The sequence below is a fragment of the Hemitrygon akajei genome, chromosome 1, assembly GCF_048418815.1.
Source record: "Hemitrygon akajei chromosome 1, sHemAka1.3, whole genome shotgun sequence".
NCBI classification, from domain to species: Eukaryota; Metazoa; Chordata; class Chondrichthyes; order Myliobatiformes; family Dasyatidae; genus Hemitrygon; species Hemitrygon akajei.
The window spans coordinates 89,751,121-90,817,108 of record NC_133124.1 but is presented as its reverse complement, the minus strand read 5'-3'; the positions used below and the strand labels follow the sequence as shown (position 1 = coordinate 90,817,108).

Sequence of the window (1,065,988 nt, the reverse complement as noted above, 5' to 3'; positions counted from 1 at the left end):
GATGCTGGAGAGATAGTAATGGGGGAAACTAAATGGCAGATAAACTGAATAAGTACAGTATTTTGCATCCGTCTTCACTGTGGAAGACACAAGCAGTATGGTGGAAGTTCCAGGTGTCAGGGGTCATGAAGTATGTCAAGTTACCATAGCTAGATAGAAACTTCTTGGGAAATGGAAAGGTCTAAAGGTAGATAAGTCACATGGACTAGATAGGGTACACCCCAGAGTTTGGAAAGAGGAGGCTGAATAAATCTTTGAGGCATTATGAATGATCTTTCAAGAATTGCTAAATTCTGGAATGGTTCTGGAAGACTGGAAAATTGCAAATGTCACTCCACTCTTCAAGAAGGGAGAGAGGCAGAAGAAAAGAAACTATAGATGAATTCATCTGACCTCAGTGGTTGAGAAGATGTTGGAATCAATTATTAAGGATGGGGTCTCGGTACTTGAAAGCACTTGATAAAATAGGTGATAGTCGGCATGGTTTCCTCACGGGAAAATCTTGCCTGACAAATCATTTGGAATTATTTGAAGAGATAACAAGTAGGACAGACAAAGGAGAATTGGTTGATGTTGTGTACTTGGATTTTCAGAGACCTTGGACAAGGTGTCATACATAAGACTGCTTAACAAACAACAAGCCCATGGTTTTACAGGAAAGATTCCAGCATGGATAAAGCAGTACCTGATAGGCAGGAGGCAAAGAGTCAGAAAAAGGGAGTATTTTCTGGTTAGCTGCCAGTGACTGGTGGTGTTCCACAGGGGTCTATGTTAGAGCTGATTCTTTTTACGTTATATATCAATGATTTGGATGGTGGAATTGATGACTTTGTTGCAAAGTTTGCAGATGATATGAAGATAAGTGGAGGGCCAAGTAGTTTTGATGAAGTAGAGGGGCTACAGAAGGACAGACAGATTTTAGGAGAATGGGCAAAGAAATGACAAATAGAATAGAATACATTGTGGGGAAGTGTATGGTCATGTACTTTTATAAAGGAAATTAAAGGGGTGACTATTTTCTAAATGGAGAGAAAATACAAAAAAGCTGAGGTGCAAAGGGACTTGGAAGTCCTTGTGCAGGACTCTCTAAAGGCTAATTTGCAGGTGAGTGTGGTGAGGAGGACAAGTGTGATGGTAGCATTCATTTCAAGAGGACTAGAATATAAAAGCAAGGATGTAATGTTGAGACTTTATAAAGTATTGGTGAGCCCTCACTTGGAGTATTGTGAGTAGTTTTGGGCCCCTTATCTTAGAAAGGATGTGCTGAAACTGGAAAGTGTTCAAAGGAGATTCATGAAAATGATTCCAGGATTGAGTGGTTTGTCTTATGAAGAGCGTTTAATGGCTCTGGACCTGTATTCACTGGAATTCAGAAGAATGAGGGGTGACCTTATTGAATCCTATCGAATGGTTAAAGGCCTTGATAGAGTGGATGTGAAGAGGATGTTTCCCATGGTGGTAGTATCTAAGACCAGGAGAGACAGCCTCAGAATAGAGGGGCGACCTTTTAGAACAAAGATGAGGAGAAATTTCTTTAGCCAGAAAGTGGTGAATCTGTGGAATTCCTTGCCACAGGCATCTGTGGAGGCCAAGTGTTTATGTATATTTAAGGTAAAGGTTGATAGATTCTTGACTGGTCATGGCATGAAGGGATGTAGGGAGAAGGCAGAAGATTGGGACTGAGAGGAAAATTTAATCAGACATGATGAAATTACAGAGCAGTCTTGATAGGCCAAATGGCCTAACTCTGCTCCTATATCTTACAGTCTTATGGTCAAACAATACAGTTACAATATTTCTCAAATATTACTGAAATACCAAATACACTACACTCTTCCCTGCTTAGCTATAAACTCCAACTCTAACTCAATATTGAATGCACCTCAACCCAAATATGTAATATATTGCTCTCTAGTCATAGTGTGTGTGTGTGTGTGTGTGTGTGTGTGTGTGTGTGTGTGTGTGTGTGTGTTTTTTTTCAGGCACAAAGATTTAATTGCTGTTGAGGATTTCTTACTCTTGTGGAATAACATCTTTCTTGATGGGGTGCAGGGTGTGGGTCACTCTGCTTGGTAGCTGAGGCTTGTGGCTGTGAAACAATCTCAGGTTCTGTGGCCTCCACTGTGATGGATGTAGGAGTTGACTCTGGGACTGTAGGAAGTGGTTCTGGATGCTGTTCTTCTCCAACAATGGACTCTACTCTCCTCAACTGATTGATGTGTCCTCTGCAGATGAAACCAGATGCAATCTCCATTGTGTACTTCTGTCCTTAGTATTTCCAAGTACCCACTTTTGATCATCTCTGTAGTTCCATGCCAGGAATACTTGTCCAGGAGTGAAACATCGAACCTCCTTGTTTAAGGAGCCCTCTATTTATCTCAGCTGCTTGTACGTCTGAGATTGGGTTTGAGGAGGTTGGAACATGAGTACAAGGTTTGACCCAGGAACAGCATAGTAGCTGGTGAGTTGTTGGTTGTGGAGTCAGTTGCATTGCGATATGCAAAGAGGAAATCCACAAGCTTCTGATTCAATGTAGTGTGTTCTGCTGTCACTGTGTGCAGTGCATTCTTTAGACTCTGGACAAACCTCGTAGCTGGGTGGTACAGGGCAGATGCAATATGTCTTATTCCATTTATTTTCAGGAATGACTGAAACTGTTCCACTGATTAATTGTCACTGACCAGTCCTTGAGAAAAGGCATCTCACCACATCAGTGGTGTGTGAACTGTAGTGGAGGCTAATGGGAACACCTTTGGCCACTTTGTAGCTGCATCCACTATTACCAAGAAATTTGTGTCCATCACTGGTCCGGCAATATCCACACAAATCCTCTGCCATGGCAATGCAGGCCATTCTCAGGGACGGAGAGGCACAGCTCTTGGCATCTTCTGGACGTGTAGGCATCCTGAACAGTGCATGGCAAGCTGCTGAATCTGCTGATTTATCCAAGGCCAACAGACAAAGCCTGAAGCCAATGCTTTCATCTTCACCATGCCTAGATGACCAGCATGTCGCTCCTCCAACATTTTAGCTCTCAGCTTGAAACGTACAACAAATTTAATCCTCATATAAAGCAATCCCCATCAAGGGCTAGTTCATCCCAGTGCTGGTAGAAATGGGAGAACTGGAATTTCTGCTGCATATTCCAGCCATTTTGGATTGCCATGTAGACCTCAGAGAGTGTGAGGTCTTCTCTGGTTTCTCTTTGAATCATCTCTGCCATGATAGGGAGACATTCAATTTGTATTAGGCAGAATATGTCAAGAGGACAGTCTTCAGTAAATTTATCAGTTACATTTTTACCAGAACTTTACCAAGATGGGGTGGAGTTTGTTAGGCGTGTTCAGGAAAGTTTCCTGATACAATATGTAGATATCCCTACAAGAGGAGAGGCTGTACTTGATCTGGTATTGGGATATGAATCTGGTCAGGTGTCAGCTCTCTCAGTGGGAGAGCATTTTGGAGATAGTGATCACAATTCTATCTCCTTTACAGTGGAGAGGGATAGGAACAGACAAGTTAGGAAAGCGTTTAATTGGAGTAAGGGGAAATATGAAGCTATCAGGCAGGAACTTGGAAGCATAAGTTGGGAATAGATGTTCTCCAGGGAAATGTACTGCAGAAATGTGGCAAATGTTCAGGGGATATTTGTGTGGTGTTCTGCATAGGTGCGTTCCAATGAGACAGGGAAAGGATGGTAGGGTACAGGAACCATGGTGTACAAAGGCTGTTGAAAATCTGGTCAAGAAGAAAAGAAAGGTTCAAAAAAATTATGTAATGATAGAGATCTAGAAGATTATAAGGCTGGCAGGAAGGAGCTTAAGAATAAAATTAGGAGAGCCAGAAGGGGCCATGAGAAGACATTGATGGACAGGGTTCAGGAAAACGCCAAGGCATTCTACAAGTATGTGAAGAGCAAGAGGATAAGATGTGAGGGAATAAGACAGATCAAGTGTGACAGTGGAAAAGTGTGTATGGAACCAGAGGAGATAGCGGAGGTACTTAATGAATACTTTGCTTCAGTATTCACTACAGAAAAGGATCTTGGCGATTGTATTGATGACTTCCAGTGGACTGAAAAGCTTAAGCATATAGATATTAAGAAAGAGGATGTGCTGGAGCTTTTGGAAAGCATCAAGTTGGATAAGTCTCCGGGACCGGACGAGATGTACCCCAGGCTACTGTGGGAGGTGAGGGAGGAGATTGCTGAGCCTCTGGCAATGATCTTTGCATCAACAATAGGGACAGGAGTGGTTCCAGAGGACTGAACGGTTGCAGATGTTGTTCCCTTCTTCAAGATAGCCCAGTAAATCATAGACCAATGAGTCTTACTTCAGTGGTTGGTAAGTTGATGAAAAAGATCCTGAGAGGCAGGATTTATGAACATTTGGAGAGGCATAATATGATTAGGAATAGTCAGCATGGCTTTGTCAAAGGCAGGTCATGCCTTATGAACCTTATTGAATTTTTGAGGATGTGACTAAACACATTGATGAAGGTAGAGCAGTAGATGTAGTGATTATGGATTTCAGCAAGGTATTTGATAAGGTACCCCATGCAAGGCTTATTGAGAAAGTAAGGAGGCATGGAATCCAAGGGGACATTGCTTTGTGGATCCAGAACTGGCTTACCCACAGAAGGCAAAGAGTGGTTGCAGGCAGGTCATATTCTGCATGGAGGTCAGTGACCAGTGGTATGCCTCAGGGGTCTGTTCTGGGACCCATTCTCTTTGTGATTTTTATAAATGACCTGGATGAGGAAGTGGTGGGATGGGTTAGTAAATTTGCTGATAACACAAAGGCTGGAGGTGTTGTGGATAGTGCGGAGGGCTGTCAGAGGTTACAGTGGGATATTGATAGGATGCAAAACTGGGCTGAGAATTGGCAGATGTAGTTCAACTCAGGTAAGTGTGAAGTGATTCATTTTGATAGATCAAATGTGATGGCAGAATATTGTATTAATGGTAAGACTCTTGGCGGTGTGGAGGATCAGAGGGATCTTGGGGTCCAAGCCCATAGGACACTCAAAGCTGCTACGCAGGTTGACTCTGTGGTTAAGAAGGCATATGGTGCATTGGCCTTCATCAACCGTGGGATTGAGTTTAAGAGCCAAGAGGTAAGGACAGACAGTCAGACATACTTTATTGATCCCGAGGGAAATTGGGTTTCGTTACAGTTGCACCAACCAAGAATAGAGTAGAAATGTAGCAATATAAAACCATAAATAATTAAATAATAATAAGTAAATAATGCCAAGTGGAAATTAGTCCAGGACCAGCCTATTGGCTCAGGGTGTCTGACACTCCGAGGGAGGAGGTGTAAAGTTTGATGGCCACAGGCAGGAATGACTTCCCATGACGCTCAGTGTTACATCTCGGTGGAATGTGTCTCTGGCTGAATGTACTCCTGTGCCTAACCAGTACATTATGGAGTGGATGGGAGACATTGTCCAAGATGGCATGCAACTTGGATAGCATCCTCTTTTCAGACCACACCGTCAGAGAGTGATGGTACAACTATATAAGACCCTGGTCAGACCTGACTTGGAGTACTGTGCTCAGTTCTGGTTGCTTCACTACAGGAAGGATGTAGAAATGATAGAAAGAGTGCAGAGGAGATTTACAAGGATGTTGCCTGGATTGGGGAGCATGCTTTATGAGAATAGGTTGAGTGAACTCGGCCTTTTCTCCTTGAAGCGGCGGAGGATGAGAGGTGACCTGATAGAGGTGTATAAGATAATGAGAGGCATTGATCGTGTGGATAGCCAGAGGCTTTTTCCCGGGGCTGAAATGGCTAGCACAAGAGGGCACAGGTTTAAGGTGTTGGGGAGTAGGTACAGAGGAGTTGTCAGGGGTAAGTGTTTTACTCAGAGAGTGGTGAGTGCGTGGAATGGGCTGCCGGCGACGGTGGTGGAAGTGGATACAATAGGGTCTTTTAAGAGACTCCTGGATGGGTACATGGAGCTCAGAAAAATAGAGGGCTATGGGTAGCCCTAGGTAATTTCCTAAGTAAGTATGTGTTCAGCATGGTGTTGTGGGCCAAATGGCCTGTATTATGCTGTAGGTTTTCTATGTTTCTATTTCCTTTTTTAAGCATGAGGACAATCCGTCAGCATTTCCATGATTAGTTGACCTCTTGAATTCGATCATGTAATTGTTTTCTTTAGGAAACAGAGCCAATCTCTGTATTCATGCTGCTGCTCTTTGTGGAACATCATTCTATGTATTGAACATGGACACCAGAGTTTAAAGATCAGTAATAAAGGTAAACTCTCCCATATAAGTACTGGTTGAAATATTTTACACCCCATACCAGACTGAAGACCCCTTGTCAATCTGAACTTAATTTTTCTCTGCAGTGGTAATGGAACATGATGCAAAGTATGGGCCATTCACTTCCATCACTCATAACGTGAGTCATGCTGGCAACTATACCATAGTGCAAGGCTTCACAGGAGAGCTTTACTGGATGTTGTGAATCATACTGTGTAAATACAGTGTCTGATGTCACCATTTTCTTTACCTTTTGAAAAGCCACCCCACACTGCTTTGTCCATTGCCAAGTGTGCTGAGAAATTTCAAGCTATGGTGGCCAAAGGATGTGTCACAGTTGTGGTCCTTTTTAGGATTTGTCAATTACTGGAACAGGTTCCTGCCAAGCCTAACTACAGTACTCTACCCCTTGAACTCACATTGTTGTGTCGTGTTCTGAGCCCACAATCTTCTAATCTTTTTAACACTCTCTTGAGATTTTGGAGATGTTCCTTGTCATCCTTACTGGTAAGAGTGATGTCATCTAGGTAACAGTGAGTTCAGCACCTGATCCATTGCTTACTGCTAGAGTGCCTATTACACTGATAACACCCATTTGTGAGTGTTTATGGTAACAAACACTTCAGACTCTTTTTCCATCTTCATCTATAGGTAGGCCTCAGCTAAGTCCTCTTTGCTGAAGTGTTTCCCTCCAGAAAGGTTTGTGATAGGTAACCTCTATCTCTAAACCAAGCATCACTTACTGTGGTCATACCATTGACACACAAGGATTACACAAGTGTGCTGAAAAATTTCGAGCTGTAGTGGGCAAGGACGTGTCACAGTTGTGGTACTGCATATCCCAATGGACCCATCCTTCTTGGCTACTGGGACAATTGGTATTGCCCTGGGCTCCATTCAATCTTGAAAAGAATTCCTTCAGCATCCATGTGATAAAGCTCATTGGCTACTTTATCATGGATGATACAAGGAACTGGACAGGCTTTGCAAACTTGGGTGCATCATTTTCATTTAACAATATTTTACTGTTGATATGTTTGAGTTTTCCAATGCCATCGAAGAACACTGCTGTGGTATCATCCAGTATCATTGCTGGGGATGTGGCATGCAAATGGTGGATGGATCTCCAATCATGTTGTAGTTGTATCAGCCAATCATGATTTCATAATGCTGACCCTCCTGTTTTAACCACGTACAAGCCTAATGTGGCTTGTTGCTTGTTGTACATCACTGACAATGCTCAGACAATTTCCTCAATTTAGCCACATAAGCTGAAGTGGACTCCTTTATCTTTGATTCCGCTTATGAAACATAAGTGTTTTTGCATTACATTCACAATATTACCAAAGCTCATTTCAGCTAGTTTGTGGAGCAGTTAAGTGTCTAACCAAACTGTATGTTTTTCCACCCATTGCACTCAGCAACAGTAGCACTCATTTTTCATTTACAATTTCATTTGCTTCAAAATACTGCTCAGTCCTTTCAGTTTACATCATCCAAGTATCTGTTGTACAATCCAATGTAGCCAGCCATTTCTGCTTTTTTTAAAATGTATTATTATCACCCAGTACTCACTGTTTTATGAACCCATGGCTGTACTCATTGCTTGTAAATTTTGTCCATTTTCTGCTTTGTTTTTTAACTTGAGCTTCTCTTTCCCCTTCCAAAGTAAAACTTGCTGCACTTCAACAGGTAGGTTGTCGCCTTGAGTTCGTTTTTAAATCTCTTCGTTGCCGCTGTTATATTTTGTAACTCCAGAATCTACAGAATCTGAAGAAAATCAGAGGAGCAGTTGTCAACACACACAAAATGCTGGAGGGACTCAGCAGGCCAGGCAGCATCTATGGAAAAGAGTACAGTCAACATTTTGGCCGAGATCCTTCAGCAGGACTGAAGAAAAAAAAGATGAGGGATAGATTTAAAAGATGGAGGTAAGGGAGGGAGAAACACAAGTTGATAGGTGAAACTGAGAGGTTTGTACAAGGTTTGTACAAGATCAGAGGATCCCTATGATCCTCTACACTGCCAAGAGTCTTACCATTAATACTACGTTCTGCCATCATATTTAACCTACCAAAATAAACCATTTCACACTTATCTGGGTTGAACTCCATCTGCCACTTCGCAGCCCAGTTTTGCATCCTAACAATGTCCCACTGTAACCTCTGACAGCCCTCCACACTATCCACAACACCTCCAACCTTTGTGTCATCAGCAAACTTACTAATCCATCCCTCCACTTCCTCATCCAGGTCATTTATAAAAATCACAAAGAGTAGGGGTCCCAGAACAGATCCCTGAGGCACACCACTAACTGATCTCCATGCAGAATATGACCTGTCTACAACCACTCTTTCCCTTCTGTGGGCAAGCCAGTTCTGGATCCAAAAGGCCATGGAAGAAAGAAAAGGGCGGGGGGGAACTCCAGAGAGATGCGAAGGGCAAGGAGATAAGGTGAGAGAGGGACTAAGTGATGGGGAATGGGGAAGGAAATGGAAGTTCAAGAAATCAATGTTCATGCCATCAGGTTGGAAGCTACCCAGACAGAATATAAGGTGTTGTTCCTCCAACCTGAGTGTGGCCTCATCACGGCAGTGGAGAAGGCCGTGGATGGACATATCGGAATGGGAATGGTGAGTGGAATTAAAATGTGTGGCCACTGGGAGATCCTGCTTTCTCTGGTGGACAGAGCGTAGGTGTTCAGAGAAATGGTCTCCCAATCTACGTCGGGTATCATCGATATACAAGAGGCCACACCTGGAGCACCAGGTACAGTAGATGATCCCAACAGACTCACAGGTGAAGTGTTGCCTCAGCTGGAAGGACTGTTTGGGGCCCTCAGTTGTAGTGAGTGAGGATGTGTAGGGGCAGGTGTATCACTTGTTCCACTTGCAAGAATAAGTGCCAGAAGGGAGATCAGTTGGGGGGGGGGGAAGCGAATGGACAAGGGAGCCGCATAGGGAGCGATCCCTGCGGAAAACAGAAAGTATTAGGGAGGGAAAGATGTGCTTGGTTGTGGGATCCTGTTGGGGTTGGTGGAAGTTGTGGAGAATTATGTGCTGGATGCAGAGGCTGGTGGGGTGGTAGTTAAGGACAAGAGGAACCCTATCCCTGGTGGTATGGTGGAAAGATGGGGTGGGAGCAGACACGTGTGAAATGGAAGAGATGCGGTTGAAGGCAGCGTTGGTGGTGGAGGAAAGGAAGCCCCTTTCTTTGAAGAAGGAGGACATCTCCTTTGTTCTGGTACCACATCTTTTCCCATCCATTTTCCCTTTGTCACCTTATCTCCTTGCCTGCCCATCGCCTCCCTCTGGTGCTCCCTCACCCTTGTCTTTCTTCCATGGCCTTCTGTCCTCTCCTGTTAGATTTCCCCTTCTCCAGCCCTGTATCTCTTTCACCAATCAACATCCCAGCTCTTTACTTCCCCCCTCCCCCTCCCAGTTTCACCTATCACTTTGTGTTTCTCTCTCCCCTCCCCCCACCTTTTAACTCTTCTTTTCTCCAGTCCTGCTGAAGGGTCTCGACCTGAAACATCAACTGTACTCTTTTTCAAGGGTGCTGCCTGGCCTGCTGAGTACCTCCAGCATTTTGTGTGCGTTGCTTGGATTTGCAGTATCTGCAGATTTTCTCTTGTTTGTGAGCAGTTGTCTACTTAGTGTTCTTTTTCCTGTACATTTTTCTTTTAGCGAGATACTCACATATGACTTGGTGGTGTAATGGTGTAAGCCATTCACATACTTCTTACATATAACCCATAATGAATTGTGTAAACAAACAAAGAATGCTCTATCAGACAACATATTTACAATATTACTCAAATGCAGTTTTACTGAAATATTAAACACACTACAGAAAGCATTACTGAAAGTTCATTCTCTGGAGCTACTGTCAAAATATACTTGAAATTCATTTGAAACATCACTTCTTAGATGTTTGGCTTTGGAACCAACTTAGCCTATCTTTCTGCTGGTTTATTTAAACAGTTACAAAAGAATAATTTCATCTTGTTTGCAGTTACTGAAACAAGATCTACTCATACAAAGAAATGCACTTCCTTTAATTTTGCTTAAAAGGGTCTTCATTTGTTTCCAATTACATAGGAATTTTACCTCAAAGGTTGAATAAGCATCACGTTAAATTAAGCTTAAATCACCTGTTTAAGCAGGAACAAACCACAGATTACTTGCCTGGGTTTCCAGTTCAGTACAATGGCAACAATCAGACCATAAATACCAAGAGCCCCTCACTGATGCTCCAGCTCTTAAAAGAGAATATTATTCAAAATGCAATTAAAATTTCTCCATTCTTCCAAATAAATCATTATGATTTGTCACTTCATGTTACATTTAGAGTTGTGTCTTTTAATCACTCACATTACAAAATCATGAAAGCTTCATCAAAACTCTTTAAGTGGTTGTATCACATCCCTCCAATCCCCAGCCATGTTTATGAAACAATTCAAAAAGGAAAGCAAATATAGCAGATGCTGAAATTCTGAATTAAATTAGAAAATGTCAGTAATACTCAATGGGTCAGGCAGAATCTGCAGAGAAAAAAACATTCATTTCACTTTCCACTGAAGCTGTCTTATCTGGTGAGAAATCCCAGCATTTTTTATTTTGTTCAAATGGGAAGATCCCCCCTTGGAAAGGGAGATAAATGCACGCTAGGCATTTGAGGCTGATTTTCAGAATCGGAATCAGATTTATTATCACTGACATATGATGTGAAGATTGCTGTTTCATGGCAGCCTGGGCTGAAATATCATCAAATTGTATCCCTTCTGCTTTACAAATTCTTGAAGTAGTTTTTCATTTTCCTCACAGGATAACAGTTCATAATCCTACTTGATTTCAAAAGATTAAAAAATCAGCTTTATTTGTCATACGTACATTGTAACATAGAAGCATACAGTGAAACGTGTTGTTTGTGTCAATGACCAACACAGTCTGAGAATGTGCTGGGGGCATCCCGCAAGTGTCACCATGTTCCCGGCACCAATATAGCTTGTACCCATGCCCTCAGTGATTGTGGTCTGTTGGTCAGGAAGGCAAGGGTCCTGTTGCAAAGGGAGTTGTTGAATCCCAGGTTTAAGATCCCAGGTTTGAGGTGAGTTTGCTTGGAATTATAGTATTGAAGCACAAAAGGAATACAAAAATCATCTTTAGGTACGTGAACAGGAAAGGAATTGGAAAATGAACAGGGGCCAAAAAAGGAATGCTTCATGCAGACCAGGGTCGTGGCAGAGCTGCAATATGAGATGACATTCGTCTGACTTCTGAATTAGCTCCCAGTTTTAAAAATAGCCTATGTCTTTATTTCTTTCATGAAAGTGCATGACCATACACTTACCCGCACTGAATTCCATCTGCCACTGTTTTACCCATGCTCCTAAATCCTTTTGCAGATTCCCTGCTTCCTCAATGCTTCCTGCCCTCCACCTATCTTTGATACATTTGCAAATTTATCCACAAAGTGATCAATAGCTTATGTCTGTCAGGGAGTATTCTGGGTTTATGTGAATATAGCAGATATTAACTCAAACAAGAACCAGTCTTCAGTTCTTGACGTAGGTTGTAAACAGCAAGCAGTAAATTGACTGATGATGGTGGTGGTGACATCTGTCTGTCTCGAAGGACAATGGAGTTGCTGGAGTGACCTCTCCAGGGCACGAGCCTGGGCAGAAGGCATGGAGATCCTGGGATGTCAAGGTACACAGCTTCACCGGTGTAGTCCAAAGGGAGGCAATACGTTTGGCACCAGCTTGGCTGGACAATGATGTCCAGCCGCCTTAAGGTCCCCACTCTGAATTTGTGGTCTGAGTTTACACCTGTAACCTTTGCCTCTCCCAGGCTGCCCACAAGGCCGTGGGGCTGTTTACCCAAAGCTGGGGATCTGGTTCATGAGCACCAGGGCGTGTCCACATGACGGTGGGCCTGTGTGCTACGTAAGCAGGGGCCAGACCTCCTCCCCATCCTCTTTAGTTCAGCCTGAATCCGAAAGGAGTTCAGTTTCCGTGTGCCGCCAGTGAGGAGGCACTACATGAGGTTTTTTGTTGGAGAGGCTGGGTACTGACTGACTCATCCAGCTTTCCTTTTTGTGCAACTGCTAGCCAGCGATGGAAACTGAAAGGGAGAGCGACAAGCACAACCCACTACGCTACCACGTTAGACGCATCATCACAACCATTTGACATACATGAGTACTTGACATGCAGTGTATCTGCAGGTAGAAGATGCTGATGGAGTTATCACAAAGCAAACGGTAATAGAGATTCAGAATGGATTAAAAAAGGGAATAAGTGTAGGTATTGGAAAAGCTAATGACACTTAAATGTGATGAAACACCTGATCCAAATGGGATCCATTCACATTTGTTAAGGCAAAAGATAAAATTGCAGAAGTGAATAGTTTAGTGTGCATATGGGCAAAAAAAGCCTGCAATGAACACGTTGGGCTGAATGGCCACTTACTGTGCAGTACAATTCTATGTCTCTCTGGCCATGCTATAGTCTTTCAGGTACCTATGGATTTAGGAGTGGTGCCCGCAAACTAGGAAATTGCAAATATCACACCGTTTTTCAAAAAGGATTTAGAAATAAGCCCAGTGATAAAGACCACTCTAATCAAGGATAGAGTTAGCAGAAGCTTGGACAAAGAGGATCAATGTTGGAAATGTAATTAATGAGTTATATATAGACGTCCATATAAAAAACTTAAAATCAGGATTGAAATCATCAAATAAAAAGGGCCGCAGCAAACAATTTGAAAGAAATGTGGCAAAGCAGGAGGAAGCGGGTTGTTTATAAAAGGAGCTGTACAGTGAAGTTACCCAGGGGTCAGCACCAGGAGAACTGGTTTTCCAAATATGCATTTCTTAGTGTACAAATCATAATTTCCACATTTGCAGATGGCACAAAACATGGAGGTATTGTGAGAAGTATGGATATAGGCTTTGTGGAGATATAGAAAGGCTGGTGGGATGGGAATGTGGGTAGTAGGTTAAAATTAATATGGACAAACTGCCAGGAAGAATGAAGAAGGCACAATTATTAGATCAATTAACGAAGAGATCCATGGGTATACATGCTCAGTTCATTGAAAGTGGCAGGAAGATTGTAAAAATGGCTAAAATGTTTTGAATCCTGGGCTTTATAAATAGGGTCACAGACACAGGAGCAAAGAGGCCGTGATGAACCTTCATAAAATGATGGTCTGGCTTGGACTGAAGGATTACATCCTGATCTGGGCAGCACAACTTTTTAAAAAATGTAAAGGTAAGGAAGAGATTTGACTAAATTCAGTACAGGGAATGAGAAACAATAGTCAAATCCTGACAGTAGTGGTTAAAGACAAGAGGTCATGCAGATGCCAGAAATCAAGAGCAACACACACAAAATACTGGAGGAACTCAACAGGTCAGGAAACATCTATAGAAATGAATTAACAGTCAACGTTTCGAGCCGAGACCCTTCATCAGGACTAGAAAGGAAAGAAGATGCCAGGTGGAGAGAGGGGAAGGAGGACAAGCTGAAGGTGATAGGTGAAGCGATGGGGGAAGGTGAATGAACTAAGAAGCTGGGAGAAGATAAGTGGAAAAGTAGTTAAAGTCATGAGAAGCATTGGCAAAGCATTTAGAGAAAATTTCATCTTCTTGGTGAGAGATTCATGAACTAGAAGATTTAATATAAAGGGGACTGAATAAAGATTTAAGATTCAAGATTGTTTAATGTCATTTCCAGTACACAAGTGTAAAGAAGAATGAAATAATTGTTACTCCGGATCCGATGTAGCACAAAAAAAGCACTCTAAGATAAAGAACATGATAATAAAAAATACAATATATATATAAATACATTGGGCAGCTTATATACTGTACATAGATTAATTGTATGAACTAAATGATATGAGAATTTTTCACTTTACACAGAGAATGGCTGGGTTCTGGAATACACTGCTGGGGATTTTGAAAGCAGATTTAGTTGCATTATTCAAAAGGGAGTGGGTAATTGATGGAAGAATTTGGAGAACTATGGAGGGATTACAAGTGACTGGGATCAATTGGATTCTTCTTACTTAGAACCAATGTGGGCATAAGGCCTAGATGAGCTTTGTCCATTGTGTAAACATTCTGTAATATCAAGATTCCATCTAATTAGCATGCCTTGGAGGAAGCTGGTAGATGGGGCAAGAAATTAGTGACACTAATGCAGAAACAATTAAGACATCACTCTGGCTGTGCAACATGCAGATCATCAAGGAGTAAAATGAAGACAAGGAATCCACAACTTCAAAAGCAAAATAGCCTTTTGATTGTCTTTGTTGAAAGCATCCAACTTTCTAAATCATTATCAAAAAACTGTAAGTTCAGTTCCTAATGTTGCAAAAGGCTGAACAGTGCTTATGTCACTGATGACCCTCCAAGTGAAAAGTGACACGGTCTCTAGTGAACATGCTTTAAAAATATTTGCATCTGTGATTCTGTTATATTGTCAACTTAATTCAAAGAAGTGCAGTAATTTATACTGTATGCTTGTACTGAACTGTTGATGGTATCAAGTTCACACTTAATAATAAGCACATCAATTATGAAGCTGAATCTTTGTAATATTTCTGTTTTAAATATTTCTTCAAGCTTCTCTATGAAAGTTATGATAAAACATTTATTTATGAACCTGCACGGAACACATTGTTTCTGTTCTTTATGATATATTACAGCTTTACTACACATATGTTTAAAAAAAGGGTGAGGCAGTTCAAAAAGAAAGTCATATACAGGATGCTGCTTTTGATATTTATGGCACTTTACGAAATAGATGTTAATATTTAAATATAACACTACTCAGATGAGGTAACACAGAAACTAAAAATGTTATAGTAATCTGTAATATTTATATTGACTTGGCACTTGTAGACTTTGTCAGCACTTAATAGAAACATAGAAACGTAGAAAACCTACAGCACAATATAGGCCCTTCAGCCCACAAAGTTGTGCCGAACATGTCCCTACCTTAGAAATTACTAGGCTTACCTATAGCCCTCTGGTTAACTATGCTCCATGTACCTATCTAAAAGCCTCTTAAAAGACCCTATCATATCCACTTCCACCACTGTTGCTGGCAGCCCATTCCATGCCCTCACCACTCTCTGAGTAAAAAACTTACCCCTGACATTTCCTCTGTACCTGCTCCCCAGCACCTTAAATCTGTGTCCTCTTGTGGCAATATTTCAGCCGTGGGAAAAAGCCTCTGACTATCCACACGATCAATGCCTCTCATCATCTTGTACACTAATGACATGGCTTTCTCTCATTGGCAAATATGATCGCTGGCAGGTTAAAACCAACAACAAGGGAAAAACAGAGTTAATTGACAAAAGAGAAATACATTTCAAAATTTTAAAACTTTACATCATAAGTAACCCTTTGATGATTAAGAGGTGATACAATTGTGGCTTTAAAATGATTAAAGCTGCTACTAGAATGCATAGAAACTACTTCCTCTGTTAGGGAGTGAGAAGGGGGAGGGGATGATATAGGGTTGCATAACTTTAAAATTAGAAGTGGGTTGATCAAAGAGGCTGTTAAGAGATACATCTTCATAAGAAGTAAAATGGAATTCTTGAATACAAAGGCTAATTCACTGTATAGTAGTGGTTAGCACAACACTTTACAGTACCAACAACCCACCTGCAGTTCTTGCCGCTGTCTGTAAGGAGTTTGTATGTTCTCCCCGTGACCATGTGGGATTCCTCCAGGTACTCTGGTTTCCTCTCACAGTCCAAAGAGATATCAGCTGGCAGTTAAATTGAACATTGTAAATTGTCCCATGATTAAGCTAGGATTAAACTGGAGGTTTACTAGATGGCCAGAAGGATCTACTCCCTGCTGGATGGCAATAAATAAATAAACAATAGGAGTCAACAGTGAATTCTATAAGTTTAGACAATTAGCAACTTCCAATATTTGCATATTATATTTCCACAGTTGCAATTTTCTTCTGATAATTTCAATATTAGCTATTTTCTCCTATTTCCATCTCTTCTAGACATGCATTTTGAAATTCAGAAATGTCTCTACCATCCAGTTCCACCATCACTTTTCATTACAGCATGTCTGTCTCCCATTCTGATAATATACCCTTCCTTCTCACTTCTTCCCTTTGTTCTCACACCTTGAAGTTTGATTTAAACTCAACATTGTCTCACTTCCAAAGCAATAGCATCAACATGAAAATTTTTTATCAATCCACAGATGGAAGGGGATGGAAAATGCACTTACAGTACACAAAAATACAGAAAATTATTAAATAACAATAGTTCAAACCAGCTGAGCATGTAAATAAGGAAGAAACTGCAAATGGTCCCACTCATGGTCTCAGAATATGTTCCTTAACCCTTGAGCTACCTCTAAAGAACAGACATTGTTCCAGTGTAGTGAAAATATAACTAAAATCCATATACCAACATCTTTCAATCTGTAATGAGAAAAATGACTGGAAAATTGCCTGGAGTTTCAAGTGTATCTGTTAAACATATTAGATTATGTAGCTGTAGGGTCTTCTGCTACACAATGCACTTGAAGTCAATGACTGCATAATCAATTGATGAAGCATCGAACGTCTTAACCACTCAAAGTGCACCATTCAATATCCCTGTTCGGAACTGAGATTAGGAGAGCAGAACACCACGGTACCAATTAGGTCTTCACTTTGGCCAGTATGGAAGGAGGTGGTAAATTATGTGAGCAAGCAGGAAAATGAAGACCTAGGTTTGGGAGATGGGGGGTGGGGTTGGAAGGTATGGTTTGATAGTAAAACTGTGTAGAACTAATATGAAAGCTGGACTGAAGAATACAGGGTAAGCTGCAGCTTTATCTGGCAAACACCCTCATTACCAGGAATGACCAATGATAATCACTGCCAGGACGATGAAACGTTTCTTCCCCTGATTTAATCTAAAAGCTGGGAATTGACACTATTCTGTGCACAGCTGGTACATAAATAACAACAGAAGTACAAGGCATAAATATGCCCAAAAATGCCAAATTTCTCAAGTGTCACAAAATCATACAGAATGGGTAACTACTGCATTCACAGGGAAAAAGTTATATTCTGTGACAACAAAAGTGTAATCGCTTTCACTTGAATTTCTAGGCAGACTTGATTTTATGATATTGTTTGAGATTTAAGCTTGAGCAAGACACACAGGGAGTTCTGCTCATTTCCATATTATTTAGAGAGGTCAAGCAAGGCTTCAAATAAACATCTTATTTAAATGACAGCTCTTTTGGCTCCCAAACATCTTGCAAAGCTCAGTTGTATAACTCTCCCATTTTATAAACTGAAGAAATCCAAGAGATATGAACCAAACTGAACACTGTCCTGGGGTTGTGAAAGGCACGTTATAAAACTTTTTTCTTTCTTTGTTCTTCTTTTAACTTTTAATACAATTTAAACTCTTGATTCTGTACCTGGAATTACATAAGTTGTTTTTATGTGTTTCTCAAAGGAAGTAAAAATCTTTTCTGTGATTAACAGAACCAGAACTGCAAATACTACTCTAAATGAAGTTAACTATTGCCTTATAAAGCAATAAACTCCCACCTTTACATCTGTTTTATTTACTGGGAACTTTTGCCTTCCAGCTAAGCATTATGCTGGTGGTCTCATTAAAATGTTATAGCTTGCAGCCAAACCCAGAACAGGGCTAATATAAACATTAGATAGTCACTGATACCTCAAATAGGATATAGAGGAGAAATTTCTCTTCAGAAGCTGGATAAAATGTAAAGCTGGGAAATTTAAGGAAGACTTGATGTGATAAGACATCTATAAACTATAAAAAGTTGAAAAAAATTAAACTTCCTTTTCATTGCCCTTGCACTTTACTGCACTGAACTGCTCTTTCTCTGTAATCACAGCACTAGATTCAACATTTTGTTTTCTTATTACCACCTTGATAAACATAAGGTTTCTCCTATATCTTGGTACATGTGATAATAATAAGCCAAAACCAGTAACGGTAGGGCTAGCTGAAGAGGTTTTGGAGTAAGCTGTGTGGAACAGAAATAAATTATGCATATATTGGATTGTATACAAACTGTATATAATTTTCTGGACTATGGTGAGACCTATGACCCTTATGAAACTAGATGACTATCTGCCAATTGAGAATGAAATGTGGCTTACTGCTTCATTCACCTTCCTTAAGCAATAATAGCAAACTATGAACATAATGAATTAGTTTCACCAACCATGATCTCATTGAATGGTTCACCAAATACCAAGGATGATAAATCCTATATATTGTTCCTAAGCTCCTGTGAAAATGTTATCTCAAAATACCTCACTTATCTTTATTCATTTACATTTCCCATTCTTGGTTGAATCATCTCAGAGAACTTGTCTTTATCTAACATATTTAAATATACTTAGTGAAGAAAATGTTATTCTAATGACAGTTCATAATGTAAAAAGCTCACTAACAAACTTGAAAATAATAAAGATTTTGATATTTATGTAATGAGGAACTCTTTTGTTGGGCAGGATGATCAGTAACTGAAGAATATAGATTTATGAGTTAGAACAAAACCAGGAAGAAGAGCTTTTGTTTCTATTATGCTATGTAATGCAGTTCCTGTGTAAGGGTGGTGGAAACAAATTTAATAATAGCTACCAAGAGAGAATTGGATCATGTCTTAAAAAAGAAAATGTTGCTGGACTGTAGAAGAAGGGTTAGTCTAATTGGCAGCTGTTTCGAAAAGCTAACAAACATATAATAGACCAAATAACCTCTTTCTGTGCTTTCTGATCCTATGAACATGGTACGGCATATCTCATGCCCTCCATCAACTATTATACCCTTAGGCTGAAAGGCCAGGAAGCAAAGATGACTCATTGAAAGATGGATTCAGGAATGCTACCTGTAACAAGGGAAAGTAAAACAACTATGCTTGAGTATGTTTTAAACATTAGAAAAATTGACATCTGACAACCCACTACATGCTGGTTTTTCTTTAGATCCTTTGCTGCCAGTGTCTTCCAACCATTTCAACATGTTGCATTTGCGAAACCACAAGTCATTGTTCTAACCTTGATTATGCTGTGGGTCTGTCACTGAGCCAATGGCCAATGCCAAGGTTAAATTAATACCATAATATTTAACTGACACTACAAAAGATTTTTAAGTTATATGCACTTGGGCAGAGGAACTGAAAGCTCAATATTCAAAGCTGCAGTTATTGACACCCTCATTTTTATAAAACCTGACTTGGCTACAGTGAAGCAATCATTGGAACCTGGAGAGGGTCCAAATTGCTGAAAGACTGCCTTTCTTTTCTCCCATTTATGGGCATGGATTATTATGGCATTCTTACTAAAATTCAAAATACCAAAGAAGCCATTGAATACAAATACCTAACGTGTCACTGCATTTGTGAGTGCCTAGCACTCACCAAACATGACCTATGGCAATAATTGTTAAAAATATTTTACTTTTTTTATTTATCAATAAGCATGAACTCATCATTGTCTTTGTAATCTTCTTCTTATTTGTGTCTCCTGTGGTCATAAACAATTTGTTTTATAACAAAATCCTGTGATACAAGATGTGTGCCATCTGGATCATTAGTGCACTTAAATTTTTTTTACAGTTGTTAAGTATTAAACTCTATGCTTGCAAAGTTAAAGAAGCCATGGCAGGTTAATTTATATTCAACAATCATTGCAAAACCATAATTTAATTCAAATGAGGTGACATAGAAACAAAGTTGATTCCATTCCTAAAGATGAGTTTAAGAAAAGCTTAGGATTTAAACTGTCCGTCATCTCTTGAAATTCATACTTAATCACAGAGTAGTACAGCCCTGATATGGACTCTTCAGCCCAACACGTCCATGCTGACCACTGTGCCTATCTGTAGTAATTGCATATACTTACATTTAGTCTGTATCCTTCTATCCTTTGCCTATTCAAGTGTGTCTTAAACATAGTGATTATATCTCAAATAACAGCCAATTCTGTCCATGCATTCCAGATATCAGCCATTCCTTGTGTAAAAATCTTTCCTCTCCAATTTCCTTTAAAACTCTTTCCTTCAAACTTCAAACCCTTTCATTGCTGCACCTACCATGTATGCCATCTATTTTATATACCTCTATCTAAACACTCATCAACCTAGTTCCCAGCAAGGAAAATAATCACAGTTTGTCCAACCTCTCTCCATGACTAAAGTTTCTGATCAGGTCCACGATATCTTGAAGTGGGAAGGAGAACAGCCAGAGATCATGGTACAAATTGGTACCAACAACATAGGTAGGAAAATGGAGGAGGTCCTGAAAAATGACCACAGGGAGTTAGGAAAGAAGTTGAGAAGCAGGACCTCAAAGGTAGTAATCTCGGGATTACTGCCTGTGCCACGTATCAATGAGTATAGGAATAGAATGAGGTGGAGGATAAATGCGTGGCAGAGGGGTTGGAGCAGGGGGCAGGGATTCCGTTTTCTGGATCATTGGGACCTCTTCTGGGGAAGGTGTGACCTGTACAAAAAAGACGGATTGCACTTGAATCCGAGGGGCACCAATATCTTGGCAGGAAGGTTTGCAAAGGCTGTTGAGGAGAGTTTAAACTGGAATTGCTGGGGGATGGGAACCAAACTGAAGGGATGGAGGAAAGGGAGGTTGGCACACAAATAGAAAAAGCTTGGAGACAGTGCGAAAGGAAGGATAGGCAGGTGATAGAGAAGGGACGCGCTCAGTCCAATGGTTTGAGATGTGTCTATTTTAATGCGAGGAGTATTATGAATAAAGCAGATGAGCTTAGAGAATGGATCAGCACTTGGAACTATAATGTTGTGGCCATTACAGAGTCTTGGATGGTGCAAGGGCAGGAATGGTTACTTCAAGTGCCAGGCCTTAGATGTTTCAGAAAGGATAGGGAGGGAGGCAAAAGAGGTGGGGGTGTGGCACTGTTGATCAGAGATAGTGTCACAGCTGCAGAAAAGAAGGAAGTCATGAAGGGATTGTTTACGGAGTCTCTGTAGGTGGAAGTTAGGAACAGGAAGGGGTCAATAGCTCTACTGAGTGTTTTTTATAGACCACCCAGTAGTAACAGGGACATCGAGGAGCAGATAGGGTGTTGTAGTGGGGGATCTTAAATTTCCCAAATATTGATGGAGCGGCTGATAATACAGAATCTGAGGCCACAAACCAGGCACGCCCGGGATCCGCTTCAGTTTGCATATAAGGAGAAGGTGGGAGTGGAGGATGCTATCACGTATTTGCTGCACAAATCACTCTCTCACCTAGATGGGGTCAGTTGTGCTGTGAGGATTACATTCCTTGACTTCTCTAGTGCCTTTAACACCATCCAGCCCAAGATCTTAAAGCACAAACTAACGGAGATGGGAGTAGACTCTCACATGGTGGATTGGATAGTGGACTACTTGACAGATAGACCTCAGTATGTGCGGTTGGGAGACTGTAGGTCTGACACAGTGGTCAGCAGCACAGGAGCGCCACAGGGAACCGTACTCTCTCCGGTCCTGTTCACCCTGTACACATCTGACTTCCAATATAACTCGGAGTCCTGCCATGTGCAGAAGTTCGCTGATGACACGGCCATAGTGGGGTGTGTCAGGAATGGACAGGAGGAGGAGTATAGGAAACTGATACAGGACTTTGTGATATGGTGCAACTCAAACTACCTGCGTCTCAATGTCACCAAGACCAAGGAGATGGTGGTGGACTTTAGGAGATCTAGGCCTCATATGGAGCCAGTGATCATTAATGGAGAATGTGTGGAGCAGGTTAAGACCTACAAGTATCTGGGAGTACAGTTGGACGAGAAGCTAGACTGGACTGCCAACACAGATGCCTTGTGCAGGAAGGCACAGAGTCGACTGTACTTCCTTAGAAGGTTGGCGTCATTCAATGTCTGCAGTGAGATGCTGATGATGTTCTATAGGTCAGTTGTTGAGAGCGCCCTCTTCTTTGTGGTGGCGTGTTGGGGAGGAAGCATTAAGAAGAAGGACGCCTCACGTCTTAATAAGCTGATAAGGAAGGCGGGCTCTGTCGTGGGCAAAGTACTGGAGAGTTTATCATCGGTAGCTGAGCGAAGGGCGCTGAGTAGGCTACGGTCAATTATGGAAAACCCTGAACATCCTCTACATAGCACCATCCAGAGACAGAGAAGCAGTTTCAGCGACAGGTTACTGTCGATGCAATGCTCCTCAGACAGGATGAAGAGGTCAATACTCCCCAATGCCATTAGGCTTTACAATTCAACTGCCAGGACTTAAGAACTTTTTTAAAGCTATTATTAATGCTTTTTGAGTTAGTGATTTAGATGCATATCATATTATTACTGAGTTAAGTATTGTATGTAATGAGTTTTTGCTACAACAAGTGTATGGGACATTGGAAAAAATGTTGAATTTCCCCATGGGGATGAATAAAGTATCTATCTATCTATCTATCTATCTATCTCCCTAGAGTGAGGGGTTTAGATGGGGTAGAGTTTGTTAGGTATATTAACGCAGTATGTCGATAAGCCTACAAAAGCAGAGGCTGTATTTTATCTGGTATTGGGAAATGAACCTAGTCAGGTGTCAGGTCTCTCAGTGGGAGAGCATTTTGGAGATAGTGATCACAATTCTATCTCCTTTACCATAGTATTGGAGAGGGATAGGAACAAACAAGTTAGGAAAGCGTTTAATTGGAGTAAGGGGAAATATGAAGCTATCAGGCAGGAACTTGGAAGCATAAGTTGGAAACAGATGTTCTCAGGGAAATGTACAGAAGTTATGTGTCAAATGTTCAGGGGATATTTGCGTGGAGTTCTTAGTAGGTACGTTCCAATGAGATATGGGATGCATGGTAAGGTACAGGAACCATGCTGCACAAAGGCTGTTGAAAATCGAGTCAAAAAGAAAAGAAGAGCTTACGAAAGGTTATGATATGAGTCTAGAAGATTATAAGGCTAGCAGGAAGGAGTTTAAGAATGAAATTAGGAGAGCCAGGAGGGGCCATGAGAAGGCCTTGGTGAACAGGATTTAAAAAAACCCCAAGGCATGTGAAGAGCAACAGGATAAGACGTGAGAGAATAGGACCAATCAAGTGTGACAATGGAAAAGTGTTTATGGAACCAGAGGAAATAGGGGAGGTACGTAATGAATACTTTGCTTCAGAATTCACCACAAAAAAGGATCTTGACAATTGTAGGGATGACTTGCAGTGGACTGAAAAGCTTGAGAATGTAGTTATTAAGAAAGAGGATGTGCTCGAACTTCTAGAAAGCATCAAGTTGGATAAGTCACCGGGACCGAATGGGATGTACCCCAGGCTACTGTGGGAAGCGAGGGAAGAGATTGCTGAGCCTCAGGCGATGATCTTTGCATCATCAATGAGGATGGGAGAGGTTCTGGAGGATTAGAGGGTTGCAGATGTTGTTCCCTTATTCAAGAAAGGGAGTAGGGATAGCCCAGAAAATTAGAGGCCAGTGAGTCTTACTTCAGTGGTTGGTAAGTTGATGGAGAAGATCCTGAGAGGCAAGATCTATGAACATTTGGAGAGGCATAATATGATTAGGAATAGTCAGCATGGCTTTGTCAAAGGCAGGTTGTGCCTTACGAGCCTGACTGAATTTTTGAGGATGTGACTAAGCACATTGATGAAGGAAGAGCAGTAGATGTAGTTTATATGGATTTCAGCAAGGCATTTGATGTACCCCATGCAAGGCTTATTGAGAAAGTAAGGAGGCATGGGATCCAAAGGGACTTTGCTTTGTGGATCCAGAACAGAAAGCAAAGAGTGGTTGTAGACAGGTCATATTCTGCATGGAGGCTGGTGACCAGTGGTGTGCCTCAGGGATCTGTTTTGGGACCCTTACTCTTCATGATTTTTATAAATGACCTGGATGAGTAAGTGGAGAGATGGGTTAGTAAATTTGCTGATGACACAAAGTTTGGGGGTGTTATGGATTGTGTGGCAGGCTGTCAGAGGTTACAACCGGACATTGATGGGATGCAAAACTGGGCTGAGAAGTGGCAGATGGAGTTCAACCCAGATAAGTGTGAGGTGGTTCATTTTGACAGGTCAAATATGATGGCGGAATATAATATTAATGGTTAGACTCTTGGCAGTGTGAAGGATCAGAGGGATCTTGGGGTCCGAGTCCATGGGACACTCAAAGCCTCTACGCAGGTTGACTCTGCGGTTAAAAAGGCATATGGTGCATTGGCCTTCATCAATGGTGGGATTCAGTTTAAGAGCCGAGAGGTAATGTTGCAGCTATAGAGGACCCTGGTCAGGCCCCACTTGGAGTACTGTGCTCAATTCTGGTCACCTCACTATAAGAAAGACGTGGAAACCATAGAAAGGGTGCAGAGGAGATTTACAAGGATGTTGCCTGGATTGGGGAGCATGCCTTATGAAAATAGGTTGAGTGAACTCGGCCTTTTCTCCTTGGAGCGACGGAGGATGAGAGGTGACCTGATAGAGGTGTATAAGATAATGAGAGGCATCGATTGTGTGGATGGTCAGAGGCTTTTCCCCAGGGCTGGAATGGCTAGCACAAGAGGGCATAGTTTTAAGGTGCTTGGAAGCAGGTACAGAGGGGATATTAGGGGTAAGTTTTTTACTCAGAGAATGGTGAGTGCGTGGAATGGGCTGCCGGCGGCGGTGGTGGAGGTGGATACGATAGAGTCTTTTAAGAGACTCCTGGATGGGTACATGCAGCTTAGGGCTATGGGTAAAGCCTAGGTAGTTCTAAGGTAGGGACATGTTCGACACAGCTTTGTGGGCCAAAGGGCCTGTATTGTGCTGAATGTTTTCTCTCTGGGCTAGCAGGTGCCTTGCAGGGCTGATTTGGACATTTTATGCCAATTACCTCTCATAATCAATTTTCTCCCTCCTTACTAGCTGTTTAGTCCTCCGCTGCTGGTTTCTGAAAAATTCCCAGTCCAATAGCCCATTTTGTCTTCTCTAGTTTTTAGTATAAGCTTTGCCATGAGTTCCTATATTAACTGGGGCTAATTCATCACTCTCATTGAGCTCCACTTTCTCATTGGGATAAACTTCTGCTCAGTATTATGGAATAGCTACTTTGATATCAGCCACTACTCATCTAGTAATATTTTCCCATTCCATTAAAGACAAATCTTCCGTGATAATTTATAAGTTTCTGTTATTTAAATAGCAGACACAGCTTTTGGTCTCAAGGTAGTCAACATCAAGCTGTAAATAAAATTGTGCCATCAAGTGATCACTTCTTCCTTGAGTATCCGATTCAACCAAATCTGAATTAATCTGTTCCAAGGTAGGTCTATTAACATATTGCTCTAAGAAAGAATCCCAAATGCATTCCACGAATTCCTCTTCCACAGTCTCCTCACTACAGTAGTTTGATCAATGGATGTAACAGGCAGATTATAGCCTTTCATCTCTGGCTACATCCACACTAGACCGGATAATTTTGAAAATGCCGTTTTTGCGTAAAAATGATAGGCTTCCACACTATGCGTTTTTAAAAATATCTCTGTCCACATGAAAACAGATATTTCGGTGAATCTCCTCCTACTGGCGCATGCGCAGGATACATCTACCGAAAACAAGTGACATGTTTGGTGTCGAATCTCGCTGTGAAAGTGCGCATTTGTGCAGTTAGAGACTAGAAAAACTTAATCAACGGACAGCTGTTGGCTCTCGCTCCGGAGGACTTAGAAGTAAAAAAAAACTAATACCGGAGCATATGGAGGCAACCAACAGGGAGTTCACGGACAGTATGACCAAGCTGACGACGAACATTGAAAAACTGACGAACTCTGTTTCATTAATAAAGCACCTTGTTAAATGTATAAAACATATCTGCATCAGTGTTATCTTGTATTTCCAAACAATGTTACATTAGGTTGTAACACATCTATTGTCAGAGAAGTACTTGCATAAATAGGTAAACCACCTTCATACAAGCAAGGACTGAAAACAGCAAAGTGAGTATATTTATTTATTCAGTAAGTTATGGGTCAAAATATTTGGTGAGTACATTTCTAACTCTTCTGGCTTCAGTCTCATTGCTGTCTGCTCTGAAATTGTTAGGTTGTGTTCAAAGAAACAATGAAATGGCGCGGTGCTGCCGTCACAATCTGTTCCGGCACATCATGACAGCACTTTTAGATTCTTCCAGTTACCCCATCCACACGGCCAAGCAGCGTTTTCAAAATTACACACTCTGGAGAGCATTTCTGAAAATCTACAGTTTCGGGGGATGAAAATGCCATTTTAGCATGTGGACAGAGATATGCGGAAGGAGGGTAAAAACGAAGAGAAAAAGCTTCAGTTGCTGATTTATCTGGTGTAGTGTGGACGTAGCCTAAATCACCAATGCTAATTGCTGTTCCTTTCTTTTATGTTTTCCTCTTACTGCATTGTCTTACCATGATGTAGTACTTTGGGGTCCTAAAGACCACTCTCACCCACGTACACTTTCCTCCATGATTAACATATCTCACAACTTATGCCAGTGATATTAAACCTGGTTCTGATTCTGATTCAAAAAGCTTCCCCAAGTTCACAGAATCCATTAAAAATCTATAGAAGGTGTCCCACATAGGGATCATGTACAGGCAGAAGTGAAATGGCATCATGATCAGCACAGACATTGTTCCTGTAATGCATTAGACTCTGTGTTCCACAGCCACCTATCCACTGATTCTCTATCACTCACCCTTGCACTGATTTTACAAAAAGTGAGTTCTGAAGTTTCTCAGTCAGATGTCCTGATATCAGCAGTGTGTATCTCCAAAGTGACACAATATACTGTACTTCTGGCTTTAGGATTTACAGCAAGCTGGCCTGGGCCCAAAATATTAATGCAATTACAATGAGGCAATGGCAGTAGTTTATATTTCATTAGGAGTCTGAGGAGACTTGGTATGTCACCAAATATATATTCTTGCAAACTTCCACATATGTGCCATGGAGTTCATTCCAACTGGTTGCCTCACTGTCTGGTATGGAGGGGCCACTGCACAGGATTGGAAAAAGCTGCAGAAAGTTGTAAACTCGGCCAGCTCCATCAAGGGCATTAGCTTCCCCAGCATTGAGGACATCTTCAAAAGGTGGCATCCATCATTAAGGACCCCCATCACTCTTCTCATTACCACCATCAAGGAGAAGGTGGAGGAGCCTGAGGACACACATCAATGTATTACGGACAGCTTCTTCCCCACTACCACCAGATGTACACTGGTAGTAAGGCTCAGTACCCATGTACACTACTTCACTATTTTAAATTCCTTTTTTTGCTGTCTTTTTTCACTAGTTTAATTTAATTATAGGTATATTCCTATTATAATTTATAGTTATATTCTGTGTTGCAATGTAATGCTGCTACAAAACAACATATCTCACAACTTAAGCCAATGATATTAAACCTGGTTCTAATTCTGATTCAAAAAGCTTCCCCAAGTTCATAGAGTCCATTAAAAATCTATAGAAGGTATTTTGAAAGCATTTAGCTGCTGATTTAATTGTTCAATGGGCGATTGAATGGTGGTACTGCTGGTAGAATTCCTTTGGCAACCCTCCTAACTGAGGCATTGACAAGGTTTGCAGTAATACTAGCAGCTGCCATAACATTCCCTCTACAAAAGGAAGGATGATACTTGCCATAAGTAAGGACTATATTAATATATCTTAGAAGGTTCAGAGCCACAGAGAAAAAAATAGGGACATTTAAGAAACTTTTAGATAGACACATGGATGAAAGACAATTGAAGGGCAACTTGGGAAGTAAGGGTTATATTGATCTTGGAGTAGGTTAAGAGGTCAGTGTGACAATATGGGCTGAAGGGCCTGTATTGTTCTATGTTCTATATTCCATGGAAAATAATAAAAATGTCAATAATCGTAAGATATTTTTTCAGTCAATTACCTTAGTGCCTTTCTAGGTTTACGGACTTAAATGTGAGTTTCATCAGCCAAGCCCTATGCTGAAATATCCCTTACTGCATGTGGTTGTCTTCTTGCAGCAGAAAAGCTGTCTCCCTTCTTTCTGAGTCTGTGCATACACCCTTGATAACCCACAACAACCTCTCCCCAAGTCTTCTGTCCAAGATCATTTTAAAGAACAATGAGATCAAAAGTCAAAAAACTGCAGAAATTGAGATGACTTTTGAAGTTGGTGATTACAGAAAATGCTGGAAGCATTCAGCAGGTTAGGCAATACTTAATCTTAATCTATATCTTAAACCAAGGTAGCGCTGAGCTGTGAAGGCCAGTAGCACAGATAGAAACATAGAAAACCGACAGCACAATACAGGCCCTTCGGCCCACAAAGCTGTGCCAAACATGTCCTTACCTTAGAAATTACTAGGCTTATCTATAGCCCTCTATTTTACTAAGCTCCATGTACCTATCTAAAAGTCTCTTAAAAGACGCTATCGTATCCGCCTCCATCACCATTGCCGGCAGCGCATTCCACGCACTCACCACTCTCTGAGTAAAAACCACACCCCTGACATCTCCTCTGTACTTACTCCCCAGCACCTTAAACCTGTGTCCTCTTGTGGCAACCATTTCAGCCCTGGGAAAAAGCCTCTGACTATCCACATGATCAAAGCCTCTCATCATTTTAGACACCTCTATCAGGTCACCTCTCATCCTCCTTCACTCCAAGGAGAAAAGGCCGAGTTCACTCAACCTATTCTCATAAGGCATGCTCCCCAATCGAGGCAACGTCCTTGTAAATCTCATCTGCATCCTTTCTATGGCTTCCACATCCTTCCTGTAGTGAGGCAACCAGAATTGAGCACAGTACTCCAAGTGGGGTCTGACCAGGGTCCTATATAGCTGTAACATTACCTCTTGGCTCCTAAATTCAGTTCCACGGTAGATGAAGGCCAATACACTGTATGCCTTCTTAACCACAGAGTTAACCTGCGCAGCTGCTTTGAGCGTCCTAAGGACTCAGACTCCAAGATCCCTCTGATCCTTCACACTGCCAAGAGTCTTACCATTAATACTATATTCTGCCATCATATCTGACCTACCAAAATGAACCACTTCACACTTATCTGGGTTGAACTCCATCGGCCACTTCTCAGCCCAGTTTTGCATCCTATCATTGACCCACTGTAAACTCTGACGGCCCTCCACACTATCCACAGCACCTCCAATCTTTGTGTCATCAGCAAACTTACTAACCCATCCCTCCATTTCTTCATCCAGATCATTTATAAAAATCACAAAGAGTAAGGGATCCAGAACAGATCCCTGAGGCACTCCACTGGTGGCCGATCTCCATGCAGAATATGACCCATCTACAGCCACTCTTTGCCTTCTGTGGGCAAGCCAGTTCTGGATCCACAAAGCAATGTGCCCTTGGATCCCATGCCCCCTTATTTTCTCAATAAGCCTTGCACGGGGTACCTTGTCAAATGCCTTGCTGAAATCCATGTACACTACATCTACTACTCTTCCTTCATCAATGTATTTAGTCACATCCTCAAAAAATTCAATCAGGCTCGTAAGGCACAACCTGCCCTTGACAAAGCCATGATGACTACTCCTAATAGACAATAGACAGTAGGTGCAGGAGTAGGCCATTCGGCCCTTCGAGTCAGCACCGCCATTCAATGTGATCATGGCTGATCATCCACAATCAGTACCCCATTCCTGCCTTCTCCCCATAGCCCTTGACTCCGATTTCTTTAAGAGCTCTATCGAACTCTTTCTTGAAAGCATCCAGAGAATTGGCCTCCACTGACTTCTGAGGCAGAGCATTCCATAGATCCACAACTCTCTGGGTGAAAATGTTTTTCCTCAACTCCGTTCTAAATGGCCTACCCCTTATTCTTAAACTGTGGCCTCTGATTCTGGACTCCCCCAACATCAGGAACATGTTTCCTGACTCAAGCGTGTCCAATCCCTTAATAATCTTATTTGTTTCAATCAGATCCCCTCTCATCCTTCTAAATTCCAGTGTATATAAACCCAGTCACTCCAATCTTTCAACATATGACAGTCCCGCCATCCCAGGAATGAACCTCGTGAACCTATGCTGCACTCCCTCGATAGCAAGAATGTCCTTCCTCAAATTTGGAGACCAAAACTGAACACAATACTCCAGGTGTGGCCTCACCAGGGCCCTGTACAACTGCAGAAGGACCTCTTTGCTCCTATACTCAACTCCCCTTGTTATGAAGGCCAACATGCCATTAGCTTTCTTCACTACCTGCGGTACCTGCATGCTTACTTTCAGTGACTGATGAACAAGGACACCTAGATCGCGTTGTACTTCCCCTTTTCCTAACTTGACACCATTCAGATAGTAATCTGCCTTCTTGTTCTTGCCAACAAAATGGATAACCTCACATTTATCTACAGTAAACTGCATCTGCCATGCATCTGCCCACTCACACAACCTGTCCAAGTCACCCTGCATTCTCATAACATCCTCCTGACATTTCACACTGCCAACCAGCTTTGTGTCATCTGCAAATTTGCTAATGTTACTTTTAATCCCTACATCTAAATCATTAATGTGTATTGTAAATAGCTGCAGTCCCAGCACCGAGCCTTGTGGTATCCCACTGGTCACTGCCTGCCATTCTGAAAAGGACCCATTAATCCCTGCTCTTCGTTTCCTGTCTGCCAACCAATTTTCTATCCATGTTAGTACCCTACCCCCAATACCATGTGCTCTAATTTTGCCCACTAATCTCCTTTGTGGGACCTTATCAAAGGCTTTCTGAAGTCCAGATACACTGCATCCACTGGCTCTCCCTTGTCCATTTTCATATTTAAATCATATTATCTAATCATATTATACCTCTCCAAATGTACATAAATCCTGCCTCTCAGGATCTTCTCCATCAACTTACCAACCACTGAGGTAAAACTCACTGCTCTATAATTTCCTGGGCTATCTCTACTCCCTTTCTTGAATAAAGGAACAACATCCGCAACCCTCCAATCCTCTGGAACCTCTCCCATCCCCATTGATGATGCAAAGATCATCGCCAGAGGCTCAGCAATCTTGTCCCTTGCCTCTCACAGTAACCTGAGGTACATCTCATCTGGTCCCGGTGACTTATCCAACTTGATACTTTCCAAAAGCTCCGGCACATCCTCTTTCTTAATATCTACATGTTCAACCTTTTAGTCTGCTGCAAGTCATCACTACAATCACTAAGATCCTTTTCCATAGTGAATACTGAAGTAAAGTATTCATTAAGTACCTCTGCTATTTCCTCTGGTTCCATGCACATTTTCCCACTGTCACACTTGATTGGTCCCATTCTTTCACATCTTACCCTCTTGCTCTTCACATACTTGTAGAATGCCTTGGATTTTTCCTTAATCCTGCCCACCAAGGCCTTTTCATGGCCTCTTCTAGCTCTCCTAATTTCCTTCTTAAGCTCCTTCCTGTTAGCCTTATAATCTTCTAGATCTGTACCAGCAGTTATGGTCGAAATGACAATAAAAGTTGATTTGACTTGACTTGATCTCTAACCTTACCTAGCTCTCAGAACCTTTTGTAAGTTTTTCTTTTCGTCTTGACTAGATTTATTACAGCCTTTGTACACTATGGTTCCTGTACCGTACCATAATTTCCCTGACTCATTGGAACGTACCTATATAGAACTCTACATAAATATCCCCTGAATATTTGCCACATTTCTAACATACTTTTCCCTAAGAACATCTGTTTCCAATTTAAGCTTCCAATTTCCTGCCTGATAGCCTCATAATTCCCCTTACTCCAATTGAACACTTTGCTAAATTGTTTATTCCTATCTCTGTCCAATGCTATTGTAAAGAAGATAGAATTATGATCATTATCTTCAAAATGCTCTCCCACTGAGAGCTCTGACACCTGATCAGGTTCATTTCCCAATACCAAAAAAAGTACAGCCTCTCCTCTTGTAGGCTTATCTATATACTTTGTCAAGAAACCTTCCTGAACACACCTAACAAACTCCACCCCATCTAAACCCCTTGCTCTAGGGAGATGCCACTCGATATTTGGGAAATTAAATCTCCCACCACAACTCTGTTATTATTACACCTTTCCAGGATCTGTTTCCCTATCTGATCCTCGATATCCCTGTTACTATTGGGAAGCCTATAAAAAACACCCAGTAAAGTTATTGATCTCTTCCTGTTCCTTACCTCCACCCACAGAGACTCTGTAGACAATCCCTCCATGGCGTCCACCTTTTCTGCAGTCATGACACTATCTCTAATCAACAGTGCCACACCCCCACCTCTTTTGTCTCCCTCCCTGTCCTTTCTGAACCATCTAAAACCTGGCACTTGAAGTAACCATTCCTGTCCCTGAGCCATCCAAGTCTCCATAATGGTCACCATATCATATCTCCAAGTACTGATCCACAGTCTAAGCTCATTCACTTTGTTCACAACACTTTTTGCGTTAAAAGAGACACATTTCAAACCTTCGGTCTGAACGTGTCCCTTCTCTATCATCTGCCTATCCTCCCTCTTGCACTGTCTACAAGCTTTCTCTATTTGTAAGCCAGCTGCCTCTTCCCCAGTCTCTTCAGTTCTGTTCCAAACCCCACCAACAATTCTAGTTTATACTCTCCCCAGTAGCCTTAGCAAACCTCCCCGCCAGGATATTGGTCCCCCTGGGATTAAAGTGCAACCCATCCTTTTTGTACAGGTCACACCTGCCCCAAGAGAGGTCCTAATGATCCAGAAATCTGAATCCCTGCCCCCTGCGCCAATCCCTCAGCCATGGATTTATCCTCCACCGCATTCTATTCCTATTCTCACTGTCACATGGCACAGGAAGCAATCCTGAGACATCCACAGACCAGGATGGGATGTCGAACAGTTCCACCACTAACTTCGTTTCATCGGACCATCTGACCTCCCAAAGTCACACTCGCCCAGATTAAACTCCATATGCCACTTCTCTGGTCATATGTGGGACTGATCTCTCTCCCACTGTATTCTGTGATAATCCATTATATTGTCAACAACTCCACAAATTTCCTAATCCAAGTCGTTGATACATATCACAAACATTGAGGTTCCAGCACCAATGAGATTGATGCAACCTTAATCAAGATCTTTATGCCCTCTCCAGCCACACAAAGAATCATAGAGGACTGGAAATAGCTAATGGTATTCCTTGGTTTAAGAAGGAAGATAGGGATAATTCTGGAAATTATAAGCAGATGAGATTTGCATCAGTGGTGGGGAAGCTATTGGAGAAGATTCTTAGGTATATAATTGATGAGTATTTGGAAAACCATGGTCTAAGTAGGGACACTCAGCATAGTTTTGTGCAGGGCAGGTCATGTCTTACTAACTTAATTCAATTTTTTAAGGGTGACAAAGGTGATTGATGAAGGTAAATCTGTGGATATTATCTACATATGTTTTAGTAAGGCACTTGATAAGGTCCCTCATGTTAGGGCCAACTAAAAGGTTATAGCACATATTGCCCACGATCATAAGAAATGTTAGGCCTTACTAGAGCAGGTAAGGCAATCCATCGGGTGGTATGGGAAACAAACCAGTGTTTGTACGTCAGCTGTTTACACTTTTCCATAGATGCTGCCTTGCCTGCTGAGTTCCTCCAGTATTCTCCATGAGTTGCAGTGTTTGTACTTCCTCAGGCCTAGTTGCTGCTTGCTAATAGCCTCTCAACTCACAGGACAGTTAAAGCAGCAAAATCGCAAAGGACTTTGGGAGCTGCAAGAGTGGGATGTTATCACACAAGACAAGTGCCAAGTTGACCATAATCCAGTCCCTGGTCAGTGAGTGTAATATGGCCCCTGTCCCAGTGGTGTTTTTAGGCTTATGACCCATTGCCATGTCCATGAGGGGCAGAATGATTTCCTCATTAAGAAGCAAGTAAGAGTCCTGGATCCCTTGAATTGGCCTTCCTGCAGTTCTTTGCTCTTTTTATTTAAATGATGGAGATGAAGGACCTGTTTTGTTATTGTCTCTTGGGAAACTTGGCTTTGTGTGGTAGAATGTTATAATGAAGGTGAGGATAACTCAAGATGGAGTGGGAGGAGGGTGTATGTGGTGTATGGGACAGAATTTTTGAGAATACTGGTTTCAGTGAGTACTTGAGTATAATGATGGAAGAGCAACATTTCTGTTTGTCTTGACACATGTCATTTGATTTCGTCATGGAGTGAATAAAGTGCTAGCCCACTCAACCTCTCTCTATAATTCAGTCCCTCAAGTTCAGGTAAGCTCTTCTAAAACTTTAGATGATTTAAAGCTTTAAATCTGCATTCTTTCAGTGAATGCCATCTTTCCTTTGGCAGAGTGACCAAACCTGAAAACAATACTCCAAATGCAGTTTCTTCAGCATCTTGTATAAAATCAACGTAACATTGCAACTTCTATACTCAGTGCCCTCGTGGATGAAGGCCAGCATACCAAAAGCCTTCTTTCCTCTCAGTGGTTGTGACCCCAGTTTCAGGGAGCCATGTGCCGTACTTCCATGACTTTTGCAGTAGATCTTGTTAGGTGTAAGTGACGTAAAAAACATTATTTAGATCATGAAAGGAAAGTGAAATCGGGTTTCTAAACAGATATGTTCAATAGATAATTATGGGAATGAGAGAACTAAACCTGTGAGGAGAAACGATAGATGAAATCCAAGGAGCAAGTCTGGAATTGGATTCATGTGAAAAAGTACAGTCACCAGGGAGAAGTATCAAGAGGATACATTGTTACACTGCAGAAGTAAATAAATGTTCTTTTACCAGAAAATCAAAACAAGATCTAAAGATGCTGGAAATCTGAAATAAACAGAAAATCCTGGAAATACCCAGCACGTCAGGCTGCAACTGTGAGAAAATGAATCAGTCATTAACTTTTAAAAAGTTTAAAAAGAGACCCACTTTTAGGAGCAGGCAGTGTTGGTGCGGGCAGCGGAGTGCGCGGGAGCATAGTGCTGGGCTTTGACTCAGCGGGCTTCGGCGCAAGGGGACTTCGGTGAGAGGAAATCAGTGAGCCTGAGTACGTGCTTGCTGAGGTAAAAATGGTAAGGTCGGTAGGTACTTTTTTCATTTATTCTGACTAATCTGGATCAGATAATGGGGGAGACAGTTAGAGCAGTGGTGTGCTCCATATGCAGTATGTGGGAGGTCAGGGTCAACACAGTTGTCCCTGATGACCACACCTGCAATAGGTGCATCCAGCTGCAGCTCCTATCAGACCGAGTCAGGGAATTGGAGCAGGAGCTGGATGAACTACGGATCATTCGGGAGGCAGAGGCAGAGATAGGTAAGAGTTATCGGGAGGCAGTCACACCGAAAAGACAGGAGGTAGGCAAATGGGTGACAGTCAAGAGAGGCAGGGGGAGCAGACAGAGAGAGAAGAGCACCCCTGTGGCCGTTCCCATCAACAATATGTATACCGTTTTGGATACTGTTGGTGAGGATGACCTACCAGGAACAAGTTGCAGTGGTCCTGTCTCTGGCACTGAGGTTGGACCCTTGACTAGGAAGGGGAGGAGGGAAGAGAAGAGAGCAGTAGTGATAGGGGATTCTATAGTCAGGGGGGCAGATAGGAGATTTTGTGGGGAAGATCGGGAGTCTTGGATGGTATGTTGCCTCCCTGGTGCCGGGGTCCGGGACATCTCAGATCGGGTGCAGGTTATTCTCGAGAGGGAGGGCAAGAACCCAGATGTTGTGGTCCAAGTAGGGACCAACGACATGAGTAGGATGAGTGAGGGGGTCCTGCGTAGGAAGTTCAGGGAGTTAGGTGCGAAGCTGAAGGGCAGGACCTCCAGGGTAACAATCTCAGGATTGCTACCTGTGCCACGTGCGAGTGAGGCAAGGAACAGAAAGATTATACAGATTAATACGTGGCTGAGAGGATGGTGCAGGAGGGAGGGCTTCAGGTTTTTAGATAATTTGGCTTTGTTCCAGGGAAGGTGGGATCTGTTCCGACGGGACGGTTTACACCTGAACTAGAGCAGTACTAACATTCTTGCAGGAAAGTTTGCTAGTGCTGCTTGGGGGGAGTTTAAACTAAATTTGCAGGGGGCAGGGATCCAGAATGTGAGAGATGATAGCGAGATGAAGAATAAAGGACAGGTGGGGACTACACGGTTCCTGAATATTAAGTGTGTAGTAGAGAAAGGTGAGGCGGAACAAGTGATAAGGAGGACACATGTACAGAGGGATGGTCTGATGGAACATGGAGTTAAACGTGCAGAAAGAATAAGAAAATTCAGGAAGGACAACAAAATTCAAGGGGCATATAGCCTGATGGGAGTTCGGGGAGCTGGGTTAAGCACAATAGGCAGCGATTTAAACAGAGAGAGGAGAAATGGGCTAAAAATTCTATATCTGAATGCACGAAATGTCAGAAATAAGGCGGATGAGCTTGAAGCTCAGGTGCAAATGGGTAACTATGATGTTGTTGGGATAATGGAGACATGGCTGCAGGGAGATCAGACCTGGGAAATGAATGTACAAGGGTATACGTGCTATCGTAGGGGCAGAAATGTGGGCAGAGGGGGTGGGGTGGCCCTGTTGGTGAGGAATGAGATTCAGTCCTTTGCAAGGGGGGACATAGGATCAGGAGAAGTAGAGTCTGTGTGGATAGAACTGAGGAACAGTAAGGGCAAAAAGACTCTAATGGGTGTTGTCTACAGGCCCCCAAACAGTAGCATGGATATTGGGTGCAAGTTGAATAGGGAGTTAACATTGGCATGCAACAAAGGTAATGTCGCAGTAGTTATGGGGGATTTCAACATGCAGGTGAACTGGGAGAATCAGGTTGGTGTTGGACCCCAGGATAGGGAGTTTGTAGAGTGCCTACGGGATGCATTCTTGGAACAGCTTGTACGAGAGCCGACCAGGGACAAGGCGATTCTGGATTTAGTGTTGTGTAATAAACAGGATTTGATAAGCGATCTTGAAGTAAAGGAGCCATTAGGAGGTAGTGACCATAATATGATAAGTTTTTATCTGCAATTTGAGAAGGATAAGGGCAGATCGGAGGTGTCAGTGTTGCAGTTGAACAAAGGAGACTATGGAGCCATGAGGGAGGAGCTGGCCAAAGTTAAATGGACGGATATCCTAGCAGAAAAGACAGTGGAACAGCAATGGCAGGTATTCTTGGGAATAATGCACAAGGTGCAAAATCAGTTCATCCCCCGGAGAAGGAAGGATTCAAAGGGGGGAAAGGGGCCACAGTGGTTGACAAAGGAAGTCAGAGATTGCATAGCATTAAAAAAAAAGAAGTATGACAGAGCTAAGGTGAGTGGGAAGACAGATGATTGGGAAATTTTTAAGGAACAACAGAACTTAACTAAAAAGGCAATACGGGGAGAAAAAATGGGGTACGAACGCAAGCTAGCCAGGATTATAAAGGAGGATAGCAAAAGCCTTTTTAGGTATGTGAAGAGAAAGAAGTTAGTTAAGAACAATGTTGGGCCCTTGAAGAATGAATTGAGTGAAATTGTTATGGGAAACAGAGAAATGGCAGAAGAATTTAATGAGTACTTTAGATCTGTTTTCACTAAGGAAGACACAAGCAATCTCCCAGATGTATGGATGGGCCAAGGACATAGGGTAACAGAGGAAATGAAACAGATTGACATTAGGAAGGAAACGGTGATGAGTAGACTGATGGGACTGAAGGCTAACAAATCCCCAGGTCCAGATGGTCTGCACCCTAGGGTACTAAAGAAGGTAGCTCTGGAAATTGCGGATGCATTGGTAATAATTTTCCAATGTTCCTTAGATTCAGGATCAGTTCCTGAGGATTGGAGAATGGCTAATGTTATCCCACTTTTTAAGAAAGGAGGGAGGGAGAAAACAAAGAACTATTGACCTGTCGGCCTGACATCGGTGGTGGGGAAGATGCTAGAATCCATTATTAAGGATGAAATAGTGGCATATCTAGATAGCAGTGATAGGATTGGACCGAGCCAGCATGGATTTACCAAGGGTAAATCATGCTTGACTAATCTGTTGGAGTGTTTCGAGGATGTAACCAGGAAGTTAGACAAGGGAGATCCAGTGGATGTAGTGTACCTCGATTTTCAGAAAGCATTTGATAAGGTCCCACATAAGAGATTGGTGGGTAAAATCAGAGCTCATGGCATTGGGGGGAAGATATTGACATGGATAGAAAACTGGTTGGCAGATAGAAAGCTAAGGGTAGCGGTGAATGGGTGTTTCTCGGAATGGCAGGTGGTGACTAGTGGGGTGCCACAGGGCTCGATATTGGGACCACAGCTGTTTACGATTTACATCAACGATTTAGATGAAGGCATTGAGAATAACATCAGCAAGTTTGCTTATGATACTAAGCTGGGTGGCAGTGTGACATGTGATGAGGATGTTAGGAGAATTCAGGGTGACTTGGATAGGCTGGGTGAGTGGGCAGATACTTGGTAGATGACGTTTAATGTGAATAAGTGTGAGGTTATCCATTTTGGGGGTAAGACCAGGAAGGCAGATTATTATCTGAACGGTGTAGAGTTAGGTAAGGGAGAAATACAAAGAGACCTAGGAGTCCTTGTTCATCAGTCACTGAAGGTGAATGAGCAAGTGCAGCAGGCAGTGAAGAAGGCTAATGGAATGTTGGCCTTTATTATAAAGGGAATTGAGTACAAGAGCAAGGAAATCCTTTTGCATTTGTACAGAGCCCTGGTGAGACCACACCTGGAGTATTGTGTACAGTTTTGGTCTCCAGGGTTAAGGAAGGACATCCTGGCTGTAGAGGAAGTGCAGCGTAGATTCACGAGGTTAATTCCTGGGATGTCAGGACTGTCTTACGCAGAGAGGTTAGAGAGACTGGGCTTGTACACGCTGGAATTAAGGAGATTGAGAGGGGATCTGATTGAAACATATAAGATTATTAAGGGATTGGACAAGATGGAGGCAGGAAATATGTTCCAGATGCTGGGAGAGTCCAGTACCAGAGGGCATGGTTTAAGAATAAGGGGTAGGTCATTTAGGACAGAATTAAGGAAAAACTTCTTCTCCCAGAGAGTTGTGGGGGTGTGGAATGCACTGCCTCAGAAGGTAGTGCAGGCCAATTCTCTGGATGCTTTCAAGAAGGAGCTAGATAGGTATCTTATAGATAGGGGAATCAAGGGATATGGGGACAAGGCAGGAACCGAGTATTGATAGTAGATGATCAGCCATGATCTCAGAATGGTGGTGCAGGCTCGAAGGGCCAAATGGTCCACTTCTGCACCTATTGTCTATTGTCTATTAACCTGAAATATTAGCTCTTTTGCTTTTCCCACAGATGCAGCCTGCCCTGTTGAGAATTTCCAGCATTTTTTGCTTTCATTCCTTTGTATTAGATATGAATAAATCTGAATAAATCACCTTCTTTCCTTTAATACTTTAACGGCACACATTTTGAACCTGGGCATCTCTGCAAAAGACAGATGAGTTCCAAACTTCAATGCCATCCATCAATAAGAAAACTATCCAGGCAGAACTGACCCAACTATAATGAAAACAGAAACTAATTGCTTGGATTTAGTCCTTGATTCAAGTTGTCAGTATTTTTCATTCAAGATTTGTCTATTTGGGTTCTGTCCAGACTTCAAAGCCTCTTCTACACAGTATACAACACTAAGTATAGTAACAAGTGTTATAATAAGTTTCCTACAGAACAGTTTGAAAACAGTATTGGTACGTTGGCAAAGAGCACTAAAATGATCTTTTCTGTCTCTTCTATCCCAATAAGAAATATAAATCCAACATCTTAAGAGTAGGTTAACTGCCATTGACCACTGCATTATGGAAATATTTTTAATTCTCATACCAGTTATTCTCTTCTGGTCATCACTGACGCAATTGAGTGGAAATTTTGGGGAATGATCTATGAACAGGTGTTAGGTCCCCTCATTTGAATATGTAAGGGGGCTAATGTCTGTCATCCTTTTGCTGGGAAAGTGATTCATCTGAATATCAGTTCAGAGTTACTTTAAGGTCTCTGAGAGAACATTAGTTCCAAGAACTGACTTGTTGTGGCAGTTTCAAAATAGAAGTAACATTAACACTGTAGCATCCAAGCCGCAGTTCTTGTTTTCAGGAACAAACTCCTTGTTTTCATGCCCACCCAATAGGCATGTCATTGAATCTTATTTTATCAGATGGATGCATTGAAGTGTTTTAAGGAAAGTACATTTCCCCTTTGTGGCATGCAGAGTCCCCACAGAACACACAGTCATAATGAACGTAGTGTCCTTTATTTGCAGCCTTTAATGAAAACATACCAATGGAGCCAAAAATGTTTTCCCACAAAGTCTTATGTTTGCTCTTCTTGATATTTTTAGTCTGGTATTAAAACCTACACATTCATTTTCCTTCTTTTTTGTAAGCTAAGATTTCAGACCTGATTTCAAATGACAGATCAGGCAATTCATAAACCAGGAGGAGATGATGAATAGGTTGTCTCATTTAACATTCTGCTGTCAGTAGTCGCTTATACACTGGGTCGTCAAAGGAGTTTGATTGTGACTTACTGAATATTTGCACTCCGAAACCTGAAGTTCTGGATAAACAGTTATATTACTGTTTTCTGTCACCTTGACATCCAGTTTAAGCAGATGATACAAACAATGAGATGATAGATGACAACGATTATGAAATTGAACCTCACAAAGTATCAATGCGTATCTTACAGTGAAGTCCCAATAAATAATTTCAAGCATTAAACATGGAACAGTTTATGTCTCCTTATACTTCAAACAGTTACAGTCTATAAACTTAATGATACATCTTTTATTTCCAATACTGTCTTAGTGAAAATTATATGAAGATTTTAACAGGCTGAAAGAAAGCTCTTAAGTTAAGAAAATCCAAAATTGTAAGGAAATCTTTTTCAAATATACAAGATGGAAAAGATAAAGCAATGTTTCAGGTCAGGAATTACATGAAGAGCTATCTCTTCCGCTTTGGATTGATACAGGAAAGCAGGCAAAATATTAACTTACCTTTCTCTTTTAGACAGGTAGAGTTTTGTTTTCCCAAAATAATTCAGGAATTCTGAACTCTATTTTCGGTCTCCATCACTTCTTTGTGAAATAATAACCTGACTAAACTCTCACAATAGAGGTTTCTAGTCATGAAATGTAATGCAACTTGTTTCAATACCACTCCTAAGATCATATACCTGCATATAAATCATTGTTCTGGGTAGTGTAAGTTTTAATTTTACTGTGCATGAGAAAACAAATTATTTCCCCAAAATCAATTCTACAATCATCATCATTACCCAATGGACAACTAATTGTTCGAGGTTGGGAGTCTGGAATACGCTACTAATGGAATAAAAAGAGGCAGGTTTGATTGTAGCATTCAAAGTATCCAAGAAGAAATAATTGGCATAGCTATTGGGAAACGGGCTAAAAAGGGGTAAAAGAGTTTACAGGCTGAATGGTTTCCTTGCAGGCAGAAACAACGTGTACTTCCTACTCAGAAGGGGAAGTTTCAGATCAGCCTTCACTGAGAAGCCATGAAAACTGAGTTCCATTACACGTATTAAGTTTATAAAAAGAAAACAAGACAGTCAAATTAAGAGTTCTAATTATAGTTAACTTGTATTTAATATTCAGAATTGCTGGCTCTCCAGTGACGCAAACGTTTGGGCTCATACTTGGTTTGTTGGAATTCAGCAGGTCAGTACTAAAGCCTCAGATGACTGTGTTCATATATATCTTCAAATATCTTCATGTACGTATGAGTACATGTGAAAAGAGAAAGCAGGAAAATGTGCAAATGCTAACTTAAAGAGGAAAATCAACATTGGAATTGATTTTATTATTGTCACATGTACTGAGATACAGTGAAAATCTTGTCTTGCATACTGTTTATATGCATCATTTTAATTACATCGTACAAGGTAAATAAAATAACAATGCAGAATAGACTGTAACAGCTACAGAGAGAGTACAGTACTGGTAAACAATGAAGAGTAAGATCATTATTAGGTAGATTATAACTAGAAAAAATGATAAACAAGAGAAAATCTGCAGATGCTGAAAATCCAAGCAACACACACAAAATGCTGGAGGAACTCAACAGGTCAGGGAGCATCTATGGAAAAGAGTAAACAGTCGATGGTTTGAGCCACAACCCTTCATCAGAACTGGAGAAAAAAAGATGAGAAGTCAGAGTAAGAAGGTGGGGGGAGGGGAGGAAGAAATACAAGGTAGTAGGTGATAGGTGAAACCGGGGAGGGGAAGGGGTGAAGTAAAGAGTTGAGAAGTCAATTGGTGAAAGAGATAAAGGGCTGGAGAAGGGGAAATCTGAAAGGAGGACAGAAGACCATGGAAGAAAGACAAGGGGGGGGTGGGTGAGGAGCACCAGCGGGAGGTGATGGGCAGGTAAAGAGATAAGATAAGAGAGGGAAATGAGAATGGAGAATGGTGAAGGAGAAGGGGGGGCATTACCAGGAGTTTGAGAAATTGATGTTCACGCCATCAGGTTGGAAGCTCCCCAGATAGAATATAAGGTGTTGCTCTTCCAACCTGAGTGTGGCAGTAGAGGAGCCCATGGACTGACATGTTGGAACGGGATGGGAAGTAGAATTAAAATGGGTGGCCACCGGGGGAATCCCAGTTTATCTGGCTGATGGAGTGTGGGTACTCAGCAAAGCCGTATCCTAATCTATGTCAGGTCTCACTGATATACAGGAGGCCACACTGATAAAAAATGATTTTCGCAGTTCTTCTGTTTCTGCAGCACCTGTTCCCTGGATGCAGCTTTCCATTCCAGAACATCTGAGATATCTTCTTCCTTCAAAGATCAGATTTTCCCTAAGACCATAAGATATAGCAGCAGAATTAGGCCATTTTGTTCATTGAGTTTGCTCCACTATATCATTATGGTTAATCCATGTCCCTCCTAGCCCCAATCTCCTACGTTCTCCTCGTATCCCTTCATACCCTGAGTAATCAAGAATCTATCAACCTCCGCCTTAAATATACCTAATGACTTTGTCCCACTGCTGCCTGTGACAATGAATTCCACAGGTTCACCACTCTCTGGCTAAAGAATTTCCTCCTCAACTCCATTCTAAATGGGCATCCTTCTATTCTGAGGCTGTACAATCTGGTCTTAGATTCTCCCACCAAAGGAAATATCCTCTCCACATCCACTCTGTTGAGGCCTTTCAACACTCAGTAGGTTTCAATGAGATTCACCCTCATTCTTCTGAATTCCAGTGAGTACAGGCCCAGAGCCATCAAATGCTCCTCATATGGTAAGCCTTTTGTGGTGAACTAGATATACCTGTCTGACTGCTCCTGTGGCTCCTCCCACAGACCCCTGTATAAAGGCGACTGTGGGCTGCTGCTCTCCCTCATTTTCCCCAGGATGTAGTGCTGTTTATTCTTCCAGTCAATAAAAGCCGATATCTCGCTTCCTATGTCTCAGCATGAGTTATTGATGGTGCATCACCTTTCAACCTCCTTGGAACCTGCTCCAATCTCAGCACATCCTTTCTTAGATAATGGGCCTAAAACTGCTCACAATAGTCCAAGTGAGGCCTCACCAGTGCATTATAGAACATCGACATTACAGCCTTGTTTTTATATTCTAGTCCCCTTGAAATGAATTTGCATTTGCCTTTCTCACTACCAACTCAACCTGCAAATAAACTTTTAGGGAATCCTGCATGAGGATTCCCAAGTCCTTTTGCACATCAGCTTTTTGAATTTTCTCTCCATTTAGAAAATAGTCTACACGTTTATTTCTCCTACAGAAATGCATGACCATACACTTCCCAACAATGTATTCCATCTGCCACTTCTTTGTCCATTCTCCTAATCTGTCTAAGTCCCTCTGCAGCCTCTCTGCTTCCTCAACACTACCTAACCCTCCACCTATCTTCCTATCATCCGCAAACCTGGCCACAAAGCCACCAATTCTGTCATCCAAACCATCGACATATACTTAAAAAGAATCAGTCCTAATACAGACCTCTGTAGAACACCACTAGTCACTGGCAGCCAACCAGAGTGGGCTCCCTTTATTCCCATACTTTTCCTCCTGCCAATCAACTAATGCTCTAATCATGCTGGTATTTTAGGAACTATGGGCTCTTAACTTGTTAAGCAGCCTCATATGTGACATCTTGTCAAAGGGTTTCTGAAAATCTAAGTGTGCAACATCCACCGATTCTCCCTTGTCTATCCTGCTTGTTATTTCTTCAAAGAATTCCAACATATTTGTCAGGCAAGGTTTTCCCTTAGGGAAGCCATGCTGACTATGGTCTCTTTTAGCCTGTGCCTCCAAATACCCTGAAACTACATCCTCAACAATCAACTCTAACATTTGCCCAATCACTGAGGTCAGTCTTACTAGCCTATAGTTTCCCTTCCTCTATCATTGATGCTGCTTTCACCTGCACTTCCTCCATTTCCCAGACATCTGCCCTAACCTCATTTTTCCATCACAACAGCTTCCCTTGCCCTTACGTACCACCCCCAAGCCTCCAAACCCAGCACACCAATCTCTGCTACTTCCACCATCTCGAACTGGATCCTACCACTAACACATCCTTCTCTCTCTCCCCCCCTCCCCCCCCACAACTCTCTGCTTTTGGCAGACATCACTCTCCATGAGACTTCTTTGTCCACTTGTCCCTCCCCACTGATCTCTCTCCTGGTACTTAACCATGCGAATGGGACAAGTGCTACACCTGTCCCTATACCTGGTGGCCAAGCATTTTAATTCAAATCCCATTCTGATTTTGGCATGTCAGTTCATAGCCTCCTCTACTGCCACGATGAAGCCACACTTAGGGTGCAACACCTCATATCCGTCTGGGTAGCCTCCAACCTGATACATGAACATAGATTTCTCAACCTTCCTGTAATTTCTTCCCTCCCCCACCTTTCTCTTGGTTTCCATTCCCATTTTGATTCATCTTTTACCCCTTCTCTTTTCCTCACCTGCCAATTACTTCTCTCTTATGCCCCTCTTCCTTCCCTTTCTCCCGTCTACTCTCCTCTCCCATCAGATTCCTTCTTTAGTCCTTTACTTCTTCCACCTACCACCTCCCAGCTTCTGCCTTCATCCCACTTCACCCCTCACCTGCTTTCACCTATCACCTGCCAGCTTGTACTCCTTCCTCTCCCCCTACCTTCTCTTTTGGCTTCTTCCCCCTTTCCTTCCAGTCCTGATGATGGATCTTATCCAAAATGTTGATTCTTTATTCCTCTCGATAGATGCTGCATGACTAGCTAAGTTCGTGCAGCATTTTAGAGTCATAGAGAAGTACAGCACAGAAGAAGGGTTTTTGGCCCTTCTAGTCCATGCTAAAACAATTTAAACTGTCTACTCCCGTCATCCTGCACTGGGACCATAGACCTCTATATCCCTACTATCCATGTACCTGTCCAAATTTCTCTTAAATGTTGAAATCGTGCTCACATGCACCACTTGTGCTGGCAGCTCATTCCAACCTCTCACCACCCTCTGAGTGAAGTTTTCCCTCATGTTCCCCATAAACTTCTCTTCTTTCAACCTTAACCCATGACTTCTGGTTGTGGTTCCAGCCAATCTGAGTGGAAAAAGACAGCTTGCATTTTTCCTATCTATACCCCTCATAATTTTTGCATACCTCTATATACTCTCCCATCAATCTTCTCCTAATGAATAAACCTATTCAATCTTTAACTCTGGTCCCTTAAACCCAGCAACATCCTTGTAAATTCTCTCTTTACTCTCTCAACCTTATTTTCATCTTTCTTGTAGAAAGATGACTAAAACTACACACAATACTCCAAATTAGGCCTCACCAATGTCTTATACAACTTCAACATAACATCTCATCTCCTGTACTCAGTACACAGATTTATGAAGACCAATGTGCCAAAAGCTTGCTTTATAACCCTGCCTATCTGTGATGCCACTTTCAATGAATTATAGACCTGTTTTCCAGTGCCCTTTGTTCTATCATATTCCTCAATGCACTACCCTCTGTGTAAGACATACCCTGGTTCATCTACCAAAGTGCATAACCTCACTCTTGTCTGCATTAAATTCCATCTGCCATTTTTCCATCTGATGCACACCCCTCTGCAAGCCATGATGGCCTTCCTTAGTGTCCTCTGCACCCCCAATTTCGTTGTCATCTGCAAATTTGCTGATCCATTTAACCACATTATCATCATTGATATAGATGACAAACAACAAAGGACCCAGCACCGATCCCTGCCACACACCACTAGTCACAGTCCTTCATTCAGAGAGGCAACCCTCTACTACCACTCCCTGGCTTCTCCCCCAAAGCCAATGTCTAATCTAATTTACTACCTCAGCCTGAATGCCAAGCAACTGAACAATTTTTGACCAGCCTCCCATGCAGGACCTTGTCAAGTGCCCTGATAAAGTCCATGCAGACAACAGCCACTGCCTTGCCTTCATCCACTTTTCTGGTAACTTCCTCAAAAAACTCTATTTGATTGGTTAGATGTGATCTACCACACACAAAGCTGTACTGACGCTTCTTAATCAGTCCGTATCTATCCAAATATTTATATATCCAGTATCATAGAAAACCTTTCAATAACTTTCCCACAATTCATGTCAAACTCACCAGCCTTTAATTTCCTGATTTATGTTTAGAGCCTTTTTAAACAGTGAAACAACATAGCCCCTCCTCCAATCCACTAATACCTCTTCTGTCACTAAAAGTAATTTAAATATCTCTATTAGGGCCCGGCAATTTCTGCACTTGCCTCCCATAGGTATAACAGCACACGTTGTTAGGCCCTGAGGATTTATCCACCCTCTGTTACCTCAGGGTAGCAAGCACCTCCTCCTCTGTAATCTCTACAGGGTCCAACCATCAACTGTACAGATTTTGTGTGTGGTGCTTGAGATTCCCTGCATCTGTAGAATTTCTGTGCTTACAAGATAGATGATGACCTCAAGAGTCCATCTTAATGTATGAGAATTATTCAATAGTTTTATAAAAGATAACAAGTTGTACTTGACAAACACGAGGAAATCTGCAGATGCTGGAAATTCAAGCAACACACAAAATGCTGGTGGAACACAGCAAGCCAGGCAGCACCTATAGAAAGAAGTACAGTCGACGTTTCAGGATGAGACCCTTCGTCAGGATTAACTGGAAAAAAAAGATAGTAAGAGATTTGAAAGTGGGAGGGGAAGGGGAAATCTGAAATAATAGGAGAAGACAGGAGGGGGAGGAGCCGGAAAGTTGATTGTCAAAAGGGACACACAGCTGGAAAAGGGAAAGGATCATGGGATGGGAGGACTAGGGAGAAAGAAATGGGGAGGGGAGCACCAGAGCTGTCCTTGAGCTTGGTGGTACATGCTATCAGGCTTGTGCATCTTCTGCCAATGGAAGAGGGAAGATGGGAGAAGGTGTGGGTGGGTGAGGTCTTTGATTATCTGGCTGCTTTACTGAAGCACAGAAGCATAAACAGAGGCATTAGAGGGGTGACTGACTTCTATGACATACTGATCTGTGTCCACAACTATTTGCAGTTCTTACCCACAGTCTCATGCAGAGCATTGGCCATACCAAGTCATTATGCATCCAGATAAGATGCTTTTTATTGGTAAAGGTGAATGGGAACATGTCAAAATATCTTTAGCCTCCTGAGGAAATTGAGGTGTTAGTGAGGTTATGGGACTTGCTGCATTTCCCCAGAGACTTGAACATTGAACTTAGGCCAGTACTTCTGAGGAAGTGCTGGCTGTGCTATCTTTAATATGGAATAATGATACCAAGATCTTCATTTAGAAAGGCACAAATTAATCAAGAACATTCAGCACAAACATGTTAAACAAAGGCTATGTTTGACAACCTGATTATGTTTTTTGAGTATACAGCAAGAAAGGTTGATTGGGACAAGATTTCTAATGGCAGACAAGTCAAGAAAGCAGAAGCTCATGCAACAAATGGAGAGTAGCAAATTTCATCCGAAAGAGGCTTAGTGGGAAAAAGCAAAGGACACAAGAACACGAGAAAGCAGGAGCAGGTTTCAGCCACCATCCTGCCTCATGGCCGACTGATACTGACTGCAAAACTCATTTAACGTTATTATCCATTACCTCTGTATCATAAGTCAGCACCACTCCAATACCTTTCTTGGTCAACAACACTACCTCACCACTTTTCTTTTTGCCTGTTCTTTTGAACATTGTACGGGTGATAAATGTTAAAATTTTGACTGTTTCTCCTTCTACAGATGCTGCCTGACCTAAATATTACCAGCATTTTCAATTTTATTGCCATTTCCAGCATCTGCAGTTTATTTGATTTTCACATTGTTTGCATGCCTCAATAGACAATAGACAATAGCCAGTAGGTGTAGGAGTAGGCCATTCAGCCCTTCTAGCCAGCACCACCATTCACCACCATGGCTGATCATACACAATCAGTACCCCATTCCTGCCTTCTCCCCATAGCCCTTGACTCCGCTATCTTTAAGAGCTCTATCGAACTCTTTCTTGAAAGCATCCAGAGAATTGGCCTCCACTGCCTTCTGGGGCAGAGCATTCCACATATCCACCACTCTCTGGGTGAAAAGGTTTTTCCGCATCTCTGTTCTAAATAGCCTACGCCTTATTCTTAAACTGTGGCCTCTAGTTCTGGACTCCCCCATCAGCGGGAACATGTTTCCTGCCTCCAGCATGTCCAATCCCTTAATAATCTTATATGTTTCAATCAGATCCCCTCTCATCCTTCTAAATTCCAGTGTATACAAGCCCAGTCACTCCAATCTTTCAACATATGACAGTCCCGCCATTCCGGGAATTAACCTTGTAAACCTATGCTGCACTCCCTCAATAGTAAGAATGTCCTTCCTCAAATTTGGAGACCAAAACTGCACACAATACTCCAGGTGGGGTCTCACCAGGGCCCTGTACAGCTGCAGAAGGACCTCTTTACTCCTATACTCAATTCCTCTTGTTATAAAGGCCAGCATGCCATTAGCTTTCTTCACTGCCTGCTGTACCTGCATGCTTGCTTTCATTGACTGATGTACAAGAACACCTAGATCTCGTTGTACTTCCCCTTTTCCTAACTTGACTCCATTTAGATAGTAATCTGCCTTCCTGTTCTTGCCACCAAAGTGGATAACCTCACATTTATCCACATTAAACTGCATCTGCCGTACATTTGCCCACTCACCCAACCTCTCCAAGTCACCCTGCATTCTCATAACATCCTCCTGACATTTCACACTGCCACCCAGCTTTGTGTCATCAGCAAATTTGCTAATGTTACTTTTAGTCCCTTCATCTAAATCATTAATGTATATTGTAAACAGCTGCAGTCCCAGCACCGAACCTTGAGGTACCCCACTGGTCACAGTCTGCCATTCCAAAAGGGACCCGTTAATCGCTACTCTTTGTTTCCTGTCAGCCAGCCAATTTTCAATCCATGTCAGTACTCTGCCCCCAATACCATGTGCCCTAATTTTGCCCACTAATCTCCAATGTGGTACTTTATCAAAAGCTTTCTGGAAGTCCAGGTACACTACATCCACTGGCTCTCCCTTGTCCATTTTCATAGTCACATCCTCAAAAAACTCAATAAGATTAGTCAAGCATGATTTTCCTTCATAAATCCATGCTGACTCGGACTGATCCTTCTATTGCTATCCAAATGTGTCGTAATTTCCTCCTTTATAATTGACTCCAGCATCTTTCCCACCACTGACGTCAGGCTAACCGGTCTATAATTCCCTGTTTTCTCTCTCCCTCTTTTCTTGAAAAGTGGGACAACATTAGCCACCCTCCAATCAGCAGGAACTGTTCCTGAATCTATAGAACATTTGAAAATGATTACCAATGCGTCCACGATTTCTAGAGCCACCTCTTTAAGTACCCTGGGATGCAGACCATCAGGTCCCGGGGACTTATCAGCCTTCAGACTCAACAGTCTATCCAACACCGTTTCTTGCCTAATATAAATTCCCTTCAGTTCATCCTTTACCCTAGTTCCTATTACACTATTACATCTGGGAGATTGTTTGTGTCTTCCCTAGTGAAGACAGATCCAAAGTACCTGTTCAACTCATCTGCCATTTCCTTCTTCCCCATAATAAATTCACTCATTTCTGTCTTCAATGGCCCAATTTTGGTCTTAACTATTTTTTTTGCTATTCACATACCTAAAGAAGCTTTTACTATCCTCCTTTATATTCTTGGCTAGTTTACCTTCGTACCTCATTTTTTCTTTGTATATTGCCTTTTTTGTTATCTTCTGTTGCTCTTTAAAAGCTTCCCAGTCCTCCGGTTTCCCGCTCATCTTTGCTATGTTATACTTCTTCTCTTTTATTTTTATACTGCCGTTTACTTCCCTCGTCAGCCACGGCCGCCCCTTGCTTCCCTTAGGATCTTTCTTCCTCTTTGGAATGAACCGATCCTGCACCTTCTGCATTATTCCCAGAAATACCTGCCATTGTTGTTCCACTGTCTTCCCTGCTAGGATATTGTTCCATTGAACTTTGGCCAGCTCCTTCCTCATAGCTCCATAGTTCCCTTTGTTCAACGGTAATACTGACACATCCGATTTTCCCTTCTCCTTCTCAAATTGTAGGTTAAAACATATCATATTATGGTCACCATCTCCTAATGGTTCCTTTACCTCGAGGTCCCTGATCAAATCCGGTTCATTGCATAACACTAAATCTAGAATTGCCTTCTCCCTGGTAGGCTCCAGTACAAGCTGTTCTAAGAATCCATCTCGGAGGCACTCCACAAACTCCCTTTCTTGGTGTCCAGTACCATTCTGATTCTCCCAGTCTACCTGCATGTTGAAATCCCCCATGACAACTGTATCATTACCTTTGCGACATGCCAATTTTAACTCTTCATTCAACTTACACCCTACATCCAGACTGCTGTTTGGGGGCCTGTAGATAACTCCCATTAGGGTCTTTCTCCCCTTAGAATTTCTCAGTTCTATCCATACTGACCCTACATCCCCTGATTCTATGTCCCCCCTTGCAAGGGACTGAATATCATTCCTCACCAACAGAACACCCCACCCCCTCTGCCAGTCAGTCTGTCCTTTCGATAAGATGTATATCCTTGAATATTCATTTCCCAGGCCCTGTCCGCTTGAAGCCATGTCTCTGTTATTCCCACAACATCGTTCTTGCCAATTTCCAACTGAGCCTCAAGCTCATCTACTTTATTCCTTATACTTTGTGCATTCATATATAATACTTTTAATTCGTTACTCCCCTCTCCTTTCATATCAATTCCTATTTCACTTGGGCATACTGTATGATCTCTTCTTGAGCTTTCTGCTCCATTGATTCTGTTGTCCTTTTTAACTTTTCTTATTTTCACTTTCCCTTTAACGCCATCCTTATATTTACAGTTCATCCCCTCCCCACCACTACTTAGTTTAAACACATCTGTGTTGCAGTGGCAAACCTGTCTGCCAGAATGCTGGTCCCCTACCTATTAAGGTGCAACCCGTCCCTTTCGTACAATTCATTCCTACCCCAAATCAGATCCCAGTGGTCCAAGAATGTAAATCCTTGCTTCCTGCACCAGTTCCTCAGCCACACATTCAGATCCATTATCTCCCTGTTCCTGCCCTCTCCAGCACGAGGAACTGGAAGCAAACTGGAGATAACCACCCTGGAAGTCCTGCTTTTCAGCCTTCTTCCAAGTTCTCTGAAGTCCCGCTGCAGAATGTCCTTCCTCTCCTTCCCGATGTCATTTGTGCCGACATGCACTACCAATTCCGGCTGTTCACCTTCACCCTTGAGGATTCCCTGCAATCGGTCCGTGATGTCCTGGATCCTAGCACCAGGGAGGCAACACACCATCCTTAAATCTCGCCTGTTGCTGCAGAAACCTCTTTCCGTACCTCTTACTATGGAGTCCCCTACTACCACGGCTCTTCCTGATGTCTGACTCCTCAGCTCTGCTTCTGCACCAATTTTCAGCTCACAGACCTGTCCGCCTCTCAGACTGGCAGTATCTTCTGTCCTGACAGCTTCCAAGAGGGTGAACCTGTTTACGAGGGGTACATCCCCTGAGGTCTCCTGTACTTCAAGCATCCTTTCCTTCCTCATCGTCGCCCCCTTTCTCTCTTCCGGTATCCTCAGTGTAACGACTTCACTGTAGGTCCTGTCCAGAAAACTCTCGTTTTCGCAGATAAACCTGAGGTCATCCAGTTCTTTCTTCAGTGCTGCAACATGCTCCTTCAGAAGCTGAATCTGGACACACTTTCCACAGCTGTAGCAGCCGGGGGCACCATCAGTGTCCCTGACCTCCCACATCATGCACGTAGCACACTGAATCAGCTTAGCGGTCATGTCTTCACCCTCTCCAGTTGTGCCTGGCGTAGTCTCTCCCCTCAGCCTCGTCGCCGAAGACTCTCAAGCCAAAGACTAGCACTTTTCACACCAGGCACTTCCCTCGACCAGGCTCACACAAGACTCTCCTAAAAAATAATCAAAAATTGAAATATTGTAGGGACAGGAAATAAAAACAGAAATGCTGGAAATAACCAACAGGTGTGTAGCATCAGTAGAGAAACAAACTGAGCTATTGTCTTAAAATATAAACTTTTACTTTCTCTGCAGTTGCTGACTGACCTACAGAGCATTTCCAGCATTTACCATTTTGCTTATTCTCATTACAACCATTGTATTCCAAGCTCCATCAAAGAAATGACTTCCAGGAGGTCAGGGAAGTTATACCAAGGGTCCTCAACACCCTCAAAGGGTGTTTGAAAAAGTGTGATATTATAGTGGCACTTGACCAAAGTGGTCTCAAACTTGAGGAGAATCACGAACTTAGAGTTCCTTGGTGGAAGTGAAGAGCACACAGAAAGCAAACCACACACCAATCTGAATAATGCACTCACCCACCCACATCTTCATGCACCAGCTGCCTGACCATTGGCAGGTCTCATTTGACATCAGAACCCACAGAACAGTAATAGAAACAATTCATGTTCAATGCCAGGGAAGAATGTGGTTGAATCTGAACTCGATAAATAAAATGGATTTGTTTTCTTTTTGTTCTAATTGTGTCCTTTATTCAAAACTGTGTATAATCTATACTTAACTTGTGTTTTTTTGTGAATGCTACTTGTATGATGCTATGTGCCTGTCATGTTACTGCAAGTAAGCCTGTCATTGCCCTTTGCATGTAACACATGGACATATGGCAATAACCTTGATTTTAGTTCCTCTGGTGTTCCTCAGGGATCAGTATGGGGAACACTACTTTTCACATTGTTTGTCAGTGATTTGGATAATGGAATTGATGGCTTTGTGGCAAAGTTTGCAGATGATACAAAGGTAGGTGGAGGGGTAGGTGGTGCTGAGGAAGCAATGTGATTGCATCAGGACTTAAACAATTTGGAAGAATAGGCAAAAAAGTGGCAGATGGAATACAGTGTTGGGAAATGTATGATAATGCATTTTGGTAAAAGGAACAACAGTGCAGAAAGAGCTTTTTGCGTTCCTCGGGCTCATATGGAACCAACCTCTATCTAAGTTCCATATGTATTCATGTCTCACAAACCTCCCTTTCTTCCTTTAGGAGCTTCTGAACCCATACTTCCTTGTCTGAGCCTTTATTCATTTGTCTTTTAAGTTCTTATGCAGCATGGTGTCCAATATAACAATACTTTGAGCCAATTTGAGCCATTTTACTATTTTATAAGCCTTTTAGAAATACAAACACTTTAAGTTAGCCAAACTCTTAAACAAACCAGAAGCAATTTCCTTTGAACTAGCCATCTTATAGCTTTAATGGCACTTTTGAATTTTCTACACTGACAGTTTCTGCACTATGAACAACAACCAGCTTTCAAAAGTCTGAAGTACTGCAAGCCTAGGATCAATCCAATAAAATCCCCATTCCTTTCTAATCCTTCCCCAAGCAGAAGCAGAGAAATAAGTGAATCCTTAGATTTTATTGGAAAAAAAAGCTTATTTTCTGAGAGCTACATATTCAACATCTGTTACATTATTCTACTGTTCTAGCCTCTCCAACATAAAGGACATCGTCAAAAAGCAATGCCTCAAAGAGACTATATCCATCATTAAAGAACCCCATCACACAGGTCATGCCTTCTTCTGTTTGCTACCATTAGGGACAAAGTACAGTAGCTTGAAGACATACACTCAATGTTTTAGGAACAGCTACTTCCCCTCCATCATCAGATTTCTGAACAAACAACAAACCAACCGATGAACACTACCTCACTATTTTTGCTCTCTTTTTGCACTATTTATTTACAAACCCCATTTCCAGAAAAGTTGGGATATTTTCCAAAATGCAATAAAAACAAGAATCTGTGATATGTTAATTCATGTGAACCTTTATTTAACTGACAAAAGTACAAAGAAAAGATTTTCAATAGTTTTACTGACCAACTTAATTGTATTTTGTAAATATACACAAATTTAGAATTTGATGATGGCAACACACTCAACAGAAGTTGGGACAGAGGCATATTTACCATTGTGTTTCATCACCTTTCCTTTTAATAACACTTTTTAATCGTTTTGGAACAGGGGATACTAATTGTAGTAGATTTCCAATTGGAAATTTTGTCCATTCTTGCTTGATATAAGACTTCAGTTCTACAGTCCGTGGTCTCCGTTGTCTGATTCTCCACTTCATGATGTGCCATACATTTTCAATAGGACATAGATCTGGACTGGTAGCAGGCCAGTCAAGCACACGCACTCTGTGTCTACAAAGCCACGCTGTTGTAGCCCGTGCAGAATGTGGTCTGGCATTGTCCTGCTGAAATAAGCATGGATGTCCCAGGAAGAGACATCGCCTTGATGGCAACATATGTCTCTCTAAAATCCTAATATACAGATCAGAGTCAATGGTACCTTCACATACATGCAACTCACCCATGCCGTGGACACTGATGCACCCCCATACCATCACAGATGCTGGCTTTTGCACCTTTCGCTGATAACAATCAGGATGGTCGCTTTCATCTTTGGCACAGAGAACTCGACGCCCATTTTTTCCGAAAACTAGCTGAAATGTGGACTCATCTAACCACAGTACACGGTTCCACAGTCTTTCAGTCCATCTGAGATGAGCTCGGGCCCAGAGAACTCGCCGGCGTTTCTGCGTAGAGTTGATGTATGGCTTCCTCTTTGTGTAATACAGTGTCAAGTTGCATTTCTGGATGCAGCAACGGACTGTGTTAAGTGACAATGGTTTTCCGAAGTACTCCCAAGCCCAGGTGGCTATAATTGTCACAGTAGCATGACAGTTTCTTAGGCAGTGCCGCCTGAGGGCTCGAAGATCACGCACATTCAACAGTGGTTTCCGACCATGCCCTTTACGCACTAAGATGTCTCTGAATTCTCTGAATCTTTTCACAATATTATGTACTGTAGATGTTGAAAGACCTAAATTCTCTGCAATCTTGCGTTGGGAAATGTTCCTTTTGAACTGACTAACAATTCTCTCACGAATTTTGGCACAAAGGGGTGAGCCACAACCCATCCTTGCTTGCAAAGACTGAGTCTTTGATGGACGCTACTTTTATTCCCAGTCATGATACCTCACCTGCTACCAATTAGCCTGCTTAATGTGGAGTCTTCCAAACTGGTGTTACTTGGATATTCTGTGCACTTTTCAATCTTATTTTAACTCTGTCCCAACTTTTGTTGAGTGTGTTGCAGCCATCAAATTCTAAATTTGTGTATATTTACAAAATACAATTAAGTTGGTCGGTAAAACTATTGAAAATCTTTTCTTTGTACTTTTGTCAGTTAAATAAAGGTTCACGTGAATTAACATATCACAGATTTTTGTTTTTATTGCATTTTGGAAAATATCCCAACTTTTCTGGAAATGGGGTTTGTAATTATATAGATAGATAGAGATAGATAGACAGATAGAGATATATAGTGTGTATTTTATGTATTGCACTGTACTGCTGAATTCATAATATACGCGTGTTATTAAATCTGATTCTGATTCTGATTCTAATATTGAAAGAAAAGAGTAAGCATTCTTGAAACTCCATGAATAAGTAAGGATATAAGAAAACAACTAATAATAAGAAGAGATCTACATCAAACACACAGACAGCTAAATGGTACATGATCAAAGAAGAATGCAAGATAAAAAAAGAATACGAAGAGATTAAGAGAGAAGTCAGCAGAAAGACAGTCGGGAAGACAGAGAAAGAAATCACGTTAAAATTATCACAGAATATAAAACAAACGATGAAGTATTTTACTACTGTATCAGACAAAAGAGGAACAAAAACAGAAAAAAACCCTTAAATGCTCAGCTGGTCAGGCAGCATCTGTAGAAGGAGATTTAGTTAAAATTTCAGGTTAAAGACCCTGCATCAGAACTAGGAAGAGAGAAAATAAAGTACCTTTAAAGTTTAGAGAGGTTGAGCAGTGACTGAATTGGACAAAAGGACAGGGTGGGCGCAGAGATATCATGTTGATGAAGTAACGCATTTGTTTGATAGATTTGTGATAAAATTAGAAAGGTAGAACACAAAGGTTCGTAAAAGCTGTGAAATACAGATTAAAGAAAATGTCCCGCATGTCCGGCTCTGCTATTGGAAAGGAAAGCCTGAACCTATATTAAGATGAACCCATATAGCAGAACTAGCCAGTATGAATAATATTTAGGCTAATGAGTAACCTGGAGATGAGGTTCTTTTCCTCGTGCTTACATTGGGCTTTGTTATAACAGTGCAGGAACCTCAGTCTGATTGTATGTTAGGGCAAGGTGGTAGAGGGATGGAGAATTAAATTGGCAAAATATGCAAAGCTCAGAGTCATAGAAAAATAAAGCATGGAAACAGACCATTTGGCTCAACTCTACCATGTCAATCCAAGGTACAAACCCTTCTTATCCATGTACCAGTCCAAATTACTTTTAAACTCTGTCATTGTAACTGCCTCAACTATCTCCTCTGGCAGCTTATCCTATATATGCACCATCCTCAGTGGCTCGTTAGTTCCTTTAAAACTTACCCCTCTCACCTGAAACTCATTTCTGATTACCTTTTCCTGCAAAACAGATCATGTGTATTCACATTTTCTATGTCCCTTATGCTTTCATACATTTCTATAAAGGGTATAAACCACCTCATAGTACACCTCAGTCTTTTACCCTCCAAGAAATAAAGTCCTAGCCTTCCCAGCCTCTCCTTATCACTCTGGCTGTGGAGTCCTGGCAGCATTGGCATAACTCCTTTTAACATTCTTTCCAGTCTAATGGCATCACTCCTATAAAGGAGTAGTGGAAACTGTATGCAATTCTTCAGGTGTAATTCCACAAACATCTTGTGCTGCAGTTACACAAACTGTGTTTGGTTTCTCTTGTGGAGGGGAGACTATTATGAATACCAAATCCAGTACATTATATTGAAAAATGCCCTGGGGAATTACTGTTTCACTTTGGGTGAATGAGTGATGGGATGTCTCCATTTTCATACACTTGAATAGATACACAGAAAGATAGTTCGATAGATATATTTTAAAAATTACTTATAACACTAGTTGTTCTCTTGGGGAAGAAACTGGGAAGTCAGAACAGAGATTGGGACATGGGCATGCACTATCTCTAAGAACTTGGCAGTAAACAAGATGGTAATGGTTGAACATCAAGAGGGTCTGTATCACCCTATCTGATTAATCTCTGTTGAACTATTGAGCTTTATGTCCAAAACCTGGTGTCAATGCACACATACAACCTTTTAATTTACTGTACGTAAATAGAAAACTTTGGGTTCCAAAGGCACACTAGTCATATTAAATAAATAGGCAAAGCATTTTTATATACAAACTAAATAAATATTTTAGCGGCTGAAAGTGTACTCAGAGTTCTTCAGAATACAAGACTTCGAACACCTGACATGACAGATGTTGAGGGGTGAGATAGACCATAAGAAATAGGAGCAGAATGAGGCCATTTGGCCCATTGAGTCTGCTCTGCCATTTCATCATGGCTGGTCCATTTTCCCCCTCAGCCCCAATATCCTGCCTTCTCCCCATCCCTCTTTATGCCCTAGCCAATATAGAATCTATCAACCTTTGCCTTAAATATACATAATGACTTGCTCTCCATAGCCAGCTGTGTTAAAGAAACTCCTCCTAATCTCTGTTCTAAAAGAACAACCTTCTATTCTGAGGTTATGTCCTCTAGTCCTAGACTCTCCCACCATATGAAACATCCTTTCCATATCCACTCCATTGAGAACTTCCACCATTCAATAGGTTTCAATGAGGTCACCCCTCATTCTTCTGCATTTCAGTGTATAGGCCCAGAGCCATAAAACACTCTTCATATGACAAGCCGTTCAATCTAGGAATCATTTTCATGAATGTCCTCTGATGCGTCTCCAGTTTCAACACATTCTTTCTCAGAACAGGGGTCCAGGACTGCTCATAATGCTCCAAGTGAGGCCTCACCGGTACTTTATAAAGCCCCAATGTTACATCCTTGCTTTTATATTCCAGTCCTCTTGAAATGAATGCTAACATCGCATTTGTCTTTCTCACCACTGACTCAACCTGCAAATTAACCTTTAGGGAATCCTGCACAAGGACTCCCAAGTCCCTTTGCACCTCAGATTTTTGAATTTTCTCTCCATTTAGACAATGTTCTACCCTTTTATTTCTCCTACCAAAGTGCATGACTTTACACTTCCCAACACTGTATTCCATCTGCTCCTCTTTGCCCATTTCCTTATCTATCTATGTTCTTCTGAAGCCTACTTCCTCAAAACTACCTGCCCCTCCACCTATCTTCGCATCAGCTGTAAACTTGGCCACAAAGCCATTAATTCCATCATCCAAGTCATTAAAATATAACATAAAAAGAAACGATCCCAACACAGACCCCATAGAGCACCACTAGTCATGGCAGCCAACCTGAAAAGGCTCCCTTTATTTCCCCTCTTTGCCTCTTGCCAGTCAGCCTCTGCTTTACCCATGTTAATATCTTTCCTGTAATACCATGTGCTCTAACCATTGAGAGGGCAGATAGCCACTTAAAAGGAATCAATAATTCAGTTGCAAAACTAAAATATACTTGGCATCAAACTAATATTTCCATTTAGCCTTTTGAAAGTAATATTGGAGTGCTCAATTGCTCTCCAGTTTAATAGCTTTATGGTGGGAAAATGTAATCCAAACTGCAAGCTGGCATCCAAGCTTAAGAACCCAGTTGACCAAGCCATATTTTTTTCTTTGCTTCACTGAGGACATGGGACTTTGCATATCAGACCAAAAATAGATATCTCTTCTAACTGCTTGAACAAGCAGTGCATCCTTTAGCTATTTTATTAATTTTGACAAACTGAGGGAAATCAGCAGTCCAGGCAGCATCTATGGAAAAGAGTATAGTCAGTTTCGGGCTGAGACCCTTTGGCAGGACTGAGTCCTGCTGGGTTCCTCCAGCATTTTGTGTGCGTTGAAAAAGAAACATGAGGGTATAACACACACAAAATGCTGGAGAAACTCAGCAGTCCAGGCAGCATCTATGGAAAAGAGTACAGACAATGTTTCAGGCTGAGATCCTTCATCATTACTGGAGAAAAAAAGATGAGGAGTAGAGTTAAAAGGTGGGGGGAGAGGAGGGAGAAACACAAGGTGATATAAGCGAGGGGTGGGGCAAAGTAAAGAGCTGGGAAGTTGATTGGAGAAAGAGATACAGGGCTGGAGAAGGGGAAATCTAATAGGAGAGGACAGAAGGCCATGGAAGAAAGAAAAGAGGGGTAGGAGTACCAGAGGTAGGCAATGGGCAGGCAAGGAGATAAGGTGAGACAGGGAAAAGGGGATGGGGAATGTTGAATGGGGAGGTGTGAGTGTCGAAAAGCACCAAGCGCCCATCCAATTCATCCTGATTGACTCACCCAATACTCCTCTCATCCTGGGTTACCCCTAGGTCGTCACTCACGACCCTCACTTCACCTGATCATCTGATGCACTGCTGAGTTGGGGACCTACCTATAACTTCAACTGGCTTCAGCCCATAAATCCATGGAGTCAGAGGAAACCCTCGACCTCACCAAACTCTCACAGGAATATCACGACTTAGTCAGCACCTTCAGTAAAAGGGAAGCTACCACCCTGCTGCCTCGCCAACCACATTACTGTACAATTGACCGCTTCCTGAACACCACCCCACCCTGGAGCCATCTCTACTATCTCTCTCCTCCTGAGATCCTCTGAGACATACTGCACAGCTATACGTTCATCTGCCCTGATAATATCCTCATCTTCTCCAAGAAACCTCAAAACCACATCTGTCACATCTGTCAGTCCTTCAGTGTCTCCTCAAAACCCAACTGTGCTGCAAGCTAGAAAAATGCCAGTTCTACCCCAGTTATTTCCTTCCTGAGTTATGTACTTTCACCCCAAACCATAACCATAGACCCAGAGAAAGAGCACACCATTGTTCAATGGCCCTGACCGCTCACCTTCAAACAGTCACAGCACTTGAAGTTGAGCTTCTCCAACTTCTACCAATCTTTCATCAGAAACTGCAGCCAAATGGCTGTTCCTCTCACCTCCCTCACCAAGACACCTACTTCACGGATAATCTGAGTTGCTGTCACAGACTATGCTATTGAGGGGCTCAAGAGGTGCTTCACCATTGCTCCTATTCTCCACCATCTGAAACCCTCCAAACCTTTTGTGGTAGAGATGGGTGCACCTGATGTGGGTGTCAGGGCTATCCCCTCCCAGCGAGGATCGGATGGGAGACACATCCTTGTGACATCTTCTCACTTAAGTTTAACTCAACACAGTAGCGTTATAGAGTTGGAGACTAGGAGCTACTTGCTATTAAATGGATCTTGGAGGAATGGAGACACTGGCTGATGGGAAACACTGATCTGGACTGACCACCAGACATCATATCCATACAACAGACCTGCCAACTCAACTTACATCGGGCTTGCTGGGCCCTCTTCTTCGAACAATTCAACTCCATCTCCTACCAGTCAAGTTCCAAGAACACAAAGATGAACATTCTATATTGACAGTTTGACCCAGCTGAAATAGAGAATGACCTTCAGCCCATCGTTCCATCCTCTCAGATGCTCACCCCGATCATCTGGGACCTTGAGAACCAGAACAACCAGGCTCTGCAGCATAAGCCTGCAGGATATCTTACTTCAAGAGGCAGTCTCTTTAAGAAGTTGTCTGAATGTGAGGTTCCACCCATTCATCTTTTCTTTCCCTCTGTTCTTTGGAATGTGCTTATTTTCTATTTAATGGTCACTCCAAATATTTTTCAGTTTATTTGTGAAGCTTCAGAGAGAAGAAAAAACACGCATTGATATGTGTTTTGTCTTAACTGTGTTTTAAGTCTGTGTATATTTATTTCTTTGCTTTGGAATGGGTATTGGAGAGAGAGAAACCAGATTCCACACTGGCCATGTGGAATCCAGGTTAAGGTGATGGAAATGTGAGTGCTTGTGTTCTAGATATGAGGTGCCACCTTTCAGACGGAAATCGGCATTTAGAGAAATTGGTGATTTTTGTATACTCAAATTGGGAATTTGAAATGTGCTTTTATATAGTATATTGTCAATGTACTGATTGAGTTTTAGGTCTTTAGGAAAGAACTTTGCAAAATTGAGACAGTGCCACAGCATGTGTCTCATTTAATGCAAAAGAGTAGCCAGGACTCAGGTCATTCCTGTCTCATAGAATGCACATGTAGAATGTGCTTGTAGTCCAGCATGTGTTTAGTACAATACAAGTGAGAGTTCACCGTATTGTGTTCACAGGAACACAAATGCAGAAGACACAGAGAGCGTGACAGCAAGTCGTGAACAACATGCTAAAATAGAACTGTAACAGTGCTTTGTAATGAAGACTATTCTGGAAGGTAGATAATCAGTTTATAAATCAAAACAGAGAGATATCTGAAAATAGATCGGAGGGGTCCGAGTTGCAGCAAAGACATCAGGTTCCACAACCTCAAAGGGACTGAGAGTCTGTTGTCAGATCATTCCAATAATCTTCTGTACTGACATGGAATGTGAACTGTTGCCTAAGAAACTAAAGCAAGTTGCCTTGCTGTAACCCCACCCACAGTATAACTACTGACAGTCACTAGAGATGGTTTTAGCTATTAAAGGTTGAAGGGGCAAAGAGGATGTGATCAAATTTCTGGAATGCTTTATTGCCATCTCTGTTCAGAATTGTAGATAGCCAGGTAAGGATGATAGCTAGTGTAAAAGTAGGTACACATAGGGGCATGATCGGTTAGTAATTTGGGAAGGAATCCATAGTGAAGAGCTGCCCTACTTAATTAGATTCTTTTTAAATTTTGGCTTCCTGGGACAGATTTTGGTCCAGGGGCCAAGAGAGGGTTAGGAAGCATTCTGGATTTAGGTGAATATGACAGATATTAATTCAGGCAAGAGCCAGTCTTCAGTTCTTAATGTCGATTGCAAATTACAAGCAGTAAATTGAAGTTAAAAGCATTGCAAAATGGTGGTCATGAGAATTTTACGTATGCATCTGCCTGCCAAATGTTAAGACAATGTTGGTAGACTACTGTAGTACACTGGCAGCAAGTGGTGAGTTGATGATAATGTTGTTTGTATCTAGCATAGTGGGATGTCCACAGGGATTATACTAGCCAGTGTACTGTGTGCTATGGTGTCACATCTTTTGAGGGGTGGAATGTTGCTCTAAGTGCCCAGCTTACCTCTTCCTCAAAAGCCGTTCCCCTGTGGTAACTAAGGATCGGCCATTACGGATATTTACACTACACACTGCATCTGCAAAGCAAACAGCATTATGAAGGGCCCCATGCACCCCTCAATAAACTCTTCTCCCTCCTGCCATCTGGGAAAAGGCTCCGAAGCATTTGGGCTCTCACAACCAGACAATGTAACAGTTTCTTCCCTCAAGCTATCAGACTCCTCAATACTCAGAGCCTGGACTGACACCTTACTACCCTAATGTCTTGTTTATTATTTATTGTAATGCCTGCACTGTTTTGTGCACTTTATGCAGTCCTGGGTTGGTCTGTAATCTAGTGTAGCTTTCTCTGCGTTGTTTTTTACATAGTTCAGTCTAGTTTTTGTACTGTGTCATGTAACACCATGGTCCTGAAAAACGTTGTCTCATTTTTACTATGTACTGTACCAGCAATTATGGTCAAAATGACAATAAAAAATGACTTGACTTGACTTGATTGCAGCCCTCCACTACTAATAGTGTCTCACCACAGGTAGAGTATAAATCTAGTGTGCTGAAAGCACCTGATTACTCTTTTGCTCTATGGATTACCATGGACCAGGTCGCAGATGGTTCCACAGAAACAGTGGAAGCGTGCAGCAGTAAGAGAGGGCCCTGGGCACACAGTTCAGATAAGCATTTGTAACTGAGTGTAACTTGAGTGGTTTACTGAGTTGGTTTAGTGTTTGTCTTGTTCTGTAAATAAATGGGTAACTTATATAGATGCACCAGTGCACAATAGCAATGATTATGTGATCATTGTCACCATGTTGTGTGACACTATAAATGGCCTAGATTCAGAGTAGAACTGTCGGCTCAAAACTGAACATTTACGAGGCACTGTTAACCATCGGAAGCAGCAACAGAAATATACACACTTTGAATCTATGTTCTCACCCTGTCATTACATTGAAACTGGGGAATATTATCTTGGCTCATTGAGAAGTACAGAAGTACTTGCTGGAAAAAACTAAAGATAATAAAATGTGCAATGTTTATCAGCACACAAAGAGTTTTTAAAAATCTCGCAACCAGTGGATCAGGTTGAGGCTCTGCAACCTATCACAATGATACTGGATAACTAAATGGCTAGTAAGAAGAGAAATCTCCAAGAATCCTCTGCTTTAGTTAAAAGAAAGGATGAGGCATTCACAATTGTTCACACATAGATAAATGGATCATCTATTGGCCAGAAGTGTCAAAAGATAGCCTATCTCAGTTTCTTTCTGTGATCCCCACCATCACAGAAGACAATTTAATTCAATCTCGTGATATCAAGAAACATCTGAAACCACAGGATACAGCAAAGTTCTTTTGGACCAGCACATCTACAAGGAGCACTGCCATAAGAAAGCAGCCTCCATCATTAAAGATTCCCACCATCCAAGCCATGCTTTCTTCTCGCTGCTGCCATCGGCAAGGAGCCTTAGGTCCCACACCTCCAGCTTTAGGAACAGTCATTACAGTTATTACCCTTCAACCGTCAGGCTCCTGAGCCGGCATGGATAATTTCAACCATCTCAACTGTGAACAGATTCCACAACCTACGGACTCACTTTCAAGTCTCTGCAACTTATGTTCTCAGTATTACTTATTTATTTACTCTTTAATTTGCACAGATTGTCTTCTTTTGCGCATTGGCTGTTCTTCTGTCTTTGTGTGCAGTTTTTCTTTGATTGTATTATATTTCCCTGTTCTTCGGCACACACCTGCAAGAAAATGAATCACAATGTGGTATACGTATTTTGATAATAAGTTTACTTTGAACTTTAAAAAATCTCATTCAAACTGTGTCCCCAAAGGGGCAGCATCCTAAAACCTGTAATAGAAGGGCAACATCAATGTTAATGTTCAACTCCAACAACTGGGATATAAAATAGCAACTGTGTGTGTGGTAGCAACTGCCGTTAATATACTCTTTAAAGACATTTTCTTAACAGTTTCAGATGAACAAAAATAATGTCATTACTGGAAATCTGTGCTGTTTGCTTGTGGTTTACTTACTATAACAACATCAGATCTTTTGTGTCCACCTGAGAGAGCAAAAGGGCTTCCACGTGTGTTTTTACTTTCTCCAGATATCAGAAAAAGTTCTAAAAATAATTTTATTCATGAAAATAAAGAAATTGGACATTTTATCTTGAAATATAAGGATATGCTAAATCAAAATCAAAGAGAGTGAAATGACATTCTCATCGTGGTTAGCTGTTCCTGTTTATGACTCTCAAATTTGGTGTGTTGCAAAACATCTTGAGTTTTGCTTCTTTTTAAAGTCATCATTGGGTAGTCAATTCTGGAATAGTGGTTCATTTCCTGAGCGTCCTGGTCAGTTTACCCCCGCAGTATTGTGTAAGATGGGTAGTTTTGATCTAACTAATTCATGTTCCGTTCACACACATCACTTCTGTTCCTCTCCACATAATGTATAATCAGTAAGATTATACTGAGAAGTGTGGAAGAGGGAGGACCACACCTTCCATGTCCACAGATAAAAAATAACAAGTCAGGCATACAGGATGCCCTCCTGTCTGGTGGCTTAGTGGTACAATTGGTAGAGCTCCACAATCCCAGGTTCAGTACTGATCTAGGGTGCTGTCTTTGTGAAGTTTGTACCTTCTCCCTGTGACTTCTTGTTTACTCCAGCTGTTCAAGTTTCATCTGACATCCCAAAGGTTAAGTGGCTACTGTAAATTGCCCAGAGTGTGTAGATCACTAATTAAAAATGGTGGGAGTTGATAGGAACAGGGAGAATAAAAAGAGAGTTAGGTGTAACATTAGTGTAAGTGGGTGCTTGATGGTTGCAGGTTCAGTGGGCTAAAGAGAATGACTAATAAATCTAAAACAAAACATCAACAGGTAGATAATGCTATACACGCACAACATTAGGACCTAACTTGAATATTTTATACAGTTCTGGTTAACAAATTACAAAGAAAATGTGAATACACTAGAGAGGATGCAGAGGAGATTTATGTCAATATTACGAGAACTGGAAAAATTCCATCTACGGGAGCCAATTAGATTGATAGAGATAGCTTCCTTGGAACAGAGGAAGCTGATGAGAATGTTAATTGATGAGTATTAAATCATGAGGGACCTAGAGAGCATAAATAAGAAATTCATTTTCCCTTTATCTTAGCAGTCAAAATCTAGTACTGATGTAAGGTTATTGACCCAAAGCATTAACTTTGCTTCTCTCTCCACAAATGCTGTTGGACCTGCTGAACAAGTCCAATGACTTCTCTTTTTGTCTCAAAAATTAATGTAATGGGTAGGAGACTTACTGGGATGGCGAAAAGATGCTCTAATTTCCAAAGACCCAGAATCCTTCACTATATCAAAGCATACTTTGATGCGCACTTGAGCAAGGTTCTGGATCAGTTGCTAGAAGGAAGCATCAGAATGCATAGCTTGTCTGACCTGCATGGTACACGGTGGGCTAAGTGGACTCCTTATATGTCCTGAATTTTTCATGATTCTATACTTTAAACTTTAAATGAGATTAGAAGTAGCAAATGAATATCAAGTATTAGGCATATGAAAATTCTGGGAATCCACAGCAGGTCAGGCACAACTGAGGAGAGGAGGAATATCTTCACAGAAAGGGTGGTGATGACTTTGAATTCTCGACCAAAAGCCTATGTGTTCCTGCCACTGACTTTGATAGATTTCTGGATATTAAGAAAATCAAGGGACATGTGGATAGTACAAAGTGGAAGAGCAGCCATGAGCTTGATGAATGATAGAACAAGTTTAAGAGCCAAATGTCTTACTCCTGTTCCTAATTATGTTCTTGGAACTCTGATGTCAACCCTCCACTTGTGGCTATATCCACTCATGGGGAAGGCTTCAAGAGTAAACCCTGATACAAAAAAAATCTGGGGCTGAAGTTCCTAAGGCAGTCCAACATTGAATTCAATGCTGACTGGCAACTCCTGCAACGCCGCTGGTGCTAAATTGTAACGGTCTCTGCCATTGCTTTGGATTCATCAACTGTGTGGAGGGGGAGAGCTGCTGCATGGGCAATAGCTTGTTCTCCATACCATACTGCCCTGGCTTGTGTATCATGTAGACAGGTAGGGCACAACATCCATGGTCATCACTAACTAATGAAGGGTTTCTTGGAACTACTTCTCCAAACTATCTAGTACTTGATCAGTGGCAAATGGCCAAATCCCAGCAGACAATCCCAGTTCCCTGGCTCACCAATGACAACCATGGCCAGCAGGCCCTTCTTGACTAATGGCCAGTCGTTGCCTTGAATCTCCATTGCAATCCTTCGCAGTTGGCTCTCCCCCTAAGTTTCTTGCAACGTTCTTACAACTCTCCCCAGACCCCAGGACCAGGCCACAATTTTCTTTGTGCCTTTTTCACTGGATGAACTTGCAAATGCAAAGCAATATAAAGATGTAAGCCATCTCAGTATGCAGCATCCATTTAATTCGCAATGGTGGTACTGAAACAATTCTCTAGCACTTATATTGCACCTTTGAAGTAACTTAGATTCCAAACTATTTTACAGAAATGTTATCAAACAAATTTTTGATCCAGACCACAAACAGAGAGCTCAACACAAAAGTTGAAAAACCTGGCTAAGAATTGGGTTTCACAAGTAGAATCATGATTAATTGTTGCTCAATAGTCATATCAGACAGCAAAGATGTGTTTTCTTCCTCCATTCACTGCCTTCCTCCCAATGAACACAAACAGATCCAGGTGGATAAATGTTAAAACTATTTGTCCTTATGGTGAAATATATGGCTGTTCATTTTGGTGGGAGGAACAATGTGGGTTGCTTTTCCCCTAAGCAGTAACAAACAACATTTCTTATCAACTCTCCTTTGGTAAAGATGCAGATACAACTAAAATTCAAAAGCAAATCACTCAAAGACAGTTCTGCTCCAGAAGTACATTCCTGATCAAGTAAAGTTGTCAAATGTAAAACTGTTGGCTTACAGGTTCACATCAAACCTGCTCACAAGTTTGACATTACTATTACAACACTCAAACATCCATACAACAGAGGAAACAATGGAAAAACCTTCGGGGATTTGAAGGCCTACACCAGAAGCAGTTAATGAGTCAGTCCATATGCTTGAGACGATAAAATCTGCTCCAAAGTCTGTGAATGTTGTGGGTCATGTTTTATTTGGAGTTAGGGCAACTGTTGCCTCTGTAAGCACCTCCAACACCCAAGATGACTGGTCATCCATCAGCAAAGTAGGATGCCTGCTCCCACATTCTTCATACCTGTCCTGGTCAGATAAACAGATGTATTCCATCATCCAATAGAGAAGCAATTTCTACCGTAAGTGGCTGGGTTAAGACTATCAGATAAGGTGAAAGATATTTTTTCTCACAGTAACTGCACATAACTATGCAGAAGTTCTGCAGGTGTGCCACTGATGCTCAAGATGCCTAGGTACCCCCATAAATCATCGGGCTATGCTCTTTTACATCACATTTCCACCTGCTTTTCATTTTCCAGTGTCTTTGGTCTTCCCACTATTTATTTGGAGGAATTTTCCACTCATCTAGTATGACATGTTTAAAATATGAGACACCGGAGAGACTGAGGAAGGTCATGGTGCATATGCAACAAATACAAGAAGCCTCACTCAACGTACCTTCTTGTCCTGGTCTTTTTGCTGGTTTTGTCGCCATTATGCTATATTTTGTGGTGTCTTTCTTTGCCAGTTTCTAACCCTACATCTGGCATTAAAATATATTTTAATTGGTATAGAATATCACCAATTTGCAAACTGTGCTCAGAAATGCATGAAAAATTGCATTAATGAAAAGGTCCCTTTGAGTGATCTTAAGGACAATGAGGACAAATTCAATTTAATTAAAATGACTTTTGAATATGGGTTTGGTATGGAGAGAGCAGGTTACTTTATCCTCCAACATGCTGAATTAGTCTGACAACATGCTGCACCTCACTGTACACCATGAAGTATTATACTTATTAGATTCTTTTCCCTTTAAGTGATCAACATTATAAGCATTTCAAACTTGTGATATTGATAGTGTCTCACAGAAACATCAACTTCACATTTCCAACTTTTGTTCTCCAGACAATTTTTTTTAAATGCCTTCCAAATGACATTGTTTACTTGAAATCACACAGCCGCCCAGACTTTGAGACTCCATTTGCTTCAAATAAAGTAATTTACTCACCTGTTTCCTGTACAGCTTTGTTCATGCATCATTACTCACTTGTTCTGCTTATTATCACTTACATACTGACTATTTCTTCCCTAAAATTTACAAGACCTTTTATTACCCCTGCATTTCGCTCCTTCTGGTTACTAGTTTGCTTGCAGTTCAGTTACAATTTACAATGAAGGAGTCCAAAGAAAGGTCTCTGCCCGAAAAATCAACAGTTTATTCAATTCGACAGATGCTGCCTGACCTGCTGAGTTCCTCTAGTATTTTGTATGTGCTGCTTTGGATTTCCAGCATCTGCAGAATTTCTCTTGTTTATTACAATACAAGGGCTCATTTCAGCCCAAAACCACTGCACCATAAACATTCAGCCCATACTCTTCAAGGTACCCAAATTGGTTTCAACTTTAAGCCCTGTTTCAAGTTAAATAGGCATGTTGCAAGTTGTCAACCTCATATTTTACTACTATTTTTAATATTGTTTTCTCAAGGTAAAGGCCATTTGCAAGACCAGCATTTAATTGCTATCCCTAATCACCCTCAAGAAGTTAACTGTAAGCTATCTCCTTGAATTGACCCCATCTTTCTGGTGAACATACACAGTTACAGCATTTTTAATCAACTACTTTTCAAAATCAAGAGCGTGCAGGTGGTGGTATTTTCAAGTATCTTATCCTTGTTGGTGGTCATAATGTTGGGTGATGCTCACAAGCTAGCCTAGGTGAGTAATAGCACTTTTCTAATGGGAGCTAATGGGACCAAGGTTCACTACTGGTAGTGGTTAACAAGATGTCAATGAAGTAGTCTGCTTTGATCTAGATGGTGTTGAGCTTCGTGAATGATGTAAGAGGTTCAATCACCTAAACAAGTGGAAAGCATCCCAACACTTATCAGAATGTTTTGTAGTTCTTGCTGCATGCAGGCATGGATTGCTCCATCTTCCAAGGCATTTTGAGAGGAATTGAAAATGGTGCAATAATCAGCAAACATCCCCATTTCTAATGATATGTTGGAAGGAAGATTGTTGAGGAAGCAGCTGAAAGTGGTTTGGAGCAACATTCTGGAACCAATAGACTGACCTCTGGCAACAACATCCAACTTCTGTTGTGTGAAGTATAATTAAATGGAGTGTTTTCTCTTCAATGCCTATTGACTTCAGTTATACCAAAGCTCCTTGATCCCACACTCAGTCAAAAATTGAGTACCATTAGAAACAAAGCCAGCTTCTCCACAGATAGTTAGTCGGACATATTGGTGAAGAGAAGCATCATAGCAATTATGAGGAAATTAACAGGGACGGGACAGGCCAAGAACGTGTTGGCAGAAAGCAGGTTTTTCATGTGTCAGGTAAACCACTTTAACCCACACACACACAAAAAAATGGAGAAAAATGAAGGTATTTACTGCAGAAAGAAATGTTCAGAGGTCTTTTTAATGGTGTTGCTTAGACACCTCAACCCTTGCAAAATCTGGAACTAACAAGTGCTTAATTTCTTTAACCTATATGATCATTTCAATCAGAATGACTCAAGTCCTACAGACTAATTTATACATGGAAACAGTCTTCTACCTGTTTGGCCAGTAGCCACTTTACTAGGTGCACTTTTATATCTGCTACTGACACCATAACACTCATGAGAGCATCACAAGCTTTAAGCCTAGTTTCAGAGAACAGGTGATAGTAATGTCTTGTTGGAATTTTCTGCCTTAAAAGATAACTGATAGCTATATTTACAAAGTTAATATAAAGTTAAATCATAAAGGCACGATAGTAAAGGTTGTAAGTGAAAGAAGGAAACACTGAAGTAAGAAATTAGCTACGATCTTAATGAATGCCAGAACCAATATATAGGACTAAATGGATGGGAAACCAGATAAAATAACCAAAGATTTCTTCCACACTAGTAATTCTCTCTTCACCCCACTTCAATTGGGCAAAAGATAAAATAGCTTGAAAACATATAACACCAGGCTCAAGACCACTTCTATCCTGCTATTATAAGATGGTTGAATGGATCACTCATAAAAGAATCATGTTTAATATTCCTAGTATACATTGTGAAATCTCTTGTTTTGTAGCAGCTATAAATTACAATACATAATAGTTATTTTAAAACTATAAATAACAATTAAATATATATATATATAATATATTTAAATAAGTAGTGCAAAAAGAGAACAAAATGAAATAGTGAGGTAGTGTTAATGGGTTCATTGTCCATTCAGAAATCTGATGGGGGGGGGAAGAAATAATGAGTGTGTGGCTTCAGGCTCCTGTGTCTCCTCCTGGATGGTGGCAATGAGAAGAGAGCATGATCTAGGTCATGGGGGAAGAGGGTGTCTTTAATGATGGACGCCGCCTTCTGAAGGTGCCCTCAATGTTAGGGAGGCTAGTGACAGTGATGGAGTTGGCTGAGTTTACAACTATTTGCAACTTTTATCTGATCTTGTATAATTGCTCCCCCATATCAGATGGGGATGCAATCAATTAGAATGCTCTCCAATGGTACATCTATAGAAATTTGCTGACACAAAGTCTCCTCAAAGTCCTAATGTAATATAGGCCCTGTCATGCCTTCTGTGTAATTGTATCAATATGTTGGACTAGGATAGATCTTCAGATGTGTTGACACCCAGGAACTTGAATCTGTTCATCTTCTCCACTGCTGATCCCTCGATGAGGACTGATGTGTGTCCCCTGACTTCCCCTTCCACAAGACCACAATCAATTCCTTGGTCTTTCTGAGATTGTGTGCAAGGTTGTTGTTGTGACAACATTCAACTAGCTAAACTATCTCGCTCCTGTACCATCTGAAAGTCTACTAACAATTGTTGCGTCATTCACAAATTTATAAATGCCATTTGAGCTGTGCTTAGCTACACACTCATGGGTGTAGAGAGAGTAGAGCAGTGGGCTAAGCACACATCCTTAAGGTGTACCAGTGACGATTGTCAGTGAGGAGGAGATGTTATTTCTGATCTGCACTGACTATGGTCTCCCGCTGAAGAAGTCAAGGATCCAGGTTTTGGAGCTTGTTGATTAGAACTGAGTGTATAATTGTGTTGAATGCTGATCTGTAATCAATAAACAGCAGGCTGAAATAGCTATTGCTACTGTCCAAGTGATCCAAGGCCGAGTGGGGAGCCAGTGAGATAGCATCTGCTGTAGGTAGACCTATTATCACGATAGGCAAATTGCAGTGGTTCCAGGTTCTTACTTAGGCAAGGGTTGATTCTGGCCATGAGCATCATTTCAAAGCACCTCATCATAATAAATATAAATACAAGTTGGGGATATTTGTTGAGGTAGTTCACCCTGCCTTTCTTAGGCATGATTGTCACCCTTTTAAGGTAGGTGAGAACTTTAAAATGCAGGAGTGAAAGATTAAAGATGTCCTTGAACACTCCCGCCAGTTGGTTGACACAGGTTTTAAAAAGAACATACAGAACACAGAATAGTTCAGCCCACAATGTTGTGCCGACCCTCAAACCCTGCCTCCCATATAACCCCCCACCTTAAATTCCTCCATATACCTGTCTAGTAGTCTCTTAAAATTCACTTGTGTATCTGCCTCTACCACTAACTCAGACAGTGCATTCCACGCACCAACCACTCTCTGAGTAAAAAACCTTCCTCTAATTTCCCCCTTGAACTTCCCTCCCCCTACTTCAAAGCCATGTCCTCTTATACTGAGCAGTGGTGCCCTGGAGAAGAGGCACTGGCTATCCACTCTATCTATTCCTCTTAATATCTTGTACGCCTCTATCACGTCTCCTCTCATCCTCCTTCTCTCCAAAGAGTAAAGCCCTAGCTCTCTTAATCTCTGATCATAATCCATACTCTCTAAACCAGGCAGCATCCTGGTAAATCTCCTCTGTACCCTTTCCAATGCTTCCACATCCTTCCTATAGTGAGACAACCAGAACTGGACACAGTACTCCAAGTGTGGCCTAAACCAGAGTTTTATAGAGCTGCATCATTACATCACGATTCTTAAACTCTTTCTATCGACTTATGAAAGCTAACACCCCATAAGCTTTCTTACCTACCCTATCTAACTGTGAGGCAACTTTCAGAGATCTGTGGACATGTATCCCCATATCCCTCTGCTCCTCCACACTACCAAGTATCCTGCCATTTACTTTGTACTCTGCCTTGGAGTTTGTCCTTCCAAAGTGTACCATCTCACACTTCTCCAGGTTGAACTCCATCTGCCACTTCTCAGCCCACTTCTGAATCCTATCAATGTCTCTCTGCAATCTTCCACAATCCTCTACACTATCTACAACACCACCAACTTTTGTGTCGTCTGCAAACTTGCCAACCCACCCTTCTACCCCCACATCCAGGTCGTTAATGAAAATCATGAAAAGTAGTTTTCAATGCCCTACCAGGTACACCATCAGAGGCTGACATCTTGCGAGGGTTCACCTTCTTGAAAGGTGCTCTGACATCAGCCACAGAGACAGATCACAAGGTCACCAGATTTTGCAGGGATTCACAGAGGTGTAGTTTTATTCTTCCTTTCAAAACAAACGTAAAAGGTGTTGTGCTCATCTGGGAGTGAAGCATCACAGCCAGTCACGATGTTAGGTTTTGCCTTGTCAGAAGTAATGGCCTGAAAACCCTACCAAAGATGTTGTGCATCTGATTCCATCTGTAATTTCAATAGGAATTGTTTTTTCACTCTTAAAATAGCTTCCTGTTGATCGTACCTGGACTTTTTCTGTAGTCTGGATCACCAGTCTTGAATGCCAAATATCTAGTTGACTATGAATCTCCTGGTTCATCCACAGTTTTTGGTTTGGATGTATCTAGTACTTTCTCAAAGACAAACACGCATGCACACTGGTCTTGATGAAATTGGTGACAACTGTGGTGTATTCATTCAGATTTAAAGATGAATCCCTGAATATTCTCCAGTCCACTGATTCTAAGAAGTCCCTACAGCACACCTCAGCATCCCTTGACCATATCTTCTTGGTCTTCACTACTGGTGCTACAGTTTATAGTTTCTGCCTATATGCTAGGAGTAGAACTACAGCCAGGTGAACGGACTTTCCAAAGTGTGAGCATAGGATAACACGGGAAGCATTCTTGATGGTGGTAGAACAGTCGTCAAGGGTGTTGGCTCCTCTGGTTCCACAGGTGATATGCTGGTAGTAGTTGTTCAGAGACCTCTTCAAGCTGATCTGGTTGAAATCCTTCACAATGATGGAGAAGGCATTAGGGTGCACTGTTTCATGGCTGCTGATTTCATGTTCAGTTCCTCCAGAGACTGCCTGACATTGGCCAAAGGTGGAATGTACACCAATACAATAATGAAGGCAGAAAACACCCTTGGCAGATAAACTGGATAACACTTGACCGCTAGGTGTTCGAGGTCAGGGGAGCAGGACTGAGACAGAACCGCCATATCTATGCACCACAATGAGTTAATCATAAAACATAGTCCAGCTCCTCTACCTTTAAAAGACTGAACTGTCGTGTCTTTACTGAGAATGTGAAGCCATTGGGCTGCGGCACTGCATCCAAAATGGTGCAGGTGAGCCATGTTTCCATAGCAACATGCCCAGCAGCCAATGATGTCCATCTGGTACTGCAATCTTGCTTTAAGGTCTTCAGTTTTATTTTCCAGAGACTGTACATTTACCAACAGAATATTCAGGAGAGAAGGTCTAAAGCCTCTGCATTTCAATCAGACCTGCAGATCAGCTCAGCTTCCAAGCTTCTATTTTCTTAAAGGGGAGCTGCACTCGCAACCCGAGTCTGCTGTCCAGGATGCATCGATATCGATAGATTTTCAGAATCAAAATCAGGTTTATTATCACCGGCATGTGACGTGAAATTTGTTTACTTAGCAGCAGCAGTTCAATGCAATACATAATATAGAAGAGAAAAATAAATAAAATGATAATGATAAATAAGTAAATAAATAAATAGATTACAGTAAACGTATATTGAATAGATTAAAAAACGTGCAAAAAACAGAAATACTGTATATTTAAAAAAAGTGAGGTAGTGTCCAAAGTTTCAAAGTCCATTTAGGAATCGGATGGCAGAGGGGAAGAAGCTGTTCCTGAATCACTGAGTGTGTGCCTTCAGGTTTCTGTATCTCCTACCTGATGATAACAGTGAGAAAAGGGCATGCCCTGGGTGCTGGAGGTCCTTAATAATGGACACTGCCTTTCTGAGACGCTGCTTCCTAAAGATGTCCTGGATACTTTGTAGGCTAGTGCCCAAGATGGAGCTGACTAGATTTGCAACCTTCTGCAGCTTCTTTTGGTCCTGTGCAGTAGCCCCTCCATACCAGACAGTGATGCAGCCTGTCAGAATGCTCTCCACGGTGCAACTATAGAAGTTTTTGAGCGTATTTTTTGACATGCCAAATCGCTTCAAACTCCTAATAAAGTATAGCCACTGTCTTGCCATCTTTATAACTACATCAATATGTTGGGACCAGGTTACCTCCTCAAAGATCTTGACACCCAGGAAATTGAAACTGCTCACTCTCTCCATTTTTGATCCCTCTATAAGGATTGGTATGTGTTCCTTCATCTTACCCTTCCTGAAGTCCACAGTCAACTCTTTTGTCTTACTAACGTTGAGTGCCAGGTTGTTGCTGCAGCACCACTCCACTAATTGGCATATCTCACTCCTGTACGCCCTCTCGTCACCACCTGAGATTCTACCAACAATGGTTGTATCATCAGCAGATTTATAGATGGTATTCGAGCTATGCCTAGCCACACGATAGTGTGATAGCGATAGTCTGAATCAGAATCAGGTTTAATATCACCAGCCTATGTTGTCAAATTTGTTAGATGTCTTAAAACGATGCTATTCACTGAAGTATGCATAGCTGTGCCTGGATTTCTGCTGCAGTAGCCCTAAATGTGAATATTTGATTATTCCAATTGGACCTGGACACAAAAATTCGACACTTATCAGTACCATCTTGTTCAGTTGTTCATTTGACATAATATGAACTCTTAATTTCTCAACTACTTCATCATGACCGTTGCACCTTACTTATCTACCTGTACAGCACTTTCTCTGCAACTGTAACAATATATTCTGTTTCTGTTCATTTTCTCTTTTGTACTACTTTGATGTACTTGTATATAAAATGATCTGTCCAGAGGGCACACAGATATGAACTTTTTACTGTAGTTTGATCCATGTGACTATAATAAACAAATTACTAATTAGCAATTATCACCTCCTCCTTTGATATTTTTTATGTTATTATGTTCTGAATTCAAACGGATTGGGTTCCAAACAGTGAGAAGTGTTTTTCAGACCAACGACAAACAAAATGACAAACACGCTGCTGAAATACTGTAGCTCAGCAGGTCAGACAGCATTCCCCACAGATGCTGCTCGACATGTCGGGTTCCTCCAGCAGATCGTTTGTTGCTTCAAATTCCAGCTCTTGCACAGTCCCTCGCACTTCTGATGATAAATCAATTCTTCTTTACACAAAATGTCATCACCCATGATGCAAGCTCCCAGACAGACTGACATTGAAACTCCTGGAATCAATTAAGAAGCAAACAGTGTGACTGTTTCTCCTACCTCAAACAATGTCAGAGTGCTATAAGGCATAATCTCTACTTCCTGAGTTTAGCAACCAAGAAATAATTGTTTCCAGATGTCATCTGCAGGAAAGTCGGCCTTTGGCACCCAAGTAGTTTCATCAAGTCACTAGAAGGATAAAATAATCAAATTACTAAAAAAAACTGGGCAATAAAAGCCTAGAAATTATTGGCTCAAAAATGTTGGATATTCAGAATTCAGAACATTCCTCATATTGGCCTTGGTCCTAATTATCCTATGCATCTCCATCAACAGCTTGCAATGATGAAAATTTTAATTTCAGAACTTCATACTGCCAATAACAGCCCTGAATATCGAGGAAGTCGACTGAGAGAGAGACCAGCAGAGTGATAGGAATGTTCAGAGAGGAGATATGGATTATCAGTAGAGGAATCAATAAAAAGCAGTCTTTATCATAATGATTGGGTCAAGAACAGCATTATATTTACAAAATTAGTGTTGAGAAAAGGTTTCCAATCAAAGTTTTAAAGATGACATTATAGATTAACAAAACAATTAAAACAAGGAATTCCAGCTTTTATAAATTGGCTGAGGTTTAACTCATGAGCATATGAGCTTGGGACCATGTAGGTGGGTTAAAAACACTGTAAGTGACCGTGTACTGGGAAGATATCACAGCTTGGGCTGTATGCAAGTGGTGTCCCTCCGGAGAAGTGGTTTAATATTTCAATTGTAACATGTATTTAGAAGTTTAACTGAGTGGTTCCTGGATTCCCATACTTTCTGCTACTCATCACTGAAGGTGCAAGTACTGTAGCATTGGAGGGGGCTGAAGAACATGATAGGCAAAGCTGTCAGAAGGTACAAAACCCCCATAGATGTTTAGTGGGATGTTTTTGTAAAAGGTTTTGCTCAGAAGATGAGTGGTGAACAGAACTTTGCGTTCTTGGAGCCCAGTCCATAAACTTTGTAGATTTGTTTCCAAGCTTTGGAATAATTACATGTGAATTGAATGTTCGAGCTTTTAATAGATGCATAAGTATGATTTCCACTTACATTGCATTAGCAACAGAAACAGTCTGAACAGTAGGAAGAGTAGTAGATTCATATAAGCCTGCCTACTGCTCATTTTGGAGGGGATGAGTGGAGAAGTGCACCTCTCAGTAAAGCAAGGGTGATACAAGAAAGAGTGGAACTTCCACATCATGTCTGAGCATGAGGCTTATGTGTTCAGTGTCAGAAGACCATCAATCTCCTAAACTTTTCTCTTGGGAATCTACTAGGGGGTCATTTGGAGACACTTGTAAGCTATCTCCACCAGGGACATACAAAATGTATAGGAGAGATGATAATACTCCAATCTTCCTACCTCCATTGGTCTTGCATTCAGATATACAGTCCCTCCTTTGTACATAAACTAGCCTCCCCTCCACTAACTCAACCTACAATTCCCAGTACCTCGGGAAAGCTGATAACATAGTCAAGAATCTCGTCCACCCCAGTCAGTCTCTCTTCTTCCCTTTCCAGGCAAGCTAAGGGTACAAAAGCACTTATTATCATGCTAAAGGACTGTTTATATCTCACTGTTATCAGACTCCTAAACAAACTTCTCATAGAAGATGAATTCTTGAATTCGCCCAGTCTACCTTCTTGTGACCCCTGCACCTTATTTGTCCATCTGCACTGCACTTTCTCTGTCACTACAACACTGTTTGCTGTTCTGTTTTCATTTTATAGTAATAAATCAATAATATAAACCAATAACACCTCACAACAGTCTGACTTTTCCTGATAAACATATGCCTCAGTTCCAGTTTTGTTCTTGTACCTCGATTTTTTTCCCACAGTACCTCCAGTTTTATTCTCTCTAAGACATGCTGGTAGATTAATTGGTTACTATAAATCAGTGGTTCCCAGAACGGGGTAGTGGGAGTTTCTAAGGGGGCGATACAGATAAAGGGAACAGTGGGCGGCACCTGGAGCAGAGGAGGCAGCTGAGAGAATTACAGATTAATTTAAGAAATAGATTACTTATTATAAGCATTTGATCCTCAAAATCTGAAAACACTTCAAAACATGTTTGCCAGCACTTCACAACAAAACAGTGATGGTTTGTGTGCTTCATGCAATGTTTCATTGTTCATTGTTAAACCTGGAAAGCCCCATACAATTGTAGCAGAACTGAATCTGCCAGCAGTAAGGGAGATTCTGAGTATGATTTTGCATAAGTCACCAGACCAAATAATTAAAGAGATTCAGCTCAGCGACAGCTCTGGTCAAATACGAATATATGAAATATCTGAGAATGTGGAAAACATGTTCTGCAACATACTTAAGCCAATAAAATTTGCTCTGCAGTTAAATGAGTCAAAATTGCCAGGCAACAAATCTTTCCTTCTTGGAAAAGGAAAGATTCATTAGCAGTTTTCATAGCATAGCATAAAAGATTTCATCTTTTTTGCTTCATAAAAGATGAAAGCGTGGTTCAAGAGTTGTTATCTGCAAGGAGACAAGAAACAGATACCAAGAGGGAGTCAATATTTCAGGTTGCTGAGCAATTTTTCAAAGAGAAGGGCACTTCGCTGACAAACATTCTTACTTGTACAACAGATGGGGCACCATGTATGATAATCCTTATTTGTCTGAATTATTTGTAAAGCTTAATGAAATCAGCCTTCATTTGTAATGAAATGATGTGAACCTTATCAACGTCAAATCAGTCATCTCCACTTTTTTGTCAAGTTAATCCTATTTAACTGCAACATTGGCCATCATGACCTTTTCCAATTTCTGAGCCTATTTGGGTTGGAAGAGAAAGAAGGAATACCAGATGATGATCTTCACGTATACTGTGCACATCTAGGCGAGCTGCATAAAGACATGTCAGAGAGATTTCAGGACCTTCTCTCAATCCAAATTCCAGATTGGGTAATAAATCTATTTCTGAATACTTGTAATAAGGAATTAACAGGAAGGATGGAGAAAGAACTGATTTTACTACAAAATGACTTTGAGCTGAAGCCGAAGTTCAAAATATCAAATCAAGGCTTGGTTGCAGAAAGAAATCTTGAGTGCTATCCTGCAATGTGAAACAAAGTCAAGATATCCTGACGAAGGGTCTCGGCCCGAAACGTCGACAGCGCTTCTCCCTATAGATGCTGCCTGGCCTGCTGCGTTCCACCAGCATTTTGTGTGTTGTTGTTTGAATTTCCAGCATCTGCAGATTTCCTCGTGTTTGCAAGATATTCTTTATTGCCTTTCCAACATCATGTTTAGTGGAGTGCAGTTTCAGTGCAGTTGCCCAGCTTCTTTCAAAGCAATGAAACAGACTGCTAATTAATGAACGTGGGGATACGAGACTCCTTCTGAGTGACATTCACCCCGATGTTGAGAAGCATATATCCCTGCATCAAGATCATCCATCTCATTCAAAGGTGAAAAAGCAATGAAGTAGTGAATAGTTGGATTATTAATGTACATTCTAAAACTGTTGATGAAAATTGCTTTTACTGTAATTAAATAAAAAAATGATTTTGTTTGTAGCTTTAAATAGATTTGAATAATTTTTGCAATTAATTGTAATTGCTTTGAATTTGCAGTTCCAATTGTCTTTCAGTATGCATCGTAAATGAAAATTCTTCATAGTTTTTACGTAATGGCCAAAAAGGCAGAAGGTGATGTTGAGCCACTTTCTGGGAGCCATGCAGATGGAATGGCAGGTGGTGACTAGTGGGGTGCCACAGGGCTCGGTATTGGGACCACAGCTGTTTACCATTTACGTTAACGATTTGGATGAAGGCATAGAAAATAACATCAGCAAATTTGCTGATGATACTAAGCTGGGTGGCAGTGTGACATGTGATGACGATGTTAGGAGAATTCAGGGTGACTTGGATAGGCTGGGTGAGTGGGCAGATACTTGGCAGATGGCGTTTAATGTGAATAAGTGTGAGGTTATCCACTTTGGGAGTAAGAACAGGAAGGCAGATTATTATCTGAACGGTATAGAGTTGGGTAAGGGAGTAATACAAAGAGATCTCGGAGTCCTTGTTCATCAGTCACTGAAGGTGAATGAGCAAGTGCAGCAGGCAGTGAAGAAGGCTAATGGAATGTTGGCCTTTATTACAAAGGGAATTGAGTACAAGAGCAAGGAAATCCTCTTGCATTTGTACAGAGCCCTGGTGAGACCACACCTGGAGTATTGTGTACAGTTTTGGTCTCCAGGGTTAAGGAAGGACATCCTGGCTGTAGAGGAAGTGCAGCGTAGATTCACGAGGTTAATTCCTGGGATGTCTGGACTGTCTTACGCAGAGAGGTTAGAGAGACTGGGCTTGTACACGCTGGAATTAAGGAGATTGAGAGGGGATCTGATTGAAACATATAAGATTATTAAGGGATTGGACAAGATAGAGGCAGGAAATATGTTCCAGATGCTGGGAGAGTCCAGTACCAGAGGGCTTGGTTTGAGAATAAGGGGTAGGTCATTTAGGACAGAGTTAAGGAAAAACTTCTTCTCCCAGAGGGGGTCTGGAATGCACTGCCTCGGAAGGTAGTGGAGGCCAATTCTCTGGATGCTTTCAAGAAGGAGCTAGATAGGTATCTTATGGATAGGGGAATCAAGGGATATGGGGACAAGGCAGGAACCGGGTATTGATAGTAATTGATCAGCCATGATCTCAAAATGACGGTACAGGCTCGAAGGGCCAAATGGTCTACTTCTGCACCTATTGTCTATTGTCTATTATCTATTGTCTATTGTAACCCAAAACAGTTTGGGAACCACTGCAAATGAACCTCAGTGTAGGTGATGACAAAAAAACTAAAGGGGATTTGATGGTCATATGAAAGAATAAGTGTCAGAACAGCAGGAGAAAAGGGAGCAGGAATTGGACTAATGGGATTTCTCCACTGGGAGCCAACATGGAAAAGTGGGCTGAACTGTCTCCTCAGCTACAATAAATCTGATAAATCTATTAATTAATTTCCCCTCACAATTTATCTTTCTGATCATTTACTCTAAGGTTGTCTCTGACATTGAAGTTTTCCCGATAAATATGACTATTCAATATTTCTGCTAATTATTTTTCAGTTTGTCGCCCAGATTCCCAATTCATCTCATTTAATTTTCAGACAAAACATTCAGTTAAACCTAGAATTTAGTTTTCTAATTGTGCAGTTACAATTGGACAAGAGACCAAGAATGTGAAATACAAATGATAACCAAGAATGTTTTGACTTCCATAATTTAGTGCTGTCATACTTTTATAACTATGTTCATTTTCTTGTACAAAAGGTGAAGCTGACATTGAGATGCATCTTTCTAAGGAGAGAAAATCAAGCCTTTCATTTACATTTGCATATCACAACTTGAGGAGTCACTGTTGTAATGTACAAAATGTAGCAACCGATTTGCTCACTGCTTGAGAGATAAAATTTGTCTGCAATATTGAGCAGTGTGACAGAACGGTGGATGGGTAGTTTGTTCCTTCTGCTGTTTACAGATATTTCTGTACGCGCATGATAAATGAATGCAAGAAGCTCACCATCCTCCTAAATGCTCTTACATTGCTTTGATCAGCCATGTGGCAGGGATTCTCAAGGTTCAGTGATGATGGTGCATGATTTTAAGTTAGCTTAGCGCACATTCCTGAATCTGTTCCTCTGTCTGGAATTTCTTCCCTTGACAATACTTGGAATAGAATATTGTCAGCAGAGTCAGGCATCCAAAAGATATGGCCTGACACTGGAGCTGCGTGTGCATCTCTGAGATTGCTGGAAGCTGTATTCTGGGAAAAGTCACTCAAATAGTATATAGAATAATACAACATTGTACAGGCCCTTTGGTCCACAAACTTGTGCCGACATATTAACCTTTTCCAAGATCAATCCAACCATTCCCTCACACATAGCCCTCCATTTTTCTTTCATGCATGTGCCTATCTAAAAGTCTCTTAAATGTCCATAATATGTCTGCCTCTATCACCACCCCAGACAGTGGTTCCTTCATCCTTCCAGTGAATTTGGAGAGTCAAGGGGAACTGCTATTGTTCAAGTGCCTTGAGGTATCTGCTGAATTTAAACAATGGGTCCATTTTCTCTACAGCCACCTCTTTTAAAGCCCTTTAGTGTAAGCCATTGGGCCCAAGCAATATATTCACCACTGTGAGTTTTACTAACAGTTTATCCCTAATGATTGGGAGTTTTTGCAAGATCTTCCATGTTACTTGGAATTAGTCTATCTGTTTTTAGTTTTCAGATATTTTCAGTTTTGAAAATTCCTCAAACATAAATGGGTTAATTTCCATGAGCTGAAAGGAATCTTGGACATTTTAGCTCCACAGATGTACGTAGATTCTCTAAATCAAAAGGATTCCAACACGTCAGGAATTACGACTTTATGAACATCTGAGATGTGATAACACAGTATTTCATGCAACAGAATCTGTATTAATATGTATTAACGATTTGCAAAGATATTTGAATAATACCCTGGTGGCCATTGCCTAAATTTACATTATAGTTCTAGAGAAATATTTAGAACAAGATCCAAGTAAAAGGAAATACAATTGGTAAATTATTCCTGTTTCAATTACCTATTTTCTACATTTTAGTAGTGACTTTTCTTCTAACATACTTCATTGGTACTAAATTGCTTCAGGGCCTCAAAAATTTGTAAAACAATCTAATTCCCCTCATCATTTAGGTTGAGCTAGACTACCTCAAATCTTAGCATTTTATGTGGAACTAGAGTCACCATCAAGTTGAAAGCATTATTCCCTATTTTTACAAACTTACATGCCTTTCTCTCTAATCAGAAGAAACAGGAGATGTAATGTTCACTCCTAGAGTCCACTTTTCCAATGACAGCACCTATCCTTTATAAAACATCCAGATGTTTGCTCTTTTACAGCATTGTTTTTCTCAGCATCACCCTTATCTTTACTGATGCTATTCTCAGAGTTAGACTCTCATAATCTTGGATATTTTACTCTATAACTTTTCCAGACTAACCTTGGGCTTGTAATCCTGGGCTCTTGAACAGCCCTGCTGCCTTTGCTCGAACATTAGAGACTGTGTACTCAACTGCACATAATCCATGCTCTGAAATCTCTTCATCACATTTCTCTCCACAGCACTGTCCTCTTTTAAAGTGCAGCTTTAAAACAAGCTTTCTTTTGATTACAATTCTCAACACTTTATTTCTTTTATTGTACTACTTTGAAGTACTGTTAATTATTCTTCCGCATTAGAGGCACTACATCAGTGCAAGTTTATTGTCTGTTTAAAATACGAGCTAATAAGTTGAACGTCATTGTTTGTTGGCTGTAACGATACAGTATGTTGTCCAACTGATTTAGTACAGCGGTCCCAATTCTCCCAGGCTGGATTACTTTTCCTTGTCAAGTGTTTTCCCAGTTTTTAAATACATTTTTTTGGAAAAGTTAAGTTGCTACCAAGACCCAAAGGAAGATTGCATACAATTATAGTATCATTGGATTCTCTCATGGGCCGGATGAACAAATTCTCCCAGTTTTCCTGAACTTCACAAGATCGTTGGCAAAGAACTGATGACATAAAAAAGGACTTGAAGTGCATTACTGAGAAGGTCAATAAGATTCTGTTGAAATGAAATGCATTATAGATAAATCTTACTTAGCCAAAAAGAAAAGATTGGGAAGATCTTTGACATTAGTCAGGGCAACATGTCTATCCTATCGTCTAGTTAATTTATTTTGCAATCTTTGATTCCATGTAATTTCTCTATGCAGCAAAAGAAGATGGTAAAATGCTACCGGTTTTAAAGAAGATTAGGTTTTTAAGTGCCTGAGAAGAATTTTTGGACAATTATCTACACTGGTACTCAACCAAACATGTTGTCTCTTCCAGAATGACCTCAGTACTGTAGAGCATCAGTGTTTGAGAATTTTTATATGTAATAAATGCATAAATCCATGACCTTCTGTCCTCTTCTATCAGATTCTCTCTTCTCCAGCCTTGTATTTCTTTCACCTATCAACTTCCCAGCTCTTTACTGCATCCCAACCAACATCCTCCCGATTTCGCCTATCACCTTGTGTTTCTTCCTCCTCCTCACCCCCCACCCACCTTCTTACTCTGACTCCTCATATTTTTTTCCAGTCCTGATGAAGGGTCTCAGCCCAAAATGTCAACAGACTCTTTTCCATAGATGTTGCCTGGCCTGCTGAGTTCCTCCAGCATTTTGTATGTTGATTGGATTTCCACCATTTGCAGATTTTCTTGTGTTTTTAAGAAGAAAGGGTTTTTTTGGATTTACTAGAATGGCTGAATTTTCATGTGTATATTGGCCTCTAAGGGTTGTGTCAAGTTATTAACTGCTCTCTGTGTTGCAACCTATATAAAGAAAGGTCCAGAGGCAAACAATGAAGAATCCTTTCAAAAATTACAATAACACTGAGTTCCTATTCCCTTTGCATATATGTCTTTTACAGGTTTGAACTTTATTGGAAGTTAAGAAAGCCACAGAGTACACATGTTTACACTGCCTATTATCAGCTCTCCACAACAGGAAGACTATCCATTCCTTGAAGATACTGTTCAGAATGACCACAGCTAGCAACTCCTTGACACCCATTTCCTGACAGCAGATAAATTGGCATCCTGCACCAGTTCACTTATTTTCCTTTAATTTAGAGCTTCAGCCACTACTTGGAGGCAAGAATTATCTCCTCATAGCCTGGATCTCATGTCAGGAACTTACGCACCTTCCATATATCCATTGCCTAAGTACATCAATAACACTAAGGGGACAAACACAGCACAGGAGTGAGTGAATTACAGAAGCTATTACAACGACATTTGCTCTGGGGCGGGGGGGTTAGGTTGCACAGTCTGCTATGACATGGTGGAAAAACTACTGATTATCATCACAAAACACACACACACAAAGGCGGATGAACTCAACAGGCCAGGCAGCATGAATGGAAAAGAGTAAACAGTCAACATTTCAGGGTGAGACCTTTCATCAGGACTGAAACATCAACCGTTTACTATTTTCCATAGATACTGCCTGGCTTGCTGTTTTCTCCAGCATTTTGGTTTGCTTTGATTTCCAGCATCTGTAGATTTTCTCTTGTTTGTGATTACATTCCATTCTTAATATCTTCCACACTACATCTTCAACTTGCAGGAAATTTTCACTATTGTTTCAGAGAATACTTCAGACAGAGGTGGCCGATACTGACCTTTGTGACGATTACAGAATGTCTGACATGGATTGCCCACATTTTAAAATGTGGGGGGGCAGGACTTGGTTAATAACATGCATGTTTTCCTCAAGCACAGGTGTAAAATCAACAATTCATCTCCAACTTACTGCAGCAAGTGACGAGAATTCTTTCTGGTCTAAGGCAAGGTCCATCTATCTGTGGCAGATAACTGAGCTTTCTACTCGATAATTTCATCTTGAGCTATTGCTTGGGGTGGGAGGAGGGGAATATCTTTTGATAAAATGTTTTATAAAGACTAGTTGAAGATTAATTTCAGTTTATAGTGGAAGTGATGTGTATCAGGATTTCAATCAATATTCACTTGGAAAAATTCATTTCCAACAGAATAAAATCTTGACATGCAACATTTATGAGGCTTTGGGGTATTTTTCTTTGATGTTTTAATTAATTTTCAGGATATGAGCAGTGCAATCAAGAAGAGCCTTTATTGCCTATCCATAACTCTGCTTGAGAAGGTGATGACAGACTGCCATCTTGAACCTTAGGTAACATTATAGTGAAGAGTTCTGCATTGGGGAACTCAGTATTTTGACCCAGTGATGACAAAGTAGCTCCAAATCAAGTTGCCCTGTGACACAGATGGGGACTCTAGGTGTTGATGTTCCCATCTGTTTGCTGCTCTCACTCTACTAGGGTTCGGAGGTCACAGGATTTTGGGTTGCTGCCAGAATTGCCTCCGCATCTAATAGTTAGCGCACACTGCAGCGGTTGTGCTAAGGTAGTGGAGGGAATGAATGTTTAAGTGGAAGATGGAAGCCAATCGAACAGGTTGCCTTGTCCTGAATGATAGTGAGCTACTGGAACTAAGAACTGTTCAAGCTACACTCATCCAGCCAAGTATAGAGAATTCCATCACACTCTGAAGATCACCATTAAAGATGGCACTGGTGAACTTCAGTGACTTCTGGCTGTTGGCTAACGAAACAAGTAAGACAACTAAATACTTTGTTAATCACACTTTTTATGGGAAACCATCATCACAAGTAATAGTCTTAACTTTGCTTTGGACTTGAAGACAATTCAACATGGCAGGACCGTGGGCAGGCGAGGAGGACTCAAGGTTAGATTGATTTAAGCACCATGCCAAAGGCTGAATCTCGGCTGTGAGGCTCGGGCATCAGAGCCAAATCAGAAAGGTTGGTACAGTCCGAATCGAGTGGTTGGGGTCCAGGCCCCAGAGCGTATCAAGGCGATTAAACCTGATGTTTGGACGTCAATTTTTGCACGGGACCAGACTGAAAATGTCAAAGCAAGGCTCAGACTGGTTCAGATCTCTACTCCACGAGGTGTACTCAGTTCTGTGGGACTCTCTTGTGTACTTTAGTTCAGAACACGATTTGCTTGTATTCTATATCTCTCTGCACCTTGGGTGTTCTATTGGCTTCCTTTTTTATATGGGCCCTTTTGGGTTTCTTTGTTTTGTGGCTGCCTGTGAGGAGACAAATCTCAAGGTTGTATAATATGTGTGTGTGTGCGCTCATAACTCCTGGTGGAGTCGTCGGGCGCCATCATGACAAGCTTTTTACACCGACCTTTTTGGTGATTGCTCATTGTATGGCATGTCTTGGGCATCTGAAACCTGGCAGAGCCCATCCCTCTCCAGGTTTCAGATATATATTATATATGTACTTTAATAATAAACGTACTTTGAACTTTGGATTTGTGCCTTGCAGATGGTGGAAAAGGCTTTGATGTCAGGAAGTGAGTCATTCACCACAGGATATTCAGCCTCTGACCTAACATTGCAACAACAGTATTCATGTGGCTGGTCTGTCTGAGTTTTTGGTCAATGCTCATTTGATGATGTTGACAGTGAGGGATCAGCAATGGTCTTGCCATTGAGTATCAAGGAGAGGTGATTAGACTCCTTCTTGTTGGGGATGATTGGAGTCTGACATTTTTGTGGCATGAATTAGGGTTGCCACTTATCATCCTATGCCAGAATGTTGTCTAGGTCATTCTCCATACAGACATGGGATGCTCATTGCTGAGGAATCTTTGTTTAGACCAAGGCTGTGATGAAGTCTGGAGTCATGTGGCTCCAGCAAAACCTAGAATATGGATGGGTGAGTACTCACGCTGTCAATGACAACTCCCATCACTTGACTGGTGTTTGAGAGTAAACTGACTGGCCAGTACTTTGCCATTTGAATTTGTCTTGCTTTTATGAACAAGATGTACCTGAGCAATTTTCTACATTGCCATGTTGAACAATACAGGAAATGCTTGGCTGGAGGCCCAGTGTATGTTTGGAGTGTGTGTCTTCAGCTCTACTAAAATGTTGTCTGGTCCCATAGCCTTTATCCAGTTCTGACAGCTGCTTTTTGATATCATAGAAACATTCAAGCAATATTTATTGCATAATGTAAACCAAACTCAGTGACAGAAATAAGCAGAAGCTTCTTCCTCATCAAGATTCTCAACAGTGCTGGCAATATTCCCTTTTAATACAAATGAGCACAAACTTCATTGCACATAAACGCCATTTTTGATGTGCTAATTCATTGTATTTGTCACTGATATCCATTCCCTCACAAAAGTCACAAAGTTGTCATTGGAGCAGGGGACCACTCATTTACATGTTATCTTCAGTACTGCAGGATGTGAGGTGGTTAGCTGTCAGCTGTCGTTAATTACTGATGTTAAAGATAGCATTGTGGACAGTGATGCTGTTACTTCCAAAGCTGTCTGATGTGATCTCCTGCCGTCAGCGGAATGCCCTCATGAGTAGTGATAAAAGCATCCAACACCACTGTCCAAGACAATCACGGTATGGAGATTTTTGCTCCAATATCTGAAGGTACAGACGGAATTGTGCATCTTGCAAATAATAAAATAATTTAGTATCTGCCTGGTGCTGGGAAAGGATCAGGGCTGCTATATGAATAGTCCACAGGAGAACATAGTCCATCCTCTGATTCTGTTTCATTCACAAGTGATTCCTAACACAATCTTCTCGGAATAGAGTCAAGGAACAGGCATGGCCCAAATCCAGTAGCAAGCTAAAGGCTCTTCCCAGACCCACTCACAAGTAGTGAGTGAGTAAATATACAAAAGCTAAGTATATTGATATCCTGGTGATTTTAAGCCAAATACAGACATCCAACTGTTAGCAAGGTACATTGTTGACTGAATCTATTTATTTAGCTATTATATCATTTACGTATAACTAGTGCTTATTGACCATTTGGTTCACAATGAAGTCCAGTTCTTAGATAATTTACAAGTTATGCTTTCAGAGCCATTGAAGATCCAAGTCTCTGACTTTATTGGCTTCACATTTCCCTGTAATCCAAGCCTGTTTCCTTTGTTAGCAAAGTTCTCTGGCAACTAAGGACTGCCAAGAACAAGCTGCGTGATTGTGGCTGAGTTCCAGCAGCAACTTGAAACAGGTAATCAAGGTTTTGGCTTCTGTCTCTGTCAGACTGATTAACCCTCACCTGGGCCTGTTGTCCTTTGAGTGTGGGAAATCAAAAGTAAATCTGGTAACGTGTAACGTAGGTGTGAGCAAAATGTTCTAAAAGTCAATCCAGTCTCACAGCAGAGAATAATCTATGTAATTATCTTTACAAAGCCCTTATCCTCTCCTATCACTGACGCACGTCTCTGTAATAGCTAGTTCTATTACTTTATAGTTCAATTGAATTCAATTGGTCATGAGACCTACTTCTGAACACAGGAAATAGAAACAAAGTATCCTTTCAGCACCTTACACCTGCATTGTCTTTAACAACGTCACGGCTGATATTTTACCTCAATGCCACTTCCCTGCACTTCCCCATATCCTTCAAATCTATCAATCCTTTATCTTGAATATACTCACTGCCCTGAGGTAGAAGATTAATCAAGCAGGGATTTTTTCTTGCCTGTTTTTTTTTTGTTATTTCAATGGTGGGATATGGCCCAGCATGTCCCTCATAGAATCAAGGCAGGCACCAAGACTGGTTCAATGAGAAAGTGCAAAAGAGAATACCTGGAGCAGCCCTTTGGCAAAATTAAAGGTACAGAGACAAAGGCGCTTTACAGGGCCATGTGTATGCAAAGGACAGATAAGCAAGTTCTGAAGAAGGTTCTTGGCCCAAACCTCAACTATCTATTAATTTCCGTAGATGCTGCCTGACCTGCTGAGTTCCTCCGGCATTTTGCGTGTGTTGCCCCAACCAAATGATCAAATTAAATCTACTGTTCTGCCTCTTCCATTTGTGAATGACTCAAATGAATAACAGGAGGAGAAAATTCCAATAAGCCTGTTCCTTAAAGAAAGCAGGGTCCAGCAAGTATACCAAAGACTGAAGACTTATAAGCAACTTCTCCTTATAACTCAAGCCCCCAAGTCAAAGTCTTGCAATTTTGTTCTGCGTTCTTTCTAGTAAAATAAAATCTTTCCTGTAATAGCGAGATCAAAGCTGTACACAATACTCCTAGTGTGCCCTCACCAGTGTCTTATATAATTACAACATAACTTTCCAACTGCTGTACTTAATGGCCTGATTAATGAACGCCAATGTGCCCTTGGTACACTACTGGACACAGGCCTCCAGTCTGAGAAATAACTCATGACCATCACCATCTACTTCTTACCATTAAGCCAATTATGAATCCAATCTGCTATCCCCCCCTGGATTTTATTTGTAACTTGTAGCCGTTTTATGCCTTGCATTTCTAGTATCTGCAAAATTTCTTGTCTTTATAAAAACATCTTTGTTCATTTTATGCACAAAGCCATGCTAGTTGTCTCAGATCAGACTCTGTCTCTCCAAATGTTGGTAGACCCTGTCAGCCAGAATCTGGCAACAATTGTCAGCCTGGAAAGAGTGATCCAATATGGCTTTCTCCTTAGATCTCCATAATCGCAGAAACTAGTCTTTGGCCAAACTAGTCTTCTCTCCACTTAACATCCGGAAACAACTGAGTTCACTGGATGCAGCAAAGGCTATGGGCTGTAATGATGAAGGCTTGTGTTCTAGAACTAGCCACAACTCTACCAGTTTGTTCCTACGTTGTTATAACTCTGATATCTAACACTGATTTCTAGCTGCCTAAAGTAGACTATGAGACTTGTATGGATAAAAATTTTTGAAAGGGATATGGACCAAACACTGGCAAATGGGACTAGTTTAGAAACAAATCTTGATTGACATGGATCAGTTAGGCCAAATGACTCTACATACTGTATATTGAATTGACTTTATTACTTACATCCTTCACATGCATGAGAAGTACAAATCTTTACGTTACGTCCCCATCTAAATGTGCAATGCGCAATTTATAGTAATTTGTAATAAATAGTATATACAACAGGACAATCAATATAGCAGAGAAATACAGTTGTGTCAGCGTGAATTAAGCAGTCTGATGGCCTGGTGGAAGAAGCTGTCCCGGAACCTGTTGGTCTTGGCTTTTACACTGCAATACCATTTCCCAGATGGTAGCAGCTGGAACAGTTTGTGGTTGGGGTGACTTGGGGCCCCAATGATCCTTCGGGCCCTTTTTACACACCTGTCTCTGTAAATGTCCTGAATAGTGGGAAGTTCACATCTACAGATACACTGTGCTGTCTGCACCACTCTCTACAGAGTTCTGCAATTGAGGGAAGTACAGTGCCCATACCAGGCAGTGATGCAGCCAGTCAGTATGCTCTCAATTGTGCCGCTGTAGAAAGCCCTTAGGATTTGGTGACCCATACCAAACTTCTTCAACTGTCTGAGGTGAAAGAGATACTGTTGCACTTTTTTCACCACACAGCCGGTATGTACAGACTACGTGACTATGATTCTATGACTGTGGAAAATTGACCAACTATGCCCTATCAATAAAGAAAATCCAAAAAACTGGAAAAACCCATCTGACTAAATACCACTTATTACCACCTGCTTGTCCACCTCTCTATTTCAGAGTCTTCCTACCTAACTGGAAGCCAATCATGTTAATCAGACTTGCTTCCAGGCAAAGTAATTACTAAGGACAAACATACAAGCAGTGGTTAACATTTCACAGGAGAAGGTCTGAAAATCTGTTCCCAACATACAGACCATAGAACAGCATATCAGAGAAGTAGGCCATTCATTCCACTAATGCTGTGCTAACTCTTGCTAATCCATTGTCTGTTCTTTCCATGGAAATTTGTAACTTTTCCTCCTTCATGTGCTTTTCCCCATTCTCATGTGAGATCCACAGTTGAATCTGTATTGGCCACTTTATCAGGAGGGTATTCCAAATCCTAATCATAAGATTTTCCTAATATTATTTCTGGTTTATAAGTCTCAAATCAACTCAGGTTCGCACCCTCAGGTTATCAGTGTTTCAGTTAATGGAAACAGACATTTTTTTTCCATTGGGTCCTTATTTTGTTTTCCAAAGCACTTACTCATGCTTATGCTTATACTATTTTTAAACTTAAATCATCATAAATTAGAAAGAGGAACCGAGAATTTGCCGAGAATGATGAAGAGAGTTGGTTTTAGTGGAAACTTAACACTGCTCTCTGTTCAGGATCATGTAGTTTCTTTGCATGCCAGCAAAATACAAACATATCATTCCTACTATTTTTCACATGCAACTCTACAAAATTTGTCTTGTTTTTAAAGCGGCAGTACAATCTGATTCTGGCTCTTCCCCCTTCCTTTCCAGTCCTGATAAAGGGCCGAAATGTTGACTCTTTATTCCTCTCTATAGATAACTGCTGACCTCCTGAGTTCCTCCGGCATTGTGTGCTTTACTCCACATTTCTGCCATCTGCAGAATGTCCATTGTAGAAGACTGTATTTAGCTACCATAGAACTGAAAGAGACAAGGGAGAGGATTTAAGTTCCTTTCCTAAATTCCATAAGGTAGCTGTGTTTGAGGGGCATGCACCATCTGACGAATTCTATCAGTCCATGTTTAAGTGAACAAGGGACATTATTCATCTTCAGGGCTATTTAAGGTAATTTCTTTTTTAAAACATACATTGGAAATTTGAGCTGTGTATGATCTTACAAGATTTATTAAGATGGCTGGAAAGGGAGACAGATAAGCAGTTTCAGTTGATAGGTCATACATAGAGTGCCAAAATTTGAAATTTACCCCTAATTAACTAATACTGTGTGCAGAATATGGACAAAAAATCAAAAATCAGTGAATGCTGGAAATCTGGAATTTCAAAATGCTATGTGTGTACAGCCCTATTCTGAACCAGAATGAAAAACCAGATTTGACTAGGAGCTAAAGGTGAAAGAATTGATGACTTTGTGGCCAAGTTTGAAGATAATGAAAAAGTAAGTGAAAGGGCAGGTAGTTTTGAGGAAGGGAGGTGTCTGTAGAAAGTCTTGGATAGATTAAGAGAATGGGCAAAGCTGCCAAACATTCCACACATGTAAACCCCTTCATTTCCAGAATCATACTCGTGAACCTCCTCTGGACTCTCTCAGATGACAACACAACCCTTCAGAAACATGCAGCCCAAAACTATTGACAATACTCTAAGTACGGCCTGACTAGTGTCTTATAAACGCTCAGCATTATCTCCTTGCTTTTATATTCTATTCCCCTTGAAAATAAATGCCAAACATTGCATTTGCCTTCTTTACTACAGACTCAACCTGTAAATTAACCTTCTGGGAGTTTTGCATGAGGACTCCTAAGTTGTTCTGCACCTCTAATGTTTGAAACTGCTCCCTATTTAGATAATAATCCTCATTATTGTTCCTTTTACCAAAATGCAACACTGTATTCCATCTGCCAATTTTTTGCTCATTCTTCCAATTTGTCCAAGTCCCACTGCAACTGCATTACTTCTTCAGCACTACTTACCCCTCCACCTATCTTCATATCATCCACCAACTTTTCCACAAAGCCATCAATTCCATTACCTAAATTTTTCACAAGCAATGTGAAAAATAGCTGTCCCAATACAGACCTCTGAAGAACAGCACGAGTCACCGGCAGCCAACCAGAAATGGCCTCTTTTATTCCCACTCACTGCCTCCTGCCTGTCAACCAATACACTATCCACGGCAGTATCTTTCCTGTAATGCCGTAGGACTTTATCTTGTTAAACAGCCTTATATATGGCACCTTATCAAATGCCTTCCTAAAATCCAAGTAAATTACTTCCACTGCCTCTGTTTTGTCCACTTTACTTGTAACTCCCCCAAGGAACTCTGACAGATTTATCAGGCAAGATTTCCCTTTACGGAAACCATGCTGACTCTGACTTATTTTATCACTAGTGTCCAAGTACCCCAAAACCTTAACCTTAGTAACAGACTCCAATACTTCTGCAGCCACTAAGGTTTGGCAAGCTGGCCTATAATTTCCTTTCTTTTGCCTTCCTCCCTTCTTAAAGAGTGGAGTCCCCCCAGTCCTCCAGGACCATGCCAGGATCAAGTTATTCTTGAAAGATCATGACCAATGCATTCATTATCTCCTCAGCAAGCTCCCTCAGGACCCTGGGTCCAGGTGACATCCAAAGGTGACTTTGAGTTTGCCTAGCACTTCCTCCTTTGTAATAGCAATGGCATTCACTCCTGCTCCCTGACACTCCCAGACCTCTGGCACACTGTCATCCACAGTGAAGACAGATGCAAAGTAGCCATTAAATTCATCTGTCATTTCTTTGTCCCCCATTACTACCTCACCAGTGTCATTCTCCAGTGGTCCAAAGTCAACTCTCATCTCCCTTTTACTCTTTATATAACTGAAAAATCTTTTGGTATCCTGCTTTATGTTATTGGCTAGTCTGCCCTCATATTTCATCTTTTCCCTTCTTATGACTTTTTTAGTTGCCTTTTGTTGAATTTTAAAATCTTCACAGTCATTCAACTTCTCACTCTCTTTTGGTACCTCATATGCTCTTTCCTTGGCTTTTATGCAGTCCTTAACTTCATTCGTCAGCCACGGTTGCCTACCCCTGCAATATAAGAACTTTTTCCTCTGTGGGACATAACTATCCTGTGCCTTATGAACTATTCCCAGGAACTTCAGCCAACTCTGCTCTGCCATCATCCCCATCAGTATCCTCCTCCAATCCAGCTAGGGAAGCTCCTCTCTCATGCCTCTGTAATTCTCTTTGTTCCAATGCAATACAGATACTTGTTAGTTGTGCTTCTCCCTCTCAAAGTGCAGTATGATATTATGATTATATTATGATCACTGGCTCCTAAGGGCTCCTTTACATTATGCTCCCTAATAAGTTTTGGGTTATTACACAACACCCAATCTAAGATAGCCTTTCCCTGAGTAGGCTCAAGCACAAGCTTCTCTAAAAAGCCATCTTGTAGGCGCTCAACAAATTCCCCCTCTTGTGATCCGACACCAACCTGATTTTCCCAATCCCCTTGCACATTGAAGTCCCCCATTACAATTGGGTCATTACCCTTATTACATGCCTGTGTAGGAGAGTGGTCGAATTCTGTCCTTAATTTTTCCAAGCACCATCTTTTGATCACCTCTGTATTCAGCTGCTGTGTTTTTCTTTCGATTAGTTTCCAGAGTTACAAAACATAACAGGAGTAAATTCAGAAATCAGAGGTGCAAAGGAACTTGGGAATTGTGGTGCAGAATTCCCTAAGTATTAAATTAGAGGCTGAGTCCATAACAAAGAAGGCAGATGCAGTGTTAGCATTCATTTTGAGAGGACTAGAATATTGAGTTCTCGAGTTCAAGGTGAATTTTAGTTGTCATTCAATCATACTTGAATACCCTTGAATACAGCCAAATGAAACAGCGTTACTCCAAGGGCCAAGGTACAAAAGACAGTACCAACAGTCATTCCCAGCATAAGGCAAACATAGCATATATAAGACACACAAAATAAATAGACCAAGTCCCCCAGTCCATGAATGTTGCAGCAGTCTGCAGTCAAACAGAATACATCTTGCCTTTTGCCAAGCAAACACTGGAGAACAGCACTGACTGCAGCGTGTATGTCGTGCCCCACCACCTCCAGCACTCCGCTGGAGCACACAGATTCCGGCACTTTCTCTTGGGCGGCTGCGCAGCCTGAGGCCTCACTAATGACCGAGGCCATGCAGCTCCCCCGCTGTTCACCAATAAACCAGTGAATTGGACTGGCAGCATTTTGCATTAACAGTGTCCAACAGGGTCTCGCAATGACAAGAGAAGTGACTAAGATGATCACTCACTGTTAGACCGCACACCTCCCTCACACACCCACTCCGACGCCTCTCTGATGTCGGCAGCAGAACGATCAGCAACAAGTCCAGCTCCTTCAGTTTCATCGTTAACGAGTAACTCACTGATGAGGTACACCTGCAGTACTTTAAGTTCTTAATGTCCAACAGAGTTACATGATTGTAAAAAATGCATTTAAAAAAGACAATTACAGACAAGAGAAAATCTGCAGATGTCAAAAATCCGAGCAACATACATAAAATGCTGGAGGAACTCAGCAGGGCAGTCAGCATCTATGAAAAATAGTACAGTCCACATTTCAGCCCAAAATGTTGACTGTACTTTTTTTCCACAGGTGCTGCCTGGCCTGCTGAGTTCCTCTAGCATTGTGTGTGCTTTTTAAAAAAAATAACACCTTTGATTGGCTTCATAAAAGCTGCTGCATTTAACTGCACCGCCATCTTACCAGAACAAAAGCAGGCCCAGGAAGGAAAGGGTTAATGTATGAGAAGTGTTTAACGGCCATAGAGCTGTACTTATTACAGTTTAGAAGAATGAGGGGGGAATCTCACTGATAGGCCTAGAGTGGATGTGGAGAGCATGTTTCCAATAGTGAGGGAGTCTAGGACCAGAGGGCACAGTCCCTTTAAAGCACAGATAAACAGAATTGCTTTAGCCAGAGGGTGGTGAATCTGTGGAATTCATTGCCACAGATGGCTAAGACATTGGGTATATTTAATGTGGAGGTTGTTAGTTTCTTGATTAGTAAGGGTGTCAAAAGATACGGGAAGGAGGCCGGAGAGCGTGTTTGAGAGAGAAAATAAATGAGCCATGATCAAATGATGGAGCAGACTTTGTGGGCTGACTGGCCTAATTCTACTTCTATGTGTTATGGTCTTATTCTGAGCCTCCAGAGAAAAATAACATACTATCCAAAGGAGAAAGATTTGTTACTATTATATATGATATTACTTTAGCAAAGCAGGCACTTTAATAAGGAAATTACGTGAAAAATAAAGAGAAACAGTCAAATATAACTCACTCTCGCGAAGGTTGGTTGAAGCAGCAAACATATTCACATGTACAAGGTCCCTGGATGAGCTGGTGATGTACCAGAACCTCAAACTGCTTTGCACTGAGGGTAGGAGAGTGCAATGAGTCTAAAGTGCTCCTTTTCATCTAGTATGGATACAATGGGTCAAATGGCTTCTTTCTGTGCTATAAATCTAAATGGTTCTATGATTCATTGATCATTAAAGGTGATAAGCAGAGTGAACAGATCAGACCAAGATATTATTTTATAAATCTACCTAAAAGCTGACAGAACAGCAGCTTAGCTGCACCCGTACACCACCCCAATTCAATTTACTTCTCACAAAGAATAAAACCAGGCTAGGTGTGCAGAGATTCTCCTATCAACATTCCAGTGGAACCTCTTCCAACAGTCTTCAATGCATAGGCTAGATTAAAACCTTTCCCTGAAAAGAATGTTTTGAAAGGCTGTGGCCAGCTCAAAAAATAAGCAAGACTTAAGATTTCAAAGTTTTAAGCTAGATTAAAAGACTTGGAAAACATTGACTGAGCGCGTTGCTAAAGTGTTAATTTGAAAACTGACATGGTGATACAGTTCCTGTGGCATAAAGCCATAACAACATCAATTATACATTTTCATTACAATCAGCCACTTTTTTTCTGGTGTTACAGTTATATCCTGAATTCACTTATTTCTCACTTCTGATAACTGATCTCTTTACAAGTTTTGTGAACTATTTCTGTAGATGCTGTATGTGGAGTTTATAATATTATTCCTATAACTAAAAAGCTGTTAATTCCAATTTTTCACTTTTATACATTTCACTAATTTAAATTTTCTTTGGTTTATACTTTAGTGGTTTAAGTTTATTTGCATTAATTCTCCAGCCCTGGAGAGTCTGTGGGTTGTAAGCAGTTCACAGCAGTTTACCAAAGCAGTGCAGACTTGAAGAAAAAAGGAAGGTCTGACGTCAACTGCCTCTAAATCATCCCTGAGTTCCCCTAAGCTGGTCAAAGGCAAGTCCGAAACGATGCACTGTGTGTCACATCACTAAACATCTGAATTACAGACAGAACAAGCTGCTCACATTGAAGTCGACTGAAAGTAAGTTTTTCTAATGTGCACTTTGTAAGAAAAGTTCTAAAAGGACATTTTATGAAAATAATATTTCTGCCTATTTTAAAATTCGGTACTGAAAGTCTCACAATTTGTAAGGTCTTTGTTTCTTAATGAAACAAAACAAGCTTGTTTTTAGAAGTAAGCTTAAGTAGTAGTTGGTAATAAATTAAGATTTAAAGTGTTCAGTACTTATTTTGCCAGTTATTACATGGTGCTGCACTACAATTTCAATGTTAGACATGCTGATTGTGATATACAATTAAGTATACTGTAGACTGTAAAACTGGAGTCTCTCAGTAAATCGACATATTAGGTAATACTTTACATTAATTATATAATGGACATTATTTCCAAATCTGTCAGTTTGATTACACTTCCCAGCATTGACTATCGAAGAGAACATAGTATCATCTTTTGCATATTATGTCACTTTTAAGTTTTTCATTTAAGTGTATTATCAGCATTGAAACATTTTCCGTTAGTGATAAAAACAAGACAAATAACCTCTGGATATCCATTAACTTTTCCTTTTCAGTTACTGCAAATCAAATGAGCTCCGGTCTGTAGTGAAAGCTGTTGGTAAATGTAGTAGGACATTTGTTATAACCACAAGAGAAAGATAAATAAATGAAAAGTTAGATGAACAAAGATTTTAATATGCCCTTGTAAGAACTATGGTAATTATGTCAAAAGTGAAGAGAGTTTCAAACTCTGATGTAAAAGCATTCATGGCTGAGCAAAGAAAGTGGTAGAGAGTGCTTAATACCTCTAGGCGGTGTGCAAGTCAATGGTGGTTTTGAGATGGAAGATGAAGTGGAGCTAGACGGAGTTGCTAATTGATTGCTAATTGAAGTCGGAAAGTAAGATTGCTCAGAAAGCGTGAGGGAAATTACTGGACTTAAGTTTGAGTGATGAACTGGGGCACTGTGTTTGAAGTTAAGTTTGTGCAGGAAATGAGAATAACCTGGAGAAATATTGAGGAATATAATCTAGCGATGATGAATGTATGGACTTCAACTTTAGCAGATGATGGAAATTGATTTGTAAATAAATATTCAGCATTTGTTTATCATTATCACAGACAAAGATGATTTTAATATCTCAGGCAGCTTGTTTCAGTCTGATGAGTAGCTGCTTGATGAAAATGTTGCTGGTTACAATTCAGATTTATAAAAACTAGCAGATTTCCTGGAACATCACAGCAGCCTTTCAATATAGATCACGATAACTTTAAGTTTCCTAAGTCTCCTCAACACTCCCACTATCTCCCCACTACTCCCACCACATTTATCCCCCTGAGCTGCTGGGCATTCAGGCTGGAACTTGTAGAGGACTCTTAGGGTCATCTAAGCACATTTCTAATTTCTAATAAATCCATAAATCCATGAAACAGAGGAGCAGAATTAGGCATAGTTATGGCAGCACACAGCGATCCTGTAGCCGTGATAAAGACATCCGGATTTTGCCTCCCAAGAGCCAGGTTCAGAGATTTCTCGGCTCGGGTCCACAGCATTCAAAGGGGGAAGAGTGAACACAGAAGTCGTGACACATATTGTGCCAACAACATAGGTAGGAAATAGGAGGAAGTCCTGAAGAGAGATTTTAGGGAGTTAGGTAGAAAGATGTAAAGCAGGACCTCCAGGGTAGTAATCTCTGGATTGGTGCCTGTGCCTGATGCCAGTCAGAGTAAGAAAAGGATGTTTTGGCAGATGTATGTGTGGCTGAGGAACTGGAGCAGAGGCAGGCTTTCAGATTACTGGATGATTGGGATCTCTTCTGGGGATGGTATGACCTGTACAAAAAGGACAAGTTACACCTGAACCTGAGGGGGACCAATATTCTTGCAGTCAGGTTTGCTAGAGCTGTGGAGGAAAGTTTAAACTAATTTAGCAGGGCAACGAGAACCAGAATTATAGGGCTGGGGATGGGGCAGTTGGTATACAAGAAGCTGCCATGTGTAGTGAGACTGTGAGGAAGGACAGGCAGATGACTGGGCAAAACTGCAGTCAGTAGGATGAGTTGAAGCATAAAATGGGGGCAAAATCAAAAAAAGTGATGAGAACAGGACTGAAGGTGTTATATTTGAATGCTCACAGTATATGGAATAAGGCAGATAATCCTGAGGCACCAAGAGAGATTGGCAGGTATGATGTTGTGGGCATCACAGAGTTGTGACTGAAAGAAGATCATAGTTGCAAGCATAACACCTTGTATCAAAAAGACAGGCAGGTAAAATAGGGCAAAGTCAGCATGGTTTCCTTAAGGAGTAATCCTGCCTGACAGATCTGATGGAATTAATTGAGGAAATAACAGGCTAGACAGACAAAGGAGAGTAATGGGATGTTGCTTAATTGGATTTTCAGAAGGCCTTTAATAAGATGTCACAATGAGGCTGTTTCACAAGGTAAGAGCCTATGGTATTATAGGGAAGATACTACAATGTATAGAAGATAGGATAAAAAAGGGTAGGGGAAAAGGAGGCCATTTCTGATTGGCTACCGATGACCAGTGGTATTCTGCTCAGTGTAGGGACCACTTCTTTTCACGTTATATAGCAATGATTTGGACAATGGAGTTGATGGTCTTGAGGTCATTTTTGTGGACGATACAAAGATAAGTGGAGGGGAAAATAGTGCTGAGGAAGCAAAGAGTCTGCAGAAGGACTTTGACAGAATGGGAGAATGGGTAAAGAAGTGGCAGATGTAGGGTAGTGTATGGTCATATGCTTTGGTAGAAGGAATAAAAGCAAAGACTATTACCTAAACTGGGAGAAAATTCATAAATCAGAGGCAGGAGGAGACTTGGGAGTCCTTGTGCAGAATAATGCCAACATAATGATGCTATCTGCACTGAAAAATATACAGGATTCATTATAGACTGTTGATACTGGAATATAGAAAAACAAAAAAATGTACTGAAGGAGATCAGCAGGTCGAGCAGTATCTAAGGGGAAAAAGGAACTGCCAATGTTTCAGGTCAAAATTCAATCATCCTTTTTCTCCTACAGATGCTGCTTAATCCGCTGAGTTAACTGCTACTAAAAACTGTACACTTCAGCTAGCATTATTCTGAAATAAACCTATAATTGTTCATAACTTAATGTCAGTTTCAATAAAAAGGAAGACCTTTGCATTTTAAGACTAGTGACTGAAGATGGCAAATTGGGTGCAACCTGTGTGATTAGAATGCTAGCTGAGGTCAGATATTTGTGGAGACTGCAGATTTCATAAAGGAAATTAATTTTGATGAGGGGAAGAGGAGACAATGTTTAGAATCATGCATGCAGATGAAGAGATGGTAGCAACTTAGTTCAGTAACTCAGTCCTTCAAACTGAAGGACCAGATGATTTCCTTAATCTGATATCAAATGCAGAACAGAGATTCCAGGACAGGAACAGTGAAGAACACTGTCAAAAGTTGCACATCTCTAGCTGGACTAGTAGTTATGACTAATCACTAATTGTTCTTCAAGAGGTGACGTTGAGAGAGCTTTTGAACTGTTGGCCTATGTATAGTTAAACAAGTAGAGTCATAGGGTCAGAGTCATAGAGCACTGCAGCACAGAAACAGGCCCTTCAGCCTGTCTAGTCTGTGCCAAACAAAAGTAATCTCACAAAAGTAGGCAAATACAAGGTTTGGGCCTGGCAACAATGATGGATCAGCCAGGAGCAGACATTATTTAGAGAAGAACTAGTAAGTGATGGAGTTTCTACATGACAAACGCCAATTGTAACACAAGAATCAATACTGGAACTGCTGTTGTTGGTGAGATATGTAAATGATTTGGATAAAAGCGTAGGTGGGCTGATTAGTAAGTTTGTAGATGACACAAAAACTGGCAGATGTTGGTACTGCAGAAGGTTGTCAACAGATTCAGTGTTATATAGAATAATTGGAGATACGGGCAGAGAAATGGCTGACGGAGTTTCGTACAGAAAAATATGAGGTGTTGCACTTATGAAGTCAATTGCAAGAGGAGAGTTTACAATAAATGACAGAACCCTGAGGAGCACTGATGTCGAGAGGGATCTTTGTGCAAGTCCATAGCTCTCTGAGAGTGGCAATGCAAGTGGATAGGTTGATAAGGTGCATTGCATACTTGCCTTCATTTGTCAAGGTGTTGAATATAAAAGTCAAGAAGCAATGACACAGCTGTATAAAACTTGGTTTAGGTTACATTTGGACATTGTGTGCAGTCTGATCACTGTATTACAGGAGGAAAATGAAGCCTTTGGAAAGGGCACGTTGCTTGGATTAGATAATATTAGTTACAAGAAAGGCTGGAAAACTTGGTGTGTCAGAGACTAAGGGATAAACTGACAGAAGAATATAAAATTATGAGAGGTCAAATAGGGTAGATAGAATCTATTACTATGGTGGGAATATCAATGACTAGAGAGCATAGATTTAAAGTGAGAGGAGATTTACAAGGCAAGTATTTTACATAGAGAGTAAGTAGTAGGTGTCTGGAATTCACTGCCAGGGATGTGGTGGAAGACATGATAACAATTAGATCAGTTTAGATTAGTATCTTGGTTGGCACAGACATCCTGGGTCAAAAGGCCAGTTCCTGTGCTGTACTGTTATACATTCTATGTTCTAATTATATTATAGTCAATATATCTGGCTCACTTGCATAAACACATTTTTGTATTTATTTTATGTTGTGTCTCAAGAGAGACGCACAAGCCAATTGTGATCGTAGCTTCATTTCTTCTCTGTTTTGTTCTGTTGTTTTTCTCTATTGTGGTAAGAAGTCAGACAGAAAAACAGCATGTGCTCTCACTATAGGTCAGAAGTTGTCCAAATATGATAACACATAAAGCAAAGAATATATATCCTATAAAATCAAAATAAAAGCAGTAAACGTTGGAAACATTCATCATGTTAGATAGATAGATAGATAGATAGATAGATAGATAGATAGATAGATAGATAGATAGATAGATAGATAGATACTTTATTCATCCCCATGGGGAAATTCAACTTTTTTTTCCAATGTCCCATACACTTGTTGTAGCAAAACTAATTACATACAATACTTAACTCAGTAAAAAATATGATATGCATCTAAATCACTATCTCAAAAAGCATTAATAATAGCTTTTAAAAAGTTCTTAAGTCCTGGCGGTAGAATTGTAAAGCCTAATGGCATTGGGGAGTATTGACCTCTTCATCCTGTCTGAGGAGCATTGCATCGATAGTAACCTGTCGCTGAAACTGCTTCTCTGTCTCTGGGTGGTGCTATGTAGAGGATGTTCAGAGTTATCCATAATTGACCGTAGCCTACTCAGCGCCCTTCGCTCAGCTACCGATGTTAAACCCTCCGGTACTTTGCCCACGACAGAGCCCGCCTTCCTTACCAGCTTATTAAGACGTGAGGCGTCCCTCTTCTTAATGCTTCCTCCCCAACACGCCACCACAAAGAGGAGGGCGCTCTCCACAACTAACCTATAGAAAATCTTCAGCATCTCACTACAGACATTGAATGACGCCAACCTTCTTAGGAAGTACAGTCGACTCTGTGCCTTCCTGCACAAGGCATCTGTGTTGGCAGTCCAGTCTAGCTTCTCGTCTAACTGTACTCCCAGATACTTGTAGGTCTTAACCTGCTCCACACATTCTCCATTAATGATCACTGGCTCCATATGAGGCCTAGATCTCCTAAAGTCCACCACCATCTCCTTGGTCTTGGTGATATTGAGACGCAGGTAGTTTGAGTTGCACCATATCACAAAGTCCTGTATCAGTTTCCTATACTCCTCCTCCTGTCCATTCCTGACACACCCCACTATGGCCGTGTCATCAGCGAACTTCTGCACATGGCAGGACTCCGAGTTATATTGGAAGTCTGATGTGTACAGGGTGAACAGGACCGGAGAGAGTACGGTTCCCTGCGGCGCCCCTGTGCTGCTGACCACCGTGTCAGACCTACAGTCTCCCAACCGCACATACTGAGGTCTATCTGTCAAGTAGTCCACTATCCAATCCACCATGTGAGAGTCTACTCCCATCTCTGTTAGTTTGTGCCTTAAGATCTTGGGCATCTGCGGTGAAGGAAATAGAATTAATGCTCCAGGTGAGTAACCTTTCATCGGAACTGCTGATGCTGCCTGATCTGCTGAGTACTTCCACCATTTCCTGCTTTTACTTCAGCCCTTATGATAAGGTTACTTAATTACTCATCTCTCTGACATTTCGATATACAGTATATACTGTATATACACACTTAATTTCTTTGTTCACTTTTACTATGTCTTTCTCTGTCATGTGCACCCAGCCACCTCTGTTTCTCCCAATCCTATCAACCATTATTCATTTTGTGGCATTCTCGTTCAGAAACACAGTATTATGGGTACACGTCACATGCCGAGTTCAAGACTTGACCCCAAAAACTTGACCACCCACTCCAGTTCACCAGTACTGGTAGGGCTGATCTTAGATTAGCCAAAGCCCTGATCTTCTCAAGGAATGCTAGTATCTCCTCCCAAAGTGGCAAGAGTTCAAGAACCTACTGCAATTCCATTCAGTTCCATTCTCCTCCAGCACTGGTGACCAAAACCAACATTTCTGTCCTTCAATCCCACACAGATGCATAGTTCTTCTCTTTTACTCAGCTTTACAAATGTTCTCAAACATACTCAATCGCTCTTCTTTTTTCACGCTCCCTTAGTCTCTGGCATTCCTTTTCCATTTCCACATTATCATTACTCTTTTAGTGTGCAAAAACTTGTGGTCCTAAAATTCCAACAAGCTCCTTTAACTATCCTGTTAAAGGTAAAACAGAACAAGTTAGTGAACACATGGAATTGGAATAAATTCTACCAATCCCCAAAAAAGGTTATGACAGACAATAGTCATAAACTCAGAGAATTTCAAGCTCCTAAAGTTACACATAGGTTAATGTTTCCATTATGGCAACAGATAAAGACGGCACAGAGAATACATCAGTCATCTGCACACTTGGGATCCAGAATATATTTTTTTAATTCATTGAGATACAGTGTGGAATAGGCCCTTCAAGCCATGCTGCCCAGCAACTACCAAATTAACACTAGCCTAATCATGGAACAATTTACAGTGACCAATTAACTTACCAATCGGTACGTCTTTAGACTGTGGGAGGAAACTGGAGCACCTGGAGGAAACCCATGCGGTCATGGGAAGAACATACAAACTCCTTACAGACAACTGTATGCATCATAGTACATCTCTAGGCGAATGACATTAAGCAAATGAAGGAAATTACAGAAAAGATATTAGTTAGCAGCGAGGGATATCCCTAGGCCATGGCATAGCATCAGAAATGATGCAGGATTTCAACCTGAAAAGTCGACAAGTCCTAGATTTTCATCTCAGATTGTATTATCTTCATGATGCATGATCTTATGATTCTGAATTAATAATAGCCTAAGAGTGACAATGTCATATCTAGGATTTGAAGAAGGTCCTGTCAATAGCCAGAGAGAAAGTGGCAAACATAGAAATAGAGGAAGAGAAATAAAGAGAGACAATAAGTGTGATTTAGGAGAGAGAAAAGAGACAAAAAGGAAAAGTTAGCAAAGTATTAAAAATTGTAGAAAAAAGAGAATAAGTTGTGTTCACTGCATTTGAAAATTGTTGCATTGATCCTCGGAGTGAAGGAATGATGTGTTAAGATAAAAATATTCTTCAGCTCTGAAGAATTGAATCAGCAAGATGATTCAGATAAAGAAAAGCAGAACTGATTTCAGTGCAGCATATAAAGTGTTGGTTGAGTAAAAGCCAAATTCCATCTGATTTATCTTCACCTCTCTGGTCCCATGATGCAAATAAGAAAAATTTGACTGTGAAGACAGGCATAAAATAGATTTTTTTAAATATCTGGGAGCATCCTAAAACCTGCAGCTATGAGAATCCATAGTTTAATTATTCTCTTTCTCAGTGTGCACGGCAGTGTGTCAGGGACATAAATCACCCTTAACCAGATTCTTAAGGCATGAGTTACCAGCTCCAAATGGCTGTAGAGATACTAATTCACATTAGCGTCCTCAATCCAGCAATTTCATGACATGACTAATCTCAATGGAGAGACTCACAGTGAGGTTGCAATTAATTGGCGAGGCTTACAGAGTTGGGACCAACCGCTGGTCAGAGCTCATTGATAAATCTTTGTTTCATCGCAGGGTGATGGGATAATTTCTTGCAAAACAACCCTGAATTCTTCATGTACTTGCAGTTTCTGCATGGAGTTCATCAAGGGCCAGTATTTTTGTTGCTGCAAGGACCCCGAATCTTTATCAGGAAAACTTTCACAGGCACATGAAAACATGAAGCTCTTTTCAAAAATATATTTCCACATCGTGTGATATTGGTGTGGTTAAAATGTTTTGCAGCTGTCACCACATTCTGAAGAGCTGTGGTAAAAAGAGCTGATATAGGGGCTTGAGGGCATGTTCCATTTATTTCCAAAGTAGCTTTACAATTAAACTGCTGCTCATGCACTCTATTTCCCTTTTGCCAAATGATATCAGCAGAGAAACTGTTTCGAGCTCATGACTAAAAGTTATATTTGAAGCAACCTCAGCATTTTTAATGGCTGAAAAGAAGTGCTTATTATTATAAATGAAGTAGGGACATCTAATTGTGATATGCCAGCTAGAAAGGAGAAGAACTGAGGAGACAAAGATAGTAACAACAAATGAAAGTACAAAGGAATTCACAAGGTAAAATACAAGCTTCTTATAATAATCCTCTGATATGTTGTAATAGAATCTCCCAAGGCACAATCTCATTCTCAGACAACAGAATGACAACCTTCCTGAAACACCTTTTTGTAAAAAGAGAAGTGTAACAAAAATCCCGTTATCCAGGCCTAAGATTTTGCCTCAAACCCTGCATAGGTTCATCTATATTGTTAGGTCAGCTCTTTGCTCTAAATATGAAACGGTGGTACAGCAGGAAGAAAACCTTGAGAAAATTTATCTCCTTATGTTCTCTGTGAAGGAAAAAGTCCTCTTGTGGAACTATGTTGATGCTTTTTGGAATCATTTCCCTTTTTAACAGCCCTTACGCTGACACATCAGCCAGGGTGACTGGCTGAAGAGCTCAGAGCAGAAATGCCAGCATACACCAGTAACTCACGGGATTTACCACTCTGTTTTAAGGAAGCAAATTCTCACTGAAGCGTAGCAGAGTAGAAAGTGTGTTCTTTATGAAACTACTCCAGTCCTACTTCCCAGCGCTACATTACTACACTACCAGGTTTTCTCCATGGACAGGTGGAACTTTGCAGCTTCAAAACTTTGCAGATTTGGAGGAGCAAAGTACGTTACTGTGTCATTTCTTCTCCAGAGATGTTCCTTCCATTGCCCTGCTCTTTCCTATATCCTTCATATTATTGTTTGGCAAATTTTAATCTCTTTAAAATATGTGAAGCATTCTAATTCCATCTTCTTTCTGACAGAGAATTCTGTTTTGGACATGCAGCTTATGTGAAAAACATCCCTTCTCCTTTATCACCTTTAGTGATGGCCTTAAGTTCACATGTACAGCACAACCACATATCTACATGCCCACGATCTCTATGCTAACTTCTTTTTCCCATCCACTCTAATCCAATTTACCCACATTAGGACCATATCTTGCTAAGACTTGCCTACTTAGATGTCTGTCTAAATGCCTCTGTACCAGATGTGTCTGATTCCACACCTCCTTAGGCTTACTCTGTAAAAAGCTTTTTTTGGCTTTAGTACATACAAAAATACTCCAGCTATCCCAAAAATGGGCAGAATATTAATTTTCATTTTCTATTGGGTCAGTTTTGACTAAAATAAATTGGCCCACTGTACTCCCAGCTCTTAAGAAGAACGGTCTGCTTTCAGGACTGATCCCCAGCATGTATTTTCTATCACTTTCTTATTCACTTTTACACCTGCCTTCCAATCCATCAAATATAGCCTCTTCTCTTTCCATTTTTTCCTAACTCTGTTGCATTTTAAAACTGTCTTACTTTTCCTTGTTCTGATTAGAGGCCATTGAACTGAAATTTAACTGTGTCTCTCTCCAGGCCAGCTGCCTGTTTCTTCTATTTTATTTTGGGGAAATGTTGCAATGACTCTAGAAAATATTGTTTCGTGATCAGCTTTGTAAAGTTATTTTCAGGTGGGTCATAACCGTGTGGCAGAAAATGTATCAAGTTTCCATTTCACATGTACCCAAAATATTACTGAACATTAAATATGTACTAATGAAAGGTATTAGGATATTCCAATATTATTCTATACAGACAAATAATACACCTGAATGAGTATTATGTTTTTCGTTAAATTATTAAGTGCATCAAATGGAGTTTATCACCAATCTACTTTGAGTTGGTTACTGACCATGTATGTACAATATTGTGCAAAAAGTCTTAGGCACATATATATAGCCAGGTTGCCTAAGATTTTTGCACAATACTGTATATTTGGTAGGACTGCTCTTCAGCTGTCATACAAATAAATTACTTAACAAGCCAGAAAGTTAACCTTTGTACAATTCACTGTGATTTCACTATCTTCCCTTATCATCCTTTGTGTCACATATAATCATACATTCAGACTCTCTGATGTGCCATTTACACGAAGCACCTATTTAAACTGTTCCCATTTTATTCCTTACTGACCTAACCATTCAAATCTGAGATATTAACACAATTACCTCAAGTATTATACCTTGAAATGGATTCCATAACTTTAAATGCCCAAAGAATTGAGATTTCCTCTTAGTCTACTGAAAGATCTCTAATTTAATCAAGGTGCCTTCCGTCTGCACCTCAAACCCAGAGAAAACTATCTGCTTCTACCAGTGATAAAGGAAAATACTGAGATTGCTGGAAATCTGAAATAAAACCAAAAATGCTCGGGACACTGGGTAGAATCAGCATTCATTACAGGTCAATGTCCTTCCACAACATCCTGTTATCTTTATCTTGTTCGCATAAGATACTGCAGTACATTCAGTAACTTAGATGGACAAAATGCTTTATTAAAACAGTTGGAGAAAAAAAGAGAGAACATTTTCTACTGCGTGTCTGCCTTGCCTCAGAGAAAGCCAGTTCTGTGTAGTTGTACATCAAAAATTTCTAGCTGCAACATTGTGAACATTTGATCACATTTGATCACCCCAGTGTTGCAAATGTTTCATTATTTCTTTAATAATTAAAAGACTACTGTGAGAAAATAAACATTCAAAATAACAGTCTAGTCGCTGTGCACTTCTCTTTGACATGTCTTCCAGATAGTAGGATTAATGGATAAACTCTCCAAAACTGGTCCTAACTTGTTTTTTTATCTCTGTTCTGTGCTGAGTTTTCACTCCTGTTAAATAACTGTTTTGAAACTTAACCTCACACTGCACTCATTCACCCCGGTGGTAGCTCACTTCATGATGTGATCTCTTCCATGCAAATTCATAATTATTTAGAGAGGGATTTATATTGAGACCATGCAGCATTGTTTGACCGTTTATAGACAAATGTAACAGTTAGCCTTCAGCAGAATACAGAAATCTGCTACTAATATAAATTACAGTCATATATAGTGTGGCATTACAGGTTGGCAGTGAATAAGGATATGAGAAGTAAGTGTGGGCAGCAGGAAGGGAATTCTGTAATAATTACGTCCTTTACAACTGAGGTGAGGAGGAATGTCTTCAGCCAGAAGGTGGTGGATCTATAAAATTTATTAACAAGTAGGGTTATGGAGACAAAAATCATTTGGTGTATTTAAGGTAGAAATTGACAGGTGATTTTGATTGGTAAGAAGATTAAGGATTACAGGGAGAAGGTGGGAGAATGGGGTTGAGCAAAATAAAATCAGCCATGATTGAATGGTGGAGCAGAAGGGACGAATGGCCTAGTTCTGCTCTTATGTCTTACTTATGTAACCCTCAGGGTCGGCCGGCGGCATTAGTCTCGGGAAGACAGTCTCTGGCCCCACCAGACATGTGAAATCTGAGGTGCAAAACCTCTTGCTTGTGTGGACGCTACATGATGTGTTCCCCTGTTACAAATCAGTACCACGCAATAACAGACAGTACCCCACATGCAATTGAACAATTTAGCTTTATAATTCTTAATTTGACTAAAGGGTTAGTAAAGAAGAACAAAAAGAAAAGGGCCCATTTTAATGAAATAGTCTAATGTGCACATTGGAGCTCATGTTCTTCTGTCCAGTGATCCTCCATCAATTTCTCTTGGGTTTTGTCGACTCTCAGCCCCACTCCAAGTCTACTCCTTTCAAGCATCTTCTCTCTTCATCTTCCGCCAAACAAAAAACCTAGAACAACTAGTTCTCAGGCACACAGCAAGAAAAACCACTCCCTTCATTAGACGGTGCACATTCCAAAGCCCCCGTTACCTCTAGACATAACCCAAACACTGCTGCTACAGAACAACCATTACATTAGCAGTGAAACATTTCCCAGGGTGTTACACTTGTTTCTGATAATTCACATTTACTTACTATATATACTTCTAACTTATTGTCCGCATAAAAAGAATTATTTGCCATCCAAACAGATTATATTTTCATAAATAAAAATTCTAATGGTATTTTGTACCTAACTGATGATGACTGATTTAATCTAACAGCTAGGTATCAGAAATTATTCAGATCCCTCCTCCACTAGTCCCAAAGACTTGAACGCAGAATATGGTCCATATTTGAGAGAGAGCACATCATGTGTTACCTTTCATATGGAATGCTAAAAGCAGGTGTGAGGAATAATGTATATCATCATTTGGAATGATGTAGGTTAGTCAAGAACATTCAGCACAGATGTGTAAAGGGAAGGTTGTCTTTGTCAATGGTACCTTGAAGGCAGTACTTAGCGAAAAAATTCCTGGGGGATCATCAAGTGAAGCTATATAGGTAGAGCCTGGAAATAAAAAAGAGATTATCACTTCCATGGGATTGCATTCTAGGCTCCCCAGTAGTCAGCGGGAATTGGGGAAGCAAATATGTATGGAGATCACAGGTAGCTGTAGGATTAATAGTAGGTGATTTTAACTTCCTATGAGGCTGCCATAGTGCTAATATCTTGTATGGGGTGGAACCTAAGTCAGGGAGGTTTTCTCCTGCAATAGGTAGAAGGTGCTACGAGAGAGAGGGAAACACACGACTTCCTGCAAGATGGTGATGAGACTGCACTTGGAATACTGTAAGCATTTCTGGTCACCTGACTATAGGAAGGATGTCATTAAGCAGGAAAAGGTGCAGAAAAGATTCAAAAAGACGTTAAGATGTTACTGGGACAGGAGGGCTTAAGTTATTAAGCAAAACTTTACAATTCAGGGCTTTTTTCTCATTGAACATTGGAAGCTGGGGGAGGGGGGCAGTTTGACATGGTAAAGGTATTTAAGATCATTGATAAGGTGAATGCCCACTGTCTGTTTCCCGTAGCGTGAAGTCCAAACTAGACGGTTTAGTTTTCAGGTGAGAAGGAACAAGTTTAAGTGGGACTTGAGGAGCAATATGTTGCCACAGAAGGTGATAGATAATGGAACAAACTGCCAGAGGAAATGGTAGGGGTGGGTACAATTATGATGTACAAAAGACACTGAGACAGGTGCATGGATTGGAAAGGTTTAGTGGGATATGGACCGGGCAAATGAGACTAGCTCAGGTGGGCAATTTGGTTGGCATGGACGAGTGGGGCTGTAGAGTCAAAGAGCTATGCGGTCTGTTTCCATTCTCTATAACTCTATGACTTTATGAATAATTCAATAAAATGTCTGAAGGAAGGTTAATGAGAGCAATGCATTTGACGTCTCAAGTAAAAAAGGAAAACAGTATGGCTACCCCTTGATTTTCCTTCCCTCTTTGTTTTCTCTCATTCCTCTTGTCCTCTCACCCCTTTCCACCTAAACGACCTGCCCGATACCTTTCTCGGGTTCACCAGCTCCTTTACTTCATTGTATTGTCTATTGCCTTTGCCTGTCAGAATCCTTCTTCAGCTCTTTACCACTCCTATCTATACTCTCCATTTCCTACTTCATTCCCCCCCATCCCCACCCAACTACCTTCCCCCTCTCACCCGGATTCACCAGCCAACTTGTGCTCCTCCCCCTATCTTTTTATCCTGCTTTCTGCACTTTTCCTTTGCCATCCTGAAAAAGAATCTTGGCCCAAAACATCGACTGTTTACTTCCCTCCATAGATGCCAGCTGATCTGCTGAATTCCTTCATCATTTTGTGTGTGTTGCCAAGAGATGATACCATTCTAAAATCAAATCCGAGACCAGCCATCAGTTACGAGATGCCTTTCGTGCCATAACAGGCTGCAAGATGAAGTCAGGCAGTATTGCCAAGCATAGCACAACCCTTCCCAATGAGTTTAATGCATTCTATATACATTTTGAACAAAAGGAGATTGGAACGTAACCACCATTCCAGCACCTAAGAAAAACAAGGTAATATGTCTTAATAACAACCACCAGCTTTGACATCCATCATCATGGCGTGCTTCGAGAGGCTGGTCATTGCACACATTGTCTCCAACCTCCCAGACAACTTTGACCAACCGTAATTCACCTACCATTGAAGCAAGTGTACAGCAGATGCTGTCTTCCTTGCCCTACATGCATCTCTAGAGTATTTGCCCTACACACATCGCTAGAATATCTGCCCTACACTCATCTCTAGAGTATTTGCCCTACACTCATCTCTAGAGTATCTGCCCTACACGCATCTCTAGAGTATTTGCCCTACACTCCTCTAGAGTATCTGCCCTACACGCATCTCTAGAGTATTTGCCCTACACGCATCTCTAGAGTATTTGCCCTACACTCATCTCTAGAGTATCTGCCCTACACGCATCTCTAGAGTATTTGCCCTACACGCATCTCTAGAGTATTTGCCCTACACGCATCTCTAGAGTATTTGCCCTACACTCCTCTAGAGTATCTGCCCTACACGCATCTCTAGAGTATTTGCCCTACACGCATCTCTAGAGTATTTGCCCTACACTCATCTCTAGAGTATCTGCCCTACACGCATCTCTAGAGTATTTGCCCTACACGCATCTCTAGAGTATTTGCCCTACACTCATCTCTAGAGTATCTGCCCTACACGCATCTCTAGAGTATTTGCCCTACACTCCTCTAGAGTATCTGCCCTACACGCATCTCTAGAGTATTTGCCCTACACGCATCTCTAGAGTATTTGCCCTACACTCATCTCTAGAGTATCTGCCCTACACGCATCTCTAGAGTATTTGCCCTACACGCATCTCTAGAGTATTTGCCCTACACGCATATCTAGAGTATCTGCCCTACACGCATATCTAGAGTATTTGGACAATAAAGGCACATATATTAAACAACACACACAATGCTGGAGCTCAGCAGGTCAGGAAAAGAGTAAACAGTCAATGTTTTGGGTAGAGACCCTTCTTCAGGACTCCAAGTACCTATATTAGACTACTGTTTACTGAACTCAGTTCCAGCTTCAAGACTATAATATTCCCAGAAAAATTCAACTCCAAACTGCCAGACCTGGGAATCACCCCTCCTTTTGCAACTGGACCCTTGACCTCCTGACCAACGGAGCAACAACTCCACCACGATTATCCTCAAAGCTGGTGCCTCACAAGGCTGTGTTCTCAGCTCCGTACTTTACTCCTGTACACTCACAACTGCTCAAACTCCAGCTACAAAGGATACCACCATAGTGAACTGTATTTTAAATAATGCTAATTTAGAGTACAGGAAGGAAGCAGAGAGCCTAGTGGTGTGGTGTCGTGACAACAATCTTCCCCTCAATGTCAACAAAACAGAAAGTTGATCATTGACTTCAGGAAGGGGGCAGGGGCTCATGCTCCTGTTTACATCAATGGTGCTGAGGTTGAAAGAGCTGACAGTCTCAAGTTTCTAGGAGTGAACATCACCAAAAGTCTGTCCTGGTCCCACTATGTTGATGCCATGGCCAAGGAAGCTCACTAGCACCTCTACTTCCTCAGGAGGCCAAAGAAATTTGGCGTGTCCCTTTTGATCCCTACCATTTTTTATTGATGCACCGTAGAAACCATGCTATCTGTGTGTATGATGGCTTGATATGGCAACTGGTCTGCCATATCAAGAACACAAGAAACTGCAGAGAGTTGTGGACACAGCTCAGTATATCACCAGCTTCTCTCCATGGACTCTGTCTATGCTCCTTGCTGCCTTGGTAAAGCAGACAACCCACCCACCAGGACATTCTCTCTTGTCCCGTCCTTCATCAGACAGAAATTACAAAAGCATGGAAGCTCATTCCATCAGACCCAATGACCCCAATGTTAAAACACCATTAAACAGTTCCCAAGTATGAAAAGATGGACTCTTGACTTTGTAATTTAACTTGTTATGATCTGTGCTGCACATTCTCTGTAACTGTAACACTTCATTTGGCAATCTGATATTGTTTTACCTTGTACTTCCTCGAAGCTCTGATGTAAGTAATTGATCTGTATGAAGAAAAGATTAGCTTTATTTGTCAAATGTATTTTGAAACGTACAGTGAAACGTATCACATCAAATCAGCGAGGATTGTGCTGAGCATCCCACAAACGTTGCCGTACTTCCAGCGCCAATGTAGCTTACCCACAATTTACTAACCCCGAGTTGTACTGTACATCTCTAGAATGTGGAAGGAAGCCAGAGCAAACTGAAGAAACCCATACAGGCACAGGGAGAACATGCAGCCTCCTTACAGACAGCAGCGGAAATCGAATCCCAGTCCTACAGTTCGCACTATAAAGCATTGCTCTAACCACTATACTACCATGCCAGCTGGTTATGTAAGACAAACTTCTCACTGTACCTTCGTACTTGTGGCAAAAATAAACCAATTTGCTAACAAGAGGAAGAATTGGTGGGGGGAGGGGAGTAAAGGTTAGGTTGAGTCAGAGTAAAAGGAAGGACCATCAGTGTCAGGTTCATGAGCAGTGGGGCGATAGGCTGAAGGCTATGTATTTCAAAGCAAAGAATATTATAGCTGTGGCAGATGAATTTAAAGTTTAGATTGATACGGTATATGGAACAATGATGTTGAAGCCATTACAGTGAAGACAGGATTGGCAGCTTAACTCTTCTGCATCCATGGTAATTGTGGGTGACTTTAGCTCCTCAATACTGACCTGGATTCCCATAGTGCTAGAGGCTTAGGTGAGGCAGAGTTAGTACTGTGTATCCACACAAAATGCTTATGGAACGCACTAACGTCCTGACGAAGGGTCTCGGCCCAGAACGTCGACACTGCTTCTCCCTACAGATGCTGCCTGGCCTGCTGTGTTCCACCAGCCTTTTGTGTGTGTTGCTTGAATTTCCAGCATCTGCAGATTTCCTTGTGTTTACTGTGTACCCAGGCAGGTTCCTTGATAGAGTATGGTGGTAATCCAACCAGTGAGGTAGCCTACATCTTGTACCGGGAAATGAGCCTAGCCAGGTGATCAGAGATTCAGGAGGAGAGCACTTTGGGAAGAGTGTTCATAACCCCATTGATTTTCAGATTGCCTTCAGGGAAAATGCTGAATTGAGGAAAGGTTAATAATGGGGAGAGTAGATTGGGAGAGTAGATTGGGAGCAATACTTAATAATAACTTATTATTATACAAGTCCATATCTGACATGTGAAACTTTTTTAAAGGGCAGCTGTTCCAGAATTCAGGACAAGCATGTGCCCATGTGGGAGACAAAGGAACAATGAGAGATGTTGCATAGTTAGGCAGAAAGAAAAATATTTAGGAAGTTGAAATTGAACAGGACCCTCAAGAGGTATAAAGGACAAACAAGAGAAAATCAGCAGATGCTGGAAAACAAAGTAATACATAAAATGCTGAAGGATCTCAGCAGGCAGCATCTATGAAAAAGAGTAAACGGTTAATGTTTAGGGCAGAGACCATTCATCAGGACTTGTGCTGCCTGGCCTGCTGAGTTCTTTCAGCATTCTGTGCGTGTTACAGAGGTACAAAGGAAGCAGGAGAGAACTTGAACAGGGACTTTGGAGGACTAAAAGTGGCCATAAAATGACTTTGGCAAGTAGGATTAAGAAGAATCCCAGGTCAGTTTACACATACATTTAAAAAATGAGGGTAACTGGAGAGAGATTAGGAACACTCATGGACAAATTTATGCCTGGAGCCAGAAGAAGTGGGCAACATACTAAACATGGTTTTGCTTCAATAATCAGGAGGAAATATTGGAGATCTTGAAGAGCATTAAGGTGGAAGTCTTCAGAGCATGATGGGGTCTACCCTAAGTTACTGAGGGAGGCTAGAGAGGAATCTGGACCCTTGACAAAAATCTTTGTATTCCCTTTAGCCATAGGTGGGGTTCCAGAGGACTGGAGAGTAGCTAATGTTGTTTCTCTGTTTATAAAGAAAAACAGAGACAGATCAGGAAACTATGGACTGGTGATCGGTGGTAGGAGATTCTTGGGCAAAGGATTTACTCACATCTGAAAAAGTATAGACTTATCAGGGATAGTTATCTTACAAACTTCATTGTGTTTTAAGGAGGTGACAAAAACACTAATGAAGGTAGGCCAGGCAGTTTCTATGAGTTCTTCCAGCACTTTGTGTGCATTGCTTGGATTTCCAGCATCTGCAGATATTCTCTTGTTTGTGGACCATTTACTCTTTTCCATAGATGCTGCCTAGCCTGCTGAGTTCCTCCAGCATTTTTTCTGTGTTGTATGAAGGTAGGGTAGTGGATGACATGAATAAGAACTTAACAATGCCATTCATGGTACATTCATACAGAAAATTAAAGCACATGGCATCTATGGAGAATTGATAGTTTGGATCCAAAATTAGCTTTGTCAAAGAAGATGGTGAGTAGGGTGAAGGGGTGTTATCCTGATTGGATCATTGTGACTAGTAGTGCTCCACAAGGATCAGTGCTAGGACCTCTATATATAAATGACATGGACAAAAATGTAGGTGGGCTGATTAGTAAATTTACAGATGATACAAAAAATTAGTGGTGTAGTGGACAGCGAGAGAGGTTGTCAAAGGATTTAGCAGGAAAGAATGAGTTGGAAATTTTGGCTGAGAAATGGCAGTTGGCATTTAATCCAGAAAAGGGTGAGGAGTTGCAGTTTGAGAAGTCAAATACAAGAGGAAAATAAATGGCAGGACCCTTAGGAGAATTGAGGTGCCTGCCAAAGCTCCCACACAAGCAGATAGGGTAGTGTGATGAAAAAGGCATAACGTACTTGCCTTCATCACTCAGGATGTTTAATGTAAAAGTCAACAAGTCATTTAGCTGATGTATAAAACTTTGATTAGGCCACATTTGGAGTATTGTGTGCAGTTCTGGTCTTTACATTTACAGGAAGGATATGGGGTCTTTAGAGATGAAGCAGGTCAGGTTCTGCAGGAGGTTTCGTGGATTAGAAAGTATTAACAATAGGTGAGGTTGGGCAAATTTGGATGGAGCAACCTGATAAAGCATATAAAGTAATGAGAGGCATTGATAGGACAGATAATCCCAGACTTTTACCCAAGGCAGAACTGTCAAATACCTTTCAAATACTTGAGATTTCAAATATTAAATGTCAAAAACTTTATAGTTTTAAGGTGAGAGACGGAAAGTTAAAGGAGATTTATGAGGCAAGACTTTTTACACAGAGTGTGTGAGGGGTGTGAGAAAATGTGTTTCCAGAAAGTGAAAAAGCAGATACAATAGCAAAGTATAAGAAATATTAATATAAGATAGGTGCAAGCAAATGAGATTAATTTAAATTGGCATCATGTTTGGCACAGATATCATGAGTTGAAGGGCCTTTTTCTATGCTATACTGCTCCGTGTCCTATGTTAGCATAGAGGGACTTTGGTATATATTGTATGTCCAATGAGAGTGTGGAACAAGCTGCCACTGCAAGTGGTGCATGTGAGCTCGATTTCAATGTTTAAGAGAAGTTTGGATATGTGCATGGATGGTAGGGGTATGGTCTGGGTGCATTTTGATGGATGTAAGCAGTTTAAATGGTTCAACATAGACCAGATGGACTGAAGGACCTGCTCCTGTGCTGTATTTTTGTATGACTCTCTGATTTCTTAAGCAGAACTCACAGGTTAGATAGGTGATTAAATATCATGCGAATGTTTTCCTTTATTACCTGATGTATAAAATAGTCCTGAGAATTAATACTTGATTTGTATACAATGGCACAAATTGACTTCAGTATTACTGTAAAAGTTGGATTGAACTAGAGCAAGTACAGAAAAGTGTTCAAAGAACATTGCCAGAACTGGAAAATTTTAGCTGCAAAATATACTGTATAAGTTGGGTTTTATTCTTTGGAACCGGGGCACTAAGAAGAGATTTAATTGGACCATATATAGATCTATGAGATGCTTAGAGCGAGTAGGGAGGACAAATTACCCTTTGCAGAGATGTCAAAATCTGAAAACATAGATTTTAAAAACTTAATCAGCAGATGTAATCTACCACTTTTAGTTGGTCCGGCCTATTGGTAACTCCAGGCCAACCAGTGTGGTTGACTCCTGATTGGCCTAACAAGGGAGAATGGAAGTGGACTATACATGGTGGGAATTCCTGGATCCCAGTTAATAAACAAATAAAAATTGAAGAACCAAAGCTGCCAAGCTATTGCTGAATTAGGCTGAGAATCTGATTTCCAAATTTAATGGACACAATGGGCTAAATTGCTTCCCAGGATAAAAAGATCCCATGACATTATTCTAAGGAGGGGCATATTTGTGCTGACCTCATCAACATTTGTCTCTCAACCAGCATTACTAATAGCTTTTCTGGACATTGGATTACAAAATATTGTTGTGTGTAAATGTTGGCATGTCACTGTACAAGACAGAGAGAGTAACACTTTAAAAGTACTTAATTAGCTCTGAAAGGTTTTGGAATGCCTAGTCCATTAGACAATAGACAGTAGGTGCAGGAGTAGGCCATTCGGCCCTTCTAACCAGCACCGCCATTCACTGTGATTATGGCTGATCATACACAATCAGTACCCTGTTCCTGCCCTCTCCCCATATCCCTTGACCCCGCTATCTATAAGAGCTCTATCTAATTCTCTCTTGAATGCATCCAGAGACTTGGCCTCCACTGCCTTCTGGGGCAGAGCATTCCACATATCCACCACTCTATGGGTGAAAAAGTTTTTCTGCATCTCTGTTCTAAAGGTCCTACCCCTTATTCTTAAACTGTGGCCTCTAGTTCTGGACTCACCCATCAGCGGGAACATGCTTCCTGCCTCCAGCATGTCCAGTCCCTTAATAATCTTGTATGTTTCATTAGCAAGAAACTGGGAGAAAAAATGAACATGAAGCTGTTCCACCTTCGAAGAGTAATCTGCACTTCTTAAAGGGACGGAAGATAAACTGTGACTTTCAGATGCTGCATTAAATGATCATGGAAAAGGAGAGCAGGAGTAGAAAGTACGAATAACTTCCTTTTCTTTTCTTTCTGGTGTTAGAGATTTGATAAGAACAAGAGGAGTAGGTATCTCTATAAATTTTCACTCTCATGAACATGAGGACATGGCACAAAATGAGAAAGCTGAAGGATGCACCCTGCAGAGTTCATGGTCTTCATGGCATAAGACCCCATAATGATCAGGAAGAATAATATTCAGTGCGAGCTATGTAATCCTTTGTGTCACGCACAATTATCTCTGAGGGATTGGTGGCACCCTTTCCATTTGGGCTCTCTTAGCCACAAACAGTACATTTGTGTTATGGCATTGCATCAATATCACATGCCTCCCTTCTACACATCTGAAAACCAATCTTGCTGGCTGCAACTAAGCACCAAGACCTTGAGAAGTGACAGGGTTTTGTGTGTAGCAATCAGGTTTCATGGGAGACCAGAAGAAGATCTAGTCCAAATTGACCAGGCTTAAGTTCAGCTTCTAATCCACTGTTATAAAACCATTACATATTAACTGTTTCCCCAGTATAAAGATGGTCTCTTGACCTCACCCTCTATCTCATTATTATCTTGTACCTTATTGTTTACCTGCTCTTTGCTTCCTTTATTGCTGCTATACTTTATTCTGCATTCTGTTAATGTTTTACTTTGTTCTGGTTTGATACAGTGTTAATAATTTGATCTGTATGAATAGTATGCATGACAGCAGGCAATAATCTTTCCACTGTATCTTGGTACGTGTGACAATAATAAACCAATTCTATTTCCAAGTCCATGTCCCCAACTGGGTTTCTCAAAGCTTCTGGGAGTCCCAAAAGCACCCAAGAACATTAAAATAATAATTTTAAATAAATAAAAACATTGCTGCAAACAAATTTTAAAATATAGCTTACTCGTACCCTTTTTAGCATACAACTATAACATTTCCATTCTAGTAAACGGAGAGTTAGATCCTCCGAGATAAGCACCCAGACTCGTTATTGTAAAGGCTGTGAAATTCCTGCAATCTCCTGCTTCATTGGGGGGCTCCACATGGAGAACAGCTTCCAGAAAGTCACCAGCAGTGATTGGTGAAAAAGGTTGTGAATTTGCATTTGCACACGAGTTGTAACTTAGAAATATACAGCACTGAAACAGGCCCTTCCATTTACCAAATCCATGCCAATTACCAAGCACCCGTTAACTAGCTTTCATTTTTATTGTTAAATAGTCACAGTTCCTCACAGGACTGCCAGCAGAACCCTTTACAATCCAGGCCATGATTTTGAGTAGCCTCCAACTATTTCTACGAATATTTATTCCTCAAGCATCATTGACCTTTTGAACCACTCAACACTATCTTAGAGACACTTACTTTGAAAAAGAACAGAACAGATGAAGACAATTAATGATATATCTGAAGTAATCATTTTAAAATGCAATAATGTTGGACAGTCAAGTCAAAGTTTGCTTTGATGAAGAATTTTTCCCTCTTTCATTCCAAAGGAAGCAACATTACTTCTATGTGGAGTGAAACAGATAAAATAAAAATAGCCAGTAATAGCTGATAACTTATTTGTTATTGTCCTGTGAAGCATAACATGTACCCCTAACGAAACTGAAATGAGCAGCAACAGCTGTGTAGGGACATTAATAGCTCACTACAAATTTCCTTTATTTAAACAATCAATGCATTAATAAGACAAATAATCTATAGAGAGGAAAATAATTGTAATGAATTGGTTGATGTGGGAATTCTCTTCTAATAGCTTACATTAGTGGCCAATATTTTAACGTGCATTTCCTCACAGAAAAAGATGGTAAAATCTGTTGGCAAATTCCTGAATAACCAATTCAAGCACAACATCATCAGATCTCAGATAATTGATCAACTGGGGCTGTTCAGTTGGAAATTAAGTACAATACATTCAAAATATGGAAAAGAATGAAAAATTATTTTCAGATTAGGCCCAAATCCTCCTGAGAATGTTAGCCTAATTAATCTCAGGGATTAACAAAATACAAACAATTTTAAAACAGCCGTCATTTCCACTTAATGCTTGTTTTGCCAGTTTCCTGCAATGTAAGCAGGCTCCAGTATATTAATTCACAGGACAATCTCAGTGTGCATTTGTAAACACATTGAGAGATCCACAGATCCCTGTCAGCTAATCTGGAGCCTCAATTTTACTAGGGCTCTGCTTGTTTTCCCCACAAAGACTACATCCCAAATGAGCAGCAAAAGATAGTGGACTGTGTTTATGTAGGAAATGGAGTTTAAAAAATCTAAATAAGTCCCCACGAATTTCCGTCAACTTACTGGAGACTACAGGGTAACTATTGTTTGTTCACTTGCAATGATTATAAACTGATAGGGCTGAAGTAACCCAACTGAGAGCCCATGACGGAACCACCAGCCACTAGCTGTTATGACTCAGCTGTTCCACTTGTCAGACTTCCATTTATATTTGGCCAAACCTAGAGGTCAAATGTCAACACATTCAGCCTCCCAGTTCACATCCATCCCTTCAGTTTCTCACCAGAACTGGCTGATGTACTAATCATTTGAATGGAGCCAACAACCACTTAAAAAAAGCTAAGTGTAGAATAAGTATATTTTTATAATTTATTTTGAATATTTGATAAATGTCCCCATCGAAGACATTTATCAACTATTCAAATTATGACCTAATTGTCACTCAGAGCCTCCTCTGGCTTGTGAGAATCCGCTTAGTTATAAAGACCTTGCTAATTCTTCATTTTGTTTCAAAGAAAAGGAAGCCACCAGTGACAGTGAACCCATGCTCAGGCCGAATCAAACACAATCAGGATATACACTTAGCAGTTGAAATGTATCACCTTCTTCAACAACTTAAAATTCATTTGATTGAGTCAATCGAATTAGGCAGGTTATTCAGCTTATTTACTTAATTTAGATTCAATACAAGACTCAATTAATTGCAGTCACTCTGAACAACTACAGTAAAGCTCTATCAGGACTTTAGTGATAGCAGATTAGAAAACTTTCTGAACTATTCAAAGTTTCTCCTATTAATACTGCAACACACTTTTTTTAGATGTTACACAGATGTATAAGTGACATTCCAGCGAACTTGGTGAATGTGGGAAAAGGGACTCCTGGGAGCTTAAAGACAGTGCCAGAATGAAAACCCTGTGAGCCAGACCATTGGGATTTCTGAACGGTGGCAGAGCTGATTATCAGAATGTCGCTGTACTTTGATTTACAACATACAATCATACAATTACGAAGGGCTATAAAATAATTTACTCCGTGAATCCATGCCAGACCTTATACTCTACAATTGCTTCCTCTTGTTCAATCGTTATGTACCATGTTGTATGTCGTGGGTGATCATGGTCTTTCCATGACCATGATTGTTCTTGGCAAATTTTTCCATAGAATTGCCTTCTTCTGCACAGTGTCTTTACAAGGCAGTGGCCCCAGCTATTATTAATACTCTGCAGAGACTGTCCACCTAGCATCAGTGGTCGCATAACCAGGACTTGTGATATGCACGAGCTGCTCATATAACCATCCACCACCTGCTCCTGTGGCTTCATGTGACCCTGACTGGTGGGACGAAGCAGGTGCTGCATCTTGCCCAAGGGTGACCTGCAGGCTAGCAGAGAGAACGAGCGCCTAACACCTCCTTTGGTGGAGACATATCTCCACCCTGCTTCGTCTTTATTTAATCTCATCCCAGATCCGTGTATATTCTTTTTCCTTGTGTGCTCATTTCACTTTGCTTAAATGTGCCTATGTTATTCACCATGTCTATAAATTCAATGTTCTATTTCATTACTTTTAGCTGAGAACATTCTCCTGAATTCCTCACTGGAATCAAACTAAATGCTGAAATAGAATGATCCCACAAGGGAGTCATTGACTGTTGAGTTTCATAGACGTATGTTACTGGCTTACCAAATTAGAAGCAACTAAATCATTGTAGCTTTAATACTTTCCAAAAAATTGGTGCTGTTGAACCTCTAACTTACAGTACACCAACAGCCATTCAGTCCGACTAATAACGTCAGTGGTTATCCTGCCACAACTAACAAATACAACACACCCTGAAGGACAACGATGTCAAGGTAAAGGAACCTGGATGTAGAGAGAGGTGGTGAATTTAGTCAAGAAGTTAAAGGATGCATATGTAAGGTTTAGGAAGCTAAAATCAAACACAGCCCCTGAGGAATATATTTTAAAAAAACAGAAAAGAACTCAAGAAGAGAATTTTAAAAAACAGGATGTGCCATGAAAACTCCTTGGCAAGTAGGATTAAAGAATGCAAAAGCATTCTATACGTAGTGAATCACTGAGATTATCTGTTCCAGAGGGTAATGGAGGGGAGGCTAAATCACTAGAAAGGCAGGAATCATTGTTTAGGGTGTGGATAAATCGACATTTTATTTATTTTTATTTACTTTTTTATTTTGCAATACTGCACTTCTGCCCTTTGAGCCTGATGCACCATCAATAACTCTCGGAGATGTGAGGCGAGATATAGGCTTTTATTGGCTGGAAGAAAGAACAAGCAGCAAGTGACCACCACACAACATCCTAGAGACTGAGGCCAGGGCTGTGCGTCCAATCACCTTTATACCGGGGTCTGTGGGAGGAGCCACAGGAGCAGTCAGCAGGGGGGGGGAGCGTGTCCAGACAGGTATATGTAGTTCACCACAGAGCCATGCCACCTCAGAAACCGTACATCCCCAATTAACCCGAACCTACTCACAGGACAATTTACAAACTAGTACGTCTTTAGACCGTGGGAGGAAACAGGAGTACCCAGGGAAAACCCATGCGTCCCACGGAGAGGACATACACAGACTCCCTACAGAACGGTGCTGGAAGTGCCGAACAGCCCAAGCTGTGATAGCTTCACACTAGCCGCTATGCTAACGTGGCAATAAGAACAAACATGGACAAGGTGTTTAGGCCAACATACATCAGCCGTAGCCATACGGAATGGAAGGACAGGCTTGAGGGACCTGGTGCACTATCCCTGCTCCCATTTTCTTGTGTCCTAATGTTTCTGAATGGCAATAACCACTGTTGAAAACAATAAAGACTGGTTTTTGGTATTACAGTTATTTTGTTCTAATTTACCAGCCTTATTTGTATTTGTATTGAGGGGAAAGTCAACAAGCACCTGCGGAGGTGGCTGGAGATTCCACCCCCCCCCCCCCCAAAGATTTTCTTCAGTGGGGCTCTACATAAAGTCAGGCCAGCTACAGTTCCCATTGTCATCGGTAGTAGAGGAGTTCAAGGTGGCAAAGTGTAGAGTTGTGTTAACACTGAGGGGCTCCAATGCCAAGACAATAAGTCAAACAAGAGTCATAAAAGATCGGGCCGAAAATGGAACGCCAACATGGCCATAGACCAGCTGTGAGGTCACTGCAATTGAGAAATATCATCGGCAACCCATGCCTGGGATGGCAAGGCCTCAGCTCTGAACTCTTCCAGAGATGAGGGAGTGCAAGTGCAAGGGATAGGCATGACATGATCCAGGCAGAGGTATGGAGCCACGAGGACAAAAGGCAGTTATGGAAAGCAGTGGAGTTGGGGTCACAGGGTGATGCACCATCAATAACTCTAGGAGAATGGAAGTGAACGATAGACTTTTATTAACAGTGAAAAGGGAGCAGGACATGTCGAAGACTGAGGGAGGAGCAGTGCCCCAATCGCCTTAATACAGGGGTCTGTGGGAGGAGCCACAGGAGCAGTCAGCAGAGGGGCGTGTCCAGACATGGTTTACCACACAGGGTACCTGGACAAAATAGGATCTTCCCAAGTACAAGATCACTTGGGCAGAGCTTTGGAGACTGGACCCTACCGCATTTCATTCCCCCTGCAGTCCATGTATGACATTTTCCCTACATCATCACAGTTGCACCCATGGGGGCTGAGAGATGACACTAACTGTAAGCTTTGTGGTCACTGGGGTTCATTGGCACACATGCTGTCAGGAATCAAAACAGCTTTAACATGAGGACAGTATAGGTGGCACCACAACAAGGTCCTGCTGTCCCTTGCTGACACACTGGAATGGGAGAGGCATAAAAAGAGACCAGCTGGCAGAGAGGCAAACTGGGCAGCAATTTCCATCAAGGAGAGGGCCAGGCCAGTCATATCAGAAAGGCCTAAATCTAATCTGCTGCAAACTGTCAAATCATGGGAGATGAGGGTCAATGTGGGGAGGAAGCTGCAGTTCCCGGAGGTGGTGAAAACCACACTTCAACCAGACATCATACCGTGGTCCACTGAAGACAAGAAAATTATCCTGATGGAGCTCACGGTACCATGACGGGAAGTATGCGAGAAGGATCACGGGAGGAAGGCCCTGAAGTACCAGTCCTTAATCCAGGAATGCAGGGACAAAAGGTGGCAGACGTGGATATTCCCTGTGGAGATCGGCTGTAGAGGGTCCCCAGCAAGGTCCGCCTGGAGGTTACTGCCTGTGTTGGGCCTGATGAAAAGAGCAAGAACCAAGCAGCTCGCAGGATGGGGGAGGAAGCAGAAAAAGCCTCTTGCTGGATATGGAGCACATGAGGGGAGTTGAGCTGGAAGTCAGGAGCAGATGGGCAGGGACTTGACCACCACTGTTGACCCACCAGCTGGAGAGTGTAGTGGTTAAGGGTTGAAACACTCTATGAAGATTGGGCACCGCCTGACAACATCTGCTCCTGGCCAAAGGCTACAGTTACCTCATCGGGTAACTGAAGAGAGTATCTTGGTGAATGATGCAATAACATTTTATATAATTCTCTAATCAGGTTTAGTGACACCTAAAAGAACCTTTACTTGCACTCCATACACCAATACTCCTACCCTTACCAAAAGGAAATGGGTGTTTCTGGACAAGGGGAAGGATTTCTGACAATAACTATTTGCTCAGTATTGCACTGAAATATCAGCCTGAGGTATAAGCCCAAATATTGAGGTGAAACATATATTCACAAAATTCAGATTCAGAGGCAGGAGTGTTAGCCATATTGTCCCATTTGAACATATGTAACAATTTTGAAAGACCAATGCATGCACATTCAGTCATGATCTCAAATGTTTAAGTTTATTTTCTTGGGAATTAAATAGTAGTTTTAATGCATAATTATTTTCACAACTTGTTCTTTTAGTCGATGTCAAGTTTTACTAACTGCAAATAGAAATACTCCGAAGAGAGATGTAACTATTGTGTAAGAGTTATACCTTTGAAGAGATAGTCCTGGGTCCTAAAATGTATCTCATTTATTACATAGTTTGTTCTGCACTAATTATCATTCCTCCTGGATAGAAAATGCTCCTTAACATGGTTTTATTTGTATGCAAAAAGGACAATATTTTTGGACCAACTTTCAGCAAACCTGAAAGGTATCTTACCTGAAATTAAATTGAGCAATTTCTCAGACATCCTTGCTGGCCACCAAAAAGTGGTTACTAATGCTCACACCAACATGCCCAGCAATGGCTGACTAATCCTCCGGTCAGTCACACCTGGAGAACATACTACTATTAGCACCATTGAGAACAGGAAATGATTTTACATACATCAATTGTCAGTAGCTATACTGCACCAGCTTTTTTTTTAATTATTCTGTTTTTATCAGATAACATTTCTGCTAATCGTTGCTGAATTTTTCAAGTAGATTCTGTACATAGAGTGATAATGGTGCTGTTTTAATGAGCTATTTTTGCTCTGTTTGGTGAATGTGCATTAGGTGCAACAAGTCCAATCATAATGTTGCCCGATCTTCAACCCATTGACTGGCATAACGGCACAAAAACACACCCTTCCTAAAATAAGTTTAAGGCACCTTTACATAAGTAAATGAAGAACTAAGACTAGCTGTATGCCCTCTGAGAAATTAGATGCTGCTCCAGCTTTACTCTGTTTCAATATTCTTCAAGGTAATTCTGCATCCTAATATTTCTGAGACATGCAAATGTTCCAGCAAAATTCTGTAGCTAATTACTACTGGAAACAGTGAAAGGTCTGGAGAAATTCTGCAGCTCTATACCTCTAGAAACACCTGAAATCCTGAAGTTATTTTGAACCCTATTACCTTTGAAGTACTGACTAGTCTGGAGCAACGTGCACAAGTGCCAGTTTCCTCCATGCTTCATGGAATAATCTTGCTAACAAAAATGAATTTTATAGGTTGCTCCTGAGACTCTTTTAAACTTTCCAACTGATGCTTCGGCTGACTTTAACAAACTTAGTACAAATAAGATTTATAGGTCTGCTCTGCAAGTCTTGGCACCATAAGAAAAGATATATTCACTTAATGAACTATAGAGTCCTGTATTTGAAGGATCTTAGCTCTTGGATTTTGCTTAGCTGTCACTTTCTACAACTCTATCTTCTCTGGGAGAATTTACTGCAGGCAGACACATTGTAAACAGAAGCAATGGATTCTGACAGACTGTACCATTTAGTTGCTATGGTACTGCAAATTCAACAAAGAAAATCAAATTTCCTTTTAAGGAAGATCTGGGATTCTGATATGTACAAAACTTTTCAATCCAAAAGAAACAAAACTAAGCTTTGACTGTGGCAAATTAAAATCTGATTGGCAATCCAAAGCACCCGAGTATCAAAGTGATCTTGAGCATTTGTTACGCCATGTTATAAAAATTGCTAATGCCAGAGCGTTTCTTCGCTCTGCTGCACATATTGACCGTAGCTACAAGCTGTCTTGCATTTAGTGCAAGGCAAAGGCCAATTTAAAAGATCAGCAAGCCTAGTTAAAAATCATTGCTGCTTCCAAGGTTTGATTCTTCATGCATTGCCAGTCACTAGCAGACCATAACGCCTATCAACTCCCAGCAAGCAGTCCAGGTACGGAATGTCTAATAACCACCCTATCATGCATTGATAGGAGAATACTGTGAACCTAATCTTGCTGGAACAACAATCTCCCAGCTTGAATCAATATAAAAAAATATATAAAACTGACTTACAGTTATAGTCACACCTAAAAAAAAGTTACACAAATATGGGAATTTGCCAAAGACACATTTAGCAGGTTGATTTTAGTTAGATTATTAGAACTTAGGAAACTATTGTAAATCAAAGGAATTTAGTGGAACATACAAACAAAAGTAGGTCATTCAGCCACTTCCAGTTTTATCACCACTCGTTTAACCCATGGCTGATCTGAGTCTTAACTCCATCTCCCCACTTTGCTCCATAAGCCCATTAGAAGAAAAATTAATCAACTGTATTAAACTTTTTAATCATCTTCCCAAATAAATCCCCGTTCAATTTTCTACATCAAAAAAATGCAAGATTAATTTGTGTAACCAGTTCCATATCTCGACACTTACTCTGTATGCACTCCAAGACCAAAGTATCCTCCCTAAAGCCCAGTGCTCAAAACTGAATGCAAGATTCCAGATGGAAACTCACTAGAGGTTTATACAACAGTATCCTAAATTCAGTACATTCTTAATAGTGGCCACTCTCCACTGCCTTTTTGCATTATCTTTGTATCTATTCATCAACTTTTAGTGATTCCTAGTGTTCATATCTGCTTTTTGCTTGGGGGATCCTTCAGATGTTTATTTGTCTGATCCTACTTCCTTGGGTCCAACGAGGATGTCCGCACATTTGAATTTGTCTCTGTCACAGCCTGCCCACTCACTGAATTTCCACAGATGTTGCCTGATTTGATGAGTTCCTCCAGCATTTTGTGTCTGTTACTTGGATTTCCAACATCTGCAGATTTTCTCTTGTTTGTGATTGGCATTTTCGCCTGGTTTGGTTTGTCGATGCTGGAACTGTGAACTGTAGATGTAACTGTTCTTCATTCTGCACAAGCAAGTACACTTGGAGACTTGTTTGAATACTTTACCCAATCTCAGGGTATATCCAGTTTATATACATCTTAAAAATAAAAAAAATAACAGGTGATTACACACAGCTGCAATAGTTTACCTCGGTGTTTTTAGTGCAGAGAAATAATTCCACGGAACTCACAAAGGAAGCAGATGATAACTGAAAAGCTTATACAAATATATTTGATGAGTCAGAAAGGTGCATGTCGATATCATTTATTTAATGAGATGCAGCATGGAGTAGGCACTTCCAACCTTTCAGCCTGCACTGCCCAGCAACTCCCGAATTAACCCCAGCCTAATCACAGGGCAATTTGCAATGACCAATTAACCTACTGACCGGTAAACTTCTGGACAAGGGAAGGAAACTGGAGCATGTGGGGCACACCGAGGCATTCAAAAGGGAGCATGTACAGATGATGTCAGAATTGAACTCCGATACCCCAATATGAAGTAGCATCATGCTAACCGCTACACTACCCTGCCTTATATTCTATAAACGTCCGAGATCAAAGCCCAGGCATCCAAAATACCCTCCTTTAACAACAATGTTGTGAGGGTTAACTCAATGAGTCAACAAATCCTACAAGTATTGATTAACAGAGCAAATATGACTTTGACCAAATTTGAAGTGGCAATTGATAAAATAGACATTTTGCAATCCTCATAATCTCATTCCAGGGTTGGAGACATGGGGCTCCTTTTTATCTGTTTTTTTTTGTCCATCTGTCTGTCATACAGTGGTGCAAAAAAGGTGCAAAGCACAAGATGTCTCACTTCTAATTGGGTGTCGCAGCTATCGTCATGACTGGGGTTGAATGTGATTCAGACCTAGCTCTACTCTCTGTACAATGGGCCAATATTTTGTCGCAGTACTTAACAGATTACTTCTATGCTGAGATCTATTAAGAGATCAAGTATTATTAGTTTGTAATGCACATCTCTTAAATGGCTTCTGCCACTGAGTCAGCAGCCCACTGCCTTCACAAGCAGTGGTATTTGTTTGTGCAGTTGTCAAAATTAATCACAGTCTATTAAAGTAATTTGAAAGCTGGTTATTGTTCATATGAATGAAATCAGTACTCTACTTTATACTCCCTCTACCTGTGGTTTGCTACTCCCTAACATGGCCTAAATAAAACCCCAAAGATAAAGCAATGTAATCGTTTTTTTAATTGCTGTCAAGCCAGTTAGTTCAAATGTAATTAGGAAAGACAGCAAAACTAGCCTAGACAGAAACTACCACTGGGGACCAAAACCATGGAATGCATTAAGAGGCCTTTGAGGGCAATTTTGAACTTTGCCAGTTGGGTAGAATACTGCGAAACTGGGAACTGACCACATAGTTCAATATTTAGAAAGGGCTAATTGCTCCAATGGACAGACAACCTGTCTTTTGTAGTCATCAAAATTGCCCATTTTGCTTTGATTTACATGGGTAACTGCAGTTGTTGTCATAAAGTCATGGTGCAATACAGCACAGAAGCAGGCCAATAGGCTTAGTCCAGTCACACCAACCAAAATGCCATCTAGCTAGATCCATTTACCTGCATACCTTTCCTATTCATCTATCCAAGGGTCTTTGAAATGTTGCTAAATGTACATCCCTCAACCACTTCCTCTGGCAGCTCATTATAATTAATTACTGATTTCATTAATATTATTTTTGTCTTGTTGCAGGTCAACCGAAAGTTCAGCTATGCAGACTACAACAGTTGAGCAAATTCTTGCCAACATATCAACAAGTGGCCACAGCAATGGAAGTCATACCCATAAGGAGCCCTACCTACATAAACTCGCACATCTCGATGAAGCTCTCTACAATGATTACTACAGTCTGTGGCTCGCCCTGATGATAATTAATGTTCTCATATTTGTAGTTGGCATTGTCCTCAACAGTGTGGCATTGTATGTTTTCTGCTTTCGTACCAAGACTAAAACAACATCAGTCATCTACACCATAAACCTGGTGATCACAGATTTGATGGTGGGTTTCTCCTTACCGACCAGGATAATAATGTATTGCAGTGGCGGCAAATGCTTGACCTGCTCATTTGTACACATTTTCAGCTACTTTGTGAACATGTACTGCAGCATTCTCTTCCTAACCTGTATCTGTGTAGACAGATACCTTGCCATCGTCCAGGTTGAAGCATCACGCAAGTGGAGGAACCCCCACTACGCCAAAGGGATTTGCGTCTTTATTTGGCTCTTTGCCATTATTGTCACCTACTCTATCCTTTCCACCGCAATCAAGTACGCTGCTTGTTGTCTGTCTAAGCTCTTTGCTCTGACTGTATTTGAGTATTTTCTGCCTTTACTAATCATCACAGTCTTCACCATTAGGATCATGAGCGCCCTTGCCAAACCAAACTTAATGCAGCAGAGCAGAGAAAGACGTATGAGAGCTGTCCAGCTTCTAATCACTGTCCTAGTTATTTTCATGATATGCTTCACACCCTTTCATGTTCGTCAGGTTGTGATCTACATCAAACCTGATATCCCGCTGCATACCAGCCTAATCGTATACCACGTCACGGTGACCCTCAGTAGCCTCAACAGCTGTTTGGACCCAATTGTCTATTGCTTTGTCACTAACAACTTCCAATCCACTATGAGGAGCATCTTTGTCAAGACTGACCCTGAACAAATCAGCGGAGATAAAATCAGCATGCAGAAAAGCTCCAAGGTAACCTCGGTGAAGTAAGTGTGTGCAAACGTGACAAGGAATGACTGTGTACTGAACAGTGGACAATAAACAGAACATGAAGCATCGATTCAGATACGAAGATGGGGACTTTAACGTGTTATAAGTTTTTTTTACTTTGGGGCTTGTTTAATTTCATGTCTTGATGTTCATAATACAACATTTTGTACAGTTAAGGTGAAATTTATTCATGGTCTTCTTTACTAGACAATGATGACAGACATGCTTTCTTCAGTTTAGGTTACGTTCCATTAGTTGTAAGACTATATGGCATTGGCTGGCAAAGAAAAGAGAAACAAAGTCACAATGTTTGCTTCATTATTTTATAATACAGGAGAAAAGTCCTTGGGCTTCAGCCAAATGCAATGGAAAAACCTTTGTTCTCCTTGTAAAAACAGACTTTTTCAGAGATAAATCAGCAGTATTTATATACCTGTCTGTTCCATGTTCCCATTCTTATTGCCTCACTTCTTGTGATGCGTTGAATATATTTTGTAAAATTTCCTAATTTATTAACCTCATTGCAATGTAGCCACTGGAGTTGTCATTGAGTAGACAAGATGAAGACTGACACATTCAGATCTCCATTTTCTGAGCCTGGTGTTTCTGATGTGTACTATAATGAAAGGGCTATATTGCATATTGGGAAAGATCAATAACTGCATTTAAATGACTCTGAAGTTGGCACAGGGTAGTTTGTTTTCTGGTGAGTGGTGGGACTTCATGATATGTAAGTGGATCTCTATATCCCTCAGAGAAAACATAAATGGTTATTGTGGTTATCGTGGCCTGATTTTGAATGTTTGAGGGTGGTTTAGTGGAGTGGTGAGTGAAAGACTGAGAAAGGAATCAGTATACATTTCTAAACACTGTCACAAGTTTGTGCATCATTTTAGTTTTTATTTGAGATTACAGCAATTCCAGTACAAAAAATTCAGCCCTGCTTTTAAAATTAAACTTTTGGAACCTTTTGTTGGGTTTACTGGACACCACAAATCCACAAAGAGGTTCTCAAATATGGCTTAGAGAAAAAGCTCTTCAGGACTTATCAGTCTGATCAATCCCTTCTTCACTCATGTTCCCAACAAAACCATTAATATTTCTCATCTTCATTGTAATTTGATCCAGATGCAGGGAGATCAAATCAAATGATATACAAATAGTGTAGATATTTATCACCAGAAATTACATCTGGTCATAATCAATGAATCTCTCTCCCTTCAGCACTATATCATTGAAGTCCCCTAATCTATGCCATGGCCCATCTCTCAGCTACATACTGATTCTATGTAAGGGTGATAGAAAGGATTTGAACTGGAAGCACGGCCAATTGGCAACTGAACTTGTCTAGTCTATTGATGATACTTGGATCAACACGTCTTTTCTCAGCATGTCTACCACGTCTATGCATTTGGCCTGTGTATCCCAGACCTAATCTGGGTAGGCGAATATTTTGCAAATTAATCTGAAAGATTAAACATTGTCTCTTGCTTCCACAGACCTTTTATCACTACCACCAATTCTTTCTTTATCTCTCTCTCTCTCCCCCCCCCCCACTATCACAGATAACCAGATATTTGCTGTCAAGATAAGGATCCAACCTTAACAAGTGCATGTAAAGTACTTGTTTTGAATTTTCAATATTTAACATTACTTTTATGCATTCTAATTTCTAAAATGGTTCACCTATCAAGTTCAGGTTTAATTGTCATTCACCCATACATAAATACCCATGAATACAGCCAAATGACACAGCATTACTCTGGGGACAAGATGCAAAATACAGTACCATCACAGGGCACATAAGGTAACAAGCACATACAATCACACCCAAAAAAAAATAGAGCAAGACCCTGAGACCATGAATGTTGCTGCAATCTGCAACCGAATGCAACACTACTTGTCTTCTGCCGAGCGAACACCAGGGGCAGCACCAACTCCAGCTTGGATGCCACGCTACACTGACTCTGACACCTCTCTCCTGGGTGGCTGTAAACAGGCAACACCATGGCTCAAGGCCTAGTCTTGGCTATGACTAAGGCCACACTATTCCTCTGCCGTCTGCCAATAAATCAATGAATCAGACTTGCAGCATTCCACATTAATAATGTCCAACAGGGTCTTGCAACGACAAGAAAAATGACTGAGATAATCACTGGCTGCTAGACTGCACACCTCCTTCACGTACCGATGCCTCTCTGACACAAGCAGTGGCACGATCTACACCAAGTCCAGCTCCTTCAGTTTCTCTGCCAATTAATAACTCACGGATGGTGTACACCTGCAGTACTTTATGTTCATTATGTCCAGCAGGGTCTTGCAATTGTAAAAAATAGGTTTAATAAAGACAATAACACCTTTGGTTGACCCCACAGATGCTGCAACAATTGAGCACACCGCCATCTTACCAGAATGAGGCTACAAAGCAATGTATTAACTGACTAATGAGTTAAAATAATCACTAATACAAATCACAGATAAGAATTTATTAGAACAGGAATAGCCTGATTCCCCATTCAGATAGATCACTGCTGATGTCTAACTCAACTCTACATAGCTGCCATTGCTGGATAATCTTTTATCCCCTTGCTCAATATAAATGAAGCTCAGACCTCCTCTGAGTTTATAAGCTCTTCTGAAACATTTAGACCATTTATAGCTTTCAGCTTCTAAATGTGCTGTCACAAAACAATTTCTCTCCTGCTCCTAATTCAAAGTTTATTTATTATTTGATTTGCCCATTAGAGGAAATAGCAACTGGACTAAGTCCTTTACACAATTTAAACACCTCAATCAGATAATTCTTTAATCTCCACCATCAGAGAATGCAAACAAATTAATGTTACATTAAAATAATCCATCACGTTATTTAAATCTTGTTGTTACTTTATCACTTCGGTGAATCTGAAATGTACTTAAATAGAGAAAGATCTGCCTGGAAGATGGGCAAACTCAGCTTTTCATTTCCCTCAGTACATGTGAGGATAATTTACTAATTACCATTTATTGCTTCTTCCAAGACCAATTAACATTCAACAACAAGCCACTGCCAATTGGCCCACCACTCTGGGGATTATCATTTGACAAAACTTAACTCAACCAACATAAAAACTCAGGCTACAAAAGTGAGTGATAAAGAAAGTATCCTGAAGGAGATTGATTCATCTCCTGGCTTCCTAGAACCTTTCCATCATCCTAATTCACAAACCAAGAGTAAGATAACATACTCTCTTCCCAGGAAGTTTGGTACCATTTAGGACAGAACATTCCACTTATTGGGATTGTATCTACCACCCCTAAACATTGATTCCTTTCTCCATCAGCAAACCATGGCTACACTGCACCCTGCACAAATCCTCATACAGTACCTCCCAATTCAACAAGAGCTAATTGATAGCAACACACACAAAATGATGGAGGAACTCTGCAGGTCATGCAGCATTCATGGAAATAAACAAACAGTTGACATTTTGGGCCAGAACCCTTCTTCGGGCTGGAAAGGAAAGGGGAAGGTGCTAGAACAAAAAGATGAAGGGAGGGGAAGAAGGATAGCTAGAAGGTGATAGGTGAAGCCAGGTGGGTGGGAAAGGTAAAGAGCTGGAGATGAAGGAATCTTATAGGAGAGGAGAGTGGATCATAGGACAAAGGGAAAGAGTAGGGACACCAGGGGGAGGTGATAGGCAGGTGAGAAGAGGTAGGAGCCCAAGGTGGGGAATAAAAAAGGAGGGGCAGGGAAATTTATTTTACTGGAAGGAGAAATCGATATTCATGCCATCAGGTTGGAGGCTACCCGGATAGAATAAAAGATGTTGTTCCTCCACCCTGAGGAAGCCCTCACCATGGCAGAAGAGAAGGCCATGGACTGACATGCTGGAATGGGAATGGGATTGTAATTAAAATGTTGGGTCACCAGGAAGTTCCACTTTTGGCAGATGGAGTGGAGAGATAATTGATAAAAGAGAAGGGCAGCAGAAATGCCACCATCTGCAGTTTCCCTCAGTGTAGTGATGTATTATTCCTCTTTCAATGTCACTTGGTCTCAATCGTGCAGCTCCCCACCCAACAGCATTGTAGGAGTACCTTCAGTAAAAGAACTGCAGAAGTTCAAGAATATCGCTGACTGTCACCTTCCTGAGGACAATAGGGTTGGGTAATAAATGTCAGTCTTTATCCTTATCAAAGTAACAAAAATTAAAAGATGCTGATGAGCCGACTAGGGTGAAATCACAAATTGAAACATGTTTAAGATCTGTTTTGTGCATTTTGGTAAAGGAAAGATTGCCAGATCTAGGAACAGTTATTTAGAGACAGGTTAAGTAGCTCCATGAAAACTAACAAAACAATGAAAGATCTTGCTTTATGTCCATGTGTCCAAACAGACGGCTTGTTAATATAATCACATTTTATGACACTATTACACTATTAATATTCTGCCCCAAGATGTTCTCAGTAATGAATGGGTCGAAGTCCATTTAGAAATTAGAGTAAATGAAACTAGTGATAAAATAATAATAATTACTGATGACTTCATAGGGTATAATGTTGCTTGGACCTCAAAGTCCTTGGATAACTATTAAAATGGCAATTTACAACATACTCCTCATCATCTTTAAACTTCAGACTTTTTATTAGCCTAAAAGACAAGAGGTTCCTTAAACTTTCAACTGCCTAAGATTGAAGGCACCAATATTATTACCAGTTTAATTTCTTCAAACCATTATCTGGTCTTCTTGGAGTGAGAAGGAGATTTTACAATCAGCAATCTCACAATATGACAAAGTGAGGTTAACATGTTCCAAGAAGCTGGCGGCATCTGAAGCTGGGAGAAGTAGACAATAACAAGTACTACATTCAAGTACTATAGCGTAGGTATTTGGAATGAAGGAAAATACCAAAACTCTGAGGCAACAAGCCCTAGAAAGTCAGATAGCATTAGTAAAGAAAAGACATCTTAACATCATCCCAAAATTTAGACTAAGCAAGTTGGACATAGAATAAATATATTGTGAAAACTTTTACTTGTTTCAAATGCATAAGGCAATGTGTAATAAATTTGCGTTTATCAGAATTGCATTTGTTGAATTTTGTACATTGTAGAATATGCGCATGACCCTTTAAAATGTTAAGAAACAAAAGCAATTACTCATTTTTAAATTGGCAAGAAAATGTCTAAACTTTCAAATACTTGAAATATGTAAGCTTGTAAAACATCAATTAAGATGCTGTTCCAAGTATAGCAAGAATATATTCAATTTAAACTACTGTAGGTGCTCTGCAATTTACTGTGTAGCTTTCTGTACAAATCAAGTATTGATCCCCTATTGTACTTGTTCAAGTGTGTGACATATAAAGGATGGCGCCCATACCATTACTAAATTCAGCAACTTTTCTTAATGTGATGTCCATGCCAGAACACTCTTTAAATGAATACCACCAATGCACATGTAACAAATTTTATGCTGTAAGAGGATTATGTAAACGTTTTATTTAAGTAACTGTCTGAATTTCTCACATTATGATTCTGATGTATTACTTGATGGCAGAACTCCATACACACTTCACAAGCACTTCATTTCATACTCCAAGAGGAAACAGCCATTGATGTAAAATATATTGTATATTTTGAGGAGATGCTATGCTATTGCTATAATGTATACACATGCTAATTTACAATTGAATTAATAAAGTTATATTTTATATAATGTTACTATTTCTTTCTGAAGTATTAATTTAAAAACTGATGATGCCTGTGTCTGGGAATGTCAAAAGGAAATGCAGGAACATGCTCTATGGGGAAAACCTGAAAGAGGTTATGAAGTAATGCTGTAAGATAGCAGTCGTCCAATTTCAGAGCAAAGCACAAAAAAATGCTGCAGGAACTCAACAGTTCTGACAGCATCTATGGAAAGGAATAAACAATTGACATTTAGGCCAAGACCCTTCATCAGGACTGGAAAGGAAGAAGCCAGAATTAAAAAATGGGTTTAGAGGGAGGATGACAAGCTTGAAGATGAGAGGTGAAGCCATGTGGGTGGGGGAGGGGTGGATGAAGTAAGAAGCTGGGAGGTGATAAGTGGAGGCCTGAAATCAGGCTCCCAGGAATTCACTGACAGACAGACCTCATGGTTTGGCCACTAACCAATGTCAAGCCTTGAAAGAGGAGTAGCTTGGACAGGCATCCAATTGCACAGACTACTCATAGTTAATAATTATCCCACTTCAAGGAGACCATTTTCCATTATCAACAAACAGAATCTCTTTCATCATTTAAATTTTTTACAAGAAATAATTGCTATTTTCCTTTCAAACAAAGGAAGAAATATTGCCAGGGGTCAAGTGGTGAGATATTTATAAAATAACTCCATGACACCACTTTAAAACTATAATGAGATAGCCTCGGATTTCCATATATGAAATATCTTCAACCTAATCAGTAACACAGCTTGTAGAGCTACTGATTCACAGCTCCAGAGGCCCAGGTTCAAGCCTGACCTCAGGTGCTGAGAGTCTGGAGTTTGTTCATTGTCATATTGTGCAGTTTTCCCACCTCCCAAAGACATGTGAGACACTAGGTTAGATGGCCATTGTGAATTGCCCATAGTGTGTAGAGGACTGTTAGAATTCCAGGGTGAGTTAATGGGAATATGGTAAGAAAGAAATGGGACTAATGTAGGATTAGTGTAAACAGGTCTTGATTATCAGCATAGATTTAATAGGCTAAAGGGCCTGTTGCTGTTGTATGACTGTACAATTCTAATCAATAACCTAGATAAATTATTTTTCTTTTGTATTGAATTATGACCTTTCCACTGGTTCTTTGCTATCTTAACCTACATGTAAACCAACCATTTGTCAGTCCAAAGCTCATTATTAACATAGTCAAATACCAGTGGAAGTCCACGACAGAAAGCATAGTACCAAATAGATGTGGAAGATCAAAGATTTGATTCTTTCAGTCTGTGCTGCACTTTAAGATCTCCTAACCTAGTGTTCACTTCAGCAACTGTAACTCAGAGAAAGTGATGTTTAACTGTACATTGGGACTTGTAAATCAGAGAGCAGCGGTTTCCAAAATGGGAAGATTGGTAGGAAGTAGGAAAGCATGTTGAATGGGTGATATCAGGAAAACTCTGGCAACATGGCGGCTCTACTAAACATAATGGCAGAAACTCCACTGTCAGTATCATATGCATTTTTTTCCTCTCCTGCAGTCAGCTGTTTCAACAGTTACTGTGAATCCTCACAGCAGAAAGCCACCGGTGGAAAAGCAGAAAGATTCCCAACAAGAAGGAATAATCCTGGGTTGAATTGGGGTTGGGAATATTTATTTACAATCCATAAAGACTAAGATCTCAGGGATGGGGGTATTGGTGACATGTGGGAGTGAGGTACATTAGTTACAGCAGTAAAATGTTTGCTTAAGGAGCAGTGACAGCGGCTTATTCTGCTCCTCAAAGAGTGCAATTTTAAAACATTTACCTACTAGATCAAGTTGATCAAGTTTATGTGTGTCCATTTGGTCCTATCTCTGCATATCTCCTATTAATCCTAACACCCTACGTTTGGTCTGAGGGAAGTGAGCTTAAGTCTTCCCCTGGAACTTCAGGACATTACACAAAATGATCAAAAACTTAATATATATTCCTGCCTTCTCTTCTCTAATACTATAGTTCATTCCCTGAGTTTCGAAAGCTAACAGAAAGAGTAAACAAATGTAAACATTCATTTAAGCAATACAGTCATACAGCTGACCCACACAGTTATTCAACAAAAATGAGTCATTGTACCCAGAAGAAGAAAGTGTGGAATATTTTCATTTTAATAGAACAATTAAAAATTCCTTCAGGGTAGGAATGTGTTCAGTTGCATGTGCTAAACACAGGTCCTGCGCAGCTTACGGACTTATGTACAGCCTATACGTATAAACAAGTATTTCAGAGACTGGTGGTATGGATCTTCCAGTTGCTGTGAGGCTACAGGCATTATTTGCTGTTGGGAACTTGGTTTGCAGTTGCCTTTATGACTCCTGACCTGTTCCGGCTACAAACGGTGCTGCAATCTATGGAATGATCTGACTACTCACACAAAGTCCTCTGGGCATAGTTTTACTTTGTTCCTGACTTTGTCCACGTTTAACCTGGTGTTTCTGAAGTGCATCGGTCTCTGCGATTTCTGTCACATCGTGATGCTCTCAGCAGGAGAGCCCACTACCTTCTACCATCCAGCATTGCAAAGGAAGCAGCCCCTCCAGCATGCTCTGCTTACTCTTGATCTCATCAATTAAGAAAAGTTCAAAGTAAAATTTATTATTGGAGTGCATAGCTGTCACCACATACAACTCTTGAGACTTTTTTTCCCTTGCTGGCATATTTAGCAAAGCTACAGAACAGTAACTGTAAACAGGATCAAATTATAACAAACTGTGCAAATACAAATATAAATAAATAACAGGAGCATGAAATAACAAGATAAAGAGTCCTTAAAGTGAGACCATCGGTTGTGGGAACACCAGAAATAGAATGAGTGTAGTTAGCCCCTGCTGTTCAAGTGCCTGATGATTGAGGGGTGGTCACTGTTCTTGAACCTACTAGTGTGAGCCCTGAGGCACTTGAACCTTCCATCTGATGGCAGCAGCAAGAAAAGAGCAGGGCCCGGGTGGTGGATGCCGCTTTTCTACAGCAACGTTTCATGTAGATGTACTCAATGGTTGTGAGGGCCTTGTCCATGATGTACTGGGCTGAATCCGCTACCTTTTGTAGGATTTTCCACTCAGAGACATTGGTGCTCCCATACCAGGCCATAATGCAGCCAGTCAGAATGCTTTCCACCATACAGCTAAAGAAGTTGCCATGGTTTTTGATGACATGCCAAATCTCTGCAGACTCTAGAGGAAGTAGAAGCTCTGTTGTGCTTTCTTTGCAATTTTATTTATATGTTGGGTCCAGGACAGGTCTTCTGAGATAGTGACACCCAGGAATTTACTGACCCTCTCTACCTCTGATCCTCCAATGAATACTGGCTCATGAACCACTGGTTTCCCTCTCCTGAAGCCTACAATCAGTTCCGTGGTCTTATTGACATTGAGTGAGAGGTTGTTGTTATTACACCAACCTCCCTCCTGTATATGATTCGTCTCCACCCTTGAAACCCTTGATTAGGTTCATTACTGGGGTAAAGGAGTTTAGAAAAATAGAGGTGAATTTGGAATTTCGTAAATCTGAGCAGAATTGGCAGTGTGGGTGCTGAGAGGGTGTTTCTTCACATGTTTCCCCTCATGGAGGAATCTGGAATTAATGTGCTACTTCAGAATAAAAGGTTGACAATTTCAAATGGAGAAGGAAAGGATATTTTTTCAAGAGTCTTAGATCAATGAAATTTTTTACTAAAGAACTGTCATTGAATGCATTCAGGGCTGAGATATACAGATTTTTTGACTTTTGAGGGCAAAGGGTTATGGGGAATTGACAAGGCAGTGCAGTTGACGCTGATATCACTTCAGCCATTTGCTTCATTGTATGGTGGAGCAAGTTTAAGAGACCATTTGCCTTTCCAGCTCCTATTTATTTTCTTCTTCCATCTCTGTCAATCTCATTTCACTTCCAACAGAACCTTCCCATATAAGCATAGGAAACAAAATACCTACTATTTTAGACAACCACTTACACATTCCAGCACTTCAAACACTTCTCTCATGGAACAAGAAATTTACCTGTAGATCCTTCAGTTTACTAAATTGCTTTTGCTTATTTCCATGGGAAATAATAATTACGAGCATTTTACCAAGATTCAAGAGACAGAATTGTAGAGAGAGGTTGAGCACGCTAGGGCTTTATTCATTGGAGCACAGGAGACTGACGAGTGATACTATAAAATAATTAGGGCACAGAAAGAGTGAATGAGTACAGTCTTGCTCCCACGGATAGAGAAACTAAGTGAGAGGGGAGATGTTTAATAGGAACCAAAGGAGCAACATTTTCACCCAAAAGATGGTCAGTATATGGAACAAGCTGCCAGAGGATGTGATTGAGGCAAATATACCAACAAAATTTTAAAGGAATGTTAAGTATATGGATAGGAAAGGTTTAGAAGGATATGGGCAAATGTGGGAAATTGGGACTAGCTTAGATGGGAGGCTTGGTTAGCATGGAATGTTTGGGCTAAAGGGCCTGTTTCCATGCTGTATGACTCTAAGGCGTCATAACATTTCCAGATATCTTACTCCCAGAACCCTGCCAGTGTAATTTGAAATGAAGTGTTTTCTGAGTGATCCAAATTCTGACTCCTTTCACCCTCTTCTGGAGCACTGAGAAGGAATAATAATGCTAAAATATTGTGCTTCCATTCAAAGAACCTGCTTCAAGCATGTTTTCTTTGCAAGTCTTGTCCAGTGGTCTGAAACTACCAGCTGATGCTGCCATCTGTCAGAGAAAATAATTATTACATCATTTAGTGAAGCCATTTTGACTGTGGAATAACCTATTCAGTAGCAATAATATATCAAAAGAAATGCTGTGAACTAAGAATATTAGCAAAAAGTAATGGAAGCACATTCAAAAATAGCTTTTAAAAAATTTGATTACATACCTGAAGAGTAAAAAGCGGAAAGAGCTGGAGACTTGAAAATAACGAACATTTGACACCATAGTCTCCTTAGGTACTGTTAAATTCTGTAATTCTATGGATTTAGACATAATAAATTAAAACTTCAATTATTACAGTTGCTAGTGAACAGGATGTAGTTTATATACAATAAAATCATAGTCTGGAAATTGGATGACAAAAAATCATCTCAGGAGAATTAATCAAACAACTGACAGTATAGAATGGTTGCTGATACAATCTGCTCTTAGTTTCAATTTGCTTGATTCAAATGTTGATGGTTGCATTATGAAACAGGACATTTATTCCTGTACCCTGAGATTCTTTGAACTTTGAATGGCTAATTCAATGTAGAGTTTAATTCAGGTGAGCAATCATATTTGAATTATAAAGAAAATGACCCAGCTTCTTTACATTCTTAAGTTAAGATGTTAACAAACTTCTACCGATCTACTGTTGAAAGTCTCCTGACTGGTTGCATCATGGTCTGGTACAACAATTTCAATGCACTGGAAGCTGCAGAGAGTAATGGACTCTGCCCAATACATCATGGGCACATCCGTCCAATTGGTAAAATCTACAGAAGGTGCTGCCTCAAGAAGGCACTATCCATCATCAAAGATGCACACCGATCGGGCTATGCATTTTTTCACAGCTACCATCAGGCAGGAAGTACAAAGGCCTGAAATCCCACAAAACCAGCTTCACCAACAGTAACTTCTCTTAAACCATTTGGTTCTGGAAGCACTGGCAAAGCCCTAAACACTACAGCTTAGCCGCACTATGGACACTTTGATCACTTTGCACACAAATGGATACTTCTGTTCCAATTCTTGTAAAAATTGTGTATAATTGTGTATGAATGCTGCTTATATGATGCTATGTGTACTGCATTGATGCAGCTATAAAGAAGGCAAGACAGAGGCTATATTTCATCAGGAATTTGAAGAGATTTAATTTGTCAACTAAAATAGTTGAAAATCTTTATAGATGTACCATGAAAAGCATTCTGGCAGGCTGCATCACTGTCTGGTATGGGGGGGGGGGGGGGGGGTGTGCAGTGGGCTACCACACAGGATTGAATGAAGCTACAGAAAGTCATAAAATTAGTCAGCTCAATCTTGGGTATTAGCCTTCATAGTACCTAAGACTTCTTCAAGGAGCAGTGCCTCAGAAAGATGACATCCATTATTAAGGACTCCCATCACCCAGGACATGCCCTCTTCTCATTGTTACCATCAGGTACGAGGTACAGAAGCCTGAAAGCACACACTCAGCAATTCAGGAACAGCTTCTTCCCCTCCGCCATAAGATTCCTAAATGGACGATGAATCTGTGAACACTACCTCACTTTTTCTTTAATATATTTTATTTCTGTTTTTGCACTATTTTTAATCTATTCAATATACACGTATATACTTACTGTAATTGATTTACTTATTTATTTCTTCTCTACTATCATGTACTGCATTGAACTGCTGCTGCTAAGTTAACAAATTTCACATCACATGCCGGTGATAATAAACCTCATTCTGGATCTATTTCTTTTAGTGTATTGACTCCCTTAGCACTAATTATTGACTGATAACTTATGCATACACATTGATTTGTTGTTGTCTCTGCAAAGTGAATGCACACGTTAATTTCACCTCTTAGTGCATGCCTTTATTTATTTGATACGTAGTTGTACTGACACAACAATTTTGTGATGAGTACGAACCTGAATGTCAGCGAATATCACCAACTGCTCCGACAATTATGAGATGACAGAATTTGCAGGAAAGGAGAGAGACAGCCAGAGGAAAAAGTGAACCAGTATGGTGACAGAGAAGGTTGTCACAGATGCTAGAGAAGGGCATGTGAGTAATGTTGCATGGTGCACAGTGAGAGACACCCATCTAGCAAATCTAAATAAAACTAATGTGATGATGGCCTTAGTCGGAGAAGTTGATGAATTTGATAGTGCTAATGAAGACTGGGAATCATATATCACGAGTGTTGAACTGTATTGTTACACTAACAATGTAGAGAAGGTAAAGAAAGTCTCCTCACTTCTTAGCTTAATGGGCACTGGAACATACAGTCTCTTAGATAACTTAGTAACTCCTGAAAAGACAGCAAGCAAGACATTTGATGAAATTGCTGCAATTTTACAAAATCGCTTGAGCCCAAAATCGCTAATAATAGCTGAGAGATTTAGGTTTCACTAAAGGAACCAGTCAAAGGACAAAATCATTTCTGAATACATTGCAGAACTGGGCAAAACATTCCCAATACTGTGACTTTAGAGATGGACTTTTGGATGCATTAAGGGATAGGCTTATATGTGGCATGCATAGTCAAAGCACTCAAAAGAGGCTACTGTCAGAAAGAGACCTAACCTTAGAGTAAGTATTGTTCATTGCAATTTCATTAGAAGCTGCAGCAAAAGATGCAGCAGAACTACAGAAAGAGTTTAGAATGTGAAAAACACAAAATGTCCCTGAATGGTGCAAAAAGCCAAAAATGTTATTGATGTGGCAAATCCTCCCATGATGCAGAAGTTCAAACAAAAAGTTTGCAGAAAGTGCCGCAGGCAAGGCCACATAGAGAGTCAGACTGTACAAGTCAGACAAAGAGCACAACCAAAGGGAAAAAAAACAGAGTGAAAAGTTTCAAACACAAAACCAAACAAATGCATGAAGTGTCTAAATGTCCAAATGAATCAGACAACACAGAGTTTGACAAAGGTGAGCCACTATGCTTAGAACTGTATAACATTACTAAAGCAAATTGGAAAATCATATGGATGACAACAGATGTGCCTGGTATAAAACTAAAAGTGAAGCTGGATACATGGTCTGCTTTGTCCATAATTTCAGAGACTGACTACAACACACCGTTTTCTAAGCTACCATTAGAAAAGACCTCGGTGATGCTAAAGACCTACACTCATGAAAATGTGTCTTCCAAAGGCAAACTGAAAGTGAATGTGCTAGACAGTCGAGTAGAGTTTTACGTATTGAAAAGTGAAGGGCCAGCACTTTTCAGTCGTGAATGATTGAGAAAAATCCAACTAGACTGGTACACAATCAAAGCTCTCATGTGTCATCAACAAGCAACTGCAGCCCAAATGGTAACACTAACCTGAGATTGTTACAATGAGAAGGGTTTGAGACGGGGATTGGTAAACTCAAAGGCATGACAGCCAGAATTGAACTGGATGAAGCAGCAACACCAAGATTCTATAAAACACATCCAGCGCCTTACACACTACATCCTAAAGTTGATACTCAACTTCAGAGCTTGGAGGCGTTTGGCATTCTCTTTAAGATTGAATGGAGTGATTGGGCCATGCCCATTGTCCCACTGATCAAGAAGGGAAGGCCAGAACTATTTGATTATGCAGGGACTTCAAAGTGAGCACCAACCTTGTGCTGTGTACTGTGCAGTCTCCCCCACCATGAATAGAAGACATGTTTGCATCTTTGCCAGGTGGAAGAGGTTTTCATAGATTGACTTGTCACAAGCCTATCAGCAAATGGAGATTGTGGAGTCAAACAGGAAGTTCCTCACAATCAACACTCACAAGGGACCGTTCCAGTATAATCGTCTTATTTTGGCATCACATCAGCTCCAGCAATTTAGCAAAGAGCAATGGACCAAGTGCTGTAAGATATACCGGGAACACAATGTTACCTGACAGGAATGATGAAGAACACCTCTAGAACTTCATTAAAGTGCTTAGCAGGCTGAGAGAGTATGGTCTGCGTGCAAAGAGAGAGAAATGTGAATTTTTCAAGAATGAAATCTTATATTGTGGACATGCCATTGACAAGCATGGCTTACATTAGTAACAAGAGAAGACTGAAGCAGTGCTACAGGCACCCAAACCAGAAAATGTGTCAAACTCAGGTCATACTTGGGCCTTGTAAACCACCACCGGTTTCTCCCAAATATTGCTGTAGTGCTGCATCCATTGAATGCACTGTTAGAGACAGGAGCAAAGTGGGAATGGTCAGAAAGATGTGAAAGAGCATTCAAGGAAAGAAAGAGACCAATAACATCAGATGAACTGCTCACCAATTGTGATTCATCTCTGCCCATCAGACTGGTGTGTGATGCATCCCTTATGGCATTGGTGGCATTTTGCCATATACTATGTGTTACGTACCCCGTAACTGGGTCACTTACCAGCAAAGATAGAGAGGTCCATTGAAGTCTGATGGTACTATTTTTAACAGTATTTATTGATAAAAATACACAAAAATAATATCAATGCAAACACACAGATAATATACGTCGTCAATACCAAATCTAAAAGCGCAGGTATAATAATAATCAATAAGAAATAGCTCTATCGTTATCTAGGGGATAATGTATTGTCCGATGGAAATATAAAAGTCACTTTAGTTCAGTCAAGCTGTAGGCTGCAGCCTTTTTGGTTGGAGAGAAAGACGGAGGTTTAACTTGCCCATTCCTTTTATGATGTCAATCCTTCGAGAGTCGTTGGGGGACTGATTTCCCCTTCGAGGTTAGCTAAAGCCGTGCTTCCGTGGCAAGACCCACCAATTCCGAGGCAAATGGAAAAGGACGCACGTGGGCTGGTTCCACTGGCTTTCGCTGTTACGCTGTTACAGGAGTTCTAGCATTTCTTCTGGTGCGTCTGAAGGGGCTGTTCCTCAGACCCTCTTTTATCCTGACTCACAGGGTCTCAGATGTCAATCAGGATGGGATGATGCAATCCCTCCACCAACCCCCCCCCCCCCTCGGTTCATTGCTTGGGGCTTCGATGCATCATACAGGATTCAATACACAAGTCCGTCTCCAAGAGACAATAGCCGTTATCAATGGTTCCGCCTTTCGGAGGCCAGGACACATTCCAACTCTTTGTGGATTCTGCATGTCTTTCTCTCATTTCCTGGGTCTCCTGAACTGATGTAATAGTGATCTTGCGATTCTCACAAAGGAGGGGGCTACCCCGCACCCTTCGGCCCCTCAGAGCTGTGGCACATTCGTAACACCCCCTTTCTTCAAAGCGTTTTCACCAGCGGTGAAAACAAAGTAGTACAGAGTCTTACAGGATTTTAGAATCTAACACAATACAAAAGCTTTTCCTTTTCACTACAGAGTAATACAGTTATACATTCAACTCAGCATCTAGATGGTTACCGATTACAATTGTCACTTCCTTTAATATCTTAACATCTTGTACCCTACTAAAGTCTTGTAGCATCAGACTCCAATTTTATAACCACCTATTTTTTTCTTCAGCAAACAAAACTAAAGAGTTGTGATCTTAAGCTTACGGGTATACTACAAAAGTTCATGCAAATACTAATCGTTATGTTGCTTTCAAACTTAACAGGCAGGCTTCCATGGGGGTTGTCTTTTATTATTCACAGGCTTTGTCGAAATCCCTTAAAACCGGTTTCTGCTATTTAAAAATGGCGTCCCCATTAACCCTCATTTCTTTTCCGGTTAGTTCCCATGTGGGGAGCTTGGGTATCCTGGCGAAATAGTCTTTCTCCCGCTTCTTTCATAGGAGTTATTTTATCAACACTGTGTCCCAAACTTAGACCATCTTCTGAATTTCCACCCAATTCTTTAATTTTACACAAGTTGCTAGCTTTCTCTTCAGGACCCTTCAGGCTATTAGTTTTCAGTTCGAACTCTTTGTTCAAGCAGCATTTTAAATTCTGCCTTTTCACACCACACTCTGGAATAACAATAGCATGGGGGGCCCCGTCATCTTCCAACTCAACCTGTAAGTGATCCGCAGGCTTTAAATTTTCTTCATTCGATTTGGGAACTACATATTTCCCGTTTCCTTCAATGATAATACTCATCTCCCCACTTTTGATCTCCGCATTAACTTTTAACACACCTTCAAGCACAAACACCTGGGAACTCTCACTTCCCACTATTACCAAGGTTAACCCTTTCTTCGCTGAACCAAGTCCATCTGACCCACAAGGACTGCCTTCCTTGTCAACTGAATCAAATACCTCAGACTTTTTCTGAGCTTCATTACTAGGTTCAGTACCACGTGCATCCACATCTTGGACACACTCCAATGGGACATTTGCTTCTTCCAGGTTTTCAATACCCGTACCCGGTCCAAACTCTAAATTCCCCTGATTCTCCTAGCTACTCTCTGGGCAACTCCCTTCTGGAGTAAACTCAACCCCGCGGGCTGAAACAACCTCATCTGCCAACCCAGCAGACTTCTTCAAGGTAAGGGCACCCTTTTCATCTAGGACTGCCCTCATTTCATTATCGGGAACACCTTTAGAATTTTCAACTTCTTCAAACAGTTCTGCCAAACCAGACATATCATCCATGTCCAACTCTGGACCTTTTAACAGCTCTACCTGTTTCTCATCTTTATCTCCTGCCTCTAGAACTTTTCTCCTCGCTAAGGGAAGATCTACCTCCTCTCCCTTACTCTCTTTCACTTTACTACTCTTCGTTTTACCATCCTCTAAACCCTCGTGGTACAGGGTCGGTAAAAACATCTCGGCCAAATCGATACTGGCCAGATTTAAACTGCTCTCGTTCTCAGCTGCCTTTCTTGACATGCTGCGAGTAACCGCGCATGCGGGATAGATCTTGGACGCTAGGGGCGGGGCTGCAACGCTCACCGGCCGGCTCGTCAGCGTCATTGCTGACCAAACCTTACCACCGGCTAAATTGTTACCCAGAAGGACGTCCACGTCAGTTCTCGGGAATTCTGATCGTACCCCCATTTCAACTGGTCCAGAGACTAGCTCACAATTCATAATGACCCTATGCAAGGGCACCATTTCCGTCCCTTTGCCTATTCCTTTCACAGCTACCATTCCCGTCTTGCGACCAAAATCTAGTACCTTACTGCTGATCAATGATAGTTCAGCCCCTGTGTCTCTCCGGATCCGTACTGGAACTGGGGTGCCTCCCTCCCTCACAGACACAGTTCCGTTTGACATACAAGTCTCAGACCCTTCTCGTACTCTGTCTACCCGGGGCTCTCTTGTCGATTTACTGATTACCACGGCACATCCGATAGGGACTGCTGCTTTCCCTTTTCCTGTCTCTTTCTTCGGAGCAAAGCACCTAGATGCAATATGCCCCCCCTTTCCACAATTAAAACAGGTCAAGCTCGGAAATCTCTGGCCGTCTTGCCTTTCCCCCTCAATCTTACCACTAGCTCCCGGCGGGACCTCTGCCTCAGCCGGTGGGCTTTCTCGATCGTTCCCACAGTCTCCCTGGGAACTTTTATTCAAGGGAAACTTTGTCTTGTGGGTTAGGGCATATTCATCTGCGAACCTAGCAAATTCTGAGATGGACTTATTCGGCTTCTCATTCAAATGCATCCGGATATCATCCAAAACACAACCTTTAAATTCCTCAATCAGAATTAACTCCCTGAGACGCCAATAATCCTCTTCCACTATCTCTGCTGTGCACCAACGGTCCAAGAGCACACCCTTCTCATAGGCAAACTCAGTATACGTCTGATTCTACCCTTTCTTTAGATTTCTGAACTTTTGTCTATATGCTTCAGGTACTAACTCATAACTCCGGAGAATGGCCGCCTTTACTTTGTCATAACTCTCTTCCTCTTCCTCCTCCATGGACAACGCCGTATATGCCCGCTGTGCCTTCCCTTTTAACACACTTTGTAACAACGCCACCCACTGATCTCTGGGCCACTTCTGATTCACTGCCACCTTTTCAAAAAGCAAGAAATAACTATCAACATCCGTCTCCTCGAACGGAGGTACTAACCTCAACTCCCTACTAACATTAAACCGCTCCTCTCGGTATGACCCCTGAACTCGTTGCTCTTGCCTTAACATCTCCATCTCCAAGTCATGTTTCCTCTGTTTCTCTGCCTCCCACTCCTTCTCGGCCCTTTCCCTCTCTTTCTCAGCTCTTTCCCTCTCTTTCTCTCTCTCTCTCTTGGCTCTTTCATTCTCCTTCTCAGCTGCTTCCAGCTGCTTTAACTTAATTGCATGTTCCAACCTTAATTTCTCCAACTCTAACTGAGCCGTCCCACTAGCTGGTACCTTTTCAGGGATATTTTCCAATACCTCTGCTGCAAACACATTCTTCCTAATATAATACTGAGTTATTGCCCTTCGCACCTCCCGCTTTTTCATTGACAACCTCACCTCTGCGAGGTTTAATCCCTTCGCCAAATTTATCAAGTCTGATTTGGTGGCCGCCTCTAGCGCCTCCAGAGTCGGGTTTTCTATAAATTCACCCACGTCCATCTTTGCTGGTTTCCCGTCTGGCTACCCGCGTAACCAGATCCAAGTTTGGACTTACAAGCCCGATTCACTGGCCTCCCAATTTGGTGTCAAATCCTGAGATGAGAACCCCAATTGTTACGTACCCCGTACCTGGGTCACTTACCAGCAAAGATAGAGAGGTCTGTTGAAGTCTAATGGTACTATTTTTAACAGTATTTATTGATAAAAATACACAAAAATAATATCAATGCAAACACACAGATAATATACATCGTCAATACTAAATCTAAAAGCGCGGGTATAATAATAATCAATAAGAAATAGCTCTATCGTTGCCTAGGGGATAATGTATTGTCCGATGGAAATATAAAAGTCACTTTAGTTCAGTCAAGCTGTAGGCTGCAGCCTTTTTGGTTGGAGAGAAAGACGGAGGTTTAACTTGCCCATTCTTTTTTATGATGTCAATCCTTCGAGAGTCGTTGGGAGTTGATTTCCCCGTTGTTAGCTAGAAACCGTTCTGCCGTGGTAAAGGGCCCACTGATTCCGGGGCAAATGGAAAAGGACGCACGTGGCCTTTCCACCAGTTTTTGCTATTACTGGATCGCTAGCGTTTCTTCTGGTGCATCTGAGGGGCTGTTCCCACAGACCCTCTTTTTATCCTGACTCACAGGGTCTCAGGTGTCAATCAGGTTGGGAATGATGCAATCCCTCCACCAACCCCCCCCCCCCCCTCGGTTCATTGCCTGGGGCTTCGATGCATCATACAGGATGCAATACACAAGTCCGTCTCCAAGAGACAATAGCCGTTATCAATGGGTCCGCCTTTCGGAGGCCAGGACACATTCCAACTCTTTGTGGATTCTGCATGTCTTTCTCTCATTTCCTGGGTCTCCTGAACTGATTTAATAGTGATCTTGCGATTCTCACAAAGGAGGGAGCTACCCCGCACCCTTCGGCCCCTCAGAGCTGTGGCACATTCGTAACACATGAAGGAAGTCACCAGAGAGAAATATTGGTAGACATGAAGCAGCCTCTTTATTTGACAAAAACAAGATACAGCAGGCATGATCTATGGAAAAAAGTACAGTCGAATCTTCCCTTCAGCGGGAGTTCAGTGAAACTCCCGCTCACTGCTCACCTGCTGTGATCTCTAATGCTCTCCGACTATTTAACCACGTGCTTACCCAGAACTGCTACTACAGCCATGTATCCTTTCCGGGAACATGTCTTTTAAACGTCCTGCTGAACGGTTTCGGCCCACAACGTTGACTGTACTTTTTTCCACAGATGTTGCCTGGCCTGCTGCGTTCCTCCAGCATTTTGTTTGTGTTAAAGCATTAATCATATTGAGACCCTTTCAATGGAAAGGTCTGCCTGGCCCAACACTACCCAATATTTATGTTTTAAAGATTTTTTAAAAATTCAAGACAATTCAAGTAAATCCATATTACAATACCCTCTTGAACTACACATGTAACAGTTTAAAATTTTTGGATCATCCCTCCATCACACCCAAAATAAGAGTTAATTACTGTCATATCCATGCAATGGGTTTTAATTGGATTCATACACATGTTAACAATCAATTAAAGGCCTGTTTCCATGGTCTTTCTAGTCTGAATTTTAACTTCATTCTTCAATGCATATTCCAATCTGAAGGCTTGTGGCCAAAGTCAGTTAAGTTAATTGCTACATGTGCTAACCCCAAAAATTGCTCTAACAGTCCTTCTTCTTGCACTCCTGGACAAAAATAAATTGGTACCAGGAAAGGCCAACCTTAAGGTGGCCTACTCAAATAGGGCAACAAAAGTGCCCTGCTTCGGAATTTCCCCCTATTACTCTATGTGCATCTACATCTACCCTATCATCCCTAATGGCTACCTACAAAATGCTGAGCAGAGAGATTGTTCTGGAAATTTGAACAAGTCTTTAGAAATGCAGCTTCGTATATGTGCCTATTGGCTCTTTCCCTGCTGGCCAATTGCAGCTTAACCACATTCCTTGTGTTCAGCCCTTCATTCTCTGGTAGCTAAAACTCTCTCTTTCCAGGGGCACCAGCAAGGAAAATGCATCAGGCTCACGGGCATTCTACAGCCGATCTCCACAGGGCATAGCCACGTCCCTGCACTCCTGGACTAAGGACTGAGTCTCCTCACATCCTTCCCCCCATGGTACTGTGAGCTCCACCTGGATGAATTTGGTGGACCACAGTACAATGTCTGGTCAAAGTGTGGTTTGCCCCATCTCCAGGGCAGCTTCCTTCCCACATCCATTCTTGTCTCCCATGACTTGGCAGTTTGAAGCAGATTGGATTTAGGCCTCTCTGATATGACTGGCATGTCCCTCTCATTGTTGAAAATGACTGCCCTGTTTGCCTCTCTACCAGCTGGTCTCTTTTCACACCTCTCCCGCTCCAATGTGTCAGCAAGGAACCTTGTTGTGGCGCCACCTATACCATCCTTCCGATAATGCTTTTTTGATTCCTGACAGTCTGTGTGCCAGTGAACCCGCTGACCACAAAGCTTGTAGTTAGGGTCCTCTCTCAGCATCCATGTGTGCAGCTGTAATGGTGTAAGGAGAGTGTCATACAGATTTCAGGAGGAAAGAAATTTGGAAGGGCTCCAATCTCCAAAGTTCTGCCCAAGTGATCTTTCACTTGGGAAGACCCCATTTTGTCCAGGCAACCTGTGACCCCAACTCCACTGCCTTTGATAACCGCCTTTCATCCTCATGGTTCCATACCTCTGCCTGGATCACGACATGCCTAACCTTTGCACTTGCACTCTCCCATCGTTGGAAGTGTGCAGAGGCGAGGCCTTGCCATCCCAGGCATGGGTTGCGGATAATTACAGGGGGCACATTGCCTGTTCTTTGGCCATGTTGACGGCCCACTTTCAGCCCTACCTTGTTGCGACTCCTGCTTGGTTTACTAGCTTGTCATCAGAGCCCCTCAGTGTTAACACAAGTCTACATTTTGCCACCTTGAACTCCTCCACCACCGATGACAATGGGAGCTGCAGCTGGCCTGATCTTATGTGAAACTCCTCTGAAGGAAAGATTGCGATGATCCCCAGCCACCTCCATAGGTGTTTGTTGACTTTCCACTTGATGTCTTCTACAGTGGTAATGGGGAACTCATACACATGAAAAGCCAGAGCAGCCTTGGTGGAAGACCATGTTGGTACAGCTACGTCATAAATTTACCAGGTGGTCCGGTTTTGTTGATCTTCTTCAGTCTGCTTTAGAGTGTCAGTGATGTTGGCACTGTCCATCGCTGCAACATGAAACCACTTTCCAAGACACTTCACTGGGCTGTTCTCTGTGGATGAAATGACCTCCCTGTACTTGAAGACTGAATTTGCCAGTAACCTTGCCCTTTTGATCACCATGCATGTGGTAAACTATGTGTATACCTGTCTGGACACGCCCCTCTGCTGACTGCTCCTGTGGATCCTCCCACAGACCCCTGTGTAAAGGTGATTGGAGGCACTGCTCCTCCCTCAGTCTCCAAGATGTTGTGGTCACTTCTACAGCTAATAAAAGCCTATTGTTTGCCTCCCGTCTCCGAGAGTTATTGATGGTGCATCAATGCATATGGACTTCCTGGCCTTGAAGGTCATCCTAGACCAGGTAGTGACATTGTCCAGGGTGTCCAATACCCCAAACTCCATGGTTTACAGTGGTTGCTGTAACATCTTCCATGAACTCTGGTATTGCAGGTTGTCAGATGCCGGGCTCCAACATGGGGCCTCGGGTTACGTCAGCTGCTGCTGATGTGAGGAGGTTCATACCAATGACAAACAAGATGGGGGAGATGGTACAACGGGTTGGAATCCCTTTTTGGAGATCTTGCCATTTGGTTATAAAGTGGGCTAAAGTGGACCATAGCCTGAATCCTCCTAGGTAGCTGGTGATCATGTCTCACATTACTGATGTGATGTGGTCACAGATGAGAATGAGTGGAACTGATCCTTAGCCATTGGCTAGGTCTAACCAGATGACTGTTAGGTTGTATTTCTTCTGGCCTCGTGGATAAACCGGCTGATTATTGAGGTGTATTCAAGGCACCATGAAAAACCTGGGATGCCACCTTTCTGGATGGATGTGTTGATGTCCATTAAGTAAGAGGTCAGCCTTCTCACAAGCACTGAGAAGAACACCCTGCACTCCACACTAAAGAGGGAGATTGTCCTAAACTGGGTGATTGTGGAGGAATCTTCTTCCTTGGAAACAAAGCAACTTTCAGCCATTTTCCAGCTTGGTGAAATAGAGCCTTTGGTCCAAATCTCCCTCGTTATCTTCCACAACCTCCGGAGGAGTTTTGGGCATTTCTTATATACCATGTTGGATATACCACTTGATCCTGGGACAGCAGATGACTTTGCTCTCTTGATGGTATCCTGGACCTCCTGCCACATGGGCTCCTCCACATTCAGCTCAGTTGCTAGGATTTTTGGTTGGGGGACTATTGGATTGAATTCTAGTCCCTGACTCCTATGGGGATCACTGTGATTTTTCCACAGAAATTCTTCCACCTCCTACTTTGAGCTGGTTAGGGTACCAGATTTTTGCTGCCTCAAGTATTACTGAAATATTAAATACACGACACTGAGACTCCCTTCTCATTATTGCTAGCAAGCTTGACACAGAGGTTTGGTGGGATCATTCCACTGGACATTTGAACTAAATTCATCATGCACTTAGCACATCCAAAATGGGTAAACACCAGTTCCATTTCTTTATATATGAAGAAGATACACCACGTCTGGTCTGAGGACAAATCTTTCATTTCTTTCTTAAAATGCATTCACACTAGTTCCATTTCATTTATGTTATAATACAGCTTAACAACTGCCCCCTCTTAGGTGGTGAACAGCTACAGCTTAACTCATCTGTCACCTTCCTCTGACTCTTATAATATACAATCTTCTACCTGCAGGTAGGTATAAAAGTTGTAAAATATAGGTGGTTGATAGCACCAGATGACCATGCCAATGGTGATCTCATGTAATGCTGGCTGAAGGATGATCTTCACATTTGACGGTCCTTTAGAGAATACCTCACACCATTTATTGGTTCAATATAAATCTGCCTGAAGGGAATGCTTAAACTATTCCCAGTGGAAGAAGCAAACTTGTACTGGTCCACACAGGTACCAAATATAACTTCAGTCTGTGCAAAGCTGATGATCCAGATGAGGAGGTGGTGGTGTTGCTGTTGCAACCACGTTCAATTACCATTGAGAAAGGGATACAACAGTTCAGTCCCAAATGACTTCTACTCACTGAAATGGATCACTAGACCAAGTGTCAATTAATCAGAATCAGGTTTATTATCACCGGCATGTGTCGTGAAATTTGTTAACTTAGCAGCAGCAGTTCAATACAGTACATAATCTAGCAGAGACAGAGAAAAAATAATAAATAAAATAAAAGCATAATAATAAATAAACAAGTAAATCAATTACATATATTGAATAGATTATTTAAAAAGGTGCAAAATCAGAAATACTGTATATTAGAAAAGTGAGGTAGTGTCCAAAGCTTCAAAGTCCATTCAGGAATCGGATGGCAGAGGGGAAGAAGCTGTTCCTGAATCACTGAGTGTGTGCCTTCAGGCTTCTGTACCTCCTACCTGATAGTAACAGTGAGAAAAGGGCATGCCCTGGGTGCTGGAGGTCCTTAATAATGGACGCTGCCTTTCTGAGACAATACTTCCTAAAGATGTCCTGCATACTTTGTAGGCTGGTACCCAAAATGGAGCTGACTAGATTTACAAACTTCTGCAGCTTCTTTCGGTCCTGTGCGGTAGCCCCTCCATACCAGACAGTGATGCAGCCTGTCAGAATGCTCTCCACAGTACACCTATAAAAATTTTTGAGTGTATTTGTCAACATGCCAAATCGCTTCAAACTCCTAATAAAGTACGAGGGGTGATTGATAAGTTTGTGGCCTGAGGTAGAAGGAGATGTTATTAACTTCAATCTTTCTGCCTAATCACTCAGAGTTGAACTGCATGTGCATGTAACGAGAGCTGTATAACTCATCTCCTTCTACCTTGGGCCATGAACTTATCAATCACCCATCTGTGGACATTTTCTGGAGGTCCAAGATCCATAATGCTGCATGACCACTGGACTAAGTGTGTAAATGTAGGCGGGGACTATGTTGAAAAATAAATGTGCTAGCTTTTCTAAAATTGACGCCTTCTGCCTTAGGTCACGAACTTATCAATCACTCCTCATATAGCCACAGTCTTGCCTTCTTTATGACTATATCAATGTGTTGGGACCAGGTTAGATCCTCAAAGGTCTTGACACCCAAGAACTTGAAGCTGCTCACTCTCTCCACTTCTGATCCCTCTATGAAGATTGGGACATGTTCCTTCGTCTTACCCTTCCTGAAGTCCACAATCAGCTCTTTTGTCTTACTGATGTTGAGTGCCAGGTTGTTGCTGCGACACCACTCCACTAGTTGGCATATCTCACTCCTTTAAGCCCTCTCGTCACCACTTGAGATTCTACTAACAATGGTTGTAACCTCAGCAAATTTGTAGATGGTACTTGAGCTATGCCTAGCCACAGTCATGTGTATACAGAGAGTAGAGCAGTGGGCTAAACACACACCCCTGAGGTGCACCAGTGTTGACCATCAGCAAAGAGGATATGTTATCACCAATCCACACAGGCTGTGGTCTTCCGGTTAGAAAGTCGACGATCCAATTACAGAGGGAGGTACAGAGGCCCAGGTTCTGCAACTTCTCAATCAGGATTGTGGGAACGATGGTATTAAATGCTGAGCTATATTCGATGAACAGCATCCTGACGTAAGTGTTTGTGTTGTCTAGGTGGTCTAAAGCCATGTGAAGAGCCACTGAGATTGCATCTGCTGTTGACCTATAGTGATGAGAGGCAAATTGCAATGGGTCCAGGTCCTTGCTGAGGTAGGAGTTCAGTCTAGTCATAACCAACCTCTCAAAGCATTTCATCACTGTCAATGTGAGTGCTACTGGGCAATAGTCGTTAAGGCTGCTGGACAAGACAATATTCCTGGCAGAGTGTTTAGAGGATATGCGGACCAGCTAGCAGATGTTCTCACTGACATCTTCAACATCTCCCTGAGCAGCGCTGTCATTACAACGTGCTTCAAGGCCGCCACCATCATCCCCATGCCAAAGAAGTCTTCAGTGTCCTGCCTAAATGACTACTGTCCCATTGCACTCACATCCATCATCATGAAGTGTTTCGAGAGGCTTGTCATGAGGCACATCAAGACCCTGCTGCCCCCCTCACTGGACCCCCTGCAATTCGTGTACCGTCCCAACCGTTCAACAGACGACATCATTGCCATTACCCTCCACCTGGCCCTAACACACCTGGACAAAAAAGACACATACGTTCGAATGCTGTTCATAGACTTCAGTTTAGCATTCAACACAATCATTTCTTAGAAACTGATTGGAAAGCTGAGCCTACTGGGCCTGAACACCTCCCTCTGCAACTGGATCCTAGACTTTCTGACTGGGAGACCTCAGTCAGTTGGGATCGGAAGCAGCATCTCCAACAGTATCACACTGAGTACTGGGGCCCCCCAGGGCTGTGTTTTCAGTCCACTGCCAACACTCTGTGTTGACCCACGACTGTGCAGCAACACACAGCTTGAACCACACCATCAAGTTTGCTGATGACATGACCGTGGTGGGTCTCATCAACAAGAACGACGAGTCAGCTTACAGAGAGGAGGCGCAGCGGCTAACAGACTGGTACAGAGCCAACAACCTGTCTCTGAATGTGAACAAAACAAAAGAGAAGGTTGTTGATTTCACAAGAGCACAGAGCAACCACTCTCCGCTGAACATTGACGGCTCCTCCGTAGAGACCATTAAGAGCACCAAATTTCTTGGTGTTCACCTGGCAGAGAATCTCACCTGGTCCCTCAACACCAGCTCCATAGCAAAGAAAGCCCAGCAGCGTCTCTACTTTCTGCAAAGGCTGAGGAAAGTCCATCTCCCACTCCCTGATCCTCATCACATTCTACAGGGATTGTATTGAGAGCATCCTGAGCAGCTGCATCACTGCCTGGTTCGGAAATTGCACCATCTCTCATCACAAGACCCTGCAGCAGATAGTGAGGTTAGCTGAGAAGATCATCAGGGTCTCTCTTCCCGCCATTACAGACATTTACACCACATGCTGCATCCCCAAAGCAAGCAGCATTATGAAGGACCCCACACACCCCTCATACAAACTCTTCTCCCTCCTGCCATTTGGCAAAAGGCACCAAAGCATTCGGGGTCTCACAACCAGACTGTGTAACAGTTTCTTCCCCCAAGCCATCAGACACCTCAATTCCCAGAGTCTGGACTGACACCAACCTAATGCCCTCTACTTTGCCTATTGTCTTTATTGTACTGCCTGCACTGTTTTATGCACCTTATGCAGTCCTGTGTAGGTCTATAGTCTAGTGTCGTTTTTGTGTTGTTTTACGTAGTTTCAGTGTAGTTTTTGTATTGTTTCATGTAGCACCATGGTCCTGAAAAACTTTGTCTTGCTTTTACTGTGTACTGTACCAGCAGTTATGGTCGAAATGACAATAAAAAATGACCTGACTTGACTTGACATTATACAGCCCGGGGTGCCTAGGTGCGACTGAAGTAGCAGCAGCACTCTCAAGTCGTTATCTTTGTCATCTGTGCCCATAGGAGTTGAATAAAATTTAAGATTGCAATACTGTATAACCAGCAAAAAAACTTAACCAATAGCCAGCTGACACTGCAGGAAAATGATTGGGGAAACAAAACAAACTGATTGAGGGGGAAAGAAGCAAGAAGAAACAAATTACGTTTGCAAGATTACAGCTGGAACCCACTGATCACAAGATAAAGTCTTCCTGTGGCAGATTCTTACTGGATGTGGTTGGACTCATGTGGTCAGCATTTATTGCCTAATCTTGACTTCCCTTAATAGGGCCATCTTTTTTGAACAATTTCTGTCCTTCTAGTGAAGGTATTCCCTCAAAGCTATTAAGGAGGCACTCCAGAACCTGGACACAGTATTGATGAAGGACATTACCAAATGGAGTGCAAAAATAAGGAGAACTTACAAATGGTCATGTTTATGTATATCTGTTGCCTAGTCCTTCGTGATGGTGGATGTCATGGTTTTGAACGTATATTGAGGAAGTATGGGCAAGTAACTGCAGTGCATTTTGTATGCTGTGCACTAAGCAACCCGCTGTGGCAGAGGGAAGAATGCTTTGGCTGTTTGGTGGAGTACCTGATAATGATTTATTCTGCAATGATTAGGACACCAAGTCTGCCTGAACATCCTTCTCAAAGCTATATCACAAGACTTGCCGTTCCCACCCTTCACAAAACCTCCCCCATCAAATAGTCCCTGCCCAAGCCTGAATTATTATATTTTTACAACATAAGTAAAAACTGTAAAATAAAGTTGCACAGCTACTAATTGTTTTAAATGCCCCTGTTAATTTTCTCCTGGGGTTTACTTGCTGCAGTGTTCTGGAGGTTATTCATTACTTCCTGAAGCCTCCAGTTGTCCTCAGTTGTCAGAATATTGTCAGCTGCCATGAAATTGCATTGGACCATCTGCCAAAGGCCTTATGAAGGAGACCACTATAGTGGAGGCATGGTTTCTTCTTCTCTACAGGTTTCTAGATCTAGGCCTAGACTCACCCAGATCTCACTGTTCAAACTTGGGAAGAAACCAGAATGGCACAAGGCAAGAGCTTAATGTGTTCAGGAGAGCCTTTTCACAAATGGCACTGCCCACAATGAGCTCACCTCTCCAAGGAGCCAGTACATTCACACACACAGATGAACTGACTGAAATAATTTTGTGCTGTAATAACCCCGTAAAAGCAAAATACATTTTGAAGTCCTGCTCTCATAGCCCCTCTACACTGCACTGCCAGTGACCTGCCTGGGTTGCAATCCTTTGACTTTCCATCAGGTGGCAGTGTTGGCAAAAGCGTAATTGCTCCTTGGCCTTAACATTTCAATGGTATTTATCCGAGGCGTTTCAATTTGGAACGCATGTGCATGTTCATTCTGGGTTTTTCCATTCACACATTGATTAAAGTGCCCATAAAGCTGACAAAGGGAATTCTGATGGGACTGTCACACCCACTTATCAGTCTATCTGTTCTGATGGCTACTGTTATCTTGAAATGAAAATGAGACTTTGATCATAAAGCTGCCAGTGTACAATATTACAAGTGACTGCAAGCACAGCCTTCAGCATTGGATTTCCATGCTGAAACTGGGTCAGTATTAGGCCGTGACGGTCATAATTGATCAGAATCTCAGCTGGATCAACCACACAAGTACAGTGGTTACAAGAGCAGTTCAGAGACTGAGTATCCTGACCCACTTCATACCACCTCAAAACCTCACTGCTATTGACAAGGTGGAAGTGAACACTGTGACGGACACTCTCCCTTTGTCCGGAACAGTGAAGAGTGCAGATCTAACAAGTACCCTGGACACAATCCAGGGCAAAACAATCTAATTAATGTCATTCTATCCAGCACCCTAAATGTGTCAGGAATTGTACAGGAGGCTTGACCTAAACACAGGGCTGCAGTGGTGAGCAATGACTTTAATAATAAACTGCAAAATAACGAGCCATGAGGGGCCATAAAACAAGAGAGAACAGGCAATAGGGAACTTTCACCCTGACGCGATTGCCTCCTACCTCCCTGCCAGATTAGTTCAACCCCTGCTGAGTGACATGAGCAAACTTCCCTGCAAAGATAAAGGACCCCCCCCCCACCCCCACTCTAGGTTCAACCAGTTCTTCTTGTACAAGTCAAACCTACACCAGGAGCAATCCCAATTATTCACAGGAAGGACAAGGCAAAATGGGAACAGGTCAAGAAGGCAGATTAGTTGGCATGGGCAGATTAGGCCAAAGGGCCTGTTCCTTGCTTTATATCTATGACTATGGGTACCTAAAGCACCCCTACACACTTCCTGCATCAGGCTTTTAACCAGACATTCCCCTGCCCTCTCTTCCAGTTTCTCACCCTCACAAATTATTCCAAATGATGCCCAGGTCCTGAAAAATGACTGATTTAAAAAGAGCAAAGTGACAGACGGTTCAGCTATGGACCAACACATGTGATATGATAATTAAGCAGGTGGCAAAGTAATGTGGACTCTGTGGCCAGCTTGCACAGTCATTAACTCCATTGCTAAATCCATGCTGTCTCCTGTGGGTAACTCAATGTAATCATTCACTTACATCTTTTATTGTTAGTTTATCATTGTCACGGAGGCACAATAAAAAGCTTGTCTTGCATTCTGTTCATACATAGCACATTGAGGGAGTAGGTAAAACAATAACAGATGCAGAATAAATGTAACAGTTACAGGGGTAAACAATAACGTGCAAGATCAATACAAGGTAGATGGTGAGGCAAGAGTCCATCTTATCAACCAGGAAGCTAGTCAATTTTGCCTTCACAGATGCCGCCTGACCTGCTGAATCAGCCCAACATTCTGTTTCTGCTAGGCGATCCAGCTGAATTTCCGCCCACAGCAGGCAAAGCTGTAACTCTCCACCTACCCCCTCCCTAAAAAACTGAACTAAGTCTGAGGCCAGATCAGTCATGATCTAATTGAATGGTGAAGCAGGCGTGACAGCCCAAATGGCCAACTCCCATTCTTACTTCTTTTCTGCTTATGTAACATTTAAGAGGAACTTTCTCTTTGAAATTTCCTGGTACACTCTTCCGAGAGGTAATGTTACAGCTATATAGGACCCTGGTCAGACCCCACTTGGAGTACTGTGCTCAGTTCTGGTCGCCTCACTACAGGAAGGACATGGAAACCATAGAAAGGGTGCAGTGGAGATTTACAAGGATGTTGCCTGGATTGTGGAGCATAGGTTGAGTGAACACGGCCTTTGCTCCTTGGAGCGATGGAGGATAAGAGGTGACATGAAAGAGGTGTACAACAAGATGGTACTCTGACGATTGATCACAAAGAGATAAATACAGCCTTTCAAGATTTTTATAATTCTTTATATCAATCAGAATGTACTAAAGACTCTTCTATAATGAGTGAATTTTTAAGGAAATTGAATATTCCAAAAGTAACTGCTGAGGATAGTGTATTTTTGGATACACCTATTACGGAGTCTGAAATAGAAAAGGCCATTTTCTTAATGAACTCGGGTAAAGTTTCGGGCCCAGATGGTTTTTCTGCAGAATTTTTTAAATCCTTTTCTTCTATACTTTCTCCTTGGCTTTGTAAAATTTTTAAAGATGCATTAAGTATAGGTAAACTACCACAATCTTTTTATGAAGCTTCTATTTCTTTAATTCTTAAAAAAGATAAAGATCCCACTGAATGTGCATCTTATCGGCCTATATCTTTGCTGAATATGGACTTTAAGATTTTTAGTAAAATCTTGGCTGTTAGATTAGAAAATATATTGCCTCGGATTATTTCTGAGGATCAGACTGGATTTATTAAAAATCGTTATTCATCTTTTAATATTAGAAAATTAATTAATATTGCATATACTTCTTCATCTAAAATCCCAGAATGTGTCATCTCCTTAGATGCCGAAAAAGCATTTGATAGAGTCGAATGGTCATATTTATTTAATACTTTGCAACATTTTAATTTTAGTTCAAAATTTATATCATGGATTAAATTAATATATCAGAAACCTTTAGCTTCGGTTTTCACTAATAATCAAAGATCCCCTTTTTTTCAACTATTTCGGGGTACAAGGCAAGGTTGTCCTTTAAGCCCTTTATTATTTGACATTGCTTTGGAACCCTTGGCTATAGCTATTCGTGAATCACCCAATATTTTAGGTATTACCCGCGGGGAGACGATGTATAAGGTATCATTATATGCAGATGATTTGTTATTATATATATCTGATCCTATTTAGTAACTTCTCTGGGTATAAATTGAATTTTAATAAGAGTGAACTTTTTCCATTAAATATGCATACTCCAATTTATAATCGGGTACCATATAGAATTGTTACAGACTATTTTACTTATTTAGGTATTAAAATTACTAAAAAACATAAAGATTTGTTTAAAACTAATTTTTTGCCTTTAATAGATCAAATTAAGCAACTTGCTAATAGGTGGTCCCCACTATCTATGTCTTTGGTAGGTAGAATTAATGCCATTAAGATGATGATACTACCTAAATTTTTATACCTATTTCAAGCATTACCAATTTTTATTCCTAAATCTTTTTTTGATACAGTTGATTCTAAAATATCGTCGTATTTGTGGCAGAACAAAAATCCTAGGTTAGCTAAAAAATATTTACAGAAGCCTAAGAAGGAGGGCGGTTTGGCTCTACCAAACTTAAGATTTTACTACTGGGCAGTTAATATACGGTATTCGATATTTTGGACACAAGAATCGACTACAGTTGCTGGCCCACAATGGGTAAATTTGGAATGTAAATCTGTGCAAGATTTCTCATTGATTTCAATCTTAGGATCTTCACTTCCCTTTTCGTTATTTAAAATGAATAAACAGATAACTAATCCTATAGTCAAGTATACATTACGAATCTGGTTTCAATTTCGTAAATTTTTTGGTTTGAATAAGTTTATACTGTCAAGTCCTATAACAGCTAATTACTTTTTTCGACCATCTTCCATAGATCAAGCCTTTTATTTATGGAAAACAAAAGGTATAACATGTTTTCGTGATCTGTTTTTGGATGATAACATTATGTCCTTTGAACAATTATCTAATAAATATAATTTATCTAAAACCCATTTTTTTAGATATCTACAAGTTAGAAATTTTTTATATAATGAACTAAAGTCTTTTTCGAAAGAATGTCCATTGGACATTACAGAAAGAATTTTAGCTCTTAATCCTTGTCAAAAGGGTCTTGTTGCTATCATTTATAATATGATTATGAATCTACAACCAGATATATCTGAAAAAATTAAGAAGGAATGGCAGGAAGAACTGCATTGCCCTATTTCTACTGAGCAATGGGAAAAAATTTTATTACTGGTAAACTCATCCTCTATATGTGCTAAACATACTCTAATACAATTTAAGGTCGTACACAGAGCTCATATGTCTAAAGATAAACTTGCTCGATTTTACTCGTATGTTAATCCAACCTGTGATAGATGTCATTCTGATATAGCTTCGTTGACTCATATGTTTTGGTCCTGTCCTTGCTTACATAACTATTGGAAAGATATTTTTAATATTATTTCAAGAGTTTTAAATATTAATCTCCAACCACACCCTTTTACTGCAATTTTTGGCCTACCAATGATAGATAATAAGTGTTTATCCGCTTCATCCCAACGAATGATTGCATTTATTACACTAATGGCTAGAAGATCCATTTTACTGAATTGGAAAGAAGCCAATCCTCCAACAGTATTTCAGTGGTTTTCCCAAACTATTTCCTGTTTAAGTTTAGAAAAAATTAGAAGTGTGGTTTTCGATCCTTCAGTTAAATTTGAGGAAACTTGGAGACCATTTATTCAGCATTTTCATATGAATTAAACGGTCTGATCCTGAACCTTATTGTTACTATCCTGAATTGTGTGGATGGAGGTTGGGAGTCATAGGCACTACTGTATATATATAACATTATGCAATTGCCCATGTTGGTTAGTTTTTTTTTTCTATTTAGTTGTTGTTTTTTTTTGTTTTGGGGGGGGTTTCTCTTAATCATTTATATTATTATATGAGTTTGAGAGATTCTATGTATGGATCAATATATATTTGAATGTTTATCAATCTATTATGTACTCTCAAATGTCTTGTAACAATATTTTTCTTCTGTTTTTTTTTAAAAAACTAATAAAAAGATTTGAAAAGAAAAAAGAAAGAGGTGTACAAGATGATGAGAGGCATTGATCGTGTAGTTAGTCAGAGGCTTCTTCCCAGGGCTGAAATGAGAAGGCACAGTTTTAAGGTGTTTGGAAGTAGGTATAGAGGAGATGTCAGAGGTAAGTCTTTTATGCAGAGAGTGGTGAGTGCGTGGAATGGGCTGCTGGTGATGATGGTGGGAGGCGGATACGATCGGACCTTTTCAGAGACTCCTGGATAGGTACATGGAGCTCAGCAAAATAGAGGGTTATGGGTAACTCTAGGTAATTTCTAAGATAAGAACATGTTCAGCACAGCTTTGTGGGCCGAAGGGCCTGTATTGTGCTGTAGGTCTTCTATGTTTCCATCTCCGCTAACGAGTCCTTCTCCCATGGCAATGAAACCACAGGATATTCAACACCTGTTCTTTTACTTCTAGTCTTTCTCTCATACTTCTTGTTCCCTTGGGATTCATAAGTTTTCTAACAACTATTTTAATACAAATAACTTTGAATCATTTTGACTCTTACAATGTTCACAATTACAATTCGGTGGTTACACCTGTTAAGTAAACTCTTCCAAGTCTTCATTCTCCTTACAGTGAGACAGCAAGTGCATAAACCAAAATGTCAGTGAGCTACTAACAATAAAAGTGAAAACTGACCTCAGAATATTTTATTGGTCCGTTTTCTTATCCAGTATGTCTGACACAAAATGGGAGTTTTTAAAATTAATTTTCGTGAAGGGACACTAAGCTCACTCCTCTGTTTTGCTTGCCATATCTCAGTTTTGGTACTAACTTACTGCTGTCAGAAGGTACATACTTTTTTTTTGCAGGCAGTATGCAGAAACTTGATTAACTGCTTAACAACTGAATATGAGGAAGGAAAAGAATTATTTGCAATACAGTGGGTTTGCACAAGAATGCAATAGTTCAGAGAGGTTTAGAAGCAGATTTAATGGTAACATCAAGAAGGGAATTTATAATATGCACAAGAGGTAAAAGAGACCAGTGGGAAGATATCAAATGGATGGATCTTTCAAAGAAGCAGCAACCAGGCAGTGAGAGGTGAATGGTTATAGGTAGATGGCTTAGCAACCAAGTGATTAGTTAGTAACAAAGCATTTTAACTATAAGAATTGGATATTACTAGTTTAACCAAAAGGAATAATTGAGCACCTTTGGTGAAAAATATTGTTGCCTACTTAATGCAGAGCCAAATGAAATGTCTGCTGTTAATCCATATGCAAAGTGACATAACCGGCTCCGCAGCATCAAATATAATGGTATGATCAGCCTTCAAATAAAAGTTCCATTTTGCTGCAAGCAAATGTTTAGAGAAAGAATTTCTTGTTAAGTATTTAGCAGATGAATTGCATTGCATCTGTCATGATCAAAGCAAATATAAAGTTGCTTTCTAAGTTCCAGAAAGTAATGGCCCAACATTCCACTATGCAATGTGGATCCAATGCAACTACTGTGGCTCCAAAGATTATGGAATCAAGTCCTATCCTGCCATTAAGTAAATATTGCTATGCAGTGGGGAGGTAGTACTGCCCTGTCAGGGAATCCATCTTATAAAGCAGGCAAGATAGCGACTATACTTCTTTAGGAGTTTGAAGAGATTTGGTATGTCACAAAAACACTCAAAAACTTCTATAGATGTACCATGGAGAGCATTCTGACAGGCTGTATCACTGGCTGGTATGGGGGGTGGGGGGAGCTACTGCACAGAACCGAAAGAAGCTGCAGAAGGTTGTAAATCTAGTCAACTCCATCTTGGGTACCAGCCAACAAAGTACCCAACACATCTTCAAAGAGCGGTCTCAGAAAGACAGCTCCATTATTAAGGACCCTCAGCACCCAATGAGCCCCTTTTCTCACTGTTACCATCAGGTAGGAGGTACAGAAGCCTGAAGGCACACACTCAGTGATTCAGGAACAGCTTCTTCTGCTCTTCCATCCAATTCCTGAATGGACATTAAACCCATGAACTCACTTTTTTATTATATATTATTTCTGTTTTTGCACGATTTTTAATCTATTCAAGATACATATATTGTAATTTATTTATTTATTTTTCCTCTATATTATGTATTGCATTGAACTGCTGCTGCTATGTTAACAAATTACATGACACGTGCTGGGGATAATAAACCAGATGCTAATTATGATTCTGATTATGGATTAACTGTTAAACCTGGACAGCGTCAGAGATAAGGAATGAACACAGGCTGTTGGAGCTATGAGGCAGCAGCTCTACTAGTTCCAATATTTTGCTGACCTGGAAATCACTTGATAACCTTTAGTGTAGTTTCTTCCAATTGATTTCAAATGCATTTGAGGCCGTTGCAGCTTCAGAGCAGAACCTTTACCATTGATTTGTGTACATTAATCTCCTGCCAAAAAATGTATTTCAATTGTGCCACTTAATGCAAGTGAAGTTCCATTACGTACATACTGATTGCAGTGACAGCATTTAGTCAGGTCTTCCAGTCACTGCAGAAATAGTTTACAGAGATTTTTATTGCCAATAGAATTAATTCCCTGGTCATGTCTGTCCTTGTCCTCTATCAGTCATTGAAATCCTGAAACATCCTGTGCTTAATTCTATTCCATTTTATTGTTCTTTATCTGATTTGCCCAGAATTTATGAGGTTTAAAGGTAATCAGATGGCATCGAAGGTTACATTTCCATTTCCTTAATGAAGTCAATAATAAATGAGATGTGGAAGGAGAGCTGGAGGTGGATTACGAGCCATAAAATACAGAAGTGGAGCTTCACAGAGGACCAGCTCAATTTAACGTCACAGCCCAATATAATTGTTAATAATAACAACTACAAAAACTTCTCCTCCTACTATTACTCTCCTTCTTCTCCTCCTCCTCCTCCTATTTCTTTTCCTTCTCCACCTTCTTCTTCTCCTCTTCCTCCTTCTCCTTCACTTACGTCTCATTCTCCTTTTCTTCCTCAGTCTCCTCTCTCCTTCCTTCTCTCTCTTTTCATGTATTAGAGACCAGAGGTTTTTGGTATCTTCCAGTTGCCCCCCTCCATTTTGAGTTGCTGCAAACCACTGGTCCACATCTCAGAGTCACAGTGTCATTGAGGAATGCAGCACAGAAACAGATCCTTTCATTCAACTGTCCATGGCAACCAAGATACCCACTTACTTTCATTTGGCCTATAGAATACCACTCTAAACCTTTCCCATCTCTCCAAAGAATCTCCTAAATATTGTTAATGTACCTGCATCAACCACTGCCTTTGGCAGTTCATTCAATAAACAGACCACCCTTTTGGTGAAAAAATTGACTCTCAGGTATGTATTAAATCTCAACTCTCACCTTAAACCAATATCTTCTAGTTCTTGCTTACACAACCCTGGTGAAAACCATGTTCATTCACTCATCATTTGCTACTCCTCTATAAGCTCATTCTGAAAATATCTGAAAGGTGGGGAATTGTAGAATTACCACTGTTTATATTTATAAATTGTTGCCATTCACTATTTTTAGCTTCACTTTCACACACTCTCTCGGGTCAGAAATTAAGTTTTTCCATTTTGGTATAGTTTTTTCTACAATAAATAACCCTTTAAAAATATGTAATCTTTACAAGAATGCATAAAGTGCATCATCTGTTGACAAATTAGCAGCAAATGATGCTCCTATTAAAAAACTGAGCCTTGTTCTTCTGAACCGCAGCTCCATCAGTGGTGATCTTAACAGTTGCCAGCAATCAAATTGTTGAAATGTCAAGAAAATCAAGGAGGAAATTCCACTGAATACTTTGCAGGAGTGAAACTGAGCCTAGATGAGAACATGGCCCCTGGCCCTCACCTTCTATTGATGTTATTCAATCTTTTCTGATGAAAACATTCAATATCTGTACAAGCTTCCAAATCCTCATCCTATTATGGATTCAAGCTGTCATATCAAGAGGAAATACCCAAATTCTAAAACAGACCAAAGGAAAATGATGTTTCATATACTGTATATTATCACTCTCTTAAATGATGTGAAATTTGTTTTATAGCAGCAGTACAGTGAAAGAAATAGAATTAATATAAATCATAAAAATAAATAAAAGGTGCAAAGAAAGTAATAATGAGGTAGTGTTCATGGGTCCATGGACTGTTCAGACATCTGATGCCAGAGGGAAAGAAACCGTTCCTGAATTATTGAGTAGGGCTTTCAGGTTCTTGTACCTCCTCCCTGATGGTTGTATTAAGAAGAAGGCATGGCCTGGATGATGTAGATAGTGATGGATGCTGCCTTCTTGAAGCATCACCACTTGAGGATGTCTCTTGAAAGAGGAGGATTGTGCTCGTGATGATCGGGCTGAATCAATAGCTTTCTGCAGCCTCTTGTGATCATGTGCATTGGAATTTCCATACCAGGCTGTGATGCAGACAGTCAGAATGCTCTCCACCATATTCTGTATCTATAGAAATTTGTAAGAGTCCTTAGTGACTTACTAAATCCCCTCAAGCTCCTAATGTAATAGAGTACTGGCATGCCTTCTTTGTGATTGCTTCATTGTGTTGGACTCAGGATAGATCCTGCAAAATGTTGATACCTCAGAACTTGAAGCTGCTCAGCTTTCCACAGCTAGCCTCTCATTAAGGGCAGCTGAGTGTTATCCCTCCTTTCCCTTCCTGAACTTCTCCATCAATTCACCCCTGTTGAATAAGGCTCAAGATACATTGAGGGAGCTAAGCTGAATTCCTTGATTACTCCCAGAAGTAACTGGATTTTAAAAAATTAGACAACTGAACCCTATTAATCTGATTTATTTTTATTTTTCAAATTTTTTGCTCATCTTCAGCTTCATTTCACAAAGCAGGTTCTTCAGATTTCAGTGTTGTATTACTTGCAATCCAAGATTGGCCACAAACAGATTTATTGAAGACAACAAAGTAAGTTCCATTGTAAAATTATTATAACTTGACTTTTACTTACTATGTCCAATCCATTAAAATAATCTGCAGTCATGTTGTTATTTATCACTCACTGGCAAAGTGAGAAAATGAAGCATGAACAATGGTATCAAATGGAAGATGATCACCAATAAAATTCTCACGAAAGCTCAGATTGAATTCTGCTAGATTTTGCCTCAAGACCTCATTACGGATTGTTCCAACATAGAGTCAAGAAATGAATTCCAGAGGCAAGATGAAAGTGACTGCTTTTAGCACCAATGTTGCACTACCCTATTCTGGCCTCAATAAATTTATTGGGATTGGGATATTTTTTTCTATGGCTAAGGTCATTATTATTACCGTAGATTCCGGATTTTAAGCCGCTACTTTTTTCCCACATTTTGAACAGCTTTGAACTTTGCGGCCAATAATCCGGAGCGGCTAATGCAAGGTTTTTTTCATGCCGCCTCGTAAACATTTTGCCTCGTAACAGTAGACCAATAAAATTGATGAGTAGTTCACAGAGGTCCAATGAAATTGTACGATAAATCAAGCGCACTTTCACAATTAAATTATTGTAAATCAGTCATTTGTACTCACCCTCATCAACATGGAAAACACTCGAAGCATTGTGCTACCTACCCTCTTAGTTTAAACTATATTTGTTTTCTGTACTACATCGCGGGATGCTATGACGACACACCCGGTTTCGCGGTGTCTTGTGGGAAAATGCCGTTTGCGATGAAACGGAAAGGAGGGGGGGAGCGGATTCCGCGAGCGGCTTTGGATCCGAGCGAAATCTGCTTTTAAGTTAAAGGTATCAATAACTTTTCCTGGTAGGCTGCAGTATATATATTTTTTACCAGTCGTTAGGAGATATTGGAATGTTGTTCAGTAAAGAAGTATACGCAACGTATATTTAAAAGTAGCCGCGTACGGGCACGGTTCGAAAAAAAGCATTTGCAATATGTATTTGTTTTTGTTACCATATGGATTTAATTAAAAGTTAAAAAAATCCTCACGTGTAATATCTTTCTGTGTAAATATCTCATATTACAACGTGGGACACCTGCGGCCGAAAATCCGGTGCGGCCTAAAATCCGGTGCGGCCTTTACATTTAAAAAAATGATTTTATTTCTAAAATTAGTGCCAGCGGCTAAAAATCAGGTGCGCTCTGTAGTCCGGAATCTACGGTATTCATAAGTAGTAAATCTAATACATGGTCAAAGGCACTATGTTTTGTCTGTGCAAGATCTGAATAGATAGATAGATAGATAATTTATTCATCCCCATGGGGAAATTCAACTTTTTTCCAATGTCCCATACACTTGTTGTAGCAAAACTAATTACATACAATACTTAACTCAGTAAAAAAAAATGTGATATGCATCTAAATCACCATCTCAAAAAGCATTAATAATAGCTTTAAAAAGTTCTTAAGTCCTGGCGGTAGAATTGTAAAGCCTAATGGCATTGGGGAGTATTGACCTCTTCATCCTGTCTGAGGAGCATTGCATCGATAGTAACCTGTCGCTGAAACTGCTTCTCTGTCTCAGGATGGTGCTATGTAGAGGATGTTGAGAGTTATCCATAATTGACCGTAGCCTACTCAGCGCCCTTCGCTCAGCTACCGATGTTAAACTCTCCAGTACTTTGCCCACGACAGAGCCCGCCTTCCTTACCAGCTTATTAAGACGTGAGGCGTCCCTCTTCTTAATGCCCAACCATGTTCAGATTATTATCTTATATAATTACATTATATCCCCAAGAGTAACAAACTAATCTGTCCATAACAATAAAGCACCAAACATTATCACCAGAACTTGAAGTGGATAGCCTGGAATGATACACTCTAAAGAGTTTCAGTGATATAGGAAAGGGAGCATGACTCATTTCTCATGTACAGAGTGAATCCCACAGTTGAGAAACTCTCATAGCCAAATGATACCAAGTTAGTATTAATAATATAAACAAAAATATGAGGAAATACTGAATAACATTTAAATATTTAACCTTCAGGATTAGTACTTTAAAATACAGGTTTAAAGGGTCTATATGATAACTATAATTATTCAGCCCTAATGTAATCTTTGTTGGTGAAATAGGATTCCAAAGTATTTTAAAGAACTTTATTGACATGATATTAACAGAGGAATATTCAGATCACATAACTGTGAAAATGATACTAACTCTGTTTGCTTTTTGCCTTCCACTGGCAACTCCAAAGTTTGCTGACTGCAAAAATATCAGTAATTTGTAACTGCCCTACTGCTAAGCAAACAAATAAAGGCTATTTGCACAGGTTTGTGCTTTATTTGCCCAATGTTCACTCCCGAAGAGGAAACCAAGATACTCTCCATGTTATACCGAATATGAAATGAAAGACAGTGACGCAAGAGACTGCAGAGGCTGGAACCTGGAGCTAACGATGAGGTGCTGTAGGAATTCAGTGGGTCAGGCTACAACTTTGGAGGAAAATTGACAGTAATATTTTGGGTCCAGCTCCTTCATCTGGAATAAATGAAGTTCAGTTTTCCAAGCTTGATGTAAAAGGAAATACAAAGTTAATGTAGTATTCTCACCTTTGCCAGTGAACTGAATGAGGACGGAAGAAAACAGCTTTGTCAGCCAAGCATGTCTAGGCTTTGATAAACACAAGCGGTTCTGCAGATGTGCAGGGTTGAAGTAAGAAGCTGGGAAGTGATAGATGGAAAAGGTGAAGGACTGGCAATGAAGGAACCTGACAGAAGAGGAGAGTGGACCACTTCCGCCATCCCACAAAACACACCTTTACCTGCACCCCCACTTTCCACCTTCTGCAGGGATTACTCCCTCCATAATTCCTTTGTCTATTTGCCCTCCCCACTAACTTGCCTCCTGGCACATATCCCTGCAAGCAGAAGAACTGCTACATCTGCTCATTCACCTCCTCCCACCTCCACTCAGAGCCCCAAACATTCCACGTGAGGCCACAATTCATCTGTGAATCTGTTGGGGTCACCTACCATATCCAGTGCTCCCAATGTGAGACCTGATGTAGGTTGGGAGGTGTTTGACAAACACCTTCGCTCCATCTGCATAAAGCAGGATTTGCTGATGACCAGCCAACTTAATTCCAATCTCCATTCCTATTCTGATTTGCCGGTCCATGCCCTCCTCTACTGCCGCAGTAAGGCCACTCTCACGTTGGAGGAGCATCACCTCATATTCCATCTGGGTATGAGCATCAATTTCTCCAACTTCCAGCAATTTGCCCCCTTCCCCTTCCCTCTTCTTCAGTTCCTCTTACCTCTTCTCTTCTACTCACCTGCCTGTCACCTCCCACTGGTGCCCCTCCTCTTTCCCTTTCTCCCTTGGTCCACTCTCCATTCCTATTAGATTCCTTTTTCTCCAGCCCTTTATATTTTCCACTTATAACCTTCCAGCTTCTTACTTCAACACCCACCCCCATGGCTTCATCTATCACCTTCTAGCTTGTATTCCTTCCCTTTCCCCCCACCCCCACCCCATCCCCCCTTCCTTTCCAGTGCCTTGGCCCGTGACATCGACTGTTTATTCATTTCCATTGATGCTGCCTGCCCTGCTGATTTCCTCCAGCATGTGTTGCTGCAGGCATTGATCTCTGGTTACTCTACCACTCCAACTAAACTCAGTCAGAGTTCTGATAAAATCCATTGGGCTGGAAATATCCTCGACCACTCATTAGTAAACAGCATTTCTGGTGGAAAATGTATTCTTGACTGCTGCACTCACATGTTATGATCACACACAGTAATAGCGACAAGCAAACTGCTGGAGTGCAGACTTGGAGACCATCACTCGTGGAAGAGAGGACTTCCTTCTAGCGTTAATCAGTAAGTAGGTTCAGACACTTTACTTCCTTAAATTCATTTACTACCTCAGAGACTTAGTCAATGAAAACACACCAAGACTTCACTCATCTCCAACATTTCACGCAAGACACACATTTACCAATGTCCCTGAGTGATATTCCTACCCTGGAAAGAAAAGCACCTACAAAACAAGTCAATACTTGATGACTGCATTCAGTCTCCTCTGCAGTGTTGGGCTCCAATATCCATTCATGACGAACGACTGCCCACACTTCCACAGGCTGCATGAAAACATTGTTTTCTTGCAAGTGATCGATGACGTCTGCTGACAAGCAATAAAAAGACTAATGCTCTATTTCCTATTCTGAGCAAATTAAAACCTGCCAATTAAAAATAGCCAAGACATCTGTGTCTCATAAGAGGCAATTCATTGAAAATAAACCCGCACTTTGTCTGGATAATTTTATTATGAATTAATTATTTCTTCTGTAGAAAAGTCAGTTCTGCTGAGTTATCCTTTTTGAAACAAAAATTGCCCTGTTTGCATCCCCCCTCTTTCGGAAGGCACCGGAGATGAAAATATTCTTTATGGAAGTCAGAGCAGTTCGAACTAGTGTGTCATATTAGAGTCAGAATCATACAGTGTGGAAACAGGCCCTTTGGCCCAGCAGCTCTGTGCCAACCAAGGTGCTCATCTATACTCATCCCATTTATTAACGGTTTGCCTACATCCCTCTAAACTTTTCCTATCCATGTACCTGACCGTGCCTTTTAAATGTTGTTTATGTTGTGAAGGATATTTAGTGTCCTCAGCCAGAGATCACCCTCATTTTTACCAAGCTCAGCTTTCTAAACACAGTAGATGACACTTCCAAAGATCAAAGGCTTGTTTTTCCATAAGTTAAACTTCCAATGAATATTCTTTGTTTTGCTTCTTGTTGTAAACAGGAGCCAGTGTTTGGTTTGTAATGTAAATGGCAAGCAATAATCAGTTTGAATTTAAAAGGACAACTTTGCGAACAAGCACTGTCTATAGGACAGACTTGTTGATACAGCGCACCTGGGGTTATTGCTTAAAAGGTGCAGTGTAGAAAATAGGGTTATGTTAATTAGCTAGTTGCAATACAGACAATGCTTTCAAAAACATCAAAGTTTCAAGGTACATTTATTATCAAAGTATGCATAAATTACACAAACTTGAGATTCATCTGCTGACAGGTAGACACAAAACAAGAAACCCAAAAGAACCCAATTTGTTAAAAAAAAGACCCACATCCAATGCACAGAGAGAAAAAACTAAAATCAAATCATGTAAACAATAAAGCAAGCATTAGCATTCAGAATGAAATTGAGTCCATAAATATTGTTTAGTTCAAGGAAGCTTCAGACCAGATTGGTACTATCATTTACCATAATGCACTTAGTCCATGTTGTTAAAAGGGATCCAAAAAAAATCACATGTACATGAAGTCACACAAGTGGCAAAGAAATAGCATAAACGTAGAGATCAGTTCAGGCTTATTAAGAATAGTCCAGGAAGATCCAGAAGAATGACAGAAAAAAAACTGGGTGAACTAGAATCCATTCCTCTCTCTTTGATATCTGTGAGGCATATATAAAGCATAAAGGATAGCAGTCACACAAAAAAATATATAATATAGCCCAAGTCCCTGAATAATGTGTTCTGTAAATTGATGGTGCGTGGATGTTGTTGGCAAGAACAAGCCTTCCACAGTCCGCAGACAAACACATGCAAGCTTCTACCACACAGACGCTGGTGGTCAGCACCAATGTGAGGGACAAGCGCTCAGTCCAGCATGGACACCCCACCACACTGCCTACAGCTACAACAGGCAAGCCTCCTGGTCACCCTGGTCAGCTACAACAGGCAAGCCTGCAGCAAGAAGCCGAGTCCACATAACAACTGAGATCACACAGCACTCCCACCATCAACCTTGCCAATAAACCAGTGGACTGGACTTGCAGTATTCTACATTACCAATGTCAAAGAGGGTCTTCCAACTACAAAAAGTTGTCCAAGACAATCACTCACTGTTCGACTGCGCGCCACCTTCACGCACCTACTGCCTTTCTGTAGCAGGTAGCAACACAGTCTGCACAAAGTCCAGCTTCTCCACTAATGAGCAACTCACTGATGGGATCAACCTTGAAGTACTTGGAGTTCTTAATATCCAGCAGTGTCTTACAATTGTAAAAAGATCTTTAATGAAGACAAAACATTTTTGGTTTGTCCTGGAGAGACCGTTGCATCTGAACGCATTACCATCATTCCGGAAATCATAAGATAGAAATCCTCTGCAAGTTTAAAATGTATTTTAAGAATGTTGTTTAAATTGAAATGTGTATCACTGTAAATAAATGAACTGTGTTTAAACTGCTTTGTTAGGTGGAAATATCTCTTCCTTGGTAGGGAGGGGGACCACCACTCAAATAGTGAGTATTGGCAAATAATCTCTCCATGGAAAATAAACAGGGGTGAAGACTGGATAGTTAAAGTATGACGTCCCTTTAGTGAGGGTACCCATAGCTATCTCTATCAGATAGGTCTTAATGTCTTTGTTTGGGTTTAGAACTTTGTGATCAGTAAACCCAATACAATGGCAACATACCTGCCTCATTCACTTTCTCTGGCAGGTCACTTCATAGCACTTGAATACATTGCACAGATATTCAGAATTCTGAGGGTAGGATTCAGTCAGGGTTAAGAACTTGCAAACAAACAGAAAACAGGGAGTAATAACATATTTGAATATATAAGGGGATCGAAGATTGAAGTATATCCAAGTTTGTTGATGAGATAGAGCTAAGTAAAACCCTAGGTTGTGAGGGTGACACAGAAAGGGGATACAGAAAGTTAAATAAATGGCAAGGACACAACAGGTGGAATATACTGTGGAAAATTATAAACAAAATATAACGAGACTGAGTACTTCTTAAATGATGAGGGTTCAAAAGCTCTCACCCATTCATAAACAGAAACAAGTTTACATAGCTGTTTCCATGACCCCCAGTAAGATCATGGCTGATTTATTACTCACTATCACTCTGTTGCTAAGTCATATGTTCTTTTGCTCTTCTGTGAGTTATCATCCTTTACTTTAAGAAAATTGAAATAGGCTATTCCATCAGGAGTAATTCCCAGCAGGCATTACTTCTAGGTTCCAAAAGAAGCGCAGTGGCATGTTAATCTCCAGTGGAATTTTGACTTGCAAAGCATTAGATTTTGAATATATGTACAATCCAAAAGTATGAACAATAATTGGTTGAATGGCATCTTCTTAAAATGTTCTTTCTTCCACAATGAGAACACTGCAGACAAGGACAGCACCTATTGTCTATCGCTAATTTTTAGCTTCTGGTCAAGATGGCGCCAGGCTGTGGCCTCTATTGAGGTCATGGTTTAGGCCGAGTTGTTTTTAAGTTCATAGAGATGGTTTTGGAGAAAGAGAGGGGAATTAGAGGTCATGCCAGAGTCTAGTCCTCCATTCCTCACGCCACATTTGAAAGCCAGCAACGACATGGACGAAGGACATCCATGGACTGATTTCAGGCCTGCAAGTGCTGTGGACAAAGACCAGAAAAGACAAGGGGCATGTATCCTCTCAACCCATGTCACCGAATCCTCTGCTGGATCAGCAGGATCAGATGTTCGTGAGTCCTTAGGTATGTGAATCTGCGAGTCTGGAGTTCGAGACCTAGAGTACAGAGTCCCATCATTGTTGAGTCCATATTTCGAGCTCTAGAGTACATGGTACCATCATCGACAGGTCCTGGAGTCGATATTGAAGATCAAGGCCCAAAAGTTGATCAGAAGTCTGGAATTGATGCCTAATAGCCTAAGCCTTGGGTCTGCAAGTCCACAAGGGAAGTCAGATGCCCAAAATCTGTGAGTCTATGAATATAATGGAGGCTGGAGGCTGGAGGCCCAGAGGCACTGGAGGGCTATCCGTGTGTGTGATTAAGTGGATGGGAGAGAGGAAAGAGACTTGCTTTGCTGTTGCTGGTTTGTTGCTGTTATTCTGCTGAACTACATTTGCGCTGGAGAGTGTGGGAACACCCAGGGGCTCCCCCTAGCATACCCTTAGGTTATGCTGGTTGCTAGCATAACACATTTCTTTATATGGTTTGATATACATGTGATAAATGACTAAATGTGAACCTAATTGTCATTGAGAAGTGAGTCAGCTTAGTAAACCATTGAAATGCTGTTGGGTTGTGTGTTCGGGAGTTTAGACCCAGCAATGATTAAGAGGCAGTGAGCTATTTCCAAGTGAGGATGGTGCATGACTTGTAGGGGAATGGTGGGGAGTGGTGCCCCAATATGCTTGCTGTCCTTGCCCAGCCTGGTAACAGAGATTGTGGGTTCAGGAGGTGGCTTCAGAGTTGGCCAGGTGAGTACTTGCAGTGCACTTTATCATTGCTAAACAGTGCCAAAGAGGAAGAATGAATGTTTCGCATGAATTGTAGCGGTTGAGCTGGAAAAGTCCAGGGATTGCAGGATGAAAGGCACTTGCAACATGATACAGAGGAAGTGGGAACATTCAACCGTTCAACCCAGTTTTGTCATTTAATAAGAGCACAGCTGATTATCCAAGTTCAGTGCCTCATTCCAGATTGCTTCCCAAATCTCCTGATCCTTCTCACTCTAAGAAAATATATAGCGGTCTCTTGAATTAATTTATTGATTTGGCTTTAACTGGTTTCTGTGGTAGAGAATTAAACATGTTCACCATTCTTAGCGAGGAGAAATTTATCCTTCTCTCAGTCTTAACTGGCTTCAACGGCTTTCCACGTACACAACGGTTCCTGCTTTTAAATTCCCCCTTTAACAAGAAAATTCTTCTTGCATCAAATCTATCCAGTCCTGTTAGAATTTTGATTATTTCCCCCTCATTGCTCTGAAGTCTAATGACTTATAAGCCTAATTGATTCAATCTCCCCTCAGGATCAGGGCAGTGGATTACTTCTGTCTCTTCTGGAATATGCATTTGCCAAGAAAGGAATGTGGTGAGGAGATGGTGGTGGACTTTAGGAGATCTAGGCCTCATATGGAGCCAGTGATCATTAATGGAGAATGTGTGGAGCAGGTTAAGACCTACAAGTATCTGGGAGTACAGTTAGACGAGAAGCTAGACTGGACTGCCAACACAGATGCCTTGTGCAGGAAGGCACAGAGTCGACTGTACTTCCTAAGAAGGTTGGCGTCATTCAATGTCTGTAGTGAGATGCTGAAGATGTTCTATAGGTCAATTGTGGAGAGCGCCCTCTTCTTTGTGGTGGCGTGTTGGGGAGGAAGCATTAAGAAGAGGGACGCCTCACGTCTTAATAAGCTGGTAAGGAAGGCGGGCTCTGTCGTGGGCAAAGTACTGGAGAGTTTAACATCGGTAGCTGAGCGAAGGGCGCTGAGTAGGCTACGGTCAATTATGGAAAACTCTGAACATCCTCTACATAGCACCATCCAGAGACAGAGAAGCAGTTTCAGCGACAGGTTACTATCGATGCAATGCTCCTCAGACAGGATGAAGAGGTCAATACTCCCCAATGCCATTAGGCTTTACAATTCTACCGCCAGGACTTAAGAACTTTTTAAAAGCTATTATTAATGCTTTTTGAGATAGTGATTTAGATGCATATCATATTTTTTTACTGAGTTAAGTATTGTATGTAATTAGTTTTGCTACAACAAGTGTATGGGACATTGGAAAAAAGTTGAATTTCCCCATGGGGATGAATAAAGTATCTATCTATCTATCTATCTATCTTTGTCAGAAGAGTTGCATAGTACTAGACTTTGTTCTGTCTGGGCTGTCCTTAGGGAAGCACCTAGAGGGATGGCATGATGCCAACAACCTTTCCCTTACTATCAGCAAAACAAAAGAACTGGTAATTGATTTCAAGAAGCAAGGTGGTGCACCTGCTCCTGTTTACATCAATGGTGCAGAGGTGGAGTAAGTTGCGTGATTTGGGTTCCTAGCTGTAAGCATCATCAATAGCTTTTCCTGGTCCAACCACGTAGACATTATGACCAATAAAGTGCATCAGGACCTCGAATTCCTCAGGAACAGAAGGAAAATTGTCCCCTTCAGAACTAGAATTAGAATCGGAATCAGAATCAAGTTTAATATCACTGGCATTTGTCACGAAATTTGTTAGTTTTAATGTCAATTAAATAAGTAGAGCAAAAAGAAAGAAAAATAATAATGAGATGGTGTTCGTGGTTTGGTTCATTGTCCATTCAGAAATCTGATGGGGAGGGGAATAATATGTTCCTAAAACATTGAGTGTGTGCCTTCAGACTCTTTCAGCTCCATTCTGATGTTAACAATGATAAAAAGTGATGGGGGGGGGGGTCATTAATGATGGTTGCTGCCTTTTTGAGGCATCATCTTTTGAAGATGTCCTCAATGCTGAGGAGGCGAGTGCTCACGATGATGCTGGCTGAGTCCGCAAACTTGTACCTCACAATCTACTTTATCATGAATACCATAAATACAAGAGACCATGGAGGTGCTGGAAATCCAGAGAAACACAAACAAAATGCTGGAAGAACTCAGCAAGTTGGGTAGCATCGATGAAAATTAATCAATAGTTGACATTTAGACCAAAATCCTTCAACAGGACTGGAAAGGAAGGGGGAAAATGCCAGAATAATGGGAAGGAGGACAAGCTAGAAATGTGATAGATGGAGCCAGATGGAAAAGGCAAAGAGCTGAAGAAGAAGGAATTTGATAGGAATGGAGAGTGGACCATGGGAAAAAGGGAAGGAGGAGGGGTACTGGCGGAGGTGATAGGCAGGTGAGGAGAAGAGGTGAGAGGCCAGAGTGGGGAATGAAAAGGGAAGGGGGAAAGGAAAAAAAATATCAGAAAGAGAAATCAATATTCATTTTCAGGTTGGAGGCTACCCAGATGGAATATGAGGTCTTATTCCTTCAACCTGAGAGTGGCTTCGTGGTGGCAGAAGAGGAGGCCATAGACTGACGTATTGGAATGGGAGTGGGGATAGAGTTCATCATGTCCTTGCACTTCATTGTCTGCCTCATTGCACTTTCTCTGCAACTGTAATACTATGCTAAGCATCCTACTATTGCTTTCCTCATTGTGCTAGTGTGATGAAATGATCTATACAGATGGCATGCAAAGTTTTCCACTGTACTCATAAGATATGGCAGTAATAAAACAATTACCAATTAAGACCAACAGAAACTCTGTGAAAGACTCTCCCTGCTTTTCCCAAAACATGCCCATTTTCCAGTCCAAGCTGCTGATAAAGTCTTTTGGTACATTCCATCATCCAAAGCTACAAACTGAGAGATGTACTGAAGCTCAGTGCTTCTGTCAAAGTAGCTCTTTGGGGAAAGGCCACAGTTTAAGGCTCTCTGGCCAACACACATTGATGGACTGAAACCTGTAAAATGAATGCAGAGAATTACGTATTTGCAAACTTTATGAATAAAGGAATATTTTTGAAATTAAAGTGAAGATTCCTTTTCTCTACTTCTAACTTCCAATGCCATACCTTCTTCATTACACAACTTTAAATTTCCTTGCAAAAATAAGATGATGAAGTAAGTTGTTCAGAAATCATCTGATGAGGGGGTAGACAATCAACTTAACCATATTGCAAATTTTTGTTATATTCACTTTTAGAATCAGGACAATATTTATTGTCCTTGACAAGGTGAAGACAGCTTTGTGTTGAGCTATTAGTGCAAAATATCTTTGGGTGTGTTTTGTTGCATTTAGTACCGCCAGACAAACATCACGTGGTGAGATGATGCTCTGAAAAAGGCATGAGCTCTCACATTCCATTTAACAAAAGAGCTGAGGTTCTCAGCCACAGGGTAGCTGGAAGAGTTGACAAACAACATTTTCTCACACACAATTGACACTCTATTATTAAATCTATTTAAAGCTTAACCTTGAGATACTTAGCTAGAAGTAGTATTTGACATAAGATAGTCCATTAGCTGAATTTTAGAACTTAATGTAAGTTCTCATTATCAAAATCAACCACTATGTATATCTTATGATCAAAAATAAAAATATAGCTCAAAAATACACCAATGCTACTGCGAATCACATAACTATATCCTTCAATCCTGGGAAAGTATTACTTTTCTATAACTATTAGATCAGTATTATTTCTAATATCTCAGAAATGTTAAATTTGGAATAGCAAATTAATCAATTAATTCAAAGTGAGGGTAATAAAATCTGCCTTAATGTGTAGCTCTACTGTGTTGTTTTTTAATTCTCATTTTTATGTTACTTGTATATAAGGGCCAATAATAAATACAGTAACTTGTAAGATGTTGTTGCTTCTTAACTTTTGGCTTGCATCCAATATTCCTGTCATTATTTGTCATGACACTCTCTGAATTCCATGAGGGACAATGTGGAGACAATCTTCTCCTCCTTGTACTCATACATCATTTGATAAAAAGCAATTTTCTATATTAAGCACATTAACCCTGCTGACCTTTCATTATACAAAAAAAAGTCAACGAAGCCACCTCTGCACACTGCAATGTGGAGCACCCAATACTAATTACTTGGAACGGATACATCATTGGTGAAACATTCATGTATCACTTATCCCAGAAAACACCCAACTTTGCTCTTCTTCCCCTGTCATGTGTCACATTCCACCCTTCCCCCTCCAATTACCATGACACCACACCACCCATGCCCCCTCCATCCACAAGTTCTGAAGGCTTTGTTTAACTCACTCCCAGACTGCTCTTTTACTGCAATCAGCTCTTGACATGGAAATGATACAGACCACAGCAGCTCATCTGCTGACAAACTGGAATTTTCCATCCAGAGTCAGAATCAGGATTATTATCACCAACACGTGTCGTGAAATTTGTTAACTTATCCAGTGAAAGATCGAAGGAAGGGAAAATGGTGCAGTCTCTAAAAGGAAAATTGCGATTAACTATGGTAAAAGTTGTCGTTAAATGGAGCTGACAGTTTGAATGGCAAAGAGACATGACAAGTGGCAGTGATGGCATTTTCTCTCCAATGACAATTAACTAGAGTAAATGTAGCATGAACATTTCCTCCTTTCTGTTTACACTCTGCACACAATAACTACCTGAGCCTACCGGTCTGTTGAATCTGTCCTGTATGATTTGTTTTTGGGATGGGTGAGTTTCTATTTTGACTCCATACATTATGATGCATTATTTCAATGATTTTCTTTGCGTGTTCGCTAAGGATTAAGTGTATAACACAATAAACCCTTTTTCTGAATTTTGCAAGGTGCTTTCAATTAAATCAATTATTATCTACTGCCTGGACAATTACCCCATATTTTCAGTTCTGACAAGGGATCTTTAACCTGAAGCATTAACTCTGCTTCACTCTCCATGGATGCTGCCTGACCAGTTGTGTGTTTCCAATATTTTCTAATATTTACCCTGGTTATATATTTTACCTTCCATCCCAATCACCTAATTTAATTTATTGTTTTTTATCATGACCTTCCAATCCTTTATTTATCACCACTCTCCTTTGAGTTCCTCTCAGTCTTTCTCCTTGCTTTCTCCCTACCTCCTCTCTACCATCTCTTTCCTTTTGTTGTTATGCTTTCTTTCATTCCAGATTTCTTCAGAATCAAAATCAGGTTTATTTATCATGAAATTTGTTGTTTTTATGGCAGCAGTACCATGAAAGACAAAAAAGTTACAATTAAAAAGATAAAATGAATAAATTGTGCAAAAGAGGAATCGTGAAGTAGTGACACACACAAAATGCTGGAGGAACACAGCGTGTCAGGCAGTATCCATGGAAATGAATAAACAGTCAACATTTCAGGCCAAGACTCTTCTTCAGGACTGTGTTCACAAGTTCAGGGGCCATACAGAAATCTATTGGCTCAAGGAAAGAAGCTGTTCCTAAAACATTGAGTATGCATCTTCAAGAGTTTTTACCTCCTCCCTGATGCCAGTAATGAGAAGAGGGTGTGTCCCAGATAGTGAAGGTTCTTAATGGTGGATGCTGCCTTCTTGTGTCTTTGGTGACATAGTGAACTATAGTCACCAATGTGCCATCTTTGTGATTGCATCAATATGTTGGGTCCAGTTTAGATTCTCTGAGATGTTGATACTCATGAACATGAAATTGCTCATAGTGTAAATTAAAAATCAGAGGTTGCTATGCTTATTATACCCAGTTATCACCAAAGATCATGAGTGAGACATCTAGAATAGGATGTGTTACAATACCAGAAAATGTGTCCAACAGAACAACAATAATTTTAGGTGCATAATTAATTATTAATGAAGTGGTATCCCATATGTCACTGCCATCTGTCACAAAATGTATACCAAAGACAGTTGCCTCTCTCGGAAGATCAACCCAGTGTTCAGCCCAAGCTGGAATCCAGGTAGCAATTGATAAAGAGTAGAGGTCATAGAGGGGAGAGGAGTTGGTGGGATGCAGAAAAGAAGAAAGAGAATGGCAAGCAGAGGATGAACGAAAAGGGAATAAAATAAAATGATGATTTACGGACATAATAAAAAGGAAGAGCAGGAATGGTGATGGGCCAATCTCGCAAATTTCTACAGATGTATCGTGGAGAGCATTCTGACTGGTTGCATTACCATCTGATATGGAGATTCCAACGCACGGGATCGATAGAGGCTGCACGAGGTTGTAGACTCCATCAGCTCCACCATGGGCACAACACTCTCTCCCCACCATCGAGGAGAGATTCAAAATACAGTGCCTCAAGAAGGACCATCATTAAGGACCCTCACCATCCGGAACATGTCCTCTTCTCATTACTACCTTCAGGGAGGAGGTACAGGGGCCTTAAGATCCACTCTCAACATGGCTTCTTTCCCTCTACCATCAGATTTCTGAATGATTCATGAATTCATGAAAACTGCCTCACTATTTTGCTCTGTTAAAGCATTATTTATTTGCATTTCTTATTATAACTTAGAGCATTTATGTACTGCTGCCATAAAATAACAAATTTCACTTCCTATCTCAGTGATAGTAAACCTGATTCTGATGCATTTACACTGGCACAGAATGATGGCCTTTGGCACACCGGATCTATGAAGAGCATTCTCCCTCTCCTTATTTCCCTGTACCTTCAAAATTTATTCTTTCTCAAGCATTCCCATCAAATTTTCTTTGATTATTGTTGACACTCACCCACAATTTTATCTAAAGGGAGTAACAACACTCACTTGCCCCATTGTTGAAATGTTCCTTCAAGCAATGATCTCGCTTTAAGGACTCTATCTCAGTATCTCATGTTCTCGTTATTTATTGCTATTTATTTATACTTGCATTTGGACAAATTGTTGTCTTCAGCACTCTGGTTGATCTTTCATTTGATCCTGTTTTAGTTACTATTCTATAGATTTGCTGAGTATGCCCATAAGAAAATTAATCTCAGGGTTGTATATGTACTTTGATAACAGAATTTAATTTGTACCTTGTAAATTACAGCAGCCAGTGATCTTCCCACTGCATACACTACACCTTTGGGATCTGGAAGACAACTGGAGAACCCAGGGAAACACATGCAATCTCTGACGGAACTTGCAAATTTCAGTGTCAAGCCAAATCCAGGTGCAGCACCAACTCTGCACCACCATGCCTACAAATTAAATTTCTCTCTCCTTTGGTACATTATACACAACACTGTCTCCCGCTCATTTCCTCCAAAACAAAAGGACAAACCTCCGAAACTGGGTAAAAGTTCATTTAAAAAAAATACAATGATGTCATACTTCAGAGAATTGTGCAGTTTCCATTCGTAGCTCAGAGCAGAGCTCACAACCACAATGTCTTTGCCTTGACTGCTGAGAAGTGAGTCAGCATTTAGAAAACTCTCCCTTCTACACTCACAGCACAGCAGTAGAGAAAGCCACCATATAGCTAATGGAAAATGCAGGTGAGGGGAGTGTGTGGTAATCTCTCTCGAAGAGGTCACTTGACCTGCTGAGTTCCTCCAGCAGTTTGTGTATTTTGACTTGGCTCAGTTGATTCCTTCAACTTTGGTCCTAACTTCCCAAAACACTCATGGAGTTAGGGAGTCATGGAGTCATAGAGTGATATGGCACAAAAATGGGCTCTTCACCCCAATCTTTCCAAGCCAACCATAATGCCTATTTATTCAAATCATATTTGCCTCCATTATGTCCATGCCCCTCTACTCCTTTCCAATCCAAGTACCTGTCCAAATACCGTTTAAATGCTGTAATTGTGCCTGCATCTGCCACATAGGACGAGAGTTGGGATGTCATGACTGGCGAGACGGCACTTGGAGTATTATGTACATTTCTTGTCACTGTGCTACAGGAAGGAGGTGATTATACTGGAAAGGGCACAGAAAAGATTCACAAATATGCTATTGGGACAGGAAGGCTTAAGTGATAGAGACTGGATAGGTTGTCTTGTTCCCCCTGGAGCACAGGAGACTGAGCGTGACCTTCCAGAAGTCTACAAAACCAAGGGGTTGCAGCTTTTTGCCCAGGGTAAGCGAATCTAAAAGTAAAGGAGTAGAGGAGCAACTTTTTCACACAGAGGGTGGAGGGTATATGGAACAAACTGCCAAAGCAATGATAGTGGCTGGTATAATTAAGACATTTAAAATTGTTTAAATAGGTACATGGATTGGAAATATTGAGAGGGATAAGGGTCAAATGCAGGCAATGGGACGAGCTCAGGAGACATCTTAGTCAGCATTGATACAAATGCTACTTCAAGTCAAATGGATGAATATTTATCATGCATTACAACCACTGCACCTGTCCAAAAGTATGTAAGTCTTATCGATCGGTCATCAATCTAAAAGATTAATGCTACCTCATTCTATACAAATGCTCTTTAATTGCAGGGTGTTTGGCAATATTTCTTAATGTTAATATAGATTTGTAGGTGCCTTTCAATTCATCAATACTGCCTTTCCTCTTTGTTTGGTCTCCAGGTTTACTTCGAAAGCCTTCCTCTTGCTGAGCTACTCACAAGACAATGCCCCAAATGCCCTTAAGAAGCGATGAACAAACAGGAATGTGACTTACCCCACTCCCCGCTTCTACCTAACAGTGTGGACTAAAAATGGAAATACTCCAGCATTTGGGCACACAGGAAGTCAGCAACAATGTACAACTTCCCTCAAGGTTTAGATATAAAGAAATAACCATATTTTGATAGATAGATAGATAGATAGATACTTTATTCATCCCCATGGGGAAATTCAGCTTTTTTTCCAATGTCCCATACACTTGTTGAAGCAAAACTAATTACATACAATTCTTAACTCAGTAAAAAAATATGATATGCATCTAAATCACTATCTCAAAAAGCATTAATAATAGCTTTTAAAAAGTTCTTAAGTCCTGGCGGTAGAATTGTAAAGCCTAATGGCATTGGGGAGTATTGACCTCTTCATCCTGTCTGAGGAGCATTGCATCAATAGTAACCTGTCACTGAAACTGCTTCTCTGTCTCTGGATGGTGCTATGTAGAGGATGTTCAGAGTTATCCATAATTGACCGTAGCCTACTCAGCGCCCTTCGCTCAGCTACCGATGTTAAACTCTCCAGTACTTTGCCCACGACAGAGCCCGCCTTCCTTACCAGCTTATTAAGACGTGAGGCGTCCCTCTTCTTAATGCTTCCTCCCCAACACGCCACCACAAAGAAGAGGGTGCTCTCCACAACTGACCTATAGAACATCTTCAGCATCTCACTACAGACATTGAATGACACCAACCTTCTTAGGAAGTACAGTCGACTCTGTGCCTTCCTGCACAAGGCATCTGTGTTGGCAGTCCAGTCTAGCTTCTCGTCTAACTGTACTCCCAGATACTTGTAGGTCTTAACCTGCTCCACACATTCTCCATTAATGATCACTGGCTCCATATGAGGCCTAGATCTCCTAAAGTCCACCACCATCTCCTTGGTCTTGGTGATATTGAGACGCAGGTAGTTTGAGTTGCACCATATCACAAAGTCCTGTATCAGTTTCCTATACTCCTCCTCCTGTCCATTCCTGACACACCCCACTATGGCCGTGTCATCAGCGAACTTCTGCACATGGCAGGACTCTGAGTTATATTGGAAGTCTGATGCGTACAGGGTGAACAGGACCGGAGAGAGTACGGGGAAAAGGTGCACTATTTTAAGAAGGCACCTACCATAGTCATGAAGAAAAATGTCTGTAGCATATGGAGAGGAAAAGTAACTCTTGGCAGAAACAAACATATTTTCATGATTAACTAAAAGCACCAGTGAAAAGCATTCATTTTTACAGAACAGTAATTGTAAAAAGCTGCAGTAAACAAGACAAGAAGCTGTTCTTTTGTGAATGAAGGCTTGTTCTTTTATTCTTTTTATCAGCTGATCAAAAGCTGTTCTGCTGTGAATTAACAGGTCTATTGTAATAGAATCCTCTCAAGGAGATAAAATACAGGACAAAGAAGCGGGTGTAGGCATAGAGACCTTGAGTCTGCTCTGCCATTCATAAACATCACAGGTGATCATCTCACATTCCTCCCCAATCTTAAAGTAAAATGAGAACATGCTAGAAAAACTTCCTGGGTCTACTGAGTGAGAAAAAACAAGTTAACATTTCAATGATCTTTCACCAAAGAAGTGTTATCCCTGATGGTGTGTCATGACTCAGACCTCAAAACGCAGCTGTCAGTAGCCAGTTCCCATTTCTCGGGACCATCTAAACCAGAGGTGTCGAACTCAATTGCACATGGGGCCAAATCTCAAAGCAGACTTTAGGTAAAGGTAAAGTCCTTTATCAATAAAGGATAAACATTTATTGAACACACTAAAACTAAACATTTTTTGAACGTAAATATGAATAAAAACAGACAGGAATATTATTCCAGAAAAAATAAACTAAAACTTTAAATAACTTAAATATTTTGCTCTCCATAAAAATATCTCCTGTCAGTATTATACAAGTTAGAAATATGAGCATGCTGCAAAAAAACCCTGAAAATATAAATAAAATTTGTGCTTTTCAGCAAAAGTTAAAACAACAACAAATCAAAACACTCAGTTTTCTTTGCTCTTATGCCGTTTTGTCAGAGCTGGATGCTTGGCATCTTTTCTTGGCAATAAGTTCGTTTAGGTTTGGTGTAAGGTTCTGTGTTGTGGAGATTCTCAGGATGGACTGCAGGTGTTCATCAGTGAGACGACTCCTGTGTGATGTTTTGTTAATCTTCATCACTGAGAAAAGCTTCTCACACAGATATGTGCTACCAAACATGCACAAGATTCGAGCCGCATGTAGACGGAGCTGAGGCATTGCTTCAGGAATGGAGCGAATAAACTGTACGGGCCCTGCAGTGTCGTACTTTGCCTTTAGTGTCCCATTACACTGCAGCTCTATCAGCTCCATCTGAATCTGTACAGGTGCAGTTTCCACGTCGACGGCAAATGGGTTGCGAAGCAGCTCGAAATTAATTTTTTGTGCTTCAAAGTCACCAAAGCGCCGTGCGAACTCAGTGTGAAGTGCGCTCAGTTTATCAGCAAAGTGTGCATTTGGGAACATCATTGCGCCGACCTGGTTCAACATTACTTGGCAACAGGGAAAATGAGGCAAGTTGCACTGGTGCATTTGTGTCTCCCATAAGAGCAGCTTCACTTGAAATGCCTTCACTGCATCATACATGTCAGTGATCATGCGGTCACGTCCCTGGAGCTGAAGGTTTAAGACACTGAGATGTGTTGTTATGTCAGCCAGAAACGCCAACTCACATTTCCACTTTTCATCCCGCAAAACTGTGGAGTCTTTTCCTTTACTGTCCATGAACTGACAGATTTCCTTGTTGAGCTTAAAAACTCTATTGAGAACTTTTCCTCGACTCAGCCAACGCATCTCTGTATGATAAGGAATGTCGGCAAACTCTGAATCTATTTCCCGCATAAAAGACTGAAATTGCCGGTGATTTAAACCTTTAGCTCGGATAAAGTTTACGGCTTGTGTTACAGTGCTCATTACATGTTCCATCTTTAGGACTTTACCACACAGCGTTTCTTGGTGTATGATGCAGTGATATGTTGTTAACTTACCAGTACAGTTCTCCTCCTGCATCTTTACCCGCATCCTTCCCACTAGTCCACTTTTTTCACCGCACATCGCCGGTGCTCCATCTGTTGTAAGTCCAATAAGTTTGTCCCAGGGCAATTTCATGTCGGTTACACTTTGACATACATTTTCAAAAATGTCTTTTCCTGTCGTCCCATGCATCGATTTAATGTTCAATATTTCCTCTGTAACGCACAAATTGGAGTCCACTCCTTGGATGAAGATAGCCAGCTGCGCAGTGTCTGTCATATCAGCACTTTCATCCACAGCAAGCGAGTATGCAATAAATGGGTTGCTTCTTTCAATCAACTGTGTTCTTAAATCAGTGGCTATCTCATAAACTATACTCAGCAACCCATCGGTTTTGAAAGACTCTTTTTTCAGAATCAACTTTTCTCTTCGCCATTGTTAGGGGTTAGCTTTGACTTCAGAGTAGCGTTGTGTACAGCAACAGACGCTTGACGCGGGTATGTTCCCGGGTAGCCTATCGGCAGCTGTTGCACTGCATTATGGGATCTGTAGTTTGTGTGTTATCAGCGCTTCATATCGCCGGGCCATTAATAATTAAAATAATAGATCTATCTAAAATGATCTCGCGGGCCGGATATAATTGTACGCCGGGCCGGATATGGCCCGCGGGCCTTGAGTTTGACACATATGATCTAAACAGTGAGGTTAGCTAAGCAAGGAGATTGGCAGCCATTTGGAGATCATGATTCCTGGTGTTTAATTGAGTCTTGATTCCAACAACCATTGCAAATTAAAGATGGTACCAACCTCATCTTCAACATTTCATAGAGCTTTTCACATAAAATTTCACTTGATTTACAGTGCCTGTATAAGGTAGTCACTCCCTTTGGAAATTGTCATGTTTTATTGTTTTATAATATTGAATCACGGCAGATTTAATTTGGCTTTTTTTGGCACTGATCAACTGAAAAAGTTCATTTTGTGTCAAAGTGAAAACAAATCTCTACGAAGTGATCTAAATTAATTACAACTGGTTATTAATTAATAACAGGTCCAACTGCTGGTGAGTCAGTATCCTGGCAAAAACTACACAATGAAGACAAAAGAACACTGCAAGCAACTCCATGAAAAGGTCATTGATAAGCACAAGTCAGGAGATGAATACAAGAAAAGTTACTGAATATCCCTTGGAGAAGCATTAAGTCAATGATAAAGAAATGAAAAGAATATGTCACAGCTGTAAATCTGCCTAGAGCAGGCCATCCTCAAAAACTGAGTGACAGCGGGAGAAGGGGACTGGTGAGGGAGACCACTAAGAGACCTATGACAACTCTGGAGGAGTTACCAGCTTCTGTGGCTGAGATGGGAGAGACTGCGCGCACAACAACTACTGCTCAGGTGTTTAACCAGTCACAGTTTTATGGGAGAGTGGCAAAGAGAAAACCACTGTTGCAAAAAACTCTCATGAAGTCTTGGCTAGAATTTGACAGAAGGCATGTAGGAGACTATAAAGCGAGCTGGAAGAAGGTTGTATGGACTGATGAAAGCAAAATTGAGCTTCTTTGCCATCAGATTAAATGCTATGTTTGGCATAAGCTAAACTCTGCACATCATCAAAAACACACCATCCCTGCCATGAAGCATGGTGGTGACTGCATCATGCTGTGGGGATGCTTCACTGCAGCAGGCCCTGGAAAGCTTGTGAAGGTAGAGGGTAAAATAAATGCAGCAAAATACAGGGAAAGCCTGGAGGAAAACCTGATGCAGTCTGCAAGAGAACTGCGACTTGGGAGAAGATTTGCTTTCCAGCAAAACAATGACTCCAAGCATAAAGACAAAGCTAGACAGGAATGGCTTAAAAACAACAAAATTAATGTTCTGGAGTGGCCAAGTCAGAGACCAGACCTCAATCCAATTGAGAATTTGTTGCTGGACTTGAACAGGGCTGTTCACTTATGATCCCCATGCAATCTGACAGAGCTTGAGCAGTTTTGTAAAGAAGAATGGGGAAAATTGCAGTGTCCAGATGTGCAAAGCTGATAGAGACCTATTCACACTGACTCAAGGCTGTAATTGCTGCCAAAGGTGCATCTACTGAACACTGACTTGAAAGGAGTGAATACTTTTGTAATCAATTATTTTGTGTTTTATATTTGTAATTAATTTCAATCACTTTGTAAAAATCTGTTTTCACTTTGATACGAAAGAGAAGTTTTCTGCTGATCAGTGACAAAAAAGCCAAATTAAATCCACTGTGATTCAATGTTGTAAAACAATCAAACATGAAAACTTCTTCAGAGGGTAAATTGTTTTTACAGGAAGTGTATCTCCATTGTGGTTGTTCCAGCATTTGGATCCAGCTAAATAATGGCAAATGGATTACAGATGCTGCTGATGTATGTTTGAAGAAAGAGCAAGCTGGCTTCAGGAGAAGCAGAGACTGTGTTGACAAGATCTTCATGCTGTGTAATATCATAGAACAGTGCATGGAGTGGCAGAGACAACTCTATGGGAATTTCATGGACACTGAAAAGGCTTTTGATACTGTCCACAGGGAGAGCCTCTAGCAAATTTTCAGATCATACGGGATCCCTTCCAAAATTGTCCAGCTTATCCAGAATGTCTATGATAATTCCACCTGCACTGCTGGGGACTGCAATTTGAACTTTGAAGTTAAGAATGGAGTCAGGCAAGTCTGTGTGAAGTCTGCAATATTATTTAATCTGGTGATTGACTGGGTTATGAGGCAAGCAACGAAATATATACAGAGAGGCATTAGGTGGATTCTTTTCTCTACTTTAGAAGACCTTGACTTTGTGGATGACTCACATTACTATCACATACATACCAGCACATGCAAGAGAACACTCAGTGCCTGTGTACCTTTGAACAGGTTGGGCTCAGATTCAGCTAGAGAAGGAATGAGACCATTACTGTCAGTGGAGAGTCTCCTCTTCCCATCAAGGAAATATGGTGTAGACTTGTCCAGCACTGACAGACTCACGTACTTGGGCAGCATCATTCGGCAGGATGGTGGGAGCAAGGATGACATCCAGTGCAGACTCAGTAAATCCAGAAATATCTTCAGATCAATGAACAACATATGGGGAACAACCTAGTGTAGCGTCCACACCATGGTGAATCTGTACCAGAGTTGTCTTCTATCTACACTCTTGTACAGGTCAGAATGCTGGCGAATGACAGGGGACGACCTTGCCAAGCTGTCGTCATTCCACATCATGAGCCTCCAGAAGACCCTTTGTATTTTCTGGCCAAGAAAGATCTCCAACCTTGTCTTACAGCTTCAGTGTCACCAAGAGAACATGGTCTCAGTCATCATGAGGAAACATTGGAGGTGGATTGGGCACATGATGAGAAGTGAGGCCAACTCCATCATAAAGACAGCACCCTATTGGACCCCTGAAGGTAGAGGAAATACAGAAGATGAGCAAGCCTGCTGGTGATCTGGGCTGGGCTATGGTTGGTCTCCAGCTGAATTGGAGGCGCTTACTGTTTTTAATGGCTGAGGAGATATTTTCTGCCACTGCCTACAGCACCTGGTCATGGCACCAGCAGTCTTCTCTCTGGGCTTTTGGGCAGCTGCTGAGGATGTGTTCCAAGGCAGGGCAGAGGGCATGATGGTGCCTCACTTTTGCCCCAAGCAAAAAGGTTCGCTGGAGTAGGCAAAACGTCATACACTGCCTGGATCATGAACCTGAGGCACAGTGGTTCTGCCTGCCAAATATTGGAGCAGGAGATCTTCTGTTTCAGCACACCCTCTCACCTTGTCCAAGTTCCCTACTGCCCCATTCCTACTATCCTAGTGGTACGACCTTCCTCGACAGCTGCTCACACCTCGTCCTGGACCTTTTTGAATCTGTCCCTGCCCTGGACCCTGTTGAAGCAGGTTGAAGGAAAACTTCCCAGCCCCGACTAACCAGATGCCATTGTCCCTAATAGATCCCTGTGTCTCAACCATCTCCACTGTGTCCTTGGCCTTCCATTTCCTACCTGTTTAAGTTTCAATGCCTGCTGTGAAAACTTTGGGATCTCTGGAATCTCTATACAGCAACAATTCTCTTATACAGGAAACCCTAAATTCCTCATTCAGGCTGCTGAAGGGAAGCTGCAACTTATTCCTCTTCCTGTATAGAGCAATGTTATGTGGGAGGCCCAGCCATCTTCAAAGGTAACCATTGATCTTCCATTCAAGAGCTTCAGCTGTTGACAACGGTACTTCACATACCAGCAGTGGCCAGAGGATTCGGGATAGGATGCCATGCTGGTAGATCCAAACCTTGAACTTTTCAGGTAGGCCTGACATGTCCACACTGGTGAGCTGGACTCCTCACTCCTTGGTGGTCTTCTGGACGGCAGCCACTTCCCTTAGGCTGCAGTCTTTCTGAGCTGTCAACTGTCTCTCGGGTAGTCACCATCCTGTTCTTGGTTGAGCTGGAGCTTATGATGCTGAGATACATCCTAGAATGCAGTGATGGAGGTCATTCAACATCAGACATCCTCACACAGGTGCCCAAACCAGGGCTGTTCAGGCCTCAGTTTGTATCCCAGCCTAATTAGTAGTTGCAAAATGAATTGAGAACCAACCATGGATATGGCAGAATACTTTAAAAGTCTCAGACCAAACCTTCAAAATTCCTGCAAACCAATTCATTTGCTTTTGCAACCAAATAAAAGTAAGATATTCTAATATGGTCTTTAATATTACCCAGAAATTTGTTCTCTTATGAAATTTTTTGTTTGGGATAAATCCAACTGTGTACTTGCCTCTGAAAATCGGGTTTGAATCATGGTCAAGCATTGAGATTAAACCATTCTTTTCTTTAATGGTTGTTGAAGTTTCTAAGCATGATAACCTCAGTAAATGGTAGTTATGGCCAGGCACACAAAGGTTTATTCATAAATTGCACAAAGCTGTTTGCTGTTTAGTACAAGTAAAACTAAGTAATTTTACTGAGGAAACAAGAAGGACATATAATGCAGGAAATACAAATAGTACATTGATGCAGTAGTTTATTTATTCGTTTTTCATTAAGCTATATTGGACTGGATCCATAATAAATTTGATCTAAAAGTAATTCTTCATGCCCTTGGGCATAAAATAGGAAAATGGTCTATTTTTGACATTGTAAACTCAATTGGATAAACATACACAAATATAATCACAAAAATGTGAAAAATAACTGTTTTCTTCTATTGTCCTTCAGAAGCATTTTCAGAAGGCTCCTACCAATGTTACCAATGTCGCCTAAACTCTTACCCGCTTTTCTAAATAAAGTGGCCAAAAGTGTACAAATTTCTCAAAGTAATAACGGAACAAGTTCTGGATTAAAACACTTTTATCATTTAATCAGCCTCACCTCTAAAACATTAACAATGAGTAATCCAGCAGTCTTGCCTTCCTCATTAGTATTCTGTTAATTATTCATCTATTGGGCTCCCTCTAAATTTTTCAACATAGATGTCTTTAACTAAATCTCTAAATGAGCAACTAACAGAACTGAGTAACGCTAATATAATTGTAGCAAATGAAATCGTGATTGAAAACACAAACACAAGAGATTCTGCAGATGCTGGAAATCCAGAGTAACACACACAAAATGCTTAAAGGCACATGGTTTCTCCATTAATCTGTTCTGCGGTGTATTTTTCAAGATGTCACTTGGGAATAATTGATCAGAACAACTATTTTCAAACTTCTTGTAAATGCTAAGAACTTAGCTTATATATTTATAATCACACCAGAGTGGTCACAAGATAAATGTTTCATCCTGTTTTTCTCTTACTTCTTTTAAATAATTTTTGTTTCAATAACATCTTTGCCTCTTCCTGGTTCATCTAAATTCTTAGGATCAGCAATCAACCTTGAATGTTAAGAATAGAAAGGATCATCATATCAAATTGGAAGCACCACACTAGGACAAAATTGTTCAGCCAAAATATTATTTTTTGTTACCCAATATATTAATGCTTTGATAGAAACTCACTGGACTCATAGCAAATGGTCTTCTTTCTTTTGATAAATTTGGGTATTAGCAAAGTGTAAAATGTTAAGAGGCCCTACCTGTAATGCAGAAAGTTAATCTATTCAAAATATTGCATTAGACAGATAAAAAGGAAAATTTTAGATAGCTAGGCTAAAGACACAACATTTAGCAGAAAACATTTCACAGTTCAAAGTTCAAAGTAAATTTATTATCAAAATACATATATATCACCATATACAACCCTGAGGTTCGTTTTCTTGTAGGCATAATCAATAAATACAATAACTATAATCAAGTCAATGAAAGATCGCACCCAACTGATGCACCATCAATAACTCTCAGAGACAGGAGGCGAACGATAAGCTTTTATTAGCTGCAAGAGACCACGATTAGCAGCAAGAGACCACCACACAACATCCTGGAGACTGAGGGAGGAGCAGTGCCTCCAATCGCCTTTATACAGGGGTCTGTGGGAGGAGCCACAGGAGCAGTCAGCAGGGGGGGGGGGGGCGTGTCCAGACAGGTATATGTAGTTCACCACATTCACCCCCCCTTTGTTTTAAAAGAGAGTCCCCATGGGGCGAAGTTTCTTACAAGTATATTTACAGGTTAAGTCTATTGGGCGGTCGAATCTGTCGCCGCGATCTACATAGCACCGGTGGTGATTGCACCGGTGATGGTAGTTGTGCTGGCTCCGGCCTGACTTGAGGTGTCAGCCCGTTAGGCGTCAGTAATCCCTCATGCGTGTGCGAGGCGCCCGGTATGGGAGTGTCGTGAGGAGTCTGTGTAGGGCTTGGTGTGCGCGTTGTCTCGTGGGTAAACACCTCGGTGGGTACAGGGTTCATAGTCACCGTGGAGTGTTCGGGGTAAGGGGTCTGGTGCTCCTGCGGGTGCCAGGTCGTGGACGGAGACCGTGTCCTCCCGCCCATCAGGTAAGACCATGGAGGCATACTAGGGGTTCACATGTAGTATTAGTATTTAGTATTAGTATTAGCATGTAGGAGTATTTACTGCTCCTCGCATGTTTCCAGAGCAGCAGTGGCCCTGGGGACATCAGCCAAGCCGGTAGGGTGGTCCCAGTGACAGACTTCCTGGGAAAAGAAAAGAGTCGCTCATGAGGGGTGGCATTGGTGGACATGCATAACAGGGAGCGGATGGAGTGGAGTGCCTCGGGGAGGACCTCCTGCCAGCGAGAGACCGGCAATCCCTTTGACTTAAGGGCTAAGAGTGTGGCCTTCCACACAGTGGCATTCTCCCTCTCCACCTGTCCATTTCCCCAGGGATTATAGCTCGTGGTCCTACTAGTAGCAATACCCCTAGCCAGCAGGTACTGGCGCAGCTCGTCGCTCATAAAGGAGGACCCTCTATCACTGTGGATATAGCAGGGATATCTGAACAGAGTGAAGAGCTGGTGCAGGGCTTTTATGACGGACGTGGCAGTGGTGTCGGGGCAGGGGATGGCAAAGGGGAACTGTGAGTACTTGTCGATAATGTTGAGAAAGTAGACATTGCGGTCGGTGGAGGGAAGGGGGCCCTTAAAGTCGACACTCAGTCGCTCAAAGGGGCGGGTGGCCTTGATAAGTTGCGCCTTTTCAGGACGGTAGAAGTGCGGTTTGCACTCAGCGCAGACTTGGCAGTCCCTGGTCATCGTCCTGATGTCCTCAAGGGAGTAAGGCAGATTCCGGGCTTTCAAGAAATGGTAAAATCAGGTGACCCCCGGGTGGCAAAGATCTGCATAGAGGGCATATAGCTGGTCGAGCTGCGCTCTGGCACACGCTCCCCGGGATAGGGCATCAGGGGGCTCATTGAGCCTTCAAGGCCGGTACAGGATATCATAGTTGTAAGTGGAGAGTTCCATTCTCCACCGCAAAATTTTATCATTTTTGATTTTGCCCTGCTGTTGGTTGCTGACCATGAATGCAACTGAGCGCTGGTCGGTCAGCAAGGTGAATCTTTTGCCGGCGAGATAGTGCCTCCAGTGCCTAATAGCTTCCACTATGTCCTGGGCTTCTTTCTCCACCGCGGAGTGCCGAATTTCAGGGCCTTGAAGGGTACGAGAAAAGAATGCTACTGGCCTGCCTGCCTGATTGAGGGTAGCAGACAGCGTGAAGTCGGAGGCGTCACTCTCTACTTGGAAGTGAATGGTCTCGTCCACCGCATGCATCGTTGCTTTGGCAATGTCCCCTTTAATGTGGCTGAAGGTCAAGCGGGCCTCGGCAGAGAGGGGAAATGCGGTGGACTTGACCAGGGGGCGGGCCTTGTCTGCGTAGTGAGGGACCCATTGGGCGTAATAGGAAAAGAAGCCCAGGCACAGTTTGAGGGCTCTGTGGGTGGTGGGAAGAGGGAGTTCCAACAGGGGGTGCATACGGTCGGGGTCAGGGCCAATGACCCCATTCTCCACGACATACCCAAGAATAGCAAGTCGGGTGGTTCCAAACACACACTTGTCCTTGTTATAGGTAAGGTTAAGAGCTTTGGCCACTTGGAAAAATCGTTGGAGGTTAGTGTCGTGATCCTGCCAGTCGTGACCGCAGATGGTGATGTTATCCAGATATGGGAACGTGGCTTTCAGTTGGCACTGGTCCACCATCCGGTCCATTTCCCTCTGGAGGACAGAGACACCATTTGTGACACCGAAGGGGACGCGCAGGAAGTGATAGAGCCTGCCGCCCGCCTCGAAGGCGGTGTAGGGGTGGTCCTCCTGGCGGATGGGGAGCTGATGGTAAGCGGATTTCAGGTCTATGGTCAAGTACACCTTGTACTGAACTATCAGATTGACCATATCCGCGATGTGGGGTAGGGGGTACGCGTCAAGCTGCGTGAACCTATTGATGGTCTGGCTATAGTCCACGACCATCCTATTTTTCTGCCCGGTCCGAACAAGGACTTGTTCACCTGGGCCCTCCAAGGACTTGTGCTTGGCTCAATGATCCCCTGCCGAGCAGCCGCTGCTCCTCTGACTGAATGAAGGCCCTGTCCCCCACACTGTACCTCCTGCTTTTAGTTGCCACAGGTTTACAGTCGGGGGTCAGGTTGGCGAACAGCGGTGGGGGAGGGATCTTGAGGGTGGAGAGGCTGCAAGTGGTGTCAGTAGCGCAGCTGTCGGCATGGTGTTGGGTGGGATGTGCGGGTCGGTGTGTGCGTGTGGTCAGTAGCGGGGTATATGGCAAAGTCCCACAAAACTGAGGATTTCTGACAGTGATTGGTGGGAGGGGCCCGTCATACTCCATTGTCACATTTTTCAGGTGGCTCTGGAAGTCCAGCCCCAATAGCACAGGGGCACACAGTTGAGGCATGACCAGTAACGCAAAGTCCCGATATTCTGTGCCCTGCACCACCAATGTTGCTACACAACCCCCCCGGATGTCTGTGGAATGCGATCCAGAAGCCATGGTGACCCTCTGGCTTACCGGCTGTGTCACGAGTCCGCAGCGTTGCACCGTGTCCGGGTCAATAAAACTCTCAGTGCTGCCCATGTCAAACAGGCAGCTAGTCCTGTGTCCCTCCACCAGGATGTCCATCATTGACCTTGCAAGCTGGTGTGGAGCACTTTGGTCGAGGGTTACAGAGGCCAGAGTTGAATCGCTGTCTTGGTGCCTGGTAAGCACCCGTGGGTCGGAGGCGGGGCGAGGTGGCGGTGACCAAGATGGCCGCCCTGTGCCTCGCACGAGGCGGGCAGCCAAGATGGCGGCGACCAAGATGGCGACCCCCCATGCCTCGCACGCGGCGCTGCTCGACCCCGCTCGTGGTTTAGACTTACAGGCCTTGGCGAAGTGCCCCTTCTTTCCGCAGCTGGAGCAGGTAGCTTCTCGGGCCAGGCTGCGTTTTCGGGGGTGCTTTTTGAGTCCGCAGAAGTAACACTGCGCAGACTTGCGACTGGCAGCAGCCGTGGTCGATTCGCCAGAGGGTTGCGGGGAGTTCACGGACTCGCGAGTGGCAGTGGCTGTGGTCGATTCGCCGGTGGGTGGCGGGGTCTGCGGCGTCCATGGGACCGGCGGGAGATCGTGTGGCTGGACAGCGTCAGCATTGTGCAGAGCAGCCTCCAGCGTGTCGGCCAGCTCGATCGCTGACTGTAAGGTAAGATCGGCGTTTTTCAGCAGCCGCTGGCGCACGTACACTGACCTGATCCCCATACCAGGAGCTCTGCATGCTGTTCCGCCGTCAGTCCCCTGCAGTCGCAGATCCGCACGAGTGTCTGTAGGGCCCGGACAAACTCAGCGCTCGACTCTCCGGCCCGCTGCCGCCATGTCGCTAAGCGATGTTTTGCGTAGAAGGTGTTCACCGGCCGCAGGTATTGTCTTTTGAGGGCGTCCAGTGCCCCTTGGTAGGTCGGCAGGTCCCTGATTAGGGAGTACACCTGCGGACTGACCCTGGAGAGGAGAACTCTGTGCATGATAGCAGGCTCAGTCACGCAAATCTCTTCCAGGTACGATTGGAAGCATGCAAGCCAGAGTTCAAAGGCAATAGCTGCTTCGGGAGATTGAGGATCAATGTCCAATTTGTCTGGTGGTAAAATGCTCTCCATGTTTTAAAATTGCAGCTAATAAAATTGATGCACCATCAATAACTCTTGGAGATGGGAGGCAAACAATAGACTTTTATTAGCTGCAAGAGACCACCACACAACATCCTGGGGACTGAGGGAGGAGCAGTGCCTCCAATCCCCTTTATACAGGGGTCTGTGGGAGGAGCCACAGGAGCAGTCAGCAGCGGGCGTGTCCAGACAGGTATATGTAGTTCACCACACCAACAAGGTGAAAATCAGTGTGCAAAAGACAACAGACAGTGCAAATGTAACAAAAATGAAATAATAATAAATAAATAAGCAATAAATATCAAGAATATGAGATGAAGAGTCGTTAAATGTGAGCCCATCGGTTGTGGGAGCAGTTCAGTGATGGGGTAAGTGAAGTTATCCCCTCTGGTTCAAGCGCCTGATGGTTGAGGGATAATAACTTTCCTTGAACCTGGTGGCGTGAATCCTGACACTCCTAAACCTTCTTCCTGATGGCAGCAGTGAGAAGAAAGTATCACCTGGGTGGTGGGAGCTCTGGGAGTGAAGGAGAGAGTTATGATTCATTTTGTCTGTTAAAAATCCAAATGTATTTTTGCTGCTCTTATTAATTAAATCTGTCAGTTTAAAAATATATTTTTTCCAAATTAACAATATAGTATTATTTTAATATAGAAATCCAGTGTTTGGCAAAAAAATCATTTGTTTTCCTCCTGCATACTCCCTTCCCCTAAACTTCGTAGGCTTCTGCCCTGCAGGACAAGTGAAGGAATGTCGCATGTACCAATTAGTTAAATTACAAACACATGTAGCTGCTTGTTTCTGCAAGTAAAAGCTAAGCCTAAGCTGCCAGTATTTCTGACACTACTTTTGGATTCTCTTTGCCAATTTCTGCTGGTTTTCTAAGTAGACGTGCCTTTATTCAACATAATCTTCTGTTCAGTGAAACCGGATAGATGATTTCAGCTAAAGAGCCTGATATAACTGACTACAATATTAAATTGCAATTCACCAATCAACTTATCTGGAGCCCCTACAACCCCCTTCAAATATGAATACGGGGTTCTAAAGATGTCACTGGCACCTGATCTGTAGCATCCTGAACCTGATGGGTCCCATAAGATCCAACCCAGATGTTGGTCACTGATGATGAAGGTAAAAACTCGTGAATTTGTTGAAACAGAATACATTATTACCTCTGGATTTAGGTGAGAGTTCTAGGTTTAACATTTTGTTTTATTGCCAGTTCCTCTAGGGCATAGGTCAGCAACCCGCGGCTCCAGAGCTGCATGCGGCTCTTTCATCTCTGTGCTGCGGCTCCCTGTGGCTTTGGAAAATAAATGATGAGTATTTAATTAAAATGTATTTTATGTTAGTTTGTTAGTTTTTGAAATGTAATTCTAAATTTGAAGATTATGGTGATCTTGTACAATCTAAATAAAACGTGTTTTTTGTCGCTATTAATATACGTCACCACTGCCAATGCCTGACACCCGCCAGTGCGCGATTTCTTTAATTTTTCGATCCAATGTAGGCTAACTATGGAGAATTCTAAAAAAAGAAAAGTGACTGAAGAAAACAGAACGTTTAATGATACGTGGGCAGATTCATTTGCTTTCACTGCTGACGACTGGTTTACCGGTATGCTTAATATGCAATGAGAAACTAGCAAACAACAAAAAGTCAAATGTCGCAAGACATTTCCAGAATAAACACGCAGCCTTTGCTCAAAAATATCCGGATGGAGATGAGAGAAAAAAAGCCGTTTCGGAACTGATGTGGAAGGTTGATCTGAGCAAAAATCATTTCAAGAAGTGGATGAAGTCTGGAAAATCAACTACATATGCTAGTTTTGTTGCCGCTCAGGAAATAGTCAGGCACGGGAAGCAGTTTACAGATGGTGAATATATAAAAGAATCTTTCATTAAGATTTCAGAACATCTATTCATGGACTTTAAAAACAAGAGTGAAATCGTGCAGAAAATCAGGGATATGCCCCTCTCTGCAAAGACTGTCAAAGACAGAACCATAAAAATGGCAGAAGACATCACAAGACAGCAAATTAAAGACATCAATTCAGCTGTGGCCTACTCGATTGCCTGTGACGAGTCTAAAGACAAAGGTGATATTGAACAAATAGCGCTGTTCTGCCGGTATGTAAACTCTGCCGGGCCACAGGAAGAAATAGATAGATAGATACTTTATTCATCCCCATGGGGAAATTCAACATTTTTTCCAATGTCCCATATACTTATTGTAGCAAAACTAATTACATACAATACTTAACTCAGTAAAAATATGATATGCATCTAAAATCACCCTCTCAAAAAGCATTAATAATAGCTTTTAAAAAGTTCTTAAGTAGTTTACTTAAATACATTGAGTCCTAACCCCGGCACTTTAACATATCTTACTCCTGGCGGTTGAATTGTAAAGCCGAATGGCATTGGGGAGTATTGACCTCTTCATCCTGTCTGAGGAGCATTGCATCGATAGTAACCTGTCGCTGAAACTGCTTCTCTGTCTCTGGATGGTGCTATGTAGAGGATGTTCAGGGTTTTCCATAATTGACAGTAGCCTACTCAGCGCCCTTCGCTCTGCTACCGATGTTATACTCTCCAGTACTTTGCCCACGACAGAGCCCGCCTTCCTTACCAGCTTATTAAGACGTGAGGCGTCCCTCTTCTTAATGCTGCCTCCCCAACACGCCACCACAAAGAAGAGGGCGCTCTCCACAACTGACCTATAGAACATCTTCAGCATCTCACTACAAACATTGAATGACGCCAACCTTCTAAGGAAGTACAGTCGACTCTGTGCCTTCCTGCACAAGGCATCTGTGTTGGCAGTCCAGTCTAGCTTCTCGTCTAACTGTACTCCCAGATACTTGTAGGTCTTAACCTGCTCCACACATTCTCCATTAATGATCACTGACTCCATATGAGGCCTAGATCTCCTAAAGTCCACCACCATCTCCTTGGTCTTGGTGATATTGAGACACAGGTAGTTTGAGTTGCACCATATCACAAAGTCCTGTATCAGTTTCCTATACTCTTCCTCCTGTCCATTCCTGACACACCCCACTATGGCCGTGTCATCAGCGAACTTCTGCACATGGCAGGACTCCGAGTTATATTGGAAGTCTGATGTGTACAGGGTGAACAGGACCGGAGAGAGCACGGTCCCCTGCGGCGCTCCTGTGCTGCTGACCACCGTGTCAGACCTACAGTCTCCCAACCGCACATACTGAGGTCTATCTGTCAAGTAGTCCACTATTCAATCCACCATGTGAGAGTCTACTCCCATCTCCATTAGTTTGTGCCTTAAGATCTTGGGCTGGATGGTGTTAAAGGCACTAGAGAAGTCCAGGAATGTAATCCTCACAGCACCACTGACCCCATCCAGGTGAGAGAGGGATTTGTGCAGCAAATACGTGATAGCATCCTCCACTCCCACCTTCTCCTTATACGCAAACTGAAGAGGATCCCGGGCGTGCCTGGTTTGTGGCCTCAGATTCTGTATTATCAGCCGCTCCATGGTCTTCATCACGTGCGACGTCAAGGCAACAGGTCTGAAGTCATTCAACTCCTTTGGTTGTGGTTTCTTTGGTACCGGGACAATACAGGATGTTTTCCACTGTCTGGGTACTCTTCTCTGCTCCAGGCTCATGTTGAAGATGCGCTGTAGTGGTTCTCCCAGCTCAGTCGCACAGGCCCTCAGTAATCGTGGGGATACTCCATCCAGTCCAGCCGCCTTGCTGGTACAGATCTTCCTCAGTTGACCTTCCACCTGTGCAGCCGTAATCCTGGGCGTGGGCAAGGTCTCCTGTGAGTGGCTATTTTCCTGTGAGGGAAGTAAGAGGGAGGACGAGTAGAAAGACAAGCCTGGTGTGGAGTTCTGCGGTGAGGATGAGATTGAGTTGATACCTCTAAAAGGCCAAACACGGGGGGAGGACATCTGTGAGGCTGTCTTGAATTGTTTAAGAGCCAAAGGAATAAAGATCACCCACCTGGTGTCAGTAGCTACTGATGGGGCACCAAGTATGACAAGAGCGCAGAAGGGTTTTGTGGCTTTACTGCAGAAGTCGCTGGACAGAAAGCTGCTGACTTTTCACTGCATCTTGCACCAAGAGGCACTGTGCGCTCAAACATTTCCTCTGGAATGCACAGAAGTAATGGATGTTGTCATTCAGATTGTCAATAAAATAATGGCAAAAAGTTTAAATCACCGTCAATTCCGTTTGTTACTGGACGAGCTGGAAAGCACATATTCTGATCTCCTGCTACACAACAAAGTCCGGTGGCTGTCCAGAGGGGAGGTGCTGAAACGCTTTGTCGCGTGTCTGGAAGAAGTGAAAACTTTCCTGGGCAAAGGGCAAAGGGCTCACCTTTCCTGAGCTGGAACAGCCAGAGTGGCTGGAAAAGCTACACTTCATGGTAGACATGACAGCACACCTGAACACGCTGAACACAGCTCTTCAGGGGAAAGGACGCACAGCCCTGCACATGTTGGAGGATGTTTTGGCATTCAAGCGCAAGTTAACAGTGCTTGCCAGAGATTTACAGAAAGGCACATTGTCTCACTTCCCCAATTTGAGAGAGTTCAAACAAGCTCATGACATGATAAATTCGGAGAATTTACATTCTGCAATCATCGCAATGCAAACATCGTTTGGGAAACGCTTCTGTGAGTTCAGAGAGGAAAAAAAACATATTATCCTTCCTGGTCACTCCCCTAAGCATCGATCCATCCTTACTGAATACGACTGCATTGGCATGTGTGAGTCAACCTGATCTTGAGATGGGGGGGGGACATCACGTGATGACGTAGGATCGAGACGCAGGGACCCAGCCCTCCCGTAAAAAGTTAATAAATTAATGTTTAAATGAAGAAAAGTTAGGCAATACTTTCTAAAAGTTACTTATAAACGACTCCGGACTGTGTCAAGCTATGCCTCAAGGAAGGAAGATGAAGAAAACTAATACCGGGAAGACTACGCAAGTTGGAACAAGAACAAGGCCCACGTCTACCGAGGAACCGCGGTCTCAGGTACATTATATCACCGGCGATACGGAACAGGAGACTGTGGCAACATTGGCCACAGGAAAAGACCACCGTGAGCTCCGCAAATGCGAAGGATGGAGCATGCGCAAACGGGAGCAACAAGAACTACAAAGCCCAGCTACCACTGCAACTGAAAGTGATAGCGAATCGGAGGGAGAGTTAAATCTCTCGGAAGGATCAGCTGAAGGTGGTAAAAGTCCTTCTAGAAATATAGAAAAGACTTTGAGGCAAATAATGCGTAAATTAGACACATTAAAAGTAATTAAAAATAATCAAAAAAGACTCGAAAAAAAAATGACCAAAATGGAGATTATGCTTGATAAAACGACAAAGAGACAGAAAAAAATGGGAAAAAGAATTAAGGACTTGGAAACTACAACGGAAGACATGGTTGAAAGAATGGACAAAATAGAAAAGGAAAATACTGCTTGGACATCAGAAAGAAAACAATTTATGGAAAAAATTGATAAGCTTGAAAATCTCAGTAGACGAAATAATATTAAAATTGTTGGACTTAAAGAAGATATAGAAGGAGAAGATCCAATAAATTTTTTTCAAAACTGGATCCCTAAAAAATTGAAAATGGAAAGAGAAACTCCAATTGAGATTGAAAGGGCGCATAGATCTTTAAGGTCAAGACCTCGAGCTGATCAAAACCCACGATCAATTTTGATAAAATGCTTACGATACCAAGACAAAGAAAAGATCCTGAAGGCCGCTGCCCAATGTGCCAAAAATAGAAACGGGCCACTGATGATAGCAGGGAAACCAGTTCTATTTTATCCTGATATAAGTTACAACCTGTTGAAGAGAAAGAAGGAATTTAACCCAGTGAAAAAAGCCTTATGGGAAAAGGGTTATAAATTTACAATGCGTCATCCAGCAACACTGATAATTTTTTTTGGAGGAGGGAAATTTTTCTTTTTCCGATTATCGAAAAGCGGAGGAGTTTGTACAAGAACTTCCATCTATTCGCTAATTACACATAGAGGCTTCCAAACGTAATGGATTAAAGATGAAGATTGACCCAAGGAACAGAAGGAATGGACATTTATGGATATTATAGAAGAGAAAAGCAAAATTTTAGAAATACTAAATGAGAATAGTATTTTTTTTTCTCTTATACATATACTTTTCTATGTTGCGGGGGGGCTGGGAGGCTGTGGATCGGTTACTGCGGGATTCACGTGTGTAATCATGGCGGTTGCCATGACCCGTACAGCAGAGGGGGGTAATGTTGTGATTTTTCTCCACAACATTAGTAGGGGGGTATTTTGTTTTTATTTCTTTATATTTTAATTTTTTTCTATCTTTTTGCCTGGATGATTGGTGAGGACACACATAGCAACATGGAGATTTTTATAAAGATTTCCCAGGATACCACAAAAGTGGAAAGATTAGGTATTATTATAGATTGGAGTAATATAATAATAAAAAATAATGACTAATCTACTAAATTTTTTAAGTTTTAATGTTAATGGGCTTAATGGGCCAGTAAAAAGAAAAAGGATTTTAACATATATTTAAAAAAAATGAGAACTCCGTGGAGCATGTGGGGATCTTCCAACATCCAGGCATTCCCTTTTATTTTCTTTCTTATTTCTTTAATAGGGATGTTAGGGGGGAGGGGTTAAGGGGAGGGGGGCTGGGTAACATTTTTTTATACACATTTATTCTGTAACTATTTGAAAACAATAAAAAAAATATTTAAAAAAAAAAAAAAAAAAAACCTGATCTTGAGATGGAACTGGCCGACATAGCCGACAAAGACATATGGGTGTCCAAGTTTAGACGCTTGACAGCAGACCTTGAAGATGTTGCCTGTCAGAAGGCCGTTCTTGCTCAGAATCACAAATGGAGTGATATTGAAAACCTCCCCAAACCGGACAAACTTGTGTTCGAAACATGGAATGCTATCCCCGACATTTATGTAAACATTAAAAAGTATGCGCTTGGAGTCCTGTCGATCTTTGGATCCACATATGTATGTGAGCAGGTGTTCTCCAACATGAACTTTATTAAAAACAAACATCGCGCACGCCTCACAGATGACAGCTTGCGATCCTGTGTAAAGATGAAGGTGACGTCATACAGCCCTGATGTGCAGACGCTGTGCGCTGAGGTCCAGGAGCAGAAATCCCATTAACCAAGTATGATAAATATTTTAATTGCCTATTATTTTACGTATATTCATATGTTTTCATTGTTCAGTGAAATAGTCCTTATATTTTTCAGGTTGTCAGCTGGCTGACGTTATTTTTGGTTTGCTGCTGGCGGACAATTTAAGTTCGGCGTTTTTCATAAATACAAGAAGGACTCAAACAGACATTGAGTATTTTACTTAAAAGTAACCTTCAACCCAACATCATTTTTTCAGAGTTCAAAATGTTTTTGTTGCATGCAGAAATGTAATTTCGTTTTCTCTGCAGGAGTTCATCGATTTCATAAATGCAACACATTATAGTTTGGTTATACATAAAATAAAGGCAAAAAAAAAACGTTGTATGCAGTGTTATTTCATTTTAAATGTCAAACGGGTTTTATGACTCCCAGTGTTTTCTTTTCTGTGGGAAACGGGTCCAAATGGCTCTTTCAGTGGTAAAGGTTGCCGACCCCTGCTCTAGGGGCACGTCAGAAATTAGATCTGCAATAGTCTGTGGCCAAGCTGTAGATAGGTGTTCATGGCAGCCTCTGGCTCTCTAAAGTACTCATTGGATCCAACTCAGAGTTTTAATTATTCTTTCTAAATCTGTGCGTTACTGATGGATTAATTTTTGCCTGATCAACTGTTAAAAGTAGTTAGATAGATGCTTGCATAGTGGGGGTATTAAGAGTTATGGGGGAAAGGCAGGTAGATGGAGCTGAGTCCATGGCCAGATCAGCCATGAAGTTATTGACTGACAGAGTAGTCTTAATGGCCTACTCCTGCTCCTCTTCCATATGCTCTGGTAATCAATAATTTTAAACAGAGCTGGCAAAGCTCTCAACAACTTAAGTCGATTGACAAGAGGAACTGAGGCCAGAAGATGAATAAAAAAAGTAAGTTTTAATTTATTCTCTCTCTGTGGGTTCAGTGAGACAGGATACACTTCCCAACCTTACAGGGATATGCGTTCCTCTCTGTTCTCTCTCAGACTCCTGGGATTGCTCTCACTGATATCTAGCAACAGACAAAGACACAACATTCATGAGAAAATATTTCACAATTTTAGGGGTGAAGGAGAGAGTTATTTGATTCAGTTTGCTTGTTAAAACCCAAATGTAATTTTCAGCTCTTTTAAATTAAACCTGTAAATTAAGAATTATAAGTAGTTCCAAATGAACAACATTGTATTATTTTCATGTAGAAATTCAATACTTTACAAAAAATCATTTGGTTTGCTCCTGCAAACCTGTTACTCCCTTCCCCCTGAGCTTAGTAGGCTTTTGCCCTCCAATTCAAAAGAAGGGTTGTTTAAGCACTAGGCCGGTGTAGTCCAAATGACTGAGTCAGCAAAAAAGAGAAGAAAGATTTGGATCTTTGGAAAGATGTGACATAGAGACCAGAATTGTGCAGAGTTCAATGGTTCTCCGAATGTACTGGCTATGTTTTATTTGCCCATCATTACCATCATTGCCAATGACTTTGGTTCAGCATTTGAAATACAGTGGACCACTGACCAGGGTAGAGCTCTCTGTGCGAGACAGTGACCATATCTACTTCTGGCAGTGTTGATGCCTGAGGGCACAAATTAACATTTTCTCCAATACCTTGCCTAAAAAATGATTAATGTATATGGGAACAGAACACAAGAAGATAGAACAAGTCAGCACAGGAACAGGCCCTTCAAACCGCAATATTGTACTGAACCAAATAAATTACCGTAGATTCCGGACTACAGAGCGCACCTGATTTTAAGCCGCTGGCACTAATTTTAGAAATAAAATCATTTTTTTAAATGTAAAGGCCGCACCGGATTTTCGGCCGCAGGTGTCCCACGTTGTAATATGAGATATTTACACAGAAAGATATTACACGTGAGGATTTTTTTAACTTTTAATTAAATCCATATGGTAACAAAAACAAATACATATTGCAAATGCTTTTTTTCGAACCGTGCCCGTACGCGGCTACTTTTAAATATACGTTGCGTATACTTCTTTACTGAACAACATTCCAATATCTCCTAACGACTGGTAAAAAATATATATACTGCAGCCTACCAGGAAAAGTTATTGATACCTTTAACTTAAAAGCAGATTTCGCTCGGATCCAAAGCCGCTCGCGGAATCCGCTCCCTCCCTCCGTCCCGTTTCATCGCAGACGGCATTTTCCCACAAGACGCCGCGAAACCGGGTGTGACGTCATAGCATCCCGCGATGTAGTACAGAAAACAAATATAGTTTAAACTAAGTAGGGTAGGTAGCACAATGCTTCGAGTGTTTTCCATGTTGATGAGGGTGAGTACAAATGACTGATTTACAATAATTTAATTGTGAAAGTGCGCTTGATTTATCGTACAATTTCATTGGACCTCTGTGAACTACTCATCAATTTTATTGGTCTACTGTTACGAGGCAAAATGTTTACGAGGCGGCATGAAAAAAACCATGCATTAGCCGCTTCGGATTATTGGCCGCAAAGTTCAAAGCTGTTCAAAATGTGGGAAAAAAGTAGCGGCTTAAAATCCGGAATCTACGGTAGTAATCAAATGGCCAACTAAACTGTTCCCTTATACCTACACAAAGTCCATATCCCTCCATTTTCCTCACATTCATGTGCTTATCTAAACATCTTTTTAGATGCCCAGTTGCACTCACATTCATCACATCTACTGTAATGAATTGCTTTAAGAAGCTGGTCATGGCCAGAATCAACTCCTGCCAAAGCAAGGATCTGGACCCACTGTTATTTGCCTATTGTCACAATAGGTCTACAGCAGAAGCAATCCCACTGGCTCTCCACTCAGCATTGGATCACCTGAACAATGGCAGCTGTTTGTTGACTAGAGCGCAGTGTCAAATGCCTCACTAAAATCCTTGTAGGCAACAGCCACAAGTTTACATTTATTAATCACCTTTAACACCTCATCAAAAAACTCAGTCATTTAGCAAGACATAACTTGCCCCACGCAAAGCTGTTTTGGCTCTCCCTAATTTGACCACGGTATTCTAAATGCTCGTAAATCCTATCCATAAGAATTCTCTCCAGCAACTTTGCTACCACTTATGTGAGTCTCACCAGTTTATAGGTTCCAGGATTATCCCTGGTTTCCTTCTTGAACAAGGGAACAACATTAGCTACTTGCCAGTACTCCAGGACATCGCCTGTGGCTAGATAGGACACAAAGATATTAGTCAATTCCTCAGTTATCCCTTCACTTGCCTCTCTCCATAATCTGGGGTATAAACCATCAAGCCCTGTGTTTTATCCACTTTAATGCTCTTTAAGGATCCAACACTACCTCCTCCTTTACCGTAAAATGCCCGAGTATATTAATACTCTCGGCACTGACCACCCTGCCCTCCACATCCTTCTCTTTGGTAAATATTGATGTAAAGTACTCATTAAGGAGTTCACACACATCTTTCGCATACAAGCCAATGTCCCCCCTATCCTTCAGTTGTCCCACCCTCTCACTAGTTATCCTCTTGCTCCTGATGTACTGTATGTATAGAAAGTGTTCAGATTCTCTTTATTCCTACTTGCCAAACACATTTTAAAGCTCCTCCTGGTTTTTCTATTTCTCTTCTTAAATTATTTTCTAATTCTTTATAACTTGCAAAGACTATGTTTGATTCCAGCTTTCTAAGCTTTACGTACTTTTCATTTTCCCTCTTGACTAAATTCATCACTCCTTTCGACATCCAAGGTTTGCTTACCCTGTCATCCTTGCCCTTCCTGCCCTGTATCCTTGTAAAACCAGGACTCCTATGAAAAATAATTTTTCAGACAAAGAATGATGAAGTGGGAACAAACTTCCAGCCAGAGTGGTGGTGGTGGTGGTGGTGGTGTGGAGCGTGGAATTGTACGTGAGGCATCTTGATTTGAAAAGGGGAAGAGTTATGGGTTTTGGATAAAGTAAAACTGGAAATACTAGATTTTCATAACATTTTTTACCCAGCATTAAAATATCAAAAACCTGAGTACATAGCTTTAAGGTGAGGGGGATAAAAGTTAAAGGAGATGTGTGAGGCAAGGTATTTTTTTTAACACTGAAAGTGGTAGGTGCCTGGAACAAGCTGCTTCCAGGGTGATGGTGGAAACAGATGATAATGGCACTTAAGAGGATTTAGGTAGCTACAATGAACATGCAGGGAATGGGGGGATATGGATCCTGCTCAGGTAGATCAGTTTATTTTACCATGATACCATGGTCAGCACAGACATTGTGAGCCAAAGGGCCTATCTTGTGCTGTACTGTTCTATGTTCTACAGTACATTCTAACTTTAGGGCCTCTATAATCATACAAAAGCCAGCCTGTGAAAGACCCTTAACAGTGTTGATATGCAGAGGGGTCTTGGGGTCCAAGTCCATTGCCCTCTGAAAGCAGCTACATAGATCGAAAGAGTGGTAACAAAGGCATATGGAATGCTTGACTTTATTAGTCGAGGAAGTGAGTTTGAGGTTTGAGAAGTGATGTTGAGATTTATGAAACTCTAGTTAAGCCGCATCTGGAGAATTGAATTCGATGCTGATCGCCGAATTGTAGGAAATATGTCAAAGTTTTGTAGAGTGGGCAGAAGAGGTTTGCATGTGCTATAAGGAGAGGTTGGCCAAACTTGGGTTGTTTCTACTGGAGTGGCAGAGGCTGAGGTGAGATCTGATAGACGTTTAGATGATTATGAAGGGCATAGGTAGAGTAGACAGCCAGTATCCTTTCCCCAGATTTGAAATGTCTATTATCAGAGGGCATACACTTAAGGTGAGAAGGGGTAAGTTTAAAGGAGATGTGCAGGGCAAGTTTTGAACAAGGGAGTGGTGGGGCCTAGAATGTGCTGCTTGGGGGTGGTGGCTGAGGCAAGTACAACAGAGGCATTTAAGAGGCTCTTAGATTGGCATGTGCAGGAAATTGAAAGATATGGACATTTCGTAGGCAGAGGAGATTAGTTTAGTTAGGTATTTGATTACTAATTTAATTTGCTCAGAACAACATTGAACGCCAGAGGGACGGTTCGTATGCTGTACTGTTTTATGTTCTTTGGTTTGAATGGACTTAGTGATATTAAAATCCTGTTTCGGTGCTCTATAATTCTATAGGTAAAAAGCAAGACAGGAAAAGATACTTGGCATGCCTCTGTCAAGCCTGCCGCTCAGAAATATGATGAAGGTAAATCAGTTGCTTTGAGCAATTTACTAACCATTAGCTTTCTCAGGTCCCACATTCACAAAGCTATTACATTATTTATAGCATGAGATTCATTAGATCTTTGTGGAGTTAATGTGATTAGAGTAGTAGACACTGAGTTCTCCCAGTCAGTATCATAACATGCAGGCCTGACATTAAGGCATTAAGGCAAAAGAGGGTATTTTTTCCATAAATTAAAGGCATAACATTACAGTGTATGGGAGGTTTGTTCTCATCCAGCTACTTTCTGAAAAATAGCCAATAATTTAGATAGACAGAAAACTGGACCACTTAGACAACTGGAACACATACGCCAGACTGTTGTTTGATGATCACAGCTTTATGTTCCACACCACCATTCCCTCAAAACTTATCGTCAAGTTCCAAGACTCTGTACTTCCCTCTGCAACTGAACCCTCAACTTCCTCACTGGGAGACCACAATCAGTGCAAATCGGAAACATCATCAACACAAATGCTCCCCAGGATTGCGTCCTTAGTCCCCGCTTAACTTTTCACCTACTGTGTGTGCCTGAGCTTAGCTCCAATGACACTGCCAAACTTGTCAATGACACTGCTGTTGTTTGCAGAATAACGGTTGCTGACAGGGCTGTGTACAGGAGTGAGATGAGTCATCTGGTTGAGAAATATCAGGTGCTCATCATGAGCTAAACCAAGGAGCTGACTGTGGGCATTAGAAAAGGGAAGTCAAGCAAACCTGCACTGAAGGGCCTGCAGTGAAGAGTGAACAGCTTCAATTCCCTGAGTCAGTATCTCAGAAGAACTTTCATAGGCCCAGTATACAGATGCAAATAGGAAGTAGGTCTGCCAGCATCTCTACTTTCTTAGAAGTTTTAGGAGATTTGGCATGTTATTGAACACTGATACATTTCTGCAGATGTGGGCTGAAGGGCCTGGACTGTGCTGTACTATTCTGTTCTATGTACAGCGGAAAGCATTCTGACTGGTTACATAATGGCCTGGTATGGAAACTCCAATGCTCAGGAATGCAAGAGCCTACAGACAGTAGTGGACTCAGCTACCATCATCACAGGTACACCTCTCCCCATCACTGACAACATCCATAAAGAGGTGGTGTCTCAGTAAGACAACATCTATCATCAGGGAACTCCATCCGGACCCTGCCATATTCTCAAGTTTCCATCAGATTCACACAGGAGCCTGAGGACCAACACCTCAAGAGTCAGCAAAAGCTTCATCTCCACAGCCCTCAGGTTCTCGATCTGACCTGGGAAGCCCCAACACTACTTCAGTCTACACACACAAAATGCTGGTGGAACACAGCAGGCCTGGCAGCATCTATAAGAAGAAGCACTGTCGATGTATCGGAAGGGTCTTGGCCCGAAACGTCGACAGTGCTTCTCCTTATGGATGCTGCCTGGCCTGCTGTGTTCCACCAGCATTTTGTGTGTGTTGTTTGAATTTCCAGCATCTGCAGATTTCCTCGTGACTACTATAGTTTTTAACTCTCTCAATCATACACTAATGCCATCATATTTATTTAGCCATTTATTTTTGTGCATGTGTAAGTTAGATATAATTTCTGTTAATTTAAGTTCATATTAACTTATATTTGTCACATTTATGCTGCTGCTGCACAAAGCTAACCTTCATAGCATTTATATCTTGTACTTGTATGCCTATGACAACAATAAACTCGAACTTGGAAATTGGAATGGGAGTCATTGGGCACTCTTGTGATCTGATGCTGGTATAAAGAGAGAGAAGCGTTTGACAGCTCAATCCTCACAATCCCCATAATTTTGCACTACCAAATTAATCTCATTTCTAAGTCTAAAGTTTATTTATTTATCTAATACTTATTTCTAGCACCCTAATCACAAAGTGCAAGTGTCCAGCAGGATCCCAGTTATGGAACCACCAATGAGAGTTTGTAACCTTCAAATAAACTTTGACAAGCAATACCGTATGTTATTTCAATTATGATTATTTTATCAATGGGTTTAAAATGTTAAGATGGCAGACACATACATTTATGGACAAATACTACCTGCTGCTCTATTTATGCAATGAATATCTGCAGGAAGTTTACAGAAGAGGTAAGTCATATTCAACAACCAATGCACATCACTCACTGGACACTTGGAGTCATAGAGTCATTCAGCCCGCTATGTCCATACCATCATCAAGTAGCCATCTATAACCTGTTCCATCGCCTTCTATGTCTTGGCAATGAAAGAGCTAGTCCAGATAATCCTTAAATATTAACAGAATATCTGCCTCTGTCAGCACTCCAGGTAGCATATTCCTGATCCCAACCTTGCCCTCAGTGAAAAATTCTTCCTCAGCTCCCTTCTAACCCACTTACTATTTACACAAAACATAATCCCTTAATTGCAGGATTCTGCAGAGAATGTTGCAGACAGCCCAGCACATTTGTAGCTTTGAACTTCCCACTATTCAGGACATTTACAAAGACAGGTGTGTAAAAAAGGCCCGAAGGATCATTGGGGACCCATGTCATCCCAACCACAAACTGTTCCAGCTGCTACCATCCAGGAAACGGTACCGCAGCATAAAAGCCAGGACCAACAGGCTCCGGGGACAGCTTCTTCCACCAGGCCATCAGATTGATTAACTCAGACTGATTTGAGTGTATTTCTATGTTACATTGACTGCTCCATATATTATAAATTATTATAAATTACTATGATTGCACGCGCACATTTAGACGGAGACATAACGTAAAGATTTTTACTCCTCATGTATGTGAAGGATGTAAGAAATAAAGTCAATTCAATTCAATTCAATGCCCTTTAGTTTTAGACATCTCTGCCAGCAAGAAAAGTTTCAGCATCAGTTCCACAAGTCACAGCCAACTTGTTTTTTTAATCATTTTGGAGTTCAGCAGCCTAACTAACAGCTTTGCTTAATCTTCACATTGCAGTCAGCAACATGAGGAACCTACCACCCAAGACTATTCGATCGATTTCCACCAACTGGTTTGTTGCTGATTGATTTTCATCTGGCTAAAGTTACAATCCTCCAATTATCTGTCGCTCTTAATATCAGCTTTAACCAGCAAGATGCTCTAAAGAATGGCGTAGCTGATGCTGAAAGTGTTTGTGCTGACTTAATAGTTCTGAGCAGGAATGTGGTAGACACAAATCTACCCTCCATCAGCAGTTTTCTATCTACGCAGAGGTGAAGGGAGATCCCTAGTTGGGAAATCTAGTATGGAATACATACGTCCTCTCACTTCAGTGGAGATTACAGAGCTAAACAGAAGATGAAATTGAAATGTAATTATTTGTTTTCTTTAATGTTTCTTGTTATTTTTAAGAATTTTTAGTATTTATTGGAAAAAAAATGTTTTTCTTTTATAGCTTGTTGCATGTTTCTGACATTCCAAAATAATTGAGAAACTGTTAGCTTTCGGGGTAGTAGTGGGATAACAGATAACATAAAGGTAAAACGGAGAGCATCTAACCGCAAAAATTACCGTAGATGTCGGATTATAAGCCGCTACTTTTTTCCCATGCTTTGAACAGCATTGAACATAGCGGCTTATAATAAGGTGCGGCTAATAGAAAGTTTTTTCCCATGCCGCCAAAACATTTTGCCTCGTAACAGTAGACCAATAAAATTGATGAGTAGTTCACAGAGGTCCAATGAAATTGTACGATAAATCAAGCGCACTTCACAAATTATTGTAAATCAGCCATTTGTACTCACCCTCATCAACATGGAAAACACTCGAAGAAAAGCATATGATGCAGCTTTTAAGTTAAAGGCAATCAATCTGGCGGTTGAACAAGGAAATCGAGCTGCTGCGCGTAATCTTGGCATACATGAATCGATGGTGAGACGGTGGAGATTTAATTTGGGACTGCCGCTTCAGGTCAGGAATGGCTCACGTGATATTAGACAGCAGTACAAGGGAGGGAGGGAGCGAAACTGAGGATTCCGCTGCACCGAAACTACTAGCGATTCAGTAAACAAAAAAACAGTAAAACTCGTGTGTGAATGGTATCGGGCCAATAAGGACACAAGTGTCCGATGTTACCAAATACCGGTAGGTATAACAAAGTTTAGCCTCACCAAATATGTGTAGCGAGGGTTTGGTTTGGGGGAAAAAGGAGTATAAATAAGAGCAGAATGTAAGGGGAAGGCAAAACGCGTTCTGCAATAAAGCCACGCTGCACTGTAATCCGGTGTTGGTTGTCTCTCTTCCAAAACGAACACAGGGCAGAATTTGAAGCCCAACACGTGTAATATCTTTCTGTGTAAATATCTCATATTACAAGCGGCCGAAAATCCGGTGCGCCGAAAATCCGGTCCGCCGGAAATCCAGTGCGCCGAAAATCCGGTCCGCCGGAAATCCAGTGCGCCGAAAATCCGTTCCGCCGGAAATTCGGTGCGGCCTAAAATCCGAAGCGGCCTGTATAATTTAAAAAATGATTTTATTTCTAAAATTAGAGCCAGCGGCTTTTAATCAGGTGCGCTCTGTAGTCCGGAATCTACGGTAGTCGGATGTTAGAAGATTAGGATGCTTGTAAAAACCAACAGAAGGCAACTAAAAAGAAATTAGAAAGATGAAATATGAAAGTAAGCTCGCCAATGATAAAAAAGAGGATACTTAAAGATTTTTCAGATATATAAAAAGTAAAAGAGGTGAGAGTGGATATCGACCATTGGAAAATGCCACTGGAGCAATAATAGTGGAGGGCAAAGAAATGGTGGATGAACTTAAAAGAGTATTTTGTATCAGTCTTCACCGTGGAAGACACCAGCAGTATACCAAAAAATTCGAGAGTGTCAGGGGGCAGAAGTGAGTGTAGTTGCTATTACTAAGGAAAAGGTGTTTGGAAACCTGAAAGATCTGAAGGTAGATAAGTCACCTAGACCAGATGAACTACATCCCAGAGTTCTGAAAAAGGTAAGTTAAGAGGTTGTAGAGGCATTATTAGGTGATATTTCAAGAATCACTAGATATTAAAATGGTTCCAGAAAACTGAGAAATTGTAGATTTCACTCCACTCTTTAAGAAATGAGGGAGACAAATGAAAGGAAATTATAGGCCAGTGGTTGGGAAGATGTTGGAGTCCATTATTAAGGATGACATTTTGGGGTACTTGGAGGCATATGATAAAATATGGGAAATCTTTCCAGAAACCTTGCCTGACAAATCTGTTAGAATTCTTTTAAGAAGTAACAAGCAGGATAGACAAAGGAGAGTCAATGGATGTTATTTATTAGGATTTTAGGAAGGCCTTTAACAAGATGCCACACATGAGGCTGCTGAAGAAGATAAAAGCCCATGGTATTACAGGAAAGATACTAGCCTAGATGGAAGACTAGCTGACTAGCAGGAGGTACAGATTGGGTATAAGGAAGGTCTTTTCTTATTAGTAGCTGGTGATTAGTGGTGTTCCTCAGGAGTCAGTGTTGGAACAGTTTCTTTTCACGCTATATGTGAATGATTTGGATGACCGAATGGATGCTTTAACATCAAGTTTGTGGATGATAAGAAAATAGGTGGAGGGGCAGGTAGGGTTGAGGAAGCAGAGATTCTGCAGATGGACTTAGCTAGATTAGGAAAATGGCAAAGAAGTAGCAGATGGAATATAGAATAGGGACGTGTATGCACTTTGGTAGAAGGAAGACAGGCAAAGACTATTTTCTAAACAAGGAGAAAAATTTTTTTAAAAACGAGGTGCAAGGGGACTTGGGAGTTCTATGCAGGATTTCTGAAAGGTTCGCTTACAGGTTGTGTCAGTGGTAAGGAAGGCAAATGTAATGTTAGCATTCATTTTGAGAGGACCTGAACATAAATGCAAGGATGTAATCCTGAGGCTTTATCAGGCGTTAGTCAGATGGTATTGTGAGCAGTTTTCGGCCCATTATCTAAGAAAAGGTGTGCTTGCATTGGAAAGGGTCCAAAGGAGGTTCATGAGAAGAGTTCTGGGAATGGAAGGATTAACATATGAGGAGTGTTTCATGGCTCTGGGTCTGTACTCACTGGCGATTAGAAGAATGAGGGGGGAATCTCATTGAAACCTATTGAATGTTGAAAGGCCTAGATAGAGTGGATGTGGAGAGGATGTTTTCTGTCATGGGTTAGAACCAAAGGGCACAGCCTCAGAATAGAGGGGCATTCCTTTAAAGCAGAGATAAGGAGGAATTTCTTTAGCCAGAGATGGTGAATCTGTGGGATTTATTGCCACTGATGGTTGTAGAGGCCAGGTCATTGTGTATATGTAGAGGTTGAGAGGTTCTTGATTCGTCAAGGCGTCAGAGGTTATGGGGAGAAGGTGGTGGAATGGGATTGCCAGGGATAATAAATCAGCTGAGCTGGAATGGTAGAGCAGACTCAGTGGGCCAAATGACCCAATTCTGCTCCCATGTCTTATGCTCAAATTTCTGAAATGTGTTCATAGGCAGAGCTTATTGTGACCTAGCCCAGTCTCCTCAGTACAGAGGATAGTGCTCAATGGGAACTATTCTGGCCGAAGGTTTGTGACTATTGGTGTTCCACAGGTATTCATATTGGAACTCCTGGTGTTGTGATATATACTAATGACCTAGATGAAAATACGGATGGGTCAGTTATTAGCCTTGCAGACAATGCAATGATAGATGATATTGTGGAGAGTGTGGAGGAATAATGTGAATATGTCAGATGCAGATGATGGTGAAGAAATGGCAGATGGAGTCTAATCAGGTCAAATATGAGATGTTGCACTTAGGGAGATGAAAGGTAAGACCCTTAACAGTATTTACATCCAAAGGAATCTTAGGGTCCAAGTCCATACCTCCCTGAAAGTGGCTGCACAAGTTCATTGGGTAGTAAAGAAGTTAAAGAGCATGCTTACCTTTATTGGATTGAAGAGTCAGGAAGTTACATTGCTGCCATATAGAACTCTGGTTAGGCCACATCAGGAGTTTTGGATCCAATTCTGGTTGCCTCATATTATGAAGGCTTTGGTGAGGGTGCAGAAGATGTTTACCAGAATGCTGCCTGGGTTAGAGGCTATGTGCTATGAGAAAAGACTGGACAAACTTGGGTTGTTTTCTATGAAGCACGGATGCTGAGGGGAGATCTGAAAGAAATTTTTAACATTTATGAGGACCTTAAATAGAGTTGACAGTCAGCATATTTTTCCCTGGGTTGAAATGTGTAATACTAGAGAACATGCACTCAAAGTGAGAGGAGCTACGTTCAAACCGCCATACAGAGCAAGTTTTTTTTTACAGAGGTGGGTGTTTAGTATGTGCTACTTTGGGTAGTAGTGTAGACTACGACAATAGAGGCACTTCAGAGGTTTGAGATAGGTGCATGACACACACAAAATGCTAGAGGGACATAAGTAGTCAGTGTTTCAGCTCAAAACCCTCAGTAGGCTTTTAATTGCTAGTTTAATTAATTCAACACAACATTAAAGGCTGCCCTATGTTCTCTGCTATTCAAGGCTTTGTTGTTTGGTTTAAGGATTGTTTAGATCAGAGAAACTTATCTTCCAGATCTGGAGGAGATCATCTTGGGGGTGGGTGGGGGGAGGTTAGGGAAGGCAAGGCAAACACAAACACGAGATGCCTCTCAAGAAAATTTGGGCCATTAAAGGAGGAAACAATACAAAGTGCACAATTGGCAAACTGCCTGTACTGCATCGACCGACAAAAAAATTAATGACATATCATTCACCTCCCACCCATTTTCAGGACTCTGTGCCAGACTCATTCTTTGCCTTAAGCAATTAAGTATCAGAGGATCATAACTAAACAAACAGCTTCAACACTCTGGTCATGTGGCATCAGAACACAAGGATGGCTTCAGAGAGAAAGTTTATCATCACCTCACACCTTGACAGGAATTCTGCGTCATTTCACCATAATCAACTTCCTTAGCAAGGACTACAAATTTCAAAAACAGGTTGCACAAGTTTGGGCGTTTTAGTCTTGAATAGTTTATCTTTCCTTTAATTCTTTCTCCTACCTTGCCAAATTGCCACAATAACCACCTTGCTGAAGAGTGCAGTAAGCACAGCAAGAGGCCTCCTTTTCCTCTGAATCTAAAGTGAAGTCAATGGGTATCTTCAACATGAGCCTGGAGCAGAGAAGAGTACCCAGACAGTGGAAAACATCCTGTATTGTCCCGGTACCGAAGAAACCACAACCAAAGGAGTTGAATGACTTCAGACCTGTTGCCTTGACGTCGCACGTTATGAAGACCATGGAGCGGCTGATAATACAGAATCTGAGGCCACAAACCAGGCACGCCCAGGATCCTCTTCAGTTTGCGTATAAGGAGAAGGTGGGAGTGGAGGATGCTATCACGTATTTGCTGCACAAATCACTCTCTCACCTAGAGGGGGTCAGTTGTGCTGTGAGGATTACATTCCTTGACTTCTCTAGTGCCTTTAACACCATCCAGCCCAAGATCTTAAGGCACAAACTAACGGAGATGGGAGTAGACTCTCACATGGTGGATTGGATAGTGGACTACTTGACAGATAGACCTCAGTATGTGCGGTTGGGAGACTGTAGGTCTGACACGGTGGTCAGCAGCACAGGAGCGCCGCAGGGAACCGTACTCTCTCCGGTCCTGTTCACCCTGTACACATCAGACTTCCAATATAACTCAGAGTCCTGCCATGTGCAGAAGTTCGCTGATGACACGGCCATAGTGGGGTGTGTCAGGAATGGACAGGAGGAGGAGTATAGGAAACTGATACAGGACTTTGTGATATGGTGCAACTCAAACTACCTGCGTCTCAATATCACCAAGGAGATGGTGGTGGACTTTAGGAGATCTAGGCCTCATATGGAGCCAGTGATCATTAATGGAGAATGTGTGGAGCAGGTTAAGACCTACAAGTATCTGGGAGTACAGTTAGACGAGAAGCTAGACTGGACTGCCAACACAGATGCCTTGTGCAGGAAGGCACAGAGTCGACTGTACTTCCTAAGAAGGTTGGCGTCATTCAATGTCTGTAGTGAGATGCTGAAGATGTTCTATAGGTCAGTTGTGGAGAGCGCCCTCTTCTTTGTGGTGGCGTGTTGGGGAGGAAGCATTAAGAAGAGGGACGCCTCATGTCTTAATAAGCTGGTAAGGAAGGCGGGCTCTGTCGTGGGCAAAGTACTGGAGAGTTTAACATTGGTAGCTGAGCGAAGGGCGCTGAGTAGGCTACGGTCAATTATGGATAACTCTGAACATCCTCTACATAGCACCATCCAGAGACAGAGAAGCAGTTTCAGCGACAGGTTACTATCGATACAATGCTCCTCAGACAGGATGAAGAGGTCAATACTCCCCAATGCCATTAGGCTTTACAATTCTACCGCCAGGACTTAAGAACTTTTTAAAAGCTATTATTAATGCTTTTTGAGATAGTGATTTAGATGCATATCATATTTTTTACTGAGTTAAGTATTGTATGTAATTAGTTTTGCTACAACAAGTGTATGGGACATTGGAAAAAAAGTTGAATTTCCCCATGGGGATGAATAAAGTATCTATCTATCTATCTATCTATCTATCAAAAGAAAACACTCCAGTGATTGGAATTGAACTTCATACAAAGGAAAATGGTTGTGGTTGCTTGAAGGCAACCTTTCTAGCCCCAGCATATCAGTTGCTTTGTCAGTGACCTTCTTTCCAGCATCAGGACAAAAATAGGAATCTTCTCAGAGTAGATTGCTGAGCCTCTGGCAAGGCTCTTTGCATCATCAATGAGGATGAGAGAGATTCCGGAGGATTGGAGGGTTGCAGATGTTGTTCACTTATTCAAGAAAGGGAGTAGAGATAGCCCAGGAAATTATAGACCAGTGAGTCTTACTTCAGTGGTTGCTAAGTTTATGGAGAAGATCCTGAGAGGCAGGATTTATGAACATTTGGAGAGGCATAATATGATTAGGAATAGTCAGTATGGCTTTGTCAAAGGCAGGTTGTGCCTTACGAGCCTGATTGAATTTTTTGAGGATGTGACTAAGCATGTTGATGAAGGTAGAGTCGTAGATGTAGTGTATATGGATTTCAGCAAGGCATTTGATAAGGTACCACATGCAAGGCTTATTGAGAAAGTAAGGAGGCATGGGATCCAAGGGGACATTGCTTTGTGGATCCAAAACTAGCTTGCTCACAGAAGGCAAAGAGTGGTTGTAGACGGGTCATATTCTACATGGAGGCCAGTGACCAGTGGTGTGCCTCAGGGATCTGTTCTGGGACCCCTACTCTTTGTAATTTTTATAAATGACCTGGATGAGGAAGTGGAGGGATGGGTTAGTAAATTTGCTGATGACACAAAGGTTGGGGGTGTTGTGGATAGTGTGGAGGGCTGTCAGAGGTTACAGTGGGACATTGATAGGTTGCAAAACTGGGCTGAGAAGTGGCAGATGGAATTCAACTCAGTTAATTGTGAGGTGGTTCATTTTGGTAGGTGAAATATGATGGCAGAATATAGTATTAACGGTAAGACTCTTGGCAGTTTGGAGGATCAGAGGAATCTTAGGGTCCGAGTCCATAGGACACTCAAAGCTGCTATGCAGGTTGACTCTGTGGTTAAGGCATACCATCAATCATGGGATTGAGTTTAAGAGCCGAGAGGTAATGTTGCAGCTATATAGGAACCTGGTCAGACCCCACTTGGAGTACTGTGCTCAATTCTGGTTGCCACACTACAGGAAGGATGTGGAAGCCATAGAAAGGGTGCAGAGGAGATTTGCAAGGATGTTGCCTGGATTGGGGAGCATGCCTTATGAAAATAGGTTGAGTGAACTCAGCCTTTTCCCCTTAGAGCGATGGAGGATGCGAGGTGACCTGATAGAGGTATACAAGATAATGAGAGGCATTGATCATGTGGATAGTCAGAGGCTTTTCCCCAGGGCTGAAATAGCTAGCACAAGAGGGCAGAGTTTTAAGGTGCTTGGAATTAGGTACAGAGGAGATGACAGGGGCAATTTTTTTACGCAGAGAGTGGTGAGTGCGTGGAATGGGCTGTCAGCGATGGTGGTGGAGACAGAAACGATAGGGTCTTTTAAGAGACTCCTGGATGGGTACATGCAGCTTAGAAAAATAGAGGGCTATGGGTAAAACCAAGGTAGTTCTAAGGTAGGGACATGTTCGGCACAGCTTTGTGGGCCGAAGAGCCTGTATTGTGCTGTATGTTTTCTACGTTTTTTCTAAGTACAGTGCCAACAATTCTCAAGGAACCTGAAGTGGTAATAAACATGGTCTCAATTTATATTTCATCCAGAGGCAGGAGTCACAACACTGCTGCAGTCAGCCAGTGATGTACTGGGCTAAAACGTCACTAGGTGTTTGGAGTGGATTTTAACCCACAACATTCTGAGTCAGAGAAACCAAGCCATTATTGATACCTGGTGATTTATGTAAATGTGAAACACATGGAAATAGTCGACTGGGACATTTGAGACTAATTTTTAAATTGGCAAGTGGTCAAAAAGTGTCTATCTTATCTTCCTTCCCATTGGGTCAATATAAATACATTTTTTTTCTTCCCATCTAAAGCTGTATTTTCAAAGCTTTTGTGACATATCCAGTTCAGTGATGTCACTCCCACTATCCAGGTCACAACTGAGGTCATGCATGCACTTCCGGTCACAATTTTGCACAAAGGGATGTGATGGAAAACTTCACAGGATAAAAAGGTTGTCCTATAACAAAAGGTTGGCCTGGTTACAGAAACAAATAAAAAATTCATATGCAGGAAATTTGAAACAAAATAATGGAAATGCTCCCCTAGCCAGGTAGCTGCTATGGAGAAATTTCAGGTTGCTGAACCTTCATCGGAACTGGTTTTGTCACGAGGAAGATTGTAAAGTCATTTTATGAGAGCATGTTACATTCTTTGGGTCTTGACAGGATCGCTGCTGGGAGGATGTTTCCCATCATGGGGCAGTCTAGAACTAGGGCCATAGTTTCAAAGAGAGGAATTAGTCACTGAAGTGTGAGGCAAGGAGAAAGTCCTTCACTTAGAAGGACCTGCCACTGAACCTATTCAAAGGTGATAAAGACAACTTGTTTGGAAAAAATATATAAGGAGTCTGTGGTAATGGGAAACAGGGAAAAGAGTGGAACTGAGATATAGATCATTTCAACCACAATTCATTTGATGGAGCTGTATGGCCCACCCATAGTCCTTGGATATGTTCTTGTGCACAAGAAAGAGTACAGAGATTTGTGAAGATGTTGCTAGGACTGGAGATTTGCAGTTAAGAACATAAGATAGCTTAGCTTATGATGTTTTATTTGGAACTAAGAGGCTTGGAGTAGTTTTAACTCAGGTACATAGAATTATGGTGCATTGGCCAGAAACTTCATTGCTAATGTGCATAGATAGATGTAAACAACAGAAAGGAATTTGAGGAAAGAATTTTTAATGAAGAAGAACGTATAAGGGTGAGTATAATAGGTGCTGTGGTAGATAGGAATGACAGTTTCAGTATTTACAGAGCAAACTTGATCAGCTGGGTAGATGGGCTGAAAAATAGAAAATGGAGGTTAGTTCGGATCAGTTTGAAATGTTGCATTTTGGGAAGACAAAATAAGGTAGATCTTTCACAATGAATAGTTCAATCCTGGCAAGCTTTGTAGAACTAAGGACCTATGAGTACATGTACACGGTTCTTTGAAAGTGATATCACAGGTAGAGTGAGTGATGAATAAGGATCTTGGCAGGCTGGCATTTCATCATCAGGGCATTGGGACATTGTGTTGCATTTGTACAAGATGTTAGTGAGGCTGTATGTGGAATATTGTCTTCAATTCTGGTCACCCTGCTGTAGAAAAGATTAAGCTGGAAAGAGTGTAAAGGGGATTTACAAGGATGTTGCTGGGACTCGAGTGTCTGTGCCATGTAGAGATGATCAGCAGGCTAGGACTTCAATCAGTGGAGCACAGGAGAACAAGAGGTGATTCCTATAGAGGTCAATACAATCATCAGGGGTATAGACAGAATGAATTCACAGTCTTTTTTCCAGGATGGCAGAATCAAGAACCAAAGGAAATAGGTTTAGGGTGAGAAAGAAGAGATTTAATAGGAATCTGAGGGGCAACTTTTTCATCTAGAAGGTGTTTTGTATATGGAATTAGCTGCCAGTAGAAGTGGTTGGGACAAGTATATTAACAACCTTTAAAGGAGACCTGTCAGGTACATGAATAAAAATGAGTTTAGGGTATATTAGTCAATACAAGCAAGTGGGAATTTTGGTCAAAGGGCCTATTTTCCTCCTATACTATTCCATTACTCTAATTAAAGAAGTCTGGTACTTAAGGCTCAGGGCAGGTTATGCCCTACAAACTTGATTCAATTTTTCAAATTTTTCAAAATGATTCAATTTTTTGAGGTGCTAAGATGCTTGATAAGGGTAAGCAGTAGATATTATCTACATGGGCTTTAGCAAGGCATTTGATCCTTCCTGGTAAGTTGATTCAGAATGCATCGATGCATGTGATCCAGAGTGAATAACAATTTTGGATTTGGAAATGGCTTGATCATTGAAGACAGAGAACAGGGGTGGAAGGCTGTTGTTCTGGCTGGAGGTCCCGGACCAGTGGTGATCTGCAAGGATCTGTTGTTTGTGATATATGTCAATTATTTGGATGAAGATGTAAATAGGTGGATTAGTAAGTTTGCAGATGACACCAGGGTGGGTGGAGCAGTGGAGAGTGTAAAGAACTGGCAAATAATACAGAGGAGCTTACACTCAGTGGCCATCTGTACACCGACTCGTTAATGCAAATATCCAATCAGCCAATCATGTGACAGAAACTCAATGCATAAAAGGATGCAGACTTAGTCAAGAGGTTCAGTTGTTGTTCAGACTAAACATCAGAAAGGGGATGAAATGTGATCTAAGTGACTTTGACTGTGGGACAATTGTTGGTGTCAGATGCAGTGGTTGGAGAATCTCAGAAACTACTGATCTCCTGAGATATTCACATACAACAATCTCTAGAGTTTACAGAGAATGGTACGATAAACAAAAGAACAACATCCAGTCAGCAGCTGTTCCATGGGCAAAAAAAGCTTGTTAATGAGAGAGGTCAGAGGAGAATGGCCAGACCACTATGTTTCAACGGTGGTGTGCAGAAGTGCATCTCTGAATGCACAACATGTTGAACCCTGAGGTGGATGGACTACAATGGCTGAAGACCACACACAAACATAAAATGGCCACTTTATAAGGTACAGGAGGATTCTAATAAAGTGGCCACTGAGAGTAGATCGATTACAGATTCGGACAGAGAAATAACAAGCTAGCCAATACAAATTTACACACCTCTCACTATTAACCTGGAGTTTAATCTGGGCAAGTGTGAGGAGCTGCACTTTGTGAGGTCAAATGAAACGAAAACGTATATAATTAATTATAGCTCCCTTAATAGCACTAAAGTACAGAGGGGTCTTGAAGTATATCTACATAGTTACTGGCTGTGCACGTGAATAAGATGGTAAAAATTATTGCATGCTTGACTTCATTGATAGGAATGTTGCATATAAAAGTAACGAAGTCATACTACAGCCAGATAAAATTTTAGTCAGACCACATTTGTGTGAAGGAAAATGTGCATTCTATGGAGAGGCTTCAGAAGTTGTTTCGCAGGATGCTACGCAAAGTAAAGGAAATGAGCTATAAATAAAGGTTACACAAACTTGGATTGTTCTTCCTAGATTGTCTGAGGTTGAGGGGGACCTAATACAGATTTTTAAAGTTATGAGAGGCATAGGTCAGGCAGATAGTCATGATCTTTTCTCCTGGGTATATATGTCAAACACTAGAGTAATGTGCATGCTTTTAAGGTTATAGGGAGAAGTTTAAAGGAGACATGACGGGCAAGCTCTTTTCCCCAATACAGAGTGGTAGGTGCCTGGAATAGGTTACCTGAGGTAGTAGTGGAAGCAGGAAGTTTGGTAGAGTTTAAGAGGAGATGCACAAGAGAAACATGTGTAGCATAAATTAGCATTAAAATCAACACAATATAGTGGGCTGAATTACTTGTCCAGTGATGTACCATTTTATGTTCCACGTAACTTAGTTCCTAAAAACTTCCACTCTTGGCTGTTCAGCACCAATCTATATCTAAACTTCCAATGAGATGAAATGCATGACTGCTGCTGTGACACTTACATAAATGGCCCACTGAATTATCCGCAATCAATACAACAAATTAATGGATCTCCTGGTGAAGTATGTCAGATGAAAGGTCACTCTGCTGAAATGTTGACTATAATTCTATTCAGAGAACCTGCCTGGCCTGGTGAGTACAGATCCTCCCCAAGTTCCAGCAGGGTTCTGTTGCTGTGAAATGTCTGTAAACCAAATAGACTGCAAATGGGAAGTGGAGTCACAAACTGAATTTTCAGATGACAGGAGCTACCAGCAGCCCAGCAGCAGCCCAGCAGCAGCCAGCAATCCATCCCACCAGTCTTCCAAACACCCATTTGTGTGAATGGGTTGTACATGAAATGCCCTAGTTAAGATTTCTACTGCTATGCTGTAGGTATTTCATTCTAGCAGTTTCTGCAAAAACAGTGAGTCCTGCTGGTACAATGTTTTGGTTTCTTCTAAAGATAAGAAGTCCTGCTGTTCGATTTAGGAATGCAGTGGCAGCCAATCAGGATGCTGGAATTGGGAGAATGTTCTAGAGAAATCAGAATCAGAATCAGGTTTATTATCACCGGCATGTGTCGTGAAATTTGTTAACTTAGCAGCAGCAGTTCAATCCAATACATAAATGTGGTTAACTACATATACCTGTCTGGACACGCCCCCCCCGCTGACTGCTCCTGTGGCTCCTCCCACAGACCCCGGTATAAAGGCGATTGAGGCCTGAGCCCGGCCCTCAGTCTCCAGGATGTAGCATGGTGGTAAATTGCTGCTTGTTCTTTCTTCCAGTCAATAAAAGCCGATATCTCACCTCACGTCTCAGAGAGTTATTGATGGTGCATCAATAATATATAAGAATAAATAAATAAATTGATTACTGTATACATGTATTGAATAGATTAAAATCATGCAAACGCAGAAATAATATATATTAAAAAAAGTGAGGTAGTGTTCACAAGTTCAATGTCCATTTAGGAATCTGGTCGCAGAGGGGAAGAAGCTGTCCCTGAATCGCTGAATGTGTGCCTTCAGGCTTCTGTACCTCCTACCTGATGAGAAAAGGGCATTTCCTGGGTGCTGAGGGTCCTTAATAAACAACACTGCATTTCTGAGACACCGCTCCTTGAAGATGTCCTGGATACTTTGTAGGCTAGTACCTAAGATGGAGCCGACTAAATTTACGTTTCTCTGCAGCTTCTTTCTGTCCTGTGCAGTAGCACAGGGTGGGGTGGAGAGATTCGTAACAGGCAGTAATCTGGTCTGGGGATTTTGGTGGGAGTTGCAAAGGGGGACAGAAGAGAAGGTGCTGCAGAATGCCGTTGGAAGGCAAGTCCCCTTTGCACAAAGTGCTTTGTGCAGATGAATGGCTCCAAGGGCTAATACACTTAAGACAGTGCCCTAATGTTCAAGATGGATTTCAAGGGAAGTTCAGAATGTAGTGTGTGCTTTCACACAGATTGTGAGTCCAGCGTATGACTAAAGACAACTCCAGGCTGAATTCCAACTTTATATGTACATTGGTCTGGTTTAAATGTATTGGGCAATTTTTTTCTCTTTCCTATTAACTGTTCGATTAAGCTGAAATTTGTAAATATGCTTTCTTCTTAATTTTATGCAGTGTACGATCTGTTATTTCTTGCCGACTGACAATTGTGTATCAGCAGAATTTAGACAGCATTCACTGAAATCGAGGTTCCTTTAATCAGAGCATCATGACATTCCTGTTTGGTTGAAACCCAAATCATTCCAACCCTAGTTGTATATTGTTTGTGAAAGATGGCCTCTCGCCGCTGAGTCACGTAGCTGTTAGAAGAGCCAGCTGACGAGCCGTTTGCATACGAGCCCAGTGAGGGGGCTATATACAGAAGTCAGGCGTTCATAAGGTGGGGAAGACCAAAGTTCCCAGTATTTTCATCTTATCTCAGATCTCCAATACTTGCAGCACTTAGTTTTTGAGTAAAACAGCTTGTTATTCCTTAACCATCGTACTGATATCTCTGATATTCATTATTGATAGTTTTTTTGAAGTATTGTGTCTAAGAAAGGAATAAGTTAAAAGTTAAGTTTGGCACTTTGGGAAGCATTGAGCACTGTATAAAAATATCAAATCATTAACAATATTTCAATGTTTTGTTGTTAGCAGGCTTTTAGGTGTTAGGTGTTTAATTTTTGTGAGTGATCCGATGACGAAAAATATTTTGAAATGTTCTTGATAAGAATCAAGAATAACCAGAAGTTTCTCAGACATGTAATCTGGCACAGAAAACTAGAGGACCAGATTAACACAGACCTTAGAATTTGTATTTCTTGGAATTTTGTAATAGAACGTTCACTTAATGAAATGCAGAGATACATATTATCCCTTGCCTAAAGCTACTAGCAGCAGCCAGCAATCCATCCCACCAGTCTTCCAAACACCCGCTCGTGTGAATGGGTTGTATATGAAATGTGCTAGTTAGTTATATTTCTACTGCTATGCTGTAGGTATTTCATTTCAGCAGTTTCTGCAAAACCAGTGAGTCCTGATGGTAGAATGTTTTGGTTTTCTCTAAAGCTAATAAGTCCTGCTGATCGATTTAGGAATGCTGTGGCAGCCAATCAGGATGTTGGAATTGTGAGAAAGTTCTAGAGAAATCAGAATCAGAATCAGGTTTATTATCACCGGCCTGTGTCATGAAATTTGTTAACTTAGCAGCAGCAGTTCAATGCAATACATAATGTAGAAGAAGAAAAAATAAATAAATTAGTTACAGTATACATATATTGAATAGATTAAAAATCATGCAGAAGCAGAAATAATATATATTTAAAAATCGAGGTAGCATTCACAAGTTCAATGTCCATTTAGGAATCGGATGGCAGAGGGGATGAAGCTGTCCCTGAATCACTGAGTGTGTGCCTTCAGGCTTCTGTACCTCCTACCTGATGAGAAAAGGGCATTCTCTGGGTGCTGAGGGTCCTTAATAAATGATGCTTCCTTTCTGAGACACCGCTCCTTGCCAAAACCTATACCACTACTTTTTGTTTAACTTTGTATTCTTCCTGTCATTCTAAACCTCTCCCACACTTTACCCTCCTCCTTTGAACCCTACCTATGCCTGTTCTGTTATCTCCTTATTAATGAAACTGTTGGAAAAACTCAGTAGATAGAATTTAGAACATAAAATATAGAGCCTTGAACAGTATAATTCATAGGAATAGGATTTATGAGCATTTGGAAAACCATGGCCTAATTAGGGGGAGCCAGCATGGCTTTGTGCAGGGCAAGAAGTGCCTTACTAAATTAATTGAGGTATATGACAAGGTGGTGAGGGTGAGTGGTGACCTTAGAGCTGTGGATGTTGTGGATTTTAGTAAGGCACTTGACAAGGTCCCAGAAGATTAAGATGCATGGGATCCATGGTGAGCTGGCTATTTGGATTCAGAACTGGCTGGCCCATAGAAGTCTGAGGGTAGCAGACGAAGGAACTCGTTCTCACTGGTGGTCTGGGATTAGTGGTGATGTACGGTACATAAACAACTTGGATGAAAAAGTAGATCGGTGGGTTAGTAAGTTTGTAGATGATAAGAAGACTAGCGGTGTTGTGGATAGCACAGAAGAGTCGCATAGATTACAGCGGAATACAGATCAGTTGCAGATATGTGAGGAAAAATGACAGTTAGTGTTTAACCCAGCCAAATGTGAAGTGTTGCACCTTAGTTGGACAAATGTAAAATGACAGTACACTGTTAAGGTCAAGGCCCTTAACAGTGTTGAGGGGCAGAGGTTCAAGTTCTAATTCAAGCTTGGAGTTCAAGCTCATACCTCTCTGAAACTGGTTACACAGGTTGATAGGGGTGGTTAAGAAAGCAAATGACATGCTTGCTTTTATTAGTCGAGGCCTCGAGGTCAAAAGTCAGGAAGCTATGTTGCAGTTTTATAAAACTCTAGATGGGCTGCATCTGGAATATAGTCCTGGCCGCCCAATTAAAGGAAGAACGTTGAAGCTTTGGAGTGAGTGCAGAAGAGGTTTACAAGAATGCTGCCTGGATTAGAGAATATGTGAATTTGGGCAAAATTGGGTTGTGTTTTCTCTGGAGCGGCAGAGGCTGAGCAGAGATCTGATAGAGGTTTATAAGATTGAGAGGCAGAGATAGAGTAGACAGACAATACATTTTTGCCAGGGTTGAACGTCTAATACCAGAGGGCATGCATTTAAAGTGAGAGGGGGATAATTTCAAAGGAGATGTGAGGGGCAAGTTTTTTTTTACAGAGCCATGGATGCCTGGAATGTGCTGCCTGGGGTGGTAGTAGAGGCAGACTCATAGGGACTTTTAAGAGACATTTAGATAGGCACATGAAAGTGAGGGGAATGGAAGGATGGACATTGTATTGGCAGGTGATGTTATTTTAGTTGGCCATTTGATTATTAACTAAACTGGTTTGGCATAACATCATGGGCCGAAGGGCAGTTCCTGGGCTGCACTGTTCTATGTCCTATGTGTAACCCTCTTTCCAGGGCTTGTACACCAACTTGGCTCATTAGCTAACTCTGCTAACAGTCACGCAACTCAGCAGTGAAAAGGCCACCTTTCATAAGCAATAGACGTCTAGGGTCAGTATGATTTGGGGTTCAACCAAACAAATACATCGGGATGTCCTGATCAAAGGAACCTTGATTTGAGCAAATGCTGTGTAAGAACTGCCCATACACAGTTAGCGGTAGTTCAGAAATGACAGATCGTACACCAGTATAGAGTTATAGAGAAAGTATATTTACCAATTTTCAACTTTATCAAACAGTTAACAGAGAAAGAGAAAGAAAAAGAAAAAGAAAATGGCTCATTACAGTTAAACCAGTCTAAATGTGCACTTAAACATTGGAGCTCATTTCTGTAGCAGCTCAGTGTATTGCTTTACTCATGGTGCTGGATTCTCATCACCAACTACAGGTAGAACTTCACTTCTTGGAATCCTCCATCTTGTGAAACACTCCTCATAACAGGGTCTTCCCTTCAGATGGGATCGTCCAGGTGTCTTCTCTGGTGCTCTTCTCCTTGCACCTCCTGCCAAAAAGCCCCAAACCAGACTACTGTCCTTCAGAAATCCCTTCCCGCCCAGCTGAATGCCACCTTCTCACCCATACGACAATCCTGATTGGCTTACATAGCATTCAACAAAAATAATCATGTCTTCATGACCTTGGAACTTATGAATACCATTGTATTCAAATGAATGTCATGATTTCAGGACCAGCCCAATCCATTTGTAAATGCCATAAACATATTTCACTATTGGGATGGACACAACACTCTGCTTCCCCACTACATCACATGCCAGCCTATGTGGGGGTCTCTTGTCTCTCTGAGACCATCTTATCTCATCTTCAGCTTCTTCAGCCTCAGGCACCCCTTGTGACTGATCCTGTTTGCCTGGGGATGCCTCCCCCATCTATCCGTCTATCACTCATACCTTCCAGCAACTCATGTCCCCCTGCCTCCTGACTGAAATCATACTATTGCCAGCTGGTTGCCTTCCTGTTCTCCTCCTGCTGTGCAGAGTTCTCCTACCAGGTGTAGGTTCCATGTCAGGCTTTGGGTCAACCCACACTTCTTGCCCTATGGGTAGAAGATGATTCCTATGGAGTATTTTGACAGGACCATTCCCATCCTCTGGTTTCACCCAAATCACTGGCAAATTTGGCATCTGGCTCTCCACTACATAAGGCATAGACACCCAATGATTGGCCAACTTATGCTTTCCTAGTAGCCCCAAATTACTTATTAAAACTCTGGGCATCAGTTGAGAGAACATAATCTTTTGATCATATCTCCTCTTGTTTCACACACAAAATGCTGGGGGAACTCAGCAGGCCAGGTGGCGTCTATGGAAAAGAGTGTAGTTGACATTTCGGGCCGAGAGGGTTTTGCTTGTAGCAGAAACCACTGCTAGCTCGTAAGTTTTTTGCGGTTCTTTCCTCATGTTAGGCACATACTTGAGACACAACTTCTGCAGCAAGTCTTCACTGCTAGTTCCAAGACAGATCCATGGGTAATCTTGCTTTGTACCTGAACATCAGGTAGTTTGGCAAGTAGCCGGTAGTTTCATTCTGTGTAAAGTTGTAGCAATGTACCAAATGCCCAATATGCTGACTTCACTTGTTCATTTTGTTGGCATCCAGGGTTCCAAGCCTGTCTAGCAATGTCTGATTGAACCTTTCAGGCTGTGTGATATGACATGGCCCTTGATTTCTCGATTCCAAGCATGCGCTGTAATTCATGCATCAGCCGATTCTCAAAATCCTTTCCCTGATCACTGTGTGTCCTTACAATGAACAGAATACTTCTCCTGTAATAGCATGGCAACTGTAGATGCTCTCTGATCCTTTGTGGGGAAGGCCGGAGCATATCTGGTGGTAGTGATCAGTAACGACCAAGGCATTTGCAGCATTACTGGAATCGGGCTCTATGGAGAGAAAATCCATACAAACTAAATCAAGTGGCCCTGTGCTCTGTAAATGAGTTAATGGAGCAACTCTCTTAGACAGCGTCTCCCATCGAATACATTGGATGCACAACTTAAAATACCCTTCAACCTCAGGCTTCATTCGGGGCCAATTGAACTGATCTCAGACCAGTCTGTAGGTCTTGTCAAACCCCAAATGACCTGAGTCATTGTGAAGTGACTTTAGTACAACCCTCTATTATTTCTCAGGCAAAGTCAAGGAACACCAAGGTCTGTCTGGATGAGACATGACCATGTACCTCAAACTTTGTTTCTCAACTTCAGTTTATCCCATTCCCTCATCATTCGGGGCATGGTAGGGTGTTGATGCACCATCAATAACTCTCTGAGACGTGAGGCGAGATATCGGCTTTTATTGACTGGAAGAAAGAACAAGCAGCGATTGACCACCAAGCTACATTCTGGAGACTGAGGGCTGGGCTCGGGCCTCAATCGCCTTTATACCGGGGTCTGTGGGAGGAGCCACGGTCAGTGGGAGGAGCCACAGGAGCAGTCAGCGGGGGGGGGGGGGGGCGTGTCCAGACAGGTATATGTAGTTCACCACAGGTGTTTTGACTTCCCACATAAGGGTCATCTCACTCGGCTGCTGCCAATTCCACAGGACCCATGGCAGGCGATTGCTTCATATCCAGAGTGGTCAAGTTGCAATATGCTTGTGGAATGGCTCGACTAGAAGCTCCCAAATGATCCAAAGCTCTATCATGCCATCGCCTTACCTGTGATTTCCCCACTTGGAAAACTGAAACATTGCTTTAACAGCAGAGGCAGGAACGCTCTTCCACCCTCCATCCATTTCCGGCACCTCATGCGAATGTCAGGGCAACACATCCACATCAATGTTCCGACTTCCTGGCCGATGTTTAAGGCAGAAATCTCATAAGCAGACATCACCACCAACCAGCGATGACCTGTGGCATCCAACTTCGCAGAGGTCAGGATATAAGTCAGTTTATTGATATCAGTTGGCACCTCAAACTTGGCATAATATAGATAGTCACTTAACTTATCCACCACGGCCTATTTCAATGCCAGAAACTAATTTCTGCCTCAAGTAATTTTGTTCAGATGGTGACAGACTTCAGCTGATGAAAGCAACAGATCCCAACCCTTTACCTTGGCCCTGATATAGAGCACTGCCTAAGCTCTCATGGCTGGCGCGGGATGCAGTAAATACGGTAACTGGGGGTTTGCAAAGACCAGCACAGGTATTTTAGTCAGCAATTCTTTCAACAGCTGAAAGGCCTCTTTACATTTTGTATCCCATCTTTCCCCAAAAAGGCTCCGAAGGCCTAAGATAAACCTTGTTTTCTTCTCCTTTCATTCTCCTCCCTTTCTTCCTCAATGGCAGGTACACAAAGGATTCAAAGGATGGCTTGCTCTGGAGTAGTCATTCACAAATCTCTGGTAGTACCCACAGAATCCAAGGACTGGGCATAGAGCATTCACAGTCTTGGTCAGTATCACTATCATGGACAGATCCGTAGCCACTTCATCTTGTGAGACTATGTGTCCAACATAGCTGACTGACGTCTTATAAAACTGGCACTTCCAGTGACCGTTTCAGCCCTTCAGCTTTCAGGTGGTCTAGCACCTTCATTCGCTTGCTCCACCAGTGTGGACCTGAACACTATGAGATCATCCAAGTACACCATACCTCAAGCAATTTTATGTCCCCAACAGTCTTCTCCATGACATGTTGAAAAGTAGCCAGTGCTCCTGATGTGCCCTGGGGCATTCTTTCAAACTGAAAGAATCCAAGTGGACATATGAATGGTGTCTTCTCTTTACCAGCTTCACTCATGGATATCTGATAGTACCCACTCCTTAGATCCAACACACTGAACCATTTTGTTCCACTCAGGCAGACAAGAGTATCCTTGATCCACTGAATAGTATATTTGCTGGGACAGTACGTCTGTTCATTGTCTGATAATCCACATATTCATACCTTCCCATTCTTGTTCCTCAGCACCACTGTGGGTGGTGCATAGGGACCTCATGACTCAGTGATAATTCCAGCTTCCTTCAGTTTCAGCAGGCACTGCCAAACAAGATCCGCCTCAGAGGGTGCTAACCTCAAGAACTCTGTCTGAATGGGGTGTCCTCCATCACTCTAATAGTGTAGTGAGTACTCTTGGAGCAACCCACATCAAACTCGTCAAACTCATCAAATCCTCAATATTTTCAAGCTTGAACATCTTCTCAGTTATTTCGCTTTTCTGTTCCTCAGGTACTGGGGAGTCACCAAAGTTGAATGAATTTACTGTTAACTTTCCCGATCCAGGAGACTGTCTCTGTCCCGGTTTTCTTGGCAGAAAGTTAGAAATTACCCTCACAAGGAAAAGATCCCAAGTCTGAAGGTAACCTCTCTCTCCGAGGTGTTGCTGGCAATCACAGTCATCCTGTTTGCGTGGACAGCCGAAGGTTTCTGCAGTTCATGTCTCACCAGCACTCCAGCAGTCAAGCGTGACTCTGCTTCATGATCCTCCAGAGGACCCATCAGGACAGCCTCGGCATCAGACATTCTGGGGAATGTGGGGTTCCTGCCACTCTAGCTACTTCCCCAGGACATAACACGACAGGTTTGGTCTGGGTGTACCATACGGTTCATCGTTTATGCTTATCAACCTGCTTGGGAGGAACTGGCAGCTTCTCAAAAGCCACTCTGAACACCTGGTGAAAGGACAAGGTTTTCAAAAAGTTCTCTCCATTTCTGTCCTTGCATTCTCCCATGAGCCTTCTCACACAGGAGTATTTGCTCCCACAATAATGGAAGCTTCACCCTTTTCAGCCGAATTGGACAGACCAACACTAATATATCAAGGGTCTCAGCTACTCCAACATCTGCTTCTGCAAAACCCCAGTTTCAATGATGTAACCATCATATGGGTAATCATCAGTACTCAGGCCCCAAATTTCTAGGGCACTAAGTGGCACCAATGGTAAATGCGTCAAATACCAGTTGCAAAAGGATCTGTAGAGTACCTGAGAACCTGTGTCAAGTATGACTCTAATATAAATACCCTCAAACCGTATGGATACATCCGAGCTTGGTTCCACTAAACGTTCAGGAATAGGGTTTTGCACATTAGTGTTTCCCTTGATACACTGATTGAAATGTGTTCTCTCCCTTACTGGGTCCCTCTGACGTTTCCTGACTTCCTTTTCTGTTTAAGCAACTGCTGGGTTTCTTTCCAAAGATTTTCCTATCCTTCTCACTCCCACCAGAAATGTCAATCCTCTCCACAGTAGTAACAGAAGATACTAGTCGCTTTCCTCGTTAAATGGCCCCTTTCAGCAGCATCCTACAGGTAGGTCAGGCTTCCTGTCGTATTTATCACACTTGGTGGTAGCACTAGCAGACATCAGCCAAGATACCTCAGTCTGCAGGGTTTTCACTTCATCTGGCAAAACCCCGCTTGTGTGGCATCAGAGGTCACTTCAGCCACAAAAGCTACCACTGAGGGCATTGCAAGACCCGTGGAAGCCTCCCACTCCTCCACCATATTCTCCTCCTCTCTTACTTCTCTGATCAGCTCAACAGATGAGGGAGGGGGACACATATTGTGAGTGATTTGAATGCTTAAAGCAATCATGTCAAGTGACAGCGCGCCCTTCACAACATGCTCCATCCTTGATTTATTTCAGCCAGTTAAATGTCTCCTTTATGGCACAAGCAATGCAACTATCTCTCTAGCCTAAAAATGTAGGTAAAAAAATACTCCCCTTTCTACTGGACTGCATGCCTAAACTTCTTCATCAGATCAGCTGGGCTGCCCGTTCTGCCAAATCATTTTCTCATACTTGCATGTAGTCTACAGACGTGACCAATGGGTTTTCTACCTTTAAGGACCTAACCACCTCAGCAGCCTGGCCTTTTGATCTCTCTGTTTTTTCATGGTATCTGAGCACTGCCATTCGTCCAGTAACTGACATTCCTGCTCCACCCAAGCCTCACGTTCTTCTTCCCCATTGGGTGTGGGCTTGACTCCAGAGAACACCTTCAGCCTATAATAATTTTGGCTCTCCGCAGGTACACTTTCGTACATTGACCAGTGATGTAATTGCCAAAATCAGCTCAGAATTTAAGTGAACCACTGAAGGACCCATTAGACCTTTCCTTCACTTCTCAGAAATAGGAACTTGTCTTTAAAGTCACCTCAGCTACATTTCCCCCTTCTCTAAAAATATAAGACCATAAGAGCAGAAGTAGGCCATTCCGCCCATCAAGTCTGCTCCGCCATTCAGTCATGGGCTGATCCAATTCTTCCACTCATCCTCACTCCCTTGCCTTCTCCACATACCCTTTGATACCCCTCTGGCTAATCAAGAACCTATCTATCTCTGCCTTAAATGCACCTTATGACTTGGCCTCCACAGCCACTCATGGCAACAAATTCCACAGATTTACCACCCTCTGACTGAAGTAATTTCTCCACATCTCTGTTCTAAATGGACAACCTTCAATCCTGAAGTCGTGCCCTCTTGTCCTAGACTCCCCTACCATGGGAAATAACTTTGCCATATCTAATCTTTTCAGGTCTTTTAACAATTGGAATGTTTCTATGAGATTCCCCCCCTCATTCTCCTGAACTCCAGGAAATATGGACTGCCCATGGCCCCACCTCTCAGGCTCCCTGATCTTATTGGACAGCGCAACTTCAGTTATGTTACTGGTAGCCCGGACTAACACAACATCCTTGCCAGCTGATCAGTCAAACACCATTCAATCAGCGTAACTTTTCCCAGTACTTTTACAGTAGCAGTTCATTGGGGACTTGAATATTCACTCCGCTCAGAACACAAGCATGACTTGTGGATAGCGGCTTCGAATCACACCAAACCTTAATCCCCACGGCATCCATAATAAAGTACTTTAATTATGACACACCTCATTTTCCCCAAACACTAGTTAGCTTAAATGCACAAATAAACAGCTTAATCAATCCTTAAACAGCATTCACACAGTATCCAAAATCTGGGATGAGTACCCTACAGATATAACCCTCACACCGGGGCTCGTACACCAATTTAGCCTCTAGCTGACTGCTAACAGCCACGCAATTCAGTGGTGAAAAGGCCACCTTTCATAAGCCAAGGTCAGTGTGGTTTGGGGTTCAACCAAACAGGAACATTAGGGTGTTCTGATTAAAGGAACCTTGATTTGAGCGAATGTTGTGTAAGTACTGCCCATACACAGTTAGTGGTAGTCAAGAAATGACAGATTGTACATCAGTATAGGGTTATAAGGAAAATATTTACCAATTTTCTACTTTATCAAACAGTTAACAGAGAAAGGAAAAGAAAAATAAAATGGCTCATTACAGTTAAACCATTCTAAATGTGCACATAAATGTTCATTTCTGTAGTAACTCGGTGTATTGCCATACTCATTACCAGCTACAGGTAGAACTTCATTTCTTGGAATCCTCCATCTTGAGAAACACTTCTCGCAACAGGGTCTTCCCTTCAGATGGGATCCTCCAGGTGACTTTTCTGGTGCTCTTCTCCTCTCACCTCCTGCTAAGAAGCCCCAAACCAGACTACTGTCCTTCAGAAATCCCTTCCTGCCCAGCTCAATGCATCCTTCTCACCCATCCCACAATCCTGATTGGCTGACACAACATTTCTAAGTTAGACAACGTGGCTGCTTATCTTGAGCGGAAACCAAAACACTCTTACGAGCAGGACGTGCTGCTTTTGCAGAAACTGCTAAAATAAAATACCACACAGCATAGCTGTAGAAATCTTAACCAGTGCAACACAAAACAACCCCTTCAGCCTAAAATGTCTGTACTGAAGATGATGCCAAATTGAAATAAATCTCTTCTGCCTGTCCATGATCCATATCCCTCCATTCACTACATATTCATGTGTCTATCTTTTGAATGCCACTATCGTATCTGCTTCCACCACTACCCCAGGCAACCTGTTCTAGGTGCCTACTACTCTCCGTGTAAAAAAAACTTACCCAACATATCTCCTTTAAACTTTCCCTCTCTTATCTTAAATGCACTTCCTCATGTATCTGACATTTTTCAGCCTGGGATAAAGACTGAGGAGAAACAATTCATTCTTCACAGCATTGAAAAGGGTTTCTATATGGAAGCTGCTTGGCCTACTGGGCAGCTACTAGCATTTGTGTATTTATTTCAGTTTCGCGTCATCCACTATCCTTTTCAAAAATCTCTTTATCTGGCTTTTCTTAATTTTGTTTGATCATGTTCTTATAAATTGTTTACTCCATAAAAAATGTAGTATGAGTGCCAATTCATGCTGCTGTTCTGTACTGAATGTTTTAGTGGAACATCATGGTGGTATGCACCTAATGTTACATCTAGAAGACAAACAGCTTTAAGTGCTTACATAAAGCAGCAACAAATTGCAATGGGAAAGGGTATTATTCATGATCACAATTTGCTAACACTTTATTCTGTCAATCCTAAAAATATGCCCAAAAATTTCTCTTGAATACTTTATAGCAGTTTCAGATAAATTGCTTAGATAAACTGCATGGCCTGTGACTGGAACATAAATACCATTTGAAGTAAATTAAGAATTATTGGTTGTTTCCAAAAAGCCACTGACACTTACTCAAATGATCTGTATCATCACTATATTTTAGGATACTGCAGTTCCAAATAAAAATATTTAAGAGTCATTCTCATAATATATTTACAACAGTCGAATGTTGTATATTTTTGGGAGAAAGTATATATTGCCAGATTCCCTTCTGAAACTCTGCTTCATTGGTTGATTTTGCTTGAGAGGTAGGGGGTTTGGAGGGACTTAGGACAGAGCATATTATGTTTGTGGATCCATGAGGGAGGTTCATGGGAGGTTGGGAGTTCTGGGGCAGTTAAGACTGAGTTTTTGGTGATCAGAGGCTGCATTTGTGTAGGGATCAGAGTCTGAGTTTATGGGTTATCAGAAGCTGGATTTATGGTGGCCAGAGACTGGGTTTATGGGGAGCAAAGGCTGAGTTTGTGGGACTTGTTAAATTCATTTTTGTGATCTGGCCAGAATTATTATTCATCTCAGGCGTTCCCCAGGTGATATATTGACTTTCACTCCTATTAATTTTCCGTACTGTATATATTTTGACTAATGTTTATTTTTTTCAATTCCTTGTCAACTCTAAATCTATCTTCTTCCACCATTCTGAAGAGGATTTTTGTGTCTTTTTCCTTGGGGGCATAAACAATATATTTGTTTGCTCTCCATGCTATGGCGTTATTAATATGTGTTAATATTTATTTCTTCACATACGGAGCTATAAAAGTTTTTACAGTCAGTTTTTATGAACCTTGGCAGATTACTTTCATACTCTGGTTCCTCATTCTCTTTGAAAATCTTGAAATTCTTTCATTGAATTCTGAATTTTTCTTATCCTCAGGCTTATTTTTCATTTTGGTAATATTATTGGACTTTTCTTTTAATCTAATGTTCTTCTCAGCCTCAGTTGGATCACTTTTCTGACTGGCTTTTTGTTCTGTAAAAAGATATAAAAGCTCTACTATGCAGCCAGACTTTATACTGTAGATGCTAATTGATCAATGTGCCAATTAACCCATTATCAAATCAAGATCTCCCACTCCACTGACCCAATGCCAGCTGAGGAACTCCCTCCCCACTGTCCCAGTGCCAGCCGAGGAACTCCCTCCCCACTGTCCCAATGCCAGCCGAGGAACTCCCTCCCCACTGTCCCAGTGCCAGCCGAGGAACTCCCTCCCCACTGTCCCAGTGCCAGCTGAGGAACTCCCTCCCCACTGCCCCAGTGCCAGCCGAGGAACTCCCTCCCCACTGTCCCAGTGCCAGCCGAGGAACTCCCTTTGCACTATCCCAATGCCAGCCAAGGAACTCCCTCCCCACTGTCCCAGTGCCAGCCGAGGAACTCCCTTTGCACTATCCCAATGCCAGCCAAGGAACTCCCTCCCCACTGTCCCAGTGCCAGCCAAGGAACTCCCTCCCCACTGTCCCAGTGCCAGCCGAGGAACTCCCTTTGCACTATCCCAATGCCAGCCAAGGAACTCCCTCCCCACTGTCCCAGTGCCAGCCAAGGAACTCCCTCCCCACTGTCCAAGTGCCAGCTGAGGAACTCCCTCCCCACTGGCCCAATGCCAGCTGAGGAACTCCCTCCCCACTATCCAAGTGCCAGCTGAGGAACTCCCTCCCCACTGGCCCAATGCCAGCTGAGGAACTCCCTCCCCACTGTCCCAGTGCCAGCCGAGGAACTCCCTCCCCACTGTCCCAATGCCAGCCGAGGAACTCCCCCCCCCACTGTCCCAATGCCAGCCAAGGAACTCCCTCCCCACTGTCCCAGTGCCAGCTGAGGAACTCCCTCCCCACTGCCCCAGTGCCAGCCGAGGAACTCCCTCCCCACTGTCCCAATGCCAGCTGAGGAACTCCCTCCCCACTGTCCCAGTGCCAGCCGAGGAACTCCCTTTGCACTATCCCAATGCCAGCCAAGGAACTCCCTCCCCACTGTCCCAGTGCCAGCCAAGGAACTCCCTCCCCACTGTCCCAGTGCCAGCCGAGGAACTCCCTCCCCACTGTCCCAGTGCCAGCCGAGGAACTCCCTCCCCACTGTCCCAGTGCCAGCTGAGGAACTCCCTTTGCACTATCCAAGTGCCAGTCCAAGAACTCCTTCAGCACCATCCCAATGCCAGCCCAGAAATTCCCTCAGCACTGTCCCAGTGCCAGCCTAGAAACTCCTTCAGTACTGTGTTGATATCAACATGAGCTTCCCTCGGCATTTTTGGAAGTGCCATTTACTGGGGAGTGTCGAATTAATGAACTGACTGAGAAATGGGTTATTCCTGTAAATGTGCCATAAACTATACATTAATTCATTAAATGTTAACCATTCCTTGTCTACTGTTAAACTTTTGAATGTAGTTTCCTCGTCTGTAATAGTCAGCTGATGTTGATAACAATTTACTTCATTTGGATTTCAGGACCAAAATAGAGTTATGAAACTTTGGAAGTTTATACCCTGAGGGTCTATAGAAGCTCAGGTACTGATTGCATTTAAAACTAAGACTGAAAGACTTTTGGATATTATTTAGACATTCAAGACATGTGGAGATAAGGTAGGCAAATAATTTTGAGCTAGCAGCTCAGCCATGACTTAATGATGGTAGAGCAGGTTGGTCTTGTTTCTTTTGTTCTTCTGTTTTAGTTTGAACTAAATCAATTATTATCTTCATTTAAATTCAAAGGATTGTGCAGGTTTTTCTACACAGAGTGTGCTAGGAACCTGATATGTGTCCCCTGGGTTAGTGATGGAAGTCAGCACAATAGGGACATTTAGGAGGGTTTTAGACAGACACCTAAAAATGCAGAATGTGGAAAGATATGGACATTGTGTAGGCAGAAGGGATTAGTTAGTGGCATTTGATTACTAAGTTAATTAGTTCAACACAACTCTGTGAACTGAAGGGCCTGTTCCTGCATTGTTCTATTTCACTCCTCTGTGCCTCCTCTTTAATATTCTTAACTTCTCCTCACCTATTCCCAACTATTTAGCCATATCCACAGCCATAGAACACTGGTCACAGATTGATTTTAATCCATTGAAACAATTCTCTCCTTCCCCAGCTCTAGTGCCAATGATTCAGGCTATTGGCCCAAAACAATTTCTTTCCTCCCATGATAATGCTTGACCTGCTGAGTTCGTTCAGTAGATTGGTGTTGCTCCAGATTCCAGTATCTGCAGTCTTTTGTCTACCCATTAATTACAAACCTTTTCTCCCATCCTGGCCTTTGAGTCATGTATTCAACTCTCTGATCTTACTAACCCTATGCCAGCTTGTATATGGCTCAGGTAATAATTTCAGAATCAGAATCAGAATCAGGTTTATTATCACCGGCATATGACATGAAATTTGAGACTGGGGAAGAGGCGGCTGGCTCACAAATGGAGAAAGCTAGGAGACGGAGTGTGAGGGAGGATAGGCAGGTGATAGAGAAGGGACACACTCAGACCGAAGTTTTGAGATGTATCTATTTTAACGCAAGGAATGTTGTGAACAAAGTGATGAGCTTAGAGCGTGGATCAGTACTTGGAGCTATGATGTGGTGGCCATTACAGAGACTTGGATGGCTCAGGGACAGAAATGGTTATTACAAGCGCCGGGTTTTAGATGTTTCAGAAAGGACAGGGAGGGATGCAAAAGAGGTGGGGGCGTGGCACTGTTGATCAGAGACAGTGTCACCGCTGCATAAAAGGTTGATGCCATGGAGGGATTGTCTACAGAGTCTCTGTGGGTGGAGATTAGGAACAGGAAGGGGTCAATAACTTTACTGGGTGTTTTTTATAGACCGCCCAATAGTAACAGGGATATCAAGGAGCAGATAGGGAATCAGATCCTGGAAAGGTGTCATAATAACAGGGTTGTCGTGATGGGAGATTTTAATTTCCCAAATATCGATTGGCATCTCCCTTGAGCAAGGAGTTTAGATGGGGTGGAGTTTGTTAAGTGGGTCCAGGAAGGTTTCTTGACACAATATGTAGATAAGCCTAAAAGAGGAGAGGCTGTACTTGATCTGTTATTGGGAAATGAACCCGGTCAGGTGTCAGATCTCTCAGTGGGACAGCATTTTGGAGATAGTGATCATAATTCTATACAATAGCATTGGAGAGAGATAGGAACAGACAAGTTAGAAAAGCGTTTAATTGGAGTAAGGGGAATTATGAGACTATCAGGCAGGAAATTGGAAGCTTAAATTAGAGACAGATGTTCTCAGGGAAAAGTACAGAAGAAATATGGCAAACACGAGGAAATCTGCAGATGATGGAAATTCAAACAACAACACACACAAAATGCTGGTGGAACCCTGACGAAGAGTCTCGGCTCGAAACGTCGACGGCGCTTCTCACTATAGATGCTGCCTGGCCTGCTGTGTTCCACCAGCATTTTGTGTGTGAAGAAATATGGCAAATGTTCAGGGAATATTTGTGTGGAGTTCTGTATAGGTACATTCCAATAAGACAGGGAAATTATGGTAGGGTACAGGAACCGTGGTGTACAAAGGCTGTAATAAATCTAGTCAAAAAGAAAAGAAAAGCTTAAAAAGGTTCAGAGAGCTAGGTAATGTTAGAGATCTAGAAGATTATAAGGCTAACAGGAAGGAGCTTAAGAAGGAAATTGGGAGAGCCAGAAAGGGCCATGAGAAGGCCTTGGCGGGCAGGATTAAGGAAAACCTGAAGGCGTTCTACAAGTGTGTGAAGAGCGAAAGATGTGTAAGAATAGGACCTATCAAACGTGACAGTGGGAAAGTGTGTATGGAACCGGAGGAAATAGCAAAGGTATTTAATAAATACTTTGCTTCAGTATTCACAATGGAAAAGGATCTTGGTGATGGTAGTGATGACTTGCAGCAGACTGAAAAGCTTGAGCATGTAGATATTAAGAGGATGTGCTGGAGATTTTGAAAAGCATCAAGATGGGTAAGTTGCCAGGACTGGATGAGAAGTATCCCTGGCTACTGTGGGAGGTGAGGGAGGAGATCGCTGAGTCTCTGGCAATGACCTTTGCATCATCAATGGGGAAGGGAGAGGTTCCGATGGATTGGAAGGTTGCAGATGTTGTTCCCTTATTCAAGAAAGGGAGTAGAGATTGCCCAGGAAATTATAGACCAGTGAGTCTTACCTCAGTGGTTGGTAAGTTGATGGAAAAGATCCTGAGAGGCAGGATTTATGAACATTTGGAGAGGTATAATATGATTAGGAATAGTCAGCACAGCTTTGTCAAAGGCAAGTCGTGCCTTACAAGTCTCATTGAATTTTTTGAGCATGTGACTAAACACATTGATGAAGGTAGAGCCGTAGATGTAGTGTATATAGGTTTCAGCAAGGCATTTGATAAGGTACCCCATGCAAGGCTTATTGAGAAAGTAAGGAGGCATAGGATCCAAGGGGACATTGCTTTGTGGATCCAGAACTGGCTTCCCCACAGAGGGCAAAGAGTGGTTGTAGACAGATGATATTCTGCATGGAGGTCAGTGACCAGTGGTGTGCCTCAGGATTCTGTTCTGGGACCCCTGCTCTTCGTGATTTTTATAAATGACCTGTATGAGGAAATGGAGGGATGGGTTAGTAAGTTTGCTGATGACACAAAGGTTGGGGGTGTTGTGGATAGTATGGAGGGCTATCAGAGGTTACAGTGGGACATTGATAGGATGCAGAACTGGGCTGAGATGTGGCAGATGGTGTTCAACCCAGATAACTGTGAGGTGGTTCATTTTGGTAGGTCAAATATGATGGCAGAATATAGTATTAATGGTAAGACTCTTGGCAGTGTGGAGGATCAGAGGGATCTTGGGATCCAAATCCATAAGATGCTCAAAGCAGCTGCACAGGTTGACTCTGTGGTTAAGAAAACATACAGTGTATTTGCCTTCATCAATCTTGGGATTGAGTTTGGGAGCCTAGAGGCAATGTTGCAGCTATATAGGATCCTGGTCAAACCGCACATGGGGTATTGTGCCTCAGTAAAGGAAGGATGTGGAAACGATAGAAAGTGTGCAGAGGAGATTTACAAAGATGTTGCCTGGATTGGGGAATATTTCTTATGAAAACAGGTTGAGTGAACTCGGCCTTTTCTCCTTGGAGCGACAAAGGATGAGAGGTGACCTGACAGAGGTGTATAAGATGATGAGAGGCATTGATCATGTGGATAGTCAGAGGCTTTTTCCCAGGCCTGGAATGGCCAGCACGAGAGTGCACACTTTTAAGGTACTTGGAAGTAGGTACAGGGAAGATGTCAGATGTTCATTACGCAGAGAGTGGTGAGTGCATGGCATGGGCTGCCAGCAATGGTGGTGGAGGTGGATACATAGGGTCTTTTCAAAGACTCCTACACAAGTACATTGAGCTAAGAAAAATAGGGGTTTATGAGTAACCCTAGGTAATTTCTCAGGTAAGGACATGTTCGGCACAGCTTTGTGGGCCGAAGGGCCTGTATTGTGCTGTAGGTTTTCTGTGTTTCTATGTTATAGATAGTTCAATGACTCGGGAACATAGATTTAAATCTTTAGTAAACAGGCATAAGGAGGAAAAACAATACAGGGAATAATTATAACATGGAATTCACCTCCTATTGAGATGTAAGAAATAGAATCAAATACTGCTTTCAGAAGGGGCTGTGCTGGAACGTAATAGAGAATAAGCTACTTGGTTGTGGAAAAAGAAGAGTTGAATTGAACTGTCCAGATTGATAATCAAAAGCTAGCATTCTTTCAAAGGCCAAATGGCTTGGTGTTCTAACAATTCTACAATATTATTATCCCATTGTAAGGTAGTAATTTTAAGTAAGGATATAAAATTAACCTACAGTGTGTAGTCGTGACTTATTAAATTAGACAAAATGGAATCTGAAAATGACAAACAACAAACACTGTATTGATCACTGCTGAAGTTTTTGATAATATAAAATATGGTAGTGTATATCATAAAATATGGAGATATATATATCTCTCTCCAACATCTAGCTAAGCGTCTGACTACCATCTACCGGTATTTCATTTTGACATGAAGATCACGGAAACAGAATTTGAATCTAATAGCATGCCTGTTTTCAATGAGGCCATTGTGTGCATCTTTCAGATACTTTTGTGATAGTGTTCTTATGATCTTCCCTAAAAAGCAACCAGCCAGAAATAATACAGTTGTTGATCGGGAGTTGTTAATTGGAAGAAGTGTAAAGTACATAATCACTGGTGCAGAGAGTGTTTATGCCAATACTGTGTGTGAAATGGTTTTTATATCACTGATGTAGTGCAATATTTACTGCTGGTTTGTATTATCATTAAATATATCTAAAAACCTGAGACTGCAGCTTTTAAAATCAAATTTTGCTCCTTCTGGTCAGATACATTCTTTGCTTACTTTGACAGGCTTTGATATCTTTTCTAAACTTTTTTCTGGTCATCTGATGAGTCTTCCAAAGGCTTTATGATTAATTCCTCGTGATGCACAAACATAGCGGGTCTGTCCCAATCTTGCTCACCCAACCTGGAACATCTCATCTTCAAGTGCCATCATTTTATCTGCCGCAGGAGTTTTCAGCCATTTTGGTAGCAGTGTACATCCCACCTCAGGCCCATGTCAAAAAGGCTTTGGACGAACTGAGCAACATAATGAACAGTGCACCCTGATGCCTTCCACATCATTTCAGGAGATTTTAACCAGGCTAGCTTGAAAAAGTCTCTAAATAATTATTGCCTACATATCACTTGTGCAACCAGAGGAGCCAACACACTAGAGCTCTGTAATACTACAATCAAAAGTGGTTACCATACCATTCCACTTTAAAACGTCTGATCATCGGGCTGTACTTCTACTCCCTGAGTATATAGGTGGAGAGTGAACACCACAGCACCGGTAGAGGACCAAGAAGGTATGAGCAAGGGAGACTGCTTTGAATCAGTGGGCTGGACCGTATTCAGCGATTCATCTTCGCGTCTGAATGAATATGCCACAGTTGTCAATGACTTCATTAAAACCTGTGTAGATGTATGTGTGCCTATAAGGATATTCTATACATCCCTGACTCAAAAGCTGTGGATGAACCAGGAGATTCATAGTCTGCTGAGGGCTAGCTCTGTGGCATTCAATTCTGGTAATCCAGGACTATACAAGGAGGTCATGTATGACTTACAGAGGGCAATGTCAAGAGCAAAAGAACAATTCCAATCAAGGTTAGAGGTGGAATCGGATGCATGTCCACTCTGGAAGGGTTTGCAGGCCATTACTTCCTACAACGTGAAACCCCCAGACATTCCATTCCCAGATGAGCTTAGTGCCTGTTATGCTCACTTTGAAAGGGAGAATAAAACTACAGCTATGAGGATCCCTGCAGCATCTGGTGACCTTGTGACCTCTCTCTCTTGGTGGCCAAAGTCAGAACATCGGTCAAGAGGGTGAACCCTCGCAAGACGACAGACCCCCAGGGTATACCTAATATGGCTCTGAAAATCTGTGTCAACCAACTGGTGGGTGTGTTCAAAGACATTTTCAATTGCTCATTGCTACAGTCAGAATTTCCCACCTGCTTCAACAATCATACTGGTAAGAAGAGCAGGGTGAGCTGTTTTTAATGACTATTGTCCAGTTACACTCACATCTATGGTGATGAAGTGGTTGAGCGGTTGGTTACGCTTAGATTCAGATCCTGCTTAATCAAGACCTGAGCCCACCACGATTTACCTATCACCACAATAAGCCTACAGCAGGTGTGATCTCATTGGTTCTTCATGCTGCTTTGGATCAACTGGACAATACTAATACTTACTGCTGTTTACTGACTGCAGGTCAATGTTGTGCCGACCAACTAACCTACTTTAGAAACGGCCTAGAATTTCCCTCGCACATAGCCCTCTATTTTTCTCAGCTCCATGTACCAATCTAAGAGGCTCTTAAAAGATCCTACTGTATCGAATTCCACCACCACCACCAGCAGTGCATTCCACGCACCCACCATTCTCTGTGTGAAAAACTTACCCCTGACATCCCCTTGGTACCTATTTCCAAGCACCTTAAAACCATGCCCACTCGTGTTAGCCATTTCAGCCTCTGGCTATCTACATAATCAATGACCCCCATCATCTAATACACCTCTATCAGGTAACATCTCATCCTCTGTCACTCCAAGGAGAAAAAGCCAAGTATGCTCAACCTATTCTCATAGGGTACGCCCTCCAATCCAGGTAACATCTTTGTAAATCTCCTCTGTGCTCCCTCTATAGTATCATAAATAATCATTGGAAAAAGCTTTCAGACAAACTCACTCAAAAATACCCAACTTTCTCAATTTTATTTCTGACCGCACAAAATCTCTGCTTCTATTAACTTGCTTAATTCTTCCCTTGCTTCTGTCTTAGACCATAAGACCATAGGACATAGGAGCAGAATTAGTCCATTCAGCCCATTGATTCTGCTCCCCCATTCCATCATGGCTAATCCTGATCCCACTCAACCCCATACCCTTGCCTTCTGGCCATTCCCTTGGTGCCCTGTAGCTATCAACTTCCACATTAAATATACTCACAGATTTGGCCTCCTCTGCATTCTGTGGCAGAGCATTCCACAGATTCACTACTCGCTGGCTAAAAAAATTCCACCTTACCTCTTTTCTTAAAAGTTGCCCGTCCATTAGAGGCTGTGCCCTCTAGTTCTGGATACACCCACCATAGGAAACATCCTTTCTACATCCACCCTATCTAGTTCTTTCAACATTTGGTAGGTTTTGATGAGATCACCCTGCATTCTGCAGGCCCAAACCTGTTAAACACTTCTCTTATGTTAACCCCTTCATTCCCAGAATAATCCTTGTGAACTCCTCTGGACTCTCTTCAATGACAACGCATCATTTCTGAGATATGGGGTAGATAATACTCCAAGTGCAGTCTTGAAGCCCTGCATCCAATACTTTCAGCTAACCATGGTGTTATTTTCTCTGCAAACTTGAACATGTCTTACGCACAACTGCTTAAGTCATAGCTCCTGATCTAGCTCAATCTATTTTTTTCTATTTTCAGTACATGGGTATCACTAACAAGGCTGACATTTATTGTCCATCCTTAATTACCCCTGGTGAGGTGATAGTGGGACACTTTGAACAGTTGTAGTTTTTCTTCAAGCTTACTCCAACTGTGTTGTTCAATAAGGTGTTCCAGGATTTAGCCCCACCGATTTCTCTTTTCAAGTCAGGAATATGGCAAGCTTGAAAGGGAAAGTCTGGATAATAGTGCTTAATACACCTGCTATCTTTGACTTTCTTGATGGTAGAGATCATATGTTCGAAAAAACCAAGGTGAGTATACGTCCTAATTTAGCATCTGTGTGTCAGAAACCTATCTGAGAAATAGCCTGAGACAGTTAAGGTACTCTATAAATAGTTATTATTAGAGTTATTTCAGCCTGGTAGAAAGGGTCTAGAGATAGTTCTCAGTATATCTTGTTACGAACCCCGTAACTGGGTCACTTACCAGCAAAGATAGAGAGGTCTGTTGAAGTCTGATGGTACTATCTTTAACAGTATTTATTGGTAAAAATACACAAAAATAATATCAATGCAAACATACAGATAATATACGTTGTCAATACTAAATCTAAAAGTGCGGGTATAATAATAATCAATAAGATATAGCTCGATCGTTGTCTAGGGGATAATGTATTGTCCGATGGAAATATAAAAGTCACTCAGTTCATGCAGGCTTCAGCCTTTGGGGACCGCTGGGTTTTCAATTGTTGGAGAGAGAGAGAGATTTTAGAAACTTGCCAGCTTGTCCTTTTTATGATGTCGATCCTTCAAAATTTCGTCGGTGGCCTCTTCTTTAGCTAAGCCTTTCTTCCGTGGTAAGGCCCCAATTCCAGGCAACGGGAAAGGACGCACATGAGCCCTCCACCGGCTGTCACTATTAAACGCTGTCACGGGATTTCTAGCATTTCTCCTGGTGGGTCTCAAGGGGTTGTTCCCCAGACCCTCTTTTATCCTTACTCACGGGGTCTCAGATGTCAATCAGGTTGGGATGATGCAATCCCTCAACCAGCCCACTCTGGTCATTCCCTGAGGGCTTCAATGAATAGTACAGTACTCAATACACAATTCCGTCTCCAAGAGACAATGGCCGTTACCAATGGTTCCGCCTTTCTGGGGCCAGGACACACATTCCAAAACCTGTGTATTCTGAACATCTCTCTCTCATTTCCTGGGTCCCAGACCCGAATTAATAGCGATCTTGCGATTCTCGAAAAGGAGGGGGCTACTTTGTACCCTTCGGCCCCTCAGAGTTGTGGCACATTCGTAACAATCTTAACAGCTAATTGGAAGCTAGATGGTATCATTGAAATCTCTCTCTATTTAACACACTAATCAATATGATATAAAAAATTGCCTCAGTGGATGAGTTGTTTAACAGAAAAATGGCTGCAAATTAACAAAATGTTATGAAAGCCTGAATTTGGGGAGAACAAATAATCATCAAGCTTGAGAATAATTAGAGGTGGAGCATTATTATGAAAGTGACAGGAACCATATGTGATGAGAAAATAAAAATCAATGAACTACAGCTTCTGCAGATCTGAAATAAACCAGGAATTGCTTTTAGTCACAATAGGATAGACAGCATTTGTGTAAAAAAAACACAGCTAGTGGAGTTTTGGTGGAACAGCTTGAAAAGCTGCTGCTCCAATCTCCAAGGATCCACTTCCAGCTGACCAACACACACAAAATGCTGGAGGAACTCAGCAGGCCAGGCAGCATCTCTGGAAAAAAGTACAATTGACATTTCAAATCCTGCTGAAGGGTTTCGGCCCAAAACACCAACTGTACTTTTTCCCATAGATGCTGCCTGGCCTGCTGAGTTCCTGCAGCATTTTGGGTGTGTTGCTTGGATTTCCAGCATCTGCAGATTCTCTCTTGTTTGTGACCTCACTTCCTGTTGTTCCATTTTCCTCCCATAGACATGAAGGTTAATAGGGTTAATTGCCTGTAGTGTAGAATATTTAACTCTGAACGAGTTGACAAGAATGCAGGAGAATAAAATGGGATAAGTGTAGGAATAGATACGGGCCGCAGGTGCTGGCATCTGGAACTCGGGGTCAAGTATCATCTGTGGAAGGAAAGGAATTGTCAACACTTTTGGTCAAAACCCTATCTAAGGACTGAGAGTAGAGAGGCAAGATGACCTGTAAAAAGAGGAGAAGAGGTGTGTGTCAAAGGAGTCAGAGGTGATTGGTGGACTAAGTATTGCCATGGGGGGGGGGGGGGGGATGGATGCCAGGTAAGAGAGGGGAGCAGGAATGGCATTAGGTACAATGGCTGATTCATGGGTGGAGGCAAACAGAAAGAGGAAAGAGAAAAAGTGGTGGGGGGAAGCAGGTCGAGCAAGGAGGGCAGGAGGGAGATTATGAAAATAGGAGACAGCTGCTGGAGGGAGATAAGATAAAGCACAATAGGCTATCAATGCTGGAATGTGATAAGTAAAGGAGGTGATAGTGAGAGGTGAATGGTAAATGAGAAGCTGAGCTCAAAAAACAAACAGACTGAGTCATTTGCATTATTACTAATGACCATAAATCTACCAGAATGTCATAAAACCCAACACACACAAAATGCTGGAGGAACTCAACAAGCCAGGCAGCATCTATGTTTCAGGCTGAGACCCTTTGGCAGGACTGGAAAATGAACCTGGAAACTGTGCGGTACAAGCTGGCAATGAAGACTTGTTCCCAGAAAGGATACATGGCTGTGGTAATAGGACTGGGTGAGCACGTGGTCAAAGAGTTGGTGGGCTACAGAGATCACAGAGGGGGAGCAGTGAAAGAGGGTTTCACTGAACTCATGTGGAAGGGAAGATTTAAACTTCTTCAGGTAGGCATCCCTGGAAGAGACTTGGCAATGTACAAATGTTTGTAGTAATCCAATCACAACCATGTGTGTCTTGCCTGGATTTCCAGCATCTGCAGATTTTCTCATTTGTCATGAAACCCAGTTGGTTCACTAATGACCCCTACAGAGGAAACCTGATGCAGTCTGGCTTTAATGTGACTCCAGTCCCACCAAAGACTGACAAATGGCCAAACATGATGTCCGATACAGCTATAATGAAATAAAGAAAGAATAAAACTACACATATCAACCTCAACATGAGTGAATCTACAGATGCTGGAAATAAATAAAAACACAAAATGCTGGCAGAACTCAGCAGGTCAGACAGCATCTATAGGAGGAGGTAGTGACGACGCTTCGGGCTGAAACCCTTCAACAGGAGGGTTAACCTAGGCATCAAACCTGGTCATGCTTAACTTGATAGCAGAACTTGTAAAGCCAAGAGGAAACTTATTAAGTGTTTAAGTGCTGTCATGGACCACTGGAATCAAAATGGCTTAGAGTCATAGACTCTAGTACAGAAATAGGCCCTTTGGCCCATCTAGTCTGTTGTGAACTATTTAAACTGTCTCCTCCTATTGAACTGCACTGGGATCATAGCCTTCCATATCCCTACCATCCATGTACCTATCCAAAATTCTCTTGAATATTGAAATCAAGGTCCCATGCACCACTTATGCTGGCAACATGTTCCATACCCTCACAACCCTCTGAGTGAAGACGTTTCCCCTCATGTTCCCCTTAAACTTCCACCTTTCACTTTCAATCTATGATCACTGGTTGTAGTCCCACCCAAACTTAATGGAAAAAGTCTGCTTGCATTGACCCTGTCTATACCCTTCATAATTTTGTATACCTCTATCAAATTATCCGTCAATCTTCTATGTTCCAAGGAATAAAGTCCTAACTTATTCAAACTTTCCATTTAACTCAGGTTTTTCAGTACCAGCAACATCATTGTAAATTTTCTGTATACTCTTTCAACCTTATTTACATCTTTCCTATAGCTAGGTGACCAAAACTGCACGCGATACTGAAAATTGGGCATCACCAATGTCTTGTACAACTTCAACATAACATCTCAACTCTTGTACTCAATACTTTGATTTATGAAGGTCGATATGCCAAAAGCTTTCTTTATGACACTATCAACCTATGACACCACGTTCAATGAATTACGAACCTGTATTCCTGGATTGTTTTGTTCTATTGCACTCCTCTGTGCCCCACCATTCACTATATAAGACCTATCTAGTTGGTCGCAATGAAGTGCAACACCTTGCACTTGTCTGCATTAAATTCCATCTGCCATTTTCATCCCATTTATCCAGCTGGTCCAGATCCTGCTGCAAGCTGTGATATTCTTTCTAGCTATCCACAACACCTCCAATCTTGATTTCATCTGCAAATTTGCTGATCCATTTAACCACATTACCATCCAGATCATTGATATAGATGACAAACAACAACGGACCCAGCACCAATCCCTGCATCACTCCACTATTCACAGGCCTCCAGTCAAAGAGGCAACTATCTACTACAACTCTCTGGCCTCTCACACAAAGTCAATGTCTCATCCTATTTACAACCTCATCGTGAATGCCGAATGACTTAACATTCTTGACCAACTTCTCATGTGACACCTTGTCAAATGCCTTCCCAAAATCCATGTAGACAATATCCACTGTCTTGCCACCATCAACTTTCTGGGTAACTTCCTCAAAAAATTGGTTAGATTAGATAGACATGACCTATCATTCATGAAGCCATGATGTCTATCCTTAATCAGTACATATCTATCCAAATACTCGTATATCTAGTTCGTTAGAATAAAACAATAAGACTATAAGGCATAAGAGCAGAATTAGGCCACCTGGCCTATCTAGTCTGCTCTGCCATTTCATCATGGCTGATCTATATTTCCTCTCAGCCCCAATCTCCTGCTTTCTCCTTGTATCTCTTCATGCCCTGACCAATCAAGAATCTACCAACCTCTGCCTTAAATATACATACAGACATGGCCTACACAGCTGCTTGTAGCAAAGAATTCCACAGATTCACCACTCTCTGGATAAAGAAATTCCTTCTCATCTCTGTTCTAAAAGGACACCACTCTGTTCTGAGCTGTGTCCTCTGGTTGTTAACTTTTGGACCATAGGAAACATCCTCTCCATATCCACTCTATCAAGGCCTTTAACTATTCAATAGGTTTCAATGAGGTCACCCCTCATACTCCTGAATTCCAGTGAATACAGTCCCAGAGCCATCAGATGCTCTTCACATGACAAGGCTTTCAGTCGTGGAATGAATTTTGTGAAACTCCTTTGAACCCCCTCCAGGTTCAGCACATCCTTTCTAAGATAAGAAGCCCAAACTCCAAATGAGGCCTTTCCAGTGCAGTATAAAGTCTCAACATTACATTCTTGCTTTTATATTCTCGTCCTCTTGAAATGAATGCTAACATCACATTTGCCTTCCTCACCACAGAGTCCAACTGCAAAGTAACCTTTATGGAATCCTGCACAAGGACTCCCAAGTTGCTTTGCACCTCAGTTTTTTGTATTTTCTCTCCATTTAGAAAATAATCAACTCTTTCATTTCTTCTACCAAAGTGGAAGAAATTCTACCATACATTTCCCAACACTGTATTCCATCTGCCATTTCTTTGCCCATTCTGCTAACCTGTCTCAGTCCTTCCATAGTCTATCCACTTTCTCAACTTATCTTTGTATCAATAAGTAGGTGGGTACCTATTGATACTATGGGTTCCATTTAATGTCAGAAAAATGTATACAATATACATCCTGAAATTCTTTTTCTTCGCAAACATCCACAAAAACAGAAGAGTGCTCCAAAGAATGAATGACAATTAAATGTTAGGATCCCAAAACATCTCCCCAGCTCCCCACTCCCACCCACAAGTAGCAGCAAAGTGACAACCCCCTCCCCCACCAGCAAAAAAAGCATCTGCACCCCCCACCGAGCACTCAAGCGTGCAGCAAAGCATTAATAAAGACACAGACTTCCAGTATCCCAAAGACTACTCGTTCACCTGGTAATTTGACATACTACAGGCTCTCTCTCTCTCCCTAACAAGGTAAAAAGAGGTATCCCTGTTTCACAGAGAGAGGGGAGACATAACAAAACAATTCACTGATTTATGGTGTTAAAAGTCTGTTGTGTCACTTTTTTTGTGCCCAAAGATCTCGGTTCCCTGGGCACACAGCCAGCAACCAGCTCACTGCTTTTGATCTTCCGTGTACTCCCATGACACAACAGTTTTCTGCGATAGCAGTGACCTCGAATCTGCCCGCCTCCAGAGCCACAAAGATCCAGCACCCTGAAGGTGCACTGGTGTTCTGGGCTGCAACCTTGGCATATTGAAAAGCAGCCAGTCTTGTGGCCCCAAGAGCGGGTCCCATTCCCGCAGAGAACTGAAATCAGTGTGTAACTCCAGGTCAGGGTCTTCAAAAGAACCCTGAAAAAGAAAAAAGAAGAGATATTAAAGATAGAAATAGAGCTGTTTCCAAAGATGCAAGCAAAGGAGTTGCTGTTAGGCGCCATCATCCTACGTTCCACCTTCCTTAAACTATCATCTGCAAACTTTGCGAAAAGCCATCTATTCCATCGCCTAAATTATTAATGTAAAACGTAAAAAGAACTGGTCCCAAAACAGACCCCTGTGGAACACCACTAGTCACCTGCAGCCAACCAGAAAAGGCTCCCAACTCTTTGCTTCCAGTGCTATATCCATGATAGAACGTTTCCTGTTAGACCATGGGCTCATAACTTGTTAAGCAGCTTCATGTTTGGCACCTTGTCAAAGGCCTTCTGAAAAACAACCGATTTTCCTTTATCTATCCTCCTTCTTATTTCTTCAAAGAATTCTGACAGATTTGTTAGGCAAGATTTTGCTTTGAGGAAACCATGCTGACTATGGCCTATTTTATCATGTGCCTTCAATTACCCCAAAACCACATCTGTAACAAGCGACTCCAACAGCTTTCCAACCAGAGGTCAGACTAACTGGCCTATAATTTCCTTCCTTTTCAGCCTCTCTCCCTTCTTGAAGAGTGGAGTGACATTTGAAATTTTCTGGTCTTACAGAGCCATTCCAGAATCTGGTGAATCTTGAAAGATCATTACAAATGCCTCCACAATCTCTTCAGCCACCTCCTTCATAACTCTGGGGTGACGTATGTAATTCACATAATACATAGAACATGTAATTATTTAAATGACTAAGAATGCTTAATCAAACGATTCATGTATATACAATTACTCAAATATTACTTAAATAGTAAAGGCATGATACTCTCCCATACAGATAGTGGTAGAAATGTTTACACCCCAAACCAGGCTCAAACCTCTCTGTCAAACTGTGCACAATTTTTCTCTCAGCGGTAGGGGAGTATGATACAAAGCTGTGAGACATTCACTTCCATCACTCATAATGTTGCCAGGACTGCAACTATTCTATAAGGCAAGCTTCAATGGACATTGTGAATCATAATGCGTCAGTACGGTGTCTGCCAGCACCATTTCCCTTTGCCTCTTAGAAAGCCATCTTGCACAAATTTTGTCCTTTGCTATTTCTTCCTGATTTGCAGAGATGAATTCAAGGGGTGGAGTACAGTAGTCAAGTCTGTCAGGAATCTGCTCTAGTAATTAACAAATCCTAAAAAGGACTGCAATTCTGACAATTCCTTGGCCCTAGGGTTGTACGCTTGTATGTGACCCCCCACAGTAAGTGATGTTTGGTTTAAAGAATTCAAACTTGCCGTGTCATGCTCAGAGCCCTTAATCTTCTAAACTTTTTAACACTGTCTTGAGATTTTGGTGATGTATCTTGTCACCCTTACCCAAAACAATGCTTTTTCTTCTATGTTATTGAACTGTTGCTGCCAAGTTAACAAATTTCACGTCACATGCCATAGATAATAAACCTGATTCTGACTCTGATTCTGTTTCTGATCCAGGTAACAGTGAGTGACTGGGCAACTTTGCAACACCTCATCCATAGCTTTCTGCCAGAGTGCAGGTACAGATGCTTCTTCAGAAATAAGCCTATTATAGTGAAAAAGCTCTTTGTGAGTGCTTATGGTGGGAAACACTTTGGACTCTTCTTCCATCTGCAAGTAGACCACAGCAAAGTCCACTTTGCTGAAGTGTTTCCCTCTAGAAAGGTTTGCAAAGTTATCCTCTATCCTGGGCAGAGGGTATTGATCTACTTTCAGTACTGGGTTGATGGTAACCTTAAAATCACCAGAGATCCTGACAGATCCATTCTTATTACCTGCTGGGCCTTGGGTTCCACTCAACCTCAGAAAGAATTCCTTCAGACTCCATGCAATCTAGCTCACTGGCTACTTTATTGCAGGTGGTATAAGGAACTGGACAAGTATCATGTTGCAAAACATGATACCTGTAATGTCATACCAACCAATCTCTAATTGCACCACAAGTTCATCCATCTTATTCTGAATGCTACGCACATTTAAATACAGCACCTTCAGTCCTGCATTCTTCAGCCTTTTGAATTTTGCCTCCATGGTACAATTTAACTCTTTGCTCTGTCTGTATTTGTACGCAATCACTGGCTCATCCTTCCTTACATTCATTTTATACCCATCATCTACTTGTAAGCCTCCTGGTTCATCCTCAACTCTATCACACCAGATCCCACCCCCCTGACATATTAGTTTAAACACTCCCAACAGCTCTACTAAACTTGCCCACAAGAATATTGGTCCCCCTCAGATTCAAATGCAATTCATCCCTTTTGTACAGGTCTCACCTGCCCCAATTATCCAGAATCTGAATCCCTGCCCCCTACTCCAATTCTTCAGTCACACATTTATCTGCCACCTCACTCTATTCCTATCCTTGCTGTCACGTGGTACAGGCAGCAATCCTGACATTACTATCCTCGAGGTCCTGCTTCTCAGCTTCCTTCCTAACTCCCTATATTCTTTTTTCAGGATCTCCTCCCTTTTGCTTCCTATGTCAAGGGTACCTATATGTACCATGACTTCTGGCTGCTCACCCTCCCTTTTCAGGATATTGTGGATGGATCCAGAAACATCTCGGACCCTGGCACCTGGGACGCAAACTAACATCAGTGTTTCCTTTTTGCGTCCACAGAATCGCCTACCTGTCCCACTGACTGTAGTGTCCCCTATTACTGCAGCCATCCGCTTTGGTTCCCTACCCTACCCTTCAGTTCCTTACCCTTCTAAGCCACAGGGCCAGACTCAGTTCCAGAGGCATGGCTGCTGTTGTCCCCCAGCTGGGTCCACCCCCCCAGTACTCAAAATAGAGTACTTATTGTTGAGGGGACGGCTGCAGGGATGCTCTTCACTGTCTGATGTTCCCCCCTCCCACTCCTGACAGTCACCCATTCATCTGTCTCCTCTAGCCTTGGGATGACTACCTTCGTGTAACTCCTGTCTATCTCTGCTTCACTTTCCCTAACAAGCCGTAGGTCATTGAGCTGCAGCTCCAGTTCCTGAGCACGTTCCTTGCTCCCATATTTTTCTTTCAATTAGTTTTATGGTTTGAAGTTGCAAAACATAACAAACGCAGCATTGTGTCAGCTTCAGTACAGAATTCTATAGTGCAAGATCTTGCACATTGGTGTTTAGTATTTGTGGATGTAACCTTTACTACTGTCTCTTAAAGAGACGTATCACAATACAACTTGTGCTTGTTTCCTCTTAATAAATGAATGCTGCAACAATGGGATAAAGGTGGGAGAGTGCTCTGTGTGATTCAGAATATATAGGATTTGTCAGTGCCATGGAAAGAAGTACATTAATGCTTATCAAAAATTCCCAGCAAAATATCAAAGAGTCAAGTTCCTCGTGGGGACTAAGACACTCTGAAATTGACAGTCAAAATTCAATTGCTCAGCACTTTTATTTATTTACATACAGCACAGAGAAGGCCCTGCTGGCCCTTCAAGTCGAGCCGTCAGCAATTCCCTAGTTTAATCTGAGCCTAATCATGTGACAATTAACAATGACCAATTAACCTAAAAACCATACACCTTTGGAATATGGGAGGAAACTGGAGCACCCAGTGGAAACCCACGTGATGATGGGAGAACGTACAAATTCCTTACAGGCAGTGGCGGGAATTGAACACAGGTTGCTGGTACTGTAAAGCACTGTGCTAACCATTGCACCACCATGGCACCATACTACCCTTTTGTTTCAGAGAGAGATAATATACATTCAGTGGCCACCTTATTAGGAAAAGGATGTACCTAATAAAGTAACTACTGAGTCTACATTTGTGGTCTTCTGCTGCTGCAGCACAACGACGTCAAGGTTCAACATGTTATGCATTCAGAAATGCTCTTCTGCAGACCAATGTTGGAACGTGTGGTTGCTTGAGTTACTATTGCCCTGCTGCCAGATGACTGGCTGATTAAATGTTTGCATTAATGAGCACATATACAGGTGTATCTAACAAAGTGGCCACTGGGTGAATGCATATTGCAAAACCCAATTGTTCAAGTACACTGGGAGGTTATTTCCCACTCTCAGTATGTACTTTGTAGAATATTTAAAATTAATGTTTTTAACTTTCCTAATTAAGTTGTAATCTTAATTGACAATTGGTTTATCATTGTCATATCTACCAAAACACAGTGAAAAACTTTGCATGTTCTCTGGACGGTTCATTCCATTCATAAGCCTATTGAGGAAATACAAAAGGAAAGACAATAACAGAATGTAGAATATTGTGTTACAGCTACGGTGAAGGTGCATTTCAGGTAGTCACAAAGTGCAGGGGCCATGGTGAAGTATACTGAAGTATCACGAGTTCCTTATCATACAAGAGGTCCATTTAAGAGTCTTCTAACAACAGTGTAGAAGTTGTCCTTGAACATGGTGGTAGGTACACACAGGCTTTTTAATCTTCTGCCCAAAGGAAGGGGGAGAAAAGAGAATGACTGGGGTGGGAGGGGTTATTTAGGTTGCTTTTCTATGAAGGTGGGAAGTATAGTCTTCATTAATAGAGGGGAAGCTGGCTTTCATGATAGATTGGGCTTTGTTCACAGCTCTGCAATTTCTTGTGGTCTTAGAGCAATTAATACTTTTTAACAGAAAAGTCTGTAAACAATTACAGCTGCTGTTCCTAATGAAAGAAGGCATGGATGAAAATCTCAGGAATTGTAACAATAGAACTATTGGTGTTGACATGTCAGTCCATGGCCTACCTCTACTGCCATGAAGAGGCCACACTCAGGTTGGAGGAGCAACACATTATATTCCATCTAGGTAGCCTCCAAACTGATGGCATGAATATTAATTTCTCAAACTTCTGGTAATTGCCCCCTCTTCTTCACATTCCTCATACCCATTTCACTTTATCTCCTTACCTGCCCCTCACCCCCCTCTGATGCTCCTTCCCCCTTCCCTTTCTTCCATGCCTTCTGTTCTCTATTATCAGATTCCTGCTCCTCCAATCCTTTATCTTTCATCATTTGGCCAATTCTTTACTTCACCCCTCCCCCTCTCCCGGTTTCACCTATCACCCATTACCTTGTAATCCTTCCTCTGCTCCCCTCACCTTCTTACTCTGATTTCTAATCTCTTTTTCCCCCCAGTCCTGATGAAGGGTCTCGGCCCGAAACATCGACTGCTTACTCTTTTCCACAGATGCTGCCTGGCCTGCTGAGTTCCTACAGCATTTTGTAGGTATTACTTTGATTATCAAAATCTGAAATTTTCTCTTGCTTGTGATGAAACTATTGGAATGTCTGAAAGCAACACACACAAAATGCTAGAGGAACTCAGCAATTCAGGCAGCGTCTATGGAAGGGAGTAAATGCTCGAAACATCAATTGTACATTTCCCTCCAAAGATGTTGCCTGACTTACTGAGTTCCTCAGCATTTGTGTGTATTGCTCATTTTTTCCAGCATCTGCAGAATCTCTTGTGTCTGAAAAGCTCACCTGGTTCACCAATGCCATTCTTGTAAGGAAATCTACTATCTTTACCTGACATTGCCTATATGTGTCACTGGACCTACCAATGTGATTGTCTCCTCAATTTTCAGTTCAGTGGCAATAAAAACATAAGTAATTACCAGGATTTCCAGACATGTCTTTATCTGATGAACAAAAGCTTTTTTAAAAGTTATTTTTTGGAAAAATAAGACATTTATATATTGTGACACATGCTGAATGTATTGCCTACACCATTATTTGAGGAAATTGCTGTGCTACAAGCTTCAAAGCAACAACTCAACAAGGGTAGAGATCTTGTTTGTTAGCTTTATTCTAAAACTGTATTTTTCCATTCCAACAGAATTACGTCCCTGCTGTTTACTTTCGTTCTCTGGCGCTCTTGAAAATTTGCTTTGTTGGCATTTATTTTTGTCCTAAATGAGGAAGCAGGTTGTGATGTCTGTCGTAGTTCAGAAAGAATCAGTTCACCCTGCATTGAAAGCAGCACAACAAAACAAATCTGCAGACATGGTGTAATACCCTTTTCCTTTCCCATAGCAGTAAGCTATAAAAAATGTATGTAGTGAGATGACCCAGTCCATGAACTTTTGATGAGAGAAAAATATTCAGTGCTTGCTGCTTTGAAAACATTAAGTTGAATGCAGACTTAAGATATGCAGGGACACCATTGAACATAAAAATGTACAAACTGTCTTCAATAAGTCCGTGTACATCTACTGGGTGTACGGCTTTAAAATCTTCTTTATTCAATCGAGGCAATTTGAAGATTTGACAAGAACTTACATAAGAATACAGCACAAGAATTGTGAACAGAGTCTTGGACTCGGAACTTGCTCCACTCTCCATCAAAATCCTCAATGATAAATACCATTTTCCTTTACTATCTCTCGATTCCCTTCCAAAACCTATAAACTTCTGCCCAAAATGAACTCTACTACCAAGCCTCCACAGCTCTCCAGGGAAGAAAATTACAGGTTCTCAGCCTCTGAGTTAAGATGTTTAGGACCTATTCTCCATAAAACTTGCCAAAAATGTTAGATAAAAATCTGCACCCTTAGTCGCATGATAAAGGACCATTAAAGCAGGTAATAAAATACTCCAAATGAAAAAATACTGTGTTCAGGACAGGTGCTGAGTCTGGGGAAGTTGGTAAGGGGCAGTGGAAGTGCCAGGCAGTTAGGGTCAACACATACAAACAAGCTGGAGGAACTCAGCAAGTCGGGCAGCATCCGTTGAAATGAGCAGTCAACGTTTCAGGCCGAGACCCTTCGTCAGGACTGATGAAGGAGGAGCAGGGGCCCTATGAAGAAGATGCCAGGTGAAAAACCAATCAGAGGAAAGATCAAGGGGTTGGGGAGGGGAAGCAGGGAGGGGATAGGCAGGAGAGGTGAAGAAGGAATGTAAGGGAAAAGCACTATGGGTAGTAGAAGGCAGAATCATGAGAGAGGTGATAGGCAGCTGGAAGAGGAGACAGAGTGAAAGTGGGTTGGGGGAAGGGAAAGAGAGGGAATTACCAGAAGTTGGAGAATTCAATGTTCATACCAAGGGCAGTTAGGGTGGAGTTGAATCCCAGGAAGCATTGAAAGCAAAGGTCTCAAAACTTCAGTTGTATAACTGACATGTTTTTATGTGCCTCATCACTGAACTGAAATGTAAAGTTGATTGTTAAATGTGACAATTCATAGGTTCCACAGAATATTAGGGAAAATTCAACTCTGCTTTTCTGTGCACAGGAAGGCTATTGGCACAAAGCAGCTGCATCACTCATTATGAACCACACATTTTATTTTGCTGTAACACCAGAGGATGAATTTAACTTCATACAACCTCAGTGGAAAAAGTCTACTTGCATTTACTATAGCCTTTGTAACTTTGTATATCTCTATTGAATCTCCCCTTAATCTTCTATGCTCCAAGAAATAAAGTCCTAAGCTATTCAACCTTTCCCTATAACTCAGGTCCCAGCAACATCCTTGTGAATTTTCTCTGCACTTCTTCAATCTTGTTTATGCCTTTTCTATAGGTAGGTGACCAAAATGTGCTGACTGCCCCTGCTCACTTTTTTAAACTCTCTCTCCCCCTCCAAGCAATCCAGTGTCTCCTCAGAACTCTGTCATACAAAATATTGATAGGATAGTACTCTATGCCTGCCAGGATGACAATAAATTGTAGAGTGATGTAGACACAGCTCATTCCATCCCAAAACCAGTGTCCCCTTAATGAACTCAGTCTTCAGTTTTCACTGCTCAGAAAAGCAGTCAACAATCAACGTTCTCTCCCTCCCACTGAACAGAAAATATAAAAGCTTGAAAATATGCATCAACAGGCTCAAGGATGGCTTATATCCTGCTGTTATCAGGCTCTTTAATGGGCCTCCTCTATATTAAAGATGATTCTCTTGACCTCAAGATCTACTTTGTCATGGCCCCAGCAACTTATTGACTGCCTGAACAGCACTTTCTCTATAACTGTAACACTATTTTCTGCATTCTATTGCTTTTTCCTCATTCTACCTCAATGTGTTTATGTTTTGAAATTATCTGTATGGATGGCATCAAAACAAAAAGAAAATTCACTGCATCTGGATGCATGTGACAATATTAAACTAATGCCAATGTCAATACTTGTAATTAAAAATGTATGGCTTGGTCCAAGAACCAAGTGATTGAGGGGAAATCACTGCTTGAACCTGGTGGTGTGGGACTTCAGGTTTCTGCACCTCCTGTTCGATGGTGGCTACAAGAAGATGGCATGGCCTGGATGGTGGAGACCTTTGATGATAGATAACACACACAAAATTCAGCACGTCAGGCAGCATCTCTGGAAATGAATAAACAGCAGATGTTTCGAGCCAAGACCCTTTATCAGAACTGGAAAGGAAGGGAAAGATGCCAGAATAAGAAGCGATGAGGGGAAGAAGGACAAATCAGAAGGTGATTGGTGGAGCCAGGTGGGTGGGAGAGGGGGGGAAACCATAAGACCATAAAGCATATGAGCAGAAATAGGTCATTCAACCCATCGAATTCTCTCCACCATTCCTTCATGGCTGATTTATTATCCCTAACAAACCTATTCTCCTGTCTTCTCCCTGTAACCTTTGACACCCTGACTAATTAAGAAACTATCAGTCTCTGCTTTGAATATACTCAAGGACTTGGCCTCTGCAGCCACCTGTGGCAATGAATTCCACAGATTCACAATCCTCTGACAAAAGATATTCCTCCTTATCTCTGTGCTAAATGGACATCCCTCTAATTTGAGCCTGTGCCCTCTAGTCATAGACTCATTCACCATGGGGATATCATTCCTACATCCACTCTATCTAGACCTTTCAATATTCCACAGGTTTCAATGGGGTACCCCCCCTTCATTCTTCTAAACTCCAGTGAATACAGGCCCAGAGCCATCAAACACTTTTCATATGTTAACCCTTTCATTCAGGAATCATTCTCATGAATCTCCTCTGAACCCTCTCCAAAGTCAGCACATCTTTTCTGAATAATGGGTCCAGATTCGATGGGCCAAATGGCCTAATTCTATTCCTGCGTCTTAAGGTCTAAAACTGCTCACAATACTCCAAGGGCAGTCTGACCAATGTCTTATAAAGCCTCAGCATTACAGCCTTGTTTTTATATTCTAGTCCTTCTGAAATGAATATTAATTTTGCATTTGCCTTCCTTACCAATGACTTAACTGCAAGTTAATCATTCACATATAACGTGAAAAGAAGCCGTTCCAACACTGACCCCTGTGGACCACCATTACTCTTGGCAACCAACCAGAAAAGGCCCATTTTATTCCCACTCTTTGCCTTCTGCCAGTCAACTAATCTTCTATCCATGCCAGAATATTTCTTGTAATACCCATGGCCTCTTATCTTGTTAAAGAGCCTCATGTGTGCCAGATTGTCATGTAAGAAGGTGGGAAATGACAGGAGGAAATGGTAAAAGACTGAAGAAGAAGGAGGAGAGGCAGAGGATAATAAAGGAGAGTGAACCATGGGGAAAAGGGAAAGAGGAAAGGCACCAGGGAGGGGTGATAGGCAGGTGAATTGAAGAAGGAAAGAGGAAGGGAAAAATTACTGGAAGTTAGAGATATTGATGTTCACACCATCAAGTTGAAGGCTACCTACCTGAGGTGTTTCTCCTCTGACCTGAGAGCTTCAGAAGAGGAGGACATGGACTGACATGGGGATAGGAATTAAAATGGTTAGCCATTGGGAATTTCTGCTTTTTGCAGATGGAGTGAAGATGATGTGGAACCCCAGTGCTGCTGACCACTCTGTCTGACACACAGTGTTGCAAGCGCACGTACTGTGTGGTCTGCCAGTCAGGTAATCAATAATCCATGACAGCAGGGAAGCATCCACCTGCATCACTGTCAGCTTCTCACCCAGCACAGCAGGGCGGATGGTGTTGAACGCACTGGAGAAGTCAAAAAACATGACCCTCACAGTGCTCACCGGCTTGTCCAGGTGGGCGTAGACATGGTTCAGCAGGTAGATGATGGCATCCTCAACTCCTATTCGGGACTGGTAGGGGAACTGGAGGGGGTCTAAGTGTGGCCTAACCATAGGCCGGAGTTGCTCCAGAACAAGTCTCTCCAGGGTCTTCATGATGTGGAAGGTCAATGCCACTGGTCTGTAGTCATTGGAGCCACAGGGGTGCGGCGTCTTCGGTACAGGGATGAGGCAGGACGTCTTCCACAGCACAGGAACCCTCTGGAGACTCAGGCTTAGGTTGAAGACATGGTGAAGTACCCCACATAGCTGGGGGGCCACAGGCTTTGAGCACCCTGGGGCTGACACCATCTGGGCCTGCAGCCTTACTTGGGTGGAGACGTTTCAGCTGTCTTCTCACCTGTTCAGCTGTGAAGCCCACCATGGTGGTATCAGGTGAGGGAGGAGTGTAGTCACAAGAGCAGGGTGGAGGGCTTTGAGGTGGGGTAGGAGGGGAGAGTGGAGTATGTGTTGGTTGGGGGCCGACACCAGATGAATCATGTGGGGGATGGGCAGGGGCCACAGTGTCAAATCTGTTGAAGAACAGGTTAAGTTTGTTGGCCCTGTCCACACTGCCTTCAGCTCCTCTGTTGCTAGTTTGCCGGAACCCAGTGATGGTCCTCATCCCACTCCAGACCTCTCTCATGTTGTTCTGCTGGAGGATCCACTCAAGCTTCCTCCTATACCTGTCTTTAGCCTCCCTGATCTTGGCTTTCAGGTCCCTCTATATTGTCCTCAGCTCCTCCCTATTTCCATCTCTAAACGCCCTCTTTTTAGGGCTCATATAGATGCTTCTGATGATAGTAGGGGATGCACCTATGATATATTGGACTGAGTTCATTACTCTTTGCAGTTTCTTACATTCTTGCACATTAGAAACATAGAACATAGAAAACCTGCAGCACAATACAGGCCATTCGACCCAAAATGCTGTGCCAAACATGTACTTCTTTAGAAATTACCTAGGGTTACCCATAGCCCTCTATTTTTCTAAGCTCCATCTACCTGTCCAGGAGTCTATTAAAAGACCCAGTTGTCACCACAGTCACCGGCTGCCCATTTCACACAATCACCACTCTCTGTGTAAAATTTACCCCTGACATCCCCTCTGTACCTATTTCCAAGCACCTGAAAACTGTGCACCCTCATGTTAGCCATTTCAGCCCTGGGAAAAAGCCTTTGACTATCCATACAATCAATGGCTCTCATCATCTTATACACCTCTATCAGGTCACCTCTCATCCTCCGCGGCTCCAAGGAGAAAGGGCCTAGGTCATGCATTACAAGCCTGATTGAATTTTTTGAGGATATGACTAAACACATTGATGAAGGTAGAGCAGTAGATGTCATCTATATGGATTTCAACAAGACATTTGTTAAGGTACCCCATGCAAGGCTTATTAAGAAAGTAAGGAGGCATAGGTTCCAAGGGTACCTTGCTTTGTGGATCCAGAATCGACTTGCCCACAGAAGGCAAAGAGTTGTTGTAGACAGGTCATATTCTGCATGAAGGTCGGTGATCAGTGGAGTGCCTCAAGGATCTGTTCTGGGACCTCTTCTCTTTGTGATTTTTATAAATGACCTGGATGAGGAAGTGGAAGGATGGGTTAGTAAATTTGCTGATGATACAAATGTTGGGGGTGTTGTGGATAATGTGGAGGGCTGTCAGAGGTTACAGCAGAAATTCGAGAGAATGCAGAACTGGGCTGAGAAGTGGCAGATGGAGTTCAACCCAGATAAGTATGAGGTGGTTCATTTTGGTAGGCCAAATATGATGGCAGAATATAGTATTTTAAGTATAATATAGTAAGACCCTTGGCAGTGTGGAGGATCAGAGGGATCTTGGGGTCCAACTCTATAGGACACTCAAAGCTGCTGCGCAGGTTGACTCTGTGGTTAAGAAAGCATAGGGTGCATTGGCCTTCATCAACCATGGGAATGAGTTTAAGAGCCGAGGGGTAATGTTACAGCTATAAAGGACCCTGGTCAGGCCCCACTTTGAGTATTGTGCTCAGTTCTAGTCAACTCACTACAGGAAGGATGTGGAAACTATAGAAAGGGCGCAGAGGAGATTTACAAAGATGTTGCCTGAATTGGGGAGTGTGCCTTACGAGAATAGGTTGAGTGAACTCGGCCTTTTCTCCTTGGAGCGGCGCAGGATGAGAGTGACCTGATAGATGATGAGAGGCTTTTTCTCAGGGCTGAAATGGTTAACATGAGAGGGCACAGTTTTAAGGTGCTTGGAAGTAGGTACAGAGGAGATGTCAGGGGTAGGTTTTTTTACACAGAGAGTTGTGAATGTGTGGAATGGGCTGCTGGCAACAGTGATGGACACAGATATGATAGGGTCTTTTAAGAGATTCCTGGGTAGGTACATGGAGCTTAGAAAAATTGAGGGCTATGGGTAAACTGAGGTAATTTCTAAGTAAGTACATGTTTGGCACAGGATTGTGGGCCGAAGGGCTTGTGTTGTGCTCTATATTTCTATGTTTTAATTTCCCTGCATAACTCCTGTTAATGCTGCGAATCCTGTGAGAATTGCCCGTTCCAGGTATCAGTTTCTCATTTATAGAAAAAGCTCAATTGATAATTTGTGAACAAGTTTGTTGTTTTCCATAATGAGAATATAATTTTCCAAAAAGGTTGGCCCTGGTGACGTAATTGATTTTTACCAATTTACCGAATTTCTGAAACTGGATCTCTTTATGCAAAATATTCTGTGCTTTGATTCTATCATAGTTTGGAGAGTGCAAAAGAGTCATTCTGCTTGGTACCAATTGGAATATTTACTAAAATAGAGTTTAATTGCGTTATTTTTTATCAGGTAAGGAATAAGTACATTGGTTGTGTAAAATCATCAGTCAGAGCTAGAATAAAAAAGGCGAGCAGAGAATTGTTGGAATTGCTCAAGGTGGTGGGTTAACTGCTTCATTCATTCCTCTTCTACAGTGTATAAGACATAGGAGCAGAATTAGACCATTTGGCCCATCAAGTCTGCTCCACCATTCAATCATGGCTAATCCTTTTTTTTCCCAATCAGTCCCAATTTTTCAGTCCCAATCCCTGGCCTTCCCCCCGTAATCTTTGATGCCATGACCAATCAAGAACCTATCAAACTCTGCCATAAATATGCCCAATGACCTGGCCACCACAGCTGCCTGTGGTAATAAATTCCACAAATTCACCACCCTCTGGCTAAAGAAATTTCTCCGCATCTCTGTTTTAAATGGATGCCCCTCTATCCTGAGGCTGTGCCCTCTTGACCTAGACTCTCCCGCCATGGGAAACATCCTTTCCACATCTACTCTGTCTAGACCTTTCTGTATTTGAAAGGTTTCAATGAGATCCCCCTTATCCCTCTCAATTCCAGCTAGTACAGACCCAGAGCTACCAAATGTTTCTCATATGATAACCCTTTCATGCCCAGAATCATCCCTGTGAACCTCCTCTGAATCCCCTCTAATGCCAGCACATCTTTTCTTAGATGAGGATCCCAGAAATGTTCACAATACTCAAGGTGAGGACTGACCAGTGCCTTACAAAGCCTCAACATTACATCCCTGCTCATTTTGAAATGAATGTTGCCATTGTATTTGCCTTCCTCACCACTAACTCTACCTGCAAGTTAACCTTAAGAGTGTTCTGCACAAGGACTCCCACTTTCCTTTGCATCTCAGATTTTTGGATTTTCTCCTGTTTAGAAAATAGTCTGCACATTTATTTCTACTACCAAAGTGCATGGCCATGCATTTTCCAACATTGTATTTCATTTTCCACTCTCTTGCCCACTCTCCTAATCTAAGTTCTTCTGCAGCCTCATGTGCAGTGCCCTGTCAAAGGCCTTCTGAAAACCCAATATACAACATCCACTACATCCCCTTTATAGATCCTGCTTGTTATCTAGAACATAGAATAGTACAGCACATTACAGGCCCTTTGGCCCACAATGTTGTGCCGACCCTCAAACCCTGCCTCCACATAACCCCCCACCTTAAATTCCTCCACATACCTGTCCAGTAGTCTCTTAAACTTCACTAGTGTATCTGCCTCCACCACTGACTCAGGCAGTGCATTCCACGCACCAACCACTCTCTGAGTGAAAAACCTTCCTCTAATATCCCCCTTGAACTTCCCTCCCCTTACCTTAAAGCCATGTCCTCTTGTACTGAGCAGTGGTGCCCTGGGGAAGAGGCACTGGCTGTCCACTCTGTCTATTCCTCTTAATATCTTGTACACCTCTATCATGTCTCCTCTCATCCTCCTTCCCTCCAAAGAGTAAAGCCCTAGCTCCCTTAATCTCTGATCATAATCCATACACTCTAAACCACAACCAGGCAGCATCCTGGTAAATCTCCTCTGTACCCTTTCCAATGCTTCCACATCCTTCCTATACTGAGGCGACCAGAACTGGACACAGTACTCCAAGTGTGGCCTAACTAGAGTTTTATAGAGCTGCATCATTACATCGCGTCTCTTAAACTCTATCCCTCTACTTATGAATGCTAACACCCCATAAGCTTTCTTTACTACCCTATCTACCTGTGAGGCAACTTTCAGGGATCTGTGGACATCAGGATCCCTCTGCTCTTCCACACTACCAAGTATCCTGCTATTTACTTTGCCTTGGAGTTTGTCCTTCCAAAGTGTACCACCTCACACTTCTCCGGTTTGAACTCCATCTGCCACTTTTCAGCCCATTTCTGCATCCTATCAATGTCTCTCTGCAATCTTCGACAATCCTCTACACTATCTACACCACCACCAACCTTGGTGTCGTCTGCAAACTTGCCAACCCACCCTTCTACCCCCACATCCAGTTTGTTAATAAAAATCACAAAAAGTAGAGGTCCCAGAACCGATCCTTGTGGGACACCACTGGTCACAACCCTCCAATCTGAATGTACTCCCTCCACCATGACCCTCTGCCTTCTGCAGGCAAGCCAATTCGGAATCCACCTGGCCAAACTTCCCTGGATCCCATGCCTTCTGACTTTCTGAATAAGCCTACTGTGTGGAACCTTGTCAAATGCCTTACTAAAATCCATGTAGATCACATCCACTGCACTACCCTCATCTATAATGCCTGGTCACCTCCTCAAAGAACTCTATCAGGCTTGTTAGGCATGATCTGCCTTTCACAAAGCCATGCTGACTGTCCTGATCAGACCATGATCCTCTACATGCCCATAGATCCTACCTCAAAGAATCTTTTCCAACAGCTTTCCCACCACAAACATAAGGCTCACTGGTCTATAATTACCCGGACTATCCCTACTACCTTTTTTGAACAAGGGGACAATATTCGCCTCCCTCCAATCCTCCGGTACCATTCCCAAGGACAACGAGGACATAAAGATCCTAGCCAGAGGTTCAGCAATCTCTTCCCTCGCCTCGTGGAGCAGCCTGGGGAATATTCCATCAGGCCCCGGGGACTTATCCATCCTAATGTATTTTAACAACTCCAACACCTCCTCTCCCTTAATATCAACATGCTCCAGAACATCAACCTCACTCATATTGTCCTCACCGTCATCAAGTTCCCTCAGTGGTGAATACCGAAGTATTCATTGAGGACCTCGTTCACTTCCACAGCCTCCAGGCACATCTTCCCACTTTTATCTCTAATCGGTCCTACCTTCACTCCTGTCATCCTTTTGTTCTTTTTGTAGAATGCCTTGGGGTTTTCCTTTACGCTACTCGCCAAGGCCTTCTCATGCCCCCTTCTTGCTCTTCTCAGCCCCTTCTTAAGCTCGTTTCTTGCTACCCTATATTCCTCAATAGACCCATCTGATCCTTGCTTCCTAAACCTCATGTATGCTGCCTTCTTCCACCTGACTAGGTTTTCCTCTTCACTTGTCACCCATGGTTCCTTCACCCTACCATTCTTTATCTTCCTCACCGGGACAAATTTATCCCTAACATCCTGCAAGAGATCCTTAAACATCATCCACATGTCCATAGTACATTTCCCTGCAAAAACATTTTCCCAATTCACACCCGCAAATTCTAGCCTTATAGCCTCATAATTTGCCCTTCCCCAATTAAAAATTTTCCTGTCCTCTCTAATTCTATCCTTTTCCATGATAATGCTAGGGAGTGGTAATCACTGTCCCCCAGATGCCCACCCACTGACAGATCTGTGACCTGACCTGGTTCATTACCTCATACTAGATCTAGTATGGCATTCCCCCTAGTTGGCCTGTCAACATACTGTGACAGGAATTCATCCTGGACACACATAACAAACTCTGCCCCATCTAAACCCTTGGAACTAATCAAGTGCCAATCAATATTAGGGAAGTTAAAGTCACCCATGATAACAACCCTGTTATTTTTGCACCTTTCCAAAATCTGCCTCCCAATCTGCTCCTCGGTATCTCTGCTGCTACCAGGGGACCTATAGAATACCCCCAGTAGAGTAACTGCTCCCTTCCTGTTCCTGACTTCCACCCATCCTGACTCAAAAGAGGATCCTGCTACATTACCCACCCTTTCTGCAGCTGTAATAGTATCCCTGACCAGCAATGCCACCCCTCCTCCCTTTTTTTCCCCTCTCTATCCCTTTTAAAGCACTGAAATCCAGGAATATCGAGAATCCATTCTTGCCCTGGTGCCAGCCAAGTCTCTGTAATGGCCACTACATCATAATTCCATGTATGTATCCAAGCTCTCAGTTCATCACCTTTGTTCCTGATGCTTCTTGCATTGAAATACACACACTTTAGCCCTTCTACCTTACTACCTTTACACCCTTTATTCTGCTTCTCTTTCCTCAAAGCCTCTCTATATGTTAGATCTGGCTTTACTCCATGCACTTCTTTCACTGCTCTATCGCTCTGGGTCCCATCCCCCTTGCAAATTAGTTTAAACCCTCCCGAACCGTGCTAGCAAACCTACCTTCAAGGATATTGCTCCCCTTGATTTCAGGTGCAACCCATCCAATCTGTACAGGTCCCACCTTCCCCAGAAGAGATCCCAATGATCCAAAAATCTAAAACCCTGTCCCCTGCACCAACTCCTCAGCCATGCATTCAACTACCATCTCCTCCAATTCTTACCATCACTATCACGTAGTACTGGCAGCAATCCTGAGAACGTCACCCTTGAGGTCCTGTTCTTCAGCCTTCTGCCTAGTTCCCAAAACTCACACTTCAGGACCTCATCCCTCTTTCTGCCTATGTCGTTGGTACCAACATGTATCACGATTTCTGGTTGCTTTCCCTCTCGTACCAGGATGTCATGCACCCGGTCAGAGACATCCCGGACCCTGGCACACGGGAGGCAACAAACCATGCGGATGTCCTTCTCACATCCACAAAATCTCCTGTCTGCTCCCCTGACTATAGAGTCTCCAATGACGACAGCTCTCCTCTTCTCCGTCCCATCCTTCTGCACCACAGGGTCAGACTCAGTGCCAGAGGCCCTGCCACTGTGGCTCACACCTGGTCGGTTGTCCTCACCAACAGCATCCAGGACGGTAAACTTGTTATTCAGGGGAATGGCTACAGGGGTGCTCAGCACTACCTGTCTACTCTCCTTCGCTTTCCCCCCTCGGACTGTCACCCAACGTTTTGCTTCCAGCAGCCTAGGTGTGACTACCTCCCTGTAGTTCTCATCTATGACTGCCTCATTCTCCCTTATGAGTTGAAGGTCATCCAGCTGCTGCTCCAGATTCCTCACACGATCTTCCAGATCGCCCAACCGCATGCACTTCTGGCAGTTGTGACTCTGTGGGAGAGGGGAGTTCCCCCAAGACTGTCACATCTCACAGGAGAGGCACATCACCATCTCAGGAGGCATTGTAATGACTAACTGGGAACAAACTCGTCCTCCACCTCTTCTTGTCGAAACTTCTCGAGTCAAAGCCTCAAATCTCCACTCTTTCACTGGCCCACTCACTCAATGGCCGCTTTCCACAGGCCGCTCCGCTTGAGCTACCCCTGTATTTATTTGTTTGAGCTTTTCAAACTGTTTGGTCACCTGACCTCAATTGCCCAATCAGCTGCTTTCTGCTGAGTCTGAGGTATTCAAATCTTGATCGTCTAATCAACGGCTTTCTGCTGAGCTATTCAAATCTCGATTGACTTGATTGCACAGTCCAACTGCCAAAACTGCCAGAATCTCTCGAGTCAAAGCCTCAAATCTCCACTCCTTCACTGGCCCACTCACTCACTGGCCACTTTCCACAGGAACTCCTCAAAGAATTTCATCAGGTCTGGCAGGCAAGATTTTCCTTTAAGGGAAACCATGCTGCCTTTTCCCTATCTTATCCTTTGTCAGCAAGTACTCCATAACCTCATCCTTAACAATTATCTTACCAGCCACTGAGGCCAGGCTAACTGGTCTATAATTTCCTTTCTGCTGCCTTCCTCCTTTCTTAAAGAGTGGAGTGACATTTGCAATTTACCAGTCCTCTGGCATCATGCCAGAGTCCAATGATTTTTGAAAGATCATTACTAATCCCTCCACAATCTCTACTGCTATCTCTTTCAGAACCCTAGGGTACAGTTCATCTGGTCCAGGTGACTTTTGTATCTTTAGGTCTTTCAGCTTTTTGAGCATCTTTTCCCTTGTATTAATAACCACACTCACTTCTCTTCCCTCGCACCTTTCAACATCTGGCACACTGCTAGTATCTTCCACAGTGAAAACTAATGCAAAATACTGTACTCATTTAGTTCATCTGCCATCTCCTTGTCGCTGTTATTATTTCTCTGGCCTCATTTTCTAGCATGTTATAACCACTCTCATCTCTCTTTTATCTTTTACATACTTGAAAAAGCTTTTACAATCCACTTTGATCCCAAAGTAATTGGTGGTCACAAGCACAAATGTCCTAAAAGGGAATAATGTTGTAAACTAAAGGCCTGAGTCAAAGGGAAAAAAAGATAAAGTGATGCCAGAACAAGATTTTCATTTGTGTTTTACAGATATGGTGTTTTCAAGAAGCGATAGGAGGTTCTCAATATGTGGATGAAAGAAACAGCATGGAATGCAGTGAATTAAAAAAAATGCCTAATTTGGAAATACTCTATAGTGAAATTACCATGGACCTTTTAAAATTACCATTGAATGGGTAAATGTTAAATGTCCTACAAGTAAGGTATAGAAGCCCAATGGCTGAGGCTTCTAAAATCTACACAGACAATATGCATTAAGTGTTGTACAAATTTTATTTCTGCATTATTCAGGCAGACTTGATTAAGGAAAGTTACTCGTACAATGAACCCAGAAGTAATGTTCATACTGGTTGAGAGAATTAAAGGAACAGTGACCAGCCCAATGATCAATAGTTGGGCTGTAAAGGAGAACTACTTTTGTGCAAGGTGATGCACCACCAAATTACACACAATTACATACAAAAGGTGAATGAAATAAGATGGATGACTCTCAATCTGACAAGATATAACTAAATGCATGTTCCTCTCTCCTTATATAATAATGGGCACTATTCCATTGCTAGAAGTGTATCACTGTACAGCAGGATATATTCATGTGGTCTCCTGTATGTTATAGCATGTATGTTTGCATGAATGGGTATATACGGTGGGACTGAAGAAATTGTCTGTGCAATTACCTCATTATGTGGAGCAGTTCAGATCTTCCACATTTACTGGAACACCCAGATGAGTTGATAAAACTGGCTAAACATTAAGAAAAGCATTAGAACATAGAAGATAAAACAGTGTATGCCAACCAGTTCAATAGTTCCATTTAATATCTGAGAATGTATACAATATACAACCTGAAATTCTTACTCTCCCCAGACAAAACCCAAAGAGTGAATGACAGAAAAACATAAGAACCCCAATGCCCCTACCCCACTCCCGTGCACAAGCAGCATCAACTCTCTCCCCACTTATTCTAACATAAAGCATCGGCATTCCCACCACCCACGCAAAATCAAAACTCCCAAAGAGAGATCATGGTTTACAGTCCATCAAAAACTGTTCACTCCAACATTTCAACATTCCACAAGCTCTCTCTCTCTCTCTCTCTCACTAACAAGGGAGAGACAGATATCGCTCCTTCCACAGCAACAGGGGAGACAGCAGTCACTATTGTGATGTTACAGTCTGAAGCTTTGCTTTTTTAATTTGAGTTCCCCGACTCGAGAATCAGCAAATCAATTACTGAGTGCAGAGCCCTCTGATAGCCACTCTCTTTGTCTTCGATGTTCCGGCTCCCACTACATTTCAGTATGCAACACCAGTGAGAATTTGTTTCCCCATGGCTACACAGGCCCTGAAGGTGTCTGACTTCAGGCCAAACCTGGACATGCCGAAATGCGTCAATTGGCGAGCTCCAAGAACGGCAACGTGCCGTTGTGCAGAACTGCAATCTTTGAGTTCTGCTGTAGATCAAAGATCCCAATAGGACCCAGCAACCCTGAAAAGGAAAACAGAGACATTATATAGTAATAATTTAACTGTTTCATTGATGAGCTGGGAGAAGTCATCCTCTGGCTCCACCTTCACTGGCTGATTTAAACTAATTACCTAATGAAAGTACAAATTAATTCCTTAGATAGTAGCAAATTAGGCCAAAATTCCTTTCTTGACACCATGACAAGGTAAGAAAGCCAATAAAAAAAGGAATTAATGCTGTAGCAATAGGAAATCTGATAAAAGATCTTTAACCTCATACATTAACTCAGTTTCCTTCCCCATACATGCTTCCTGATCTGACTCCAGCAAGCTTATATCTCTATTTCACATTTGCAGGACCAGTATTATCTCATCTTTGTATTATATAAAGGAGTCTGGAGCTTTGATTATTACTTAACTACTGGACCAAAAACTTAATGGAGATTGCTGTGTTCCTGAAAGGTGATAGTTAAATGCAAACCTGTGACCTTCCTCAGCTATATTTTTTGATTCTTTACACAAAAGAGATGCACTCATAATGACACTAGTCAGTTCGCTAGCTTCACTTCTCACCTTGGTTACTGTCCACATGGAATTTGCATGTTATCCCCATGACTGCATCGATTTCTATCAGATGATCTGATTTCCCATACCTCCTAAAAATTTAATTGAGTATTCTTAAGTTACCCTTTAGTATAGCTAATTTGTGAGAGAATTAAAGGGTAGTTAAGGAAAACATGAGGAAGAATAAATTGCAGGGTAACAGAATAATAAGGGAGAGGGTAATTTGGTGATATTGAGTGAATTAGTAAATTAAGTGAAATGAGCAAATCTTAAACTTAGTTTGGAATACTTTATGGGAGTACACATAAAATAAAATAACTATAAATCATAATTAATTCTGCTTTCATATGATTTTTAATTAACATGTGGCCTTGCCTTGCCCACACAGCATGTGCCAATTATTACATTTTGCTCCTGAACTGAAAAGCCTGGTTGGTAAGCACTTCAAAGTCGAGCACATGACTATGTCTGGAGTTGCGTTTAGGTATACACAGCAGTGCAAGCATTGGTGAGACCACACTTGGAGTATTGTATGTAGTTCTGATCACCATACTATAGAAGAGATGTGATTAGGTTACGAAGGTGCATAAAAGATTCACAAGGATATTGCCAGTATTGGAGAGCTTCAGTTATAAGGACAGACAAGATAGGCTGAGATGGTTTTCCCTGGAGCGTAGGAGGCTGAAGGGTGACATTATAGAGATAGAAAAATCAAGAGGGACTGAGATAAGGCTCTTTTATGCAGGGGAGGCAAGTCTTAAAAAAAATGAGAGTGGAGATTTTAGAGAGTAGAAACATTTAAAGGGGACTCAAGAGAGAAACTTTTCAAACAGAGATTAGTAGTTGTATGGAATAAGCTGCCAGAAGAAGTGGTAGAAGCAGGAACTATTACAATACTTAAAAGATATTTGGGCAGGTACATGGATAGAAAAGGTTTAGAGGTATATAGTTGGCATGGATAAGTCAGACTGAAGGGCTACTTTCCATGCTGTAAAACTCTATGATTCTAATTGTCTGCTTTGAAGGATGTTAGTTAGCCAGATGGATATTTAAAACAATTACTGTCACTGTTACTAATATTAGCTTTAAAATATTTATTTAATTACCATAATGGGATTTGAATATGTTTCAATGTTGATTAACCTAACTTCTGATTACAGTATGCTGCCATTCCCTAAAAGATGCCCTTGCCTTTTATCAATGAAAATAACAGGAAAAATCAGAGCACTTATACTCTGTGGATGTAAGCCTATGACAAAAATAAGCTTGAACTAGAAAGTAGAACCTACAACAGGACAGCAAAGTTCGGCCGTTTTAGCCCATTATGTCTGTACCAACCATGATGCTGATTTAAACTTACCCACACTGATTGGACATGGGTCTACTTCCCTGCCTCTCCTGCCTGTTCATATACCTACCCAAATGCTTCTTACAAGTTGTCATATCTGCTTCCAGCACCTTCCCTGGCAGCACATTTCAAGCACTTATCATTCTCTGTTTAAAACAATAAATGCCCCACTAATTTCAATTAAACTTTCCCTCTCACCTTAAATCTATGCCTTGTAGTATTTGAAATTTCCATCCTGGAGAAAAAGGTTTTGACCATCTACCCTATCTATAACTCTCCTAATTTTATATATTCCCATCAGGTCAGCATCTCAACCTCCATGATTCCAGGGAAAACAATCTCAAGCTTGTGCAACTCCTCCTTGTAGTGAATACACCCTTCCAATCATCAGGCTCTTGAATGAGTGGGGATAACTTCATTCAACTTCACTTACCCCATCACTGAACTGTTCCCACAACCTATGGACTCACTTTCAAGTACAGTACTCTTCATCTCATGTTCTCAATATTTTTTTTCTCTATTGTATTTGTACAGTTTGTTGTCTTTTGCACATTAGTTGTTGGTCTGCCCTATTGTGTGCAGTCTCTCATTGATTCTGTTATGGTTCTTGGATTTACTGAGTATAACCCACTAGGAAACAAATCTCAGGGTTGTATAAATTTACTTAGAATACACTTTAATCTGGGCAAAATCCTGGTAAAACCCTTCGTATCCTTTCCGTAAGAAGGCACCCAAAACTGCAAACAATACTCAAAATGTGGCCAAGCTGAAGTTTATATGGTTGCAACATCTCAACTTTTAAACTCACAGCCCTAACCAATGAACACAACTATGCAATATGGTTTCTTTATTACTCGATGTGCTTGTGTTTCCACTTTCAGAGAGCTTTGGACTTGTACTATATTGAGTATAGGAGTAAAGAGGTCCTTCTGCAGCTGTACAGGGCCCTGGTGAGACCCCACCTGGAGTACTGTGTGCAGTTTTGGTCTCCAAATTTGAGGAAGGACATTCTTGCTATTGAGGGAGTGCAGCGTAGGTTCACAAGGTTAATTCCCGGAATGGCGGGACTGTCATATGTTGAAAGATTGGAGTGACTGGGCTTGTATACACTGGAATTTAGAAGGATGAGAGGGGATCTGATTGAAACATATAAGATTATTAAGGGATTGGACATGCTGGAGGCAGGAAGCATGTTCCCGCTGATGGGGGAGTCCAGAACTAGAGGCCACAGTTTAAGAATAAAGGGTAGGCCATTTAGAACAGAGATGCAGAAAAACTTTTTCACCCAGAGAGTGGTGGATATGTGGAATGCTCTGCCCCAGAAGGCAGTGGAGGCCAAGTCTCTGGATGCATTCAAGAGAGAGTTAGATACTCTTATAGATAGCGGGGTCAAGGGATATGGGGAGAGGGCAGGAACGGGGTACTGATTGGGTATGATCAGCCATGATCACAGTGAATGGCGGTGCTGGCTAGAAGGGCCGAATGGCCTACTCCTGCACCTACTGTCTATTGTTCTTTGTGCATCAGTGTTCCTCAGGGCCCTACCATTGACTATATACTTTCCTCTTATATTTAACCTCCCTGACTGCAACACTTCATACTTGTCCAGATTAAACTCCATTTGAAATTTCTCCACCCATATTTCTAACTGATCTACATTCTGCTCAAACCTTTTTCACCCGTGTCCACTTTCTACAACCCTGCCAATGTTTGTGTTATCTGCAAATTACTAATCAGCCCACCTACATTTTTGTCCAAAATATACATATACACATATGAGACAGAGGTCTAACAACAGAGGTCCCCAGCACTGGTCACAGACCACAAGTCAAAATAATACCCTCAGCTACTTCCCTCTTCTTTCTATGGCCAAGCAAATTTTTAATCCATCACTGAAAATATACCCATACCAAGTCATTTTGTGCTTGTCTACAATTACCGTATGTTGTCTACATAAGCTACAATCGTGATTCATTATTGGTCAATTTTTAAATTCCTATAGTTGTGTTCAGATCTTTGCATGGGTTTGATTTAGCTCTATGGTTGTATGCTTCCCTAATCTTTTAACTATATCCCAGCTTGCATCAATCTAAATCTTCCTCATCCGACCCCCTGTCCATCCTGCTTTCTGTCTCCAATAAAGGTGTTACCTTTAGTTATGTCTTTTCATTTCTCACCCCCATTATGTTACTCCTTAAAATCTAAATCTACCACTGGATCATCTGTGCCATTTGTTAAATCTGTCCCATGATGTTCTCATAAAGTGCTATCCAGTAGTTTACACTGTAAAATACACTGCAAGGATGATGTTGACACCACTGCACTTTGGCACATGATGTATCAGCAGGAGGCAATGCACTGGAGAAAGAGATGATCACAAAAATTAAGTCATAGTGGAGAGTCATTTTATTGACATACAGAACAAAGCAGACCTTCTGACCCTTCGAGCTGAGCCGCCTAGCAGTCACCCAGTTTTATCCTAGCCTAATCACAGGATAATTTACAATGACCAATTAACCTACCAACCAATCATAATTCCTAAATGGAGGATGAGTCTTCAAAAGGTATTTTGCCAGCAGATATCGACGCAAGAGAAATAGGATTACATTATAATGTTTAAATAATTGACCAACTTCTTGTAAGCAGATTGGCTGCCAGCCTCTTGTCCCTTAAAAAAACAGTATTTACAGGATGAGTGCATCCCAGTATTTACTAGACCTAGAGGTAGTGATGGTGAACTATCATTTTAAACAAAAAACAAATTGCTGGAAGAACTCAGTGGATTAGGCAGCATCTGTGGAGTCATAGGGTCATAGAGCAACACAGCATGGATATAGATCTTTTGGCATAACCAGTCCATGCCAAGCACATAATCCATCCAGTTAGCCTCAATTTCCTACATTCAGCCCATATCCCTCCAATCTTCATCCCGACATTTAGTCCATTTTAGTTCTTTTTAAATGATGTGACTACACCTTCAACTACTTCCCATTTTTTATTTTAGTGAAGATACAACGTGGAATAGGCCCTTCCAGCCCTTCAGACCGTGCCACCCAGCGACCTCCGACAAATTACAATGACCAATTAACCTATCAACCAGTACACATTTGGAATGTGGGAGGAAACCAGAGCACCCAGAGGAACCCTACGCAGTCATGGTGAGAACGTACAAACTCATTACAGACGGGAATTGAACCCAGGTCACTGGTACTGTAAAGTGTTGAGCTAACCACTACGCTACACCGTACCGCTGCTTGGCAGTAGGCAAGATGCAATGGGTTGAGGTTGTCTGGGAGCCTGGGGTTAACATATACCATGACTACACGGCTAGCACTTCATGGCGAAAGATGTCACAGCCACCAGATGGTAGTCATTAAGGTACATTTTTAGGTACTGGGATGATAGTGGTCTTCTTAAAGCAGCTGGGAAAGGGAGAGGCTATGCAGAATGGACCAAGCACTGCTAATTTTTGGAAGGTACTACCTCCATTTACAACTGCACAACTATTCAATACAAATATTGGCAAAATAACTATCATATATACTCTGTAGAAGTAAACATTTTTTTCACTATGCTGAAGGAGATGGCAACAATTGTTGAATTCCTTTAAAAAGCAAAACTTTCCAATGTACTTCTCAGAGGGTCACAACATTACCAAGAGCAACCTAGTTGAAAACCTTAAAATTGCACGGAGGTAAAAACATACACTGAAAGAGGGAGTGGGGGGTAGCGAGGAAGGGAGAAGAAACAATCGGAGGAGCGAGGTTTGTGTGGGTGGCATATGCAGAGGGTAAAAGCGAAAGAATGGAGAAATAAGAATGGGAGCAGAGGATGGGGAGAGGGGGGTTGCCAACTAGATAAGAGTAAAGAAAAAAGATGACAACCAACTGGAGGAGAATGAGAGGATGCTGCTGGTGGAGAGGGAAAGAGGTGCAGGAGAAGACCAAAGTGGTTAAATGAAAAAGTATTAGAAGGAAAAAACAGGGAAAGGAGGTAAGGCAGGGGGTTGGAGGAAATGATGTTGAAGATATGGAGAAATGTGGTAACAGGACCAAGGCCTGACAAGAAGTAAATTTATATAGGTTGGCACAATATCATAGGCCAAAGGACCTATACCGTTCTAAGCTTTATAAGTTGAAATGGATGACCAGTAGAGGACTGACAGATTTGATGTGGGATCTGGGAAGAAGGGGAAAAACAGAAACGAAAGAGCTGGTTAAGGGAATACTGGAAGCAGGGTAAGCAGAATATCTTAAAGAGATTAAACAAATATAGTTTGGGACATTTATATTCCCCAATTATTATTCAGTTGTTAAGTCTAGTGTTGACTCTTCCCCCTTTGACACAGAAGTAGATTGCCAGGCCTTTCTTTCGCACAGGTTCGGGCCCTATTCCCAATACTGTGGCTTAAGGGGGGGGGGGGGGGGAAGGAGGGTATATAAACACTTAAAATTCCATAGTCTTGATGGCTAGCAGTTTAATGCTAAGGGGAAAAAAGAAATGAGGTCGGTCTAAGGTAAAGACGGTAAACCGACGGACGCAGTTCCAAGTTCTTTTTGACATTGTGAGGCGCGTCAATAAGGACAGAGGTTGGTGAGGAAATAGGGGAGAAAGAAACTATGTGAAAGACCTGGGCTGGAAGAATCTAAGGAAGGGGTCCCAACATGAGATCCACGGACTGTTCGCTTATGGCATTTAAAAAAATAATTTGGGAACACCTGATCATATCGAGGATAAGGAGAGGAGAACACGCCTGCGTCCCACCAAAGCTCCGAGGCGGCTGCTCGTCACCGGAAGTTGTCGTTAACGGCTGATTCTTCTCTTTAAAAGTCCTCCCCCAGCGCTGCCTGCGCCAGTAAACCGAGAGTGCGCCGTTAAGCTCGGTACTGAGCGCGGCCACTGCAGCGATCCACCACTCAGCCAGCCGAGCCGGCCCGACCCGACACAGCAACGGACTGACGACCGTCGGAGGCCACCCCGCTGCTTTACCTGTCCGTCCGCGTGGAGAGGTGGGAGATCCGCAAGGTGGTAAAGGAGAGGAGACGGGTGGGGAAGGGAAGATAGGGTGACCGCGACTATCGGATGCTCGAGCGGAAGGCTGCAGGTGGGAGGATGGGTTAGATCACAGCGGCATTGGGGGGGGGGGGTGAGATCAGAGAGCGGCATTGGGGGGGGGTGAGATCAGAGAGCGGCATTGGGGGGGGGTGTCAGATCAGAGAGCGGCATTGGGGGGGTGAGATCAGAGAGCGGCATTGGGGGGGTGAGATCAGAGAGCGGCATTGGGGGGGTGAGATCAGGGAGCGGCATTGGGGGGGTGTCAGATCAGAGAGCGGCATTGGGGGGGTGTCAGATCAGAGAGCGGCATTGGGGGGGGTGAGATCAGGGAGCGGCATTGGGGGGGTGTCAGATCAGAGAGCGGCATTTGGGGGGGGTGTCAGATCAGAGAGCGGCATTTGGGGGGGGTGTCAGATCAGAGAGCGGCATTTGGGGGGGTGAGATCAGAGAGCGGCATTGGGGGGGTGAGATCAGAGAGCGGCATTGGGGGGGTGTCAGATCAGAGAGCGGCATGGGGGGGTCAGGAGAAGGGGTGTACTTCAGATGTGCATGTGAATTGAGGTGGGTTTGTTAAGTAGAGGGTGGCCATAGGGGAGTGGGTTGTGGAGATGAGTGGGATTCAGGAGGATGGAAGCTGTTGTGAGAGGAGGGCAGCCTCTTTTTTTTTGGGGGGGGGGCAGGGTGTGGCCAAAGGATGAAGTCAGAAGGAAGGGACTGTGTGGGGAATGAGACCTAAAGGAGTTGGCAGCTGGGGCACTAAAGCTGGCACATGGAGTGGAATAGGTGGCAGAGATGTAACAGAAGGTGAAGGAGGGAAGAGGAAAGAAGGATAGATGCAGATTTGCTGGGCAGGGTATAGAAGTGTGCTGCAAATATGCGACAGTGTACCAGGATAGTGTGTGATGGATGTGGATGTGGGTGGGGGTGGGGGTGAGGGCAGTGAAAGGTAGATGGCTTATCATGGAGCAAGCTGCAGACTTTTTCCAGGGTGACGTAAGCTGATGTCCTCAGGAGGGCAGCGATGCTGTTACCAAGCTGAATCTAGCTTCACATCAGCCTCTAGTAAGGGTAGCGTAATGCCAAAGCCAGGGCTGCTGCAGTGTGGTGGGAGCGTCTAATGCAGATTTTTTTTTAAACAGAAGCATTGCTCAAATGCCTAATTCTGAAGTATACTAAATGTTAGTGATGCTCTAATTTGTCCTTCTCTTACTGGTGCTTATAGTTTAAATATTCCTAAACTGCTTATTTATTCAGTGATCCCTTTTGGTGATCTGATGCATCTGTCTATCCAGAGTTCTCAATTGAAGCATAAGCATGTCCAGTGTTTAACAGCTACATGTTTTTAATTGTTAGTTTGCTGTTTATTTGGTGTTTGATTTTGATTCCAGTTTGGTTGTATATTATGCTTGTAAATTCTGTATGTTTCAGCTTATTTTATACAAAGACTTCAATTATTTGTCCAGGGATTTGAGTCCCTTTATTACTGGGTTAGTTTGAGAGAAGTGGTGTAAAAATGAAACTTCACAATTTTTTTTGTCTCCAAAAGTGGAATCTATAAGGCGCATTGATAATGTGTTCCATTTAAAAAAAAAATAAACGGAAAATTACTTGGAAATCCAACCCGTTTTAAATGTTTAGGGTGTGTTTTAGAATGCTTTGAGCTTTTATTTATTGGCAAGCTTTGCATTATTTTATTTGTCACATAGTTAGGATTAGATTAACCATTAAGGTTAAGACCTGCTTGCATAAGATCTCGTATACAGTTGCGTGGTTGTTTCTATAGGAATCTATTTCTAAGCCTTAAATCTGCTGGTATAACATGTTGCTAGCCATGTGAGGTTTTGCAATCTGGACTGAAGTGAGAATGCAAAGTAAACCAGGATGGTCATGATTTTTCTAAAATTCCTAATAACAGATCTGGGTAATTTTTTTTGCGTGGCTGTTTTAGAGAAAGATATTCATGAGCCTTGTTTGTTAAAATGACTTTTTAAAAAGAAACACAATTGTAGGTTTACTTTTTTTTAAACTATGATGCTATATATATATTTTTCACCTTGGCTTCTCCATAGAATCTGTCATGTAACCATACTAATTAAGGTCATTTTTTAAAAAAAAGAGCACTATGATTTTCCTTGTTAAAACATAGCCTGTCTTTTAAGGGTATTTTTTTGGGAACCAAAGTACATTAATAACTATTTGAACTTTATAAATGTGCAAGCAATTTTTATTGGTTATGTCTGGAGCTTTCTCCTGAAGAATTCTGGATGATATTTTGGATGTGAGGTACTGAATAAATATTTAATGTTCTCTAAAATGTTGAAATGTCTTCCAGAAATTAATATAAGGTTTTCTTTGTGCCCTATGTTTCAGATAAATATAACAATTTTATCATAGAACAGTACTTCCAGTATTTGTCTGCAAATGGTTGCATTGGCACTCGATTTTTTAAAAATCTTTTTTTAAAATCTCGATTCTTTAAAAAATATTTAAAAACTTTAAATATTACCAGTAAACTATTGCATTAAATTTGTTTTGTGCCGAAAATCCCACATTTTAGTTAAAACTTGTGATATTTGTTTTGGTATGCATCTATCTGTAATTTGATAAGGATGTATCCACTACTCACATTTTGCAGCCTTGGGAAAATTTACTGTAGTTGAAAGGTGAGCTGTTCAAATCAGCATACCTGTAATTGATAATTATAACTTGCAGCAGGATTAAAGGTCTTGCCTGTATGTATGAATATTTTGGGATCATTTCAGTAGAACTGTAATTTATAATATGGTAACCTTAGAAATTTTGAAAATGCATTCACTGAACTTAGCAGTAATTTTAGAAATAATCCAGGTATAATTTATATGGATGCCTTTTTACAGATACAGAACTGCAAAAGTCTTGGGCACATGTTTTATATATTAACAAAATCTATAAAGTAAAGATGCTTTCAAAAGTGAAATGAAAATTTTCTAAATATCAAAAATATATAAAGAGCATTAAACAGCAAAAACATCAAATCAATATTTGGTATATCCGCCCTTTGCCTTTAAAACTGCATCTACAGTCAGCCCTCCTTATCCGCGGATACACTGATTCAACCAACCGCGGATCGGGAAAACCCAGAAGTTCTCTCTCCAGCACTTGTTGCTTGAGCATGTACAGACTTTTTTCTTGTCATTATTCCCTAAACAGTACAGTATAGCAACAATTTACATAGCATTTACATTGTATTAGGTATTATAAGTAATCTAGAAATGACTTAAAAGTACAGGCAGTCCCCAGGTTATGAATGAGTTCCGTTCCTGAGTCCGTCTTTAAGTCGGAACAGGTACATCCGGTATTATTTAGCGTCAGTCAAACGTTTTTCTCAGTATATAGTACATATTTTACCTTTCTATGCATATAAAACACTTAAGAAACATACGTATTTCAATAATTTAACCACTGCGTTGCTTAGTAATAATTGTAGCTTTCATCGGGGCAGTGCCTTTCATATGCTTCATTAAAATTGTTCCGATCGTCGACCGATTGTAGCCTAACACTTTTCCAATGACCGATGGCGTTTCACCGCTTTCCGATCGCGTTATTACTTCCACCTTATTTTCAATTGGGATCGTGATTATTTTCGTGAACAGAAACACTGCGGATTCAGAGCTGTGCCGCCAGGTCGTAATGTCCAGCGCACGGAGACACGTTAAATAAAGTCCGGAGTTCCTCTGGGTCTAAAAACCACTGCATTGATACATGTTAAATAAGGGACTTGAGCATCCGTGAATTTTGGTATCTGCGGAGGGTCCCGGAACCAATCCCCCCCCCGGATAAGGAGGGCCGACTGTATTCTCTTTGGTACACGGTCATGCTGTTATGTAAGAAAATTGGCTAGTAGGTTATTCCAAGCATCTTGGAGAACTTGCCACAGTTCTTCTTTGGCTGTCTTGCTTCCTTCTGTCTCTTTAGGTAGTCCCAGACCACCTCAATGAGATTAGGGCTCTGTGGAAGGCATGCCTTGTGTTGTAGAACTCCTTTCTTCTTTTTGCTGAATCAGAATCAGGTTTAATATCACCAGCATATGTCATGAAATCTGTTGTCTTTGAGGCAGCAGTACAATGCAATACATAATAGAGGGAAAAATATGAATTATGGTAAATATAAATAGTTGAAGTAAATAAAAATTTAAAAAGTAGTGGGGTAGTGTTCATGGGTTCAATATCCATTTAGAAATTGGATGGCGGAGGGGAAGAAGCAGTTCCTGAATCATTGGGTGTGTGCCTTCAGGCTCCTCTACCACCTCTCTGATGGTAGCAATCAGAATACGGCACATACTGGGTGATGGGGTCCTTAACGATGGATGCCGTCTTTTTGAGGCATCGCTCCTTGAAGCTAGTTGCTTTGCTGTGTGTTTGGGGTCATCATCCTGCTGCATACTGAAGTTGGAACAGACAAGACGCCTGCTTCCCTGATGGCATTGCATGATGGATGAGAAACTGTATTTCTCAACATGGAGGATTCTGTTAGTTCTGACTGGATCACCAACTCCATTTGCAACAATGCAGTTCCATATCTGCAGGAAACCTCTGATGTGCTTTACTGTTGACTGCAGACACTCATCCATGTAGTGCTCTTCTGTGAACAAACTGTCTCCTGTTTGAAATAAAAATTTCAAATTTTGACTTGTGTCCGCAGCACTTGCTGCCATTATTCAGCATCTCAGTCCTTGTGTTTTTTGCATAAGTGAGTCTCTTGGCTTTGTTCCCCCTTTGAAGGAATGGCTTTTTTTTTTGCAGCAACTCTTCCATGAAGATCACTTATCTGAACTGTGGAAGGGTGTACTTGGATTTCAGTGGTTTCTGTGAGTTCAGAGCTGATAGCAGTGCTGGACTTCTGATTTGGAAGAGACGTCAGTTTGATGTATCTCTCATCTGTGGCACTCAGTTTCTGTGGCCGAACACTGTGCTTCAGGTCTGCCAGGAAATTTCTGATTGGGAGGGAACTTAATGATGCAGGATGACCACCTTGTGTCTCGTTGCTATGCTCACTTTTGCCATAGTGTTAACGATTTGAAGGTTAATCTGTCACATCACCCACATCCTCATCTCTTATTTGGCTGTCCTTTGCTCAGGTTGATTCTTCTACATCTGTTCCTGTTTCAGTTAATCAGTTTAGTTCATTCAACTCATGTTAGTGATCTGTTTGTTATCTTTATTTAATCATGCACTGGGCTATATACCTACAAGTAATCAAGTTTTTATTTGAAAAGTAGTTTATTACTTTAATGAAATACAAAAATTTTATGAATACAGGTAGTCCCCGAGTTATGAACATCCGACTTAACGGACAACTCGTACTTACGAACCGAGGAAGGAGAATGTCATCCACCATTTTAAGTTGGATTGCGACGCCGTCCACCATTTTAAGTCATTGCCATTGACACTGTGTTGAATGTGTAACTTTGTACTTAAATTTTTCTTAGCAAAATTCACCCTGACTCCGCCCCCCCCCTTCCGGTCGCTGGTGGCGCAGTGAGATCAACGCCAGGCTTGAGAACAGAGGTTCCCGAGTTCGATCCAGTGACAGACCGCTCCTGTGCTGGGTTGATGTCGATCCAGTGACTCCCATACCATCCGTGCCCAATTGATGTCGAGCTCGCAACTCGACCTCGTTTTAAAAAAACACTGCCACCTTCAGTTTAAATCCCCATGTGGAATATTGTGGAGGATCAAATACCCAAACCCAGCACAGCCCCCACTTGTCCCATTTAACCTGTCTCAGTGCGGTGGACTTTTGGACCCGGGGAAATTCAGTGCGATAGTCCTTAGGACCCAGCGGACCTCGGGAGCCAGTGGAGGTCGGGACCCGCCGCCTGCAGTGTTTCTGTTCCATTGATGGGAAGCGATCGCAATTGAAAATAAAGTGGAAATAATAAAGCGTTTGTAAAGAGGTGAAATGCCATTGGCCATTGGAAAAGCGTTAGGCTACAGTCGGTCAATAATCAGAACAATTTTAAAGGATAAAGTGAGAATAATGGAGCATGTGAAAGGCCCTGCTCGGATGAAAACTACAATTATTACTAAGCAACGCAGTGGTTTAATATTGGAATACATATGTTTCTTAAGTGTTTTATATGCATAGAACGGTAAAATATATCCTATATACTAAGACAAATGTTTGACTAACTGACGCTAAATAATACTGGATGTACTTGTTCCGACTTGCGTATAAATCCGATTTAAAGACGGACTCAGGAACGGAATTCGTATGTAACCTGGGGACTGCCTGTATTTGGAATTCCAAGATTTGCTCTTTTCTACTGACACACTAATGCAGAAGACAAAAAATAATCACCATCTAAAACAAAATTTATATTAAAAAAAGTCTAGAGTGCCTAAGACTTGCATAGTACTATACATAAGCGGTGAATTTGTGCAGAACACGTCAACAGATTGATTTTAAAAATACCAGAATATATTAACATTATTGCTTGAACATTTTTGCAGCATTTTCAGTCCTTTCTGTCAGTTTTTTTAAAGCATTTTTTTATTTGACAGGCATTTTGTGTTTGAATGTCATCTGTTTGTCCCACTTGAACACTCTGCATACAACTTGAAATGACAGTTCAGTGAAGTGGTGAAGCTGATAAAGATACTGCTTCACTTTTTCTGCAACCCAGTTTCATTTCTTACCTTGGTAATGTCTGAGGAGTTTCTGTTTGGAGTTCTCCCTGCTGGCATATGGATTTCCTCTATAACTCCAAAATATGGATTGGCAGGTTAACTTGACCACTCTAAATACAAGAGCAGAATCTGGGGTATATTGATAGGCATAGTAGGAAACTAAAATGGATTAGGTTAGTATTAGTGCAAAAATGGGTGCTTGATGTGAGTGTGTACTGCTTGTGCTTTACTGTACTATCTTTCAGATGATCACAAAGTGATAGAACTACAGAACTTAATAGGTACCACAGCACTTGCTGATCATCTGGGAAATCTTACTGCCACTAATATTATCAGCCTGTCTTTACATTTAAAACTGAATGAAAAAACTGCATATTAGTTCTGAGATTTTATAATAATACAGGAAAAAGAGTACAATTGTGACAATAATTAATGTTTGTTCTTTCTCTCCTCCTGATCTAGGTATTTCAGTAACCATTGTCTGCTTATTATTTGCAAGATATATATGCACATCAGCTCAGACATTAATTTGATATTGCATTAAAAAATATTCTGGCTTGTTTTGACCACTCTAAATATTGCTCAACTAACATTGTTTATATCTACTATTGTTTGTTCCTATTAAATGCTTTACTTTTGTAAATATCCACTCTTTCTAAACAGCTTTCATGGTTTGATGTTGAAATGGATAACTTTAAGCCATCCCTCAGTTATGAACAGGTTCTGTTTTTAAAAACTTATTCAGTTTTGATTCATAAGTCAGAAAATGCACAATCACTATGATAACTATATTCCACAATATTGAAAGATGTGATAAGGGATAATTAAAATGTTTGTTTCTTGTTTTCCCTTGCCTAGTTACAATAGTAGAGGATGAGAATGTTCACTGAAATGCTGGTTTTAAAAGGGCTTCAAATATCAGTGATGCCATATTTAATTGTGTTATTACACAAGCATCTTTAGAAATGATTGCTTGTCAATTTCTAAAGAAAATCTCGTGACTTTTTAAAGTGCAGTTGGCAGTCTGTGATCTTGAGATAGTGATGTCTGGTAACTCTTGGATAGTAAACTGGTTTCCCCCCCAAGACTGATTTTTGTTGAATTAATATTATTGTGTGAACTCCAATATCAATTAGTCAGACATTTGTAAATCAGAGGCCCTGTATTGGCAATTTGTAATGATGGTTTGTGCTTAGGGTGAGGGGATGCAGTATTTTACAGCATAGCACTTAGATTATAAATGCTTCACTTGATAAGAGATTTTAGTGCTTTTGTGTTCCTCCTGTAATATGGGTAGACCTGTAACTGACCTAACTAGAGTTTAATAATATCCAACATAATTTCATATCCTTGTGTTCTCTATCTTGCCTAAAAAAAAGCACCATGCAAAGTACTTTTCCTTATCAACTATATGTAGCAGAGGCTGCAAAATAAGTTCCTATGTTTCTCTGCATTTCCTGTTCTAATGTACCGTATATTTCCTTGCCCCAATTGTCCTTGCCAAAAACACTACTTCACGCTAACGATAAGCCAGACTCAGTGTTATCAGTGCAGGGATTGTCAGCTAAAACTGAAGCTGTTAACAAAAGTCAAGATTAGATTAAATGTTTATTGGAACATTTGGCTGGAGGATGAAGTTAATTGCTTTATTTTCATGTCAGTAATTCTGAAGTCATTTGTTTTGTCAGTTTAATAGTTGTATAATTGTTTTTTTTAAAACCAGTCTTTGTGACTTTGGCAACTTTCATGTAAATGCTTCATATTTGTACCATTGGTGCTATGAAATTGCCTTCCAATTTTTTTTGTTGTAGACTTGCAGTGCCCTTTCATTCAAGAAAATTACTTGAGATGGACTGGTTTCTAAGCAGTAGCAATCCAAGTCTTTGACGCTTGCATTATTGAGAAACTGCTGAATGGCCATTAACAAATCAGATACACGTAAATCCCAAAGGAGCTAAACTTGCTGACCTGCTGAAATTTGTGTTATACTTGATCTCATTTTCCATACTACCTATAAGCAGTAGGTGATTAGAAGTAGATTAGATGTAATAATCATAAGAACATTTACTACTTTGAGAGAAAATAGCAAGGTTAGTTAAAAGGGGCCACAGCAGTTTAAGTAGATGCAAGTTTAATAAATAGAATAAATGATCAGTACTTGGAGCTATGATGTTGTAAAGGACAGGAAGGGAGGCAAAAGAGGTGGGGGTGTGGCAGGGCTGATCAGAGATAGTGACACAGCTGCAGAAAAGGAGGAAGTCATGGAGGGATTGTCTACGGAGTCTCTGTTCGTGGAAGTTAGGAACAGGAAGGGGTCAATAACTCTACTGGGGTGTTTTTTTTAGACCACCCAATAGTAACAGGGACATTGAAGAGCAGATAGGGAGACAGATTCTGGAAACGTGTAATAATAACAGGGTGGTTGTGGTGGGAGATTTTAATTTCCTAAATATCAATTGGTATCTCCCTAGAACAAGAGGTGGAGTTTGTTAGGTGTGTTCAAGAAGGTTTCTTGATATGCCTACAAGAGGAGAGGCTGGACTTGATCTGGAAAAGTGTGTATGGAACCAGAGGAGATAGCAGAGGTACTTAGTAAATACTGAAGCAAAGTATTCACTACGGAAGAGGATCTTGGTGATTGTAGGGATGACTTAAAGTGGACTAAAAAGCTTGAGCATGTAGATATTAAGAAAGAGGATGTGTTGGAACATTTGGAAAGTTGGATAAGTCACCGGGACCAGACGAGATGTACCCCAGGCCTCTGTGAGAGGCAAGGTAGGAAATTGCTGAGCCTGTGGCGATGATCTTTGCATCATCAATGGGGATGGGAGAGGTTCCAGAGGATTGGACAGTTGTGGATGTTGTTCTCTGTTATTCAAGAAAGGGAGTAGAGATAGCCCAGAAAATTATAGGCCAGTGATTTTTTAACTTCAGTGGTTGGTAAGTTGATGGAGAAGATCCTGAGAGGCAGGATTTATGAACATTTGGAGAGGTATAATATGATTAGGAATAGTCAGCATGATTTTGTCAAAGGCAGGTCATGCCTTACCATCCTGGCCCGAAATGTTGACAGTGCTTCTCCTTATAGATGCTGCCTGGCCTGCTGTGTTCCGCCAGCACTTTCTGTGTGTTGTTTGAATTCCCAGCATCTGCAGATTTCCTCGTGTTTGCACTTCACACTCATCTGGGTTGAAGTCCATCTGCCACTTCTTAGTCCAGTTCTGCATCCTATTAATGTTCCACTGTAACCACTGACAACCCTCCAGACTATCCACAACACCCCAACCTTTATGTCTTCAGCAAATTTATTAACCCACTCTTCTACTTCTTCATCCAGGTCATTTATAAAAATCACGAAGAGAAGGGGTCTCAGAACAGATTCCATGCGGAACACCACTGGTCACCGACCTCTGTGCAGAATAAAAAAAAGCATGGATCCATTAGAAATAGATTACTTTGTGCAGGGGAGGTCCTGCCTCAATTGTGAGGAAGTGACCAAGATGATTGAGGGCAGGGCAGTGGATGTTGTAAATGTGAACTCTTGCAAAATTTTAGACCAGGTTCCTTGTGTTCTGGATTAACTGTCAGTAAGGCACATGGGCTCATGGAGTGTTGGTAGAATAGGTTCAAAGTTGGTTTGGCCTTAGAAGACTGGGTAGTTTTATTTTATTTTTATTTTACGTTTTATTTTGGCTGTGTGTATGTGATCAGTGGTGTGCCATAGGAATTGGTGCTGAGACTAATGTTTGGGGTGAAAATGTGGGTGGGCTTATTCGTACATTTGCAGAGGATAGTGTGTTAGGGATGGTAAGGAAGATTGTTGAAGAATTCCATAGGATATAGACCAGTTGGAAACTAGCAGGAAATTGACAGGTGGTTTTAATTCAGATAAGTGTGAGGTGTTATACTCTGAAGTTAAAGGTAAGAGGAAATTATACAGTAAATAGGATCTTTGAGTACATGTTCAGAGTTCCTGTAAATGGCAAAAAAGTGGTATGAAAGGCATATGGCATGTTTGGCTTCATCAGTCAAGGTGTTAAATATAAAAGTTGGAAAGTCATATTGCAGCTGTAAAATTTTCTTTGGTTGGGACACATTTAGAGCACCGTACAGTTATGATCACTGCATTACGGGAAGGACGTGGAGGGTTTTCCAGGTGTGTTGTCTAGATTGAGTATTAGTCATAAGGAAAAGTAGATACACCGGAGATTAAGGGGCAACCTTATAGTGTATAAAATTAACAACAACACACAAAATGCTGGTAGAACACAGCAGGCTAGGCAGCATCTATAGGGAGAAGCGATGTCGACGTTTCGGGCCGAGACCCTTCATCAGGACTAACCGAAAGGAAAGATAGTAAGAGATTTGAAAGTAGAGGGGGGAGGAGGAAATGCGAAATGATAGGAGTAGACCGGAGGGGATGGGATGAAGCTAAGAGCTGGAAAGGTGATTGGCGAAAGTGATACAGAGCTGGAGAAGGGAAAGGATCATGGGACGGTAGGCCTCAGGAGAAAGAAAGGGGGTGGGGGGAGCACCAGAGGGAGATGGAGAACAGGCAAACAACTAAATATGTCAGGGATAGGGGAAGAGGGGCATTAACGGAAGTTAGAGAAGTCAATGTTTATGCCATCAGATGGGGTAAGAAGGGGAGGAGGGGCATTAACGGAAGTTAGAGAAGTCAATGTTTATGCCATCAGGTTGGAGGCTACCCAGCCAGTATATAAGGTGTTGTTCCTTGATGCAGAGTGTGAATGGTTCCCCCCCCCCCCCCCCCACCATGATGGAAAAGGCATACTAGAAGGTATGGCTTTGAATTGAGGGGGAAAGATGAGGTTTGTGGAGCCAGTTTTTAAAGCTGAGTAGGTTTTGGAACATCCTGCCCGAAGTGGTGAAGACAAATGTGATGGCCATATTTAAGAGGCATGAGAAGACGGAATGAAGGGATGTGACTAAAAGATTAAAAAGGGTGGAAGTACTTTGAAGGATGAAAGGAGCAAAAGTTTAGGCAAGAAATTCATCTTTTGCCTTTGGAGCTGAAGTTACTATAAAGTGCTGAGGCAAATTAAGTCAACTATTTGAAATCTGAGATGCAAGAGTGATAATATACTTTGAGAGTGTAGGAGCTGGTGAAAATTATCAGATTTCTGATTGTGTCAGGATGAGATCTATGTAGATCAAAATGCAACAGTAATGGGTTAATGAAACCTTTAGTTATTACATGGACAACTGAGATTTGAGTGATTTAAAGTAAATAATAAGTGTGGAAAACTTAGCAGGTCAAGCAACATTGGGGAAAGGAGTATCAATATTTTGTGTTGAGTCCCTGCTTAATCTCCTTTGACAATTGAGGAAAGCTTTTCTGGTTTATTTTGGTGTAATCAGTTGAATTGTAAGGTAATGGGTATCAAGCAGAGTCAAATTTCAGTGCCATGAAGTGGCCTTGAAGCTGATATGGACATGGGGTCTGAAACAAGGATATTGTGTTTTTAACTGAATTGCAAAGAATGATTTAGATTCAGAAAATTAAGGGGAGAAAGATGGATTTCTTGGATAGAGAAGAGCCTTGTGGTGACAACAGAAGGCAGTAGATTACATTTAATGGATATTTAAATGGATGTCGAATGCTGGAGAAGTAAAGCTTTATGGGTTTGTTTGCAAATTTGAGTATGGTCAAGATTTTGGAGCATCCATTTTAAGCAATCCAACAAGAAAAGAATAATGCTGTCAACATTTCTTATCTGCATTCAATTTTCATAGATGTAATTTATGTGGGAGTTCAAAGACAAAATAAATCAGAATAAATCTATGTTAAGACACAGAGAGTATGAAATTGGACTTGTTATCCTGAGTATTTTGTTTTTCCAGTGCAATGGAGAACCACTAGGGACAGATATGCAAGCCTTCAGTGCTGCTGTGGATGATGACACTACATTTCAGCTGGAGATGCATTTAATAATATACTGCTATTATCTTGCTTGTACTATATTTTATTTTAGAGATACAGCGTGGAACAGGCCCTTTTAGTCCTTGGAGCCATGCTGTAACCTTGGCCTAATCACAGGGCAATTTACAAAGAACAACTAACCTACTAACCTGTGGGAGGAAACCGGAGCACCCAGAAGAATTCCATGGGGAGGCCATACAAACTGCTCACAGAAGGTGCCAGGATTGAACTCTTGAACTCAGACTCCACAAGTGCTAACAGTAACACTGTCATGATATACAGTAGCTAAGCACCAAATATTTTGCATGTTTTATAAATTTACTGAATAATTTGCTTGTAACTTGCAGTTAGGTTTTCACCGATTTTGTTCTTACCAGCTTATTAGTTCAATGCATACATTGACAATGAATTTTCTGTGATTTAATCAATTAATAGACACCAAAAAATTTGCTTTAATACTTGAACATATCATTATTTTTATTGCCTGCATGATTGGTTTAGCAAAGATTCCCAAACTCTTGAGCCCCCAAATCTACTGCTATTAAATATATGGAGATGTGTTTGGGGACTCTGTGGGAGAGTTGTTTCGTGCAAGTAATGTTTTCAAGGATGTTTTTTTAGAACTGACTGTAAACATGCCTTGCAGCTATTGTTTCACAGGTTTTGAAATCGAATTGGCTTGCTCAAATCATAAAAAACCATTGTAAACAGAGCAGATGAATAGATGAACAGACATGGATTTATTCTTTCTAGACATTAAAATAAGATCAAAGATTTAAATTGTAAGATATCCAAGATTTAGATATCAATTTAGATATCAATCTTTGAATTATTTCTGTAGATATAATTTGGGATTACATTTGTACAACCAGGAATGAAAGTATAAAATATGCTAATCTGCTATATTTTATTTTCTGCACTGAGAAATGACATGAATTTCCTGCAAAATATTTAAATCCTTTGTATGAAAATGCAACTTCCTGGCTGGTAGATTGTAAAGACTTTAGAAACTAAACATTGTCTATACTTGTGACCAGTATTTAAGAAGCTGGTCTGTGATGGCTTTCAATATCCTGTTGGGATATTGGCAATTTTGAATGTCAAGAAGTGATGGTTGGACTTTCTAGAGATGGACAATCACTCTCTAGCCTTCATAGCATAAATATTCCTACTGTTACGTACCCCGTAACTGGGTCACTTACCAGCAAAGATAGAGAGGTCCGTTGAAGTCTGATGGTACTATTTTAAAAAGTTTTTATTTATAAAGGGGCACAAAAATAAGGTTAATATAAACATTCAGATAATATACGTCGTCAATACTCAATCTAAAGTGCGGGTATAGTAATAATCATCAATAAGAAGTAGCTCTATCGTTTGTCTAGGGGGTAATATATTGTCAGTTGGAAATATAAAAGTCACTCAGTTCCTTCAGGCTTCTGGGTTTTGGGGACCGCTGGGTTTTCACTTGTTGGAGAGAGAGAGATTTGTGAGAAAAGAAACTTGCCCGGGTCTTTTGATGAGGCCAATCCGTTAAGTCGGGGGAGTTGGTTCCCCATTGTTAGTTCAAGGAAATCGTTTCTGTGGTACCCGCCACCGGCTCTCAGGCAAGGGAACCGAACGCACGTGGCTTCCTTCAAATGGCTGCCCGCTATTGCGGGATCGCTAGTGTGTCTTCTGGTGCGTCTCCGGGGGCTGTTCCTACAGCCCCTCTTTTATCCTGACTTGCAGGGTTGAAGATGTCAATCAGGTTGGTGGATGATGCAATCTCTCCCCGTCACCCAGCCCACGTTGCCCTGAGGGCTTGCACGTAGCCCAGTCCCCAATCCACAAAGGTGTCTCCAAGAGACAATGGCCGTTATCCGTGGCTTTGGCTTGCTGAGGGGCCAGGACACATTCCAAAACCTTGAGGATTCTCTCTCATTTCCTGGGTCCAAGACCCGAAATAATAGCGATCTTGCGATTCTCAAGAAGGAGGGGGCTGCGGTCATAACACTACTCACTTAGCAACCCAAGCATGAATGTTGTCTGTGTAATGCTGCATGTGACTTGAACTGCTTCATAATGCAGTTGCAGACTGACTTGAACACTACTGTTGTCAGAAATCATCAGAGAGTGAAGGTTATTTGACAGGGGACAGTTCATAGTGAAGCACTTGAAAATAGTTAGGTTCAAGAATACTATCTGATAGCTTCAGAACATCATTCCAGGAACTGAGCAATAACAGATTGACTGGATATCTTATGGGTTTTTTTGCGCAGGATTGAAGAATAAACTTTGATCGGGAATATCTATCCCTATGGGTTAGACCCATGAAGTCTAATGTTTGCTTGAATCCTTGCAGTTCAGATCTTGGTTTGGCATCTCTTACAAAAAAAATTGCATTCACTGAACTTTCTGGGAGGGGTGGAATTGCGGATATCAGTACATATTTTCTCTCTGGTTTAAAGTGACTGTTAGGTTTTGAATATTGTCCAACTAGATCCTATAAAATTTGAGTGGATGTTTTGCATATATTTACTGTGTTCAGATTCTGAAAAACATTGAATATATGAAATAAATTAATATATTAATCATTCTCTTTCAAAAATTCTTGTGCATTTTGGAGGAAATGTTTTTAACTGGAATGTTGTCTGATTTACAATAGCTGATTTACAATAGGCATAAATTTGAACATCTTAAGGTATTAATATATATACAAAAGACTTCTGCACAGTACCGTATATGATATTTAGAATGGACAATGTTAAAGTTAGTTCTATATTACTTCCTAGACAAGCATGAGTAATTGAAGTACACTTCTTTAACATGTCATACAATGGCTACTAAATGACACGTACTAAGCCAGGAAAGTACTAATTAATGTTTGAGATTAAACTAATACTTTTAATTCAGAGTATTAACTTGCATCGTTATGATGCCAGCAATTTTTTTTCCCCTAACTACTGTGATGATCTAGACATTTTCAATAATTGTATGTATTCGTTTAGTGTATTCCCAATTGGGTCCACAGTCCCTGGCTTATGTAATGGTATTGATTGTGGTGGCACACATTTCTGCTGCTAGTCCTTACTGCTTCAATAATATCTGGTTTTGAGTTTTCACATTAACATGATGGTAGTGCCGCACAACATTTTATGATTACCATGCCATAATTGCTGTTTTGTTCACCTTCCAGATTTATTTAATTAGTTGAAGTTGCCTTCCTCTGCCTTTAATATGGAATTTAAACTGGAGACTAGTTTACTGATCTGTATCTCTAAATACAGGTCAACCTTCACTAATCTGACGACCTGTAATCTGGTTCCTTTGATAATCTGGCACTGATTTCAAATTTTCCACACAACTGTAATTTCAAATTTCCCGGGCCACTGTACCAATCTGTTGCGCATTGTTTTGGTTGCGCTAGATCTGTTCCACATGTTGGTGCGCTCTTGTAAGCACAGACAGGTGATTCCTGCTTGTTTTCCCGCATTTATTAATACCATTTGTGTGAGGCGTGGCCATCCGGTTCCCGCCCATCGCACCTGCCAGCGGCGGGGGGAGCTGGCCCACGCTGGGTCAGTCCGCCTTCTCGGCCGCCTGCCGGCAGTCGCACATTGCCCTCCGGTGTCACCCGGCCAGCGTTCTGTTCTCTTCTGCCTACAACCTCAAATCAGACCTGCTGAATTTAAGCATATTACTAAGTGGAGGAAAAGAAACTAACAAGGATTCCCTCAGTAACTACGAGAGAAGAGGGAAGAGCCCGGCGCCGAATCCTCCTTTCTCCGACTTATGCTTCTGCTCACCCAGATGTGCAGCCACCATCATCAACAGGTTTTGAAGAAACTGTTGTGCCAGTTTCAGCACCAGTTCCTGATGTTTCACGCATTTTTCAAGATGAAGATGTTGATGATCCTGACAACCCCACTCTTGCAGACATGTAACTTTGCCTGAAGGTATAGGTAAACATCTCACTTTGAGAATGTGGAGAGGGTAAGGGGTATGTGTAGAAGGGGGGGGGGACGAGGGGTAAGTGTAGCAAAATATGTAGACAGGACCAGGCAGAGAATACGTCATTGGGGAAGTGTAGGAGGACAGAGAACAGGTAACTAAAATAGAATGCCAGACAGGACATGGCAACCACAAGACAATGTGTTTGGCAAAGTATCTGAGCTATATACCTATTTCGAGTGTTTTACTTGCGTCTGTACTTATTCCAAGTACTTCGCTTGCATCTATGCTCATTCTGAGTATTTCGCGTGCTTAACTATGCGATAGCCAATCAATCGATGAATTTGAATCAGTAACCATATTTACGAATGTAGTACCCAGCTTTTGGGTATAAGTATGGCCTTTGTAAACCGACAAATTGGGAGTTGGCTACCTTACGCCCGAAGTGCGTGTGTCTGAGAACTCCTCTCTGAATAAGAACTACTTCAGAGGTAATTTCGTGTCTCTGGTGTTTTTTCCTCAACTGAGCAGGTTAATAATTTCAGTTGAACACTCAGGTCCCAATGGTGCCGGATTATAGAATGTCGACCTGTATTATGGTAGTAACTTGACCATTATTTTTGTACCCATGAGCAAAGAATTATTGAATTTTTATTGTTCCCTTTTTGAGAGCAGCCACAAAAAAGCTTGACACTATATATAAATCAGTTAAGTGACAGGATAATTTGTCCACATGCTACGCTAGTGGTCACCAAACTTTTTAAGCCCAGGATCCCCTACCTCAGCCTCAGTAGAAGGCAAGATCGACCCCAGATCAATTAGTTACATGCATGCACACTGGGGCAGAAAAGACTGGAAGTAAAACCCCACAACCCGGAAGTAGAAATAATGTATAAACACCAGGGATACCCGCCCTTTTTTTTTTTGCACCGTGGACCGGTTTAATATTGACAATATTCTTGCGGACTGGCCGACCGGGGGGGGGGGGAGGTGGTTGTGTTAAACACGACGGGAATACGCAATACTCGAAGCAGTTTCCTTATGTCCAGTCTATTCCGCAATTTAGGTTTCGTGGCTCTCGGCACTTAGCTTCTGTCCTGCTTGCTCACATTTTTTCCACTGAAAAAACTCAGCGGGTTTGTCTTTAAGTGCAGGGTGCTTGGACTCAAGGTACCGAAGCAGTTTTGAGGGCTTCTTTGCCTCATTGGACAGCCACCGGGTCCGAGCTCCAGCCTCCCACCCGCCCACCGCAAGATACCCTGGCCAGGTGCGGTTGGTCGTAGGTCGGGTGAGAGGACAAGGTCAGGGCTGGAGGTCCCCGTACCAGGGCTGCAGCGGTCACAGTCCAGACAGGTCGACAGACCGAACGAGGAGTGCGACAGGACGTGCGCCCGCCCCCCTTGTAGGATCTATCGGCTGACAAAAGTTTGTTTCAGTGGATCACAGCGCGGTAGCTGCTCTGATACTTACGAAACGCTGAGTCTGAATTAGGTCGTCCGCGAATACTTTAGCACTGGGTTCCCCACGAACATTCGGTGTGTTAAACAGGTTTAGAGGCCGCGCTGCAGGCCAGTAGCGAAGGCACTTCACGCCGTCTACCCGAGGCCAACCAGTGATCCCTGGCGCAAGAGTGTCCCTGCATTTAGGCGACTGATGACCTCACGTGGGTTCAAGTTCAACAGTGGGCATAACGGAATGAGGAAAGGTGCAACTGAATCATCGTTTCCTCACGGCCTGGTGGTTGGGGACCAGTGAAGTATGCTGTATAGTGCGGGGGAGCTACACGCATGCACACTGGGCAGAAAGAACAGAACTAAAACCCCGCAACCCAGAAACAATCTCTCAGCAGTATTTGTGTATTTATTTTTCTTTTTTTTCCCGGGATGTACTGGGAAAGTCTCAAAGATCGACAAGTCGATCACGATCGACGGGTTGGCGACCACTGTGCTACACCATATATTGATGTAGGTGTACCTGTTTCCCTGCAATGTCCTCTGTAGATGTAGATAACAATGTTGAGGTAATATAAACTCTATCCTCATTTGGATGCGTATTCATTTACGTTGGGTCTGTTTCTTGGCTTTCCCCATTTCAATCAATGGACTGTTTTTTAAAAAAACAAAATATGCTGTGGGAGCCCATTATTCGTATCTTCTAATTGTTTACTTGGCTGTGTCTCAGGTGCATAACTGACACTAGATTCAGGAAATTGAAATAAGCTGGAAGCAGACTATTCAGGATGGTTAATGAGTAAAGGTAAAACAACATTTCAGATGGCTTTGCTGATCTGGAATGTTTTTATTTCAGATTTGTGTCTTTTGCATTTGTATAAAAAGACTTGTTTTGAGTCTGCTTCTTGTAGAATGAATACTGATTATCAAGTATGGATTTGTCCTTTTTTCTCTTTGAAGGACATTTTTTCAACATTGTCTGAACATTACTGTTGAATGCATGAGGGCACTTGGACAAATTGTTTTATCTTGTTTTTCAGATAGCATCTCTCCAGTTACTTTAAAAAGTTGCCTAGTTTTGTACTTTGACAGCTTCCTCCAGTTACATTATTTACACTGAAGCAGAACAGAAATAATCTTCAAAGCCATTTAAAACACTTTTTAGTCATTACTGTGGTTTGGAAGGTGAATGGGAAGCATTGTTCGATCAATGAATCCTACTACTGTAAATTTCTTTAAGGTGTCCTTTTTAAGACTTGTTTTTATGAACCACCCAGCAGTTTCAGTCACTGTTAATGAAAGCTTATTCTGTTTAATTCCTCAGTTGAAGTTGTCTCTTGATCATTAGACCATGGCCCTGGGTTACTAGTAGAAACCACAAGAGATTCTGCAGATGCTGAAAATCTGGAGGAACAAACACAAAATGCCGAAGGAATTCAAGGGGCAAGATAGGTGGGTGGAGGAAGGGGAATAAGTGAGTAGATGGGAGGTAATAGGTAGAAGTAAAAGGAATCTGATTGAGTGAACCATATAAGAAAGGATACCAGAGGGAGGTGATGGGCAGATAGGAGATGAGAAGGGATAAAATGGGAACCAGAAAGGGGAATGAAATAAGAAAAGGGATGGGTCAGAGAAATTACCAGAAGTTAGAAAAATCAAAATTTATGCCATCAGATTGGAGGCTGCCCAGACAGAATGAGGTGTTACTCCTCTGTCCTGAATGGCCTCATTGTAGCATTAGAGGAGGCCTTGGACTAACATGTTAACCATACGAACTGGGGTCCTAGGCTGGTCACCGGATAGGATTTTACTTATGAGCCACCTCAGGTTTCTTATTCTATTTTAGATTCTATAGATTTTTCTATTTTCATATATGCCTGTCCTTTGCTTTCTTTGGATTAAGTTTTTAACTTGGCACTGTAAGCTTCAGCCTTGTTTGTTCTGATTGTGGTTGAACTGATGTATCACTACAAGTTAGAGTAATATTGCTAAATTGGATACTCTAAAATGAAGTTTGTAGCTGTTGATACTATTATTGTTACATAGTCTGTCATTCCAGTGGCTGCTATAAATAGTTAGGGATAGATTAATGTTGACTTTGATTTAGCTGGAGGTCATTTCACCATAATTCAGTCAGACGGGAGGGTGGATAGGGCAATACATTTGATGTCAAAAGATTTACTGAAAGCTACAAAGTACAAGGTTTTAGCATGGCAGTGTTGTCAAAAAGGAAGGTAGTACAAGACCCCAGAAAGTGTCAATTGACACACAAAATTGGTTTGGAGGGGCAGGGAAGTAGTGAATTGTGGTTGAGTTTTTTTATCTGGGAAGGTTAAGCCAGTGGGGTTAAACAAAGCTCGGTACTCAATCTCTTGTTGCTTATTGTATCCCTGAATAAATTAGGCTTAAAAACAACATGTGATAAAGAAGTTTGAAAAGAATACAAAGATTGACATTTTCATGGAGAATTTTGGGAGGGTGGATAATTGAAGCAGTAAAATAGCATTCTAATCCTGGGAATGTGAGGTTAGTGGCTTTCTGTTGATAGCTTAGTCTGAGTTTGACTGCAATAAAACTGGAAATAAACTAATGTAGAGCAGATTTGGAGGCAATTTGATGAGGCAGAGCTGAACTGAGGTTGTGGATACACTTTTGTAAACTTCAGTTCTGAATACACTTTGTTTGCTTTGATTATTCACACTTGTTCTCTCTCTCTCTCTCTGCACATTGGGTGCTTGGTCTTTTGTTTCAATTGGGGTTCTTTGTTTTGTGGCTGCCTGCAAGGAGATGAAACTCAAGATTGTATGAAGTTGCACACAGAATGTTGGAAGAACTCAGCAAGCCAGGCAGCATCTATGGAAAAGATTATAGTCACCATTTTGGGTCAAGACCCTTCATCGGAACTGGAGAAAAAAAGATGAGGCAGGGTTAGAAGGGGGAGGGGAGGAAGAACACAAGGTGATGGGTGAAACCAGGAGGGAGAGTGGTGAAGTAAAGAGCTGTGAAGTTGATTGGTGAAAGGGATACAAGGCTGGAGAAGGGAAAATCTGATAGGAGAGGATAGAAGAAGAAAGAGGAGGGACAGAGCGGTGATGGGCAAGAAAATCTAAACCGTCCTTCCAGGTGAGGTGACACTTCACCTGTGAGTCTGTTGGGGTCATCTTCCCAGCTCTTTACTTCACCCCTCACCTATCACCTTGTTTCTTCCTCCACTCCTCCTCCACCTTCTAACTCTGACTCTTCATCTTTTTCTCTCTAGTCCTGATGAAGGGTCTCGGCCTGAAACGTCAACTATACTCTTTTCCATAGATGCTGCCTGGCCTGCTAAGTTCCTCCAGTATTGTGTGTGTTGCTTGGATTTCTGGAATCTCTAATTTTTTTCTTTTTTGTGGTTGTATAAAGTTGTGCATACTTTGAACTTGGTTTAAAAACTTAGGCCAATGCATCCTAGTGTAGCTTCTATTCAGTCTTGCAGCTTTTACTTTTAACCATAAGTTCACTTTATTTATTTATTAAAAAACGGTCTCCCAGTCTGCATCGGGTCTCACCAATATATAAAAGGCCACACTGAGAGCGCCGGACGCAGTATACCACACCAGCCGACTCACAGGTGAAGTGCCACCTCACCTGGAAGGACGGTCTGCGGCCCTGAATGGTGGTGAGGGAGGAAGTATAAGGGCAGGTGTAGCACTTGTTCCGCTTACAAGGATAAGTGCCAGGAGGGAGATTGGTGGGAAGGGATGGGGGTGGAATGAATAAACAAGGGAGTTGCGTAGGGAGCAATCCCTGCAGAAAGGGGGGAGGGAAAGATGTGCGGGAAATGGGAGAGATGCGTTTGATCAGCTCTGCTCCACCTGGACTATTCCTGTTCCCACCCTGTCTCTTGCAAAAGTGCTATCCCTTTCTCACAGTTCCTCCGCCGCATCTGCTCTCAGGATGAGGCTTTTCATTCCAGGACGAAGGAGGTGTCTTCCTTTTTTAAACAAAGGGGCTTCCCTTCTTCCATCATCAACTCTGCTCTCAAACGCATCTCTCCCATTTCCCGCACATCTGCCCTCATCCCATCCGCCCACCACCCCGCTCGGGATAGGGTTCTCCTTCTCCTCACCTACCACCCCACCAGCCTCCGGGTCCAACGTATAATTCTCCGTAACTTCCGCCACCTCCAACGGGATCCAACTACCAAGCACATCTTTCCCTCCCCACTCTTTCTGCTTTCCGCAGGGATCGCTTCCTACGCGACTCCCTTGTCTATTTATCCCCCCCATTCCTTCCCTCTGATCTCCCTCCTGGCACTTATCCTTGTAGTGCTACACCTGCCCTTGTTCTTCCTCCCTCACCACCATTCAGGGCCCCAGACAGTCCTTCCAGGTGAGGTGTCACTTCACCTGTGAGTTGGCTAGTGGTATACTGCGTCCGGTGCTCCCGGTGTGGCCTTTTATATATTGGTGAGACCCGACGCAGACTGGGAGACCGTTTTGCTGAACACCTATGCTCTGTCCACCAGAGAAAGCAGGATCTCCCAGTGGCCACACATTTTAATTCCACGTCCCATTCCCATTCTGATATGTCTATCCACGGCCTCCTCTACTGTCAAGATGAAGCCACACTCAGGTTGGAGGAACAACACCTTGTATACCAGCTGGGTAGTCTCCAACCTGATGGCATGAACATTGACTTCTCTAACTTCCATTAATGCCCCTCCTCCCCTCCTTACCCCATCCCTGATATATTTAGTTTTTTCCCCCTCTTTTTTCTCTCTTTCTGCCCATCACTCTGCCTGTTCTCCATCTCCCTCTGGTGCTCCCCCCCCCCTTTCTTTCTCCCTAGGCCTCCCGTGCAATGATCCTTTCCCTTCTCCAGCTCTGTATCCCTTTAGCCAATCACCTTCCCGGCTCTCAGTTTCACCCCACCCCCTCCTGTCTGCTATCATTTCGCATTTCCCCCTCCCCCTGCTACTTTCAAATCTCTTACTATCGTTCCTGTCAGTTAGTCCTGACGAAGGGTCTCGAGCCGAAATGTTGACAGTGCTTCTTCCTATAGATGCTGCCTGGCCTGCTGTGTTCCACCAGCATTTTGTGTGTGTTGCTTGAATTTCCAGCATCTACAGGTTTCCTCATGTTTGCGTTCAATGAATAACTCCTGGAAATAAAACATTCTCTCTTTCCACAGCTAACTTATTTGTCCTGCGAGCACTTCCAGTATGTTGAGATTGATTTTTATTTCCTATACTACAGTCCTTTATCCATTGAAATAGGTCCACTTGGTACTTTTATATGTAGAGCCAGAGCAAACCTGTTGGCCAACCATGCCCAGGCTAATGAAGTATCTTTATGTACTAATCCCATTTACCAGCTTTCTGTCTTGCCAATTCAATACTCATCCAGATTCTAAACTCTGCATGGCTCCACCACTCAATTTGGGTAGTCTATTCCAGATCCTATTTTTCCCTGGGTGGGGGGGTGGTGGGAGAAGTTCGTAGATTTTCTCTAAACCTCTTCCCTGCCCTATAATTGTCCTCACTTTTATAGGTACCTGTGATTTGCTTTCTGGAAATGTTCCTGTTGTATACCTTCTCTGCCTATTTTGTAGTATGCTTCCAAGTTCTCCATTAACCAGCACCCCCCACCCCAAAACCTCTGTTTCCCATGCTCGAAGGAAACAAACCCAGCCTTTTGTTTCCTCTTGTGGCAGAATTGGTCCATCACAGGCAACAATGTGATGAAGCAACACAAACAGAAAGCTGGAGGAACTCAGCAGGCCAGGTGGCATCTATGGAAAAGGGTGAACAGTCGACATTTTGGGTGGAGACTGTTCATCAGGACTCATTGTGATGAATCTCCTTTGTATCCTTTCTGGTGCATTCACATCCTTTCTATGGTGTAGCATCTAGAGCTATATACACAGATCTGTAGCTGTAGCCCAACTAATGCTTTATGCCCCTGCTCTTGGATTCTATGCTTCAGCTCATGAAGAAAAGTATTCCATTTTCCTTCACCCCTTTATCTATCTGTATCAATACATTCGGGAATCGTTTCCTTACTGCAACTGGCACTATATAGTGGCCTCTACATTGGTGAAACCAAGCACTGATTAGGTTATTTCTGCACAGATGGCCCATCATTTTAATTCCCCGTCCACAAATATTGAGCAAGTGAGTAAAAAAACAAGTTGCTTTACATTCATTGAAGTTCTTGAAATGTTGTCACCACTGCAATACACAAAATTTAAGGAACAAAGCAGATACCATACGTTAAACTGTGCTTTCTGATGTCAAAATATTATATTTTGGCAGTTAACAACATCTGTGGAGAACAGCAGCTAATGTTTCTGTCTTAATGCTCTTTTGTTGCAAACGTGAAAACACTTTAAAGTGCTCCATTGGATGTAACTTAACCTGTCTCCTTCATCCATTTGCTCTATACATTTTGGTTTCACCATTTCAGTACTTTCAGTTTTAAAGCAAATTGGTTGCATGTGTATTCTGACGTAAGTCACTTGACTGTAGAATGTTTTCAGAGCTGAGTATTGGTTGTATTGATAGTGCTGTAATGGTTTAACTGGTTAGTTGTAATTTGGCAGTGGAATGAGGTGAATTTAGCAGTCACTCTTAAAAGTTTGCATTCTCAGAGCTGTCCCATCATTAAAATAAAATGGCCAATATTGCTAGTGTGGGTTACTAGAAATAGGTTAATGGCCTAAAAAATTGAAAAGAATGAAGTCAGCAAGTGAAAGGTTAATGCAGCTGCATTTACAGATGTGGTATTCAATACTTATCATGACAACTGCTGAATCTTTAAAATAACTTTCTAAGTTGCAGTCAGCTTAAAAGCTATCTGGCACAGCATTTAAAGCACAAATTAGATAGGATATAGAACAGAAATGAGGAAATTATCTTTTGTGTTTAAGGCTGTGGCATTCACTTCCAGGAATGGCAACTGAATTAGCATATCTGACGGTTTGTACAAACCTATGGAGGAGGTGGGAGGAGTGGAATGTGACAAGTTTTTTTTGACGATGTTTTTAGAACAATTTTCTGACTCGGTGGGTAATATCAGTCACTTGTGTGCTTACTGAATTTTAGTATTATGCTGCCAATTTAAAGTTTTGATAAATAACATGACTAAATGATTGGAAAAAGACAATTCTACTGAAACTGCGTAAAAGTTGCACCGGTATTATCAGTTGGAGTGTGTTGATGTTGGGAGGTGTTAGGACAAAAACTGAACATGGATAGAGGCTAGCTTAAAAAAGAGTGACTGTATTTGAGGAAGTTTTGGAGCCTTGGGGCCAAAGCATTTTGGGAGAATTTGTTTTTCCAGTGCTGGATGAGAGATGAATGGTGAAATTAAGTGAAGTGCTAGGCAGAAAGATGCAAGGCATTAAACAGCCCAATACAAGTTTAGAAAATTCTTTCTATAAAGCAGTCGGTAAGAAAGATGCTATAACAATTTGGATGTTGGCTGGCTATCTGAATGTTTCAGTATTTTCTGAAAGTTCTGATACTTTGAATTGCTGTTGATTTTTGAATATCTTTCCATTACTGCATTGGAATGATCCTTGCGGGGAGGTAATACTATTGAACAGCACTAAGTGCATTTTCAAAGAAAGCATGCGGTGCCTCTACTTCGTTAGGAATTTGCAAAGATTTGGCATAACATCTAAAACTTTGGTGAACTTCTGTAGATGTATGGCAGAGAGTATATTGACTGGCTGCATCACAGCTGGTATGGAAACGCCAATGCTCTTGATCAGAAAATACTACAAAATGTAGTAGACACAATCCAGTTCATCATGGGTAAAGCCATCCCCACCATTGACATATAGCATTGTCACAGAAAAGCAGTATCCATTATCAGGGACCCCACCACCCAGCTCATGCTCTTTTCTTACTGCTGCCATCAGGAAGATGGTTACAGGAGCCTCAGGATTTGCACTGTCTGAGTGCAAATCAGTTTAGGAACAGTTATTACACCATCAACCATCAGACTCCTGAACCAGAGGGGATAACTTCACTTGCTTCATCACAGATCTATTCTCACAACCTGTAGACTCACTTTCAAGGACTCTTCATGTCATGTTCACTATTTATTGCTTACTTATTTATTGTTATTATTTCCTTTTTCTTTTTGTATTTGTACAGTGTGTTGTCCTTTGCACACTGGTTGTCTTGTGCTATTGATGTGGTCTTTCATTAATTCTACTATGTTTATTGGATTTCTTGAGTATGCCTACAAGAAGATGAATCTCGGGGTTGTATTTGGTGACATTATATACTGATGATAATTTTACTTTGAACTCCTTATTACTGAATAAGACTATTGAATGAAGATGAGATGATCTCTTGACCCCATTCTACTCATGATCTTGTAGCTTTGTCTACCTGCACTTTTTTTGTAGGTGCTGCTCTTTTATTCTGCTTTGTTATTGTTTTACATTACATTACCTCAGTGCATTGTGTAAATGATAGAATCTGTATGAACGATATGCAAGACAAGCTTTTCACTGTAACTGTATACGTGATAACAATGAATCAATTCCGATTCCAGTAACACTTTGCACACATTTGCTGGGGTACAAATTAGGCGATGAAAATGTCTAACTTTGGTCAAGTATGCTGCTTTATATTTTACTTTGAAGTTGTCGATCAAATTTTCATTTGTTGACATGAGTTATGACATGAGACATGAGCTATAATTTGTGAAACTTAATATTTGAGATCTAGTACTTCCAGTTTTTCTAATGCACCATTAAGGAATTTTTAGATCATGCACAACATTGCCAAATAACTTCTAGCTACACTAAATGGTTCTAAGATTTATTTCTTTTTTGTTTCAGAACGGTCGCTCGATGGGGAGCAACAGAGAACTACCTTTTTGCGTCACTGCTTCATCTCTATACTGCAGAAACTCCTCTATAATGAAACTAGTATTAACTGAATGGCAATTAATATGGATTTTTAATAGACAGTAAACAAGCCATAATCCAAAGCTTCTACCAAAAAGTCTTCATCTGGTGTATGGTTTTAAGAATATTTTTGAAGGAAATGGTGGAGGAGAAGTATTAAACCTACAACTGAAGCACACGGAAACGGCAGGAAGCAATTTTTTTTCAAAAAGCAGATTTTTTTATGGCAGCAATGGCACCACAGAATGATGATACAGGACCTATGCAAGCACAAGAATTGCTCACAAAGTTGAAAAAGGAGGTCGAGGAGAATGGTGATGAAACAGTTAGTGAGGGATCCATTGACCATATTCCCATCAAATTGTGGGTCATGCATGGTGCAGTGATGTTTGGCAGGGAGTTCTGTTATGCAATGGAAACTGCCTTGGTAACACCAGTATTGTTGCAGATAGGTGAGTGCTAACAATCTAGTCAAGATTACGATATTTTTGAAGTGTCTCTAATTTCACACAACAGCTACACAAAGTATTAGGATGAGTCTGATGTAATCTTATTGAGTTTATGCATGTGCTTGCTATCCTGTACATGTACAATTGGATGACTGATTTAACAGTGCATTAAGTACTTACAACCTCACTGCAGCAAGTAAACACCTTGGGCGGAAAAGAATGTTTGAACTTGGTGATAATGCCAAGGTTTTAATCAAGCTTTTTAGATGGCAGGTGAAAATGCTATCTATTCTATTCTACTGTTAGAAAGTTTGCAATATTATACTTTTTTCTATCATTGTATCTAAATACAGTACTGGATTTGCACTTCAGAAAATCTGATGCTTTTTAATCAGCTTTAAACACTGAATTTACCAATTTGAGAAATTCTGCATACTGTTCTTGCAGTTTGTGAATTGAACTAATAATGTACATTACTCTGAAGTATTTTAATATAATTTTTCAGCAGACATGCAGAAGGTTGATCTAAGTGTATTAAACTTGATGTTTATCATTTAAGGACTTGCCATTTAAGAGTTGGTACTGCTGGACATGCTTCTGATATTTTTATTGCTAACCAGCACTTTGAATAGATTTAAATAGAGTGATGCCTGCATTTTCCACAGAAACCTACCAAATCTGACTTTTCTATCTATGGAGGGGAAATCTAATGGAATATTTGACATGCTTGGTTTTTGACAACGTTTGGTAAGCTAATATTTCAAATATTTATTGAGTATGAGGAATGTAGGACTGCACAAAGGAGCAAAGAACATAAGATAGTATTAGCAGATAAGGTAAAAGAGAATTCCAAGAGATTCTAAGTACGCTCAAACCCCGCATAGCATAAATTCGTTACAATGCGGTAATTCAATTCTTTACTGAAATTTTTTTAAGTGACAAAAAATCATTCTAAACAACATTTAAAATTTCTCAAGAATGGCCACCATTACGGTAAACATTCAACCAGCCAATGAGAGCGCTTTACATAGGCTGTGAGCCACTCATAGCCAATCACATACAAGTTCACGCTATGCCTCCCCTGCGTGTGTAAGCATTCTTGCTCGCTTGCCAATTTCTTCCATTTCTTTTCAACCATAATGTCTCAAACGGCCAACAACTTCCAGTGAAGGTAGCACATCTAAGGTGTCTTGGAAAAGCATTAGCATGGATGTGAAACTGCAAGTTATATGATGTTTGGAAGCCGGTGAGCATCAGGTTGATGTTGGCGCCTCTTTGAAATCGGCTACATCAGTGATCAGAACAATATAAAAAAATGCAGACAAGATAAAAGCTTCTGCAACAATTACATCAAAGTTTTATCATCAACAAAGGTGACTCGTTCAAGGAGTCATTTGCTTGAGAAATGGAAAATAGATTAAATGTGTGGGTGGATGACCAAACACAATGAAACATGCCCCAAAGCCAGCTGATAATAATGGAAAAGGCAAGATAAGTCTTCAATCATATTCAAGAAAAAGAAGATATGTCAGTAACATTCGTAACCAGCATTCATAACTATCTGGTTTGATAGATTTAAACAGTGCAGTAACCTCTCTAGCATAGGTACCTCCAGTGAAGAGGAAACCTCAGCAAGAAACCTCACCACAAAATTCCTCAGCACTAGCATCACCATGATCACACAAATCATGGACCAGTTCATCAATAATAACCCTGACTGGGAGTGAAGCAATAAGGAAAGAGGCAATATGATTTCCTGCTACCAAGAATTCCTTCATGGGAGGAAACTTAAGAAAGACAGTCAAATCTCAAAGCCTACTGGAAGAAGAAGCCAAAGTTAGGAGGAGGAGACCAGCCTGGTCCCTCTAGATGTAACCACCACAGTTTGCTTTCTACTCTGCTGTGATATGTTGCTGCTCGACTGATGTACAGGTTAGGCTTATTTGTATGTTTGTTACTCCATGAATTACTGTGTATACATAAAACTTGGGTTTTTTTTTATATATCAGATACGCATGTCCATTTACGTAATGTTATAATGATCCCCACATAGTGTTCCACCTCCAAGGAATGCATCCTCAGTGTTAAGCAGGATCTGAGTGTATATCAAGAGTCAAGAGGGTAACTGGGGGGGGGCGTTATTGGATCCTTTAAGGATCGATGTGATCATCCATTTGTGGAGCCACGGATGATGTGCATGGTCTTATATGAATAATTCTTGCCAGTGTTTACCGTCGTCATCGTGGCTATCCCTCGAGGTCTAGGATGATGGTCTTCATTCTGTTTCCACAGAGCAAAGACGCCTATGCGTGTATTTGTTTAACGTGTACTTGATGTTGCACTCCAAGAAGCACGCAATACTTCACAAATCAACCAACTGATTCCAATGGCATGGAAACCATGACTATTGGAGCTGATGGATTTGTTGCAGCCTTCATCCGCCTTCACAGCCGTTGAGTTCGAAGTAACTTCATCCGCCTGTTCCATCGTTGAGGTCTTGGTTGAATTGTTATTTGTCAGGGACCTCCCCCTCAGCCTTACCACCATGGGTGACCCTACCAGGAGCATAGTTCCAGACAGCATCGCTCTCGGGATCTCGGGACCACACAAGCTTCTCCACCATGACAAGGTGACAATCATGGAGAAGATTGTGGAAACAAGCATTTCAGGGAAGAGAATAGTGATATCCTAAAACTTATATACATTACAAAAGAGGTGCTGGCAGTCTTAAAGCACAAATTTGGTTAAATCCCAGGAACTTGACCAAGTATATCTTAGCACATTGTGGGATGTTGGGCAAAAAATTGCAGAGACCTGGTAGAAAGTCTTTTCATCTTTCTTGGCCATGTGTAAGTACCAGAAGATTGAAAGGTGGTTAATATAGTTCCTCTATTTAAAGGTCTGCAAGGATAAACCAAGGAACTAAGGCCAATGACCCTAATGCCAATGGTGGGAAAGTTACTGGAAGGGTTTCTGAGAATCTGGATCTATTTGCATTTGGAAATGTAAGGTCTAAATAGGGATAGTCAATGTGGTTTTGTGTGTGGGAAATCATGTCTCACGAATTTGAGTTATTTGAAAAGGTGATCAGAAGGATTGACAGGAACCAATGGTAGATGTTATCTACATGACTTCTCCAAGGTGTTTGACAAGGTCCCACATGAAAGGCTGATCCAGAAGGATGAGTTAACCAAATGGATTTTAAAAAAAAAGATGGCAATTGAGGGTTGTTTCTTTTCCTGATTGGAGGCCTGTGTCCATCGGTATGCTCCAGTGATCCATGCTGGGACCCTTGTTTGTTATTTATACAAATTATTTAGTAGGCGGCATAATTTTGCAAATGATACCAAAATTAGTGGTATAGTATGCAGTAAGGGTTATCTAATAACTTAGATGAACTGGGGTGGTGGGCCAAGAAATGACAGGTGGAATTTAACTTGGATAAGTGTGATGTGCTGCATTTGGGATGTTAAACTAGGGCAGAACTTAAACAGTAAATGGCAAGCCCTGGGGTGTATCCTAGAGCATAGACGCCTAGGAGTACAGGTACCCAGTTTCCTGAAAATGGTGACATAAGGTGATGGTGTTTGTCACACTGGCCTTCATCAATTAGGGTACTGTCTGCAGGAGCTGAGATGTCAGGTTATAGTTGTCCAAGATGGTGAGAGTATACTTAAGTATTGTGTACTGGTTTTGTTGCCATACTATTTCGTTAAGCTGGAAAGGGTTTGGAAAAGATTCATATGGATGTTAGAGAAAAAGGATAGGCTGGGGCTGACCTTGTAGATGTGTATAAAATCATGAGGGGCATAAATGGTGTGGATGATCAGTATTTTTCCCAGGATTGAGGAGTCTAAAACTGAAAGACTTTGGTTTAAGCCGAGAGGGGAAAGATTTAAAAGGGATCTGAGAGATAGGCTTTTCCACACAGTGGAGTAGATTTTTCCACAAATATGGAATGAGCTGCCAGAAGTGGTAGAGGTGGGTACAATTACAATGTTTTAGAGATATAATAGGCATGATCATGGAAGAGGGAATGCTTGAATGGATATTGGTCAAATGCAGTCAAATGGAACTAGTTTGGCTGGCACAAGTTCAGACAAAAGATCTGTTTTTGGGCTGTAATGCTATCACTGTAATTTTTCACTTTAATGTAAACATATCCTTGTGATGTATATCTACTTATTTATAGCTCTGATGTATGGTTAAGCTATCTTCAATAACTTTAAAACTGAATATGCTACAATAAACAGTCCAAATCTTCTTCATTCCTAATTTTTAATGAGTACATCTACCTACAGAAATAGCCTTATTCTTGACTCTCAGCTGGGATATGAAAATTACACTCCTGTACAACTTCATCCTTTCTTGGGAAATTTAGACAATCCTGTTGCTTGTATTGTTCAATGTAACTGCAATAAAATGTAAATGGAAATAGTTGCCTTAACCTATTACATTATAACAATGGGGGGGGAGAAGGATGAGCAATGCTGGTTTTTAAAAATTAAATTTATGTACAACACTTTTGGTTAAAATTAAATTAATTGATACTGGTAATATTGTCTCCTTCGTAATTTAGCTAGTGATTTTACTGCTGTGGTACACACTGATCCTCAGTTGATTGCTACATATCAATTTCTGAATATCTTGCTTCCCACCAGCAGATCACGTGTCCATGTCTGTCAATACAATTTTGTCCAAAATAACAGCAAACTATAACCCTGTGATTTGCATATAATTTTTAAGATACAGGGACCAATGGAAAGAAAATCTGCAGACATTCTTGGGTTATGGTTTGATGGTATTTATATTAATCTGCCTGGTTTATGTTAAACCAAATGTGGAGACTAGTAAGTGCACAATGTTTGTCTTTGACTTGCTGTTTGGGTTTTGGCTATTCATTACATATCAAATTAACAGAGGTCTTTGACACTGAAACTGAATATAATCTCAATTGTGGCAACGCTTTAATCTCCCTTAACTGTCAAGGAAATATTGTACTGAATTTAATGGGATAAATCCTCAAGGTTACCACTTTTAATATGCAAATAAAACTATATACTATCAATCATTGACTGGTATGTAACCTCAGTGCAGGAATAAACAGGTTGATAACTACTTTATGTTTATGCTGATCCTTCGCTTTAAAATAACAGGATTGACTATTGGAGCAAGACGACAAGAAATGGGAGCAAGAGTACACCCAACTTGTCATTCCATGCAATTATGGCTGATCTGCCTCTGACCTCAATATTTCTTTTGTGCCCAGAATGCATAATAACACACTTTACTGATCTTTCAAAAATGAATCCATCTCTTTAAATACCTCTCCAATGTTTTAGACTCCACAACCCCATAGGGTAGTGAATTCCAGCAACTCACTGTCCTTTTGGAGGAAATACCCATGGTTCAGATAATTATTTCCTTGTTTGAAACTCAACATTTTCCTCATCATGGCCCTTTGGTATCTTGTTTCAATAACATCATCCTTGTTGTTCTAAACTGAAGATTACAGGTATTTTTAAAAACTAGTTTGAGATGGGACAGTCCTGTTATCCTAGGAAATAGCTTGGAGAATGGCTTCTGGACCGCCTTCAATGTTGTGAATTTCATTGAAGAACGGGATGAAAACTGCACACACGGTATTCCAGTTGTTGCTTTGCCAATACCCTGTACAAGTGAGTTGGGGGGGGGGGGCTTTCTTTGTTGCTCTCGTCTCTAAATAAAGTTGTTAACACTGCACTGCAGATTGAAAACAGATTTCTAGCTTCGAGTGTAAAAGGCTTGTGCTGAAAGACTTGAACATTTAGTAGTGGAGTCATGAGGGATGCTAGTGAAAGGGAAACAAATTGGTCTTAAATGTCGGGGGAAAATGAGTGGTAATCTTGTATACTATATTTTGAAGGAGGATAACAGGTGCAGGAGCATGCTAATGCTTGTTTTAGTGGGTAGGGTTGTAGTGCCATTTTTAAAGTGACAGCTTATTTGTATGTGTAAATGATTTGTAACTGGTAGCAAAATAATTGGTAAAAATGTTAATAGCTTTGGAGGTGGGACCTAGCAATGTTTTGAACTAAGTGGTCAGGGAACTCTTGCAACAAAATTCACTATAAGACCATGCAAATATCAAGTTTTGAAAATTAAAATGGGTGTGTCATGAAGTTTAAATTATTGCAGTGGACATCCTTAACTCAAAAGGCAAAATTATTAGCTGAAATAGGCTGTTGCTCCCTTAAGTCTCATCCACCATTCTGTAAGGTCATAGCAGATTTGATCTCTCTGTCTCTCACACACATTCCAGAACAGATTTAATTTTCTGTCAGCTTTTTGTCTTGAATATATTCAAAAACTCTCACCCATGCCACCCCTATAATTCAGGAGAAATTCCTAACTGTCTTAAATGTGACTCCCTCCTGGATAAGATCAGCTTCATTCCCTCCTGGATAAGATCAGCTTCATTCTTGTATTCACCATTAAGCTTTGTGTTAACTTAGTTAATATACGTACCTTAACTTTCAGTAAGATAGCGGTGCCTTCAAACACATGGCCTCTTGGGGGCCAACCAAAGGTATTTTTGTCTTTTTTTTTTACAATCATAAGACAATGCTGACAATGTTAAGGATTTGGAGTACAGCAGGTCTACCCAATCAGAGTGCTGTTGATGACAGAGGAGCTGGACTTTTTGTGGATCGTGCTACATACCCACTACAGAGAGGTATCAGAGTTAGTGCATGAAAGCAGTGGGTAGTGTATCAGCGAGTGATTATCTTAGATGTTTCTCTTGTGATCCCAAGACCCTGTTGGACATCAGTAATGTAAAATACAATGAGTCTGTTCCCCTTGTTTATTGGCGAGACAGGCAGGAGGGGAGCTGCCTGGCCTCAGTTGTAGCAAGGAGTAGGCTTGCCTGTTGCAGCATCCAGGAGATGCCAGAGGTGGTGTCCATACTGGGTTGGGGGGCTGGCTTCTCCCGTTGGTCCGGCCATCCAGTGTTCACAGTGGAAGACAAGCTGGATTTCATATGTCTGTAAGTTTGTGGACTGCTGAGAGCTGTTTGTTCTTGCTGATAACACTTCTGCACCATCTATTTACAGGACATGTCACTCAGGGACATGGGCTATATATATTTTCAGTGACTTTGTTTATTGCTATTTTGTATATGCTATTTGTGCCTTACGTACTTTGACCCCAGAAGAATGCTGTTTCGTTTGGCTGTGTTCATGTATAGTTGAATGATAATTAAACTTGAACATGAACTGAATATTTATCTAAAATTCAATGTCCTTCCTTAAATATAATGAACAAAACAATGTGAAGTTCTCCAGTCTGGTCTCATAAATGCCTTGGAACTATTGAGTTGTAGAACACGGAAATGGGCATTTTAACCCACCATACCCATGCTAACAAGAGTGCACCCATTTGTTTATTACATTTCCAGCACTGGGCCGCCTATGCCTAAATGGTTCAGGTCTCCTCTAGATACAGGGTGCTACAGTAGTGTAACAGCACAATATTATTGCAGCTGGGGTCACTAGAGTTCAGTTTCAGTAAGGATTATCTGTGTCCTCATGGTATGTGTGGATTTCCCCTGGGTGCTCTGGTTTCCTCCCAGATTCAAAAGACCTACCAGATAGTAGGTTGTAAATTGTCCCATGATTAGGTCAGAGTTAAATCAGGGGCGGGGAGGAAGGATTGCTGGTTATCATGGCTCAAAGGAGCAGAAAGACCTATTTCATGCTCTTATCAAAGTGAGATTGCTTCCACCATTTCCTCGAGCAGTGTATTCCAGGCATTCACCATGCTCTGGCAATTTCAGATTATGATTGTGCCAGTTTATACCTCTTGCCCTAGATCTTTTTTATTTTCTTTGTCCATTCCTTTTGCAATTTTTCACACTTCCCTTCTCTGGCAATAGGACTGTGCCTCAGAATCGGTCAGTAAAACATTGGAACCTCAGTCTTGAATGACTCAACACTGGTTGTTCCCTTCAGAATCATCTTCTGTAGACAGTGCAATATCTGCATATAAGATGAGTAGAATAGGTAAGTTAAAGTTTGGTCAGAGAGGGTGACTTTAAGGAGTCCTTGAAACAGAAAAAGGGAATTCCAGAGCTTAAGTGGAAAAAAAATCTGAATTAAAGCTAAGTATTTCCAGATTTAAGGGCAGGCAGCACCTGGCTGGAGCCACCCACCAGCCTTAATACTAACTGCCTTTCTCCACAGCGGACACTAAACCTGCTGAGTAGCCTCAGCGCACCCTGCCCTATTCCAGAATTTTGGAAAATATGGCCAATGCAGGCCTGTCCTTTAAAAGTTTGCATCTTCTTCAGAACAGTTTACTAATTAACAGCACAACAGTTTACTGTGCATTTATTTCATTTGCAAGTTTGGAATTTCCTTTCCCCATTTTCTGTACAACCTGTAACAGTAATTTGTTCCCGATGTGGAAAGACACCAGAGCATCACAGTCACAGGGAGAGCAAGCATTTACACACAGCGTCTGCGACAATGGTTGTATCAAAACACCCCTGCTTTCATACTCCATATCCATTGAATTGAGGACCAGCCTTCCTGACTATTTACTGTGCTGCAAGCCAAACCTTTGTTTCATGATGTAGGACTCCTGGTTCCTTTGAATCGCAACACTTGATGTTAAATTTGTGCTTACTGTACTTTCCCTTCATGCCCCTTGGCAGTCTATGTATCTTTCTAACAGCATCTGTTATATTTTCATCAGAGTATCTAGCTACAGTGCACCCTGTCACTTCATCCCAGTCACAGCATGAGAGTAACAATATTTTCTTTATGAAAATTAGTACAGCAGATTTTTACTGAAGAATATTTTCCCTTCAATAATGAAGTGGTTGTTTATCCATTGCAATATGTTTCTTGTGGATATTATTTTAGCATTACTAAGGTTTTATAAGTTTATGTCCAGCTTTGCATTCCATCAATAAATGCGGAAAAAGGTTGATTTTCCACGTATTGATATTTTGGCTAACTTGCTTCTGAAAGTTGTGTGAATAATCATATGTCTTCCCCAAAAGGCTCAATTAGAAATTTAGTACTTCTAATGCCTTCTGTTTTGGGAAAGGAATGAATAAATGTTTATAGTTGCATTTGGCTAGATCAGTAACAAAGTTATTTCATTATTTTTTTTTTGATTCCACAAGATTGGCATCCTGATTTTAAATATCACTTCACTGATTTGTGGATTTATTCATCAAGTTTTCTACAGATGCTGAAAAACTTCTATTTCACTTTCCAGCTGCTGTTACTGTATAAATGGGAGAGGAATTATAAGCTATTGAAATGCATTGGTTGATCTATTCAATGGTTCTTAATTTTTTTAATTGCACCAAATCTCTAGTCTCTGTCTTCAAATGAAATATTTACAGCTGTCATACTCCAGGTATGAAACTGGTTCAGTCATTATTCATCTTATGGAGTTGAGGCAAGAACTTCAGAGTTTTTAAATCAACTCTGGTGACTTAATTGAAGACTACATATCAAAGCAAATTACTACTAGTGGTAAGAAGGAATTTTGCAATTGCAAGTTGTAAGACACAGCTTGTATAATATTTTGAGGGCTATTACATGTAAACTATGTTGGGGATGGATTAAATTGTAGCAGGAAGAGAATCAAGACCACTCAAGCCGGTCCACTGATGATGCAATAGCCTTGGCCCTCCACTCCATCCTATCCCACTTAGAAAATTATGCCTCATATGCTAGGATGTTCATCGACTTCACAACATGATCATCTGTAACAGGCTCAACTTATTGGGACTCAACATCCCTCTCTGTAACTAGATCTTGGACTACTTGATGGAATGACCCTAGATAGTCAAGTTGGCAGCAATATCTCAAGCTCCGTCATGCTGAGCACTGGTGCCCTGCAGGGTTGTGTGTTCAGCTCACAGCTGTTCAGGCTGCTGACTGCACTGCCAGATCCAGCTCAAACAACATCAGACTCAGAGTGATTAGCCTAATCAGCAACAACAATAAGTCGGCACGTAGAGAGGCTTATTTGATGGTGTGAGAACAACCTGAACCTTGGGGTGGACAAGATGAGATGATTGTGGACTTCAGGAAGGCACAGACTGACTACTTTCCATTGCACATCAATAGCTCTGCTCGGTGTCTCAACTGCAGGCTCGGTTGCTCTTTACTCCAGTCCAGATGTGGAGATGGCCTGCTTTATCTATTTCAACAGGTAAACTTTGACAACCTTTGGATAGAATAGTTCTGTTTTCACTGATCACCAGTGGAAGGTTACAGGCTCTAACATCTGTATCATATATTTCTGTAGATTAAACCATTACATTTCAGATAATCTTGTTGCAACAACAAAGGTTTCTGATGATGCTCCACAGTTTTGGTTGGTATAATATGTTGTATTCATCCACTCTAACAGAATTCAACATAAGTTGAACCTCCCCCTATCATTTATTGCCCTTTGTGTGGGCAGATCAGCATCTGTATTGGACACAATGAAGCAATGGCTATTGGAAAAAGAGTCAACAGTACATGAGGCATCTGTTGTCATTGCTTCAAATATGTACATATTATTGCATACTCTTGAACATTTACCAATGAGTCTGCTGAGAGATTGAGAGATCATCATTTGTGGACGTGGCTGAGTTTGGTACAGCTTAATTTGAAAGTAACAATGGAGCGGGTGTGGGTAAACAAGCAACAAAATCACAAGATTTGAAATTACTACATTAGTTGGGGGTTAGCATAGATACTTTGGAAGTTGTCAGGACATGGCCTTGAGAAAATTGTAGGGTGCTGTGAGTCAAGAACTATAGGATGAAGATGGGAAGTTGTATCAAGCAGTTGATATGTGCATATTAAACTTGAAGATGATCAAGAACATGCTCAGGGTGAACCTGAGTTTGTGTCAGAGGATTGGTTCTGTGATGCTAGGTGGGAATACCTGAAATTACATGGATGAAGCTCACTGTAGAAGAAATAATGCGTGTGAATCCAGGCTATCTACCATTGATACTATGGTAGTTTAAAAAAATCCTTTAGCTGAGATTGTAGAAGAAGTCCGCTATGTTAACTTAAGTATTTTGCTTTTGAATAAACAGTATCTAATGATATTGTTAACATGGGTTTATTACTTTTTAGGGAAAAGTATGGACTGTTCATATACTTCTAAGATCTCTACCATCTGACTAACTTTTAAACATCACTGAAGACAAACCTTATTCTCTAATTACTGTGACAACAATGGGTGGTCAGATAGAAAATCCATCCATGTTCAAAGTAACAACCTGTGGATTTGTCATAATTAAAATTTACTATTGGTTTAGATAGCGAGGTGGGGGGTGGAATCTAATGGAGCAGGCATTGGCTCGTCTTTCAGATCAATCTAATGTGGAGTATAGGGATCTTCAAGAGTTAAAGAATATGCACACTCCATTTTATTAGTTCTAGCTGATGTGCAACAAAACACTACAATGGAGTAGGCAGTTTGAGAAGGTGCTTTCCTCTGCTGCTGGCACTGGGTATCTTTAATGCATAGCTCTCTGTGCCATTCAGTGTTGCTGCTGATGGTGAATCGTCTTCAGCTGAAAGGTGGACCTTGGCGTAATGGAAAGTGGACCACAAAAATATAGAGCAGACTTTGGAAGTATGTTCTGTGCCTTGAAAATACTGGGTTTTCTAATTTGAATGTGCAAAAGAGGCATCATAGAATTAAAGAAAAAATTATGCTTTTCAAAAGGGAAAGTGGGAGAATGGATTTTAATCCTATTTAAGATTGAGGAAACAAATTGCTAATTAGTATCCTGTTTCTGCCATTTTTTTACATTGCATTAACTGATGTGTCCAGCTGTTTCCTGTTCAGATATTAACTGTGTTCATTAGTCCTGAGCTATCCACCTGCCACATATCTAGGGGTCAACAGGAAATGAAGCATTTCTTGTGCCAATAGGAAATGATATTGTTCTGACCAAGCTGTGAGGTGGACGGTAACGAGGAGACCGTCAGGCGGTTTAAGCTTGAGTCATTCTCTGTAAGCTGAACGAACACAATGTGTTTTCCTGCAGCATGGAATTATGCTGATATTATTGTTTTCAATCAGTAAATTGATGCTCAATACAGTCAATACATTCCGTGTATAGTGTTGTGAGAAATGCTATTTTCAACTAATCCCACTACTTTTCAATTGTAGTAAAAGATTAGGCTTTCCTGTTTGTTATGAGTACTCCATTTCCATTAAAGTAATATAATTGACATGGAAGATCTCCAATAGTTGTTTTAAGCTGCTGCTTTACTTGTTTTTTTTTAAATTAAAACCATGGGAAATATCTATAGTGTTTTGAAGTAGAGTTCACTGTTTGTACATTGGGAGCAGGACTGGAAGTTATGCAAGTTAAAAATAATTAAACTCATTGAAAATTCAGTTTTTGTTGGTAATTTGGAGCAAAAATTACAGGCTAGCTTGAAGATGGGAAATTGAGTATATTATTTAGTACATGGCCTTGGGTTGTCTTGCTGGGCCTTCCATACAAAAATGAGAATCATTTTATTATCACTGACATATGTTGTGAAATTTGTTTTGCAACAGCACTACAGTGAAAGACACAAAAATTGCTGAGTTACAAAATAAATAGTGCAAAAGGTGAATATTGAGGTACTGTTCATGTTTTGTGGATATTTTAGAAATCTGGTGATGGAGGGGAAGAAGCTTTTCTTAAGACATTGAGTATGGGTTTTCAGGCTCCTCTCATGTACCACCATCCCAATGATAATAATGCCAGAAGGACCTGTCCCAGATGGTGAAGGTCTTCAATGATGGATGTGCCTTCTTGAGGCACTGCCTCTTAAAGATGGCTTCAATGATTGGGAGGGTTGTGCTGCGATGGGACTGGCTACATTTACAACCCTCTACTGCCTTTTGTGCATTGGAGCCTCCATTCCAGGCTGTGATGAAACCTGTCAAATAGGTGTTCACCATACATCTGTAGAAATTTATGAGTATTTGGTGACACACCCTAAATCTCCTTAAACAGTTAATGAACTAGCACTGCTGGCATCCTTCTTCACAATTGAATCAATGAATTGAATTGACTTTATTTCTTACATCCTTCACATACATGAGGAGTAAAAATCTTTACATTATGTCTCCATCTAAATGTGCAATCATAATTTATAATAAACAAAGCAGTCAATGTAATATAGAGTACACTCAGATCAGCATGAGTTCATCAGTCTGATGGCCTGGTGGAAGAAGCTGTCCCAGAGCCTGTTGGTCTTGGCTTTTATGCTACAGTACCACTTCCTGGATGGTAGCAGCTGGAATAGATTGTGGTTGGGATGACTTGGGTCCCCAATGATCCTACGGGCCCTTTTTACACACCTGTCCTGCGATTAAGGGAGGTACAGTTCTCATAACGGGCAATGATGCAGCCAGTCAGGACGCTCTCAATTATGCCCCTGTAGAAAGTTATTATAATTTGGGGACCCACTCCAAACTTTCTCAACCGTCTGAGGTGAAAGAAGCGCTGTTGTGCTTTTTTCACCACACAGCTGGTGTGTACAGACCACATGAGGTTCTCGGTGATGTGGATGCTGAAGAACTTGAAGCTGTTTACCCTCTCAACCCCAGATCCATTGATATCAATAGGGGTTAGCCCTTCTCCATTCCTCCTGTAATCCACAACCAGCTCCTTTGTTTTTGTGACATTGAGGGAGAGATTGTTTTCTTGACACCATTGTCAGAGAGATGACTCCTTCCCTATAGGCCACCTCGTTAGTGTTTGAGATAAGGCCAGTCAATGTAGTGTCATCAGCAAATTTAATTAGCAGATTGGGGCTGTTTGGGCCTAGGATAGATCCTCAAAGATGTTGATGTCCAGGAACTAAAATAGTGGGCTTATTTAAGCTATTTCTCCTGTAGTGATATCCTGCAATAATCTTCCTTTGTTGAGACTGGCACAAAACATTACACCTTTCTGAGCAACATTTGATTTTGTTTAGTTATATAAATTTCCATAAGATATAGGAGGAGAATTAGGCCATTTGGCTTATTGCGTCTGCTTCACCATTTCATTCCAATTTTCCTCTCAACCCAATCTCCTGTCATCTTCCTGTATCCCTTCATGCCCTGACTAATCAAGAATCTACTAAACATGAAAAGAATTGGTCCCAACACAGATCCCTGTGGCACACCACTAGTCACCAGCAGCCAGTCAGAAAAGGCTCCCTTTATTCCCACTGTTTGCCTCCTGCCTATCAACCACTGCTTTATCCATCCTAGAATCATTCCTGTAATACCATGGGCTTGTAGCTTTTTAAGCAGCCTCATGTGTGTCAGGTCGTCAAAGGCCTTCTGAAAATCTAATTGCACATCATCAACCAATTCTCCTTTGTTGGTCCTGCTTGTTATTTCTTCAAAGAGTTCTAACAGATTTGTCAAGCAAGATTTTCCCTTGATGAAACCATGCTGACTATGGCTGTTTTATCATATGCCTCTAAGTTCCCTGAGACCTTATCCTTAATAATCGACTTCAACATTTTCCCAACCTCTGAGTCCAGACTAACTAGCCTATAGTTTCCATTCTTTTGTCTGTCTCCTTTTTTGAAAAGTGGAGAGACATTTGTAATTTTCTGGTTTTCCAGAACCATTCCAGAATCTAGTGATTCTTTAAAGATCATCACTAATGCCTCCACGATCTCTTCAGGTACTTCTTTCAGAACGCTGGGTTGTACCCCATCTGGTCCAGGTGACTTAGCTATCTTCAAACCTTTCAGTTTCCCAAGAACCTTGTTTCTAGTTATGGTAACTTCACATACTTAATGACCCCTGACACCTGGAACTTCCACCATACTGCTCGTGTCTTCCAAAGTGAAGAATAATGCAAAATACTTATTCAGCTTGTCTACCATTTCATTGTCCCCATTATTACTTCTCCAGCATCGTTTTCCAGTGGTCTGATATCCACTCACCTCTCTTTTACACTTTATATATCTGAAGGAACTTTTGGTATCCTCTTTAATATTATTGGCTAGCTTGCTGTTGTATTCCACCTTTACCTTAATGACTTTTTAGTTGCCTTCTTTTGGTTTTGAAACCAAATCCTCTTTTCTTCCCAATCCTCTTTTGTTTCCCACCTTTTTGTTCTCTATTCTATTCCTTCTCTTTGGCTTTCATGTTGACTTTGACTACTCTTGTTAGCCATGTCATCTTTCCTTCAGAATACCTCTTCCTCTTTGGGATGTATATATCCCATGCCTTCTGAATTGCTTCCAGAAATTCCGGCCATTGCTACTCTGCCATCATCTCTGCCAGCGTTCTTTTCCGATCAGTTCAAACCAACTTCTCTCGTGCCTCCGTAATTCCCTTTACGCCACTGTAAAACTGATACATCTGACTTTAGCTCCTCCTCGTAATTCAGGATGAATTCAATCATATTATGATCACTTGCCCTTAAGGGTTCTTTTACCTTAAGCTCTCTAATCAATTCTGATTCCTTCTGTGCAAAAGCTTTAGAATTTGTCTTTTGTCGTCATTAAGTTGAATTGGGCTGGTTGTGAGTTGGATTGAGTTTTTTTGCAATAACTATATTTTTGGGTTGATGGGCAGCTTTCATGGTGAACAAGGTAATCAGTGGTATTTGGTTGGGGCAGTGTGGAGAAATAAAATGACATCTAGAACATGAAGAAACAAATGATTAAATATGTTTCTTTTCAATAGTTTTATTAGTTTCTACATAGAAGGATGCACAGTACAAGAAAGTGTATATAAAAGGTCAAAATAGATTTTAAGAAAACTACCAATTACATTATATCTGTTCATAACAATCACATTACCCCGTATTCAGTGTTTAAGTGTATTTGGATATCAGAATAATACAGCACAACAACACGTCCTCAGCCTACAAAATCTGTGCTAACCATCACTCATCTGTACCACCCCCATCATGTTCTCCCCATATTCATATTTCTCAAGGGGCAAACTACAGTGGTTAATTCCCAACCCATAAGAGTTTTTGGGATGTGGGAGGAAAATAGGTTATCCAAAGGAAACCCAACCAACCACAAGTACCTTGCCTCACCTTAGCAAGTACAGATTTATGTTCCTTTGGCAGGAACTCTTGTGATAAACAGGGATACAAATGTGACATTTTGAAGTAATTAAAAGCCAATTTGTAGGCAAGAATTGAAATTTTACTTGAAAATAAGGTAAGCTTATTTGGATCACTATACATGAATTTGAATGTGAATTGAAAAATCTAAAATTGTAATGAAAATATTTCTATCCAAGCATTCTATTGAATGGTTTGTTTCTACTTAAAGCACTACTTATAAAGTTTCAACTTTCTTCTCACAGGTCTTCCAGAACAATACTACAGCCTCACCTGGTTTCTAAGCCCCATCCTGGGACTGATCTTCACTCCTCTGATAGGTTCTGCTAGTGACCGCTGCACTTTGAGTTGGGGCCGCCGCCGGCCCTTCATCTTAGCTCTTTGTATTGGAGCCCTCTTCGGAGTTGCCCTCTTCTTAAATGGCTCCCTCATAGGTAAATAATGGAATATTTTGCAGATATTTTCATTCATGTCTTGTAAGAGCAAGCAGATTATGCTGAATTTGTACATGTTAGTCCACAATTTAAGCAGTTTAGTCACCATGTTACATGAAAGATGTGATTGCACTGCCACGTATGTTTCTCCAAAGAGAAATAACGTAATAGAGCTGATTTAAACCGTGTTAAGCATGACTTGCCAACTAAATCTGGTTCTCCCTTGTACAATTTGATTTTGCATTAAAGAATACAAATATTAGAGTCGGGATTTAGACATAATCTGATTGAGAAGCAACAAGAGAAAGACGAGGAGTTATAGGCTCTACTTGGATTGCTGTTTAAAAGACAACTAGATTTTGCTACTGATATGAAAATGCATTGTTAGTTTGCATGGAAAGAGTTGTGGCAGATAAATTTTAAATATAAAGTAATATACTCTTTCCTGTACCTTCCCAAAAATAAACTGGGTATAAGAGCAAACGCTTGTGAAAATACTGGTTTCAGCAAGGGAAGGAAAAAATGCTAACAGGGCATAAAGTGGATGGAATGGATTTAGTGGGCCAGAGGTTCTGATTCCATGCTGGATCTCTATGACTAAAAGGGAAATGAGGAACATGTGGTGTCAGAATGTAATTATTACAAGTGGTTGAGGCAAATGCTTTGGATACATTAAATTCTTACGCAAGCTAGATGAGTAGATGAGAATAAATAAAGTGAAGAGATAGTGAAGTATTAAAATGAGGTAGCTGGAAACTATGTTCCACATAGCCTGTAAACATCACACATTAGTTGAGTGATTTGCTTCTGTTTCTATTCTATGCAAATACACAGGCTCTTTTTTTAAATAATTTGCTCTGATACTAAAAGTAATAAAAAGACCTGAATTTTCAAGTCCTTGTTGGCCTTTTTTCAGACTGAGCACCAAGTGGAAAGTCCCTTTTTCCTTTAATAAAAAGCTGATAAAATAATTTTTTTCTCTAGGCTTTTATCTAAACAATTTTGCATATTTTCTTGTCTTAATTATTTTAGCTATGATTTCCTTGTTTATTGATTTTAGTTATTTGCTGATCATTTGCCTTAACCACTGGTCAGCACTTCCCACAACCAGTGATCATTACAGTATAATGATGGCTTCTTCCCATCAAGCCAATTATGTACTCACTTAACCAGCTGTTTCTAAATCCCATGCAATCTAACGTTCTTGACTATCCTTCCATGTGGGACTTTGTCAAAGTCTATATAGACATTGTCCACTGCCTTGCTCTCATCAATCCTTTTGGTTAAATCTTCAAGAAAAAGAGTTAACAATTAAGATAATTTCCAACACACAAAGTCATGCTGACAATCCCTAATTAATCCTTGTCTATTCAAGTGCTGGTAGATCATGTCCCTAAATCCCCACCAGTAAATTACTCATCACTGATGCAAGTTTTCACCAGCCGTTAGTTCCTTGGCTTGTCTTTGCTGTCCTTCAATAACAGTAGAACATCTAGTGACATTCCATCTTCTGGAACTTCTCTGGCTGAAGATGATGCAAATATCTGCAAAGCCCACCACTATTTCTTCCTAGCTTTCCACAATGCACTTAGATGCCATCTGGCAGCAGAGGAGGTCCCCAGTGGAAATATCTTTAGGCAGGGGTGCTTCCCCTGTACATTGGGGACTTGGGGTGGAAGGTGTTGCATCAGGCAGTACCGTGTGACAGATTCTTGAGCAGGTTCACTGACACCCCATCCAACTGTCCATTATGTGGGCAAGAGGAGTCAGTGTATGGAATGTGAGAGGTTGCAGCCGCTCTTTGAGTTTCTCAGGGTGCTGCTGCTGAGGTTCTGGCTGCATTTTAATCCCGTGCTCCTCATATACGGGCACTCAGTTCGGAAGGGGGTAGGGTATGAGGAGGATCTCCTGGTGGGCTTGGTCCTGGACCTGGCCAAGATGGCCATTCACTGGTCTGGGCGGCAGAAGGTGGAGGGCGCTGCCCAAGCTGACTGCCTGCCCCTTTTCCAAGGATATGTTCCTGCCTGGCTATCCTTGGAGACGGAGCACGCTATCGCGGCGGGCACATTTGGGGACTTCCATGAGCAGTGGTTCCCCCCCCCCCCCACCCTGTAGTATTGACTGTTTTATAGACAGGAGTGACCATATTTTAATTTGCATATACTTACTGTCTTCTAAATATTGATTGTCTGTGCCTTTTTAGGTGTTATAAACTTTTATAGTTTTGTTTAAACAAAAGGATGCACTTACCGTAGATTTCGCACTACAGAGCGCACCTGATTAAAAGCCGCTGGCTCTAATTTTAGAAAGAAAATCAATTTTGTACTTGTACAAGCCGCACCGGATTTTCGGCCGCAGGTGTCCCACGTTGTAATATGAGATATTTACACAGAAAGATATTACACGTGAGGATTTTTTAACTTTTAATTAAATCCATATGGTAACATAAACAAATACATATTGCAAATGCTTTTTTTCGAACCGTGCCTGTAACGCGGCTACTTTTAAATATACGTTGCGTATACTTTTTTACTGAACAACATTCCAATATCTCCTAATGACTGGTAAAAAATATATATACTGCAGCCTACCAGGAAAAGTTATTGATCGCCTTTAACTTAAAAGCAGCGTTTTCGCTCGGGTCTAATGCTGCTCGCCCCCCACCTTCCCGTTTATCGCAAACCGGTATTTCCCACAAGACGAGACGAAACCGGGTGTGACGTCATAGCATCCCGCGATGTAGTACAGAAAACAAATATAGTTAAAACACTTCTAACTTTAACTAGAAATTACTAACAAATGAATTACTAAGCGAAAATATTATAAACTAAATAACTGCCATAAAGGCAGCACAATGCTTTTCTTCGAGTGTTTTCCATGTTGATGAGGGTGAGTACAAATGACTGATTTACAATAATTTAATTGTGAAAGTGCGCTTGATTTATCGTACAATTTCATTGGACCTCTGTGAACTACTCATCAATTTTATTGGTCTACTGTTACGAGGCAAAATGTTTTTGGCGGCATGAAAAAAAATCATGCATTAGCCGCACCGTAGTAAAGGCGCAGTGTTCAAAGCTGTTCAAAATGTGGGAAAAAAGTAGCGGCTTATAATCCGACATCTACGGTAGCTATAGAGCTACACAGTATGCAACAAGCCCTTCAGCTAACTAGTCTATGCCAACCAAAATGCTCCATCTAAACTAGTCCTATAAGTGTGTGACCCATAACCTTCTAAACCATTCCAATCTATGTATTTATCCATATATCTTTTAAAATATTTTTATTGTACCTATTTCAAGACTTTTGACAGCTCATTCCAAATTGATAACCTCTTCCTTTGTTTTTAACTTAAAAAAATACCTCTCAAGTTCCAATTAAATCTTGTCCCTCTCACCTTAAACCTATGCCCTCTAATTCCTGACTCCCCAACCCTGGGAAACAGATTTGAATGCATTTACCCTATCTATGCCCTCCATAATTTATAAGATCTCCTCTCAGTCTGCTACACTGTAAGTAATAAAGTTCTAGCCTGTCCTTGTAACTCAGTCCCTCCAGTCTTGACAACATGCTTGTAAATATTTACTGCACTCCTGGTTTAATAATGTATTTCCTATAGCAGGGCAACTAAAATTGAACACAATATCGAAGTGTGGCCTCACCAGCACACTGTGCTTAGTCAGGCTGTGGAGATTTTTCAACCTTAATGTGCTTTATGGGTGCTGGTAATTCACATCCTGACATCATCATTTTCTGTCCACAACTCTCATCCAAATATTTTGCCATATTTGTTGCAGTTTTGACTTCTCTCATACTTGTAGTGAGTTTTTTTTTATTCTTGCACTTTACTACTGCTGCAAAACAACAAATTTCATGACTTGAGTCAGTGACAATAAATCTTCTTCTGATTCCCGATTTTAATCTATGGGTGTCTGAGATGGGAGGAGAAATAGCTTTGCTAATTTCTCATTCAATGAACTGATTTGAAGTGTGCATTCCGTTTCCAGTTAATGGTGAATTTTCAGCAACACAAGATTTTGCTGTAGGAAGCAGGTATTCTGGGTATTAAAACAAATGTAATGGGTGTTTTTTTCTAACTTGAGCATTTAATAACTTGTGCATACCCCCACAATCTTCTCAGCTACTTTTTGTGGGACCCTGGACTGTAGTATATCTGGTACATGTGACTCGCCTAACTTCAAACCTTTCAGCTGCCCAAGTACCTTCTCCTTAGTACTCGTAACTACACTCACTTTTGCTTCCTGACATTTTTAAATGTCTAACGTACTGCTTGTGTTTTCCACAGTAAAGACTGATGCAAAAATACTTATTCAGTTTGTCTGCTATTCCTTTGCCCTACATTACTACCTCCCCAGAGTCATTTTCCAGCAGTCCGATATCTATTCTCATCTCTCTTTGTCTCTTTATAGGTCTGAAAAAATGTTTGGTATCTTTTTTTAATATATATTCTTGGTTAGCTTGCCTTCATATTTCATATTTTTCTCTCCTTGGGCTTTTTAGCTGCCTTGTTAGTTTTTAAAAGCTTCCCAATCTTCTCACTAATCTTTGCTATTTTATATGCCCTCTCTTTTGCTTTCATGCTATCTTTGACTTGCCTCGTTAGCCACAATTGCATATCCTCCTTTTAGAATACTACTTAATCTTGTGGATGTATCTGTCCTGTGCCTTCCAAGTTGCCCCCAGAAACTCCAGCCACTGTTGTTTTGCCGTCATCTCTGCTAGTGTTCCCTTCTTATCTTTGGCCAGCTCCCCTCTCATTCCTCTGTAATGCTCTTCACTGTAGTTCTGATACATCTGATTTTATTTTCTCCCTTTCAAAATGCAGGGTACATGCTATCGTGTTATATTCACTGTCCTCTACGGGTTTCTTTACCTTAAGCTTCCTAATCAAATCTGGTTCTTTACACTACACCCAAGCCAGAATTCCTTTTCCTCTAATACCCTGCACCCCATGAAGGCTTTTTTTTATTTTTAATTTTTTTTATTAGTTTTTCAAAACATTTTACAAATTAAAAACCCCAAATCCCAATGAGGAGCATTAATACAGTGCAAAATTAAGCATACAATAACAATATGCTACAAAGGAAGAGGGCTTTTGATTAATTCTGTTTACTTTTTTAAAAATCCATTATGATACTCATGCCTTCTATCAAACTAGTATTTTTTTTAAGTTTCATTCATTCACATGCTTTGGGGATTCCATAAACCTCTTTCACATGAGAAAAAAATGGTAGGAAGCAATACATAGGAAATGTTTCCTGTTGTTTTCCTTTCATAAAAAAAATTCCCAAGCAACTGTCAAAGGAGTTTAATCCATATCCTATATTGTTAGAACACTTCCCTCTTATCAGATTCAAATTCTTAAACCACCTCCTGTTTATGATATTTAGAAGAAAAAAATATAAACAAACACCTTTTCATGTGTGTTTTTTAAAATAAAATAATCCACTATTTTTCCCATGCCACTTTGGCACCAATGTAATGAACAATGTGTGCTGATCTGTAAGGAGCATTGTGAGGAGATTCATTAAGGATATTGATTAGTATAGAATGTTTCAGTTATGAGGAATGACTAAATAAGCTGTGTTTGTCTTCCTTGAAGCAAAGCTAGATAGAAGATATTTTCCCAGTGGCAGAGGAGACTTGAGGACAGTGGTATAAGGTGATGAATGCAAGGCTTAGAGGGGATGTGAAGAATTATTTTCATTCAGTGGCTGCAATGTTGAACCAGTGCCTGAGGAGCAGATTGAAGCAGATACTCTCACAGCATTTAGTAAGCATCTGGACAAATGCTTGAATCATCAAGGCATAGTAGACTACAGATTACATGCTGGTAAATGGGACTTTTAGTCAGACTTTTATGTGGATTAAAAGGCCTTGTTCTGTTCTGTACAATTCTATGATGTTAGTTTGAATTTTGTATTTTGTATTTGACTATTCAATTTAGTAAGTTGAGCACTTCGATACCTAATGGAAACTCACCAGTGATCGCAGATTTGTAACGCTGTAGATTTGTTGTCTGTTTAAATACATCAGCTGACTTTAAACAAATTCTGCTGGTTTTCAAGATTACACTAAAATATTATTAATTGAAATATATCCATTGTGATGTGTTTGAAAATGGTGATATAACTTTAATGCAAGCGTTTCTGCCAATGTTTTTATTACAACAAAAATAAACCCTATTTTTCAGGTCTGGCCATTGGAGACGTTCCTGACCATCAGCCAATTGGCATAGTCCTGACTGTTGTTGGTGTAGTAATACTGGACTTCTGCGCAGATGCAACAGAGGGACCAATTAGAGCTTATTTGTTGGATGTGGCGGACACAGAGGAACAAGATATGGCACTCAATATCCATGCATTTTCTGCAGGTTTGAAATAATCTGTTTTCAGTTAATTAATGTCTAATTCCAGGGGCATTTCCATGTGTCTACCCTTTTCATCCTCATTTCTCTCCCCCCCCCCCCCCCCCCACTGCCTCCTCCCAAACCTGCTTTGAAAACTGGAGGCTGTGATGAGCAGAGCAGAGTGAGGAGCGCTGAACAGATTCTCAAAATCACTGAGTCAGCCACTCTTCCCACGCCTGCTTGCTCTGCCATCACAGACAGCTAAAGCTGTGGTTCTGTCCTATTCATGTTTTTTGAATGTTTACAACTTACAAATGACTCGGATTACAAACAGTTCTACAGAATGGAATTTTGTCCTAACCTGGGGATTATAAATAATTTATATTAAGTAATCTGTGATTGATCCATGTGCTTATAAAGTCTTTGATATAAAATACAAACTTTCGATGTGAAAGTATTCCTAGCCTTCTGCTTTTACTGTTGTGTATTCTTTAATTCAATTTATCATCTGATGTAGATTGTATGATGTTTTAAGCTGGCTATTAACAAGGCCCCATCCTTTAAAAACCCAGTGCTATAGAAACACTAGCAGTAGCTCCAAACCCCTCATCCCTGGTAGAAGGAAGGATAGACCAAGATGGGCCACACCTGAGGATTCTGGTGAGCTACTGTCCTAGGGCAGTCTTTCAAGTTGTACCCAGGTGTGGCCTATCATGGTCTATCCTTCCTCTACTGTGATGAGGGGTTTGGAGCTTCTGCTGGTGTTTCTATAGCACTGGGTTTTTAGAGGATGGGGTTGCTAGCCCCATTCCCAACCTTCCTCCTTTCGCAGCTTGAGCAGAGTTAGTTTACAACCAATTAGTTATTTCCAACAATGCAGTCACAAGTGTAATACAGAGCAAAGTCTCTCAAACAGTCATTTTTCATAATCCCATTGTGACATATATATTATCCAGGTTAAAATGCAAAAGTAGTTTTGAGAGATCTCGGGTAAATCCACTTTTCTGGTAGTGTAGCACTCCCTCAATGCTACACCAGAGCATCATCCTAGATTCCGCTTCTGGAGTAGGGGGACCTTAACCTATAAAGTAAAAAAAATAACAAAACGTGCTTTAAAAATTGAACTATATATTTAGACAATAGACAGTAGGTGCAGGAGTAGGCCATTTGGCCCTTTGAGCCAGCACCACCATTCAATGTGATCATGGCTGATCATCCACAATCAGTACCCCATTCCTGCCTTCTCCCCATAGTCCTTGATTGCTATCTTTAAGAGCTCTATCTAACTCTTTCTTGAAAGCATCCAGAGAACTGGCCTCCACTGCCTTCTGAGGCAGAGCATTCCATAGATCCACAACTCTCTGGGTGGAAAAAGTTTTTCCTCAACTCTGTTCTAAACAGCCTACCCCTTATTCTTAAAACTGTGGCTTCTGGTTCTGGACTCCCCCAACATCGGGAACATGTTTCCTGCCTCTAGCGTGTCCAATCCCTTAATAATCTTATACGTTTCAATCAGATCCCCTCTCATCCTTCTAAATTCCAGTGTATACGAGCCCAGTCGCTCCAATCTTTCAACATATGACAGTCCCGCCATCCCGGGAATTAACCTCGTGAACCTACACTGCACTCTCTCAATAGCAAGAATGTCCTTCCTCAAATTTGGAGACCAAAACTGAACACAATACTCCAGGTGTGGTCTCACCAGGGCCCTGTACAACTGCAGAAGGACCTCTTTGCTCCTATAATCAACTCCCCTTGTTATGAAGGCCAACATGCCATTAGCTTTCTTCACTGCAGTAGCTTTCAGTGACTGATGTACAAGAACACCTAGATCTCGTTGTACTTCCCCTTTTCCTAACTTGACACCATTCAGATAGTAATCTGCCTTCCTGTTCTTGCCACCAAAGTGGATAACCTCACACTTATCCACATTAAACTGCATCTGCCATGCATCTGCCCACTCACCCAACCTGTTCAAATCACCCTGCATTCTCCTAACACCCTCCTCATATTTCACACTGCCACCCAGCTTTGTGTCATCTGCAAATTTGCTAATGTTACTTTTAATCCCTTCATCTAAATCATTAATGTATATTGTAAATAGCTGCGGTCCCAGCACCAAGCCTTGCAGTACCCCACTAGTCACTGCCTGCCATTCTGAAAAGGACCCGTTAATCCCTACTCTTTGTTTCCTGTCTGCAAAGCCAGTACCATGTGCTCTAATTTTGCCCACTAATCTCCTCTGTGGGACCTTATCAAAGGCTTTCTGAAAGTCCAGGTACACTGGCTCTCCCTTGTCCGTTTTCATAGTTACATCCTCAAAAAAAAAATTCCAGAAGATTAGTCAAGCATGATTTCCCCTTCGTAAATCCTTGCTGACTTGGACCGATCCTGTTACTGCTATCCAAATGTGCCGCTATTTCATCTTTTATAATTGACTCCATCATCTTCCCCACCACTGATGTCAGGCTAACTGCTCTATAATTCCCTGTTTTCTCTCTCCCTCCTTTCTTAAAAAGTGGGATAAGATTAGCTACCCTCCAATCCTCAGGAACTGATCCTGAATCTATAGAACATTGGAAAATGATTACCAATGCATCCACGATTTCTAGAGCCACCTCCTTAAGTACCCTGAGATGCAGACCATCAGGTCCTGGGGACTTATCAGCCTTCAGTCCCATCAGTCTACCCAACACCATTTTCTGCCTAATGTGAATTTCCTTCAGTTCCTCCGTTACCCTAGGTCCTCTGGCCACTATTATATCTGGGAGATTGTCTGTGTCTTCCCTAGTGAAGACAGGTCCAAAGTACCTGTTCAACTCGTCTGTCAATTCCTTGTTCCCCATAATAAATTTACCCGTTTCTGCCTTCAAGGGCCCAATTTTGGTCTTGAACTAATTTTTTTCCTCTTCACATACTTACAGAAGCTTTTACTATTCTCCTTTATATTCTTGGTTAGCTTACCTTCATGCCTCATCTTTTCTTCCCGTATTGCCTTTTTAGTTATCTTCTGTTGCTCTTTAAAAGTTTCCCAATCCTCTGGTTTCCCACTCATCTTTGCTATGTTATACTTCTCTTTTATTTTTAAACTGTCCTTGACTTCCCTTGTTAGCCACGGATTCTATTCTATTCTATTCTATTCCAAGATTCTATTCCCCTTAGAATCTTTCTTCCTCTTTGGAATTAACTGATCCTGCACCTTTTGTATTATTCCCAGAAATACCTGCCATTGTTGTTCCACTGTTATCCCTGCTAGGGTATCCTTCCAGTCAACTTTGGCTAGTTCCTCCCTCATGGCTCCATAGTCCCCTTTGTTCAACTGTAATACTGACACTTCCGATTTTCCCTTCTCCCTCTCAAATTATAGATTAAAAATTATCATATTATGGTCACTACCTCCTAATGGCTCCTTTACCGTGAGTTCTCTTATCAAATCCAGTTCATTACACAACACTAGATCCAGAATTGCCTTCTCCCTGGTAGGCTCCAGTACAAGCTACTCTAAGAATCTATCTCGGAGGCACGCCGCAAACTCCCTTTCTTAGGGTCCAGTGCCAACCTGATTTTCCCAGTCTACCTGCATGTTGAAATCCCCCATTACAACTGTAGCATTACCTTTGTGGCATGCTATTTTTAGCTCTTGTTTCAACTTGCACCCTATATCCAGGCTACTATTTGGGGGCCTGTAGATAACTCCCATTAGGGTCTTTTTGCTCTTACAATTTCTCAGTTCTATCCATACTGACTCTACATCTCCTGATTCTATGTCACCCCTCACAAGGGACTGAATTTCATTCCTCATCAGCAGAGCTACCCCACCCCCTCTGCCAACCTGTCTGTCCTTTTGATAGGACGTATGCCCCTTGAATATTCATTTCCCAGCCCTGGTCATACTTGCCAATTTCCAACTGAGCCTCAAGCTCATCCACTTTATTTCTTATACTTCGTGCATTCATATATAATACCTTTAATAATGTTGTGTGTTTTTTGTATTGCTCTGTTATTCTCTCAGTAAGGTAATCCAAGCTCTGGTATTATTTCTGTTTATTATCATTAAATATACAGTATATTGAATTTTAAAGTGTTGTGTTAGCAGTCAGTGAAATTATTTGATTTTTATTTTATATACTAGTTCAAACTAACTGCAGAAACCCAAACTGCTGAAAGAACCCAGCAGGTTAGATGGCAGCTATAGAGACAAAGGGATGGCAATGTTTTGGATAGAGACCCTACTTCAAAATTGAAGGTGTAAGGAGGAGCTGGCCAATGTAAAGGGGTGAAGCAGGAGCTGGCAGGCAATAAGTGATCCTAAAGAGGATTGATGGGCAGATCGAGCCAGGTGGGGGAGGGAGGAGTGAAGATTGTGACAGAGGCTGGGAATTGATTAGTGAAGGCAAAGAAGGACTATTTCATTGTGGACAAGTGTATTTGCTTTTGGAGTATACTACCATAATCTTCACTAATTTGCTTTGGCATTTGGTTTTTGCTTCCAATTTCTCCCTAGGTCTTGGTGGAGGTATTGGCTATATGCTCGGTGGTTTAGATTGGACACAAACTGCTTTGGGCCAAATCTTCAAATCACAACAGCAAGTCCTCTTCTTCTTTGCTGCCATCATCTTTTCTGTGTCTGTTGCTCTGCATCTTTTCAGCATTGAAGAGGAGCAGTATAACCCCCACCAAGACCGTATGGATGAAGAAACAGATGCACGGGCCACTGTTAATGTGAATGACAGTCTCCCACCCCTCGCTCGGCTTGACCCGCTTTATGAAGAAGGACCTTACACTACTGCAGTCTTCCCTGATGAAACTTGCTCAGTACAAGATGTTAATCTCAACTTCCTGGATGTAAATATTGGACGGAGCCAAAGTGACTCTGTTTTGCACATGCCTGACGCAACTATAGAAATTGAATCAGAGTTATTTTTTTTGAGAGACATTGAACCTTCTATTTTCCAGGACCATTGTAATAGCCTGCATCAATCTTCAACAAGCTTATCCAAAAGTAATAACCAGGAGATTACATTAAAGCTCAATTACATCTCTGGTTTCCTCAGGGAGCATGAATTTGAAGATGTTTTGAAAGACGATCTTAAAACATCCAAAGTGGCAAATGGGCCATCTGATGACTGCACTAATGATCATATTAACCATAATACCTGCAGGATTGGGATGAAACCGTCAGCAACCAGCAGTTCCATGCGTAGGCGTAGGCATGTGTTCTACAGGCAACCATCTCACACCTTTTCGTACTATGGCAAGGTGGGTTCACATCGTTACCGCTTTCGTCGTGCAAATGCCATTGTCCTGATCAAGTCTTCACGCAGTATGAATGACCTTTACGATCTGCAGAAGAAACAAAGGCAGCGTCAGAGACAGAGGAACCAGAGTAGTGTGACCAACTCAAGCAGTGATACCGAAAGTGAGGAAGGAGAGTCTGAGACAACTGTAAAGCTTCTGTGGTTATCTATGCTGAAAATGCCAAAAGAGCTGATGAGACTCTGTGTTTGTCACCTGGTAACTTGGTTTGCTGTGATTGGAGCTGCTGTATTCTACACAGACTTCATGGGGCAAGTTATCTACGGAGGCAACCCAAAAGTAAGTTTGTAAATTTAGCTCTTTTTCTTTTACAGCATTATTTATATTCTGCTGTGTTTATTACCAAGCCACAAATCCTGTTTCTATGAAGAATCAGCTTTTGAAAGCACCTCACATTAACTGCTTCAATTTGTAGTCTTTAAATGTACTGTAAGGAGAATAATTATATTTGGATCACCCTTGATAAAACACATTTGTCTAGGATTTTAGCTTCAAGTGTAACAAAATATAGGTCACACTCTTTTCCTTCCATTTCCATGACTGGTGGATACTGTAAATCAAATAAAATTCTGTCGGTTTAAAAATCGTTACACTTGGCATAAAATTCACATTGCTGAAAAGTAGTGTATGTTATCATAGGAAATTTAGGATTAAGAGCTAAGAATCCTAGCAGTCTTGATATCAAAAGAAATTTTGGTTAATTATGTTATTATATAATTATAATTGCCGGCTGGTGGTGTAGTGGCATCAGCGCTGGACTTCGGGGCAAGAGGTCCCAAGTATGAATCCGGCCAGCTCCCTTGCATGCTCTCCATCCGTGCCTGGGTTGAGTGTCGAACTAGCAACTCAACCTCGTTTTTAAAAAAAAAAAATCAACAACCTGGAGAGGGATGGGCTCCACCAGGTTTCAGATGCCCAAGATACACCATATGATGAGCAATCACTAAAAAGATCGGTGCAAAAAGCTTGTCATGACGGTGCCCCGACGACTCCACCACAATAACACACACAATTGTTATTATTATATAATCATTGAAACTCAGTGATTACAAAATGAAAGGTGGCCTTCAGAGCCATAATACCAATACCAGCACAAGCAACAATAAACCTGCAGATTATTTCCATTTCGATGCTTATCTAGTGCTCTTCCTCATTTACAGTTGAATTCCAGGTACTGTGATTCCTGGCATTGCATTCCGCACTCTAAATGTGACATGAACAAATATGTTCTTGATATAAAAATGTTTAGAGTCCTAGTGACTGAGGTTTGATCATAATCTCTGGCACTGTTAGTATATGGAGTTTTGTACATTTTATTTGTGACTGTGAATTATCTCTGGGTGCTTTGGTTTCCTCCCATTCCCCAAGTTGTCTGGTTTGGTATTTATTTAGAGATACAGCTCTGTAACAGACCCTTCTGGCCCAACAAGCACACACCATCATGTTCCGAATTAACCTTCTAACCTGTACCTCTTTGGGATGTAAGAGGAAACTGGAGTACCCGAAGGAAATACACATGTCAGAGGCGTGAACATACAAATTCCTTACAGGCAGTCGTAGTCTCTAGGCCAAGATCTTGGAAATAGAATTAGTGTTGGTATGTAATCATCAGCATGGACACTGATGAATAGGCCTGTTTCTGTGCTGCATATTACTGCAACTCTGACTACAGATGTCTCTAGCCAAGAGTGCATAAATTTAAGTAGGGATTAGAAGACTAAGAAGTGTTTTGAGGAAGAATTTTTGTTTTAACCTAGGGGGTGGTTGAAACCTGGAACTCATTGCCACTGGAGTTGGTGAAGGCAGATAGTCACACAACATTCAAGAAGTATTTAGATGAACGTGTGAAATGCTTTATTATAGAAGGCTCTGCCGTGAAATGGGATTTGTGCAGTTAGATGTTTGATGACTGTTTGAGCCAAAGAGTGTTTCCATGATTCTGAAGTTGCTCATCCCTGGAATCCTTTAGATTAATCTCTTTGCATCTTCTCTATAATGATCGCACTTAAAAGTGCGATGCACAGAACTGGAGACTGGACTATGGTTGTTTTGTAAAATTTATAAAACCCAAGATATTATGCTTCTTTAAGCACTTTTTCAAACTATCCTTTGGCTTTCAATAAACTTTTCACAAATAACCCAGATCTCTCCTCTATTTGATATTACCTTGTTCACACTATGACATGTTACTGTTTCCCCTCAGAGTCCACAATACTTTCAAGTTTTGTCACCTACATATTTGGAATTAGTGCCCTCTGTACCAAATTCTGCATCATTAATCTTTATGTTAATAGAAGTACCAACCTTTAGAGAACTGTCTACAGAAAGCTGCAGCAACAAATGACAAATTGATGGAGGGCAAGCCTCTATTGGACTGTGTGTGGAGAGAGAAGATGGCCTACTACTCACACATTTTACCCACCTAGTTCTTTCTCCCCTCTAGTTCCACCTGCCCTTCATCTTTCTCTAAATTTTTTCCCCATATCACTTTCCTTATCAAATTCCCTCACTCGTAGCCTTGTATCGTTGCTCATCACTATCCAATCTCTCTACTTTCAACTTCCACTTCCTGTGCTTGGCCCCATCACTTTTCTTTCATTGTCCTCTTTTTGTCTATCACCTACCTGCTTCTGTCTCTTAGTTCTACCTCTCCCCTACTTGGATCCTCCTGCCCTATCATTCTTCACCCTTCCTTGGTTCACCAATCCTGTCTCACTCATTCCCCTAAATATTGGCCATCTTGCTTCTCTATTGTCGGTTTTGATGCACGGTCTCAATCCAAAAGGTTAAGAGTTTTTCTGCCCACAGTTGCTGCTTGACCCGTTTTCGTTCCTCAAGTAGTTTGGAATTTTTGAATAGGCAGATAGCAGGTTATCAAAGTTAGAAGAGACTGAAGATGCTGGAAGCTAAAAATCAGTGTTTTGGCATCTGGTTTACAGGCTCTGGTTCCCGTTTGCTGCAAATTTATAATACTGCATCAAATCTTAAAAATCTATGAATCATGTTGGAGTATTAATGGAATAACATCCAATAGTTTAAGAAGCCTGTAATTCCAATTGTAACAAAGTCTTGAGAATACCAGATAAATAATCTTACTGTATCTTTCTCCAATATGAAAAATAACTATTCCCTACTACTCCATTCCCTGTAACATCCAATTTCCTGTCCATGCTGCATTTCACCTTATTCCCCATGATTTTCAGATTTTAACAACCTAGGATACAGAGCATCTGTCCAGTTAGTTTACACACCTAAAGTGCAAATAACCTTGCTAATATTCTCATCATTTGTTAGGACTTTGTTTAAGCTTTTGGGTGGCTTCTGTTTCCTGCGTTCCTGTCATGGCTTGCTCGCAATTCAAATCTCATCATACTGGTTTCTTCCTTGTGGTCTCTGTGTATTTCAAACTATTTAATTGGATATCATTTTTGTTTATTTTGTTAAGGCATCTTGTTTTAATTCAGTTAGATTTGTTAATGGACATGGTACAGAAAGCTACTTGCTTTTCATACATGGAAATTTAAGCAATGTTTAGAAATAAAATACTATTCTGTATTTAGATTGTATTTAAGGTTCTTGAGGCCAAAGTTCAGATTTCATAGACTCCCAGGCTGAAATGGTATGGTTGTGCCTTCACTTGCATCACATTAAATTTGTTTTTGTAACTGGTGACTAATCTTTCACCTTCTGTCACCCTAAATTTTGTTGCATAAAGGAAGTCAGATCATGAAGTTGTCTTGACTTGAAAAAACAGGATGAAATGCAAACGTGTGACGTGACCTTTTACTTTTAACAACATCCACATTTTTGTAACATCAACTAAATCAACTATAAAACAATTAATGGACATACCTTTTGCTGTTAATGTAGATCTATACCAAAACAGCTTTGAACTGTTTTCCTAAAAAAAAGCAAAATTAATTTAACAACATGTTTTCATATCCTATCAAATTTGCCTTACTGCATCTTTACATGTGTTGGAACAAACTTAATACTTGTATTTCCTACATCTGAAATAAATTGCCTCGAATCACCTAATAGTTGTAAGTTTGAACATTTTGTTAAACACTTTCCCTTCTGACCCCTTCTGCTTGGCTAGTTTCCTCCTATCCGACATGCAAAACAAAGAGCTTGCATGCTAATTATTAAAATGAGAAAACTGCAGTGTTATCTTGTTGAGCATTTCTCACTTGCAAATTTGAGCAGATTGACTTCTTCTATATCACTTAATATGCAGTGAATTAAGATTTGTATTTAATTTACAATGCAGTATAATCTTAGAGCTAAAAACCTGGATGAGAACTGCAAAGGGAAAAAAAATCCTCCTTCCCCCCCCCCCCCATCCTCTTCCCCACTCTGGCCTCTCAACTTTTCTCACCTAATTTCCGTTTCAGGCATAAACCCAGCATTCCGTATCTCTTCTTCCATTCCTACCTAACTCTCATCCGTAAACCACACCCAACCCCTCCACCACTCTCCACATTAAAAGAGAGTACAATGAATTATTAGTTGTGTTGATAATGATTTGTTTTTCCAGGGTCTTTCCAATTCTACTGAGCTTTGGAACTATAAAACTGGTGTGCAGATGGGATGCTGGGGACTTGTTATTTATGCTATTACTGCTGCAATCTGTTCAGGTTAGTAGTAAAGATAATTGTTCTCGAATGGGAATGAATATTACCACAGAACATACAGTAAGTCTTGTATTAAGTCTGGGTTTCCTGCCCATCTCAGTTGTATGATTATGTTGGAAAGTTCTGTTTCTAAAGTAAATTTCCAAAATATATCTTAAAAACAAATTCAAAAACAAGTGAATAGGAAGAGTATGCTAATACAAGTTTTAGTATTTGGCTTTGCAATATTTGTCAGCTTTGAAGAATGGTATTGATCTGCAGCTGTGAGGCCACAAGACAGTAGTGGCCAGTAGATTATGAAGAGAGATTTGTTGTTAAAAATATCTTGGTATAAAACACAAGTCAAGAATTTACATAATTTGACAGAGGACTCTCCTGTTTAGTTAATGCTACATTTCAGAGCCATACAAAATGTATGTTGTTAAAAAGGATGTTTTAATGTGTTAAAACTGGCTCGGCATGAGGCAAAGCCAAATATTAAACTGTGTTAGCATATTCTTCCTATTCATTTGTTTCTGATTTAGTTTTTAGTCAGATTTTTCTCCAGTTTTATAAGTGAGTTGGATGCAGAATAAGGAAATCAGGGCTAATTGGATGAGTACTTCTTAAGCCTATAATCTCTCGTAATTTATTTAAAGTGTCCTTGGTGGGGAATCGTGTACTCTTCCAATTGAGTGTATTAGATAAAATAAAACTCCCGATAACCTGCTATCCAATTGTTGGGAATCCTGATGCTTCAGCATTTGGTTGCTGTTTCCCATGTTTAGATAGGCTCACAGGTTCCCATTCCATGCTCCAGTTTAAACTCATCTGGTTCATTGAAAGATTTGTATTATTATGCTGTATAAATTCTACAAAAGTGAGTGTTTTGGTGCATTAATAGGACTAGAATCAGATAGTCTGGTAAATCAAAGTCCAAGGGCTGCTGGATTATCAGAGTTTTACTGTATGTTGGACAATAAAACTAGGGGTGTTTAAAGTAAATTGTATTTAAGCAAATTTGCTTTCTTAAAATTTATTAATTTTGTTTTGGTATTATAATTGCACTGTTGCCAATGATGCAGTCATGCTCAGTAATATTGCTTCAGTGTTCATTCATAATAATTTGCATAAATATTAATATACAATTCACAACTATTAGTTGAATGTGAAGATGTCTTTGCAGCTTGATATGGATTCAGGAAGATGTGTGCAGTAATTGGAAGCATACAAAGAGGGCATGTTCATACTGTGTACAAATTCCCTTTCTTCCAGTTTGCTACTTATAGTTTGTAATACTGGCCTAAGTATTGTCAAAACTCTGGTCTATTAATTTGTGGGGAAAATAAGTGATATAGTTACTTTCAGGTAGTGCCAGTTCTTTGAGCAAATGTATTGTGAATGGATTTTACTGTTGCAATATTGTCTCGTTATAGGAACCAAGTAGTAATTCTAAACTTTTTCTTTTCCTGGCAGCTATTTTACAGAAGTACCTGGATACTTATGATTTGAGTATTAAAGTTATCTACATATTAGGAACACTTGGATTTTCAATTGGTACTGCAGTAATGGCTATTTTTCCAAATGTTTATGTATCAATGATAATGATCAGTACAATGGGAATAGTATCTCTGAGTATCTCATACTGCCCTTACGCTCTTCTTGGACAATACCATGAAATGAAAACGGTAAGCAGCTTTTCCTTTTGCTGTTGCTATTTTAAAATTGTAGTGCATGGCCAAAATTGTTACTAAAATGACACAAGATAAAAGATGAAATACAAAAAATTATTTCTAAAGAGAAAAATAGTCCCATGTTACTAGTTGTGTGAATTACATATTTCAGACAGAGGCACAAGATGAAATCTAGAGGAACAATCAGTCCGCTGAAGGCATTCAGCATGTTGAACAGCATCAATGGAGGGAAAGGTGTTATCGACATTTTGGTCAAAACTTTGATTTCTATCTGTCCACCGATACTACTGGACCAGCTGAGTTTCTCCAGCAGCTTAGCAAATTATGTGCATCCCAAATAACTGTGCTGTGTGTGATGGAATATGGTTATCCACTGAAGAGCACCAACACAGATTAGGGTTAGAATTGTTAGTTAGAATTTAAATGAACTATTTAAGGTAAACCAGTCATTGTGTCGTCATTTGTAAATGTGTAATATTCCACTAATCTAAAATTCAAAGACTTGAGTTACCATTTAACTTTGTCAGATATCTGTATTTAGTTAATCTCCTGCAATAAACAAACAGCTGGAGGAGCTAAGCAGGTCAAGCAGCATGTGTGGAGGCAAAGGGATTTTGCGCCTGATATTAATGAACAAGCTATCAGTTAGCACCACAATTTGGGGTGGGGGGTGCAAATTCCCTGCATTCCTTTAAAACAGCCCATGTCACAATTTTCAGTAATGTGGAAACTGCATCATGTGTGCGTTCATCAAGAAACTTAAAAAGACATTGACTTCTTTAGCTTTTTTCACACCAATTCCATTGGAGCCAATGTTATTCTGTAAAGCAATTATCTGGGTAGTGATTTGTGCATTCTGTAAGGGCAAATTCATGTAACCCAAATGGTTGTAACACATGCCGCCTATAATCTTATCCAAAGTAATCAAATATTTTGTTTTTACAGTATAGAAATCACAGTCCTGGAAACTCCAAGAGGGGCTTTGGAATAGACTGTGCAATCCTTTCCTGTCAAGTTTATATTTCCCAGATACTGGCAGCATCAGCACTGGGTAGTGTGGTGGAAGCGGTTGGTTCAGTTCGAGTCATCCCTATTGTGGCATCCATTGGTGCATTCCTTGGCTTTTTATCTGCCTCATTTCTTGTGATATATCCTGGAACTCAAGAAGACCCAGTGGAGGAAGGAAATAAAGAAACTTTAATGGCATCTTCAGTAAACAGTGGGAAAAGTACAGAGAAGCCAATTGTTTTGAAGTTGACTAGTAAAGGCACCACCTCTAAAGTGGAGACTGAATCGTCTGTTTAATAAAACATTCCAGAAAATGCATGATCAAAAAGACAAAACAAATTTCCTGTCTTTCATTCTTTTCTGCAGTCTTAACCCACTTTGTGGAAAAGAAAATTTAACAACAACCATAATAGGTTCTGGTAAATGGCAGTCTGGGAGTGTACATGGTGAACAAAATTGTTTCATGAGTATTTATTTTTATTTACATTTCAGCACATACATGATCATTTGTTTTTGTGTACCTTTGGATATAGTGAGGCATCAAGTAAATAGATTGATGTTGGTTACATTTAAAAGGAGTGTGTCAATCCAAGCATAGCATTTGTAGCAAGTGAAACATTATTTTGCAGTACATACTGCTTTCCTTAAGTCCCTAATTACACTGTTGCTGATTCTCCCTATGTGAAATTTTAACTTGCAACCATTATAAACAGAGCATTAAAAAGTAATAGAATCCTTTGACTATTCTTTCTAGAAGTGGAGGTGTTTAATGAGCAGTAATCTAAACAAACAAACAAACAAACTATTTGTCTGGGCAACTAAAATCTTTCAATGGTCTTTCCTGTTAGCCCATTAGGTTAAATAAGTACACTTATTTATCCAGTAAAGAGGAAACATACTGTTGATAATTTCACTTTGGACAGCACATCACAGCTCCCAACTTTTTCCTGACCACTGTCTTGCAGCAAGCCCTACACACATTTGACCAATGTGCTTGAATAAGGTGGAATTTAATATAATAAGCCCTAGTTAAGTCACTGAGAATTGTCTGAGATATTTTTGTAAGAAATTTAAAATACAGGCTTATAAAGACATATGTTGCCTATGATATATTTGTTTCCAATAGCAGATATCCAGATTTGCTGTACTATTTTTGATAACAAATTTACATTTTTGCAACAACTCTGCAAGGCATTCCTTTCCTTCACTGGGTATCTCAACAAAAGAACAAACATTTAATAATAATGTTGCAAATCAGTACAATTGGTTTAGTCCACAAAGACCAAGCTAAGAACTTGCCTTGAATGCAAATCGCTTATAATTATTGCATGGCCTTGATGCCTATAGGTCTTTCTTTATGTTGCCCTTTAAGTGTGTTTGTATGTGCTCAAATTACTATTTCTGGTCCTTTGTCCGAATCTGTTTTCACAGCTGCTTTAGGATCAAATATACATTTCTACAAGGTTGAGTGACCTAGAGTTTCTTTCATGTCTCAGCTTGTTGCACAGCTTCAACTCTCCCTCTGAGTTTGAGGTTGGTTACGTTTATGTCTTCAGACATGAAACACTGGTCACTCCAGCAGTAGAGTACTAGAAGTAAGAGCTTAGTAAACCTACTATGGAGAAAATTATTTAATATGTGAAATAAAGAAAAGCATAGGAAAACTAATTGGAGCAGTGCTTTGAGAAATATTACAAGCTATCCTTTTGAAAACTGAACATGGCCTGATTGTTACAGTTTCTTGTAGGTGGCTGAAGGTTGCCTGTCCTCTCAGGAAAAGACTGCAAAAATGTGGCATAAAATCATGTATTTCTGTTGTGCTGAAACTCAACGCTGGACTGAAAGTGAATTGCTCAGCACAGCCTTGATACTTTCAGAATTAGCCTTAGCTTGATTTTTAGGCTTAGAAATATAATTCAGAATGATTTTCACTGTGATAAGGCTGTAGTAAAGACTGACACTAACCACTGAGTTCTATTTTATTGTGTGCAGATGAATCATACATTGCAATAATTTATCAGCCCACCTTTATTGTGAAATGGACATCTCAATGCATGCAGAAACATAATGGCATTGTGTGTAAAATCTGTCGTGAGTTACAATAAATCCACTATTGCTTTGTGATTGGTGGATTCAGTGCAAGGATGTGTATTTGGAAGAAAAGTACAAGTTTACCAAAGCAAATAGACACAGTAAATGGCAGTAGAATCCAAGTTTAATGCACTGGTTCTACACTGACAAGACGTTGACTACTAAAGCAAAACCTTATGAATGTACTATGTGTGGTTCTTTGAATGCTAAGGCAATCCAGCAGAAAATTGCACACTATTCTCATCAATTTAGAAATGTTGGTCATATTTATTTTGCTATTATAATGAGTGTTTTATTTTGTATTAAAATACCACCACGCTTAACAGACCTGTACTGGAAAAAATGTCAATTTGTATTTGGTGCATTTTCTATTTTATACATTTTGACAATTACCTTTTAAAGTGGGGAGAGAAAAGATAATGTACTGGGCCCTTGATTTTCTGAGTAGCTGCTTTCAATATTATTGCTAACTCCTGCCCAGCAAAAGTGAAGCAACTTAACTGTTTAAAAAAAGCTTATAATATACTTTGAGATGAAGATAATGAATAAATAATACATTTAAAATATACTCTGCAATTTGTAATAACGTTAGTTTTATGGCAAGTAGGGGAAATCTTAAAGTGCATGTTCAAATTTACTTATATTAATATTGACCAGGTCCAAATATCTGGATGTGTTTGAGTGGCGTGACTTTATTTAATAAGGGATGTTCCTGATCATACTGTCTGTATTAAAAGGTGTCCAGCTGTTACAATGATCAATAGATAACTTATTTTGTGTGAACAGGTCTAAAATAAGATTGTTTCTGTCTGTCTGTGCATTCAAGATCTATAAGAAAAATGCTTAGCGTGCCTGTTGCTTGCCAGTTTTATGTTCTTAAAGTGCAGCAAAGATTGTGCATTATCCCATCAACAATATTGAACTTGCACCTGACCAGGAGTGACTGTTCTCAAATTTGCACAGCACATTTCTTTTCTGTATTTTTCTAAAGGACTACCAACATTGTTTGAGATACACAGTTTTAGGAGGCCAGTGTCACTTTGTAATTGTTGAACTGCACTTGGATGAAATGGAGGTCTAAAAACATTGGTACCTCCGAAATGTGTCATTCGCTCTATCAAGACATTTCATTTTAAGTATGGTTCCATAGTGAACTGGCTAAAAGACAACTGCTTTTGTAATCAACTTATTAAGTTGGGTCACTAGTAGCTCTTGCTGAGTGGAAATATTAAATGTGTTAAACACATGCTTTAGTTTTAAAAAGGGATAAAAGCAAAGTATATTTAAGAATGATACAAGTGACTTAATGGCATAAACTTTATATTTTCAAGCTTTGTGTTAAGAAACAATGAGTCATTGCATGAAACGGTGACTGACTGTTGAGCACTTTCCATTTTAACTGTATGCTTGATTTTAAAAGAAAATTACAAAAGATTCTATTCTTCCATATAGTGTTTCAATATATTTCATGAAAAATAAATTGGAGTGAAATTTATTTTTGTGTCCACTTCTGTTGCCAACTACCTTTAGCTGCTGGTATGTTCAATGTCCATGATTGTTGTAGATTTCCTCCTAAATAGAGAATAATTAGTTACCTGTCAATTAGTTTTTATAATACTTTAACATATCTATGGAAATGGTGCTGCAGAACTAGGTTCAGAAATTTAAGCTAATGACCAAAAACAAACGAGTGAAACTTCCACATTGGCAGCTGTCATATCTAAAATTAGGTCATTGTTTTTGTCAAATTCCCATTCAACTAATCTCAGCTGTATTCAAAATAACCACGACTGCTGCAAGGTTTTTTTTAATTTAAAAGAACACTCATGCATATAAGAGTAACGTATCTGCTCCTGTAATCTTGTCTGGCCACATCTGGCTTCAGATTCACCATACAGTAACTTCAGTAGAATTCATTTTACTCGGATGGTATTCAATACCACAGACAGCTATGGAGGCAAAGTTATTGGGTATATTTGAAGCAGAGGTTGATGGGTTCCTGATGTGAAATGGTGTTAGAAGTTAGGGGGGGAGAAGGCAGAAGAACATTATTTTTACCTCTCAATAATGTATCAGTGATTATCAGTAGATTTGATCAATGGAATGGCCTAATTCTACTCCTATTTATGGTCTAAATCACTGAACTTTGGTAGGTTTTAAATGAGCTTAGTGTTTTCTATTTTCATCACTAGTATCTACATGTCTTTGCTTTCTGGCAAATGTTTAATGAACATTGTGGAAGTCATTGCTATTTTTCTGGGGTAAGAGAAAGGGGAAATGTCACATTAATCTTTTTAAGGCTACTGAAAGGGCCTTATCTACAACTGGTGGCTATATGGCCCATCTCACAATCATCTGAAAGCAGCCACCTGGTGACTGATTCTTTTAAGTCCTATATATTGTAAAGAATAGGGAACTGACAAAATTTACAGTGAATACTGTTTGCTTTTTTTTGATGATGCTGCTGTGTAAGTCTACCTGATGTGCAAACATGTTGAATAGGATGACCTACCCTCAACATCTGTGTGATGATTAAAATGAAGATAAAACACTGCAGATGCTGGTATCCAGAGGAAAAAAAAGCTGCTGGTGGGATCTGCAGCTGTGGAGGAAAATAAGCAGTTGTTATTTCAGGTCAAGACCCTTAAGCTGGACTGAAAGGATGAAGAAAAGATGGTCAGTATATAAAGGCCAGGGGAAGGGATGGGACAAAAGACAGCCAACTATAGGTGGATCAGAGTGTGGAGATGAGCAGATGGAGGGAAGAGTAGGACAAGGGACAGAGGCTGGGTGGTGGTGAGTGGAGGCAACAAAGGGCTGCAGATGAGAGAATTGGATAAGGATTTCCTAGATAAAGGAACATCCCAAATGTCCTGGAGTGGAAGACATCCTCTAGAGAATCAGCCCTGCAAAGATAGAGAAAATGAAAGAAATGAATGGTGTCCTTAAAGGAGATGCTGGGAATTGGGTTTGCAATAATTATTTTTTGGTAAGTGTCAGTGCTAATTAAGGTCTTTAAAATTATCCATGGGTCTGGTGAACATTGAGGCAATTCTGAAGTCTCCAACTCCTTCATGGCAAAGGGACAAAACTCGTCTTGAAATCTAATCAATCAAATTCTTGCAAAAGAACATTATAGTGCACTTCCTTACACCCATATGGATCCCTGCAATGTCATATAGGTTACTATGTTAAAGGAAAAGTGGAGCTCTCGCCATTATACTTGTTAACATTTACCTCTCCAAACAACCTGCTTCACTATAATATTGAAAATTAGCTGCAGCATTTCCTAAACTTCATGAACAAAATAAATTTTGAAGAACTACGGTTGTGTAAGGTTGAAAGTACCTTCAAGTAATCTGCAGTCACTCATCAGACAGGAGAAAAGATTTTGAAAGAGAAGGGACAAACTACAGTATATTGCATTGCTGGAAAGAGCCCCACAGTCTCAGTGAATTCTACTGAAATGTGGAGGTGGAAGAGATAAACAATCAATAAAATTCATCAGAAACTATTATTCTCGTTTGATAAGTTAGTTTCAGGACCACATGATGGTAATTGCATAGCAGAAATAAAACAATAGCATAACTAGAAATAAAGAAGTGGATGATTGTGCCAGGTGGTGGGAGCCATTTGAGACCAATAATCGGTCATAATTCTTTTAGTAACTGATCTTCAAGTTCTAAACTGGGGAAAGGCAAATTTCATGACTGAATCAAGGCTGAAAGAAAGTTATACGTGGAAGCTTAATGTCCAAGCATGCACATTCTATTGAAAGCATGGGCAGGAAGACAGGAGGCTGGTTGCTCTGTTGGTAAAAAATGAAATGTACTCATTAGAAAAAGCTGACAATAGGGCTATAAAGTGTTGAATCATGGCGGATAGAGCTAAGGAACTGCAAGGGTAAAAAGACCTTGATGGGAGTTGTAAACAGACCCCCTAACAGTAGTAAGGATGTGGTCTACAAATTACAATGGCAGATAGAAAATGCATTTCAAAGGGGCAATGTTACAAGTCATGGGGGATTTCAATATGCAGATAGATTCCAGGAGGGGCAATTCCTAGAGTGGGTATGAGATGGATTTTTAGAGCAACTCATGGTTGAGCCCACTAGGGGCCAACGATTCTGGAATGGGTGTTGTGCAATGAATCACAATCGATTAGAGAGCTTAAAGAAACCCTTAGGGATGCGATCATAATCTGATCAAATTCACCTTGAAATTTGAGGAGAAGGTAAAGTCAGTATTACAGTGGAGTAAAGGGAATTACTGACACATGAGAGAGGAGTTGGCCAAAATTGATTGGAATGACAACTGAGCAGCAATGGCTGGAATTCTGGGAGCAATTCAGAAGGCACGAGATGTATACATCACAAGAGGAAGAAGTATTCTAAAGAAAAGACGACACAACCATGGCTAAGAAGAGGAGTCAAAGCCAAAGAGAGGCCATATAATAGAGCAAAAATCAGTTTGAAGTTAGAGGACTGGAAGCTTTTAAAAACCAAAAGAGGGCAACTGAAAAGTCATTAAGAAGGTAAGGCTGGAAAATGAAAGTAAGCTAGCCAATATCATTAAAGAGGACATCAAAAGTCTCTTCAGCTACCAGTTAATTGAATCATCGGTTAATCGGGGTGGCCACATTCGAGATAACTCTTAAAGCCAGATTGAATGGCAGATAGTTTTGAGGAAGTACAGAGGCTACAGAAGGACTTGGAAGAGGAGAATGGGCAAAGAAATGGCAGATGGAATATAGTGTTGGGAAGTGTATGGTCATACACTTAAGTAGACTATTTTCTAACTGGAGAGAAAATACCAATAATAGAGGCACAATGGGACTTTGGTGCCTTGTGCAGGGTTCCCTAAAGGTTAAATTACAGGTCGAGTCTGTGGTGAGGAAAGCAAATGCAATGTTATCATTCATTTGAAGAGGACCAGAATATAAAAACAAGGATGTAATGTTGAGACTTTATAAAGCACTGGTGAGGCCTTACTTGGAGTATTGTGAGCAGTTTTAAGCCCCTTAGAATGGATATGCTAAAACTGGTATGGGTTCAAAGGAAGTTCATGAAAATGATTCCAGGAGTAAACAGTTTGTCACATGAAGAGTGCTTGATGGCTCTGGGCCTGTATTTACTGGAATTCAGAAGAATGATGGGTGACCTCATTTAAACCAATTGAATGGTGAAAGGCCTTGATATAGTGGACGTGGAGAGGATGTTTCCTATGGTAGGGGAGTCTAAGACCAGAGGATGCAGCCTCAGAATAGAGATGAGGAGAAGTTTCTTTAGCCAGAAAGTAGTGAACCTACAGAATTCTTTACCACAGGCAGGGGTGGAGGCCAAGTTTTCATGTCTATTTAAGGCAGAGATTGACAGATCCTTGATTGGTCAGGGCATGAAGGGACAGGGGGAGAAGACAGGAGATTAGGGCTGAGAGGAAAATTGGATAGAGGAAAATGAAATGGCAGAGAAGACTCAATGGGCCAAATGGCCTAATTCTGCTTCTACAGCATAGTTTATGGTCTTCAAGCATCATTTGAGAACATGCACAAGTTAATTTGAAGCTGTTTGAAGGAAATGGATATTTGGCGAATGGGTGGCTTTTAAAAGTAAGATGAGAGGTCAGAGCCAACATGCTCTTTTTAGTGTGACAAGATTGAGGAAACCTTGTTGACAAAGCATATTGAGTGGCTGGTGAGGAAAATGTAGGTATATATCAGGTATAAGCAGCTGAGAGCAATCAAACCACTTCAATATAGTATAAAGGATGCAGGAATAGACGAGAAGGAAATGAGGAGGACAAAGGGGTGAGATTTCTGAGGCAGATAAGGTAAAGGAGAATCCTAAAAGATTCTTTTAAGTATATTAAGGGGAAAAGAGTAAGGGAAGGGAGAATTGACTAAGCCCTGTCTCAATTACTATCGTCTAGTAGCACTAGCATCCACAGTGATGAAGTGTTTTGAGAATTTGGTGATGAAACATCAACACCTGCCTGAGAAGTTACTTGGATCGAGTCCAATTTACCTTCCAGCGCAACAGGCCCACAGCAGATGCCATTTCATTGCCTCTTCACTCAGCCCTAGAACATCTGAACAGCAAAGATGCATACATCAGGAATACTTCAGAAGCTTATGATGGTACTGAATGCTGAGATGCTTCAAGACCTCGGCCTCAATACCTTCTTGAAATTCAAAAATCTGAGTGCAAAGGGACTTGGGAGTACTCATGCAAGGTTCCATAAAGGTTAATTTGCAGGTTGAGTCAGCAGTGAGGAAGGTAAATGCGATGTTAGCATTCATTTTGAGAAAATTAGAATATAAAGGCAATGGTATAATGTTGAGGATATAATGGTGAGGCCTCACTTGGGAGTATTGTGAGCAGTTTTGAGCCCCTTCTCTAAAAAAGGATGTGCTGATATTGGAGAGGGTTAGCCAGACAGTGGTAAATCTGTGGAATTCGTCACCACAGGTGGTTTTGGAGGCCAAGTCATTGGGTATACTTAAGGCAGTAGTTGATAGATTTTTGATTAGTCAGGGCATGAAGGGACATAGGGAGTAGGCAGAAGATTGGGGTTGACAGGGAAATGGATCAGCCATGATGAAATGGCCTAATTCTGCTCCTACATCTTATGGTCTTACGGTCCTTGTGCAAGTGAGATTCCTCACTTGTAAACCTCAAGTCAGTTTGGATTGGCAACAGCATCTCCTCTACAATCTCCATCAGCACAGATGCACCACTAGGATGTAGCCCCTGCTCTATCCACTTTACTTTTATAATTGTGTGGCTAAGCACAGCTCAAAGTCATACTCAAATTTGCTGATGACACCACTGTTGCTGGCCAAATCAAGGTGATGAAGAATCAGCATATACGAGTGGAACTGAAAATCTGGCTGGTGGTGCCATAACAACCTCTTACTCAATGTCAGTCAGACCAAGGAGCTGATTATTGATATCAGGAGAAGCAAATCAGAGGTCCATGAGCCAGTCCTCATTAGAGGATCAGAGGTGGAGAGGGTCTGCAACTTTAAATTCCTAAGTTATTATTTTGGAGGACCTGTCCTGTGCCCAGCACTTCAGAGCAATTATCAAGAAAGTATGACAGCACCTCTACTTCCGTAGAAGTTTGCAGAGATTCAGCTTGACATCTAAAACTTTGACAAACTTCTATAGATGTGTAGTGGAGAGCATATTGACTGGCTGTACCATGGCCTGGTATGGAAACATCAATGTCCTTGAATGGAAAATCCTACAAAAAATGGTGGATACAGCCCAGCCCATCACAGATTAAGCCCTCCCACCAGGAACATAGCATCCATCATCAGGGACACCCACCACCCAGGGCTTCTCACTCCTGCCATCAGGAAGACGGTACAAGAGCCTCAGGACTCACACCACCAGGTTCAGGAACACTTACTACTCCCCAACCATCAAGCTCATGAACCAAAGGGAGTAACTTCACTTGCCCATCATTGAAATGTTCCCGCAACCTATGGACTTTTCATTTCATGTGTTCGATATTTATTGCTTATTTATTTATTATTATTTCTTTCTTGTATTTACACAGTTTGTCTTTTGCATACTGGTTGAATGCCCAAGTTGACGCAACCTTTCTTGACACTGTTATGGTTATTATTCTATGGATTTATTGACTATGCCCATAAGAAAATGAATCTCAGGGATGCATATGGTGACATACATGTCCTTTGATAATAAATTTACGTTGAACTTTGAAGTTCTCTTAACAATCAAAGTGGTAATCTAAGTATGGAGCCACAGGAAATTCGTGAAGTCTTAAATGAATACTTCTCATCTGAAGAAGAAAATCACTTAATCAGTTTAAGAGTGGGGATAGTGATATCCTGTAAGATAGCATTACAAAAAAGGTGGTTTTAGAAGTCTTCAAACAAATAACATTAGTTAAATCCCTGGGACCTGATCAAATGTATACTAAGAGATATGGGAAGCAAGATAATGTTTTCTGGTGCCTTGAGAAATTTGTTAGCCACAGGTGAGATGTGGTAAGGTGAGGTGTTGTACTTTAGGGCAGTAGGAATAAATCAACTACAGGCCATTATATTAATGGTGGGAAAGCTATTGGAAGGCATTCTGAGAGACAGCATTTTCTTGCATTTGGAAAGGCAAGAATGATTAAGGAGAGTCAACAAGGTTTTGTGTGTAGGAAATTGTGCCTCAGAAATTTGATTGAGATTTTTAAAAGAGGTGACTAAGACTATTTAAGAAGGCTGGGCAGTAAATGCTGTCCACATCAACATAAACAAGGCCTTTTGCAAGGACTCACATGATAGGCTTATTCAGAAGGATCTAGAGTTTGCTGGGGGCAGTACGCAAGTGTTGCTGTACTTTCAGCACCAACATGGCATGCCCACAACTTACTATCCCTAACCCACGCATCTTTGGAATGTGGGAGGAACCGGTCAGCTAGAGGAAACCTTGTGGTCATGGGGAGAATGAGACAGTGGTGGGAATTGAACCCCGATTTTACAGCTGGCACTGTAAAGGATCATGTTAACCGCTAAACTACCTTCAATTAGACATCTCAGTATGGATCATAATGGCATCACTCTATCACAGTCTGCCAAATAGTATTTTTCCCCTTTGTACTTTCTACAATAAGGAAAATTATTTGAGCAGATGAAGAATTTATATCAATAAATTGTTTGGAATAGCACAGTAGTGTAGTGGTTAGCATAATACTATTACAGCACCAATGACCCAGGTTCAATTCCACTGATGTCTGTAAGGAATTTGTACATTCTCCTGTGACCACATGGGTTTCCTTTGAGTACTCTACTTTCCTTCCACATTCCAAAGACATACTGGCTAGCAGATTAATTGGTCACATGGGTGTAACTAGGTGGTGCGGACTCACCTGCTGCTGTGCTGTGTCTCTATAAAAAGAAATTTACAAAGAAACGGTGTAACTGCTCCCCCTAGTGGAACAGTTAGAAATGTTTAAAGTTGCAAGGTTAAAGTTACAGCCCTATGGATCCTGGAAGTCACATTTCACTAAGAACTTTTGTTGAAATGTTCAGCGTTTCTCTTTAACCACTTATCCTGGCAGACATCTGTATTTCCAGCATATATCTTGTTTGGGAGACTTAGCTCAAATGGTAGAGTACTTGCATAGCACGTGAAAGTTTGTGGATCAATTAACTCATCTGAACTCACAGATAGTCCAACGTCAAATTCTCCATAACTTCTGCCACCTCCAAAGGGATCCCACTACCAAGCACATCTTTCCCTCCCAACTCTTTCTGCTTTCCGCAGGGATCGCTCCCTACGCGACTCCCTTGTCCACTCGTTCCCCCCCCCATCCCTTCCCACTGATCTCCCTCCTGGCACTTATCCTTGTAAGCAGAACAAGTGCTACACCTGCCCTTACACTTCCTCCCTCATCACTATTCAGGACCCCAGACAGTCCTTCCAGGTGAGGCGACACTTCACCTGTGAGTCAGCTGGTGCGGTGTACTGCGTCCAGTGCTCCCGGTGTGGCCTTTTATATATCGGTGAGACCCGATGCAGACTGGGAGACCGTTTCGCTGAACACCTACGCTCGGTCCACCAGAGAAAGCAGTATCTCCCAGTGGCCACACATTTTAATTCCACGTCCCATTCCCATTCTGATATGTCTATCCACGGCCTCCTCTACTGTCAAGATGAAACCACACTCAGGCTGGAGGAACAACACCTTATATACCGTCTGGGTAGCCTCCAACCTGATGGCATGAACGTTGATTTCTCTAACTTCCATTAATGCTCCTCCTCCCCTTCTTACCCCATCCCTGATGTATTTATTTCCCCCATCCCCTTTTTGTTCTCTCTCTGCCCATCACTCTGCCTGTTTTCCATCTCCCTCTGGTGCTCCCCTCCCCTTTTCTTTCTCCCTAGATCTCCCGTCCCATGATCCTTTCCCTTCTCCAGCTCTGTATCACTTTCGCCAATCACCTTTCTGGCTCTCAGCTTCACTCCACCCCCTCCGGTCTTCTCCTATCATTTCACATTTCCCCTTCCCCTCCTACTTTCAAATCTCTTACTATCTTCCCTTTCAGTTAGTCCTGATGAAGGGTCTCGGCCCAAAACGTTGACAGTGCTTCTTCCTATAGATCCTGCCAGGCCTGCTGCGTTCCACCAGCATTTTATGTGTGTCACAGATAGTGGACAGCTGTGATCCAAATCTTACATATATTCCTGAAATCTTAAACACCTAACACCATGCACCTCAAGCCAACAAAGAAATCTGCCACATCAGGAATACTCTGCAGTTCTGGTCACCCTTCTTGGGAAGGACATGAAATACAGGGGAGGCTACAAAAGCAATTCGCCAAGATGTTGGTTTGGATGGAGCAATTCATTTAGGCTATAAATCATTGTCACAGATATATTTAATTACTAAAACAAATCATAAATCTAAAATATTAGTTATTTGTCTCTCCACAGAAACTGCTCAGTATTTTCAACATTCTGTATTTACTTCAAGATATCCAGAATGTACAGTACTTTGCTCCAGAAATAATACTTTTTTGACATTAAAATTGTTACAAACATCAGGAAACCAAAAATTCACAGATATATAAAAATATGTAAGTGTCATCTTATTCCTCATTTTGATAGTATTCTTGGGATAGTATGTTTAAAAACAGCATATTGTTAGGGTAAAAAGTACACAATTATTCTACTTTCCAAATTGCAATCTTCCCATCTTCCCTGCCAGCTCCACTAAGAACATATCTGTTTTCAGCAGAGCACAATGCTCGAACCATGTCCACGTGAGCCACCAGTTCTTTCTCCACACAGTATTTGTCTGCATCTATCACATATATTTTCCCTTTGACTTTGTCCAATCCTTTGCTTCCAATCCAGATCTGAAAGAATATTTAAAAATAGTATCAGCCAACCACAGTCTTTCAAATACTGTGTGCAGTTTTGGTCTCCTTATTTAAGAAAGGATGTGCCGACTTTGGAGAGGGTTCACAGAAGATTCATTAGAATGATTCCACGGATGAGAGGGTTAACATATGAGCAACATTTGACCGCTTTTGGACTGTACTCATTGGAGTTTAGAAGAATGAGGGGGAACCTCATAGAAACATTTCGAATGTTGAAAGGCATGGACAGAGTGGATGTGGCAAAGTTGTTTCCCATGGTGGGGGAGTCTAGTATGAGAGGGCATAACTTAAGCATTGAAGGGCGCCCATTCAGAACAGAGATGCGAAGAAATTTTTTTCTGGCCAGAGGGTGGTGAATCTGTGGAATTTGTTGCCACGGGTGGTGGTGGAGGCCAAGTCATTGGGTGTATTTAAGGCAGAGATTGATAGGTATCTGAGTAGCCAGAGCATCAAGGGTTATGGTGAGAAGGTGGGGGAGTGGGACTAAATGGGAGAATGGATCAGCTCATGATAAAATGGCGGAGCAGACTTGATGGGCCAAATGGACGACTTCTGCTCCTTTGTCTTATGGTCTTATATAAACTTAGTGCTCAAATTCTACCCTGGGTTTTCTTTGTGTGCTCTGGTTTCCTTCCACATCCTAAACATGTGCTGGCTATTATAAATGACTCTTTAGTTTAGGTTAATGGTAGGAAGAATCATATGGGGTTTGAAGGGTGGGATGGGATACAGGCTGTTAAGTGTTGTGGGACCATATGGGGAGGGGATGATAGGCTCATGGAAACAGGCAGGAGAAGGGATGGGAAAGGGGAAATGAAGGAAGAGGAAAATTAGGTGGCAAAATGAGTGTGTGTAAGAGCAGAATACCATGGCTTGTGGGTTACCTAAAATAGGAAAATTCAATGTTCACACTGTTGCATTGTAAACTTTGCTGCAGTTTCCAACACCCGCAGTCTCCTGATTCCATAAGGAAACGGAAGGTCAATTAATGATCATTCCTATGTTTTGATTAAATGGAGAGCTATTTCTTGAAACACTGGAATTGTATATGTGAGATATTCCAGAAATGATGTGACAGGAAAGTGAAAGCAGGAGATGAATGTTGGATGTGAATGATTGGTAATTCTGTGCATGGCATCAAAATTGTGGATAGTGAGGAAGGTTGTCTAAGGCTTTGCAGCAAGACATAGATCAAGTGGAAAGCTGGGTAGGGCAATGGTAGGTGAAATACTGACCAGTTAGAGGTGATGGATTTTGAGAAGTCAATAAACAGTAAGACATAAATAGTAAAAGGTAAGGCACTATGGAATGTTGATAAACAGGGAGTCCCTGAGGTTCAAGTACAGTTTTCTGAAAAGTGGTAACACAGAATAAGAATCACAATCAGGTTTATTATTACTGACATATGTCATGATATTTGTTGCTTTGTGGAAGCAGTACAGTGTGATAGATTGGTGAATAAAGCATATGACATGCTCACCTTCATATGTCAAGGTATAGGATATAAAAGTATGTTATTTCAGAAAACCCATAATATTTACAGATTGCCAAGTATATGCAGCTTGCTGAATTTAAGGGTAAATCAATTGAGTCAAAAGGTTTAGTTACTTTACTGATACAAGCAACTCATTGGGAGACTCTGCTAATATCACATAACCAGCTGAGAAAAAGAAAAGCACCAATATGATGTAGAAGATATTTACAATATATGGAGTTGATTACTAGCAAGACATAGAGGATTGCAGACCAAGTGCTGATAAATGGGATTAGGAAATGTGGGAATATAACAATAAGTGAAGAAAGTGTGCCAGAGGGCCTGTTGCTGGGCTGAACGATTTTAGGATCACAAGAAGTTGAAGAACAGTGCTGTGATTGTTAATGCGAACTTGTTCATCACCCCCTTAGAGAATAAAGCTTTATACTGTTACATTTGAATTAGTAAATATTTGACATATAAGTTATGATATTACCTGCTTTTTAACAAATATCATGCAGCTAACACTGCTACAATCTTGAAGCTGAACCTTTTGCCAGGGTTTTAATAGATTTTCCATATCCCAAAAATAAACTTCTCCTTTATCAGCACATCCAGCCACGAGTTGATTTTTCTAAAAAGACATGAAAGATATCTCAATGATATAACTTCTGCTTATTAAGTCACTAATTAAAAAAAAGACTGTGCTACCAAGCCTAAAGCTGAATCATGTGTTTACATGCATCACTTCCCAGTAAGCTGACTGGCTGATTTAATGAAGTGCTTTCTCATGAATTCATTAGTTACTGCAAATACCTTACACTGTTTAGTAAATTTTTAATGAAAAGATTAATTTCACTGGCAGTGCTTTCTTCAAAGCCAATATTATTTGCAGTCAGCCCCCAAGTTACAGGTAGGTGTGTGGCTGCATTCCTAGAAAATAGTCCGCATCCTGATTTTCTGCAATTCATCAAGAAATGCAAGTTGAAAAAATTGTTTCAATTTTTTTTCCACATACAAATGTGAAAAAAGCAAATTTTTATTCCATATCCCAGACTTCTTGGTAATAACTGGTAAAATCTGTAAGGGCAATATACCATCATCTCAACTGTTGTAATGCTGGGATTGCTCGTAGATTTTTCGTACTGATTTCTAATGATTCATGGAATATTCATTCATGTGCAAATTACTTTATAAAGGCAAATCACAGAGGAAAAATTAAGAAAATAGCTACCAGACTGACAGAAAAGATATCAGATGCAAAGACAAGGTTTGGTCAATGAATTGAGCTTTAAGGAATGTTTGATGCCATTGTAGTGGGTTTAAGAAGAGAATTTTAAAAAACCACTTAATACCTAGTTCATCCCAATCCTTAAAGGCTTTGTCAGTCATGGAAGGGATAAAAAAATAATTAAGGAGAATGGGAGATGATAATGAAAAATTCGCTAAACCAAAAAATTTCCTAAATTGAGACCAAATCCTTAAAGTTTGCTTAACAATTATGTTATCTGTTATTTTATTTGCTGCAAAAGAAGAGTATGATCCAAGAAGAGAGACAATAGAGGAATTTTTTACAGAATTAAGTGTTTTCGGGACCTGTTTATCTCAGGATCTCTTGCTTCATTTGACCAATTGTCAACTAAATTTGCACTCCCAAAATCACATTGTTACAGATACCTTCAAATTAGAGATTTCTTACATTTCCAATTAACTACTTTTCCTATAGATCCTGATAAAAATTTACTGGACGATCTTTAAAATTTAAAACCTTTTGTTAATGGTTCTATTACACGGTATCTATAACTTGTTGATTGATTCTAGACAAGACTTTTTAGATAAAAAAAAGCTTGGGAGGATTACCTAAATTGTCAGATTTCTGATGATAGATGGAATAAAATTCTTAAACAGGTTAATAAATCATCTTTCTGTGCTCATCATTCTCTTCTACAATTTAAAGTGGTTCATAGAGCTTACATTTCTAAACAGAAGCTGTCCAGTTTTTATCCGAATGTTTCTCCACTTTGTAATAAATGCAACTCTGCTGATGCCTCTTTAATTCATGTTTTGGTTTTGCCCTAAAATTGAAAAGTTTTGGCGGGAAGTATTCCATACATTCTCACAACTTTTTATGGTCCAATTTGACCCAAATCCCCTTACTGCCTTGTTTGGTATTATTGCAAATGAAGATATAACTTTAAAGATTCCTAACCTACAGGTTTTAGTTTTTACCTCTCTTTTAGCAAGAAGAGCAATCTTGCTTAAATGGAAGGAGTCTACCCCTCCTACACATCTTCAATGGCTACGTGATATTATGTCTTATTTAAATTTAGAAAAGATCCGCTGCTCAGTCTTAAATTTGAAACAATCTTTTTATGATATCTGGGACCTTTCCTAAATTACTTTTCCGATTTAAAAAGTTTAACAGTGCACAGACTTTTATGTATATTTTTATCTTCTCTTCTTAAGCCATTATATGTTTTTTTTCCTAATTATCCATTATCATCCAGCAGCTTTTTTCTTTGGTAGTTGGTAGGGGGTTGACTTTTTTTTAATATAAAAAATTTATTTTAAAAATAAAAAAAAGAGAATAAAAGAATGTGGAATTACATAGTTGAAGGGATACTTATATCGAATAAGAGAATCTGGGCCAAAAATCAGAGAATTTGGGTTCATGCTTGCAGGGGCTTCATGCAAGAATGTGGGAATGAACTAGTATTTCCCAAAATGGGCATTATTGCCAGCCTGGGGGCAGTGGGGGTTTCTAACGGGGCAATAAAAATAAAGGAACATTAGGGAGGTGCTTGGAAGCAAGGGGAACAGCTGAGGGATTATATTTGTAATTTTTAAAATGAATTACTTATTATAAGCATTTGATTCTCAGTACCTCATAATTATTACAATGATCATGTAATCACTGTAGGAGCTATGTATCTATTTTCCGTCTGTCTCTATTGTATTTTGTAATGCATGTTTCATTATGGGTCACAGTAATTTGTCACATGGGTCAGGGTGAGGTAGAAGCAAATAAGTATAGTTACATATTCCTTTGTCCTAGTTCAATAGTTTAGTTTGGTTAGAGGCAGCCAAAGACATGGACGATAGATTTTGTTGACTACTTAATTATGCTAATTTGAAAACTAATTACAGTCGGCCTTCCTTATCCGCGGGGGATTGGTTCCAGGACCCCCCGCAGATACCAAAAAACGCAGATGCTCAAGTCCCTTATTTAACCTGTCTCAATGCGGTGGTCTTTAGGACCCAGCGGAACCCCGGACATTATTTAACATGTCTCAGTGCGATGGACATTAGGACCTGGTGGCGCAGCTCTGAATCTGCAGTGTTTCTGTTCACGAAAATAATCACGATCACGATTGAAAATAAGGTGGAAGTAATAAAGCAATCGGAAAGAGTGAAACACCATCGGTCATTGGAAAAGCGTTAGGCTACAGTTGGTCAACGATCGGAACAATTTTAATGGAGCATGTGAAAGGCCCTGCCCCGATGAAAGCTACAATTATTACTAAGCAACACAGTGGTTTAATTATTGAACTACGTATGTTTCTTAAGAGTTTTATATGCATAGAAAGGTAAAATATGTACTATATACTAAGAAAAATGTTTGACTAAGTGACGCTAAATAGTAACGGATGTACCTGTTCCGACTTCAAATCCGACTTAAAGACGGACTCAGGAATGGAACTCGTTCATAACCCAGGGACTGCCTGTACTTTTAAGTCATTTCTAGATTACTTATAATACCTAATACAATGTAAATACTATGTAAATAGTTGTTATACTGTATTGTTTAGGGAATAATGACAAGAAAAAAATAGTCTGTACATGCTCAAACAACGAGTGCTGGAGAGAGAACTTCCAGGTTTTTCCGATCCGCAGTTGGTTGAATCCGCGCATGCGGAATCCGCAGATAAGGAGGGCCGACTGTACTCTTATTCCGCTATATCACTAATTTAGTTACATTAATTTCTAATATCGTTATAAACTCATTTGACTTTGCTAGTTTCATATTAAAGCACTAATGAGGCACAGTGAACCTATGTCATATCAAACAGGTCAAAGGGCTCATGGGGACATTCACTTACAACCTAGACACATGCTTTTTTCAGATGATGGAGCTCAAAACAGTATTATTGATATGATGTGGAAGCAAAATGAAATTATAACCTCATTGGCACAACAACATATTTCATCTTTGCTTGAAAAAGCGATGCAAATCTTCAATGGTGACCCATGCAGTGTCATGCATTCATGAAGGCTTTCAAAAACAGTGTTGAAGGCAAGACATATGGTCATAGTGACTGCCTCTATTACCTTGAACAGTACACTAGGGGTCACCCTAGAGAACTTGTCAGAAGCTGCCAGCATGTTGACCCCAAAGAAAGATATGGAAAAAATAAATCTTTACAACAGGAACATTTTGGTAATCAACTTAAAATTGCATCCGTCTACATGCAAAAGACTCTTTCTTAGGTACCCATCAAATTTGAAGACAAGAAAGCTCTTCAAGACCACAATTTTTTTTTCTTAGAGGCTATTGCAATGCCATGGAAGATGTGCCATACATGTGTGAGCTGGACATGCCTGCCAATATGTCAATGTCATTAAAAAAAATTGCCCTATATGGAATAAATGGAGAACAGTGGTCTGTAAACTGCAAGAAAGGCATAACCTTAAGACTGCATTCACTGACATTTTTGATTTTATTGAAAGGCAAGTAGAGATTGCTACACCTGGCATTTGGGAATATACAGGATGCTGTATCACCTGCAATAAGCAAAGGTGTGAACAAAATCAAGTCACAACTTTGTTCTAAGGCTAACGGAACCAGTTTTGTCACTATTGACGCCACAAGGAGAAGCAAAATTAAAACTGAACCTGGAAGAAATGGAAGGGAAATGATCTTGTCAGCCAAAGGGGTTTGTCTGATCTGTGAGGTGAAACACACATTGGATTTGTGCCATCAACTGGAGAAAAGGGCTCACAGTGAGAAGAATGTCTTCCTAAAGGAAAATGTCATCTGCTTTCACAAACAGGAGAAAATCTGCAGATGATTGAAATCCAAGCAACACACACAAAATGCTGGAGGAACTCAGCAGGCCAGGCAGCATCTATGGAAAAGAGTGAACAGTCGATGTTTCAGACTCAGACCCTTCATCAGGACTGGAAAGAAAGAGAAGTCAGAGTAAGGAAGAGGGAGTGGAGGAAGAAGTACAAGATGGTAGGAGATAGGTGGAAGCAGGAGAGAGGGAAGGGTGAAGTAAAGAGTTGGGAAGTTGATTGGTGAAAGAGATAAGGGTTGGAGAAAGAGGGAAACTGATAGGTGAGAACAGCAGACGATGGAAGAAAGGGAAGGAGGAAGAGCATCAGAGGGAGGTGATGGGAAGGTAAAGATATAACGTGTGGGAGGGAAACAGGAATAGGGAATGATGGAAGGAGGGTTGGACAATTACCAGAAGTTAAGAGAAATCAATGTTCATGCCATCAAGTTGGAGGCCACCCAGACAGAATACAAGCAACACACACAAAATGCTGGAGGAACTCAGCAGGTCAGGCAATATCTATGGAAAAATGTACAGCCAATATTTCGAGCCAAGACCCTTCAGCAGGTCTGTAGAAAAAAAGGTGAGTAGAATATAAGGAGTTGCTCCTCCAACCTGAGCATGACTTCATCACAGCAGTAAAGGAAGCCATTGACTGACATGTCAAAATGGGAATGGGAGGTACCGATGGCATGAACATTGATTTCTCGAACATCCAGTAAATGGCCCCCTCTTCCTGTTTCCCTCTCTCACCTTACATCTTTACCTGCCCATCATCTCCCTTTGGGGTTCTTCCTCCTTCCCTTTCTTCCATGGTCTTCTATCCTCTCCTATCAGACTCCCCCCCTTCTCCAGCCCTTTACTTCTTTCACCCATCAATTCTCCAGCTTTACTTCACCCCTTTCCCCTCTCCCACTTTCACCTATCACCTACCACCTTGTACTTCTTCCACCCTTCTTCCCATCTCCTTACTCTTTTTTTCAGTCCTGACAAACAGTCACAGCCCAAAACATTGACTGTTTATTGATGAAGGAAGAGTAGTAGATGTAGTGTTTATGGATTTCAGCAAAGCATTTGATAAGGTACTCCATGCAAGGCTTATTGAGAAAGTAAGGAGGCATGGGATCCAAGGGGACATTGCTTTGTGGATCCAAAACTAGCTTGCTCACAGAAGGCAAAGAGTGGTTGTAGACGGGTCATATTCTGCATGGAGGCCAGTGACCAGTGGTGTGCCTTAGGGATCTGTTCTGGGACCCCTACTCTTTGTAATTTTTATAAATGACATGGATGAGGATGAGGAAGTGGAGGGATGGGTTAGTAAATTTTCTTTCTTTCTCAGTCTTTTTATTATTGTTATTAATATCAGCAAAATAAAATAATACATAGATAATGGGATTACAAACATACACTTTCAAACTAAACATAAGAGAATACATAAGCAATAATTACAATATAAATGAGTATTCCCAAATCATAAACAATACAATATACAAATAAACAAGTCAAATCAAGGTATATCATAATATATATTTTTTTTAAAAAGAAAAAAAGAAAAAAAATTATGCAAAAGAAAAACTAATCTAATAATCTAATAGCTAATAGAGAAAAAAACAAAAAAGAAAAAAGAGAAAAAGAAAAAAGAAAAGAGAGAAAAAAGGGCTGTTTATAATATCTCACAACAATAGAAATTCATCAATGTCGTCAACTCCGATCCTCTCAACATATATACAATCGAAACTGGAAAAACAAATAGGCTTGGAACAGGGTCATTTACATCATATGAAAATATTGAATAAAAGGTCTCCATATCTTAACAAATTTAATAGAAGTATCAAATACCACACTTCTAATTTTTTCTAAATTTAAACAAAACATAGTTTGAGAAAGCCAATGAAATATGGGAGGAGGATTAATTTCTTTCCAATTCAACAAAATAGATCTTCTAGCCATTAATGTAAGAAATACAATCATTCGACAAGCGGAAGGGGATAAATGGAGTGAGTCCATCATTGGTAAACCAAAAATTGCAGTAATAGGATGAGGTTGTAAATCAATGTTCAATACCGCAGAAATAATATCAAAAATATCTTTCCAATATTTTTTCAAAAGCGGACACGACCAAAACATATGAGTTAAAGACGCTATCTCAGAATGACATCTGTCACAAATAGGATTTATATAGGAATAAAAGCGAGCCAATTTATCCTTGGACATATGAGCCCTATGCACAACTTTAAACTGTATTAATTAATGTTTAGCACATATAGATGATATATTAACTAATTGAAGAATTTTATCCCAATTCTCAATAGGGATAATAAGGTTAAGTTCTCTTTCCCAATCATTTTTAGTCTTATAAAAGGGCACTGAACGTATCTTCATAATTATATTGTAAAGTTTTGATATTAGCCCTTTCTGAAGAGGATTTAGTTCAAACAAATTCTCCAAAATACCTGAAGACACAAAATTTGGAAAAGTAGGAAGTACAGTATTTAAGAAATTCCTAATCTGTAAATATCTAAAAAAAAATGAAATCTAGGCAAATTATATTTATTAGATAATTGCTCAAAAGACATAAAACAATTAGATAGATAGATAGATAGATAGATAGATAGATACTTTATTCATCCCCATGGGGAAATTCAACTTTTTTTCCAATGTCCCATACACTTGTTGTAGCAAAACTAATTACATACAATACTTAACTCAGTAAAAAATATGATATGCATCTAAATCACTATCTCAAAAAGCATTAATAATAGCTTTTAAAAAGTTCTTAAGTCCTGGCGGTTGAATTGTAAAGCCTAATGGCATTGGGGAGTATTGACCTCTTCATCCTGTCTGAGGAGCATTGCATCGATAGTAACCTGTCGCTGAAACTGCTTCTCTGTCTCTGGATGGTGCTATGTAGAGGATGGTCAGAGTTTTCCATAATTGACCGTGGCCTACTCAGCGCCCTTCGCTCAGCTACCGATGTTAAACTCTCCAGTACTTTGCCCACGACAGAGCCCGCCTTCCTTACCAGCTTATTAAGACGTGAGGCGTCCCTCTTCTTAATGCTTCCTCCCCAACACGCCACCACAAAGAAGAGGGCGCTCTCCACAACTGACCTATAGAACATCTTCAGCATCTCACTACAGACATTGAATGACGCCAACCTTCTAAGGAAGTACAGTCGACTCTGTGCCTTCCTGCACAAGGCATCTGTGTTGGCAGTCCAGTCTAGCTTCTCGTCTAACTGTACTCCCAGATACTTGTAGGTCTTAACCTGCTCCACACATTCTCCATTAATGATCACTGGCTCCATATGAGGCCTAGATCTCCTAAAGTCCACCACCATCTCCTTGGTCTTGGTGATATTGGAGATATTAAAAATAAATCGGAAAAACGTAATAATCCTTTAGTCTTCCAAGCTGAATAAGCTTGGTCTATAATAGAAGGATAAAAAAAGCAATTGGATACAATAGGAATATTTAAAACAAACTGAGTCAACCCAAAGAATTTCCGAAATTGAAACCATATACGTAAAGTATGTTTAACTATCGGGTCGTCAATTCGTTTCGGCAATTTAGAAAGAGCGAAGGGAAGAGAAGTCCCTAAAATAGAACCCAATGCGAATCCTTGTACAGAATTAATTTCCAAGTTCACCCAATGAGGACTAAAAGATATATCCCAATCCTTTAACCAACATATCAAATATCGGATATTAACTGCCCAATAATAAAATCTAAAATTAGGCAATGCCAATCCACCTTCCTTCTTTGCCTTCTGTAAATGTATTTTACCTAACCTAGGATTTTTATTCTGCCATATATATGAGGAAATTTTTGAATCAACATTAGAAAAAAAAGATTTCGGAATAAAAATTGATACCGCTTGAAATATATATAAAAACTTGGGTAAAATAACCATCTTAATGGCATTAATCCGACCTATCAAAGATAGAGATAATGGTGACCACTTAGTAAACAAACATTTAATTTGATCAATTAAGGGTAAAAAATTAACCTTAAATAAGTCTTTATAGTTTTTTGTGATTTTAATCCCTAAGTAAATAAGAGAGTCATTAACTAATTTAAAAGGTAAATTTCCATAAATTGGAACCTGTCTATTTAAAGGAAACAATTCACTCTTATTAAGATTTAATTTATACCCGGAAAAATCACTAAACTGAACCAACAGTGATAAAACTGCAGGAATGGATTTCTCAGGATCAGAAATAAATAATAATAAATCATCTGCATATAAAGATAACTTATGTATATCTGTCCCACGCTTAATACCAAAAATGTTCTGTGATTCTCTGATAGCAATAGCCAAGGGTTCTAAAGCAATATCAAATAATAATGGACTAAGAGGACAACCTTGTCTAGTACCCCGAAATAAACGAAAAAAGGGAGATCTTAGATTGTTAGTAAGCACCGAGGCTACTGGAGTATGATATATCAGTTTAATCCAGGAAATGAATGTCGGACTAAAATTAAACTTCTCAAGCACATAAAATAAGTATGGCCATTCAACTCTATCAAATGCTTTCTCCGCGACTAATGAAATAACACATTCTGAAGTGCTATGTGAAGGAGTATAAACAATATTCAATAATCTCCTAACATTAAAAAAAGAATAGCGATTTTTAATAAAACCGGTTTAATCTTCCGAAATAATTTGGGGTAATACTTTCTCCAACCTGGATGCCAGTAACTTGGAAAAGATCTTGGAATCTACATTCAATAAAGATATTGGTCTATAGGATGCACAGTCAGTAGGGTCTTTATCTTTCTTCAGAATTAAAGAAATGGAAGCTCTATAAAAAGATTGTGGCAAATTGCCCAATCTAATTGCTTCTTCAAAAACCCTGCATAACCAAGGAGAAAGAGTAGCGGAAAAACATTTAAAGAATTCTACTGTATACCCATCTGGACCTGGTGCTTTCCCAGAATTCATAGAGGAAATAACCCCTTTAATTTCTGCATCCGTAATAGGAGTTTCTAATATTGAAAGATCATCTGATGATAATTTTGGAAAATTCAATTTCCCAAGAAAATCACACATGATATTACAATCATTAGGGAATTCGGAATGATACAGGGAGGTATAAAAATCTTGAAATGATTTATTTATCTCATCATGGTTAACTGTCAGATCCTCATTCTGCTGACGGATCTTAGTAATTTGACGTTTAACCAAAGCATTCTTCAATTGACTAGCTAACAGTTTACCCGATTTATCACTATGTATATAAAAATCAGATCTGGTTTTCATTAATTGATTTTCAATCGAAGATGTAAGTAATAAACTATGTTCCGTTTGAAGTTCAACCCTTTGTTTGTAAAGCTCCTTGCTAGAAGTAATCGAATATTTCTTGTCAATCTCTTTAATTTTATCAACCAATAAAAGAGTTTCCATCCTAATGCGTTTTCTCAGACCAACAGAATAGGAGATAATCTGTCCACGTATATATGCTTTAAAAGTGTCCCAAAGTGTTCCACAAGAAATATCATCCGTGGAATTAGTTGAAAAGAAGAAATCAATCTGTTCCTTCATAAATTTAATAAAATCCGGATCTTGCAATAAGGTAGAGTCAAATCGCCATTGCCTAGCACTAGAAGCTGTATCCGTAAATTTAATAGAAAGTTTTAATGGAGCATGGTCAGAGATGGCTATAATATCATAATTACAACGAATTACCGATGGAATAAAACAAGAGTCAATAAAAAAATAATCAATTCTCGAGTAGGAATGATAAACATGTGAAAAAAATGAAAACTCTTTGTCCTTAGAATGCCGAAATCTCCAAATATCAAAAATTCCATTGTCAGTCAAAAAGGAGTTAATACAAGTGGCCGACTTATTAGGTAAAGTCTGAGTAGATAAAGATTTGTCCATCAAAGGATTTAAACAACAATTAAAGTCACCACCCATTATTAACTTATATTCATTTAGATTAGGTAAGGAGGTAAATAAGGACTTTAAAAAATCGGGACAATCAACATTTGGAGCATAAACATTAACCATAGCAACCTTTTTGTTGAAAAGTAAGCCAGTAATTAACAAAAATCTACCATTCGGATCCGAAAAGATATCATGTTGGACAAATGCAATAGAGGAGTCAATAAAAATTGAAACTCCCTTTACTTTGGCATTCGAATTCGAATGATACTGTTGACCCCTCCAAAACCTAAAAAAGCGATATTTGTCCTCTTTCCTCACATGAGTTTCTTGTACAAAAATAATAAGAGCATTGTCTTTGGAATACTTTGAAAATCTTTTTCCGTTTAATCGGATGGTTTAAACCATTAGTATTCTAAGAGACAAAATTAATATTCTGAGTCATATTTCTGAAATCAACCCTTTGGTATATAAAGGGTTAACCAAATTATGAACTCATGTACCCGGAAGAGGAACAAAAATAAGGGGCGGACCCGGAAGTGACGACATAGCGGACATCTTTGTAGTTCAAAATCAGCCCAAATGAAAAAGCTAAAAAAAACTAGAATAAAAACCATAAGATTTAGAAAAAGACCTCCCACCCCCCACCCAAGAAGAAAAAAAAGACAATCTCAGCCAGAGATAGGCCGAGAAAAAGAAAAAATGAAACTAACTCTACCCCCATGTCAGTAGAAGACAACTCCAGATATAAAGGATAAAAAAAAGATCCACCCAAACTCTAAGGAAATAATAATCACTATACTAAAACCAAACTTCTTAATATAATTAATTGTAAAAAAAACCAAAAAGAATATAATCACTAATAACTTATAAATCGGGTTAAAAACCCAAACACCAAAACAAATTTAAACTGTGATAAGAGGTGCATTATAGGAAGGAGACGAGAGACAAAAAAATGGCGAAATAAAAAAAAAACCCAAAAATATTTTAGAGAAGAAACCGCCATCTTAGTAAAAAAAAAAAATTGACCTTCTAAGGATTAATAATAATAAACAAAGATAAAGTACAGTGGTTGATGTAAGTAAAATAACAAGATCAGTAAGTCAAAAAAAAACTTTAACTAGAGTATAAAATATAAAGTAAACCTACACCAATAGCCAAAAACAAGACTGTTTTTGGAAATAAAAACCATCTTGCACGATCAAAATCACTCATTTATTAGGAATGAGGATCCATAGCAGTAGGGAAGTTCTCATTCAGAAATCTTCTTGCATCAGATGTTAAAAGAAAGACCTGCCGTGGAGCATTCGGAGGCGATATTCTGAGCTTCGCAGGGTATAAGAGCGCAGGCTTTAGATTTTTCTCATAACATTCAGACATCAGAGGTTTAAAAAGAAGCCTTTTCTTCATTACTTCTGCACTAAAATCTTCTACCAAATGGAAATTGTGATCTTGAAATTTGACCATCCCTACACGCTGAGCCACACGAATAAGTTGCTCTTTAACATGCACATAGTGAAGTCGGACAATTACAACCAGTGGTTTAGCTGAAGTACTTGTTGATTGACGCATAATTCTGTGAGCGTGGTCGAGTAGCGGCGGACTATCTGGAACGCATCCTTTAAAAGTTGGGCAAAGTACTTCGAGGGGTCCCCTTGTTCAATACCTTCCGGGAGACCAAGTATGCGTAGGTTCTGTCTTCTAGACCGATTCTCAAAGTCAACACTCTTGGCTTTAAGTGTTTCCACTTGTTTAATCACCGAAAGTAAGTTCTGCTCCAGTTTTTCAATTATCAAATCTCGCTTCCGAGCGTCTTCTTGCAGAGTTGCGATTAAAACTTGCTGCTGGTTAACTACTGAATCCGTCTTATCCATATAATCTTGAAAAGTCTTTATATCTTGTTTAAAAATTAGTCGTTGTTCTTCAAATTTTTCATTTAAGACCTCCAATAACAATTCATAAGTTAATTCCGTACGTTTAGGATCAATTGGCTTTTTCCTGTTTCCGTTAGGATTTCTCCCAGTTTCTCGTACTTTAGATCTAAGAGCCATTTCTTCAAAAATTCACAATAAATTCTTAAGGATAAGTCCAAAAAATAGCAAGAATCTTTTGGTGTAGGTAAAAATAAGTTAAATAAGGGTGATCATAGGTTAAAAAAAGTAAAGGTTATGGAGCGAATCTGAAAACTGCTCACTCCATGAGCGTCTCCTGCTGACCCGGGTTAGTAAATTTGCTGATGACACAAAGGTTGGGGGTGTTGTGGATAGTGTGGAGGGCTGTCAGAGGTTTCAGTGGGACATTGTGGATGCAAAACTGGGCTGAAAAGTGGCAGATAAGAGTTAAACCCAGATAAGTGTGAAGTGGTTCATTTTGGTAGGTCAAATATGATGGCAGAATATAGTATTAATGGTAAGACTCTTGGCAGTGTGGAGGATCAGAGGGATACTGGGGTCTGAGTCCATAGGAGGCTCAAAGCAGCTGCGCAGGTTGACTCTGTGGTTAAAAAGGCATACGGTGCACTGGCCTTCATCAATCGTGGGATTGAGTTTAAGAGCCAAGAGATAATGTTGCAGCTATATAGGACCCTAGTCAGACCCCACTTGGGAGTACTGTGCTCAGTTCTGGTCGCCTCACTACAGGAAGGATGTGGAAGCCACAGAAAGCGTGCAGAGGAGATTTACAAAGATGTTGCCTGGATTGGGGAGCATGCCTTATGAAAACAGGTTGAGTGAATTTGGCCTTTTCTCCTTGGAGTGAGGGAGGATGAGAGGTGACCTGATAGAGATATATAAAATGATGACAGGTATTGATCATGTGGATAGTCAGAGGCTTTTTCCCAGGGCTGAAATGGTTGCCACAAGAGGACACAGGTTAAGGTGCTGGGGAGTAGGTACAGAGGAGATGTCAGGGTTAAGTTTTTTTGCGCAGAGAGTGGTGAATGTGTGGAATGGGCTGCCGGCAACGGTGGTGGAGGCGGATGCGATAGGATCTTTTAAGAGACTCTTGGATAGGTACATGGAGCTTAGAAAAATAGAGGGCTACGGGTAAGTCCAGTAATTTCTAAGGTAGGGACATGTTCAGCACAACTTTGTGGGCCAAAGGGTCTCTATAACCATATAACAATTACAGCACGGAAACAGGCCATCTTGGCCCTTCCAGTCCGTGTTGAACGCTTACTCTCATGTGATGTGAGAGTACAACTGTATTGTGCTGTAGGTTTTCTATGTTTCTATGTTACTCTTTTCCAGGGATGCTGCCTGGCCTGCTGAGTTCTTCCAGCATTTGCATGTGTTGCTCTGGCATTTGCTTGACTGTCAACAAGGATTACAGGAGGCGTCTATCATGAAAGGTTTGCAGTGGCAAGCAAATCAGCATACTTACCATTCACTCTTGGTTTTCCGGTGACGCCATCGTCGAGAATGGCAGCTTAAGTCACTAGCTCCTCCGGAAAAATGCATATTAAGCCCTGTTAACCCATCAAATATAGTATTTTTCGAAAAATATTTGAACTGAAGAGAGGGGCAAGAATGGGGAAAAAGAATGGAAATTTAAAAAGTGACACTGTGGAGCCTACAGCCAAGAGGAGTGCAGCGAGCGGCTCTCCTACCCGACCGTGTGCTAGCGAGGCGGACACTGGGCCTCGTTCAGGCGAAGCTGCGAATATGATCAAAATCCTGAAAGAGGTAAGGGAGTTCCAGAAAGAAATAAAGCAGCAGCTATATGATATTAAGTCAGAGCTCACCAACGTCAATCAAAAAATAGTGGTGGCAGAGACTCGAATTGAGAAGGTGGAAGATCACGTTCAAAATGTTGAACGAATACTGAGTAAGACAATAAAAATATTAAATCACCAAGAAGGTAAACTGCTTGACCTGGAAGGAAGATCATGGCGGAAAAATTATCAGAATCTACAACGTTCCTGAAGGAGTGGAGGGCTCGTCTATGACGGAGCTTGTTGGAAAGTTGCTGCGGGATGCGCTGGAGCTTTCCTCAACTATGGAGCTGGAAATCGAGAGAACGCATCGTGTGCTAGTCCTGAAGTCTACCCAAGATAAGCCACGTTCAATAATAATTAAATTCCTTCGGTACAGCACCAAGGCGGAGATTCTACAAAGGGCCTGGGGTAAGAAGAGAGTGTTTTTAGACGATAAAGTAATATATTTCGACCAAGATTACCCCCCCCCACCCCCCCCCCCCCCGCGGCCCTGCAGAAACGTAAAAAATACTCTGAAGTAAAGTGAGTACTAAAGCAAAAAAAGATTAGATTTCAAACTCCGTACCCTGCTAAACTTCAAGTGTTTTATGACAACTGGATGCGGTTGTACCAGACAGTGGAAGAGGCGACTACAGACATGAAGGCCAGATGGTTGCTCGTCAGCATGACCAAACCAAGAGAAAGCCTGGCAGAGGAATTATCCCACTCCGCTTGGGAAATAGTACGAGAATCGAGAAGGCAGGAGACGGGAGGAGGCCGAGAGAAGTATATCAGGAAGAGACCGGGAGTTTCCCAAAGACAGTCCTCACCCCCTTCCGAAGAGCCATAAGGTTTGGCTAACTTTAAAAATGTTGAGAAGTTAAACGGAAGCAAAAGAAGACGGTAATATACCTATCTTGAGAAATACTTATAATGTGGATTTTATATTACTTAGTTGTTAATGCCCCTTAGAAAGGGGCATGAGACAGGGTTGTGCATGGTCACCGCTACTCTTCGCGCTATATCCGCAACCATTAGCTCAATACATCAGACAAAACAAAGATATCAGGGGAATTACAATTAAAGGGACAGAGCATAAATTGGCTTGTTATGCGGATGACATTTTGATCTATCTAGGGCAACCAAGTATCTTTACCTAAATTGATGCAATCCTTTGAACAATATGGTCAATTATCAGGATACAAGATCAACATAGATAAAACCCAATTACTTTCATATTACTATAGCCCACCAAGAGAAATTGAAAGTAGATACCCCTGGGCATGGCACACAGAGTCTTTCAAATATTTGGGCATCATTATGCCAAAAGATTTGGCAAAATTATCAGAATGTACAAACGTTTGTAATTATCAGCCTTTATATAAAAAAATTAAGGAAGATGTGGCAAGATGGAACCTAATTCCTTTTTTCAGTCTCAGTTCAAGGATTGAGTCTATTAAAATGAATATACTCCCCAGATTGTTATACCTCTTTCAGACCCTACCAATAGAGATTAATCAAAATCAATTCAATGAATGGAACAAGATGTTATCAAGGTATACTTGGCAGGGTAGAAGGCCTAGAGTTCGGCTCAAAACTCTGCAATTAGCAAAGGAAAAGGGGGGATGGGGACTATCTTCTCTTAGAGATTACTATTTTGCAGCGCAGTTGAGAGCTGTGATATGTTGGTGCAACCCATCATATGACGCTCAATGGAAAAACATTGAGGAGCAGGTACTTCCCATCCCCATACAAGCAATTTTGGCTGATAACAACCTGCAAAGGTACATAAATACTATTGATAACCCATGGGTGAAATTGACTCTTAAAATATGGAAAACTACTATAAAATAATATAATCTAGAGGGAGATATTGCAATTCTTAAATGGTGTGCATATGACTCGGATTTTACACCAAATAAATTGGATGCTAGATTTAAGGACTGAACAGCTAAAGGTATAACAGTTCTTTGCAACATAATGAAAAAAGGAACACTGTTCAGTTTTGAAATGCTTAAAGAGAAACACTTATTAGAAAAACAAGATTTTTATCGGTATTTACAGATACGACAATATGTTAATAAGACGCTTAAAAATGTAACCAAGGCAAGTACCTGCTTGATAGGGCTATTTAGAAAAGCATATAATCCAGATAATGGAAGTGGAATCATTTCAAGCATGTATAAGGGGTTGTCAAATCTTAAAACACATTCAACTTCATACATTAAAACAAAATGGGAGAAGGAAGGAGGGATAATTATATCTGAGGAAGAATGGACAACAATATGGAGGTATGAGAGCTACAGGGAGGTAGTCACACCTAGGCTGCCGGAAGCAGGACGTTGTGTGACAGTCCAAGGGAGGAAAGCGAAGGAGAGTAGATAGGTAGTGCAGAGCACCCCTGTAGCCATTCCCCTGAATAACAAGTTTACCGTCCTGGATGCTGTTGGTGAGGACAACCGACCAGGTGTGAGCCACGGTGGCAGGGCCTCTGGCACTGAGTCTGACCCTGTGGTGCAGAAGGATGGGACGGAGCAGAGGAGAGCTGTCGTCATTGGAGACTCTATCAGGGGAGCAGACAGGAGATTTTGTGAACGTGAGAAGGAAACCCACATGGTTTGTTGCCTCCCGGGTGCCAGGGTCCGGGATGTCTCTGACCGGGTGCATGACATCCTGGTACGAGAGGGAAAGCAACCAGAAGTCGTGATACATGTTGGGACCAATGACATAGGCAGGAAGAGGAATGAGGTCCTGAAGTGTGAGTTTCGGGAACTAGGCAGAAGGCTGAAGAACAGGACCTCAAGGGTGGCATTCTCAGGATTGCTGCCAGTACTACGTGATAGTGATGGTAAGAATTGGAGGAGATGGCAGTTGACTGCGTGGCTGAGGAGTTGGTGCAGGGGGCAGGGTTTTAGATTTTTGGACCATTGGGATCTCTTCTGGGGAAGGTGGGACCTGTACAGATTGGATGGGTTGCACCTGAACTCGAGGGGGAGCAATATCCTTGCTGGTAGTGTTATGAACCCCATAACTGGGTCACTTACCAGCAAAGATAGAGAGGTCCGCTGAAGTCTGATGGTACCATTTTTAAACGTTTTTATTTATAAAGGGGCACAAAAGTAAGGTTAATACAAACATTCAGATAACATACGTCATCAATACTCAATCTAAAGCGCAGGGATAGTAATAATCAATAAGAAATAAGCTCTGTCGTTGTCTAGGGGTTAAACTATTGTCCGATGGAAATATAAAAGTCTCGCCAGTTCATGGAGGCTTTTTGCCGTTTGAGGGACCGCTGGGTGTTCACGGGTTGGAGAGAGAAAATAAACTTGCCAGCCTTCTGGACTCAAAGCGTGAAATCGGGAACGGGAGTTCCTCGTTGTCAGTTCGGAATCCTTTTCGGGGTTATTAGCCACTCGATTCCCTAGCTAGGGGATCCAAATCACACGTGGCTTCCGAGCAGCTTCCCGTTCTTACGGGAACGATGAGCGATGGTCTCCGTCTGGTGCGTCGCTGGAGTACCGCCTCCTGCAGTCTCCGTTTTATCATGGCTGGCAGATTTGTAAATGTCAATCAAGGTAGGGTGATACCATCCCCACACCACATTGCCCGAGGGTGTCCATGTCCCTGATAGCTGGCACGTACTATAGAGTTGCAATTCACACAGGTGCCTCTAAGAACAATGGTCAAATCCGTTGCATTGTCTCTCATTTCCTGGGTCCAAGACCCGAATTAATAGCGATCTTGCGATTCTCCAGAAGGAGGGGGCTGGTCCCGCACCCTTCGGCCCCTCAGAGCTGTGGTACATTCATAACAGTAGGTTTGCTAGCATGGTTCGGGAGCGTTTAAACTACAAACCCTATTTCCAGAAAAGTTGGGATATTTTCCAAAATGCAATAAAAACAAAAATCTGTGATATGTTAATTCACGTGAACCTTTATTTAACTGACAAAAGTACAAAGAAAAGATTTTCAATAGTTTTACTAACCAACTTAATTGTATTTTGTAAATATACACAATGTGCATAAGATAATACAGAACAGTCCAGCTGCAAGATGGTGGATAAGTTTTTGCATTGCTTTTATGTTGATAACTGCCTTGTGTCAGTGTCCTTGGAGGAAGAAGCAGTGCCTCTCTATAACGACCTTGTATCCATTTGTGCTAAGGACGGCCTTCAACTCTCAAAGTAGATAAACAACAGACATAGTGTACTAGCTGTGATAACAGAAGAACAAAGAGCGAAAGACATGAAGGATTTGGATTAGGATCAAGATATACCTTCAGTGGAGAGATACTGGATGTGTAATGTTGTGTTCAGTTTGATACTTTCTAGAGTTAATCCAAGCCAAACCACTCACCAGAAGGGGATCTTCTCCACAGTTTGTTCTATCTATGATCCTTCTGGAATCTTGAGTCCATTTCTGTCATTTGCTAAGATGATCATACAAGATCTAGGTAAGAAAGATCTTGGCTGGGATGAAATTATACCATCTTCAGTTGCTTATGAGTAGGCAAGCCTGCTGGAAGAACTCTAGCAGTTGTAAGACTTCAAGCTTATTAGATGTTGGAAGCTCCTGGATTTTGGAGAAATTACTGCTGCACAGTTACACTACTTTATAGATGCAAGCGAAGATAGCTTTGGAGCAGTGACCTACCTGCACAACACGCACTCTCAGGAGCATAATGCTTTTATCATGGGAAAATCTAGGGTAGCTCCTTACTAAACCGTCCACCAACTCTCAAGCCACCATCTTCGTACTGGATTGAGCTTAAAAATATGACCGTTCTGTTTCTCAGTTTCTCCACCTTGCAAACTTGAGAATTCATCTGGAAATCACCTTCTTTGGCAAAACCTAGTGATCTCCATTATAGCCTCTCATTTGAGCTCTTCCACTGAGGAACAACCTTAGCAAATCTGACATTTGGCCTTTCCAATCTCTCTGTCCAAAGAATATCTTCAGCCATGCCTGAAGAATGTAAACATCCTGTTATACTGGCAAAGGATCTCCATATCTCAGACATCGATGTGAGGCATGAACATCAAGAGGTGGGATATGGTGGCCATAACCACGTTATCCAGGTTCTGCCAAAAGTATTGGATTCCTGGTGCTAGTACAGCTATAAGAAAAGGCCTGTTGAAGTGTTCTTTGTTAATGCATTTTGAGGCATATAGCAAGACGAGGACTGGTTCGTGAACTGCGCTCTGATCATGTGACAAACTTTGTTGGAGCTGAGCGCGAGTTGAGAGAAGCCATTGAGAAATGGAACCATCCACGAATCAATGATGTTCTGTATATAATCCAGAGATGGACAGAGTCTAGAAGTGAGGCAAAGCAGCTTCATGGACCCTATACTGATTACAGAGGAGGTATTGTTTAAGGCAAATTAGGGTGGATAGATCCCCAAAGGTGACAAGGTGTTCCTTTGGACCCTGCAGGAGGCAAATGCAAAAAGTTCTGGGGCCCTAACTGAGATATTTAAATCATTCTTAGCGACAGATGAAGTACCAGAGGATTGATGGATAGCCATTGTTTAAAAAAAGCTCTAAAAATGAACCAGAAAACTATAGGCTGGTGAACCTGACATCAGTGGTGAGAAAGTTATTGGAAGGTATTCTAAGGGACTGGATATATGAGTATTTAGATAGACATGGACTGATTAAGAATAGTCAGCATGGCTTCATGTGTGATATGTCATGTCCAACCAATCTTTTAGAGATTTTTGAGAAAGTTGCTAGGAAAGTTGATGAAGGCAAGGCAATGGATGTAGTCTATATGTACTTTAAGCAAGGCATTTGACAAGGTCCCGCACAGAAGGTTGGTTAAGAAGGTTCAGTCGCTCAGCATTCAAGATGAAGTTGGAAACTGGACTACATTTTGTCTGTGTGGGAGAAGTCAGGGATGGATTACACCTGAACCCAAGGGGGGGCCAATTTCCTTGTAGGCAGATTTGCTAGAGCTGCTTGGGAGGCTTTAAACTATTTTGGCAGGGGGATGGGAACCTTAGTGATAGGGCTGAGGATAGGGCAGTTGGTTTACAAACAGAGGGAGTGTGCAGTGAGCACAGGCTGGTGATAGGGCAAAATTGCAGTCAACAGGATGAATTGAAATGTAAAATGAGGACAAAATTGAAAAAGGTGATGAATACAACACTGAAGTTGTTCTATTTCAATGCATACTGTATACGAAGTTCGCTAGATGAACTTGTAGCACAGTTAGAGATCCTGCAATTTGAGAGGGAGGAGCTAAAATCAATTGCTTAAGTATTACAGTGGCGTAAAGGGAATTACAGAGGCATAAGTGCAGAGCTGGACAAAGGTCATTGGAAGCAGACACCAGCAGGGATGATGGCAGAGCAGAAATTTCTGGTATTTCTGGGAGCAATCTGGAAGGCGCAGGATAGATATATCCCAAAGAAGTAGTAGTGCTCTAAAAGCTTACAGGGGAGGTCAAAGCCAACGTAAAAGCAAAAGAGAGGCCATATAATAGTGCAAAAAATTAGTGGGAAATTAAAGGATTAAAAACCAACAGAAGTCAGCTAAAAAAGTCATAAAGGAAAAGATGGAATACAAAGATAAGCTAGCCAAAATGTTAAAGAGTATACTAAAGGTTTCTTCAGATTTATAAAGAGTAAAAGAGAGGCAAGAGTAAATATCAGGCCACTGGAATATGATGTGGAAAGGTAGGAATGTGGGGCAGAGAAATGGCAGACAAACAAAGTAAGTATTTTGCATCAATTTTCACTGTGTAAGACACTAGCAGGGAGTGTCAGGGCACAGAGCTGATTGCAGTTGCCATTACCAGGGAGAATGTGCTTTTGAAACTGAAAAGTCTGAAGGTAGATGGGACACCCCAGAGTTCTGAAAGAGGTGCAGAAGAGATTGTGGAGGCATTAGTAATGATCTTTCAAGAATCAACAGATTCTGGAATGGTTCTGGAGGACTGAAAAATTGCAAATGTCACTCCACTCCTTAAGGAGGGAGAGAGGTAGAAGGAAGGAAATTATAGGTCAGTTAGCCTGACCTCAGTGGTTGGGAAGATGTTGGAGTTGATTAAGGGTGTGGTTTCAGTGTACTTGGAGGCACATGATAAAATAAGCTGAAGTCAGTCCACATGGTTTCCTTGAGGGAAAATCTTGCAATTCTTTGAAGAAATAACAAGCAGGATAGACAAAGGAAAATCAGTGGATGCTGCGTACTTGGATTTTCAGAAGGCCTTTGACAACATGTGGCTGCTTAACAAGTTAAAAGCCCATGATATTATATGAAAGATACTGGCATGGATAGAGCATAAGTTGACTGGCAGGATGCATAGACTCAGAATAAAGAGGGCTTTTTCTGCTTAGCCACAAAGTTCAGTGTTGGGACTGCTACTTTTCAAGTTATACATCAATGACTTGGATGAAAAAATTCCTTTCCTTTCAGTTAGTCCTGATGAAGGGCCTCAGCCCGAAACGTTGACAGTGCTTCTCCTTATAGATGCTGCCTGGCCTGCTGTGTTCCACCAGCATTTTGTGTGTGTTGCTTGAATTTCCAGCATCTGCAGATTTCCTCGTGTTTGCTTGTGGATGAAAAAATTGATGGCTTTGTGGACAAGTCTGCAGATGATACAAAGATAGGTGGAGGGGCAGGTAACATTGAGGAAACAGAGAAGCTGCAGAAGGACGGACAGATTAGGAGAATGGGCAAAGAAGTGGCAGATGGAATAGTGTTAGGAAGTGTATGGTCATGCACTTTGGTAGAAGAAATAAAAGCATAGACTATTTTCTATATGTCAAGAAATCTATCAAATGTCGAAAGGCCTTGATAGAATGGATGGAGAGGTTGATATATTCTTGATTAGTCAGGACATTAAGGGTTACAAGGAGAAAACAGGAGATTAGGGCTTAGAGGAAAATGAATCAGCCATGATGAAATGACATAATTCTTGTAGTCTTACGGTCTAATGAGGTTATTTATCTACCTTCAGACTTTTCAGTTTCCCAAGAACCTCTCTAGCTATGGTAACTTTACACTTAGTGCCCACTGACACCTAGAACTTTCATCATGCAGCTAGTGTCTACCACAGTTCCACAGTGAAGACTGATGTAAAATATTCAGTTCATCCACTATTTCACTGTCCCTTGTTACTCCCTCCCCAGCAGCATTTTCCAGCAGCCTGATATCCACTCTTGCCTCTCTTTTACACTTTATGTATGTATCTGAAGAAACTTTTGGTATCCACTTTAATATTATTGGCTAGCTTACTTTCATATTCCATCTTTACCTTCTTAATGACTTTTTTAATTGCCTTCTGTTGGTTTTTAAAAAGCTTCCCAATCCTCTAAACTTCCCACTAATCTTTGCTCTATTATATGCCCTATCTTTGACTTCTCTCATTAGCCATGGTTGTGTCATCTTTCCTTTATAATACTTCTTCTTTGGGATGTATATATCCAGTGTATTCTGAATTGCTTTCAGAAATTCCAGCCATTGCTGCTCTGCCAAGATCCCTGGTGTTCTTTTCCAATCAACTGTGGCCAACTCCTCTCTCTTGCCCCTGTAATTCCATTTACTCCACTGTAATACTGATACATCTGACTTTAGCTTCCCCTTCTCAAATTTCAGGGTGAATTTGATAATATTATGATCACTTGCCCCTTAGGGTTCTTTTATCTTAAGCTCTCTAATCAATTCTAGTTCATTGCACCACACCCAATCCAGAATAGCTGATCCTCTAGTGGGCTCCACCACGAGCTGCTCTAAAAAGCCATCTCATAGACACTCTAGAAATTACCCATTCTGTAATCCAGCACTAAACAGATTTTTCCAATCTACCTGCATATTGAAGTCCCCCATGACTATTGTAACATTGCCCTTTTGGCATGTATTTTCTATCTCCTGTTGTAATTTGTAGGCCACATCTTTACTACTGTTTGGGGGTCTGTATACGACTCCCATCAGGCTCTTTTCACCCCTGCAGTTCCTTAGCTCTATCCACAATGACTCAACACCTTCTGACCCTATATCACTTCCTAATGATTTGATTTCATTTTTTTTACCCATAGTGCAAACCATTCCTTCTGCCTTCTTGCCTATCGTTTCGATACAATGTGTATCCTTGGATATTAAGCTCCCAATTATTATCTTTCAGCCATGATTCCATCATGCCTACAAAAATCATACCTGCAAACCTGTAGCTGTGCTGCAAGTTCATCTACCTTATTCTGTATTCTGCATGCATTCAGATACAATACCTTCAGTCTTGTGTTCACCCTTTTTGATTTTGTCACACCATGCTTAACCTTTTGATTCCTAACTTTGTCTGGGGTCTTGCCAACAGCTGCTTCCACAACCTCTCCACTAACTGTTCTGGCACTCTGGTTCCCATCCCCCTGCAACTCGAGTTTAAACCCCACCGTGTAACATTAACAAACCTTCCTGCTAGGGTATTAGTCCCCCTCTAGTTCAGGTGCAAACCATCTCTTTTGTACAGGTCCCAACTTCCCTGGAAGAGAGCCTAATGATCCAAAAATCTTATGCCCTCCCTCCTACACCACTCCTTAGCCATGTAGTCTTCTTCTTTTTCTTTGGTTGTCCATCGGAATCCGATGATGACGTCCACTCCTTTAACGGTGAGATCTTTGATGACTATACAATCCTATCCTGGACCCACAAATTCTATTGCAGGTGGGACATGTATATGTAGTAGTGATGCTGTCTAAGTCACAGCGGCAGACTCAGTGCTGGAGACCCAACCACTGTGAATTTCCTCTGTAAATCATCTCCCAGACATTATCCTGTTGTTGAGGGAGATGGCCACAGGGGTGCTTTGCACTGGCTCCTTAACCCCTTTCCCCTTCCTGACTGTCACCCAGTTTCCTGTGTTGATTTAGTTGAAGTGATGAAAATAGTTTAGAAATTAAAGGGAACATTACTGAAATTTCTTTACTCTACAGGATGATAGTTTTGGGAGAGGAATGATTGATATGAACCAGCTACATTTACTGATGGACATCTAAATCTGCTGTAAGCAGACACACACCAGTCACCATTACAAGTTCCCACTTACAAGTTTTGAGGAAATAATTGATTATGTGGGCACCAAGAACAATTTCGTTGAAGGAAGGAAAACATTTGCTTCAGTACTGTCACTGCATCATTCTAATATTAACAGATCAGAAATAACGCTTATATAAATAAAACAAACAGAACTCAACCACAAGTAGTTAATAAAAATAACCATAAACCTACCTCAGGAAAGACAAGAAAACAGCTAAAAAAGGTGTGACTTCCTTTTGGATTCTCTAGTACCACTTTTCGGAAAACTTGCCCGGTCTTTTTCACTTCCAGCAGTGCGTCTCCTACACCTTGCAGAGATAGAGTGGATGTGACTGGTATTAATGCCACAGGTAATCATCTAACAGAGATATAATCTAACATATTTTGCTTCAGGGCAAAACAAAACTCAAAAAGAAAAAAAGCCTAGCTGTGGCCTTCAAGAGGATTAGAGTTAGCATTAGGTCAAAGAAAATGGCTTTTAATGTTACCAGTAGAAGTCAAAAGTCAACCAAAGAGTTGATAATAAGTAGAAAAATAAAATACAAGTGTTGGCCAAGGAGTAAAGTACGACACAATAAAGATACTAATTGCAATCATTGCACTTGAGTGATTAACGTGCAGAAATGTGGGGAGATGTGTTTTGGGAAGAATGAGGAGGCTAGACTAGAGAAAATAGGATTTCTTTTTTTTAATATAAAAGAAGTGCAGGGGCAAAATGTTTTACATATAATTGAAAATGGCAGGGTTGATTGAAAAAATAGTTATGGAGGTATAGATAATTCTGAACTTAATGAATGGTGGCAGAGATTATAAAATCAGGGAAATCATGTCAAAAGTTTATAAAACACTGAAATAAGCCTCAATTAGAGTACTGCACTCAATTTTCATTGACTCATTATAGGAAAGGGCTGGAGGCATAGAAAAGGGTTCAGGAAAGATTTATGAGAATAAGGAAATGGCACAGATCTAGGCAAATCATATTTATTAGATAATTGTTCAAAAGACATAAAACAATTATTCAAAAATAAATCAGAAAGTCGTAGTATACCTTGTAGTATACATAGCTGAATAAGCTTGGTCCATAATAGAGGGATGAAAAAAGAAATTAGATACAATAGGAATTGCTAAAACAAATTGATTCAACCCAAAAAATTTCCGAAATTGAAACTATATAAGTAAAGTGTGTTTAACTATTGGATTGTCAATTCGTTTATGCAATTTAGAAAGAGCAAAGGGAAGAGAAGTCCCTAAAATAGAACCCAATGAAAATCTTTGTACAGATTTAGTTTCCAGATTTACCCAATGAGGGCTAGGAGATAAATCCAAATATCGAATATTCAATATCAAAAATCCAATTCAAATATCGAATATTAATTGCCCAATAATAAAATCTAAAATTAGGCAATGCCAATCCACCTTCCTTCTTTGACTTCTGTAAATATCTTTTACCTAATCTAGGATTTTTATTCTGCCATATATTCTGAATTTCATCATGATCATAATACCATGCATGATTTTTTTTAGGGAAATTGTATTTTCCAAAATTATCATCAGAAGAACTCTTAATATTAGAAACTCCTATTACGGATGCAGAAATTAAAGGTGTTATTTCCTCTATGAATTCCGGGAAAGCACCAGGTCCAGATGGGTATACAGTGGAATTTTTTGAGTTTTTTTCCTCTACTCTTTCTCCTTGGTTATGCAGGGTTTTCGATGAAGCAATTAGACTAGGTAAACTACCACAATCTTTTTACAGAGCTTCCATTTCTTTAATATTGAAAAAAGATAAAGACCCTACTGACTGTGCATCCTATAGACCAATATCTCTATTGAATGTAGATTCCAAGATCTTTTCTAAGTTATTGGCGACCAGGCTGGAGAAGGTATTACCTCAAATTATCTCAGAGGATCAAACTGGTTTTATTAAAAATCGCTATTCTTTTTTCAATATTAGGAGATAATTGAATATTGTTTATACTCTTTCACGCAGCACCACAGAATGTGTCATTTCATTAGATGCAGAGAATATTTATTTACTCTGCTTGTTTACTGTTTTTACATATTTATTTACTGTGCTTGAGAAGTTTAATTTTAGTTCGACATTTATATCCTGGATTAAATTGATATATCATACTCCAGTGAACCCTGCCATATATCCTGCTAGAAATTCTCATTTTTTAAAAAGATATTTACAGATTAGGAATTTTTTAAACACTGTACTTCCTACCTTTCCAAATCTTGTTTCTTCGGGTATTTTGATGAAATTGTTAGAACTAAATCCTTTTCAGAAAGGTGTAATATCAAATGTTTACAATATAATTATGAAAATACATTCAGAGGCCTTTTATAAGATTAAAAATTATTGGGAAAGAGAACTTATCTTTACTATTCCTATTGAGAATTGGGATAAAATTCATCAATTAGTTAATTTATCCTCTATATGTGCTAAACATTCATTGATACAGTTTAAAGTTGTGCACAGGGCTCTTATGTCCAAGGATAAATTGGCTCGTTTTTATTCCCATATAAATCCTATATGTGACAGATGTCATTCTGAGATAGCTTCTTTAACTCATATGTTTTGGTCATGTTCGCTTTTGAAAAAATATTGGAAAGACATTTTCGATATTATTTCCACGGTATTGAACATTGATTTACAACCTCATCCTATTACTGCAATCTGTGGTTTACCAATGATGGAGTCAATTCATTTATCTTCTTCTGCTTGTCGAATGATTGCATTTCTTACATTAATGGCTAGAAGATCTATTTTGTTGAATTGGAAAGAAATTAAACCCCCTACCATATTTCATTGGTTTCCTCAAACTATGTTATGTCTAAATTTGGAAAAAATTAGAAGTGTCATATATGACCCTTCTATTAAATTTGAAGACTTGGAGGCCATTTATTCAATATTTTCACATGATGTAATTTGACCCTGTTCCAATCCTATTTGTTTTTCCGGTTTTGATTATATATATGTTGAGAGGATCGGAGTTGGGGACACTGATGATTCTTTGTCTTTTTATAGATACTATAAACAGCCCATTTTTTTTTCTTTCCCTTTTTTCCTTTTTTTTCTTTATTAGTTAGTGGTTAGTTTGTTAGATTAGTTTTTCTTAGGGTAATAATATTTTTTTTCTCTTTTTCTCTTTTCTGTTTTTTTCAACATGATATACCTAATTTTTTTTTGTTTCGTTTATATGATAGTTGTATCATTCAATATTTGGGAAGACTTAACTATATTGTATTTATTGCTTGTGTATCCTTTTATGTTCATTTTAAATTTGTAATTTTGTAATCCCAATAACAATGTATTAATCTTATCATGTTGATATTAATAAAAAGATTGAAAAAGGAAATGGGACAGAAATTAAATCAATTTTGGGGATACAAGGTTAGTGCAGGAAGATTGTGTTGAAATAATAAATCTGCCACAACCTGACTGAATAGTAAAGTATGCTACAGGGACCAAATAATGACTTGCTTCTTCTATTTCTTATGCTTCCTTACATAATAACATTAACAGATTACATTTCATATAAATTACAATATGACTTGCTAGGTTAAAAAATTATCATACTCTTAATTTGTCTTTAATATAAATAACTACAGAAGTACAGTGGACTCCAGTTAATTGAATCATTGGTAAATCAGAGCAGCCACTTATTCGAGACAACTCTTAAAGACAGATGGAAGGGTAGGTCGTTTTGAGGAAGTACAGAGGCTACAGAAGGACTTAGATAGATTAGGAGAATGGGCAAAGAAATGGCAAATGGAATACAGTGTTGGGAAGTGTACTGTTATGCACTTTGGCAGAAGAAATGAAAAGGTTGATTATTTTGTAAATGGAGAGAAAATACAAAAAACTGAGGTGCAAAGGGTCTTGGGAGCCCTTGTGCAAGATTCCCTAAAGGATAATTTGCATGTTGAGTCTGTGTGAGGATGGCAAATGCAATGTTATAATTCATTTCAAGAGGACTAGAATATAAAAGCAAGGATGTAATGTTGAGATTTGATAAAGCACTTTTATTGTGTATTGTGAGCACTTTTGGGCCCCTTATCTTCGAAAGGATGTGCTGAAACTGAAGAGGGTTCAAAGGAGGTTCACAAAAATGATTCCAGGATTGAATGGCTTGCCATATAAACAGAGTTTGATGGCTCTGGGCTTCCATTCACTGGAATTCAGTTGAATGAGGGGTGAGCTAATTGAAACCTATCAAATGGTGAAAGGCCTTGATAAAGTGGATGTGGAGAAGATGTTTACTATGGTGGGAGTATCTAAAACCAAATTACACAGCCTCAGAATAGGGGGCATCCTTTGGAAAGGAGATGAGAGGAAATTTCCTTAGCCAGAGAGTGGTGAATCTATGGACTTCTTTGCCATAGCCAGTTGTGGAGGCCAAGTCTTTATGTATATGTAAGGCAGAGGTTGATAGATTCTTGATTGGCCAGGGAATGAAGGGATATGGGGAGACAGCAGGGGATTAGGGCTGAGAGAAAAAGTGAATCAGCCATGAAGAAATGACAGACTGACTCAATGAACTCAATGGCTTAATTCTGCTCCTATATCTTATGGTCTAAAAACAAAAATTGAGAAAGTAGCCTGTATTCACTTGGTTTATTTGGGACAGTATGCTGCTGAATTGGGGCAGGAGACTTGCCAACAGTTTCTAACTAACGTCAGAGGCATGCATTTCTGTGAACGTTAGACACTATACTATGCTTGGAGCAGTTTTTAAATCGTGTCAGTTGTGTGTGCTTGTGCTCAAAAAGCTGCCATTTTTGTCACTGATAGTTGGCGAGAAATAAGCAGTAAGACAATTTAGAACTGTTTTGCTTACTACAGTTTCAAACATTCAAGCTCAGAGATGCTAAGAACAGCCAGGAATGAAAATGAAATTATTTCACTACTTCACCAATTAGGAAATACGAAAAATTTGAAGGAACCACCAATCATCTTGAACGTTATAATGAAAATGAAGATCTAAAGGATGCAATTGTCAAAAAATTGTTTGAAGGCAGTCCATTATCTACATTAGGTGCCTGTGCTAATGTTGCTCAGTAACAACCAATCAAGAGAACATGGCAGCATAATTCCTCCATCAATAATAGGAAACTAATGCAATTTTATAGTACTGTAGCAGTAGTATTGATAGTGTTCAAATTTGTTCTATGTTTCATTTAAGTACATAATTTGTTACTCAATTTAATGGTAGATTGCCTTGCATCTTTGAAACTATTTCCATGAAACATTGGCTAATTGGGACAGCCGCTTAATTAGGCCAAAATGTACTGGTCCTGGTGTGTTCCAGTTAACTGGTATCCACTGTATTTTTTAAAGTTAATATCTTTAATACTCACAGCACCAGAGCATATGATTATGGAGTTTAATGGCAGTTAGTCTGTGGCAGTTGGGCAACTGAAAATTAGTCTTTATCTCCAAAGTGCTCACATCCCAGCAAATGACACTTCCATCTAGACTGCAGGAGTACACCCGTTTCTGACTAGAAACGTAAGGGAACATTCATAATCAGAATCTGAATCAAGTTCTTATCACTGATATGTGTCGTAAACTTTATTGTTTTGTGGAAGCAATATAGCGCAAGACATTAAAAAAATTAAGTTAAAAATTTTTTAAAGTGATAAAAAACAAATAAATAGTGGTTTGACAAAACTTTATGGATTCCCAGGAACTAATTTACAACTACTTATTAAAATACATTAAATATAATTTTAATTGATTCTGTCTTCACACCTCATCTTCAAGCACTTAAATTTTGAAGGTAATAAACTTCCACACATTTTAACATACTTGTGTAAGGCGTGATACCTGAAATTTGAGCCCTGATCCTCCAGGACCATATCAGTGACATCGATGCAATGTTCATTCAGCTGTTTGTTGCAGGACATACTGAGAGTATTTATAATGTAAATAGAGGAATCTTGTGAACCTATCCAGACTTGGCCAAATTCCACTCCCAACATACAGTTCTAAAAATAAATGTTTAATTTAAGCAGCTTGTTCCAATAGAGTATATAGTTGGTTTCATTAATTAAAAATAATGCTCTTCAGAATAAATCATCTCTACATTGCTAATGTAACTGTCTTGTACTTCAGTCTTTGAACTATTATAAATGTTAATTGACTTCTCATTTCTAGAGACCAGTAATCTATCAACTCACTACTTGCTAAAATGTTTTTAGATGTAACCAACTCTGTTCCTGCTAAGAAATTGCATTCAAAATAACAGGCCACAAGAATAAACCTACATTTCCTTCTATTTTTCTGTAACTTCTGTGGCATAAAGAAAAGCCATCTAACCTTCAGAATTATAATACCAAGTATTCTGCAATCATTATAATTTAAAGTGAGACAAGAATCTTGCTGAATTTCTTCTGAATTAATAATGATTTTATTAAAAATTATAACAATTTATTAACACGGTTATGCAGTTTTATAATCTACAATTATTACATATTTGCTCAACTTATTTTTAATGTTGTATTACAACTATCTTTAATGCACAAGTTTTATCACCCCAATTTTTAAGTTTAAACTCACCAGTTTTGAGTTGCCCACTTGAATGCTGTGTTGCTGAATGCACCAAGATGAGGCATCAAAGAGCACTACTTTTCCTTCACTTAATGCACACCATAACTTTGGATTTACATTGTCATTCTTTTCTGGGTGAATCAGATTACCTAGCAAAATGAAGTGTTCAATTCATGATTTAGCGCAAAGACAAGTAAAAAACAAAGGTACGGAAACCTGTTTTCTTTTATCACAATGGCTGCTGTACATTGATTTAAGGAAAAATAAGCAAGATCTAAAAGTAATTTCAACTTACAAAGCAATTACTTTTATACCAAGATGATTCAGTTTTTAAACACGTTACCACAAAGGACTTAAATCCTCAGATTCAAAGTAACATTATTCCTAAATATGCCACATACACTATCAAGATATTTAAAAATACTCCACACATGTGGCTCGATATGTACTGAAATCTTAATCTGTCTACCACTGGGCCAATGAAGGCAAGCATGTATGTGGTTTGCTTGTCTTCACTGAGTACAAGAGATGGTATGTCATGTTACAGTTGTACAAGATGTTGGCTGGGTCACAATTGGAGTATTGTATGCATCTCTGGTTGCAATATTACAGAAAGGATGTAACTTATCTAGGGATGGTGCAGAAAAGATTCATAAGGATGCAATTAGAGGGCTTGAGTTATAATGAGAGATAGAACCAGTCAGGTCTGTTTTCCATGATGCGCAGATGGCTGAGGTGAACATGATAGAAGTATATAAAATTCTGAGCATAGATATGCTAAATAGTCAGTATCTGTTTCACATGGTGGGGTGTCTAAAATTAGAGGGTGCAAGTTTAAGGTGAGTGGGAGGATGCTTAAAAGGAAGCTGGGGAGTAATTTTTTTCCACATAAAGAGAAGTTGATCAACAAACAAAATTGAAAATTGACATCACATAGAATTTGGAAAATGGTGAGATGTCCTTCCCTTTCCCTGATATTTCTCTCCTTAAACCAGCAAATTAATGCTACAACTCAGTGTCAATGATCAACTTGAACATTTTTTCTTATTAGACAATTACAACATACTGCCTGGATGTTTTTACTATGAGATGCCAATATACCGGTAATCAAACCCACTTCCCAAGAAACTAACGATAGATTGGATAATAAACTTCAATCTTTACTTTTGCCCTTGCAACTGAATCATAAAATGTTTGTGCATTCTTGAATTATCCTTTTTAAATCACACAGATTTAGTATATTCCATATGGACAAAAAAGCTCTATTTTAGAGGGCCTAACAAATATTATATAAAATACTTTAACAGTATCTAATTACTTAAAATAACTGATTCTTTTTTTACCTGATGTATACAAGAGTGCATTCACAGCTTGAGGACTAGTTTGACCAGCAGAAGGGTTTATCTTTTGTTTTAAAGTCTCCAAAGTCGTTTTCGGAATCACTAGAATACATTTATGATAAAACAGAAGGTAAACAGAAATGTCTGTCTTTAAAAAATCTTAACATGTACATCAAATTTGTCAGTATTTAATCAGTACTATAGAGTAACCACATTTGGATTTAGAAATCTACGTACAGGAATATTAATTATCTGATGGAGTGTGGCCAACACTGCAGTTTAGTAGCAACAGAGCAAACTGTGCAGAGCATAATGAGAACAGAAGTAAATGTGAAAATGGAACATCGGGGGAACTGGGAGCAGCTGTGAGGATAGCATTTTGAATACGGGCACATACACAGGCAGAAGAGCAGTTGGGACCAGGGTCAGGAACTGGAGACCAAAGTGTTGGCAGGAATGTGATAAAGGTGTGCCACGGTTAGAAAAAACTGCAAGGGAGAAGCAGTTGGGACATGGTGGTCTTCGAGTGTGAGGGATCAAAGGAAGGGGATGACGAGGGAGGTAGTTGCCTAAAGCATAGGTGTACACATTTGTGAAGTATTCTTTATTGATGCACTTGTCCCACTTCATAATGTTTTACATTGTTGGTGGTCACATTGAAAGATTTTAGAGAAATGCATTTCCACCCATCCACCACCACCCAACCAAAAAATAGCAAAGGCCAGTAGTGCACTTCAACACTTTCTGTATTGTTAGAATGAACATTTAATTTTATCATAACTTAGATGTGATAATATCTCTGTAACTTACTTATGGACCTGTCATCAAGTTCTATTACTACAGGCTTTCAACAAGTAAATATTAGCCAATATTTATACTTATAATTATATTTTATGACCAATAAACAATACTGTCTCAAAGTCAGGAAAAGTTACACAAAATGATTAAAAATCAGAAAAGTTAACGAAGATTTCTTATTCCTACCCAAATTTCTCATCTGGTCAAAATAAGCCAACTTAGACGCAGCATAAATGGCTCGTGATTGCGAACATCCAACCACAGCATCCATCAGCAAAACATTTGTCAATGCTTGTTGAATGTACTGTGGATCCTAAAAAGTTAAAAATAATTCAGTGTTGGAAAATTGAGTGTTGGAAAATGTGTGATTGAAAACTTGAAAATACTTCAGTTACACCATAAAGCAGTCTCCACATTACAGAAATGAAGGTGATCTGAATTTCAAGATTTTATAACTGAATCTGACCTTTTTTATTTTTCCCCATTATATTTTCATTCACTTTTCTTACATCCACGTGTATGATGTAGTGAACTGTGTTGTCTTCAATCCAAACCCAATTTCAACTTGTCTGCTCAAGAAAGTTTCCATTTTTAGCTATTTCGATGAAGACAGCACACTTTCAATATTAGTTTTACCTCTCTTTTAACAAAAGATTTACCATCCATTCTTAATCTGATCACTGTCCATTATTCACTCCAGCCATGTGGTTAATTTTACACACAAGCTTTTGTGACTTGGATATCACTCTTCCAATTCCGCAACCATTTCCCTTCTGCTAGACAATCTGGATGACATGAATTTGATTAAGTTACAACTTCCTTCAGATCAACAACAAAGCTTTCATTTTAAATGCAGCAAAATCACAACCCATCACCAGTGCTTGCTTAAATACTATTGCTGATTGAAGAAAAAGTCCTCTCTTACTATTGCTTTTACTACTCAACCACCAAGTTATGTGCTTAACAAAAGATCGTGATCATACTTCACCATTCTGATTTTTTTGTTTGAAATTTTATCACCACACATCCATTAACCATAGCTGCTTACTTCAGGGTCAATGACATTCCACCTGTCACCTTTTATGTCAGCTGACACCTCCTGTCCAAAACCAAGTTTTTCCTGTCTATCAAATCCACCAATTCCAGCTGTCCTGTCATTAAATTTAACTAATTTTAAGTCCCATTTGAATGAATAAGTTCCATTTGAATTGAATCCACTTTGCATTTGCTGTGGCCATACTCTCTTATAAAGAAAAGCCTTCATTATATGCTTAGTTATTTGTGGTAGTCAAGAAAGTAAGATAGCTATAACATCTGAGTATACATTAGAGAATGGACAGTATCAGTGGATCAATATTTCCCTTGGGATTCTTATTAAATCTGTTAAAGTTAATCAAGGGTTTCAATTGAGTCTTATAGGGCAAATCTGAAATAATAAGCATCCACACCTTGTGCTTATTTGCCATTGTGCTCCCAGCCCACATCTCTTTCACAATCAGTTGCCAAAGATCACGTTCAGTCTTCAGGTTTGCAACAAATGGCTCTTTCAGTTGAGTTTTAATTTTCAGAGCAGGGATTCGAAGTGGAAAAAACAGCACTGATATATTTTCAACTTCCTAACAAAAGAGGGAGAAAATAGCACATAAAAAGAGTTTTCTTTAATGAATTACTTCACAGTTTACATCACCCAGATTCACCTCTTCTCAGTTAGCCTCCTTTAATTCTTATCTTGACAATCTTGTGCTCCTATCATAACTCACAATTCTTACTCACATAAGAAGTAGGAAGAGCTGTAGTCCATCTGGCCTTTTGAGCCTGCTCTGCCATTCAATAAGATTGTAGTTCATCTGGTGATGGACTCAGCTCTACCTACCTGACTTTTTCCTCATAACCCTCAATTTCCCTACTGTGCAAAAATCTGTGTCTTAATAATATTTAATAAGGTGGCCTCAACTACTTTCCTGGGCAGAGAATTCTACAGATTCACCACTCTCTCAGAAAAGTTCTTTCTCCTCATCTTCATCCTAAATCTATTCCCTTGAATCTAGACTATAACCCTTAGTTCTAGTCTTACCTAACAGTGGAAACAATTTTCCTGCTTCTATTCCTTTCATCTAACATCTCAGCTGAACTACAATAGCTTGTTCTTAAACAAAGTCTTGATTTAAAAATTCTCAACCTCGTTTTCAAATACTGTACGGTCTTGTCCATCATAATCTCTGTATCCTATTTATGCCTTTAAAAACCTTTGAGATAGATGTACTTCCCCATTCCTGTGTTTTTAACATCAATGTATTTAATCACTTCTTCACTTGCCTTTTGCTGCAAAAACTCTACAATTTACAACCAATCCCACCCCATCACCCTACCTCACCCACCTTTAAGACAAAGCCAACATCAAGCTTAGCTTTAACTATCTTCCCTAAATCTAAATATTTTCTGTATTCTCACCTTCTTTTGAAGCACCTTGTGAGGTATTCTCCAATTAAACACACTTTACAAACAGAAGTTGTTCAGAAATATAGTTAATTTTACTTTGTGATGTTAAAAATCAAATAAAAGACTTCAAAACAATATAGCATTAGAATACTCATCATCCTGACCTCTCGAATTTAATTAAAATATGGAATAGGCTATTTTAAAATTAATTTCTTTACTTCCTATCTCAAAAGTCCAAATTCTATGTTTATTTAATGAAGGTCAATATATCTTAAAAGTCAACCAGATAAGATATCAACAATCTTATCTGTCCTATTCTATTGAAAAATAGAACCCACTTTTTTGTTTTAAAGAGTTCAATTGAATAAAACAGAGAACTGTTTCTTTAGAGTACATTAATTAAATTCCTAGTAAAGCTATTTTTTATTATGTTATCATGAATTTATCAAGTATTTCCTTAAGGTTGTTACAGCTGGGGGTGGCAATGGGGACAAGCTCGCACTTCCTATTAAATGCTCCCAATAGCTACTAAGCCTGGCAGAGCTGTTTCTACTGACAAGAAAAGGCAGGTTACTGGCACCTTAAAACCAGTTACTTCAGACAGATGGGGCTCATCAGCCGTGGGTGGCAGCTCATGTAAGAGAAAGAAAACTCTGATCTCAAACCTCTGCTACCTTGCGGCTATACCCACTCATGGTGAAGGCTTCAGGAGTAAACCCCAAGGGGAAAAATCCTGAGTTGGAGTCCTAAGATAGTCATACATTGGGTTCAATGCTGACTAGCAACTCCTGCAATGCTGCTGGTACCAAACTGTATCAGTTTCTCCTATTTCTTTGGGTCCATCAGCTGCATGAAAAGGAGGAGCTTGCTACATGGGCAACAAATTGCTCTCCATATTGTACTGCCCAGGCTTGCTTATTTAGAAAGCTAGGACACAATGTCCAAGGTCAACTCTGACCAACAGAGCAATTACCAGTGATGTAGGGAAGGGTTTATTTTTAATTGATTGGGCAGCAACCCAAGTGAGGTTATCATCTCTATTACTTAATAGAAAGACAAGAAAAATTATCAAGCATTCCAAAAGCGAGGTCAAAAGAACAGTTCAAAAGTAGTACCAATATATCTCTAAAATTGGTGATTTCAACATAGCCAGGTCTGCCCTCTTTAAGAAGAAAAAGCCGTTTCTGTGTTAATGCAATTTTTCCCACACCATAGTTGGTCTTCACAGATGATGACAATTTAAATACACTCTCATTTTCATCCAGATATTCTATCACTTCCAAAGGAAGATTAACTTCATGAGCCTCAGCTTCTGACTCTTTCCAAAAGTTGTAGAAGTCTTTAAATGTCTCAGGATCAATCTGTTTCAAATGTCCTTAAATACAAATAAAAATAATTCTAAGTGTGTGACTTTCATTAAAAGAATATTAATTTCAAAAATTTCTTCAACGTAGACATTAAAAGATTTTCCAAAGGCATTCCCGATCTAAGAGAAGACCTATTACTTGTTTTCATTTTCCATACTGTTATTTCTCTGTAATGCAACAAAACAATGACAGTATTATTAATTATTCCAAATTATTATCAAATTTGAATGAAGTATATGCATACAAATTTTACTTTTATTTATATTAGTAGTAAAGTAGTAAAGCCCCATCCAAATGAAGACTGAGAAATAATTCACCCCACCATTTTTCAAGCATTAAAGTCTATGCAGAATACTATGGTTCATAACAATACTTAAAACTCTTGAATTCATAATGTTGAAAAACTTCTGACAGCTTAATAATGTTTCATGTTGAAACACCAAGACACATAATCAAGCAACAATAGGATTTTGGATCAATTGCATTCAGCTGAATCATCAACCATTCTTCAAAACTGCCAAACGCAAAACAGCTCTTGCTTAGAAGCAGTTAAAAGGAGAAAATATTAGTTAAAGCAAAACAACAAATAAAGCTATGAGAGCTGTTTGAAAATTAATTCACTAACACAACCTTTTATATGAAATCATAATTATATATCATAAGAGATAGCATTTGTTTTTCTTTCATTCCTCTATCAGATCTCCTAAACAGCCTTCAGCACTATCTACAGAATATTCCCAAGTTCTCTGGGTGGACAGTGCACTAACGTCAGCACCTACTGGCAGGTCAATATCCCCAGAATAGTTACATTCATTCTGCTACACTGCATGCCTGACACTTTACTCACAAAAGAAGAACTTTTTAAGAGCTCTATCATGAGGAGACATTATCAAGATAAAAAAGGTTCCAAGACAGATGTACTCAAAACCTTCTTGAAGTGCACCATTCCCAGTGTCTTCTGGGAACATGACCACCTGAAGTGCAGAAGCAACTATTAATTTAGCACTGAGAATGTCAAGTTCAATCTTCAACAACATTCACATCCTTGAATAAGCAGAAGTACACTCTTAAAAACTACACTACCTGCCACTGTAACCCCCGCTATCTGCTTATTTTATCTGCCACCATTTGTGGAAGAGTCTTCAATTTCCACATTGACATCATAAGTTGTCTTAACACCCACACCAGAATGGAAAAGGAAGCAGAAAGAATAATAGCTAAATCAGCAGTACAAGGGTGTTTCATAAAGAACATATACATTTTCAAAATTCTATTTGTTTCTCCACAAAAGTTTTTCTCTTAAAATTTAATGAAATGTGGCATTTGATATATTACTTTTTTTTAACTTCCCATTGAAAAACTTCATGATCTCAGCATTAGATTTGGGGTAACATTCTCATCTCAATGCAAATTATATGTCAAAAATTTCACTCCAAAAACATTTCAAGATTTAGCCTCATGTCTCAGAACCATTTTGAGCAGCCCAAGCAGTATCTTTCCAATAATATATTGAACCAAAATGTGAACAAAGATTGCCAAGACAAAAAGGAACAGAGTAGCAGATTGCACTAAATACAAGAAGTAGAGAAGAGAATTTTAAAAGGACCACAAGAGTGTCAGAAGTTAAATATTATTGCAATATAATGACAACTAACATAAAAGAAAACCCAAATGTCCTCAACATCATGAACCTGTTACGGACAAAGAAAATTATATCCATTTAGAGTAGGGGTTTCTAACCTGGGGTTCATGGACCCCTCAGTTAATGGTAGGGGTCCATGCATTAGAGTTTGGGAACCCCTGATTTAGAGCAATGGGGCACAGCTACAATACAAAGAACAAAATACTCTTTGGGGAGGAAGATGCTTACAAAACAGAAATAGTCTAGATAATCAATGGGATTAAATGTTGATAGATTGATCAGGACAACCTGGCTATGGTTAGAGTGGATAAGTCTCCTACCTGGAATGGCTTCAATTCCAAGCTTGAAGGGAGATGGAAAATGAAGAAGATCTGCAATCAATCTTCCAATCATCATTTGATTATGGCATGGTGTTAGAGGACTAGAAAGTGGCCAATTTTACATCCTTGTTCAGTAATGAATAGAAGGATATCTCTGTACTCTTCAGGCAGGTCGACTTAGCAACTGTGATTGCTAAGATATTATAAACAATAAACAGGAAGGGGAAAGTAGTGAATGTTTCCTTCGTGAATTTTAGCAATGTGCTTGATAATACACCCTCAAAAAACTGATATAATTGAGATTCATGAAGTAGAAATTGCTAACTTGGATAAAAAAACTTAATGAGGCAAAGGAGCTTCTTCTGGTGAATGGTTGTTAATAGTGGACACTGGTATTTCTAAGAATAGTGCGAAGAACATTGCTGTAATATTTCATGACTTGACTATCATTATATAGGATAAAATATCATAATTTGCAAAACTTGAATTGTCACAAACTGGCAATTGAAACCTTATAGCAAAAATGTGTGTAATGATGCATATTGACAGAAGTATTTGGGATGAGAGAGGCACTCCTGAACATTGAGAGGCACTCATTACTCATAACTCAATTTGCAAAACTTGAATTGTCACAAACTGGCAATTGAAACCTTATAGCAAAAATGTGTGTAATGATGCATATTGACAGAAGTATTTGGGAGATACAATGCAGACTGAAGATGCACAGTTCTGAAGAGCATATAGCGACAGATTTCTGATGGTTCATGTTCATAGATTTTTGAAGTTGACAGGACTTAATGAAAGAATAGTTAGCAAACTGTATACTAATAGTATATCCATCTTTATAGTACAAAGCATAGAACTTATGCTGAACCTTTACCTCTATTTAGACTGATTAGCATTAAAAATGCAGCTCCAGTCACCACTTTAGGAAGGATATGAAGGTCCTCTGGGGTACAGAGGAGATTTACCACAATGATTCCCTGAAACAAAAAGTTTTTAACCAGAGGTTGGAGAAGCTGTGATTGTTTTCCTTTTAGGAAAGAAACTTACTGGGAAATTTGTTAGATCAAGATTATGGCAAATTTAGTTAGGATAGACAAATAAAAATAATTCCTGTTTACTGGAGCAAAAGACTATTGTTCACCTCCACAGGTGCTGCTTTACCCACTGAGTTCATCCAACAGTTTTTGTTTGTTCCTACAGACTAATAGCGTAAGGACCAAAAACAGCACAAAAACCAAGATCACAGGTTTGGACCAGAGGTTTGAGGTACAATTAGTTTTTTTGTTGTGTATTGTGTTGTTGACTTCAAACTTGTTACCTTCAAAGCTTATAATTAATGATCTTAGTTGACAGGCACTAGGGGGAAAATAAACTTCCAGGGCTACAGGAATACACTAAGGAAATGGGAATGACTGGATTGCTCTACAAGCAGCTGGCACATCCACAATGGGCTTTGTGCTTTTTTCTGTGCTGCCATGATTCCAATGATATGTATGCAATAATACCTTGCCTTTAAGAACATGAAATCTTACAGAAGTACATTATTAACTCCGAATAACAGCAACAGAAATTAGGCGTCTAAAATTTGGTTGAAAGAGTAGCTTTTAAAAAAAAAGTTTAAGTCTTACAACATAAGTTTAAGGAGGAATTTCCTTATCTGAAAGCCTAAGCAACAGAAACCATAATTGCCAATAGTACAGTGATTTAAATCAGGGATCCACAAGAATCCAGAACTGGAGTGAAGCAATTATTAAGATTAAAAGTTAGTAAGAGGAAAGCCATGGCAGGATTTGAAAATTATGATGATACATTTAACACCAAAGACTAGAAAATAAAGACAAACAATGTACAGTACGTCAATGATACAGGAACTGTAGTTGAATAGGACAGTCCATGTCATTAGGCAAGAAAACCAAATCAATAATATGGTGAGATAAGGGCAAATTATATTCATGCCACACTACACCCAGCATCATCATCTCCAGTAAGAAGAAAATCTAATCACATGACCTTATAACCAACATCAGCACCAATTTTCCCCACAAACAATAAGGGTCAAAAACCCAACTGGACTAGCTATTAAATTGCAAGTTTACTGCATATGAGCAAAGTGCTGTGTATTCTGAAATAAGTGGCACCTCCCAATTCCCAAACCATAAACTTTGCTGGAATGTTCTCAACATGTTGAATGGGTGCAAATGCAACAATATTCAACAAGTTTGATATCAAAAGCAAAGCACTTGATTATCACTCCACCAACTTCTATCCACTCCCTCTCTCATCCACTAGTGTGTTATGTATACGACTACTTACAAGATACATTACATGAGATCAACAAGACTTTTTCATCAGTACCCATTAACCCTACAAGCTTTAGTGAATACCATCACCCTTGATGTCCCACCAAGTCACACTTTGGCATGCCGATATATCTTATGAATCACTGAATCAGAGTATTGAAATCAGTTACAGAATGGAATAAAAGGAGAACCTCCACTTAAGCACCGCAACAGTTAAGGAACTCAGCTCATTTCCATTTTTTTAAAAGGACAGTGAGATGTTCAGTAAATGCCTGCTTTACCACTAAATTAATAAAAGGACATTCAACAAGTAGATGAGTTTTAAAGAAATCTGGGCATAACACTTTAATTTTAAAAAACATGAATGTTAGTGTAGTGTTAGGTTATGGTGATGGTCCAGCATCATATTCTGCTTACCAGTCCCAGGCGACACATAAAACACCGATCTTGAAACCACTTTAACTGTTGGCATTGGATCGGATGGCATGTTGCGATTTTTAAGTTTGCTCGTTTCAGATTTGACTGAGGGAAAACAATATAGGTAAAACAATGGAGAAGTGTTTTAAGAAGTGGGTGAAGGATTACTTCCCTCCTTAACCTGCTTAATAGAAGTCACCCACTATTTTAGATCTAAAATTTAATGAAACTTTGGGTCAATTTAAAAGAGGTGGGAATTTACAATAGTGAAGCTTCAACTGACAAGGACAAAAGGACTTTGCTTAAAACTGGCCAGCAGTAACTATCATTATTGAATTGGATTTTGAAGTAGGAATAACAGCGATGCTATCAAAATTTCCTAAAAAGCTTGAAAAGAATAAACTAGAATTCATAAAGATTTAACTCTGGAAGTTGGAAAATACCTACCTCCTGCTAACAACTGAAGTGCAATTTAGTTTTCTGCACAGCATTAAATCATATTTGAAGGAAAATTTCATATGGATTACAAAGGTGTCAAAATGGTTGTTGTGATGCATCCAGTGTGGTAGTATAGTGGGTAGTGCTTGTCGCTCTCACTTTCAGCTTCCATCTCTGGCTAGTTAGCGAAAAGGAGAACTGAATGTGCAAGTCTCTCCCTGCCAGTACATAGACTCTCCAACAGCAAGCCTCATGTAGTACCTCCTCACAGGCAACATATGGAAACTGAACTTCTTTCGGACTCAGGTTGAACTACAAAAGGGAGGAGGTCTGGCCTCTGTACACATAGCACGCAGTCTCACCGATGTGTGGACTTGCCCTTTTGCTCATGAACCAGATCCCCAGCTATTGGTAAATAGCCCCACTACCTTGTGGGCAGTCTTGAGAGAGACGGAGGCTACAGGAGTAAATCCAGACTGCAAATCCAGAGTGGAGTCCCTAAGGCAGCTGGACATCATTGAACACCCTTCTGGCAGCTCCTGCAGCCAAGCTGGTACCAAATGTATTGCTTCATAAGCTTTCCTTTGGACTACACTGGTGAGGCTGAGAGGGGATCTTGATGACTGGACATCTCAGGATCTCCAAACCTTCACCCAGGCTTGTGATAATGATGATCATCATCCATTGTCCTTTGAGACAGATGGATGCCAACCACAAGATTACATGAAGAAAAGGAAAAATCATATCAAGAAATCAAGTATCATTAGAAACAGAAAGAAGGAGAAAAAAAATGAAAAGAACTGACAAACATGCAGATAAGTGGAGATCAAAACTGAGGAGGTAAAAGCAAAATCAGGAATGATGCAAAGGCAAAGTGTCAACCTGATCCTGTCTCAAGCGGATTGAGTCAAGTTAAAATCATACTGAAAAGTTTAATTACACTGGACAACAAAGATTTTGCTTCTTTAATACCTTTAGGTGTATCTTGTGAATTTTGGGCTACTGATCATGAAAATCACCAAGAAATTTCCCTATCACGCACCATTTTTAAAAATAAACTTATGTTTATTATTTCAATTCGTAATTCAAGTCAATTAAAATGTTGCCTACAATGTAAGCTGGAAAGTTTCCTGTCTTGTCCAGGCATGCTTGGGCATGTTTAGGCGGCGCGGCTGCTGCATGGCAGGACAGGTTTTAGTAATAATTATTGGGTTCAGGACTGTAAGGACGGAATTTGCTATCACCAGGCACAAAAATTTCTATGAAGGATTTTGATATTTGAGACAGATGCTTCCCAGAATAACTGATGCCAAGATTAAGGAAAGCATTTTTGTTGGTCCACAAATCAAACAGGTCATCAAAGTCAGGCAATTTGAAGAATTTCTAGTGGGACTGGAAAAAATCACATGGAAGGCACTCAAGGAAGTTGTTGAAATTTTTCTCAGCATTTACAGAGCACCAAACTACATGCAGCTGGTTGAAAGCATGCTTCAAGCATATAAAACCATGAAATGCAACTTATCACTAAAGATTCATTTTCTGCATTCCCATTTAGACTTCTTCACTGCAAATCTTGGTGGTGTTAGTGACGAACATGGTGAAAGGTTTCACCAGGACATTGCGGTCATGGAGAAAAGATACCAGGGCAACTGGAAACCATCAATGCTGGTGAATTATCGTTGGACACTTAAGCGAGAAGCCTCAGACACTGAGTACAAATGAAAATCATTAACAAAATATTTTAACTTAGTTGAACTATTGCAAAGCATCAGCACCATTATGCAATTAAACACATTATATTCAATAAAAGTTAATTTATTGTTTCTCCAAATTCCTATGTGATACAAGTAGTCTGAAATTATATTTGTGTTCATCTTCAAGCAGTCTATCATAAACAAAAAATATTCTGAGGAAGCAACACTTTTGAAAAAATTTGTTGTCCAGTGTTATTTCTCCAACTTGTTTCTGGTATGTGAGTCATGACAACTAGATTACCTGTTTAGCCAAGACACTGAAAATCAAACCAACATAGGAAATGCAAAAGTATGTGTTGATTTGACCACAGCACCTGCAGTGTACTTTGTGTTTAGGAAATGCAATAATGCTGGTCTTGCCCCAAGTCAAACTATGGTGCAAGAAACTTAGAATACATAGTGCTGCAACTCATATTATCCTACATAATATCGTGAATAACATAAGGGGTTCTTGTGACAAATATTGTAACAAATAAACTACCCAAATATCCCACAGAGAAAAAAAATGAAGATAATATACAGATTTTCGGATTGAATTACAGAATGAGAAACAAGAGATCAAGTGATGCTAAACATTCCGTTTTACTTAAGAATAACAACTTTCTTTTCAAAGTGTTCAGATTTAATTTTAATGAATTTCTTATGAATTAAATCAGCAATCTAACTTGAAAACCATGCCCTTTTTCTATTAATCATGTATACTCAATTGTAGAATGAAATTTCAGTTTACTACATTTCCTAACATGTAATACCAGAAGACAAATCGATGGTTAAGTACATCACTAACCTATAGTCAGGGCATCAAATAGCCGAAGAATGGTATCAACATCCTTCACAATTCCAGATTCCTGGATCCTTTTCATAAAATCTTCTTGGTGCATATGTGTTTTCGGCAGTTCAAAGGTTTTGACGTGTTCATCAGATACTGTTATTTCTTGTTCTTTTTCTGGCATTACGCTAATAAGCCATTTTAATTCTAGTTTCTGACCTGCTTGACTATGTTGATCTGGGGGCATCATGCTTATCACTTTCTTTACAATTTCTTTTGGGAAAATGTCAAGGTCAGTCTTGTAAAGCTTCTGGAAATCTGATAGCGCTTCAAGATATTTTTCTTGCATCAAAAAGGCCAACCCACGGAGATAGTAATATCTTGCCAACAGACTTGATTTTTCTGGTCCTGTGGTATTGATGGCTCTGCTCAGTAGGTTGATGAAATCTGTATACCATACAACTATACTGGAATAATAAAGTGAGGACCTAAACTCTGGCAGCTTGAAAGTTGTTACTGATTTTATGCTTTTTTTCATTGCTGAAAGAAATATTAGCAAAATAATTAAGCAATATTATGTCAAAGTATTTCTCAAACATAGCATATAGCATGCGTATAGTAATCAAATCAAATGTGCATTCAAAACATTCTGAAAGGAAATGTCCTTACTTTAAAAGCATTTGAATTAAAGAGATTTTTTTACTTTACATACACTTCAATTTGATACTAAATAACAAGCAATCAAATAAGTAGCGACTCTTTTTAAAGTGTGCACTTAGACTATTCTTGAGACATAAATCTGCGTATATTTAAATACAATACTAGCATATTACAATGCAACAAAATGGTACTCAGAAAAGGTGGATAAAGAAAGTCTCTTCCATAAACAAGCTAAAGGCCAGACCAGTGGAATTCACATCTGTGGACCAAGTAAAATATAAGAGTTTCAGGCACAATCTCTGGAAAACCATCTCTCAATGTGAAGAGACAATTCCAGACCAAACTGGAGATACAGAAGGATGCTCGACAGCTGTAGCAGGGCTTGAATGCTAACACTTCCCATAAAGGGAAACCAAATGACATAGGTAACAACAGGCTTTGCTAAGCTAAACGCCTTTTATGCTCACTTTGACCGTCAAAACATGGAGGCACCTTTATGAACTCAAACAACCCTCTGATTTCAGTCTTTAAGGTCGATGTCAGAGTATCGTTCATGAGAGCGAAACTGTAGGAAGTATCCAGCCTAGAGAGGGTACCTGGCTAAATACTAAAGACCTGTGCTGATGAATGGGCTGGAGTGTTCACTGATATCTTTAAATTCTCACTTCAAGAATCTCAGGACCCAACTGTTTCAAGCAGGCTTCATTTATACCAGTCCCTAAGTACATGGTAGTCTGCCTCAATGACTAATGTCCAGTAGCACTTGCATCCACTGTGATGAAGTGTTTTGACAGACTGGTGAAACATATCAACTTCTGCCTGAGAAGCCATTTAAATCCACTACAATTTGCTTAACATTACAACATGTCAACAACAGATAACATTTCATTGGTTCTTCACTCAACTCTGGAACATCTGGACTGTGAGGATATATACATCAAGACACTCTTCATTGACTACAGCTTGGCATTCAATACTATCATCCCCTCAAAACTTATCAATAAGCTTCAAGACCTTGGCTTCAATACCTCTCTATGTAACTGGATCCTTGATTTTCCTTGTCAGTGTGGATTAGCAACAATATCTCCTCCACAATGTCCACCAGCATAGGTGTGTCAAAATGCTGTGCGGCTAGCCCCCTGCTCTGCTTGCCTTATACTTATGACTGTGAGGCTAAGCACAGCTCCAATGCCATATTTTAATTTGCTGATAACACCATTGTCGTTGGCTAAATTAAGTGGTGACTAACCAGCATATAGGACGGAGACTGAAAATCTGGCTGAGTGGTGCCACAACATCTCACAACAGTATCAGCAAGATCAAAGTGTTGATTATAGACTTCAGGAGGAGGAAGCAGAGGACCATAACCCAGTTCTCATTGGGGCACTAAATTCTATTGTCTACCCCAAGATAAAGTGCTTGGACTTGAAAACGGACTGACTTTTGATGACCCATTCAAAAAATAACAGATACTGGATAGCCTAGCTTGAATGACTTCCAATACCAGAATTTAAATTTGAGCATCAAGTAGAATTTTATATCAATTGAAAATTGATAACAATTAAATTATTCTATGAATATAAATAGGAAACTACTGAATAGCACATACTGTATTCTTCATTAAAGTGTACAGAAAAACCTTAGGGAAGGAATATTAGAACTAACTGAAACTTCGCGATCTTGAACCAACTGACAAAAACCTAATCATTACAGTTTTGCAGTGGTGTTGAGTCATAAAATCATAGAACACTACAGCACAAAAACAGGCTCTTCAGTCCATTTAGTCTGTGCCGAACCAGTAACCTGCTTAATCTCATTGGCCTGCATCTGGACTACAACCCTCCATACCCCTCTCATTCATGTACCTATCCAAATTTCTCCTAAATGTTGAAATCAAACCCATATCCACCATTTGCACTGGCATATTCCACACTCTCTCTCCACTCTGAGTGAAGTTCCACCTCATGTTCCCCCTAAACATTTCACCTTTCGCCCTTAATCCATGACCTCTAATTGTAGTCTGCTTGCATTTACCCTATCCATAGCACTTATAATTTTATACACCTCTATCAAATCTCCCCTCAATCTTCTATGTTCTAGGGAATAAAGTCCTAACCTATTCAACCTCTCCCTTTCACTCAGCTCCTCAGTACAACCACCTTGATACCCTTGCACAAAAATGTAAGAAATTTGTATAATTTCCGTTTAATTTATGTTTTTCCTGGGAACGTTGTTTATATGATGCTATGTGCCTGTGATGCCACTGCAAGTTAAGTTTTTCATTGCACCTGTACATGCATGTATTTGTGCATATGACAAGAAAATCAACTTTGACTCTGAAATAACTCAGCACCATTTTCAGGCTTGTTCTTGTTTAGAGAAGGATCCTCAGTTGGAAACTCCTGCCATATATCAACTGGTATATTTGGCATGCTCGCAGCGAATCGCTTAGTCATCAACTTATCAATATTATATTCCTTTCTCACAGCCATCTGTTCCATTGTGGGCCTTCGAGGATTATCCCGCATCTTCATTCTAAAACAATATCCATCAATAAGTTTCTGCTTGTAATACAACTTAACAATAATTCAGAATGTTAATGAATGAGGAAAGTAAAACCAGTAGATTTGCTGTGAGTTAATTCCAATGGTTTAATTAATTCAAAATAAAATAATAGATCTTTGAAAAGATCTTCTACTGTTTTATTTAAATTTCAATTAAGTTAAATTTAATTTAGTGGTTCCTAAAATTGTCTAAGCTGGGTAGAGAGGGGTAGTGGGGATAAGCTCCCACTATCTATTAAATGCTCCCAAAGGTGGCATCTCAAATAGCATCTGACAATCAAGGCCATCTTCTGGTCTTCAGGTGTAGCTTAGCTACTAAGCCCCACAAAACCATTTCTGCTGACAAGCGTAGGGCTAAAGGCCGGTTACTGACACCTTAAAAATAGTCACTTCAGGCTACAGGGCTTGTTAGCCATAGTTAGGAAGCCCATCTAGAGAAGGAAAACCCTAGTCTCAAACCACTCATGGGAAGGCTATGGGAGTAAACTCTGAAGAAAAATCCAGAGCTAGAGTTCCTAAAGCAGTCCTACACTGAGTTCAATGCTGAATGGCAATTCCTGAGATGCCGCTGGTATTATAACCATACCATAATCGGTATCTGCCATTTCTTTCAATTCATCAGCTATATGGAGAGGGGGAGCCTGCTGTATGGGAGACAGCATGCTCTCAATATCATACCACCCTGGCTTGCATATCACATAGATAACTAGGATGCAACATCCATAGTCAACCTCAACCAACTGAGGCCTCACAATCCCAATGGGTATTAAGAAATCAAAATGCATTAATGAATATGGTACAGCAATCTTCTGGAATCTAATGTTTAGGAGGTTATTTTGAATATCAAAAGGAATATCCACTTGCATTACTATGATCTTCTTCCTAAAAAATACTTAAAAGATTTAGATTGGAGACTTAATGTAAAAAAATAAATAAACATTAATCAAACAGGACAAAAATCTTAAATTCAATCCTAGTCAATATTGAAATGTAAACGTTTCTTCACAGGTAAAGCAATATAGAAAGTTAAATCATTGTGGTCTGAACATTTAAGAATATGACTGGTTGAAACAAAGAGGCTGATACTCACAAGTGGCATGAGAACTTTGACTGCTACTTGTCCCCAAGCACTTGGATCATAAGAGGCAAGTACATAAAGTTTTGGTTACACTGGTCTTGGAGTATTGGGTGCAATTCTGGCCGACCCATTACAGGAAGGATGCAGAAACTTTGGAAAGGATGTAGAAAAGGTTTACCAGGATGCTGCCCTTATTAGAGAATATGCACTTAAGGAGAGGTTGGATAAACCTGGTTTGTTTTCTCTGCAGTCTTGGAGGCTGAAAAAGCTGGTGGGTGGGAGGGGGGTGTTGCCTGATAGAAGTTTATATAATTATGAGAGACATAGATAGGACATTCAGTCAGAATATTTATCAATGGTTATGTGCTAAATACAAGACAACATGCTTTTAAGAGACAGGGGAAAGTTCAAAGGAGATGCAAGACAAACGGCTTGCAGAGAAAGTGGTAAGTGCCTGGAACAGACTGCAGGGGTCATAGTGGAGGTACATATGTTAGTGGCGTTTAAGAGATGTTTAGACATATAGAGTGCCTTGAAAATGGATTCAGCTCCAACTATTTTCACATTTTACTGTTTCTTCTTCTAAATTTGAAATACATTGAAGTACGATTTTAGAGCTAATCTAGAAAACATTGTGCATCACGTCAAATCAAAAGAAAAATTCCAAACTATCAACAATTTACTAAAACCTAAAAACCAAAATAGTGAGGCTGAAAACGTATTCATCCCCTTTATAATTAGTATGCTAACTTTCCTCAGGTGCAATACTGTATATTACCTTACCAACTCCACCAATCTGTTGATGCAGAAAATTGGAGGATCACCTGAATAAATATCCCCTTTCTTTGCAAGGTCCAACAGTATGATAGATTTTCAAACAGACCAAACCAAGATGGAGATAAAATAGCATTTAAGGCAACTCAGGGAAATGATAACAGAGAAGCATAAATCTAGGGAAGGGTACTAAACCAACCTTGGAGCTCAGTGCAGTCTATCATAGACATACCTCAGAGCTTAATACAGTTCATTGTGAAAAGTGGAAAAAATATGAGACCACAGCCACACCGCCTCGGTCAGGCCACCACTCTAAACTTAGTCACTGAGAAAGAATGGCACTAGTAAAAGAGGCTACTGTGGTGCCAATATTTTCTCTGAGTGAGCTGCTGATCCTCAGTGGTTGCAACTAGAGATGAAGTTCGTGGTTCCGTAAACTCTGTCTTGCACAAAAAAAGTAATTATGGAAGAGTGGCAAGGAAGAAGACCTGGCTAAAAAAAAAAGACTTTACAAAGTGTCACTTGGAAGATACTGTAAAAATATAGAAAAAGACCTTTTGGTTGGATGAAACTAAAGTGGAATATTTTGGCCTCAACACTAAGTGGTACATGTGGTATAAATCTAATACTGGGCTTCAGCCAGGTAAGACCATCCCTACTGTAAAGCATGGTGGAGGTAGCGTCATACTATGGGGATGCTTTTCAGCAGCAGGGACTGGAAATCTGGTCAGGATTAAAGGGAAAATGAATGCTGCTAAATACAGAGAGATCATGGGTAAAAACCTCTGCCAGAAAGTCTGAACTGGGGAGTTCATCTTTCAGCAGGACAACAACCCAAAACACACTGCTAGAGCAACTGTGACTTGGCTTCAAATGAAGAAAACTGATGTCCTTGAGTGGCCTAGTCAGAGTCCTGACTTTAACCCAAATGAACTTCTCTGGCAAGACCTCAAGATTACTGTCCACCGGCACTTCCCAACTAACTAGGAATGGGCAAATCTTGCTCCAGCACTTCATGCAAAGCTAAAAGAAACTTATCCAAAAAGACCACTGGCCATAATAGCTGCAAGAGGTAGTTCAAACTAAGTCGCAAGCAAAGGAGGATGAATACCCTCGAACTGTTGACATTTCAGTTTTTGAATTTTTAGTTTTTCATGCTTTACAATTTTCCCTGTTTTGGGGGCTCTGCTGTGGGAAAAAAAAAGGAGCACTTGATTCACAAATAAAAAAGTTCCCAGTTAAATTGCTCACCAAGGCATTTTACAAGTACGTGAAGAGCAAGAGGATAAGACGTGAGAGAATAGGACCAATCAAGTGTGACAGTGGAAAAGTGTGCATGGAGAGGAGATAGCAGACATACTAAATGAGTACTTTGCTTCAGTATTCACTACGGGAAAGGATCTTGGTAATTGTAGGGATGACTTACAGTGGACTGAAAAGCTTGAGCATATAGATAGGATGTACTGGAGCCTTTGGAAAGCATCAAGTTTAATAAGTCACTGGGACCAGACAAGATGTACCCAGGCTACTGTGGGAGGAGAGGGAGGAGATTACTGAACCTCTGGCGATGATATTTGCATCATCAATGGGGACAGGAGAGGTTCCGGAGGATTGGTAGGTTGTGGATGTTGTTCCATTATGCAAGAAAGGGAGTAGAGATAGCCTAAAAATTATAGACCAGTGAGTCTTACTTCAGTGGTTGGTAACTTGATGGAGAAGATCCTGAAAGGCAGGATTTATGAACATTTGGAGAGGCATAATATGATTAGGAAGTCAGCATGACTTTCTAAAAGGCAGATCATGCCTTACGAGCCTGATTGAATTTTTTGAGGATGTGACTAAACACATTGATGAAGGTAGAGCAGTAGATGTTGTGTATATAGATTTCAGCAAGACATTTGACAAGGTACCCCATGCAAGGTTTATTGAGAAAATAAGGCATGGGATCCAAGATGACATTGCTTTGTGGATCCAGAACTGGTTTGCCCACAGAAGGCAAAGAGTGGTTGTAGACAGGTCATATTCTGCATGGAGGTCGGTCACCAGTGGTATGCCTCAGGGATCTGTTCTGGGACCCTTGATCTTTGTGATTTTTATAAATGACTTGGATGAAGAAGTGGAGGGATGGGTTAGTAAATTTGCTGATGACACAAAGGTTGGGGGTGCTGTGGATAGTGTGGAGGGCTATCAGAGGTTACAGTGGGACATTGATAGGATGCAAAACTGGGCTGAGAAGTGGCAGATGGAGTTCAACCCAGGTAAGTGTGAGGGGTTTCATTTTGGTGGGTCAAATATGATGGCAGAATATGGTATTAATGGTAAGACTACTGGCAGTGTGGAGGATCAGAGGGATCTTGGGGTCCGAGTCCATAGGACACTCAAAGCAGCTGTGCAGATTGACTGTGATTAAGAAGGCATACAGTGCATTGGCCTTCATCAATCATGGGACTGAGCTTAAGAGCCAAGAAGTAATGTTGCAGCTATATAGGACCCTAGTCAGACTCCACTTGGAGTACTGTGCTCAGTTCTGGTTGCCCCACTATAGGAAGGATAAAAAGGGTGCAGAGGAGATTTACAAGGATGTTGCCAGGATTGGGGAGCATGCCTTATGAGAATAGGTTGAGAGAACTCGGCCTTTTCTCCTTGGAGTGACGGAGGATGAGAGGTGACCTGATAGAGGTGTATAAGATGATGAGAGGCATTGATCATGTGGATAGTCAGAGGCTTTTTCCCAGGGCTGGAATGGCTAGCACGAGAGGGCACATTTTTAAGGTGCTTGGAAGTAGGTAAAGAGGAGATGTCAGGGTTAAGTTTTTTTATGCAGAGAGTGGTGAGTGCATGGAATGGGCTGCCTGTGACGGTGGTGGAGGCGGATACGATAGGGTCTTTTAAGAGACTCCTGGACAGGTACACGGAGCTCAGAAAAATAGAGGGCTATGGGTAACCCAAGGTAATTTCTAAGGTCAGGACATGTTCGGCACAGCTTTGTGGGCCGAAGTGCCTGTATTGTGCTGTAGGTTTTCTATGTTTCTAAAATCTCTGGTTGTAATACTCATTTATGTGAACAAAGGGTTGGGGGCTGAATACTTTTACAAGGCACATTACATGAACAAGCAGGGAATGAAAGAATGTTGCTTACGTACAACAGCAGACAGTTAGTTTGACTTGGCACTATTCAGCGCAGGTATCATGGGACGATGAGCCAATTCCTGTGCTGTATTTTACTATTTATGATCAACGGGTAGCTTTTGCATGCCTTCATGAAAGGCAAATTTCTCCAAGTTTACCTGTCACTTTCAGGGCAGGTGCGAAGTTCCATGTGGCTGAAGGCATCCATCTTTTTACTCAAACGAGCTTTAAGAAATGAATGGAATATATAGGTTTCCAGTACCTACAATACGTAACAATAAATGCATCTTAAATAATTGAGTAGCATATTTGGGTACATTACAAAACCAAAGATGGAAACCTCTCTGAATATGCGCCATAGTTATAAATGCCCAAGGGCAATTATCATCCAGATCCCAACTTCATAAATTTCATTATTTGTGAAATTTCTCCCTCAAGTCAAAACATCAAGGAAAAGATAACATATTAAGTGAACAAAAATTATTTTTAAATTATAACATGAAATTTAGATTTATAACAAACAAATTCTTATTCTGAAGATAAGAAATAGCAGTACCCTATTTGGCCTCTTGAGCCTACTATGCCGTTCAACTGATCTTCTTCCTCTTCCATTTACCTGCCCTTGCCTACATATTTCTTGTTCCCTTAAATATCCAAACTGCACTGTCTTCTGCAATTTAAGACTAAACATCTAGCACCCTCTAGGATAGGAAATCCAAATGTGCATCAAGCTTTAAAAACAACTTATTTCAGCATTTTATTCAAAATATAATTTGCAACATTCAATTTAAGGAATCCAAGTCAGACTTAGTCTTTGGTTTCCACTATACCAATTCCTTCTGTAACTTATTACCACAGGTCTGCAGTAAACAATTCTAATTTTCATTAGCATATTCTTATTCTGTCAAAATTCTAGTAAAATAAAGTGTTCAATATAAGTATTTGGATTACAAGATCAGTTTATTTTCTCCACTAGTGAAGTGGTATCAGTATACAGTCGGCTCTCCTTATCCGCGGGTATTGGTTCCAGGACCTCCCGCAGATACCAAAAAAAGGCAGAAGCTCAAGTCCCTTATTTGACCTGTCTTAATGCGGTGGACTTCAGGACCCGGCGGAGCTCGGGACCCGCCGCCCGCAGTGTTTCTATTCCGTTGACGGAAAACGATCACAATTGAAAATAAAGTGGAAATAATAAAGTGATCGGAAAGAGGTGAAACACCATCAGTCATTGGAAAAGCGTTAGGCTACAGTCGGTTAACGATCGGAAAAATTTTAAAGGATAAATTGAGAATGATGGAGCATGTGAAAGGCCCTGCCCCGATGATAGCTACAATTATTACTAAGCAACGCAGTGGTTTAAATTATTGAAATACATATGTTTCTTAAGTGTTTTCTATGCATAGAAAGGTAAAATATATACTATATACTAAGACAAACATTTGACTAACTGACGCTAAATAATACCGGATGTACCTGTTCCGACTTACTTATAATACCTAATACAAAGTAAATGTTATGTAAATAGTTGTTATACTGTTTTGCTTAGGGAATAGCAACAAGAAAAAAAAGTCTGTACATGCTCAAACAATGAGTGCTGGAGAGAGAACTTCCGTTTTTTTCGATCCTGATCCGCGGTAACCTATGCACATCCTCCCGTATACTTTAAATCATCTCCAGGTTACTTATAATACTTAATACAATGTAAATGCTATGTAAATAGTTGTTATACTGTATTGCTTAGGGAATAATGATAAGAAAAAAAACATCTGTTCATGCTCAAACAACAAGTGCTGGAGAGAGAACTTCCGGGTTTTCCCGATCCGCAGTTGGTTGAATCCGTGCATGCAGAACCCGCGGATAAGGAGGGCCGACTGTATATAAATCTCAAAGTAAAGCAGGAGTTCCCTCACTTAAATAAAATTTCATACTCTTATAGTTTACCCTATGCATATTGCATAAAGCCACTTCTATCATCTAAAAATGATCAAATTTAAGATATATTAGATAAATTGGGAAAACAGTTGTGAAATAAAATTAGAAAAGACAATTGTTACAGATAAAATGTAAATCAACTAATTTATTGGTTTGTATGTCTACAATATTAGTATACTGTAACTTAAACAAATGTATCCAAATAACTTTTACACAATGCTTATACTGACCTTTTTGTAAAAGGGCTGATCAGAAGCTGTTCTAGTCTTCAAAAATTCTTCACTATTAAAGACACGATATTCATAATTTAAATAGCCTGATACATCCCTGCAAGAAAATAGCTTTTGTGAATTCAGTAGCAAAGTCTTTGATAGTTTAAATTTTAATAGATTTTATCATTTGGATAACACAATTGATGAATGCTAAAATTGTGGAATACCAACTGAAGACAAAATATTTTAATACGAAATACTTCAATCAAAATATTTCAATTTATAATTATTGTCCGAGTTAAAGAAGCACCACCATTCAAAGACCACCTCCTATTTCAGGAAAAAACCTATGAAAACAAATCTTTCATAATACCCATACATAATTTCTAACTATTTTTATGCCTGTCAAAGCATAGCTCCAACATTTTTCATAAATTCGTCAATGACACCCCTGATGTTGGCAGAATCACAGATGGTGACAAGGCAGTGTAAAGGAGATAGATCAACTAGTTGAGTGATGTCATAACCACAACTTTGCACTCAACATCTACAAAACAAAGAGCTTACTGTGGACTTTAGTAAGGGGAAGTCAGGTGAATATGCACTAGTCATCATTGAAGGATCTGCTGTGGAAAGGATAAGTGGCTTCAAAGTCATGGTTATTGACATTCTGGGCCCAGCACATAAACATAACCATGAAGGCATGCTAATATCGCTGTTTTCTTAAAAGCTTAAGGTGATTTGGCACGTCATTGAAGACACAGAATCAGAATCAGGCTTAATATCACTGGCAGATGTCGTGAAATTTGTTAACTTTACCGCAGCGATGCATAATAATAGAAAAAACTGAATTACAGTACAGGTGGCAACCATTTTTCGAACGTTCGCTTTACGACAGCTCGCTGTTACTAAAGACCTACATTAGTACCTGTTCTCACTAACCAAAAAGGATTTTCGCTTTTACGAAAAAAGACGCCCGCTTTATACGTGTGTTTACCCCAAGAAAGACTACCATGACCATGAAGCCTTTTGCAGGTAGTTTTGTGCGCATGTGTATGTGTGTACATGCGTACGCATGTACGTACGTATGCGTGAACGTGCGTAGGTGTATACATGGACGTGTGTACGTGCTGACTTTTTCCTCCAAATCAATTATGGCTCGCTGTCTTCCTGATTTTGATAAGTGAAACTACACCCAACATACAATATTTCTACTTTATATAGGCTGTATATTTATCATATCATTCCTGCTTTTACTATATGTTAGTGTTATTTTAGGTTTTATGTGTTATTTTGGTATGATTTGGTAGGTTATTTTTAGGGTCTGGGAATGCTCAAAATTTTTTCCCATATTAATTAATGGTAATTGCTTCTTTGCTTTATGACATTTCCACTTATAAACAGTTTCATAGGAACAGTCTACCTTCGGATAGCGGGGGAAACCTGTATATGTATGTGTATATGTATATGTACACACACACACACACACACACCACCCCCCCCCCCCACAGGAAACTAATTTTCATGGCCGCTGTACCCTGTGTCTCTGTGCCAATGACAATAAGCTCGAACTTGAATGGAGGTAGTAGTTGAAAGAGATACAATAGTGGTGTTTTAAGAAGCTGTTAGATCGATACAAATATTCCCTCCTTTTACTATTGATGCTGCTCTCACCCGCTCCTCCTCCATTTCCTGTACATCTGCACTCAGCACATCTTCCCACTGTCATAACAGTGATACAGTCCTTCTCGTCCTTACCTACTATCCTTCGCAACTTCCGCCATCCCCAAAGGGGCCTTGCCACTAAACATCTTTACCTCCCCCACCACCCTGCTTTCCTCAGGGACTGCTCCCTCCACGATTCCCTTGTTCATTCATCTCCTCCCCACTAATCTCTCTGCACAACCCTACATCAGCCCAATTGCTACACCTCAACATATACTTCCTCCCCCACCATCAGCCATTCAGGGGCCCAAACAGTCACTCCAAGTGTGGCAGCACTTCACCTCCTGGGGTCATCAATTGTGTCCAATGCTCATGATGCAGTCTCCTCTACATTGGTGAGACCCATCGTTAGTTGGAGGACTGCTTCATCGAGCAACCCCGCATCAGCCACCACAAGTGGACTTCCCAGTGGCCAAACATTTTAATTCCCATTCCCATTCTAATGTATCAATCCATGGCCTCTTCTAGTGCCAAGATGAAGCCACCCTCAGGGTGGAGGGAGCAATACCTTATATTCTGTCTGGGTACCCTCCAACCTGATGGCATGAATATCAATTTCTCTTTCCAGTGAACAAAATTCCTCCCCCTCTTCCTCTATTCCCCACTCTGACCTTCTCACTTGCCTAATACTTCCCTCTGGGTCCCCTCCTCCTTCCCTTGCTCCTATTGTCCACTCTTCTCTCCTAACAAATTAATTGACCTTTTCCACCCACCTGGCTTCACCCACCACCTTCCAGCCAGACTCTTTCCTCTCCACCCACCATTTAATTCAGGCTTCTCCCTTCCCTCTCAGTCATGAAGAAGGGTCTTGGCTTGAACATCGACTGTTTACTCTTTTCCATAGATACTGCCTGACCTGCCGTGTTCCTCCAGTATTTTGTGTGTGTTGCTTTAGATACCAATATGCAGGGAATGTAGGGATAGACATCACATACAAGGCAAGGAAATGTAGTTTAATTCAGCAACATTATTCTGTGCTGTATGTTTTATGCTCTATGTCTCATAAAGAGAATCAGTACACAAATACACCCTTCAACCAGGGTCCATACCAAGGACCAAGTACCTAATTTTACACTCTTCCTTCTTTAACCCATCTTATTCTCCCCAATTGGACATCCATTCTAACTCTCTATTTTATCACTATCAACCTACACTTTTTTTTTGGGAGTGTGGAAAGCAACTAGGGCAGCCGGAGGAAGCCCATGAAGTCACAGGGAGAATGTGCAATCTATATGCACGTAGCACCAGAGGTCACGATAAACCAAGATCACTGTAAGTGTCACCCTTACTAGCTGCACCGCTCTGCCCAATGCCACTTGAAATTATATTCAATCACCTACTTTTATTTTTGTACCTACAAGGTGTAAAACTCATTGAGTTCAAGCAAAGTCTTCTTTTAGGTTTCTCCTGCATATCTTAAAGTAATAAGCAGCCTTTACAAACCCTCATAACATCCACCAAACCTGCTGCTGCAGAAAACCTACTGGGTGAGGTAGGTGGGTATCCAAGTAATGGTACTGCTAGTTTGAGCAATGTCTTAACATTAAAGTGATTTGAATGTTGAAAACTCTGGTCAAAGGAAGGAAAATGAATTGAAAGAAGTCATACATCATTGTAATTTCAAAGCTGGACGGTTAAAATTTCATTTTGAAAGATTATCTATGAGTGAATGTTCATTGATCTGACCTATTTAAGAAAAAAATCCATAAAGTTGGCATTCACACCTGAACATGTTAACAACCAGCTCCAAGGATAACTCCTGAATCTTTGAGTTTAGACTGTATTGCCAGTTCCTTCTGTGCAGTCGTAAATCTGAAATATCTGTGCAGGAGCCCAAGTGAGATAGCTCCAAATCATAATGTAACTGCAGGCTTTCAATCCTGGAAAAAAAGTAATCACATTTTTTAAAATTTAAATTAATTTTCTAGTAAAAGAATAAAGTTTTGCATTACATTTAAAAGAAATTATTCTTCAGATAACAAGCCCAGTTTAACAGAGAATAAAGGATATACATTAAAATTTATCACTTTAAAGAGAACTTTCAATTAACTTTTCTTTCTTGGCTCAAATTTCACCATACATGACAACAAACTACTTAATATTTTAACTTCATTTAAATTCTAAGAAAATAGCAATTCAAAAAACACTCTATAGATATGCTTAATGTTAGATAACGCTTCCCCTTGCAAGTGCAGACAGTGCAACACTTGCCCTTTTCCACTATCTACGGACACAAAAAGTGGACTGGACTTGTATTTGATTTCTGTCTGTATTGGTCATCCATCTGTAATATTGGCTCAACTGTTTTCTTCCCCACTCTGTGACCAGAAGATATACTCACCATGCCATGATAGCAATGTCTTCCTGCAGATCTCTATGTTCTTACTCTCTGTCTGCTCTCATTCACCCAATGACCAGATAACCAGGTTTTACTCTATCAGAAACTCCCTGGAGCTTAACAAGTTTCTTTTACCCCCTTCTTAGTTCTAATGAAGTGACTTTGACCTGATGTATATTAATTCTGTTTCTGTTCCCACACATGTTGCCTAACCTCTGAGTATACTTAACACAGAAAAGTATAGCACAGGAAGTCCTTCAGCCCATGATTCCTTTGCTAAACATGATGCCAATTTGAACTGTACATCTGCCTGCAGGTGGCTTATTACTCCCAATTCCTTGCCTGTTCGAATTTTTGTCTCATTGCCTCTTAAACATAGCTATTGTATCTGCTTCTACCTGGCAGCACATTACAGGCACCCAACACTTTCTATTAAAAAAACTTGCCTTGCACATCTCCTTTGAACTTTCTCTCTCTCTCGCTTTAAAACTAAGTTCTTAGTATTTGATATTTCTACCCTGGAAATAAAGACCAATTTTCTACTGTTTCTATGCCTCTCAGTTTTATAGATTTCTATCAGATCACTTCTCAGTCTCCAACACTCCAGACAAAGTAATCCAACTTCATCCAACATTTTCTTACTGCTAATAGTCTCTAAACTAGGCAATATCCTGATAAACATCTACATCCTCTAAAACCTTCCACATCCTTCTGGTGATGTGTTGACCAGAACTACACGCAATACAGCAAATGTGACTGACCAAGGTTTTATATTGCTTCAACATGAATAACCAACCTTTATACTGACTGATGAAGTAAAGCATGGCACACACCTTCTTTACCACCTAATTTGCTTGTGTTGATACTTTCAGAGAGCTATGGGCTTATTCCCCAAGCATTGTGCACATCAATACTACTATGGTTTCTGCCATTTAATGTATACAGGACTTTCATCTTACACATTTGACACCCGAAGTGCAACATCTCACATTTATACAGATTAAACTCCATCTGCCATTTCTCTGCCCATTTTTCCAGCTGGTCTATACCCTGCTGAATCGTTTGACAATCTTCCACCCTATACACAACTCAACTTATTTTTATGCCTCCTACAAAGTTAACAGCCCACCTATATTTTTTGTTTAAATCATTTAACCATAATAATAAACAGTACTGTTTCAGTACCGATCCTTATAGAACAAAACTGACTACAGACCTCCAGTCAAAGTAACGCTCCTCCATCACTATTCTCCATCATTTTTGGTGAGGCTAACTTTGAATTTAATCTTCCAAGTCTCCATGCCTTAACCTTCTGGATCAGCCTACCAAAAATGACTTTGTCAAAAGTTTAACAAGCCTCCACATATATCACCATCTATTGCACTCTTCTCATCTATTATCTTCATCACCTTCTCAATAAAACTTAACCAAGATCAGGTCTTACAAGGTTCCACACAAAACCATGTTGACTATCACTAATAAGTCTATGCTTTTCCAGAGATAGTAAATCATACCCTCTAGAATCTTCTCCAGTAACTTCCCTACTACTGATGTCAAGCTCATTGGCCTATAATCTTCTAGTTTGTCTCTACCACCGTTCCTAAAGTGAGGAACAACATTGGCTATACTCTGAACCTCAGTAGTGCCATATTTTGCTTGTGGAGTATTTCCACCATTTTCTGATCTTAATATTCTCGCAGGAGCTCAGTTATAGGGTATATAAATAGTTATGCCAATGTTTCAAAGGAACTAAATCAAGTTTGAAACTATTTCTACAACGCATATAGAATGCAGAAATAATTATTTAGAATTCTAAGAATACATTTGTGAGTGGGGCAAAGCATAAACATATACAGCATTGTAAATTAAATTTTACTGGATATACTGAATTTATATTACAATAATACCCTGCAGGTCTCAAAGAAACATCTGGATGGATGCATGGATGGATCAATGGATGGATCACTTGTGAAGATCAGAAGGGAAGAAGATTCCTCAGGAGTGACGGCACAATTATTGGTGACCGTAGAGGCCAATTCTGGATCTTCAGACAAGACTCTGGAGCAGTAGGAACATAGAAACAGCTGGATGTAGGTGCTTAGATAATAGGATCCTTCCTGTGTCTCCTTTTCTCTTCACTATCACTCTTCTGGATTCCTCAAAATTCTTGGCTGCTCAGTGGATTAGTGTTCTCCAGCACTATCTGTCACAAGCCAGCTGCTACCACTCATTGACCTCGATATTTGTCTGAGAGTGCTGCTACTTAAGTTGTTCTTTGTACCTCTTGCGCAGGGCACCACAATCTCTCTTGCTCTGAGAGTTCTCCATAGGATACTGCTTTCGGTAACCTGGAGTTGTCCGTGTGAGACATGTGGCCAGACCAGCGGAGCTGCCTGAACAGCAAAGTGGCTTCAATGCTTAGAAGCTGAGCATTCTCCAGGACCTCATTGATGGGGACACGATCATGCCAGTTGACACCCAAAATGGAGCGAAGGCAGCCACCAATGGAAGTGCTTGAGCAACCAGATTTGCTTGCAGTACAAGACCCAGGCTTCAGAGCCACAAAACAGTGCTGTGACAACAGCAGCCCTGTACACCTGGATTTTTGTGGACAGATGTAGCTGGTGGTTCTTCCATGCACGTTTGAGGAGGTGCCTAAAAGCACTGCTGGCTCTGGCAAGTCTATCATCAGTGCCCCTTACAATTGTAGCGTCGTTAGAGATGACGCTGCCTAGGTAGGTGAACTGCTTAATAGTGGTGAGAGGGTAGTCATCAATGGTGATCCAAGTTGGGTCGTAAATGCCATGAGGGTGCTTCTGATGGAGGATCATTGTTTTCTCCAGACTGACCGTTAACCTGAAAGCCTTGGCAAACTGAGTGACTGCAGCCTGTAGCATGTCTTCTGTGCATGTGAGAAGAGCACAGTTGTCCACACATAGAAGCTCAAGAATGGGTTCTTGCATGGCTTTTGTTTAGGCAAGAAGGCAGTAGAGGTTAAAGGTATTTCCATCAGTGCAGAGCCGAATGTAGATGCTCTCCAAGGTGGTCTCTTTCGCATCAAGTAGCATTATGTTGAAAAAGATGGCAAAGAGCCAAAACACAGCCTTGTTTCATGCCAGTACTGATGGGGAATGGGTCAGACAGGTCACCATTATGTTTACCCTGACAGCTTTCATTTTTATGGAGCTGCTGCAGGACAGTGAGAAATTTTGGGGGACAGCCGAGCTTCAACAGAATCTTCCAGAGACCATCACAGCTGATTGTATCAAAGGCCTTGGTCTGGTAAATGCCGCATACAGTCCCATGTTCTGTTCACGACACTCCTCCTGTATCTGGCGCAGGATAAAGATTACGTTGGATGTGCCTCTGTTCACCTTGAATCCACACTGACTCTCTGTGAGGTTGCCTTCAGCGATGGTTGGGATGATTCTGTCCAAGAGAATTCTGGCCAGGATCTTCCTGGTGGTGGACAGCAGGGTAACCCCTCTGTAGTTTGAGCAATCCAATTTCTCCCCCTTATTTTTGTACAAGGAGACAATTACAGCACAGTGTAGGTCATTTGTCACTGAACATTTCTCCCAACAGAATGTGAACAGGTTTATGAGTTCGCTCAGAAGAATGAACTCCTGCAATAATAACTGCATGTCTCAAAGAAACACCTACTCATAAAAAGTAACTACATAATATTCTGCTACAGCAGTATGAAGTTTATCAAACTTACTTATATTTATACCTTTTAAGAGAAATGATGTTCAAGATTTTATATTTGCATTTACCTTTGTAAAAAACATTCTGCAGCTTGAGTTGGAATTTCAAGTATACATGGTTCAGTACCTGCCAAGTTTGAGAATTTAATTGCTCCTTCGTCAATGTTCACCAATATTAAGCCTTCTATTTCCTATTTAATTAGTAACAAATAAACAAGTTTACATTTCAGCTTAACGGACAATGTAAAAGTAGTACAAATATTACTGGCCCACACCCAATGCTTGCTATCACCTCCGACATCTTCCCCTATCTGTATTCTATGAGTCCAGCAACAAAGCACATCAACTTATGCAGTACCTTTAGTGATTAAGTTCAATTCAATTTGTCATAGAATTATTGCTATTTAAGTGACTAAATACAGGCAGGTATCAAAACCACAGAATTTGCCAGAGATCTGACCTAATGTTTGATTTGTGCAATTATGTTTAAATATTTTTCATATTTCAATGGTGTATTACATTTTCCAATTTTTTTTCAATTAGCACTTTAAGTTGGGAACAGAAAAATAGTTTTAGATTTATTAATTTCAGATGACTACGAACCCTTCTCATTAACATTGCAATCTCATTTTACATTTTATTAAAAGGGAAGTCCACTCCAGTAGACAATGAAACGTATCCCAGATGATTAACATTCCACAAATTACAATGTTAATTGCTGCTACTCGTTTTAAATGAGCTACTTTTCAAACAACTGCTGTAACACACTTGAGCAGCATTCCCTTTCATTTTCCTGCTCAGAACAGCAAGACTTTGTTTCTGGTCCGGGTATCCTGCTGCGGGAAGGCAACTTCTCAATCACCAAAGACAAAGGAGTGATTGGTGGATGTCTCCTCAAAGTACATACAATGTATCGTAATATCTGCTTCAGCTAATCAATGTATGTGCTCCATGCAAAGTGAGTGGCTGCCTGTCATCTAGCAATTCCCACTACAGCCAGTGATGTCCCAGCCAGTCATCTGGCAGGTGACATCAAGTGCATCTTTGGTACAGTTGGACAATTCAGCAGTGCTGTTAGCAGACTAGACAACAACTCCCAATGGAAATGATTAAAGATGCAAAGCTGTGCTATGCCCTCAGCAATCCTGCAGGCAGACCACAGCAGAAATCCACCTGGTCAGGAACAGACACCTCAGCCTAGTCCCAGATAGACTTCCTCTTTGAAGCAAAGACTGTCACAATCAGATCCAATTGGATCACACCATCTCTGAACACTGTCTTCTAAAGACTCCTGACAGCTACAGAAAGACCAGAGGCAAGCAGTAAGACATAAAATACAGGGAAGCTGAATTTTGTTAGCTCCTTGGTGGACTGGTTGAAAGCAACCAAGAAGAATATTGAAGATTTTATCATCAAGTGTGTTCAAAAAAGTCAACAGGAGTTTTGCCAACTTCAGAAAGCACTGCTACAACTTCTCCTTCTGCAGTTGAGAGATGGTCATGAGGGAGGAACTCCAAGAGATGATGAGTCAGCAAATCTTGGAATCCTCAATGATAATCTTCAAATTGGAAGTCCACTCAGTGGAATAGAATGATACCTGCTCATACTTCTTATAAAGAATTCACAAGGGAGCTCTATATTCCACAACCTTATGGAAGGATGACTCGGTAGCATCCCTATATTTAAGGATCTACATACTCCCAGACCTAACTGTCTTCTATCACAGGTACTAGGTGACAGCCACTGGGAGAGTCTGGCCAGCCACTGACCCTGCAGGAATGGAGGGGTTTGCTTACTAGCAGGGTTGTTCTTGGCTCTGTAGGCATAGATGAGCCCAGAACTGCTGGAAGTGTACAGTACTAGCTTGCAGCACGTCAGAATGCTACTGGCAGAAGAAAGACATCAGGAATTGGAGACCCATATCAATACTGAATCTAGATTATAAGATCAGAATGAAATAATTCCAAGCCTGGTCAAAACTGTGTTGTATCTGGCAGGTAAACCTTTAACAGACTTGCACTGCTCAGGGATGCCATCACTTACATGCAATACTGAGGAATAGACACCTGACCAGTCAGCTTGAACAGGAGAGAATCTTCAATAGGATATTGCACATGTGGACATGATGGATAATAATGGACATGCCCTCTAAATTGAAATTTGGGAAGAGAATAAAAAATTTGGATCCAACAGCACTACACAGAAATCTGTTGAGCAGATCAAATCAATGGGTGGGAAACAAATAGTTTCCTTATTATATCAAGGGTTGTCCACTCTCCCATCTTGTTTATATGTTGCATTGAACCCTTTGCTAAATCCATTTTGAAAAAAATGGACATAGTCACATTACCAGGTTGGGTGGGGTGGAGGTACTGAGATCAAAGTCTCCCTGTACATGGATAACATTGCAGACTTCTGCTTGAGCCTATGGTTAATCCTCAGATTGATCAGCACCTGTAACTGAGTTGAGTTGGTATAAGGAGCCAGAGTCAATTGCAAGAAGAGCAAGGCTATGTTCTAAAACAAAGGGAGCATGCCTTATAGGTTGAGTGAACTCTGCCTTTTCTCCAAGGGAGCGACGGGGGATGAGAAGTGACCTGATAGAGGTGTACAAGATAATGAGAGGCGTTGATCGTATGGATAGTCAGAGGCTTTTTCCCAAGGTTGAAGTGGCTAGCATGAGAAGGCATAGTTTTAAAGTGCTTGGAAGTAGGTACAGAGGAGATGTCAGGGTTTTTTTAAAAAAACGCAGTAAGTGGCGAGTGCGTGAAATGGGCTGTCGGCGGTGGTGGTGGAGGAGGAAACAATAGGGTCTTTAAGAGGCTCCTGGATAGGTACATGGAGCTTAGAAAAATAGAGGGCTATGGGCAAGCCTAGGTAGTTCTAAGGTAAGGACATGTTCTGCACAGCTTTGTGGGGTGAAGGGCATGTATTGTGGTGTAGGTTTTCTATGTTCTAATTGATACTACAGGTGCTCTCACAAATAGGAGAAAATCTGCAGATGCTGAAAATCCAAGCAACACACACAAAATGCTGAATGAACTCAGCAGGCCAGGCAGCATCTATGGGAAAAAAAGTACAGTCAATGTTTTGGGTCGAGACCCTTCAGCAGAACGGGAGAAAAAAGATGAGTAGATTTAAAAGTGGGGGGAGGGAAGAGAAAAGCACAAGGTAATAGGTGAAACCAGGAGGGGGAAGGATAAAGTACAGAGCTGGGAAGTTGATTGGTGAAAGAAATACGGGTTGGAGAAGGGGGAATCTGATAGAAGACATAAGGCCATGGAAGAAAGAAAAGGGTGGGACGAGCATCAGAGGGAGGTGATGAGCAGGCAAGGAGATAAAATAAGAGGGGGAAAAGGGGATGAGAAATGGTGAAGGAGGGACGGGGGGGGGGGGGCATTACCAGAAGTTCAAGAAATCAATGGTCATATTATTAGGTTGGAAGTTACCTAGACAGAATATAAGGTGTTGTTCCTCCAACTCGAGTGTGCCCTCAACTTGACAGTAGAGGAGGCCAAAGATTGACATATCGGAATGGAAATGGGAAGTGGAATTAAAATGGAGGCCACTTCTTCTGGCAGACAGAGCATAGGTGCTTGACAAAGCGATCTCCCAATCTACGTTGGATCTCACCAATATACAGGCAGTGGTCTGCATGGAACATTCTGCAGGATAAGGACACCGTGGCACCTTTTGGGGTGGTCCCTGAGCAGACTGTCCAAACTATCTGGCAGAATTCCCCATTGCCAGAATTCACCAACACCAAGACCTCACTTGGCTGGTGGCAAGAGGGACTCACCCTGTCAGGTCAGAATCTCACTCTCAATGCACTCTGCTTTTGAGACAGTGTGGGGGAGACTGGCACCCATTTCCTTGCTGACTATATTTGGAGAAGAATGCAACACGCCTCATCATAGTTCAGCCCAAAATGCTGTGTAACACAGGACTCTCTGATCTATGGGCAGTTCCCAGGGACACACATAGATAGATACCAAGAGCAGCTAGAAGACTGAGTCAAAGAAAGACTCTCTGTTTTGCCAGTATAGCAGGATATCATTAAGGGAATGCTGCACATTCCAGGCAGCAGGATTACATTCTGAAGGATGCACTGAAGCTCACTGCAACCAATATAAGACTTTGTTGGGGAAGGGCTGTATATTAGGGTCCTTTTCCACTGGGCATTGAGGGGCTGTGCCAGAGCAGAAAGCTTTCAAACAACTTAAGTTTGTATCACCCCAGAGTGGCAATAGTTCTATGTACACAAAAATGTGCTAACACAACTAATGTACAGAACCAATGACATGATGAATGCATAGACTGAACAATACTACAAATGTAAAGAGACATATGCCGTGTTTTTTCTTTTGTATTTGTACATATATTTTTTTACTAGGAATTAAGTTTATTTTTGAAATTAAGGAAGCAATTGAACTATTTATACATTGGGTTGACCTTCCTTCCTGTGTTTAATCGCAGTTGCCAGTTTTTAGCAAGTCATTGCAGAATGTCTTTCCCCTGTCAGTCATAGCTATCCATCACATCCTCAAAATGAATATAGTGAAGTGTACTATCCCCAGTACATGCAATGCTAATTTTTTAAAAAATCAAATCCCACTCATCTATCTATTATAATGTGGATATTGCATGCTCAGCAACAAAGGATCAGACCTCTGTGACGTTGGTAACTGTTGTGATCAGTGTTACAGACAAAATCAGGGAAAGCATTCAGGGAAATCAGGGAAAAAATTCCACTTGCTCAACTCATTGCAAGACAAGCAATGACTTCTGTTTAAGTTTCTGACCTTAAAAGTTGCGGTTCTAAGACAATACGTGACTAAAACTGAAACACAACAGATCACGTGGGCAAGATTAAATTAGAAATGAGTAAGCAAAATATGCTGACAATCTTGATTCCTGTTGTTCCTTCAATTCACAAGGATATTAGAAATAAGGGAGGAAACATCAGCAGTTAATTATGGTAATATTTATACACTTTTTGAAAGATGATTGATACTTACAGATTTCACTTCTTTAAAGTAATCAATGTGGCAACCCATGAGAAAAGCTGTTGGTGCCATCAAAAAATCCATCATTCCTTTGGACAGGATAGGGACATAGGTGTGTTGCCATTGAAGTGGATGAAGATAAAGAAGAAAACATTCTGCGACAAGTGTCAGCAAAGCCCAATCAGCTGAAAGAAAGACTATTCTCTGCTCAAATAAAATACATGTCAGGATCTATGGAGTAAAAAGAATGTTTGAGATATTAGCAGATTTAAGCATTTGTCACCCAACGTATATTTGAAAATTCTTTCTTTATACAATGCTGCATTGGTATAACTATCTACTAACATTAAGCTATCATGTTCCATACCTTGTACTTCATTGAGTACAACATTTGCCGGATTCAGACGATTTGGAGAGAACTCACTGAACTTAGTTGGGGGATAAAATGTCCTCAAAACACTCAAACCCACAATCTTGCAAATATTTATCTATCTTCAACTTGTTTATCTAATAATCAGGCTTCCACACCTCAGTAGCAGAGAAATGCAGAGAAAAAACTTCTACACACCTCAGTTTTGGGACTGCCTCCAATGTTACAAGACCCTTTTCTTTTATAAGGAGACAAAAAGTGAGCACGGTATTACAGTTGAAGCCTCACCTTACAACTACTCGCTATTCTAAAATTTGAACTCCATCCCAAAATACCACCTGTATTCTTGAAAGACCTGCCAGCTAATTTTGTTTTTGGATTCATGCACTACTACTGATTTACTATTATCACATGAACTGAAGTACAGTGAAAAAAATTGTCCTGCACACAGTTCATTCAGATCAATTCATTATAAATTGAGGCACTACAAGGTAAAACGACTGAAGTGCACAATTAAAGTATTTCAATTACAGAAAAATGCAGTGCAGATAAACAATAGGTGCCAGGTTATACAGGTGTCCCCCTTTACAAAGGTAGAGCGTTCCTATGAAACCTTTCTTAAGCCGAAATGACATAAAGCGAAAAGCCATTAATTTATATGGGAAAATTTTTGTAAAAGCAAAAATCCTCTTTATAATGCGAAAACAGGTTACTAATGTAGGCCTTTTGTAAAAGTGAAGTGGTGTCAAGTGAACATTCGTAAAGCGGGGTACACCTGTAATGTGGTAAATTGTGAGGTCAAGAGCCTATTTTATCATATTTGAGAATCACTTAATGATTTTATAAAAGCAAGACAGAAACTATACTTGAGCCTGCTGGTATGTGCTTTCATGCCCAATAGAAGAGGGGAGGAGAAAGAATGTCTGGGGTAGCTGGTGACTTTGATCAAGTTGGCTGCTTTCCTGAGACAGTGAAAAGTATAAACAGTGTCCATAGAAGTGAGGCTGGTTCGCAAGAAGTGCTGAACTGTGTTCACAACTTTTTGCAGTTTCTTGCAGTCAGTTGGTACACCAAGCCATTATGCATCCAGACAGAATGCTTTCTACAATGCATTGATAAAAATTGGAAAGTGTCAAAAGGGACATGCCAAATTTCTTTAGCCTCTCGAGGAAGCAGAGACATTGGTGAGCTTTCTTGGTCATGATATCAACATGGTTAGATCAGGACAGTCTTATGGTGATGTTCACACCCAAGAACCTGAAGCTCTCAACTCCCATGACCCTAATATTGTTGATGTAAACAGGAGCATGTGCACTGTGCACTGTCCCCCTTCCTGAAGGGAATGACACTGTGAGAAAGGTTGCTGTCATGACACCATGTCTCTAGGCTCGCTATCTCCCTCCTGCATTCTGGCTCAGTTATTTCAGAAACAGACACAACATAGGTGTGAACAGCAAATTTGTGGATGGAAATAGAACAAAATCTAGCCAGCAGTCATGAATGTATGAGTAGTAGCGTATGGGGCTGAGGACATAGCCTTGTGGGGAACCAATGTTGAAGATAATCATTGCAGAAGTATTCCTGCCTATCTTTCCTGTCTGTGGTTTATTGATCAAGATATGAAGGATCCAATTACAAAGGGAGCTTCTGAGTCTAGAACTCTCCAAAACTTACTTATTTGCGCGCTCTCTCTCTATTGAAATAATCCACTTCTTGCTTCCTCTTATCCAAATGCATGACCTCACATTTCTGGATTTGCTATATTTTCACCCAATCACTTGATTAATCTATTTCTTCTTTTAGAACCTCAAAGTCCTCATCACAACCTGCTTCTCCAGATAGTTTGTCCTTCCAAGATTATTAACATAAATATTAAACAATTGAAGGCCAAGAACCAATCCCAAGGATACTCCACTAGTCACATCCTTCCAGTCTGAAAAATACCTGCCTATTCTAAGTCTTCTTTTTCCATTAAACGCCAGTTTTCAATCCACGCTAACACATGACTTCCAGTGCCCTGAGCTTTCAATTTATGCACCAGTCTCCTTATGAAGAACCTTGTCAAATGTATTTTGGGAATCTAAATATATTACACCTATAGGCTTCCCGCAATCAATTCTTCCATTATATCTTCAAAGAACTCATGTAAATTTAACCTAAGAACATAAGATAAAGGAGCAAGAGTGAGCCATCTGGTCCATTGAGCCTGCTCCACATTTTATAAGATCATGGCTGATCTGACCACAAAGTCAACTTCATCTACATTTTTTTTAAGCTTTATTGAACAATCACATATCTACAAACAAGCATCGGCTATCAGTCCACAGTTCACTGCACAATGGTAAATACCTGTATTAACAATACCAGGGGTAGAAGAGAGTAGGAGCAAGAGAAAGAAACAAAGAGCACATACATACAATTACATACAAGTCAAGGGGTTCCAAACAGGCGGGGTCACGGTAGCTCCTCTGGGAGATGGGGCCGACTGCAGACAGTTGGCATGGCAAGATGGGCTCCATTCGGCTATCCTCCCGGTATGCCAGTCGATATGGGGATTGTGTTGGGTAGCCATTGATACCCTAGAACTACCGGGGCTTGAGGTGAATGAATGAGACTGAATCATACCTCCTCCCGATGGTTGCCAGATAGGATCAAGGTCAGGGGTGGCGTACAGTGGGTCACCCGAGCCAGCAGTTTTCCGTCCAGGGCCCAGGCCTCCAGGGAGTTGGTTAGAGGCTTGCGAGGTATTCCGGCCTGGGTGGCTATCTCTTCGTCCAGCAGATTGCCCACGGCACCGGAATCCACCAAAGCGGATAGGGACAGGGACTGTTGTTGGTAATTCACGGTTGCCGGGATCTGCATCTGAGTCGAGTCTGGAGTGCTGAAGGGAGTTATCATTTGGCTCACCAGAGCTCCCTTTCTCACTGGTGAGCCCTCCCTTTTTGGCCGCTGAGGGCAGGTATCCTGGAAATGTCCTGGCTGGCCACAATAGTAGCAATCCCTAGATCTCCACCTCCGAGTTCATTCAACCGGGGATAGCTGGTTCCATCCCAGCTGAATCGGTTCCTCCCCCAGGGGGGTGGGGATGGTCGCAGCAGGAGCCACACTGGGAGTGGCTGGGGAAGGGGGGCTGGTTAAGACTGTAAGGTGCACTGTGGGCTTCCCCCGAGGACTGGTTCTCTCTCTCTCTGACTCTCCTGAAGTCCATAATCTAATCGAATGGCCAGCAAGATCAGAGAGTCCAGACAGTCTGTGTCGTCCTTCGCGGCCAACTCATCCTTTATCTGGTCCGAGAGTAGGGCCTTGTCATTCCAGCCGGAGTCTACGGCTAAGGTCCAGAACTCAATGGAATACCTGGCCACACTTCGCGAAGCCCGACAAAGAATAACCAACCGTTTCGCGGCGTCCTTACCGCGAATGGATTGTTCGAAGACTTTCCTCATTTCCGCAACAAAGGAGGAGTAGGAGGAACAAACCTCTGGTCGGTTATCCCAAATAGCGGTTGTCCAAGCCAAGGTATCCCCTCGTAGCAGCCCCATGATGTACGCAATCTTTAATTTATCTGAAGTGTAGATACGTGGCTGCAGCTCAAAGACTAGGGAGCATTGTAACAGGAAGGCCCGGTACCTACCTGGATGAAGGACAGGTCTAGGATGAAGGAGCGGGGGACCCAGGAACGCTCTTCTGGACCGTGCACTTCACAGTCCACCAGGTATTGGAGACCCCTGCCCCGACGGCACATATCTAGTAGTTGTCGGACGGTGATGCCGGATGGTTGTCGATGATATGGGCAGGAGGGGAAGTCTCAGCTGGGGGACACAAGGGGCTGACGGAAACTGACTTTAACTGAAACACAAGAAAAGTTGGGTGAATGCGCATGGACCTTGGCAGCTTTAGGTGGACCGCTGTGGGATTGATGACTCTTTCAACCTTGAATGGTCCCAGGAAGCGAGGGGCGAGTTTCCTATGTTTGTTTTTGAGTGGGATGTCCTTGGAGGAAAGCCACACCATCTGCCCAGGTTGGTACTCCGGTGCCAGAGTCCGGTGTCAGTCAGCTATCTTCTTATTTCAATTTGTTGATCTGAGTAGGGCCATGCATGTTTCCTCCCAAATCTTAAGGCACCGATCAATATGGTCCTCAACCGACAGTACTGCAATCTCTTTTTCTTGTGCGGGGAACAGCAGGGGTTGGTACCCAAGGGAGCACTTGAACAGAGACCTCCTAACGGCAGAGCTCACCAGAGAGTTGTGGGCGTACTCAACCCACAGGAGGTGGTCGCTCCAGGTCGACGGGTTGTTTGCCATTACACAACGTAGCGTCGCCTCCAGGTCTTAGTTGACCCGTTCCGTCTGCTCATTCGTCTGGGGGTGGAAGCCGGATGACAGGCTGACCGATGCACCCAAGGCTTGACTGAAGGCCTTCAAAACCTGCAAGACGAACTGGGGACCTCGATCGGAGATGATGTCCGCGGGGATTCCGTGGAGGTGGAAGACGTGGCGGACAAGAAGATCTGCGGTTTCTTGAGAGGAAGGGAGTTTAGGGAGGGCCACAAAGTGCACCACCTTGGAGAATCAGTCTACCACGGTGAGGACAGTGGGGGTAGACCGGTGACAAAGTCTAGGGTGATGTATGACCAGGGACGACCAGGGACAGGTAGAGGACAAAGAAGACCCGCAGGTGATCGATGAGAGACCTTTCCTCGGGAACAGCTGGAACAAGCCGAGACATAAGAACAGGTGTCCCCTCCATGGATGGCCACCAAAAGTGCTTCCTCAGAAGAGCCAGGGTCCGATCACTCCCGGAGTGGCAGGCGAACCGGGATGTGTGCCCCCATTGGAGAACCTGAGGCCTGATGGAGATGGGTATGTACAGGTGATTGCCGGGTCCATTGCCAGGGCTGGGCTTCCTTTACCTTAGCCTCAATCTCCCAAGTGAGGGTGGCCACCAGGCAAGTTGGTGGGAGAATAGTCTCGGGACTGGAGGTGTCATCCTTGGAGTCATGCTGGCGGGATAGCACGTCCGGCTTCCTGTTCTTGGATCCTGGACGGTACGTGAGGGTAAACTCGAACCGTCCGATAAACAAAGCCCAACGGGCCTGGTGGGAGTTCAATTGTTTGGCGGTCTGAATATACCCAGGTTCTTATGATCAGTTCACACCAAAAACTGGTGTTCTGCTCCCTCCAACCAGTGCCTCCATTCTTCCAGTGCTAATTTGACCGCCAGCAGTTCCCAATTCCCCATGTCGTAATTCCGCTCGGCGGGGGACAGTCGGCAAGAGAAGAAGGCGCAGGGGTGAAGCTTTTCGTCCGACCTTGCCCATTGGGATAGGACCGCTCCTACCCCGGAGTCAGAGGCGTCCACCTCAACGATGAATTGACAGGGTGGGTCTGGATGGACCAGGATGGGAGTGGCGGTGAAACGCCTCTTCAGGTCAGTGAATGCTGAGTCCACTTCGGAGTCCCAGCAAAACAGTGTGGTAGGTGAGGTAAGCCAGGTAAGAGGGGCCACCACTCGACTGTAGTCCCTGATGAATCTGTGGTAGAAGTTTGCAAACCCCAGGAATCGTTGAAGTTGTTTGCGTGTCGTGGGTCTGGGCCATTCCTCTACTGCCCGGATCTTCTCAGGATTTGCTTTTACCTACCCGCTTTCAATGATATAGCCTAGGAAGCTGACCAAAGGGACGTGGAACTCATAGTTTTCCGCCTTTGCAAAAAACTGGCTTTCCCACAGTCTCTGGAGGACTTGACGGACATGGTGTATGTGTTCTTGGGGGCTGCTAGAAAATATCAGGATATCGTCAAGGTAAACAAATACGAACCGATTGATGAAGTCCCTCAGTACTCCATTGATCAGGGTTTGGAAAACGGCGGGAGCATTGGTTTAGTTCCCAATCATTCCCAGGTTCCACTACTACAAACACCTGCTTTCATCAGCAAATGCAGTATAAAAATCCGGTGACCACAACAAGGAGGTGCCAGTTCGTTGGTCGACTCGTGTATGAGTAACCCCGTCCCATGGTTCTTAGGATTATCAGTTCCAAGTCTAGCATCGTTCCTGAATTCTCTTCTAAAACCAAGACTCAGGGTAAAGACACCCTTGGCACCCATTCCACACTTGCTACGACCGTAACGCCTCCCGACTCTGTCTCCACGCCCATGTTCAGCACTTGGGTTCGTTCCACTGCCACGGCCTTGCAAACAAGAAATTATTAATCAGTCCAAAAAAGACACCATTCATAATACCTCCTTTGAAAAAAGAAAAATGTAATCATCCTCTTATGTCAGGAAAGCTCTCATGTCTGCCTCTGGCAGCGCAGCACTCCCTCTTCCTCTTCCCCTCCGCTGCACCTGCCATACCTCGCTGATGAGTCGCTGCTCCAGCTTCTCCCTCCCACTCACCGGCAAGGAGATGCCCAGGTTGTTCAGTGTAGGTACAGCTTCAATCAAGGAAGGAAAGGTCTTCACTCCAGCGTCCAAGTTTATTCTCAGCTGCGCTGGGAAGCGACAACTTGCTTGCACACCTTCCTCCTTTAGCTGCTTGATCAAGGTGCGGACTTTTGCTTTTCTTTTCTGGACCTCAGGAGAGTACTCCTGATCAAAATAGATGACTCTACCTTAAAACATAACTTGTTTTTGAGCCCATGCTTAATGCAGTACTGCCTCTTTTACTGTATAATCCAAGAAATGCACAATGTCAGAGCACGGTGATGCAGAAGGTGCCAGTTCCATGATCAGGGATTGGTGGGCTCTCTTAATATGTATATTTAAGTCCTCTGGCAGCCGAAGCGTCATTTAACTGTCTGACAAACCACACCCTTTCTCCTTTCCCACTACCCTCCGGTATCTGATAGATTCTTAAGTTATTTCTTCATAAGCGGTTCTGGAGATCATCACAAGCCGCGGTCAGAGCAGCTTCTAGCTTCAACAGGTATTTAAGTACTCTCTCATGCCGGAACCGTGTGACCTCATTAGCACTAATTCTGAACTCACTAGATTTCTCTGGATTTCTTCTCAAGTAGATCCAGTCATTCCTTCAGATCTGTCACGGAGGTCTCCAGTCTAGATAGGGATGCCTTGGTGTCTGAAAATGACCCTTGATATTCTTTTCTCAACTCTTTCAACTCACGTAATATCATGGCCATATCTTTCTCCTCCTCGCCTTTGCCAGCTTTGGCCTGTTCTGGCACTCGCTGTATCTTGTTGTCTTTACTTTATCTTTGTATTTCTTGTTTTCCAGTGTGTTTTGAAGTCCGAGACGCCATACTGGTATTCCTCTACTCTTTACTTGGCAAAAACATCTCTCATAGATGGTCAAAAGTAACTTAACAGCTATAATTCTTCAAGTTTCATGGGAGGGAATGCGAGGCAGGTCAATACTGAATCATGGCGTCACCAGAAGTCTCTCTGCATATTTATTTATCTATCAATACAGTACGGAGTAGGTTCTTCCAACCCTTCGAGTCATGCCACCTCAGCAAACCTGATTAATCATAACCTAATCACGGGACAATTTACAACGACCAATTAACCTACCTGGCATGGCTTTGGACAGTGGGTGGAAACCGGAGGACCTGAGCATTCCACGGAGAGGACGTACAGAGACTCCTTCCAGAACAGCACCAGAATTGAACTCCGAACTTCGGAATGCCCTGAGCTGTAACAGCATTGCAATAACCGCTACACTACAGTGGTGCATGCTGAACTGGTTTGATAATATTCAGCTTTCCTAAAAGGTTAGTTATTTCCACTTTTTTTTCTCAGCAATATTTTTATTGGTTTTTAAATCAAGAAAGCATAGTACAAAGGAGGTTTGTGAAGTACATAGGAAATGTAACAAATGTACAATTCACATCTATGAAAGAGATGCACCCATAGTACAATCATGCTTTGGTTGCCTCCCTGCCCCAACCTACCCCTCCCAATTCCCATCTGCAAGCCAACATTGCATTAGCAAAAAGGGTTAAGCAGGACCTTTAACCCCACAGAGCTGCATTGGTATGGAGAAGGTTTATTTTCCTAACACATAAACTGTTGTATGTTTACACATCTGAATTTGTGGAATTTTACCAGAGAATGCTGAAAGTCAGGGAGTTATGTGCAGAGGAAAGGAAGAAGGGATGAACCTTTAGTTTGGCTGGGAATTCTGAAAATATTCAAGAAAGGGTCCCCATACCTTTTGGAACTTTATGTCCGAATTGAGAGTTAAATAATGGATCTTCTCAAGGTATATACTGGACATGATGCCCCTAAGCCTCTGAGCATGGGTGGGTGGGGCAGCATTCCTCTACCTGAGCAAGACTGCGCACCTGGCCAAAAAGGAAGCAAAAAACAATATGCGACGTTTGTCAGACTTAGGTGCCTGTCCCCCTCTCCGGAGGTGCTGAAAAGAGCAATCAAAGGGTTAGGTTCCAGATTGTAATTAAGTATTTGGGATAGAGTTTGGAAAACATCTCTCCAGTATTTTTCCAAGCTAGGGCACGTCCAGTACATGTGAATAAGGGAAGCCTCGCCCCTTTTGCATTTGTCGCAGCAGGGATTAACATCTGGGTAAATGCGAGATAATTTAGTTTTAGACATATGGGCCCTGTGTACAACCTTGAACTGTAACAGGCAGTGGTGGGCACATAAAGAGGTTGAATTAACTAACTTGAGAACTGAATCCCATACATCGTCTGACAGTGAAAAATTTAAATCTTGTGTATTTCTTCAGGCACTTCAGTTAAAACCCTCAGATTAAAAACCATCTTTTAAAGCCATCAGATCTCAGCAATTTGTCAGACTTTAGCCTCGTCAGTTTCTTTAATACTTTATCCCTAGTGACTAGAATTTTTAAACAGGTTCCTCCTCTTTATTTGAAATTAACTCATCTGTTATCCTTACAATGCACTCCACATCAAAGGCTATGCAAAACATTAATTTAACAAATCTGTTACTTCTTTTATTTCTATTTATAGTTCACCAGCCTTGTTCTGTGGAAGTCCCACATATACCTTAGCCATCTTCTTGCTATTTATATATCCAGATAAACTTCAACTGTTTGTTTTGCTAACACAAATTTTCTCACAAAATATTTTTTTCTCTGTTCCTAGAGCTTTTTTGCTTCTCAATGAAAACTTCACAGCTTTGATCCTAAAAACTTCCCAGATTTCTATCCACCAGCTACCATCACTTTATTTTATTTAGAGATACAGCACAAACAGGCTGTTCTGGTCCAACACACCACACCGAACATTAGCCCACTTATTTAACACTAGCCTAATCACAAGACAATTTATAATGACCAATTAACCTACTAACTGGTACGTCTTTGGAATGTAGGAGGATACCGGAGCACCCAGAGGAAAGTCTAGCACTCAGAGGATTGATGTACAAACTTCTTACAGAGGACACTGGAACTGAGCTCCAACCTGTAATAGTATAGCCCTAACCTCTTCGCTACAGTGACACCATATTATTATGCTTTATTTTTCATCTTAGCATTATCCTTGATTCCCTTTGTTAACCACACAGTATGCTTTTTTTTCCTCTCTCGTGGAATTCCTATATCTAATTAGGATGAATTTCTGCTGAGCTTCATGGACTGGCTATTTGAGGATCTGGTACTAGTCATTTGCTGACCAATCTCGTAGCTATTTTTCTAGTTCACCTTTGAAAATTCCCCATTCATACCTTTACATTGCCCTTGTTTAAATTGAAGACATTGTCTGTGGTGTTCATCCTCAAACTGCATCTGAAAATGTCATATTATTCTTCAAGAGATCAAAGACGATATCCTGCAGACAATTCACGAAACTACTTCTTTTATTTCTTCTTTCAAATATGAATCTACTACTTGGCTGTGAGCCAATGGAACCTATGACTTACATTTTGATGGTGAGTTTTTAGGTCGATTGAGCAATCTGGTACTCTGCTGTTTCCGAGGGAGTTGATGAGATTTGGTGTGGAGACTGCAGCTGGGAGGCCTGGAAGCTTGGAGACGGGGCACAAGTCCATGATCAACTTCTTCACTTCTCTGTAGTTGAGGTGTCGAGCAAGGTTGAAATCAACAAGAAAGAGAGTGGAGAATAGGTGGGTGTTTGTAGCTATCTGCCTGCATTTGACTGATCTTCCTTTCCTTGTTAGCTGCTGTCAGAGGATAGTGCAGGAGTCTTTGGATCCACGCTGTAAGGATTGATCAGCAAGGTTCTGGGCCCATTTTGGGGGACTTTGAGGCTCAGGTTGCATATGCTTCTGGATTCTGATTACTTTTTTGCTGTTTTTAAATGGTTAGATTGGGATGATCGATGTGAAGTGCGGCACTTTGGCGAAAAATGGCTCTGTGGCCTGCAGTGGGCTAGTGGCATGGTGCTGAACTGAACTAAACTGAATACCACTGGACTTTTTGTTTGGTGTTTGATATTCTACGCGCTGTTCATTCGCTTTTTGCCATTTGCGCAATTTGTTCTTTTTTTGCTGGGTGTTTAATATTTTCTTGAACAGGCTCCAAAGTGTTTCTTTGTTTCATGGCTGCCTATGGGAGGACAAATCTCAAACTTGTATTCTGTAGATGTACTTTGAATCGCTGAATTTTATGACCACTACCTCCAAGGGTAACTTTGGCCACAAAATGTCTACTTAATCTCCCTTATTATTCATGACCAAATCTAAGATTTGAACCAGCGTGGGTAATTTCACTTACCTCAACAATGAACTGATACCACAACCTCTCTAATCATTTTCAAGGATCCTACAACTCATGTTGTCAGCATTATTACACATTTTTTGTGCATTTGCACAGCTTGTCTTCTTTTGTACATTGGCTGTTTGTCAGTCATTATTTGTGTATAGTGCTTCCACTAATTCTATTATATTTCTTTGTTCTACTGTGAATATGTGCAAGAAAATGAATTTCAGGGTAGTATATGGTAACATACAGTATATGTACTTTGATAATAAATTTACTTTCAACTTTGAGCTAAAATACCTTGTTCTCAGGTTGGTTTGGTTACTTACTGCTCAGAGGAGCAATCCCAAATGTACCCTACAAAATATTCTTCTAATTAATCAGACCATTCAATTACACATAATTTATATCCTGCAACAATCATTTCCCCAGTATATTTCTTAACCACAATGCCAATGGTACTTCCTTTGCATTCTAAAAATTCAGTTGATTTAACACCAACATGAATCCTTTCTGAGCATCATTTACTGCAATGATCAATCACATCTTCCAAAAAGAAACAATTCAGCAGTACTAATGGAGTCATCTTGCTACACTAGATTGAGGAAATAGGATAGAAAGGAAAAGACAAAAATTAAATAAATAGAAGATCAAATGTACCTAGACGTATTTTCATAATCAGATTATAAATAATTGCTATTAAACTCTTCTGATAGGGGTTTAAACCTAAATATTTTTCTGTAACTTCGATTTGATGTGATATCGGAAAGGTAGATAAAGTAGCATTCAGAAAGTTTCTAATCTGTAAATATCTGAAAAAATATCTTTATCCTCAGAGAAATAGGAGAAAATTCTTAAACTAGTTAATAATTCTTCAATGTGTGCCAGACACGCTTTGATACAATTTAAGGTGGTTCATATGTCCAACGTTAAGTTAGCTCGTTTTTACCGTCATATAAATCCTGTATGTGATAGATGTAATTCTGAAGTAGCTTCCTTGACACATATGTTCTGGTCTTGCCCTCTTCAAAGAAAATATTGGAAAGATATGTTTGATATTATTTCAGTAGTTCTGCGTGTTGATTTACAACCTCATCCTATTACTGCATTTTTTTGGACTACCAGTGATAGACTCCAGTCATTTATCCTCATCAGCTTGCCGTTTAATTGCACTTGCGACATTAATAGCCAGAAGATCCATTTTACTTAAATGGAAAGATTCTAATCCCCCTACCACATTTCAATGGTTTTCCCAAACGACAGCATGTTTAAACTTGGAAAAAATTAGGAGCAGTACTATGGATCCTTCAGTTAAATTTGAAGAAACTTGGAGGCCATCTATTCAATATTTTCATTTGATGTAGGTTGACCCTTTCTGAATCCCGTTCTTAGTAAATTTTTTGTTCATGTATAGAGGAATGGAGTTAATGACAAATTATAATTTTAACCGATGAAACATGGCAGCCCAATCTTTTTTTTTAAGTTTAGTTTTTCTTAGTTTAGGGTTTTTTCCCTCTTTTACAAATAACTTTTTCATGATTAATTACTAAGAGATTGGGAGGTTAAACTCCATTTGTTACTTGAAATATATGTTTTTACATGTTAACGTTATTAATGTAATCTCGATCTCTTATGTACCATTATCAATATTGATATGTTTATTAATTTGAAATTTAATAAAAGGATTGAAAAAGAAGGTAAGACCAAAGAAATAAAACTGGATAAATACTTAAAAGATTGAAATGATGCATAATTATAATGATAAAACTTCAAACTAATTACCTGCAGGATACATTTCGGTTTGAAGCAAAGAAAAGGGATATGAAGATCTAAATCTGCTACTGGATAATGAGGACCTTCCCTTGAAGGCAACACAACCATCAGAGGATTCATATTAAATACCTGAGAGAAAAAATAAAAAGCTTCCAATTAGAAAAGTTACTTCAATTGGTCAAAAAAATGAAATATGGCATTCTGAATCAACAGTAAGGAAGATGGTGAACAAGGCAAATATATCTATAAAATGAAAAGACTCATTAATATAGAATGCTGTCAGACCATGAGTTAATGGAAACAAAGAATTTGTATTAATATCACTGATACACAGGGCAGTATACGGAAAGTCTATGAGAACTGGGTACAATGACAGCAACTAAAACACATTTGGAAAGGTTCATAGTCAAAAAGATTTTAGAGGGATATGGGCCAAATGCAGGCAAATAGCTCAGGAAGATCTATACATCTGCTGTTCAGGTAGACCCTTTGTTTCTGCTTGTCCCTGCCCCACCAAAATTATATCTGCATAACTCAAGTTTTTTTAATCCTCTCCCCCCCCCCCCCCCCATTCAGTCCCTTCCGACCTACATCTGTGACACCTCACACACTCTTGATCTTTTCAATGACCAAATTCTCTGGCCCTGATCGTCTCAATTTCACTATAGATATCCAGTCCCTCCATCCTCCTTCAGGAGGGCCTTAAAGCTCTCTGCTTCTTTATAGACAACAGATGCAACAGTTCCCCTCCATCACTCTCCTGTCTAGCAGAACTCACCCTCAATCATTTTTCCTTCAGCTCCTCCCACTTCCTTCAAACGAAAGCTGTAGCCATGGGCACTTGCATGGGTTCCAGCTATGCCTGCCTTTCTGTCAGCTACATGAAACAATCTATGTTCCAAACCTACACCTGTATCACGCAACTCTTCCTATGCTACATCCTCGACTGCATTGGTGCTACTTCCTGCACCACCTGAGCTCACCGACTTCATCAACTTTGCCTCTAACCTCCACCCTGCCCTCAAACGTAATTGGTCCTTTTCCAACACTTCCCTCCCCTTTCTCGATCTCTCTGTTACCACCTCAGGAGACAGTCTACCTACTGATATCTTTTATAAACCCATTACTTCTTACAGCTACCTCAACTATACCTCTTCCCACCTTGTCAGCTGTGAAAATGCAATCCCCTTCTCTCAGTTCCCCTGTCTCTGCCGCATCTGCTCTCAGGATGAGGTTTTTAATTCCAGTACTACTGAGGTGTCCACCTTCTTCAAAGAAAGGGCCTTCCCTTCATCCACCATCAATACTGCCCTCACCTGCATCTCTTCTCATTCTTCCTTCACCCCTTCCTCCTGCCACCCCACTAGAGATAGGGTTCCTCGTCCTCAACTACCACCCTACTCCATGTCCAGCACATAACTCTCCATAACTTCCGCCGTCTCCAATGGGATCCCACTGCCAAGCACACCTTTCCCTACCCACTTTTCATAGGGATCACTCTACACGACTCTCTTGTCCACTTGTCCCTTCCTACTGATCTCCCTCATGGTACTTATCCCTGCAAATGGAACCAAGTGCCACACCAGTCCCTAAAACTCCGCGCTCAATACCATTCAGGGCCCCAAACAGTCCTTCCGGGTGAGGCAACACTTCACCTGTGAGTCTGTTGGAGTAATCTACACTATCTAGTACTCCCAGTGTGACCTCCTGTATATCGGTGAGACCCGATATAGATTGGGAGACCACTCCACCAGAAAAAGCTGGATCTCCTGGTAGCCACCCATTTCAATTCTACTTCCCATTCACATTCTGTCTTGTCAGTCCACAGCCTCTACTAATGCTGCAAAGAGGTTGGAGGAGCAAAATTTTATATTTCACTTGGATAGTCTCCAATCTGATGGCATGAACATCGATTCCTCGAACTTCTGCTAATTGCCCCCCTTCACCATTCCCTATTCCTGTTTTCCTCTCTCACTTTATTTCCTTACCTGCCCATCACCTACCCTTGGTGTTCCTCCTTCTTCCCTTTCTTCCATGGTCTCCTATCAGATTCCCCCTTCTCCAACCCTTTAGTTTTTTCACCAACCAGATTTTTACTTCACCTTCCTCCTCCTCTCCCGGTTTCACCTATCATCTGCCACCTTGTACTTCTTCCCTTCCCCCCACCTTCTTACTCTACCCTCATCTTTCTTTCCAGTCCTGATGTCGGGTCTCGGCCCAAAACACTGACTGTTTACTCTTTTCTATAGATGTTGCCTGGACTGCTAGGTTCCTCCAGCATTTTGTCATAATGATTATTGACTGGGCTTATCAGAAAGATATATGGTGGATGCATCCACTGGATGGAGATTATAAACCAGGGGTCAAAATCTCAATGTAGAGTGCAAGGCAGTTAGGATCAGAATGAGGAGAAATTTAAAAGTGTGGTGAATCCTTAAACGTATTTGGCAATCTGGCCTCCACAGAACACTGGATACCAGATTGCCAAATACATTTAAAGAGGAAATAGAAGATCTTAAACAAAAAGGCATCAAGGAGTGTGGAGGGGTGTGAAACAGGAATAAGGCGCTTTGATAAAGGCTCAGTTATCAAAGGGCTAAATGCTCCAATATTTCTATGTTCTTATGCTGAAGGCACAATGTCTTACCAAATGGAGCATTCCAGGTGGTGGACTGGGCACCAAAGCTAATTTTGCAGCAAATTGTCTCACTTTATGATCAAAATCCAGCTCTTGACATGATTTCATATGCACCATCAGACTAAAAGAGATCACAGATCTTGTAAGCACAATATATTAAACAATGCAGTTCCTAACTTCTATTAAAAATATATAATAACAGGATGATGCTTGATTTGAAAAAACTAAAATTACTTACTTTTAGTTATTAGAACTATTTCTTCTTCTCATCCTATATCTCTAGGACTCCTGGCTTTCCTTACCAGTAAAATCAACTAACCCATGCAGCTTACAAGAGTAGGTAGGGGCTCTGCTTTGCATGAGCCAACTGATCATCTTCCAACTCTTCACTACCAATTATGCTCAAGTAAGAAATTACTCCATATTTGTCATAGCAAACCAGGCCATCAGGGCAGCATTTGTACCCTGTCACATCTACCAACTCTACCGCTGGTCTGATGTATGAAAATTTGAAGCTCTCCAAAATATCCAGTTACACAATTTCAGGAGCAGAGAAAAGATAAATGATTACCATCAACTTCAATTTCTGCATTAAGTCAAAGACTTACTTGTAAAGCTATATGGCATTATTTCACCATCAAAAATAATTAAAATCAAAGTTCCTTAATAAACTATGGAGAAAACCCAGAACCACCTCCAGGGAATACTTAGAGATAAATGTCCCACATAATATCGTCCCTTCCTTAAATAATTCAATCGTAACAATGAAGTCACATTTATGTTTTGCTTGGAAACCATCCATAGATTCTGAAGTCATGTCTTAAAACAATTTGTGTGCCTTACACAAAATCTACTCTTGTACTGGAACCCACCTGTAAGTACAAAAATAAAGCAGCCACGAGATTCAAGGATGTTATTGAAAATTTGAAGGCTTGGCCTTGGCTAAAGAATGATATTGATGAACTAATAATTTAACAGAAGACATAATTTAACCCTAAAAAGTGTGCAATGATATATTTTGGAGGATGTACAACTAGGATATCAGAATATATCACAGGACCTGAGGCAAATCTGACAGAAGAACCTTAGTATATCTGTTTAAATATCGCTGAAGGAAACAGCACAGATAAATAAAGTGCTCAAGAAGGCATGCAGTACACTTGCCTTCATTAGAAGGGTACTGAATAGAACATCAGGGAATTTATGGTACATATGTAGGCTATACAACCACACAAGAAAATAGGAGCAGGACTAGGCCATCGGGACTTTCAAGTCTGCCTTATCATTTAAAATTATCACAGTTGATCATTGGTAGTTATTTCTCCACACTCCTCTGTTCATTATTCAATAAGCATTTACACACAGTCAGTTCATATGATTATAATGCTCCAGCTTTCACCACCCTTAAGAGAAAAGAATTCCAGAAATTCATTATCATTTGTGGCAAGGAAGTTCATTATCTCAAAATAATGACTCAACTTATTTTGTGGTGATGTCCTGTCATGTTCATTGTACTCCAGCTGGAGTACTGCTTGCAGTTTTTCTTCCCATACTAGGAGGGATGAGATGGCAATAGAGAGGATATGAAAAAGAGTGTCACAGAATATAGAACAGCACAGAATGGGGCTTTAGGCCCACAATGTTGTGCCGACTAATATAAATCTACACCAAGGTCAACCTAACTCTATCCTCCTACAGAGTCCATACCTCTTCATTTTTCTTGCATCCAAGTGCCTATCTAAGAGTCTCTTAAGTGCCCCTATTGTATCAGCCTCCACTATCATACTCGGCAGTGCATTCCAGGCACCCCTTACTTGTTGTTTTAAAAAAAGTACTACCTCTGGCAACTCCCCTTTATTTTCCTCCATTCATCTTAAACAGATGTCCTCTGGTATTGGTCAGTTCCACCCTGGGGAAAAAGGTGCTGTTTTCACCCTTGTAAAAGGAGAGGCATTCTATCTATGCCTCTCATAATCTTATCATACATCTCCATCAAGTCACTTCTCATCCTCTGTTGGTCCAAACAAGTAGCTCAACCTTCCCTCATCAAATGTGCTCTCTAATCCATGCAGCATCTTGGTAAAGCTCATCTACACCCTCTCTAAAACTTCCACATCCTTCCTTTCAAGGGGCATCCGGAAATGAACACAATAACTGCACCATGAATCCTATATTCACTCGGATGTCAACTTAGATGGGGTAGATAATGGTAAACTTTTCTCCATAGCAGAGGTGTCTATTGTCATAGGTTTAAGGTAGATTTGAGGAATATTGTTTTCCCCTGCAAATAAGGTGGTTGAAGTTTAAACTTCCATAAGGAGTGGTGGAGGTAGATACTCTCGATGTTCTACGAGTCTGTGGTGGCCAGTGCTATCATGTTTGCTGTTGTGTGCTGGGGCAGCAGGCTGAGCGTAGCAGACACCAACAGAATCAACAAACTCATTCATGAGGCCAGTGATGTTGTGGGGGTGGAACTGGACTCTCTGACGGTGATGTCGGAAAAGAGGATGCTGTCCAAGTTGCATGCCATCTTGGACAATGTCTCCCATCCACTGCATAATGTAATGGTTAGGCACAGGAGTACATTCAGCCAGAGACTCATTCCACAGAGATGCAACACTGAGCGTCATAGGAAGTCATTCCTGCCTGTGGCCATCAAACTTTACAACTCCTCCCTCGGAGGGTCAGACACTCTGAGCCAATAGGCTGGTCCTGGACTTATTTCCACTTATCATAATTTACTTATTATTATTATTATTATTTTATTATTTATGGTTTTATATTGTTATATCTCTACACTATTCTTGGTTGGTGCGACTGTAACAAAACCCAATTTCCCTCGGGATCAATAAAGTATGTCAGTCTGTCATACAATTTGACATTTTGATGAGCACTCAAAACCACATGGCATAGAAACTATGGCAAGTGCTGGAAAATGGGATTAGTACAAATAGATACATAATAGCTGGCATGGGCAAGGTGGTCCAAAGGGCCTGTTTTCTTGCTGTATGACTATAACTGTAATAAAAAAAAACTTCTGGCATCTTCAACACTGCAACTAATACAACAGAATCATCTTCAGTTTAAGCCACAAGTTATTTTTTCTATATCACTAGCCACGCAAGATTTTTCAATAGACAATAGACAGTAGGTGCAGGAGTAGGCCATTCGGCCCTTCTAGCCAGCACCGCCATTCACTGTGATCATGGCTGATCATACACAATCAGTACCCTGTTCCTGCCCTCTCCCCATGTCCCTTGACCCCGCTATCTATAAGAGCTCTATTGAACTCTCTCTTGAATGCATCCAGAGACTTGGCCTCCACTGCCTTCTGGGGCAGAGCATTCCACATATCCACCACTCTCTGGGTGAAAAAGTTTTTCCGCATCTCTGTTCTAAAGGTCCTACCCCTTATTCTTAAACTGTGGCCTCTAGTTCTGGACTCACCCATCAGCGGGAACATGCTTCCTGCCTCCAGCGTGTCCAATCCCTTAATAATCTTATATGTTTCAATCAGATCCCCTCGCATCCTTCTAAATCCCAGTGTATACAAGCCCAGTCGCTCCAATCTTTCAACATATGACAGTCCCGCCATTCCGGGAATTAACCCTGTGAACCTACGCTGCACTCCCTCAATAGCAAGAATGTCCTTCCTCAAATTTGGAGACCAAAACTGCACACAATACTCTAGGTGGGGTCTCACCAGGGCCCTGTACAGCTGCAGAAGGACCTCTTTACTCCTATACTCAATTCCTCTTGTTATAAAGGCCAGCATGCCATTAGCTTTCTTCACTGCCTGCTGTACCTGCATGCTTGCTTTCATTGACTGATGTACAAGAACACCTAGATCTCGTTGTACTTCCCCTTTTCCTAACGACTCCATTTAGATAGTAATCTGCCTTCCTGTTCTTGCCACCAAAGTGGATAACCTCACATTTATCCACATTAAACTGCAGCTGCCATACATTTACCCACTCACCCAACCTGTCCAAGTCACCCTGCATTCTCATAACATCTTCCTGACATTTCACACTGCCACCCAGCTTTGTGTCATCAGCAAATTTGCTAATGTTACTTTTAATCCCTTCATCTAAATCATTAATGTATATTGTAAACAGCTGCAGTCCCAGCACCGAACCTCGCGGTACCCCACTGGTCACAGCCTGCCATTCCGAAAGGGACCCGTTAATCGCTACTCTTTGTTTCCTGTCAGCCAGCCAATTTTCAATCCATGTCAGTACTCTGCCCCCAATACCATGTGCCCTAATTTTGCCCACTAATCTCCTATGTGGGACTTTATCAAAAGCTTTCTGGAAGTCCAGGTACACTACATTCACTGGCTCTCCCTTGTCCATTTTCATAGTTACATCCTTAAAAAAACTCCAGAAGATTAGTCAAGCATGATTTTCCCTTCATAAATCCATGCTGATTCGGACTGATCCTTCTACTGCTATCCAAATGTGTCGTAATTTCAGCTTTTATAATTGACTCCAGCATCTTTCCCACCACTGACGTCAGGCTAACCGGTCTATAATTCCCTGTTTTCTCTCTCCCTCTTTTCTTGAAAAGTGGGATAACATTAGCCACCCTCCAATCAGCAGGAACTGTTCCTGAATCTATAGAACATTGGAAAATGATTACCAATGCGTCCATGATTTCTAGAGCCACCTCTTTAAGTACCCTGGGATGCAGACCATCAGGTCCCAGGGACTTATCAGCCTTCAGACTCAACAGTCTATCCAACACCGTTTCTTGCCTAATATAAATTTCCTTCAGTTCATCCTTTACCCTAGTTCCTTTGGCCACTATTACATTTGGGAGATTGTTTGTGTCTTCCCTAGTGAAGACAGATCCAAAGTACCTGTTCAACTTGTCTGCCATTTCCTTGTTCCCCATAATAAATTCACCCATTTCAGTCTTCAATGGCCCAATTTTGGTTTTAACTATTTTTTTGCTATTCACATACCTAAAGAAGCTTTTACTATCCTCCTTTATATTCTTGGCTAGTTTACCTTTGTACCTCATTTTTTTCTTGGTGTATTGCCTTTTTTGTTATCTTCTGTTGCTCTTTAAAAGCTTCCTAAGTCCTCTGGTTTCCCGCTCATCTTTGCTATGTTATACTTCTCTTTTATTTTTATACTGCCCTTTACTTCCCTCGTCAGCTACGGCCGCCCTTTACTCCCCTTAGGATCTTTCTTCCTCTTTGGAATGAACCGATCCTGCACCTTCTGCATTATTCCCAGAAATACCTGCCATTGTTGTTCCACTGTCTTCCCTGCTAGGGTACTGTTCCATTGAACTTTGGCCAGCTCCTCCCTCATAACTCCATAGTTCCCTTTGTTCAACTGTAATACTGGCACATCCGATTTTCCCTTCTCCTTCTCAAATTGTAGGTTACAACATATCATATTATGGTCACTACCTCCTAATGGTTCCTTTACCTCCAGGTCCCTGATCAAATCCGGTTCATTGCACAACACTAAATCTAGAAATGCCTTCTCCCTGGTAGGCTCCAGTACAAGCTGTTCCAAGAATCCATCTCGGAGGCACTCCACAAACTCCCTTTCTTGGGGTCCAGTACCATTCTGATTCTCCCAGTCTACCTGCATGTTGAAATCCCCCATGACAACTGTATCATTATCTTTGCAAGAAATTTTTCAAGAAATTCAGAGAACAAATACATGCGTTGCTGAAAAATGTACTCTTAAAAAAAAACTTAAATCCTTCTATTGAAGGAGGTAGTTAAGAAAAGGATGCAAATTCCAGATGTCTTGAATAACCTAATACAGCCAGATACTGACCTCATTCAATCAAGATTTGACTGGCTTGAGCATATTGCAGGACAACCACTAAAAATCATGTAACACAACTAGCAGTTAAAGCGATGCAAGCTCACTTCAAGATAAAATTGCAACCATTTCTTCATGCTTACCTGGAAAGGCAATCCTTAAAGGCTGTATAATAAGGGAATTTGGATATCACACAGACACTGAAGGGAGCATAGAAATTAGGTATCTTTGGTTTGTGCATATTCAAATTTGCTAGTCCATATTGGAAACTATTTTCTTCCTGCAAATTACAAAAACATTGTTAATTTTAAGTGGATATCAGCAATGAAATGTTTATTTTGCAACAAAATTATAAATCTGAATTTATGAACTGAATAACCTACCAACCCATGTCAGAATGTTGTAACCTCCATTTACAGAAATCAAAAGATAAAAGCATTTCATGCCCAGAAAATTATTTTACATAGAGCAATCTGATAATTTCTTCAGAAGCAACAAACTGAATAAAATAGGACTCACGACAAGAACCTTTGATCTATGTAAAGGAAAGCCTAAGAAGAGAAATGTGGAAACAAAGATATGGAAGGGTCAAAAACATATGACAGTTCAGTATAAAGGAAAGAAGATGAGTGTGACTTAATATTATACTGTTAAAGATTATATTTATACACTTACAATGTGTAAGTTAGAATACAGGAAGAATATCAGAGAAGAAACATATCAAGGCACAAAAAGTTCATAAAGTCATAAAAATTTACAGTGGAGCTAGTGGCTAAATATATACTCCAGCACTTGGACCAGAGCCAAGTAATTACGTCTCTTCTAGGGCTCCTCCAGCTGTTATTTTAAAGGTTCAAGGGTTCATTTATTATCAAAGTATAAAATTCTGAAATTCTTCAATTCTTCTTCTTCAGATAGCCATGAAACCAAGAAAGGACAGAATGACAGCATGATCAGCAATGCCTAAATCACCTTTTACAGCGCAAAAAAAATGAACAAAATCAGAACAGGCACAATGACCCCCAAATCCACAAAGATCGGGCGAAAATCACAGAATATAGAAACCCATAAGACTGAAAAATAGTCCACTGCCCAATTCCATGTTCAAAACACAGAAAACCCAGATAACATTCTCCAGGCACAGTGGCAGGCTCTCCCCTCTGCGGCAGCAGAGCAATCCCACCAGTGATCAAAAGGCAGCCTCTCCTCTCCGGCAGCAGAGCGATCCCACCAGTGATCAAAAGGCAGCCTCTCCTCTCCGGCAGCAGAGCGATCCCACCAGTGATCAAAAGGCAGCCTCTCCTCTCCGGCAGCAGAGCGATCCCACCAGTGATCAAAAGGCAGCCTCTCCTCTCCGGCAGCAGAGCGATCCCACCAGTGATCAAAAGGCAGCCTCTCCTCTCCGGCAGCAGAGCGATACCACCAGCAATCAAAAGGCAGTCTCCCCGCTCCGGCAGCAGAGCGATCCCACCAGCAATCAAAAGGCAGCCTCCCCCCTCCGGCAGCAGAGCGATCCCACCAGTGATCAAAAGGCAGCCTCCCCCCTCCGGCAGCAGAGCGATCCCACCAGTGATCAAAAGGCAGTCTCCCCCCTCCGGCAGCAGAGCGATCCCACCAGCAATCAAAAGGCAGCCTCTCCTCTCCGGCAGCAGAGCGATCCCACCAGTGATCAAAAGGCAGCCTCCCCCCTCCGGCAGCAGAGCGATCCCAACAGTGATCAAAAGGCAGTCTCCCCCTCTCCGGCAGCAGAGCGATCCCAACAGTGATCAAAAGGCAGCCTCCCCCCTCCGGCAGCAGAGCGATCCCACCAGTGATCAAAAGGCAGCCTCCCCCCTCCGGCAGCAGAGCGATCCCAACAGTGATCAAAAGGCAGCCTCCCCTCTCCGGCAGCAGAGCGATCCCACCAGCAATCAAAAGGCAGCCTCCCCCCTCCGGCAGCAGAGCGATCCCACCAGCAATCGAAAGGCAGCCTCCCCTCTCCGGCAGCAGAGCGATCCCACCAGTGATCAAAAGGCAGCCTCCCCCCTCCGGCAGCAGAGCGATCCCACCAGCAATCAAAAGGCAGCCTCCCCCCTCCGGCAGCAGAGCGATCCCACCAGCAATCGAAAGGCAGCCTCCCCCCTCCGGCAGCAGAGCGATCCCACCAGTGATCAAAAGGCAGCCTCCCCTCTCCGGCAGCAGAGCGATACCAGCAGCGATCAAAAGGCAGCCTCCCCCCTCCGGCAGCAGAGCGATCCCACCAGCAATCAAAAGGCAGCCTCCCCTCTCCGGCAGCAGAGCGATACCAGCAGCGATCAAAAGGCAGCCTCCCCCCTCCGGCAGCAGAGCGATCCCACCAGTGATCGAAAGGCAGTCTCCCCTCTCCGGCAGCAGAGCGATCCCACGAGTGATCAAAAAGCAGCCTCCCCTCTCCGGCAGCAGAGCGATCCCACCAGTGATCAAAAGGCAGCCTCCCCCCTCCGGCAGCAGAGCGATCCCACCAGCAATCAAAAGGCAGCCTCCGCCCTCCGGCAGCAGAGCGATCCCACCAGTGATAAAAACGCAGCCTCCCCTCTCCGGCAGCAGAGCGATCCCACCAGCAATCAAAAGGCAGCCTCCCCTCTCCGGCAGCAGAGTGATCCCACCAGCAATCAAAAGGCAGCCTCCCCTCTCCGGCAGCAGAGCGATCCCACCAGCGATCAAAAGGCAGCCTCCACTCTCCGGCAGCAGAGCGATCCCACCAGCGATCAAAAGGCAGCCTACCCTCTCCAGCAGCAGAGCGATCCCACCAGCAATCAAAAGGCAGCCTCCCCCTCCGGCAGCAGAGCGATCCCACCGGTAATCAAAAGGCAGCCTCCCCCCTCCGGCAGCAGAGCGATCCCACCAGTGATCAAAAGGCAGCCTCCCCCCTCCGGCAGCAGAGCGATCCCACCAGCAATCAAAAGGCAGCCTCCCCTCTCCGGCAGCAGAGCGATCCCACCAGTGATCAAAAGGCAGCCTCCCCCCTCCGGCAGCAGAGCGATCCCAACAGTGATCAAAAGGCAGCCTCCCCCCTCCGGCAGCAGAGCGATCCCACCAGCAATCAAAAGGCAGCCTCCCCCCTCCGGCAGCAGAGCGATCCCACCAGTGATCAAAAGGCAGTCTCCCCTCTCCGGCAGCAGAGCGATCCCACCAGTGATCAAAAGGCAGCCTCCCCTCTCCGGCAGCAGAGCGATCCCACCAGCGATCAAAAGGCAGCCTCCCCTCTCCGGCAGCAGAGCGATCCCACCAGCAATCAAAAGGCAGCCTCCCCTCTCCGGCAGCAGAGCGATCCCACCAGCGATCAAAAGGCAGTCTCCCCCCTCCGGCAGCAGAGCGATCCCACCGGTAATCAAAAGGCAGCCTCCCCCCTCCGGCAGCAGAGCGATCCCACCAGTGATCAAAAGGCAGTCTCCCCTCTCCGGCAGCAGAGCGATCCCACCAGCGATCAAAAGGCAGCCTCTCCTCTCCGGCAGCAGAGCGATCCCACCAGTGATCAAAAGGCAGCCTCCCCCCTCCGGCAGCAGAGCGATCCCACCAGTGATCAAAAGGCAGCCTCCCCTCTCCGGCAGCTGGCGCTCACCTTCCACGTTCGCTTCAATGTTTCAATCTCCCATGTCATTTTAATTGGCGAACAATGGAAACTTTAATCTGCAAAATAGAGTTGAACTTGGCTTGCGCCCTGTCCCGCAGCCTTCTCACCATGAGATTCGCACATGCTGCCCCTGTCTCCGAGAAACCTCTCGGATACTGCAGAACAGTGGGCCACCCAAACAATCTTCAAACTGCAAGTCACAGGCTCCAGCAGTTCCAGAATCATAGTCACGTCAATTAACAAATTTAAATGGCAAAGCAAGTGTAATATATGGTTTCATGATCTATCCAGAAGTTGTTGACCATGTACACAGGCACTATCTTCCAGAAATTGGTTTATATGTAAAAGAAATTAATTGCTGTGTGTAAATCAACAATTGCAAAGTGAGTGAGCTTGAATGTGCACACTGACAAAATGGAACAACTCCAAATTTCATAGATAAATAATAATTATACTCCAGATCAATCACTTTTGTTTTGCATGCTCTTCTTGCTAAAGTAGTAGCTGCTACATTTTTTATCCTTACAAGAAGAACTTAAGAGATTTTCTAAATCTGCAATCATTTCCCAAGTATGTTCAAATCATCTAAGTCAAAATGCTTTTTAGAGCATTAGCTTCATTAACTTTGTATTGGAAGTACCTACAATGGTAACTCTAAACCTTTTCTGAAGGTATTAAATAGAGGCCCCAAGCAGACTACATAAAATAAAGTGGATTAAAAATACAATTATAAGAGCTGAGGCGATTGCAAACAAATGTTCAAAATTAATGAGTTTTTAAAATCAATCTTGATGATAAAGAAGTTAATAACTAGAAAATATTAAAATAAAGATAATTCATGAAAAAAGTGTTAAGATTTAAGATTTAAGTATTAAGTGCTAAGGAGTTTAACTGGAAATTTGCAAAAAATATTTGCAAATATATGGTAAAAGCTATGGTAAAAGGATTTTGGTAAGTTTTAAAAACCAGAGAAGAGTTTTCTTTGGTAACTGTAGTTTGAAATGAAATTAGAACAAAGAAAAAAAATGAAATGTATAAAAATCTTTTAAAAAACGGGTTTGGGGACAGAGCATGATACTTCATTTAATTAATAGCTTTTCAATTTCCAAAGCTGACAATCTTATACATTTGTAACACTTGCTTTTTCACTTCCATTTTCAAGAAAAGGGAAGTTATATCAGTTCCTTATGCATAGCAGGAATAGCTTGCCATACTTCTTCATCCTCCCACAATCCCTCACCAAATCCAACAATTTTCTACTTACATGGTTAGCATCCAGTATCAGTTAAACAGACAAAAATTACAAACAAAATACAAACAGGATACTGGAAATCTAAAAGAACAACAAAAAATGGTGGAAATACTCAGATTCTCAGATAGCACATAGAGCAGGGGTCCTCAACCATTTTTTTTGCACCACAGACCAGATTTAATATTGACAATATTCTTGCAGACTGGCTGACCGGTGGGGGGAGGGGGAGGGTGTTAACCACAACCGGAATATAGGAGATAAGTCAACTAAGTCACTTATAAGTGGCTAATACACTCAATTTCGTTTCTAAAAGGGTTTATCTAACAAATTTAATATTAAACACACAGCGCATATTTTCCCCATATGAACATATAAAATCATTGCAACACACCAATATCACTGAATCACTGGGAGCCCTGGGCTTGTTTCCCTGCAACAAGACGGTCCCATCGAGGGGTGACGGGAGACAGCGATACTCGAAGGGGGTTCCTCATGTCCAGTCTATCCCACAATTTAGTTTTCGTTGCATTCATTGCAGAAAACCCCGCTTCACAGAGATATGATGTTGGAAATGGAAGCAACGTTTTCAGTACTTTCGTGGCTATCTCAGGATATTCAGCCTTGACTTTGATCCAGAATGCCGGCAAAGATGTTATGTCAAACATACTTTTCAGCCCACTGTCATCTGCAAGCTCGAGGAGTTGATCTTCTTCTTGCGCTGACGTGGATGGCGCGTGGGTAATGACCTCGCGGCGTTCAAGTTCAACAGTGGGCGTGACAGGGAAAGAGGAAAGGTGCAGCTCACTCATATCGTTTCATATTGCCAAATCATATCGTTTCCTCACGGCTCGGTAACACATGCTTTGCGGCCCAGTGGTTGGGGACCACTGACATAGAGAATCAAAGTCTACAATAATTTCCATTTCTCCATGAAGAAATAATTCCACCTTGCATATTATTTAGAGAAAAGCACTGACTATAAGCATCTACGTACATTAAGATATAGCCTAATTAAGGCAACTTGCAAAACATAGTTCCTCTAGCAACCTACAAGTGGCATAAAAATGCATTTTTATGTACCTGAATATGCCTGTAGAATTGCACTACCACACCATAGGTCCTTGTTCCAAAAACATCTGTGAACACCAAGAAATGATAGTGGTCCTCCTTTGCTTCAGTTTCTATTTGCAGTCCACCTGTAAATTATAGTGCAGGAAGAATTTTTGGGAAGATGTGTTAAACAACATACACACACATTTATAAAATCTGTGTAAAAACTGCCATTAGTTTGGAAACAAACAACGCTTTCACATATTTCAAAATAATCATAGCTTAACAAAGTGGATTCTGTTGCCCCATTTTAGCTCAAATTGTTACAAAGTATAATTTGTATTCAAACTTTTCCATCGGGAGCACAACATGGACTATTTGTTATCTTCCTGAAACATATTTTTCAGTTCATGCCCACGTTATTGCCAATTATTATTGAAACCACAACTGTAATATTATGGGGACAACAGAAAATCTACTTAACCTTTAACCATAAATTAACTTTGTCATAACTGTAGAATAAATAGTTGCAATGTACTATGTTGCAAAAAGCTAATTTTCAAGACATTTATACCCCGGGTATTTGTGCCAATGATAGTAACTTGAACATGAAATTGAGATGGAAGGAATGTAAAGCCCTCAAGGCATTTAGCACATTGACAATGCATGCCACATGTTTTGGGTTGAAATTCCAAGCAAGGGACTCAGGAGAATAAATATAATCTTCAAATATAAATAACTTACCTGGGAAACACAGCTGAGGTAGTCCTTGGAGATCTATCTCATTTGGAATGCTAAATTCCTCACTCGGTGGCTCTTTGTGACCTGCATTTGCTTTGCTTGTGGCAGGATTTGTGTGCTTGAATTCCTTTCTCTTTCTGAATGAATGACGTTTTGAAGTTCTTGTAAAATGCCCTTCAAAACGACTAGACCGATTGTCCTCTTTAGTAACAAATGGAGGAACATGAACCGATCGAACCTCTGGTGTAAGATACTGTTGTGATCGAGTACTATCTTTACCGATTGCCTGAAGAGAAAGAAACTAATGTATATAAGCATAATAAAAGCACACTGATAGTATTAAAGGACAATAAACATTGCTGATATTAAATTACATAAAAACGCATTGTTATCATTTTGTACTTTGCACTGACATTTAAAACTGGGCAAGATAGATTACTAGATTAATGATCAGGAGATATAATGTTGAATCTAAAAATTAGAATTAATCTGAAATCATTGAAATCATTGTCAATAAGAACCAAGCAACACACACAAAATGCTGGTGAAACGCAGCAGGCCAGGCAGCATCTATAGGAAGAAGTACAGTCCACGTTTCAGGCTGAAACGTCGAATTCTACTTCTTCCTATAAATGCTGCCTGGCCTGCTGCGTTCCACCAGCATTTTGTGTGTGTTGCTTGAATTTTCATCATCTGCAGATTTCCTCATATTTACGTCAATAAGAACCAAGATTTGGGGTTTTTTCCAATTATAGTAAAACATATTTCTTTAAAAATTCCCTAATACACTTCACAAATAATTTTTATGTAGCAAAATATCTCTGTGTTTCCTTTAAGGCATATATGTCAAACTCAAGGCCCGCGGGCCAAATCCGGCCCACGGTGGAATTATCTTTGGCCCGCGAGATAATATCTAATTACTATTAAAGCTGGCCCCAGTAATCGAAGCGCCTATGGCGTATGATATGGCTAATGCTGAGTTTATTCAGGTACCAGGTTTTCAGGGTTTTTAGTGTTTATTCGGCAGTCTTGCTCGGCAGTCTTCTTCATAAGAAACGGAATTTGTAAAGTGAAATACTTTGTAGTTATAGCAGAGACTGAGACACATGAGAGCAGGCTGAAAAAACGGAGGCAACGAAAGCTGCGTTCGCACGCGTCCGACTGATCCGGCCCGCATGAAGCTGCATTTTGCTCAATCCGGCCCATGACCTAAAATGAGTTTGACACCCCTGCTTTAAGGCATTCGTTTAGTTTATTATATTTTCGCTTTAGTAATTCGTTTGTAATTATTTTCTAGTTAAAGTTAAGGTTATTGAAAGTAAATTCGTTGTCTGTGGTGTATCACGGCATGCGATGATGTCACACCCGGTTTCTCCGCATCTTGTGGGAAAATACCAATTTGGAGAAACGGGAAGGAGGGGTTTGTGTGTGCAGGATCAGCATGAGAAAAGTTTTCTTTTTACGCACTAAGAAACATCATAGAAGCAACGCCGTAAGTTCATAAGATAATCGATATGTTGAAGTAAAAATGTTAACGCTGATTCTGTTAAAAGTAATGGCGGTTGATAAAGTTTATGTTCTTTGTTATTGAAAGAGTTGCTGGATAGTTTGTGTTGAAGTGTATTTAAAGCCAGTTGATGGCGTAGGTAGATTCTGACTGTATGTTGTACTTTAATGTAATATAGTTTGTAGTTTTACTTTTGCAAGTATTTATGATGTAAATGTGATGTCAAGAAGGAAACATACTGTATATATTTTGTATTGTTTTATCAACAGTTTTCACTATACGTTAATGTAGAAGAGTGAACAGTAAACGGTTAATCTTACTGGGATCCTGCTTCATTGACTACGCTTTACCTCGGTGTTTAGTTCAGAGTTCTTACACCTGAATGAGAACACTATAATCTCACTTTGCTAAAAGGACATAAACTAAGAAAAGGATGGTAATTAGGCACCAAGGAAGTTGATGAACGCATTTCAACTTAAAAAAATTCAGCTCATTATTCCCATACCCATATACTTTTTCACTGCAACACACACAAAATGCTGGTGGAACACAGCAGGCCAGGCAGCATCTATAGGGAGAAGTGCTGTCGACGTTTTGGGCCGAGACCCTTTGTCAGGTCATTTCCAGCATCTGCAGATTTTCTCATGTTTACTTTTTCACTGCAATTTATTCTTTCACAAACATCCATGAATTTCTCTTTGATCTTTTATTTGCCACCTACACAAAGTTACCTACCTAAACCATAACACCATAAAGACATACTGTAGGAGCAGAATTGGGCCATGCAGCCCATCAAGTTTACTCCACCATTCTATTAATTCCTCTTTATGAATGTGGAAGGAAATAAGACAATAAGACAAAGGAGCAGAATTAGGCCATTCAGCCCATCATTTGCCAGCCATTCTATCATGGTTGATTTATTATTCCCCTCAACCCCATTCTCCTGTCTTTTCCCTGTAACCTTTGATGCCCTGATTAATCAAGAACTTATCAAACTCCACCTTAAATACACCCAATGACTTGGCCTGCACAGCCATCTTTGGCAATGAATTCCACAGATTCACCACCCTCTGGAAAAAGAAATTGCTCATCTTTGTTTTAAATGGATGTCCCTGTATTCTTAGGCTGTGCGCTTTGGTCCTAGACTCCCTCACTAGAGGAAATATTCTCTCTATGTCCACTCTATCTAGGTTTCAATGAGATTCCCCACTCACTCTTCTAAATTCAGCAAATACAGGCCCAGAGCCATCAAACACTCCTCATACATTAGCCCTTTTTCTGCCGGGATCATGCTCATGAACTTTCTCTGGACCCTCTCTAATGCTAACACATCCTTTCTTAGATAAGGGACACATAACTGTTCACCATTTTCCAAGGGTGGTCTGACCAATGCCATATGTGATTGCCACAGACCAGAAGAAGGTGGTAAAAGAGAAAGCACAGTGGGCTGCTAGCTCTATCAGAAAGATGATGTAGAGGATTTTTATCATAATTATTTTATCTGTGCAACGCATGATCCAAACCCACAAAAGAGGAAAGAACTTCCAAACACAAAGACCTGAATGGCCCTGAAAGCAGCAACAGATTAATTTCATTGGACCTTTTCAAACTTCCAACTGGAGAGATAAATAATCTAGTATTGTTGAATCACTTTACTAAGTGGATTAAGGACCTCCCAGACAACCATTGCCATGATCTTAGTGGTGTAGGCCTTTTCTAAGATGGAGACCAAGGAGGATTGTGAAATCAGATCAAGTCACCTTATGAAGCAAGTATGTCATGTAGCTTGGTTATTGTTGGCTATTAAAAGAAAGGGGCAAGTGGCATTTAGTTAGTAATCTATAATCTCCAGGAACTAACAAGCACATGAATAAAACAATTAAAGAAAGCCATAAAATGATTACCTGAGCAGAATACCATCTTGTCCCTGGTGTTGAAAAACGTCAGGGAATTAAAATCCCATAAAACAGGATATTCAGCTCATTAAATAGGGAATCATCTGGTACATTTCTTACTCTAGCTCTTAAATGCACTTACTCTAACTGGAGGCTGGGAAAAAAGGAAACTGAAAAGGTTGTTCAAGAATATTTATAAATAAGCCACAGGGAATATTGGCAGAGAACTCAGAGTCAATGAAAAGAATTTAGAAATAAATGAACCTTAGAAATAGGCACCAGAGCACAAGGTAATAAGGAGGAATTACACATTGGGGGGAGTATTTGAAGGAGTGTAAGATTTTGTACAGTAATTGTGGGAAAAGCCAGCTCAATGGTTTATTTTGAGCAACTATCCAAAAAGGTAAAATCAATCAGAAGAAACAATATGAACCTCACAAGAAAAAAGAGAGAGCAAAAGGAACCAACATAAGTTAACTGAATAGGATAAAAAAGAGGAAGCGGTTTTATTTTACAGTAATATCACTACCAATATCAGTCCTACACCTTCAGAAGATATGCTTGAAGAGTCAAACATGCCAAGGTGCCATAGGAAAGTGGTATCAATGAGCAAGTTGTTAATTTAACCAGATTTGTGTAGCTTTGATTGCATAGAACAACAACACAGAGGAAATTTTTATTTCATTTCTGTGGATAAAAATGGACACGGCTCTGGCATTATCTTGGAAATCATGTGGATGGAGATCATGACAGCTGAAGGTCATCAAATGTCATTGGGAAGAGTGACTGAAGTTGGAACATACCCAAATAAGCTGTACTTCACATGTCCTCCTAACAAAAATGCCATCTCTGGGAAAGGAAAAGGAAGATGCAATGGCAATTTAGCTTTAGTACAGTGAAAGAAGGGAGATTCATTTTTCAGAATCAGGATCAGGTTTACTACCATGTAAAATTCGTTGCTTTGTGGCAACAATAGAATGCAGGAGAAAATAAAATAAATATAACAAAAGTAGAATAGTGAGGCAGCTTTCATGGACCATTCAGAAATCTGATGCCAGAGGAGAAGAAGCTGCTCCTAAAACATTAAGTGTATGTCTTCAGGTTGCTATTCCCCTTTAAGAAGAGGGAATGTCACGGACGATGAGGGTCCGTATTGATAGATGCCACCTTCTTGAGGACCCACCTTCTGAAGATTTCTTTAACTGTGGGGAGGTTTGTGCCAGTGACGGAGCTGGCTGAATCTTTTACTCGCTGCAGCTTCATGATCACGTGCATTGATGGTTCTATACCAAGTGGTAATGCAACCAGTCAGAATGCTCTCCACAGTACATCTGTAGAAATTGGCTAGAGTCTTTGGTGACATACCAGATCTCCTCAAATGCCTAATGAAGGACAGCCACCAATGAGCCCACTTCACGAATGACTCAAAATTCAGGGTAGATACTCTGAAATGTTAATGCCCACGAACTTAAATTTGCTCCCACTTTCCTCTGCTGACTCCTCATTAAGGACTGGTGTGTGTACTCCCAACTTTCCTTTCCTGAAGTCTACAACCAATTTCTTGGTCTCGCTAATACTGAGTGTCAGGTCTTTGTTGCAACACCACTCAACCAGCTGATCCATTTTGCTCTTGACTGCCTACTTGTCACCATCTGAGATTCTGACAACAAGTGGTGCCATCGGCAAATTTATAGATAACATTTGAGCTTTGTCTAGTGTCATGACCTCAGCCCCCTCCTTTGTGAGAATCGCAAGAGAGAGAGAGAGCCTTACAGTTTGGAATGTGGGCTGGTCGCTCAACAAGACAAAAGCCTCGGACATAGCCATTGTCTTGGGAGACACCTTTGTGGGATAAGGAACTGGCCTACGTGCAAAATCTCAGGGCAATGTGAGATGGGTGATGGGGGAAGGATTGCCTCGCCCCCCCACCCTGATGGACATCTACAACCCTGCCAGTCCAGATAAAAGGTGGGCTGCCGAGGCGGGGCGCCAGATGCACCAGAAGACGCGCTTGAGATCCTGTGACAGCGTTTTGATAGCAACAGGTGGTGGTGGGGTTCGTGTGCGTCTTTTCCTGGCCTGGGATTGGCGACCCCACAACGGAAGAACGGCTTAGCTACAGGGGAGGCCACAGATGAGCGTTCATTCCCCCAACAAGGCTCCAACAAACCGAACTCCTCCAGGTTGGAAAACCTGTCGGGTAACTCTTTCATCCCCCCTCTCTCTCTCTGTCTAACAAAAGTGCACCAACACGACACCACAACGACGGCAGTGGGTGGAACTGCAGTGACCGCAAAAAGACTTTTAAATATCCAGTAAACAATATATATCTACATTACCCCTAGACAACGATAGAGCTTATTTCTGATTGATTATTACTATACCTGTGCTTTAGATTGAGTCGTGACGACGTATATGATCTGAATGTTTTGTATTAACCATATGTTTGTGCCCCTTTATAAATAAAAACATTTGAAAATAGTAGCATCAGGCTTCGGTGGACCCATCTATCTTTGCTGGAAATTTACCCGGTTACTGGGGAACGTAACAAGTGGGTTGCTCGTCCCGGATTTGAAACCAAAGGGGAGGGTCAGTGAATCGGGCTGTAAGTCCAAACTTAAATCTGGTTACACATGTAGCCAGACAAGAAACCAGCAAAGATGGATGTGGGTGAATTTATGAGAAACCCGACTGTAGAGGCGCTAGGGATGGCTACCAAATCAGACTTGGTAAATCTGGCAAAGGGGTTAGGCCTCGCTGAGGTGAGGTCATCAATGAAAAAGCAGGAAGTGCGAAGGGTCATAAATCAGTATTACACTGAAAAGGAGGTGTTTGCAGCTGAGGATTTGGAAAATATCTCCAAAAAGAGATTAGCAGTGGGGCAGATCAGTTAGAGTTGGAGAAAGTAAGGTTGGAACATGATCTTCAAGTAAAGCAGCTAGAAGCAGCTGCAAAGGAAAAGGCTGAGGAACGGGCTGCAAAGGAAAAGGCTGAGGAACGAGCTGAAAAGGAAAAGGAAAGGGAGCAGGTGTTCAAACTAAAGGAATTAGAGATGAAATGGGGTCATGAGCTCCAGCTAAAGCAGCTAGAAGCAGAAAAGAAAGAGAAACAAAGGAGTCATGAATTGGAGCTGGACAGGCGAAAGCAAGAGCAAAGAGCTCAAGGGCAAGAGAGAGAGGAGGGGTTTGATGTTAGTCGGGCGTTGAGATTGGTCCCCCCCTTCGAGGAGACGGATGTTGATAGTTACTTCTTGCTTTTTGAAAAGGTGGCAGTAGCCTCGGTGTTTACTAATAATCAAAGATCTCCATTTTTTCGTTTATTTCGGGGCACTAGACAAGGTTGTCCTCTTAGTCCATTACTATTTAACATCGCTTTAGAACCTTTGGCAATTGCCATCAGAGAATCACAGGATATTTTGGGTATTAATCGTGGAACAGATATTCATAAGGTATCTTTGTACGCAGATGATTTATTATTATTCATCTCTAACCCTGAGAAATCTATTCCAGCAGTCTTATCATTTTTGGCTCAATTTAGTGAGTTTTCTGGGTATAAGTTAAATCTTAATAAGAGTGAATTGTTTCCTTTGAATAGACAGGTCCCAAACTATGGTATTTTACCTTTTAAATTAGTTAATGACTCTTTTACTTACTTAGGGATTAAAATCACAAAAAACCATAAAGAATTATTTAGGTTTAATTTTTTACCCTTAATTGATCAGATTAAAGGCTTGTTTACTAAGTGGTCACCATTATCTTTATCTCTGATAGGTAGGATTAATGCTATTAAGATGGTTATTTTACCTAAATTTTTATATATTTTTCAAGCGGTACCAATTTTTATTCCGAAATCCTTTTTTACTAATGTCGATTCAAAAATTTCCTCATATATATGGCAGAATAAAAATCCCAGGTTAGGTAAAATATACTTACAGAAGACAAAGAAGGAAGGTGGGTTGGCATTACCCAATTTCAGATTTTATTATTGGGCAGTTAATATTAGATATTTGATATGTTGGTTGAAAGAATGGGATGGTCCTTTTGGCCCTCATTGGGTGAGTTTGGAAACTAAATCGGTACCTGGTTATGCTCTGGGTTCTATTTTAGGGACATCTCTCCCTTTTGCTCTTTCTAAATTGCCGAATCGAATTGACAACCCGATAGTTAAATATACCTTACGTATATGGTTTCAATTTCGGAAATTTTTCGGGTTGACTCAATTCGTTTTAAATAGTCCTATTGTATCTAATTGTTTTTTCCACCCCTCAATTATAGATCAAGCTTTTTTGGCTTGGAAAACTAAGGGTTTATTAAGATTTTCCGACTTATTTTTGGACAACTGTTTTATGTCTTTTGAGCAATTATCTAATAAATATAATTTGCCTAGATTTCATTTTTTTAGATACCTACAGGTTAGGCATTTTTTAAGTACGGTACTTCCTATGTTCCCAAATTTTGTGTCTTCAGATATTTTGGAGAGTTTGTTGGAATTAAACCCTTTTCAAAAAGGGCTTATATCAAAACTTTATAATATAATTATGAAGATACGTTCAGTGCCCTTTGATAAGACCAAAAATGATTGGGAAAGAGAGCTCAATCTTATTATTCCTATTGAGAATTGGGATAGAATTCTTCAATTAGTTAATACATCATCTATATGTGCCAAACATTCATTAATACAATTTAAGGTTGTACATAGGGCCCATATGTCCAAGGATAAATTAGCTTATTTTTATTCTTATATAAACCCTATTTGTGACAGATGTCAATTAGAAATCGCGTCTTTAACTCATATGTTTTGGTCATGTCCGCTTTTGGAAAAATATTGGAAAGATATTTTTGATATTATCTCGGCGGTACTGAACATCGATTTACAACCCCATCCTATTACCGCAATTTTTGGTTTACCGATGATGGACTCACTCCATTTATCTCCTTCCGCCTGTCGAATGATTGCTTTTCTCACTTTGATGGCTAGAAGATCTATTTTGTTGAATTGGAAGGAAATTAATCCTCCCACGGTATTTCATTGGCTTTCTCAAACTATGTTATGTCTAAATTTAGAAAAAATTAGAAGTGCTGTATTTGATACTTCTATTAAATTTGAAAAGATATGGAGACCATTTATTCAATATTTTCATATGATGTAATGGCCCTGTGCCAAGCTTATTGGTTTTTTCAGCTTTAATCGTATGTATGTTGAGAGGATCGGAGTTGACGACATTGATGTTTATGTATGCTTGTGAGATACTATAAACAGCCCCTTTTTTCCCCTCTTTTTTTTAGTTTTTTTTTCTTTCTTTGCTTCTTTTTTTCCCCTTAGATATTAGATTAGTAGGTTAGTTAACTTTTCATAAAAATATATTTTTTTTTCTTTTTTTTAATTATATATTATGAAATATCTAGATTTACCTTGTTCATATATATACTATATGGTTTATGTTTCGGGAAAACTTATTTATACTGTATTCATTGCTTATGTATTCCTTCATGTGTAATGGGAATTTGTATGTTTGTAATCCCTTTATTAATATTTTAATTGTATTTTGTTCATAATATTTTTAATACTAATAAAAAGATTGAAAAAGAAAGAAAAAAAGAAAAGGTGGCAGTGAATCAGAAGTGGCCCAGAGAGCAGTGGGTGGCGTTGTTACAAAGTGTGTTACGAGGGAAAGCACAGCGGGCATATGCCGCGTTGCCCCCAGAAGGGGAAGGAAATTATGATCAAGTAAAGGAGGCCATTCTCCGAGGTTACGAGTTAGTACCTGAGGCATATAGACAAAGGTTCCGAAATTTAAGAAAAGGATGGAATCAAACGTATACCGAGCTAGCCCATGAGAAGGGTGTGCTCTTGGACCGTTGGTGCACCGCGGAAAAGGTGGCCGAGAATTATGGGCGTATCAGGGAGTTATTTTTGATTGAGGAATTTAAAGGTTGTGTTCCGGAAGTGATCCGGATGTATTTGAATGAGAGGACGAATCAGTCCATCTCAGAAATTGCTAGGTTCGCAGATGAATATGCCCTAACCCACAAGACAAAGTTTTCCTTGCCAAAAAGTTACCAGAGAGACCGTGGGAACGGTAGAGAAAGTCCGCCGGCTGAGGCGGAGATCCCGCTGGGAGCTAGTGGTAAAATTGAGGAGAGGCAAGACGGCAGGAGAGGTCCTGGCTTGACCTGTTTTAATTGTGGAAAGGTGGGTCATATTGCATCTAAATGCTTTGCTCCGAGAAAGGAGCCAGAGAGAGTGAAAGCAGCGATCCCCATCGGGTGTGCAGTGGTAATCAGAAAATCGGCAAGAGGGTCCCAGGGGAGCAGAGAGCACGAGGGGTCGGAGATTTATATGTCACACGGAACCGTGTTTGTGAGGAAGGGGGACCCGCCAATTCCTGTACGGATTTGGAGAGACACAGGGGCGGAGCTATCATTAATTAGCCGTAACATATTACAATTCGGACCTCCGACGGGCGAGGTAGCCCTGAGAGGAATAGGAAAAGGGACAGAAAGGGTGTCTTTGCGTAGGGTCATTTTGGATTGTGAGCTGGTATATGGATCAGTTGAAATGGGGGTGCCATCAGAATTCCCGAGAACTGACGTGGATGTCCTCCTTGGGAACGATTTAGCAGGAGGAAAAGTTTGGTCAGCCATGACTATGACCCGCCAACCGGTGCGTGTTGAGGCCCCGCCCATAGAGTCCCCGAGCTATCCCGCATGCGCGGACACTCGCAGCCTGTCGAGAGCGGCAGCTGAGAACGGGAGCAGTTTAAAATTGGCCAGTTTTGATTTGGCCCAGACGTCTTTACCGACCCTGTGCCACCAGGGTTTCGAGGGTGGTAAAACGAGGAATAGTAACGTAAAAGGGGGTAAGGGAGAGAAGGTAGATCCGCCCTTAGCAAAGAAAAAGGTCCTAGAGGTAGGAAATAAAGATGAGAAACAGATAAAGCTGTTAAAAGGTCCAGGGTTGGACATGGATGATCTGTTTGGTTTGGCAGGACTGTTTGAAGAAGTTGAAAATTCTAAAGGTGTTCCCGATAATGAAATGAGGGCAGTCCTAGATGAAAAGGATGCCATTACCTTGAAGAAGTCTGCTGGGTTGGCAGATGGGGTTGTTTCAGCCCGCAGGGTTCAGTTTACTCCAGAAGTGAGTTGCCCAGAGAGTAACTGGGAGGATCAGGGGAATTTAGAATTTGAAAAGGGTACGGGTATTGAAAGCCTGGAAGAGGCCAATGCCCCGTTTGAGTGTGTCCAAGATGGGGATGCACGTGGTCCTGAACCTAGTCACGGAGCTCAGAAAAAGTCTGAGGTATTTGACTCAGCTGGACGAGACAGTCGTCCTTTTGGAGCAGATAGACTTGGTTCGGAAAAAAAGGGGTTAACCTTGGGAAGTGTGAGTTCCCAGATGGTTGTGCTGAAGGGGGTGTTCAGAGTTAATGTGGAGTTTACGAATGGGGAGATAACTGTTGTTGTGGAGGAGAACGGTAAATCTGTAGTTCCCAAATCGAATGAAAAAAAGTTAAAGTCTAGATTGATGCCTGCGCATCGATTACAGGTTGATTTGGAATGTAAGGGTGCCTCACATGCTATTGTTATTCAAGAAAGCGCTGTGAGGAAGCCAAAATTTAAATGCGGCCGGAGAAAAAGGTTTGAACTGAAACACATCAGCCTGCATGGTCTTGACAAAAGGATTAACTACCTGTGTAGCATTAAAGAATTGGGTGGAAATTCCCATGATGGACTAGGTTGGGGACACGGAGTCAAGAGAATAACCCTCGTGGAAAGGAAAGGCGGGAGAGTACCTCGCCAAATTACTCAAGTTCCCCACGGGGAGACTCTCCGGAAAAGAGGCGATGGTTAATAGAAAATGCCATTTTTAAACAGCAATGCCGGTTGTACGGGTTTGCGCCAAAGCCTGTGACTAATAAAGACAACCCCTTTGGAGACCTGCCGGTGAAATAACACGACCGAAACGATTAGTATTTGTATAAACTTTTGTAGATGCACCTAAGCTAAGATCACACCTCCTTAGTTTTGTTGCTGAAGAAAATAAATAAATAGGTGGTTATTGAGCTGAAGTTTGATGCTACCAGACTTTAGTACAGTACGCGATGTTAAGATATTAAAGAAAGGGACACTGTAATTGTTACCTGTTTAGATACTGACTTGAATGTATAACGGTAGTACTCTGTGAAGAGAGGAGCTTGTGTATTGTGTTAGAAAAAAAAATCCTATAAAATCCTGTACCAACTTGTTTTTAACCGCTGGTAAAAAACTTTTAAGAGGGGAGGTGTCATGACCTCAGCCCCCTCCTTTGTGAGAATCGCAAGAGAGAGAGAGAGCCTTACGGTTTGGAATGTGGGCTGGTCGCTCAACAAGACAAAAGCCTCGGACATAGCCATTGTCTTGGGAGACACCTTTGTGAGATAAGGAACTGGCCTACGTGCAAAATCTCAGGGCAATGTGAGATGGGTGATGGGGGAAGGATTGCCTCGCCCCCCCACCCTGATGGACATCTACAACCCTGCCAGTCCAGATAAAAGGTGGGCTGCCGAGGCGGGGCGCCAGACGCACCAGAAGACGCGCTTGAGATCCTGTGACAGCGTTTTGATAGCGACAGCCGGTGGTGGGGTTCGTGTGCGTCTTTTCCTTGCCTGGGATTGGCGACCCCACAACGGAAGAACGGCTTAGCTACAGGAGAGGCCACAGATGAGCGTTCATTCCCCCAACGAGGCTCCGACAAACCGAACTCCTCCAGGTTGGAAAACCTGTCGGGTAACTCTTTCATCCCCCCCCCCCTCTCTCTCTGTCTAACAAAAGTGCACCAACACGACACCACAACGACGGCAGCGGGTGGAACTGTAGTGACCGCAAAAAGACTTTTAAATATCCAGTAAACAATATATATCTACATTACCCCTAGACAACGATAGAGCTTATTTCTGATTGATTATTACTATACCTGTGCTTTAGATTGAGTCGTGACGACGTATATGATCTGAATGTTTTGTATTAACCATAGGTTTGTGCCCCTTTATAAATAAAAACTTTTGAAAATAGTAGCATCAGGCTTCGGTGGACCCATCTATCTTTGCTGGAAATTTACCCGGTTACTGGGGAACGTAACACTAGTCACACAGTCATGAGTATAGGAATCAGCACATTGCAAAACGCCACTGAAATAATCATCCCTAGATCTGTGCCAAGAAAAGTCACATGGGAAAGTTAAATGTAGACTCCGTGTGTGGTGGCAAAACTAAACCAAAACAAAAGAAACAATTGCTGCTAGCCTGCGACCATGACAGAGTTGTATGCATCCCCAGCTCCAACGATTGCTCTAAAAGTTGAATCCTTTATTTGCTCCTTCATTTGAAATGAGCAAACATACAATCTTGGTGAAGAACCTCCGCATACCCAAGCGTAAACTAAACATTATTCAGTGTTATCCCAGCGAAAGATACGACTTCTACTAGTTCCAAGCTACAAACTGCCAAGAAATAAGCAAGAATACATAACTTATTCCTTTCACTTTCACCACGTCCCCACTTATAAAGACTAGTTACCATAATGAACATAATAAATGAGCAAAAGAAAATACAAAGCAGATAGGAAACAGATGCATGGCTCCTACATTCCAGCCCCTTAATTATTCTACTAGAATAATTACAACTACATGCTACCAAGACACAGAAGACATGAAATCTCAACATTTACAAAAATGTCTTCTTTTGGTACGTAGTCTATCCTGCTAGTGGTATTCTCCTGCCAAACCAGATTGTCCCTCTTGACTGGATTCAAGAAAAAGTCTTGAATTAATGCTGCCAAAGCTCAATTAAGTGCCAAACTGAAGTCCCATTAACTGTCAACTCTGGCCAAGCATAGTCTTTTCTACCACCAAGGATTCCTTTCAATGATCCATTAACAGTTCAATGCAGCATTGTTCTGATCGCATAAGATCCACCATTAATACTGTGAATCACTTGCAAAAGCTCAATGCTTTGGACACATTCACCCCTATTAACAGCTCAATTTCTGAATCAATTTCCAGCAAATGAATATGCTTCAGGTGAGACCCTTCCTGAAGATCTCTCTGACCAGCAATGTTCCCTTTGTAGACAGGCGCAGGTTCCTGTGTGTTGATATTAGGCAGTTCACAAGAATTTTCACTATCTAAGACAACCACTTCCAAAGCTGAAATGATGTAACTACTCAGAATGTTCTCCTGACCCTTGGTGCATCAGAGAATATGTGTCCCTCTTCCTGTTAGGTTGATCTTGTTCATGACTTTCACTGTGAACAACACTGCCATACTTCCAAGCAAAAGTAACCATTGTCTTGTTACTCTTCTCAGACTTCACCTGAACTGGAATTATAGGAACTTTATTATCATGATCACTAGACCCCGTAAAGGCAGTACTCACTGCTGTTTGCTTCATTCATGGCTGGTTTCGAACTGCACTCTTTTCACCAGTTCCAGGCTCAGTTTCAGCTTCACTTTCCACATTAGCCACAGTAGTGGCAAAGCTGCTTCCTTTAGTTTGAGAACGAATTTGTGATCTAGTTTTGTTCTACCTTTACTTACTGCTGATGATGTAACATTACATTTTTTCCCCAAACGCTGGAGGTATAGCAATTTTTACTTGCCTTTCAATTATGTCAACAACGTAAGTGAAAGAAACCTTACCATTTTGCTTTTCTTGCAGTTTACAGACTGATCTCCATTTTTCCCCAAAGTTCACCTGACTATTTATCAACAATAATTCTCACATTAGCAGGCATGTTCAACGCATGTATTGCTTGCATCGCCATCAAAGATTTGAATCTCCCTTTTAAGCAGAGATGTAATACGTTATTGTTGCATCCCTATGATTATTTTTATTGGTGTCCTTATGGCATCCAGTGCGACATTTAGACCTTTATCATCTGAAACACTAGTGTCTCCATACAGTAATGCTCTCCAGAACACCTATTGGATATGGCATAGGTTCAGAATGCCTCCTTGGTACAGGCTGAATATGCTGGATTTTCTCTGTTCAATATCAACATCAGAGAACTCTCTGCTGGAGCATGTTTAGCACCCACAGCACTTGAGGTCCTTGCACCTTAACTCTGGCGATTTTGGTTGTAGTTTCCTCCTGCAATTTAAGCTGCTCTATCTTCCTTCAAAGTTGCTTTTCCATCTGTTCCTGATTTCTTCAAAGCTATTCTGCCTGTTCTTCCTGGCTTCTCCAAAGCTATTCCATTTTTTTCTTCCAAAGCATGTTTATCCCTCAATACCTGTTGTCTTGTGTGTAACTCAGCTAAATCAGCCTCAATTTTAATGCACGCCAATGTGCTATCAGACACATGGGTCAATCTGCAAGCAACAGATCCAGCTGCATATACACTAGGCACGTTGTCTTCAGCTCGTATGTAACTCATCACCTTTCTATGTAGTCACAGCCTGCTCTGAGGCTTTCTAAGTGTTTTAATTTCCTCCAATAAACTGACCATCATCGCATGTTTATTTAATTTCTCTCTTAACCTTGCTTCAAGATTGCTGCTTCCCACCAGCAGGATTCAAGTTGTTTTCCAAGTGTGCAAACCAGACAAAACGATGACAAATTCGATTCAGCTTTCAACAATGGAAGCAATTCAATTCTTCAGCTTTTCAACAGAACCAAGTGGTCAAACTATCAGGCAAACATCACTACACAGATTCACAAGGCAACAACGATCATTCAAAACTGTTTCAAACCCAGACACACAGCATGAATCAACAAAATGTCGTTACTTGCCACAAGCTCCTCCAGGCTGTGCTGCTTCTAATTGCACGGCCACATCTGAATGCTTATGTTCATTTGGTATAACTGTTGAAAACTTTTGCTGACAGAATATCTAAGCAAAACCAAACCAAACAAAGCAATTACCACTAGACTGCGACTGTTACACAATTGTTATACTTGTATGGTGCCCCCAATTCCAATGATTGCTCCAAAAGTCAAATCCTTTATTGATCCTTTATGAGTAATTAGCAAACATACAATCTTAAAGCGATGAACTAAAGTGTATCCAAGTGTAACCTAAGTATTATTCTGCGTTATTCAGCATAATCTCAGCAAAAGATATGACTGCCAGTCTCAACTGACAAGAAATAAGCAACTTATTCTCTTTGCTTTTTACCACACCCCCACTCATGAGACTAGTTACCACAATAAATGCACAACACAGAACACAAAGCTCCTACACTGTAAAATCTTTAAGGCTGAACGAAGAACAACCATTCTGTCAACAATTTCATCAGGTTTGAGTCCTGGTGAAGGATCTTGGTCCAAAATATTGATTGTTGATTGTTTACTCTTTTCCATAGATGTTGCCTGCCCTGCTGAAGTTCCTCCAGCATTTTGTGGGTGTTGCTTGGATTTCCAGCATCTGCAGATTTTCTTGTGTTTGCTGTCAACAACTCTGTAGGATACATTGACCAAAGTAGAATAAATGATGCAAGGAAAATGATTACACTAGAACTCTGATAATCTGGTATCCAATTGTTCAGAAGTGTTCAAAAAAGATTCTAAAAAATGGCGTACATTTTAAAATGAGCTTTTTATTTCTAAAAAAACTAGTTATTATTATACTACTGAATCTGATTTTATATATATATATATATATATCAAAATGCATTTCATCTTGTTCTTAGGGCTGAAGTCCCCTGTAACATTTGTGTAAAATTATCGCCCAACAAGCATGCTCGATACAGAATTGCTGTGTATTTTACAAATGATCAAGGTGAAGTGGAAAACGTAGTGTAAAATAAACATTTAATAGCTTATAGACAAAATGTAACAATAAATTTTAAATATTTTTGGGAAAGCACTAGAAATTTACAGCAACTTAATGAATTAGGAAATTACTCTGAGGATATGGGAAAATGTTTAACATATTATTGCTAAAAGCCTAAAAGGAGAAAGAGAAGGAATGTGATTAATGATTACAGTAACAGAAGTTAATAAGGCAAGATAAGAATGATAGATTTAGTAAACATAAATAATGATTTAAAGAAAACAATGTGACAGATTATCAGCATCTGACTGCAGAATAATAATTTACATTAAGATTTTATAATGACTCATTTTTTATCAAGTTTACTAATCTAATTGCTCAACATGTGAGGGAAGATCAAACTACCAATTCTAAGGCAGCCTAGAGTGATGTGAACAAATTGCATTATAATTCATTGCATTGTAGGACAACCCTGCCAACACTGTACCCAAGTGATTAAGAAATTTTTAAAACAAATGGCAGATTATGAAATAGTATTTTATTATGAGCTTGTCTAAAGAAAAATAATTAAAGCTCATATGTCATGATCCTTTCAAGACAATAATAGTGTTGGTATTAAGACTTCCTCTCATTACTCCAAACCACAGTGGATACTGCCTATTTAAATTGTAAAGTACTGGATGTAAATTAAATGGACACAAATATTAATGAAGTATAAAGGTTATGCACCTTATACAATTGAAACAGACAGATGGCTTCCCACAGACCTTGTACATGGTAAGGAGAACCATCAATTGTCCCTGTAGATTATATGACAATGGAGGCACTTCATGAGGATTTACTGAAAGCAGAGCATCTTGTATCAGGTGCTTGACATTAAGGAGATACAAAATAGTTAATTCAGCCTATAGAGGAACTGGGATATGCAGTGTAATCACAATTGCAAAATCTTTTACTTATGGAAATAACTTGACAAGTCCACACCTGACTTTTTGTACTGTGCCAATTTTGTGTCAAAAGGACATAAAATCATAAAACCTTTTATATCAAGGGAAAAAATGAATATCCATGTACCTGATTAAATGCCTAATTTAAACCAAGAGAAATATAGTAACAGATTCGGATATGATATTGACAAACTTAAACCTGAAGTTCAGACCAAAATGATTAAACTTCTAATCCCGGTGTCAGATAGCACACACACTCAGAGGCCACTTTTGGTGCTCATTGTACCTAATTAAGTGGCCACTGTGAACATTTGTGATCTTCTGCTACTGTAGCCCATCCACTTCAAGGTTCATGTTGTGATTCATCATTGTAACACATGATTTGAGATATTGCTACGTTCCTGTCAGCTTGAACAAGTCTGGCCATTCTCCTCTGACCCCTCTCATTAACAAGGCATTTTCGCCCACAGAACTGCCACTCACTAGATCTTTTTTTTTTGTTTTTTTGCACCATTCTCTATAAACTCTAGAGGTCATTGTGCATGAAAGTCCCAGGAGATTGCCAGTTTCAAACCACCCTGTTTGGCACAAAACAATCATTCCATGGCCAGAGTGACTTAATTTCTGCCTCAATCCGACTTTTGGCCTGAACCAAAGCAGAACCTTTTGACCATATCTACATGTTTTTATGCATTGAGTTGCTGCCACACAATTATCATTTTAGATATTTGCATTAACGAGGTGTACTTAATAAAGTAGCCACTAAGTTTATTATGGAAATTGAAACAAACAGAAAATGAAGTGGGACAGTGAAAAGGAATCAACAACTGAGAAAGTGACAACAACAATGAGAGCTGCTGTATGAGGTTCTGACTCAGCAAGAGCAAGAGATACTGACTGGAAGTGATCTTTGCCAAAACGTGTCACGAGGCATGTGGGCTCCTGTAGACTGACATATTCAGCACAAAGTGAACCAAAAAATGATCAGAATCAATTGAAATTCCCATTCCAAAATGCTGTAAAGCCTTTCTTTTGTTCCAATGCTACATCACTGGAGTTACAAGTCCCATAGACAAGATAGCTCCAGTGTATCCTCGTTGTCCTCATTAAGCCCCCATGACTTAACATTAGAAAAATCTATTAATTCACAACATTCAGCCTGCTGATAAAAGTCGTACTCTCTTCAAGTATTGTATTAAACATCACTCGAAATATCAGGTAAACAGATGGAGATGATACAGTCAAAATGGAAGGTTATGTCAATCAAGTTGTGATGTGTGCAACTTTTATATGTGTAAGTTAAGAGATAACAGTGGACAAGGAGAGGGAGGTGGCTTAAGACAGACGACAAACAAAGTTAAGGAAAAACAGGCTATACAGTATGTGGGGGAAGAAACAGCTTTCTGGAAGAGAGAGTTCAGAGGGTGGTTCTTCTGGAGTTAAAATCCCACTTTATAATTAGAGGAAAAGTAGGGTTATTTCTCATAACTTGCCCAATAAAATCTAAAACAAAAACAGCAACTGCTGAAAATTAAGCCAGCATTTTGTTTTGCTTTGAATTTTCAACATCTGCAGAATTTCTTGTTTATAAATTGCTGGAAATGTTCAGCAGGTCAGGCTGCATCCGGGGTAAGAGAAAAAAAAATCAGGCCAGAAGCTTTTTGGCCGAACTAAGGAGGCAAAAGAAGCTTGTCAAGCTACGGAGAGGATGATGTCGCTAACAGGGCATACCTCCAATTGCACAAGGAAACAAGAGGAATAGGCTCCTCAGTCCATCAAGCTTGCCCAGCTATTCAAGATGATCATGATCACCTATGCTGGTCTCAACTTCTCTGCTTCTACATTGGAGGGGACCAAAGGATAAACTAAACCCTCCTCCCCACCCTCTCTATAGCTGGACAAGCTCCTTTTGACTCCGAATCAGTACTGATGAAGGGTCTCCAATCTGAACATCGACTCTGTTTCTTATCCTACAGTCTGGCCTCCTGAGTATTTCCAGCATTTTCTTTTTTTGTTTTAGAGTTGCAGCATCTGATTTTACTGTTCCATCCAATACAACACCTACTCTGTGCTCTCATTAATTTGTGGAAACCTGCTGCATACACAATCAGTAAATACAATATATACTAACAAAACAACAACTCATAATAAATCGTCAAATGTAACTTGAATTGTGATCAAAGAAATCTTGCTTTTAAAATAATAGAAGGCTATGGTGAAACAGTGGAATTCAAAACCATGTTAGAAATCTTGATAAATGAACACAATCATAATATCAACCATCAGGGTCATGGGAAACAAAATATATTTAAAAATGTATTTAGATACAGCACGGAGAAACAGACAAACTCCTTATAGGCCGTGGCAGGTCGCTGGCTGAATTATCACAGAGAAAGTCATCCTTATGCTCTCAGGCAATTCCAGTTTAAGTTTATTAAACTATAATAGGCATTGACTAGGACAGGTCATCTGCCCCTATTTTAAATTTCTTAATCATAGTCTGAAATAATTTTTTTTAAAACTTGCCTGGCAAACTTCTTTCAGGTTTTCATTAGATGCCCCCACAACGACACATATTTCCAATATTCCATTGGGTAGAACATCAGCCATAATTGACTTGTCTTCTGTGGCCCTAAGTTGAATAGTTAGACAAGAAAGAAAGATGGAGATAAATACTCATATCCAGCAGTAAATTAATCAAAGTTTTAAACAAGTTGTATAGAAATCATGTTAAAATAGACAAAAAGGCAGAATAATATTGTTTAAAGATTGATAATAAATGCTGTCCTTTCCAGATGTCTGGGAAAGAAACAAAACAAAAAGTCAGTAAGTCAGCAAGCACTGTTAGTATTGAAAATTACAATATAGGAATCTAAAAGATGAGAAAATCTGCAGATGCTGGAAATCCAAACAATACACATAAATCTCTGAAGGAACTTAGGCCAGGTTGTATCTATGGAATAAAAACATAGAAACACAGAAAACCTACAGCAAATACAGGCCCTTCGGCCTACAAGACTGTGCCGAACATGTCCTTTCCTGAGAAATTACCTAGGGTTACCCCCAGCCCTCTATTTTTCTGAGCTCCATATACCTGTCCAGGAGTCTCTTAAAAGACCCTACCATATCCGCCTCCACCACTGTCGCTGGTAGCCCATTCCACACACTGACCACTCTCTGCATAAAAAACTTACCCCTGATATCTCCTCTGTACCCACTTCCAAGCACCTTAAAGCTGTGCCCTCTCGTGCTAGTCATAGGAATAGAGTAAACAGTTGATGTTTCGAGCCGAGATCCTTCATCAGGACTGAAAAGTTAGAGCAAGAAGGTAGGGGGAGGGGAAGAAGTAGAAGGTGGTAGGTGATAGGTGAAACTGGAAGAGGGGGAGGGATGAAATAAAGAGCTGCGAAGCTGATACTTGAAAGAAATAAAAGGTTGGAGAATGGGGATCTGAGAGGGAAGAAGACCATGAAAGAAAGGGAAGGGATAGGTACATCAGAGGGAGGTGATGGGTAGGGAAGGAGAGATGAGATGAAGGGGGGGCAATTATCGGCAATTCGAGATATCTATGCTCATGCCATAAGGCTGGAGGCTACCCAAACATAATACAAGGTGTTATTCCTCCAAACTGAGTGCAGCCTCAACCTGACAGTAGAGGAGGCCATGGACTGACATGACAGAATACGAATGGGAAGTAGAATTAAAATAGATGGCCAATGGGAGATCCCACTTTTTCTGGTGGATGGAACATAGCTGCTCAGGGAAGTAGCCTTCCATTCTACATCAAGACTCACCAATATACAGGCGGCCACCCCAGGAGCACCAGATACAGTAGATAACACCTCACCTAGAAGAGCTGTTTGGATCCCTGAATGGTAGTGAGGGAGGAGCGGTAGGGCAGGTGTGGCACTAGTTTTGCTTGCAAGGATAAACACTAGGAGGGAGACCAGTGGAGAGGGATAAACGTACAAGGAACGTACAAGGGAGTCATGTAGGGAGCGATCCCTGCGGAAAGCTAAAGCGGGGGGAGGATGCAAGATGTGCTTGGTGGTGGAATCCTGTTGGAGGTGGTGGAAATTACAAAGAATGATGTGCTGGACATAGAGCTTACTGGTGTGGTAAGTGAGGACAAGAGGAACCCTATCCCTGGTGGGCTGGCGGGAGGATGGGGTGAGGGCAGATGTGCACAAAATGGAAGAGATGCAGGTGAGGGAAGTGTTGATGGTGGAGGAAGGAAAGCACCTTTCTTTCAAGGAAAAGGACATCTCATTAGTTCTGGAATGAAAAGCCTCATCCTGAGAGCAGATTTGGCAAAGGCAGAGGAACTGAGAGAAGGGGATGGCATTTTTACAAGTGACAGGGTGGGAAGAGGTACAGTCAGGTAGCGGTGAGAATCAGTGGGTTTGTAGGTAGCGGTGAGAATCAGTGGGTTTGTAAAAGATTTCAGTAGATAAGCTGTCTCCAGAGGTAGAGACAGGGAGATAAACCTGAGATAAGCATGATTCACACACAATGCCAGTCATAACAATTAAATAGGCTTGGATCATCCAACCCACTGTCCATACTCCACTTACCAGCAAGTCACCATGTGTTGGCACCTCAGGGCAGTATTTTCACAGTCTGCTGAGCTCAAGTGAGTTTGGTAGGCCATCCTACCATTCACACACTCCCAAAACCCAAACAAGGACACAATGTCACCAGGGTTTCCACATCTTGTTAGCTAGTATTTTAGTCAAATAATTGCATAGGCAATCAGTAAAGTCACTTACTCTCCAGTAACTATGACACCACCAACCAGGACCTTGGGGAAAAAGCCTAAGTTGTATTACTGAATGGCAAAAGCTTTCTGCCAATTTAAGGGCAAGAAATTCAACTTTCAGCAGCAGAGCAGAGGGTCAGCCTAATAGTTATCCAGCAGTTGAGAGCTTCCAGCAGGACAATCAGCAAAATTCAATCTGGAAACAAAGTCCTTGTTCTTACTCCCTTTGTCAAATAACAAATCTCTCCACCACAAGTTCATAACAGAACTTCTCTCTCAAGATCTTACTTTGTTCTAATTCATCACTTATTACCATTCACAACCATATTTATTATGTACACTATTTGAACTCTGATAAATTCAGGAATTCACAGGTCTTTGTTGCTTTTTCATAATAAGAATTCATACTTAAAAGATATTTATTCAAACAAGTACGTGCAGCATAGCTGAATCACCAGACAGGAAGTGTTGTAAAATTGGTGGCTGAATGAGGAGAGGATAAGGGTCTATTTTTAGAAAAGTAACTATGGTTATCATTTTACTGGAAACAGAAAATTCAGGACTTTAACAGTTTACTACTTCACACGAGGTTTATTACAAAGTTGGGTGGAAAAAAATATCTTAAATACGACTGTTGTGAGCAGCTAAAAATGTGGCAATCAAAACATTTTTCTCCAGTTTCCTTTTTAACAGTGCCTGTGAAAAATGCTATCTTGAAAGATGTTCTTAAACACTTCATTTATACAAAATAATATTTACTTAAAATATGTTACACTCTTGCAGCATAATTGTATACAGGTAGTCCCCGAGTTACCAATGTCCGACTTACGGACAACTCATACTTATGAACCGAGAAAGGAGAATGCCGTCCGCCATTTTAAGTCAGATTGCCACGCCATCTGCCATTTTAAGTCGTTGCTGTTGACACTGTGTTGAGTGTTTAACTTTGTATTTGGTTTAAATTTTTCTTAATAAGATTCACCCTGACCCCAAACCCCTCCCCCAGTTCCGGTCGGCTGGTTGTGCAATGAGATAAGCGCCGGGCTCGAAAACGGAGTTCGATCCAGTGACAGACTGCTTCTGTGTGGGTTGATGTCGATCCAGTGACTCCCGTACCATCCGTGCCGGGTTAATGTCGAGCTCAACCTCATAAAAAAACACTGCCACCTCCAGTTTAAATTCCCACACGGAATATTGTGGAGGATCAAATACCCAAACTCAGCACAGCCCCAACTTGTCCCATTTAGCCTGTCTCAGTGCGGTGGTCCTTAGGACCCGGCGGACCCCGGGACCCGCCACCCGCAGTGTTTCTGTTCCGTTGACGAGGTGAGTGGCCCCTAGGACCCAGTGGACCTCGGAACCCGCCTCCCGCAGTGTTCCTGTTCCATTGACGGGAAGCAATCACGATTGAAAATAAAGTGGAAACTATAAAGCATTTGGAAAGAGGTGAAACGCCATCGGTCATTGGAAAAACGTTAGGCTATAGTCGGTCAACGATCGGAACAATTTTAAAGGATAACGGATAAATTGAGAATAATGGAGCATGTGAAAGGCCCTGCCCCGATGAAAGCTACAATTATTACTAAGCAACGCAGTGGTTTAATTATTGGAATACATACGTTTCTTAAGTGTTTTATATGCATAGAAAGGTAAAGTATATACTATATACTAAGACAAATGTTTGACTAACTGATGCTAAATAATACCGGATGTACTTGTTCCGACTTACGTACAAATCCGACTTAAAGACGAACTCAGGAACGGAACTCGTATGTAACCCGGGGACTGCCTGTACTATTCTTATTCTGCAAATTCTGTTTGCATTTGCCAAAGAACCTGGCCTGGCGATGATACCAAACCTTGAGGTGAATCTTCAGAGTACTAAAGGCAACAACAACCCTAAGTTTGCCTTCTAATGCACATTTCAGTACATAGAGTAGTACAGCACAAGAACAGACCTTTTGGCCACAGCCTCGTGCACAATTAATTAAACTAATAATGCCAAGTTACACTAATCGATCTTTACATATGTGGTTTATATTCCTCCATTCTCTGCATATTCATGTGCCTATCTAAACAGCTTTAAAACAACTTTAACATTTCTGCCTCGATAACCACCCCTGACAGTGCATTCCAAGCACCCACCACTCTCTGTGTAAAAAAAGATTGCCCCACACATCTACTTTGAACTTATGCCCCCCTCACTTCAAATGAATGCTCTCTAGATGTAGACATTGTGACCTTCGGAAAATGATACTGACCGTATGATGTATCCATGCATCTTAAATTTTATAAACCTTTTTTGGGTCTTCCCTCAGTCTCTGCTGCTCCAGAGAAAACACTGCAGGTTTGTCTAATCTTTCTTTGTAGCATCTACACTCTAAACCAGGCAACACCCTCACCAAAACCTCCACATCGTTCTTATACTGCCCCGATCAGACTTAAATGCAATATTCCAAATGCAGCCTAAACAGAGTTTTATAAAGCTGCAACATAAATTCCTGATCCCTAAATTCAGTGCCTCGACTAATATAGGCAACTATGTCATTCACCACTTCTACCCCTCTATCAAGCCATGAACTTGAACCCCAAGATCCCTCTGTGCATCAACACTGTAGGATCTCTTTTCTTTTATGTTTGATCTCCCAAAGTGCATCACCTCACACTTGCCCAGATTAAACTCTGTCTGCCATTTCTTCATCCATATCTGCCACTGATCAATTTTCCATTGTATCTTTCGGCGATCTCTTACACTAAACACAACACGACCAATCTTTGTGCCACCTGCAAGCTTACTAATCCACCTATCAACATTTTCTACCAAGTCATTTAAATATAATCACACCCAAGAATATCAAAATGTATTCATTTTAAAGCAAATTCCTTACTGAAATGATGGACTAACATCCAAAGCACTAGACATTAATCCAAAAGTGAGAGTTCCATTGCATCAGTTGGATGGTTTAAATTTAAATAATGAAATAAATCAGGAATAAAATAAAATCAAGACTGGTAACAATATCCCACCTCCTCCTGATCAATAATGAGTTGCTTGCACTCCATTTCTGAGTGATTTTGTACACCAGCTACTCCACAGTCTTCACAGTACTTTTTTGTTCAAAAGCAAGAAGATCCAAGACAACTGCAGATGAGCTTCTGCTGCACAAAATTAGCATACACATGTACGCAAATGCTAACATACAATTCAATTAGATACAGGTTTCCCCCGCTATCCAAAGGTAGAGTGTTCCTATGAAACAGCTCATAAGCCAGAATGTCGTAAAGTGAATAAGCAATTACCATTTATTAATATGGGAAAAATCCGTGAATGTTCCCAGATCCAAATAATAACCTACAAAATCATGCCAAATGTCACATAAAACCTAAAAAAACAGCAATATATAGTAAAAGCAGGAATGATATGATACTATATAAAGTAGAAATACTTTTCTGCAATCATTGCAACACTGTTGCGAAAATCTCACTACGTAGCGGAAGCAGTCTCAGTGGAAGCAGCCTGTCCAGTAACCTTTAAGCTATGAAGCTGCCAAATCATACCAAATAACAAATCATACCAATTAACACATAAAAATACACAGCCTACATAACCATATAACAATTACAGCAGGGAAACAGGCCATCTTGGCCCTTCTAGTCCATGCCGAACGCTTACTCTCACCTAGTCCCACCGACCTGCACTCGGCCCATAACCCTCCATATAAAGTAGAAATAATGTATGTAGAGTGTAGTTTCACTTACCGGAATCGGGAAGACAGCAAGCACACTGATGATGGCGTGTTAGGCTGAGTCGGAGGTTGGGGTGCTTGGCAACTTTTTCCAATAAATTGCAGTTTTGTCACAGTTAAACACTTACTTGTATGAACAACCACCTTCTGTAATTATTTTCTTCAGTTCTGCTGGGAACTTTCTGGCAGCTTCAGTATCAGCCAAAGCACTCTTTCCGGTAAACTTTTAAAGCTATGAAGCTGTCCTCACCTCAGAAACCAATCAAACCATCCATGACTACCTTTAAATTCCACATTCGCAACAATTTCATCACCATCATCCAGTGCTTTCTGTTTCAGCTTATTAAAAAGACATTGATTTCTCCTTAAGTGTAAGATAACTTAACGGAACACCACGCTTTGTACACCCATCAATCCACTCAAGCAATAGACAACACACACAAAATGCTGGTGGAACGCAGCAGGCCAGGCAGCATCTATAGGGAGAAGCGCTGTCGACGTTTCGGGCTGAGACCCTTCGTCAGGTACTAACTGAAAGGAAAGATAGTAAGAGATTGGAAAGCAGGAGGGGGAGGGGGAAATGCGAAATGATAGAAGAAGACCGGAGGGGTTGGGGTGAAGCTGAGAGCCAGACAGGTGATTGGCAAAAGGGATGACTTTCCATTTTATCCATTATCGGATGCTGACTAAGAGAGACCACTTTGCTACGAGCAGAACCAACAGTAACATCCGCAACTTTCAAGATTCTTTCTCTCTGCGTATAAATAGTACAAATGGTTCAACGCACTGGCAATGTCCTTACTTCGTTCACCACAATCGAAATGCTTAATTATGTCTAGTTTTACGCTAAGTGTAACACCCTTACGAGCTCTTTTAGGCTTTTCCGATACCTTAGAACTCATCTTGCTAACGGCTGCACAAAATAAATCGACATAAAGCACAGATACTCACAGGCACATGTTTAAGCAATGCCGGCTAGAATGCAGTTCCGGGGGAGGAGCTTGGCTGCTCGGGGCACGCACTGCCATTTTTCGTAACAGTGAAAACAACTTCTGTTAGTGAAAACAGGTAACTAATGTAGGTCTTTCGTAACAGTGAGGTGTCGTAAAGCAAACATTCAAAAAACGGGGGCCATCTGGAATTCAATTTCAAGGATACTCTGACCCTATATCTTTCCCTCTCCTCTTAAGCAGTCCCTCAGGATGAAGGATAACTTCCTATAGGTTCTGAGGTAATCAATGAGGCCAATGTGAAAACCACTAAGTCTTCCACTGATAGGGCAGGAGATACCTGATGGGGTTGGCAGGTGGGTAGTTTGGAGCGTCAAGAACTCTTTTAGTCATTTATGTAGGGCTTCCACATGCTACTGATAGAAGGATTTAAGTTTTTCTATATCAATCAAAACGATGCTTCGATGCTTGTTTTACTTATCATAAGCCAAGAATTCCCTAGAGTTCAGGGTAGGGGTGGTATTATAGTTATCATAGAAGCTTTCTGCTAATCTTTGAATCTTTTTTCTTGACCCAACATTAAGTTAAACATCTTACATAAAGATTGCGGTATTTTAACATCCACCAGATCCAACATTTATTTCTTCATTAATCCAGTTAATGTATTCCTTTGCCTTGCATAGTCACCTCGTCTTCTTCAATTTTCCTCACTTCACCTTGCCCAAAAATTTGCTTTTCTTTCTTTCTTCCATCTCCCTTATCCCTGACTGTGAAGGCCACCGTACCAAAACCTCTGCATGAAATTACAGTAAGACGAAACGTAGACTCAGCAGTGATGCTCTGCACTTGCAAATTCCTCATATACAGATATGTCTAAACTGAAAAGGCTGCCTCAGATACTTATTAAATAGGCTGACACAGCCACATTCATAAAATAACTTTTCAGCCAACATCGTATTATATCACAATCCTTCTGTATGTTGCAGGTGCATTACTTCCTGAAGTATCAGTAGGAATAGTCATTATAGAGTCCTTGTAGAGACAATATCCCACCCTCACAGTAAGTAGATCTTCAGTGATATTGTGACTAAATAGGATAGATTCAGAACAAATCCGACAGCACAAAATTGGGCACCCACAGGTAATCTTTGGACACAAGCATCCCCAGAATTACATTCAGAATTACAGACACAATCTGTAACCTTATCATCAGCACCAAGTTTATCATCACTGATATTAGTCATGAATTTTGTTGCTTTGCGCCAGCAGTACAGTACAGGCATAACAAATTAGAGTCATAATAAAAATAAATAAACAGTATAAAAGAGAAATAGCAAGGGGTTCGTAGATCATTCAGAAGTCAAATGGCAGAAGGAAAGAAGCTTTTCCTAAAGCATTGAGTGTGGGTCTTTAGGCTCATACCTCTTCCCTGATGGGAGAAGCATACGCCCTGGATGGTGACAGTCCTTCATTAAGGACACTGCTTTCTTGAGAAACCACATTTTGAAGATGTCCTCAATGGTGAGGAGGTTTATGCCTGTGATGGAACTGTCCAAGTCTACAAGCTTATTCAGCCTCTTTCGATTCTGTACACTGGCGCCTCCATATCAGATACTGATGTCACCAGTCAGACTGCTCTCCACTGTACATCTATAGAAATTTGCTAGAGTCTTTAGAGACATAGCAAATCTTTTCAAACTTCTAATGAAGTACAGCCACCAGCGTGCCTTGTCATGATTTCATCAAAGTGGTGGATCCAGGATGGATCATCTGAGCTGTTGACGCCCAGGAACTTGAAACCTTTCACCGTTTCCACCGCCCGACTCCTCAATGAGGAGTGGTAGATGTTCTCCAAATTTTCCCTTAAATCCACAATCAGTTCTTTGGTCTTGCTGATGTTGAGAACAAGGTTGTTGCTTCGACACCACTCATCCAGGCTATCTATTTCACTCCTATACTTTTCTTTGTCACTATCTGAGATTCTGCCAACAACAGTGGTGTCATTAATAATTTTACTAGACGGCATTTCAGCTGTGCTAAGCCACACTGTCTCCTAAACCATCCAGGTGCAGTAAGCGGGCAGCTTGACAGTCCAAAAGTCCTAATGAGCAGGGCTTTGAATTCTGTGTATTTGCCGTCCTCTGGGGGCAACTGTATGAACTCCTCAACCTGGGCGGCTGTCTCCTGGTCGAGGGAGCTCACCACATAGTAGTAACGTGTGGCATCCGAGGTTATCTGCCGAATGTGGAATTGGCCATAGGTGAGGTTGCAGCGTCCAGAAGCTTGGCAGTTTTAATGAAACTGCATGAACAGATGCAGCGTCGTTCATCTCCGATCCAAATATCGTTTGAGCCGTCGGGGTCATCAATTGTAGCGGTGTGCTACACATAGCGCTGAAATAACGACACGCAGTCGATGAGTTGCAGTTGCAAAAGAGATTTATTCAAACTTTGCGGCCTCGCTTTAAAGCCTTCCAGTTCCCGCCCTCCCCAGGCGGGAATGCTGTAAGAGGCGCATATTCAGAGTCCCGTCCCGCGCGCGCGCTTTTCCCCTTGCTGGTGAAGAAGGCCTGGCGCCCTTTTTGGGACCGGCCTCAATGCCGGTGCGTGCCACTTTGTGAGCCGGTTCGAGTGCGCTGGGAAGTGGGTCGCCACAGTTTCATGATTTCTGTTGGTGAGAAGTGCTTTAATATTTTAGATTTAATTAATTACTTAAGACTGAATTGTCTTAATTGTAGGCACTAGCCTACAAAGTATCCAGGACATCTTTAAGAAGCGGTGTCTCAGAAAGGCAGCTTCCATATTAAAGAACTCCAGCACCCAGAGCATCCCCTTTTCTCACTGTTACCATCAGGTAGGAGATACAGAAGCCTGAAGGCACATCCTCAACAATTTAGGAGCAGCTTCTTCCCCTCTGCCATCCGATTCCCAAATGGACTTTAAAGCTTTGGACACTACCTCACTTCTTTAATATACAGTAGTTCTGTTTTTGCACGTTTTTAATAATCTATTCAATATACGTAATCGATTTACTTGTTTATTTATTGTGTTTTATCTCTCTCTCTCTCCCCCTCCCTCTCCCTCCCTCCCCCCCCCCCCCCCAAGATTATGTATTGCATTGAACTGCTGCTGCTAAATTAACAAATTTCACGTCACATGCCGGTGATAATAAACCTGATTCTGAATTGCCCAGCTACCATGAACTCATGCTGCTGCATCAATGATACCATACATTAATTAACATAAAAACATATACATCACAGTGTTAGTTTGTATTCAAAGCTTTTGGCATTGATTAATTTGAAAAGATTCTATTCAAAGCCTCATTGAAAACTGTTAACATTCCCACTGACTTAAGGATTCCTGATGCATGACTGATCAAAGTGGAGAAGGAGTTTTTGACTGGTATGTAGAGAAAGGTTATGCCAACAGAAAAGAGAAAACAGCATTCACAAATTACCTACTCATCTGTCAAGCAAGCCTTGCCCCAATGAGGAGCTTACATTGATCATACAAGTCACCCAGAACCTTCCAAACCAGAGGGGAAGCAAATCATCCATCATCCCAGGACAGGGCCTAAGAAGATAGATGACTTTTTAAGTGACACCTTTATGTTAATACTGAAAGCCTGGAACCAAATTTGTTTTTAGTAGTATTGTGCAAGCAGTAAAGTGATGTTGACTGATAATATGTCTCAGTAATGTTGGGCGATAGACAAACAGCAATCATGTCAGTGAGAAGATCTTGCTCTTTTTCAAAAGAGTGCTGTCAACTTAAACATTTACAGCTTTAAATTTAAAGCAATGTATAAATAAAAGGAAATGTGAGTAATTAATAAATTTTGTAAATGATGAAAGAAGTAAAACTGAAAGTACTCAACAATGAGTTGGAGATCCACATTCCTAAGAAGTTATGATAAGGTCTATAAATGGAAAGATGTCCAGAACCCACACCACTCCCCAGCCCAATGCTGCCCAATTTTGGCCCAGGTCCTCCTGAAGCACTAGCCCAATACTGGCCATGGTATTGTCCCAATAATGCCTCTTCTTGGTCCAGGTAATAAAGTTTCACTGATAAATAACAAGAGAGTACCTGTGTACTAAGATTCACATTGGTTAGATGAGCTTGAAGAACAAGAATATATGATGAGCATACTGAGAAAAATATGCAGTAGTCATGGACCTACAAGAAAATGACTTTTAAAAACTGTATTCTATAACATCTGAAGAACATACCTATGGAGAATCCAACCTTAGTACAAATTAAACTATTGATCCTTTTCTTGAGAAATTAGGAACAACTGTTAATTAATCAACAACTTTGCACTCTTTCCATAAGAGAGAAAGCAATGGCATCTTTCTTTTTAATCAATAAGATGTAGGAGCAGAATTAGGCCACTTGGCCCATTGAACCGCTCCACATTTGATCAAGGCTGATCAATTATCCCTCTCAAGCTCATTCTCTGGTAACCTTCGATGCCCTTCCTAATCAAAAACCTATCAGCTTCCACTTAGAATACTGTATATTCAAAGACATGGCATCTACAGTTTTCTGTGGTAATGAATTCCACAGATTCACTGTCCTCTGGCTAAAGAAATTCCTCCTCATCTGTGTTCTAAAGGGATTTCCTTGTATTTTGAGGCTGTGCCCTCTAGTCCTAGACTCCTCCACCATGGGAAACATCCTCTCCACATCCTCTCTATCTAGGCCTTTCACTATTCAATAGGTTTCAATGAGATTCCACCCCCCCCCCCCACCCCCAACCATTCTTCTAAATTCAACCACACACAAGCCCAGAGTCATCAAACACTCCTTATATGATAAGGCTTTCAATCCCAGAGTCATTCTCGTGAACCTCCTCTGGACCCTCTCCAATGTCAGAAATATCCTTTCTGAGATAAGGGGTCCAAAACTGCTCACAATCTACTCAAAGTGAGGCGTCACTATTGCCTTTTAAAGCATCAGCATTACATCCTTGCTTTTATATTCAGGTCCTCTCGAAATGAATACTAACAGTGCATTTGCCATCCTCACCACCGACTCATCCTGCAAGTTAATCTTTAAGGAAGCTTGCACAAGGACTCCCAAGGGCCTTTGCACCTCCAATTTTTTAATTTTCTCCTGGTTTTAAAATAAGGGTTGGCATTTTTATTTCTTCTACTGTATCATCTACAGTACAACAGCCAAGCTGAGAGGTTTGTGGATACCTTCAAATGGTCACTTCTGAAATGAAAAGGGGAAGGAACATTGGCCAAGGCTCTTGACACATTTTCCATACATAGCGATTTATACCACACCCAGGAGTCGAGAAGTCGTCTCCAGCTGAAATGTTTTTGGGAGTAAAACTGCACAAGGTATTGGAAGCAATGCTGCCAGTGTCCAACATCCAAGATAGCAGATGGTCAGTTGCACAAATGCAGCCACACAGACTTTGGTCAATCAGTAAAATCATTCAAGCTCACAGGTGCAGTTAGGCCAGACAGTATTGCAATGGGCAAGACTGCTGGGTACCAGGTTGGATTGTCAAAATAAGTGCTCTATGGAGTTATCATAGACGAATATCCATAGTATCACCACATCAACCAGTTGTAGCCACGTGCTCTCGAAGGGCACAACAGGTTCATCGGGCAGGCCATCAAACACAAAGTTGGACCTTCATCGCCTCCTGGAAGCATTCAATTTATCTTGAACAAACCAACCAACAAAGCTAGCACATTGCAACGTTGCAACAAGAAAGTGAAAACCTGCAACCACTAAGAAAGACTGATCACTAGTGCAAGTTGGTTGTTCCAATCCTAATCAACCCTCGGCTCAAATCTTCAGGTAATCAGCTTCAAGGAAGAGGCATTATGGGAGCCGAAACAACCAATGCCTATTATTTGGCTGACAACCAGTTCCAGGCTGACTTTCACTGATTCATCATTGTTCCTCACAATGTCTCAATTGTCCTTGGGTAAACAACTTAAATAGTCATGCTTTGGGATGCATTGTTAGGATTTTTGTAGCTGTGAAGTTTTACTGAATAAAGGCTTATTTCATGTTCTGGCTTTGGTCATCTCCTGGCTTTGGGTCTCAGCAGTTATAGGCAAGCAAGCCCAACAACCACACACTTCCCTACACTATATTCAATCTGCCACTTCTTTGCTCATTCTCCTAATCTGTACAAGTCCTTCTGCAGGTGCCCTACTTCCCCAATACTATCTGCCCCTCCACCTATCTTCATATCATCCATAAAATGGTCACAAAGCCATCAATTCTGTTATCCAAATCAGTGACAACTAATGTGAAAAGAAGTAGTCCCAACAATGACCTCCTCAGAACAACTCTAGTCACTGGCAGTCAACCAGACAAGGCCCCCTTTACTCCCACTCTTTGCCCTCCTCCAATCAGTCAATCTTCCATCCATACTAGTATCTTTCCTGTAATACCATCATCTCTCATCTTGTTAAGCAACCTCATGTGCAGCCTTCTGAAAATCCAAGTACACAACATCCACTAACTCTCTTTTATCTATCATGTCTGTTATTTTCTTAAGGAGTTCCAACAGCTTTGTCAGGCAAGATTGCCCTTTAAGAAAACCATGATGACTTTGGAATATTTTAATCATGTGCCTCCATATACTCCAAACACTCATCCTTAATAACAGACTCAAACATCTTCCCAATCATTTAAGTCAGTTGGCCTAATTGGCCTATTATTTTTACAGGGGCACAACTGAGAGCATCCTGACTGGCTGCATCACTGCCTGGTATGGGAACTGTACTTCCTGCAATCATAGGACCCTGTAGAGAGTGGTGCAGACAGCCCAGTGGATCTGTAGATGTGAACTTCCCACTATTCAGGACATTAACAAAGACAGATGTGTAAAAAGGGCCTGAAGGATCACTGGGGACCCAAGTCACCCCCAACCACAAACTGTTCCAGCTTCTACCATCCAGGAAACGGTACCACAGCATAAAAGCTGGAACCAACAGGCTCTAGGACAGCTTTTTCCACCACCAGGCCATCAGACTGATTAATTCATGCTGACACAACTGTATTTCTGTGCTATATTGACTGTCCTGTTGTACATACTATTTATCACAAATTACTATAAATTACACATTACATATGTAGACAGAGACATAACGTAAATATTTTTTACTCCTCATGTACATGAAGGAAGTAAGTAATGAAGTCAATTCAATTTGCTTTTTTTGCCTCCCTCCCTTTTTTAAAGAATGGAGCAACATTTGCATCTTTTCAGTCCCCTGGAACCATTCCAGAATATAATAACTCTGGAAAGATAACTATTAATGCCTCCACAATCTCTTCAGCTACCTGTTCAGAACTCCATGGTCCAGGTGACCTATCTACCTTCAAACCTTTCAGCTTTCAAATGACCTTCTCCTTAGTCATAGCAACTACACTTCATTCTGCCTCCATGATATTCTCAAGTTTTTTGGCAAACTGCTGGTGTCTTCCATAGTGAAGACGGAGGGAAAATACTTATTACGTTTGTTCACCATTTCTTCCCTCCCTCATTAATACTTCTCTAGAACTGACATGGACCACCAACACCTCAATGCTTGTAAAAAAGGCACAACAAAGACTCTTCTTCCTCAGAAAGCTGAAACAGGCCAAACTCCCACAAAAGTTGTTGCTTAACTTCTACAGAAGCACAATTGAAACCATCCTGACCAACAGTGCCACAATGTGGTGTGCTAGTTGCACAGCTGCTGAGCGACAAGACCTGCATCACGTGGTGAAGGCAGCCCAGCGAATTGTCAGGATGGAGCTCCCAGGACTGGACACCATCTATTCCAACAGACTCAGGAGGAAAGCAATCAGCATAACCAGAGACACCACACACCCCAGCCACTCCCTGTTTGACCCGCTTCCATCCATCAAAAGGTTCAGGACACTAAAAACCAGAACAAATAGACTGAGGAACAGCATCTACCCCAGAGCTGTGGCCTCCATCACACCACTTCCGCAGAACAATGACTGAAACTGTGAGCACACACAAGGACTCAAATACTTGCACTAATGGCACTTTGTGCATTACTGTGATGTTCTGGTGCTGCTGTAACTTATTTTATGCTACTTATCTATTTAATACCATTTTTCTATTACTATCTTGTTTCTATCTACCGCTTTGTTTGATTGCCTGAGAGGAAGCCAAACAGGGTTTCATTGTACCTATGTATAGTGACAATAAAGATCATTCAATTCAATTCAATTCATTTTCCAACAGTCCAATATCCACAGTTGCCTCTCTTACTCTTTATATATCTGAAGTTTTAGTATCCACTTTATATTATTGTCTAACTTGCCTTCTGTTGGTTTTTCTTTCCAATATTTTTATTAGTCTCTACATGAAGGAATACAGAGTACAAGAAAGTGTATATAAGAGGTCAGAAAAGATTTAAAAAACACCAGTTACATTATATCTGTTCATAATAACAATTACATTACCCCATATTCATATAAATTAATCAATAGTTATATTAACTATACTAATTTATTACAAAAGAAAAAAAATCTAACCCCTACCAAGACCAAAGTTGTTCATTAAGGAGAAAAGAAGGTAAATAACTTCTTATATAATAAAAATTAATGATAGCCAACACCTGAGTTTAAATAACAAATTGAAGGTTTTGAAAATAATTCAGAAAAGGTCTCCACCAGGTTTGAAAGTCTTCACAAGAATCAGAAATTGAACAATGAATCTTCTCTAAATCTAAACATGACATAACATCACATAACCATTGAGCATGAGTAGAAGGAAAAACATCTTTCCATTTAAACAAAAGCGTCCTCCTAGCTATAAGAGAGCTAAAGGACAAAATATGTAAATCAGATGCCTTCAGCTTAATATCTTGTCCTGCAACAACACCAAAAAGGGCGGTCAGAGAGTTAGGCTTAAAATTGACTTTAAAAAGTAAGGAAGAAGTTTGGAAAACCTCCTTCCAATATTTTTCAAGATTTGGGCAGGACCAAAACATATGAATTAATGAAGCTTCTCCATTATTACATCTGTCACAGTAGGGAAATACATCTGAATAAAATCGAGATAACTTATCCTTAGTCATATCAGCTTTATGTACCACCTTAAAATTGTATGAGGGAATGACTAGCACATAGCGATGAAGTATTAACCAGTTTAAAAATTTCATTCCAAGTTTCCTCAGATATCAACGTCTGTAAATCATGTTCCCAAAGATTTTTAATTTTGTCTAAAGGAACATTCCTTTGTCTCCAGTAACATACCATAAATCTTAGATATTGAACCATTATGAAAAGGAGTCAGACTAAAAATTCCATCAAGAAGTTCTTATCTGAGCTTATAGGGAATGTACATAATTGAGATCTTAAAAAGTCTCTAATTTGTAAATATCCAAAAAAGTGAGTTTTGGGTAAAGTATATTTAACCAACAATTGCTCAAATGAACAAAGGTTTCCTCCAACAAACAGATCCCAAAAACATTTAATACCCAATCTGTCCCATTCCTTAAAAACTAAATCAATCATAGAGGGTTTAAAAAATTAGAATAAATGGGGCTTGAAAGGGAGAACCTCAATAAACCAAAGTGTTCTCTAAATTGTATCCATATCCTCAGAGCATGTCTAACTATTAAGTTATCAGTTAGTTTACTTACAGATAAAGGAAGTGAGGATCCAAGAAGAGAAATAATAGAAAATTTATTAACAGAGTTAGCTTCTAAAGAAACCCATACCGGACAACCTACACGATTAATATAGTATAGCCAAAACAGAAGATATCGTATATTAACTGCCCAGTAATAAAACCTAAAATTAGGTAAGGCTAAACCTCCAGACTTTTTAGATTTTTGAAGATGAACTTTATTTAAACAAGGATGTTTAGTTTTCCAAATATAAGAGGATAAAATAGAATCGAGAGAGTCAAAAGAGGATTTAGGGGGGAAAAACGGGTAAAACCTGAAAAAGATACATAAATTTAGGTAGAATATTCATTTTAATAGAATTAATTCATCCGATCAGGGATATTGAAAGAGGTGACCAATTTAATGATATCTGTTTTACATGATTCAATAAAGTAGGAAAGTTTTCTTTAAACAGGTGTTTTTAATTCTTAGTAATTGTTACACCCAAGTAAATTGATTTCTTACAACTTTAAAAGGGAGATTAGTATTAATTGATACCAAATTATTAAAAGGAAATAATTCACTCTTACATAGGTTAAATTTATATCCTGAAAACTGGCTAAAACGGGAGAGTAAAGAAAGTATGCAAGGTAATGAGGTCTCTACATCAGAGATAAACAGCAATATATCATCTGCGTAAAGCGAGATTTTGTGAGTAATACCTCTCCTTAAAATACCACAAATATCATTAGATTCTCGAAAAGCAATGGCAAGAGATTCTAAAGCTAGATCAAAGAGCAGAGGGCTCAACGGACAGCCTTGTCTAGTTCCACAATGAAGTTTAAATGGTTTGGAATTTTGAAAATTAGTAACAACCTGGGCGAAGGAGATAAATAAAGTAAATTAATCCAATGAATAAAATCTGGTCCAAAATTAAGTTTTTCTAAGGTTTTAAATAAATAATTCCATTCAACACGATCAAAGGCCTTTTCAGCATCTAAGGATATCACACATTCCGATAACTCCTGGGATGGAGAGTAAATAACATTTAATACACGGCGTATATTAAAAAGGGAATGTTGGTTTTTAATAAAACCAGTCTGGTCATCAGAAATAATAGAAGGTAGGATATTTTCAATCCTATGAGCCAGGATTTTTAGAAAGGATTTTAGCATCAACATTGAGTAATGAAATTGGTATATATGAAGAGCATTCATTTGGGTCCTTGTTCTTCTTTAGAATAAGCGAAATAGAGGCTACATAGAAAGATTGAGGCAAGCTACCCAATTTGAAAGAATCCAAAAAGACTAAATGTAACTGCGGTATAATTAATGAAGAAAAAGCCTTATAAAATTCTTCAGAAAATCCATCCGGGCCCGGAGCTCTCCCAGAGTGTAATGAACATATAGCCTCGGGAATTTCCTCACAAGAAATGGGTTGATCCATCTGTTTACAGTTATCTGCAGAAAGTACAGGGATATTTATTTGATCTAGAAAATTGATCATTACAGTATTATTTTCTGGGGTATCAGAACTATAAAGTTTAGAATAGAATTCTCTAAAGGTATCATTTATTTCAGAGTGAATAGTTGTCCTATCACCATTAGTTTTGTAAATTTCTTTAATTTGTCGTTCAACTACTTAAGTTTTTAATTGGTTGGCCAATACTTTACCTGATTTATCTCCATGAATATAAAATTGAGATTTATCTTTAAGAAGTTGAGTTTCAATTGGATATGTTAACAGAAGATCATATTTAGTTTTAACTTCAACACGTCTTTTATATAAAACAGGATCTGGAGCTATAGCATATTTTTGATCTAATTGTTTCAGTTGATTGGTTAGTTCAATTCTTTCTTTATTAGCTTTATTCTTGACACTCACAGTATAAGGGATAATTTGTCCTCTAATATAGGCCTTGAAAGTGTCCCAGACAATAAGATTAGAAGTCTCTTCCTTTCTATTTTCTTCAAAAAATAAAATAATATGCCTCTCTAGAAATTTAAAAAATTCCTTATCAGATAACAAAGTTGTATTAAAACACCAGATTCTGTTTGTCTGAGGAATACCAGGAAGATTTAAAGATAGAAATACAGGAGTATGATCTGAAACAGCAACTTCTTTATATTCACAGGAACGAACTGATCATTTGACTATCAATTTAAAAAAAAATCAATCCTGGAATACATATGATGAACATGGGAAAAAAAACAAGTACTCCTGATCTAAAGGATGTAAGAAACGCCAAATATCAGCACTACCACATTTCAATAAAAAAGATTGACTAAACAAAGCTGATTTGTTAAGAGACGCTGGCTTAGAAGATGATCGGTCTAAGACTGGGTCTCCTCCCATCACCAAAAAATAAAGACTCCGATCTGTAAGAAACAAACAAAAATGTTCAAAGAATCCTGGATCATCTACATTGGGGGCATACACATTGGCAAATACTATTAATTTATTATCTAGTTTTCCTGAAACTGTAACAAAACGTCCATTAGTATCAGAGACTACTTTATGTTGGACAAAAGAAAGTGTATTATCTATAAGAATCGAAACTCCTCTAGATTTGGCCTGAAAAGACGAATGAAAACAAAGTCCATTCCAACAGCTAAAAAAAATATAGATTATCACATTTGCACATGTTTTTAAGTGTGATTCTGAGATGGGCTGGATATCGAAGGGAGGGTTTAAATCTCTTATTAAAAGATTCGGCCATAATTTCTTTAAATTTAGCACGTTCCTGCATAACCTCCGGCAGATAGTCTTCCACGATTCTAATCTTGCTGCCACAATAGGGTATCATGCCTCTTCGATGTGATTCGCATATTAACAGATCCTTTGTTTTAAATACATGAAAGCAAATGATTACAGATCTTGGTCCATCTCTGTTAGGAGAACAAAATATGGGGGACCTGTGTACTCCGTCAATCATAGGCAAAGACGCCAAAATTTCCAGAAATAATTCTTGCAGTAAATTTTCAAAGAATTCCATAGGATGATTACCTTTGATTAATTCTTCGAGACTCAGAACCTGTAGGTTGTTACTTCTACTTCAACTTTCTATGTTGATAATCTTCTGTCTTAGCTTTTCATTGGACTTCGATTGCTTTTCACAAAGCTTTGCAGTTCATCCACTTCTGTTTCCAGAGACGACAACATTGCTTCATTATTTTTTATACATTTTTCATGTTCATTAAGAGTTTGCTGAACAGAATCCAATTTACCCTGTTTGTTTAAATTCAGAGCTGAATTGTTGAAACTTCTCAGAGGCTTCTCGTGTATGACTTTGCAGCAAATCCATAATAGAATCCAAAGAAGCGGGGGATCATCCTTTTTAGTACCTCTGCCACTCCTTGATGTAGCCATAATGGAAAAAAATATCACACTTAAAAAAGGAGGTTTCAAGATAGGTTGGATACAGTAAGATAATTTGAGTTGGAGCACAGAAGATTGCTGCTACTCCATCAGCCACCACCAGGAAATCTCCCTGTTGGTTTTTAAAAGCTAATTTTTACCATATTATATGACCTTTCTTTTGTCGTTATGCTGTCTTTGACTTCCCTTGTCAACTTTGGTTGCCTCAAACTCATATTAGAATACTACTTCTTCTTTGGGATGTTTCTATCCTGCACCTTCTAAAATGCTCCAGAAATTCCAGCCTTGCTGGTTTGCCATCATCCCTGCTACTGTCCCCTTTTAATCAACTTTGGCCAGCTCCTCGCTCATGCCTCTGTAACTCCCTTTACTATAATACTGATTGTACACTTATTGTTATCAAGAATCCAAATCAGCATGACAAACTAAGAAACACACATCACAATGATCAGATATTGATGGTGAGTCGACCCACAAAGGTGAAAATGCAGATAATCCATCACTGCACATAGAAACTCACACAGGCAAAATTTCTCAACTAACCTTTGTATGCTATTTCTTTTCTGAAGAGACAATCTTCCAATAACTAAATCACATACATCAAATCAGATTTCACATAGCTTGATGAAATTATGGTACCGAATATCTACATCAAAAGGGAACATTCCATCCAATGTGCCAGGATAGGTCTAAATCCAGCAGTACACAGCTCTAAATACAGCACAAATCCCAGCAATGTACTTTATAAATGTGATGAATATTTCTGTCATTTTCTGGTTAAGAAAATGTTTTCTCCTCTCCCCTCTTAACCTTCCTACTAATTGCTTTAAGATTACGTTTTGCTGACTTTTCAGCCATCTGCTAACAGAAATAGGTCCTTCACGTTTATCCAACCCAGATCCATCATAATTTTAGCTAAGTCTATCAATCATTTATCAGCTTCCTTTGTTTCAAATGAAACATATGTAGCGGTGTGCTACACGCAGCGCTAAAATAACGACACGGAGTCGGTAAACTGCAATTAAAGAAGATTTTATTCGAACTTCACAGCCTTGCTTTAAAGCCTTCCTCATCCCGCCCTCCCCGGGCGCGGATGCTGTAAGGGGCATGTATTCACAAACCCCCGCAGGCTTTTCCCTTTGTTGGTGAAGCAGACCTGGCCTTTGTGCCGGCGCGCTGGCTATTTGTGAGCCGGTTCGAGTGCGCTAGGAAGTGGGTTGCCACACATAGCTTATTGTGCATTTCCTCACAATTGTTATTTTCCAACCCGTGGAACATCCTCATAAACTTCCTGTGAAATCTCCCCTGGCATGGTTATATCATTCCTGTAATGCAGTTTTTTTTTTAATTGAGCTGTTCTGAACTCAATTTGCCACTCTCCTTTGGATTTTTTAGGTTTTTTTCTTGAAAAGACCACCATGCAGAATCTTATTAAAAGCCTTGCTGAAGTCCATGCAGACTTCACCAGACATCTGGCCTTTCATTTGACCTCATTGGTGCCCAAGAATAATCCAGCACACAGAGAACTTTGTTGGTGTTGAACATGCAGATTATCCAGACTGCTAAATGCCATTCCAATTAATACTCCAACACACTTTAAATTCAGTTTTGGCTGCCCTATTTTATTATAATAAAATTTCCAGTAAGTTTAAATGGAATGAGGGAACTAGCATCCTGGAGAGCAGTAAAAGAGTATGGGAAACATCACCTATTGGGTCAAACACTGAACCATAAGAACTTATGAATAGCTGGGTAACAAATAATTAAAATTTTATTGTAATTCAACAGGAAAAAAGCATGGAAGTTTCTCAAATACTCCCTTCCTTTAACAAGTTGATCTCAATTGTCCTAATTTTTCTGTGCTTTCATAAATCACGGCTTCTTGTCTATTAGAATGGATTTCAATAATTTCACTGGTACCAAATTTAAACTGGCCTGTAATTATTTTGTTAATATTTTCTTCCCTTTTAAGCAACAATATAGCAATAGCTCTCCTGCAAACCTCTGGTGCATTCATATTACCAAAATTTTAGTTAGAGCTTCTGCAATCTTTCCCTTCCTTCTTTTAACAGCCTGGTAACCAAGAAAAAGTGCCATGGGGTTTAGCAAGCAGAAGTGTTAAATCTTACAGTACTCTGTGCAGCTTTTAGCCCATGCAATATTTCCACACTCATTCACTTCAATCAACATCAATCCAGCTTATGAAATATTGGCAATAAAAAAACATAATTTTCCTCTGTCTTGTAAATAAACTGGAAGAAAGGGGTATTTATATTTGTTGGTAAAGCCAAATGACAATTAAATTATCCATGGAAATCTGAACAAAATTTTAAGAGGAGTAACCATTCATCCTCAAAAGGTTGCTCCTTCATTCACTAAAATCATGCCTGATTTAATCTTGGTATGGACACCATTTCAAATGTGCCTCATTCTATGCTTTTAATATATTCAGAGATTCTGCTTCCCCATCCCCAATTATTGCAGCAACACTCCTAAACTGGCACCATCAGTATAAACCGCATCATTCATTTCCTTTAAAATAAGGTTCATGTTTTCCACACTCGCTTTAAACTCGTCAAAGCCTCATTTCTAGCAATCCCTTTAAACTCACTGGGACTTTTAACATATGTCTATTATTCTACTGTATAGCCCCAAACTGGCAAATGAAAATTGTGTTGAAGTTTTATTAGGCATAACACGAAATAGTCCCGGAAGTCTGCTGTTGTTCACCGCGAAATACCAAATGGTGCTGGACTATTTTTATTGTAGAAAGGATTCTAAAATACAAAGCCAACATTCTGTGAAAAAATCAATGCAATATAATAACAGGATATTACCTGACAAAAATTACAATGCATATTACATGATTTAAGTTTCCCCTTTACACTCTTTTCGCCATCATTAACGTCATAAGGATATGTGTTTTGTTTTCAAATAATATGGTGAAGGAAAAGGCAAAAGGGACAAGGAAAGAATCTAAAAATGCCGTTCTTCGAGTTTACATTGAATTATCTTGAAATACTGCCGCAGACTGAGAACAGAAAGTGGGAGGATGACTTCTTAAATAGTTATATTCTCAACATTAAAAAATGAACTCTATGCATTCAGTTGCCCAAACCATGGCTTGCTTGTTATAAAATAGCACAGGTTAACAAAAAAAATCATAAATCCAAAAGACTTTGCCAATTTTTCTTTCCTCGACAGCCTATTTCTTGGAGTTTATTGATCGCTTTAGTTTTGATATACAATATTAACAAGTTCTTTGAAAGTCTGTAATTTTGTTGTTCTTATTTGCTTCTAGAAATAAATACCTCTGATCCAGTAAAAATGGCTGTCATGTTTAAAATCAAATAACCCAGCTGTACCCCACTCAGCGACTTATCTACACAAACCAAGAGCAAACAGAAACAGGATGAAGTACTTACGATGCCTAACAGCTTTGAATCGCCATGTACAGCATCCAAAGGCGTCTTCGAAAAACTTGCACAAAACTTGTTTGCTGGGGCGATTGAAGATGACAGGATTCCACTGTAGCCCCGGGGATCCACAAGTGGGTGTCAGACAAGCAGACTCTGCCACGCATGGGGTAGCTGGTGACCTGGCACAGCAGAGTTCTCTCTGCACCCACTCCGCTGGCAAAGGAAACAAAAAATTTCCTCGACAATCACCTGACAACGTTCTCCGAATCCTTGTTCAAAAGATCGCTTTAGGGTTTTTTTTTTGCCCCTGTTCTGTCAACACACAAAACTATTTTTATTTCCCCATTCCAGTATGATTTCCTTCAAGCCCTTCTCAACAGAATTTGCCATCTCCTGCGTAGGTTCACGCGCGCCGCACAACCATGCAGGTGACGTCGGGCACGAGCGCGCCGTAAAACCACGCAAATGACGTTGAGCACGAACGCACCGCCCCAAGGCGTGATTTAGGGCGCGTGTCTGCACGCCCCCACGGAGTGATGTTGAGCGCGTGTGCATCACACTGTGACGTTGCAGCCGTTGGAACGAATGGTGTTACACGGTGAAGGTAGAGTGAAGTAAGGTAGGCTTGTCGGAATACTGGCACGAACCGGTAGACTGGATTTAATATTGCAGATGGATAACCAGAACCTTCGCTAGGTTTTGTTGAAACCAAAAAGCACTGAACGTACAGGAATGAAAACAGAAAATGCTGAAAACCCTCAGTAGGTTATACAATATTAGCACAGAGAGAAATTCCCGTGGTTTACTGTAAATGTGCATCAGTTGCTGAACTCCGTGTTTTTGTGTTCCAACGCGATTTTTCTCTCTCTCCTAAGAACGGGGAAGTGAGTCAAGTTTTGAACTTGCGAAACCATGTAACAAAATCATGGCTGATCCAATCTTGGTTTTAACATCACTATTCTAAGTTCCCACGAGAACTTGGGTGCTGGAATCTAGAGCGGTCCTAACATAAAGTCTGAGCCCAAAATGTCATTTGACTCTGCCTTCACAGATGCTGCTTGACCTGCTGTGTTATTATAGCAAATTGTTTTTTTTTGCTGCTGACTTCAAAATCAGTTTACTTTTGTCTTGTCATCATGTCTGTCAATCTTTTGCTTTAATGTTTTAAATGACTACTTATTTTAAGAGACTTTTGGATAGGTATATGGAGCTTAGAAAAATAGAGGGCTATGGGTAAGCCTAGTAATTTTTAAGGTAGGGACATGTTCGGCACAACTTTGTGGGCCGAAGGGCCTGTATTTTGCTGTAGGTTTTCTCTGTTTCTTTAGTTTATTGGGTTTGAAATTTCCAAGAAGTCTGGATAGAAGAAATACTTGATGTCTGTTTAATGTTGTTCCCCTTAGTTATAATTACAGGCCCTTGGTCTGATAAGACTACAGTCTGCACCCAGCTTGTCCCAATTTCCTATATTCAAACTATATCTGAAAGGTCTCGGCCCGAAACGTCAGCTGTACTTTTTTTCCATAGATGCTGCCTGGCTTGCTGAGTTCCTCCAGCATATTGTGTGTGTTGCTCGGATTTCCAGCATCTACAGATTTTATCTTTGTCCCTGATTCTTGATGTTTCTGTAAGAAACTATTTCCTTGTTATCCATGCGGCCAATCCCTCTCTAAAGATTGTAAATTTTAATTGATCCTTCTAAACACTAATGGGTATACAGTATATCTAACCTGCTTGTTTTCTTCATACATTTAACTTTCATCTCAGAAATCAACCTAGTTAACCCTTCCTACATTGGTAAAATCCAAATATATACTTCCATTAATATTACAACTAACGGTGACTACAACACACTTGATTTCCCCTAATCCAATGCATTCATATGCATTGTAAGTGGTTGATGTCCTTCAGTGATTGCCTATGGTACCCTACCAGGTTACTCAATGTCAATCCATAAATCATCAATTTATGCTGCCTCTGTATTCTGTTAGCCAATCCCCTAATCATGTCAGAGTATTACTCCTAACCACGTGCTATCCCTGCTTGTGTTGTAACCTTTTATGAGGCACTTTTTGAGTGCCTGTAGAAATTAAAATACACTACATCTTTGGATTCCCGTTATCAACATTGTTTGTTATATGCTGAAGGAACTTGAGCAAATCTGTCAAATATAATTTTGTTTCAATATATTGTCATATGCTTTTCCCAGTATCCTTTATCTACCTGCTTTGGTAATGGAATTGAGCAATTTCTTAAAGAACAATTTTTGGCCTACTGGTCTTCAGTTCTGTGATCCTGTCCCTTTCCTTTTTTGATATATAGTATTTCAGAATCCCTTAAGCCCCTCTAAGGCCCAAGGATATAGACCATCCAAAGACAGAGAAGCAGTTTCAGCGACAGGTTACTATCGATGCAATGCTCCTCAGACAGGATGAAGAGGTCAATACTCCCCAATGCCATTGGGCTTTACAATTCTACCGCCAGGACTTAAGAACTTTTTAAAAGCTATTATTAATGCTTTTTGAGATAGTGATTTAGATGCTAATCATATTTTTTACTGAGTTAAGTATTGTATGTAATTAGTTTTGCTACAACAAGTGTATGGGACATTGGAAAAAAGTTGAATTTCCCCATGGGGATGAATAAAGTATCTATCTATCTATCTATCTATCAAGGAATAGACTATAGGGAACATGAGCATCAAATTTAACTGCTCTTTAAGCCATAATAGACCCATAGGCCTACGATTAAAATTTTGCTTCTTGTCTGATGTTTGCTAAGCTTGCTTTGTAAATAGCATCATCCACTTGTAAGATCAAAAACAGTTATATGTAAACTTCCAACTATATTTCTTTGTTTAACTTCTGGTCATAAGGGAATTAAGTCTTCAGTTGTTAAAATGAAAAGCAGTAATCAGCTTAAAGTTTAAAAAGCACTTACTTTAGAACAGCTTTGAGAAACAGTATCAATGTAGAGAGCAGTTCAGGCTTATTAGGAATGGGATAAGGAACATCAAGAAGAAGATGTGGAAGAAATACTGGGCAAACTGGAATTCATTCCTCCAGCTTCAGTTTCTGAGTTGAATGATTCATTGGTAAGCATCATGTATTTTTAGTTTATAGGAATTGTACCTGTGTTTTGGAAATCCTTTGAGGGTAAGAAATCATTTGTGCTTTGTGTTTTGGGAATTGTTTGTGATTTGAAAATATTTAAGATAAAAATCCTCTGAGTCTTATATGTGTTTTAAGAGTGTTGTTTGGATTTGAACATGCATCACTAAATAAATAAACTTTAATTGCTGGTGGTTTCTTCTTGGTAGGGAGGGGGATCCACTTCTCAAATAGTAGGTATTGGCAGCTAAATTTGCCATTAAGGATAAACTGTTAAGTAAACTAGTTCTTGAAGATTGGGTAGTTACGGTATAATCTTTCTTTAGTGAGACTACTCATGGCAATTTATATCCAATAGGGCTTAAGGCCTTCATTTGAGTTCATAACTTCACAGTCAGCAAACACAATACCAACACAATTGGCACCCGACATGGTCACGCTTCAACAAAAGTATTATTTTAGAAAGAATTATTATTTAGTAGTAGTCCAACTCAGAGCTCTTGATAAGTGCTACGGCACCCCCACCTAGAACTATAAAATGGTCGACATCCTGGTTCCTAGCAGTTGCCCAGGTAAATGCTGGTTGATATTATGAATGTGTTAATTATGTAGCAGAAATATGAGATAATACCCCAACTGCTCCTCAGATTGAAGGTGATGAATTTTTTTTTCTTCAAGTCAGAGACTGTAAAGATGACGTGATAGACAGACTAGACAGACCAAACCCTGCTGTTCAGCATGCTGGACTCAGACCATCACGATTTGTACTAGATCCTAACTACAACTTGTGCCTGAAGACACCAAACTGGTCTCTTTATAAATAGAAACCAAGCATGGGGTGGGGACCATATGCTTATGTGATAGAACGTGGTAACCCATATTTTAATCCCAATGCATGGGATATTGTGTATTCCTTCCAAACACACGAGATATTGCCCACAGCAGTAAACCCTGAAAGTACTAATGAAGCCTGGAGAACAGATGCTCGAGAACATGCATTAGAATTACAAAATTAAAACATTGGCGAATTTTAGCTGTAATTTGGAAATGTTTAAAATAGAAATTCTGAGTTTTAAATGTGTTTTTAGAGTGTTGTTTGAATTTAAATGTTTATCACTAAATAAATAAACTATGTTTTAAACTATTTTGTTAACTGGAAGTATCTTCTCCTTGGTAAGGAGGAAGGACCCACCACTCAAATAGGCATTGGCAGCTAAACTCACTGTGAAGAATAAACAGGGAAGTAAACTAGTTTTTGAAGACTGGGTAGATACAGTGCAATCTCCCTTTAGTGAGAGTACTCGTGGCTATTTATATCCAATAGGGCTTAAGGACATCATCTGAGTTTAGAACTTCATGGTCATCAAACCCAGTACCATCACAGGCCAAAATCGCCTCCTCATGCTGTTAGAAAAACCTAGCTCAATATAACACCTTCTGGTGAGTTGATTTTATATGAACATTACATCACATTATTTAGTAAATTTGAATGTGGACATGGATGTTATTTTTGTTAACAGCACAATAGCACATCTTTGAGAGCACATTTTCCGATGTTATGTTTAAATCTGTATAACCATTTACCTCTGGTTGCTCAAATATTCCATTAAAATAACAATGCATTATGAAACTTTGTTTTGACAGCTGTTTATGGTTAGGTCGCATCAGGACTGAATACCACTGTTCCGTTGAAGTTGCTGTTTTTAAATGAGATTTTAAACTTGGGACTTGAAGATTGGAACTTGGGACTTGGGATTTTAAACTTGAAGGATCTTTGCCTGAAATGTTGACTGTACTCTTTTCAATAGATGCTGCATGACCTATTGAGTTCCTCCAGCATTTTGTGTGCTTTGCTTGGATTTCCAGTATCTGCAGACTTTCTCTTGTTTGTGAACAGTTTGAACGTTTGTTGTTGCAAACAGAAGTGAGGCTCTGAAAAGGAATCTGTCTGAGAAGCTTTTCTGCATCTTTTGATAAAATTCTTTGAAGACTCAAATGTTTCTTTCAGTAATAAATTCATGAATATTAGGAATGACATCCCTTATTTGTAATAACTATTTGCAAAGTTTAATTAAATCAATCTTCAGCTGCTGCTGTCTGGCAAACAGCACCGCAGCATTAAAGCCAAGACCAACAGGCTATGGAACAGCTTCTTTCAACAAGCCATTAAACTTATGAAAGTTTAAGCTTAGAAAAATAGAGGGTTATGGGTAAGCCTAGTAACTTCTAAGGTAGGGACATGTTTGGCATAACTTTGTGGGCCGAAGGGCTGGTATTGTGCTGTAGGTTTTCTATGTTTATAAATTCACATGTTTGTACATTGCGATTGTGGTGAACTACATATACCTGTCTGGACACGCCCTCTGCTGACTGCTCCTGTGGCTCCTCCCACAGACCCCTGTATAAAGGCAATTGGAGGCACTACTCCTCCCTCAGTCTCCAGGATGTTGTGTGGTCGTTAAAGCCTATCTCTCGCCTCACGTCTCCGAGAGTTATTGATGGTGCATCAGCGATGGAGTCATAACACAAAGATCTTTACTCCCTCACATTGTAAGATTTAAATAAATTCAATAATGAAGTGAGAAACAGGACAACAAATAGAGAAGGATGGATGAGGAGGAAGAGAAAAATCTGAAAAGGGTGAGAGGAATGCAACCAAACCAGCAGTAAGAATTCACTTATTTAACTTCTGTTTAATAAGTGTTGACAAAGAAATATCCCAAAAGAATTAAGAACTTTAAAAACAAACTTGCCAGCAGAGACATTTTCTTCTTTCAAATCCTGTGGAATGGCTGGCTAAAAGTATGTCTTATAGAGTTACAAATTCACAAAGAAAAAGCAGCTTTAATTTAACTGAATCTGGATTTATCCTTAAAAACTTCATAAATGAAGTGATAGCCATTTGTAGGCTTTACAAAATGCAGATAAATCCAGAAGTTTACCCCATCAAAATACCTTCACCTGATGTTGGTTAAATTATCAAACCAGTTGATGTACCTCTGAGAGGACAATTAATCAATTCAGTAACACAGAATTGAGAAGAAAGAAAAGAATGAGTTGGCCAATTGGGACAGAGATAAGAAGAAAAGTCTTCACACAGAAAGTCACTGAGTATATTCAAGAGAAATTTTTGGATAGTAGGAGCTCCAAGGGATATGGGGCTCATGCAGGTAGTGGTATTGATATAGAGCCAGGAGCTTACTGAATGGCAAAATGTTCATGAGCAACTAAATGGACTACTTCTAGTATTCTCAGTAATATAGAATCTGCTGATATCTTAACCAGTGGCCTTCATGAGATAAAACCCATCAGTAACTTGACTGGTATGTAAATGAATAATGATGGTCTTCCTCAGGATATCAACACATTTAAATGTCACACCTCGCAGCATAAATCTACAGAACTGTCTTCATGACAATGAATAAAACATAAAAATATACCAAACCGAAAGGGAGTGAGTTGCTTGTATCTGCTCTGCTGGTCTGTGGAATTATGGCCGATCTTTACAGCAGCTCCACCCTCTTGGATGGATCCCATTCCCCTTGATTCCATTAATATCCAAATTTCACACTGTTTCACCCAGAGCAGTGGTTCCCAAACTATTTTGGGTTACCACTTTCTCATCTGCCAGACCACATCCAGTGCCCTCCTCTTCCGGCTATTACATTAAAAACTATAAAGAATTTTGATTTACACTGCACAGTGAAAGAAAACAGGAATTAAAAATTCAAAGCAGTGACAAATAATTGCAAAAATTATTCAAATCTGTTTAAAACAAAAATTGATTACAGTAAAAATAATTTTCATCAACAATTTTAAAGTGTACATTAATAGTCCAACTATTCACTACTTCATTTCTTTTTCACCACTCAATGAGCTGGATGGTCTTGGTGCAATGGTATCAGCTTCTCAACATCAGGCTGAATGTCACTCAGAAGGAGTCTCACATTCAGTAATTTGGTGTCTGGTTTGTTGCTTTGAAAGACGTTGGGCGACTGTACCAAAACCATGCTCCACTAAATAAGATGTTGAAAAGGCAATAAAGAATATTTTGACTTTTTTCTACAGTGCAGTACAGCATTCAGAGATTTCTTTCTGCAACCAAAAGTCCTAATATGATTTTTTTGAATCGCAGCTTCAGCTCAAAGTCATTTTGTGGCAAGATCAGTTCTTCCTCCATCCTTACTGTTAATTCCTCATTACAATTGTTGAGGAATGGATTTATTATCCAATCTGAAATTTGCATTGAGAAAAGATTCTGAAATCTCTCTGATATGTCTTTATCTCCGGTGGGCACAATATACTTGAAGATCATCATCCAGTATTCTTTCTTTCTCTTCCAACTCGAATAAGCTCAGAAATTGGAAAAAGTCACAGCGGCCAATGTTGCAGTTAAATAAGGTTAACTTGGACGGAAATGTGGAGATGACTGGTTTGACTTTAATAAGATTTAGGTAACTTCTTTGAAATTGAAGATTGATTTAATTAAACTTTGCAAATAGTTATTACAAATAAGGGATGTCATTCCTAATATTCATGAATTTATTACTGAAAGAAACATTTGAGTCTTCAAAGAATTTTATCAAAAGATGCAGAAAAGCTTCTCAGACAGATTCCTTTTCAGAGCCTCACTTCTGTTTGCAACAACAAACGTTCAAACTGTTCACAAACAAGAGAAAGTCTGCAGATACTGGAAATCCAAGCAAAGCACACAAAATGCTGGAGGAACTCAATAGGTCATACAGCATCTATTGAAAAGAGTACAGTCAACGTTTCAGGCAAAGATCCTTCAACAGGAGAACAAAAGATGAGATTTAAATGGTGGGGGTAGGGGAAGGCGAAGCACAAGATGATAGGTAAAACCAGTAGAGGGAGGGGTGAAGTAAAGAGCTGGGAAGATGATTGGTGAAAGAGATACAGGGCTGGAGAAGGGGAATTCTAATAGGAGAGGAAAGAAAAGGGGGGAGGGGCAGGCGAGGAGATGAGATTGAGAGAGGGGAAAGGGAAAGGGGAGGGCGGAGGGAGGCATTAACGGAAATTTGAGAAATCGATGCTCATGCCATCAGGTCCAACCCAAATGGAATATAAGGTGTTGTTCCTCCAACCTAAGTGTGGCTTCATTGTGAGAGTAGAGGAGGTCATGATAGACATATGGGAATAGGAAGTGGAATTAAAATGGGTGGCCACCAGGAGATACCACTTTTTCTGGCAGATGGACCAAAGGTGCTCGGTGAAGTGGTCTTCCAATCTACATTGGGTCTCACCAATATACAGGAGGCTGCACCAGACACATTACAGGACCTCAACAGACTCACAGGTTAAGTGTCACCTCAGCTGGAAAGACTGTTTGGGGCCCGGAATGGTAGTAAGGAGGAGGTGTAAAAGCAGGTGCAGCACTTGTTGCATTTGCAAGGATCTGCCAGGTGGGAGATCAGTGGGGAGGGACGAATGGATAAGGGAGTAACATAGGGAACAATCCCTGTAGAAAGCAGAAAGTGGTGGGAGGGAAAGATGTGCTTGGTAGTGGGATCCCATTGGAGATGACAGAAGTTGCAGAGAATTATGCTAGATGCAGAGGCTGGTGGGGTGGTAGGTGAGGAAAAGAGGAATCCTATCACTGGTAGGGTGGCGGGATGATGGGGTGAGAGTTGATATTTGTGAAATCAAAGAGATGCAGTTGAGGGCAGCGTTGATGGTAGAGGAAGGGAAAAGCTTTCTTAGAAGAAGGAAGATATCTCCTTCATTCTGGAATGAAAAGCCTCATCCTGAGAGCAGATGCAGTGGAGACAGAGGAATTGAGAGAAGGAGATGGTGTTTTTACAAGTAACAGGATGGAAAGAGGTATAGTCCAGGTAGCGGTGAGAGTCCGTGGGTTTATAATAGACATTAGGTGATGACGAGAGGACACACAGGAGTGAGATATGCCAACTAGTGGAATGGTTCCACAGCAACAACCTGGCACTCAACGTTAGTAAGACGAAAGAGTTGATTGTGGACTTCAGGAAGGGTAAGATGCAGGAAAACATGCCAATCCTCATAGAGGGATCAGAAGTGGAGAGAGTGAGCAGCTTCAAGTTCCTGGGTGTCAAGACCTCTGAGGATCTAACCTGGTCCCAGTATATTGATGTAATGATAAAGAAGGCAAGACAGCAGCTATACTTTATTAGGAGTTTGAAGTGATTTGGCATGTCAACAAATACACTCAAAAACTTCTATAGTCATACCTTGGAGAGCATTCTGACAAGCTGTATCACTGTCTGGTATGGAGGGGCTACTGCACAGGACTGAAAGAAGCTGCAGAAGATTGTAAATATAGTTAGCTCCATCTTAGGCACTAACCCACAAAATACCCAGGATATCTTTAGGAAAGCAGTGTCCATTATTAAAGACCTCCAGCACCCAGGGCATGGCCTTTTCTCACTGTTACCATCAGGTAGGAAATACAGAAACCTGGAGGCACACACTCAGCGATTCAGGAACAGCTTCTTCCCCTCTGCCATCCCATTCCTGAATGGACTTTGAAGCTTTGGACACTACCTTACTTTTTTTAATATACAGTTTTTCTGTTTTTGCACATTTTTAATAATCTATTCAATATATGTAATTGATTTACTTGTTTATTATGTTTTTATTTTATTATTTTTTCTCCCTCTGCTAGATTATGTATTGTATTGAACTGCTGCTGCTAAGTTAACAAATTTCACGCCACATGCCAGTGATGATAAACCTGATTCTGATTCATTAGTAGATAAGCTGCCTCCAGAGACAGAGAGATCAAGGAAGGGGAGGGTGATGTCGAAAATGGAGCAGGTAAATTTGAGGGCAGGGTAGAAGTTAGAGGCAAAGTGGATGAAGTTGATAAGTTCCACATGGGTGCAGGAAGCAGCACCAGTGCAGTCATCAATGTAGCGTAGGAAAGTGGGGGACAGCCACCAGTGCAGGCATGGAACATAGACTGTTCCACATAGCCGACAAAAAGACTAGGACCCACGCAAGTGTCCGTGGCTACACCTTTTGTTTGAAGGAAATGGGAGAAGCCAAAGGAGAAGTTATTTAGAGTCAGGGCAAGTTCTGCTAGACAAAGGAGAGTGGTGGTGGAGGGGAACTTGTTGGGTCTGATATCCAGAAAGAAACAGAGCTTTGAGGCTTTCCTTGTGGTGGGTGGGGGGGGGGGGGCGGTGGAGGTGTATATAGACTGGACATCTATAGTCAAAATAAGATGATGGGGGCCAGGGAACTTGAAGTCATTGAAAAGATCCAGAGCGTGCAAAGTGCGAAGTGTCACGGATGTAGGTAGGAAGGGACTGAACTGGTGGGGGGGGGGAATGGGGGAATAAAACAGAGTTGAGGTATGCAGATATGAGTTCAGGGGGCAGGAACAAGCTGAAACAATGCGTCTACCTGCACAAGCGGGTTTGTGGATCTTGGATAGGAGCTCGAAATGGGAGGCATGGGATGTGGGGACTGTAGTTGGTGGCAGTGGATAGGAGATCCCCAGAGCTAATAAGATTGATGATAGTGTTCAAGTTGTTCATCATTCTCAATATAAAGCTCTCAAAATAGTAGAGAATTGAGAGCGTGGGTCTTGATTTCACTTACCACTGCGATAACAGTATTTAATGATTTGTGCAGCCAATCACTTGGGTTTTCTTGTGACAAGGTGTTTGTAAATTACACAGAGAATGGTAATTAGGTACAGCTTTTTTCAAGAAAGTAAATAACCCCATGGTGGCGTCCTGTCATTGACATTGATGGTGTCTCTTCTGTTGCACAAGCAAGCATATTGATCAGCAAACATGAAGAAATCTGCAGATGCTAGAGATTCAAGCAAAACACACAAAATGCTGGTGGAACGCAGCAGGCCAGGTAGCATCTATAGGAAGAAGTACAGTTGGCGTTTTGGGCCGAGACCCTTCGTCAGGATGTTGTGGCCGTTACTGAAACTTGGTTGGAGGAAGGGCAGGATTGGATGATGCAGTTACTGTGGTTCAGGTCTTTTAAAAAGAATGGGATGGGAGGTAGAAAAGGGGGGGGGAGTGGCATTGCTGGTCAGGCTATAGTATCACAGCTATAGAAAGGGAGGACGCTGCAGAAGGAGTGTCCGTGGAGTCAGTCTGGATGGAAGTCAGAAATAGGAAGGGATCAATCACTGTGCTAGGAGTAGTCTATAGGCCCCCAAAATCTGTTAAATTATATAATGTAGTTTATATTAGGAAGCACTAAGCTTCTTGAATCTGTAACAAAATACTAAAGAGTTTTTTTTAATAACTGAAATAATTTCTTTAACATGACAGAAAGCAAATATATACCTTTGAATGCTTTGGCTGTACCAGAAATTTTAGATTTTTATGAACAGAATTATCAATTTAGTTACAATTGAGCATTTATGAATATCCTATGTCCATATAAATTCAAATGAGCGTATGTTTGTGGTCTTCTGCTATTGTAGTTCATTCATTTCAAGGTTCACACATTGTGCATTCAAAGATGCTCTTTTGCACGCCAATGTGATGACCTCTGTCTATTTGAGTTATTGTCGCCTTTCTGTCAGCATGAACCAGGCTGGCCATTCTCCTCTGACTGCTCTCATTAATGAACCATTCATGCCCAAATACCTATCACTCACTGAGTGTTCATTTTCTCAAACCATTCCCCAAACTCTAGAGAATGTTGTGAATGAAAATCCGAGCAGATCAGCAGTTTCTGAGTCAATCAAACCACCCCATCTAGCACCAACAATCATTCCACGATCAAAGACACTTCGATCACATTCCTTCCCCATTATTTGGTCTGACAACTACTGAACCTCTGGATCATGTATGGATGCTTTTATGCATTGAGTTGCTGTGACATGATTGGTTGATTAGATATTTGCATTAATGAGCAGGTGTAGAAGTGACCTAATAAACTTGCACTGAGTGCAAGTCCACCAAATGGAAACGTATCTTACCACTTCACCAGTACCATGAATAATACCTTGGGTAATAATAGTTCATGTTTTGAAATTGTTTACCCAAATTAAAATTTTAAGGAAAGAGACAAAAAATCTGAAGAAATTTATATTAAAGCAAGTATTGATAGGGACCGATTTTAAAAAAAAATATATATCCACTAATACAGTACAGTACATCACTAGTTCTCCATATAGGATGTCCTTGGGGATGCAGCCATCGCTGTATGAGAAGGACATACGTGCTTGGCATGCTAGCCTGGTCCAGGACATCCTTGTTTGGCATGTGGTCTTTCCAGGAAACGCCCAGGATCCGATGCAAGCATGGTGGGTGGAAGCTGTTGAGGCGGAGCTCTTGGGGCACGTAGGTTGTCCAACTCTCGTTGCCATAGAGAAGAGTACTCAGTACACAGGCTCTGTACACTGCAATCTTGATGGCTGTGGTGAGCTTGCTGATTTTCCACACTGTTTGACAGCTTGGCCATAGCAGTGTCGGCTTTCCCTATTCACCTGTTGAGCTCTAGATCGAGGGACAGGTTGCTGGATTCTGTCGGTCCTAGGTAGGTGAATTCATCTATCGCTTGCAGGATGTGGTTGCCGATGCTGATGCTGGGGACTTCGCTAACGTCCTGGCCCATGATCTCTGTCTTCTTCAAACTGATGGTGAGGCCAAACTCTTGGCAAGCATGTGCCAGAGAACTGACTAGCCTCTGGAGGCCAGACTGTGTGTGTGACATCAGGGCAGCATCATCAGCGAAGAGTATCTCCTGGATCAGGACATGACGCACTTTGGTCTTTGCTCTGAGGCGTGCAAGGTTGAAGAGCTTGCCATCGGACCTAGTGTGTAGGTACGCTCCATCATCAGATGTCCTGAAAGCCTACAACAGTACGAGGGAGAAGAAGATCCCAAAGAGCATCAGGGCAAGGACGCATCCCTGCTTCTCTTTGCTTTGGATGGGGAAGGGCTCTGGGGATGAACCAGCGAGTTGTACTGTCCCCTGCATGCCGTCATGGAACTCGCCACAGGATCCCAGCCCATAGGGCACCCACTGCTGTGTTACAGGGACGTTTGTAAACATGACCTGAAGTCTGCTGATATCAAGGTGGATGCTTGGGAAGAGACAGCTGCAAATTGCTGCTCCTGGCAACAGGTTGTACGTACAGGCATTACCAATGCAGAGGAAAAACGAACTCAACTGTGGTCGGACAGAAGAGAGAGAAGGAAAGCTGCGGCAGTGACTACCCAGCCGCAGCCATCAGCCTTCGTGTGCAGCAGCCATGCCAAGGACTGCCGCTCCAGAATCAGCTTATTCAGCCACACCCAAATCTGTACCACGCTCAACTGAGTCCTCAACCGGGCGCATCCATTGTCTACTTGACAGACGGAGCCATTAATAATAACAGTATATCACAAGTTGTACTGCTTCACTCACCAGAGAGTAATTTCTTTGTTGGAAACAAAATTGTATCTATAAGTAGCAGCAGGTCTTAGTGTTCCCCCACCCCCCCCCCTTACAAAGGTAGAGCGTTCCTATGAAACCTTTCTTAAGCCAAAATGGCGTAAAGTGAAGAACCATTAATTTATATGGGAAACATTTTTGTAAAAGTGAAAATCCTCTTTGTATTGTGAAAACAGGTTACTAATGTAGGTCTTTTGTAAAAGTGAAGTGGCGTAAAGCAAACATTTGTAAAGCAGGGGACACCTGTACTTGCCACAGGTTGAGTTTTAAAGTGCAATTAAGAATCCGGAGAACTCTAAGTACAACAATTTATAACTACCTTTTACATGAGAAATTTTGCATATTGAGCTGATTGTAAGATCCTTAGTCTCAGGTCACAGGCACAAATATCAATTGCATATGTACGATTCTAAGAAGGGGAGCAGTTTATTTTGCCAGCTTTTCAAACTCGTGCAATTGAACCTAAGAATATATTTTTCAAAACAATGTACATTTACTCCTCATATACCCTACTGGCCCCTTTTTGGAGAGCCTGTGTGCTCAGATGATGTTCTTTATGTTAAAAGTAAAAGGCGGCTTGGGTAAGAAAAAAAATCTCCATCTCACATAGCAACTTGAACAATGCAGCACAAATCTGAAACAGATGTTCCCATAATGCTTCAGAACTCAATACATTTAATTTTCTGCTTGACCAAGAGACTATCCCCAAGTCATCAAGGTCTTAACCATGTTGTGGACCAGGTCAAGCAAAATCCCTGATATTTCCCCCACTATACATATGTAACCCTCTCACTGTATGCTTGTAATGAGTTAGCTAGCACTGTGAATGTAAACTAAGGGTAACATAACTACAATGCATGGTGAATGACGATGTAAAGGCCATTTCCAATCAACAAACATGTCTAGGGTAAATATGATCCAGGTAAACACAAAACATAAAAACTTGAATGTTCTTTTAAGGGAAATTAGGACTGTTACTTGTATGAATACTGACACATCCATGCAAAATTACTGCTTGCCAGGAAGCAGTAATTTCAACAGAAAAAAATGAAGTATGAAATTGTATAATGTTATTAAAGGAGCACATTACATTTTGAGAAAATCTGCAGAAAATCAAAAACCCAACAACATAACTATATTAATAAAATAAGGATGGTCTTAAACTAGGGGTATTACACAGATATTGACATTGCCAGATAGTCATTGATCGAAATTTAGGAGTCAGAACAATAACTAAGTTCAAGTTCAAACATAAAGCAAAGTACAGTATTTTCAAAGAATAATATTACTTATCACATTACATGCATTGAGATGTACACAGATGTGAACTCACTAACTGAAAACAGGAACTGGCTTTGATTAGTCTTTTGTCTTCAGCATACTGGAATATTTTTGGATAGACTTAACAATGGATAATAGTGTTCAGTATTTTTCTTGTAATTTTAATCTGAAACCATTTTAATTAGCATGGATAAAGAAAATTGGAGCAAAGAAATTTTAGAACATTTGTCGGCCAAAGTGCTTAAGTACCTAAATAGAAGCCCACATCCAGTTATATACAGTACGTTTTACAAAACACTTCAATTGTAATAAAACTGAGTCAAGTATAATATATGGAACCATTCAAAGCCAATTATTTATACTTTATATGGGAAAATGAGGGTTTCAGAATCCAAAGATATTAATAAAAAACTGTCATGACAATGTAATGTGATGAACATATATCAATATCCCTCAAAATATATACTGTATTAATAAATAGAAATTTCATCTTATTATAGATGAACAAATATGCTGCAGATAAATCTAATATTGTCTGGATGGGTGTATATGATCTAAATAAATAATAAAGGGATGAAAAGTAAATACAGTACATCAAATGATATGTCTTCCATGGATAAAGAAATGGAGATTGAATTTAAATTGGAATTAAAAAGGCAAATATAATAATGTAGCCCAAACTGGATAAATAAAAATGTGGTGCAAAGAGACAATCCCTCTACATAAATGATTCAATCCAATCAATAATCATGACTACCTTGCTCTAGCCCACAGCAAAAAGATAACTGAACCTATCTGTCTCAACTGGCAACCCAACAATTTGTCTCCCTCATAACCTGGAAAGTTCCTCATGCATGAACTTACTCTGCTTACACATTAAACATTTGACAATTTGCCTACCAGCCTAAAAACAAATTGCAAGCATATTGATAAGCATACACATCATATTGTTCTGAACTGGACCTAAAGATGGCGCCAATGAACCACAGTGAAATTTTGTGGGCTCAGTACAAGACTTCTAAATGAACTACTTTTGAATTACTCTCATTGCAATCTGTACCCTTTAATGTAGTTCACTTTTAAATTGACTTAGTGAACTACAAAGCTCATGATCTCCTGAAGGTACATTTCGTTGAAGGCACGGTTTAAGCTGGCACTGCTTAGGACGAGCGACAACTAACTAGCGGTTAACAAAGCACAAAATACAAATATTATTAATGACACATTTTCTGTCAAAAAAATTACTGTAAATAATCACTGCAAACAATGATGAGGTGAATGAAGGCAAGGCTGAGTTGAGGGTCGAACCGTGTGAATGTGAAGTCTGAGGTGGAGGCATGTTCAAGGTGGAGTCAGGGCAAGCAGAGTGGAGGAGAGGCAGACTGAGGGCCTGTCCACCTAAACTGGGAGCAAGGTTTGATTGATCTGAGCACCAGGCCAATTTGGAACGATCAGGTATGGTCTGATCCATGTGGTGGCAGGATCCAGGCCCAGAGTGTATCGGTGTGACAGAACCTAGATCTTAGAGTGAGGAATGACCCGATGTTTAGACGATTTAAACGCCAGGCCAGACGGATTGAAAATACAGAGTGCCAGAACCAGATGCAAGGGTTAGGCCAGTTCTGCTCGCTGCTCTGCAACGACTACTCCATTCTTCACTACTCTTGAGGCTGTGGACCTGCTCCAGGTGCTCGAGTCTTCCTGTTTGTGGACCCCACGACATTGACTCCACATGTGCTGAAGTGAGGTTGAGACCATGTGGCTGCTCCAGCTGCTCTGGGCTTCATGTCTGTGGATTCACTTATGTTCTCAATGTTATTTGCTTACTTTTATCACTTGCACGATTTTTGGTCTCTCCCTGCACATTGGGCATGTGTCAGTCTTTTTTATGGGTTCTTTTGGGTTTCTTGGTCTGTGGCTGCCTGTAAGAAAATAAATCTAAAGGTTGTATAATGTACTTGTACTTTGATAATAAATGTATTTTGAACTTCTGGACTTTTCTTTTGCACACTGGTTGAAAACCCAATTTGTTACAGTCTTTCATTGATTTTAATTTTGGTTATTATTCTATTATGGATTTATTGAGCATGCCCGCAAGAAAATGAATCTCAAGGTTGTAGATGTGTCATATATGTATTTTAATAATAAATTTACTTTTCTACTTTGAATGACTGATAGTCTTTTATCAAAATATTGCAGAAGTCTGGAGGAACTTTTTAATCCAGTGCTTTCAGAGATTTTTACAAACTTAGAGTGTTCACCAGGGTCTCAGCCAGAAACATCAACTGTACTCTTTTCCATAGAAGCTGCCTGGCCTCCAGCATTTTGTGTGCATTTCCACCTTTTACATCTGGATGACTTGCAGCCTTCTTGACTTCCAATGTAACCTAGAGGTTCTACACCCAAGCCATTTTTCCAGTATCCACATGACTCAGCAATGAAGAATAAAGGAATACACCCATTGCAATTTATTTTGGATGGTTTCCTGCCAGGACTACAGAATCACACCCTGAGAGAATCTGTTTTACATCACTGTACTTATGGATACTCTTAAAATAGCAAACCGTTTTGATGAAATCTCTGATTTGTTAGCTTTTGGTTCGATCCTATAACATCCAAAAGTTGTCCCTTTAGTCAGTATCTGTAATTTTAAGTGATTCAATAATGGACAACCATTTTTTCACATCATTGAAAGAACATCCTAAATTTGTAATAATCTCTGAGGGCACTGGGTTAAAAAGTTCCTCGGGACTTCTGCAATATTTTGGTAAAATACTGTATCAATCACTCATGGTTCATTTAAACTCAGCAACTTAGGCTTGGCCCTTTTGCCAGCAACAATATCGTCTTTCACTTTTGTATATGGTTGTATTTCTCTCCTCTTACTTAATTATATGACATCCTCAAACAGCAATATCCTATCCTGTTTGCCAAGGGAATGTCCTTATATTATTTTGTATTGATGTTTATAAACAAGGCAAGGAACTAGTCCTTCAATGAAGGCAAACAAAATTCAATTAAAAGTGATGAATTGCACAATATCATATCAAACTACATTATAGATAAAGTTCTCAGAGCTTTATATATGATCAATATGTACTATAAATACCAATCTAATACTCTTTGGAAATAAATTATTGAAGCTATTTTCATCACTTAACGATGAATTTCAGATCATAGCTGCTCTCCACATGAAAAAAACAACTTTTTCTCATGGTTTCCTTCATGCCAACAACTTTATATCTCTGTCCAAAAGTAGATTCTGAAAATCTGAAATAAAACATTGGAAATACTTAGCAGATCAAGCTGTATCTGTTGAAATATTAAGTGTTATTGTTTCAGGTCAATGACTAAAAGTTAGAAATGAAACAAGTATAGAATTACTGAGAAAGGAGAAGGGCCACAGAGTACAAAATAGGATATAGACCTGGAGATGTTAAAAGACATCATTTATGGTGGTGTTGGTTGAACAGAGTGGGAGGTAAAAAATATATTGGGTGCGGGAATGCAACATACAAGACTGAAATAACTGTCTGAAAATGTTAAATTCATTATTGAATCCTTAAGGCTGCAGTGTGTCGTTAGATGTTGTTTGAGCTTATGTTGAGTACTATAATCATTTAGAAGGCCAAAAAATCCCAGAAAATTCAGAGTAGAAATGGCTGATGAATTAAAGTGATAGATAACTGGAAGTTCAGGGTCAACCCAGTGAATTTACCAGAGCTGTAAACTTTGCATTTGGTTTCCCTAGTGCAGAGGGCAGCATTTCTTAAGAACCAAAAGCAGTAAACTGAATTGGAAGAAGTAGAAATGAATCACTGTTTCATTTCTGAAGGGTATTTATTTCCCTGGACAATAGAATGGAAGGAGGTAAAAAGGCAGGTGGTTGTATGGAAAGAGCCATGAGTAGTAGTGTCCTAGAGGTGGAGAAGTGAACCAGAGCATCACAGAAGGAAAAGTCCTTTCAGAATGAGAAATGTAAGACCACCATCTCCTTTCCCTTTCTCTCTCAAAGGCGGAATGTAGTTGGGTAAAATGAGGCTAAGGACAGATTCTTGGGAGTCAAGACAGGCAAAAATATGCGAGTTGGAAAAGAAGTCATTATCAACAATTCTTTGCCTATGACACCATACACGTGAAAGATTTAGTTACTAATTTTAATTTCATTCCTTTAAAAGGTAAATGGGTAACAACCGTAAATGGACTTTGCCTATATTTTTGTATGTTCAAAATGTTGCCGAAATAAAAAGATGGAAATAATTTGGTCAGATAGCAACTGCGGGACACGCTTTTCTTTCCACTGCCTGGCCTGCTGCGTATTTCCAATATTTTCTGATTTCCAGCACCTTTAAGATTTTTTCGCGTTTCAATTATCGCTCACCAGCATCCACTAGAGGGACAACGGGCGCAGTTTCAGATCGAATTTATAACTTTCGCTTAATGAGATTAAGTGTAATCGGAGTGCTCCACCTTTCGGACAGGGTAAATTACTGTCGTCAGGAGACGCTTCAAGTATGTTGGAGGATGAGGTAAAAGGATCACGATTGAACTGTTGTGTCTGATACGAGGCTGGAATGGCGCACACGCCAGGGGACACGAAAACTTCCGGAATTCAAGGCCCAGTTTAATAATCGAAGAGGTGGGATTCTGGGAATGAAAAAAATCAAGACCCGCCGCTCCATCTGCATCTAAAATGTATTTGTCTAATTTTCGTATGCTTTAATACTATATATCAGAACAGCGGGTTTCGAGGATCTAGCATAGTGAATTCATACTGAGACCGGTGAAGCCCTGTTTCCCTCTTTTACATGGATATCTGGCATTGATGCTGGAGGAAGGGGAAGCGCCGGATATCCTGCTGCCTTGTTTTTCATGATCTAATCCTCCCGAGCGTTTACCAGAGGGTTCGGTACAATGCTACACGAGAGTGTTCAAAGCTGGGTGGGGTGTTAATGGTCTGAGACATCTGGAATTCTAACAGAAGCAAAATTTCAGTCGGCGTTCTTACGTAGGTGCGGATATCAATAATGCCAAAATATTAGAATTCACTTTGCAGTCTTATCACCCACAGGCAGCTTTCCAACACTACATTTTGCTTCCTTTTTTTACTGCAGCAGGCATCCGAGTTGAACCAACGTATGTCCTCGACATTTAAATGCCTTGACCCGGCAAACAGCCACAGTCAACGGATGTTTGTCGAACGTTGAACTTCTTGCAATTAATAGGCAGAATGGGAGGGCAGAGAAACTAAAGGAACTCGAAGTGATTCAATTTCATCATGTTCCTATCATTCCCCCCCCCCACGCAATAGTAAAATATGTATTGAAAACTAATTGACAGCAAATGTAAAATTTAAGCTATCAGCAGCAGCTGAAAAAGAATTCCAAAGTACATTTGGATAAATTGACACACATAATACATTTGATGGCTTTGATGTTCAATTTACGCGACAAGAAAATACTAATTACTCTCAGTTGCCTGTTACAGATATAATATCAAACTTCAAAGCAATTTTATACATATGAGATTAAACTATCCGTATTTAAATACCAATAATCAGTAGTTGAAACCATTCTTTGACTCAGTATCTTAAAAAGGGAAAATCAATCCAATAAAAGGGCTAAATGGATGCATTTTATTGCCTTGATGAAATTCCATCTTTTAAAAAGTTATATTTGTGTAAAATGGTGAATTTTAGTCATTTTGTAATTTTAAAATGAGCATAAAATGTTTTGTAGTTGCATTATAGCTGGCAGGAAAGACCAGCAAAGATAATGGTTTCCTTTCATAGCTCTACAACGGAAGTTTGTGGTAGCAGTCTTTAACAGAGGAAACTGAGATTAGCCACAGATAATGGTTACAGTGGTAACTCAAGTGGGAAAATATGAACCACAGAGAAATAAGTGAAAGAAGCTAACATGAATAATATATTAATTCAGGAACTGAACACACCTGTCGAGACATTTATATTTTTTATTTGCATATATTGATCTGTAAATTAAAGTTGGCTTTCATTCATAAGACATACCGTAAATAATTTGCCATTCTCAGAGGTTAATTTCCTTTGATTTACAAAAATATTTATATTTTTGACCGCTTCAGTTCCATTGGTATTTAATTTATTCTGTTGATAGTGTATTCCAAAAATACTCTAGTTTGCTTCCTTTCTACCAGGATAATTATGTGAAGAAAACTGCCTGGTGATTTGTCCCAAGACTGCCACACTCATTATTAAAGTGTTGGATGACACTGGATCTAGATTAGGCTACAACTTGATTTAAAAATATTCATACTTAAAACTCTCCCTTTCCTATTACTTTAAATATCACCAAGCATTCACTGAAATGTTTAAACTTGCTTAATTCCAGAAATTGATAAATTGGTTTACTGTACTGATGTACAGTGAAAAACCTATCAGGCTTATCAGTCATAGAGATCTTTTTATTACAACATTGAGGTAGTACTAGCTAAAACAATAGCAAAATACAGAATAAAATGTTAAACTTAACAGAGAAAATTTAGCCAAAATAAGGTGCAGAAACTTGTGCGTCTAATTTATTTACACCACATTCAACTGTTGAAAGCTGAAATCAAAGGTCTGATATTTCCTATCTAAACCAAAATTTGTGAACTTACTTTCCTGTAAAATGTTCCTTAAAACTTCTTCCCTGTTATCCCTTTTATGGTTTAATGTCAAATTTGGTGTGATAACACTGCTGTGAAGCAGCTTGGTATTTCTTCAGCATTAAAGAAGCTATGTAAATGCAAGTTGCTTTTATTGCAAAAAAAACTTGAATAATGAATCCAAATGTAAGTAAATGTGATAATGATGTAACCTATTGAAGTTATTTATTGAGGGGTTCACTCAGAATGTGTATACTTATTTATTTATTCATCCAGATGTCACGAGTTACATTTTTGATTTGTAAAACTAAACTGAACAATTGTCAACATTTTTTGGGTGTGTATTTGAAAACAATAATTATTCACTTTAACCAGTCCAAATATCTCTTAGTGAATGGTTTGATGAAAATGCTTTGTTACTTGCTGTGCCTGATTTACATCCATGATTAATAAAGATGGTGAATGTTTCATTTTATAACAACATACTTGTGAAATTATTCACCTGTTAATGCAAGTGTATATAGGGCATTTCCTTTAAAATTGGTTCATTTGTACAAAACAACATTGTTGTACACATATCTGTTGTGGATAAGCAATTTCTATTCAACAATATTAGTATATTTATTTATGCTCATAGGTTGAGAACATTTTTAAAAAAAAGGCCACTGTTCAATTACCAGCCCTACATGTCCTGTATCTGATCATAAACCAGAGAAAGTATGCAGATGCTGGAAATGCAAGCAATACACACAAAATGCTGGAGGAACTCAGCAGGTCAGGCGACATCTATGGAAAAGAGTACAGTCAATGTTTTGGGCTGAGACCCTTCAGCAGGACTGGAGAAAAAAGATGAGGTGTACATTTAAAAGGTGAGGGGAGGGAGAAACACAAGGTGATAGGTGAAACCAGGAAGGGGAAGGGTGAAGTAAAGAGCTGGGAAGTTCATTGGAGAAAGTGATACAGGGCTGGAGAATGGGGATCTGATAGGAGAGGAAGAACAGCAGAGGAGGCCATGGTTTGACATATCAGAATGGGAATGGGAAGTGGAATGAAAATAAGTGACCACTGGAAGATCCTGCTTCTTCGGGCGGACGGAGCATAGATGCTCGGAAAGCGGTCTCTCAATCTGCATTGGGTCTCACTGACAAACAAGAGCCCACATTGGGAGCACCAAACACAGTATATAACCCCAAAAGACTCCCAGGTGAAGTGTCGCCTCACATAGAAGGACTGTTTGGGCCCCTGAATGGTGGTGAGGGAAGAGGTGTAGGGACAGGTAACAACACCTTATATTCTTTCTGGACAGACTCCAACCTGATGGCATGTACATCAATTTCTCTAAGCTTCCAGTAATGCCCCCCTTACCATTCCCCATCCCCTTTTCCCCCTCTCATCTTATCTCCTTGCCTGTCCATCACCTTCCTCTGGTGTTCCTCCTCACTTTTCTTTCTTCCATGTCTTTCTGTCTTCTATTAGATTCCCCATTCTCTAGCCCTGTATCTCTTTCACCAATCAACTTCCTAGCTCTTTACTTCACCCATCTCTTTCACGGTTTCACCTATCATCTGGTGTTTCTCTCTTCTCCCTCCCCCCTCACATTTTAAATCTACTACTCATCTTTTTTTTTTCTCGAATCCTGCTGAAGGGTCTCAGCCCAAAACGTTGACTGTTCTCTTTTTCCAGAGATGCTGTCTGGCCTGTTGAGTTCCTCCAGCATTTTGTGCTTGTTGCTTGGTTGTCCTGTATCTGTGTGGCTTTAAAAAGTACTTAAGAGTCAAATAACTTATTCTGGGTCTAATCACATGTAGGCCAGACCAGGTAAGAACAAGCATGAAACAGATTGATGCACTATCAATAACTCCAAAAGACAGGAAGTAGAGTAAATACTGAAAGGCTTTTATTAGCAGTAAAATGGACCACGTCCATGCTGGATGTCTGCCCTGGACTGTGGGAGGAGCAGTGACACAATCGCCTTTATCCAGGGGTCTGTGGGAGGAGCCACAGGAGCAGTCAGCAGAGGTGCGCGTCCAGATAGATATACATGGTTGACCACACAGATGGTCTTTAATGATAATCGGATTGCTCAATATAAACCATGATGGACACAAACCTTTTATTCCAGATTAATTATCCATTACAAACCCTATTTATTTTATGTAACTGTTTAATCTACAGGAACAGATTGTAACTATGAAGTCAGAAATTCAATCTCCAATCTCAATCACGTTTCATTTGAGCTTGCTCAGTAGTTAACTTGAATAGGCAACATGTTTTGACCTTCACGTAAGACCAAATTGTTTCTTTTCTTTGGGTATAGTCCATTATCAAATATCCAGTTAATATACAGTACTAGACTAAATACAAAAAGACAGATTCTATTAAACTCACTAAATATTTTTGTGTATCACTTGGGACCACTTTTGGACTAATATATTCCAGTATAATACTGGGACAAAATTCAGTTTGAATTTATAAATCACTGGGATTCTGAATAAGGCTATTTATTAACCTGCAATAGATGAAACTGGTTCTTCATTGTTGTTCTCCATCCTAGTAAATTTATACTTAGTGACCACTTTATTTGGTACACCTGCTCTTTGACGCAAATATCTAAGCCAATCATGCAACAGAAACTCCATGCATAAATGCATGCAGAGGTGGCCAAGAGGTTCAGCTGCTGTTCAGACAAACATCAAAATCCGGAAGAAATACGTCTAAATGATCGTGACATTGAAACAATTGTTGGTGCCAGATGGGGTGGTTTGAATATCTTAGAAAATGCTGATCTGCTGGGATTTGCTCAGACAATAGTCTCTAGAGTTTACAGAGAATGGTACAAAAAACAAAGAAACATCCAGTGAGCGGCAGTTCTGTGCTTGAAAGCACCTTATTAATAAGAGAGGTCAGAGAAGAATTGCCAGATTGGTTCAAGCTGACAGGAAGGCAACACTAACTCAATTAACTACATGTTACAACAGTGCTGTTCAGGGGAGCATCTCTGAATGCACAACAAGTTGAACCTTGAAGTGAATGGGCTACAGCAGCAGAATACCACAAACGTATAAACAGTGGCCAATTTATTAGGTACAGGAGGTGCCTAAAATAATGGCCACTGAATGTATTTATTGTTGGGGCCCATGAGAAAGTAAAGGGGATTTTATGACATAAATCTGTATGCAGAACTAGCTTTTTTGGACCACAATGTCTCTGCTGACCATGATGCCAAATGAAACTAATTCTATCTGCCTGCACATGATCCATATTCTTCCATCCCCTTCATGGTCATTTGTCTGCTGGAGTGCCTCTTAAATGTTCCTATCATGCATCCGTTCACTACCACAACTGGCAGTGCAAACCAGTGAACAACCACTTTCTGTGTTTTAAAAAAAACTGTCCTGCACTTCACCCTTAAACTTTTCCCTTCTCCCCTTAAAGGCATGCCTCCTAATTTTTGACATTTCTACCATGGGAAAAAGTTTCTGTCTATCGTACCTATGCCTCTTGTAATTACAGGTGTCCCCGCTTTACTAATGTTCGCTTTACACCACTTCGCTTTTACAAAAGACCTACATTAGTAACCTGTTTTCGCATTACAAAGAGGATTTTCGCTTTTACGGAAATTCTTCCCATATAAATTAATGGTTCTTCGCTTTACACCATTTCGGATTAAGGAAGGTTTCATTGGAACACTCTACCTTTGTAAAGTGGGGGGGGGGCTTCTAACAGGCTTCCCCTCAGCCTCTGCCATTCCAGTGAAAACAATCTGTTCAACCTCTCCATATTGCTGATACTCTCTAATCAAGGCTACATCCTGAGGAACCTCTCCTACACCCTCTTCAAAGCCTCCATATATGACTAGGTGTAAACAGTGTTTAAATGTCACCTAACCAAAGTTATATGCAATTGTAACATAACTTCTCTTGTACTTAACGCCCTGACCAATAAAGGAAAGCATGTTATATGCCTTCTTTACTACCCTATCTTCTTATGTTAACATTTTCAGGGATCTATGGGCTTGGACCCCAAGATCGCTCAGCATCAATATTTTTAGAGGATCAGTCATTTACAGTGTGTGTTCCTCTTACATTTTACCTCCCAAAGTGTAACACCTCACACTTCTCCAGATTAAACTCTTTTCACTTCTCCTTCCTTATCTGAAATTGATCTACAGTATATCCTGCTACATCTTTTGACAACCTTCTTAAATATTCACAACTTAGTAACATATGAATGATACCTTCAGATATTAGAAAAGAAATTCAAGATATTATTTATAAGCTCCTTGAGTCAGAAGATACATTTAAGAACTTTTGAATGTTGACTTAACTCACCTGTTTAAACTCATTGGAGCCACAATCCATTTAACTTCATGGGGTCCTGGTTCCCATGCCTCTTTGAAACTCATCTAGTACTGTTTCCCAAACTCCCTTAATTCTCATTGGTCCCATTTCTTAGTATTCACTTCATCATATTGGGTTCACTGGAAAATTTATGATACCACTGTCATCTAGAGAAAGTAAATTAAAAGTGTGGAGGATTAATTGATTAATTAGAATAACATAACATAGTCCAGAAAATGTACCTGTCTGACAGATAAAATTCAGAGTGTATTGGTCTGATGGACTTTCACTATATTTTTAAATTTTGATTTTCCTGAATTTGTAGTATTTTGCTTTTGATAGTTCTCCCCCTCTGCTGGAGTATGATAGCATATGTTGTTAGTATTTTACTAATTTGAAATATTCCAAGGTGGAAAAGGAATCAGATTCACACAGAATCAAACTGGCAAATTTACCATTTCTATGGCCTTCATAAGTCAATGTATTGAGTGCAGAAGGTGAGATGTTATTTTGAAGTTGTATAAGAGATTGGTGAGGCTTAATCTGGAGTATTGTGGGTAGTTTTGGCCACATACTTACAGGAAAGATGTAAACAAGTTTGAAAGAGAGCAGAGAAAATTTACAAGGATGTTGCTGGGTCTAGAGGGCTTGAGTTATAAGGGAAGATTAAATAGGTTAGGATTAAATCGGTAACTAGCGGAGTGCCACAAGGATCTGTCCTGAGACCCCTGCAATTTGTGATTTTTATAAATGACCTGGATGTAGAGGTGGAAGGATGGGTGAGTAAGTTTGCGGATGACACGAAGATTGGAGGAGTTGTGGATGGAGCTGTAGGTTGTCAAAGGTTACAAGAGGATATAGACAGGCTGCAGAGTTGGGCAGAAAAATGGCAGATGGAGTTCAATCCGGACAAGTGTGAGGTGATGCATTTGGGAAGGACAAACCAGAAGACTGAGTACAGGATTAATGGTCAGTTACTTAAGAGTGTGGATGAACAAAGGGACCTTGGGGTTCAAATCCATACATCCCTCAAGGTCACTGCGCAGGTTGATAGGGTAGTTAAGAAGGCCTATGGGATGCTAGGCTTCATTAACAGGGGGATGGAGTTCAAGAGTAGAGAGGTCATGTCGCAACTCTACAAATCTCATATGAGACCGCACTTAAGAGTATTGTGTTCAATTCTGGTCACCTCATTATAGGAAGGATGTGGAAGCTATGGAGAGGGTGCAGAGGAGATTTACCAAGATGTTTCCTGGTTTGGAGAACAAGTCATATGAAGCAAGGTTAGCAGAGCTGGGACTTTTCTCTTTGGAGCGTAGAAGAATGAGAGGGGACTTGATAGAGGTCTACTAGATTATGAGAGGCATTGATAGGATGTATAGTCAGTACCTGTTTCCCAGGGCACCAATAGCAAACACCAAAGGGCATATGTACAAAATTAAGGGAGGGAAGTTTAGGGGAGACATCAGGGGTAAGTTTTTTACACAAAGGGTTGTGAGTGCCTGGAATGACTTGCCAGGGATGGTGGTGGAGGCTAAAACATTAGGGGTATTTAAAAGCCTCTTGGACAGGCACATGAATGAAAGAAAAATAGAGGGTTATGTGGTAGTGTGGGTTTAGTACTTTTTTAAAGGATTATATGGGTCAGCAAAACATGCGCTGAAGAGCCTGTACTGCGCTGTAGTGTTCTATGGTTCTATGGTCTATGACTGTATTCTTTAGAACTTAGAAGATTGAGAGGACATTTGATAAGGTATATAAAATTATAAGGGGTACAGATGGGTAAATGCAAGCGAGTTTTTTCCACTGAATTTGAGTGGGACAACAACCAGAAGTCATGAGTTAAGAGTGAAAGGTGAGTATAGTTGTCCCTCGGTATCCGTGGGGGATTGGTTCCAGGATCCCCCGTGGATACCAAAATCCACGGATGCTCAGGTCCCTTGTATAAAATGGCATAGTATTTGCATATAACCTATGCACATCCTCGCGTGTACTTTAAATCATCTCTAGATTACTTATAATACCTAATACGATGTAAATGCTATGTACATAGTTGTTATACTGTATTGTATAAGGAATAAAGACACTTTGGAGGAGGCTCAATAATACTAATGTAAGGATCTGTGGAGGTTGAGGGCTGAAGATCTTCAAACGTTGAAGATCTTCATGCGTTGAAGGTTGAGGCTTCATTCCATCGAAGGATCGTACTCGAGGATCATATCGTTTAATACTTGCGCCTGTTCAAAAACTGCTGCAAACTTTTTAACGGTCCAAATTGATGGCTCTGCCTCCTTTAAATATTCTGCATCATCATCATCTTCTGTAGAGGATTTCAGCAGATCTTCGAGTTCCTCATTGGTAAGGGTTTCTCTATGCTTTTCTATGTGTTCCTCGACATCGTCCTCAATCATGTCAGAGAAGCCTTCCCCACCAACTTCCCTTGCAATGTTCAAGATATTCCTGACTTCCCTGAAATCTGACTATTTCACTCCATAATGGCTTCCAATATACATTAATTGTCTTGGGCTTTAGGGCATCTGCAGCCTATGTAATAAGCACAACTGACATGCCACTTTTCAAAAGATCTAAGATTTTTATTTCTTGGTGAGAGATAGCACTTTACACTCCCTCTTAGCCTTTGAGGAATTGTTTTGACCACTTAATTGCTTTTTAGGAGCCATTTTTTCACAGAAACAAAGGGTGCACACAACATAAGTAGCGAACGAATGAGACGCGAGGTGAACAATGCTCAAATAACAAGTACTGGTGAGAGACTGAGGATCTGTGAAATGTCAGGAGGCTACAGTAGAGTATGCCTACACATCACTTCATTCACATGGATTAAGTGTAGTGCTTGGCGCGCAGCAAATTCAAGTTTTGGTTTTGGAGCTTCCTGGAATTTTTTTTCAAATATTTTCAATCCGCAGTCGGTTGAATCCGCGGATGTGAAACCCGCAAATATGGAGGGCCGACTGTACTTTAAGGGGAACATGAGGGGAAACTTCTTCACTGAGAGGGTCATGTGGAATAAGCTGCCAGCACAAGTGGTGCATGTGCACTCAATTTCAACATTTAAGGGAAATTTGGATAGGTACATTGATAGCAGGGATATGGATGACTATAGTCCCAGTGCAATTCAATGTGAGTAGGTAGTTTAAACGGTTTTGGCATGGACTAGATGGGCTGAAGGGCCTATGCTGTACTTCTCTATGACTCTATATGAAACACCCTATATCATTGATTAAATACTTAAGAATTCTTAAACGTAACTTTTTAAAAACATTCGCGTTAGAGAGTAGTGAATTTTTGGAATTCATGACCCAAGAGATCAAGGAAATTGAGTTGCTGAACATATTTAATTGAGAAATCAGTAGATATTTAGATAGTAACCAGATTAATTGATATGGGGTTGGTACAGTAAAAGGACTCCAAGGTAAAAGATCAGCCATAATCTTATTGAATTGCGGAGCAGCCTCAAGGAGTTGAATAGCCTACTCCCAGTTCTATTTTTTAAAATCCCTATTGAAATGATCTAAGATGTAATTTTCTACCCGATCACTGAATCCCAATTCTAGCAGATCCACTTTCAACTTCTCCTATTGTCCTTACCGAACATTTGCTTTCTTCCCACCAATGCAATATTCCAAATGGAACTTGATCCTAAATTTCTGACGCTGTTAACCTGTAGAGTTACCTGGGCCACTCTTCTGTGTCCTTTGATCCTGAACTTTATCAAACACCACAAAAAATGTGTTTTTTCAAGTAACAACTTATCAAAGGATATGGAAAATAATTAATTTCATTGCTGGAATGTCAGAAAGAAAGAAAGAAAATGTGATTGCTCCAGTTGAATCAGTTAAGTAATTTGTACTAGGATTACTGTACCATAACAAAGAAACAAACTCTTTTTCACATCATACTCAAACAACATCTCAAACCTCCCTAGCCCATGTACAACTAACCTTCAACCTCACATTGAATTCATACATAAACTGTATTCTGATGTTGCTATGGGTTCAATGCTAAATTTCAGGAAATGCATTCATACACTACCAATTTAATTGCTGTTTAAAATGCTACTGTGAATTACTTATTTGAATATTCAGATTGGTTACAAACCGATGTCTATATGCATGTACTAATTTAATCTAATTTCTCTTGACACTCAATATGTGTAGTGTACTTCAGAATCGGGTTTATTAACATTGTCTTATATGCTGTGAAATCTGTTGTTTTGTGGCAGCAGTACAGTGCAAAGATATAAAATTACTACAAATTACAAAATAAGTATTAAGTGTGAAAAAGGGATAATGAAATAATGTTCATACAGTGTTAAAAAATTTGATGGTGGAGGGGAAGAAGCTGTTCCTGAATCACTGAGTGTAGTCTTCAAGCTCCTGTACCTCCTCTCTGATGGTAGTAATGAGAAGAAGGCATGTCCTGGATGGTGAGAGCCTTCAGTGATCAGTGCTGCCTTCTTGAAGCACTGTCTCTTGAGATTGCCCTTGATGGTGGGAAAGTTGTGCCCATGATAGGACTGGCTGAATCTACAACCCTCTGCAGCTTCATGCAATCCAGTGCATGGAGCCTCCATACCAGGCAGTGATGCAACCAGACCGAATGCTGTCCACTGTGTATCTATTATATATTTAGACAAGTCTTTGGTGACAAACTAAAGCTCCTCAAACTCCTAATAAAGTAGAACTGCTGGTGTGCCTTATACATGATTGCATTAATGTATTGGGCCCAGGATAGATCCTCCAAAATGTTAATACCCAGGAACATAAAGCTGCTCACCCTTTCCACTACTGATCTCTAAATGATGGCTGGTGTCTGTTCTCCAGAGATCCCCTTCTGAAAGTTCACAATCGATTTATTGTTCTTGCTAATGTTGAGTGTGTGTTTGTTGTTGCAACTCCTGTATGCCTTGTAAGATTTTACCAACAACATGGTGTCATCTGCGAATTTATAGCAGGTACTCAAACAGTACTTTTCCACACAGCTGTCAGTGTAGAGAGAGTAGAGCACAGGACTAAGCAAGCATCCTTAAGGTGCACTTGTGTTGATTGTCAGTGAGGAGGAAACGTTATTACCGATCCATACTGACTGTGGTCTCCCGTTGAGGAAGTCCATTGATTAAATGTGATTGAAGTCAAAAGCCTATAGAAACTAGAGATGTAACAAAGTATTTATTATCAAAGTACATATATGCCACCATATACAACCCTGAGATTAATTTTCTTGCAGGCATACTTAATAAATCCATAATAGAATAATAACTAGAATAGAATCAATGAAAGACCCCTCCAATTTGGGGATTCAGCCAGTGTGCAAAAGACAACAAACTGTATAAATACAAAGAGAAAGAAGTAATAATAATAATTAAGCAATAAATATCAAGAACATGAGATAAAGAGGCCCTGAGAGTGAGTCCAAAGGTTGTGAGAACATTTCAGTGATGGGGCAAGTGAAGTTCAGGGAAGTTATCCCCTTTGGTTCAAGAACCTGATAGTTGACAGGTAATAACTGTTCCTGAACCTGGTGGTGTGACTCCTGAGGTTCCTGTACTTTCTCCTTGATTACAACAGTAAAATAAGAGCATGACCTTGGTGGTGGGGGTCCCTGATGATGGATGCTGCTTTCTTGTGACAATGCTCCGTGTAGATGCTCTCAGTGGTGGGAAGGGCTTTACCTGTGATGGAGAAGGCCATATCCACTATTTTTTTTGTTGGATTTCCCATTCAAGGGCATTAGTGTTCCCATACCAAGTTGTGATGCAGCCAGTCAATATACTGTCCAAGTTTGTCAGTTTTAGATCTCATGCCGAATCTTCACAAACTCCTCAGGAAGCAGAGGCACTGTAATAGTGAGTTCATCACAGATTGGATAATGATAATTAAGAAAATGTTGTCTCTTTATAAATGCTATTCATACTAAAAATATATGAGTAATTGTAACATTACTACAAATTTACATTTTTTAAAGTAGAACAGTGAAAAGGTATTGTCATTTTGTGATGTTGAAATATTTTTTCTTGGTTTATTTTGAATGCTCCTCATGTTAAAGTGATGTAAGATAAATCTCAATCTGTTGCAATTTGTAAATTATTATACATATTCTCGTGGTTAATATTAAAAATATCAAAAGCATTGATATGAGCAAAACCAATGATTTTGAACGTATCTGTATTTGCCTTTCCTTAAATCAGGCATAGGGTCAGCCCGTCTGGTAAAAAAGAAACCCCAATAATTATTAATTATTTAAGTTTGACATCTTTTGCAAATTGGTTGTTTGTCCATCCTACTGGTTTGTGCTCTTTCATTGTACTTATTGTATTTACTGTGAATATCTGCAAGAAAATGAATCTCAGGGATGTATATGGTGACTTATATGTACTTTGAATATAGATTTATATTGAACTTTGAACTGATGCTGGCTTGCAGTCTTGGAACTGTGAAGTTTCTTTAAAATTGGTCTATTACACAGTTTTGCTTAAGGATCTAATTCATCATTTCTGATCAAGGGTTTCTAAGTTCAAATTTCAAAGTAAAGTTAAATATCAGAGTACATATATGTTTCTACATGCAGCCCTGAGATCCTTTTTCCTGCGGGCATACTTAGCAAATCTATAGAACAATAACTGTAAATAGGATCAATGAACAATTAACTGTGCAAATGCAATTATAAATAAATAGTAATAAATAATGAGCATGAAGTAACAGGATAAAGAGTCCTTAAACTGAGACTGTCGGATGTGGAACACCAGAAATAGAATGTGTAGTTATCCCCTTTTGCTCAAGAGCCTGATGGTTGAGGGGTTATAACTGTTCTTGAACCTGGTGGTGTGACTCCTGAGGCACTTGTACCTTCTAATTGATGGCAGCAGCGAGAAAAGAGCATGGCCTAGTGGTGAGGATCACTGATGATGGAAGTTGCTTTTCTATAGGATTTTCCGTTCGAAGGCCTTGGTGTTTCCATACCAGGCTGTAATACAGCCAGCCAGCACACTTTCCACCTCACATCTACAGAAATTGCTAAGGTTTTTGATGACATGCCAAATATCTCCAGACTCCTGAGGAAGTAGAGGCACTGTTGTGCCTTCTTTACAACTATATTTATATGATGGTTCCAGGACAGGTCCTCTGACTGACACCCAGAAATTTTAAGTTACTGACCCTCTCCACCTCTGATCCTCCAATTAGTACTGGCTCATGGACCTCTGGTTTCCCTCTCCTGAAGTCTACAATCAGTTCCTTGGTCTTATTGACATTGAGTGAGAGGTTGTTGTTATTACACCACTCGGCCAATCTCCCTCTTGTATGTTGATTCATCACCACCTTTGATACGGCCCGTAACATTGGTGTTATCAGGAAACGTGTATGGTGTTGGAGCTGTACTTAGCCGCACAGTCAGGTGTAAAGCAGGTAAAGCAGGGGGCTGAGCACACATCCCTATGGTACTCCTGTGCCGATAGAGATTGTGGAGGAGATGTTCTTGGTAATCTGAACTGACTGGGGTCTGCATCTGAGGAAATCACAAGGGAATATTGAAGTCCATGTCTTGGAGCTTACTGATTAGTTTTGAGGGGATGATGGTATTAAATGCTGAGCTGTAATCTATTAAAAGCATCCTGATGTATGCATCTTTGCTGTCCAGATGTTCCAGGGTTGTGTGAAGAGCCAATGAGATGGTATCTGCGGTAGACCTGTTGCTTCAGTAGGCAAATTGGAGCGGATACAAATCGCCACTCAGACAGGAGCCGATGTGCTCCAACACCAGCCTCTCAAAACACTTCATCACTGTCAATGTTAGTGCCACTGGGCAACAGTCATTTAGGCAGGTTACATCACTCTTCTTGGGCACAGTATGATAGAAGCCTGCTTTCAGTAGGTGGGTACCACACCTACTGAGCAAGAGATTAAAGATATCGGTGAACACACCAACCAGTTGGTCAGCGCAGGTCTTCAATACTCGGCCAGGTACTCTATCTGAGCAGGATGCTTTCCTTGGATTCATTCTCTTCAAGGCACCCCACAAGTCATCTTCAGATACTGTGAATAAAGGATCACTGGGGGACACGGGGGTGTGTGATGGTTCCTCCTGTTCTGGTGGTCAAAGTGAGCATAGAAGGCATTGAGCTCATCTGGAAGAGAAGTTCTGCTGTCCCCTATGTTGCAAGATGTAACTTTGTAGGAGGTTGTGGCATTCAAACCCTGCCACAGCTATCGAGCATCCTTCATTGATTCCAGTCTCAACCACAATCTCCACTTCACTCATGAGATGGCTTTCTAGAGATCATACCTGCACCTCTTATAGCATTCTTGAACTCCAGACTTGAATGCCTCTGAGCTAGCTCTCAGCAAATTCCGGGTTTATTATTTATGCAGGGTTTCTGATTGGGGTAAACCCTGAATGATTTTGTGGGGACACACTAATCCACAGCTGTTTTAATAAAGTCTGTTACAACCCTGGCATAATCATTTAGGTCCCCAGATGAGTTCTTGAACATGGACCAGTCCACTGACTCAAGGCAATCATGTAATTGTTCCTCTGCCTCCTGCAAACACCTCTTAGTTGTCTTGATCTATGGAGCCTTAGAACCATAGAACCACAGAACACTAACAGCACAGTACAGGCCCTTCAGCCCTCTATGTTGTGCTGACCCATATAATCCTTTAAAAAAAGTACTAAACCCACACTACCCCATAACCCTCCATTTTTCTTTCATTCATGTGCCTGTCCAAGAGGCTTTTAAATACCCTTAATGTTTTAGCCTCCACTACCATCCCTGGCAAGTCATTCCAGGCACTCACAACCCTTTGTGTAAAAAAACTTACCCCTGATGTCTCCCCTAAACTTCCCTCCCTTAATTTTGTACATATGCCCTCTGGTGTTTGCTATTGGTGCCCTGGGAAACAGGTACTGACTATACACCCTATCTATGCCTCTCATAATCTTGTAGACCTCTATCAAGTCCCCTCTCATTCTTCTACGCACCAACGAGAAAAGTCCCAGCTCTGCTAACCTTGCTTCATATGACTTGTTCTCCAAACCAGGCAACATCCTGGTAAATCTCCTCTGTACCCTCTCCATAGCTTCCACATCCTTCCTATAATGAGGTGACCAGAATTGAACACAATACTCTAAGTGCAGTCTCACATGAGATTTGTAGAGTTGCAACATGACCTCTCTACTCTTGAACTCAATCCCCCTGTTAATAATGGAGCCTAGCATCCCATAGGCCTTCTTAACTACCCTATCAACCTGCGCAGCAACCTTATGGGATGTATGGATTTGAACCCCAAGGTCTTTTTGTTCACCCACACTCTTAAGTAACTGACCATTAATCCTGTACTCAGTCTTCTGGTTTGTCCTTCCCAAATGCATCACCTCACACTTGTCCGGATTGAACTCCATCTGCCATTTTTCTGCCCAACTCTGCAGCCTGTCTATATCCTCTTGTAACCTTCGACAACCTACAGCTCCATCCACAACTCCTCCAATCTTCGTGTCATCCGCAAACTTACTCACCCATCCTTCCACCTCTACATCCAGGTCATTTATAAAAATCACAAATAACAGGGGTCCCAGGACAGATCCCTGCAGCACTCTGCTAGTCACTGACCTCCAGGCAGAATACTTTCCTTCCACAACTACCCTCTGCTTTCTTCCTTTAAGCCTTGTCTGTATGCAGGTATCAGGAATACAGCCAAATGGTCTGATTTGCCAAAATGTGGTCTCAGAAAGAAATGATAGGCATTCCTTATCATAGTGTAGCAATGGTCTAGTGTGTTGGAACCTCTGGTGCAATAGGTTGCAATGTGCTGGCAATAATTGGGCAAGGTTTTCCTCAAACAGGCCTGGTTAAAGTCGCCAACTATAATTTGAAATGAGTTTGGATGGGCTGTTTCTTGCCTGCAGACAACATTGTGCAGTTTTGTGAGTTTTGCCTTGTTTATAATCAGCTGCTGGTGGTATACTAACTGCAGTCAGGATCACAGATGAGAACTCACAAGGCAAATAGCACGGTCTACATTTAATAGTTAGGTGTTCTAAGTCAGGGGAACAAAATGTCAACATAACTCCAACGTCCTAATGCCAAAGAAAATTGACTAAAAAGCAGACATCTGTTTTCCTTACCAGAGTACGTAGTTCAATCCATTCTGAAGATCATAAAACCTTCGTATCACTGCATCCAGAGTATTTGCCAATAACTAAGTTTCAATGCAGCAATCAAGATCTGCCTCTGATGCAGCAGCCTTGCCCTGACATCGTCAATCTTATTTTCCAATGACTGCACATTCATTAACAAGGTGCTGCATAGAGGAGGCCCTATCCCTCTGCACTTCAGCCTGGTTTGAGTTCTGCCTCTTTTGCCATGTTTCTGCCCATAGCATTGACTCTTAAAGGTGCTGTGCTCCTGCTGCTAATGGAGCTCATGACTGTTCTGAAACAATCAAATTTGTTTTTCTTTCTATGATTCTCCGACCTGAATGTTGAATGTTCTCAATATTTTCTCCTTATTTCACATTTCAAACATCAGCATTTAAAAAAAATAATTTACTGATGAGTTTTATCTGCTTGACTGATTTTGTTTCATACCATTAGACCATAAGACAAAGGGACAGAATTAGACTATTCAGCCCATTGAGTCTGTTCCACCAATTTTTAAAGATTCTGTGTTTTTTTCCAGGGAAAATGCAACCATTACTACTAACAATACATATGTTTACAATTGTAATTTTGGTTCATTAGATAATTTAAAAAATACCTGCATAAAGGTTATAAATACAATTTTTTCCTTCTTTTGCACAAATCCTAATGATTATCCTACCAACATCTAGTTATCCTTATAGTTGAAATAAAATAAGCAAAATTAACCTCCATAGCGCAAGTATTCTGGCAGTGGCCAGTCTGTGAAATATTATTGACAAATGGCCAAACGAGCACAGTTCCTTTCAGTATTTTATTTCCATTTTAATTAGATAGCTTTCTATGATTCAAAACATGCTATTTTTTATGTAATGTTATAGATCTGACAAACTACCTGCGCATAAGTTGCTCCTTGATTAGGCTTATCAATGTGAAATCCTACACCTTGCCAAATATGTTTATGAGTGAAGTCTAATATTAAGTATATTAAACATTTTATTAAAAGAAACAATTTCTCTCCTATTGTCACAGGAACACAAATCTGTTCTTAGCTTCTGACTTGGAATACCCTCTGTCATACAGGCTGACTAAATCGAACATACAGGTCATCTCTACTCTTAACTCAATCCGTGTATTGATGAAAACTTAATCCTTGCCACTTAATTTTAATTTATTCCAGTACCACTCTGATATCCTGTACTCTCCCCAAATTTCAGCTGAATCATGTATCTGATGTCTCTGTTCTCTCCTGCCCTTTGTTATCTACATTAACTCCACTTCTTTAATGCTTGGATTTTAAGTTCTCATCCTCCTGTTTAATACAAAACCAAACAGTGGATGGATTCTGGTAATCGGAAATATAAAGCTGCGTGTAGACAATAAAAAGAATGCAGAGTGGCTTTAAGAGGATGTTAAGCAAATGGACAAAGACACAGCGGATAGAAAATAATGATGTAAAATATGAGGTATTAGATTGAAGGGGTGTATGGGGTGTCTAGGGAGGGGTAGCACCTCGAATGGGGGGCCTGCCATGCCCTTTTTCAGGGCAGCTCGTCCACCTTTGGGTTCTACTTGGCGCTCAGCTCTCACCTGTGGCTCCAAGTAGCGGTAACACGCGCAGCGGCCACACCCCAGTAAACCGTCTCAGCAGACAGGCTAAACCAGGTGAGGGTAGCTGACGGGTCTTCGACCCTTGGTGAGGTAGGGGACCGGTCTATCCCACCGAGTGAAGTCTGGCCCTGGCAGATTGAACAATGGTCCAACAGTCAAGAAGGCAGGCTAGCAGGTGTTTGTTGAGCGCTAAGAGCACGACAAGGCACTTAGCTGTCCTGGTCATCCACTGCAAGAGGTGGTGATCTCTTTAAACTCACCCGGCAGAAGGCAAAGGCAAACCACTGCTGTAACCTTCCACGAACATGATTTCCCAATATGTCAGAGTGGCGTGGAGGGAAATCGTCAGCCAACTGGAAATTCCAGATCCAACCTAACGACGATGAATAGATTGAAAGGTGTTGATGCTTAAAGCAACCTGAGTGCAACTGTACACAAATCACTGAAGTTTGATGTGCATTCAGCTAAGAATCATAAAGGCATACAGTATGTCCAACTTTATTGAAAAAGGATATAAGTAGAGAAATCTTGTTCCAAATATACAGAACCCCTGGAAGAACACTTCTGAAATATTGTGTATTACTATGAATATGATGGCATATTCTCTGGTCCCTCAATCTGAGGAAGGATATCCTGACAATGGAGGGAGTACAGAAAAGGTTCACTAGATCATTTAGAGGTTGTGAGGTTGTGATGTGAAATGGGGTTTAAAAAAACTGGGGCAACACTGTCTTGGAGTTTGAAGAATAAATGACTGTCTCATTTGAAATGTACAAAATTCTTCCATCTTTTAAAGGGAAAATGTAGTAATGTCTAATTACTGGTTCTCCTCCAAGTCAGGGTAACGTTATTGTACAATAGGGATTATCATGTTTTTTATATAGATTTTTTGTTCTTTGTCACTGCCGTAGTTGACAGACAATTTGTAGCTCATTAAGCTCAGCATAAGTAAATATTGCCAAATTGTAAAACTCAGTTTCCTCTTTTTATTAATATAAAACAATAAGACAAAAATGTTCCTGTATTGTTCACATAAGGTAGAATAGAACTGTAATCTTTTTAAAAAAAAAAACAGGTCATGCTGGGAGCTGGTGGCGATGGAAAGTCAAACAACAGTGTGCAAAGAAGGAAAATACAAAATACAAAGACAACTGTTAACTCTCAGATCGAAATCTGGAATGAATACTGCAAAATATTACATTTCTTTGCTGCAAAGACATTAATGATAAAGATAAACAGGTCAATCTTAATCAGTGTTGAAGAAGTTCTTATGTATAGTAAATGAGAAATTTGCTGAGCCCCAGCGAAATGTAGTGGCAAAACATTTCAGGAATTCAGTTATTTGTTGAGCAATTACTTTAACCTAAAAAAGATTAACTTTGAAAATTGACAAAGCAGGGAATAGGAGTTGCAAGGGAAACCGTGAACTAGTTGCGCAGGAGACAAACTGCAAAATACCTTGTTCCAAAATAAACTGAACATCACTTTCAAAAGGGTATTTCTGCTGTCGGAAGGGAATACATTTCACCGTAACTTTGGTTTAAACAAGAACAGTGTGGTTTAAAAGGTTTAAATGTGGTGGTTTAAAATAGATATTAATATTGAACAAGTGGAGTCCTGCGCCATATCAGAGAAATATGGATGCATCTGGCTGTACTCCTTGCATTCTTAGAAAAGCCTGACCAGTTGTAGAGTATGCTAAATCAGAATCAGGTTCATTATCACTGACATGCAGTATGTTGTGAAATTGGTTATTTTGCGGCAGAGTACAGTGCAAGCTGTAAATGTTACTTTAACAGCATATGACATAAGAGCAGAATTAAGCATTCGACTTATCAAGACTAATCTAACATTCAATCATGGCTGACTTATTATTCCTTTCAACCCTATTCTCCTACCTTCTCCCTGTAACATTTGACGCAATGACAAATCAAGAACCTATTAACCTCCGCTGTTTTGAGTTAGTGGTGGAGAGGAAATCACTAAACAAACTGTTATCCATAATGGACAATCTGGCACATCCTCTCATTGACCTACTGAATAAGCAGCAGAGCACCTTTTCAAACTCATTCAGCTCCACTGTCACAAGGATCATTACAGAAAATCTTTCCGACCAAATGCAATAAGCATATACAACAATTCATCTCTGTGCAACAGAACACACATCTTCACACAATAGTACTATTAGTACTATTTTGTAAGTTAGTATTGCACATTATTATACATTGGTAAGTTGTTATTGTGTATATTATTATTCTGTACTTTACTATTAGTTAAGTCTGCACACTGCTAAGTGTGTTTTTAAATGTTGCTGCTGTAACAAAAGAATTTCCCACTCAGGATCAATACAGTACTTTTTATTATTATTAAATATACCCAATGATTTGCCCTCTATAACCATCTATGGCAATGAATTCCACAGATTCACTACCTTCTGGTCAAATAAATTCCTCCTCATCTCTGTTCTAAATGGAATTCCCTCTATCTTGAGGCTGTACTGTCTGGTCCTAGACTTCTTCCGCTATAGAAAACATCCTCTCCATGTCCACTCTATCTAGCCCTTTCAATATTCAATAGGGTTCAATTTGATCTCCCCTTCACTCTTCTAAACACCATCAAGTACAGGCTCAGAGCCATGGAACACTCCTGAGATGTTAACCCTTTCACTCCTGAAATCATTCTCCTCTGGACCTTCTCCAATGTTCCAGGTGTGGTCTGACCAATGCCTTATAAAGCTTCAGAATTACATCCTTGCTTTTATATGTTACTCCTCTTGAAATTAATGCTAGCATTGTATTTGCTTTCCTTAACACTAACTCAAATGGTGGATTAACCTATAGAGAATCCTGCATAAAGTCTGAGTTTTGAATTTTCTCCCCTATTTAGAAAATAGTCAACATCTTTATTCCTTCCAGTAAAGAGCATGACCATACATTTCTCAACATTCCATTCACACTTCTTTGCCCATTTTCCCTATCTGTCTAAGTATTTCGGAAGACTCCCTGCTTCCTCAACACTACCTGCCTCTCCACCTGTCCACAGACTTCGCCACAAAGACATCAACTGCATCATCCAAAACATTGACATATAACATGAAAAGAAGCAGTCCCAACTGATGCACCATCAATAACTCTTGGAGACGTGAGGCGAGATACAGGCTTTTATTGGCTGGAAGAAAGAACAAGCAGCAATTGACCACCACACCGCATCCTGGAGACTGAGGCCGGGGTGGTGTCTCCAATCGCCTTTATACCGGGGTCTGTGGGAGGAGCCACAGGAGCAGTCAGCGGGGGGGGGGGGGGGGGGGGCGTGTCCAGACAGGCATATGTAGTTCACCACACCAACACTGACCCCTATGGAACACCACTGGTCATCAGCAGCCAAACAGAAAAGGCTTCCTTTATTCTCACTCTTCGCCTCCTTGCAATCAACCAATCTTCGATCTATACTAGTATCTTTCTTGTTATACGATGGGTTCTTATCTTGTTAAGCAGCATCGTGTGTGGCACCTTTTCAAAGGCCTTCTGAAAATCCAAGCGTACAGCATCCACTGACTCTCCTTTGTCTATCCTGTTTGTTATTTCCTCAAAGAACTCCAACAGATTTGGCAGGCAAGATTTCCCTTTAAGGAAACCATGTTGACTTTGGCCTATTTTATCATGTGTCTCCAAGTACTCTGAAACCTTATCCCTAAAAAAGGACTCCAGCATATTCCCAACCACTGAATTCAAACTAACTGGCCTACAGTTTCCTTTCTTCTGCCTCCCTCCCTTTTTAAGGAGTGGAGTGATATTTGCAATTTTGTCCTCTGGAACCATTCCACAATCTAGTGATTCTTGAAAGATCATTACTAATTCCCCCACAATCACTTCAGCAACATCTTTGAGGACCCTGGGTGTAGTCCATCTGGTCCAGGTGACTTATCTACCTTCAGACCTTTCAACTTCCAAAGTACCTTCTCATTAGTAATAGCAACCACACTGACTTCTGCCCCAGTACTCTTGATTTTCTAGCATACTGCTAGTGTCTTCCAAAATAATGACTGACACAGAATACTTAGTAAATTCATCCACAATTTATTTGTCCCCTATTCCTACCTCTTCAACATCTTTTTCCGGTGGTCTGATATCCACTCTTGTCTCTTTATATATCTGAAAAAATTTTGGTACTCTCTTTTATATTATTGGCTAGCTCACCCTCATATTTCATATTTTCTCTCCTAATGGCTTTTTGAGTTTCTTTCTGTTGGTTTTTAAAAGCTTCCCAATCTTTTAACTTCCCACAAATTTTTGCTATATTATATGCCTTCTCTTCGACTTCCTTTGTAACCACAGTTGCACCATCCAACCTGTAGAATACTTTTTTCATCTTTGGGTTGTATCTATCCTGTGCCTTCTGAAATGCTCCTAGAAACTCCAACCATTGCTGTTCTGCCGTCATCCCTGCTAATATTTTGACTTCAGTTTTTACCATCAGAGGCACCCCCCCGCCTTCCTCTGCCTACCTGCTTGTCCTTTTGATATAAAGTTTATCTTCGGATGCTAAGCTCCCAACTATGATCTTCTTTCAACAATGACTCAGTAATACCCACATCATACCTGCCAATCTGTAGATATACTACAAGATTATCTATCTTATTCTCTATATATAACATCTTCAGTCCTGTATTCATTACTCTGTTCAATTTTTGCACCCATGTTACATTCCAAATCATTCTACTGACTGCAATTTTTCCCTATCATCTACCTGTCTTTCCTTACAGTGTCACTATACACTGCATCTATTTGTTTACCAATTGCCCCATCGTCAGTCCTATTACTCCAGGCCTGTTCCCCCTGCCAAATTAGTTTAAATCCTCTCCAGCAGCTCCAGCAATTCAGCCCACAAGGATATTGGTTCCTCGCGGGTTCAGGTGTAACCCATCTCAGTTTTACAGGTCGTACCTTCCCCAGAGCAGATCACAGTGATCCAGAAATATGAAACCCTATCCCCCGCACCAATTCCTCTACCACACATTCATCTGCCAAATCACCTTATTCTTACCTTCACTGCACGTGACACAGGCAGCAATACAAACATTACCACTCTGGAGGTCCTACTGTTCAGCTTACTATCTACAGTGTAACATTGGATCGTTTTTCTCAATAAAAGAACAAGTATAATGTTTTTGTGTTATTTATTTAATTGGGTTCTCTTTATCTAGTTTTAGAACTTACAAGAAGATCTGATCACATTTTAGGTGATCAGAAAAATGCAGAAATAGAGAAAATTCTACAGGGTTCACAAACTTTCTAGCACCACTGTAACTCCCTATATATTCTCTCTTCAGGACCTCCTCCCATTTCCAATATGTATCATGACTTCTTGCTGTTCACCCTCCCCATTTAGAATGCTGTGTACCTGATCCAAGACATCCATGACCCTAGCCCCTGAGAGGCAAAATGTTTTCATTATTGAAAATCTCACATTGATCCTTAATTCAATGTTAACTGCTCTGCTTTGTTTGCTGATATGCATTGTATCCAGGAGCTTTCTCTAATTAGAGGTAATTGGTTTTCAATTTTTCAGCATCTGCTATAGTAAGTCTGATGACTTGCTTCTCTGAAAGACAGTTTCCTGTGCTGCACATCCTGTTTACAGACTTCTGATTTAAAGACTCATGGGACCTTCTGATGGATACCCAATATGCAAAGGCTCTTTGAAAAATGGGTGGTTCTGTAACAAACTGTCAAGAGCCAACAATACCAAGCACAACAAACAGAATGTTTCTTAAAAGGAATAAATCACATTGTTAACTCAGTTGCCTGATTGGTATGGTTAAACTAGCATATTTTTCTATTTCAAAAAAATCCATTCTAATACATGGATTATATTACTAGATTTAAGATCCTGGACTGATAATCTGGAGAATATACTTTAACTCTCATAGTAGTATATAGATCATGTGAATTTTGCTATGCAAAGTGGATATGAAGGATACTTATGTGCTGAAAAATATCTTGAGGGTATAATAATAAAGTTAAAAAATATTTACATAAACTCAGTTATATTGGAAATTGTTGTCTTTGATGTAAATAGGAAAATGCACCATAATATATAATCCATTTTAAATTAATTCCATGATCAGGTTTATTATCACTGGAATATGTTGTGAAACTTGTTGGTTTGTGGCAGAAGTACAGTGAAAGACATAAAAATTACTACAGGTTACAATAAGAAATAAAATAAATAAATAATGCAAAAGAGGAATAGGGAGGCAGTATTCATGGGACTACTCAGAAATCTGACAATGGAGGCAAAGAAGTTGTTCCTAATGCATTGAGTGTCATGGTCCGGATCGGTTCCCCTTTAAATTTAGTTAGGTTGCGATCTGGACCATTGACGCCTTGTCCCTTTTAATTTCGTTTCACGCGTCCCTTGAGCTTGGTAATCAAGGTAATCTACCCTCGACCCGAACCGGCAGTTTATAAGCCCCTGGCTTTAGCCGTTCAGGGCGAGAGTGTTAAGAAGCCTGTGTCTTGGTGTCCACGTTTCTGGCTGCAGCGATCCATGGCATCCAAGTGTCTGGCGGTGGTGAATCAAGGTCCCAGGGTCCAAGTCCAAGGTCCGCGGCTGTCCAAGTCCAAGGTCTGCAGCTGTCCATGTTCCCCCTGTCCAAGTCCAAGGTCCGTGGCTGTCCCAGTTCCCTGTTTCTAAGTCCCAGGTCCGTGGTGATCCTAGTCCCTAGTCCTTTAGTCCGAGGTTCGTGTTCCTCTTTGTCCTCGATTTCCCGATCTTCTGTGTAGCGAGTAATAAAAGCTATTTTATTGTACCTAAGAAAGACATGTTTGTGTCCTGCGTGTGGGTCCTCTCCCAGCACCCTTGTCCCCACCACATGACATTGAGTGCTGCACTTTTTTAGGCTCTTGTACCCCCTTGATGGTAGTAACCAGAAGAGGGCTTCTCCCTGATGTTGAGGGTCTTTAATAAGGGATGCCATCTTCTTGAGGCACCACCTTTAGAAGATGTCCTCAGGGAGGTCTGTGCCCATGATGGAGCTAGTTGAGTCGACAACCTTCTGCAGCCTCTTTTGATCCTGTACATTAGAGCCTCCACACCACTCAGATGCTCTCATTGTGCATCTGTAAAAATTTGCCAGACTTATCAAATCTCCACAAACTCCTAATGAAATAGAGCCACTGGTATAGAACATAGAATAGTACAGCACATTACAGGCCCTTCAGCCCACAATGTTGTGCCGACCCTCAACACCTGCCTCCCCTATAACCCCCCACCTTAAATTCCTCCAAATACCTGTCTAGTAATCTCTTAAATTTCACTAGTGTATCTAGTTCCACCACTGACTCAGGCAGTGCATTCCACGCACCAACAACTCTCTGAGTAAAAAACCTTCCTCTAATATCCCCCTTGAACTTCCCTCCCCTTACCTTAAAACCACATCCTCTTGTACTGAGCAGCGGTGCCCTGGGGAAGAGGCGCTGGCTATTCACTCTATCTATTCCTCTCAATATCTTGTACACCTCTATCATGTCTCCTCTCGTCTTCCTTCTCTCCAAAGAGTAAAGCCCTAGCTCACTTAATCTCTGACAATCTGTTGGGCTGACCATAGATCCTCTGAGATATGACAGTGCTTATCCTTTCTGTCACTGACCTCTCAATGAGGACTGGTGTGTGTTCTCCTGACTTCTCCTTGCTAAAGTACACAATTAATTCATTACTTTTGCTGTCATGAGATATATTAGATGGTTGAGTGGTGTTGCAACAAACTCTTACTGAGGTAGCTGCATCACCACTCAACCAGCTGATAAATCTCACTCCTGTATGCCTCTCAGAATCTGAGATTCTGCCAACAGCAGCAGTGTCATCAGCAAATTTATAGATAGTGTTTGGAGTTCTGGACGTTAGCAGCCGACTCAGGGTGGAACAATGAGGCACTCCAAGGGGTATTTCGGAATGGTCTCAGCAACGTGGTGAAAGATGGGTTGGTGGCAAGAGACGACACCGACAGCTTTGATTCCTTGATCTCCCTAGCCACCAGGTTGGACAATCGTCTCCGAGAACGCCATAAAGAACTGGTTGTCTACCACCTTTGGCCACTCCATGGCACTCATTACCACCTCCCGCCAGAACAAGCCTCTCTCCTCCTCCTGCTCCTAGAGTAGCTCCCAGCCCGGCCGTTTCCACCGACCTGGGAGAGGAAACCATGCAGCTGGGATGGAACCACCTTTCCCCCACAGAACGACTCCAGAGATTGAGAGCGGGTGCGTGTCTATATTACGGCCAGTCTGGCCACTTCTGTGCTACCTGTCTCCTTCAGCCAAAAGGGAAGGCTTGCCAGTAGAAAGGGGGACAACATTCCTGATCCACCATCAATAACTCTTGGAGACGTGAGTTAAGGTAGGCTTTTATTGGCTGGAAGAAAGCACAAGCAGCAAGGACCACCACACAACATCCTGGAGACTGAGGAAGGAGCAGTGCCTCCAATCGCCTTTATACCGGGTCTGTGGGAGGAGCCACAGGAGCAGTCAGCGGGGGGGGGGGGGGGGGGCGTGTCCAGACAGGTATATGTAGTTCACCACAATTCCCTTCCGTCCCCCGAACCTGGATGCAGCTTCAAGCACTTTGCGTTACAACCAATAGTCCCTGCCTCTGTTAGCACTAGTGGACTCCAGCGCTGAGGGAAACTTTTTGGATGAAAACCTAGCTTCCCAAGCTGGAATTCCTTGTGAGCCGTTGAATACCCCCTGGGAAGCCTGGATACTGGATGGTAGACTACCGGCCCGAGTCACACACTGCACAGAACCCCTGCCTCTCTTTTTCTCCAGAAACCATTGGGAACAGGTACAATTCAATTTAATTTCCTCTCCTCAAGCTCCTATAGTTCTTGGTTACCCCTGGTTAAGCTGTCATAACCCCCACATCGACTAGTCCACCAGGAAGATAGTCAGCTGGAGTTCGGTTTGCCTTTCCACTTGTCTACAATCAGCCCTTTCCCCAATGGAGGTCACCGCGACCTTGTCTGCCTCTGAACCCCCCGGCTTATCCAAGGTTCGAGTATCACAATCTGGGAGAAGTTGTTTAGCAAGCAATGAACTCTTGCCCTGCCTCCGCATCACCCTTACGATTGTGCAATTGACCTTCTCCCCGGAGCCCCTCTATCCACCAGTCGGCTGTACAACCTGTCTCGACCAGAAAGGAAAACAACGGAGGCTTACCTAAATGACTCCCTCGCAGCTGGCATTATCCGACCCTCATTCCCCTGTAGGCGTCGGCTTCTTCTTTGTGGGGAAGAAAAAACGGCTCACTGTTCCCCTGCATTGACTACCGTGGCCTGAACAGCATCACCATAAATAATAAGTATCCTCTGCCCCTTATCAACTCGGCTTTCAAGCCCCTTCATGGAGCCACAATTTTTTCTGAGTGGGACCTGTGGAATGCAGATGAATGGAAAACAGTTTTTAACAACCCAACCCCCTCAGTCATTTCGAATATCTGGTCATGCCATTCAGTCTCATCAATGCCCCCGCCATCTTCCAAGCCCTGGTGAATGACGTCCTTAAGAACCTTATTAACCGTTTCATTTTCATTTATTTGGACGACATCCTAATCTTCTCCCACAGTCTTCAGGAATACACCCACCATGTCATCAGGTTCTTCAGAGGCTTTTGGAGAACAAGCTATTTGTTAAGGCAGAGAATTGCAAGTTCCATCCCCATTCTGAAAGTTTCCTGTGGTACATCATTGAGAGTGGGCAAGTGAGGATGGATCCTTTTTTTTATTAATTTTTTTATTGAGTTTTCAAATCACAGAAAGAAAGAAAAAGAAATTATCAACCCTTCCCCCCTCCCCTTAACCCCTCCCCCCTAACATATCCCCATAGAAAGAAAGAAAAAAAAAGAGAAGAAAGAAAGAATGCCTGGATATCAGAAGATTCCCCACATGCTCCATGGAGTTCATAATATCTTTAGTGTATATATTTATTTATTTCCCCAAATAACCAGTAATTTTATCTTCAGAGCACCTATATATTTAATCCTATCTTTTGCAAATAAGGGCACCAAATTTTCAGAAATTTTTCCTATTTATCTCTTAAATTTTAAGTAATTTTTTCAAGTGGAATACAGCTGAAGATTTTGTTCTTCCAACGATCTATACTTAAGTATGAATCCGATTTCCAAATAACTGCAATAGCCTTTTTGGCTACTGCCAATGCAATTTTTATGAATTCTTTCTGATATTTATTCAATTTGGGTTTTGGTTTTATCCCTTCAATATCGCCTAGTAAAAATAATGTTGGGTTATGTGGAAGTTGTGTTCCAATAATTTGTTCCAGTAAAACTCTTAAATTTGTCCAAAAAGGTTGAATTTTAAAACAAGACCAAGTAGAATGTAAAAAAGTACCAATTTCTTGATTACATTGGAAGCATTGCTCAGATAAATTTGGGTTTAATTTATTTATTTTTTGTGGTTTAATATATAATTGATGTAAAAAATTATATTGCACTAATCTTAACCGGATATTTGTTGTATTTGTCATACTGTCAAGACATAGTCTTGACTAACTTGTTTCTTCAATTTTAATATTCAAGTCAGTTTCCCATTTTTGTCTTGACTTATGAATTCCTTGTTTAATTGCCTGTTTTTGAATCAAACTATACATACAAGAAATAATTTTTTTAATTTTTCCTTTTTGAATTACAGTTTCTATTTCATTAGGTTTTGGCAATAACATTGTTTGACCCAGTTTATCTCTTAAATAAGCCCTTAAATGGAAATAACAAAAAAGAGTGTTGTTTGATATTTTGTATTTATTCTTTAATTGATCAAATGACATTAATATACCTCCTTCAAAACAGTCTCCTATATATCTAATCCCTTTTTGAAACCAGTTGTATAAAAGTTGGTTATCCATTGTAAAAGGAATAAGTTTATTTTGAATTAAAGGTCTCTTTGCTAATAAAGATTTCCTTAACTCATCGTCAACATTTATCTTATTCCATAAATCAATCAAATGTTTTAATATAGGAGATTCTTTCTTTTCCCGTATCCATTTAGATTCCCACTTATATATAAAATCTTCTGGTATATTTTCTCCTATTTTATCTAGTTCTATTCTAATCCAGTGAGGATGGATCCTGAAAAGATCCGGGCGGTGGCGGAGTGGCCAAAACCCACGATGCCCAAACAACTTCAGCAATTTCTGGGGTTCACAAACTTCTACTGTAGCTTCATCAGGGATTACAGCCAGGTGGCAGGGCCTCTTACTCAATTCACCCTCACCTATTGTCCTGGTTCCAAGAACAGGAAGCCAGATGTTCTCTCTCATCAATACGTCTCCGAGGAGGGCCTTTCCAACCCCGATACCATCCTGTGTGGTGGCTGCCCTCACTTGGGAGATCGAATCCATAGTCAGAAAGGCCCAACAGGCTCAACTGGACCCAGGCAATAGGCCCCCCAATCACCTCTTCGTGCCTGACACTGTTCAGTCTCAGGTTTTCCAGTGGGGGCATACTTCTTGCTTCACCGGCCATCCCGGAATCGATCGAAATCTGTCCCTTCTGAAGTGACATTTCTGGTGGCCCACCATGGATGCTGACACTCAACTCCTTCATCTCTGCCTGTTCTGTGTGGGCCCACGGAAAAGTCTCCCATTCATCACCTGCTGGGTTGCTTCATCCCCTACCTATCCCTAGCCGCATTTGGTTCCATATTGCTCTGGATTTCGTTACTGGACTACCCCCTTCACATGGTAACACTGCTGTGCTCACTGTGGTGGACTATTTCTCCAAAGCCATGCAGATCATAGCCCTTCCCAAACTCCCTACAGATCGTGAAACAACTGACCTCCTTATCTGTCACCTCTTCCGCCTTCATGGAAATCCCTCTGACATTGTCTCTGACTGGGGTCCCCAATTCACCTCTCAAGTCTGGAGATCCTTCTGTCAAGCTTTAGTAAGTCTGTCTTCCGGTTTCCATCCACAGACCAACGGTCAAATGGAACGATTAAACCAGTATTTGGAAGTAGCACTGCGCTGCATATCCTCCAACAACCCGTCATCTTGGAGCACCTATCTCACTTGGGTGGAGTACACCCACAACTCCATGGTCAGCACTGCATGTCTCCCTTCGAATGCTCCCTCGGTTATCAACCCCCACTGTTTCCTGCCCATGAAGACGACATTGCTGTGCCTTCAGTTCAGGCCCATCTCCGCCGCAAGGTCTGGAAGGATGCACGTGTGGCCTTGCTCCGCTCAGCTGACCACAACCGGAGGATTGTCGATCGCCATCAAATTCCTGCACCCAACTATCGGCCTGGTCAGAAGGTTTGGCTCTCTTCAAAAGACATCCCTCTCCAGAATGAACCCAAGAAACTTGCCCCTCATTACCTCGAACCATTCAAAATTGAGAGCATCATCAACCCCTCGGTGATCAGACTCAAAATGCCCAGATCCATGCACATTCATCCCACGTTCCACGTCTCCCAAATGAAACCTGTATCTGTCAGCCCTTTGTGCCCTCCTGCTGGACCTCCTCCACCTGCCCAGATCATTGCCGACTACCCAGCTTACACTTTCCGGCGAATACTGGATGTGCACTGCCAAGGCTGGGGTCTCCAGTACCTGGTCAATTGGGAGGGATACAGTCCTTAGGAGTGCACCTGGATTCCCCACCCTTCATTTTGGACCCTTTCCTCATCCGAGATTTCCATTGAGACAATCGGGACAAGCCTGGTGTTTCGCCTGGAGGCTCCTGTTGGGGGGGGGGGGGGGGGAGGGTTGTGCCACGGTTCCGACCGTTAACTCCCCATTTTTTCCTTATTCCCTTTGATGGCGGCACACCTGGTCTGCAGCATAAGAACCCCGGCTTTGCACCCACCAGTTGCCAGATCGTTGGTTTTGCCAGTGTAGTAATTAACGTTTCCCAACTGCTTAGGATAGTGTGTTCTAAGTTTTGCTTCAGTACCAAGATTTACCTGTGCAACTGTCTCTCCGAGTCAAGATAAGTTTTCTAAGTTCAACTCCAGTTCCGAGGTTTACCTGTGAAGCTTTCTCTCCGTGCCAAGATAAGGATTCCAAGTTTACCCCAGTACCGAGGTTTACCTGTGTAACTCCATCTCTCCATGCTAAGGAAAGTTTTGTCTGCCTCTGCCCTTTCTACGCTCCGTGTTAAGATAAGTTCTGCTTGCCTCCTGCTTTCCTGCACTCCCTCCTATTTGCCGTTCAACACTCACGCCCACGTCTGCATCCTAACTCAATCTCCATGCCTGTGTCCTGTGTTTGGGTTCGCCTCATTCGTTGCAACAATGGTTTAATGGTTTAACATTGAGCAACAAGCATCTCAGCTTCTGTCCTTGTTATGAAATGGAGGTCACTGATGGCACAGTAAAGATGGAGTAGAACACTGCCCTGAGGAATTCCTACAGTGACGTCCTGGGTGTCGATCTGCTTCTCAACCAAAGGACTTTAGGTTTGGACCAAGAGAATAATTGTCAAACTCAGTTTTCTTAAGATTACATACTGTTTATTAGCAAGCTTGCGCCTCAGTTGATACTACAGAGCTCCCGCTCATAGAACCTGGAAAATTTGTATAAAGTGAGCCCAGAGCACTGACCGGGGCTGCTTGTCAAACATTCATTATCACATAATACTCTGATCATTGCCAGGCATCCTTGATTAGTGGTTACACAAAGCAGCTTTCTCATGCAACAAGCACTCCTTTGTTCCTTGGTTACCTTGCAACATTATTCTCACAGCGCAACTAATCAAGCTGCCAATAAGTCAGTTAGATTTTAGCCCTTTTAATTCTGTATGTAATTCCTCACTGGGCTGTGACCATATGCCTCCAATTACCATAATCATCTTCCTTTGTCTGAGGAGAGATTCCAAACATTGTAATGTTTTTCCCTTGACTTTGTTTTCCCAGGTCTCTTTGATGCCACAACTTGCCAAATACTATCTTGATATTAGGGACATGTTTGGTTTAAAGCTGAATAGTTCTGCAAACCCAAACTTTGCATTGATAAACCAATCAATGGTAAGTCGATGCCATTTGATAGCACTGTTAAAGAGACCTTGAACACTTTAATGAAGACTGAGAATAAAATAATTGGGTAGATTGTAAATGAGCTGCCTTTTGTCAACAAAATATACTTGGACAATTTTTCACATGATCAGTTAGATGCCAGTGCTGCAATGAAACTTGAGCAACTTAGCTGGAGGTGCAGCTTATCCTGGAACAAAGGTCTTTGGAACTGTAGCCTCACGCAAGATCAGTGGAGTAGGCCAACTGGCCTTTCAAACCAGCTCAGCCATTCAATAAGATTGCTATTTATTAGTGCAGTTTCTTTAATCAGTATATTGTTGAGTTCGTGATTAAGGAGTTTTTCATAGAGTCCCCTGGTATTTTAGTTTCCGCATTATGATTCAGGCAACTATCATCAGGCTTAACAGGACATTTTCTATGTGTTTCCCTTCCATCCTAATCAGATATATTCTGACCCACCCACAGTCTTGCTTGTGTCATGCTTCTGGGAATTGACAGCATACTAGTCTACACAAACTGTCTTGGCTCTAGTCTCTGCTGATTGATGCTGCTATGGCTATACTGTATTCTCTGTAGATGATCCACATTTGTCAGCACTGGCTTCATCACATAATCACTCATTTTCCTGCGTCTATGACAGCACTTGCCTCAATCAATATATGTAGGATTGTACTCTTATTATTTGGACATTCCTAACAATCAACTGGAAGGTATACTCTCCCACCTCATGAAACTGGGATCTGCTCCCTTCAGATTTTATTGTTTCTCTTTATGCCCATTTGTTGGTGAGAATAAGTTAGTGATCCATACCACTCTCCTGTGTCCACTAAAATGTTGCATTGCCAGCACCTAATAATCTGTAGGTCATTAGGGCTGACGGTTAAGGTCAACTCAAAATAATCCTGAGCAATTACAGGATCTGGTTCGTAATGTATGTATATAATGAAAATTAACTTGAAGAGATGCTTAGATTCTGCCCAGTTTCTTTCTTAGTGGGTGATCTTCATGCCCTCTTCTTCTCACACAGCCTTCCACAAATATTACATGTTATATCCTTTGGTTTTATATGCTTAATCTGGTAATCCCTTGCAAGATGCCACAGCAAGGTTCCAGTGCCCTAACAGCGACCACACCCACCGTGGCAACCTTGTGATCTCACTTGCAACCTATCTACAAGAAACTTAACAGTGCTGTGGAGTCAGTGGCTCACATAGTAACTATTCCAAGATCTGACATCTACTGGTGTCAAGCGTTCTACACCATCCCTCCTCCACTCCACTGATGACTTTTTCTCCCATCTCCGGCATTCTCCTTTCACTTGGACTTCCCCTTCTGGCTTTTTACCCTCTCTGGATTTTTTTATTATCAATTTACAAATGACTCAAACACATTTAGTCCATTTCCTGCAATTCTGCTCTCTCTCTTCTTTCTCCTGTTCGAACAACAGTCTTCTTGTCCTTCACCTTTCACCCCACCAGCCTCTCCATCCAACACACATATTCTACTATTTCAGCTAACCACCAGTTGCGCCTTTCCCATCCTTCCCATTTTTGCTTTCTGCAGGAACTACTTTTTTCCCTAACCTGAACTTTGTCTACAATAGCCATCTCAAGATTCCAAATGTATGTTACTTTAACTCTGCCCATTCCTATACCAATCTATCAGTCCTCAGCTTTCATCATCACTATGGAGAAGCCCAATAATAGCATCTCATATTCCATTCATGTAGCTTACAATCAATGTTATGGACACTGAATTTTCCAATTTCAGATACCCCGCCCACAATCCCAATGTTCAACTGCCATGTACTCTCACCAACTCAACTTGTTTTCTTCTCCCTTTGTTCATCTTTCACATCCCCTCTTCTATCTAGTTCCATCTATCACCTACTGGCCTCAATCCTATAACTACCCCCTTGTATTGCTAATATACTAACAATATATCTACTTTCTCTCAATCCTGATGCAGGGTCTTGACCTAAAATGCTGACTTATACATGCAGCCTTCACAGATGCTGACTGATGTGCTGAATTCCAGTAGTTTCTTTTTTTTTGTTACAGATTCTAATGTTTGGAGTCTTTTTTGTCTTTTCCTCCTAAGAAGTTGAGCTCAGGCCCTCTTTGAGCATTTAAGATTTCATTATCCCTCCCTTCATTTTCCACCCTGAGTGCTCTTTACATATCCAACATTCACTCTTTACATCATCCAGGGTTCTGAAAAATGGACATAATTATTCTCCTCAGTTACATTTCAATTCTTATAATTGTGATACCTTTCCTTGTGTCTAACATTCTTTTCAATCATTCACACCTGGACTGAGCCAAACAGTCCAATATATTTTTTGGACCACAGAAAATATCCAGCTGAGATGTGGTAACTGGCCAAATACCTGTACTGATCAGTGAACTGGAGTGGTCACTGATATCTTTAAACTCTCACTTCGGTACCCAGGCTTTTATTATAATAGTGCCTAAGAAGAATGTGGTAACCTGCCTCAATGACTATCATCCAATAGCGCTTCCATCCACTGTGATGAATTGCTTTGAGAGGTTGGTAATGAAACATATCAACCCTTACCTGAGAAGGAACTTGGATCTGCTCCAATTTGCCTACTATCACAACAGGTCCATAGCAGATGCCATTTCATTGGCTCTTCCCTCAATTCTGGGACATCTGGTCAGTGAAGATGCATACATCAGAATGCTTTTCATTGAGTACAGCTCAGCATTTAATACCATCATCCTCTCAAAACTAATCAATAAGCTTCAATACTTTGGCCTCAATACCGCCTTATGCAATTGGATCCTTGACTTCCTCAATTGCAGACTCCTGTCAGTTTGGATTGAAAAAAAATCTCCTCCACAATCTCCATCAGCACACGTGCACTACAAGGCTGTGCACTTAGCCCCCAGTTCTATTCACTTTATGACTATGAAGCTAAGCACAACTCCAATGCCGTATTTAAGTTTGCTGATGATACCACTGTCAGTGGTATTTTGGGTTGCTGCTCGTAAAAATCATCATGAAATTTCCTTACACATACCATTTTTTGAAATTTCAATTCAAAATTCAAGTCAATTAAAATGTTGCTCACAATATAAGCTGAAAATGATGCATGAGCCAGAAAAGGAAACTGACGCCGATACTGATGCAGATTTTGAACTCTTTATGTCAAGTAAGCCTCATCTAATAACTCAATCTGAGTTAAGTGACCTGGTCAGAGACTTGGGTTTGTCAAAAGCAAAAGCAGAATTACTGGGTTCAAGACTTCAAGGATGGAATCTGCTGTCGCCAGGCGCAAGAATTTCCGTGAAGGATTTCAATATTTGAGGCAGATGTCTCCCAGAATAACTGATGCCAAGATTAGGGAAGGCATTTTTGTTGGTCCACAATCAAACAGGTCATCAATGACAAACAAACCGAAGAACTTGCTGTGCGAATGGAGAAAATCATATGGAAGACATTCAGGGATGTTGTTGAAATTTTTCTTGGCAACTAGAGCACCAAGCTATGTGCATCTGATTGACAACATGGTTCAAGCATACAAAACCATGAAGTGCAACACGTCACTAAAGATTCATTTTCTACATTCCCATTTAGACTTCTTCCCTGGTGCTGTCAGTGATGAAAATGGTGAAAGGTTTCACCAGGACATTGCAGTCATGAAGACATGGAATCAGGACAAATGAAATCCATCATTGCTGATTAATTATTGTTGGACATTTAAGCCAGGAGCCTGAGGCACTGGATACAAGTGGAAATCATCAACAAAGCATTTTTAACTTAGTTGAACTATGTTAAAGCATCAGCACCGTTATGCAATTAAATGTGTTATATTCAATAAAGGATAATTACTTGTTTCTCCATATTCCTATGTGATACAAGTAGTCTGAAATAGTATTTGTGTTCAGCATCAGTGTTTTATCATATCCACAAAATAATTCTGTGGAAGCAACAATTCCAAAAAACATTGCTGTCCAGTGTTATTGACTTCAGGAGGAGGAAACCAAATGTCCGTGAGCCAGTTCTAATCAGGAGATCAGAGGTGGAGAGGGTCAACTTTAAATTCCTCAGTGTTATAATTTCAGAGGATCTATCCTATGTCCAGCACATAATTGCTGGTACAAAGTAAACATGGCAGTGTCTCTACTTCCTTGGACATTTGCAAAGATTTGGCATGACATCTGAAACATTGACAAACTTCGATAGATGCATGGAGAGTATATTGACTGGTTGCATCATAGCCTGGTATGGAACCAGCAATGCCCCAGAATAGTAAATCCTACAAAAAGTAATGAATATGACCCAGACTCATCATGGGTAGCACCCTCCCATTCATTGAGCACCTCTACATAAGAGTGCTGTCACAGGAAAGCAGCATCCATCATCAAAGATTCCCACCATCCAGGTCATGCTCACTTCTCACTGCTGCCTTCAGGAAGAAGGTAGAGGAGCCTCAAGACCCACACCACCAAGTTCAGGAACAGTTATTACCCCTTATCCATCAGGTTCTTGACTAGAGGGGATAACCACTCAATGTCACTCACCCTGTCACTGATCTACACCAACGACCTACCGACTTATTTTCAAGGACTCTTTGTCCCATGTTCTCAATATATATATATTATTTGTTTGTTTGTTTGTTTATTTATTATTTTGTAGAACCACAGAACCACAGAACACCACAGCACAGAAACAGGCCTTTTGGTCCTTCTTGGCTGTGCCGAACCATTTTTCTGCCTAGTCCCACTGACCTGCACCTGGACCATATCCCTTCATACATCTCTCATTCATGTACCTGTCCAAGTTTTTCTTAAATGTTAAAAGTAAGCCTGCATTTACCACTTCATCTGGCAGCTCATTCCACACTCCCACCACTCTCTGTGTGAAGAAGCCCCCCCCCCTAATATTCGCTTTAAACTTATCCCCCTTCACCCTTAACCCATGTCCTCTGGTTTTTTCTCCCCTAGCCTCAGTGGAAAAAGCCTGCTTGCATTCACTCTATCTATACCCATCATAATTTTATATACCTATTTGCAGTTTGTTGTCTTTTACACATTGGTTGTTTGTTCGTCCTATTGTTTCTTTAAGGGGAAATCTGTTGATACTTGCTTGACAAATCTGTTGGAACTCTTTGGAGAAATAACAGGCAGGATAGATAAAGGAGAGTCGGTGGATGTTTTCAACTTAGATTTTCAGAAGGCCTTTGACAAGGTGCTGCACATGAGGATGCCAAACTAGGTAAGAGCCCATGGTATTACAGGTAAGATACTAGCAAGGATGGAAGATTGGCTAACTGGCAGGAGGCAAAAAGTGGGAATAAAGGGGGCCTTTTCAAGTAGGCTAACAATGATTACTGGTGCTTTGCAGGGTTTGACGTTGGGACTGATCCTTTTCCTGTTATATACCAATGATTTGGATGGTGGAAAAGATGCCTGCGTGGCCAAGTTTCCGGACAATATTAAGATCGGTGGAGGGACAAGTGGTACTGAGGAAGCAGGAGTCTGCAGGAGGACATAGACAGATTAAGAAAATGAGCTAAGAAGTGGCAGATGGAATATAGTATAGGGAAGTGTATAGTTATGCATTTTGGTAGAAGGACGAAAAGGATAGAATATTTTCTAAATGGGAAGAAAATTCCAAAATTAGAGTTGCAAAGAGACTTTGGAGTCATCGTGCAGTATTCCCCTAATTTTAACTTGCAGGTTGAGTCAGTGGTAAGGAAGGCTAATGCAATGTTAGCATTCATTTCCCAAAGACTGTAATATATAAGCATGCATGTAATGCTGAGGCTTTATAAGGCATTGGTCAGACTGCATGAGGAGTATGTAGGCAGTTTTGGTCCTCTTATTTAAGAAAGGATAGAAACATAAAACATAGAAAACCTACTGCACAATACAGACCCCTCAGTCCACAAAGCTGTGCTGAACATGTTCTTACTTTAGAAATTACCTTGGGTTACCCATTGCTCTCTATTTCTCTAAGCTCCATGTACCTATCTAGAAGTCTCTCAAAAGACCCTATTGTATCCACCTCAACCACCGTCACCAGCAGCCCATTCCACGCTCTCACCCCTCTCTGCGTAAAAAACTTACCCGACAACTCCTCTGTACCTACTTCCAATCACCTTAAAACTGTGCCCTCTCATGTTAGCCATTTCAGCCCTGAGAAAAAGCCTCTGACTATACACACGATCAATGCCACTCATCATCTTATACACCTCTATCAGGTCACCTCTCATCCTCTGTGGCTTCAAGGAAAAAAGGCCAAGTTTATTCAACCTATTCTCATAAGGCATGCTTCCCAGTCCAGGCAACATCCTTGTAAATCTCTTCTGCACCCATTCTATAGTTTCCACGTCCTTCCTGTAGTGAGGTGACCAGAACTGAGCACAATACTCCAAGTGGTGTCTGGCCAGGGTCCTATATAGCTGCAACATTACCTCTTGGCTCTTAAACTCAATCCCACGATTGATGAAGGCCAATGCACTGTATGCTTTCTTAACCACAGAGACAACCTGCACAGCAGCTTTGAGTGTCCTATGGACTCAGACCCCAAGATCCCGCTAATCCTCCACACTGCCAAGAGTCTTACCATTAATACTATGTTCTGCCATCATATTTGACCTACCAAAATGAACCACCTGACACTTTGGGTTGAACTCCATCTGCCACTTCTCATCCCAGTTTTGCATCCTATCCATGTCCCGTTGTAACCTCTGACAGCCCTCCACACTATCGACAACACCTCCAACCTTTGTGTCATCAGCAAATTTACTAATCCATTCTTCCACTTCCTCATCCAGGTCATTTATAAAAATCATGAAGAGAAGAGGTCCTGGAACCTCCTGTCCCCACTGATGATGCAAAGATCATTGCCAGAGGCTCAGCAATTCTCCTCCTTCACCTCCTACAGTAGTCTGGGTATATCTTGTCAGTCCTGGTGATTTATCCAACTTGATGCTGTCCAAAAGTTCCAGCACATCCTCTTTCTTAATGTCTATATGCTCAAACTTTTCAGTCCACTGTAAGTCATCCCTGCAATCGCCAAGGTCCTTTCCCATAGTGAATACTGAAGCAAAGTATTCATTAAGAAATTAATTCATTAAGGATGTGCTGGCATTGGACAAGGTGCAGAGAAGGTTCATGAGAATGATCCAAGCAATATTAAATCAGCCATGGATTGAACAGTGAAGTGTTATCAATGGGCTGAATGGCCTAATTCTGCTCCTGTGTCTTATAGTCTGAAGGTCTAGTGGTGAAGGGGAAAGATAGGATTGAAACCAAAATATCAAGAGATATCAAAGCTTGAATAAAGAAAAAATAGGCAGAGTGTGGCATGTATGGAGAACTGGAAATAAGCATAGCTTGAAAAAAGTAGGGGAAGATTGCAAGAGTGCTTACAAAAAGAAATTGGGAGGGTAAAGAAGGAGAAAAGAATATCATGTTGCTCAAAAATAAGGAAAATTACAATGCATTTTATACTTACAGTAAAAGTAACAAGATAACCAGGGAAAGACTAGGGCCAGCTATTGATCAATGGAGCAATATGTTAGTGGATCCAGAGGACATAGTGAGATTTTAAATGAATACTTCTCACTTATAATGACTAATGAGAAGGACAACACAGTCTTTGAATTCGGGGAGGGGAACCAGCAAATTACCATTAAAAAAGAGAAGTAGATGAATTAGTAAGATTATATTTGAATAAATCTCCAGAGCCTGATAAAATACATCCTAGGCTGCTGTGGGATGCAAAGGAAAGACTGCTGGTGGTTTGGCAGAGTCTTTGCTAAACGTAAATGAGGTGCCAGATGATAGAAGAACAGTAAGTGTGGTACCCTTTTTCAAAAACATCAACAGATATAGAACAAAGAGTCTATAAATAGGGAAAATGCAAGCAGACTTTTTCCACTGATGTGGGGTGGGACTATAATGAGAGGTCATGGATTAAGGGTGAAAGGTGAAAGGATTAAAGGGAATATGAGGGGAAATGGCTTCACTCAGAAGGTGGTGAGGGTGTGGAATGCATAAGTGATGCATAAGAGTGGTGATTTCATTTAAGAGAAGTTTGGAGAGGGACATGGATAGTCAAGATTTGAAGGACTATGATCTGGGTGCAGGTTGATGGGAGTACATAGTTTGGCATGGACTAGATGGGCCAAAGGCCCTGTGTCTGTGCTGTACTTTTCTATGATTCTAAGAGAAAATTGGGGGGAAAACCCATAGGTCAGGCCTCTTCTGTGGAGAGAAAACAAAATAAACTTTACAGTTGCTTTTGTCAGGTTGATCCATGTTAATGAAAATTGGAATGGGAGTGATATAAAAAAATCATGGAAACAGTTAAAGTAATTATTTAGAAATGCACAGATCAATCAACAGTAGTCCAGATATTTTATGACAAATTGGATAGGGATTCTTGTAATCTTCAAATGGATAGAAAAAAGTGAAGTAAGAATAGTGGAATGACTGCCGTAGAATGGACAGTTGATGCACTTTGACATGGATAAACATGAGATAATTTCCATAACTGGAAAGATACTTAAGTGTAGAAATGAAAAGAGTAAACTGCAGATTTAAAAGCAGAATTCCCAAAGTGTGAAAGCAGTTAGGTAACTGCATGAAGATGGCAACAACTTGTATTTAAAATACCAAAATGCCCCAAGGAATTTAAACATTTTTTACACAAAGTTAAATCAGATACTATAATTTCAGTAGAGTTCATAAGTTGAAATCTGGCAGAGCTTGGGGACTGTAAATTTATGTTACTAACTAGACTAAATTATAATTAAAATTATGAATAACTGATTGAAGACCTAAATCTTGCACAAATTCAAGTATGACACACATGGCAAGGTAGTTGATGTCCTGTTGCTGCAGCATAATGAAGCTGGTGGAGACCACCATACCTAACTACAGCTACAATATCAAACATTAGAACCATAGAACATTACAGCACAGTACAGGCCCTTCAGCCCTCCATGTTGTACTGACCCATATAATACTTTAAAAAAGTACTAAACCCACACTACCCCATAACTCTCCATTTTTCTTCCATCCATGTGCATGTTCAAGAGGCTCTTAAATACTCCTAATGTTTTAGTCTCCACCACCATCCCTGGCAAGTCATTCCAGGAACTCACAACTCTCTGTGTAAAAAACTTACCCCTGACATCTCCCCTAAACTTCCCTCCCTTAATTTTGTACATATGCCCTTTGGTGTTTGCTATTAGTGCCCTGGGAAGCAAGTACTGACTATACACCCTGTCTATGCCTCTCATAATCTTGTAGACCTCTATCAAGTCCCCTCTCATTCTTCTACGCTCCAAAGAGAAAAGTCCCAGCTCTGCTAACCTTGCTTCATATGACTTGTTCTCCAAACCAAGAAACATCCTGGTAAATCTCCTCTTCACCCTCTCCATAGCTCCATCCTTCCTATAATGAGGTGACCAGAATTGAACACAATACTCTAAGTGCGGTCTCACCAAAGATTTGTAGAATTGCAACATGACCTCTCTACTCTTGAACTCAGTCCCCCTGTTAATGAAGCCTAGCATCCCATAGGCCTTCTTAACTACCCTATCAACCTGCACAGCGACCTTGAGGGATGTATGGATTTGAACCCCAATGCCCCTTTGTTCATCCACACTCTTAAGTAATTGACCATTAATCCTGTACTCAGTCTTCTGGTTTGTCCTTCCAAAATGCATCACCTCACACTTGTCCGGATTGAATTCCATCTGCCATTTTTCTGCCCAACTCTGCAGCCTGTCTATATCTTCTTGTAACCTTCGACAACTTACAGCTCTATCCACAACTCCTCCAATCTTCGTGTCATCCGCAAACTTACTCACCCATCCTTCCGCCTCTACATCCAGGTCATTCATAAAAATTACAAATAGCAGGGAGCCCGGGACAGATCCCTGTGGCACTCCACTAGTCACCGACCTCCAGGCAGAATACTTTCCTTCCACAACTACCCTCAGCTTTCTTCCTTTAAGCCAAATTTTTTATCCAAACAGCCAAGGTTCCACTTATTCCATGCCTCATGACTTTCTGGATGAGTCTCTCATGAGGGACCTTGTCAAATGCTTTGCTAAAGTCCATGTAGACCACATCCACTGCCCTACCCTCATCAATTTCTTTTGTTACCTCTTCAAAAAACTCAAATCAGGCTCATGAGGCACGATCTTCCCTTCACAAAGCCATGTTGACTATCCACGAGTAGACTGTACTTCTCCAAATGCTCGTAGATCCTATCCTTGAATATCCTTTCCAGTAGTTTGGAGACCACTGACGTAAGACTCACCGTTCTATAGTTCCCAGGTTTCTCCCTATTACCTTTTTTAAACAAGGGAACTACATTCTCCAGTCCTCCGGCACTTCCCCTGTAGCCAAAGAGGATTCAAAGATCATTGCTAATGCTCCAGCGATCTCTTCTCTCAATTCCCACAACAATCTGGGGTATATCATATCCGGCCCTGGGGGTTTATCAATCTTGATGTTTTTAAGAAGATCCATCACTTCTTCTTCCGTAATCTCCACATTGTCCAGCACACAGGCCTGCTCTATTTCAACCTCACCCTGATCAAGATCCTTTTCACTTGTGAATACTGAAGCAAAGTATTCATTTAGGACCTCCCCAACCACCTCCGCCTCCAGGCATATGTTGCCCTCTTTATCCTTTAGTGGTCCCACCTTCATTCTTGTCATCCTCCTGTTCTTCACATATGCATAGAACGCCTTGGGGTTCTCCTTAATCCAACATGTCAAGGCCTTCTTATGCCCCCTTCGAGCTCTCCTAAGTCCTTTCTTTAGCTCCTGCCTGGCTACCCTATATTTCTCATGAGCCCCTCCTACTTCCTGCTTCTTATATCTAACATATGCTTCCTTTTTCCTCTTGACGAGTTCCCTCACGTGTTTTGTCAGCCATGGTTCCCTTTTCCTACCATTTTTTTCTTGCCTCAGTGGGACAAACCTATCCTGAACCCAGTTCAAGTGGTTCCTAAACTTCTCCCACATTACTTCTGTGCTTTCCCCTTTGAACATCTGTTTCCAATTTACTCCCGCTAGTTCCTGCCTCATCCCTTCAAAGTTAGCCCTTCCCCAGTTAAGCACTTTACCATTTCATCTGATTTTATCCCTTTCCATAGCTATGCTGAAGCTAAGGGAGTTGTGGTAACTCCCACCAAAATGCTCCCCTACCAAGAGGTCTGTCACCTGACCAGGTTCATTACCCAGAACTAGATCCAGTATAGCCTCTCCTCTTGTCGGCTGGTCCACATACTGTCAGGAATCCTTCTTGAACACACCTGACAAATTCAGCCCTATCTATCCCCCTTGCACTCAGGAGGTGCCAGTCAATCTGAGGGAAGTTGAAATCACCCATAACTATTACCCTGTATTTTGTGCACCATTCTAAAATCTGCCTACTTCTCTGCTCCTCGGTGTCCCGAGGGCTATTTGGGGGCCTATAGACTACTGCCAACACAGTGATTGATCCCTTCCTATTTCTGACTTCCATTCAGACTGACTCCGCAGACACTCCTTCTGTAGCGTCCTCCCTTTCTATAGCTGTGATACTATCCCTGACCAGCAATGCCACTCACCCCCCTTTTCTACCTCCCATCCTATTCCTTTTAAAACACCTGAACCCTGGGACCTGCATCATCCAGTCCTGCCCTTCCTCCAACCAAGATTTAGTAACGGCCACAACATCGTAGTTCCACGTACTAATCCATGCTCTAAGTTCATCTTCCTTGTTCCTAATACTCCTAGCATTGAAATAGACACATTTCAACCCCTTTAAGTGGCTACAATTATGTTCTGTCCCCTGCCTGTCAGTCCTCATCAACTCAGAACCCTTAGCATCATGCCCTTGTCCATCTACCTTATCCCTGCACTCACATTCTGATTCCCACCCCACTGCCAAACTAGTTTAAACCCTCCCCAACAGCTCTATCAAATCTGTCCACCAAGATATTGGTCCCCCTGGGATTCAAGTGAAACCCATCCTTTTCGTACAGGTCACACCCACCCCAAAAGAGGTCCCAATGATCCAGAAATCTGAATCCCTGCCCCCTGCTCCATTCCCTCAGCCACACATTTATCCTCCACACCATTCTATTCTTATTCGCACTGTTGCGTGGCACAGGCAGTAATCCTGAGATTACTACCTTTGAGGTCCTGCTTTTCAACTTTCTTCCTAACTCCCTGTAGTCTTCTTTCAGGACCTCTTCCCTTTTCCTACCTATCTCATTGGTCCCAATATGTACCACAACCTCTGGCTGTTCTCCCTCCCACCGCAGGATATCTTGGACGTGATCAGAAACATCCCAGACCCTGGCACCTGGGAGGCAAACTACCATCCAAGTTTCTTTCCTGTGTCCACAGAATCGCCTGTCTGACCCCCTGATTATAGAGTCCCCTATCACTACTGCCTTCCTCTTCTTTTCCCTACCCTTCTGAGCCACAGGGCCAGACTCTGTGCCAGAGGCACGGCCACTGTCACTTCCCCCAGGTAGGCTATCCCCTCCAATAGTACTCAAACAGGAGTACTTATTGTCAAGGGGTACAGCCACAGGGGTACTCTCTAGTACCTGACTCTTACCCTTCCCTCTCCTGACTGTGACCCATTTCTCTGTCCCCTGTGGCCCCGGAGTGATTACCTGCCTATGGCTCCTCTCTATCACCTCCTCACTCTCCCTGACCAGACGAAGGTCATTGAGCTGCATCTCCAGTTCCCTAACATGGTCCGTTAGGAGTTGCATCTCGATGCACCGGGTGCAGATGTGGCCGTCTGGGATGCCGGGAGACTCCAGGACCTCCCACATCTGACACCGACCACAGAAAACCGGCCTCACACACATACTACTTCCTTTTGCAATCAACAACTGCCTCGCCTCGTCCAGTTACCGCCAAAGCCTGTTGAGCCAAAGCTCTCTCACTCCACTGCCCGCACTTACCTCAAAGAATTTAAATTCCATCAGACTGTAAGACATTGGAGCAGAATTAGACCATTTGGCCCATTGAGTGCTCCACCATTCAATTACGGCTGATCCTTTTTAACCTTCCTCAGCCCCACTCCCAAGCTTTCTCCACAAAACCTTTGTTGCCCTGTCCAATCAAGAACCTATCAAGCTCTGCCTTAAATATACCCAATGACCTGGCTTTCACATCTGTCGGTAGTAAAAAATTCCACAAAATCACCACCTTCTGGCTAAAGAAATTTCTTCAAATCTCTGTTTTAAATAGACACCCCTCTACCCTGAGGCTGTGCCCTATTGTCCTAGACTCCCCACCATGGGAAACATCTTTTCGACATCTACTCTGTCCAGGCCTTTTACATTCAAAAGTTTCAATGAGATCCCCCACCCCCAGCCTTCTAAGTTCTAGCAAATACAGACCCAGAGCTATCAAACGATCCTTGTATGATAACCCGTTCATTCTTAGAATCATTCTTGTGAAGGTCCTCTGAACCCTCTCCAATGCCAGCACATCTTTTCTTCAATGAGGAGCCCAAAACTGTTCACAGTACTCAATATGAGGCCTTACGAGTGCCTTATAAAGCCAGAGCAGCACATTCCCTTTCTTATATTCTAGACCTTTTAAAATGAATGCTAATATTGCATTTGTCTTCCTCAGCACCAACTTTACCTGCAAGTTAACCTTTAGGGTGTTCTGCATGAGGATTTTCAAGTTACTTTGCATCTCAGATTTTTGGATTTTCTCCCCATTTAGAAAATCGTCTGCCTATCAGTCCCCTATCAGAAGAGTTTAATAGCAATTATTTATGATCTGATTACGAAAATACGTCTAGGTACATCTGATAAAATTAAGAATGAATGGGAAAGAGAACTTCAGGTATCTTTACCTGAAATGGGAGAAAATTCTCCAACTAGATAACACTTCTTCAATGTGTGCTAGACATGCCTTGATATAATTTAAGGTGGTTCATAGGGCCCATGTGTCCAAGGATAAGTTAGCTCGCATTTATTGTCATATAAATCCTGTCTGTGACAGATGTAAGTCTGAGGTAGCTTCCTTGACACATGTTCTGGTCTTGCCCTCTTTTGGAAAAATATTGGAAAGATATGTTTGATATTATTTCAGCAGTTTTGCATATTGATTTACAACCTCATCCTATTACTGCAATTTTTGGATTACCAGTGATGAACTCTAGTCATTTATCCCCTTTAGCTTGCTGTTTGTTTGCATTTGTTACATTAATAGCCAGAAGATCCATTTTATTTAAGTGGAAAGATTCTAATCCCCCTACTACATTTCAATGGTTTTCCCAAACTATAACATGCTTAAACTTGGAAAAAATTAGGAGTGGCACGATTGACCCTTCAGTTAAATTTGAAGAAACTTGGAGACCACTTATTCAACATTTTCATATGATGTAAGCTGACCTTTTCCGAATCCTTCTCAATAACTTTTTTTCCTGTATAGAGGAGCGGAGTTAATGACAAATAACAACTTTAACTGATGAAATAAGGCAGCCCAGCTTTTGTTTTGTTTTTATTCTGTTTTTATTTTGTTAGTTTAGGGGGATTTTTTTTCTTGTAAAAATCTTTTTTTAAATCTTTTTCATGGTTAGTTACTAAGAGATTGGGAGGCTTAGATTATACATGCTACTCGGAGTCTATTTATGTATACATTAACCTTTATTAATGTAATCCTGATCTCTTTGTATCACTATCATTGTTATGTTTATTTATTTGAAACTTAATATAAAAGATTGATAAAGAAAATAGTCTGCAGTTATTTCTTCTACCAAAGTGCATGATCATGCATTTCCCAACATTGTATTTCATTTGCTACTTTCTTGCCCATTCTTCTAACCTGTCTAAATCCTTCTGTAGCCTACCTGTTTCCTCAACACTACCTGCCTCTCCACCAATCTTCATATCATCTGGAAACTTGGCAACAAAGCCATCTGTTCCATCATTTAAATCATTAATATACAACATAAAAAGAAACTGTCTCAACACCAACCCCTGCGGAACACCACTTGTCACTGGCTGCCAACTAGAAAAGGATCCTTTTATTCCCACTTGCTGCCTCCTACCAATCAGCCAATGCTCTAACCATGCCAATAAGTACATTTAATGTCAGAGAAATGTATAAAATATACATCTTGAAATTCTTATTATTCACAAACATCCACGAAAACGAAGTTCCCCAAAGAGTGAATGACAGTTAAATGTTAGAACCCCAAGGCCCCCCAGCTCCCCCTCTCACACATAAGCAGCAGCAATGCAATGATCCCCCTCCTCACCATCAAAAAAGCATCAACACCCCCCACTGAGCACTCAAGTGTGCAGCAAAGTATCAATAAAGATACAGACTTGCAGTACCCCAAAGATTACTCATTCACCTGGTAATTTGACATACCACAATGCTAGTGCCTTCATAGTGAAGACTGATACAAAGTACTCATTTAGTTCATCTGCCATCTCCCTGTTCCCTGTTATTACTTCTCTGGCCTCATTTTCTAGCAGTCCTATATCCACTCTCGTCTCTCTTTTATTTTTTACATACTTGCAAAAGCTTTTACGATCCATTTTGATATTATTTGCTAGCTTGCTTTCATATTTCATCTTTTCCCTCATAATGATTCTTTTAATTGCTCTCTGTAGGTTTTTAAAAGCTTTCCAATCCTCTATCTTCCCACTAATTTTAGCTTTGTTGTATGCCCTCTCTTTTGCTTTTATATTAGCTTCGACTTCTCTTGTCAGCCACAGTTGTACTATTTTGCCATTTGACTTTATTTTCTCCCAATCAAATTTCAAGTTGAACCCAATCATATTCTGATCACTGCCTCTTCTTTTACTATAAGCTCCCTAACCACCTCTGGTTCATTACATAACACCCAATGCAGCATAGCTGATCCCCTAGAAGGCTCAACAGCAAACTGCTCTAAAAAGACATTTCATAGGCATTCAACACTCACTCTCTTGAGATCCATTACTAACCTGATTTTCCCAATCAACCTGCATGTTGAAATCTCCCATGACTACCATAACATTGCCCTTTTGACACACCTTTTCAATTTCCCATTGTAATGTGTGGTCCGCATCCCAGCTACTATTGGGAGGCCTGTATATAACTGCCATGAGGGTCCTTTTATTCTTGCAATTTCTTAACTCAACCCAAAAGGTTTCAATATATGCTGATCCCATGTCACATCTTTCTAATGACTTGATGCCATCTTCTACCAGCAGAGCCAAGCCATCCCCTCTGCCTACCTTCCTATCCCTCCGATACAAAGTGTAACCTTGGACATTCAACATCCAACTATAACTATCCTTCAGCCATGATTCAGTTATGGCCACATCATACCTGACAACCTGTAATAGTGCAACAAGATCATCCACCTTATTTCTTATACTCCGTGCATTGAGATCTAATATTTTGAGTGTTGTATTTCCTTCCCTTTTTGATTCTGCATCCCCAATGCACTGATACTCACCCTGTTGCCTGCAATTTTGTCCTATCATTTGCCTGCCCTTTCTGACAGTCTGACTGCATGCTATCTTTGCTTTTTTACCATCTGCCCTATCCTAAGTCCCTTCAATCCACTTCCCACCCCCATGCCAAATTAGTTTAAACCCTCTCCAACAAACCTGCCCACAAGAATAATGGACCCCTTGGGCTCAGGTGCAACCTGCCTCTTTTGTACAGGTCATACCTCCCCTAGAAGAGATCCCAATAATCCCAGAACTTGAAGCCCTGCCCCCTGTACCAGCTTCTCAGCCATGCGTTTATCTGCCAGATCATCCTGTTTCTACCCTCACTGATGCTGGCACAGGCAGGAATCCAGAAATTACTACATACGAAGTCTTGCTCCTCAGCTTTCTACCTAGCTCTCTTTTCAGGACCCACAGAGAATCAATTCAGAGTTGAACTGGAATCTAGATTTCAAATAATCTGATTTAGCAGGAAGGGAAAATGTTATCTGGACATTTTGTTCTAGGTGGCAGTCACACCCTTAAGTTAAGTACAGTGGATTTGGTTACTTCTCAGTCACAAGAAGGCGTGACAATGAATGAAACAGGCATGGGAATCCAGAATGTTGTGTTGAAGAAGACCTAGGACTTGCAGTTATTCAATGGTTATAGCAACCTGTCTGGAGGATAACATTTATAACACCATTACACAGAAAGCCATTCAAATTAGGGGATAAGAAAGAAGAAGGAAAGCTGTATTTGTAGTATTCTGTAAACTCCCAACAATAATATCATGGAGTACTATAAATTGATAATGGGGACCTGTCTGAAAGGTGCTCCAATAATTCTGGATAACTTTTGTTTACATACACTGGAAAATTCAAATTAGTGAACGTTGTCTTGAGGAACAGTTCATGGAGTGCACCTAGAATGTTCTCTTTGGTTATTTTAGACTCAAGAGATACTGCAGGTGCTGGAAATCATAAGCAATACTCTCAAAATGCTGGAGGGATTCCAACAAGTCCGGCAGCATCTATGGAAAGGAATAAACAGTCACTGTTTTGGGCCAAGACTCTTCACCAGGTCTGGAAAGGAAGGAGTTTTGGAACTTCTGAAAGACAAGATCCACTATCACTTGGATCATCAAAGCCTGATCAAGAATAGTCACCACGGGAGGTCATGTCTGATAAATCTTTTGGTGTTTTTCAAACAGGTCACTAAAGGTATAGAGAAAAGTAAGGCAGTGGGTGTTGTCTTCATGGACTTTAGTAAGCCTTTTGACAAAGTCCTGCGTGTTAGGCTGATCTGGAAGTTTAAGTCACATGAGATTTGGAGAGTGGTAGTGAAGTGAATTCAGAATTAGCTTGATGACAGGAAGTCGAAGGGGATGGTTGAAGACTAGAGGCCTGCGACTAGTGGGGTGCTCCAGAGATCAGTGCTGGGACCTCTGTTACTCATTACTTATGTAAATGATTTTGATATTAATATACATGACACAATTAGCTAGTTTGCTGATGATACCAAATTGGGGGTCTTAATGTTTGTGCAAGGTTGGTTTACACAAATTGACTGCATTGCAACAGTGACTCACTTACAATACCTGCCATACAGGAAAAAAATTTGGTCCATCTGGGCCATGGCAGCTGCTGGGAGTGCAATCTCATCCCTCTTTATGTTTTCCCATAATCTTACAATTTACTCTCTCTCATGTCCAATTCTTTGATTCTTTGGACACTTCCCTACATTACAGAGCAATTTACAAATTTAAGTAGCAATTAAATGTCTAAACTTCTAAAGTACTTGGGGCATTTTGAAAAGAATGTTAGGGGTATTATCTACATGCAAATCATTTGTTTGGAATAAGGGAGGTTAGCCAGCAGTGCACTCAAACTGATATTTATTGGCAGCAGATGAGAATAATGAAAATAACATTTGTCTCTGAGATTTGTGGATATCTGGTCTGAAGGTGATCATGTACAATGTGGCACTAAGAAAGCAAATCACATAGCTGCCATTGAGAAAGATAAAGTTGGAGCTTGTGAATATTATCTGAATGATGGTATTGAATGATGCTGTGAGGCACTATGTAGATGAGAAATAGAAGGGAACCAAGGATAGATTTCTGCAATGTTCAAGAAATAATGTCATAAATGTGGAAAGAGACTCAACCATTTCAATGGTCTTCTAGCTGGCTTCCCATTCTGCACCTTCCATAAATATGAAGTTACTGTATCTGGAACTCTTGCACAGATGATCCTATCCACTACTGAAATGCTATACCTCAGCGTCACCAATATGTCTGCCCCTCAGCACCTGCAAGTAATTAAGCGCAGTGGTGATTTAAAGAATCATTGAATTCCTTATTGAATTTACATCCTCACCAGTTGCGTTATCTAACCTTACAATACATTCTATTTTTATTTGAGCTTCTTGGTCCTTATTTGTAATCCTTTCATTTTCTCAGCTTTCCCAAGTGAAGTTACTTCCAAGTTCCACAACTACATCCCTCTTAGTCATAGTCATACAGCACTTAAACAGATCCTTTGACCTAAATGGTATATGACAACTGTGTTGCCCAGCAAGCTAGTCCAATCTGCCTGCATTTGGCCCATTGCTCGCTAATCCTCTTCAATGCACGTGCTTACCTAAGAAGGCTTTTAAACATTGCTAAATATGCCCACCTCAACCACTGTCTCAGGCAGTTCATTCTAAATATGCACCACCCTTTGTGTAAAGAAGCTGCCCTGATGTTCCTTTTAAATTTCTCATTTCTGATTTCAAACTTATTGTTTATAGCATCAAAACCTTTGTCTGGTCTCTGTATAGTCATCACTTCCTGGATAAATGAAATAGACAGTGTCTTCAGCTGCTTGTCTCAAATTCCCTTCCTACCTCCTCTCTCTCTCTCTCTCTCTCTCTCTCTCTCTCACTCTTTTGATAGGAAAAGGGAAGTGGGGCTTCTCAGCAGAACGGATGTGATTAAATATATTTATAGATTTACAACTGGTTGGTCTTCAAAAAGATAAATGTGCAAAGTAATTCATTTGAATAACATATCTTAAGCAAGTTGCTCAACAATTAAAATGAAAGTTTTATTTAAACTATTGCACATAACATTATAAATCAATGTTTTTTTTGTGGGTGGTAATAAAATGTAAGGCACTTTTTGGATGGTATGTCATTTTCTATTAATCAAAACTCATCCAAGCAATGGGAAAATGCCATTTGCAAAACAGTTAAATTCGACTCCAAATCCATTCTAATGTCACTTTTGACTACATTACTCTGTGCACACACACACATTTCACCTCCAATAGCACAGATCGCTATTTTGCGTACGTTAATTTTCGCTTTTAAAAGGGCAAAATTGCCTACAAATTTGAAATAAATTAGCTGATATATTTCATCGAAAGATTTTTGTCACACATTTTGTTAGAAATTGGTGGAAGCACAGAATGCATTCACTGCGCTATGTGGCTCACCGTGTTCCTCGTGCTTTATAATCACCTAGGGCAGAATGGAGGGCAATAGGAGGTCAGGGACCTGCGGCGAAGCAGGTAGCGCTCGTAACTGTATAAAAAGATGGACCGAATGTCCTATGAACATATTGCATCGTTCTAATCGCCGAGGAGCGATAAAACGCCTCTAAGAGGTACTGAATCAGTGTTTCCCGTTTTTTTATGAGAATGGATGAATCCTCTTCAACACCGCCACATAGCCGGAATCGAGCGGATACTAATATCGCCCTATACGCCCCTCGCCGCCATGTTGAAATGCCGACGATGCCTCCCGGCGTCCACCAGAGCGGGTGGTGGGAGAGCGCGTGGGCAGTCGGCGCTTATGCTGAGCACGCGCACTGCGCGGGAGCGAGCGACGGAGGTGTTGGTGAGGGAGGTGGCGCGCGTTTATGTGTGTCTGTGTGCCGCAGCTTCAGCTGCTCATCAAGAAATCGCGGCCGGATTCTAAACTCTTCATGTTTTCATTGAGTGCTTGGAGAAAAAGGAGCACCGTGTGTTGAGTGAAACCTGCAGTCCAAAGGAGCAGCGCGATTTCTCCCCTTAACTGAAGGAAAAGTAAGTGTGCCTTTTCGAAACAAGAGCTGAAAGGGTCTGATCTTTTTTTTCTCTCTCTCACCCTAACGACGACAAGAAAGAAATCCCGCAGTTAGAAAAAGGTGGTTCAGTAACTGACGGCGGAGTGGCTAAGTTTGCAGCGCCTACATGGATGGGAAGGAAGAGTGGCGCCTAGTGTCGCCCGCTGTCCTTGTTCTCCCTGTTTGCCCATTAGTAAAAGGGAGGAGAAATGGACTTTTACATTTTAAATCTTGCATGGAACGTAATACGGCCGTCATACACGGACGGTTATACATTTGCTTTTCGTTTTGACTATCGTGGCACACAGTTCATTTTGGTCTTGATAGTCGAAGGCAAAAATCACAATAAGTGTTTATGTAAAATGTTGCTGTTTCATTTTATTTGGCCCTTAGGTGGCTCTGTGTGCGTGACTAACATCGTATATTTTTTACTGCATTAACAAAAAGCTTGCCATCACTGTAGCCTGTGTATTGAGTGCGTACCTTAATTCGTTCTATGTAGCAGAATATGCAGAGGAGATCTGCGGCTTTTCAGCTCCACAACCTGATTGATTCTCTCTCCCCCCCCCCCCCCCCCCCCACATTCCGAGACGAATATCTTTGTCGAGCCTTGCCTAAAACATTTATAAATTCTGGACAGAGGAGTTTCATTTCACTTATCTTAAAAAGTGATTTCCCCACCCCAATATCCACTGCACTGTTTTCACACATTTGATTCAGTGCTTTTATTTGTGTTTTTTGTTTTTGCTTTCCCGTTAATGACCTGATGTTTGGTAACATTTATGGGACAATTTACATTTTTACAACGAGTTGTAAAACTGGTATCGTGCAGAATGAACGTACAACCTCATTAACATGTAGTCTAAGATTGAGACCCAAGTGTCTCGCTGTTTTGCTTTTAATAAACAATTGTGAATTGGAGTACTGTATTTACTACTTCTGAACCGAGAAATCTCACATTTGTTTTGAAATTAACTTAAATTTTTTTATTCTTGGTACTAGTTTAAAAATGTTGCTACAATATTGCTATGGTAAGCCTTAATGACTCCAGTCACGTGTATTAATTGTAAAAGATAGCTTTCGTTTCAAGTAAGTTTGAGCACATGTAACAGTATTTTACCAGAAGTTGAATGAAGTGCATCGCTTTACTGCATTGCTTTGAAATGAAAATAAATGATTTGGGGAAACTTTAACTTACGAACACTGTTATTACCATACTGAGACCAAATTAATCCCAGTGCAGACCACCACAGCATGAAAATATTATTTGATCCCCCCAAACATTTCTCAGTTGGAAATGTAAATGAGAAGGAAAACTGACAATGGTTATATTTCAATAATTAGATTAAATTACTGTAAAATCATTGGTACCTGGAGGATGCATTACTATGCAACTACATTTAAAAGGAAATGAAATATTGAATATTTGATTACTCTGTCAGACCCTGAAGGGTAACATCTTCCCAGTAGGATTTGATGGAAATATGAAGGATTATTTATTATTGCCTTAATTTTTGTACTATGATGTGATGGGAGTTTTTTTAAAACTTTCCTAATATTGATTGGTATCTCCTTGGCACAAGAGGTTTAGATGGGGTGGAGTTAGGTGTGTTCAGGAAGGTTTCTTGACACAATATGTAGATAAGCCAACTAGAGGAGAGGCTGCACTTGATCTGGTATTGGGAAATGAACCTGGTCAGCTGTTAGATCTCTCATTGAGAGAGCATTTTGGACATAGTGATCACAATTCTATCTCCTTTACCATAGCATTGGAGAAGGATAGGAACAGACAAATTAGGAAAGCATTTAATTGGAGTAAGGGGAAATATGAAACTATCAGGCAGGAACTTGGGAGCAGATGTTCTCAGGGAAATGTGTGGCAAATGTTCAAGGTGTATTTGCATGGAGTTCTGCATAGGTATGTTCCATGAGGCAGGGAAAGGATGGTAGGGTTAAAGAATCGTGTACAAAGTATGTAGAAAATCTAGTCGAAAGGTTTAAGAAACTAGGTTTATGTTAGAGCTCTAGAAAATTACAAGGTTGCTAGGAAGGAGCTTAAAAATTGAATTAGGAGAGTCAGAAGGGGCCATGAGAAGGCCTTGGAGAGCAGAATTAAGGAAATTCCCCCAAGGCATGCGATGAGTATATGAAGAGCAAGAGGATGAGCTGTGTGAGCATAGGACCAATCAGATGTGATGGTGGAAACTTGTGTGTGGAATCGGAGGAGGTAGTGGAGGTACTTAACGAATACTTTGCTTCAGTATTCACCAGGGTAAAAGACCTTGGCAGTTGTGGGGATGACTTACAGTGGACTGAAATGCTTGAGCATATAGACATCAAGAAAGAGGATGTGCTGGAGCTTTTGAAAAGCATTAGTTATATAAGTCAACGGGACAGGATGAGATGTACCGAGGCTACTGTGGGAAGTCAGGGAGGGATTATTGAGCCTCTTGTGATGATCTTTGCATTATCAACAGGATGGGAGAAGTACTGGAGGATTGGAAGGTTGCAAATCTTGATCCCTTGATCAAGAAAGGGAGTGGAGATAACCCAGGAACTTAGACCATTGAGTCTGATTTCAGTGGTGGGCAAGTTGTTGAAGATCCCAAGAGGCAGTGTTTATGAGCATTTGGAGAGACATAATCTAATTGGAGATAGTCAGCCTGGCTTTGTAAGGTCATGCCTTACGAGCCTGATTGAATTCTTTGAGGATGTAACAAAACACCATTGATGAAGATAGAGCCGTGTAGTGTACATTGATTTCAGTAAGGCATTTGATAAAGCTTCTTCAGAAAGTAAGGAGGCACGGGATCCAAGGAGATCTTACTTTGTGGATCCAGAATTGACTTGCCCACAGAAGGCAAAGTGTGGTTGTAGATTGTTCGTATTCTACATGGAGGTCGATGGCCAGTGGTGTTCCGCAGGGATCTGTTGTGGGACCCCTTCTCTTTGTGATTTAAAAAAAAAAAAAAAAAAAATTGAAAATGACCTGGATGAAGAAGTAGAAGGGTGGGTTGGTAAGTTTGCTGATGACACAAAGGTTGGGGATGTTGTGAATAGTCAGGAGGGTTGTCAGAGGTTACAGCGGGACATCGATAGGATGCAGAACTGGGCTGAGAAGTGGCAGATGGAGTTCAACCCAGATAAGTGTGAAGTATTTAATTTTGGTAGATCAGATTTGAAGACATTATATAATATAAATGATAAGACTCTTGGCCGTGTGGCAGACCCCAAGATAGGACAATTAAAGCTGCTGGGCAAGTTGACAGTGTTGTTGAATTGTCTTTATTTCTTACATTCTTCATGTACATGAGGAGTAAAAATCTTTGTCTCTGATCCATCTAAATGTGCAGTCATAGTAATTTACAATAAATTGAACAGTCAATATAACTAACATAGAGTGCACTCAAATGAGCTTGAGTTAATCAGTCTGATGGCATAGTGGAAGAAACTGTCCTGGCTTTTATGCTGCGGTACCTTTTCCCAGATGGTAGCAGCTGGAATAGATTGTGGTTGAGGTGACTCGGGTCCCCAATGATCCTATGGTGTGTTGACATTCATCAACTGTGGGATTGAGTTCAAGAGCTGGGAGGTAATGTTACGGCTATATAAGAACTTGGTCAGACCCCACTTGGAGTACTGTGTTCAGTTCTGGTCACTTCACTACAGGAAGGATGTGGCTACTACAGAGAAAGTGCAGATGAGGTTTAAAGGATGTTGCCTGAATTGGACGACATACCTTATGAGAATAGGTTGAGTGTACTTGGCCTTATCTCCTTGGAGCGAGAGAGGATGAGATGTGATCTGATAGAGGTGTATAAGATGATGAGGGGCATTGATCATGTGAATAGCAGGTAGCTTTTTCCCAGGGCTGAAATGGCTAACGCAAGATGGCATTGTTTTAAGGTGCTTGGAAATAGGTACCGAGGGGGTGTCAGGGGTAAGTGGTGGGTGCGTGGAATGCACTGCTGGTGACGGTGGTGGAGGTGGATACAATAGGTCTTTTAAGGGCCTCTTAGGTACATGGAGCTTAGAAAAATAGAGGGCTATGGGCTAGGGAAATTCTAGGCAGTCTCTAGAGTCGGTTACATGGTCGGCACAAAATTGTGGGCCGAAGGGCCTGTAATGTGCTGTAAATTTCTGTTCTATCCATTATGCTTAAACATCTGTCTATGCACCTGTGTACTTTTATATGACTGAATTAGATTATACTGAACTCTTCACTGGAAAATAGTTTGAAAGGAAAGGTTCATTGAAGAACAAACATTTTGTATGTACTTTCTAGCATATTATGTATACACATTTAAGTATGTGATTACAGATCTGTGAATGCAGCCCTTGTAATAAGGCTGAAATTTATGGAGGAAACCAATTAATTTAATTTGAGACCAAGTATTGTACATAGTTCTTTGCATTACTTGATTAGATTTTCTGACACCCTTAATCTTTTTGATAATGTAGTTTGTTTAAATGGAATTGGTACAATAATGTTAGGAAAACATTATTGTGTTAGGAAAAAATTGTCTATGATGTGCTGTATACTTGCAGTCCAAACTGATATTTATTTTTGTTCTTAATCTAGTATGGAACCTGGTGGGATTTCTTCTTGCATCTGATAGTTTCTTCATTTGTGTATCCTCTTACACAGAAATGATTCTAACAGGACAGCACTTGTTATTCACTCCCAATTGTTAGCTGGTAGTAATCTACCTGAACTACTGACTTTTATTCTGGTGGTGCTTTGCTTGATCATGGGCTTAGAATATTGTTAACTGAGACATGATCAAAGTTCAAAGTGCATATGTCCTCATATGCAACCCTGAGATTCGTTCTCTTGTGGGTGTACTTAACAAATCGATGATAGAATAATAACCATAACATAATCAATGAAAGACCACTTGCTCATTCAACAAGTGTGCAAAAGACAACAAACTGTGCAAATACAAAAAAAAGGAATTAATAGTAAACAAATAATCATTAAATATGGAACATGAGTTGAAAAGTCCCTGAAAGTGAGTCCATAGGTTCTGGGAGCAATTCAATGATGGGGCAAGTGAGTTATCCCCTTTGGTTCAAGAAATTGATGGTTGAGAGGTTAATAACTGTTCTTGAACCTGGTGGTATGAGTCCTGAGGCTCCTGTACCTTAATGATGGCAGCAGAAAGAGGAGAGAATGTCCTGATGGGGGTGTCTGATGATGAATGCTGCTTTCCTGTGACATTTCATGTTGATGTACTCACTGGTACACTACGTATCTATAGAAGTCTGACAAAGTTTTAGATGTCATACTGAATCTTTGCAGATGGTTGGGGGTGTTGTGGATAGTGTAGAGGGCTGTCGGAGGTTACAGTGGGACATTGATAGGATGCAAAACTGGGCTGAGAAGTGGCAGATGGAGTTCAACTCAAGTAAGTATGAGGTGGTTCATTTTGGTAGGTCAAATATGATGGCAGAATATAGTATTAATGGTAAGATTCTTGGCATTGTGGAGGATCAGAGGGATCTTGGGGTCTGAGTCCATAGGACACTCAAAGCTGTTGCGCAGGTTGACTGTGTGGTTAAGAAGGCATACGGTGCATTGGCCTTTATCAACCATGGGATTGAGTTTAAGAGTTGAGAGGTAATGTTGCAGCTATATAGGACCCTAGTCAGACCCCACTTGGAGTACTGTGCTCAGTTCTGGTCACCGCACTGCAGGAAGGATGTGGAAACTATAGAAAGGGTGCAGAGGTGATTTACAAGGATGTTGTCTGGATTGGGGCGCATGCCTTATGAGAATAGGTTGAGTGAACTTGGCTTTTTCTCCTTGGAGCGGTGCAGGATGAGAGGTGACCTGATAGAGGTGTATAAAATGATGAGAGGCATCGATCATGTGGATTGTCAGTCTTTTTCCCAGGGCTGAAATGGCTAACGTGAAGGTGCAGTTTTAAGGTGCTTGGAAGTAAGTACAGAGGAGATGTCAGGGTTAAGTTTTTAACAGTGTTAAGTGCGTGGAATGGGCTGCTGGCAACGGTGGTGGAGGCGGATACGATAGGGTCTTTTAAGAGACTCCTGGATAGGTACATGGAGCTTAGAAAAATAGAGGACTATAGGTAACCCGAGGTAATTTCTGAAGTAAGTATATGTTCAGCACAGCATTGTGAGCCAAGGGGCTGATATTGTGCTGTAGGTTTTCTATGTTTGTAAACTCCTGAAGAAGTAGAGGCTTCCTTTGTAATTCCATTTGCATGTTGGAGCTTTTCTCTTTAGCCTCTGCCTGTGTGCAGTTAAAGGAAGGACAGCTAAGTGATCGGATTTGCTGAAGTGCAGTCAGGGGTTTAGAGTGGTACGCATTTCTTATTCTAGCATAACAGTGGTCTAGAGTGTTGGGACCTCTGGTGCTACACATATTTGGGTAGGGTTTTCTTCAGGGTTGAAGTTCCCAACCAGGATTTGAAAGGTGTCAGGATGTCAGCCGCTGGTGGTATGTGAACTGCATTTAGGAGGAGAACTCCCTGGATAAACAGAACAGATGGCATTTGACCATTTGGTGTTTAAGGTCAGAGGAGCCCAAGTTAGACAAAACTGCCACATTGGAGCAGCACTGTAAGTTTACCATGAAACACACCTCCACCTTTTGTCCAGTTGCCTCAAATTGAGGGAGTGAGAGAGCAAGGAGCTAATTACTGGGCCATCATATCAGTCATCACCCAGGATTATACTTTACTAGGTTGTGCATGATGTTTTATTACATTTTTAAGAATGTTGTTTGCTTACAAAATACTTGGTCACAAGCAGCTTTTGGTTGAACACTTTTGAAATGCTGAACAATTGTAATTTGGCCTTGTCTATCCTCTTTATTTCAGATTATTCAATGTGTTCCCCATGCCCATGTTTGCTCTTTTCAATTTGTCTTCTATTCTGCATGGCCATTGTTCTTTGTGAATGTGACAAATGTGTATGGCTTTATTCCCTATGCTTTTTAAATTTTGTTTATCAGCTGTAGATGTCAATGTTTTGTGTCCTAGTGCAACTGGCAAACAATTGCATTTGCTTTGCCCATAAAAATCACTAAATAACTTCAAAATTTTTTTCTCTGATGTGCGTTACTTTGGTGAATTGACACAATTAACTTTTTTGAGCTCTTGAAGTCTTTTGGAATATGCATATTCAAGAGAATTTTCCCTGAAAATTAAAAGAAAAATTCAGGTACTAGAATTCTGAAATAAAAAAAGCTGGAAGTACTTTGGTTTGGCAGCATCTGCAGAGAGGGAAACAAGAGTTAATGTAAATCATAGAGCAACACACAAATGTTGACTGTTTATTCCCCTCCATTGATGCTGCCTGACCTGCAGAGTTCTGCCAGCATTTTTTTTGTGTGTTGCTCAAAATTTACAGCATGTGCAGAATCTCTTGCACCTTGTATATCAATGACCTTTTGTCAGAAATTCCCAAAGATTCTTTCTTAATTTTTGGTCTAAATAATCCTGAAATGTTTCCAAAGAAAAACGATGTTAGGCTTTTGAAGTAGAGTTATCAGACATGCTTGAGGGGCCTGTCATTATCAGCTTTCTCTCAAACTATAAGCATCCATTTCCTTCCATCACTACTATGAATTGCATAATAAATTGTAACAAGGGACCAAATCAATTTGAAAGCATTACTCATCCTCCTTCAGAAAAAATGTTCTCTGTTTAATATTACAGCAGGTGTGCCATCACGGGAAAACAAGTCAAAATGGCATCCTGGCACTTTGGCAATGTGGTGCAGGTAATGTGCTAGAATAGAGGGAAAGAGATCATTCTGTGTGATCCATATCTAAATTCTGTTTCTGCAGTTTTCACCAAATGGATTGAATCTTTGAATTTGGATTGTTACCTGCAATCTTTATCAAACCTTGGGTGGTCTGAAAGAAAACCATAAGATATAGGAGCAGAATTAGGCTATTCAGCCCATCGAGTCTGCTCTGCCATTCAATCATGGCTGATCCAATTCTTCCAGTCATCCCCACTCCCCTGTCTTCTCCTCATGCCCTTTGATGCCCTGGCTAATTGAGAACCTGCAGTGACATGGTTTACAGTGATGGGCCTCCAATGATTATGTGTATATGCAGGCACCCTTTTAGGATTGTTATTAAAATGAGGTAAACAATTACAGCTTTTAGCACCTAAAATTGCTAATTATAATCAAAGTACTAATTTCAAAAGATCTTCATATCTGCAGCCCTCTTCAACATTAAGTTCAGTTACAGTGAATATGCAGGCAGTATTCTGAAATTGGCTTTGACAGCACATGTAGTAAAGGTTTTGCACTTGCATTCAACTAGGCAAATGCCAGTGGTTCTGTTCAGAATTGCTACCATTTGTTGACAAGATCTAGGCAATCTTTGTCCATCATTTTCAATGCTGTGTTTGTATTGATCCTGTTAAGATGTGTTTCCTTCCCCAATTCTACATTCCTTGCTCTTCCTGTCACCAACATCCCCTCCCTAAAAAAAAAACTGATCAAAAAGGTTTCAGTAATATTGCAGTCAGAATTTTTAATTTTGCCCCAAGGTATGCAGAAAAACCAACTTCATCCACCACTTTAATTTCTTAGTGGTCAATTGGTAGAAGATGGGACGGATTGCATGGGTGTGTTTGTCTGCAGACTGCTGATGGCTTGTTTTTGCCGACAGCATTCTGCACCATCAGTTTACAGGACGTCACTCGGGACTTGGGATATATTGGATTTTTTTTGTGTGTGACTATGTTTTCTGTGCAAACTTATGTGCTAAATATGCTTTGTGCTGTGTATGACTGTTGGTACTGTTTTGCACTTGGAGTTGCAGGAATGCTGTGTCATTGGCTGTATTCATGAGTACTTGTGTACGGTTGAATGATTAAACTTGAACTTGTATTTGAATTTAGTCCCAAAAGTGTGTACTGCACCTCTAGTTAAGAGATCGTTTCTTTCTGATATTCCAACTATTTACACTGAATTGTATGAAATAACAATATGAATTTCACCCTCAGCATTAAAGCATAATTGTTGATTACAAAATGAATATAATTGAAGGATAAATTTGTATCAATCATTTCAAAGATGCTTCTCTGGACTAAAATTTCCCTAAGCTGTCAACATCAAAACTTCAACTATAGATATGAAACTAAAACTTGAACCTTCCTTGCAATTTTCATTGTAGTTATGGAGAAAACAGCATCCATCAAGGACTCCTAATATCCAGGCCATCACTGAAAATGTTCCCAAATACAATGTAAGGAGGCTGTTGCTTTTACTTCAGATGCAAAACAGTACTGCACTTTAAAGTTCAGAGTACAGTTATCACCATATACCACCCTCGGATTCATTTTCTTTCATGCATTCACAGTAAACATAAATACAATAGAATCCCTGAAAAAATAATTATGTGCAAAAACTGGCAAACAACCAGTATGCAAAAGACAAACTGTGGACATACAAAAAAAACCATAAATAGTAATAATTGATATGTAAATAAATGATACTGAGAACATCAGTAGTGGATTTCTTTTAAAGTGAATCTGTAGGTTATGGTGTGGAGGTGAATGAGGTTATCTATGAGCATAGTAGTTGAAGGGTAATTATTGTTCCTGAACCTGGTGGTGTGGGACCTAAGGTTCCTGTGCTACCACCACCTCGATAGCAGCATCTAGAAGAGGGAATGGCCTGGATGTTAGGAGTCCTTGATGGATGCTGTTTTCTTGTGGGTGTATCTAGTGGTGGGGAGGGCTTAGCTTATAATGGATTGAGCTATAGCCACTTTATTTATTTAAATTTTTTTTGCAGGCTTTTCTATTCATTGGAATTGGTGTTTAAAGCCTTACCAGTGTTCCTGCTTCAGATTCCTAAACATTGCAACTACTTGTTTTTTAAAATTTTTTGACCTTATTGGTAAAATCTGTTCAATTATGGTTCCAGAACTTTGCCTTTCTTTATCACAAGAAAATGTAGCTCCTGAATTATGACCAGAAGTCCATTAAACTACTTCCATATGTCGAATGGTGGACTTGCCAATGGACAGTTGCTCCCAGTCCTCTTTCCCCAGTTCCTGCCTAACACTGTTGTATTCAGACTTCCCCAATATAGTCCTTCATCTGAGGTCCAGGCTTGCCCTTATACTTAAATATCTGAATGTTCATGGAGTTATAATCACTGTTCTCAAAATGCTCTTCTGGTGAAATTTTGATCATTTGGTCAGGCTCATTACCCATGGGTCCTTTCTTGGTTGGATTATCATCATATTGTGTAAAGAAATCATCATGATGCATGGAACAAATTCTGCCCCATCTAAGCCTTTAAGTACCAACCAAATTTGGGGGAATTAAATTTGCCCATTACATTCAGATTGTTGCTTTTTTACATCTTTCCATAATCTGCCCACATAACTGTTCCTGTTATTGAAAGCCCTGTAGTACAGCCCTATGATAGTGATTGCACCTTTCTTATGCTTGAGCTCCATTAACTATTTCCATGCAGGACAAACTGTAATGCGTGCTCTAAGTGCCCTGTGACATTCTGTGATTAGCAGTGCCATATCCCTCTCTATTGCTTCTGAAACATCTAAATCGTGGAATGCTGAACTGCCAGCACTGCCCTTCCACAGCCTATATTAGGTACAACATTGTAGTTCCATGTATAGGTCAGGCCTTGAGTCCCTCTGCCTTACCTGTAATACTCCTTGCATAAATAAATACATCTCAGCCCACTCTACTTTCTTAAGCTGGTCCTGTCTGTCTTTTCTTTTGGTCTTATTTGACCTAACTGCCAGCTGCCCCTTGACCCCTCTCTATTGGGTAGTAGAATCAAAAGCCTAAAAGCATGTACCACCAGGTGTAAGGGTGAATTCTGTTTTGCTGTTATGACTATTGAATGACTCCCTAGTATGATAAGATGGACACTTAACCTCACAATCTATCTTGTGACCTTGCACCTTCCTGTATACCTGCACATATTTTCTCTCTAATTGTTGCACTTGATTCTGCATTCTGTTGTTTATCTTGAGCTACTTCAATGCACTGTGCAATGAATTAATCTGCATGAACAGTATGCAAGATAAGCTTTTCACTGTATCTTAATATGTAACTTAAATAAACCAATTTCAATCCAGAGGTCCGAGGTCCTGATTTTTACATAGTGCCTAACTCCCTTAATTTACTTTACATGGTCTCATCTCTCTTCCTTCCTGTGTTGTTGGTCCCAATATGGACCATGATTGCTGGTTCCTCACTCTCCCCTTTCAAAATATCCTGTTCCCACTCAAGAACTTCCTTGACCCTGCACTGCTACAACTATCCTGTTCCAAGTTTTTTTTTGAAATGATCAAATTTTGGGAACTTTTATTTGCATTTTGTTGCCACCAAAAAAAAACTTGGAACTAAAAATTTGCAATGATAGAGGCAACATAGTTGTATTTTTTTGAGGTTTTTTGAAGGTTCCATCCAAAATGTTTCTTTTTGTTCTGCTAAATCTTTGCTTATATCAAATTTTAAATCCACTCAGTAATGGTATTTATGCATCCCTGGGAAGAATACAGGTATTTCATAAATACAAGAGATGTATTGATTTCACTATTGAGTACATGACGTGAAACACTGTTGTAGGAAGGCAGCATCCATCTTCAGAGATCCTCGCCACCCAAGCCTTGCTTTTTTTCTCACTGTTATTATCAGGTAGAGGTACAAGGGCCTCGGGACTCGCACCACCAGGTTCTTACCCCACAACCAACAGGCTCTTGAACAAAAGAGATAACTACACCCATTTGCCAATCCATTGAGATCTTCCCATAACCAATTATCTCACTTTAAGAACTCTTTATCTTACTTCATGTTTTTGTTATGTATTGGCATTTGGACAGATTGTTGTCTTCTGCACTCTGATCTTTCATTGATCTTGTAGTTGCTGAGTATGCCTGCAGGAAAATGAATCTTGGGGTTGTATATGGTGGCATACATGTACTTTAAAATTTTTTTATTTTAACCTTTGATCTAGCAAGAACCTAGTGAAAACCAGGAGACAATGTAAAAGAGGTGAGAGTGGATATTGGACAGCTGGAAAACCATGCTGATGAGGTAATGGGGGCAACAAAATAGCGAGCATACTGAATTAGTATTTTGCATCAGGGTTCACTGTGGGTGACACTAGCAGTATGATGAAAGTTCCACGTGTCGGGGGCTTGAAGTGTGTGAAGTTACCATAAGTAGAACGAAGGTTCTTGGGAGCTGAAAAATCTGATGGTCGATAAGTCATCTGGACCAGATGGTGTATATCCCAGAGTTCTGAAAGGGGTGGTTGAAGAGATAGTAGAGGCGTTAGTAATGATCTTTCAAGAACCACTAGATTCTGGAAGACTGGAAAATTGCAAATATCACTCCCTTCTTCAAGAAGGGAGAGAGGCAGAAGAAGGGAAACTATAGTCCTGTTAGTCTGACCTTGGTGGTTGGGAAATTGTTGGAATTGATTATTAAGGACAAGGTCTTAGGGTACTTGGAGGCACATGATAAAATGGTCTGTAATCAGCATGGTTTCCTCAATGGAAAATCTTGCCTGACAGATCTGTTGGAATTCTTTGAAGAAGTAACAAGTGGGATAGGTAAAGGAGAATCAGTCGATGTATATTTGCATTTTCAGAAGGCCTTTGACAAGGTGCTACACATGAGGCTTCTTAACAAGCTGCAAGCCCATGGTATTACAGGAAAGATTCTAACATGGATAAAACAGTGGCAGATTGGTATGAGGCAAAGAGTGGGATAAAGAGCCTTTTCTGGCTGGCTGTTGGTGACTAGTGGTGTTCCAGGTGGGTCTGTGTTGGGACCAATTCTTTTTACGTTATGCATCAATGATTTGGAAGATGGAATTGATGGGTTTGTTGCAAAGTTTGCAGACAATAGGAAGATAGGTGGAGGGCAGGTAGTTTTGAGGAAGTAGAGTGGCTACAGAAGGGCAGACACATTAGGAGAATGGGCAGGGAAATGGCAGATAGAATAGTGTCGGAAAGTGTATGATCATGCACTTTGGTAGAAGAAATTAAAGGGTTAACTATTTTGTAAATGAAAATAAATACAAAAATCGGAGGTGCAAAAGGACTTGGAGTCCTTGTGCAGGATTCCTTAAAGGTTTACTTGTAGGTTGAGTCTGTGGTGAGGAAGGCAAATGAAATGTTAGCATTCATTTCAAGAGGACTAGAATATAAAAACAAGGATGTAATGTTGAGCCTTTATAAAGCACTGGTGAGGCCTCACTTGGAGTATTGTGAGCAAGTTTGAGTCCCTTATTGCAGAAAGGATGTTAAAACTGGAAAGGGTTCAAAAGAAGTTCATGAAAAAGGTTCCAGGATTGAATGGCTTGTCATTTGAAGAGCATTTGATGGCTCTGGACCTGTATTCACTAGAATTCAGAAGAATGAGGAAACCTGATTGAAACCTATCGAATTGTGAAAGGCCTTAATAGAATGGATGTGGACAGGATGTTTCTTATAGTGAGAGAGTCTAAGTCCAGATGACACATCCTCAGAATAGAGGAGTGTCCTTTTAGAACAGAGATGAGGAGGAATTTCTTCAGCCAGAGAGTGGTGAATCTGTGGAATTCTTTGCCACAGAAAGCTGTGAAGGCCAAGTTTTTGTCTATTTTAGGCAGAGGTTGATAGATTCTTGGTCAGGGCATAAAGAGGTACAGGGAGAAGCCAGGAGATTGTGACTGAGAGGAAAATTGGATCAGCAGTGATGAAATGATGGAGCTGACTCGATGGGCCAAATGGCCTAATTCTGCTCCTATATCTTATGGTCTGATTAAATCTGTTATGATTTGAAAATCAGTGCGAGAAGCACATCTGTTGTTTGGACTGCATCAATTGTGCCTTCATTTGATGGATGCATCAGTATGCAATTTAAATCACAAATCATAAACGTGGAAGATTTTGCAGATGCTCGAAATCCAGAGCAACATGCACAAAATGCTGGAAGAACTCAGCAGGTCAGGCAGCATCTATGGAAATGAATATACACTGTACGTTTCAGACAGAGACCCTTTATCAGGACTGGAAAGGAAGGGGAAGATGCCAAAATAAGAAGGTGGGGGGATGAGAAGGAGAATACTAGAAGGTGAAGCTGGGGGTTGTTGGGGGGAGTAATAAATTAAGAAGCTGGGGTGTGTTAGGTGGAAAAGGCAAAGGGCTAGAGACGAATAATTCTGATAGGACAGTGGACTGTGGGACAAAGGGAAGGAGAAGGGGCACCAGGGAGAGGTCATTGGCAGGAGAGGAGAAGAGGTAAGAGGCCAGAGTGGGGAATTGAAGAGGGGATGGAAAATTTCCATAACTTGGAGAAATCAACACACAGCATCAGGTCGGAGCCCTACTGGATGGAATATGAGCAGTAGCTCCATCAACCTGTATTTCCTCATTGTGGCAGAAGAGCAAGCCAAGTACGTGTGTTGGAATAGGAATGGGGATAGGTTTTAAAGTGGTTCGCACTGGGGAAATCTGGCTTTTTGCAAATGGAGCAGAGGTGCTCTACAAAGAGATTCCCCAATCTATGTTGGCTCACCTATGTAGAGGAGGCCACTTTGGAACCACTGGATACAGTGAATGATCCCAATTAATTTGCAGGTGAAGTGCTGCCTCACTTGGAAATTTCAGGTGTTTCAATTAGGTTCAGTAACTTCTGTATATATTGCATTCATATTCTTATTTGGTAAACTTGATTATGCCTTTTGCAAACAAAATTTATCATAAAAGTAATCAGAGATTTGGTGTATTATGGGCATTCAGGAATTATTTTTGAGTTGGCTTTTGTTCCTTGGATTTGAACTGGTAGAGATTGGAAATTGCCTTGCAGATATAAGAATGCATTTTCAACTATGTGAAACCTTTTCTTTCCACTTTCCCTCATTTGTTTGAAGTGATTAGCTGTGAAAACGAGTTGATTTACATTAGGAAGTTTCCGATTGTTGAGGTTTCTATTACATATTGTACTAATTTATCCCATATAACAAAGGAAAATTAGAGAGTTAGAGTTCAATTTGAATCTTGGGTAATGTCTTAACATTAACATGTATTTAGACAAATTGACTTCAGGGAAGCATTCATGAACAATTGTTGCCCCTCAGGTAAATTTAACCTTCCGTAAATTTATGTCCATGTATTAAACAATTAATGACTTGTCATCCCTACTGGGCATTGGCTAGCTGCTATGGGCAGCCTGAGTTCTCTTCTGGGCTAGTCTTTCAAGTTGTCCCCAGGTGTAGACCATCTTTTTGGTGTATCATTCCTCTTCCAGGAATGAGGGCTTTGGAGCTTGTGTTGGCATTTCTGCAGCGCTATATTTTTTATGGCATAGAGTTGTTGGCCCCATGTCATTTTGCAGGTGGGTTTGAGACCGTCTATGGCAGAGTGGCAGTAAACAATAGGTTGCATTAATGCCTGTGGAAAATAATTATTATTGCTACTTTAATGCATATTTTGATAGTTTTGGTGTAACTGTTGCACTCTGCCAGCCAGGGACCAACACCACTTTAAGATCTGATTCTACTTGAAGGTGAGATTAAGTTGCATAATGTAAAAGTAAATATGGAAATGAATTTGGCTGCTGTTGTGATCTTGCAATTACAGATGTCTTGAGGCTTTGTAAAGAATGTAACAGATAATAATTACATTATAGAAAGAATATTTTATGTGGCTATGTTTATAATTTCATGGTATTAACCTACTTCAGTGGAGAAAAGTTGAAGTTGCTTGGCTTGAAGAAGACGTGTGTAAATTTAAGGTTCCCCAGAGATCTGGCTGCTGTTCTTCATATCTGAGGCTATTATGCACTCAACTGTTTTATTGAGTTAAACTCAATTCCAAAGGATGACCAAAGGATAAGAATTTAAAATGTTTTGTAAAATTTGCTGTTCTAGTATAGTAATATTCCTTCTGTTAACCCAAAGTGTTAACTCTGATTCTTGCTCCACCTATCATCTGAGTACCTTCAACATTTTTGATTTTGGATTTCCAGCTTCAGAAGCATAAGCTTTTGTCTTAATAACTATGTGTCCCTCTGTCAAATGTAGTTTGACAGTGCTTTTATTAAGTGACTTCAGATAGTTTATGAGATACATGAATTCAATTTGTTATTACATGGGTCTGAAAATTATCTAATATTTGATGCTATCCAGATTTTGCTGCAAGCTTGATAGATTGTATTTTTGGAATAGATACAAATGGAGTTGATAACAAGCAATTATTAAACATTTTGACCTAACCTTTTTGAAGAGGAAAAAGGTTAAGCAGTCAATTGTTCTCCAAGGAATCCCTACAGTAAATTTTTATATTTCTTGACTTGGTAACTTTGAACTTTCTCTATCATATAGATTTTTGTTGTTGTCTTTTTATTTTAGGCCCATTTCTCTTTGCCTTTTGCCTCTCGGAGTCTCTCCTCATTTTATCAACTTTCCCAAATCCCTTTCCGTTACTGTGATAATCTTACAATTGGTATTTTGACTCACTGACTCTTAATTAGAAGACCTAACTGATGAGTTACTGTAGAATCTCTTTCCATTACCCTTTCAGGGAGTGCTTTGCAGATCATAGTGTACTGAACTTAAAGAGAAAAAACTGCCCACAGTTCATTTGTCATTTGTTGTAAATATGTGCATTCAGTGATTAGCTGTATCCTTTTTTGCTGTGAATCGTGTATGTTGATCTACAGTATCAGTTCATGTCATTGAAATGGGAAAAATCTTGTAATTATATCTTTCATAGAATTGTAGAGCAGGGAAATTGGCCAAAGGACCACTGGGCACCCATCTCAATTTATCCCATCTTGTAGAGGAATATTTAGTATACTTTAATATTGTGACATAGAAGAAGGCCATTCAAATTAATGCTGAATCCTAGAGCAATTGATCAATCCTTTTGTCTGTCATCTTTCTTTGATGCTCATTTATTCCCTTCACATAGAAATACATCCCCTTTGTATCCACTTTCTCAGTTTTATTCAGAATCTTGTATATTTGAATATGCTTCTCTTATTCTTTTAAAACTCCAACGGATCCAATGTACTCAATATATTTTCATATTGAGTACCTTGGACTCATTGAAATTTGAGAAGAATAGTTCTAATGTACTTGATATATTTTCATATGTCAACCATTTTATCCCAGGAATCAATCTGGAGAACCTTTTTCACACTATATAATACAAATGTTATTCTTTAAATATGGAAATTAAAACCATGTACAGAACTCAGAAGTGATCTTTCCAATGCTCTGCAAAATCACATCAAAACTTCGTTTTACCCCATTCCCCTTTAAAATAAGGGCAATGTTCCATTAGTCTTCCTCATTACTGGCTGTGCCTCCTTACTGAGGGGTCCAAGAACATGGCCACAGTCTCATAACAAAGGGCAGGCTGTTGAGGACTTGAATGATAAATTTATTTGTTCAGAGTTGGGGAATCATTTAGACTTTACCCTGGAGGATGGAGAAATCTTGGTCATTGTGCTTGTCCACAACAGATTGATAAATTTCAGGTCAATTTTAGGGACTTGAAGGATTTTGGGAAGGTGCAGGAAAATTGTGCTAAGGTAGAAGATCATCAGGCAATGTGGACGAGAAGGGTCTGTTGGCCTCCTATGTATATTCTTGTGTTTTTAAATTACTGAAGTACTCTTGGGTCTCAGCTTGTGATCCAGAAGGATGAGTTCAAATCTCATGACAGTTAAGGAGAATTTAAATTCAGTTAATAATCCATCAGTGAAAATAACTCGTCAGTAATGACCATGAAGCTACCAGATTGTTGTAGAAGCTTTTCTAGCTGGTTGTCATCATTGTGCCTTTATGTTATCTACTCCATAGCCAGAGCAATACTTGCCAGAAGTAGTCTGGAGGAGTGGTTGAGAGAGGGAGATTGAGAGCGAAGAAAGAAGGGAGGAAAATCCAATGTGGAATTTTGACAGAGAACATATGTTGGAGATTTGAAGTGAGAGCATACTTGAAAATCCCAATAATCAGGGAACAAAAAAAGAAAACTCAGTTTAAAAAGATACATATATTCGTGATCTTGGGTTACTTTGAAACATTAGAAGGAGAGTGGTAGATAGGCCTGGTAGTGGCATCTTGTTAAAGGTGACAGAAATCATAATCCATTGAATGTAGTTGAGGAGGGACTGGCTTTGCTCCGGTTGGGAAAAATGGGATGAGAATGTGAACATAGAACAGTATAGTATAGCCCACAATGTTGTACAGCTCAGCCTTTTAAAGGTAGAGGAGGTGGAGTATGCTTTATGATGAACTCATTGTGGTGCACAGATGTGGTGGTTCCTGCTCACCCAACCTGGAACATCTAGTGGCCAAATGTTGTCCATTGTATCTGCTGAACAAGTTTCTTGCTATCATCCTGGTAGAGGTGTACATTCTACCTGTGGCCAATGTCAGGCACTCTGATGCCTGCCTTATTATTGCAGGAGATTTCAACTAGGCCAGCTTGGAGTCTCTAAGCAACTGCTACCAACCTCACCCGAGGAAGCAGAGGAGCCACACAGTTGACCATTGTTATACCACCAACAAGAATGCTTACTGTCCCATCCCTTGCCCACACCTTGAAGTCTGATCACTTGGCTGTACTTCTACTCCCAGTGTATAGGCAGAAACTAAAGAGCAGCACCATTGGTGAGGACCAAGATGGGAAAGAGATGTTTACAGGATTGCTTTGAGTCATTGGACTGGACAACATTCAGGGATTCATCTTAAAATCGGAATGAATGTGCCACAGTTGTCACCGACTTCATCAAGACCTATGTGTGGGTGAGTATGTTCCTTTGGAACATGGTGGACATGCCTAAACCAAAAGCTGTGGCTGAACCAGAAAATTCATAGTCTGGTGAGGGCTTGATCTGTGGTATTCAAGACCAGTGATTCAGAACTGCACAAGTAGTTCAGGTATAAGCTACTGAAGATTATTTTAAGGGCAAAAAATCAATTCCAATTGAAGTTGGAGACAGAATCAGGTGCTCATAATTTTTGGCAGGTTTGAAGACTTACTTCCTACAAAGCAAAACCTAACATGAATGCTGTGATGCTTCTCTCCCAGATGAGCTCAATGCTTTTTATGCACGATTTGAAAGGGAGAGTAAAACCGCACTCTTGAGAATTTCCGCAACATCTGGAAACCGTGTGATCTGTCTGAGACCATCATCAGAATATCTTTTAAGGCGGTGAACTTTTGCAAGGCATAGCGTGTAGAACACTGAAAACCTGTGTCAACCAACTGATGGGAGTGTTTAAAGAAGCTTGCAATTTCTCACTGCTACAGTCAGAGGATCCTACATGCTTCAAAAGGTCAACAGTCATACCAATGCCCAAGAAGAGCTGGGTGAGCCTCAACGACTATCATCTAGTTACATACACATCTACTGCAATGAAGTGCTTTGAGATGTGCGTCATGGCTAGAATCAACTCCTCCAAGGACCTTGACTTGTTGCAAATTGCCTCTTGCCAGGAAAGGTCTACAGCAGATAAAATCTCACTGGGTCTCCACTTGGCCTTGGATCACCTGGACAGTGGCAATACCTACATCAGGCTGATTACAGCTCAGTGTTCAACACAATCATAGATTCAGTTCTAATCAACAAGTGCCAAAACCTGGGCCCTTGTATCTCCCTCTGCAAATGGATCCTTGACTTCCTCACCAGAAGAAAACAGTCAGTGGAATTGGAAATAACATTTCCTCTTTGTTGATAGTCTACATTAAGTGTATGTTTAGCCCTCTGCTCCACTCTCCTTACATGCATGACTGTGTTGCTAGGCACAACTCAAATATCATCTATGAATTTGCCGAAGACACAACTATTGTTGGCAGTATTTCAGATGGTGATGAGGCATACAGGAGTGAGACCGATCAGCTGGTTGAGTGATGTCACAACAACAACTTTGCATTCAACTTCCAATAAAACCAAGGAATTGATTGTGGACTTCAGAAAAGGAAGGTCGAAGGAGCACACACATGAGCCCTCCTCGAAGGGTGAGCAGTTTCAAATTTCTGGGCATCAACATCTGAGAATCTATCCTGGGCTCAACGTATCCATTTACAAAGAAGGCACGACACCAGCTAAATTTCATTAGGAGTTTGAGGAGACTAATTGTGTCATCAAAGACTCTCTCAAATTTTTACAGATTACCATGGAGAACATTCTGTTTCCATCACTGTATGGTAATGAGGGGTCACTGCACAGGATTTAGAAAAAGCAGCAGAAAGTGGTAAACTCAGTCAGCTCCAGAATAGACACTGTACTCCCCGGCATTGAGGGCACATTCAAAAAGTGATGCCTCAAAAAAAACTACCATTCACCCAGGACATGCCCTCTTCTCATTGTTACCATCAAGGTGGTGGTATAGGAACCTGAGACCCTTGATTAGAAAGCACAGCTTGTGAAGAAAGGTTAAGCAAACTAGGTCTTTTCTCTTTGGAGTAGAAGAGGAGAGGTGACTTGATAGAGATGTATAAGATGATAAGCTGGAGAATTTTTTTCCCAGGGTGGAATTGACAAATACAAGAGGGTATAATTCTAAAGTGATTGGAGGGAAGTATAGGGGGATGTCAGAGGTAGCATTGGAGAAGCTGTTCCTCAGCTTTTCAGGAACAGCTTTTTCCCTTCTGCCATAAGATTTTTAAATGGACAACGGACTCATGAACACTAGCCCTTCCCTCCCTCATTGTCCTCCATTTTTCTTTCATCGATGTGCCTAAGAGTCTCTTAAATGTTCCTAATTTATCTGCCTCTGCCACCACCTCTAGCAGCAGGTTACATACACCCACCACACTCTGTATAATAAAACACTACCTGATGCATTGATCATTAACTATTATTCTGCATTTTAAAGCTAAATTGAGTTGATGTAAAATGCAGCAAAAATAAACCTAACTAAATTCTACAGCAATTGAAGTGCTCAGTCTTCAAAGCAAATGTTACTGCTAATTGCACTGCCTTCAATTGCACTGACCTTGTATTAATGTAATTAAACAAAAATGAAGGCAGTAATGTAATTAAACAATAATGAAAAAAGTAGCTGCATCACTTTGCCATACTCTTGAATTACTCAGATAAAGGGAAATATTGGTGGATGAAACCATTATTGGATTTTTACTTTGAATATTTTATTCAGCATCATTGACCACCATAATTGATGAAGTAATAATGAGGATGACATACTTTAAGAGTGAATTTGAATATTTGTTGGAACCAAATAATTGATCTTTCACTTTTCTAGCTAGATATAAAGATACACTATGGAACTGAAGCATGGGCCTGAAAGTTTTTAACTTAAAAGAGAGTGAGATGCAAAGTTAACTGTACAAGGTGGTTTCTAATTAATTTCCTCCATCCTTGGGGGGCAGTCAGTTTTTCTCTTGGTATAGGCCTACAAAAAAAAAAGACACGTGAAACAGGAGTACCGTCGATGTCGGATTATAAGCCGCTACTTTTTTCCCACATTTTGAACAGCTTTGAACACTGCGGCCTTTAATACGGTGCGGCTAATGCATGGTTTTTTTTCATGCCGCCAAAAACATTTTGCCTCGTAACAGTAGACCAATAAAATTGATGAGTAGTTCACAGAGGTCCAATGAAATTGTACGATAAATCAAGCGCACTTTCACAATTAAATTATTGTAAATCAGTCATTTGTACTCACCCTCATCAACATGGAAAACACTCGAAGAAAAGCATTGTGCTGCCTTTATGGCAGTTATTTAGTTTATAATATTTTTGCTTAGTAATTCATTTGTTAGTTAAAGTTAGAACTGTTTTAACTATATTTGTTTTCTGTACTACATCCCGGGATGCTATGACGTCACACCCGGTTTCGCCGCGTCTTGTGGGAAAAATGTCGGTTTGCGATAAACGGGACGGTGGGGGGCGAGCGGCGGAGCCAAAACGCTGCTTTTAAGTTAAAGGCGATCAATAACTTTTCCTGGTAGGCTGCAGTATATATATTTTTTACCAGTCGTTAGGAGATATTGGAATGTTGTTCAGTAAAAAAGTATACGCAACGTATATTTAAAAGTAGCCGCGTTACAGGCACGGTTCGAAAAAAAGCATTTGCAATATGTATTTGTTTATGTTACCATATGGATTTAATTAAAAGTTAAAAAATCCTCACGTGTAATATCTTTCTGTGTAAATATCTCATAATACAACGTGGGACACCTGCGGCCGAAAATCCGGTGCGGCCGAAAATTCGGTGCGGCCTGTACAAGTACAAAATTGATTTTCTTTCTAAAATTAGAGCCAGCGGCTTTTAATCAGGTGCACTCTGTAGTCCGGAATCTACGGTAGTAGGTAATATGGTGTCCTCAAGCTGAATCTACTGTTCAATAACATCTTTGAACAGATATTCCCCTTAACAGCAGTTTTCTTTATGCTCCTCATAACTTTGTTCATTCCCTGTCAGACTTTAATGAATTCACCTATTCAGGATCCACAGCTCAATAGAGTGGGCAGAAAATTCTGAAGAGTTGGGTGCTCTGAGAAAGGGAATTGCTGCCTGGTGCAATCTTAATTGGGTGACTTTTTAATATGAATGGCTCCCTAGTTTGCTGTTTTTCCCCATGAGAGTAAACATTCTCATGACATCTAACATATGCAGCTCCCTCAGAATCTCTATGTTGCAATTAGATCATCTAATCACATAAATGCAAGTCCAATTTGGTAAACGTTTCCTCATCAGAAAATGCCTTCATCATAGGAATCAACCCAGTGAGCTGGCTCCAATGCAAGTTTATTGCATCCTAAGTAGTATTGCACAGTACTCTAGACATCTCATCAAAGGACTGTGCACTTGGAGCAAGATTTCTTGATACAGTATTCCTATTTTTTGTACATAATTGCAGAGTAATTAAGACTAGCATTCCATTTGCCTTTGTCATTGCTGTGTGCTAATTTTGTGTTGTGTAGGAGGATCCTTCTGTACAATAGCATTCTGTTGTCAATTTCTGTTTAAACAATATCCTGTTTTTCTACCAAAGAGTAGTAAAACTCCTATTTCCATACATCAGATTCTATTTAAATTCTTGCTCATTTGATTGATAGTTGTCTCATTGTATGCTTGGTTCTCCTTGCAACTTATTTTCTCAAACTAACCCAGAATTCGGCTATGATACATTATTTTTGTCTAAGTCACTTAGAGATTCTAAATATTTAACACCCCTGCACTGTGGCATCCCACTAGTTACAGCCTGGCAATCAAAAAATGCCTTGTTTATGCGGAAGACTGGATAGACGAGGCTTCAATCTGCTGCAACTCAGGAGTGAGTGGAAACATAAAATGCTGAGGGATGAGAGAGAATATTTTCTTATTTGAGAGAGTTAAGATTTGGAGTCGTGCCCTTAGAACTTTTTAAAGGTAGTTAAATAATTTATGGATAATACTTAGCATGGGTAGATGAGAGAGCTTGAAGTTGTAGCCATGATCCTTGTTAAATAGTGGAAAAAAAATTGCTCCAAATCTGTACATTCATATGACTCTGTCTTAATTTATTTTGAATCTGGAAAAGCATTGATTGTTCTATATACTTTTGAAGTACAGTGCAGTGCATTTATTTGAATTAAATACAGGAAATCCCTGTGTAGTGGGGGTTGGAGGGGTGATGTGGTTGTACTCTTAGATGCCCCATATTGTGATTTTAACATAACACAAAGCTGAGTTGTCAGAAACTGTGATTTGAAAAATACATTTTGTGTTGATTTTATTTTTCTACATAAATACTGTGAGTAACTTTATTCTACATTTCAACTTTATGGTAGTGATATATGAATTGTGTAAAGGGTGTATTTCTGTTATCTGAAAGACTTCAATGAATGGCTTGCCTATATACATAAAACTATAGTGTATGTACTTCCATGTTATATACAGTCAGCCCTCCTTATCCGTGGATTCCGCATGTGCGGATTCAACCAACCACGGATAGGGAAAACCCAGAAGTTCTCTCTCCAGCACTCGTTGTTCGAACATGTACAGACCATTTTTTCTTGTCATTATTCCCTGAACAATACAGTATAACAACTATTTACATAGCATTTACATTGTATTGGGTATTATAAGTAATCTAGAAATGAGTTAAAAATACAGGCAGTCCCTGGGTTATGAATGAGTTCCATTCCTGAGTCTGTCTTTAAGTCGGATTTAAAGTCGGAACAGGTACAATTGGTATTATTTAGCGTCAGTTAGTCAAATGTTTTTCTTAGTATATAGTACATATTTTACCTTTCTATGCATATAACACTTAAGAAACATACATATTTCAATAATTAAACCACTGCGTTGCTTAGTAATAATTGTAGCTTTCATTGGGGCAGGACCTTTAACATGCTCCATTAAAATTGTTCCGATTGTTAACCGACTGTAGCCTAACGCTTTTCCAATGACCGATGGCGTTTCACCTCTTTCTGATCAGTTCATTACTTCCACCTTATTTTCAATCGGGATCGTGATTATTTTCGTGAACAGAAACACTGCGATTCAGAGGTGCACTGCGAGGTCCTCATGTCCACCGTACTGAGAATGTTAAATAAAGTCTGGGGTTCCGCTGGGTCCTAAAGACCACCGCATTGAGACAGGTTAAATAAGGGACTTGAGCGTCTGCGATTTTTGGTATCCGTGGGGGCGTCTTGGAACAAATCCCCCGCGGATAAAGAGGACTGACTGTACTAAACAAATTCTATCCCATCCCTATTTTGCCCCCAAAACAAATTAAAGATGGAAGTTGGTGTTAAATTTGCCTTCACAAGAATTAGTCCACAGAGACATTTGTAACCAGAATATTTCTATTTGGCTGTTAATGGTGGTTCTTAATTATAGCTGTTTTGCTTTGTAGCTTGTGATAGTTAAATGGTTGCAACTCTTCCTAAATTCAGGATACTAGATTTTTAAAGTTATCTGAATTTGGATGCAATAGGGTGAGGTGGAGGTCAATCAAAATGTTTGTTTTCTTCTCCTGCCTTGTACTAATGAAGCAGCAAATGGCTCTTCAATATATGACTTGAATCCAAATTTCCATCAAAAATAGCACAAAGGGAAATAATATGTGGATATGTTTTTAAACGCAAATGCTGGAAATATTCAGCAGCTCAAACATTATCTGTGGAAGGATTTTTTTTGGTTGAAAGGTTGATTCTTTCCACAGATCTTGTCTCACCTGCTGAGTTTTTCCAGCATTTTCTATTTCTGTTTTTCATGTAGGTGTGGTATGTTACTTAATATGCACTCTAACAGTTGAAAGTTTGAACTTATTTTTGACAAATCGCATTATTTAATTCAATAACTCTGATATTCAGTAAATCACCCTGATGAGAAAATGACAATAGAAACTACCCAGTTTCTTTTTTTAAAAAAGTCACCACTACTTGGTATGATTGTGAGTCTAATTAGTGTTTGACTTTTTAACAGCTCAGTGTAGCTTATGATGCATGAGGGAAAACTGCCTTAATGTGTGATGCCACCCTGAGGACAAAAAAAGTGAGTCTTTTAAGAGACTCCTGGATAGTACATGGAGCTTGGAAAAAGGGCAATGGGTAACTAAGTAATTTCTAAGGTAAGGGCATGTTTGGCACAGCTTTGGGCCGAAGGGCCTGTATTGTGCTGTAGGTTTTTTTGTTTCTATGTCATAAGCACAAGCAATTCTACAGATATTAGAAAATCCAGTGATATACATGAGATGCTGAGAAACTTGTTGACATATTGGGCTGATGTGATGACTGTTCGTTTCCATGGATGCTGCCTGACCTGAGTTTCTTCAACAGTTTGTGTACATTACTTTGAGTAAAGTATTGCTGCTTTAATTTCTAGAGCAAGTGTAACAGATACTTCGTTATTTTACTGCATATGTTGTTTTACTAATTAAGAACATGGCTTGCAATCGTCCCCTGGTCCATCTAGAGCAGGATTTCCTAACCTTTTTTTTATGACAAAGACTTCTATCATTAACTGAGATCTAGAGGGTTGGGAATTCCTGACCTAGAGGGTTGACATCAGTTTGTTATGAAGATTGTAGTTCCAGTTTACTGTGAGGTAGTGACTTTTGTATAGCAGTTTGAAATGACTGGTGTCATGATTGGGTGTAGTGAAACTTCCTTATAAATCTTATGATCATTTCAAGAATGCTTCACCAAGTAGGTTCTCCTCCCTGCCCCCTCATTAACAGGGCTTGTTGTAGTTATTATGGAGAGATCAATTCACCTTTGCTAACACACTAAAGAAAAAATAACCAGTGAACTAAAATGAACACTAACTGCTAAGGCAGTGATTAAGAAGTTACATGGCAATATTTGTGATGCACATTTGGTGGTGGAGTTGACATTAATCAAATAAATTGTGCATGTAAAGTTTTGTACCAGGAGACTGGATAGATTTTATTCTTCCAAAAGGTTTGTGCTTGAGAGCATTTTAATCATTGAACTGGAGCATTTCATAAAACCATAAGACATGCGGGCAGAATGAGGCTATTTGGTCCATCAAAATTGCTCTGCTACTCTATCATTTATCATTTATGATTTATTATCTCTTGACCTGATTCTCCTATCTTCTCCCTGTAACCTTTGACACTGATTAACCAAGAACTTATCAATCTCCAGCTTAAATATACCCAATGACAGGGCATGTGGCAATGAATTCCACAGATTCACTACCCTCTAGCATAAAGAAATTTCTCTCCTTTTCTGTTCTAAATGGCCACCCCTCTATTCTGAGGCTACGCCTTCTGGTCCTAGGCTCCCCCACTATAGGAAACATCCTCTCTTCATCTACTTTATCTAGACCTTTCAATATTTGATATGTTTCAATGAGATTCCCCATCACTCTTCTAAATTCCAGTGAGTACAGGCCCAGAGCCATTTAATGCTCATCATGTGTTAACCCTTTCATTCTTGGGATTATTCTTGTGAACCTCCTCTGGACCCTCCCCATGCCAGCACATCTTTTCTTAGAGGCTCCAAACAGTTTTCATTACACCGTGTGGTCTGACCAATTCTTAATAGAACCTCAGCATTGCCTTTGTGTTCCAGTGCTCTTGAAATGAATGCTAACATTTGCCTTACCACCGACTCAACCTACAAGTTAATCTTTAGGAATTCCTGCATGGGGACTCCCAAGCCCCTTTGCACCTTTGATTTTTGAATTTTCTTCCCATTTAGAAAATAGTCCACCATTTTATTCCTTCTGCCAAAGTGTTCCCTACACTGTATTCTTTGCCCATTACTCCAATCTGTGTAAGTCTTTCTGCAGCCACCTCGTTTCCTCAACGCAATCTGCCCCTTCACCTATCTTAATATCTGTAAATGTGGCCACAAAGCTATCAATTCCTGCATCCAAATTATTGACTTATAACGTGAAAAGTCCTAACACTGAACCCTGCAGCACATCACTAGTCACTGGCAGCCATCCAGAAAAAATGCCCCTTTTATTCCCACTCTGTCTTCTGTCAATCAGCTACCTGTGCCTTTCCTGTAATACCATCTACTCTTATCTTGTCAAGCACCCTCGTGTTCTGGACCTTGTCAAAGGCCTTCTTAAAATCTAAGAAACAACATCCATTGACTCTCCTTTGTCAATCGTGTCTGTTACTTGCTCAAAGAATTCCAATAGATTAGTCAGGCAAGATTTTGCCCTTTAGGAAACTATGTCGACTTTGGCCTATTTATCATGTACAGGTGTCCCCCGTTTTTTGAATGTTCGCTTTACGTCAACTTGCTGTTACGAAAGACCTACATTAGTTACCTGTTTTCGCTAACAGAAGGTGTTTTCACTGTTACAAAAAAAGGCAGTGCGCGCCGAGCAGCCAAGTTCCTCCCCCAGAATTGTATTCTAGCCGGCATTGCTTAAACATGTGCCTGTGAGCATCTGTGCTTTATATCAATTTATTTTGTGCATCCATTAGCAAGATGAGTTCTAAGGTATCGGAAAAGCCTAAAAGAGCACGTAAGGGTGTTACACTTGGCATAAAACTAGACATAATTAAGCGTGGTGAACAAAGTAAGGACATGGTGAGTTTGGCTAAGGGTTTGTGGAAGTTGACGAAGATGATGTTGAAGAGGTTTTGGCATCCCATGACCAAGAACTGAGATGAAGAGCTGCTGAAGAGGAAAGGATAACAATTGAAGCCAAACGCAGTAGCAAACGGCCGGAAAGTGAAGTCGTCCAGGAACTGAACGGGAAGCAATTGCGTGAGATTTTCTCTGTGATTGACAACGTTGCAATAATTGCAGAAAAGTATGACTTTAATTTCTGAAAGGGTACGTAGGTTTAGGGCATATTTGCAGGATGGTTTGAGTGCTTACAAAGAACTGTATGATAGAAAAATGCGCGAGGCTAAGCAGTTGAGCATACTGTCGTTTTTCAAGCCTTCCACAGCAGACGACGAAACTCGACCTTCAACATCGAGGCAGGCAGACATAGAAGAAGGTGACCTGCCTGCCCTGATGGAAACAGACGATGATGAGATGACACCCCAGTGTCCCAGCACCCCAACCTCCTCCGACTCAGCCTAACACACCATCATCAGTGTGCTCGCTGTCTTCCTGATTCCGGTAAGTGAAACTACACTGGGCGTACATTATTTCTACTTTATATAGGTTGTGTATTTTTATGTGTTATTTGGTAGCTTCATAGCTTAAAGGTCACTGGAAAGAGTGCTTCTGCTGGGAGCACTTGTGCCGTGTGTTCTTGCTGCGATTGCTGCCGAGAGCACTTGCATGAGATTTTCGCTGCGGTGGACGGTGCTGCAATAATTGTAGAAAAGTATTCCTACATTATATAGGCTGTGTATTTATCAGATCATTCCTGCTTTTACTATATGTTGCTATAATTTTAGGTTTTGTGTGTTATTTGGCATGATTTGGTAGGTTATTTTTTGGGTCTGCGAATGCTGACGAATTTTTCCCATATAAATAAATGGTAATTGCTTCTTCACTTTACGACATTTCGGCTTACAAACCATTTCATAGGAATGCTCTGCCTTCGAATAGCGGGGGAAACCTGTACCTCCAAGTACTCTGAAACCTCATCCTCAATGATTGACTCCTACATCTTCCCAACCACTGAAGACAGGCTAATTCCTTTCTTCTCCCTCTATCCCTTAAAGAATGGAGTGACATTTGTGAGTTTTCTAGTCTTCTTGAACCATTCTAGAATCTAGTGATTCTTGAAAGATTATTACTAATGCCTCCACAACCTCTTTAGCTACCTCTTTCAGAACCCTGAGGTGTGGTTCTATCTGATCCAAGTGACTTATCTGCCTTCAGCCTTTTCAATTTCCCAAGCACCAGCTCCTTAGTAATAGAAATTACACTTCTGCCTGCTAACACATTTTACATTTCTGGTATTCTGTTAGTGTCTTCCACAATTAAGACTGATGCGGAATACTTATTCAGTTTGTCCACTATTTCTGTGTTACCCCATTACTAATTCTCCAGTGTCATTTTCCAATGGTCTGATATCCACTCTTGCCTCTCTTTACTGTATACAGTGGTGCTAGAAAGTTTGTGAGCCCTGTAGAATTTTCTGTTTCTGTAAAAATTGATCATGTGGATAGTCCAGCTTTTTCCCGGGGCTGAAATGTCTTGACATGAGAGGACACAGGTTTAAGGTGCTGGGGAGTAGGTACAGAGGAGATGTCGGTAAATTTTTAGTGCAGAGAGTAGTGAGTGCGTGGAATGGGCTCCCGGAGACAGTAGTGGAGGCAGATACAATAGGTTCTTTTAAGAGATTCCTGGATAGGTACATGGAGCTTAGAAAAATAGAGGGTAAGCCTTGTAATTTCTAAGTAATTACATGTTCAGCACACATTGTGGGCCAAAGGGCCTGTATTGTGCTATAGGTTTTCTTTTTCTAAAATGCAATCAGATCTTCAAGTCCAAAAACTAGATAGAGAACCCAATTAAATAAATAATACAGAAATATTATTTATTTATGGAGAAAAATAATCCACTATTGCATGTATTTGTTGGAAAAAAAGTATGTGCACCTTTCAGAAACTGGTTTAAACCCCCCCCCCCCCCCCCCCCGTACAGCAATAACTTAGTATTTCCAGTAACTGTTGATCAGTCCTGCACATCAGCTTGGGAAATTTTAGTCCATTCCCCCTTACAAAACTGTTTTAACTCTGGGCTGTTGGTGGGCTTCCTTGCATGAGCTGCTTGCTTCAGGTCCTTTCACAACATTTCTATAGGATTAAGGTCAGGACTTTGCCTCGGCCATTCCAAAATACAAATTTCCTTTTTTTTTTTAAAACTTTTCTGTTGTTGATTTACTCTTGTCCTTCGGATCCAAGTTTTTAAGCTTCGGCTACCCTGACATTCTCCTGTAAAATGTCTTGATACAATGTTGAATTGTTTCCTCAACAATTTCAAGCTGTCCAGGCCTGAGCCGGCAAAGCAGCCCCAAATCTTGATGCTTCTTCCACCATGCTTCACAGTTGGAAAGAGGTTTTGATGTTGGTGTGCAGTGCCCTTTTCTGTCCAAACATAGCAGTGTGCATTTCTGCCAAAAAGTTCAACTTTTGTCTCATCTATCCGTAGAACACTGTCCCAGAAGCATTGTAGAACATCTAGGTGGTCTTTTGCAAACTTGAGACATGCAGCTATGGTTTTATGCAGAGCAGTGGTTTACCATGGTGTCCTTCCATGAACACCATTCTTGCTCAGTGTTTTTCTTACAGTGGACACATGAACAGAACCTGAGTGTTTCATAGCCACAGGTCTCTCCTGCCGAACAGAATGACACCCCCACCCCCTCCCCCAGGTCAGAAAAAACGTTATCCTGAAAGAGTAAGAAATCTACCACAGTGATTAAATCTTCAGGTCTGAAAGGGACGACTTAAAATTTACATGTGTGTTTTTATAACATTGAATTGCAGTGGATTTAATTTTGACAATGATTAACAGAAAAAGACTTGTGTCAAAGTGAAAATAGATCTCTACGAAGTGATCTAAATTAGTTACATATATAAAACACAAAATAATTGATTGCATAAGTATTCACCCCCCTTTAATATGCCACAACAAAGCATCACAGGTGCAGCAAATTGGTTTTAGAATTAGTTAAATGGAGATTTCCTATGTTTTCAAGGTGTTTTGATTTCTAGTAAATCTACACCTACATCTGGAAGGTCCAGCTGCTGGTGAGCAGGTATCCTGGCAAAAACTACACCGTGAAGACAAAAGAACATTCCAAGCAACTCTGCACAAAGGGTGTTGAAAAGTGCCAGTTGGAGATGAATGCAAGAAAATTTCCAAGTTACTGAATATCCCTGGAGTGCAGCTAAGTCAATCAAGAAATGGAAAGGCTATGGCACAGTTGTAAATCTGTCTAGGGCGGGCTGTCTTCAAAAACTGAGTGACTGTGCAAGAAGGGGATTAATAAGGGAGGCCACCTGGAGACCTATGACAACTCTGGAGGTGTTACAAGCTTCAGTGGCTGAGATGGGAGAGACTGCATATACAACTGTTGCCCTGGTGCTTCACCAGTCACAGCTTTATGGGAGAGTGGCAAAGAGAAAGACACTATTGTGGGAAATAAAACTCACAAGAAATCTCGGCTGGAGTTTGCCAGAAGGCATGTGGGAAACTTTGAAGGCAGCCGAAAGAGAGTTCTGTGGTTTGATTAAACCAAAATTGAGCTTTTTGGCCATCAGATTAAACTCCACCTTTGATGCAAGCCAAATGCTGCACATCATCAAAAACACACTATCCCTACTGTGTAGCATGGTGATGGCTGCATCATGCTGTGGGATGCTTCACTACAACAGGCTCTGGAAGGCTTGTGAAGGTAGAGGGTTAAATGAATGCAGCAACATGTAGGGAAATCCTGGAGGAAATACCTGATACAGTCTGCAAGAGAACTGTGATTTGGGAGATGTCTTTTCCAGTAAGACAGTAACCCCAAGTATAAAGCCAAAGCTTACATAGGAGTGGCTTAAGACAACAAAATTAATGTCTCAGACTGGCCATGTCAGAACTCAGAGTCCGGACCTCAATCCATTTGAGAATTTGTGACTGGACTTGGAAAAAGCCTGCTGATTCACGGCCTCCATGCAATATGACAGAGCTTGAGCAGTTTTATAAAAAAGAATGGGGGGGAACAACTGCAGTGTCCAGATGAGCAAAGCTGGTAGAGATCTATCCACACAGACTTAAGGCTGTTATTGTTGCTAAAGGTGCATCTACTAAATACTGACTTGAAAGAGGAAATACTTAAGCAATCAATTTTTTTGTTTTATATTTGCAATTTGTAGAGATTTTGAAAGAGTCTTTTTCTGTTGATCAGTCTTGGGGGGGGGGGGGGGGGAAGCCAAATTAAATCCATTGATTCAGTGTTGTGAAACAATAAAGCATGACAACTTCCAAGGTGGGGTGAACACTTTTTAATAGACATTGTATATAATGTTGAGATGCATTCTATTGAGTTGGAGTTTATAGCTAAGCAGGGAGGAATGTTTATTTAATGTCAGTAATATTGTAAATGTATTGCTTGATTCTGTTTACATAATACATTGTGAGCTACAGGTAAAAGTACGTAAATGGCATACGTTATCATGTCGCCATGTCATATCTATGCGCCTTGGTTAAAGTAAAAATTAAGTTAGACCCTCATTCCCTGCTCCCATATGATGTTTTGGATTTACATAATATAAGTGTGAGGCAATTGTTGGGGCATGAATCAACACTGCAAAATAAACTTGTCTAACAGTCATAGAATGTTTCTGACTTCTGAAGGAACTTTTAAGTTACAGCTGAAGTTGCACATCACACTAGATGCCCGTGAGGGCAGGAATGGAAAGAAGGATGAATGCATGGCTGGTGCAGGGATGGCCTCTATACGCACTTAAACTAGAGAACTAATATCCTGACTGGAAGCTTCATTGGTGCTACTTGGGAGGGTTTAAACTAGTTTTTGCAGTAAGGCGATTTAAACCGGAGCACCAGGTCAGGAAGTGGAGTGATTAAGAGGAAAGTAGATGTGCTGACCATTAAGTCTAAGGAAAGCAGGGCAGGAGCAAGGTAATGTATATGATGGGGCAGACTGGCTGATGTGTTCATTTTAGTGCTTGGTGTATTAAAGGTGATGAACTTAGTGCATGGATCAAAACATGTAAATATGATGTTGTGGCCATTAGAGAATTGGTTGAGTGATGGGCAGAACTATATGATGAATGTTGTAAAGGGTTTTGATGATTTAGAAGAGATAGGATAGAGTTGCACAATTGATCAAGATTCAATGTCGCAATTACACAAATTCAGAGATCTGATAAATTTTATTTTGAACTTTGAGTTTGTACCTTGAGTTGATAGTTCTTATTTGGCAAAAATGTTCAGCTGGGGAGTATTTAGGCACCGGAGGCAAACTTTTTCTGGGTGCACATTATTTCAGCTCATTAATTCAGCTTATTGTCAAGAATGTATATTGCAGCAGCCAGGTTGATGTGTACCAAATTGTATGATTAGTCATAACTTAAATAAACTTTTCTGTTTCTAAATAAAGTAACCACTGGTCAATTATTGACCTGGGGGATAATGTTTAAAGGATCCCAAGAGATGACATTTTCCATGCAGAGGGTGTTGAGTATGCAGAATGACTGTCAGAGAATGTAGTTGAGTCAGGTATTAAAGCATTATAGTTTAGTGTGGTTGCCTGTGCTCAACTGTAATGCTGTTACATCAGATGAGAGATTTTGGCGAGATATCTGGAGTGTTTCATTCAACTTTACTCACCACGTAAGAAGGATGAGCGTGTTTTGGACAGGATACCGGAGGTTTTGCTGGATGCTGCCTGGATTAGAGAGCAAATGCTATACAGAGAGCTATAACTTGAGCTGTTTTCATTCGAGTGGTAGATACTAAGGGGAGACCTGGTAAGTGTTTGAGATTGTGAAATGCATGTATTTAGTAAACTGACTAGTATATCCCAAGGTTGAAATTTCTAACACTAGAGTATTCATTTGAGGCGAGGGGGGTAAGTTCAAAGATGTGTGGGGCAAGTTCAAAGGTCCTTCTCCAGATATCCATTAAACCAAGAAAGAAAAGAATGGTAGCACGATCATCAATCCTGAAATCCCTCTTCTCCACACAATAAACAAAAACAGAACAGGCACATTGGCCCTGCCCCTCCCCTGTGCACAAAAAAAGCAAGAAAGATCGGTGGAAAAAAAACTATCAACTCTGGGGGAGGGGGAAGTCTATAATCAAAGTCCATATCCAAAATGCAGAAAACCTGGGTAATATTTTCTGGGCCCAGCAGCAGGCCTTTCCCTCTGTAGCAGAGTGATCCCACCAGCGATTAAAAGCCAGGCTGCTGACGCTGACCTGCCTTGATGTTTCGGTTTCCCTTGTCGCTTTAATCAGAAAACAGTGGAAACTTTTTAATTGGCGCAGTGGAGTCAAACACTGGCCCGCAGCCTTGTTGCCACAAGATTTGTGTACTCTGCCACTGCCCCCCAGAATCCTCTCGGAGACTGCAGAGAGCTGGAATGCCCAAATGATCTCTAAACTGCAAATCACAGGCTCCAACAGTTCTAGAATCACATTCAAGACAAAAAATGTAAAAGACATAAGAAATGAAATACATAGTTTCATGATCTATCCAGAAGATTGCGCAGGAGCAATCTTGATCAGAAGTTTTGTACACATTGAATGGAGGATGCTTGAACGTGCTGTCAAGGGTGGTGGCATTTGAGGTTCTTAGAAAGACACATGAATGTTGCAGAGAATAGTGATATGGACTCTGTAGGCAGAAGAATAGTTAGGCTTTAACTGCTAGTTTAATTAGCTTGGCACAACATTGTAGGCTGAAGGGCCTGTTACTGTGTTCAATCAACCATTCCTCGAAAAGATGTTGTTTTTCTAGGTATTAGTTTAGTAAACATTTCTTGAACAACTGAGAACCTGAGATGAGCAGTCCTTGAAAATGAGTCCATAGATTGGAACATTTCAATGATGGTGAAGTTATCCCCTTTAGTTCAAGAGCCTGATGGTTGAAGGATAATAACTGCTCCAGAACCTGGTGGTGAGAGTCTTGAGACTCCTGTGCCACCTTCCTGAAGCAGCAGTGAGAAGAGAGTATGTGCTGGGGATCCCTGATGATGGATGCCACTTTCCTGTGGCAACGTTTCATGCAGATGTGCTCAATGGTGGGAAAGGCTTTACTTGATGGACTGGGTCATATCTGCTACTTTTTGTAAGATTTTCTGTTCAAGGGAATTGGTGTTTCCATGCCAGACTGTAATGCAGCCAGACAACACCACTAAATATCTGTGGAAAATTTCTAGATGTCCCGCTGAATCTTTGCAAACTCCTAAGGAAGCCCAGAACAGGTCCTCTGAAATAGTATCACAGAAGAATTTAAAGTTGCTAACCCTCTCCACCTCTGATCCTCTAATGAGAACTAGCTCATGGACCTCTAGTTTCCTCTGAGGTCAATAAACAGCTCCTTTGTCTTGTTGACATTGAGTAAAAGATTGTTGTTATGGTACCACTCAGCCAGATTTTTATTCTCCCTCCAAAATGGCACTACATTCCTCCTTAGAATAATTGGAAAATAAAGATGCATATGTAAGGCTCCTTTTCATTGATTACAGCTCTGCCTTTAATACCATCATTCCAAATAAACTGATTCCTAAGTTCCGGACCCTGGGTCTTAGGACTCAGATCTGTGGCTGGATCTTCAATTTCCTCACAGACAGGACCCAGGCTGTTTTTTTTCCAAAAAAAAAGGGGACAAGCTCTCCTCTACAATCACTCTGAGCACTGGTGCCCCACAAGGCTGTGTACTCAGCCTCCTGCTGTACTCACTGTACACCCATGATTGTGTAGCCAAGTTTCCATCAAATTCAATATGTAAGTTTGCTGATGACACCACAATTGTAAGCCGTATCTCGGGTAATGATGAGTTTGAGTACAGAGAGGAAATTAAGAACCTGGTGGCATGGTGCGAAGACAATAACCTATCCTTTAATGTCAGCAAGACGAAGCAATTGGTTGTAAACTTCAGAAGGAGTAGCAGACCGCACGACCCCGTCTACGTCGGTGGTGTGCAGGTGGAACAGGTCAAAAGCTTTAAGTTCCTCGAGGTGAATATCACAAATGACCTGACTTGGTTTAACCAAGCAGAGTCCACTGCCAAGAAGGCCCACCAGCACCTTTACTTCCTGAGAAAGCTGAAGAAATTTAGCTTGTCCCCTAAAACTCTCACTAATTTTTATAGATGCACTGTAGAAAGCGTTCTTCTAGGGTGCATCACAACCTGGTATGGAAGTTGTCCTGTCCAAGACCGGAAGAAGCTGCAGAAGATCGTGAACATAGCCCAGCACATCACACAAACCAATCTTCCATCCTTGGACTCACTTTACACCGCACGCTGTCGGAGCAGTGCTGCCAGGATAATCAAGGACACGACCCACCCAGCCAACACACTTTTTGTCCCTCTTCCCTCCGGGAGAAGGTTCAGGAGCTTGAAAACTCGTACGGCCAGATTTGGGACAGCTTCTTTCCAACTGTGATAAGACTGCTGCACAGATCCTGACCCGGATCTGGGCCGTACCTTCCAAGTATCCAGACCTGTCTCTCAGTTTTTTTGCACTACCTTACTGTCCTTTTTCTATTTTTTATTTATGGTTTATAATTTTAATTTTTTATTATATTTACTATCGGTTTGTACTCCAGGGAGCGCGAAGCGCAGAATCAAATATCGCTGTGATGATTGTACGCTCTAGTATCAATTGTTTGGTGACAATAAAGCTATATTAAATGCTAATTCATCACCACCTTTGATTCAGCCTATGAGAGTGGTGTTGGCAGCAAACTTAAATATGGCATTGGAGTTGTGCTTAGCCACACAGTCCTAAGTGACTTGAGCAGGGGGCTAAGCACACAACCTTGTGGTGCACCTGTGCTGATGAGAAAATTGTTGTAGGTATCAAGAAAGATAAGATATCAATCAATTGAAAAGTTTGATGGAGCAATGGCAAATGGAATTTAATCCCAGCAGCTGCGAGCTAATGCATGTGGAAGGCAAACAAGTCAGTCCTTTTGTCCAGGGAGAATGTATGAAAAGCAAAATGGCATGGATTTAAGATCAGAGTTAAGACATTTAAAAGGGACTTAAGGGCAGGTTCTTCACGCAGTGGGTGGTGCAGATTTAGAACTAGCTGCCAGAAATAGTGGTTAAGGCACACACTTTAGCAACATTCAAAAGCCATCTTCTAATATAGTGCATGGATTGGAGAGGGACAAGGCCAAATGCAGACAGACAAGACTTGCTTGTTTAGTATGATCAAACAGTTGAAAGACCAATATATACAAAAACTAATGCTTATGAAGATGGATAGTGGGAAATTGGCAGATAAAACACTTGTATGGCATTTTCTTTCAAAACTTCAATATATACTCAGCTTCTGAATTATTATTATTATCATCATCATTATTATTTTCTGAGGCGGTCCCTTGGGTTGAGCACGATTCTACCTCCTGTGCATCTAAGGTAGCTAGTAGAGCTGATGTGATGGGTGGCTTGGTTGGCATGATGTATGTTCTTTCTGTTGCTTAAGTTTGGCCTCTGCATGCCCTGATTATGGAAACTTGTTTCTCCATGCTGCCTTGTATGCCAATTTCCATTTTAATCAGTCACAAGCTTTGGTATTCTAATGAGTCAGAGAGGATGTTACATTTTTTCTGAGCAGGATTTAATAATGATCATGTGGTGCTTTGTCCTGGAAGAAAGGAGCTTTGAGTAAAGTGCTGTCTTTAGGAATCTGTAAGATTTGAAGGTGATGTGATCTGTATTGGAGCTGGATGAATACGAGCACTCTGTTGATGAGAATGTTGGTTAAAGGAAGAATGCATCCTCTAGATTATAAATTCGTCATTGGTGGTACTTAGCCAGTGTGCTGAGGTTTTACTGTTATTCTGTCTGTGAAGCATACTAGTGTGTTTGGATCACTATTCTTAAGCAAGCTTAAGTTGGTGCTTGGTTTGAGAATTGGTCTTTGAACACTTTTTATTCTGTTTGAAGACTTAGCAAACTGGAGGCAGAAATGAGTTTTGTTATAATGATGTGCCTTAGCTGAGATATGTTCCCATTATATGAATGGTCTTTCATATTCTCAGTGTCAGTTTGCAGATATGGTTTGCATCAAAAGCTGATGCTTTAAGTCCTTATTGATTCCTACATTGAAACATGATGGAAATAGGCCTTAATTGTTTCCGCAGTGCTGATCCAGAAATACTATAAAATCTGAAATATTATTCACATTAAAATAACATTAAATTATACACTGCATCTGTATTCACAGCATTAATTACATGTGTGGAAGTGCCTGTATATCAACTACCTGCAATTGTCAATGTCACTAGATGTATGTGGAGTGACAAACTTAAACCTAAATATTGTTTAAAATCTTCCAGGTAACAGCAATTCATTCAAATCGAACATTGTGATTTGTGAATAAAGTTGATTTTTAATGGTGAACATACAGCCATGATTGTAATGACAACAGTGTACTCTGATCTCTAAGGCCTTTCCTTCCCCATGTTGCATCACCAGCTTTTTGGAGGAGTTTGTGCTGTCAGTGCCCTGATGAAGTCAGTGACTGCTGTCAACCTCTATACTTAGTACAAGTAAGGCTAATGAAACCACTTCAGTATCTGTGTTCAAAGTGTAAGGTTCACCTTAGCTCTAATATTGATCTGAACAGAGTACATGATCCAGAGTGTAAGCTTTACCCATATCCTTGTCAACCCTAGCAATATCTGGCATTGAGCTACTTGCTTATGATTTCTTTTACAGAATAGATGTTTCTGGAGATGGAAAACTCTCAACTGGTGTTTTCTATTTGGCTCTTTGAAAAGGTAGAACTCAGTGAGTGGGCAAGTGGATTCCTTCTTGATTGTTTCAAAAGGTGGTACAAGCAATGGCATCCTGTGAGTTCATGATTTGTCTTGGTGTTCAGTGTCTTTAGAGTATTTCAATCCTCCATCCAGAATGGCATCTACTAAAGAATTCGGATGTTGGGATTATTTCACTCTGGAGCAGAACCTATTCTCAGACCCAACTCTACTAAAGCTATCTAATGATTACTGAAGTTTGCAATCTTTTCTTGAACTGAATTGTTGGAATACTAAGAAGCATGTTTAGGTTGGTTCTTCTAGCAGAAAAATATTTGGATAGATTGATGGGTGAATGTCGGTCTTTTTCCTGGCCTCACCCTTGGCAGAGGAGGCCAAGCACAAAACAGAAGAACAGAACCTCATTTTGCCTCAGTTCATAACCCTACAACACTGAATTTTCCACTTCCATGTGACCTATTTGCCTTCTGTCCCTTTTTCTCTATACCTAGATTCTTCTACACAGCCCTCACACCTCACTTCTCTGCCTATCACCCACACACGCCTCACAAATGGCTCCTTATTCATTCCTTTCTTGCACCCACTTCCCCGCTATTCCAATCGAACCACTATCCCTCCTTTATTTGGTTCCACTTAACCTTTTTTTAAAAAAGCCTCTGTCACCATATCTACCCTTTCCACTGGCACAAGTCTCCAATTCCGAATTAACACATCACCTGTATTCCTCAGTTGCTTGCCATCTGTTCCATCACCCCTCCTCACTTTATACTGGCTATCTCCCCTTTATCTCCAAACTAGATGAAAATCTTGACTCCACCTCAACTGACAGTTTATCCCCTCAGATGCTACCTGGCCTATTGAGTTCCTCTGGCAGCTTGATTTTTTTTTTCTCTTCAGATTCCAGCATCTACAATCTCATGTCTCCATTGTTATTTTGTTTCTGGATATTGCGATGATATCCTGCTAATATTTTAGCCATAGCAAGGTGAGTGTTCCTTCCATCCAAAAGCATACATCTTGATCAACCACAGGTTGTGGAATTAATAACCAGTCCAGGGTCCAGTTAACTTGCTAAATATACGCAATGTACTTTCTTTGCTTGAAAATAAATACATATCCATAAATACATACATGTCCTGACAAAGGGTCTCGGCCCGAAACGTCGACAGCGCTTCTCCCTATAGATGCTGCCTAGCCTGCTGTGTTCCACCAGCATTTTGTGTGTGTTGTTGTTTGAATTTCCAGCATCTGCAGATTTCCTCGTGTTTACATATCCATTTGTATGGATTTACTAGTATATAATTAATATCCCAGAAAAGTAAATTTAGCCTACTTTGCCTATTTTGTCAAAAGGGCTTTTAACAAGTTAGAGATTCTGCTATATTGAAAACAACTTAAAAATTTTTTTTTTTTACTTTTTGACATGTGGGTGTAGTCTGTTGCTTATAAATTTAAAAAGTGCTCCATATGAACTTTTTATATTTAGGAATATTGATAGGGAATGACAGTGTAACTAATAGGTTTATATCTGACTAAGTTACTAAATCCAAATGAGTTCTGGAGATTACTCACTATAAAGGAATTGATTAAGTATGGAAAAATGTTGCGATATACTGGGGCATGTTTTGATCTGTCTTTCAGTTGCAATGTTTATAAAACATGGTGGTGTTCTAATCAGGAGAGGATTGTATTTGAAAAAAGCACAATGGGCAGGCTTGAATTTCCTGAAAAGCCGATTTGTATCTTACTGTGAAAAATGCAATTTTGGGATCTTTTGAATTGTGCAAGTGGAGGTATGTAAAATAGCAATTTAAAGCTCCATATTCATTTGTTTAAACAGTGAAATTGCATTCCTTCCATTTTTAGTGCTAAAATCCAGCAGAAAGTGTACATTATAATCTAAGGTATGGTGAATTGTTAAACATCATTCAATGTAATTATGGCTGCCTGTATGGACTTAATACTTTCTCTTCATATTTTGTAAATGAAATTGTTCGGATAATTGCCAGAAAGAAAACATTTAAATGAAATAAAAATGAGGTGGTGCACATTCTAGAAAAGTGAAAGAAAGCAAGCAATACTGACAACATTGAACATGTTGGACATCGTTTTTGGCAAGATTAGGTAAAGTTTAAATATTTTGTTTAATGTTATTTTGATATGATTTAGTTGATGTCAGTTTATTTAATTTGTGAGATTTTGCAAATGGCTAAGGATGAACAGGGTCAAGTGGAAGAAAAATTATCTCTAATTAGAAAGAAGAAATGGTTTGATTATATTTCATAAAGTTGTAAAGAAGTATATGAGGGAAATATAGCAGATGAGCAAGAATGTAAAACTGTTGAAGGGGTCCAAGATGGACAAAGTAGAGACCAGTAGCAGTGATGAAAGTGGGGGAGAAGTGAAAAGGTGCTGATATCAAGGGTGTGGGTGGTTCTGACCCCTTTGGGCAAAATCTTCCCAAGAATCCCTTTTGTTCTGCACCCAGCCCAAAGTGCAACCATCAACAAAACGTGAAGCGATTACAATCATTGAGCATAGCCCTTTTTGATATGCATTTTCCATCTTGGGAGAAAATATTGTTACCCTATGTTCTGTTTCAACTGAAGGTTAAGCTTAAAAAAATTATACATTTCTAAACTGTTCCAATTTAAATAGGGTTTCATTGGTAATAGTTTGATATCTTATTGTCATAGCTGCAAAACATTGCTGGAAGAATTTTTTCCTTCCTTTCAGAAGAGTAATGAGTCCACACCAACTGTAATGCACGTGAATCTGACACTAATCCCATTTTATTCTCCTCTCACATCCACCGACTCCAAAGTTTTACTGCTCACGTGGGCATGAGGGAAAATTTTAGTGTTTATCTAACCTACAGAACTATGTGACGATGTAGGAAGAAGCCAAAGCACCTGAATAAACCCCATTCTAGCACTTGGGGAATGTATCAATTCTATACCCAATACTGGGGTCAGGACTAAACCTGGGTTGTGAGGCAGCTATGCTGCCCAAATAGCTCTTAACTAATATTCTTTATTTTTTTTTTCCCAACCACTTTCTTCTGACTCTCTCTTCCCTATCCCCACCCCAATCTTCATCCTTACTGCTTTGTTTCCCTTCTGATTTTTTTTCCTCCTCCCTTCTAATCCTGAGTGATCAGTCCTCAGGAGAAGTCATAGTTTCTTCTTCCTACATCACCATTTTAAAGATTTGCATCCAGAATAATGATGCATTTCCCCTGCCTGGGAAGAGAGGAGGTAAAAGTGGAAGTGTTTTCTGATAATATTATCTGCCCTCGTATCTCTTCTGCTTCTGCCTTTGCCTATTTCTTTGGCTCTGAAAAGGTTAAGTTTCAGAAAGATAGTCTCTTATTCCTTTAAATTTGAGAGTATATTCCTTGCATTTCATCTCTTCTATTATGCCTTTTTATTCTTACCATCCCCTTTAAATGATTCTCATATTTGTATGTGGTAACATAAGACCATAAGATATAGGAGCAAAGTTAGGCCATTTGGCCTATTAAGCCTGCTCCACCATTTCGTGGCTGATCCATTTTTCCTCTCGGCTCCAATCTTCTATCCCGTCCCTGCCCTGGTAATTCCTTCATACCCTGACCAATCAAGAATCTATCAAGCTCTGCCTTAAATATACATAAAGACTGTGGCAATGAATTGCACACATTCACGACTCTGGCTAAAGAAATTCTCCATTGCAAAAGGACGCCTCTCTATCTGGGGCTGTGCTCTCTGGTTATAGATTCTCCCACCATAGGAAACATCCTTCCCACATCCATTCTATCAAGGCCTTTCACCTTTTGACAGGTTTCAATTAGATCATTGCTCGTTCTTCTGAATTCCAGTGAATACAGGCTCAGAACCATCAAATACTCTTCATATGACAAGCTGTTTAATTCTGGATTTATTTTCATGAACCTCCTTTGAACCTCTCCAGTTTCAGCACATCTTTTCTAAGATGAAGAGCCCAAAATTCCTCACAGTATTCCAAGTGAGGCCTGGCCTCACCAGTGCTTTATAAAAGTCTCAACATTATATCCTTGCTTTAATATTTTAGTTCTCTTGAAGTGAATGATCACGTTGCATTTGCCTTGCTCACCACATTCTCAACCTGCAAATTAATCTTTGCAGAATCCTGACAAGGAATCGCAAATCCCTTTGCACTCCCAGTTTTTTTGTATTTTTAACTCCATTTAGAAAGTAGGCAACCCTTTCATTTCAGATATCAAAGTGCATCACCATACACTTCATGGTACAGTATTCCATCTGCCAGTTCTTTGCCCATTCTCCTAATTCAAGTCCTTCTGTACCCTCTATTTCCTCAACTTCTTGCCCCTCCACCTGTCTTGTATCATCTACAAACCTGGCAACATAACCAATTCCATCATTCAAATTGTCATATAACAAAAATAATCGGTACCAACACAGACACCTGTGGAACACCACTAGTCACTGGCAGCCCGCCAGAAAGAATTCCCTTTATTCCCACTCTTTGCTTCCTGCTAATCAGCCACTGCTTTATCCATGCTAGAAACTTTCCTGTAATACCATGGGCTTGTTAAGCAATCTCATGTGTAGCACCTTGTCAAAGGCATTCTGAAAATGCAAGATACAACATCCATTGATTCTCCTTTGTCTATTCTGTTTGTTATTTCTTCATGCATGTACTCTGATAATTTTACTTTCAATTTTGACAGTATCTACTTTAAAATGGTCTATTCCCTTTTTTAAATGAGGTATGATGCAGTGAATCTTGTACACCATGAGACAACCTTGTCAGTTTATGAATATCTGTTGTAAGATGACCATCTCTGTACTCATTAACTTGATTATTTCAAATTAAGTTTCTGAAAGCTGTTGAATTTGTACAGGGGAATAATTGCTTCTATGGGAGTTGGTTCAGGCAATGCTGGCTCCATGGGTTCTGATTTAAGCATTGTCTAAAAACCAGTAGTTTACTTCGATGGCTTGGATCTATATCAAAGCATTAGAAATTAAATTCAGAAAGAGGTTACATAAAGTGTGGTTCTACACATAGTATGTAAGTTTTACCGTGGGGGAGTGTTGGTCTGGCTGATAACTAAATCACTTCTTGCTGTATAAGTAAGGGAACTTCATTTGTCCATTTGTCTCTTTTTCCACACAGTTTGAATCATATTCAGCATGTGCAGATGAACTGGAAATGTGTACCGTAGATTCCGGACTACAGAGCGCACCTGATTAAAAGCCGCTGGCTCTAATTTTAGAAATAAAATCAATTTTTTAATTGTAAAGGCCGCACCGGATTTTCGGCCGCAGGTGTCCCACGTTGTAATATGAGATATTTACACAGAAAGATATTACACGTGAGGATTTTTTAACTTTTAATTAAATCCATATGGTAACAAAAACAAATACATATTGCAAATGCTTTTTTTCGAACCGTGCCCGTAACGCGGCTACTTTTAAATATACGTTGCGTATACTTCTTTACTGAACAACATTCCAATATCTCCTAACGACTGGTAAAAAATATATATACTGCAGCCTACCAGGAAAAGTTATTGATCACCTTTAACTTAAAAGCAGCGTTCGCTCAGATCCAAAGCCGCTTGCGTAATGCGCTCCCTCCCTCCGTCCCGTTTCATCGCAAACCGGCATTTTCCCACAAGACACCGCGAAACCGGGTGTGACGTCATAGCATCCCGCGATGTAGTACAGAAAACAAATATAGTTAAAACTCTTCTAACTTTAACTAGAAAATGAATTACTAAGCGAAAATATTATAAACTAAGTAACTGCCATAAGGCAGCACAATGCTTCGAGTGTTTTCCATGTTGATGAGGGTGAGTACAAATGACTGATTTACAATAATTTAATTGTGAAAGTGCGCTTGATTTATCGTACAATTTCATTGGACCTCTGTGAACTACTCATCAATTTTATTGGTCTACTGTTATGAGGCAAAATGTTTACGAGGCGGCATGAAAAAAATCATGTATTAGCCGCTTCGGATTAAAGGCCGCAAAGTTCAAAGCTGTTCAAAATGTGGGAAAAAAGTAGCGGCTTAAAATCCGGAATCTACGGTACTCTAAATGTGTTACAATGTTGGAAAATGCATGGTCATGCACTTTGGTAGTAGAAACAAATGTGCGGACTATTTTCTAAACGTGGAGAAAATCCAGGAATCTGAGATGCAGATGGACTTGGGGGGTCCTTGTGCAGAACACCTTGAAAGTTAACTTGCAAGTTGAGGTGAGGAATGCAAATGCCATGTTAGCATTTATTTCTAGAATTTCTAGGTCTAGAATAAAAGAGCAAGGATGTGACGCTGAGGCTTTATAAGGCACTGGTGAGGCCTCACCTTGAGTATTGTGAACAGTTTTGGGCCCCTCATCTTATAGAAGATGTGCTTGCATTGGAGACAGTCCAGAGGAGGTTCACAAGGATGATTCCAGGAATGAAAGAGGAACATTTGATGGCTGTGGGTCTGTACTCACTGGAATTCAGAAAGATGAGGTGGGATCTCATTGAAACATTTCAAATGTTGAGCCTAGACAGAGTAGACATGGAAAGGATGTTTCCCATGGGAGAGTCAGGAGAAGAGGCCACAGCCTCAGAATTGAGGGGTGCCCTTTCAAAACAGATGTGAAGAAATTTCTTTAGCCAAAGGGTGGTGAATTTGTGGAATTTGTTGCCACATGCAGCTGTGGAGGCCAGGTCATTGGATATATTTAAGGCAGCGATTGATAGGTTCTTGATTGGATGTGGCATCAAAGGTTACGGGGAGAAGACTGGGAACTGGGGTTGCAGAGGAGATAGAGAAAAGGATCGGCCATGATTGAATGGCAGAGCAGACTCAATGGGCCAGATGACCTAATTCTGCTCTTAATGTCTTATGGTCTTATAACTTAATAAAGGGAGGAAAATTGTTTAGCTTTGTTTTGAGAATAGTTTCATAAAGGGCCTTTTAACTTTTAATCTTGAAGTACAGTAGCAGACTTTTCTAAAATACAATGTTGAAGTTGTGCAAGTGAGTTGCCTTTAAAAATAAAGTTTTTAAAATTAAATTTATGAACATCTGACTTCCTGTCAGATTGCTGGCAGGTGGTAAGAATGGACTCCCTCACCTCTGACCCTCAACACGGGTGCTCTTCAGGGCTGTATACTAAGCCTCCTCCTTTACTCTCTGTATATCCATGACTGTGTCACCACTCACAGCTCCAATCTGCTAATTGAATTTACTGACAACATGACACTCAATAATAAATCTCAAATAATAATGAGGCAGTCTACAGAGAAGAAATCATCACTCTGACACAGTGGTGTCAAGAAAACAACCTCTCAATGTCGCAAAAACAAAGGACGACAGGAGGAATGGAGACAGGCTAACCCCTGTTGGTGTCAGTGGATCTGGGGTTGAGGGGGTGAATAGCTTAAAGTTCCTCTGCATAAACATCACTGAGCATCTCGTGTGGTACTGTACATACTGGCTGTGTGGTGAAAAAAGGCACAACGGTGCCTCTTTCACCTCAGATGGTTGAAGAAATTTGGTATGGCCCCCCAAATTTTAAGAACTTTCTTTAGGGGCACAATTAAGATTATCCTAACTGGCTGCATCACTGCCTGGTATGGGAACTGTACTTCCCTCAATAGTAAGACTCTGCAGAGAGTGGTGTGGACAGCCCAGTGTATCTGTACATGTGAACTTCCCATGATTCAGGACATTTACAAAGACAGGTGTTTAAAAAGGGCCCGAGTTACCCCAGTCACAAACTGTTCCAGCTGCTACCATCTGGGAAATGGTACCGCAGCATAAAAGCCAGGACCAACAGCGGGACAGCTTCTTCCACCAGGCCATCAGACTGCTTAATTCACGCTGACACAACTGTATTTCTATGTTTATATTGACTATCTTGTTGTACATATATATTGCTATAATTGCACAGTTAGATGGAGACATAATGCAAAGATTTTTACTCATATGAAGGATGTAAGTAATAAAATTAATTCAATATTAGGATTGCAATGGCACAGAATAATAAACAGCACTAAAATCATGATTAAAAGATGTTTAAACTGTATAGATTGTGGTGATTATCTGAAACTAAAGAAATTGAAATGATGACCTGCAACAACATCCAGCAGAACTGGGAATGGAATTACAGGAAAATTTGATAGAAATCTATAAGTTTGAAAGAGTATTGCTGAGAAACCAGAATATGGTACCTGATGAAAAACATAACTGGAGAGAAAAGTTGTAATTAAAATTAAGTTGTATTTTTGTCATTGCACAAAGACAGGAGCAAACTCATTTCCACCAGCATTTTGTGTGTGTTGCTTGAATTTTTAGCATCTGCAGATTTCCTCGTGATTGTTTCCTTAATTGCTTATTTTCGAGTTTTGAGCTATGTTGGTTCGTTGCTAGGCCTGTTTGCCCTTCAAATGATGATGTACTACACTCTTGAACATTTTCTGAAAGTGCTACTGTACGATATGTTGGACATGGGCGGACAGACAGACATTCTTTATTGATCCCGAGGGAAATTGGGTTTCGTTACAGCCGCACCAACCAAGAATAGTGTAGAAATATAGCAATACAAAACCATAAATAATTAAATAATAATAAGGTAATTATGCCAAATGGAAATAAGTCCAGGACCAGCCTATTGGCTCAGGGTGTCTGACCCTCCGAGGGAGGAGTTGTAAAGTTTGATGGCCACAGGCAGGAATGACTTCCTATGACGCTCAGTGTTGCATCTCGGTGGAATGAGTCTCTGACTGAATGTACTCCTGTGCCTAACCAGTACATTATGGAGTGGATAGGAGACATTGTCCAAGATGGCATGCAACTTGGACAGCATCCACTTTTCTGACACCACTGTCAGAGTCCAGTTCCACCCCCACAACATCACTGGCCTTGCGAATGAGTTTGTTGATTCTGTTGGTGTCTGTTACCCTCAGCCTGCTGCCCCAGCACACACAGCAAACATGATAGCACTGGCCACCACAAACTCGTAGAACATCCTCAGCATCATCCGGCAGATGTCATAGGACCTCAGTCTCCTCAGGAACCAAAGACGGCTCTGACCCTTCTTGTAGACAGCCTCAGTGTTCTTTGACCAGTCCAGTTTATTGTCAATTCGTATCCCCAGGTATCCTCCGCCATGTCCACACTGACCCCTTGGATGGAAACAGGGGTCACCGGTGCCTTAGCCCTCCTCAGGTCTACCACCAGCTCCTTAGTCTTTCACATTAAGCTGCAGATGATCCTGCACGCACCATGTGACAGTTTCCCACCATAGCCCTGTACTCAGCCTCATCTCCCTTGCTGATGCATCCAACTATGGCAGAGTCGTCAGAAAACTTCTGAAGATGGAAAGACTCTGTGCAGTAGTTGAAGTCTGAAGTGTAGATGGTGAAGAGAAGGGGAGACGGGACAGTCCCCTGTGGAGCCCCAATGCTGCTGACCACTCTGTCTGACACACAATGTTGCAAGTGCACACACTGTGGTCTGTCAGTCAGATAATCAATGATCCATGACACAAGGGAAGCATCCACCTGCATCACTGTCAGCTTCTCACCCAGCAGAGCAGGACAGATGGTGTGGAACGCACTAGAGAAGTCAAAAAACATGACCCTCACAGTGCTTGCTGGCTTGACCAGGTGGGCATAGAGATGGTTTAGCAGGTAGACGATGGCATCCTCAACTCCTATTCAGGGCTGGTAGGTGAACTGGAGGGGGTCTAAGTGTGGCCTAACCATAGGCCAGAGCTGCTCCAGAACAAGTCTCTCCAGGGTCTTCATGATGTGGGAGGTCAATGCCACTGGTCTGTAGTCATTGGAGCCACTGGGGCGCAGCGTCTTTGGTACAGGAACGAGGCAGGATGTCTTCCACATCACAGGAACCCTCTGGAGACTCAGGCTCAGGTTGAAGACATGGTGAAGTACTCCATATAGCTGGGGGGGAGGGGGGGGGCGGCCACAGGCTTTGAACACCCTGGGGCTGACACCATCCGGGCCTTAAGACAGGAACAGAATTAGGCTATTCAGTCCATTGTGTCTGCTCTACCATTTCATCATAGCTGATCCATTTCCCCCTCAACCCCATTCTCCTGCCACCTTCTTGCCCTGACTAATGAAGAGCCTACAAACCTCTGCCTTAAACATACACAATGACTTAACCTCCACAGTCACCTTTGGGAACAGTTTATATAGATTCGTCACCCTTTAGCTAAAGGTATTCCTCTGTCTCCATTCTAAATGGATGGCCCTCTATTCTAAGATTGTGCCTCCTGGTCTTTGACCTCAAACCCACTATACAAATCATACTCTCCACATCCACTCTATCTAGACCATTCAACATTTGATAGCTTTCAAAGAGTTCCCCCAGCATTCTTTTAAATTCCAGCAAGTAAAGGCCCAGAGCCATCAATTAGTCCTCATGCCTTTCATTCCCAGAATCATTCTTGTGAATCTCCTTGGAACCCTCTCCAATGTCAACACATCTTTTCTTGAATAAGGGACCCAAAACTGCTCACGGTCTGCTCCAAGTGAGGCTTCACCAGTGCCTCAAGTACTCAGGACTACATCCTTGCTTTTATTTCAAGTCCTTTCGAAATGAATGCTAAAATTGCATTTGCTGTTCTCACCACCAACTCACCATGCAAATTAATGTTTAGGAAATCCTGTATGAGCACTCCCAAATCCCTTTGCACCTCAGATTTTTGAATTTTCTCCTCGTTTAGAAAACAGGCTATTTTCTGACAATGTCACTCCTTTGCCCATTCTCCTAATCTGTCCAAGTCCTTCTGTAACCTCCCTGCTTCCTTTACCAATAACTGAACCTCCAACTATCTTCCTATCATCTGCAAACTTGACCACAAAGGCATCAATTCAGTCTTTCAAAACACTGACATATAATGTAAAATGAGGTCCTACCATCGATCTTTGAGGAACAGCACTAGTCACCTATAGCCATTCAGAAAAGGCTCCTTTAATTCTCATTCTTTCCCTTTTACCAATCTTGTATCCATCTAGTATCTTGCCTGTAATACTGTGGGCTCTTGTAAGCAGCCTCATATGTGGTACATTGTCAAAGGGCTTCTGAAAATCAGGTACATAACATCCACCAATTCTCTTTTCTCTATTTCCTTAAATAATTAACAGATTTTTGCTGAAGGAAACCATACTGATTTTGGTCTATTTTACCATGTGCCTCCAAGTATTCCGAAGTTGCATCCTATACAATTGACTCCGTCTTTCTGGTCATTAACGTCAGTCTAACTGGCCTATAATTTCCTTTCTTCTGCCTTCCTCCTTTCTTGAGGAGTAGTGACATTTGGAATTTTTGGAATAATTAGTATCTATCATGCGCTTTTCAAAATTTTCTCTGCAACTGTAGTTGTTGTTACTAGTTTCCCTTTTCAGTCAACTTTGACCAGCTCCTCTTCCTTGTCTCTGTAATTCCTTCTACTCCACTATAATACTAATGCGTCTGATACTGCTGCTCCCTCAAATTGCAGGGTGAATTTGATCATATTATGATCACTGTCCCCTAAAGTTTCCTTTTACCTTAAGCTCTCTAATCAAACCCAGTTCATATATAACACCCTACCCAGAATAGCTGCTCCCCCAATGAGCTCAACCACGAACTGCTCGAAAATGCCGTCTTGGAGGCATTCTACAAATTCTCTCTTTTGGGATCCAACCTGATTTTCCCAATCTACCTGCATATTGAAATCCCCCATGTCTATTGTAACATTGCCCTTTTGACAACCCTTTTTTATCTCCCACTAACTTGTAACCCACATCCTGGCTATTGTTTGGAGACCTGTATATAACTTCCACTAGTGTCTTTTTACCCTTGCAGTTTCTTAACTGTACCTGCAAGGATTCTACATCTTCTGATTCTATGTCACGTCTCTGATTTCATTTTTTACCAACAGATCCACACCTGTCCTTTCAATACAATGTGTATCTTTCGATGTTAGGGCTCCAACTATAAATAGTCTTTCAGCTACTACTCAGTGATACCTGCCAATGTCTAAGTGCACTAATAGATCATTTACTTTATTCTGTACACTGTGTGCATTCAAATATAAAACGTTCAATTCTATATCCAGTAGCCTCTTTGATTTTGTTTTCCTTTTACACTGCAACTCATCCCACTGACTGCAATTTTGACTGTCCTTCCTGACAGTCTTTCAACAGATGTGCTGCCTCTGCTTGTAAACCGACAGCCCTATCACTCTGGTTTCCATCTCCCTGCCAGATTAATTTAAATCCTCTCCAACAGCTCTGACAAACCTGCCTGCAAGGATATTGGTTCCCCTCATCTGGAGTTATAGCATTATAATTGTAGGATTTGGACCCATACACAAAGAAGTAATAACTGTACATTTCTAGTCTGCATAATATTCAGCTTGGATGAGAACCTGCAGGTGGCAGTGTTACTATGTGACTACTACCTTTGTCCTTGGTGACGGAGGGATATTAGCTTAGGCCTGATAGAAAGGCGGAAGTAATGGTTTTGGAAGGTTGCATTGGGAAAGTTAAACAAGTAATAGTTCATTTTGTAGATGGTATGAATTGCAGCAACAATCCATACCTGCATTATTGCTGGTGGAGGGAGTGAGTGCTTAGAATGAATCATTTTGGCTGCTTTGTCCTGTGCAAATTTTTTTTGTGTTGTTAGACTTGGCAATAATAATGTAAAGAATTCTTCCAACTTGTACAGTGATTTCATGAGATTTGGACTAATGTATGTAGCATTGGATTCTGAAAGTGCAATTAATGGGTCTTGAATTAGTTCAGTGTACAATTGCACAATTTTTGGAAGTGGGGTTGGCATATGAAGGGCAATTGAGGAACCTTGGACTATATTTATTGTAGTCAAGAAGAATTGGGTGATCTTATTCAGCTATTAAGATTCTTAATGGGCTTGCTCTGTAGATCCAGAGAGGCTGTTTGTCTTTTGTTGGCAAAAAGAATTTGTCCTCCGATAATAGGTTGATTATTTGATTGAATTGACTTTATTTCTTACATCCTTCACATACATGAGGAGTAAAAATCATGTATGCAAAGGATATATATGCCAAAGGTGCCTAAGAGTTGCACAATACTGAATTTGTCAACGTGGAGTGGAGAGCGAGTTTGTAAATCTGGAGGGAGCAAAGGATGTTGGGAATAGCGAGAGTGGAGTGCTATTAGGGGTGGGACAGGTGGCAGAGAAGGAATGTCAGGGCAGGGGGTGGTGCAGTCCACAACAGAGACCCATATTAGAATCAGATTTATCGTCACTCACATAAGTCATGAAGTCTTTTTGTGCAGTTGTACCAGTGCAATACATCAGGGGTCTCCAACCCTTTTTGTACCGCGGACTGGTTTAATATTGAAAATATTCTAACTTCCCGCCCGCCCGCCACCAGACGCCTTGGCCAGGGGTAACTGGTCGTGGGTGGGGTGAGAGGATAAGGTCAGGGCCGGTGGTCCTTGTGCTGGGGCCGCGGCGGTCGCAGTCCGGAGAGAGTGACTGACTGACCAACCGAGGAGTGCGACAGGGTGGGCGCGCGCCCGCCCCCCTTGTAGGTAGGTAGGAGCTATTGGCTGACAAAAGTTTGGCTCGAGGGATGACTTTCAGTAGATTGCAGTGAGGTAGCTGCTCTGTTACTTACGAAACCCTGAGCCCGAATTAGGTCGTCTGCGAATATTTTAGCACCGGGTTCCCCACGAACAATCGGTGTGCTAAACAGGTTCAGAGGCGGTGCTCATCTGTCCACGCTCCAGGCCAGTACCAATGGCACTTTCCACCGGCCGGTTAACCGAGGCCAACCAGTGATCCCTGGTGCTAGGGTGTCACTGCGTTTAGGCGACTGATGACCTCGCGTGTGTAATGACCTCGCATGCGTTCATGTTCAACAGTGGGCATGACAGGGAATGAGGCAAGGTGCAGCTGACTCATATCGTTTCATATCGCCAAATCATATCGTTTCCTCGCGGCCTGGTAGCACATACTCCGTGGCCCAGCACTGGTCCGCGGCCCGGTGGTTGGGGACCAGTGCAATACATAGAATTGCTACTGTACTGTGCAAAAGTCTTAGGCACAATAGCTATTTATATGTACCTAAGACTTGCACAGTGCTGTATATTTAAGAATTCTCCACCCCAGATGGCTATTAATATTTGGTTATTGACAGTTATCAAGGCTGAGATCAATAGATATTAAGAGACCTGGACATAAATTACTGGCCAAGAACAAGGAACAGGACCAGCTGTTAATTTATAGAATGGAGGACCAAGTTAAGCGTTATAGTCTGGCTTTATTTTCTTAAATTGAGAGATCTTATTTAAACTTTGGAGAGAACCCAAAGAAAGCAGTTCTTTGGTGATTTTTATAGATATATAGATAGTATTTGTGTGTTGCTAAATTGCCCAAAGTTAACTGTCTAAGTTAGATTTAGTTTTATGTTCAAACTATGAAAGATAACTTCAGTTGTTAGAAATTCCTTCAGAATTTGATAAGGACCTTAGAATGTATTTCCTGGTAAAATCAAGGATGCAAAATATTTGGCGATAGTTCAGAAACAAAAAGATATAGTACTTAGTTCATTTTAGTTCACCCTTTAATTAAAGGATGAACCAGTGTGCCAGAACAGATAGTGGAGTGGTTGTGGAGAAAGATGTTGTTAAGCAGATGTACAAAGTCAGGAATCAAAATGTTGCACATGGTGGGACTGAGCTGTGATTATTTCAATGTAAGGAGTAATGTTGGAAAGGCAAATGATTTTGAGGATCAGCACGTGGAATGATGCCATTGTAGCCATTAGAGACTTTGTTGCAGGAGGGTCAGGATTGACAGCTCGATGTTCTTAGGTTCTGTTGTTTTAGATGTGATAGAATGTGAGGGATTAAAGGGGAATGGGTGGCTTTACTTGATGGGGAAAATGCCATGGCAGTGCTCAGTCAGGACAGAGCTTGTCTAGTGAGGCTTTATGGGTAGAATTGAGGAATAAGAAAAGTATCCCCATGTCAATGGGGATTATATTATAGACCACCATTTAGAGGAGCAAATTTGTTGAGAGATCAGACTGTTCTAAGAAACATAAGGTTGTGATAATAGGCAGTTTTGGTTCTCCATACATACGCTGACATGCAAGATGGCATCTGATGGTGAGCTTGCATAGAAAGTATATAAGGGTAGCAGTGTTGTAGAAGACATGAGATTGCAGAGCTGGAATTTGGAGCAACACAATCTGCTGGAAAATCAAAGATATGCTCTCACTTCAAGAAGAGGAAGTGGACTGTCAGATTGTTGATTGAAACAAATGTTAAATCTGAGGTCATACTGATCTGTAGCTAGTAATGTGTCAGTTTTCAAGCTGTTATTTCAATAACAAGTATGAACTGCTAAGAAAAATCTTTCTCAAATAGATGAGAATATTGTCTCCGTCAGCCGGACCATTTTCCATGTCATCTAATATAATAAGCATTGAATATAGCATACTGTACAGCACAGTATGGGGCCTTTGGACTACCATGATGTGCCAACCTAAACATACTCCACAATCAATCTAAACCTTCCCTCCTACACGCCCATTACTCTTTTTTTTATCTCCCATCTACATCCCTAAGAGTCTTGTAAATGTTCCTATTGTATCAATTGCTACCACTACCCCGGCAGTTCATTCTGGGCACCAAGGGCTCTTTGTAAACTAAAAACTACCTCTAATCCAGGCAGCATCCTGGTAATCTCTGCATCGTCTCTGAAGCTTCCACATCCTATAATGATATGACCAGAACTGAACACAATACTCCAAGTGTGTTCTAACCAGAGTTTCATAGAGCTGCAGCATAATCTCAAGATTCCTGAACTCAGTCCCTTAATGTAGACTGTAATTGCAAACCGTGACAGCACCATATGACAGAAAAAAATCAGATGTTGTTGAGGCAGATTTATAAGTTAGAGCTATTATCTCATTGGAAAGAAAATGACACAACTTTGAGTGATGGGTATGTCCTTTAATATAATATGGACCCAGATAATAACTTCTGATGCATTTGACATGAAGTTTAAAGGTTGAGCGATCACAATATCAAAGTGCACATCAAAGGGATGGAAAGCAAATACTGTCAAAAAGTTTGCTTCAAAGAGTGCAGAGGGGAGGAGTGGGAAAATTAGTAAGCTTAAAATACAAATTTCAGATGACCTAAAAGAGCTTATAATTTGTGAAGTATGGGAAGTCTGATGTTAAGAAGATTGTTTATAGGACTGGACATGAGAGAGACAGACAGATTTAAACAAGAAAATGTCTTATTAAACTAATGTGTTAAGGAACTACTAGCCAAAATATTTAGCCATTCCACTATCTCAGCTTTGCAAGATACAAATATAAAACTTAATTTTTTAAAAAAGCTTGGCTCCAAGGCTACATTGTGTAGTTTGCTATTCTGAAATGTACTCTATTTGTTGGTCAGTCTTTCTGAACAAAATCTTTCAAAAGTTCTAAGTACATATGTCACCATGTACAACTGAGATTCATTTTCTTGCCGACATATTCAATAAATCCTATAAACATAATAAATCAATTAAGGACTGCACCAACAGAGCGGACAACCAGTGTGTAAAAGACAACAAACTACCGTAGATTCCGGATTATAAGCCGCTACTTTTTCCCCACATTTTGAACAGCTTTGAACTCTGCGGCCTTTAATCCAGAGCGGCTAATACATGGTTTTTTTTCATGCCGCCTCGTAAACATTTTGCCTCGTAACAGTAGACCAATAAAATTGATGAGTAGTTCACAGAGGTCCAATGAAATTGTACGATAAATCAAGCGCACTTTCACAATTAAATTATTGTAAATCAGTCATTTGTACTCACCCTCATCAACATGGAAAACACTCGAAGAAAAGCATTGTGCTGCCTTTATGGCAGTTACTTAGTTTATAATATTTTCGCTTAGTAATTCATTTGTTAGTTAAAGTTAGAAGTGTTTTAACTATATTTGTTTTCTGTACTACATCCCGGGATGCTATGACGTCACACCCGGTTTCGCCGCGTCTTGTGGGATACCGGTTTGCGATAAACGGGAAGGTGGGGGCATTACGCGAGCACATCAGACCCGAGCACATCAGACCCGAGCACATTAGACCCGATCGCGTTACGCGAGCTCATCAGACCCGAGCACATCAGACCCGATTAGACCCGATCGCGTTACGCGAGCTCATCAGACCCGAGCACATTAGACCCGATTACACCCGATCGCGTTACGCGAGCTCATCAGACCCGAGCACATTAGACCCGATTAGACCCGATCGCGTTACGCGAGCTCATCAGACCCGAGCGAAAACGCTGCTTTTAAGTTAAAGGCGATCAATAACTTTTCCTGGTAGGCTGCAGTATATATATTTTTACCAGTTGCTAGGAGATATTGGAATGTTGTTCGTGCTGTTCAGTAAAAAAGTATATGCAACGTAATTTGTGTTACCGATACGTATGTATATTTAAAAGTAGCCGTATTACAGGCACGGTTCGAAAAAAAGCATTTGCAATATATATTTGTTTGTTACCATATGGATTTAATTAAAAGTTAAAAAATCCTCACGTGTAATATCTTTCTGTGTAAATATCTCATATTACAACGTGGGACACCTGCGGCCGAAAATCCGGTGCGGCCTGTACAAGTAAAAAATTGATTTTATTTCTAAAATTAGAGCCAGCGGCTTTTAATCAGGTGCGCTCTGTAGTCCGGAATCTACGGTACAAATACAAAAAGAAATAAGAAAAATAAATAAGCAAAAAATATGGAGAATATCAGATGAAGAGTCTTTGAAAGTGAGGTCATAGTTGTGGGAACAGTTCAGTGATAGAGCATGTGAAGTTATTCTGTTTGGTTCAGGAGCCTGATAGTTGAGGAGTGATCATTGATCCTAAACCTGGTGTTAGTTCTGAGGCACCTGTACCACTGTCCTGATGGCAGCAGTGAGAAGAGAGCACGATCTGGGTGGTGGTGGTCCCTAATTTTGGTATTAAACATGGTATTGCAGGTATTAAACTCTGACTTGTTAGGCCTTATGTTCTCTAAGCTTAAGTTAGTTTGCCTAAATAAAACACAAGATACTGGAAATACCTAAAAGTTAAGGCAGCAGCTTGAAATGTTATGTTTTTTCTCTCCACAATTACTAGATGACCTGTTGAGCGTTTCCAGGATTTTGTTTATTTGAAATTTTCAGCGTTTCAAATGTCTTGTACGTTATTCAAGGTAATTATAAAGCAGGAGGAACATTTTCATCTGGTTTTGTTTTAAATTTGAATTGGTTAAATTTATCATTTTATGTAGTCTTTTCAAAGCCGAAGAGACAAGATGACCAAGAGATAAAATGTTATACTCAGGAGTTTTCAGAATTTGTCTACCCCTCAGAGCTGCTTATGGCTGCTTTAAACACATATGACACCCACAAATGGCCTATGTCTGTCTTTATTTCTGTTGATGCAAAGGATTCTAATGTTCAAACGTCATCCATGGTTTTTGAGGCCAGAACTCAACATTGCCCTTGACATGGTGTGTGACTGATATGCAACCTATTTGAGCACACTAGTATCTTTGATCGTATTGCTGTTATCATTTTAACTATGCAAGTTGCTATTTGAAGTTGAGATTAATTCTCAGAATTTGTCTCCTGTTCTGAGCTCCATTGTGAGAAGAGTTTATTAGGCAGATTGAGGGAAAAGATTCAAGCGTATGTTATGAGTGCAGTGTTCCTACTGATTCCTGGAAGACTCTGGGCCATGACTGCTCAAAGTGAGGAATGAGAGTTTTGGATGATATTCAGAACCTTAAGGCCATGCAACAGATTCAATTCAAGTTTAATTGTCATTCAACTATACATGAATACCCATGAATACAGACAAATGAGACGGTTACTCTGGGGCCAAGATCCAAAGTACAGTACACAATCACACAACACAAAGCACGCATAGCACATGTAAGATAGCAAGTACATGTAAGATGGCAGTAAAATACAGCCATGCAAAAAAAAAGTCCAGGGTCTTAGTCTACGAGTGCTGTTGAAATCTGTACTCACAATACAGTTCATCTTCTGCCAAGCAAACACTGGGGGTCAGCAATAACTCCAGCCTGGAATCCGTGCCACACCGGCTTGGGCACCTCTTTCCTGGTGGCTGTTAACAGGTGACTCTGCAGCTTGAGGCCTAGTTCTCGCTATGACAGAGACAAGCAGCTCCCCTGCTGTCTGCCAATAAATCAGTGAAACAGATTTGCAGCTTTCCACATCAACGTCAAAAGGGTTTTGCGATCACAAGAAAAGCAACTAAGACAGTGACTTGCTATTAGACTGCACACCACCTTTGCGTACTGACTATTCTGAAGCCTCTGATGCAAGCAGCAGCATGATCTGCACCAAGTCCAGCTCCTTCAGTTTCTCCACCAATGAGCAACTTGTTCTTGGGGAAGACCTGCAGTACTTTAACTTAATGTCTTGCAGGATTTTGTGAACATAACAATGTTTACAAATTATAGTAGCACCCATTGACTCTGTAAAAGCTGCTGCAATTGAATACGCTGCCATCTTACAGGAAATACTTGGTGTTTGCAGAAGCTCTGTGTATAAGCAGGGGGAGAAGTGCAAATGGCCCACCTACCCCATCGCTGGAATAGTGCATTTCTCACATTAGTCTTGCTGACCACTACAGAATCCACAAAATGGAATCCACAGCATGGAAGTAGTCAGTAGCATATGCTGTTTTCTGCCTTTCAACCAATTCTCTTGACTTGCTTTGTATCCCACTGCTTTGACCTTTAATGGTTTAGTTTGTAAGCTGATATACTTTTTTGAAAAAGAAGGCACATGTCATAGCAGAGTTTTCAGTAATACATTTGGTGTTAGTCCTTTTACTCCTATGAAGTATATAGCAAATTTCAGATTGTTTTGACTAACCAAGTAAGTTGTTTTATCGTAAATTAATTTTTTTGTCTGAAAAACAAAGCAACAATGTGAAAGCAAAATGTGGATTCAGGAGCCTGAAAAAAAGCGCAAATAAAGATATAACAGTTTGATTATAACATTAAAACTAGAAAAGGTGAGAAGATTTAAACAAATGCATACATGAAAAGGAAGAGGATGGAAGGAAGATGCTGAGATGCATCCTAGAATGTGCTGGGACACCAATGCTATAACCTGGGATCATCAGGTGTTTTGGGTCCTTAAAAAATTTAGACACTGTTGCCCAGGTGACCCAGTTGGGGTTGATCAGGCCCCGGCTTTTGTCCCAGCAGCCTTTGTTCATGGGTCACACTACTTGATCCATAGCCATCGAGTAGCTTGCTCAGCAGCCTCTGTGATGGTCCTGATGGCTCTTTGCAGCTCCCTTAATGGTAAGACAGCGAGCAGCCAGCAAAACCTTTATGCCCCACCTCTATAGGCTTGCAATATGCCCTGTACCTCTGCCTCTGGTGCTGCTCTACCAAGTCCTGGTACTTGGTTTACTTGCGATCAAATGCCTCTGCAATCTGGTCTTCCCAAGGAACTGACAGTGTCTGGCAGAATGACCATTTTTGGTCTTGGATGATAATACGTGGAAGTCAAAATGGTTTCAGTTGCTGGTCAGACACGCAGCTAGCAAGCCTGCTAGTGATCTCACTGAGGTGGTTGGTCTCAAATGTATAAGAGAGAATAACTGTGATGGGCAAAGGAGGTTAATTAGTTCTAAAGCTTCAGCTGGACTTGAGTATTTCCAACAATTTTTTTTTTTGACACAACTTCATTTAGTTGTATTAATCTTTTGGGTCAGAATTACTTTGTATAGTTGAAAGAATTAGGGAACAGAGGGTCAGTAGCTTTTAATTTCTTCACGTTAACATATTTGTGGGTTCTCCCCCCTCCCCCCCCAACCCTCCACTATTCACTTTCCATGGGGCTTGCTCCCTCCGCAATTCTCTTGTCCATTCATCCCTCCCCTCTAATCTCCCTCCTGGCACATATCTCTGCAGGCGACAGAAATGCTACACCTACTGATTCGCTTTCCTTGCCTCCTATTCAAACAGGCCTTCCAGGTTAAGCAACATTTCAGCTGTGAGTCTGTTGGGATTGTGTATTGTATCTGGTGCTCCTTATGCGACAGCCTCTATATTGGTGATACTCAATGTAAATTGGGAAATCACTTTGAACACCTCCGCTCAATCTGCCGAAAGTGGAATTTCCTGGTGGCCAGCTTTTTTAATTCCTATCCCCATTCCTGTTTTTACATGTCAGTCCATAGCTGCCTCTTTTTCCATGATGAAGCCACTCTCAGGGTGAAGGAGCAACACCTTGTATACTGTCCAAGTAGCCCCAAGCTGATAGCATAAATATAGACTCCTGGCAATTTATTTTTTAAATTCTTCTCTCTTCCCCCCCCCCCCCCCCACCTCTTCTATTCTCTCCTCTGGCTTCTTATCTCTTTTCCTCTCCTGATTGTTGCTGCCTCCTGGTGTGCCTCCTTCTTCCCTTCCTTCCATGCTCCGCCCTCCTATCAATTTCCTTCTTTAGCCCTTTACCTTTCTCACTTACCTGTCTTCAACTTTTAACTATCATCTTCTAGCTAGTCCTCCTCCACCACACCTTTTTATTCTCCCAGTCCTGAAGAAGGATCTCGGTCTGAAACTTCGACTGTTCATTCAATTCTGTAGAAGACTCTCTGACTTGCTGAGATGGTATTTCAATTGATTCTAGTAAAAATACAGTTGTTTCTGGAATTCCAGCTGTAGGTAAATCAGTATCCTGGTAAATACTACACTATGAAGACAAAAGAGCACTACAAGCAACTCGCAGAGCAGGCTGTCCTCAAAAACTGAGAAGGGGACTTGAGGGAGGCCTCCAAGAGACCTATGACAATTCTGGAAGAGTTGCAAGCTTCAGTAGCTGAGATGGGAGAGACTGCGCATGTAACCATAGTTCCCTGGGTTCTTCATCAGCCACAGCTTTATGTGAGAGTGCCAATGTGAAAGCCACTATGGGGGGGGGGGGGGCAGCTCACATGAAATCTTGATTAGAGTTTGCCAGAAGACGTGGGAAACTCTGAAGGCAGCAGGAAGAAGGTTCTATGTCTGATGAAACCAAAATTGAGCTTTTTGGCTATCAGACGAAATGCTATGTTTGACTTAAGCCTAACACTATACATCAAAAACTCATCATCCCCATGCAATCTGACATGTAAAGAAGAATGGGGGAAAATTACAGTGTCTAGATGTGCAAAGCTGTTACAGACTCAAGGCTGTAATTGCTGCCAAAGGTGCATCTACTAAATAATGACTTGAGAGGGGTGAATACTTGAGCAATCAATTATTTTGTTTTGCATTTGTAATCAATGTAGATCACTTTGTAGAAATCTGTTCTCACTTTGACATGAAAGAGCCACTGTGATACAATGTTGTAAAACAAAACATGAAAGCTTCGGGGGGGGGGGTACTTTTTATAGGTGCTACATGCACTTTGATAGTAAATTTACTTTGAACTTCGACACACTTCTATAGATGAACAGTGAAGATGCATTTATAGCCTGATATGAAAACAGCATTGCCCAGGAATAGAAATGGCTACAGACAGGGGTGGATACAGTTCTACCCCTCACATGCAAAGCCTTGCAAACCATTGAGCACATTTACATGGATTGCTGCCACAAGCAAACAGCATCACCAACCCCCAGCATTCAAGCCATGCCCTCTTCTCACTTGGGCAAGAGGTACTGAACACTAACAGGTTCAGGAACAATTATTATCCTACAGCTATCTGGCTCCTGAATTGGCATGGATAACTTCAATCACCATCATTCTGAACTGATTCTACGATCTACAGGCTCACTTAAAGGAATCTTTACAACTTTTGTCACATACCCTGTGGGTCACTTGTGACTGTCTTATGACCATGATGTAATTGAGTATCTTGTGAGCATGATGTAATTGTCTTGTGATGGTGGGGTGATGTAATTTTCCTGCCAGTGTGAGGTCACATGATGTAATTTTCCCCACCGGGGTGAGGTCATGTGATGGCATATTCCAATAGGTACCGTAGATTCTGGACTACAGAGCGCACCTGATTAAAAGCCGCTGGCTCTAATTTTAGAAAGAAAATCAATTTTGTACTTGTACAGGCTGCACCGGATTTTCGGCCGCAGGTGTCCCACGTTGTAATATGAGATATTTACACAGAAAGATATTACACGTGAGGATTTTTAAACTTTTAATTAAATCCATATGGTAACATAAACAAATACATATTGCAAATGCTTTTTTTCGAACCGTGCCTGTAACGCGGCTACTTTTAAATATACGTTGCGTATACTTTTTTACTGAACAACATTCCAATATCTCCTAACGACTGGTAAAAAATATATATACTGCAGCCTACCAGGAAAAGTTATTGATCGCCTTTAACTTAAAAGCAGCGTTTTGGCTCCGCCGCTCGCCCCCCGCCTTCCCGTTTATCGCAAACCGGTATTTTTCCCACAAGACGCGGCGAAACCGGGTGTGACGTCATAGCATCCCGCGATGTAGTACAGAAAACAAATATAGTTAAAACACTTCTAACTTTAACTAGAAAATGAATTACTAAGCGAAAATATTATAAACTAAATAACTGCCATAAAGGCAGCACAATGCTTTTCTTCGAGTGTTTTCCATGTTGATGAGGGTGAGTACAAATGACTGATTTACAATAATTTAATTGTGAAAGTGCGCTTGATTTATCGTACAATTTCATTGGACCTCTGTGAACTACTCATCAATTTTATTGGTCTACTGTTACGAGGCAAAATGTTTTTGGCGGCATGAAAAAAATCATGTATTAGCCGCACCGTAGTAAAGGCCGCAGTGTTCAAAGCTGTTCAAAATGTGGGAAAAAAGTAGCGGCTTATAATCCGACATCTACGGTATATAAGGGGAAACCCTCGTTGTCACGCTGTTAGTTCGTTGGTTAATTCGATAGTTCGTTTGTTAGTTTTGCTGTGTATTTGTTTCATGACGCAGTTTCGCCAATTGCTGCGGATTCTGGTTTGTTGCATCTTTGATTTACATTTAGTCTAGTTGGAGAGTGAAGACTTTACCGAAGTACAGGAACCCGAAGGATTGAGTAAAGTTGGTGTCATTTGGCGATTTTGTTAAGGATCGACCTTAATTGAATCTTTGTTCAGAATTAGTGACCTGCATCTGAGATAACCCCTGCAAGATCAGGAAGGTTCACCCTCCAGCAAAAAGGTCAGTTCCTTTAAGCCGTTTCATTTCCTTTGTCGTGAATCCTTTGGGACAAGGCATATCTCAGCTGGGATCAGCAGTCACATCATGTCTTCGAAGAAATCAGTTTTCAGGGAAGTCTCTCCATACTGACTGCATAAATCACTTGGACTTTCGAATTTACACTTTAAGAACCATTCCAGAGTTTGGCTGTCTGTTAAATTGTCGTATAGCAGTTAACTTCCGGTTAAATTAGTCATTTTCTTTTTACCGTTCACTTTTGTTGAGCAGAGTTTAATAAATGTTTGTTTATAAAACCTGACTCAATCAGTCTATGTACAATTTTTTAATATAATCCATTGCATTTTTTCCCATAATTTCCTGAAAAGAAATTAAGGGTAGTATAAGGTAGTATAAGGTAACATGTACATGCTTTGATAATAAATTTACTTTAAATAATTGAGCTTGTGTGTTGTTAAATTATTTGTTTCTATAGTCTGTGCTGTTTAAAACGAGTTCTGAAAGTAGCTCTAAGAATTTGCAATGCTGTGGTATAGAACAGGATGAATGGAATTGTTGTACTTGGAGCCAGCTCAAGGTTGGTATGGGTTACTTTCAATCCTGGGTCTGTTCAGCATCTTTTAAGATCATATTAAATGCTTGGGTAATTGAAATTGCAAAAGTACACAATGCAACTCTGAAAGTAGTTCAGTTGGAGCCAATTTCTCTATTGTTTTGAGTACATTTTATTCACTAATTCTCAATGAGTTGTATGGAAAAAAGACACCTACCTATTCTAAACTTAAAAAACATGAAGCTATCTTGCTTGAAAGCAGGTTTGTGGAGCTATTCGGTGTTTATGCAGCTGCATGAGCTGCTGTGACTGTATGTTTCCCATTTAGCCTTTCAGTTTCCTTTGGATGCATCTGCTTGTAGCTTGGAGAGACTTGCTCTTGGTAGTTATTTAGAGTTACTTGTAATAATGAATAAATTTGGAATTGGAGCCTTTGTCTTTTTTTTAATTGTTCCTTCAGTTGTGTGTTCTCCTTGAACCTTCTTGGTTTACATTTTTTTAAAAAAATCCTGTTGTAAAATTTCTTTAACCATTGGGTATTGAAATCTATGCTAAGGAACGTAATAGTCATATAGTCTTGCAATACAGAAACCGACTCTTTAGCCCATCATGTCTTGCATTGACCAAGTATCAATCCCATCTCCATTTTTCACACAAATTTTCTAAGTAATTCCAACCCTAGCACAAAAATACAGATAGTTATGCTGTCAAAATTCACGCTGCCATACAATTATTGCTTTATGAAAAATATCATAGATAAATATTTCATAAAGTGCATCACATGGGGCTGCTTAACAAGATAAAATCAGTGGTGTTACAGGAAGCATACTGGTATGGATAGAGGAATGGCTGACAGGCAGGAGGCAGTGAGTGGGAATAAAGGGTGCCTTTTCTGGTTGGCAGCCAGTGACTAGTGGTGTTCCTCAAGGGTCAATATAGGGACCACTACTTTTCACATGGTTTGTCAGTGATTTAGATAGTGGAATTGATGACTTTGTGGCAAAGTTTGTGGATGATACAAAGATGGGTGGAAGGGTAAGTAGAGCTGAAGAAGCAATGCGAATACAGCAGGACTTAGACAAATTGGAAGAATGGGCAAAAAAGTGTTGGCAGATTGAATACAGCGTTGGGAAATGTATGATGCATTTGGTAAAAGGAACAAAAGTGCAGACTGTTATCTAAATGGGGAGACAATTCAAACATCAGAGATGCAGAGGGACTTGGGAGTCCTCGTGGTGGACTCCCAGAAGGTTGATTTACAAGTTGAGTCTGTGGTAAACAAGGCAAATGCAATGTTGGCATTTATTTCAAGGAGAATAGAATATAAAAGCAAGGCGATGATGATGAGGTTTTATAAGATACTAGTCTAGTGCATTTAGAATATTGTCAACAGTTTTGGGCCCCTTATCTCAGAAAAGATCTCATTGAAGAGAGTCCAGAGGACGTTCACAAGGATGATTCCAGGAATGAAGGGGTTAACTTAGGAGCATTTGGCAGCTTTGGGCCTGTACTCACTGGAATTTAGAAGAATGGGCATATTAGAAGGACTAGATAAGGTGGATGTGGAGAGGAATCTTCAGGAGGGCATGGAGCGACCACTCCCCGCTGAATATCGACGGCTCCTCAGTTGAGATCGTAAAGAGCACCAAATTTCTTGGTGTTCACCTGACGGAGAATCTCACCTGGTTCCTCAGCACCAGCTCCATTGCAAAGAAAGCCCAGCAGCGTCTCTACTTTCTGTGAAGGCTGAGGAAAGTCCATCTCCCATCCCCCCCCATCCTCATCACATTCTATAGGGGTTGTATTGAGAGCATCCTGAGCAGCTGCATCACTGCCTGGTTCAGAAATTGCACCATCTCGGATTGCAAGACCCTGCAGAGGACAGTGTGGTCAGCTGAGAAGATCATCGGGGGGTCTCTTTTCCAGCCATCACAGACATTTACACTATGTGCTGCATCTGCAAAGGAAACAGCATTATGATGGACCCCATGCACCCCTCATACAATCTCTTCTCCCTCCTGCCGTCTGGGAAAAGGCTCCAAAGCATTCGGGCTGTCACGACCAGATTACGTAACAGTTTCTTCCCCCAAGCTATCAGACTCCTCAATACCCGAAGCCTGGACTGACACCTTGCCCTATTGTCCTGTTTATTAATTATTGTAACACCTGCACTGTTTTGTGCACTTTATGCAGTCCTGTGTAGGTCGGTAGTCTAGTGTAGCTTTGTGTTGTTTTTTATGTAGTTCAGTCTAGTTTTTGTACTGTCATGTAACACCATGGTCCTGAAAAATGTTGTCTCATTTTTACTATTGTACTGTACCAGCCGTTATGGTTGAAGTGACAATAAAAGTGACTTGACTTGATGTTACCGATGGTGGGGGCATCCAGAATTAGAGGGCACAGCCTCAAAATTGAGGGGTTGTAGCGATGTGCTACATACACACAGAGCTAGAAATAACGACACGCAGTTTGTAAGTTGCACTCGAGACTAATTTATTCAAACTTTGCGGCACTGGCTTTTACGCTTTCCATTCCCGCCCTCTTTGGGCGGAAATGACGTCAGGGGTTCCTTACAAAAGTCTCTTCCTGCGCGTGGGCTTTCTCCCCTTGCTGGTGAAGAAGGCGTCCCAGTGCCATTTTGGGGCTGGCCTCTCTGCTGACGCATGCGCCATTTTGTGAGCCGGTTCGCCTGCATAGAAAGTGGGTTGCCACTGGGTGACCATTTAGAATGGAAGTAAGAAGGAATTTTTTAGCCAGAGAATAGTAAATTTGGAATGCTTTGCCACAGACTGCGGTGCAGGTCAAGCTTGTGGGTATATTTAAAGCAGAGTTTGATAGATTCCAGATTGGTCGGGGCATTAAGGGAATGGTGAAATGGCAGGTAGATGGGGTTGAATGGGATCTGGGCTCAACCATGGTGAAATGACAGAGAGGGCTCAATGGGCTGAATGGTCTAATTCTGCTCCTATGTGTTACGATTTTATAACACATAGGGTGTAGTAAGTGCATGACATAAATGTATCCTGTGTGTGTTACTGGATTTCCTCTAATTCACAAGCAATATAATGGTGAATGAATAGTCTTCCTCAGCTGCTTTTTTTTTTCAAAAAAAGCATAGAACACCATGTTAAAACAATAACAGGTACAGTAGCAGAACAATGCCATCTATTTATTCGTAATATTTTTAGCAACAAAAATCAAGATGGCTGAATTCCTTTGACTTAATCCTTACTACTTGAACTGTTTTGACAATGAACAGAACTTAACCATTGTAGAACATTGTATAGTTGTGAAGAACAACCTGAAAATTGTTTTTTTAAAAAAAAGAATGTGGATAAAGTTTCTGGTAATTCTGTTTTGGGTTATCCATGCATGAAAGTATATTCTTAAAAGCCATTGACAAGTTAAGAAACAGAAATGTATTCTCACTATTTCTGGTTTATTAGCTTCAGAAGGTGGCCATGCATATATTGATGTTGATTGAGTGAGAAGCTATGGGGCATGGTAGCAATCTTTTTTTAAAAAGGGAGCTGTGGAAAATCAATATTCCACATGCTTCAAAGTATCCAAATCTGCATTACACAATCAAAATGTTTTGCTGAGATTTCTTGATGTTAAAATAATTTAGTTATTACCAAATGTAAGGAACAAATGTATATTCTTCAGTTTACCATGTAACAGAAAACAGTAGTTGGTCTTTTTTGCTTTAAGTGTTAATATGAAAGACTTGAAGCTTAATTTTTTTGGCAATTTTTTAACAATTATTTTTCTACAGAGCAAAGGATGGAAGAATTCTTCTCTTCCATGGTACCCATCCAACTATTTTACTGAGTTGTTTCTTAGAAGCTGATCTGATCTTCAGAAGTACAGTAATGATGTGTAGTTGCTTAGGTGAGATGAAGTATAGTAGAGTTTGTACAGGAATAATTTTGCTATGTGAATTAAGCTGCCACTCAGTTTTAACTTTGGAAAAACAAAGTCCCATTTTTATTCGATTGTATGGAAATAGGAACAATGCTAACTTACCCTCCCTGGTATTCAGTATCCAATACTGAATGTATAATGAATAGAGTTTTTTTTTACTTTGCCTTGTGGAATGCAACCTTTGTTTGCAAAGCAGTATTTATTTGGCACCTAAGAGGAAAACAGAAAATATTGGATGAATTCCACCACTCGGGCAGAATATGTGGAACGAGAAACAATTGACCTCATGCACAACATTTAGAATTTTGAATGTTGTTCATTTGAGAGTGTGTAGTGGGGATCATGAATGATAGTGTGAACATAATGAATAAAATTTTCTTGGGCTTCCAGCCTGGTACAGGTGTTGATTTTAACTGGCATTTAGATGACAAACTGTCGTCTTCATCAGGAATGATGCCTGGGCATGTCTAGTCTGGTGGTATTAATACTCTTGTCAACCGTCACTCTTGATTGGTTAGTCCTTGTCCAATCAAGTTTCTGTTATCCTACCTTGTTGACAGTCTTTAAACTTCTCCCATCCTATCTTTGAATATATTTCGTTTAGGATTTGACATTTCCATTCTGGTGGAAAAATATCTGCTTTATCCGTGCCTCTCATGCACTTCTGTCATGTTACTCCTCAGTTTCTGATGCTGAGGAGAAAACAATTCACATTTGTCTAACCTCTCCTAATAGCTAATATACTCTAATCTGGATGATAAGCCACATAAACCCATTGGAAGCCTCTACATTCTTCCTGTAATGTGGTGATCAGAACTGCACTGATACTCTAAATGTTGCCTAACCAAAGTTGTTGTTTTTCTTTACAGCTGAATGTCTTCCTGGCACCCTGACTGCTGTCTGCAAGGATGCCATATGCCACCTTTATCACCCTATCTACTTGTGTTGCCAGATTTAGGGAGCTGTTGGCTTAAACCACAGGATCCCTCTGCACATCAATGCTCCCAAGGGTCCTGCTATTTACTCAATGCCCTCCTGTTAGATATGCCCTTCCAAAGTGCACACCTCTTTGCTTCTCTGGATTAAACTCTTATCTATTTCTCTGCCCACATTTCCACTTGACTATACTGTTTGACAACTTTTGTCAATATTCGCAACTCTGTAATTTTCATAGAAGCTTACTATCTAATCCACCTAGACTTGTGTTAAAATATTTTTTGTATATCACATACAATAATGGTCCCACCGCTGCTTACAGAACTTGCATCAGAACAATGACCTTGTACCACCACCCTCTGTCTTCTATGGCAAAGCCAATATTGTCTTAAGTCTACTAAGTCCCCTTGAAACACATGTTCCTTAATTTTCTGGATTAGCCCACCATGAGGAACCTTGTCAAAACTTTAAAAGTCTATGTATGATATCAGCTGCCTTACAATGATCATCTTAAAAAAACAAAACTCAATTAAGTTTGTGAGACATTACCTTCTGGCATATGTCTATGCTGATTGGCCCTACTATATTCATGCTTTTCCAGATGAGAGTTGGAAATTGAGAAAAGTGGCAGAGTATCTGACAAGTGTGACAAAATGGAAGCCAGTTCAGAATTGACCAACTTTAGATTAAGGTGGGGAAGAGTGCCAGTAGAGGAGCAGAAAGCTATATACAGGTTTCCCCCGCAATCTGAAGGTAGAGTGTTCCTATGAACAACACACACAAAATGCTGGTGGAACACAGCAGGTCAGGCAGCATCTATAAGGAGAAGCACTGTCGATGTTTCGGGCTGAGACCCTTCATCAGGACTAATGAACTTGAACCCACGTGAGGTCATCAGTCGCCTAAACGCAGTGATACTACAAGGGGGGGCGGGCACGGTCCTGTTGCTCTCCTCGCTTGGTCGGTCGTTCTCTCTGGACTGCGACCACTGCAGCCCTGGCACGGGGACCTCCGGCCCTGACCTTGTCCTCTCACCCCACCCACGACCAGCCACACCTGGCCAAGGTGTCTGGTGGCGGGCAGACAGGAGGCAATGAAGCCCTCAAAGTTGCTTCGGTACCCTGAGTCCAAGCAGCCTGCACTTAAGGACAAACCCACTGAGTTTTTTCAGTGGAAAAAAACGTGAGCAGCGAGGGACAGCAGCTAAGTGCCGAGAGCCGCGAAAACTAAAATGCGGAATAGACTGGACATAAGGAACTCCCTTCGAGTATCGCTGTATTCCCGTCATGTTTAACAACCCCCCCCCCCCCACTACGGTCAGCCGGTCCGCAAGAATATTGTCAATATTAAACTAGTCCGTGGTGCAAAAAAAGGGCGGGTACCCCTGGTGTTTATACATTGTTTCGACTTCTGGGTTGCGGGGTTTTACTTCCGGCCTTTTCTGCCCCGGTGCGCATGCGTGTAATTAATCAATTTGGGGTTGATCTCGCCTTTCACTAAGGCCGAGGTAGTGGATCTTTGGCTTAAAAAGGTTGGTGACCACTACCCTATATAAAGTAGAAATATTGTAGGTACAGTGTAGTTTCACTTATCAATATCGGGAGGACAGCGAGCCAAAATCGATTTGGAGAAAAAAAATCGGCACGTACATGCATAAGTACGCACATGCACGCATGCGTAAACAACTGCCCGCACAAAGCTTCACGGTCATTGTAGTCTTTCGCAGGGTAAACACACATATACAGCGGGTGTCTTTTTTTTGTAAAAGTGGAAATCCTCTTTGGTTAGCGAAAACAGGTACTAGTGTAGGTCTTTTGTAACAGCAAATTGTTGTAAAGTGAATGTTCGAAAAATGGGGGATACCTGTATTAGCAATAAAATTTAGATGATCCAGCACAGAATACGATGATTTTGAAATTAGTAAAGGAGGTTTCTGTTGTAGAACCAAATTTAAAACAGTGAAGGGGATTATTACAAATAAGAACTTCAATCTAATCTTTTTACTCAAATGAAAGACACAATTTCTTTTTCTCATTGTTCCTGCATTGACTTTTATTCATGCTTGCCAGAGAATAGACATTAACGAAGTTTGGTTTCACTTCAAATTTCAGAAAAAGTTAAGCAATCAGTTATGTATTGAGCTTTTGCTTGTAATGTGTCTAAGTTCAAATGTGATTTTTACCAAATTATTTTAGCATTGCCCAGTAATTTGGTCTATTGGTGAGTGTACATCTTAAAGTCTTGAAATATTTGCTCTTATGTTCTCGAAGATGCTGCTTGACTTGTGAAGTTTCCCTAATGTTTTGTGGTTTTTAAAATTTCCAACATAGTATTTTGCCATTGCATTTTAGCAATAACAGCAAAAGATTATTTTACATGAATTTATCAGTTTTCTTTGCCAAGAAGTTTTAAATTAATGTAAATGTTAATTAGCTTCAGTATATTTTGATTTACATTGATTAGCATGCTTTTGATATTCAATGTAAATTGCATGCTGAAGTGATATTGAATAACATACTTACACATTCAGTTTTGGGAAGCAAACAGGTGAGGTACATGAACAGAGCAATTGAAACCTAAACCCTAGTGTTTTATAACATGAATAACCTTGGATAATTGGAAGTCATGCATCATATATCTAATATTTAGTACAAGGCAATAGCTAACAATTTTGATTACAGCATGTGTATTTTTAAGCAGAATGTTTTAATGGAAGTGTTGTATGTGTGAGTGCATTTGAGTTACACTTTTGGTTATTTTCGTTAGCCCTTCAAGTACAATAGAAGAATCAGTGAGTGTCAGAGTTATTTCATAATGTATACAATTTGTCTGTGCAAGTTATTGCTGAGTGACAGAACTATTATCACTGTACTCTTTATTTTCTTCTACCCTTTGATCTTGGAGGAACATACACCAATATTTTACAATGGTATCTACAGCTTTGGAAACATATCTTTTTTTATCCCACCAGATGGGTTAAACTTTATAATTTATTCAAGTTTAACTTCACACCCCGCAACCTGGGAGGCAGAGCAGAGAGGATAAAGAAATAGAAATTGATAAGCACAATGCTGCCCCAGTGTTCTGGTCAGGAACAGATGAATAGCAAATCAGGATCTTTTTCAGAAGATTGAAATGCGAGGGCTCAAAGCACATGTTTATTTTGACCCTATTGTGTGAATGTTGGCACTTTGCTAACTTAGTTTTATTATAGATTATTAAATGTGCATTTGATGCTTCAAAATTTAGTTCTTGCGAGAAGGTGCAGTAATCTCGGTAAAGCATTTTTAAAAAAAAAAAGTTGTGGAATTAAGGACATCAGTGACAACATTGATTTATATTTACTTCACATTTAAAAGTGCTGTAGTACTTTTGAGAAATTGGTATATTGAAGAGACTTGAGGCTTCAAATAATTCCTGGTTTGTGTACTTTTGAGCATTGTCATGATTTAAATGCTATGTAGTACAGTGTTATAGAGTCTGTTTATGTGAGCCTCAGCTGTTACATTACCATGCAGTCCCCAGGGATACATGGGCCAGAGGGAAGTTACAAAAATACATGAACCTTAAACAGTGAGGTGGTGACAACATGATTATGACTTCGAACAGGATGTAGACAAAGGACACCATGAAAGTGTTCCTATTAAGTATATATAGCATAATAAGACAGTCTGATACCTGATAACCTGAAATGTTAAAAGCTTGATGGTTCCAAAAAGATTTTAGTAGCACCACTGGGATTCACAACCCTTTCTCAAAGAATTGCCATGGCAGATGCTAATGCGTGATCCAGTCAGTGTATATCTGATATTTTAAAAATATATTGTTAAATCTGTTGTGTGACCAATAGATTTGTGTGAATGTGACTCTGCTTTTGAATTCTAGAGCAGTAGTTACAACTTTGATAGAAATTGTATTTGAGTCCAGATTAGAGTTAATCATTGCCAACATAACTGCTGCTTAATTTTCAACTGCAGATTAAATTATATGGACTGTACCCATCTGTGAGACAAATAGTCTGGTCTGCTGGAGCTTGTGGGTTGCAATGATTGATGTATATTGTTTCTGATGTGCAGCTTTTGGGTGCTGTGCAGCAACAAAAGAGTCACGTCATGGTGCTTTAATGCAGGGCTTAGAGCCATTTTATTCCCCTTTCTCATGTTCAGTTGCTTTGCTGATGCGCCGATGAATTGCTGCTTTTCTGAACTGGTCACTGCTAAAAATTATTGCATAAGCATTGTGGAGTTGTTGAGGTTGGGCAAGCAATTGTTTATATGGACGATTTTCTTAATTGGAAGATGAATATTAAATATTTTGGTAAGTTAATTCATCATGTGTTTTCTGAATAATGCAACAATACAAACTCAGAGGCTACTTGAATTTCAGTTTCCAGATAATTGTATGTTAATTTAAAAAGTTGTTACTTTATGAGCAGTTCTGTATTGGCACAGCAGAAATATTACTGGCAAAGCAAAGTTTATTTATGTAATTCTATGGGTTTCTTCAAATTGTGCAGGCTTCTGATCATGAAATAAGTAATAAAAAGCTACCATTGACTTAGTGTCTGATACTGGTCATTAAAAGACATGGGTTTTTAAAACTACTATTTGAGAGTTGGATTCAAGCATTGAGATTGAAATGCATAACTGTCTGTAAAATGGTTGATTCCATATGTTTGTGAGTGATGGCAAAAGATCAAACAATTTATAATTTTGTTTGATATAAATCAGAAAGATGTCACATTATGTGTGATGTATGGCAGATTTTGCATGAGTATTTTGTGTTGCTGTTGAAAATTCATGATGTGCTTTTTTAACCTAAACTAAATATACTGTCTTGAAATACCTTTTTCTGTTTGTAGTCAGTTGCATTAACACAGGATATTGGAACTGCAAGTCTGGCCTATGCCAGTACCTGACTAGTTCTGCATTGATAACATTCTGCAGTGATGATTTCTGCTCAGTCACTGCAAGAGTGGAAAGTAATTGTAATTGATTTCTGGTTTAAAATAAAAAATAAAAGAAATTATTTTAAAAATGCACTATAATGAGCTTGTATTTTTTTTCTTTTGAGAGCTTAAGCCTTGTCCACAGATCTTAACCTTTCTTTCAATGTCATAGAACAATTCAACTTTCCACACAACCTTCCATCTCTGCCTTAGATCTGAGACTCCCCCCTACACATATTTCCCACTCTTGAATCCAAAATTAGCCTTGTCCCATCAGTGTTCACTTTGCCATCTGTTTGTAAGTCAGTAGTAGGTCCTAAATAGTATCAGCTTTAGGAGCCATTCTGCTGGCTTCCTTTGTCTACTTGAATTTATTCATTTATTTAGAGATACAGCGTGGAATAGGCCCTTTGAGCCGCACCATGCAGCATCTTCCGATTTAACCTTGGCCTAATCACGTGACAATTTGCAATGATCAATTAACCTACTCACTGGTACATCTTTGGACTATGGGTGGGGGGGGGGGGGGGCGGAATCTGGTTTCTCTGGGTCCTCAGGTTTCGTCCGATAATCCAAAACATATCGGGTAGGTTAAATGAGAAACTGGATTAATATGGAGGCACAATTAAGCCTGCAGATATTGAAATGGATCAACACAAAAATTGCTGGAGGGGCTCAGCAAGTCAGGCAAAATCTGTGGAGCGAAGTGGACAGTAAATGTTTTGTGCTGAGACCCAAGACCCTTCAGGACTGGAAAGAAAGGTAGAAGTACTGAGGCACCCATGGATAAATGTGGACTTGGGGGAAATGGGAAAATGGTCTGGTAGCATTAGAATTAAGAGCTGTTGAAGTGTTTAAAAACAACTGTTTTGTTCAAACACCGAATGTGAAAGTGAAATAGAACTATAATTCAGGACCGCTTTTAGTGGGGTGAATGAATGCTGTTTGAAATGTGTGTTGATTCATAGTGTTGAGCATGACTTTCAGTATACAAGCAAAATCTATGATTTGAGAAACATTGAATAGCTTGAACATGTAATAATGGATGAATCCTATTTGTTAATGGTGACATTTCAGTTGGAATCCACATAGAATATCTTTGAGTTGAAGACATGATTTTGGGAAAGAACCATGGCAATGTATCCTTATTAAACACAACGTTGAAGACTGCTGACTGGTTCTCTGAAGATGGTGAGCCTAAAGAAATGAGAGATGTAATGATTTATCAGATAGGACAAATAAAGAGATACTGTGAAAGTATCATAGAGATTCTTTCAACATTCAGATGTGCAGCTTGTAGATAAATATGTATGTATGTATGATGTAGGCCTCCATTAGTCTCAATAGACAATGGATTTGTGCCTTGGAAAGTTTCCAGGACGCAAACCTGGGCAAGGTTTTTTTTAATGGAAGACCGGCAGTTGCCCAAGCTCCCAAGCTGCAAGTCTCCCCTCTCCATGCCAACAATGTTGCCCAAGGGAAGGGCATTAGGACCTATACAGCTTGGCACCAGTGTCGTCGCAGAGCAATGTGTGGTTAAATACCTTGCTCAAGGACACACATGCAGCCTCAGCCAAGGCTCGAACTAGTGACCTTCAGATCACTAGATGAACGCCTTAACCACTTGGCCATGTGCCAGTAGATAAATATTCAGATTCAGATTATTGTCATTTAGAAACCACAAATGCAATGCAGTTTAAAAAATGAGACAACGTTCCTCCAAAATCATATCACAAAAGCATATGACAAAACAGACTACACCAGAAAATCCACATAATTTTGGCAATCCCCAGTCCAGAGTCCGGAGAGGCTGCTGCGTATTAATATCGTGCTACCGTCTTAGCGCGTTCCCCGGAAAGGAGCTCCAAATCCACCAGACAAACAAGACCAAAAACTAAAGCTACAAGACCTGTACAAAACCACATAGTTACAACAGTGCAAACAATAGCATAATTGATTAAAAAAAAACAGACCATGGGCACAGTAAAAATAGTCCAAAGATGTTAAAGGACTATAAGTTCAAAAGAAATCACCACACAGTTTCCACAAGTCCCCAGGGTCCCGACAGACTCGTCATCCCACGCCAGCGGCAGAAGGGAATACCCCCCGCTGTGGACTTCCACGGCGCTGCCCGACTCAGCCTCGCAGACGCAGCACACAATGAAAGCTCCGTCGAACCCAGCCTCGCAGACGCAGCACACACCGAAAGCGACCTGACCGCAGCATACTGAGTCCGTCGAACCTCCGAGCCGATGACCATCCCCTCCGGCACAGCTTCTCCGAGCACCATCCTCTGCCGAGCGTATTAAGACAGCCCCGCCAACGGCCATTGGCAATGCGACCCTGAGGACTGGGGGCCTGTTCTTCCCAGCAGAGTCCCAGACCTCGCAGCAGCAGCAACGAAGAAGGTCTTCCTGGAGATTTCCCGATGTTCCTCCGTGCTCCCACTTCCGTTTTCAATCGATTATGGTTGCGCACGGCACCCCACTTCACAAATAACAGATAATCAGCTCCGGAGTGGCCGCTGCAAGCTGCGTCGTGCCGCCATCTTGGAAATATGCAGATGTGTTGAACAGTACATGAACTTGAGGTGGTCCAAAGGAAATACACAAACCTAATCCTGGTATAATTAAGTTCTGCCACTGTTCAGAGTTGCTAATAGAGTGATAATGAAATTCATGTCAGATTAACGTCAGACATGGTAGAAGGTAATGGTAATACTGCACACGCTGCACCTGAGATCTGTGAGGTTGTAAAAAAGGGCAGCATTCTACATCAGATGCATAGACACTGGCTTGGATCTAAAATACCAGACAATTAATCCAAATCTGTCTTTTCTCAGGATGTGGCAGTCTCTGTGTCAAAGTCAGTTTCAATTGCCCATTTTTCTTTTGTTTTTAGGAAGGGGATGTTGAGCCATTTACTTGGATCCATTCAGTAATTCTAATGAAAATACTTCTGCAATGTGAAGGAACAACTTAAATTTTCAAGGCAGGATGATGTATCGTTTGGAGAGTAACCTGCTCATATGCCTTCTGCCTTTGATGGTAGACATTATGAATAATGAGATGTTGGGAGTAACTTGAGTGAGTAACTGGTGTTTAATTTGGTAAATTGGACACTGCATTTACATTGCACCGATGGTGAAGGCAATAAGTGAATAGGATGGTACCAATCAAGTGAGCTGCCATGTCCTGGGTAGTATTAAGCTCTATGATTGTTGGAGTTGTATGCATTCAGGCATGTGGCAACTATTCTATTATAAGCCTGACTTGTGTGAAATAGTGAAAAGGCTTTTGGTTCACTTGCTCCATCATTGAAATATCCCACAAACAATGGACTCACTTTCTAGGACTCTTTATCTCATATTTGTAAAATGTGTGCAGGATTTTATTTTTTTTTTTGCAGCAATACATAAAGGTACCAACTAGAGAAGGGGCAGTGTTGGATCTTCTGTTAGTGAATGAGATAGGTCAGGTGATGCAGGTATGTGTTGGTGAGCACTTCGGGTCCAGTGATCACAATGCCATTAGTTTCAGTATCCTTATGGAGAAGGATACGTCTGGGCCCAGGGTTGAGATTTTTGATTGGAGAAAGGCTAACTTTGAGGAGATGCGAAAGGATTTAGAAGGAGTGGATTTGGACAACTTGTTTTATGGGAAGGATGTCATAGAGAAATGGAGGTCGTTTAAAGGTGAAATTTTGAGAGTTCAGGATCTTTATGTTCCTGTTAGATTGAAAGGAAAGGTTAAAAGTTTGAGAGAGCCATGGTTTTCAAGGGATATTGGAAACTTGGTTTGGAAAAAGAGAGAGATCTACAATAAATATAGGTAGCATGGAGTACAGGTTTCCCCCGCAATCTGAAGGTAGAGCGTTCCTATGAAACTGTAATCTGAAATGTCGTAAAGCAAAGAAGCAATTACCATTAATTTATATGGGAAAATTTTTTGAGTGTTCCCAGACCCAAAAAAACAACCTACCAAATCAAAGCAAATAACACTAACATATAGTAAAAGCAGGAATGATATAATAATTTTACACCCTATATAAAGTAGAAATATTGTAGGTACGGTGTAGTTTCACTTATCAAACTCGGGAAGGCAGCGAGCCAAAATCAATTTGGAGAAAAAAATCAGCACGCATACGTAAGTACGCGCGTACACACATACGCATGTACACGCATGCGCAAACAACTGCCTGCACCAGGCTTCACAGTTATTGTAGTGTTTCTCGGGGTAAACATACGGTGTCTTTTTTTCGTAAAAGTGAAAAATCCTCTTTGGTTAGCGAAAGCAGGTACTAATGTAAGTCTTTCACAACAGCGAGTTGTCGTAAATCAAACGTTCGAAAAGCGGGGGGCACCTGTAAATGAGGTGCTCAAGGAATATAAAGAATGTAAGAAGAATCTTAAGAAAGAAATTAGAAAAGCTAAAAGATACGAGGTTGCTTTGGCAAGTAAGGTGAAAATAAATCCAAAAGGTTTCTACAGTTACAGTTGTGTACAGTTCTGGTCACCAAATTATAGGAAAGATATCAATAAATTAGAGAGAGTGCAGAGACGATTTACTAGGATGTTACCTGGGTTTCAGCACTTAAGTTACAGAGAAAGGTTGAACAAGTTAGGTCTCTATTCATTGGAGCGTAGAAGGTTGAGGGGGGATTTGATCGAGGTATTTAAAATGTTGAGAAGGATAGATAGAGTTGACGTGAATAGGCTGTTTCCATTGAGAGTAGGGGAGATTCAAACGAGAGGACATGATTTGAGAGTTTGGGGGCAAAAGTTTAAGGGAAACACGAGGGGGTATTTCTTTACTCAGAGAGTGATAGCTGTGTGGAATGAGCTTCCTGTAGAAGTAGTAGAGGCCAGTTCAGTTGTGTCATTTAAGGTAAAATTGGATAGGTATATGGACAGGAAAGGAGTGGAGGGTTATGGGCTGAGTGCGGGTAGGTGGGACTAGGTGAGATTAAGAGTTCGGCACGGACTAGGAGGGCCGGAATGGCCTGTTTCCGTGCTGTGATTGTTATATGGTTATATTAATAGCAAAAGGATAATGAGGGATAAAATTGATCCCTTAGAGAATCAGAGTGGACAGCTATGTGTGGAGCCAAAAGAGATGGGGGAGATTTTGAACAATTTCTTTTCAGTATTCACTAAGGAAGAAGGATATTGAATTGTGTAAGGTAAGGGAAACAAGTAGGGAAGTTATGGAAACTGACGATTAAAGAGGAGGAGGTACTGGCACTTTTAAAGAATGTAAAAGTGGATAAGTCTCCAGGTCCTGACAGGATATTCCCTAGGACCTTGATGGAACTTAGTGTAGAAATAGCAGGGGCTCGGACAGAAATATTCCAAATGTCATTAGAAACAGGGATGGTGCCGGAGGATTGGCATATTGTTCATGTGGTTCCATTGTTTAAAAAGGGTTCTAAGAGTAAACCTAGCAATTATCAGCCTGTAAGTTTGACGTCAGTGATTGGTAAATTAATGGAAAGTATTCTTAGAGATGGTATATATAATTATCTGGATAGACAGGGTCTGATTAGGAACAGTCAACATGGATTTGTGTGTGGAAGGTCATGTTTGACAAATCTTATTGAATTTTTTTGAAGAGGTTACTAGGAAAGTTGACGAGGGTAAAGCAGTAGATGTTGTCTATATGGACTTCAGTAAGGACATACAGAAGGTTAGTTAGAAAGGTTCAATTGTTAGGTATTAATATTGAAGTAGTGAAATGGATTCAACAGTGGCTGGATGGGAGATGCCAGAGCAGTGGTGGATAACTGTTTTGTCAGGTTGGAGGCCGGTGACTAGTGGTGTGCCTCAGGGATCTGTACTGGGTTCAATGTTATTTGTCATATACATTAATGATCTGGATGATAGGATGGTAAATTGGATTAGTATCTTAGCAGATGATACTAAGATAGGTGGTATTGTGGATAATGAAGTAGGTTTTCAAAGCTTGCAGAGAGATTTAGGCCAGTTAGAAGAGTGGGCTGAAAGATGGCAGATGGAGTTTAATGCTGATAAGTGTGAGGTGGTGCTACGTTTTGGTAGGACTAATCAAAATAGGGCATACATGGTAAATGGTAGGGCATTGAGGAATGCAGTAGAACAGATTGATCTAGGAATAATGGTGCATAGTTCCCTGAAGGTAGAATCTCATGTGGATAGGGTGGTGAAGAGAGCTTTTGGTATGTTGGCCTTTATCAATCGGAACATTGAGTACAGGCAGTCCCCGAGTTATGAACGTCCAACTTGCGGACAACTCGTACTTACGAACCGAGGAAGGAGAACACCGTCTGCCATTTTAAGTTGGATTGCGACGCCGTCTGCCATTTTAAGTAGTTGCCGTTGTCACTGTGAGTGTTTAACTTTGTATTTGGCTTACATTTTTCTTAGTAAGATTCACCCTGACCCCCCCCCACGTTCCGGTCGGCTGGTGGCAGTCAGATCAGCACCAGGCTAGAGAATGGAAGTTCCCAAGTTGGATTTAGTGACAGACTGCTCCCGTGCCAGGTTGATGTCGATCCAGTGACTCCCGTACCATCCGTGCCGGGTTGATGTTGAGCTGGCAACTCCACCTCGTATAAAAAATTAAAAAAACCCAAAAAAAACACTGCCACCTCCAGTTTAAATTCCCACGCAGAATATTGTGGAGGATCAAATACCCAAACTCGGCACAGCCCCCACTTGTCCCATTTAACCTGTCTCAGTGCAGTGCTGTAGTCCTTAGGACCCAGCGGACCACAGGAGCCAGTGCAGCTTGGGACCTGCCGCCTGCAGTGTTACTGTTCCATTGACGGGAAGCGATCACGATTGAAAATAAAGCATTTGGAAAGAGGTGAAACGCCATCGGTCATTGGAAAAGCGTTAGGCTACAGTCAGTCAACGATCAGAACAATTTTAAAGGATAACGGATAAAGTGAGAATAATGGAGCATGTGAAACGCCCTGCCCCGATGAAAGCTACAATTGTTACTAAGCAACACAGTGGTTTAATTATTGGTATACATACGTTTCTTAAGTGTTTTATATGCATAGAAAGGTAAAATATATGCTATATACTAAGACAAACATTTGACTAACTGACACTAAATAATACCGGATGTAATTGTTCCAACTTATGTACAAATCAGACTTAAAGACGGACTCAGGAACAGAACTCGGATGTAACCTGGGGACTACCTGTATAGGAGCTGGGATGTAATGTTAAAATTGTACAAGGCATTAGTGAGGCCGAATTTGGAGTATTGTGTACAGTTCTGGTCACCAAATTATAGGAAAGATGTCAACAAAATAGAATACAGAGGAGATTTACTAGAATGTTACCTGGGTTTCAGCACGCAAGTTACAGAGAAAATTGAGTATTTAAAATTGAGGGGGATAGATAGAGTTGACGTGGATAAGCTTTTTACATTGAGAATAGGGGAGATTCAAACAAGAGGACATGAGTTGAGAGTTAAGGGGCAAAAGTTTAGGGGTAACACGAGGGGGAGCTTCTTTACTCAGTGGTAGCTGTGTGGAACGAGCTTCCAGTAGAAGTGGTAGAGGCAGGTTTAATATTGTCATTTATATAAAAAAAAATTGGATAGGTCTATGGACAGGAAAAGAATGGAGGGTTATGGGCTGAGTGCAGGTCAGTGGGACTAGGTGAAAGTAAATGTTCGGCACGGACTAGAAGGGCCGAGATGGCCTGTTTCTGTGCTGTAATTATGTTATATGGTTATATGTTCTTGACACTTATTGCTTATTAATTTATTGTTATTATTCCCTTTTGTAATTGCACAGTTTGTAGTCTTTTGCATGCTGGATGACCTACCAAGTTTGTGTGGTTTTTCATTGAATTTTTTATTATGGTTATTGTTCTATTATGAATTAATTGAGTAACATGGCATTTGCCTTCTTCACCAGCGACTCAACCTGCAAGTTAACCTTTAGGGTGTTCTGCACAAGGACCCCCAAGTCCAAGTTTTCTCTGGAGCTTCGGAGGCTGAGAGGAGATCTGATAGAGGTTTACAAGATTATAAGAAGTGTAGATAGAGTGGATAGAACGTATCTGTTTCCAGGGTTGAAATGTCTAATACAAGAGGGCGATGCATTGAAGGTGAGAGGGGGTAAGTTCAAGGCAGATGTGAGGGAATTTTTTACTCAAACACTCATGGATGCCTGGAATGCACCGGTATGGTTGTAAGGGCAAATAAATTAGAGGCTTTTTAGATTAGATTAGATCCAACTTTATTGTCATTGTGCCGATTACAGTTACAAAGCCAAATGAAATGCAGTTAACATCTAACCAGAAATGCAAAGAATAGTGTTATTTACAAAATAACTGAATAAAAAGTAAGTGCTACAGCACACAGATATAAAAGTACTGAGACAGTACAATATGGGTCCAATACTGCTTAGCGCTGTGATGTGAGGTTCAGCAGGGTCACAGCCTCAGGGAAGAAGCTCTTTCTGTGCCTGCTGGTGCAGGAGCGGAGGTACCTGTAGTGCCTTCCGGATGGGAGGAGACTAAAAAGTCCAAGGTAAGGGTGAGATGCATCCTTGATAATGCTTTACATCCTGCCCAGGCAGCGTTTATGGTAGACGTTCTCAATGGTGGGCAATTGGGTGCCGATAATCCGCTGAGCAGTTTTCACCACACACTGGAGTGCTTTGCGGTCCGATACGGAACAGTTGCCATACCACACTGAGATGCAGTTGGTGAGTATGCTCTCAATGGTACAGCGGTAAAAGTCTGTCAGTATCCTAGGACAGATGTGAGCTTTTTTGATGATCCGCAGAAATAAAGGCGCTGTTGCGCCTTTTTGATCAGTTTGGAGGAGTTCAGGGACCAGGTGAAATCCTCAAATGTAGACCCAAGGAACTTGAAGCTTGATACACGCTCCATGACAGCTCCTTTGATGTAGATGGGGACGTGAGTGTGGCTCTTAGCATGCCTGAAGTCCACAGTGATCTCCTTGGTCTTCTGGGTGTTAAGGGCCAGGTTGTTGTCGGCACACCACACGGCCAGGTGCTAGACCTCGTCCTTGTAGGCCATAGAATTTTCCTATGAGGAAACAAGGGAGCATCTCCTTTCTAAGGAGTTTGCGAAGGCCTTTTCTCCTTGGAGGAATGGAGGATGAGAGGTGACCTGATAAAGGTGTACAAGATAATAGGCATTGATGGTGTGGATAGTCAGAGGTTTTTTCCTAGGGCTGAAATGGCTAATACGAGAGGGTACAGTTTTAAGGTGCTTGGAAGAAGGTACATTTTTTTTCTTATGCAGAAAGTGGTGAGTGCGTGGAATGGGCTGCTGGTGACTGTGGTGGAGGTGGATACAATAGGGTCTTTTAAGAGGCTCCTGGATAGGTACATGGGGCTTAGAAAAGGGGCTGTGGGTAACCCTAGGTAATTTCTAAAATAAGTACATGTTCGGCACAATGTTGTGGGTCGAAGGACCTGTGTTGTGCTGTAGTATTTCTATGTTTCTACGCCCACAAGAAAATGCATGTAGGGTTGTGTATGGTGACGTATGTTTTTTGATCATAAATTTACTTTGAACTCTATAATCTGTTATCCACAACCTTTCAACATTTGATGGGGTTCAACGAAACTTGCCCTCAGCCTTCTAAACTCCTGAAGAATGCAAACTCAGAGCCATCAAATGCTTCTCCTACATTGAGCTTTTCATTCCAGGACCATTCTCATGACCCTCCTCTGGACCCTTTGTAATGCTAGCACATCCTTTCAGATAATGGCCCAAAACTGCTCCCAATACTCTAAGGTGTGGCCTGACTAATTCTTTTAAAAGTCTCAGTATCCTTGCTTTTATGTAATGAAAGCTAACATGGCATTTGCCTTCCTTACCATTGACTCAATTTGCAAGTTAGCCATCAGGGAATCCTGCACAAGGACTCCCAACATCACCCAGAAAAACTCAGTGTTAAATTATAGATCTGCCCCAGATTACAGATGCCTGACTTGTGTACAGCCTGTACATATGAGCTTTAGGGAGACCAGTGGAGTGGATTTGCTGGGCTGTGGGGATGCAGGTATCTTTTGCTGTGTAGAAACTGAGTTTTTTGGCAGTATCATTAAAAGTTCAAGTTAAATGCCCATGTTTAACTACTGTTGCTCTTGGTTGGCCCGTGCTTTTGTTTCAATATGTTGCTGGCTTGTGAACTGTGGTTCCAACCCACAAAATCGCAGGAATACAAGCAAAGTTCACTCTGGCAGCAGGTACCTCTCTGGAACTTTGAGGCATTAGTGCTAACTGCTGCAAGACTGCACCACCTATATATTTGTATATCTTGTGTGTCAAAAGTACTCGGCTTAAATATTTTAAAACTGATTCAGTTAAACGGTATCTTGGTTGATTTGATACTAATTTGGCCACAAGAATTTGCAAGCCAAGTTTCATCTATTAGTTATGAAGGTCGTTTTGAATTTTGTGGAGCTATATTAAAACTATCATTCTGTCATCTTAATTTCCCATGATACATAAATGAGTAACTACAAGAACTGTTTGGATTCTGATCTCTGAAAAATCAGTAATTGACATTTATTAACCTTTAGAAGGCAGCCCAGTTTTCCTCACCCAATCAATCACTCAATCCTTGCAGTACTTATGTAAAGCAGCTTATCCAGCAGGTGCTTGGTCTGGTGCCAGATTAACAGTCATAGGCCTTGGCACTCTTGAAAATCATGGGCCTGTAGCATATCCCTGCTGCCCTTTCCCTGCTATTTAGCATTAATTCTCATTCTAAATATATAAAGATTGTTGCTGTGATTCTTTCTTTCCAGTCTAGGGAAGATTCCTTTCAAGTTATCAGTTTAAATAATATTTTAAATTAGCTTTTGTTGGCAGAATATTAATTTAAATTATAAATGGATTTTTCTTATTGAAGTAGTTGGCAATTTTAATAGAGGATATTTTTTCTGGGATTATTGAACTATTTTGAACCTCCATGATTTTGTAATGTAAAAGTTGCATGATAAATTTGCTAGCATACTGTAGAACATAGAACAGTACAGCATAGGAACATGCCCTTCAGCCCACAATGTTGTGCCAACTCAATTAAATTAGGACTAAAATGGCAAACTAATCTTATGCTTACGTAATATCCATATCCTTTCACTTCCTTCACATTTATGTGTTTATCTAAATGTCTCTTGAAAGTGTCCGATGTTTTTGCCTCTACCACTATCCCAGGCAGTGCATTCAGGCACTCACCATTCTGTGTTAATTTTAAAAAAAAAATGCCCCTCACATCTTTGAAATTACCCCCCTTACCTAAAATGCATGACTTCTGGTATTAAACATTTCAACCCATGGAAAAAGATATTATCTGTCTATCTTTGCCTCTCATGATCTTCTAAACCTCTATCAGATCTCCCCTCAACCTCCACCATTCCGGAGGAAAAAACATGTTTGTTCAACTTCTCAATATAGCACATGCCCTCTAATCCAGGCAACAACATGGTACACCTCTTTGGCACTTCCTTTAAAGCCTTGACAACTTTACCATTATGGGGTGACCAGATATGTATACAATATTCAAGACACAGCCTAACTGGAGTTTTATAAAGCTGCAACATAATTTCCTGACTTCGAACTCAAAAGCCTCAAGTAATAAAAGTCAAGCATGCCATATGCCTTCTTAACCATCCTATCAACCTGTCGAGCCACTTTCAGAGAGCTATGAACGTGGACCTCCAAGATCCCTCTGCTCATCAGCAGAGTTAAGGATATTGCCCTTAATAGTTTACACTCTCTCTGCATTTGACCTAACAAGGTGCAACATTTCACATTTGCCTGTTCATATCTATAACTGATCTCTATCCCTTTATATTCTTTGCCAGTCTTCTGTGCTATCCACAACAGCACCAATCTTCATCCATCTGCAAACTTGCTTAACCCATATATCTGCGTTTTCATGAAGGTCATTTATATGTGTACATCACAAACAGTAGAGAACCCACTACAAATCCCTGCAGAACACCACTAATGACAGACTTTCAGCTAGAATGGGCAAGCCAGTTCTGAATCCGAACAGCTAATTCAACAAGGATCCCATGCATCATAATCTTTTGTATGAGCCTCCCATCAGAGACCTTGTCAAATGCCTCACTAAAATCCATGTAGACAATATCCACAGCTCTGATTCAAAAACTACCCTTGTCAACTTGTCAAAAAACTCAGTTATGTTAGTAAGACACAACTTGCCCCTCACAGAGCCATGCTGGCTCTCCCTGATTAGGCCATGGTTTTCTAATTGCATATAAATCCTCTCCCTAAGATTTCTTTCCAGTAAGAGGAATAGATAGAGTAGACAGTCAGCGCCTCTTCCCCAGGGCACCACTGCTCAATACAAGAGGACATGGCTTTAAGGTAAGGGGTGGGAAGTTCAAGGGGGATATTAGAGGTAAGTTTTTTTTTACTCAGTGGTTAGTGCGTGGAATGCATTGCCTGAGTCTGTGGTGGAGGCAGATGCACTAGTGAAATTTAAGAGACTACTAGTCGGGTATATGGAGGAATTTAAGGTGGAAGGTTATATAGGAGACAGGGTTTAAGGGTCGTCACAACATTGTGGGCTGAGGGGCCTGTACTGTGCTGTATTGTTCTATGTTCTGTGTAACTTTCCTACCATTGAGTTTCCTGGTTCACCTCTTGAATAATGGAATAACATTAGCTACTCGCCAGTCCTCCAGGGCCTTGCCTGTGGCAAGAGAAGACATGAAGATATTGGTAAAGGCCTCGGCAACTTTTTATTGTTGCCCCTCGATAACCTGGGGTATATCCATCGTAATGCTCTTTAAGACACTACCTCCTCCTTTAATTTGCTAGGGCATTGTGGTAATACAATTGGCACTGGTCTCCTATCTTCCATGTCTCCACACTTGGTAAATACTCATGTAAAGTACTCGTTATGGACCTCAACCACATCCTCCACATCCAAGCAAATGTTCCCCCTTTCATTCTTGAGTGGTTCTACCCTGTCCCTAGTTATCATTTTGCTTTTGTATGTATAGGATACCTTGGAATTCTCTTTACTCCTACTTACCAAGAACTTTTCATAGCCCCTCCTGGCTTTCCTGATTCCCTTCTTGCGTTATTTCATACCTGTTCTTAGTGGCTTTTGGAGAGGGTGGGGGGGGGGGGTGGGATGGTAGTCTGTAGTACAGTCAAATGAGTGATTGCGCTCTTCCTATTTTTGAGTTCTACCCATATAGACTCAGTGGATGAGTCTTATTTTATGTACCCTTTGAGTGCAGCCATGATTGTCTCTGATTAGTAGTGCAACTCCCCCAGCTCTTTTACCTCTCTCCTTTTCTAAAACATTGAAACTCTAGGATATTAAGCATTCATTTCTGAAACCTCTCTCCACCAAGTCTCTGTAATAGCCCTAAGATCATGGTTCCTTGTACTGATTCATGTTCAATGTTCATCATCTTTACCCATAATCTTAGCATTAAAGTACACACATTTTAAACTATCTGCCCCATCCTATCTGTTACTTTGCTTCTGCCTGTTTTTACTGGACCTGACATTTACCTTTCTCTCCATTCCTCTTACTTCCTGATCTGATGTTTTGGTTCCCATCTCACTAACAAACTAGTTGAAACCCTCCTCATTAGTAGTAGGGAACCTCCTGGCCAGGATATTAGTTCCCCTCCAGTTTGGGTGCAGTCCATTCCTCTTTGTACAGGTCATCCCTACCCCAGAAAAGGTTCCAATTATCCAAAAACATGAAACCCTGACCCCTGCACCAGTTCTTCAGCCACACATTCATCTGTACACTTGTCCTATTCCTATTCCTGTCCTGACTAGCACATAGCACTGGGAGTAATCCAGAGATTAGTACCTTGGAGGGTCCTGCTCTTCAGCCTCTTGCCAAACTCTCAGTACTCACTGTGCAGGACCTGTTTTCCCCCTTTCTACCTACGTCATTGGGTGCCAATGTGCACCATGACCTCTGACTACTTACCCTCCCTCTTCAGAATATTCTGCAGCTGCTCAGAGACATTCTTTATCCTAGCATCTGGGAGGCCAATCACCATCCTGGCATCTGTTTTGTGGCCACAGAATCTTCTGTCCGTTCCCCCCAACTATGAACTCTCCTATCACTATTGCACTACCTGACTTAACCCTTTCCTGTTGAGCCTCAGAGGCAGCACCGTGCCATTGACCTGGCTGCTGCTGCTGCTGTGCCCTGATAGGTCATTCTCTCCCCCCCCCCCACCCCCACTCAGCAGTTATCAAAGGGGTGTACTTGCTGTTCAGGGGAATCCTGTACTACCTGCTTACTCCTCTTACTTCTGGAGGTTATCCATCTATTATCTGAAGCCTGCAGTCTGTGTATGACAATCTCAGTAAAAGTTTCACCAGTAGAGTTTTCAGCCTCCCAGATGGTCCTGAAAACATCCAGTTCCAGTTGCTTAACCATATCATTCAGGAAATGGAGTTGGGTGCACTTCCTGTAGATGTCAGGGAGACTGTTGGGTACCCTGCAGTCCCACATCCTACAGGAGGCGCATTCCACTGCCTAAACTACCATCCTGCTTACACTTGTTATACCTTTGGCTCTGACTTGAGCTTAACTTCTACAATCAACTGAATGATTCCAAACCACTCAGCACCCTTAGTCTTAGCCTGTTGAGCCAAAGCCTTACGCTCTGACGCTGGCTCACTCCCAAATGCAGCCATTCTGTGTAAACCTCAGTTCTTATCGGCTCTTGCTGTTACTAATAACTGAAGCAACTTCCTGCTCCATAGACAAGGCCCAACAGGCCCGCTCATTGCTTAAAACTAGTGTGGAAAGTCTGCAAGGAAATGTCTCCAATTCACTCCACAATCTCACGCTCACATGGGCACAGTTAATATACAATTTTGAAGAAGTTGGATAGAATTATTCCAGAGGACAGATTGCTTCTAATGGATAGACATTCTGAAATGTGAACATACAAGATAAGGGTATCAAAATGTATTTTGTTCTGTGGTCTATTGAGCCCACTTCACCTCCCATTTATGGTAATTTGCAAATACATCGATGATTAATGCCGCATAATGAATTGTCCTTTGCTGTGTCTTATAATTCATTTTCCCTGATTGGCACTGACATTCCCCTACATTGGATACCAGCCTTGGAGGCGGATTCCTTTGACACTATTGGACCCTGCCGGCCCAATTACACTAGACTCTGGAGAAGTCATTCTCTAATTATATCCACACTTTTTTTTTCTTTATCTTTACTCTTCAGTGACATGATTCAAAGATTGCATCATTTTCCACATATACATTAATAACAGTTGTACTGCATCATTATATCTTCTATAGGAGGTTATTGGATCAACTTTCTGCTGCCCGCACAGAACACTGACTCCAGAACCTGCTGACAACTTGCTAACCGGGATGGGAGCCTCATCCACTCTCTGCTGGTCTGACAATTGACCACATCTGCGTCAAATGCAGAGCAGAAACTTAGATTCCAGCCTTGCCTCTAATTCCCCTACATCCCTGTTCTTAAACCCTAACCTCAGTGTTCATAGTAAATTTTTTAATCAGTGTATATATGTCACATATAACCCTGAAGTTCCTTTACCTGGTGGCTTACTTAATACATATAATAGCTGTTAGAATTAATGAAAGACTGTACCAAAAGGACGAACAATCAGTGTGCAAAAGACAACAAACTGCAAATGAAGTACAAAAAGAAAGAAGATAAATAAGCAATAAATATTGAGAACTTGAGACGAAGAGTCCTTGAAAGTGAGTCCATAGGTTGTAGGAACAGCTCAATGATGGGGAAAATGAAGTTGAGTGAAGTTATCCCCTCTGGTTTAGGATCCTGATGGTTGAATGGTTAATAATTGTTCATGAACCTGGTGGTATGAGTCTTGAGGCTGCTGTACCACCTTCCTGATGGCACCAGCAAGAAGAGAGCAGGACCTGGGTGGTGGGGGTCCCTGATAATGAATATTGCTTTCCTGTGATAGCATTTCATGTAGTTGTGCTCCATGGTGGGGAGGGCTTTACCAGTGATGGGCTGGGTTGTATCAACTACTTTGTCAGATTTTCTCTTCAAGGGCATTGGTATTTCTTCAAGCATTGGAGAGCTTGACTCCTAACTCCCCTTTCCATCCCTAAAACTATTCTTGTGAATTGAGGGGGGGGGGGGGGAGAAGAAATTCTAAATTAAACAATTTAAAAAAAACATCTGAGCTGCAACTCAATGGAAGTCCTTATGTATCCATGTTTGCCAATTTTCTTAAATTGAGTTCAGCCTCCCATTTTAGATGTCTGTAAACTTGTGCTGGAAAATTATACAAGCCAATTTTTCAATTTATTCTGACACATTCTGCTTGTTCAATAATAAGGGGGACTTAACCCATCAACATGATCTCATCATTCTTTAACTTTCTGAGGACCTACTGATGCTAGTTTTCCATACTCCAGTCGATTGGAGAAGAACCCAAACTTTTCCTACCTTTCCCATGAAATTTGTTTTGTTACTTAGCAGCCTGAGGATATTTAATAATGGATCAATGAAATTATGTTTGCTCATCCCCATCTTGCTACTAGTTTCCTTTTGTCCTAAGTTCTATATTTTTGATCTTGACTTCTTGCTTAACTCTTTTATCTCACTAAATGCTTTCCTTTGATAATACATTCCATCAAAATGTTTTTGTTCCAATTTTGATCATCCATTTCTTCTGATGAACATTTGTTTTGATAATGTGGAATAATGTATTGTGAACAAAAATAATATGCATTTTCAAGGCAACTGAAGTCTCTTAAATAAGTTGATCTAGGTAGGGAATTGGTGATTCCTAACTTGTAGTTTCCTCTTGCATCTTTACAGATGCAAGAGGACTAGCCTAATTTTCTCCCATGCTTGTTTTCTATGAAATGCTTGTAGACAGTCTAGAGTTGCTTATCTCATTATCGGAAAATGATCATAGCTATCCATACATTAAAGATTAAAGACAGCTGATGCAACAAAGGATTCAACAATGCCTATAGGTCCAGTCTCGTGAATGGATTAATGCATTTATACTTTTCCTACTGGACTTGTGACTGAATCTGTTTCAGACAGCTGGCTCAAATATTCTTTGGATGTTGTATGAGCCTAGAAGAAATAGCTTTTAGCCATCTTGTAGCAGTTCCTTGGGGGCTTGTGTTCTCAGCATGCAATGGATGCTAATTTGCCATGAAAGCTTTCACTTGCTGCCAAATGTGAAGTCTGTCTGAAAAGTGGGTTTAGCACAAAGACTGAATTTTCAATCAGCATCATTCAAGGTTTTTGAGTAGTCTTCTAAGTTCCTGAAAGTGATATTTTTATTTCCCAGGAAGAGTAGTCAGAACTTTAAATTGGGGTCCCAATAATAAGTTCTCTCATTAATTTTAAATTAGTTATTCAAAAGGAAATTTGACTTCTTCATATACTTGTATGTTGAAGTTCCAGCTTTTACAACAAATTAAGTAAAATATGTCAGTGCTGAAAATTCTGAGTGAGGCTGTGGATAAATTCAGAATAGCTCTTCTTGGAACACGTAGCGCTTCCTGTTAAATGGTAGTTGTCAGCTACCTATAACATGTTCAGTGTATGGAGTTACCATATTATTATCTGTTAAGGAATTCTTGGCTTGTTCAGCTAGAACCACTAGGGTTGGTTTGGTGAGAAGATCCAGGAGCATTTAACTCCAGCATACCTCAAGAAAAGAAACCAGTTTCAAAACAATGAAACACCAAAAACAGTCCATGACCTAACAAACAATGGTGGAAGGAAATATGCATGAAACAGAAGAGGGCATGTAGAATTTTTGGTGTATTAATGTTTTCTGATGCTCAAATATTCAGGAGCACTTTCTTGTCCAAAGAAATTCAGAGCTTATCACTGACAGGACAACTTCCACAAACTCAATTGTGATAATGTCCTTGGCATTAGTACTTTGATTCCATCCCACAACAAATAATTCAATTGAGGGTCCTTGTCATTGCCAAGGAAGTTGAGGAGGCCACTTACATGTAATAGAAAAACAACAATGCCTTAGGAACTGATTGGAAACTTGGAGGAGCTACAATTAAAAATTGCAGCCTCATTTTCTGCATTTGGGTCAGGGAAGTGAGTGCCATAATTGTAAACTAATTGCAGTGGCCATTCAGATTTCTCCTTGTCTGCTGTAGAATAAGTCAATGCAAGGGCTTACCTCCTCCACTATCCGCTTGCTGAGGAGTTTCTCGCTGATCATAATGTGGATTTATATATATTGATGCACAATAGATGGGATTGTCGCAAAGCATCATCTCTAGCAAAAATACATGCAGGATATTGACAATGATGCACAGCCACTTTCAACTTCACAAAAGCCTTGGACTCCATGGATCAAGAAAAACACTATAGTATATTTTTCAGTATGGTTGTCCTTAATTTAATATCCATCCAAAGACACTCAAACTGTGGTAGATTTACATCTAGAAAATCTTAATGAAGAGTAGCATCAAAGTTCAAAAACTCAAGTAATTTTATTATCAAAATACATGTCACCATATACTACTACTGCTTAAGCCTATCACCCCTACTTGAGCATAGGCTATCAACAGAAGCTCACCCGAGTCCTCCATCCTGGGTCAGTCTTTCAAGTTCTCCCCAGGTGCAACCCATCAAGGATCCTTCCTCTCTCAGGGATGGGATTTCTAGAACATCTGTTGACATTGCTGAAGCTCTGGGTTTTTACAGGATGGGATTGCTAGCCTCATGCCATCTTCCCTCCTTTCTCACTGGGCTGGAGGCCATCTGTGGCAAAATTATCGACCACCTTGAGATTTTTTTTTGTAGGCATCCACTGTAAATACAAAGAAGCATAATAGAATCAATGAAAAATTGCACACAAGATAAACAATCTATGTGCAAAGACAAATTGCAAATACAAGAAGGAGAAAAGAGACATGGTGATAATAATAAATAATAAGCAATAAATATAGAAAACATAAGCTGACACATCCTTGAAAGTGAGTCCTTAAGTTGTGGGAATAGTTCAGTGTTGGGGTGAGTGAAGTTACCTCCTTTAGTTCAAGAATCTGATGGTTGATGGGTAATAACTGTTCCTGAACCTGCTGGAGTGGGTCTTGAAGCTCTTGTACTACCTCCAAAGTTGAAATTAAAATTTATTATCTGAGAAATCAGCAGTTCATCAGGATGAAGGGCCTTGGCCTGAAACATTAACTGGTATTTTTATCCATAGATGTTGCCTGATTTGCAGAGTGCATCCAGCATTTTGTGTGTGTTAGACTGGATTTCTAGCATCTGCTGGAGGGTAACTCCAAATTCTCACTTACCTGTTCTGTCAATTGTCATCTGTCTTAATGTAGCAAGTCTCTATGCCCCACTAGAGCAACAGAACAAAGGAAGATACAAAGCTGGTGATCACATACACAACAGTTTCTGCAAATGCTGCAAATCCAGAGTAGCGCATACACACAAAATGGTGGAGGAGCTCAGCAGATCAGGCAGGATCAATGGAGAGGAATAAAGAGTTGATGTTTTGGGCTAAGACCTTCATCGGGACTAGAAAGGAAGTGGGAAGAAGCAGAAACTTGTAAGATTATTCAACTCTATTATGGGTATTAGCTTCCATAGTAACCAAGACATCAAGGAATGGTGCTTTAGAAACCTGGTGTCCATCATTAAGGACTGCCTCCACACGATATGCACTCCTCTGGTTACCGCCGGAAAGGAGGTACAGAAGCTTGAACTAGTTTGGCCATTCCCCTCTGACCTCTCATTCACTAGGCATTTTCATTCTCAGAACATCCACTCAGTGGATGTTTTATTTGAATTTTACACCATTCTCTGTAAACTCGAGAGACTGTTGTGCATGAAAACCCAAGGAAATGAGCAGTTTCTGAAATACTCAAACCACCCTGTCTGACTTCAGCAATCATTCCACAGTCATAGTCACTTAACTCACATTTCTTCCCCACTGATGTTTGGTCTGAACAGCAACTTGACTTCTTGACCATGTCTGCATGCTTTTAGGCCACATGATTGTGCCACATGATTGGCTGATTAGGTATTTGCATTAGAGTAAGCACACAATATTTTTCCCAGGAAGGGGAACTATAAACTGAAAGGCATGGGTTAAGATGAGAGATGAAAGGGACCTGAGGGCCAACATCTGTAGAGAGTGGTGCATAAATGGAATGAGCTGTCAGAGGAAGTAGTTGAAGAGAATACATACAGTAGCAACATAAGTACATAGGATGGATTTAGACAGACCAATGGGCCTTTTACCAAGCTGCACTACTTGCAAGAGAGGGAATTTGTTAAATGCCTATGATGGTTTTTTTTAAAGAGCAGTTTGTGCTTGAGCTACTCAGGGAAAGGCTATCTTAGATTGGGTGTTGTGTAATAATCCAGATTTTATTAGGGAGCTTAAGGTAAAGTAACCCTTAGGAGGCAGTGATCATAATATTGAATTCATTCTGTAATTTGAGAAGGATAAGCACAAGTCACATGTATCAATATTGCAACAGAATAAAAGAAATTACAGAGGCATGAGAGAGGAGCTTGCCCAGGTGGATTGGAGGAGGATACTGGTGAGGATGACAGCAGAGCAGAGGTAGCTGAAGTTTCTGGGAATACGTCACAAGGCGCAGGGTGGAAATGTTCCACAGAAGTAGTTCTCAAATGGCAGGGTAGGCAACTGTGGCTGACAAGGGGAGTTAAGGACTACATAAAAGCCAAGGAAAGGGCATATAATGTAGCAAAACATCAGAGGTGCAGAGGAACTTGGGAATCTTTGAGCAAGACTCCCAGAAGGTTAATTTACAGGTTGAGTCTATGGTAAGGAAGGCAAATGCAATGTTGGCATTTAGTTCAAGTGGAAAAGAATATAAAAACAGGGCAATCATGCTGAGGCTTTATAAGATGCAATTCAGGTGCACTTGGAATATTGTCAACAGTTTTTGAAAAGATGTGTTGTCATTTGAGAGAGTCCAGAGGAGGTTCACGAGGATGATAATGGGAATGAAAGTGTTAACATATGAGGAGTGCTTGGGCCTGTACTCACTGGCATTTAGAATGTGGGGGGGGGGGGGGAAATCTCCTTGAAACCTACTGAATGTTGAAAGAACTAGATAAGGTGGATATAGAGAGGATGTTTCCTGTGGTGGAGGTGTCCAGAACTAGAGGGCACAGTCTCAGAATTGAGGGGTGACCCTTTAGAATGGTGGTAAGAAGGTTTTTTTTATATAGCTACTGAGTAGTGAATCTGTGGGATGCTCCAGAGACAGCTGTAGAGGCCAAGTCCGTGGGTATATTTAAAGCAGAAATTGATAATTTCCTGATTGGTCAGGGCATCCAAGGATATGGTGAGAAAGGGAGGTGTATGGGGTTGAGTGGGATCTGGAATTGGCCATGGCAATATGGTGGAGCAGACTCGATGGGCTGAATGGCCTAATATTGCTCCTATGTCTTGTGGAGTTGACAAAAAATATATTTCAGCCAAAAGACCTTGTAAAGGGAAAATGGATCATATTGGTGCAGCAGTTTATTTTTTTGTGCAACTTTGAATAGTAATTTCTTTTCCCAATAACTAAAATTGATTTATTTTGTTTATCTTCCTTGCAACAGCTTTATGAAATGGAGTCATTTTTGATTGTCTAGTGTATGATAAGTTTGTTAATATCTTTAGAAATATAGCTGAGTATAAATTTTGTTTTCTTGCAACTCAGGATCATTTTCAAGATGGTTGTATTTTAAGTAGCCATTTTATTATCACAGTTAGGTTTAAATCCTGGATATTCATGCCTAGAAACATAATGAGTGTCCTTTTTTTAACGAGAGATTGTAGTGGTTTAGAAAGCTGGCAATAAATGCTGGCCAAATAGGCCACACAACTCCCAAAATTAACTATCTTCTGTGATTCATGTGTACCTATGCACACAGAATAATAAAAAAAACATCTAATGAGATGTCATAGGCTGCAGACACTTGGATATTCGGGAAAATTGGAATTGACCATGCTTTTAGATCTTATCATTTAAGTGAAACTATTACAATTTATTTCATCAATTTAGTTAAACAGAAGCGAGAATATCAGATACTCAGCAATTACCAAAAACCATAACCATTTTCATATCTTAATTAAGTCTTTGAAATAAATTGGATTTGCTTCTGATCCATGTGGTTTGCAAAATAAATGTAATTGTTAAAATCTGGCTATTAAGCCGAGGGAAACATAAGAAATTGAAATTTTTTTTAAACAGTGAGAATAATGTTTGAAGAATTTTTCCATAGTTAAGATTGATGTGTATTCACCAGGTCAGGTTATGATTTGTTTTATTATTCCCAATGCTTTTAAAGAACATCAGCTTAGTATGAAACAATGTTATTGCAATACTGTATCTTCTGAATGCTGTTAGATGATAAATTGATAAGAAATAAAAAATCTTTGGATTCTAAAAATATGAAAGTTTAAAAATAATACTGAAAATGCTCAGCAGGCCAAGCAATGGCAGTGGGGAAAAGAAGCAGTGTCAGGTAGAAGACACTTTGACAGAACTCATTTTGTCTTTATGGCAGCATATATTTGATACTACACATCAGTTTTATTCTGGTAATTGTAAATTAAACTATATAATTTTTATTTTCCTTGTAATTTAACTTCCTTATGCTTGTATTTTTATATAGTTACCTATGTATATGCATTTGTTCAGTGTGTTTCCTAGTGGTTACCGTTTCTCTATTTTAGAAACTTCTTTCTTCTAGTGGTGGGTATCACATTACTTGAATGGGGACTATCTTATAGGTTGATTCAAGCAACAGAATTTGAATTGAATCTGTTGCTAATTCACAAATTGGTCTAAGGATTCACAAAGAGGTGTTAGGTTTGGTCTCTGTCTTTTTGGGCCTTTGTATCTCTGTCTCTCTTCATAAAACCAGCCATTAGCAAAATGTTTTATGCCTCATTCTTGACTTCTGAAGAACTTTGGATCAAAAACATCCTTATCCAAAAGAGGTAGCAAATACTGGGAGAAATGTTTCTTTTTTTTTACCGTAAATTCCGGTGTATAAGCCAAGAATTTGGCCCTGAATTTTTGTCCTAAAATTAGGTGGTCAGCTTATACAGAGGGTGCCAGCTTTGGAAAAATTAATACACGGAAGACAGGTCGTATTTATTGGCTGTTTTTGAGTCAAATTGGTTCCACTGTCGACAAATGAATTGTTTGGTTTGTTTAAACTCCCATCTAGTGGCTGGAGTACAGATGTAAAACCACCGGGGACGACTGCAATGTCCGTATTTTCAGCTTTCAGTGCTGCTTTTGTCTCACCTGACAAGTGCGCTTTGAACATGTTCCAGACAAGTAGCGACTTTTCTTTCCTGACACCTTCGAGACGTCGACGCCATACCTGTTTAACCCACTTCAAGCAACCCGCTTTGTCCATCCAGCAGTGTTCTTCAACGTAAACAACAACACCCCACGGGAATTTTCTGAGCAATTTTTGTTTTTTGTCTCAACACAAGATGACGTCTATTCATAAATCTGGTGCACCAACTTCGCATAGCTTTGAAATTTTCGCTGACCTCACGGTGTTTTTCGGCCCATTTCAGCGCTTGAACTCGAATCATTTCTCAGGTAACAATGTATCCAGATGATCGCTGGTGATTCACCCGCTCTAAAACTTTTTCTTCCAGTTCTGGCCACTGGCATGTTTTCTCGTGGTTTGTACATTTCGTCTTTGGCATTTCCCTCAGCATGTCCTCTACCTTTCTCCACTCTCTCACTCTCTCGTTTACACTAAACTTCTTAGCAGCTGCAGAATTATTTTTTCCTTTAGCAAAATCAACAACCTTCAGCTTGAAGCCAGCATCATATCACATTTGTTTCAATCTTTTGTACATAGTGGTTGCAAACTCAATACTGAGTACACGTACTGATCCCACCACCCTGAGTTATGTTTTAACGAGATTACGATGGGCGCTAAATGGTTTCATGGGTGTTACATTTCAGATGATTCTTTTCCATTGGAAACCTAATCCAAAATTTCTCTCCTGATTTATTAAGAATTTGCCTATAATGCTGTACAATGTGTAGGCCTGTTTTCTTAGCAGATACTGGTTCACAGAATTTCCAGGGTCCGGATCCGGCAAAGCTGAGTACTGGCATGTGAGATCTTGTGATCTTTTCTAGTTAAATCAAGAACCTCTACAAAAGGGGTCGGCTTATACACAGGTAACATGAAAAAGTCACTTTTTTAACCCTGAAAATGGGGGGTCGGCTTATACTCCGGAACATATGGTAAATAATTGAACAATTTTACACAAGGATATAAATGTCTCAGTGCAGTACAGAAGGGTGTAAATGAGGTTGAGGAGTTGCACTAATGATGAAGAATGTAACAAAGGTAGTTACAGAAGAAATCCTTGAGGGCTAATCCAGTGAGCCAATATGTGTTGATTCAGGAGTAAGAAAGGTGCAGTTTGATGAGGTTATTCTTTGAGCTTAACAATGGCCAACAGGAGGTAGAGGGGTAAAAGATGGTTGACTATGGAAAGATGTAAAAACAACAGGGGTATTGCAACAGGTGGCTTCAGTTTCTCCAATGGTGACTGTTTCTCACTTAGTATGAGAGGCTTAAATAGGCAGAATATGTTAGGGGATGTGGAGAGGATGTTGCCTATAGTGGAGGTGTCTGGACCAGAGGGCACAGCCTCAGAATGGAGGGACATCGGTTTAGAACTGATGAGAAGGAATTTCTTTAGACAGATGGTGGTGAATCTGTGGAATCAATTGCCACAGACTGCTGTAGAGACCAAGTCATTGAGTACATTTAAAGCAGAAGTTGATAAGTTCTTGATTAGTCAGGGCATCAACGGTTACAGGGTGAAAACAGGAGAATGGGGTTGAGAAGGAATAATAAATCAGCCATGACGGGATTGTGGAACAGACTTGATTGGCTGAATTACCTGTTTCTGCCTCTGTCTTATGGCCTTTTATCCCAACATTTTTGATCCTTTACTTTTAAAACAAAGATTAATTGAGCAATTATTTGTGGCAGAGGATTTCACCCATGATAGGGTTGAATCTTCCTGGGTGGCAGCAGTGCTCCCACCTATTTGCATGGGAGGAAATTCCAGACTTGTACATTTTGTGGAGTGCATGGAACTGCAGACTGGTTGTGCAGTGGCAGAGTCCTGCCTGGAACATTGCTACTCAAATCCCATGCCAGGTCAGATTTTATTTCAATGGGCATTGGTGGGGGGGGGGGGGGGGTTCTGTGGATTGAAGGTAAATACCATTTATTTACCTGATATTTTTGTTTGCTTACATTGTAATGGCTTTGAAAAAAATCTCAGTGGTAGAGGTGCACTTCAAAAGCTTTCTATCAATGATGGTTTGAAAATAAATATAGCTGCATTCTCTCATCTTTACTTTTTGTCAGGAATTGAGATCAGAGTTTCCTTGCATACCTGATGCCTAGTTCAAGGGTGTGGAAGACTAGTGAGGTCAGTCCTCTATATCCAGTACTCATGACTGCGACTGTGCAGGAAAAGTGGGTAATGATTCTGAGCAATTGCTCAGATCTAGTGAAATTCTGTTCTGTAACTGTCTTTTCGCACAAATTTTGTGTGCTGCAATAATATCTTGCAAATGTGTTGCTTGGATTTCCAGCATCTGCAGATTTTCTCTTGTTTGTGATATTTTCCTTGTTTATTTTATATGGATGTTTCCAATGAATGTCACTGGATGGATGAGTGTGCATTACTTAATCTTCTGATACAAGTTTTAGATTAGATTACTGGGATTTAGATAAAACCTTTTGATCAGATGATATAATTTGAGTTGTTGGCTTTCACATTATTAACTTATTAAGTTTCTATTAATTTGAGGTTATTCAAGCTATGATGAAGTCCCAGCTTTTTCTCTTGCATTTGCCCATCATTCTTGTACTTTCTAATCTAAGGTAATTCCTGGTTAAGTGATTTTAAATATTCTCACTCTTATTTTTGTATTCCTCACTGGCCGCCCCCTTCTCACCTCGGTAATCACCCTGGCCCTAAAAATCTCTGTGATATCCATGTCTTTCTAATTCTGGCATCTGACTCATCATCTAGGTTTAATTACCATGCCATGACAGCTGTGCCCTCATCTCCCAAGGCAGTTAGCTCTGTAATTTTCTCCCTGAATTTCACTTCTCTTCTCAACCTTCTTCTTTTAAGATAGTTGATAAAACTGAGCTCATTCAACAAGGCTTTGGTCTTCTGCCTGAACGTCTCTGTGGTTCAGTCAAATATTGCTTAATAATGCTTCTGCAAAGCATCTTGGGGCATTTTGTGTGCATCAAAACTACAGTGATAAAGGATAATTGCAATGTTGGGAACACTAAGTTGATTAATTAAAGTGGTCATTTGTGAAGCATAAAGGTCCATCACTAAATGGAATATGTATGTATTAGTTTAATAAATCTTCAAGTAAATACGTAGTATTTGTTGGAACCAAAAATTTTTAATATTGTGCAGCTTAGCTGAAATCTACATATCCTTAAACTTGTATTAATATTAATGAAAATTACATCTTGCATTGATTTTCTGTCATCAAACATGTTTGTCACACCTGTCTGAAGAGTTAAAAGTCATTTGAATTATAAAGGAGTTCCATCTGTTTATTGACTTTTTTTAAAAAAAACTGATGCTAAAACTGAACTATAATAGTTAAATACCTAGCATTCATTTAACTAGTTATATTTGAACTTGTAACAGTGGTTAACTGTATTCGTGAAGGATAAAGTGTTACAGTTACAGAGAAAGTGCAGGCAAACAAACAAGTTACAAAGTAGATTGTGAGGTCAAGAGTCCACCTCATCAAACTGGGGGTTCTGTAGTGTTTTAACAACAGGATAGAAACTTCCCTTGAGAATGGTGGTTTGAATGTACTTTATGGTTTTTGTATGTTCTATCCATGGGGGGGGGGTGGAGTGGAAATATCAGGGCGGGTGGAGTCTTTAAATATGTTGTGTTATATGCCACAAAAGACAGGATTTCTTGGTGGCCACCCATTTCACTTCAACTTCCCATTCCCATTCTGTCATGTCGGTTCATGGCCCCCCCTACAGCTACGATGAGACCACACTTAAGTTGAGGGAGCTTATACTGTCCGGTTAGCCTCCAATCTGATGGTATGAGAATCAATTTCTCAAACTTCTAACTCCTCTTACATCCATTCTTTTCTCACCTGCCTCTCATCTGCTCATCACCATCGGTGCCCCTCCTCCTTGCCTTTTTTGCTCGGTCCACTCTTCTTCAGCACTTCTTCCACCTATCACCTCCATCCATCACCCACCCATCTTCTGCCTTACTTGGTTTCACCTATCACTTGCTGGCTTGTGCTTCCTCCCCTCCCCTTATCATCGCCCTGTGGAAGATGAATGTCTTAGCCACTAAATCACCTATTGATAAATTTAAATAATCCTTTAGTCTTCCAAGCTGAATAAGCTTGGTCTATAATAGAAGGATAAAAAAAGCAATTGGATACAATAGGAATATTTAAAACAAACTGAGTCAACCCAAAAAATTTCCGAAATTGAAACCATATACGTAAAGTATGTTTAACTATCGGGTTGTCAATTTGTTTCGGCAATTTAGAAAGAGCGAAGGGAAGAGAAGTCCCTAAAATAGAACCCAATGCGAATCCTTGTACAGAATTAATTTCTAAGTTCACCCAATGAGGACTAAAAGATATATCCCAGTCCTTTAACCAACATATCAAATATCGGATAATAACTGCCCAATAATAAAATCTAAAATTAGGCAATGCCAATCCACCTTCCTTCTTTGCCTTCTGTAAATATATTTTACCTAACCTAGGAGTTCTCAAACTATGTTATGTTTAAATTTAGAAAAAATTAGAAGTGTGGTATTTGATACTTCTATTAAATTTGATAAGATATGGAGACCTTTTATTCAATATTTTCATATGATGTAAATGACCCTGTTCCAAGCCTATTTGTTTTTCCAGTTTCGATTGTATATATGTTGAGAGGATCGGAGTTGACGACATTGATGAATTTCTATTGTTGTGAGATATTATAAACAGCCCTTTTTTTTCTCTTTTCTTTTTCTTTTTTCTTTTTCTCTTTTTCTTTGTTTTTTTTTCTCTATTAGCTATTAGATTATTAGATTAGTTTTTTTTGCATAATTTTTTTTCTTTAAAAAATATATTATGATATACCTAGGTTTGACTTGTTTATTTGTATATTGTATTGTTTATGATTTGGGAATACTCATTTATATTGTAATCATTGCTTATGTATTCTCTTATGTTTAGTTTGAAAGTGTATGTTTGTAATCCCATTATCTATGTATTATTTTATTTTGCTGATATTAATAACAATAATAAAAAGATTGAGAAAGAAAGATAAATTTAAATAAATTTTGAAAAATTCATTTTCACGTGGACATGCACAGTAAATCCAAGAAACAATAGAATCAGTGAAAGACTGCACCCAACGGGATGGACAAACAACCTGTGTGCAAAAGACAACAAACTGTGCAAACATAAAAGAAATACAATAAACATCACGAACATGAGGTGAAGAATCCTTGAAAGTGAGTCCATAGGTTGTGGGAACAGTTCAGTGATGGGGTGAGGAAAGTTAACACCTCTGGTTCAAGAGCCTAATGACTGAGAGGTGATAACTGTTATTGAACCTCAATAACTGAAGCTCCTGTACAGTACCACCTTCCTGATGGCAGCAGTGAGACAAGAATATGTCTGGGTGATGGTGGTCCTTGACGATGGATGCTGCTTTCCAACAAAAGCACTTTATGTAGATATGCTCAATGGTGGGAAGGGCTTTACCATGACGGACAGGGCTGTATCCACTACTTTCTGTAGGATTGTTTGTTAAAGGGAACTGGTGCTTTCATGCCAGGCTTTGATGCAACCAGTCAATATACTTTCCACCACTCATCTATAGAAGTTTATCAAAGTTTTAGATGCCATGCTTAATCTTTGCAAACTGTGAAGGAAGCAGAGGCACTCCTGTACCACCTTTGTGATGGCACTTAGAGTTTGTGACCCAGGACAGATCCTCTGAAATGGTAACACCGAAGAAGTTGAAGTTATTCACCCTCTCCATCTCTGATCCCCTGATGAAGACTGGCTCATGGACCTTTGCTTTCCTCCTTAAATCAATAATCAGCTCCTTGGTCTTCATTACATTTCATGAATGGTTGTGGTGGCACCACTCAGCCAGATTTTCAATTTCTCTCCTATATGCTGATTCGTCATCACCTTTGATTCGGCCAATGACTGTACGGTCATCAGCAAACTTAAATATGGCATTGGAGCTGTGCTTTGCCTCATAGTCATAAATATAAAGCAAATAGAGTAGTGGCTAACCACACAGCCTTGTGTTGCACCTGTACTGATGGAGATTGTGGAGGAGATGTTGTCAATCCAAACGGAGGTCTGCAAGTGAGAAAATCAAGGATCCAGTTGCACAAGGAAGTATTAATAACAAGGTCTTGATTAGTTTATTGATCAATTTTGAGGAGATGGTGGTAATGAATGCTGAGCTGTAGTTAATAAAGAGAATCCTGATGTCTGTGTCTTTGCTGTCCATATGTTCCAGTGAAGAGCCAATAAAATGGTATTTGCTGTGGGCCTGTTGAGACTATAGGCAAATTGGAGCAGATCCAAGTCATTTCTCAGGCAGGAATTGATATGTTTCAACACGAACCTCTCAAAGAACTTCATCATAGTGGATATAAGTTCTACTAGGCGATGGTCTTTGAGGCAGGTTATCACATTCTTCTTGGGCACCTGTACAAATAAAGCCTGCTTGAAGCAGGTGTGTACCTCAGGCTGCTGAAGTGACAGGTTAAAGATGTCAGTGAACCGTCTTGCCAGTTGATCAGCGCAGGTCTTTAGTACTTGTTCCAGTACCCCATCTAGGTTGGCTACTTTATGTAGGTTCACCCTCCTGAAGAATGGTCTCATATTGGCCTCAGAGACTGAAATCACAGGGTAATGGGAGCTGTGGAAGTTTGTGAAGGTACCTCCATGTTTTGGTCAAAGCGAGCATAGAAGGAATTAAGTTAATCTGGGAGTGAATACCTGTGTTGCTTGGTTTCACTTTGTAAGATGTAATAATATTCACGTCCTGCCACAGCTGCTGAGCATCCTTCAGTGATTCACATGTGGTCCAAAACTGCCACATCGCACATGAGATGGCTTTTGAAGGTTGTACCTGGACCTCTTGTATCTTGGTCGACAGACCTGATTGCCAACGATCTGACCCTCAGCAGATTATGGATGTCATGGCTCATCCAGAGATTCTGGTTTGAGAAGACTTGAAATGAGTTTGTGGGACACATTTGTCTATGACTGTTTTTAAAAGGTCCATAACAACTGTGGGGTTGAAACATCAACTCTTTATTCCTTTCCATAGATGCTGCCTGACCTGCTAAGTTCCTCCAGCATTTTGTATGCATTATTTTGGATTTCTAGCATCTGCAAAATCTCGTATTGATAATTTTATTGGTATTTTTCACTGATGTGGTCAATAAAGGAAGGTGAACAGTTATAATATCTATATATACTTTGGTCTGGGTATTAGGCACATTATAAGGTATGATGGTGTTTGTGGGGTTGCTGCTTGAATGGTGCCTGAGGAAGTTTTTCTAATTCAGAAGCCTAAATTTCTATATTTCTATATAGAAATTCGTGAAGAATTTGCATGGCTTGTTAGGCAGGAAGCAACTTTACAATGGCGAGATTGAAGCTGGGTGTCTGTCTAGTTTTATCTTTTGTCTGTTCTAACGGAGCAGCTATGATGTCACTAAGTTTCTTGCTAGGCCATTGGAGAAGGAATTTAAGAGTCAACTATATTGCAAGTCTGGTATTGCATGTAGAACCAGAGTAGGTAAGGGAGACATTATTCGTAAGGAAAGTGGTTGGTGGAATGGAGGGTGTATTTTCAAAAATTTGGATAATTTTAAGCATGCATGTTGTCTTATTCTATAAAGAATTCAATAATGAGAACACAAAGTAGTTTTACAGGTTCCTTCCTGTATAAATTGCATTGCCACTGAAGATGATCAGAAATCGTAAGAATTAGTCTCTCAAATTTATCTCTCAATCCTTGTGAATAATTCATTGTGATCTAGTGGATTTGTCAAGAAATTGTGTAAACCTTCCTTTCCCAATATAACTTTGAGAAGGAAATCTCAATTTTGATATTTAATTTAAATTTAACCCAGGACCCAATGCATTGGAAGAGACTTCTATGCTGCTTCTATCCATTTTGTGTATCTCAGCATCTGGGAGTGTTTCACAGCTTCTTCATTGATGAAAGGTCTGGCTCTAATTTTTAAACTTGTTCTTCTGCCATGCCTGTATAACGAACGGAAATGTTTGGTATTTATCTCCAGTGTTAGTTCATCCTAATGCCATGAAAGCTTGGATCAAATAATTCTTTGATCTGCTAAATTACAGAGAATGCAGCCTGAGGCTCATTTTTTAAATTAACCCCCTGAGTTCCAGGTATCATAGCAAATCTGAGCTTTGTTGCTTCCGAGGTCATTGCATTCTCTCAATGACATGATGCTTTGGTAAACTAGTTTATTATTGTCACATGTGGCAAGGAACAGTAAAAAAAAACTTGCATTATGTTGGTGCAGATCAATTTATTATACCAGTGCAAAGTAAAATAATAAGAGTGCATAATAAAGTGTTACAACGATAAAAAGGAAGCTAGCCTGCTAGATATAATCAAAAGATTTTTATTTAGCTACAGGATGAGGTCTAATTCTTTGTATGTGTTCTCTACATGTAAAGGCCAAGCTTCTGTTTATGGTTTTGATTATTATCTGTACCTGGTAGTGACATTTTCAAAGTTAATTTAGATCATAAGATATAGGAGCAGAATTAGGCCATTTTGCCCATTGAGTCTGCTCCGCCATTTCATCACAGCTGGTCAATTTCCCTCTCAGCCCCAGTTTCCTGTCTTCTCTCCATATCCCCTCATGTCCAGACTAATTAAGAATCTATCAACCTCTGCCTTAAGTATACCCAATGATTTGGACTCCACAGGCACCTGTGGCAAGGAATTCCACAGATTCACCGCTGGATAAATAAATTACTTCTTGCCTCTGTTCTAAATGGATGCCCCTCTAGTCTGAGGCTGTGTACTCTGATCTTAAACTCCCCCACCAAAGGAAACATCCTTTCCACATTCACTCTGTCGAGGCCTTTCAACACTCGATAGGTTTCAATGAGATCCCTCTTCATTCTTCCGAATTCCATTGAGTACAGGCCCAGCGCCATCAATTGCTGCTCATATGATAAAGGCTTTAATCTCAGAATCATTTTTCTGAACTTCCTTTGAACCCTCTCCAATGTTAGCACATCCTTTCTTCAGAGGCCCCCAAAATTGCTTTCAATGCTCCAAGTGAGGCCTCATCAGTGCCTTATAAAGCCTCAATACTACGTCCTTGCTTTCATATTATAGTCCTCTTGAAATAAATACTAACACTGCATTTGCCTTCCTCTCTGTTGACTCGATCTGAAAATTTATCTTTAGGGAATTCTGCACAAGGGCCCCTAAGTTTTTTTGCAGCTCAAATTTTTGAATTTTCTCACCATTTGGAAAATGGTCTCTGCTTTTATGTCTTCTACCAAAGTTCATGACCTTACACTTCCTGACACTGTATTCCATCTGCCACTTCTTTGACCATTCTCCTATACTAAGTTCTTCTGTAGCCTCTCTACTTCCTCAACACTCCCTGCCCCTCCAACTATCTTTGTATCATCTGCAAACTTGGCAACAAAACCATAAATTCCATCATCCAGCCCATCAACCCTGCCCTGCTATCCAATAAGATCATGGCTGATCTGTCCATAAACTCAGCTCCATCTACCTGCTTTTTCCCCGTAACCCTTAATTCCCTTACTATGTAAAAACCTATCTAACTGTATCTTAAATATATTTAGTGAAGAAGCCTCAACTGCTTCCTTGGGCTGAAAATTCCACAGATTCACCAATCTGTGGGGGAAAAAACAGTTTCTCCTCATCTCCGTCCTAAATCTTCTCCCCTGAATCTTGGGGCAATGTCCCCTAGTTCTAGTCTCACCTACTAATGGAAACAACTTTCCTATTTATCTATCCCTTTCAAAATTTTGTACGTTTCTATAAGATCCCCCCATAAAGGAAATTATAGGCCAGTTAGTCTGACCTCAGAGGTCTAAATCCTGCTGCAATCGCAATACTACTTCAACACTATCTACCTCTCCACCTATTTTTGTATCCTCTGCAAACTTTGCCACAAAGCCATCAATTCCATTATCTAAATCATTGACAAAGAACGTGAAAGATAGCGGTCCCAATACAGACCCCTGAAGAACACCACTTGTCACTGGTAGCCAACCAGAAAAGGCCCCTTTCATTCCCACTCACTGCCTGTTAGCCATTCCACTATCCATGCCAGTATCTTTCCTGTGAAGCCATCAGATTTTATCTTGTTATGCAGCTTCACATGTAGCACCTTATTAAACGCCTTCTGAAAATTCCAGGAAAAGGACATCCACTGCTTCTTTGTCTACCCTGCTTGTAACTTCTCTGAAGAACCTGAGCAGAATTGTCGGGCAAGATTTCCCTTGACGGAAATCATACTGACTTTGACTTGTTTTATCATTAGTCTCAAAGTACCCCAAAGCCTCGTCCTTAATAACAGATTCCAACACTTTCCCAAACATTGAGGTTAGGCTAACTGGTCTATAATTCCCTTTCTTTTGCCTTCCTCGCCTTTCAAAGAGTGGAGTCATATTTGCAATCTTTTAGTCCTCCATGATTCTTGAAAGATCATTTCCAATGCATCTGTTACCTCTTCAGGACTGTAGGATGTAGTCCATCTGGCCCAGGTGACTCATCTACCTTAAGACCTTTGAGCTTCCCTAGCACTTTTTCCTTTGTAATAGCAATGGCACTTACTCCTGCTCCCTGGCATGCGTGGACCACTGGCATACTGCTAGTGTCTTCCACAGTGAAGATAGATGCAAAATTGCCATTCATTTTGGTGGTGCTCCGCCTGCCTTTTGCTGCTGCTGATGCTTCTGATGCTTCCTGCACCTGCGCATTGGCTACTGTTTTAAAGAAAAAAACCCACACATTGAAATAACTCACCGCGTTTATGATCAATTTAAAGTATGTTTATGTCACCATATACAACCTTGAGATTCATTTTCTTGTGGGCATACTCAGTAAATCAATGGAATACTGCTCCAACAGGGTGGACAGGTATCCGGCATGAGCAACACTAACAGATTTAAAGTTGGTGACCCTGTGGACTTCTCATCTTCGTACAAGGCCTGGCTCACGTACCTCTGGTTTCCTCCTCCTGAAGTCAATAATCATCTCCTTGCTCTTGTTGACATTGAGTAAGAGGTTGTTGTTGTGGCATCACTCAGCCAGATTTTCAATCTTCCTCTGATATGCTGATTTGTATCCAAACAAGAGAAAATCTGCAAATACTGGAAATGCAAACTGATTTTTATCCACCTTTGATTCGGCTTATGATAATGGTGTAGTCAGGAAATTTAAATATGTCATTAGTGCTGCACTTAACCACTGTCATATGTGTAAAGTGAGTAAAGCAGGTGGCTAAGCATAAAGTGTTGTGATGCACCTGCGCTGGTGGAGATGTTGTTATAATCCAAACTGACTGTGATCTGCAAGTGAGTAAACAAGGATCCAATTGCACAAGGATGTATTGAAGTGAAGCCTTGAAGGTTATTGATTAGTTTTGAGGGAAAAATAGGATTGAATGCTGAGCTGTAGTCGATAAAGGACATCCTGATGTATGCATCTTTGCTGTTCAGATGTTCTAGGGTTCAATGAAGAGCCAGTGAACTAGCATCTGCTGTCAACCTATTGCTCCAGTTGGGAAATTGGAGTGTATCAAGTCTGTCCTCATGCAGGGGTTGATATGTTTTATCACCAACCTCTTGAAACACTTCATCACTGTCGATGTAATTGCTACTAGACAACAGTCATCGAGGCAGGTTACCACATCTTAGGCACTGGTATAATTGTAGCCTGCTTGATGTGGGTGGGTACTTCAGACTGCTGAAGTGAGAGGTTAAAGATCTCAGTGAGCCCTCCAGTCAGTTGATCAGCACAGGTCTATAGTACTTGACAAGGTACCCCATCTTTCCAAATGCTTTTTGCCCTCCTGCAGGATGCTCTCCCGTCAGCCTCAGATACAGAAATCACAGGGTCATTACGAACTGTTGGAATTTGTGATGATTCTTCCATGTTTTGACAGTCAAAGTGAGCATAGAAGTCATTGAGCTCATCTGGAAGCGAACCTGACTGCCCTCTGTCTTTTACACTGCTATGGTGAGGCCAAATGCAAGTAGCACCTCATATTCCACTCAGGCAGTTTATAGCACAGTGCTATGAACATGGAATTTTCCAGTTTCAATTAACTCACAGCCCCTCCCCCCCCCCAACCGATGTTATTTTCTCACTTCTACCTGCCCTTTTGTTCATGCTTTCCGTTCTTTCTTCATTACCGAGACCCTCTCCACCTGGTTCCATCTGTCCATATGCACATGTTTATCTACCGGTTTTTATTTCCCCTTGGTATCTTCTCCCTATCTGGTTCCATATGCTCTTCATCCTTCCCTTATCCATCCATCACCTACCTGTCTCTATCTCGTACCTACCCTGCAGTTTTTAATTGCACCTGTCACACACCTGCCTCAGTCTCAGCAATCCCTCTACTACTTCTTTATGCTGGCTGTCTACCTTTGACACTCTGTCTTGATGCAAGGTGTTGACCTGAAACATCATTTCATCACTTTGCCTCCACAGATGCTGCTTGATCTGAGTTCTTCCAGCACTTTATTTTCCAACTTTTTAGAGGTTTGCTTTTACTAAATATATACTGTGTTTTTGATGTCCTTTGGAAGTTTCTTTTCATAATCCTTTTCTTTGTCCACCTCCATTATCTTTTTACCTTTTGTTCTTTATATCTTATCCATTCACTAAGTTTTGTTCTTCTCTATACATTCTTGTTTATTTTTTCCAGGTTCTCGTTGGTCATTGCTTTTTTTGTTTTTATGCTGCTTTGTTTTGCAGTATAAATTGATTTTTTTCATCACTTTTATTACATTTTGAACATGGCCTATTCATCTTTTGATTTTTGTCCATTAGTATATTGTATCACAAACAATCTCTATCTCAGCCTGTTTAAATTGCACTTGGTTAATCTAGTCTCTGATTATTCTGTTTTAACCTTTTCAATATCATATTAAATTAAATGATCATGCTTTCTCATAGATACAGATTCACTCACTGCAACTGTTTACTAAATCTGGCTCAACTTTAATAAATGTAGCATCACTTGCGCTTTTCAACAAGTAATTAAGCATCTAAAGACCTCATTGATTTTAATGTCATTACCTTGCTTACTTTATGGGCCTCTTAGACAGATACATGGAGCTTAGAAAAGTAGAGGGCTATGGGCTAGGGAAATTCTAGGTAGTCTCTAGAGTAGGTTACATGATCGGCACAACATTGTGGGTTGAAGGGCCTGTAATGTGCTGTAAATTTCTATGTTCTGTGTTTTCTCAAGCTATGATGAAGATAAAATCTCCCATTAAAGCTATTAAAATGAGCTTTTCTCATCTTTTATTTTACATTCTTCCATTCTATGCCAAGTGCCAGTGGTTCTAGGCATAGTCCTCCTGCACATTTCAAGTCACTTGTATTTCTTCTACTGGTCATGTAACTCTTCACTGACTTATTTTTGACTTTCTCACAATATAACATACAAGTATTCTATCACTGATCTATCATGCACCTTCTGCTCTCTTTGTCATTCTCTTTGGTTTTCTGGCAAGCAATGTAACTATGTTCACTTCCCATGTCATAAACTAAATAGAATTAATTTATTCATTTTGTTCCTTCTAACTGTGTGTACAAGCCTCACCTATCTGAATATTCTTTTGAGTGTTGCACACTGATAACCCACAGAGAGTAATCCTTTAGTTTCCAACTCCTACTCTCCTACTGTTGAACTGGATATCTTGGCTGCAGTTTTTATATTGTTAGTATGATGTGAACTGCAACTTCCATTTGAGTGCCCCTTTAAGCAATTCCTTTCTCTGGCAGTAGGTAGAAAATGTGATTTGTGGATTCCATCTGTGTTACAGTGGTGTTATCTACTGATGTCATTTGTTGAACTTGTTACAGCCACCATATTATGCCTCCCCTCCTGCAAAATGGCTTTGTGTTTCAGAGTTGCATGCTTTGTATTTCTTTTGATGTTTACCCTTCACTATCAAATGTATATTTTTTTGAAAATGATCATCTTTGTTAAGATCCTTATTGAAGCTTTCTCAAGAATTACCATTATAGTTTAGAATGTACCCTGGGTTGACAGTGTCTCTTTTCAAAGTAATACCACACTTCTGCAATTGCAGTTTCTGTTTTTTTTTAAGAATCAGATTGGTTTGTCTGTGGTCACATATTGGCCCAACGAGGCATCTGAGATTGACTTCTCAGATGAGTTTCTACAACAACCAGTAGTTTAGTGCCTTCCATTTTCTGAAATGAGCTTTTTCTTTTAAATACCAGATTACTTGGATTGGATTAAATAATTTAATTGATTTGACGGACACCAGGCTACTTGTTTAGTTTTAATTTTCCAGTTTGCTAAATGGGAATTGAACTTGCAGCTCTGCACTAATGCTCAAACTCTTGTTGTTATTCCAGTAACTTTACTTTATCCCTTTTCACCATGACTGTTTAACTCAATGGTCAATTGTAACTTTTCATTGTAGCTCAACACTATTATTACAGTGGATTGAGTTGTCTGTCTTTCTGCTCGCCATTGTTCAGCTTCTCCCAGTATAGCATGATTTCTGCCAGGTCCTGATGAAGGGTCTCAGCCCAAAACATCGACTGTTTTAAAACTGTAATTGTATCTACCTCAATCACTTCCTCTGGCAGCTGATTCACATAGATCCATCCTTTGTGTAAAGAATTGCTCAAGTTTCTCTTAAATTGTTGACACAAACAACACATTTCAGTGTATGTTTTGATGTTTGGATATACATGTAACAAATAAAGCTAATCTTTAGATCTCTTCTCACACTATAAACCCAAGTCCTCCAGTTCTTGATTCCCCAATCCACGTGCATTCACTCTATCAGGAAAGACAGTCATAGAGCACTACGGCACAGAAATAGGCCATTTGGCCCATCAAACCATTACTCTTTGTAGTCCCATTGACCTACACTTGGACCATAGCTCTCCATATACCTATCGGAATGTGTGCCAGGTTTTACATGCTTTTAATCTGCTTCAAAACAGGACAACTTTACATAAAACACAACAAATATTAAATAAGCACATTCTTTCCACTCTGCATGTAATACCCACTTTGAGCAAATCCTACATTTTCTACTTTGATCTTGATGTGCTCAGTAACATGCCCATCTGTGATCATCCTTGAATCTGAAGTCTGGAATAGTGTTTGATTTGAAGTACTGAGTTTAGATGATTTTCTTTTCTGCAAATTTCGGCTCTACTCTCCAGGTTTGTGCATTAGCAATAAAAAGACAGCTCAAGGAACTCATTCTTGCTGTTACTGTCACAAAATATGAATGCATTGCAGCAAAAAACTTACTGTAATGAATGTGTGAAAAGAGGAAATGCAACTGAGCTATATAACTATGCCAATATCCATTGTCTTGAAACCAATCTCAGAAGTACTTTGGTTGCTTAGAAGTATAAATACAGGTAGTCCCCGAGTTCCGAACGTCCAACTTATGGACAACTTGTACTTACAAACTGATGAAGGAGAATGCCGTCCGCCATTTTAAGTCGTTGCAGTTGACACTGTGAGTGTGTAACTTTGTATTTGGCTTAAATTTTTCTTAGCAAGATTCACCCTGACTGCCCCCCCCCCCCCTTTCCGGTCAGCTGGTGGCGCAGTGAGATCAGCGCTGGGCTCAAGAATGGAGGTTCCCGTGTTTGATCTAGTGACAGACCATTCCCAAGCGCGCTCTCCATTCGTGCCGGATTGATGTCGAGCTCACAACTCGACCTCAAAAAAAAACACTGCTACCTCCAGTTTAAATTCCCACGCGGAGTATTGTAGAGGATCAAATACCCAAACCCAGCACAGCCCCCACTTGTCCCATTTAACCTGTTTCAGTGCGGTTGTCCTTAGGACCCGGTAGAGCTTGGGACCCGCCACCTGCAGTGTTTCTCTTCCATTGACAGGAAGTGATCACAATTGAAAATAAAGTAGAAATAATAAAGCATTTGGAAAGGTCATTGGAAAAGCATTACACTACAGTCAGTCAACGATTGGAACAATTTTAAAGGATAAAGTGAGAATAATGGAGCATGTGAAATGCCCTGCCCTGCCTGGAATACATATGCTTCCTAAGTGTTTTATATGCATAGAAAGGTAAAATATATACTTATATACTAAGACAAACGTTTGACTAACTGACGCTAAATAATACCGGATGTACTTGCGTACAAATCCGACTAAAGACTGACTCAGGAACAGAACTCGTTCGTAACCAGGGGACTGCCTGTAAAGGAGCTTCCTAAAGGATGTAAAATAAATTAGACCAATGAAGTAATTGTTTTTCTGGATGAAGCATATGATGTTAGAGCAGTGTTTCCCAGCCTTTTTTAAAAAAAACTCAATGCGCCCCCCCCCCCCCCCCCAAGCGCTTTCATATTTGCCAATACCGCCCCCCAGTCCCCAAAGCACCTTCATCCTTGTCAATGCCTCTCTTAGGTACACTATACTTTCTGGTGCCCCAAAGTGTAAAAACATGTCTACCATATACTAACATGAGAAAAACGATTCTGCTTTAAATTTTTATTTGTCATCAAACCTAGCTTCTACAATACCTGTGTGCTGTAAAGTAGCTTTGATACAATGCAATCCTTGAGCTTGATTTTTTAGCAAGAGTTGAAATATCTGGTTTAAGTTTTGACAGCAAAAGCCTCAAGTCCACACACATAACAATATCCAAGCAGTTTCAGTTTTTTGTGAGCATGTAGTTCACTGCACTGAATCCTCTTTCAACAAGAGGATGGCAATGCAATGAAGAGCAGTTTGACTGTTCTCCAAACACCAGGAAAATTTGTATGATATTGTAGCCACATACCACAAAAGCAGACATTTATGAAAAGCTTTTTTGCTTCTTCAGTCTAAATTTCGATAACTACTACTGTTACGTACCCGTGACACGTGACAGTGGTACCCTTGTCACGTGACTGGGGTTGAAGTTATACTGGACATGAGGTAATGGTGGAGTGATGTCATTTTCCCGCCAGTGGAGGTCATGTGACAGGTTTTTTCTACAGGGTATAAAAGGAAGACCCACCCTGTCAGGTGGGGCAGTTCGTGGCTGGATTTGCCAAGATGACTTCATGTCACTGCGTGATTTAAAGGGATGACGCAGTTTAGTTAAAAATGAAGTTTTATATAATGCCTAAAGTTTAAAAGGTCAGAGCCAACGGTTTCTTTGCTGATGGAGAGTGAAGTTTGGAGATCAAGAAAAATCGATTTTCAATGGATTGACTTCGACCTTGTTTGATCCTCATTCGGAAGGATTTCGTTGACTATTCTCGCTGTTGACCCCTGGGATGACCAGAAAGGGTTTGAGAATATTTTGGAAGGAAGGTCAGTCACTTTAAGTTGTTATATTTAATAAGATTCGACGTTGGAGTTCGACGCTGGGAATCGAAGGACATCGACGTGGAAGAGAATTTACATCGCTTTAAAAAGTCTCTCCGTATAAAAGTACCGTGAGCTTTTGAACTGCCGGCATGTCGTTTTAAAATACTGTTTTCATTCGGCATATCGCTTTAGAGAACTGAGTTCTTTTCAATACCGCTTTAAAGACTGTTTGAGACTGCAACGCTATTAAGAACTGTTTGATTCAGCTGCCAGCAGCTGGTTTCGGGTCATTGTTTGGGTTTGTTTACATTTGAAGGGGGTTTGTTATCAGTGTTTAATAAACGTGTTATTCGTTATAAAACCCCTTGCCTAACTCATCTATATTATTGTTGCCCGAATACGTAACATAATTATGGGGGCTCGTCCGGGATTGAATTATTTGATTTTAAAAAGTTTTTTGAATTTTGAATCGGTGTTTTGGTAACGGGGATTGCTCGATTTTTTTTTGTTTGATTGGCTTGTGAGTGGTATTCGGCAACGATGAATATTGATGAGTTTCTGGATTCGCCAGTCGCGGATTTGTTAGCGAAGGCGAAAAAAACTGAAGTGTCTGAGATCGCTAATCGGTTGCATCTTAAAGGGATTTTGCCAACTACATCAAAAGCTGTAATACAGAGAAAGATCGCATCACACTATGTGGCTTCGGGTCATTTTGAAGAATCGATTTTAGAATCGTTTCCAATAAGTAATCTGGAGATGCAGTTGCAAATTGAACAAATGAGGTTGGAACAAAGTAAAGCAGAGTTAGAGAGGTGTAAATTGGAATCTGAGCAGAAGAAAAGGGAATTTGAATATGCAATGGTGAATTTAAGGTCTGAGAATCAGTCTTCTGATTCTAGAAAACCGTTTGTTGCTAGCCAAGAAATTAAATTGGTCCCTCCATTTAGTGAAACAGAAGTGGAGAGATATTTTCAACATTTTGAAACTATTGCTCGGATGTCAGAGTGGCCGAAAGATAAATGGTCAGTGTTATTACAGAGTGTAATCAAAGGAAAGGCACGACACGTTTACACAGCTTTAACTGCTGCGCAAGCATTAGATTATGATATTGTGAAGGAAAATATTCTCAAATCATATGAGTTGGTCCCAGAAGCGTACAGGGAAAGATTCAGGAGTTTGAAAAAGTCTGTGGAAAAGACTTATGTGGAATTTGCCTATGATAAAGCTATGTGTTTTGAGAGATGGGTTTCTTCTAAAAATGTAAATGAGGACTATGATACATTGAGAGAGCTGATTTTAATGGAGGAATTTAAAAGAAGCATTCCTGTTGAAGTAAGGACCTACTTAAATGAGAGGGATACTGATAAATTGCAGGACTGTGCTAGATTAGCTGATGAGTATGTTTTAATCCATAAGAATAAATTTCCTCAGGGTAGAATTTTCAAGAGGAAAAATAATATGGAGACTCAAGGTAAATCAGAAATTAAATTAGAGGTTAATGAGAGAGGTAAGGAGGAAGGAAAGCCTGTGAAGGAAAGGCAGTTTGGTCTTATTTGTAACTATTGTAAGAAGCCTGGCCATGTAATAGCTAACTGTTTCAAATTGAAAAAGAAAGAGAAGGAAGCAGTTCCAGATGCTTGTGTGCAACATACTGAAGCACCTGTAAAGTTACAGGGTTTGGTAAACACAAATGAGGATTTGTTAGAGTCTGACAAAGTTAGAAAGGGATATGATCATTTTATAACTGAAGGGTTTGTATCCTTGAAAGAAGGATCTACTCTGGTGCCAATAAAAATTCTTAGGGATACTGGAGCTTCTCAATCACTGATGTTAGATAGTGTGTTGAAGTTTAATGAAGAGAGTGATACTGGTGAGGTAAGTTACATAAGAGGTGTTGGAAGTGATTTTATGCCTGTACATTTACATGAAGTAAATTTAAAGTCAGGGTTAGTTACAGGATTTGTTAAGGTAGGATTACAGCATAGCTTACCTGTGAAGGGTATTTCTTTATTGTTAGGTAATGACTTGGCAGGTGGACAAGTTTTTCCTGAAGTGCATTTGACAATGGAATCAGAGGAACCTGAGGTGAATTCTAACACAGATTTTTCTTGTGTTGTGACTAGAGCTATGGCTAAAAAAATTGATGTGCAGAATGAGGTTGTTACTCATGACTGTTCAACTCAGGATTTGAGTTTTGAGGATGTGTCAGAAACTTTCTTACCTTCGTTGTTTGAACAAGATTCTGGGAGTAAGTCTGACTATGAAGATTTATCTTTGTCTCGGAAGGAGATGATAGCAGAGCAGAATAGAGATCCTGAGATTGTAAAATTAAGGGAACAAGCTTTACTAGGTAGTGAAATTGAGAAGGTGTCAGTAGGATATTACTTGGAAAAAGAAGTGTTGATGAGGAAGTGGAGGTCGCCTACAATTCCTGCAAGTGAGGAATGGAATGTTGTTTACCAGGTAGTTGTTCCTAAAGTTTATCGGAATGAGATTTTGACTTTAGCTCATAGTGTGCCTTTAGGTGGACATCAAGGGGTAAGGAAAACTGTGGACAAGATTTTAAAACATTTTTACTGGCCTGGTTTAAGAAAAGATGTGGCGATGTTTTGTAAGACGTGCCATACTTGTCAGATTGTGGGTAAACCAAATCAGGTTACACCAGTAGCTCCATTACAACCTATTCCAGCATTTGGTGAACCGTTTTCTAAAGTTATTGTAGATTGTGTTGGTCCATTACCAAAGACAAAAACTGGTTATCAGTATTTGTTGACTATCATGTGTACTTCGTCTAGGTTTCCAGAGGCAGTACCACTTAGGAATTTAAAAGCTAAAACTGTGACGAAGGCTCTTATAAAATTCTTTACTTATTTTGGATTGCCTAAGGAAATACAAACTGATCAAGGTAGTAATTTTATGTCTGGATTGTTTCAACAGATAGTTTATAAATTGGGAGCTAAGCAAATTACTTCGTCTGCGTACCATCCAGAATCGCAAGGTGCCTTGGAGAGGTTTCATTCTACTCTCAAGAATATGATTAGGACATATTGTGTGGAGAATGAAAGTGACTGGGATGAGAGTATAAACTTACTTTTATTTGCAGTAAGGGAATCGGTACAGGAATCTTTAGGTTTTAGTCCATTTGAACTTGTGTTTGGGCATAGAGTTAGAGGACCTTTAGCTTTATTGAAGGAACAGTGGATTAGTAAGGAAGTGCATACTAATTTGTTGGACTATGTTTTGAAATTTAAGGACAGGTTACATAGAGCTTGTAGTTTAGCCAAGGAAAATTTAAAGTTGGCTCAGGAGAAAATGAAGACTTGGTATGATAAGGAAGCTAGGATGAGGATGTTTAAGCCTGGAGATAAGGTGTTGATTTTTTTCCCAGTGCAGACAAATCCTTTACAAGCTAGATTTCATGGACCTTATGAAATTGTGTCTAGAGTTAATGATGTGGATTATGTAATAAAAACTCCAGATCGTAGAAGGTCAACACAACTTTGCCACATAAATATGATTAAACCATATTTTGAGAAACAATCTGATACTGTGACTGTTGTGGTTAGTGAGAATGAGTTGGATTTAACTGGGAACATGATAGATGATTCATCTGACTTTCATTCTAAATCTAACATTGTTTCCGTTAGGTTACCTAATTCGACTATTTTGGAAAATATGGATGAGAAATTAGCACATTTACAGCTAGAGCAGAAACAACAGATGAAGGAATTGATTTTTAAGTATAAGGATTTGTTTCCAGATGTTCCGAGAAGGACTACTATAGCTTCACATGATGTAGATGTTGGAGATGCCAAACCTATTAAACAACATCCATATAGGATGAACATGGAAAAATGTGAACTTGCTGAGAAAGAAATTGAATACATGTTAGAGAGTGATATTATTAGACATTCTAACTCGAATTGGAGTTCGCCATGTGTTATGGTGCCAAAACCTGATGGTAGTATTAGGTTTTGTACGGACTATAGGAAGGTGAATGCTGTAACGAAAACAGATGCATATCCAATTCCTAGAGTAGATGATTGTGTAGATAAAGTTGGGAAAGCAAAGTTTCTTACAAAGATTGATTTATTGAAAGGGTATTGGTGTGTTCCATTAACGGACAGAGGTAGAGAAATTTCTGCATTTGTAACTCCATCTGGGTTATATGAGTATAATGTTCTTCCATTTGGGATGAAGAATGCGCCAGGTACTTTTCAGAGGATGATTAATTCTGTGATTCAGGGATTGAAAGATACTGATGCTTATATTGATGATTTAGTGACAGGAAATGATACTTGGGAAGCACACATTATTGCGGTGGAGAAATTGTTTGAAAAGCTTTCAAAAGCTAACTTGACTATTAATTTAGCCAAGAGTGAATTTGGACATGCTACTGTGACTTACCTTGGTTATGTTGTAGGTCAAGGTAAGGTAGCTCCTGTTCAGGCAAAAGTTCAGGCAATTTTAGAAATTCCCACTCCGACGGGGAAAAAAACTCTCAGAAGGTTTTTGGGAATGGTAGGATATTATCGAAAATTTTGTAAGAGTTTTGCTAATGTTGCCCTTCCATTAACTAACCTTCTGCAGAAGAATGTAAAGTTTGTGTGGACAGTGTTTTGTCAGGAAGCATTTGAAAAATTGAAAACAATGATATGTGAACAACCTGTGCTTAAGGCACCTGACTTTGAAAAACCTTTTTCATTAGCTGTGGATGCTAGTGATGAAGCTGCGGGAGCAGTATTGATGCAAAAGAATGAGGGTGATGAGGTTGATCATCCGGTAGCATACTTTTCTAAGAAATTTAATAAGCATCAAAGAAACTATTCAACAATAGAGAAAGAATTGTTATCTCTTGTTTTAGCTTTGGAATATTTTGAGGTATATGTTGGTACAACTCAAAAACCACTTATTGTTTACACTGATCATAATCCGTTAGTTTTTCTGAGTAAGATGAAAAACAAAAACAGAAGATTGTTAAATTGGAGTTTGATGTTACAAGAGTACAATATTGTGATAACTCATATTAAAGGTAAAGATAATGTGGTTGCTGATTGTCTATCTCAATGTTGAATGTACAATGTTTTTTTTTGGAGTGGTTTTTTTTATTGTAACACTCCTACTGTATTGTATATTGTGTATGTTATGTAATTTATACATTTGTTTTTTTTGTAAGTAATTGTTAAAATTTTTGTTCTTGATAGACCAAAAATGTTTTTTTTTGGAGGGAGGTGTTACGTACCCGTGACACGTGACAGTGGTACCCTTGTCACGTGACTGGGGTTGAAGTTATACTGGACATGAGGTAATGGTGGAGTGATGTCATTTTCCCGCCAGTGGAGGTCATGTGACAGGTTTTTTCTACAGGGTATAAAAGGAAGACCCACCCTGTCAGGTGGGGCAGTTCGTGGCTGGATTTGCCAAGATGACTTCATGTCACTGCGTGATTTAAAGGGATGACGCAGTTTAGTTAAAAATGAAGTTTTATATAATGCCTAAAGTTTAAAAGGTCAGAGCCAACGGTTTCTTTGCTGATGGAGAGTGAAGTTTGGAGATCAAGAAAAATCGATTTTCAATGGATTGACTTCGACCTTGTTTGATCCTCATTCGGAAGGATTTCGTTGACTATTCTCGCTGTTGACCCCTGGGATGACCAGAAAGGGTTTGAGAATATTTTGGAAGGAAGGTCAGTCACTTTAAGTTGTTATATTTAATAAGATTCGACGTTGGAGTTCGACGCTGGGAATCGAAGGACATCGACGTGGAAGAGAATTTACATCGCTTTAAAAAGTCTCTCCTTATAAAAGTACCGTGAGCTTTTGAACTGCCGGCATGTCGTTTTAAAATACTGTTTTCATTCGGCATATCGCTTTAGAGAACTGAGTTCTTTTCAATACCGCTTTAAAGACTGTTTGAGACTGCAACGCTATTAAGAACTGTTTGATTCAGCTGCCAGCAGCTGGTTTCGGGTCATTGTTTGGGTTTGTTTACATTTGAAGGGGGTTTGTTATCAGTGTTTAATAAACGTGTTATTCGTTATAAAACCCCTTGCCTAACTCATCTATATTATTGTTGCCCGAATACGTAACACTACTTGCAAGTTATTCCTGTTCTTTCACCTCGCAAAGAAATGGGTTCATTACCCAGTCTGGAATTTCCAGATCGTTCAAATCCTTGAAATGATTCTGAAAATCCTCCTCCAGTGACTGCAGGTAGAAGCAGTACTCTTGCAAATCACCGTCTGTGAAAGAGTGCTACACTTTCCATGCAGGGCAACTGTGAGAACATTCTTCACCCAATGTTTTGCTTGTATATTTCCAATTTTCTTGTATAAGTGGACATTGCATTTTTTTGCTTGGATTAAATTGAAATTCTCACCCTGCAGTTTCATATTTAGAATGTTCATTTTGTCATGCAGATCAGCCAGGTATGCACGTAGAAGTTCAATCTTGTTTCCCAAGCTCTTGACAACACTTTCAACCACAGTGTCAAAAAAAATGGAAACAGTTTAAGCAGCAGCCTTTTGACAGCCAACACACGAGTGTGAAAAAACAAGCATTCAAACTCTTCATCGTTATCTTGGCATAACTGGCGAAATATTCTATAACAGATGAGCTTTAATTTTGTTGATAGCAGATATTACAAGAGTCAAACTTGAAAAATGTCACTGGCTGAGGTTTTTGGCTGCGAGGTGTTGACGATGAATTACACAATAGATTACAAGCAGACTTGGAATTTCTTTTATCATAAATGCCACTAAACCAGCATGGTGACCTGTCATATATGGTGCTCCATCTGTTGCACAGAAATCATGTTCCTAAGTGGAATACTTTTATCCTCAATATACATTTTGAGCTCGCAGTAGATTGATTCTCTATTGATATTTGCTTTTAACTTACAAATGCGAATCTCCTCAAACTTTTCCACTTTTGATAAACTGTATATGCCATTAGCAGTGCCTCATTGTCTCACACAGTTGACTCATCCACTGTATCCCAAATTCTGCTTTTTATAGCTCTGTGCATAGTTGATACTCAATTTCTTCACTCATTTTGTCAATGTGACAAGTTACCAGAGTTATTAATCAGGAATTGATTTTAAAATACTGATATCCATTTTGAGAACAGTGGCAAGCACTTCTGATACAGCAGGCAACTTTCACCAATTGTATGAGATTTTCCACACTTCGCTATCATTTTGGAAATGTTATAAGAAGCAGTGAGACCACTGTCAAGGTCGTTTTTAGCTTTCTTGGCAAATGAGTCGAGCGTGCAATGCTTTTCAGATTGTCCATAATGAATAACAGTTTGTTTAGTGACCTCCTCTCCACCACTAATGGATCCAAGGACGGATCCCGCCTTTTTGAGTTTATTTAGTCTTCTAGCATCACCAGCACCAACGCAGCAAAGAAGATTGCACTTGCCACAACAGACTGGTAAAAGATCATCAACATCCTGCTGCACACGTTACAGGATCTCAGCTTCCTTAGAAAATAGTCTGCTCATCCCCTTCTTGCAAAGAGCCATGGTGTTGGTTTTTCAATTTTGATGGTTTCATGACTGCATGAGACATTACAGTATTACAAATAAAACACATGGGGCGTTGCTGATCTGATGGGAACTGAATAAAACCATACTCCAGGTTTGTAACATTGTTTGACACACTTTCTGTAGTTTTTTTTTCTTAGCAGGATTAGAATTCAAGGCTTCACTGCTTTCCGACTCCTAGAGATCGCACCATATATATTTATCCATCATTAACATGTCTACATTAAAAATAAAAAATTAGCACAATGGGAATGCCTATCAGATGTTGATGATGGCAGCAAGTTGATACAGGCAGGTTTTGTGCCACTTAACCTCACCCACCCACTTCCCAAGAATTTTGAATGCCACCTCGATAACTTCTAGAAGTTACATCCCCTTAGGACATATTTGAAATTGCTGGTGTAGAGGAAATTCAAGCTTTATTACTGTATTTGGTAGTGTTGCTGTTCCATAGACACTGAACTGCGTTGTATACTGAGAAAAATTGACAAGCAGTATTTGGAAAGTGATATTTAAATAGATAATTTAAAATAATAAAATAAGTAATTTAATAAAGGTTGCACTATGTGATGTGTTCTGCCTTTTTTTCCTTTAGTACTACCTGGATATAAAACATTGAGACATAGAAAGCCTACAGCACAATACAGGCCCTTCGGCCCACAAAGCTGTGCCAACATGTCCTTAGAAATTGCCTATGGTTACCCATAGCCCTCTATTTTTCTAAGCTCCATGTACCTGGCCAGGAGTCTCTTAAAAGACCCTATCATATCTGTCTCCACCACCGTTGCCGGCAGCCCATTCCACGCACTCACCACTTACTGTCTAAAAAACAAAAAAAAACACCAACAACTACTTACCCCTGACATCTCCACTGTACTTACTTCTAAACACCTTAAAATTGTGCCCTCTTATGCTACCTATCTCAGACCTGAGAAAAAGTCCTGACTATCAACACAATCAATGCCTCTCATCTTATACACCTCTATCAGGTCACATCTCATCCTCCGTCGCTCCAATGAGAAAAGGCCAAGTTCACTCAATCTATTCTTATAAGGCATGCTCCCCAATCCAGGCAACATCCTTGTAAATCTACACGCACAACACACTGGAGGAACTCAGCAGCTCGAGCAGCATCCATGGAAACAAAACAGTCAGTGTTTTGGGCTGAGACCCTTTTGTCAGGATTGAAGAAGGAGGAGGCAGGGGCCCTATAAAGAAGGTGGGGGGAGGGTGGCAAGGAGAAGGCTGGTAGGTGCCAGGTGAAAAACCAGTAAAGGGAAAGATCAAGGTGTGGGGGAGGGTAGCAGGGAGGGGATAGGCAGGAAAAGTGAAGGAGGAATGTAAGGGGAAAGCACTATGGGTAGTAGAAGGAGGTGGAACCATGAGAAAGGTGATAGGCAGCTGCAGGAGGAGACAGAGTGAAACTGGGATGGGGAGAGAATTACTGGAAGTTGGAGAATTCAGTGCTCATGCCAAGGGGCTGGAGACTACCCAGACAGTATATGAGGTGTTGCTCTTCCAACCTGAGTTTGGCCTCATCATGGCAGTAGAGGAGGCCATGTATGTACATAATTGTTCCTGAATTGCTGAGTGTGGGTCTTCAGGCTTCTGTACCTCCTTTCCTGATGGTGGCAATGAGAAGAGGGCATGACTGGGGTGATGAGGGCCCTTAATCATGGACAGCACCTTTTTGAGGCATTGTTTCTTGGAGATGACCTGGATATTATGGAGACTAGTGGAAATCTGGAGCTGACTAAGTTTACTACTCTCTGCAGCTGACTTTGATCCTGTGTAGTAGGCCCCCCACCATAACAAGATGGTGATGCAGCCATTTAGAATGTTGACAATGGTACATCTGTAGAAATTTGTGAGTGTTTTGGTGACATGCCAAATCTCTTTAAACTTCAAATGAAATATAGCCACTGTTGTGCCTTCGATGTAGCTGCATTGATGTGTTGGGTCTAGGCTAGATCCTCAGAGATAGTGACACCCAGGAAGTTGACATTGCTCACTGATTCCATTTCTGATCCCTCTAGGAGTGATGCCCACAATCAGTTCTTTGGTTTTACTGATGTTGAGTTCAAGGTTATTACTGCGACACCAATCAGTAGCTGTCACATCTCGCTCCTCTATGTCCTCTTGTCACAATCTGAGATTCTGCCAACAATGGTTATATCATCTGCAAATTTATAGATGGCAGTTAAGCTATAGCTAGCCACCCAGTTACGGCTGTTGAGAGAGTAGAGCAGTGGGCTAAGCACACATCCCAAAGGTGCACCAGTTTTGATTGTCAGCAAAGTAGAAATATTATTTCCAATCCGCACAGATTGTCGTCCTCCAGTTGCAGAGGGAGATACAGAGGCCCAGGGTCTAGTGTTCTTTGGCCAGAACTGTAGGAATGATAGTGCTTTTGATCCATATTAATGATACTGACTTAAATGTGGGAGAATTAATAGTAAAGTTTGCAGATAATGCAAAAATTGCTGAAAGAAAACTTTAAACTTTCAGTAAAAATTAATTGGGTAATCAGCAGAGGAAAAACTGGCAAATGAAATTCAGTTTATAACTGTGAGTTAAGCCTTTAGAGAGAGCAATTATAGGAAAGGAATATAATAATAACCTTCAGATGCTAGGAATCTACTGCAGATGTACAACCCAATTTATTTGAATGGACAGGATAAACATTGCAAAGAATTGAGGGTTGTCATCGTGTCATCCTTCAGAATAAAATTGGAATTGGTTAACTATTATTGTTAACATGTACTAAGGTACAGAGGCAAAAACAAGTCTTGCATACTGTTCATACAGATCAGTTCATTACACAGTGCATTGAGTATTACAAAGTAATACAACAGAATGCAGAATCAGATTGTAAACTTGAGACATCCTTGCTAAAATTGTACTGTAAAGTTAATATGGTTGACATTCACCAGTGAATACTTTGGCAGTTTTCTTTCAAAAAAAATCTGCACTTTCTAACATCTTAAGTGAATAACCAAAATCAAGCACATCAAATTGAATTTGTCTTAGGATGCTGTTAATAGTCCATTAGCATACTATGGTGATTTTAGAACTGGGTCATTAGCAGAGTTGTGCACCAGAATTGTGTACAGTCCTTCCATGGAAATTGAATAGCTCTGCATAGTAGACCAATAATTATCAATGCTTGGACTTATGAACTCAGAGAGGGTGGTGATATAATATTTTTCTTAAATAGTAACATTTTCCTTGTTTACTTTTGTGAGAATCCAAAGAATAAACAGAAGTGTAACACGGAATATCATATTTTCTGGTTTGCATTAAGTAAATGCAACGTGTATTTGAAACTTATTTTTCATGGCTTGGTCCATGTAGGTACCAATGACATGGGTAGGAAGATTGATGAGGTTCTGCAAAGTGAGTTCAGGGACTTAGGTGCTCAATTAAAGGGCAGTACCTCCAGGGTTATGATCTCAGGATTGCTACCCATGCCATGTGCTAGTGGGGCTTGAAATAATAAAATTATACAGTTTAACACATGGCTAAGGAGTTGGTGTAGGAGGGAGGGCTTCAGATTTTTGGATTATTCAGCACTCTTCCAAGGAGGTGGTAGAGAAGAGACTATTTGCACATGAACTGGAAGGGAAGTAATATCCTAGCGGGAAGGTTTGCTAGTGCTGCTTGGGAGGGTGGAGGTGGAGAATCGGGATTTAAACTGGAGTTGAAGTGGGATGGGAAGCAGAGTGCCAGAATAGATGATGGAGGGGTTGTGGAGATGTGTTATTAAGAGGATTAAGTCAAGAGTCAAACATTTGAGCATGGTGCAACAAATGTACTGAGCTGCGTATGTTTCAATGTGAGAAGTATTGTAGGAAAGGCAGATGAACTCAGGACATGGATCAACACCTGGAATTATGATACAGTAGCCATTAGTGAGACTTGGTTGCAGGAGGCCAGGATTGGTAGCTCACTATTCTAGGGTTATTTTAGACACAACAGAGCAGGAGTGATTAAAGGAGGAGGGGTAGAGAAAGGTGTACTTGGTAAGTGGGAGATTCAGGAGATCCAAATGCATTCTCTATTCACCAACATTTTGTTCATTTCCCTCACTTTGTCATTAGCAGCCACACTATTAGTTGTTTGCTAGTCAAGGAAAATGTCACGACAGTGTTCATTCAGGTCAGACTGGAGAACTCATCTAGTGAGGAGTTATGGATGGAACTGAGTAATAAAAAAGGTACGATCATGTTAATGGGGCTATATTACAGACCACCCAACAGTCTAAGGGATTTAGAGAAACAAATTTGTAGAGAGATTACAGACCATTATAAGAAACAAGTTTATTATTGTAGTTGATTTTAACATGACACATATCAGAATCAAGTATATTATCACTGACATGCAGAGGGGAAAATGCTGTTCCTGCCTTCAGACTTCTGCACCTCCTGCCTGATGGTAACAGTGAGAAAATGGCATGCCCTGGGTGCTGGAGGTCCTTAATAATGGATGCTGCCTTTCTGAGACAGCGATCCTTGAAGATGCCCTGGGTACTTTGTAGGTTTGTACCCAAGATGGAGCCGACTAAATTTACAACCCTCTGCAGCTTCTTTCGATCCTGTGCAGTAGCCCTGTCCCCCCATACCAGATAGTGATGCAGTCTGTCAGAATGCTCTCCACGGTACATCTATAGAAGTTATTGAGTGTATTTGTTGACATACCAAATCTCTTCAAACTCCTAATGAAGTATAGCCGCTGTCTTGCCTTCTTTATAACTGCATCAATATGTTGGGAACAGGTTAGATCCTCAGAGATCTTGATACCCAGGAACTTGAAACTGCTCACTCTCTCTACTTCTGATCCCTCCAAGAGGATTGGTATGTGTTCCTTCATCTTACCCTTCCTAAAGTCCACAATCAGCTCTTTCGTCTTACTGATGTTGAGTGCCAGGTTGTTACTCCGATACCACTCCACTGATTGGCATATCTCACTCCCGTACGCCCTCTCATCACCATCTGTGATTCTACCAACAGTGGTTGTATCATCAACAAATTTATAGATGGTATTTGTGCTATACCTAGCCATGCAGTTATGGGTATATAGAGAGTAGAGCAGTGTGTAAGCACACACTCCTGAGGTGCACTAGTGTTGATCGTCAGCGAGGAGGAGATGTTATCACCGATACACACAGATTGTGGACTTCAGGTTAGAAGTCGAGGATCCAATTAAAGAGGAAGGTACAGAAGCCCAGGTTCTGCAACTTATCGATCAGGATTATGGGAATGATGGTATTGACTGCTGAGCTATAGCTGATGAACAGCATCCTGACCCAGGTGTTTGTGTTGTCCACTAAAGCCATGCGAAGAACCATTGAGATTGCATCTGCCGTTGACTTATTGTGGCAAAAGGCAAATTACAATGGGTCCAGGTTCTTGTTGAGTTCAGTCTAGTCATGACTAACCTATCGAAGCATTTCATCACTGTAGATGTGAGTGCTACCAGGTGATAGTCGTTAAGGCAGCTCACATTATTCTTCTTAGGCACTGGTATAATTGTTGCCTTTTTAAAGCAAATGGGATCTTCCGCCCGGAGCAGTGAGAGGTTGAATACTCCTGCCAGTTGGTTGGCATAGGTTTTCAAAGCCTTACTAGGTACTCTATCGGGATCTTACGCCTTGCGAGGATTCACTCTCTTTAAATAGAATCTGACATCGGTCTCTGATACAGAGATCACAGGGTAATCAGGTGCAGCGGGGATCTTTACAGCTGTAGTTATATTCTCCCTTTCAAAGTGAGCATTGAAGGCCTTGAGTTCATCTGGTAGTGAAGCATTGCTGCAATTCATGTTATTGGGTTTTGCTTTGTAGTTAGTAATGTCTTGCAAGCCCTGCCAGAATTGTCGTACATCCGATGTCGCCTCCAACCTCGTTCGAAATTGTCTCTTCGCCCTTGAAATAGCCCTCCGCAAATCATACTTGGTTTTGTAGTACATCCCATATGACTAGTCTTAATTTCCTTAATCAAAACTGTACATAATTCACTTTTGGTCATGAATACTGAATTAGAAAGAGTAATTCTATCATAATGAATTTAGTATACAGTATTGGTAATATAAGTCATGCAGTGTGAGGTATTAGTTGAATATTATCAATTAAATTTCTGATATTTAACTCTTTAGCAGATAGCTCAAAAACCAAATTCATCTTTCACTTTAATTCTTTACATTTAAGAGTGTTTCCCAACTTTTTTTCTGAAAAACTGGTTCTAGGTTTTTGGGTATGGCCTGTAATCCATGCAGCATTTGGATAAACCTCTTCTGCACCCTTTTAAGCTTTGGCATGTTATAATTGGGCAACCAGAACTGAATGCAGTATTCCAGATATGGCCTAACTAGAGTTTTATAAAGCTGCAACATCTTGATTCTTAAGCTGAACTCCTTGATTAATAATGGCAAGTGTCACACATCTTTACTACCCTATCAACCTATGTGGCTACTTTCAGAGAACTATGGACTTGGAACTCAAGATCCCTCTGCTCATCAACACTTGCCATTAACAGTGCACTTTCCCTTTACATTTGATTTGCTAAAGTGCAATGTTTCACATTTGACTGCATTAAGTTGTCTGCCATTTATCTACCTATATCTGCAACTGATCTATTTTGCAATGTATTGTTTGCAATCTTCTATGCTATTCTCAGCACCACCAGTCTTCATATTGTCTACAAACTTACTACATTTTTATTCAAGTCATATCACAATCAGATGTCCCTGTACAGATGCTGATAAAGCACCACTCGTCACAGAACAACCACAATAAGACCCATTCACCACTGCCTTCCCTCTGACTACTATGGGCAAGGAATTCTGAATCCTAATAGCCAATTCACCATGGGTCTTATAATCTTCTGGATGAGGCTCCCATGAAGGATCTTAACAAATGTCTTATTGAAGTCCATATAGATAACATCTACAGCTCTACCTCTGTCAACCACTCTTGTCACGTCCTCAAAACTCAGTCAAGTTAGTTAAAACATAACTTGCCCCGCTACGCTGAATGTCCCTAATTAGGCCATGGTAAATCCTATTCCCTGAGACTGCTCCCCAATAACTCCCTACAACTTATGAGAGTCTTGTCTACGGTTTCTAGGGTTATCCGTATTTCCCTTCTTGAATAATGGAGCAACATTAGCTACTTGGCAGTCCTCTGGAACCTCAACAGTGGCTAGAGCACACAAAGATATTGGTCAAGACCCCAGCAATCTCATCTCAATAACCTGGGGAATATTCTATCAGGTCCTGGTGACTTATCCGCCTTAAAGGTTCTTTAAGAGACCCAATACGACTTTGTTCTTTATCTCAAAATGCCCTAACAAATTTGTATGTTCCACAATGATCTCCCTATATGCACGTCCTTCTAGCAAATATGATGCAAAGCAGTGACTTCTTTATAATCCTCAAAGGCTCTGTTTAATTATAGCTTCCTAAAATTTGCACATGCTTCCTTTTTCTTGACTTAATTCACTACCTCTCAACATCCAGAGTATCCTTCCTGTCTACTGGAACATAGTTGTCCTGTACTCTGTGCGGTTGGTCTTTAGACACCCCCCACATGTCACATGTAGATTTGCCACAAAACAGCTGTTCTTGATGATCTCTCCTTTGTTCGTCCCTAGTATGCTCGTAATTTGCCCGGGTCCAATTTAAAGTTCCTGCAAGATCCCTGCCTATCCTTACCTACAGTTGTCTTAAAACTTAAGGCATTGTGGACACTATTTGCCTCACAGCTTTCCCACTGAAGGTCTGTCACCTGGCCAAGCTCATTACCCACCAGGCCCAGTATGGTGTCTTCTCTTGTTGGACTATCTACACACTGACTAAAGAAACCCTTTGGATGGGTCTAACAAATTCTGCCTTAGCTTACTCAAAGTATATTAGAAAGTTGAAGTCACCTCACTATACTTTTCACTAATTTACCTGTTTGTGTTTCTCAATATCCCAGTGGCTATTTAGTTGTCTGTAGAGTGGTCCCATCAGAGTGATTGCAACATCTTACATTTTTGAATTGAGTTCTTCCCATACAGAGTCAGTTGATGAACCCTCTCTTATTTCTCTCTAAGTGCAGCTGTGATATTGCTCCTGATTAATACTCTACCTTAGCCCTCATTCAATCCTCCCACCTCTCCTTACCTCCTTCTCTATCTTTTCTAAAACATTGAAACATTTAAGTGCCATTCCCAACCAAGGCTCTGTTATGGCCACATCATCATTCCAAGTCTTGATCCATGCTCTGACTGCATCACCCTAACCCATAAAACTCCTACCATTAAAATACACACATTTCAACCAGTTCATCCTATTTTGTCTATTACTTTGTTCCTGCTGGTTCTTACTGATCATCTCATCTACCTTCCTTTTAGTCCCAGCTCTTTCTGGACTGGTCCTCTGGTTTCCATCTGGAGTTAACTGCTCTGTGATACCCTAATTATTTTCTCACCTTGTGCCTGCATTCAAACATGCCTAGTCCAGCAGTCCATAGAAATTGGCCCTCTCTGACAACTGGCTCGATCAGTCCAGTGTCCCCTTCACCATCAGTTCTGATTACCTGGTTCGGAGAGACTGAACATAATTGGCTGGAGCAGATTGGGAAGGTAAAGCAGAAATTGAGACAGTGATGAGGATGCTCCAAATTGATAACTGGAAAGAACCTGATAATCAGGTGTGAGGTGCTCTCAGGGCTGTTGTACTTTGTGCCTGTCCCTCACTCCTCCAGGTTGAAAGTCACCCAGTATGTTTTCTGGGGTTCATCTGGGCTTCCAAGATGGAGTGAGTCGGATAGGTGAAGATGCACAAGACCCTGGACAGCAGGAGCAGAAACGTACCCAGTGTTGCCCTTGCCCTGATCATATTCATGTGTGACTGCAGCAGGTTGTCTGTGCAGCCTAAGTACATTGGCACCAAGTACTACCATGTGCCAAGGTTCTTTCTTTCCCCAGTGTTGTGAAGCTTGGGTCTGGTCCCGTTGCCACATTACCTAACCTTTGTGGAAAAATTTTCCAGACCAACACGTTTGACCACAAGTCCATGAGGCAGTGGTCCCCAAGTAATATTCTGCACACACTGCAGGAGAAGGACTCAATAAGTACAGAGGGGTGGTTTCTTGAGCAAACTGTCAGACCATCTGGTAGAATGCCTCATCGCCAGATCTCACCAGCAGGCACCAAGATCTTGTTTGGTTTGTGGTAAGTGGGGTCCTCCCATTCAAATCCTTCTAACATGTCTAGAACATCACTCCCACAGTATGCTGTTCCAAGAAATCTGTAGTAGTGATGAGATGGTCTTTCACCTCTTTGGAACATTTGGTTTTGAAGAGGGTGTGGAGACAGATGCAACAGCCTGTGTCATGTTTCATCTGCGCAGTTGTGTGACAGAGGACTCTCTGATCTACGGGTTGTACCCAGAGACAGAAACAAACATCAAGTGTTGCTGGAAGATCACCAACTCAGTGAAAGATGCCTTTTGTCTTCCCGAAACTTGCTGATCTGCCAGCACGTTGAGATGTCCGTAGAGGAATGCTGCAGACTGGCATATTCCAAGCTGCAGAAGAACATGCTAAGGGATTCACTGAAGCTTGGTGCAGTCACCCCAGAGGCTTGGTGGGGGAGAACTACAGTACAGGGTTCTTCTGCTACTGGCCAGGGAGAGGGCAGGTTGGAAGAGGAAGCCCGTCAATTATTATAGTAGAGCATTGCCTGAGGGACCACATAGTGACATTAGTATTACTGGCTTTAAGAAATGTAATTGAACATGACTTAACTCCTGTCTAAGAATGTAAGAATGAAAAGGCATTGCACAGTTTATTATTGTTAATATTTTGTTATTCATAAAGTTTGATTTGGTTAAAGATAGTCAAGAGAACTTTGTGAGATTTTACTTGAGACTTCTGCATTGTTCACACTTGGATGCAAACTATAATGATTTGCCAGAACCCCTTTTAATACTTTTTATGATTTGCACTTTTTAAAAATCTTGATGAGACCTTTATCCTAATTGAGTGTAGGGTTCTTGGGGTTGCATGACATGTTTTATTTTACTGTACTGTTAATTCAATGTGTAATAATTATTGAACATGTTAATGTTCACTGAAAGCACCATTGGGTTTTTGAAGGCCCCACTGAGCTTCTGTTCACAATTTTTTTAACATAATTCAAGAAATGTTTTTCAAGGACAGTATCATTCCACCAAGCTAATTGATAACATGGATTTTTATTTGCATTGTTAGCTCTATTAATTACACTCGTTTAATTTATGTGTTACTGACAAAATGACACTGCTTGTCTTCAATAAATTTGACTGCTCTGAATGTTTTTTTATAAGAGTGTGACAACTATCTGCCATGAAATATTGCTTTGTTCTGCTATTTCTACTTCTCTGAATTCTTGAGTTCTTTTCTCACTTTGCTCAACTTTATCTGTACTATATCATCTGTTTTATGTCAGATTCTGCAGGTGGGATAAAGAACTGTGCCGCACAGCAACAGTCCCATCTGCCATGATGTCTGTGCCACAATGGTGCCAATTGCAACTAACCACATCTGCCTGCACGTGCTCTATATCCCTCCATTGCCTGCCTGTTCATGTGCCTGTCTTAAGCCAACATTGCAAAATGCAGTAATGAGATGCATTCATGAGTATCACCTCCAGTCTTGAGGACTGTTAGATCTGACAAGTGAATGGCATAGTTTTGTTCTGAGCAGTCTGATTTCCTCTTCTCATGTACTCCTCTGATGTTGTACTTCCAAATGATTCCATAAGTTTTTTGGAAAAAGCTGCTTGTATAGTACAACATGTACTGGTTGTGTTAGCATAATAATTTCAAGTTCAAGTTTATTGCTATCTTACTGTATATACATACAACCAAACAAAACAATGTTCCTTTGGACCACAGTGCACTCACACAGCACATAAACCAAAATATTGCACTTTAAGTAAGTTAATTTAATATAATTCAAAATGCATGTAGTGAAGTGCACACAGGTAAACAGATCGCTGTCCTAGTGACAAGACCTCAGTGGTGCCAGGGTATCCATTTAGTTTCACAACCTAAAGGAAGAAGCTATTGCCTAGTCTGGATGTTTCTGTACCCACTCCTGATGGTAGTGGGTCAAAGAGATTGTAGGATGGGTGATAGGGATCCTCAACAATGCTTTGGGCCCTTCGTTTGCAACTCTCCTAGTAAATGTCACAATGGGGAGAGGGGTGGAGCAAGACCCTGATATTCCTCAGCTGTTTTTACTTCCTCTGCAGGGTGCTGTGGTCCAATGCCTTGCACGGTTTATGTTTGGATAAGTATTGGCTTAGACCATATATGTCAAACTCAAGGCCCGTGGGCCGGTGGAATTATCTTTGGCCCGCGAGATAATATCTAATTACTATTAAAGCTGGCCCCAGTCATCGAAGCGCCTATGGCGTATGATATGGCTAATGCTGAGTTTATTCAGGTACCAGGTTTTCAGGGTTTTTAGTGTTTATTCGGCAGTCTTCTTCATAAGAAACGGAATTTGTAAAGTGAAACACTTTGTAGTTATAGCAGAGACTGAGACACATGAGAGCAGGCTGAAAAAACGGAGGCAACGAAAGCTGCGTTCGCACGCGTCCGACTGATCCGGCCCGCATGAAGCTGCATTTTGCTCAATCCGGCCCGTGACCTAAAATGAGTTTGACACCCCTGGCTTAGACTGTTGATGTAGACAGTCAAATTTGAAACCACAATGATGCATGAGAAATTTAATTACTTGGTATTAAATACACATGAAGTAAGCTACCACCAATATTATTCATTATTGAGATACAGCGCAGATTGGACCCTTCCAGCCCTTCAAGTCATGCAGCTCCAGTGACTCCTGATTTTGCCCTAGCTTAATCATGGGACAATTTACAAAGACTAGTTCACCTACTAACTGGTACGTCTTTGGACTGTGGGAAGAAATCAGAGCACCCTGAGAAAACACTCATTCCATGGTGAGGACATATAGATTCCTTACAGATGATGTTGGAATTGAACTCCAACCTCAAACGCCCCAAGGTGTAATAGCATCATGCTAACTGCTACAAGACCATGTAGTGGTCACAAAAACACTGGTATGTTGTGAAAACCTGTCTAGTTCATAGATGTTCTCAAGGGAAGTAAATTTGCCATTATTTTACCAAGTCTAGCATGTTAAGTGTTTCCAGATATACTATAATGTGGTCGACTCTTGACTGTCCTTTGAAATGGATAACAAGCTACTCATTTCAGGGGAATTTGATAAATGCTGGCCTGGTTGAGAACATGCCAAGTTTAAAAAATAAATAAATTGTGTTTCAAGTACTTTACAGATAATGAAGTACTTTTGAAGTGTAGTCACAGTTGTAATGTGGAAAATATGGTAGCTGATTTGTGTTCAATAACATCCCACAAAAAATGTTATAGATTAACTGTTTCTTAGTAGTTTGAGGAAAAATTGTTCACTCTACTGAGAGAAAGGCATTTGTTATAGGGTTTGGGGGCTGATAGAGTCTTGGTTTAACATCACATCCCAGACTGAGTAGCAGTCCTTCACTACTACTCTCAAATACTACTCACTTAGGGTAGCCCCTGCAGTAGTGTGACACTTCTATGTATTGTGTGAGAAAAATATACATAATTTAAAAATAGGTAATTTGATTACAGTTACACTTGTGTTTAGCAAACAATTGTGCATCTGTATCATCATTGTTTATTGACAATGATTTATTTAAAGTTAAGATTTTAAAGTGTATTCCATTTTGATAACTCTTGTCAACTGATAATGTTCTGTTTGAAAGCACTCATAAAAGTAAAGCTTTGAGATCCAATATGATATATTTGGCAGTCAATTTAACAAATGTAGTTCGTCTTAAAACTTTACTCCCTAACTATTTAGGAAATATGGACGATTCCTCTGAGGATCAAGGAGCTAGCTGTGGTACTGATAGGTCAGTAATTATAGTGCTGTCCTAGTTTTGAGGCACTGCGTGTTCAGACTTCAATGTTGCTATGTGTATTGTGACGAGTTCACTATTCATGTAGCGCGAGAACAGCAAGATGAACTAGAAGTTGCATAATTTTGTTACCTGATCTTATATTTAATTTTAAACAAAACAAACTTTTAGGGTAGGTGGGTGTTAGGGGCAATCTGCACAGATGCAGGAGGCACGTCTGAAGGCATACAGTCATGACCTGGGTCAGATTTGATTTGCATTGAGGCTTCAGTTGAATTCTCTGGTTGGTTTCGTAAACAGGAGTCTGTGGGTGAGATTAGCATATTAATAAGGTGCTTGCTAATCAACTCCAAATGGAGCTGGCTGTAGGCTACAGAAGTGCTTTTAGCAGTTTGCACCGGAAAAGATGGCTTGGGTACACGGGAAACATGAGGAGAATCTGAAACTTGAACACAGGTCTGTGGATTTCTTTGCTGAAGAAATTGTATGCTGTTCTGCACCACTGTGTAACCAGTAATAGGAGAACTAATGTGAAAACGCATATGAAAGGAAGCAGGGTTTTTGTGTTGTACCGAAGTGTCTTCCCAGCCCCCTACTGGAACCCATACGGACAGCATTGAATTGAGACATTGTATGCAGTAGCTTGACTAGCGTGTATGCTGGCAAGGCCTATTTCAAGAAGCAGGTGTCGTCTGTATGGAGAAGAGCGGGTGCAGTCCATTCCCAGTATGCTGGGCTAAAGGTATTGGCGAATAAAAAAAATCTTACTCATTTAATGAACAAAGAAAACTTTGGCAGAAATGTAACATGTTTGTTTAATCTAAAGTGATTTATATAGATTTTTGTAAAGGATTTATTTTTAATTGCCTTTAGTGGATTGGGGTAAGAATCTTTTGTTATTTGGCAGCAGTATACTGATTTGTTATGTTTACTTTGCCCTTGTTTCTATTTTTAAGTGATGTTATCACCATCATCAAGTATCAGAAAATTGACAATCATTAGCATAGAGCTAAAATATGGGAATAAAACATTTAGTTTAAAAGCCAATTTGTATTAAGCTAGTCCAACCTTAACTTTTTAATTGTAATTACCTGCTATGACCTGATAGGGTTCCTCATTTTGTCAGAGTCCAAAGTGCAGATATTTGGCACTGCATGTTTAGGCTGTCTTTTCCCTTTGATTGATTTTTAAAAAAATAGCATTTCCTAATCTCAATGCTTAAACAGAAGGAATTAAAAGATATATAATTTCTACACCTCACAAGTCAGCCAATGTAAGTACTTTTGAAGTGAAATCACTAATTTTGTGTTAATTTAGTAATTTCATCCTATTTATTGGGTTGTATAAAAAAATGCCCTTTTGTATACTCTAACTAAGGTAAACATCTCAGGCGTCCCAATAAACATGCTTTAGCTGTACAATATTTCAAGCCTCCCACATGTCTGTGATTTGAATGAAGATGTGCACATGTATATGGCCTGTCATTTAAATCTGAGTTTGTGTAGCTACATAGATATATGAGTGGTTCCCACACATTGAAAGGTATAAAATATATCCGTTATTTAAAAAAAGAGTTGCAGAGAATGAGGAAGTGCATGTAGTTATCCTGAAAATGGTGGAATCTATTAAAAGTAATAACGTGGCCCTTAGAATATAATCAGATTGAGCAAAGCTGGCATGGATTTAGGAAAAGGAAATCCTATTTGACAATTTTAGTTTTCTGAGCTTGTAATTGGCAGAGTAAATAAGATAACCACTTGATGAAATGTATTTGGACTTTAAAAAAAAGGACTTTGACAAGATTATTAAACAGATGTAGAGTATATAAAACTGGGATATTATATGCATGAATGAGAATTGATTAGTGGGCAACAGACTTATTGGAAATAGCGAATCATTTTCAGGTTCATAAGATATGACTGGTGGTGAGATGCCACAGTGATTTGTGCTGTGGCCTCAGTTGTGCACAAGCTGTGTCATTGACTTGGGTGAGAGAACACCTGCAACATGCTGACGTGGGTCTTAATGAAGAATGCTCAGATAAGTTTTTGGGTGATGAATTCCTAAGCACATGTTAGGTGAACTATGATGTGGAGAAAGAAGAGTTCATGCTCTTCAACAGGAAAAATATAGAGAATTTTAGTTTAAACAGCAAGATCAAAATATTTTGTGCTCAGTATGACCTTGGTCTCCTTGTGCATAGAGCATGTGAAGTTGGAGATAAATCATTATCCACATCTGTGAAGAGGATGCATCTCAGCAATGCAATAATCTTGACCATCTTCAAGAAAGGAGACATAAGACAGAGAACTATATAGCAGAGTCTCTATGCTAACTACTGAAGGAAACTATTAGCACCCGAGTGTTTGAAATCCGGAACACACTACTGGAGTGGCTGGTGAAGGCAGGCTCTTTCACAACATTTAATATAAGTACTTCATTCAGCATTGCATTTGAAACTATGACCCAAATGCTGGAGGAAAAAAAGAACTGGTGTAGATACAAACACGAGGAAATCTGCAGATGCTGGAAATTCAAACAACACACACAAAATGGTGGTGGAACACAGCAGGCCAGGCAGCATCTATAAGGAGAAACACTGTCGACGTTTCTGGCCGAGACTCTTCGTCAGGACTAACTGAAAGGAAAGAAACTGAGAGATTTGAAAGTAGTGGGGGGAGGGGGAAATGCAAAATGATAGGAGAGGACCGGAGGGGGTGGGATGAAGCTAAGAGCTGGAAAAGTGATTGGTGAAAGTGATACAGAGCTGGAGAAGGGAAAGGATCATGGGACAGGAGGCCTCGGGAGAAAGAAAGGGGGAGGGGGGAGCACCAGAGGGAGGGGGGGACTCTGCTCTCAAATGCATCTCTCCCATTTCCTGCACATCTGCCCTCACCCCATCCGCCCCCCCCCCCCCACCCCACTCGGGATAGGGTTCCCCTTGTCCTCACCTACCACCCCACCAGCCTCCAAGTCCAAAGTATAATTCTCCATAACTTCCGCCACCTCCAACGGGATCCCACTACCAAGCACATCTTTCCCTCCCCACCTCTTTCTGCTTTCCGTAGGGATCGCTCCCTACGCGACTCCCTTGTCCACTCATCCCCCCCCATCCCTTCCCATCGATCTCCCTCCTGGCACTTATCCTTGTAAGCGAAACAAGTGCTACACCTGCCCTTACACTTCCTCCTTCACCACCATTCAGGGCCCCAGACAGTCCTTCCAGGTGAGGCGACACTTCACCTGTGAGTCGGCTGGTGTGGTGTACTGCGTCCGGTGCTCCCGGTGTGGCCTTTTATATATTGGTGAGACCCGACGCAGACTGGGAGACCATTTTGCAGAACACCTAAGCTTGGTCCGCCAGAGAAAGCAGGATCTCGCAGTGGCCACACATTTTAATTCCACGTCCCATTCCCATTCTGATATGTCTATCCATGGCCTCCTGTACTGTCAAGATGAATCCACACTCAGGTTGGAGGAACAACACCTTATATACCGGCTGGGTAGCCTCCAACCTGATGGCATGAACATTGACTTCTCTAACTTTCGTTAATGCCCCTCCTCCCCTTCTTACCCCATCCCAGACATATTTGTCTGTTTGTTTTTTTTCTCTCTCTCTTCCCATTACTCTGCCTGTTCTCTATCTCCTTCTGGTGCCCCCCCCCCTCCCCCTTTCTTTCTCCCGAGGCCTCCTGTCCCATGATCCTTTCCCTCTCTAGCTCTGTATCACTTTCGCCAATCACTTTTCCAGCTCTTAGCTTCATCCCACCCCCTCCGGTCTTCTCCTATCATTTCACATTTCCCCCTCCCCCCACTACTTCCAAATCTCTTAGTATCTTTCCTTTCAGTTAGTCCTGACGAAGGGTCTCGGTCCGAAACGTCGACAGTGTTTCTCCTTATAGATGCTGCCTGGCCTGCTGTGTTCCACCAGCATTTTGTGTGTGTTGTCTGGTGTAGATACATGTTGGTTGGCATGGCTATAGTGCCCTATGGCCTTGCTTTGGTGTTACATGAGGTTTTGAGAGATTTCTTAAAATACTATTTCAAGGGATGTGGGCGTGTTGAGCTTTACCTTTACATTCCCATCCCCAGATTCCCTGAGAAGGTGTTGGTTAGCTGCCTTCTAAGTCCAAGGGCATCTAAGATGTGGATATACTCACAATAGTTAGGGGGGGAGATCCAGGATTTTTGACCTGTGATGGTGAAGGATTATTTTCAAGTCAGGATTAGATGTGGCCTGGAGGGCATTTTCCATCTAGGCTGTCGTATTCCCATTCATTTGCTTTTCTTGTCCTTCCAGCTAATAGAGGTTGTGGGTGTGGAAGGTGCTGCCCAAAGTGTCTTGGTGAGCTGCTGCAGTGAACTCTGTAGATGGTCAAACTGCTAATACTGTGTGTTGGTTGTTGAATGAATGGTTGTGGACTGGCTGCTATGTCCTGCATGGTGTCAATTGGGTGATGCTGCACTCATCCTGGCGTGTGTAAAGTACTCCATTGCGTACTTGATTTGAGCCTTGTAGATGGCGAACAGACTTTTTGGGGAGTTGGAAAATGAGCTATAAGTGCAAAGACATCAATTATGTCAATTAGTTATTATTGTGAGTCTAAACTTAAAATATCATGTGCAGTTCTCGTCACTGTTCCTTGGCACATTTAGTAGAATTGCTTCTTCACAGCTACAGTAATCCAGGATTAATCATGACTTCTAGGCTATCTGTATGGAGTTTGGGTGTTCTGATGATTGTTTAGATTTTCACTGGGTGCTCCATTTTCCTTCGACATCCCAAGAACTGCAAGTTGGTCGGTTACTTGGCCTTCGTGATTGTCATGAACATTGTAGTTGAAGATGAGTGTTAGCATCTGGGGGATAGAGTGGGTAGGAATTGATAATAGGGAAAATTAGTGAGATGATGTTTTTCTGTTTCTATAATATGAATGCTTTGTGAGGTGCAAAGATCAGAAAACATAGAAACATAGAAAATAGGTGCAGGAGTAGGCCATTCGGCTCTTTGAGCCTGCACCACCATTCAGTATGATCATGGCTGATCATCCAACTCAGCACTCTGTACCTGCTTTCTCTCCATACCCCCTGATCCCTTTAGCCACAAGGGCCATATCTAACTCCCTCTTAAATATAGCCAATGAACTGGCCTCAACTGTTTCCTATGGCAGAGAATTCCACAGATTCACCACTCTCTGTGTGAAGAAGTTTTTCCTCATCTCGGTCCTAAAAGGCTTCCCCATTATCCTTAAACTGTGACCCCTCATTCTGGACTTCCCCAACATCGGGAACAATCTTCCTGCATCTAGCCTGTCCAATCCCTTTAGAATTTTATACGTTTCAATAAGATCCCCCCCTCAATATTCTAAATTCCAGTGAGTATAGGCCTAGTCAATCCAGTCTTCCTTCATATGGAAGTCCTGCTATCCCAGGAATCAATCTGGTGAACCTTCTTTGTACTCCCTCTATGGCAGGAATGTTTTTCCTCAGATTAGGGGACCAAAACTGCACACAATACTCCAGGTGTGGTCTCACCAATGCCTTGTACAACTGCAGTAGAACCTCCCTGCTCCTGTACTCGAATCCTCTTGCTATGAATGCCAACATACCATTTGCCTTTTTCACTGCCTGTCAATGACTGGTGTACAATGACACCCAGGTCTCGTTACACCTCCCCTTTTCCTAATCGGCCACCATTCAGATAATAACCTGTTTTCCTGTTCTTGCCACCAAGGTGGATAACCTCACATTTATCCACATTAAATTGCCTCTGCCATGAATTTTCCCACTCACCTAACCTATCCAAGACACCCTGCATCCTCCTCACAGCTGACACTGTCGCCCAGCTTCGTGTCATCCGCAAACTTGGAGATGCTTCATTTAATTCCCTCGTCTAAATCGTTAATATATATTGTAAACAACTGGGGTCACAGCACTGAGCCTTGCAGTACCCCACTAGTCACTGCCTGCCATTCTGAAAAGGTCCCGTTTACTCCCACTCTTTGCTTCCTGTCTGCCAACTTATTCTCTATCCACATCAATACCATACCCCCAATACCGTGTGCTTTAAGTTTGCACGCTAATCTCCTGTGTGGGACCTTGTCAATAGCCTTATGAAAATCCAAATATATCACAACCACTGGTTCTCCCCATCCACTCTACTAGTTACATCCTCAAAAAATTCTATAAGATTCGTCAGACATGATTTTCCTTTCACAAATCCATGCTGACTTTGTCCGATGATTTCACCGCTTTCCAAATGTGCTGTTATCACATCTTTGATAACGGACTCTGGCATTTTCCCCACCACCGATGTCAGGCTAACTGGTCTATAATTCCCTGGTTTCGCTCTCCCTCCTTTTTTAAAAAGTGGCGTTACATTAGCCACTCGCCAATCCTCAGGAACAAATCCAGAATCTAAAGAGTTTTGAAAAATTATAATCTATGTCTTAAAGAAATATGGGAACAAGGTACTTTTGAGAAATCCTGGATGACTTCCGATAAAATAGTAGCGCATGCGAATGCAGCAGCCTCTCATGCCAACCAAAGGTACTTTTTTCTTTGTAATTTTTTTATGATCCAAAATTTCTACTCCAAGAACGTTGGTACTGTAGTGCCACTCCATCAGTGTGCTGCTTGCTGATCAGAATAGCTGGACTGGTGTTGGCAGAGCAGTCCATGGTATCAGAGAGGCCGATTGGATTGAATTGAATTGACTTTATTATTACATCCTTGACTTTATTTCTTGCATCCTTCACATACACGAGTAGTAAAAATCATTACATTACATCTCTGTCTAAATGTTCAATGTGCAATCATAGTGTGTGTGTAGCATCCGTTAGTCTCACGAGACCATGGATCTGCACCCTCTCAAGGGTGCAGGCCTGGACAGGGTTGTATGGAAGACGGGCAGTTGCCCATGCAGCGAGTCTCCCCTCTCCACGCCACTGATGTTGTCCAAGGGAAGGGCAAGGGCTGATACAGCTTGGCACCACTGTCATCACAGGAGTTGCTAGAACGAGGTTGAAGGCAATGTCAGACTGTCTTAGGGACTCCAGCTCTGGATTTGTCCTCAGGGTTTACTCCCAAAGCCTTTCCCATGATTGGGTATGGCCGCAAGGCAGCGGAGGTTTGATATCAGAGTTTTCCCTCTCTTAGATGGACTGCCTTCCCAGGCTGACGAGCTCCATCTACCCGAAACACTGGTTTAAGGCACCAGGACCCGCCTTCGCCCCTTCTCCTGTCTATAGAAGCAGTTCCACCTCTTAGAGGCTAAGCCACATGAGAAGGCCAGAAGGTTGTCAAGCCGAGGGGTGGTAGTGGGGACAAGCTCCCACTACCTACAAGTGCTCCTCATGGCATGCGCCTCAAATAGCCTCTGACAACCAAGTCCAACTCCTGGCAATCATAGTAATTCATAATAAATAGAACAGGCAATGTAATATAGAGTACACTCAAATCAGTGTGAATTAATCAGTGTGATGGCCTAGTGGAAGAAGCTGCCCCCAGAGCCTGCTGGTCCTGGCTTTTATGCTGCGGTACTGTTTCCCAGATGGTAGCAGCTGGAATAGATTGTGGTTGGGGTGACTTGGGTCCCCAATTATCCTACGGGCTCTTTTTACACTCCTATCCTTGTAAATGTCTTGAATCATGGGAAGTTCACATACAGGTGTTCTGAGCTGTCCATGCCACACTCTGCAGAGTCCTGCGATTAAGGGAGGTACAGTTCATATACCAGGCAGCAATGCAGCTAGTCAGGATGCCCTTAATTGTGCCACTGTAGAAAGTACTTAGAATTTGGGGGCCCATACCAACTTCCTCAACTGTCTGAGGTGAAAGAGGCGCTGTTGTGCCTTTTTCACCACACAGCTGGTGTGTACAGACCACATGAGATCCTTGGTGATGTGGATACCAAGGAACTTAAAGCTGTTTACCCTCTCAACCCAAGATCCATTGATGTCAATAGGGGTTAGCCTGTCTCCATTTCTCATGTAGTCCACAACCAGCTCCTTTGATTTTGCAACATTGAGGGAGAGGTTGTTTTCTTAACACCACTGTGTCAGGGTGATGACTTCTTCTCTGTAGGCTGCCTCATTATTACTTGAGATTAGAGCAATCAATGTAGTGTTGAAGGAGCTGATCAGGATATTGAAGGAGTCTGTCAAGATATCGGAGGAGCAGATTTAGGTCGAGAGGAGCTCGCCTGGCAACAGACCATGTTGTTGCCTGCTATTCTGAAGCATCGAAGTTGGTGCAGTACAGGCAGTCCCCGAGTTACGAACGTCCGACTTACGGACAACTCGTACTTACAAACCAAGGAAGGAGAACACCATCTACCATTTTAAGCCGGATCGCAGTGCCATCCACCATTTTGTCGTTGCCGTTGTCACTGTGTTTAACTTTGTATTTGGCTTAAATTTTTGTTAATAAGATTCACCCTGACACCCCCCCCCCCCCCCCCCCCCCCCGTTCCGGTTGGCTCATGCCGCAGTCAGATCAGCACCAGGCTAGAGAACGGAGGTTCCCGAGTTCGATTTAGTGATAGACCGGTCCCGTGCCGGATTGATTATCGATCCAGTGACTCCTGTACCATCCATGCCGGGTTGATGTCGAGCTCGCAACTCGAACTCGTAAAAAAAAACACTGCCACCTCCAGTTTAAATTCCCACGCGGAATATTGTGGAGGATCAAATACCCAAACCCAGCACAGCCCCCACTTGTCCCATTTAACCTGTCTCAGTGCGGTACAGTTTAGCACTTGGGGAATCAGTGCTGTGGTTCTTAAGACCCAGCAGACCTCGGGAGCCAGCGCAGGTCGGGACCTGCCGCCTGCAGTGTTTCTGCTCCACTGACGGGAAGCGATCGCGATTGAAAATAAAGCGGAAATAATAAAGCGTTTGGAAAAAGGTGAAACACTATCGGTCATTGGAAAAGCGTTAGGCTATAGTCGGTCAACGATTGGAACAATTTTAAAGGATAACGGATAAAGTGAGAATAATGGAGCATGTGAAAGGCCCTGCTCGGATGAAAGCTACAATTATTACTAAGCAACGCAGTGGTTTAATTATTGGAATACATACGTTTCTTAAGTGTTTTATATGCATAGAAATGTAAAATATATACTATATACTAAGACAAGTGTTTGACTAACTGACACTAAATAATACCGGATGTGCTTGTTCCGACTTACGTACAAATCAGACTTAAAGATGGACTCAGGAACAGAACTCGTACGTAACCCGGGGACTGCCTGTATAACCATGGGAGATCATCTCAGACATTTCACTTGCGATTGCAAGATGCTGTTTGACAGTAATATTGTAAGTTGCTGCAGGCCTGTTACCCTTGTCTAGTGGAGAGTCCTACGACATAGGAGCTGTGTAGTTTTGGTTGCTGCTTTTGGCTTCAAGCCTTGGGCTTGCCTGCTGCTGCAGACCAGGTAAGAGACGTCGAATTGTTTACAGCTTAGTGTGCGAGTGCGGCTGGAGTCTGGCCTCTCCGGTCGGTGCTGATCTCCTGTGTTGGAGTAGTGGAATGACAGGCTGGATTGAATGCATCTACACTGCCAGGATACTGTACCATTGATTGCTGGACATTGTCGCTCAGGGTCTTGGACCATAAATATATATATTTTTTGTGTTAAGATGCTTCTTTGCTCGCTATTTTGAATTATGTTACTCGCTACTTATGGATGTTTGCTTGCTATTTTGAATCTTTTGCACCTTGGCCCCAGAAGAACGCAGTCTTGTTCAGCTGTATCTATGTACGGTTTGAATGATAATTAAATGATTTGATTTGAATATGTGTAGTGAAGGCTTACCACATTGATCCTTGGAATTAGCTGGGCAAGTGTGGTTGGCTGGTTGGCATTTGAGGAAAGGTGAAGCATCGTGTGTCCAATCTGTACAGAGTTTTGTAGAATTGTGATGTGATCTTTTTGAAACAGACAAAGTACTTACAAGCTTTAACAGGGATTAATTTGGGCACATGGAATCCTTGCTAACCCTGTAGATAGGATTCACAATTGGCTTGGCCAAAGAGGATAGGCAGTGGTGGTTGAGGGCTATTTCTCTGACTAAAGATCTGTGACCAGCTATGTTGTTCCACAATAATCTGTGCTGGGACTTCTGTTGTAAGTGAAGCATGAAAATGTACAGTTGCAAGAAAAAGTTTGTGAGCCCTTTGCAATTACCTGGTTTTCTACATTAATTACTTGTAAAATGTGGTTTGATCTGCATCTCAGTCACAATAATAGATTAACACAGTCTGCCTAAACTAATAACACACAATCAATTGTATTTTTCATGTCTGTATTGAACACATTGTTTAATCATTTACAGTCCAGGCTAGAAAATCCTTTAGCAGCAATAACCTCCACCAAACATCTCCTGTAGCTGCTAATCAGACTTGAACAACAGCGAGGAGGAATTTTAGGCAATTCCTCCATACAAAATTGTTTCAGTTCATCAATATTTCTGGGATACCTTGCACGAACAGCCCACAGCATCTCATTTGGGTTAAGATTTGGACTCTGACTTGGCCATTCCAAAACATGTATTTTCTTCTTTTTAAACCATTCTGTGTTGATTTACTCATGTGCTTTGGGTCATTGTCTTATTGCATCATCCAACTTGTATTAAGCTTCAAGTGATGAACGGCTACCCTGACATTCTCTTATAAAATGCCTTGATGCAATTCTGAATTCATTGGTCCCTCAGTGATTGTAAGCTGTCCAAGCCTTGAGGCAGCAAAGCAGCCCCAAACCATTATGCACCTTCGACTATGCTTCACAATTGGGATGAGGTTTTGGTGCTGGTGTGCAGTGCCCTTTTTCCTTCAAACATAACAGTGTGCATTACTGCCAAAAAGTTTAACTTTTGTGTCATCTGTCCACAGAACATTGTCCCAGAAGCATCGTAGAACATCCAAGTGGTCTTTTGTAAACTTGAGACATGCAGCAATGTTTTTTTTTGCAGAGCAGTGGTTTCCTTCATAGTGTCCTTCCATGAACACCATCCTTGCTCAGTGTTTTTCTTACAGTGGACACATGAACAGAGACTTTAGCAAGTTCTAGAGGTTTCTGCAGGTCTTTTGCTGTTACCCTTGGGTTCTTTTTCACCTCCTTCAGTATTGCATGTTGTGTTCTTGCTGTAATCTTTGCAGGATGCCCACTCCTTGGAGAGTAGCAACAGTACGAGTTTGCTCCATTAGTAGACAATTTCTCTTGCTGTGGACTGATGAACACTCAGGCCTTTAGAAATGCTTTTGTACCCTTTTCCAGCTTGTTTTGATTGAGGCGTTGTACATATAAATAGATCTTTCTTGAGAAGAGCAGGCTCTATCAGTAACCTGATTTTGTGTCTTTTTTTAAGGGCAGAGCGCCTCTACAATCCACACCTCCAATCTCATCTCATTGACTGGAACACGCGACTCCAAATAGCTTTCATCAAAGGCATTGTCCCAGATGTTCATATACTTTTTTGAACCTAGACTGTGATTGTTTAAGTGGCGTACTCAGTATTGATGAGAAGAAGTATAATTGTGTGTTATTTGTTTAGACAGATTGTGTTCGTCTATTATTGTGACTTAGATGAAGATCAGACCACATTTTATGAGTAATTAATGCAGAAAAGCAGGCAATTGCAAAGGGTTTACAGACTTTTTCTTGCAACTGTAAGTGGGCTGATTAGTAAGTTTGCAGGCAACACCAGAATTACTGGAATTGTGAACAGTGAGGAAGGTTGTCAAAGGAAGTTCAGGAACAGCTACTTTCTTGCAATTATCGTGTTCTTGAACCAATCTGCATTTCCCTAATAGTACACAGCACCTTACCTACCACCCCATGAGCTGCCGTATCCAGCATATCATTCTCTATAACTTCGCCTGGATTCTACCACCAAAGTACATTTTCCCTCCTACACCCCCACTCTCAACTTTCTATGATGATTACAAAGTGATTCCATTGTCTACTCTTCCCTTTCCACTGATCTCCCACCTGGCACTGAACCACAAAAATGGAACAAATGCAACATTTGCCTCTACATCTCCTCCCTCAGCACTGTTTAGGGGCCTAAGCAATTCTTCCAGGTGAGGCAATGCTTCACATGAGTCTATAGGGGCCATCTACTGCATCTAGTACTCCCAGGGTGGAGGCCTCTACATCGGTGAGACCTGATGTAGCCTGGGGTCTGCTCTGTTGAGCACCTTTACTCCACTTGCCAGTAAAAGTGGGATTTCCCGGTCACCACCCATTTCAATTCAACTTCCCTTTCCCATTCCGACATGTCAGTCCATGGCCTCTAGTATCACAATGGGGCTACTCTCAGGATGGAGGAGTAACACCTCATATTCCATCTAGGTAGCTTCCAACCAGATGGTAATTTTTCCCACTTCCCCCACCTTTTTACTCATGACAACTTCCCCCTTCCTTTCCAGTCCTGAAGAAGGGTCTCAGCCTGGAACATTGATTGTTTGTTCATTTCCATTGATGCTGCCTGACCTGTTGAGTTCCTACAGCATTTTGTGTGTGTTGCTGAGAAAGAAATGAGATGGTTTTTCTCTAAGCTGTTTTGTGTGCCTTTGGAACAGTTTCTCAAAGTGTGGAAAAATCCGAGTTTTTAGAATATTTTTAAGATAAAGGTAGATTGATGACTGATGTGCAAGGCAATAATAGGTTACAGTGCTTAGACAGATACATAAGAGTGTAGGTTACAATCAGATCAACCATTATCTCATTAAATAGTGGAGCAGGTTTGGGAGGTCAAGTGTATGTTTGTATTGTTCATTAAAAGACCTGTAAGTTCCTCAATAAACTCAATACCTAATTTACTAAGGAATTGCTTGTCATCAAAGTGGTTTGTTTGTGACACTGTGACAAAATGTGAGGTGTAAGGAATTGTTTATGAAATTAAAAGACTTAATTGAGATGGAGAGGGATAGGTCATCAGAGAAATAAAGCTCAATATATGCATTAAGGATATTTAGAACATAGAACAATACAGCACAGTATAGGCCCTTCTGCCCACAATGTTGTGCCGATCCTTAAACCCTGCCTCCCATATAACCCCCCACCTTAAATTCCTCTATATACCTGTGTAGTAGTCTCTAAAATTTCACTAGTGTATCTGCCTCCACCACTGACTCAGGCTGTGCATTCCACACACCAACCACTCTCTGAGTAAAAAACCTTCCTTTAATATCCCCCTTGAACTTTCCACCCCTTACCTTAAAGCCATGTCCTCTTGTTTTCAGCAGTGGTGCCCTGGTGAAGAGGCGCTGGCTCTCCACTCTATCTATTCCTCTTAATATCTTGTATATCTCTATCGTGTCTCCTCTCATCCTCCTCCTTTCCAAAGAGTAAAGCCCTAGCTCCCTTAATCTCTGATCATAATCCATACTTTCTAAACTCTCTTAGGTCCACAGAAAGTGTTACTTGTCAGTATTACTGCAGCTCATGTAGGAGGGTGTTCTTTTTAAATGGACAGTGCAAGAACTTCTCCATTTATGAAAATTGGGAAAGGATTAATTAGATTTTCCTGGTCGTTCAATTTGTATTTGTCCTATTCCAGTTAGAAATGAACCACTAAGATCAAGGTAATTATACTCATCAAATTTTGCAGTAGATGATGATGTATTTGGCTTCAGCATCTCCTGTCTGAGGAGAAGATGAGCCTTGGTTCCTTTGCCAGTCATGTCTGCTGAAATATTGGCCATATCCACATATGTAGACTGTGTATTAATTCATAAGGACCTTTGTTTATATTACATTTTGAACCTTTGTGTTATTTCCCAGTATTTTGAAATACTGAGTAGGCTATTTAGCTTTTACTCCATTTTAAGTAAATTTCAGGCTGGTTCCATACCTTGGTCATTTTCCTGTTGATCTTCCAATTTTCTTTTTTTAAAAAAAGCTAAGTAAAGAATAAAAAAAAAACCATAAGTTTAATCATAAGATCAAATAACAATAAAGTATATTGCAATAGGAAGAGAATTGAGGTTTGTTGGGGACACGCTTAAAGTTTCATAGTTGGTATACTAACTATATCAAGTTTGCTGAACAAATTTGAAAGGCAAATGACTACACCTATTCTGAGCACCACAAACAAAACTAACATTTACCTTCTACTTCTAATTGTCCTGGAAATTTAAACAAGTGGCTTATTCAGTCATTCAGAGGCCATTTAAGAGTCAAACACATTTGTAGCTCTGGAGTCACATATAGAATAAAGATTGCCTTCTGGAAAGCCATTATCAACCAGATATGTTTTCACAACAGCCTAGTATTCATGTAGTTATCATTACTAAAGATTAGTTTTATTAAACTTCAGAATACTATCTGAATTTAAATTCCACAGAGAACTAGGCCTCTGAATTGATCATTTAAATACATGGTACCCAATAGATGTTTGATACTATTCATTAATCCTGAACTGTCATTCCTCTAACATTTTTTCCCATGGTGAGTTATGGAAAATATTGATCTTGAACTGAGGAGGCATTTGAGAATCATTTGCATTGATGGCTGCTGATGAATGGAAAATGCTGTTTGAAATCCTGAGTATTTGGTATTAATATATTAAAAAAAAGAAATGATTCAATTTTGAAATGGTCTCATGAAGGCAATTTTTTGGCAAAAAGCTACATTTTAAGTAATTATTTTAAAATCCATTATAATATATAAATTGCTTTAAAAGATCCCATTCTTAAACACGATTTCTTAAAATTCAACATTATTTGCTTTATGGCTTGTCCAAAGCATATTACCTTTCCTAAAGCTGCTGCTATTAGGAAGTGACTGATCAGGAAAGTACAATGACAGGGTAGTCTTTGCTTGTCTGTGCAGCTGCAGTGGTTCAGTTTCAACCCCTGTTTGTCATTGATCACAGCACACAATGTAGGTCAATTTCAAGTGAAAATCTCCCCACACAACATTCTAAATGAGCAAAACATTTAATGACTATTTTCAGACTGCCTTCTAAAGCAGAATGCCCTGTGTGATTGTTAGCCTTTGTTTATTCAGAATAAAGTTGTCCGGGAGGACCCTTGGCTCTTAAAACATGATTATAGGTAGTCCCCCAGTTACAAATGTCCAACTTACAGACAACTCATACTTACGAACCGAGGAAGGAGAACGCCGTCCACCATTTTAAGTCAGATCGCGATGCCATCTGCCATTTTAAGTTGGATTGCAACGCCGTCCGCCATTTTAAGTCGTTGCCGTTGACACTGTGTTGAGTGTGTAACTTTGTATTTGGCTTAAATTTTTCTTAGCAAGATTCACCCTGACCCCATCCCTCTCCTTCCGGTTGGCTGGTGTCGCAGTGAGATCAGAGCAGGCTCGAGAACAGAGGTTTCCGAATTCGATCCAGTGACAGACCACACCTGTGCCGGGTTGATGTCGATCCATTGACCCCTGTACCATCCGTGCCGGGTTGATGTCGAGCTTGAACGCGGAACATTGTGGAGGATCAACTACTCAAACCCAGCACAGCCCCCACTTGTCCCATTTAATTTGTCTCAGTGCGGTGGACTTTAGGACTGTGGGAATTCAGTGCGGTGGTCCTTAGGACCCGGCGGAGGTCAGGACTCACCGCCCGCAGTGTTTCTGTTCCATTGACGAGAAGTGATTGTGATTGAAAATAAAGTGGAAATAATAAAGCATTTGGAAAGAGGTGAAATGCCATCCATCGGTCATTGGAAAAGCATTAGGCTACAGTCGGTCAACAATTGGAACAATTTTAAAGGAAAAAGTGCGAAAGGTTCTGCCCTGATGAAAGCTACAATTATTACTAAGCAACGCAGTGGTTTAATTATTGGAATACATACATTTAAGTGCTTTATATGCATAGAAAGGTAAAATATATACTATATACAAATGCAAATGTTTGAGTAACTGACGCTGAATAATACCGGATGTACCTGTTCCAACTTACTCAGTAAGAGAACTTGCGATTTTTTCCGATCCCAATTCACGATAACCCACGCACATCCTCCCGTATACTTTAAATCATCTCTAGATTACTTATAATACCTAATTCAATGTAAATGCTATGTAAAATAGTTGTTATATGCATTGTTTAGGGAATAATGACAAGAAAAAAAGTCTGTACATGCTCGAACAACAAGTGCTGGGAGAGCACTTCTGGGTTTTCGCGATTCACGGTTGGTTGAATTCGCAGATGCGGAATTCGCGGATAAGGAGGCCCGACTGTATAGTTAATACATTGAATTAAATGTTAGGAAAGCATTCCCTTTAATTATAGTATTTCTGGAGGAAAATATTTTAGCGAAATTATTTAATGGGCCAGAATTTACTTCTAAAATGAACAGATTAGAGCTTCCGAAGTAGATCAGAGAGAAGGTTGCTGTCCAATTGACTTGTTCCACCTTATTTGTGCAGTAGTGTTGATGTCTGGTTCACTATTATAATATCTTAGAGATGCTATATTTGTGCATTAGATAGAGTTAAGTTATTGCAAATCTAAATTTGTTATCACTGTTAATCCAATGAATTTGTCTGCAATGCAGATCAATTAAAGATACTGTTCTGCAGCAACACCCTGTTACCGCTAATGCTGCTGAACAAACAAATTATTTTAAATCTTTTTAAATCAAGCTGAATTAAATAGTTATGTATAAACCAGACCACAATGAACACACAATATGATCTCAAAAGGACCCAGTTTACTGTCAACAGAGAATTAAATTGAGTTACACCACACAACATAGATTGATAAAATTACAATTGAGAAGAGGAATGTAATTGAGAGGAAGTCTGTTCCAAGTTCTGGATCTGGAAAATTAAAATATGGTGCAAGAAATGAAGTGTTGAAGGATTTTGATGGGTGAAGCAACATCTGTGGGGTAAAGGAAATTGTTGACATATTGGTTCAGGACCCTGTATTGAGTAACCAGTGTTGTTTCTTTCAGATGGGTAAATTGAAATGAAATTGTGGCTGCAGCATTAAAAGTTCCATATCTGAGTTGGGAATACTTCAAGTCAAGTCATTTTTATTGTCATTTTGACCATAACTGCTATGTACAGTACATAGTAAGAATGAGACGTTTTTCAGGACCATGGTGTTACATGACAGTACAAATCTAGACTGAACTACGTAAAAAACAACACAGAGGAAAAAAACACAACTACACAAGACTACAGACCTACCCAGGACTGCATAAAGTGCACAAAACAGTGCAGGCATTACAATAAATAATAAACAGGACAATAGGGCAGTAAGGTGTCAGTCCAGGCTTGGGGTATTGAGGAGTGATAGCTTAGGGGAAGAAACTGTTACATAGTTTGGTCGTGAGAGCCCAAATACTTCAGTGCCTTTTCTCAGACGGCAGGAGGGAGAAGCGTTTGTACGAGGGGTGCGTGAGGTCCTTCAAAATGCTGTTTGCTTTGCGGATGCAGCGTGTAGTGTAAATGTCCATGATGGCGGGAAGAGAGACTCCGATGATCTTTTCAGCTGACCTCACTATCCACTGCAGGGTGTTGTGATCTGAGATGGTGCAGTTTCCAAACCAGGCAGTGATGTAGCTGCTCAGGATGCTCTCAAAACAACCCCTGTAGAATGTGATGAGGATGGGGGGTGGGAGATGGATTTCCCTCAGCCTTCACAGAAAGTAGAGACGCTTCTGGGCTTTCTTTGCTATGGAGCTGGTGTTGAGGGACCAGGTGAGATTCTCTGCCAGGTGAACACCAAGAAATTTGGTGTTCTTTACGATCTCTACCGAGGAGCTGTCGGTGTTCAGCGGGGAGTGGTCGCTTCGTGCTCTCCTGAAGTCAATGACCATCTCTTTTGTTCACATTCAGTAACAGGTTGTTGGCTCTGCACCAGTCTGTTAGCCGCTGCACCTCCTCTCTGTAAGCTGATTCGTCATTCTTGCTGATGAGACCCACCACAGTCGTCTCATCGGCGAACTTGATGATGTGGTTCGAGCTGTGTGTTGCAGCACAATCGTGGGTCAGCAGAGTGAACAGCAGTGGACTGAGCACACAGCCCTGGGGGGGGGGGGGTCCCCATGCTCAGTGTGATGGTGTTGGAGATGTTGCTCCTGATCTGGACTGACTGAGGTCTCCCAGTCAGGAAGTCTAGGATCCAGTTGCAGAAGGAGGTGTTCAGGCCCATTTGGCTCAGCTTTCCAATCAGTTACTGGGGGATGATTGTGTTGAATGCTGAACTGAAGTCTATGAACAACATCCGAATGTATGTGTCTTTTTTGTGCAGGTGGGTTAGGGCCAGGTGGAGGGTGATGGCAATGGCATTGTCTGTTGATACTTGAAAGATAAAATAGAATTGCCATAAGTTTAAAGATGTATTGTATAAACAGTGTATTCTTAGATTAGTAAGAAAAGAAATATGTTCATAGAAGGGCATGTGGTATTTATTTCAATGGTACTTTTTAAATAGACATTTTGTGTCAATTCTTCATAAATTAATTGTCATAAAATAAAATCAACATGTGCACATTACTTCATTATCAATCAGAAGATCACACAAATCAATGTTATGGCTAGACAGAATTTTGGCACATTCTGCTGCAATGCAACATGTGAGAGAAAATAAATTGACAATTCACGCAAGTTGGGGTAGTGGTGGTAGTTGAAACCAGAAATTTTGACTTGAGCAGTTTCCCACTGAGGACCATTTATTTCCAAAATGCTGCTTTGCAAACAGCAGGAAGGATAATAAATCTTATCAAATGTAAAATCTGCAAAAATGAAAATAAAGCAACACCACAATAACTGAATAAAAATATTGGTCATTCCTCAGTGTATAATAGTTTGTTCTGAGTGTGAGGAATAATCAACTAAGTCCCTTCTGCAATATTCAGTTCCACTTTTATAGAAAGTGGATTCCTTAAAAAAAATCCTTCAATAAGCAATTGTAACAAAATCAATTTATAATCCATGCACTTTAAGCAGGAAATATCAATACTTTAAAACAAAAGTAGACAAAATGTTAAAGTTAGGAGTAGTCAATCACATTTCAATTGACCCAAAAGTCAATTTCATTTTTCTTGATCACATATGTCTTACCATGAAAATCATTGGCAAAATTAAATACCTCAGCGTAGATCAATAACTATTGAAGCTGTTTTGTATATTGAGCTGTGCAAAATAAGCTATGCTTATTATGATTTATGTCTGCTAAATGTCATTTTAAATATGGTATTTAGTATGTTATCTGAAAGTTATCTCTAACATTTGTGCTAACAACTTCTACCCACCATGTGTTGGGTCAATGATTCACTTCGAGCTACAGCCTCAACCATAACCTGCAGCAGAAATTAGCAAAGGATTGAGTATTCACCAGAAGAGAATACTACAGTGAGGATGAAATAACTATTCAGCTGCAACTTTGCTGTGCAGAAACTTCTTTGACCATTTCAAATATTCTCAAACCTCAGGGAATGTAAGAAAACATGATGATAAAAGAAATACCCAACGTATATTCCCAGCCATTTTGCAGCTGTAGTTATTTCATACCCTTTTTTAAGATATCCTTTAAGGCCAATGATCTCAAAAGGAAATGGGCAAGATTTATGAACTCAAGTTACAATATTTTTGCTTTTGTTTTCAAGCACAGTAAATAACGATTTACAATAAATGAAAAATAAAATCATACAGTTTCTTCAGCAGAGAGGATCAACATGTCATTTTCATGTTGTATGTTTAGGGAAGCAATCTTATGAAGATCTTTTAAAATCACCTGGCTCCAATGAGAAGGAACTAGAGTCATAGATTAGTACAATACAAGCAAGTCCTTTGGCACATTTAGTCCGTGCCGAGCCATTTAAACTGCCTACTCCCATTGACCTGCACCAGGATCATAGCCGTCCATACCCCTCCCATCCAAGTACTTATCCAAACTTCTCTTAAACATTGAAATGGAGCTTGCGTGCACAATTGTGCTAAATGACACACTGAGTGAAGGCATTTCCCCCTTGTGTTCTCCTTAAACTTTTCACCTTACACTCTTAACCCATGACCTCTAGTAGCAGTCCCACCCAAACTCAGTGAAAAAAACCTGCTTGCATTTACCCTATCTATACCCCTCATCCTTTTGTACACCTCTATCAAATTTCCTTTCAATCTTCTACGCTCCAAGGAATAAAGTCCTAACCTATTTAATCTTTCCATATAACTTGGGTCTTCCATACCCGACAACATCCTTGTAAATTTTCTCTGTACTCTTTGAAACTTAGTTAACATCTTTCCTGTAGGTAGGTAATCAAAACAGCACACAATACCCCAAATTAGGCCTCACAAATGTCTTGTACAACTTCAACATATCATCTCATCTCTTGTACTTAATACATTGATTTTTGAAGGCCTATGTTCCAAAAGCTTTAGGACTCTATCAACCTATGATGCCACTTTTAATGAATTATGGACCTCTATTCCCAGATCCCTTTGTTCTACCACACCTCTCAGTGTCCTCCCATTCATTGTGCAATACCTACCTAGGTTGATTCTACCAAAGAGCAACACCAATCCCTACGGCACTCTCAATTATTATGGGTCTCCAATCAAAGAGGCAACCATCTACTTCCACTCTCTGGCTTCTCCCATAAAGCCAATTTACTACCTCATCTTGAACACCTAGCAACTGAGCCTTCGTGACCAGCCTCCCATGTGAGGTCTTGTCAAGTGACTTGCTAAAGTCCATGCAGACAACAGCCACGGCCTTTTCTTCATCTACTTTCTTGGTAACTTCCTTGAAGAACTCTATAAGATTTGTTGGACACGACCTACCACACATAAAGCTATGCCGACTCTCCTTAATTAGTCCATGTCTATCAAAATACTCATATATCTGGTCCCATAGAATACCTTCCAATAATTTTCCCACTACTGATGTCAGGCTCACCGGCCTATAATTTATTTTTAGAGTTTTTCTTTTTTTTAAAAAATTGATTTTTTTAAAAATACATTTCTACAAACCAACTACAAAGAAAAAAAACCAACAGCAAAATGAGAATTAATACAGTGCAAAATAAACATACCAAAAGTATAATAAGTATAATTATTTTCAGATATTTTCTTAAACAGTGCAACACCATTGGCTATCCCCTAGTCTTCTGCTACTTTACCTGTTGCTAAGGATGATTTAAGTATCTGCTAGGACCCCGGCAATTTCTGCACTTATCTTTCGCAGAGTCTGAGGGAACTTGTCAAGCCCTGGGGATTTGCTTCAAGATAGCAAACACTTCCTCTTCTGTAATCTGTATGCAGTTCATGAAGTTGCTGCTGTTTTACCTTATTTCTAGAGACTGTGTCCATCTCCTAAGTAAATGCAGATAGAAAATGATCAATTACGACCTCCCCCATCTCTTATGGCTCCACACGTAGATTACCATTCTGATCTTCCATAGGACCAACTTTATTGCTTACAATCCTCTTGCTCCTAACATACGTGTAGAATCCCTTAGCATTCTTCTTCACCTTGTTAGGGCAACCTCATGCCTTCTTTTAGCCCTCCTGCTTTCTTTCTCAAGTGTTCTCTTGCATTTTTTATATTCCATTATCACCTGATTTGTTCCTAAGTGCCTATACCTGTAATGAACATCCTTTTTTTCTTAACCAGGGCCTCAATATCGCTTGAAAACCAAGGTTTTCTACACCTATTATTTTCACTTTTGAAGGCCTCCTACTTACCAAGTATACCTTTGCCAGAAAATAACCTGTCCCAATCCACACTTGCCAGATCCTTTGTGATGCCATCAAAATTGGCCTTTCTCCAATCTAGGATCTAGCTTTCTCCATTCTAGATAGGGTTATTTATAACCCTATCTAGAAGAAAGCAGTCAGCAGCTTTTTGTACCCCAAAAAGGCAATGGCCAACAGTGACTAGAGAGCAGCGTTCTCCAAAGGCCTTTTTTACAAATGGCCCACGTACTCCCAGAGACACACATAATAACATAAAAGCAGGAGTTGGCCACCAGACCCTTCAAGCAGCTATTTAAAATGATATTGGTTAATCCATGCTGCTCTCAACTCTTTTTTTTGCAATTTTGTTATACCCCTCTATTCCTGCATCTGTCTAAAATATGAAATTTTAAGGGGTGTACAGAGAAGGAATATTATAACATATTTAGATTTAAATTTACATAATCAAAGTGCTTATAAATACTTATTAAATATTACAGAATTTAAGGTAAAAATAGGTCACCAGTATAAATTAAAGTAGTGTTGTCATTAGAAATATGGCAGTTTGCCTGTATGACATTGGCATAGCACAGTTTATACTGGGCTTGTCATCAAAATTGATTCATTTTGTCATTGTTGCTGTTGGAGAATAATGGTCTTGTACTGTATTTTTGGAGAATTATTTTTGTGATTAATACATGTATTTCTTGCTATTGTTTTGCACAGCGTAAGATATTTCAGTATCTCAAGGCTTCTGTGTTACTGTATAGTTATAAAACCAATTCTCATAATCAGATTTAATGAAAAAAATAATTTCTTGGTTTAGCTGAAGAATCCCAAAGCTTACTGCATTAATCTCAACATTTAATGGATAGCCAGTCATCATTGTGAATGGCACCACTCGTCAGTTAAGTCAGGGGTCACCAACCTTTTTTGCACCGTGGACCCGTTTAATATTGACAATGTTCTTGCAGACTGGCCGACGGTGGGGCGGGGGGGGGGGGGGTATGTGCAGGTGTTAATCACGACCAGAATATAGGTGATAAATCAACTGTAAGTCACTTATAAGTGGCTAATACACTCAATTTTGTTTCTAAAAGGGTTTATCAAACAAAAATTAATATTAAACAGAATGCGCATATTTTCCTTGTATGAACATATAAAATCATTGCAACACACCAGTGAGAGGACAAGGTAAGGGCCAGTGGTCCCCGTACCGGGGCCGCGGCAGTCGCAGTCCGGAGAGACCGACCAACCGAGAAGTGCGACAGGGCGCCCCCCCCCCCCCCCCCCCCCCCCCCCCCGTAGGTAGGTAGGATCTATCGGCCGACAAAAGTTTGGTTCGAGGGATGACTTTCAGTAGATCCCGGGGAGGTAGCTGCTCTGCTACTTACGAAACCTTGAGTCTGGATTAGGTCGTCTGCCAATATTTTAGCACTGGGTTCCCCACGAACATTTGGTGTGGTAAACGCTCCAGGCTAGCAGTAACGGCGCTTCTCGCCGGCCGCATGAGGCGACTGGTTACCAGAGGTCGACCAGTGATCCCTGGCGCTAGGGTATCACTGCGTTTAGGCAACTGATGACCTCGCGTGGGTAATGAAGTGGCGTGTGTTCAAGTTCAACAGTGGGCGTGACAGGGAATGAGGAAAGGTGCAGCTGATTCATTGCCAAATCATATCGTTTCTTCGCGGCCTGGTAGCACATGCTTTGCAGCCCGGTGGTTGGGGACCACTGAGTTAAGTGGCACAAAGGACTTGAGCTTTGAATGAGGTCTCTGCCTATAGAGAAATGTCATTTATTGTCAAGTTGAGTGATTGAGGAGGTAGATACTTGATTGTATTGCAAAACACTGAGGTGAAGTAAATAAATTGTCGGGCAGCACAGTAGCGTAGTGGTTAGCTCTGCATTTTACAGTCCCTGTGACCTGGGTGCAGTTTCTACCGCTGACTGTTAGGAGTCTGTACATTCTGCCTGCACTGCATGGGTTTCCTCCAGGTGGTTTGGTTACCTCCTGCAGTCCAAAGGCTTGGTAGGTTAATTGGTGATTTTAAGTTGTCCTAAGATTAGGTCATGGTTGAATCAGGGTTTGTTGAGCAGTGAGGCTCAAAGGGCTGGAAGGGCCATTTGCACCCTGTATCTCAATAAATAAATAAACCCACACATTTCAAAGCAGTAGACTAAGATTAATTAAAATAAATTTAGACACAATTATTCTACAACTTTTCTCACCCTTTCTTTCTTTCATCTCTCCGAATTGTGCTTGGATCCCATTTGATATATTGTTTGGAGCTTCAGTACCATAAGTCGTTCTTTGTCAACAGTGGAGTTGTAATGATAAGGCTTCTGTCAGTCAGGGTCGACCATGGATGTTGTGTCCTAACTGTCTAGGTACACCAGTCACGGCAGTACAATATTGACAACAAGCTGTTGTCTATGTAGCAAGCTCTCCCTCTCCAAGCATCTGATAAACCCAAAGGACTGGCAGAGACTGATACAGTTTGGCAGCTGCAGCGTCACAGGAGTCAGCATTGAATTCAACAGAGGACTGCTTTAGGGACTTCAGCTCTGGAATTTTCCCTCTGGGTTTACTCCCAAAGCCTTCCCCATGAGTGGGTATATCCGCAAGGCAGCGGAGATTTGAGACCAAAGTTTTCCTTCTCCTGATGAGCTGCCAACCATGACTGACAAGCCCCATCTACCCAAAGTGACTGGTTTTAAGACATCAGTAATGCATGTTTGTCCCTTCTCAGTAGAAATGGTTCTGCTGGGCTTAGTAGCTAAACAACACGTGAAGGCCAGGAGCTCACCTTGGTAGTGGGAGCTTGTCCCCATTACCACTGCCTGCTATAACAACCTTAAGCATCCAAGCACTGGAGTTATGCAAACACTAACACTGACTCTAACATTGGTTTTCAGAAAGAGTGCAGTGAGGATGAGTTTCTTTTTCCAATAGAACCATTAAGTTGCTGCAGAGGAAAAGTGAATTGGAGACCTGTTTACTATTTGTTGTAGCAACACACCTTTGTTCCACATTGCAGTGATCTGTTTCTTGTCAAAGAACAAAGAAAAGAACAAGATAGCCTTGGTGACATACAGCAATATTTTGCAGGTCATGCACAAAACTTCTAGATATAATCAGAATCAGAGTCAGAATCACCTTATTGCCAGTATATGAACCATATCAAAATCGACTGTAATTCGGTGCCAAGCATAAAATACAGGACAAAACCATAATGGACAACGCAATGGCAACTGACAGTTTACATGATGATAGTGCAAACAGCCATGAGCAATTAATAAAATTAGCAGAATGGTCACGTGCAAACATCAACAATCAGAACAAACTTAATTATCAGCAGAACAAGGAGAGCAGGAAAAACCATATAACAGATGTTGTACAGGGGCATTTAGGGTATTACAACTGAATGAGTTTTGATAAGAAGCTGGATAACTTGGAGATGACGTGTAGTTCTGGTGATGATGGAGTTATTGTGTCTTCCTGATGGTATTGTGGTGAATAGGTGACTGGTAGGATGGATGGAGTCAGCAGTGATTTTTTTCAGCTCTTTTCTTCACTCTGGTGGTGAACAGTTGTTTTAATGTCGGTAGCTGACAGACAATGATCTCTCTGCTGAGTGAGCTACTTGCTGCAACCTGGACTTGGAGATGGAGGAGGGAGGTACCTCCTCTGAACTGTTATTGCTGCACTTTACAGCTTGTGTTATCCCTTTAAGTAACAGGCTTAACAAACTAGTGATTTAATGATCTTCTGAAGGACTCAACGGACTTAACTCTCAAGAATGCAGGTGTGGCATCTTCATCAGATGAAGGCACATTGCCATGTCTGGATAAGAGGGAGGAGTGGAGTACTTCAAGCCAGACTAAAACATTGGGATATGAAACTTCTTAGAGTTTATAAATATAAGTTAGATATAAATATCTTGTTAGAAATGTGCAGTCTCTGGAGGACTGAGGACCCATGGGTAAGATTGCTTTATAAGAGGGAAATGAGGGATTGCAGCATTCTCTTTTTCAGGGAGACATGGCTAACCTCAGATACGGCTTTAAGACCCAACAGCTTCTTAAAACATTGGATGGACTGGACTGCTGATTCAAAGAGGGCAAAATTTGGGTTTCATAGTTAACTCTTTGTGCTGCTCAGACACAGTGGTCTTGTCTCCCCAGCCTGGAATATGGAATGATTAAGTGCTAACCATTATACTTACCAAGAGAGTTCTCCTCCATGATACCAACCACAGTTTACATATCACCAAAGCCAATGTTAGGCAAGCACTTGAGGTATTGAGTGCAGCGAAAAGCAAATAAAACACAGCCTAACCCAATGCCTTTCAAATAATTTCTGGGCACTTCAAATCAGACTTGCTTGAAGAAACCTGTGCTCAGTTATCATTAACATATCACCTACAGCACCAGGGGTCCCAACACACTTAACCATAAGGAATGCATATCATTTGATCCTGAGACCGCTTTTCAGAAAATCTGGCCATCTGGTTGTCCTGTTTCTACCTGCACATAGGTAAATGCTAAAGAGCAAGGCTACAGAAGTAAGAACAATGAAGAGTTGGTCACCAGAGGCAGAGGAGTGGCTACGTGACTGCTTTGGGTCAGTGGACTAGGCCATGTTCAAACACTTAGAGGATCTGAACGAGCATGCCACAGTTGTCACAGATTTTATAAAGTCAGTCGTGGACTATCTAGCATACCCCCACAAAATCACTTGGTCTTCCCTAACCAGAAGCTTTGGATGAACCAAGTGATCTGCAATCTGCTGAGGGCCAGATAAGTGGCATTCAGGTCTGGTGACCAAATAAAGTACAAACAATCCAGATACAACTTCTGGAAAGCCATTATACATGCGAAGTGGCAATTCTGGACCAAACTGGAATCACAGAAGGATGCACAGTAGCTGTGGCAGGGCTTGAATGCTATCACTTCCTACAGAGTGAAACCAAGCAACATATGTGACAACAAGGTTTTGCTTCCAGATGAGCAAAATGCCTTTCATGCTCATTTTGACCATTAAAACATGGAGGTATCTTCATGAACTCCCACAGCCCTCAATGACCATGTGATTTCAGTCTCTGAGACTGACATGAGAGCATTCTTCAGGAGGGTGAACCCATGGAAAGCTTATGGCCCAGACGGGGTAGCTAGCCAAGTACTGAAGACCAGTGCTGATCGTCTGGCTTGAGTGTTCACTCGTATTTTTAACCTCTTGCTTCAGCAGTCTGAGTTACCCACCTGCTTCAATAATGTCGGTATTCAAGAAGAATATAACCTGGCTCAATTGCTGTCATCCAATAGAACTTCTGTGTATTGTGACAAATTGCTTTGAGAGGTTGGTGATGAAAAATATCAACACCTGCCTAAGGAACAAATTTTATTTGCTCCAGTTTGCCTACCGTCACAACAGGTGCCATTTCATTGGCTCTTCACTCAACCCAGGAACATATGGACAGTGAAGATGCAGACATCAGGATGCTCTTCATTAACTATAGCTCTGCATTCAATAATATCATCCCCTCAAAACTAATCAATACTTGGGCCTGAATACCTCTTGGATCTGATCTGGGTCCAGCACATAAGTGCCACAACAAAGAAAGCACAATAGTGCCTCTACTTGCCCTCTGTACCCCTCTCTGCTTTTCGCAGGAGTTGTTCCCTCCGTGACTGCCTGGTCCACACGTCCCTCCCCACAGATCTCCCACCTGGTACTTACTCCTGCAAGAGTAAGTGCTACACCTGTCCCTGCACCTCCTCTCTTACCACCATTCAGGGCCCCAAACAGTCCTTCCAGGTGAGGCAACACTTCATTTGTGAGTCTTTTGGTGTCACCTTTTGCATCCGGTGCTCCTGATGCAGCCTCCTGGACATCGGTGAGACCCGACGCAGATTGGGGGACTGCTTCATCGAGCACCTCCGCCCCGTCTGCCACAACAGACAGGATCTCCAAGTTGCCACCCACTTCAACTCTGCTTCACATTCCCATTCGGATATGTCCACACATGGCCTCCTCTACTGCCATGATGTGGCCAAACTCAGGATGAAGGAGCAACACCTCATATACCATCTGGGTAGTCTCCAGCCCCTTGGTATGAACATTGAATTCTCCAACTTCCGGTAATTCCCTCCCTCTCAACTTCCCCCATCCCACTTTCACTCTGCCTCCTCTTCCAGCTGCCTATCACCTCTCTCATGATTCTTTCTTCTACTACCCATAGTGCTTTCCCCCTTACATTCCTTCTTCACCTTTCCTGCCTATCCCCTCCCTGCTTCCCCACCCCCACCCCTTGATATTTCCCTTTACTGATTTTTCACCTGGCATCTACCAGCCTTCTTCCCATCCTCCCCCCACCTTCTTTATAGGGTCTCTGCCCCCTCGTTCTTCAGTCCTGACGAAGGGTCTTGGCCTGAAACGTTGACTGCTCGTTTCCACCAATGCTGCCCGACCTGCTGAGTTTCTCCAGCATGTTTGTAAGTGCCTCTACTTGCTCAGAAGTTTGCAAAGATTTGGCCTGACATCTAAGACTTTGACAAACTTCTATAGACGTGCAGTGGACATTACAGTGATCAGTTTAAGTTGGTGATGCCAAGCAACTACTTACTAGCAGCAAAATACAAAACAAAGAAAGCTCCCAACCACCTTATTACTAAGGTGCACTCTTAGAAGGTGTAAGGTGTAATAAGAATGCAGAAAAATAAAGTCCTATCTCCAGTCCTGCTGAAGGGTCTCGGCCTGAAACGTTGACTGTACTTTTTTTCCATAGATGCTGCCTGGACTGCTGAGTTCCTTCAGCATTTTATGTGTGTTGCTTGGATTTCCAGCATCTGCAGATTGTCTCTTGTTTGTGACCTTATTACTAACATTTTATTCATAATGATCATTGCTAACGATGGAGAGATGAGCAGAGACAAAGCTAGGCAAGTGGAGGTGCAGGCAAGGCATAGCGGAAATGGGAGCGCTGAAAGCCCAGATGTCTGATTGATTTAAGTGCCAGGCCTTGTCATGGTGGCGGGGTCCAGGTCCCCAGATTGGTCTGAGAGCAAGGAGCGACCCGATATTTGGACGATTTAAACGCCGGTCCAGATTGAAAAGGTCAGGGTATTGGGACCAGAGGCAAGGGATGGGCTGGTTCTGCTCACTGCTCCGCGACATTTACTCAGCTCTGCACTGAACTGAGGCTGTGGCCTGCTCTGACTGAAGTGATGCCTGGCTTCACATCTGTGGTCTTGTGATGTTTGCTTGACCCTGCGATGAACTGAGGCTTCAGTTGTAGTCATGTCTGTCTTCATGTCTTTCATAAAACTTCAGCTTGGAATGTTATTTGCTTACTATTATTGGTTGCGTGTTTTGTGTTTTTTTCTCTCTGTGCATTGGGTGTTTGATGGTCTTTTTTAATTGAATTCTTTTGGGGATTCTTTGTTTTGTAGCTGTCTGAAAGGGCACAAATCCCAAGGTTTTATAATGTGTACATACTTTGAATTCTAAACCTCTGTTGCATCATAGCCTGGTATGGAATCACCAATGCCCTTGAATGGAAAAAGCCTACAAAATGTCGTGGATATAGCCCAGTGCATCAGGCGTAAAGCCATCTTTACCGTTGAGCTTATCTTCAAGGAGTAGGTTTGCAGGAAAGCAGCACCATCATCATCATCAGAGATCCCCACCACCCAGGTCATGCTCTTTTACTGCTACTGCCATAAGGAAGAAGGTACATGAACCTCAGGACCCACAGCACCAGGTTCAGGAACAGTTATTACACCCCCAACCATCGGGCTCTTAAATCAGAGGGGATAACCTTACTCAACCATACTCATCCCAACAAGGAACTGTTCCCACAACTATGGACTCACTTTCAAGGACTCTTCATTTCATATTCTCGATATTTATTACTCGTTTTTTCATTATTGTTATTACTTTTAGATGCATTTTTTTGGTGTTTCTTGAATCTCGGTTGTATGTTATGTACCTGAATAATAAATAAATTTACTTTGAACTTTGAATTTGTCCCTTCACAGGAAGCTTCTTAACACTGAGGATGAGTCCAGTTCTGTGGATTCTAAGAGTTGAAAAGATCAGTCAGAAACCTGCAAACTCTTCCACAGATGGGATAGGATGTACTCAGCAGGGTTGATGGGGTCCAGTTTGGATGATGCTTTGTACCTTCAAACGATATGTGGATACCTTTAAATCTTTAAACAATATCAGTTGTCAGGGGACAAGGATTCCCAAGAATCAGAGGTGTGCACTTTCTCAAGGATGCTTTGAGAATGTTTGTGTTCTATTGTATATGCACTTGGTGATCTCTTATGACAGGACAAAATAGAGTTTCTGTAACAGGAGACTGGTTTCATCTGTGTGAATGTTGTGGTCTGCTCAGTAAAGCTGACTGTATGTAGTAGTGTTGATAGCTGGTTTCACCTATCCTGCCAGTGGATTTGGAAGGCTTTGTGAACAAAGCATTACCTATCTCCTTCTGAGACTTGGACTACTTATTGCTGTGACTAGTCAGTCTCAAGTATTCAAAAGCATTGGAATCTTTCCTGCTTAATAGACCATGGGCTTTGTGTCAGTTATCAGGTATTGATCTTTAAACACTGTTCAGATAGCCAAAGATCGCTGGCACACTATACGTGAGGCTTATTTTCATCTGACTTGACAGATCAGTGACTCTTGAAATATGAGAAAGCTTATTGGGTTTATATAGCAAGGACACGATAGCAGAACTTTGTTATGCAAAGTTTGAACATTAGGCTTACTTATATTTTTTAGTGTACAAGTCAGTGATAACTTGGAATTTCACTTCTATGAGTCCATCAGCTTTCAGAGGAAAACAAGGCTGTTCAGCCCATCTAGTCTTCACTGCCATTAAATCATGGCTGAATTTTTTCAACTCTATTCTCTTGCCTTCTCCATGTAACCTTTAGTCTCCATGTTCTTTAAGAAAATTGTCAATCTCTGCCATAAACATACCCAATCACTTGGCCTCTACAGCCCTCAGCTTCAACAAGTTCCAGAGATTCATCACTCTCTGGCTGAAGAAATTCTTCTTCATCTCAATTTCAAAGTGATGTTGCTTTATTCTGAGGCTGTGCCCTCAGATCCTACACATTACACTTGAATCCTAGACTTTCCTATTCTTAAAACATGCACATTAGCAGTGAGCTTGGGATGATCTTCCTTCTGATGTGGAGGTGATATAGTTGAGCAGTCTCAACCATTAGTCTTCTTGATTAGCTCCACTGTGGCAGAGAGTTTACTGTAACACTGATGTGAGAAAGGTAATGCCCATCAGCACAATGCCCATCAGCACTGAGATTGACTTCCCCTCAAATCCACAGTCGATTCCTTGGTCTTACTGACGTTGCGTACAAAGTTGTTGTTATATCACCACTCAACCTCCTGATCAGTCTTGCTCCGGTAGGCCTCCTTATCACCATCTAAATTTCTACCAACGCTAGTTGGGTAATTGGCAAATTTATAAATGACGTTTGAGCTGTGCCTAGCCATGTAGTCATGGGTGTAGAGAGAGTAGAGCAGTGGGCTAAACACATATCCTTGACGTGTGATGACATCCACGAGCAGGAGATGTTATTTCCAATCCACATTGACTGTGGTCTCCTGATGAGGAAATCAAGGATTCAGTTGCAGAGGGAGTTACGGAGGACCAGGTTTTGGAGCTTGTTGATTCGAACTGAGGATATGATTGTGTTGAATACTGAGCTGTAATCAGCCTGACATAGGTATCGCTATTGTCCAAGTGGTCCAAAGCCTAGTGAAGACCCAGTGAGATTGCATCCACTGTAGACTTGTTGTGGCAATAGGCAAATTGCAGCGGGTTCAAGTTCTCGCTTAGGCAGGAGTTGTTTTTCATCATGACCATCCTCTCAAAGGATTATGGATCTGTATTCCCAGATCCTTTTGTTCTACCCCACTCCCAGTGCCCTACCACTCACTGTAAGTCCTACCCTACCCTTCTCCCAAAATGCAACACCTCACAATTGGCTAAATTAAATTCTATCTGTGATTTTTCAGCTTATTTTTCCAGCTGGTGCTGGTCCAGATCCTGTTACAAGGTTTGATGGTCTTCCTCACTGTCCACCATGTCCTCGATTTTGGTGTCATCCTCAGATTTACTGATCTAGTTTACTACATTATCATCCAGATCGTTGATACAGATGACAAGGACCCAGAACCAATCCCCACATAATGCCACTTGTCATAGGGCAATAGTCAGAGAGGCAGCCATCCATTCTCCTGCTTCCCCTATAAGGCCAATGTCTAATCCAATTTACTACCACATCCTGAATGCCAAGCAACTGAATCTACTTAGCCAACTTCCCATGCAGGACGTTATCAAAAGCCTTGCTAAAGTCCATGTGGACAACAGCTTGCCTTCTTCAACTTTCCTGGTAACTTTCTCAAAAGACTCTGTCAGATTGGTTAGACATGACTTCCCATGCACAAAGCCATGTTGACCAGACATAATCAGTCCCTGTCTATCCAAATACTTATATATTTGGTTCCTTAGAATGTATTCCAGTAACTATCCCATTACTGACTTCAGGCTCACCGGCCTATAATTTCCCTGCTTATTCCTAGAGCCTTTCTTAAACAATGGAACAACATTAGTATCCTCCAATCCTCCGGCACCTTGGCTGTGGCTAAGGACATTTTAAGTATCTCTGCTAGAGCCCCTATTTCTGCACTATCTCCCACAAGGTCCGTGTGTGCACCTAATTTGCCTCAAGACATCAAAACACCTCTACCTCTACAATCTGTATATGATTCAAGACCTCACTGCTGTGTTGCCTCACTTCCATAGACTGCGTTCATCTCCTGAGTAAATGCAGATGCAAAAAATCCATTTGAGATTTCCCTTGTGTCTTGCAGTTCCATGGATAGATGACCACTTTGATCTTCAATGGGACCAATTTTACCTCCTGTGATCATTTTGTCATTAATATGTCTGTGAAAGCTCCTGAGAAATTCCTTAAGTGTTGTCTCGTATTTATCATCCTCTTGAGTACCTCATTTGCTCCTTCCTGCCTAAACCTGATATACACCTGCTTCTTAACCATGGGCCTCAATATCCCTTGGAAAAACAAGGTTCCCTAAACCTGTTATCCGTGCCTTTTATTCTGACAGAAACATACAAACATTGTACTGTCAAAATTTGACTTCCGAAGGTCTCCCACTTGCCAAGTACACCTTTGCCAGAAAACAACCATTCCAATCCACCCTTGCCAGATGCTTTATGACACCTTCAAAATTGGCCTTTCTTCAACTTAGAATCTTAACCAAAGGTTCAGACTTATCCTTCCCCATTATTATCTTGAAACTAGATAGATAGATAGATAGATACTTTATTCATCCCCATGGGGAAATTCAACTTTTTTCCAATGTCCCATACACTTGTTGTAGCAAAACTAATTACATACAATACTTAACTCAGTAAAAAATATGATATGCATCTAAATCACTATCTCAAAAAGCATTAATAATAGCTTTTAAAAAGTTCTTAAGTCCTGGCGGTAGAATTGTAAAGCCTAATGGCATTGGGGAGTATTGACCTCTTCATCCTGTCTGAGGAGCATTGCATCGATAGTAACCTGTCGCTGAAACTGCTTCTCTGTCTCTGGATGGTGCTATGTAGAGGATGTTCAGAGTTATCCATAATTGACCGTAGCCTACTCAGCGCCCTTCGCTCAGCTACCGATGTTAAACTCTCCAGTACTTTGCCCACGACCGAGCCCGCCTTCCTTACCAGCTTATTAAGACGTGAGGCGTCCCTCTTCTTAATGCTTCCTCCCCAACACACCACCACAAAGAAGAGGGCGCTCTCCACAACTGACCTATAGAACATCTTCAGCATCTCACTACAGACATTGAATGACGCCAACCTTCTTAGGAAGTACATTCGACTCTGTGCCTTCCTGCACAAGGCATCTGTGTTGGCAGTCCAGTCTAGCTTCCCAGATACTTGTAGGTCTTAACCTGCTCCACACATTCTCCATTAATGATCACTGGCTCCATATGAGGCCTAGATCTCCTAAAGTCCACCACCATCTCCTTGGTCTTGGTGATATTGAGACGCAGGTAGTTTGAGTTGCACCATATCACAAAGTCCTGTATCAGTTTCCTATACTCCTCCTCCTGTCCATTCCTGACACACCCCACTATGGCCGTGTCATCAGCGAACTTCTGCACATGGCAGGACTCCGAGTTATATTGGAAGTCTGATGTGTAAAACTAATGCATTATGATCACTAGATACAATGTGTTTCCTTACCAAAGTTCTGTCACCTCTTCTGTCTCATTCCCCAGTAGGAGATCTAGTATTACATTCTCTCTAGTTGGGACCTCTGTATTGATTAAGGAAACTTTTCTTAACATATTTGACAAACTCTATCCTATCCAGCCCTTTCATACTATGGGAATGCTGTCATAACCTTTTTTTTCTTGCAACAGTCTGCAGTCTCTACAAATTTCCTTCTTTTAATCCTGCTGACTGTTGGATGGTCTATAATATAATTTCTTTAACTTGGTCATCCCTCAGTACCACCCATATAGCCTCAGTAGACGAGCTCTCCAGCCTGTCCTGTCTGAGCAATATCATGACAGTTTCCCCTGTCAAGTAATGCCACCCCTCCCCTTTTATCCTTCCTGCTCTATCATGACTGAAGCAAAGACCCCCAATTATTGAGCTGCGAATTCTGTCCCTCCTGCAGCCAAGTATCACTATTGGCTCTGATGTTGTACAGTCGGCCCTCCTTATCAGTGGATTCTGCATGCGCAAATTCAGCCAACTGCGTTTCGCGAAAACCCTGAAGTGCTCTTCCAGCACTTCTTGTTCGAGCATGTACAGACATTCTTTTCTTGTCATTATTCCCTAAACAATGCAGTATAACAGCCATTTCACATAGCATTTACATTGTATTAGGTATTATAAGTAATCTGGAGATGATTTAAAGTATACGGGAGGATGTGTGTGGGTTATCGTGGATTACGATTGAAAAAAACCGGATGTTCTCTTAGTAAGTCGGAACAGGTACATCTGGTATTATTTAGTGTCAGTTAGTCAAACATTTGTCTTAGTATATAGTTTATATTTTACCTTTCTATGCATATAAAACACTTAAGAACGTATGTTTCAACGCCGGGCTCAGGAACAGAAGTACTCGAGACAGATCGCTCCCTAGCGCGCTCTCCATCGTGCCGGGTTGATGTGGAGGATCAAAAACTCAAAACCCAATAATTAAACCACTGCGTTGCTTAGTAATAATTGTAGCTTTCATCAGGGCAGAACCTTTCTCACTTAATCCTTTAAAATTGTTCCGATCGTTGACCGACGTAGCCTAACGCTTTTCCAATGACTGATGGTGTTTCACCTCTTTCCAATCACTTTATTATTTCCACTTTATTTTCAATCGTGATTGTGATTATTTTCATGAACAGAAACACTGCGCATTCAGAGCTCTGGCGCCGGGTCCTAATGTCCCCCGATTTGAGACGTTAAATAAGGTCTGGGATTCCGCTGGGTCCTAAGGTTCACCGGATTGAGACAGGTTGAATAAGGGACTTGAGCATCTGCGAATTTTGGTATCTGTGAGGGGTCCCAGAACCAATCCCCCGTGGATAAGGAGGGCCGACTGTAATTCCACATGCTGATCCATGCCCTATGCTTGTTTACCTTTCCTTCAATACTCCTTGCATTTGCAGTTTGGAGCCAGTCGCACCACATTCAACCGTCTCAACCTTTCAATTCAAGACTTTTCATGTAGGCTTAACAACAACATTCCCCACAGCCACTCCACTATTTGCTCTGGCACTGCTTCCCATCCCCTGTAACTGTAGTTTAACACTACCACCCCCCAGGTGCAGCACTAGCAAACCTTCCTGCTAGGATATTACTCCTCGTCCAGATCAGGTGCAAAATGTCCCTTCTGTACAGGTCCCACCTTACCTGGAAGAGAGCCCAATAACCTAAAAATCTGAAGCTCTCCCTCCTGCACCATCTCTTTAGCCACATGTTAAACTGTGTGACCTTCCTATTTCTGGCCTCACTAGCACATGGTATGGGTAGCAATCCTGAGATTACAACACTGGAAGTCTTGTCTTTTAAGTTAGCATCTAACTCCCTGAATACCTGCTGAAGGACATTCTCACTCTTCCTACCCATTTTAATGCTACTGCTGTGGACCACAACCTCTGACTGCTCCCCCTCTCCATTAAGAATGCTGTGCACTCAATCTAAGATGTCCCTGACTGTGGCACCTGGGAGGCAAAATACCATCTGGGAATCTTCTTCTCATTCACAGAACCTCCTGTCTGTTTCCCTAACCAATGAATCCCCTATCTTTGCAGCTCACCTCTTCTCCCACCTTCCCTTCTCAGCCACAGAGCCAGACTCAGTGCCAGAAACCTGACCACTGTGGCATGTCTCTGCTAGGCTATCCCCACCCTCCCCAGCAGTACCTGTTATTGAGGGGGATGGCCACAGCTGTATTCTGCATTGGCTGATACTTAAACTTAGTGCAGATCGTGCCTGTCGTTAATAAACTAATTTTTTTGGCTTTCATTGAGATGAAGCAATGTATGTTTGGGCATAAGATGGCTTTGACAACTTAGAAAAATCTGAGTGTATTCACGTTTATAACCAAGTAGCTAGCCATTCCTGCAGTTTCTTCCATTCACCATCTGTTCTTAAGATACCACCCCCTTCCCCTCCCCCCTCTGGCATAGTAGAGCGTCCAATCTCAGGAAGTTTTTCATCAATGAATAATTAACTGCTGGATCTCATGATGATTTGCAACCAACTACTCGTAGCTCTTTTTGGTAGACAATCCTTACAGGTACCAATTATGATAAACTTGAGGGCAATCTGGTCTCTTTACTTCTCCAGTAGGTCGGAGGTCAACAAGGTTCGTGAGATGCTGTCTGAGGAGAGCTATTTCTGTGTGGACCTTGAAAAGCAGAGTTTTTGTGGCATAGTTTATGTTGTTTAAGAGCAGCTTGATAGAGATGATAACAATGGGAGATTTGATGGTGTTGTGTAAAACAAATGCCAAAGCTGGAGTGGAATGAATGTTGAATGGAACATTCAAGATATCGTGAACTCACTAGTAACTCCTTGTTTACATCCATTAAATTTTAATAGGTAATATTGATAACCACTTTTGGCATTAAATTCCAAGTGGATACAGCCACAGGTGAAGTAAGGTAAGCCATGTTAGCAGTGATGTAAAACCAAATGAAGGCATCAGGTAGTGTTAATATCTTTAGAGCAAAATTACTTTACTCTTATTATCTTTGTTCTAAGGGATATTAAAATAAGTATTGTTGTTATTATGTCAATCAGATTGAATATCTTGAAGTAAATGGTTCTCGACCTGACTCTGTAGAGACTTTCCTCCATTTACGAGACCAAGACACTCATCAGTGGAGTAATGGAAATTTATTCACTGGGCTCGATGAGTTCATCTTTAAAAACTTTTGATACAATCCATGACATAAAGGCATGAATTTAAGAGAAGGATCAGATTTATGGTCCCTTGAACTTGTTCTGACATTCAGGAAGATACTGAGTAATTTCATTTTGATTGAGGCTTAACAGATCCAACATCTGCCTACCTTGCCCTCCATAACTCCAAGATACAGAATGTTAACGGGTTTATGATTACTGAGAGAAGAAACTCCTCATCCATATCCCTTTTTAAATGAGTGACCCTCATTTGGTTCTAAATTCCTTACACAGGGAATCTCTCCTGACAGCAGCATGTCATGCTCCTTCTGAATTTTCTTTGTTTCCAAAATCCCTTGTTCTTCTTAAGAGGTCCAGTCTTCTGAATGTTTTTTCAGAAGATAGCCCATTTAAACCAGGTATTAACCAATTGAGTTTTACTGAATTCTCATTAATGCAAGCATGTCTTCTTAAGTAGAGGGACAATTACTGTACTTTACCCTCCAGTTTTATCACTAGCACTATGTTCAGTTGAGGCAATGACTCCATTCCTTTAACAATAAGGACAGCAACCTTGCTACTTGCTATATCTGTATAGTAATTTTGTTCTTCAAATTCAGATTCATTTGGTTAAAACATGCACATAAAACCATACAGTGAAATGTGTTGTTAGTGTGAACAACCAACACAACCTCAGGATGTGCTGGGGGCAGGCCTCGAGTGTGGTCACCCATTCTGGTTCCAACATAGCATCTCCACATTGTTCAGCTGAGCAGAGCAACACCAAGTAACAGCAACAGCAACAATAGAACAACAGGAAAACAGGCCCTGTTTACTTACGCACATGCACACGCGCACACACACACACACACCTCTCACCCTCCCCAGTCTGCTGGCTCGACATCTGACCAAAGATATCCTTCGTCACACGTCCTCGTTGCTGGCCTTCGAATGCAGAAGACATTCTTAATGTAAGCAATATTTTGCTTTGTTTCCTACTAACGTACATACTGAGTAGATGCTAATTTTCCAATATTATACTCCAAATCTCATTTTTTTTCTTACTTGCTTAACACATTTACATCCCACTTCATACCCCTGTATCTTAATAACTTACTTTCTCATCTGGGTTTACATAATCAGAAAATGTATCTACAACCCAAATGGTAGAACTGAGGATGAGTCAACAGGTTTACAAGTAGATGATGGGTGTAACATGAATGTAAGGAATTGACAAGCCAATGATTGGGTACAAGTGGAAACAGAGCAAAGAGTTAAATTGTACAACAGAGGTAAAATTCAAAAGAATGCAGGACTGAAAGTGCTGTAATTAAATCCGCACAGCATTTGGAAAAAGGTGAATGGACTTGTGGCGCAATTAAGAGATTGGTTGGTATGATGTTCGGGGCATCACTGAGTTGTGGTTGAAAGAAGGCCATAGTTGGGAGCTTAACATTAAAGGATATACTTTGTATTGAAAGGACAGGCAGGAAGGCATCGGCTCTGTTGGTAAGAAATGGAATTAAATCTTTAGAAATAGTTGACATAGGGTCAGAGAATTTTGAATTTTCGTGGGTGGAGTTAAGAAACTACGAGGGTAAAAAATAAACCATTATGGAAATCATATATAGGTCTCCAAATAGCAGCTAAGATGTGGGGTTGAGATTACAAAGGGAGCTGGAAAAGGCATATAATGATGGTAATGCCACGATTGTAATGGAGTCTTCAATATGGAAGGGGACCGGGAAAATCAGGTTTGTGTCAGATCGCAAGAAAGGGAATTTGTTGAATGCCTATGAGATGGCTTTTTAGAGCAGCTTGTGGTTGTACCTACTTGCGGAAAGGCTATTTTCAATTGGGTGTCGTGTAATAACCCAAATCTTATTAGGGAGCTTAACTTATAGGAACCCTTATGAGACAGTGATCATAATATGATTGAATTCATACTACAATTTGAGAGGGAGAAGCATATGTCACATGTATCAGTATTGCAATGGAATAAAGGGAATTTTAGAGGCATGAGAAAGGAGCTTGCCCAGGTGGATTGGAGGAGGATCCTGGCGAGGTTGACGGCAGAGCAGAGATGACTGAAGTTTCTTGGGATCTTTCACTGGGCACAGGATAGATATGTCCCACAGAAGAAGAAGTTCTCAAATGGCAGGGCTAAGCAACCATGGCTGACCAGGGAAGTTAAGGACTGCATAAATGCCAAGGAAAGGGCATATAAAGAAGTAAAAGTGAGTGGGAAGTTGGATGATTGGGAAGCTTTTAAAATCCAACTAAAGGCAACTAAAAAAGCTGTAAGAAAGGAAAAGATAAAATATGAGGACAAACTAGCCAATAATATTAAGCAGGATACTAAAAGTTTTTTTCAGTTATACAAAGAGTAAAAGGGAGGTGAGAGTTGATATTGGACCACTGGAGAATTATGCTGGTGAGGTAATAATGGGGGACAAAGAAAAGCACAAATGTTGAAAGCTTTTTAAGATCTTAATGTGGCTCAAGTTGGTGTGTGCTGATTCAGGACTCCACGTTATGAAGAGATCTAACAAAATATAATGATGGAAAGATGGGGGCAGTGGATTATTTCCAGCTGTTAAGGAGTGCAAGAGGAGAGTATGTAGGCAATAAATAAATATAAGTTATTGCATATAAAAAGAGGAAACATTTTATAAAGGGTTATAATTCAATAGTTGTACAGTACCAGCATGTTTAATGAATGAAACAGAGGCATCATCTTTAATAGATTAGATATTTGGTTGAAGGAAGATGTTTAATGGGAGAACTTGGCCATAAAGCATTAGAGCTGCCTTCATGTGTAGAATAACCACTCAGGTCAAATGGCTGCACTTAAAAAAACTCATACTCTATAAATTATGCAAAGTCTCTTGTATAATGTGTAAGAAAAAAACAGAAGGCTGGATGTAAAGGAGTTAGAAATGACTACTGAAGCAATATGTTACAGAATATTCCACCTTCTGTCCTGGAATAAAATGTATTTTATTTAGAAAGATGATGCATAATGTAAAAGACAATTAAATATTGAAAGCAAAGGTCAAATTAGGACAGTGTGATCTCGGCAATTACATGTAGCGCTAGAGGCCACTGCTTTTTAGGATAAGTTGATTTCTAACAAAGCAAGTTGCTGAACACAGACTGCACACCATTGGTTTGTTTCTTAAAATATGAAAGAGTGATTGCTTCACAATTTGATTTAACCACATCCTTCGGCATGTTTGTATTTGTAGAATTTCAGATCTGGTATTTTAAACTCAGTGTTCAAAACTATTGCACTTGATTCTGGACCTCTCTTGACGAAATGTAATGCATGTAGTTTGGATTTAGTCAAATGAGGTGACATGTATAATTAAAAAATGTTATTCTGGCACCCTCAGGACTTTGATAGTGCTAATATAGCAGACTTTATGGATGATAGGAGTATTAATAACCATTTCTTCACTTTTTACAGTAATATACCAAATTTTCCAGCCAACCCAATTAGTTTAAAGGGGGGCAGGAAACAAATATGCCTTCCTGGCTGTAGCTGTAAACTATCCGGGTTCCTGTGCACTAGTGTTGCAAACTGCAATCCTAGACCTGTCCATCCCTCTGGACTGGTTCTGGCTGCACACACTGCCTTTATTTTGGCTGCCCTGCTCACATTTCAGGCTGATGAGTGAACCAAATGCTGAACCATCAAGATTTCTGAATAATTATATTATTGAGTTTACACTGGAGAGAGTTTTCAAATACATTTACGGTAGTTTATGTTTGTTTATGAGCAGGTACTGTGAAGTGATTTTGCTTTTGAAAGAACATTGGGCATGTAAGAATATTGGCTTAATTTTTAATTATTTTCCTTTTTCAATATGTAAATATGTTTCCAACAAATGATCTTTTTCATTTTTTTAAGCCTATCTTTCCATACAGGACCAGCTATTTGTTGTTACTTTTATTTAAATATAATGGTTCTGCATATTTAAGCAGCTTTAGCTTATTTTCTATCATATTTTTTGCATTTTAAACTTTGAGTTCCTAGGAAATCTCTCTAACATTATGCTTTTTTAATGTCTTTAAAATAAATCGAATCTGTTTTGAAATAACACACTTAATTGAGTTATTTTAAATCATGGGCTATCTTGAGCCCATTATTTGAGCATTATTTAGAGTGATTTAATTGAGCTGATTATAATTTCTCTGCTTCAATACAGAGGTACAAGATATTTTATTATGATAATGATCTGCATTCTTGCTATTAACCATACTGACCAGCTGTCACTAATGGCATATGGTCACACATTTGCACAATTGCACATGTGCCAAGTTGACATAAGATTAAATTAATGCATTGAAGTTCCTTTGTCTCTTGAAATGTTATACTGGAATTGAATACTGAATGAAGACTACCTCCCCCATGTAAAGCAATACTATTCTGACGTAAAGATAACGGGCAAAGGACACAAAGGCAAATGTGGATGAAAAGGTCATGCCAAGACTGAAGGGTAGAATTATCTTTTCCCTAATTCTGAAGCAAAGGGTACTATGTTTGTAGTTAGTTCAGCATTATTGTCATGGTGATTAACAAGGATGACAAGGAAAATATTTTTAGACACATTATTAACGTGCCAGTTTCTCCATTAATGCTGATTGATTTACAATTTACAAAGTTTTCTGTTTTTCAATGTTGGATTTCAAGAATGCAGAGTCATTGGGAGTTACAGCCCAGGAATGAGTACTTCAGCGCTTAAAGTTGTTGCTGACCATCAACTGATCCTAGAGTCATAGAGAAGTACAGCACAGAAGCAGGACCTTCAGCCCATCTAGTCCATGCTGAAAATTATTTAAACTGCTTACTCCCAATGACCTGCATAAGGACCATAGCTTTCCATAACCCTACTATCCATGTACCTATCTAAACTTCTCTTCAATGTTGAAATTGAACTTGCATGGACCACTTGCGCTGGCAGCCCATTCCACACTCTTATGACCCTCTGAGTGAAGAAGTTTCCTATCATGTTCCCCTTAAACTCCTCACATTTCACCCTTAAGCCATGAACTCTGGTTTTAGTCCCACTCAACTTCAGTGGACAAAAGCCTGCTTGCATTTACCCCCATCTTTGCCCCTCCTAATTTTGTATACCACAATCAAATCTCTTCTTAATCATCTACATTCTAAAGAATCCTATCTTTCATATGTTCCCCAGGTTACAACAGAGTTCTGTTTTTGTGAGCCATTCATAACCCATGCACATAAGAGAGTGTGTAGATGCTGGAAATCCAGAGTAACACACAAAATGCTGGAGGAATTCAGGCAGCATCTGTGGAAATTAATAAATAGTCAATGTTTCAGGCTGAGGCACTTCTTCAGGACTGGAAAGGAAGGGAAAGCCACCAGAATGAAAAAGGTTAAGGGATGGAGAAGAGGGACTAGCTAGAAGGTGAAGCCAGGTGGGTGAAAAAGGCAAATGGCTAGAGAAGAAAGAAAGATAAGAGGGGAGAGTGCAGCATGGAAGAAAGGGAAGGAAGAGGGGCTCCAGGGGTGAGGTGATAGGCAGCTGAGGAGAAAAGGTAAGAGGCCAGAGTAGGGAATGGAAGAAGGAGGAAGGGGAAGGAAAAATTACTTTTTTTCTCATAACTCAGACAGTTTGCAACTCAAATATGGCTACACACTATGTTCCCAGGCAGCAGAGGACACCTACAGCTCCACAGCAGCCAGCAAACCCATTCCACCAGTGTCCCAAGCATCCATTTGTCATCACTGGCTGCCCATAAATCTGTCCATTATATGTTCTTGTCACAATCCCATCAGTTCTACAGATTATACCACTCATATGCTACATACAACTGCCAATTAAATTAAAAACCCACAAGTCTTTGGGATGTGGGAAGACATCAGAGCAGCCAGAGGAAGCTCATGCATTCACAGGGAAAATGCACAGGCTCCATGCAAACAGCGATCATAGTCAAGTTTGAACCTGGGTCTCTGACACTGAAGCAGCTGCATTATTAATGGTGGCACTGCACTGTTTGTTTCTTGTTTCAATTACTTGAACTACTGTTAAAATGTTTGAGATTGGTTCTAGAGTTGGTGGCAAAAAGCATGGTTTCAAGCTAAGGAGCATAAATGCTGCGAAGACTTGGAATTAAAGAATGTGGAAATGTTTAAGAATGATATTATCCAACCAATGTTTATCTGACAAGGTTTAATTCTAATATTGAAACTAACTGTTCTTTTTGTAGTTTATATCCTGAGGATTTATTTCATCTGCTTTGGGATTGTGAATATGTTAAAACATTTTGGGTTGATGTTTGTCAATTTATAAATCAATATATTAATGTGGATTTTACTTTTTGTTTTGAAAATGTCTTATTTGGGTTTACTAATAATACCAAATCTCATAGGGATCATTTCTTGATCATAAATCTTTTGTTAATTTACAGCAAATTTTATATCCATAACTGCAAATACAGCAATAAGAAACCTTCATTTATATTTTTTACGTCAGACTTCAAACTATTTGTTAATACTCTGAAAACTTCCCATAACCAGAAAGCTGTAAAGACTGTACAAATCTGTCAACGTTTTGGGTTATCTCTGTAAATGTTCCTGTTTTGTGACTCCTTTTAGATATAGTTCCTTCTGTCCAACAGTATTTAGAGTGGATTTTCTTGGTTCTTTGTATATTTAAAGTTAATAGTTTTATATTTGTTGTTGCTTATGTGTGATACCCTGGCTTTGTTAGCATTTGCTTAGTGTTTCTGTTTTTGTTTGTGTAAAATAAAAAAAGTTTAAAAAAAGAATAATGTAGTAAATATTTGAAAGTGTAGGTGATCATGCAACATTGTTTCCATTCCATTCATATTTTGACACTGTCTGGAGGTCCTGTTAATCCTATTTAAAGTAAATATGATGGTTTTCTGATGGGACACAGTGAGAATTTCTTTTAAGATAACCAGAAATTTGCCTTCATTGTATGTTACTGAAGTCCTGAAAGAGTTAAAGGAAAGTACTACGAAACATTCCTGTCTGTGGTGCCCCACCTCATGGAGCAGTACTTGGCATGGGTCCTATGGATTGCAATTCTGTTTATATTAGTTTTCAACCAATCGGATCATAACATACTCAAATGGTGCAATCTAATACTTACTGAACTCCAATTATACATCTTTAAAGTCTGGAGGCAGTCCCTGTCGGATATGCAAATACATGTGCTCTCAATGCTCTTTGGTCAAATGTACAGACAGTAAGACAACTGGGAAGTACACTACCTATGATGTTTGAAAAGCCCCAGGTTATAATGATTCATATTTTACTGATTTATGAATCGTGTGACTGAGAACATGACTCAAGAAGAATGTTCAGAAGCTTATTTTCATTTTTAAAGTGAAACTTGATTTATTATTTTTGAATAGTAAGTTTTATCTATGATTCTTTTTGGGAAGGTTCCTCCTTCCCCACCATATTCCTACATTCCATGTGTTTGCTGGAGTGCTCGAACAAGACATGAGGTAGAAGTAAAACATCTCGAGGCAGAAGGTAGTATCACAAAGGATCCTAAGTCATTTTTGAAGATTTTGAAGTAATTGTGATTTGTTATTAAACTTTGTTATTGAAAAATATTTAGTGGTTCAACAGTCTGTACATTGAATTGAATCTGCTTGTTCAGCCTTAAATTGTGACTGGAGTAAAATTATTTCTTTTGGTAGTTATTTTTGTCTTGTAACACAGACACCACAACTCACTTAGTGGATTGATGTGCTGTGAAGTTTTTCTATTGCTAACAGTTGCAAAGAGGCTTGTGGCCTTCATGGGGAAACAGACTTTTATTTTAATCTTGCATTGTGGAAGTCAGACAGCTAATTCATTCATTAATCTATGTCCAGTGTACTTGAGGCTTTAAGTCCTATGTTTGGTCCCCTCTATTAAGAATATTTTATTTGTGGAATTTGAAAATTTGCAGGTGATATTTTCACCTTTATAAATCTGTTATTGAAATTTTGATTGTGTTGTTTACATAATTACTCTGAAGTTTAAACATTCAACTGCTTCAACTTGCAAACAACTTTAATTTATTGGACAAGGCCACTGTAGCTTGCTTAGTATCTGTGCCTTTATTTTCCTGATGAGTTGCATGTACATGTACTATGGACATAAAACATTCAAGCTTTTTCCAAAGTGATTCTATTACAAATTACATAATTGTTTCACATTTTAGGCTTTTATTTTTCAAAAGGCTTCAGGCAATTTTTCGGGTTTTAAAAAAAATTAAAATTAAGCGGTTGAAATCAGATAAAGTCAATTCAATTGCATTCTTTTTAACTTATAGACATTTAGAGTCATGGAGTAATGGAACACAAAAATAGGTCCTTTGCTCACCATCTCCGAGCTGGTTGTCAAGCACTTGTACACTATGGACTGACTGCTAGAAAATGACATTGCTCTTTTGTTCATGGCATTTCAAATGTGAGAGTTCCGGCCTTCACCATTACCTCAGGCAGTACGTTACAGGTTCAATGAGCCTCAAGGTGAAAAACACATCTTCAAGTCCCCTCTAAATCACCAACCTCTTACCTTAACTGTATGCCCTGTGGTACAATCACATCTGCTAAGGAGTCAAGTTACTTCCTACCTTTCCCATGTTCCTTATTACATTGTATAGCTTGGTTAGGTTTGCTTTCAGTCTGTGCAGGGAGAACACTTGGTGGTTTGGTCTCTCTTCCATTGCTGAACTGTTTCATCCCAAACAATGATCTGGTGCATTTTTTCTGCACCATCTCCAGGCAAATTCTTCCTATCATGTGGCGATCGAAACCTCACGGCATATTTTAGCAATGGGCAAACCAGTGTTTTACACAACTGCACCATAATCTCCCTGCTTGTAGATTCCATGGCAGGGCAGGCTCAATGGGCCGTTTTAGATATACTTTGCTTTCAAACACTGAAGGAGTCTTCTCTTTAAAAACAAAGCACAGGGAATCTAAATGGACCTTGACAAAGTCACATAGGGAAGACTGATCCAAAGGAGCCTGCAAGATTAAAAACATGCACTGGCTTATGAAGACATGTATCCCATTCACCTTCATACAAGCACGCCAAGGTCCTTGTGTTCCTCACTAATTTCTTGGGTTATGTAATTCATTTTACATATCCTATCCGAGTTAGTCTCCCAGAATCATATTTTTCAGGATTAAATTCCGTCTTTGATTCAATAAGATCATGGCTAATCTGTCCATAAACTCAGCTCCATCTACCTGCCTTTTCCCCACAACCCTTAATTCACCTACTATCTAAAAATCTATCTAACTGTATCTTAAATGTATTTAGTAAAGAAGCTTCAACTGCTTCCCTGGGCAGAGAATTCCACAGATTCACCACTCTCTGGGTAAAACAGTTTCTCCTCATCTCCATGCTATATCATCTCCCCTGAATCTTGAGGCACTGTCCCCTAGCTCTAGTCTCACCTACCAATGGAAACAGCTTTCCTACTCCTATCTTAGCAATCCCTTTCAAAATTTAGTGGCCCTATCAACCCTTGACCATGCTCTGCCATTTCATAAGAGCATAAGAAATATGGCTTTGAAATATGGTTAACCAATCCATTGTCCGTGCCAATACACTTCCTTCGACTCCATGCATCTGTATCTTATTTATAAGTCTCTTGTGCGGCACCTTATCGAACGCCTTCTGGAAATCCAAGTATACAACATCAACCTGTTCTCCTCTATGCACTGCACTCATTATGTCCTCAAAGAACTCCAGTAAGTTTGTCAAACAGGACCTGCCCTTTCTGAATCCATGCTGAGTGTGTTCGAATGGAACCACTCCTTTCTAAATATTACGCTATTTCTTCCTTAATGACAGCTTCAAGCATTTCCTGACAACAGATGTTAAGCTAACTGGCCTATAGTTGCCCGTCTTTTGCCTACATCCATTTAAAAAAAGTGGCGTGATAGTTGCTGTCTTCCATTCCACCGGGACCTGCCTAGAGTCTAGAGAATTCTGGTAAATGATTACCAATGCGTCTACTATAACCTCCACCAATTCCCTCAGCACTCTGGAATGCATTCCATCAGGACCAGGGGACTTATCTATCTTCAGGCCCTCTAGTTTGCTCATCACTATCTCTTTAGTGACAGTGATTTTATCGAGGTCCTCACTTCCCATTTCATCCATAACATCACTCTTTGGCATATTAGACGTGTCCTCCACCATGAAGACTGACACAAAATAGTTGTTCAATGCCTCAGCCGTTTCCTTATCACCCAATATCAATTTCCCCTTCTCGTCTTCCAAGGGACCTACGTTGACTTTAGCCATCCTCTTCCGCTTCATATATTTATAAAAACTTTTTCTATCTGTTTTTACATTTTCTGCTAATTTACTTTAATACTCTATCTTCCCTTTCTTTATTGTTTAGTTGCTTTTTAAAGTTTTCCCAATCCTCCAGTCTCCTACTATTCTTTGTGACTTTGTATACATGGGCTTTTAATTTGATACTATCTTTTATTTCCTTAGTTATCCAAGGCTGGCTCTCCCCACACTTACTGTCCATATTTTTGACTGGAATATACTTTTGTTGAACACTGTGAAAAATCTTTGAAAGTATTCCACTGTTCCTCAACTGTCCTACCAAATAGCCTGTACTCCCAATCCACATTAGCCAACTCCTCCCTCATCCTGTTGTAGTCTCCCTTGTTTAAGCATAATACACTCGTTTTAGATTTAACTATTTCATCCTCCATCTGTATGCGAAATTCAATCATACTATGATCACTCTTTCCAAGAGGATCCCTGACTACAAGATCGTTAATCTTACCTATCTCATTGCACAGGACTAGATCTAAGATAGCATTTTCCTTTGTAGGTTCACTAACATGCTGCTCAAGGAAGCCATCATGGATGCATTCTATGAAGTCCTCCTCAAGACTTCCTTGACCAACCTGATTCACCCAATGTATGGAAGTTAAAATCCTCCATAACAACTGCCGTTCCGTTCTTACAAGCCTCAGTTATTTTTTGGTTAATCGCCTCTCCCACTGCAATATTTTTATTAGGTGGCCTATAGACAATTCCTACCAGTGTTTTTTTTTCCCTTTACTATTCTTAATCTCTACCCAGATGGACTCAACATTCTGCTCCGTAGATCTTATATCGTCTCTCACTATCACCCTGATCTCATCCTTAATTAAGAGCACCATTCCACCTCCTTTGCCTTCCTGCCTATCTTTCCGTATTACTTGAAATCCTTGGATATTTAATTCCCAGTCATTTCCACCTTGCAACCAAGTTTCTGTAATGGCCACTAAATCATATGCCTTGGTACTGATCTGTGCCACAATTTCACTAACCTTGTTTCTAATACTACGGGCATTTAGATAAAGTGCCAGTATACTCATTGTCCTTTTAGAATCTAGTGTGCTATGCGATTTTTGCTTTTTACTTTTATGCACTCTACTCTTACTTTTTTCTTCATTAACTCTAGCTTTGGTGTCTGTATCACTTCCCTCTTCTTTTCTGTGTGGGTTCCCATCCCCCTGCCATATTAGTTTAAAACCTCCCCAACAGCACTAGCAAACAATCTCCCTAGGACATTGATCGCGGCCCTGCCCAGATGTAGTCCGGACAATACTGGTCCCATCTCCCCCAGAAGTGGTTCCAATGCCCCAAGAATCTGAAACCCTCCCTCCTGCACCACTGCTCAAGCCACATATTCATTCTAACTATCCTGCTATTCCAACTCTGGCTAGCACATGGCATCGGTAATAATCCTGAGATGATTACCTTTGAGGTTCCACTCTTTGATGTATTTCCTAGCTGCCTAAATTCAGCTTGTAGGACTTCATCCGGCTTTCTTCCTATATCGTTAGTACCTACATGCACCATGACAGCTGGCTTCTCACCCTCCCCTTTCAGAATGTCCTGCAGTTTCTTCGAGACATCTCTGACCCTTGCACCCAGGAGGCAATACACCATATGGGAGTCCCGTTTGCAGCCACATTAGCTCCTCTCTATTCCCCTTACCATGGAATTCCCTACCACAACAGCTCTGCCACTGTTTTTCTTGATGTCATGCGCAGCAGAGCCACCCACGGGGCCACGATCCTGGCTACTGCTTCCTTCACCTGATGAGCCAGCTCCCCCAACAGACTTCAAACTGGTATATCTGTTTTGGAGGAAGATGACCGCAGGAGACTCCTGTACTACTTTCTTGCTACTTCACTTCCTGTTGGTCACCATTCCCTGTCTTTCCTTAGGTCACACTGTGGTGTGACCAACTCTCTAAATGTGCTTTTCACAACATTCTCAGCATCTCAGATGCTCCAGAGTGAGTCCATGTGCAGCTCCGGTGCCGCCATGCGGTCTATCAGGAACTGCAGCTGGACACATTTCTTGGACGTGTAGTCTGCAGGAACACTGTCAGCTTTCCTGAGTTCTCACATGTCCGTAAATAATCAGTCTCCCGAACCCCAAATCCCTTGACCTCTTAGAACAGATCAGGTATGGTAGAATTGTTCTTCAGAAATATTGAAGATTCTGCAAGGGTCAGTTAAGGGCAAATGTACTTGATCAACAGGCTACTGGTCATTAAGTAGTTACTGGGACATTGATATGAACTTTACTTCTGGACAAAAAGTGCAATGTGTGGTAAACAATTATTTCTCCAGACTGAAAAAAAACGAAGTGTTTTTTCACGTTTGTTGGATATTATGACCATACCTCACCTGAACTTGGGAGAAAACTCTAATTTTACATTTGGTGCAAAGTCAAAAATATTGGAGGGTATTCCCTGAACAAATCTTTGAAGGCTAATATAGCAGTTTTTGAAGTTTATGGCAAATGGCTTTACAGATGGGAACATGAGTGCAAAATCCAGAAGTTTATTTAGGCATATCTATTACAAATCACGTGAAAGCAAAGGAAAGAGTATAAATGATACTAGAATTCTTCTGAAGATAATGCATTATTACATAAATTGACTGGAGAAAGCTAGAAGATACTCTATTTGGAACAGGGAAGGTTGAAGAGTTTTAGTGGAGATCCTTAAATCATGAAGGGTTTGAAAGAGGTAATTAAATAGCTGTTTTCAGTGTCTGAATGGTCAATAACAAATGATCAATAATGGTCAATAATTTAGTATGACTGGCAAAAAGTACTGAAAGCAGGATGAGCAAAAGCATTTCTTCTACTCAATGAATGATTGAAATACAAATGCAGAGCGATGGATCGTAGTTAGTAACAGACTATTAGCAAATCGAAGAACAATGCAGGAGGTCCCTTGGGTCATATTCTGCACTGGGTCTCTTTCCCTGCATTGTTGCAGTTTTCACCGTATCACTTGAATGTATGAATGGCTCTCTACCGATTATGCCCTCTGAACAGGAATCTTGTCTTGCTGGACTCTGCCATTTATGCTGAGCATTGCAAATGCATGGGGTGGTTCCTTGTATAAAAAGTTTGTAATTACAAAATTGCAGTTTAGCCCGTTGATTTTTCTGTAAAAGAAATAGCTGACTGGTTACAGTGTAACCCAATAGGTAACCTACCGTAGTAATGTAACTACTTAAAATAAGTATTTGAATCAGGATTTTTAAATTTACAGTAAGTTTTTTTTTATAAAATGGTCCAGTTTTCAGATATGGGTGTTGCTGGCAAGAACAAGAATAAATATCCTTCACTAATTACCCTCTTGTACCCTGTTTTGGAGAGCATTTAAAAGTTAACTCCTCTGCCATCACATTTTAGCCTAAGTAGGAATTGCAGATTTGTTCCATGGAGGGAAATTAGTAGATGGGTATTTACAACAAGCCATGGTTTCATTACTAAGGGATAGTTACCATGATTGTCTGATAATGTGGCACCAATTCAAATGCCATTACAACATCATCAGAACTTAAATTAAGTACATTAATCTTCAAAGGGAAAAGCTAGCATTGATATCAGTGACTGCATATTGCAGAGCCTCAGGTTTACTAATTGTTGTTTGGGGAAGGAAATTTGCCATGTTTACCTTGTTTGACCTGTATATTACTCCAGATAAACAGTAACATAGTTAAAGTTTTAACAGGCCTCTTTGAAATAGCCTTTTTTCCTAGTTCTTTAGTTGTAGCACAGCTTTGAGGAGCTCAGCCACCTGCTCTCAGGTAACTTAAGAGCAAAATCACTTTGATGTCCTGGGAGGGAGTAAATATTATAACAAAACTTGACACCTTATTCGATTTATTTTGATATTATTCTTTAACAATTTCCCAAGTATCATAACTACTTAAGTGAAGCTGATGAAGGGTTTTGGCCCGAAACGTCGACTATTTTCTTTTGTCCCATAGATGCTGCCTGGTTGCTGAGTTCCTCCAGCATTTTGTGTGTGTTGCCGAGCTTGTATGCATAAATACGGTGAGGTACAGGCTTAATGGAAAAACTTGCAGCATCGTAGGCACGTAGATTCAGACAACACACAGAACATAAATGTGCATAAATTATACCAGAAGAAAGAAGTTTTTTTGCACTTATGTCTTGTTTTGTACAGTCACAGATAAGTCCATGGCAATGTATACTGTTCTATTTGTGAGGTAGAATTAAGATCGTGCCGGTCAGCTCAAGAATCTGATGGTTGTAGGCAAGTAGTTATTCTTGAATATGGTGGTGCCTCCCTTTTACTCCAGCCTATTGATTTAAGATGTACTTTAAAAGCACTGAAAAACATTTTTGAGCACCTCTAATTAGCTAACCACCTTTACCTGTGGATTTTATTTTCCTCTTATGGTTGAAATATTAGCTAAATCATGAAGTTGCTGCAGCTCAGAAACCAGCTAATCAAGCCAAATTTGTGTTAGTTCTGCATAAGGCAGCCACATCAGTTGTCATCCTCTGCTTTTTCACCAGGGACCTGCAAGCTCTTTCTGAAATATATGAAAATTTAAAACAAAAACATGATATAGAAAACTGAAATCAAAGTAGCCTGGCCCAAGGCAGTAACTTGGCAGTAAATTTCAGATCAGACCTATTCCCTGAATATAAAAGTAATTCTCTCAGACCTTTTGTGTCATAGGCCTTTGATTATATTTCTGTGCTCCCACTCATTAACTCATCTCTGCTAATGGAAATAGTTGCCATCAAATCAACACCATTTAAGACTCATCTTGATCTTTCACGTAACTATTAAATCTCTTCTCACTCTTCTTTCCTGCAAGGAGTATTCACCCAGCTTCTCCTTGTAGTTGAAATCCTTCATCCCTAGAATCATGCTCTTAAATTGTCTCTGCCTCTCCTCTAAGACCTTCATGACCCAAAGTGAAAATGAAGTGATATAGTTTTTCATTTGTGGTCAAATTTGTGGTCAAACATTAGTGTTTTGTGGAGGTTCAACATAACCTTTCTACTTTTGTATTCTATGTCTTTATAATTACTGGGATCCTATATAGTTCACCAACTGCTCTTTCAATGTGCCCTGATAGTTTCAGAAATTTATACTAATTTGCATACAAGTCCTTTGGAACTTTATGTCTGTTGCATTTTATTTTTCGCAAATTGTATAACTTCATTCTTCTGTATTAAACTTACCTGCCAATTACCTGTTCGTTCTGCCAGTTACCATCCATATCATTACTAGCAAACTTCCAATCCTTGTTATTGGTACAGTTTTTCTATGGTTGGGCACCTGCTGCTGGGTTACATTGTTTGTTCCAACATGACTCCCAACATAGTCACTTGATAAGAGCCTGGAGTACTTTGGCAAGGCCTGCTGTAGCATCATGGCTGTCTTAGCATCTGCAGTAGTATACAGGTTCCCTTTGGCAGCAAATGAGACTGTCCCCAAGCTCATTAATTGTCAGACGTGTCAGTACTATAATTGTTTCTGAATGTCTTTGATGCTCACAATAACATTACTGTTTTAAAAATATTTACATATGAAAGTTCAATAAATGACATTGCAATAACTTTTCAAAAAAGTAACATCTCCATTTAGGTTAACTTAATGAATGCAGCTTCAGTGGACAGACTTTTCTGGAAGAACTGGGAACTCAGAAGCAGATTCTGCTGTTCCATTGGACTTAAGTTCTACTGAGCAATATTGGGACAGCATACACTCAAAATGCTGGAGGAATTCAACAGGCCAGGTCGCATCTATGGAAAAGAGTATGGTCCTGATCAAGAAACGTGTCCAGGTCTTGGCTGGAAATGTTGACTGTACTGTTTTCCATAGATGTAGCCTGGCCTGCTGAGTTCCTCCAGCATTTTGTGTGTTGTTTGGATTTTTAGCATCTGCAAATTTTCTCTTGTTTGTGATATAACCCATGGCAGTGGGTTAAAAGGTGCTGCTTATGGTTGAGTTGGGACACAGGATTTGACCCATTCAAAGAACTGTTAGCGTCACATAGTGTGAACATCAAGCAGTTATCAGATATCTCAATTTCCTCTTTCACTTTTCCTATTCCTAATGCTGTTGATACTTTAATTCCATGGGTTTCAAGTTTGCTTTCTAGCCTTTTGCATGGGACATTGTCAAATTCCTTCTGAAATGCTTGCAGAGGATATTTATTGCATTCTTTTTTTTCCTGACTGTTGTTGTGAATTTGTTTCCATATTTAGTGATACTTATTTTTATAAAAATCATGAGTTCCATATTCAAATTAAATTCTCTTCCAAGCTGTAATTTGACTTCCTAATGATGTTCGCTGTTTCATCAATAAAAACACAATCAAGTTAGTTAAATGCAGCTTTCCTTAAATAATTCAGTGTTGGCTCTTCTTTAATAACAAGCTTCAAAAGTAGTTTTTAATGTTTATTGTGAACATTGGTCTAAGTGTTTCTCCTCAGATAAGGACTTGTAATTTCCTGGTATTTCCTTACCTCCCCTTTGAACAACTTATGTGTTACTTTTGCTATTTTTCAGTCCTCTGGCAGCTCCCTAATCTAAGGAAGTTTTGCAAAAATTACCCTTGTCTCTTTTGGCAACGGAAAACAGTCCATTCTGCGTTTTTAATTGTGAGCAAAACAAACTCTTCTTGTACCCTTTTGACATCAATTTTTCCCCCCATATGTTATATCTACCTCCTCAACAAGAAATATTTAAAGTTCAAAGTAAATTTATTTTCAAGTATATATATTATATATAGTATATATTTCAAGTATATATTCATTTCCTTGCAGATATTCACAGCAGAATAAAGCAATACAATATTATCAATGAAAGACTACACACAAAGACTAACAAAAGTGCAAAAGAGACGAACTGTACAAATACAAAAATAATAAGTGATATGGAGAATATTCTTCCTTGATACAAAGTAATCATTTAGAATTGCATATGTTCATGCTTCCCACCCCCTCTTGTATGCTGAATTACATGCCATTATTATATATCTGTATTAAAGGACACCCATAAAGTTATTGTTTATGGTTCTCTCAATGCCAGCTCCAGCTACAACTAGTGTTGCTACTGAATTACTCTACAAATCCTTTCTTTTGACAACAGCTTTTGATCTTGTAATTGTTTATGGTGGAATTTCAGCCCAGGGGCCAGATAATTTATGTGCACAAAAGTGCTGCTTCTAGAATTAAGCAGTGCTCTTGGGTGTGATTGTAACTGGGCATGTTGCCAAGAGAAACTTGGGAAGGGAGAATACCTCTCTTTGGAAGACCTTTTGAAAAGCCTTTGTGAAATTTTGGAGGAGTGGTCAGAAGAAAGAATCTAATTGTGGTCTAGATGAGTTGGAAGAAAAAGAATTACTCTGAATAGTTGGGGAATGGTGGAAGAAGGGAATACCTTGGTTTGAACTGTGTAAAGTGACTTCAAATAGTTTGTAAGAGAAGAAATTTGCTCACAGAGAAACTCCTGTGCTTTTTATAAAATTAAAAGTATAATACTTTTTAAAAATGCTGATGAAGTAGGGTAATGATCATATTGAATGTGAGAGCTAGCTTAAAAAATCGGATAGCTCATTTCTGTATTTCTATGTTTCTAATGGCGTGTATAAGAATACAATCTTCACATCCTGTTCTTATTGCTCTTTTAGAAAATGAAAAAGGTTAAGATCAGTTCAGCAAATCTATAATATACAGAGCGAGTTTTGCTCGAAAGGGTTTTTAATTAATGAGATGCTTGAAGGAATTATGCCACTCCCTGGAAGACTAAGGGAAATCAGAACTTTAAGAATGTTTCTATCCCTGAAGACAGCTTACCTACTGATGTCAATTATAAATCCATGGACTCTCACAGCTACCCGTACTGTACCTCTTCCCACCCTGCTACTTGTAAAAATGCCACCTGCTTCTTTCAATTCCTCTGCCTGCACCACATCTGCCCTCAGGATGAGGCTTTTCATTCCAGAACGAAGGAGATGTTCTCCTTTTTCAAAGAAAGGGCCTTCCCTTCCTTCACCATCAACGCTGCCCTCAACCGCATCTTTTCCATTTCACACATTTCTGCTCCTACCCCATCCTCCCGCCACCCTATCAGGGATGGGGTTCCTCTTGTCCTCACCTACCACCCCACCAGCCTCTTTGACCAGCACATAATTCTCTGAAACTTCCGCCATCTCCAACGGATCCCACCGCCAAACACATCTCTCCCTCCCCCCCCCCCCCACTTACTGCTTTTCGCAAGGATTGCTCCCTATGCGACTCCCTTGCCCATTCATCCCTCCCAGTGATCTCCCTCCTGGCAGTTATCCTTGCAAACGGAACAAGTCCTACACCTTCTCCCGCACTACCAATCAGGGCCCTAAAGAGTCTTCCAGGTGAGGCGACACTTCACCTTGAATATGGTATATAGGGTCATATACTGTGTCTGGTGCTCCCGGTGTGTCCTCCTGTATGTTGGTGAGACCCAACATAGATTGGGAGACCAAATCGCAAAATGCTCTGTCCGCCAGAAAAAGCTGGATCTCCCAGTAGCCATCCATTTTAATTCCACTACACATTCCCATCCTGATACATCTACTCATCCACTGTCGTGATGAGGCCACACTTCAGTTGGAGGAACAACAATACCTTATATTCCGTTTAGAACCTCTAATCTGATGGCATGAACATCAATTTCTCGAACTTCTGGTAATGCCCCCCACCCTTCCCCATCCTTGTTTCCCTCTCTCACCTTATCTCCTTGCTCATCCATCACCTCCTACTGGTGCTGCTCCCACTTTTCTTTCTTCCATGACTTTTTTTTGTCTCTCTCACCAATTTATTTCCCAGCTGTTTACTTCATCCCTCCCCCTTCAGGTTTCGTTTATCATCTTGTGTTTCTCTCTCCCTTACCCTCATCTTTTAAATCTACTCCTCAGCTCTTTCTCTCCAGTCCTGCCGAAGGATTTTGGGCCGAAATGTCGACTGTACTCTCTTCTTAGATGCTGTCTGGCCTGCTGATATTTTGTGTGTGTTGTTTAGGAATTTGTTGGTAATGCAAAAGATCTTTGCTGATTGTCGTTAATAATAATAATATTGATAGCACTGTTGGAAAATTAAGCAAAGAATTGTTTTTGACTGTAACATTATTTTGTTTGAATTCTATTAAAGTTAATAAAGACCAGTAACTATGGAATTTCAGAAGTAATTTGAATTTCTAAAATCCTATTCTTGTGCCTGTAGGAATTTATTAAAGATAGTTCATAAAGACTATTGTCTTTGTTAAGTTGTAAATATAAAAGTAACTAAGCATTCTTTAAATTATTTAAGCAATTTTATTTTGAAGAGCCTCTAAATTACAACTTTCCTAAGGAACAAAATCATAGCCTATTTTTCCTTTACAGAACATTACAATAGCCATGTATGAAAATTAAAAGAATGCAGATAGTGGAAATTATAAAACAAAAACAAAATTCGGGAAGTGCTCAGACTTCTGAATTTGTGCAAAAAGAAACAGCCAGGTGTGACCTATGAATTTCAAATTGCACATCTCAGTTTCCACAGGTTTTCATTCCAGACACTGTCTTTCCTTCCTGAAGATCTGTAGTATGCAGGCTTCTTTGAAGCACAAGTACTAACATGACCCAGTTTGCCCATATGAATTAATTTATATAATTGCTACTCATTCACTTATAAAATTGCCTAAGATACAAAACTGTAAGTTTGAACATCAAGTTGTCATATGATCAGAGCTAGTAGCTTGTTCCAGGTTACCACCATCCTTTGTATGGAAATATTTTTTTCTAAGATCTACAAATCTCTCCCCTCTCACCTTAACCTGTGTCCTCTAGTTCTATATGCCAATGTTCTGAGACAAAGACACTATCAATCCTATCTCTGCTGTACATAATTGTAGAAACCTCTAAGGTCGTCCTTAAGTATGCTGCATTTAAGTAAGAAGAAACTGATGGGATAGAATTTGTCAAATGTGTTCAGGAAGGTTTCCTTAATCAGTACGTAGAAGTCCCAACAAGATACTTGATCTGCTATTAGGGAATGAGATCAAGTAGATGACAGAAGTCTGTGCAGTGGAACACTCTGCATCTAGTGATCACAATGCCATTTGTTTCAAAGTAAGGATGCAAAAAGATAGACCTGGGCCATGGGTTGAGATTCTGAATTAGAGGAAGGCCAATTTTGATGGTGTCAGAAAGGATCTGGCATATGAGGATTGGGGCAAGCTGTTTACTGGCAAAGGTGTACACTGTAAGTGGGAAACCTTTAAAAACCTTCAATTTTGAGAGTACAAATCTTGTATGTGCCTGTCAGAATAAAAGGTGAAGATAACAGGTGTAGGAAAACAACACACACAAAATGCTGGTGGAACACAGCGGGCCAGGCAGCATCTATAAGGAGAAGCAATGTCGACGTTTCGGGCCGAAACCCTTCGTCAGGACTAACTGAAGAGACAGATACTAAGAGATTTGAAAGTAGTGGGGGGAGGGGGAAATGTGAAAAAAGGTGTAGGAAAACTTGGTTTTCAAGAGATATTGAGGCCCTGGTTAAGGGGGAAAAAAGGTGGATAGCAGGTTAAAGGCAGGTAGGAACAAATGAGGTGATTATGGAGCATAAGCAATACAAGAGAACATTTGAGAAAGAACTCAGGAGGGTGTAAGACAAGACATGATTTTGCCTGAGCAAACCAGGTGAAGGAGGATTCTAAGAGATACTACAAATACGTTAAGAGCAAGAGGATCACGGGACAAAATTGGTCCACTGGAAGATCAGAATGATAATCCATGTTTGGAGCCAAAAGAGATGGGGGAAGATCTTAAGTAATCTTTTTTGCATTTGTATTTACTCAGCAGACAGACAGAAAGTCTGTAGAAATGCAGCAAAGTGGCACCAACTCCATGGATCTTACACATATTACAAAGCAGAAGATGTTTGCTGTCTTGAAGTTAATTAGAATAGATAACTCCCCAGGGCTTGACAAAGTATTCCCTGGGAAATTGCTAGGGTCCGAGCAGAGATATTTAAAGCATCCTTAGCGACAGGTGAGGTACCAATGGATTGGTGGATAGCCAATGTTGTTCCGCTGTTTAAGAAAGGCTCTGAAAATAATCCAGGAAATTAAAGTCAAAAGTTAAAATAAAAATATACTATCAGAGTACATACATGTCACCACATACAACCCTGAGATTCTTTCTCTTTTTCTATAGGCATACTTAGCAAATCTATAGAACAGTAACAGTAAACAGGATCAATGGACAACAAACTGTGCAAATGCAGATAAAAATAAATAATGAGCATGAAATAACGAGATAAAAGAGTCCATAAGTGTGTGTAGTTATCTCCTTTTGTTCAAGAGCCTGATGGCTGATGAGTAGTAACTGTTCTTGAACCTGGTGGTGTGAGTCCTGTGGCACCTGTACCTTCTACCTGATGTCAATAGTGAGAAAAGAGCATGTCTTGGGTGGTGAGGATCTTCGATAATGGATAAAGTAGGAATTCTACAGATGCTGGAAATTCAAGCAACACACACAAAATGCTGGTAGAACGCAGCAGGCCAGGCAGCATCTAATAGGAAGAAGTACAGTCGACGTTTTGGCCCGAGACCCTTCATCAGGACCAACTGAAAGAAGAGATAGTAAGAGATTTGAAAGTGGGAGGGGGAGATCCAAACTGATAGGAGAAGACAGGAGGGGGAAGGATGAAGCTAAGAGCTGGAAAACTGATTGGTAAGAGGGATACAGGGCTGGAGAAGTGAGAGGATCATGTGACGGGAGGCTGAGGGAGAAAGAAAGGGGGAGGGGAGCACCAGAAGAAGATGGAGAGCAGGCAAGGAGTGATTGTGAGAGGGACAGAGAAGGGGGGGGGGGGCGAGAGGAAAGAATAATTAATTAATAAATAGATAGATAAATAAATAAGGGATGGGGTAAGAAGCGGAGGGGGCATTAACGAAAGTTAGAGAAATCAGTGTTAATGCCATCAGGTTGGAGTCTACCCAGACGGAATATAAGGTGTTGTTCCTCCAACCTGAGTGTGGCTTCATCTTGACAGTAGAGGAGCCATGGATTGACATATCAGAATGGGATTGGAACATGGATGTTGTTTTCCTCGGGCAATGTTTCATGTAGATGTGCTCAATGGTTGGGAGGGTTTTACTTTTATGTAATGGGCCAAATCCATTACTTTTTGTAGGATTTTTCACTCAAAGGCATTGGTGTTCCTGTACCGGATCATAATGTAGCCCATCAGCACACTTCCGACTACACATCTATAGAAGTTTGCCAGGGTTTTTGATGACATGCAGAATCTCCACAGACTCCTGAGGAAGTAGAGGCACTGTTGTGCTTTCTTCACAATTAGATTTATATGTTAGTTTTAGGACAGGTCTGAGATAGTGACATTCAGAAATTTAAAGTTACTGACTTTCTCCACTTCTGATCCTTCGATTAGTACTGGCTCATGGAAACCTCAAGACAAGGAAACCTCTGGTTTCCCTCTCTTGAAGTCTACATTCAGTTCCTTGGTCTTCTTGACACTGAATGAAAGGCTATTGTTATTACACCACCCAGCCAAAATCTCCCTCCTGTATGCTGATTCATTGCCACCTTTGATACAGACCACAGCAGTGGTGTCATCAGCAAACTTATACATGCTGTTGGAGCTATACTTAGCCACACAGTGATAGGTGTAAAGCGAGTAGAGTAGGGGACTAAGTACATATCCCTGCAGTGCTCTTGTACTGTGAGCCTAACATCAATAGTGAGAATGTTAATGGAAGATATTCTTATTTGGATAGACATTGACTGATTAAGGATAGTCAGCATGGCTTCATGCATGGTAGGTCATGTCTACCCAACCATGTGGAGTTTTTCGAGGAAGTTACCAGGAAAGTTGAAGGCAAGTCTTTTGACTAGATCCTACATGGGAGTTTGGTCAAGAAGGTTCACTGGCTCAGCATTTGACATTAGACATCGGCTTTGTGGGAGAAGTCAGAGTCGTAGTAGATGACTGGAGGCCTGTGACTAGTGAAGTGCCACAGGGATTGGTGCTGGGTCCGTTGTTGTTTGTCATTTATATTAACAATTTGTAAAATAGTGTAAATAATACTTGCAGCTGACACCAGTGGACAGTAAGGAAGGCTATCATGGCTTGCAGTGAGATCTGGACCAGGTGGACAAGTGGGCTGAGAAATAACAGATGGAATTTAATGCAGACAAGTACAAGATGTTGCACTTTGGGAGGACCAACTTGGGTAGGTCTTACACAGTGAATAGTAGACCACTAAGGAGTAGAACAAAGGGATCTTGGAACACTTGTTCATAACTCATTGAAAGTGGTGTTACATATAGATAGGGTCATAAAGAAAGCTTTTAGCACATTGGCCTTCATAATTCAATGTATTGAGTACAGAAGATGGATTGCTATGTTGAAGTTGTTAAGACATTAGTAAGGCCTAGTTTGGAGTACTGTGTGTAGTTTTTCACACCTTACAAGATCATTGCCGGGTCTGGAGGTCCTGAGTTATATGGAAAGATTGAATAGGTTAGGACTTTATTCCTTGGAATGTAGATGATTGAGAGGAGATTTGATAGAGGTACACAAAATTATGAGGGGTATAGATAGGGTAAATGCAAGCAGTCTTTTTCTACTGAGGTTGGGTGGGAATACAACTAGAGATCATGGGTTAAGGGTGAAAGGTGAAAAGTTTAAGGAGAACATGAGGGGAGACTTCTTCACTCAGAGGGCCGTCAGAGTGTGGAATGAGCTGCCAGCGCAAGTGGTGCATATGAGCCCGATTTCAATGTTTAAGAGAAATTTGGTTAAGTACATTGATAGTAGAAGTATGGAGGGCTATGATCCCGGAGCAGGTCCAAGGGAGGAGGCAGTTTAAATGGTTTGGCATGGACTAGATGGGTCAAAGGGCCTGTTTATGTGCTGTACTTCTCTATGACTCTATGACTTACATTTATGACTCTATAATTCTAAACCGAGCCTATCCTATCTAGCCTTAACTACAGCCTTCCATTTCAGGCTGTATCCCAGTATAACTGTTCTGCATTCATTTTTAATTCTGCCTCAGCTAAGTAATTATTGAAATTCACTTGCCCAAAGAGAGAAAAGCATCTTTTCAGTAAATCGCTGATAAATTTATTGTAACAAACCCTTGAAAGTAGTGTAAGGAGGCAGTGTTGACTTGTCATTGTCATATGTACCAAGATTCAATTTAAAGCTTGCATTCATACTGTTATACAGATCAAATTATTACCCTGTGCATTGATGTAGAATAAGGGAAAACAATAACAATGTAAAATAAAATATCAGAGCTGCAGAGGAAAAGCTATGCTGGGTTAAAACAAATCTGTGCAAGTTCATAATGAGGGAAATTATGAGCTTAAGAGTTCTTCTTATACAAGAGGATTGTTCAAGTGTCTGATAACAAAGAAAATGTCCAGAGCAACTTTCAGAGGGGAAGCCCATGGAAAGCATCTGGCCCAGATGGGGTACCTGGCCAAGTACTAAATACTTCTGCTGATCAACTGGCTGGAATGTTTACTGAAATCCTTAACCTCTTGATGATACCTCAGAGGATCAGAGAACGTGATAACCCCATAGGACCAGTTCCTGGGTGTTATTATTTCAGAGGACCTATTCTGGGCCCAGCACATCAGTGCAATTTACAAAGAAAGCATGGCTGCACCTTTACTTCCTTATTAATTTATGGAGATTAGGCATGACATCGCAAACTTTGACAAACTTCTATAGATTTTATAGATCTGTTGAATGCCTATGAGATGGCTTTTTAGAGCAGCTTGTGCTTGAGCCTACTAGGGTAAAGGCTATCATGATTGGGTATTGTGTTTTAACCCAGATCTTGTTAGGGGGCTTAACATATAGGAACCCTTACGAGGCAGTGATGATAATATGATTGAATTCATACTGCAATTTGAGAGGGAGAAGCAAAAGTCACATGTATTAGTATCGCAGTGGAATAAAGGAAATTTCAGAGATATGAGAGAGAAGCTCACCCAGGTGGATTAGAGGAGGATACTGGCAGGGATCACAGCAGAACAGAGGTGGCTGAAGTTTCTGGGAATAGTTCACAAGATGCAGGATAGATATGTCCCACAGAAGAAGTTGTTCTCAAATGGCAGGGGTTGGCAACCGTGGCTGACAAGGGAAGTTAAGGACTGCATTGAAGCCAAGGAAAGGGCATATAAGGTAGCAGAAGTGAGTGGGAAGTTGGGTGATTGGGAAGCTTTTAAAATCTAACAAAAAAAGGGAAAAGATGAAATATGAGGGCAAACTAGCCAATAATATAAAGCAGGATACTAGAAGTTTTTTCAGTTATATAAAGAGTGAAAGGGAAGTGAGAGTTGATATTGGACTACTGGAAAGTGATGCTGGTGAGGAAGTAATGAGGAACAAGGAAATTGCAGATGAACTTAATGGATACTTTGCTTCTGTCGTCACTGTGGAAGACACTGGCAGTGTGCTAGAGGTCCGTAAGTGTCCTGGAGCAGGAGTGAGTGCTATGGCTATTACAAAGGAAAATATGCGAGAGAAGCTGAAAGGTCTTAAGGTGCATAAGTCACCTGAACCAGATGGACTATCTCCCAGAGTCCTAAGAGATTTGCTGAAGAGATAATGGATGCGTTGGTCATGAACTTTCAAGAATCACTTGATTCTGGCATGGTTTGGGAGGACTGGAACATTGCAAATGTCCCTCCACTCTTTAAGAAGGGAAGAAGACAAAAGAAAGGAAGTTATAAATCAGTTAGCCTAACCTCAGTGGCTGGGAATTTCAGAGTTGTATATGGTGACATATATGTACTTTGATATTAAAGTTTACCTGCCTCAATGACTATTGTCCAGTAACACTTACAAACCATTAATGAAGTTCATTGAGAGGTTGGAATGAGAATATATCAACTCATACCTGAGAAGTGACTTGGATCCACTCCAAGTTGACTACCATCACTACAGGCCAATAGCAGATGCCATTTCATTGGCTCTTCACTCAGCCCTGGAACATCAGGTCAGCGAAGATGCATACATCAGGATGCTCTTTGTGGACTGCAGCTCGGCACTAAATATTGTCATCCCCTAAAAACTAATGAATAAGCTGCAAGTCCTAGGCCTTAGTACCTCCTTGTGCAACTGGTTCCTCAATTTACTCATTTGCAGATCCCAGTCAGTTCAGATAGGCAACAGCATCTCTTCCAAAATCTCCTTCTGCACAGGTGCACCACAAGGCAGTGTGCTTAGCCCCCTGCTCTACTGGTTTTATACTTGCAGCTGAGAGGCTGAGTACAACTCCAATGCCATACATAAATTTTCTGACAACGCGATTGTTACTGGTGGATTCAAATTTGGTGACAAATTAGCATATTGGAGGGAAATTGAAAATCTTGCTGATTGGTGCCAGAACAGCAACCTCTCACCCAATGTCAGCAAGACCAAGGAGCTGATTATTGACCTGAGGAGGAGGAAACCAGACAGAGGTCCATGAACCAGTCTCATCAGATGAATTGGAGGTGGAGATGGTCAGCAAATTTAAATTCCTTGGTGTTATCATTTCAGAGGATCTGTCCTGAGTCCAGCACCTAAGTGCCATTACAACAAATCATGGGAATGCTGTTGTGGGCATCACTGAGTTGTGGCTGAAAGAAGATCATAGTTGGGAGTTTAACATCCATGAATGCACTTTGTATCAGAAGGATTGGCAGATAGGCAGAAAAGGTGGCGTGGCTCTGTTGGTAAAAATTAAATCAAATCCTGAGAAAGTGACAAAGAGTTAGAAGATGTAAAATTCTTGTAGGTAGATTTAAGAAACTATGTGTGAAAAGAGCCTGATGGGAGTTGTATACTGGCCCCTGAATAGTAGCCAGGATATGCAATATAAATTTCAATGGGAAATAGAAAAGGCATGTAACAAGGGCAATATTATGATAGTCATGGGGGGAATTTCAATATTTAGGTGGATTGAGAAAATCAAGTTGGTTCTGGGACTGTGGGAGGTCTAAAGTGGGATTAATGTAAATTGGTGTTTGTAGTTGGTGTGGACTCATCATACTGAAAGACACATCTAAATGCTGGATGAGTGACTCTGGGTTAAGAAGAAATCCTACTTGTCTGGATTAAGACACTTCTTAAAAATTTTGAGCCTCTGAGCCTGACAAGGTAAAATATGAGCCTTGCATTACCTTGTCAGATCTTAAGAGACTCAGTATATTTCTTCTTCTAAACTGAATTTAGGCTTAATAACTTAGTATAGTGATGATGGTCATAACATAATAATGCTCACTATCTGCACAAGCAACAAATCTGTCATCCCAGGAATACATTTTGTGAATCTTTGCAGTGCTCTCTGTCTCACAAGTGTATCCCTCCTTGGGTCGGTAGACCAGACCAAGGCACAGTATTCTAAGTGTTATTTCATCATGCCCCGGTATAACTGGAACAAGGAAATTCTTATGCAATATGGTCAACATAATGTTTAGTTTACTTTTCATCTGTTGAACAATTAATTTTCAGTGATCTGTGTACTTGGATACTCAGACACCCCCGGACATCTATTTTTTTTGTTATTATATGTACAAGTGCTGACAAATGCACTTCCTTCCACTAAGTTTGATTTTTGACTTAAATATAGCATTCTACACTGTACAGATTGCAACAACATTTTTATTTTGTTTTTTACCTACAGAATATGACCGACACATAGCAACCCGCAGAGGCATGGCAGCTGCTTACCTTGACCCAAACTTGAATCATACAACAGGTTCAGGAGCCAAGTCCCGTCTGAGTATGGAGCGTTCTCCTGGAGCTATGGAACGAGTGCTGAAGGTCTCCCATTACTTTGAGAGTAACAGTGAACCCTCATCTTGGGTCATGAATATTCGGCACGGTGATGCAACAGATGTCCGGGTGAGTGAAATAAAATTTGGTAGGCTTGCTTTCTTCTAAATTAGATCAGAAATGTTGCTTTCTGGGGAGAAGTGCTTATGTTTGGCAGTTGGTGAATTCTGAATACCATAGTACATTTGAAATTTCAGGATTTGTTCTATTTCTTGAAAATTAGTGAAGGATATTGGTTTTTAAATAATTATTTAAATATTTCTAAAGATTTTTCTCAATATATCGACAATAAATTTGTGAACAAGGAGAATGTGCAACACAACACAAGGTTAAGAATGAACCTTTATCCCCCATCAATGTCATTTTTGTTCTTAATTTTCTCATATTTCAGTGAAGCATTCAGATCTTTTTAAAATGTTTAAGTCTTCAGCAATTTCTACTAAATATGGAAGTGTGACTTCGGCAGCTGTCAATTTTTTCCTGTCATTTTGGAGGCAGTACTATTTTTGGCCACCTTGGGTAATGATCCTTTTACATCCTTCAAGTCCTTAGGATATGTAAAGCCTTGATTGACGCAGAGAATCCAACCAACAATTTTCTTTCAAATTTCTTCTGAGGGGATTGTTAATGACACTGGTATTATAAAATCTAGTTTATTTTGGTTCAAAATTGTATGTAGTGCATGTTTGAATGTCATGCATTAAATATGCAGCTAAGTCTCAATTCATTTGTAGCTATGAGTATTTTCTTATTAAGTCAGTGGTACTCTTTTGCTTGCTTGTAGCATCAATTCAAACAAATCAATGCAACCGCTGGTGACTCCATAGGTCATTATTCTTGTATGATGTGTTCTTCGATCAATCCGATAATAATGTCCCAAAAATCGCAGAAATGTATTCTAACCTTTGTTAGCAACTATCTTGAAATGATGAAACTTGTGATACTAAAACTACTGATTATGAATGTACTTCAGTGGAGTTAAGCTTAATTAGGCTATTTCAAATGTAATTAACCAAAGTTAAGCTGTCAACAAAAGATATGACACCTAACTGCTAAGAACAGAGCATGAATACATAACTAAACCCTCTCATTTTTACCACACCCACCCACATGACTAGCTACCATAATAAATGCGCAACACAGAATACAATGTAGATAGAAAACAGATGTATGGCTCCTATGTACCAGCTCCTGAACTATTATACTAAAATAATTACAACTACACAGAAGAATGTATGATGATTCATAAATACACTCAAATAAACAAATCCCTGTGTTCCATAACTTCAGCATCATCACAAGTAGATATTATACTCTTCATGTGTGTGGATTTGCAACTTGAACTGAAAATCAGCTGTGTTGCTCCAGAATTCTTCATCCAAGATCACTGTGCTTTGGATGCAAATTTAATCAAAAAAAATCAATCAACTCTAATAATTTTTAGAGTTAATTTCTGATTTAGAAATAAAATTGAATGTTATTTTTTAAATTCAGCACATCATGAAGGCAATTGAGCATTCACTTCAAACTGTATACTGTGAAAGGGTGCTGTTGGGTCATGCAGATTGGTCATATTTATCTAATTGATTAAACATCATGCAAACAGGAACTGCAACCAAATAGTGGTTCTGAACTGAAGTCCACAATGAGAGTCCCATGTTGCAGCACCGAACCCAGTAGTTTTAGGGGGCCCTTATCTTAGAAAAGATGTGCTGGTATTGGAGAGAGGCCAGAGAATGATTCCAGAAATGAAAAGGTTAGCGTATGAGCAGTGTTTGATAGCTCTGGTCCAGTACTCACAGGAGTTGAGAAGAATGGTGAAAGGTTTGGGTAAAGTGGATATGAAGAGGATGTTTCTGGTCTTGGGGAGTCTAGGGCCAGAGGACACAGCCTCAGAGTTGATGGACGTCCACTTAGAACAGAGATGGAGAAAAATTTATTTAGCCAGAGCATGGTGAATCTGTGGATTTCTTTGCCATAAACAGCTGTGCAGGCTAAGTCATTGGGTATGTTATAATCAGAGCATCAAAGGTTACAGGGAGAAAGCAGGAAAATGGGGTTGAGAGAGCTAGTAATAAATCAGCCATGATGGAATGGTGGAGCAGATTTGATGCATTAAGTGGCCTAATTCTGACCCTATGTCTTATGTCACTAGATCCAAAGTGTTGTCCCTGCACATTAAAGTCATCTGCCCAGTCTCATTCCCTAAGAGGAGATCCAGTTTTGCACTCTCTAGTTGGGACCTCTATATATTGATTAAGGAAACTTCTGAACTCATTTGACAATTTCTAACCCATCCAGTCATCTTACAGTCTCTTTCAATATGTGGAAAGGTAAAATCACCTATTATCACAACTTTATTTTTCTTGCAAATGTCTGCTGTCTCTCAAAATTTTCTTCTCTAAGTCCTCTGACTGTTTGGAGGTCAATAATATAATCCCATTAACGTGGTCACCACTTTCTTATTCCTCAGTTCCACCCATATAGCTTCAGTAAATAAGCCATCAGCCTGTCCTGTCTGAGCATTACTTTGACATTTTACCTGAATAATAATGCCATGCTCCCCCTTTACTACCTCCCATTCTATCATATCTAACGGGACTCCAGAACATTGAGCTCCCCCCCACCCAATCCCTCCTGCAAACACATCTCACTAATCCATGACTGCAATGTCATAATTCCACATGCTAATCAATGCTCTAACCTAAATTGCCTTAACTGCAATGTTCCTTGCTTTGAAAGAGATGTAACTTAAAACATTAGTCTTACCATTTTCAATCTTTCAGTTCCTGCCTTTGTATTTTAGGCTTAACATCTACTTTCCTCACAACCTTTTTTTTTAACTGATCGGGGAAAAGAGGCTAGACTGCGCAGGCGCATGACGTAGCGCACCAAAGGTTTAAAAAGGAGAGGAATTTTTCAACAGTCTTTTAAATCGAAGCAAGAGGCAGAGAGTGAAGAAGTAAAGGCATCTCGGAGAGAAGGCATTTTTTTAATTGATTTGGGGAAAAGAGGCTAGACTGTGCAACCGCGTGACGTAGCGCGCCAAAGGTTTAAAAAAAATACTGCCATATACAGCGGCCATCGTCATAGTGGCCATCATTGGGGTGGACTGAGTCAGAGTGGGACAGCTTTGGCTCAGCAGGCTTCGGCGTGAACAGGCAGAGGCGAGGGTAGGTTCCGGTAAGTTTTATTTTGTTTGTTTAGAGTAGAGAGAATGCCAGACAGGATGTTGGAATGCTCCTCTTGCAGGATGTGGGAAGTCAGGGAGACTTCCAGTCTCCCTGACAACACCTGCAAGAAGTGCACCCAGCTGCAGCTCCTAACAAACCGTGTTAAGGAACTGGAGCAGGAGCTGGATGACCTCCGGATCATTCGGGAGAATGAGGAGTTTATAGATAGTAGCTACAGGGAGGCAGTTACGCCAAAGGAGCAGCGCACAGGTAATTGGGTTACCATCAGGCGAGGGAAGGGGAAAGGGCAGGCAGAGCAGGGCTCCCCTGTCGCCATTCCCCTCAACAACAAGTATACCAATTTGGATGCTGTTGGGGGGGGGAGATGACTTACCTGGGACAAGCTGCGGAAGCTGGATCTCTGGCACTGAGTCTGGTTCTGCAGTGCAGAAGGGAGGGGGGGGAAGAAGAGGAGAGCGGTAATGATAGGGGACTCAATAGTTAGAGGTACAGACTGGAGGTTCTGTGGTCGCGACAGAAACTCCCAGATGGTTTGTTGCCTCCTGGGTGCCAGGTTCAGGGATGTCTCTGATCGCGTGCACGGCATTCAGAAATGGGAGGGTGAGCAGCCAGATGTCATGGTACACATCAGTACCAATGACGTAGGAAGAAAGAGTGAGGAGGTCCTGAAGACTGAATATAGAGAGCTTGGTAGGAAGTTAAAAAGCAGGACTTCAAGTATGGTAATCTCAGGATTGCTACCTGTGCCACGTGCCAGTGAGGGTACGAATAGGATGCTCTGGAGGATGAACACATGGCTGAGGAACTGGTGTAGGGGGCAGGGTTTCAGATTTCAGAATCATTGGGACCTCTTCTGGGGCAGGTGGGACCTGTACAAGAGAGACAGGTTACACCTGAACTACAGGGGGACCAATATCCTTGCAGGAAGGTTTGTTAGTTCTATTGGGGGGGGGGGGGTTTAAACTAGATTTGCAGGAGGATAAGAACCAGAATGCCAGAGTAGATAGTGGAGCAGGGGTGAAAATAAATGATGTTAAAGTTTCATGCAAAGTCACAAATAGAAGGGTTGTGTGTGATGGTAATAATCTTCTGAGGTGTGTCTATTTCAATGCGAGGAGTATTGTGGGGAAGGCTGACAAGCTGAGGGCATGGATTGACTTGTGGAATTATGACATTGTAGCCATTAGTGAAACTTGGCTACAGGAGGGGCAGGACTGGCAGCTCAATGTTCCAGGGTTCAGATGTTTCAGACGTGATAGAGGCAGAGGGATGAAGGGTGGGGGTGGGGGGGGGTGGCATTGCTAGTCAGGGAAAATGTTACAGCAGTGCTCAGGCAGGACAGATTAGAGGGCTTGTCTACCGAGGCCACATGGGTGGAGCTGAGAAACAGAAAAGGTATGACCACATTAATGGGATTATATTATAGACCACCCAATAGTCAGCGCGAATTGGAGGAGCAAATCTGCAGAGAGATAGCAGACAAATGCAGGAAACATAAAGTTGTGATAGTAGGGGATTTTAATATCAATATTAAATATTAGATCTCCTATTAGGAAACAAGTTAGGACAGGTGATGGAAGTGTGTATAGGGGAACACTTTGGTTCCAGTGATCATAACACCATTAGTTTCAACTTGATTATGGATAAAGATAGATCTGGTCCTTGGGTTGAGGTTCTAATATGGAAAAAGGCCAAATTTGAAGAAATGAGAAAGGATCTGAAAAGCATGGATTGGGACAGGTTGTTCTCTGGCAAGGATGTCAATGGTAAGTGGGAGACCTTCAAAGGAGAAATTTTGAGAGTGCAGAGTTTGTATGTTCCTGTCAGGATTAAAGGCAAAGTGAATAAGAATAAGGAACCTTGGTTCTCTAGGGATATTGAAACTCTGATAAAGAAGAAGAGAGAGATGTATGACACGTATAGGAAACAGGGAGCAAATAAGGTACTTGAGGAGTATAAAAAGTGCAAAAAAATACTTAAGAAAGAAATCAGGAGGGCTAAAAGAGGACATCAGGTAGCTTTGGCAGTCAAGGTGAAGGATAATCCAAAGAGCTTCTACAGGTATATTAAGAGCAAAAGGATAGTAAGGGATAAAATTAGTCCTCTTGAAGATCAGAGTGGTCGGCTATGGAACTGACAGAAATGAGGGAGATCTTAAATGGGTTTTTTGCGTCTATATTTACTAAGGAAACTGGCATGGAGTCATGGACATAAGGCAAACAAGTAGTGAGGTCATGGAACCTAGACAGATTGAAGAGGAGGAGGGGCTTGCTATCTTGAGGCAAATCACAGTAGATAAATCCCCAGGACTTGACAGGGTATTCCCTCGGACCTTGAAGGAGACTAGTGTTGAACTTGCAGGGGCTCTGGCAGATATATTTAAAATGTCGGTATCTACGGGTGAGGTGCCGGAGGATTGGAGAATAGCTCATGTTGTTCCGTTGTTTAAAAAAGGCTCCAAAAGTAATCCGGGAAATTATAGGCTGGTAAGTTTGACGTCAGTAGTAGGTAAATTACTGGAAGGAGTACTAAGAGATAGGATCTACAGGTATTTAGGTAGACAGGGACTTATTAGGGAGAGTCAGAACGGCTTTGTGCGTGGTAGGTCACGTTTAACAAATCTATTAGAGTTTTTTGAGGAGGTTTCAAGGAAAGTGGATGAAGGGAAGGCAGTGGATGTTGTCTACATGGACTTCAGTGGATGTTGTCTACATGGACTTCAATAAGGCCTTTGACAAGGTCCCACATGGGAGGTTAGTTAGGAAGATTCAGTCACTAGATATACATGGTGAGGTAGTAAATTGGATTAGACATTGGCTCAATGGGAGAAGTCAGAGAGTGGTAGTGGAGGAATGCTTCTCTGAGTGGAGGCCTGTGATTAGTGGTGTGCCACAGTGATCAGTGCTGGGTCCATTGTTATTTGTCATCTATATCAATGATCTGGATAATAATGTGGTAAATTGGATCAGCAAATTTGCTGATGATACAAAGATTGGAGGTGTAGTGGATAGTGAGGAAGGTTTTCAAAGCTTGCAGAGGGATCTGGACCAGCTGGAAAAATAGGCTGAAAAATGGCAGATGGAGTTTAATACAGACAAGTGTGAGGTATTGCACTTTGGAAGGAAAAACCAAGGTAGAACATACAAGGTAAATGGTAGGGCACTGAGGAATGCAGTAGAACAGAGGGATCTGGGAGTACAGATACATAATTCCCTAAAAGTGGCGTCACAGGTAGATAGGATAGTAAAGAGAGCTTTTGGTACATTGGCCTTTATAAATCAAAGTATTGAGTATAAGAGTTGAAATGTTTTGGTGAGGTTGTATAAGGCATTGGTGAGGCCAAATTTGGAGTATTGTGTGCAGTTTTGGTCACTGAATTACAGGAAGGATATTAATAAGGTTGCAAGAGTACAGAGAAGGTTTACAAGGATGTTGCTGGGACTTGAGAAACTGAGTAACAGAGAAAGGTTGAATAGCTTAGGACTTTATTCCCTAGAGTGTAGAAGAATGAGGGGAGATTTGATAGAGGTATATAAAATTATGATGGGAGTAGATAGAGTGAATGCAAGCAGGCTTTTTCAACTGAGGCTAGTGGAGAAAAAAACCAGAGGACATGGATTAAGGGTGAAGGGGAAAAAGTTTAAAGGGAATATTAGGGGGGGGCTTCTTCACACAGAGAGTGGTGGGAGTGTGGAATGAGCTGCCAGGTGAAGTTGTAAATGCGGGCTCACTTTTAACATTTAAGAAAAACTTGGATAGGTACATGGATGAGAGGTGTATGGAGAGATATGGGCCAGGTGCAGGTCAGTGGAACTAGGCCGAAAAATGGTTCGGCATAGCCAAGAAGGGCTAAAAGGCCTGTTTCTGTGCTGTAATGTTCTATGGTTAACCACTACACTAGATGCCCTGGCACGTTGGTTCCCTGCAACACCAGTTTAAACCCTTTTAGAGCAGCACTAGTAAACCTTCCCACAAGGATATTGGTCCCCCTCTAATTTAGGTCCAAATTGTCCCATCTGTACATGTCCCACCTTCCCAGAAAGAGAGCCCAATGATCCAAAAATCTGAAGCTCTCCTTCCTACACCCTCTCTTTAGCTTTCTTTTAAACTGTACTGTCTTCCTACTTCTGGCTTCATTAGCATGTGGCATGGGTAGCAGTCTTGCTATCACTACCCTGGCGGTCCAGTTGTTTAACTTAACAACTAACTCTTGAAACTCACATTGCAGGACCTCGTCACTTTTCCTGTTTATGTCATTGGTACTGACCTGGATCATGACTTCTGGCTGTTTACCCTGTCCCTTAAGAATTCAATGGACTTGATCTGAGATGTGAATTAGATTTCTATTTATCACATGTACATGAAACATGCAGTGAAATGTGTCGTTTGCATTAACAATCAACACACCTCGGGAGGTGCTGGGGGCAGCCCGCAGCTGTTGCCACATATTCCAGTACTAACGTAGGATGCCCACAATGCTCAGCAGAACAACACAGGACAAAGAAAAATGCAACAAACCAAGTTTAAACATAATTTTAAAGCTATATTATGTCACCTCTCAGTTTTGTCTCCTCCACCCTTTACAGCTACTATGTATTTTTGGCAGACACTTTTTTGAGTTGATTTGGTGTATAAATAAACCTCAGAGATGTAACAGGTACTTCTTTGTCTTAATGGAGCAATTGAATCTAATTGCATATCTGCATTATTTTGTAGGGTATTATTCAGAAGATTGTAGACTCTCATGAAGTAAAGAATGTGGCATGCTTTGGAATTCGACTCAGCCATATACATTCAGAAGAGGTTCACTGGTTGCATCCAGACATGGGTGTTTCACATGTGCGTGAGAAGTTTGAACAGCATCATCCTTCAGATGAATGGAGGTAAGAAACACTGAGATTCTTCAGAGCTTAATGTCTGGTCTTTATAAATCACTGGTTAGTAATCTAATCATGCACATAGAAAGTGGCTAACCCATGGTCTAAGGTGATGTAGAATTTTGTTCTCTCCCTATATTTATCATGTTATCTGACCCTGCAGTCTAATGTGGACTCAAAGGATCAATTGCCTCACTTGTCTGACTCTAACCTTATGTGATATTTTCATTCCTTAACATTTTGCTTCATGTATACACACAATTTCATAAGATTAAACTATTCTCTCTGATTATTAATTTGTCTCAAACCAATAATTAAAAAGAAACATCAAGTAAAACATTGAAAACTTAAATGAATTGTAAACATAATATTAAGATTTTACAAACTAATTTTGCTGGCCATATTGAAGTATCATATTACTGCAGACATAAAAAATGTCACCCTTATTGAAGAAGAGCAGCAAGGATAAGCCAGTTATTTATGGGTTTGTGAGTCAACAGTGAGTAAGTTCCTGGAAAAGATTCTAAGGGATAGGATTGGTCAATACTTGGATTTTTTAATCAAAAATGGCAAACATAGTAGGAGATCCTGTCTGAACAATTTGAATTTTTTGAAAAGATAGCAAAGTAGTTTTTTGTACTTAATATGGACTTTATTAAGTCTTTCACAATGTCTTACTTGGGAGATTGGTCCAAAAGTTTGGAGTCTGTGAGATCCAAAGCAATTTAGCAAATTGGATCCAAAGCAGACTTGGTAATAATGCACAGACAGTAATAGTAGATGGTTGTTTGTGATTGGAAGCCTTTGACAGGGATAAGAACTTGGTATTTTGTTGTATATGTGAATAATTTGGATATGGAACTAGAGGTATGAAGAGTAAATGAATGACATGAAAATTGGTAGTGTTGATAGTGAGGAGAATGGTTGTATGGCAGCAGATAAGGTCGATGAATTAGTACAATGCACAGAGCAATGGCAGATTTAATCTTGTGTGGCATAATCCTGTGTGTATGTTTCTGTTCACCATACTGGAATGGGCATAATTGCATTGCAGAGGGTACAGAAATGGTTCAGCAGGATTTTGCTTGTGGTGGATAGTTTCAGTGATGAAGAGAAACTAATAACCAATTATGTTTTCATTGAAGAAGAGAACTCAGGGAAGTGACATGATAGAGGCATGTAAAATAAAGGAGCATAAATAGGGTAAAAAGTCGTAAACCTTTCTGCTTTGTGGAAGGTCTTTGATGTTTAGTATAGATCTGATAAGCTAAAAGGCTTGCTCTCATGAGGTGGAGGAGCACTTGGGAGGGATGCATTTAGGCCAAAGGAATATTTAATTATCATCTTGCAGCCATCATGCATGTTTAGTAGACTTAATCGAACACCTGGCCTTTTTTGTGCCAAAAACTGCATGTTCTTAGAAATTGCAAAGCACATCCTCTGAAAGGAAACATGAACATCTGATGCCCGAACAATATCAGGTTGTTGACACTGATTAATGACAAATAAGTTGGATATCCAAAGTAAGACAGCAGTGCCTATCAGTAAACACGAGGAAATCTGCAGATGCTGAAAATTCAAACAACGCACACAGAATGCTGGTGGAACACAGCAGGCCAGGCAGCATCTATAAGGAGAAGCCTATCAGTGATCTGTCAGCTTCCATTATCTTCTGGGGGTTGCTCTTTCTTGAGATAAGACAGATAACACCTGGAGAGAAATTTGTCATTGTACTTCAGTGACCTAAAGGGCAATGTGTAGCTCCGAAGCTGCAGGTTCTTCAACTCTGCTCTGGATCAATAGCCAAAATCTTTGGGTATGAGTTTAATTGATTAACCACAATGCTGTTTTATACATCACAGTAAAGCAGCTCTTAGATCTGCTGCAGTACAGATCCAGTGACCTGGATTTAATTCTCGTTTCCAATGCTGTTTCTGTAGAGTTTTCTCATTCTACCTGTGACTGTGTGGGTTTTTGGGTGCTCCAGTTTCTGGGTTCTTCCCATGTTGCAAAGAAATGTAGGTTGGTTATGTTAATTGGCTGCTGTTAATTTTTCCTAGGTGAGTGGTAGAATCTTGGGGAAAGTCGATGAGAACAATGGGAAGTTTTCAATAAAAGGCAGAATTCTTGTAAATATGTGCTGCTGGTTGCCATGGAATTGGTGGGTTGAAAGGCCAGTTTTATTGCTGTTTGCCCCTCTGACTTCTTGTATGCCTTTATTTCCTTGCCCTATTGTGATTAAATTTAAGCAGTGTCTTTGACAAGCACTTTATATTTTGACTCTCTTTGTAATTTGTATCTCATTACTATTCTTTCACATTTGAGAAAGCTCATTTATTTGATTCTTGAGAATTACTTCACTCTGTTGATGGCTTCTCTCTGAAGCCCTCAAGGCTTAACTAGAGTTTTGTGCACGTTGATATGGCCTATAATTTTGAAGCTTCTTCCAAATCTATTGTAGGCCTCCACAGAAGAATCTAATCCTTTTTTTCTGTGATTTGATAAATATATTAGATTTAAGAATTCCGGAAGACCTGGAAACAATTTTTGATTAGGTTTCTCAGTGTGTAGTGCTAAATAATGTTTGCTATGTTTCATCATAATTTTTTTTTTGTTTTGTTATATATATATTTTGAAATCCAGTTAGTACTGCAGCAATGTGAGTTCAGTCAAAACCTATCATTTAATGTGTTCATAGAACTTGCATGTCTCCCTGTGATGTTGTGGGTTTTTGCCCACATCCCATAAGTGTTTGGTAAATTATGATGGGTCTCAGTTGATGGTGTGAGGGTTGGTGTAGTTTGGTGACATGAAAAAACCATTAGATTACAGGAAAATAATTGGAAAATGGAAATGCTTGTGAAGCTGGGTTAGATACATTGGGTCAAATGGCTTCATGAAATGTCATTAGAAAATAAAAGTTACTTTGCTGCAGTAATGAGTGAAATCTTAAGGATGTTCTTTGCAAAACTGGAAATATACTCAAATTGTAATTTCCACTAATTGTTCAGTATAAAGTTTTTTCTTTGATAACAGTTTTTATGTTAGAAACTGTTCATTCACGAAAATGCTGAAGTTGCAATATGTTTCAAAGATAATGATAATGAAAGCTTTGACACTCATACTGCTGCAGACTCGAGACTAGTCATTCCAAAGTTTAACTTTGAACAGCTGTTTTGGGCTATGACATGAGGTTAATTTTTTTTTGCTATTTGGAATTTTGATATATAATTTTGTAAGTCTTTCCATTCCAGGATTATTGAATTGTATTAATTTGTTGACCTTCAGTTAATAATCCTAAAATATACGTTCCAAATTTGTTCCAAATTTCAAAGAAAGTTTATTATCGAAGTACATATATACTGTATTTATCATACTGTAGTCTACCCTGAGATGCATTTTCTTGTGGGCATTCACAGTAGAATAAAGAAATACAATAGAATCAATGAAACAACTACACAGAAAGACTAACAGGCAGCCAATGTGCAAAAGAAAACAAACTGTCTAAATGCAAAAAAAAGTAACTAAATAATACTCAGGACGTGAGCTGTAGACTCCTTGAAAGTGAGTCCACGGGTTGTGGAATCAGTCCAGTGTTGAGGTGAGTAAAGATATCAATGCTAGTTCAGGGGCCTGATGGTTGAAGGGAATGGTTTGGGATCTAAGGCTCCTGTACCTCCGTAGCGATGGCAGCAGGGAGAAGGGAGCATAGCCCTGGATAGTGGGGGTCCTTGACAATGGATGCCACTTTCTTGCGGCAGTGCCTAGTGTACATGTGCTCTGTGGTGGGAGGGTTTTTCTTGTGATGGACTGGGCTATATCCACTACTTTTTGTAGGCTTTTCCATTTGTGGGAATTGGTGTTTCCATACCAGGCCGTAATATAACCAGTCAGTATAGATTCCTCCTCTGCATCTATAGAAATTTGTTAAGAGTTTTAGATGACATGCTGAACCTGCGCAAGTTTCTAAGAAAATGAAGCCTTCTTTGTAACGGCACTTAAATGCTGGTCCCAGGATAGATCCTCTGAAATGATAATGGTGGGGAATTTAAAGTCCTCATCCAATCATTTAATGAGGCTGAGTCATGGACCCCTGTTAACCCCCTCCTCTCCTCCCCCCCCCCCCCCCCCCATAGTGAACAATCAGTTCTTTGGTTTTGCAAACATTGAGTGAGTGGCTTTTTTTTTTGTGACAGTATTCAACCAGATTTTCAATCTCTCTCCTATATGCCAATTTGCCAATTCGCCACTACCTTTCATTCAGCAAACAACAGTGGTGTCATCAGCGAACATAAATATATCATTGGAACTCTACTTAGCCTCTTAGTCATAAGCATCAAGTTGAAATTAAAGTTGAGTTTATTGTCATCGAACTATACACAGGGTCTCACCTGTAACATTGACTTGTCATTCCCCTCCATAGATATTGCCTGACCTGCTGAGTTCCTTCAGCATTTTGTGCATGTTGCTCAAGATTTGCAGCGTCTGCAGAATCTTGTGTTCAGAAATCATCAAAATTCGCATAGGTAAAACAGCAGTAGTGTACAAATATCATAAGAAATGGTGAATGAGAAGTAGGTTTGCAATGTTTAAAAGAAATTAAGAGAAAAGTTTGACAAAAGTCCTTATCATAATCTTCCAGTTTTCTTTACCTTGCTCTCCGATATAGGCAGTTTGGGAGAGTCAACCAGGAGTAAAAAGTTAATTAGCCTAATAGCTTTTGGAAATTACATGACTCAGTAAAACGACCATTTTGCAGAGTAAATGACCTCTGTCTGCAATAGCCATCTCAAGCTTCTAGTTGCATGCCATTTTAACTCTTTCATCTTCCATGCTGACCTCTCATTTCTCAGTCTTCTCTATTGCTTTTGAGAACCTAAGAGCAATTTGAAAGATTGACATCTTGCATTCTGCTTGAGTAGCTTACAACTCAGTGCTATGAATACTGGGGGTGGGTAACCCCCACCCCCAGTATTATCTTCCCCCATGTACAATTTTTCTTCTCTCTTGTGTTCATCCCTTCTATTCCCTTCTCCCAACTGGTTCTATCTTACTATCTATCATCCCCTCCCAGATTGGCATCAATCACTTACCAGCCCCTGCGCCAGCCCCTCTTCCCTCACCCAGGCCAATCTGCCACCTCATCTCCTCCCAATCTGGTGTCCATGATCCCCTATCAGCATCTATCCCAGGGGTCACCAACCTTTTTTGCACCATGGACCGGTTTAATATTGACAATACTCTTGCGGACCGGGCAACGGGGGTGGGGGGAGGGGTTGTGTTAATCACGAGCAGAATATAGGTGATAAGTCAACAATAGGTCACTTAAAAGTGGCTAATACACTCAATTTCATTTCTAAAAGGGTTTATCTAATGAATTTAATATTAAACACACAGCGCATATTTTCCTCGTTTGAACATGTAAAATCATTGCAGCACACCAATATTGCTGAATCAGTGGGAGCCCTGGCCTTGTTTCCCTGCAACAAGACGGTCCCATAGTGTGCTGATGGGAGACAGTGATACTCGAAGGGTGTTCCTTATGTCCAGTCTATTCCGCAATTTAGTTTTCGTGGCTCTCAGCACTTGCTTCTGTCCCGCTTGCTCACATTTTTTCTGCTCAAAACACTCAACAGGTTTGTCTTTAAGCGCAGGGTGTTTGGACTCAAGGTGCCGAAGCAGTTTTGAGGGTTTCATTGCCTCATTAGACAGCCTCTGGGCCCAAACTCTAGCCTCCCGCCCGCCACCAGTCGCCTTGGCCAGGTGCGGCTGATCGTGGGTGGGGTGAGAGGCCGAGGTAAGGGCCGGAGGTCCCCGTGCCAGGGCCGCAGTGGTCATAGTCCAGAGAGAGCGACTGGCCGACCGAGGAGTGTGACAGGGCGCGTGCCCACCCCCCTCATTGGTAGGTAGGATCTATCGGCCAACAAAAGTTTGGCTCAAGGGATGACTTTCAGTAGATAGCTGCTCTACTAATCATGAAACCCTGATCCCGAATTAGGTCGTCTGCCAATATTTTAGCACCGGCTTCCCCACGAACATTCAGTGTGGTAAACAAGTTTAGAGGCAGCACCCATCTGTCTGCGCTCCAGGCCAGTAGCAACGGCACTTCTCGCCGGCCACACGAGGCCACCGGTTACCCGAGGCCAACAAGTGATCCCTGGTGCTAGGTTATCATTGCGTATAGGTGATAGATGACCTTGCGTGGGTAATGACCTCGTGTGGGTAATGACTTCGTGTGCGTTCAAATTCAACAGTGGGCATGACAGGGAATGAGGAGAGGTGCAGCTGACTCATATCATTTCCTTGCGGCCCGGTAACACATGCTTTGTGGCCCGGTGGTTGGGGACCACTCGTCTGTCCTATCCCTTTCATACTGCTATATATTGGTAATCTTTCCATTTTCTTCTTAATTCTGATTTAGCTTCTTGACCCAAAACCTTCCTCACTTCTGACCTCCTCTTATGTACAGTTAATCCAATTCTTTCTCTTGTCATTGGTAACCCCTGGGATATTGATAGTGGAGGATTTAGTGATGGTAATGTCATGGAATGTCAGGGGACGATAGTTATTATCATTGCCCAACATTGTGTGGCACAAATATTACTTGCCACCTGTCAAGCTCAGACCTGAATCTTGTCCAGTGACATTATCTGGTAATTGACTTATAATTGTCTCATGTAATGAGATACATGGAAAGCTTTGGTTTGCATGCCACCCATAGAGCTCTATACAAAGCATAAATACATTGAGGTATAATAAAGGGGAATTCAGGAAACTGCAGAATGTGGTCTTACATTTACAGTTAGTGCAATCATCGTTGATCATCCCTACTTCTGACCTTACTGTTGAAGGAAGCTCATTGATGAAGCAGCTGAAGAATATTGGATATAAGATCTTAAGGAACTTCTGTGGATGTATCCTATGACTGAGTTAATTGTCCTCTAGCCACCACAACCATCTTCCTTTGTGCTACGTATGATTCCAACCATAGCTAATTGAAATTTCCCGCCAAATTACATTGATATCAGCTTAGCAGGGCTTCTTAATGCCATACTTCATCAAATGCTGCCTCAATATCAAGGGCAACTAAGCTCAAGTTATCTGTGAAGCAGTCCTTTTGTCCATGTGTGGACTAAAGCTGTAATGAAGGTCAGAAAATGAGCGACTTTGGTAGAGTCCAGGTTGAGTTGGCTTGAGTATGTTGTACTTAAATGTGCTAATTGTGGGCTTAAAGTTCTATAACAGCATGATCTTAAATGTTGCATAACCATTCAAATTTGTTCAGTGCATTAAAAATATCTGAATATTTTTGAAATTTTGTTATGATGCTGTAGCAAGTGTTATAATGCAATTTGCATGGCAAATATTAGACTAACTTTAATACAAAATATGGAAATTGTATATTTCTTCTTGTTCTGAAGTTGGATATTTTTTTCCCATTTTCTATATTCCTTATCATCCTGAAATTAGTATTGACATATATGCCCTTGTTTTGGCAGGAGAGATAAGTTTAGTTAGCCACTTGATTTCTAATTTAATTTAATTGGGCTAGCACAATATTGTGGGCCAAAGGGCCTGGCCTGTAGCTATGCTGAACTGTTCATCAAACGACTAACAAACTAATATCTTGTGTGTAATGGCGTAATGTATTTTTGGACTTCTTTTGGTAGGGGGTAGAAATAGAGAAACCCTTTAAAATTGTTTTTGCTGATATTTTATTCTATAAAAATGAAAGTATTATGATAGAATGGATAAGAACTCTGTTGGCTTTTTGAAAGTATTATCCAGATAGTCACCAGCATCAACTCAGTTTCTCCAAAACTATCAATGTTTTTCTTTCCATCATTTATCCATTTCCTTTTGTTAATTTGGTTCAGGTGGTGCATCCTGGAGTTCAACAAATCAGTCTGCAGTTTTTTCTTTCATGCCATCTCCAGTTATCCCTCAAGTAGATTAAAATCAAGAAACTGAAGATGGCAAAATTCTGAAACCAAAGTGGATGATGCTGAGAGAACTCAGCAGATCAGGCAGCTTCCATGGAAAGAGAAATTATGGTTAATATTTCAGGTTATAAGACCTTTCCACAGATGCTGCCTGATGTTTGAATTGAAAATCTGAAGCAGATAGCTCACTAATGCCTCACAACTTTCTCAGAATGGGTAATAAATGACCCAACCATTGCATTGTATACCAAGTGCTGTCTGGCTCAGTAGATGTATTATTTCAGTAATTTTGATATTTCTGTTGTTAATTTTATTGTAATAATGCCCAATGTTCTGCCTTGTAATTTCTTGTTCCACCTAAGCTCCTATAGTGGTTTATATACAATTTTATTTAAATCTCTATGAAAGTCTTTCAACCACTCATAATATAAAAAAAAGAATCTGCCTTTCTGCGGTCTATCAAAATGAAAGGCTTCACATTTTCCATGTGGCATTACAGTCCATTTAATCTGTTAATATCTTCTTCATGCCTCACTGTCAACAAACTTCAATATTTTATATAGTTTCCTCAGCTAACTTATCAACAGAAGTTATGAACACTTGGGGCCCAAACATAGATCCCTGTGGCAACTGATGAGCCACAACTTTCCAAAATGAAAATCACCATTTTATTCCAACTTGTTTTATTGACAATTACAAATCCTCAAACCACACACAATTCACTATCCTGTCCCTGTGCTGTAATTTGTGTCGGATCTTTTTGATGCCTTCTGAATGCTTAAATACGTCACATCCATTGGTTTACTCTAGTTGCAACCTTAGACAACTTAACAGATTTGTCAAATGTTAGTATTCCTTCATAGGTCAATGTTGGCTCTGCCCAATCCTATTATCATTTTCTGAGTACCTTAATAGTGGATTCCTGCACTTTCTTCTACCCTTAATCAGTGTAGAGGGCTCAGGCTCAGTAGACTTGTGAAAGTATAATATAGCTAGTGCTGAAATATTATGTTGAAAGCAATGTTAAGAGGTTTATCATCTATATAATCAAGGATAGGCATCAAGATGTTTAGAGAGTCTAATATGAGTTGTTTTGACTAAAGTGCAAATTGTTTTGAAGACTTACAGGGTATATGTGCATGCTTCATGTCAGCGTGATTTTTGTAAGTCCTTGGGATTTATTTTTTGTAGGTTTTTTTTTGAGTTGAGGAGTATCTGGTGAGGCCATCATTTTACATCTATATAATATTGCCCTTGGGAAGATGGTGCTGAGTTACTTCTGTCAAAAGTGCACTGTGCTAATATGATGAAAATTCCTGTATTTAAAGCCACTGACTATGTAGTCCAGGGAGGGAGTGAACTGGAGGAAAACCTTCAGGTGGCAGGTGTTTCCATGTACACTAAGCCTTGGTAAAGGTTGTGGGATTGGAACATGCTGTCAGAATAGTTTAGGTAAGTGAATGGTGTGCATTTTACAGGTGGTACATTTTTGCAACTTTCCTGTGTAGTTGATGGAGCAGAGTCGGAGATAGTAGGCTGCCTTGTACTACATGCCATTAAGCTTCTTGCATATTATTGGATTTGCAGTCATCCGTCCAATTGGTAGCATTCCATTGATGGTGGTGATAAAGCATTTAGGGAATCAGAAGATGAGTATTTGCAATATCTATGAATTGATTTGCATTTGTAGTAGAGAGCACTTAAATATGTAGCAAATTATGAAGTGGCGTCGGTCAGATCACTGAATTATAGATTTCTTAGTTTTTCTGAATGAAAATTACGAGTCAGAAAACTAAAAATTCTTATTTCCATTGCACTGCCATGACTTATTAAGCACCAAATGAATTCTAATCTATAAGAACTTTTGTAGTATTAAGAGCTATTAGTTCTCCTTGGAAATAAATACTACAGTAGGAGATTAGCAATCTATTTGCAAAATTTCCACATAAAACCTAATTTACTCAAATGAGCACTGTACATTTTTTTTCAGTCAATTGGATATCCAACAACACAGTGGAAATATTCTGCTATCTTAGTTTTATGATCATGGTTACCAATGTCTATAAATTCTGAATATAGCTTCCTAACATGGATAAATGGTTGCCACACAAGGCAACCTTAGAAATAGATTTGAGTTGATGCTTTGTTCAATGAACAAAGGAGCCACTGAAATTACTCTCTAACACCACATTTTATGATGTTCCTTCCACAGGTGGTTGATGCACCACACCATCATCCAAAAGGGAAACTGGATGCCTCTTGACAGTTGGAGCAGAGGAATTTGATTGCAGCTGGTTCTATCAGACTAAATTTATTGAGGCAACAACTTTATTAAAGAATAACATCAATTTGTTGATTTTAACCTGTGAGGGTTTCTTAAATGACATGTGCTGCACAGCATATTGTTTAGGATTGAACTATCTAAGAAGTATTATTCCCTATTTAATCAAGTTATTCCTTGATAGTGTAGGAACAAAATTAAATAGACGTAGGAAGCTGTTACCAACCAACGCACGCAAGATGCTGGAGGAACTTAGCAGGCCAGACAGCATCTATGCAAAAGAGAACAGTTGATGTTTCGGGCCAAGACATTTTGCATGACTGGAAAAACAAAGCTGAGGAGTAGATTTAAAAGGTGAGGGGAGAGGAGAAAGAAATACAAAGTTATAACCATATAACCTTTGATATGCAGAAAAGTTTCATGTGGTCAAATTTATCTGCACTTCTTATATTAAATAGCTTCAATTATATCCCCTCTTAAATCTCTTCTCCTCCATGGAAAACAGACCTAGCTTTTCATAACAAAAATGCTCTGTTCCAGACAACATCCTGATAAATCTTCTCTGTTGCCTCTCAAGCAAGGGTTCCCAACCTGGGGTTCACTGACCCTTTGCTTAATGGTATTGGTCCATGGCATAAAAAAAAGATTGGGAACCCCTGCTCTAGAGCTCTATATTTTCTTCAACAGAATTTGACCAGAACTGTATGCAGAGATCTGACCAATATTTTAAAGTTGGAGCATAATATCCCTGTTCTTGTATTCAATGTCCTGAGAAACGAAGGCCACTATCCTGTATATCTTCTTAACCTTGTTAATTACCTGTGCTGCCAACTTCAATAATTCTTGGAATTGCACATTCCTTAATACTCTATTGGGTCCTATCACTCATGATGCATATTTTAGCCTCATTAGCTTATCAGGATTAGACTTCATCTGCCATTTGTCAACCCATTTCACCAGCGTATCATTATCACCACATAGCCCAAGACTACCTTTCAATGTCAACAAGTTCACCGATCTTCATATCATCAATATAACCATATAACAATTACAGCATGGAAACAGGCCATCTCAGCCCTTCTAGTCCGTGCCGAACGCTTACTCTCACCTAGTCCCACTGACCCGCAGTCAGCCCATAACCCTCCATTCCTTTCCTGCCCATATACCTATCCAATTTTACTTTAAATGACAATACTGAACCTGCCTCTAGCACTTCTACTGGAAGCTCATTCCACACAGCTACCACTCTCTGAGTAAAGAAATTCCCTCTTGTGTTATCCCTAAACTTTTGCCCCCTAACTCTCAACTCATGTCCTCTTGTTTGAATCTCCCCTACTCTCAATGGAAAAAGCCTATCAACATCAACTCTGTCTATCCCCCTCATAATTTTAAATGCGTCTATCAAGTCCCCACTCAACCTTCTACTCTCCAAAGAATAAAGACCTAAGGTGAAACCTGAAGAGGAGAGATGAAGTAAAGAGCTAGGAAGTTGATTGGTGAAAGAGATAAAGTGCTCGAAAAGGGGGAGTCTGACAGAAAAGGACAGAAGGCCATGTAAGAAAGAAAATGGGGAAGGAGCACCAGAGGGAGGTGATAGGCCGGCAAGGAGATCAGGTGAGAGAGGGAGACAGGGATGGGGAAGGGGGAGCATTACCAGAAGTTCGAGAAATCGATGTTCATGCCGTCAGGTTGGAGGCTACCCAAACAGAATGTAAGGTGTTGTTCCTCCCGTCTAAGTGTGGCCTCATCACGACAGTGAAGGAAGCCATGGATAGACATATTGGTATGGGAATGGGAAGTGGAATTAAAATAGGTGACCACTGGGAGATCGCTGAAGCAGTCTCCCCATGTACGTCGGGTCTCGCCAATATACTGGAGGCTACACTGGGAGCATCAGACACAGTATATTGAAATTGAAATATCTTTATTGTCATTGCAGAGTACAATTTGTCATGCACCAATACAGCGAAAATGAGTTGCAACTCTCATACTCAGTGCTATAAAACAACAAATAAAATAAATAAACAATAAATAAAATCAAGTAACCAGCCAGTACAAGCAATGTCCAGCAGTACAAAAGCGCAACTCAGATGCACGACAGCCATAAAACCAGTATTAAAAGTAGCAATATAACACATTTATAGATGATGCTTGATCCATTGATTCAGAACAATTATAGCTCTGGGGAAAAAGCTATTTTTCAGTCTGGAAGTGCGAGCATAGAAAATCTTATAACATCTGCCAGATGGAAGAAGTTCAAACAGATGATTGCATGGGTGTGTATTGGCCTTACAGATGCTTGTAGCTTTCCTTAGGCAGCGTGAGCTGTAGGTGTCCTCCAGGGCTAGGAGCTGTGTCCCGATGATCTTCTGTGTGCTAGAGACAACCCACTGAAGTGCTCTCCTATCAGCTGCTGTACAACTGAGATACCACACAGATATGCAGTATGTTAAGATGCTCCCTATGGTGCAGCAGTAAAAGGTCACTTTTACCGCTGCACCATAATCCCAGCCAACTCACAGGTGAAGCGTTGCCTCATCTGGAAGACTGTTTAGGGCCCTGACTGGTAGTGAGGGAGAAGGTGTAGGGGCAGGTGTAGGACTTGTTCTGTTTGCAAGGATAAGTCCCAGGAAGAAGATCACTGGGGGGGATGATTGGGCAAGGGAATCGCACAGGGAGAGGAAGGTAGAGTCTCCAAGGACCCAATAGCAGGCAGTGCGACCTGGAAGACCTGGTGGGGGAAGGGGAGATGGGAGTTCCAGCAGCAGTGCATGAAGAGATCAAGGCTGGAGTCAGTGTAGGAAGTTGTGCAATCAGCACTTCGGAGATGTCTGAGGTCTTTGGAACCTGCATTAATGGTGTTGGAGTCTCGGTTTTGAATCAGCTCTGGATTATTAGAGTCATTGAGGTCAGCAGCAGGGATCACGGTCTGGAGATGTCCGGGCCTGTTGGCATTGGAGACAAGAGGTTCTGTGGTCTGTAAATGGGTGATCTTCTGATCCTTGCAGGATGTGAGAAAGTCAAAGAACCGGCGACTGAAAACATGGATCTGGCTGTTACCATGGCTGTCTGCCAAGTGGTTGATAATGTCATATGAGGGAATAGCAAACAGATAGATGGAGTGAAAGAAACAGTCAAATGACAATTGCACGTTTGTATGCTGCTTCAGGTTCATTTCCCTCAGTACAACTAAGTATTGTGTGCACTGGGGATAGATGTAAGCACTGAAGTTTTCATCACTTCCATGTTTTGCCTGAAAAGACTGGAAACTTGGAACTTGTCAATGAGCTGGGAATAATTGACAACATTTTTGGATTTTGGACTTCAGCTGTGTTGACTTTACTCCAAAATGAAGCATTGGTAGCCTCACCATTATTGTTATCATTTACTTCAGTCCCATAAGTCATGTATCCATTCTCAATGCTACCAGCTGTGAATGTGCACCAAAAGATCTTGAAATATTTTGAATTATAATTCATTTCAGTAAGAATATGAGATCGGTGGCTGATATAATGTTGTTTTCTTTCAGATATGAGCTTCGAATCAGATATTTACCCAAAGGTTTCTTGACAGAGTTCAGCGAAGATAAGCCTGCTTTAAATTTCTTTTATCAACAGGTGAGTTAGTGGCTAAAACATCCATTTTCCAAAAGGTGAAGTTGTTTGAATGACATTTCAGAATCTCAATAATTTTACAGGTAGATGACTTCAGAATGTATCTGTAAATGGCTGTTCCCAACCCTACCCACCACACATATTATTCTTGAATCATCTGTTTATATAGGAAAAACAAATGTTTTTAACGTTTCCCTGCCACTCCAGTTTTTTTTTGTAAAATGGAAATGCTTAATCTCATAGGTGTATTGAAATCTTTAGTCCAGTTTTCCAGCCAGACCAAATCCATATACAAGTGTTGATAGCCTTCCCCACTGTCCATTATACCCCCAATCTCAGTGTCATCGGCAAATTTGCTGATCCAGTTTACTACACTATCATCCAGATCGTTGATATAGTTGACAAGCAACAGGCCCAACACCAGTTCCTGCGACTCTCCACTAGTCACAGGCCTTCAGCCATCCACTATAACTCTCTGGCTTCTCCCACAAAACCAATGTCTAATCCAATTTACTACCTCATCTTGAATGCCAAGCGATTGAACCTTCTTGACCAACCTCCCATAAGGGATCTTTTCAATTGCCTTGCTAAAGTCCATGTAGACAACATCCACTGCCTTACCTTCACTAACGTCCCTGGTAAATTCCTCAAAAATCTCCATAAGATTGGTTAGATACGACCTACCACACACAAAACCATGCTGACTATACCTAATGAGTCCCTGTCTATCCAAATACTTAAACATATATCTAATCCCTTAGCGTACCTTCCATTAACTTTCCCACTACAGATGTCAGGCTCACACTCTATAATTTTCTGCCTTATTCTTAGAGCCTTTCGTAAACAGCAAAGCAACATTAGCTATCCTCCAGTCCTCTGGAACCTCACCTGTTGTGAAGAATGTTTTAATTATCTCTCCACCTGTTGCGAAGGATGTTTTAAATATCACCTCTAGGGCCCCTGCATTTTATACACTAGTCTCCCACAGGTTCTGAAGGAACACCTTGTCAGCCCCTGGGGATTTATATACCCTAATTTGCCTCAAGACAACAGATTGCCTCCTTTGCAATCTGTATAGGGTCCGTGACCTGTTGACTCTCAGTCTGTCTCCCGAGTAAATACAGATGCAAAAATTCCATTTAAGATTGCCTCCATTTCTTCAGCTCTATCCAAGAGAAAATCTGATGCTGGAAATCCAAGCTCCATGCACAGATTACTACCCCGATCTTCCAGAGAACCAGTTTTGTCCCTTACTATCCTTTTGCTCATAACATATCTGTAGAAGCTCTTGGGATTCTCCTTCACCTGGGTTGCTAGGGCGGTTTCGTGTCTTCTTTTAGCCCTCCTGATTTCCTTGTCAAGTGTTCTCTTACATTTCTTATACTCAGGACTTCATTTATTACTGCTTGCCTATACCTGCTGTGCGCATTTTTTCCTCTCTTAACCAGGGCCTCAATATCTCTTGAAAACCAAGGTTCCTTAAGCCATAATCCTTGCCTTGCCTTTTATTCCAACAGGAATATACAAATCCTGTACTCTCAAAATTTCACTTTTGAAGGCCTCCTATTTACCAAGTACACTTTTGCCAGAAAACAATCTGTTCAAACCCACACTTGCCAGAATCTATCTGATACCATCAAAATTGGTCTTTCTCCAATTTAACATTTCAACCTGAGGACCAGACCTATCCTTTCCATAATTACCTTGAAACTGACATTATGATCACCAGATGTAAAGTGTTTCTGTACAAACTTCTGTCACATGCCCTGTCTCATTCCCTAATTGGAGATATAGTATTGCACTCTTCCTAGTTGGGACTGATTAAAGAACCTTTCCTGAACATGTTTTTCCAGTATGGGAGTCCCAGTATATATGTGGATAGTTAAGATCACCTATTATAACAACCTTATGTGGTCTGAAATATAGCCCCATTAACATGAAAAGTTAAAATCACCTGTTCTCACAACCCGTTTATTGCAGCAGTCTGCGATTTCTAAATTCCGTGAGCTGTTGGTTAATACCCACATTAACGCGATCATACCTTTCTTATTCTTCAGCTCTACTGATAAAGCCTCACTGGACGAGTTCTCCAGTCTGTCCTGTCTGAGCACTCCTTTGACATTTTCCCTGCCCAGTAATTCCACCCCTCCCTCTTTAATCTCTCCCGCTCTAACATGTCTAAAACAACAGAACCCCAATACATTGAGCTGCCAGTCCTGCCAAACCTGCAACCAGTCTCACTAATAGCTATAATGTCATAATTCCACAGGCTAATCCATGCCTTAAGCTCATCCACCTTCCCTACAATGTTCCTTGCATTGAAATACGTGCAGCTCAGAACATTAGTCCCACCATCCTGAACATTTTGATTCTTGACTTTGCATGTTTAAACCCCCCCATGCAGCACTAGCAAACTTTCCTGCAAGGACATAGTCCCCCTCCAGTTCAGGTCCAAGCTGTCCTTCTGTACACGTCCCACCTTCCATGGTGGAAAGCCCAATATTCCAAAAATCTGAAGGCTCCATCCTGCACCATCTCCTTAGCCGCTTGGTAATCTATATGATCTTCCTATTTCTGGCCTTACTAGAATGTGGCACAGGTAGCAATCCTGAGATCATGATCCTGGAAGTCCTGTCCTTTAACTTAGCACCTAACTCCCTGAACTCACTTTGCAGGACCTCATTACGTCTCCTACCTATATCATTGCTACTGACATTGACCATGACCTCTGGCTGCTCACCTTCCCACTTAAAAATGCTGTGGACTTGATCCGAGATGTCCATACCCTAGAATCCGGGAGGCAACATACCATCTGGGGATCTTCTTCTCATCCACAGAACCTCCTTTCTGTTCCCCTAACCAACAAATCCTCTTATCACTAGAGCTAGCTTCTTCCCTTCCCATTCCTTCTGAGCCCACAGGGCCAGACTCAGTGCCAGAGACCTGACCACTGTGGCTTTCCACTGCTAGGTCATCCTCAAGCAGTATACCTGTTGTTGAAAGGAACATCCACAAGGTTACTCTCCACTGCACCACACTTTCCCAGTACATTGTTGTTTGGACAAAGGTATGGTTATTGATACTGGCTAATATTGATAGTTTTCATCTTCTGTCAATGTATTAAAGTAACTATCACAACAAAACTACCTATTGAACCATGTATCCAGTTTTGTCGTGAGGCAAACCAGACGAGTCATGCCTTGGAATAGTTACATGAAAGAGAATTTCAGCAAGAGATAAATTGAGATGAAGATAGAGCTGAGAACCTTTAGAGGTGGGGATTGAATATGTGGATGACTGATCCAAAGCTCTCCTTGGAGGCAGATATGACACTAAAACTCTGAAAAGCTTAGTTTGGACTCTTGACAGCTTCCAATGAGTGTGAGAGTCAGAAGCAAGGAAATGGAGGTTGTTCTCTGCCGTCTATAATTGTCTCCAGTATTGAGAAAATATTGGTTTATCTAGTACTGATTGTCAAGTAAGCTATCTGTCAGTTTAGAATCACAATAGGTTGAGTGTGATGGTGAGGTGGACCTGCATATTTTCTGTGGATATTAGCGTAAACCCCAGTGATGATGTTTGGGGGGAAATGTGGGAAACAATGATAAACACCAAGGGAACATCTGGAGTAATGTTCAGAAGCAGCAAGATTGTTGTTGCTTTTTTGATTGTAGCTGGATAGTTTGAAAGTTATATGTGGCACCATCAAGCTTCATGATAATGGAGTGATCTTGAGGGGAGGACAGTTTGGTCAAATGTGTCAGAGGCTGCAGACAGTTAGAGAAGGATTAGACATGGTGTATTATGATTGTCACACTTATCCTATAGGATATCCTTTAGAACCATTTCAATACCACAGCACGTGGGGAAATTATTTACTATTTTGTGACTCTGGGCATAACCACCAACACAACAATATATAGGCCATCCCAAATTATCCTGGGTAGGTTCTTATTAAGCCAGTGCAGTTTGTGCTTTGAAGGTATTCCCATGCTGCAGTTAAAAAGATAGTTCAGAGTTTTGATTGTGCTATGATGATGGATTGATAAGGTGTTTTTGAGATACAATGCAATTCTATTTTTCTTGGGCCCCATATTGTGTCGGTTACAGCTTTGGAAATATTTTAAAACCAGTCTTGACAAGTTGCTACAATTGCTGTTCCAGGTGATGCAGAGAGCAGATGTCATACCTATCAGTGACAGAGAAAATAAATGTTTAATGAATTGATGAAGTGTCAGTCAAATGACCAGATTAAATAATATCTGGATGATGTCAGGCTTGTGTGTATTTTTGACCTGCACTTTTTTAGAAAATGGAGTTGATTTCATCATACACCAGACTTGGACATGGAATAACAAAGCTTATATTCTGCTGCTATGGCATTTATATTCATTTTTCTTGGAAGATGATTATCTCCATGGTATTTATTGTTTATAGTGCCGTTGAATGTCAGAGGGAGATGAGTCAGTCCTCTTGTTGGAGATGATTAGTCCCTTATCACTTGTTGTTTATCAAATCAAGCCTTTACTCTGTATAGGTTATACAGTGGATTCTGGTTAATTGGGCCATCGCTTAATTGGAATGCTTATTTCAGACAACTCTTGTAGGAGGAAACCAGATTACCAGGAGGAAACCCACGCAATCGTAGGGAGAACTCCTGAAAGACAGCAGTGGGAATTGAACCCAGGTCACTAGTACTGTAAAGCATTATGCTAACCACTATGCTACCGTGCTGCCCTTGTTTATGATTGATAATCTTCACCCATACACAGCTGGTAGCACTGCTTGCATCATTCTCTCATGACCCCTTCTCTTGTCACAAGAATTTTTTTTCCTTTATTTTCTCCCCTCCCTCATCTCTGCAATTTGAAATATTTTTGATTTCTAACTTTTGTCAGTTCTTAAATTAAGGCATTGACCTGAAGTATTTACTCCATTTTGCTTTCCACGTATTGGTAAATTAGTTTATTACTGTCACATGTACTGAGGTACATGAAAAACTTTGTTTTGCAAAATATCCATACAGATCATCTTATTACAGCAGTGCACTGGGGTAGTACAAAGGAAAACTATAACAGAATGTAAAATAAATCATTATGTACAGAAAAATATGTGGTAATTAAAGTGCAAGGACCAAATGAAGTAGATTGTGTGTTTAAGGCTGCCATATTATGGTACTATTCAATAGTCTTATAACAGTGGGATAGAAGCTGTCCTTGAATCTGTTAGTGTATACTTTTAGGCTTTTGTATCTTCTACTCAATGGGGTGGGGGGGAGGAAACTGAGATGTCCGGAACGGATAGGAATTATTTTGGCTGCTCTACTGTGGTAGAGGGAAATGTAGATGGAGGTTGGATTCTGTAATGTGCTGAGCTATGTCTACAATTCTGTGTAGTTTCTTGTGGTCTTGGGCAGAGCAGTTGCCCTATCAAGCTGGATAGGATGCTTTCTCTGGTGCATCAATAAAAAATTAGTGAGGGCTAAAGAGGATATACTAAATTTCTTTGGCCTCTTGAGAAAGTAGAGGTACTGGTGAACTTTTTTAGTGGTGGCATCAACATGGTTACATAGACAGACTTTTGGTGATGTTTGCTTTGACCTGTAGCATCATTGATGTTAACAGGAGTATGTGCACTGTTCCCTTTCCTGAAGTCTATGATGAGCTCTTTTGTTTGGCTGATGTTGAGGGAAAGGCTGTTGACATGACATCATGCCAATAGGCTCTCTACCTCTATCCTGTATTCTGACTCATTATTATTTGTGATTCATCCCACTGAAGTACTGTCATCTGCTGACTTGTAGCTGGATTTAGAGCAGAATTTCTATACCGTTATGAGTATAGAAGGCAAAGTAGGTAGCCATAGATGCAGCGTTGTAGTGCACCAATGTTGTGGATAATTATGGTGGTCATGTTGCTGGCTGCATTAGTGGTCCATTAGTCAGGAAAACAAGAGTCCAGTTGCAAAAGGAGGTGTTTTTCCCCAGGGTTCTGAGTTATCTTAGAATATTTGCTTACAATTTTCTTAATGATAACAAACAATAGTCTAATGTAGGTGCCTTAACTGACCAGTTCTCCAGAGATGAGTATAAGGCCAGGGAGAAGGCATCCACTGTGGACCTATTTTGACGGTAGGCCAGTTGCATTCAGTTGATGTTGTATGGAATGATGGTGTTGATCTGTGCCAGGACCAGCCTCTAAAAGCACTTCATGATGGTAGATGTCAGAGCCACCAGGCAGTAGTCATTAAGGCATGTTTATCTTATTTTTCTTGCTACTAGGATTGGTTTTTAAAGCATGTGGACACCTCAGATTGAAGTAGGGAGAGGTTATAAATGTCTGCAATTGCCCTCACCAACTGAACTGCGCAGGGTCTAAGAACACTGCTGTGGACACTATCAGGGGTAAACACTTTTCATGGGTACCCTCTTCGGAAAACTGATCTGAAGCATCTGCAATGGTCAGTGTGCTAAGAACATGCAACTGCTAAGAATTTCCAGGGGTTTCTATTTCAATTTCAGTTTTTGCCATCTGCGGCTTCTTTTTGCTTGTTGATCAGGCAGTGATTGCTGATTTTATTCCCCAACAATATAGTGTAAAGTGAATTGAAAATTATGAGATTTCTTTGATTATTTTGAGAAATAGAGAACTTTAATTATTACTTTGTTATTTGAATCTATCCTTGCTCCTGAGCTGCAGTGTTGGAAAATGAGTGGGGTGTAAGATTTCCACTCCACTTTGAAATATAACAGGAATAATTTGTCTTATCAAAGAACCTGCGTTTGAACTCAGGATCTGTGAGTTAAACTGTTTCTTTTTCCAGAGATACTACTTAACCTGATTTTTTTCATAAGCCCCAGCATTTCATGTTTTTATTTCATATTTTCAACATCTGCAGTTTTACTTTGATTTTTTCAGGAATCAATCTTAGTTATTTCACCTTGACTGCCTAACCAGAATTTATAGATCACTTATTATTTACACTTTAGGTTCAGCTTATCCAGATATTTAAAATAGTTCATAAAATTAGTGAATCAAATAATTAATCTGTAGAATATCTGGGAAAAAGAGTTGGACTAAAATGAATCATTCCCCAAGTTTGAATTTAGCTTAATGTCTTTTAATGTTTGTTAGGTCAAGAATGATTACATGATGGACATAGCTGATCAAGTGGACCAAGATATTGCGCTGAAACTAGGGTGCCTTGAGATCAGGTGAGTCCATTCCACCAATCAACTTCCCAGCTCTTTATTTCATCCCTCCCCCTCCCGGTTTCATCTATCACCTTGAGTTTATCTCTCCCTTGCCCCCACCTTTTAAATCTATTCCTCACTTTTTTTTCTCCAGTCCTACCGAAGTGTCTCTGCCCGAAATGTCGATTGTACCTTTTTCCATAGATGCTGCCTGGCCTGCTGAGTTCTGCCAGCATTTTGTGTGTGCTTCTTGGATTTCCAGAATCTGCAGATTTTCTCTTGTTTGTGATTGGAAGCCCATTCCATATAACCTTACATTTGAGAATAAACTTTTGGCATCCCCTAATACCAGAATATCACTTAGTTGAGTTTATGGAAGTATTAACAGAAAGATCATGAAATAACTATCAGCAAGCCATCAGGTGAACCAATTACTATTAAAAATGTTGCATATCATTTACAAATCTGGATTGTGATCAGTAAGTGATTTAAAAAAAAATTGTTTCCGTTTTTGTTGATTTGACTGTCAGTACTTGCGCATCATAGGATTTTTCTCTTGTATTTCTAATGCCTTCACTGTATTTTAAGACTGGTAGAATCTGTTTTTGTTCAATATTTTCTTACATGGAGATGAATTGTGAATTTTAAAGGTAAAATAAGGGATAGTTCATTGTCATATATCAAATGTTTCTTGCATTCAGTAATGTTTATAATCTCTCTTAATTCAACAATGAAATAGCTGAATTTGTTGTGATCTCACTAAAAATAATTAAATTGCACCAACACCCTTGTACACTGAAATTTTCTCTGACAAACTTTGTATTAATTTTTATCACTGGAAACTTTTTGTGAAATCACATCTTTTTGTAATATCTTCTCATCCCAAACGTCTACCAGTTCCCCCCCCCCCCCCCGCCCCATAATGCTCATTTTGTGTTATCTAATGGCATCTGATCTTTATCTTCAGCTTGAAATAATATTCAAGTATAGGGAGTGTTTTTCAACTATTTTTCTCCTCTCTAATTTTAGCAATAAACACAATTTGTAAAGCGTGGATTAGCTTTTCACCAAGGAGTTTTATAAAGAATGAAATGATTGATAAAGAATATCATATAGAGTGAACCATTGAGCTTTTAGAGTGCAACTTTTGTGCTTTTTTTGTAGTTGAAGCCAGAATAGGCCAGTCAATTACCTGACAATGATATGCTGTTCTGTAAGAATTCATTGCTTTTGTTGTTTTAAAATAGGAGATTCTACAGAGAAATGCGGGGAAATGCCTTGGAAAAGAAATCCAATTATGAATTACTGGAGTGAGTAGTTTATTGTTGTATTTCAGTTTTATTTATTTGACTGTGTGAGCAATTGATTTGCACATATCTCAGTATTTTGAAATGGATAACAATTATTTCTTTGTATTTGGTATGAGCTGAAATATCATTTGAGTGATTTGGATATGAATTGTAAATCTATCACCTGAGGTAAAACATTAGGTATTAAAATCATCTTCATATTTTGTGAGTTGGTATTTTGGAAATTTACATTTCGGAAGGTTGATATGCTCTTGTAAAATTAGACAAGATTGCAAATATTGGAAAACCAAAATGCAAACAGAAAATGGGGCAACTATCTGGCAGGCTAAGCAGCACCTAAGGAGAGAGAAAAATAGTTTCTTGTGGCTGGAACATGATACAATAAATAAATAATATATATTGTTGATATTTTTATCACAGGAACAAGCTATTTATTCTAATCGTCTATGCCAGTGTTTATACTCCATATTCTATCTGTTTTAAATTATTCCTACATATATCTAGCTTATCTTTAAATGTGTTATTGTATGCCAGTTGATTTACTGATCTTGATACAAATTTCACATTTTGATGGTTCTGTGGCGGCAGAAATTTCTTTTGAATTCCCATTTTCAATTAATCATCTTGTCTCCAGTTCGAGTATCTACTGTAAGTAGAACATCCTCTCCACACCTATCCATCAAAGTTAATTCATAACCTTAGCAATATGCAATCCTGCAGAAAGCTTTGTCTTTTGCAGAGAAGACACCATCAACCTGTAGAATCTTTTTTTGTATTATTGTAGTAAAGGGTTTTATATGATAAACGGAAACTAGAACTTGCAACTGTACTCCCAAGGATGTTATTTCCAATAATATAATATAGCCAAAGTTCCATAAATATTTTATGTATTTCTCGTTCAGATATTTGAAAGTGTTTGCACAGATGACAGAGCCACATTCTGTGAATTTCAGATGCATGATAAAATGAACATTTGATGTACTTAAGTGTCGGGGCCAGAAGAATGCAATTTTTCATCCAGTTGAAAAAATATGATTGCTAGTTTATTGCTGATGATGCAGTGATTTTGATAGTACAGCAATTGTGTTCATTCTCTGAAATTAAATTGATATTTCTTCCTGCTATGACTAAAATCAGTATAAGATCCAGTTTTGCTTTTTCTTTCAGATGAGCTACTCCACAGATTACCTTTTAGCAACTAAATTATCAAAAGTAGGATGATTTTTACAAATTAATAGTGGTCTGGTTGGTCACTTAGAATACAGATCAAGTTACCATACATGAGATGTGTTCACTGATTAGAACATGCAAAGACCCACAGGATGGTATGGATACACGTTTAAACTGAAATCCTATTGTACCTAATAGATTTCAACCAGTTGCCTTTTATCAAGCCCAAATGACTAAACAAGTAATTTGAATGATGATCACTTTTATTAATTTAGTTGACGATGAAACAATTTGTGGTGTGGTATTGGAGGGAATAAAAGATTAACCAGGACTCCATTAAATGGAGCTGGTCTGAGGGACCTAGTCGCCTATTCCTGCTTTTATTTTTCATGTACATTTGGATTCCTTTTAACTTGTTTTGTTGTTACCTTTAGAGTTAATGATAATGCAAATTAAACTTACTATAGATAAGGTTGACTCCTTTCACCCCATCCACTCAATTTCTGCTCTTCATATGGCCACTCACTGCTGTTTCAGCAGAGTACAGGTGGAACTGTGCATTTCAAAATTCATGTTCTCTTAGTGCCAAATCAATAAATCTAAGTTTCAGATCTGAAAAGCTTGGCTCAATGGCCACTACCTCGGAAGAAGCGCCAGAGATGAAGGAAAAGGGCCGGCGTTCTGGTGAGGCTAATACGGCATGCAAATCGGCCGCCACTCCCTAGCACACTCCTGGCTAACGTTCAGTCCCTGGACAACAAGTTTTGTGAACTGAGAGCCAGAATCTCCTATCAGCAGGAGACAAAGGAATGCAACATTCTTTGTGGAGACCTGGCCGACGGAACCAGATCATGCCATCGAGCCCTCTGTGTTCTCCCTTTTCTGGGCAGAAGGTCGAGAAATCTCTCTGGGAAGAGTAAAGAAGAAGAGGTATGCTTCACGGTCAACAGTGCTTGGTGCAAACCTCAGTATGTGCATGCACTCAAATCCTTTTGTTCCCCATACCTGGAATACCTGGTGCTGCTGTGCAGATCGTACTGGCTGTCTAGGGAGTTCACGGCTATTATCATTACAGTGGTGTTCATTCCGCCGCAGGCTGATATTGACCTGGCTCTCAAGGAAATGTACGAGACCATCAACGCTCTGGAGACTGCACACCCGGAGGCTGCCTTCATCGTCGCCGGTGATATTAATCGAGCGTTGCTGATGAAAGTCTCTCTGAAGTTTTGTCAGCACATACAGGTGAGCACTCATGGAGAAAAAGATACTTGACCACTGTTACACTCCCTTCCGCAATGCTTACAAAGCTCTCCTTCGCCCAGCTTTTGGAAAATCGGGTCACTCTCCAATCCTGCTTTTGCCCATGTGCAGGCAGAAGTTGAAACAAACCGTCCACTGTTGGTCTGACCACTCGGCCTCCATGCTGCAGGACTGCTTCGATGACATCAACTGGAATCTCTTCCATGATGAGGATGTCTCCGAGTTCTCTGACGAAGTCACCTGTTTCATCTGGAAGTGCATCGATGATGTTGTCCCCCAGAAGTTGGTCAGGGTCTTCCCGAACCAGAAACCCTGTATCATTTGTTCCATGCGAGCAGCACTTAACGTGCGACATAGAGCTTACATCGCTGGCGAACAGCTAGAGCTCAAGAAAAGCAGCTATGATCTGCGCGATGCTATCAAGGCTGCGAAACAACAAGATAGGGACAAGATTGAGTCAAGATCCGCAATGAATAGCGCACGTGACTTGTGGCGAGGGCTGCATACCATCGCAGACTTCAAAGCCAAACGTGCTGCCAACATCACAGCCTCTCTCCCAGATGAGCTCAATTGCTTTTATGCTCGGTTCGATGTCGCTAACTCTGAGCCTCTGAGGAAACCCACCGCTACAACCTGCAACCTGGTCATCTCTGAGGCTGAGGTTCGCAGGTGTTTCCGATGAATGGAGAGCCACAAGGCTGCAGGACCGGATGGCATCCCAGACGGGTACTCCGGATGTGTGCAGCACAACTGGCAGGTGTGTTTACAGACATTTTTAATCCCTCCCTCTCCCAGTGTAGAAGTGCCCTCCTGCTTCAAGTTATCCACTATTGTCCCTGTACCAAAAAAGACCAAGGTATCATGTCTGAACGACTGGCATCCTGTAGCCCTCACCTCATTAATAAGCAAATGCTTTGAGAGGCTGGTCAAGGATTACATCCGCAGCATGCTACCACCCAAACTGGACCCCCTAAAATTCGCCTACCGATACAACCGATCGACAGATGACGCAATAGCCACTGCTCTGCATACTGTCTTTACACATCTGGAGAAGGAGGATGCTTATGTGAGAATGCTGTTCTTGGACTACAGTTCAGCATTCAACACCATAGTTCCATCCGGGCTCAGAGACCTCAGCCTTGACCCTGTCTTGTGCTGCTGGATCCTAGACTTCCTGTCAAATCGTCGGCAGGTAGTAAGAGTGGGCTCTTTCACCTCCACCCCTTTGACACTTAATATCGGAGCCAGTCAGGACCATGTACTAAGTCCCCTCCTTTACTCCCTGTATACCTATGACTGTGTTGCCAACCACAGCTCTAATCTGCTAGTTAAATTGCCAACGACACTATATTGATTGGCCTTATCTCAAACAATAATGAGGTGGCCTACAGGGAAGAAGTCATCTCTCTGACACACTGGTGTCAAGAAAACAACCTCTCCCTCAATGTCACAAAAACAAAGGAGCTGGTTGTTGAGTACAGGAGGAATGGAAACGGGCTAACCCCTATTGACATCAGTGGATCTTGGGTTGAGAGGGTAAGCAGTTTTAAGTTCCTGAACATCCACATCACCGAGGACCTCACGTGGTCTACACACCTGCTGTGTGGTGAAAAAGGCACAACAGCGCCTCTTTCACCTCAGGCGGTTGAGGAAGTTTAGTATGGCCCCCCAAATCCTAAGAACTTTCTATAGTGGCACAATTGAGAGCATTGGCTGTTATGCATCACTGCCTGGTATGGGAACTGTACCTCCCTAATCGCAGGACTCTGCAGAGAGTGGTGCAGACAACCCAGCGCATCTGTAGTTGTCAGCTTCCCATGATTCGGGACATTTACAAAGACAGTTATGTAAAAAGGGCCAGTAAGATCATTGGGACCCAAGTCAACCCAACCAGAATCTATTCCAGCTGCTACCATCCGGGAAACAGTACCGCAGTATAATAGCCAGGACAAACAGGCTCAAGAACAGCTTCTTCCACCAGGCCATCAGACTGATTAACTCACGCTGATTTGAGTGTATTCTATGTTACATTGGCTGTTCTATTTATTATAAATTATTATGATTGCACATTGCACATTTAGACAGAGATGTAACGTAAAGATTTTTACTCCTCATGTATGTGAAGGATGTAAGAAATAAAGTCAATTCAATTCAATTCACAGAGGCAGCCTAGCTGACTGAATGTTTCCAGCAAACTTAGTTATACTGCTTACAGTTTGATTTCCTGAAGCCTATTTTCAGTGGTACTTCACCTCATATTTTTCACATTCTTGGTACTATTTATGTATCTAATGCTTGTGTAAAGGTCTAATAGCAATCCTTTATAAATTTATTGGATGCAGTCAGATTCTTCCCAGACTGTATTGCAATTATGATTATTGTGTCTGTCACAACAGTTTTATTTCATTCATTCTTTTGACTGAGTCATTGGTCCTCTCAAGCCCAGTTTTAAAAGTTTTAAAAATTATTACATTAGCAATAACAGCAGACACAGGCCATTTTCTTCCTTGTGCCAACAATCAATAAGATTATTGTTGATCTTTTACTTTTGTGATACTTTCACGTATTAATTCTATATCTCTTGATTCCTTTAATGTTTGAAACCTATCCTTCTCTGTTTGAATATAATCCACAGTTAATTTGAGAGCAAATTTCAGAGATTCACTACTCTTTCGGTGTAAACATTCTCCTCATCTGTGTTTTGAATGGGAGAACTCTTATTTTGAGACTGTGATTCCTGGTTCTAGGCACCCCTGCCAGAGGTAACATCAGCTCTGATTCAGGCCTGTCAAATCCTTGAGAGTTTTGTGTATTTCTTTAAAATCGCTGATCATTCTACTAAGCTTGAGAGTATAGGCCACGTTTGCTTCAGCTCCCCCTTTGCAACAAAACACGTCATCCCAGGAATTAATTTTGTCATCTTTCACTGCATTACTGTCATAAGTATTAATTCTACACACAGTAATTCAGATAAAGGCTAACAAGGTTCTGTGTAATAAGAAAAGTTGGTCACTACTCTTACACCCAATCCTCCTGCAGTATAGGCCAATGTGTGTTTAGTCTTCCTGCTGTTTTGCATGCTAGCTTTCATAGGTTTATTTGTTTGGACCCACGGGTCCCTGAAAACACAAGTGGTTTTCAATCTCAAATCAAAGCCTTTTTTTTGTGTTAAGTAAAATATTTTTTTGATTGGTGCAGAATTTTTTTGAAAAGTCTTGTACCACAATTGAGTTTCACTGAGATATAAATACCTCATTTGTGGATACTTTGATACATGGATATTAGAATAGACTAGTCATTGCATAACATATTCTATCTGGCTAATGTTGTAGACATTAAAGGCTGTTTTTGAGTTGTAATTTAAAGAATATATTCCAACTCATGATTTGTGCAAAGCTGTTCAAGAAACAACACTGAATAAATTTTGAATATTGTAGGAGTTGCATAATTATGACTAGATTCAAATAGATGAACTTGCTGTAATTTGTACCAGTGTGATTTGGTAGTATGCTAGTTGGGTGATTTTCTTTTGTGCATTAGAGTTGCTTTCAACTCCACCAGCAGATGGTTCTGAAAGATGCTATGTAGCTTGTGGTTTAATGTTTTGCCTGAAGCTGACCTACCAATGTGAGGATGTCAGATGTCAAAGATTTCTTTTAATTTCTGTGGATCTTTCCCTGTGGCTGTTGAAAATGCATATGTTCCAGCATTTGGTGAGCATCTTGAAATTTAATCATAAGTTGCACATGAGTGTATTTCCTCAGGGTTTTCATTGGATACTGAACATAGAAGTTTTAGTGACTCAGCAGAACTATGTATCCATAAATTATTATAAAGGATAATCATTAGCAAACAAAAAGTGTTCTTTTTTATATAACACAGAATTTGTCAATTAAAGATGTTTTGGAGAAAGCAGTATTCCATTTTTTTGAGGCACATTTGAATTTCACTGTGGCATCTGGGAAATTAAAATACAAGCACTCAAAAGACAAAAAATTTAAAGTAAGTTAGTTACTGGCATGTTGTTGTAAAAGTCCATCTGATTTAATGTGATCTTTCAGGAAAATTTTCTATTCTTGCTCAATCTGGCCCTATAATCCAGATTTGGTTGACTCAGTTCAGGTGTTATTAGGGTTGGACATTAAATATTGAACAATATGGAGATTTTTTTTAAGAAAGAAAATTTTAAGCAGTATTTTCATCAGACTGTGAATATATATTAATTTCTTTATCACCTATGATTGCTGTCCATTGTTTAAAACAAAATAAAATATTTGCTCTATTAATAGTAAATTAGATTCTGTTTTTGAATACCAGTTATGTCTTAATTTCTTTCTGCACAAAATATTCTAAGGAAATAAGGTATTCTAACAATCAGGTACAGACTTTGGTGAAAGCAAACAAAATTAATGCAGAATTGCGTGTTCAGGAAATGAAAAACATATTACAAGTGCAAAATTGCAGTATTGAGGAAGGGAAAAAGTTATATCATTAGAGTATGCGAATGGGAACAAGTCAATGATTAAGCAGAGTATTCTCCCCCTCAGCCCCAGCAATCCAGATTCAATCCTGGCTTCTGGGCTGTCTATGTGGAGTGTAAATGTTCTCCCCATGACCATATGGATCCTCCTGATGACCAGTTCTTCCTCCAGCCCTAAGACTGGGTTGGTAAGTTAATTGACTATGTAAATTGCTTTTAGTGTGTTGGTGAGTGGTGGAGTTTAGGTGGAGTGGTGGAGAATAGATACAAGAAAAATTAGTGAGGGAAGGGAATTTATCTGTGAGCCAGTACACTCTCAGTGGACCAAAATGCCTTATTATTGTGTGTTCTTAGGTTATGTTTTCATATGAAGGGTGGAAAATGTTGCATTTATTACTTGTTTTGATTTTAGAAATGTCCTGAAAGGACTTTTATAAGAATCCATTGACTTTAAAAATGCTAATGCATTAGGAAATTTGTAAATACAAATGCCATATAAGCAGCAAAGTTTATCAAGGTAATGGGCAAAATTTTTCCTCTTTAATTGAATGCTGCCACGGTTGAATGAGATATGGGTAGGGAGGATGGGTAAGGTAGTGCTAAGGGGCTCAAAAGGAACACACCCAAAGTTTGAACAGACTAACAGAACCTTAATTTGGTGTCTAAGACCAGGTCTTAGAACAGACCTTCTGAACTGAATGTGTGTGGATTCACAGAAGTAGCAGATTTCAGACCCTGAGGCAAAACATCACACGAAGAGCTTCTGCCTCACAGTATGACTTAAGTTAGAACATTACGTGGAAAAAAAAGCTAAAAAATGTTAAATACTTCACAATGTTGTTAAGGATTGCAATTGAAATACATTTGTTTATAAATATTAGTAAGTGTCATACCAATTCCCCAAAACACACAGCTAGAACAATCAAGCAATGTGTAAAGCTAAGAAGGATTTTTGTAGCAACAAGTGTTAGGATTTGGAATACATTGCTAGATTGATTTTGGGAAGAAGTTAATAGTTGCTTTCAAAAGAGGTTTGGATGACTATTTGAAGCAGCAAAGATTGCATGGCTGTGGGAAGCATTGGATTCTTTTCCTAAAGAGCTTAAACAAGTGCCAACTTTGAGTATCCTGTTACTGTGCTGTAGTAATTTCATGTTAGTATTTTAAATGAACTTTTTCAAATTAATGAAGACGTCACTTAAAAAAAAATTTGCAGTTATTTTGGACATAATTTAGTAAACTCTTTTGGTGATTGTGATTTACTGGATAACCACAAACCATTTGTCATCAACTGAGAACATGATCAGATCACATTGTTGTATGCCCATCATGTATTGGATTCCTTCAATGACTAATTCAGCATGTAAACTGAGTATGTTCTGCTCTGACTCAAATATCACACGTTTAAAATTGATTTCCTTGTTTCAAGCTCAGTCACTCAGAGTGATTGATTTTTCTTCTCACTGTCTGACTTAGTCATAATTTTAAGATAATTCATCAATAAAAGCTATATGCCCTGTATTCCTGTGAAATTAACACTAATTTGGCTTGACAGTCAGTGATAGAGGATGATATTAAAAGGTTGTTATTGCGATTGAATCGTTTTCGATAGGGATTGGTGCTGGGACCCTTTCTGTTCGTAATATACATGAATCATTAGCATGTAGATGCAGGAGTCATGATCAGTGAGATTATTGATGATATGAAGATCGGTGAATTTGTTGACATTGAAAGGTCTTGGGCTATATGGTGATAATGATACGTTGGTGAAATGGGTTGACAAATGGCAGATGAAGTCTAACCATGATAAGCTAATGAGGCTAAAATATGCATCATGAGTGATAGGATCCAAGAGAGTATTAAGGAATGTGCAATTCCAAGAATTATTGAAGTTGGCAGCACAGGTAAGTAACAAGGTTAAGAAGACATACAGGATAGTGGCCTTCGTTTCTCAGGACATTGAATACAAGAACAGGGATATTATGCTCCAACTTTATAAAATATTGGTCAGATCTCTGCATACAGTTCTGGTCAAATTCTGTTGAAGAAAATATAGAGCTCTAGAGCAGGGGTTCCCAATCTTTTTTTTATGCCATGGACCAATACCATTAAGCAAAGGGTCAGTGAACCCCAGGTTGGGAACCCTTGCTTGAGAGGCAACAGAGGAGATTTATCAGGATCATTTTTGTTATGAAAAGCTAGGTCTGTTTTCCATGGAGAAGAGATTAAGAGGGAATATAATTGAAGTTATTTAATATAAATGCAGATAAATTTGACCACATGAAACTTTTCCGCATATCAAAGATAGATAAAACTAGAGGACATAAATTTTGGGTGAGGAGTAAAACATTGACAGTGTATTTGAAAAGGTCCCTTTTTCACCCAGAGAACATAGAACGTACAAATCTACAGCACATTACAGGCCCTTCTGCTCACATTGTTGTTCCAACCATGGAACCTACTCTAGAAACTGCTTAGAATTACCCTACTACATGGCCCTCTATTTTTCTAAGTTCTGTTTACCTATCTAAGAGTCTCTTAAAAGACCCTATAATATTCGCCTCCACCACTGTCGCCCACAGTGCATTCTACGTACCCACCACTCTCTGTGTGAAGAACTTACCTTGACAACCCCTCTGTACCTTCTTCCGAACACCTTCAAACTATGCCCACTCATGTTAGCCATTTCAGCCCTGGAAAAAAAAGCCTCTGGCTATCCACACGATCAATGCCTCTCATCATCTTATACACCTCTATCAGGTCACCCTACATCCTCCATCACTCCAAGTAGAAAAGACCAAGTTCACTCAACCTATTCTCCTAAGACATTCTCTCCAATCCAGGCAATATCCTTGCAAATCTCCTCTGCACTCTTTCTATAGTATCCACATCCTTCTCGTAGTGAGGTGACCAGAACTGAACGCAGTAATCCAAGTGGAGTTTGACCAAGGTCTTGTATAGCTATAACATTGAGTGGCAAGTATCTGGAATGCACAGCCTGAGAGAATGGTGGAAGCAGAGATGTATTTGGACAAGCACTTGAATCACCTTTATATTAATGCTGGAAGAAGGAATTGATAAGTATGGATACCAACTGGTCAACATAGATATAGTAAGCAGAATGGTGTGTTTCCATGCTGTAAGACAATTAATAATTCAGTATTTGCAGCTCACATTATCAATCCTTTCCTCTTCCTGTTGAATTTAATCCATTTTCTTTCAGTTGCCACAAATTCATTCTTGCATTTTAAGGGTCAAAACTGCACATCTATTTCCATCATACTACCATCATATTTTAACTATTCTGTATCACTTTGCAGTAAAGCTTTCATTAGCATGAAGTGGTGATTTTCATTTCTTGTAAATGTAACTCCCGGAATCTTTTGTCAGGTGCCTTAAACTTGGCCTAAACTTCTCATATTGTTGCAGATTTGAACACAACTCCCTCAACTTCTCTGTCCATATCTAGTTCTCTCCATCATCCAATCAATGCCACTGTTATCACTCTGAAAAACTATCACTCTTCTTTTCTCCATTGGCTATTTAGTATGGTTTGCTGCCCTTATTATAATTTTATTTTCCTCAATGTACTCTGTCATGATGTTGATTTACTTTATTTTTTTCCATCCACTACATTTGTTCCATTATGAACTAGCTGAGCCTATCAGTTGTCCTTTTTTCTGAAATCTGGATGTGCAAATGCAAAATGTTTTTTTTAAGTAATTATCATCCTGTGATGATGCACATATTCTGTGTGTTATGAGAAATCTAGATACGAGTTTTGAAGTTTCCTCTTGAATAAAGATCATAATTTTCCTGCCCGTCTCCTTCATGATCCATGATACATTTATAAGAAAAAGTTCGTTAACCCTTTGCTATTACCTGGTTTTCTGAATTAATTGCACATAAAATGGGGTCTCATCTTCATCTAAATCACAATTATAAACAAACACAATCTGCCTAACTAATAACACACATACAGTTGTACTTATCATGTCTTTATTGACACATTGTTTAATCATTCACAGTCCAGGCTGGAAAAAGTATGTTAATATTTGTATTTAGTAATTGCTAGAACCTCCTTTTGCAGCAATAACCGCCACCAAATATTTCCTGTAATTGCTCATCAGATTTGTATAACAGTGAGGAGGAATTTTAGACCTTTCCTCCGTTCAAAAACTGTTTCATTCAGTTCAAGTCAAGTCAAGTCAACTTCTATTGTCATTTCGACCATAACTGCTGGTACAGTGCATAGTAAAAATGAGACAACTTTTTTCAGGACCATGGTTCACATGACACAGTACAAAAACTAGACTGAAGTACATAATAAAAAAACACAGAGAAAGCTATACTAGACTACAAACCTACACTGGACTGCATAAAGTGCACAAAAACAGTATCAGCATTACAATAAATAATAAACAGGAAAGTAGGGCAAGGTGTCAGTCCAGGCTTCGGGTATTGAGGAGTCTGATAGCTTGGGGGAAGAAACTGTTATATAGTCTGGTCGTAAGAGCCCGAATGCTTCGGAGCCTTTTCCCAGATGGCAGGAGGGAGAAGAGGTTGTATGACGGGTGCATGGGGTCCTTCATAATGCTGTTTCCTTTGCGGATACAGCGTGTAGTGTAAACGTCCGTGATGGCTCATCAATATTTCTGGGATACCTTGCATGAACAGCTCTCTTTAGGTCATACCACAGCATCTCATTGGGGTTAAGATTTGGACTCTGACTTGGCCATTCCAAAACACAAATTTTCTTTGAAATATTGTGGAATATTGGTAGCTCACGTTGGCTATTTGAAAGTTTGCTTGATCGCCGAGCTTGGCAAAACCTTTGCAGATGTTCCAGCTCTAATCAGGAAGCAATCACCATTGCGCAGTTGAGGTTGCGCTAAACTGTGCACTGATGTTGGCTTTTTGATTGTTTGCAGAAGAACTGTGTGGCAAGTTCTCCAAGGTGCCTTGAACAACTTACCAGCCTACCAGCTGACTGGCGTGCTTGGAACAACCTACCAACCTGCCAGCTGATTTTCTTATAAAACTGCACAACAGTGCACTTAAGAAATTTAATGCAGTTTTAAAATCCAAGAGTGGTCACACCAAATATCGATTTGATTTCATTTTGTACAGTTTCTGCTCTTTATAGTAATTTTTTGATATTTAGAAACTCTATTTCATTGTTTTTGAAAGCATCTTTGCTTTACAGAATTTTTTACACGTACCTAATACTTTTGCATAGTACTGTATGTATCTTGAGCAAACATATAAATCACTGAAATTCCTATTAAATATTTTGAAATATAATGAAAACTTTTATTTGAGTTGTGGCAGAAAAAATGTATTCATTTTAATTATGGGACTGGATACCCTTGAATTTGTGAAGCACAACAGAGTACAGTTTGTCCCTCAAATAAGTTTCTTATTTAAGCTTCTCTGGATGAATTCCCAGAGGCGGCAGCCAGGCATCTATAGTGAATAATCAAACCATTGGTGGAGGTTGAGTAAATTGGGCGGATCCTGACAAGCCAAAGTAAAAGTAAAATGCAAAATGCTGAAATATTTATGGATGCAGCTTTACAACAATAACCAGCAAATATAGCGATATAGCACAGAATGTTTAGGATAACAGTGGTTTCATAAACTTGATTTTCAAAATTATGTAACTGTTCCATTTCACCAAACTTAAATTGCCTTCTCTTCTTCAGTGTGAGATTGTGAAAAAGGTTCCATATTGTACAAATAGATTAGAATATTTAATTATATGTTTTGCACTTGTGTTAACATGAAGTAAATGGAGTAAAAGCTTCTTTAGTCATTAAATTCCGTTCCTTTTAAAACAGCTAATAAAGTGCTAAAGTAATCTCAAGATTAGTGTTTGGATAGCATTAGAGAGATGCATTGCATTTTTCAGTATCTTGAGATTTTTTCTTCTTTGATCGCCATCAGTTTTTCCTTTTTGTTCCTTTTTTTAACAATCATTTTGATCTCCAGTTGCCCCATTCTTGCACAACTCTGCAACTTTAAGGTTGTGATGGATGCACAAAACTTTATTGTATTACTACCAAGGCTGCACCTTTCCACCTTCCGAATATTGCCTATGTGCAACAAATCTCTCTATTTTCAACATGAAAATTCCTGTTGGAATTCAACGTGCAAATTCCAAATGTTAAGAAAGCTAAATCTTTACTTCTGACCACGCCACTTGTCCTTTGCCAGCATCAAGTGAGCTGACTGAAAAAATCTGGAATACAACAATTACTAGGAGACATGTAATCATACAGTTTATTATACATCCCTGTTTGTTGTATCTTTGCATAACAAACAAATGTTGCTGTGAAGTTGGATTCTGTATTGGATTTGCATGTAGTAAGATCTAATAAACAGCAGAGTGAAAATATCCAGATAATCATTTCATAATGTAGAATCTTGATCAAGATATTATTGGATATATGGCAGCAATAATAATGAATTGGCAAAATAGTTTTGTGGGATTTCTTCTATCTGATTTATGAGACAGCATCTCCAACCTTGCAAAACACTGAAGTGTAAGATTAAATTTTGTGATCAGATTTATAGTAGGAATTAAATTCATAGTCATTTCCTCCTTAAGAGGTTGTGCAGTTTTAATGGTTTTGTTCTCCATGGCTCTACCACTCCGTGACTTGAATTTCCTGTGGCTGATAACCCTCTCTCAATTTAAAATAATAATATAGTAGGAAGCCATTTGGCCCATGAAGCTTGTCCCTTCTCATTTTTAAAAAAACTGAGCCTTGCATTTTGCCTTCAACTCAGTAAGTTCCATGTCTGACAGATGCATGGCCAATTTCCTTTCTAAAAGTGATTTTAGGAATGAGCTTTCATCATCTTTTCATATGAAGCCTTCCAGAACCTAACAATTAAGTGAAGTATTAAATTCCAGTAGATTTTTTTGCTAATTAATTTAAATCCAGGTTGCGTAGTTATTGACTCATTTGCTAAGTGTGTACAGTTCTTTCCTCCTCCATCAGAATAGTTGAGATCCTTTAAGCCACTGGCAATCATTCTTGGTTGCATGGTGCACAATACCAATACTTTTAACCCTATTTCATAACTGAAATCCCTTAACCTTGTTAACATCCTTGTATATACATTTGAGTGTCTTTTTAAATTCTTTGATATAGTGCTTTGGTGTTCAGAGTCACCCATGTTACTCAATAGAGTCCTATCCAGTGACTTACAAATTTGAAATGCTATCTTTCTGCCTTTATTTTCCATGCCTTTACACAATTACAAGTTTATATATCTAAGTAACCCACATTTTCTTCAATTATATTATCATTACCTTATCCCTTTGGACACAAATAACATTCTGTTCATTACATTATTCAAAATTTTGTTATTTATAAAGTGCAATCTTTCCAAAATACAGGACTTAACACTTTTCTATAATGAATCTCATCCATCATACTTATCATGCTTCTGACCATTTTATCATAATGTTCATGTCATCCTGAAGTCTATTACTATCCTTATCACTGTTTATTATGTTGCCATGTTTCCTATTGTGAACGCAATTATTACTGTTCCCTGCACCCAAGTTTAGGTTATTGATTTAAAAAAATAGTGAAAACAAAAGGATCCCAAACTGACTCTTGGGTAACATGATACAAGCAACCTTCCTGCCTGAAAATACCCATCTAGCATCATCTGCTTCTTTCTGTAACTGAGCCACTTCACACTAACAGATGGTTTTCTATCTCAGATGTTTTAAGAGGCTATCTAAATGTGTTATAAATGCTTTATTACTTCATGGAAATGATGAGATCCGTTTCCATTGTCAGTTGTACTGTGAATGATATCTGCAGTTCCATGCAATGCACACAAAGATGTGTTCTTAAGTACAAAAAGGCATGCCAACATAAATTGATGGACCGCTTTGTCAATCTCCTCTGCTCCATCCGCCAAACCCGGAATTTCCCAGTGGCCAACCATTTTAATCTTATCTATATTCCCATTATGTTTTATATTTTGTTCATCAAAAAATTATTTTTAAACAACCATTGTAGACTCTGTCTGTAACTCCAAATTTCTTAATCAGCTTGATACCTTTTGGTTTCACTGTTCTAAATAATGTATAGAAGGCTTAACTCTAAAAAATAGATCAAAAACATTTGCGACTGTACCATGACAGTTTCTTCCTAAGATCTGACTGTAAGACCATTGAATTTTGTGTGTGTTGCTCTGGATTTCCAACATCTGTGGAATCTCTTGTGTTTTAGACTGTATGATGTATTGTAGCTAGACTGGTTTATGAAAAAATAACAAACTTGTAGCATGTGGTTTTGTGATTTTTGGTCATTGAGTAGGGACTTTAGAACTGTACTAAAAATTATGTAAACATTTCATTTTTAACAGAAAGGATGTGGGTTTGAAGAGATTTTTCCCCAAGAGCCTATTGGATTCAGTAAAGGTAAGGAGATTTTGGTTAAAACTATAGTGTATTTTCTTTCTTACTTATTGTCCAGTGCATTGTCATCCAGTGTTGCTTATACTTGTACACAATGCTTATGCTAAAAAGGAAATGAAAGTTCACAAAAATAATTGAACTATTTAGATGAAAATATAAAAGCATCAGTTATTTATTTTTAGGTGAACAAGTTGCAGGTAATTTTGGATGGTGTTTTGAGAAATAGATGTACAGCAGTAAGTGATTCAAGCATTATCTGCATTTCAATAAGGTCATTAGCAGTCTTCAACCTTATATCTATCTTCTGACATAAATCCCATAAATGTAGATTCTTTTTATCCTCGGTTGCATTCATTATCTGACTATCTAAAGCTCTGTGATTAATGAAGAGATTCACACCCTTTGCATAAAGAGCTCAACATGACTTAATTCTAAATTGCTGTTGTCTTCTTCCAAGATGCCTAGTTGAAACCTTGCATCAGGACTTGTGATGCAGTATTTCAACTTGAAACACGGAAAGTCCCTTTTTCTCATGGATCCTGTGCGATCCCCTGAGATTCTCCTGCAGATTGTTGGTTGCTAAGGAAGTACGACAAAACAGTACAGGTTACTTGCATCTAATACCACTGCTCAAGGCCTTACATAATTGCAGTAAGACAGGTGTTTCCTGTTGAGCTCTAATTCTTTCAAATCAACAAGATGTGCTTTCCTTCTTGCTTGCAGCATTTGTTAATTTTACAATTTTTGTGTACTGAGACATCAGAATTCATATTAAATGTGTTCTTTCCCAGACTCTCACCATTAAAGAATCTTTCTTATTTTTGTCTAGTCAGTTGTCTGTGTCATTTTACAGCTCTGTGTCCTCTTCACCATCTAATTTCTTTTCTTGCTTTGTATAGTCAGCAAACTTAGCTATATTTCATTTCATTTCATTTCCTTATCTGACAGTATTTACTGCCAGTAAACTTAAAAATGACTGATTTACGACAACTGTCGTTAATTGCAATACCATTCCTTTATCTATATAAATACCAGTAACCACAATCCCTGAGCTCTAATTTTATTCAGTCAGCCTCTTGTGTTGCACTTTATCAAAAATTTTGACAAGGTTGATTCCACCTTAGCTATCCCACTGGTTACAATAACTGCCAATTATCCTGTTTAATTATTGAACATGTTGACATTAAAACATATTAGAGAATGGTGTATTACTATATTAGATCAGTCAACTGTTTCATAGTGTAAATCACCATCAATGTTTTGGTTTGAAATAATTCCTATTTTAGAATTTCCCATCCTTGCAGTAGTGTTGTTTACTAGGTTGATTCTTAAGAATGTTGCAGGCACACCAGTAAGTTATGGTTATTCATGTCATTGATGAATGCATTTTGCTTGAGTCATTTGACTGGCATTATTGGGGAGAGATAGTAAACCTTGGTGCAGGGCAAAAGCATGTATAATTATTGTGTTGTCCAGCATGGGAAATGGAGAAAACAATTTGTATAGGGATTGATGTGAACCTGTTTAATCCAGCTTGGAAATGTCCATTCCAGTATCCAGTGTGTCTACTACCAAAATTCCATATAACCATATAATGGTTACAGCACTGAAACAAGCCATCTCGGCCCTTCTAGTCCATGCCGAACACTTCCATGTATCAAAATACTGCAAGCATAAAGTATGATGGTTGAAAGGTGGGGGAAGCTGCAGCTGAACATCTGTGTATGGTGAGGATCTACTATCCAGAAGTGGTTGCATTGAATCGCTCTCTGCCTCTAGCTGTTGGCTTGGGGCAGCATTGGGCTTGGTGCCACAACACCAGAATTGGAGGAAACCTTTTAGTATTTGCTGTTCTATCTGGGTTTGGAGGAACTCATCTGATTTTGATACATATTACACTGATACTCGCCGCTGCTTATCTCTGTCTAAGTACTTCACTTACATCCTGAATGGGTGGTCCATTTTGGAATGGGGTTTCCAGCAAGCTGGGTTACACACCTCTTCCTTTGCTCCTTATTCCTGTCTCCCTGAAGTACTGTATCTTTTTCAAAATCTCATTTCTGTCTTTCTGTGCCAGCGAGTTATCAAAGATGTCCAGTTTTTGGCAAGAGTAATTACATTTCTGCAGGGTATGGATGTAGCTTCCTTTTGAGATTTACAGTTATTTTTCATGATCTCATTGCCCTTCCAATCCCTTTTATCTGTTGATTTCGCTGCTTTTATGCTAATACTTATTCACCATGTTAAAATATGATCCTGAAAAATAGTATTTGAAAAGATTTTGTGATTATATGTTTCTCAAATTGTAATAACATCTGTGGCATATTTCAACTTTCTCTTGAATGAGATTGTAACTGAAAGCCTCAATTAATAAAACCAGTAACTCATTGTGATTAACTTTTACAAAAATATAAAAAGATGGTTAAAGCTGTAGGTCACATTATGAGCTAGAATACCAGAGCTTATTGATAACAATATTGAAAGCAAAGTACTCTTAATAATCAGCTGTGTTTTTCAATTGGATGCATTATCCCAAAATTTTCCTCATAAATTTGATTAATTCATGTTGTTTATAGGCAAAAACACTGAGGAAGTTGATACAGCAATCTTTTCGTCAGTTTGCCAATTTGAATGAGGAGCAAAGTGTTCTGAAGTTCTTTGAGATTCTGTCTCCAGTTTACAGATTTGACAAGGAGTGCTTCAAATGTGCTCTTGGGGTAAGCATTTGTATTGGTGTCTTGGTAATTTACTGAAAAACATGGTGCTCTTAAAGTTATTTAACACCCTATGGGTTAAAATTCTAAAGATAGCAGTAGATTGATGTGGTAGTAATTTGGTAACAGCCTTATCCCGATTTAATCCTAGTCTAATCATGGGATAATTTACAATAACCAATAAAACTACTATAATTCAGCAGAAAATTATATATTCACATGTGTGTTTTTATTTAGTTTCATGTGTCTATTGGTTGTTTTTACTGCTTTTAAACAGTATTCTGAAGAATTTCCCCAAAATAAAAAGTGTTCTGATAGAAGAAATTGTTCAGTGTTCATGTTTGTCCATACTAGAAATTGCTGAGTATTTTTAATCAATGTATACTTGTAAATACTTAAGCAGAACTTAAGCAAGTCCATAATTTATGAATCAGCAATCTTGTAGAAAATATTACTATGACATATGTGAAGTTTATTTACCGAGCAATCTCCATCAGACTATTGGAGAGCCTTTAAATCATTTTATTTTATTCTGATTACTTGTATTTAAACTTATTCAATTTTCAAATATACTACACAAATCATTGTCTGTGATTTTAATTTTCTTTATATTTATGCACCACTCTAAACACCCTATTTCATAATATTATACAAAAATCTGATAAGTAATATCACAACCTCAATGAGGAGCTTAAACATCACATTGTAATAAGTATTATTTTTCTATTCTGTTTACTGCGAATTGTAATATTATAGATGAGTAAAAAATTTCATCATGAAGAAAAATATATTTACCCTAGAAAGAATAGCATCAAAGTTCTGTTAATAGTTATTTAATAACATTTTTAAACTCTTTTATTAGTTGGCCAACACTCTGTGGAGAAACTCTTCCAAAGGAGCACTTTTGAGTAATGTTAAAATGAGAAAAAAACTTCATTGAAGCCATTAAACATACATCATTATCACCCTAAATTGCTTTTTTTTTCCACCCTTTAGATTGGAAAATTCTTTTTGAAAATTGAAAAATGTAATTGGTTAGATATATTAGTCAAATTTCCTGGTAGCTAAAAATAATTCTGTCCATTTGTGCAATTGTCCTGCTACATTGCTCTCATTTCCGCATGATGCTCTCTCATTCTTAATCAGAATGTTAGTCATGCAGACATTTTACTGGATGGAAATGCTTCCAGCCATCTCACTCTTGTTAAATTGTAATTTAATCGTATAATTTTCACCAGCCAGCGTTGTACTATTAATCAAGGAATGTGGTATTACTATATTATTTACTTATAAAATGTTGAAATGGGTTTACAGTAGTCCTTAAATGTCCAGTGAAATATTTCACTAATGAATAGGCATTAAATGAATGCTCATGGTGGCATGAGCCTACATTCACCTACAAGTATCTGGGAGTACAGTTAGACGAGAAGCTAGACTGGACTGCCAACACAGATGCCTTGTGCAGGAAGGCACAGAGTCGACTGTACTTCCTTAGAAGGTTGGCGTCATTCAATGTCTGTAGTGAGATGCTGAAGATGTTCTATAGGTCAGTTGTGGAGAGCGCCCTCTTCTTTGTGGTGGCGTGTTGGGGAGGAAGCATTAAGAAGAGGGACGCCTCACGTCTTAATAAACTGGTAAGGAAGGCGGGCTCTGTCGTGGGCAAAGTACTGGAGAGTTTAACATCGGTAGCTGAGCGAAGGGCGCTGAGTAGGCTACGGTCAATTATGGATAACTCTGAACATCCTCTACATAGCACCATCCAGAGACAGAGAAGCAGTTTCAGCGACAGGTTACTATCGATGCAATGCTCCTCAGACAGGATGAAGAGGTCAATACTCCCCAATGCCATTAGGCTTTACAATTCTACCGCCAGGACTTAGAACTTTTTAAAAGCTATTATTAATGCTTTTTGAGATAGTGATTTAGATGCATATCATATTTTTTACTGAGTTAAGTATTGTATGTAATTAGTTTTGCTACAACAAGTGTATGGGACATTGGAAAAAAGTTGAATTTCCCCATGGGGATGAATAAAGTATCTATCTATCTATCATCTATCTATCTATGAATGTTGATTATGTTACATCACAAAGTCCGTCCTCCTTTGATACAATGTTGTCATGTTTCCTTCATAATTAATAAGATATTTGAAAGAAAAATCAGATTAGTATTTCAACTATGGTCCAGAACCCTCATAACACTGCTCCACAGAGCACTAATTTGTTTTGGTGCTAGAGTCCAAACTCTCATTTGAGTGTACTTCTGTCCCTTTTTTAAATAAAAACACATCAACTTAAGCTGTTAATGACTTTTCTGGAAACTGCAAAAGTAGCTGTCTTCCCTGTTGTAGTGTACTGCTGTGCTGGAACATAATGCAATCTGATGCATAGAACTAGCATCCCTGCCCACTGGCCCAGATAGGAGAGCCTGCCTGTGAGCTCTAGACATGCAGTGCAAGGATATGGTGATCAGGACATGGTGAGTTTGAGCTGTTGCCAGGAACTGACAGATTGCATGGATCTACAGTCTCTCTCTTCACCTCTTGACAGATGCATAGAAACTGCTGTATTTCCATCCCTTTATTTGACTGCATTGCTCTCCACAACCTGATATTTTTCCATCAGCTCAACAGTCGTTGCAGGCATTCCCAAAGAGATACATCTATGATGTGAATGAGAGACCAGCACGTTCCAGAGCTTCAGTCACACAAGGAATCGGTACTGCCAGTTCCTAGCAAAGTCCCATGATCTCCATGTCAGCCAGTTTGCTGAATAGCCATACTGTTGGCCCAGCACCACCATGACTAGCCGTCACAGAAAGCCTTTCCGCATTAAGCCGTCAAGTGATTCATTGCTGCGGGTTTGCATTTGTTTCCTGGTACAACACAGACGGCAAGAGTTTGCATCAAGTTCTCAGCAAAGCAGTATTGTCTATAACTCACCTCGTATACTTAGGATATCACATTCAATTAGTTAAAATGGAAAAGCTGAATTATTGTAACAAAATGTCAGGCATTGCATGTCAGTGAACAGAGAAAGATAATCTGATATTTTGTAAGTGCAAAAATATTTCAGTTTTAAGCCTACAGTACCTTTATTGAGAACACCTTTAACCAGCTTTTAACATTATTTGCTTTTAAGTTGTGTCTTTAATGAAAATTATCAAAAATACAGAGGAATTTACAAAGAAATTATGGATTGGTGATCTGTAATGTGTATTTTGGCATTGGTCACACGGATTTAATTTGACAAGTAATTTAATGCCAACAAAGAAGTATTTGTTACTTTCTTTGCAGTAGACTACCAAGAACATGCAATAATTCTGCACATGCATAACTTTCTAGGATACTTGAAGAGTTTGATTTTGTAATACGCATGATTTAAAGCAGAATTAATTGACCACTGAAATTGATTTCTTCTTCTAATCTTTACCAGTCAAGCTGGATAATTTCAGTGGAATTGGCAATTGGACCAGAAGAGGGTATCAGCTACCTTACAGACAAAGGTTCAATGGTATGTAATTTCTTGCTTGTTCACCTAAGTAACCTGCATGCTTTTCCAATCCAACAAACAGAAGAGCTTTCTTTGTAAAATGTGGATTATATTTTTGAGGTTTGTGGAAATCATGGTCAGTGTCAGCGGTTTTGACTATCGTGCTTTTGAGTAGTTTCTGCCATGAGCCCCTACAGTCCTTTTGTTGAAGCTGTTCCATGGGGCTGTTGAATAGGAGTTAGGATTTTGTACCTAATGTAGATGAAGAAAATAGTGGTCTATAGAAATTATTTGGAGGGAAACTTTCAATTAGTAGTGTTCACATGCACACACTACCTTATCCATTCTGGTGCTTTTGAAAAAGACTTAGTAAAATTTTGCTGAGCACCAATTGATGCCACATGCTATTGATGTTTTAAAGAACTAGTGGTGGAAAGTGAATGTTAAGGTGGTTGCTTGATCAACTGTTCTCTCTGGTTGATGATTTGGGTGCTGCATCAATTAAAGCAAGCAATGATGTATATGTGGAATCTGGGGAGTTAAGGCAGTGACACACATATCACAGGTACTCCTGCTACTCTAGCAACATTATTTATCTAATTTATGTTATCTGCCTTTATGACATAGGGTATTATTCAGCCCTTCAGGTATATTACAACTCCTGGAGCAACCCCATCACCTCACTTACATGTTTTTGTTGTAAATATCCCTCTTGATTTCAGGGTAACATGATTGCGCAATGGTTGGTACAGGGTCAAGGATTTTCTTTAAGGAACGTCATTAGTTGGATCTTGAGGAACTCTACTAGTTCCATCAGTCTCTGGAAAAATACACAGTGGCTGTGTCTTTTATGTTACAATTCTATGTTACAATGTGAGCTAAGCACTTCAATAATGTGAACATTTTTTGTGTGCTAGCTTTTATAGCTTATGGCTTAATCGGAATGAATGATAAACATAATACTTCCTTCAAAGTACAACTACAAATTGTACTTCTTCTCCAGCCCTTTATCTTTCCAACCCACCTGGCTTCAGCTTATCATCTTTTGAGATATCCTTCTTCGCATTCCCCCCGTCTTTTATTTTCTAGCGTCCTCCCCCTTTCTTTTCCAACCTGAAGAAGGGTCTCAGCCCAAACTGTCAACTGTTTATCCATTTCCATATATGATATTTGACTGGCTGAGCTCCACCATTTTGTGTGTGTTGCTTTGGATTTCCAGCATCTGCAGATTTTCTCGTATTTATGATTTGTTACTAAATGTTTACCAATATTAAGAAAGCTTAAGATTCACATATATTGCTGTATCAAGAGCAAATAAAGAGGGAATGAAAATGGATGTTTTTCTACCATGTTTTCTCCAGGTCGAAATCCAAATTAACCTGCACAGGAAATTATGTAAAACCAGCTTACGAACAGAAAGTGATGTTTGTACAAAATAAACTACATACTAGGCGAACAACATCTCTATAGGCAGAACAGGCAGGATAAAATTGTATTTTTTGGAAGAAGTGTATGAAATCTTCGAGTTTGTAGTGTGGAGGAGCAGAGGGATCTGGGGGTACATGTCCACAGATCCCTGAAAGTTGCCTTACAGGTAGATAGGGTAGTTAAGAAAGCTTATGGGGTGTTAGCTTTCATACATCGAGGGATAGAGTTTACGAGACGCGATGTAATGATGCAGCTCTATAAAACTCTAGTTAGGCCACACTTGGAGTACTGTGTCCAGTTCTAGTCGCCTCAGTACAGGAAGGATGTGGAAGTATTGGAAAGGGTACAGAGGACATTTACCAGGATGCTGCCTGGTTTAGAGAGTATGCAATATGATCAGAGATTAAGGGAGCTAGGGCTTTACTCTTTGGAGAGAGGGAGGATGAGAGGAGACATGATAGAGGTGTACAAGATATTAAGAGGAATAGACAGAGTAGACAGCCAGAGCCTCTTCCCCAGGGCACCACTGCTCAGTACAAGAGGACATGGCTTTAAGGTAAGGGGAGGGAAGTTCAAGGGGGATATTAGAGGAAGGTTTTTCACTGAGAGTGGTTGGTGCGTGGAATGCACTGCCTGAGTCAGTGGTGGAAGCAGATATACTAGTGAAGTTTAAGAGACTACTAGACAAGTATATGGAGGAATTTAAGTTGGGGGGTTATATGGGATGCAGGGTTTGAGGGTCGGCACAACATTGTGGGTCGAAGGGCCTATAATGTGCTGTACTATTTAATGTTCTATGTTGTGAATATTGGCATGGTGTAGAAAAGCCCCAGCTAGGTTGCTATGTTCTATTTTGCTCATGATACTTCAGGAAATATTGTAGATTAGATTTGTCTCAACTGGGAGCAAATCAAATTTAAGGTAATTTGCAGAGAAACCAGGGCACATGAAATGTTTTTGGTGTGCAGTTCATTATAATGGTCAAGAATGTCGAGTGGCAAATAGGGTAATAAGCTGCTCCATTGTAATATGATTCCATGCAATCAGAAGGGTTGAATTTAAATGAAAAATATTTTAGAAGTTGCAAATCAGAATAAAAGATAACCCATCAATATTTCTAACATAAAAGGAGCAGTTATTTTGAATGCAGAATCTTTCAGCTGAAATAAAAGTTTTGATTTGACTCTATTGCACCCGGTATTGAAATATTGGTATCACTTCTCTATTTATTTGTTAGTATTTCAGGTCAGTACATAGGTGTGTTTCTACAGGCTCATACTGGTCAATTTGCTTTCTCTTTCTTGTTCTTTGAATTCTGATGGATCAGATATTTGCCCTCTTGTACAGAATTTTGTATTGTGCCCTGATTAATTAGTTCACATATGCCTAAAGAGGAATTTAATTACCACAAAAACAAATGAAATTCAAATGGGAAATATCTGTTAAGCAATTGCTTTGCTACTATCTATATTTTTAAATTATCTTTCTTTGTATCTGGCATTTTTAATATTTTAAACTAGAAACAATACAACTGAAAAAAATTTATATTTTGTCTATTAAAATATTTGCATTCCATAAGACCATAAAATATAGGAGCAGAATTAGGCCATTTGGCCCATCGAGTCTGCTCCACCATTTCATCATGGCTGATCCTATTTTTCTCTCAGCCCCAGTATCCTGTCTTCTCCCCATGTCCCTTCATGGCCTGATCAATCAAGAATCTATGAACCTCTGCCTTAAATAGACATAAAGACTTGGCCTCCACAGCTGCCTGTGGCAAAGAATTCCACTGATTTACCACTCTGGTTAAAGAAATTCTTTTTCACTTCAGTTCTAAAGGGACACATCTCTACTCTGAGGCTGTGTCCTCTGGTCTTAGACTCTCCCACCATAGGAAACATCCTTTCCACATCCATGGTCAAGGCCTTTCACCTTTCGATAGGTTTCAATGAGGTCACCCCTTATTCTTCTGAATTCTAGTCACTACAGGCCCAGAGCCATAAAACATTCTTCATATGAAAAGCCATTGAATCCTGGAATCATTTTTGTGAACCTCCTTTGAACCCTCTCCAGTTTCAGCACATTCTTTCTAAAATAAGAGGCCCAAAACTGCTCACATTCGCCATTGCCTTATAAAGTCTGAACATTGCATCCTTATTTTTGTTTTCTAGTCCTCTTGAAATGATTGCTAACATTGCATTGGCCTTCCTCACCACATTCTCAACCTGCAAATTAACCTTAGGGAATCCTGCACAAGGACTCCCAAGTCCCTTTGCACCTCAGGTTTTTGTATTTTCTCTCCATTTAGAAAATAGCCCTTTCATTTCTTCTACCAATGCGCATGACCATACACTCCATATTCCATCTGCCATTTCTTCGTCCATTCTCCTAATCTGTCTGTCCTTCTTCAGCCTCTTTACTTCCTCAAAACTGCCTACACCTCCATCTATCTTCGTATCGCTGCAATCTTTGCAACAAGTCATCAATTCCATCATCCAAATCATTGACATATAACCTAAAAACACAGAACCTTGTGGAACACCACTAGTCATTGACAGCCAATCAGAAAAGGCTCCCTTTATTCTCACTCTTTGCCTCCTGCCAATCAGCCAATCTTGAATCCATGCTAGTATCTTTCCTGTAATACAATGAGCTTGTTAAGTAGCCTTATGTGTGGCACCTTGTCAAAGGCCTTCTGAAAATCCAAGTATGCAACATCAACTAATTTTCCTTTGTCTATCCTGTTTGTTATTTCTTAAAAGAATTACAACAGATTTGTCAAGCAAGGTTTTCCCTTGCTGACCACAGCCTATTTTATCATGTGCCTCCAAGTAGCATGAGACCATTCTTAAATAATCAACTCCAACATCTTTCCAACCTCTGAGGTCGGTCTAAGTGGCCTATAGTTTCCTTCCTTTTCTGCCTCTCTCCCTTCTTGAAGAGTAGAATGACATTTGCGATTTTTCAGTCTTCCAGAACCATTCCAGAATCTATTGTTTCTTGAAAGATCATTACTAATGCCTCCACTATCTCTTCAGCCACCTCTTTCAGAACCCTGGTGTATACCGTCTGGTCCAAGTGATTTGTCTCCCTTCAGACCTTTTAGTTTCCCAAGAACCATCTCTGTAGTTAGGGTAACTTCACACACTTCATGACCCCTAGCACTTGGAACTTCCACCATACTGCTAGTGTCTTCCTTAAAGACTTGACGCAAAATACTTATTCAGTTTGTCTGCCATTTCGTCGTTCCCCATTACTACATCTCCAGCACTTGTTTTCCAGTGGTCTGATATCCACTCTTGCCTTTCTTTTACACTCTATGTATCTGAAAAAACTTACGGTATACTCTTTAATATTATTGGCTGGCTTACTTTTGTATTCCATCTTTACTTCTTAATGACTTTTTTAGTAACCACTGTTGGTTTCTAAAACCTTCCGAATCCTCTAACTTCCTCCTAATCTTTGCCCTATTATATGCCCTCATTTTTGCCTTTATGTTAGGTTTGACTTCTTTTATTAGCCATCTTTCCTTTAGAGTATTTCTTCCTCTTTGGGAGATATATATATCCCGTGTCTTCCAAATTGCTTTCAGAAATTCCAACCATTGCTGCTCTGCCGCCATCCCTATCAGTGTTCTTTTCTAATCAATCCTGGCCAACTCCTCTCTCATGCCTCTGTAATTCCCTCTACACTGTAATACTGATACACCTTTAGCAGCAGCTTCTCAAATTTCAAGGTGAATTCGATCATATTATGATCACTTGCCCTAAGGTTCTTTTACCTGCATATTGAAGTCCTCCATGACTATTGTAACATTGCCCTTTTGACATGTATTTACTATCTCCCATTGTAATTTGTAGGCCACATCCTTACTACTGTTTGGCTGTCTGTATACAGCTCCCATCAGGGTCTTTTTACCCTTTCAGTTGCTTGGCTCTGTCCACAATGATTGAACACCTTTCAACCCTATGTCACCTCTTTCTAATGATTTGATTTCATTTTTTACAAACAGAACAATGCCACACTCTCTGCCTTCCTACCTGTTTTTTCAATACAATGTTTCTGGACATTAAGCTCTCAGCTATAATCTCTTTCAGCAATGATTCAGTTATGCCTAAAACATCATACCTGCCAATCTGCAACCGTGCTGCAAATTCATCTCCCTTGTTCCATATACTGCGCGCATTTAAATACAACACCTTCAGTCCTGTATTCACTCTTTTCAGTTCTGTCCGCTGTAACAACAGCCTCTCCTCACTACAAATTGCCTGTTGGTAAGCCAGCTACCTCATCTTCACCACTACTATCCGCCTTTCCTGTGATACTTCTTGCATTGAAATATATGCAGCTCAGGGCAGTAGTCGCACCATACTCAGCCTTTTCATGTATTTGAAGACCATACAGCATCAGAATCAGGTTTATTATCACCAGCATGTGATGTGAAATTTGTTAACTTAGCAGCAGCAGTTCAATGCAATACATAATTTAGCAGAGAGAGAGAGAGTGATAACTAATAAACAAGTAAATTGATTACGTATATTGAATAGATCATTTTTAAAAATTTGCAAAAACAGAAATACTGTATATTTAAAAAAAACTGAGGTAGTGTCCAAAGCTTCAAAGTCCATTAAGGAATCGGATGGCAGAGGGGAAGAAGCTGTTCCTGAATCGCTGAGTGTGTGCCTTCAGGCTTCTGTATCTCCTACCTGATGGTAACAGTGAGAAAAGGGCATACCCTGGCTGCTGGAGGTCTTTAATAATGGATGCTGCCTTTCTGAGACACTGCTTCCTAAAGATGTCCTGGACACTTTGTAGGCTAGAACCCAAGATGGAGCTGACTAGATTTACAACCTCTGCAGCTTCTTTCGGTCCTGTGCTGTTGCCCCTCCATACCAGACAGTGATGCAGCCTGTCGGAATGCTCTCCACGGTGCAACTATAGAAGTTTTTGAGTGTATTTGTTGACATGCCAAATCGCTTCAAACTCCTAATAAAGTATAGCCACTAATACAACATGCTGGAGGAACTCGGCAGGTCAGGCAGCATCTGTAGAAACGAGCTGTCAACGTTTCGGGCCGAGACCCTTCGTCAGGACTGAAGAGGGAGGGTTGTACGTGTTGCTTTGACCACAGCATCTGCAGTGTACTTTGTGTAAAGTATAGCCACTGTTTTTCCTTCTTTATCACTACAGTCGGCCCTCCTTATCCACGGGGGATTGGTTCCGGGACCCCTCACGGATACCAAAATTCGCGGATGCTCAAGTCCCTTATTCAACCTGTCTAAATGCGGTGGACCTTAGGACCCAGCGAAACCCCAGACCTTATTTAACCTGTCTCAGTGCGGTGGACATTAGGACCTGGCGGCAGAGATCTGAATCCGTAGTGTTTCTGTTCACAAAAGTAATCATGAACGCGATTGAAAATAAAGTGGAAATAATAAAGTGATCGGAAAGAGGTGAAACACCATCGGTCATTGGAAAAGCGTTAGGCTATGTTAGTCACCGATCGGAACAATTTTAAAGGATAAAGTGAGAAAGGCTCTGCCCCGATGAAAGCTACAATTATTACTAAGCAACGCAGTGGTTTAATTATTGGGTTTCGGGTTTTTGATCCTCCACATCAACCTGGCACGGTGGAGAGCACACTTGGGAGCGATCTGTCCTGAGTCCCGAGAACTTCCGTTCCCGAGCCCGGTGCTGAAACATACGTTCTTAAGTGTTTTATATGCATAGAAAGGTAAAATATATACTATATGCTAAGACAAACATTTGACTAACTGATGATAAATAATACCAGATGTACCTGTTCCGACTTTCTTAGTAAGAGAACATCCGATTTTTTTCGATCCCGTTCCACGATAACCCACACACATCCTCCTGTATACTTTAAATCATCTCTAGATTACTTATAGTACCTAATACAATGTAAATGCTATGTAAAATAGTTGTTATACTGCATTGTTTAGGGAATAATGACAAGAAAAAAAAGTCTGCACATGCTCGAACAACAAGTGCTGGAAGAGCATTCCCGGGTTTTCATGATTCGTGGTTGGTTGAATTTGCGCATGCGGATTTCGCAGTTAAGGAGGGCCGACTGTACATCAATATACTGGGACCAGATTAGATCCTCAGAGATCTTGACACCCAGGAACTTGAAGCTGCTCACTCTCTCTACTTCTGATCCCTCTATGAGGATTGGTACGTGTTCCTTCAACTTACCCTTCCTGAAGTCCACAATCAGCTCTGTTGTCTTACTGATGTTGAGAGCCCAGGTTTTTGCTGCGGCACCATTCCACAGGTGACATAAGTGGTGGTGTTCCTCGAAAGCTGTCTATATTGTGATTTTCCAATTAACAAAGCTGTGTGACCTGTGTATGTGACAGGAGATGCAAGTTTTAAAAAAGTTATTCACTCTTCCCCACCCCCCCACAAATTCTGTAAGAGTGAATTTTATTCCATATCCCAATTTTCTGAGTAGTGGTTTGTGAATTTTGCAAGGGTAAGTTCACATTACCTGAAGGACCGTAACAAGAGGGTCACCTGTAATGGTAAGATGGATATTTCATTTGATGCATTCAGATAGACCATTTATATAAGCTTTTCATAATGATGAAGAGATACTGAAGAAAATGAACTGGGTCTCTGCTACAACACTTGACCATCTTGGATTAATTAATTCACCCCATGTACATTCATAGGTAAATTGAACAGTTGGGCTGTCTGGGAGAATGGTGCATAATCTGAGAACATAGGGTTGTAAAATACAAAGTGTATCTTCAAATAAAATGAGATAAACACCTTTATCAAGCAGATACAATTCTTGAACTGTAGTATACTAATTGCCTACATTGAGAACTGCTAGATCACATTTTTTCATCTTTATTTAACATAGTACAGTATTTGTGACTTCTCCATTCTCTTCTGAGGATGTAGGCTCAAATGGAATGCAACTTTATTGGACAGGCAGCAACCAAGCACCCTACCCAGCTGTCTTTTTATTTGTGAGCCCAGGCCCGACTTTCAGCTGTGACTCAATCCTGTCATTGCCTGTTAACCATGAACAGTCACATATGGTTATCGGTTAAAGATCAAGGGGAGTCTTTGCCATTTTTCCTTTCCTTTGTTTTGTTTCTTTGAGGCTGGTTGCTGTTTTCTATAAGAGTAACAAGTTCAACGCTGAAAAAAAAAGGCACCTTCCTTCTCCTTTTCTATATTCAACACAACTGTGATGAGGAGATTACTAGAGGCTTTAGGAGATTTCCCTAATGGTTATTTATTTTATTTTAGATGGTATTATTGAAGACTTATTTTGTAATTAGTCTGAATATGTCATGTCTGAAAAAGTACTGGTGGGTGACACATTAGGTAAATTGATTTCTTTGTCAGAAAAGCTTTCATTGATTATTCTGTTGTAATCTTCCTTTTCTTTAATACTAATTGATTAAAAAAATAATAGTTTCTTTCAAAACAAGTAACTTGCTCTCTTTCTGTAAAATAATTGTTCTATTTGTTTAAATCAGAATCAGGTTTAATATCACTGGCACATCATGAAATTTTGTGTTTTGAGGCAGCAGTACAATGCAATACATAATTTAAAATGATATATCTATATAGTATTAAATAGTGAAAAAAGAGAACAAAAAAGTGAATTAATGTATTATGAGTTTATTGTCCATTCAGAAATCTGAGGGCAAACAGGAAAAAGCTATTCCTGAATAAATATTTGATAGTTGTGTTAGTTGGCCCCACGGTTGTTTGTATATTTAACAATAGAACCTGGTATTTTTTGCTCAGGTTTTGCACTTGGAATACAGCAACTTATGCTGGAGTTGCCATGGGGAAGTGACACTCGAAATTCTAATTAATTGTATAAAACCAAATGTAAAGTTTTCAGTGATTCAGCACATTTTAGAAAATCTACAGAAGTAATTAGTTATTAACAAACATTTAGTCAGTAGAGCCTTGGAGACATAGATGGATCCAAACAGAGTATGCATTCATAAAGTTGCTTTAGAAAACAGAAGAGGCTAAGCAATGGTTTCAGTTTGTTACTGGTCAATGGTCTTGTGTACTTAGGTCATATCACTTGCCAAAATTTGAACTCATTTAAACTGAATTTGATCTAGTGTAGCAACAGTAACTGGAAAACAATGTGAGTTAGTGGTTTGTCAGACACAACTGCAGTCCATTAATGATAAATTAATCAATTATCTGTGTGCATGTGTATGCCTTTGAACCTGTTTGTGAATCATGTAAAAAATGCCCCATCAAGGGTTTAATTAATGAAAGTTTCAGTGATCAGTATTGAAATTTTTATAACTTTTTTTGTTCTTGTGTACACAATTCTGAAAGAATGCTGGAGTGTTCCTTTTGGTGAACGATAATGATTACTAGAGTGTTGTGTTTTTTTCTCTCAAGCTTTTTCAACTGAACTGATTATTTGGTTTTTATATTGTTGCTCTTTGGGAGAGCTGCCTATGGGAAAGTAGCAGGTAAAGTGCTTCAGGGTATTCTCAAGAAAGATGGAGAATGTTTTTCTTTAAAACACTGATACTTTACTTGGAGCGCCATCTTTCGGAATGTTTTGTTTATGGTGATCAAATGGTGTCTTAATATCCATTTTTAAAATGATTGCTGTAGTAGAGATATTTTGATTTCCTTTGATCTTCCGCAGGATCAGCAGCTTTTAATGATAATTACAATACAGGTTGTTGGAGTAGACCATTGCACTTATTTTTAAAGAGATTGCATCATGAGAAAGCATTAAAAAATTTAAGCAGTAAAAACAGATTCATGAAATATTCAACAGGTCAGGTAGCATTTGCTTTGAGTTGAATAACTTTTGCTAGAGTAAGAAAAGTTTAGAGATATAACTGGGTTTAAGCAATTATATAACAAAGAAAAGTTGAACAAAAGAGAAGGTATGAAATATGGACAGTACAGTAGCATAGTAAAGTGCACAACTTTACAGTCTCAGCAATTACTGATCATGATTCAATTCCTGCCACTACCTGTAAAGAGTTTGTATGTTCTTTCCATAACCATGTGGATTTCTTCCAGGTGCTCCGGTTTCCTCTCACATCTCAAAGACATACAGGTTAGGGTTATTGAATTGTGGGCATTCTATGTTGGTGCCAGAAGGGTGATGCACTTGCAGAATGCCCAGAACACTCCTCACTGATCTGACCTGAAGCAAGATGACATTTTGATGCATGTTTCGTTGTTTCAATGTATATCAAGCCAAGTCAAGTCAAATTGCTTTTATTGTCATTTCGACCATAACTGCTGGTAATGCAGCAGCAGATAACTAATGTATTATCAAAGTACATATATGTCACCATATGCAACCCTGAGGTTCATTTTCTTCTGGGCATACTTAATGAATCTATAGAATAATAACATAACAAAATCAATGAAAGACCACTCAATTTGGGCATTCAGCCAGTATGCAGAAGACAGCAAGCTGCAAATACAAAAAGAAAGGAATAAAAATGATAAATAAATATCGAGAAGATGAGATAAAGAGTCCTTGAAAGTGAGTCCATTGGTGTGGGAACATCTCAGTGATGGGGCAAGTGAAGTTTGGTTCAAGACCCTGATGGTTGAGGAATAGTAATTGTTCCCGAACCTGTACTTTCTTCCTAATTGCAGCAGGGAGAAGAGAGCATGTCCTGAGTGATGGGGTCGCTGATGATGGATGCTGCTTTCCTGCAACAGAATTTCTTGTAGATGTGCTCAAAGATTGGGAGGGCTTTGCCCATGATGGACTGAGCCATATCCACTACTTCTTGTAGGATTTCCCATTCATGGACATTAGTGTTTCCATAGCAGCCTGTGATGCAGCTAGTCAATATACTCTCCACTGCACATCTATAAAAGTTTGTCAAAGTTTTATATGTCATGCTGAATCTCCACAATCTCCTAAGGAAGCTGTGCTTTCTTTGTAATGCCATTGTGTGCTGGGCTCAGGACTGGATAATAACACCAAGGAATTTAAAGTTGCTGACCCTCTCCACCTCTGATCCTGTGATGAGTATTGCCTCATGGACCTCTAGTTTCCTTCTCCTGAAGTCAATAATTAACTCCTTGGTCTTGCTGACATTGAGTAAGAGATTATTGTTATGGCACCACTCATTCAGATTTTCAATCTCCCTCCTATATGCTGATTCATCACCACCTCTAATTCGGCCTATGACAGTGGTGTCATTAACAAACTTGAATATGGCATTGGACCTATGCTTAGCCACTCAGTCATAATTGTAAACTGAGTAGAGCAGGGGGCTAAGCACACAGTCTGAGAATTTATCCTTTTATATGAGAACTATTAGTTTTATTTTGTCTTTGTTTGATCTTAGATCAGTTTTCAAGACAGTCCAGTGAGTTTTTCCATTGTTATTAAACCTTATGTGTACTTTTATTTTGTTCCAAGTTACAAGATTATTAATGGAACTTAAATTCCACAGCTGCCATGGTGAGATTTGAAATCTAACCTCTGGATTGTTCGTCAAGGTCTCTGCACTATTTTCTTAACTGCTGCAACAACACCATTCACTAGATCACTGCAGCTTTATTAGATTTTCTCAAGATAACAATAATCCTCATTTATTTCTTTTATTTAGAACTACTTTTGGTAATTGTTTTATTAATATTGCTCGTACTGAGGGAGTGGAAAAAGTTAGTTTTGCAAGCTATCCATACTCACTTCAAAACATAAGTACGTTGTGGTAGTACAACAATAAAGTGTTAACAATATATAGAATATAGTGTTACAATTACAGAGAAGGTGCATGCAGGCACCATGGTGGGGTTGAGGTCAAGAGTTTAGTTTGGTCACGTTTTTGTACGTGATTATGGATCAAATGGGCATCAGGACAGTTAATTTGGAATATATTACAGCAATCAATTTTTATTTACTGTATTTAATATCTTTAGAGAATTATTTACATTCAAAACTGCATGACATTTTTCAATCTTTAATTATCCTGCCCAAGTCTTGTAATTACTTCTGAATCTGGTCTCTGAGCTTCAAAATAAAAAGAGTGATTTGTTTTTTGATATGTGGAGATTTTGTTCCCTGGGGCCTGTTATTTTTTGCTGGTGGGGCGTTGTTGGGAGGACACACACAACTTAGTCTTTTATTAATTGTTGTAGTAATTTAAAGAAAATTTTCCTTGTTCACAGCCAACTCACCTGGCTAATTTCAACCAAGTGCAGACGATTCAGTATTCGAACAGTGATGACAAAGACAGAAAGGGAACTTTACAATTAAAGATAGCTGGAGCTTCAGAGGTAAGGGCAAGAATTAATCTGAGTAGAATACCAAATGTACTGAACTTTTGATGAGGTATAATCGGGGAGTTGGAATGCTTGATTTTTTTCATCCAAAACTGATAACTTCTGCTAAGAATTTTTAAACCAGTGCAAAGCCCCTCACCAGCACATACAAAATACTAATAACCTGATCTCTTGGATGTTTGAAAATTATTTAAAGATTTAAAGATATTAGACATATTCCAGTTGTTCTTTGGCTATGGCTATGAAAGTGATTAAGCCAGTAATATGCAGGATCATTTATTTGAGAAGATAATTTTCTTTGTTGACAAAAACCAGTTAATTTGGCATTGTAATGTGTTGCTTTTTTACTAGTAACTATATTGGTATATTAAAATATGCAGTGTTTGTGGAATTAATTTTAAATTAATTTATAGTGGTGCTAGAAAGTTTGTGAACCCTGTCGAATTTTCTCTTAATTCTGCAAAAATGTGACCTAAAATGTGATCAGATCTTCATGTAAGTCTTAAAACTAGATAATGAGAACTCAATTAAATAAATAACACAAAAAACATTATACTTGTTCATTTATTGATTGAAAATATGATCCAATATTACATGTATTTGTTGGAAAAAGTTTGTGAACCTTTAGGCTAATGCCTTTCACAAAAGCTATTTGGATTCAGGTGTTCTAATCAATGAGATGAGATTGGAGGTTTGGGTTGTACAGGTGCCCTGCCCTATAAAAAAAAGGCACACAAAATCAGATTACTGACAGAGCCTGCTCTTCTCAAGAAAGATTCATTTATGTCTAGCACATCTCGATCAGAACAACTTTCAGAAGACCTTAAAGAAGAATTGTAGAGATGCATAAAACTGGAAAAGGCGACTAAAGTTTTTTTCTAAAGATCTGAGTGTTCATCAGTCCACAGTAAGAGAAATTGTCTACAAATGGAGCAAATTCAGTATTTTCACTCTTCCTAGGAGTGGGCATCCTGCAGAGATCACACCAAGAACACAATGTGCAATGCTGAAGAAGATGAAAAACAACCCAACAGTCATAGCAAAAGACCTGTAGAAAACTCGAGAACTTGCTAAAATCTCTGTTCATGTGTCCACTATTAAAATAAAACACTGACCGAGAATGGAAGGACACCATGGAAGAAACCACTGCTCTCCAAAAAATGCATTGCTGCATGTCTCAAGTTTGCAGAAGACTACCTGGATGTTTAACAATGCTTTTGGAATAATGTTCTTTGGACAGATGAGAAAAAAACGTTAATGTTTTGTCAGAAATGCATATTGCTATGTTTGGAGGGAAAAAGACAGTGCACACCAACTTCAAAACCTCATCCCAACTGTGAAGCATGGTGGAAGGCTGCTTTGCTGCCTCAGGCTTGGACAGCTTGCAATCGTTGAGGGAACAATAAATTCAAAATTCTATCAAGACATTTTACAGGAGAATGTCAGGGTAGTGGACCATCACCTGAAGCATAACAGAAGTTGGATACTGCAACAAGACAATGATCCGAATGACAAGAGCAAATCAACAATGGAATGGTTTAAGAAGATGAAAATTTGTGCTTTGGAATGATGAACTCAAAGTCCTGACTTTAATCCTGTAGAAATGTTGTGGAAGGACCTGAAGCAATCAAATTCATGCAAGGAAGCCCACCAACATCCCAGAGTTGAAAGCAGGTTTGTAAGGAGGAATGGCCTAAAATTCCTCAAAGCCATTGTGCAAGACTGATCAATAGTTGCCAGAAACGTTTTGTTGAAGTTCTTGCTGTTTAAGTGGGTCACGCCATTTACTGAAAGCAAAGGTTCACATATATTTTCCAACAAGTACATGTAATATTGGATCATTTTTTCTCAATAAATAAAAGTATAATGTTTTTTTAATTTATTTAATTGAGTTCTCTTTATCTACTTTTAGGACTTCCATGAAGATCTGATCATATTTTATGACATATTTATGCAGAAATAGAGAAAATTCTACAGGGTTCACAAACTTTCCAGCACCACTGTACATTGAATTGCGCTCTTTGACATTGCATAATGGAAGATAGAGTTCATGTCTGCTTATTTGTCAAACCATTCGTACTTACTACCTGTTACGCCGCTGCCATTTATAGCAACAATGAAGGTACTCCATTTCTGGTGGTGTTCAAGGCTTCTTTCATCGTGTCAGTAGCTTCCTCTCAGTTTTCACTACCGCCAGTCAAGCAAGTTCCAGGTGAAGACTCAAGAATGCCATCGCATTGAGATGTAGAAGGATTCTTCCTTGCTGTTTGCATAACAATTTTGTTTAACCAGTCAGGGTTGTTAGCCCTGAGCTGAACCCCTGAAACTGGAGGACAGATGGACCACCATTAGTATGGCCTCTACCCTTTGACCTATCTGGCATGGGTGACACCACCAGGAGCCAAAGCATAAAGCCCTGTCTCCAGCCAACGTAGCTCTCTAGATCATTGAGACATTCAAGCCTCCAGAACAAACAAGATTGTGGTCCTTGTGGAGGAAATCACTCATAAAGTTGTTGGCAATTGGTGCACATACAGAGACAGAAGTTGGTAAAATCTCATTCCATTTTTATGGCTGCAATGATACATTGATATTTTCAAATTTGACATTTTGAACAGAATTTGATTCACCTGAAGACATCAAACTGTTGGCATAAACCATACATTTACATAACTTTGTGTTATTTTCAGCCTTTGACCATAACAACTCCATCGTTGAACATCGCAGAAAACATGGCAGACTTGATAGATGGTTATTGCCGTCTTGTGAATGGAGTTGTGCAGTCATTCATTATCAGGTCCCAAAAAGGTAGGTCCAAATGTTTTCTCTGTTTTATTAATCTACAGGTGATAATTAGGAATTACATTTAAGATAATTTTCAGAAGAAAAATAACTAATCTTCAGCAAATGGATGATATTGTTAAAATTTGAAATTATAGCAAGTTCAACAGAATTTGTTTTGTAGGTTCATGATACTTCAGATATCTTCCAAATATTCTGCTTTGCCAACTTGTGTTAAAATTGCTTTCCAAGTTATATTGCATATCAACAGAAACTGAATATCAGTAATATCCTCAGAAACACTAATCGGTGCATCATTAATCAATAGTGGATACTAGAAATGTACACTTATATTTTTACACATTTCTAAATATTTAATTCCTATAATTTTGTAAGTATGAGAATTAAATAGTGTACACTTAATCACTGTTTATTTTAATTCATGCTTTATGAAACTCTTGCTTCATGACAGCGCCTCATTCTAAAGCCTTTTACTTCACAGCTGTTGATTAGTAAGTGTGCATGTTTGCTGTTAGGGAATGTAAATGATTTCTTTTTTGTTACACATCATTGGCTTCAGCTTAATACTTCATTTCCTGTTGGTTGCATAAAGTTTATACATCTGTATTAGCTGTTCATACTTGGGTAAATATTGGTGACTAGGTTAGTTGCAAGGTACATGTTACATAATTTTTCTTTATTCTATTTGGTACCGCTGATCATCATTGATGGTGACATTTCATGCTTTTTTTAAGTGTTTGTGATCAAGATGAGTAAAAATGTTCCGAGCTAAGTGTGACAAATGCTCATGGAATCATTCCAACTGAATTTGCCACAAGACCAAGGTTATTAAATCATAATTGCCATTCTCTGTATTTATGCACATGCTGTACAGTAAATCTTTGTGTTCCTCTTTTTTTTTAAACCTTTGTTAAGGTCAACCTCACCATCATTCTCCAGTATTTCTTTTTTAGTATCAATGAGCAAGTGCAGTTTTGTTCAACACCTAAGAATTCAATCATGGACAGTGTGCTTCCAGATTTTCTCCCTGTTTACACAACCTAGTATAAGAAACAATTCTTTGTTTTCATATCTCCCCATCTTCATAGTGGCTCTTAATAATATCGCACCCAGATATATGATCAGTTTCCATGTTTATGCTAACAAAATATGCTTCAGTGTTCTGTCAGGATTTCCATTATTTCCAGTCTTTTGCATTGCTCAATTGCTTGTACAGAGCAACTTTTTTGTATGATTTGCACATTTCTCAATCCATTAGAATGTTTTTGACAAGAACAGGCCATTCGTCCTAACAAAACTTGCCAAATTCCTTTTCACATAGTGTGTTGAAATAACTATCACGTTTAGATTTGAAAGTCTCTAAGGTACTACTCCCAACTACCCAACTAGGTAGTTTGTTCCATATGTCCACAACTCACTGTATAAAGAAATGCTTCCTGTTGTTAGACCTCTATATTCTACAGCAGGAGTTCCCAACCTTCTTTATGCCATGCACCCTTTCTGTTAACCGATGGGTCTGTGGACCTCAGGTTGGGAACCTCTGTTATAGAGGGAGAAAAAACATTTTCAGTACTTCATGAAAATGTCAACAGACATGTGCCTGTCATTTGATGGAGGATGATTTGAGTCCAAGGATGTTGTAATGATGAGTGTGCAGTGGATAACTAAGAAAATAGACTTTGTATGCGACCTTGTGAAATGAGTGCACAATATATATCTTAGCTGAATTTTGCTCAAGTCAAGTCAAGTCACTTTTATTGTCATTTCGACCATAACTGCTGGTACAGTACATAGTAAAAATGAGACAACGTTTTTCAGGACCATGGTGTTTACATTGTGGTGTTTACAGAAAGATATTACAGAGGTGTTGCACCAAATTTAGTCTTGAGAGGGGAGAATGTATAAACTCTTTACAGGTTGCAGCGGGAATTGAACCCGGGTCGTTGGAGCTGTAAAGCATTGTGCTAACAACTATGCTACGATGCCGCCGCTATAGACATTATGTGGACAAGAAGGATTAGTTCAGTTGGCCATTTAATTACTAATTTGATTTGGCACAACATTGCACGCTGAAGGGCCTGTACTGTACTGTTCTAAGTACTGTGGATAGATTTCACATTCTTATTTGATGAAATCTGTAGTTAATTCAATGAAAAGGCTTTATTAAGCATTCTATAGTACATACTGCTGTATTGTAGAAGTATCTACTATAATGCTATATTTTCCACTAGCCAGACAATCTTCACCCTCTTGTTCCCCACTTAAACCAGAATGTAATGATTATTGATTTTTTTCTACTCTAACCTTGAAAAACTGTTTTAAAATGATATGAGAAGATAATGCTGTGGAAAAATCTGGGAGATAGCTGCAAAATGCTTCATGGTTGGATGTCTTCCCATGCAGGATTAATTCTGATTCTAATTCAGCATTTAATACCATCATTCCCACAATCCTGATTGAGAAGTTGCAGAACCTGGGTCACTGTACCTTCCTCTGCAATTGGATCCTCAACGTCCTAACAGGAAGACTGTAATCTTTGTGGATTGGTGATAATATATCCTTCCTGCTGATGATCAACACTGGCACACCTCAGGGGTGTGTGCTTAGCCCACTGCTCTACTCCCTGCATATACATGACTGTGTGGCTAGGCATAGCTAAAAATAACATCTATAAATTTGCTGATGATACAGCCATTGTTGGTAGAAACTCAGGCGGTGAAGAGAGGGCATATAGGGATGAGGTATGCCAATAGTGGAGTGGTGCTGCAGCAATAACCTGGCACTCAACGTCAGTAAGACGAAAGAGCTGGTTGTGGACTTCTGTAAGGGTAAGATGAAGGAACACAAACTAACCCTCATAAAGGGATCAGAAGTGGGGAGAGTGAGCAGCTTCAAGCTCCTAGGTATCAAGATCTCTGAGGATGTAACCTGGTCCCAACATATCAATGCAGTTATAAAGAAGGCAAGACAGTGACTATACTTCATTAGGAGTTTGAAGAGATTTGGCATGTCAACAAATACACTCAAAAACTTCTGTAGTTGTACTGTGGAGAGCATTCTGACAGGCTGTATCACTGTCTGGTATGGAGGGGCTACTGCACAGGACTGAAAGAAGCTGCAGAAGGTTGTAAATCTAGTCAGCTCCATCTTGGATGCTAGTCTACAAAGTACCGAGGACATCTTTAGGGAGCAGTGTCTCAGAAAGGCAGCGTCCTTTATTATGGACTTCCAACACCCAGGGCATGCCCTTTTTTCACTGTTACCATCAGGTAGGAAGTACAGAAGCCTGAAGGCGCACACTCAGTGATTCAGGAACAGCTTCTTCCTCTCTGCCATCTGATTCCTAAATGGACATTGAATCTTTGGACATGACCTCACTTTTTTTTTAATGTACGGTATTTCTGCTTTTGCACGTTTTTTAATCTATTCAATATACATAATTGGTTTACTTGTTTATTTTTTTATTTTATTTTTTTCTCTCTGCCAGATTATGTATTGCATTAAACTGCTGGTGCTAAGTTAACAAATTTCACATCACATGCCGGTGATAATAAACCTGATACTGATAGATAGATAGATAGATAGATAGATACTTTATTCATCCCCATGGGGAAATTCAACTTTTTTCCAATGTCCCATACACTTGTTGTAGCAAAACTAATTACATACAATACTTAACTCAGTAAAAAATATGATATGCATCTAAATCACTATCTCAAAAAGCATTAATAATAGCTTTTAAAAAGTTCTTAAGTCCTGGCGGTAGAATTGTAAAGCCTAATGGCATTGGGGAGTATTGACCTCTTCATCCTGTCTGAGGAGCATTGCATCGATAGTAACCTGTCGCTGAAACTGCTTCTCTGTCTCTTGATGGTGCTATGTAGAGGATGTTCAGAGTTATCCATAATTGACCGTAGCCTACTCAGCGCCCTTCGCTCAGCTACCGATGTTAAACTCTCCAGTACTTTGCCCACGACAGAGCCCGCCTTCCTTACCAGCTTATTAAGACGTGAGGCGTCCCTCTTCTTAATGCTTCCTCCCCAACACGCCACCACAAAGAAGAGGGCGCTCTCCACAACTGACCTATAGAACATCTTCAGCATCTCACTACAGACATTGAATGACGCCAACCTTCTAAGGAAGTACAGTCGACTCTGTGCCTTCCTGCACAAGGCATCTGTGTTGGCAGTCCAGTCTAGCTTCTCGTCTAACTGTACTCCCAGATACTTGTAGGTCTTAACTTGCTCCACACATTCTCCATTAATGATCACTGGCTCCATATGAGGCCTAGATCTCCTAAAGTCCACCACCATCTCCTTGGTCTTGGTGATATTGAGACGCAGGTAGTTTGAGTTGCACCATATCACAAAGTCCTGTATCAGTTTCCTATACTCCTCCTCCTGTCCATTCCAGACACACCCCACTATGGCCGTGTCATCAGCGAACTTCTGCACATGGCAGGACTCCGAGTTATATTGGAAGTCTGATGTGTACAGGGTGAACAGGACCGGAGAGAGTACGGTTCCCTGCGGCGCTCCTGTGCTGCTGACCACCGTGTCAGACCTACAGTCTCCCAACCGCACATACTGAGGTCTATCTGTCAAGTAGTCCACTATCCAATCCACCATGTGAGAGTCTACTCCCATCTCCGTTAGTTTGTGCCTTAAGATCTTGGGCTGGATGGTGTTAAAGGCACTAGAGAAGTCAAGGAATGTAATCCTCACAGCACAACTGACCCCATCTAGGTGAGAGAGTGATTTGTGCAGCAAATACGTGATAGCATCCTCCACTCCCACCTTCTCCTTATACGCAAACTGAAGAGGATCCTGGGCGTGCCTGGTTTGTGGCCTCAGATTCTGTATTGTTTTCTAAGACATAGTACTTATTTCTTATAGTTCTTCTGAGTCCAAATATGGTTTCAAATATCTACAATAAGCAGACTGCATTATAAGTTCACAGCAAATATTTGGAGAAGAGTTTCCAGAAATGAACAATTTGCACAGATGAGCTTTAATTAGATTTTTGAACTTGATATTAGTTTAAATAACTGGTTTTGTATTCATCTAAGTAATTTCCATATAGGCTTTAATTTGATTTTTAAACCTCTACGCAGCTGATTTGGTATTCATTTGGGTAGTGGTTCAGCAATCTTGAAGCAGCTATTTTTCCAATGTTTTCGATCGCTGTAACTTCCTCAATGCCTCCTTCTTGCTTACATGCACTCACAATAAATATTTTTCAGGCACAATTAATGTTTTAAGTCTTCTGTCTTCAAAAACCTCCCTTTCATAATTAATTTATATGTACATGTGGAAAAATTCCTATCTTTTTGAAATGAGTTTTTTTTAAAGTCACTGCAGGGAAAGTAGTTTTCTCTGTATTCTATCTTAGCTTATGATTTGTATGTAGTTGGATTCATGCACAATGTAACTGTTCTTCAGTTTCCTCCCAGAAAGAAATATGCAAAATGTGATGAAGCAAGTCTAAAAGATAAGACCAGTAATAATCGGTATTGGAACAAAAAAAAATCTTAAAATATAGAATAGTCTGACTGATGGTAGTTCTAATGATGCATTTATAATTAGAATGACCAAGCTTTCTGACAGGATGCCTTTTACAATTTTAGATTAAGAAAAAATAAAATCACAGTTTATTTCTGTCATAGAGACAGGAAGTCCTACTTGACAGATAGACCTCAGTATGTGCAGTTGGGAGTCTAGGTCTGACACGGTGGTAAGCAGCACAGGGGCGCCGCAGGGAACCGTACTCTCTCCGGTCCTGTTCACCCTGTACACATCAGACTTCCAATATAACTCGGAGTCCTGCCATGTGCAGAAGTTCGCTGATGACACGGCCATAGTGGGGTGTGTCAGGAATGGACAGGAGGAGGAGTATAGGAAACTGATACAGGACTTTGTGATATGGTGCAACTCAAACTACCTGCGTCTCAATATCACCAAGACCAAGGAGATGGTGGTGGACTTTAGGAGATCTAGGCCTCATATGGAGCCAGTGATCATTAATGGAGAATGTGTGGAGCAGGTTAAGACCTACAAGTATCTGGGAGTACAGTTAGACGAGAAGCTAGACTGGACTGCCAACACAGATGCCTTGTGCAGGAAGGCACAGAGTCGACTGTACTTCCTAAGAAGGTTGGCGTCATTCAATGTCTGTAGTGAGATGCTGAAGATGTTCTATAGGTCAGTTGTGGAGAGCGCCCTCTTCTTTGTGGTGGCGTGTTGGGGAGGAAGCATTAAGAAGAGGGACGCCTCACGTCTTAATAAGCTGGTAAGGAAGGCGGGCTCTGTCGTGGGCACAGTACTGGAGAGTTTAACATCAGTAGCTGAGCGAAGGGCGCTGAGTAGGCTACGGTCAATTATGGATAACTCTGAACATCCTCTACATAGCACCATCCAGAGACAGAGAAGCAGTTTCAGCGACAGGTTACTATCGATGCAATGCTCCTCAGACAGGATGAAGAGGTCAATATTCCCCAATGCCATTAGGCTTTACAATTCTACCGCCAGGACTTAGAACTTTTTAAAAGCTATTATTAATGCTTTTTGAGATAGTGATTTAGATGCATATCATATTTTTTTTTTTACTGAGTTAAGTATTGTATGTAATTAGTTTTGCTACAACAAGTGTATGGGACATTGGAAAAAAGTTGAATTTCCCCATGGGGATGAATAAAGTATCTATCTATCTATCTATCTATCTTCAAAAGCTGTAATGCGCATGGAACAGCAGAGAGGTTAAGTCTAGATGGTTGGATTTGCTGCTCATGCTTTATGAGAAGTCCATCAGTGTTAAGAAACGAATAGCAATATCAGCTCCTGCAGTGTTCTGAATTTATAACTTGAACCTTGTCCTCTAAATAGTGAAAATTGTTTGATGCAACATGGTTAATCTATAACCTATCATAGAAATTGTTTAACATGACCAAATTTAATCAAAAATCAAATTTAGCAGCAATGCAATCAAAAACGAAATTAAGAGTTTTTGGCATGAATTCCAGGGTCAAAATGGCTGAGATGAATGTTTAATTTGAAAGTATGATTTCCACTTCAGTTCCTTCATGAACTACTGTATCGTGTTCATAGATTCAGCTTGAATAGGTGAATAACGTTTGGTGTGCTACTTCAAACTTTTCTTGGTCAGAAATAAGCCAGCAGTTATTACCAGGTGTCTTATGGAGTTCTCAGTTCTATACCCTAATGCTTTAATATAATGTTCACTGCCTTAATTAAAAATCCATTAAATTGCAAGTAAAGATGGTGGATGCAGTTGTTAATATGGTTAAATTTATTTCTTTGTTTCCACAGAAGGAGAGCGTGCCTTGCCTTCCTTACCGAAGTAAGTAAGCATTAGAGCTTCAAGTAATTTGCATTGTTATCTGAATTAATAAGTTGTTGGCTTGATGCATTTTTACTGAATGAATATTTCTCTGCGTGATAGTGTTTAAAGTAACTTGAAGTGCAATTTCTGAAATTTTGGTAGAAATGAATCTGGTTGTAAAGGTATGGAAGTATGTTAGGTTCCCAGATTTCCCAGTGGTTCTAATACCTCATGGTAAGTAAGGACAGTAAAGAAAAAAATAGAAGATGCATTATCATGATGTTTTCATACCCTCCGTACACTCTAGAGCAATTCACAGCCAATTAATTGCAATTTAAGTGAAGTTATTATTAGCATGTAAAAAGTTAGAGTGGGAGAAAGATGGAAGATCCTTTTTTAATTCCCCAACAAAAGTTGCCAATTTTTCATTCGCCTCAGAAAAGCAACAACTAGAGTGGTTGACTCATACTAGCTGACATGAAATGCTCCTTACAGAAGGCAAAGATGAGGGTAGAATTTTGTCCTTTATTAAATTAGTCATTGATTTTATCATTAAGTTGATATCCCATACATTCAGATGCTATTAAGGTTGAAGTATTTTAAATTTGTCTGAACAAACACCAATTGAAAATATTAAAAGTAAACTGAATCATTGTTAAACAAAGAATCTTTGCATTGTTTCCAAAACCTCTGCTTTACAACATCATTGAAATCAAAACATTTCTCTGAAATCGAACTATATCTGATTTGGTTCCTAACCTGAGGGGTGATTAACCAGTATAATGCTGGGAAAAATTGCAGCAAAATATATTTAGCTCCCCACAGAAAATCATAACTTTCAACCTTTTGGGCAGAAATCTATAAGATCCACTAGCCTCTTAGTGAAGGAACTCGTATCAAAATTATCATGATTGTTTTTATCATAGACATACTTATACAGGATATAAATGCCACTGAAATTAGCTTTTTACAGAGGAAGCACAGTATATTGCAAGATTACAACAAACAAAATAAATTACAAACATTTTACATGTGCAAAATAAATGAAGTAAACATAATGACACTGGTGCAAGATTGAGGGAGGGGAAGAGTGAAAAATGTAGTTTTGGGTAGTGCTAGGTTTTATGGGTTGATGGCATTACAGTTCCACAGTTATTACAGTTATAGTGGGTTGTGAACTATTGGGGTAATTTCACCAATGTACAATATTGGCTGAACATTGGTTGGTAACTGTATCTACTTTCTGGAGTTTAGAAGCATGGAAGATATGTCATTGAGATACCAAAGGCATCTGATTGAACAAATGTTCACAAGGGTGCCTGAAGAATATAAAATGAGGAAGGACAACCTGAGGAAAAGTTTCCCACTGCAACATCCCGTAAAATTAATGTTTGTCCTCATCTTGTAATGTACTTTGCTCCTGCTGCAAAAAGCTAATTTCTGTGGCAGCTCTATCCTGTGAATATATGCCTATACTAACCATAAGATACAGGAGCAGAATTAGGCCATTTAGCCCATCAGATCTGCTTTGTTATCCCTCTCAACTCTTTTCTTTCTGCCTTCTTCCATAATGTTCGACGCCCTGACTACTCAAGAAATGATCAAACTCTAAATGCAGTATACTCAACGATTTGGCCTTCACATCTTTCTGTGGCAGTGAATTCCACAAATTCACTACACTGTGGCTAAATCAATTCCTCCTCACCTCTGTTCTAAATGGTAGTCCTTCTATTCTGAGGCTGTGCCCTCTAGTCCTAAACTTGCCTGTTATAGGAAACATCCACCCTAGAACCACTCTTTCCAGACCTTTCAATATTTGATAGGTTTCAATGAGAAGAATTTTAAGGCCTTTGACAAGGTTGCACACGGAAGGTTAGTTAGGAAGGTTCAATCGTTAGGTATTAATATTGAAGTAGTCAAATGGATTCAACAGTGGCTGGATAGGAGATGCCAGAGAGTAGTGGTGGATAACTGTTTGTCAGGTTAGGGGCCGGTGACTAGTGGTGTGCCTCAAGGATCTGTAGTGGGTCCAATGTTGTTTGTTATATACATTAATGATCTGGATGATGGGGTGGTCAATTGGATTAGTAAGTATGCAGATGATACTAAGATAGGTGGTGTTGTGGATAATGAAGTAGGTTTTCAAAGCTTGCAGAGAGATTTAGGCCAGTTAGAAGTGTGTGCTGAAAGATGGCAGATGGAGTTTAATGCTGATAAGTATGAGGTGCTACATTTTGGTAGGACTAATCAAAATAGGACATTCATGGTAAATGGTAGGGCATTGAGGAATGCAGTAGAACAGAGTGATCTAGGAATAATGGTGCATAGTTCCCTGAAGGTGGAATCTCATGTGGATAGGGTGGTGAAAAAAGCTTTTGGTATGCTGGCCTTTATAAATCAGAGCATTGAGTATAGGAGTTGGGATGTAATGTTGAAATTGTACAAGGCATTGGTAAGGCCAAATTTGGAGTATTGTGTACAGTTCTGGTCACCAAATTATAGGAAAGATGTCAACAAAATAGAGAGAGTACAGAGGAGATTTACTAGAATGTTACTTGGGTTTCAGCACCTATGTTACAGAGAAAGGTTGAACAAGTTAGGTCTTTATTCTTTGGAGCGTAGAAGGTTGAGGGGGAACTTGATAGAGGTATTTTAAAATTATGAGGGGATAGATAGAGTTGACTTGGATAGGCTTTTTCCATTGAGAGTAGCGGAGATTCAAACAAAAGGACATGAGAGTTAAGGGGCAAAAGTTTAGGGGTAAAATGAGTGGGAACTTCTTTACTCAGAGAGTGGTAGCTGTGTGGAACGAGCTTCCAGTAGAAGTGGTAGAGGCAGGTTTGATATTGTCATTTTTTAAAAATTGTATAGGTATATGGACAGGAAAGGAATGGAAGGTTATGGGTTGAGTGCAGGTCAGTGGGACTAGGTGAGAGTAAGCGTTCAGCAGGACTAGAAGGGCCAAGATGGCCTGTTTCCATACTGTAATTGTTATATGGTTATATGGAGAAGCCTTATTCTTCTAAACTCCCATGAATACGAGCTCAGAGCTATCAAACACTACTCGTATGTTAATCTATTCATTCCCGGAATCAGTATCGTGAACCTTCTCTGCATCCTTTCAATGCCAGCACATCTTTTCTTAGATAAGGGGCCTAAAACTGCTTACAATACGATCAGTGCGATCAGACCAATGCCTTATAAAGACTCTGCATTACATACTTGCCCTTATATTCCAGTCCTGTCGAAATGAATGCTAACATTGCATTTGTCTTTCTTACCACCAACTAAACCTGCAAATTAACCTTTCACGAATCCTGCACAAGACTCCCAACTCCCTTCATACCTCTGATAAATGAATTTTCTCCCTAGAAAATAGTCTATGTTTTAGAACATAGTCTGCTCCTTTGTTCCTTCCACCAAAGTGCATGACCATGCACTCCCCTACACTATATTCCATCTGACATTTCTTTGCCCATTCTCCCAATCTGTCCCTTTGCAGACTCACTGCTTCCTCAGCACTACTTGCCCCTCCACTTATCTTTGTATCATCCAAAAACCTGGCTAGAAAGCCATCAATTCCTCCATCCAAATCATTAATGTATAACTTGAAAAAAAGTGGTCCCAACACTGACCCCTACGGAACACCACTAGTCACCGACAGCCAACCAGAATAGGCCCCCTTTATTTCCACTATTTGCCCCCGCCAGTCTGCCAATCTTTGATCCATGCAGGCATTTTTCCTGTATTACATGGGCTCTTATCTTTTGCGCATCTTGTCGAAAGCCTCCTGAAAGTCTAAGTAAACTACATCGACTGACTTCTTTGTCTATCCTACCTGTTATTTCCTCAAAGAATTCCAATAGTTTTGGCAGCAAGATTTCCCTTTTAAGGAAACCAAGATGGCTTTGGCCTATTTTATCGTGTACCACCAAGTATCCTGTAAGAGTTCATCCTTGATAATTGACTCCATCTACCCAATCACTACAGTCAGGCTGACTGGCCTACAGCCTCCTTTCTTCTGCCTACCTCCCTTCTTAAATAGTGGAGTGATACTTGCAATTTTCCAGTCATTTAAACAATGAACAACAATATTGTTATTGTAAATCAATAAACTTGATAATTTGATAAAGGAATTCTTTCTCTAAGAGGTTAGTGAATTTTGGAATTTCTTTTTCTTATACTCAGTCATTGTACTGCCTGGCTTCCTGTTTGCACTGTTTCATGTAGAAGAGCATACATATAATATTTAAATTGTTTTCTGTTATTCCTGCAGAATTATTACACTTCTGCCCACACTTTACTCTATTTAATGACTGCTCTCATTACATGTTTGTTCCTCCTTCTTACATTTTTGCAACCAGCTCTTTGATTTTTTTTCTAACCTCACTTTGAATCATTGAAAGTCTTGGATATGTTAGAGTTGGTACAGTCATCTTAAATAGTGAAGAAAACTGTAATCAACTGAGATGCAAGCAATGATTCATGTTTCTTCTGGTTAGCTTTATCCTTATTGCATGAGAATGACCTGCTTATTTTATTCCGTTTTTATTAAGTTCATCAATTCTTGATTCATGCTGATACATTCCTTTCAACCCATAAATATAAGAAAAAATATGTTCTTATAAAGGATCAATGACTGATCAGTTGTAACATTTCCTCCTCACTGATGATTAAAACGGGCACCTCTCAAGGATGCATGCTTAGCTCACTACTCTGCTCTCTCTACATACATTACTGTGAGGCTATGTACAGCTCAAATGCCATCTATAAATTCACCAATGATACCACTGTTAGTCAAATCTCAGATGGCAGTGTATGAGTGAGATAGCTGGTTCAGTGGTATCACAACAGCAATCGCTGACTCAATGTCAACAAGATTAAGGATTTGATTGTTGACTTCAAGAAGGATATACGCCAGTCCTTGTTAGAGGGTGAGCAGCTTCAAGTTCCTGCATGTCAACATCTTGGATGGTTTATCCGAGGCTCAACACTTCAATGCAATCGTTAATTAAGCACATCAGCAGCTCTACATCATTCAGAGTTTGAGCAGGTTTGGTTTTTCATCAAAAGTTCTATAGATTTAGACCATAAGACATAGGAGCAGGAATAGGCTATTCAGCCTATCGTATCTGCTTCACCATTCTATCATGGGTGATCCCGGATCCCACTCAACCTCATACACCTGCCTTCTTGTCATATCCTTTGGTGCCCTGACCGATTGGGAAGCCATCAACTTCTGCCTTAAAGATACCCACAGACTAGGCCTCTACCACAGTCTGTGGTGGAGTATTCCACAGCTTCGTTACTCTCTGGCTAAAAAATTCCTCCTTATCTCTGTTCTAAAAGGTTGCCCCTCAGTTTTGAGGCTGTGCTTTCTACTTCTGGATACCTCCACCATAGGAAACATCCTCTCTGCATCCACCCTATCTAAACCTTTCAACATCTGGTAAGTTTCAATGAGATCCCCCTGCATTCTTCTAAATTCTGATGAGAACAGGTCCAAAGCTGCCAAATGCTCCTCATATGTTAACCCCTTCATTCCCAGAATCATCCTTGTGAACCTCCTCTGGACTCTCTCCAATGACAACACATCCTTTCTGAGATTTGAAGCCCAAAACCATTGACAATACTCTAAGTACGGCCTGACTAGTGTCTTACAAAGGTTCAGAATTATCTCCTTGCTTTTATATTCTATTCCCCTTGAAATAAATGCCGAACATTGTATTTGCCTTCTTTACCACAGACTCAACCTGTAAATTAATCTTCTGGGAGTCTTGCATGAGGACTACTAAGTCGCTGTGCTCCTCTGATGTTTGAAACTACTCCCCATTTAGATAATAATCTGCACTGTTGTTCCTTTTACCAAAATGCATTATCAGACATTTCCTAGCACTGTATTCCATCTGCCAATTTTTTGCTCATTCTTCCAATTTGTCTGTCCTGCTGTGATCGCATTACTTCTAAAGTACTACCTATCCCTCCACCTATCTTTGTATCCTCTGCAAACTTTGCCACAAAGCCATCAATTTCATTATCGAAATTATTGACAAACAATATGAAAAATAGCACAACACTGATCACTGGCAGCCAACCAGAAAAGGCCCTTTTATTCCCAATTGCTGCCTCCTGCCTGTCAGCCATTCCACTATTCATGGCAGTATCTTTCCCATAATGCCATAGGATTTTTATCTTGTTAAGCAGCCTCATGTGTGGCACCTTATCAAATGCTTTCTGAAAATCCAAATAAATGACATACACTCTTTTGTCCACCCTGCTTGTTACTTCTAACCAGTTTGTCAGGCAAGATTTCCCTTCACAGAGACCATGCTGACCTTCACGTATTTTATCATTAGTCTCCAAGTACCCTGAAACCTCATCCTTAAAAATAGACTCCAACACTTTACCAACCATTGAGGTTAGCCTAACTGGCCCATAATTTCTGTTCTTTTGCCTTCCTCCCTTCTTAAAGAGTGACGTGACATTTGAAATCCTCCAGTCCTCAGAGACCTTGCCAGAATCAAGTGATTCCTGAAGGATCATGACCAATGTATCAGTTACCTCTTCAGCAACCTCTCTCAGGATTCTGGGACGCAGTCCATCTGGTCCAGGTGACTTATACATCCTAAGACCTTGGGGTTTGCCCAGCACTTTTTCTTTTGCATTAGCAATGGCACTCATTCCTGTTCCCTGACACTCACAGATCTCTGGCACACTGCTAGTGTCTTCTACAATGAAGACACGTGCGAAGTATCCATTAAGTTTATCTACCATTTCTTAGTCCCCCATTACTACCTAACCAGCATAATTTTCCAGTGGTCCAATATCAACTCTCACCTCTCTTTTACTCTTTATATAATTGAAAACAACTTTAGTATCCTGCTTTATATTACTGTCTAGTTTGTCCTCATATTTCATCTTTTCCCGTCTTACAGCTTCTTTAGTTGCCTTTTGCTGAATTTTAAAAAACTTCCCAATCATCCAACTTCCCACTCACTTTTGCTACCTTATATGCCCTTTCCTTGGCTTCAATGCAGTCCTTAATTTCCCCCGTCAGCCACAGTTTGCCTAGCCCTGCCATTTGAGAACAACTTCTTCTGTGGGACATATCTATCCTGTGCCCAGTGAAATATTGCTGAAACTTCAGCCATCTGCTCTACCATCATCCCTGCCATTATCCTCCTCCAATACACCTGGGCGAGCTCCTCTCTCACGCCTCTGTAATTCCCTTTATTCCATTGCAATACTGATACATGTGAGTTTTGCTTCTCCCTCTCAAGTTGCAGTATGAATTCAATCATATTATGATCACTGTCTCATAAGGGTTCCTTTACATTAAGCTCCCTAATAAGATTTGTGTTATGACACAACACCCAATCTAAGTTAGCCTTTCCCCGAGTAGACTTGACCACAGTTGCTCTAAAAAGCCATCTTGTAGGCATTCAACAAATTTCCTCTTTTGTGATCTGACACCAACCTGATTTTCCCAAATCCCCTTGCATATTATAGTCACCCATAGTAATGTTATTACCTTCTTACATACCTTTTCCAGTTCCTTTGCAATCTCAATCCTACATCTTTTCACCCTTACATAGAACATAGAAACTTACAGCACATTACAGGCCCTTCAGCCCACAATGTTGTACCGTCCATGCAACCTTCTCTGGAGACTGCCTTGAATTTCCGTAGCATATAGCCCTCTATTTTTCTAAGCTCCATGTACCTATCTAAGAGGCTCTTAAAAGACCCTGTTGTATCTGCTTCCACCACCGATGCCGGTAGTGCATTCCATGAACCCATCACTCTCTGTCTGAAAAACTTACCCCTGATATCCCCAAGGTACCAATTTCTAAGCACCTTCAAGCCATGTCCCCTTGTGTTAGCCATTTCAGCCAAGGAAAAGGCTTCTGGCTATCCACACAATAAATACACCTCTTTCAGGTCACCTCTCATCCTCCGTCGCTCCAAGGAGAAAAGGCCAAGTGCACTCAACCTAGTCTCATAAGGTACACCCTCCAATCCAGGCATCATACTTGTAAATCTCCTCTGCATTCTCTCTATAGTATCCACATCCTTCCTGTAGTGAGGTGACCAGAACTGGGTTACTTAACTCCATCCACAATGATTCAACGTTCTCTGACCCTATGTCACCTCTTTCTAAAGATTTAATTCGATCTCTTACCAACAGAACCACGCCACGGCCTATGCCTTCCTGCCTGTCCTTTCGATACAAAGTATATGCTTTGATGTTAAGCTCCCAACTATGGCCACCTTTCAGCCATGACTCAGTGATTCCCACAGCAACATACCGACCAATCTCTACTTGCGCCATGAGTTCATCCACCTTATTCTGAATGCTACACGCAGTTAAATACAGCATGTTCAGTCTTGCGTTCTTCACTCTTTTGAATTTTGCCTCTGTAGTACAATTTATCTCTGCTCTGTCTGCATTTGTACCCAAGCATCAGCTTGTCCTTCCTTACATTCATGTTACATCCATCATCTACTTGTAAACCTGCTGGCTCATCCTCACCTCTATCATCCTGGTTCCCATCCTCCTGACATATTAGTTTACACCACTCCCAACAGCTCTAGTAAACCTGCCTGCAAGAATATTGCCCCTCCTCAGATTCAAGTGCAACCTGTCCCTTTTGTACAGGTCCTACCTGCCCAGAAGAGGTCACAATTATTGAGAAGTCTGCATCCCTGCCCCTTTCTCCAATTCTTTAGCCACACATTTATCTGCCAACTCATTCTATTCTTTTTCTCACTGTCATATAGCACAGGCAGCAATCTTGAGTATACTACCCTTAAGGTCTTGCTTCCTTCCTAACTCCCTGTATACTGATTTCAGGACCTCCTCCCTTTTCCTGCCTATGTTGTTGGTACCAATATGTACCATGACTTCTGGCTGCTCAGCCTCCCTTTTCAGGATATTGTGGACATGTTCATAAACATCGCCGACCCTGGCACCTGGGAGTCAAACTACCATCCAGGTTTCCTTTTCATGTCATCAGAATCGCCCATCTATCCCCGTGACTATTTCTATAGATGTACGGTGAAGAGCATTCTGGATTGCATTACAGTCTTGTATATGGAGCCTGCAATGCAGAGGGTTGTAGACTAAGCCAGTTCCACCAGTACAGCACAACTTTCTGAACCATCAGGGATATCTTCAAGAGGCAGTTCTTCAAGAAGGTAGCATCCATCTTGAAGGGCCCTCGCCCTTCACCTGGTTATTATCATCAATGAGGATGTATAGCATCCTGAAGATCCACACACAACCCGGTCTCTTCCCTACTTCCATCAGATTTCTGAATGGTCCACAGACCTATGAACACTGCCTTGTGATTTGTCTTTTGAATTATTTCTTTATTTCATAGTCCACAGTAATTTTACATGTTTATACTGCTCTGGTGCCGCAAAACAACAAATTTATCAACATCTAAGACTGTGATTGGATGTAATGTATTGAGTCACTACTATTGATGCAGCTAGAATCTCTACAGCCACTTCTTTAGGACCCATGCACATAGGTGGTAGGATCCAAGGCATTTATTGGCTTTTAGATCCATTAGTTTCTCTAGTCCTTTTTTCTTTATTATTAATTGCAAGTTGCTCATTCTTATTAACTATTTGGCACTGAATTATTTGTAGAATGCTTTCTGATTCCTCTTTGTCAACATGTGTGTAAAATAATTGCTTAATGGTTCAACATTATTATTCCCCATTACAATTTTTTCTTTAAAGTAAGTCATTGTTGCCTTCAAAATTGTCTTATATGCTTATAAATGTCTTACAATCTTTTTAAAAAAATATTTGCAGTTTCATTCCTATTTTTTAACTTGCTAATTTCTTAGCATTTAAGTGTCTCTGGTAGCCATTATTGCTCATCCCTAAATGATGTGAAGGTGGTGCTGAGCTACCTTCTGGAAGTATTGCAGCTTTCTGCTGAAAGTTCTCTTAAAACTTATATTTAAACAGAAATAGGCCATTCAACCCCTCATACCTACTCTGCCATTCAGTTTGTTCTTTTACCTCAATGCCACTTTAATTCACTAAATATATATATTGTGATTCTTTTAATATTCAAAAAATTATCCACTTAGCTTTTAAATGTACTCAGCAACTGATTCTGAAATGCAAACTTGTAATACCTAGTGGTTCCATATTGCCCATCATTCACATACCACTTCTTTCAAATATCAGTCTTTCATTAGTCCAGGGGTTCCCAGCCTTTTTTTGTAATACCATGGGCCTTTATCATTAACCAAGGGTGTCCATGAAACCCCTGCAAATGCCTGAGCCACCCATCATATTGCACACCCCACATTTCCACTCATTGGCATTTGCAGGCATGCATCTCATTGTCTCAAAGCTCTTTATCAAAAGAAATCCAGCTTAATTGTTTGAAATACTCAATGGTGGATCCTGTATCGCCTTGAGAAGAACATTTAAAAAAATTTTCTCTTGATGAAAATTATCTCTGTCCTCATGGCTGAATCTTTATATTGAAATGATTGATTCCTAATTCTGTAAGACACACTACGCTGGGAAACATAGAAACATAGAAAACCTACAGCACAATACAATACAGCCCACAAAGCTGTGCCGAACATGTCCTTACCTTAGAAATTACCTAGGGTTACCCATAGACCTCAATCTTTCTGAGCTCCTGTCCAAGTGTCTCTTAAAAGACCTCATCGTATCCGCCCTACACCACTGTCACCGGCAGCCCATTCCGCGCACTCACCACTCTCTGCGTAAAAATACTTAACCCTGACATCTCTTCTGTACCTACTTCTAAGCACCTTTAAACTGTGCCTTCTCATGCTAGCTGTTTCAGCCCTGGGACTCTGACTATCCACCCAATCAATGCCTCTCATCATCTTATACTCTATCAGGTCACCTGTCATCCTCCATTGCTCTAAGGAAAAAAGGCTGAGTTCACTCAACCTATTCTCATAAGGCTTGCTCTCCAATCCAGGCAACATTCTTGTAAATCTCTTCTGCACCCTTTCTATGGTTTCCACATCCTTCCACATCCTTTCTGTAGTGAGGCGACCAGAACTGAACACAGTACTCCAAGTGAGGTCTGACCAGAGTCCTATATAGCTGCAACATTACCTCTCAGCTCCTAAATTCAATCCCACTATTGATGAAGGCCAATGCATGGTATGCTTTCTTAGCCATAGAGTCAACCTGCACAACAGCTTTGAGTGTCCTATGGACTCAGACCCCAAGATCCCTCTGATCCTCCACACTGCCAGAAGTCTTACCATTAATACAATATTCTGCCATCATATTTGACCTACCAAAATGAACCACCTCAAACTTATCTGGGTTGAACTCCATCTGCCACTTCTCAGCCCAGTTTTGCATCCTATCAATGTCCTGCTGTAACCTCTGACAGCCCTCCACACTATCCACAACACCTCCAAACCTTTGCATCATCAGCAGTTTACTAACTCATCCCTCCACTTCCTCATCCAGATCATTTATAAAAATCACCAAGTGTAGGGGTCCCATAGCAGATCCCTGAGGTACACCACTGGTGACCAACCTCCATGCAGAATATGACCCGTCTACAACTACTCTTTGCCTTCTAAGGGCAAGCTAGTTCTGGATCCACAAAGCAATTTCCCCTTGGATCCCATGTCTCCTTATTTTCTCAATAAGCTTTGCACGGGGTACCTTGGCAAATGCCTTGCTGAAATCCATATACACTACATCTACGGCTCTACCTACATCAATGTGTTTAGTCACATCCTCAAAAAATTCAATCAACCTCGTAAGGCACGACCTGCCTTTCATGAAGCCATGCTGACTATTCCTAATCGTATTATGCCTCTCCAAATGTTCATAGATCCTGCGTCTCAGGATATTCTTCATCAACTTACCAACTACTGAAGTAAGACTCACTGGCCTATAATTTCCTGGGCTATCTCTACTCCCTTTCTTGAATAAAGGAACAACATCTGCAACCCTCTAATCCTCCAGAACCTCTCCCATCCTCATTGATGATGCAAAGATAATCGCCAGAGGCTCAGCAATCTCCTCACTCACCTCCCACAGTAGCCTGGGGTACATCTCATCCGGTCCCAGTGACTTATCCAACTTGATGCTTTCCAAAAGCTCCAGCACATCCTTTTTCTTAATATCTACATGCTCAAGTTTTTCAGTCTGCTGTAAGTCATCCCTACAATCGCCAAGATCCTTTTCCGTAGTGAATACTGAAGCAAAGTACTCATTAAGGAGCTCTGCTATCTCCTCTGGTTCCATGCACACTTTTCCACTGTCACACTTCATTGGTCCTATTCTCTCACATCTTATCCTCTTGCTCTTCACATATTTATAGAATGCCTTGGGGTTTTCCTTAATCCTGTCCACCAAAGCCTTCTTATGGCCCCTTCTGGCTCTCCTAATCTCTTTCTCCTTCCTGCTAGCCTTATAATCTTCTAGATTCCTATCATTACTAAGTTTTTTGAACCCTTCATAAGCTTTTTTTTTTCTTTTTGACTAGATTTACAACAGCCTTTGTACACCATGTTTCCTGTACCCTACCTTCCTTTCCCTGTCTCACTGGAACGTACCTATGCAGAACTCCACACAAATATCCCCTGAACATTTGCCACATATCTTCCGTTCATTTCCCTGAGAACATCTGTTCCCAATTTATGCTTCCAAGTTCTTGCCCGATGGCCTCATATTTCCCCTTACTCCAATTAAATGCTTTCCTAACTTGTCTGTTCCTATCCCTCTCCAATGCTATAGTAAAGGAAATAGAAATGTGATCACTTTCTCCAAAATGCTCTCTCAATGAGAGATCTGACACTTGACCAAGTTCATTTCCCAATACCAGATCAAGTACAGCCTCTCCTCTTGTAGGCTTATCTACATAGTGTGTCAAGAAACCTTCCTGAACACACCTAACATACTCCACCCCATCTAAACACCTCACTCTAGGGACATGCCAATCGATATTTGGGATATTAAAATCTCCCACCGTGACAACCCTATTATTATTACACATTTCCAGAATCTGTCTCCCTATCTGCTCCTCGACGTCCCTGTTACTATTGGGTGGTCTATGAGAAACACCCAATGGAGTTATCGACCCCTTCCTGTTCCTAACTTCCACCCACAGAGACTCTGTAGACAATCACTCCATGACTTCCTCCTTTTCTGCTGCTGTGGCACTATCTCTTATCAATAGTGCCACGCCCTCATCTCTTTTGCCTCCCTTCCTGTCCTTTCTGAAACATCTAAAGCCTGGCACTCAAAGTAATTATTCCTGCCCCTGAGCCATCCAAGTCTCTGTAATGGCCACAACATCATATCTCCAAGTACTGATCCACACTCTAAGCTAATCTGCTTTGATCGTAATGCTCCTGCATTAAAATAGACACATTTCAAACCATCAAGTTGAGCGCATCCCTTCTCTATCACCTGCCTATCCACCCTCTCGCATTGACTCTATATCCACAGCAGGAAATCATATTGTAAAAAAATCCTGGAATATAACTGGTCTGTATATTCTAAGTCTGCTTAACTCACTTAATGGAACAAACCCAGCATCCCAGAAATCAATCAGGTGGACTTGGCGGCATTCATTTTATGTATATCCTTATTTGGGCTGGGAAATTAAAATAAACATACTCCTTCTGATTTGGTTTACCAGTTTTCATTTATTCCAAAGAAAACAGTCCAATCTGGAAATCACACAGTCTTGGCAATGTTTCTCAGTGGCTTCTGTGGCTTTTCTAGTGCTTTCATATCCTTCTGTTCTGTGATAACCTTTTACTTTGCTCTTCTGTTTTATCAGATCTCTCTCCATCTTTAATAAAGAAAATTTTACTGTTAGTGCTTCAGCTGCTTCAAAATATCCACCATTGTTCCTGTAGCTAAAAAGACCAGGCTAACATGTCTGAATGACTGGCGTCCTGTTGCACTCACCTCAATAATAAGCAAATGCTTTGAGAGGCTGGTCAAGGACTTCATCTGCAGCATGCTTCCACCCACACTGGATCTCCTACAATTTGCCTACCGACACAATTGAGCGAAAGATAATGCAATAACCACAGCTCTACACACTGTCCTTTCACATCTGGAGAAGAAGAATTCTTATGTGTTAATGCTGTTCTTTTGACTACTGTTCAGCGTTCAACACCATAATTCCCTCCAGGCTTGACAAGAGGCTCAGAAACCTCAGCCTGCACCCTGTCTTGTGCAGCTGGATCCTGGACTTCCTGTTAGATCGCTGAGAGAGTGGGCTCCCTCACTTCTGCCCTTTCTAACCCTCAACATAGGAGCTCCTCAGAGCTGTGTCCTAAGCCCCTTCCTTTACTCTCTGTACACCCCTGACTGTGTCGCCATCCACAGCTCCAATCTGCTGCTTAAATTTGCTGACAATACTATATTGATTGGCCTTATCTCAAATAATAAGAAGGCAGCCTACAGAGAAGAAGTCATTACCCTGACACAGTGGTGTCAAGTAAACAACCTCTCCTTCAATGTTGCTTTGGCTCTCATTTCTTTGCTTTCAATTGCTTTTTCTCTTTTTCTACATGATTTGACATTGAATTCAAATATAGTTTTTATCTTACAATTCTTGTCTGATTTTTTAATGAAAAGAAAGTTTTTTGCCTGTTAATGATTCTTGATGTCCAGTTTGCTTTGCTGATATTTTTATTCAGCTTATATTTACTTCATTAGATACCACTGATGCCAGCTATCTTGATATACTGTATACTCCTGCAGAAAGTAAAATTTTTTCTCACTGCTGTACCCATTTCACTTATTGTTGCTGTAAAGCTGATGTGTTAGCAGCACTGTGTTACCATGAACATATTTAAATGCTTGTCTTCTCCTGTTTTTTTGCTTGCTTTAGAAATTTAAATTCTAAAAACATGGCTTTCAGAAAACAGAATACTGTATTGGCCTGAGTTAATATGGTTGGATGTTCATCATAAGTGTATGAATTATGTTTTAAAACTACGCTTAAAATTACAACCAACTACTCCATGTTCAGTTTCAACTTAACTATATTTAATTCCTGTGTATACAGTGATAGAAATTATGTGTTTGCCATGGTACATCCTTCTAACTTTAAAATGGTAGCTCCCATTTATAGCAAGTTCCCTCCCCCTGAAAGGGAATGGTCGAATCCTATGCAATTATTGTAAATAACCCTTAGGTATGCGGAATGAACTCATTGCAGAGATTGCTGAAAATGCATAATATTGATCATTTTACACATTCATTTTTCAGGTTGTCAAATAGTGAAAAGCAGGGATTGAGGACTCGGGCTGTCTCAGTCTCAGGTAAGATGAAGGTTTGAAACTTGTCACTTTTAGTGGGATGTAGAAGCTCATGCAGAGAGTGAAATTATACATTTCCTTTGCATTTTCAAGTTTTTAAAGGTGTATCTTTGCATTTTGTACTAAGGAATTTGTGGACAAGGGGAAAATAAATTCCAAACCTTAATCATTTCTGCTGCTTTAAATTAAACAGATTTGTTTTTATGCTTTCTTGAAGCATGTGGCTTAGTATTTTGCACATCAATTTACATTTGAAACAAAATATAACTTGGCTCATAAACAATTCCATATTATACTAATTATTTCACACCTAAAAGGCCCATTGTAATTGGTCTTTCACAAGAAGGGAATTCTCAATGCATCACCAATAACGTGTTGTGCCTGAAAAGTTGGTGTAATGTCAGCTCCTGTGTGATAATTACAAATTTCTTGTTGTTATTATATTGCAAATCTTATAAGTTCTTAAAGGGGTACAGATTGGAAAAAACGATTGGAATTAGAATTTTAAAATTAGGCCCTTTGTCTTCCAGATGGTAAAATAATGAGTTGAACCTGATGACGTTAAGAGGTTCTTGCTACATCATACTGAAATTTATATTTAAAGATTTCTTTGCTTGTTAATACAGTACTCATTTCACCAGCTGTTTTACCCCAACAAAGGAACTTATTTTCATCTAATCTTTTGAAATTGTTGCAACATTAAATTCTGCTCCATAAAGTTGTGGCTTAACAGATTTATGAAATGAGTACCTATGTTATTTATGATGTAGCAAAAAGCATTGATTAAAATTAAATGTTTGGTTGCTAAGTTGGCATAAAAGCTAGACTCAGTAAGCCACAGGCCTTTTTAACTCTGTTAAGTTGAAATCAACATAAAAAATGTATTCTTTCTGAATGTCACAGGGGCTCCATCCTATTTTCAGGTCGATCACAGATGAATGTTAAATGTCAGTCAACTGAGAACAAATAGAAGTTCATTGAAATTTCAGTCAAAGCACAGAGTGAGCTGTGTGTTGTGACCTCAGTGTTAAAATGACGATGAGGCCTAATATTGGATGTGAAAGAACTTCTTGTGTAAGAATTATTTTCAGTTTTCTGTTATAGGATGTCCATGGAGTTGATAGTGGACTGCAATGATTCTTGAGCCCTTAAGCCCTTATGAAGTTTGAAAAAATATAATTTCCAAGTGGTAGTACCTTTTAATCAGATTAAGATTGTACCTCTTACAAAATGTAGGCAAAGCTGAGGGCATTAATTGCACCAGTCATCATTCTAAATTTTGTTTAGGTTTGTTGCAACTTGGTAGGATAGAGAAGAATAAAAGGAAAGATTTCATTTGTTTAGCACTTTTCATGATCCAAGGACATTCCAAGTAACTTGACAATTATTAAAGTGTCATCGCCATTTCATTGAAGGAGGTGCAATAGCACCCTGTTTGTGCGCAGCATGATCTGCAGTAAGGCATATAGTATCATTTATGTTTAAAATTATATTTATTGAAGTTAAATATTGGCCAAAATTATAGAGATAACCTATATACAATTGCTGGAAAAATTTTGTGAACCCTTTGTAATTGTCTGGTTTTCTGCATAATTGCTCATAAAATGTGGTCTGATCTTCATCTGTCACAATTACTGACAAATACAATCTTCCTAAACTAATAACACACAAGCAATTGTGCTACTTCTCGTCAAAACTGAACAGACCATCACAGTTGGGTACAAAAAGAAGTATATGAACTGCTAGGGTAACACCTTCTACAAAAGCTATTTGGAGTCAGGTGTTCCTATCAATAGGATGAGATTGGAGGTGTGAGATGTCTAGGTGCTCTGCCCTATAAAAGAGACACACAAAGTCAGGTTACTGACGGAGCCTGTTCTTCTCAAGAAAGAAGAATGTGCACTATGTCTTGATCGAAACAACTTTCAGAGGACCTTGGAAGAAGAATGATAGAAATGCATGAAGCTGGAAAAGGCTACAAAAGCATTTCTAAAGACCTGAGTGTTCTTCAGTCCACAGTAAGAGAAATTGTCTACAAATGGAGGAAATTCAGTACTGTTGCTACTCTTTCTTGGAGTAGGCGTCCTGCAAAGATCACACCAAGAGCACAAAGTTGCAAAAACCAAAAAAAGATGGAGGACTGGTCTTACCAAACTTTAGATTTTATTATTGGACAATTAATATTCGTTATATTACTTTTTTGGATTTATGATATGGATGACCAAGATCACTCTTCATGGTTACAGTTGGAGGAAAATTCAATAACGAGGTTTTTGTTAGCTTCTTTATTAGGAGCTCACCTTCCATTTTCGCTCTCCAGAATAGGTAGACAAGCTCTCAACCCTATTGTTAAACATACTTTAAAAATTTGGTTTCAGTTTCGTAGATTTTTTGAATTAAATGATTTTCTACTTTCTAGTAATATTTATTCTAATTTCTTTTTTAAACCATCAACTTTGGATAAGGCTTTTTTAACATGGAAAATTAAGGGAATAAAACCTTTTTTAGGTTTGTTTTTACAGGACTGTTTAATGTCTTTTTTTGTAGTTAATGGATAAATATGATATCTCTAATACACATTTTTTCAGATACTTACGGGTTAGGAATTTTTTACGTGATTTTTTACAAAATTACTCCTTGGCCTGCTCTTTAAATTTGGCTTATGCTATTTTTCAGCTTAAACCTTTTCAAAAACGATTCATAGCTATCATTTATAAACAGTTAATGAATGCTCGCGTGTCGCCTAATGATAGGGTTCAACGCATCTGGGAAGTAGAACTTCAACATTCACTTTCAGATAATCAGTGGAGTAAAATTTATTATCTAGTCAATAATTCATCTATCTGCGCACACCATACTTTAATTCAGTTTAAGATAGTACACAGGGCCTATATATTCAAAGATAAATTGGTGCATATTTTTCCTAATATAAGCCCTATTTGTGACAGATGTAACATAGAAGTGGCTACTCTAACTCATATGTTTTGGTCATGTGTAAGCTTAAACAATTTTTGGAGGGATGTGTTTGGAATATTATCTAAAGTTATAGATGTGAGTGTTCAACCCAATTCACTTACAACAATTTTTGGGATTATTCCAGAGGAAGCAAGCAAAGTGTCAGCTTCCACTCAACATGTGATAGCCTTTTCAACTTTACTGGCTAGGAAAGTTATCTTGCTATACTGGAAAGAATCTAACCCACCTACTGTTTTTTATTGGCTCTCCTCCATTATGTCATGTCTAAGCTTGGAGAAAATTAGAAGCCGGACATTTGATACATCCTTTAATTTTGAACAAGTCTGGTGACCCTTTATTCAATATTTTCACATGATTTGATTTATTTTTTTTAAATTTATTTTTCTTTATTCTATTTTGGGAAAATCCTTATCTGTGAAGGTTCGCAGATAACTGGAAGGATGTTTTTTTTCTCTTTCTCTTTTTTCTAATTTTATCTTCAATTGGACTGCCCAATCTTTCTTTTTCTTTCTTTTTTCTTTTTCTTTTTTTTTTGTTTTAGTTTAGTGGGGTTATTTCCCTTTATCAAATAAAATTTCCAATCTTTTTTTATGATTGCTATGAGGAGTTGTAGTTTTTTTGACAATATTGTATATATAACAGTGTATAACATTTTACCTATCTGATTTTGACATTATATACTTACTGTTTTTTTATTGCTGTTTATATGTCTTTTGTATTATCTGTTTGCTAAACTCCTCCTCTGATTTGTATATTCTTTATTTGAAAATCAATAAAGAGATTGAAAAATGAAATGAAAATGAGCACAACGTGCAATGCTGAAAGAGGTGAAAAAGAACCGAAGGGTAATAGCAAAAAGCATGCAGAAATCTCTAGAACTTGATAAAGTCTCTGTTCATATGTCTGTGATAAAAATCAAACACTGAACAAGAATGGTATTCACAGAAGGACACCATGGAGAAAACCAATAAAATTGCTCTGTCTCAAATTTGCAAAAGACCTCCTGGATTTCTACAACACTTCTGGGACAATGTTCTGAGACAAAGGTTGAACTTCTAGGCAGAAGTGCACACCATTATGTTTGGAGGAAAAAGGCCACTGCACACCAACACCAAAAACTCATCCCAGCTGTGAAGCTTTGTGAAAAAGAGTATCATAGTTTGGGCCTGCTTTGTTGCCTCAGGGTCTGGACAGCTTGCAATTGTTGGGAGCAGTGAATTCAAAATTGTATCGAGACATTTTATAGGAGAATGTCAGGATAGCGATTCATCACCAAAAATTTAATAGAACTTGGATGATATAACAAGACAGTGATCCGAAACAAGAGTAACTCAACAACAGAATGGTACAAAAAGAAGAAAATTTGTGTTTTGAAATGGCCAAATCATAGCCCAGAGCTTACCCTAATTGAAATGCTATGGTATGACCTGAAGAGTGCTCTTCATGTAAGTATCCCAGAAATACTGATTAACTTAAGCAGTTCTGCATGGAGGAATGGTCTAAAACTGCCCCTCACCATTGAGCAAGTCTAATTAGCAGCTACAGGAAATGTTTGGTGCAGGTTATTGGTGCTAAGGGAGGTTCTACCAGTTATTAAATACAAGGGTTTACATACTTTTTTCAGCCTGGACTGAATGATTAAACAATATGTTTAATAAAGACATGAAAATTACAATTTTTCGTGTGTTATTAGTTTAGGCAGATTGTGTTTGCCTATTATTGTAACTTAGATTTTATGTGTAATTATTCAGACCACATTTTATGAGTAATTAACGCAGAAAACCAGATAACTGCAAAGAGTTCACAAACTTTTTCTTGCAACTGTACTTCAAAATAATGTCCATGGATTTATAACGTCCATCTCAGTGGGCAGAGGAGCAACATTTGATCAGGAATTCTGACAGCAACACATCCTCAGTACTGCACTGGAGAGGTAGTCAAGATTTTTGTGTTCTATGTCTCCAGTGTGTGGAACCTGAATCTATGAATGCCTTAATAAGCCAAGTCCTAGGATACAAGCTGAAAACAATTGCAACAATGATGTATCCAATTTAAGTCAAGAGCAGATATGAGTAATATAGGGGACAAGTATGGTGATCATTTTTCCCCATTTTGTTTCTAGTTATGAAATATTCAGCTGGTAATGAATCCCTAATAACCATGAACATCAAGAAACCTAACAGCATTTGATATTTTAAAATTTAGACAACTCGTAATGTATTTAGTAGTTATTAGCAAAATGCATATCTAGCATATTGTAGGCATCACTTGACAAAATATTTGGTTATGTTTTAAAATATGAACATCAATCTGATCCTATGTAGGGGCTTTGTCAGCTTGGCATCTTATTCTTAGGTACGCCTGGTGCTACTGTCACCATATCCTTTTGTGTGCTTTCAACCAAGAGTAAATCTTTGGCTTGGTGGTAATTGTAGAGTGAAGGAAATGCCAGACCAGTTTATGGTGATGCAAGTTTCTGCTGCTAATGCTGACGATCAATGCTGCCTCATGTTTGCCCAATTTTGAATTTCCAAATCTGTTCTGTGCAATTATAGTGTTCAGCAACACAATTTAGGATGCTTTCTGTAGAACCATCTCCACAGGACTGTGTGTTAGTTGCTTCTACCATTGCTATCAAGGACAGGTGCATTCTTTAAAAATAGTTAAAACAAGCCCAAGTTAGCTTATCTGGCAGGTGTTCTTCCAGATGCAGCCCTCTACTGCCATCTTGGTAATAGACATGGAATCTGCCAACCAGAAGATATTTTCTTTCTCTGTTAATTTAATATTGTCAATGCTGCTCCATACTGAATAACTCTTGGAAGGACTGTCAATTCAACAACTGGAGGAGTTGACATATTGTCTCTGAGATATGATTCTTGATGACTATGGCATAATTTCCCAGAATCATCAAATAGGACAATTCTTCCTCTTAGATACCTAACCCCAGATGTTTGTGAGAAGATTTTGTAAGGTCATCAGGGATCAGAGTGACTTTGCCATGTTTGAATTTGGGATCCCAGTTTGGTGCAGGGGAGTCCATCCAGTATTTAAGAGGAAAATTTGAATGGTGGACTAGTGCAGCAGATTTATGTTCCTGTAGAGAATAAGTGAACCAGATAGAGTTTTTACTTTACTTCTAGAAGTTTCTGTCATCATAATTGCTAATGACCTTTTATTTCCCCTTTAAAAGCTCAGTTCTTATCAACAGGATTTAAGTTCCAAGCTACCGTGGTTTTGATTTGAACTCTGAGATCTCTGTTGTTTGTTCAGGCCTGAAATTAACCCGTGAACCACTACTATACTATTTAACACAGAAGAGGGCAGACTTGCTCTTTGGTCCTGTTGTTTCTTCAGAGCTGTATTACATTTTTTACATGCCCTTACCTCCTACACCACGAGCTTCTGCATACAGCATGTCATTCTCTGTAACCTCCATCATCTTCAACTGGATCCTACCACAAAACCCATCTTTACCTTCCTTGCCCCCACTTTCCACTTTCCACGGGGATCACTTTTTCCCTTGTCCATTCATCCCTCCCCACAGATCTTCCTCCTGGCGTTTATCCCTACATCTTCAACCTGCCAATTCATCTCCTCCGTCACCACCATTCAGGGTCCAAACAGTCCTTCCAGGTGAGCCAAACTTCACTGCAAGTCTATTAGGGTCATCTAGTGTATTTAGTATTCACGGTGCGGCCTGCTCTGCATCAGTGAGACCTGACATAGATTGGAGGAGCGCTTTGTCAAGCAACTTTGCTCAGTCTGCAACAGGAAGTATTTTCTTTTTGGGAATGTATATATCCCTTCCCCCCCACCCCTTAACCCCTCCCCCCTAACTTCCCTATATAAAAAAAAGAGAAAGTAAGAAAGAAAAAAAAAGAAAGAGTGCCTGGTTGTTGGAAGATCTCCACATGCTCCATGGAGTTCTTAATAACTTTAGTATATATATTTATTTCTTTCCCCAAGTAACCAATTGTTTCATCTTCAGAGCACCTATATATTTATTCCTGTCTTTTGTAAATAAGGGCACCAAATTTTCAAAAATGTTTCATATTTATCTCTTAAATTATAAGTAATTTTCTCTAATGGAATACAGCCATAGATTTCTTTCTTCCAACAATCTATACTTAAATATGTATCCGATTTCCAAGTAACTGCAATAGCCTATTTGGCTACTGCCAGTGCAATTTTTATGAATTCTTTCTGATATTTATTTAATTTGAAGGGATTAAAAGGGATTAGATACATAGGGGATTGTTTTGAAGGAGGTATATTAATGTCATTTGATCAATTAAAGAATAAATATAAAGTATCAAATAACACTTTATTTTGTTACTTTCAACTAAGGGCTTATATAAGAGAAAAACTAGGTCAAACAATGTTATTGCCGAAATCTAATGAAATAGAAATTTTAATTCAAAAAGGAAATATTAAAAAATTTATATTTTGTATGTATAATTTGATTCAAAAACAGGCAATTAAACAAGGAGTCCATAAGTCAAGACAAAAATGGGAAAGTGATTTGAATATTAAAATTGAAGAAACAAATTGGTCAAGACTATGTCTTGATAGTATGACAAATACAATAAATGTTCGGTTAAGATTAGTGCAATATAACTTTCTACATCAATTATATATTACACCAGGAAGTATTTTCTGATGAACAACCATTTTAATTCCATTCCTCAGTCATTCTAACATGTCTGTCCATGGCATAATGTAGCCACTCTCAGCTTAGAGAAGCAACACCTCATATTCTGTCTGGGTAGTCTCCAACCTTACAGAATGAACATTAATTTCTCTAACTTGTGGTCATTTTTCCACCTTCCCCCATCTCTCTTTTTCCATTTCTCATTCTGGCACCCCTCTTACTGTTTCTCATCTCACCTGCCTATTATCTCCTTCTGGTGGCTTCTCCTTTGTCCCTTTCTCACATGGTGCACTCTCCTTCTCCAGTCAGATTCTGCTTCCTTCAACCCTTTACTTTTTCCACTTTGCACGTCCCAGCCAAATGGACAAAGGAGTCACACAGAGAGCAAACACTGTGGAAAGCAGATGTTTGGGGGGGGGGGGCGGGTAACGATGTGTTTAGTGGTAGGATTCCATTGAAGATGGGGAAAGTTGCAGAGAATGAGGCCACACTCAGATTGGAGGAGCAATAACTCATATTCTGTCTAGGTGGCCATCAAATTGACAGCATGGACATGGATTTTACTGCCCTTTACCCTTTCCACGTCAGCCCTTTACTTTTTCCACTTCAGCCTTTACCTTTTCTTTTTTTTCTTTTGCTTTGTAATTTATTTTTTATTGAAGTTCATCATCAAGCAAACATTTCCATAAGATGTATTTCAGATATTGTACATATATATCATATAGTCAGATTCACCACAAATCTCCACATAATAGTTATCTGAGGTATACACTTATAGAAAAGAGAGGAAAGAAAGAACAAGCAGAAGGAGAAAACTGTACAAGTAGGGAGTGATTTTTTTTACAACATACTCATTGATTTGTGAGAATAAAATCAGGCCTATGAGATGTTACGTAGTTAAACCATTTTTCCCAGTATGAATCAAATTGATTCAACTTATGATTAACAGATGCTGTTATCTTCTGCATTTTGTAAATGTCCATTGTAATTTCCATCCATGCATTTAAGATTGGACTCTCCTGTGATAACCATTTCCTAGTAAGAATCTTTTTACCAGCCACCAGCCGTATATTCATTAAATATTTATCTCTTTTCAACCATTATTGAGGTATATACCCAAAATATATGGCCTTACTTTCGAAGGATATTTCACATTTAAAGATGTATTGTATCCCACTCCAATAGTTTTTGATAACAGGGCATTCCCAGAAAATATGATAATGGTTTACTTTACTTGGCATGATTAACTTATTATTATTTAATTATTTATGGTTTTATATTGCTATATTTCTTCACTATTCTTGGTTGGTGCGGCTGTAACAAAATCCAATTTCCCTCGGGATCAATAAAGTATGTCTGTCTGTCTGTTTGCATTTGGATTTCCACAATTTCTCCAGCAAACAGGGAGATTACTATCATAATGGGATTTCTGAGAGGGTGTAATAAAATACCTCATCAAGTTTTTCCATCCAAACTCCCTCCATTTTTGTGAACTGGTACACTTCCATTGATACCTCCATATTATTGTCCATTCTTCCTCAGATATAATTATCCCTCCTTCCTTCTCCCATTTTGTTTTAATGTATGAAGTTGAATGTGTTTTAAGATTTGACAAACCCTTATACATGCTTGAAATGATTCTACTACCGTTATCTGAATTATATGCTTTTCTAAATAGCTCTATCAAACATGAACTTGCCTTGGTTACATTTTTAACCATCCTATTAACATATTGTCGCATCTGTAAATACCGATAAAAGTCTTGTTTTTCAAATAAGTATTTCTCTTTAAGCATTTCAAATCTGAACAGTGTTCCTTCTTTCATTATATTGCAAAGAACTGTTATTCCTTTAGCTGTCCAGTCCTTAAATCTAGCATCCAGTTTAATTGGCGTAAAATCCGAGTCATATACACACCATTTAAGAATTGTAAGATCTCCCTCTAGTTTATACTCTTTTATAACAGTTTTCCATATTTTAAGAGTCCATTTCACCCATGGGTTATCAATAGTATTTATGTACCTTTGTAGATTGTTATCAGCCAAAATTGCCTGAGCCCTTTACCTTTTCCACTTATCCAGCTTCTTATTTCATCCTCTTTCCATCTATCAACTGCCAGATAAATGTTCTTGCCCAGAAACGTTAACTCTCCATAGATGAAGCCTGACCTGCTGAGTTACTCCAGCATCTTGTGTGTGGTACTCTGGATTTCCAGCATCTGCAGAATCTCTTGTGTTTACCTTTTTGCTTTTTCTCCGGCTCCCCTTTGAAAGTTGCTGTTGTGTCTGTTTCTACCATACTTTAAGAAGATCTGCTTGAGGTATTTAAAAATGCCATCTCACTCCTGTCTTGTTAAATTTAAAAATATCTAACATCTGTGATAGATTTTGTTAAGCTGCCTGTAAATGGAAGCCATTTCTGCCAGTGTTCTTTTTGAAAAATACGATTCCTTACTGTACTTTCATTTGATCACCTCCATCAAATCTCTTTGTAATTATGTTTACCTTAAGAGGAAACTACCTTGTCTAATATGTCTCCAAATTACTGAAATCACCATCCCAGTCTTTTTCCATCTTGTCCAAATCTCCCCAACCCTAATGTATTCCTTAAAAAAAAAATCTTTTGGCTTAGTGATGATTTCATACATGCAGATTTCCTACATTCAATCCCGTAATATATTAAAATAATCCATCAATTTCTGCCTTAAATACATCCAGCAACTCAGTCTTCATGACCTTTTTGCAGAATGTTTACAAAGGTTCCTCATCCATTTAGAAATCTGATGGCAGAGGGTAAGAAGTTATTCCTGAATCACTGAGTGTGTGCTTCTGTACCTCCTCCCAACGGTAACGGTGAGAATAGAGCATGTCCTGGGTGGTGGGGGTCCTTAATGATGGACACTGCCTTCTTGAGGCACCACTCCTTAAAGATGTCTTGGATACTACAGAGGCTAATACCCATGATGGAGCGGGCTAATCTTACAAGTTTCTGCAACTTATTTCAGTCTTGTGCAGTCACCTCCCCATACCAGACTGTGATGCAGTCAGTATATTTGTAGAAGTTTTCAAGTGCTGTAGTTGACAAACCAAATCTGCTCAAATTCCCAGTGAAATATAGCCACTGCCTTGGCTTCTTTATAACTGCATCAATATAGAAACATAGAAAACTTACAGCACAATAAGGCCCTTCAGCCCACAAAGTTGTGCTGAACATGTCCCTACCTTAGAAATTACTAGGCTTACCTATAGCTCTCTATTTTTCTAAGCTCCATGTACCTATCCAAAAGTCTCTTAAAAGGCCCTATCGTATCTGCCTCCACCACTGTTGCCGGCAGCTCATTCCACACACTCACAACTCATGACATCTCCTTTCTGCCTACTCCCCAGCACCTTAAACCTGTGTCTTCTTGTGGCAACCATTTCAGCCTGTGAAAAAGCCTCTGACTATCCACACGATCAATGCCTCTCATCATCTTATACAACTCTATCAGGTCCCTCTCATCCTCTGTTGCTCCAAGGAAAAAAGGCCGAGTTCACTCAACCTATTTTCATAAGGCATGCTCCCCAATCCGGGCAGCATCCTTGTAAATCTCCTCTGCACCTCATCTTCCTCATCCTTCCTGTAGTGAGGCAACCAGAACTGAGCACAGTGCTCTAAGGGTTCTGACCAGGGTCCTATATAGCTGCATCCTGGTTAGGTCCTCCGAGATCTTGCCATCCAGGAACTTGAAATTGCTAACTCTCCACTTCTGATCCCTCTATGAGGATTGGTTTGAGTTCCCTCAACTTACCCTTTCTGAAGTCCACAACAGCTCTTTGGTCTTGCTGACGTTGAGTGCAAGGTTGTTGCAGCAACAGCACTTAACTGACTTACAAATCTCGCTTATCTCGCTCATGTACACCCTTTCGTCACAATCTGAAATTCTGAAATCAGAATCAGAATCAGACTTTAATCGCCAAGTTCCTATGCACATACAAGGAATTTACTTCCGGCATCAACCCTTTGAAGAGCAAAAAGAATGTTGTTTTGCAGTGAGATCACTGGTATATTTTTTACATATTCCAAATGATGAATAGTTTAACAGTATTAATTGCAATGCACTTACACTTTTGCTTTGAGTACTTACTCAACATGTTGCATTAAACCTAAAGGCATTGACATGCCACAGGATGGCGCTATTGTAGTGCAGTTCTGATTTAAAAAATGACTTGTTTATTAAGGCAAGCTTGTTGTGTTCAACCTACTTTTCAGTATTCCTGTTGGTTTTGTTCTAGGTTGCAGTTTTAAGCCTTTGGACATATCAGTACAATTCCTTCTTCAGTTCCTGATTTCACTAAGCTATTCTTAAATTCCTGTCACAGCTGCTGAGATGTTGGGCCTGATCATGCCAGGACAAGCTTTCAGTCTACAGTTATCATTAACAGTCACCCTGAACTCTTCTGGTCTGGAAGTGCAAAACCACCTAATAGATCTCCGTCTCATAGGATTGTTGATGACCAAAATTCATTGCCGTATTCAGGATTCCTATCTCCTCCCTATTTGGACTCCTTTCCATCCTCCCATGGTCTCTGGCTTTCTTGCATCTGTTTTGGTGCTGACTGCTTCCACATGGGTGCTTTCAAGATATCTTCCTTTTCCCTCAGCTGTTATTTATTTTCCACAACAATTGATAGGACTTTCAGCCACCCCTGTTTCATTAAATGTGATTTTGGTCTCACTTTGCCTCTCATCCTACCAAGTTCAAGGTTATGATTTCCTTGGTCTTTCCCCCATCCATCACTTTGAGGCTCCATCCTCCACCACCTTCATACTGTAATTGATTTTCAACATAGTCCTAATGATTAATACATTTGATTTTATCCTTGGTAACGCATTCTTTAATTAATTATCATCTGAAGCTTCTGTCTGTCAGTAAAAATATTCCCAATGTGTCATTGATTTTATTTTAAATGATTAACCCACATCTTTGCCAAGTTACTGTAAGTTTATTTTGTTCATTTATTCTTCTGTTACCATTGATGTCACTTTATTTATTTATATATAGAAGCAGTAAAACACACTGGCCAAAAATTTGTATGTTTGATTCAAGTTTTGACAATTTTTGCTCTTTCTTGTGGAAATAATGGCAATGTGGCACAGTCAGCTACTACACGCCAATTCAGCCCCCCGCCCACCCCACCGACATGCACTTTTAAAAAAAGAGAACAAAACACATTGTTTAAACAAGTGATGGAAATCTAAATATACTTGATCCCCAAAAGCATATAGTAATTGATTATCATTTTGCGATCACTTGAAGGTGGCTTGGAAAATCATTGTTCCTTATTGACTAACATTAGTTTTCTGTAGATTCTTCTCCTCCAGGTTTGATAATGAATGCAGAATATAAGCTAACAATCTCATTTTAGACTGGTAGCAGGTTGTCAAAGTTAGAATCCAAGAAGAAAGCTAAAGACTTTCTTGGGAAACCAGAGAGCAAAGTGGAGGAGTGAATTCCCACTGCTCTTTCTCTGTAATTCTGTTAGTTCTACAGATAAGTCTTTATCATTGGGGCAAGATTTTATTATTATTTGCAATGTGATAAATATTGTAGATCAAATTATTGTTGCAACTATGCATCTTCACTTGGTATGAGGGGAAATCATTTTCACAATTTCCATTTGATGTAATCAATTATGCCAAAGCGCTATTGCTCTTGTTATAGTAACTTGCATCATCAGTTTCTTTCCTCTGTGAAAGGTAAGAAATTTTACACTGCCCTTATTATCCATAAAGGATAGGATCTGGACTTAAGTAAGTTAAGTCCAGATCTGCAGGTTAAGTAAAAAAAAATCACAGATAACCACTAAGACCCTCTCCTTTGTACCCAGTGCACCTCCTAAATAAGCATAAATATGCTCTTAAATATTCTAAAATTGTTAATGCATTTTAATAAATGCACTAAAGACAGTCATATGAACAAACGATGATCAGTGATGAGATTAGATCGTGCAGCTCTAAGGCAGTGAAGACTGGTCTCCATTTGAAAAGGCACAGCTGGCACGTGATCTGGAATCTCAAAACAGACCATGATTGGTTCCTCCGTGTGTATATGTATATTTGTATATTCTATTAGAAAAAGTCAAGGTAGGTCTAGGAGCTGACCTGTCAAGTACAGGAATTTGCAGGTAACAAATCAGTGGATAATGTACACTTGAGTGTAAGTGGATAGAAAAAAAAATTATGTGCAATATTATAGAAGCTGATAAATCTCTATTTTTGTTATATGACAGGCACAATTTATCTGGAGAAGATAAATTTTAGGAAGTAGTATGAAATAGTTTGTATTTTTATCAAGATCTCCAATCTTTCCCACATAAGGAGGAAAAATACTGTAGACTGTACTGTGTACTAAGTACTGCGGGTGCTGTTTTGACTTGGAGATGCTGAGAGACCCTGCTTCTGCAGGAGTGACCTGTGAATAGATGGGTCACTGTGGCACAAAAGAAAATCTTGGATGTGGCATTCAGATGTCACATCCAAGACTTGACTTGGGCAATAGAAGCTTGAGAGAATTCAGAATGAAAATCAAACATTTAGCATTATTGCTGTAAATGAGTGATTTTATTCACAATTTACTTTCTGTGGACAATAGATTGCCTATTACTTAAAGGTATGGCACCATGTGATCTGATTTCTAAAAAATATAGAGATAATGAATATAAAGCCTATGCAAATAAAATAAGCAATGGACATTAAACAACAGAAATGTAGATAAATAGGTAACATACTACAATTTGGGAGAAAACTTTCATCTCAGGATAAAGTCAGTGAAAGTAATATGCTTTTGTTGCTGTGGGTTTAGTAACTTTGAGGTACTTCATAATTTTAAAAAAAGGATGTTTCTGTTTGTTTATTTTCCTTTTTAAGAATATTTTGCATTTCATCCTGATCTTCAATCTTTCCTTTATTCTTTGTCATTACTAAAGGAATGAATCATTACCAGCCCAGAGTAAAGAAAGCCAGGCGCTTTCTTCCTTTCATCCTCTGTTCTCAACACACAACCGAGGGTACTGGATTGTTGTTTTGCATTTTTTAAAACACTTTATGCATTGCTTTGATGAATTTAATTTCAGTCTGTAGTCTAACTCTTCAGTTTTGTGATTGAGGTTGCATATTAGTTTTTAAGCAGCATTTCTGCTTATACCTCTGTGATCCTTCGTTTGCATTTGTGCCTTATCTGTCTGATTACTCAGATATTCAATAAAATCATGAGCTTTCTATTTAAAGGTGATTTATATGAATGGATGCAATATTTTATGTGCATTAAATGAAAAGGCCTAGTAGTCTTATATAACTTAAACTGGATTAAACATGAGTAAAATTCATTCTGTTTCCAAAAACTGAAATTTACTAATAAATATTAAGAAAAATCTTAAAGTACAAAAATGGGTTTATTGACAAAGAGAAAGCAAGGCAAATTATATGATGCTTCATCAGAAAGATATAAAGGTCACCTTCAAGTAATTTGTATTTGCATGATGTAGATTGGGTTTAGTTGATAGCTTGATCACTTGCTCAGCTTGTTAACTAATTCTGTCTTATAGTTATGCTCTTTGGACCAAAGACTGTTGTAATTCTTGGATTTTTAATTTGTGCTTCTCAAAAAGAATATGGAAGTTTTTTGTTAAGCACTGTAATACTTATGCATTGCATTAACCATTCATTATTTTGGTTCCTTACTTCAAGTTGAAAATAGAGCATAATGACAGAAAATTATGATTTGTTGTCTTGTGTTTTCTAACATATTAACAAATTTGCTAAGTTTATGTCATTTCATATTGCATTCCTTTCAAACCAAGGCATGCATAAAGGAACGTTTGAGTAAGAAAACTATCTCAATTTGCTTTTATTTTAATAAAAATACACTTCTTGCCCACATAATACTAATGTGATAATTGGTATGCATATTTGCTTTGTTTGAAGAAATATACTGAAAGCATTTAACACCGTGTCCAAATAATTTTTCATTATTGCTAATATAAAGAGCATATGGACAGAACGTTAGAACACATGTTGAGAATTTGTTTTATGATTACTATCGATTAATTGTTTGGTTTTCCTCCTGCTGCAGCTGAGGCCTTCACAAAGCTTCTGATATTGTTGCTTGAGAAACCGCAGTGAACAGATTAGAAGCCCACAGCAAAATATTTTCTCCTGTCAGTTTTCATTCTCATGTTATCATCCTGTTGCCTTATAATAAGATGCATTAGTTTGTTGAAGAATCTGGTTTGCATTCACAGTAGGCTGCTAACATTCAAACCTGCATCTGAACCCAGCTCATATTGATTGGATAGAAGTTTTATCCATCTATTATCTTCTGGGTCCCAAGAAAATACGGTTTACTGTTTTGTTTGCCTTGCAACCATGAATTAACAGCTAATTTGTTTAGCAACAGTAAAACAATGTTAAGGTTCTTTCTCTTAGACATACTAATGGACAAAAGTAGAGTGAACTCTTCATTACAAGCTGTACAATGCAGTCTGTGTGATGGTTCCATGTGCTGCTGGAAATAAATTTCATTTACAGAGGGTTATCCTTAGCAAATTTAAGGATGAAGCAATGAGATATTAATGGTTGCAATAACTTTATTGATGCCTATATTTTAACTAAACCTCAACTTAATTTTCATTTTCTGGCAATCTTATTTTCTTGCATTTTCTGACATCTTTGAAAATTACACATTGCCTTTTACTCTTGCCTCTGGTAATAATTTAATTTTCCACTTTTCTTCCCCTCCTTGTTTCTCCTCCTTTCTTGCTGCCTGGATTCACAGATGAAATTAGTGGGGACGGTATGATTTTGTTTAAATTTAAAATTATGATGAATCCATATTTGCTAACAACATTAATGTGTGTTTTAGAAATTGTTCTTGATTTTAATTTCTGGTGTAATGGAAATATACAGACCCATCTCCATGCATATACTCTGACAGTGTGTACTTAAACCTTTAACATTTTCAAGAACTTTAAGTTAAAATTTCACAATATTATGTTATCTCAATCCTGGTTGTAAATCAAAGTCTTCCATAATAATTTACCAAAAATGTAAAGTATTATTTCTCCTTTCTCCTTAGTTGATATTTGAGGGGCTGGGCAAGGCAATACTTTTTGTGTCAACTTCCGATGGCCGTGGTTTGTCTCAAGCTTTTGTGGATGTGTCACAGATCAATATAGCACAGACCTGAGCTATTTTGTCTTATCAAATCCGTGCTGCTCCTTGTAGAATATTTCCCTGTCACTCTGTCTATCCAACTATTTCCTCAACTTATTGTTGACTCCTTACTTAGCTCTTGCATAAGTGATTCATAGACCATAATAAAAAATGCTATCTTTAACCCGTAGCCTTCTGAAATGTTTGGCACAGTTCTGTGGGCCGAAGGGCCTGTATTGTGCGTAAGTTTTCTGTGTTTCTATAAATTTGGAAAGTTGCTGAGCCAATCATTCATTGTTTGCTCCAATGACGACAGCTCTCCTCTTCTCCGTCCCATCCTTCTGCACCACAGGGTCAGACTCAGTGCCAGAGGCCCTGCCACCGTGGCTCACACCTGGTCGGTCGTCCTCGCCAACAGTATCCAGGATGGTAAACTTATTATTCAGAGGAATGGCTACAGGGGTGCTCTGCACTACCTGTCTACTCACCTTCGCTTTCCCCCCTCTGACTGTCACCCAAACCTGCTTCCGGCAGCCTAGGTGTGACTACCTCCCTGTAGCTCTCATCTATGACTGCCTCATTTTCCCTTATGAGTCAAAGGTCATCCAGCTGCTGCTCCAGATTCCTCACACGGTCTTCCAGATCGCCCAGCTGCATGCACTTCTGGCAGATGTGACTCTGCGGGAGAGGGGAGTTCCCCCAAGACTGCCACATCACCGTCTCAGGAGGCATTGTAAAGACTAACTGGGAACAAACTCGTCCTCTGCCTCTTCTCGTCAAAGCCTCTCAAGTCAAAGCCTCAAATCTCCACTCCTTCACTGGCCGCTTTCCACAGGCCACTCCACTTGAGCTACCCCTCTATTTATTTGTTTGAACTTTTCAAACTGCTTGGTCACCTGACCTTGATTGCCTAATCAGCTGCTTTCTGCTGAGTCTGAGCTGTTCAAATCCTGATTGTCTACTCAATGGCTTTCTGCTGAGCTATTCAAATCTTGATTGACTTGATTGCACAGTCCAACTGCCAAAACTGCCAGAATCTCTCGAGTCCAAGCCTAAAATCTCCACTCCTTCACTGGCCCACTCACTCTCTGGCTGCTTTCCACAGCTTTTTCTACCTATCACCTCCCAGCTTCTTACTTTATCCCCCTCTCCCATCTGCCTGGCTTTACCTATCACCTAGCCTGTCCTCCTTCCCGTCATCCATCTTCTTACTCTGGCATCTTTCCTCTTCCTTTTCAGTCCTGATGAAGGGTCTCTGCCTGAAATGTCGAGTGATTATTAATTTCCATAGATGCTGCTTGACCTGCTGAGTTACTCCAGCACTTTTTGTGTGTTTCTCTGGATTTCCAGCATCTGCAGAATCTCTTATGTTTAAAACTTGACATGTGTGTCAAAGTTTCAAGTTTCAAAGTGTATTTATTATCAAAGAATTTATACAGTATACAACCTTGAGATTTGTTGTTTACGGGCACTAGCAAAGCAAGGAACTCAAAAGAACCCAATTTTAAAAAAAGACCAACCCCGCCCCTCCCATCCCCCAGTACCCACAGAGAAAGAGAAAAAGCACACAAAATAAATCACATGAACAATAGAAGCAAGTAACAACGACATTCTGAACCAAACTGAGTTCTTAGATCCAAATCCCCGGAGCAGCCCAGAGTAGTCCCAAAGCCTGTATTCAGTTCAACATATTATCGGGGCATATCATCACAAAGTTCGCAGACACGAAGTACAGCAGCTGGGGACAGTCTGACAGCCTTAGTGTAGCAGAGAGAGAAGGCTCCAGTCTGAGTGGGCTGGTGTGTAAATTGTGCGAGCCTCACGCTAGGACCTTGCTGCTGATGAATTGCTCTGGGCCAAGATTTTCCTGCCGAAGGAGCCGTTCTCAACATCTCCAAATCGGCTTGTCTCCCAGAGCAATCCAACCTCATCTGACTCTTGACACATTGCCTTTCCAGTTAGATTGACCAAACAGCAGATTGTACCTCACATTAGGACCCAGGCCTGTCATAGCGAGTGACTCTGGGCCTTGAACAAGCTGCTTATCGATTCATTTCAGACCTGGATTTTTGCATTATTGCAGTTACTGTGTATTTTTAATATCGTGTTTAAAAATGCATAGCTCTGTTCTTCCTTTCGGTAAAAAGCAAAGTGCTAAAATACTCAACAGATTTGTAGAGATAAAAACAATGCCATCCCCTTCTCGAAATTCCTCCGTCTCCACCACATCTGCTCTCAGGATAAGGCTTTTCATTCCAGGACAAAGGAGATGTCTTCCTTTTTTAAACAAAGGGGCTTCCCTTCCTCCAACATCAACTCTGTTCTCAAATGCATCTCTCCCATTTCACACACATCTGCTCTCACCCTATCCTCTCGCCACTCCACAAGGGACAGGGTTCCCCTTGTTTTCACCTACCACCCCACCAGCCTCCGGGTCCAACGTATAATTCTCTGTAACTTCTGCCACCTCCAACAGGATCCCAACACCAAGCACATCTTTCCCTCCCCCCCCCCACGCTTTCCGCAGGGATCGCTCCCTACGCGGTTCCCTTGTCCATTCATTCCCCCCATCCCTTCCCACTGATCTCCCTCCCGGCACTTATCCTTGTAAGCGGAACAAGTGCTACACCTGCCCTTACACTTCCTCCCTCACCACCATTCAGGGCCCCAGACAGTCTTTCCAAGTAAGGCGACATTTCACCTGTGAATCGGTTGGTGTAATATTCTGCGACTGGTGCTCCCGGTGCAGCCTTCTAAATATTGGTGAGACCCAATGCAGACTGGGAGACCGTTTTGCTGAACACCTACGCTCTGTCCGCCAGAGAAAGCAGGATCTCCCAGTGGCCACACATTTTAATTCCACATCCCATTCCCATTCTGAAATATCAATCCATGGCCTCCTCTATTGTCAAAATAAAGCCACACTCGGGTTGGAGGAACAACACCTTGTATTCTGTCTGGGTAGCCTCCAACCTGATGGCATGAACATTGATTTCTATAACTTCTGTTAATGCCCCTCCTCCCCTTCTTACCCCATCTTTATTTATTTATTATTCCTTTTTCTTTCTCTCTCTCTCTCTCTCTCTCTCTCTCTCTCTCTCTCTCTCTCTCTCTCTCTCTCTCCCTCCCTCCCTCCCTCCCTCCCTCCCTCCCTCCCTCTCTCTCTCTCTCTCTCCCTCCCTCTCTCTCCCTCTCCCTCTCTCTTTTATCTCTCTGCCCCTCTCAAAATCACTCCTTGCTTGCTCTTCATCTTCCTCTGGTGCTCCCCACCCCCTTTATTTCTCCCTAGGCCTCCCGTCCCATGATCCTCTCCCTTCTCTAGCCTTGTATCCCTTTTGCCAATCAATTTTCCAGCTCTTAGCTTCATCCGACTGTCTTCCCCTATCATTTTGGATCTCCCTTTCGCCCTCCACTTTCAAGTCTCTTACTGTCTCTTTCAGTTAGTCCTGATGAAGGGTCTCGACCAGAAACGTCGACTGTACTTCGTCCTATAGATGCTGCCTGGCCTGCTGCATTCCACCAGCATCTTGTGTGTGTTGCTCGAATTTCCAGCATCTGCAGATTTCCTCATGTTTGTGAAGATTTCAAGTTCAAATTTAATTACAAGTTCAACCCCATAGAAGCCGCTGCACCCGAGTGCACCACTATCTGATCTGGTTGATGACTACCTGATTTTATGTTTTTGTATTTTGTTTGTCAAAAATTAGTTTTTAAACAAAACAATTGCAAAATCAGTCTATGTTCAAATTTTTTAATGGCCTTGATGCCTGTCATATCAATATCTTCCAATTTCCCTGTTCAAAATAATAAATTATATAGAAGGCATTACACTTAAAAAGTAGATTAAGAACATCTGAGACAAATACCATAACAGTTTCTTCCTCGGATCTGATTGTATGACCATTACAGTTTCAGTTCACATTTCCCATCCTATTTCTGTAGCCTTTAATTTAACTAATATCCAAGCTTTGTTGATTTCAATTTTGAATATATTCAGCAACTATGGATCATCATCCTTACTTATTATGTCTACGCAAACTAAAGAAATTCCTTGTTGTCTCAGTCTTAAATGTTCTGAGAAAAATATCCTGAGTTCTTGACTCTTCATTACTATTATTTCACTTTTAATAAAACTTAATTCTCCATAACTTGTGTAATCACCTGTGAATGTAAATGTGTATTATTTCTCTACTATCCTATTGTTTTCTTATTCAGGGTTTTAGTTTATCCTGTTTTAGTCTCTAAATTTACATTTCTATTCATAGTTCCCTAACTGCCTCAGCTAACCCGCTTCAAAGTTCAAAGTACATTTAATATCAGTGAGAATGTATCTCGTACACAACCTGAAATTCATCCCCTTCAGACATCCATGAAACAAACTACATCAAAGACCCCCAAACCTTTCCTTTGCACAAGCAGCAGCAAAAAGCATCGACCCATGCCGACAGAAGCACCCTCCCCTCAACCATAGAAGCATCAAAGACAGACAGACAGACATACTTTATTGATCCCGAGGGAAATTGGGTTTCGTTACAGTTGCACCAACCAAGAATAGAGTAGAAATATAGCAAAATAAAACCAGAAGTAATTAAATGATAATAAGTAAATTATGCCAAGTGGGAATAAGTCCAGGACCAGCCTATTGGCTCAGAGTGTCTGACATTCCGAGGGAGGAGTTGTAAAGTTTGATGGCCACAGGCAGGAATGACTTCCTATGATGCTCAGTGTTGCATCTCGGTGGAATGAGTCTCTGGCTAAATGTACCCCTGTGCCTAACCAGTACATTATGGAGTGGATGGGGGACATTGTCCAAGATGGCATGCAACTTGGACAGCATCCTCTTTTCGAACACCACCGTCAGACCATTGATCAAGAGCACAATATACTGCAGTCCACAAAACCAACACTTCGATATCTCAGGTGATATCTCGATATCACCTTCGATATAGAAACATAGAAAATAGGTGCAGGGGTAGGCCATTCGGCCCTTCGAGCCTGCACCGCCATTCAGTATGTTCATGGCTGAACATCCAACTCAAAACCCTGTACCTGCTTTCTCTCCATACCCCCGATCTCTTTAGCCACAAGGGCCATATCTAACTTCCTCTTAAGTATAGCCAATGAACCGGCCTCAACTGTTTCCTGTGGCAGAGAATTCCAGAGATTCACCACTCTCTGTGTGAAGAAGTTTTTCCTCATCTCGGTCCTAAAAGGCTTCCCCTTTATCCTTAAACTGTGACCCCTCGTTCTGGACTTCCCCAACATTGGAAACAATCTTCCTGCATCTAGCCTGTCCAATCCCTTTAGAATTTTATATGTTTCAATAAGATCCCCACTCAATCTTCTAAATTCCAGTGAGTATAAGCCTAGTCGATCCAGTCTTTCTTCATATGAAAGTCCTGCCATCCCAGGAATCAATCTGGTGAACCTTCTCTGTACTCCCTCTATGGCAAGAATGTCTTTCCTCAGATTAGGGGACCAAAACTGCACACAATACTCTAGGTGCGGTCTCACCAAGGCCTTGTACAACTGCAGTAGAACCTCCCTGCTCCTGTACTCAAATCCTTTTGCTATGAATGCCAACATACCATTTGCCTTTTTCACCGCCTGCTGTACCTGCATGCCCACCTTCAATGACTGGTGTACAATGACACCCAGGTCTCGTTGCACCTCCCGTTTTCCTAATCGGCCACCATTCAGATAATAATCTGTTTTCCTGTTCTTGCAATCAAAGTGGATAACCTCACATTTATCCACATTAAATTGCATCTGTCATGAATTTGCCCACTCACCTAACCTACCCAAGTCACCCTGCATCCTCTTAGCATCCTCCTCACAGCTAACACCGCCGCCCAGCTTCGTGTCATCCGCAAACTTGGAGATGCTGCATTTAATTCCCTCGTCTAAATCATTAATATATATTGTAAACAACTGGGGTCCCACCAAAGAGACCATTGATCAAGAGCACATTATACTGCAGTCCACAAAACCAACACTTTGATATCTCAGACAGGCTCTCTCTCACCAGCGAAGGAAAGAGAGATCACTCCTGCAACAATGATAACGGAAACCAGCAACTTGGTGTTCTGATGTTATAATCTTCCTTGTTGCTTCTCCAAGCCCCTCCCCGCCTCATGGATCAACAAACTCTCACTCTCCGTCGAATGGGGGGGTGGTGGGTCACTCGGGCACAGGGGCTTTTCTCTGACAGCAACTTAACAAACACAGCACCTGTGGTCTCAGTGCTTAAGTTTCCTACGATCTATCAGTCGGCAAAATCAGCAAGGAACCGGGTTGCCCACTGGGCTGCTCCCCAACTTCTGACCTCCCAGCCTCGAGGGCATACGTCTCCCAGACTGCTTCTGGAGATAGCCCTGCTAGGCTCACAGTTAGACCAAAAGCCCAGTGCATGTGAAGAACTGTAGTTTGAACTGCAGATCAGAGACTCCGACAGAACCACAACCTTCTTGAAAAGTAAGACAGAATAGAAATAAGCTGATTTGTGATGAACGGAAGAAGTCAGCTGGGTCTGCAGGATCCACTGATGCCATCTTTCCTACCTTTCATACCTTTGTTTAATTTAAAACTGGTTTTGGATGTCACTACATTCTCAACCAACTTAGTATGAAAAGCTACCATATTATGTTCTTCCTTTCCCTGAGGATCAATGTTATAGAACCATTATTTAACACGTAGCATCCGTGACATCAATTTACGTAGCATCAATTTACCCCCATTCGCCTAGGTTGAACCGCCGTCACCCTGCCAGTAGTGCAATACTTCGGTGTAAATACGGTGTAATGCCCCCCCCCCCCCCCCCCCCGTGCACGCTCACAACACAAATATCAGACAATACATCAAAGGCGAGTAAGTAATTACAACTTTATAGTTATTTCTTAGTGATGGGTTAGTAGAAACACATAACCTAAAGGCGCCAAATCAGTAAGTTTATCAGTTTGTGCACATAATATTTTAATACATTGGAGCTCACTCCTCCAGTTCCATCCACAACGACCTTCCAAGCCTTCAGCTACCGTCCGAACTGCTGACGTCCAGTATCTGCCGCCCTGGAACCACTGTCCGCTGCCCACACGTCCATCCTCCTCGCTCGCCTCCTGAAAAAGACTGTGAACTCCTGCTCAGCTCACACATACAAGATAGCATAACAATTCTCCATTGGTTAGTTCTCCCCCCCCCATCTGCAGTTATAACCCAAACATTCCAGCTACAGAAACCCATTGCAGCATTAAGTAACATCACAGAGAAGCCATTTCATTCTAACAATCCAGAGATGCCATTTTGTTAGCCTGAGCAGTTAACACCACAGTTAATGGTACTTAGAGCCCTACAAACACAATAATGTTACACATGACAAAACTATCCTCTAGCTTGGTATGTGACCTATTGCTCTTGAAAACTGAAATGTATTTTATAAATTTATCCTCCCAACTAATTTCACTATTTGTCATGATTTTTCCAACTGGTTGAAGGTTAAAATTTCCTGTGACAATTGCAAACCCTTCCTTTCATGTTAAAGTATAATTTGACGTTATCATTTCTGTTAGAGAGCTTCTCCATTGTTAAATGCATTTCATCTATGGCTATTCCTACTTCATCCTCCAATTTATCATACAGTTCAGTTTCTTATATCGTCCTTTATTATATAAGATGAGCGTCATTCATCGTTGTTTTCTAATCTGTACATTGTTTGCAATTCTGAGGAATATTCATATCTCAAATTAACCATCTTGCAAGTGTGTTTCATTCTCCATCGAATGAGGGGGATTATTTCATTACTCTTCGGGGACGCCATTAATTCATTTGTCTTTATAAATTCATTTGAAAATTGTTTGGCCAATGGAAGAGTTGTTATCTTTTACATTAACAAAATATTCATACTTTTCCTGAGCAACCACATTTCATTTAATTGACTGTGATAAGAATTTATACCTCTTGTTAACTTGGATGGGAGTTAAGGAGGAATGAGAAATGGGAGAGAAAAGCACATGAGGTTTAACCTAAGGAACAAATTTGTAATTCTTCAAAGTGAAATTTTAGATCTCCTGATTACACAGGAATAGGCTGCTATTTTGTGAATCAAAATGAAAATTGAAGTAAAACCAGAAAATCTTGGAAATATTCAGCAAATCCGGCAGCATTGTGGGTCAGTGAGATAGAATGGAAGGAATTTGAGAATACATAGCCAAAATGGTAATGATGCAAGGCAAAAGAGCATGGCATTGAGACCATGATTTATTGACATTCTTTTCTTAGTGCCTCTATATTTGAAATTCATATGCAATAGTGACAGTCCCAAACTTGCTTCCCTCCTTTCGTTCATCATTTTCTAACTCAAAATATCTATGGCATGAATTGCAATTCCTATCATTCAGTTAGTGAAGAATGATTTTAAGAGTAGTGTGTTTATTTTTTTACATTTTTTATTTCATTCTGTTTAATTCATTTATTCAATTGTACAAAGATATTCTGGCATGTTTTCAATTTTTTAAAATTTCTTAATATATTTTCTGAATGTATTTGAACATTTATACTTTTGTAAAGGTTTAACAGCCTGAGTGTGCCTTAGCTGGCTGTCAAAATGTTTTTCTGTTTCAAGGGTAGGGCTTTTTCTTATGCAAGACCCTGTCTCTGCACAATTTGAATATTAGGTGAGTCTTCCAGTGCAAGCTGACAACAGAGATTCAGCAAAGCATAAGTTTCTTCTTGCCACATGAATCAGAATCAGGTTTAATATCACTGGCATATATTGTGAAATTTGTTAACTTTACAACAGCAGTACAATAAAATACATGATAAATATAGAGAAAAACTGAACTACAATAAGTATATTTATGTCTATTAAATAGTTAAGTTGAAATAAGTAGTGCAAAAAAAAACAAATATAGAAGTAGTGAGGTCATGTTCCTGGATACGAAGTCCATTTAGAAATCTGATGGCAGAGGGGAGAAAGCTGTTCCTGAATCGCTGAATGTGTGCCTTTGGGCTTCTGTACCTCTTTCCCAGTGGTAACAATGAGAAGAGTGCATATCCTGGGTGGTGGGGGTCCTTAATGATGGACAACACCTTCCTAAGGCACCACTCATAGAAGATGTCTTGGATACTATGGTGGCTAATACCCATGATGGAGCTGACTATTCTTACAAGTTTCTGCAGCTTATTTCAGGCTTCTCTAGTAGCCCCTCCGTACCAGGTGGTGATGCAGCAGTCAGAATGCTCTCTCTGGTACATTTGTAGAAGTTTTTGATTGCTTTATTTGACAGATCAAGTCTCCTCAAACTGCTAATGAAATCAGCAATGAATTTTTACCCAAGTGGTGGATCAGGAGGAGGCATGAATTTGAAGAGCAGAATATTTGAATGGAATTGTTGAATTCAAATGTTAAGTCTGTAGGACTGCAATGTGCCACTTTTTTTTTGAAGGATATTTATTAATCCTGAACTTAATGGGGGGGGGGGGGAGGGTAGAGCGGAACTGACGTCAGAGATCAAAATCAAAAAGAGGCAAGAAATTAAATTGTCAGATTAATGTTTATCACATACTTAAGTATCTAAGTAATGGAAAGTTATCACTGAAATAAAAATTGTTCGAGCTGCTTAAACTGGAATAAACTGTTGAGAAAGTGATTTTCCATCTCTTCAAAATATTTTGTTGGCTTAACACAGAATGCCTTTATGTATTGCTCTTGCAGGCACATTGAACCTCACAGATTATTGGAGCTTTTTCAAGACCTTTTGTATGATTATGTATGACTTTCTTATCCACACTTCTGACTGACAGTTACAAATTTGCAGCCTTATAAATTGGAATTTTGAGCACAAAATTATGCTATTTTTAAAGGAGACAAGGTTTCTAAATTTGATGTTAATACAACAAGAGATAAGGCAATGAATGAAAGGCAGTGTCTTCACACTTGCCTTCCTTGGCTAAAAAGCAAAATATTGTAGATACCTGAAGTAAAACACACCAGATCAGGCAGCATCTGTGGAAAATGAGGGTTAATATTTCTTGTTAGTAATCCTTCATCAGTTATGTATTTCCAGCATTTTTTGTTTTAGAATTCTTACTTGACTCATTCCCTTTACTTCCACTTTCCTTGTTGTATTGTCGTATTCTATATCCTGAACCCAAAGTCATTTTAAAACTTTTTACTCTGTTTTCCAGGCTGTTGCAATGCACCTCCATCAGTTAGTTCCTGCTTATGCTGTATGATCTCTGACTCACTATGTGATTCCTCTTTAGAACCCTGAGTCAGTTTAGTCACATCTTTTAAAATGCTTGCCTTAAACCACTTTGTCCTTGCTTTCCGATTCTTCTTTCAAAAACTCCCACGGAACATATCTCTGCAGTCTTTGGCTATTACTCCCAAGAATTTTTTACTTCGAATTTGATTTTTTTTTACTGAAATGCTCCGGGACATCCTGTTACATTGAAAGGTTGTTAAATCACATCAAGTGACAGATACTCTTAATTTAGATTTGAGAATATAAAATATACATATTTAGATGTATTTATATCAATTTTGAAATGCTGCAGAAGGTTTTTAAAGTGTTATGAAGACATCCAAGCAACCTTTTTTTTAAAAAGTTTTGCTTTATTTTACTACCATATGTTCAAGTGAAATACTTTCTTTTCCATAGTTAAAAGGCAGAGAGCCAGAAATTTTAGTATGTAGGAAGTCAACAGAAATGAATTCAGGCCAAAGACCACCTTTGTTTTCCCTTGTGTTCTGTTGCTCAATAATAACCTTAGCCATATAGAGCCTTGACATTTTATGTAAATCACAGGGGGAGTGGAAGAAAGGATTTGGTTATTTTCCAGGTTGTTTTGGTATACAGAGCTTATATGTTAAGTTTCTACCATTTAAACTTCAGTGTGTTTCAGACGTGGGTCAGTATTTTTAACTTTTTAAACACTTATGCAACCTTTTTCTTATCACATCAGGGATCATCCCCCTACTTGCTGTCCTTCCCTTTTCTGAGAAGAAGGCTGTACTTGTGATTGGATGATGTCATCTTATTCTCCAGAAATGGGTTGGCATTCTGTCTGCAGTCGTCACTCTCTGTAATAGAGTTTGAGAGATGTTTTTTCAAAAGCGTGGGCTTCAGCTGTCTAAAAGGAAAAGGGTTGTTCATCTTTTAATCCCTTCCTTATGCTGTGTGTCTAAGTTGAATTAGAAACAGTTTGTGTTTTGAACAAATCCAACTAAAATGCATGGTTCTTCGCTTGCAGAAACCGATGATTATGCAGAGATCATAGATGAAGAGGATACATACACCATGCCTTCCAGTAAGTACGTTCACATGGTGTAATGGCTATACTTGGACCAGAATTAGATGTCTGTGAATCCTAAATATTTGTGAAAATGTTGTTTTTATACTGTTTGTTCCATCTGAGGTTTTCAGAGGCGGCTGATATCCAAATGCTGGATGGATTTACAGTTGATAAATATTTATACTTCTGACGTTTTTCAGCATTATTTATAGTTGCTGAGAAAATGTATCTTGCTAAAGCACATTGCTTACAGAAATATTTTCAGCAATCTCTGTACTTCTGAATATATCATGTGTGATTTAAATTAAATTGCATGCAGTTAGCTGATCTTGTTTATAATAAGGCAGTAAAATTTGATAAGTTGGTAGTATTTTTCATCTCTGAAGTAAATAGTACTTGCTATTTATTTTCTCTTTCCGTTCTGTACTTCTTAAGGGAGCTGAGTCCCTTAAATATAATGGATCCTTTTTATGATTAGCATTATACTGTTGAATACAAAATATTGATAATGAGAGAACTATTGACGAGTAATTCTTTGGAGTTTTACAGTGATCAGTGATGAATGGATATTGTTTATCTGAAAGTCATTAATGACTGAGATTAAATGGTTGAAATTAAATGAAGTGCAATTGGTGGATTTGTCTACATTGTTAGCTGAATTTTGGTATTGTTTTCCATTATATCATTGAATCACTATGTTTTGAAGTATTAAATTACAATTACATGTTAATTTAGTTCTGACAGATCATGACAATAATCTGGATAAAAGGTGTAGTGAAGATCAAAAGAATCTACTCAATTCCAAATCTATTCTTGTAAATGGATTACCAGATTACTTTACTTTCATTATATGTATTAATGTATTATCAGAGAGCCAACATTGGAAAATGCATCATGTTACATATATCCAGCATTCCCTTTGGAGAAAATTAAAGTTATGGATCATTTGATGGTAACAATTGATGATTGTAGATGTTTGTTGGCAGATGGTTGTTGCATGCTTGTTTCTGCCTCAAGCAATAACCAAGAACAATTCCAAGTTAAAAATAAAATTTAAACAATTGAAAATGGAGAATAAGCCAGCTGATGCTTCAAATATAAAATGTTAATAGTTTTTGGTTGACAGGTTGGTTCTTGATCATTATCTCTCAGATATTGACTGATCTCTCATCTTCTACACCCTCTTTTTAGCATTTTCTGTATTAATTTTCAACTGTTACTGTTTGATCTCTGAATATGAACAGGAATAGAAAAGAAAATAATAAATCCATGTTTCTTTCAATAACTTTAATGTACTTGAAGTAAATTACTTCATAAGTAATATTTACTTAAAAGTTAAAATACATGAGCAAATACAATACAGTGGATTCCAGATAATTAGTGAATTGCTTAATCAGGGACAACTCCTAAAAGAACAAAAACTAATCTGGAAAATAGCTGGGATTCCCATTGTTTATTTGGGACAAGATGGCACTTAATTGGGTCAGGAGACTAGTATCAGTCGCATGAATTTGTGTGACTGTTAGACACTACACTAGTGGTCACCAACCTTTTTAGCCCAAGATCCCCTGCCTTGGCCTTAGTGAAAGGCAAGATCGACTCCAGATCGATTAGTTACACACATGTGCACCAGGGCAGAAAAGACCGGAAGTAAAACCCTGCAACCCGGAAGTAGAAATAATGTATGAACACCAGGGGTCACCACCCTTTTGTTGCACCGCAGACCGCTTTAATATTGACAATATTCTTGTGGACCGGCCAACCGGGGGGGGGGGGCGGGGGTGTTGTTAATCACAACCAGAATACAGCGATACTCGAAGCAGGTTCCTTATGTCCAGTCTATTCCGTAATTTAGTTTTCGTGGCTATCAGCACTTGCTTCTGTCCCGCTTGCTCACGTTTTTTCCGCTGAAAAAACTCAATGGGTTTGTCTTTAAGTGCAGGGTGCTTGGACTCAGGGTGCCGAAGCAGTTTTGAGGGCTTCATTGCCTCATTAAACAGCCTCCGAGCCTGAACTCCAGCCACCCGCCCGCCCGCCACCAGACGCCTTGGTCAGGTGAGGCTGTTCCCGTACCGAGGCTGCGGTGGTAGCAGTCCGGAGAGAGCGACCGACCGAGCGAGGAGTGCATTATGATGCGCTCCCCCGGTAGGATCTATCGGTGGACAAAAGTTTGCTTCAGTAGATTGCATGCAGTGAGGTAGCTGCTCTGCTGCTTATGAAACCCTGAGCCCGAATTAGGTCGTCTGTGAATATTTTAGCAGCAGGTTCCCCACGAACGTTCGGTGTGCTAAACAGGTTTAGAGACGGCGCCCATCGGTCTGCGCTCCGGGTCATTAGCAATGGCACTTCCCGCCAGCCGGTTACCCGAGGCCAACCAGTGATCCCTGACATGCTTGGGTAATGACCTCATGTGTATTCAAGTTCAACAGTGGGTATGACAGGAAGGTGCAGCTGACTCATATCGTTTGCTCGCGGCCCGCTGCTTGGGGACCACTGAAGTACACTGTAGTGCGTGGCGGGGGAACTACACGCATGCGCACTGGGCAGAAAGAACAGAACTAAAACCCCGCAATCCGGAAACAATCTCTCAACAGTATTTGTGTATTTATTTTTCTTTTTTTTCGGGATCTACTGGGAAAGTCTCAAAAGTCGACCAGTTGATCGCGATCGACGGGTTGGCGACCACTACACCATGCTTGGAGTGAAAAGTTTTTAAACAGCATTAATTGCACATGTGTTCAAAAAGTAGTGATTTTTCTCACTGATAATTGGTGAGAAGTAAGTAGTAACACTATTTAGGATTGTTTTGCTCACTGCAGTTTCAACCATTCAGACTTGGAAGTGTCAGAAATGGTTGGTTTACAACCGGTTAGGAACTACAAAGAATTTGAAGGTATTGATAATCATCTTAAATGTTTCAATGAAAATGAAGATTCAGAGGATGCAATCATCATAAGGATTGTACTGAGGCAGTCCATTATCTGTATTAGATGTCTGCATTAATTTTGTACATTTACAGTCAATTAAAAGATCGCAGCTGCATGTTGGTTGTCTATTGTATCCAGCGATGACAGTGAAGCCTGTGTGGGAGAGCTTTTAAAGAGAAAAAGCTGTAGCACTGGGACCGTTCTACTTTCTTGACTAGAGAAGTCTTGATCCACTGGTACACTAGTGTTTTTTTACAAACTCAGGTCTTCCTTGTTTACAGTGGATAGCCATGACTTCTTCTGACCCTTTGCTGTCCTTGAAATGTTGCACAATCGCTTCCTTGGCCATTGGATCTCACTGCTGATCTCATCCACCCAGTCCACCGGAGCTGACTTCACATTCTAGGACAGGCGTGTCCCTGTCTCATCGGGGTATAAGGCCCACACTACCCACAACTGTTTTAGCCTGCCTGTCAAAGTGGTGTACCAGGATGTGGCTACTGTCTCAAACAAGCAGCTACTTGGAGAGCTGAGTGTCTAGTGGGGACCAAAGGTGAATGAGCCGCCCCAGAATCTCACAGCAAGCCCCTTCACCAAAGATCCTATCCCTCCCTGGACACCCCAAACAGAGCAGCATACACCAGAAGAATACCTCCATCAATAACTGATAGGAACTAATACACAGTTTTAAAGTTCTGTAGTTGCATTAGTAGCCTTGTAATTTGTTCTTTATTTCATTTAAATACATAATTTGTTACTCAGTTAAACAGTAGCTTGTCTTTTTATATCTTTTTAACTATTTCCATGAAACCAGCTAATTGGGGCAGGTGCTTAATTGGGCCAAAATGTACTTGGCCCGATGTGTCCTGTTACGTACCCCGTAACTGGGTCACTTACCAGCAAAGATAGAGAGGTCCGTTGAAGTCTGATGGTACTATTTTTAACAGTATTTATTGATAAAAATACACAAAAATAATATCAATGCAAACATACAGATAATATACGTCCTCAATACTAAATCTAAAAGCACGGGTATAATAATAATAAGAAATAGCTGTATCGTTGTCTAGGGGATAAGTCACTCAAGTTCATTCAGTATGCAGCTTTTGGTTGGACAGAGAGACGATGTTTTTAGAACTTGCCCGTTTTCCTTTTTATGATGTCGATCCTTCGAAATGTCGTCGGTGTTGATCTCTTCTTTAGCTAAGCCGTCTTCCGTGGTAAGGCCTCAATCCCGGGCAACGGGAAAGGAACACACGTGGACCTTCCACCGGCTGTCGCTATTAAACACTGTCACGGGATTTCTAGCGTTTCTCCTGGTGCGTCTAAAGGGGTTGTTCCCCAGACCTTCTTTTATCCTTACTCACGGGGTCTCAGATGTCAATCAGGTTGGGATGATGCCATCCCCCCAACCAGCCCATGTTGCTCATTCCTTGAGGGTGTCGATGAATAGCACAGTGCTCAATACACAATTCCGGCTCCAAGAGACAATGGCCGTTTCCCGTGGCTTTGTATCGTTGAGGGGCCAGGACATTCCAAACCCCCTGTGGATTCTGCGTCTCTCTCTCATTTCTTGGGTCTCCTGACCTGAATTAATAGCGATCTTGCGATTCTCAAAAAGGAGGGGGCTACGTTGTACCCTTCGGCCCCTCAGAGTTGGGGCACAGGCGTAACAGTCCCAATTAATCAGAATCCACAGTGTATGCAGATTTCTGGCATTCATTTTGCTCAGTCCTTCCTTGTTCAATTTTCACTTACTTAGCTGTTAGTTATTCCATTTCATAGTCAAAATCAAATTTATTGTCATACGGACACACAAGTTCATCCCTGAAAAGGTGCAGTGGAGAACTTAGTTGCAGCAGCATCACAGGTATCATATAAGCTATAACTTTCACAAGAAATACCTAATACAAATTACATACAGTTTTTGCAAGAAAACACAATTTAAACAAAAAAAACCAAAGTTATACACACAAAATGCTGGAGCACTTTAGCAGGCCGGGGGCATCAATGGAAAAGAGTAAACAATTGATGTGTCAGCCTGAGTTGTCAACTGTTTACTCAGCTGCCTGACCTGAGTTCCTCCAGCATTTTGTGTGTATTAATTTGATTGCCAGCATCTACAGATTTTCTTTTGATTGGAATAAAAAACAAAGTAAATTTGAGTGCGAAGTGATGAAAGTGTCGCATGTGTCGCTCATCTGTAGTGGTTTGTGTGTTGCTTGTAGATTCAAGAACTGAATTGTTGAAGGGAAGTACTTGTAATATGTTCTGAAAAATAATTATAGTGTGCTGTCAGTCTATGGACTGACATTTGGCTATGTGCTGTGAAGTTCTCAGTTTGGATAAAATATTACTGACCACAAGTTTCATGGTGGTTTGAGCTGGACAAAAGACCATATATTTCTTTGCATTTTTGCCATCTGAACTCTTGAAGCAGGTATAGTTTTACTTGATGTAGAGTTTAGAACATGAACTACTGACCTTCATTCTTTATTTATTATTACAGAATAAGAGTATTGATATTGTCACCTACTTAGTCCACAGTTGTTTTTGAAATAATTTATCTGTTCTTGATTTTAACTTGTATCTTTAGAGAGGTTATGAAAATTAATAAGTTCAATACTTTTATGGTTGTGGGTTTTATAAATGTTGTAGGCCATGTGAGTTTGAAGTATTGGAAAAATAGTGCAGCTATTGTGGAATTCAGAGCATTGTCTCAGGAAATAGGCAACTGGCAGAATGTCAGGACATAATTGAATTGGCTGGGAATGTTGGGGTGATATAGTTATGGGGGACAGGCCTCCTTTGTGGAAGGGAATAGCATCACTGTGATATTGAGGCCCAGGTATCGTATCAGGAGGGAATTTTACTGAAAGTTGTGTCAGTGGTATTTGAAGATCAAATAGACTGCAAATGGAAAAGCATCATGCTTGATAGTGGTAAGTCGGTCTGAAGCCATGAATAGGAAGGAGACAGAAAGCTTCACATTTACCTTTTACAAACATGGAACATTCCAAATTATTTTTAAATTAATGAGGTATTTCAAAAATGTCATTGCTTTTATAATTTGCATTTGCAAAATTGCAGAATGCTAGGTTCTGTGAACAGGAATGAAATTAATGTCCAGATAAAGTATTTTATATGTCACATGATAAATCTTGGCCAGGGTCTGTGAACTTTCTTCTCCTCCTTATAGTCGGGTCATGGTGATCTTCAATATTCACCAAGACAAGATTTTAACTTTGCATTTCATCCTGAAGGAAGCATATCTGATTGTGAGGGCTGCAGTGTTGTACAAGAGTGACCTCCAGAAAATGAATTCAAATCTTTTGATATTGCACGTGTAGCCTTCTAACTCAGAAACAAGAAAGTCTTCAACTATATTATAACTGATCCACAGGTAACAATCGTGTCAGCCATTGTGGGTTAGGGTTCAAAAAAATTTCAAGCAAATGTATCAAACAATTTTTGTGGAGTGTATTCAAAATTTTAACATCTGGGCAAAATCGGTTTATGATGTCTTTAAAAATGGATACCGTCCAGAACCCAGGATGGCCTGCGACTAGATTAAATGCATTGTTATTCATTGTGGTTAAATTTAATGATGTTTTGCCTTACAGATACCATTTTCTCTAGGCTCCTTTGACTGCTTATCTCTAAAATAAGATTGCAGTATATTTCTGTAACACCCTGATCTTAAAACACAGAAGTGTCGAGTATTGGTCCAAATTGATGACTTTGGAACAGCTACAAATGGATGAATGTTTGTAAAGCTAATTCTGAAGGCATGATAGCATCTGCATTTAATGACCAGATATATTTATTTCATTGGCATGTTTTGAGAAATTTAAAAGATTTTTTGTTTTTCTTTGTTCACTTTGGGAATCCAGACATTGCAACGCTAGCAATAATTACCCATCCCTGTTGATGAAGTTAATTGTAATTGTTTAGAAATGAATCTTAAACAGGTTGAATACCCCTTATCCGAAATTACAAAATGTGAAAACTTCTCAAATCCAAATTTTTTTTTACTGCTGACATGACGTCACAAATGGAAAATTCCACAAGACACTGGGAAGGTTCCGAGACAATGCTCAGGTCTCTGCACACCACAGATAGTTTTGAGAAGTGACCTCCTATATGTAATGAAAGTTAATGAAAAACAGAAAAACTACATACAATGAAAAACAATTATCTCGATTGGGTATCAGTATCGGGGTGAACATATGCCACTAAAATATGCTAATCATAAAACAAGCAAAAATCTTTCATGACAAACTTAAAATTGAATATTCAGTAGGCTGGTTGCAGAAATTTAAGAAAAGTCACAGCATTAAATTTTTAAAGCACCTGCTGATTATGAAAATCTCGCACCAGAATAAGTCTGATTGTTTTTAATGCGGCACTGATGGAAATCTAAAACCAGAACAAGAATACAATGCTGATTGTTTTTATACCTTTAATAAAAGCTTTAAAAAAGTAAAATGCAATTACAGTGTATCATAACCTTCTAACAATGCATCGTAGCTGGAGACTAAAAGCTTGCCATTGTTGGTTGTTTTTTCAACATCTGATTCAGGTATTCTCCCAATGCTGTGCTGCTTTTGTTACCATGCACACACTTCTGGCCCCAAACATCTTAAATAAGGGTACTCAACCTGTTTCATGATTTTGTGTTCTATTTGTTTACTGTCCACCATGAATATTTTCTGTTATGATATTTTTCCCCTGCTTGCATAGTAGTTGGTCAGTGCAGAAGTCTGCAGTTTAACAGAACTTGAAAGTACCATCATTAAAGGAACGTCATTTTGGCTCAGGTGACAGTGAATGTCAGTTTTTTTTCTAGTAAATTTGTGAAGAGACTTGCCACTGTTTAGTTATCACTGATTTAAATCTTTCCTTGTAAATGCATTTATGATGGTTATTTCCTTTATGATTTTTATAGCTGATGCACAGGAATAATGGTCGATTTAATCCATTGTTAAGTGCCAATTGCACTACCACTCTACGTAAGATTCATTGTTACAAGTTTATCTGCCAGACTTATAATGTGTACTGCTTTTTTGATTTTGTTCTCCTTCCTACCCCAATTGCAATGCAGAAAGCTATGGGATAGATGAAGGTAATGAAACTTTCTCTATCATTGCCTGATTATTTTGCCTGCTGCTTGTTGGATGAATATAATTGTCAAGTTGTGTGTCAATTACAATAACCTTTTCTCGTATGTGGAAAAAAAGAAACTGCAAGAAGAGTTTGGCCTGGAAGTAGAATCATTAACTTGTTTTTGATTCTTCACAGCCAGAGATTATGAGATACAGCGGGAGAGAATTGAACTGGGCCGCTGCATTGGAGAAGGACAATTTGGTGATGTGCATCAAGGAATTTACATGACTCCAGTGAGTAACTTAGAATTAAATCACTTCCTCAAAGATAAAATCATTGAAGAGTCAGGTGCCATTGTATAGATCAAGTTCACTTCTGGTTTAAATTCACCTTCAAATTAATTTGTCCATGTGAAGATCAGGTGTCTCTGCAGAAGAGGTCCTTCATTACAGGGATAAAAATATTGTTCAGGAGGTGGCTTAGCCTTTACAGTGTCTCTAGGCAGTCATCATAGTTTACTTCTAGTATCAAAGTATATGCCAAAATATTTACCATCTACGGACAGTATGAAGCTTAAAGAAAACAAGTGAATTTGAACAATAGATTATTATGAAAACATTATTGGTGTACATGTGTTAATGAATTTATTTCCTTTCATTCTAAGCTAATGCTGCATCTTGATGTTTATATTTATTTGAGTGATTGCAGCATTTATCTTTCACATTGCTAAAGGGAATACCACTATAAAGCAATGTCTTAGATCTCACATAATTTGTGAGATTTTGGTAAAATACAATGATGACTTTTTTTAAATGTTGAAAATATTCAGCAGGTCTTGCAGCACATACAAAGAGTTAATATTTCAAGTACTTTATAATTATTGCTGCGTCCAAAAAATTGATGGTAAAGGACTTTTTAGATTTTTAAATTGCACTTTGTAAATCTTTCCATTCTCCTTAGATACTAGATAATGAGAGCAACATAACTGGTCAAGTAAATTAAGCCTTGAGTACTTCCAACATTTTCTAGTTTTTTTTTAAAGATTTCCAGCATCTGACCTATTTTGAGTGGAGACAAAAGAATTCAGACTCTTGATAACTGCAGTAACATACTTCATCTTCCAGCACCTTGTGTGTTTGTACATTGATTACCTGGTTCCTTTATAGTATTTGAAAGGGAATTTGTAATTAAAAATTGTATATTGATTATAAAGATTTTTAATCAATTTTCTCTCCATTTGGAGCATACATTGGTGAACCTTATGTTAACCGCTTTACATGCATGTTCCAAACATAACTTGAGTTTAAACAAATAGTAAAGTTGTTCAGGCAGATGGTACAATGCATTGATTTGCCTTTTTTTTAGAATTGCTTTACATTGTTGTTTCAGAAAATGCATTTTAAAAAATCAGCTTCTGTTCTGTGGCAAGTAACTTCAAGATTGTTTAATGTCATTTCCATTACTCAAGTGTAAAGGAGAACAAAATTCAGATTCAGATTTTGTCAAAAAACATAATAAGATAAAGAACACAATGAAAAACTAAATATATAAGATAGCTTGTTCACATTAATTATATGTCTGTAAACTGATGCCAAGCACAGAAATGTCTCTACCTGAGGTAACCGACAGGAAACGATAAAGTAGTGGCAGTGGGACATGTGGAGGTATTATTCAGCCTTACTGCTTGGGGAAAGTCACTGGTTTCAAGTCTGGTGGTCCTGGCGTGGATGCTACTGTATTGTATATAGAATGGGACACATTTATGTAATATTCCAGGAAACTCTAACTTCAAATAGCACTCAAGAGCATTTAATGTTCTTTTCCACCATATGTTAATTCCTTGATGAAACAATGACAGATGACTGGCGGTGACTTGTGGGCTTTCTGTGCTACAGAAGAAAAATTTAAGCTCAGGGTACATGTCCTTGTAAATTTTGTATATTGAACAAGGAATACTTGTATTTTCTTCCCATTAGAGAAGTACTCAGTTTTATTGCAACAATGTTGCAGCTCTCTAAAACTCTGGTTTGATCACACTTGGGGTACTATATGGTCAACTCCTCATAGGGAGGATGTTGAAAGTTTAGAAATGGTATAAAGGGGACTTACCAGGATGCTATGCATTAGAGAACATCTCTTACGAGGAAAAATTGAACAAGCTAGTGCTTTTCTCTTCTGAACCAAAGTGGACAACAGGTAAATTGATATAGATGTGTAAGATTATATGCCTCTTGTAATAGAACATAGAAATTTACAGCACATTACATCTCTGTCAAGTCACCTCTTAGCACCTTTTTCTTTGGCTGTCAATGGCAAATACCAGAGGACATCCTTTTAAGGCAGGGTCCATGAACCCCTTGGTTAATAATAGGGATCCATAGCATAAAAAAGTTTGGAAACCCCTGTTTTAAGGTGACGGAAAGTTTAGAGGAGATCCCTCTGCAGACTCTCCACGTCTTCTGTACAATTTGCTTTTCCACTCAGCTTAGTGTCATCAGCAAATTTTACTATTCTACATTCAGTCCCCTCTTCCAAATCATCTATGTAAATGGTAAACAGCTGTGAGCCCAGCACCAACCCCTGTGGCACCCCAGTCACCACCAACTCCCAACTGGAGAAACACCCATTTATACCAACTCTCTGCTTTCTATTGGTTAACCAATCCACTATCCATGTCAATACACTTCCTCCAACTCCATGCATCCATATCTTATTTATAAGTTTCTTGTGTGGCACCTTATCGAACGCCTTCTGGACATCCAAGTATATGACATCCACCTGTTCCCCTCTATCCACTGCACACATTATGTCCTCAAAGAACTCCAGTAAGTTTGTTGAACAGGACCTGCCCTTTCTGAATCCATGCTGCGTCTGTCTAATGGAACCACTCTTTCCTAAATGTTTTGCTATTTCTTCCTTAATGACAGCTTCAAGCATTTTCCCGACTACAGATGTTAAGTTAACTGGCCTATTGTTGCCCGTCTTTTGCCTACATCCTTTTTTTAAAAGTGGCGTGATATTTGCTGTCTTCCAGTCCGCTGGGGCCTGCCCTGAGTCTAGAGTTTTGATAAATGATTACCAACGCATCTACTATAACCTCTGCCAATTTCTTAAGCACCCTGGGATATACAACACTTCAGGTTGTCTGGATTAAATTCCCATTTGCTGTATCTCCATCCAAATTTCCAACTGATCTGTTTCAAAAGTTTAAACCTTTCCAAATATCCACGACTCCACTATTTTTTTATCATCTGCATATTTACAAATCAGAACACAAATCATTGCTTATTGAGCCACGTCAGATGCATTACTGAAACCACACAGACAAGATCCACTATCTTTCACTCATTAAGTCATCTTTGTCACTTGTCAATAAACTCATGCATACTTGTGAGACGGCAAGACTATATGAAATGCTGACTTCCCTAATACAAGTAAATAATGCACCTAAGAAATTTCTCCAGTCATTTCTCTACCACTCTTATAAGACTAACTGGCCTGTAAATTTCTCCCAGCTGCTTTTCTTAAATAGAGCAATACATTCTCCAGACTTCTGAGACTTCACCTGCTGGTAAAGAGCATGCAAAGACCTCTAGCGATGGTCCAACACTCTCCTCTCTGATCTTCTGTATTCTGGGTTAGATTCCACCTTAATGCACTTCTGTAGAAAAAAAACCTCTTCTTTCTTAATACTGACATACCCTGGAATATCAACATAGCCACCCCTAATCTCACCATTATCTATGTTCTTCTCAGTGAGGGGCATAGATGCCATAGAACAGAAGATTTTCATTAAAGACCTTTTCCAATTTCTCTGGCTCCATGCATAAATTCATTCATTGTCTTACCCTTTCCTACCTTGTTCTTAAAATAAGTTTTTGCATAGATTTGAATGGATTTATGATTTCCTGGCTTAGGATGCTGGGGAATCTCAGCAGGTTTCTGTTCCACCTTTCTTATCCTACTTCGTGACAATATCCAACTGTAAATTAAACATTGCATTCAGAATATGCACACAAATAGTTCTTTCTTGTAGAAGGAATAGAATAAAACTGTACAAGAAATAGAATAAACCTGCGAATCAGATACCTTTGGGATCATTCTAGGTCCAAGAGCCATTTGAACTTCACATTAGCTTTCAATGGTGAGCCTACTCATCTAAAACTTGAACAAGATTTGCCTACAGTGTTTAATGGTTCCCACTTGCTGATGGATGAAGATGTTGCAAGGGACTGGGTTTTGTCCCACTTGGCTCCAGCCACCCCTGAAACCTTGGCCTCTAGCAGATAGGATGATCCAGGCAAAACAATAAATGAAATCTCAATATTACTGTTTATCAGTAAGCTCATCGTTGTCCTTTTACATAGTTGATTTGATCATCTGTGGTTTAATTTCTTTATAATTATATAAATGGATAAGTAGGTCCTCATGGTGAGAATATCCACTTAATATAAACATAATTGCTTTAGTCTTATTGTTGGTTTCACCATAGTAGATTTTGTTTTAAGCATTCAGCAAGTCAGACAGCATCTGGTCTCTTGAATCTTTTTGGCCTGCATTGTGTTTCCACATTTAAAAAAAATTTCACTCCATCCTCACAAAAGTGTCCATCCTCTCCAGTTTCTTGTTTTACAATAGCATTTTGGATTTCTGTAAGAGATTTTATACTGTCTGTGGTTTGGCTTCCAATCTACATGTGATTCCCTCTGAATATCTCTTCATATTTTCTTCTGGTTGCTGAACGCGAGTAGTTTTAAGTCAATGAGGTGACATTCCTCAGTGTAGAGGCTGAGAAAATATTGATAGGATGAATTTACCAAGGAACTTGGATTGGGATTAAGGATTTTCCAGAAGGTTCTTAATAGAAAATTAGGGGGGAAAAGACAAAGTCGCTTAGTGGTTAGCATTGTGCTAATTACAGTTTGGGGTAACAGAGTGTTGTTCAATCCTGGCATCTTCTGTAAGGACTTCGTATGTCCTCACTGTGGACTGCATGAGTTTTCACCGGATACTCTGGTTTTCTCCCACAGTCCAAAGACATAACGGTTAGTAGGTTAGTTGTTAATTGTAAATTGTCCTGTAATTAGGCTAGGGTTAAATAAGTGGGATGGAAGGGCTTTTTCCACGCAGTATCTTTAAATAAGTAAAGGTGAGGCAGTAATGCAGAGACTGCCTGAGTATGATAGTACACACCATATATGCAGGCTTCAGTAGAAGACAACTTGTTACTAGCTATTTGCGAAGTTTCCACAAAGCCATGATTTGAGGGAAGTTGTCCATGTTAGGACTGTGGAGGACATTAAGTTATTCAATAAATAATTAGCAAGGAAACCTGCATATGCAAGATATTTACAGTGGCATGCAAAAGTTTGGTCACCCCTGGTCAAAATTTCTGCTACTGTGAATAGCCAAGCGAGTAAAAGATTACCTGATTTCCAAAAGGCATAAAGTTAAAGATGGCACATTTCTTTAATATTTTAAGCAAGATTACTTTTTTATTTCCATCTGTTACAGTTTCAAGATAACAGAAAAGGAAAAGGGCCCGAAGCAAAAATTTGGGCACCCTGCATGGTCAGTACTTATTAACACCCGCTTTGACAAGTATCACAGCTTGTAAACACTTTCTGTAGCCAGCTAAAAGTTCTTCAATTCTTGTTTGGGGGGGGGGGGGGATTTTTGCCTATTGTTCCTTGCAAAAGGCTTCTAGTTCTGTGAGATTCATAGGCCATCTTGCACGCGCTGCTCTCTTGAAGCCTATCCACAGATTTTCGATGACGTTTAGGTCGGGGGACTGTGAGGGCCACGGCAAAACCTTCAGCTTGCACCTTTTGAGGTAGTCCATTGTGGATTTTGAGGCGTGTTTAGGATCATTATCCTGTTGTAGAAGCCATCTTCTTTTCATCTTCAGCTTTTTTACAGATGGTGTGATGTTTGCTTCCAGAATTTGCTGGTATTTAATTGAATTCATTCTTCCCTCTACCAGTGAAATGTTGCCCGTGCTACTGGCTTCAACACAAGCCCGAAGCACGATTCCTTGTGGAGAGGTGTTGGAGAGGTGTTCTTTTCATGAAATTCTGCAGCCTTTTTTCTCCTAACATACCTTTGCTCATTGCGGCCAAAAAGTTCTATTTTAACTTTATCAGTCCACAGGACTTGTTTCTAAAATGCATCAGGCTCGTTTAGATGTTCCTTTGCAAACTTCTGACGCTGAATTTTGTGGTGAGGACGCAGGAAAGATTTTCGTCTGATGACTCTTCCATGAAGGTCATATTTGTGCAGGTGTTGCTGCACAGTAGAACAGTGCAACACCACTCCAGAGTCTGCTAAATCTTCCTGAAGGTCTTCTGCAGTCAAACGGGGGTTTTGATTTGCCTTTCTAGCAATCCTACGAGCAGTTCTCTCGGGAAGTTTTTTTGGTCTTCCAGATCTCAACTTGATCTCCACCATTCCTGTTGACTGCCATTTCTTAATTACATTACAAATTGAGGAAACAGCCACATGAAAACGCTTTGCTATCTTCTTATAGCCTTCTCCTGCTTTGTGGGCATTATTTATTTTAATTTTCAGAATGCTAGGCAGCTGCTTAGAGGAGCCCATGGCTGCTGATTGTTGGGACAAGGTTTGAGGAGTCAGGGTACAGGTTTCCCCCACTATCCGAAGGTAGAGCGTTCCTATGAAATGGTTCGTAAGCCGGAATGTCGTAAAGTGAAGAAGCAATTACCATTTATTTATATAGGAAAAATTTGTGAGTGTTCACAGACCCAAAATATAACCAACCAAATCATGCCAAATAACACATAAAACCTAAAATAATAGTAATATATAGCAAAAGCAGGAATGATATGATAAGTACACAGCCTATATGAAGTAGGAATACTTTTCTGTAATCATTGCAGCACTGTCCACTGTAGCAAAAATCTCACGCAAGTGCTGTCGGCAGAAACACTCTCTCCAGTAACCTTTAAGCTATGAAGCTGCCAAATCAAACCAAATAACACATAAAAACACACAGCCTATATAAAGTAGAAATAATGTATGTACAGTGTAGTTTCACTTACCGGAATCAGGAAGACTGCGAGCACACTAATGATGGTGTGTTAGGCTGAGTTGTCGGAGGTTGGAGTGCTGGGACACTGGGGTGTCATCTCATTGTTGTCTGTATCCATCAGGGCAGGCAGGTCACCTTCTTCTATGCCTGCCTGCCTTGATGTCGAAGGTCGAGGTTCATCGTCTGCTGTGTCTGATGTGGAAGGCTTGAAAAACGACAGTATGCTTGACTGCTTAGCCTCATGCATTTTTCTATCATACAGTTCTTTGTAAACACTCAAACCTATATATGCAAATATGCCCTGAGCCTACATACCCTTTCAAACTTAAAGTCATACTTTTCTGCAATCATTGCAGAGTTGTCAGTCGCAGCGAAAATTTCATGCAATTGCTTCCCGTTCAGTTCCTGGACGACTTCACTTTTAGGCCATTTGCTACTGCATTCGGTTTCAATTGTTATCCTTTCCTCTTCATCAGTTCGTCATCTGTCAGTTCTTGGTTATGGGATGCCAGAACCTCTTCAACATCATCTTCGTCAACTTCCACAAACCCTTAGCCAAACTCACTATATCCTTACTTCGTTCACCACGATCAAAATGCTTAATTATGTCTAGTTTTACTCTAAGTGTAACACCCTTACACGCTCTTTTAGGCTTTTCCAATACCTTAGAACTCATCTTGCTAATGGATGTACAAAATAAATCGACATAAAGCGCACAGGCACGTGTTTAAGCAATGCCGTCTAGAAAACAGTTCCGGGGGAGGAGCTTGGCTGCTCGGCGCACGCTGCCTTTTTTCACGTGCTGCCTTTTATTGCATGCTGCCTTTTTTTGTAACAGTGAAAACACCTGGCGAAAACAGGTAACTAATGTAGGTCTTTCATAACAGTGAACTGTTGTAAAACGAACGTTCGAAAAACGGAGGACACCTGTATTTATAAAGCTTTGAAATTTGCATCACCTGCCCTTTCCTAACTGTGAACAAGCCATAACCCTAACAAGTTAATTTAGGTCTGAGACCTTGGTAAAAGTTATCTGAGAACTCAAATCTCTTGGAGTGCCCAAACTTTTGCATGGTGCTCCTTTCCTTTTTTCACTCTAAAATTGTACAAGACAAAACTAATACACTAATTTTGCTTAAAATGTTGAAAAGAATGCTTCATCTTTAACTTTATGACTTTTGGAGATCAGTTCATCTTCTACTCTCTATTCACAGTAACAGAAATTTTGACCGGGGAGCCCAAACTTTTGCATGCCACTATACAAGTAGAAATTCAGGCATCTGGGGTGGTGGGAGGGAAGCTCTCACAAAGCAATATCATTGTAAATTTTATGTTGCATCTATGTAAATTGTTATTATGTAATACTTGCTTCCAACTCCAAAATGTGACCTTTGCCTCTGTCCAACTGACACACTCGGTCATACCTGTTACCTAGTCGACTCTGTGGTGAGCGAGGCAGGATTTCATTGAAACCTATTGAAAGGCTGAGAAGGCAGGAGAATAGGGTTGTGAGGGATAATAAATCAGCCATGATGAAATGACAGAGCAGACTTGATGGGCTGAATAGCCTAATTGTTCTTAAATGTCTTTATGGTCTTTTAAACTACAAGTTTGTCAATGTCCTAACTTGTCCCAAGTCGTCCTTGCAAACCTATCTTGACTTCTGGTTCAGCAATAATTGTACTTTATGTTTATCTTTGCAGCTTTCAAATCCTTACCTGGATTTAATTCTCCTTATCTCTGAAATCTCTTCACAATGTCTGATATCTTGGGCATTCTGTAGATCACTTGATTGTTGCTTCTTCAGCTGCTGAGGGCTTTTAGCATCCACCTCAAAACTCCTCCAATACTCCCCACACTTTTATCCTTGAAATGTTTCTTAACACCTCTCTAGAGCAACACAAACACAAAATGCAGGAAGAGCTCAGCAGGTAAAGCAGTATCTATGGAAATGAATATACAGTTGATGTTTCGGGCCAAGGTCCTTCATTAGGACTGGAAAGAAAGGGGTAGGAAGCCAGAATAAAAAGGTAGGGGAAGGAGGAGTACAAACTAGAAGGTTATAGATGAAGCCAGGTGGGTAGAGGAGGAAGGGAGAAGCAGAGGGGTGACGGGGGAAAAGGAGAAGTGTTGGAGAAGGAGCAATCTAATAGGAGAGGTGAGTCAACCATGGGAGAAAGGGAAGGAGGAGGGAGCACCAAAGGAAGGTGATAGGCAGGTGAAGAGAAGAGGAGACATGAGAGGGGAGCCTGAGTGGCAGATGGAAGGAGAGTGAAGGGGGGGGGGGGGGGAAATTACCAGAAGTTGGAGAAATCGACGTATGTGTCTACAGTAGATCCATCGTGACACAGAGAAAGCTATGGGCTGGCATGTCTGAATGGGAAGTAGAATTGAAATGGATGGCGACCAGGAGATCACACTTTTTCTGGCTGATGGAGCCTGCTCAGCAAAATGGTCTCCCAATCTACATCAGATCTCACTGATATACAGTTGGAGGGTGGGGTGAGAGCAGACACATGTAAAATGGAAGAGATACAGGTGAGGGCAGCATTGATGGTGGAGGAAGGAAAACTCCTTTCTTTAAGAAGGAAGACATCTCATTAGTTCTGAAATGAAAAGCCTCATCCTGAGACCAGGTGTGGCAGAGACTGAGGAACTGAGAGAAGGGGTTGACATTTTTACAAGTGACAGGGTGCCTATCCTCCAGCCACCATACCAGGGATAGGGTTCCTCTTGTCCTCACCTGTTACCTCACTAGCCTCCCATCCAGCACATAATTCAACCGTAACTTCTACCATCTTCAATGAGATCCCACCACCAAGCTCATCTTAACCCCTCCACCCCCCCCCACTTCCTGCATTCCACAGGGATTGCTCCCCACATGATTCTCTTGTCCAGTTGCACCTCCCCACTGATTTTCATGGTACTTACCCTTGCAAGCAAAATAAGTGCCATATGAGCCCCTGCACCTCCTCCTTTTCTACCATTCAGGGCCCCAAACTGTCTTTCCAAGTGAAGCGACACTTCACCTGTAAGTCTGTTGGGGTTATCTACTGTATTTGGTGCTTCCGCTGTGGCCTCCTGTATATCAGTAAGACCCAATGTAGTTTGGGAGACCACTTTGCCTAGCACCTATGCTCTGTCCACCAGAAAAACCAGGATCTCCCGGTAACCACCAATTTCAATTTTACTTCCCGTTCCCATTCCGACTTGTCATTCCATGGCTTCCTCTACTGCTGCGATGAGGTCACAATCAGGTTGGAGGAGCAACACCTTATATTCTGTCTGGGTACCCTCCAACCTGATGGCATGAACATCGATTTCTCAAACTTAAGGTAATTGACCCCCACTCTCACCATTCCCATTTCCCTCTATCCCCTTATCTCCTTACCTGCCCAACGCCTCCCTCTGGTGCTCCTCCTCCTTCCCTTTCTTCCATGGTCTTTTACCCTCTCCTATCAGATTCCCCTTTCTCCAGCCCTTTATTTTTTACACCAATCAATTTCGCAGCTCTTTACTCCACTCCCCCCAACTTCACCTATCATCTTGTACTTCTTTCTCCCCTCTCCCCACCTTGCTCTAACCTCTCATCTTTTTCTCTCCACCCCTGACGCAGGGCCTCGGCCTGAAATGTTGACTGTTTACTCTTTTCCATAGATGCTGCCTGGCCTGCTGAGTTCCATCAGCGTTTTGTGTGTGTTGCTTTGGATTTCCAGCAACTGCAGACTTTCTTGTCTTTGTGCTTCATCCTTGGACCAGATGTGGAAACAAAGGAACTGAGAAAAGGGAATGGCATTTTTACAGGAAACAGGGTGGAAAGAGGTATAGTCAAGATAGCTGTGGGAGTCGGTAGGTTTATTAACAATATTAGTGGACAGTTTGTCTCCAGAGATGGAGACAGATCAAGAAAGGCAAGAGAAGTGTCAGAAATGGACCAAGTGAACTTAATGGCAAGGTGGAAGTTAGAGACAAAGTTGATGAAATTGAGGAACTCAGCACAGTTGCGTGAAGCAGCAGCAACACAGTTATCAATGTAGTGCAGAAAGTGTTGAGGTCTCCAGAATTAATGAGGTTGGTGATGGATAGAAGAGTAACACCTCTCTATTTTGTCAGCCCATCAACTTCTAACTCATCATCACTTGGCTGTATGATACAACTTGGCATTAATGTCTTATCTGCATTCTTCCTAACTTTGTTAACTTTTAGCAATACTTTGAAAAATTTATTCTAGATTATATTCTCAAATCCATGTGGCTTTAAACAGAATTTTGATGCCAACTGCAGGATCTTGATGCCAATTGACAGGATCTTGTTGAAGAATTTAGAAGCAGTTTAGTTGAAATTTACATTCCATGGGAAGCTTATTACCTAACAACAAGTAGAACCCATCTTTGGAGCACACAGCAGACTAAAAGAACACAAAGGGTGCCTTTGGAATAGGACAAGTACAATGTGAATTTGGTTCATAGTTGTGCATTCACCACTATTTACTGTATCCCCATTTCCCTACCAGTGATGTCTGCCCTGCTGAGTTCCTCCAGGATTTTGCGTGATTAGTCAAAGCTAAAGGTTCTATCATTAACATTCACAATAACATAACTTAAGCTGTTCTTAAATTCTGACCTTGTAAATTGCTTAAATTTGTTTATAAACATCTTGTAGTAATTAAAGTACCAGATATAGTTGTTGGGTTTTCAAGGAACATCAAAATTTAACTGAGCAATTCCATTTTTGCTCTGTATGTTTATTATTATTTGCTCCTAAATTGTCTGAACTAGGGTTATGATATAATTTGAATAAAACTTCAAAGTTCAGTGCTTATTTGAGTGTATTTAATCAAATTCCTTCTTTGGTTTATCAAGTATTGAAAGTTATTTTCTTTTGTTCATTTTCAGGAAAATTCTGCAATGGCAGTTGCTATCAAAACATGCAAAAATTGCACTTCAGATAGTGTGCGGGAGAAGTTCCTACAGGAAGCTTGTAAGTTTATAAATGCATGTATTATGTTCTACAAGTATAAGGTAATTATTGCACTTAAAGCACTATTGTATGAATGGAATTGTAATCATTTGAGTTGAGAGCTAGTACATGTAGACACATAATCAACTTTTGTTCTGTAATTTCATCAATTCTGCACATGCCATCTGCCCTAAACGCATAAGCACAATGACAGTCTTTGTATAATTTGATTCATTGTACAGCATATTAGTGTAAGTCAGTGAAAACTGCACATTCAAAAATTAATATAAAAATATTGATGCTATGAAAGTTATAGTTTCAACTACTTGAAGCCAAGCTATTTTGACCTTTCATGCTAAATGACATTGATATCTAATTAATGAGTTAGACATAACCTGTGGTTAGTTGTAAATACACACTTAGTTAGCACAATGTTTTTGATCATGCAGAATCTGCAACATGGATTTCATAAGCTTCCATCTAAATGATGTATAATACCTCAAATTGCTTGAACTTTATTTTCATGAAGGGAAGAGTAGTTCAAAAACCTTACGCTAAAATAACTTAGTTTTATTATATGATAGTGTGTAAGATGTATATATCTGCAATATATAATGAATCATCCTATGCTATATAAATATGCATGACATCCCATGAAATAAATTTATTTAATGAATAAGTGCTAAAGTACTTGAATTTTATAGTGGTTTTGTACCACTGCTTTTATTTCAATATGGTGGTGATGAGTGCTCTAAATCTTGAGATCAAAGTGAATTAAACTTGCTTGACTCAGTATACAGTATCAACAAGTCCAACTACAAGTGTCACTGATCTGGGCTTAAATTCCTTAGGTTGGGTGATCTCAATCAGGATGTTAATCAGAGCTTTGTAAATGGCATAAGTGCAACAGACGAAAGCAAAATTGACCAGTTCTGTTGTTTTTGGTCACAATCCAGTTGGCCTTTTTTTGCGAAGGATAGAATCTGTTCTGGCTTTGCAGTGATAACTCGCTTAATTGAGCCCACTGAATTGAGCCTCACTGTTAAAGCTCCCTCGTGGGAAATTATGATATGAATATGTGCACTACAGTTACTAATATTGAATCCATCCATGCCAAGAGCTAAGTAAAGGAGTTAGGAGGTGGTGGGCAGAAGATGGTCCAGGAGCTGTTAAACAGATTGATCATGATAGAACCTGTTAAAACTCTTAGTTATATGAAGTTGGCTATTTGACTTTATTCATTCTTGATATATTCTGGTAAATAATAACACTATTATAACTGTGCCTCTTTGTGGAAGGCTTATCCCTTTTTAGACTCATTTTATTCTCTAGTAATGGGGCAGATCTTTAGACAGTAGACTCACCCATCCATCGATATCTTCACACCAAAGGCTTTAAAAGGTACTGGGAAGAGGTCATACATTTATTTAAAAGGTAGATACTTAATTCAATAAGTAGTTTGATTTTAAAGTTGTGATTTAAAAATCATACCACTGCTCTGAAAAATTAGAGCAGGCTGACTTCCTAAACTGGGTCCCCAGGCTGCTCTTGCCCCACCACTGCTCTCCTACTCCGTCTCTCAGGCCCCACCGTCATCTCATGGGTCCTTGAATCCTCCATCTTCCACCCCCACCCCACCTTCCCTAAATAACCCAACACTTCTTTCTCCTCTGGCACCACCAACTCTCTTTCCGCCCCCCCCCCCCACCCCCCGATCCCAGCTCATCTTTGCCTTATCTTCAACAATGCCTCCGAACTTCCCCTCTCTGAGATAGAATATTGTGTCCTCAACAGAGGCCTTACCTTTCCACCCACACGTCAGCGATTTCCACGCCTGCCAAGATGTTGAGCTCTTTTACCATTGCCTCCATTTCCATGCCCACTTCTTTGGCAAGAATTCCACGCCCCGCACTGATGACCCTTCTCCCATCTTCAACCCTCCTCCTCTTCTTGGACAGACCCCACTCTGGTTCTCTGCCTGCTCTGGATCTTTACATCTCATATTGCCGATGAGACATCCACTGTCTTCCAGGTGAGGCAATACTTCATCTGCAAATCTGGTAGTGTTGTCTATTGTATCTGGTACTTAGAATGCAGCCTCCTGTACATTGGTAAGACCTGTCATAAATTGAAGAACCACTTCCTTGTTCCATCATGCCAGTCTGTGGCCTCCTGTTCTGACAAAATGAGGCCACCCTCAGGGTGAAGGAGCAACATCTGGGTAGCCTCCAATGTGATGGGGTGAATATTTTTTTCTCCTTCTGATTTAAAAAAAAAACTCCCTCGCCCTTCCTTCTTCCACTATTCTCCACTCTGTCCTTTTACTTCTTCTCACCATGCTATAACTTATGAGCTCATTGACTTCATCAACTTTGCCTCCAACTTCCACCCTGCCCTCAAATTTACCTGGTACATTTCCAACACCTCTCTCCCCTTCCTTGATCTCTCTGTCTCTATCTCTGGAGACAGCTTATCTACTGATGTCTACTATAAGCCCACAGACTCTTACAGCTTCCTGGAATATTCCTCTTCCCACCCTGTCTCTTGCAAAAATGCTATCCCCTTCTCTCAATTTCTCCGTCTCCACCACATCTGCTCTCAGAATGAGGCTTTTCATTCCAGGATGAAGGAGATGTCTTCCTTTTTTGAAGAAAGGGGCTTCCCTTCCTCCACCATCACCTCTGCCCTCAAATGCATCTCTCCCATTTCATGCACATCTGCTCTCACCCCATCCTCCCGCCACCCCACTCAGTATAGGGTTCCACTTGTCCTCACCTACCACCCCACCAGCCTCCATCTCCAACATATAATTCTCCGTAACTTCCACCACCTCCAACGGGATCCCACCACCAAGCACATCTTTCCCTCTCCCACTCTTTCTGCTTTCCGCAGGGATCGCTCCCTACGCGACTCCCTTGTCCATTCGTCGGCCCCCCCCCCCCCCCCCCCATCCCTTCCCACCGATCTCCCTCCTGGCACTTATCCTTGTAAGGGGAACAAGTGCTACACCTGCCCTTACACTTCATCCCTCATCACCATTCAGGGCCCCAGACAGTCCTTCCAGGTGAGGCAACACTTCACCTGTGAGTCTTCTGGTGTGATACACTGTGTCCGGTGCTCCCGGTGTGGCCTTCTATATATTACTGAGACCCGATGTAGACTGGGAGACCATTTCACTGAACACCTACACTCTGTCTGCCAGAGGAAGCAGGATCTCCCAGTGACCACACATTTTTATTCCACGTCCCATTCCCACTCCGATATGTCAATCCATGGCCTCCTCTACTGTCGAGATGAAGCCACACTCAGGTTAAAGGAATAAAACCTTATATTCCATCTGGTTAGCCTCCAACCTGATGGCTTGATCATTGATTTCTCTAACTTCCGTTAATGCCTCTCCTCCCCTTCTTACCCTATCCCTAATTTTTAATTAAAAAAATTTTTTTTTCTTCTCTCTTTCCCTCTCACAATCACTCCTTGCCTGTTGTCTGTCCTCCTCTGGTGCTCCCTCCCCCTTTCTTTTTTGCAAGGCCTTCCGTGCTATGATACTCCCACTTCTCCAGCCTTGTATCTGTTTTGCTAATCAACTTCCCAGCTCTTAGCTTCATCCCTCCCCCTCCAGTCTTCTCCTATCATTTTGGATCTCCCCCTCCCCCTCCCACTTTCAAGTCTCTTACTATCTCTTCTTTCTGTTAGTCCTGATGAAGGGTCTCGACCTGAAACATTAACTGCACTTCTTCCTATAGATGTTGTTTGGCTTTCTGCGTTTCACCAGCATTTTGTGTGTGATGCTCTAACTTCTCCCTGGGTCCCATCCTCCTTCCCTTTTTCCTACGGTCCACTTTCTACTCCAATGAGGTTCTTTCTTCTCCAGCCCTTTACCTCCAGCTAGCTTCCTTCTCCTCCGCCCAACTTTGGCTTTCCAGCATCTGCAGATTTTCTTGTGAATAGAATACTCAAACCTAACCAGTCCACTTGCAAAGCTTTGCCCTCCCATTGACTCAGCCTCGCTCAAACTTTTCAGACCAATACTTTCAACCTGATAACATCATGTCAACTTGATCTGACTTATGATGTTAAATATTGCCTCTATTCTCAGGCTAAGGAGGAACTATTGGACATATTAAGCTAATAGGTTGTTATTATATAATTGAATACTACAACCGGTATTGAATATTATCCCCCCCCCCCCCAAATTAGTACTGTGAGAAGAATATATTATTAGCATGTATTTTTATTGTCTATTCATTTAAGCATCTGGCATTCCTTCGTGAAGAAGACTGCAGTAGTGATAGGAGATTCCATTGTTAGAGGAATAGAAACAAGATTCTGTGGACGCAGAAGGGACGCCTGGATGATAGGTTGCCTCCCAGGTGCCAGAGTTAGGGCTGTCTCGGATTGGGTCCATGCCATTATAAATGGAGGAGTAAGCACCTGGGAATTTTTGGTGAATATTGCCACCACTGACATGGCTAGGACAGGTGAGAAGATCCTGGAGAGATTTTAGGGAGCTATGTAGAAAGCTGTAAAGCAAGACCTCCAGGGTAGTAATCTCTGGATTTCTTGTTTAAACCATGCGCTAGTGAGGGTAAGCATTAGGATGCTTTGGCAGATGAATTTGTGGCTGAGGAACTGATGCAGGGGGTACAGCTTCAAGTTTCTGGATCACTTGGATCTCTTCTGGGCATGCTACAACTTATACAAAAGGGATGGGTTACACCTGAACCTGAGCAGAACAAATATCCTTGTGGGCAGGTTTGCTAGAGCTGTTGGGAAGGGTTCAAACTAATTTGGCAGTGGGATTGTAACTGATCTGATAGGGCTGAGGATGGAGTAGTTAGTTTACAAACAGAGCCAATGTGTAGAGAGGCTGTTAGCAAGGACAGGCTGATGATAGGCAAAATTGCAGTCACGGGGATGAGTTGCAATGCAAAAGTGTGACGAAATTGAAAAGCATGATGAATACAGGACTGAAGGTATTGTATTTAAATGCACACAGTATACGGAATAATGTCAATGAACTTGTAGCAGCGTTACAGATTGGTATGATGTTGTGGGTATCACTGATTCATGGCAGAAGGAAGATTATAACTGGGAGCTTAATGTCCAAGGATACACATTCTTTTGAAAGGATAAAGCAGAGGGGTTTGGTGGATCCGTTGATAAAAATTGAAATCAAATCATTAGAAAGAGGTGACCAAGATTGGAATGTGTTGAATCATTATGGGTAGAACAAGGGTAAAAAGATCCTGATGGGAGCTATAAGCAGATCTCTGAACAGCATCAAAGATGTGTGCTACAAATTACAATGTGAGATAGAAAATGTATGTCAAAAGGGCAATGTCATGGGGGATTTCAATATAAAAGTAGATTGAGAAATTCAAGTTCATGCTGTGGATCCCAAGAGATGGAATTTGTAGAATGCTTATGAGATGGCTTTTAAAAACAGCTTGTGGTTAAGCTCACTAGGGGAAAGGCAGTTCTGGATTGGGTGTGAGCAATGAACTGTAATTGATTTAGAGAGATCAGGGTGAAGGAATCCTTAGAGGACAGTGATCATAATATGATAGAATTCACTCTGCAATTTGAGAAGCAGAAGCTTTATCGGATTTATCAGAATTATATTGGAGTAAAGAGAGTTACAGAGGATTGGAAATTTGCAAATGTCATTCCACTCTTCAAGAAGGAAGGGAGGCCAGTTAATCTGACCTCACTGATTGGGAAGATGTTGGAGTCGATTGTTAAGAATGTGGTTTTGGGGCATTTGGAGGCACATGACAAAATAGGCTGAAGTCAGCAGAGTTCCCTTTAGGGAAGATCTTGCCTGACAAATCTGTTGGCATTCTTTAAAGAAATAACAAGCAGGCTAGACAAAGGAGAATTGGGGGATATTGTATACTTGGATTTTCAGAAGGCCGTTGACAAGGTACTATACATGAGCCAGTTTAAGAGCCTGTGGTATTACAGGAAAGATACTAGTATGGATAGAGTATTGGCTGATTGGCAGGAGGCAAAGAGTGATAGAAAAGGGAGCCTTTTCTGGTTGACTGGCAGTGTCTAGTGGTGTTTCACAAGGGCCTGTGTTGGGATCACTTCTTTTTACATTGTATGTCAATGATCTGCATGATGGAATTGGTGGCTTTGTGGTCATGTTTGCAGACAATACAAAGATAGGTGAAGGAGCAGGTAGTGTTAAAGAAGCAGAGAAGCTGCAGAGGGACTTAGATTAGGAGAATGGACAAAGAAGTGACTGGTGGAATACAGTGTCGGGAAGTATATGATCATGTACTTCGGTAGAATAAATGAAAGCATAAACTATTTTCTAAGTGGAGAGAAAATTCAAAAATCTGAGGTGGAAAAGGACTGGGATGTTCCCATGCAGCATTGTCTAGAAGTTAATTTGCAGTTTGAGTCAATGGTAAGGAAGGCAAATGCAATGTTAGCATTCATTTCAAGAGGACTAGAAAAGCAAGGATCACTTAGATTATGTGATCAGTCCCTTATCTAAGAAAGGATGTGCTGACATTGGAGAAGATTCAGAGGAGATTCATGAGAATGATTCCAGGAATGAAAGTGTTATCATATGAGGACCGATTGATGGCTATAGGCTTGTACCCACTGGAATTCAGGAGAAAGAGGGGGGATCTCAATTAAAGCTATCGAATGTTGAGAGGCCTTGATAGAGTGGATGTGGAAAGGATGTTTCCTATGTGGGGGTATCTAAGGCCAGAGGACGCTGCCTCAGACTAGAGGGACATCCATTGAGAAAAGTTCAAAGTTCAAAATAAATTTTATTATCTGAGTACATATTTGTCACCACATACAACCCTGAGATCGATTTTCCTGCGGGAATACTCAACAAATCTATAGAATAGTAACTAAAACAGGATCAGTGAAAGCAAGCAGAGAGCAGAAGGCAACAAAGTGCAAATGCAAATCTGAATAAATAGTACAAAAATAACGAGAACTTGAAATAACAAGATAAAGAGTCCTTAAAGTAATATCATTGGTTGTGGGAATACCTCAGTGGATGGGCAAGTGAGAGTAGTTATCCCCTTTTGTTCAAGAGCCCAATAGTTGAAGTAAATGTTCTTGAACCTGGTGGTGTAAGTCCTGATGCTCTTGTACCTTCTACCTGATGGCTGCAGCACGAAAAACATGGGTGGGTGGTGTTACGAACCCCGTAACTGGGTGTCTTACCAGCAAAGATAGGAGTGTCCGTTGGAGTCTGGTGATACTATTTTCAACAGTATTTATTAGTAAAAATACACAAAAATAATATCAATGCAAATATACAGATAATATACATCATCAATACTAAACCTAAAAGTGCAGGTATAATAATAATCAATAAGAAGTAAGCTCTATCATTGTCTAGGGAATAATGAATTGTCAGATGGAAATATAAAGTTCAGTTCAGTTCATGCAGGCTGTGGTAGTTGTTGGTCGCGGTGTTTCAATTATTGGAGAGAGAGAGAGAGAACAGTAACAGCTATTGACTTGCCGACTTTCCTTCACGATCTTGATCCGTCGATGCGTTGTTGTTGTGTCCATTCACGTATGACCCCTCCGTCCTTTAGCTAGACCGTTCCGTGGTAGACTCGTCACCCAGGCAAGGGTGGACACACACACAAGCCCCACCGGTCTTGTAGTGTCTCTCCTGGTGCGTCTGACAGGTGTTGCCCCAGACCCTACTTTTATCCCCACTCACGGGGTCTCAGGTGTCAATCAAGTTGGGATGATACAACCCATCAAACCAGCCCACTTTGGTTGTCCCCTGAGGGGTTTCAGTGAATAGAACAGTACTCAATAAACAATCCTTCTCCAAGAGACAATAGCAGTAATCAGTGGTTCCGTTCCGCTTTTGTTAGGAGGAGACATTACACTTTGTGTATCTCTGAGTTGTCTCTCTCTCATTAACTGACATGAGCTGTTTATCAATAACAACTGTCATGGCAGCTTTCCTGTGTCTCTGTCATCTCCCTTGATAACAGCATCGGAATAGTAGCAATTTGCGATTCTCCGGTGGGGGGGCGGACATTGGCGATTCTGTACCCTTCTGCCCATCAGAGTTTTTTATCATTCGTAACACCCCCATCCTTCTAAGAATTTTCACCAAAGGGGAAAATTAACTAATACAGAGTCTTACAGAATTACAGAATCTAACACAATACAAAAGAGTTTTTTAACTACAGAGTAATACAGATATACATTCAACTTAGCATCTAAACAGTTAGCGATTACATTGTCACTTCCTTTAATATCTTGATATCTTGTACTTTAATAAATTCCTGTAGCATCAGACTCCAATTTAATAACCACCTATTTTTATTCCTTTTCTTCAGCAAAACAAAACTAAAGAGTTGTGATCTTATCTTAAGTGTATATTACAAAATGAGAACCAATACATGTGTGATTATTCTGTAGTACATTACAAAAGTTTATGCAAATACTAATCTTTATTTTACTTTTAAACTTAACAGTCAATCTTCCATGGTGTTGTCTTTATTATTTACATGCTTTGTCGAAATCCCTCAAAACCAGATCAATATAACCCTTTCCTCTCACACGACACTTCATTTTTCTATCATCCATGTGCCCGTTCAAGAGTTTCTTAAATGCTCCTAATGTATCTGCCTCTACCACCAACCCTGGCAGGGTGTTCCATATATTCAGCACTCTGTATAATTAATTTGCATCTGATATCCTCCTTTTCTTTACTCCAATCACCGTAAAATTATGTTCCCTGGTATTAGACATTTACGCCCTAGGAAAAGGTCTCTAGCTATCCACTCGATCTATGGGGCAGCACGGTAGCATTACACTTTACAATACCAGCATCCCAGGTTCAATTCCTGCTTTTGTCTTTAAGGAGTTTGTACACTCTCCCTATAGCCGTGTGGGTTTCCTTCAGGTGATCTGGTTTCTTCCCACAGTCCAAAGACGTACCAATTTGTAGGTTAATTGGTCTTTGTAAATTGTCCAGTGATTAAGCTAGTTTTAAATTGGTGATTGCTTGGTTGCATGGCTTGAAGGGCCAGAAGAGCCTTATTCCATACTGTATCTCAATAAATGAATGAATGAATGCCTCTTAGCATTTTGTATACTCCAAAGAGAAAAGCCCCAGTTCACTCATTTATCCTCATAAAACATACAGTCGGCCCTCCTTATCCGTGAGGGATTGGTTCCAGGACCCCTCGCGGATACCAAAATTTGCGGATGCTCAAGTCCCTTATTCAATCTGTCTCAATGCGGTGGACCTTAGGACCCAGCAGAACCCAAGACCTTATTTAACCTGTCTCATTGCGGCAGAGATCTGAATCCGCAGTGTTTCTTTTCACGAAAATAATCACGATAACGATTGAAAATAAAGTGGAAATAATAAAGCGATTGGAAAGAGGTGAAACGCCATCGGTAATTGGAAAAGCGTTTGTCTACTTTGGTCAACGATCGGAACAATTTTAAAGGATAAAGTGAGAAAGGCTCTGCCCTGATGAAAGCTACAATTATTACTAAGCAACACAGTGGTTTAATTACTGGGTTTTGGGTTTTTGATCCTCCACATCAACCCGGCCCGGTGGAGAGTGCACTCCACAGCGATCTGTCACTACATTGAACTCGGGAACTTCCTGAGCCCGGCGCTGAAACATACGTTCTTAAATGTTTTATATGCATAGAAAGGTAAAATATATACCTTATATGAATGCAAACATTTGACTAACTGACGCTAAATAATACCAGATGTACCTGTACCGACTTACTTAGTAGGAGAACTTCAGATTTTTTTCAATCCCGATCCACGATAACCCACGCACATCCTCTCCTATACTTTAAATCATCTCTAGATTACTTATAATACCTAATACATTGTAAATGTTATGTAAAATAGTTGTTATACTGTATTGTTTAGGGAATAATGACAAGAAAAAAAGTTTGTACATGCTCGAACAACAAGTGCTGGAAGAGCACTTCTGGGTTTTCACGATTCGCGGTTGGTTGAACTCGCGGATGCGGAATTCGTTGATAAGGAGGGCCGACTGTACTCTCTAATCCAGGCAGCATCCTTATAAATCTCTTCTGCACCCTCTCTAAAGCTTCTTCACCCTTCCTATAATGAAGCAACCTTTTTCTCCTTTTGTCTTTTACCTCTGGGAATGGAAGTCATACCCAGCCTAACCTTCTGGGCATGTCTCCTGCTTTGCTTTTTGCAAATGCAGTTTTATCCTACCAGAGATGACCCTCCCTGCATCTTAATGTGCTTATCTTGCCTCCTTCCCAAACCAAAAAGTCTGATGTAAAAAACATTAACTCTGTATCTCTTCTGACATAACTAACTTGACCTATCAAGTATTTCCAGCATTTTCTGTTTTTTTTTAAAATAGTTGTATGTTTATTCAACATAATTTTCTAGCTTTCTGTATGCACCAATGTGCCAATTATATAGGGAGCTAGTTTAAAGCTTTAGACTCTGTTTTGAGGTCTTTGAATGACCACAAAATAGAAATGTAGAATAATCTAAATCTGTGTTTTCCATTTACTCCTTAAAGATGAATTTTGGTTTCTGATGAACACTTCTGATTTTCCTACTAATAAAAAAAATTGACAGTGGATAGGGTTGTGTTGCCGAAAACTGATGTCCAACCAATCTTCCATTCAGTATTTCCGAATATTGAATTATAAATTAAGATTTTAACTGCCTGATTTTGTGGGGGTTTTTGTGATTACTGTAAAAGCGGGAAGCAGTTCATAAAATGAAGGGTGACAAGCTCTGGACTATTCTGTCTTGAATGATTATGCATGTTCAGTTAAGTGAATCTGTCAAGGAAGGATATTGATTGACATTTATTAGGTGAAGATGGAGTGTAAATTGCATTGTAATAATCTTGGTATATGAATCAAGCATGAGCTAATTGAACAATAGATTCAGCACAAGGGGCTGATTGTCCTTACTCCAGTTTTATATTGTTTTGGCCTATCTCTTTTTCTTTCTAGTTTAAAAAATGTCCTTGATTAAAGAGTAACAAAAATTAATTTTCTTTCTTAAAAGTAACCATGCGGCAGTTTGACCACCCTCATATAGTGAAGCTGATTGGCGTAATAACTGAAAATCCAGTCTGGATAATTATGGAGCTGTGTACCTTTGGAGAGGTATGTACCAACGGATATAATCAGACATACATGATTGTTATCAGAAGTCTTAATTTCTTTTTTTTTCCTAAATATTAAGTGATGAAGAAAGACATGAGATACCTGAGGATCCAGTAAACATTTATTAAAAAGCACACATATGTCTGACAAATTATGTACAACAATTGAATTAATGATATACTTTAATACTTCATGCAAAAAAATTCAAGGAAGTCTTGATAAGGTGGTACAATTGTGACTTCAAATAATTGTGCATTTGATGAACTCAAATATTGCGTGCTCCATTTCTGATAAGAGTATTTCATGTCATCAAAAAAGATTATTTATAAAAGAAAACTTCCTTATTCTTTTTGGTTATAATCTTAAATTGATCAGTTCATTTCCTCTTCATAATTATTACTTTGGTATTAGAATTCCAAAAATTTAACAAGGTAGAATTTGGACAAACAGCAGAAATGTAAAACTAAGGTTCCACAAAATTAGAAGTGATTTTGTGTAGCTTTCTCATGTGCTACTTTTCTAATTTCCAGTGGTGATTGTGTGTCTCAAAAAAGTAAAACTTCTGGAACTGCATTTTAATGTTTTCAACTGGTATATTTTCCACTCAGTTACGGTCGTTTTTGCAAGTAAGGAAATACAATTTGGACTTGGCCTCCTTAATTCTGTATGCATACCAGCTAAGTACAGCACTCTCTTATCTAGAGAGTAAGCGATTTGTACATCGGTAAGTAAATATGCAGTTTAGTTCATTTGTTTCAAGAGAAAAATATTGTCAACATTTTTTGCTTGTTGTAACATAAGAAATAGAACTCAAATGCATATAAAACATACATCAATTAATAATAGATGTGTAAAAATGCTGTTTAAATTGGAATAGTCTTGAGTTTTTGAGGGAAATGATACACCTATGTACCTTGGTTTACATACAGATGTTGCCGTTTATTTGACCCATCAAGTATTTAAGTGCACCCCAACAAGCAGTGGATGATCTACACTAGAATTTTACATTGTGCACTTAACCTGATGGATTAATGGAGACCTAAGTTACAGACACCTGCTTATATTTAACATAGCTTATTTTCCCTATTAGAAAGTATTGGCGATCTTAAATAGAAAGAAAATAAAACAGAACCATCATATGACGTATTCCAGTCTCTGTGTCAAGGAATGCAGTCAATTTTGGAACTGGTACAAAATGAGTGCCTCCTGCTGGATGACACATAAATGACAGAATAAAGTTCAGCTTGAATCTTGAAATTGTTACCTTAAAGTACTGCTTAGAAATGTACAATTCAGAAAGAATTACTGTGAGTCAACTGAAACAGAGCAAAGTAGAATGTAACTGCAGTCATCATAAAGCTAGACATGAGATCTTAAGATCTACCAAGAATTCAAAAGCCCTTTTAAAAACAGTTTTAAGTATGAACAAAACCTTCATATGTACAGTACTGTGCAAAGGTCTTAGGCATATATATATATCTAGGGTACCTAAGACTTTTGCACAGTACAGTGATAATTTTATATATGGCACAATGCTGCCGCAGCCAAAAGAAAACCAAATTTTATGGCATTTATGAGTGATGATAAACCTGATTCTGATATAGGGGCTCTATTGTGGACTGAGTATGGGAAGGTGGCAGGGAGAGAGGAATCATGATTGGGAAAAAGGGGAGGGAGAGGGGAGGGAGCAGGAAGCACCAGAGAGACATTCTGCAGTGGTCAATAAATTAATTGTTTGGAATCAAATGACTTTGCCTGGTGTCACAGGACTGGGTGTGTCTGCGCCACCCCCCTGCCCCAGCATTCCTTCTCTGTCACCTGTCCCACAGCATTCCATCTGTGCCATTCCCAACATGCTGTGCTCCCACCAGATTCACAAACTCACTCTACATTCCATGTTGAGAAATACAGAATTGTCCAAAATCTTGGCATCCTATCTGTTTATATGTACCTAAGACTTTTGCACGGCACTGTAGGAATATGTAATAAATGAAAATGTGCTGGAAAGTACTCATTACATCTTAGAGTAATTGTTTAGATTAATAATCATCCATTATGAATCTTTTTCTCCAAAAATGTTGCCTGACATTCTGAACATTTCCAACATCTCTTTTTATTACATTATTTTTTATTATACTGTAAGTATATTTTATTTGTTAATTGCCGAGCTCTGGTGCTGATTCCATTTCAGCAGAGATGAATGACCATGCTTGTGATCGTTTTCTTATGTTAGGATTATATTGGCTATAATGAACAGTTGTGATTTCCTTAATCATAGGTAAAATGTACCATAGTTAATAAATAAAGAAGAGTGCTCACCAGTTCGTTTTCTCTGTAGTATAGTTTGAATCTGTATGCATAAGAATGCTGAAGAAAAAAAAAATAAAAACTCTTTCTAAGAATCCTCATGTTCCATAATGTATAGAGTTAGTGCTAATTGAACACTTTCTGAGGTATATGTAACACATTTCACAAAACAGAATTTTGCTAATGGGAGAAAATCTTAATTCATTGAGAAAAGAATTATCATTCATTCCTTGTGCACCCTATTAAAACATTGAATATCAAGGTTATACTATCAATGAACTTGCAAGTTGTTTTCTGACTTTCCAGTGCAATATGGCAAAAGATCATGTAGTATCTTGAGCAATAACATTGTCACTGATACAAGGCCATAACCATGAGAAATCACAAAAGTAGGGGTGAAATCTAATGCCTATGGACATAGGGGCTTTGCATCAGACAACAGTAAAGAAAGCAACTAAAAGGATATTTCTGAAATGGAATTTTATATTATGTATGTTGTCCTTATTGTGTTTTGTTTAATTACCACTTTCTACAAATTGTAAGTGTTTATTTGGTGGCTTTTCTTTGTTACTAACATCTGTCCACAATTTGCAAACATGAAAAATTCTTCCATTTAAACAGCTTCTTTAACATACGTGGGAGAGTGGGAAATCTAATTGAATGATTGGACTATATCTTGCTGCCACTTGCCACTGCATATACTTGTTCCTGTTTGTCAGTGGGTGCACCTTTATTCCCAGGTTACAGTGGCAAGTAATAGCATGTGTCACTTTGGTGTGCCTTTGGTAATGATAATTCCCTGAATATTTTGTGTATGCGATAGCTTTGCTCATAGGTTTCCCTGCTGTCAAACAAAGTTTGACAACAAAGTTGTTCTATTTTAAGAGAATGCAAGATGCTAGAATCTGTAACAACAAACAAACTTGTGGAGGAACTTAACAGGTCAAGCAGCATTTGTGAGGGAAAAGGAACCGTCAACATTTTGGGTCAACACCCTACATGAGGACTGAGAGTGGAGAGGGAAGGGTGAGACGAGGGTTCCTTTTTTTTAAAAACTCCTTCCACTTAACACTCACCATCCTCTGTCTCCCAGCAGCCCTATTCTTCCCCCTTCTTTCTCCATTTACCCACTATTCTTTGTGCCTCTTTGGTCCATGTAAGACCTACTTGGCTTGTGCCTCACCTTTCTCTCTTTATACTGGTTATCTTCCCTCTCTACTCTCAGGTTTGATGCAGGAACTCAACCCTAAACATTGATAGTTCCTTTCAAAGCAACACGCACAAAATACTTTAGGAACTCAGCAGATCAGACAGCATTTATGCAAAAAAAACTGTCAACATTTCAGCCAGGCCCTTTCTTCAGAACTGAAAAGAAGGGGGAAAGACACCAGAGTGAAAAGGTATGCAGAGGGGAAGGAGGCTAGCTGGAAGGTGATAAGTGTCATCATATTTTAGGTGGGAAACATAAAGGGCTGGAGAAGAAGGAATCTGATGGGATAGGAGAAAGGAAAGGAGGGGATCCTGGGAGAAGTGATAGGGCAGGTAAGAAGAGGGAAAAAGCCAAAGTGGGGAATACAAGGAGAAAGGGAAGAAAGTTCCTTCTGCATCCCACCAGCCACACCCCCCACCAATGTTACTAGACCCACAGTTTCTCCAGAAATCTGTTTTTTAATTCATTAAACTATTAATAAGACTTTAAAATCTGATAAATCAAACATTTTGAAATAATTGCGAGAATAATTGTGACCTAACTAATTTTAAGAAGTAGCTCATTTGCCTTGTTCTTTCTTCCTGCTGTGTATGTATTGTAGTCTGTTGGCAAACTCAATCTCTGACAATACATTCAATCTGCTTTCATTCAGCATGTTTGAGATTTCCACGTTTGACTTTGCATGTTTGGAAATCCCATATTTGCTGCCAGTTAAGCAGGTAGATGTTGACTCTTTCATTCTGTCATTTACCAGCAGAATCTGGGTCATTGTTTTTGTTTGATTGGATCTTCTACTTGAAAGAGTATACTATTATCATTTTAATCATGCATTTTTCTCTTACAGGGATATTGCTGCTAGAAATGTTTTGGTATCCTCATTGGACTGTGTAAAGTTAGGAGACTTTGGTTTGTCAAGATACATGGAAGATAGCACTTACTATAAAGGTATGGATCAGGGTTAAAAACAATATTACAAATTGTGTGGCCAATCCAGCAAATGGAATGGATTTTATGGTATTTGATTTTATCTAGTCGATGCTAATAGTGAGTGCACTAGTATATAATGTATGGTTCCAAATGAGAAAATAGGTTTTGAAATGATAAACTGAAATTCTATAGGAATAATTACTGATCCAATTTAATTTATAATTAGAGCACTTGAGAGAATGGATACCCTACTTCCAGGAGCCTTAACAAAATGTAGCACACTGTTGTTCAATCCTCTTACTCCTTTACGTTATTGGGAACTTGATAAGATACTGATAGATGAAATATACAGTTTGGCATTCAGAATTGATTGGTAATCTACCTAACGGTCAACATTTAATTATCAGCAAAGTGATGGCAGAAGTCAGCCCTTTGTTGTCAACTGGCAATTCCTCACCATTCGATCTGTTCACTGGCTCCCAGTTTAAATTTCGCCAGAACAATGTGGTCTCATTATAAAAGGCCTGAATTCCAGCAATGAGCTGAGAGTGACTTCTTGACATTAAGGCAATATCTGGTCAGCTATAGCATCAAGTACTCATTGTAAAACTGAAGTTATTGAACTTTATTGGAAGTGGTTGGAGGTGCAAATTACACAAAGGAAAATGATAGAGATTGATGGGTATCAGTCTTGCCAATCTCAATATATCACTACAAGAATCGCTCAGGATATGTCCTAGACTAACCATCTTCAGCTGCTTCTGTCATAAGATTGGAATTCACATGTTTACTCATAATTGTACAGTGTCTGTTGGCAATACCACAGCTAACGAAACCATTGCTTGTTTGAAGCAAGACTTAGACATAAGCCAGCACGTGGGCTGATACATGGCAGTAAAATTTGCTCCACAGAAGAGTCAAACAATGACGATCGTCCAACAAGAGTCTTAACAACCCACACTTAACATTCACTGCCCCTGATAATCAATGTCCTTGAGTCACCAGGACCATAAACTCCAATTGACCAGCTAACTAATTCTCTGGCAATACGAGAAGGTCAAAGGCTGGGTTTCCTGTGTTGAGTGACCTGCCTCCTAACACTTAGTATGTTTCCAGCATTTAAAAACTGCTAGTTGTGATCATACAGCATGGAAACAGACTGTTTGGCCTAATTGGTCCATGCTAACTAAGATGGTTCACCAAGCTAGTTCCATTTACCACATTTATCCCATATCCTTCTAAAGCATGTACCTGACCAACTGTCTTCTAAAAAGTTGTTATTGTACCTGCATCAACCACATCCTCTACAGTTCATTCCATGTTCGTACCATCATCTGTGTAAAAATAAAATTTTGCCCATCATGTTCTGATTAAACTTTTTCTCTCTCACCTGTATCTTCCAGTTCTTGATTCCCTAAATATGGAGAAAAAGCTGAGTGTATTCCATCCTCTATATACCCCTCGTTATTCTGTATACCTCTAGAAGATCACCTCTCAGTCAGTTACACTCCAAAGAAAAATGTTCTAACCTCTTCAGCTTCTCCTTATAACTCGAGTGCCAGCAACATTCTTGTAAATCTTGTCAGTTTAAACTTTGCAGTTTGATAACATCTTTCCTATAGTACAAAACTGATCACAATGAACATGAGAAATTATGCAGATATGGGAAATCCAAAGCAACACACAGTAAATGCGAGCGGAAATCAGCAAGTCAGGTAGCATCTATGGAAATGAACAAACAGTCAATGTTTTGGGTTGAGACCCTTCTTCAGAACTGGAAAGAAAGGGGGAAGACACCAGAATAAAAAGGGTGGTGTGGGGGAAAGAAAGGAGGATAGCTAGAAGGTGGTAGGTGAAGCCAGATGGTTGGGAAAGGTAAAACACTGGACTGGAAGGAACCTGATAGGAGAGAAGAGTGGACTATAAAAGGAGGAGGGGACCCAGGGAGAGGTGATTGGCAGGTGAAAGTAGTAAGAGGCCAGAGTGGGGAATAAAAGAGAAGAGATGGCGATGAATTTTTTTTACCGGAAGGAGAAATCAATACTCATACTGCAGGTTCGAGGCTACCAAGACAGAATATAAGGTGTTACTCCTCCACCCTGAGTGTGGCCTCATCGTGGTACAAAAGGAGGTCAGTGACCGACTTGTCAAAATGGGAATGGGAATCATAATTAAAATGTTTGACCACTTGAAAGTTCCACTTTTGGTGGTTGGAGTAGAGGTGCTTGATGAAGTGGTCCCCCAATTTATGATGGATCTCACGAAGGTCGCATCAGGAGCACTGGACACAAAAGGTGAATCTAGCAGATTGTATATTGCGTAGCAGGTAAAAGCGAGCGGTGCAGGGTAAGGGAACCATCAGTTTGGTGGCAGTGAATGGTAGTTCTCCAGGGTTGATGAGGTCAGTGGTGGTCTATTAGAGAAAGTTCTGATGGTCTGGAGTGAGGCCCTCTTCAAGGGTAGGTATGAGGAGGTGTCTGAGAGTTACCGCCCGGCCTCAGCAAGGTAGAAGTCAGTCTGCCATACTAGAACTGCACCTCCTTTGTCTGCAGGTTTGACGGTAAGGTTTGGATACTCCCAAGAGTGGCCTCACCATCATCTTGTACAATAGCAACATAACCTCCAAACCTCTATACTTAATGTTCTTACTGCTGAAGGGCAGTGTACCAGATGCTGCCTTTACCAGTCTATCTACTTGTGTCTTCACTTTTGGGGAACCATGTGGAACGTAGGAACAGGCCCTTTGGCCCGCGATATAGTGCCAAACCAAATAAATTTGTAAACAAATGGCCAACAAAACTAATCCCCTCTGCCTACACGTTATCCATATCCTTCCATTTTCCTAACATTCATGTGCCTATCTGAACTTCCCTTAAAAGTCTAAGAAACATAGAAACATACAGCACGATACAGGCCCTTCGCCCACAAAGCTGTGCCGAACATGAACATACCTTAGAACTACCCAGGCTTTATCCATAGCCCTCTATTTTTCTAAGCTCCATGTAACCATCTAGGAGTCTCTTAAAAGAGCCTATCATTTCTGCCTCCACCACCACCGCTGGCAGCCCATTCCATGCATTCACCACTCTGTGTAAAAAACATATCCTCTGTACTACTTCCAAGCACCTTAAAACTGTGCCCTCTCGTGCTAGCCATTTCAGCCCTGGAGAAAAGCCTCTGTCTATCCACATGAGCAATGCCTCTCATTATCTTGTACACCTCTATCAGGTCACCTCTCATCCTCCGTCGCTCCAAGGGGAAATGGCCGAGTTTATTCAACCTATCCTCATAAGGCATGCTCCCCAATCCAGGCAACATCCTTGTAAATCTCCTCTGTATCCTTTCTATGGTTTCTACATCCTTGCCGTAGTGAGGTGACCAGAACTGAGTGCAGTACTCTACAAGTGAGCTCTGACCAGGGTCCTATATAGCTGCAACATTACCTCTCGGCTCTTAAACTCAGTCCCGCAACTGATAAAGTCCAATGCACCGTATGTCTTCTTAACCACAGAGTCAACTTGCGCAGCAGCTTTGAGTGTCCTGTGGACTTGGATCCCAAGGTCCTTCTGATCACACTGCCAAGAGTCTTACCATTAATGCTATATTCTGCCATCATATTTGACCTACCAAAATGAAACACCTCACACTTATCTGGGTTGTACTCTATCTGCCACTTCTCAGTCCAGTTTTGCATCTTATCAATGTCCTGCTGTACCCTCTGACAGCCCTCCACACTATCCACAACACCCCCACCTTTGTGTCATCAGCAAATTTACTAACCCATCCCTCCACTTCCTTATCCAGGTCATTTATAAAAGTTACAAAGAGTAGGGGTCCCAGAACAGATCCCTGAGACACACCACTGGTCATCGGCCTCCATGCAGAATATGACCTGTCTACAACCACTCTTTGCCTTCTGTGGGCATGCCAGTTCCGGATCCACAAAGCAATGTCCCCTTGGATCCCATGCCTCCTTACTTTCTCAATAAGCTTTGCATGGGATACCTTATCAAATGTCTTTCTAAAATCCATATACATTTCATCAATGTGTTTAGTCGCATCCTCAAAAAATTCAATCAGTCTCATAAGGCATGACCTGCCTTTGACAAAGCCATGCTGACTGCTCCTAATCATATTTTGCCTCTCCAAATATTCATAAATCCTGTCTCTCAGGATCTTCTTCATCAACTTACCAACCACTGAAGTAAGACTCACTGGCCTATAATTTCCTGGGCCAGCCCTATTCCCTTCCTTGAATAAGGGAACAACAACCCTCCAATCCCCTGGAACCTCTCCTGTCCTCATTGATTATGCAAAGATCATAGCCAGAGGCTCAGAAATCTCCTCCCTTACCTCCCACAGTAGCCTGAGGTACATCTCATCTGGTACCGGTGACTTATCAAACTTGATGCTTTCCAAAAGCTCCAGCACATTCTCTTCCTTAATATCTACATTCTCAAGCTTTTCAGTCCACTGCAAGTCATCCCTACAATTGCCAAGATCCTTTGCCGTAGTGAATACTGAAGCAAAGTAGTCATTAAGTACCTCCACTATTTCCTCCAGTTCCATACACACTTTTCCACTGTCACCCTTGATTGATCCTATTCTCTCACGTCTTATCCTCTTGCTGTTCACATACTTGTAGAATGCCTTGGGGTTTTCCTTAATCCTGTCCACCAAGGCCTTTTTATGGTTCCTTCTGGCTCTCCTCATTTCATTCTTAAGGTCCTTCCTGCTAGCCTTATAATCTTCTATATTCCGATCATTACTTAGTTTTTTGAACCTTTCATAAGCATAACAGCCTTAGTGCACCACGGATCTTATACCCTACCATGCTTTCCATGTCTCATTGGAACGTACCTACTCAGAACCCCACACAAATATTCCCTGAAAATTTGCCATATTTCTTCCATACGTTTCCCTGAGAACATCTGTTTCCAATTTATGCTGCCGAGTTCCTGCCCGATAGCCTCATATTTCCGCTTACTTCAATTAAACGCTTCCCTAACTTGTCTGTTCCTGTCCTTCTCCAATGCTATGGCAGAGGAGATAGAATTGTGATCACTATCTCCAAAATGCTCTCCCACTGAGAGACCCGACACCTGACCAGGTTCATTTCCCAATACCAGATAAAGTACAGCCTCCCCTCTTGTAGGCTTATCTTCATATTGTGTCAAGAAACCTTCCTGAACACACCTAACAAACTCCACCCCATCTAAACCCCTCACTCTAGGGAGATGCCAGTCAATATTTGGGAAATTAAAATCTCCCACCACAACAACCCTGTTATTATTACTCCTTTCCAGAATCTGTCTCCCTATCTGCTCCTTAATGTCCCTGTTACTATTGGGTAGTCTATAAAAAAACATCCAGTAGAGTTATTGACCCCTTCCTATTCCTAACTTCCTCCCACAGAGACTCCATAGACAATCACTCCATGACTTCCTCCTTTTCTGGAGCTGTGACGCTATCTCTGATCAACAGTACCACGCCTCCACCTCTTTTGCCTCCCTCCCTATCCTTTCTGAAACATCTAAAGCCTGGCATTTGAAGTAGCCATTCCTGCCCCTGCACCATCCAAGTCTCTGTAATGGCCACAACATCATCGCTCCAAGTGCTGATCCACGCTCTAAGCTCATCCGCTTTAGTCATGATACTCCTTGCATTAAAATAGACACATCTCAAACCATCGGACAGGGCGCATCCCTTCTCTATCACCTGCCTATCCTTCCTTTCGCACTGTCTCCAAACTTTCTCTATTTGTGAGCCAATCTCCCTCCCCTCTGTCACTTTAGCTCAGTTCCCACCCCCCAGCAATTCTAATTTATGTTCTCCCCAATAACCTTAGCAAACCTTCCTACCAGGATGTTCGTTCCCCTCAGATTCAAGTGCAACCTGTCCTTTTTATACAGGTCACACCTGCCCCAGAAGAGATTCCAATGATCCAGAAATCTGCATCCCTACCCCATGCTCCAATCCCTCAGCCACGCAATTATCCTCCACCTCATTCTATTCCTATACTCACTATCATATGGCACTAATGTGGCAGTGAGTATAGTCTCTAATGTATCTGCCCCTCCCACTACCCAGGCATCCTACACTCTCTGTAAGAAACACTTGTCCCTCACATCTCCTTTGAAATTATCCCCCTCACCTTAAATGCATGCCCTCTGGTTTTAGACATTTCAACCCTGAGAAAATGAACATGAATTCCAAGGTCTCTCTGTTCTATAAATTTTCCCAGACCCTACCAATTACTATGAAAGTCGCATCTTGATTGACTTTATCCAACGCTCATTTACCAAGCTGATGAAGATCCCCTGAAGTTTAGATGAGCTGCTTAAATTATATGAGTGTGTTGCTGTAGTGATATGCTACACACAGAGCTAGAAATAATGACATGCAGTCTGTAAGTTACACTCGAGACTAGTTTATTCAAACTTCGCGGCACTGGCTTTTACGCAGTTCCGTTCCGAGGTGCATTACGAAAGTCTCTTCCTGCGCGTGGGCTTTCTCCCCTTGCTGGTGAAGAAGAAGACCCAGTGCCATTTTGGGGCTGGCCTCTCTGCTGACACGCATGCCATTTTGTGAGCTGGCTCCCTGCGTAGAAAGTGGGTCGCCACATAACCCCCCTCCCCAGAACCGACAATATACCCCCCAACGTCCACAGTCTGGATCAGTCTCTGTTTGGGCGGTCTGCCTCTGCGCCGCGGTGCCTGAACCTCGACCGGCCTCGCCAAGTCCACATGGGCTGGTTTGAGTCGGTCCACTGTGAAAACCTTCTCTCCCCCCCCCAATGTCCAGAATGTACATGGACTCGTTGTTCCTGATCACCTTGAACGGCCGCTGTAGCGGTGCCAGGTGTGCGCCACTTCGTACAAATACAAACTTACAGCTCTGCAGGTCTTTGGGTACACAGGTCGGGATCTTTCGGTGCTGTGAAGTCAGTACAGGGGCCAGGTTGCCGAGCCTTTCATGTAGTCTGTCCAGGACTGCTTTGGGTTTTTCCTCTTGCCCCCTTGGGGCTGGTATGAACTCTCCTGGGACGACCAGGGGTGCACCGTACACCAGCTCGGCCCACAAGGTGTGCAGATCCTCTTTGGGCGCTGTGCGGATTCCAAGCAAGACCCAGGGATGCTCGTCCACCCAGTTAGGCCCTTTCAGGTGGGTCATGAGAGCCAACTCCAAGTGACGGTGGAAGCGTTCCACTAGTCCGTTCGACTGTGGGTGGTAGGCAGTTGTGTGGTGTAGCTGTGTTCCCAGCAGGCTGGCCACAGCCGACCACAGGCTGGAGGTGAACTGGGCGCCTCTGTCGGAGGTAATGTGGGCCGGAATCACGAAGTGTGCTACCCAGGTTGCAATCAGCGCTCAGGCGCAGGAGTCAGCGAGCGGGAAGTGGTGGTAGAAGTTCATCATACTAACAAACTCCTGCAGGCCTTTGACTGTGTTGGGCCGGGCGAAGTGGCGGATCGCGTCTACCTTGTCGGGCAGAGGTGTTGCCCCGTCTTTGGTAATCCTGTGGCCCAGAAAGTCGATGGTGTCGAGTCCGAACTGGCATTTGGCCGGGTTGATCGTGAGGCCAAAATCACTCAGGTGGGAGTAGAGCTGGCAGAGGTGGGACAGATGCACCTGACGACTACTGCTGGCTATGTGGATGTCATCCAAATAGATGAACGCAAAGTCCAGGTCACATCCCACCGCGTCTGTTAGCCACTGGAATGTCTGTGCGGCATTCTTCTGGCCAAATGACATTCAGAGGAATTCGAAAAGGCCGAACAGGGTGATGAGTTTGTCCGGGGGGAGCCTTCGTGCGCGGGCATGGAGGGGTGGTCCCTGGGTCGGAATGTGGTGCTGTACTCCGTGTCTGGGCATGGCTGCCGTGAACTGCGGTGCCAGAATCGATGGAAAGTCCGCCAGGATTCTGGTGAAATCGTTGTCCGACAGCGAGATGGAGTCCAAGTGTGGGGCCGGCAACTTGGCTTCACCCAGGGAGAACGTCTGGAAAGTCTCAGCATGTACCAGTCTTTTCCCTTGCAAGTCGACCAGCAGGCTGTGAGCTCGCAAAAAGTCCGCCCCCAGGAGTGGGCGGGCTACAGTGGCCGGTGTGAAGTCCCACGTGAACCGGCTGGTGCCGAACTGCAGCTGCACTGTGCGGGTGCCGTAGGTCCGTATCATGCTGCCATTTGCGGCCCTCAGGTGGGTCCCGGCTCCCCGTTGCGGGTGTCGTACCCCGTTGGGGGTAAGACACTGATTTCCGCTCCAGTGTCAACCAAGAAGCGGCGTCCTGACTGTTTGTCCCAGACATACAAGAGGCTACCCTGGTGTCAGCCACCGTAGCCATTAGCAGCGGCTGGCCCTGGCATTTCCCGGGAACTTGCAGGGCGGGCGACAACGGCGGCCTTCTGTGCTCCACCGCTGGTGGTAGAAACACCACTGTTCACTGGCCTCCTCATTCCTGCCTCTGGGTTGTGTGCGCTCTATTGCCGGGCCTGGTCTGGCCTGCTGTTGGGCACGTGGCTTGGTAATCTGTCCAATGGACGCCCCGCTCTCCCTCTTGGCTTTCCACAGCACATCTGCCCGGGCCGCCACCTTCTGGGGGTCGCTGAAATCTACGTTGGCCAGCAGCAGATGTATGTCCTCAGGTAGTTGCTCCAGGACCACCTGCTCAAACATGAGGCAGGGCTTGTGTCCTTCAGCCAGGGACTGCATCTCGTTCATTAATGCTGATGGCGGCCTGTCTCCCAAACCATCCAGGTGCAGTAAGCGGGCACCTCGCTCATGCCGTGAGAGGCCAAAGGTCCCTATGAACAGAGCTTTGAATGCTGCATATTTGCTTTCTTCCGGGGGTGACTGTATGAAATCCTCAACCTGGGCGGTTGTCTCCTCGTCAAGGGAGCTCACCACATAATAGTAACGCGTGGAATCAGAAGGTATCTACCAAATCTGGAACTGGGCTTCTGATTGGTCAAACCACACGCGTGGTCGCAGCATCCAGAAAGTTGGCAGTTTTAGCGAAACTGCGTGAACAGATGAAGAGCCGATCATCTTTGGTCCAAATCCCGGGATCACCAATGTAGCGATGTGCTACACACAGAGCTAGAAATAACGACACGCAGTCTGTAAGTTACGCTCGAGACTAGTTTATTCAAACTTTGCAGCACTGGCTTTTACGCAGTTCCGTTCCCGCCCTCTCCGGGCGGAAATGACATCAGAGGTGCATTACAAAAGTCTCTTCCCGCGTGCGGGCTTTCTCCCCTTGCTGATGAAGAAGAAGGCCCAGCACCATTTTGGGGCTGGCCTCTCTGCCGATGCGTGCGCCATTTTGTGAGCTGGTTCGCCTGCGTAGAAAGTGGGTCGCCACAATGCCATACTTCCCACATGGCTGAATGAATGCTCCTCCGATAAAACTAAAGATATTTGGTACCATCTGGGATAAAGTAGCCCATTTGTTTGATGCCTCTTTCACCATCTGAAAACTCCATCAGCACTGCACCATGACCACAGTGCATCTATCCACAAAATACATCGCAATAACTTACCTAGCCTGCTCCTGCAATATCTTCCAAATCCAAATCCACGACCTCTACTCTCAAGATGGACAAGGACAACAAGATGCACACTGTGCTGACTTGGAAATATATCAGTTTTCTTGTAAATATGTAAGGCCTGAATCTCGGAACTCCCTTAACAACACTATTATGAGACTGTCTTTTCCCAGAAGGACTACAGCAGTTTGAAGTGTATGGCTCATCGCTGTATTCTCAAGGACAAATAAGAATGGACAATGCATTCCCTGGAAAAAAGAATAAATAAAATTAAATGTCAAGCTTTCTTTTGTCAGTCATTCTAATATCACCAGAATAAAGATGTTCTGAACACTTCAGTCACATGATTCAGTAATAATGACGTTGATTTAAAAACATAGTGCTGGAATTTTCCCAGTCTTTGGAGTAAATCATTGTACAACAGCCTGGATCTGCTGCATGTTTTCAATTAAAATCATGTAAAAGATTGCTGAATTTAAAATGTGAGTTATGAATTCAGCAAAAAAGTTTTGCTGCAAGACAAGTTTCTTTCAACTGTCATTATTTTCTATGTAAGATCCAGAATTTTGGGCATGTCGATGCCCATTGCCACATTGTTAATGAACTTCAACTGTAATAGTCAATCGGTATTTGAAGCCTTATGTTTGTAACTCTGAAAGCACAGTTACTTCAAATTTTTTTCATGAATTCACATTCAGTCAATTGATCTGCCCTTTGCAAGAGTTGTGGTCGATTTGTCAATGAAATAATTGATTGGCCTGTTTCTTAGGCTTTAGCCATACCTTGAACATAGTTTGATTAAGTAAGGTTGAGCTCCTCTTGGCCATATACCAATAATTGTTCTCTCTTGCATTGATTCAAAGAGAATTTCACAATCGTTCAATAAAAATGAGTTTAAGCAGAAATGGGAGCATAACTCATGTGCTTCCAATACATAGTAAAACAGCATGGTATCTGATATGTTAAAAGCATATTTTCCTGAAGCATATCTTGTGAAAACTAAGTTATTTTTATGCACACAGTTGTCTAATGATCATGTAAGTTTTTTTTTGTGAGAGCCGACTTGTGATTTAGGTGAAAAGTGGTTAGGTTGCATTGAGAAGATGTAGACAGCACAATTTGTAAACTTTTCCTCCTCTTATGGCAGCTTCAAAAGGGAAGTTACCCATCAAATGGATGGCTCCTGAATCAATCAACTTCCGTCGGTTTACCTCAGCAAGTGATGTTTGGATGTTTGGTAAGTTTACTTGCATGACATTCATATGTCTTTTGCTTCCCTATGAATAAATTAGAATGATATACTGATATTTCCCATTGCTTTCTTTGGGTATATGTTCAAAAGAAGCAAAGTTTGCAAGTTGGAAGCATAATGTACCTTCTTCATCCTCACATCTAATAGGAATGGCAAATACCTCAGATATTCTGATTGCTAGGGCTTGCTCAGCCATCTTGAATTGAATTGAATTTTGGTTTATTTTCATTTAGAAACCACAACTGCAATGCAGTTAAAAAATGAAACAACGTTCCTCTAGAATGATATCACAAAAGCACATGACAAAATAGACTACACCAGAAAATCCACGTGATATTTGGCAATCCCCAAATCCAGAGTCCGGAGAGGCTGCTGCATATTAATATCACACTACCATCTTAGCGCATTCCCCAGAAAGGAGCTCCAAATCCACCAGACAAGACAAGACTACCCAGACACACCAACTCAGGAGACTAACTCTACCTCCCAACAAACCAAAAACTAAGCTACAAGACCTACAGAAAACCACATAGTTACAACATATAGTTACAACAGTGCAAACAATACCATAATTGATTAAAAAAACAGACCATGGGCACAGTAAAATAGTCCAAATATGTTAAAAGATTATAATTTCGAAAGAAACCACTACATAATTTCCCGATAGACTCGTCATCCCACGCAGGCCGCAAAAGGGAATACCCCTGCTATGGACTTCCACGGCACTGCCGGACTCAGCCTCGCAGATGCAGCACACAATGAACGCGCCCCAACCACAGCGGATTCCAAGTCTGTCGAACCTCCGAGCCTCCAATCATCCCCTCCGGCACAGCCTCTCTGAGCACCATCCTCTGCCGAGCACACTACAACCACTTAGTTAAATATGCTTGCACAATTCAGTGGGATAACACTTTGCAACAAATTCCCTAAAGAAATGTTGCTTTTAAATAGACAAGAGTCATGTCAGGCTAACTGATTTCATTGTTATAACCCCCCCCAGTAAGTTGGAAGTTGCAGATATTACCCAATCATGATGGCCAGTCCTCATGGGTTTCCTATGGAGTGCAGGCATTGATGTTGATTGAAGTTCTGGTCCTCTGACTTTGAGCATTTTTGTCCACTTATAAGTCAAGCAGTCTGGTAAAATCAAGTAGACAGGCCGAAACATTCTCAGTCTCTTTCTTTTGATCTCTCCAGTGAGCCCAGGTTTAAATCTTGTTAACCATATTACATTCACGTGCACTTAATGTATGCTTGTTTATTCCTTTAAGAAATGTTGGAGTCCACCTGACAAATCCCCTTCTCTTAATTCCTCCGTCTCTGCCACATCTGCTCTCAGGATGAGGCTTTTCATTCTAGAGCAAAGAAGATGTCCTCCTTTTTCAAAGAAAGGGACTTCCCTTCCTCTACTATCAACTATCACTTCCTCAACCACATCTCTTCTATTTCACACACGTCTGTTCTTACCCCATCCTCCTACCACCTTACCAGGAATACAGTTCCTCTTATCCTCACCTACCACCCCACCAACCTCTGCATCTAGCACATAATTCTCCAAAACCTCCAACTGGATCCTACCACCAAACACGCCTTTTCCGCCCCCCCCCCCCCCCCCCCGTGTGCTCCCAGTGTGACCTCTTGTATATCAGTGAGACCAATGTAGGTTAGGCGACTGCTTTGCCAAACATCTATGCTCCGTCCACCAGAACAAGCAGGATCTCCCAGTGGCCATCCATTTTAATTCCACTTCCCATTCTCATTCCAATGTGTCCATCCATGGCCTCCTTCACTGTCAGGATAAGGCCACATTTACACAGGAGGAACAGCACCTTATATTCCATTTGGGTAGCCTCCAACCTGATAGCATGAACATTGATTTCTCAAGCTTCCAGTAATGCCTCCACTCCCCCCCACTTCATCATTTCCCTTCCCCCTTGTCCTTTTCTCATGTTAACTCCTTGCCCTGCCATTGCCTCTGCCTGGTGTCCTCCCACCCCCATGGCCTCTTTCTTCCATGGCCTTCTGTCTCTTTCACCAATCAGCTTCCTAGCTCATTGCTTCATCTTCCCCCCTCCAAGTTTCACCTATAGCCTCTCTCCCCTTTCAAATCTACACCTCAGCTTTTTTTCTCTAGTCCTGCCGAAGGTTTTTGGTCTGAAACGTCAACTGTACTTTTTTCCATAGATACTGCCTGGCCTGCTGAGTTCCTCCAGCATTTTGTGTGTTGCTCAATGTAGTTTGATGAACATTTGTGGTGTGCCTCAAAACGGGGATATTTAGATAGATGTTTGCTTGTATTTTCATTCACCAATCAGATAAAAGCAAGTTCAAAAGAATATATTATCAACATTCCCATTAAAAATATGTGTAAATCTAATCATAACAGACATTTTATTTTCCCTTATGTCTTGAAATATTTAAATGAACTTCCACAGCCCTCTTGGGTATTGAATTACGAAGGTCCATCAACTTTTCTGTATGAAAAAATTTCCTCTGTCCTGAATTGGGGGAATTGTTGAGCCTGACATAAATTATGGGATTGTTTTGTTGAGCATCTCTGCTCCATTTGTCAAAAGTGGAATTTCCCAGTGGCCAACCATTTGAATTCCTATCCCCTTTTCAGCATTTTGATCCATGGCTTCCTGTTTTGCCACAATGATACCACTCTCAGGGTGGAGGAGCAACACCTCATATCTTGTCTAGGTAGCCTCCTACCTCTTCTCCTCACCTGCCTATCACCTCCCCTTGATGCCCCTCTTTCTTCCTGATGAGCCTCTCCTATCAGGCTCCATCTTTTCCAGCCCTTTACCTTTCCCATGCACATGGCTTCACCTATCACCTAGCTATCCTCCTTCCCCTCCCAGCCACTTTTTTATTCTGGCATCTTCCCCATTCCTTTTCTGTCCTGATGAAGGGTCTTGGCATAACACTGACTGATTATTCATTTCCATGGATGCTGCCTGACCTGAGGTCCTCCAAGATTTTGTGTGTATTGCTCTGGATTTCCAGCATTTGCAGAATCTCTTAAGTTTATGATTTGTGATTTAAGTTGCCCATTGATGCATTCAGCAAATGAAGGCACAATTAATTCATTGCAACCAGTAAGTGTGATCCTCTCACTGATTTTCAGGTCATATCAGATTTAATTTAGGTAATTCAGCAGTCCCTGCTAGTGAAATTAGTACATCTTTTTAGATTTGGTTAAGGTGATTTGTGCAATCCTCCAAGTATTGTTTTAGAAATTGAAGCTGCATGGTTTAATATTTTTTAAATTATGGTATTCTATTTTTAATGTTTTAATTTTGTTCTGCAGGTGTTTGTATGTGGGAAATTCTAATGTATGGAGTGAAGCCATTTCAAGGAGTAAAAAATAATGATGTAATTGGTAGAATTGAAAATGGTGAGCGCTTGCCAATGCCTCCAAACTGTCCGCCAACACTCTACAGCCTTATGACAAAATGTTGGGCATATGATCCTAGCAGAAGACCACGATTCAATGAACTGAAACAACAACTCAGGTAGGAGGAATTATTGTTGTTATATTTTAAAATGCATATTCCAGTTCTGATCTGACTTTCTTTTTTTTTACCCATAAGTAAACCTGGGGAGGCATGGTAGCGTAGCAGTTAGTGTAATGCTATGACAGCACCAGTAACCTGGGTTCAATTCCCACACTCCTGTAAGGAGTTTGCACCTTCACAATATGACCTCATGAGTTTTCTCTGAGTGCTCCAGTTTCCTCCCACGTTCCAAAGACATTCAGGTTAGTAGGTGTTATGTTTTGTAACTTCAAAACATTAAACTAATTAAAAAGAAAACATGGAGAGTCTGAAAACATGAGTCTCAGTTTGACCTTTACTTTATGTGTGTAGCGTGATAATGTATGCAATTCATGGTTGTAGACGGGTCATATTATGCATGGAGGTCGGTCACCATTGGTGTGTCTCAGGGATCTGTTCTGGGATCCCTACTCTTAGTGATTTTTATAAATGACCTGGATGAAGGTGTGGAAGGATGGGTTAGTAAATTTGCTGATGACGCAAAGGTTGGGGGTGTTGTGGCTAGTGTGGAGGGCTGTCAGAGGGTACAGCAGGACATTGATAGGATGCAAAACTGGGCTGAGAAGTGGCAGATGGAGTTCAACCCAGATAAGGTGGTTCATTTTGGTAGGTCAAATATGATGACAGAATATAGTATTAACGGTAAGACTCTTGGCAGTGTGGAGGATCAGAGGGGGATCTTGGGGTCCGAGTCCATAGGACACTCAAGACTGCTGTGCAGGTTGACTCTGTGGTTAAGAAAGCATGCGGTGCATTGGCCTTCATCAATCGTGGGATTGTGTTTAAGAGCCGAGAGATAATGTTGCAGCTATATAGGACCCTGGTCAGACCCCACTTGGCATACTGTGCTCAGTTCTGGTCGCCCCACTATAGGAAGGATGTGGAAACTATAGAAAGGGTGCAGAGGAGTTTACAAGGACGTTGCCTGGATTAGCAGCATGCCTTATGAGAATAGGTTGAGTGAACTTGGTCTTTTCTCCTTGGAGCGACGGGGGATGAGAGGTAACCTGATAGAGGTGTATAAGATGATGAGAGGCGTTGATCATGTGGATAGTCAGAGGCTTTTTCCCAGAGCTGAAATGGCCAGCACGAGAGGGCACAGTTTAAGGTGCTTGGAAGTAGGCACAGAGGAGATATCAGGGGTAAGTTTTTTACGCAGAGAATGGTGAATGGATAGAATGGGCTGCCAGTGACGGTGGTGGAAGTGGATACAATAGGGTCTTTTAAGTGACTCCTGGACAGGTAAATGGAGCTCAGAAAAATAGAGAGCTATGAGTAACCCTAGGTAATTTCTCAGGTAAGGACATGTTCGGCACAGCTTTGTGGGCCGAAGGGCCTGTATTGTGCAGTAGGCTTTCTATGTTTCTATGAATTATTTAAATGAATAAAAATGCTTAATCAAGCCTTACATATACAAAATTATTCAAATATTGCTGAAATATTAAATACAAGCATTAGGTTAATTGGTCACATGGATGTAATTGGGAAGCGTGTGCTCATTGGGCTGGAAGGACCTGTTACCATGCCAATGGTAATAACTGTCTAAGCGAGAGTTGCAGGTGTAATGAAAGATAGTTCCCATCTGCCTTTGCAAGTGAATACAGTACTTCTCGTAGCAGTAATTAAAGAGGAACAGGAATAGTTTCCTGGAGGTCTCTTGTATAATTTTCCCCCAGACTACATAAATAAATGATGGACTTACTATTCATTATCATATTGGTGTCATTGAAAATTTTCTGTGTGCATTTTTCTCTTCAACTGAAGTAAATAATTATCTGCAACATTCAGAAATAAGAATGGAGAATGTAGGAAATTTTCATTAGCTCAGACTACATCTGTGCATAAATTGACATAATTAGAAAACATGCTTAATTACTTTGAAGAGTAATAAGTGAAGAAGGAATACATTATGTATGTTTTGCAAAAGGCTGGGATGCAGTTACAGCAAGTAATTGGGAAAGTGAATAATGTTAGCATTGTTGCTATGGGAAATGAATTTAAAAGCTGGGAGTTTTTGCTTTACTGATATGGAAGTTAAGGGTTGTGTCCCAGAGGATTGCTAAAATTTTTAGATGGGAGACTGGACACTCCTTATACAGAAGGGCATAAACATGAGAAAGTCTGCAGATGCTGGAAACTAAAAAAAAGCACACACAATGCTGGAGGAACTCAGCAGATCAGACAACATCCTTGGAAATGAATAAACAGTTGATGTTTCAGGCCCCTCTTCAAGTCTGGAAAAGAAAGGGGAAGATGTCAAAATAAAAGGATGGCAGGAGGGGAAGGAGGGGAGCTCAAAGGTGATAGGTGAAGCCAGTTGGGTGGGAAAGATAACGGGCTGAAGAAGGGAACTGTTAGGAGGGAACCAGAGGAGAAAGGGAAAATGGAGGGGACCCAGGCAGAGGTGATAGAAGGTGATTGGTGCAAGAAGAGGCTATGGGCCAATGTGTTGGAATGGGAATCAGAATTAAAATCTTTGGCCACCGGGAAGATCCGCTTTTGGCGGATGAAGCGGAAGTGCCTAGTGAAGTAGTCATCTGATTTACAATGGGCCTCACCAAAGTAGAGGAGGTTGCATCAGGAGCAGCAGACACAACAGATGACCCCAGCAGATTCGCAGTCCTGAAAAGACTGTTTGGAGCCCTGCATGAACGTGAAGGAGGAGTTGAATAGACAGGTGTAGTACTTGCAGCAATAAGTGCTGGGAGGGATATCATTGGGGAGGGACAAATGGACTAGGGAACCACAGAGTTGAGCAATCCCTGCGGAAAGTGGGGTAGGGGAGGTAAAGCTATGTTTAGTGGTAGGATCCTTTTGGAGATGGCGGAAGTTGTGGAGGATGATGTGTTGGATGCAGAGGGTCATGGGATGGTAGATAAGGACAGGAGGAACTCTATCACTGTTAAGGCAACGGGAGGATGAGGTGAGCATGGATCTTCAGGAAATGGAAGAGATTCGGGTGAGGGCAGCAACAGTGATGGAGGAAGGAAAACCCCCGTTTGAAGAATAAGAACATCTCTGATGTTCTCAAATGGAAAGCTGCATCCTAGGAACAAATGCAACAGAGACAAAGGAACTGAGAAAAGGGAATACTGGTGTCCCCCGTTTTTCGAACGTTCGCTCTACGTCATCTCGCTGTTACAAAAGACCTACATTAGTTACCTGTTTTCGCTAACAGAAAGTGTTTTCACTGTTACGAAAAAAGGCAGCACGCGCACTGAGCAGCCGAGCTCCTCCTCCAGAATTGCATTCTAGCTGGCATTGCTTAAACATGTGTCTGAGCATCTGTGCTTTATGTCAATCTATTTTGTGCATCCGTTAGCAAGATGAGTTCTAAGGTATCGGAAAAGCCTAAAAGAGTGCGTAAGGGTGTTACACTTAGCGTAAAACTAGACATAGTTATGCATTTCGATCGTGGTGAACGAAGTAAGGATATAGTGAGTTTGGCTAAGGGTTTGTGGAAGTTGACAAAGATGATGTTGAAGAGGTTTTGGCATCCCATGACCAAGAACTGAGAGATAAAGAGCTGATGAAGAGGAAAGGATAACAATTGAAGCCGCAGTTACAAAGGAACTGTACGATAGAAAAATGCGCGGGGCTAATCAGTCAAGCATACTGTCGTTTTTCAAGCCTTCCACATTAGCCACAGCAGATGACGAACCTTGACCTTCGACATCAAAGCAGGCAGACATAGAAGAAGGTGACCTGCCTGCCCAGATGGAAACTGACGATGATGAGATGACACCCCAGTGTCCCAGCACCCCAACCGCCGACGACTCAGCCTAACACACCATCATCAGTGTGCTCGCTGTCTTCCCGATTTCGGCAAGTGAAACTACACTACATTACTAATGTACAGACGTACATTACTTCTACTTTATATAGGCTGTGTATTTTTATGTGTTACTTGGTAGCTTCATAGCTTAAATGTTACTGGAAAGAGTGCTTCTGCCGGGAGTGCTTGCGCCGTGTGTTTTTGCCGCGAGTGCTGCCGAGAGCGCTTGCGTGAGATTTTCGCTCCGGTGGACAGTGCTGCAATAATTGTAGAAAAGTATTCTTACATTATATAGGCTGTGTATTTATCAGATCATTCCTGCTTTTACTATATGTTATTGTTATTTTAGGTTTTATGTGTTATTTGGCATGATTTGGTAGGTTATTTTTTGGGTCTGCGAACGCTCACAAATTTTTCCTATATAAATAAATAGTAATTGCTTCTTCACTTTACAACATGTAGCATGACAAAGGAGGATATTCTTAGTTCACTATTAGTGTTTGTTTCCTGGAATACTGTTGTTTTAGTTCTCCCATTAAACCAGGGAGTTTTTTTCTCATTGATAAAATTATTACTTAAGATTGAGTACATGAGTAGACCTGTTTATGATTTTACTTCGCTCAGTTATTTAAATTTATTCTCTTCGATATCTCAAGTAAGAGAGTGTTTCAAAGGTTAGTTTTGTTTTGTCACAGTCGCACTGGAATTCACTGTTAATTTGATAAGAGTCATTCTGGAACTGTGCTAGTTTAGACAAATAGATAAATTCCATTATGGAATCCCTGCAAGGATGAGTTTTCTGGAAAGTGACAGCATGGTCAAGGATTTTGTAAAATAAAAAGGGTTAGAAATTATTTGCAAAGAAAGATTAAAGGTATTTTTTATTAAAAAGAGCCAATTGCAGATTTTCTGGACAATATACAAGGAAAGGGAATAATTAAAATTAGCATGGATGCAGGTATTGAAAGGCGGCCAGCAGTTAATAGAGTGTCAAACCTGCACATACAGTGATCTTGGAGGGCATAAGAGAAAGGAGAGTAGCTAAAAAAGAATTTGGCCAGGAAAAGGCTGGGAGGAGAGTTGAGTGAGGATCCATAAGAGCTTTTCTTAGTGGGTTAGTGATGAAAAATAAGTGGTATTAAATGACCATCTGCAGAATCTCTTATGTTTAATGCATAGTGGTTGTGTCTGCATTTTGTTCATAACCATTTCTTCAGGTGAATCCTGATATGCAATAAATTATTCATTTTGATTTTATTGTCTCTGTGTCACCATACATATATGTTAAAGAAAGAATGCTAATAAAAGGAACTTAGTTTGTATTTTAGACTGCACAAATGGTGGCTTATTATTTGGCTAACTAGCATTTTCTGTGTGTCATTGCTACTGAAATGTTACTCATAGAACAATCATGTTTGTGGATTTGAGTATGATATATTCACTACTTCATAGCAGTAGTTAACAGTTATCCTAATTACTGGGGAGTTAGCTACTATGAATTAACAAACCATGAAATAGCAGGACAGCATATTGTTATGCAACGCACTATGGTTTGTGGTGAAAATTTGAACTTGTATATGATTTCCAAATTCCTTATCGTGACATCAGTAAAGTTGCCGGAAAGGGATCTTCAAGAAAGCTTTTCCTTTTGTTAGAATCCTACATTATTGAAGCCAATGTATCACTCTATGTGATTCTATTGAAAACATAATTAGCATGTGGAAGATGAAAAAAAATGCAGAAATAGTAAATTCATTAACTTAATTTACTAATCAAATTAATCATTAATCAAAGTACCTCGAGGAGCAAAACCCAAACTGGCTTTGTTTATGTAATTGTTTAATTCCACTGCTGGTTCATTTTTTAAAATTTATACTGTGTATCTCAACAGAAAATCATGCAAATTAGCTTTGAAGTGATGCACTGAAGGGCATGCTTTGGCATAGTACAGCCAGCTAACTGACAAGTAAATGAGCTTCATAGACATTCAACTACCACGTCAGGGCATGCAAAGGACTGCTCCCAGTTTGCGTCATGTATATCCATCTGCAAACAATTTAGCAGTAGCTTCATATCAATAAAATATGATTTACCTGTTGCCCAAAAATATAAACAAAAATATATTTTTGTTAAGAAAGCTAGTCATATCACAAGTTATTAAGCATGAAATAGTAAGGTAAAAGTTTATTTCCATGATCTTGTACATACTGAATTTCCAAATCACTCACTTTGCTGTTCATTTTTTTCTTCAAAGTTGTAACTGCTGTAACAATTCCTGGGTATTAGGCTTGGAAAGTGCAAAGTGAGTAAATAGCAAAAACAGTCAATGGGTTCTCAGTCTTCCATAAAAGGCTATCGAGAGTAAAGTGTTAACATATTATCTCTGTGAAGGATGACAAAGAATATGTTTCAGTTCAGTCACTATTTAAGCCAGGTTATTCTGCAACTTATTGGGATTTAGAAAAGAATATGTTCCAATTAGATAGACTGATTTCAAAAAATGGTGTTTATTTAAAAATTTTGGTAAATTAGTTATCCCCTTCACTTAATTTTAATTCTCAGTATACTACTGACAAAGGCAAGAGGCATTTAAAGTTGTTTTAATATAAAGCATGGCTTTTGAAAGAGAAGCTTGAAACTGTTTTATTGATGGCTCTGGTATTAAACAACCAGCAAGTATGTTAAACTATTCAAATCCCACTGTTAATTTTCTTTCACAATTGCTTTTGACTTTGTTCTGTCAAAAGTATTGAACACTCTAAAAAAAATTTAAAGAGCAAAAATTTTGGAACAGCAAGGGGAAAGCTTTCACTTGCTTACAAAAACACCATTACTAAGGTATGAAATGAACATTTGGTGAGAGGTCTGATCATCTAGCAAACACTCCAGTGTTTTATTGAAAGTTAGTTTTCACTTTCTCACAGTTTGAGTTATAATGATTCTTCAGTTTCAAAATTATGTGAGAGTAAATGCTGGTCTCCAATTTCCTTTTCACCCCTTGCTGCACCCTTCTGAAGAAATGCCTCCTGTAACACCTCTTACCTTACTGAAATCATTAAATACCTCTTCTGATGCATCTTCACTACATACTTGCTGATATTGCTATATCAGGTAAAACATATGAGAGGACATTGTTACTTCTGTCAATCCAATACATCCTAACTCTGACACATAATGTTGCACACCAAGATTCTGTTTACTATTTTGTCTGTGAGTACTTTTTGAAAACTTGCATTCTCCGCAAAGTTAAATTTTACTTTACAAATGACTTGTACTAATTCAAAATTGTAATTTCTCTGTAATCTAGATGAAGAGTTAATTAAATGAAAAAGTTTGGAAAGATTCTTACAAGGAGCAGAAAAGCTGGCAAAGGCCAGTTGGGCATCTTGGCTTGTTTCTGTGCTGTAGGTGCCTTATAATTAGTAGAATTTTGCAACTGCTCTCACATTGATAGAGGAAAAAATACTAAACACAGACTTGCATTGAAAACCCAGTTACTTATGTATTTTACAGTGTAAAAGTGCATTAATATTCCATGCAGTAGCTCATCTTCCTTGACACTGAAAACTTGCGTACCTTTAAATCATTTTTTGCTTAAATGACTCATTCTGCCAGGACTCATGCTACCACATCCTGTTTCATCATAATGGATCTGGTAGTTAATAAGACATGTTACTATCTTTCTACTGCTTCCCAGGTTTTCTTTGCCATCAGCATTAATTGTGCAGCGGTACAAAAAGCTTTCTCACAAATACGTTTCAAGTGAGAGAATTAATTCTCTAATTATATGTATTCCAAAGCAGTTTAATTCAGACCATTTTGCTTTAGAGAAAATTGTGACTCATTTTCAGAAATGCTAACGATAAAGTGGAAACGTAAATTTAAACAGCTTTTTGATAAGCCTGAAGTACAGCTCACCAACTATCAGTAAGTATATTTTATTGCCTTTTGTTCTAACATTCTAAAGTCTTTAATATGATTTACTGTGCTTGTGGCATTATGTTTCAGAATTAATGACAGTGTTCTTTTATTTTGGGCCACCGAGTAAACATTTGCATGTTTCAAATGGGTGTGTTCAGCACCATTTCTAAGTTGCGGGAAATATTTTACTGTTCAGCTTCATAAAGATTATATATTTCTTATTGGAGCAATGCTAATGATTCATGTTTAGGCATGTAATTATGGAGATCCAGCAACCACATCTGCCATCTTAAGTGACCACATTATCATATTTATTTGCTCTCTCAATCTACGTTGTTCAGGAGAAGGGTATTTCAGAGAGGAAAAAGTCACAAAGTAATGATACATTGTACTGAAATTAGAAACTATGTTGAACTTTATAATTTCAATACTATATGAATTTGATGTTGTGTAATGACAGGTTTACATTTGGGTATGCTGTACAGGAGAGTTGTGAGGGCAACTTACTTAGAATAGGATCGGAAATACTCACCTTTTAAATGCAGTGAGACCTCATGGTAACATACGGTTAACACAATGTTATTGCAGCTCCGAGCATCTGAGTTTGGTGTTCAATTCCAGTGCTGTCTGGAAGAAGATTGTACATCTTTCCTGTGAATGTGTGGGTTTCCTACTGGTCAGTAGGTTAATTGGTCATTGTAAATTATCCTGTGATTCGGCTAGGGTTAAATACATGGGTTGCTGGGTGGTATAGCTCTTTGGGTCAGAAAGCCTGTTTCACGCTGTATCTCCAAATAAAAATAGAAACAGAAAGAATCAATTGGTATCTGAGAGGGAAATATCCATGGGGAGAGGAGCAGGACAATGGAATTGATGGGGGTGCTTTAATTGATAGACTAAATGGGTTAAACAAGACTATTGCCAGTTGCATTACAGCAGTTGCATGAAAGTGAAGGGAAGAGATTTGCTCAAAATGAGTGTCAGGCAATATTTTCACCAAACAACACACACAAAATGCTGGGGGAACACAGCAGGCCAGGCAGCATCTATAGGGAGAAGCACTGTCGATGTTTCAGGCCGAGATCCTTCGTTAGGACTAACTGAAAGGAGAGATACTAAGAGATTTGAAAGTAGTGGGGGGAGGGGGAAATGCGAAATGATAGGAGAAGACCGGAGGGGGTGGGATGAAGCTAAGAGCTGGAAAGGTGATTGGCGAAAGTGATACAGAGCTGGAGAAGGGAAAGGATCATGGGACGGGAGGCCTCAGGAGAAAGAAAGGGGGGGGGAGCACCAGAGGGAGATGGAGAACAGGAGGGGTGGAGGGGCATTAACGGAAGTTAGAGAAGTCAATGTTCATGCCATCAGGTTGGAGGCTACCCAGATGGTATATAAGGTGTTGTTCCTCCAACCTGCATGTGGATTCATCTTGACAGTAGAGGAGGCCATGGATAGACATATAAGAATGGGAATGGGATGTTGAATTAAAATGTGTGGCCACTGGGAGATCCTGCTTTCTCTGGCGGACAGAGTGTAGGTGTTCAGCGAAACGGTCTCCCGGTCTGCGTCGGGTCTCACCAATATATAAAAGGCCACACCGGGAGCACTGGACACAGTATACCACACCAGCCGACTCACAGGTGAAGTGTCGCCTCACCTGGAAGGACTGTCTGGGGCCCTGAATAGTGGTGAGGGAAGAAATGTGAGGGCAGGTATTGCACTTGTTTGGCTTACAAGTTTAAGTGCCAGGAGGGAGATCGGTGGGAAGGGATGGGGGGGGACGAGTGGACAGGGGGGACGAGTGGACAAGGGAGTCGCGTAGGGTGCGATCCCTGCGGAAAGCAGAAAGAGGTGGGGAGGGAAAGATGTGCTTGGTAGTGGGATCCCGTTGGAGCTGGCGGAAGTTACGGAGAATTATACATTGGACCTGGAGGCTGGTGGGGTGGTAGGTGAGGACAAGGGGAACCCTATCCCGAGTGGGGTGGCCAGCGGATGGGGTGAGGGCAGATGTGCGGGAAACGGGAGAGATACGTTTGAGAGCAGAGTTGATGGTGGAAGAAGAGAAGCCCCTTTGTTTAAAAAAGGAAGACATCTCCTTCATCCTGGAATGAAAAGTCTCATCCTGAGAGCAGATGCAGCAGAGATGGAGGAATTGTGAGAAGAGGATAGCATTTTTGCAAGAGACAGGGTGGAAGAGGAATAGTCCAGGTAGCTGTGAGAGTCTGTAGACTTATAGTAGATATCAGTAGATAAGCTGTCTCCAGAGATGGAGACAGAAAGATCAAGAAAAGGGAGGGAGGTGTCGGAAATGGACCAGGTAAATTTGAGGGCAGGGTGAAAGTTGGAGGCAAAGTTAATGAAGTCAATGAGCTCAGCATGCGTGCAAGAGGCAGCACCAATGCAGTCGTCGATGTAGCGAAGGAAATTATTGTGAAATTATTTTCAAAATGAAAAAAGAAACAAATGTAAATAAAAACAAATTTTACTACTGCTTTCCTCACTTTAGAATAATTAGACTAAAAGGAAATGGTATTGATGACCATGTGACTCTGACATAAAAGTAGATGAAAATTTGAAATAAGATGTAAATGGTCATCAGTTGTTGATCCAAAATAAGTTTTCTGCAATTGCTACTTGGCCTATTAACTTTTTCCAAGGTTTTTTATTTTAGTTTGGTTATCTTGTATGCCTACAAAGACTTGAACCTGCTCTACCATTGAACAACATTATGACTGATCTTGTGCCTCAATATACCTTGTACTTGATCTGGTATTGGGAAATAAACCTGGTCAGGTGTCAGATCTCTCAGTGGGAGATCATTTTGGAGATAGCATTGGAGAGAGATAGGAACAGACAAGTTAGAAAAGTGTTTAATTGGAATAAGGGGAATTATGAGGCTATCAGGCAGGAACTTGGAAGCTTAAAATGGGAGCAGATGTTCTCAGGGAAAGGTACGGAAGAAATGTGGCAAATGTTCAGGGGATATTTGTTTGGAGTTCTGCATAGGTATGTTCCAATGAGATGGGGAAGTTATGGTAGGGTACAGGAACCGTGGTGTACAAAGGCTGTAGCAAATCTAGTCAAGAAGAAAAGAAAAGCTTACGAAAGGTTCAGAGAGCTAGGTAATGTTAGAGATCTAGAAGAATATAAGGCTGACAGGAAGGAGCTTAATAAGGAAATTAGGAGAGCCGGAAGTGGCCATGAGAAAACTTTGGTGGGCAGGATTAAGGAAAACCCCAAGGCATTCTACAAGTATGTGAAAAGCAAGAGGATACGACGTGAAAGAATTGGACCTATCAAGGTTAACAGTGGGAAAGTGTGTATGGAACCGGAGGAAATAGCAGAGGTACTTAATGAATACTTCAGTATTCACTGAGGAAAAGGATCTTGGTGATTGTAGTAATGATTTGCAGCAGACTGAAAAGCTTGAGCATGTAGATATTAAGAAAGAGAATGTGCTGGAGCTTTTGGAAAGCATCAAGTTGGATAAGTCGCTGGTACCAGATGAGATATACTCCAGGCTACTGTGGGAGGCAAGGGAGGAGATTGCTGAGCCTCTGCGGATGATCTTTGTATCATTAACAGGGACGGGAGAGGTTCCAGAGTATTGGATGGTTGCGGATGTTGTTCCCTTATTCAAGAAAGGGAGTAGAGATAGCCCAGGAAATTATAGACCAGTGAGTCTTACTTCAGTGGTTGATAAGTTGATGGAGAAGATCCTGAGAGGCAGGATTTATGAACATATGGAGAGGTACAATATGATTAGGAATAGTCAGCGTGGCTTTGTCACAGGCAGGTCGTGCCTTATGAGCATGATTGAATTTTTTGAGAATGTGATGAAACACATTCATGAAGGAAGAGCAGTAGATGTAGTGTATATGGATTTCAGCAAGGCATTTGATAAGGTAACCCATACAGGACTTATTGAAAAAGTAAGGAGGCATGGGATCCAAGGGGACATTGCTTTGTGGATCCAGAACTGGCATGCCCACAGAAGGCAAAGAGTGGTTGTAGACGGGTCATATTCTGCATGGAGGCCAGTGACCAGTGGTGTGTCTCAGGGATCTGTTCTGGGACCCTTACTCTTTGTGATTTTTATAAATGATATGGATAAGGAAGTGGGGGGATGGGTTAGTAAGTTTGCTGATGACACAAAGGTTAGGGGTATTGTGCATAGTGTGGAGGGCTGTCAGAGGTTACAGTGGGACATTGTTAGGATGCAAAACTGGGCTGAGAAGTGGCAGATGGGAGTTCAACCCAGATAAGTGTGGTGGTTCATTTTTGTAGGTGAAATATGATGGTAGAATATAGTATTAATGGTAAGACTCTTGGCAGTGTGAAGGATCAGAGGGATCTTGGAGGTCCGAGTCCATAGGACGCTCAAAGCAGCTGCGCAGGTTGACTCTGTGGTTAAGAAGGCATATGGTGTATTGGCCTTCATCAATCATGGAATTGAATTCAGGAGCCAAGAGGTAATGTTGCAGCTACATAGGACCCTGGTCAGACCCCACTTGGAGTACTGTGCTTAGTTCTGGTCGCCTCACTGCAGGAAGGATGTGGAAACCATAGAAATGGTGCAGAGGAAATTTACAAGGATGTTGCCTGGATCAGAGAGCATGCCTTATGAAAACAGGTTAACTGAACTTGGCCTTTTCTCCTTGGAGCGACAGAAGATGAGAGGTGACTTGATAGAGGTGTATAAGATGAGAGGCATTGATCGTGTGGCTAGTCAGAGGCTTTTTCCCAGGGCTGAAATGGTTGCCAGAAGAGGACACGGGTTTAAGGTGCTGGGGAAGTAGGTACAGAGGAGATGTCAGGGGTAAGTTTTTTACTCAGAGAGTGGTGGGTGCGTGGAATGGGCTGCCGGCAACAGTGGTGGAGGTGGATACGATGAGGTCTTTTAGGAAACTTTTGGATAGATATGTGGAGCTTAGGAAAATAGAGGGCTATGGGTAACCTGAGTAATTTCTAAGGTAGGGACATGTTCGGCACAACTTTGTGGGCCGAAGGGCCTGTATTGTGCTGTAGGTTTTCTATGCTTCTATCATTTTCTTGGATTTTCCCTTATCTCTTCATTCCTCTAATATGCAAAAACCTATCAAAGTCAGTTTGGAATGCAGTGAGTGATTGAGCTTTCATAGTTCTCCAAGATAGGAAATTCTAAAGCAAAAATACGTGGACTTTGTAACTCTAAAATTAAAAAAAAACATGCTTGCAATACTGAGCAGATCACACCACCGCACTGGTAGAGGGGGAAAAAAAGAGTTACTGTTTCAGTTTGATACCCCAACAGAACATAAGGCATCATCAATTAAAAAGTTTCCCGTTGTTATTCCCAGCAGTTTCTGTTTGTTTTATAACAGAGAACTTCAATGATCTGTTACCTCCTGAATGAAAAAAATTCTCCCATTTTCCCATTTTACTCCTGAATGGCTTGTGACCTCCTGCACCTTGTTCTCCTCTGCCAGGAAAATTTTCTCCATGCACCTGAACAGTAAAATCTTCCAAGACCTCCAATAAACTAAAGAATAGGTCCACCATTGCTAGGAACCAGACTAGTAAATTTTTGTTATATTCCTTTAAGAAAGGAGGGAGGCAAAAGACAGGGAAATATAGTCCAGTTAGCCCAACTTCAGTGTTTGGGAATATGTTGGAGTCCATTATTAAGGAAGAGGTTTCGGGGTACTAGGAAGTACATGGTAAAATCAACCAAAGTCAGCATGGTTTCCTTAGGGGGAAATCGTGACTGACAAATCTTTTGGAGTTCTTTGAGGAAGTAACAGGTAGAATAAACAAAGGAGAGTCAGTAGATGTTTATTTGGATTTTCAGAAGGCCTTTGACAAGGTTCCACACATGATGCTGATTAACAAGGTAAGAGCCCATGGTATTACAGTAAAAAGACTAGAATGGATGGAAGATTGGCTGACTGGCAGGTGGCAAAGAGTCGGAATAAAAGGGGCCTTTTCTGATTGACTCCTGGTGGTGAGTGGTAGTGTCCCCCAGGGGTTGGTATTGGGGAAGCTTCCTTTCACGTTATATGTCAAAAATTTGGATAAAGGAATTGATGGCTTTGTAGCCATGTTTGCAGATGATATGAAGATAGGTGGAGGTGCAGGTAGTGTTGAGGAAGCAGGGAGTCCTGCAGAAGGATTTAGACAGATTGGAAGAATGGGCAAAGAAATGACAGGTGGGAATACAGTACAGGGAAGTGCCTGCTCATGCACTTTGGTGTAAGGAATGAAGGCATAGACTGTTTTCTAAATAGGAAACAAATTGAGAGATTAGATGTGCAAAGGTACTTGGGAGTCCTCATGCAGGATTCCCTAAATGTGAACTTGCAGGTTGAGTTGGTGGTACGGAAATGCACTGTTAGAATTCATTTTGAGAAGACTAGAATATAAAAGCAAGGGTGTACTGCTGAGGCTTTATAAGACATTGGTCAGACCGCACTTGTAATATTGTAAGCAATTTTAGGCCCCTTATCTATGGGGGAAAATGGTGCTGGTGACTATTGGCAATATTTTGTGGGCTGCAGACAGTTGTTTGAAATGGTCTTTTAAATATGTCCATGTTGAATTACTTTTACTGAAATCAGCAGCAAGTAACATCCCCCTAAGCAATGCACTTTAAATCAACTTAATGATCTTCAGATCTCAAGATCATCTAAAGGACTCAGCAGACCAGGGAGGCACAACACCTTTAAGAGGACGAAGGTTCTTCACCTTCGTGGCCAGAAGTGAAGCAGAAGGTGGAAGGGGACTACAAGCCAGGCTGAAATGCGGAGGTTTGAGGCCTCCTCTCCTCAGCATCTTGTTGCCAAATGTGCAGTGACTGGAGAACAGAATTGAGAACCTAAGGGCAAACAGCTGTACCAGAGAAATGAAATCCTGTTGTATTCTATATCTGACCAAGATGTAGCTTTCTCCAGGCACACCAGATACAGAGATCAGACCAAAAGGCTTCTTGATTTACAGTAACAGATCCACAGCAGATCTCATATTATTGGCTCTTCACTCAACCCTGGAACATCTGGACAGCAAAGATGCATCAGGATATTCTTTATTGAGTACATCTCAGCATTCAATGCCATCATCTCCTCAAAGCTAATCAATAAGCTCCAAGACCTTAGCCTCAATACCTCCTTGTGCAATTGGATCCTCGATTTCCTCACTCATAGACCCAAGTTAGTTTGGATTGGCAACAACATCTCCTCAGTGATCTCCATCAGCACAGGTGCAACTCAAGTCTGTGTGCTTAGCCCCCGCCTACTCGCTTTACACTTATGACTGTATGGCTTAGTACAGCTCTAATGTCATATTCAAGTTTGCTGATGACGCCACTGTCATAGGCCAAATCAAATGTAATGAATCAGCTTATTGGAGGGAGATTGGAAATTGGCTGAGCGGTACCATAACAACAAGCTGTCACTCTGTCAACAAGACCAAGGAACTGATTATAGACTTCAGGAGAAGGAAACCTGGGGTACATGAGCCAGTCCTCATTGGAGGATCAGTGGTGAAGAAGGTTAGAAACTTTACATTCCTTGGTGTGATTATTTCAGAGGACCTGTTCTGGGCCCAGCATGTAAGTGCAGTTATGAAGAAAGCATGGCAGTGCCTCTACTAGGAGTTTGTGAGGATTCAGCATGACCTCTGAAACATTGACAAAATTGTACAGATGTGTAGTGGATAGTATTTTGACTGGCTGCAGCACAGCCTGATATGGAAGCAGCAATGCCTTGAACTGAAAATCCTACAAAAGGTAGTGGATACACCCCAGTTGTTCTAGGGTAAAGCCCTCCCAACCATTGAGTACATGTATATGAAACACTGTCGCAGGAAAGCAGCATCCATCATCGGGGACTTCCCACCACCCAGGATATGCTTTCTTCTCGCTGCTGCCATCAGGAAGAAGGTACAAAACCCTCAGGGCTTGCACCACCAGGTTCAGGAACAGCTACTACCCCTCAGCCATCAGGTTCTTGAACCAAACAGGATAACGTCACTCAACTTCACTTGTCCCATCACTGAAATGTTCCCAAAATCAATGGACTCACTTTCAAGGACTTTTCATCCTATGTTTTCAATATTTATTTATTGTTTATTTATTATTATTGTTTCTTACACTGTTTGTTGCTTTGTGCACTCTAAAGCTCTAGTTTAAAGCTCTAGTTGGTCTGTGTGGATTGTGATAATATCTCCTTCCTGACGATCAACCTCAGGGGTGTGTGAGTCCACTGCTCCATATATATATATAGTCCACTCTCTATACCCTTGACTCTGTGGCTAGGCATAGCTCAAATACCATCTATAAATTTGCTAATGACACAACCATTGTTGGTAGAAACTCAGATGGAGGCAAAAGGGTGTACAGGAGCGAGATCTTCCAACTAGTGGAGTGGTGTTGCAGCAACAACCTTGTACTCAACATCGGTAAGACAAAAGAGCTGATTGTGGACTTCAGGAAGGGCAAGATGAAGGAACCCATGCCAATCCTCATTGAGGATCAGAAGTGGAGAAAAGTGAACAGTGTGCATCACTGTTTGGTTTTTTTTGGGGGGGGGCCGCAAGGGGTTACTGCACAGGACCAAAATAAGCTACAGAGGGTTGTAAATTTAGTTGGCTCCATCTTGGTTACTTACAAAGTACCCAGGGCATCTTCAAGGAGTGGTGTCTCAGAAAGGCAGTGTCCATTATTAAGGACCTCCAGCACCCAGGCGTATGATCTTTTCCCATTGTTACCATGAGGTAGAAGGTACAGAAGCCTTAAGGCACACACTGAGTGATTCAGGAACAGCTTCTTCCCCTCTGCCATCCGATTCCTAAATAGACATTGAACCATGAACACTACCTCACTTTTTAAAAGAAAAAAAACAACAGAGAACATAGAAATCTACAGTACATTACAGGCCCTTTGGCCCTCAATGTTGTGCCGACCATGTAACCTACTCTAGAAATTTCCTTGAATTTCTCTAGCTCATAGCCATCTATTTTTCTAAGCTCCACGTACCAATCTAAGAGGCTCTTAAAAGACCCTATTGTATCCACTTCGACCACTGCAACTGGCAGTGTATTCCACGTACCCACCACCCTCTGTGTGAAAAACTTAACCCTGACCTCCCCTCAGTACCTATTTCTAAGCACCTTAAAACTATGCCCCTCATGTTAGCCATTTCAGCCCCGGGAACATGATCAGTGCTCATCATTATCATCTTATACACCTCCATCAGGTCACCTCTCATCCTCCGTTGTTTCAAGGAGAAAAGGCCAACTTCACACAACAAATTCTCATAAGGTACACCCTCCATCCAGGCAACATCCTTGTAAATCTCCTCTGCACTCTCTCTGTAGTATCCACATCCTTCCTGAAGTGAAGTGACCAGAACTGAACGATTTCTGTTTTTGCATGATTTTTAATCTATTCTATATACATGATATGCACCAGCTGCTCATAAGACCACCCAGTGCTGCTTCCATGGCTTCACGTGACTCTGAATGGGGGGGGTATTCAGATGCTACACCTTGTTCAAGCATGACCTGCAGGTTAGTGGAGGGAAGGAGTGCCTTGCTCTCCTTAATAAGTTACTTGATTAGTAAGGGCATCAAGGAAACGGAGAGAAGGCAGGAGAATGGAGTTGAACAGGATAATAAATCATCTGTGATGGAATGGTGGACCAGACTTGGTTAGCCAAATGGCCTGATACTTCTCCTGAGTCCTGACGAAAGGTCTCGGCCCGAAAAGTTGACTGCTCATTTCAATGGATGCTGCCCGACCTGCTGAGTTCATCCAGCTTTTGTACGTGCTGATTCTTCTCCTATTTCTTATGATCTTATGGTCTCTCTATATATGAAGTGTATGAAAGCAAAATGCATGAATGTTCCAGGTGTGACTTATAAAATCTGTTTTTTGTAATTCAGAAATGAAAATGTGTGGGAGAGGATCACAGAAACAGCTGTGATGTGAGGGCGAGCAGCAAGGGAATGTGTCCACCAGCCCACCTCACTTACTCTGTGAATGAGCGAGTGAGCCTGCTCAGTGGTTCCAGCTCTGCTTGGCTCAACTCAGCCCCAGATTGTTACAGCTTGGGAGTGTGTGAGAAGCAAGATGGGGAGCAAAGGCATGTGGAATTCTCCATTTCCTCCCAGCACACAAAGCTGCAGCCCCACAGTAGGCAGCAAATCTGTCCCAGTGAAGTCCCAAACACTATATTCAGGCTGTATCAATCGGCTGTTCGTAATCTGAAGAAGACCTGTTTCTTCAGTTCAATTCATAACTGAAGCTCACTCATGAACATTTTGCTGAAATTAAACTTTGTATAATGCTTATAACTTTCTGAAATGATTCTTTTTATTCCAACACAAATCAAATCTGTAGACACAAAGAAAATTGATAAATTCATATGTATTCTTAGTTCCTGATACAATGAATTGAGAAGGAACAGGGCTGAGTGGATACTGTGGTTGGCCTCTTTCTTTCCAGTCATGGCAAAGTGTCTCGGCCCAAAAGGTCAGCTGTTCATTTCCCTCCATTGGTGTTGCCTAGCCTGGCATGTTTCTCCATCATTTTGTGTGTGTTACTCAATGTTTCTAGCATCTGCAGAATTTCTCTAGTCTGCACTTGTCTACATAATGTGTTGCTAACGTTGGAAATTCAGTGTATTGTTGTATAGTCTGGCATATTAGGGCATGCCCAGCAGTCCAGACTATCAAATGAAAGAAAAAGCAAAACAAAACATTAACTTGCTCTTTCAGCTTCTGTCAATTTTTGAATCATATTTTGCTTGGTATCCCTTTATTCCTTTTTTCCTTCCTTGGTTCAGTCTGGCCTGCTGAATGTGTACAGTATACCAGACTGTTTGGTTTATTATTGTCACATGTACCAAGGTACAGTGAAAAACTTGTCGTGCAGACAGTTCATGCAAATAAATTTATTACAAGGTGCTTTGAAGTAGGACAAGGTAAAACAATAACAAAATGCAAAATAAAGGCAGTCCCCGGGTTACATACGAATTCTGTTCCTGAGTTCGTCTTTAAGTCGGATTTGTACATAAGTCAGAACAAGTACATCCAGTATTATTTAGCGTCAGTTAGTCAAACATTTGTCTTAGGATATAGTATATATTTTACCTTTCTATGCATATAAAACACTTAAGAAACGTAGGTATTCCAATAATAAAACCACTGCGATGCTTAGTAAAAATCGTAGCTTTCATTGGGGCAGGGCCTTTCACATGCTCCATTATCCTCACTTTATCCGTTATCCTTTAAAATTGTTCCGATCTTTGACCGACTGTAGCCTAAGATTTTCCAATGATCGATGGTGTTTCACCTTTTTCCAAACACTTTATTATTTCCACTTTATTTTCAATCACGATCGCTTCCCATCAATGGAACAGAAACACTGCGGGCAGTGGGTCCCAAGGTCCACTGGGTCGTAAGGACCATCGCACTGAGACAGGCTAAGTGGGACAAGTGGGGGTTGTGCTGGGTTTGGGTATTTGATCCTCCACAATATACGGCATGGGAATTTAAATTGGAGGTAGCAGTGTTTTTTTTTACGAGGTCGAGTTGCAAGCTCGACATCAACCCAGCACGGACCTGGCACGGGAGCGGTCTCTCTCTGGATCAAACTCGGGAACCTCCGTTCTCACTGATCTCACTGCACCACCAGCCGACCGGAACGGTGGGGGGGGGGGGGGGGGGGCGGTGGTGGTGGGGTCAGAGTGAATCTTACTAAGAAAAATTTAAGCCAAATACAAAGTTAAACTCTCAACACAGTGTCAACAGCAATGACTTAAAATGGCGGACAGCGTCGCGATGTGACAAAATGACGGACGGCGTTCTCCTTCCTCGGTTCATTAGTACGAGTTGTCCGGCAGACGTTCGTAACTTGGGGACCACCTGTAAAGTGTAACAGCTCCAGGGAAAATGTCCTGCAGGTAGACTGTAAAGTGCATGGTCATAATGAAGTAGATTGTGATGTCAAGAGCCCATCTGGAGAACTATTGAATAATCTTCTAATTGTGGAGTAGACACTATCCTTGAGCCTAGTAGTACATGCTTTCAGACTTGTATCTTTTGGCCAAGGGGAGGTTGTCAGAGAAAACTCCCAGGGTGGTTAGATAGATAGATAGATAGATAGATACTTTATTCATCCCCATGGGGAAATTCAACTTTTTTCCAATGTCCCATACTCTTGTTGTAGCAAAACTAATTATATACAATACTTAACTCAGTAAAAAATATGATATGCATCTAAATCACTATCTCAAAAAGCATTAATAATAGCTTTTAAAAAGTTCTTAAGTCCTGGCGGTAGAATTGTAAAGCCTAATGGCATTGGGGAGTATTGACCTCTTCATCCTGTCTGAGGAGCATTGCATCGATAGTAACCTGTCGCTGAAACTGCTTCTCTGTCTCTGGATGGTGCTATGTAGAGGATGTTCAGAGTTTTCCATAATTGACCGTAGCCTACTCAGCGCCCTTCGCTCAGCTACCGATGTTAAACTCTCCAGTACTTTGCCCACGACAGAGCCCGCCTTCCTTACCAGCTTATTAAGACGTGAGGCGTCCCTCTTCTTAATGCTTCCTCCCCAACACACCACCACAAAGAAGAGGGCGCTCTCCACAACTGACCTATAGAACATCTTCAGCATCTCACTAAAGACATTGAATGACGCCAACCTTCTAAGGAAGTACAGTCGACTCTGTGCCTTCCTGCACAAGGCATCTGTGTTGGCAGTCCAGTCTAGCTTCTCGTCTAACTGTACTCCCAGATACTTGTAGGTCTTAACCTGCTCCACACATTCTCCATTAATGATCACTGGCTCCATATGAGGCCTAGATCTCCTAAAGTCCACCACCATCTCCTTGGTCTTGATTATGCTGGCTGCCTTACTGAGGCAGCAAGAGGTTTAGACAGTTCATGGAGTGGATATCCACAATTCTCTGCAGTTTCTTGAGTTCATGGGCAGAGCGATTGCCATGCCAAGCTATAATGTATCCAGAGAGGATGCCTTCTATGGTGCATTGGTAAGAATTGTTAGAAGTCATTGAGGTCATGCCAAATTTCTTTAGCCTCCTGAGAGAGTAGAGGTGTTGGTGAGCTTATTCAGCTATAGGGATGTAGTCTTTGGAGCACTCACGTTGAGAATAATCATGACAGGGAATGTAGCCCATCTTCATAGCGTAATATGACATTACACTGCTCCTTAATAGCCACATTATTTAGCCCTATGAGAGACAACAGTTTACTGACCTCAATAAAAATCATTATTTCAGGAAATGTTAATCTTAACCTTTCGTGCAGGTCTTTTACTTATTATATTGAAAACCAATGTTGTGTATAAGGTTTATCCATTTTTAATGTTTTTTGTACCTTTATTATCTGAATTCTTTCTTTTTACTTTACTGATATCGGCTATCAATTAAAAGCCACCAAATGGTTTATTTTAACAAAAGAATAAATTTATTTTATGTTAAGAAATCACTTTATACAAGTTTTTTTCTCTTGATTTTTAAATACATTTTTCTGCCACCCACTGTTTTAAAAAAAATGGAAAAATGTCTGTATTCTGTTTCCTTATCATAATTATAAACTATTTAAATCAACATATCCAAATATTTTAATTTTTAATTTAATTTAAGCCTGTTAAGGATATTTTGTAATTGCAGTGTTTCAAACATTTTGATGGTTAGTAAATTGCCTTGGAAAATTATTACTCAGAGGATTAAATAAAATCTACTTCCTTTGGTTTGACCTTTACTCTAGATAACTAGTCACTGTCTACATTTTATCTCGCCCTGTCTCGTCATGATAATTTGTCAACCTGTTTCCTACCCATAACTTTATACTTCCCTGTTCCCCTCAAGTCTTCTAATTTGCAAGGTCCTTTCATTTTTTGTCAAGATTACTTATGGGCACTCTTCCGCTTTCTTTATCTCTATTGTACCATGAATATTGTGTGCAGGTCTGATTGCCATGCTACAGGAAAGATGTGATTAAGCTAGAGAGGGTGCAGAATAGTTCCTGGTTTGTAGGCATTGACTTACCAGACTAGGTCATCTTCCCCTGAAGTAAAGGAACTTGAGCGGAAACATAATAGTGGTGTGTAAACTTATAAGGAGTTTTAATGTAGATAGACAACCAATATTTTTTCCCATAGTAGGGATGTCAAAAACAAAAGGCATAGATTTAAGTTGTGACAGAGTAAGTTTAAAGCAAATCTGAGGGGTATATTTTTCACGCAGTAGTTGGTATCTGGAATGAGCTGCCAGAGAATATAGTGGAGGCAGAAACATAAACAACATTTAAGAGGCATCTGAGCAAGTACTTAATGAGCAATGCATAAAGGAATATGGAATTAATGAGGGCAAGAGGGTTTAGTGCAGATGGGCATGATGGTTGGCATGGACATGCTGGCTGAAAGGCTGGTCAGCTGCAAACCCTTTTTGACATTCTTTAGCATAGGTTTTAAATCTCATTATATGATTGGCCTCTTTCAATAAGCTGCTCTCCCTGAGGTTGAGATAAATATTCATACTTTACCTGCATTTATATTTTCTTTACTGCTGTGTCTCAATATCTTGCACCTTTTTACCTTGAGCTATTTCATTATCCTTTCCATTACATATGAGCTATGACAACTTTGAGTATTAAGTTTTCACTGTACATCACAAAATCAGGAATATTGTCTAAGATTGTTGATTAGATTGTTAATATTCATGATACACTGCCTCACATTTTAAAACAACTTTTCATGCAACAAAACACATAGAAATATATTGGGGTTGCTAAAACTATTACTCGATTGTTGTAAAACATGTATGCTGCTCGAAAAATTGAAACCATGCTTCATGATGCAAATTGGAGACCTTATCTTCAAATCCGTTCTCAGCTCCACAATTTTGTTTTATGTATCTTTCTGCACATGGAGTACTGGCTTGGCTGATTTCTCAGTGGAAGTATGTGCTAAGTTATTTCGGTGATGCTGTTTCTCCTATAGCTGTATCTTTGGCTACGTCCACACGACACCGGATAAATACGTAACCGAACCTTTTTCTCTTCGTTTTTACCCTCTGTCCACACTAAAACGGCGTTTTTGTCCCCCAAAACCAGAGCTTTTCAGAAACACTTTCCAGGGTGGGTATTTTTGAAAACGCTGCTCGGGCAGATTAGTGTGGACGGGGTAACCGGAGACTTCTGAAAACACTGTCAGACAGCAGCGCACTATTTCATTGTTTTCTTGAACGCAACCTAACAATTTCAGAACAGACGGCAACGAGACTGAAGCCAGAAGAGTTAGAAATGTACTCACCAAATACTTTGACCCATAACTTATTGAATAAATAAGTATACTCACTTTGCCCTGTTTTCTGTCCTTGCTCGTATGAAGGTGGTTTACCTATTTATGCAAGTACTTCTATGACAATAGATGTATAACAGCCTAATGTAACATTGTATGGAAATACAAGATAACACTGATGTGGACATGTTTTACACAGTTAACAAGGTGCTTTATTAATGCAACAGAGTTAGTCAGTTTTTCAATGTTCGTCGTCAGCCGGGTCAACCTGTCTGTAAACTCCCTGTCGGTTGCTTTCGTATGCTCCAGTATTTGTTTTTTTCACTTTTATGTTCTCCTGCGCGAGAGCCAACAGCTGTCCGTCGTCTTAAATTTTTCAAGTCTGTAACTACACAAATGCGCACTTTTACGGCGAGATTCGACATCAAACATGTCGCTTGTTTTCGGTAGATGTGTCCTGCACATGCTCAGTAGGAGGAGATTCACCGAAATCTCCATTTCAATATGGATAGAGATATTTTCAAAAACGCATAGTGTGGACGCCTATTGTTTTTACGCAAAACCGGCATTTTCAAAATTATCCAGTCTAGTGTGGATGTAGCCTTTGTTTCAAAGGTTACTATGCTGTCTTAGTATCTTGTCACAAGTCATTTGTATTCTTTTCTTCTGTTAAATGTGTTCTGCTGCAACAATGACAAGGGATTTGAGGTTATTCATTGCTCCACAGTTCAGTAAAGCCTTTCCCATTTGAATGCATGAACTCTCATTCTTAACACAAGTTAAAAACTGGGACTTGTGTAGACTGTGAATTATGAAGCTTCCAGGCCAAGACATTTCCCATTGCTGCTGGATCCTTTGGCTCCCCTTCCCCACCACTACTCCCCAACTCTGGGTCTCTCAGGCACCTCTATCAACTCTTGGATCTTCGGAGCTTCCATCTTCCTCTCACCCTACCTTCCCTGAACACCTTGACCCTCCTCTCTCTAATGCCACCAACTCTTTCCCCCCCCTCTCATCCCAGCCCTAATCCCTGCCTTGGCTTCACCATTCCCTCCGACCTTCCCCTCTCAGGCAGAATGTTCTGTCCTCAGCAGGGTCTTACTTTTGTCTCCCTTTGCCCACACCTTAGTGAGTTCAGCATCTGCCACAATGCTGAGCTCTTCTTCCATCACCTCTGTCTCTGAGCCCACTTCTTTGGCAAGAATTTCCCACCCTGCATGCTCTCTGCACCAATTCCAACCTCACCATCAAATCCACAGACAAAGGGGCTACTGTTATAGTATGGTGAACTGACTTCTACCTTCACCGACCTCATCAAGTCTGGTGATCTCCCATCCACCACCACCAAGCTCATTGTTCCCTTACCCTGCTCTGCTCATCTCAATCTCCTATCCAATACCCACAAACCTTACTGTCCAGTTAGGACTATTGTTTCTGCCTGTTCCTGTCACACTGAACTCTTGTCACATACTTTAACTGCATTTTATCCCCCTTGGTTCAGTCCCTTACTACCTATATCTATGATACTTCTCATGCTCTTGATCTCCTCAACAACTTGCAGTTCCCTGGCTCTGATTGCCTCATTTTCACCATGGTTGTCCAGTCTCTATACACTTCTAACCCTCAGCAAAAAGACCTTCAGGCCCTCCGTTTCTTTCTTAACAACAGAACTGACCAGTTCTCCTCCACTACTACCCTCTTCCAACTGGCAGAACTGGTTCTCGCCCTCAACAATTTCTCTTTCAGCTCCTTCCACTTTCTCCAAACTTAAGATGTCGCAATGGACACCCGGATGAGTTCCAGCTATGCTCACTGTTTCATTGGCTATGTAGAACAGGCCATGTTCCAAACCTTCCGTGGTAATGCTCCCAACTCTTTCTGTGATACATTGATGACTGCATTGGTGCTGTTTCATGTACCGTGTTGAGCTCGTCAGTTTCATCAACTTTGCCTCCAACTTCCCCACCGTGTATTCTTTGCCTGCCCTTAAATTCATGTAATCCATTTCTGACACCTCTCCCTCCTTTCTCAATCTCTCTGTCTACATTGTTGGAGGCAAACTGTCTCTTGATGTCTTTTATAAGCCCACCAATTCCCATAGATAACTCAACTGTATCTCGTTCCACCCTGCCTTCTGTAAAAAAAATTTCCTTTTTCTCAGTTCCTTTATCTCCATCGTATCTTTTCCCAAGATGAGGCTTTTCTTTCCTCTTTCTTCAGAGAATAGGATTTCCCTTCCTCCACCATTGATGCTACCCTCACTTGTATCTCCTCCATTTCCCAGATATCTGTGCTCACCCCATCTTCCCATCTGGGGATAGAGTTCCTCTAGTCCTCACCTACCACCCCATGAGCTTCTGCATCCAACACAACATTTAACTGCAACTTCAACCATCTTCAACAGGATCCTACCACCAAACACATCTTTACCTCCCTCCCCACACTCCGCCTTCTGCAGGAATTGCTCCCATTGTGATTCCATTATCCATTCATCCGTCCCCACTAATTTCCCTCCTGGCACTTATCCCAGAAAGCGGAAAAAGTGTTACAGCTGCCCATTCGCATCCTCACTCACCTCCATTCAGAATCCCAAACAGTCCTTCCAGGTGAGGCAACACTTAACATGCAAACCTTTTGAGATTGTCTACTGTATCTGCTGCTCCCAGTACGCCCTTCTCTACATTGGTGAAACCCAACATAGGTTGGGATTCTGCCTTGTCGAGCACCTCAGCTCCACCCGCAAAAAGTGGAATTGCCTGGTGGCCAGCCATTTCAATTCCTATCCTCATTCCCATTCCCATTCCAACATGTCAGTCCTCTTCTGCTACGATGAGGCCACTCTCAGGCAGGAGGAGCAACGTCTCATATTCTGTCTAGGAAGTCTCCAATCTGATGGCATAAAAATTGTTTTCTCCATCCTCTAGTATTTTTTCCCTTCCTCTTCCCTTTTCTTCAAATCCCCACTCTGGCCCCTTACCTCTTCTCATTTGCCTGTCACCTCCTTCCCTTTCTCCCATGATCCAATCAGATTCCTTATTCTCCAGCTCTTTGCCTTTTCCACTTATCATCCCCACCCCCCACCCCCACAGCTTATCCACCCACCTGGTTTCACCTATCTCCTTTGAGCTTCTCTTCCTGCTCCTACTCCCCAAGCCTTCATATTCTGGCTTCTTCCCCCTTCCTTTCCAGTCCTAATGAAGGGTCTCACTGGAAACATCAACTGTTTATTCATTTCCATAGATGCTGAATGACCTGTTGAGTTCCTCCAGTATTTAGAGTGTATTGCTCTTGAGTAGAACTTGCTGAGTTAACCACCAAACTGCTGTAAGATATGACAGCAATTTTCATTTTCTTGCAGCAATTAGCTAAACCACTAATGGTTAAGCCCCCCAAGTCCATTAAGTCTTACAGGTATAATAACCAGATATATTTTAATAGTTTTAATAGATGGAGTTGGAGCATTTGTAACTACTGAACTTTTTAGTTTATTACTTTGCATTGTAGCTTTCAATTTGGCTGGAAGAAGTCAACATAAAAATAGGGACTTTATTCTTTAGTTATATCTTCTTCAGCATTCCCTTGGTATCAAGGCTTCCACTCCAGATTTGGGTTCCAAGGTAGCCAGTGAGGAATGTTGGAACAGTTGGGGGTCCGAGAGAAGGAACAGGTGAAGCCTGGCCGGGTTGGTGCTTGGTCTTAAAGATTGTGCTCCTGACATTTTAATGTGCTCCCAGTAGATGGACTTGAAGTTCTTCATACCACCCTAAAAGCTCCTGCTGCATTTTGAGCAGTCACTGATCATGAATTCCAGCCTTTTATGAGCAATGAAAATCCATATACATAATATGTTGTCAGTGATAGCACACCCATTGGGAAATCTTGCATATTCAGGCAATAAAGTCTGTGACAAAAGCTTGCATCCACTTCAGTAAGCATATTTTCAAGATCAAAATCTATCAGTGAATCCTTTAAAAAAGAGTATGAATGAAGCCTAATTTGAACAAGAGGAATTATGGGAGTTTTCAGGAAATTCATAATAAATGGCTGATAGAGCAAATACTGATGCAGTGATATGGAAATCCTTGCCCAATTATTTTTCTAATTTTTGCTCCTTTGAAGTGCTCTAAAACTTCCTTTCATTTCTTGTGACCTTACCTTGGTTTGGAGCCCCATTTTTATCTTATGACAGTTTTGTGAAAGGATTTAGGTATTTTTTTTAATGCACAGTGCTGCAGCAAGTAGAACTGCTGCCACACAGCTCCAACAACCTACACCTCAATAATATGTTGCTAATGTAATTTATTGTATCCAATTAACCTTAATGCAGCTAGGTGTAGAGAAATCAGGAGAAAGGGCATGTGAAAGAGTGTTTTGCTGAGAAGTAGTAGGGGGAATGGGGTTAATGGGTAGTAAGATTGCTCTGAATGGCCACCAGCATGCACTGAATGGCCACCTTTTGTGGACAATCAAACGGTGCAGTTGTTTTGTCAGTACTTTGGCCACTTTGGTCTTTCAAACCCCATTGCTCTATACATGTTTGAAAGAATGCATTTATTTTTGAACTGTTGGCATTTTCCTCAGTTATTGATATCAAGTTATTGTTAAAAGCAGTTTGTTTATCTGATTATAGTTGAAATACATGTTTTCCTTTCAGTACAATATTGGAAGAAGAGAAAATGCAGCAAGAAGAACGAATGAGAATGGAGCAGAGGCGGCAAATCACAGTTTCCTGGGATTCTGGCGGATCAGATGAAGCCCCTCCAAAGGTACAAGCTTGGCTATTTTAAAATACCTGATTAGTATCATGTACCGGTATTCTGGTATTGTTTAATTCCAGGTTTAACATAATGCAGCTTTTCAAATACAGTGGTCTCTATGGTTAATATGATTACGACTCCTATTAACTGTTATGATGTATAAATGTGAAATAATTTAAATGTAAATTTGTATGTGCTACTATTTCACATAATTTTTGCAATACTAGTGATTTCAGGTTTGGTTATGTGCGTAATTTTGAACGATTCAGTTGTAAATCTCACATTCTGTTTGCTTAGGTTTGAATTGAGAACAGTGGCTAAGAGTTGTGTAATGCATTTAACTTTATGAAATTTCCCCAGGTACCAATCAGATTATCAAACAAATTTGACCCCAAGCCCTGATGTTAACATAGGTGGCTTAAAGATTTGATTAAGTGAATACGTTTGACGAGTATTTTTAAAGTGAAAAGAGAAGTCAGGGAATTCATGGGGCAGGCTCTAGAACTAGGGACTTGGATAGCAAAGGAAGGCATCTTCACTAATCATTAACAGAATAAACTGGGGTATGTGAAAGGCGAAATGTGTATAGATCATGGAAGATTGAAAAACAGCAGGCCATAGACATTCAGCCCAGAAGCAGGACATTTTGCCTACCATGCCCCTATTGATTATCATGTATTTATCTGTACTGGGGATTTCCAACCTGGGGTCCACAAACCCTTTGGTTATAATGGTAGGAGTCCATTGCATAATAAAGGTTGGAAACTCCTGATCTATACCGATCTAATTTTCAGCACATGGCCCTTAGGCTTCTTTATCTTTAGCGCTCATGTAAATACAGGTCCTCCTCAGGGTTCAATTCCTGTAAGCAGTGTGAAACCCAAACAATTTGGAACCGAGTTTCCACTTATTAAAAAATGCCTGCAGCCTCACAGTGGCTGGCAGATTCACCCGCCGTTCTCCCAAATGCATAAGCATATGTACAAACTGTGCATTAGCTAGGGAGGACCTGTACAATCCCTCAGGTGGTATCATTCAATAAAGACCTTCAGAAAAGGCAGGTTGGCAACATTGAGGCTCATGAACTTAAAGGATAACCTGTAGCATGAATAGAAAGTTGATATGTATAGCAGATAGAGAACTACTTTTTTTTTTAGTGATTTAGACATGGATCAGCAGAATAACATTGTCATGTTTGGAGATGACATAAAACATGAAAATGCAGTAATGGACTGCAAGAAGACATGCACTTGAATAGACAGACAAGAGATAGGTAAAATATAAAATAAGTGTGAGTGAAACAATTTCAGAAATAACAGAGTACAAGAAGACTAAATATGATTGTACTTGTACATCCTATAGAACTGGGCAACCAGGGTGTGCATGTGTGTAATTCTTTGAAAGTGGAAGGACTTGTTGATAGGTGATTTGTGAATAAAGCTAAAGAGACATTTCAGCTTTCTTTGCATGTTTCATGCATTAGATCTTCATGACTGGCTTGTTTGGGCAGAAATGAGGTCATTCCATTAGATCAGAATTTGTAGTATTTGATAGATAATGTAATTTAAAATTATGCAACCAAAGCACCCAATTCAAATCAGGTGAGCTTGTATTACCTTTACACAGCAATATTTTATTAGCTGCAGTAAAGCCAGTATTAGTTTTAGATTTATTTGCATTGTCTTCTGATGTAATAGTAAAACCATCTATTGAATACAAATTCTAAACTGAACTAACAGATAAGTGCAACTACAAGTTCATCATCTGTGCTTTTACTTGTACAAAGCTAGATGATTTTAATGCAGTTCCAATGCGGCAAAGTCAGTAGCATTTCAATTATAAACCTGGGTGGTTGTGATTTTTCTGTGATTGTAATTTGCAATTTCATGTATTGAAAACCTTAGCATTTTATCATCAGGGTAAGAAAATGTGACACATGATGTACATGTGAAGGTGAAATGCAGGCCCTTCTGCTTACCAAGGGAGTTCACTGATACTGTGATTGGGGCTGCATACCCTCCTCCCCGCCCCCCCCCCCCAATCTTTGCTAATGCTGGGGACGTGATGTGTGAGCTCTACAGTACCATCAGTGATTTGCAAACCACACACCTCAATGGTTTCTTTATTGTTGCTAGCGATTTCAACCATGCTAACTTAATAACAGTCCTGCCTAAATTCTATCAGCATGTTGAGATGAAAACATATTAAACCTAGTTTATATCAGCGTCCTGATGCATACAAAACGCTCCCAGTCCTCACCTTAGACCACTTATCTGTTACGCTAATTCATGTATACCAACCATTGATTAAATGAGTTAAACCAGATCAAAGGGAGATACAAATCTGGCTAGAAGGAGCAACCTCAGCATTGTGGGACTGCTTTGAAAGCACAGATTGAAGCATGTTAAGGGGACAACTAGCTACAACCATCACATTAACATCAATGAATATGTGAAATCTGTGACAGTTACATAGAGAAGTGCATTGAGGACGTCACTATTATTCAACACATCCACGTGAGGGCAAATCTGAAGCCATGGCTGACAGCAGAGGTCCAGGCACTGCTGAGATATCGAGATGCTACCTTCAGATTGGAGGCTAGGACAGCTCTCGGGTCAGCAAGAGCTGCACTTTCCCATGCCAACAGGAAGGCAAAATGGGATTATACACGCAAACACGAGGAAATCTGCAGATGCTGGAAATTCAAGCAACACACACAAAATGCTGGTGGAACGCAGCAGGCCAGGCAGCATCTATAGGAAGAAGTACAGTCGACATTTTGGGCCAAGACCCTTCGTCAGGACTAACTGAAAGAAAAGGTAGTAAGAGATTTGAAAATGGGAGTGGGAGGGAGAAATCTGAAATGATAGGAGAAGACAGGAGGGGGAGGGATGAAGCTAAGAGCTGGAAAGTTGATTGGTAAAAGGGATACACAGCTGGAGAAGGGAAAGGGTCATGGGACGGGAGGCCTTGGGAGAAAGAAAGGGGGAGGGGAGCACCAGAGGGAGATGGAGAGCAGGCAAGGAGTGATTGTGAGAGGGGCAGAGAGAGAAAAAAAGGAGAGGAAAAGGGGGGGGGTATAAATAAATAAATAAGGGATGGGGTAAGAAGGGGAAGAGAGGCATTAACAGAAGTTAGAGAAATCTATGTTCATGCCATCAGGTTGGGGGCTACCCAGATGGAATATCAAGTGTTGTTCCTCCAGTCTAAGTGTGGCTTTATCTTGACAGTAGAGGAGGCCATGGATAGACATATCAGAATGGGAGAGGGACGAGGAATTAAAATGTGGGGCTACTGGGAGATCCTGCTTTCTCTGGTGGACAGAGCATAGGTGTTCAGCGAAACAGTCTCCCATTCTGAGTCGGGTCTCACCAATATATATAGAAGGCCGCACCGAGAGCACTGGACGCAGTATGAACTCTCACAGCTACCTGGACGATTCCTCTTCCCACCATGTCTCTTACAAAAATGCCACCCCCTTCTTGCAATTCCTCAGTCTCTGCCGCATCTGCTCTCAGGATGAGGCTTTTCATTCCAGGACAAAGGAGATGTCTTCCTTTTTTAAAGAAAGGGGCTTCCCTTCCTCCACCATCAAATCTGCTCTCAAACGTATCTCTCCCATTTCACGCACATCTGTTCTCACCCCATCCACCCATCACCCCACTCAGGATAGGGTTCCCCTTGTCCTCAGCTACCACCCCACCAGCCTCCGGGTCCAACATATAATTCTCCGTAACTTCCGCCACCTCCAACGGGTCCCACTACCAAGCACATCTTTCCCTCCCCCCCCCCCATGCTTTCCGCAGGGATCGCTCCCTGCCCGACTCCCTTGTCCATTCGTCCCCCCCATCCCTTCCCACCGATCTCCCTCCTGGCACTTGTCCTTGTGAGCGGAACAAGTGCTACACCTGCCCTTACACTTCCTCCCTCACCACCATTCAGGGCCCCAGACAGTCCTTCCAGGCAACAGTTCACCTGTGAGTCGGCTGGTGTGATATACTGCGTACAGTGCTTCCAATGCAGCCTTCTATATATTGGTGAGACCCAATGCAGACTGGGAGACCATTTCGCTGAACAGAAAGCAGGATCTCCCAGTGGCCACACATTTTAATTCCACGTCCTATTCCCATTCTGGTATGTCTATCCATGGCCTCCTCTACTGTCAAGATGAAGCCACACAGAGGTTGGAGGAACAACACCTGATATTCCGTCTGGGTAGCCTTCAACCTGATGGCATGAACATTGATTTTTCCAACTTCCATTAGTGCCCTTCCTCCCCTTCTTACCCCATCCCTTATTTATTATTATTCCTCCAAACCCCCCCCCACTTTTCTCTCGTTTTTTTCTCTCTCTGCCCCTCTCACAATCACTCCTTGCCTGCTCTCCAACTCCCTCTGGTGCTCCCCTCCCCCTTTCTTTCTCCCAAGGCCTCCCGTCCCATGACTCTTTCCCTTCTCCAGCTGTGTGTTCCTTTTGCCAATCAATTTTCCAGCTCTTAGCTTTACCCCTCCCCCTCCTGTCTTCTCGTATCATTTTGGATTTTCCCCTCCCCCTCCCACTTTCTTACTATCTTTCATTTAGTCTTGACAAAGGGTCTCGGCCCGAAACGTCGACTGTACTTCTTCCTATAAATGCTGCCTGGCCCGCTGCGTTCCACTAGCATTTTGTGTGTTTTGCTGGGATTATACAAGGAGAATGTACAGCTATTTCTGTGACATTAGAGTCGTGGGCGCATGTAGCACGGCATTCAGACCATAACGGACGACAAGTCCTCCTTGAGCGTCAATAACAGTGATGCCTCTCTTCCCAATAGGCTGAATGTCTTTTAAACTCGGTTTGAGGCCAGAACTATGATCTGATGAGGAATGGCACTCTATCTGGCTGAAGTTGCTGTGAGGAAGACCTTAGCCAGGGTCAGCCCTCGTAAAGCTGCATGGTCTGGTAATGTACCTAGACAGGTGCTAAGGGACTGTGCGGCCCAGTTAACAGACATCTTCAACAGCTCTCTGGAACTGTCTACTGCCCAACAGGCTTCAAGGCAGCCACCATCGTTCTGATGCCCAAGAGGCAACCAGCCTCAACAACTACCATCTAGAGGCGATGACCTCAACAATAATGAAGTGCTTTGACCGGCTGGTTATGGAGCAGATTAAATCCCAATTTTCCTGTGCCCTTTCCAGTTCACTTATTGCTTAACTCAATCCATCAATGATGCCATAACCTCTGGACTCCAGTCCATCCTGTCTGACCTGGAAAATCGTGCCTCATATGCCTGGATGCTGTTTACTGACTTCAGCTTGGCATTTAATATTATCATCCCACAGAAGCTGGTGGGTAAACTGGCCTCATTGGGTCTCAACACCTCTGTAATTGTAACTGGATCCTTAGACAGAAAGGCCACACACAGTCTGTGCATGTTGGCAGAAACTTCTCTCACTCCATCACGCTGAACATTGGCTCTCCCCAAGCTGTGTGCTCAATTTGCCACTGTTCATGGACTGTCGCATGACTACACTGCCAGATCCAGTACAAACTGAATCATCAAGTGTGCAAATGACACAACATTTCCTGGCCTCATCAACAATGACAATGAAATGCCATACAGACGGGAGGTAGAGAAGGTGATAGAGATAATTGTAGACTTTAGAAAGGTGCAGGCTGACCACACCTCATTGCGCATACACAGCCTCTCCATGGAGAGAGTTAGGAGCATCAAGATTCTTGAAGTGCATATAATGGACGTTCTTACCTGCTCCCTCAACATCACCTCTTTGGTCAAGAAAGCACAGCAGCATTTCCACTTCCTGAGGAGATTGGGTGAGGGAAGCTCCCCACACCCAATTCTGAGTAATTTTTAAAGGAGTACCATCAAAAGCATCCTGACCAGATGCTTCACTGTCTGATAATGGGAATTGCAAGGCATCTGACCACAGTTCCCTACAAAGGATTGCAAGGACTGCTGAGAGGGTCATCAAGGTCTCTCTTCCAACCGTCAGTGATATCTATCAAGAGTGCTGCGTACACAGGGCCTTTAGTGTTGTCGGTGATCCCACCCATCCATCAAACAATCTTTTGCCCCCCCCCCCCCCCACCACCAACAGGTAGGAGATACAGCATTAGGACAAGAACTGTTAAGATGGGAAACAGCTTCTTCCCCCGGCCATAAGACAACAGAACTCCCTGCAACCACCCAGGTCTCATCATGCATAAATTACCAGTAGTGTTATACTGTTTACTCCTTTAATATGCCATAAATACACCTTATTAGTTATTAAATTACAAGTGGTAATATTACTTAATGTTATGTGTCTGAGTTGAGTTACAGTATATGGACTGTGTTGTGCACCTTAGTCTGAGGAACGTTGCTTCATTTGGCAGCATATAATTGAATGGCAATAAACTGAACTTGAACATTGTGTTTAGTTCATCCAGAATTGTATAATGTAAATATGATTTGAAAAGCAGAAGTATCAACTCAAGTAAAAACATAAACAGAAGAAATTCTGCAGATGCTGGAAATCCAAACCAACACACGCAAAATGCTGGAGGGGCTCGGCAGGTCAGAAAATATCCACAGAAATGAACAAACAGTCAGCAATTCAAGTTGAATCTCTTCTTTAGGACTAGAAAGGAAGGGGAAGCTGCCAGAATAAAAAGGTGGGGGGAGGGGAAGAAGCTTAGCTGTAAGGTAATAGGTAAAGTGGGTGGGGAAGTTAAAGGGCTGGAGAGGAAGGAATCTGATAGGAGAGGAGAGTGGACCATAAGAAAAAGGACAGGAGGAGGTAATAGGCAAGTGAAAAGAGGTCAGAGAGGAATAGAAGAAGTGGGGAAGGGGAGGGAATTTTTTTTTCCCTCTCTTCGATACTCCACTCGTCTTAGAATCATTTTGAAAATGGCTGTCAGAAATGGTTCTGTTCGACTCAAGAGGTGCAGGATTTTTTAATTTCCGAATAACTGTTTTATGAACAATTGTTATTTTTTACTTTTGGTATACCTTCGTATCTAATTTTTTTTGTACTTTTATTTCTTTGCTTAGAAGATTAAGGATTTAACAACAGTAAGTTTTCATTGAGTTAATACTTTCCAAGTTAATATGTTCTGAATTTTCTTAGTTCTTTTTAATATTTTATATGATATTTTTTCATGAGGTTTTTTTAATAAGTTTAATTTTCCTCCATTTTTTTGTTGCATCTTGTTGAAATGCAGTTAGCCTTGATATTTTTTTGGAACTCAGACAGTAGATTGTTTTGGCAGGGTATTGTGGGTAGGTTTGACTGTTGACTGCCCTATAGTCGACTTGCTCTCTTTGGGTGGGGGGGGGTGGGTTTCTTCTTTTCTATCAGTTGTTTGGTTCTCTTGGCTTCATTTGTTGCTTGGTTACTTTATCTTAAAGATCTTCGTTTGGATTTAATATCTATTGTAGCGGTTTTCTAACCTCTCTTTTAAGTAATATTTTTAAATGGGCCATACTATTAATTTACTTAGTTTTAATGTGAAAGGATTAAACTATCCTGTGAAACGTAATAAGATATTTAATTATATTAAGAAATTGAATGTCTTGATTAATTTTTTTACAAGAAACACATGTTCGTAAATGTGATAATTTATGTCTTTTCAGCCGTTGGAAGGGCTTATTCTTTCATTCCTCCTTTCAGGCTAAGGCCAGAGGAGTTTTGATTCTTATAGATAATTCAGTTTCTTTTGTTCAACATAATGTAGTGTCTGATACCAACGGGCATTTTGTTATAGTGTCAGGGAAATTAGATAATAAATTAATGGTTTTTGCTCATTTGTATGCCCCCGAATATAGATGATCCTGGTGTTTTGAACACTTTTTTCGCTTTTACCAGATTTAAGTCTGTGTTCTCTAGTTTTAGGAGGAGACTTCGACTGCTGTTTAGACCCTGTTTTAGATCGCTCATCTTTTAAACAATTGACTTTTAGTAGATCTGCCTCCTTTATCCAATCTTTTCTAATGAAATGTGATATTGTTGATGTTCCAACAGATAAAGAGTACTCTTTTTTTTCTCATGTTCATCATACGTATTCCAGGATTGATTTTTTTTTGTTGATAGTCAATTGATTCCATTGATTCGATCCTGTGAATATAAAGAGATTGCTGTTTCAGATCATGCTCCTGTGTTTTTATCTTTAAATCTTCCGGGTGTCTCCCAAATAAACAGATTCTGGAGTTTTAATCCAACTCTGTTATAAGGATTTTTTTTAATTTTTGGAGAGTCAAATTACTTTTTTTTTTGAAGAGAATACACTAAAAGAGACTTCTAGACTTATTTTGTGGTATGCTTTTAAGACTTATATTAGAGGACAAATTATTTCTTTTACCACAAGTGTTCAGAGAAAAGCTAATAAGGAGAGAATTGAATTAGCCAATCAGTTGAAACTATTAGACCAAAAATATGCTTTGGCTCCAGATCCTGTTTTATATAAAAGATGTGTTGAAATTAAAACTAAATACGATCTGCTTTTAACTTATCCAATTGAAACTCAACTTTTAAAAAATAAAAGTCCGTTTTATGTTCATGGAGATAAAACAGGTAAACTATTGGCTAACCAATTAAAGACCTTTATAGTTAAATGCCAAATTAAAGAAATTTGTAAAGCTAATGCTGATAAAACATCTGATCATTTAGAAATAAACGATACTTTCAGAGAATTCTATTATAAACTTTATAGTTCTGATCCTCCTAAAGAAAATAATGAATAGTTAACTAGATCGATTAAACATTCCTGCACTTTCTGATGATAATCAAAAATTGCTGAATCAACACATTTCTTATGAGGAAATTGCCAAGGTTGTTCACTCTTTGCACTTGGAGAAGGCTCCAGGTCCTGATGGATTTTCTGGAGAGTTTTAAAAGGCTTTTTCCTCTTTGCTTATACCTTACTTATATTCCGTCCTTTCGGACTCTTAAATTAGGTAGGTTGCCACAATCTTTTTTATGAGGCCTATATTTTGCTTATTCTTAAAAAGAATAAGAATCCAACTGAATGTTCTTCTTATAGACCAATTTCCTTACTTAATGTCGATACTAAAATTTTACCTAAAATTTTGGCTCGTAGGATTGAAAATATTTTGCCATCTAATATTTCTGATGATCAGACTGGATTTATCAAAAATCGATACTCCCACTTTAATATTTGTCGTTTATTGAATGTAATTTATTCTCCTTCTAAAGAGATATCAGAATGTGATATCCTTAGATGCTGAGAAAGCTTTTGATAGAGTAGAATGGAATTATTTATTTAAAACTTTAGAAAAAATTAACTTTGGGCCCGATTTTATTCATTGGATTAAATTACTTTATCTATCTCCCTCCGCTCAGGTACGTACTAACTCTCAGAATTCTATACCATTTAAACTTCAACATGGAACTAGGCAAGGTTGTCCTTTGAGTCCTTTGCTTTTTGATGTGGTCTTAGAACCTTTAGCTATTGCTTTCCGGGAATCTAATGATATCACTGGTATTTTAAGGAGGGGTATTACCCACAAAGTTTCGCTGTATGATGATGAACTTTTGCTCTACATTTCTAATGTAGAGTCTTCTTTACCTTCAGTACTTTCTTTACTCTCCTGCTTCAGTCAGTTTTCAGGATATAAACTTAACTTTCAAAAGAGTGAACTTCTTCCTTTGAATAATTTGGTATTAGTTAATACTAATCTTTCTTTTAGAATTGTAAGAAATCAATTTACTCATTTGGGCGTAACAATTACTAGGAATTATAATTTTTTGACACTTCTGAATTATGTTAAGAAGGCACTATCAAATTGGTCACCCCTCTCTTTATCGTTGATTGGCTGAAATAATTCTATTAAAATGAATACTTTGCCTAAATTTTTATATTTATTTCAGGCCATACCTGTTTTTATTCCTAAATCCTTTTTTGATTCTCTGAATTCTACTATATCTTCTTATATATGGAAAAATAAAATTTCTCGATTAAATAAAGTTCATCTTCAAAAAGCTAAAAAGAATGGAAGTTTAGCCTTACCCAATTTTAGGTTTTATTGCTGGGCAGTCAATATACGGAATCTTATGTTTTGGTTATATTAATTGACAGGACTGTCCAGTCTGGATTTCTTTAGAAGCTAATTCTGTTAATAAATTTTCTATCATTTCTCTTTTTGGATCCTCAATTCCTTTATCTTTAAGTAATTTAACTGATAATTTTGTAGTTAAACACACTTTGAGGATTTGGGTACAATTTAGAAAATATTTTGGTTTATTGAGTTTTTCACTTTCAAGTCCCATTTTTTCTAACTTTTTTTAAACCTTCTGTGACTGATGTAGTTTTTAAAGAGTGGAATAGATTTTGGGCATTAAATGTTTTCAGGATTTCTTTGTTGGAGATAGTCTCTCTTCACTGGAACAACTGTCAGCTAAGTATAGCCTACCCAAAACCCACTTTTTTCGATATTTACAAATTAGAGCTTCTTGCGTTCTCAAGGACATATATTTCCTAAAAGTCCAGATAAGAATTTACTTAATACAATTTTCAATTTTAAACCCTTCTGTAATGGATCTATATCTAATATTTATGGTATAAATAAATTTAAATATAAATTTAAACAAAATTAAAAATCTCTAGGAACATGATTTACAGATTCCAATTTCTGAGGATACTTGGAATGAAATTTTTTAATTGGTTAATACCTCGTCATTATGTGCCTGTCATTCCCTTCTACAATTTAAAGTGGTTCATAAGACTCACATGACTAAAGATAAGCTATTTTGTTTTTATTCTGATATATCTCCCTATTGTGATAGATGTAACAACGGAGAAGCTTCACTAATTCATATGTTTTGTACTTGTCCAAGTCTTGAAAAATATTGGAAGGAAGTATTCCAAATTTTTTTCAATGCTTTTTAAAGTAAATTTTAAACCTAATCCTTTGACTGCCTTATTTGGAATTGCTGGAGGAAATTATATTATTTTGGAGGCACATGATTTGCGCATTTTGGCTTTTATTTCTCTTGTAGCCAGGAAGGCATTGTTGGTTAAGTGGAAGGATGCCACTCCGCCTACTCATACTCATTGGTTAAATGATGTTATGTCATGTTTAAATTTAAAGAAGATTCGCTGTTCAATTTCTGAAGCTAGACAAGATTTTTTAACATTTTGGGGACCTTTTTTGAATTATTTTCAGAATCTTTGATTTGTTATTAAGCACAGATGTTGGCTAATAATATGTTTTACTATATGATAAGGATTTTTTCCTTTTTGTTTTTTTTTTAATCAAACAGCTGTTTTTTTCTGGTAGTGGGTTTAGTCTTTTTTGTATAATAAAACTATCTCTTTTCAATATTATGTTTAAATTTAATTTTTATGGATATGGGGTAATGAGACTATATTTGTGATTTCAATATATTGTAATCAATATAGATTCTACTGTATTCTTTTATGTAAGATATCAATAAAAATACTGAAAAAGAAAGAAAGGCAGAGGTAAAGATTTTTTTGGTGGTAAGATGCCTTTGGAAATTGCGGAGGTTGCTGAGAAAAATATGTTGAATGCAAAGGTTGATGAGGTGGTAGGTAAGGACAACAGAACTCTATCACTATTAAAGTGGCAAGAAGATGAGTTGCGCACTGTTATCCAGGAAATGGAAGAGATGCAGGTGAGGGCAGTATTAATGGTGGAAGCTCAGATAAAAATTGAGTAAGCTGTTTATAATTTTCATACCAGGTGTCTAGGATCTCATTTGCAACTGCGTTAGTCGTTGGTAAAGATTGTAAAGAATGCATTTTTACTTTAGTAATTTATGCTGCTTTGCTACTTTAATCTGCTGTGTGCGCCTGTCTGCAGTTAGCCCTTTGGCCATCTTTGCAACACAGTTTTAGCTTGGACAGCACAACACAAAGTTTTGCTTAGGTCTAGAACAGACATCAGTTTATAAGCATCCATTCTGTGCATCAACATCATTGAGGTGTTTTCCTATATGACCTCAGCCCAAGCCTTCTCTGCCCCCTTCAGTTTATGGACTAGGGGCATGTACCTTTCCATTTTATTTTGACAGGCTAAACATAAATCTGCAGAGATAACTGATGTTTGAAGAATGGAGAAGAGACCAAGGAGAAATAATGTTTAGGAATCTTTGTACAAAGGAATATAACATCTTTTTGTCATAAAGTTCATAATGAATATCAATTAATGAAATAGTGAAAGACAGTTGATAATTTATGAAGTATTTTAAATTTTGCATCAGCTATATTAGGTAGGGATAATATTTTTGATTATCTTTATAATTCAATGCTACTAGTTCAAGAAAAGTCACCATTTGTGTTTACTTTTCTCTTTTAACTGAGAAAACAGGTGTATATGCAGAGGTGAGAATAATTAAATACCTACTATTATAGACCTATCTCTAACTTTACTAATTTAACCTCTCTGTACTAATTACATCAGCTACTTTTTTTACTGGTACATTGTACTGGCTTACTTTCACCTCAGAGTATGCAAAACTAATCTTCCTTCACCACTTTTTGCGAGGCAGTATTTCTGTTGGTGTTAATTGGTGATCTGAAATCAGGAGCTTACCATGTCAGGAAATTGAGAGCAAATTCATTTTATAACACTCTGACACAATACCATCAGAACAGCCTTTATTTTTGCTGATCGAGTTCTCTTAAAAATGTATTATGGCTACAACTTTAAGGCAGGATTTGTGTCCATCCCTGATTAACATGTGGATCTCCTCTGTTGACCACATTATTTGTTCATTACTTGAAATTATTTTAGTAGTGTTAGTGGTAACCATCACTCACATAACTACAGCAAAGTAACCACAATTGTTGGATACCAAATTTAAAAATCACAAAACTTTGGTGTGAGAAGTGTTAAAGTATTGCACTTTTCTGAAGCCAGTGTTGAGGCAAACTGTTTTAACACTGAAAAATCTTAATTGTAATTAATTTTTGTACACAGAATCTGATAGTACTCAAAGGGGATCACCAATGTTTTCATTTGTAATATTGCTGTAGAAAGTTTAACCACTTGATAAATTTGCCTTAAATTTGTCTTTCTTTGAGTAACATCTTTTTTCTTCAAGTGAAATGGAGGAACTAATGTTTAGTTTAACCTAGCATTTCATTATGGTGCTTCCTTTGACACAGAATTTGTTACTTTTCATTCATCACTTAGCTTATTTTGTATTATAGATCTATCATGTTCCAATTTGAAGAAATCGTGTTTTAACATGTGCGATTTAATGATTTTCTCACCAGTATCAAAGCTACTAATGGGATATAAAATTGGCCCTGCTTTAATGTAAAAAGCATGTGTAGCACATAGAGGGAAGAAAGCTCTATTATACCATACATAGATGAATACTGACTGTAGTTCATGATTATGTGATTTTTATCTGAAAGCATCATAAATGCATATATAAATATTTTAAAGGAAAAGTTGAGCATAGTCATCTCTGCTCTTAAATTCCATTAGCAAAGATTGCTCTTATTTTTAAACATTGCCCTCAATCTGTATATGTTATCAGTGAGTTTAGCCTGTGTAGAATCAACTGATTTTAGCTATGAGACTATTGTGCTATTGGAATTGACCTTCGTAGCTCTTGCTCAAGGAATTTAGAGAGATGGAACTCAGCTAACTTTCCCATCTGATATTAGAGTATAGTGCAGTGTGAGAAGGATGGACCCTGCTATGATTACCCTTTATCAAGTTCCCTGTCATGATTGAGCCATTTTATGGTTTACTTCAAAGTTGTATCAAACATACTTCTGAATTTTATTGCTAAACACTGAAGCAGTAGAAGACTGATGAGAAAACTGTGCAAATTTTTGTCTGAAAGCTAATAGTCTAATCAAAAATTCCCAAGTTAGACTGATTTTATTGCAGGAAAAAATACTGACCCAAATAAGATCGCCAAAGGACTATCTATTCAAACATAACTGCTGTTTAAAATTATAGTAAGACTATATTTGGAGTATTGCATGCAGTTCTGTTTATTGCATTTTAGAACGGTTGTTAAGGCTTTGGCAAGGGTACAGAAGAGGTTCACCAAGATGTGAAAGTTGTGACCTGTATAGCAGTAAGGAGAGGTTGAATAAAGTTGTAATATTTTCTCTAGAGCTGATGGGGACAATGTGATCAAAGTATATATAACTATGAGGCATAGATATGGTAGGTAATCAGTCTTCCTATCTAGAGTAGAAATGTCAAATACTGAAGCCATAGCTTTGAGGTGAGGGGGGAGAACATTTAAAGGAGATTAATGAGGCAGGTCTCTTTACACAGAGTGAAATCTGCTGCAATGGGATGTGGTGGAAGCAGTACAACAGTAATTTTATTACAAAGGGTATTTGGATGGGCACATGAACAGGGAGAGAATAGAGGGATATGGACCTTGTGCAGGCAGGTGGAATTGGTTAGATTAGCATGGTTAGCACAGACATGGTTGGCCAAAGGTCTGTTCCTATTCTGTTTCATGTAAGTGGCTTTTTAATAATCACTGAGTCTGACAACACAAAAATGGGCCCTTTTGCCACACAAGTCTGTGCTGATCATTAAACATTCATCTATGCTGAGCCTATGCTAATCTAATTTTATTCTCCAATCTATTCCAAACACTTTGTTTTGTTGATAATCCAGATCTGTCTAGTTGAAGCAGAGAAGGTTAAGGGATTATTGATAAAGATGTTAAAATCAAAGATTGTTGAGGTCAAATTGCTGAAGGGAAATTTCATGTTAAAAGAACTAGCAACTATGACACAGAAGAACCAACGTAAAGGTGGCAAGCAAATTCAGTAATAACTTCAAAAATGAATTAGATAAGTACTTGAAGGGGAAAAAGAGAACTGGTGAAATTTGTTGGAAAGGTCCTTCAAAGAGGTGTCCTTTTAAAAGAAGGGGCTAAGTGCTACTGAATCATTCTGTTAATCAGCATTCCTGCAGTTTTTGGGTAGAGAAAAGAAATGCGATTCAGGAAAGCTACTTGTAATGTGTCTTGGTTTCATGATATATCAAAAGATACCTTGTTAGATTGAGTAGCAATGCATTCTTTAGCTTGCCAATAGAAACTATCATCATGTGCATGACTTTAAAACATATATTTATTTAATCGCATGTTTTCCAGAGAGTCCAGATGTAACACTTGAAAAGGATTTTTAAATATATTTCATCACTGGATCAGTGGTCTGTAGTTAATGAACAATGAATCATTACTGCGTTTCATAGAATTAAATATACTTTATTTGCTAATTAATTGCAGAGACTGGCATCTCAATTTTTGCTCTTATCACTTAACTGTCATGAATGAAAAATTGACATAAACATAAAGTTCAAACACGAGGAAATCTGCAGATGCTGGAAATTTGAACAACACACACAAAATGCTGGTGGAACACAGCAGGCCAGGCAGCATCTATAGGGAGAAGCGCTGTCGACATTTCGGGCCAAGACACTTTGTCAGGACTAACTGAAAGGAAAGATACTAAGAGATTTGAAAGTAGGAGGGGGAGGGGGAAATGCGAAATTATAGGAGAAGACCGGAGGGGGTGGGATGAAGCTAAGAGCTGGAAAGGTGATTGGCAAAAGTGATACAGAACTGGAGAAGGGAAAGGATCATGGGACGGGAGGCCTAGGGAGAAAGAAAGGGGTAGGGAAGCACCAGAGGGAGATGGAGAACAGGCAGAGTGAAGGGCAGAGAGAGAGAGAAAAAACAAACAACTAAATATGTCAGGGATGGGGTACCCACCCCCTCCGGTCTTCTCCTATAATTTCGCATTTCCCCCTCCCCTCCTACTTTAATATCTCTTAGTATCTTTCCTTTCAGTTAGTCCTGACGAAGGGTCTCGACCCAAAACATCGACAGCGCTTCTCCCTATAGATGCTGCCTGGCCTGCTGTGTTCCACCAGCATTTTGTGTGTGTTAAACATAAAGTTGTGCAGTTGTTATTTATACAACTTAACATAAATCCAAGTGAGCCAAGTAGTACAATATTCAAACTGGATATATCTAAATCTATGTCCTGTCTGTATTACTGAAATAAACAATTTTCTTTCATACTTTGTGCACACATCTGTACAGTACAGTTACTTAGCCCTACAAGTATTGGTATTATTTGCAATGTATTTCAACTGATGTTTGTTGTTTTGTTAATTTCTTCTACAATAGCCCAGTAGACCTGGCTACCCAAGCCCAAGATCCAGTGATGGGATTTTCCCTAGTCCTCAACATATGGTGCAACACAATCATTATCAGGTAAATAACAGATGTCATAAGTCATTTCAAATGCAAGGTAACTCATGTCAAATAGAACAATACTGAATTTGAAACTTGTCCCTCTCAGTTAATTAACTCATTATTGCAAAACGTCATTACTGCCCTACACCCTGGACTGTTTTCAGTAAGAGTGAAGATGACCAAACTAAACGAGTTGAAGATTGCATAGTCTCAATATCAGTTATATGGTGGAAATACATGAAAAGGCATTCTAGATTTCCCCAGAATTTATATCAATTAATGGGCTGGGAACTGAACACAGGTTATTACAGTCATGTTTCTTTTTCCATTAGTTGTTCTGGTATATTAACTTTGACCCTGAGACCAGAGAATAAGGAACAGGTAGATTTTCCATGTGTGTTATATTCTCTTTCCATGTGCTTATATTTATATCTTGATTTTCTTGCAGCCGAGAAAAACTTAGAACATTGATATTAAATTCTATAATTGCTCCCTCTGTGATTCCCTTATCCTTCATCCCTTTTCACTAATCTCCCTCCCACCACTTAACTCTGCAAGCGGCCAAAATACTACACCTGCCCATTCACCTCCTCCCTCACCTCATTCTAGGCCCCAAACAGTCCTTCCAGGTGAAGCAACACTTCACCTGCAAATCTGCTGTGGTTGTCTATTGTGTCCGGTTTTCCTGATGCGGCCTTCTCTACAGTGGTAAGTCCAATCGTAAATTAGAGGACCCCTTCGTCAAGCACCTCCACTCCATCTTGCAAATGCAAAACTTCCCGGTGGCCAAACATTTTAATTCTGATTCCCATTCCAGTTCCAACATGTCAGTCCATGGCCTCCTCTTGTGCCACAATGAGGCCACTGTCAGGGTGGAGGAACAACACCTTATATTCCATCTAGGTAGCCTCTAACCTGATGGCATGAATATCAAAATAGCAGTAAAAAACTGTTTTCCCATCCACTTTTCTTCTATTTCCCACTCTGGCCTCTTATCTCTTAACATTTATCACCTTCCTGTGGATCCTCACCTCTTTCCCTTTCTCCTATGGTCCACTCTCCTCTTCTAGCACATACCTTCCTCTCCAGCCATTTTACATTTCCTACCCATCTGGCTTCACCTATCACCTTCTAGCTATCCTCCTCCCCCTCCCCTCACCTTTTTATTCTGGTGTCTTCCCCCTTCCTTTGCAGTCCTGAAAAAGGGTCTCAGCCTGAAACATTGACTGTTATTCATTTGCATTGATGTTCCCTGACCTTAAAAAATTGAAATAAAGACAAAGTGCTAGAAATACACTACAGATCAACTGTTAGATCTCTCAGTGGGTGAGCATTTCACCCTCAGTGAGGTGGAGGATTATTATGATGCTATTAGGCAAGAACTTGAGAGCATAAGGAGTACTTACATGGGGTTCTGGATATATTTGTCCTGTTGAGGCAGGGAAAGGATGGTAGGGTGAGGGAACTACAGTTGAACTAAGAGCATCTTGTGAAGTGACAGAAAACATTTTCTAAAGGTTTAAGAAGCAAGGTAGGTAATGTCTTGGGAGCCTGATAGAGCTCTTTGATGATTAGACAAAGCACATTGATGAAGGTAGAGCAGTGGATGTGGTGAATATGGATTTTGGTAAGGCATTTGATAAAGGTCCCCCATGTTGAGCTCAATCAGAAAGTCAGGAGGCATGGGATCTAGGGAAACTTGGCTATGTGGATTCAGAAATGGCTTGCCTACAGAAGGTGGTGTAGATGGAAGGTTTACTGCCTGGAGGTCAGTGACTTTTTCTGGGATTCCTGATCTTTGTGGCTTTTATAAATGGCTTGGATAAGGAAGCAGAAGGGTGAGTTAATAAGTTTGCAGATGTCACGAAGGTTGGTGATGTTGTGGATAGTTTAGAAGGTTCCCGTAGGTTACAACAGGATATTGACAAGATGCAAAGCTGGGCTGAGAAGTGGCAAATAGAGTTCAACCTGGAAAGGTGTGAAGTCATTCACTTTGGAAGGTCAAATTTGAAGGTAGAATTCAAGTTCAAGTTTAATTTTCCATTCAGCCACAAACAGGTACACAGCTAAATGAATAATATTCCTCCTAGTCCAAGGTGCAAAGCCCAGAACATGCAATACAGACAGCATATATATTTACAATAGCACATATTGTCTCAAAATAATATTAGCAGAAGTCTCTGAGTGGCATGGCCTGAAAATTGATGGGGCATGGGATATTATCCTGGAGTCATACTTTTGTAGGAACAAGCACACAGCAGTCCCTCATCTTGCACTGAGTCTACACAGAAAAAGGCAATTCAGCTTGTCTACAAGGGAGCAAACACTGAAGAGTAGCACTGACGGGAGAGGCCGCTTAATACAGGGTTAATGCCAGAGATCTCAGTGGTGTGAAGGAACAGCGGGATCTTGGCTATGTGACCATAGAGCCCTTAAAGTTGCCACAGAAGTTAATATGGTAACTAAGAAAGTATATGGTGTTGGCCTTTATTTTTTTTGGGCGTTTGAGTTCAAGAGACATGAGGTAATGTTGCAGCTCCATAAAACCCTGGTTAGACCACACTTGGAATATTGTGTTCAGTTGTGGTCACCTCATAGAAAAAATGTGGTAGCTTTAGAGAGGATGCAGAGGAGATTTCCACGATGCTGTCTGAATTAGAGAGCATGTCTTATGACATTAGATTGAATGAGATATGACTCTTTGGGGAACAAAGAAAAATGTGAGGTGACTTGATAGAGGTGTACAAGATGATAAGAGACATAGATTGAGTGGACAGCCAGAGACTTTTTACCAAGGCGGAAATTTCTAACATGTGAGGGTGTAATTTAATAGTGATTGGAGGAAAAGTATGGGGTGATGTCAGAGGTAAGATTTTATACAGAGAGTGATGGTTGCATGGAAAGCACTGCCACGAGTGATGGTGGAGACAGATATGTTACAAGTATGTAAGAGACTCTTTGACAGCCACATGAAGGGCAATCTTAGAGTTGGTTAGAAGGCCAGCACAACACCATGGGCCGAAGAGTGTACTTTGCTGTAGTGTTCTATGCAGGTCAAGCAACATCCATAGAGAGAAAGCAGTTCATTTTACAGAATTAGCTGTTGAATGATATGTTAAGTAGTCGTTGTTTAGGAACTGTTCTCTTTGCCCTTTTTACATTTCATTATTCTAAGTATGTTTTGTAGCAGGTTTCTGGATATACTGGTTCACATGGAATTTCACCCATGCCTGGAAGTATTTATTCTGCTCAGGCTGGTGTATTGGATGCTCATGATTCCTGGAATCACCATAGGCCTCAGGATATTCCAATATGGCCACAAAATCTGGAGGTAAATTAAATACACAAGTCAGTATTTGATGTATGGGGAGATCTCATTGAAACCTATCAAATATTGAAATACCTAGAGTACTGTGCAAAAGTGTTAGGCACCCTAGAATTTTTTTTTATGTGGTTGTAGATGATATGGCCTCCACTGAGCTCTGATCTCAACATCATCGAGGCTGTATGGGATTACCTGGAAAGACAGAAGCAAGCCAAAATCTGCAGAACTTGACAAGGTCTCTAAGATGCTTGGAACAATCTACTAGCTGATTTTTTTTTTATAAAACTGCGTATCAGTGTACCTTAGAAAATTGATGCCGTTTTAAGGGCAAAGGATAGTCATACCAAATATTGATTAAATTTAGTTTTTACGCTTTACTTCTCTTTATAGCAATGTTTTTGATATTTTAAAGCTTTTCATTTCATTATTTTTGAAAGCAACTGTGCCTTACAGATTTTTTAATGTGTGCCTAAGACTTTTGCACAGTACTGTAGGCAGAGTAGACCTAGGGTAACTAGGACCAAAGTCTCAGAATAGAAGGATGTCCCTTTTGAAGAGAGATAGGAATTTCTTTAGCCAGTGGTGGGGAGGGGTGAATCTAGAATTAATTGCCATAGATGGCTGTGGAAGCCAAGTTACTGGGTAACTTTAAAGCAAAAGTCGATTAGTAAATGTGTCAAAGGTTATGCTGAGAAGACTTGAGAATGGGGTTGAGAGGGATAATAAATCAGCCATGATGGAGTGGTGAAGCACTCTTGATGGGCCACCTGACCTAATTCTATAGTGGCATATGTCTTATGATCTATAATATTACAGAGTTATCCTTTAAACATGGCAATGGTTATCCTTATCAACTTAAGCAATTTTGGACAAAATATGAACCTGTTCTTATCAAGTTGCAAATAGAACATTTCTTAAATGAGATAAAGTCAGTGATCTAATATTCTTTATGCCTTCTGAACAAATTAAGTATATTTATAGAAATGTAGGCTGTATTTTGGCTAGATTGCTGTATTAAATTCTGTCATTGGACAGTAGTTAAGATCTGGTTTTGTTGCAGATGTTTGTAGGTGGTGTTGCAATAGACTTTGAAAATAACATGTTAGGAGCAAAGAATCTTGCTGACCTTTATTGTATGTAGCTTTTTGCATGGGAATTTAGGCAAGAATGGAGATTTCACAAAAAAATATCGGACACATTTGCTATCAATGCTGCAAAGCTTCAATAAATGTATAATAAACTGTGTGAGTAGATATCACATTGCATTTAAACATGTTATTATATTTTCAGGAGACTGGCAATTTGGATATGCGTGTAATGAGTCAGATGCTTCCAACAAATGTCATGGAAGAACGGTTAATAAGGCAACAGCAAGAAATGGAGGAGGATCAGCGATGGCTTGAACAAGAAGAGAAGTTTTTGGTAATTTCTTTGTTATCTGTTTCAGTGCCTTAATGCCATTACAGTGTACCATATCAGATAGATTGTGTGGAATTAGTAACAGCAAGAAACTGCATGGAATCGACAGACTCCATTCAGTATCTTCTGAATTATTCAGTCATCTATATTTCTGGGTTATTCTGAAAAGAAAGGCCATAATTATATTTTAAAAATATGATGAAAGAAATGCCAGGTATTTGGCATCCATTTTTGCCACATACTTCCAGTGAGCTATATATTTTAATATCTTTTATAGCCAGAGGGATTTATTTTGAGAAAGGAAAGCAATCAAGTATTCGGAATTTAGCAGATGTGTTGTTTCTGAAACTGCTAAATTTCTTATGTATTTTACATTGTGTCAATCTGTATCACAGGAACAGACAATTTAGCTCAACTTGTTTCTAGTCCCATAAAAAACACACAATGCTAGAAACGTTCAGCAGGTCGGACTGCATCTGTGGAAAGATACAGATTAGGAAGGATAAAATATTTCAAATCAAAGTCTCATTAGATTTTCATCATCCGTTCTTTTTTGATTATCATTGTACTCCACCTTAATCTTCTTTTAGAACTTTATCCCTCAAATGCTTAACAAGCAAAGCATGCAGAGATGAGTTAGTCCAATAGTGGGTACCTTACAGAAGACAAGTCAGAAAAATAATACTGGGAACCAAGAGTCAAGTGAAACTTAACTGAATTTAGTAATAAAAATGAGTGGATAACCTAATGATCTACATCAAGAGCTTTAAAAAAAAGGGTATGGATATGGTAGCTCCTCTGGTTATCAGCTTTCAAAATTCTCTAAATCTGTACAAGTTGGCAAATAGCAAATGCGATCCCCCTATAATCAGGGATAATGGTATCTAAAGTTATGATAGAATTGAACAAATTCAATATGGACTTGAGAAAGAAAAATCATAATTGATTGATCTGTGGGAATATTTGTAAGATATATTTAGTAGAATAGAGAAATGGATGTAGTTTATTTTGATTTTCAGAAAATTATATTGTCCCTTGCAATGTTTGGTGAGTTCACCAATTTAATGTACATCAGTGGATGAATGGAGAGGTTAGGGTATATTTTTCATACACGATGTTGCTGGGCCAACTGGTGTAGATACACTGGTCATATAGCAGTCTGCTGGACTGCAAATTCTAATTCAGTCATGATGTATATAAATAATGAAAATAGTAACATGGTTTTTAAAATACATATTGCTGCTTGAATCTTCATTTGGATTGGTCAATACAATCCCATTTGACGATGAGATGGTGTACAGAGAACGTAACATCGTAGCATAGTGGTTAGCACAATGCTTTACAGTACCAGCAACCTGGGTTCATTTCCCAAAGCTGTCCGTAAGGGGCTGGTATGTTCTTCCTGTGACCGTGTGGCTTTCCTCCGGGTGCTCTAGTTTCTTCCCACAGTTCAAAGATGTAGGTTAATTGGTCATTGTACATTGTCTCAAAATCAAGCTAGGGTTAAATCGAGGATGGTTGGGCAGCACGGTTCAAAGGGTCTATTCCATGCTGTATGTCAATAAATAAATAAAGAGAGGAGTTAGAGCAGCTGGTAGAATGGTGTGAGCATGCAACTTGAGTCTCAACTTGAACAAGACCAAAGAGATCATTGTTGACTTTAGAAAGGTGCAGTCTGACCACACGTCACTGCACATACACGGTTCATCCATGGAAAGAGGTAAGAATACCAAGTTTCTGGGACTACACATAGCAGACAATCTCACCTGGTTTATCAGCACCACCTTTTGGGTCAAGAAAGCACAACAGCTTCTTCACTTCCTGAGGTGAGTGAGGCTTTTCCTCTACCACCCCCTGTATTCTAACCAATTGTTACATGAGCACCCATTGAGAGAGTTGCAATTACCATCTGGTACAGGAATTGCAAAGCATCTGGCCGCAAGTCCCTAAAGGATTGGGAGGACTGCTGAAAGGATTGTTGGGGTCTTTCTCTCCATAAGACATAGGAGCAGAATTAGGCCATTTAGCCCATCAAGTCTGCTCTGCCATTCCATTTTGGCTTATTTATTATTCCTCACAAGCCCATTCTCTTGCATTCTCACTATATATTTGGCACCTTGATTAATCAAGAAACTATCAACCTCTGCCTTAACTATACAGCCATTTGTGCAATGAATTCCACAGATTTACCACTCTCTGGCTGGAGAAATTTTCCTCATCTCTGTTCTAAATGGATGTCCCTCAGTTCTGAGCTGTGCCCTCTGGTCTTACACTCCACTACTAAAAGAAACATCCACTGTGCATCCACTCTATATCTAGGCCTTTAAAAACTCAGTGAGATCCCCTTCCCCCCTCATTCTTCTAAACTCCAGAAAATACAGGCCCGGAGACTTCAGACATCTGGATATGTCAACCTTTTCATTCCTGGGATCATTCTGATCAACCTGCTGGACCCTCTCCAATGTTAGCACATTTTTTCTTTAGATAAGAGGCCCAATACTGCTCACTATAGTCCCAAGTACAGTCTGACCAATGCTTTATAAAGCCTCAGCATTACTTCCTTGCTTTTGAATTCTAGTCCTCTCAAAATGAATGCTAATATTGCATTTGCCTTCCTTGCTACTGACTCAACCTGCAAGGTAACCATTAGGGAATCCTGCATGAGGGCTCCCAAGTATCTTTGCACCTCTGATTTTTGAATTTACTCCCCATTTAGAAAATAGTCCACACCTTTATTCCTTCTGCACTTCCCTACACTATATTCTATCTGCCACTTCTTTGCCCATTCCTCCAATCTGTCTAAATCTATCTTGAGACACACTGCTTCCTCAGTACTACCAGCCCCTCCACCAATCTTCATATTGTCCACAAACTTTGATCCAAAACCATCAATTCCTTCATCCAAATTATTGACATATAATGTGAAAAGGAGTGGTCTCAAGACTGACCTCTGCAGCACACCACTAATCATGGACAGCCAACCAGAAAATAACCCCTTCATTCACACTCTTTGCCTCTTGCCAGACAGCTGTCTTCTATCCATGCTAGTACCTTTCCTGTAATACCATGGGCTCTTTTCTTTGTCTATCCTGCCTGTTTTTCCTCAAAAGAATTCCAACTGACATGTCAAGCAAGATTTTCATTTTAGAAAACCATGCTAACTTTGGCCTATTTTATCATGTGCCTTCAAGTACCATGAAACGTCATCCAACATCTCCAATCACTGAAATCAGGCTAAGTGGCCTGTAATTTCCTTTCTTCTGCCTTCCTCCCTGCTTAAAGAGTGGAATGACGTTTGCAATTTTCCAGTCTTCAGGAACCATTCCAGAATCTGGGATGCAGTCCACCTAGTCCAGGTGACTTATCTACCTTCAGATTTTTCAGTTTCCCAAGCACCACTTCCATGTTAATAGCAGTGACGCTCACTTCTGCCCCCTAACACGTTTGCATTTCTGGTGTTCTGCTAATGTCTTGCACAGTGAAAACTAATGCAAAATATTTCTGAAGTTCATCTGCTTTTTCTTTGCCCTCTTCCCCCCCACCCCACTACCTCTCTAGCATCATTTTCCAGTGGTCCAATATTCACTGTCTTTTACTCTTTATATATTGGGAAAAAGACTTTTTGTATCCTCTTGGCTAGCTTACCTTCATATTTCATCTTTTCTCTCTTTATGACTTTTTAGTTGTCTTCTGTTGGTTTTTAAAAGCTTCCCAATCCTCTACCTTCCCACTAATGTTTGCTATGTTATGTGCCCTCTCTTTTGTTTTTATGCTGTCTTTGACTTCCCTTGCCAGCCACAGTTGCCTCAACCTCCCTTTAGCATACTCCAGCTTTGAGATATATATTTCCTGTGCTTTCTGAGTTTCCCCCAGAAACACCAGCCATTGCTGTTTTGCCATTATTCCTGCTGGAGTAACCTTTCAATCAACCTTGGCCAGCTCCTCTCATGCCTCTGTAATGCCCTCTACACTACTGTAAAACTGATTCATCCAATTTAATGTTCTCTCTCTCTCGAACTACAGGGTGAATTCTATCATATCATGATCACTGCTTCCTAAGGGTTCTTTAACCTTAAACTCCTAATCCTGAATTGCTATTCCCTAGTGGGTTCAACCAAAAGCTGCTCGAAAAAACATCTTGTAGGCATTCCATAAACTCCTCCTCTTGAGATCCAACATCAACCTGATTTTCCCACTCTACCTGTATATTGAAATCCCCCATGATTATCGCAACATTACTCTTTTTACATGCATTTTCTACCTCCCATTGTAATTTGTAGCCTATGTCCTGGCTGCTGTTCAGAGGCCTGTATATAATTCCCCTCAAGATCTTTTTACTCTTACAATTTCTTAACTCTACCCAGAAGGATTCTACATCTTCTGATCTTATGTCACCTCTTTCTAAGGTGATTTGGGATATTTATCAGGAGCACTGCATTCACAGGGCACTTAGCATTATTAATGATCACTGCCATGTGTCCAATAATCTCCTTGATCCTCCTCCCCTCCAGCCGCCCCCAACTATCAGCAGAGGCTACTGTAGCATTAGGACAAGAACTGTAGGCATGGGAAACAGCTTCTTTCCCCAGGCCATAAGCCAGCTGAACTCCCTGCCACCACCCAGGTCTCTTCATGCACGAATCACCAGTAGTATTACTCTGTTTACTTTTTAACTTGTGTCATAAATGCATCTTATTATTTGTTAATTAACTAGTGGTAATATTACTTTGTGTTATGTGTGTGAGTTACATGTACTGCACCTTGGTCTGGAGAGCGTGGTTTCATTTGGCAGTATACCTGTGCTCAGTTGAATGACAATAAATTGAACTTGAGGATTTACATCATAGCCTGGCAAATGAAAAGAACCAGGGGCAAATGATCACAGAATGTTGCAGGAAACATAATTTGTGAATGGATGTACTCTTTTGCATAAAACCCTGCAACAAAGTTTATGCTCATTGTGTTTGGAACTAACTGATTGCAACCAAATATGTGCAGGCGTAATGTTGAACATAATTAAGTTCATGTAGAGTTCAAAATAAGGAACAATTTGCATTTTTATAGTAGCTTTCAGAACCTAAGGATGTGCCAAATGCATTACAACTGATAAAGTCCTTTATTGAGAAGTTATTTGTGTTATAATTGGGGAGATTAACTGTCAGCAATTTGCATACCATAAGAACCTACAAATTTCAGTATTAATAAGTAATAGATAACTTGTTTCCCTAATGGTATAAATTTATCAATAAATATTGATCAGGTTTTTGTTGAATGCAGTTCAGTGGCATCTTTTACATTCATGTTGCAGAGTAAACAAAGCTCAGTTTAGCATCTTAATGAAAGTACATTTCTGACAGTGCAGAAATCCTTCAATGGTATTTCATTATAAATTCAGGCCATTTAATTCTTGATTATTCTAAGAACATTACTTTATTCTTGGACCTTGTATATCAGAATGGTAGCAGGGATGAGGCAATTCAGCAATAAATGCTATCATTCAGTCAAGTAAGTTAATCCAATACTGGGTCTTCTCTCCAGTACTGGGACAGTAGATTACTCTTACTAGATAATATATAAGAAGATGTTAATTAAATGCGGTGGTAAATAAGACTGGTAAATTAGTTCAACAGCATACACAAAATCCTGAAGAACTCAGCAGGCCAGGCAACATCTATGGAAGAGTGTAAGGTGTCAAGGTTAGAAGGTGGGGAAAGGGAGGAAGAAACACAAGGTGATAGGTGAAACTCGGAGAGGGAAAGTTGATTGGTGAAAGAGATACAGAGCTGGAGAAGGGGGATTCTGATAGAGAGGACAGAAAGCCATGAAAGCAAGAAAAGGGGGAGGAGCAGCAGAGTTACATGATGGGCAGTTAAGGAGATAAGGAGAGCGGGAAAAGGGAATGGAGAAGGTGGGGTGGCATTACCAGAAGTTCAAGAAATCAATGTTCTTGAAATTGGAGACCTGGAGACTACCCAGGTAGATTATGAGGTGTTGCTCCTCCAACCCAAGTGTGGCCTCACCACAACAGTAGAGGAGGCCATGGACTGACATGTGGGAATGGGAAGTAGAATTGAAATGGGAGGCAACTGGGAGATCCCGCTTTTTCTGGTGGATGGAGTGTAGGTGCTCGGTGAAGCGGTCTCCCAGTCTTCATCAGATCTCACCAACAAATTAGTTTATCACTGGTAAATTAGTTTATTATGGTCACATGTACTGAGGTACAGTGAAAACCTTTTGTGTATACTGTTCATACAACAGTTTATTGAGGTAATACAAGGTAAAACAATAGAATGCAGTGTAAAATTTTACAGTTATGGAGTAAAGTGCAGTGCAAGTAAACAAACTGCAAGGTCATAACAAATAGATTGAGAGGTCAAGAATTTTATTGTAGAAGGAATCTATTACGTCATCTTATAACAATGGGATAGAAGCTATCCTTGAGCATGGTGCTATGTGCTTTTAGGCTTTTGTACCTTCTACCCAATGGGAGGGGGAAGAAGAGGGAATGCCTGGTATAGTTCAGTTCTTTAATTATGCTGGCTGCTTTACTGAGTCATTGAAAAGTATAGACACAGTCCATGGAGGTCAAGATTGTTTCCATGATGTGCTGAGCTGTGTCACAATTCTCTGCAGTTTCTTGCTGTCACATACAGAACAGTTATTGTACCAAACCATGATGAATCCAAATAGGGTGCTTTCTGTGGTGCATCATTTAGAAATTGGTTAGGGTACAAGGGAATGTGTTAAATTTCTTTAGCCTCCTGAGGAAGTCGAGGAGCTGGTGATTTTCTTGGCTGTAGTATCAGCATGGTTGGACCAGGGCAGTATGTTAATTCTTAGGAACTTGAAGCTCTCAGCCCTCTCAATCTCAGCACTTTTTATGTAAACAGGAGCATGTGCACCACCCCCTTCCTGAAATTAATACCTAGCTATTTTGTTTTGTTAACATCACAGAAAGGATTGTTATCACGACACCATGTTACTAAGCTTTCTGCCTCCTTCCTGTACTCCAACTCATCATTATTTGAGATATGGCCCACTACAGAGCTGTCATCTGCAAACTTTCAGATGTAGTTAGAGTAGACTATGGCCACACAGTCTTAAGTATACAGAAAGCAGAGGGCTGAGGATGTAGCCTTGTGGGACATCAATGTGGAGAATAATCATGATGGAAGTATTGTTGCCTATCCTTACTGATTGCGATATTTTGCTCGGGAAGTGAAGGATCCAGTTGCAAAGGGAGATGTTGTGGTTGAATTTACTTTGAAGTTATAGTGTTGAAGGCTGTGTAGTGATGGTCTTAGAGAAGGTGTAGTCAGATTGAAACAGGGAGAGATTAAAAAATATCTGTAAATACACCTGCCAGTCAATCTGTGCAGGATTAGAATGTAGGTTAGGACACTACATGGAATAGAGGTGCAGTGAGTTTTACTTGATCAATAAGAACATGCATTGTAAGCTCTGACAAGAAATTCCTTGAGATTTAGATTCCACTGAATTTTATGTTGTTAGACATAGAAAAATGATAATCAATCAGATGGGGATATGACCATTTATAGTTCCTCTTCTTGTGGACTGGTGACTAAGGTGAATTCCAATGTCCTCACCTAGTTTAAGATATGTCCTACTCCCCATTACCATAGTGTATCAATGACATGAGACTCATTTTCACATGTATTGTGACTGCCTATCCAGTTATTCAGAACTCATGACTGATTCACAAGTAAGAGTTATTGCCTCTGGTCGTTATCTGTAGTCTTGATCTTCAAGAGTAAAATCACTTTGTTTATTTTGAATTACATCTTTAATACTGTTAGAATAGAGATACTGATCTTTCTGTCTCGAAGTGAGCTGACAAGGTTTGAAACTTTTGGTCAAGTATTCCACAATACTTCATGGTTAAGCTACATTCATACTTTATTACAGAGCAAGAAAATATTTAAGGCTGATTTGACTGTAAGTATTTACTTACACTTCACTGTGATGAGAAAGAAGATTGGACCCTGCCATTTTATAGTTTATACGTTTCTGGAACCTCCTCCACTAAACTATATTTATGAACTATGCCTGCAATTAGCAAGTTGTTGATATATTTTAGGATTTCTGGCTAAAATTGACAAATAGTTTAAATCAGCAATTTACTTTCATTACATTTATGTTTTGTTTTTCAAATAAATAGTTTAATTTTTCAGAAATTGCAAATGCTGAGCAGGTTGGGCTGCCTCTGGGGAGGGGAAGCAGGCAGGTCCTTGACCAAATTGCTACTCTTTCTCTTAGATGTTTCCTGATGTGAGTATTTCCAGAACTTTCTGTTTTGATATTTCTAGCAGCTCTGATATATTCCTGTTTTTTATGTAATTAAGCATTAATATGACCTCTGCTCAAATTAAGTCATTGTTTCTCTTTGGAATACTAGTAACAGCAAAGAAAACTCTTTAAAAATCGTTCTAACATTAAATCTATTTTCTTAAAACAAATCTGGTTATAATTCATTTAAAATCATATGGTTTCAATTGAATGAATGAAACAATTAGAAATTAAATTGAGGTCTTGCATGTATGATTTATTTCCAAAAGCCAAGATTAGAATTGGGTGGTACAGAATGTTCATCAATTCACCACCACAGATGCAGATTCATGACCACAAATATTCATAGAGTTCATTCCTGTGTCGGGATGTGGAAGCAGCAACTAACAGTGCCTGGAATTACAAAGACGAATTAGATGATTACTTAGTCTTGTTTCTTAGCAAGTTTAGGAATACATTGTAAAACAATGGTAAATGATGTACCATTTCCAACAGGTTTTCTTTGAAAGAAAACTCCACGATGTTACAAGGAACTGATATAGTAATAGATTAGAAGCTAAAAGGTCAAGAGGGACTGACAAAAGCTCAATTGTTGAAGTAAACTTTGGAATGTTATTCAAGCATGAAAGATAGCGAGATGAGGAATTTTAGGAAAAGGATTTCAGGTTGTAAGATGCAGAAGTCTTTTTATTTGCATTATAAATCTCAATATTACTAACAAGACATAGTCATGAAGTAACACAGCGCTGGCATTTGCCCATGCTGACCGCAGCATCCTCCAAGCTACTCCCCTAAATGTATCTTTCCAAATTACTCTTAAATGCTGCACTTGCAGCTGCCTTGACCACTTCCTCTGACAGCTCATTCCAAGTATTCACTGTCTTCTGATTAAAGAAGTTACCTCTCAAGTTTCTCTTAAACCTCTTCCCTCTTACCTTGTATCTGTCCCCTCTAGTTTTGAACTCCACCATCCTAGGGAAAAGACTATGACTGTCCACCTTATCCATATCCCTCATAATTTTATAAACTTCTATAAAGTCATCCCTCATTCTCCTGCACTCCAAGGAATTAAGATTCATTGTAGCCAACCTCTGTCTATAAACTCAGGCCCTCTATAATTCAGCGAACATCATCATTAATCTCTGCTGTACCCACTCCAGCTTGACAATATGTTTTCTAATACAGGGTGACCAAAACTGTACACAGTACTCCAAATGTGCTTTCATCAACAACTTATGTATAACCTAATATAATGGTCTTACTCCTAAATTCAGTGCTCTATCTGATGAAGGCTAGCATACTAAATGCTTTCTTACCCTACCCTGTCTATTGTGCGATTGCACCTGTACTCTCAGATCCCACAGTTCCACAACATTTGACATTGCCCTGCCATTCACTGAAAAAGTCTTACTCTGGTTTGACTGTCTAAGTTGCATTGCCTCACACTTATCTATGTTGAAATCCATTTGCTATTCCTTAGCCCATCTCCCTAACTGATCAAGATTTCTTTTCAACTCATTATAAGTTGCTTCTCTTATCAACGACCCCTTAAGTTAGTATCATCAGCAAACCCAATCATGACATGCACATTCACACCAAATTATTTATATAAATAATGAATAACAGAGGTCTCAACACTGACCCCTGGGGCACTCGACTAGGCTTCCCACCAGAGAGTTGACCTATTCCTATCATCGGGCCAATTATGAGTCCAATTCATTATTTCTCCTTGAATCCCATGCAATCTAACCTTCCAGATCAGTCTGCCATGCAGGATCCTGTTAAAGGCCTTACTGAAGTCCATATGAACAACATTGGCTGTCCTACCCGCACAAAACTCCAAAAGATTTGTCAGTGATAACCTCCCAAATGCAGACCATGATGACTATCTCTGATCAACTCTAAACTATCCAAGTGTTTTTGCACTATTTTAAATTTAACTATTTAATATACATACTTCAATTGATTTTCTTATTTTTTTCTATATTGTGTATTACATTGTACTGCTGCCACTGTTAACAAATTTCACCACATATGCCGGTGATATTAAATCTGATTCTGATGGTAGATCTTGTACGTTAGAGTTCTCTTCAGTAACTTCCCTCAACCTGAAGTCAGGCTCACCAGCCTATAATTCCCTTGCCTGCACGTGGAGCAATAGAACAACATTAACCACCATCCATTGTATTTGTCGAGGGATTCATTCATACCCAGCTGACTAAATGTAATGTACATTTCCTTCATTCTCTTTATCAGACCCATGATAACTCTGGTCAGCTAGGATTCCCTGATCTTGGTAAATCTACTTTTCACCCAAACAAGAACATGCTACCCTAAGACTCTTCATATGACTCAATTAAAAATCTATTAATAATATTCTATTAAAGGCGACTTTTTCTTTACTTTTAAATAGAGTCACCCAGTCAACCATAGCTAAGTGCTGCCTAATACCCTTAAAATTAGCCGTGCTTTAGTTTGGAGCTTTATCCTCTGGACCTGTTCTATCTTTTGCCAGAACTAGTTTAAAACTAACAGAATTGTGGTAATGAATGTAAACTACTCCCCAACTGTCACTTCAGTTACTTGGCCTACCTCGTTCCCTAAAGAGATGTCTCATTCCCTGAAGTTTTTTAATACAATAAAATACTTGTATATTATTGCCATCTCAAGTACCTTTGAGGCAGTGTTGTTGGGCTTCCTTTATGAATAATGGTTGAATTTGATTTCTTATAATTTTCAACACCATAGAACAATGTGCTAAGCCAGTTAAAATCTGTTTTTGTTGATATGGAGCCTGGAGCTGAACATAACAAGCAGGTTTCTTTCTCTCTCATTCAACCAGCTGGGCTTATCTGAAAATCCAACAGTTTTCTGGGCTTATTTACTAATTACAAATGCCACGTGGATGATCCATCTTGGCTTCAACTGAGATTCTCACCATCAGTCCAGTCAATTTGATTCTTTTCACATGACGTCAAGTAATGTTGGGAACACAATGTACAGTGAAGGCTACAGAGCCAGGCAATATCACAGCTGTGATGCTGAATACCAGACTCCAAAACTAAAGATGCTTTAAACCAAGCTGCTACTGTGCAGTTACAACACTGGCATCAACATGAAGATGTGGAAAGCTGTCATTTCAAACCTGTGCAAAAGCTGAATCCAGAGTTAAAGTGAAAATGAGTGTTGTTGATGTCAAGGTAGAGTTTCTTCCAATTACAACATTAAGGAGTCTTTGTAAAATAGGTCATGGATATCAAGAGAAATTATTCCATAACTGGAGCCAAATGTTACAGTGATTATTGGAAGTCAGTCATCCCAATCCCAAGTCAGTGCTGCAGAAATACTTCCAGACACTGTCCTCAACCAGTCATCTTCAACTGCTTCATCAGTGATCATACTTTCATCAGAAGATCTGAAAGGGTAATGTTTGATGATGATCGATTCCATTTGCAACTCCTCAGTGAATGAAGTAGTCCATTCCTGCACCATTCAACCAGCAGCAGTGCCAGAGAAGTGCCATACAGTTGGCCCTCCTTATCCGCAAGTTCCGCATCCGTGAATTCAACCAACCGTGTATCGAGAAAACCTTGAAGTGCTCTTCTAGCACTTGTTGTTCGAGCATGTACAGACTTTTTTTTCTTGTCATTATTCCCTAAACAATGCAGTATAACAACTAGTTTACATAGCATTTACATTGTATTAGGTATTATAAGTAATCTGGAGATGATTTAAAGTATACGGGAGGATGTGCGTGGGTTACCGTGGATCGGGATTGAAAAAAAATTGGAAGTTCTCTTACTAAATAAGTCAGAACAGGTACATCCGGTATTATTTAACGTCAGTTAGCCAAACGTTTGTCTTAGTATATAGTATATATTTTACCTTTCTATGCATATAAAACACTTAACGTATGTTTCAGCACCGGGCTCGGGAAAGGAAGTTCCCGAGTTCGATCCAGTGACAGACTGCTATCGAGTGCGCTCTCCATTCGTGCTGGGTTGATGTGGAGGATCAAAAACTCAAAACCCAATAATAAAACCACTGCGTTGCTTAGTAATAATTGTAGCTTTCATTGGGGCAGGCCCTTTCTCCCTTTATCCCTTTATCCTTTAAAATAGTTCCGATTATTGACTGACGTAGCTTAACACTTTTACAATGACCAATGGTGTTTCACCTCTTTCCGATCGCTTTATTATTTCCACTTTATTTTCAGTTATGATCGTGATTATTTTCGTGAACAGAAACACTGCGCATTCAGAGCTCCAACGCCGGGTCCTAAGGTCCACCACATTGAGACAGGTTGAATAAGGGACTTGAGCATCCGCGGTTTTTGGTATCCGCGAGGGGTCCCGGAACCAATCCCTCACGGATAAGGAGGGCCGACTGTACTTTCTCCAACAAGAGAGAAGCTAACCACTGATTCTAATCATTCAGTGACATTGCCATTGCTGAGTTCCCAACCATCTTACACTAGGGAACACCATTCATCTAAAACACAAGTAAACTATGGCCCTGGGAGCAGATCAGAAGCTGGGTGTCCTGCCACAAGTGACTCAGCTACTGCCACCCTGACCCCTTTCCACAAAGCAGATTCAGAAGTGTGATTCATTATCACTTGTCTCAATCCTGGAACTCCCTACCCATAATCGTTGTGGGAGTACCTTCACTGAAAGGACTACAGTGGTTCATATACATAGCTCACCACAACCTTCTTCCTGATGGGCAATTAGTGAAGTGCCATTCTGGTGAAGCACAGCAACGCCCTTACTAGCAGCAAAAAAAACTGCTAATTACTTTATTAATCACACTTTATCTAGAAAATGATCACTGCATTCAATAGTCTGTAACTTTCCTTTCGGAGCTGAGCTTTTGAATCACCTGTACTACCTGCCATTTTTTGCGGTGTGAACTGAACACCCAAAGGTGCAAGATGGTTGTGGCATGACATGTATAGGCCAAATCACGCTGATGGAGCCTGGGCCCGAGAGCAAGGGACGAGCCAATGTTTGCCATTACTGGAGCAGACTTAGGGCCAATTCGAGGCATGGGCCCAAAAATGAAGAATAATCCAATATTTGACCAGGCCAGGCTAGATTGCAAAGGTTGGGTCCGGGAGCGAGGAACAAGACAAAGTTTGGCTGATATAAGTGCTGGGCCAGATTGAAAAGGTCAGGATGTCGGCAAGGGATAGGTCAGTGTTCAGCTCGCTACTGGGCAAGGTTTAGTTATCTCTACACTGAACTGAGTCTATGGCCTGCAACTAACAGGCTCCTGGACCAGCCCCAGTGATGACTAGCTTCCTAGCTCTAAACTCACTTTGTGAACTTCAGTTCTGAATTTTATTTACCTACTTTTTTTTGTTTGTACAATTTCTTCTTTTCATATAGGGTGTTTGCCAGAGTTTTTTTAACGGGTTCTATTGGGTTTCTTTGTTTTATGGGAGCCTAGAAGGAGATGAATCTCAAGGTTACTTATAGTATATATACTTCGATAATAACTGTACTTTGAACTTTTGATAAATGCTGGCTTTGCCTATTTTACTGAGCAACCAAGAAATAAGCAAATATTTTAAAATTATAACTTTGCAAACTCTTTAAAAGCTTTGGCAGCCAATTTGAATGGGGAGCATAGCTTAAACAACTTTAAGAGCATTTCATTAGAGCTGATGATAATCAACAATGACTGTATATATCTGACTTTCTTGAGGAAGTAAATTCAAGAGAACTGCTCTAGTTGAGAGCCAGTTTATTGGTAGGAATCTGGTGAGCTTGAATGTTGAGCTACTTTGTAGAAATTTCAGGCCAATATCCATTTATAATTCAGATCCTCAGCTAAAGTATTCAGTAAAAAAAAATCAAGTTTTGGCTATAATTCATTGAGTTTAAGAGTTAGGGTATCACTGTTAGTATTGTGCGTACTTCTGGTTGCCATACAACAGGGAAGGTGCGATTATGGTGTTTTCTTTAAAAAGACTGGATAGACCAGGACTGTTTTTCCCTGGTGAAGGAGGCTGAGGTTTATAAAATCATAAGCAGCATAGATGAGATGGATGGTCTGAGTCTTTTAATCCAGAGTTGTTATTCCTTTCCATGCCTTGTGGCACATTTGGTGACAACCTTACCATTTCTTTAGCATTTTTGTCTGTTTTTTATGACACTTAACCTAGCATGGATGAAAAGCGTGCAGAGAATTGGCTGGATTCAAACCTGGAACCACTCACCTTGAAGTCCAGTGCGGATGCCACTGCACCACTGGCCGTTTACTCCAGAGTAGGGAAGTTTAAAATCAGCAGGTATAGGTTTGAGGTAAGAGAGGAAATATTTAAAAGGAACATGAGGGGCAAGTTTTTTTAACACAAAGTGGTGGGTATATGGAATGCCACCAGTGGAGATGATAGAGGCAGGAACAGGACATTTTCAGAGAAACATAGATATGAAGTTTTTTAAAAATGTATGCCTTATGAGAATAGGTTGAGTGAACACCGCCTTTTCTCCTTGAAGCGAAGGAGGATGAGAGGTCACCTGATAGAGGTGTACAAGATGATGAGAGGCATTGATTGTGTGGATAGTGAGAGGCTTTTTCCTAGGGCCGAAATGGTTGCCACAAGAGGGCACAGGTTTAGGGTGCTGGGGAGTAGGTACAAAGGAGATGTCAGGGGTAAGTTTTTCACTAGAGAATGATGAGTATGTGGAATGGGCTGCCGGCAACAGTGGTGGAGGTGGATACAATAGGGTCTTTTAAGAGGCTTTTAGATAGGTACATGGAGCTTAGGGCAAGAGGTAAGCCTAGTAATTTCTGAGGTAGGGACATGTTCGGCAGAACTTTGTGGGCCGAAGGGCCATTTTATTGTGCTGTAGGTTTTCTATGTTTCTATGTATGGGTGAAATGCAGGCAAATGGCACTAGTTTAGGTAGGCACTTTGACTGGCATGGACGAGTTGGGTCAAAGGGCATATTTTCATGGTGTATTACTCTGAATCTATGACTAAAAACAGAAGATGCTGGAAACACCGAGCAGTTCTGGTGACAACAGAAGAACGAGAAACAGTTAACACTAATGATAGAAAAAGCTCTTGTCTCTTTCTTTTCTCAGAAGTTTTCTGACCTCCATTTTGTTTGAAATTTCAGAATAAATACAAGTATTAGTAAATCAATATAAACACATTTCAGCTGAATGGAAGTACACCATAATATCTGAAAGTATGGGGAAAAAAAATTATTTTCACCTATCAGTTTCAGCCAGACTGATAGACAGGTCATTGCTCAGATTAAAGAATAACTGCATTTGTGAAAAACTGATTACGATTCTTTCTAATGATGGAGTGCAAATTACTGTCAAAGTTGCCTTATATTCACAGATCTTTTAAATGTTTTTTCTGTATATGTTATGGCAGCCAAACTAAAATTTACACACAGACCTTTGTGGCTTCTGGCATTCTGCCTGGAAAATACGAGGTGTGATTGGTAAGTTCGTGGCCTAAGCTAAAAGGAGTCAATTTTAGAAAAGCTAGCACATTTATTTTTCAACATAGTCCCCGCCTACATTTACACACTTAGGCCAGCAGTCATGGAGCATATGGATCTTGGACCTCCAGAAAGTGTCCACAGCAGGGGTGACTGATAAGTTTGTGGCCTAAGGTAGAAGGAGATGAGTTATACAGCTCTCGTTACATGCACATGTAGTTCCACTCTTTGAGTGATTATGCAGAAGGTTTGAAGTTAATAACTCGTCACCTTCTACCTTAGGCCACAAACTTATCAATCACCCATCTGTGGACACTTTCTGGAGGTCCAAGAACCGTATGCTCCATGACCGCTGGACTAAGTGTGTAAATGTAGGAGGGGACTATGTTGAAAAATAAATGTGCTAGGTCTTTTAAAATCGACTCCTTCTATCTTGGGCCACGAACTTATCAATCACTCCTGGTAAGCTGTGAAAACCATCTTCAAAAATTATAACCTTCTACTGCATCTGTAAATGTATAAAAGTATCCCTTACCTTTTGTGAGGTTTAAACATCTTGCTCCTTACCTATATCCCTGTTTGCTATCTCCAGATACAGTGAAATAAAAGGCAATGATTTCCACTGTATGTTTCTAAAGACACTGCTGCAATGATTAAGAAAGTCCTAATTTACTTAGGGTTGTAAATAACTATCAAAATGTGAGATTTGGGAAAAAATGATGTACCAAATGAATGCCAAACTTCTCCTTATTTGGAAATGGCATGTCCAAAAATTCATCTGTGCTGATATGTTATCTTGGCAAAATGAGATGTGGTCTTACGTCTGGAATGTGTGGTCAAAACTACTGGAAGAGTATTCTATTTTGAGAGATGTTTGTTGATACTGGGAAAAGAAAACATCACAACATTAATGATACTTCAAATTATTCCATTAAATTGGAGGTAGATATTTCTTTTGTGTTTTGTGTGTCTAGATCCTTGTAAATTTGCTGTTTTATACTGCTTTTGGACATGAGATAAAAATTTAAATATTTTTTTAAAAGTTACTGAAAACAGTAAAACTCTGATAACCTGGTACTCTCACGACTTCAAGGGTGTAGGACCGGCAGATTTTTCAGACTAATGGATATTGTTTCTATCAGTAGCCCAATGCATTCTTCTTAAATGCTACACAGTGGTATTCTGAATTTTCTGGAGAACTTAGTCAGTTTCAAAGGAGTGCAGGAATCGGCACCCAAGTGAGCCCGGATGCCAAGCTGAAGCATTCAGGCAACTTGCATTATACTGTTCACTGGAGTAGTAGTATCCCAACAGTTTAACTATTTTTGGTTTGCTTAACCAAAACAAAAACAGCAACAAAACTAATCTGAGAAATTCTGAAAGCCGGTCTGTGGAGTTCTATTGTATTCATTCAGCTGTGACAGCCCTGGTAGGTTCCACCCACTGCTTCATATAAATGTGTAAATAAACATGTTATTAGGGGCAGAATGGTTCTGGCTGGACCTATAATTGGATGTTAATGTGCTCTGTCAATTCAGCTGAATGAAGATTAATAGCATCCTTTGCACACTTGTGACTCCAGGGTTTATCTCTAAGTGATCTTGGATCTAATCTTACAGGGCTCATACAAGTAAACTGTCCTTACCCCAGGAGAGAGTGTCATTCTGATATTAAACTCCTCAGATCTGTTTCATTGAATTTTTGGGGGGTCAAGCTGTTCGGATACTGCCATTCCATTGAAGAGTTTAATGGAAGTTGCCAGACTATTTCAGTCAGAAAATACATACTGTGGCGACCCAATTACTAGCACACTCGAACCGGCTGACAATTAGCCAGAGCGCAGGCACAAAGGAAGATAGCCTCAAGGGGTTTCAGTACGTGCCTCTCGAGGTATCGGGTGGGGGAGACGGGCTTTAAAGCAAGACTGTGAATTTGAAATAAACTTATTCTTTGGCTGCAGTTTATCGACTCCGTGTCGTTATTTCAGCGCTGTGTGTAGCACACCGCTACAATACTTCTTAAAAGCCCAGTGTAATGGGAACGACTGAATTTTAAGCAAATATTAACCCTGTTTTGCTGTTGGACTGTATATAGATTTCCTGACTATGCCCACAAGAAAATGAATCTCAGGTCTGTATATTATGAAATATATGTACTTTGATAATAAAATTTAGTTTGAACTTTAACTGGCTGCACATTCCCCACCTCAGAATATTGGAAATAAAGGAACAACCAAGTCCAAATTGTTTGGAGATTAAAAGTTTACAGATGTGCTATTGAACATGTAGCTATTTTATTGTCTATAATTCATTTGACACACTGTTGCACAAAATATAGAACAACAATGGCACTACAGACCACATAGGTTCTGTGTGATGAGTGTATTTTGGTTACTTTGCAGATTTGCAGCAATTTGTAGAATTTTGCTTAATATTGCAAAAATGGGAAAAGTCTTAATCTTTATGCATTAAGTGAGCTTTTGTTAGCAATATGTAGGTAAACTTTAAAATGCATTGCCTATTTTACTCTGTCCACCAGCACTAAAGAAGTCAGAAATATACATATAAATACAGAAATGTATAAAGATTACCCCAGAAGAAAGAACTTGTTTTTATTTAGTATTTCAGAAATGAGGCAAACATCATACATCGGTATACATTGAGATGCCAGAAGATGCAAATAATGTGATTTGTTAAAAAGATTGTTTTGTTCTTTTGATTAACCAAGAATGTTGAAGATTTGATATTTAGAGTTCTCTACTTCGATCCAAATAGTATCAGACATTCTCTAAATTCACCTAAAAGTATAGTCAGTCTTTCGGTTGAACATATTTAGCAGACCAGCATGTCGGACATTTCCCATGGTTCTCCATGGTAGTAATATCTGACACTGTTTAATGAATGAAAAGAAATTATTATACATTTAAAATAGTCAGTTTTCTAACCTTACAGAACTACTTTTAGTCTCAACAGTATAAAACTTTTACTCCTACAAATCCAGCTGCGAATGGCTAAGCATTTCTGTTTTCGGGTCTGTCCTTGAGAGGGTATTACAGACTTGAAAATTATAATGTAATTACGTTTTCCTATAGAACTAATTATCACAAATATAAATAATATGGGAAAGATATCCTTACTTTACACAGATTAGCCCAATGTGACAAGGAAAACATAAAATTATTTTTCATTTTTCACAAAACTAGTTGTGTTCCTCCTACTGTTTCTGTTTCCCTTCACCACAGCTCAGTCCCTTTCATTTCACCTCTATCACTGCTCCAGAATATATTGTTGCAGAATGGCTCAGCATTGGCTGGTATTGTTTAGGCATATAAAGACCAAAAGACACGGGAGCAGAATTAGGCCATTCAACCCAGTAAGTCTGCTTTGCCATTCCATCAATGCTGATTTATTATCCCCTTCAACCAATTCTCCTGCCTTCTCCCCATAACCTTTGATGTCTTGACTAATCAAGAGCCTATAAACCTCTGTTTTAAATATATTCAACGACATGGCCTCAACAACCATCCATGGCAATGAATTCCACAGATTCACCACCAGCTAAAGAAATTCCTCCTCATTTCTGTTCTAATTACTCATCCCTTCTATTCTGAGGCTGTACCCTCTTGTCCTGTACTCACCCACTATAGGAAACATCCCTCCAAATCCACTCTATCTAGGCCTTCCAATATTCGATAGGTTTCAATGAGATTTCCCCTGTTATTCTTTTAAATTCCAGAGAGTACAGGCCCAGGGCTATCAAACACTCCTCATATGTTAACTCTTTCATTCTTGTAACCATTCTCATGAACCTCTTCTGGACCCTCACCCATGCCAGCAGATCTTTTTTTCATAGATCAGGGACCCAAAACTGCACACAATATACCAAGTGTGGTCTGACCAATGCCTTATAAAGCTTCAGATGAGAACCTCAAATTGTATCCAAGACTTGCCTCTTTCATTCAAATGAAGCACAAATATTTAATTTAGTTCCTTCTCAGGGTAACCTTAAGGGATTTTCTCCCTGATTAGAACATTGAATTTCTTTCTATTAAAGAGATGGGTTGAAGCTATGGTATTGTTTTAGACTTCAAGTCAAGTCACTTTTTATTGTCATTTTGACCATAACTGCTGGTACAGTATACAGTAAAAACGAGACAATGTTTTTCAGGACCATGGTGCTACATGAAACAATACAAAAACTACACTAGACTACAGACCTACCCAGGACTGCTGAAAGTGCACAAGACAATAGGCACAGTAGAGGGCAATAAGTTGGTGTCAGTCCAGACTCTGGGTATTAAGGAGTCTGATAGCTTGGGGGAAGAAACTTTTACATAGTCTGGTCGTGAGAGCCCGAATGCTTCGGTGCCTTTTCCCAGATGGCAGGAGGGAGAAGAGTTTGTATGAGGGGTGCGTGGGGTCCTTCATAATGCAGTTTGCTTTGCGGATGCAGCGTGTGGTGTAAATGTCTATAGTGGCGGAAAGAGAGACCCCAATGATCTTCTCAGCTGACCTCACTATCCGCTGCAGGGTCTTGCAATCCGAGATGGTGCAGTTTCCAAACCAGGCAGTGATGCAGCTGCTCAGGATGCGCTCAATACAACCTCTGTAGAATGCAAGGGACTAATTGCCGCACAAAATAAACTATTAATGTAAACCATTTCCAAATTACAAAGCATGCAAATATAAAATCATACACTTTCAGCTCTGGTGCTTCCTCCACCTTTCTATAAAATTCTGGCTGATCTGATTGTCATCTCAAATCTGCTGTGGAGCCTTCTTACTCTTCTTGAGTCACTCTTGAGTATAGAGTTTATATAGGCTGTGCTCATGTCAGCATTTTTTGTTTAGGGAGGGAAAAATCTTTGATCCAAATAAAGACATTTGTCACAAGCCAAATATTTGAAGTATGAGTTTAAATAACACAAATAATAAATTGCAAACACTCAAATTCCCATGGGGATGGGGCATGGAACAAATTAATTGCAGACTGTTTCAGACAACAAAAAATGATGCAAATTTATATTGCCAGTGCCCATTTCTTTCACTGGGTTTTTAACTTCAACATTTCCACAGTAATGAAAGAAAGCACCATCATCTTGTTCAAGTAAACAAGAGCATGAAAAATATTGAATACATTTTATGACTTTACTTTTTAAAGGTCTTCATACAGTGTTTTCTAAGTTGTAATTGAATGCTGTTGCTGCATGCTAGAGCCAAGTACATGTAAGCCTTCCTCTGACAGGAAACTGGAATTAATGCATATTATTCTGATCCTGTGTATTTAATTTCTGCTGCAGAGAGTAAAAAGAGCTCCTCTGTTGCTCCTTGACAAATATTATCATAATGGAAGTTTTCAGGGCCTGTGTTGGAAAATTGGTAAAGTAACTGTTTTGAATTGTTTGCATTTATATTTTATTCGGTCAATTTTACTGCAACTTGCATGAGAAAGGGGCTTAGTTTATCTGGATATCTAAATCACTGTTTTTGTTCATTCTCTTGCAGAAACCTGATCCAAGATCTATGAGAAATAACGTTGATCGGGATGATGGGGGTCCACTTGATCCAGTAAGTTTTGGTGGCATTCTAACAATGGAGCAAGTGGACTGTCCTGTGAAAACTGTGACCTGTTTGCATTCTTAATAGCAGAAGCTTCTTATATAAATCTAAATTAAGAAAATGACATAAGGTTTGCTTGTATTGGCAAATATACTGAGCGATTTTAATTGGATTCTATTGAATTTTGAATCAAAATCAAATATGTCTTGTGAAATAATAAAAATTCTGTCAATTGAATCTGCCTCTTACTCTATATTTACATTAGCATTTAATGCAGCAATCCAAAATTTTGATACTTTCAGAAAATCGAACTTTCAAGAAGCCTGAAAACACAAGATGGTAATCTCTATAGTGCTATAGCACATCAGGTTAATGTGCCAGGAAATTGATGGGAAGTGGACCAAAGTTTCCTGAAATGTTGCCTGGAATATTCTTGGGTGGCTTCAAATGGTTCCAATTGCATCACTTTCTGGCATCCACTATTTATCTGGTTAGAGTGGGAAAGGTGAAAAGTAAACTGTTGACTATATATATATATAATGGGTGACTTAAAGGTGCAAATTAAAACAGTGAAAAGTATGAATTCTTTTGGTGTTTCTTCAGCCGTGAGAGTTACTTTCAGTCCTATTTTTCAAGAGCTTTAATTGAAAGCCCACATATCAAAAGTTAAATTATATTTTAAATTTGTGGTTAATCACGTATACAGTCTGGTTATGGCAAAGCCTACATTTTCATACTTTTCCTTTTTTCTTTAGACTGGTAACCAACACATCTATCAGCCTGTAGGTAAACAAGGTAAGAACTGAAATGGACCTTTCAGTTATGCTCAGTAAATGTTAAAGGATCTTAACAGGTGGAACACGGGTTGTTAATTCCCCATGCTGTGGTTGCTGAAAGTACAAATCACAATCATAGAACAAGCAGATGGCAAATAATGTCATAGAGAAAATATTGAATATTTTGAATATTAAGGAATCTAAGCATTGAGGTTAGTGCAGGGAAGTGGCATTAAAGTAAAAGATCAGCTCAGAGTTTTATTGAACTGAGCAGTTTCAAGAGGCTATATGGCCTCCTTTAGCTTCTGTTAACATGTGAACTGAACCTGAGAATTAAAATTAAATTTGTGATCTCATATTGTAATGGCTTAGAATTGGGGTGCTTGGAAGTGTTTAAATTCTTTAAAAGACTAATGCCAATGAGACTAGGACATCACTAGAACTGCCATGATGATTGCAGGAGATGATGGATGTATTTTAAGGACTGGTATCTAAAATTGTATCTGGGAAATATCCTTTCTGCAGTATATGAAGTGTTTCTAATTACATATTTTTTATCACACACTTTTGCATATTCATTAGTGTTATTATAATGTATTAAGAGTTTTATCCTAATCCAGTAGAGCATGCAGCACCACCAAAGAAGCCACCTCGACCTGCAGCACCTAGCCATGGAGGAAGTATCGCTAGCCTTAATAGTCCTATTGAAAGTTACAATGAAGGAGTAAAGGTTAGTATTTATCTAAAAACATGTTTCATGCTGGTTTTGCTAGAAGTGTCCACATCCTGTAAGATTAAATTTGTAAAGAAAATTAATGATGCACCTGGACAAAAATGATATGAATTTTTTGTTTAAGACAATGGATTGTGTGAGAGTTAATTTTCATGTAGACTACAGGAAAATCTGTATAAAAGCTTCCTTTAGTAAGCAGTCAAACTAGTTGTTAGCAATTACAATTGTGTGTTTTGCAAAAAAAGCAGTAAATGTCCAGATTCCAAGTGAGCTCCAGGAAGATGAAAAATTATCATCAAAATTGCTTCTTTTGTAATTTCTCAAAATACAGAGTTTTGACTACTTAAAATAATATGTTTTGTTACTGAGAATCTACATTTCAACTCAATTTCTTAATCTTCAAAGGCACCCGTCAGGGTGGAGGATGATTTGCTCTCATTTCAGTTCTTTGGGTTCTGAGGTGGTGGAACAGGGAAATGTTGAGGCCCACAGACTTTGCCTCAGATGGGGCAGAAAATGCTTGATGGGGTAGTGGATGGGCTTCTGTGTGCTGCCAGAGAAAGGTCTTGAGTTCTCAGTACTACCCCAAATGCCACAATTCTTTTTCTACCAAAAGTAAGACATGAGTTACCACAGGTTGGCAAAGGTATACCATTGGTTATACAGATCAAATGATTACACAGTGCATTGAGCTAGAATAAGGTAAACAGTAACAATGCAGAATAAAATATAAATGCAACTATAAAAGTGCATTCAAGGTAAAGGTTAAAGTGCAAGATCATAATGAGTTAGAGCATTAGAATTAGAATTTTAATAGTACCATTGTATGTCATAAAATTGTTTTGCGGCAGCAATACATTGCAATACAGTATATAGTAATAAAAACTATAAATTACAGTCAGTATATATAAAAATAAACAAGTAGTTAAAAAAGAGAGGAGAAAAAATACAGAACTGTTCAGGGGTTCATTTTCCATTCAGAGGTCTGATAGCGAAGGGGAAAAAGCTGTTGTTGAAACATTGAGTGTACATCTTCAGACTCCTGAACCTTCGCCTTAATGGTAACAATGAGAAGAGGGCATGTCCTAGGTGATGGTGTCCTTAATAACGGATGCCACCTTTTTGTGGCATCACCTTTTGAAGATGTCCTGAATGCTGAGGAGGTTAGTGCTCACAATGGAGCTGGCGGAGTTTGAAATTTCTGCAGCTTTTTCTGATCCTGTGCAGTGGCCATTCCATCCCAAATGGTGATGCAACCAGTTAAAATGCTCTTCATGGTTCATCTGTGGACATTTGCAAGTATCTTTGGTGACATACCAATACTCCTCAAACTCCTTATGAAATATAGCTGCTGTCGTACTTTCTTTGTTATTTCATCAGTATGCTGGCCCAGGATATTGTTGACACCCAGGAACTTGAAAATGCTCACCTTTTCCACTTCTGATCCCTCGAAGAGGACTGGTGTGTGTTGCCTTAATTTACCCTTCCTGAAGTCCACCATTATTTCTGGTCTTATTGATATTCAGTGCAAGGTTTTTGGTGTGACACCAGTCAACAAGCTGATCTCGCTCCTGTAGGCCTCCTCGTCACCATCTGAAAGTTGTGTCGTCAGCAAATTTATAGATGTAGTTTGAGCTGTGCTTTGCCACACAGCCACTGGTGGAGAGAGAGTAGAGCAGTGGGTTAAGCATGCATCCTTGAGGTGAGCCAGAGCTGATTGTCAGTGAGGAGATTATATTATTTCTGACCCGCACTGACGATGGACTCCTGGTGAGGAAGTTTTAGAGGAAGGGACAGAGGCCAGCTTTAGGAGCATTTTAGTTAGAATTGATAATATGATTGTATTGAATGCTGAGCTGTAGTCAATAAACAGCAGCCTGACATAAGTATAACTATTGTCCAGGTGATCCAAGGCCAAGTGAAGAGCTAGTGGAATTATATCCACTATAGACCTATTGTGGCAAAAGGCAATTTGCTGTGGATTCAGATTCTTGGTTAGGCAGGAGCCAACCTCTCAAAGCACTTCATCACAATACATGCAAGTGCACTCGGTGATAGTCATTGAGGCAGCTCACCCTGGTCTTCTGGGGCACTGGTATGATTGTCACCCTTTTAAAGCATGTGTGAACCTCCAATGCAGCAGTGAGAGATTGAAGGTTTCCTGAACACACCCACCAGTTGGTTAGCACAGGTTTTCAGAGACCTACTAGGTACACCATCAGGGCCTGACACATTGTGAAGGTTCACCCTCTTGAAAGATGCTCTGACGTCGACCTTTGAGACAAAGATTAGAGGGTCACTGGTTGCAACACGGATTCACATAGATGTAATATTATTTGCCTTTTCAACTCATGCATAAAAGATGTTGAGCATCAAAGTTCAAAGTACATTTATTAACTAAGTATCTATTCTATACCTATATGCAACCTTGAGATTCATTTCCTTACAGGTCGCCACATAATGAAGAAACCCAATGGAACCCATTTTAAAAAAAGACTCAAACACCCAATGTGCAGAAGAAAAAAACAAATCATGCAAACTATAAAAGTAAGCAAATAACATTCAAAATTGAAGTTCACGGAAGTGAGTCCACAGCCACAAAGCCAGTCATTGCTGCAACTGATTCAGGAACCCATTATTGCAGGCCACAGCCTCAGTTCATTGCAGAGACGAGTAAATTTTGCGGAGCACCGAGCTGAACCCTTGCCTCTGGCCTCAACCCCCTGAATCTGGTTCGGCACTTAAATCGGCCAAATCTCAGATTGGTCCTTGCTCTACGACTCTGGCCTTGTTGCTTCAATACACTTTCAGGCCTGGTCCCATTTGCCTCGACTCAGCCCATACCCAACTTTCCTAATTCGGCCTGGTGCTTCAATCAGTCGAACCACAAGTCTTTCCTTGCTTTCAGCCTGCTAGCGCCTTGACTCTGCCTTGCTTTTGGTTCTGCTGCATCGAATCGCCTCCAGATCCACTCCAACAATGGCCAAACATTAACTCATTCCCTGCTCTTGGGCCCTGGCCTCGCCACCTCAGTTTAGCTCATATACGCCACACTGCAATACTCCTGCACCTTTGAGACTTCAGTTCACACTGCAAAAATGTTAGGTCACACAGGCAGTTCAAAAGCGAAATTACATGCTATTGATTTCAGTAATTGTATCCCAGAAAAAGTCTGATTAATACACTAAAGCATTAGTACCATTCATGATGTTAGGTTTCACTTTGTAGGAAGTAATGGTCTGCAAATTCTGCCAGAGCTGATGTGCATATGATTCCGTCTCTAATCTCAATCAGAATTGTTTCTTTGCTCTTACGATGGCCTTTTGTAGGTCATACCTGGACTTCGTGTATCCTTCTGAATCACCAGTCTTGAACGTCAAGGATCTAGCCCTTAGCAGGCTACGAATCTCCTGGTTTATTAACGGCTTTTGATTTGGGTATATTCGGTGTGTTCTCAAAGTCACACTCATCCACACTCATCGTGTGAAGCCAAGAGTCCATCTTATCGTACAAAACGTTTGTTCAAGGGTCTGATAAAGATGGGATAGAAGCTGTCCTTGAGCCTGATAGTATGTGCTTTCAAGCTTTTGTATCTTCTGCCTGATGGAAGAGGAGAGAATAGAGAATGTCGAGTGAGTAGGGTCTTTGATTATGCTGGCTGTTTTACAGAAGCAGCGAATAGAGACAGAATCCAAGAGGAGAAGCTGATTTCTCCGCCAAATGCTGTGGGCTGACCACTGGACCCATTTGGCTCTAATTAGGGCATGAATGCTGGTGGTATTGTCCTGGAAGAGGCCACTGGCATTCGTTTACTGGCAGAACATCTCTGGTGCATCTTCAGAATGAGAAGTGCAGTGATGATTGATGCTCAGTAGATCATGAGCTTTATACCAGCTTTGAGGTCTTCAAACGCGCTTATACTGGAACATCCAAAACTATGATAAATTTGATTATTAATAGCTGAGAGGTGATTTCCAAGGTATGGAACATGGTCCAGGTGTTTGAATCTTATCATGGATCTTTCTTGTCAGAATGGAATATTGGTTTTGCAAACGTTAATGCCCATCTTCTCATCTGCTTCAATGAATAAGTCTTTGATAACTTGGAGATCAGCCTATGCACTTGAGTGCATACAAGTGCTGACTGTGTGTTGCAGCAAATTACTGAAGTTGGCATGATCTTGTATCTGGAATGAGGTTGAGCAGCTGTACAAATCTTGCCGATTAGTTCCATTCCTTTGGGAAGCTTATTAGACATGAGGTGGAGTTTTGGAGTGGCCCTATGGCCCATCATGTCTATGCTGACCATCATGCCTATCCATATTAATCCCTCTTCCTACCTTAAATCAGCATCCTCCTACATGCCTTGATCATTCAAGTACCTATGAAGATGTTTCTTAAGTGTTTTCCTGTCTTCACCACTTCCTCTAGCAGCTTATACCAGATGCCAATTACTCTATGTTGAAGAATTTACCCTTGGATCTCTTTTAAACTTGCTCTGTAAGGCTGTCCCTTAAGCCTATGCCCTCTAGCTTTAGACATTCCAACCATGGGATATGACACTGGCTGTCTACACTATCTATGCCTCTCATAATTTTATATCCCTGCTGTTGTGTCACCTCCTCAGCTTCCTTTGTTTCAGGAAAACCTGTCCAATATATCCTGGTAATTCAAGCCCTTCAATCCAAGCAGAATGCTTGTGAATCTTTTCTGGACCCTCTCAAGCTTAATCACATCTTACATTTAAGTGCACACAATACATTAAGGACAGCCCAGCCAATATTTTATACAGTTGTAAAATGATAGCCCAAGTCTGATGAATAATGCCTTGGCCAATGAATGCTGCTATGCCATTTTCCTCACCCACTATCATGTGTTTCTTTCTATGTATTCATACCTCTAGGTTCTGTTCAAAAGCACCTTTCTGGGACACTGCTATTTACAGTATCTATCTTGCCTTCATTTAATTTCCCAAGATACTTAAGTTTTCACTAGTCCAAGTTAAATTTCATCTGCCATTTCCTATCAAAAGTTTGCTTCTCCCAATTTAGAACTTCAACTTTTCCACTAATGTTGGGTTAGACTAGAACTAGAGGTCTTCAGTTAAGAGTGAAAGGTGAGATGTTTAAGGAGAACATGACGGGTGTGAATGTGGAACGAGTTGCCACCAGAAGTGGTTGATCTGGGTTTGGTTTCAACATTTAAGAGAAATTTGGATCAGTACATGAATGGGAGGTGTATGGTGGGTTATGGTCTGGGTGCAAGTCAATGGGACTAGGCAGAATAATAGTTTGGTACAGACAACATGGGCTGAAGGGCCTGTTTCTGTGCTTAGTGTTCTTTGACCCTGTGGCTAATCTCTTCTTCTTGAAACTAATAGAATTATGGTCACCGGTCCCAAATATTCCCCCACTGACATAAGATCCACTTGGCCAGCTTCAATTCCTAAGAAGAGGTTGAGTGTAGCCCCTTCTTTTGAAAGGCCATCAATGTATTATTACAAATATATTTAAGAAGTTTTGCCTTATATAAACCCTTGGTCCTCTAGCAGTCAATGTAAGTAAGAGAATTTAAAATTGCCATATTTTGCAACCCTGCATAGTCATAAAGGTTTTTCCTCTTGTACATCAACTCAGGTTTTTACCAGCCACAGACACTGCCTAACCTGCTTAGTAAACATTTTTTGTTTTCAGTTCTGATTTCAGCATTCCAGTTTTGTGATTTAGAATTTTTTTTATACAATTCCAGTAAAAATGTACAAGGATTGAAAAAATGCAAACTTTGCCGGCATTGAAAGAGGACTGTTGCTCTTTTTTTTTTAAAAGATGAATAAATTATTAAATAAAAATAATTTATGCAGTCTCTCAAAAAGAAGATGTAGAGTAATACTTCCAACTTAAATGTTAGAAACCATAATCCATATGTCATTAATGTGTCTTTGTAGTGTAACTTCGAAGTTGTTTTCTTTTAGCTGTTCTATAAGGAAGGACTTATTCATGTTAACATATATATGTTGTTTTAAACAAGCTTGTTCATTTGTACAGTACATATCTTTTTTCCACACTATTTTATCTTTAAGTTTTATCTTTCAGTTTGCATTATTGGCTGAAACTTTTTTTTAATTATTGTTGTTGACAAGTCAAACATTTTCCGCTTTGCTGTTAGTTTTGCCAAGCTGTTTAATTTTGTAATTTGTTTGCTCTATGATTTAATTTGCATGATTTTAAAGAATCTTTTCAGTTCAATTGAAATCTTTTGAAAATGAAATTATGTGCACAGCTTTAAAATTGCACTCTAACAAGTTTGATGCATGATATTTTTAGAATGCAGTTTCTTCACAGCTTTTAACATAGTTTGGTTAACTGCACATTGCATTATTTGTTTGCTTGCTGAATTTTTAATAATTGTTTTCCTTTTTTTCCCTTATTGGTAAATTTCTTTAACCTTCCTTCACATTGTGTTCACCAATAGCCGTGGAGGGTAAGCAAATAATATGTGCATTTTTTCTTTTATTTTAATCTAACTTTTAAATATTATATCTGTTCATATAAGGTGATTTGAAAAGGGTTGTATAATTCCAATGCATTTATATTATGCCAATTACAATATTTAAGTATATTTAGTATATAGTAGTGCCCTTTACATAAAATTCTAGGCATGAATAATTAAGATTTATTTAAGAGTGGTTCATTGTATTATGCTGGTCATTTCATCCATGCTATTTCCTTAGGCTCTTTGAAAGAACTCTCCAATTGATAACACTGCCGATCTGTTTCCCAAGCCCTAAAAAACACCTCATTTAAGTGTAAATTCAATTATCTTTTGAAAATTATCTCAGAATGCTTCCATCATCTTTTAAGATTATGCGTTCTCAAGTTAGATCACAGGTTGAGAAATACTTGATTCAGTAATAATGCATTATAAGGTCCAGTGAATTATTTTTTTAATAACTGCTACAATATTGTTCTATATGAAACATTTGAGAATTTTTTAATGTTTATAAAATTTGAAATCCAGTCATATTTGAAGACAAAATGACACAAAAGTTAATAGGTAACATCTTAATAGGATTATGCAACAAACACATAATGCTGGAAGAACTGAGCAGGTCAGGCAGCATCGATGGAAATGGATCAACATTCAATGTTTTGGAGTGAGACCCTTCATCAGGACTGGAAAGGAAGGGGGAAGATGCCAGAATAAGGAGGTGGGGGAGGTGAAGGAGGATAGCTAGAAGGTGAAAATGAAACCAGATGAGTGGGAGAGGAGGGGATGAAGTAAGAAGGTCGCTGGTGATAATTGAAAAAGGCAGAAGACTGAAGAAGAAGGAATCTGATTGGAGAGGTGAGTTGACCATGAGAGAAAGGAAAAGAGGAGGGCCACCAGTGGGAGGTGATAAGTAGATGACAAGAAGTAGTAAGAGGCCAGAATGGGGAAATGAAGATGTGTGCGGGGGGGAGTAATGTAAGTTATTCATGCTATCAGGTTGGAGGCCACTGAAAGGGGGAATATATCTTCCCCCTTCCTTTCCAGTCTTGATGACTGGTCTTGGCCTGAAACATTGGCTGTTGATTAATTTCCATAGCTTCTGCCTGACCTGCTGAGTTCCTCAAGCATATTGTGTGTGTTATTCTGAATTTGCAGCATCTGCAGGATCTCTTGTGTTTATTAATAGGATTGTGATCTCTGAGATTCAGAAATGTAGCAAAATTTGTGATTACTACTTGTCATGATGTAGGCAGAAATATAATTTCAAGAATGTTGATGCAACTGTAGATGATTGTTGCACTATAATCTTCCTAGCTAAATTTTACCTAGTGTCCAGTGCACATGGAGAAACTTCTACCCTTATTCAAATTGGGATCTGACAATTTAATCTATACAGCAGATAAGCTGGTCACATAAACTCTGTAAATCTCATAGCTTAATTGATAAACCATGGAGAGAAAAAGGAACAATCCTAGAGAAAAATGTATTTTTTTGTACCACCAGCAAAGACAAGATTCTTTATTTGAGTCTATTGTGCAAAACCAAGTTATACATTAATTCACTGTGTATTCATACTGAATATTTCAAATTTAAAAGTTCTAAAGAAAATATTTTGAATTAAAACATTCCTGAGGTGATTAGTAACTTCCTCTTTTCTTTAGCTTTGCCTATGCCCTTTTCTCATCGGATACTGGATGTGGAACTATCACTGTTTCTATAAAAAAACAGTGTTCTGATCTTCCTGTCCATAAACTGAAAATCATTACTTAAAAATTATCAATTTTTGTGTTGTAGTCTGGCATTCTGGCATACATTTTTTTCCTCCATCTCATCTATAATCTGAAAAGATGCGCTACTTCTTCTGAAGATGTAAGTTTGGTTGAATTACTGCAAGAGGAAAACCAAGCAACTTTACCATCTAATTAATCTCTTGTTCCAGAATTTATACCATAATAAACTAGTTAAAGCAAAAAAGTACAATGCACCCCAAAATGACAATTATCACAAAAATTGCTGAATTACCTTCCTTCCTTCAAGCTGTGGGTTTCACAGTAAATGTATTAGGAATATTCATTTGTCTAAAAGTGATCACTTTCTGTTCAGTGCATTGTCATCTCAGGGATTTTCTTCCGACACACTTGAAATGAATAAATATCTAAGCCAGCAGATACTGATCACGTAACATGAATGCTGACTATAATCTCAAGCTGGCATTTCATAAGAAATTCCCTAATTCTCCATCCCTGCTTTTTTAAAAAAAATCTTGCATGCTAGGAACCTTGTAACTGGTGAAAGGGCTGTGAAACGTCAACTGCTTATTGCCCTCCACAGATTTGCCTGACTGCTGAGAGTTTCTCCAACATTGTGTGTGTGTTGCTCAAGATTTCCAGCATCTGCAGAATCTCTAGTGTTTATGAATGTTTATTGGCACATGACTTCAGCAACTACACATTTTTATTCCAAGACATACAAATACTAAAATGTAACACAGGCAAAATGCTGGAGGAACTCAGTAGGTTAGGCAGCATCAATGGAGAGCAATAAACAGTCAATGTTTCGGGTCGAGACTGAGCACAAGCTGGCAGGTGAGGGGGGAAGGTGGATGGGTGGGAAAGGGAGGATGAAAGAAGAAGCTGCGAGGCTATAGGTGGAAGAGGTATGCCATTTTCAATTCTCAGATATTCAAGCATTATATATTTCCTTATTTTGATGTGGACACAATATTTTGATTCATTTTTACATTAGTTGTTCAGGTTTCAAACCAAATGGGGAAGTCCAGAAGTATTCTGATGCCACTGTATAAACATGTTTCTGATGCAGCAAAAAAAGGTCATTTCAAAGTGATAATCTTTAGATTCTGTAGTCCATGTTACACTCCAAAATGGAATTACAATTGATGAATAAATGAACTTTTTATACATGAGGAAAAACATGGACGTTGAGTATTAATGTAAATTTTGTAGTCTGGGGAAAAATACACACGCAGGACAATAAATACTTTTTCGGGTCTTAATTCCTTTATCTGTTTTAGATATTTTATTGCAGAAAGAGGGTATCAAAATAAGAAGAACAGTTCCCGCTATTACAATCTCAGTTTAACTTCAGACCACACCCTCATTACAAATGAAGTATGAAAATAACTAAAACAAAATATACAAAACCGATATGATAGCGGCAATTCTAAAAAAACAATACAGACAACATTAGAATCCCTCCAACCCTGTACCTTATACACAATATTAATAAATTAATTACACAATATAAATTAATTAATAAATACATCTCATCTCAACTAAGAGACACAGTATACTCACATTTGGCACACACACGCTTCCAAACACACATAGGCTAGACCTTGAAATGAGTTCTTCTCACTCACGCTACGTGAACAGAGATTAACACATTCACATTACTCTGTCATATTCATATTCGGTCAATGAAACAATAAAGAAAGACAAATAAACTTTTACAATATATTGCTTTCTAATTGAATTACTAAAAATACTAACCTAGTAGGCCAATGAAGGAACTTCGCAATCACGCTATTAGCACTGATCAATTTACTTGTGAAAATCTAAAGCATCCACATGTAAAGCACATCAAATTACTGATATTCTATATTTACAAACAAGTAAGAACGAATTTACATGGATATTATAAAATATTGTTCACCCTTCCTCACCAAGCCTGGGAAAAGCATTCAAACGTCGTCCTTTCTAGAACATGGCAACTCTTCATTCTTCACCCATGCAAAATGACATCATCGTTTTCCCTTAAAGGCACAGGCAGCTATTTTAGCATTACCAAGGTGAATGCTTATGTGTACTTTAACAATAAAAAATGATACTCAACGGTCACCTGGTTACATAAATATAGATCAATTTGGCTCTGATTTTACAGAAAAAAAGTTGTTCCCTTTTCTAGTCACCTTCATTTTATAATTAACCAACTATTTGTTATGTATGTAACAGCACATGTAATTGCTTGAATGTGGTTGTAATCACTTCTATATTTGCATTTTATAAATTAAAGGTAACCCACCTTTATTAATGTTTCTGTGAACTTGTTATGATGAATTGTTGGCAGAATCTTTAATTAGTATGCAATTTGGTAGGCTCCTGAATGAATGTTTTCTTGGAGCTTTTGTTTCTGTTCCACTGCAGAACTTTGGATGTTTGATTTGGATATTTGCTAACATCCAATTAATTTGTTCCATTTTAATCACTGTTTCTTATGCTGGAGTCTTGTCATTGTTAATTGATTAATTGACAACTAAATTAATGTCACACTGAAATATTGTGTTTGTTTATTGCCTGAGTTATGGTAATTTTGTTGTTTTGTTCGGTTTAAATGTTTTGTTTAATTGTTTCTACATTTTGTCTTGTTGATTGCATATTACATTAACCAAACAAAACTAAATGTTTCTTTTCAAATGCCTGTTTTGTATGTGTCTGCATGAAGTTATCAAACAAATCTTTCTTCAGAGTTCTGCATGTGTCCAGTAAAAATAGTACAGATCATCGTGAGTTTAACTGATGTTACTGGACGGTTACAGCTATGAATTGGCACAGTGCTTTCCAGTTTTACTAGTTGGATGTATTCATTATGGCAGTAACTGCCAATGATTGGAGTTAAAGTACAAAACTTGCAGAGAATAAGACAACTGACTCTGCTTAATTTAAAAATTGATACTACAGGAACATGATTCCAAGACTACACCAGTTACATCCTCTATTGTGCATACAAAAATAAATTCTAGAACTTTTTTTAATGGTTGGAACCAGGGCTGGCAAACCTTTTTGAGAGCATGTACCCAAATTGGTGATTATCTTTAAAATTCTCATGTGCTATTGTAATTTTGAGCAGAGATCATCATTGATTAATAAATGAGTAACAATAGTCATGGACTTTTCTAAGGAAAAAGGCAGAGTCTTGTTACTACTTTATGTGTATTCATTATTTTACTATAATTGAAAGTATAATGGAGACAGATTGAAATAAGTGAAGCATTTAGAAAGCTTGTTGAAAACTATTAATATTAATCTTTTAAAAAGACAGTTGAAAAATAAATATTCATGGAGGCACTAAACTACATACAGTATTTTCCATTATTATCATCAAATATCCAGTGTTCACTCACAAATAACAGAAGAAAAAATATAAACAGAATAAAGCCAATGCCAACTGGCCCAATTATTTACTATCAAAGTACTGATATATACACCAAGCCTGTGAGGATTTCAAAACATATCATCCAATGACACATATTCTTGCAACTGTCTATTTCTCATCAAACCAGCCTGAAACTTTTTCTGTGAAAACATCTCACTGCATTCATGTCGTAAATAACCATTCACTGTTTCATTTGGTAGTTTAGATCATCATTATGTATCTTTTCATTATGGCTAGGGTTTAAAGAATCAAGGGGTAGCACTGCATGTTGCATACCAACAACATTTTTTGACCTACTAGTTTAGGCATGCATGCTGTAGGTTCGCTGCCCCTGGTTGGAACTTTCTGAATTTATTTATGCCCTTGTTGAGCCTTTTTGTAATGGACAATATCATAATTGACACCACTGGTAAACAGTTAATTTCTGAACTATAAATAGTTCTAACTTTGGCAGACTCTTCAAGGAAGTACTTGAGGGAAAGAAATGCTGGGATGGGTTTTCTTTTGTTGTAGTTGAAATGTTTCCAGATTGCACTGTTTGGAATTATTAATTACTTTTCATTTGGTCAGAATGCCCTTCCCTCTTTTGGCTTAATTTAACAAAGGCACTAAAGTTCCTTAATTCCAATTTCATTTTAAGCTGATTGAAGAAGTATTTAAACTAATTTAACTCTACAGATTTAAAAAATACATCATGTAATTAAAAAAAAGTTTTGATTTGACTTAAGGAAAAAGGGTTAAAATGCAGCAATGCAGTTTCTGTTCTAATGATGACAAAATGGAATCTGATTTTATTTTAGCTAACTTACTGTACATGTTTAATCAGAAAGTGCAATTGGGTATACTTGGTGTTAATTTCAATTTCTTTAAATCTAATTACCACATGCTTTGAAAGAACATGCTATTTCTCAAATGAATGAATATTTTGAGAATGGATTCTTTAGATCAGTAGTATCTCATTGAGAGGATATGGAGTTCTCGGACATGAACAAAACCAGTGTGTGGTTAGTTAAGTACATAGCTAAATTACAGCCTTTAAATCACAACACTATTATTTTAAATATATCCCGTTGTGGGTTTTCTTTCTGCAGTTGATGTTTGTATGTTGTAGTTTGGGTATGCATTATTCAGCCTGAGTAGTAATGTGTAAAAATATCACATAGGGCACTAAACAGTATGGTATTATTGAGAAAGTGCAGCTAACAGCTGCCGAACATTTCGTTCAGTATATACCGTGACTTGTGTCTCTAAAATGAAATTGCTGGCAGTCATTGATATTCCTTTCATAATGAAAAAAATCAAGGATAGCACAATACTAACCAGCAAATTCTTGCAATCCAGATTCAGCCACAAGAAATAAGTCCTCCACCTACAGCTAACTTGGATCGTTCCAATGATAAAGTATATGAAAATGTGACTGGATTGGTGAAGGCAGTGATAGAAATGTCCAGTAAAATCCAACCAGCACCTCCAGAGGAATACATACCAATGGTGAAGGTGAGTAATGTTTATAAATGGATACTTCTGAACTTGTGAGCCTGACTAATTCATAATCGTTGGGAAAAAGTACTAATATTAGTGATTGATTGGTAAGAAGAATATATATACCATGGGCCTTTCACCCCTGGAGCCAAATTAAAGAAAGACTGATGTTTGAAACTCACCTATAACTGTTGGTGCTAGGGTTCAAGCTAAAATGGTTTTACCAACTTCCGGTCATGGATAAAACTACTTCTGATATTATAAAGCACACAGTCCCACTCAGAAGGAAACAAAAAATGTTACGCACTTGTATATTTTAAAAAATAATAAGTAAAAAATTGTTTACTTTGAGAATTAAGTATTTTGTAAAACTATATTTAAGAGGTTTGAAGCATTGAAAGCAAACAATGAGCTGAAGAATATTATCGTGTTTTTATTCATCGCAATAGTCCCTGCTGAATGTACTATTTACAGACTTTTGCCGGTACAGCCTTTCTAGGTCTAGCTGAAGGAAGATCATAAGTCCAAGTAACAGATATTTCACAGATGACTATTTGTTTGCAAGTGGCTCAGAAGGAAAAGCAGCTCCCTAATCTTGAGACTTTGCTTGTAAAACTGAATTTTGAGATGCAGAGGCATTAGTATTAATATTGTACTTATGATGTAACTTGTGTCTTTTTCATTTCTGTAAATCAAAGAACATTTTCTTTTTGTGATCTTGTAACTTTGTGATGCTTCCCACAATAATGGGGTAAGTTATATTAATTCATTGGCAAATCTTAATTCTGTTCTAAAGATGTGATGAAGAGTAACCCAGTAAGTATAAAAATAATATGATGCATTTTATAATTCACCCTGTCAAAGAACAATTCTTATGAGTACTTGAATGAAATGTTTTAGAGTGTAACAAATTAATTGATGAAATATTTAGTAAAATATTTCCGATAGCATCATTCAGTTTCATTAAATTTGAACAATGAAGCAAATTGTGTAGAAGATTGATGAGTACATTATAAACTGTGCTTTGATTCTGGTTAATGTATTCTCAGGAGGTTGGTTTGGCATTAAGAACATTGTTGGCGACTGTAGATGAAACTATTTCGTCACTCCCAGCAAGCACCCACAGAGAGGTGAGCTAATCAAAAAATCACAACCTTACTTGATTAATTAATACCTATTTACAAAGTTACTACTTAATTTAGTCCAAGTCAAACTATGTGTGAGTTTAGGTGATAGGTGTCACATAATTGACAGAGTCAATAATTCAAGATTTGTCATCCAGGATCAAATCTTTATTGATAACAAGTTATCACATAATTGAATTGGTGCTTCTTTATTTAGTGTTAAACTTAACTTTGTCTTGTGAATTAAAAAGTCTGTAAATGTGCAAATCCTGCCAGTTTTTGAAAAGTATTAGAAAAGTTAAAGACACACTGCAGTTTACTGAGTTTAAATAAATTAGAAAGTCATTAACCTTTGCTTGATCTTGTTGGTTGATTGATATTGTATTAACTATGTACATTGTGAAGATTTGCCTGATGTATTTTTTAATTAAAGTGAAACATAAACCTACAAATATAAATTTGCAAAAGTTCATCACCTGCATAACTGTCATTTTTGTATCTGACTACGTATATTTTCTTTGAAAATCTGTTTCCTTTCTATTATAATTGTGCATCAGTATCAATTAAACTGCCATTTATATGTAATTATGGATTTATTAATTTGGCTAAGTGCTGCTCAGTGCAGTTGCTCATTCTTAAGTTCTTTCACTGATACAAAATTCTATAATTCTGTTTACATATCACGATTTACTATGTTACAATGAGGCTGTGCCACTCTCTAACCATATTTTTCTTTTATAGATCGAGATGGCACAAAAGCTGTTGAATTCTGATCTAGCAGAATTAATCAGTAAGATGAAGCTAGCCCAACAATATGTGATGACAACGCTCCAGCACGATTATAAGAAGCAGATGTTGACAGCTGCACATGCATTGGCTGTGGATGCCAAAAATTTGCTGGATGTTATTGACCAAGCCAGACTGAAAATGATAGGGGGTCAGACGAGACCCCTCTAGCTATATGGAATCTGCTTTTGGCCAGGGTGGGCAGGGTCTTAGAATGATCACGTGATCATATCTGTAACCAGCACATGGAGTCACAAAGAGCCAAATTTAAAAACTTCATATATCTACATGTGTATAGAAGCCAAGAATGTGCTATAATATCGAGGATTCTGGGAAACCCAAGGGCTGAGAATTCTTTCTGCACAGTACAGGAACTCCAGACTGGAACTTTTCTCTCTGAATAGTAACAGACCAATATTTAGCTGCAATACATCAAACAGGATTTGAAAAAGATGTTATATTTTCAGACTGAAGTCATTTAATTGTAACAAAAAAAAGGTTTCTTGATTCTCCACCTCTTATGAATGGAGGTGCTCCTATATTGCAAAACCACATGTAAGTGTTGGTTTAAAAACTGGCATGTAGAATAGAGATAAGACTGAATTTTCCTTTGAGCAGAAATACATGCTAGTCATTTAGAGAAAACCTGGAAAAGATTGAGTTGCATTTGTTGATGCAACAAAAATGAGTGTTGTGTATTAATATTTCTTCTACAATTGTTTAATTTCATTTTTTTAATTATTTAAAATGAAAGCCATGATGACAATTAAAAGAAAATAGTTCATAACCATCTTGTTTCTGGCTTGTCTAGGATTTTCTTGGGAACAGTGTAGTATGCAGGCATGGTACATTTATTTTTAATTTTCTTTATGTTATATGTGTTCTCTGGAACTCCCTCCTTCATTTTGGGTATAAATTATTCTCAGGAAGAATATAATGAACTGTACAGCTATATGACCTATTAAAAAGGTGTTAACAAGAAGCTCAAGCTTGTAATGTTTTCTGCAACTTGTCTAGCATGTATACTTGCATTCTGTTTCTCTCATCAATTATAATTTGTACTTGGGTTGAACCAGCAACCCAAACATGTGAATAAATTGAGAGCTGGTACCAGAAGCAGTGGCCTCCAAAGCTTGAAAATTCAACCTGCTTATTCATCTCTTACAGGGAAATGACTTTACTCAACTGTGGGATTGACTCTGACTAACCTCTTACTAACAAATGTAGCTCCACCAGTAGTACCCAAAGCAAGAGATAGAAAACATAGGCATATTCCAAATGACTATTTTTATTTAAGATGTTTGTCTTTCTCACCTACTGTTTCCCTTTATCTTCTACAGGGTAAAATCTCTTAGCTTATGCATAATTCTTTGGCAACATATAGGGCCTTTTAAATGGTACGTAATTGAACATGGATAAAACGCAGGAAACCTAAAGCACAATACAGGCCCTTCGGCCCACAAAGTTGTGCCAAACATGTCCCTACCTTAGAAATTACTAGACTTCCCCATAGCTCTCTATTTTCCTAAGCTCCATGTACCTATTCAAAAGTCTCTTAAAAGACCCTATCATATCCACCTCCACCACCATTGCCGGCAGCCCATTCCACGCACTCACCACTCTCTGAGTAAATAACTTACCCCGACATCTCCTCTGTACCTACTCCCCAGCACCTTAAATCCTCTTGTGACAACCATTTCAGCCTAGGGAAAGAGCCTCTTACTGTCCACACTATCAATGCCTCTCATCATCTTATACACCTCTCAGTGTATAAACTTAAAAGTTTGGTTTCTAAACATCATGCTGCTTTGAACAAATTCAAGTTTTATGTAATGATTAGTAACAATATTAGAGAATTTTATGTACATAGAATTTATAAATGTAACTTCATTGATCTCTTTTGAGTTAAATGATCAAATTGAGCTTCCTTAAATTTAGAAGATTGCTGCTTCAAGGTGATCAATTCATCTGGGAGGTGTCAAAGAACTACATCCCCTTGTGGGTCAATTCAGAACAACAGCAAAAGCTTTTGTAAAATTTAAATATTTGGGGAATAACAATTATAAATGGGGATTTTGGTGTTATTCTTCCTTGTTACATTGAGACAATTGAAACATCCCTGGTATTACCCAAGCTGAAGCTAACTTTGTTAGCCAGATAAAGATTGAAAATGCTGCAAACACTTGGCAGGTCAAGCAGCTGTGGAAGGAGAAAGTTAACACTTCATCAACATCTGGTGGTAACATCTGTTAAATTTGCTGTAAACCTCCTGTCTCCCCCTTTGCAGTAATCAAGCAAGGCTTTGACAAAGGACTTGTACACTATTGTACTCAAACCCTTTGAGATAAGGTTGGAAATATTCTAATGCACTTGTGTAAAAGCCTTTACCAAAATGGATTTATAAATCTTTGGCACCACATCACCTGGTGTTTCAGCATTATGTTGATTCTTTTTGTTGTCATCAAATCTAAAGTGGGTGACTTTACACTTCACAGTTAACTCCATCTGCTAGCTTTTAGACACTTAATTTAGTTTATCTTTGTAACTTTTTGCTTGGTCTGACTCAAATCCTCTGCAAGTAGGTAAATAATCTCCATAGATGCTGCCTGATTTGCTCAGTTCCTCCAGCATTTTGTGTCTGTGTGGTGCAAGATTTCCAGCATCTGTGGGATCGCATAGTCCAGAACGAGGGGTCACAGTTTAAGGATAAAGGGTCCTTTTAGGACCGAGATGAGGAAAAACTTCTTCACACAGAGAGTGGTGAATCTGTGGAATTCTCTGCCACAGGAAACAGTTGAGGCCGGTTCATTGGCTATACTTAAGAGGAAGTTAGATATGGCCCTTGTGGCTAAAGGGATCAGGGGGTATGGAGAGAAAGCAGGTACAGGGTTCTGAGTTGGATGATCAGCCATGATCATACTGAATGGTGGTGCAGGCTCGAAGGGCCGAATGGCCTACTCCTGCACCTATTTTCTATGTCTATATCTTCCTATTCCTTCATCTGTCATCAATGTACTTACCATGTGCACACTTCTAGTTGACCCCATTTATTCTGCCAATAAGAGGAAAAACATCTCTTACCTATATAATGAGTAGAATGGCAGTGATGCTTCACCCCAGACGAGCTCAACACCTTTTATGCTCACTTTGAAAGGGAGAATAAAACTACAGCTGTGAAGATCCCTGCAGCACCCAGTGACCTTGTGATCTCTGTCTTGGAGGTTAACGTCAAGTGGTCTTTAAGGAGGATGAACCCTTGCAAGTCGGCAGGCCCCAATGGAGTACCTAGTAAGACTCTGAAAACCAGGGTGACCAACTGACAGGAGTGTTCAAAGACATTTTCATTCTCTCATTGCTATAATCAGAAGTTTCCACCTGCTTCAAAAGAACAACTATTATACCAGTGCCTAAAAAGTGCCTTAGTGACTATCATCCAGTAGCACTCACATGTACGGTGATGGAGCGCTTAATAGGTCTATGGCAGATGCGTTCTTACTGGCTCTCCATGCAGCCTTGGTTCTCCAAACAATATGAATATCTATGTCAGGATGCCATTTATTGACTACAGCTTGGCATTAAATGCCAGCATTCTGACAGTCCTGATCGAAAAGCTCCAAAACCTGGGCCTCTGTACCTTCCACTGCAACTGGATCCTCTACTTCCTAACTGGAAGACTGCAATCTGTGCGGATTGGAAATAACATCTCCACCTCGCTGGCAGTCAACACTGGCATACCTCAGGGATGTGTGCTTAACCCACTGTTCTACTCTCTACTCTACATCCCTGGCTGTGTGGATAGGTATAGCTCAAATGCCATCTGTAACCATGGTTGGGAGAATCTGAACTGGAGACAGGATGTACAGTAGTGATACATACTAGCCAGTTGAGAGGTGTCGCAGAAACAACATTGCACAATGTCAATATGACCAAAGAATTGATTGTGAACTTCAGGAAGGGTAGTTGGGAGAGCATACACCAGTGGAGAGAGTGCGCAATTTCAAGTTCCTGCGTGTCAATATCTCTTGAGGACCTAACCTGGTCCCAACATAGGGATTGTTGGGATTATAGAAATCTATAAAGAAGGCAAAACAGTGGCTATATTTCATTAGGAATTTTGAGGAGATTTGGTATGTCATCTATAATACAAATTTCTACAGATGCACCATTGAGAGCATTCTAACTGGCTGCTTCACTGTCTGGTAATGAAGCGGGGGGTGGGGGGGGATAGGTTGCTATTGCAGAGAGCCATAAAATTAGTCAGCTTCATTGTGGGCACTAGCCTCCATAATATCCAAGGCATTTTCAAGGAGCGATGCCTCAAAAAAGTGGCATCCATCATTAAGGACCCCCACCACCCAGGACATGCCCTTTTCTCAATGTTACCATCAGGAAGCCTGTTGGCACACACACTCAGTGATTCAGAAGCAGCAGCTTCCCATCTGCCATCCGATTTCTGAATGGACATTGAACCCATGAACACCTCTACTTTTTTTTGCACTACTTATTTAATTTAAATAATATATATACTTACTATAACAGTTTTTTTCTATATCATTGTGTATTACATTGTATTGCTGCTGCAGAGTTAACGAATTTCACAACATACAGTGGTGATATTAAACCTGATTCTGATTCTGACTCTGTGATTTTGGTTTCACCCACATCTCAATCTGACTCAAAACTGAACAGCATGTGCCTCAACAATGCCAGACAATCAGTGCAAGTAGATCTGCAACCCTCATTAGAATAGACCTTAATAAAAACTATTGGAATCAGCACCAGATGAGAGAAGACATCCGTGTCGGGCTGAATTAACCAAGTACAGAGAGACCTGGCTTGGAAATGATTATGTGAGTGAAGTTAACAGGAGCACCAATCAACAATTACTATTTAAGTCTGTCTGAGAACATAAGTGAGACTAAAGATACTCCACTAGATACCATTTGAAAAAGAAGTTAATCTGTGTTTGTCAGCTTGTTAGTTTCACCTTTGCAGAGTCATGAGGGGGAGGAGCAACAAGATTTGGAGCAGGACCTTTGAAAAAGAGTTGAGTCTCTGTGTTTGTGAGCTTCCAAGTTCAGCTTTGCAGGAGTCCAACAGAGACAAATCTGCAAATATTTAAAAGTAAATTGGCAAAATAACAACCAATAAAAAAGAAGGTAGTGGCCATTGCTAAAATGGGGGTTTGAAGCTTTGGCTCATGGAGCTTCAGCAGGAAGAGGCTGAGTAAGTCACCTAGGTGAGTGTGAAACTCAAAGGTTTCCGAGAGAAGGCACAGGTAAGAAAAGGTAAGGTTTGTTTGGTGTTTGTAAATCCTTCATCCTTAATTCATTGTAGGCAGAATGGTAGTTAAGGCAGTGGGATGTGGCATTTCAGGGTAGCGAACAGTCTCCCTGATGACTACGCCTGTGGGAAGTGCACCCAACTTTAGTTCCTTACTGACTAGGTTAAAGAACTGGAGCTGGATGTACTCAGAACCATCCTGGAGGATGAAAACCTCATAGATGAAACTTCTTGCTGAGGTGGTCACACCCAGAGTGCAGGTTTCAGATAGAATATCGGTAACCACCAGAAGAAGTAAGGGGAGTAGGTAGTCAGTGCAGGTTCCCTGTGGCCTCAGCAACAAGTACTATTTGCCCCTTTGGATGCTGCTGGGTGTGATGAACTGTCAGAGTGCAGCAGCATCAGCCAGGCCAGTGGCACTATGGCCAGCTCTGAGGCTCAACAGGGAAGGGTAAAGTTAGGAAGAGCAATAGTGATTGGAGACATGAAAGCTGGGGGACAGACCAGAGATTCTGTGGCCGCGAAAGGCGTCAGGATGGTGTGCTGCCTCAGAGTGGCTACAGGATATTCTGAAAGGGTGAAGGTGAGGTATATACTCGCACCAATGATGCAAGTCCCTCATGGGAGGCTCGTCCAGAAAATTAAGATGCATAGGATCCATTATGAATTGGCTGCTTGGATTCAGAACTGGCTTGTCCATTGAAGACAGAGAGTAGTGTCCAATGGGACTTATTCTAGAATTGAAGGTCTGTGATTACTGGTGTTTTGCAGGAATCTGTACTGGGGCTTTGCTGTTGTGATGTTCTCAGTGACCTGGATGAAAATGTAGATGGGTGGGTTAATAAGTTTGCAGATGGTACAGAGACTGGTGGTGGTGTGGATAGCATGGAAGACTGGTAAGGAATAGATATAGATCAGCTGAAGATATGGGCAGTGAAATGGCAGATGGAGTTTAACCTGTCCAAATGTGAAGTGTTGCAACTTGATAAGGTCAAATGTAAAGAGACAGTACACTTAACTGTATTGATGAGCAGAGAAACCTTGGGATCCAAGTTCATAGCTCTCTGAAAGTGGCTACACAGGTTGATAGGATAGTTTGGAAGGCATGCTTGCATTTATTAGTCAAGGTATTCAGTTTAGAAGGCAGGATATTGCAGCTTTATGAAATTCTAGTTAGGCCACATCTGGAATATTGCATACAGTTCTGATCACTCATTATAGGAAAGATGGCAAGGCTTTGGAGAGGATGCAGAAGAGGTTTACCAGGATGCTCTCTGGATTAGAGAGCATGTTCTATAAAGAGATGTTAGACAAATTTGTGTTGTTTTCTCTGGAATGGTGGAGGCTGTTGGGGAGATCTGATAGATGATTTTAAGATACAGACAGATTGATCCCGGGGGAATTTAGGTTTTGTTACAGCCACACCAACCAAGAATAGTATAGAAATATAGCAATATAAAACCATAAATAATTAAATAATAATAAGTTAATCATGCCGTGGAAATAAGTTCAGGAGCAGCCTATTGGCTCGGTGTCTGACACTCTGAGGGAGGAGTTGTAGATAGAGTTAAGAGACAGTATCTTTGCCCAGGTATCTAATACAAGCGGGCATGCATTTAAAGTGAAAGGGGTTAAGTTCAAAGGGGATATGAGGGACACAGAGAGTGGTGGATGCCTGGAATGCACCGTCCAGCAAAGAAGGCAAGGTACATGAGGGACTTTTCAGAGATGCTTAGATAGACGCATGAATGTGAGAGAAATGGATTGGTAGTTGATAATCATTGATCAGCAAATGCTGGAGAATAACTGACAGTCAAAATGCCACAGATTCTAAACTCCATGATAACTGCTGAACTATCTTGGTCATTCTCACATGAGCTGAAGTGCCCAACGAAAGAAGGAAAGTCGAAAGGAAGACAAATCCGAGGAGAGATCAACTTAACCAACAGATGTTCAATGAGTTGTGATATGAAGAGAAATAAAAGGGAAATATGGTAAGTGATTTTAAAATGGAATGAAGCAGAAAAGGAAAAGTAGTGAGAGGAGCAACTGCAGCAAAAAGAGTATTAGAGAATAAACTGGGGTGAAACATAAGAAATAGGAGTAGGCCATCCGGCCCAGCGAGTCTGCCCCAAGATCATGGCTAATCTCCCCGTAAACTTAGTTCCATCTACCTGCCTTTTCCCCATAACCCTTAATTCCCTTACTATGTAAAAACCTATCTAACTGTTTCTTAAATATATTTAGTGAGGAAGCCTCAACTGCTTCCCTGGACAGAGAATTCCACAGATGAGGGCTGTAAATCTGTGAACAGAGTTGTGATAAGGGAAAATAATTGATGCAGCTTTGTAGAAATACATTAGTTACAAAGTTTATCTGTAACTGACTGCCTTTATTAATATTCCTATTAAGTATTTCTGTTGCATCTTATTATTTATATTTATTTGTTATATTTAATATTATACATTATCTGTCAAAAGTCAATAAAGATTTGATCCTGGATGACAAATCTTGAATTAGAAGCAACTGAAATAGTGAATCTAATTACTTTTATGTAGTAACAATGAAGATTTGCAGTGTTTCCAAATGCATATCATACATGGAATCCTACTGCAGAAGGGGCAATTGTTTAGCCTGTTGTGGCTGATCGAGGCTTTTGAAAAAGACAGTTAATCTCATTCATGTGTCCCATTTTCTCCCGCAAGCTATTTGTCTGATTTCCTTTTGAAATTGTTATTAAATCTGCTTCCATTATTTTTTTGGGCAGAGCATGCCAAAAGACGTTGCTGAAAATAATGAATGGTTCTTTATCCTATCTATGTCTTCTGAGTGCTTCATTCAGCCTCAGAAAGTAGTGTGCAATGTAATTTTATGATCATGAATGCCAAAGTAGTGGGTCTACATAGACCAGTGCAGTTAGATTGTTCAGCCCTACAAAGTGGAAAATTGGATCCCTGCCTTGGAATCTGTTTATATTTCCCGAACACAAGAAAGTCTGCAGATGCTGGAAATCCAAAGCAACACACACAAACTGCTGGAGGAACTCAGAAGGTCTGGAGCATCTATAGAAATGAATAAACAGTTGATGTTTCAGTCCTGGACCCTTGTTCAGGACTGAGAAGGAAGGGGGAAGATGCCAGAATAAAAAGATGGGGAATGGGACTAGCTGGAAAGTGACAGGTGAAGCCAGGTGGGTGGGAAAGTTAAAGGGCTAGAGGAAAAGGAATCTGGTAGGAGAGGAGAGCAGACCTTAGGGGAAAGGGAAGGAGGAGGGGACCCACGGTAGGCAGGTGAGAAGAGAGAAAAGGTCAGAGTAGGGAATAGAGGAAGATGAGGCTGGAATTTGTTTACTGGAAGAAGAAATCGATATTCATCCAATCAGGATGGAAGGTACCCAGACTGAATATAAGGTGTTGCTCTTCCACCCAGAGGGTGCCCTCATCTTGGCAGAAGAAGAGGTCATATACCATCACATCAGAATGGAAATAGCAATATGCATTAAACAGTCTGGCTACTGGGAAGTCCTGCTTGTTGTGGATGGAGCAGAGGTGCTCAATGAAGTGGTTTCCCATTTTATAACGGGTCTCACCAATGTAGCAGAAGCCACATCAGGAGCTCCAGACAGAGAACCCCACCCAGCAGATTTACAGGTGAAGTGTTGCATCACCTGGAAGGTGGTGTCTGGGCAGGTGTAGCACTTCAGCTGCTTAGGGGTAATTGGCTCTCTCTGGGTTCCACACATTATTCTATCACCAGTTCTAACTAAGGGTTCTGTGTGATCTTAAACTCGTCTGTGTGTTGTCCCAAATGAAAATGAATCAGATTTTCTGCGGGGATGTAATCCTATCCCTGCACAACAATCAACACCCAACCTGCAAAATATTTTCACCACCAAGGCAAGCCAATCGTATCCAAAGGAATCTTATGCTGTTAAGATAAAGATAAAAAAGAAGTAAAGTCAATATAAGTCCTTGCATTCACAATTGATACAAAGAATTAGTCAAAGACAAAGATTGTTGTGTCTTAGTAACTAGAATTGAATTTTCAGAGTGAGATGGGAAGAAAGGGATTGGCATCTTGCTATAAAATCAAAACGCTTAGTGGTGAAGATGATACTAAGGTGGAGGCTGTTCACTGTGAGGCAGACGTCATTACTCAAATGCTTGTGAATCTATAATAGTTAAGATGGGTCCCATGGAGTTACATTCTGTTCTTTATGTTTGGAATACAATCTCAGAATTGGTTATTTCCATTTGCTTTTCTTAGGCAGTCTGTTGGAATTGAAGATGACTTGATTTTTCTACAGCTCTGTGTATTGTCAGGTAGCAGATGAGGCTAATGTGGTGTCTGCCAACTCGGTCACTAGTGGGGCAGAAGCTGCCTGACAACATGGATGGGCGGCTAGTTTAGAGGTGGAATACAACTTTGTCCATTTTTACTGGGCTTCAAAAATGCTTCAAGATTCAGCTAGGTCATCCTAGTTGATCCACCTTCATTTTCAGTTTAAGTAGGGATCGGAGAAGTCAGGTGAAAGCTTGTTAGATGTTACATTGTTCTGAGGCTGCAGACTGCTTGTGGGAGCCTGGCTGCTTCGGAGGCCAGCCACTAGAATTCGTGTTTTCAATTCCAAGTCAAGTTTATTGTCATGTGCAGAAGTATAGCGAGGTACAGCTACAATTAAAAACTTGCAGCAGCATCACAGTCACAAAGGTTCACATTCACAGTCACAAAAGGCAGTGAATAGGAAGAAAAGACTGGTGCAAAAGAAACAAGTCCATGGTAGTGGTCTGCAGTGTTTCACAGCTGAGGTAGATGGCTATTGCTGGCTTGGCTAACCATTTATTAGAACAAATGCTAGGCAAATGTTTACACATGCAGTTATGTGTGCAGTCTATCCAATAATCACTTTTTCAGCAGGAGACTGAATATGATTGGGTTCCAAAACTGAACAATGACTAGTTCAATTTTAGGTCAGGTGACTTCACACAAGGATAGCAGTGAAATCAAAATTTATGGTTTCCATATTTGTAAAGGTGACCTAGATTTAATGGACAGAATTAACAATGTACAGTGAAGGTTTGTCTCAGGGCTGCCTTATCCTTAAAAGATCAGCCAATTCAGGAACAAGACGAGAAGTAATATTTTCACAAAGAAAGTAGCAATTTTTTTGTAATGTTGAACTGTAAACATTTTTGGAGGCGCAGACATTTATTCTGTTCAAAAAATAGACACTTGTATTATCTATTAAGGGATCTGGGATTTGTGTAGGAAAGTGACATTGAAGTAAACCACAAGGTGGTCCAAGCATGCTATTCCTGCGAGTGCTGAAGAGTCTCAGCCCATGACGTCAACTTTCCATGGATGTTGCCAACCAGCTGAGTTTCTCCAGCATTTTGTGTCTGTTATTCTGGTTTTGCAGCATTTGTAGAATCTCATGCTTCTTTTTCATCACACACAAAATGCTGGAGGAACTCAGCAGGACTCAATCCTGTCAAAGGGTCTCAGCCCGAATCATCGACTGTACTCTTTTCCATAGATGCTGCCTGGCCTGCTGAGTTCCTCCAGCACTTTGCGTGAGTTGCTTGGATTTCCAGCATCTGCAGATTTTCTCGTTCCCGTTTCTTGTGTGTTCCTTTTATTTCTCAATGGGCAGCAGCGCCATCTTGTGGTACTTATTGGGGTTTCAATGCAATTAGAGGTATGTCTTCATAATTAATACAGTACTGGGGTTACTAATGCGCTGTCTACAACACATCAAGAAGGAAGTACATGAGCCTGAAGAGACACATTCAACATTGTATGAACAGCTGCTTCCCCACTGCTATCAGATTTCTGAATGGACAATGAACCCATGCACAGGACCTCAACATTCTCGTCTATTATTATGTATTGCAATGTATTGTTGCCACAAAGAACAAATTTCATGAGATGTGCTGGTGATATTAAACCTGATCTGATTCTGTTTTCAGCTGTAATTAGTCAGTTACAATCTCTACCATGGTTTGCACAGCACAGCATGTGGGATCTCCCAGTTGCCATTTCATTTCCACACCAATGTCTGTTTGCAGCCTCCTCCACTACCAGGTCACAGGACATCACTTTTCAGTATAGAGAGGATCCAGATGTTATAAGAAGACATTGGAAGAGGGATTGACTAACTAACAGCAAAATTTTAAAAATGCAGAACCACTAAAATTTACATTTGTAGTGTACTAACTGAGCCATGTACAAATTGTCAAACAGCATAGAAAATGGACCAAAAGTCACAAGAGCAGAATTAGACCATTTGGCCCATGGGGTCTGCTCCGGCATCTTATCATGGCCGATTTATTATCCCCCTAAACCCCGTGCCCATGCCTTCTCCTTATAATCTTTGACACTCTTATTAAGAACCTATCAACCTCTGCTTGGCCTGCACAGTCGTCTGTGGCAATGAATTCCGGATTCCCCAAAATTAGGGAATTAACTGTATTACCATAGATTTGTGTAAATTGATTATGATACGTGGGGAACCAGTAGCTGTATTAGGCAATTGAAATACTGTGAACAGCTTATTCCATCAGGGCGGGCTTCATTTGAATTAGGTACTTAAAGGTTGTAGACTTTAAACTAATAGGGAGAGGAAAGAAATACGAACAGAATGCCAATGATAGCATTAAGTAAAACAATTGAGAACATAAGCACAGGGTCAGTGAAGGGGTTAATGAAGATCAAAATATCACAGGAAGGCATAGAAATTGGAACCAGATTAAGTAGCAAATGTATAAAGTTAAGGCTATCTGAATGAATGCCGGATCTGTGTAAAAATTACAGCACAAATGTTTATTAGCTACTGCAGAAATCTGGTTGTAGAGTGAATATGGTTCCAGTTTATTCAATGTCACAAATGAATGAATAAAGAAAAAGGGAGAGGAAGTGGGATGGTGTTCCATAGTATAACTGCAGTGGATTATGTGGAATTGGTTTGGGTAAATTGCAGGGGAAAGACAGGTGGAAGTAGTCTTTAGGAGCCCTAAGTAATGCCTATCAAAGCATAAATGGGAAAATATTAAAAGTGTGTTAGGAAAGAACTAGTGTCATGGCATGGTTGGTAATGTTAATCGTTATATTCATTGGACTAATCAAACTAGCAAGTGTAACATGCAAGAATTTGTGGCATCTCTACTGCCTGTTATGCCACTGGTTTGAGCATGTAGATATTAAGAAAGAGGATGTGCTGGAACTTTTGGAAAGCATCAAGTTGGATAAGTCACCGGGACCGAATGGGATGTACTCCAGGCTTCTGTGGGAGGTGAGGGAGGAGATTGCTGAGCCTCTGGCGATCATCTTTGCATCATCAATGGGGATGGGAGAGGATTGGAGGGTAGCGGATGTTGTTCCCTTATTCAAGAAAGGAAGTAGAGATAGCCCAGGAAATTATAGACCAGTGAGTCTTACCTCAGTGGTTGGTAAGTTGATGGAGAAGATCCTGAGAGGCGTAATATGATTAGGAGTAGTCAGCATGGCTTTGTCAAGGGCAGGTCCTGCCTTACGAACCTGATTAAATTTTTTGAGGATGTGACTAGACACATTGATGAAGGAAGAGCAGTAGATGTAGTGTACATGTACTTTAGCAAGGCATTTGATAAGGTACTCCATGCAAGGCTTATTGAGAAAGTAAGGAGGCATGGGATCCAAGGGGATATTGCTTTGTGGATCCAGAACTGGCTTGCCCACAGAAAGCAAAGAGTGGTGGTAGACAGGTCATATTCTGCATGGAGGTCGGTGACCAGTGGTGTGCCTCAGGAATCTGTTCTGGGACCCTTACTATTCGTGATTTTTATAAATGGATGAAGAAGTGGAGGAATGGGTTGGTAAGTTTGCTGATGACACAAAGGTTGGAGGTGTTGTGGATAGTGTGGAGGGCTATTAGAGGTTGCAGCGGGACATTGATAGGAGGCAAAACTGGGCTGAGAAGAGGCAGATGGAGTTCAACTCAGATAACAGACAGACAGACATATTTTATCAATCCCAGGGGAAATTGGGTTTCGTTACAGTTGCACCAACCAAGAATAGTGTAGAAATATAGCAATATAAATCCATAAATAATTAAATAATAATAAGTAAATTATTCCAAGTGGAAATAAGAGTGAAGTGGTTCATTTTGGTAGGTCAAATATGATGGCAGAATATAGTATTAACGGCAGTGTGGAGGATCAGAGGGATGTTGGGGTCCCACAGCAGCTGTGCAGGTTGACTCTGTGGTTAATAAGGCATATGGTGTCTTGGTCTTTATCAATCATGGGATTGAGTTTAGGAGCCGAGAGGTGCTCATGTGGTTCCATTGTTTAAAAAGGGTTCTAAGAGTAAACCTAGCAATTATCGGCCTGGTTTGAAGTTTGATGTCAGTGGTGGGTAAATTAATGAAAGTATTCTTAGAGATGGTATGGTAGACAGGGTCTGATTAGGAACAGGGAACATGGATTTGTGTGTGGAAGATCATGTTTGACAAATCTTATTGAATTTTTTGAAGAGGTTACTAGGAAAGTTGATGAGGGTAAAGCAGTGAATGTTGTCTATGTGGACTTCAGTAAGGACATACGGAAGGTTAGTTAGGAAGGTTCAATCGTTGGTTATTAATATTGAAGTTCTAAAATGGATTCAACAGTGGCTGGATGGGAGATGCCAGAGAGTAGTGGTGGATAACTGCTTGTCAGGTTGGAGGCCAGTGACTAGTGATGTGCCTCAGAGATCTGTATTGTTTGTCCAATGTTGTTTGTCATATACATTAATGATCTGGATGATGGGGTGGTAAATTGGATTAGTAAGTATGCAGATGATACTAAGATAGGTGGTATTGTGGATAATGAAGTAGGTTTTCAAAGCTTGCAGAGAGATTTAGGCCAGTTAGAAGACTGGGCTGAAAGATGGCAGATGGAGTTTAATGCTGATAAGTGTGAGGTGGTGCTACATTTTGGTAGGAATAACCAAAATAGGACATACATGGTAAATGGTAGGGCATTGAGGAATGCAGTAGAACAGAGTGATCTAGGAATAATGGTGCATAGTTCCCTGAAGGTGGAATCTCATGTGGATAGGGTGGTGAAGAAAGCTTTTGGTATGCTGGCCTTTAAAAATCAGAGCATTGAGTATAGGAGTTGGGATCTAATGTTGAAACTGTACAAGGCATTGGTAAGGCCAAATTTGGAGTATTGTGTACAGTTCTGGTCACCAAATTATGGGAAAGATGTCAACAAAATAGAGAGTGTACAGAGGAGATTTACTAGAATGTTACCTGGGTTTCAGCACCTAAGTTACAGAGAAAGGTTGAACAAGAGGTCTTTATTCTTTGAAGTGTAGAAGGTTGAGGGGGGACTTGATAGAGGTATTTAAAATTATGAGGGAGATAGATAGAGTTGATGTGGATAGGCTTTTTCCATTGAGAGTAGGGGGCAAAAGTTTAGGGGTAACATGAGGGGGAACGTCTTTACTCAGAGAGTGGTAGCTGTGTGGAACGAGCTTCCAGTAGAAGTGGTAGAGGCAGGTTTGATTTTGTCATTTAAAAAAAATTGGATAGGTAAATGGACTGGAAAGGAATGGAGGGTTATGGGCTGAGTGCAGGTAGGTGGACTAGACGAGAGCAAGGGTTCGGCACGGACTAGAAGGGCCAAGGTGGCCTGTTTCCCTGCTGTAATTGTCGTATGGTTATATAGGACCCTGGTCAGACCCCACTTGGAGTACTGTGCTCAGTTTTGGTCGCCTCACTACAGCAAGGATGTGGAAACTATAGAAAGGATGCAGAGATTTGGGAGCATGCCTTACGAGAATATGTTGAGTGAACCTGGCCTTTTCTCCTTGGAGCGATGGAGGGTGAGAGGTGACCTGATAGTAGAGGTGTATAAGATGATGAGGGGCATTGATCATGTGGATATTCAGAAGCTTTTTCCCAGGGCTGAAATGGCTAACACAAGAGGGCACAGTTTTAAGGTGCTTGGAAGTAGGTACAGAAGGAAAGTCAAGGGTAACTTTTTACACAGAGAGTGCATGGAATGGGCTGCTGGTGACTATGGTGGAGGCAGATACTGGATAGGTACATGGAGCTTAGAAAAATAGTGGGCTATGATAACCCTAGGTAATTTCTAAAGTAGGTACATGTTTGGCACAGCATTGTGGGCCAAAGGGCCTGTATTGTCCTGTAGGTTTTCAATGTTTCTATATACTGTGGCGTGCATTCTAACTGATCATCTGATATGGGAATGGGCTACTGCACAGGATTGAAATAAGCTGTAGAGGTGTAAACCTAGCTCTATCATGGGCACCAGCCTCTGTAGAATCCAGGACACCTTCAAAGAGTGATGCCTCAAGAAGGCAGCATCCATCCACCCTTAAGGACCCCCATCACCCAGGTCAGGTATTGTTCTCATTGCTACCATCAGGAAGGAGGAACAGAAACCTCAAGGCACGTACTTATAGATGGTATTTGAGCTATGCCTAGCCACACAGTTGTGGGTATACAGAGAGTAGAGCAATGGGCTAAGCACACACCCCTGAAGTGCACCGATGTTGATAATTAGTGAGGAGGAGATATCACCAATCCGCTCAGATTGTGGTCTTCCGGTTAGAAAGTTGAGGATCCAATTGCAGAAGGAGGTACAGAGGCTGAGGTTCTGTAACTTCTCAATCAGGATTGTGGGAATGATGGTGTTACATGCTGAGCTATAGTTGGTGAGCAGCATCCTGACATAGGTATTTGTATTGTCCAGGTGATCTAAGACCATGTGAAGAGCCATTGACCTATTGTGGTGATGGACAATTTGCAATGGGTCCAGGTCCTTGCTGAGGCAGGAGTTCAGTCTAGTCATGACCAACCTCTCAAAGCATTCCATCACTGTAGATGTGAGTGCTATCGGGCGATAGACATTAAGGCAGCTCACATTATTCTTCTTAGGCACTGGTATAATTGTTGCCTTTTTGAAGCAAGTGGGAACTTCTCCCCGTAGCAGTGAGAGGTTGAAAATGTTCTTGGATACTCCCACCAGTTGGTTGGCACAAGTTTTCAGAGCCTTCAATCGGTGCCTGCCACCTTGCGAGGGTTCACTCTCTTTAAAAAGACAGCCTACGTCAACCTCCGAGATAGAGATCACAGGGTCACCAGGTGCAGCAGGGATCTTCACAGCTGTAGTTATATTCTCCCTTTCAAAGTGGGCATAGAAGGCATTAAGTTCATCTGGTAGTGAAGCATCGCTGCCATTCATGCTATTGGGTTTCATTTTGTAGAAAGCTGTGTCTTACAAACCCTCTCAGAGTTGTTGTACATCCAATATCACCTCCAACCTCTTTCAAAATTGTTTCTTCACCCTTGAACTAGCCCTCCACAAATCACACCCTGTTTTCTGATACAGACCTGGGTCGCCAGATTTGAATGCCACAGATCTAGCCTTCAGCAGATGACTTACCTCCTGGTTCATCCACAGCTTTTGGTTTGGGAATGTACATTAAGTCTTTGTAGGCACACACTCATCCACACAGGTATTAGTGAAGTTGATAACAACTGCAGCATACTCATCCAGGTTCGAAGATGAATCCCTGAATACAGTCCAGTCCACCGATTCAAAGCAGTCCTGTAAGTGCTCCTGTGCTTCCCTTGTCTATACCTTCTTGGTCCTCACACTGGTGCTGCAGTCTTCAGTTTCTGCCTGTACTCAGGGAGTAGAAGTACAGCCGGGTGATCAGACTTCCCGAAGTGAGGGTGTGGAATAGCACAGCAGGCATTCTTGATGGTGGTGTAGCGATGCTCCACTGTGTTGTTTCCTCTGGTGTTGCAAGTGATCTGTTGATAGTAAACATAAAGTACACTGCAGATGCTGTGGTCAAATCAAGACGTACAAAAAAGCTGGATGAACTCAGCAGGTCGGGCAGCATCCATTGACTGCTTCTTTCAATGGATGCTGCCCGACCTGCTGAGTTCATCCAGTTTTTTTTGTACGTCTTGATTTTACGATAGTAATTGTTTAGTGATTTTTTTTTCCCAGACTGGCCTGGTTAAAATTCCCCAAAATTTGTCAGTGGCACATTTGTAGATGGTGTTTGAGCTGTGTCTAGCCAAACTGTGCGTATACAGCAAAACATCCACCATTGTCCCTGTACCTATAAAGACCAAAATAATATGTATGAATGACTGGCGTCCTGTCACACTCACCTCAATAATAAGTAAATGCTTTGTGAGGCTGGTCAAGGATTACATCTGCAGCATGTTACCACCCACACAGCTGATAAACGGATGATGCAATAACCACAGTTCTACTCACTGTCCTTACATATCTGAAGGATGCTTTTGTGAGAATGCTGCTCTTGGACTACAGCTGAGCATTGAACACCATAATTCCCTCCAGGCTTGACAAGAAGCTCAGAGACCTCGGCCTTCACTCAGCCTTGCATAGCTGGATCCTGGACTTCCTGTCAGATCGCCAGCAAGTGTAAGAGTGGGCTCCTTCACCTCTGTCCCTCCTTTACTCTCTGTATACCCATGACTCTGTCACCACCCACACCTCCAATCTAATTAAATTTGCTGATGATACTAATTGATTGGCCTCATCTCAAATAATAATGAGGCAGCCTACAGAGAAGTGATCACCCCGACACAATGGTGTCAAGAAAACCGCTCCCTCAATATTACAAAAAACAAAGGAGCTGGTTGTGGACTACAGGAGGAGTGGAGACAGACTGACTCCTATTGATATCAATGGATCTGGGTTTGAGAGAACGACCAGCTTGAAGTTCATTGGCATACACATTCATGCTGATACAATTCTATTTCTATGCTATACTTACTGACTGCCCTGTTGTATGTACTATTTATTACAAATTACTAGACATCGCACATTTAGACACAGACAGATTTTTACTCATGTATGTGAAAGATGTCAATTCAATACAGCAGTGGGCAGAACTTGCATCTTTGAGGTGCACCGTTGTTGTCAAGTTTTCCAATCTCTACTGACTGTGGCCTGGTATATAAAGGATCCAGTTTGCGGAGGCCCGGTTTCGGAGCTATCATCAGTATTCAAACATGTGAATTTGAACTGGTCTCAGTACTGCGCCTACCCAAAAACCTTGCTCTTTTTTTTTACTGCAGGATCAATATCCATCATGGATGAAGAGGTTAAGGCACTGAGTATGGTTTGACACCAATTAGATTAAAATTACAGAAGATGCACAAGAGGTTCACCAGGATGCATGTCAACTCCGGCAGGGTATGCAGTCTTCCCACAAAGTGAAACCATTATCATGAATGAGTGAGGCTTGCTTCCCAGGCAAGCTCAACATCTTTGATGCTTGCTTTGAAAGGGAGAATAAAACCTCAGCTATAAGGATCCCTGCAGTACCTGGTGACCCAAGGCAGACATATGGCTGTCTTTCAAGGTGACCCTCACAAGATGGGATACCAGTTCTGAAAATCTGTACTAACTGTAGGTATTTAAAGACATTTTCAATCACTGCTAGTCTTAAGTTCCCACCTGCTTCGACAAGGGTGAGCTGCCTTAACGACTATTGCCCATCTACTCCAGAACCTGGGCCTCTGTTCCTCCTCCTGCAACTGGATCCTCAGCTTCCAAACTGGAAGACCACAAGACAATCAACACTAGCACACCTCAGGGATGTGTGCTTGGCCCACTGCTCTACTCTACACCCATGACTGCGTGGTAGGTATAGCTCAAATTGCATCTATAAATTTTTTAATGATACATCCACTGCTGGCAGAATTTCAGATCTTAATGAGGGAATATAGGAGTGATATATATCAACAGGTTGAGTGGTGTCACAGCAACCACCTTATACTCAATGCAAGACAGAGGAACTGATTGCAGACTTCAGAAAGGGTAAGGGAATGCATAGAGGGATCAGTGGAAAGGATGAACCAAGTGCCTGGATGTCAATAGCTGTTTCATTAGGAGTCTGTGAAGACTTGGTACGTCACCTAAAACACTTGCATATTTCTATGAACACACCATGCAAAGAATTCCAACTGGCCGTGTCATTGTCTGGTTTGGTGGGAAGTGCACTACTGCACAGGATTGAAACAAGCTGCAGCATTGTAAGCTTTAGTCAACTGAATCATGAGCACTAGCCTCCTTAGTATCCAAGACATCTTCAAGGAACGATGGCTCAAAAAGGCAGCGTGCATCGTTAGGACCCCCATCACCCAGGACATGCCCTCTTCTCAATCATTGCTACCATCAGGAAGGAGCAATGTTCCCTCTAAGATGTTAGCAAACATATCTTTTGCTACAAGCACACAAAGGAATTGTACAAAGAATTTGTATCATGATGCACTTGAGGACCTGGGGAGCTCAGGAACTGCTGCTGAGGAGTGAAATAAACAAGATTTGAGAATTAACCAACCATTAATTTTAATGCATTAATAGCATCGATCAACAGAACAAAAATACTGTGGATTCAGCAGCAACTGTGGGCGGCAGTTCCTGAACTCCCTGGCTCCTAAACTCCACTGTCACGACACAAACTTTGTACTAGTAGCAAAAGATGTGCGCGCAGCCAACACCCAAGAGGAAACAGAAAAGGAGATACAGAACCCCAAAGGAATACACTTAATTCAGAAACAGCTTCTTTCCACTGTCATCCAATTTCCAAATGGAAATGAACCCATTATATTCCACCTGGGTAGTCTCCAACCTGATGGCATGACTTCACAGATATCATGACCTATGCCAGAGATATACAAATACTTTATTGTCACCAAACAACTGACAGTTGAAAAGAAGCTGTTCCCAAATCTGGCCGTATGTATCTTCATGCTCCTGAACCTTCCCCCGGAGGGAAGTGGGACAAAAAGTGTGTTGGCTGGGTGGGACTTATCCTTGATTATCCTGGCAGCACTGCTCTGACAGCGTGTGGTGTGAAGTGAGTCCAAGGATGGAAGATTGGTTTATGTGATGTGCTGGGCTAGGTTCACAATCTTCTGAAGCTTCTTCCGGTCTTGGACAGGACAACTTCCATACCAGGTTGTGATGCACCCTAGAAGAATGCTTTCTACGGTGCACCTGTAAAAATTAGTGAGGGTTTTAGGGGACAGGCCAAATTTCTTCAGCTTTCTCAGGAAGTAAAGGCGCTGGTGGGCCTTCTTGGCAGTGGACTCTGCTTGGTTAGACCAAGTCTGGTCACTTGTGATATTCACCCCGAGGAACTTAAAGCTTTTGACCTGTTCCACCTGCACACCACCGATGTAGATGGGGTTATGCGATCCGCTACTCCTTAAGTAACAACCAATTCTTTCATCTTGCTGACGTTGAGGGATAGATATTAAATATATAATTATATATTAAATATATATTATTAACCAGATATTAAATCTGGTTCTGATTTAAAGTAGCAGGTTGAAAAAAAATTGAGTTGTTTTTCTTTGGAGTGTGGAAGCGGTAACCTGATACAGCCTGGGAATAGACATGGACCTCATGCAGGCAAATGGGATTAGTTAAGATTGACCCATGTGCATGGTGATCATGATGCCAAAGAGCCTGTTCTGACGAGGGATACACCTTAACGCAAAAATAGCAGTAAGATGACGCAGTATTGTTGCTAAATCACGAGGAAATGTCACATTTCCAAATAATGTCAGGACAGCTATTGCAATAACTGGCTTGTATGTATCCATTACCATTCAAAAATAATTTCTATTTATTTATTTGTAACAAATACTTCATGGCACTTAATCAAAGAGACCAAAGCCCATGTCATCATCAGACTCCTCAGATTCTTCCTGTTTCTTCTCTTCCTTTTTCTCTTCCGCTGCAAAAGGAAAGAACACTTAAGTTCCTTGACACAAAGTTATCAAAACAAAAACACAACAGTTGTAATTAAGTGGACGGTTAGAACACTCACCAGCAGGAGCAGCAGCAGTAGCAGCTGCGGCAGTGGGAGCAGCAGCACCTCCTCCACCACCACCACCAGCACCAACACTACAGATCAGACTATTAATGTCAATGTTTGTCAAAGCCTGAAAAACATTAGACAAGGAGAATCCACTTACTAAGCAGGTACACATCTTTATACAGTGCAGGGATGACAATTTAGAAATCATCACTAAAAGTTGGCTGAAAAAGTAACAAAGTAAATTTAAACAATTTTGAATAACTGAAGTTTTGAGACGAGGGCTTGCCAAATTAAAAAATGGTATCAAGAGACAAATACAATTGCATTTATGGTCGGCCAAAGTCAAAAAATGACACTGAGTTCAGGAGGAAACTTAATTGATAGGTGGGAATTAAAGAATCGACCAAAGGGACATTCAGAAATAAATTTGTTCATCTAAACAGTGGACAAACTAAAAAAGTAACACATTTTGACATTACCTTAGCAAACAGACTGGGCCAGAAAGGCTCGACATTAACTCCAGCTGTCTTGATGAGGGCATTAAGCTTGTCTTCCTGAAAGAAACAATGAAAAAACTGCATTAAAGTTTATTCCAGCCAAATGGAACACAAATACAGTTCACTTCATAATTAGAATTTGAAGGTGGTTTATTATGTTCAAATAAACGGGAAAAAAAAACAAGTTCATCACCACCTATCAACATTAGTACAACAGTTGCACAAATAGTTTAATAAAAAGGATGCAGCATTACCCAGATCTCTACACCTCAAAAGGCAGTAAATACAGCACTTCACCTAGCTTCTAACTTTTCATCATCCTCTTTCTTAAATTTACATTAGTTTACTGTCATATACACAAGGGTGTATTGAAATTTCTCCTGGTCATCTTGTCCTCCTGGACAAGATGGTCATAAGAGCAGCTGGTGCATTATCACAAGTCCTGGTTATGAGAACCATCAGACATCTCAGAGGAGTATTGATAATGGCTGGGGTCACCCATCTTATAAAGACACTAACCAACCAACCAAAAGGCAATGGCAAACCACTTCTGTAGAAAAAATTGCCAGAAACAATTGTGGTCATGAGAGCATGATCGGCCATTACTATCAAAATATTACACGATCTAAACCTTAGGGGGAAGGATACCAAAGGGATGTTCGCTATGAGTTAACTCATGAAGCAAATGCAGTGTTTAAAATCTGACTAAGTAATGATCAGAAGTTGAAAACTAGTTTTAAACCAAGGAACTAAACAGAATGTGCAAGCGCTTAGGCAAATTTAGTGGTTTACAAAATGATATAGAGCAAGATCAAATACGTGAGATCGTTCCGACACATATTGAAAAACTGGATTTCTGGGGGAACTCAGCACGAGTGGCGTGAACAATGGAAGACGAAGCAGCCAGTTACATTGCAGGTTTCAGCCTAATTCAAAGCAGACTCCAAGAAGGCCCGAGCACCGACAAGCAGCCGCGGACGGGAAGAGAGCGGGGCGGGCGGCAGGGCTCCACGTGCGGGGCCGCCGGTCCAGACCCGCCGCCGCCGCCCTCAGGCAGCCACCGAGTGGGGCCTGAACGGAGTCGGGTCGCGGAACAACCCCCGGCCAGCCCACCACCGGGTCGGCCCCTATTTCTCCCCTCCAACATAAAATGGCTCGTGTGTCCCCCACCCCGCACGAAATGGCGGCGGCGCTGCACTCACGGTCACGGTGACTTCATCGTCGTGCAGGATGAGAGCGCTGTAGATGCAGGCCAGCTCGGATGTGGATGCCATGGCGGGTTGAATGGTGCTAGTCGCCGGCTGGGATTCGGCCTTAGCTTCGATCGAAGGACAGAGCACCTCGAGCAGAGTCAAGGTAGGAAGAGGAAGCAGCCGTCTGCGGGGAGCGCTTTTATAAATAGCGTGACATCACTGCCGGGTCAGTTGGCGTCACATCCGCCGTAGACTGGGAGGAGTTCCGGACCGGCAAAACCAGCGACGTAGCGAGAGGTTGCAGTGTCACAAATTAAAAACTCTCGATATTTATTGGTTTAGAATTTGCGAAATGTTGGAAACTTTCAGTATGTCAAGCAACATCAAAGTCGAGTTTATTCTCAAATGCCCATTATTATGTGTATACCCATTTACAATGCAGACCTTGCAGGAACGTCACAAGCACATTGCATCAGATATGTAATCTTCACAATGAGAAACAGAAATTGTACAAGAGAGGACGCAATTAGAACTGAGTAAATACAGCCCATTGTAGTGCAAAGTGGTCTCAGTTGTGCTATACAGTACTAAAGTAGTGATTATGATTGTGCAGTTTGGTCAGACATCTAAAGTTTGAAGGGAAGTAGCTGGTGGTTATTGAAACTGGTGGTGTGGGGCTTCAGATTTCTCAATTCCTACCTCATATATCTTTGAGAAGATGACGTGGCCTGGATACTGGAGAATTTTGATGTTGCCTTCATTTAGATAATTTTAATGGTGGGTAGGATCTGCCTGTAATGTGGCAGCATCAGTGGAAAGAATCAGAATCAAGTTTATTATCACTGGCATGTGACGTGAAATTTGTTAACTTAGCAGCAGCAGTTCAATACAGTACATAATCTAGCAGAAAGAGAAAATAATAAATAAAAATAAATCAATTATGTATATTGAATAGAGTTTTTAAATGTGCAAAAACAGAAATATTGTATATTATAAAAAGTGAGGTAGTGTCCAAAGCTTCAATGTCCAGTTAGGAATCGGATGGCAGAGGGGAAGAAGTTGTTCCTGAATCATTGAGTGTGTGCCTTCAGGTTTCTGTACCTCCTACCTGATGGTAACAGTGAGAAACGGACATGCCCTGGGTGCTGAAGGTCTTTAATAATGGACGCCGCCTTTCTGAGTTTTTCTTGTTGAAAACGATTCATCAGATGAGAAAGGGGGGAAATGTTGGTTTCTCAATTTTGGAGAGGCTGGGGGAGAGATGAAAAGGACAAAGAAAATAATCCCAGAGAGGGTGACATCAGGGTGCTCTGGGGATAAGCTGTTGATGAAGTGTCTGTCTAGTTGGTTAATGAGCACAGTTTGAGAGAGAACATAAACAAAAGGTATGTAATAGATGTGAAGTGCAGGTCAGAGCTACTGCAGAGAACTGAAACCAAGGTTGGAAATTCTCAGAAGATGGAGCAGTGTAAGTGGAGAGATGAAAATGGACACAGCAAGCATTCAGCATTGGGTTTTGGTTAAAGAGTTAGTACATTTGCATTTATATTGCTGGAGTGGCTGGCATTTAATACTTAGTGGGTCCAGAGTTACATTTAGGCTAGAGTAACTTAGGATGAAAAAATTGTAAATCAAAAACTAAGATAGGTTACGGAAGCAGGTAAGATTTCACTGATATTTTCGTTATTGATCTGAGCTTTTCATTAAATAAATTTAACTGTCCTCAGCTGCCCCATCATTGAATATTTGTGCAATAACGTATGCATTAAACTACCTAAAGTGAAAGTACTGTTACTCAGTTAGTATCCCACTGAGTTACAATAGAGGTGCCAAAATGTGCCAATACCTGGTACATCTATTTCAATATTCATGTACTTCCTGTGAGTAAGTTAGTTCAGAGTTATCCTTGAAGATTGTATCCCTCAGTGATTGATACAACAAATGTCAAGGATAGAAATTCAACAAAGAGTGTATTACAGTTGGATAAGAAATATGAAATTCTTCTGAGGCAACTGGGCCATTATTGCTCTCATTGCTCAGATTGCCATCTTGGTTTGCATGGATGAGTTAGGCTGAAGGGGTTGTTTCAGTACTATACAACTCTGTGACTCTTGAGAGGCACAAGCACCTAATAGGTAGAGAAGGTTTTGCAACAGTAAAAGTATTTCATTAACTACAGAGAAAAACGTTACGTGTAACAATTGCCTCGCTAAAGGAAGTATTACAGACATAAAATGATTTCAGTTGGAAGACTGATCCAGATTCAGGCATATGGCGTAATATAATTTTCTTTTACTTACAGATACAGCATGGTTTTGGACCCTTCTGGCCTAATGAGCCCACACCTTCCAATTAACCCATGTGACCAATTAACCTCCTAACCTGCATGTCTTTGTTAACGTGGGAGAAAACCAGAGCACCCAGATGAAACCCAAGCAGACACAGAGCGAACGTCCAAACTCCTTATACACAGAGGTGGAATTTGTTGGCAAGGACCAACTTGCATTGGTAAAAATGCTGGAACTATTTTATTTACAGATTTACAAAATGACATTGGTTCAACCACATTTTACTCAGGACTTCAGCCCACCAAATGTGTGTTTGCGTGTGCTTCCCATTCACCAACATCACCTCCTGTTCCAGTTGAACTTTCCACATTGCACACTGGGAACTGAAATTCTTTATTATGTACACACATCATAACACATCCTTTCCCTTTAAAGAAAACAAACACAATAGTATGTCCCCATAAACCTGCAAGACACAACTTATTTTGTCTCTGATTAGTGAGTCTCAAATCTCCAAACTCTCAGTGTGTGAAGCTCAGCTAAGTATTGTTTTTGGTCACAGGAAAAGAACTTATATCGTTCAAACGTGACATATTACTTGGAACAAAATACTCCTCAACTTTTGTCATCAGAGTGGTCTAATTTAAAGTCTATCTCATCAATTTGAAAGTGTTGTAAATGTCCAAAGCATCTTCGCCAAATACGTGTAGAAAGATAGACGCTTTCAATTTTTCCTCTGCCCTGCCGGTCTGCTTGCCATTAAATATATATTGAATCAGTGCTTGAAGTGTTTCCAGTTACCAGCTAGATTCCCAGTAAAATGCATTGCTGCAGGTGGATGTAGGTTAGCCACAACAGAATTTTTTGAGCTTTTCTCACCCGAATCTCTTTCTGAACTTTGAGACTGTTTGCCAGCAGCTTCTCTCCATCAGAACCAATGTTTCTTTCTTAGTCGCTCATGGTATTCGGTTATGCTTCATAATTAGATTTCACAGCAACTTCTAACACTGTGTTATATTTGTTTGTTAACAAAGACGAACTTGCATGGATAAAAATGCTAGAACTATTTTATTTACAGATTTACAGAATGTCTTCGGATTGATCACATTTTACCCGGGACCTTAAGCCCATCAAGAGCATGTGTGTGTCCTGTTCACCAACATCAGCTCCCATTCCGGGTAAACCATCCACATTGCACACTTGGAAATGAAATTCTTATTTATATACACAATAACAATATAGAATTGAACTCAGGTTGCTAGTGCTATAAAACATTACACTAACTGCCAGGCTATCATGCTCTTAGGAAGAAATTTCCTCTGAAAGTTATGTGTGACAAAACACCAAATATTCTTTATAAACATGTTCAGAATTTTATTGTTATTGGACGTTCTTCCCCACTTCCCTCTATTATGATAAATTGAAGTATACATAACATTATAAACACTGAAGCAATAGAAATAATCCTCTGATTAGATTAATCTTTATGTGAAATTGTGAATATCTCTCAGCAAAAGTGCATATTCTGTTGGGATATCTGATTATCCGTCATTGTTAATTGGTGAGGAAATTCCTTTGCAGGTTCTGCTTGCTATTTTTTTTGTTCTCTCTGATGTCAGGATAAATCAGCAAAAAAATACAAAAAAAACTCTGATATTCTGGTTCACAGGACTTTGCTGGTGCTGAACTGGTAGAAAAAAGTTAACGTTTTATATTGAAAGTTCCTTGCCAAAACTGGGAAGCAGGCATAAAAAATGTTAAGATGCAGGGAGGGTGGGGGAGGGTAATGTCTCTGATAGGTCAAACTAGGGTAACTATTGGGTAAACAGTAAATAAAGTCATCTGGTCAATGAATGAATAGGGGTAGTTTGAGAGTGAGAAGATAGACAAAAGAGTGTAGAAATTGCAAAATACAGAGCAGAAAGACATGCCTGGTGGGTTAGGCTATGTAAATCCTGCACTTAGAGAGGAAACAAGAAGGCAGCATCAATTGTCAAAGATCCCCACCATCTGGTCCATGCCATATTTTCACAGCTACCATTAGGCAAGAAAGCCTGAAGCCCTACACCACCAGGTTCAAGAACTGCTTCTTGAACGATTTGGTTCTTCAACGAAACTGCACAACCCAGATAAGTGTGAAGTGGTTCATTTTGGTAGGTCAAATATGATAGCAGAATATAGTATTAATGGTAAGACTCTTGGCAGTGTTGAGGATTAGAGGGATCTTGGGGTCCAAGTCCATAGGACGCTCAAAGCAGCTGCGCAGATTGACTCTGTGGTTAAGAAGGCATATGGTGCATTGGCCTTCATCAGTCGTGGAATTGAATTTAGGAGCCGAGAGGTTATGTTGCAGCTATATAGAACCCTGGTCAGACCCCACTTGGAGTACTGTACTCAGTTATGGTTGCCTCACTACAGGAGGGATGTGGAAGCCATAGAAAGGGTGCAGAGGAGATTTACAAGGATGTTGCCTCGATTGGGGAGCATGTCTTATGAGAATAGGTTGAGTGAACTCGGCCTTTTCTCCTTGGAGCGACGGAGGTTGAGAGGTGACCTGATAGAGGTGTATAAGATGATGAGAGGCATTGATTGTGTGGATAGTCAGAGGCTTTTTCCCAGGGCTGAAATGGTTGCCACAAAAGGACACAGGTTTAAGGCGCTGGGGAGTAGGTACAGAGGAGATGTCAGGGGTAAGTTTTTTACTCAGAGAGTGGTGAGTGCGTGGAATGGGCTGCCAGCGACGGTGGTGGAGGCAGATACAATAGAGTCTTTTAAGAGACTTTTGGATAGGTACATGGAGATTAGAAAAATAGAGGGCTATGGGTAAGCCTAGTAATTTCTGAGGTAGGGACGTGTTTGGCACAACTTTGTGGGCCAAAGGGCCTATATTGTGTTGTAGGAAAAAAAACCTAATCACTACCCCATAGCAACTCCATGTCAATTTTGCACTACAATTGACAGTCCTTTTGTTCTATGTTCTTCCTTGTTCAGTTTACATTTTACTTGTGAATATTGTATCTCTTGCTGTGTTCGATGATGTTCAGGTTGAGAGTTTCAAGTCTCTAGAATTGAACACCACCAATAGCTTGTCATAGTCCAACCACATAGATGCCATGACCAAGAAAGTTCACCATTGCCTCTCATTCCTCTGTAGTCTAAAGGAATTTGACATGTCCCTGTTGACCTTTATCAATGCACCATTGAAAGCATCATATCTGGATGCATAACGTCCTGATATGGCAACTGCTCTGCACGTGACTGCAAGAAACTACAGAGTTGCGGGCACAGTTCAGCACATCATAGGAACCAGCATTCACTCTACGGCAGGGGTTCCCAACCTGGGGTGCCCGCACCCCCGGGGGTTCGAGATGGAATTTCAAGGGGTGCGACAAAGAGTGGCTTGTGTCCTTGAGTGACGAGTCATGAGTCATCACTCAGCCAGCTGCCAGTGTGCCTTGAGAAGTGGTAGTAATGTTTGTCCCAAGCACACTCCAGTCTCCCGCTGCCCGAGTCGAGAGAGACGTAAACTCACTCCAGTCTCCCACTGCCCGAGTCAGCATTGAGGATTCTCATCAGTGTTACCTGGGAGTTACATCTCAGAGTTGAGGAGTCTCATCAATGTTAGCTAGAAGGTTACATCTCAGAGTTAAAAATCATCTCATAATGCCAAAATCTTTATACATCTGGAATCAACCACCGAGTAACGACTTCACGTTAAAACCAAACCCGCAGACAGTAGGTAAATTATTCAATTATAAAATTTTAAAAAGCCGCATTTTGATAAAAGCAGTTGAAGTCATTCATTCGTATTTGGCTCAATGCATTAAAGAAGTTTTTGAATTTCAAAGGTTTTTTTTTCTCTTAACAGGTTTTTTTCTTGAATTGTTGATAATTTTGAATTGTGTTAGTTGAGGAGGTATCATGGTTAGCACCGAGGACTTTGAATTGTGTGATGGTAGTTCATATCTCCGGTAGTCATCGAAAATAGGTGTGTAAATTCAGTAGAGAGTAGCCTAATAAGTCGCATCACGTCCTCGTAGCATTTCCACCTAATGATTTATCTTGGCGTAACCACAGATAATATCGTAATATAATATTCGAAAGCGTATTTCTCGCGATACTTTGGTATAGGTGTGTCTGGTTGAGTAAAGCGGTCATCCCTGACTTAGTCGGATAGTTTTTCTCATATTAGCTCATATTTTTCTCTTTACCCTTAACCCTTCATTAACCCTTCATCATGTCAAAAAGAAGGAAATGGAATGGTGACTATGTGTGATTTGGTTTCACTTGCACAACAGGAAATGATGGCTTGCAAAAACCCCAGTGCATTCTTTGTAGCGTTGTGTTTTCCAACTCAAATCTGAAGCCATCCAAGCTTCAAGAGCACTTCAAGAACAAGCATGGCAGAGCTGATGCTGGGTCATTGAAAATCAAAAGAGCTCGTTTTGATTCACAAGGAACTCTTCCAAAGTTAGGTTTTGTTTCTGTTGAAAAACCACTACTTCTTGCTTCAAGTGGCATATAAAGTGGCCAAATCCAAGAAGCCCCAAACAATTGCGGAAGATCTCATCAAGCCATGTGCACTGGAAATGGCAACAATTATCCTGGGCAAAGAAGCAAGAAAAAAATTTGAACAGGTGCCCCTATCAAATAATGTCATTCACAACCGAATCAATGATTTGAGTGAAGATAGTTTGGACCAAGTCATCTCAGATGTCAGGGCTAGTCCTCTTAAAATCTCTATTCAGTTGGATGAGTCAACTGATGTCTCCAGTTGTAGTCAGCTCATCATATTAGTGAGGTATGTCAATGATGGTGCTGTAAAGGAAGATTTCCTGTTTTGTAAAGATCTGAAAACAAACACAACTGCAAAGGATGTGATACAGCTGGTGAAAGACTTCTTTGCCAAACATGATTTAGATATCAAAGTCTTTGGTTCTGTGCACACTGACGGGGCACCTGCAATGCTTGGAAATAAATCTGGCTTTTCTGCATTGATGATAAAGGAGATTCCAGACTTGCAAGTTACCCATTGTTTTCTTCATCAGCATGCTTTGGCATCAAAATCATTGCCTACAAATTTGAAGAAAGTCCTTGATTCTTGTGTGAAGATCATCAACTGGATCAGGGGGCGTGCTTTGAACCATCACATCTTCAAATCATTTTGATGGTCTGGAAAGTGAGCATTCAGTTTTGCTTTTCCACACAGAAATCAGTTGGTTGTCACGACGACAAGCTTTAACCCGCTTCTTTGAACTGCAGAAAGAAATCAAAGTTTTTCTGGAGGAGTGTGAATGTGATCTGGTTGGGGCAATGGAATCACAGGAATTCGCCCAAATACTGGCTTACTTAGCTGACATTTTCACTTGTATGAATGACCTGAGTGTTTCTCTTCAAGGAAAAGCGATAAACATATTGAAGGCTTGTGAAAAGTTGAATGCCTTCAAAGAAAAGTTACGTCTTTGGCGTCGATGGATGGAAAGAGGCAGTCTTTCAAATTTTCCTTCACTAGAAGAGATGGTTGCTGATGCTGGATCCATAACTCCTACTGTGTGTGAAGAAATTGTGGCACATTTGGAAATGCTGTCAGAATCGTTTGATGGATATTTTGCTGAGGAGACCTGAAGATTTCAGAAGAATGGATCATGAATCCATATTCCTACAATTTGGAGAAAATGTCAGATGATGAAGAGCTGAAGAAAGATCTTATTGATTTGCAGACAAATCAAGCTCTTGAAATGCAATTTGAAAGCAAGACTTTGGAGGAGTTTTGGTGTGCAGCACTGGATATGTTCCCAAGACTTGGTGGAAAAGCACTCCGTGTCCTCATTCTATTTGCAACAACATACTTGTGTGAATCTGGATTCAGTTTTCTTTTGTCAATCAAGACAAAATCTAGGAATCGCCTGAATCCACAGGCAGACCTGTGGATCGCAGTCAGCAAGAAAGTTCCATGTTTTGACAAAATCACGAATGAGAAGCAGGAGTAAAGAAGTCATTGAATTTTATGTTCACAATTGGGATTGATTTTACCGTTTACAATTTCTTCTGAATAAATTAGGATCTAATTGCTCAATTTATATTTCCATTTTATGCACTGAGTTAAAAGCCTATTTTTTAAAGTTCAATTTGTTCACCGGCAGTATTGTACGTGGTTCAAAAATTAGAAATTAGACTTCTTCATCCTCCAATGTGATATTATTTTTGTAGGGGGTGCGTACACTAATCAAACATTTCCTCGTGGTGTGCGGCATAGAAAAGGTTGGGAACCACTGCTCTACGGACTCTGTCTATATGTCACCCTGCCTCAGTAATGTAGCCAGCATAATCAGTGACTCCTCCCACCCTGCACATTCTTTCTTCTCCCCCTTCCATTGGGCAGTACACAGAAGAGTCTGAAAGGGCATGCACCAGGCTCAAGGAGAGCTTCTACCCTGCGGTGCTAAGACTATTAAATGGTTCCGTAATAGGAAAAGATGAACTGTAGACTGCACAATCTACCTCATTATGATCTTGGACTTTACTGTTAACCTGCACTGCACTGTCTCTAGCTGTTAACAATTTATTCTGCAGTTATATTGTTTTACCTTGTTCTACCTCAATGTATTTAACGATCTGATCTGTGTGACAGTATGCGTGAAAAGCTTTTCACTGTATCTCATAGAACATTACAACATAGTACAAGACGTTCAACCCATGATGTGCCGACCTTTTAACCTACTCTAAGATCAAACTAATACTTCCCTCCCACATAGCCCTCCATTTTTCTATCCATTTCCCTACCTAGAGTGGTCTTAAATGTCTCTGCCTCTTCCACCTCCCATAAGAACATAGGATATAGGAGCTGAATTAAGGCTGATTTATACTTCTGCATAGGCTCTACACCGTAGCCTACACAAGTGGCCTATGCCGTTGTGAGCATTTATACCTATGCGTTGGTGTGTCTGTGTCACTCTGCAATTCACCGCCAAAACGCTAGTTGGTGGTGGGGTTTCTATGCCACTGTGTTGAGTTTCTTTGTGTACTTCAAACAATGGCGACTGAAACTGAGCACACCATGTTGGAGTTGGAGCTAATAAATGTTGAACAAGAGTCGTTTTTATTGAAATTACTGCAACACAGAAAAGAGAGAAGACATCGGAGGAGATGGTGTGTACGACCATTGAACAGATTGAGGCAGAACGAGGGTGAATTTTCTGAGCTTGTCCAGCCACTGAGAGACATGAACGAAGGAAATGCATTTCAAATATTTTCAGATGTCGGCAGGTAGATTTGACGATTTGGTTCATCGTTCAGAAGCAACTGGAAATGCGATGTGGACCAATCACTGTTGTTGTGGTCTGCGTCATCGCGACGCGTAGTTACATTTTTGGGGAGGTGCGCATCAGGCTACAGCATACGGTACACAGCTATGCCGTACCTATGGCGTAGATTCGACGCAGAAGTATAAATTGGCCTTCAGGCCACTTTGCCCTTTGAGTCTGCTCTGCCATTTCATGATGGCTGATCCATTTCCCTCTCAAGCCCAATCTCTTGGCTTCTCCCCATAACCAGTCATGCCTTGACTAATCAAATCTGTCAACCTTTGCCTTAAATATACCCAATGAATTCGTCTTCACAGATGCTGCGGCAACGAATTCCACAGATTCACTACTCTCTGGCGAAAGAAATTCCTCCTCATTTCCAGTCGAAATGGATGTTTCTCTATTCGGAGGCTGTACCTTCTGGTCTTAGACTCACCCACTACAGTAAACATTCTCTCCATACCCGCTCTATCTAGGCCTTCAACTTTCGATAGGTTTCAATGAGATTCCCTACCCTGATTCTTTTGAATTCTGTTAAGTCCAGACCAAGGCCCATCAAACTCTCCTCATATCCTGGAATAATTCTGGTGAACCTCCAGTGAACCCTCTCCAATTTCAGGCATGTTCTTTCTCAGATAAGGGGGGAAAAAGTGCTCAGAATTGTCCAAATAAGGCCTTACCAGCGCCTTATAAAGCCTCAAGATTACATCCTTGCTTTTATGGTGGCAGATGGAATACAGTGTTGGAAAATGTATGGTCATGCACTTTGGTAGAAGAAGTGAAAGGGCTGACTATTTTCTAAATGGAGAGGAAATATAAAAAAACTGAGGTGCAAAGGGACTTGGGGGTCTTTGTGCAGGATTCCCTAAGGTTAATTTGCAGGTTGAGTCTGTGGTGAGGAAGGCAAAATCAATGTTAGCATTCATTTCAAGAGGACTAGAATGTAAAGCAAGGATGTAATGTTGAGACTTCATGAAGCATTGGTGAGTCCTCACTTGGGGTATTGTGAACAGGCTTGTGCTCCTTATCTCAGAAAGGATGTGCTGAAACTGGAGAGGGTTCAAAGGAGTTTTAACGAAAATTGTTCCAGGATTGAGTGGCCTGTCATATGAAGAGTGTTTGATAGCTCTGGGCCTGTATTCACTAGAATTCAGAAGAATGAGGGGTAACCTCATTGAAACCTTCGAATAGTGAGATGCCTTAATACAGTGGACGTGGAGAGGTTGTTTCCTATGGTGGGAGAGTCTAAGACCAAAGGACACAGGCTCAGCGTAGAAGGCGTCTTTTTAGAACAGAGTTGAGGAATTTCTTTAGCCAGCGGGTGATGAATCTGTGGAATTCTTTGGTGCGTGTAGCTGAGGAAGCCAGGTCCTTTTGTATATTTAAGGCAGAGGTTGATAGATTCATGATTGGTCAGGGCATGAAGGGATACGGGGAGAAGTCAGGAGATTGAGACTGAGAGGAAAATTGGGTAAGCCATAATGAAATGGCGGAGCAGACTCGATGGGCCAAATGGACTAATTCTGCTCCTATATCTTATGGTCTTGTATTCTTGTCCTCTCAAAATGAATGCTGAAAATGCATTTACCTTCCTCATCACCCACTCAACCTGAAAATTAATCTTTAGCGAATCCTGCACGAGGACTCCCAAGTCCCTTTGTATCTCAGACTTTTGAAAATTTTCTCTCTATTTAGAAAATAGTTTATGCTTTTACCAAAACACATAACCGTACACTTCCAAATACTGTATTCCATCTGTTAATTCTTTTGCCTATTCTCCTAGTCTGTTTACATCCCTTTGCAGCCTACCTGTTTCTTCAGCACTACCTGCCTCTCCACCTGTCTTTGTATCAGCCACAAACTTGGCCACAAGCCATCAATTCCATCATCCAAATCATTGACGTATAACATTAAAAGAAGCGGTCCCAATACTGACCTCTGTGTAATGCCATCAGTCATTGGCAACCAACCAGAAAACGACTCCCTTCATTCCCACTCTTTGCCTCCTGCCAATCACCAAATGCTCTATCCATGCTATTACTCTTCCTGTAATACCATGGACTCTTGTTAAGCAGCCTCATGTGTGGCACCTTGTCAAAGCCTTCTGAAAATCCAAGTAAACAATACCCACCAATTCTCCTTTGTCTATCCCACTTGTTATTTCTTCAAAGAATTCCAACAGATTTGTCAGGCAAGTTTTTCCCTTAAGGAAACGATGCTGACTTCAGCCTATTTTATCATGTGCCTCCATGTACCCTGATAACACAACAATTGACTCCAACATTCCCCACCACTGAAGTCAGACGAACTGCCTATAGTCTTCTTTCTTATGCCTCTCTCCCTTCTTGAAGAGCGGAGTGACATTTGTAATTTTCCAGTCTTCTCGAACAAGGACAGAATCTAATGATTCTTGAAAGATCATTACTAAAACTACTACAATCTCTTCAGCCACCTCTTTCAGAATCCTGGGGTGTAGACTGTCTGGTTCAGGTGATCTGTCTACCTTAAGACCTTCCAGTTTCCCAAGCCCCTTCTCCTCAGTAATGACACCTGCACTCTCTTCTGCCCCCAATACTCTCGAACATCCGGCATGCTGTTGGTGTCTTCCATAGTGAAGACTGATGCAAAATACTCATTCAGTTTATCTGCCATTTCCTTCTTCCCCATTACTACCTCCCCAGCATCATTTTCCAGTGGTCCAATATCTACTCTTGCATTTCTTTTACTTTATATATACCTAAAGAAATTTTTGGTATCTTCTTTAATATTATTGGCTAGCTTAGCTTTGTATTCCATCTTTTCCTTCTTTATGAATTTTTAGTTGTCTTCTGTTGGTTTATAAAAACTTCCAAATCCTCTAACTTCCCACTAATTTTTGCTCAATTATATGCCCTCTCCTTGACTTTTAAGTTGACTTTGACTTCTCTTGTTGGCCATGATTGCATCATCCTGCCTTTTAAATACTTCTTTTTTGGGATGTATTTATCCTGAATTGCTCCCAGAAACTCCAGCCATTGCTGCTCTGCCATCATCCCTGTTAGTGTCCCCTTCCAATCAATTTTGGCCAGCTCCTCTCTCATGTCTCTGTAATTCCTTTTACTCCACTGAAATACTGATACATCTGACTTTAGATTCTCGTTCTCAAATTTCAGGGTGAATTTGATCATATTATGATAACTTTTAACGAAGGATTCCTTTACCTCAAGTTTTCTAATCAATTCTGGTTTATTGCACAACACCCAATCCAGAATAGCCGATCCCCTTATGGGCTGAACAATGAGCTGCTCTAAAAAACCGCTGTTTGTAGGCATTCTACAAACTCCACCCCCTCACTATCTGATTTTCCCAGTCTACCTTCATGTTGAAATCCTGCCCTTTTGACATGCATTTTCTATCTCCTGTTGTAATGTGTAGCCCACATCTTTGCTGCTGTTTGGAGGTTGGTTTATAACTCCCATAACAGTCTTTTTACCCATGCAGTTTCTTAGCTCTACCCACAACAATTCTACACCTTTTGATCCTATGTGACCTCTTTTTAAGGGGTTGATTTAATTTTTTACCAGCAGAGCCACCTTACCTCCTCTGCCTTCCTGTATGCCTTTTCAATTCTATGTGTATCTTTGTATGTTCTTTCAGTCATGATTCAGTGATGCACACAATGTCATGCCAGCCAATCTGTAACTGTAGTACAAGTTCATTTACTTTATTCTGTATACTGCGTGTATTCAAATATACAACCTTCAGTCCTGTATTCATCACCTTTTTCATTTTGTCCTGCTTTTACATTGCAACTCATCTTGTTGACTGCAGTGTTACTCAATCATCTGCCTATCCTTGCTAGTAGTCTCACTGCACACTGCCTCTGTTTCTAAAACTAACTACCCCATCCTCAACCCCGTCACTCCAGTTCCCACCCCACTGCTAAACTGTTTAAAATCTCCCCACAAGGATATTGGTCCCCTTCAGTATCAGGTGTAACCTGTCCCTTTTGTACAGGTTGTACCTTCCCCAGAAGTGATCCCAGTGATCCAGAAATATGAACCCCTGCTCCTTGCACAGTTCCTCAGCCATGCATTTATCTGCCAAATGTTCCAATTCTTACCCTCACTGGCGTATGGTACAGGCAGCAATCCAGAGATTACTACTTTGGAGATCCTGCTTTTCAGCTTTCTTGCTAGCTACCTAAAATCTCTCTTCAGGACTTCCTCACCTTGTCTACCTATGTTATTGGTGTCAATATGTGCCAAGACTTCTGGCTGCTCACCCTCCCCTTTAGAATGCTGTGGACCTGATCTGAGACATCCCTGACCCTGGCACTTGGGAGGCAACATACCATCCGGGTGTCTCTCTCTCATCCACAGAATCTCATCTCTTTTCCTCTAAGTATGGAATATCTTGTCATTACTGCAGTCCTCTTCACCTCTCATCTCTTCTGAGCCACAGTTGTGGGAAAGTTATTAAAAGATAGTCAGTATAGCTTTGAGCATAGTAGTTCATATCTAACCAGTCTTCTTAATGGTAAGACTCTTGGCAGTGTGGAGGATCAGAGGGATCTTGGGGTCCAAGTCCATAGGACACTCAAAGCTGCTCCGCAGGTTGACTGTGTGGTTAAGAAGGCATACGGTGCATTGGCCTTCATCAACTGTGGGATTGAGTTTAAGAGCTGAGAGGTAACGTTACAGCTATATAGGACCCTGGTCAGACCCCACTTGGAGTACTGTGCTCAGTTCTGGTCACCTCACTACAGGAAGGATGTGGAAACTATAGAAAGGGTGCAGAGGAGATTTACAAGGATGTTGCCTGGATTTGGGAGCATGCCTTATGAGAATAGGTTGAATGAACTCGTACTTTTCTCCTTGGAGCGAAGGAGGATGAGAGGTGACCTGATAGAGGTGCATAAAATGCTGAGAGGCTTTGATCATGTGGATAGTTAGAGGCTTTTTCACAGGGTTGAAATGGCTA

The 1,065,988-nt window shown here is 40.4% G+C and overlaps 5 protein-coding genes and 3 long non-coding RNA genes across 39 annotated transcripts; 4 read left to right on the top strand and 4 right to left on the bottom strand.

Annotated features, from left to right (window-relative positions):
- The first annotated feature begins 98,126 nt into the window (after positions 1–98,126).
- Positions 98,127–137,912, top strand: gpr20 (G protein-coupled receptor 20). The gene is made up of 2 exons (XM_073047956.1): positions 98,127–98,229; positions 131,179–137,912. Exon 2 carries the CDS (start codon positions 131,198–131,200, stop codon positions 132,203–132,205), a length of 1,008 nt encoding a protein of 335 aa, XP_072904057.1. The 5' UTR covers positions 98,127–98,229; positions 131,179–131,197; the 3' UTR covers positions 132,206–137,912.
- Positions 137,913–257,586: 119,674 nt separating this feature from the next.
- Positions 257,587–285,220, bottom strand: LOC140728887 (uncharacterized). Its single transcript, XR_012099200.1, has 5 exons — positions 285,092–285,220; positions 278,367–278,483; positions 277,672–277,738; positions 269,530–269,676; positions 257,587–258,094 (listed from the first exon to the last, which is right to left on the bottom strand). It is a non-coding gene; the product is annotated as an uncharacterized lncRNA (long non-coding RNA).
- A 21-nt stretch (positions 285,221–285,241) lies between these two features.
- Positions 285,242–351,900, top strand: slc45a4a (solute carrier family 45 member 4a). 7 transcript variants are annotated; one of them, XR_012099198.1, is made up of 9 exons: positions 285,242–285,382; positions 312,260–312,780; positions 329,125–329,313; positions 335,528–335,707; positions 340,188–341,278; positions 345,537–345,636; positions 347,089–347,300; positions 347,458–347,540; positions 348,252–348,368. XR_012099198.1 is itself a non-coding variant. In XM_073047894.1 (8 exons), the coding sequence occupies exons 2-8, from the start codon at positions 312,552–312,554 to the stop codon at positions 348,609–348,611; spliced, it is 2,361 nt and encodes a 786-aa protein (XP_072903995.1). In that variant the 5' UTR covers positions 285,242–285,382; positions 312,260–312,551; the 3' UTR covers positions 348,612–351,900. The 7 variants fall into 7 exon arrangements, 6 of the variants coding, with proteins under 6 accessions (XP_072903995.1, XP_072904038.1, XP_072904030.1 ...); XM_073047894.1 differs by lacking the exon at positions 347,458–347,540 and having other exon boundaries at positions 348,252–351,900; XM_073047937.1 differs by lacking the exon at positions 348,252–348,368 and having other exon boundaries at positions 347,458–348,242.
- On the top strand, positions 312,787–317,212 carry LOC140728897 (uncharacterized). The gene is made up of 2 exons (XR_012099202.1): positions 312,787–314,709; positions 315,070–317,212. It is a non-coding gene; the product is annotated as an uncharacterized lncRNA (long non-coding RNA).
- LOC140728893 (uncharacterized) lies at positions 336,450–359,712 on the bottom strand. The gene is made up of 4 exons (XR_012099201.1): positions 351,930–359,712; positions 344,852–344,900; positions 340,840–341,026; positions 336,450–336,764 (listed from the first exon to the last, which is right to left on the bottom strand). It is a non-coding gene; the product is annotated as an uncharacterized lncRNA (long non-coding RNA).
- Positions 359,713–360,874: 1,162 nt separating this feature from the next.
- dennd3a (DENN/MADD domain containing 3a) lies at positions 360,875–501,993 on the bottom strand. Of its 9 annotated transcripts, XM_073047828.1 has the most exons (26): positions 501,566–501,993; positions 497,769–498,117; positions 478,227–478,332; positions 458,606–458,888; positions 457,892–458,007; positions 452,111–452,247; positions 446,188–446,299; positions 443,550–443,669; positions 430,747–430,965; positions 425,798–425,919; positions 421,408–421,563; positions 417,977–418,073; positions 415,973–416,076; positions 410,623–410,804; positions 407,628–408,149; positions 404,649–404,753; positions 399,712–399,971; positions 397,606–397,773; positions 396,344–396,470; positions 395,363–395,461; positions 394,029–394,168; positions 393,297–393,457; positions 392,828–392,970; positions 387,656–387,771; positions 363,281–363,418; positions 360,875–361,286 (listed from the first exon to the last, which is right to left on the bottom strand). In XM_073047828.1, exons 3-26 carry the CDS (start codon positions 478,308–478,310, stop codon positions 361,092–361,094), a joined length of 3,906 nt encoding a protein of 1,301 aa, XP_072903929.1. In that variant the 5' UTR covers positions 478,311–478,332; positions 497,769–498,117; positions 501,566–501,993; the 3' UTR covers positions 360,875–361,091. The 9 variants fall into 9 exon arrangements, 7 of the variants coding, with proteins under 7 accessions (XP_072903929.1, XP_072903918.1, XP_072903937.1 ...); XM_073047817.1 differs by lacking the exon at positions 497,769–498,117; XM_073047836.1 differs by lacking the exons at positions 404,649–404,753; positions 497,769–498,117.
- Positions 501,994–502,111: 118 nt separating this feature from the next.
- On the top strand, positions 502,112–1,029,707 carry LOC140728745 (focal adhesion kinase 1). Of its 18 annotated transcripts, XM_073047790.1 has the most exons (34): positions 573,443–573,656; positions 602,044–602,229; positions 773,575–773,795; positions 781,637–781,803; positions 795,551–795,638; positions 802,769–802,848; positions 804,075–804,137; positions 819,442–819,496; positions 822,070–822,210; positions 825,642–825,719; positions 838,305–838,412; positions 841,109–841,226; positions 848,546–848,576; positions 863,829–863,881; positions 880,323–880,340; positions 891,950–892,006; positions 900,023–900,043; positions 900,220–900,317; positions 911,968–912,052; positions 923,079–923,179; positions 923,788–923,903; positions 927,541–927,641; positions 938,316–938,405; positions 941,734–941,938; positions 969,633–969,744; positions 985,887–985,973; positions 989,143–989,286; positions 990,571–990,702; positions 1,011,977–1,012,039; positions 1,012,786–1,012,825; positions 1,013,427–1,013,536; positions 1,026,541–1,026,696; positions 1,027,731–1,027,811; positions 1,028,547–1,029,707. In XM_073047790.1, the coding sequence occupies exons 3-34, from the start codon at positions 773,607–773,609 to the stop codon at positions 1,028,760–1,028,762; spliced, it is 3,204 nt and encodes a 1,067-aa protein (XP_072903891.1). In that variant the 5' UTR covers positions 573,443–573,656; positions 602,044–602,229; positions 773,575–773,606; the 3' UTR covers positions 1,028,763–1,029,707. The 18 variants fall into 18 exon arrangements, with proteins under 18 accessions (XP_072903896.1, XP_072903891.1, XP_072903883.1 ...); XM_073047795.1 differs by lacking the exons at positions 573,443–573,656; positions 602,044–602,229 and adding an exon at positions 502,112–502,178; XM_073047782.1 differs by lacking the exon at positions 602,044–602,229.
- A 19,818-nt stretch (positions 1,029,708–1,049,525) lies between these two features.
- On the bottom strand, positions 1,049,526–1,051,642 carry rplp1 (ribosomal protein lateral stalk subunit P1). Its single transcript, XM_073047689.1, has 4 exons — positions 1,051,444–1,051,642; positions 1,050,224–1,050,298; positions 1,049,754–1,049,868; positions 1,049,526–1,049,660 (listed from the first exon to the last, which is right to left on the bottom strand). The coding sequence occupies exons 1-4, from the start codon at positions 1,051,513–1,051,515 to the stop codon at positions 1,049,581–1,049,583; spliced, it is 342 nt and encodes a 113-aa protein (XP_072903790.1). The 5' UTR covers positions 1,051,516–1,051,642; the 3' UTR covers positions 1,049,526–1,049,580.
- Positions 1,051,643–1,065,988: the final 14,346 nt, after the last annotated feature.

Bases quoted from the DNA above. Each gene is read 5' to 3' on its own strand.
- gpr20 (XM_073047956.1), top strand. From the start codon at position 131,198: ATGCAGACTACAACAGTTGAGCAAATTCTTGCCAACATATCAACAAGT.
- slc45a4a (XM_073047894.1), top strand. From the start codon at position 312,552: ATGGCAGCAATGGCACCACAGAATGATGATACAGGACCTATGCAAGCA. The intron at 312,781-329,124 runs GTGAGTGCTAAC...TTCTTCTCACAG, and splicing joins ACCAGTATTGTTGCAGATAG to GTCTTCCAGAACAATACTAC. The intron at 335,708-340,187 runs GTTTGAAATAAT...ATTTCTCCCTAG, and splicing joins TATCCATGCATTTTCTGCAG to GTCTTGGTGGAGGTATTGGC.
- dennd3a (XM_073047828.1), bottom strand. From the start codon at position 478,310: ATGGCTGATGTTCTACCCAATGGAATATTGGAAATATGTGTCGTTGTG. The intron at 430,966-443,549 runs GTAATTAGTTTG...TTTACTCCATAG, and splicing joins AACCGAAATGTATCCTGCAG to ATCCTGACATGTATTTTATT. The intron at 410,805-415,972 runs GTAAACTTGGAG...ATATTGTTTTAG, and splicing joins ACCTGCCCTGAAAGTGACAG to AATGAAGATGCGGGATAATC.
- LOC140728745 (XM_073047774.1), top strand. From the start codon at position 709,067: ATGGAGAAGAGCGGGTGCAGTCCATTCCCAGTATGCTGGGCTAAAG. The intron at 938,406-941,733 runs GTAAGTTTACTT...TTTGTTCTGCAG, and splicing joins AAGTGATGTTTGGATGTTTG to GTGTTTGTATGTGGGAAATT. The intron at 989,287-990,570 runs GTAAATTAAATA...TTATATTTTCAG, and splicing joins TATGGCCACAAAATCTGGAG to GAGACTGGCAATTTGGATAT.
- rplp1 (XM_073047689.1), bottom strand. From the start codon at position 1,051,515: ATGGCATCCACATCCGAGCTGGCCTGCATCTACAGCGCTCTCATCCTG. The intron at 1,050,299-1,051,443 runs GTGAGTGCAGCG...TGTTTCTTTCAG, and splicing joins ACGATGAAGTCACCGTGACC to GAAGACAAGCTTAATGCCCT. The intron at 1,049,869-1,050,223 runs GTAATGTCAAAA...AATGTTTTTCAG, and splicing joins GGCCCAGTCTGTTTGCTAAG to GCTTTGACAAACATTGACAT.